General features: G+C 38.7%; 1 protein-coding gene and 2 long non-coding RNA genes across 9 annotated transcripts; 2 read left to right on the top strand and 1 right to left on the bottom strand.

Annotated features, from left to right (window-relative positions):
* The first annotated feature begins 111,520 nt into the window (after nucleotides 1-111,520).
* On the top strand, nucleotides 111,521-147,001 carry LOC309643070. The gene is made up of 2 exons (XR_014253532.1): nucleotides 111,521-124,453; nucleotides 131,518-147,001. It is a non-coding gene; the product is annotated as an uncharacterized lncRNA (long non-coding RNA).
* A 93,593-nt stretch (nucleotides 147,002-240,594) lies between these two features.
* On the top strand, nucleotides 240,595-254,896 carry LOC309643076. Its single transcript, XR_014253538.1, has 2 exons — nucleotides 240,595-245,785; nucleotides 247,077-254,896. It is a non-coding gene; the product is annotated as an uncharacterized lncRNA (long non-coding RNA).
* Nucleotides 254,897-368,630: 113,734 nt separating this feature from the next.
* On the bottom strand, nucleotides 368,631-925,328 carry SORCS1 (sortilin related VPS10 domain containing receptor 1). Of its 7 annotated transcripts, none has more exons than XM_082425095.1 (27): nucleotides 924,559-925,328; nucleotides 739,740-739,807; nucleotides 628,136-628,235; nucleotides 581,759-581,917; nucleotides 558,703-558,776; nucleotides 527,408-527,472; nucleotides 506,256-506,374; nucleotides 503,059-503,148; nucleotides 495,526-495,705; nucleotides 485,068-485,214; nucleotides 477,086-477,188; nucleotides 476,743-476,819; nucleotides 474,792-474,883; nucleotides 473,408-473,515; nucleotides 471,778-471,895; nucleotides 470,139-470,269; nucleotides 466,883-466,996; nucleotides 448,501-448,672; nucleotides 426,748-426,934; nucleotides 418,770-418,903; nucleotides 410,090-410,213; nucleotides 403,716-403,828; nucleotides 398,741-398,872; nucleotides 390,024-390,123; nucleotides 374,023-374,128; nucleotides 373,743-373,903; nucleotides 368,631-368,918 (listed from the first exon to the last, which is right to left on the bottom strand). In XM_082425095.1, the coding sequence occupies exons 1-27, from the start codon at nucleotides 925,111-925,113 to the stop codon at nucleotides 368,839-368,841; spliced, it is 3,609 nt and encodes a 1,202-aa protein (XP_082281221.1). In that variant the 5' UTR covers nucleotides 925,114-925,328; the 3' UTR covers nucleotides 368,631-368,838. The 7 variants fall into 7 exon arrangements, with proteins under 7 accessions (XP_082281221.1, XP_082281226.1, XP_082281225.1 ...); XM_082425100.1 differs by lacking the exon at nucleotides 924,559-925,328 and adding an exon at nucleotides 824,940-827,013; XM_082425096.1 differs by having other exon boundaries at nucleotides 368,828-371,973.
* Between the last annotated feature and the right edge of the window lie 228,105 nt (nucleotides 925,329-1,153,433).

The following is a 1,153,433-nucleotide window of genomic DNA, read 5'->3' as shown; positions in this document are numbered from 1 at the left end:
CACAACTACTGAGCCTGCGCGTCTGGAGCCTGTGCTCCGCAATTAAGAGAGGCCGCGACAGTGAGAGGCCCGCGCACCGCGATGAAGAGTGGCCCCCACTTGCCGCAACTAGAGAAAGCCCTCACACAGAAACGAAGACCCAACACAGCCATAAATAAATTAATTAATTAATTTTTTTTAAAAAATGTCAATTTGTACTTTATCATATTTGATTACTAAAGAGTGAGATGCTGCATTTAACTGTGAATCTAGAATAGTCTCAGTACAAGTAGTTTTCAAGAAATGTAATCTCAAACTCCCAGAAGGTCAGCTATTAAACTCAACAGAGATAAAGTATTGATAGAGGACTGCCTGAAGGATATACTGCCTGTTGATTAGACAGGATTCTTTTCTTAATTTTTCTGAAGTATAGTTGATTTATAGTATTATATTAGTTTCAGGTATACAATAGAGTGATTCAATATTTTTATAAAATATACTCCATTGAAAGTCATTACAAAATAATGGATATATTTCCCCATGCTATAAAATATATCTTTGTTGCTTATTTATTTTATACATAAGAGTTTGTACTTCTTAATCCCCTGCCCCTATATTGCTCCTCCTCGCTTCCCTCCCCCCACTGGTAACAACCAGTTTGTTCTCTATATTTAGACAAGATTCTTTAAAAATCTACCTTTCTAATTTATGGACACCAAGATGATCAAGTGGAGAAAGCCACATTTGTTTTGGAGGACCCAGTCTCCAAAATATTACTGTCTAAATCCCCTCATTTTCTTCCTTAGTTTACATTTATTATATCTTCCAGAGTGTGTTTTTATATCGTTTTAAATCTTGTTGGAACAAGGCAGATTAGAAGTAAATGAATAGAAAAGTACAAATGAAATAGTGACACAGCACTTTATTTCCCAAGCTTCCTCAACTCATGCTGAGACTTTGCAAAGACAGGACGGTGCTAGTTCATTTAACGATCATTAAGTACTAGAATTATGACTGCATTAGGGAAGATAACACTATATCACCCTCTCAAAGTTGTATATAACTATATACTTTGCCTTTCCTCTTTGAATAGTTATATACAAAAACCCCTCTCTGTTGTCCATTTTTTGTGAACAGAGCATACATTTTCTCAAAGCACCAGCCTAAAGAAATGTGAGGCAATGGAAGATTTTTGTCCTACCCACTAATTTATTTAAAAATCTTGTGGCCTCTTTTGCATCCTACATGAATTATAATACTCAAGAGAGACGTAACCCAAACATAACTTCTTAGAGAACCATGACTAAAAAAGAAAATGGGATGGGAGTGTTCTGCCATAAATTATATTCCTGCAAAAGATAAACTGAAGCCCTAACCTCCAGTTCTTGTAAATGTGACCATACTTGGGGAATAGAGTCTTTGCAGATATGATAAGTTAAGATGAAGTTGTACTGGGTTAGGGTGAACCTTAAGTCCAATGCCTGGTGTCCGTGTAAGAAGGCTATGTGAAGACATACAGACACAGAGGGAAGAAGGCCATGTGACAACAGAAGCAGAGATTGGATTGATGCAGATGCAAGCCAAATGTGCACACATCGTTATACCTGGCCACTGCCCTGTTAAGTGTGTCTCCAGACCCCTCAGCTAGAAAAGTCTTTCTTTTACAGCCCATTCCACTTCTACCCCATAGCTGCTGAAATCTTACTCCTGGTTGGTTTGAACCTAAATCCTAAACAGAGAACTGGTGACTACCTCATCAACATAATGGCTATCGTTAAATGAACATATTCTATATGTCAGGCACAAGGCTGAGTGTGTTTACCTATATGATCACATTAACCCAACCTGCCTGACCCATAAAAAACATTCAGTAAAGTTGAATAAAATGAATGAATGACTAAACAAATGAATATCAATGTGCCATCAAATTAAATTTAATAAAGGTATCAAATTATAGAGAAAATATTTGAAAATCCCTATAACAACAAAGGAAAGGAGACATTTTATGCATCATAGTGACCACTGAGAAATTGATGCTCTAAAATTAGGCTTCTGCAGAATTCTCTTTTACTTCATTATACTAGTATATATTTTTAACCAGCATACTGGAAATTATAGTCTTATTGTTTGTGCTGTTTTGTTGTTTTTTTAAATTTCTCTGACCTTTATTTCAGAGCTGGTCCTGCATTGTCTTACACCTAGGGCTCTCCTCAGGTGAAGGTACTGCCCCAAGAACTAGGGAGATGCATTTTCTTTTTAGTGAGCAGAGCCAACCTCTTCACAGTACAGGCTGAAGTTAAAAACATCAACTTGAATTTACAGTCATCTTCCTTGATTTTTGCTAGCCCTGACTGTCTAGAAAGAAGTATGTAAGAAAATACACACTTGGGGGATTAAGGAGTTCAGGTAGCGTAAGGAGTGGTTCTTGGATACAAGCCTTTGGGCTCAACTACTCTAGGGGTGATATTCCTCTACATGTTGTGTTTGAGAAATTCTTTTCCGCCAGGGAGTCTGAAATATAATACATTTCTGAATAGTCTCATGCCCAGTGGGCTAGACCCTGATGTGCAACAGAATCAGAGCACCACAACCAGATCTCTATCATTTTACTCCCATGAGGTAATAGGGGTTGTGACATTTTGTCTGGAAAACTGTTTCTCCAAGTGTCTATAAACTCACTGAACTTTCATTTAAAGAAACCTGGCCTTTAAAGCTAGGAACCTTAGCTACTGTAGGGGATGATACCATTCCAGTATCTGTGGTAGGGATATGGCCAGTACTTGGTTCATCTTCTGTACCTTGGACAGAACATCCCAAGGCTGTTTTCAACTCAGCCACAATTCACTTACTAAGATACGGCAGAGCCAACCTGGGCATTCCCACTGTAGGTACTCATAGGCACAGTGGGACCCCTGAACAAATAGCAGGAGGAGATTGTCATCTTCGGATGGATGAGTTTCTGTATCCCAGGTTATTACTATCATGTTAGAAGAGTTAAGAATTTATATTCTCCTATCACTTATGAGAATGTCTGATTTTTCCATGAAGAGATGGGAAGCAGTGTTTATATGCCATACCTCTACATGTACATTCTCATTTAATCTCACAACATTTCTATAATGCCAAATAAGCTTTGTTAACTTTCTCTTCCAAAAAAATAGTCCCTCAATTTTACTCCTGGCTCAGTTTTACTTCTAATGCACACACACAAACACACATACACTTCTCATTTAAGAGAAAATCTATCTTCAAACCAAACAAAGCCGATAAGTACATCTTGCAATTCAGAAATTCTGAGAACCTCAGTGAAATTTATTTTGTTTTCAGTTCTCCCATATCAAATATGTTTATCAAATGCTCCAGAAAACTCCTCTTCATTTTCAAAATACTACAGAAATAAAAAAAGAAAATATTCACAATAGCTGGGGGATAAGAATTATTTCCCCCTAGAGCCTTTGACTCTTTATCTAGTTGCTTAGTTCAACTGTGAACTTGATCCCCAATGATATCTTGGCGGGGGGTGGGGGGGGTGGGTCTACTGACCACATTCATTGATAAGGATCTGATCAGACGTTACACACTTGGACTGTTCTCACTGGTAAGAAGGTTTTTTGTTTTTGTTTTTTGCATTGTGCTGAAATCAATGGGCTAATCACTTCCCTACCTGGTTCTTAATGTGCCCCCTGGAGCAATGCAGGATAAACAGATAGAACCATTGTCTCCTAGGTTCTGTAGCACATATCCTTCATTCAGTCTTGCACATGGTGTGTCTCTTATGTTGTGGGACTTTGAACCTCTCCCTGAAATGTTTCTCCCATACTATTGACCCAGATGTGGTCATGCTGCTATGTCCTACCTGTGGCATCAGGTGACAGGGTGCAACTAGTGAAAAAAAAAAGTGGAGCTTTGAGGATTTTAGTATATATACCTCCAAGTAATAAACATAACCAATATCCAATTCAAGTTATTTCCCACTTCTTCAATTTTCCTGCCTTGTGTACTTTATTGACTACCATAGCCTGAAATATTCATGACGTATTACTCACGGAGCCATCACATGTGATTTTCTGCAAATCAGGAAAGGATCAGAGAAGCATGGTGCCAAGAGTCTGCAGAGTAAAGACTGTTTTCTCAACCATTTCACGACACCCTGAACTATTACTGTGGTTTACTAACCCTCACTCTGTTTGTTCATCTCAGTGTTTCAGTATGAGTTACTGTGAGCCTGGGTTTCTGCAAGGTAGTGATATGTTCTCAATTGCTAGTTATTTTCCAGAAATGTCATTTCTTGTCTTGTATTCAATTAGTCATTTTTAAAAACACACATTTATCGCTATAAAACAAGGCTAGGATTAATGCTGACCTATTTCTTTCTTCTGGATTAGTGCATTTTTCCTTCTATTTGTGCCTCAGTACATGAACCCTATGTTCTTTTATTAAGGAAAAAAGGAAAAAAAAATTATATTGGCCAACTTCATTATATTTTGTTCAATGCCATTTATTTCAAAGATGCTCTCTGTGCTCTGACCAACACTATTTATATCTGAAGTGGTCATCATATTATTTAGTAAGACATTTCCTACTCCCTTTGGGATCTCCTTGGTCTAAACACTATCACACATCTTAAAACTTGTTCATTTATTAATTTATTTCATGCTATAGGTAGACTATAATCTTTTCTGTGGAATCAATTTGTTTATTTTCTCTTGCGAGAAATAAAATTGAACATTCTCATAGGTGGCAGAACAGTCCAGTGTGGTATGATTCCATTGCTAAAATAAACCTACTCGAGCCTATACTAACAATATCCTACTCCCTTTAACCTATTTGCAGCAGCTGAGAGATAACAGATGTCTCAATGAACACAAAATCTTGCCCAGAGGAATACATGCATTGCTCTTCCTATATATATATAAATTTCTCTTGGCTCCCCTACTCATGCACATCTGCTGGGGTGTCATGGCTAACAAAAATGACAACAGCTGTTACTGAACGCCAAGGAAAAGCAGAAGTGGCCTTGGGACATTTTTGCATATAGAACCCTTGCTCTGGGCTGAGGACAAAGGGATGGAACTTTACAAGATGCTCTTACCAAAGAAAATCAGATGCCAATAACAACCACTAACATTTCTATGGCACCTTATAGCTATATAGAGGATACTCACAGATGCCATCTTATTTCAGTTTCACCACTGGGTGAGGTAAAACAGTAAACATTTTTTGTTACCTCCTTAGCATCCACCTAGCTGTTTATCCTTCTCCCAGCTCCAATTTCTATGGGGAAAATTATATGGGTCCCAAGAAGTTGCTTCCTTTATCTGCTCTAGGGAGAAACCCATGAATCAATCTAAGCCCTCAGCATATGTCATTTCCCTGGTCACAGTGATTGGTAGCAGCATGGACATGAAACCTATGCTGAAAGTTTCTAAGCATCGTGGGACGAAGGTATTACCTCTTTCATATCAAATGGCAAAATATCTACTCTGCAGGCCACTGAAACCCATCTTGACACCACGAAGGAGATCAACCACAGGATGAAGCTGATACACTGGAAGTCCAGGTAGAATGATGGAGAGAAGGAAGATCTTTGGAATATGGTAAAAGTGCAGGAATCAAGATTCACATGAAACTAATCCTTCCTCTGAAAGTTTTACTTATATGAATCAATAAAACCCTTCTATTGTTTCCATCAGTTTTAATTTGGTGTTTGGTTACTTATAACTGAAAGCAACTTAATGAAGAGGGCTGTCTTTGATGATCTCCCCTAAAAACACAGCCTGAGACAAGGACTTGGGTATAGGTAGTCTACTTATGATAAAATTCTAAGTAAGATGATGAGACAATGTAGATAGAAAGTCAGGGAAGGATAAAAGACAATAAAGGGAATGTTATAAAGTTGGTTACTGATATAGGAAACTGGGGTTAAAATCCTGGGGACTCTGAGGGACCATGTACAATGTGCCTCTGACTTGTCCCTCTGAAGGACAGGAGGCTGCACATTTATCCAACAACTCCCAAACCCCACTGATTGAGAGTAAGTGTTGATACGAGGGAAGGAAAGGAAGAAAGAAAGAGCAAATGCTACAGTAGGCAGATCAGAAATTATTACCATTTTTGTATCAACCTGTTTTAGAGAGGCTAAAATATATCTTCAAAATGAAAAAAACTAATTAATAGTGGTTGTGACACAACAGTACTGAAAACTGATATTTATTGAAATGTTCCTACAAACAGGACTCTGTGCTAAGTTCTTTTCATGTATTATCTCATTTAATCTTTAAAACAGTCTCGAGATCGTCATTATAATATCCCATTTGTAGAAAAAGAAACTTAGGTAGAGAAAATTGTCTAATGTACTCCCAACCCACATGTCAGACACGCCGGAGTGGATAGCAGACTGAGGTCTGACTCCACAACACTAAGCATCACTGCCCCATACCCAGCCACAGCAGGTAAGCAAGGAAGGGAAGAGACAGACGCCAACAGAAAGGTACACTTTCATTACTAAAATAAATGTTTATGTGAATGCTCTGAATTCCTTTGTCAAATTTAAAATTTTAAAATAAAGATGTCCTAATTGATTGAAGGTTCTATTTTATTCATTGATAACATGAAAGAGTTGGCTTATGTCTAAGGACCCTAAAGAACTCTTGGATTATATAATTGTCTAACACAAACATTAAAAAATTAATATGTGTGCTTTAAAATATTGTCCATATATAAGTACATCTGAGAATACTTTTTTTAAAAAAAAAAATAAAGTTTCAATGTGTATTTGGGTTTTCTGGGACCTGAGGGAAAATGAGTATTATTTATGGAACCATAAATACAAATACAGATTTATAGCATTCAGTCTTTCAAGGATGTTTGAGTATCCACTCTGGGTCAGATACTATGTAGTCATTAAAATATCAGTCATCATAAACAAATGGGGATAAAAAGATGCCCCCCAAAAAGTCGATGGCAATAAATTGTATGTTTCCAAAGTTTTGGGGTTTTCTTCTGCAATAGGATAAAGGTAATATATGTTGAGATCAGGAAAGAAAAATGAATAATCCAATTTTAATTTGCATCTCAGTTTTTCCCAAATCTTGAAGCTGGTTAGAGACTTGTCTAAGAGATAAAAAGTTTTACATAAACCTGTACATTCATACATGCCTGAACACATGCACACACCTATAATGTGACAACTTCCTAATATGGTACTCTCTAAGGAGGCAGCATAACCTGGTGGAAAGAGCAGTGACTTGGGAATCAGGTGGAACTGGGAGTAAACCTCACCTGAGCCATTTTCTAGCTGAGTGACAAGTCACCACCTCTCTGAGCTTGAGTGATTTGTTGTAATTGGAAATTTGTCAGCTGGTGTTGATATACATATAGTGCCTGATCTAGGTACTCAAATAGAGGAATAATAATAATAACTACTATTAATTAAGTAGGTACTTTGGAAATCATTTAAAATGAGTTTTGAAAAACTGTTTCCTTGAGAAATATAATTTCTTCAGCCCAAATCACAAAGTGAATTATAGTTTTTAAACATTTTAAATTCACAAATGATTGTGTGTAATTAATGACCACCAACAAGATTTTTTAAAAATTCTAATGAGTGTTTCTTCCTGGGATCCAAAAGTTAATTTAAAAAATATTGGTATTCAAACTAAACTCATTTAAGTGTAGGAACTGTTTTTCTATTTTAGCAGCCTTCACCTTTGTTTTAATCAAATCAATGTTTAAAAGTAAAGGACTTAGAAAGCTTACTCTTCTGAGCTATAAAATATAGCTGTTACACTTTTTTAATCCCTGAGATCAAAGACTAAAGCTTAAATTTTGGAAAATCATAGATACTGAAACAAAGTCACCTATATGTCTATCATTTTACCTTAGACTGTTAATTCTTATTATCAGAAATCAAATAGTTGTATAGGATAAAAATTTGTCCAAGAAATGGATTTAAATGATCTAATTTTTCCCCTTAATGTTGGTGATACAGTCATATGATATGTGTCTCTGTAGTTCTTCATGTACTGTGTTGTGACATTTTTGTTGCATTATCTTTTCTTGTTAATGTTTGTGTTAAAATCTAGCTTTATGAGCTGACCTCTTTTCTCCCCAAAAAGATTACATGATTCTTGGTAACAAGTGCCGTGCCTTACACTGTTCCTGTTGTAGCCTCTGAGGTCACGTAGCACATATTCTTTATGCACAGCAGGGGCAGAGTGCATAATTTATTTAGTGTTTTGCTGATTATTTCACTCGTCTTTACACTCGTCTCTGTCTCTTCATGCTGATTTGTTTCTGCTCTGTAACCCCTGTTCTCCAATTTGACCTCTCCATCATAGGCTCTGTTTTATCAAATTCCCTCCTCATTTTAAATCAAAGCAAGTCCTTCTGTTTACTTTCCACTTACACTACTGACTACAAATGTCTATCAGGTGTACTTATACCTAGATTATTTATGCTGGTCCTGTAACGCACTTCACATTACCATATGCATCAAAGATGCTTGCCAGAGCAAAACTCTTTTCCATTTTATTACATCTACTCAATTTTACAAGCCCCAAACTCCTCCCAGTTGTCATTTGCACAATAGTGCCAGGGATGACACTGATTGTATGCAGATTTTACAGGATGCCTCTCTGTCTCGTCCATTTTTTTACTTAATCAGTTTTTTCTGCTAGTCCTTGTCAATCATCACCCACTCCACATTCTTCTGTATTTGAGAATTTCTACAGGCTCCTCCTCCTTTAATTTAAATTCAGTTCATTTGTCATGAGTTTCTCTCTATGGACATTTTAATAAGCTGCTCCATGTGCCAAGAAAATGTTTTGAAACATAAGCAAGCAGCATCACCCACATTATTAGAATTTAGGAATCGTTGCTGATTTATCTGCACCTAAGTAATGGGCAAAGATTACAAAGGTAGATTGTAGCTAACCTGTTACAATTACTTTACCTGTTAGATTACACTGATCTGTCATAGTGACAAGCAGTAACAATGTAACTTTCAGCAAATCCCTGGTCCTCACTAGACCTCAGTTTCCCTGTATATATGTAAGGGAATGGGGGGAGGGGCTAGAGGACTTGGTATCCTTATTTGTAGGTACTACCTAAACAATGTCAGTTGCATGATGTAAAACATATATAGTTTTTTTCCCTATGGACAATCTGTTTATTACATAATTATTCAATGGTGAGAGAAGAGACTTTATAAAATTCTGACTGGAAGAATCAGAACATAGAGCAATGGGATGGTTTTTGGTGGGTGTTCTAATTTTTGAGAGTTTGATTTCAAAGGAAGTATCTCAAGGGTTAGGACATATCTCCTTCCTGAGACAGCTGTAAGAGAGGCAGTGAAGGCTGATAAGGAGGACTTGCTCCTAAGATTCAGCCACCAAGTCTTTGTACCATACTCTGGCTCATGAATAGGACATCTCCCAGGCCAAATACTTAAGAAGGGACTGAGCATCTCTTTTCATGCTGTTGAGAGATGCCATGCATACTTGATTGAAAAGTAAATCAAGATTGTCTTTAAAATAAACTATTTTCAAATCTAAAAAGTTGCAACTTGAACTACAGAAATATGAATATACATAGGGGGTAATTAAAATGGGCTATTTAAAATTATTTTTGTCCAGAAAAATTGGGGATATATGGTGACTGCATGAGTCCCATCTCTTTCCATAAACTCCACTCACTGGAATGTGTCTGTAGACAACCTAAGAAGCAACCCCGAATAGAGGGACCTTAGGACTAATCAGATTTGGTAGGGACAATCTGCTTTCCTGTTCATACCTGGAGGGAGAAAAAAAATTAGACCCAAACGGACTGATGCAGAATTAAATACTTTACACATTTACAATATAAACAATGACACCTTGTTAGTGATCTATGTGACATATTTAACCATGCTATTTTTCTAAAAGTGCATTAGTGAATTCACCTGGCTTTTGGGGAATGCTGTTAACCAATGCTGGTTGGAGAGGATTTCTATTTTGATGCATCTTTATTAAAAAGGCTTGAATTTAGACGTATCTAGAGAGTGCCACCTTGTGGACAAAGGGCAGTAGAGGTAGGCAGAGAAAAGCTTATACATAGGACATATAAATCCATACTATTTGCATGCGATTGCAGTCATTATATTAACCTCGACAATCCAAATATTTCTTCAGTCATACCCAGAGATCAAAATCTAAGAGAAAGTGGTGCAGACTGACCTAAAGATTAAAGAGAAACCATTGTTTTCCCTGTTTCAATATCATTATGTAAGGAAAAATATAGTGCATTACGTAAAAGAGGAAACACATATGTCTACATTTATATAAAATGTCACTTTGGTAGCATTCATAAAATACAAAGAGACAAAAAAGTCAGCAAATCTTATTTAAGATAGAAATACTAGATTCACCTTCTACATTGACATTTTGGTTAGTCAGCCCACTAGCCCTCCCTCGGGCCCACATAATTATTAATTCTCATGTACATGGATTCTAAAATTCAGCAGACACACTGAATTCTTTTTATTAAGGAAAAACGTAGTGACAGAAAAAAAAATACAGTACTGCTGCTGGTTTCTGCTGGTGGCACCCTCTCCTTCGAACATCATGTTAACATTATGCAGTTTGAAAAACTAAGAAGGAACACATCTCAATTCTGGGGAATACCTGGTTTGATCCAGATTTTTATAATATGTAAACACTGTACTGGTTCTTATTCTAGAATGATAAGCTGGAAAGAAATCAAATAAAACCAAACCCTTCCAAATAAACATTAACATTATTGTTGCTATCTATAGCTGTTTATATTTGTCTCATTTGTATATCTTAAAATATACAAGGATACAAGGATGTTTTAATAATTACTATAAAAAAATCAATTTTTCCTGGTTTACCAACTCTTTTATGAACTGTGATTAAAAGGATCATGAATAAGTCATAAATGGAACTCTATTCCAACCCCAGATAAAAATATCTGCAGATGTATTTGGCTAATTTGTCTCATAAAAAACTGTCTTAGTTCTTTGTCTTTGAATGTCCACACTTGTGTCCTTTCCTACCAGATACCTTAACACCAAACCACAGGACATCCATGTCTCTCCTTGTCCTGGCCAAGTCCCAGAGGTACATGACACAAAGGAAAGAGCCGAAGAAGGTAGTTTTGTTAGAAAACACTTTCCAATGCCCTTGCTAGCTCACCCTTGTTTCTTCCCATCTCTTCCATGAAGTTACCCCTGACTTCTTCAGCCCTCATCCACCTCCCTCCCCTTAAATTTCTATAAATCTTCACCACACAATTAAACCCCTAATTATATAAGGTTATGTTTCATCCTCTAATTGTTTTACAAGTGTTAATCTTGATTCCTCACTATATGGTGAGAAACTTGGGAACAGGGAAGATATATTTTATTTTCTCTAGGTCTTGCACAGCATCCATCACAGACTGAACACAGACGGTGCTCTATAAATATTTTAAACTAGAATGAATTTGGAGTGTGGTAGGGTGTTGGCCTTGTTTTGTTTAATATTTGGGAAAATGACGTAGAAGACCTGGAAAAATGCCTTTCAAGTTTGCAGATATCTCTCAGGAATAAGAGCTCATACTCTAGTTGGGGAGACAGATATGCATTCAACTAAATTACCATGCATAGTCAAATATTAGAGAGATGAAAAAATACTTGGGGGGAAACTTAGGATGGAAGAACTGCCTGCCTGGGATGAGTCAGTAAATACTTAAGAGAGGACATTTGAGCTTGGAGAAAAGGGCATTCTGAACATAGGTGGCACGTGCAAAGCAACAGAATAGAGAATGATCCAGAATTATTTGAAGAATAGTATACTCAGATGGCAGAAATGTAAGTAGGTAGGTGGGCTCTGAAATATGTTACTGCAGGTGAGGTAAATTAAATACAGATTGTAAAGTACCTTATTTACCTTGCAAAATGGCTAGAATTCAACCCATGGATTCTTTCAATCTCAGTATTTTTCTCCTTTCTATTTCCTATGCCACCACTCTAAAATTCCTCTTTCTGTCTTGAATGAAATATTGAAATGACCACTTAATTGGTCTCCCCATCCCCAGATTTTTTTCTATATAAGTCATACCTCCACTCAGTTGAATAATATCAAGCCACTTTTGGTTTTCTAGTTCCTACCAAATTGAGAATAACCTCTCTGGCAATAAGTGCTCTCTGCAATAGGACGATAACCTAAATATCCTGCACCATCTACACTACTATGAGATAGTCAAATCCAATTTCCCCTGGCTCCCAGAGATATTTTCATTTTTGGAAATTATCCATGCTTTCCAATTACTCAAGCTTTTCATCTTGCTTCAAGTGTCTTACTATCTGCTTACCAAATTCTACCTCTTTCAAGTCCCATCTTGAGGGTTAAATCCTACGTAAATTATCCTCAGAAACCCACTAAATCCAGATTTCTACCTCCTTTGAATCTCGCAAGCCTTCATTTCTAAGTATGACAACTTGACATACCTCTTCTGCCCTATATTAGTTATTTGTGTTCTTGTCTTCACATGATCACCTTATCTATCTCACCCCGTTCTCTCCTTGAAAGAAAAGATGTTGATTATAGTCATCTTTGCAGATCCTAAAGCAGTTGTCATAGTACCTTGCTGATACCAGTTTTTAGCACTGTACAATTTTTGTTTGCTTGTTTCTGCTCTTGGTCATGGTGTGATGTGCACTGGGCTGACACTGAGGATATATTGCAGGATCTAACACCATATCCTCCACAGAGCCCACTATCTAGCGAGAGCTTGTCATGCATACACATAATAAAATAAGGTGAAAAAGGAACCGGGGGCGCTGATGGAATTGCTAAGTGTGAGTTCATTACAGAAGTAGCAAGATTCTACCATCCAAATTGAAATACTGTGGTCTGGTATAGACTTTGAGACTTATTTCACAGTCCGGTCAGTGGATTAAAACGATTTCCTAGGAAATCACATGTGAAGGTGTATATTTGATGGAAGGGGTTGAGGACCATCCTAGAAGTCCAGGGGTGGCTAAGTCCAGTGACAATCCTTTCCAGTGTCTATAGGCTGAACAAGGGGTCAATGGAGCCCTCTTTAAGAAGGGAGCAGTAACTGATTTTTTTTATGGTTATAAAGAAGCACATATTTCTTGCAGAAAATTTGGAAAATAGAGAAATATATCAATACAGAATTTTAAAAATCACTGTGATTATATTATTTGAGATTATACCACATGGTACTGTTTGAATCCTGTCTTTTCAGCTAACAGTATGTTGGAATGACTTCTCCATGTCACTAAACAGTCTTTAAAAATAATAGCTGCATAGTAGTATACTTTATGTACCATAACTTACTTAACCAACTGAGTGGGACCACTTTTGAATACTTCTGGGTGTGCAAAAGGGGGTAAACAATCAGTTGTATTTTCTAAATTGTATTAAATGCAAAGCAGTTGTTAGGGGAAAACTACCATGACTATGGGTACTTAGTCCCATCCCAAATTTACCTCAAGATGGTTTAGTATTAATGGAGAATATTGTACAAAAGTTTTTTATTTTATATTTTGGAAATACCACCGAAGGAAGCATATAATGGGATGGGTTGATGGGGTGTGTAGTAAAATAACTTTGTTAGTTCTATTCTTCTTCTGTAGTGAAATAACTTTTACCTTCAAAGGCAAATAGCTCAGAGCATAGACTTCCCTGAGAAGAGAGCCCCCCATCTATTTCTGTATTAATCACCAGCTGCTTTACCAAGATGGGCCACAAATAGGAACGTGAAGGAGCATTTGCCAAGGAAGTGACTGGAAAAGTTAAAATTTATCTTAATGACATAAACCACCCTCCTCCAAGCTCTTCTTTTCCAGAAAAAAAACAAAAAAACAAAAGAACCACCCACACAAGAGGTGTGAGGTAGGCTTTAAGCCACCCATCCCTGGGGTCAGTTTCACAAGCAGTTTCTTTTATCACCATGAAGATCTTATTTACAAAGTGCATCTGTTAATATCCACTTTGAATAATCAGTGTGGAGCTTGTAAGCTAATAATAATAACAACAACAACAACATTACCCTTAAAATCGATGAGGGAAACAGTAATTAATATACTTCTCCAAAGACTGCCAGGAGAAGATGTTTTTTGTGGAATGAAATGTCAATTCTACCTGCATGTGGATGCTAAGGAAGCATATTTTTAGGCGGAAGAGGTCAAGAAAAAGCTAAAGATAGACACAACCTCAAATTTATCCTAATAATGGATTTTATGATTCCTTTAAAGTCCTAAGATGTAATCCTATATATCAGATAAAGGTGTGTGTGTGTGTATATATATGTAGGTGTATAGACTTGATCATATGCACAAACATAAAATTGAGAACCTAGCCACAAGCCAAAAAAACTGTATTAAGTGCTTAATGTACCTTGTGTCATTTAATTTAGCAACCCAAGGGAACTATTATATCCCTCATTCTCTGATGAAAAAAAATGAATCGCGAATTTGCTACTGACTTACACCCAGCCTAGCTAAAGCTAAAGACCATGTCATCCTCATAGTAATAGTGTTATTGCTGCTATTGCTATGGGTACTAGTACTGATGCTATATTTACCCTATTTGTGGTATCACAATTAATTTCATACTTAGCATCTATTTGTTGAGTGTTTGCATTATGCATTAAGCTAAGCTATTGACATATGCTATCTTTTTAAAACTCTGCTGTGCCCCTAAGACTCAAGTGAAGTGCATTTCTTGTTTGGTTGTTGTTTGTTTGATTGTTTTTCTTTTCTGGGGGAAACTTTCCCTTCCCTATCCCACGAGGTTCTTGTGGGGCTGCCAATCAAAGGGAGTTGCTCCCCTTGATACAAGGACAGGCATGAGACCCAAACTAACACAATGAGATTCTCTCTCTCAGAAATTCGAACAACGTATACAGAGAGATGGCATAGAGTTGGAGCCAAGTCATCTGTTCAGAAATACCCAGCTCTACTGTGGTTCTTGTTCTTCCCAACAGTGTTCAGTTGCTTAGTTCTTCCTTTGACTCCATGAGCTACAGTAAATGTATCTTTTATTGCATCCTTTCAATTAAATTCTTTTTCAAACGTTAGTCACTTGCAACTGGGAGACTAGGATTGACATATATACACTAATATGTATAAAATGGATAACTAATACAGAAAGAAAGAAAGAGAGAAAGCAAAGCCTCTGGGGGGAGAAAAAAAACCTAAGTTAGTCACTTGGATTCTGCTTCTTACGTTCAAACTACTACCCTCCAATTTATCTCCAGAGATAAAACCATGATAGAGAACAACCACAGAAGCTCACGCAACTAGTAATTAGGATCTCAACACACCCAGAGAGCATCCCTTGAGATTTCTGCCTCTTGGGCTGAACTTGCAGTGAGGAACGGTCTGTTAAGGATGTGCAGAAGCTCAAACTATCCCTCTCAGAGGCAAATTCTCCCTCCAAGCCTTTGTCTTGGAAAGAAACAGTGCTTTGCTTCCTGTTTGAAACTCTATTTCTATAGGAATACACATACCCTTTTGTGCTACACTGATCCCCAGTGAAACAGACCATGTCTCCACGTGTTTGCCTTTTATGTGTGTATATTTCAAATACAGTGTCTGTCTAATGTCCACATAGAGGGCTTGGCACAGGCTGAAGCTCCCCAGGCCTCATTAGGAGACCTGTTCACAATACACAGTTCTTGCTTTAACAGAGAAGACAGGCTCATGCCTTCTCTTTTCTTCACTCATTTCTCTCTTGGAAGTAGCAAATAGCTTGTTTCTCCCCAGGGCTCTATATGAGTTCCCACTATTCTATGTGATTTTCCTCCATAGAGCGGTTAACTGGAGTCAGAAACGAAAGCAGATGAATTGGACCTGTCATACAATGAATTGTGCTCTCAGACAACCTCATTACTTTAATTACCTAAAAAATATAAATAGTTTGTCCAGGTAGAAATTTCATTCCTCAGCCTACATGACAGTAGTGGCTGGGAAAGATCGTTCCAAATTCTCCTGCTGATAGATTGCCCTAAAAGTTTTTGTTTGTTTTTGGTTTTTTGTTTGTTTGTTTTGTTTTGTTTCTGCAAGTAGTCCCATTGACTTTTATGTGTACAGACAATATGTCTTTGAAAGTGGCTGAGGGGCTGGTTTTGGGCACCCACAGGATTAGGATAGGAAATGGGATTGAATATTTATTACAAGCCCACTATGTGCCATTCCTCCATTCAATGAATGGTTATCATGTAGCTACTTTGTGCCAGGCACTGTTCTAGGCACCAGAAATACAACAGCGGAAAGACAGTCAAAGCCCTTGCTCTCATGACGCTTATGTTCTAGTTAGGGTTGGAGGAACAGGAGAAAATAATAATCAAATACACGGACACACTTTAACTAGATGTTTAGGGAGAGAGAAATGTGAAGATCCAGGGAAAGACCATTCCAGGGAGATAAAAGAGGTTGTAAAAATGGCCCAAAAGTGGGAGCCAGCTTGGCATGTTCAAGGCTGGCAAGTAAGGTGGGCTGAGCAGGTAAACAAGCATCATATTTGACAGCTTAGTTCTGCCACTTACTAGCTGTGTGAACTTGAAAAACCACTTCACATCTCCTACTTTCTGTTTCTACATCATTATCTGTGGTTACTAATGCTCTCCTTACAAGGTTTGTAAAGTTAAATTGCAGAACATATATCGACAACTTAATGCTTGGCAAATATAAAGATCAAAATAAATGATATTAGCTGTCTCTGACTTTGGTGTTATTAATTTGTAATATCTTCCCTTGTCTCCCATAATATCCTATACTCTAAAGTAAATCATTAGTCTCTAAATATACTATTTCTTTTCCTGAGATACCACCCCTCAGCCTGAGTGCCATACAATAACATTCCTACCATCTACCATCACCCTGCCATCTTTTCCATCAGCCTGCTCTAGAGAGCCATCATTCTTGATATCTCTTAAATGACACTCATCTGACCATGCCAGTTAAAGGTGTATGTGTGCGTGCGTGTGTGTGTGTGTGTATATGTGTGTGTATATATATATATATATATACACACACATATACACACACACACACGCACGCACACACACACACACACATATATATATATATATATATATATAAAATAAATCTCAACTTAAATTTACATTGTCTTCACCAGCATTCAGCTACATCAGGGTATATCTCAAGGTTTTGTAGGTTTGGTGCTCCCAAGATTTTTCTGGCATGGGACTATGTCAGGAAAGTAACACCCACTTCATGTAAATAGCAGGATTTTAATATAGAAAACTAGTTGCAAAGATATGGGAAGAGCTAAAATACTAAACAGTAGGCAACTCAGAACTTAGCAAATTCAACAGCACCATCACCCTTAGGCTGTGGGGATAAAGGGAGGAAACATCGCTAGAGCCCAAGGACTGGCTATGTTATCTTGAGGGGGCAGAAATGATGGGAGTTGGGCCAAAGAGAGAAAAGAAGTCCAGCAATGGTGGGGTGCAGCCCTGCCAGGAACAGTGCCAATAAACACACAGAGAGTGAAAAATAATGCAGGTTCTTTTCTCCTCCCTGTAAGATCTTGTGTTTGCCATTGGCTAAACCTAGCTGGAGGCCAGAAAGAAAGGGAGTCTGGAAAATACAGTTTGCAGAGGCCAATCATTTATAATATGCAGTGGAGCAGGGGGTGGGCAGGAAATGTATCTGAGCATAAACAAGCCGAATGGACACCATGGGAACAGACACCAGGGCTGCCACGCCTACACTGTACATCACAACCTGATTACTCAGCTACGGCGTTTATGCAGCTCACATAGGCACCTTGGGAGGTGAAAAGATACCTAGGAAAGAATTCTTCCTCAAACCAGAGTCATTCCTGCCTGAGGGGAGGGATAATTCATGAGCAGTGCACGTTGCTAGACACTCCGCTTCTCCTTCCAGCCTGAGCTCAGCACCAGGATAAGCCTTAGGAAGGGCAGTCTGCTAACCAATCCTAACACAGTTGATTAATTAAAATCTGTAATGTATAAGGAGTCCCAAGCAGCACTGCTGTACGTTATAATTCCACAGCATGACACAAAGGTACATTCAAGACATCATTTCCATGTTAGCAGAAAAAAGTGATTTTGGGCATAATAAGTACTAACCACTCTTGTAGTAACAGAAATGGCTGCTCTCTGTAGATACCTTAATGCCCTAGACCTTGACTGCTAGACACCACAGTGCAGGTGTCAGCAGCAGCACGAGCAGTTTCATTAGGTTCAAGCTGTAATGCCCACATCATTACACGAACCAGAACCTGAATGTCACATTGCCACACTGAACTGGATTAAGAAGGAAAAAAAAGGGTAGAAATATTAAGGTAGCTGATAGAACTACTCAGGAGCCCATGATAATACATATTATTATAAATATGTCAGTATGTATATATGCATGATATACAAATATGAATTTTATATAGTTATCTTTATTGTATTTAAGACACTATGGCTTCAAATTCACATCCCAATTTCAGAGATGCTAAAATAGGGAAAGAATGCATCTCAGAGCTATTGAAACATAGTCTACATCATTATGCATATAATTATAATAAATGACTGTTGAGGAGTTATTTTATATCAGGCACTATTCTAGTGTGTTTTTACATTAATTGATCTTTATAACAAATCTGGGGAGAGAGGGTATGTACTTTGTTAATTTTCATTGTGCAGATGACGAAATTGAGGTTAAGGAACTTGCCCAAGGTTACAAAACTATTAAGTTGGGTAGACAGGACTCAAACTCCAAACTCATGTTCATATCCATGTGTTTACAGTGCTTCCATGTGAGATACTTCTTGAGAACTTCCAAAAATTGTTGGTCTGGGAAAGACTTTAAAGAGAGGATAATATTACGCTCTGAAAATAGTAGGTAGGAGACAGAGCTACTTAGGCTTTTTGTTTTGTTGTTGTGAATCAATAGATACATCTATCATGCATGAACACACACACACACACCACATATACACACAATGATGTGCATAAGGAAAGCTGGACTACACGTAGGCGCGTCAACATAATGACGTCTGTATGTTGCTGGTAAGCTTCAACTACGTATCTCTCATCACTGTATAACCCAAAACACTTAACAGTGACCTGCATTTGAGTAACCAATAAGTGTTTTCTCAGAGAGTAAATAAATTTAAAAAATTAAGCTGTTATGTGGGTGGGGGGAATGTTATGGTTGCAATGATGCTGGGCACAGAGGCTCTCAGAGACTGTTCCGAGCTGGATCAGAATTTAGCTAATCAATGTAATACAGGTGAAGCAGAATGAGATAACAATTAGAGGGTTAGATCGTTTTTTAATTATACTGGGGTGCTTACAGAAAGGGGGTTGTGTCATACCTTTTTCACTAGCTAAAATGATAAAATATTGATTCAGAATTCACAATTAATCCTTATAAGCAGACTAGGTTTTTAATAATTCAGTCACATCTCTCAGTGGTCTTGTTTGATCCCTCCCCATGACTGAGCAGAAAATGCTTGCTGAAAAGATGGGGACCATGTTTACCTTAGCATCAGTTCAAATTTCTGTAATTACACATCATGGTAAATGTTAACTCTGAGTACTTAACTTCATTCCCAAAACACTTTCTAAAGGGGAAGTACAGTCCATTCTTTTCCTTCCAAGCCCACTTGAAACCTGTTTTCTTTTGTATGTTCATTGAATGCATTCTTGTTTTGACTTCTAATTAGCTCTGAAGCTCTTTGACTTATGAAATACACTGTAGCTCTGAAGATGGAGATACAAAATGACAGGTGGATAGTCTCTTAAAGGACCACAAATCAGGTGAATGGAAACTCAAAGCCCTGTCTGTCATCAATCTGCTTTGGGAACATATGGCTCCCTAGTTGACCTCAGTTACCTTATTTGGAAAATATAGGACCCCTCAAGGCCTCTTTTGACTTAAATAAATAACTCACTTGAACTTAAGTCCCATTATCCTTTTGAGTTCAGGGACTGTGGTTCAAATACATTCTGTAGAGTGCACAAAGTAATAGAGACAGCATCTTAATCAATAAAAAGAATCTCTTATTTCAGTAGAAGAGATGTCAGATGTGAGGTCCCTCAATTCCTAAAGATTTAAGAGTTTCTGTGATCTGGTGTTTGGTCTGCCTCAAAAATAAATAAATTCTCATTTAAGCTATGTGCTCAGTATATTCTGATGATATAATCCAGTCATTTCAAACACATACATGTTAAATTTTTATTTTGTTTTTATATTCTACATGTCTTAGTTGTCAGTCATCTTGGATTCATAGACTAAGAACACAGATCATCATATAATCTCTGATGTTTACAATCCCTATCCAAGTGTGTCACTTATTGATATATAGATGCAATCTTGAAGGTAAGGAGAGGTATAAATTTCAAATGAGGTTTTAAAATACAGGAGTTTAAAAAATATTTTAGATCAAGCAGATAAGATCATCTGGCTCTGTCCCCTAAACTTCTCTAAACTTACACAATTTCTTTTCTTCCTTCCCCTAATAATATTATTTGTTCTCACTCTTGGAGAACAAATAAATTCTCATAAGTTGAGGTTCACCTTTAATAATGTCACACTCTTACAGGATGACAATCTACATTCTTACTTTCTCCCTTCCTCATATCCACTAAATTCACCAAGAGGTCTAACTTTTTTGGTCTTCTTTTCTTATATATATGAAAATATGTATCTATCTTGCTATAAGTCTCCTCAAATGCTTTGTAGGGGAAAAAAGTTTCCTATGTGCTCTGAGCCATTTCCTTAGGTAAACTATAGCTGCAAGGGATGTACCTACAGAAAAGACAACTGGAAAAAGTTTCAGAGATAGTAATTATGTATATCAACTTCCTTGATAAATAACAATGCTTTTAAATAATCACCTTGCATACATCACATTTAAAATACGAGGGAACTTTTCATCAGCTGGTGACATGAGAAAGCATTATTATTATCCTATTACTCATGCAAAAAGAATGATATCAACTTTCCCAATTGCGGTGGGAGGCAGGAGCTACTTAGTCATCCAAGCAGATCTGGAGGCTAGGATTTTGACTCTTGGTCTTGTATTTGTTCCCTAGTTCATCTCTTCCCAACCTGTGTTCCACAGGAGATAATATTCTGTAATATCGTGACTATGTTTCAAATATCTCCCTCTTGGAGAGTTATTACAAGACAGAAATTTGCTTAAAATCATGCAACCCAGATTTCTCATGAATCCTATCCCACTCCTACCCACCCAGAACCACCCCTCAACTCCAGAACACCTAGTAACATCTTGCAGAAATATTAGTGTGTTGGGAATACAATCGGAGGAAGTCATATTAGACCATTACCAGAGCACTATAGGATGTTAACTGTAGTCCTGACAGTTTTCCAGGTACCAACCTGCCTCCCTGTCCTGGATTCAAAAGTCTTACTTCTGCTATATACAAGCTTGGTCAATTCATTCTGGTATATGACTTAAATTCTCAAAGCCTGCTTCTTCATTAGTAAAAAGAGGATAATAAAAATCTTTTGTGCTGGTTTTGAAATTTAAATGAAAGAATATGTATATGATGCCTGAGTAATAACTCAGTTAGCAATTATCTTTGCTGTTGCTACTACTATCATTATCATTTTCATCTGCTGCTGGTCTCTGACATAAGGACATGCTCATGTAGGAATTTCTGCCCTCTACTGGAATTATTAGAGCCTGTTTTACCTCCTATGACAAATGAAGGTCATTGATCTTTTCACAAAACCTCTCAGATTCTTGTCAGCCTTTACCCAATATTGGCCCTCTCAGCAGGTGATACACCGACCTTGCAAATGGTAAAAGATGGATAATTAGCCATTCTCTTAAGTCATCCAGACCATCATACTAGTCACTTTAAAGTCGGGTGATAAAATTTGTAATTCTTATGAGGCTTACCCTGCAGATCCTAATGATAAAATATGCCCTAGAAAGGCAGTGGGTAATTGGAAGAAGTGCTACTTGAGTTTTAAAATATGACCCTAACAGACCCAGCTCAATCCCACAAGCCATGCTTCATGTGTCAGAATCAAAGAGAATGGGACAACAACAAAAACACCCATAGAAAAATGTCCCCTTTTCCCTCCCACTCTCCTCTCCCTTACTTATGGGATGAGACTCTCTTAAAGTAGACTCACACATATTTGGTCAAAGTATATCACTTCATATGGGCAAAACAGAGTGTATATCTAAGGACTTAATTATGAAAGTCATTTTTCTCCTATTAATGGACAGACTCTATCACCAGGTCAAATCAGGTTTTATGAGTGTGGGATAAAGTAAAGGCTTAAGACCACTTATTTGAATTTTCCTGTTATTTTCACTTTTGACATCACAGACCTCTTTTTTTCCCCCAAAGTATGTGTGCGTGTGTGTGTGTGTGTGTGTGTGTGTGTGTGTGTGTGTATATATATATATATATATATATATATATAACTTATCTGTTCACAATTTGTCAACAATCACCACATTACTTTGTCCTGTTTCCTTTCTCCATATCACCTGGGGATTTAAACTTGCCTTACTGATTCTCTTATCATGCAATTCGGAAGCAAAACGTATTAGCAAAGTTAAAATAAATACTGCAGATGAATTAGAAAAAAGAAGTGACTAATGTGCTAATCCAAATTCTTTTCTGTTGGTGCAAAAAAAATTGTTTTCCTTACCTTTTCTTCTCATAACAGCTGCTAGGCGTCTGTGATTCTAACAGAGGATTAAAATGCTGGTGACTTCCATTTAAAACACATCGTGACTTGGAGCCTGGTAATAGATTTTCATGATTTCAGATTTTTTTGAATTGACAAAAACAAATGTCTCTATTGGAGTTTATTTTTCAACTATTAAGAGTCTCTGAAACTGAGTTCTCCTTTGTGTGGGCTAACACAAAGGAGCTCAAGACAGTTCCTAAAAACAAGATGCCCCAAAACCTAACCCAACCAACCCACCTGCTAGCAAAGAGACTGTCTTTCTAGAGGAAACCCACTCCTCCTCTTGCTCTTGGGTTGGCTTTTAACTCCTGGGTCCTGACTGCTTAAGACAATGATTCACAATTAAGTCTCCACATTAGGAACACCTGGCTTCTCCCCAGGTTAATTCAATCAGATCTCGTCTAGATCGTTGTTCAAAGCGAGGTCCGTGAACCAGGAGCATGAGCATCACCTAAGAATTTATCAGAAATGCAAAGTCTCAAGCCCCGTCTCAGACCTACCGAATCAGAATCTGCATTTTAACAAGACTCCCAGTGATTTGTACACTTATTTATTTATTTGTTTGTTGATTTATTTAGGGCCGTGCCGTGCAGCAGGTGAGAACTTAGTTCCCCGACCAGGGATCGAACCTGTGCCCCCTGCAGTAGAAGCGCGGAGTCTTAACCACTGGACCGCCAGGGAAGTCCCTGGACACACATTTAAAACAATACTGATTCTTGGGTTCCATCATCGGAGATTCTTATTTAATTGCTTTGAGATGGGGCTTGGGCAGTAGTACTCAAAGTGTGGTCCCCGGACTAGCATTATAATCATCACCTGGGGGAGTCTTAAAAATACAAATCACTGGGCCCCAGGCCTACTGAAGCAGAAAGAATGGGAGTGGGGTCCACCAATCTGTGTTTTAACAGGTATTACAGATGACTCTAATGCATGTTAAAGATCAAAAACCCTTGTTCAGGAGGATATACCAAATTTATCAGTATACTCATAGTTTATTTCCCACATATTATGGGTCAGGGATGGGCTTATAACCCAGACTTAACACAATCAGAACATTATGCATGTTATGTTAATCTCATGCATGAGATTAACATGGTATAATTAATTGAAGCCAAGCGTTCTCTTGCTTAATATGAACAAAGATGAATGTAACTCAAAATCCATGCCAACTTAGAGCCAACATGAGTGAAGCCAGATTGGAAAATGAAACTGTATCCCTGGTGACAGGGGTATGTGAACTTCTGGGTCTTAACCGTTCCTGAAGCATGCCCTATCTCATGATTTCCGTTTATATAAGGTAATGACTTCCCTTAAAGGTAAACTGGTTTTAGTTGGATTACATCCTGTTTGAAGCATAGAAAATCCTAATGTTAAGGCATTTTCCACATCCAATGGAAAAATTACAGAGGACAATACCTCTGAAGAGAGGTTGTGCAACCTATATTTTGAAACCTCTAGTGAGCATAAATTCACCTACTTCAATGACAATCCACTCCAACTTATAAGATGATTATTAGAAATGCCCTTTTCTATCGAACTGAACTCTGAAAAAGTTTCATTTTATGACTCAAAACACTTGATTTCCTCTACCATGTATGTAACAACCTTTTAAACATTTGAAGGCATGTCTGATGCTCCCCACAAATCTTCCCTTCTTTAAATAAACATCCAGATTTCTTTTCCATCTTAATATGATTTTGAGTGCCCTAGTCATCCTAACTGCCTGCCCCTAGACACTTGGAGCTTTATCAACTTCTCTTATTAACTAGTACCTTACAAATAGATGCTGTATTACAAGTATGATCTGACCCATGCAGAGAACACAGTAAATATTCTTTTCTCTGGAATACTAAATTGAACTATGCATAAAAGTCTACTCTGCAAGTTGTTGCCAAACAATATTTGTGAGGCAGTGATTCTCAACTGAGTAGGAGAGAGGTTACCAAAATCTTCTAGGGAAACTTTTTCTTTTTTCCCAAATGTTATATAACTCCCTCACCCATCACAATTACTGTTCTTTGACTAAAAACTAAAGAAGTTTCAATCTGTTTTATAACCTAGATCTGACACAATCACTCTTCTGATCTAATTGTTTCATTGATTCATTCACTCTGGAATTATTTGCAACTTCTTAGCATGTTAATTCAAACTTCCCTTCTCTACGTATTCTTATTCTACTTTACTAAAGTTTAGTTTCTGCATTTATAATATGTGGATAGGAGTACCCTTATCTAAGGATGGTGCAAAGATTAAATGAGATATATTATACATAATATACACAGGTAAATTTTGGTGTCTGGAATATATTCAGTGCTCAATAAATCTAAGCTTAAAAATAATGGCATACAGGGCTTTCGTGAGATTGTTTATATGTACCTTCTCAACCTCATGTGTTTTCAGCTCTTGTATCCTAAATTCCAACCATTCTCAATAATGTACAATTTCTGTAACATGCAGATTTACTCTAAAATACCATAGTTTCCAGCCAAATACACCACCAAAGTCTTCTTTACATATATTTCTATTCTACAACACAAACTTGCTATGCACTTTTGCTATAGTTTCTGTGGTAGTACTTTTACAATGATCAAAATTCAATTTTACCTCATCAGCTAAGGTCCATAATTTCAACATTTATTTTTTTATTATTCTTTTTAATTTTTCCCAACTCCGTCATGTAATATATTAATTATATATTTTCTGCCATCATTCTTTCAGTCCTAAGTGGGCAAAACACTGATGGAATAAAGTTTCTGATATTAAGAAGCTTCCACTCTAACTACGAAAAACACAATCCAACACAAGTATAGTGGTAAAATAACACATTAACAAATTAGAAAATATATATGATAGAATAAATATATGACAATGATTAGACATGTACTAAATGGGAATCTGAATAAATGAATTTCAGAGTAGGAAAATCTTGAAAGATAACGTGGAGGAAACTATTTTGGGGATGGAATCTAAAGTAACCACTAAGTAAGGACCAATGAACAAGAGAGAAGAAGAGGGAATTATTGTGAGGAGGTGTGTGAATATGGTCAGAGGCAGGGATGAACAAGCCCTACATTAAGGAATGAAAGTAGACATAAATCTTCCAACCTTCATTTTCCTAAGGCAAGTAAACACTTCCATTTGGATTCTTTACCTGTGCTTACCTAAAATTATCAGGGGTTCTGAATACATACCACAGATTCACAGGTGAACCTTTAGTATATGCTAACCATTTTAGAGACCTCTGGCCTAGAATGATATGTGATTGGTCCAAACTAGGAACTTAAATTCCAAAGAAAAATAACTGCCAGTGTGGGAAAATATTTTATCCTAATCTTTGGAGGTGGAGAAATGAGAGAATTGAAATTATGATTTAAAAAAGACATTTACGTGTTTTGCTCTTTTGATTAATCTTCTCTGTACTGTATGAACACCCACAATATGCAATGTACCATCTGGGAAAATAAACACAAGAAAGCTGCAGGGCTAAGGTTTTATAAATCTCTTGTTTCCAACATTCTCTGGTCTCCAAAGTGATATAAAATAGATATAGAACCAGTGGACTCTTTTCTCTTTTCCAACTTTCTGACTCATAGTAACTAGTTTCTGTTATAAAACTTGGACTATTCCTGCAATTCCCCAAAACATCTAGATTAGAATATTTTAAGCAATTGTTTAAATATGGTATAAAAATTACAGCAAATCTTTTCATGTTCAACATTTTTCTTATTAAAAATTATATTGGTAACTAATTTGTACAAAGCTCTACAAACTGCCACTGGAAGTTTATAATGCATTAAGGATACTAAAATATGTACAGCAGTATTAAAAATACATGACAGTGTTCGATAAGAGATAAAAGATTAAATTTCCAATCACCGTTGTTAAGGAAATCATTGGGAAAGAAGTGAAATTTGAACTAGGACTGGGTAAAAAAATTGCATGATTGAAGTTGGGAAGAACTTGCTAGGCACTGAAAATGGCAGGAGTAAGGTGAAAACTTAACTGTGAAAAACTTTCATGGATTCCTCACAAAATAAATTCAGGTAAGCTAGGTAGGCTCTCAAATATCCGCCAGTCAAAACTGCTAATAGACCAGCTATCTTTTGGTTTTGCATTTAGAGGGTAAGTTTTGTTTGGCAGGGATGTTTGTTTTGAATGGCATTTATCCTAAAATAGCAGGAATTTGTGAGGTTTTCCGTCTTGCCCCCATAAACTACACTAATTATGCTATAAAGTTATATATGCATAGCTGAGAAAAATAAATTTAAAATATATTATTACTTACAATAAAATTATGAAATCTTCACTTAAGAATAGGAAAAAAACAAGGAGAGGAATTATTAAATATTAACATTTCTGCTAACTTGTGATAAAGATTTCACTCAGCTTCTTCTGTTACTACATAACCATTTTAGATTGAGATATATAAAACTGAGTATAGCTATATCCTCCTAATTTAGAAAGCAATTCCTTGAGATAGAACCCAGGGAAAGCCTGATTCCCATTACAGATTTTTTTTTTTCCTGAATTAAACTTGGACAGAACTACTGCCAAACCTGTCAATTAAGCTGTTAAAATAATTATATCAGTTAATGAATGCATAAGTATACATTGATCAGAAGGCTCTAAATTGGTAACTGACCTTAATGCAGAATAGAAGGTGTGATAATAGGACAGTCTTTTAGGAACCTGGTTCTGTATGAGTGAGAACCCTCTCTTTTTGTAAGTTTCAGGTATTTAGATTGTACCTAGCATCTGCTTCTGGGATGGTACCAAAGAGCAGTTTTATAAATTATGCTTTGTACAGTTTTACTTTTTTGTTCTTTATTCTTATTTCAAAGTATTTGCTCTTATAATGAACCAACTGTTATATTTTTAATCTGTATAACTGTAACATCACCTCTCTTCCCTCTTCATTCCCAATATATTGATGTAATTATTATTGTTTAGTGTCCATCCTTCCACAATGGCTTTTTATGTACATATAAATGCATATGTGTGCTTTTCTCTTTTTATCCGTTTTTTGATAAAATAGGATTATAAATATATGTTATACTGTACATTTTTCCTTGTTAACAATAACATGGCCCTCTTACCAGGTCAATACATGTAGACACAACCTGCTTTTATTAGCTTCATTCTGTTTCATAAAATGAATGCCCATAATTTCTTCCAGTATTTCCCGTGTGATAGACTTTCCCCCCCAAGTATTTGCTGTCACAGTACAGTAATAAACATCCTTGTGTATACATCCTTAGATATTAATAACTTTATTTCATTTTGATAGGTGACTAATTATGGGATTGCAGAGGCAAAGCAAAGGCATATTTTGATTTTATGATTATAGATAAAGTCATTTTACTATCAGAGAAGGTGGCTGTGGAAATTTACACTCACACCAATGACCTATGATGGTGTTTCCCTCCCTGAACTTTTTTCATAACTGAGTAAAGGCAATCTTCCATTTTGTCAATGAAAAATAAAATGACATTATTGTTTTAATTTGTGATTGCCCACCTACTAATGAACTTGAACAACTTTTCATATATTTATTTGACATTTGCATTTAATTTCTTGTACATTTGCTGTTTAAATTTATAGTCCATTTTTCTGATTGATTTCTTATAATAAATCTGTAGAATTTTGTGAACTGACATTAATATTTTGTCTATTTTATATGATGTCAATATTTTTCAAATCTTCTATTTTTGACAATTTAGCTATATAAACCTCCTAATTATAATGTCATTTAATTTCTCAGGGTTTTTTGTTTACCTGTTTTGATTTCTACTTTATGGCTTCTCAATTTTGTGCTTCTTCCCACAAAATTATGCAAAAATTTCTTTAAAATTTTATACCTTATATTTAAAGCTATAACACATCTTATTGTGTTTGTGTGTGTACATTGCCTGTGATGTGGTATACTTTTACACTCTTTGAATTGAATAACTTTATCAATTAGGATTCTGACATGAAAAAGATGGCACAAACAGGGTAAATTGAAAGGTTTAGTAAAGAGACTATTTTAAAGATGAGGCAAAGTTGAGGGAAGACAACAAATAGTGAAAGACTTTTTTACTCCTTCTACTTAGAGGGATAGGAAGGGTGAGGAAGGCAAGAGAAGAGAATGGTTACCAGAACCCTGTAGGAGAGGGGCACCTGAAAGAAAGTATGTCCTTCAGGAGAGGGATGAAACAAACTCACAGCCCAGCAGGGAGATATATGGAAGAATAAATACACCAACTTCACTGTCCTTTTACTCTAAGTCCCTCTTATTTATGCCTCTCTTTGACTGAACTCTACAAGAAATCATAGAACAAAGGGGCCTGATCAATGCAGTTTACAGCACTGATTTCACCTAAGGGTGAATGATGGAGAGAGGATCCAATATGGCAGCCATTAGTTTCATGCTGCTGCTGAAGTCTGAGTTGAAATGTACTTTCTATGTAAAACAGACACTAATGTCAAAGAATTAGTAGGAAAAACAAAAAGAATAAGAAATACCTAATAATTGTTTTTATATTCATTGCATATTGAAATGGTCATATATTGGGTTAAATAAAATATATCTAAATTAATTTAACCTGTCTTTTCACTTTTTTGTTTTTGTTTTTTTCTTTTTAAATGTTGCTACTAGTGTGAAATTACATATGTGACAGAAAGTCAAACAAAATGAGGAGACAGTGGAGTATGTTCCAAGGTAAGAACAACATAAACCCCAGTTAAAAACCCTAATGAAAAGGAGATAAGTAATTTACTTGATGAAGAGGTCAAAGTAATGGTCATAAAACTGCTAACTGAACTCAGGAGAAGAATGGAGGAACAGAGTGAGCACTTCAAAAAAGATTTAGAACATATAAGAAAGAACCAATCAGATGTGAAGAATATAATAACTGAAATAAAAGATACAGTAGAGGGAATCAAGAACAGATTAGGTGATGCAGAAGAACAGATCTGTAATCTAGAAGTCAGAATATTGGAAATCACCCAATCAGAACAATGCAAAGATAAAAAAAGATTTAAAAAAAAATGAGAATAGTTTAAGAGGCCTCTGCAAACATCAAGAGTACTAACATTCACATTACAGGGGTTCCAGAAAGAGAAAAGAGAGAAAAGACTAGAAAAATCATCTGAAGAAATAATGGATGAAAACTTCCCTAGCCTGGGGAAGGAAATAGAGGCCCGGGTCCAGGAAGCAGAGAGAGTCACAAACAAGATGATCCAAAAGAGATCCACACCAAGACATATCATAATTAAAATGACAAAAGTTAAAGATAATGAGAGAATTTTAAAGGCAGTAAGAGAAAAACAAAGAGTCGCATACAAGGAAATCTCCATAAGATTATTAGCTGGTTTTTTCAGTAGAAAATTTGCCAGATACATTTAATGTTTTGAAAGGGAAAACTTCCACCCCAAAATATTCTACTCAGTAAGAATGAAACTAGACCATTTCCTTACACCATATACAAAACCCCCAAATGGATTAAAGACCTAAATGTAAGACCTGAAACCATAAAAATTCTAGAAGAAAACATAGACAGTAAGCTCTTTGACATCAGTCTTAGCAATATTTTTTTGAATCTGTCTCCTTAGGCAAGGGAAATAGAACCAAAAATAAACAAATGGGACTATATCAAACTAAAATGCTTTTGCACATTGAAGGAAACCATCAACAAAGCAAAAAGGCAACTACTGAACTGGAGAAGGTATTTGCAAATAATATGTCTGATATTTTGGTTAATATCCAAAATATATAAGCAGCTCATGCAACTCAAGAGCAAAAAAAAAAAAAAAACCTACAACAATCCAACTAACAAATGGGCAGAGGACCCAAATGAACATTTTTCCAAAGAAGACATACAGATGACCAACCGACACGTGAAAAGATGCTCAAAATCACTAATCATCTGGGAAATGCAAATCCAAAGTACAGTGAGATATCATCTCACATCTGTCAAAGTGGCTGTCGCAAAATGACAAGAAATAACGTGTTGGTGAGAATGTAGAGAAAAGGGAACCCTCATGTTCTGTTGATGGGATTGAGAATTGGTGCACCCACTATGGAAAACAGCATGGAGTTTCCTCAAAAATTAAATAGAACTGCCATACAAATCAGCAATGTCACTCCTGGGTATTAATCCAAAAAAACCCAAAAAACACTGATTTGAAAAGATATTTGCACCCCTATCTTCATTGTAGCATTATTTACAAATTGCCAAAATATGGAAGCAACCTAAGTGTCCATCAATAGATGAATGGATCAAGAAGATATATGTATATATACATACAATGGAATACTACATAGCCATAAAAAGAATGAAACCTTGCCATTTGCAACATGAATGGATCTAGAGGGTACTATGCTAAGGGATATAAGCCAGACAGAGAAAGACAAATACCACGTGATTTCACTTGTATGTGAAATCTAAAAGACAAAACAAACAAACGTAACAAAACAGAAACAGACTCTTAGATACTGAGAACAAACTGGAGGTTGCCAGAGAGAAGGGAGGTGGGGGGATGCGCCAAATAAGTGAATGGGACTAAGAGGTAACAAACTTCCAGTTATAAAATAAGTCACAGGGACATAATATACAGCATAGGGAACATAACAATATTGCAATAACTTTGGTGACAGATAGTAACTAGACTTATTGTGATCATTTCATAATGTATAAACATACTGAATCACCAAGTTGTACACCTGAAACTAATACAATATTGTAAGTCAATTATACTTCAAGAAAAGAAAGCTAACGAAGTATATATGTATGTTTGGAAGAAGATGTCATTTTTATATTGCTAATTCATGCCACCTAGTGAAATGATCTGTTACTCCATTTATCAAGATCTTGTTTAATGCTCTTCTATAATATTTTATAGATTTCTTCATGTTAGGTGTTATATATTTCTTATTATTAAATTTGCTTCTAGGTATTTTATACTTTTTGGTCATTATTATAATTTTTTTCATTTCTATTACTGATATAATATTATTGTTTGAATAAAGAAAACTATTTGGGTTTATAGATTTATTTTGTATTCGAACATCAAATTATTTATTAATTTTTACATCTTAGGTTTGCTTGGGTATTTTAAAAACACAGGTATATTATCTGCATTCTAAGTTAATTTTCTTTTACTCATGTTATGACCTATTTTAAATTATGTTATAGTAGATAAAACTTCTAATGTTTAAAAGTATTGGACACCTGAAACTAATATTGTAAGTCAATTATACTTACAATATTGATTAGTAATGCTGATTAGTAGTGATGATAGTAGTCATCCTTATTCTGATCCAGATTTTAATGAGAATGGCTTTATTATTTCACTCAAGATGATAATGTGCTATTATTTGGGGGTAAATATTGATAAATAGGATCAGGTATAGGTAGTTTCCTGCTATTTCCATTTTAGTCACAATATTTTTCACAATCAACTTTTGTTCTCCTTTAACTTATTGAAATATTCTTTAGTTAATAAGATGTAGATGTTATTTTTACTTTAAATATATTGTTCATATTTTGATAGATTTTATAACATTGAAATATATTGGCATTCCTAGAATAATCCCAACTTTCTTTTGGTATCCTTTTCTTTGAATATATAATTTATTGATATTTTATTTAGAATTTTCACATCTGTATTTATAAATAAATTTTGTCTATGTTTTTTGTACCATATTTTTCAGGTTTGAGTGAGACAGTTTGTGATAACCTGCAAAATTACCTGGGGAAATTTCCAGATTTTTCTTTGGTATAGGATTATCAGCAATATAGATCAGCTTTCAACTCAATTCTTATGCAACTCTTGAGGAACCCATAATTCTTAACTCCACCTGAGGTTGGCAACTTTTAAATTGTAGTTACTCAAAAAACTCTTGAAATTTTCCTATGATTATTTGTCTGTTATGATTTTATAACTCTCTTTACCAAAGTGATATTTATATTTTGTTAAAAACCATTTATATTTCCTATAGTTTAAATCTAGTTTCAAAGAGTTATTCACAATGTTATATTGTAACTTTCTATAGTTTTACATCAATCAGGTTAAAATATTTCATTGTTAATGTGTGTCTGTCTGTTTTCTTTCTCTATTTCCTGATTCAAACTGACCAACATTTCAAAGAATAGCTATTTATTGTATATAATCTTTCTACTTATTTCATTAATATCTATTTTTGTCTTTATTAACAAGTTCCTAGTTCCTTTCAACTTGGGGAGCTTATTTTTAGTTGTATTTTACTAGTTGCTTAAAAATAATAATTTGTTCACAAGTTTAATTTCTTTTTTAATTAAAACATATTTAAAGATACAAATATTCATCTGAGTATAGCTTTCACTTAAGCTCATGTTAATTACTATGATTTGTTACTTCATTAATTTCTAGATAATTTTTAATGCTAGGTTTAACATTGCTTTGATTAGGAAATACTTATAAGATTGTTTCTTAATTTTTAAGGAGTAAAATTTTGTTCCCTTTTACTGTTATTTGGAATTTGTGTTTATTTCTTTGTTATATAGTCTTATTGGACTATGGGCAAAGAATTTGGCCTATAAAGTATCTAATATTTGAAAATTTAGATTTTCTTTATTACAAATTAGCAAATTTTTCTACAAATATTCCATTGATTTAAGAAAAATATGTGTATATATGTGATTTCTTAGGAAATACTTCATTATATTATTCATATTTTTGTTTGATTTTTGCATACTGGATTTATCAAATTCTCTGAAAGACATATAAATACCTCCCTTTACACATTTTGCTGCTATAAATTCGGTACAATACAGTAATGACTAGTATATTACTATAGATTGTTTCCTTTAGGGTAGATAGATATTCTTTTTCTTTAACTTAATGTAGTTAGTATTGAATAAGACACTGGTATTAATAAAGCCAATTTCTTACACTTACATTATATAGATATATTAAGTACAAAATACATATTATAAATGTGTATGTTTGTATGTGAGTGTCTGTTCATTTTAGGTAGACTTTTTTCAACAACTTTATTGAGGTATAATTGATAAGCAAAGAAGTGCAGCATTGAACATATACAATTTGATGAGTTATGATATGAGCAAACAGTCTGATAACATCCCCACAATCAAGATAATAGACATATCTAACACCTTCCAGAGTTTCCTTGTCTCTTTCATTTTTTTCTTTTGTGTGTGTGTGCGTGTGGTAAGAACACAACATGAGATCTGCTCTCAGAAATTTTCAAGTGCACAATACCATATTGTTCATTACAGGCACTATGTTGTACAGATCTCTAGAATTTACCTCATCTAAGCATAAATGGAGCTTTATACCGTTTGAATAAAAACTTCCCAATTCCCCCACTACCCAGCTCCTGCTAACCACTATTGTATTATCTGCTTCTATGAGTCTGACTATTTTAGATACCTCCTGCAAGTGGCAAAGGACTTGACAAACGTTTCTCCAAAGAATACATACAAATGGCCAACAAGCATACAAAAAAATGCTCAACATAATTATTTTAAGCAAACTTTTCATCAAAATGTAATATTCATAAAGGCCAAAAATCCAAAGTCCACAGCTTGCTACATTATTTTGAAATGACTATACTTCTGTTGCCACCAATAAGATTAAAAACTACAGTATTTCCAGGATCCAAAAAACCACCTTTGTTTCTGATTCCAGTAACGTCTCCTTAAATAAATACTGTTGTATGAGTACCTGGGCGGAGAGAGGTGGTGTTTCTGCCACTCCTCCTCCCAAACTCCCACCCAATGAACACTGCCTTCTTGTGTTCACCTCTCTGGATAATCCCATCCTACTGAATGTGAATGGGACCTGTGACTTGCTTCTAACCAGAAGAAATGGTGAAGGTGATAAGATGTCTACTCTGCGCTTGTTATGTTGTTTACAACTTCGTCTTGTTAGTAAATTGGCTTTAGAGACTCATTATTGCCTTGGCAAAGTAAGTGACTATGTTGGGAAAACCCACATAGTCCGAAACTGAGGGCAGCTTCTAGGAGCTGCCTGAAGCCTCTAGCAGAGGAAGGCAACTTTCAGTTGACAGCCAGACAGAAACTGGGTCTCTCGTTTTTACAACCACAAGGAAATACATTCTGCCAACAAACTGAATGAGTTTGGAAGCAGATTCTTCCCTAGTCAAGCCTCAAGACGACGACGTAACAGAGCAGATACGCTGATTGCTTCTTTGGGATACATTAAGCAGAGGATCCAGTTAAGCCATGCTTGATCTCCAAACCCAAAGAAATTGTGAAATAATAAAGGTGTGTTGCTTTAAGTCTCTAAATTTGTATTACTTTGTTATGCAGTGATACATGACGAACACACCCCATTCTGAATTCTATCACCACAGTTTTGCCTGTTTAGTATTTTATAGCAATAGATACCTTTAGTGTGTGGTCATCTGTGGCTGGCCTTTAACACTCAGTATTATGTTGCTTCTGCAGCTCTTTGATGCCTTAGTGTATATAAATTTTAAAATGTATCTGCTTTTTCCCTTTGTTTTTATAGGAGTATCAGCCTGTATATCTGGTTCTCTCCTAGGCATCTACAGTCAATCCTAGTTACTTTACGACTTAGAGTGCCAAGCAGGTGACAAAAAGCGCACATGAGGAACACCAATTTAATTGGTCATCTTCCCTGACTCCCCTCCATTTTATTTTATTACTAAATTGTGCCAAATAACAAATTATACCTTTTATTTGGTTATGTTTGAAATTATGCAGACAAATTTATCTTTAATTCAACTCACAATTTTAATATTTTCCCAAGTTATTTTGGGTGAATGCTACTTAGATATTCCTGGTTATAAAAAGAGTTTAATTTTGCCACTAGCTCATATGGAATGTTCTCATAGAGCTGTAAATGAGCTCAATATTCATTATGCAAGTGAATAGACCCAGACAAAATTAAAAGGGTTTGGCTTTGTGACATCATTTCAGGGATCTAATTTGGGGGTTTCAGGCCTTTTGGCTAAGAGAGCTAAGGGACTCACATTAAGTTGCTCTTGATAAATAATAAAACATTTCAAACAGAAATTGCACTGAAAGGGGTATGGCCTAAAGAAAGGAAAGGTTACAGGGAGATGACACTAGGAACTGATGGTAACTTCATCTTACACTGCTCCATGCCTGAAGGTGACTTTAACAGTCCATTTCATCTTATTTGGTTCTGTGATCAACTCAGCCCTCAGTTTTTAAGGACCAATCATGTGTTCTTACCGGCTTCTTTCCTAATAAGCTAGGAGATACATATTCTTATCTATTTAAATTTTTGAGAGATGAGTCAAACAAGGGAATTTTCCTAATGTGTTCAGCACAAAATCAAATCTAGATACTATTGTATTTCTGGCTCTGCCACCAAAAAAAGCTGTATATCTTTGAATACATAACTTCAGTTTTCACGGTCTTGATTTCCTCCTTGATTAAATAGTAGTAGTAATAATAATAATAATAATAATAGTAATAATAATGAGAGGTGAGATGGATGGACCAGATGATCTGATAGACAACTAAAACCTTAGACATTAAGATGGAAAGAATATTAAAGACACTCTAATTCTCAGTCCTTATCTGCTTCAGGGTGAGCTGATGCTAGGCAAAATAAAGTAACATCTCGTGGGACCTAGTTAGTGACTAGGTTCCAGTTTTCTCGAATTCAATTTCTGATTTTTTTTTTTTTACTATGACACTCTAATTTCTAAGTGTGTTTATTTAAGTTTCAAAAATATATACGTGATTCCAAATTCTTTTCTAGACAACATAAAAATATCCAAAGGTGTCTGCAAGATAATTGGCAGCTATATTAGAAAATACACCTGGAACTCTTTTTGTGAGCCAAATAAGTTAATCAAAGAATAAACATTTCTGGTTTATGGACAATATGTGAAGAATTCTATATTTTCTGTTTTTTCATTCAACAGTGGTTAACTATTAAGAGAGACATTAACTCGCTACAGGAAAGAAATATGTAAGGATACATTGTAACAATATGACCCTGAATATGGTTTAACAAAGTTGAAAGGTTTTACAGTGAGGAGTGACTCCTGGACGATTTCAGAAAACGAAACAAACTAATTTTTACCAACTATTTTTCTAATTTAAGAAATAAGTGAATGGATAAAAAAATAATAAATTCAACTTTATTTTATGGTTATGAAAATGCTTTGTATATGTAATATTATTTGATTTTCTACCAATCAACCCATGAGAAGTAGATATCGTTGTTGCCATTATTATTATTATTGCTGCCAGTCATAAAATTCATCTCCATTTCTTCAGTGGGAATTTTGTCTCTATTTCTGTAGTATCACCAAGAAAAATAGGGGACCTCCTATAATTGGCTCACAACACCTAAGTAAGCCCAACTCTTTAGAGAGAGCTGTAATTACTTTGATAGGGTTGTCTAAACATCCAGCCATCCTGTCTCGGTAGGATTAAGCGCAAAAGAAGCAGTTACTTCTCGAATGCTTTCGGCTAATCTCAAGGCAGTGTTTTCAACTGAGAAGGGAAAGGTCATCATTTTTCTTACAACCTGTTTTAAAAGTATTATTATGAAAATAATTGCAATTTCAAACTAATCAAAAATGGGTTTGGTAGAACTAGCAAATGCTCAAGGCTAGCATGACGCTGGGTGCTCACAGAATTTTGCACGCATATTATACTTTCCATCACTAGCTTCACGTGCCTAATTTCCCCAAATCCAGCTGGAAAAAAAAAAATCTCCTTTTTTCTATTGGGTGTTGAGACCTTGAGATAAAACCAAAGTCAACTGCTGGCATAAGCCATTGGCAGGTCCCTGAGGAAGTCTGCATCTGTCAGGCAAAGCCTGATAGCACTTCTCCAGATCTCACTCCTGGGATTATTTTAACAAATAGCCATTTTCACTATGCCATGCCTTATATGACACCTGCAGGAACAGGTGTCGTATAAGGCACATAAGGTGTTTGAACCTATGTGTCACAGCCATAAGACAGCAAGATGGTTTTAATGAGATCTTTTTCCCCAGCCTTAATGACTATTTTTTACTACTTTTTACAAGGATCCTGCGCAGTTGTTTTGAAAATTAAATCACATAAAGTGAAGTCACCATAAATCAGGGTAGATTTTGGTGAGACGTTAGGAAGAATGTCTTACTTGCCTGGAGTAAATAGCAGAAATGAGTGACTGATGAAAGCTGAACGTCTTCAAGAATGAAAGAGACAATATCCATTTGAGAGTAAGCCTGAAGGTAGGGCTTACATGAAATAGTCTCTTCAAATTTTAATCTGAGAAGTTGTAGTTCACTTCAGGTATTAATTCTCAGCATGTAGGCAAGGAAACAGGCTCAAAGAAGAGCCTACTTAGAGGACTGTTTATTTTGTATACTAGAAAGTCACCTTCACCGCTTTTACAGAGCTTATGATCTTGTTCTTAAATGTATCCCCAAAATTTAGTGTATCCCCAAAATTTAGTCTATCCCATGTGTTCAAAACATATTAGTTGAAGAAAGTTATAAAGGAATTAAGCATTGTGCTTTATTTTATGGTAGAGGTTTCTCAATTCTAAAAAGATGAATGATCTATCCAAGGTCATACAGCAAACCTTGAAGGTCTCTCCTGTGAAGAAGGAGAAGGAGAAGAAGGAGGAGAAGGAGAAGAAGAGGAAGGAGAAGGAGAAGAAGAAGGGGGGAGGGGGAGGAGGAAGAAGAAAATAATGATCATGCTAAAGCAGAACAGTGCATGGAGAAGGCCTACCAGGGGGTTTCTAAGTCAAACCCCCTATAATACAGGCCTGGGACTTGAAGATCAACTCTTCTCCCTCTACTCTTTACTCAGTTAGTTTCTAACATAGCCATGCAGCAAATCCTGATATTGGTAATAATTCCTTCCTGAATCTTCCTTTACCGAGACCCAACATCTCATTAGCCTATCAAGTTAGTTGCTCACCTTCACTGATTAAAGTGTTTTCCCCTTTTCCCCAAAGAAGTAATAGCCAGCTCCTTATTTACACTTCTTGTGAAAAAGCTTTTGCTTAGACACCAGCTTGCTGTATGTGAAGTGTGTGTATTTTTGAACCTAAGAGTTATTAATCACCCAGTTATCCTCTTAGGCATTACTTAAGAACTTTGTTTTTCTTGTTTTCTGTGCACCTGATGTATCATGAAGCACTGGTTTGTGTAAGGGAATCAAGTATGCTGTTGGCAAATATTTATCAAGATAATGATATTATCCAAACGGACCTAAGTGAAAGATACAAAACAGGTAGGTGCTTAAGAGGTTAAGAAAATAGATGAATCCTTGGACCTCTTGAGCCATCAAGTCCCAGGATGGAGAGAGACTCTAAGGGTCATCTTGTCCCTCTGTAATATCCCCAATCTCTTGCTTACTCTAGTTATGCTTGAAGACACCAGTTTCCAGTCTCTACTATCCACTGTAGGTCTCCCCCACTCTTGGTCAGCACTTCAACTGATCCTAATGGCTTATCTGGGGGGATGGCTCAGGCACTTATCACTGATATATCTGTGACCTAAATTGTTTTACTCTTTTAAAGTCAAGGTTTTTCAGACGTTCATTCACTCTTGTTGCTGACCTCAGAAGTACAAGGTGCCAAGGTGAACCCCCTAGATTCAAGACATTCCTTCTGCCACCTACTATGTAGAATCAACCCTAGTTCATCATGATAATCAGGGTCTGTTACTCCCATCAATATAGTAACTTTTTTTAATGCCTGTTCTTCTGGCATAAAAAGCCCAAAGCAACCAGAAAAAAGTTAAAACTTAAAATTCAACAAAACTCTTAGTGTCTCTAAAATCTGTGATTACTGACTTGGCAAAGCCTAAGGTCAGGGTCACAGAAAACATTAATTCCACAAGCAGCTCAATAAGAGTAAACTGAGAAGAGCCAATCCTACTTCCACTGCTTGGTTCCCAGACTCATATGCACTAGCTTTTATGGACACTTTTGGCTCATCAAAAAGACTACATTCTGGTGGTCAGTGCCCCAGTCCCCACAATATTGTTCCCAAACTGTCTCGTTAGCTGAACCTTTAAAAATACATTCTACTGCTCTGTCTGCATGATGGATTTATGGTAAGATCAATGTATCTACAATCCCGCAATCACTGGCATAGTTCCTTTGCTGTAAAAGGGCCCCATGTTCTGAAACGATCTTGTGTGCATTACCATAACAATGCCTCAGGCATTTTGTTAAGTTCTTAAGTGATGATGGTGGATGCACTGCTGATAGAGAAGGAAAATCCATATATGTAATAGGTGCCAATTCTTTCTTTCTGGGTGGAAGGAATTCAATTTAACTGACCTGCTACCATGTGGATAGCTGGTTTCTGGAGGAATTATGCCATATGGTGGGATCATCCTTACAGTGAGCCTAATTTTCACTGCAGTCTGATTGTGGCTTCACAAGATGAGAATCTTCTTTAACAGCTGCTCCAGAGGGTCTCTGGCTTTAGTGTGCTTTGAGACAGCCGTTGGCTGCCCTGAACCTATCATCTCCTGATTTCAAGTTCTCCAATCAAGAATCAAACGATCCTTATAATAATTTCCCCCACATCATTCAAGCACTCAGCCACTGCATAGTCAATGCCTTACCTTCCACCTGCACTTCCTTCTGATTATTCACAAGTGAAAGCCTCAATGATAATGACCACCCCACTACGATCCTTATTGTCATCAGATCAGAGAGTAATCCAGCGCCAAATTCCCATCTTCTTTCTAGAATCACCCCCAATGCCACTGTCTTAGTTTGCCTTCCTGTACAAGGCAGGATATAATGTTTAAGTTATTAAGTTATAACTTAATAACTCTATCACATACTTTTCTAGAAAAGTCTTCTCCTTTCCCCACTTCCATCTATAATAGTGTAAGTCAGGCACAGTCATGTTTTTATAACATAATTCTGCCTCTTGATCATAGTTGTAGGATTCATATTTGAGTTCTTTACCTGTAGTGCATCAATTGACACTTCTTCAAAACCTCTCTCACTCCAACCATTTTCCTATATGTATTTTAATACAAAAAAAAAAATTGTCTGTTGTTAGAAGAATTCAGCAGAAGCTCAGAGTGCAATGAAAACAAAAGCTGGAGAGAGAGGTATACTGCTTCCTTTCAACTATCTCTTCCCTGATTCCAAACTGTCCCTAATGGCCAGATGCTATGAGATAGCCACTTTACTGTCCATACATTATTTTGTTTTATTGCTTAAGCTAGCTTTAATGAGACTGATACAAGAGGAAAAACAGCCCTAAGCAACTATTCACTACTCACGGCTAAAGTTTGTCTCCCAGAAAACTCCAGACCTCGGCCCTCTAATGGATGTTGATGAGAGAGTGAAAGTGAAGAGTTAGGTGTTTGAAACTATTTTATGCACCTTTTTCAGAGGGAGCTTGTTTCCATTCTGCATAGTGTGGGACAGATTTTAAGTTGAACTCCATGAGCCCTGCCTTTGTGAAATCTCACCTTGAGTGGGAGTGGGACCTGGAACTTGTTTCTAATCAATGGAATGTGGCAAAGGTAAGGGGGATTATATAAATATCTAGTACCTGTCTTGCTAGAGCATCTAGCTCTCCCTTGTTTGGCCTTGAAAAAGCAAGCTGCCATGTTGTAAGAGGGTCTAAGGTGAGGATCATATGACAAAGAACTGCACGTGACCTCTAGCAGCTGAAATTAGCCCCCGGCCAAAAACCAGCAAGAAGCCTTGTACATACGTCCTTCAATCACAAGGAGGGGAATTCTGCCAGCAACATGACTAGGCTTGGAGGCAATTTCTTCTCCAGTCTAGCCTCCAGATGAGAACACATCTTGAGTACACCTTGATACAGCCTTGTGAGACCCTGAGCAGAGAACCTAGCTAACCTATGCACAGACCCCTAACCCACAGAACTGTGAGTTAATTAATGTGTTGTAATAAGCTTCTAAGTGTGTGAGAATTTGTTACACAGCAATGGGAAACTAATACACATGAGGAATAGACTGAGCATTCAGACCACAATATCAGAATATGACTGTGACCCAAGTCATGGCACAGAGATATGATAAAATGTACTAAGGTCAGGAGCCTGACTTATTACGTTTCCTTGAGTCACTCTTTACGGCTATCTCTAGGTGTCATCTTTTCAAGTTGGAGATTCAGAGCCACAACGAATTTCCTAAAGAAGATATTTTGCTCCTCATAACCCTGAAGCTTTTCTTCTTGTTAATCCCCTGAACAAGTATGATATTAAAGATAAAACAAAAGAAAAGCAAAATAACTTGTCCTTTCTAGAGTGTGAATCAATAACTAACTTGAAAACTAAATCACCAGGCCTGGTTTGTAAATAACAGCAGTGAATAAGGACTGCCTAGGTAAGTGTCTGCTCACTCAATTGATTCCAATGGTGTCACTTTTGATTTGTCAGAAGTGGAAGTTTTCCAGGAGATACACCTTAAACCTTTATGACTTAAACTGAGCACAATGAAAATAGCAGCTGATTTTTGTTCTAGGGGACTTCATTGGATGAAATGATACAACTGCAGAGACTTTATGCACTTCTTATTAGAAGTGTTGCTAGAGTCAACAACAACTTGATGTAGGCTTCAATTCCAGCTTTGTCCTTTATTAATGCTGGGAAACTGGGTGAGCCATATAATTTCTTGAAACACTTAACACATCTATGTAGTGGTAGCAATTCTTAAATCATGATCTGTGACAAAGCTTGAAAGTAAGAATATACTGTATTGGTTTGGACTAGGACTTTTGACATCAGACAATCCTGCATTTGATTTAAAGCTCTAAAGTTTGTGAGTTTGTGTCCATGAATGACTGCATTAACACGCTAAGCCTCAACTTGTTATGTGTAACATGGGCCTTTTAATTCTTACCTGATAAAATGGTTATGAAGACTAAAGGACAATGTACAGAAGCACTTGGTCTAGGGTCTTATATATAATAAATGTTCAGTAAATTTTATCCAGCATACCTAGATAATATACTATCTAGCATATCATGCTCTCAATACTTAGTTCCTCTTTCCATGTACTGTTACCACCCTTTCCTCTGTCTCACTCCCACCTTAACATTCAGAGATAATTCTTCTAGTAAGTCCTGGGATACTATAAAGTTGTAGGAGATTAAACAGAAAAAGATGTTCAATCAAACATTCTCTGAAAATGTAGCCCTACTAAAATATAAAAGAAAGGCGTATTCGAATCTTCAAGCTGTTTGGAGAAATGGAGCATTTAAATTTCTCCTTGGACTTTGGACACTATAAATAGCTATATTCCAAGCCATAATACATGCATGTGATGTGTATGTCACTCTCCTAAGTACCATGTGTAATTTTTTTAAAAAATAGAAGTTGTTTCCTGCCATTATTTTATTTGCAATTTAGTTACAGAAAATATTTAATTATTACCACGGGGGAATTTATAAATGCCTAATAATATTATAGGTAGAGAGAATAAGTAGTATATTTTGAGTTTTGTTAACTTTGTTCACCTTAAAAATTTCAGAACGCTGAAAAAAAAAAAGCCTTGACAAACATGTAGATCTGCTACTACTTTTTAGAGATCTGGGCAAAATGGAGGATAGGGAACAGTAAACCAATGTGATATTAATGTAGAAACTGAAAAACTGCAATTGAATTTTAAAGATTGCTGATGGGGATAGTGGAAATGTGCTTTACTGTATTGACTGAGAATAGAATAAAATGCCAATATTCCAGACAGATAAGATGGTGAATTGTGAACACTTGATTAGGAAGTATATTACCACCAACCTTCTCCTGGCTTTTGAGAAGAAAAATAATGTGAATCATGTAACAAAGGCAAGTTTTGAATACCTCATAGAACATCTATGGCTAAACATTTTTCATCAAAATGTAAGACGAAAGTACCTTAAAAAAGAATTTTTCATTAGAAAATCTCAGAATGTTTTTCATATATTTGAAATTTATAGCATTTCAAAACAAAGTAGTAAATTAAATTGTCATTATTTCTTTGATTGTTGAGGAGGAAGAAAATAAAGGAAGAAGGCAAGCAAAGAATCTATCAAATCAGTAGGTATCTAGGGTATCTAGCTAGCTTTATTGGACAATGGTAACAGATCCTCCTTTTTTTTTTTTTAACTTGTGCAACATGTTTTCCCTCTCTGTTCATCTGGTAACTCATATAATACTTTCGATCTCATAGGTTGTCAGGTGAGCCATTTCTGTAGAATCATAGTACCTCACTTTCCTGGTAACAGTGATTAAGATATGGGATAGTTATTCAAATCCAGGGGAATCTATCAGAGTTCATCCCCTGGATTGATATATGGACCCTAAGGAAAAGAAACTCATTCTGTTGGAGTTGTTAAACTGGAGCAGACAATGGTCATCCATCCCATAATGTTAAGAAAGTATTTCTCTAAGTAAAAGAGAATGACACCAACACGTAGAGAAATTAGGAAAAACAGAGATGAAATGTGGGTGGAGTCAGAGAGACAGAGAAAGATCCTTTCTGGAATGGTGTCACAGATTTAAACACTAATTCCTTCAGAACCTTCTTCATCCTGCTGATCCTCCAGTATCTTTCCTAACTTCATGAGCCAATAAACTCTCTTTTCATTAAGATAGTATGAATTGGGTTTCTGTTACTTGCAACAGAAAAAGTCTTGACTGCTACAAGGATATAGTTTAAAAATGCATTCCAGTAAGCTTTCTGACAGAGAATAATTTCACTCTACTCCAGAATAGCGTAAACCTGACTTCACTGATTTTCAGTATAAAAGAAGTTAGAAATTTTGAAAATCATTCTGATAAATGTCTAAACTTTTGCACGTCACCTCTACCCCACTATACTATTCCTCAGAATATGTTTTTTTCTCTCTCTCTAATCAAAAGAGTAGAAACCTGAATATAATTATATTCAGAAGTTTGGAATGATGGTTCAAAAGGCTAAGAATAGGACAGAATTATCTTTCTTAAAATAGTTACTGATTCAGAAAGTGTACCTGTTCTGTTCACAAGAAAACTCCCTCAACTGGTAATTTACATCCTAAGGCAAATGACAAGAATCACAGTAGTTCCACGGCTGCTATGGTTCTCAAATTAAACTATTTGAAGATGTAAAAATGGGAGCCAAGGAAAGGGAAGAAAATCTCCAGAAAGAGAGCCATGTTCTGTGTCTTAGTTTCTGTCCATGGAGCAATGAGAAAGCTATTCCTTGGGTAGTATATTGTAGTGATTCAGAAATAGAGTTTGTAGGGAGAGACGCTGGGTTCATATCTTGACTCTCCTGTTCATGAGATGCATGACTCATATGCAAATCACATGAATCAGTTCCCTCACCCATAAAAAAGTGCTAATATTAGCTATCGACAAGATGTGGTCATTGTGAGGATTAAATCAGTTCTCAACAGGACCACTTTGTGCTACATAGTTTTCACTCACTTCACTCTTCTCCCCTGACCTTGGTGCCTGGGAGGCAGACCTTGTTATGCTGAAGCAGCCAGCTTCCTCCTCTGACTTGCAATTCGTTTTGTCCAATACAAGACACATCTGCAGGAAATGGGAGGGCACCAGGAAAGTGAGGTCTGTATACTTTTTCCCATATCAGCTCCCTGCCAGGCCGCAGATGGGCTGTGCTGTCATCTTCTACCAAAAGCCAAGTTGGTATTGAGAGGGATTCTTCCACAACTACAGTTTTGCCAAATTCTGGTACCCTCCCCCACCTCTTGCTCTTTCTAGCTTAGAAGGAGTAGCAGCTTCTCTCTGTTGTTAACCCTGGAGTCCTTCACTATCCCCTGTTGTTTTCCCTTAATCCTGCTCATATTGTTGTAAATAGTCCCTTCATTAAACTCTCTAATAATTGTTTTGGAGTACAACTCTTTCCAGCTGGGTCCCTGAACAACATACACTTAAAGACTGTCAGTCATGCAGTAAATATTAAATAAATGTTATCTATTAGAGAAATTGTAGAGGTGAAAGTGGTTCCTTTTCTGATAAGTACACACACTCATAAGAACAAACAGGCATGAACTATTCTGGAGCAAGATTATAATTCAAAGATTTAAGAGGACCAGAATAACTACTTTTTTCTAGAAGCAATGCCTGGGAAGATTACTGTTTGTAAAAAGCAAGACAAGCAACAAAGGTTAAGATATGCATTAAATGAGAATATTTGAGTGAAAAAAATTAGTACTCTGTTATACTTAGAGTTTTTAAATACTACATTCTCTTATGCCAATAAAACAAAATACATGAGGAACAAAAAAAATAGAATAAACTAAGAATTGTTTTGAAAAACAACATGCTAAATTATCTTAGAAAACAGGCACACTGGGGTAGGGTTAGTTCTTTTAACTTTTTTTTTACTACACTAACAGACAAACCTGCTATATAACTTTGCAGTAATCTTAGGGGAAATAAGCAAATATAGAGTAGGCTTGAAATCTGGTCTGACCACATGGTGACAATGTTATGCCAGCTTATCTTACAGAACATACCAAGAGAAAAGATTATGGAAAAAAGTAGTTGCAGATTTGTATCTTTCTTATTTAAGGACCGGGGGAAGGAAACACAATGGATAACAACAACATTGTTATCTGTTGAGGAAAAAACAAGTGATCATGAAAAATACAAATAATATGGATCAATGAATTCATCTTATATGCCATATATTTAAATGAGTAAACCATAACACATGACTGTATAAATATTGAAATTTTAACTTATTAGGATTTTTATTTCCTTATAAGCAAATAAGATGCAAGACCTTTAAAAGTCTTGCCATCTATTTTCAAAAGTTGGATTGAATATTATCAGCAACTTGCTTTAGAGAGAATTCCTATAAGTAGAAATAAATGCCAGACAAAACACTGCTGCGGGTTTGTTCCTGTAAGTCTGCCAAAAGGATTACATATTTACAAAGAAAATATATTCTATTATTAGTTTTTTTTTTTTTTTTAGTATTACTGCAAAACTGCAATGATCTTCCATTTAATAGGGAAAAAAATTCCCATTCCTAGAGAATTGTTTCTTCCAGGAAAAATAAGAAGAAAGAAGAAGAAGGAAGAAGAAGAAGAAAGAAGAAGAAGGAGGAGGAGGAGAAGGAGAAGAAGGAGAAGGAGAAAGAAGGAGAAGGAGAAAGAAGGAGAAGAAGAAGGAGAAGAAGAAGAAGAAGTAGTAGTAGTAGTAGAAGTAGTAGTAGTAGAAGGAGAAGGAGGGGGAGGAGGAGGGGAAGAGAGGAGGAGAAGAAGAAGAAGGAGGAGGAGAAGGAGAAAAAAGGAGAAGGAGAAGAAGAAGAAGAAGTAGTAGTAGTAGAAGGAGGAGGAGGGGGAGGGGAGGAGGAGGGGAAGGGAGGAGGAGAAGGAGGAGGAGAAGGAGGAGGAGGAGGAGGAGAAGGAGGGGAAGAAGAAGAAGGAGAAGAAGAAGAAGAAGGGGGAAAAAAGACTGTGCTGTTCTCAGCAGAAATCACCGAGAAGGTAAGATATTTCATTTTCCAGTCTATTACGTTTTTAAAGGTTCTATTTTATTTATTTTTTTCCTTCTTCACGCTTCTTTTTTCCAGCCGCCCATTGTCTCAACAGCCCTTTTGCATTGATCAGATGTCATTGACTTTATTTTCTCCTATTAAAGGTGAGGGATATTTCTAGGATATTTGCTTTGCTATTTATGTTTTGGAAAAGAAAATACAAGTAGCTTCTCTTTAATCAAATCAAGCTTAACATAAAATAGGGACCAGGTTTCACATTCATAGGCAATTGAGGATACGTGGAATGGGATAGATAGAAGGTAGCATTTAAACTTACAGAGACTGGCTTTTATTAGAGCTGTTCAATGAACTGGTAAGCTATTTGTGTGCTAAGAATCCTATGAACTAAAGTAGCCTTTTCCTATTATGCACAAGTGGGGGGAAAATCTATAAATTCAATGTTAACTATATAAAACAACCTAATAGAATCTTCCTCTACAAAGTCCTAGAATAACATACTGGGTGCTAATGGAAAAAAAATCTAGAGCTATTACAAGTCATCCTGCTATTTTAATAAAACAGGAGGAAGAGCTTTTAGCAGGATATTGGTTTGAGAAACCATGTTTGCACATAGGGGCCTGGCTAATTCTACTCTGTGACCAATCTCAGTTCTATTAGATTCACATCATTCTCTGTGTTTGATATTGAAACTGAGCTTAGGCTCAGGGTAATGAAGTAAAGGAAGAGATGAACTTAAAATCTTCCTCCTTGAAAGCTGGATAGTATAGTCTATGTAAACACTTGCATTGAAGAATGACAAGTAACATCATGCCGGTATTAGAATCAGCAGGTTTTAGTTTGCACAACTTGCAGGAACTGAGGGAGATAAAAGTTTGATAATAGACTGAAGGCATCTCAAAATAGGGAAAGCAGTGATTAGAAATTCTAGCTGGCACATTACTTCCCTGTCTTGTCAGCATGTGAAGTAGAGTAGTTGTGAATTACACCGGTGGTAGTTTAGTTGTTTATACCATTCAAGACTGAATTTCAATGTCATTGGGCTGTGGAGACTTCCCTGGATTTGAGACCACTTCATTCCCACAATATCTCCCTCTCACCCCTTCAGAGAAGAGGGGATTGCCTTTTGTTGAAACCTCAGTGCAATAAAAGACCTTCAAAACCAGCCAACGTCTTATCTCTCATAAGGTCACTTTATAAAAAACACACCATTTTTCTTTTATAAGCACCAATCCTTCCTCGTATAGCTTGAAAACAGGCAAAGGCCTGTAAGGCCTTCAGATTGAGTGGAATTAAAGCTATTGATGGAGATCTCAATTTTCAGGGCATTGGACTGGTCATGGAATCCCTCAATGTTTGCCCATTGGATTAAACTTCCAACATAGAAAATCTAATTCCAGAGGAAATACAACCGCCCCTGTAAGAAGAATTTCTTAATTTTGTAAGAGCTTTTAGTTCATGGGAGCAGATATTTAAAAGCATGCAGCATGGGGCAGGAAATGGGTGGAGAGTTGGTGAAAAGGGGATGGGAAACAGGAAACAGAAGAGAAACATTCAGGCATTCATCATTCAGTATACACACACACCACATTCCATACCCATACATCAGACGCTCCACTGGACACAGAGATAGAGAATGAACAGTCAACAAGATAGGCCCCTGCCCTCATGCATTTTTCATTTTAGTGAGAAGAGATGAACAATAAACAAACAGTAAATAAATAAGACAATGGGCAGATAGTGATAAATGCTGAGAAAGGAATGAGAGACACTATTGTAGAATATCTTGGGGGTGGCAGACGAGGGCAGATACTCTAGAGGGAATGATTAGACATATCCTCTCTGATGAGGGGGCCTTTGAACTGAGACTTGTAGGAAAAGAGGGAACCAGTCTTGAAAACTACCAGAGAAAGAAAGTTCCAGAGAGACAAACTTCAAGTACAGGGAACTTAATGACTATTTTTAATCCCTACAAATTTAGAATGTCAAAGCAATACAAGTCCACGTGGATGGAATTAAAGGTTATTGATGGTGATCTCAAATTAAGGGACATTGGACTAGTCATGATATCCCACAATATCCCTCAATTAAACAACAGAAATTTTTTTCTCACAGTTTTGGATGCTGAAAGTCCAAGATCAAGGTGCCAGCAGGTTTGATTTCTGGTGAGACCTCCCTTCCAGGCTTCTCAATGGCCCCCTTCTCAATATGTCCTCACGTGGCCTTTCCTTTATGCGAACAAACGCCTGATATGGCTTCCACTTCTTAAAAGGATGCTAGTTTTTATCAGATTAGGGCTCTACCCTATGACCTCACTTAACTTTATCTCCATAAAAGTCTTATCTTCAGATATAGTAACTATGGGGATTAGGGTTTCAACATACGAATTTGGGGTGGGGGGAATACAATTAAGTCCATAACACAGGAGCTGAGCGATATAGTCTTATACTTGTGAAATATGCCTCTGGCTGCCATGTAGAACTTCTAGTCATAGCAATATAGAGCTAAACACAATCTTCCTTTTCTTGTACTAATAATTAATAACTAATTAGTTATAGTTAGTTATGTTAATAACTCCCAAAGACTCACCATTGTTAGAAGCAGGTAAACAAAAAGAAACTTTTTAGTTGTTCATGTTTGACATGAAGGTCAGCGTTCAATCCAAAGAAAAGAATCTTGGATACACTCAAACAAAACTCACAAAATTCATGTGTCAGTTTATTTTCCTCCTGTTTTAAGGGTTACAAGGCCATCTTTTTTCTTTCTATAAATTTCAAGAAAGGTACTGTTGGATCATCATCAGCCATATGAACAGTGTAAATGCCTCCAAGACCAGAAAGTTCCTACCTCCCGCACAAGACAGTGTGCTGTTGTCCTCCTATTAGCCCAGAAGCAATGATTTGTTGCCTGTACCCCGTTTACCATGGCCCTTTCAGAGCTGGCATGATGGTTTCTAGACATATTGAAACAGGGAATTCCTTTCCCCCACCACGCCCAACTGCAGCAGAATGAGAAAGGAATAGGATAGTAACAACAGCTATAATTTTTGAGCCTTTAATATATGCCAGCTACGTGCTTTAAAACACATCATTGAATCCTGAGAACAAACCTCTGAGGTAGCTATTATTAACCCAATTTTAGAAATGAAGAAAATGAGACTCAGAGGGATGAAACAACTTGTCCAAAGACACAAGATGAGTAAGTGCAGAGCTACATGCTGACTCTGAAATATCTCAAAACCCTGGATTCTAAGCTAAGTGCAATGGTACATAACTGCACACCATTGGGGTTTCACTTCTGAAGTTACCCAACACAGCAAACATCAGCAAAGTTCTCTTAGGCTTAAAATAACCAAGAAACACAGCCAGATGTTAAACAAATTGTCTATTCTGATCAAAAAAATATAATATTTTATGTGTGTATATTGCTTTATAGCTTATGAAGTACTTTGACATGCACAGACACATTTGACTCTCAAAACAATTCTGAGCATGTTGAATATATCTCATTCTAGTTTACATCTAAGAGATTAGAGGCTCTAAAAGTCTAAGTGAATAGTACGTGGTCTTAAGGCTAGCAAATATCAGGGTGTGAACAGAACCAGGATCATCTCTTATTTCTAAGGCCAGTATGTTTTCCACTAATCTCATTGTTCATCCTATAGCTCCTCCTCCCTCCCTTTGAGCCTGCTAAGTTTGGACCACATACAGCTTGTCAAAACTGAGCAGTAGAGAAGAGTGAAGGCTACAGACTAAGACAGTATTATTTGAATCCCTCCTTCCCCAGTGACCTCTTTTGTAACCTTGGGTCAAATTAACTTTATTATAAAAGTCTCATACATCAGAAAAGTTCTGCCTTCCATAGAAAATGGCTTGTCATTTTTGCTGTATTAGACCAGAAAAAGTCATTTGTTGGCTGTACCCATTTACCTGGCTTTTAGTGATATACTGGAACCAGGAAGTTCAGGCTGTGTAAATGAGAATAACAAAAGCACTTACCTTGTAATTGGTTATGTATTGACATGAAAGTATGCGCATGGTATATTGAGAATAGGAGGCATGACATGACCCTAATTCTGTTTTTTTAAAAAAACGTGTGAGTGTGTGTAATCTCATAGACTGATTAAATCTAGGTGCAGTAAGAAAATATTGCATTCTTCCCTTCCTCACTTCCCATATGAACCCTGTCTGTGAGGCTGGTTACACCTCTACTTTGTATTAAAATATTGAGCAGTCTCCATATGTTATTCAATCACACTCAGAGAAGATACTATTTTCCTACTGGTAGAAAAACCTCATTTAAGTAATTTAAATGTTCATGTTCATGTGGTAATTCCATGTGGTGATCAAAACTTTGAAATGTATTTAAGTTGATACCTCGCCCTTCTGCAAATGTAACTAGCCCCATGAGGAAGGCTGCACTGGGAAATGCTGGCATAGGCATTATCTTCTCACTTTACAGGAAGCTGCTTTTCTATTCTACCTTCACTTCTAGAAGGGATGAAAGCAAGCGTGTAGGTAGGACAATGTCATTTGCCATTTGTTTTCTCTGAACCAGGTACATATCTAAAGCCAACTCTCCTCTCTGGGGTTCTTTGCAGGTTCTACAGAAACACCTACCCCTGAAGATCTCTAGCTCTGTTGACTCATGGGAACATAACTCCACCAGTGGAGTTGTGGCATTTGGTGGTACACCCCCAAATCTTCCAGCTGAGGGTTCCTTGCTCTTCCAGGTGACTCTGTCAGACATTGTCCAGCCTGCTCTCTCTCACACATAGTTCATATCTGGCCAAGAGAAGACTTGCACATTTGTCCTGCCATCTATAAGAATGGGCTTCTCAAATGGGCTTCTCATCTATAAGAGAGGGCTTCTCAAACACAGCCCTCTCCTCTGCTACTCCAGAAATCTTCATACGGGACACATTTGACTTTCTCCTTAGGAGAAGACTTGAGATGAGAGAGTATCAACCCTTCCAACCTTCAAGCCTTGAATGGAAAGGACTCACAGAGCCAACAATTCTCTCCAAAGAACTCCCTTCTCTAAATTCCAGAATCTTCTCTCTTGACTTCTACAAAGTCTTAGAGGATGGAGATGGGTGGTCAATTGCCAATTACAGCATATCACAGAACATAAACCTAGAGAAAGTGGGAGTGACCCACTGAAGTAATCCCTTTGCTTTAAAACCATAAAGATTTATGTTGCTTGTCCTTTAATAAGCCCTGTGAAGATAAAGACAGTGACTGTCTTGTTGACTATTTTATCCCCAGAACTTAGAAAATAATCTGGCACTAATTAAAGCTTCAATAAAAGTGTTTGAAAGAATGAATGAATGGGTGGTTGATGTCAACATTTATAGGGGCTAAATGCTTGAGTTCTGGAATCTAACAGACTTATATTTGAATCCTGACTTTCCAAATTTATTGGATGTGTGGCCTTGAACAAACAGATTTAACACTTAGAGGAAATGGCTAACTTAGGGAATGATGGATTCTCTGAAGGATGGCCTCCCAGAGCAGGAGTTGATCCTCTACTGAGCAGTACCATTGGAAAATTAAAAACTATTTCATGGAAACTGGCCACTGCTAGGAGCTTTAGGCAATTTATTATGGTTACAACTCTGAGACAGTAAATCATACTAGAGCCACACAGCCATATAATATTGAGAAAGGAATTGGGCCTCCTACCAAGAATCAGAGGCAGGAGAACAGACCACACAGCTACAACCAATGCATGGACTCCTGCTCCTAGTTATGCCAGGGGAGGAGCCAGTGCTCTACCAACCCTGAACACTGAGGTGCAAGAACAGGGCTTAGAGGCCATTGATCTACCACGTTATAACAAGTCAACCTCATCTTTACCATACAGTTGAAAAACTCCATTACCTGGAACCATGGTTCCTCTCTGTATCTGACATCTGATCCTACCAAGACTCCTATCCACTACCCAGAACACAACGGGCAGTAGGTGATCACACATCTCTGTCTGCCTCTGAATGTGTTTCCCAACAAACACTATTCCAAACCCAGAGGGTCAGGTCATATTCAAACCTGTCATGTCATTTACCCTCTTTTTGCTCTTTACTACTTACTGCTTATCAGTAAATTATGTATAAAAATAATACCAATTTTGAGAACCCAAATAAAAAAATAAGACATGAAAAAGGAGAAATCTCAACTGATACCACAGAAATCCAAAAAACATAAGCGAATACTATGAACAATTATATGCCAACAAATTTCACAGCCTAGAATAAATAGACAACTTTCTAGAAACATACAGCCCACCAAAACTGAATCAAGCAGAAACAGATAATTTGAACAGACCAATTACTAGAAGTGAAATAGAATCTGTAAAAAAAAAAAAAAAAAAAAAAAAACTCTCTACAAACAAAAGTCCAGGACCAGATGACTTCACAGGAGAATTCTACCAAACGTACAAAGAAGAACTTATACCGATTTTTCTCAAACTCTTCCAAAAGATTGAAGAGGAGGAACATTCCCATAGACGTTCTATGAAGCCATCATCACCCTTATACCAACACCAGACAAAGATGCCACCAAAAAAGAAAATTATAGGCCAATATCTTTGATGAATATAGATGCAAAAATTCTCAACAAAATATTAGCAAACTGAATCCAACAACACATAAAAAAGATGATACACCATGACCAACTCACAAGGACGTTTCAACATACACAAATCAATCAATGTAGTACACCATATTAACAAAAGAAAAGTCAAAAACCACAAGATCATCTCAATAGATGAAGAAAACGCATGTGAAAAAATTCAACATCCATTCATGATAAAAAAAAAAAAAAAAATCTTACCAAAGTGGGTATAAAGGTACCAGATCTCAACATAATAAAAGATATTTATGACAAACCCACAGCCAATATAATACTCAACAGTAAAAAGCTGAAAGTCTTCCTGCTAAAATCTGGAACAAGACAAGGACACCCACTCTCACCACTTTTCCTCCAAATAGTATTAGAATTCCAAGCCACAGCAATCAGACAAGAAAAAGAAATAAAATGTATCTGATTTGGAAGGGAAGAGGTAAAACTGTCACTCTATGCAAATGACATGATACTATATATAGAAAACCCTAAGGACTCCACACAAAAACTACTAGATCTAATAAATGAATTCAACAAAGTAGCAGGATACGAGATTAACAGTCAGAAATCAGTTGCATTTATTTACACTAACAATGAAATATCAGAAAGGGAATATAAAAAAATAATACCTTTTAAAATTGCACCAAAAAATAAATTAAATACCTAGGAATAAACCTGGCCAAGGAGGTGAATGAATCATATGCTGGTAACTATAAAACATTAATAAAGGAAATTAAAGAGGATTCAAAGAAATGGAAAGATATCCCATGCTCTTGGATTGGAAGAATTAATATTGTTAAAATGGCAATACTACCCAAAGCAATCTACAGATGAATGTGATCCCTATCAAATTACCCATGACGTTCTTCACAGAACTAGAACAAATTTATATAGAACCAAAAAGACCCAGAATTGCAAAAGCAAACCTGAGCAACAAAAACAAAGCAGGAGGCATAACCCTCCCAGACTTCAGACAATACTACAAAGCTACTACAAATCAAATACTACAAATCAAATACTACAAATCAAAACAGTGTGGTATTGGTACAAATACAGACATACGAATCAATGGAACAGAATAGAGAGCCCAGAAATAAATCCACACACCTACAGTCAATTCATCTTCAACAAAGGAGACAAGAATATAAAATGGGAAAAAGTCTCTTCACCAAGTGGTGCTGGGAAAGTTGGACAGCTGAATGTAAATCAATGAAGTTAGAGCACACCCTCACACTATGCACAAAAGTAAACTCAAAATGGCTTAAAGACTTAAACCTAAGACATGACACCATAAAGCTCCTAGAAGAGATCATAGGCAAAACATCCTGACATAAATCGTACCAATGTTTTCTTAGGTCAGACTCCCACGGCAATAGAAATAAAAACAAAAGTAAACAAATGGGTCCTAATTAAACTTACAAGCTTTTGCACAACAAAGGAAACCTAAGAAAATGAAAAGACAACCTATGGATGGGGAGAAAATATTTTTAAACCATGCGAATGACAAGGGCTTAATTTCCAAAATATACAAACAGCTCATACAACTCAACAACCAGAAAACAAACAACCCAATTGAAAAATGGGCAAAAGACCTTAATAGACATTTCTCCAAAGAAGGCATACAGATGGCCAGTAGGCACATGAAAAGATGCTCAACATCAGTAATCATCAGAGAAATGCAAATCGAAACTACAATGAGGTACCACCTCACACCAGTCAGAATGGACATCATTAAAAAAGTCTACGAATAACAAATGCTGGAAAGGGTGTGGAGAAAAGGGAACCCTCCTACACCGTTGGTGGGAATGTAAATTGATACAGCCACTATGGAGAACAGTACGGAAGTTCCTCAGAAAACTAAAAATAGAATTACCATATGATCCAGTAATCCCACTCCTGGGCATATACCCAGACAAAACTATAATTCAAAAAGATACGTGCATACCAATGTTCATAGCAGCACTATTCACAATAGCCAAAACATAGAAACAACCTAAATGTCCATCAACAGATGAATGGATAAAGAAGATGTGGTACATATATACAATGGAATACTATTCAGCCATAAAAAAGGGCAAAATAATGCCATTTGCAGCAACATGGATGCAACTAGAGATTATCATACTAAGTGAAGTAAGTCAGAAAGAGAAAGACAAATGCCATATGATATCATTTATATGTGGAATCTAAAATATGGCACAAATGAACCTATCTACAAAACAGAAACAGACTCACAGACATAGAGATCAGACTTGTGGTTGCCAAGGGGGAGGGGTGGAGGGAGAGGGATGGACTGGGAGTTTGGGATTGGTAGATGCAAACTATTACATTTAGAATGGATAAAAAACAAGGTCCTACTGTATAGCACAGGGAAGTATATCCAATCTCCTGGGATAAACCATAATAGAAAAGAATATTTAAAAAAGAATATACTTCCCATTTATTTGCTGCTATAGTCTTTCAATGATATAAGCAGTTAAATGCATGGGATAAAATAATGTTGGGCCATTGTAAATTGAGGTGAAGTAACCATATCATCTCTTCTCCATGCTCTAGACATTGCTTCCATGTCTAAATGTCCTATGTAAGTAGGCTTTAATCAAGGTACTTAGAGTGAATTTCTACATGGACTTATTAAAGCATCGATTTAAGAATTTCACTGTTTTTTAAATAACACTAAGTCTCATAACTCTGCATCAATCATCTTATGTATGTATATATGTGTAAAACTGAGTCACTTCGCTGTACAGCAGAGATTGGCACACCATTGTAAATCAACTATACTTCAATAAATTTTAAAAAATGAGTGTAACTTATTAGCAAAAATAATATAGTAATACCTGGAAAATTAGAATTAAGTAACTTAGTTCAACTTTCTCCTGTAGCCAATTTCACTGGGAAATTTTTTAAAATTATGTTTTTGTTTGCTGAATAAAGGCTTATAAAACAACAACAAAAAGCACAATTTTATATGGTTGTTTGGGTATTAAACCAGACAACGTAGGTGGAGAGTTTAGCATCCTATAATTGACCTTGTCTTTATTTAATATTTTGATACTTTTTCAAAATGGAATTTTTCTATTAATTTTGATTTTTAAAATACTGCTTTAAAATATTATCTATCTTGATGGCTGAGTTGTTTGGTTTCTTCTTAAATTTCACTTCTGAAGTGAGTTACACACTTGCCTCACCCTAGTCTAAGTCCTGCCTTACCTGACATATTTAGGACACTAAATAAATATTATGCATTATTTTTTTTTTTGGCTGTGGTTACCATTATTATATTACTAGGTTCTCTCTCTCTCTTTCTCTCTGTTTTGATCCATCTCTCTCTGTTTCTCTTTCCTCTCCTTCATATACACACATGCATACACATACACCCAAAAAGCTACTACTACAGTTGCACAGTTGTTTCTTGATATAGAGCTTAGTTTCTGGAAAAAAAGAAAAAAAAGAACATTCATCATATATAGCCTTTTCATTTTTAATTACCCCCTATCACAACACACAGCACATGTTGGCTTATAAAGGATCCAATGCTGGAATTGCTGTGTAACGAGGCTTTACCTGTCACTAACGTGCTGTTGCTATAAGCAACACTTCCATCTAATCTGGTCAACTATTTCAACAATACTAGGATCGTGCCTCAGGAAACAGGGACAGATTTAGAGCTCTGCATAACCCCCTATAATGCCCAGCATGAGAAAGTAGCCAAGGAAAGCTTTCTCCATCTCTGTTGGCACTCTTGAAGGACACTGACAAGGTTAGGGGGGATATGCTTTAGGAAAGGAGCTATAAACAACATCCCTCTGCATCGAAAAAATGTACTGACAGTTAAGCAAGTGGCTGTCTACTTATTATCATGGATTTTTACTAATTTTTCCTACATGTTTTAAAAAATCTTAATAATTAATAGCAATACATTATTTCAGCGGCTATGAGGTTTAACCTTCATTCTCCATTACAATTGCATGCTAATGTTTTTGACATGTGCCATACCTAACTCTTGCCAAGTATAGTCATTACAAAGAAGACAGAGGGGTTGGGAAATGGGAGGAGAAAGCAAGAGGAGATGGACAGGGAGGAAAAAGAGAGGCATGTGGAGGCAGAAGTAGGTGCTTATAAATAACAGAGCATGTGAAAATCAATTTTGGTCTTACAGAGAACAAATCTAAAATAAATCTGGAAGCATTATAGTCAAGAATGTAACAAAAATTAGATGTGAAAGCCACACTCCAATTCAGGTGATCATCCCTGGATTTTTCATGCTTCCAGCCAACAAAAGGTTGTTCACTGATAATCACAGAATCTGAATCCTGCTTGAGATCTGATATTGAAAAAAAAAAAAAAAAGTCTGGGAAGAATTAGGATTAAGGCAAGTAAAAGACATGTGGAATCACTTTCACTAAATGACCTTCTGTAGAGCAAGAATCAGGAACTGTGTATATGCTGGCAAAACACCCTAATCATCTTAAACTAGGTGCTGTCTTGAGAGTGGAAGGAATTTATGAAGTCCCTCACTGGATGCTGTAAAGACATCTCTATTATCAGGTTCTATAGAATTGGAGAGTACCAGTGGGAAGAGGGGGGGGAGTCTTTCATGAACAATTAAACAATCAAAGGAAATAAAATGAAGATGAGCTGCCAGCAAACCCAGGACAGTCATATTATGGGAACAATAAAATCAACTTGATATAAAATTCTTAGAACTAGTTGCCAGATAAGCAGGGGGAAGAATTAATGCAACTGTTTTAGTTACTGACTTTCTTTAGACTTTGCATATGGGCAGTCTCCCTTAGGACCATTCTCTCTTCTTGTTATGTAGTCTATTCAGAATGGAACTCTCTTGTTCAGGGTACTCTGATTCTCTCTAAAATGAATGAGATTTCAGATTTCACTGGTGAAGGGAATATTTCCAGTTTCATCCTAAACACTAGGTTGATTTTAACTTACAGGAGGCGGGCCAAAGGGAAATTTGTTGTGGCTAGAAAGCTATGTTTTCATTTTATATTTGCCATCCATAATTTGTATTTATCTTCCCTGACCCCAAAGTGACATACTGTGCTCTATTTACAAGCTAATAACAAACCCATTACAGGCATCCTGTGTTCTAGCAGACTGTTAGTATAAAATAATTGTCTATAGATAGAATAAAATCTTAGATATACATTTTAATAGAAAATTAATTCTAACAATTGAGTTTTGGATAGTCTTAACATACACAGCATTTTTAGATTGAATGTTCTAATCAAAGAAACAAATGGCCAAAGTTACGATAGGTTAATTTTTTTAATATTGGGAGGTATTACATTTTACAGTAAATTAAGCATTTTATATAGTCTACATTCTTGGGATATTTTGTTACTAATGCTTATGAAATTTAGAACCTCTCCAAACTTACCAGTAAATAATCTTGAAGGAAATATTCAAGCATACCCCACCTTTTGGTTATTGGTTAACATTTAATAGAAAGAGAACCATTAATGGCTCATTTTTAGACTTCCAATAAAATGTATCTAGTTAGATAGTCACTGAATCTAGTGCCCAGCTATCAGTAAGACAATTAGGAACCACCTCCATATTTGTCATGTGAGAAGGAATGAACATTACTTTGTATGTTCATTTTTTTTTGTTTGGTTTTGAGTGAACTCAGAATCCTATTTAGAAATTTAGTGGAAGACATAAGTTGATTCTTTTTAATATTTACAAAAAAAGCAGTCAGTGCAGCGACAATACAGGCTTCAGGATTAGACACAAAATACTGTGGGGCTGATATCAGGAAGTAATTCCCCAGTCATTTGGAGAGTGAATAATTCTGAGACCTGTTGTAAACTATACTCCACTGCTTGCAGAGACAGACGCTGACTGTACAACAGTTTTTCTTGATCTGGGTTCACAAACATGTTCTTGGGGATCAAAGGCATCGTTTCCCTTTTAAAAGGTATTCAGGGTCCACTGGCATTTGGATAGCACTGTGATGGAATAATTCCAGAAAGACACAAAAATTAAGAGCTGTTATTATTTGTTTTCCTGTATTCTCTGAGATCTTCCAATGAAAGTGAAAATGGATAGTTAAAACAATATCCCCATATTCATTCTTGGAACCATTTGCTCAGATCCCAGAGGATTTTTTTTTATATCAAAAGAGAGAGCCTGTGTTTTGCTGGAATGGGCTTGAGGGTAGGGAGGAAGGCAACATGCAATGAGTTTAGAGTATTTTCTTACATCTATCTAAGAGGCTGTGTCTGAGCTGTTCTGCTCCACAGACCCACGCTTATCAAGGTTATACACAGACAGCAATGCAGTAACACAGGAAGCAATGTTTATCAGAGCTTACTTACATGTGGAGCTTTGTGTCATGGCTTAACTAAAAGGAACAAAGTAGCCTGAAACTCTGTAGGACATATTGGAACACTTGGTCTAACATATCTTAGAAGATGGGGGCTGGGGAGAGAACAAAAAAAGAACCAATAGGATTAGACGACAAAGGCCAACCTTGAAAATGAGCCAGGAACCATTTTAAATTTTCTTCCCCCGAATTTCAGGGTCCTTGGTGCTGTCAACCAAGAACTTCAGTCAGACCCTCAGAATGGGAGAAAATATTTGCAAATGCAGCAACTGACAAAGGATTAATCTCCAAAATACACAAGCAGCTCATGCAGCTCAATATCAAAACAACAAACAACCCAATCCAAAAATGGGCAAAAGACCTAAATAGACATTTCTCCAAAGAAGATATACAGATTGTCAACGAACACATGAAAGGATGCTCAACATCACTAATCATTAGAGAAATGCAAATCGAAACTACAATGAGGTATCACCTCACACAAGTCAGAATGGCCATCACCAAAAAATCTACAAACAATAAATGCTGGAGAGGGTGTGGAGAAAAGGGAACCCTTTTGCCCTGTTAGTGGGAATGTAAATTGATACAGCCACTATGGAGAACAGTATGGAGGTTCCTTAAAAAACTAAAAATAGAACTACCATACGACCCAGCAATCCCACTACTGGGCATATAACCTGAGAAAACCATAATTCAAAAAGAGTCATGTACCACAATGTTCATTGCAGCACTATTTACAATAGCCAGGACATGGAAGCAACCTAAGTGTCCATCGACAGATGAATGGATAAAGAAGATGTGGCACATATATACAATGGAATATTACTCCACCATAAAAAGAAATGAAATTGAGTTATTTGTAGTGAGGTGGATGGACCTCGGGTCTGTCATACAGGGTGAAGTAAGTCAGAAAGAGAAAAACAAATACCGTATGCTAACACATATATATGGAATCTAAAAAAAAAAAAAAATAAAGGTTCTGAAGGACCAAGGGGCAGGACAGGAATAAAAATGCAGATGTAGAGAATGGACTTGGGGACACAGGGAGGGGGAAGGGTAAGCTGGGACGAAGTGAGAGAGGGGCATGGACATATATACACTACTAAATGTGAAATAGATAGCTAGTGGGAAGCAGCCGCATAGCACAGGGAGATCAGCTCGGTGCTTTGTGACCACGTAGAGGGGTGGGATAGGGACGGTGGGAGGGAGACACAAGAGGGAGGGGATATGGGGATATATGTATACGTATAGCTGATTCACTTTGTTATACAGCAGAAACTAACACAACATTGTAAAGGAATTATACTCCAATAAAGATGTTAAAAAATTTTTTTTTTAATTAAAAAAAAAAGAACTTCAGGCAATTTGAAAATAATGGGAAATTAATCTTTCCAAAACACAATTCAGAGTACATCACTACTTTGCTCAGAAACCTTTAATGCTGTACCCTCTGTCATTTGGCTATTAGTCTAAAATATTTACTTGGCCTGGTATTCAAAGCCTTGAACAAACTGTTCCAAACTACATTTCCACTCTTATTTTTCTTATCTTTACCTACACTATAAGTTTCAGCCTTACTATTCATTTTGCAGTCTTCAATTTTTCACTCTGTTTCTTTATCTGTATTGCATTTTTTGCCTATAATACCCAATTCTGCTCTTCCTTGTCATATGTCCTAACCAGACCCAGCCTAAATGCCACCTCTTCCACATAACTCCACAAAAATTCCCCCCAGCAGGAAGTGCTTTCTCCTCCTTTGCTGCTTCTCTTTTCTTTATACATTCAAGGAGACTCCACATGATGAGAAAGACACACATAGGCTTTAAAGTGAACTGGGGTGGAGCAGACTTCACAGGGTACTAAGTGTGTAATCTTTGACATTTTCATCTTGCTTCACTTCAATTTCCTCATCTCTACAATGGGAACAAGGGGAAATTCCAAACTTACAAAGTTATTGTGAGGACTGAGGGCAGTAACATGGTAGCGTGACAGCCTAGTGCTTTCCCTGCATTCATCCCCTTTTCCCTTCCCATGTAAACCCTCCTTCTGGAAGACAGCCGATAAAGCTTTTCCCCTGTGGATTCAGCTCCTCTCCGGGTTAAATCACTGTCTCCATCCCTTGTTCCAAGCCAGGGTTCTCCAAAGCCTGGTCCTAAATCAGATCCATCCCCCCTCCATTGCCTTCCTCCAAATCTGTGTATCATCTTGCATGCCCTGTTTCCCAGGGTTGTGACAAAAAATAGAATCACAGATTATTAGTCAACTGACAGATAAGGAAATTGAGGCCCAGAGAGGAAAAGTAACCTGTTGAAGAACATACAGTGAGTACAATCATAAACCACTGAATATTCACTCCTTGAAATCAAAGACCTCATTTTTCTTATTGAGGACTACATCTTTCAGAGCTGGCACACTGCCTAGTGCATTTCAGGTACTAAATAAATGTTTCTAAATAAATGAATGGGGGGAGGAAGGAGTTCAGATGCCTTGGCTTATAATTTGGTATAGTTAATATTGCATTATGCCATTAGACTTCTCAATAGTTTTTCCTGATTGTATTATTTTCTCTGGGCTGCTCTGGAGAGACGAGGGCAGGGGTTGGCACCATTCTTAAGACAGCCTTTCAGTCATGAAGTCTGCTCTCTTGGAGTGCCTCCTCACAATACTAGCGTTCTGACATGCTTACATTTTTATTGGTCATACATCAGTGGGTTTAATTAACTTTTCAAAATGGCATTAAATTTTGCTTCCCCAGGACAGAGTGTAGATGCTGGTGGTCCACCGCAAAATCAATGTCTGTGTCTGGATATTTTACAAAATATATAACCCTTAACTTTGTCTTTCAGTGAGTGATGCAAATGACTTCCTCTAGGTCTTTAATCATCTCAGGCTGATAGTGCCTCTAAATCTAGCCATTTCTGAAGCTCTCCTAACTAAAGAAACTGGCTAAGCAAAGAATGTTTCCCCATGGGGAAGAGGCAAAATCTTTACATTAAAAAGACAAAATACAGTAGCTGTATATGGATGGCATACTAATTATTTAGTGGAAATTACATACCAAATGTTTTGTTAGCAATGTTTCAAATTTGTAATGCAAAAATGTATTATCTTGATAGCACGTTTTCTCCTAAGCAAGGTGGGAAACCTCCCCAAAGTATTTCCTAGCCATATGTGGGGATCCAGAAGAGGATGCGTTCAATGTGCCTATAAATCTTTCTGTCGCCTCCAGTCACCAGGAGGAATCTCCCCTTCTGTCCTTCCTCCCGTCTTCAAAATCTGAATTGCTTATGTGGCTGCTTGGAGAGGTCTCACAGCTGCTTCTACTAATCATGAGAAAACCAATGTCTGTGCCAAGAGTGGCATATTTTTATACCCCCAGAGTTTGCAGTCCCAGTGTCACCAGATCAATACTAGGTCCCATGCAGACAACGCAAAAGTTGCCCCGTCATGCGTGAACATGATCAACCTAATACTCAGGAAAGCCCTGTTTAATAGCTCTTGTGTTAACTCCACTCTACAGATGACTGAACCGGAGCCCATGGAGGTAAAGAAACTTTCCCAAGTCACAAAGTGAATGAAGTGTTAGAACCTAGATACTACCCCCAAGTGATTGGTATATTGCACATGGTATGATGTAAATAGTATTACTGGGTTAAAATCATCTTCAAACTTAAGTCACATTCCTGATGAAACATCACATGTGCAGGTATACTCACATTTATACATCTAATATATATATTTTTTCACTGCAAGTATAAACAGCAAATTTGAACTTAAAAAATTTGAATTAACTGGATTCTGGGTTAATGAAGTAGGAGAGAAAGAAAAAGAGAAGGGAGGAGAGAGATTGATTCACATAGAGAGAGAGAAGAGTAATTAGCAGTAATTTTAACTAAGTTGATAGAATGTCTTCTTGAATCTTTTGGAATCAGAGTCATACAACAGAAAGAGCCCTGAACATGTGGCCAAAAGACCAGAGTAGTAACCCCAGCTCTAGGTCACTGTTGTTTCAACCTGGACAAACCAAAACTTCTTTGGACTTCAGCTTTTTCGTCTGTAATTGAAAAGGGGGGGTCATAGCCTTTCTCAGATTCTTTATTTCTCTGGTATTCTGTGATCCTACAGGTAACAGAATCAGTAAAATACATAGATATTTATAACATACACAGGCATACACATATATATCTTATATTTTCATTGACGTTTCAAACTGCTTCCTGGTGGGGGAATATGGGTAGTTTCTTGCAAAACTCCTCCTACCCATTTGAAAGGCAGAATTGGGTGCTTAAAAAACAGTTGAAAGGGGCAGAGTAGCACACGTCAGGGAGGTACCTCTGGCTTGTTAAGTTTAAGAATATTCTGATGTAGTTAGAACCCTGAGTTTAGCAAGTTGCTGCTTCTGCTGAGTCTTAAAGGCCTCTCACCATCACAATTCTGAAAACTGAAAATGCAACACTAGTGCAAGGTGGCCAGCAGCTGCCAACAATTCCAGTGGCTCCTACACTAGGATGAGGACTTCTTTCTGAACTACTCACACCTGGATTCCGGATTTGCACATGTTCTTCTAATTGCAGCATGTAATTCATATTCACACCTACCTGTGAGGGAATCTGGGAAATGTGGTTTCATATTTTCCAGCCTCTTCAAAGACAAAATAGGTAGAAAGGAGGCTGAAAGACCCAACACAAACTTCCCACCGCTCATGGTAACTAAGTTCAACAATCGCAGCATAATATGAACATCGCTGTAAACCAGAAACTAACACAACACTGTAAATCAACTCTACTTCCATCAATCAATCAATCAAGAACTTCAGGAAGCTTGCATATGGCTTGGAGGAAAAGCATGTGTGTGTATATATGTATACATACACACACACACACACACTCAAGCTAGAAAGAGCTAAGTAAAAGAGACGTATTAGCATTTAGGGCGTTCACAGAATCTGCAGGAGGCACTGTTTGACTGGGAGAAGTTAGCATCTAAGATAAACGAATGTGATGATATATGGAAGCAAGTACGTATTTTATAAGGCTTTTCATTCTCTGGAGTCACATAATCGGATTTCGGCGACTGTAGCAAAATAAGGCTGACCTTCCCCTACGAGTCAGTTGTAATATGTTTTCCTGGTATTCATTTGACCACACCTTTGGTCAATTGTAATTTGCCTAGTTGCAGCAAGATAAATTTTAAGATATCAGTTTGGTTTTATTTAGAGTCTACTCCCCTTCTTCCCTGTCTTCTGCCCCTCCTCCAGGCTATACAGATCTTAGTGTTTGCTTGTTTCTGGAATTTTACCGGTGTAAAGCAAAATCTTCATCATGAAGTGCTTCCTTCCGTTCTTTAGTAAAAGTTCACACTCAGGGAAGAGAGCATTCCTGGTGGAGTGGAGAGGAAGGGTGAGAGTCTTGGCACTTGCAGGTTATAAGTGGGAAAAACAGAGATGTTTTCTCCAGACCAAGTAGGAGGTAAAGGTCTCTGGGTTTCACAGGCAACAGGAACAACATGGTCTCCATTTCTGGACATCACTCCAGCGTAATGGTGAAACGTCTAGAGGGTGGAGTTTGGCAACTTTAGGGAGATTGTTCCCTGTCCCTTGGCTCTTGCCAACATAAGAAAGAATCACATGCCAGCATGTGGCATGGAATCCAAGAGGCAGCATTCTTCCAGAAAGCATGTGGCCTCGGACAACACGGTCCGTAGCAACAAACATGCCAGACTGGAGGGTAGACTTGCTGGATTTTCCTAGAGGCATGTGAACCTTCCACGAACGACTGGGAGAGAATTCCCTACCCATGTTCTCTTGCATGCTTGAGTTTGGGAACTAAGTCACATCTACAACATACGTTTCTCCAATAAAAGTAAATATTGATTTGCAGCCCTGTGAAAGAGAAAAACATATCTGCGAAGGGAATTGTTTGGACTTGGAAACAAGGAAAATAGAATCCTGCTGACAGATTTATCTCCAGCTGTTGCCCAGCAGTGTACCCTGAACCTGGCCACTTCAGGAAGCATCTCATTTTATCTCTGACCAGTTGTCAGACATCATTTCATTTCCACAAAAACCGGTAAACTTTTATCTGCTACTGTAAAGTTTCCCTGAAGCCATTCTGCTTTAATCAGAACCATAGAATAGGGAGAGATGTCAGAGGATGATTTGAATCTATGTAGTTCAGCCAGCCCAATGCACAGAGGCATGATTTGAAGTAACAATCCCATTTCAGAAGTGTGTAAACAGTTCTGAATCACTGACATGAAAAGTTTTTTAAAAATTCTGTTGGATTTTTGACATTTTCCTCTGAAAGTAAAATACTCCAGAAACATACTATGTGCCGTTTACTCCCCAGTTTAAAAAAATAAAAGTCACCTTATGAATCTCACACTATGAGGTGGTTTCTGAATTCATTTTCTACATCAAAGGACTGTCTGGGGAATGCATATTAGATTGAAGAGACCTCAAACAGTATTAGTTTTGATAACTATAAGTTCCGGTGACTTTTGAAAGGAAAGGAATTTTGAAAGAAATTTTGAAAGGAAACAAATACATTTAAGATAAATTACTAATCATTATTTTCAATTGTAAGGGTTGAATATTTGTAATAAGGTTTAATAAACCTGTTGAAGACTACTTTAAAAACAGCATAGTAACTAGCTCCACCAATCAGCCAAATTTTTCAATTTAATTTTAGACGTATTTTAAAAAAAAAATTGTCCTAACTTCTCATGATTTAGTACCATGTCTCAGACTATAAATTTTAGGGGCAGCCTCAATGATAGATTCAAAAGTAACTTAGAGAAAGAAAAATATTTACAGAAATAATAATTTATCTCAGATATTTTAGAGAAAAATAACGGTGGTATATTCCAGGTAAACATGTTAGAAGACCCAAAAAGTAACTTCAATAATAATGAAAACAGGAATGGCAAAGATGATTTAAAGAATTCAGATAATGCTGTTTTATGGCATGTGTGAAAAGGGTAATTATGCTATTTTAAACATGCATTGGTAACTGAATTAATTAGTAAATAGACATCTCTTTTATGTACAACTAGAAGCCTTTAAATATTAGAGCTTGCAAACAAAAGAAAGACTTTTTAAAGAATATGCTTCGTTGTGGAAAACCTTTCACTTGATATTATTTTACGTGTACAGTTGTTGAATTTCTGATTCAAGGCGGTTTTCATATCCTTGAATGCCTGTTTGAGCGTATTTAATTCTGTTTGGACTTTTATTGATATTTGCAGTTTTCTTCTGCTTCCTGTTTTTTCTGGAGAATTATCTGCAGTTGATGTGTTTGGAATTTGGTTTTCTGAATTTTTCAATAGATCTGTATGGATTTGTTAATGTTGTGAATTTTTGTGGTATTGTATTTTCTAAGATTCTTAAAGATACTTTATTCCATCTGTGTAGACACTGGAATAGATTTTCCTGTTGTTCTGGTGGTGGGGGTGGAGTTATGCCCTTACATTCTGTGGCTTGCAGACCCGCAATTTTATTTTGAAACCCTATATTTTGCCCTTTTGCTTATCTTCCCCTTCACCCAGTTGTCAAAAGGTGTCTATTTTTGCCCTTTTCCTCCTTCAGAAACTATGCCTATCAAAGTGCCCTTTAAATCATGCATATTTTTAGGTCTCTTCGTGTAGTCCATGCTCTGATCTACCAAGAAACGCTTTTAGGATTTTTATACTAATAGTGGTGGTTTCATAGTAAGCTTAAGCTTTCTCTTCTCCACTGTTATTCTCCATATGTCTTTGCTTGTCACAAAGCTTTAAAGGGTGGGGGGCTGGAGTAGAGTGGGAGGATGAGTAATTACAGCTGGAATCTGGCTATTTTCTTCTTCTTACTTATTGTGAAAATTGGACATTCTTATCTTTAAATTAAGCAGAGGGCATGATGTATATACCATGATATATATATAAAAATGATATATCATGAGATATGTGTACAGATATATATGTATATCTATATCTGTATCTGTTCTCAATGGTCTGTATTGTTTGATAGGAAATACTGAGAAACAGAAGGGCAGGTAGGTAACTGCCTTTGTCTGCAGCTGTCTAGACAGTTTTGTTTTTTGTTTTTTTAAGTATTCATTATCTTTCTTTTCCTTTACCTTCTTTCTAATCTTTGTCTCTTTCTTCTTCCTAACTTCCTCCTTCACTCTATATTATGTAATTAAAATATAAGCCTTCATGTTTATGACAGAGCTCTTTATCCTTGGATTCTTCTTTTCAAAACAGCTGAACAAAGCAATTGTGCCATGAAAAAGAACAGTAGTGTTTCATAGCCATGTGGCCTTCATTTTCTACCCTCAAGACAGAAGAGAATAGAAATCAGCCTGATGTATGATTTAATTTTTTTTTTAAATGAAGAAGGAACATCATGGCACCAATTCTTATTTAACTTCTTTAAATACAGAACTATGTGTTTAATTGTGTACTTTGAATCAAAGAACACAAGGTAACCAGATATTTTGTATTTTTACATGTTTTTTCACTTGCTTAGATTATTTGCATTATATAGCCAAAACATCAAGCCATTTAATGGAATTATTTTTCTCACCTCACTTCAATATGTGGTTCATTTCTTTTAGAGTATTTATAGTTCCCATAAGTTTTTCAAAAATCTCTAGTCAGAAATAAAAGAAAATATTTAGACATTTTACAAATCATAAACTTCACTTTTTCAGTCTATCTTTATTGTATAGTATCATCCTCGCAAATGGTGTCTGTTTTGCGGTTCATTGTCTCTTGACTTTTCCATGTTCACCTGACGCATAATAGATCCAATTGTCATATCAGGGTATGATTGGGGACAATTCCTAAGCCACTGTAATCATCAGGGTGACACCGGTATTGAAGGACCCATGCACAAAAATTGTAAGGAGCAGCCTCAGCAAAGAACTGTTCAGAGTTCCCAAGTGATAAGGCTAGAATTTAGGCAAACACAGCTAAGGAAGGATAGAGAGCAAGTCAGGAGATGGGGATGGACAGACAGGAGAGTCGCTTGGAGGCAAGAATGATCAAGATTCCTCAAGGAGATCATACATTCACACGGCCTCCAGTCTAGCCCAAAGATTCTTTTGTTTCCAATAGAACCCTATTTTTAGACAAAGTTGGCAAATATGTTTCAACTTTCATGCTAACTCTAATCAATGGAACTTTTATGAGTGGAGAGACAATACATCCCATTTTGCCTAGGAGGTTCTCATTTCATACTTTTACTCAAGCATTTATTAATAGCTCTCACTGTGACTCTCAGAAGAGCCCTAGTTTCAACAAGCAATTATGCTGTCACCTCACCTGTGAGAAAGATCCTAAGTCTTCCTAAAGCTCTGTAAGAATGTTTTTGATTGATTTGTGATGTCTCCCCAGGGCTAAGAGGAGTTTAAAAAGCTGGGAGGGTTGGCAGCGTAGCATATGTACCTCGTGTTCGCCATGTCTAAGTTAATGGATAAGCCCGACGCAAATACTTTGTTTAACCAAAAGAATAAGAAGAATAAAGGAAGTCAACAAATGGGAGTGTACAACTTGACAACATATTCTATATTGGCACATGTAAAAAATATAAAAGAGAATGGTGATGTTAGTAAGAATAAGTGCTTATTAAAATTTTAATATCATTTTCTGATTTCATCAGTTGGTAGATGAACATTGTTCACATTGTATCATAGTTGAAATCAAGAACCATCTTACAATTGAAGAACTATCATCATTTAATTACCAGCACATTTCTTCTTAGTGCTACATAAAATAGTCGCACATTGTACCTTCCCTGATTTACTTGCTCTTTCAAAGGCCACCACCCTCTTCTTAAGAGCTGTGTCCTCCAGTTGCAAGTACCTAGGAATTTACTTCTCCCTGGAGTGACCCATATGGAATAATTCTTAAGTGAATCTACACTCCTGAGTTTCTCTGCAGGACTTTTTCTGAGATCACACCCTTACTAGGTTTTCTCCCTGTAGTGGGCAGAATAATAACCCCTCAAAATGTTCATATCCTAATACCCAGAATAAACTGTGAATAAGTTAAGTCACATGAAAAAGGGAAATTAAGGTTGTAGATGGGAATAAGGTTGTTACATTGTTAATGAGATGATCTTAAATAGGGAGATTATAGTAGATGACCAGACTAGGCCTATTATAATCACTAGCATTATAATCACAGCTTATAATCACAAGCTGGAAAGTGAAGAAAATGCATTCTTTTCTACAGCCTCCAGACAGGAACACAGTCCTACCAACATTGATTTCAGGTTAGTGAGACCTGCGTTGTGATTCTGAAAAAGAAAACTGGAAGACTAAAAAAAATTGTGTTGTTTTAAGCCACTAAGTTGGCAGTAATTTACTACAACAGCAATAGAAAATGAACACTCTTCTTTCCTGTACTGCTTAAAACTTTTCAGTGGTTTATTGCAGTTAGGCAAAATCTAACATTCTCAATTTGGCTTACAAGGTTCTGCACAATCTACCCTGTGCCCACATCTGTCAGCTTCCCTTTTCCTGCCTTTGCTCTGGCCTTCCTCAGATGCTCAGGAAAATCAATCTCCTTTCTATTCACAGTTTTTGCATCTGCTTTATCCTCTCCCTGGGACACTTTCCTCCTTCTTTTCTCTTGGCCACCTTCTACTCATCATTCAAGTCCTAGTTTAATATTCTTTTTTCCTTAGGGAAAACTATCATGTTTTCCAGACTTATAAGCATTTCTCTAAACCTGGTAAAAATTTAAGTAAATAATCATTCTATGTGATTTATTCTTTCAGGTCTCTCTCCCCTGCTAAATGGTAAATTCCGTGAGAGCACAAACATGTTCCTTGTTTGCTCTCAGGCCTATTACAAAAACTGGCACAAAAATATTTCCTGATTGAATGATAACTTCTGTGAGGCAGACACAGATGAGACAAACTTGAGGATCAAAGAAGATAATAACTTGCTCCAAAATCACACAGCTGGTAAGGGGCAGATCTAGGATTCAAAGTAAGGGTTTTTTTTGTTATTGTTGTCAAAGTATGAATGCTTACCAGAAAACACTCTATTATATTGCCTCTCATAGACTTAAAAAAAAAAAAACCAACTTCTGAGTATAATAAACATATGCTCAGAAGTATATAAAATATCCAGTAGAGCCAGGTATCTAGAAGACATTTAATATGCAAGCAGTGAATGCACAAAAAGGTAGTTGGAAAGCACATGTGCTAATAAGAGAAAATATATGAGTAAAGTAGCCATGAGAAAATGGCACTCTGTCTTCATCAGAAATGCCTTTTAATCAAGTAGAAGCAACTGCTAATTAAACTTCTGATGGTTTCTCTGATTTGAAGATATTTTCTCAATATAAACAGTCATATCAACCATAGGTTGACCTGATTTTGCAGGCCCCATACCCTACTGTGGTTTTATTAAATGCTAGTGAAAAAGTTAATTTCCCTCAATAAGTCAAGTTCAACTCCAGTCCCTGAAAACAAAGTTATCCCTCCTAACCATTAATAAATTGGCTGAATGTTAAATAGCACCTTGATTTTGTTTCATTAATGTTCATTAAACAACCAAAAAAGGAAAGAAGTTGATTATGTCAGGCTCACAATTTTAAATTAAAATGGAAAGAAGCAGGAGTTTCTAATTTGCAAACACAGAGCTTCAGACAGCAAACAGGTAAAGTTGACTGTGCATGCCGTGGGAAGAAAAAAATTAGTGGTTAATTAAAACTTTAGTCATTTAAAATGTCTCTACTGCAAACACAAATTGCTACTTTGAATCTTCCCATAAATCTCCAAACTCTATGAAATGTTTCATACGAAGAATCTTAAATATTGATGATGCATTTTGTTATTGTGTTTTGATTCATGTGCACTTGAACACTTTATAGAGGAAGGACAAGAGTGGAAGAAGTACTGGCTGGGAATCAAAAAATGTGGTTCTACTTCTGGCTTGTCTTTTTCCTCATTCATGGTGTGATTGGGAATACTATGTCACTAAATCTTCCTGTGCCTCAGTTTCTAGTAAAATGAAATAACACTTGCTCTTGAAAAAGCTATTGTGTGTTTTTTATTATCTGATTTACCTTTATTCTCTTATTTATACATATTGGCAATAGAGGCTGTGTTAGAACGGGGTCCTCATTCAAGCCAATTCAACATCAAGAAAGAATATTCATAGACTAATTCACTTTGTCAGCCCAACCCTTAAAAATCTGATTCAGATTCAAGGTGGCAGCCAGTCAACCCAACGGCTCTCTAAAAACTACAGACGTTCTTTCATCCTTGCTATCTGAACAGACAAAGGAAATATGCAAACTTTTCAATCCTCCAGCCAAGGAAAGATGGAAAAGTTATGATTCCCTGCAAAGTAACCACTTTTCAGGGCATGACAAGTGAAAACACTTTTTTCCATGTGTTCATGGGGAAAAAAATGGTATAAAATTTGAATCCTATTTTAAATACATTTGGAGAACTTGCTATTTAAGAAAGGCTTGCAAAGAACACATAAAAATACAAGAATTTTGTACATATATCACATAATTGATTTTACTTTTATCTTTTATCTGTACCTTATTTATGCCCTATTTCATTGTATTACTTTCCCTTCACTTCTCGTCACTACTGCTATTGCCCTCCTTCTGAAAGGTATTCACACTAGTGTTTTTAATCTATGTCTCTCCAATTTCCCTTCTCTGTACCTATTTAGATATATGTGTATCCTTGAAAAATATATGGTATTAACATGTGTTTTTAATTTGCATAAATGGTGCTATAAACCTTACTCTTGCTCCCTTTTCTTATTAACATGTTTCCAAGATGTAGCCTAATTGCAATAAATCTAGCTCTTTGCTTCTGACTCTGCATCATATTTTATTTTGTGCATATACCATATTTTATTTAATCATTCCCCTGGGAATGGACATGTAGGTTGCTTCTTACTAGTGACAGCCACCATCAAAAATTAAAGGTTGTTATGAAAACTTTGTGCATGTCCTTTTACAAATTTATGCAGGCTTTTTTGTTGGATATAAATCTTGGAATAAAATTTCTTGGTCCTAATGACATAAAAATATATCCTATATCCTAGGCATTGACACTCTCTTCTTCAGAATGAACAGTTTAATCACCCACCAGCAATGGACAAGGCTTTATAACAGTCTCAGCAGAACATTAATATATGCCAACTTCGTAATTTTGTGATTTTTTAATTAAGAAATTTATCTTTTGTTCAAAGTTGACTTTTTATTATAAAGTCATACAGAACACTGTCATATTTCTGCACGTTTTGAGCTATTTATGTGCATCTCTTCCCTATATTCCATTACTAACTACAATTATATTTTTCTAGTGTTAAAACATGATTACATTTCTGGAATAGACTCATTGGTTCATGATGTATTTTTTAACATACTATTTGCTTCTGTTAGATTCATTTAATTCAGATTTTTTACATCTATATTTAATACTGAAATTGACCTATGATTTCTCTTCCTGTACTACCTTTAACTTGTTTAGGTATCAATAATAATTAATTTTATTAAAGTGACTGAATAACTTCCTTCATTATTCCATTTTGTTTTACTTTTTATAACCTCTTATATAAGACTTGGATTATCTGTTTCTTGAAAAATTAGCAGAACTCGCTTTTAAACCAGACCTGAGCTTTTTGATGGAAATGGAGTTAGAATTTTCATTACTAATTTAAGTTTTTGTTGCTGTTACTGTGTTATTCTTTTTTGTTTCATTTTTAACCAATTTTGGCATTTTATGTTTCTCAAAATGTATCAATTTTATCTAGATTTTCATGTTTATTGACATGTAAGTTGCTAAAAGTATTCTTTTATTTTAAAAATCTATAAGGCATATAATTATTTAAGAACAGAAGAAAAATGCAAATAAATAGAAAAGAAGAGAATAACGAGTAAATGTATATTCCATCTTTGTTGATTATAAAATTATAGCTAGTACATGATACTCAAATTTCCTATATATTTGCTTATTTGTGTTTGCTTGAGTTCTTAATTTCAATAATGGATATTTTTAATTATTGAATATAATTATTCATTTATTTTTTCTGTTAACTTTTAATTATGGATTTTAAAATGATATTATTAAACACATGTTCATTAATCATCATTTTTATCCTTCTGATGCAATTTCCCTTTCGTCTACTCATATTAAGTTTGGTTTGACATTAAAATTCCTAACCTGGATTTCTTTTGGCTTATACATTACTTTCAAACAAATCAAAAGTGACTGTTTTAAATAAAAATGTGTATAACAATACTAATGTATCTTGATTTTTATTCACTCTGACAGGCTATCATTTGGTCAGTGAATTGAGCCTATTTATATATATTGTAATTACTGGTGTATTTAGATTTATTTCTTAATCTTGTGTTTTCTACTTGCTGTTTTTTTTTTTTTTTTATATCTTTCTACGTTGCCCCTTTTCTGCCTTTTCAAATAGATGTGGATTTCCTTCTGCCAATGTAAAAGTTACTCTTTAATTTTTATTCTTTGGGTGGTCCCTTTTTACATACAGGTCCCAGTAAAAATGTTCCCTAGTAACCTCCTGAGCTCCAGAATATTTCTGCCTCCAAATTGTAATCAGACATGAACCTAACATACTCTTTTCTCTGATTTCTTCATCCCTAATATCCTCTCCCCACAACATCATGTAGGGAACTTTAGAGAAATGTGTCTGTTATAGGTTGAATTGTGTCCCTTCAATTAAGCATGGCTCTACCAATTATTAGGCATGTGACTTTGGACAAGAAAATAAAATGCTCCAAGCTGAATAACCTCATTTGTAAAGAGTAACGTTTTACTGACACACCTACCTCACACGACTTTTTGGTGAATCATACAATGCCAAGGAAGGGTAGGGGATTCATGCTCAGTGATACACCATGTGCATGGAATGCTTGATGTCCAGGGTCATATATTAGGCCATAATGTGATTTGAGTGACTGGATTGTAAAAGAAGAGAGAAGGCACTCAACCACACACAGCAAAGGTAGGTTTGATCATCGTGCTTGTGCTTTAACCCTAGAGCACTGCCTAAGAAGGGAAGTGTTGGAGTGTCCTGTCATGGTTGTGGAAAGCAATGTGGCACTCTGCATTTGGGCAGCACTAAAAAACTCTACCTAGTTCATGTATTTCCATAATCAGCATACAGTTTCTCATTACACTTTAAACACATCATTAAAACAAAATCATGATAACTGAGAACTCTGAGCCTTTGTAGACTTACAATACTTTATGATATTAAGTAATTCCAGACTGCTCCTGATATTATTTGGGGGGTGGGGCAGGGCTTAGGAACAAGAGTATAAATAAATGGCTCTCACCCTCCTCCCCTCCCTACCAGAACTAACTGGTATGTATATGGACACCTATCTTCAAGTCCAGGCTCCATCCCCATCCACTCTAGGACACTCAGTTATGCTCACTAAAGGAGCATTCTGCCCACAACAGAATGGACTTGGAAAGAGGTCCTCACAAGCCCTGAAACAGACTACAGAAGGTTGAGCAGAGATATTTCTGGATCCCAGGTACATGAAACATGGTCTAGAAGGGAACATACATGCATTTACCCTTGGCAGACATATCCTATTAGCTCCATGGACTCCTCATCCCAGAGAAGGTGATGGGGTACAGCTGCAGAAGGGCAAGAGGAGACCCTGTGTGGTATGGTGTCCAAGGCAGGGGTCCCAGGACCTCAGATGTAAGGGTATTACTCATCCCAGCTTTCTTTGCTGTCAGATTAGTGAGTAACTCTAAGAGGCATTTTCTCCAAAACCATTAAGCTTTTATTTTATTGCTGTGAGGTAGTTTAGTGAAGTAGCTTCTATGTGTAATGCAACAGAATAACGTAAGGTATTTTGTTTATTTGTTTGTTCTTGTTTATAGATATCATCTGGAAATTTTGATTCATTGGTTCCAAAGTAGAGTTGGGAATATATATACGTATATACGTATGTTTTTAAAATCTCATAGGTCTTTCTATGTCTCTCTGTTTTTGAAAACACTTTATTGAGGTATGATTGACACACAAAAACTGTACATAATTAATGTATACAACTTGTTGAGTTTAGAAGTATACACCCATGAAACCATCACCACAAACTATGCCATAAATATGACCATTACCTTTAAAAATGTCCTTCTGCCCTCTTTATTTTTAGTGATAAGAACACTTAACACATGATCTGCCCTCTTAGCAATTTTCAAGTATATAAGACTGTATGGTTAACTATAGGTTCTATCCTTTCCAGTAGATCTTTCTAAAGTAGATGCTAGTTGGACACGTGAAAACTCATTAAGAGGGTAGATCTCATGGTAAGTATTCTTTTCACACACACAGGAACAAACAAATGGACACAAGCAATCTTCTGGAGGTGATAAATATGTTTATTACTTCAATTGTGGTGATGGTATCACAGGTATCAAAGACATCAAAATGTATTCAATATATATGTGCAAAGTTTGTACTCTAAGTATACCTCAGTAAAGCTGATAAAAAAGAAAATTATAAAATGAGCATATGACTGCCTTTAAAGGCTAGTTTAGACATCAACAATTTTAAAAATGATTACAAGTGACCAGAAATGTAGTACACTCTGTTTTCAGTTTTTAAGGAACCGCCATCCAAATGAAAAATAGAATTACTATATGATCCTGCAATCCCACTCCTGGCATATATCCAGAGAAAACTCTAATCCGAAAAGACACATGCACCCCAATGTTCACAGCAGCACTATTTACAACAGCCAAGACATGGAAGCAACCTAAATGTCCATCAACACATGAATAAAGAAGATGTGGTATATATATACACAATGGAATATTACTCAGCCATTAAAAAAATGAAATAATGCCATTTGCAGCAACATGAATGAACCTACAGATTATCATATTAAGTGAAGTAACTCAGATAGAGAAAGACAAATATCACATGATATCCCTTATATGTAGAATCTAAAAAGAAAAAATGATACAAATTAACTTATTTACAAAACAGAAATAGACTCACAGACTTAGAAAACAAATTTATGGTTACCAAAAGGGATAATGGGGAGGGGGGAAAATAAATTAGGAGTTTGGGATTAATTTATACACACTACTATATATAAAATAGGTAAGCAACAGGAACCTACAAGGAACTATACTCAATAACTTGTGATAATGGGTAATGGAAAAGAATCTGAAAAAGAATATATATATATATATATATGTATAACTGAATCACTTTGCTGTACACTTGAAACTAACACAACATTGTAAATTAACTATACTTCAATGAAAAAAGAGTAGTGTAACATAAAAAATAAATGTAGTACACTTCATGGAACTTAGCACTTCATCAGAATATTAAAAGTTATAAATTATAAGGAGCTTTATAATGATATACAGGTTTAAAAAAAGCCTTTGGGTTAAGCCGATAGTGAGATACACTAAAAAGACAAAAGAATATTGAACCAAAGTTTAGAAGAATCAAACTATGGAGATTCTAGTAAAAAAACAACCACTAACTATTGGCTTTTCTGGGTAGCTCAACTGACTTTCTGGACCAAGTTCCCTCTGTGAAATGAGGGGTTTTAATTAGATAATAATTAAGTTTTCCTTTTATTCCTAAAATTTATAAAATGAATGAACAAAAGTCGGCAATTCCGTATTAAATAAAGTTAAGTGCCCTTTCTTAAGCCATTCTGCCAATTACCAGGATCCCAGTGTAGGTTTTGGCAAAAAATAAAATGGCCTTCACCTTAAAATAGTCCACCTGATGGGACTGAATAGGAGGATTATTGTTTGGTGGCTTTCAACAAATGAGTCTCAAAGTTGGGAAAAAGTCTAACCATATTTCACGTGTTCTGTCAACCAACTCAATTATATGTTTAAAGTCAATAGATACAGAGAATCACAGAGGTAAGAATTTATCACGTTCTCCCACTCCAGAGCCTTCTATTTAGAATTCCATTCGAATTTTCAACTGAACTTTGGGTTTTACAAGGGAAGATGGGGTGATGAAAGGTACACCTGTGAATCAGGAGGTTTCACATCCACCCTGTTTTTCGATGCTTGGTGTTCAAAGGAAGTTACCTCTCTGTCTGGACTTCTGCATCCTCGTATGTTGAAGACAATAAAAGCCATCATATTCACAAGAAAAGAGGTTCTCAGGCAAGACAGAATGAGAAATAAATATGAAAGAGTTTTAAATTATTTTTTAAAGCTGTAGACATTTATGCACTAATGATGCTATTTTGAAACCTGGAGAGAGTGGCACTTTAACCCATCCAGTGCTGTCGGGGCTACGTCAGGCTGGCACATGTGTCTGCAGAGAAAGGGAATTGGAAAAAGAAAACAGAGAAGCAATACAAGGGTGCTCATAACACACAGCACATGAAAGCAGTTGAATATGAGAGTGAGATTCTGACAACCAAGAAGAAAATTAGAGGTGTAGAATAGGCATGTGTTTCAAATACAAACGTGATGTGAGGATAGAGGAAAAAAAACACAACATTTACTACTATTGGGTAATCATTAAATCACTATGCCTGGCATACTTTATACATTATCTCATTTTATTCTGCCAACAAATATGTATTTATAGATGATGATTCTGAGACATGCTTAAGGTCACAGAACTATTCTAGTAAATGATACTAGAACTAAGATTTGAACCTAGGTTGATCCTGCTAAGCTGCATTCCAAAAGGTACATCAGTTGTCTTCAGTTATTTATGTCTGTGTGGCTTCCCTTTGCCTTTTTCCCAACCATCTCTAAGAAGAAGGAAAGGGTAATGAGGAAGGGATCTATCTATTCAAGTTAATTCCTTTTACACACATTTTGATCTTTATCCTTTAATTTACCATGATGCTTATCATCACAGACAATGTTTCTGCTTCTTGTCATCCTAAGTAGAAAATTTTTGTGAAAACTAGGACACATAACCTCTGAACTCCCATTTCCTATGAATCATACATTAATTAGTGCCAGACTGGATACAGATGGTCGTCATACCCAGATGAATTGCACAGATACCAAGGCTAATCAACACCTTATTTTGCTTTCAATCTGTTGAACAATGAGGTTAGCCATGTTCCATCAAGACTTACTAGACTGAAAAATGTACCAATCTAATGTAGCTATTGAACCTGTCATCATGTGCTCTAAAGAAAGGCATTCGTACTTGCTCATGATTTCCAAAACAACATTTATGCCTCAATCAAACTAGCGATAAGGGCATCCCCTCTTTCCCTTAAATATCAGACATAATTCATGAAGTTATCTTTCACTGCTCTGGATATTTTTTTGAAGGACTCCCTGTTCTGATGATTATGAGTATATAGACCAAGGGCTCTAGTTTTATTATATATCAGGGCCATTAGGTGATGAAATATTTCTGGAATTATGAAAACAGTGAAAAAATATACTTCACCAACAGTTATAAAACAATCTTCTTTTTTAACAAAAGTAGAAAATAGTATAACTCTCCAAACATGATATTCTTTATCTTGTTCTCAATAAACTAATGAATTCAAATAATTGATTTTTCATTTAAGTTATATACATTTTACCCCGTATATAAAATTATTCTAGAGAAATAGATATGCAGCAAACAACCATAAACAATTATGAGAGTCCCTCAAAATTAAGACTCTAAGTTGGGGACACATATTAGATATGGATTACAGGGATTTTACCTGGAAGCAATGGGATGGGATTGACTTAGATTAGAAAGAATATCTTATAATGCAGATTTAGAGAAAAACGTTCCACTACTTCGCCTGTCAAAACAGAATGGCAATCTGGGATAGCCACTTCACACATTTTCACATTTGGGGTGACAGCTGATTTTATGTACAGATGGTAACACATTCTTCATGTACAAAGTCATCAGGCACTTCAGCTAGAAGGCAGGCACCTGCCATCTCTTCCACTAGCATCTAACTTCTCCATATGCTGCAGAAAAGAATTCAGACTTTCTTCATGGGACCCAATGGCTCTCGTGCCAGATGAAGAGAGGGAAGTTAAGCCGCTGAAGTTGTCCCCACACAAAGGTGATAACGTCATGAGAAGTACTGGCAGTGGAAGAGCAGGGGGAGCCAGTGGAATCGTTGCAGGCATTAAGTGACAAGAGTTATCTTTTTTATCCTACTCACACATTCCCTACATTAACATTTATCAAAATGTGCTTTATAAATTACAGTTCCAGAAGATACTCAATTAAAGAAGGGTTCAATTAATATGCAGGTTTGGGAAACACTCAAATGTATAGCTCTCTTGTACATTCATGTGGCCCTCTAGACTATTAATGGTATGAAGAATTCCAGTTTTGAAAAATCTGATGTTTGCCAGCATTTATTAAATGCCTTTGAACAAAGAACTTCTAAAAAATTTCTATAAAATTATTTTCCTTCAAAGATATTTTAAGAAATATTGCCTTATACAATCCAAGAATTATGAATTTTTCCTACATACAAGCCTCAGGTTATTCATGCAAAAGGATTTGATCCCTCCTTCCCTTTAATTAAATAAAGAAACATTGTTTCAGATAAGCTCCATGAGAGCAGGGATTTTTGTTAGTGTTTTCCCCTCACTGTTCATTGTATCTCCAATGCCTAACAGAGTTGTCAACACAAAGAAGGAACATCACAAATATGTATTGAATGAATTATAAGGTCTTCTACTGTCATTGGTTCCTTGTCTCTTCTCATCTCTTATCTTCCTCTCCAACATCTATAGCCCTCTTGGTCCATGTCAATTAGCCTGACTGTTAGCTCTCTCACTTTGCCCGAGTCTGATTTTTGGATCTTCTAACTGCATCCTGACCCACTGTTTCTCATGACTCTATTCTGAGTCTGCCTTACCTGACTCATGTTCTGCTCTGACCTCTGAAACCTGGGTGATTTCTCTGCATTCTGCTTCTTATTTTCCAATTGTGACTTCTCTCTTGATACCCACAATCAGTTGTGAAAACACAAAACAATGTAAGAATCAGTACAGGAATAAAGCCCATCCAAAGAAGACAGGCCAGTTGGATTTGGAGAAACATCCAGAATTGCTGTGAATCAGAAGTTTTCTGAACAGTCTGAAGTCTGGAAGTACCAATAAGGGCGTATGAAGCAGTGGGTCAAGCACCAGAAGTAAACTAGTGCCAATGTGCAAGTTAAGGAAGCTGGACATAGGATAAAATTAAAATAAGAAATCAGTATATCTGAGGAAAGGACTTGATTTCAACTCATACAAAAACTAGCTTTTATCTATCATGTGCAAAAGTGTCAGAAGGGCCTCTGTGAGTAACAAAGGAGCACTGATATAAATTATGACTTAAGATTGAAAGTGTCTTGAATGCTTGCTCCCCTCTAGGATAGAACAATCTGTTATCATACAGCAATTTGTTGGCCTTGATGTACAGTTACAGTACCTTAATTATATCAGTTAGAGAAACCTGACAGTTATGCATTTTTGTCCTTTTAATTTCCTGATTTTCTTTCAGAATAAGAAAATCCATGAACCAGAAATCCAGAGTGGCAACACTCCACTCTCATCACACCCACAGAGACTCCCAGTGTGAGCCATTGCCAATGAGACTGCAGACAGTAGCCAGCGTACAAGAGAATGCTGGACACTGCTATGGGAAGGACATGCAGTCAGGGTGGGTCAGAGCACTGAAAGCTTTTCTGTCCTTCTCTAATTCTGGCAAACTAGATGGTGAAACGTAATTAAGGCTCAGCCTCATTTCTGTTCCCTCACAGAACCAAGCGAAATGAGAGACAAAGAAGCAGGAATAGAAAGGATGACTGGTACCCTGAGGTGGCAAGAATATAATGAATTAATTTCCCCACAGCATTCTTATGACTAAATGTGCTGTGCTGAATGTGGTGAGTCTGAGAACAAATGCCAGTCATTCCATGGCTGCCCCAGCTCTTTCATTATGTTTAAAATAGAGTAACTCCCATGTGCACAAAGACATAGGTAGAAGGATATTAATTGTTTCATTGGTTTAAGTAGCAAAGGATCACAGACAACCTAAATTGCATGTCCTTAGGATATGGGGTAAATAAACAATGCTACATAAATGGAATACTCTGCAGTATTAAAAATCATTGAGTATATCTGTGATATACAGTTAGTGGGAGAAAAAAAGGCATAGAAAATTCTGCAAAATATTTTAGTGCAAATATTTTAGTATATGTGTATGTGTATAGTATATGTGTATATTATATATTACATGTATGAAACACATGTTTATGTATGCATAGTGTGTCTCCTGGCAGATAACAAAAGAAACCGATAATAGTTGTAACCTCTGATAGAGAGAACACTTTCACTGTATAACCTTTTGTACCATTAGTAGTTTTTACCACATGCATGTATTAAGAAAAATAACCCATCCTATTTAGACACCAACACCTATATTCTCTCTCAAACAAAGAGAAAGAGGAGAAAGGAGATAGAGGCCACACGTCACACTTCCACTTCAGAATGTCTAATGTATGCTATCATTATGATTAATCCATTTTATAATCGACCAAGTAGGAGTTCTCAGCCCGGAGTCCAGGCCCTGAGGGGATACATGAAAATTGAATGAAAAATTTTTAGTATATCTGCTCATATCCATTATTTCGCAGGAGAGAATTCATAGCTTTCACCACATTCTCAAAAGGATCTAAGAACTAAAAAATGTTTAGAAATACTGTTCAGCTTAGGCAGATTTTATAAAAGGCTTTTGTCAAATTTTGTCAGTTCTTTAGATTACATATGATATTATTTGATAAAATAGTCATGTGACATGTTTGCTTGGCAGGGTGATAAATATTCATCTTTTTTAGTGAATACTATGGTTTGTAATCTGATCCCAAAGTTCTGTGATATAAGTTTATACCAATGATATATCACCCTGTGCTTTTTAAATGAGAAAACACAGACTCCCATGGTACTTGCCAGATGGCTAGAAATTCCCTGAACCACAGAACAAACAGAACACACCTTTGGCAGCATCCATTCTACCCAGGAATTACAAAATTTCATTTTATAGTAGAAAAATGTTAGACTGATTATGCATTACTTAAACTTATTTTTGAGCTAACAGTTGAGATTAAAAACATTCTGTGCTCCAGGAAAGGATAGAATTCTTAGCTATAGCCTCAACACTCCCAGAATTTCCATTCCTCTCTGCAATAGTTTGATGGAAGCATTTTAAAATATGTCTTATATTTATTAATGCTTTAACCATTTACAATGGATTTATATTCCTTTGTTCTTTCATTTCTTTCATTATTCAACCCTTGAGTAGATGCTAGGCACAAACATATAAAGTTCTTGCCCTCTTAGAGCTAATATTCTAATCCAGACACATCATTTACTTAGAACAACCATATGAGGTATATTAAAGTAAATCTTTAGTTAAATCACTTACTTCACCTGAACAGTAGTTGAATATAATCAAAGGACAAAACCTGAGCAATTTTTACTGCTGTGCAGCCAAATATGGCCTGAGACCTGCTATTGCTCACACTCACTGGAATCTATCATTTCTTAATTTGTGTTCTTTTGGTTGTGCATTCCTCTGCCCTCATAAAGTAAGTTACATGTGATACTCCAGTCCAGCCTGTAAGAGCTTGGAAGTTACCACTCCATCCTCCTAACAAGTAAATAGGTGAATAAACATAAGAATCAACAACTCTTCTTAGATCCACTAGAGAAGTGAGGTCACAGGGTGTACTACTGCCCCCCAAATTGGGGAGACAGACAGGTGGACACAGAACACTACAACTTAATCATGACAGAAATCCACATGTAGGAATCTTTGTGGGAATCAGTGCTGACGCAGGCAAATTTGAACTCTAATTGGCAAATTAGAGACTCTGTGTGGACAGCTCTGAGGGTTAAAAAATCCATGGGAACCCAGTCATAGGGGGACCCCAACACTTTTGTCAGGTTTACTTCCAGGAGCTCTCCCAGGTCTTCACAGTGAATGTCAGACAAAAATGTCCTCATGCTTCTGACAAGGGGAGGGGAAGGGGAACCATTTTGTAACATGCCAAGAGCACTGTGTTCATCTAACTAGGCTTTGTCCTTAGGAAAAACTATTTCACCAGGTCTTAACCAGGGGAGGGGAATGGTCAGGAATAGCCAACTCCTGCTCCCTCTAGGCGTCTATACTACAGAAGGAAATATACAACTCCAGCCCCTCTGACAACCCTGTCCCATCTAAGGGGAGGAAAATCCTGAAAAACAATGGTGAAATTTACAGTCCAGGGGTGCAGGTGCATCAAAAGACCAAGACCTAATCATAGGACTATAAAAGGTTTCCCTTCCATCCATACCTCACCACCACTAAAGGCCTATTTACCTCAGTTCCTTTTCCCAGTACATTGTGTTCACTTTTCAACAAAAATTGCAAGGCATATTAAAAGGCAAAAGTCTCTTATATAAAAGTATAATTGATATGCTAAGAAAGGAGAGAAAATGGAATCACAAAAAATACTCAATTCACACTACAAAATCCAGAAAAAGTACAGAAGACAAAAATATGAACAAAAAGCAAGGGCAACAAACAGAAAACAGCAACAATGACCAATATTAATCTATCAATGATCATCTTAAACATCAATGAACTAAATATACAATTCAAAGATCATCAGAGTGAATCAAAAAATGAGGTACAACTATATTTTGTCTACAAGAAACTCACTTTAAATATATAAAAATATATAGATTAAAAATAAAAAGATGGAGAAAGACATACCATGCTAACACTAATCAAAAGAAAGCCAGAGTAGCTATATTGATTTCAAATAGAAGATTTCAGAACAAGGAAAGTTATCAGGGATAAAAAGGAGCATTACATAATGACAAAGTGGTCAATATTCCAAGGTACGCTATAACAGACCTTAATATGTACACACCTAACAAAAGAGTGTCAAAACATATGAGGCAAAAACAGAACTGCAAGGAGAAATAGATGAATTCACTATTACAGCTGGAGACTAACATTCCTCTATCATGAATAGACAGATCTGGCATGCAGAAAATTATAAGGTGATAATTGAACTCAGAAGCACCATCAATCAACTAGGTATTTTATATATATATATATATATATATAGTCTACCCTATCTGACAACAGTAGATCACATATTCTTCTCAATGTCACAAGGAACATTCACCAACACAGGCCAAATTCTACATGATAAAACACATCTTAACAAATTTAAAAGAATAGAAACCATACAATATCTGCTCTCAGAGCACAATGGTATTAAATAGAACCCAGTAACAAAAAGATAACTGGAAAATTACAAAATACTTGGAGGTTAAACAGCACACTTCTAAATAATACATGAGTCGAAGAAGAAATCTCAGGAAAAAAACTTTTTAAAACATTTGAACTAAATTAAAAAGAACATATAACATCAAAATTTGTGAAATATGGTGAAAGTATTGTTTAGAGGAAAACTTATAGCATTGAATGCCTATATTAGGGGAAAATGATCTAAAATATACCATTTAAGTGTTCATCTTAGGAAACTAAAAAAAACAAGAACAAATAAAACACAAAACAAGAGAAAAGAAATAATAAGAATTAGAAGAGAAATCAAAGAAATTGAAAACAGGAAATCAATAGAGAAAAATCAAGGAAGCTAAAATCTGGTTCTTTAAAAAGATCAGTAAAATTGAAAAGCCTCTAGCAAGGCTTATTAAGAAAAAGAGAGAGAGGATACAAATTACTAATATCAGAAATTAAAGAGAGGTACTGCAGATTCCATGGACACTAAAAGGATAATAAATGAATACAATGAACAACTCTATGCCCACAAATTTGATAACGTAGACGAAGTGGACCACTTCCTTGAAAGATACAATCTGTCAAAATTCACTCAAGAAGAATAGGTTCATATCCACTAAAGATATTGAATCAATAATTAATAACCTTCAAAAAAGAAACCACCAAGTCTAAATGAGTTCACTGGTGAATTCTACTTAATTTCTTCTTTAGAAGAAATTACAGGAACTCTCTACAATCTCTTCCAGGAGATAGAAACAGAGCAAATACATAATAACTCTTTCTATGAGGCCAGCATTACCCTAATATCAAAACTAGATAAATACATTAAAACAAAGTTACAGACCAATATCTCCCATAAAACTAGATACAATAATCCTCAACAAAATATTAGCAAATTGAATCCAACACAGTATAAAAATGATTACATGCAACAAACTAATGGGATTAATCCCAGGTATGCAAAACAGGTTCAACGTACAAAAACTGATTAATCAATCATATCACATTAACAGGCTAAAGAAGAAAAATCACATGATTAAATACATAGATGCTAAAAAAAATTTGACAAAATCTAACACCCATCTTTGATAGAAAAAAAAAAAAAACTTTCTGCAAACTAAGAAAGAACTCCTCAACTTGATAAAGAACACCTACAAAAAACTTACAGCTAACATCATACTTAATGATAAGAAACACAAACTCTCCCACTAAGATCAGGAACAAGGCAAGGATGTCCCTCTCACCACTGCTTTTCAACATTGTACTGGAGGTTCTAGCTAATGCAATAAAGCCAGAAAAGAAAATAAAAGGTATACAGATTGGAAAGGAAAAAACAACTGTTTTTGTTCACAGATGACATGATTGTGTATGTATAGAAAATCTGAAGGAATCAACAAAAATTTCCTGGAACTAATGAATAATTATACCTGGGTTACAGAAAATGAGGTTAGCATACAAAAATCAATCACTTTCCTACATACCAGCAATGAACAAGTGGAATTTGAAATTAAAAACCCATTATCATTTACATTAGCAGCCAAAAACTGAAATACTTAGACATAAATCTAATACTTATATGAAGGAAACAAAATATATGTGAAGGAAACTACAAAACTCTGGTGAATGAAATCAAAGAAGAACTAAATGAATGGAGATGTACTTCATGTTCATGATTAGGAAGACTCAATATTGTCAAGATGTCAGCCCTTCCCAGCTTGATCTATAGATTCAATGCAACCCTAATCAAAATCTCAGCAAGGGATTTTGCACAAATCAACAAACTGAGACCAAAGTTCACATGGAGAAGCAAAAGATCTAGAATAGCTAACTCGATATTAAAGAAGGACAAAGTCCAAGGACTGACACTACTCAACTTCAAGACTTATTATAAAGCTACAATAATCCAGATAGTGTAGTATTAATGAAAGAATAGACAAATAGATCAATGGAACAGAATAGAGATAACAGAGCCCCACAGAAACAGAGTCCACTGATCTTTGACAAAGGAGCAAATGTAACACAATAGGAACAACCGAACATATGTATGCAAGAAAAGTGAACTTTCACTCACATCTTATGCCCTTAACTAAAAATGGATCAAAGACCTAAATATAGAACACAAAACTATACAACTCCTAGAAGATAACATAGGAGTAAACCTAGATGACCTTGTGTATGACAATGACTTTTTATATATACAAGCAAAGGCATGATTCATAAAAGAAAATTTGATAAGCTGCACTTCATTAAAATTAAAAACTTCTGCTCTGTGAAAGACAATGTTAAGAGAATAAGACAAACTACAGACTAAGTGAGAATATTTGCAAAGTTATATCTGATTAGGGACCGTTACCCAAAATTTACAAAGAATTCTTATAAATCAAAAATAAGAAAACAAACTGCCCAATTTATAAAATGAACAATAGACCTGAACAGATACCTCATCAAAGAAGATATATAGATAGCAAATAAGTATGTAGAAAGATGTTCAACATCATGCGTCATTAGGGAATTGCAAATTAAAATAACAAGATACCACTACATACCCGTTTAGAATGGCCAAAATCCAAAACACTAACAACCTCAAATACTGGCAAGGATGTGGAGCAATGGAAACTCTCATTCATTGCTGGTGGAAATACAAAATTGTATAACCCTTTGAAAAACAGTTCGGCTCTTTCTTGCAAAATTAAACATACTCAAAATATGGTCCAGCAATTTATAGCAGTTCTATTCATAATTGCTCAAACTTGGAAGCAACCAAACTTTCCTTCACTAGGTAAAGTAAATGAGGGTACATCCAGGAAATGAAATATTATTCAGTGCAAAAAGCCTTGGAAATAATGAAGAAAACTTAAATGCATATTACTAAGTGGAAGAAGTCAATCTGAAAATATTATATACTGTAAGATTCCAATTATGTGACATATTGGAAAAGATAAAACTGTGGATACAGTAAAAAGATTGTCAGGAGTTAGGGGAGAGGGAGGGATGAATAGGCAGAGCAAAGAATATTTTAAGGTAGTGCAGCTTTTCTGTATGATACTACCATGGGGGATACATGTCATTATATATGTGTCCAAACCCACAGGATGTACACCATTAAGAGTGAACTCTAATTTAAACTATTTAGGGTGATAATAAACCATCAATGTAGGTTCATCAATTATAACAAGGGTATAACAAAACTTTGATGTGGGATGTTGATAGCGAGGGAAATTGTGTTTGTGTGGGAACAGGAGGTATACAGCAATTTTACATTTTTTTATCAATTTTGCTGTGAACCTAAAACTACGTTTTTAAAAGTTTCTTCATTTGAAAAGGAGAAATATGAAATTTGCTCTCAAGAAAGACTCCAGTTTTTACATGGTTATGCCTGATTTTAATTCATAGAAAAATGAGCCCTTTTTCTCATTCAGAGAGTTCTCATGGAACAAAAGCATTTGCTTAACCATACAGAACTTGGTGAAAAGAACATCTACTGGTACCAAGTTTTTTACTGCTTGCTATAAACAAAAAGAATCTAGTTAATTATATGCAAATAAGCCTCACTAACAAACACCTAAATAACTCAGCCTTGCCTTCATTAAGCTAGAAGATATAGTACATTTCTCAGGGAATTAGACAAGGAATATTAATCAAAGATCCTTGTAAGTCTTAATGAGTTTATTGATTGTTGACCTTGATGCTACCACCAGCGGCAGAAACCCAGATGACAAGAGTTGAGTAAGCAAATGCTGATCTTCAAAATTTAGAATAAAATTGTTTGTTCATTTTTTAAAGATATCCTGCCCAAACCATTTTTTTCTCTGTATTTAATGTTGTCCCTATTGTCTGCTGTGCACCAAGATTCATGAGCAATTTCTATTTTGCAGCAATCTGGAGATTTGTAGCTGGGAGAGCTAGAAGTTACTCTGTGAGCTAAGGGCAGAGAGAAAGGGCAGGCAGCAAATAAAAGGCAAAGGATTGAGAAGCAAAACTGAATTTCTTCATTACTAGCAGTTGACCTGGAAGCTGATTTCTCCCCTTACTCTCGTATTCTCGGATTTCAATAACTTCTTTTCACTTCCCCTTGGCTAAAGTGGCTGGAGAGCACATCGGTCACCAATTGGGCTGAACGTCAGCTAAGTGCTTTCAAGACCATCAGCAGCTCATGAAACATGGTTGCCTTTCTGTACAGCAGTTGCTTGGTTACTTTTCTGTAATAAAACACTCTGTTCTCTAAGGGATGATGACTCGATCGAAAGTTTTAAAGTGTAATTTGGCCCTTGTTATTTTCCATTTTAAACCGCTCCAATTGGGCCTTTATCCCACTCCTTGATACCACTGATTTATTTCAATTAAGATTCTCTGTGTTCAAGCACCACAATTAGCCACTGTCACTATGGATTCTCATCTACTCCCATTATTGATTGCCATCCCCCGGGATTTGTACATGGTTTCAAAGTTGACCACTGACAGTTAAGCACTAGTCCATTAGGGCTGAATGAAAAGTGAAGGCAGCAAGAATCTTCTAGCAAAGAACTTCCTTACAATATTGATGATAATAGCAACTTCCTTACAACATTGATAATAACAGCAACTATGGATAAAGTGCTTATTATGCAGAAGACATTATTCTATAAACTATATATACATATATATACAGTTTTAATTCTCACGACATGCCAATAAGATGGTACTCTTATTATCCTCATTTTTCTGGTGAGAAAACTGTGAAGCAAAGAGATTAACTGCCCAATTCACGGACATAGTAAGTGATGGATCCAGAATGCAAACCTAAGTAATCTGGCTTCAGAATCTTCCTCCTTCATCAGCACAAGTGACATTCCTCTGTAGCTGATACTAAATGAGTGAAAATACTGCTATTAATAATGGCTGCCTGATCTGATAAAATAAGCTTCCTTCATCAGTACAATATCTCTTGTCTCTACCATTCTGTGGTTCTCTGTTCCAAGCTTTGAAATTGAACTGACTATATCTAGCTAATGGGAGAATCAGAACCAGAACTCAGGTTCTCTGTGCTTTACTCAATGTTCTTTCCTCTATATCATTATTACTGGGCATGTGGAAGACAAACCCTTGTGATATTTGACCATTTTTATCTCCACAAGAGTAAATTTCTTATGGTTCAATCTCATGTGTGGGAATGACAGTAGCTCTTTTCTACCCATAAAGAGATAGTATTCTCTGTTAATAAAATAAAGATAACTAATTTGGGATAAATGTTCCTCTGTTTGAGTAGTTAACATTTTTGGCAAAGCAAATCTCCTCATTGCCAAACTTCTTACAAATCATATTGCCTACAGTGTGTGAATGCCAGGACCTTTGTATCTGAATCTGCTCATGCAGTTCAAACCTGGAGCACACCTGTCCAAAGGCAAAGGTAGGTTACTGAGGTCTTATCTTTTTGAATTCTTGATTTTTTAAATAATATCCTCTCTTGGGGACTAACTGATCGCCAGGTAGTTGCATGAATTTCATTCTGATAGCTGCCAACACATATAAAGAAGCTATGTAATGCATATGTAGGCCACAGCTCAACCAATTCTTAAACATGGATATAGGATACAGCTTAATGTAGGCAACTCTCATCTTCTCCTCAGCTAGTGACAGTTGTTCCTCTGATTTTTCTTAGTAACATCTTTTACCATGACCTCCCACCATGTAATGCTTTCCAAATTTTTTATTCTACCTACACAGTTTTGCTGCCCTCCTTTTCCTGTGCTCTTAGAGCAGCCTTCTAACTGTCCTCTGTGCTCCTCCCTCTTGAATTCATCCATCATGTTGCCTGACACATGCTTGGTTTGTATTATTTTTATATTCAAAAAACAATCAGTGATTCTCCATTGATTACCAATGAAAATGTTCTGCCTGACATTCAAGGCTGTCTATTCTCCAGTCATGACGTACTTTCCACTTCTGTTTCTCCTACTCTCCTATATGGGCCATATTTCTCTCTGTAACTGAGTTATGCCTATGCTTTCCCACCCCTATGCTTTTGCTTAAGTTCTTGCCACCCAAGAGCTATCAACATTATACTTATTTTTGTATCAATATTGTACTTACTTTTTGCAATCTCAATCAAGCGCCATTTGCTAAAGCAAAAAGGAAGCTATTCCCTTGACCTCTTACTTGGGAATCATGACCCCCTCCTCTGAAATCCATGCGCTCTATCCCTTTCTTTTTTTTTTTTTTAAGAGGATGTTATTTATTTATTTATTTTTTTTTTAAACATTTTTATTGGAGTATAATTGCTTTACAATGGTGTGTTAGTTTCTGCTTTATAACAAAGTGAATCAGTTATACATATACATATGTTCCCATATCTCTTCCCTCTTGCATCTCCCTCCCTCCCACCCTCCCTATCCCACCCCTCTAGGTGGTCACTTCCCACTTGTTTACATCCTCAACACATCTGCAAGTTTCTTAAAGAGAGCAACTCTGCCATTACTCTTTAAGTCCCCAACATGTAGGTTACATACAGTTAGCAACAATACGTAATACAAGAGTGAGTGAGTGAAAATGTATCACCTCAATACATGCTCAAGTTCCTTTACGAACACCTATGCTATGGTCCTTTCTTTCTGAATTTCCCGAAGTTCTCATACCGGATACGATAACAAGTGGGATTCAGCTGTGTTCACAACATTACAAAGAGAAACCCATGGTAATGGAATGTTCACATTAGAGACTGGACCCCTAAACAAAATAACTGTTTGTAGTTTATACTATAATACCTCTGGCTTTCATTTGTTTTACATAATACCTACTTGCATTCTCTGAAAAATCTGACTACATCTGTCTTTTTTGTCTGCTCATTATCGATGCTTCCCAGAATGTCTTTTCTCAACCTGACCCACTGAGTCAATTTCAAAACACAGCTGCAACTTCTTTTCTATGGTCTCTTCCCTGAAATCCACTCTGGGGCAAACTGACTTCTATGTTCCTTATTGTCTTCCCTTTATTTGTCCCTTCATTGTGACTTATATTACATGGCATTACAGTAGAATTGTTTGAATGTCTTTCTTTCCCATCAGACTATGCTTGCTTTGAGAGTAAAGGACAGATTCATTTCTCTGTCTCTAGTACCAACCCTGAAAAAGTTTTCCATAAACACACACACTGCTGAATCTTTTAGTACCAAAGTGAAATTCAAGGTGGAGGAAGAGTGAGACACTGACCAGTCTTGTCCTCAGAGCAACTTCCTGAGCCGTGCAAAAAAGGAATGGGGGGGGGGGTGATGTGGAAATTTTTTTTTTACCTGGATTAAATGCAACTGGGATTTGTCATAATAAAACATGACAGGAAACCCGTGGTATCTGTCCAAAATATTGAAAGGAAGATTCAACAGAACATAGCTAAGCAAAATGCTGGGAATACTGTTGCTTCAAATTTGCACTTAAGTTCAGATTTTTTTCATATATTGACTATACTAAGATCCTGTGATCAAACATGGCCAAACAGTTACACACAATCTCTGAGAAATAGTAACACGATTAGTTTATTCACTCACAAAATATAAGCCTATATCCTAACACACTTAAGAACAACTGTGAGCATCTTTCTCACAGCACAAACACAGAATATTTTTGTGTTTTTCCCAATTCATACTTTAACTTGTGAATGAGGGCTGAAAGCATAACTGCTCCTTCAAAGTCTTTGCAATGAATATTAATTTACAAAATCACTTGGCAGTAGTGTTACTAGGTAGGTTTTTATAAAACCCTATTTTTAAACCCGTACTCATTTTTTTGTGTGTGCTTTTCGCCTCTGATAAAATGTTTGCAATAACTCCACAAACCTTTAGTCTTCTGTTTGCAATATAAGTGCTTGCTATTGAGAAGGTAAAAGAAATATAGTGGCATTTGAAACTGTTTTGTACAAAAACCTTCTTTTAGAGGTTTGGGCATGTTTTGCGTTTATTCTTTTGCTTCTTTGTGCTCCTTCATCATGTCCAATAAAAATAAAAAGCTCTTTTAAATTTAGGTCAAAGCCTATTGGTAAGTACAGGCCTGAGAGAGAGCAGAGTCACCTATATGCTGGTTCTTCAAAAGAATGAATAACAAACTGCTATAATATTCCCTTTACCAGGTCATCATCCATCAAACACGATACAAAGAGGTAAGGAATTGTAGGGGTAAATTTGCCAGTTAACATCTCTTAATCAGAAATCTCAAGCTATATTTATTATTCTTTAAACGTTTAGAGGTTCAAAAAGAAACTGAGAATTTTTACTACTTTGAACTCGGCTATAATTTTTCTGATTTTCATAAATTACACATAGGATAGATTTAAGAGTCATAAGCCGTGAGAACAAAAATCAGGACTATGTCTCCTGTTTTGGTGAATAGAATACAGTGTAGTGGTTAGAAGGACAGGCCCCAGGGTCATATTAAACCTAGGTTCAAGTGTTACTCATCAGCCTGAATTAGTTGAGAGACTTTGAGCAGATCACCTAAATCTCCGAAGCCTCCATAAAACGACGATGATAACAGTATCTACCTCAAGGTGGCCATAAGCCAGTACAGAATGGCACAGCCCACCTCAGTCATAGGATTGCAGATCCCCTTCTAACTCCATCCAGTAAGAAGGCTGGAATGCTAACATCAAAATATCCCTGCTTCCCACAGAGTATACAGCTCCAGAAACAAACAAAAAATTAAATCTAATGCTCGTTCAACTCAAAGACATGCTATGTGACATTTGGCCTTTTGAAATCTAAAACTGAACTAAACTAACATCTAATTATGATAGGATTTCACCATATGATGCATTTTATTTCTACCTTATCCAATGTGAAGTTAAATAACCATAGCCAAACTTGGATGCTCTCCATGTGATCATGATAGGGAGGTCAGTTGAAATTCTAAGCAAACTTGCCCTTTGAGTCTACCTAAAATTTCCAAAGATGACCATGTCAGAGGCAGCTGGCTACCTACAGAAGAGGGAGCAAAAGAAGCCATCTCTGGGAGCTGCAGTACCAAAACCCTCCAACCCTTCTACAGCCAGCAATGCTTGTTAGTGAGAAGGAGTGAGCTGGTGGTCATATGTCCACTTGGTGTTTGCAGTGTCCTTGTCAAGAGTTTTGAAAAATAAAGGCTTAAATCATTTTACATGAAACAATGTGGGGTTTTTTTTTGTGTGTGCAGCTACTTATCCATTTTGGGTAACTCAAGAAATCGAGTCTGACACACAGTTGAACAAACTGTCACTGTTAGGAAAAGGCAGCTATTTTATGAAGACATCCTACTGTTTGGTATGCTGCTATGTTGACCACTGAGGGGAAGTATACAAAAAACTGAAGAGGAAATTTCTGTACCGATGTTGAAATACAGTGCATTCGCAGGTAGCAAATTAGAAGACTGGCTGTCAGGCCGCCTGTAACCTGGGGTGACGCACACAGGAGTCCTGGGGCACATATGCAAGGGAATGTCTTACAAGTAGAGACTACTGGTACTCCCCATGCTGGGCATGCAGGGAATTCTCATACATGGCTCCAGAGTTAAAATGGTGAAGGTTTCCTACTGCTATGACTCTGTGACTGGCCTCTTTGTGGATGGGGAGGAGCAGGGGTGGATAAAGTGGGCCTTATCTTCAGAGAGAGATCACTCCTGTGTATACTCAGCCTGAAAGACAGAGCCTAAGGGACCTGGATGCTTTGAACCGGTCTCCTTTCTGCTTGGGAACATTGACTGAGTCCTGATGGGGGGAAACTCCTCCACTGTGGCATGAAACAAGATGCTGAGTCCCCTCATGGAGATATTTGACAAGCTAAGACAGAGAGAGTCCAGGATGATGAGAGGCTTTGCATCAGCCATCAGGTAGCAAACACAGTATGGCAGGAGGCAGGGAGAATTGTCCTGAGCCTAGGTGTCACAAAACTCCTCCTCATATGTAGACTTTTGGTCTTAGATAAGAGGTTATATATAAAGCCATTAAAAATTTATAGAAAGTGTCAATTTGTTAAATGGAAAGTCTGTTAAATGGAAAATTTAAAGCGTCAATATATTAAATGGAAAATTTAAAAATATCCCAATTTGCATAAACTTTTCTCATTTGATAATATAACTGGGGACTCAGAAATGGAATGGAAGTCTGCACCTTGGTTTCTCTTGACCCTGAGAGATGCACATTGTGAGATTAGTAGAATATCTCTTAGAAATTTGTTTCAGTTCTGTTTGTATGTTCTATCAATGCTTTTCTCCATTGTTAATTATCTTTTTTTTTTTTTTAAATGTCAATGTCTCAGTCTCTTTTCCAAAGAGAACTGGCTGAAGATTCCCATGCAGACTTAGACTAGGGAGGCGGGCCTGGTGCTGGTGAGAGGCAGAGCTGAAGACAACGAGGGCAGGCAGAAGTGAGACTGTGTGTCAGCCAATGCGCTCAAGTGTGGGGGCGCTCCTAACGGCGCTTCTGCTCGCTCAGATTTAGGTCACATTGCGTTTCAGTTTTCACGAGGAAGGCTGCTACTTTATAGCACACGTCATCCTCCGAGGGCCCTGCTTGCATGAGACTGAATCCAGCTGTTCCACTTGACAGAGATATGACTGTATCTAAGGCCTCTCTGCCTCTGAGTGACCACAGGGAGCTCAAACCCGGGTTACACCCTGCTCTGTGTTTCTCTGGCTGTCTTGCAATTAGCTAACGTAAGACTCTCATCATTCAACTCGCAGGCAAGCAGGAGAAATAGTTAATTTTCTCTTTTCCTTCTTTTGGCCTGTCACAGAACCATGACACGAGAAAAGACCAAATCTGCATAATATTACACAAAGAATTTGGTACTTTCAGAGAAAGTTTGGAGCTAGCAATGGATTCCATTGCTAGCTCTGTTGCAAAAGCATTTCTTTTAGAGAACCACTAAAAGGTACATGCTAATTGAAATCTTGAGGATGGGGGCTGGGCATCAGTAAAGAGATGCAGTCTGCCTTTGGGGAGGCATCTGTCACAGACACCACCACTGGAAACAAAGCTTGGGCACTGATCCTGGAACAAGCTGAACACGGAGAAGCTCCCTATCTTCCCACGTACACCACGGAATAGCTTTCAGCCTGAAAGCACTGGGGCTCTGTTGCCGCAGGGTAAAGCAGATCCGATGCTAATGCTGCTTGTCTGTGTACAACGTCTCAGAACACGTCCTCATAGAAGGGAGGCAGCTCTCAGCTCAGAGAAATCTGGCTTTATCTGCTGGGCTAGAGTGTCATTTAATGAGTGCCTTTGTTGAGGGTACAAAGGAGGGAGGGTGAGGAGAGGGTGCAGAAGGAGATGCAAACTGATGAATAAAAACTGAGCTTTCAGACTCTACACAGCACCTGCCTGTGGTCAGATGAGGTTTTAAAAGTAGGTAAGATAAGCAGCTGCCCATTGGGGTGAGTCTCTTAGCAGGGAAGACATAAGGTACCTTATTCACCTCTTCACCCGCAAGCCATCAGTGACAGTTAAAAGGCCCTCCAACATATATTTGAAAGCATCTGAACTAAACTCTTTTGTGTTTGCGGAGGGACTGCAGGGATTCCTCAATTCAGTTGCCTTTAAAATCATATGCATATATTGGAAATGCATGTCCCTAAAGGAACATCTCCACCAGGACCACCTGGACCCCGATTCAGCTATAATAGATCAGTATCTCTGGGGTGAAGCCCTTAAGTAACCCCCCAACCCCAGACCTACAGGCCCAGGTGAATATTACACATGTTAATGTCTGAGCCATTGCCTGCAAACTTCTGGGGTGGGGGGGTTGATTCTTTTCCTTGGGAAACCATCTGTACTACCCCTCAACTGAATTTTCCCATTCATTCCCTGCAGATTTTTTTCCCCAGTTCTTTATCATCTGGTAGTGTTTGCATGATTCCTGTATCTTGAAATTGCTTGTTTATATATGGGTGTGTTCTATTCCTCCTGACATGTTTTTCACCCTGTGATTCTGATTGTGTCTCTAACTATAGGATTAGCCCATGAGTTTCAGGTATATCCTCCCACTGCCCAGGCCACACTCCACAGGAGTTCCTAACAGGGGCATCTTCACAGCATGCCTCAACTTTGTGCTACTATTTCTTTAAGCCTTAGAAGAGGTTTCAGTGTTAAAGTGTACCTCCACCTCCGTTAGAAACACATTCTTATTAATGATAAGCAATTGAACAAAGTTTATTAAACAAGATTTTTAACTCTATCCAGTAAATAATCAGTGATATACACTAAGATAGATAGATAGATGAAAGATAAATAGGTATTCACTATGGCATTCAATCTATATTGGTAACAATTTGGAAGCAACTTAAATGTCAGTTAAATAAATTTTATACTTCAAATGAAGGAATGTTATTAATATTAGACTGCCTTTTCCGTGTAATATGAAGGACAATTTTTTGAACAGTGTTAAATCTGGTCATTCAATTTGGGCTCTACAGCTTTTATCACCAAAGCTACCTGTGCCATTAAAAATACAGGTTAGAAAAACCGAAAAAGGAAAAGGAAAAGGAAAAGAAAGGAATGAAGGAAGACAGAAAAAGAAGGAAGGGAGGAAAAGAAAGGAGAATTTTAGAATGGGCTAGATGAGGGAGAAAAGAGAGCAAGAGGATAAATAAAAATAAATAAAATTATTAAAAGATAAAACGGGTAGGATATGATTCCAAAGGGTTCATTATGTGGGTTAGAACCCAGCCTCAGCCAACTGACCCCATGATGTTCTCACCTAGGTGTAACTCATTAGGGACTCAGTGAAATCACTGGCTTAGCTGCTGAAAATGACAAGAGCTCTAAAACTGTGAGTATTGCCAGAGGCAGTGAAATTTTGGAAAAGGAACCCCTCCACATAAGGAAAAAGGTAAAAGCAGTGTGTTGGTTCTTGCCATGTAAAAGCAGCCTTTCCCTGGCCAAACACTCTAGTGTGATCATCGTTGTAGGGGACAAAGTAGATAAAGAACAGAAAATTCAAACTAGCAGAATGAATCTTAGACAACAAATTAAGAACTGCAAGAAACAGAACATTCTTTAATTTTCTGTATTGCAACTAAATTTCTGTTTCAAGCCCCTTTTCTGCTGAGCTATAGGAATACTCAATCTATTTCATTTTATCTGCCCTTCACAGCATTTCTCTCTACATTGACTCTGAATACCAAGTCATGAGGTCTCATCAAGCTGTTAGTTTACCTTGTCATTGTTAAGTCATCCTTTGTGCCCATCCACAAAGCCCCTTTATATTAACCAGCTCTTTCTATTAACTGTGCCATTTATGGGTACAAAGGGATCTCCTGATACTTCTGTGCCTTGCTGTGGCCCTGGAAACATCTGCAAGGCTGCCTCAGGCCCCATTTGTCTAGGCATATTACATGGTCATTTCCCTCTTATGAGGTCTTACCACCTTTCCACAAATTCTTCTTTTTTCTGTATCCATCAATTTGCAGTGTGCCTTTGCCTTTCAGTCCCTTGACTCTGGACTTGTAAATTGTTTTAACCAACATGCATTTAGTAAATGTGGTATAAGCAGAGAATCTAGAAGTGCTTGTGCCTTGGGCCTTGTGTCCACGACAGTACTTTTCTTACCAATATGCCAGCAATATTTTATTTAAAAATTTAAAAACTTAAATTATATATGAAAATCCAAAGGATCTAGATAACTAGGATTTACACTGCCTGATTTCACAACTCATTATTTCAGAGGACATCAGCACGATGGCAGAATAGGAGGTTTCAGCTCTCTTATCCCTGAAATAAACACTGATTTTAACAACCACCATGGGCAGGAATAACTTTATGGGAGCCCAGACTACATCTGAGAGATCCCAGCACCTCAGTGGTGCAAAAAGTCTGAGAATAGATGCACTGAAGACGGTAAGAAGAACAGTTTCACTTTATCCCCATCACCCCTCTCCTAAGGTGGCACAGTTCAGGGCCAGCAGAGAACCACTTGGCCCACAATTTCTCTAAAGGCAAAGTGCTTGTCTGGCTTCCTCAGACTTGTGGGACATTACCCAAGTGGCCCCCTTCTGATTTGCCCCACCCAGAACACTGAGGGAATTGGCACAGCTGAATAGTCTGGGAACAGCTACGAACAGAGAAAAGAGACGGGGACCCACTGCTAACAGCACATGAATCTCAACAGTCAGCCTCAGATCCTACTCAGTGGTCCACAGTCTCCACCGAGAGCCCTGCCCACAAACCCCAGAGGACTCTACCTACCAGGCACCCCCAGCTATCCTACCTGTGCTCCCAGTATTCCACACACCAGCCATGGTGGTGACCTATCGCCCCCACAGACTGTGTGAAAGTGCATCTCTGCAGATGGTGTGTGCCAAGCTTCACAGATGGCATACACGAGCTCCTGCAGATAATATCCAAATAAATATCAACAGACATCTCAGTTCTGCCAAACTGGGAAAAGGTGCACAAACTTAAACACTGCAGGGCACTACCTTAGGAAAAACAAAGAGGAAGTTCTATGCACTAGCCAGTTCAGGCTGGCTTTTCAGGATCAAGGGAAGGCACACAATCCTAAAACTTCACCCTCAGGAGAGCATAAGAGGAGTGGAGCAGGTGCACCCATAGAAAAGGTCTGAGAGACCAATATCTCTAGATGAGCTAGCTAGTGAAGGTCTGTCTCTCCCAAAGCCAGTCAGTAAGGACTAGAGCGAAATGTGAACACAACAAAGCAAGGCTTCAAAGAAGGCAAGAATGAAGGAATAAAACAATGCTCCAGTGTCTGACACCAAAGGGAAAAAATATCTATGTTTACCAAACAAAGAATCCAAAGTAAGTATCTCAAAGAAGTTTAGTGAGCTATAAGAGAATACTAATAGGCACCTAAACAAAATCAGGAACACAATACATGGACAAAATGAGAATTTTAACAAACAGAGAATGACCATAAAAAAAGAACCACAGATAGTCTGCAGCTGTAGAATACAATGACTGAACTAACAAATTAAAAAGAGAGATTCAACAGCAAACTTGATCAAGCAGAAGAAAGAATCAGCAAACTCAAAGATTATTTGAAATTGAAATTACATTTACTTCTTTGTCATGGCAGCGTAAGGTATTGTTTTTCCATTGTTTTTGAATGTGGCTATGCAATTGTTCTACCATCTTTTATTGAAAAGACCATTCAATGAATTCCCTTAACACTCTCTGTTAAGTATCAGTTCACTATAAAAGTCACAGTTTACTTCCGGGTATGTTCTATTCTGTTCCATTGATTTATTTGTCTGCACTCATACACAAAACCACATTGTCTTGATATAAGTTTTTCATTTTTTAAACCACTTTATATATAAAAGTATAATTGGCATGTAAAAAGCTGTATATATTTAATGTATTCAATTTGATGAGTTTGGGGATAAGTATACCCCTGTGAAACCAAGACCACCATCAAAACCATAACCATATCCATCACCTCCCAAAGTTTCCTTCCACATCCATCAACATCATCATCATTATTTGTGGTAAGAACATTTAACATAAGATCTATCCACTCAGCTAGTTTTAAGTATACAATACAGTATTATTAACTACAGGCACTATGTTGTATAGTGGATCACCAAACTTTTTTTATCTTGGATAACTGAAACTTTGTACTGTTTGACAATCACTTCCCCATTGACTTCTCTTCCCAACCTTTGGCTACTACCATTCTACTTTCTGTTTCTATGAGTATGACTATCTTAGATTCCACGCAGTATTTGTCTTTCTGTGTGTAGCTTATTTCACTTAACATAATGTTCTATAGATCCATCAAAGTTAATGCAAATGGCAGAATTTCCTTCATTTTAAGGCTGAATAATATACCATTACATGTACAAACCATATTTTCGTTATTTATTTATAGGTTGGTGGACATTTAAGTCATTCATATATCTTGGATATTGTGAATAATGCTGCAATGACTATGGGAGTGCAGTTCTTTTTATGAGATTCTGATTTTAATTTCTTTGGATAAATACCCAGAAGTGAAGTTTCTGGACCATACAGTAGTTCTATTTTTAATTTTTTGTAGAAGCTCCATACTCTTTTCCATAATGGCTGTACCTATTTACATTCTCACCAACAGTATACTGGGGTTTCCTTTTCTTCACATCCTTGCCAATACTTTTCATTCCTTGTCTTTTTGACAGTAGCCATCCTAATTGGTGTGAGGTGATATTGCATGGTTTTATTTGCATTTCTCTGGTGATTGGTGATGCTGAGCATGTTTTCATACACCTGTTGAACATTTGTATACCTTTGCAGAAATGTCTATTCAAGTCCCTTTCCTATTTTCTAGTTGGTTTCTTTGTTGTTGTTTTCTATTGAGTAGCATGTATTTCTTATATATTTAAAATATTAATCCCTCATCAGATATTTGGTTTGCAAATATTTTCTCCCATTCATAGGTTGTCTTTTCACTTTGTTGATTGTTTCCTTACTGTGCAGAAGCTTTTCAGGTTGATGTAATCACTCTTATTTTTTCATTTTGTTGCCTGTGCTTTTGGTGTCATATGCAAAAAAAAAAAAAAAAAAAACAAAACAACAGCAACAACAAAAAAACAAACCTATGCCAAAAGTATGTCATGGAGTTTTCTCTAGGTTTTCTTCTAGTAGTTGTACAAGTTTCAGGACTTTTATTTAAGTCTTTCATCATTTTGAGTTGGGTTTGGTGTATGGTATATTTCTGGGCTCTTTGTTTTGTTCCATTGGTCTTTGTGTCTGTTTTTATGTTAGTACTATACTGTTTAGATTACTATCGCTTTGTAATATAACTTGAACTCAGGAAGTGTGATGTCTTCAGCTTTGTTCTTCTGGCTCAAGATTGCTTTGGCTATTCAGAGTCTTTGGGTGTTCTATATAAATTTCAGAATTTTTTTTCTATTTCTCTAAAAGAACCATTGAAATTTTGATAGGGATTGCACTGAATCTGTAGATCACTGGGTAGCATGGATATTTTTACAATATTTGTTCTTCCAATCTGTGAACATGATGTATCTTTATCTTTGTGTCCTCTTCAATTTTTGTCAATATTTCAACAGTATGTTTGCAATGTACAGATCTTTTATCTCCTTATTTAAAATTAGGCCTAAGCATTTTTTATTTGATGCTATTAGAAATAGCAATGTTTTCTTAATTTATTTTGCATATAATCTATTGTTAAAGGATAGAAATGTAATTGATTTTTGTACATTGATTTTATAACCTGCAACTTTATTGTATTTTTTTATGAGTTCTATGAGTTTTGGGTGTAGTCTTTAGGGTTTTTTATACATAAGATTATGTCAGCTGCAAATAGAGTCAATTTTACCTCTTCCTTTCCGATCTGGATGCTTTATTTTTCTCACCTAACTGCTCTGGCTAGGAATTCTAGTACTCTGTTGAGTAGAAGTTGCAAGAGTGGGCATATTTATCTTGCTCCTGATCTTAGAAAACAAGCTTCCAGGTTTTCAAAATTTAGTATGATGTTAGTTGTGGGCTTGTCATTTATGACCTATATTATGTTGAAGTACATTTCTTGTATACCTAATTCTTTGAGAGTTTTTTTTTTTATCATAAACATCTTGATTTTTAATCAAACATTTTTCTGCATCTATTGATGATATGATTTTTATACTTCATTCTGTTAATGTGGTGAACTGCATTGATCAATTTGCATATGTTGAAACATCTTTGTATTCCAAGGATAAATCCCATTAGATCATGGTGCATGATCCCTTTAATATTTTGTTAAATTCAGTTTGCTAAAATTTGCTTGAGGATTTTTCTTCTATGTTCATCAGGGATACTGACCTATAATTTTATTTACTTGTAGTATACTGTCTTTTGCAGGCAGCAAATAGTTGAATCCTGTTTCGTTTTGTTTTGTTTTGTTTCCATTCGGCCCCTCTATATCTTTTGATTGGATACTTTAATCCAAAACATAAAAGTTACACAAGAAAACAGAGAACAAATTTTCATGACCTTGGGTTTAGAAGTAAGTTTTCCTATACAACACCAAAAGCATGGCCCATAAAAGAAAAAAGAGGAAAAGGTAAACTGGAGTTAATTAAAATTTTTAAAATATTCTCTTTAAAAACTATTTAAAATGAGAAGATAAGCCATAGACTAGGAGAACAGTTTTGCAGATCATATATTGATTATTAGCCTCATATTTAGATTATATCAAAAACACATAACTCTGTGATAAAACTAAAACCCAGTTTAAAAAATATTTACATAAGATTTAAGTTCACCACATAAGACATTTCACCAAAGATGAAATACAAATGGCTAATAAGCACATGAAGAGAAACTCAACATCAACAGTCATTAGGAAAATACAAATTAAAATGATAATGAGATACTACTAGCCTGGTGGCTGTGTAATGGTAGCTCATTGTGGTTTTAATTTGCATTTCAAAGGGACTGACAGTACCATCAGTGAGAGTATGTTAAAGCAAAACTCTTTCACTGCTAGTGGAAATGTACAGCTATTTTGGAAAAACACTTTGGCAGTTCTTGAAAACAAATTAACATGAACCTCCAATACCATATGACCCAGCAATCCCACTCCTATGTCTCTTTCCAAAGAAATAAAGACATATGTCTACACAAATGTTCATGGCAGCATTATTCTTAATAGCCAAAAACCTTAAAAAACGGAAATGGTTTTCAATTAATGGATAAATAACTAAAATTTAGTGTAGCAATTCAATGGAAAATACTTAACAATGAAGAAGAACTATTTTTACAAGGAACAAGAATGTATCTTCAAAAATGGTATGTTACATGAAAGAAGTCAGACACAATAGACTACCTGGTGCACGATTCTATTTATATGAAATTTCTTTTTTTTTAAAAGCAAAATTATAGAAGCATAAAGCACATTAGTTGTTTTTTAGGGCTAAGAGTGGGTGAGGAGCTGACCTGTGATATACCAAAGGGAGCTCTTGTATGATAAAAATGTTCAAAAACTAGATTGAAATGATGGTTGTACAATGATATAAATTCACTAAAAATAAACTCTCTGTACACTTCCAACATACAAATAATCTAGATGAAATGGACACATTCTTAGAAAGATTCAAACTACTAAAATGAGTGGCACTGAAGGAAACAGAAAATCTGAACAGACTTAACAAATTAAGTGCCTGAGTTAGTAAGCAAAACTTTTCTACAGAGAAAAACCCAGACAGTGTCACTGGCAAATCCTACCAAATGTTTATAAAAGAATTAATGCCAATAATTCACAAACTCTTCCATAAAGCATAATATGAATCCTTCCTAACTCATTCTCTTAGGCCAAGTATTACTCTGATATAAAATCCAGGCAAAGATATCACGAGAAGATAAAGCAGACCAATATCCCTGTAATGATTAATCTCATGTGTCAACTTGGCCAAGCTATGTTACCTAGATATTTGGTCAAATATTATTCTCGATGTTTTTGTGAAAGTATTTTTTAGATAAGATTGACATTTAAATCAGCAGACTTTGAATAAAGCAAATTGCCCTCCATACTGTGTATGGGCCTATTTAATCAGTTGAAGTTGTACTCTGAAGAAGAGGAAATTCTGCCAGCTGACTACCTTCAGACTTAAACTGAAATTTCAACCCTTCCCTGTGTCTCCAGCCTGCTGGCCTACCCTGCAGAGTTTGGACTTGCCAACCTCCACAGTCATGTGAGCCAAATCCTTAAGTCAATCTCTTTCTCTCTCTCTCATACATGCAATATCACAATAGGATATATATTTTATATATATATATATATATATATATATATATATATATACACACACATACATACACACACAATAGGATATATATGAGGATATAGAATAGGAGATATATATACATATATAACCACACACTATATGTTTGCGTGTGTGTGTGTGTGTGTATATATATATATATAAAACAGGGTAGATACATATGTGTGTACTGTGTGTATTTATCCTATTGTGTCTCTTTTTCTGGAGAACTTTAACTAATACAATCCCTTTTGCATATGGATGCAAAAATCTGCAAGTACTAGTGAAATAGATACAGCTGCACATAACATGATTATATAGCATGACCAAGTAGGATTTATCTTAGGAATGTAAGGCTGGTTCAATATATGGAAATAAATCAATGTAATATACCATGTTAATATAATAAAGGAGAAAAACTGACAGTCCTCTCAATAATGTAGAAAAAATCATTTCACAAAAATCAAGTCTTTCATTATAACTATACTCAATAAATTAGGAATAGGAGAGAACTTCCTCAGCATGATAAAGAACAGCTATGAAAAAATCCATAGCTAACATCATATTTAGTGGTAAAAGACAAAGCTCTTCCTCTAAGACTGGGGACAAGACAAGAATGTCAGCCCTCACCATTTATATTCAACATTGTAGTGGAATGCTAGTGGCATCCAGATAGAAAAGAAAGAACTAAAACTGTCTATTCATAGAGGACATAATACTTCATATAAAAAATTCTCAAGAATCCACACACAAAAGAAACTATTATAGTTAATAAGATTAGCTAGGTTATAGGATACAAGATAGATATAAAAATAAAATCAATACACTAGCAATTAAAAATCTGAACATAAAACTAAGAAACTTCATAATACCTTATTCTATTTACAATACAGGCATACCTCATTTTATTCTGCTTTGCTTTACTGCAACTCACAAATACTGTGTTTTTTTTACAAATTGAAGGTTTGTGACAACCCTGCATCAAGCAAGTCTATTGGCATGTTTCTGACAGCATTTGCTCACTTTGTGTACCTTTGTCACATATGGCTAATTCTCACAATATTTCAAACTTTTTTATTATTATATTTGTTATGATGATCTGTGATCAGTGATCTTTGATGTTACTATTGCAACTGTTTTAAGGCACAACAAAATGTGCCCATATAAGATGGTGAACTTAATCAATTAATGTTGTATATGTTCTAACTATTCTACTGACTGGCAGTTCCCTCATCTTTCTCCCTTTCCTTGGGACTCCCTATTGCCTGAAACACAAATATTGAAATTAGGCCAACTAATAACCCAACAATGGCTTCAAAGTGTTCAACTGAAAGGAAGAGCCACAAGTCTCTCACCGAAAATAAGAAATAATTAAGCCTAGTGAGGAAGGCATGTTGAAAGCAGAGATAGGCTGAAATCTAGGCCTCTTGTGCCACTTAGCCAAGTTATAAATGCAAGAAAAATTCTCGAAGGAAATTTAAAAGTGCTACTCCAGTGAACACACAAATAAAGTGAAACAGCCTTATTGCTAATATGAAGAAAGATTTAGTGGTCTGAATAGATGATCAAACCAACCACAACATCCCCTTATGCCAAAGCCTAATCTAGAGCAAGGCCTTAACTCTCTTCAATTCAGTGAAGGCTGAGAGAGGTGAGGAAGCACAGAAAAACAGTTTGAAGCTAGCAGAGGTTGGTTCGTGAAGTGTTTTTGTTTGTTTGTTTGTTCTTTGGTCACACCACCCACGGGATCCTAGTTCCACAACCAGGGATCAAACCTGTGCCCTCCGAAATGGAAGCACAGAGTCCCAACCACTGAACTGCCAGGGATATCCAGTTCATGAGGTTTAAGAAAAGAAGTCATCTCCATAACAGAAAAGTACAAGGTGAAGCAGCAGGTGCTGATGTAGAAGCTGCAGCAAGCTACCTGGAAGATCTAGCTAAGAGAATTAATGAAAGTGGCTACATTAAACAATAGATTCTTAATGTAGATGAAACAGCCTTCTGTTGGAAGAAAATGCCATGCAGGACTTTCACAGCTAGAGAGAAGTCAATGTCTGCCTTCAGAGCTTCAAAGAACAGGCTGGCTCTAGAGAGATAGGGACTAATATATTTGGTGACTTTCAGTTGAAGCCAAAGCTCATTTACCATTCTGAAAATCCTAGGGCCCTTAAGAATTATGCTAAATTGACTTGTCCTGTGCTCTATAAATTGACTAACAAAGCCTGGCTGACAGCATATCTGTTTACAACATGGTTTATTGAATATTTTAAACCCATTGTTGAGAAGTACTACTCAGAAAAAAAGGATTTCTTTCAAAATAGTACTACTCATTAACAATGCACCTGGTCACCCAAGAGCTAGGATGGAACTGTACAACAAGATTAATGTTTTTTTTACATGTCTGCTAACACAACATCCATTCTGCAGCCCATGAACCAAGGAGCAATTTCGGTTTTCAAGTCTCATTCTTTAAGAAATATTTTGTAGGGCTATAGCCACCATAGATAGTGATTCCTCAGACAAATTTGGGAAAAGTCAATTGAAAACCATTAGGAAATGATTCACCACTCTAGATGCCAGTAGGAACATTTGTGATTCATGGGAAGAGGTCAAAATATCAACATTAACAGAAGTTTGGAAGAAATTGATTCCAACCCTCATGGATGACTTGGAGGGGTTCAAAAACTTCAGTGGAGGAAGTAACTACACATATGATGGAAATAGCAAGAGAACTAGAATTAGAATTGGAGACGGAATATGGGACTAAATTGCTGCAATCTCATGATAAAACTTTAAAGAATGAGGAGCTGCCACTTATGGATGAGCAAAACAGAATAGTTTCTTGAGATGGAAACTACTCCTGGTGAAGGTGCTATGGAATTGTTGAAATGACCACGAAAAATTTAGAATAGTACATAAACTTAGTTGATAAAGCAGCATCAGAGTTTGAGAGGACTGACTCCAACTTAGAAGTTCTACTCTGGGCAAAATGCTACAGAATAGCACTGCATGCTACAGAGAAATTGTTCACGAAAGGAAGAGTCAATTGATGCAGCCAGTGACGTTGTTGTTTTATCTTAGGAAATTGCCACAGCCATCCCAGCCTTCAGTAGTCACCATCCTAGTCAGTAGCCATCAACGTCGAGGCAAGACCCTCCAACAGCAAAAATATTATGACTTGCTAAAGACTCAGATGATGGTTAGCAATTTTTAGCATTAATGTATTTTTAATTGCACACTTAATAGACTACAGTATAGTGTAAACATAACTTTCATATGCCCTGAGAAATTTTTTTTTTAATTGTGTGACTCAGTTTTTTGTGATATTTACTTCATTGTAGTTGTCTGGACTTGAACCTGCAATATCTCTGATATATGCCTGTAGCTTTAAAAAGTAAAATCCTTAGGAATAAATTCAATTAAATAAGTGTAGGGCTTGTACACTGATAGCTACAAAATACTGTCAGAGGAAACTTAAAAGACCTAAATAAATTGAAGTATCTCATTTTATAGATTGGAAGACAACATTGCTAAGGTGCAGTACTCCCCAAATTGATCTACAACTGAAGACAATCTCTATCAAAATCTCAATTACCCTTTTTTTTGCCGAAATGGACAAGATGATCCTGAAATTCACATAGAGACCCAAAATAGCAAAAATAATTTTGTAAAAGAACAAAGTTGGTGGACTTACACTTCCCAACTGCAGCTTATTAGAAAGCTACAGTAAACAAGAGAGCATGATCCTGGCATAAGGACAGACACACCAATCAATGACATGGAAATTAGAGTCTACAACTTAACCCACATGTTGATGGTCAACTGATTTTTAACAAGGGTGCCAAGACCATTTAATACGGAAAGAAGAATCCTTTCAACAAATGGTCCTGGGGTAAGTGGATATCCATTTGCAAAGGAATAAACTTGGATATCTACTTCATACCAAATTAAAAAAATAATTCTAAATAGATCAAAGACCTAAACTCACGAGCTAAAAATTACACAACTGTTAGAAGAAAATTTTTATGATCTTACATTAGGCAATAGTTTCCTAGATATGACATATAAAGCACAAACAACAAAAGGGAAAACAGATAAATTAGACGTCACTAAAAGGGAAAAAAAAATGCGTGTTTTCTAAGAACACCATCAAGAACATGAAAAGATAATCTATAGAATGGGAGAAAGTTTTTTCAAATAATACACCTGAAAAGTATCCAGTATCCAGAATATATAATGTTACAATGCAACAATAAAAAATAAAGGTAACAATTCAACTTTTAAAAATCCCAATATTTTTAAACTATCCCAATTAAAAAATGATCAAAACATTTGAGTAGACCTTCTCCAAAGAAGGTAAACAAATGATCAATAAGCACATGAAAAAATGCTCAACATAATTAGTCATTAGGGGAATGCAAATCAGAACCACAATAAGATACCACTAAGATAGCTATAAACAAAAACAAAAGATCTCAAAATAGCAAATGTTGGCAAAGATATATTTAAAAAAAGGTATATTTTAAAATCCATCTAGGTGTAGAAACAGAGAATTTTAAACCTCTAATCATGACTGAAGCAAACAAGGATATGAAAAATGGTTCTTTCCAAATAATTTACCAAAGAAAGATGGATATGTTCTAATGATACCCTCTTCCTGAGACTGGTTGAAATAACAAATCACAGTGTCTATGACATTGCATGGATGAGTGATTTACCAAGAAGGAGAAGAGCTATGGAAACACCTTGCTTCTTACTACATGGTATAGTATAGCCAAAAGAACATATAGAGTTCTAAAGATTATGTTTAAATTCAGAACCTATTGATTTTTAATAAAGCACACTATATTGGGCCTTAAGAAATGCGTCTGGGGCCATCATAGTTACAAAACTGCCTTGGATTTTGTAGGAGAGCTCTGAGTATTGATGATCCTGATCGGCAGTTCCTTCACTGGAAAAGACTGAGATTTACTTCGCCATTTTTTTTTTAAAGAGTCTATGCCCTTGCATTTGGGTAATGCAAAAGGAACAAACTGGGCATGAGCAGGGCTTTGGAGCAAAATATCTCTGATGTGCTTAGTGCAGTCTATGAAATTTAACAGGACCTAGGTAACTGGGCTGTGAAGTCCTACCATCTCCCCACCTCTTCTACCTAACACATTCGTTTTCAAATGTTAGTGTTAATAGTTTTCCACCTGAACTTGCTAAAATGGTGTAGAAGGATTATAGCCTTATCCATAAAGTCAGAATGAAAAAAATGCACAGCAACATTTAATTTACAAATCCCATGAATTTCTATTGATTTGGGAGTACATAGCCAGGAATAGTGAGAAAGTAATCTGCAATTTGTATCAAGGATGCCTATTTCAAATGCCTTTGTATTCCAAAGTGGTTACATTGCAAAAAAATAAGTAACCCTGCTGATGAGAAAACTCATGAGAATCTTCCTAGATATTATGCTTTTCTAAAATCAGTTTTAAATGTGAGAATAAGAGGTAGTGATAACCTAGTAAAGCTGTGAATGTATATACTTTTAAAAAATTTTTTAAGTGAATCTGTGAAAAGGGAAAAAAGATCATATTCCAAAAGAACTTACAAGAAAATTTACATAAGGGAGGAAGGTTTTCTTGTAATTTTATCTTAGAATTTACCCTTTGGGCTTAACAATGTTCAATTATTAAAATCACAAGGACAAGAAAAAATAAACTATTGAAAAAAGAATGTTGGCTACAGATATGGCACTGAATATTTCCATGTGTGTCTGAGTTTTCAACTTGAACTAGAATAAAAGTAGATGAGTATACTTAGAGGATCAAGCAAGTAATGATTATACAGGTAGTTGCTTCAAACATGGTGTTTGCTTAGTTTCCTCTACAATATCTGATTTGGGCTCTTTTACTTCCAGATCAAGGGTAAAGTGGAATGAAGAGCAGAAGCAAATGAATAGTGATGCTTTCTTTCTCAACAGATTCACACAAGTATAAGAATACACAGGCAGCCAAAACATGGTCTCTGCCAGCAGAGAACTTACCCTGTACTTGCAGAGAAAATATATACATAAAATGGTACATAAAGAAATCTAAAAGTTGTTCATGAGAGTACTTGTAGATCAACACTGCCCAGGGTACATTGGAGGAGGCCACAGTGCAGACGGGAGGTTGCCTTAAATGAGTGAAGCACATGATCTAGAGAAGAGGCAAGTTTTGAGGGTAAGAATTTGGACAAATCAGAACCAGACAATGAAAACCTCAAGTACACAGGAAATATCACTGTTTTTGCTTAAACACCAGGTGTTTCGAATTACAGGTCTCAAATTACGCATTGGTATGCCTGGATTTGACAAAATGGAAACATTTTCTCATTGATTTAGTAAGTCATTTTGAAAAGGCATTTTTTTTCCATTTTCCCATTTTCCATTTTTTTTCCATTTCAGTTGCCAGATCATACTAAGAAAACTGAAATTTCTCTGTAGTCTTTCCTTTTTAAAAAAGTAATAATACCTATGAATTGTTTGTTGTTGAAGTCGTTTTGCTTTTAGAGTTCTTTGACCTCTAAAATGCAAAAACACACATCAAAAATTAATTTTGCATACAATTCCGGGTAGTTATGGACTTCCTGACTCACTCTTGGACCTATACACCGGGTTAAAAATTCCTATATTGCTACTCTGTAGTGCATGTTTTTCATAAAAATGAAAAAACAGATATGCACAATGAAATGCACAAAATTACCTCTCTGGGAATTAGCACATTAGGTTTTATGAAGGAAGATCTACAGTAATTATTATCTTTCTTCCAGTATTTTTCAAAGTTTTTTTTTTTTAAATGAAGAATGTGAAACAGATAAATAAATAGATAGAATAGTATCTATGAACTCTCATATACCGATCAATCAGCTTCAACAATTATGAACTCATGGTGAATCATGTTGAATCTATGCCCCATCTACTATTTCTTCCTTATTTTGGAGCAAATCTCATCTACCATGTAATTTCATTCATAAGTATTTCAGTACACATCTCTAAAAGATAAGGACCTTTAGATATAAGGAAAAGACCATTGTCACACCAAAAATAATCTAACAATTATTTCTGAGTATAACCAAATTTACAACTAGTGTTCAAATTTCCAGTTGTCTTACAGAAGTCTTGCTTATATTTACCATTTATTGGAATCAGGATTCAAATAATGCCCATACACTGGGATTGGTTGGTATGTGTCTTAAGTCTCCTTTACTCCATATGTTCTCTCTCTTTCCCCCTTTCCTATAGCTCTCTCCTAAAGTTTATTATTCAAATAAATTGGGTCCTTTTTCTGTGCAGTATTAGAAAATTAAGATTTTGTTGACTGAACTCCCATGAAATAGTTTAACATCCTCCTCTGTCCTCTGTATTTCCTGTAAATTGGAAATTGGTTCTAGAAGCTTGATCAGATTCAGATCATATTTTAATCTTTTTGAAGACTATTCATAAGTGATGTGTTTTTCCATCAGGTGGTAGAAAATATCTGGTTGTTTCTGGGTTTTTTTGATGTAGGTAGTCTTTGATGTTAAATGCCTAGACTCATTTCTTGATTAGAAATTAGAGATTGATTAGAGATTGAAAATGATTAGAGATTGAAATTGATTAGAGATTGAAATTGGTGGTATTTTAACATTGACATTTCTTTTTATTCATTACTTCTCCTCATCTATTTGGTTACTTAATGATATAATTGGTATATATAAAGCAGGATAAATACTAGCTCCTTCTTTTTATTTAGCAGTTTCCAAATAATGAACTGGTTGCTACTATCCTTTTAATAATAATTTTTTCTTATTAAAATCTCAGATGTAACCATATTTGACATGCTATAACTGATTCCTGTTATTGTATTTATAGATGATTAAATGTGCACATCATTGGACAGTGGTAGCCTCTTTAAGGTGACACTTGGCGGATTGTGACTTGACTCTTGCTATTTAGTCTGAGAACTAAAGAGCAATTATTTTTCACATAATAGAAACCTAATGAATAAACAAAGAAAGGAAAGCTAGTCATCAATCAATAGTCACTAACTGAGCACCTACTACTTGTAAGCTTGAATTTAAGGACATTATAGGAGAATACAAAGACATATTCCTTGCCACTCTGAGTGGAAAATTATAGTGGAAACAAGACATGCATACATGGATTATATAAAAGATGATGTCTTATTGAACTGAAAGATCAGTATCCAGTGAGAGGCACAGATAATAGGTACCATGAATTCAGATGAACAGAAGGTTTCCAAAGCACTAGAGTGATAAGTTGCTGCTGTTTTCTTTCAAATTACATCCCCAAAAGTCAAGGAGCTCCACTGACAGGGTAGTAAATCTGAGGTTCAGCTTTTGCTGAGAGCTTCTGCTCTACCTGGTCAAACTCCAACTCACCCTGAGCACAATTCCTGCGATCAAAATATGTAAAACATTCAACAGTTCCTTCCCATTTTGTCTCATTTGCTACAAGGTCTTGTTTACCTGTATATGTTCCCTGAATCTATATCTTTATATGATATCTAGTAATTAACATTGGTTCAATCTCTTCTCCAATAATAGATTCCATTTCTGATTAGGCACTGCTCATTCCAGAAAGACTCTTTAGTCATTATTTAATGTTGTAAACTCACATAAGAGCAGAAATATGGCAGTACAGGGGAGAGAATTACTGATTTTATATTATTAAATAATGTACTTTTTAATGCAGCAGAAATTTAAAATAAGACTTTGTCTCATCTTTGGCTGATTCCCCAAAGGCCAAGACTAATGCAATAAATGTTAATCGTCCTCATGTCAAGAAATAAGGTGCTAGACTTGCTAGTCAGGACTTGCAAAGAGATTGTAAAACTGTCCAGACTGCCTTAACCTAACATCCACCTCAGGAGTATAAAAGACTTCAGGTGAGAAGGCTAGAAGGAAGAGGATAGTTTTGAAGAAAGCTGTTAATTTGCTGTGTGTTCTCTCTTTTCATAGAGGAAAGGATTGGTGGGCTTTTCAATCAGCCCATGTCCGACAAGACAGGCTTCAAAGGTACTCTTCAGAGAGTAAGCTACATTTCCTCTGGATTTTGAGGAGCAGTGGCTTGGTTTCTGATGCACTCCTGAGAAATCTGAAAAGAAAAGCCTGGCCAAGACTGACAGAACAAAGAGAGAGAGGATTTATTTGGAGAGAGCAGTCCCTGTGCTATTTATATTCCCAATCATGGGGAAAGGTAGAGGCAGGCTTCCTCCTCAATTCAAATCAAGGGAGAAGAATTTCAGGGGGCCATTCAGTGAGCCTGAAAGGTATCCTCTGGAATAGAAGGGCCATAGTGACTAGTGTTTAACTCAAACTTGAGCATCCAAGGTGAGAATCTATGGCTGCAGTTGCCCCTTTCTGAACCTTGGAGTATGGAGGGCTGTGTGGAGAGTCAAGTTGCATTTTCCTTCACCTTTTACAGGAAAAAAACATTTTTGCATTATTTTCTGGAAATTTGATATGGATTCTCAGAAACTGAAGTGGAATGAGGTCTTATTACAAAGTCCTGTGGAAGAAGACCACAGAGAGGGATGAAGTGGCTCCAATATAACAACTGGAAAGTGAATCATAATTGGCCAGCAAAGGGGAGGCTTTACCCAGGACAAGAGAACAGAGGCCTAGAAGATATTTGAAGGACCTGCATAATGTCCCTGAAGAAGAGTTATCTTTGGTCAAGTGATGCCTAGAGGGCACTGATGCCAGTGCATTTGTATTAGCCACGTGAAGCTTTGCCCTTTTCCTCCTAAACTCTTCTCCCCAGGGTCCTACCCTGGAAGGGTAAGAATAAGCAGCTAGCTAATGGGAGAGGTGGTGCATAAGAAGAGGAAACAAGCCAGCCAGGACCCCTTTTTCTACTGCAGTCTCCCAACCTTGAAGCACACTGGATCGTAGGAAGGGAAAAAAATTTAACTTTGAAAGATTTTAGAGTTGTTATGTCACATAATGAATGCTTGAACAAGTACAAAGTTCCTTTTTACTGTCTAAAAATGACTGAGAAAGCCAAGGGGCCTGACTGAGATTAATCCAGGTACTACAGAAAAGGGGATCCATAGGCAAGATTAGTGGGAAAAGGTGAGAAAAAACACTGCTTTCATAACTGCACTCTACTAAGTTCAGCTCTTTTCAAAACCTGGATATATTCAATTATTGTATCCAAAAGGTATGGAATAAAGGAAGAGCCCTGAGAAAGCATAGTGCCTAGTGGATGGCACTAACTATTCCCAGAGTATTTGGCAGAAATTCCTAATTTAGGCCACTCATGGCAATAACGCTATAGTTTATTTTATTAGACTTATAATCATTCAAACTTTAATCACCTACTATATACCAGGCACTGTTTTGAGTTCTGGGAATATGACAATAAAGAAGACACAAAGCTGTCTGTTTTAATAAATCTCTCTGAGGTGGTGATATATGAGCTGAAATTTGAATATTAAGAAGGCCATACATTAAAAATCTGGAGGGTGGGTACTCTAGGAAGAAAGAAGGTCAGATATAAAAGGCCCTGAGTCAGAGAAAAAGCAGGTATGTTCAAGGAGTTGAAAAGAAACCAATATGGCAGAGGAAGTTGGAGGGACAGTGAAATAAAATTGGGAGAGGCAAAAATACATAAGGTCTAGGAGACCACAATAATGTTGTGCTAAGTATTTTTGGCTTGTCAGAGTTAGGGGGTCATTGTGCAGACCAGTTATGGAGATTAACAGACATGACTACTTAAGTTCACAAGATGGTACCATACAGGTGGCAGCCTTTTAATTTAGAATAAAGCATGAAACATGCCCTTGTAAATTTGTGAATAAGTAAAATAACTGCTTGCTGCACTAGGCACCATGTGACCCTTGAAATGTTCCCAGTTTTATGCTATAATTACCAATGAACACAACTCAAAGCATATCAGCATGCATCTACATGTCATGGGCCTGTCGAGGCATGAAATCCAACTAGAAAGAACCATCTATCTCAGATGTACTTTCCCTTCATATCGTACAAGTTATTTCTTGACCTTAGTGGTAAGGAGATGAGTTCCCAAAGTAGATCAGACTACTGGATATAGCTGTCGGGACAATGATGGCTGATGAACTCCTGAAGCATTCAAAATAGCCTCTTCATTTAAACATGATAGCTGATTTATTTAAAAGCATTTCCTCCCTAGCAGAGCTCTTTGCTGGGGCTTTGTTGTTTTAGAATTACCGTTCATGGCAGGATACAATGTTAGTATATTTTCCATAACCCCAGATTCTATGCATCGTAGTTAGAAAGTAAATAATTAAAAAGAAAAAAAATCAAAACTTTCTGTAACATTCTAAATCTGTCTCTCATATAAATATATACAAAAGAATAAATATATTATTTTTATGTATATTCTTTTATAAATTTTCTTTCTTACGTTCTTTTAGACATTTTGATATAAATATACAAAATACGTTTACATATTTCTATTCTTTTTTTGCCCTTGCACAATTACAAAATTCTCTTACAAGCTCATTATGGGAGAGAATAAATATCCACCTTGCTATGTCTTTCCTTAGGCAGACATATATGATCTTCTCTATTCCCCAAATTCCTATGGAAGGATGAAATGCAAAAATGCCACATGGGATTAGCTGTGATTAGCAATGCGCCTTTTAAGAAAGAAAGATTAACACTTAAACTAACACCAGAAAGAATGCAATATTCTCCTAAAGCCCAGACTGGTGTCTCACAGGGTCAGTGCTTAGAAAAGCCTCTGGACTTATTCTATTGTTATATTTCACGTGGAATTAGCCTGCAGAGATCTAGAAATCTCTATTGTAACATCTGAGGCTCCTTGAAAAAGTTTTAACTTAATCCCCCCTTCCTCACCAAAGTCCCAGTAAATCTCCCAGGGCTGTCAGCCAGAAAAAAAATCTCCTAGAGTGTATACTTCTTTAATACCAGAGCCCCTCTCCCCAAACTTCTCAAATTCTACTTGTTGGTCCATAAAAACCCCAGGAATGTACAGAACCTAATGCTATGAATTCCTCTATGGGTGAAAGGTGAGTGATCATTGCAAGTTTACTGTGTTTGAAGTCTGTGTGTGAATTTGTCAGGGTTTTTTGTTTGTTTTTAACATCTTGATTTTTTGATTTCTTTCTGGCATTCACTAAAATCCCATCGGTGCTAGAGACTGTGGGGATATTTGCATAGCCAGGTGGTAGTCAGTGGGTGCTTTACAGTAGCCAGTGAAGCTGTTCCTACTATTGTTTTCCAAGCAAGTTAACTGAACTCAGGGTCCTCTAGGACCAGGGTCATGCCTGAGTGCATTCAGAATCATGTTGGTTCTGTCACTGATATTTTCTGTGACCTTATCCTTGGTTTTCTTCTGTGTGAAATAAGGAGTGCATAGAGTAGATGCTCAATAAAAGTTAGTCTCCACCCCCTTTCCTAATTGAGATCTTTCTACTTCTGGGAGTCTCTAATTAGAATGCTGAGAAGTACACTAGTGAACCAATATTGATGGCTACACCTACAACCAGAGGACAAAGAGTCACTTTGTACAGTGTCTGCTACATGGTACTTACTCAATCATTACCCATTAAGGAATTAAGGAATGAATTTTTGCTCCAGTGGCACTGTTTGCTTACTGCTCTGTATTCCCATGTTTTGCACTCGTTGCTTTTCTTGTCTTCCTCCCTCACTAAACTCTGTGGTCACTAAAGACAGAGCTGTCTTTCACTTTATTTCTAACCCCTAACATTGCATCAGCCAATGGGAGGCTCCCAATAAATTTCTTGATTGAATTAGACAACAAATGAATTGGAATTCAATTCTAATAATTAGAGGGGTTGATACTGGATTACAGCAGACTGAAAGATAATTTTTCATGTTAGTATATTTACATTCTTGCTTTTGGCTACAACATCCATTCAATAAATGACCTTAGCTTCTCTGAGACCTTAGATTCCAGTCTGTAAAATGGTAATAGGTATTACTGACTTTCCGTATAACACAGAAATCAGATGAGACAACAAATGAAGAATATATATATGAGGGTTAATTAGTTTTTCCATCCACTATGTTTCTAGAACTTTGTTTCCTTGTTTTATTCTCCATAGAGATTTTCACAAATGTAGTAATGACTTACAAATATTAAATTCAGAATCAAAAAACAACTCAATCAAAAAATGGGCAGAAAACCTGAATAGATATTTTCCCAAAGAAGACACGTGGCCAACAGGCACATTAAACGATGCTCAACATTATTAGTTATTAAAGAAGTGTGAATCAAAACAACAACGAGATATTACCTCACACCTGTCAGAATAGCTATCATCAAAAACTCTACCAATAACAAATGTTGGAGAGGATATCATAAAAAGGGAACTTTTGTACACTGACTGTTGGTGGGAATGTAAATTAGTGCAGCCACTATGGAGAACAGTATGGAGGGTCATCAAAAAACTAAAAAATAGAACTACCATAGGATCCAGCAATTCCACTCCTGGGTAGATATCCAGAAACAACCAAAACACTAACTCAAAAAGATACATGCACCCTAATATTCACAACAGCACTATTTACAATAGCTAAGATATGGAAGCAATCTAAGTGAAATAATTCAGACAGAGAAGGATAAATACTGTATGATACCACTTATACATGGAATCTAAAAAATAATGCAAATGAATATATATGCAAAAGAGAAACAAACTCACAGACAGAAAAAACAAACTAGTAGTAACCAAAGGGGAGAGGGAAGTGGGAAGAGGAAAATTAGTGGTATGGGATTAAGAGATACAAACTACTATGTATAAAATAGATAAGCAACAAGGATATATTGTACAGAACAGGGAATTAAAGCCCTTATTTTGTAATAATTTTTAATGGAGAATAATCTGTAAAAAATACTGAATCACTATGCTGTACATCAGAAACCAATATAATATTGTAAATCGACTGTACTTCAATTTAAAAATTTAACTTAAAAAAAATCAGAAAAGCCTGGAGAAAATTATTTTTTTCTTAATTTTGTTTTTCAGCCCCCTACCAATTTTGTACTTTGCTAACATGGTCAGAATACCTTCGATTTTCTTACAACTTTGGAAAATATTAATGCTAAAAACTCCAGCAGCTGAGCTTTCCTTCCATCAACATCTGTTCAACCAAAACTACAAACTAATAATCATTACTGCTTTGTCTCACCAGAATTTTGCATAGGGTTTTTCTTCACAAATAAAGTATTTGGTTTGCAAGGAAGACTAAACATGCTAATCCCTGCTGCATTGTCAGACTTTAAGAAACAAGGGTCCCTTATCAAGGCAACTAGTTATTCTTGCTTTTGGAGAGCAATATTTTGTTCATGTTTGTTTGGGGCTATAACGAGATCCATAAAACCCTGAGGCAGCTTGAATTCGATGGGCTTGATGAAAGTAGTTTTAATGTTAAAGCTATTCCAAACAGGACAGGAAAAAAAAAAAAAAAGAAGAAGGTGTATTCACGTGAAGAACAACATCAATACAGAAATTAGAGTTACCTTTTAAAATAACCTCATTTGATTTTTTAGCATGACCTAAGATTATTTTAGCTAATAGTTTTTCCTATTATATTTGACAACCTTCAGTTATAGATCCTTTGCTTACCCTTGGTGATTAAATTATTTAGATGACCAGTCATGAAATCACATTCTATGAATCAACTAATGATGACACAGAAACCATAGAATAAAACAAGAAAATATGCCTTCTATGGTATTAGTTTATTTTGGTTATTTCAAAAATAACTTTTCCTGTTTGCTTAGATTTTGACCACTCTTCACATTTAGGAACTAACCACGTTTTTATCTTGTTTGGCCAGCTGAAAATTATGCCTCAACAATCTTCTACCCCTATGTTTTTCCTCTTTCAAATGATCACTCCGCTGTGATGATGGTGATTATCAAACACTCTCTGGAATCAGGGAAAAATTGGTCAAGTACACATAGTAGAGCAAAATTATTATTTACCAGGAAAGAGACCAGGTTGGAGATCCTGTATAGCCTTAAAAAAGGATGACAAAGTTGTCCTGAGTGTATTGACAATTAGGTAAATAGCTCTGAAGATCTAAGGGCTGCTGTCCCACAGAACCTTTACGTACTAAAGACAAAAGGTTCTAGCTCAGACAAAGAATCTTTATAAACTTCAATGACAACATCAACCTTTGCTTGGTTGGATTTGCAGCACTGGAGATGAGGGTTAGGCTCACAAACTCAGAGAACCAAAATGTGTAAAAGCTCCAAAATCCTTTCTGACATTTCACAGCAAAGATGGAGAGATGAAAAGAAAGAGACAGGAACAATTTCAAAGGCATCCTTTCAAAAGCAGATTTAATCTTCACCACTCAGATATTTTATGCCAACCACTATAATTTATTTGATATTATCTTATGAACAGGGGTAGGTGTGGGTGGTAGATACTCTGGGCTTCAGGAACTGAGGCTGTTCCTCACTGAAGAGCAATGTCTGAGCGCTTACACTGAACAAAGACTTGCACAATCTGGGCAGAATCATCCGAAAAGAAAGACTCAGTCCCTAGCCTCATAAAGCATATAAACATTTGGAGAATGCATGTATACACATTTCAGACATTTTTAAACCTCTACTATGCTAAAGGCAAAAATTAATTCACAGACAAGCTGCTTTACACAGTCATCCCTCCAGTAACAGCAGGGGATTTGGTTCCAGGACCCCCAGAAGATACCAAAATTCACAGATGCTCAAGTTCCGCATACAAAATGGCATGGTCATTGGCCTTCCACGTCCATGGATTCTACATCCTCGGATTCAACCAACTGTGGATCGAATTCAATCCTGATGCAGAACCCGCAGAAAAAGAAGCCTTACTGTATTTAAATTACGTTTATTAAATTGTGGTGAAGGCGGGGGAAATGTCTACTTTATCAGCCAACTGAGTCACCAACTATAATAGGTGCTAATGCCAAATTTGGGTTGCAAACTGGCTTTGAGATATATTGACAAGATTGAGGTCCCTAGGATCTTGATTCTAGTCTTGGATCCCTTTTTAAACAGTTTTGTAACCTTGAACCAAGGCATTTCTCCTCCCCTGGACTAAGATTGTCACCTAGGAGAACATAGATTTCATTTTTACATTCTTTGAATTCTAAAAATTTGTGATTCACGGTGCCAGACTACAATGAGTATCAGTCAATATGCAGACTACCATGTTCCATTAAGGTCTTTTCATGTCATTGCTGTGCTACAAACCCAAATTAGGACTGCTCCTGGGAAGTGGGCTATTCCTTCACAATTTAGATGCAGTTTAGGATCCCCTGTATTCCATAATATTCCCAGGGGATTAAATTTTAATTTAATCTAATAGATAAAATTCCAGATCTAAGAATAATTGGACAAATATATCTGAACTTAGTCCTCATTAATTCTTCAGGGGAAGCATAGATAAGGAGTCCCAAAGAGAGAGCTGAACTTCATCTTTGCAGATACAACATTTCAATATTTTGAAGAGCCCCAGAATGCAAGCAGAAAGAGTGTTTTTATCTTCCATTACCATGTGTGAAACCAGACACCTCTTTAAATAGAAAAACTGCTTTGGAATTCTGTTTGGGGTTGTGGTTGCTGATTAGCTCTCTGTGGAAGAATTTCTGTTTCAAGTATAATATAAGGAAAACAAAATGCTTATAGTTACTAATGAGAACTCCCATATGGGAATGATAAAGATTCCTGTTGGGCTTCCCTGGTGGCACAGTGCTTGAGAATTTGCCTGCTAATGCAGGGGACACGGGTTCGAGCCCTGGTCTGGGAAGGTCCCACATGCTGCGGAGCAACTGTGCCCGTGAGCCACAACTACTGAGCCTGCGCGTCTGGAGCCTGTGCTCCTCAACAAGAGAGACCGCGATAGTGAGAGGCCCACGCACCGCGATGAAGAGTGGCCCCCACTTGCCGCAACTAGAGAAAGCCCTCGCACAGAAACGAAGACCCAACACAGCCAAAAATAAATAAATAAATAAATAAATAAATAAATAAATAAATAAATAAAAACCTACATAGATTTATTAAAAAAAAAAAAAAAAAAGTTTCCTGTTATATTCAGTCCACAAGCTACCCAGAGCTTGGGCTGTGTCCTCTGAAGTCTGAGTTTGAGATTGCAGACTGAAGCCTGTGATAATTTAGACAAAGTGTTGGAAATGATCTCAGCCACACTGACAAATCAGCTTAATTGAAACATTTGGTTATAGGGCAAAAGCAAATCAAATATTGTGAGATGTTTCAATTATAGCAATTGGTTCTCCTGAAAGAAAGGTTTCACATGCAATAATTTCATCCAATGTTTCATGTGCTTCTCTGAGCTCTTAGGAAAGCCAATTCAATGTCAGGTTTCCTTGCTATCATGAAAGGTAATTAAATCTTCCTATGATATAGATGACATGCACCATTTTACTGAAGCAAACGATTACCTGAGTTATGCGTGGGGACAACGACTCCAATTTCGTCTCTCTAGCAGTCTTCAGCCTGGGTTGCACAAGATAATTCACTGGGATAAAGAAAGAAAATATTAGGATTAATTTATTTGTATTTATTTTTATCAAAAAATAAAAAAGTAAGCTTTACTAATCTTTACATTGCTTTTGTGGTTGCTGCTTTGGATATTGTTGTTGTGGATAATCATCATATGCAACGAGAGATGTCCTGATAGAAGAGGTGACTTTAAAAGTCATTGGGTTTAATAAAGGCAACCTAAAATTTTTATTTTCGGTGTTTTGCAACTTAATGAATCTGTTTGTCCAGTTAAGAAAATAGAAAATTTAGCTAATTTTACTAACCCTCAGAAAATGTCTGTGGCTTAAAAAATCTGTAGAAAGACATCATAGATTCAAAAAAGTTCATAATATAAGCACAAGCAGACAACAAGAAAATGGCAAATATATTTAGTGTGAGTCCCCCCCTTTTTATCCTTGGATCTAAAGTCTGAAAGAATTCACCTTATTCTCTACTACTCCAAATCGAAATTTTCTTTGATGCCCACTTCAAGTGCCATCTGGTCCGTGATGACTGAACTTCGATTACAGACTTCCATGGATTGACACCACCTTAGCGAAAATCATCATTCTCATTCCTTTAGAAATTAAATATTCATGACCTTATGAAAGCTCTTCTACTATCATTTAACCTTGAGTATTTATGCCTTCTTCCTCCAACTATACTATGGAGGATATGAGTTTTATGTTCTTCAATAGAGAACTTTCTGTCCAATAGAACTTTCTGCAGTGAGGAAATGTTTTAAATCCACACGGCCACCACTGGCTGCAGGTGGCTTATTGAGCACTTGAAAAATCACTAGTGCAATTGAGCTTTTATTATATTTATTATTAAATAATTTAAATGTAAATAGGTTCATGTGCCTAGTAACTATCATATTAGAAAGCCCAGCTCTAAAACATTTGACATAGTCTCCTAAATATAGTAAATGTTCATTTTTCCTCTTTTGTTCCAAAGACAAAATAGATTCTTCCAGTTACCCCCCATGCCTGAATAGCCCAATTGAAACTCTGCTGTCACTTATTAGTGAATTAATTTCCTTCCTTGAAAGATGCTTTGTGACCAAATCACTGAGCAATTTAGGAATAAGGAGTCTTACTTTGTCATAAATATTCTACCACATTCAGCTCTAAAATTTTCACTTTATGGATGATCTAGGGGGAAATGTTTAATTCTAAGCTCTCTTTTCACTCTTAATCCTACCTCCCTTTTTTATACGTTGAACTTGCAAAAACATTTTAATATCTACTTCATTAGAAATGCTTAATTGGAAATAAAAATGGAGCAGCTACACACACACACATTTACATGCAGAATATATATTTTTATGAAGGCATGACAGTTCAGAATATCTGTGCCTTTTTCAGGATAAGAACAATTGGTTCATTAGTATTCCCACACCAGTTGACTATTAACAAAACAAGTTCATGTACCAGTGAAATTAGAAGAGAGAAAGGGCCCTAAGCAAGGGAGGGTAGAAAAGAATTTAATATTTTATCATTTTAATTTTTCAAAAGTAAAAGCACAGATGCATATAATGACATGGGAAAAATGTAGATGTATATAAATGAAAATGTTAACAGTAGTTTTATCTAGAAGGTAACATTTCTAATGTTTTTTTAAAAAAGTACATTCATGTATTTTAAGTGTACTCATTTATAAAAATTTAATATATTTTGCATATGTAATAAAACATAAAATAATGCATATATATTTTATAATTTGATATTTTGATTACATACCAAATACTAAGAATTTAGATCATCTGACACTGTGCATTTCACTTAAAATCTGATTTCAAAGATAATAAGCTTAGGTCTCGGAGAGAAGATGGTGGAAGAGTAAGACGCGGAGATCACCTTCCTTCCCACAGATACAGTAGAAATACATCTACACGTGGAACTGCTCCTACAGAACACCCACTGAACGCTGGCAGAAAACGTCAGACCTCCAAAAAGGCAAAAAACTCCCCACGTACTTGGGTAGGGCAAAAGAAAAAAGAAACAACAGAGACAAAAGAATAGGGACGGGACCTGCACCAGTGGGAGGGAGCCGTGAAGGAGGAAAGGTTTCCACGCACTAGGAAGCCCCTTCGCGGACAGAGACTGCGGGTGGCAGAGGGGGGAGCTTCAGAGCCACGGAGGAGAGCACAGCCACAGGGGTGCGGAGGGCAAAGCGAAGAGACTCCCGCACAGAGGCTCGGCGCCGAGCAGCACTCACCAGCACAAGAGGCTTGTCTGCTCACCCGCCGGGGCGGGCGGGGCTGGGAGCTGAGGCTCGGGCTTCGGAGGTCGGAGGTCTGAGGATCGCAGGGAGAGGACTGGGGTTGGCAGCGTGAACACAGCCTGAAGGGGTTAGTGCACCACAGCTGGCTGGGAGGGAGACCTGGAAAAAGTCTGAAGCTGCCAAAGAGGCAAGAGACTTTTTCTTCCCTCTTTGTTTCCTGGTGCGCGAGGAGAGGGGATTCAGAGCGCCGCCTAAACGAGCCCCAGAGACGGGCGTGAGCCGCGGTTATAAGCGCGGACCCCAGAGACGGGCGTGAGACGCTGGGGCTGCTGCTGCCGCCTCCAAAAAGCCTGTGTGCGAGCACAGGTCACTCTCCACACCACCCCTCCCGGTAGCCTGTGCAGCCCGCCACTGCCAGGGTCCCGTGGTCCGGGGACAACTTCCCTGGGAGAATGCACGGCGCGCCTCAGGCTGGTGCAACGTCACGCCGGCCTCTGACGCCACAGGCTCGCCCCGCCTCCTCTGTACCCCTCCCTCCCCGCGGCCTGGGTGAGCCAGAGCCCCCGAAGCAGCTGCTCCTTTAACCCCGTTCTGTGTGGGCGAGGAACAGACGCCCTCAGGCGACCTACACGCACAGGCAGGTCCAAATCCAAAGCTGAATCCCGGGAGCTGTGCGAACAGAAAAGAGAAGGGGAAATCGCTCCCAGCAGCCTCAGAAGCAGCGGATTAAAACTCCACAAACAACTTGATGTGCCTGCATCTGTTGAATACCTGAATAGACAACGAATCATCCCAAATTCAGGAGGTGGACTTTGGGAGCAGGATATATTAATTTTTCCCCTTTTCCTTTTTTTGTGAGTGTATATGTATATGCTTCTGGGTGAGATTTTGTCTGTATAGCTTTGCTTTATAATAGCTTTATTTTACTTCACTATATTATATCCTCTTTCTTTCTTTCTTTCTAATTTTTCTCCCTTTTACTCTGAGCGGTGTGGATGAAAGGCTCTTGGTGCTCCAGCCAGGCATCAGGGCCGTGCCTCTGAAGTGGGAGAGCCAACTTCAGGACACTGGTCCACAAGAGACCTCCCAGCTCCACGTAATACCAAACGGTGAAAATCTCTCAGAGATCTCCATCTCAACATCAAGACCCAGCTTCACTCAACGACCAGCAAGCTACAGTGCTGGACACCCTATGCCAAACAACTAGCAAGACAGGAACACAGCCCAATCCATTAGCAGAGAGGCTACCTAAAATCATAATAAGGCCACAGACACCCCAAAATACACCACCAGACGTGGACGTGCCCACCAGAAAGACAAGATCCAGCCTCATCCACCAGAACTCAGGCACTAGTTCCTCCACCAGGAAGCCTACACAACCCACTGAACCAACCTAAGCCACTGGGGACAGATACCAAAAACAACAGGAACTACGAACCTGCAGCCTGTGAAAAGGAGACCCCAAACACAGTAAGATAAGCAAAATGAGAAGACAGAAAAACACACAGCAGATGAAGGAGCAGGGTCAAAACACACCAGACCTAACAAATGAAGAGGAAATAGGCAGTCTATCTGAAAAAGAATTCAGAATAATGATAGTAAGGATGATCCAAAATCTTGGAAATAGAATAGACAAAATGCAAGAAACATTTAACAAGGACGTAGAAGAACTAAAGAGGAACCAAGCAATGATGAAAAACACAGTAAATGAAATTAAAATACTCTAGATGGGATCAATAGCAGAATAACTGAGGCAGAAGAACGGATAAGTGACCTGGAAGATAAAATGGTGGAAATAACTACTGCAGAGCAGGATAAAGAAAAAAGAATGAAAACAACTGAGGACAGTCTCAGAGACCTCTGGGACAACATTAAATGCACCAACATTCGAAATATAGGGGTCCCAGAAGAAGAAGAGAAAAAGAAAGGGACTGAGAAAATATTTGAAGAGATTATAGTTGAAAACTTCCCTAATATGGGAAAGGAAATAGTTAATCAAGTCCTGGAAGCACAGAGAGTCTCATACAGGATAAATCCAAGGAGAAACACGCCAAGACACATATTAATCAAACTGTCAAAAATTAAATATAAAGAAAACATATTAAAAGCAGCAAGGGAAAAACAACAAATAACACACAAGGGAATCCCCATAAGGTTAACAGCTGATCTTTCAGCAGAAACTCTGCAAGCCAGAAGGGAGTGGCAGGGTATACTTAAAGTCATGAAGGAGAAAAACCTATAACCAAGATTACTCTACCCAGCAAGGATCTCATTCAGATGTGATGGAGAAATTAAAACCTTTACAGACAAGCAAAAGCTGAGAGAGTTCAGCACTACCAAACGAGCTTTACAACAAATGCTAAAGGAACTTCTCTAGGCAAGAAACACAAGAGAAGGAAAACACCTACAATAACAAACCCAAAACATTTAAGAAAATGGGAATAGGAACATACATATCGATAATTACCTTGAATGTAAATGGATTAAATGCTCCCACCAAAAGACACAGGCTGGCTGAATGGATACAAAAACAAGACCCATATATATGCTGTCTACAAGAGACCCACTTCAGACCTAGAGACACATACAGACTGAAAGTGAGGGGATGGAAAAAGATATTCCATGCAAATGGAAATCAAAAGAAAGCTGGAGTAGCAATTCTCATATCAGACAAAATAGACTTTAAAATAAAGACTATTACAAGAAACAAAGAAGGACACTATATAATGATCAAGGGATCGATCCAAGAGGAAGGTATAACAATTATAAATATTTATGCACCCAACATAGGAGCACCTCAATACATAAGGCAAATACTAACAGCCATAAAAGGGGAAATCGACAGCAACACAATCATAGTAGGGGACTTTAACACCCCACTTTCACCAATGGACAGATCATCCAAAATGAAAATAAATAAGGAAACACAAGCTTTAAATGATACATTAAACAAGATGGACTTAATTGATATTTATAAGACATTCCACCCAAAAACAACAGAATACACATTTTTCTCAAGTGCTCATGGAACATTCTCCAGGATAGATCATATCTTGGGTCACAAATCAAGCCTTGGTAAATCTAAGAAAATTGAAATCGTATCAAGTATCTTTTCCGACCACAACGCTATGAGACTAGATATCAATTACAGGAAAAGATCTGTAAAAAATACAAACACATGGAGGTTACACAATACACTACTTAATAACGAAATGATCACTGAAGAAATCAAAGGGGAAATCAAAAAATACCTAGAAACAAATGACAATGGAGACACGACAACCCAAAACCTATGGGATGCAGCAAAAGCAGTGCTAAGAGGGAAGTTTATAGCAATACAAGCCTACCTCAAGAAACAGGAAACATCTCGAATAAACAACCTAACCTTGCACCTAAAGCAATTAGAGAAAGAAGAACAAAAAAACCCCAAAGATAGCAGAAGGAAAGAAATCATAAAGATCAGGTCAGAAATAAATGAAAAAGAAATGAAGGAAACAATAGCAAAAATCAATGAAACTAAAAGCTGGTTCTTTGAGAAGATAAACAAAATTGATAAACCATTAGCCAGACTTATCAAGAGAAAAAGGGAGAAGACTCAAATCAATAGAATTAGAAATGAAAAAGGAGAAGTAACCACTGACACTGCAGAAATACAAACGATCATGAGAGATTACTACAAGCAACTCTATGCCAATAAAATGGACAACCTGGAAGAAATGGACAGATTCTTAGAAATGCACAACCTGCTGAGACTGAACCAGGAAGAAATAGAAAATATGAGCAGACCAATCACAAGCACTGAAATTGAAACTGTGATTAAAAACCTTCCAACAAACAAAAGCCCAGGACCAGATGGCTTCACAGGTGAATTCTATCAAACATTTAGAGAAGAGCTAACACCTATCCTTCTCAAACTCTTCCAAAATATTGCAGAGGGAGGAACACTCCCAAACTCATTCTACGAGGCCACCATCACCCTGATACCAAAACCAGACAAAGATGTCACAAAGAAAGAAAACTACAGGCCAATATCACTGATGAACATAGAGGCAAAAATCCTCAACAAAATATTAGCAAACAGAATCCAACAGCACATTAAAAGGATCATACACCATGATCAAGTGGGGTTTATCCCAGGAATGCAAGGATTCTTCAATATACGCAAATCAATCAACGTGATACACCATATTAACAAATTGAAGAAGAAAAACCATATGATCATCTCAGTAGATGCAGAGAAAGCTTTCGACAAAATTCAACACCCATTTATGATAAAAGCCCTGCAGAAAGTAGGCATGGAGGGAACTTTCCTCAACATAATAAAGGCCATATATGACAAACCCACAGCCAACATTGTCCTCAATGGTGAAAAACTGAAACCATTTCCACTAAGATCAGGAACAAGACAAGGTTGCCCACTCTCACCACTATTATTCAACATAGTTTTGGAAGTGTTAGGCACAGCAATCAGAGAAGAAAAAGAAATAAAAGGAATCCAAATTGGAAAAGAAGAAGTAAAGCTGTCACTGTTTGCAGATGACATGATACTATACATAGAGAATCCTAAAGATGCTACCAGAAAACTACTAGAGCTAATCAGTGAATCTGGTAAAGTAGCAGGATACAAAATTAATGCACAGAAATCTCTTGCATTCCTATACACTAATGACGAAAAATCTGAAAGTGAAATTAAGAAAACACTCCCGTTTACCATTGCAACAAAAAGAATAAAATATCTAGGAATAAACGTACCTAAGGAGACAAAAGACCTGTATGCAGAAAATTATAGGACACTGATGAAAGAAATTAAAGATGATACAAGCAGATGGAGAGATATACCATGTTCTTGGATTGGAAGAATCAACATTGTGAAAATGACTCTACTACCCAAAGCAATCTACAGATTCAATGCAATCCCTATCAAACTACCACTGGCATTTTTCACAGAACTAGAACAAAAAATTTCACAATTTGTATGGAGACACAAAAGACCCCGAATAGCCAAAGCAATCTTGAGAACGAAAAATGGAGCTGGAGGAATCAGGCTCCCTGACTTCAGACTATATTACAAAGCTACGGTAATCAAGACAGTTTGGTACTGGCACAAAAACAGAAATATAGATCAATGGAACAGGATAGAAAGCCCAGAGATAAACCCACGCACATATGGTCACCTTATCTTTGATAAAGGAGACAAGCATATACAGTGGAGAAAAGACAGCCTCTTCAATAAGTGGTGCTGGGGAAATTGGACAGATACATGTAAAAGTATGAAATTAGAACACTCCCTGACACCATGCACAAAAATAAACTCAAAGTGGATTAAAGACCTAAGTGTAAGGCCAGACACTATCAAACTTTTAGTGGAAAACATAGGCAGAACACTCTATGACATCCATCACAGCAAGATTCTTTTTGACCCAGCTCCTAGAGAAATGGAAATAAGAACACAAATAAACAAATGGGACCTAATGAAACTTAAAAGCTTTTGCACAGCAAAGGAAACCATAAACAAGACCAAAAGACAACCATCAGAATGGGAGAAAATATTTGCAAGTGAAGCAACTGACTAAGGATTAATCTCCAAGATTTACAAGCAGCTCATGCAGCTCAATAACAAAAAAACGAACAACCCAATCCAAAAATGGGCAGAAGACCTAAATAGACATTTCTCCAAAGAAGATATACAGATTGCCAACAGACACATGAAAGAATGCTCAACATCATTAATCATTAGAGAAATGCAAATCAAAACTACAATGAGATATCATCTCACACTGGTCAGAATGGCCATCATCAAAAAATCTAGAAACAATAAATGCTGGAGAGGGTGTGGAGGAAAGGGAACCCTCTTGCACTGTTGGTGGGAATGTAAATTGATACAGCCACTATGGAGAACAGTATGGAGGTTCCTTAAAAAACTACAAATAGAACTACCATACGACCCAGCAATCCCACTACTGGGCATATACCCTGAGAAAACCATAGTTCAAAAAGAGTCATGTACCAAAATGTTCATTGCAGCTCTATTTACAATAGCCAGGACATGGAAGCAACCTAAATGTCCATCGACAGATGAATGGATAAAGAAGATGTGGCACATATATACAATGGAATATTACTCAGCCATAAAAAGAAATGAAATGGAGGTATTTGTAATGAGGTGGATGGAGTTAGAGTCTGTCATACAGAGTGAAGTAAGTCAGAAAGAGAAAAACAAATACAGTGTGCTAACACGTATATATGGAATCTAAGGAAAAAGGAAAAAAAAAGGCCATGGAAAACCTAGTGGCAAGACGGGAATAAAGACACAGACCTACTAGAGAATGGACTTGAGGATATGGGGAGGGGGAGGGGTGAGATGTGACAGGGTGAGAGAGTGTCATGGACATATATACACTACCAAATGTAAAATAGATAGCTAGTGGGAAGCAGCCGCATAGCACAGGGAGATCAGCTCGGTGCTTTGTGACCACCTAGAGGGGTGGGATGGGGAGGGTGGGAGGGAGGGAGATGCAAGAGGGAAGTGATATGGGAACATATGTATATGTATAACTGATTCACTTTGTTATAAAGCAGAAACTAACACACCATTGTAAAGCAATTATACTTCAATAAAGATGTTTAAAAAAAAAAAAAAGATAATAAGCTTAGTGCTCAGTAAAGCTAAGTGAAGCTCACATACATGGCCTTTGATTTGAGTATCCTGCTGAAGTATAAACGTCTATCATTGGTTTTGCTGTATCACAGTTTCACCATTTTTTGAACTCTTCACCCAAGTTTCAAGTCTAGCAAGTCTCTGAATTTCAAATAGTTTCATTTGTCGTGAGCAGTTTTCCTACAGTTGTGCCTCAAGGTCAATCATTCCTCCCCAAAGTGTAAACTGTTTGACTTTCTATTGTCCTTCATCTTACTCTCATGACCATTTCCTCAATTTGCAAGGAGGATTGAAAGAGGATCACAACCCAAGTGAAATGTTGTTGACAGTGAGCTGAAACAGGGAAGAATAGAAGGAAGTAGAGAGTCTGAGTGCTGGGACCAGCTATGCCATTAACAAATTCATTCATCAGTTTATTCACTAGGTGAACATTTACAAAGCGCATATTATGTACCAGGCATATGCTAGGTACCTGTGGGATGGTGGTAAGAGGGAAAGACAGTCTCTGCCCTGTTGTTTGACACTGGAAAAGCCATGTCATTTCTCTCAATTTTAGCACTCTCTTCTGTTATCTAAAGGGGGTGGGAGGTTCTCAAATGTCCTCTTTAGCACTGCATCCTGTGGATTCACAGCTTCTTTTCTCTCCATTAACTCAGAAACAGAAGACTATGCCTGTGCACCTCCCACCCTAAAACAAGCAAATAACATTTTGAAGAAAAGAGAAGGAGAAGAGGAATGTGAACAACTGAGAAGTTTTCAGCACTGCTGTGTGCCCTGCAAGAGTCCTCTCTCATCTCTAGGAATAAATGCAGCAATGGTAGTCACATTTCTCTTAATAACCTCATAAATGTTTTTACAACCTTTTCTTGAAATCCTAGACATTATTGGGTCAAGTTAAGAAAGCAGAAGGAGAGGAGGAGGAGGAGAATAAGACGAAGATGACAGGAAAATACCATATGCTATTTGGTGCCTGGCTAGGAAAATGGCCAGGGCTATTTTGGTATGGGACCACTTACCATGGTATTACTTTTGTTTAACCTTTCTGTGTACAATGGCTTCAAGTTCACACAGAAATAACTAAAACTATGCATCTTTTTACCACACACACAGATACAAACTTCAATTTGTGTTGCTCAGAATGTAGATATGATCGAAAGTATAGGTTCCACACAGGTCATTAAATGAATTTCTTCTTTGCTGAGGACATAATTAACAGACAGAGATTGCCTATGTTGCAGTGTTAAGGTTCATGGTCATAGACACATATCTCAATGGATCAAGTTAATGGTCTGAGATGTTAGGACACTGAGCAAAGCAGGGATTTAGGGGATAGAATCCCCCCCAAATAAGGGAAATATTGTGTGGTCATGTAATCTGCTTCCATTAAAAAGAAACTATAATTAGTACACAATCATGAAATTTAAAAAGAAATGTAATGACGAAGATCTTCCCATGCCTCATTCATAGTTAATGGTGCTATTTTCGTGCAATGTTGAAAGTATTAAGGGACCTGCCATCTCTAAAGAGTGTGATAAGTGGAGCCTGATGTGAGATTAAGGACTTTAGTTAGCAGAGCTGTGCCTTACAAGGCAGCTGTTTCATGATGGACATAACTCTGGGGAGGTTACTGAGTAGAAAGGATTTTCAGGACAGTTTGCTGTGTGCTGTGTTGCGTAGTTTCCCTTTGAAGTCCCCTTAAGAAAAACTTCAGTAGAGATGTACATGATTTTTTCAAAACTTTTTGAATTATTATGTGGCCATTTGTTTGTATCGTTGTGCTGGAGACCAGGCCATTTCTACGGTGAGAGCAAAATGAGCCAGTTTTACTTAGATTACCCATTAACATCGGTGAGGTGGAACAATGAAGTAGAAATTGCAGTACTGACTTTTAAGTCGAATACACAAAACTTACAAAATATCTTTCCTATTGCCCTCAGAACAATAATGATTTCTAATCTGAAATTATATGCAATCAGTTTGGAAGACTGATTTTATTATTACCATCTGTTCCTGGGGCGTATTGGAGATTGCTTCTGTGCCCCAAATCCAGTGATTTCAAATCATTCCTGCCCAACTTACATCCTTCTCTTTACCCCAGTCTGTGGAGGGTTTTGGAGTGTTTATTATTATTTGGATACATGGAGTATTTCCTCCTTCTTCTTCTTGTTAGTATTACTATTATTATTAATTTTAATAGTGTGAAATTAAATAATATGAAAGACTAAAAATTAAGAACATTTAATTTCAAGGGAAAGCAAATCCAACTGCATTTCAATTTTGGCAAAATAGCTTAAGCATTTGATGTTATTCAACCTGTTCAGAGGATCCCAAACATACTTCACCACTTTGCCATTTTGGACTTTCCTTCTCTGTTAAGACACCATTATTTTTGGCCATGATTTAGCTGGTTCACTAAAAATGGATTTTTGATTATTTTTGGAAGTGACTGGCTATATTGTCCTTTTCACCAAATGTCTTAAAACGGTCTGGAAAATACTGACAGACTCTCCATCAAAACTTTTGTATTAGGAAGACATGATACAGTGGAACGTGGCTTTTGGAACTTTGTAGACTTGAGTCCAAGTTTTGAGTTTAATTTTAAAATATCAGTCTAACTATCTTTTTAACTATGAGAATCAAGGTTATGTTGCTTAATTTCTCTGAGTCCTACTTTCCTTATCTAAAAACAATTTTTAGGAGTATTTAGTAGATATACATGTCAATATAGATATATCTCAAGAATACATACATATATATAGTGTATTTGCTTCTAAGATCAAATTTTAAAAATTCCAAGTACAAATTCCAAGTACTTCTTTCTGTTTACAGAAAATAAAATGTTGATTTGGTCTTTATCTGATTTTTTGACAGTATGACTATAATGAAATCATATCCTTTAGAATTTGGATAACATTTTTCTCTCAGTTAAGACTTTGGGAGGATTATTTTCCCTTTTGCTTAAAAAAGAAAAATCATTCTTCTCCCAAAAAGGAGATCACACAGATGTTTGATAATCCTGTACTTTATGTTGGCCAAAATCCTCTATTCTGAATTACTGGCTGAGCTACGTTTTATTTTTACTTAGCTAGAGTTGAAGTTGCCTACAGTTTTGTGGGGCCATTTTCCATAGCAAAATAAAAATATATATTCACTAACTGTATGCACTTGAGGTTCTGAGCATATGCTTAATCTTCCCATGGGACATTTTATAATTGTGTTGCCTAACTGATTCACGGCCTACATGTACCAGGGTCAGTAAATGAGATGAGGATACAAATGTCTGTTTCCCCTTTTCATACAACATGGGGGTTTCTAGTCTGTACTAATCTGGGTCTGAGTAACCAATCATCCAAGTTAGAATGGGGTAGGAGGAGCAAGCCAAGAGTTCAGCCATGAGGGTAAGAAAATGAAGGTAACCGATGATATGTTAAAAGGTAAATAACAGTCAGTGAAAAGCAAGGGCTGGAAGAAATGGAGAATTGAATAAATTCCCTGAAGCAAACGGTCGCATATTTACAATGGCTTTTATTTCATAGACGTCTGTAATTTTGGAGTGAATCTTGTGGGAAAATTTAAAGTACCTTCACTGTTCATAAAAATATTGAAACCGGGCAGGACCCTGTGGGGCTTCTGGGCACAAAAGTCTTTCTGCGTCCTCTGTTTTCTTGTTAGCTGGAAATAGGCTTCATTCAGCTTCCATGACCTTCCCTGAATTCCAACAGGCAGGTTCAAACAGTTGCTAATTCGGGAAGGCCAGAGAATAGTCAAGAAACAATAGTGCAGCCTTGGGGCAGGGTCCTGGTTCCCCCTCAAGGGATATATGTAACAATATCTTTGAGCTATTTTGCAGAGACTGAAATCCCCACCAGGTGGGAGAAGTTAATGGTATGCTGCCCACAAGCATGTAGACCCCAGACCTGTTGGAACCAGAAGGTTGATGAAGCTGACTCCCAATTACCTCACCACCGACCAATCAGAAGAATGTCCACAAGCTAATCACACCCTCTTTAACCATTACTATAAAACTCCTCATTACCCTCTTCAGGTCAGGACACACAGTTTTGAGGGCATTAGCCTGCTGTGGCCCCCTTTTCCTGGCAAAGCAATAAAGCTATTCTTTTCTTCTTCACCCAAAACTCTGTCTCTGAGATTTAATTTGGTTTTAGGGTACAGAAGCTGGGTTAGCTTCAATATTATGGAAAGTCTGCCAAAGGGCCCCTCCCAACTCTTCATGATATTCACCCAAGCAAGCATTATTTCAGGGTCTACTAAATGCACATAGCTACAGATCGCTGCTCTTAGCAAAGCCACTTTTACAACCATCTTATCAATGTTTGAAGGGAAACCATTAACTGTTTTGAAGAAACCATATCACAGTTCTCCTGAGATTATAATAAAACCATCTCTCTTCAAGACATAGGGTGCAAAAATGTAGTTCAGCTACTGAATCTTGTTTCATATGACTCAATTAAAATAGGTTTCCTACATCTTCTGGGTAAAGATGACAGACGATGTAGCTCAGTTGTAGGGCACGTAATAGGGATGCCTCAGATCATTCCAGGGCATAATCTTAAAGTCAGCAAAAGATATGTCAATCAGATCTTCAATCCTGGTTTACCCAGAAACAACCTTATGAGTACCTTCTTGAAAAGTCCCAAACTGCTTCCTCTACTATCTTTTCATCATAATCTCTGCAATAAAAAAGTCTTATGTATTTTCTAAAACACTTTGTGTCTACATAGACTCAATTATAGCAATTATTCCTCTTGCTTCTGGAGGGCTTAAGGGAGAGAGTTTTAGAAAGCAAATCATCAAACATAAAAGTATAGTTTTATGTCTGCGACAAGACAGTGGTGCTCATTTTACAAATTACAGAAAGTAAAACTTAACAAAATCTGTGTAGCTAGAGGGAGAGGCAGAGTTTTTCTTTTTCCCTAGGAGATGGTAGATGATCACATCATAATCTGGAGGAAAGGAGCGTTCTTCCTATGGTTGAGATAAACTGGATTAATCAAAGAATCCTGTTAGAAGGTAAAGAGCAAGGGGAGAAAGTTTACTTGCAGTTTAGTAATGCTGTGATAAACCTGCAAGCCTCAAAAAAGCACAAATATTTGTCTTGTGAAGATATAGTCTCTGGGCCCTACCACTGCATTAAAACCATACTCAGGGCATCACCTGTACCACTATTCTTGTGAGGCTTTACATAATTGGTTGACAGTTCTTTGCCCCATAAATAAATCACCCCTATTAAGAAGAGCCAGAGGTAAATTTTTAGTTGGCCAAAAAGTAATTTTTGGTCACCACAGATATTTAGCTTTAGCATTTAAAAGTTCCTTAAATTCACTGCACTGATATACGTGGGCTTCTTAGGATCAAAGATCTTGATGGACCATGCATGCGCTTTGGAGTCTCTTACACTTGGCTTTAAATTATACCTCTCCACTATTCCAATGATCACCAGATAACTAAAGACTTCAACCTGGAAACTGTGCTCAGACTTCTATTACCTTATCATTTTCCTATGAAACGAAGATAACACCTTCCTCAGAAAAATATAATCACACACATGATAACAACTGTAACGTCGTCCATCCAGAAAATCACCTGACACATTCTAGCAACTCAGTGATGTGTTCCCTAGTATTGCATTTTAGACAGCTCTTGTAACTTAAAAATATTTTAATTGGTTTTAAGAATGCCTATATAGACTAGAGACACTAACAATTGAAGATATAGGAAAAATCTTTACCTGGGAAAACCAATGATTGCGTTTTTTTATTATTTTCTGTTGACTTTTTTAAGCTCCCAGGAAAAAGAACAAAAATAAAAGCTTTCTTGCGTTTTTATGACAATGACAATAAACTTGGAAAAGATTCTATTTGTGATAAGTTTTGGAGACAGAAAATTCATTTGGGGAATGGCCAGGGGAGCTGCAATAGAAATTAGAAGAAAGAAGAATCAGAAAAATAGAAACTGAACAATTTCATTTTTAAAAAGGGGTAGAGGGAGAAGAACAACAGAATAACAATATATGGCATAGCTAAAAAATAGTTTTATCAAATATTAAAAGATTACCTATGAGTTGAAACAATAACAAATATTCATCTAAATTTCTGGGAGTCTTTTCAAGCTACTCTAAATTTCAGCATTTGTGGAATTATGCTCATTACAGTGTTTTAATAAGTCATTAGTAATGAAAATAATATATTATTTTTAAATCTGTAAATGAATCATTTAGAATTAGCTCTCCAAAAATAGGTTCAACTGCCTCACATTAAACAAACTGACAGTTATCATTTTGAGAAGCTACATATGCCCTTGTACTGACTATTCTGTTATAGAAAAAAGTATTTAAATTTATGGTATAAAATTAATTTGGGGTTTTTGATTTTTTGGAACTAGGTGCTTCAAGTATAACAAGAAAACCAGTGTCTAATGCTGCCTTGAGAATTACAGAAGAGAAACATAGGATGTTAGTTTAAAACGAATCTTGGTCACCTATGTTTTACAGATGAGGTCACGGAGGCCCAAAGAGAGAAACTGTCTTCCAGTATGGTTGCTCAGGAAAAAAAGAGAGTAGCAAAATAATTGTTAATCAAGTTCAAGAAAACAAATTTGAATCAAAGACAAAGCTAAGAATAGAAGGAAACTTTGTCAGAATTATTAACACAAACAGCCTTTAGAAGAGAGAACCATATCTATGCAAATATGTGTCTAAGTAGGGGTGGTGGGCATTATACATTGAGTGGAAACATTAGCTTCTCTGCATGGCCCTGAGCAGAAATAAAAGACAGATTTTTCTCCATAAATGTAGAAAATGTTTGACTAATCTGGGCTATTTTGCCCCCACGGGTCTTGCCTATTATTAGGCTTCCCGGCAAATCAGATTCTTTCATTTGCAGTGGCTATAATCATATGAATTAGAGGTTTCATTTAGACTCATCTCACCTCACCCAGTGGGAAGTATTTTGTCATTTTCACTAGAGAAAAATAACATTTGCCAATATGAATGAGGAATCAAAGATGCTCAATTACATAGCTGATCTCTGTCATCCACGGATATCTGAGAATCCTACCTGCCTTGTCCAGAACTTTGTCCTGATTTGGAAAAACTGCATTGTGAATGTTTAATTTCCATAATGTTCTTTTGGGTGACCTGCATGCTAATAGTTATCAAGACCTGTGATAACCTGCATTCTGTCTGTTATCAGAAGCTATACCTTCCCCTCCCCAGGCTATTAATCTTCATGAGAACTTAGAAATTCTGAACAGTATTCAGACTTGAAAACAGACTATTAGTTTTATAAGACATTTCATTTCCAGTTTATTTTGACATTTCCATTTCAATCCTGTATTCTAAATGTCTATACAGGAAGCTTAAGGAAAACACTTTTAGCATCTAGCCAGAACAGTTGGACAGACATGTACAGATATGGGCCATATATATAAAATTGCTGTGAGGATGAAGAGGAGGGAAGGAAACGAGCATTGCTCTGTACAGTATACGTCCAGGTGGGACTCATTAACTCCATTTCAACAGATGAAGGCTTGTTCAGTCATTTAAGTGACTTGTTTGCAGCCTTATAAATTAGGACCTGGACTAGACATCATCTACTCCAAAAAGCTTTCCCAAATACTTTATACCCGCAGGTTTCAAACTAGGTTAGGTGCTTCTATTGTAACCTGCTTTTTTCTAGCAACGATAATAGTAATAAAATTATTATAATGGAAGAGAAAAGAGTTAATCTTTCAGGACTTACTCTATGATGAGATCTATAATGAGCACATTTCATCCAGCATTTTATTTATTCCTCAGAGCCCACTATAAAAGTTGTGTTTTTTAATCAATTTATAGATGAGGAAGCTGAGGTGCTAAGAAGTTAAATAATATACCCGAGATTACACAACTGGTGACTGTCTGAATTTGGAATCCATACTCCAACAATTTTAGTCCAGAGCACATCCTCTTATTTTGTCCTCTCTGATCACTGCATTACATGTTCTTTAAAAGCAGGGCCCTCCTGCCATTTAGTCTGTATTATTCAGAGCCTGCAAAATGACTGGGCCATATCATATGCTTTATAAATGTTTGTTTTCCATATCATACACCTCCTAAAACATAGGTTTTAAAGTATACTTTCAAAAGGGTAAAGTTCTATTTAAGTATATGAAATTAGTTGAAGCTAGAACACACGGGTAAAGTGATGTTTCTGAGTCTGGCTATATTTGAATCTTTCCCTTTCTGTATCACATTAGGGAGTGCTTTAAGAGATTGAATTTAAATAATAATTAAAAGGACAGAAATCCAAGAACGGCTGCTCCATATGCAGGAGTTTAGACAGAAAGAAAGATTTAGAGAAGGATTGTGATGGAAGGGAAAGTATCACGGAAAATAAATGTTACTTTAGAAAATATGAAGGAAGTGGCTGCTTTTCCTACTGTTTGTTATATTAAATGTGTGTTCTACAATGTGAAGTAGCTCACAAAAGGTTTTAAGTAGCCCAAGGCTTTAAACATTTAATGGTAGAGAATTGTTGAGCAATAAACTAAAACCAAAGAGGATGGTTCCTTTCACTTCTAAGGATTTGGAATCAGTGAGAGCTGAACCCTACAAGAAAGTAATGAAGTTCACCTTTTGTGCCTGTATTTTTACAGATCTCCTTAAGGTATAAGAATTTATCCTTTCACCAGAGACTATAATTAATATTTTACAGTAGAATTAGATGTTTTCACCAAAGATGGAACAGAAGACCCCAAGGAAAACATTGTTAAGAGAAGGGTATAAAAAAGACAAGATACTGCCTGAAAATGTACCTTAAAAGAAGTGTGGAAAGCTTCAACTAGGAAAAAAAAAAAATGTTACCAACTTTTTCCTAAAAAAACGTAATAGAGATTCCTGTCTAGGTCCTTCTGCCTGAAATGAATATTTAAAATCTAGATACAGTGTATCCCTTTTGGAGATAGACTATCAAATCACTTGGGAGTCTTTGAATATAAAACACAGAACCAAACAAACCCAAAGAATAATTTAAAAGACAGTCTTCCCCTGCAGCCCAAGTTAGTCTTCCCAGATCTCCAACTCAACCTAATTCCCCAGTCCACCAAAAACAAATCAGAAATCTAAATACCGATTCATGAGGGGAAAATCAATCCTCCTCCCCAACTCCACCCTGTAGACATTTGGTTCCTAAACGGTGTTCTAATATTTAAGAACCATTTCAGAAATAGCTTCAGATAGAGAAAGATCCAGTTAGAACCATGGTATCTAAGGATAACTCCCTCGTTTAAAATTGATTGTACTGAAACTAACATAACTCTTATTTAAGCTCTTTTCATTGACATCAGTGTGTTTAAGCTATCTGAGCTAGTGCTACATTTGTAAATGACCTGGGCAAACTATGACCCATGGGCCATATCTCACACGAGGACTACTTTTGCATGACCCGTGAACTAAGAATGGTTTTTATACATTTTTATATAGTTGAAAAACATTCAAAAGAAGAATAATATTTCACAACATGTAAACATGATGGGAAATTCAAATGTCAGCGTACCTAAATAAAGTATGTTGGAACACAGCCATGCTTTCTCATTTACATATCATTCATGAGTGCTCTCAACCTATGACAGCCAAGCTGAGCAGTTATAAGAAAGAATGTAAGGCCCAAGAAACCTGGAATATTTACTAGCTGACCCTTACAGAAAAAGTTTGCAGCCCCTTGATAACAACTGATTTTCTGGGACAGAGTTCATTTCAAATTTTATCTTCTATTGTGAATATGTATCCCAATTGCTTGGCAAAACATGTGTTAACTATAAATCTCCATCTGAATAGTATACAATGACTTGCCTCTCAAAATAATCAAGTTCTTGGCATTCAATGGGCACTTGGAATAGGAATTTGTTATTCACTGAGTCCTGGTTTCTCATTCACAACCTAGTGAAGAATCCAGTTTTGACCCACACTTACTTAACAGTGAATAACCAGAAGATCATTTAGAGCAAAACACCCTTAAGGATGACATGCGAGTCAATTTATTCAATAATTTTTTACCTGGTATGAGCTAGCAGCTATACTTGGGAAGTTACACAGATTCTTCAAGTGCAGGGCTTTGGTAATCCAAAAAAGAATGAGATACAGTCTCTACCCTCAAAACACTTTCAACATATAGAAGAACACCAGCTAAGGTGGGAAGTCACAGTATGTGTTTGGGGAATAAATTTGTTCTATGGTTTCTATACCAGTATGGGAGCTCTTTAGAGGTTGTTGGTAAAATGAGGGAAATAAGCACATAATTGTTAGTGTTTTATAAAGACAAATTGGTTCAGTTTAAAATCAATTATTTATTCCAAATTTGTCATCTTTATGATTTTTTTTTAGTTAAAAGTCTTTATGAAAAATGATGACAGAATATAGTAGATGGCATTCTTAACTATTGTTACTTTTTATATTAATCTTATCTGTTAAATCTTATATGTTAAGGATATTTCCACAGTCCCAAATCAAAATAATAATAATATAAAAATCCATGAAATCCCAAAGTCTGGAAACTACTGGTCTGGTTGACAAAACATAGAGTCCATGTGAGGTTGGTGTGTTCAAATTATTCAGAATCATGATGGCCAAGTGGAAAACTTCAAATTTAATTTATGAGTCAAAGGGGAGCCATTAAAAGTTTTTGAGCTAGAGAATGACATATTTAGAGCTGTGCTTCAGGAAGATTAATTTGGCAGCAGGAAGGATTGGCTGAGGAAGAGACTGGAAGCAGGGAGACCGTTCAGGACAAGACTGCTATTGTCCAAATGAGATGGCACAAAGTCCTGAAACTGATAGTGATCATGGGAATAGAAAGGAAAGAACAGATGGGGGACACATGTGGAGTCAGACTTGACAGGACCTTGTGACCAACTGGATATAAAGGATGAAAGAACAGAGTCAAAGACGATACCATGGCTTAGTGCTAGGCAACTGGATAGACTTGGGTGCCATCATCAGGAACAGCAAATGTTAAAGGAGAAACAGATTTGGGATGACTGCAAATGCAATATTAACTTTACAGTGAAGAACAACAGCTAATCTAGATTTAAGGGGATGGCCACTGAAAATATGAATTTGACTAAGCAAATGTAATACTGGCATGACCTCTTCGTTTTAATGCTTAGAGATATGCTGCCTAGGACCTGTTGGAACAGAAGTCTACAGTACTATACTTTCAGGGCATGTTACAATTTTAAGTGAACCAATACAATGAGGGCTATCCTTCCTTAAGTGAAAAAGCACCTCAGGGGAAAAGTAGATCATAAAAGTCTAACACTTTTACAGATTCCTTAGTTTACAGACAGGAAAATAGCTCCTCAAATTCCAAGAAATCTGCATTTTCTATGTATTTGCTGGCTGGATCCATCAGCCACCTATTTGGCTCAGGGAAACAGCCAGTGTGCTGTGATGTAAAATTATCACTCCAACTGCCTGAGTTCCCAGTATCTAGGACCATAGATCATAAATAATTCCAACAATTCTAAACTTCAAGAATGTAATGAATTATGAGCTTTTCATCAGAAGACATGAGGATCAATAGAAGCAGAGGGTTTCTAGATAAGTACATTCCATAATTACTGCTTAGGACTGAATAAATCAATTTAATACCACACTTCAGAAAAGTTTTCAAAACGTATTTTCCCCCAGATTTATTAGAGTAGTGGTGTCTTGGTTCATGGTTCCATCCCATCTCCTTCTTAATATAACCTTTTAAGGAAATTTAATTTCTACTTCAAAAGGAGTTACATAAAACATCAATTCTCTATAACTGGATTTGACACATTTACGTTTTATTTTTTTTTTCCCCTGGAGATGAATCAATCATTCAGTTACTTCTCATTTTATCTTTATTCAGTGTGCAAGTAATTTAAATTTATCAGACTTCTTTAGCAATTAGATAATAAATAGGTATTTAAATATTCTTTGCTTGCAATCTAATAGTCCAGGTAATGAGGCTGAAATAGACTGCATGATGCATGCCAAGCTGGTCACTTCTTTCAAATTTAATAAACCTTTTGCAGAATAATTAAAAAATGAACACTTGCTGATCACCTTAACAGTCTACAAAACTGTAAATAATTGAATACTTTAATGCTCAGTAACATTAACTGTAAAAAGAAATTCATTTGGGCTATTATTTCTGTTGTAAGAAGTACATTAAAGGGTAACTTGAGCCATAATACAAATGTCTATATTTGTTTTGTGGCATGTGTGTCTGTATTGCAATGTAGATATATAATTAAAAACCCACTGGTCTTCTAAAGAGAATTGTTTGCAGTACATAAAAGAGGATTGTTTTACAGCTCAACATTGCAAATACTGCAAAGATGAAATAACTGATGATTTTTATAAAGCAAAAAAAGAATCTTAATAAAAACTAATGTCATCTAAATCTCCAAGGCTTTCTTACTGTTCTTGTCAATTGAGTATTGCATTAATGAGTTTTAAGTATGTATGAGTTCCGTTAAATATTCCGTAAGAAAATAAAATGAGAGATCCCTGAGTATACAAAGGGGAAAAATCAAGGTAAATATCAGGAAGCTCTTGCAGAAGAAGGAATATTAGATGTTAAAAATAAAAAAAGTTACCAACAATGCCCACAGAAATTCTTTCGCTACTGAATTAGGAATTTGCGATCTATAAGCCTAAGAAGGCCAAGAACTAAGTGAAAGGGAAAATAATAGACTTTGGTGGTCATGAAAACTCTTTCTCACCCAAGGACTTGAAAAGGAAGGAGAGGCAAGGTAAGGAAACCTTTGCCTTTGCCTTCCTTTCTCAACTGAAAGGGCCCCAGAGTGGCACATCCTTCCTGACCTAGGATCCTGAGGCCACATCGTTATAACTCAAACCCAGGAGAAATCAGGATATTTGAAAATGAATGGTAGATTTTTTTGGGGGGGCGGGGAATCAATAATAGTTATAGAAACATCACTTTTAGAATTCATTTTCAATCAGGCAAGGATATTTTTAAAATGAGATGTTGAGAGGAATGTTTGTAGAGATTGCTATAGCCCTTTATATCATGTAATTTTTTGTCCCTGGCATTGTGTAAATCCGTTTCCCAGTCTTCAATTTCTTTAAAATTCTGACAAGCAATTTTTTGAAGACAATGATTTTATTCTTTAATTACTGGGGCTTTAAAAAATCTTTTCTTTTTAATCATATACTTAATAAAGTAGGACCCTGAAAATGGAATAGTGATTCTTCATCCTTCATGAAATATTTCCAATAAATAGAGAACTTGATATCAAGAACAGGTCCTTGAGCAAACAAAGTTACAGAATGCAAATGTGGTGTAACCTTGGGAGTATTAGCCAACATTGTAAATTCTTGCTTGATTTAAAAAGACAGACTGGTCTCCCAGAGCACTGTAATTTGACTTTAGAAATTAAGAACTTACATTAAATTATTATTAAGTGATAGACATTCTAACCACAAAGTAGCATATGCATACACTCCAGTATTCATTCTCTCTCTTTAATATTGAACACTGGATGTGATGGTTGTGTTAATTCCTGATAATGGCACTTAGCAAAGCAACTGAAGCCAACCAAATAGAGAAAGATGGCTCTGAGTTATCAATGTCCCAGTGATTAAGGTTGTAACTGGAGTTAACAACCAGTTCCTACCTTGAAACACTTACTAAAATTATTTGCTTGCCTTGAAAATGCCTCTAAGCATGAATTAAAACTGGAGGTATCCTTTTCAGATACTTGGTTGAAGTATTGAATTTCCCATCCCTTGTCTGAGCCCTTCTACCAATAGTATATTTATTTCAGAGTGACTTTTCTGCCAATGTTACAAGTGTAACTAATCCTACCAAAGGGAAGATCTGTGTTAAACCTTTACATTAAATCAAGTTTTTCTGCCTAGAACATCCTTCTCAGCTACAGTAAACAATAATCTCAGGGAGAGGGAAGGCAGAGATAGATAGAAAGAGGAAGATCTTAGTGGATGGTTCCTGCACTACTGACATCCTGATCCCTTCTTCCATGGCTGCTTTGGCTGTGTGCTTTAAGCCCTCTGGAGGAGCCAAGATGATGCAAGCGTCTAGCTCAGTACACAGCCAATCCAGCTCAGTAAATTAAAAGCTTTATAAATAGTAAACGTGAAAAGCTTTATAAGTAGCAAACATAGAAGGAGACAAGCAGGAAGATGATAAATTCTGAACTTCAGACACCATGAAGAATTAGCCTGTAGTAGATTAAGTGTAGAATCGTGGCCCTTTAGGGAACAGGGTTTATAACAAGAATAACCATCATTTGGTAGGTACATGTCCAGCAGCCCTAGTCATGAAGGATGGATGGATGGATGGAATGAAGGAAACAAGGAAGGAAGGAAAAGAGGGAGGAAGGAAGGGAAACAGGGAGGGGATTCTAAAGAAGGTACACTGGTCAAAAAAATTGCAAATGATTAACACACAGAATATCTTTCTTTTTTTTTTCCAGTGGGCTTTAGGACACTCTCAATGGGAAATTCCAATCTGACCATCATAACTCCCAAATATGTTTTATCTGGTGCTCAACATGTAATTGAAATTCAAGTTCTGCGAAGAAACAAAAGTTAAAATGAGTCCAAATTGTTCTAAGTATTTTATAGAAAAAGTATTACTTCTATGATATTTTGTGTCATCTATAAGGTCAAATATATAGTAATATCCTTTCTGTTCCTTTTCTACATAGTCTTACCACTATTTTAATAAGGAAGGAAAGTGCAGTAATTAGAAGTATTGGCTTGAAAGTCAGAAGAGCATCAGTTAGATGCCCAAATTACCTGTTTCTAGCTGTGTGATCTTAGGGAGGCAATCTGGCTTTTTTATGTCTTAGTCTTCTCACCTGTAAAATGATAATATTTATCTAAAAAAGAGTTGTGAGTATTTAGTGAGATAATGTAGATAGTTCCTGAAATGGATGTGTCCAATATTACTCATAATTCTTATTATTATAGTGTTGATAGTAGGATCTTTATCATTGTTGTTGAAAATTGTTTGCATTACCCACAAGAAGCTGATTCTGCTCCCTTGGGTAAGAATATGGGACTATTTAAAGAAAATAGAGGGACTTCCCTGGTGGTGCAGTAGTTAAGAATCCGCCTGCCAATGCAGGGGACACGGGTTTGAGCGCTCGTCTGGGAAGATCCCATATGCCGCGGAGCAACTAAGCCCGTGTGCCCCAACTACTGAGCCTGCGCTCTAGAGCCCGTGAGCCACAACTACTGAGCCCACGTGCCACAACTACTGAAGCCCGCATGCCTAGAGCCCATGCTCCACAACAAGAGAAGCCACTGCAATGAGAAGCCCGCACACCGCAACGAAGAGTAGCCCCCACTTGCTGCAACTAGAGAAAGCCCGTGTGCAGCAACGGAGACCGAACACAGCCAAAAATAAAAACAAATAAATAAATTTAAAAATAAATAGATAAACAGATCTTTTAAAAAAAAAAGAAAGAAAGAAAATAGAGATATTCTTAGCTTCAGGCTTACATGCTACAACTACCTTAATATGTTTCCCTTCCATCTTAGTGAGAAAAGAGAACATTCATATTGGGGGAGAGAATTTCTGTACTATGACTGCCTTTCCTTATCTGCATCAGAGCACTTTTAATTATCTCTTGCAGTGAAATGGAAGAATAACATGAGGAATATACAAATCAAATTCATCAGAGACAGGATTAGTGAAAAACAGTCAGACCAAATGATATAGACTACAAACATGGGGGTGGCAACTTGACCTTCCTGAGATGAGAAACATTGAGAAAAAAAACCCAAAAGGTTCTTTAAAAAAAAAAAAAAGTGCTGTGAGGTCTTGTTAAGTAGTTTCTTTAGAAACTTGGTGCATTATTGCTAGTACTCCAAAGAATATTTTATTCGTAATACAAAAATACCACAAAAATCAAAAGTCCTCAAGCTTGAGGTTTTTTGTACAACCTTGAAAGGACGTTCAGAATCAATCAATGCCTCTTGCTGCAATTTTATTTAAATTGCAAATTCAAATCTCTCTTCACTATTGTGTTTTTCTTCTATTTGTTAATGTTATCCTTGCTCTAGAAGGAGAGTTCATGAATCAAAACGTCCCACCTGCCAGGAAGACAGACCTCCCCAGAGGTTACTTGCAACACAGTACAGAATAAATCTGGAAACAATCCATTCATGGAAAAGATTTGGAGAAACATCTAAAGATTTAGTGTTTGCATGTTCAAATTCAGGCCACTTCCATTTCACAGCTTGCACCTGATGGGCAGTGTGGCCACATCTAAACATTTTCACTTCAGGAAAGGATAAGTCACCATAAGGAATCCACCAAAACTGCAGTTACTATTAATGCCACAGAACTGGAGACCTGCATCAGATTCAAGCAGTAAATCCTGAGTGTTGTGGAAGAGACCCCTATATTACCACTCTTTAGTTCAGCCAGTCAAGTCCACACTGAGAGGCAAAAGAATCTATAGCCCATCACAGACCCTGAGAGCTTTAATTTCTCACCAACTTCATTTAATAGATTAGGTAACAGCAGAGAGAAATGAACCACAAAGGACTTCTTAATAATATACAGCAAGAGTAATTGAAATACAGTCATTCAGTCATTCCTCCAAACCATCTGATGTTTACTGAAGATACAACATGTATGGCACCCATAGAGTTTATAATCTACTAAAGGACAGACTTGTATACATCTAATCATAATATAATGAAGACTTTTAAAGTGTGGTTATTGATTGTTGCCTAGGGCTATGGTTACAGCTTTTAATAAGAAAAAAAATCACATTCAAATTAAAACCAAAAACAGCAAACAATAAAGTACCTAGAAATAAATCTAACAAGAAATGCATAAGCCTTTATAGAGAAAATAGCAAAATATTAAAGTTACCAATGATTTCCTAATTGAATTACTGAATTAAATCAATGTGAATTATATTAAAATCCAAATAGGGCATTCTGTGGAATTTAATTGGCTTATCTATTTTGCTATCTATTTATCTATCTGACTAGCTATCTAGTACCACAAGACCAAGAATAAGAAGACAATTTTGAAGAATAAAGTTGGAGGGAGAAAACTTACCCTATTATATATCAAAATTTACAACATAATTGTAAATAAAATTGTTAGCACAGAGATAGACAAATTGACCAGTAACCAGACTAGCAATCACAGAAAAAAAGACTCACAAATATATTAAAACTTGATATTATTTAATAAATAATATTACATTATTTATTATCTAGAGGTGGCATTATTTAATAAATAACATTGAAATAATTACTCATATGGATCAGTACTTTAAATGGTTCACAAAAATAACTTCCAGACTATTTCCAGATATTAAACATCTAAATGTAAAAAGCAAACTTTAAAAAAAAATTTCAAAAGAAAACAAGAACATATTTAATAACCAGAATATTGAGAATGTATTAGAAAGATAGACAAAGTATGAACTGTAAGAGGAGAGTGATGCATTAAAGATGATTACGTAAAGCTGAAACTTTTATATAATAAACAAAAGACCTCAAACCATGTTAAAAGAGACGATATTAACAATGCACTAAAATGACAATGTTTGGTGTTCAGAATATACAAATCTCTCTCCCCCTCATATCCCATGAATCAATAATAAATAAATACAATGAATAGACAAAGATCTGAACAGACAATCCACAGAAGAAAAAAGACAAATAGCCAATGAAAAATTAACATGGGCTCCATTTCACTAGAAGTCTGAGAAATAAAAATATAAACAGTAATATATAATACATCATGACCATAAGTCTTTTTTTTTTTAAGTTTAAATATGCTAAGTGTTGACAAAAATGCAGAGGAACTAGAATTCTCATACCCTATGGAGGGGAGTGTAATTTGGTCTATTATTAAAAAGTATTATGGCAATATTATGTACAGTAGAAGATGTATAACTTCCATTTATCAAGTAATTCCTCTCTTAAGTACATACTCCTGAAAAACTTTAAGGAATATTCAGGGAGACATAGCAAAGAATATTTTTTATATCATTGTATGCTATAGTGAAAACTTAGAAACAGCCCAAATATCCATCACAGAAGAATGAATAAATACATTGTGGTAAAGCCATATAATGGATTACCATAAGCATCAATGCCAATAACCTAGAGCTACATCTATATCTACACCTATATCATTACCTATTGGCCTAGATAAATCTCAAAAAAGTTATGTTAAATAAATAAAGTTGCAGATTGAAAATATATTGTGATACTATTCATATGAAATGTAACAACATAGAGAACATATTACTCTACTATATATTTTGTACAATGCACATGTAAAATGAATATAGTTTGTAGTTGCATATGTATTATTGATAAGTGATAAAAAATATTTATGAGGATGGTAAACAAATCCAAAATAGTGATTACCTTTAAAGTAAAAAGGAAAATGATACTGGAAGAACATACAAAGGCAGAACCAACTGTGGCTGTGAATGGAGAGCAAGAATAAGAACAAAAGTGCAATTTAAACTTAAAATGGCAAAATAAAAGATTTGTTAAAACTAGGTGGTAGACATGGGTGTCCATAATATTCTGCATACTTTTCCTTGTATTTTTGAAATAATTCACTGAAATTATTTAATTTGATGAGTCAAATTATTAAGAATGTCTAAGCTAAACTGTTGGAGCTTAAACAACTTAATGGGAAGTCCTTGAAGGGTTTTAAATCATACACAAATAAAGACCTCACTTTCCTCAGGTTAGCAGAAAAAAGGATTCATTTGTTGTAAATAAATATGATCGGCGCCAACCTATTTTTCAAACCCACATATATGGCTGTCTTTACATCTCCACTTAAATGTTTTATTCTAAATGTACCAAATAGGATTCCTGAACTTCCATCTAAAGTGTGCTGCTCCTGTTGTCTTTGCATTCTCAGATAATGGCAACTCCATCCTCCGAGTTGCTTTGAAAACTTTGGAATCATGCATGACAGTTTTGTTCATTTGCCCTGTCCTCAAATCCTGCTGTCTCTACATCAATATGCATCCAGGTTCTTAATATTTCTTATCACTTCTATTACTAGTATATCATCCAATCCATCATCTCTCTTGCCTTGATTATTGAAATAACCTCTGAAGGGGTCCCTCTCTTTCTATTCTTGATACTGACCTAGAATGATGCTTATGAGACAAGTAAGATAATTTCAACACTTTGCTTGAAAATTCCCAATACCTCACTGAAGTGAATGTTATGGCGTGTCATTCAGAAGATCTATCTTCAGGAAAAGGACTCTTATTTCCCCAGCTGCTGGGGGTATGGGCTGCTAATAATGTACAGGTGAGTCTCTTTGCAGCAATTACCCTTGGCCAAAAGAAGTAGCCTCATCCAATGTTGAACTCCCTTCCCAGAGACAGCTCTCATCCAACAACTGGCTAATGCAGAAGTGCAAGGGTCCGGGCTCCTTGCCTCAGTTGGAACAACTCTAAAGGATCAACTTAGCTCTAGAGCTCCTCATATGATTTTCTGAACTTCTGTTGCAATTCCATCTTGGTTCAACTTTTCCCTTTGCTAAATTCCATTTCCTTCACTTCCTTACAGGTTTTGTTACTGAGATCCCTCCCAGATCAACCTCCTCCAAATCTCTGCCTATAATTCCCTACACAATTTGCTTTCCTTCTACCCAATTATACTTCTTCCTCTCTGCTCGCTCCCTCTGTTCCACATCACTGGGCTCCTGTCTGCTTATGGGAGAGGCCAGACACACTCCCACCTCAGAGCATTCACTTCTACCCTGACCAGGACTATTCCAGAGATAGACTACTCCTTCCTCACATTTCTCAGCTCTCCATATTCAAAGCCTACCCTTTTCTAAATACCTAATTTAAAATAGTGACCCTCATTCCACTGCCCCTCTCCCATATTCTGTGCCCTCAAGTTTGTTTGATTTTTTTTTCCCATATTGTATCATCACCATCTTATACCAATGTATCTTATTTTATTTAATGACTATATTCTCCAACTAGAACATGAACTTCAAGAGCACATGGGCCTTTTTTTAACATGTTTATTGGAGTATAATTGCTTTACAATGTTCTGTTAGTTTCTGCTGTACAACAAAGTGAACCAGCCATATGTATACATATATCCCCATATCCCCTCCCTCTTGAGCCTCCCTCCTGCCCTCCTTATCCCACCCCTGTAGGTGGTCACAAAGCACCACGCTGATCTCCCTGTGCGATGCAGCTGCTTCCCACTAGCTATCTATTTTACATTTGGTAGTGTATACATGTCAATGCTACTCTCTCACTTCATCCCGGCTTACCCTTCCCCCTCCCTGTGTCCTCAAGTCTATGCTGTGCTCCCTGGGGCCTAGAACATGACCTGAGACAATGAAAGTGCATTCAAGACAGAATTAGAGAGGACAATTTGCATTCAAAGAAACTTCCACGGGATTCTATTTCCTACCCCCAAATGTTTCGTTCTGTCCTCAAATAACTGGCTCTCTGCAGTAATATCCTTACCCCAAGTTGAACCACTAATACTCCTGAGAAGGTAAGAATTGGCACCCACCTGGGCAAATGGAAGTAAATTTTTAGTAATCATAGATCCCTAAATGGCATTTTCCCTTTAGTTAAGCTGAATTTTTATAATAAGAATACTACACTTACTTCCCCAGATTTGGGGTGGGGGGTGGTGGTAAGGGGAGGGTTGATTTTGAAAGAAGTTCCAGATTACAGCTTTGGGGACAGAAGTTTTGAGGTGATAAAAGTGTAAATAAAGCAAAGATCCAATCTTTGAACAGAATCTCCTTACTAATGTATTGCTTATAGATCACAAGGTCATCCAAACTTATATTGCTGGCTCAGCACTGATTTATATATTTCTTACAAGAAAAGTAAGAAATACAAAAAAGTACCACCCAGAGTTTCTTTAATGACATAATATTAATATTCTGCATTTTGAATACATTTAATGCATATCTAAACTGATTTCATAGCCATTATCTCATGTAATAATGAGATACACAAAGCCACTAGTGAAATCAATACGACCAGCCTTACTCCTGTATGGCATGAAAGGACAAACACAAAAGCTTTGTTAAATGCCTGCAGTCACACTAAATTCATCAAGGACTTTGAATCTTTCTAATAAACATACCGCTCTTTACTGTTTCCTGTAAGAAACTGCTGTGCTGTGAAAAGGGGACTAAGAAAATTCCATGGATAATTATGAATCTGAGATCAAAAGGTGTTTTCAAGTTGGTGTCAGAAAAGATCTGTTAAGAAAATGCAAACTGTAAAAACATTAAAGTACCACCTAGGAAAAACCATGAGCTCCTGATAGGAAGAAAAAAAAAAAGCCTTTCTTGAAAGGAGATAATTTAGTATAATTGTAGTTCATTGTACGTTGAAAAATCATTTTCCCTTTGTTTCCCTTCTAAGATACAAGTAACATCAATCACTCAGGAGAAAAGAAGCAGGACAGAATATTTTAAATACCGTAAATTTAATAAAATCCTTAATTGGTATAATTCAGAGTACGCTCTCCTTAGATTTCTTAAAATCTTGTTTTACAATAATTGAAATTTAACCAATATGCAGTTCTGATTGCTTATCTCCATGAACAAGTTGTTAAGAGGGTGCATACAGGATGCCACAACTGCCAGTTGATTAAGTAAAGGGGAAAAAAAAAAGGCAAACTCAGAGTTAGCGCTCTAGAGAAGAAATAACAGTGGATTGACTAAATTTCATTCTTAATGATTGTGTAGGTAGTGTTTAAGTCATTTCTCAATTACATTCACTCATCTGCTTAAGAAAGGGAAAGCTACAATTTCTTTGCCACAAAGGCACTTCACCAGGTGAGTTTAAGTTTGCAAAATACAATACTCGACAGCATGAGCCAGGTTGAAAGTAAAAGATACTAAAAGTATTACCTCACCAAATAGTCTGTGATTATTATGGTTATCATTAGGATTGTATGCATGTACAGCAAACGTTTCTTAAGTTTTTGAATAAGTGAATTAATTGATTTAAAAAATTAAGGAATACTGCTTACAGTCTACCCTGGGTATACAGAGACATTCTGTATAAAGATAGAACAAACACTGTAAAGAGAGAAGAGAAACCTATGTTGAACAAGGAAAGGCAAGATTTTAGCTGTGTTATTGTGGTTTTTAAACACAGACCACCACATTCTTGGCCAAGTAGAAAATTAGTATGCCAACAGGTCCCTAATTTCTATCTCAAGTCTAGACCAGCATTCCTCAAACCATTTATAGTAAAGAAAAATTGTTCTTTGTTTTCCCTTTCAAATCCACTACAGACAGTTATTTTTATAAAATACAGTAAGGATGGATTTCCAAAAAATGAAATTAAAAAAAACCAAAAGCATATAAAACAAAAGCCCTTTTTATGATCACATTCAGTTGGCATAAAATTACACTAGCAAATTGCTATAAAATTACTTAAATGCTTTTTCTCAATTTCGGTACTTATTTCATCATGGGCTAGTAATAATTTGCAGACTGACAACCATAGGAGGAACACCTACCGAGCCCCGCTAATATTATAATGCTCACAGGTCATGAGGGGGATTTTAATAACAATGGTTAAGGGTTATGGAATGCTCACTACATGTGAGGTACTGTGCTAAATTATTTTTATGTATTATCTTGTTTCATCCCCACAACATTCCTCTGAAGTCTTTATAAATTTTAGCCCCATTGAACAGATGAAGAAACTAAGACCTAGTCCTTTTTTTTTGAATTTTATTTTATTTATTTTTTTATACAGCAGGTTCTTATTAGTTATCCATTTTATACATATTAGTGTATATATGTCAATCCCTATCTCCCAATTCAGAGTCTTAACAAGAATCCTGCTAAGTCAATTTAGTGAGAATCCCCCTACCTTTGATATCTGATACCCTTAGTATATGATCAAGTTCTTCATCCTCAACATTTGATGGTAAGCCTTTGGCCTGCCTTTAGCAAAATCCTATTGGGTCAGTTTAGCAAGAATCCCCCTGCCTTTGATGCCTCTTCTTAGTAATTTTCCATCCACTGATCTCTCACCCTGTTCCTTGGCTATCAATCACTACCTGTCTTTGCTATAGTCAAAGTTGAGCCTGGTCTCTCTTCCGTATTGCAATACCACTATTTCAGTAGTCTGGAAGACGTCCTTACCATTTTGACAAGTGTTCAGTTATAGTGTTGTGATTCAGACAGGATCAGGTTCATCAGTGGACCCCTGGACCTCCCACTCAAAACTCCAAGTGTGCATCTTTGAAGCCTGTGTCTTTGCTCATGACTGATTAATAAGGGATTCACTGGTCAGTCCAACTCCTAGCCAGTGCTCTGGATGACACCCTGTTGAAGCACAGTAAAGTCAAATTTTGATTCTTAAGATTCTGAGTATACTCTGGAGGCTGGGTTAGAGTGGGTCCCAGACTTCTCTGTTCGCAAGGTACAGTTAGTTAAGAACATGGGAGCTTCTTGGTAGACTGAAAGGACCAACTTGACAAACTTCTGAGAATTCTATGCTCTGCCACTGAGGCACTAACTCTGTCCACTTCCTTTCTTGTTGGTATGATTTTACTAAGGATAATTTGAAACTTGAATGTGTTCCCCAAACTTGCTTCTCTAAGACCTCTTCTTGTTCATTGCTTCTGCTCCTCCTTCCTCCTTTTATTACCTTTGACCATCCCTTCAGCTGCCGTGAATGCTTTGATATGTCCCCCTTCAAACTTCTACCTCCTACATGCTTCTGTCCACCCTGCCAGACCTTTCCCTTCCCACTCTAGCCCTCAACTCCCTTCAGTCACTTGAATTTTAGGTGCCTGTCCCTACCAGGAGCTCTCAGGGGACTCAGGGATACCTAAAGTGACTACATATCAAAGAAAAAAAATATGAACTCCCCTCCACAAATATTGGCAAAAACCTTTAGCCCTAACATTGAGCAGGCAACCTTAACTTGTTCCATCTCTCAGAAACACAATTTTGATGAAAACGGGACTTGGGGCAAAGATGAGAGCCAACCATTGTTTTTTACTTTATTTATATTATTTTACCAGTGAGTTTTATATTATTGTGTTTACCTGACTCATGGCTAAAATTTTACAATAAAAGCTATTAGATCTCTGTTTGTATCTGTATGTATGTTTGTGTATGTATGTTTATATGTTGTGTATATGTGACATTTGTCTACTTTTGGATGGTAATACTACATTAATTTATAAAATCCTGTAAAGGAGTTCTATTCTGATTGGCTTGGAGATAAATAAGCACTTACATAAATTATATATTCTTAAGACCCCAAGAAATATAGAAACTAACCCAAATGCTTTTCAAGTTTATGTAATTTGAATAAATCTTTGGCAAATAAGACTAGTTTAATATTGTTGGTTTAATAAAACTATGACAGGTTCTCGGGGTACAAGCTTCTGATGGAATTGCTTACTAACTTTGAGACCATATCATTGACTAAGAATTTTCAAAACTCTAGTAGGGAAGCTGATGGGTTCATGACACTGCTAAACCAATATCAACCAGAAAAAAATTAATTATATGAGACTTAATAAGCTGATAAAAATGGCTATGATTTCTTTATGGCTCTTGGTTAGAACATTGCTGGTTCTTTATTGTTCTATTTTCTCTATATAAGTAATCCCTTTCTCATTTCTCTTAACTACCTATAGTTCACAAAAATAAGTAGATTATATTTTTTGTAGAAAGAAATTAAACTTTTTTTCTCCCTGCTTGATCTCTCAGAATCCAGAAATTCTTATTGAGTGTTCTCATTTTCATGGCAATATAATGATTTGCATAAGTTCAATAAGAGTATGTTCTCCTTGTAACAGAACATAATTGGAAAGATTGGTTATATAACCAAGGCTTTGACTGGAATGTCATATTTGAGAATGATGATTCACAGAATCAAATATGACCAGCCACTTTTAAGGAATTAAGGCTGACTTTGTGGAGTCAGTGCTTACAAACCCTCTTAGCAAAACTGGTTAGAGTCTGGCTTATAGGGTTCCCAGCTTTACAAGTGAGCAAAGAAAATCACTTTCTGATTAGACCCTGGAAACAGGATATTTTAGGGACCTCTAGAAGAGAGAAACTCACCAAATTCCATAGCTACTGCAGGTGAAATCTGCCTTTTTTTCCCTAGACTCCAGAGGCTTTTAAGTTTAATCTGAGATTCTTTATGAAAAGTTCCAACAAAGCAAACTTAGTCTATGTGGTCAAGGTCAATTATCATTCTTAACTGCACTTCTGTATCAATCCACATCTAACGAGGTCTGTATGATCAGACCACATCAAGTGAGACCAGACTTATCTTGTAAAATAAATCTTGTAAATAAAAATCATCTTTGATTACCTTTGGTCAAAAACGGGGTGTCTGTAGAGATATATTTCATGTTTCAATAGAAAACTACAGCACATTTTTGCAGATTATTAGTTTTTACTCCTCATAATTGTCTTTGAGCTATTTTCACCTCTTGGTAAACTACATTTTCCTTTCTATTGGTTATCTACCTGTAAATTGGGCTGGTCTTAGCATCTTGTACACTTTGTCAGTCATTAACAAATTCTCAGTTCTTCTAGTTTCCTTTAATATCTGGTTACAACTCTTCAAATTAACATTTTCAATTTTTCTCCCACTTTCCTGACTTGGCATCAATGAGAATTAAAACCTAACTTCCCATATCCTTACTGGGACTCTCACTTGTAGCTGATATTCCTCCCAAGATCTAAATAAGCCCTGCAAGCTAAAGCTGGACAACTAGATGGAAACTTCAAAGAACTCACCACCACAACGATCAAGTCTGGGCAAACTTCCTGCTTGCTGCTGTACTGTATGGATCACTAAAGAAGTCCACTGGAACACCTGCATCTCCCAAGCTCTGCTCCAGGGAAGAAAACATGACTGTGACACTGATGTCTATGCCATCACCAAAGACATTCAGACTGCAAACCAGGAAATCAATCTTATTGATGCTTTTGTCCTCATTCAACCATCTAAAGACACTGCCAACCCAACATCTAGAAATCTTCTCAACTGGCTGCCCTACAGACTCAGAAACTGGGTTTATAGTCTTTTCCAGTCATTAATCTTTGTTTTTATTTTGTTTTCATAGAAATCCTAATGGGTCAAACCATCCAGCAAATATCCTTCACTACCAAGTCTCAACAGATGTTTCAGCTGATCCGTAGTAAACAAAAGATGACTGAACGTGATATGGACATTTGTTCAGAGGAAAGAAAAATATCTCTTCTTTTATTAAACAAAAGGATGGACTCACAAAGACTCTCTCTTTGACCAAAACTTTCCTTGGGCTCCTCTGAGCACTGTTCTCCACTCGGCCTTATCCTTGGCCTGACTAGCTCAGTCATAGCAAGAATCCTACTAAGTCAGTTTAACAAGATCCCACTCCATCCTTAATATCAGATCAAGCTCCTCATTCCTTACCTTTGATGTCTAAGTTCTTGGCCTACTTTTAGTAAGAATCCTGTTAGTTTGGTTTAGCAAGAATCCCTTAACCTTGTCTCCTCTTAGTAGTTTTCTATCCACGGACCCTCTCACACTGCTCCTCAGCTATAAATCCCCAGCTGTCTTTGCTGTGTTTGGAGTGAGTATGATCTCTTTACCCTATTGCAATAGTTTTGAAGAAAGACTGCCTTCTTGTCTGAACAATTATCAGCATAATTTTTTCTTTCATAAAGGCAAGCCCTCCTTAACCACAAAACTCACAAACAGCCTTGCTAGAAAGAATAAGAAAGGTAGAATGTGTATTTTAGGGAAACCACAGAAGAGACCATTTAAATAGCCTACGTAATTGTTTCTCACATAATTGTTTCTCACATAATTGTTTAAATAGCCTACATAATAGTTCGCATAATTGCAATCAGGGACTATTTTCCTAATTTTGTTAGAAGTAATATATGACAGTGGTTTATGAGCATAAGCATTGGAGACAAACTGCTTGAATCCTGGCCACTTACTAGCTCTAGGACTCTGAGCAATTATAGAGCACCACTATTCTTCATTCATCCATAAAATGGGAGTGTAATACTCACCTCAGAAGATTGTTGCATGAATTAGACATTAACATATGTAAAGAATGTACAAAATTGCCTGTCACAGAGTAAATGTTTAAGTGTTAGTTATTTTTATTCTTCTCTTACTCCTATTCCATTAAGGGTTTTAAATATTGGATAAGAAATTTTATACTCTTGGAAAGTATTTTTATTGCTGTGTAAAATCTTGCTTAATTCTACACAGATTAGGTTAACAATTGGGTTGGTTAACCCAACTGGATTGGGATAAGATAGGATATGTTCTTTGGGACAGGTATCCAGCATCCTGTGCTTGGTATAGTGCAAGAAAGGAGCTATTTAGAGTCTCATGATAACATGAAGTCCTCCAAGGCAGCTCAAGATATCTTCTATTTCTCATCATCCATGAACATTACTGATGAGTTCTCAGGTGCTCTGATGATCGTCAATGATGTTTTATCCTTCTGCTGGATCATTTTTTAGGGCTTGGCTAAGGAAAGTATTTTTAAACAATTCTTGATTTTTACTTTGTATAAACACAGACATTTTCCCATTTGCAGTGAATATTCCCATAAAGAAAACCAAGTTTCAGAAAAGAAAACTTGGTTTGAACCATTTTATTAAGATGATGGTCCTTTAAACATTTCATAGTACATTTTAGCTTTTGGTAACATTGCTTAATTTTCTAACTAGAGGTGCAATTTGCAAACTTCAACATCCCTGTCAATTACGGGTGAGAGGAAAATATGTCCACATAATTACCACTGACCATGAAATAACTTAATTCACACAAATAGGTATCTTTTATGTATTTTTCTTCCTTGTCATTACAGTTACATGAATAATAAAGTTGTGAAGGTCAAGAAGAAAATTGTCTTTACCCACAAACTTCCCAGATATTATCTGAGATTCTACCTACCCTGTTAAGGGAAAAAGAGGAAGTCAGGAAGTTTGTCAAGCTTCTGTGCTGCTTAACCAAATGAATGCATGACACGTTCTATCATTTTGGTGGCCAGAGACATCTCAAGATGTCCTATGTAATGAGAAGTATTTCAAGTACACTTGGCGCCTTTTGTGAGAAGGAAATGAAGCCCTATTTTCCATGGAAACTGTTCCTACTTTTCTTAAGATATTTTTGACAAAGGGAAGAAATTGGCTTCACTTTTTAAAATTCTTTGTGCAACTAGTACCACAAGTTCATATAGGTAGCCTTATGCTTTCTGACTCATATTCCAATATACAGATGAATTTGTCTACCTCTAGTAAAGAACTGATCAGAGGAGACCTTATTTCAGAATTAGTTGTGTCTTTTCTGTTTTCCAACCTGATACGAATCTCCTGGGTGGCGGAAACCACCTTTCCTTTATCTTTGTATCACCCACACTATCAAAGCCTTTTGCTTTGTGCCCAGAGGCATTCAATATTTGTTTTTAATTTAGTTGATTATTGTTTATCTCTAAGACCAGAAATAGTGTGTTTATTTAGGGGAAATGGGGCTTTAATGACTTAAAATCCTTAGATAAAATGTAAGTTATTTTGTCATTCTAATCATCATGGATCTGAGACTAGAGCTACACAGAGATGACTTTAACATAATTAAACACAAGAAATAATTGTTTCCTCAACCCCAAATACAAACATTTTGCAAATTGTGTCCCAAAACTCACCATAGAAACATGTTTTTCTTTCCTAAGACCAATTTAAAGGAGGAAGAATACTGTTCAGCTTCAATAATGAAAATGGATAGAATTTGTCCTAAAAAGTCAAGCTGAAATTGTTTTTAAGGTTTGTATGGCCGTAATTACCCTGTGGCTGAATGTTTTCAATGTAGTCTATGAAACATAAAAGGAAATAAAATAAACCCCCCCCTTAAATGATTGTGCCTTCTGACTATGGGGGGGAGGCATTATTTTAAAAAATCATTTCCTCTTTAGATGACTAAACAAAACAGCTCATTGGAAGGACTTCTCCTAAAAAGAAATATGGCAATCTTCTGATGGCTTCCTAATTAAATTAAAAAATTGAAAATAAATAGTTCAGTGGATTTTTTTAATCCACTGAAGGAGAAGGAGAATTGAAATATCTAGTTTCTAATGTGTTCTCTGTGATATTTAAGATTTAACCTACATCAAAATGACTTCCTTTGGTTAAGGCTTTATGCAGGTATATATGTACCGTAAACCATCAACAATAAAGCTTGTCTTTGTGCTACAGACTATATGATAGAAACCACAGATTTTTCTGAGTTAGCCAAATAGCCTACCAATTCCTAATCTCTGCCTTAAGAGACCATTTTCATGAGTCTGAGTAACCCTGACACACTCAAAATTGGGCTGGTTTCTGGTTATACTTTCTGGTTACACTACTGTAACACATAAGTATGCTACACCACAGATACCTATGGAAATAAAGAGGCCTTTGTCCCCTTCAATACAGAAGTAAGAAACCAGAGTCTATAATACCAGCAGTGGATTAGGATGTACTAGATTCACTTCACCCAAAGATCTTGGAAATATCAGCACATGTTGGTAAGAGGGCAGAATTATTGGCACAGTAAGATAAAGGAAATGGAGTTTTTGTTTTTGTTTTATTATATCTACCTGTGTATGCAGCTCATAAGGTAATATTTTCCTTTACTACAAAACCTTGACTTCCTTGGCAATGAACTTGCCCCTTGAGCTGATCTTCATCAAGTCAGTAGTATACAAGGTATTAAAAATGTCATGCCACTAGTAAAGGTTCTAAACTCTATTGCCCAAGGCCACTTAGCCAAAATTTGTAGCCCTTCTGCCCATACACTCCTGTAGAATAATGTATCAAAGTTCTCTCTACTATATTCAATCCTCATTTTATAAATATTTATTGAGCACCTACTCTATAGCAGAGACTATGTGAAACACAGAGAATGAAATGCTCTTTACTTTTTAGTTGCTCAGAATCTCCTGGTAACACACCTGAGAAAAATTAATAATTGTGGTAATAGAAAACTGTCATAATAGAAGCACATATTAGGGAGTAGTCAATTCTTGGCTGGAAATCCATGGAAGATTTCAACAGAAGGAAGTGTCTCTGGGACTACAAATAGGAAAAAAAAAAATGTAAGCATTTACAAGTTGAAGAAGAGATGAGAGGAGGGTCCAAGAAGGCTAATAATTTAACTCTGCAGCTTATAGCCATCCGTGGCTCCCTATTGCTATTAAGATAAACTTTAAATTCTTTATTAATAAGGTCTTCATGGTGTGTATTATTTGACATCAAACGAACTATCCAGCATCATCACTGAATTTTATCCACTAGATTTTTAGAATATGCACTTAATAAGTATTTATTATGTTTCCACCATGAACCAAGCATTGTGTTAGGCCCTAGGAGCACAACTGTGAATCAAAGAGCCATACTCACTACCATCATGGCATTTAAAGTCTAGTGGGGGAGAAAGATAATGAGCAAGTGAACTAATAACCAAATAAAATTATGGCATTTAGTAGGCATCATGAAATAAAGAAAGAAGGTGTGGTAACGGAATAATGAAGCAGGTGTTAGTACAGGGAAGAAGATATAGCTCACTGAGGAAGCAATATTTAAGCAAATATCTGAAGTTTAAGAAGGCGTTTGCCTTGCTAAGACCTGAAAAAATCTTTCCAGGCTTAGGGAACTTTTGATGCAAAGGTTATGAGATGGAAATTAATTTACTGTATCCAGAAAAATAATTAATATCAGGAGGGAGGGAGGAGCTCAATGAGACAGAGCTTTGTAGGTCCCTACAAAGAGCATGGATTTTATTCAACACACAAATAATATACACCGTACTCTCTTTCTCACAGAAAGCTTTTGCACATGTGGTCCTCTCTGCCTGACCTATCCATCTGCCTTCTTCTGGATAAGTGTTAGTCATTGATATCAGAGACCGGGTCTGAATTCACTTTTGCATCCTCAGGGATGGCTTTTGAGGATCGAAAAAAAAGAAGAGAAATATAGAGAACATCCTTTTGCTTAATAAGACTTTTGATATGTTGTGGAATCATTTCTTCTAAATTTCAATGAGAACATAGCAAATTATAATAGGATCTGATGTAATCGGAGAGAATGAACTCAAGTTTGAGGAAGGAATCTACCTGCCTCCTTTAGAATTACCAAAGTCTAATTCATTATTTTGCACTCAGTATTTTTAAATCAATTCTATTCTTGTCTTGCTTTACCCCATCCCTTTTGCAAAATATCTTTTTTAGCTTCATAGTATGAAAAAAATGACCAATTTTGCATTAAGACATTGAAGGACACTACTGATGAAGATAAAATTAGAGAGAACATTCAGACCCTTTCTCCTTTGTGAAGATGACTGTTTTTTAATTATTAATGGGGTCATTGATATATAGAGTGTAATGTACAGGATGCATGTTACCATCTAATGGTATACTTCTAAGTCATGGCACTTGTTAACAATGGGAAAGCGGCTATTGCTGCTGGCATTGTCAAGGATATGCTTCACACACTCCACAAGGAATTTCTCGGCTACAAGAGGACTTTTCATAGGGCCAGTTTCCAGTAATAATTGGTGAGAGAAGCATCATCCTCTCAATACAGATAACTCCGGTTGTTCAAAGGAAAAACGAGCCAGTTACCATGAGTAATGACTAATTAGGAAAATTTTGACAAGGGTATAATTTCAATTGGAGATTCTCAGCACTGAGATAATTTCATGCTTTGTGAAAATCATTTGGTGAAAAGTTAATTCAAATCTAAACTTTATTTTTGTAGGAAACAAGTAAAATTGATTTGACACTGGCTAATGGTCTTATAAGAAGCAATCAAGATGAGAGGCCTTTAGGGCAAATTTTTTAAATCCCTCTTTTTTGCTAAGTGATATCTAGGTAGCATCCGAAACACTTTAGCAGCTATAGATATATATTAAAAATATATAACTAATCTCTGCTATGTGGTGGTGTGTGAAAAAGAAACCTGTACGTTTATTTAACCATATACACTGTTTCATAAGCAGAACACCTGTAAACTTATGTATGTAACATGTATTTTAACATTTCAATTTGCCACATTTAAGACAGTCTTGGAAATTCTTAAATGTGAGATAGATGGACCTTGACAAAATTTCCCATCCAAAGTAACATCAAATTTTATACAAATTCACCACTTCTTGAGACCCTTAAATGGAATTGTATTTTTAAAAATTGATCTGGAGAATGTAATTCTTCTCTCTTTTGTAGTGACTATTTCTCAGTAGTAAACACATCTTTTTAAATCCTTTAATGCAATGAGAATTTTGATGTATACTAAAAAAAAATTCACAATTCTACAATGTGATTCATTTCCTATGTTGTAAAATATCCAGTAAGGAGTCATCAACTAAGTAAACAAAGGTTATAATATCAGTTCATGTACTGACAGAGCATGAGTCAGCAAACATTTTCTGTAAAGGGTTAGATAGTAAATACTTTTGTCTCTGTAGGCCATACAGTCTCCATCATAACTATTCAACACTGCTGTAACAGTTCAAAAGCAGCTATAGATAGTATGTAAAGTAAAGGGGTGTGTCTGTGTTCCAGTAAAAATTTATCTACAAAAACATGACATGAGCTGAATTTGGCCCATGGGCTATATTTTGCTTACTTCTGCTATACAGGAATAAGAAGAAGTTCATATTAAATATGTTTTAAATACAATTTTTATCATCATATTGAAACCATCAGCTTTTATTCAAGCTTTAGAAAGCCAGATATTAAATGATGTTCCATAGCAAGATTTCATATAGTATATACACACAGACACACACACACATACATGAAAGTAGGTGTCAAGGGAATTAGTAACATAGTGTAGCCATTTATACTAACCCTCAGCAAAAGTATTGCTTTCAAAGTATTCCAGATTTGAGAAATTTAATAATTTAGATTGTTTCTTATGCACAACAACACAAATGGACATCCAAGTCCCATACATTCTACTTCCTCAGTCTTTCTATTTATTCCTCTCTATCCCCACACCTGGTCATGCCACCAGCATCATCTCCTTTCTTGACCACAGCAATAGCTTCCTCACTTGTATCTCTAAGTCAATCCTCCACCTCGTCCCACAAGCCCCCATCCCAACCTCCATTCGGTTGCCAGAATCATCTGTGATAAATGAACATCTAATCATATTTCCTTTTCTCTCCTGTTTAAAGCTTCCAAAGCTTCCAGATATGCTTAGGATAAAATCTAAAGTTAAGGCCTCCTGCAAAGTCTTAGCTTGATTTTGCCTGTCCACTTTGGTACCACTACTCTCTTCTCTTTCAAGTCATCATGTTCTTTTCGCTTAAGGACATTTGCACATACGGTTTACTCTGCTTGGAATGCTGTGCTTAATAATTGTCTCCCCATCAGGTTCAATGAAGGGAGGAGGAAAAGTGTATTTCAGCACTTAACCCAACGTTGACATACAGTAGATGATTGATATGATAAGTGATCAATAAGTATACATGAGGCATGAAAGATTTAATTAATTAATGAGCTCTTACAAGGTATATCTACACATGTGATCCAGTGATGGAAACGGGGCAAAACCATTCATATTGCTTTATCAAGAGTTAACTGTATGTATATTATTGTTTCTTAGTCTATAACTTTTTCTATAAAACCTTCTAAGAGCCCTTTTCCCTCTTCCTGCCCATGTAGTATTTCAATCATCTCTCATCGAATCCAATTGATTAGGTAACATTTTTTTCAGATCACTAATACTAATTACCAAGTAGGACTTTTATTAGCCTTAAACACTCCTAATCTAAGACCCTAGCAGGGATTTCAGAATAATGGAGAGCTGGAAACATTCCCAGGTCTTAGATTCAACCTGCTGACAGCTCATGGTTATAAACTATTCAGAGCAGCAGAGCTGTTGGATCAATTTATCTTGTTGAAGCTCTAAGACAGTTTCTTGCACACACTTTCTTTCTGGTATGTTCAGCAGTCTACAGATCTTTTGCTGAGCTGATGGAAGACATGACTTCCCAGATGTTAAAACAGCTGTCATGTTTAGCCCTAAGGGATTACAACAATTGCTAAAGTTTTCATTTGTTTCCTTCTGAATGAAATTTGCAAAACGTTTGAAAACTTTGCCCTCTGAGAGCTGATCTTCAGCATTCAGTGTTGCTACAAAACCTCCTATATGTTTGTAAGTTGTGTAAGTACAGGGAAACTGGAGAACAAGGGAGAACCGGAGAAAAGTCATAAATGAATTCAGGATAGGATTTCTAGGGGAAAATGTTATTTCTTCTTTTTTTCCTTCTAACCTATTTGTATCTTTAAAGTGTGCTTCTTTTTTATGTATAATTTTAAAAGGTTATACTCCATTTACAGTTATTACAAAATACTGGCTATATTCCCTGTGTTATACAATACATCCTTATAGCCAATTTACACCCAGTAGTATTTACACCCAAAGGAATAGAAGCTTTCAAGAAATAAAAAAAAAAGACAAATAATCCTACATATTTAGAGAACAATCACATATTTTTTCAGAAGGTAAGATTTTTGTGCTGAACCAGAGTAAACAAATTCCAAAATAAAAGCCCTGGGACTCTTTGCTCCAAGAAATATTTTATCTTAAAGTGCAGTTTTAGCCATCCCTGCCTTCTGGTCTCCTGAAACTAGGACACATATTTAGAGTAAACCATCAAGGTAGTTCTGAAAGCCCATATCTCTTTGTTTACATATATAAAGCAAGCAAAAACCACCCCCTTGGACTGTGAACAAAGAACATTATTTTCTTTTAAAGACACACAGTGACATAAATGTAATTCAGCAAGTTTCATCTGCATAAAGGAAAAAGTCTTTAACGTAAGTGGAGGTGATTGATATAATCCCTGCTGTTAGCGATTGTGGTAATAATAACACTAGTACTATCGGCAATAGTAGCTTCAATTTTTCCATTTTGCCCTAAATAGAAAGAAGCTTCACTATATCTACTTGTTATATGGCTCCTGCACAAAGAAGCAACTAAAGAGGTTCCTTGACTTAAAGGATGAAATGGTTTATACTTTTCCCACAATTATGCAGTTAGCTACTGATTCAAATCCTGAGCCAAAAGAAGTCATCTATAGATAAGACATTAGCTTATGAAATTTCCTGGGATAAGAACTCAGCCCACAAGGCATACAACATCGCATACTGAACATTTAACTCAACCTCATCAGATGTTCTGTTTTAGGGTATATGATGGCAAGATTGCATATTGCACACAACATGCATCACATAGTACCTGGTACAAAGTGAGTACTAGTAAATAAAACTAGTATTAGGCATTGCTGTAAAAGCAGTCTATGTGCACAGAGACAAAGACAAGCTGGGTCATGAGAATGACATGTTGTTAGAATGGCTTTCAAGTTACAGGGGTATTCTGGGTAAATGTTGTTTCTCAATAAGAAATCACTAGTGAGTTACTGAGGTAGCTTCCAAGCATCCTGACTTCTTTTTGTTTCCTCAAAATTAACCCCATCCCCTAAGTCAGTCTCTGTCCTCACCATCTGAAAGAGCCTAACTCTATAGAACTGGCTACAAATTAGGCACCTTGAATATCTTATATGTAATAAAAGATTTAATTAATTAAAAGATTTAAATTAATTAAAAAGATTTAATTAATTTAATTTAACATTTAATATTCTTGGCAGAGGGAATAGTCTTACACTATTACACTTTCTGTCCCTTAACCTGTTGTGAACATGTTATTCACTGTGATAGAATAGAAACAAATAGATTTCTCTTCATAAATTTATAATACACAGCCTACCTTATTTAAGGAGACTAAATAACCTCATGCACCTGAGACACTTCCCATATGTCTGAATCACCAAGGAATATTTTGAGAGAAAACTAAAAACTTAAGAAAGACTTAGAAAAACTCAAAACTCAAGAATTGACAGGTCTTTTAAGGATGTATTTGGTAATGACAGCTGCATTGTTCCTCTTTTCTTTCACTATTAGTGGACAAAGCTGAAAGCAATTATTAGTTATAGCAACACATCAACATATGTCAATACTTTCTGTAGTTGAGAAAAGCTGTGGACAATGCCATTTGAAGGCAGTACTGTATTGTAAAATGTATCCAAACTGAAGAATGTCATAAAAGTATCAGATAAGAGCACCACATTATAATTCTTGCCTCTGATAACAGTGATGACAACAGTAGCATATCTGGTTTGTTTTTACCTTGAAAAAGTGAGAGTTGAACTAGAAAAGATCCAGGAAAGTAAAGCAATCTATAAATTTAGATCAGCACTTAAAATGAAGAGGTTTCAAATAGAAATTCTAAGGAGAGAGAAGAGCTAGTACAGACTTAATTAAGGGATTTAACCTTGTGAAGGGCATATACCAAAATGATCTCTGTGTATGCTTCCTCTCCCTCCCTATGATTCTACAAAAACATGAACTAAAAATTACTTTCTCAAATTAAAGGCCTAACACTCTGGGAAGTTGAAATGAAGAGTTTCTGTAAGCAGGATGTATTTTAGAGTTGATTTTGGTAGGTGACCTTGGGGATATGGTAGATATTCACTATTTCCTTATTTGTAATGCTTTATTTCAGAACCTGAAGCAGCTTTAGATAATTATCATTTATTGAGCACATATGATGAGCCAGAGATTTTATTTAGATTATCATTTTATCTTTACATCAACCCCCAAGTAGAGACTATTATTATCTCTATTTTAAGGACAAGATAAATGAGGCTTAGCGAGGTCACATGACTTACTCACGGGAAGACCTATCTGTAACTGGTGGAGTTGAACTCCACATTTAGGCTGGAAAGCCTGTATTTTAGCCTTTGTCTTGAGGTATCACTTATTCTAACCCCCATTCTTTCCACAAGGGAAAAAGAAAAAAAGAAAAAAAGGAAAAGTTACTTTTTTTTTTCCCAAAAACTAAGGGTTTGAAAGATTAAGTAACTTGACTAAGGTCATATGACACGTTCATGAGAGTTGAACCTGCAAATTAGTCTCAGTGCTATTAGTTCAGAGCACTGTCCTTCCTGCCAATCTATATCATGATTTATTTTTAGTTTAAAGGATACTGGCCTGAAACTCATGTGGCGTAAGTCTACCGCCTGGCAGGTGGTAAGTCATTGCATCTTTCTGTGTTCCATTTATATCATGTTTAATATGAGGATGTTACACTCTGAACCAAGACTTTTTCCATTTCTAAAATGTGACACTTCTATATTCTTGCGGCCTGTGATGCTGTTGTCAATCTATTTAGCAAACACCTAAGTTACAATCCTACCTTTTGATCAAGAGGGTCCATATAGTCTCATTTCCAGGACTGTCATCATGGTCTAAAGAGTTAGAAAATCTAGGTTCAAAACCCAGCATCATTTCCTAGTTATAAGAACTCGGAGAATGTACTTCATAGTTCTGAATCTCAGATGTCTCATTTGTAAAATGAAATTAAAAAGTGTCCCTACCCTAAGTGGTAAAGATTAAATGAGACGCCTCACATAAATTCTGAAGACTTGGCAGGGTGAAGCACTCAACAAGTGGCATACAATGTTGATCATGATGGTGATCACAATATTGGGATACGTCCTATGATTACAAGGCTTATAAGTCTGTTTCTGTGCTGTTAAGTACAACATAAATGTATTCCCATTGTGGATATAATCTTTGATAATGATGCTTCACAAAGATTTAAATAGGAAAAACATATATATACAGAGAGAGATGAAGATGAATGACTGAAGTTATAATTAGGGCTGATAAAGCCAGAAGTCATATGATTAATATGACTAGGCTTGCTCTCTCTCTTTCCCCTACTCTCATTTTTTCTCCTATATCCTTCCACCCCTTACTTTTCCCTCCATGTCCCTTCTCTTTTCTACATCCCTCCCTTCTTTATTCTCTTAATAAATCTGATTTAAATGAATGATTTCTCTAACAAGACAATAATGGATTTATTAAGATATAAAATTCTATATCGGGTATGATAAATTGTTAGAAAATATATTATATAAATTATATACTTATACCTATATACATGAATATATAAATCTATACAAATGAATATATATGTATGTGTTTGTATGAAAATCCCCCCAAATGTTAACATATCTGGACTGTGGAATTATTGGTGATTTTAATTTTTTTCTTCATAAATTTCTGCCTTTTAGAAATAAATGTGCACTATTTCTAGTTTAAGAGGGAGACTCTTAAGTCAATAAAAATCATAGCAAAAAACTGTAAGGAATCATAGTCCTTCAGAAACTTCACAATGGTTATTTCTAGGCGGTGGGATTAAAGGTGGTGTTCATTTTACTTTTTATCAGCTAGTGTTCTCCAAAGTTCCTAGTTGAGCATGCATTGTTTTAAAATTATTTTTAAAGTGTTTGAAACCACATATAAATACTCTTAGAAGAATATGGTAGAGAGCTTTCCACCCACTATTCAACCATTTGATTTATGGACTTAAAACAGCTCTCCCTGAGAGATGGATACATCCTCACACTTCAGAAGGTCTCAAATTTCTCGACATTAAGCAAGTTACTTAACTTATACCTCACTTTCCCCTTCTAGATAATGTAAGATAAATATTTCTCTTGTAGGGTTATCACGAGGATTAAGTAGGAAAATGTACATGGCACTTAACCCAAATCACCATCACTCCTCCAAATCCAACATTCTCTTTTCTCCCTGCTAATGTCTGCAGAACGATGAAGGTAGCTTCCTGGGAGACAAATTCCTGCAGAACTCAACCTTCCCTCAAGTCTCCAGCACACATCTGCATCCCCATCCCACTAGAATCTGTTAAGAGTTCTGCAAAATATCCTAACCATTGGTATGACACCACATAAGGGAAGAATTACTGCCTCGTTTAACAAAGCTGGAGTGACTGTCTTCCAAAGGAACAAATAGTGAGTTGAATTACGATCCTGAAGCAAAGATTTACCAGAGTGCTTGTTTTCAGGTTTAAGTGCAGGACAGTTTGGCTACACAGAGCGGTCTCAAGGCACCGTTGATCTCATCAAGCCTGGCACCCTTCTCCAATGATGCGGCTGTGAATGGAATTGCTTTGGATAAAAAAATGTCACGTCTATTCCCTGTGCATTTGAATCTCATGCTGTTCAAAGTCTCTGCCACACAAATGGTACAACTCCTTGTTTACTGACAAATCAAAAGAGCGGGATAAAACTTGGAGGAAATGCTTGGACCTAACTCCTCAATGAGGAAATCCTGAGATTTGGTGATTGTTTACCGTCTCATCATGTATGCAAATGTATGTCTGTCTGATCTGAGAAGATGCAAGTTGGATCACAAACTGCTTGCTAGAAAGGATAGTGTTATTCAATCAGGAACTGCAGTAATTATTTTGCTTGGCCAAAGGCAAAGCAGGCATTTTTTTCCCCAAGGCTGGCTATCGTGGGCTATATCAGAGGTTCTGACACATAGTAGACATTTAATAAATGTTAATTTGAATAAATGTTAAGTAAACATATAATTAGTATTAACTTGTCCTTTGTATTTTAGTTTCTTAAATAGTCTTCCTAAGTATTACCAGCAGTCTGCTTTATTGAATGTCCAAGCTTGCTATTTTTAAACCCATCGGGCTTTTTTTTTGTTTCTTAAGATGAAAGAGATAAACTTTTTTTTTTGAACCGATAGTTTCTATTTGGGTAGCAGTGAGGCTAGGTGTGTGTGTGCTACAGAGAAGGGGTAAAAGGTTCTGTTTCATTGTGACAGAACCCAGTCACAATGAAAAAAATCAGAATTAAAGAAATATTTTCAGGAATTATAGCATTAATAGCTACAAGTTATTGCTTATTACAGATTAGACATTCTGGTATTTTATATATTCTTATTTCATTTAGTCCTTCCAACACAGCTGGATCACATTTACTATGATGATTTCCATACTGCAGATGATGTTCCAGTTTTGTTATTGTTGTTGCTAAACAAACTACCCCCAAATTTAGTGACTTAAAACTGTAACCATTTTATGATTCATTTTATATTTTGTTATTTATGGGGATGGCTTTTCTGGGTTCCCCCATGTCTGGGATCTCTTCTGGGAAGGTCTGAAGGCTGGGATGACTCGAGGATTGGAGGATGGAAATGACCTGGGATCTTCTTCTTTCACTTGTCACGCTTCAAGATGACTTGAAAACCAAAAGTGCCAAGTGGTGTGGCTTCCTCACAGTATGTTGACCTCGGAGTTGGCAGACTTCTTACATGGTGGCTCAGGGCTCAAGTGCAAGTGTTCCAGACCCCAGGTCAGAAGCTGCATCGTCTTTTATGACAGAGCTTCATGAGTTACACAGACCATCTCTTTGGGTTGAGGAGTCACATGCCACCCAGAGTAAAAGAGAAGGCGCACAGTCCCCACTATTTGATGGGAGGAGGGTCAAAGAACTGGGGGGCTATGAGACTCCAAGAGATCAAGAACTTGGCAAAGTTTCAGACCTGGAATTGGAACCTGGCTCCTTTGAATCCAAACCACCAGTCATTCTGTCTCTAATTCAAATGGCAAACTAAGGCTTTTAGAGAGGAGATTCTTTGGGATCTGTTTCAACAATGAACAGAAAAAGTGGGCATGGGGGAGGAACATGGTGATCAACTGCTTAATTTGTAATTCAAGAGGGTTCAGTTTGTAAGGCAAAATATTTCCCTATAACTTTTCTTTCATTATGTACATCATCAACAAATCCTTAAAGGAAGAAAAAAGGCAATAATGGTATATTGCAGCCCAGTCTGCCTGAATTATAACAAACAAACTTAATGAAGTCTGAACTAATCAAGTCAATAATTGTGCAGTCCCAGGGAGAGAAAGAACAAGAGTTATTTAGACTGTGTTTTGCTTAGGAAGAAGAGACTATGGCTTTCAAGGTACTTGCTAAGTGACTGTGCACGGGCAAACCCCTCAATCCAGTGTTTTGTCAGGAATAAAAATGTGTCATATTTCTCAAGACTTTCACTGATGAATTGCACGGTAGACAACAGCTCTAATTAATATGAGAATATACTCTTAGACTTCTGGGTTGTTTTAACTCACTTGAGAAATCAAGTCCAGGGTATGTACATTTTTTCTCTAAGGGATGGATAGTAAATATTTTCAATCTCTGTTGCTACTACATTACTCTACTGTGGTAACACCAAAGCAGCTATAGACATACTGAAGCAAATAGGCACAACTGTATGTAGTAACACTCTATCTACAAACACTTTCAACAAGCTAGATTCATTCCCTGGACTACAGTTTTCTGACCCCTGTCCAAACCTTTCATTTTACAAGTGAGAAAACTGAGACCAGAGAAAACTGAGACAATAGTACAGTATACTTTTCCTTGAGAACACCAAAACAATGGACGAAACTGTCTAGATTTTTTTTTTAATTGGGGTATAGTTTTTTAAATGTTGTGTTAGTTTCCACTGTACAACGAAGTGGAGCTCCCTGTGCTATACATCTGGTTCTTATTAGTTACCTATTTTGTACATATTAGTGTATATATGTCAATTCCAATCTCCCAATTCATCCCACCCCTTACCCCCACTTTCCCCCCTTGGTGTCCTTACATTTGTTCTCTACATCTGCGTCTATATTTCTGCCTTGCAAACTGGTTCATCTGTACCATTTTTCTAGATTCCACATATATGCGTTAATATATGATATTTGTTTTTCTCTTTGACTTACTTCACTCTGTATGACAGTCTCTAGGTCCATCCACATCTCTACAAATGACCCAATTTCATTCCTTTTTATGGCTAATATTCCACTGTATATAGGTACCGCATCGTCTTTATCCATTCGTCTGTCGATGGGCATTTAGGTTGCTTCCATGACCTGGCTATTGTAAATAGTACTGCGATGAACATTGGGGTCCATGTGTCTTTTTAAATTATGGTTTTCTCTGGGTATACGCCCAGTAGTGGGATTGCTGGATCATATGGTAATTCTATTTTTAGTTTTTTAAGGAACCTCCATACTGTTCTCCATAGTGGCTGTATCAATTTACATTCCCATCAACAGGGCAAGAGGGTTCCCTTTTCTCCACACCCTCTCCAGAATTTATTGTTTGTAGACTTTCTGATGATGCCCATTCTAACCGGTGTGAAGTGATACCTCATTGTAGTTCTGATTTGCATTTCTCGAATAATTAGTGATGTTGAGCAGCTTTTCATGTGCTTCTTGGCCATCTGTATGTTTTCTTTGGAGAAATGTCTATTTAGGTCTTCTGCCCATTTTTGGATTGGGTTTTTTTTTGATATTGAGTTGCATGAGCTGTTTATATATTTTGGAGATTAATCCTTTGTCTGTTGATTCATTTGCAAATATTTTCTCCCATTCTGAGGATTGTCTTTTCATCTTGTTTGTAGTTTCCTTTGCTTTGCAAAAGCTTTGAAGTTTCATTAGGTCCCATTTGTTTATTTTTGTTTTCATTTCCATTACTCTAGGAGGTGGGTCAAAAAAGACCTTGCTGTGATTTATGTCAAAGAGTGTTCTTTCTATGTTTTCCTCTAAGAGTTTTATAGTGTCTGGTATTACATTTAGGTCTTGAATCCATTTTGAGTTTATTTTTGTGTATGGTGTTAGGGAGTGTTCTAACTTCATTCTTTTACATGTAGCTGTCCAGTTTTCCCAGCACCACTTATTGAAGAGACTGTATTTTCTCCATTGTATAGCCTTGCCTCCTCTGTAGCTGACCAAAGGTGCGTGGGTTTATCTCTGGGCTTTCTATCCTGTTCCATTGATCTTATTTCTGTTTTTGTGCTAGTATCATACTGTCCTGATTACTATAGCTTAGTAGTATAGTCTGAAGTCAGGGAGTCTGATTCTTCCAGCTCCGTTTTTTTTCTGTCAAGACTGCTTTGGCTATTTGGGGTCTTTCGTCTCTCCATAAAAATTTTAAGATTTTTGGGCTTCCCTGGTGGTGCAGTGGTTAAGAATCTGCCTGCCAATGCAGGGGACACAGGTTCAAGCCCTGGCCCAGAAGATTCCACATGCCACGGAGCAACTAAGCCCATGTGTCACAACTACTGAGCCTGTGCTCTAGAGCCTGTGAGCCACAACTACTGAGCCTGTGTGCCACAACTACTGAAGCCCGATGCCTAGAACCCGTGCTCTGCAACAAGAGAAGCCACGACAATGAGAAGTCTGCACACTGCAATGAAGAGTAGCTCCCACTTGCCCCAACTAGAGAAAGCCTGCACACAGCAAAGAAGACCCAACACAGCCAAAAATTAAAAAAAATAATTTTTTTTTAATTTAAGATTTTTTTATTCTAGTTCTGTAAAAAATGTCATTGGTAATTTGATAAGGATTGCACTGAATCTGTAGATTGCATTAGGTAGTATAGTCATTTTCACAATATTGATTCTTCCAATCCAAGAACATGGTATATCTCTCCGTTTGTGTTATCTTTGATTTCTTTCATCAGTGTCTTATAGTTTTCTGAGTACAGGTCTTTTACCTCCTTAACTGGGTTTATTCCTAGGTATTTTATTCTTTTCATTGCACTGGTGAATGGGATTATTTCCTTAATTTCTCCTCATTTTTCATTGTTAGTGTATAGGAATGCAAGAAATTTTTGTGCATTAATTTTATACCCTGCAACTCTACCAAATTCACTGATTAGCTCTAGTAGTTTTCTGGTGGCATCTTTAGGATTTTCTATGTATAGTATCATGTCATCTGCAAATAAGGACAGTTTTTCTTCTTTTCCAATTTGTATTTCTTTTTCTTCTCTGATTGCCATGGCTAGGACTTCCAAAACAATGTTGAATAATAGTGGCAAGAGTGGACATCCTCGTCTTGTTCCTGATCTTACAGGAATTGCTTTCGGTTTTTCACCATTGAGAATGATTGTTGTGGGTTTGTCATATATGGCCTTTATTATGTTGAGGTAGGTTCCCTTAGTGCCCACTTTCTGCAAAGCTTTTATCATAAATCAGTGTTGAATTCTGTCAAAAGCCTTTTCTGCATTTATTGAGATGATCATATGGTTTTTATTCTTCAATTTGTAAATATGGTGTATCACATTGATTGATTTGCATATATTGAAGAATTCTTACATCCCTGGGATAAATCCCACTTGATCATGGTGTATGATCCCTTTAGTGTGTTGTTGGATTCTGTTTGCTAGCATTTTGTTGAGGATTTTTGCACCTATATTCATCAGTGATATTGGTCTGTAATTTTCTTTTTTTGTAGTATCTTTGTCTGGTTTTGGTATCAGGGTGATGGTGGCCTCATAGAATGAGTTTGGGAGTGTTCCTTCCTCTGCAATTTTTTGGAAGAGTTTGAGAAGGATGGGTGTTAGCTCTTCTCTAAATGTTTGATAGAATTCACCTGTGAAGCCATCTGGTCCTGGACTTTTGTTGGAAGATTTTTAATCACAGTTTCAATTTCATTACTTGTGATTGGTCTGTTCGTATTTTCTATTTCTTCCTGGTTCAGTCTTGGAAGGTTATACCTTTCTAAGAATTTGTCCATTTCTTCCAGGTTGTCCATTTTATTGGCATAGAGTTGCTTGTAGCAGTTTCCTAGGATGCTTTGTATTTCTGCGGTGTCTGTTGTAACTTCTCCTGTTTCATTTCTAATTTTATTGATTTGAGTCCTCTCCCTCTTTCTCTTGATGAGTCTGGCTAAAGGTTTATCAATTTTGTTTATCTTCTCAAAGAACCACCTTTTAGTTTTATTGATCTTTGCTATTGTTTTCTTTGTTTCTATTTCATTTATTTCTGCTCTGATCTTTATGATTCTTTCCTTCTACTAACTTTGGGTTTTGTTCTTTCTCTAGTTCCTTTAAGTGTAAAGTTAGATTGTTTATTTGAGATTTTTCTTGTTTCTTGAGGTAGGCTTGTATAGCTATAAACTTCCCTCTTAAAACTGTTTTGGCTTCATCCCATGGTTTTGGGTCAAAATGTTTTCGTTGTCATTTGTTTCTATGTATTTTTTTATTTCCTCTTTGATTTCTTTAGTGATCTCTTGGTTATTTAGTAACGTATCGTTTAGCCTCCATGTGTTTGTGTTTTTTACGGTTTTTTTTCCCTGTAATTTATTTCTAATCTCATATTGTTATGGTCAGAAAAGATGCTTGATATGATTTCAATTTTCTTAAATTTACCAAGGCTTGATTTTTGACCCAAGATATGATCTATTCTGGAAAATGTTCCATGAGCACTTGAGAAGAAAGTGTATCTGTTGTTTTTGGATGGAATGTCCTATAAATATCAATTAAGTCCATATTGTTTAATGTATCATTTAAAGCTTGTGTTTCCTTATTTATTTTCATTTTGGATGATCTGTCCATTGGTGAAAGTGGGGTTTTAAAGTCCCCTACTATGATTGTGTTACTGTTGAGTTCCCCTTTTTTGGATGTTAGCATTTGTCTTATGTATTGAGGTGCTCCTATGTTGGGTGCATAAATATTTACAATTGTTATATCTTCTTTTTGGATTGATCCCTTGATCATTATGTAGTGTCCTTCTCTGTCTCTTGTAATAGTCTTTAAAGTCTATCTTGTCTGATATGAGAATTGCTACTCCAGCTTTCTTTTGATTTCCATTTGCATCAAACACCTTTTCCCATCCCCTCACTTTCAGTCTGTATGTGTCCCTAGGTCTGAAGTGAGTCTCTTGTAGACAGCATATATATATGGGTATTGTTTTTGTATCCATTCAGCCAGTCTGTGTCTCTTGGTTGGAGCATTTACTCCATTCACATTTACAGTAATTATTGATATGTATGCTCCTATTACCGTTTTCTTAATTGTTTTGGGTTTGTTTTTGTAAGTCCTTTTCTTCTCTTGTGTTTCCTGCTTAGAGAAGTTCCTTTAGCATTTGTTGTAGAGCTGGTTTGGTGGTGCTGAATTCTCTTAGCTTTTGTTTGTCTGTAAAGCTTTTGATTTCTCTGTTGAATCTGAATGAGATCTTTGCTGGGCAAGGTATTCTTGGTTGTAGGTTCTTCCCTTTTTTCACTTTAAATATATCATACCACTCCCTTCTGGCTTGCAGTTTCTGCTGAGAAATCAGCTGTTAACCTTATGCTCTCCCTTGTATGTTATTTGTCGTTTTTCCCTTGTTGCTTTTAATAATTTTTCTTTGTCTTTAAGTTTGTCAGTGTGATTACTATGTGTCTCAGGGTGTTTCTCCTTGGGTTTATCCTGCCTGGGACTCTGCATTTCCTGGATTTGGGTGGCTATTTCCTTTTCCATGTTAGGGAAATTTTCAACTCTAATCTCTTCAAATACTTTCTCAGGTCCTTTCTCTCTCTCTTCTCTTTCTGGGACCCCTGTAATGTGAATGTTAGTGTGTTTAATGTTGTTCTAGAGGCCACTTAGGCTATCTTCATTTCTTTTCATTCTTTTTTCTTTATTCTGTTCCACAGCAGTGATTTCCACCATTCTGTCTTCCAGGTCACTTATTCGTTCTTCTGCCTCAGTTATTCTGCCATTGATTCCTTCTAGTGTATTTTTCATTTCAGTTACTGTATTGTTCATCTCTGTTTGTTTATTCTTTCATTCTTGTAGGCCTTTGTTAAACATTTCTTGCATCTTCTCGATCCCTGCCTCTATTCTTTTTCTGAGGTCCTGGATCATCTTCACTATCATTATTCTGAATTCCTTTTCTGGAAGGTTGCCTATCTCCACTTCATTTAGTTGTTTTTCAGGGGTTTTATCTTGTTCCTTCATCTGGGACAAAGTCTGCTGCCTTTTCATTTTGTCTCTTTCTGTGAATGTGGTTTTCGTTCCACAGGCTGCAGGACTGTAATTCTTCCTTCTTCTGCTGTCCGCCCCTGGTGGATGAGGTTATCTAAGAGGATTGTGCAAGCTTCCTGATGGGAGGAACTGGTGGTGGGTAGAGCTGGCTGTTGCTCTGGTGGGCAGAGCTCAGTAAAACTTTAATCTGCTTGCCTACTGATGGGTGTGGCTGTGTTCCCTCCCTGTTGGTTGTTTGGCCTGAGGTGACCCAGCACTGGAGCCTACAGTCTCTTTGGTGGGGCTAATGGTGGACTCTGGGAGGGCTCATGCCAATGAGTACTTCCCAGAACTTCTGCTGCCAGTGTCCTTGTGCCTGCTGTGATCCCCAGCTGTTCCCCGCCTCTGCAGGAGACCCTCCTACACTAGCAGGTAGGTCTGGTTCATTCTCCTGTGGGGTCACTGCTCCTTTCCCCTGGGTCCTGGTGCACACATTACTTTGTGTGTGTCATCCAAGAGTGGAGTCTCTGTTTCCCCCAGTCATGTCAAAGTCCTGCAATCAAATACCACTGGCCTTCAAAGTCCCATTCTCTGGGGATTCCTCCTCCCACTGCCGGACCCCCAGGTTGGAAAGCCTGATGTGGGGCTCAGAACCTTCACTCAAGTGGGTGGACTCCTGTGGTATAATTGTCCTCCAGTTTGTGAGTTGCTCACCCAGAGGTTATGGGATTTGATTTTATCCTGATTATACCCCTCCCACCACCTCACTGTGGCTTCTCCTTTGTCTTTGGATGTGGTCATATCTTTTTTTGCGAGTTCCAGTGTCTTTCTGTTGATGATTTTTCAGCAGTTAGTTGTGATTCCAGTGCTCTTGCCAGAGGGAGTGAGTGCACATCTTTCTACTCCACAATCTTGAACCAATCTCTAGATTTATTTTTAAAAATCCAATAATTAAAAACACACTTCCTTGATTTATAAGTTTTAAACCATCCTGTGATTCTTGTCATCACCAATATTTGCTGAATATCCCCCGAGTGCAAAGTTCTGTACATTACATTGGCTTGCAAAGTATAACTTTAGCTAGGTTACATTCATTGTACTGTTTTGTCTTTTTTCTTGCCAAAGCTATTCAAATCCTCTCTAGCTTTGTCAGCTTTCAGTACCCAAGTTTGAAAGTGTTTAATTTTCTTTTATTGTATCTTCTAAATATTCTTTGCACCTCTTCCGCTATATTTCTTTATTAGGAGACCCAGACGACTAATGACTGTAGCCTATTAATGATGGTGTATCTCCTAGTTAATGGCAGTCAAGATTTTTCTACTCTTATCAAGCATCAAAAATCTCTGTCTGAGCATCTTTCAGGTAGAGATGTAGGCACTGCCCGTGGAACAACCATCTTTTTCTCTGACCTACATCTGTTCTCCTGAGAATCAAGATCTGGAAACACAACAACTTCCAGCTTCACTGAGATGCTCCTCTCAGATAAACCAGATAGTATTGGGGATGAAGTGTGGGTTTGCTCTTTAGTGATTCATTGTATCAGATAATAAGGAAATATTTATATTGCAGCTAATTTGTGAAGAATAATATACATAAAATAATGTGGAACTTAGAATAGCCCATCTTTTCCATTATTGGGGTATATTCACTCTCTCAAAGGCAGTTTGGGATGCATAGAGGAAGATTTTGTTTGTCTTTAAGATGTAATTGAATAAGTAGCTGAATTGTATTATGCAGTCTCAGGAGCCAAAGAGAACTTACATGTCAGCAGATTAATTGCTGTTACTTCTTATAACCTATTTATGCCCCATCTGTTGAAGAAAGGAAAGGACCAAAACTCTTTAGCATGTCACTGATGGTACCAAACATGCTTACCTCAGTCTTCTTTTTTGGCCTATTGTCCAGAATTTTCCTTTATCAAATCTACATTCAACATAAACTTTCCCCAAACAGTTTTTTATGACTCACCCTTCAATGCCTCATTTTTCTTGCCTTTTGTTCTCTTCCTTCTTACCCAATACTCATAAACTTCTACCCCTTCCTTGAGGATCATCCAAATACCTATTTTATCATGAAGACTCTGTTGATTCATCCAGCTAATTTGATGCATCCATCCAATTTCTCCCAATTATGTTACTGTGACCTTTGGTATGACATTTAATATATACTATTTTGTATTATAATTGTTTATACATGACTTTCTTGTTTTGTTTGTTTTACTCACCTCCACATCTTAATCAAACACAAATGTCCATTGTGGACATTTACCAATATTTTAAGGATGAGAGGATATTTGGGTGAATGCATTTTAAATTTTGTTGCAGTGATTCAAAGCTTGCATCATTAAACTTTGTAATGACATTGAAAACATTTTAATAGAGCCTATATAATATACTACATGCTGGAAAGATATGTGAAATTTAATTAAGATATAGTTTTTTAAATGCCTGAACAAACTGTGTCATTTGAGAACAAAATGAGACCACCTCTCTCAGAGAATGAGTTATGTCCTGAAGCACCTGCATAATGAAAGAATTTATACATATTCCAAAACCTTCTAACTTAATCCTAAGGTATACTTTCTAGTCTGTAAAAACATGTTCAGTCATACCTAATGAGTAAAAATTCATAGATATTAAATTTTGATGAATTTTATCTCTTTTCTTTCATGCAACATACCATCTCATTTATCCCTTTTTCTTTTATACACTGTCCTCAAGAAATTGGCTAATTTTTAATAATAAGTGATACTGTTTCTCTCGCTATTTAGGAACAATGTTCTAAAGAGAGAATACTTCAAACTTTGACCTAATAGATCAAATAATGGACTTTTATTAAAGCCAACCAAATATTGTCCACACTGGCTAGGTTCAGATTTCAATGGCTACATCACCACATAATATTTCCTCCTTGCCCTGACTGAGGTTAAGCCCTTGTCTTTATCACCTTGGGATATTCTCAAATGTCAGAAGGAAATTTAATTGTGATACCCACAACTTTTAAGTTATTCTGACTCCACTGACTTCCACTGAGGAAGTTCAGAATAAGAGTCTGTTGTTGTTTGTTCATGTATTATTAATCAAGAGAGAGTTAAGTAAGAATGTCAGAGAATAAAAATAATAGGTCTATTAGGGTTGAGGACAACTGGGAAAGTTCAAAAGCAAGAGGAGAAGCCAAATGCAACGAACCTTGGATTCAGAATTCTTGCTAAAGAATATTCCATCCTGGCTATGTTGTATCTGAATGATACACAGGATATTAGCTGACTATTGACTACTGAGTGGAGAACACCCTTTCTTTGTACTAGATAACTGATAGTAAATAGACCAATTCTCAGATTATCTGCCAGAGCCACAGCCCCCTTCTGTGTAAACTGTCTTACCCATAGCCTGTTTGTTTTTCATAAAGCTCTGTGAAGACTCTGTGACCCTGTCTTATCCCCAGATGGAATTCTAGGACAATGGTACCCCAAATGGTACACTTTCAGGTGTGTCAGCCATAGGTGAGATATTAAAGCCTAAAAGTGTTGAGTTGGGTCAAATATAGTCTCGGGAATTCAAGCCAAACACACACACACACACACACACACACACACACACACACTCACCCCATACCAAATTAGGTCACTGGCAGGAGGATGGACAAAGGATGCCCTGAAACAGAATTTGATCCATGACAGGTCGTGAATGTCAAAGCTATGAGTAAACTAAAATTATGAGAAGAAGCATAAAGTAAAAGATCAATAGTATAGAAAGGGAAACATATCAAAAAAAGGAGAAAACTAAAACATTTCAGAGGCATTAGCATTACTAGTTTTCCTTCCCTTCTGTTGGTCTGGCTTGTCACTTATATCACATATCTACTCAGAATTTAGATTCTACAATGAATTTAGATTCAGAGAATCTAATTTAAATTCAACGAATTTAGATTCCTCAGACATAAAACAAAAATTCAAGATAGTTATAATTTCCTTGAAAATCCTTTGAGAGAGTGCCACTATAGAGACTGAAATATTTTTTTTTCTTCTAGCTTTGGAGCAAATCATGGTTTCTTTCATTGAGTACCAGATGAAGCAGATGTCTTGCTTTTGGAAGAAATTTTGTGTGAAAAATATGCTTCTTTAAACTCTGGTATTACCCAAGGTTTCATGTGATGTTCTCACCATAAAAGAAAATGACCAAAGAAACAGAAAATGCCCATCTTCCAGTTTACGCTCACTCCTGGGTACACGTTTATTAAATGTAATTGTCACAGGAATGTCCCATTCCTCTCCTCGCTCAGAAAAGCCAGTAAAATGGAATTTGCATGAATTAACTTTGTCTATCTCAATATGTGCCCTGCGTTATTGTACGTGTGTATTCTCCTAAATAATCACTGATGCTTTAAATAAAGTAAGAAAGCCTCAGTCCCTTGCAACCAGAAGAACCTAACAGAATGAGGAAATCATGTGTTTTATCAGTTTATCTTCATACAGAGAAATAGACAATCAAAAATCTAAAATTAACCCAGTTCAAAAATTATCAAGAAGAGGGACTTCCCTGGTGTTGCAGTCGTTAAGAAACCTCCTGCCAATGCAGGGGACACGGGTTCGAGCCCTGGTCTGAAAAGATCCCACATGCCACAGAGCAACTAAGCCCGTATGCCACAACTACTGAGCCTGCACTTTAGAGCTCGCGAGCCACAACTACTGAGCCCATGTGCCACAACCACTGAAGCCCACGCACCTAGACCCCATGCTCTGCAACAAGAGAAGCCACCACAGTGAGAAGCCCACGCACCATAATGAAGAGTAGCCCCCGCTCGCCCCAACTAGAGAAAGCCCGCGTGCAGCAACGAGACCCAACACAGCCAAAAAAAAAATTTAATTAATTAATTTTAAAAAATTATCAAGAAGAATTGTAGTGCATGTAGCCTACAAAAATTTTCTACTCCTGAGTTGAAAAATCAATAAGCTACTTCATGATTTTATTAAAAATAACCCCTTCTTTCCAAAAAGGATTTGCCCATCATTGGATAGTTATCTCTCTTCTGTTTCAGTTAGCATTCTCTACTGAACACACCCCAATCACCATCCTTTTGGCCCACCTTGTATTCCAACCATTGCTGCAGCAACCAGCTTCACACAGGTGTAACAGCAAAGCATCTCATCCCAGGGGCACCACTGCTCTGGCTTTCTGCCCTTTCACCTCTAGCTTTGAAGTGGTGGTATTATGATAGCTTCTGGAAACCAGCACTCACAGGCTTGCAAACCCGAAGTGAGAAAGAGTTAACATGCCAGTTGGATGAGGTGGAAGAAAGTGCCAATAGATAAATTCTCCTCACTTCTTTTCCTCTGGTAAGTAATCCTGAGGCACGTTCAATATGGTCCTCAGACAACTTTTACAGCTGGTCACTGTAAAAGCAGACCCTAGAGCACATCCTTACATAAGCTTTCCCTCTTCAGACCCCCACTCCTGTTACCTGAGATCAATTCCCAAAATAAACTACCTGTATGCGAGCTTTTGGATAAAGCGCTGTTACCCAAGAATATGCAAATTAAGACAAACCCCAGAGTACAGGAAAGGATCGTGAAGGCACCTAATATTTATCGAATATATACTACATACCTGGTGTTTAGTGTGTGTCACCTCATTTAATCTTCCTCTCAGTCTTACTGATCGGCTATTAAGACATCCCTGTTCTACATGAGATAGCTGAGGTTCTTAAAGGTAATGAAATTTACAAAGGTCATATAGTTAATAAGAGATAAAATAAGAACTTCAAATCCTGATCTCTCTGATTCCAAATTCACCTTTTTTCACCATACAACAAAGTCTTCCCGTTATATAAATGAGCCAAGGTCAGCCCCCATATATTCGCTCCTAAGTTGTTTGCTTCTTTACTGCAAGCTGAGACTCAATAGTTCAAGAGCCAGCTGGCACCACACTCAAATTTTAGCACATCCAGTTGTTTTAAACAAACATAACCCAAATAAGCAGATTTGTTTAGTCATTTAGAGCCTGCCTGCTTTGCATACGCCATGAAAAGTTGCCCTACATATTCTAGCCATAGATAAGATAAGCCCTGGGGCCATGCACATCCCAAGTCTCTGCTGTCCTTCGGAGCTCTCTGACCCAGACTTCCCACCATGCTGCTGAGCGACATCACCTAGACATTAATCCTCCTCTCTGCTCCATCTTCCCCTGGGAGTTTTTTGCCCTCCTTCCCTTCTGGATGGTACCCCAGTTCCTGTAACCTCTAGTCTCCTGTTGTGAGGCATTCAGAGGGTCTCCCAAATAAAACTTCTGTGTGCTACTGCCACCTAGTGGGCATTTCCTTTCCCTTGATGGGTCTCCAAATCCCTCCAACCCTCTACACTCCTGCTCTAGCCTTACTACTCTTCTGGTTTGTTTGTCTGCCTAGTATGACAAAAAATTCCCTTAAAAGTGAAGAGTAAAATTGTGGACTAATGACAGCAAGACTTGTCTGAGAGAACAAGGAATAAATCTACACAGGCATACCTTGTTTTATTGGGCTTCACTTTATGGAGCTGTGCAGAATGTGGGGTTTCTTTTGTTTTGTTTTCTTGTTTTTTTTTTTTTTTTTTTACAAATTGAAGGTTTATGACAACTCCATGACAAGCAAGTCTATTGGTGCCATTTTTTCAACAGCATTTGCTCACTTTATGTCTCTGTGTGACATTTTGGTAATTCTCGCAATTTTTAGAAACTTTTTTATTATTATTATATTTGTTATGGTGATCTGTAATCAGTAATCTTTGATGTTACTATTGTAATTGCTTTGGGGTGCCACAAACTGTGTCCATATCAGACGGTGACCTTAATCAATAAATGTTTGTGTGTTCTGACTGCTCTACCTACCAGCCATCCCCCCCCCACCTCTCTCCCTCTTCTTGGACATCCCTATTCCCTGAGACACAACAATATTGAAATTAGGCCAATAAATAACCCTAAGTGTTCAAGTGAAAGGAAGAGTTGCACATCTCTCACTTTAAACTAAAAGCTAGAAATGATGAAGCTTAGTGAGGAAGGCATGTCAAAAGCCAAGATGGGCCAAAAACTAGGCTTCTTGTGCCAGTTAGCCAAGTTGTGAATGCAAAGGAAAAGTCTTTGAAGGATATCAAAAGAGCTACTCCAGTGAATACACGGATGAGAAAGTGAAACAGCCTTACTGCTGATATGGAAAATGTTTAGTGATCCGGATAGAAGATCAGACCAGCCACAACATTCCCTTAAGCCGAAGCCTATTCCAGAGCAAGGCCCTAACTCTCTTCAATTCTTTGAAGGCTGAAAGAGGTGAGGAAGCTGCAGAAGAGAAGTTTGAAGCTAGAATGAGGCTTAAGGAAAGACACTGTCTCTATAACATAAAAGTGTAAGGTGAAGCAGCAAGTGCTGATGTAGAAACTGCAGCAAGTTATCCAGAAGATGCAGCTATGATAATTAGTGAAGGCGGCTACACTAAACAACAGATTCTGTTTTTTGTTTCTTTTTTAATTTTTATTTATTTATTTATTTATGGTTGTGTTGGGTCTTTGTTTCTGTGCGAGGGCTTTCTCCAGTTGCGGCAAGTGGGGGCCGCTCTTCATCGCGGTGCGCGGGCCTCTCACTATCGCGGCCTCTCTTGTTGCGGAGCACAGGCTCCAGACGCGCAGGCTCAGCAACTGTGGCTCACGGGCCCAGTTGCTCCGCGGCATTAAATAACAGATTCTTAATGTAGAGGAAACAACTTTATACTGGAAGGAGATGCCATCTAGGACTTTCATAGCTAGAGAGAAGAAGACAATGCCTCGCTTCAAAGGATAGGCTGACTCTCTTATTAGGGGCTAATGCAGCTGGTGACTTTCAGTTGAAGCCAATGCTCATTTACCATTCTGAAAACCCTAAGTCCCTTAAGAATTATACCAAATTTACTCAGCTCTGCTCTATAAATGGAACAACAAAGCCTGGACAGCACATCTGTTTACAACATGGTTTACTGAATATTTTATGCCCTCTCGAGAACTACAGTTCAGAGAAAAAGATTCCTTTCAAAACATGACTGCTCATTGACAACGCATCTGGTCACCCAAGCACTCTGATGGAGATGTACAATGAGATTAACATCGTTTGCATGCCTGCCAACACAACATCCATTCTGCAGCCCATGGATCAAGGAATAATTTCAACTTTCAAGTATTATTATTTAAGAAATACATTTTGTAAGGCTGTAGCTGCCATAGATAGTGATTCCTCTGATGGATCTGAGCAAAGTCAATTGAAAACCTTCTGTAGAGGATTCACCACTCTAGATGCCATTGAGAACATTTTTGATTCATGGGAAGAGGTCAAAGTGTCTACATTAACAGGAGTTTGGAAGAAGTTGATTCCAACCCTCATGGATGACTTGGAGGGTGTTCAAGACTTCAGTGGAGGAAGTAATTGAAAATGTAGCAGAAATAGCAAGAGAACTAGAATTAGGGGAATGGAGCCTGAATTGCTGAATTGAATCATTGCAAATTTAGGATAAAACTTTTAATGAATAATGAGTTGTTTCTTATTGCTGAGCAAAGAAAGTGGTTTATTAAATTGGAATCTACTCCTGGTGAAAGTACTGTGAAGGTTATTGAAATGATAACACAGAATTTAGAATATTATATAAACTTAGGTGATAAAGCAGTGGCAGGGTTTGAGAGGATTGACTCTAATTTTGAAAGAAGTTCTACTGTGGGTGTAACACTATCAAACACCATTGCATGATACAGAGAAATCATTTGTGAAAGGAAGAATCAATCCATGCAGCAAACTTCATTACTGTCTTATCTTAAGAGTGGCCACGGCCACCCCAGCCTTCAGCAGCCATCACTCTAATCAGGCAGCAGCCATCAACATCCACGCAAGACCCTCCACCAGCAAAAAGATTGACTCGCTAAAGGCTCAGATGATGGTTAGCATTTTTTAGCAATAAAGTATTTTTAATTAAGGTATATACATTGGTTTTTAGACATATGCGATCGCATTATTAACAGACTATAGTATAGTATAATTACGTAAACATAACTTTTATATGTACTGTTTAAAAAAATGTGCGTGACTCACTTTATTGTGATATTCGCTTTGTGTGGTGGTCTGGAAGTGAACCTGCAATGTTTCTGAGGTACTCCTGGATATCTCTGAGGTACGTATTACCACAAGAGGTGACCCAGGTTGAAAATACCAATTCATGCCAGAAAATTCAAAGATGACAAGGCCACTCTGGCCTATCAGGACTATGATTGTCACGTGCCCTTAATCTGTGAGATGAGGGTAAAGGAAGGTAAGAAGTTGAAAGGAGGGGCTGGTGTGTGTGTGTGAGTGTGTGTGTGTGTTTCCAGTTGTATAGGTATCCTCCATATCTACCTCACACAATTAATTCTTAGTACAAGAGAAATACCTAATGGATGCTCATTAAAAGGAAAGCAATGATTTTTCATAGTTTGTCTCTCAGTATTATACCAGAGAAAGATTTTGAGGCTGTTACGTACACAAGGCAGAACCTGGGTGGGGGTGATTTTAAGATTGGGAGGAGCAGTTTCGGCTTAAATCTAAAGTATTTGACTCTATTCTATATAATGGTTTTTTAAATTAATTAATTAATTTTATTTATTTTGTTTTTGGCTGCGTTGGGTCTTCATTGCTGCGCATGGGCTTTCACTAGTTGAGGCGAGCAGGGGCTGCTCTTTGTTGCGGTGCGCGGGCTTCTCATTGCTGTGGCTTCTCTTGCTGCGGAACACAGGCTCTAGGCACGCAGGCTTCAGTAGTTGTGGCACACGGGCTCAGTAGTTGTGGCTCACGGGCTCTAGAGCACAGGCTCAGTAGTTGTGGCACATGGGCTTAGTTGCTCTGCAGCATGTGGGATCTTCCCGGACCAGGGCTTGAACCTGTGTCCCCTGCATTGGCAGATGGATTCTTAACCATTGCACCACCGGGGAAGACCTATAATGTATTTTAATTTTTACAAAGCTCATGTGCTATCCAAAATAAGATCCATTTGATTCAAGGCCATGAGTTTGGAAATTTAAGCTCTGTATTTTATTGATCTTCAACATTTCTATTACCATTAATTAAAATTTCCAAAATATTCTAAAATTTTGCAGCTTGACTTGAGTCACAATAATCCTCAAATTACAATATTACAAGTTAGAACAATTAATGTATGGATTTAGAATAAAGGGGTATTAGGGAAATTTGGAAATTAAGAAAATGTCTTATTGTCTTGGGTTATCACAATGAATGGGAGTTAGGAATGGGATCTAGTAATTAGGTGCCAGAGATGGTAAGTTGCAATGCATGACAGTTTCATCCAATAAATAACTTTTCCACATCCTATATGACTTTTGGATACATTTTGTTTGCAAAGACTTTATGCTTCCTCATTTCTCTACCTCTAGATTTTACAATTTATCCTAGCATGTTTTCCCTATTTCACATAAGCATTATTTTTCTTCTTGTACTATATTCAAATAAATCCAGCTGGCTAATACTTAATTTCTGACTTTTTTTTTATTGTAGCATCTACTAATCTAAAATATCTTTTAATTTCCTGAGTTTCTGGTATGGAAAGGTTTCTGATCTTTTACATCTAAATTTATCAATTATAAGTGGGTGCTACATCAATATTTAGTATTATAATCTAATATAATCCTGTATAAGTATTTACATATGTACACATGATATTTTATTGTTTTACAGTTATTCCTCTTTCCTTTTAGTTTTCCTTTATACTACAGAGTTTTATATTATTTTATGATGTTTTTAAGTAGGTCATATTATTTATAACTATCATTTTGTGATAGTAAATGAGATATAAAAATACTTATAACAGGAAAAGGGAGCTCTTGGGTCTGATAGGTCTGAAAACACTTTCTAGACTCTGTTAGAAAAGACCATCTTACCTCTTACTGGCTGTGTGGCTTCTGAATATTATGTTTGATCTCTTACCCTTAGATCTTTCCTGTGTAAAAAGCACAATACCTGCCTTTTAGGAACAGATTTAAGCTGAAATTAAATAATTCATGTCAGAATGCCTGGCCCATATAGATCATCCTTCCTACAACATAATTTGAAATTATACATTCGAAACAGATGTTCACTCCAAAATAAGAGCACAAACAACCCAATTTCTTAAATGAGCAAGAGATCAAAACATGCACCTTCCCAAAGAAGACACACAAATAGGAAATACGTGTATGAGAAGATGCTCAACATCACTTGTCATTAGGGAAATAAAAATTAAAACAATGAGACATCACTGTACACCTATTAGAATGGTTCAAATCCAGAAAACTGACAACACCAACTGCTAATGAGGATGCAGAGTAACTTGATCCCTCATTAACTGTTGAGAATGCAAAATGGTACATCAACTTTGGAGGACAGCTTGCCAGTTTCTTACAAAGCTAAACATAGTCTTACCATATCATCCAGAAATTGTACTTCCAGTTATTTACATAGTTAATCTGAAAACTTGTGTCTACACAAAAGCCTGAACATGAATATATACAGCAGCTTTATTTAAAATCACCCAAAACAGGAAGCAACCAATGTGTCAACAGGTGAATGGATAAACAAATGATGGTACAATCCATCCAACAGAATATTATTCAGTGATAAAAAGGATTAAGCTCTCAAGCCACCAAACACATGGATGAATTCCAAATGCATATTGCTAAGTAGAAGAAGCTGGCTTCAAAGGACTACATACTGTTTGATTCTATTTAGATGACATTTTGGAAAAGGTAAAACTATAGAGATGATAAACAGATAAGTGGTGGACAGAGGTTGGGAGAGAAAAGTTTGAAAAGGTGAGGCACGGTTTACTATTTGAGGCAGTGAAACTATTCTGGATGACACCGTAATGGTAGATACATAACATTATGCTTTCAACAAGACCCATAGAACTCTACATCACAAAGAATGAACCTTAATGTATGTATGCAAAATCTAAAAAATTATGTAAGAGGTTAGGGCATCTGACTACGGAATGCAGAATATGAAAAAATAATCTTACTCTATTATAAATGTATAAAACCAAGACAGAAACAGATTCATAGACACAAAGAACAAGCTGGTGGTTGCCAGAGAGAAGGCAGGTTGGAGGGGTGGGAGAAATAGGTGAAAGGGATCAAGTGGCACAAACTTGCAGTTTGACTGGAATTACACTGCCACTGACTGATGAACACCTGAGGTTATTAAAAGCTGGAAGGGCAAGGAAGAATGTTCCCCTAGAGACTTTGGAGAGAGCATCGTCTTAGCAACACATGGATTTCAGACTTATAGCAACAACCACAACAAAAATAAAGTAGTATTGGATATAATCCAACATGTAAAATAAATATCCATAAGTAATACTGATATAAATAAGTAAATGGTGAAACAAAGGGGAGAAAACAGACAAATCTCCCATGCAGGAGAATTCCAAAAATGTATCTAGATAATAATTATTCAAATATGGATAAATAATGTATCCAAGTAATGTATCAGTCCTTAAGGAGGTAGAGCATAACTCCCCACTCCTTAAGCGTGGGCTGTCATAGAGACATTAGAGAAAGCCTTAGGAAATCTGAAAAGAAGTATTGAATTATTAAACCAGTACTGAAACGTTATTATTAATAGTGACAAATGCAACATACCAATGTAAGATGTTAAAAATAGGGAAATCTGGGTGTGGGGGAATATGGAAATCTATTATATATTATTATCAAATAAAAGGTATACTGAAAAAATAAACCAAATGTTTAAGCCTGTCTGAGTTCGAACCTTGTCCCATTCCTTCTTTATATGTGATTGGCAAGAGTTCAGTTTCTTAGCTTTAAAGTGGGGATGATTCTTTGTCCAGAAGAACTACTGTGAGGATTAAATAAAATAACATATAAAGGGTCTACATGCTAGATTCTAACATAATGCCCTGGAGACTCTGGAACTTACTAAATGTTGGTTTTCTTCTGTCCTTGTGAATACATGTTCAGATCTATAGAAGCCAACTCATTAATAGGATAAGAGGATAATATAAAAAACAGTGAGCAATGATTTGAATGCCGGGCTTCTCAAACTGTATTTCAGTTTGATGTGGATGTAACCAAATATAAATTTCTTATTGGTGAAAGTGAGAGATTGGTTGGAAGTTGAATTTTTCTTGGATAAAGCACAAAATCAAGCTGCTTCATACACTTTGGCTACTGACTACCCCTTCTCAAGATTTGTGGATTAACATGATGATATCGTGAGGCCTACAGATGAAATGAAAATGCCTGCTCATGAGATGTTCATTCAAATTAGTTACAAGTAAAGATGGAATTGTACCTCATTTCGAAACTTACTCAAGTGCTGTTACCGAGTAAAATGGTATTAGTAATCAATATTTCTTACACAGAACCTCTTACAAATCCTTCATAAATAACATCAATGCAATAGAGTAGGCTTTACTGGTTAAACCAGCCAGCCCATTTTGATATTTGAGCAGACAAGTTTCAATTAATCTGTGAGAAATTTTGTCATTTACCTTCACCCTGCCTACCCAACACAGGTAATCAGAATAGCATTAGTTCAATTTGAAAGACTTGTATAACATGAAAAAAAGCCAAAAAGCCATTTTAAATCTGTGTACTTCTGTTTCTAGTGCCAGCTGGCCAAGCTCTAACATTTTAAAACTTGGGAGTCTCCAAAACATACACGATCATCAATGCCTTTAAACATGTAACAATGATGTTGTAACCAAACAAAACTAGTAACATGTGAGTGCCACAAGCTATCTCTCTCCCTTTGCCCAGGAAGAAGAACTTGGGCTTGGCTCTCTCACTCTCCTTCTCCCTCACCCAGTCTCTTACATTTCAAGGACTGGGGTAAAAAGGAAGACAAGAGACTCCCAGGAGGGGCTTTAGGAAATTACTGTTGCAAAGTACACATTCTCCCTTGCGGTATTCCAAAATCCAAGGAAAGAATTTGAGTCAGGTTCATGTTATCCTTGGTTTCTAAAATGTTTGATTTTGAAAATGCATTGCCTCACTGAGAAGGGGTGAAGTAGACCTTTAGTGGTTGGCAGAATCAATAATTTTCACTTCTCACTACATTAAAGATTCACGGTTAGCTCAGCTTGCAATGTACCTGCCTATGTTTGATTCCCAGCTCCTTCACTACCTAGATTTAATCCCAACTCTCTGACCCTTGGTTAAATTGATTAATCTCTCATTACCTCACATTCCTCATCTTTAAAATCGAGATAATACTGGCACACGCCTGATAGGGTTAGTTGCAAGGAATAAACTGTATAACCTGTGTAGAAACAACAGAATAGAGACTTGCACATAGTAAGTACCCAATAAATGTTAGCCAAGGTTACATTTTCCTTTATATTACTTCTCCGTATCTGAATCTTGTTTTGTAAAAGCTTTCTACCATTAAGGAAATAAGAAATTTACATTAAATAAAGATGTATTTCTTTTGTGATTAATTCCCATTTATTGGGGCAGCTAAGTCTTGAAAATATAGTTAAGATGTTTAACCCAGTAATTGTGTGATTATGTTCTTTTCTGCTCCTGACTGGCTATACAAGTGATACACTTTGTATTCAGTGAATGTGAAATCTAAAATAACCAATTTTCTAAGTACCATAATTTTAAGGGATACTTCTTAATTTAAATAAAGTGCTTTCCAATTCTCTTTGCTTTCATGAAAGTTGAACTTTTGTTTATAATGCTAAGTCCTTCCCCATGTGGGTTGGTCACTGACACAAAGAGAAAATCCGCCAAAATGGCGATATCACAGATGGTTCACCCAGACAGCAAGGATACTTTATGAGCTGAAAAATCAGCCAGTAGGGAAAACACACAACAATAAAAAGGTCTCTCATAATTCACATTTTCTTTTTCAAACAGAAGCAGCTTAACCACATTTTGCACCCAGTTGCTGACATTTTTTTCCCTAACCATATTGAGAATATTTTCTCCCCATGATCTGCTTTTGCATCTTAATGCTTTTGGGAACCAGTGGACTAAAAACAATATTATTTATGTTAATTGTGCTGTGAACTGCATTAATAAAGAGTTTAAAAAACATTTGTGATATTATGCATTTAAATTCTGTCTATATCTTCATCCTTCGGTGACAGCAGCATTTGCACAAATAGTAAAGAATTGAAAATAAATTTATTTTTGTGACAAGCTTGCAAATATGAAGCTGAATATTAATGGCAAGACGTAAACAAATGGAACATACTGAATTTTCACAAAAGAAGATTTCCACTGGTACTGCCCCCAAGAACAGAATTTAAGAGTAAGCAGCTAAAATGAAGGGCCACAAATGTGAGTGTTATTAAAGACATTAACAACCAGTCTCTTCTTAAAGAGAGAAAATCAAGAACTGTAACTGAAGAATCTGTCCAAGTTGGATATATAATTAATGGTGGGTCACAGAGAATAGAGGAGAACTCATTAACACTATATTAATACTTCCACTTAAATAGCTAACATTTTACAGTTGTTATTGCTTTCATGTACTATATGTGAAAGTATTATACAAGTACAAACCTAATAATTATTTAATTTAAATGATCTCAGTATAATCTTATAATAATCCTTCATGTAAGTAGGACACATATTCTCTTTCTAGAGATGAGAAAACTAAACCAGGGAAATTGTGATTTGCCCAAGTTAACAGGCAGCTAGTCTTTTGCATTCATACAACTGATTTTTTTTTTTTTTAGAACAAACTCTTTCAGAGAAATGCATAGATATTCCTCAATCAAGTTTCTCAGGTTGAATTCAGTCTTCCATGCATCTACTGGCCAGTAACATTTTATCTGCTGAATGGCCATCCTTTCTGCCATATACAGTATGGTTTTGTCCTCATCATCGTATTAGTTATCCACTGTTGCATAACAATATTACCACAAACTTAGCAGCTTAAAACAACACACATTCTCACAGTGTCTGTAGGTCAAGAATCTAAACATGGCTAAACTGAATCTTCTCCTTAGGGCTTTGCAAAGGTGCGATAAAGGCTAATTGAAATGGGGTTGCAGTCTTATCTGAGGCTCGACTGAGGAAGTTTTTGCTTTCCAAGCTCACTCATGCTGTTGGCAGAATTGAGTCTCTTGCAGTTGCAGAACTGAGGGCTTCTGTTTTTTGCTGACTATTGAGTGGAGGCCAGTGTCAGTTCCTAGAGGTCTCCCACAGTTCCTTGCAATGTAGGATTCTCCAACATGGCCACTTGCTTCCTCAAAGTGAGCAAGGGAGGGAGAGACTCTAGCAAGAGGAGCACTACAATCTTATGTAACTGAATCGCATAATCACAAATAATCATGCCCATCCTATCATTTTTGCCATACTTTTTAGTTAGAAGAAAATCAAAGGTGTTATCCACATCTGGCATCGGGGATCACATAATAGCATGAATACCAGGAAACAGGGATTTTTAGGGCTACCTTATGAGTCTATTTGCCACAATCACTATCAATGTATGCAACGATATAAATAATTCACTGTACTTTGTCCTTCCTATGAAAAGGTCAAAAAATAAAATGAATGTGCTGATGTTACTGATAATAACTTTAGGTTTATCAATTCAATACAAAGCTAGACATTGTTACATGAATATTTAGTCTCTGTCAAATGCTATTAAAATTAAAATTGAAATGAAGAAAAAAGGAAATTAAATAACAGGTACAAAATTACAAACATATATTGGCATAGACAGTATCGAGAATAAAATTGGGAAATTTGTAATTTATTCTATCTCAGAACTCTTCTTATAACCTGTAAGGGCACAGTTCAGTTTTTGCACAAATTTCACACAATAACACATACATTCACTGGGTATGAAAGTAAGACTTGTCTATAGTTAATAAGTGGCCAAGAACTCAAAAGTAGATTCTGTAATACTTAGAGTTTTTATCTCAAAGTTTAACTAGCAAAGCTTAGATCTAATTATGGTAATGTTTGCTTAAAATTATCCAAAGGCTTTCCATTGCACATAAAGTCAAAATCCTTAACATGGCCTGCAAAGCAATGTAATCTGATTTCTGCTCATCCTTCTCATCAGTCTCCCCACACTCTTATCTCAGCCACTGTTAACTTCTCCTACAACCCATGTACTCTTTTGTACATACTGCTCTGGCAGCAACCAATGTTATTTCATCACTCTCTTCCTTATTTATTTATCACTTACTAATATCTCAAGTATACTTTTCTCTGGAAAGCCAAGTTCTTTTGTAAGTACCTTTTTGAAAAGTGGTGTTTCTTTCCTTCGCAGAATTTATCTCAGTTCATAATTATCTATGCATTTGAAAATAAACTATTGTTTAATGACTGTCTTTCTAATCCATCAGACCAGAAGTTGGTAAAGTCAGGGACTGACCAAGTCTAATAATGTGCACTAGTGTATCCTTAGTGCTTGGCATCTTGCTTGTGACAGATGTTCAAAAAATATATTCCTAGATGAATCAATCAACCAATTGACCAATCAATCAATGATTACCAATATTTTCACACAGGAACCTCAACCTCCCACCTCTTAATTCATTTTTTATTTTTTGCCCTGTTTAATTTATTGACTGTTCTATATACTTTTAGAAGCAAACCATCATCCATTTTTAATAGAGTTAAATGGGACGTCTTTTTTCTATAATTTGGAGGACAAAGGACATAATTGAAACAGAATAAAAAAAAGTTAGAAAGGTTTTTTTGCTGTATTTTTCATGAAGATAATGGCCTTAAGCTTCTAGAAGGAGTGAAGACTTTTAATATTGATTTTATCATAGGCAAGTGGGGCCCAATCTTCCGTAAATTGAAAGAAAGAATTGTTGGAGTAAGGGTATGGTTACTGTTAAAGTCTTTATATTCTTTTAAATGTTTTGATTTGCAATGAAGTAGCAAAATATTTTTTAAGAAATAAGAGAAATTTCCTGAAAACTAACTGTAGGAAGCAGTCCTCGTGGAAGTTAGATAACCAAAGAGAATCCATTCTTACATTAAAAGAAAAGTGGAAAGCTAAAAGAAAACTAAAAATTTTGTACTGTGGTCTCAGATTTAATCAACAATTACATTCAAAGTCAGCAAGAAGAAATTCACAGTGATTCTGAGAAGGGTCTGCCTGATTTATTTATTGTTATTTGATACCAGTCTAGACATAGAGTTAATCTCCTGGAATTCTGTTCAAATTAATAAATACCAGTTGTAAACAGATCTTGGGTGACCTCTCTTTCCCTCCTACATTCTACAACAATTTCAGCTAAGAGGTTTCCCATTTGCTGGTTCTATAAGTGAACTCCAAGGACTCTGCCATTGCACGTTGTTTTATTGACCAGACTTAAGCAAATGTCTATTAAAATCAAATGGGGATATCACAATAGGTCTTTTTGAATATCCCCTTTAATGTCTAAGGTCTAAGGACCTGCTGCAGAGAAAACTTGTTTAAAATATCTCCATTAGCCCCAGGGTGGATGTCACAATCAACATCACAAAGAGTAATCTGCTATATAAATGGAGGCAGTGGCATCTGGAATTAGCCACCCTTTCTCTACTTCTTCTGCACAGAAAACTAGAGCAAGACACACTTTCCTACAAAGCAATAATGGTACTCTTAATCCAAAGAAAGAAAGCTCTTAAAATTTCAAGTCACATTGATTATAACATTATTTCCTCTACACATAGCATCTCTGGTAATTTTTCCCCATTGTGACAAGACATTTGAGTCCCCAAACCGTTTCTTGTATAGCTGTTCAAATATTAGATTATCAGTATTACTTGAAGTGAATGTCTTAACTTTAATGGGAAATATTACAATTATGGCTGAGGTTTATAATATCGTTGTAAGTAGGCTGAACTTCATAGCAATCTGGACACTTTTCATAAGGAGACATAGGCTTTACTTTCAGAGATATCAATAGGGCAGAGATTTTAAGCTGCCTCTAGTTATAAAACAGAAAGCAGTGTGAGGCCATTTATCCAGAGCATTCATTCTGGGTCAACCAAGCCCCAAGCACCTGTTTTCTCTATGAGTGCACACATTGCCTGAATGACCCCAATTATTGTCTCAATTCTTCCTTTTACCTTGCCTGTGGGGACAGTCTGCCAACATTTAGGGCCTCAACCAAGAATAACAAGAACCCACAGGAGGCTCCACGTGGCTCTTGCTAGGCCAGCAGAGAACTGGAGCAGAAATACGAGCTACTCCTTAGACTCCCAGTTGATTTCAGCCTTTATCCGTCCTTCTAAACATATCTGTAGATATTTTTCATATGTGCATTATAGATCAAATCATATCATTCACTTCAACTGTCCTCTAAGGCTGCTATTTTTAATTGCACCCAAATTTGCAAGTAAATGAGGATTTGCTGAATCAAAGTTCCCAAGTCTATCCATAAGGTGTTGTCAGTTTCAGGATGGTAAAATATCACCAAAGCCTTAACTTGACATGCATCATCTGATAGGTTTTGCTAGATTCCAAAAAAAAAGGTGAGTTAGCTTCCTAAGGAATATTGGGCTGAAAACTACACAGTTCAACAACATCATTTTCATGTATACATTCAAGTAGCTAAGGAGAGCCTACTCTATACAAGACAGAGAGCAAGGCACTGTTGGGTTTAAGGACAGGCTATAGAGACAAAAATAATTTTATTTTTGCCCTTGCCTCTCCCTTCACCCTAGGAAAATACAATTTAATTAGGAAAGAAAGGGCTCATATACAATTGCTAAGTAAAGGATTAAGTAAAAAGAAATCTTAAAAGGAGGTCAAAGAGAGTGGTTTATATTTCAAAGGAAGAGGAGAAACTATTTCTGCCAGTGTCATGGGGCAAAGTAAGAAATCAGGAAGCTATTGGGGAAAGAGCATGCACTTGAAGAACAAATTAGAAAGGAAAGGAAATGGGACAAATCATGAGCAAGGTCTTCAAAAATTTTGCAGTGTCTTTGAACATGATGATCTTTGTTCAGTTAACGTAAATCAAATAAGTAAATTTAAAAAAAATTTTTTTCTCAAGCAATACAGGGCATTTGGCATTCCTAAAGGATGCTATCCAATGTCAACAAAACAAGGGTCTATGTACAAGAAGAGAGTGACTAACAGAACATAAAAGATGGAGGTAGACTAAGTACAAGAAAGACAAGAAAAAACAAATGCCCAAACTCCCAAGAACTGGAGTACTAGTTTCCATATGCTGTATAAGAAGTTGTTACAAATCTAGTAGTTTCAACCAACACAATTATTTTCTCAGTGTCAGGATTCTGGGTTCAGTGTAAATGGGATCTCTACTCAGGGTCTTACAAGGCTGCAGTCAAGGTGTCAGATAATCTGTGATCTTTTTTGGAGCTGAAGGTCATCTTCCAAGCTTATGTAGTTAATGGCAAAATTTAGTTCCTTGCAGTTGTAAGAATGAGACCCTCACAAGGGCTTACACAGTTCCTTGCCGTGTGGCCCTCCCTTTAGGCAATTCACAGCACAGCAGCTTGCTTCCTTGATTGGCAGAAGAGTCTCTCTCTTCAGCCTCCCAAGACTGTCTTATGTAAGCGTTCCATCATCTTAGCCATATAACAGAACCAGTGACATACAATCACCTTTGAAACATTCTATTGGTGAGAAGTAAATTACAGATCTCACCCATATTCGAGGAGAGGGAATTATACAAAAATGTGGTCATTGGGGTCACCTTAGGGCATCCCTCCCACAAATGGAAACAATTAAATAGAGTGATGGGACTGGTATGATATTGATCAACAAGTACAAATTGGGCACTTGTCTTTGTCCAAGTATGAATTATCATAATTCTTTCCCCTTTTCTTATGTTTACAAAGGATTAACATTTACATACGGTACAACCTTAGACTTAGGCAACTGAGTCACTGTCCTGGGCCTCATGCTGTAGAGGTCCCTACTATGGCACTCTTCTAGCTGTGTCCCTCCATACAGGAAGAGGGGTCTGTGGGGCCAAAGGAATAAGCCCAACTGGAGCCCACATACCTCCTCTTTCATGCTGTACTCTGTTTACTTAAGTCTACAGAACTCCCTGCCCAAATAGTCCCAAGCCTGTTTCCTTCCTTTCCTTCAGTCTGTCCTCCTAAAGGAAAACCATGCTACTCATGTACAGAACTTTAAGTCCTAGGAGTTATTCAAGGGGTTGTTCTTTTCAAGAAGCCATTGTCTGGCAGAACTGGGACTTATGATCTGAGATGTCCACAAACATTTTCTTGGTTCTCCACAGCACAGATTGGAACCAGGGAAGGGAATTGAAGAGGTGGACATTAGATGGAATACTCTCCATTTGTCCTTTTTCCCCAGGCCTTACAAATGTTAGAGGTAGGTCTGTTTACATATAGAAAATAGAAATCCCACTCTGAGCAGAAAATTTCATTCATGCCTATGGGGTTAAGTGACAACCCACTCAAATATTTTTTTTCTCTTTGCTGAGTGAAGAACATTCTCTAAAGAAGCTGGAATAGAAAATGCTACCTCATCAATAAAAAGCAAGCAAATAAAAACACCTTACAACCATTCAGGGGAAATAAAATGGTTCTCTGTAGGGTAATTGTAACCTAAGATACCTGAGAGACTTAAATGTTTCAAACTATACATTTTTAAAGGGAATCAAAGGACTGTGATATTCAGTTTGGACACTCATATAAGGTATGAGAGATACAATAAAATGTTGAATGTAAAATTCAAAAAAGACACTGGGGAGAAAGAAAAGGGAAAAAAATTCTCACAAAAGCACATTAATTGGAAATATTGTTCAGAGATTTTAAAAAAAGACATCTCTGACTTGACGTTTTAGTGCTGAGCACAAGCACTTTTGTGCATCCTCCGTTACTAGAAAATCACAAGGGAATCAGGTATTCATGTTACCCACTGGAGGCTGTCCTGCCTGTTTACAATATGGTATTAGCAAGGGTTTAGAACTCAACAGCTTTCTTCCAAGTTTTCATTTTCCAACTCCACGGCCATTTCAGATAAACATCTGTGCTTCATATCGTGTGTTGGGCACATTGCTACTGATCTGACATCAAATGTCTTTTCCTCCATCTGTTGCCTGCTGAGGTAACACTTGATTCATTTTTTTATAAAAGCATTTCAGTCAGGGAAGGGCGGTTCAAGACGTTAGTGTAGGAAGATTCTGAAAAGGCACATCCTCCCATGAGCACAATAAATCTACAGCTTCATATGGAACAACTCACTCTGAAAAAGACCTAAAAACTAGCTGAACAGCTACTCTAGAGCAAAGGATAAAAGCACCACATGGAGTCAGGTAGGAGAGGCTGAGACAAGGTCTCACCAAATATCCCAAACCTGGCAGGGTGATCCACAATTGGGTGGAATCAAATACCAACATGGAGCTTATCCCTGAGGAGCAAGAGATTTGTGCCACACATCAGGCACCCCAACCCTTGGGACCAGCACCAGAGAGGCAAGCTCCCAAAAACATCTGGCTTTGAAAACCAATGGGGTTTATGCCTAGGCAAACTATAGGGCTACAGGTAACAGAGATTCCACCCTTAAAGAGCTCACATGGAGACCCACTCATCCCAGGACCCAGCACAAAAGCAGCAGTTTGAAAAGAGCTTAGATCATATGTAAAGAAGATTCATTGGCTAATCTTAAAGCATCTGCAGTTAGGGCAGGAGTCTGCTGGGACTCTCTGTGGAAACAGAGGCTCTGGCAGGCACCATTGTTGCATTCTTACTCTACCTTGCTAGCACCAGCACTGGTGGGCATCATCTTTGCACTCTCCCTCTAACCTGCTAACACCAGTGAGCACACAGTGCCACCCTGTCACTCCTGCGGCTTGGGGCACACACAGGCGATGCCCCTTAAGCACCTGGCTCTGGTGGATGGCAGGCTTGCATTTCTGAGGCGTATGGATCTGAAAAATTCAGAACGTAATTGCAGTCCCACAGGATTATATATATTTGCATATCTTAAAAGCTGCTGCCTGAGGTTCTAGCTTCCAATCAGCCTGAAACTAGGTGTTGACTGAGATCCCTTCCTCTGGAACACTGACAGATCTTGGCCTACCCTCAACAGGTAGGACCTATCAAAAAAAAAAAAAAAACATCAGATTGCTTAAACAACCACAAAAGTTTGAGAGACAACCAAGAGCTAGGGCAAGATTAAATAATAAGTTTTATCTCCTATACAAAGCCATTCCTCCAAGATTGGGAAAGATAGCCGTTTCACCTCATACATAGAAAAAACACAGGGTCAAGCAAAATAAGGAAACAGAGGAATATGTTCCAAATAAAAAAACAAAATAAAGTCCCAGGGGTGAAAAATTAATGAAACAGAGATACATAATTTACCTGCGTCTCTTTAAAATAACTATGATGAGTTCAAATTAATGGTCATAAAGATGCTCACCAAAATCAAGAGAAGAATGGATGAACCCAGTGAGGACTTCATTAAAGAGAGAGAAATTATAAACAAGTACCAAAGAGAAGTCACAAAGCTGAAGAATAATTGATCTGAAAAATACATTAGAGGGGTTCAACAGCAATGTAGATAAAGTAAAATAAATGATCAGTGATCTGGAAGGAAGGGAAGTGGAACTCACACAGAGCAGCAAAAAGAAAAAAGAATTTTATAAAGTGAAGATAACTTAAGGGACCAATGGAACAACAACAAAATAGTAACATTTGTATTATAGGGACCCCAGAAAGATAAGAGAGAGAGAAAGGGGTAGAAAACTTAGTTGAAGAAATAATGGCTGAAAACTTTCCTAGCCTAGAGAAGGAAACAGACATCCTGATCCAGGAAGCACAGAGAATTTCTAAAAAGATAAACCCAAAGAGTCTCACATCAAGACACAATGCACTTAAAATGTCAAAAGTTAAAGAGACAATCTTAAGAGCAGCAAGAGAAAAGTAACTTATGTTTAAGAAAACCCCAATAAAACTATCAGCATATTTCTAAGAAGAAACATTGCAAGCTGTGAGAGAGTGGCATGATATATACAAATTCTGAAAAGAATAAAAACTTCCAACCAAGAATACTCTACCTAGCAAGGTTGTAATTCAGAATCAAAAGAGAAATAGCTTTCCAGACAAACAAAACTAAAGGAGTTCAAAACCACTAAACTGGCCTTATAAGAAATATTAAAGGGACTTTGTTAAGCTGAAAATAAAGAGCACTAATTAGTGACAAGAAAACATGTAAAATCTCTCTGGTAAAGGCAAATATACAGTGAAATTAGTGGATCAATCACTTAAAAAGCAGGTATAAAGGTTAATAGACAAAAGTAGTAAAGTTAACTATAGCTAAAACAATTAGTTAAGGAATACACAAAATAAAGATCTGAAATGTGACATCAAAAACATAAAACCTATAGGGGAGAGAAAAAAATGGAGAGTTTTAGAATACATTCAAGCTTAACTTGTTATCAGTGTGTGTGTATGTGTATCATATATACTGTATATGATATATAATACAAATCATGATATATACATATTATGATATATACATACTATATATCATATATAGTATATATGATCCTCATGGTAAACACAAACCTATAGTAGATACACACAAGATAATACAAAAGAAATTTATGAATAACAATGTAGAAAGTCATTAAACCACAATCAAGAAAGCAAAAAAAAGAAAGGAACAAAGAACTACAAAAACCACCAGAAAACAATTAACAAAATGGCAATAAATACATACCTATTTATAATTACTTTAAATGTAAATGGACTAAATTTTCCAATCAGACATGGAGTGGCTGAATAGATTACAAAAAGAAAAAAAAAAAAGACCCATCTATGTGCTGCCTACAAGAGACTCACTTCAGATGTAAGTATGCAGCCATACTGAAAATGAAGGAATAGAAAAAGCTGTTTCATGCAAATACAAGCCAAAAGAAAGCTAGGGTAGCTATACTTATACTAGATAAAATACTTCTTTAAAAAAGACTAATAAAATACAACTACAAGCATTACATAATGATAAGGGGGTCAATCCAGCAAGAAGATGTAATGTTTGTAAATATTTATGCACCCAAAATAGGAGCACCTAAATACATAAAGCAAATACTAAAAGACCTAAATGGAGAAATTGACTGTAATACAACAATAATAGGGACATTTATAGTCCACTTACATCAATGGATAGATCATCCAGACAGAACATTGTTAAGAAAATCTTAGCTTTAAAGGACATGTTAGATCAGATGGAGTTAATAGGTATATACAGAACATTGTATCCAAAAGCAGCTGAGTATACATTCTTCTAAGGGGAAATGAAACATTCTCCAGGATATATCATGCATTAGTCTAAAAAACAAATCTCAATAAATTTAAGTAGATTGATCATATCAAGAATTTTTTCCACCAAAATGGTATGAAACTAGAACTCTATTACAGGAAGAAAACTGGAAAAACATCACAAATAAGTAGAGAATAAACAACTTGCTACTAAACAACCAATGGGTCAACAAAGAAATCAAAGGAGAAATCAAGAAATACCTTGAAACAAATGAAAATAAAAACATACCACAGGGCTCCCCTGGTGGCGCAGTGGTTAAGAATCTGCCTGCCAATGCAGGGGACATGGGTTCAAGCCTTGGTCTGGGAAGACCCCACATGCTGTGGAGCAACTAAGCCCATGCACCACAACTACTGAGCCTGTGCTCTAGAGCTCACAAGCCACAGCTACTGAGCCTGTGTGCCACAACTACTGAAGCCCGCATGCCTAGAGCCCATGCTCTGCAACAAGAGAAGCCACCACAATGAGAAGCCCACGTGCTGCAACAAAGAGTAGCCCCCACTCACCACAACTAGAGAAAGCCGACACGCAGTAATGAAGACCCAACGCAGCCAAAAATAAAATAAATAAATAAATTTATTTTTTAAAATACCATAATCTATGAGATGCAGCAAAAGCAGTTCTAAGAGGGAAGTTTATAGCGATACAGGCCTACCTCACAAATAAGAAAAATCTCAAATAAACAATTTAAATTTACTCCTAAAGAAACTAAAAAAGAAAAACAAATGAAGTGCAAAGTTAGTAGAAGTGAGGAAATAATAAAGGTTAGAGCAGAAATAAATGAAATAGAGACTAAAGAAACAATGTAAAAGATCAATTAAACTAAGAGTTGGTTCTTTGAAAATATAAACAAAACTGACAAACTTTAGCTAGACTCACTAATAAAAAAAGAGAGGGGGCTCAAATAATAAAATCAGAAATGAAAGAGAAATTATAACCAATACCAAAGAAATACAAAGGACTCTAAAAAATTACTGTGAAAAATTATACCTGAACAAATGGGGCAACCTAGAGAAAAATGAATAAATTGCTACATTCAATCTTCTGAGAGTGAATCGCGAGGAAATAGAAAATCTGAATAGACTGATTATTAGAAAGAAGATTGAATAATAAAAAACAAAAATCTAGAACCAGACGGCTTCCCTGGTCAATTCTACCAAATGTTCAAAGATTTAATACCTATCCTTCTCAAGCTCTTCAAAAATTTGAAGACAAGGGAATGCTTCCAAACTGATTTTTCAAGGCCAGGATAACCCTGATAACCAAACCAGACAAGGACATCACTAAAAGTGGGAAATTACAAGCCAATATCTGTGATGAATATAGATGAAAGAAATTCGACAAAATATTAACAAACCAAGTTTAACAATACATTAAAAGATTCATACATAATGATGAAGTAGAGTTTATTCTTGGGATTCAAGGATGGTTTGACATAGGCAAATCAATCAACATGGTACACCACATTAATAAAATGAAGGATAGAAATCATACGATTATCTCAATAAATGCAGAAAAAGCATTTGACAAAATTCAACACCGTTAGAATCTCCCAACCAAGTAGGCAAAAAAAGAATGCACCTCACCATAATAAGAGCCATAAATGACAAGCCCACAGCTAACATTATATCTAATGGTGAAAAGTTGAAAGCTTTTCTTTCAAGATCAGGAACAAGACAAGGATGCCCACTTTCACCACTTTTATTTAACACAGTATTGGAAGTCCAGAGTAATTAAGTAGGAAAAATAAATAAAAGGCATCCAAACTGAAAAGGAATATGTAAAACTGTCACTATTTGTGGATATGATTTTATATGTAGAAAACCCTACAGACTCCACCAGAAATATATATATAATCTTAAATTATACACAAAAATTAATTCAAAATGGATTAAAGACTTGAATGTAATACATGAAACCATAAAACTCCTAGAAGAAAACATAGGTGATAAACTTCTTGCCATTAGTCTTAAAGATGATTTTTTTGGATCTGAATCCAAAGGCAAGTCAACAAAATCATAAACAAATAGGACTACATTAAACTAAAAAGCTTCTGTACATTGAAGCAAATTATTAACACAATGAAAAGGTAACCTACTGAATGAGAGAAGATATTTTCAAACTATATCTCTGATAAGGGGTTAATATCCAAAACATATCCAAAGAACTCATACAACTCAATAACAAAAATGTTTTCAATGGCCAGAGGATCAGAATAAACATTTTTCCAAAGATGACAGACACATGGCCAACAGGCACATGAAAAGATGCTCAATATCACTAATAATCAGGGAGATGCATATCAAAACCACAATGAGATATCGCCTCACACCTGTCAGAGTTGCTATTCTCAAAAAGGCAACAAATAAGGAGTGTTGGCAAGGATGTGGAGAAGCAGGAATCCTCACGCACTTTTGATGGAATGTAAATTAGAGCAGTTTGGAGGTTCCTCAAAAAATCAAAAATAGAACTGCCATATGATCCAGCAATTCCACTTTCAGTTATTTAACTGAAGAAAATGAAAACATTAATTTGAGAGATATATGCACCCTTATGTTTATTGTAGTATTATTTACAATAGCCAAGATACAGAAACAACCTAAATGTCTATCAATGGACGAATTGATAGAAGACATGGTATATATACACCTGGGAATACTCTTCAGACATTAAAAAAAAAGAATGAAACCTTGCCATTTATGACAACATGGATGGACCTAGAGGATATTATGCTAAGTGATATAAATCAGAGAAAGACAAATACCACATGATTTCATTTATATGTGAAATCTAATAAACAAAAGAAAACTTATAGATACAGAGGACAGATTGATGGTGGGATGGACAAAATGGGTGAAGAGAACCCATCAGGAGCTACAAACTTTCAATTATAAAATAAATAAGTTATGGGGATACAATTTATAGCATGCTGACTATAATCTATAATATTGCATGGCATATTTGAATGTTGCTAAGAGAATAAATATTAAAAGCTCTTATCACAAGAAAAAAATTTTGTAACTTTGTACAGTGACAGATAGCAACTAGATTTATTGTGGTGATCGAATTGCAATGTATACAAATATCAAATTATTATGTTGTACACCTGAAACTAATATATGTCAATTATACTTCAATAGACATTTTTTTAAAAAGCTGTTCACTCAAGCCTCAACTTCCACCACATTTGAACCCTAACAGGAAAAATAATCTGGGAAAGAACTCATTTAACATTAATAGCCTCAAAGTTCATAGCAGCAGTATTTACAATAGCCAAGACATGGAAGCAACCTAAATATCCACGGACAGAGGCATGGATAAAGAAGACGGAATATTACTCAACCATAAAAAAAGAATGAAATAATGCCATTTGTAGCAACGTGGATGGACCTAGAAATTACCCTATTAAGTGAAGTCATTAAGACAGAGAAAGACAAATATCATATGATAGCACTTATACGTATAATCTTATAAAATGATACAAGTGAACTATTTTACAAAACAGAAATAAACTCATGGACATAGAAATCAAACTTACATTTACCAAAGGGGATAGCGAGGGTGGGGGAGAGAGATAAATTAGGAGTTTGTGATTAATACATACATACTACAATATACAAATCAGATGAACAACAAGGACAGGGAACTATATTCAGTATCTTATGATAACCTATAATGGAAGGGCATCTGAAAAAGAATAGAGATATGTAAATGCATAACTGAATCACTTTGTTGTACACTTGAAATATTCTTCCTGATTGAGTTATTCTTCAAATATTAGAAGTACATAATTGATCAAAACCACATGAATATTGTAACAAACTTGGATAAACAAGAAACACATTAAAAGTGAAATTTTATTGAAAAAAAGTTTCTAAAAGGGATGAAAAAAACAAATAGCAAAATGCATTTGTAAAGATTAGACTTTTTGTAAGTTATAATTTAAGTATCTTGGGAGGTATATGTGTCATAATTGGCCGTGGGTTTTGCTTAGTATATGCATAATCATGCCTGAAACCTTAGATGCACAAAGTACATTTGATATAAGGCCATGGTAGCATGGATGTGTGTGGAGGATGTTACAGAGTTATTCACTCTCCTTGGCCTCGATCCTTTATTTTTTTCCAGGAGCATCTTATAATATGCCTGGGTCACACCTAAAGTACAACAACGGTCAAGAAGATAAAGTCAGATGAGGCTGAACTTTCCATTTAGTCCCGTCAACACTGACATAACTGCCAATTCAGTTTGCTGAACAGTTTTTTTTAAATAATAGGATAAAAATTGACAGTCATTTCCCTCATGAGCCTCATGTTTTGAAAGATATGTCAATCAACTAAATGGCATCTAGTAATTCTTAACATGACTACTGTTTATTACAAAGACATATGTAATTGCCAATCAACATGATTCATTTGTATGAAATCATCACTGGTTACTGGAGTAAGTTAATCTATGTCAAGGCAGAGCAAAAGCAAAAGAATTGCTTTTTCAGTTATCTGCGTCTCAGGTTTTGAAATATGTAAGAGTCTGTCAACCCTTGTCAATCTTGGGCCTAATATTAGGAAGAGCCTACTCCTGTAAGAGCTGAAATTATTAACAGATCACTGTGAAAAAAGGAAAATTAAACAATGCACTGTTTTTCATTATATCAAGAATGTTCATTTTAATGTGTTTTTTATTGTGAGATATGTTCTTTCCACTTTTGTTAACACCATTTTCCCCTTCTGAAATAATGTTGATAGCAAGCAAGTCTTTCTTCTTTCATCTTCTCCATCTTTTTTCTTCCTTCTTTTTTTTTTCCCCCTTTCCCACTTCCCCTCCTCCTCCTACTCCACTACTGCCTGACTCTGGCCTTTATTCTCAGGTCAAATTCTTAATAGGTAATTTAATTAACCGACCTATGAATGGATGCCAACTCCAAGTAAGCTGTCCATCCACATTCCAGTCAACAGTGACCACTGAGAACAGGATCACATGTTGCAAACATGTCTCCTGTATGCGATTACATTTTTTTAAAGCAAGTGACAAAAACAGTACATGTTTAGAATGCAAATCAGTATGGATATAATGATCACTGCTTTGTAACTAAATAAAACTGTAGAAATCATTAGGACAGAAAGAAGCCTCACCCCCACCACTCCCACAAAAGAGGTAGCTTCATATCTCTTTAAGCCTGGTTCCAGAGGTTTTATGCAGTTAGTAAAGAAAAGAAAAAGTGATTAACATTTGAAAATCTCATTACATTTGCAGACACTGCTTTTGCCATGTGGTATGACATAGTATCAGTCCTTCAGTATTCTGACACTACACATTTCTCATGGTTCCAGCTCTGCAGAAGTGTGTGTGGTGAATGAATGAATTAGCAGGGAAAATCAAGCATGAGAAGAGCTAAAAGGACAATATTTGTTGTCTAGGCATTGGAAGGCCAAATTTATAAGCTGATTTGTATAAAAAGAGTTTTATGTTAATCCATCATCAGAGAAATGACCAGTCATACATTCAAAAATAATCAGTTAAACACAAGATATTTTAAGTATAAATAGGAAATATGTAATAAATTATCTGGCACAAAAATTACACCATGTTTTCAACGTGGGCAATATTGTGATCAAGAGGGTGAAAATTGGTTCTTGAGGGGTAAGGCAAATGTGGAACTTACAATGGATTGTGGCCCTGCAAAATGTCAGAATACATGATCAGATGTACAGTATATCTGTGGTATTAAAATTTCATGCTGGGACGCCAATTAGAAAAATACATCTAAAAATTTTTCTTAGAAGGGAACAATAGTGAAAAAAAAAGGCAGAGAAACACTGGATTATCTCCAACATAGAGCAATTGTGGTGGTGGTCGTTGTGATGGTGATGATGGCTGTAAGAATAGGTAAAGCGATCATTGGACAGCTAGATGAAGAGAAAGGGCACATCAAACATTCTCCAAGTAAATGGAATACGCCAAATGCTAGTGAGCTTGTGGATGTAATAAGACAAAGTGTTGAAGATACAACATGTTTGGTTATTTAATACAGGAGAAAAGTAAAAGAAATAGAGACGATTTCCTCCAAGAAAGTAAAGATTAGATGCATAGGCCTTTTAGCAGGCCTCTACATGACCATTCCCTGTGTAATCAACTTAGAAGAAATTGGAGAATTTCTTCAAATAGTGTCGGAACAAGATCAAAGGAAGATATCAAGAGTGCATTCACATGTAGTCTTTCTGGAAAGACATCCAAAGTTGGTAAAATATATGGAAAAGGATCAGACAAAACCCACAAATACACTCTAATTTAGAAGGGAGAGGCAAAAGTGGAGGGTAGCCATGGTTGAGACAGGAGACACACATGTAGAAGCGCACTTAGTGTGACTGCTTACTAAACATCCCTTAAAAGAATCCTGTGGAAGTATGGAGGGCTACCAAGGTTGCATAAACTAAAAAGCCAGCAGGGGTCTATGATGTATCCTGATCAAGCAGGAATCTAGTCTAGAATATATAGTAAAAGAGATGAGACAGAGTCACAGAATATGCAAAGAATGGGCATCAGATATATCGAGTTCACTAAACCCAGGGTTTAGTGTGGTCTCTTGATATAAGGGGCCATAACTGCAGCTTGCTCCTCCTCTCTAACCACCTGCACCTCTAAATGACTGAGTAAATAGTAAAACATCAATTCTCCATTTATCCCCACCAGCACAAATTTGGACAATAAGCTAAATCAATGAAAATATAAAAAACTTGACTTTGGGCAAATTAAAAGTCCTCATAAACCTCCACTCAAACTGATGAATCATCAGCAGGAAACGTGTGATACAGTGTATGGAGCATTCTGCAACATAAAAATAAAAACGAGGCACTTAGAATCCAAAGGAAGAGGTACTTTGAAATAAAGATGTATCACAAGAATCAAAAAACAATTAAGAAAAAAAGTTATATTAGAGCCAATGAGAATGCTTTAAGGTGATTTTATATGATAATTATATGGTAATACTTTTCATATCTGATTTCAGTAATTTGTTTAAAATGTATACACACACAGGAAAAATGTCATTTATCAATTCTAAATCACCTATATAAAATAACTGGGAAAAAATTTTAAAAATAAATGTACAGGGCCTTTGAAATAGTATATTTATCAAACTCCATATGGAAAACTAAGTATTTAGGCTAAAGAAGGCTGTTTTGAAATAGAAGAGTTGTGAAAAGTTTATTATGCTTTCTAATACTAAAAAAAAAAAAAAAAAAAAAAAAAAGGTAGTGTTAAACAGATCAGTGAAAGATAATTGAAATTTCTCAGAGAGGAATAAAGCATATTTAAAAAATGGTATTTTTAAATGTATGGAAAGGAAGGTTGTTTGTATTAAGTTTTCCTAGGACAGTTTGTTAATTTGAGAAAAATAAAATCAATTTCTCTACTTCACACCATACAGAAACAAAGATCAATTAAAAATAGTAAATGGAATCAATAAAACTAAAATGATTGGAGAACACATAGATGTACATTCATCTATTTCATTTTCCAATGGATACAGGTGCTCTAAAGACAAAACTGAAAAAGAAAAAAATCTAGCTACATAAAAGTGTAGCATATTTTTCTACTTAACAGCAAAAAAAAAAAAAAGTAAAATCAAAAGACTAATTACTAGCTGGAGAATGTATTTGCAACAGAAGAAGCTAAAGGATGTTATTGTTTTGTGAAGAACACTTACATGTGGTAACAGAGAAGGGCAAACAGCTTTCCAGTGTTTTTTCTCTTTTTTGGTTACACATGTAAACTACGTTTCCCAGAATGTTAGCATCTAGTTGAGGTACATTACTAGCTCTCATTAATGTCATCAAGGAGATTCTTCACTTCCACTCCTTTAGCTACTCAGTAAGGATAGATTTTCTGGTAGCAAATTTTCTTAGCTGTCCTTTGTGTGAGAATAGCTTTATTTCTTTTTATTCCTGGTAATTTCAATGGATATGGAATGCATGATTGATAATTCTTTCTTTTTTAGACTACCTTATTGAAGTATGACAGGCAGAAAGCTGTACATATTTAATGTATGCAACTCAATGAGTTTAGGGTAAGTATATAACTGAAACCATCACCCTCATCAAGGCCATAGACATATCCATCACTTCCCAAAGTTTCTTCCCACCACTTTATTATTATTACTCTTAAGTGTGTGTGTGTGTGTGTGTGTGTGTGTGTGTGTAAGAGAGAGAGAGAGAAGGAGGCAGGGAGGGAGGGAAGGAGGGAGGGAGAGAACACTTAGAAGATCTACCATCTTAAATTTTGAGTGTACAATACAGTATTGTTAGTCAGGCTCATTTTGCACTGGTGATATTCAGGTGTCTAATCTGTCTTTATAAAATTCCAGAATGATCTGTAAAGCAATGCCATTGAGGTCAACAGACTGCATGTTATATATGATAGAAACAATCATTCCTTGCTCCTGGGGGAAGACTGTTGTTTATAGCGTCCATCCATTTCTTCAGGAAGGACTAACCGGGCATTGCTGGAACCCAGAGTACCGCCAGTGTGTGAGGCAACACTCATGTTGTTGGCAGAATTTAGTGCCTTGCAGCTTTAGAAAGAGGGCTTCAGGTTCTTGCTGGCTGTTCAGCAGGAACAGACAGCTCTCAGTTCTAAGGACTGCTCACTGGTCCTTGCCACGTAAGGTTTCCCAAAAATGGCCACTTGCTTTCTCACAGTCAGGGTGAGAGAAATCCCAGCAAGACAGACACTAGTATTTTATGAGACATAATCACATACACAATCACCTGCATCCCACCACCTTTGCAATATCTATAGTTAGAAGCAAGTTACAGTGTAAGCAGCCTCCTGGCCTTAGAATCTAGGTACAATTTAAACTCTAATCTCTACATTAGCTAAATTCCAGGACCCTCAGTCTTCTGCATAGTTTCCAAAGCCTTTGTTCTTGTTCTTCTTGCTTAACATGTTGATTCTTTTCTTAGATTGAAGGAAGGGAAAATGGTGAACAGGTGATTAAAATGATAACCAGACCTTTCCCCAGCATTTTGTTAATTAGGTTCTGCGACCAAGATAGCATCAGAAGAGGAGAACAATGGAGCTGGCCAGTCTGCACGCAGTGGAAAATGATGGAGATTCTAACCCCCTTCTCAAATGATTAATTGCGATTAGCATCCCCTTCCTCCCTTTAAAAACTTTCATGGTCGGGCAGAATCTTTGGAATTGGTTCTTGGACACGAGTCTACCTTCTCCCCAGGCTGCCAGCCTCCTGAATGAAGCAATCTTTCCTTTTCTAGCTACACATGTCTCTTTAGTATTGGCTTTTGAGCTGTGAGCAGCCGAACTTGAGTTCAGTAACAACAGGTTCTGCCCACATTCAAGCCAAAGGGATCATATAATGTCATGAACACCAGCCAGTGAAGATCACGAGGACCATGTTAATATTTGTCTGCTACACAGGGGCAGAGTATATATTTGTTGAATAAGGAGCATCAGTGGTTCCCTAAAGAACTCTACCATTACCAAGTAGTCCTCAAAGGCAAAACAAAATGGGGTAAGAAGTATTCTAGCCATTACAAGCAAAGTTAGGGGAGGGGCAGAAGATAGAGGGATTAAAAAACATGTAATGAGACTTAGGTTTGATGGATTTTTCTAAAATTATATTTCCTCATGGGTTTATCTGCATTAGTTATATTGTCTAATCCAAAGTGGGAAAAAATGGAAAATGGAAAGCTGAATAACTGAGGTAGTTTTTCCGGATTTCTGAAGATCTGCTTCAGTTTCCATTATCTCTGAGGACATCTATCAATGTTCCTGATTCCTTTCAGATGAGGTAGAAAGACCTCTGACATTTCAAATGCATCACCCTGATCAACTCCCCATTCTCCAGGATGATTTCAGAGAATTCATTAAAGGCCTAAGGAAAGTCTTGAATGCCTAATATTCTAAGCACAATAGACCCACTTGCAAAAAGAGGTAAGGAGGAAACCAGAAGGTCAAGAGTTTTAGATCAGGTAGCTTTACACATTCCTCATGATGAAGGCAGGAAATTGTCATATGCTATGGAGCAAATGTAAGCACTTATCTAGCTAGGTATATAATATCAACTCTTCGAGTGACAAGTTTTAGTTATTGCTATTTGTAATGCCAAGCCCAAAATTACCTGGGGCAAAGGAGACCTTTTGTGCATGAAACTTTCATTGTCCAGAAGTTATGTGCCAAGGGTCCTCCTAGACTCCAAACTGTCATACCCCAGTGACTGGACTGCAGATATTTAGGCTGAGGACTTCTAGGCCATTAAATGGGACTTTGGGGAAAATGTCTTAACTCTTTTAGACCCCATTTTCACTCAGTGAAATGAGGGTACATGTCTGCCATTTCCACAGTCAGCCCACTGATCTGGGTCAGGCTCTTTGGGGATCTTGTTTGAAAATACAGATTTCCTGATTGTTCTCCTTGGAGATTCTGATATAGAGGTTGCACTGGTCTGAGAACACATATTTAATTTTTTCCCTAGTGGGTTACAATACAGGTTTGAAAACTGCTGATCGTGAAGTATACCTTGTATCCAATGCTCTATGATTCTCCTATCAGCAGAGTGCCAGGTCTTAGAGGGAAATGCTAGTCATGAGAGCTTGAGCCTTAGATTAACTTGGTTTGGAAAAGTAAATTGTTGGCTCTTCTGCAAGAGGCAGAATATGAGAGGATTTCTGGCTGAGGCAAATAATGCCTCAATTTTAAACTCTTGTTAATTACTATGTGTTGGGATTGTTCTACTTTCTGTACCCATGCTACAGACTGAATGCATTTCCCAAAACTCATATGTTGAAACCTAATCCCCATCGTAATGTTATTTGGAGGTGTGGTCTTTGGAAAGTGCTTAGGTCAGAAGGGTAGAACCCTTATGAATGGATTAAATTAGTACATTTATAAAAGAGAGCCCAGCGGGCTCCCTCACTGCTTCTTCCGTGTGAGGACACAGCATAAAAGATGGCTGTCTATGAACTAGTAAGTGGGTACTCACCAGACACCAATCTGCTGGCGCCATGATCTTGGACATCCCAGCTTTCAGAACTATGAGAAATTTCTGTTGTTTAATAAGTCACCAGTCTATGGTTTTCTATTTTAGCAGCCTTAAAGGACTAAGACAAACCACTTCACTGCCTTAACCTCTGGTCAGTCATCATCATTTTTATGGTGGAATGTTTCATCTAATCTTCTTACTTTATTCCATGGCTACACATTCCTTGTGACTTAAAGCCAACAGTTTTGCACCAGGCCTGCTTTATTTGCCTTCCACCTTGATTCACAGCACATAAACAAAGAGGATGCCAAAACTCCCATTACATAATTTGGCACTTGGATCCTAGTTGCATTGGAACTGGCAGCCTAGGTGCTGAATGGTAGTCTTAGGTACTGAAGGATCAAGTAGATGACACAGAAATATTAGAACAAATGGAGAAATAGCAATAAACTTGAAGTCTACTAAACTGATGAAAACATACTTTCTTGTGTGTGATGAGGATCTGAGTTTCTTTATGAAACTTGATCCACTTCAATGGCTCCTCCTTCTCTACAGACTTAAGGCAATCCCTTTGAGCAATTATTCAAGGCTCTTTGCATTTAGCCAGTTTATGTGTGGTAGGTAGAATAATACCCCTCCTACAAAGATGCTCTCATCATAATTCTAGAACCTGTACATACATTACTTAATATGGCAAAAAGGACTTTGTAGATGTGATTAGGTTAAGGACCTTGGGATAGAAAGATTGTCCTCAGTTATTTGAGTATGTCCAATATAATCACATGGGTCCTTAAAAATGGAGAATTTTTGCTGGAAACACAGAACCAGAGAGATGGCAGAATAAAAAGGACATCACCTATTGTTGTTGGCTTTGAAAATGAAGCAAGGGGTCATAAGTCAAGGGATGCAACTGGCCGCTAGAAGCTGGAAAAGGCAATGAAACAGATCCTCCCCTAGAGCTGCAAGGAAGAACTCAGACTTACCAAAGGCTTGATTTTAACCCAGTGAGAACTTCTAACCTACAGAATTGTTAAAAACATAAATTGGTATCATTTTAAGCCTCTAAGTTTGTGGTAATTTGTTATAGCTGCTAAAGAAAACTAAAACACTACCCAATAAAATGTTTATTATTTCCCTTGAAAATTTTTCTCCAGCTGCTGGTAAACAGACTATGCACACATCCAGCCAAATATTTTTCTTTCTGGAGTTTTGTGCTTTTTCTCGTGGTTTTAGCATTTGTGATTTTCCTGCTCCCTCTGCCTCTCCATTTGATTCTACATTTCCTTTAAGGTCCAAAGTCCTACCTTCTTTATTAACTTTGTTCATATCACACAAAGAATATATGTGTGTTATTCAGACCTTCATAACACTATATTTACCATTCATTTCACCTTTATTTATAAACCTATATTGTTAGTATTGTTTTTCAGTATATAACTCTTCAAAAAACCACATTTTTAAAAGGCAAATACCATCTTATAACACTTTAAAATTCTAACTATGCCCCAAAGAGAGATAGAGTGGCTGTGCATTTAAATAACATATACATTTGCTATAAAGCCTATTCACCTGAGGGCAGAAGTCTAATTTAAAAAGAGATATTTAAAGATAAAAAATGAGAGGAAAATAACATTTTATGACAGTTATTTGTCCAGAAGGGGGAAATGATGATGAATTTCCACTGTACCTCATGCTGTAATCAGAGAGGAGAAGAATAGTGGTTAGAAGATTTGCTTGAGAAATGACAGAGGAAATACAAGATCTTGACTGGATATTTCATCTCCTAGAGAGCAAAGAAATCTAGTAGGGCAGTGGTCCTCAATCAGGGTAATTTAACTACTAACAAGACAGTTGACAATATCTGGAGACATTATCATAATTGGGGAAGGTGCTACTAGCTTATAGTAGATAGAAACCAAGGATATTGATCACCATCCTACAATGCACAGGACAGCACCCCACAACAAAGAATTATCCTGCCCAAAATTTGATGATGTTGAAGAAGTTGAGGAACTTTAGTGTATGAAAACTGTGACTTCAGCCTAAGATAGATAGATAGATAGGGATGGATGAAATAAAAGTGACAGAATTTTTAATGGATTTTGAAATGACAGTTAATTGTGAATAAAATTAACAATTTTACTTATGATGCTCTAGTATATAAGGATGTAAAGCCTGTTATCAAATGACCAGCATGAATTTTTAAGTAGGCAACTTTTTAAATATTTAGGTCATAGGAATGATTCCATGGCATTTCACTCTGGAAGGAAGATGGCTTGAGAAGATAGTAGGGCTCTAAGAAATATTATTCTGAGCATGCCATTGTAAAGTACCTCAGTGAGGTAGAAAAGGGAAACTAGGGTGGTTGTGTAACATGATCTTTGATGAGCTCAAATGAATGATATAAAGAAGGAAATCGTGATAAACCATAATGATCATTGTTAGCAAAACTAAAGCTAATTGTAAACAGTACTGAGAAAATGAGAGCTTCAGAAAAAAATCAATTGTTTTAATGCTGGTTGTTGACAAGGTAAACTTGAACTATGCAACTCCTACATTTTCTGTCTTCTCTGATGAAGAAAACTATATGCAAGTAATTATGGTAAATGGTTACAGAAGTCTAATGTAGGTGAAGAGATTGAAAGAGATTGTAACAAGTCCAGGCTCAGCTTTAGAAGAACTGCATCCTGGGGTGCTGAGGGAAATATGTGTTACCTGAGCTACATCCAGATTCTTGGAAGAAACAGATAGAATGAGAATGATGCAAAGAAACTGGAGATGGACAATATCTTTTTTAAGACTCAAATTGAACCAGGCAGATTTTACAACCTTCCAACTGCCAAGCCCTATGTAATTTCCAGGAAGACTTCTAGAGTGATTTTATAATAGAGTAGTTTGTGGCTATTAAGAAGCAGAAATGACTGGGTTTGTTAAAGGCATGACTAATTGAAAGTGAGCGATATCAAACTAATCACATTCCACTTTTTATAGAGTTAAAAGATGGTTAAGTCAGACATCGATGTATACATGGTATAGCTGGATTGCAGTAAAGCATTTGAAAGTCCTCTCTTTCTATCTGTATGTAATGTATAAAAATGTTTGAAATTGGTAAAACTTAGTGATTCACAATTGATTGAAGTAGCATACCCAAAGAGTAGCAACTAACGAATCAATTCCCTACAGGGCTTGGTTCCCAGCCTATCCCAAACAATATTTTTATCAATGACTTTGCTAAGGTGTTAGAGGCCATATTTATCAAATTTGCATTGACATCAACCTGAGAGTGTTGTGAATACAATACATAAAAGAATCAAGATCTGAGAATTCACTGGCAGTCCAGTGGTTAAGATTCAGTGCTTTCACTGCAGTAGTCAGGGTTCAATCCCTGGTTGGCAAACTAAGATCCCACAAGCTGTGTGGCGCAGCAAAAAAAAAAAAAATCAAGGTCTTAAATTAACTAGTTAGGATTACAGAGAAAAACATAACAAATATTCATAGATCTATAATGTATCAAAGTTGGAGAAAATTTTAGTTGAAATCTCCATTTTATAGGCAAGGAAACTAGGGCACAGAAAGGTAACTTTATGTTTCAATAGTTCATATATGGATTTACAAGAAGATAGCAAACCTATGGGTTTGTAGGAAGATAAATATGAAGGGTTGATTCATCAAAAAAAGAAACAGGGTTGATTGTCTCAAGCCACTATTTAAACGTCAATAAGTTGTACCACTAGTAAATATAGCAGAAATAAATAAAAATGATTATCAAATATCAAAAAGACATCCTGCCATTTCATTCGGCATGAATAAAGCTGCAGTTATTGATGACAAAAAATTAACCAGTTCCAGATTTCTTTCCCTTACTTGCAGTACATTTTAAAGGTATAATACAGCTATTTATAGACACTAAAAAGAGAAATCAGTTTCTCTGTATGCTGGGGTTTTTTTCTCTGAAAAATGATCCACATGGGACTGATTCAAGATATAAAGAATGCCTTTATAAGGTAAACAGATGTGCTAGGTTAAAAAAAAAGAAAGAAAGAAAAAAAGAAACTTTACTGTTAGCAATGCTTATTATAAAAATGAAAATACACTGAAATTCTAGGTTCCTGGGTAACATCAATCAACCTATGCAGTGGCATAAGAACTTGCTGTTATTACCAAATAAAGTCAGATCAGATGAGGGTGTAAATTTATTTAAGTCAACATGTGTCAGGCTGTTCTTAAATGAAAAAAAAAAAAAGGCATATATTGTCATCACAAGAACAAGAGAAAGGATTGGTGATAGCCTGACTCAAAGGAAATGACGGACACTTTTATGGCTATTTCAGAGAATCTCAAACTAAAGGAAGCTCAATCTGTGAACCCACAAGAATGGAAGAAGAAAGCTCCTATCACCAGCTCACAGGACTAAGACTGGAAGGTACTGAACATTAAGGACAACAGTGATTATATCTGCTGATATAATTAAATATTTATTTCAATTACACGGTTATAAGTCTTGATGAAATTAAATAACTCAATTATATGTTTCCGTCCTCATTCAACACATTTCAGTGCATGTCTACCACATGACAGGCACAGTGATATGTGCTAGAGATACAAAGATAATTGAAGTTCAGCTCTCACACCCAAGGATTTACTGTCTTTTAGGAGACATATAAATCTCCAAAAATATTTTGCAATGAAATATAATATATTCTATCAGAATCTAATCTACGAGATAAATGGTGATCTAATGGAGGGAGATTATAAACAGATTAATGGAGTAAGGAAAGGGTTTCCTAAGGGAGAGCCAGAACAAAACCAGCCATTAATAATCTCAGAAACCTGTTCTGGAGTTTTATAGAAATGTTTGCTTAGAACAAAAGAGCTAAGTTGACATTTGTCATGATACTGGGGTATTACTTGTTAATCTTACCTGAGTTTTATTAGGTAGAACCATAACCATAAAATCTAGAAATACCCAAGTCCTGTCCCAACATGCATCTCCACTCTCAGCTTTCTAAAGACAGCTATATACAAGAAGAAACAGTGGTATCTTGCATGCATATCTATATACAAGGAACAAGGAACAGTGGTGTCACAAAGTAGAATAGCAATGTATTATAATAACCAAATTCCAAGTCTATCTCCAACCCTGTGTAACAGGCCTCCTTCCCCCACTGAGCTGAAACATGCATCTCAGGTATTGCTGTACTCCAGCCAAACACTTGGAGTGAGGCAATGGAATGATGGTCAGATCCTCACCTGGGCTGGATCCTCTTAGCACTCAGGAATACAGAGCCTGAGAGAGCTAGCTACATCTACGCACAACAATCACAGCCGTGCAAAGATCAGACCAATTCATAGCAAGCCCTCCTTGTACAGTCTATGTGAGGATGAGCACAAGCGTGAACCTATCCGAGGTATATTTGGAATCCCTTCCCTCAAGGAGAACGTTGACCAACAGAAGGATGGCACTCTATCTAAGGTGTCAATTGACAGTGCAACTTGGAAGCACATTCCCCAAACCCTTTGTCCTACAATGTATTGATACTTGCACGTTTTGGTCTAGAGAGTGGAAATATAAAGAATTCCCCATTCATTTTTATATTTCTGATAATCTAGGACAGCATCCTCTAACATAGCAGTTTTTGGTCTTTTGCCATTTATAGAACACACTTTTTAAAAAATTTGAATGGTGCCCAAATGAAGTCATCTGCTTTTAAATCGTTTTCAGCTAGGGGCATTAATAAATAAACAAACAAACAAACAGCAACAACATCCCCTACCAAGTACCAACATGATGTGTCACAAAAATAATAATTTTAAAACCAAAAAAGTAGGAAAGGGAAATCTTAGATTAAAGAACAATGTTTCAAATGAATGATAATAGCATTAAGAAGGATTGACAACATCCTCATTTGGTTAACAGACCAGTGAAAGCAGCACCATAGACTTATGGCCCAAGGATGTGTATCTGGGGAAAACTGCTCTATAAGCTTCATACTTTCCTACTCTTAAACATACCATCTCGAACAAGCATCTTAAGAATTTTGGAAGTTGTCATATCCTAATGTCTTAAACACAGGAAACTATAGCACCCCATTTTTACTTTGACAGAGGGAACTGTTCATTAAAACTCACTACTGTCGCTCAAATTGTGTATATTGGAAACAATTCTTGAATCGATAGATTTACATCCCCTCATACGAATCTTCCAAATCTCTTCAAACCTTACTTTCTCAGGCCTCAACTTGGGTGACGTGGTTGGCAGGCAAGGACAATTACTTAGCGTCTGAGGAGACTTTTAAGAGTGTGTCTGCCTTCAAAACCCCTTAGAACCATTTCAACCATGAGAGATTATTTTGCTTTTGTCAACGTCAAAATGTTTTCCATGGTAAGAGAATGGTGAGTGCCACATTAGCTACAAAATTAGGGGGCTTGCCCAGAATAATGAACCTTGAAACTGTTTTAAAGTCAGAAGAAGGAAGTTTTATGTTATAAGTATATGGCAAAGAGCTGTTTTAAGAATAAATCCTGAAAAAACAAAGTTGTTTTAAGAAAGATTTATAGCAAATTTCATCATTCAAAACAAGGCTCTCAAGATCCACTGTTCCCAATGAAAGTATTAGCTTTTAGTGTTCGAGTCAGAGCAACAGTGGGGAATTCACTTCATCAGGATGACTTTATGTGTAATTAAAACAAAAGAGCTTATGAGCAACCACTTAAAGAAAGGGACTGACAATCCTTTGCTACACTAAGGGCCTCTACCAGGAAGGAACTGCCTATGTTCATTAGATCTTGAAGCCATTGCAAGGCTGGTATTCAGGCAGAATTCTGCAGACAGAGAAGATTTGCTAAATATTCCCCTCTTAAAAAATACATGGGTTTCCCTGGTGGTGCAGTGGTTAAGAACCCACCTGCCAATGCAGGGGACACGGGTTTGATCCCTGGTCCGGGAAGATCCCACATTCCGCGGAGCAACTACGCCCATGCACCACAACTACTGAGCCTGCGCTCTAGAGCCTGCGAGACACAGCTACTGAGCCCATGCACCACAACTACTGATGCCCGCGTGCCCTAGAGCCTGTGCTCTGCAACAAGAGAAGCCACTGCAATGAGAGGCCCGTGCACGGCAATGAGGAGTAGCCCCTGCTCCCACAACTAGAGAAAACCCGTGCACAGCAAGAAAGACCCAGCACAGCCAAAATAATTAATTAATTATTTAAAAAATAGAGAAGTCCCCCTGGAGAAGTTCTTGTCATACATCATTCTCTTCAAGGTAAGTTCTAAATATATTTGCTATCTGCAAAAAGGGACTAATAGGACCTTAGCCACTGAGCTGGACATTATGGCCCTAGTTACACAACACCAACTTGGTAAAAAAAAAAAAAACAAGTCAACTAAGGCTTAGCTTATTTGGATTTAAAAGTCAAAATTACTGTCCATCACTTGAAATTAAATAAGGCTTGATTGAATTATACATTATTGTCCCATTCTTTATGCTTAGTATGTGTCTATTAATAAGCCATCTTTCTTTATAATATAACTTCTGTATCATTTGCTACTTTTTTAATATACAGGTGGATTCTAGAATCTGTTAAGATCTAAATAGCTACCTTGCATGATTATAAATTGTTATCCCAATTCTGCATTTAATTTATGTGGCACCTTTTATTTCCCTCAAACATCTCATTATTACTTCGCTTCCATCTGCTAGAGTCATTAACTAGTCATCATTAAACCCACATCTTGTACGCAAATCAATTAAAAACTTGTCCTCACGATAAAACAGAAAATTCCTTTGAACCTCTGACCCTGACGTGAAGAATCCATACTTCTCTTCTGAAAGTAGGGTCTTTTCAAGCATATATAGTGCCTCTGTAATCAGTACTGCTCCTTGCACATGCGTCCTATATAGTCTGATAGAATGAGCTGTTTTTCATGCATCATTCCAATCTATCCTACTTTAGAGACATCAGCATAGACTTCTTTGAATCCCTGATGCAGGCTATACCATACTGGGCTTGAAGGAGTAAAGAACAATAACAATTCTGCCAAGATATATCTATTTAATGGTGTTACACAAGTAACAGCTAACAGCTAACTGCTGGAAAATTGCAAAATGGGAACTCTGTTTTAGTTAAAATCCCAAACATGAACTGACTCTCCCCTTGAAAGAGTCCAGAAGGAAATTCTCCCATTGGTAAATACTGGCATCATTGGTAGGCCACATGGCAGCAGTGCTCCAAGTTCAGTTCTATCAGAACAGGGATAGACACCTAGATGTAATAAATTCTACTTGCATGAAAGAAGGATGACACAAAAGAATATAAAGTATATGATTACATGGACATAAAGTTAAAAAACAAGTAAACTGATTTGTGGTACCAGAAATCAAGATGGTGGTTGCCTTTGGGGGGAAGCTAGAAAATTATGATTGACAGAGGACCCTAGAATGCCAATAACGTTGTGTCTCTTGATCTGCATGGTGGTTACAGGGCTGTGTCCATTTTATGATAATTCATTGAGATTATAATTTGTGAATTTATTTTTGTGCAGATTAGGTTTCATGTAAAAGCTTTAGAAAATATACACAAGTGCCTAAGCCTACTTCTAACCAATTAAATCACAATCTGTAGAGCTGTAGCACAAGCACTGGTATTTTTTTCCAAAGATCAGAGTGTTGACTATACATCTTTTGCTTCCCCACCCCCTGCCATTCTCTGATTTATACTCTGCGAGGCTGACAACTAAAAACTACACCCCCCCAGCTCCCTGACCCTGTGCCCTCCCACCGGATTGAGCCAGTAGGGGTGGGGGAATTAGCAGAAGAAGGGAAAGGATATTGGAGGGTTTGATCCTCCCGCCATGCTCTCTCCCTGCAAAACTGTGGTTCTAAGTTTGGCAGTGTTTCCCACGGTGGCCATGGCAATGACTTTCACTGACCTCAAATTGCATCATTCTCCTTTTGCCTCTTTTGCTCTGGAGTACTAATGGTGCCTGAAGAGTCTGGGTCCTGGTTAAAAATCTTTGTGCGATATTTCAGGCCTGACCGTAGACAATTACAGAGGCTTTACCTGACAGGCCTCACAGTGAGAAGCAACCCTCCCCCCACTAGACTTAGTTCACACACAATGCATTGCAATCTCTCAAGGGAGCTGCAGTTAAGGACTCAGGTCCCTCTGGTCAGTCTCACTCTTGGGCATTTGCATTCCTAGCCCTGGCACCTTTATTCCTAGGTCTCTCTTTATCCAAGGCCTTGGGCAGATGTCTTCTTCAGTTGTATCTGCGAAGACCTCTTTATAGAGGAAGGACAGGAAAACCTTGAAGACACTTTCTGTGCTCTATCTCAATACCCAACACTTTTTCACTGCTAGCCCTTCTCCCTCACCATCCTTTCCCCCTAACACCCCAACCTAGATCCATTAAACTGCCAGAGCCTTCGGTTTGGGACTCTCTCAGCAGTGAGACACCCTCCCCCCAGCCTGTGCTGCTCCACTGACCCTTGACCAGCTCCCATGCCATGGGGACAAACAGAACAGCAGGAGTCCGCACTTTCTCCAGCTTTAGACTCTCTCTTACTTTCACCTTGCAGTAAGTGATTGAAGTCTTGACTCTCATTTTTGGCCTGTTGTTTTAGTTGGCTACTCCAACACCTGGCAGCTCAGCACTCCCTCTCCCAGATCCTGACAGTGTCCTGCTGCAGGTAGGGCTGATGCTTCACCACCCCTTGGTGGTTTCCTTCACCTTGCCCATGCCTCTCTAAATAGTAACTTTATCAAATTCTCTTTAGTTATTTTCAGCGAGTATGCCATGTGTCCTGAGAAGCTGAATGATGCACACCCTGAATGGTTCTAATAGGCAGGCAGGGTTGAACAATCTGATATAAACCTTGTGTGGTATTAGACAGAATAAGCCCTTGATCTTCATATTAGTTTCCCAAGTCTGACATAACAAAGTGCCACAAACTGGGTGGCTTCAGCAACATACATTTACTGTGTCACATTTCTGAAAGCTAGAAGACCAAAATCAAGATGCTGGCAGAGTCATGCTCCCTCTGAAGGCACTAGAGAAGGATCTAACGCAGGCCTCTCTCCTACCTTCTGATGACTCCTTGCCTGGTGGCAGTATAACTCCAATTTTCACATCATGTCTCACTGTGTGTGTGTCTGTGTTCAAACTTTCCCTTTTATAAGGATACCAGTCATATGGGATGAGGGGCTCGGCCTACTCCCAATACGGCTTCAACTAAACTAATCATATCTGCAATGAGACTGTTTCCAGGTAAGGTCACGTTCTGAGTTATGCGGGACGGCGTGGAGGAGTGGAGGGTGAGGACTTCAACAAATGAATTTGGAGGGAGGCGACAATTCAACACACATCCCTGTAGAGGAATGATTTCATAATAAACTTTTGTTCCTTTTTTGTTTTTGTTGTTATTTTACATTTGTTCCTTTGGGAAAATGAACTTAGCAGATATGGTTCACATGGTACTGTTGCCCCTCACGGGCTCCAGGTGGAACCTATAGCCCAAATCTGGTTAATCGAATACTCCAGAGAGAGCAGAAGCAAGAAGAACTACAATCCTGCAGCCTGTGGAACAAAAACCACATTCACAGAAAGAGAGACAAGATGAAAAGGCAGAGGGCTATGTACCAGATGAAGGAACAAGATAAAATCCCAGAAAAACAACTAAATGAAGTGGAGATAGGCAACCTTCCAGAGAAAGAATTCAGAATAATGATAGTGAAGATGATCCAGGACCTCAGAAAAACAATGGAGGCAAAGATCGAGAAGATACAAGAAATGTTTAACAAAGACCAGAAGAATTAAAGAACAAACAATGAACAATACAATAACTGAAATGAAAACTACACTAGAAGGAATCAATAGCAGAATAACTGAGGCAGAAGAACGAATAAGTGACCTGGAAGACAGAATGGTGGAATTCACTGCTGCGGAACAGACTAAAGAAAAAAGAATGAAAAGAAATGAAGGCAGCCTAAGAGACCTCTGGGACAACATTAAACGCAACAACATTCGCATTATAGGGGTCCCAGAAGGAGAAGAGAGAGAGAAAGGACCAGAGAAAACACTTGAAGAGATTACAGTCAAAAACTTCCCTAACATGGGAAAGGAAATAGCCACCCAAGTCCAGGAAGCACAGTGAGTCCCATACAGGATAAACCCTAGGAGAAACACGCTGAGACAACATAGTAATCAAACTGGCAAAAATTAAAGACAAAGAAAAACTATAGAAAGCAGCAAGGGAAAAATGACAAATAACATACAAGGGAACTCCCATAAGGTTAACAGCTGATTTCTCAGCAGAAACTCTACAAGCCAGAAGGGAGTGATATACTGGTTCTTCCCTTTCATCACTTTAAGTATATCATACTGACATGATATACTTAAAGTGATGAAAGGGAAGAACCTACAACCAAGATTACTCTACCTGGCAAAGATCTCATTCAGATTCGATGGAGAAATCAAAAGCTTTACAGACAAGCAAAAGCTAAGAGAATTCAGCACCACCAAACCAGCTCTACAACAAATGCTAAAGGAACTTCTCTAAGTGGGAAACACAAGAGAAGAAAAGGACCTACAAAAACAAACCCAAAACAATTAAGAAAATGGTCATAGGAACATACATATCGATAATTACCTTAAACGTGAATGGATTAAATGCTCCAACCAAAAGACAGGCTTGCTGAATGGATACAAAAACAAGACCCGTATATATGCTGTCTACAGGAGACCTACTTCAGACCTAGGGACACATACAGACTGCAAGTGAGGGGATGGAAAAGGTTATTCCATGCCAATGGAGATCAAAAGAAAGCTGGAGTAGCAATACACATATCAGATAAAATAGACTTTAAAATAAAGAATGTTACAAGAGACAAGGAAGGACACTACATAATGATCAAGGGATCAATCCAAGAAGAAGATATAACAATTATAAATATATATGCACCCAACATAGGAGCACCTCAATACATAAGGCAACTGCTAACAGCTCTAAAAGAGGAAATCGACAGTAACACAATAATAGTGGGGGACTTTAACACCTCAATTACACCAGTGGACAGATCATCCAAAATGAAAATAAATAAGGAAAGAGAAGCTTTAAATGACACAATAGACCAGATACATTTAATTGATATTTATAGGACATTCCATCCAGAAACAGCAGATTACATTTTCTTCTCAAGTGCACATAGAACATTCTCCAGGATAGATCACATCTTGGGTCACAAATCAAGCCACAGTAAAGTTAAGAAAATTGAAATAATTTCAAGCATCTTTTCTGACCACAATGCTATGAGATTAGAAATCAATTACAGGGAAAAAAACGTAAAAAACACAAACACATGGAGGCTAAACAATACGTTACTAAATAACCAAGAGATCACTGAAGAAATCAAAGAGGAAATGAAAAAATACCTAGAGACAAATGACAATGAAAACACGACAATACAAAACCTATGGGATGCAGCAAAAGTAGTTCTAAGAGGGAGTTTTATAGCTATACAAGCTTACCTCAAGAAACAAGAAAAATCTCAAATAAACAATCTAACTTTATACCTAAAGAAACTAGAGAAAGAAGAACAAACAAAACCCAAAGCTAGCAGAAGAAATCATAAAGATCAGAGCAGAAATAAATGAAATAGAAAAAAAGAAAACAATAGCAAGGATCAATAAAACTAAACGCTGGTTCTTTGAGAAGATAAACAAAATTGATAAACCATTAGCCAGACTCATCAAGAAAAAGAGGGAGAGGACCCAAATCAATAAAATTAGAAATGAAAAAGGAGAAATCACAGCTGACACTGCAGAAATACAAAGCATGCTAAGAGACTACTACAAGCAACTCTATGCCAATAAAATGGACAACCTGGAAGAAATGGACAGATTCTTAGAAAGGTATAACCTTCCAAGACTGAGCCAGGAAGAAATAGAAAATATGAACAGACCAATCACAAGTAATGATATTGAAACTGTGATTTAAAATCTTCCAACAAACAAAAGTCCAGGACCAGATGGCTTCACAGGTGAATTCTACCAAACATTTAGAGAAGAGCTAACACCCATCCTTCTCAAACTCTTCCAAAAAATTGCAGAGGAAGGAACACTCCCAAACTCATTCTATGAGGCCACCATCACCCTGATACCAAAGCCAGACAAAGATACCACAAAAAAAGAAAATTACAGACCAATATCACTGACGAATACAGATGCAAAAATCCTCAACAAAATACTAGCAAACAGAATCCAACAACACATTAAAAGGATCATACACCACGATCAAGTGGAATTTATCCCAGGGATGCAAGGATTCTTCAATATACGCAAATCAATCAATGTGATACACCATATTAACAAATTGAAGAATAAAAAACATATGATCATCTCAATAGATGCAGAAAAAGCTTTTGACAAAATTCAACACCCATTTATGATACAAACTCTCCAGAAAGTGGGCATAGAGGGAAACTACCTCAACATAATAAAGGCCATATACGACAAACCCACAGCAAACATCATTCTCAATGGTGAAACACTGAAAGCATTTCCTCTAAGATCAGGAACGAGACAAGGATGTCCACTCTCACCACTATTATTCAACATAGTTTTGGAAGTCCTAGCCATGGCAATCAAAGAAGAAAAAGAAATAAAAGGAATACAAATTGGAAAAGGAGAAGTAAAACTGTTACTCTTTGCAGATGACATGATACTATACATAGAGAATCCTATCCTAAAGACGCCACCAGAAAACTACTAGAGCTAATCAATGAATTTGGTAAAGTTGCAGGATACAAAATTAATGCACAGAAATCTCTTGCATTCCTAAATACTAATGATGAAAAATCTGAAAGAGAAATTAAGGAAACATTCCCATTTACGATTGCAACAAAAAGAATAAAATCCCTAGGAATAAATCTACCTAGGGAGACAAAAGACCTGTATGCAGAAAACTATAAGACACAGATGAAGGAAATTAAAGATGATACCAACAGATGGAGAGATATACCATGCTCTTGGATTGGAAGAATCAACATTGTGAAAATGACTATACTACCCAAAGCAATCTACAGATTCAATGCAATCCCTATCAAATTAGCAATGGCATTTTTTACAGAACTAGAACAAAAAATCTTAAAATTTGTATGGAGACACAAAAGTCCACGTATACCCAAAGCAGTCTTGAGGGAAAAAAATGGAGCTGGAGGAATCAGACTCCCTGACTTCAGACTATACTACAAAGCTACAGTAATCAAGACAATATGCTACTGGCATGACAACAGAAACATAGATCAATGGAACAAGATAGAAAGCCCAGAGATAAACCCATGCACCTATGGTCAACTAATCTATGACAAAGGAGGCAAAGATAGACAATGGAGAAAAGACAGTCTCTTCAATAAGTGGTGCTGGGAAAACTGGACAGCTACATGGAAAAGAATGAAATTAGAATACTCCCTAACACCATACACAAAAATAAACTCAAAATGGATTAAAGACCTAAATGTAAGACTGGACACTATAAAACTCTTAGAGGAAAACATAGGAAGAACACTCTTTGACATAAATCACAGCAAGATCTTTTTTGATCCACCTCTTAGAGTAATGGAAATAAAAACAAAAATAAACAAATGGGATCTAATGAAACTTAAAAGCTTTTGCACAGGAAAGGAAACCATAAACAAGATGAAAAGAAAACCCTCAGAATGGGAGAAAATAATTGTAAACGAATCAACAGACAAAGGATTAATCTCCAAAATATATAAACAGCTTATGCAGCTCAATATTAAAAAAACAAACAACTCAATCCAAAAATGGGCCGAAGACCTAAATAGACATTTCTCCAAAGAAGACATACAGATGGCCAAGAAGCATATGAAAAGTTGCTCAACATCACTAATTATTCGAGAAATGCAAATCAAAACTACAATGAGGTATCACCTCACACCAGTTAGAATGAGCATCATCAGAAAATCTACAAACAACAAATGCTGGAGGGGGTGTGGAGAAAGGGAACCCTCTTGCACTGTTGGTGGCAATGTAAATTGATACAGCCACTATGGAGAACAGTATGGAGGTTCCTTCAAAAACTAAAAATTGAATTAGCATATGATCCAGCAATCCCACTACTGGGCATATACCCAGAGAAAACCGTAATTCAAAAAGACACATGTACCTCAATGTTCATTGCAGCACTATTTACAGTAACCAGGTCATGGAAGCCACCTAAATGCCCATCTACAGACGAATGGATAAAGAAGAAGTGGTACATATATACAATGGAATAGTACTCAGCCATTAAAAAGGAACGAAATTGGGTCATTTGTAGAGACGTGGATGGATCTAGAGACTGTCATACAGAGTGAAGTAACACAGAAAGAGAAAAACAAGTAACATTTGTTAGTGCATATATGTGGAACCTATATAAATGGTACAGATGAACCGGTTTGCAGGGCAGAGATTGAGACACAGATGTAGAGAAGAAACATATGGACACCAAGGGGGGAAAGCGGTGGGGGGGGTGGGGGTGGGGGTGTGATGAATTGGGAGATTGGGATTGACATGTATACACTGATGTGTATAAAACTTATGACTAATAAGGACCTGCTGTATAAAAAAATAAATTAAATTAAATTACAAAATTTTTAAAAAGTAAAAAAAAAATTTCCTTCCACCAAAAAAAAAAAAAAGAGAGAATACTCCATCTAATGGGCCACATTGATCATTAGTTCAGGGATGGGCAAGTGGCCCAGGAGAGGCCAATGACTGTAATCCCCATGTACTTTAACTGAAGCTATCAGAAATAAGGTCCATGAGAATTATGTAAGCCTAGAGCTGTCAGTGCCCCTCTTTACATGTAAAGAACCTGCCTATAAAGGAAACAACCTTGAGGAGAACAGACCCAAAATCTGGAAACTACACTATGATGATAACATTTGAATTCTAGTGTAGTGAGCCGTACCTTTTGACTTTACAGGCATGGGAGCCAATACAAATCCTCTTGGTTTAAACTTGAGTTCCCGACACATGCAAACAACATAGTCCTGATATATACACCCAGTAAACACAAATAAGTCTAGATTTAGGGCACTGGTTTTCAAACCTTAGTTGCATCAGAATCACCTGGAAGCCTTGATAAAACACAAAGTCCTGGCCATCAGGATTTCTAATTCAATAGATTTAGGGTAAATCTTGAGAATTTCATTTCTATCAAGTTCACAGGTGACATGAAAGCTTTCGATGCTGATGCTCTGAGAGCTACGCTTTGAGAAGTACTGTTTTAGAGAGATTATTTAGGTGGCAGCTTGGTGGATGGAATAATACAGCAGAACTGAGAAAATACTTTCACTGTTCTTATCAGTTTTAAAATTACAATTGATTCAATGAAAATGTTATTTGACATCTGGCATCTTATGAGCACTTCTCTTTTTAGATGACGTCCAAAACAAAACCAAGTCCCAAGCTCTAGGGCTTCATCTAATTTCCATGCAAATGACTAGATCTGTGGGTTGTTTTCTCAATAACAGAAATCATTTGCACACCTCTTTTAGAGTAGTACTTCATTGCTACTAGACTGATGAAAGTTTCCATGGCATAACTCAAGCCACAACAAATCCCTTGAGGCTAAAGGGATTTATTATTACCTAGCATCAACAAGGACCAAAAAAAAATGTAATCACATGCTGCCTGTTCATGTACGATGGAGCAGTTTTGACACCAGGCACTCACCCTATGACCTCCCTAATGTGAAATAATTCCTACAGGGGTATTCATTTGGATGACAACCTCCCTTGAACCTGAATAAGGTCCAAGTGTTTGGTCAATAACTGAATGCATTTCCAAATTCAAAGTGTTCAGGCTGTCAGGGAAGACAGGAGAGAATGTAAATGGCAGAGACTCCAAATGCAAACAGCCTCAATACTCAGTGGCATGACCTCAAGAGACCAAGGTCTAGGGGCTTAATACTGGCCTAGGAATCTAGAGACCTGGGTTTCAGTAATGGTTTTGGCAACACTGGGATGAATTACCTTGGAAAGTTATTTAGCTAATCTGAAAAGATAATAAATTTAACTACTTGAATTCTACATTTGATTTTATCTTTTTGTCTTCTGCTCATGTACAGTTTTTTAAATTAAAAAAATTTTTTATTGAAGTATAGTTGATTTACAACATTGTGTTAGTTTCAGGTGTACAACATAGTGATTCAGTTTGTTTTTAATGCGGATTATATCCCATTATAGGTTATTACAAGATTTTGGGTATAATTCCCTGTGAAACAAAAATAGACTCACAGACATAGGAAACAAATGTATGGTTACCAAAAGGGAGACAAAGCGGGGGAAGGACAAATTAGGTATATGGGCTTAACAGATATAAACTACTATACATAAAATAGATATGCTCATGTATCCCAACTGGGGAGGTGACATTCCAACTGGGGAGGTGACATTCTGACTTGGAATTCCATTAGATAAAAGGCAAGCAGGGTAAGAGCTCAGGAAAAAACCCAAATCAACTTTGGATTCAGACACAATTGGCTATGAATCCTGGCTCTGCCACAAAGTAGCTGTATAACCCCAGACAGATTTACTAAATGACTCTGAGTTGTAAATTCCTCATCAGTAAAATTGAAGTAAAAATCTTTACCTTGAGAGTTCTTATGAGATTAGAGATGATATATGTAAAACACCATGCATCAGTTCTCAATCAAGGGTGGTAGAAATCACTTGGTTATCTTAAAGAATTTCTGGAAGTAGAAGCTTTTGAATGTGGAACAGATGAAAATAGCAAGTGAAAATATAATCCCGCAGCATCAGGGCCTGACCAGGCAGAATTCTGTGTCCGGGCTGTTTCTTTGCTCCTGATAAAATATCTGATGCATGCTGGGTTTTGAGCCACAATTGCTTTCTAGCTTTGTCCTGAATCATTTTTATTCTTCAGCTCTGGCTTGACCTTGGCTTTATTCCTGCTTGCCTGAAATGGCTATCACCTGGCTCTACTCTACTCATTCCAGATTTGGACTCCTTCAAATGAGTATTTTGATGTCGGCTTCTGGCATATGACATGGTCGCTATATCCCCGAATTCTGCCTCTGCTTTAATTCGAGTAAGTTTATCCTGATAAGGGTTTATGTAATCAGTATTCCTAATAAAAATGAACTAAAATGAAACATTGTTTTTGCAGCTTACTGATTCCTTGGTACCACTATGAATGTAAAAGAGCAAAAGTGCTGTTACGACAGCAGCAACAGATAATGGAAATAATCAGAACAATCAAAGCAAGGCTGAAAGGGAGTTTTAAAGGCAAAGGCACTGGTACCATAATCGGACAGCAATGTGGGCAATTCTCCACTTCTAAATTTAATTGTGGGAGACAGAGACATATATCTCAGGGGAAAAAATTAACTCCTACAATAAATAACAAGAGACTGGCATTCCCACACCCTGGTAACCAAGACAAGGACAGATCTGCAAAATAACGCTAAAGCTGGTAGGACGTTGAACATCTGAATGTAGCAGTCACCCTGGAATCACCAAAACTAATGTTTCATTTCTGATAGCTATAAACAAATTAGATTTATTCAGCGGGGCAGTCCAAATGTCTGAGCCACTCCTAAATTGGCCTAGAGGTAGGAGGATGATCTTAATGAGGTATGACAAGACTTGCATTACAAAATGATTTCAATTACTGGACACATTAAAAAGCCACTTTGCAGCTGTTAGAAAAATTTACAAATAGACTTTAAATACATCTAATGAAAAACAGCCTTTAACTTTCCTGTTTCAATTCTAATTCTACTCTAACCTGTGGAAACAAGCTAGGGAACAGATCCAGGGATGCTCTAGGGGAAACTGGGATGAAATAAAGCAAAGAAAGCCTTCTTCCAACTAGAAGATACTTCCTTATCGGAGTGGCATCATGGACCCAAATGAAGATGACTTATTACTTATGTTATTTCAAATTGCACTAAAATCCTGATTCGACGTTAAAACCTCACTATATGAGCAACTAGAACATTCCTTAAAGACCCAAGATCCCTCCAGAGAATTCTCACCAGGCTCCTCAGACTGGTATTGGAGACTCTCTTTGAACTGGCTCCACTCTGCCTGTGCAACCTTCCAAAGCACATGCTCTGCAGCAAGACATGTCACTTATTACTCTGCCACCTATAAGTTGGGCAAGTTACACAGCTGCACAAATCATTAATTTTCTGGGCCATAAACTGGAAATAAGGCCTTCTAATGTAGGTTTGTTTTGATATTTGACAAAACTACATTCTTCAAATGACTAACTTGGCACTTTCTGATAAGAATAACTCATATTATTAAGGGACACCTTCTGTTCCAATCACATTGGCTTCATTGTTCTCCAAAGGCACCAAGGTTTTGCTGTTTGCCCCTCACCAAAAAGTCTCTTGAACCTTCTCCAACTATACCTAGCCTACCTAACCCTTTAAGATCTTTCAAGTGTCCAATCCTCCACAAATTCTTCTCTGCACACCCCAAACCACATTCATCTATCTCTTTTCTGAACCATCAAATTCAGTGGTACCTCTCATTTTGACAACTAAACAAAGCTGTTACCCCCACTCAACTGCTTCCCATAAGCAATCCTATCTTCCCAACCAGAAATGAAAGTCTAGGATGACAAAACCTGGTTTTTAAACTTCTTTGTTACGTTCTTCAAGATCTAATGTCATGATATCCACAAAGTAGTATAAAAAGGTAATTCACAATAATGTATCCATACTCGATAAGTATTTTCTCTCTGCTCAGTACTCTCAAAAATATAGTGTGACACGGCCACATTACCATAAATACAACTACAAATACAATTGGAAATCAATACAAGTTCATATATATTGTGACATCAAAATGAGCAGGACATTAAATGTTTTCCTTGAGTCCAATGTACAAGGGAAGGCAGAGAAGACGACAACAAAAATATCAGGAAACAGGAAAATGAACCCTAAATTGAATATTTCAAGAGAAGCACTTTCAATACCAGATAACAGAAAACCTGACTCAAAATGGAAACTTACTAGTCCCCGTAATGAACAGGGCCAGGAATGGGGCCAGCTGGATATCACGACATGATCTCTCTCCATCCACTGGGCCTGCTCAACTGCACACTCACTCTTTGGGGGTGGCAGATCCAGCCCCCATTCTGTCATGACAAAGACGAGAAAAACAGAAAGAGTGCTTTTCTCTCAGCAATCCCAATAAAAGTCCCATTTCAATTTGACTCTGATTATCTGCATAGCATCGAACCTACTACTATAGTCATGAGTGTGTGATATTCTGATTGGCCACAAAAAGAAACCTACCAACTCTCTAGCTGGCAACTTAGCTGACTCCACAGAAAACCTGTAACCTGAAAGTAGGATAACAGGGTGGTTGCCCAGGAGAGAGCTGAAATGTTATCGGAAGAAAAGTGAATAGTTTCTGGGCAATATAAACAACATGTCTCTGCTACAGGTGGAAAATAACTAGTTGGTTGATATTTAAATCTATAGATATGGAAATAATCTAATTCTCCCACATTATACACATTTTTTTTTAATTCCTGAAAGAAGCAGCCATGAGCACATTGTGTAAAAGAAAGAACAGTTCTTTGGAGGACCATAGTTCATGGTCTGAGTTTCCCATGTGGCCTGTTGACTTCCCTAGATCATTCGGTGTTATGACTGGAACTCCCGAAGTCCACCTGTCTGGGCTACTATTAGGGTCAGACATGAGACAAAAGAACAAAATACCAGTCTGGTTTCAATCTTCCCACAAAGAATGTAGCACAGAACTTTGGAAGTTCGTGGAGTGTAAAACAATAATCTTCCAGTATAAAAAAATGTTATTTTCAATAAGATGTAAGAACAGGACCCTGAGAACTACAATCATTATGTATTCTCATTCCCACCCCGTTTTCTCAAAAACAGATTTATTCCACTTTGGTTAAGTACATGCTGTCTCTGAAAATATTCAGTTTAGAGTTGTCTTCTGTTTGCTTTATTTTCAGTTGCAATTCTCTATTGTGTCTTAATTACTATAATTCAAACCAAATTGGATGTTGCTCTTTATTTCTTTAAAAAACAAACTAAACAAATCCATGGCCTACAAAAAGTCAATAGCGTTGTGCAAATATAGCAACAACAAATACTTATTGAGCATATACCATAAAACAGATGCTGTTTCAGTTTCAAAAGATAAGTGATGTGCAGGTGATGAAAATAGAGCAACATGTTAGAAAGGGATTGGATGGTCAAAGGAGGCTTTTTTCAGAAGGCAATAGTAATGTAGAAATCTAAATGACAAGAAAGGTAGCTAAGCATGAATAATGGGGAAGAGCATTCCAGAATACCTAGTGCAAAGACCCTGCTATGGTCTGAATGTTGTGTCCTCCCAAAATTCACATGTTGAAGCCCTAGTCCCCAAAGTGACGGTATTTAGAGGTGAGACCTTTGGAAGGTAATTAGGTCATAAGGGTGGGCTCTCATGAATGAGATGAGTGCCCTTGTAAGAAGAGGCCAAAGAGTTAGCTCTCTTTCCACCATGTGAGGATGCAACAAGAAGTCAGCTATGCTCAAGCCAGGAAGTGGGCTCTCACCAGACACCATGCCTACTGTCACCTTGATGCTGTACTTTCCTGCCTCCAGAACTGTAAGAAATCATTATTGTTTAAGCTACCCAGTCTGTATTTTTTTTATAGAAGCTGGAACTGACTAAGACCAGAAAAGTGAGCAAGGTTGGTGTGTTGAAAACAGAAAGAAAACATTGTGTGTGTGTGTGTGTGTGTGTGTGTGTGTGTGTGTGTGTGTGTGTGTGTGTGTGTTTGTTTTTCTTGACTGCACAATAAACTTGGGGAAGACTGGTAGGAAATAATTTCAGATATTTGGTCAGAGGCCTAGTCATGCAGAACTTTGTAAATCAGAGTAATGAGTTAGATTAAATTTCAAATTTGCACTGGAGGGTTTTATTTTCAGCAGAGGGAGTCAAGTTATGTGTAAGTTTTTTAAAAAGACAACATGGAAAATACATACACAAAAGATTTGTACTGAAAAAAAAAATTGAAAGACAAGTACTTATTAAAGAAGTCCAGGCAAGATAGGATGGTGACGTGCATGAGAACTATAGCAATAGACAGGGAAGTGGGTGCATACTTGATTAACTGTTTCAAAAGTAGAGTCAAAACAATTGGGGAGTGGCTATGGTAAGAGGAGTGAAATACAAGGCTAAAGATTGCTCTTAGATTATTGGCATAAGCAACCAAGTGGGTGTTTTTAATATTTATTTGTGTGGGCTAGACTACAGGATGAGTAGAGGGAAGATGGTCAGCAATCAAGAATTCTAGTTCCTATCTCTTCTGTTTGAGATGTCTTTTAGAAATCTCAGTAGTATAGTATGTAAGTAGTTACATACACTGGTGTAGGGTAGTGGGAAGAGCTCACTCTGTAAGTAATGAATTTGAAGGTGAAGGGCATATAGATGGTTCATAGGCAAAAAGTTCACCCAGAAAGAGTGAGTAGTTAGGGAAGAGAAGGGGGTCCAGGACTGAGCCAGGGATCAATGCAACACTGAAAAGTTGAGCAGATGAGGATCAGTTAGCTAAGTAGGGCAGGAACAAGGAACCATCAAAGTAAGAGAAAAGACAGGAGAGTTTTCTGTCACAGAAGCCAAAATAAGAATGTTCACATAACCATGGAATAATCAGCCATATTTAGTGCTTTTGAGAGCTTAAGAACAGAGAAATAATCATTCAATTAGCAACATGGATGTCATTGATAACTTTGACAAAACGGTCTTGGTGGAGTGGGAGGGACAGAAACACAATTGTGGGTTGATAAAAAAAATGCAAGGTAGTGAGTGGGAACAGCAACTATACACCACACTTTTAAGAATCTCATAACAAAGCAAAACAGAAAAATATGTTATTGGCAAGAGGAAGTTCGGCAGAGTCAACAGAAAGCATTTTAAGACAGGAAAAATTTGCCACTCGATGCTCTGTGGTGACCTAAATGGGAAGGAAATCCAAAAGAGAGGGGGTATATGTATAGCTGATTCACTTTGCTATACAGTAGAAACTAAGACAACATTGTAAGGCAACTATACTCCAATGAAAATTAATTAAAAAAACAAAAAATAAACAAACAGAAAAAGATAGGAAAAATTTGGACAGACTTTTACTGTGATAGGGGAATTATCCAACAGAGAGGGAGAAACTGATGATGCTGGAGAGAGTGTGTATAAAGCAGGAGAGAGGTTTTTGAGCAGAAGAGGAGAGATTCAGGACTCCAAATGGAAGTGCCAAACTTATCCAAGATCAATACCATATCCAGCCATTGTAAGATAAGGCCATTCAGAATGAGTAGAAATGTGGATGGGTTGGTAACTATGATGTTGGAAAGATGAGGAAGTACCTACTGATTATTTCTATTAGTTCAATAACTTACGAGGCGAGTTATCAGCTGAAGGTAAGGGGCTGCTGGAATGGAGAAGGCTTGAGGAGACTCAACTAGGCTGTATATAGTCTTTGGAGAATGGGAAAATATACATAATTAACATGTGTAGTAGGATTGCTGGAGAGAGCTATATCTCCTTTAGAGATAGGAAATAAACATAGTAAACAACCTCACTGTGTTTGTTTATTCTCCATCAATCCTTGGCATTTGCCTGTAAGCAGGGGGGAAAAAAAGTATTCATGTGAAGTAAGTCCATTATTTGTGTAACAGAGAGATACTGGCCACGAACAACCAAAGAACGTTTGTTCAACAAAAGACACAAGCGATGTAAATATTGACCATGCAGAACCCGAAGATACAGATAAGGGAACACTGAATGTTCAGAGCAGAGAGAAAGGTAGGAAGCTGGATTGTACCCATAGAGCAAAGCCTTTCCGCATAAGTACATAGCGACATGCAGGACTAAATATTAATATACTGCAGGACAGCAAAGCCTCCTTGCAAATCTACTGATACTTTTACCAGCAGGGGCACTTTCTGCAGTGTCTGCCTGGCCTCCAAATTCCCTCCTGTGAACCTTTCCTCTGCTCAGCCTAAGCAATGGGCTATAGGCCGTTTGCTCTGTGGTCTTCTCCCTGTGGTCATTGCTGATTCATGCAGAGATGGCTATCTCATCCAAGTGGTTCGATCCACTTTGTCTTGTTTATTTAAATCAGGATCGATTGCTGCCAATTTGTGTCTGCTGGTCATTTGAGCCAAATCAGTAAAATCAGGAGTTGAAGAATGAAGGAGAAATGCTGAAAAAAAGCTGTGATATAATTGTTTGTCTAGAAAGACAGACCTTTCTTTAAATCTGCTTTGATTCTTTACAGCCTCAGATATTAGATCTCCCAGAGACTTGATTCCACTCCCTAAACAGGGTTCTGGAAGAAAGTCCTATATCCTTATAGCAAAGTCTGTTCTGCGGCCTAAGCATTTTGAGTGGATTTTTGTAGTTTGTAAATAAAGACATTCCCAAGGCTAACAGTGAACTTAAGTATATGATTAAGCAATGGCAAGAGTCTTCTGAAAATCATAAGGTAACATGAGGAAGTAAATGCTCAGTGTGGACTGCCATGTGCTTAGTCATAGGCCATGAGGAAGAAATGAAACAGAAATTCAGGTTCTATCAAAACAGGGACTCTTTCCTCAGCTATCCCCAGCTAAGAAATTTCATCAGCTACTGAATTTGGGAGAATAAAAAAGTAGTATCCCTCTGTAAAACATGCAGAGTTGCCATATTTAATCACGCTAATGTAAATTATGTAGCACAGTATATTTATTCAATAGTGTGGATTCATTCAATCTCAATCTTTCTGTTATTTTCATGAAGTTCTAAACCTCAGATCCCTTCCAGATAGGGTTAAAGATAAATAACTCAATGACACTGGTACACCCTACCTGGCTATTTTTAGACATAGTTCTTGTGGTCAGAGTGGGTAAAACAAGGTAAGCAATATATATATATATATGTGTGTGTGTGTGTGTGTGTGTATCTGATATATATATATCAGAAAAAAATGTTGCTTTAACAACACCAATGTAGTAGGTGCATTACAATTACATTATAATTAAATATCATGATGAACCCTGGCACCTTGGAAGAGACATGGGGAAAAAAGGACTCAAATAGTATTGCTGCCAAGATCTACTGTTAATTGAAACTTGCCCTGTGATGTCAGGGTGGATGCCTTGAGAAGTGCATAAGGATACACAGTATCCTCATTACCAGGTTCCCCTCCCCCGCAGCATGCTGCCTTTCCAGGAACAAGAGACAAGACAGACTCATGGAAAAACTTCAAAACATGTATGAATGAAACAATTTTTTATTTCAACATTGCCAACACTTCATCTTTTTGGCCTTAGTCCACTAAGAGTCTGTAAGGATTTTGGGAATTCTGTTAGCTTTTCTTAGCTGCAGTTTATCTCTAATTGGATTTAGCTAATCTCTACTATTCACTGCTTTTACAGTTTATGATATTAAAGTCAATGTAGATTTTGAATTTCCTTAACTCAAAATTGGCAATAAAAATAGTTACTCGGTACTGACCTCAAAGAGTTGCTACGTATGTAAGCTACCAGGGTGACTCTTCCCAGCAAGGATTCACATTAAACCAAAAGCTGTATTTCTTTTTTAAACTATTTTAACTCTTTGTATGTACCTGCAAAGATGGATTATTTAATCTTCTAGTCAGTTTAAAAATCAATACAAGTAAATGAGTAATAAATGTGAAGGGCTCTATATTGATTCAATTCAATTTGACAAACATTTATTGAAGAATTATTATATGCTGATCCCTTCAATAGGTACAGATTGGGACACGGTCCCAGATCTTGAAGTGTTTACAATCTTGAAGGGAGAGTTTTTATAAGAAAAACATACACAGAAAACATACTGAGTAATTCAAATAATAAATTAGTATCTGAACATGTGTATGTTTACATGGGTATATGGTATATGCATGTAAAATTTCAGGTGAAGATAAAGAACGGTAACAAGCAGATGGGCAACGAGCAGAGGGGTGGCTCTTCTGCCCATGTTAGTCAGATAAGGATTCTCTGAAGAGCTAACATTTTAAAAAGTCGTAAATGAAGGGAGGGGGTGAGCCACATGAAGATGGAGTGGAGTAGTGCTCAAGGCAGGAAAATAGCTCAGGTGAAGACAAGGTTGGCTTGCTCAGGAAACCATGAGATGGCCAGTGTGTCTGAAGCAACATGAATGGGGGAGAGGAAGGGAGATGTGGTCAAGGAGGGAATCCATGACCACTAAGAGTCTTGCCCAGTCATGGAAAGAATTCTATTCTGAATGTGATGGGAAACCATTAAACAGTTTTGAGCAGGTAAGTGACATGATCTGATTTATTTTTTAAATGTTATCCTGATGGCTACATGGAGAACTGACATGTGGAATGCCAGGGAAGAAACAGAGACCAGCTTAGAGACCAACATGGCCATCCAGGTCAGGGAGAATGTCAGCTTGCATTAGGCTGGTTAACAGTAGAAGTGGGCAGACTGGGGATATGTTTTGAAAATAAAGCTTGTAGAACTTGGTGATTGGAAATGTGAAGAATCAAGGACATACTGGTTTTTTATTTGAATGAATCATTGAAAAGTGGTGCTTGAAATTTTACAGAAAGGGGAAGTTTGTAAAAAAAAAAAAATGTTGAGATATGTTTGAAAGGATTGTATCAGTTCTGTTTGAGACATGTTACTGTCAAGATGGATATTAAACACTGAATACAAGATGTCAAGTATGCAACTGGATTTTCACATATGGAGTTCAAGGGAGAGGTCAGAGCTAGAAATTCAGTTGGGAAGTCATCAGCGCATAGATGGTATTTAAAGCCATGAGACTGAATGAATCACCTTGGGAATGAGTGTAGAATGAAAATAAAAAATAATGAGTAATGAAGATTAAATGACATATGTATAAAGCAGAGCTAGTAAAAGCTCAAAGATGACTTTAGGAATGTTGGCATAGACAAAATTATGACCTACAAGTTTTAATAATCTTATAAATGATGGAAGATACACGCACACACACATACAGATATACACACCAAAAATTCCCTGTAACCTCACCAGTACAAAATAGTTAATATTAACTATTTTTATATTGCCTTTTGTTCTTTGTACATTTGTCTTTATTTTTTGCAGAATTATAATGATACTTTATATGATCTTATATTACTCAAGTATATATCATAAGCACATTATAGGCAACTGTAAATGTGACCTATATGGAATGAAGGACACAAGAAGGGGATCACTCAAGACTAAAATTTCCATGTGATGAAAGGGACTACAGAGAGGAGCTCACTAAGTATTTGCTGAAATAGTGAATGAATCGATATCTTCCATGCCCAGTCTCCGAGTCAGGAATTACTATATCTATGGATCACTAGGCAAAAGAGGTCAGAATTGCCCCTACACTTATTCAAGCTCCTTAGGAGTATTATTGGGATGGTATTTCCTCTGTTTTGGAGAGAATGTGCCACAGAGTCATACAAGGGCAAGAAGGCTGTGCATTTTCCTACTAGGTTCCCGTGACCCACTTCATTTCAATAATAGCATAGCATTGTAATGGAACTTCACCAATATTTTAAGGCTTTACACTTAATATTCAAAAATTAGTTCCAGTGTCAACTAGCCATAAATGATGAGAATGGGTTTTGTTTCATTGTAATTTTCAAAAGCATCTTTCTATTAAAAAATAATAAACTGGAGGGATTGAAGGGGAAAGGATGGGGCTTATTCATTCATGTTAATGGCAGTTTACCCACCAGCTAATTCCATTTTTCTTATCTCTGTGGAAAAATAGAGCTACACTTCACACTAGGGTTTTTCTTACTATAACTGGACAACCCAACAGAAACTCCCTTCAATACTTATATAATGGTAGATGCCATTTAACAAAGATCTACATGCTAGGTTTATAGCAGGCTTAATATAGTATCCCATGTAATCCTCATGGCAATTCTATAGTATAGGTTTATGTGTAATATATAATATATGTGTGTATGTAGGCATATGCATGCTTATATACACACACCCGAAGTCATAAAAGTTATAGGTGACAGAGCTGGTACTTGAACTACAATCTGTCTGATGCCAAAGTTGCAATCTTAAGCACTATGCTACACAAAAGTTCCCAGAGGTTTCCCACAGTGGCCCCTGGGAGACACAGTCATATAGTGTAAGATGCATGAATTGCAGAATTAAATGGTCCTTAATTGAAATACCAGATATTAAACCTCTTTCAGCCTCTCATTGCTCATGTGTAAAAACTGAGATAATAATTTGTTTTTTTCAAGACTATTATGAGGATTAAGTGAGAAAATTTATGCTAAGTCACATAGTATTGTATTTGGTATTACTGGACCCCAATTCCCTTGAGAATCTATTTTTATTCCAAGCTTCTAGCCCAGTATCTGTGAAAAAAACTAAATGCACAAATGTTGAATGAATTGCACATAGTAGGTAACCCACGAAATATCTAGCTGCCTCATTTGCCTCGGGCATCCTCAGAACAGTCCATGGATTGTCTCTTTACTTTGGATAAAAGAGGGAATTAAGAAAGGTAAGAGTTTACTACTTAAACTCTGAAAGAACAGCCTCCTATTTCAGATATTTTTCTTTGAACCCGTATCACTGGGTGCCGCCTACGGAGATCACAAGTGTCCCAGAGTAGTGGAGATCAGCCCATTTTAGGCTGAAACATTTTCCAGGTAATAGATTAACACACTCAGCACACAGCCTCACTGACATTGCTTCCGGTAAGTTGCTTTTACTAGAGAAAATTAAATAGGGCTCTCCTGGGGGCACTATTTTAGACAAGGACGTCCCCTGAGCCATGAGGACACTTAGAGAAATCCATGGTGCTGACTGATGTCATTGCATTTTGATGACAGATCATTTTCTCAGGTAACCCAGAGTAGAAAGACTGTGTGTGTGTGTGTGTGTGTGTGTGTGTGTGTGTAAAACAGCTGACACAAACCAAAAGAATGAGAATCAAACACAGCGATAACAAGACCCAACTACCTTCCCAGTTTGGTGGAACCTCAGGTGTGACAGCAAAATAAGGGAGTCCTAGGGACACCCAGTGAGCATAGCTAAATGCACAATGAATCAGGAACATAATGAAAGAGACATGCCAAACATAACATAAATTGGGAGAGGTGCTATACACAGAGGAGAGGACACAAAAAGTTCCCAAAGAGCAACCAGGTAGAGGCCAAATTTTCAGCAGAGACTTAGTAGTTTAGATCAGGGGCATCAGACAGACTTGGGTGTGAGCCCAGCTCTGTCATGTACTAGCTGAGTGACCTTGGGCAAGCAATTTCTATTCCAAGCTTCAGTTTGCTCATCTAGAAAGGGGAACAGTAACAGTACCTAGTTTATGGGGCTGTTAGAAGGTTTATAGTGAGAATGTAGCACAATTCCTGACATTTATTAAAAACCCAATAAATGTTGGTGGAAGTGGTGGTAGCATTCAGTGCTCAATAAATGCTCCTTGTTATTACGGTCTAGGAACTGGGCTAACTGCACTTAATCCTCCTAATAACCCAAGGAAGTGAGTGCAATTATTTTCCTCCTGTAACAAATGAAAGGACTGAGGCACAGAAAACTAAGGAACTTGACTATGCCATACAGTTGATTCGTGAGAGAGCTAAAACTGAAACCAAGGCAGGATGGCTCTAAAGTTGGGGCTCTTAACAGTTAGGGCAGTGGGGATGGTGGTGGTAGTAGCAAAATTGTAGAAATGCAGTAGTTTATTAAAAGGCACTAATGTCATCCATCTTTAATAAGGCACTGAATAATTCATTTATTTATTCATAAAAAAAGAAATGAGTATTTGCTTCCTGTCAGATGCTCTGTGAGATTTAGAAAGCAGTGACTAGCTTCATGGGAGTCTGAAGAAATGCATGTAACACACACGCTCTGGGATTTGAATTCAAGCCCTGCTGGTGCTGGGTGACGTGGGGACTGCTACTTAACTTGCCCAGCTTCAATTTCCTCTTTGGTGAAACTTCACGTGATTGCTATGAAGATGAAATTAAAGAGAATAATCATATAATGCACCTAGCATATCATAGAGCATTTGATAAATGTTAACTAAACCTGTCGTGTCTCTTTCCTTTAAACTGCTTGGGTAGATTTTCATTTACATATGAAAAGTTAAACCCAAAAATGAAAGGTCAGTGACACCTAACACAATGCGTGCAATATCAAATTCCTTTCTTCCTTCTGTCTTTCCCTCTGTGCATCTTCCTTCCTTCCTACTTTCCTTCCTTCCATCATGCACCATGTACTGTATGTCTACTGCATGCCAGGCCATATGCATAGCACTAGGGATACAACAAAACCAGACAGTAAATATATGATCAAGTGCTATCCTTAGTGTTCCAGAGAGCGAGATCACTCTGTAATGAAGTGACCAGAGACAGTCTTGCACATAAGATAAAACTGAAGTTAGCCCTTAAGGGCAGAGAACCTGGGCAGGGAGCAATCATCTAAGAGCAGGGAGAGGATAGAAGCAAAATGTAAGAAGTCCTAATGTGTGAGATCTTTGCTCATCAGTAACTGGTATCGTTTGGCTAAATAAACTAATCATAGACAACAGCCATTATAATTAATTTCCCCAACTCCCTTTTGGAAATTTTTCCTTAATAATAAGCTTGCAATGAAACCAATGTATAAACCAGAAAACACTGAAGTATTCTGACTGAAGCTGGGAAAAGAAGTCCAGAGACCTTACCAGGAACATGCCTTTTGCTCCAGGGCATCTACGGAGATCCCACAGAACTTCTGGAATGAAACGTAAAGCAAAAAAACCCCACAAAAGCTCTCTTAAGAGAGTAGTGAAAGTTTAAACATTCATCTGGGAACAGCCTAAGGAGAATGTTGAGTACAAGTCTGAGTAAGCCTATACCTAAAGAAATTGAATGAAGAATTTGAACAGGAAAATAATATAAGGAAAGTATGCTGAGGGAAAATCATCTTAGATAAATAGTCTGATTTGGAGGACTAAAATAATACCTGCAAGGTGATTAAATGGGTATTACTACAGTTTAATTTTAATGCACTCCAAAGATTCTTGTACAGAGATCAATATGGTCTGAGTTGTAATAAGGATCTAACCACACATTTACATATAGCTCTGAGTACCTCCTTTAAAAAAGAAGGAAGCGGAACCCCACTATTTTTAGAAGTGTAAACACTTTTGTGTATGAAATAAAATGCATAAATGTTCTTCTGACCTTCAGAACTGTAAGGTAATACATGTGTGTTAAGTCACCAAGAGGGTGATAGTTTGTTACAGCAGCAACAGGAGACTAATACAAAATAGTCTCAATAACTTGAAAGAGGGCTTCCCTGGTGGCGCAGTGGTTGAGAATCTGCCTGCCAATGCAGGGGACACGGGTTTGAGCCCTGGTCTGGGAAGATCCCACATGCTGCAGAGCAACTAGGCCCGTGAGCCACAACTACTGAGCCTGCGCGTCTGGAGCCTGTGCTCCACAACGAGAGAGGCCGCGATAGTTAGAGGCCTGCGCACTGCGATGAAGAGTGGCCCCCACTTGCCGCAACTGGAGAAAGTCCTTGCACAGAAACGAAGACCCAGCACAGCCAAAAATAAATATAAAAAAAAATAGATTAATTAATAACTTGAAAGATAGAGAACTATACAGAATATTTTGAAGGTCAAAGAGATTCACTGACCCATTCCTAGAGTTAATTCTTAGAACATCTCTTTTCTGGCCACTTTGCTTTTCCTTAAAATTTCCTAGCGATTATCTAGGCCCTCAAGTTTTCAAATCATCTTGAAAACAATACAAGACGATTGTATCCCTTCCACAGTGATTTCCTCCATGTAGATCCATGACAATGTGAACCTACATCAGTAGCTTACATTTTTATCTATAATCCAGAATCCCAAGCAAGGGCAAAATTGCACTCAGTAAATTAGCATTTGATCTTACGCAAAACACATCTCATTGAACAAATTTAACATTATGTTACTTTGGATTAAGGGTGCTCGTTGACTTACTTCTTGAGGGATGTCAAATAAAGCCTCTAAGATGTTTCCCTAACCTCTTTCTATTCTTTATATGGACCATGTAGTAGGTAGAACAATGATCCTCCCCAAAGATACCCATGTTTTAATCCCTGGAACCTGTGAATATGTGAACTTACAGAGCAAAAGGGATGGTTTAGCTGTTGTTTACCCAAAAATCTTGAGGTAGGAGATAATTCTGGATTATCTGAGTGGGCCCAGTGCAACTAGAAGAGTCCTTCTAAGTTAAAGAGGGAAGAAGAGTCAGAGAAAGAGATGTTATGAAGAAAGCTAGAGTCCGAGCGATGCTACGTTGAGATTCAACTGGCTATTGCTGTTTTTGAAGATGGAAAGGAGGTCACGAGCCAAAGAATGTGGGTGACCTCTAGAAGCTGGAGAAGACGAGGCAACAGATTCTCTTCTAGAGTCTCCAGAAGGAACACAGTCCTGTCAACACTTAGATTTTAGCCTAGTGAAACCCATTTTGTTCTTCTGACCTTCAAAACTGTAAGGTAATACATTTGTGTTGTTTTAAGTCACCAAGAGTGTGAGTTTGTTATAGGAGCAACAGGAAACTAATACAAAACAGTCTCAATACTTGAAAGATAGAGAACTATACAGAGTATTTTGAAGGTCAAAGAGAGTCATTGACCCATTCCTAGAGTTAATTCTTAGAACATCTCTTTTCTGGCCACTTCGCTTTTCCTTTTGAATTGTCTTTTCTGGTCCATGATGTTATGGAGAGGTATGAATGTATAATCAATGCACTAATGCTCAATCTAATGAGCTGTGACAGCTTGTCTTATATGTCAAACTGACACAGGACATTTAGCAAATGCAAGGAAGTTTCCAAGAAAAAGACTCACTTCTGAATTTTTCCAATGTCCCCATCTCCCACAACAGCAACATGCATTCTTTAGGAGCTGCCAAATGAAAACAGGAATACAGATAGAGTGGTACACTGTCACTTAAGTAAATCACACCAGGCTTGAAACCTGGGGAAGGTGGCAGGCCAACTTGGACCTTCTTGAAGACAAGATTAAATTGCAGCTCAGGCAAAAGTCACTGAAATGAATACTTCATATTCGAAGGCAACATATATTTACAGAAAATGAAATCTTGGTTAAAACATTTTTGAATCATGTCTAAGTGTTCATTATAAACTAGAAAGATTTTGCTTGATTTACTTTGTTCAATTTCTAGGCTTTTTCTCTTTCTGTGCTAATGGCAAGGTATCAATCAAAGCTGTAATCAGATTTTGCAGAAGGCCACTGGCATCATTTTCAATCATTTAAACTTTGCCAGCCTGCTTCCCTTCTTTATGAATCACAGAGATTAATGTGAAAGGATTTTTTTAATGCATTTTAGAAAAATTAGCAAATTATAATTGTTCTTTAATTCCTAGCTCACCATTTCACCAGGCATTATGCATAGTGGCTCCTAGCAGCTTTATTGCTCAGAGGAAGACAAATGGTGAAGGCATCCTGTACTTAACACTGGAATGGCTCTTTGGACAGATAATGTATATATTCGCAGTAGAAAGCTTTAGATAAAAGTGCTTTCATAGTTATACCTTTTATCCCCCAAGTTATTTTCCTAAATAAATATCTCCTAAAGTAGGCTACGGTCAAACAGCAAAAAAAAAAAATTACGTAAATTTTGTTTTCAAGCTGGTCAACTTTTGAAATTCTTCATAGTTCCTTCAGGTGGAAGATTTTTGCTTCAATTTAGACAAGAACATTTTTAGATTTTCAACCATTAAATTCTTTTGAAAACTTTTTCCAACCTGTTGAAATCAGATTTATTATGTTTTCCTGTTTATATAAACACCGCATGCTCATTTTTAAATGACACATGAAAGAATAAAGTATAGCAGATAAAGTAAAAATGACCTAAAATCCCATCAGCCTGAGGTAGCAACCACTCATTTTAAGACAATTCTTACATACATGTAGATTTAACACCTTTATTCTTCTTCCTCACCCTTCTCTTTCTCTCATTCTTTCTTTTGCTTATATCTTCTCCCTTTTTGCCTCACACTACAATACCCTTAGTCTCTCTGTAATTCCTCCTCAAAAGCACAGTCCTAAATGTAAAATGTAAAACTATAAAACTTACAGGAGATAACATCAGATAAAACCTACATGACCTTGGGTATGGCAATGATTTTTTAAACCCAGCACCAAAGGTACAATCCATGAAAGAAATAATTGAATAATTGGATTTCATTCAAATGAAAAAATTCTCTCTGTGAAAGACAATGTCAAAAGAACGACAACACAACCACTGAATGGGAGAAAATATTTGCAAGAGACACATCTGAGAAAGGACTGTTATCTAAAATAGACAATGAACCCTTAAAATTCAATAGTAAGGAAGCAAACAGCCAGAGTAAAAAATGGGCCAAAGATATTAACTGACACCTTGCCAAAGATATACAGATGACAAGTATATGTAAAGATGCTCCAAATCCTATGTCATCAGGGAAATGCAAATTCAAATAGTGAGATACCACTACACACCTATTAGACTGGCCAAAATCTGCAACACTGACAATACCAAATGCTGGTGAGGATTTGGAGCAACAGGAATTCTCACTCATTGTTGGTGGGAATATAAAAATGGTACAGACACTTTGGAAGACAGTTTGGTAGTTTCCTACAAAACTAAATATACTCTTACTATATGAATCAGCAATCATGCTCCTTGGTGTTTACGCAAAGGAATTGATAACTTATGGCCCCACAAAAACCTGCACACTGAAGTTTATAGCAGCTTTATCTATAATTGTCAAAACTTGGAAGCAACCAAGATATCCTTCAGTAGGTAAATGGATAAATAAATTGTGGTATATCCAGACAATGGAATATTATTCAGTACTAAAAACAAATGAACCATCAAACCATTAAAAGACTTAAACTTAAATGCATTTTACTAAGTGGAAGAAGGCAATCTGAAAAGGCTACAAACGTCTGATTCAACTATATGACATTTTGGATCACTTAAAATTACAGAGAGTTGCACAGAAGGAGAAAATGTGAAGCCACATAGAGAAAAAAAAAGCCAGTGGATTAGAGGCTCTTATCAGTGCAAACGCCTTGTCAGATTGGTAGTGACATTGGTACTCTTATCTGTTCTCTCCTCTTTCCTCTTTTCTAAGCAAAAACTTCTCTGATGTTTTTCTAGCAAAAGTCTCTCTGGAGCTTTTTACATGTTTTAATTGGCATTGGTTTTAGGTTAATTTTCTTTCATTTTTATGTACTGATTGATTTGCACAGGAAAGAAAGAAAAACAACATAACAGCTAATTTGGTGAAACCTTGCCAACTGGCTTTCAGTGTGAAACAGACTTTAAAGTTTTATCCATCTGGTGCTACTTAATCTAGAAGTTCACCATTCCTCATCATCAAGGATCAGATCAGGTTTCTTTTCCTCCAATCCCACTTTTAGAAAGTGTGTGTGTGTGTGTGTGTGTGTGTGTGTGTGTGTGTAGAATTCGTTCATTTAGTCAAAATCAGTGTGTGTCATCTGCTTAGTAATGATGGGGTAAGAAGTAGCAAGCAGTGTCACTTTTTTTTTTTTTTTTGAAGGATCTTCATTTCAGAAATAGAGAGAGGGCTTTATCTCCTAAAATGATAGCAAAAACATTTGCCCGGCTAAGTCCCATGGATTGTCTTAACTCTTACACCTGTATCTATGCTACAACCCCCCTCTTCTCCTTCTCTAGATGTATCTTGTCCTTCCAAGTCCAGTTCATACCCCACCTACCTCAAGAAACTTTTGTTTTAAATTTTCTCCCCTATGATCATCTCATCAGCACCATACATTCATTCAAACACCCAATTTCATTTCACTCATTTTTTTTGTCTTCCAATCATTTTTCCTGTTCCTTGAGGCTGGGAATCACGCAGCCTGGTACTCACAGGAAAACCATGATGCTGAACACACAGCAAGAGACTAAAGGATACTAACTGGATTTTTATTCATTCAGAAAATAATCAATCACTGAGCATCTATTATATCATAGATGTACCAAGTATACAGCTGTCAACAAGACTCTCATAATATGGTAGAAAAAGCAAACATTAAAAATTATTTGCAAAATTGTATTTACAATTACCATGTGTGTTAGGAAGAAGAAATGAGACTGTATGAATAGCTATACCTGGAGAAGCCATTCTAGTCCTCCCTGGTCAATACTTAAGCTTCCTAGGGGCAGGGATATTGGAGTGTAGTCTATGAAGCAAGTTAGGAGACTAGGAGATAAAGAGTAGTCTGCTTTTAGGGAATTTGGCAAGTGGGACTATTCTAACTGGTTGTGGGACAAGACTGTCCCAGAGAATGGCAGCTATCCAGGGACCACAGTTCGTTGAAGACCACAAACTAAACAGGGCTGGTACCTACCATGAATTCACAGCCTAGCAGTTCCCTGGTATAAGTAGCCTATTGCAGGCATTCTGAAAAAGTCTTTTCAGCATTCTTAATTGAATCTCAAGTTTAGGTAGTTATTTCCTTTTGAGTGTTTATAACAAATCATCATTTTTCACCTCCTGTGCAGTGTTATGGGCTCAAATGTGCCACTTACACAAAATTAATCTGTTGAGGCCCTAACCCCCAGTACCTCAGAATGTGACTGTATTTGAAAGTAGGGTCTTTAAAGACCTGATTAAGTTAAATTAAAATGAGGCCATTATGCTAGGGACTGATCCAACATGAATGTTCTCATAAGAAGGGGTAGAGACACCAGGGAGGCACCTGACAGAGGAAAGGTCATGTGAAGACACAGCAAGAAGGTGGCCATCTGCAAGCCAAGGAGAGAGACCTCAGAAGAAACCAACCTGCCAACACCTTAATCTCGGATTTGTGATCTCCAGAACTGTAAGAAAATAAATGTCCCTTGTTTAAATCACCAAGTCAGTGGTATTCCCTATGGGGCATTCTGGAAACAGACCCCTCCCCATATCCTCTGCTTTAGCTAGTCTCTGAAAAACCTAGATAACAGGATCAGCACATTTCCTGAGCTGTTTTACAGATGCTAAAACCCCCACCAAATGGAAGGCTTTGGTTAACTACTTGATGACCTTGAGCACATAGGCCTACTAGAGCCTGAGGATTGATAATGTTAACCCCTGTGACACTGTCCTGTTACCTCATCATCAACCAATCAGAATTGTGCACAAGCTGATCACAGACCATGCACTTACCCTCCCTCACCTTGCCTTTAAAGATGCCTTCCTGAGACCCAGCAATCCCACTACTGGGCATACACCCTGAGAAAACCATAATTCAAAAAGTGTCATGTACCAAAATGGTCATTGCAGCTCTATTTACAACAGCCAGGACATGGAAGCAACCTAAGTGTCCATCAACAGATGAATGGATAAAGAAGATGTGGCACATATATACAATGGAATATTACTCAGCCATAAAAAGAAACGAAACTGAGTTATTTGTAGTGAGGTGGATGGAACTAGAGACTGTCATACAGAGTGAAGTAAGTCAGAAAGAGAAAAACAAATACCATATGCTAACACATATATATGGAATCTAAAAAAAAAAAAAAAGAAAATGGTCAGAAGAACCTAGGGGCAGTACAGGAATAAAGATGCAGACCTACTAGAGAATGGACTTGAGGATATGGGGAGGGGGAAGGGTAAGCTGGGACAAAGTGAGAGAGTGGCATGGACATATATACACTACCAAAATAGAGAGCTAGTGGGAAAGCAGCCGCATAGCACAGGGGGATCAGCTCGGTGCCTTGTGACCACCTAGAGGGGTGGGATAGGGAAGGTGGGAGGGAGGGAGATGCAAGAGGGAAGAGATATGGGGACATATGTATAACTGATTCACTTTGTTATAAATCAGAAACTGACACACCATTGTAAAGCAATTATACTCTAATAAAGATGTTAAAACAAAACAAAACAAACAATAAATAAATAAAAATGCCTTCCTGAAACCCATGATAGTTCGGGCTTTTCGAGCACTAGCTATCCCTGATTCCTTGTCTGGCACCTTATAATAAACCCTGCACTTTCTTTCATCACATCCTGGTGTCAGTATACTGGCTTTACTGTGCGCTGGCAAGTGGACCCACGTTTGGTTCGGTAAAAATGGCAGCCCCCGCAAACTAATACATAAAGTTACTTGGCCTTTCTGTTTCTGTAAGTTCCCATCCTAACTAATCAAAGTTTCTGCCTTTGATGAGTTGAGTCCTTACCTCTTCCTCACAACCCACCAAAACATAATTCTCTTTTTTCCTTAACATTAAGATGGTATGTTATTCTGTCTGGCACCTGCCACAGAAGAACTTCAAGTCTAACTAAATGCTTTTCACATTGAACCTGATGAGTCCAGGTGTGGATGGTATTGCAGACACAGAAAAATCATTTGTTACTACCAATGCCCTTCTCTCTCTCTCAATTTATTCTGCCATCCCTAAGTCGCCAGGATACAGAACTCCTTTCCTCAGTCAATACCTCCTCTAAAATATTGTTTTATATAAAGAGGAAAATGCATAACCCTCACTCATATTTTAGCCAGCTAGATCCTAGTCTGTACCTGACTTTCTTGACTTATATCCTCCCTATATTTGCAGAGCTCTCCTTTGAAATACTATTTCTTGAGTATCATGACTTGAGTTGGCAAAATTTCTGCAGAGCAGCCAGATAAACTTTATATACTTGAGTGTCTTTGATTTATTATTTTCCTAGTTCAAGGGGCTTCTCACAGGCCATTTTAAATTGGGTATTAGAATTAAGGGTGCCTTTGGAAAAGTCACTTTTATACACAGATATATCTTTTGTCCTTGTTCTGAAGCAATATTGTGTAAGCATAAAATAATCCTCATCGAATTCTCTTAGCCCATATAACCCTCTGGAAAACTGAAAAGACTCTTTCCTGGAATTAGATATGGAACACTGCAGAACATTCCTGGCTCTCTTTGGTTGCAGGGGTACCTTATGTGCTAGGGCCAACACTTTCAAGGCTCAGGAAAGTCATGATCTGAATCATCTGGAGTTAGTTGTTTAAACGTTTCAGAGGAGAAATAAATTGAGGGCAAAATGTGGTACAGAAGTTAGTATGCAGGGGCTTATCTAAGACACTCATAGTCTCTAATGCTCATTGGTTTTAAAGATACATCTAATATGTTACAAACTGAAATCCAGTGCTTTTAACAGAGTAGATGCTGACAATCTAATAACTAAGTGGAACAAACCACCTTCAATAAATTCATCAGTCAATGGTCATTATTCTTTCATTTTATCATCATATTCCCAGAAATATAGTTGAATTTAATTCATGGAACTTCAGGTATCTGTTGTTAGCAGAACAAGAGCAGCAAGAACCTGATTTTACAAGGTACATTATTCACTGTTAAAAAATCCTGAATTATTCAATACTCAAACACTGAATTTCACCTCAAAACTAGGCACTAGATGAAACTATAAAGAAAAAAATTATATCTTTCTCTTTGTTCATGTATTTACTTTTTTAATAAGAGAAAGAAAATATTGGCAATAATTTAAAAATGCTGTTTTGGGTGGATTTTTTAGTTGGAGAGTTTATTTTGAAGGCTAGAATCTAGTTGGATTCATGCAGAATTTTTACTTTCTCCTTAATCTGGAAAAGTCATCCAGAAAGGAGAGGATTTTAGGGGGACATTAGAGGTCATATGTGGTAGAACCAAGGATTTTTCTACTGCGTCCACTTTGACAAATTGCCACCTTCTCTACTATTACTAAGGATAAGCTAGTAACCCCAAATAGGTGGAGTTCCTTCCTTCAATACTTCCTCCTCAAATGAAAGTTAATCCAAACAGCACAATTCTTTTGAAATGTGAGTTAATCAGAGGGTTGACTCTTTCGTAATTGAATCAGGCTTGTGATGAGCTAGCATCCCAAATGGGCCCTCAGTGTCATTTATCCAACCCCACCGTTTTGCTCGTAAAAAACTTGAAGCCCACGGGTATTTGAAAAGTCACACAGTTGGTGATCTAACTGGAATGGAACACTTGGTTCCCCTCTTGGACCAAGACTCTCTCCAACTCAGCACATGTCTTTCCAGCTTGAGCTAGACCAGATAAAAAATCCCATGCTAAGCCTTCTTTTACACGTTGCCCATCCTCAAATTTGATCTGGTCTTGAGAAACTATGCTGTTTAGAGAGGTATTCAGGGGCAAACAAAGATAGAAACAGATTAACTAGCTCTGCCTTACTGTCATACATGGCATTTCTCCCGAAGATTGTTCTTTATATCACCATCAGATTCAAATACAGTTCAGAAATAATTTTCAGAAATTACTTGTTTGCAGATCCTCTGGGTCCAGTCAACGAACTGGGATTCTGAAGACTCAGGAGGAATAATTCGTTTCAGGTAACCTCATCCCTCAGAGCATCATACTTTGGAAAAAAAGGATAATTATGAATTTTCCAATATACTGAAGAATAGCTACTCACACTGTGTTACTTGTCAACATATCTTGGGGGGTATTGGGATGGAATCAAATACGTCATACCATGACATTTAAATGTTCACAAACCTAAGTGATATTCTTGGAAAAAATGTACTTTACCATTCCTATTCATTTTCAGGAAATGTTTAATTATACCAGAGACAGAAGAAAGTATAATGTGAGAGGAAGGAATCACCCATGCAGTACCCTTGAGAGAATGAAACTTATGGAAGATTTTTATTATAATAACAATGAGATGGCATGAACATTCCTGCTCTGTAAAAGCAACAAAGTTCTTTTCTCTTTGACCTCTCTGAGATTAAAGTAGAATGTATAATTTCTTCTTCCCTTTGTCATTAATAGAAGACTACTGTCTAAATATTGAGTCCAAGGCCACAATTTGGAAATATGGAGATGTGGCTCTCACTTTAAGTTAACAGGAAGAAATTTAATTCAAAAACAGAGGTATCCCAAATGGCTGCACTTTATTCTTCAATATTAAAGAATAGACATATCCTCACCACTCTACTACAGATTTGTTGGCTGTGGCTGATTAATTCATTAAGATCAGCAAATATGGATTGAGTCTCCACCATGCCCCAGGCATTTTTCTTCCCATATTCTAGTGGGAAAAGACAAAAAAAATATGGAACAAATACCTCATGTCAGATCATGGTACATGGGAAGCAAAGTGAAGGAAGGAAATGGACATGGAGAGTAAGGCATCACATGGGTGCTATTTTATACAAAGTCACAGGGAGATAAGTCTCTAATAAGGTGATATTTGGGTCGAGGCTGGAAGGAAATGAGGCATGAGTCATGGGTATGCCTGGAAGAAAAGCATTCTAGGAAAGGGAAAGGCAAGTGCAAAGGCCCTGAGGCGGGAGTGTACTTAGCATGCTAGAGAAAAAACAAAGGAGGCCAGAGGAGAGGAAGAGGAATGATTGAGAGGGCAATCTATAGGGGATGAGGTAGGAAAGGTGGTGGGGGTTAGGTCATATCAGACTTTGGCTTTTACTCTTTGTGCGATAGAAAAACATCTCACTGGTTTTGGAAGGTTTTGAGCACATAGTTAATAAACATTGCCTGATATATGGAGAACAGACAATAAGGGGATAAAAGTGGGAACAGGGAAAACCAGTCAGGAGTCTACTGTAATGAGCCATATGAGAAACATGACAGCTCAGACCACGTGATAGCTGGTGAACATGTGGTTTCTTCTTTCTCAGTTCCTGGGCATATTTAATGGGCCTTCCCTAACCTAGTAGACCCTACCTGCTCAGAAACCTTCCCTCTGCTGAATCTACCATCAGGAATGTCTGGAGCCTGCCATATTCTCTTTCTACCCTCTAGCCTAGGCTGCCACCACTACTGTGATGAGTGTGATGAGCATCAAAGCAGATCTACTGGCTCTCAAATCTGTATTCAAATATATGGAGGCCTAGGGAGGCTCATGAGTGCCAACTATTAAATCCAGTCTTCTCACTATGCAATACCCCTCCCCACCTTAGCTCTGCTTGGGTCTCACATTATTAGGTGGAGAAGCTATGCAGAACGCTTTCTCCCTGAGTGTGGAAGAAAGCACCTGTGTTTCCCTCCACTCATACCTAAAGAGGGAGACAGGATTCATGTGGGAGCATCTCTCTTCCTATTGCTTTCTTCTCCCCTCCTTCATTTTAATCCTTTCTGGGATAAAAAGGATTAACTTTTCTTTAATGCTGCCCTTGTGGCATATTATCTAGTATTTAGCAACAAGATTTTGCCTAGCTATCCTAGGTAAAGGGATAAGTCTTTTCTAAGATAAGAGAAATGTGAAAACTGAGTCTGGGCTCTGTTCTTTGCTGACAAAAGTAATTTGGAAATGTCTGTCTGGTTGTCTTACTAAGGACACTGATTGTTTTGCTAAAGAAGGCAAATACCTACTTTCTCCTTATTTGGGGTAAAAGACCTGACAGTTAGGCCTCTAAGATGGAAAGCTATAAGAGATCATGATTTATGATTAAAATATACTAGTTTGTCACTTGCTAAATATTATCCCTGGAAGAGTCATGATAAATGCCAAATATCAAATCAGTAAGTAAAATGATTAATTATTCAATAAATAGTGTATATTAGTTTTCTACTGCTTTTTTAACAAATAACCATAAATTTCATGGCTTAAAAGAACACAAATTTATTTTCTTACAGTTCTGGAGGTTAGAAGTCCACAATCAGTCTCAGTAGGCTAAAATCAAGGTGTCTGCAGGACAGTATGCCTTCTGAAGGCTCTAGGAATCCATTTGTTATCCTTCTCCAGTTTCCAGATTGTTCCTGCATTACTTAGCTCATGGCCCATACTTCCATCTTTTAAGTGTATTTCTCCAACCTGTGTTTCTGTCATCATATTACCATCTCCGACTTTGACTCTTTTGCCTCCCTTTTATCTGGTCTTTTGTGATTACCTTGGACCCATCTTTATAATCCCCATTTCAAGATCCTTAACAACATCGTATGTGAAACGTTCTTTTTGCCATGTAAGATACCATATTCACACTAGTTCAGGAGATTAGTATATGAACATCATTGGGTGGCATTTATTCTGTTTACTAGAGAAATTGCCTAACCATTTAAAAATATAAAATTATATCTAAGCCTCACATTATCTACCTTAGTAAATTACACACAGTTTAAAAATATAAATGTTAATCATGAGAGCAGTACTTATAAAATCTTTGTTCAAAGAAAGGACCTTACTATGCGTGACAGAAAAGTCAGGAACAATACAGACATCAATGACTTGTCAACTCGGTTGGGCCATAGTGTCCAGATGAGTTCTCAGACACTCTGGATGTTTCTGGGACGGTGTTTTTTTGGATGAGATTACCATTTAAATCAGTGGACTCTGAGTAAAGCAGATTGCCCTTCATAATGTGGGTGAGACTCATCCCAATAGTTGAAAGTTTGAACAGAACAAAAGAACAACATCCCTTGAGATACAGGGAATTCTGCCAGCAGATGGCCTTCAGACTTGAACTTCAACATCAGATATTCCTGGGTATCCAGCTTGCCAGCCCACCCTGCAGATTTTCCATAGTTACATAAGCCTCCATAGTCACATAAGCCTCCATAGTCACATGAGCCAATTCCTTAAAATAAATATCTTACTATATATCTACACATATTCTATAGGTTCTATTTCTCTGGAGACCCCCAAACTAATACACAATTTTAATAGCCAAACAAACTACAACATATAAAGCAAAAAGGCTAAATATCCTAAATATATAAGTTCTTCCAAATCAATAGGAAAAAAAACACCCACTAACATAAACACAAAAATAATGGGGAGAAAAAAACATTAAAAAAAATAAAAACAAGTTCATGTGCTCTAGTTTTTAAAGAGAAGCTCTTTAAATGAGAATGAAAAGATTGGCAAAGATCAAAGGTAATGCTAAGACCCAGTAACCTACTGCTTGGAATGCAAATTGCTAAGTTATATCCTAGAAATTTAGTTACATGTATCAAAAGTCTAATAAAAGGCACTTGGATCCATTAATTCCAGCTCTGTGAATTTGTCACTAAAAATAAATGATCAAATAAGAAAATATATATTTAGCTCATTTATTGTCATGATGCTAATGGTAGGGTTTAATTTAAGCAGCCTAATATCAAATAGCTTGGATAAATCCAAATATTTATTCTTTAAATTATAGTTGGCAGTCTAAATGAGTAAGAGATAACCATTAAAAATGGAAACATACATCCCATATAGAATATACTTTAAATTTTAAGCAGTAATAATGAGGTACAGTATAATGTATTTTGACAAATATTTCTTTATACATATTAATATATTTAACATATCTGCATGTGTATTTACATGAGGAAATCTGGAAATATATAACAAAGTTTTAGAAGTGATTATTTCTTCATGGTAAAACTTAAGTTGGTTTAATTTTTTCCCTTTATATATCTGTATTTTTTTTCTTTCTATCTATCCATTTATTATTTATGACTTGTATATTTTAAATTTCCAAAAATAGATTAACCTGCAACAACAACTTTTTTAGAAAGCTCTTTTGCATAAGAAAGGTAATAAGAAAGGTAATGTTGTTTGGTTGGTTAGCTAGGTTAAGTAAATTGTTAATAAATAAACAATGGAGAGGGATTATGGGAGTAAAGTGGAAGTTACCTGCTTCAGGAGTAGAGGCAGAAAAGAACACTAACGATGCTCTCCGAGATGAGATGCCATTTGTAGTTAGCACTTTATCTTCCTCAGTGTGTAAATAAAAGGAGAGCAATTGAAGTTCCATTTTCAGTTCAGACCTCTTGGCTAGGTTGGTTTCTCTCTTTCTAAGATCATTTAACCAAATACTGAGATACAGACAGCCTAAGAGATGTTTTGACATTGTCACAAACTAAAAGAGTTCACAAATGTCATTCAAGAATTTACGGGAAGGTAATATACCCACACAAACTTCTCTCACTCTCTATCTCAAAATTATCATCTCTAGACTAAACTATCATTATTTAATACAGTTTGTGGAAAAATCATAGTCAGCTTGTGAAAGCTTAAATGAAAAGCTCCATTTAATGGTGCAAATGTCAGCAAAACTGGTAGAGTAAGGACCAAATTCAAACCAAATTATCTCCTCCATAAAAGCAAAAAGAACGTTGGCAAAAATAGTCAGAATCAAAACTCTTTTAGGACTGTGGAAATTAACCAAAGGTTTGCAGCAATCTGGGGAATGTTTATTCAGGAAAAACAGCTGATTATCAGTAAGGACTCCAAGATTTGTGACAATTTAACTTGCACTATTCCCAGGTTCCCCCTCCTTGGATCTGCAGTATCCTTGAAAACTGATAGTCCACAGTCAGTTAAAACAAAAAACAAAAAACAAAAAAACACCTGGAAGAGGCAGAACTGGGTTAGAGCTCCCTCAAAGCCCAACCTCCAGGGAATTCTCACTATTTGACCTGTCTGTTAGCTCCCTAAAAGTCCACATTTACAAGGCTGATGTGATTTGGCTTGACTCAGCACACACAGTACAAAAAGTCTCTTCCCCAAGGCATTTATTGAAAACCAGAGATGACTGCCAAACACTGCAGCTGCCTGAAGTTCTGTGTAACAGGGCAAATAATAGGCTAACCGAAAAGCTTAATAAGAAAACTGGGGAATGAGATATTCATAAGTGGATTTGAAAAGTTCAAAAACATTTCTGGGAAACTAGAAGGCCATGCATAGGGCAGTGCATATGCTCAGGAAAGACCTGCAAAGGCCCTAACCTTCTAATTTCTGTCTAACCTTGAGTCTCTGGGCAAGCAGAAATTGAAGGCTAACATGGAGTTGTAGACTGCCTGGCTGAGTGGTGAAAATACCAAACACCTGCATGAAGCCTTCAACAAAGACGGGGAGACTTACAGGTTCCAGGGATCAAAAGAAATATCTGTCCAATTCTTAATTGACTGCTAAGCTAACTGAGCATAGAATTAGTGGCTACATGGGAAAGAGTCCAGAATTTACATAATTAATTCAGAAAACTCACCAAACAAACAATAACAACAAACAACAACAAACACTGGAAAATGGGAAGAATCTTATTTCTACAGTTCTCACACTATTTAAAATGTCCATTTTTCAAAAACTGTACATCATGTACAGAAATAAGAATGTATGATCCATAGAGAAAAAAATAAAGCAATCAATAGAAACTGAACTTGCAGGAGCCCAGACATTGGATTCACTAAACAAAAACTTTAAATCAGGTATATCAAACATGTTGAAAGCCCTAAATGAAACCATGTCTAAAGAACTAAAGGGAAATATGAAAATAACATCTAACCAAATACAGAATGTGAAAAATAGTCAGAAATTATTTTTAAAAGAACCAAATGTAATTATGGAGTTAAAATATTAGATGAATAACATTAATCTACAAGCCAAAAAGTTCAACAAATTCCAAGTAGGGTAACTCAAAGATATCCACACCTAGACACATCACAATCAAACTGTCAAAGAGAAAGAAATAATCTTGAAGGCAGCAAAAGACAGGCATCTTCTCGTTTATAAGGGCTTGTCAGTAAGATTAACAATTGATTTAGTATTGGAAGTCATGGAGATGAGTGAGGTGACATAGTCAAACTGCTAAAAAATAAAAATTGAAAGAAAGATTGTTAACCAAGAATTCTGTATCAAGCATAACTATCCTTTAAATGTGAAAGTCAAATTAAGATATTCTCAAATAAACAAATCTAAGAAGACTTGTCCATAGTAGATCTGCCACAACAAAATGTCTAAGGGAGCTCTTAAGGCCGAAATGAAATACTAGACATTAAAATAAACTCACATAAAGAATTAAAGAGCACCATTAAAAATAATTATATGGGTAAATATAAAAGACCAATAATAAATATATTTTTGATTGTAACAATTTCTTCTATTTTATTAAAGACAGCTGCATAAAATACTAATTATGAATCTGGACTGATGCATATGCAATGTATAAATATGCAATTTGTAAGGCAACAACAGCAGAAAGGAGGGAGGAGGGAATGAGGCTATAAAGGAATAAAGTTTTGACATATTATTGTAATTATGTTGGTATTAATCCAAAGTAGATTGTTAAAATTATGATGTTGATTATAAATCCTAGAACCACTAAAAATTAATTTTTAAAATATAGTAAAAGAAATGAAAAAGGAATTAAAATGGTACACTAGAACATATTTCTTTAATACAAAATAAGGTATTAATGGAGAAAAAGGCTAATAAAATATTTATGACAAGTAGAAAGCAACCAATGGCACATGTAGCTCTTACCTTATAGGTAACTATATTACACTTAAATGAATTAAATATCATAATTAAAATTAAAGGATAAATAGAAAAAATTTTAATTATTTAGCTATATACTGATTCAAAGACACAAATAGGTTGAAAGTTAGAGCACAAAAACTATATATACCATGAAACAGTAACAAAAGAAAACCCAGAGTGGGCATTCTAATATTAGACAAATAGAGTTTAAGAAAAAATTGTTTACCAGACAAAGAACAGCATTTTATAATGATAAATCTAGCAACCTGTTAAGAAGATATAACGAATATAAACATATAAGCCTCTAACAATAGAGTCCCAAAATACATGAAGCAAAAACACGTAGAAATGCAGAACTGAAGGGAGAACTGAGTGATTCAATAACAATAGTTGAAGACTTGAGTACTACAATTCAATAATATATTGAACAGTAAAACAGAAGATTGGCAAGGAAAGAGAGGACTTTAAGAATAATATAAACCAACTAGACCTAACGGATATCTATAGAATAGGCCACTCAAAAGCAGAATACAAATTGCTCCCAAGTGTATATTAGCATTTTCCAGGATAGAGTAGATATTTGTCCATAAAGCAAGTCTCAATATATTTAAAAGATCTGAAATTATATGAAGTATGTTCTCTGACAATGGAATGAAATAAAATGAATAGCAAAAAGAAATGTGGGATAGTTGCAAAAATATGGAAATTAAACAATATACTCATAACTAATGGCTAAAAAAGAAATCACCATGAAACTAAAAAATACTTTGAGATGAATGAAAACAAAACACAAAATACTCAAACTTATTGGATGCAGCAAAAGCAGTCTTCAAGGAAAAATTATAAATACCAAATCAGAAAAAAAGAAAGATCTTAAATCATACCTAGTTCTCCACCTAAAGGAACCAGCAAAAGAGCAGACTAACGCCAAAGCAAGCAGAGGTAGGAATTGATATTACAGAGGAAATAAATTCCAGAGAAAAATCAACAAATCAAAGACTTTTTTTTTAAATATTAACAAAATTGAAAAACTTTTGGCTATATTATCCAGGCAAAGAGAAAGACTTAACTTACTAAAATCAGGCATAAAAAGGGGAAAGTAAGACTGATCTTAGAGAGATAAAAAAGGATTTTATGTAATTACTATGAACAATTACATATCAATAAATAACCTAGATAAAACAAAATTTCTAGAAATACACAAAACTATTAAAACTTATTTTTAAAAATCAAACTTCTAGTGAGACATATAATAAGAGATTTAGTTTATAATTAAAAAATATATATAAATATATGTGTATAATATACATTTATTTATTCTCACAGGAAAAGTCTAGTACCAGGTAGCCAAATTGGTGAATTCTATCATGCGTTTAAAAATGAATTAACACCAATCCTTTGCAAACACTGCCAAAAATTAGACAAGGAGAAAATACTTCCCAGCTCATGCTATGATGCCAGTATTACCCTGATAACAACACTAGGCAAAACATTAAAAGGAAAACAAAACCGTAAAACTAAAGACCAATATTCCTCGTGAATACTTCCATAAAATCCTCAACAAAATAAGATGCTAAATCCAGAAACATATGAAAAATATCATACACCATGACCATGCGGAATTTACTGTAGGAATCCCAGGTTGATTCAACATATGAATATCAGTATAATACACTATATTAATGGAATAGGAAAAACTACACATTTAATAGAATAAAGAACAAAATCTAATCTCAGTAGATACAGAAAAATCACTTGACAAAGTCCAACATACTTTCATGAGAAAATCACTCAACAAACTAGGAATAAAAGAGAACTTCCTCAAAATGATAAAGTTATCTATGAAAACGCACAGTAACTTCATACTAAAGAGTGACAGACTGAAATCTTTCCCTCTGAGATCAAGAACAAGCCATGGACATCCATGTTCATAACTTCTGCTCAGCACTGTACTGCAGGCCAGGAAATTAGGCAAGAAAAAAAAAAAAAAAAGAAAGGTATCCATTTTGAAAGAAAAATGGAAAATTATCTCTATTTGCAAATGATGTGAACTTGTACATAGAAAATCCTAAGATATCCGTTAAAAAAACCTATTAAATGAGTTTAGCAAGTTGAAGGATAAAAGATGCATACACAAAATTCAGTTGCATTTCTAAGCACCAGTGAACAATCTGACAATAAAATTAAGAAAACAACCTCAACTGAAATAGTATCAGCAATAATAAAATACTTAGGGATAAATTCTTGCAAGAGAAGTGTAAGACTTGCACACTGAAAACTACAAAACATTGTTGAAAGAAAATAATGAAGGCCTTGATAAACAGAGACATCCTGTCTACATGAATCAGAAGACAATGTTACAAAAAGGGCAGTACTCCCTAGATTGATTATTAAAATTCCAACTGCCTTTTTTGCAGAAACTGACTAGCTGGTTCTAAAATTCATTTGGAAGTACAAAGGAATAGCCAGAACTTTATAAAGAACACAGCTAGAGGAATCTCTTCCCAATTTCAAAAGTTACGACTGATACAAAACTATAGTAATTTATAAAGCAGTACTACCAGCATAAGGAGAGATGTATAGATCAATAGAATAAAACTGAGAGTTTAGATAGATAGATGCATACATACACACACAGTTAGATACATAGTTTGACAGATATACACAGATCCATTATCTCACACATATATGTATATATCTGTATCTATATATGCTAGTAATATGTAGCATGATCAGTTTTTTTTTTTTTTTTTTACTATATTATTACTTCTGAAAACAGATTTAGGCTATGACTGAAGAACAATGGTCACCTGATGGAAGAATAGCTAAACTTCAATATTAGTTATTTTATATAAAAGGAAAGCAGCCCTACAAAAGGATATAAGTGCTTCTATGCACTTGGTACAAATCAACCTAGATGTTGGTCCAACTAGAATTGTTTGTGAAACTACATTTTTTTCTTAGTATAATCTGACAGTTTTAAATGTTTTATTAGCTTTTCTGCAATTATATCCCAGATGATTATAAAAAATAAAATTAGTACTATCCTAGTAAATATATAAAGAAAAAGTAAATTACATTTTTAAGAATGGCAAAACTAACAGAAAAATATGATTGGGCAGAGAAAGTAATGATGTAATGTCTTTCTAACAACTAGGCAATTTACTTCTAAATGCAATAATGCAGACCTTCTTCTTTACCAACCAACGTGCCTAACTGAATTCTACATTATGTGGGCTGCAACCTTCCCTCTAGCCACTGATCGGAAATGTATTATATCATTGTCATCTTTTAAAGATCAAGTCACCTGCCTTGAACTAGTATAACAATTGAACAGTGACTAACAAGGCAAATTATCAAGCCCCAGAAGCCCAGCTACTTTTTTTAAAAAAAGTCCTTTGTTACTTTTCAAAAATGACCCTTGGGAAATGCCAAATGGGAAACAATACTTTCATTGGTGAGAAATAAAGATTATTCTCTGTTCCCTATGATTAAAATTTATGAGAATAGCAAAAAGGAATCATAATACCAATGTGTTACAGTGAGAACAGGTAAGAACATAACAGAAAAATTGTGTTTTTACTGAAAGCTTGGTGTCTGATAGAAATGAGTGAAAGTTCTCCATTTTAATAATGGTCACTGCCAATTCAGAAGATAATGATGTTGTGGATTAAAAATGTCATTACATGGTTCAGGTAAGTAAATGCCAGCTAGGGTATTTTATTAGCTTAAAAGCCTCCAGGGGACACTTTGTATATTACTCTTCAATTGCTGCCTAATAAATTACTACAATTTTAGTAATTTGTAGTAATTTATTACTACACATTTATTCTTTTTCACAGTTTCTATAGGTCAGAAGTCTGGACATGGCTTAGCTCAGGCCTCTGCTTTGGGTCTCACAAGGCTATAATCAACAGGTCAGATGGGCTGCATTCTCATCTGAAGGCTTGATTGGGGAAAAATCAGCTTCAAACTCATCTAGACTGTTGGAAAATTCATTTCATTATGGTTGTATGTCTGATGGGTCTAAGCTTTTTGCTGATTGTCAGCTGGAAGCCACCCTCAAGTTCTGGAGGCCACTCACAGTTCCTAAAGGCCCCCTGAAGTTCCTTGCCACCTAGGCTTTTCCAACATGGCCACTTACTTCATGAAACCTAGAGCTCAATATGCTGAAATGAATTCTCACATAACAATGTAAAAGGCAAGTAACATCCCATCATTTTTGCCATAGTCTACTGGTTAGAAGAAAGCCAGAGTTCCTGCCTGCACTCAGGGGGAGGGGATCACACAAGGGCATGTACACCAGAAGGCGGGGATGGTTGGGTGTGACCCTAGGGTCTGTCCACCACACTACTCTTTGGCTATTTACAAATTCAAAAATTCATTTGAAATGTCTGAAAGATTAAAAACCTATATAAAAAAGGAGATATCAATATAAACCTCAAAATAAGGGAGACATTTTCTGGGACACATTTTGTGCTGCAATAACTAATATGTATTGCTCCTTCAGGAATATCACTGCAATAACAACCAGTTAATTGGTGCCAACATGCTGAAACTAATTTCCTTACCAGCATCCATTGGTCATATCCATGACCCTTGCACCAAAAGCCCCTGCAACAGGAATAGAAATGTGACCCCCAATTTGATAGAGCAACCACAAGCTGCCTTGTAATCTCACATGGATGGAGGTTGAAAGCATCCTTATGCTTTTGTATTCTGGGCATAACTTTCTACTGCTTCTAAAACTAGTAGGCTCAGCCCTTGGAGCCTTGAGGACCCAATTAATTGAAGGCCGAAATAGAACATTCTGTCTCCCTTTCTTTTTTTCAATTGCAGTTATCTGAGGCTGAAAACACATGTACCCGTGATATACTGGGGATGAGTGGAATCATACCTGTCAACCGTACCTATCTGTAAGGAGGCAAAGGTCCACAAATCCCCCCAGGCACCTGGCTCACTCAAAAAATAATAGATATACTACTATACTTTATTCTCTTTCATCTTGAAATGTTAAACTATGCATCACACTTATGTCTCAAACTGATGGCAAAATGATTCAAAAGCAAATAGTTGTTGCTGCTTTTGACCTAGCATTGAAACATTTCCAAAGCCAAATCTCAATTCTGGCAAAAGTGATAAATTCTTAGGAAAGAAAGCATGAAGATCTCAGGTGGAAAAAAGGCATTTGTATAAATAGACTGAGGGGGCAAGACACCTTGGGTTGCCAATAAACAGGCAACATGACCCGTAAGTATTTGTTTCCTGTTTTGATTCTCAAAACTACTTTCTACCTGACCTACTTGAGACATGAACAAAGAATTAGTTCTTACTACTATTTAAGCACAGGCAGTTAGTTATCTTGATAATAAAAATCTTTTTTAAATGCTTTTTATTAAGCACCTTTGCTCATTATGAAAAATAGAGAAGGTGCTGTAAAAACCTCACAATCCACTTCCCTCCCCCCGCAGGCAGCCTTCAGAGGTAACTCATTCTACTAGGCATTTTCATCAAATGCAAATTCTTAAAAACTAACTGGGGGAAAAATAACTCCAGCTAAGAAGAATCTGATGGTTTGGTGGGGAGGTGGAGTGGAATAAGAGAAAGGAAAGAAAACGCATGGGAAATGAAATTAGAGGGCAGAGTGGTTACATTTTAAGTGGTTTTGATGAATGGAATTTAAAAAGGATGTCCGTTCAGTGGTTTCCAATCCTGGCTACACATTAGATCTACCCAGGGAGCTTCTGAAAATGCTAATACCAGGGCCTAATCCAATTACACCCACATCTCTAGAGGTGACGCCCCAGCATGGGTTTAATTTGAAAACATCCCAGGTGATTGCAATGTGTAGCTATGGTAGAAAAACTCTGCCTAAAGCCAGAAAATATCAATTTTATATGAACACAAATGCCTTCCTCAGTTCTAACCCTCTTGGGCTATACTTGTGAATTCTGGGACACAACCATAAATCAGAATCAAACCCTCTGGGGTGGTGCTCTGAATATTTTAAACTCTCAAAATGATTATGATGCAACCCTCTCGGCTGATCCATGATTCACTGGCTTTTAGAAACAACTGCTCTAGGCTGATGATTTTGCTTCTTTTTTTTTTGTTAGCTAACAAAGCAGTTGGGGTTTAAGATGCAACATTGTGTCTTGGGGAAAAAAATGTCTATTGTTTACTAGACTCACAAACATGTATATCAGATCTACTTTGGGCTTCTGTGTACAAAGATACATTATACTTGGTTCGCGTCCACATATTGCCAGCAGTCTGGAAAGCCTCATATTTATATGAGATACGTGAGGGATTCAGAAAGAAGAAGAAGTCATGGGGAGTTTGTGAAGGCAGAAAAATCTTCCCTAAGGCGTACCCACATAAGGAGTAGCTCTAAGAGGTACCCAAAAGGGGTAGCTAGGATCAGAACTACTAATGAAAGAACGGAGTATAGAGGGAGGTATTTATACAACTGACATAAACAGAGGAACAAAAGGTTAGGACATATTTGAAAAATACTAAGCAAACTTTATGCTGAGGAATGCTATTAACTGATACTGAAAATGGAGGCCGAGAGAATTGAATGCCAGCATTTAGTGTTTCATCCTAGAGGCAACAGATCGTGGTGTTAGATAACAAATTTACGAAGACATTTTCATGTTTATTAAGGTAGACAACAGCAACACCTGTCAACACAAATAGGTGTATTTTATGACCAATTGCTGATGGGGATATTAGCCAAAGGTGAAATCATATCTATAGATGCAGTGTGAGTAAACTTGACATTTATCCAGCGTCCAGGTTTTGTCTATTTGTTAGCGTTTCCCGTCCTCCTCTACTGTCATGTTTTTGCAAAGCAAATACACACACACATAAATGTGAACATGCATATACAGGAACACACATGCTCATTGTGAAGTGAAAAAAATGTCTTTCTATATGTTGCTTGTTCTCTACAGAGGATTATGCTAAGAGGGTACAACGGAGATAGTCAAAGCTCAATAGAGACATTGAGATTTAGGGGAAAGATGACTGGGATTTCAGTTTCTTTTTGCTACTAATTAGCAATGTGACCTTGGTAAAATTGCTTCCAACCCAAGGAGTAAATTTCTACAGAGATAGAGATAGAGGTGATAGAGATAGAGGTGATAGAGATAGAGATATTATATACATACATACATACAGAGGGAATTAATTAGGTTCTTAATATTTGCAGAATTACATAGCACAAGTCATGTTTTTATACATTAGATGTAGTTGGACATTTTTCAATGAATAAACCTTACCTTCTGCCAACAGTAAGTAGTAAAATATTTATTTTCAAGTGAGTTATTAGAATATATTTGGCATCAATTGGCTGCATCAATGACAACTTGCAGTTTGCCAAAAATTCAGCCTTTCCTCTCACCATGGTCATATCCTCCCTAACACTCTGCAAAGCATCTCAGTTTGCTATAATTAATAAACCAATATTGATATATTATTATTAGCTAGAGTACATACTTTACTTAGATTTCATTTGTTTGTTCCTAATGTCTCTTTCTGTCCCAGGATCCCATGTGAAATACATTACATTTAGTCATCAGGTCTCCTCTGACTCTTCTTGGCTATGACAGTTCTTCACTTTCCTTGTTATTGATGACCTTGACAGTTTTGAGGAGTACTAGTCAGGCATTTTGTAGAATGTCCCTCTACTGGGACTTGTCTGATAATTTCTCATGATTAAATGTGGTTATGAGTTTGGGGGAGAAGATCACAGAGATAAGGTGCCATTTTCATCCCATCATACCAAAAGTCTATACTATCTCCATGGCTTATCACTGTTAATGTTGACCTTGATCATCTTGCTGAGGTAGTGTTTGTCAGGTTTCTCCACTATGAAGTTACTCTCCCCTTGCCCCCAGCTTTTTTCCATACTGCACTCTTTGGAAGGGAAGCACTTACGTGCAGCCCACACTTAAGGACTGGGCAATTATTCTCCATCTTCTTGAGGGCAGAATATCCACGTAACTATTTGGAATTCTTTTGCATGGCACAGTTTTCATTTCTCCTCCATTTATGTATGCATTCAATTGTTTATTTATACCAGTATGAACTCATGAATACTTATTTTATACTTTGGGTTATAACCCAATATACTTTTGTTTTGTGTTTATAATTCAATACAACTTCATTTTGTTGCTCAAAGTTTTCTAGGTATAGCCCTTGGAGTAGCTCTTTCAACAGCCTTCTGTGTTCCTGTGACATTCCCTCATTAGCGTAATTTATTTATAAGATTTTTAAGTACTTACTTTCAGGCAATGTAAGATCTCTAGCCTTATCATGTATCTTTCTTACTGCAGTCCTAGAATCAGCCAATTCTCTAAGGAGAATTATTAGAGTTCCTTTTTTGGTTCCTTTTATTGGAGAATGGTATTAGAAACCAAAATCTGGGTACTAGGTGTGCTCACTGTAACTGGGATGTCATTTTTTAAGCCTTCTCAGCTGACAGAGCAAAGAAAACATACTTGTGTATATTACTCATGTACATTCACATATCTATTTATCTATATTTTCTATGTAAACATTTGTATCTGTATTAAGCTAAATATAAGTTCAACTCTAATTCATTACCACATGAATCATTCTGGCCATGTCCCTTTACTTATCTGTAAACTCACTCCAGCAGCGAGAAACCTGGCTCACTTTATCTGCCAGCCATTTAATTATTCATTTCCAGTGTACATGTATTGTAGTATAAGATTTGTTAACCTGTATCCCTATGGGAAACAACTTTATCAACTGGCATATAGTTCTAGAGTATGGGCTTTTTTTGCTTTGTTTTTACAAACTCCATTAATTTCAAAAGTTAACTTATGTTAGCATCTTTTTTTCCCTACCCTCTTCAGTGAGTTGTTCATACATTTGTAATAAAGTTAGATTGGTCTGTCACATCTTGCATTTCATCATGGAATTCTCCCACTCCTTAAATGATTTGCTTAATTTGTGTACATTAAAATTTATTCTTTGTGACACAAAGTTCAATGAGATTTGACAAATGCATACTGTCATAGGCCTGTATATGGTATCATACAGAACATTTTAACCAACCTAAAAAGTCCTCAGCATTTCACCTATTCAGTCTTCCTTCCTCCTCCCAAATTCCTGACAACCACTGATTGTTTTTAAACTGTATACACAGTTTTGTCGTTTCCAGGATGTCAGATAATTATAATCATATGGTATGTAATTTTACACTGCCTTCTTTCATTTAGAAATATGCATCTAATATTCATCCATGTCACTACATAACTTAATAGCTCATTTATTTTTATCACTGAAAACGTCATTGTATGGAAGTACCAAAGTTTGTTTATGCATTCAACTACTGAAAGGCATCTTAATTAACTTCAGTGTTTGGCAATCACAACTAAAGCTGTTATTAACATTGCATGCAGTTTTATGTGTGCAGGAATTTTCAAATCAGTTGGGTAAATACCTGTTAGCACAATTACTGCATCATATAGTAAGACTTTATTTAGCTTTGTAAGAAAATGACAAGCTGTCTTCCAACATGGACATAACATTTTGAATTCCACCAGCAATTAATGAAGAGTTCCTGTTGCTTCACATTCTAAACAGCAATTAGCATTTTCCCTCTAACTTGTCTTTTAATCAATATGATTCTCTTCCTGCTTTGTATTTCCTTGCAATTGATATATTAAAGAAGCTGGATTTTTGTTCTTTTATTTCGTGGATTTTTCTTATTTGCATCCCCATGTTCCTTTGTTTCCTATATTGCTTGGAACTGAATGTTAAATCTAGAAGCATGATCAGATTCAAGTTTGATTTTTTTTGGCAAGAACACTTCATAGGTGGTTAAGTATGTTACCTATTACATTTCAATCAGTGACACATAATTTTTGGTTGACTCTCTTTTTGTGACCTTAAGCCTGATAAATAGCCCTAGGTATAATCAGTCTGAGGCATCATTTATAATGGTCCTTATCAGGTTATCTTCTAATGAATTTAGCATCCATTGCTTTGATCCATTATTAAGAACCATCTCCCATTTTTAATTCGTGTCCCAATGAAAATTACTCTGATTTCTATATTTTCACACCTGTTCTTAGGATTTCTCCAGCTTCTTTTGCTATTACAAAACGAAAGCTTTGCTGACAAGTATTAATTTTAAAATACCAAATATTTGGTATTTTTGGCCCTCATTAGAATCAGATATGAGTCCACAGTGGAATTTTTTTTATGCTCACTATCCTGTTATAATTCAATACCTTCCACCAATTTTACCTGCTCTATACACTTTAAATAATTGTGTCATTTTCTGTCCTTACTTTATCTCTTTTTGACCACATTTACGCCTGACAGAACTCTCTATAAACTCTGTCTCACATCATAAATCAGTACCTGAAGCTCGTTAATCATTCTCCTCTTTTCTAAACTGTCTTTGATTTATTCATTTGGCGTCTTTCAATCAATGTGTTATCCAAAACCCAAAGCCATATTGCAAAGGGACAATTAGAATTGACAACTATCTCAAAAGATTGTTTTAAAGATTAAAGGAAATAATGTACATAAAGCTCCTATCACATACTACTTTAAAACTGCTTGCTCTTAACTCCCCCAGTTTTATGTCCTATTCCAAGGAAACTTTATTGGTACACATAAAATTATGTTTTTTCAGAAGGTTGATTAATGCCGTATTGCATTTTTATTGTGGAAAATTCGAAAAAGTCAGCACACACAAAAAATAGAGATCATTAATAGTCCTAACACACAATAATAATAATTATAATTTTAAGTTACTTCCTGAACTTTTTTCTGCATACTGTTTACATAGCTAAGCACATGCTATATACAAAACTTTCATTTTTAGTTAATTTATCTTATAATTTTATAATGTCTTTTAAAATACATGGTAAATATTATTCTTAATGCTATACTATCTTTTATGCAATACTTTTGACACAATTCTTTCTCAATTCTAATTCTCCAGGTCTTTGATCCTATTTCATTTTTCTTCTATCCAAATCCTTAATTCACAACAGTATATTTCATATCCTTTCAAATTTAAAAACCTCTTTCTTCTCTGTTGGATCAAATAGTCCCAAGGGAACCTCTCTTAAGAATCAAACACCCTAAAATAAGGAAATATCTCATTTTTAAAAGGAAGGAAAACAAACATCAGAGAGCCTCTTAGACTGAATATAATATTCAGAGCTGCATTGAAGCCCAAGTTCAAATCATGTGTCTTATTACCTTTAGCTACTAGATCACTTTACTTTCAAATTCTATCACCTGCCTACTTTTCTTTAAAAAAAAAAAAAAGGAAAAATGGCCATTGTGTGCTGGTCTCATTGGTATGCATAAATGTGCTACATTTTTCATTCTTCTAAACTGATAAAAGTTTCTACCAACAAAATTGTCTCTTGGAGATCTCAAATGAGTTATTAAAATTCAGCTTCACTTTAAACCCAAATGGATCAGAATATCCTACTCATTCCCAAACTAGATACTTTGCTGTTGATTTTTTACTGTTTGAGACCTTAAGTAGTTTTCAACCCACAAGGCTCTACTCATTTTCCAGAAAATATGAATTGATGTAAATTTCACTAGAGACTATCACATATAATAAAATAAAAATATTACCATCACTTCCTTTCTATAGTCTTTTAATTTGGTAATCCTATCAAAAAGCTGTTAAATCCCATCTGTCACAATTTTTTTCCTTATAAACCAATTCTATTTATTGTTCATGATTTTGTTACCTTTGAGAGGTTTTTCACAGGTTCTTCTTTTTAATAGTTGTCCCATTATTGAAGGATTTAAGTTACATTCACTGAACATAATTACCATGATAGTGATTCTTTCTGTCCTGGAAAATTGATGCAATGTTGGCATTCAATTCTGTCATTTCCCAGTTCTCAGTAAATTTTCATAAATAACCATCAGCAGTGGTTCAGTAAGTTTTTCAACAAAATCCATTAACACCTTAGACAGTAGATCATTCAGACTTTGCACACTTATTTTACCCAAGTGTACCCTTACCTGTTTTTAATCAACAGCTATTTTTGAAAGTATTATGTTACACTGAAATCCTAGAGAGAAAATAATGATTTTGTGTAAAGTAGTTTCTTTGCATGAAATATAATTCCCATATTTCTCTGTACCATAAGAGTGGCAATATTCTGAGGAAATACACATAGGAGCTGATAACACACAGTGTGAGGTCTGTGTTTAGAGAGCATCTCTTCCCTACTATGAATGCTCCATCTTGTAACTTTCCCCTTTGGTTGTATGGAAGACATCCTGTTCTTGTCCCAGGACTTCTCCTATAGCTTTATATAATGAATCACCTAAATATTAATAACCTAGATGTAAATAACCAAATGTATGATGCACATTGAATGAGTTGAATAGTGATCTCCCCGAAAGTTATGCCCACGTCCTAACCTCCAAAATCTACAAATGCAATTTTGTTTGGAAAAAGTATCTTTGCAGATGTTATTATGTTAAGGATCTTGGGTTAAGATCATCCTCATTTAGGTGTCTTTATAAAAGAAAGGCAGGGCTTCCCTGGTGGCACAGTGGTTAAGAATCCGCCTGCCAATGCAGAGGACATGGGTTCGATCCCTGGTCCAGAAAGATCCCACATGCCACAGAGCAACCAAACCCGTGTGCCACAACTACTGAGCCTGTGCTCTAGAGCCCGGGAGCCACATTTACTGAGCCCACATGCCACAACAACTGAACCCGCACGCCTAGAGCCTGTCCTCTGCAACAAGAGAAACGACTGCAATGAGAAGCCCGTGCACCGCAATGAAGAGTAGCCCCCCACCCCCGCAACTAGAGAAAGCCCGCGAGCAGCAACGAAGACCCAATGCAGCCAAAAATAAATTAATTTTTTTTTAAAGTAAAAAAATTATAAAAAAGAAAGGCAGAGGGAAACTTGAGACACAGGGATATACCAAGGGCAAGGTCATGTGAAGATAGAGGCAGAAGTTATGCTGCTACAACACAAGGAATACCAAGGATTGCTGGCCACCAGCATAGGATACAGGCATGAAATAGACAGTCCTTCAGAGCCTCCAGAAAGAACCAATCCTTCTGATACATTGATCCTGGACTTCTGGCCTCAAAAACTTTGAGATAATAAATTTCTGTTGTTTTTAAGCTCTCCAGTTTGTGGTAAATTCTTTCAGCAGCCATAGGAAACAAATCAGACACTTTGAGGAGAAATGGTAAAACTGTGATCAATAATATTGAAATACACAAATTCTCTATTTTTTATCCATTTGTATTCAAGTAAAATAAAAGTGTGAGATTATTGTTTAACTAGGATCTTTACAAAGCTGGTATTTTTTGTGATGATAGGTTTTAATTTCTAATTTCTTTCTTTCACAGTCTTATATTTACAATCCAACAGATTCACCTAGAGGGTGAGTTGGAAAGGTGGATCTTTCCCTGAAATAGGCTAACCTTATTGGTGTTCAGAGTCAATTATGTTAACCATTGGAAAGTTTCTGGGATTTATGAGTTTAGTTATTTGTTTCCCTTGCTAAATATTGGTACAATTCTGATCCCTAGCCCATAGACTTTAATAGGGTTTAAGTACAAATGAAAAAAATACTTGTAAAACTTAAAAAGTGAGTTGATGGGGAAGAAAATAAAGGCCTCAGTTGAATGTAATTGCCCTATGAAGAAACGAAAATATTCATAGGTCACAAGTTGCACGTGTTTTACTGCAAAGTAATAAAGTAACTCATGCAAAACTATTCTTCTAGGTCTTCACAACACGGTGGATACAATCCCTTCTAAGCTGTGTCCTTGATTTATCACAGTTCATTGGTAGTGCTGTGACAGGGAAAGTCATCTAACTGGCTTCAAAGTCAAGGCACTTCCTCTGAGCAAACTTTTCCTCTTCTCACTTATGAGTGAGGAATCTGAGAAACCATGTTAAACTAGTATAGACTATCAAATAAGCCAAAAATTATAGTAGTCTATGACAAGGCAAAGGCCCAAGTAGAGAATGGAGGAGATGAAAAGGGAGCTGCCAAAGCTAAATGAGAGAGCAAAGAATATATTTTAAATGATTTGTGATGAAGAGCTAATTGTTATGGATAAGACATAATACCACCATTCATAAATAAGTGAAGGAAACAGAGGGAAGCAATAACAGATACCTATAAAAGCTGTAGACATAAATTCATGAAGTTAATGGTAGTGATGCCTATCACCACATATCAAATATACTAAAATTAAGACATAGAAAAACAAATTAGTATAAGGATGTAATTGGAATTAGGTCAGGTAGATAACAAAAAACCTAAAACCATCGTACTTTAAGTAAAATAAGTCTTTCACGTTAAAAACGTATAGTTTGTCAATCCAAGCCTGGTATGTGATTTTGTTTCACAAAGTTTTCAGGGACCCACATTTCCTCTGGTTTTCTACTCCACTATCATAAAAGAGTGACTTTAATTCTCACAATCCAAGATGGGATTCCAGCAATCATATGTATATTCCAAGTTGTAGAATGGAAAAACTGAGGAAAACAGGTCAGCAATGCCTGACATCTCTCTCTCTGAAGAAAGTTCCTAGAAGTTGATAGATGACCTGCTTACATCCTATTGGCCAGAACTTCATCATATGGCTGCATGGAGGCTAAACATATTTTGTTTTTTCTAAGAAGCCCTGGGCCTGTCAAAAGTTCTATTATAAAAAAAGGGGAAAATGGACAAATAGTAGCTTCTACTAAATATATAAATACTGATAAGAGAATATTGTTTCAAATATCTGTGAAACATGTACTAAAATTGACCACACATTTTTCAAAAAATAAAACATTAACAGATTTTCCAAAATAGAAATAGAAATGGCATTCTCAAAATAATATTCAATATAATTAAAACTGAATATTGAATGATAGAAAAACAAAATTTCTAATTTTAATAAATGAAAACTCTAATTGCAATAATGAAAACACAATGTCTCTGAACAGTTAAAGCAGAAATCAGGGCTTCCCTGGTGGCGCAGTGGTTGAGAGTCTGCCTGCCAATGCAGGGGACACGGGTTCGAGCCCTGGTCTGGGAAGATCCCACATGCCGCGGAGCAACTGGGCCCGTGAGCCACAACTACTGAGCCTGCGCGTCTGGAGCCTGTGCTCCGCAACAAGAGAGGCCGCGATAGTGAGAGGCCCGCGCACCGCGATGAAGAGTAGCCCCCACTCGCCGCAATTAGAGAAAGCCCTAGCACAGAAACGAAGACCCAACATAGCAATCAATCAATCAATCAATTAAAAAAAAAGTGTTCTTTAACACACTTCACTCCCTTTAAAAAAAAAAAAAAGCAGAAATCAATGAAAGAAACATAGCCTTAAATATTTACATTATAAATAGTAAATGAGAAAAATAAATGGTAAAATTTAAAGCAAGGAGACAGCTAGAGTGGCTATATTAATATCAGACAAGGTAGGTTTTAGAACAAAGGAAATTAAATGGGATAAAGAGAAACACTGCATAATAATAAAAATGTTGGTTCTCCAAAAAGACAACAATGTCACCTAATAAGAGTTTCAAAAATTGAAAGAACTGAAGGGAGAAATAGACAAATCTATAATTATAGTTGGGAGACTTCAACACTTCTCTCCCAATAATCAACAGAACTAATAGATAGAAAGTCAGCACACATATGGGACTTCCCTGGTGGTGCAGTGGTTAAGAATCTGCCGCAAGTGCAGGGGACGCAGGTTCGATCCCTGGTCCAGGAAGATCCCACATGCCGTGGAGCAACTAGGCCCACGAGCCACAACTACTGAAGCCCACGCACCTAGAGTCCACAACCACAACAAGAGAAGCCACCGCAATTAGAAACCCCCACTCGTGGCAACTAGAGAAAGCCCCCGTACAGCAACAAAGACCTAACGCAGCCAAAATTTAAAAAAAAAAAAAAAAAAAGTCAGCAAACATAGAACTGAGCAACATCAAACAACTGGATCAAATTGGTATTTATGGAACAGTCCAACCAATAATGGTAGAATACACATTGTTTCCAAGTGCACATGAAACATTCACCAAAATAGATTATATTCTGGTCCATAAAATAAAACTTAACAAGTGTAAAAAACTTGAAATTATACAAAATACATTTTCTGACTATAACAGAATTCATCCAGTCATCAAAAAATAAAAGGAAAATCTGAAAACACTTGGAAATTAAGCAACAATACATCTCAAAAACCCATAGGTCAATGAGAAAATCAAGGAATATTAGAAAATATTTTTAACTGAACAAATAGGAAAGCACAACACATAAAATTTTGTGGGATGCTGCTAAAGCAGTGCACAGGAGAAATTTATAGCAATAAAGTTTATATTTAAATAGAGGTGGGGGAAATGGAGAGGTGTAGGCCAAAGGGTACAAAGTTTCGGTTACACAAGATGAAGGAGTTCTAGGGTACTAATGTGCAGCATGGTGACCATAGTTAATAATGTATTGTATAATTGAAATTTGACAAGAGTGTAAATCTTAAGTGTCCTCAACACACACACAAAAGGCAACTATTTGAGGTGATGGATATGTTAACTAGCTTAATTATGGTGATCATTTCACAATGTATACATATATCAAAACATCAGGTTGTGCAACTTGAATACATACAATTTCTATTTGTTAATTATACCCTAGTAAAGCTAGGGGAACCAAAAACTGTTTTGAAAGAAAAGTCTCAGATTCCACTTTAAGAAATAAGAAAAACAAAAGAACGAAATAAACCCAAAGCAAGCAGAAGAAAATAAATGATAAAGAGTAGAAACTAATGAAATTGAAAATTGAAAAATAATAGAGATTCTTGAAAAAGTCAACAAAATTGGTAAACCTCAAGCAAGACTGACCAAGGGAATGGTCAGTCTATGTACAATCTATGTACAGTCTATGTACTCTATGTACATATAGTTGACAATTTAGATCCAATGCCTTGAAAATCACAAATTGCCCTCTCAAACACAATAAAATAACCTGAATAGTCCTTTAATTATTAAATATACTGAATTCACAGTTAAAATCCTTCTGAAATAGCAATCTTCAGGCCCAGATCGTTTAACTGGTGAATTCTACCAATCACTAAATAAGAAATTACATCTATTCTACATAAAGTCTTCCAGAAAATCTAAAAGGAACAATTCCCTACTCATATAATGAGGCCATAATTAATGATACTAAAACCAGACAGAACAGGACAAGAAAATAAAAATACAGGAAAATGTATTTAATGAAAATAGATGCCAAAGTCCTCAATCAAACATAAGTGGATCAAATTTAGCAACGTATAAAAATAATAATACATGACAACCAAGGAGGTTTTATCCAAAAATGCAAGACTTATCCAACATTTGAAAAAATCAATGTAATCCATCATATTAATGATCTAAAGGAGAAAAACCACATGACCATGTCAACTGATTCATAAAAAGCATTCAACAAAATTCAATATCTGTGATAAAAATTTTCAGCAAACTATAAATCAAATTCCTAAAAAAATGAAACAGGGCATCTGTGCAAAAATGAAACTTATAGCTAACATTGATTCTTAATGCTTTTTCTTTAGTATCAATATAGTATCAATAGTATCAATAGTATCAATATCAAGGCAAGAATGTCTCCTCTCACTATTCCTAATCAACTTCATATTAGAAATTCTAGCTTAACAATAAGTCAAGAAAAATAAATAAAACTATATACAATATAGTATTGTTTAATGTAAATTAACAAAAAAATACAAATTGGAAAGGAAGAAATGTGTCCCTATTCACAGATGACATTATTGCCTACCTAGAAAATCCTAATAAATCTACCAAAAAGAAATTCCTCGAACTAATAAGTAAGATTAGCAAGGTCAGAAGTTGCAAGGTCAACATATAAAATCAATCACATCTCTACATACTATCAATGCATGATTATATACTTATATTTAATAAACGATATCAGTTAAAATAGCTTTAAAATATTTTGTTATATATCTAAGAAAACATATACAGGACTAGTAGGCTGAAAACTACAAAATTCTGATAAAATAAATCAAAGATGATCAAAATAAAAGCATATACTGTGTTCATGGATTTGAAGATTCAACATAGTACAAAATCTTGCCGAAATCTTTAAATAATAGTCCTGTAAATAGTATCAGATGTATGATACTGTTTCTCATACTCTTTCTGCGTTTAGTCCAAATTCAAGTCCTGGTCATCCAAAGAAGGCAAGAGAAAACAGAGTCAGCTGGAGTGAAATGTTCTAAACTGCATGTGATCACTGACAAATGTGAAATGGTTGGCCTTGGTTGAAGAAGGTCAAGTTAAGAGATTTGGAAGCAGTTGTGAAACAAGAAAATCGATAGTTTTGTGTATTTAATGGCTCCTCTGCAAGCAAAGTCACAGAAGAAAAACAATGTCACTTTGTGTGTAGTGTTCTACAGGAGATAAATCCTTTCAAATGATCTGAGTTGGAGGTATATATTATCTGAAAATTGGCAATTTAGCACGAGCTGATACATCATTTCACTTGACCTAAAAACATGTAGAGAAGATGTGATAAAATGGCATCCAATGCACACTTTCTTGACATGCATATTTTACATGGATGACTGATGGCTTTTTTCATTCCTTCTGTGTAACATAAATTTAATGTACTGTTTCAGATATGGGAAGCAGATTTTTTTTTCTTATTCACAATTCAACCACATTGAAAATCTTAAACGTCAACAAGTTTTGTTGTTGTTTTAATTTGTTAACAGTAATGCATTTCCAATGTGGTAGTTCCACACCCAAGTAAAATGTCCACGCACATCCATGCACATTCACCCCAAGACTTAATTTAACATGCAAGTAGAGATCTAAATTATTTATGCAAATAAATACAATTTACAAATCTTATTTAGTCTCCCTTCTCAATATAACTCACATTTACATTCCAACCCTCTTAACTCAGGTCCTTCATGCTCCTTTCTTATCCTAATACGAGCCCCTGAAGGGGTATTCCTAGTCTATTTTTCCCAACTCCAGGGCAATGTATATACAAATACCAGATTCTTCTTTTTTTAGTTTTTTTTCCTCTTAAAACCCTGTTCTATTAACAGTCTTCCTTCTTCAAAATCAATTAATGATTCTCCATTATTTTTTTTAATCCATCATGAACACCAACACCAGCATTTAAATCCTTCTGTAATCTGGCCCATGCCTGTCCTATACATACATATACTCTAAATCCAGCCACAGTATCACTTCCTGAACATACGGGGCACGTTTTCATAAATTTCTACTTATCTATAAAATTCCTTCCCTTCTACTTTAACCCCAATCTACTTAGATCCTTCCATTCATTAAGGCAAATTCCAAACACAGCCTTTGCCTTGAAGCCTTTTCCCATAATTTTTGCAGCTAAAAGGGATCTTCTAAGTCTTACTACTTCCATAATTCTCACCATTTAAGTTTTGTGATAACCACTGGCCAAATACCAAACAGAATCTGAGTCTTGCCGATTTTCTCTCTTAGTAATTACAAAGGGCACAGTCTTCTTTCTAGAATTATAGAGTGCTTAGTCCATACCTGGTACACAGAAAGTATTTAACAAAAACATGCTGAATGATAGAATATAAGATCAGCCATGGTCTAACCCAGATTAATAGCACATATGATTTCTTTCCTATAACACCTAAAATACTTACATTTAATAATTATATCTTTGTTTTAACAAATTTTCTCACAGAAAACCCATTTCAAAATACAGATATCTCTGAGAGAAAGAATTAAGTTTCTGCTATTTTATACTTACAAGACTCCTCTCTTTTTTGATAAAAATTGAGAGCTGGAGAGCTCTAAAGGTGTGTGACCAGAATTGACACAAAGTGAAGGGCAGTCCCTGAATGTCTCCTGACTTCGACACTAATGAGAGGTGTGGTGAACAATAACATTCCATCCCTCCCTTATTGTCCCCACTCAGTTTACATAATGTCTGTTGATTAATCTATGAAGGTAGTAGCGGAAGTAAGCCTTAAATTCTAAGGATGGTCCATAAAGGGAGCATCATGTTAAAAATACCATTGAGCCCTTGAAACAAATCATCTTCCCCAGTGATAGCAGGAAATGGAAATTTAAAGAGAGCTAATGTTTACCAAGTTTCACCAGGAGTTATGCACTTACATCCAGTATTTTATTTGAGCCCCATGGAAGATAGATATCACCACCCTCCTTGGATAGAGACAAGCAGTGAAGTTTATGTACTTCTGAAAACACATGTAGTCATAAAGGATGTAACAAGGATTTGAAGCCAGATCTGTTCGATATTATTCCTGTGCTCATTTTATTACATCATATTGTTCCAGCAGAGGTTATTTTCCCACAGTAGCTTACTTTAGGCATGACCAAATTTTCACACATTACATAGTTACCCCCTCCTAATCCTAGAGTAGTTGATCATAGTACTCTTTGAGTCCAGATTCTGCATCAGCATCCTTCTCAACACAGTGATCTGAGAGGCCACTAGAAATCAGATTGTCTTTATATAAGTTAAACTTTTTAGACCTTACTAATACTGGTAACTTTTCTAGCAGTAACGAAGTGAGCAGTATGACCTCTGAGACTCTTTCTGGCTTAGAGATTCTGTCAACAGTAATAACAACGAGATAACCAAACAAAAATTCAAACTCTTTAATTCCTAAATGTCAATTTTTAATAGAGACATCTAAAGAAATATAGTATTGGAAGCAAAGTTTTTTTTTTCCTTACATACACACTTCAAAACTATCAAAACTTCAGCACACTCTAAGTACTGAGCCCTGTCCAGAATTTTAAAACATACTGTCCCTAAAAAAATTGAAAAAGTCTGATTACAACGTTTGCCACTCCCTAATTTCCAGATCACCAAAGTTCCTATGACAGATCATTCTGACCGCAAAAGCATTTCCCTTCTCTCCAGTTTGTCTCTCTGTTTTCTTCCAAATCTGTACAATTGGTTGAAGAAGAGGACCTTCCCCAAAGGAGAACAGTTCTTTGGTCAAAGCTGCATGCTGTCCACCGGAAATTCCCATATAGGTTCTTTAAGTCCATTTGTAAGAACTCAAACTAGCAGCCCCATGGCAGCCTGTACAGGTCCTGGAAGCAACTATGACCCCATCCCAGAATAGTTGTTTGGCAATTACAGAATACACGGCAACTAAAAATTGAGCCCATTAGTTGCCTCATCAGTCTCTCCTTGATCTTTCTTTTCTTTGGCGTGTAAATCAAATTTATCAATTCACATTGCTTAAAATCTTTCAATGGATTCCTAGTTCTCTTAGAATATCTAAAATACAGAATGCTTTCCTGGTCTAGCCTCAGCCAACTTCTTCCATCTTATCTGCACCACTTTCCTTATTGCTCACACCATCCTCATTTTATTATTAAATCTCTGCTGCCATCCCATTCACTATGTGTCTTCACTTATTCTCTCTGCCTAGAATACTGTTTCATCAATGTTTCTCATTGCTGTCTTATTCTTCCCTTTTAGGTCTCAGATCAAACGACAGCAGCCCTGCCTGTCAATTACTCTCGTCACCCTGCTTAGCACCTTCAGAGACTGTATCATAACACACATTTTGTGGTTTTTTTTAAACTAGCTTATTGCATTTCTCACACTACCAACATATTGTGTTTCTCTCACAATAGAATTATCTTTCTTCCTTTCATTATGTCATTAAATATTTATTGAGCACCTATTATGTGTCAGGCACTGTTCTAAGCCCTGGCTATATAATAGTGAACATTAAGTTCTTGTTCTCATAAGTTTATGTTTTATTGGAGAAATAAAGAAATAGAAAAACAAAATGCAATCAATTCTCATTATTCACAGTAGTTATGTTTTATAAAGTCACCACAAACACTGAATTAGTGAATACAGAACCACTGATCCTAAAGGAAATAGAGCTTAGGTACCTGCAAGCTTCTGGACACAACATTTCATCAAACAAGTAATACGCAGCGTTGCTTTATGTGTTTCTATTTAAAGGCACCTTATTTAATATATATTGCTGATTCATTAACATTGAACTCAGGGCCAACACTAACTTACACCTGAACAAAGTTTACCTAATACAGGTATTCCCTCTGTAAAGCACATCACAGTCTTCTCGCAATTAGGAACACTAAGACCCACTTAAGCTGGTTTACACAGTAAAATCAATAACAAAAAGAACAAAAATGAGAAAATACGTGGCCCTAACAGACTGCAAAAAGGACACATGTACATCACATGAGAGCTGAAGGAAGAGGGCAGAGCATCACCTTGTTCGACCTCAGGGAGGAATGTCTGCATTGGGCTTTTTCACCACTTTGCACAAGTCTGTGAATGGCCGTGAAAGTGCTCCAAGTATTGATTCTGGGGTCACAAATACATTTTAGCAAGTAGGAGAATTTACAAATACTGAATGCGGAATAATGGAGGATCAACCGTAATTACAGATGATTAGAAGTATGAGAAATGCTAAAAAAAAAAAAAAAAAAAAAGATTTAAAAGCAGAGTACGGAGGAGGAATGTGTTGTTCTTGACAGCTGGGTCAGGGAAGGCCACTCTGACAAAGTGAAATTTAAAGAGTTAAATAAAATGAAAGAAGAGTTATGCAAGTGTCTGTAGGGGAAGAACATACCAATCAAATGAAGACCAAATGCAAAATCTAGGGGAGAAAATGTGCTTTGAATGGAAGGATGTGGACAGCAAACAAAATGTTATGATAGAGTTGTGGGGTGGGGATATGGGCAGGCCATGTAGGTCATTATTAGGGCTTTGATTTTTAACCTAGACTGAGACAGATAATCACTAAAGGGTTTTGAGCAGGACAGTATCAAGATCCAACATTTTTTAAATGTCCCATCTGGCTGCTCTATGGAAAATATAAAGATCAACATTGGAAGCTGAGACCGATTGGTAGTGATTACAATATTCCGGAAAAGGGAACTTGCTGGCTTAGTATAGCATAATAGTAGAGATGATATTTAGAAGCCATGGAACCAGGAATATATTTCAGGGTTATCATTATAGAATACGTTGTAGAGTGGGTATAAGTAAATTCAAGAGAGAGAGAGAGAGAATATAAATAAATTGTTACAGATGACTGCAAGCTTTTTAGCAAGATCAACCAGAAGAATGAAGTTAGCATTTCATGGCTGAAGAAAAGAGGAAGAATAGATTGACAGAGACATTGGTGGTAAGAGAAGAACAAAAGTTCCGTTTTAGAGAGTTTGAGGTACCAAATAATCATTCCAGTAGAGCTGTCAATCAGGGGGTTAGATACATGAATCTGAAGTCCAAGGGACAGGTCCAGACTAAAGACATTTTGGGAGTCAATACTTTATACTTGATATTAAAGCCTTGAGACTGATGAGACTGACTAGGGAGTAACTAGAGGGGGAGATGTGAAGAGATTTGATGTTAATGGATGTAAGTTTCAAGGGTGCAGGGATCATATCTCTCTTGTTGACCCTTATTAACCTATTACCGTTTTCAGTGTCTACTCCAAAATATCCTCAGTAAATAATGTTGAATTATTTTTGAGACTATATTAATATTTTTATACTGATGAAAAGATGTACAATTTATTTTTATTTTGCTTTTTCGAACAATTTTTAATATGTTTTTAGTATGTGTCTATGGAGCCAGAAAGAATAATTTTGCAGTTGCTAAATACTCTGAATTAGTTTTGCTTTTTTCTTTAACAGAGTTCATATTTTTTGGACCTCGCTCATGATTTTTCAGAGATTTTTTTGTGTAAATCTAGGCTGATAAGGGTAATAAAGAATTGCCTCCAAAATGTCAATCAAAAGGAGGAAGTTCATTCTCCTGTTTGACTTTCCACACCCACACAGAGACTAACAGCTTTCTGAAATACGATGATAATTACTGTTGTTGTTACCAATATTGTGAGCTGGTACAGAGGCAATACTTAAATGTTGATTCCTGCGTTGGCTCAATCAGCATTTCATATTTCTTTTTCAAAGGTTATCATATCCTCCTAATCGAGCAGCCTTCTCAGGAGAATGAGCCCATCTGATTCCTCTTTACAATACAGTCTCAGAGACAACAAAAGGAAAAAGAAGAGAGACAAGGTGGCACATGGCTCTGTTTACCCTACTGCATTGTCCATATCAGAGATCTAAATTTTCAAACATGAAAGTGTGTGTTGTCTTGAAGATTTTGAACCAAACTGAAATCATAAATCTTCCTGCCCTGGTCTCTGCCTTGGTTGGGCAGCTGGGGACTTTTCAGCACAATGCAGACTTTCATCTAATAACTGCATTTTCCATTCAGATCTGACATCACTGAATTACTTCTCCAGAGCCACTCGCTTTGAAGAAAGGTCTTCACTCAGTGCCTGAGACTCAGTCGAAAGGTCTACTCGTTTATATATGGCAGTAGCAATGCAGCTCTTTTTTTCAGTCGTGTGTAGTTCTTGCTGTATTACGCGAAGGCTCACTTATAAGCTCTTACTGAACACTTCTATCTCTACATCTTACATCACAACCCTCCTAAAATGTTTGTGGAATGGATGTATTCTCAAACTGCCCATGTCGTTGTATCACTTTGACACTTCTGATCTCTCAAAGATAGAGAGTAGCCTGGTTACCATGCCAATACGTTCTATTTAATCAATCGTCTCTGAAGAGATCACAAGAAGCTAACAACTTGAGATAACTTATTTCAATGAGTTCATGAAATAGCACCTTGACAAAGTCACTTTTCCTGATGGCAGATGGAAGATCTGGGTTAAGAGATCTCATTCGTCTTCCTAGATATCAGATGTCAGTGTCCCGAGACACGAGTGCCTCTGAATCACTCACAATGACTGTATTTCTTCATTGATTCTTCAAAAAAATCAGTTATGCAGCATGTACATGCTTGGGATGGTATCTGTGCAAGGGCTTTGTCATAGGCATTATTATTTCACACTGAAGGTCTCTCTAACCTGTGGCACTATGATTAGAAAGCATGCAACAGAGGCCCTTCACTATGTACAGGGGATAGAGTGTCAGCTGATCTGAGTTATTAATACATCTTTTATACTCAGCTAAGAATGAGGGCATCCCTTTGACTAGGAAACTGAAATGGAGCTGAAGGACCCCAAGTGGGCAATAAAGTTGAAAGTAAATAAATGTTTATGCTCAAATGAGTTAGAGGTAAAATGAACAACTGACAGACTTTTAGGTGCAGGAAATAAGCTGTGAGCTGTCTCCCAGGGAAATTTACTTGGAGGGAAAGAATTCCAAGAATGACCTCGTAAAACTGTTTTAAGTCTGAAGCCTAGATTGTATGTACTTATGGTAGCAGCAGACCCTTTTGCTGCGTAAGCTTAACTAATTGTAGGAGTCTTTTTTTTTTTTTTTTATGCCTTTTCTGTTGTTGCTTGGTATTTAAAAGAATTCTTTTTGAAAATGCCAGCCTCTCGTGGGTGTGCTAGTAGAAGGATAGCAAAGGGTATAGTGATGGGAATAAAAATTCAGGGGAGGAAAACCCTGTACCTGCCTGGTTGGCTTGTCACAAATTCATATTCCTGGGCCTCCCTCCAGACCTACTAAATCAGAATTCATGGAGGAGAGAACCCAGAAATCATTATTTTTAAAGTGTCCCAAGTGATTCTTCAGGTCAATAAAGCTTAATCCTTATGCCCAAGGGGAAGTTAAAACTCAAGAGTGTTGCTCTCATCTTCCCTTCCTACTTAGAGTCTCATTACAGATTCTCCTCTATCAAGTACTCTAGGTTCAATGTTTTCTTTACATAGATTTTTTTTCTCTTACGAGTTTTTTATTGGATTTTAATTTTACCACATCTCTGTAAGTAGTAAGAAGTAACCCTGAGTCTCAAAAAAGTAAATTTGAACAACTCTTTGTATAGCGAACATCCACTTATCTTTTGAGACTCAATTTAGAGGTCAGTTTTCCCTGGAAACATTCCTTTATCCCTCACCCCATCCCAGTCTGAATCAAGTGCCCTCCTCTATATTCCTAGAACACTTTTATTTACCACGGAGGCAATGTCATAGAATCATCTATTTACTTGCCTGTTTCCTAAACCAAAGACCCTTCCTATCAGATTTTGCATTGTCATTCATATTTTTACCTCCAGCTTCTCAACCAGACCCTAAAACATGTTAAGTACTCAGTAAAGGTTGGTTGAAAACAAACATGCATGCATGAATAAATGCATGAAAATATGATTCTGAGAGGCGCATTGAACTAAGCAAGCCTGAAGCTGCAATTTTAGGAACTAGTTTCACTTTCTAGTTGACACTTAAAGACATAGATTTTTTATTTTCTCAAGGTTGTACAACTCAGATAACCTGAACTGTTTACCAGATGAGTCTAATAGTTATCTTGTCACAGCATCTATTTACCAAAGCAACTAAAGGGAGAAATCAAACCCATTATTCTTTTCTCTGGTTTGAAGGTAACTAATGTCCTGAGTGTTTCACCAACAACAACTGATACATGCTTTTACACTAAAATGGGTTTCCTATTTGCTATGCAATGTGCAGGCTGGAAAATACAATTAACCAACTAAAAACTAGAGCACAATAAAAGAAGAACCCAAGGCACCAGGGAAAGAGACCTAGAATTATTATTCTTCCACAGGATTCCTGTGCTCTTAGAGTATGGTGTCTTGCCAAGATGGAGAGAGATTTTTCCCATCAAAGTGAAGCAGATGTCATGGCCACACCCATATCTACTGCTGCAGCACATTTAACTCTACACAGCATAGACATTTAAGAAAAACAAAGTATTTTCCCCAGTGTTAAGGGGTTTTGTTTGTTTTTACAGGTCATGATGTTAGATGGTACTTTGAGAGCAAGTTTTCTATGGAGGGCAACTTTCTCAACTCCTTTCCAATGGATGGCCTCAGAATCACCAACTCAGCCACTAATGAGCTCTGTCTAGTTGCTTTCCCACAAATCACCAATTAAGGGTAGCCTCGTGTTGGTCTAGGTACAGCAGAAGAAAACAAAACAGGTTTCCTAGCACCGGTCTGCTGAAACTAAGTGGGATATAGATTGACTCACAGTCGCTCCTTGAATAAATCCATATATAAAGGGTGTCTGTGAAGGATCAAGATGAGAACAGCCTAAGGTAGCCACCTGGTGAAGGATTGCCCTTTTAAGACTCATTTTTCTGCTCTAATTTGACACTAGAAAAAAAAAATAGAACTTTATCCAGTGCATAAATTAAACACTTTCAAACTATCCATAATGATTCTGGTTTTGCTAGACGGTTGCTTAATGGCAACAAATCAAGTCTTTAGAGAATCTGCCTTCTTTTAACATTCTAGTTTACAGGTCAAAAAAAATCACTTGTAAACTTTTAGCTCCAAAGCATGCGTTCCTCTTCTGGGATTTCCCCCTTAAATTGAAAACTTTTACCCAAACATGGACTGGGATCACAGCTCCACATAGGAGACTTCTGTAAACCGTGGAGACAGGAAACCTCCTGTTACTGGAGAATCTCAGGAGCACCTAGAGACCCAATTCTCTAATATCTTTCTAACCTGATAGCATGAAAATGGGTGCTCTTGCAGAACTGGGTTCAACCAACCGTGGATCAAAAATATTTTTAAAAATTTTCCAGAAAATTCCCCAAAACTATTTACATAGCATTTACATTGTATTAGGTATTCTAAGTGATCTAGACGGTATTTAAAGTATGTGCAAAGATGTGCAGAGGTTATATGCCAATACTATGTCATTTTATATATGGGACTTGAGCATTCCTGGATTTTGGCATCCACCGGGGGTCCTGAGACCAATCCTCTGTGGATATTGAAGGGCAACTGTGATAATAATCATAATGTTCTGGAGGGCCAGGTGCAACATTAACATATGCATATGTGTATATCTCATTTAATATTCTCTACCTACAGGACAGGAGCTATTCTCACACTCATGTTTTTTTTTCTTTTAATTTTGTTTTTAATTTTAAAATATATGCAAATGATAAAATTTCAAATGGAATAAAGAGGACTATGGTAAAATGTGACCCTTCTTCTGGTTTATGGGATCTCAGATGACTTCCATAGAGGAAACATTATAACCAATTTCTTCATCATTCTTGCAGAAATAATCTACATAGATAAAAATATTCAATAAAATGCATTATTTTTCATACAAATGAACAGATACTGTGAACTATCTTCTACAGTTTGTTTTTTATACTTAACTGTTGATATTGGACCTCCTGCCTTATTGGCACATGAAGCTCTACTAGATTCTTTTTAACAACATCTTAGATTAGATGTACCACAATTTATTTAATCATCTCATCTTGGTGGATGACCAGCACAGTAATAATATAGTAATAAAAACAATGTAAGTGTTTTGCATATTAGCTAATTTAACCCTCACAAGAACTCAAGGAGATAGGTGCTATTATTAATTTCATTGTGTAGATGAGGAAGCAGAGTCTTGAGAGGTTAAAAATTTGTCCAAAGTCATAGAGCTAGTATATAGAAACTGGGTCCTGAATCCCAATGCCTGTCTAGTCTTTCATTTTTCTATTTATTTTCCCTGTCTGTCCCCTTCTTACTTGCTCTTTTCATCACTTCTCCCCACTCCCCCCTCTACACACACATAGCCTACTTATTTTCTCTTCCTTCTCCCTTTTTGATTGGTCAGGTGCACGGACAGAGCCCTGTTAAGTCCAGAGTGAGTGGGCTCACAAACCTCAAAGCAAGAGCCCCCCCCTTGAGAAGAAACTGCACTGATAAAGGTTCCATCACACCTTTCTGAGAAATTCTGCTCAAATGCCTTATTCACAGTAGAAGAGTCTCCATTTATACAGGGCTGGTCTCCGCACTCACTCCTCTTCCTCCTTCTCCTCATCTTCTCCCCCTTTTCCTATTCTCTTTCTTTTTCTTCTTGTTGTAACTCTCTTTAGTTATGGTCACTCCTATATAATTAGTAGATACTTTTAATTCAGGGAGAAATAAAAATATGCACCCACCATGTAAGTAGACCTTTTTCTTATCGTTATATGCTCAATTTCCCCTTCCTCCATAATCAAATCATTAAGTTGTTTTGGTTTTTGTATTTGAGTTTTACTTGTTGATTAGTTTGCATTTTCTGAAGATGCCATGCCTAGTGTGTTCATCTCTGAAGCCCTTGCTCTTCTCTGCTGGCCTGCCATGTCACCATTCCAACCCTACATTGGACTGGTCAATAACGGTTCCATTCTTCCAGAATTGCTCTGCCTATACTTGTAGTTATGAGGTATCTGCCATCACATATTGCTTAGTACTTCTGGTTTTCCAGCCCTTGACTCATAGAACAAGGCCCACTCAAATAAACAATGTTGGACAAGGCAGAATCTGAGTCGAAAGCCAGGACTGTGACAAAACAGTGTTAACAACAATAAGAAAACCTAGTAATTGTGGAGAATTTACTATGTACCAGGGAGTTTATGTGTATGTATCAGTTTGCTAGGGTTGCTGTAACAAAATGCCACAAACTAGATGGCTAAACAACATAAACATACTATCTCACAGTTCTGGAGAGTAAGATCAAGTCTAAGATCAAGGTGTCAGCAAGGTTGGTTCCCTCTGAGGGCTGTGAGGGAGAATCTGCTTCTTTCTTCTCCCTTAGCTTCAAGTGGTTTGAGAGCAACCTTCAGTGTTCCTTGGCTTGAAGATACTTCACCCCAATCTCTGCCTACATTCATAGGTTGTTCTCCCTTGTGTGTCTGTCTCTGTGTCCAAATCTCCCCCTTTCTATAGGACACTAGTCATAGTAGATTAAGGTCCACCCTAATGAACTCATTTGGACTTGATTACCTCCGTAAAAACTCTATTTCCAAATAAGGTCATATTCTAAGGTGATACATTCTGAGAAGGTTAAGGCTTCAATATATCTTTTGGGGGGAGGGTGGGTGGCACAATTCAACTCATTATAGCGTATTATGTCATTTAATTCTCAGTAGTGTTGAGAAGCAGGTGTATTATCAACCACACTTTTAAAACAAATCAAGGCTTAGAGACATCAAGTCAATTACCAAAGGTCACACAGACAGAACATGGCAGGGCTCAGATTTAACCCTGGGCATCTGACTCCATATTCTAAAGTCCCTAACCATCATGCTCTACTGTCTTTATATAGAACAGGTTCCTTTAACCTATAGACTGGGCTGTGCTGGTAGACATCATTAGTGCATACTATGATGTCTCTACACCAATTGCATGAAGCTTCAGCTAAGGTAAATACCACCCATTAATGTTATCCTTTTGTTTCAGAGATGAGATTGTGAGTGATTACTGCAAAAAGCGGGTTAGCTCTTATCTACCACAACAGGAGGAAAAATTACGTCTTGTTCCCTAAACAGCAAACTGAGTTGAAGGGCAAAATGCTCAACCACTTGATACCATTACATGGCAATTATGTGCCATCTCTGACGTGAGTGTGTCTAACAAAAAGCCTCTTGTCAACCTTCTAAAGGCCAAGGTCCTAAACATAACACCCAAAGTTTTGCTTCTTTCTCCAGACTCATCTCCAGCATCACTTAATATTTATTATCTCCAAAAATATCACTTTGTCAGAAATGACTTTCCCCTATACTGTTTTCCCCCTGTTCTAGATAAAGGCTGCTCATCATTTCAGTATCACCTATAATGTTATCTCCTTTATTTTTTTGTAATTGTAGTTGATTTACAGAACTGTGTTAGTTTTAGGTGTACAGCATAGTGATTCAGTATTTTTGCAGATTATCCTCCATTATAGGTTATTACAAGATAATGGGTATAATTCCCTGTGCAATGTATCCTTATCACATATCTATTTTATATAGAGTAGCTTGTATCTGTTAATCTTCATACCCCTAATTTGCCCCTCCCCTCAGTCCCTCTCCCCTTTGGTAACCGCAAGTTTGTTTTCTCTATCTGTGAGTCTGTTTCTGTTCTGCAGATACATTCATTTGTTTTTTTTTTTTTAGATTCCACATAAGTTGTATCATACAGTATGTCTTTCTCTGTCTGACTTATTTCACTAAGCATAGTATTCTCTAGGCCCATCCATGTTGCTGCAAGTGGCAGTATTTCAGTTTTATGGCTGAGTAATATTCCATGGTATATACATACCACATCTTCTTAATCCAACCATATGTTGATAGGCACTTGGATTGCTTCCTTTTCTTGGCTATTATAAATAGTGCTTCCAAAAAATACATGCACCCCAATGTTATCTCCTTTAGAATGTAATTCCTGACCCTCCCCACATCCCTAAAGTTAGGCTACATGTCCTTCCTCAAGGCCTCCTATAAGCACTTCTCACAGTTTACTGATCAGTCTCAGGTATCTGTTGCACGTTTGTGTCTTTTACTTGACCGAGAGCATACTGAGGGCAGCTTCCATGTCCTGGACCTCGGGACCAGACATTCTATAGCTGGCAGAAGGTCACTACTAAATAAATGTTATAATGACTAGACTGGCTTTAAGTTCCTATTGACCTCAGCAGCTCTAAATATTTAAGAATTTATTTTCAAAAGGGTAAATAATATTGCAAGTAGTGAAAGATCTGTATGTAGAAAACTGTAAGACATTGATTAAAGAAATTGAAGAATACAAAATAAATGGAAAGATAACACCTGTTCATGGACTGGAAAAAATAATGTTGTTAAAATGTCCATACTACCTAATGCAATCTACAGATTCAATGCAATCCCTATTGAAATTCCAATGATATTTTTCACAGAAATAGAAAAGACAATCCTAAAATTTGTATGGAACCACAAAAGACCCCTGGTAGCCAAAGCACTCTTGAGGCAGAAGAACAAAACTGGAGGCATCACATCTCTTAATTTCAAACTGTGCAACAAAGTGACAGTAATCAAAACAGTATGGTATTTGAATAAAAACAGACACACAGACCAATGGAACAGAATAGAGGGCCCAGAAATAGACCCACACATATACAGTCAACTAATCTTTGACGGAGGTGCCAAAAATACACAATTAGGAAAGGAGAGTCTCTTCAATAAATGGTGCTGGGAAAACTGGAAATCCATATGCAAAAAAATAAAAGTGGACTCCTACCTTATACCACTTACAAAAATTAATTTGAAATAGATTAAATACTTAAATATAAGACTTGAAACTAAAACTCTTAAAAGAAAACATAGGGAAAAATTCATTGGCATTGATCTTAGAGATGATTTTTTTTTGGATATGATACCATAAGAGAAAAAATCAAAATAAGTAAGTGGGACTACATCAAACTAAAAAGCTTCTGTACAGCAAAGGAAACAATTACAAAATGAAAGGCAACCTATGGAATAGGAGAAAGTATTTGCAAACAAAATATTTGATAAATATCCAAAATATATTAAAAACTCATACAACTCAAACAAAAACAAAAACACAAATAGTACAATTTTTAAAATGGACCAAGGACTTGAAACTTTTCCAAAGATGACATACAAATGACCAAGAAGTACATTAAAAGGTGTTCAATATGACTAACCATCAGAGAAATGCAAAACTATAGCAAGATATCACCTCAAACTTTTTAAGATGGCATTTATTAAAAAAAAAAAAAAAAAGACAGCTGGTAAAAAGTGTTGATGAGGATGTGGAGAAAAGGGAACCCTTGTGCACTGTTTGATGGGAGTGTAAATGGGTACAGCCATTAGGGAAAACAGTATGGAGACTCCTCAAAGAAATTAAAAATAAAATTAATATGTGATCCAGTCATTTCACTTCTGGGTATACATCCAAGGAATTTATTAAAATAAATTTCAAAATTTATTTGAAAACAAATAACCAATGAGATCAATAGCTCCCACAACCCTGGTAATTAAGAATCAAGGGGGAGCGCTGGATACATGGAAGGAAGGGGGAACCCCACCCCTCCTTCTGCCTCTCCCAGGGCCACCCAGTATGTGGCACAGGTTTAGGAAGAGGTAGGGGTGGGCAGCGACCACAGGCAGAGAATGTGGACAGGCTTGGAGAAAATCTAACCATGGGAAAAAGGGAAAAAGGGAACAAGGAGGGGGAGGGAGGGGAAACTTGAAGAGATACCTGTACTCTCATGTTCACTGCAACATTATTCACAACAACCAAGATGTGGAAACAATCTACATGTCCAATAGATGAATGCATAAAGAAGATGTGGTATACATATCATAATGGAATATTTTTCAGTCAGTAGAAAGAAAGAAATCCTGCCCTTTGCAACAACATGGAAGAATCTGTAAGACACTGTACTAAGTGAAATAAGCCAGACAGAGAATAATACTGTATGATCTCACTTATACGTGGAATCTAAAAAAGGGAGAAAAGAGTCCAACTTGTAGAAACAGAATAGAATGGTGGTTACCAAGAGCTGAGGAGTGGAAGAAATGGAGAGATGCTGGTCAAAGGGTACAAGCCTTCAGTTTTAACATGAAGAATTTCTGGGGCGCAAATGTACAATATGGTGACTGTAGTTAATGCCGTACTGAATACTTTAAATTTTCTAAAACAGTAGAACTTAAGCATTCTCACCACACACACACACACACATAACTATGTGAGGTGATGAATGATTTAATTAACCCGATCGTAGTAATCATTTCACAATGTATATGTATATTAAGTCATCCCTCACTTTGTACACCTTAAATATATACAATTTTATTTGTCAATTTTATCTCAATAAAGTTTGAGGGATAAAATACAGAAATGGGAGGTGACTTGGCTCCAGTTAGAGATTTTGTAAAGGCAAACTCGTAACAAGAAAAAAATGGGAGATATGCCGGGGGGCATACTTTATGCCAGCTTATCTCAAACTTCATTGTGCATAAAATTCAGATTCCTCATTTAGTAGCTCTTACATGGGACAAAGAAACTTGCCATTTCAATCAGCATCAGGAGTGATTCTTACGAACACCAAAATCTGAGAATTTCTCTAGGTTTTACAATAGAATCAATAACATTTTTCAGAAAAAATCTATACAACTACAAGCCTTTTTTTTTTTTTTACCCCTTTTCAAAGCGTAATGTTATAATTTAAAACAAGACTAAGTTCATTAGTCATTCTATCTGCATGATTTCCTCCTTGTTACACATCTTCACTTTTCTTTGTGCAAAGCTTGGTTAAGTCATTTCTCCTACCTCTTATTTGATACAAAACCCTTCCTAAAAATCTAAGTTTCATTACTTAATTACATGTCGTGAGGGCTCTGACTGAGAAATTCAAAGACATTTTATTAAGTTTTCTTGAGATAAAGAAGAGCTGCAGCTGAAGACATGAAATTGGTGAAAAATCAGGTAATTAATGCCGGCTGATACCTCCCATTTCTAAATAGCTGTATAAAAGTAGCTTTCTTGATGATGACTACAGTCAGAATTGTTTTTATGTAAATTTACTCTTGGCCTCAATAGAAAAGAACTGGAAGCAAAAATATAACAGCATTTGTTCAAATAGTACCACCTCAAAAACAGAAATCTGACCTTCTGTTGGCCAAACTATCCAAGTTTTCATACCTCAAATACCCTACAAATTCTCTATCTTTAAAATGTACTAAAATAATCAAATCTATTCCCTGGATGAAAGATACTGCCATAAAAAGAAAGTGCTGTGAAAAATCACAGGCCCCAAAGGGCTATCCCGTCTCCCGCGGTTTACTAGTTTTATCATGTTAACAAATCACTTAGTACTTATTCCAGATCAGTGATATTATCTGGAAGGAATTTCACATCCAGAGAATTGAAGAGAATTAGGAGCTATAGCAACCTCTCTAGCTAGATGTCCAAAGTAAAATGAGTAATCTTTCAGGAACTGAAAATATCTTTAGGAATAAATATAACCCTGATGAAAGATTAAAGTCTATCCAAGAACACGTTGGCTCCACACCCAAAGACTTCACAACTACTTCAAGAACTTTTGCCAACTCTACTGCAGCAAGCTGGCTCTTCTCACTCTCAAAGAGGTATATTTATCTCTTGATATAGAATGCTGGAGAACCCTCCAGAGTGGATTCGTGGACTCCTACCCTCTTAAGACTGAAATGTACTCAAGATTGCTAAAACTTATGTCTTGATGATTTAAGTAGTTCTAAAGTGAATGTTATCTATACAAAGAAATCAAAAAGAAAAATGAGTTAGCCGAATATAGCAAGCAAAGGTACTTCTTAGTAATAAACTAAATTAAAAGAGCTGTTTAATGATACTGAGTATTTATTATGTTCCAGGGACTATTCTTTGTATGTATTAACTCTTAGCCCTCATAACTACTCTAGGAAGTGGCATTATCAGCAGTCTCCTTTTGCTCCAAGACGGGGAGGGGTTCATACTACCAGTAACAGCACTACTGGAATTCATCCCTGGGTAGCCTGGCTTTAAAGTCCAAATACTTAACTACTGTGTATATTGCCTCTACCTACCTCTGATGGGTGCCCCCTCTCTCCATCTCCTTCACAGTAAAAAATAATAATAATAATGAAAAAATAGGTTTTATAATAAGAGTTTCGATAGAAGTTGCGGACTCTAAATGTAAAGGACCCTGAATGAATTGAGTTAGGAATAAAAATATCACACACACACCCACCCTCCTGTGCCAAAGTCAATGAGAGCTATTTTGAGCTTTAAAATCATTTTCATTCTTGAAGTTTTCCCTCGCCTCCTATCTTCAGAGCAGTATTTGTAGTTCTGACTTTTGACAGAAACCCAATGAGCCAAAATCCTGTTGGAGCAGCTGGTCTTGAGGCATTTCTAGATTGACTCAATCCATGAGACACTGAACACACCCTATTCATAAGTGGTGAAAATGGAGGCTGTTGGTTGTTTAAAATCAGTGACAGTTCGTCAAAATATACCAGCGTGATACATGTGGATGACATTTTTCTAGGCTTTTAAATTTATTTCCCTGAATTAAAATTCACCCAGAGACCATCCCAAATACAAAGAGTAGCTAGTGAATTTTTTAATACAATAAATACAATACAAAAAAATAGTGAATATGTGTCATAATCATCCTGTGAGCCAGAAGAGCGCTCACACTCTATTTTTCAGATCTTTGCCGATGGCTGCATTTATAAAACTATAACTGTCTCCTTTGAAAATCTAGGATGGGGACTTTAACTATAGAGTTGAAAGGTTTTTCTGGCCATTCTGATAGTGGGTAAATGAAATCCCAAGCTTACTGATACTGCAACAGTTTTTCAAATTATCATCTTAAGATATCTTAAATTCATGTGACTATTTTATAATTATTTGAATGAACTTAACTTTTTTCCATTGTAATCCTTTCATGAATTCCTTGCTCACTAACATTAAAGTGCTATTAAATTCATGTTTAGCCTACTATTTGTAGCAAACTTTTCTTCCTACATACCAGAATTTCTCAGAATTAAAAACTTCAGCATTGCATCTTGGTTTAGGTGTTCTGAGGGAGATTCCAGATTTAAAGGCATATGAACCTTTCCCTACAATATATTTGGGTAGAGCAAATCAGAATTTTAAAGCTTAAAGAAATAGGAAAACATTTGGTTCAGAGGTTTTCAAACCTTTATCAGTGGGATTCTGGTTTTTGTGAAGTGGCCTCAAGTACAAAGCCAACTTCCCAAGGAATGCCGAATAAAATCATGGGAAGAACCTGAATCTTTAATGATGTCTTGGAACCTGCCCTAGGACCATCCTATCTCTGCATTTCTTGTCCATTTTGAATTGTGTCTTCTGTGATCCCATCAAAAGCATCTTAATATTCTCTCTAAACCTACATTGTCCATTATGGTAGCCACAACACCTAGATGTGAATAAAATGTATTGGCCAAAGCTGAAGGTCTACTTTACCCTAAACCAAAAGAGCTTCACTTTTCCCTGACCGGCAGCAGCACAACCAAACTAATGCACATGCAGGTGTGTCTGCACACACAGACACACACATATCACATCACAAATTCGACCCCTTTACTCCTTGCCTTCAACAAAGAATTAGGTAAACTTCTAAAGGGAAAGAGACTATCATCTGAGTTCTAAACCTCAATATAAGGACTGCCAAATTTAAAAAGAATAAATAAGTTGAAGAAATGTAAATATTTCCCCAAACATGTGTTAGGCTGATAAAAGGATTGGTTATTAGTTCTCTTAACTTATACCTTGAGATCAATGCTATACTGTAATTTGGTTGTTCTTTCTTTTCCCTTGATCTGTAATATGTGGTTTCTTTTTGTGGTGTTTCAACATAAATCTGGTGGAAGCAAGTGCTTTTCATATGCATTCTCTGACTTTATGTCCAAGAATACATAATCTCTTGACTCCTCAGTGAAGCCTTAGAAGTTTATCAGAAGTATAGTTGCTTTGCAATTACATTTTAACCAGTATTTATATCAAATCATCTGGTTCAGCTTGCATCAATAAATGGCACATCTTTTTATGACAATATCTAATTTACACTACTCGTTCAGGTGAAAGCTATCTTCAGAAAGATTAATTCGTTCTATAAGTGTGTGCTAAACTACATTTTACTCCAATTAAGCATGTGAGAAGCTCATGCTAAGATCTCTTGTTTCTGGTCAAAGTACAATTCAATGAATTGGTTGAAATCGCACAAATCTAAAAGTTTTATTATTCGCTGTTTTGATTTTTGCATACTCATTCTACTCTGGCCCCTTTGCTGAGAACTCCATACCCAGAGCCTTTCTCTTTGAAACAATGACAGTGATCAAGATACTGCTTGATTCAATCCCTGACATGTGATTTGAATTATACCAATTATGGTCCTACTGTGCTTTAGTTATCAAAGAGTTTTTCTCTGTACTTCCTCATTTTCAAATTGGACCTGAGAAGTATGTCATTAAGAAGTGACAGGACTTTTTTCTTCTGCTTTTAGTTCTCTACAAATGCAGAATGTTATTCCCTGGACCTGTGCTGAAATGGTCCCATGGCCTAGGCTTTCAGATTTTCTGCCTCTTCCATCCTACTGACTCCTTAAGCACATCACATTCTATGGTCTTCTTGGAGAGACTGGGAGGCAGATGATCAGTTAATACATTTTTGATAAGACAAAATCCAACTCAGAATGTCCTTAACAATTAAGGAAAATAAGTCCTAAGAAATTCCAAGGTAGAGCAACTCCAAAATGGTTCATTCATCAGCTCAAGAACATCAAGGACACATGTACCATTCCTCTTTTCCCTTAGCCATTTTCTGCTTGCTGGTTTTGCCCTGACGGTCACCAAATGGCTTCCACAATTCTAAAGCTAATTTTCAGATATAAAAATTTCCAACAGAAGAAGAGAGACAATTTCTTCCTTTTGTCTCTTATTACAAGTAGTGCAAGCTTTCCCAGAAGTGTCTTTGGCCAGAATTGTATCACACACCTATTCCCAAACCACTCACAGGGAGAGAAGAATGAGATTCCTGGGACTGGCTTACTGAGACATATGGTCATGTTTTAGAGAGTGGATAACACAAACAAAAGCACAGTTTTGTTAGAATCTGTTAGATAGGCAACTGGCCATGTCTGTATGTCTGCTGCAGTCTGGGAGAATAAAGTTGGGTACTGTGCTTTCACTAAATAGCGCAGAATTCATGTTTGATTGAAAACCCCAGTGAAAAACAAAAATAACACCAGATATTCATATAAACAATTCTATGATAAAAATATATGTTCACATTAGGCACAAATAAGAATCTGGATATTTTCCCCCATTACATTCGGTACCAAAGCTCTTCAATTTTTACTTTTGTTCAAAAGTATTTTGTTCAGGAATATGTTTGAGGGTGGGTAGGTGGTACTTCAGAGCTTTGTACAATTGGGAAGGGGACTTGTGTGCTTTCTCATTGGCCAGTAGTAATCAATTAAGAATGAGTTTTTTTCTTCTCTTTACATCAGAAATATTTGACAAACATTAACCTGTGACATGTCAAAAACATGCCACTCCATTTTGAAAATGTTCTTTTCTGGAAAGGATTACTAGTTCTCTCAGACAGCTAAGGCAATGCTTTTTAGGAAAACCTCTGTCCCCTAAAAATCCAAGGAAAAGCAATCTTTAATTTCTGTTTCCTCACCGTTGCCTGAATTATCTAGGTATTTTTGAAACCAAGAGACATTTCCTTATCAGCAACTCTTAGATGGAAACATTTAGTAGTTTTCTGCAAATGAAGGGCACAATTAAAAACAAAGCTACGTATGTTTTTCAGAATCTTGAGATCATAATGCAGATGAGATTTTTCTCCATCTGTTAGAAGAAACTGGTTTCTGGTAAACTCCTAATGCTGGCCAGAGATATGAATTAACTAATCTTTCTTCAGTTTACATCATTGTCCATCACTTCCTTCCTGAAATTCTCTCACGTTCACATTTGGTGGCAGCAGAATTTCCTTACATCTCCTCTATGACTTCCACGATGCTTCCTCAGTGCTCTTCACTGGACCCTGTTCTTATTCCTATTCACAAGATATAGACATTCTTCAATGTTTTGTTCTCAAGCTCTCATTTTGCTCCCTCCCTATCGCCTCACAAATCTCTCTTGTTAGTCTTATAAGTGCCCCCAAACTTTGGCATTCAACTCTTTGCAGGTAGCTGCCAAATCAGTATCTCTAGCCCAGACTACCATACTTCCAACTACTTGTTGGGAAACTCCTCTCAGAAACTGTCCAAATGAACCTTAACCTTCTTCTCATGCATTTTATTCCCTATTTAGGTTAATAGCATCACCTGCTTTCTAATCACTGATGCCTGAAATCAGTTATCCCTGACCCTTCCCTCCTCCCTTAATTTCCACTCTAATTACTCAAGGGCCAAAGTTTTAGATTTGACCCTGATGGGCTTTCCTATCTGTCCCTCTTGCTATATTTACTACTAAAACCAAAATGAAATCTTATTAAAATGACCATGCACAATTGCAATAAGCTGTAAACTGGAATTACTCTTTTCTGCAACTTCTTCCAAACAAAATGCACTGCTGATGTTCTATAATCACTTATCCTCATACATAATTCTGATTTCATGACTGCTCTGCACAAGAAACTTTCACTGCTCCCTATTGCCTTTGTCCTGGCATATAAAGCTTTCCAATCTCAAGCCCTAATCTATGTGTCCAGGCTTATCCCTCTACACTCACTTACCTGTTTCCTTCATTTTATTCAAATAGGATTAAATTTCTTATGTATCACCGATGGTGGGTAGAATTCTAAAGAAGTTCCCTTACCTCCCACCCTCGATTCCTGTCCTCCAGTTATTAAATCAAACACAACTCTAGGTACTGCTGTGCAAAGACTTTGAAGATGGAATTAAAATTACTACTCAACTTTAGGGAGATTATTCTTGATTATCTGGCTGGGTACAACATAATCACACCAGCCCTTAAAAGCAGAAAGGGAAAGCAAAAGAGTCAGAAGGATATAATGGAAGCGGAAGAAGGAAAAATTAGAAAGCAGGAGACAGACTCCACCCATAGACCCAACCACTGCTGTAGAGGGAGGCCACATGGAAAGCATGAGAGGAACGCAAGCAGCCACTAAAAGCAGATCAGTCTTGGGCTGACAGCCAGCAAGGAAATGGGGACCTCAGTCCTACAACTCCAAGGAGTGGAATCTGGCCAACAGCCTGAGTGAACCTGAAAGGAGCACAGCTGTTCCAACATCTGGCTATTGGCTTGTGAGACTCCCAGCAGAGTACCTAGCTAAGTGATGCCGCACCCAGACTTCTGCCCTACCCAACTGAGACGACAAACGGACATTATTTTAGGCCATTAAATTTGCGCTGATTTGTGATGGCAGCGATGAAACCAAGGGTAATCATCAGTTAGATCCATTCAACTATAACTTGCTTAATAAATAATAAACTATAACCTGCCTTCATTGATCAAGCTCATTTTAATTGTTTTTACAAAACCTGAATATCCTCCAAGCATCACATGGCCTAAAACAATAAGTTACAAGACCCTTTCACCACCCCTATAGAAAGTATCTCTGACTTAGGAGTCTTAAGATGTTTGCCTGAGTTGTTTTTCAGGAAGTTGGAATCAGTTGCTGTCCAGTTTGAGCTCCAGCCAGTTAAGACTGGTTGGGACCACTGACCCTCCAACTGTGAATGAGAGTGTCAAGTCGGTGACCTTTTGACATCACAGGGCCAAAAACTTCACCCTCAGAACATGCTAACTCCGTCATTTTTTGAACATGCAACCCTTGAAGAAGCATGTAGCTTAGTTGCACCTGAGCAGAATGCCAATTATCTCAATTTTCTTAACTCCAATGACTTTTCCCCATGCCCCAGACCACCCTGCCTCTTCATCCCAATAATATCCTTAAACCCTGACTTTGTGGAGGCAGATTTGAGATTTGTTCTCCCATCCCCTCGCTTGGCTGCTTTGTGAATAAACTTTTTCTCTGCTGCCATCCTCTGAGTCTCAGCACACACTTGCTTATGCTTCAACTTAGCATTCAGTTCATTTAAACAAAGGAACCTGGTTCAGTAACAGCAACAGAAATTAAAGACACCACCCTATTTACACACCGCCTTCTTTTCCCCCGCATTTTCCACTTTCTAAACTGGGATACTGTTTTGTTCTGGGTCTTAGTCTTTCCATAGTGATGCCACTGATTAGTGATGCCTGGGGCCACTCACCTGGGCCCAAGGCAAGCGAGCCCCCGCAAACATTTCCCTTTTTGGAGCCAATGTCCTAGCTTGACCAGCCCTTGTGGTTCTTATTATAATGTCAAGACACACCTCAGCCACAAAACCATCAGGGAACTTTGAAGAAACAAACAAAAAAATGTATTACTCACAAGCCCTGGAGGGTACACGGCACGCCTGAGACCACACAGCAAGGTCCGGAGAGAGAAAGTTAGTGCGCAGGCCTGGGGTTCTGCCTTTATCGGGGTCCAGGGTAGGGTGTCTAGGGTTTCATAAGATCACTCTTTTCTTCGGAATTTAAAACTTAAGAGAAGGGAAAAACTAGCAAACAGACAGTCAGCTACTAAGTCAACCAAAGAGCTCTAAAAAAAAAAAAGAACTTCCGGGGTGGGGCAGCTTGCCCCCTTATATAGCCCTGTGTCTGGCAATGTGTTGATTTGAAATAGCTGTCTTTGAAGAGGATGCCGCAGCATCAAAAGCTTAATGTCAGGCACTTGAGTTACAATGAAAAAACAACTACAGGTGCTGAAACTACAGATCCTTTCTCGATCCTTCCCTTACCTCTCCGTGATCTGCTCAAATCCTACCTTTCCTTTAAGGATATTGCTGTCACTTTCAGAAAGTCTTTGTAAACCTGAGGCCTCTCACCTCCTCTGTGACCCCTGTCCCCCAGAATACTTTATACTTCTTTCAAGACACTTATTCTAGTTACTGAAGAGTATACTTAAACACAAACCGTAATTTCCCCTCTAGGTTAAAATTTATATGAGGGCAACCTTAATTTCTTTATCAGTCCGCATTTGCTGTGCGGAGAAAGACTCCCATATCTTAGTGGCTTATAACAAGAAGCATTTATTCTCCTGCTCTTATCTGCAGGTTAAAAAATTAGCGCATCTAATCGGAGCTCTGCTAGGGACTTGTGCTTCAGGATAGTGGGATTCAGCTGTACTCAGAGGCACTCTAGTGCTGGGCTTGGATCTGGCTCCGTGCATGTTCCTTCTCTGGTCTGGGGAGAAGGGGAAATACTTAAGCGACCTGCTTTACATAGCAGATCAAAAGACACAGGAGAACTCCAGAGATCACATGTCAAGCTTCTGCTCCCACTGCATCTATTAACAACTCATTTGCCAAGTCACACGGCCAAGACCAAAGTGAAGGGAAGGTACATCCACCCACCGCATACCATTATACCGATATAGGTGTATAAGTCTATTATGGGAGAGTGAACAATTGGAAGCTTTCATTCAACTGACCTAGGTATTCCTCCTGATGATATCCTTATCATTCCCCCATGCAGTATAAGCAAAATGGTTAACACATTGCGTTCTGTGTATTAGGTGGTCAGGAGAGAATGGACTTCATCTCTCTTCTTCACCATACTTCCTTCCCCTGGGACAGTTGTCCACTTCCTGATTATTCAAAACACGTATTCCCTTTATCATCCACATACACACACTTACCTTATGCTTCCATTTAGCTTTCAGTTCATTTGTGATTTTTAAAAGTTATCTCCAGCATATACATTTTACTTCCCCCAGAGAAGTCATGAATTCCTAAAAGATAACTCTGCTTCATTTACTTGTTCCAAGACTCCCACATAGTGTCTAGCTGAGGGCTGAATAAAGTGGATACCCAATAAGTACCCAATGACTGCTATTTCCCATTAAAAAGCATGGCACTTCTTCTCTGGGAATTTTCTGAATGTGTTTCCTGTCTTACTATACAGAAAACATCGATAGTGCTCATCTCATTACAAGCCTGAGTGTCAGCTTTAGCTGTATTTTATTGAAAGGTGAAAAATGATACATAAAACCTCCCATAGTGCCTTGAGAAGCTGATGGGTGACATTTCCTGTCAATCTGAGCTTGTTCTGTCAGAGTAACTGACACTGTTCTGGAAATTCCTGCTGATAGAAAGCATGCCTGTGCTGTTGGGGAATTAAAGGAATCCTTCCTTTCTTGTAACAAGTCATTGGTGATAATCTAATGCTACTATTTCTTTGATTGTTGGACACTGGTATTGAGTTGTTGAGTGGATGCAAGGCAGCAAGGAAGCTTGGGGGTGGGAAGTGTGCTACCACTGCACTTGGTTACATCCTATAGGGTGAAATTGAGGGCAGAAAAAGCTCTCCAACACACTCTTTCAGCTGCAAGGTAATATCATCTCCTTGACTTCATTATTTCTCATAGATATGCCTCTGACAGGTTAATAAACATTGCAAACAGCTTTGGCATTGTAGTTCATGCTATTAAGAAGAGCCATGACACTAGAAATTGATCTGAACAAGTTTCTTAAAGATCTCCTGCTGGTTTCATCCCATAGCAGGTGACTGAGTCATGCTCTGGCTTCATCATCAGATCAGGTGACCCCAAACGTATTGCCAAATCATCACTTTGGCATGTATATGAAAATAAGTGGCACTCCATAAGCCAGAGGAACAGAATCAGATGGGTGCAATGCTCTCAGCAGTAAATCAAGGTCTCCTGCCCAAAATGACTTAAGTAGACTATAATACAATAATGTTATATAATCCTATGACTATCATGGAATCAGAGAGAGAGAGAGAGAGATTTAATGAATGAGTTTCTGTTCACTAACTTCAAAGCTTCAACAGGACAAACTCTATAAGCATCTTTATGTTTAGGGAGATTCTAGACATCATGGTAGAAACTATATAGGACTTTGTGCCACAAACATTGTGTTTAAGTCATGGTGATACTGGGGCAAGACAATTAATCTCTCTGGGCCTTTATTACCTCATCCATAAAATGGAAAATAATCTCACCTGCTTCCTCCTAGTGTTGTTGTGAGGGTTACATGATGTCATATTTTGAAGTGATCCTGCAAACTAGAAATAATCACATAGAGACCAATGGTTAAAATGCTACATTTTATAGGAGAGGCAACTCAGGTTCAGAGAAACTGATTTTCCCAAAGCAAACAATTATTGTTATCTGTAGGTCCTTATGGAATAACAGTAATAAAAATATCCAGTACTTAGTTGAAATTTACTATGTGACAGATATTGTTAAGCATTCTATGACATATTAATATATTTAATTTCCTCAGAAACAAACTATGAGGTAGCTACTGCGGTCCCCATTTTCTAGGTACATATCTCAGAGAATTTCAGTAATCTGAGGTAATACAATTAGCAAATGGTAGAGCCAGTATTTAAACCAAGAAGTCTAGTTTCAAAGTAATATTACTTTTGCAGATATGCCATATCTGCTTTAATCAATTTGCAAGAGCTTATTGAGTCTCTGTTATGAATGTTAGAATAGTCCGTTCCACTTTCTAGAAGCCTCATAAGTACCTGTGACCTTTTTCCAACCCGAATTGTTCTTTCTCTTTTAGATCTTCCCACAGAGATTTGGTGGAGGTAGTAGTTTGTTTTGTTGTTTTGTTTTGTTTTCCTCACGACTCTATCAGTTTGATGAGTATTATATCTGAACAATGAATCCAGCTGATTGATGACCCAGCGGCCTTCTATCAGCTGAATCTGAGCTGATTCATATGGTCTGTGAATCAGTCAAACTGAACCCTGACCTCTCCGGCCATAAGGCACCTTAGAAATGAAGGACACTTACCTCGCCACTTTCATTTGAGTCCTGACATGAAATTAACTAGCAGGCTCAGCTCAGTAACAGCTCCAGCAACTGCCCTACATTACAAATATGTATGTAATTTCTAAGTAAGTCTTTGTGACAATCTGCCCCTGGTAAAAAATCATTGTTAGTCTTTTTAAAATGAAAAACTTTCTCGCGCGTGCTCTGTCTCACTTCTCCCTAACTCTCATACATACAGAGGAAATTTCTTGCAGTGTCTTGCTTTTTGACTAAAAGAACTAGGGTTCATCCTACAGAGCAAACTCTAGCTTCGTTTGAAATATATTTGCAATATAACCTGCTTTTTGGTGGGGGAAAGGCTCTCGTAATTTAGCCCATGCCTGTACATTGCTAAAATAAATGAGTGAAAATATAAGGCCAGAGAGAAATAGTTCTGTGCTTTTGCTTATAAAGCTGAAGATTGTCAGGAAATCTTTCAGGACATTGTATCTCTTTTATGCAGACACATGGATTACACATTGGTTACAAAAAGTCAACTGCATAGTTATAACTTCCCCTGCTACTACTGCAGCATAGGCTAGGCTTCTGAGAGATAAGTATACAGAGAACATTATATAATTGTTATAATTTTATTTGCTTGACCAAGAATGGAAATGTAGATATCAAAGTGGCACCAAGTGGCTACTTTTCAGATTAGCCATGACATTTTGGCATAGAGTCACACGCATATGGATACCCAAAGCTGTAATTCCTTCATACGCCGTATTTGTGTTTTTGTCGAAAATCTAAATGTGCCAAGCTCCCCAGGTAAGGCTCATACCTGTAGTGAACTTCTGTTGTCTTTACCTAGCCAAAGTTTTCATCCTTTTTTGGAACAAGATCACAGCTTTTATATGAGGAATCACCTTTTCCTCCACTGTATATGGTATTGGTGGGACTTTCAATCAGAGAGCCCTGTGTGCCCTTTGGGGACCCAAGTCAGGCAAGACTAACTCCCTGTCCCTGGAATTTGTCTCTTGAGAGGAATACAGGGGCAAGAAATGTACAGAGGTGATCAGTCCCAACTATGGATATCAAAACCAGCTCTCCTGCAAGATTTATTATCTCTACTGAGACTTTGTCCATTCTAAGATCCATTTATTCAGTTAACTACTTTATGTCCTTGAGCTGCTTTGAGTCTTCTTTTGACTTTATCTACATTGTTTTTGTCAAGTTTAAAAAAAATCCAGACTTACTAAGGAGGGGCTTTATTCAAAACGATTATTGCAAGGGATAGAGAGGTACTATTACAATAAGGAGAGTGCTCAGGCCTTAAGATATGCAAGTGTTCTCAAAGGTTGGACAGGGTTCTTTTGTAGGGAGAGGAGTAAACAAGTTTAGAAAAAAAACTGGTGTAGAAAAGTGGGGTGAAAGGGTGGTTTGATGGATTGTATATCGGAGAATGTTTTAGTCTGAGACCAGCCTGTTCCCTGAGAGCTGTTAAGGAGAAGTTGTTTGTAGGCTCAGGCTGAGGATGAGTCAAAGTTCAGGCGCCTGGGGGAAGGAAAGAAATTTAACCAAATTTGATTAAAGAGCATGTAGTTCCAATTGATCACTGGGGACAAGCATTTGAGTGAATCATTTAGGAGGCAAACAGAATGGGAATTTGGAGGGTCTGTATCTGGTCTTGTCATAAGTAAACTAGAAGGGCATCCATGAGTCTATTTAAGTCATATGGGGAAGGATAGTTCTTTGTAGTAAGCTGTTTCCCAGGACATAAAAGAGTTAGAGGGTTTCTTAAATTTCAGCATTTTCCAGAATCCCAGGGCTTCAGTAAAGTGGAACATTGTTAGTTTCTATTGCCTGCGACAAAAGAATTCAAAACCATGTACTACTTCAATTCCCATACTATTTGATCTAGAGTGCCTTTAATTTCTTATGTCAGCTGATTCCTGATGCAGGCAGGCGGGAAGGAAGGAAGGAAAGAAGGAAAAAAAGAGAAAGGAGAGAGGAAGGAAGGACGATGGAAGGCAGAAAAGAAGGGAGGGAGGGAGGAAGACAAGAATATTTACCCTAACCATGTGATGAAAGCTGGAGAGAATGATGATTCCACCCTGGGCTCACATGAGAAAAGGGTGTACTACTCACAATCTATAAATATGTAAACCTGCAAAGGCAAACAGAGACTCGTATTACTACTCTACACGTTTTATCCAGCCTGTGAAATCTTTGGGGACACTGTGACCATCTCTTCAGTGCATCTCAGAGAGACCTGCCAGAAGTCTGCCTTGCACATTCATTCTGGTGCAAGAACTGCATACACAGGATGTAATTAATTTTCCCAAATGCCTCATCCTCCAAAATAAGGAAGTACATGAAGTGTGAGCTACAATGATAATAAAAAGAGCTTCTCTCTTGACTTCATTTCCTAGTTTCTGCTGCTAAGCCTTGCACAGAGGTTATTGGAAACTTCTAGGTGTCATTCCAAATATGACTGTGTGCTAAGATAACCCCTAAGAAAACCTGATGGGCCCACTGCAAAAAGATCCATAATCACTCTAGGAACAAAATTAAGACCATTGAACACATTTCCTTCCTTGAAATAAAGTATAACACAGTTCAGTACCTTCATTGAAAAAGACAAGAATATAAAAATCTCATCCCCTTCACTTCGACCATCACTTTGGATATCTTTATTATGGAAATTAATCAGCAAAGAAAATTTGGAAAGAATATTCAAAGAACCACATAAAGTCAATATGTTTTTAAAGGAAAGGAAAATAATCACACTTGGCTTGAAATACCTATGAATTCCTCATTAAGATCTTGAAAGTACATTATAAATTCCCATTTTCCCCCTAGGACATGACTCGGCTGTTACTGGCTTATAATCGTTCATCACCTCTTTATGCCTATTTTAACCTCTTTATGTCTGTTTTAGGGAGTCCCATCATGAACAACAATCTGCTTCTCTTAATAGTACCTTCTTTACAGAGCACATCATTTCCATTTACCTGCTCTTGGACCATGTGTTAAATCCAACTAAATCAATTTTAACAAGCCCCATCTTCAACTGTGAAGACGCAATTAGCACTCAGTGATGTCACCCAAATTCTGATAATTGTGAAGCATCTTTCCTCAGAGGTTTTAAAATTCTGACAACTTGGCATTGTTACTGATCCATTCGCAAATGGAATTTAATTTGTCTTTTTAAAAAGTCACATTTTTCCTAAGTTGTTTGAGTTATATAAGAAAAAAAAAATATCCTGACACTCAGAAAAATCTATGAGATACCTTGGCTCTTATGAAACTCCTGCCTCAGAGGCATTCTGTAATAAGGATGGGGACCAATTCTAAGAGAATGTGATGTCTGATTGACAGGAATTCTCTCTCTTTTCTTTCACATTCTACCCTGATCTGTCTTGCCTAGGTAAAGGATCTTTTCACTACTCTCTTTTCAGTTTTCTGTTTCCTTAATTCTGGTCTCATTACATTATGCTATTCCTCATCTTGCTGAATTTGTTGCGTATTGGACCACATGCTGAAATAATCAAAACCCCTCCATGTTTCAGTGTCAGAGTCTTTTTATCTTCTTCTTTACTGAATCCCTCCAATGTCACTTCAGGACACAGATCTTTCCTATGACTGGAAGTCTCCCCTCTCATCCCAGCCTCTCTGATATCAAATGTCATCAGAATGACAGTGAGCTCTGAAAATTTGATGTCTTTCATTATTTAAGAGACCTGTTCATAAAGTTCCTATTATTATGAAGAGGAGATAAATTTGGTTTCAGTTTGGGGATGGATTTCAAGTTGTCTCAACTCCACATCTAGGGAAAATGGCCCAGGGTATAAAAGCAGATCCCTATGTTTGTATATACTTTCATTGGAGGATTCCATGTTGTATCATAGATAAATGTAACCATGACTTTCTATTTTTAGGAGGAGGAAAAGAAAAGCCGTGGTTTCTTTCTTTGAAAGACAGTAGAAAAAACATTTTTTAATGTGTTGACCCTTAGAAGGGAAGTAGGGAAAATGCATTACACATTTGAAGATTATTGGTTGTTGAATACTTATTGTCAGGGAGAGACTAGAAAATGGAGGGAAGTGTAAAGGAACACAAAGGTGACTTAAAAGTCTCAACTTCAATGGAAGTAACATTCCAGTAGGAGAAAATAAAGAAAATTTTAGAAGTAAAATAGAGGTTCTCTTGAAAAGTCTTAAAATTTTGAGAGATTCTTTGGGTGAAGTAAAGAAAGACAAGGACAAGGTCTCCTGAGAAATGTATGTCTGTATATTTTCTAGGTCTCCAAGTCTTAAAATATCTTCCCTCCTCACTTATTCTGAAACCATCTGAAATTCCATTAATTAAATATACTTTGGATTAGTTTTTGAAAAACAGAAGTGCCTTTGTAGCAGCACTATTTACAATAGCCACGGCATGGAAACAACCTAAATGTCCATCAACAGATGAATGGATAATGAAGATGTGGCATATATATATACAATGGAATACTACTCAGCCATTAAAAAGAATGAAATAATGCCATTTGCAGCAACATGGATAGACCTAGAGATTATCATACTAAGTGAAGTCAGAAAGAGAAAGACAAATACCATATATCACTCATATGTGGAATCTAAAATATGTCATAGATGAACTTATCTACAAAACAGAAACAGGCTCAGAAATATAGAGATCAGACTTGTGGTTGCCAAGGGGGAGGGAGGGATTGGGGAGGGAAGAATTGGGAGTTTGGGATTAGTAGATGCAAACTATCATATATAGGGTGGAAAAACAACAAGGGAACTATAGTCAATATTCTGTGATAAACCACAATGGAAAAGAATATATATATATGTATAATATATATATATATATATATATATATATATATATATATATATATATGTATATATATATGTATATATATATATATTTGTATAACTGAGTCACTTTGCTGTACAGCAGAAATTAAACACAGCATTGTAAATTAACTATACTTCAATAAAATTTTTTTAAAAACCATAAATGCCTTGGAAGAGTTCTCATTTTTTCAATAGTTCTGAATTTAGCATCAGTTTATTTTTCTTTAATAAATAGGTTAGACCAGAAGTACCAAGGAGATAGAATGTGGGAGGGGTATAAACTCCTGGAGCAGAAAGTATGTTGGGATCGAAGGGAGGCAAGGGTGGGAGTCACAGTGGAAGGTTTAGGGACATATCAAGCCTGGGGAGAACAGTAGAAGGTGAGAGACCTATAGAGACACTGGATGCTTCCGGGACAACTCTTCTTGTTCAGTTTGCTTGGAGTCGGTTATCTGCTCTGGAAGTGGGGAGAAATTGTACTCTCTGCCTTTAGGTGCTTTCTCTTTATTTGCTTTGCATCTTCCTTCTCCTTCACTTTCACCTTGACCTCTCCTCTTACTCTTTCTCTTCTTTCACCGCCTTGATTCTTTGATTCAAAGACTCAACCACCAAACCAGTATTATATCAACTCAGTTGCATTGTAAGTTTAATCAGTTCTGGGTCCTGGCCTGAGGAACGAACTATCATTCTGAAGAAAATGTATTAAGAATTAGCAATAACCAAGTTACAACCACATTTTGGAACAAAAACAGTGTGTAAATTGGGTCCTGAATCCTTCTGCACTCGAAGGCACCGGTTATGCATCTTCTGGCTACACTGATCCTGACAGAATGATTTTCCCAAACATAGCTGACTCTGAATGGTGCTGGCCTCCTTGGTGCCTCAGCTCCAGGACAAACATGATGGAAAATGATTGACACATAAGAGAGAAAATACACTTTGTTCCTTTCCCTAATTACCACAGCTTTGACTGTATTTCTGTTGATTATACCCATTCAGAAGTAATCATGTTAGTATCACTGTATCACAAATACTTCCCTGTTTTCATTTTACTGAATCTGCTTGGACTTCATCCAAAATACTTTCTATTCTTGATCACTTCATTAAAACCACAAAAGAGCATGTTCAGGGCTTAAATCCTCTGCCCTTAAAGTTTGTGCATGAATATGATGGCCCCATAGACCGGTCAGAGCCCTTACCCTTACCCTTACAGAGAAGCAAATCAGTGGAATAGAGTTTCTGCTTTCTAAACATGGTTCTTCCTTTTCCACATGGTGTTCGTTACTCTGTGGGAGTGTGGCTGTTCTTGAGTTTACCATGTGATGGTGGTTAAATAATAACTGATGACTTATCAAGGTTCAAATACCTATCATTTAAACCACACTATAGATACAAAGATATAAAATGCCCCAAACTCCAGAACTACAGTTATGTTCTACACACAAATGCTTTTGTAGGTGGTTATGGATGTGGGTCCCTCCCACAGAGCTACCATCTCCACTACAGATGCACCCATGAGGCCAGATCCTGACATTAGTAGCTTCTTTCTTCTCATCCTCATTCAGTCTTTTCTACTTCATTGCATTTTCATCCACAATCACAGAGAAAGCACGTATAAAATTCATCTGGGTTATTTTATAACTGACTCTTCTGATTCCCATTAGAAACTGGCATGAAATGAAACAGTAGACAAAAGAAGATGGCATTACTTAGGAAGTGATATTAGCGCGCAAGAGAATAATAAAACAATGACTGTTGTACTCAATAGGGTACATTTTCATCATGAACTGACATAAGAATCAAAACAAATGCACCACCATTAAAAAAATAAGTCAGACCCCAAAAGAGCTAGATGACCAAGCTTGGATTTAGAGGTCTTAGCGTCATCTTCTTGCTTCTATTATGACCTCCCTGATGCCCTCTAACCTGCTTATTGAGGTATGCAAGATGCATCTCACCCAGAAGATGTTTTGGGAAGCACTGCTTTAGGTGGCAGCATAAATTTAGACAAGCCACTGGGCCAGCAGAATATAGACTATTCCTCTAACCTAGAGGTCTATTTACCTCTAATCTCTGGCCAGCTGATGACTAGACTTACCTACAGACTAACCCCGTAAAGCTGAACCAAAGTTCTATTCACTCCTCAAATGCCAAAAAACCCTTCCTCCTTTAGAGTTCCACCTCTGGAATGTTCTTACTTCACTCCTACTCATGCAGGTCAGTTTAAATGTCCCTTCCCAGACTAACTCAGATCTTCTCTCTGATGAACTCTCAAAGCATCCTCTATGTTTCCCTCGTACCCATACACATTATAATCAATTCAGTTCACATAGCACTATGATGGGTTCTGAGATAGATGCTGTTAGGCTGGCTTCTGGAATTAGACAACTGCCCTCAGAGGTCCTCTGAGTCCTATAGGTGTGGCAGCCTGCCAACTTGTTCTGTCTTTGAACATTCTGTGACAGAGATTCCCAGCTATCGCCTTTGACTGGCATGTGTCAGTGGAGACCCTTGGGAAAGAATTTCATCTGAAACTGGAGTTAAGTTCTAGGGTGGCCTGGATACAGTAAAGGAATTCAGCTTGAAAGAGAGAAACAAAGGAAATCCCCAGGTGCATAATCACTGTTGTTGCAGAACTGAACAGATTGAATAAGAAGACCAGAAGGAGATAGTGATTCCAAACAGGGTGGGAGACTATTCCTCACCATCTCCTGACCCAGGCTCTATGTCAATCATTTGAGGCCCACTGGGCGTACATTTCTTGGTGATGTGACTCATACCTTCCCAGGACTATCTTTCAGTCATAACACATACCGTCTTGGGAGAAGGCAGTAAATGTATTATCAGATCTGTAACCAAGGGTTACCATTTTTGCTCTTTGTCACATCTAGTATTGTCTCTTAAGGACCCATTCAATTAATTATCTGCTTTCGTTCCCATTTTTTAAAAATTTACTTGCCACTAAATAATCATGCCAACCAGCCTGTTCTTGACTTGAGGCTTATAGAAATTTTAAAACACCAAGAGGGAACAGTTCTGAATTTTTCTGGTTGTAGTTTTGATTTTGTCCTTTGTCACAGTTTTCTCTTGACTGTTAAAGACTCATTTCTAGTCCGATTCTCCTGTTTCTTCTCAGTTACTTTTCCAAGGACTTAAATCCTCAGTCAAGGTTCCTAACCCCACATTTCTTTATGGATTAATTTTACGGTATCATCACACAATATTTTTAGGAAGCTTTTCTCCCAAATAATAACATTTACTGAGCTTTTACTATGGAAACGGGTATCATTTTAAGCACTTTATATGTATTCACTCATTTGATCTTTATAGGAACTCTATGGTGAAAGGAATCTGTATATTTTATATAATAAATGAGGACATTGAGGCACACATGCAGCTAGTAAATGGTAGAATGGGATTCAAACCCAATCAGTCTAGTTTCAGAGCCAAATTCTTGGCTACATCACTTTAATAAAATGCAACTGTTATTGATGGGGTTTAATATATCTCACTTCTATTGCAAAATACTTATAGCAGAATAGCACTTCAAATAAAACTAAGATTCAAATATAAAATTTGTGTTGAAATCATTTAATTAGCAATTTAAACTTCTGAGACATAAATTGGATGATACTAGATCTCAATGGGAGGTTTTGGTTTTATGAGTCAGGGACAATAATTAGAGTTACCATTGGAATGGCACGAGAGAAAAAGCAGAGGCACAGATCTCTAGTGGTGACTGATATGGAATTACATCTGTGTTTTGTGTCAGGGATCGGGATTTAATTTTAGCTCCAACACTTACTACTTATATGATCTTTAAAAGTCTACTTTTCTAATACTCCATTTCCTCCTTTTGCTGAATGTCTACTCCCTGTCAGGCTCTCTGCTGGTACTATATGTATGTGCATGTAATTGTCAGATCTGTTGGGTGTTTAATGTTATCTGCATTATATAGGTTGGGAATCTGAAGGTCAACGACACTGAATAACTTGCCCAGAAATAGTAGCGAATCATTAGCATAGCTAGAATTTGAATCTAGTTATGACTGACTTCAAAATCTCTCTGATCTCGGCTGTACCACAATGGCTTGCCTCATGGCTTGTACACATGAGGTTGCCTCATAGAATGCTGAGTTTTGAATACAGACATGTATAGGAAAAGTAGCTAATATTATAACCTGTAAAGCATTCAATCTGAGCTCCATAGGGATATCAACTTGACTTCACACAGGTCTCCAAATTTTGCATATTGGTTTTTTGAACAGAGACTTGGTACTATAATCAAGTTAAATGTATCTATGAGTCACATAAACAGATAGCTTTCTAGGGATCTCAATATCAGAACTATTGAGATCCTGTTTTCCTTGAGGGGTTCAAGATCCACTATACAGTTTACCCTTACAAAGCCTTCATGTCCAGCTGTAGAGCGGACACTGTTGGGCCCCACACATATCGATTTACCATTTTCTATTCCAGAGCACATGAGCTAGAATTTCAACTGCCAGCACATGAATCTGTTTGCCATGCTTCTCTCTCTGTGGCTCCAGAGCCTCTCTGCCCATGTGCACTGCAGGCCTGAAGTGTCAGGGAATTAATGCCCATTAAGAACAGCTCCCATTTAGGTTGTGATGAACATTGGGGTACATGTATAAATGTCCATCGACAGATGAATGGATAAAGAAGATGTGAGATCTATCTATCTATCTATCTATCTATCTATCTATCTATCTATCTATATGGAATATTACTCAGCTACTAAAAAGAATGAAATAGTGCCATTTGCAGCAACATGGATGGACCTAGAGATTATCATACTAGGTGAAGTAAGTCAGAGGAAGACAAATATCATGTAATATCACTTATATGTGGAATCTAAAAAAAAAAAAAAAGGATACAAATGAACTTATTTGTAAAACAGACTCACAGACGTAGAAAACAAACTTATGGTTACCAAAGGAGAAAGGTTGCTGGGGAGGGATAAATTAGGAATTTGGGAGTAACATATACACACTACTGTATATAAAATACATAAATAACAAGTACCTACTGTATAGCACAGGGAATTATACTCAATATTTTGTAATAACCTATATAGGAAAAGAATCTGAAAAAGAATATATATATTTGCTGTATACCTGAAACTAACACAACGTTGTAAATCAACTATATTTCAATTAAAAAGAAAAGAACAGTTCCCAAATAATGACTGATGGAAGTTGGTGTATAAATAGTCCAATTTCCCTCCCTCTAGGTTGTGGTAACTCTGAGGCCATGGTTTTCACTGTTTCCAGAGTTCCCCAGAAGGAGAAAACTCAATCTTGGAAACGATTAATTACATGTCCTTTATTCACTTCCTTCCCTTTTCCTTCTCACTTCCCTCATTTACCTGCTAAACTAATTGCTCACTAATCTTTGTTTCAGGATCTGCCTCTGTGAGACTACAGAATAAGATAGATCCTTTTAACCAGCTCCATTGGTGGAGTTTAAGGATACCAAATAAAATCTCCTCCATTTCTGCCAGAGTTCTGAAACCAATTGTTGTTATAAGAGAAATAATCATATAGAGACCATAAATATTTTTATTGCTGATGAATCTGATCACCGTCTGTGGGCAAGTGCCCCCTCTGGAATTTTTTAAAACCTGCTTTTTTCCTATTCACATAAAGAAAACATATCTGTGCTAGAAGAATAGGAAATGAAGAAATCTCACCTATATTCATCTTCAGACAGATTTGACTATTGGTATTTTAGCTTATATCACTACATATCTATTTAGTTGAGGTCTTTTCAGCCATCTCAAACTTCACAATATATTTTTCCCTTTGATTCCTTGTGTTTCACACTTTTCAATGTGCCACATATTAACTAAGCATTCATATAATGGCTCTGAAGAGTACAGAAGAATATTAGGTAAGATATGGCATTTCAATACAGTCAACTAGACATGATATAGAAACTCATAAAATGGCATTAAAGTGGCATAAAGGATGTTATTAATTAACACATTTAGTAGACAGGCATCTATAAAGACCAGAGTGCTTAAGAAAGACTTCATGGAGGAGATGAAATTGTTTCCCTTATTGACTGAATTAATAAACTTTTAGAAAATATCTTTAGAAAATAAAGAGTAAAATTAAAAACCACTGGAACAGTCTTCTCAGAGAAAGAAAACTTGGACTTGCTGAAAAATAAGAAAGGGCAATGGTTTGAATACATAAGAACCAACTATGAAAGCATTTGTGAATGTTTACTGAGCCTCTACTGTGGAGGCACTGGTGAAGTTTATACAAGGTAGCTAAAAGCTACTTTCTCTCTGCCTCCAAAAATCTTACATTTCTATGGGAGAGAAAGATGCATAAGGAAATAGTAATGCCAGTGATAGTTATGTGACAATGGGGCTCCCTGGTGGCGCAGTGGTTGAGAATCCGCCTGCCAATGCAGGGGACGTGGGTTCGAGCCCTAGTCCGTGATGATCCCACATGCCGTGGAGCAACTAAGCCCTTGCATCACAACTACTGAGCCTGCGCTCTAGAGCCCACAAGCCACAACTACTGAGACTGCCTGCCACAACTACTGAAGCCCGCACGCCTAGAACCCGTGCTCCGCAACAAAAGAAGCCACCGCAGTGAGAAGCCCGCACACCGCAACGAAGAGTAGCCCCCGCTCACCGCAACTAGAGAAAGCCCGCGTGCAGCGATGAAGACTCAACACAGCCAAAAATAAAATAAATTAATTTATATAAATAAATTATGTGACAGTGTAAGAAAGGCTATGGTCAAAACACCTTTGAGTGCTATGAAAATGCCGGGAGGTGAGGGACTTGCTCTGCCCAAGGAATGAAAGGGGCTTTCTTCACAAAGGAAGTCAAGGAAAGCCACTGGTTAAAACATTTCAAAAGCTGGTAGATTTTTGACATTACTTGTTTGTGTGGGTTTGGCATTCATTCATCCACAGACCAATAACTGCACCCTGATTTTCTAATAGAAAACCATCCTTCTTGTACCTTCATCCCGAGTTTTGACAATGACCTGTGTCTGGTCAATTAGACACAGTCCATGTCATTCAGTTGGAGTAACTGATTCAGTTATGGGCCTGACATCTGTCAATGAAATGCAGGTGTGGGAATTACTGGCAATGCTCAGCTGATAAGATAAAATCCTGGAGCTGGCTGCATGTACCGTGGCAGAGTGGGAGCCTGCCCAAGAAAACAGGATAAGGGGAGAACAGAACTGATATGTGGAGAGAAATAGACTAACCTCAATGATTCCTTGAGGTCTTGAATGTAGCTGTGAGTAAAGAAAACCCCAATACTGGGCTTTTCAGTGACATGATTTTGAGAAGGGAAGGTGTGCAAGAAATTCCCTTTCGCTTAAGTCCCTTTGAGTTGGGTTGCATTCAGTTAAGAGTAGGAAATGCTTTGTTATAAGCAATTGATGTTTGTGTTATTCTCAATGAGATAACATTAGCCCCAAGTGAACAAAGAAAGACATTTTCTAAGAGAGAACCTATATTTTTAACAGACTGTCATCAGCAATACCTGGCACGTGGCAGTATATTCTGCTTTCATAGCACACCTGCAAAGAACAAGACCCTTTTTATTTCTAATTCTGTGAGTCATCATCGCTAAGCTGATATTGTTTATGCTGATAAAAACACTCTTAGGGACCCTGTGTGCTTCATTTGTTTTGTTTCAGGCACAGGATTTTTTTTGCGCCTGTAATTTCCCTTATTTTCATTGACACGCCAGCGGTGTTAGAGATGGACTGGTGTGATACCATTTATTGGTACCTTCTGAAATGAAAGCTGCCACATAATAATTACTGGTGAGAAGGTGCCTGGTCATGGAATTGCTAGCTGCAACAAAATAGAGATGGCTTTTACTTAATCTCCCTCTTCAGGAGGCTATTAGTTTCATCATAGAAGGTGGAAGCTACTTTTTTTTTTTTTAAGGGGACAGGATAAATATATAACTAAGAAAGGATCTGCATGTTTTAAGTGATGGAAGAACTGAAAATTGTTACTGAACCAGAAACCTACCAAGTACTAATAATACTGGTTAAAAAAAAAAATGAGTGAAGATAATAGAAGGTATTTGTTACTATCAAATAGAAAGGTTTTTTAACCTGATAATAAATCCTGCTTGGGGAGCATAAAGGTGCCTTAAGCTACCAACACCACCTGGTTAGTTCAATTAAACAATCGGTTATTTTAAGAGTAACTAGATCAACAGCCGCTATTAAAGCCACACTGGTATAAACTGGTTGTAGTAGGTTGTGGGGACAAAGATTCTGACATTATTCACTTGAAGGATGATTTTTCAAAAGGGCTAGAGAATGAAGCCCAATTGAGTATAACCGTATAAAAAAAATGATTATACCAGCACCAGCTTCATTATCATAATTCAGGAATGTGCTCACTGTAAACAGGGCTACAAAATAAATTAGAGGTCAAAAACGTTAAGTAACAATACCAATTGGATTTATTCCAAGTGATTACTAACTAGTTGTGTAAAACTGTTTGCATAGGAATTCATGAGTTCAACTGCTTTTTGTGTGTGTGTTTGCTTTGTTTTGGCATAGGTCTCTTTTTTGGAAGGGAAGCGTGGTGGCATTGCAGCCACAGACAATGGAGAATTTAGTCACCCTAAAAATAAAGGTCATGATAAGGAGCACCATTTTACAATTAATATAACCATAATCTCTTGTCAATAACCATTACAATCGCTAGGCTACTTGTGGCTGTACGACAAAGCTTAACCAAAAAAATGCAGCTTTCCAAACAACGACAACAAAAACACATTTTTCAATGAAAAAGGAAAGGAAAATGCAGAGGGTTGACCCTTACAGATATTTTGAGAAGGGAGCGAAGCCTGTGCTTTGCTGGAATGAATTAGGCCTCATGCATAATCAAGTGTATCCGTTATCATCTGCCTTTTCCTGACCAAATCTTGAGCCAACAGTAAAGGAAGAGGTAGTAGGTATTCTCTGCCCGTCATTGTCAGAGTTGTCCTATTTACGGAATTACAGAGTTCCTATTTGGTTTTGATTAATGCCCACATTTCCAACTGCCTGCAAGACAGCTCTGCTCTGAATACCTCCAACAGAGCATGGTCAGATTGAATCCCCCACAGATCAAGCACAACTTCACCACAAATCACCTCCTCCCTGAGACCTCCCTAGTGTTCTTCATGACACCCCCCCATTTTGAAAACATTAATCTAGACTTCTCCTTTATTCCTGCCCATTCAATCAACCTCTGCTTCTTAACAGTGAATTAGACTCACCAAAACTGCTGAATCTGTGTTCCCCTTTACACTTCTGCTCCCACCACGATAATTAAGATTCTCAGAATTTCATAGCTAGAAAGCTTAAGTGAGCTCTGATTTCCTCTCTCTTTTTCCAATCCATTGAACGTTCCACTGCTGCACTTCTGGGCACATGTGTACTGCCCTTGCTCAAAGCCTCCTGTGGCTCCATTTGCAAAGATATTAGGTCTAAAATAAATAATCTGGGGAAAGGCTGGTTAGTGCACCAGTATGACATCGACAGCCTTCTCACCACCTTCTTTGCCTTCTGTCCAAGTTGTGACATCGTTTTCTTAAAATCAGTAAAGAATGTTTAAGATGCATGTACATCTATAATTCCCTTCTAGATCTATGTTAAACTAGACACATCGAAAATAAACAAATAAATAAATAAGAGAAAGGCTGGATAATCGTTCCATATTATTTATGGGACGATAATAATTCCTACCAATTACAGTACTTACTCTTTGCCAGATAACGCTCCAAGAGCTTTACTTATATTAACTCATTTAATCATTACAGCTCTATGTAACGAGTGTAATAAAGGAATAATAACACAGTTCCCTCCCTCCATTGTGAGATTAATCTCTCTAAATCAAAGCCCAAAGTATAGCTCTCACCTCTGAAAACCTTAAATATCTCTCTATTGATTTATATTAAGTTCCACTACTTAACCTGGAAATGATAACCCTGCATGTTCTGAATCTAATCTAACTTTCCTACCTTAGAACCTTCTACTCCATTAGTACAATTCCAGCCATAGGCCTCCATCCCTAAACACATCCCATGCTTTCCCACCTCCACACCTTTTTTTTTTTGCCCACATTCTTCCTTCTGCTTCTCCCAGATCTGCAAAATGAAATTACAACCAGCCTTCAGCTACCAGGATTTGTTACCAGTTGTTTTTCTGAAGAGTTTAATTAACCCAGCTATATGTGATCTCTCCATCCTCAATATCTAACATACTGCTGTGCAAATCTTTTAACATGTACCACTTTACAACATTCCCTCTTGAAATGTAGCAATTTATGAATATATTTTTTTCTCCGTTGTGAAAATTCACTGAAGACACGTCGGTCCCATTTTCATCTTTCTTTTTCAGAGGGGAATAAGTTGATGAATATAACATGATTAGAACATTGCCTGCTATATGGTAAATACTCAATAAATGTGAGGTATTATTAGCTAGGAAAACTATTGAATTTTCATGAGAAATCCAGCAGCGCCATAGTGCCTTGAGTTAAGTATTGTTATTCCTATTTTCTAAGTGAAGAAGCTGCAGCTCAATAGGCTAAATGACATTCCCATATTTTTATATAGCAAGTAGTGGTGGTGCAAGCAAGGTTGGGAACCCAGATTTTTTTACTCTAAAGCTAATGCTCACTTTATTTCGCTGTCAGTCAACACACAGTTCTGGGTGGTCATTTATTAAATTAATTACTGGATTCTGAGGCTAAAATCAGGATTAATAGGTTGCTAATCCATATCTTTAAGGTCAGGCCAAATTTGGCTTGCTGCTTTTGGTTACTGTAAGGGTTCTGGGACCCAATTACAATGTGCTTGTATGTTGAGGGGAGGTACCTGATCCAAACAATTTTCAGCAACACCCACTGGGGGTCCTACAACTTAATTCTGACACTATCTACCTGGAGGCAGCATCAGATTCTACAGGTTAAGGGCTCAATCCCAGAAGACTGTCCCCCCCCTTCCACAAGACAGAAGTCAAAATCCCAGGTTGTTACCTGTGCTTCTAACCAACCGGCTACAGATTGGACGTTCCAAGGATATCCTCCCTGGATTCGATTATTTTGCTACAGCAGTTCACAGAACTCAGAGAAACATTTTATTTACTAGATTACCAGTTTATTATGAAAGGATATGACTCAGGAACAGCCAGATTGAAAGAGATGCATAGGGTGAGGTGTGGGAAAAGGGGACAGAACTCCCACACACTCTATAAGTGTGGCACTTGGCACTTTCCCCAAATCTCCATGTTTTCACCAACCCAGAAACTCTCCCAGGCCCATAATTCTGGTTTTTATGGAGGGTTCATTACTTAGGCATGATTGATTAAATCATAGGCCATTGGAGATTGATTCAACCTCCAGCCCTTCACCCCTGCCCGGAAATCAGGAGGGTGGGACTGAAAGTTCCTACCCTCTAATCCCTTGGTTGGTTCTCCTGGAAACCAGCCTAATCCCTGGATGTGATCCAATTTCATTAACATAACAAAAGACACCTTTGCACTCTCCACACTTAGGCAATTCCAAGGGTTTTAGGAGCTCTCAGTCAGAAACAAAACCAAGACCAAATATATATTTCTTACTACAAATCACAGTGTCATAGTTATAAATAGAATTTTACTGGGATAGAGCACTACCTATTTGTTTACATATTGTCTATGGCTGCTTTCATGGCAGAGTTGCATACTTCTAACAGAGTCCAGCAGTTGTGACACAGTCTATGACATTTCCCACCTGGCCCTCTACAGAAAAATATTGCTGACCTTTGGTCTCTGTCAGTGATTCCCAACTCTGGTGCATATTAGAATCACCTACCACGGGGTCCTTCATCTAGAGATTCTTATCATGTTGTTCTGGAATAGAAACTTGGGCATTTGTGGGTTTTAAAAGCCTCTCAGGTGATTCTAATATGCAGTCAGGCTTAAGGATCCCTGACTAGGGAATGCTTTTACAAACTGATTGTGATGACCGTCAAAGCCACTGGATACAAAAGTAGAAAATATGACCAAGTCACAATTCAGCATTTTATAATATGCCTGGCTGGTAAAGATACTGGCATGATTTACTCAGTGACTGCATGAAGCTCACAGTGTATAAGCACTAATTTTCTGGCTCTGATGACAAAGCCATTGGAAAGAGGAGAGAGAAGCTTCATGGTAAAGGCTAGGACGATTCTAACGCTTACTTGATTTCCCTAAACAAAACTACATTTTATTCCAGAGGGTCAGACAAAGATGGTTAATTAGAAGATCATTTGTGCCTTGATTAGAAGCCTCACTTTGTGAGAAACACAGAATGCCACTTCCATTAAACACAATTGAAGCAAATGGAACACAACTTTAGTGCACTTGTGTTGTCAATTATCTACCTAATCGGCTTATAATTGTAGCTGCTGTTGTCACACGTATCTCATAGTAAAGAATGATTCTTGAATAGCCCCCTTCCACGCACACACAACGTCTAGTCCACAGTTATGGAAAAAGGTGTATAAATCGTGCACTCACAATCATTTGGCTGTGTGTGTATAAAAAAGAGAGAGAGAGAGAGAGACTACCTAAACACTACTAAGATTGAATTCTGTAGCTTGTATTCTTCTAATTGTGTAGCAATGTGATGGTAATGTGAATTCTGAAAAGAGATCCAAAGAGAGATAGATCTGTGAAGAGGACTCCTCTAGAGTTTTCGTACTCACCCAGCTCATCAAACTGACTTTCAGCCGGCCCCTCCTACAGGGTTTGCGGAGTCCCTAAGGAGACAGACCACTAGAAGGAACGTCCAGAGTATGGAACAACCAAGGTCTAGCGTTTATTGTCCGGTGTCATTAGAATGGGTTATGGTGGCCAGAGAGAAAACATGCTAAAAGCTAACAGAGTTGAATCCTGTGTCATTGAAAAGAGAGGGGAGACCACAAAGACAATGGAGAAAGTCATGTTAAAGAAATCATGTCCTTGGGCTTCCCTGGTGGTGCAGTGGTTGAGAGTCTGCCTGCTAGTGCAGGGGACACGGGTTCGAGCCCTGGTCTGGGAGGATCCCACATGCCGCGAAGCAACTGGGCCCGTGAGCCACAACTACTGAGCCTGCGCGTCTGGAGCCTGTGCTCCGCAACAAGAGAGGCCGCGATAGTGAGAGGCCCGTGCACCGCGATGAAGAGTGGCCCCCGCTTGCCGCAACTAGAGAAAGCCCTCGCACAGAAACGAAGATCCAACACAGCCAAAAATAAGTAAATAAATAAATAAATTTAAAATTACCTTTAAAAAAAAAATAGAAATCATGTCCTTCCCCCAATTCCTGCCAACCTGTATATGAGGAAATTTTGTTGCTCAGAGGTAACAGGGAGAAAGAATCTACCCCTTCTTTCTTCTCTTAGTTGCTGCTCCCCACTGGGGGGGGATAATTTATTTAATTGGCCAAACCACTCAAGTTCTACAGCCATGGGTCCTTATTTCTCTTGTAGGCAAAACTGATATGTTAAAGGCTGAATGTACCACTTGAATCTTGGAATGTAGGCCTTGCATGTGTTAGGAAACCTAGTCTAAGTGACATGCCTGCTATGTTCTTTAATCAAAACAGGCAGAAGTGAAGCTGGCTCCATTGATTTGGAATTTGGAGGGGAAATGCATGGGATTAACTAGCAGCTTCAAACCCCCAACAATAAAAAAAAAAAAAAAAAAAAACCAACAATACTGTTTTTGTCTTAATTACTATTCTTTATATGATTCTCAGCATGGGCCCTTCATAATAACCCTGTGAGGTCACGGAAATAAGTATTTATTTCAAACCTCTTTTGAAAGTTTCTGGCTATGCCTTCCTATTGTGCTCATAGGTCTGTTAAAGAATCTACTGCAATTTATTTCTTCCGCTGTCCATCCTTCCACCATACCTCCACCAAATGTGTCTCTTTGACAATGCACAGAACTACCCCAAACTTTGGTGTTCTGTCTCCAACAAGCTCCACCAAGCAGTATGGTTATCACTCCTAAGAAGTTTCCAGTCCCTTAACAAAGCATGAGGAGGCACACACTGGTCGTATGAGCACACCTAGATGTAGAGAGTGGAAGAGGTGGGACTGCCAGTCTCATTCCAACATAAATGCATTTTGTTGTACATCCTACCACGTGCTAGGCACTAGAGATACAAAAGCAAAACATCAATGGTCTCTATTTTCAGAGACATCACAGTCTAATGGCTAAAGTTCAGTGGTACATTAGGTTGACCAACCACTGGATCCTGTACAAGCCCCATTTGTGTGCTTTTTTCTCCCAATATCTGGTGCTGCCCCAGAATGGCACATGGGGTACCATGGGAAGAAGGACATGCTCGTAACAGTACAGCTACAGAAAAGAAATGCAAGAGCAAAAGCCATGTGGGCAATGATCACCAGAGGATCTATTTCTCATTCCTATTCTTCTTGGCCTTCTTTTAAACAGGAAGATGAAGAGGATTTTGTGAAATCTGATCCTCTTCTTTCCCAAACCACAGAACCAGAAAACTACCCATCCTATAGAACAAAGTAGCTCATTTGTCTTCATGGCAACTAATGATAAAAACAGAAAAATATATAACTTCAAGTAGGAATAGAGTAGTAGAAATAAACTTTTAAAAGCAAAAATTGTGTCTGCATTTAACTGTCTTATGGAAAAATTACAAAAAATAAAGAATAAAGGATATGACAAGAATGGATGAAGTAAATAGCCAGAATTGGTTCAAAATACTATTGAATATTCTTTTTTAAGGATGGGCCTGAAGGATCAAAGTCTCTTTAAAATGCAGCAATCATATAAACACACTTTGCACAACATTCTGCATTATTATTATTTCAGTAATGAGAAGCGCTTCTCAGAGATTGGTTCTATATTAACATACTGGAAGGCAGATGGTCATCATAATTTTAAGAACATCACGAGTTAATCGTGGCCTTGGCTTTCTTCAGAAGTTACAAATCACACAACTTTAAAACCTGCCAGTTTGGGCTTCCCTCGTGGCGCAGTGGTTGAGAATCCGCCTGCCAACGCAGGGGACACGGGTTCGAGCCCTGGTCCGGGAAGATCCCACATGCCGCGGAGCAACTAAGCCCGTGCGCCACTACTACTGAGCCTGCGCTCTAGAGCCCACGTGAACCACAGCTACTGAAGCCCACGTGCCTAGAGCCCGTGCTCCGCAACAGGAGAAGCCACTGCAGTGAGAGGCCCTCACACTGCAGCGAGGAGTAGCCCCCGCTCGCCGCAACTAGAGAAAGCCTGTGCAGCAACAAAGACCCAACGCAGCCAAAAATAAGTAAATTAAATAAATTAATTTTTTTTTAAAAAACCTACCAGTTTGAGTGCAAATTGTATACATTTATGATCTTTTTTCAATTAAAAAAAAAAGCCCCCCAATTTTCTTCTTAAAAGGATTCATCAATCTCTTATGGTTTGGAGAGATAGCAGGGAATCTAGAAGTCTGCTCAGTTTGTATTTTAGATAATTGCAATGAATATTGCAATCTTTACTAACTGAGTCATAATCACTGATCTGATTTTTGAAATGAACTGGAAGACAACCATCATGCTATATAGGCTTACATTATGTTGGCATTTTAACAATATGTTACTACAATTTTTATATTCTGTGTGTTTTTTTCCTGTCTATAACTTTTATTATGATACTCTTCCTATAGTTTTTCTTTTTTAACATTTTTTTTTAAACATCTTTATTGAAGTATAATTGCCTTACAATGGTGTGTTAGCTTCTGCTTTATAACAAAGTGAATCAGTTATACATATACAATATGTTCCCATTTCTCTTCCCTCTTGCATCTCCCTCCCTCCCACCCTCCCCATCCCACCTCTCTAGGTGGTCACAAAGCACCGAGCTGATCTCCCTGTGCTATGCGGCTGCTTCCCACTAGTTATCTATTTTACATTTGGTAGTGTATATATGTCCATGACACTCTCTTACCCTGTTACATCTCACCCCACCCCCTCCCCATATCCTCAAGTCCATTCTCTAGTAGGTCTGTGTCTTTATTCCCGTCTTGCCACTAGGTTCTTCATGGCCTTTTTTTTTTTTTTTTTCCCCCTTAGATTCCGTATATATGTGTTAGCATACTGTATTTGTTTTTCTCTTTCTGACTTACTTCACTCTGTATGACAGACTAACATTTTTATTGGAGTATAATTGCTTGACAATGTTGTGTTAGTTTCTGCTGTATAACAAAGTGAATCAGCTATACGTATACTTATATCCCCATATCCCCTCCCTCTTATGTCTCCCTCCCTCCCTCCCTATCCCACCCCTCTAGGTGGTCACAAAGCACAAAGCTGATCTCCCTGTGCTGTGCAGCTGCTTCCCACTAGCTATTTTACATTTGGTAGCGTATACATGTCAATGCTACTCTCTCACTTCATCCCAGTTTACCTTTCCCCTTTCCCGTGTCCTCAAGTCCATTCTCTACGTCTATGTCTTTATTCCTGTCCTGCCCCTAGGTTCATCAGAACCGTTTTTTTTTTTAAGATTCCATATGTATGTGTTAGCATACAGTATTTGTTTTTCTCTTTCTGACTTACTTCACTCTGTATGACAAACTCTAGGTCCATCCACCTCACTACAAATAACTCAGTTTCATTTCTTTTTATGGCTGAGTAATACTCCATTGTATATATATGCCACATCTTCTTTATCCATTCATCTGTCGATGGACACTTAGGTTGTTTCCATGTCCTGGCTATTGTAAATAGTGCTGCAATGAACATTGTGGTACATGACTCTTTTTGAATTATGGTTTTCTCCAGGTATATGCCCAGTAGTGGGATTGCTGGGTCATATGGTAGTTCTAGTTTTAGTTTTTTAAGGAACCTCCATACTGTTCTCCATAGTGGCTGTATCAATTTACATTCCCACCAACAGGACAAGAGGTTTCCCTTTTCTCCACACCCTCTCCAGCATTTAGTGTTTGTAGATTTTTTGATGATGGCCATTCTGACCGGTGTGAGGTGATACCTCATTGTAGTTTCGATTTGCATTTCTCTAATGATTAGTGATGTTGAGCATCCTTTCATATGTTTGTTGGCAATCTGTATATCTTCTTTGGAGAAAAGTCTATTTAGGTCTTCTGCCCATTTTTGGATTGGGTTGTTTGTTTTTTTGATATTGAGCTGTATGAGCTGCTCGTATATTTTGGAGATTAATTATTTGTCAGCTGCTTTGTTTGCAAATATTTTCTCCCATTCTGAGGGTTGTCTTTTTGTCTTGCTTATGGTTTCTTTGCTGTGCAAAAGCTTTTAGGTTTCATTAGGTCCCATTTGTTCATTTTTGTTTTTATTTCCATTTCTCTAGGAGGTGGGTCAAAAAGGATCTCGCTGTGATTTATGTCAAAGAGTTTCCTATAGTTTTTAAAAATCAAGTCTGAAATCACTGATGCTCCTTCTCTAAGAGCAGGTAAAAGTAGAAAGAATCCAGGTGAAATCCTAACCTTGCTATTTCTCAGTTGAATGTCACTGGAAAAGTTACTTAACATCTCGGAAGATTTCTCATCTATAAAATACAGATGATACTGCTTACCTTAAAGGTTAACAGAAAGGAATAAATTAATTTTACAATATTTGTTTTCATCTCTGCAAGCAACCCACATCAACAAAATCCTAGCAATGATTCACATATTCATCATTTTTCCAATTGCTCTTCTCTGATATGTGTATTAGGCCTTATGTTAAAAAAATAGTTTTGCTGAAAGGTATTTGGACCCCGAGAAAAATGCTAGAAGCAAAATTTGTCATGGTTCTCCCACTGAGTTCAGGTTTTAGACTTGAGATGTGAGTTTTGGCACTGGTGTGGGAGTAGTTAATAGCTGTCAAGAAACGCTGCTGGCCTCTAAATATACTATCATTTGCCTGAGTGAATTATCTCCTCATGTTTGTTGAGAGAACAGTGCTTACCTGAAATGCTGCAGTATCATAAAATCATTCTTCAATAACAAATTCTGGGTGAAGGGAGGATATATATCAGTCAGACAAGATTCTCAGGCCATGAGGTTTAAGTAATCAAGTCAAGTAATCAATGGGTTTTATATAGCTCATAACGGATGAATTCATCTTTCACTTAAATAACCTGAGTAGCTAAAAGCTTCTGGTAATTTTCTCATTATAAAATTCAGTTGTTTAAAGACAAACTGTTTTCTACCATCGGCCAAGCATATTCTGTAAATCACAGTTCTGGCACCTTATTCTTACAACCCCATATAAATACCTCCCTTTTTGAAGTAGATTTTGGATTCATAGAATATTCATTTATGTGCCTGGACACTCCATCAAACAAAAAGAAAAATCTTGCATGATTAAACAGAATATATTATTCTGGCTCTGTATTTGCATAATAAATCAGGCCTATGCTGTGGGTCATTGAGTGCTAGCTATGGCATCTAACAAGTTGTGCCTTTAACCTCACTCTCAATTTTCAGATTAAAATAATTTTAAAGGGATACAAAGTTTCACAATTTTGAAGTTGCAAATATTCAAGAATACGTGGACTATTTTAATATGAACATTGCAGCTATGTGATGCCAAAGCAAATAATTCTATCAATTAGAGAGTTTGGGGTTTGACCTACTACGGAATGGCTGATACACCTATTTTGAGATTCAACACTGTATTAGGATATTATAGATACAAACTTCTCTCACAGTCCAGACTCAAGTCTTTCAGCAATGAAAGGTCTCTGGTTATATCACTCTGTGTTCTCTCTATTCCCTGTTTAGGTAATAAGATATTGACTCTAGTTTCCTCAATGGAGGTATATACCAAGATATCTAGACTCAAGTCATAAAAACACTCATCATTAAATATTTAAATTATTAAAATATTAAAATAGAAAATAACACTGATCCAAATTTGATCTTCATTCTGTTTCAAATTACTCATTAAATGCATAATATATAAAAAAAATATTGTTCAGGGCCTCTGTGACAATATTGCAATTGAAATTTATTCTATATGCGGATACTTGTACACAGTGAAAAAACATTTTGAATGTAAAATACATGAACTAATAATAGTGCACCTCTAACTGTGGGTGCTTCCAAGTTGGAAGCTAAATTACATTTTTTCAAGGTTTCAGACTTATCTGATCATGTCTGAAGATGGGTGAGGCAGGTCCTCCAGAAGACTTTTGAGAAATAACTTATCTCAAGAGAAAAGAGAGTTGAGGAGAACTAGGTTGGTCCAAGAAAAATAGAATAATACTAAAGAGGAAGAGAGATCTTGAGTAGAGAAAAATATTGATCACTTACAGTTTATAGTCCAGTCTTCATGAATTTATATCTGACAGCTGAGTAGATTGGTTAGAATTCTTAAAATCAGTAAAAAAATAAAAGAACTGTGTTACTGAACTTTGTGAAAGCATTGAGGAAATGAGGTAGTTCTACCTTGTAACCTGGGTAACAGAATAAACCACAAGTAGTGAGGTAAAATATCATCTCTCTTGGTCTTATGTATTGGAGAATGTGGACTATGGAAATTAGTGTGAGCAAAAACATGGACCAAAAAAAGGAGAGGACATAGCATATCAACAAGTGTTTGGTGGCCTCAGCTGAAACAGAGTAGAAACAAAAACAGAGCAAACAAACAAAAACATATGCATGAATTCAGGAGCATGTAGGATGCCCCCTGAGACTTTGACAACTATTTGAATTGAATGACATTTTTATAACATTTTTCCTGATTTTATAAGTAATATATAAACTGTATAGGAAAAAAATAGAAAAGACACAAATTAAGGCAAATATAATTTACTTGTGACCTCATCAAAATCAGGAAGAGTTAGCGGAAAGTGGAGTTGTTGTAGGTGAACACAACAAACAACAGTAACCACTGCAAAATTCTATCACAGTTATGGTCATCCCTTGTTTACTCCTAACTGGGATAGTCTTGTTAATTTTATATGTCCACATCAGCATGCTATAGATACCCTACATCTTATGATTTATTCCTTAAATAGTCAGCTTTTCCTGTTATGTTTACATTTGCAAACCTAGGCAACGGCATCCCTAGAAGCACGGAGTCAAAAGGCCAACAAAATACCTCAGATGTATTTGTTCTTCTCTTGCTTGTGTGCTCATGACTCTAGGCTTACTTTCTTTTTCCTTGAATTTCTTTAATGTATACTATAGCAGTCTGCCTCCTCCAAAAGAAATCAACCGAGTGATTAGTACTGACCTTTGGGATATAATTTCATGTCATTAGCAGAGTGAAACCAACAGCAGTAGCAAAATGATGTATATTTTAAATTTCTCTGCTCAGCCCTATTTCTGCAGTTTTTAATATGCAATTACAACAGAAGTTTTGTCATTTTTCTCAGAAAATTGAATGTCTAGGATGATACTGGCTCCATTTTTTATGGCTTTAGTAAACATTCATGTCTACAATGCCATCAGACAGAACCCCCAAAATTGTGCCATGACAGTATAACACAACTGAGTTTGGTGCCATGGTTAAAAGGCATAATCAATTATAAGACATTACAAAAGGAAGTGTCCTTCATTCAAATGTTTCATAGATAAAATTAATTAGAGATTTGAGTTGAACATTTTGAGGCAGAGTGCTTCGGCTCCATATCCCTAGTCAGTTTCTGAACTTCTGAATCCCCACAAATTGCATATCCTCTGACACATGACAGAGGTTCAAGAAATGTGAAATTTCAATTTCTTGAATAAATTTATTCAATTTCATAAATTTCACATTTATTCAAGAAATTGAGTAAATGAAGGAATGGATCCTCCAATTTTGAGAATGCAATAGAGTTGCAAATACCTACTTTCATCACACTCACTAGTCTTTGTAGGATGGACCGTGGATAGTGGAATCAGATTACTGGAAGTCACTGTGTCACTGCTCTGTTGCTGACACCAGTCTCATGGGATCTGTCCAGTCGGTTTTCCTGTCCATTCTGTGACTCTCTGTCCAACTCTCATGATTGGTCGTTGTCTCCACCATCTCTCTCCGCTGCCCAAAGCTCTTCATTCCCTACTGCAATACCTGTGAATTTCAACTTCTTATCCTGACTTTCAAGGATTCCCATGATCTGTGGCCTATGAGCCTCATTGCCCATCATTCTCTTTCCCATGACTTTATCCTTTCCTTGCTTTGGTGCTCATGCCTTACTGTTCCATAACCATTCAACAATCATTCCTATCTCTGTGATTTATGTCATCCAGTTCTCCATGCTACAGATACTCTTTGCTCCCTTCTGTCTTTCCAAACACCATTCAGCCTTCAATACTTAGACTCAGGTCCTCTGTGAAGTCTTTTCAAACTATTGATCTCTCATTGATTTCTCGTTCATTCACTGATAACTTGCTCTGGGCTGAGATACAAAGTTACCAGCTGCCAGGAATGCAAATATTAGTAAAATGAAGGTCCAACTTCTAAAATTATTATATTCTAATGGAAAGATCAACAAGTAAACAAATAATTAACTATGCAGAGAACCCAAGTCTTTTGACTCAATGCTTAGGGCTTTTTCAGCACTGAGCAGACAGTAAGCTCCCTGCTGTTTTGTTTTGCAATATATCCACATACCTCTAACACAGAGTCATAGAATAAACGTGTGTGGAAGAAATGGGGGAATGAATAGAATAAACTAAATAGAAACGCTATAATATTTCTATCATGTGTTTGTTTGTTAAAATACATTCTAATTTTTCAACTTCCTTCTTAAAACATGTCCACAGAACTGAACACAGTGCTGAATTTCAGTTGATTGTAAAACAACAGGTTAAATCTTATGAGTTCAATGGCCTCTCAGCTTTATGTGTCCCCTAACTGCACATGTATTCTCACTTTACCCAGTAAATGAATTCATGTTCCTAATCTGTAGATCTCCAAGGACCTTAATATTTATGAAAAATGCATCATTTTACTATAAGTATAAAAAGTCATTAAAAACTTGTTTTTCAAAGAGATATAGCATTATAGGAGCTTGCACCCTAGAACAGGTTCATAGATTGATATAAGGAGAGAATACACATTTCTTCTTTCTAATCTCATTCCATACTGATTTCCCCTTGGCTTTTGGTTTGACTTTCTCTGTGTGTAGAAGATGATCTAGAACTGTGGATAGACCTGGGGCTTCATTTGGTTCCAGCCTTACCTCTACCATAAACTTTGCAAGTGGCCTTAACAAGCCATGTGATCATTCACAATCTCTATTTCTTCCCTTTAGAAAGAGACTCATTATATCTATTTTGTTGAATTTGGTGAAAATCATATGTGATTTTTCTATGTGGTAATAAATGCACAGTGCGTGGCACATAGTAATCATTTATTAAGCAAAAACTATTGTTTTTAATACTACATTGTACTTTTTACATCTGTAATTTTTTTTATTCTCTAGTAACTTAGTTTCTCTTGCTAATCATGTCTTCCTGAATCATCTCTAAGAGACTGGAGAACAAGAAAAAGAACAAATTATTTCTTTATTATTTTTGCTCTGCAGATTTCTGAATGTACATGAATTAATACTAAATATATGTTAAGTTAATGACTATATATATATACTATACATGCATACTTCTGTGTGTATATATACATATATACACAGAGAGTTTGCTGTGAACTCTGCATAAAGAAATGATGAATAGGTAACACTGAACCTCAAAAATCATATGAGTTGGTGGCCCTAAAACAATAGATTTTGACTTATTATTACTATGACAACTTGTATAGAAAGCCCTAAGAAAATAATTCATTTTTTTCCATTAAATCTAATACAGGAATAAATAAGCAAAACAATATGAAGGATTTGCTCAACCTGCAAAGACTAAGGACTTCTTGAGGTGAGAGTCAAGGAGGTTAGTCAGTATAACCCCTCATGAAATACTGGATAGAAAACTATCAGATTTAGCCAAGGTATTTGAAATTAAGTCTGGTGTGGAAATGAGGAAGTAATCTAGATAAGTCTTCTCTCATTTTATGCTAGAAGAATAAAAAGTATTTTTATCAAAAGTATCCTTTGATGTTGATGTCAGTTCAATTGCTCTCCCAAAGCAGAAGTTCAGTGCAGAGCCCAGAAGTTTTTATTTCCCATTCAATTATCTCCAAGGAATATATATGAAGTATATATTTGCATTAGTCTGAAGCACCAGCCTAAGGGAAAGAAACTGAAGCCTATCTGCTTGTGAGCAATGGGCTTCATTTCATGCTTTGTTCTAGGGGGCAATGGACTCTATTCAATCATTGAAGAATAGTAGCTAATTCTCCATTCTAGTCCCCAGGGCACAATTGGTATTAAATGAAAACAGTAAACTGGTATTTCGAAAGCATTCAATAAATGGGGGATAACGTTTATCTAACCTTTGGGTCAGTACTATTGAAGTAGACTTTATTATTCTCATTTTGCAGGTAATGAAATGGAGTCTCAGATACATTATATAAATTTGGCATCCAACAAATCTGGATTTGAATCATGGCTTTACCACTTTCTAACCCTGTACCCTTGGGCAAACTCTGTCCTCTTTCCACTACACCCTAATATATCCATTTTCCTCTCCAAAAGACAGTCAGCTGCAATGGAACTCATGTTTTGTGGACCTTCCACATCTATCACCTGATCTTTACTTTGTACAGCATGGACACAGATTGGCATTGAGCTCTCTGCAGATTTCCTGCTGTCACATCAGGATGCGTACTGTTGTTCTAACATGGTTAGTGCCAAGGGAATTTAGAGCTTATTCTGCTTATGCAAAGCTTAAACTCAGGAGCTAGGGAAGTGTTCCAACTTTTCAAAAAGACTTGTCTTTTTGATAAAATTTCATCTGATAATTCATAAAAAATGAGGGAAAGCTATCACTCCAGGGCACCCTGGGTAGATCAGAGCCCAATATCACAGAAACTTTCCCCAGTCTTTTCAGATCATCAAGCTAAATATTGAATCTGAAGTTTCCTGATATCTTTCCTGCCATGAAGTTTAAATTAGATGTGGTCTCCCCTGGGTGCCATTCAAAAGAGTCTAATGGCAGCGTAAAAATATTGAAAGGAGGTAAACGAGATTCTTTTATTTAAATATGTATAACTATATATGTACTAACTTCACTTCATTGAAATGAAAAGGAAAGAGCTAACTTCAATGTTAATATCATTCTCTCATTGCTTGACTTTATATATAAATGCAAATAATTCTGAGGTTTTACAAGATGGATATTTATAATTACTGCAGATTTCATTAGTTAAAAAGCCAGCATTAGAAGGTAAAAATTAGATACTAATGAACAATTCTTTGGAAGGATGTCATGAATTGGTATCTGGAGGATATAATCATGACTTAAAAATCAAGCAGATTAAATGAGTCCAGGACAGGTTTAGATAGAATAAGGATTAAAATAACTTTAAAGACAGGTCCCTCTTGAACCACTTTTCCCACCCCCCCAGGGAAAATAACATAGTAAGAAAAGAAATAAGAAAGAATAAGAAATGTGTGTTTTAAAAATGTAATTTGTGTTGTAATGCTTTATATTTGACAGGGAAAATTTGGGTTGACAATTTTTACAGTTGTGATTTAACACAGCAAATTAAAGGCTTTGGCAGCAAATCAATAGATTCACAGTGATCGGTGCTGAAATTCAATGGCCTTCCACAGGGTATTGTCTAAATGCTGCCTTGTCAGACTTCATGAATCCAGAACCATCTTGGGAGAGGTTAATGACCAAGATAAATTTCGAGTATGGGTTTTCCAATGCAGCCTGGAAGGAGGTCTGCTGCTGCTGCTGATAGAAATAATAACAAGTAACATTCTTATCATAGCCAAACGCACAGAGCCATTTTCTCTGCCATGCATTGTGCTGAACACTCCGTACACATAAAACATGCTTCCTTTAAGAGATGAGTTAGCAAGGAGATTTATGAGCCAAAATGAAAGAGAACCTTGTCTCACAGTCTTGGCTTATTTCTGTTAAGTATTGTTTATTGGGTCATAATAGCTACACATCAGACTTGAAATTGCCTTTATATTTTAAAAATAATAATTTTTTAAACATAAGAAAAAGGGAAAGAACTACCTGTATCTACTTAGTGGTAATCATTAGGCATGAACACTTTATTTGAGAAGTTAACACTTACTGATAAGAAGTTTTGAAGTTACTATGGCCACCTAACAGCAGTGCTGTGCTCGCAATAGATCGCGCTGAGCTTGTGTCCCTTTTGTAGTGGTGCGAGAATTATAATTCAGTCTCAGTAGTGGTCCAGGAATTCTCAGCTCACACTCATGCCATTTATAATCTCCTTCCCTCTTGCTAAAATATATCTTTCCTTCAATGGTCTCATTCTGAAATAGCTCCATCTCCTATGATTTATATTTATAAATGAAGCAAGGAAAGGAGATTTTTTTATGGCTCTTGTCTTTGATGTCTTTGTCATAATTCTGCTATGAGGCATTAGTGGTGAATCATTTTAAAAACTGACCCTGCTGAATTATTTGAGATATTTTGGCCCTTCTGGAAACTTCATGTTAGTTTGTTGTTGTTATTGCTTTGTTCTGTTTTGTTGTGTGTGTGTGTGTGTGTGTGTGTGTGTGTGTGTGTGTGTGTATGTGTGTGATTAGGGCATGAATTCGTAGTTACAACAGGGAGAAAACAACACATCAGCAGGCACATATTAGCCCTCAGGTATCTTTACACCTTTACCTTCCTTTATTCCTCTACAAATCCTATTTACAGACCAATTGGTTGGTCTATTCCTTATATTTGCGAAAATGTAATCTCTGCTGACACAAAACCTTTGCTTACACTGATCCCTAGTATTTTCATACCTGTCCACTGACATATAACCTGTATTTCAGGATGTAGGTAAAAAGTCACCATGTCCGTCAAGCCATTCATTAACTGCTAATCAAATCCCTTCTTTAATACCAAAATCCTTTAGAAACATCCCCTGGAGCCCCTCTATATATTATGATACTTGGCTAGTCACACATTTCCTCTCATACTAACTATAAAAGTACCTTGGGGCTTGCCTGGTGGCGCAGTGGTTGAGCATCTGCCTGCCAATGCAGGGGACACGGGTTCGAGCCCTGGTCTGGGAGGATCCCACATGCCGCGGAGCAACTGGGCCCGTGAGCCACAACTACTGAGCCTGCGCGTCTGGAGCCTGTGCTCCTCAACAAGAGAGGCTGCGATAGTGAGAGGCCCGCGCACCGCGATGAAGCGTAGCCCCCGCTTGCCGCAATTAGAGAAAGCCCTCGCACAGAAACGAAGACCCAACACAGCCAAAAGTAAATAAATAAATAAATAATTTTTAAAAATCTTTATAAAAGTACCTTGAAGACAAGGTCCACGATTTATATATCTTTACCACAGCTCCTTATTCAGGGCTCTGCATTTTGAACATATTCAATAAATGTTATTGAATGATGTATGCCTAAAATGAAATTTAAATAGAATACTATAGAATTTTATCCTTTAAGACCTCATTAAAAATCGTTCTTATAAATAAGACAAATTTCTTACTTTACAAATTTCTGTAAACACCAGGGTCAAATGCAAAGAACTTTGCAGTCAGATTATGTTGCCTCAGACCTGAATTCTGTTGTAAATAACTGAGAGATCTTGGACAAGTTCCTCAACTTCTCCTTTCCTTGGTTCCCTCATGTGTAGAGTGGACTCGATACAAATAAAACTGATCATGAACACCTATTTTACAGCATCACTGGAAGGCTTAAATATGCTGATAGACGTAGAGTACTTGAAAGTGTGTCCACTGAGGATATGGTACATGCTATATAAATATTAACTGTATTACTGTCTCTTATCTAGATGAGAGATTTCAAAGAGTATTCACAGGTTAATCTGTCCTGCAGTCATGTTGTGTTCAGCCTGACATGTTGTTATACACAACACTTTTCAGTTTGTTGCCAACGTTAAAAGGAAGATATTTTGCATTATCCAGATTTCTGGATTTTCTTAGAAACAAATGGAAAGTTTGGTTAACACTGAAAGCTTTGTTTGCTAAAGGGGAAACATCCATTGGAAGCAAGCACTGCCTGCCCCATCTAGACAGAGCACGTCTTCTCCGGTGTTCCAGGGGCCACAGCAGCTTGCTGCCTCCCTGACCACATGCCATCCCTCACATGACACCTCGTCTGAGACACTCATCTAAGCTATCTAGCTGGCACATGTAGGCACTGGTTTTAAAAGACTCTGACATTTTAAAAATAATAATAATTTGTGAATACATGGCTGATGATCACCTATAGCAAAATCACACAGCCTGATGTGAATGCTACTATTGCAACAACTATGACCTTGACTGTCTCTGCTACCACTGGCTGATGTTTATTGACTACACATTATCTACCATGCACTGTCATAGACACTTGATATAAATGATCTCTACTACTTATGAGAAACTTGCAAGGTAGGTAGTATTAAATGACTTATTTTGCAAGTGAGGGAATGGAAGATAAGTGAAATACAGCCACTTGCCCAAGGTCAGTCATGGTGTCAGCAAGAAAACACAGGAAGATCTGGCCCCAAACCCAGTGCTTTTCCACCACAGCGATCTACCTTCCCCTTGTCAACCTTTCTGGCTTCTCTCACACATATTTATCCACCTACCAAGGGAGACTGAAAGAGGATGATTTTAGCTTTATTGTGCATTTGAGGAATTAAAGCATGGGCAGACCCCAAAGGAAAAAAGTGACATAGATGTGTAAGCATAGTCCTGGGACAAATGCAGACATTGTTTCTCTATTAGAAATGCTATGAAAATTAACTCAGAAAAAGAAATGCTAGAACCTTTTCCAACTGAATCCTCTGAAGTGAGATAAAAGACTTTAAAGATATAATTTTCCAATTGCTGATGCTCAGTCCTATTTTAGAATATAAAAAAATTTCTGTTTTGAAAGCATTAACAACCTCTTTCTAATGAGGTAGAGAAACAGTGCATTTCCATTAACATTACAAACTGGGAAGGGTATTTCAAGCAAGAGAAAACCCGTATGTGTATATATATATATATATGTGTGTGTATATATATATATATATATTTATATATATTTATATATATTTATATTTGTATTTATATTTATACATATGAGAGAGAGAGAGAGAATTAAGTATTCATTATTCATTCTCATTAGGATACACAAACACTTTCATAATTTTACTATCAATAATTTGCAGTTGCTCGTTACATTTTGTTTATAGTTTCACTGATCTGCTTGGAGCTCAAACAACTGCTGTTTTGCTGGATCATTTGTAATAGTACTAGGAATCACACCTTCTGATCTGTTGAAGTTAGAGGATCCATTTTTGCATATCTTTTCTGATTCTCCAAGAAGCAAAGTACTCAATTCAGTGCTTTAGTTTTGTAATAAATTACTTACAATGCCTAGAAAGTCTGTCTTCTCTCTTTCTCTCTCTGGAAAAAATAGGAAAGCGAGGGATAAACTGCTACAGTCTGGGAGCTTTCGAACATCCAGTGCTTGAATATCAAATCATATTTATGCTGGACTAATTAATAATATTTTTAAATACAATACCAAATGTAGATGAGCTAGATAACGCTTAGGAGAAAAGAAACAAACAAACAAAAGACCAATGAAACAATGCAGAGAAATCACTTATGGACCAATTCCTCCAAGCCCCAAAATAATTAAATCCAGAGAGTTCATGAGCTCTTGAATGTTGATGGGCATTCCACCATGGCAGTCACTAAATCGATTCATCTAAGCTATTTATAAACAAATGAGCTGTTGCTTCAGAAACGGGGCCAAATATATCCCCAAATTCTTTGTATTTGTTCTAATTTCCATGCTTACTATGCTCCAAGCAGGTGTATATGGGGGGTAAATCCTATCAAGCAACATAGTGGAAGAATTCCTGATCTCCATTTAAATTACAGTGAGAATTGATAGCCATAAGCGAAACAAACAAATGACCAAGCTCTCGTTCTGTTGGAGTTCACCTTAATCTTACTCAGATTTTACCAACTCATTCTATAGTAACTGGAAATGTCACAAATATAATGCTTTCCTTACTACAGTGTGGGATTAAGCAGTTACTGTAAACAAGGAATAAACCAGTTAAGCTATTTCAACAGTAAACCGTCATTATGCGCTTTTTTTAAATCTATATGTGCAAAATAATTTAACATGTATATAGCACCTACTCCCTTAAATACGTCAACACATCCATCTGGCTTTCTGTCTCGGGCAAGTTCTCAATCAACCTTACATGAGCAAACAGTCACATTCTAAGAGAAACAAACATCCAAATATATTCATGCTACTATTGTTCCTTGGAAAAGATCTAGAGCCTAAATAAGGAAATGCATAAAGTATTTTAATATCCTAATTATTTTGATTTAACTTCCTCTAATAGTTTAAATTGATACTGAATTTATTTAGAACCCATTAGAGTTTTTTTTCAACAGATCATAAACACAGACTGAAGTTAATCCCAAGACAAAATTAATTATTCATGCTTCAAATGGCAGATACACTTTTCCAAAAACCTGCCACCCTCTTCTACACTCAGGCTTTTTAGGAAAGTAATTACTAACAATGTATATGTCATTCTGAAGGGCAGCGAGGCCTTCTTCTCGCTGATCTGAACACAAAACAGACACTCAGAGCTACAAAGAGAGAAGTTGGTAGGTGTCATCATTTAAGTATCACCATCTCGACCTCCCATCCCCTTGAAGCTGAGCTATCGGGGGGAAAGGACACAAAGTTACAAGAATCATCTCTCCTGCATTAATAACGGAAGAATCAATCATTAAATGACCTCATACACACTACAGAAAACTCAAGGTTGTGTATTTAATGAACACAGTGCATTTTTGTATAAGTTAACACTCACTTTTTAGCTATTTTGCTGAATTCAAATGGCTGTTTCCAAAGGAAGTAGGCTTTTGACTCAATGGAAACATTAAATATTCAAACTTGTTAGTAACCAACTAGGGCAATACAAGACTTTTTGACTCTTATTTTCTTAAACATGAGAAGGGTTAGATAATAATATCAATTAATTAAAAACCTACCAATGCCACAAATGCTGCTAAGTATTTCACATGCATTAATCCATTTCAATTCTCAGAGAATCTTGTGAGATTAAGTTCTCTTAGTACCTCCATTTTACAAATTTTTTAAAAATTCTAAAAATTAGAAAAGTGAAGCAGTTTGCCCTAAATACTATAAATGGTAAATAACAGAGTTAGGTCTGTGTACCTTTCAACCCTAAATATGATTGACTATATCCTGCTACCTCTCTGCTTCAGTGGCACACATAACATTGAGTTATTCATTCAACTCCTAAAGCAGGACACATCCTTGCATAGGACCCTGGTGTGTGCTGGAGGCTGTGAAAAATATTAAGATGGTTAAGACATGGTCCCAATGCTCAAGAAACTCCTAATGTAAGAAGACAGAAATACTTAACAAATATACATTTTGATTGTAAAGAATGGAAGTGGTAATTTTGAAGAAAACTTCTTTTTCTTTAAGGTAAGAGACGCAATAATGTAAAGGGAAGAAAATTAATAGCAAGAGCACACACCATCTAGTTCGATCAGGCAGAATTCAGAAAACCCTTAGTCCAGCTTATTTTTGGCACTAACATTCTCATGACCTTGGCAAAATCTTGGACTCTCTTGACCCAGATTCCTCATCTTTGTAGAGGGGGCTAGATTACTAGATCAAATTTTAAAATAAAATATCTCCAACACCACTTAGAAAAAGAAGAGAGCACTGTTCACTTGTAAGATGATATTTTCTCTCTTTTCAGCTATGTAACTCACTTCATCTCTGTCTTCCACTGTACAGCACAAGAATTACTCTTAAAAAACTGCAACACTGACTTGCTTTGTGTTGCTTTTTGATGAAGAGTATCCTTTTGGAGGAAAGATCTCATTTTTTTCCTTTGTTTCTTTTTTTCTTTTCACGCTGATTTTCCTCAGGTGGAGAGGGTCTGATCAGTGATATTACCCAGAACCCAGGGCAGAGGAATAAAAAACAAATAACATAACGATTCAACAGGCTTGTCTCTCTTTTGTTCTAGTTGAAACAGCAATAGACAGTAACTCTGTAAGTCATCTGTCTTGATGTGGGACACAATCTATTTCCGTGCATCCAGTCCAGTTCATAGCACTCCAAACAACCACCCTGTTGGGCCCTGCTGCAGTATACTATCAGCATGCCAATTATATGATCCCAATAGCTGTGATCTGGGCATAAATCCCAAGCTTCCTAAACCATGGAGTTTTCTGCCCCTTCTTACTCCCTTCAGTGATTTGCCCTTCTCTCTCATCCTCATCGACTCAAATCTCAAACAATCTTTGGTTCACTGTTATGCCTTCCATGCAGCCTTCCTTTATCAGAGTTTGGCTGTTAATTAAAATCCCTGGAGTTGACGCCTGGCTCCAATAATTCACAGCTGTGTGAGTTTGGGCTCGTTAGTTAAAATTTACCAAGGCTTAGTACCCTCATCCTTAAAAGGGGAAATATAGAGTCCACAGGAAGGATTTAGATAAGCATATACATGTGCTTGACACACAATAAAGTGAACAAGAAATGTCAATTAGTGTTGCAACTTGTCATAACCAAAGTCCTAATAAACTCTTTCACTATGTGGAAATTATACAACATTTTTTACCTGGGCCTCTCATTTGGTTCTTAGCATTAACTTTTTCTATTTGTGAGCAGCCCCTCGTCTGGAATTTTTTAGGTGAGGCTTTTTAATTCAATTTATAGGATAAGAATATATGGGCTACTTATTTTTACATTCTCCATAGCATCTAGTAGAGTGCATTCATAAAAAGGTGGTCAATAATATGTGTTGGGCTTCCCTGGTGGCGCAGTGGTTGAGAGTCTGCCTGCCGATGCAGGGGACACAGGTTCGGGCCCTGGTCTGGGAAGATCCCACGTGCCATGGAGCGGCTGGGCCCGTGAGCCACAACTGCTGGGCCTGCGTGTCTGGAGCCTGTGCTCCGCAACGGGAGAGGCCGTGACAGTGAGAGGCCCGCGCACCGCGATGAAGAGTGGCCCCCGCTTGCCGCAACTGGAGGGGGCCCTTGCACAGAGACGGAGACCCAACACAGCCAAAAATAAAAAATAATAAATAAATAAATAATTAAAAATAATAATAATAATATGTGTTGTATAAATAAATGAATAAATAGGTGACTTACTTGGCTCCTGGGGTGTGGCCTCTGGCTAAGCTTCCTCTGAATATTTCACTTGTTAGAACTTCTGCCCCCAGGAGAGTCTGATATTTGCATTATCTCCCAGCCTGTGGACAGCTCCTTCCCTTTTTATATTCTGCTGCATGCACTAGGCAGCCAGGATTCAACTCTCACTCCACTGTGGCCCATTAAGACAGGACAATCTCACACTGGCAGTGCTGAAGGCAGTTAGGCTCAGGGCACAGAAGCAGAACAGGAGTCTGGAAATTTGGTTGATTGACAAGAAAACACATTAAAATTTCAAGAGTAGCTTTGAAGCCAAGTGCACTCACCAAACATTCAAGAAATTCTTTCTAGAGGGAACAAACCAGAGTCTTCTCTGGAATGCAGACCCCACCCCTGCTATAGGAGACAGAGGAGTGTCATGGAAAATATCCCGGCCTGAGAGTGAAAGCAGGAAGAACCAGAATTCGTAATAGTCACTGTCTATGTGAACTTGGGGAAGCGACTTCTCTGTGTACCTCAGACAAAAGAGGGTAGACCAATGCCCCCTCAGATTCTTTCAAAATGTGCACTTATGTGAATAGAAAATGAACAATACATATAATAATGCATAGCAAAATAAACCAGTTCTGCATGAAGAAGGGGATGGTTAAAAATAGAAGTATTTTGACACCCACCGTAGAAATAAAAGCCTCATGTTGATGGATCAAGTTTATACAATTCAGTCCAGATTTGACACTATCAAACAAACATTTGATTTGGAGTCAGAATGTGGGGGACGGAGGAAAAGAAGTGACACAAATCAGCCGATTTCAGAATAGTGCTCAACATAAACGAAAAGCAAAAGTTAATTTATTTCTTGTTTTTTTTTTTTTTAAGTTTAAAGAGTTAAAAAATAATTTTAACTGAGAGAAACACTGTGCCATGTTGTTCTTACATGTTCTTGGATACAGGAGGTTATGAAAACAGGCTGATTTTTTTAAAATCGTTTCTGTCCCAAGGAATGTGAATTCAAATATAAGGATCCAAGTTTAAGCAGTTCCTATTGTTTAAAATCTGGGACCCCAAAATCCTTCATATGACATGCAAATTACAAACAATCTAACAATTTCCTACAGTCACCCCGGGCCCTTTTGGTATCTATCATCATCCCCACCCCCTCCAATCCACACGCAGACCAGGACCCATACCTCCCAGAGGAGATGGTAGAGGGGAGGGGGGAGGAGAGGAGGAGAGGTTGGTGGAGGAAACTGTTTGCCATTTGGAACTATTTCCCAACAACCTGCAAATGGTCCAAGTTCCTGGGCAGTGTGCTACGCATCAAACTAAATCTGAAATGCTAATTTGGTACAATTTTTTATTCAGAACATCAATTCTCAAAATTAATTTTGACATGTTCTTTTTCTGTTAAGATTTCCAACTGGAACTGAAACATTACTTGGCAAGGGTAGAATTTGGTGCGAAATAAGATGAAGCCCCCCGCTTCTGGCTACAGGTGAGCTGCGTTCCCGTCCCTCCCAGGTAGGTGAGAGCTATTTCCTTATTAGGCCTTGGAGCCCACTCTGCCTCCAGCTCTGCCACTGACTCTAAAGAGCTGATAAATGGCACTTATTTCCTACTCATGACCTAGTTTGTAAGCTCATAAATCACCCCAGACACCCTGAAACCCATTTCCTGGGGCCTCCTCTTGATAAGCCACAGAGTTTGGTACCTGGAAGAGGTCAGGGGATCAGCTGCGAGATCTGGGCTCCAGGAGTGGAGCCCGTTAGGTTCAGGTGTAAGTCGTTTCAGTCATTAAAACACTGGCTAGCTGGAAGATCTACCATTAGAAATGTATGTGTGTGCGTGTCTGTGGTCGCGGCCAGTGCGCTGGGGGTTGTTTGTGTTTGTAAGGGGGAGGGGGGGATGGAGGTGCAGAGGGTGGCTAAGTAATGTAACACTAAAAATCAGAGTGCTTAAGTCAGGGTCATAAATCATCCCAGTGTGAGTCTGAAAGTAGTTTCTCCCACCCACGAAATCCAAGCATTTCCATATCACCTTGATGACTTTTGCTATATCTGTATTCCCCATATATTAATTAAAAATTTTACTTACACCTCTATTTTCAACTCGGTATCCAGCTCAAGGCTCGTCTTTACAAATATCACCTGTGAAAATATAGGATTTATGTTCTGCTTATATATATTATAATGCCTACTACAATAAATACAGAACTATGAAGGTTTTAAAAAGTGATCTATGTAACATCTGATACTGTGCATTTATCATTGGTAAATACATTGTATACTACACCTTGGAAAATTGCTCTAGAGGATTCACCATCAGTGATATTAAAGGTCAGAGAACTAGTATGAAAATGCTAAGTTCTTGATGAGAAAGTTTTTGCCTATTATGCTTCTAAGACTGAATGGAGCTCTGCTGGGGGATATCCTGCAGAATTCAGACTTGCAAGGGGCCTCCGGGAACTTAAAATCCAGCTGGGAAATACATTAATACATGAGACAACTGTAACCGAGCAGGACCCTTCCCAGAATAGGCTCCCACCCATGTCTTCCACTTGTCTTTCGTGTGTAGAAAAACTTTAGTCAAAGAATAAATTTAATCAGAGAAGTGAGAAAATGCAGAAAGAAAGGAAAAGAGTCAAGCAAGATGAAATAATAATAATTTAGCCATTAAACAAAGTCAAGGACTTTTAATTCTTCCTCAAGGACTATAGATAATATTCTGAGCCATATCCTTTGAGCTGTTTTGCAGATACTGAAACCCCCGCCAGGTGGAAGAAGGTAACTGTATGCTGCTCACCAGCACGTAGACCCCAGACTGGTTGGAACCAGAAGGTTGATGATGCTGACTCCTGATTACCTCACCACCGACCAGTCAGAAGAATGTCCACGAGCTGATCATGCCCTGCTCCTTGAACACTATAAGACACCTCACTATCCCCTCCAGGGCCGGACACACAGTCTTGAGGGCATTAGCCTTCTGTGGCCCCGTTTGCCTGGCAAAGCAATAAAGCTATTTCTTTCTACTTCACCCCAAACTCTATCTCCCAGATTTAATCCGGCGCTGATGTACAGAGGCCAGATTTCGGCAACATAACTAGTGTACATTAGTTAATTGGAAAGAAAACGCTTTACAATCGGAAAGGCAATATACCAACACAGAGCAATGTTATCAATGAATGGTTTTAGAATATTAAGAGAATTTAGCTCAGTGGAAGTCCTTTTCCCTTTGGGAGAGAGAGACTTAAAGTTATCAACAGTGTTGCAAACAAGTCTTGGACCAAAACTGGGTTGTGATGGACTTTCTAAATCACACGATATTGACTTCATTTCATTAACTGCGTAACTTTCACTTCGATTTTTCATGGTGGAACAGGCTTGGCTTACTGGTACAGATCTTGTTCAGAGTTAAAGCTTCAGTGGAAAGGATCAAGAGGCCTGACCTTATACTTGGGTATGATGCTTTGGGTACTCTGGCTCTCTAGGTCTCTAGGAGCTCCTGAACTCTAGCCATTTACCCTGCTAATTGTACTGACCTTGGAGGGAGACCAAAGTCCTGGACAAGCAGGTAAGTAGCTTGATCAGGCTCCATCGGCCCACGTCATAACTAGCCCTACGTAAATGGGAACTCTATGCCATAAGCAGAGCAGAGGGGGAATTGATGGTTCAGTTCAATTTAGCTTTAATCCTGGGAAAAGTCAGTATTCTTTCTCTAGGATCAGAGAGGAAACAGAAACATCTTATTCTTGAAAGTACGAGAGACCACTAAGCCATATGACCCAAATTTTACTGCAAAGACTTGGATAAGCTTTGGCTGCATGGAAGCAGAATATCTTTGAATATAGCTTTTTTTTTTAATCTGGATTTTGTTTTGTTTTGATTTTTAAAAATCAACTTTACTATTTAAAATTTAATAAAATATATCATATATATTATAATGTAATATACATAATGTAACATAAATTACATGCAATGAAATGCACCCATTTTGTACTTGCACCTATTTATACTTTCACAAGGTATATACTTTGTGAAACTAACATCACAATCAGGATCAAAAACTTATCAATCACACCAAGTTCCTCTCCCTATGAAAACTTATCTGTGTATTTCTTTTTAAATGGTTTTGTTGTAGACAGTATACAGTTGGTATTGCCTTTCTTCCAGTCTGGAAAAATCTGACTTTTAACTGGGGTGTCTACGTCATTTAAATTCATGATCTTCAAATATGAATAGGTTTAAAGCTAGTTTTGTTTTTTCCTATTTACCATATCTGTGTTTGCTTTTTTCCCTCTTTTAACTTGAATTTTATTGGATTAATTTATTCTATTTGATCTCATCTATTGGTTTAGTGGTTGCTTAGAGTTTGCAATATGCCTCCTCAATGTAAAAATGTATAAGCCTGACAACAGTGTTCTTTCATTTTCCTCCTTTCATTTGTCCTTCATGCTATTTTTGTTGTATATTATTCTACGTATTAATAAACCCCATAATAAATTGATATTGTTTTAAACAGTTAAGTTTCTTTTAAAGACGCTTAAAATGTGGGAAAATTTATCATTCGTGATGATCTTCATTTATTTATGTAAATCTAGGTGTCCCTCTGTGTTAACTCGAAGAACTTTTTAAATATTCCCCATAGTATTAATCTGCTGGCATAAAATTCTTTCAGCATTTGTTGTCTGAAAATTTTTCATCTCACCTTAATTTTTGAAGAATTTTTTTTGCTGGATATAGAATTCTAGGTTATCAGATTTTCCTCACAACTACTTCACAATTATGCTCCATTATCTTTTGACTTGCAAAATTTATGATAAGACATTTTCAATAATTCTTATTCTTGTTTTGCATTTGATGTGTCCTTTTTCTCTGTGGTAATTCTAACCTTTGTTCCTCAGTATTTCATATCTTTTAATCTCCTGGTCCTTTTACATTATTTTTCCTTTGTCACTGGTTTTTTTAATCCATTTAATTATGATATCCCTTGGTGTGGTTTTCTATAATCTGTGGATTTTTAGTTTTCATCACATTTGGAAAAATTTGGCCATTATTTCTTCAAATAGTTTTCTGCCCCTTGCCTTTTTTTTCTATGACACAAACTATATGTATCTTGTACATTGGTATTATTCCATAGGTCACTGAGGCAATGTTCTTTTTAGCTCTCTATTCTGTTCCATTGATCTATTTGCCAATTCTTTTACCAATATCACACTGTCTTGATTATTATAGCTTTACAGTAAGTCTTGAAGTCAGGTAGTGTCAGTGCTCCAACTTTTTCCTTCTCCTTCAATATTATGTTGGCTATTTTGGGTCTTTTGCCTCTACATACAAACTTTAGAAAAATTTTGTCAGTATCCACTAAATAACTTGACGAGATTTTTATTGGGATTGCTTTGAATCTATAGATCAAGTTGAGAAGAACTGACATCTTGATAATATTGAGTCTTCTTATCCATGAACATGGAATATTTCTCCATTTATTTAGTTCTTTGTTGATGGATCTGTTTTTAGTGACTGATCTTTCTCCTAGTTATGGAATGCATTTATCTGTCTTTGGCATGTCTAATTATAATTCGATTTTGTGAATGTTACATTGAAGAGTGTCTAGATTGGGTTCTCTTCCATTAAAGAGCTTTCTTCTGTCAGGCAGTTAGATTATTTGTGGATTCATATGATCCCTTCATGGTGTGATTTAAACATTTTTTTAGGTGACAACAGAGCTAGAATAGCCTTCTTTCTAGGATTGTTCAGCCTTGCTTCTACAGTATGAAATTTGGGAGAATATACTCATTACTCTGGGGCATCACAATGAACTGTCCATTCTGGCTGGTTGAAGCTTGAACATCTCTTTACCCACTGTGAGATTTGAGTCTAGTTCACCTTATTGCTCTGTGATTCTTATTTGTTCATCCTTGTAGTTTCACCCTATATAAGGGTTGCTTATTACTCAGCAATAACTCCAGAGGATACTTATGCAGATTTCTAGATTTTTATTTCTCTACATTGCTCTCTTTTCCAGAGTTCTAAATGCACTTCCAGATGCCTCTGTCTCCTTGAATATTGGTCTCTATCTCCTCCATTCAGCAAGATCACTAGGCCCTGTTCGTTTGCCCTTCCCTGCACCCATGGTTCATAAACTGTCCCTATGCATTTAGCCAAGGAAATTGTAGCACTCATTTCATTTATTTCCCTTCTCTCATGTATCACATTACAGGATTTCCTAGTGTTCAATGTATGAATACAGTCTGTTAATATTTTTGCCTAGTTTTATAGTTGTTTATGGTGGTTCTTTATACTGTGTTATGGCCAGGAATGGAATAAAGCCCCTTAGCTCCCCCCACCATATTTTTTTGGCCATGCCACGTGGCTTTGCAGGATCTTAGTTTCCTGACCAGGGGTTGAACCTGGGCCCTGGTGTGAAAGCACTGTGTTCTAACGACAGGACTGCCTGAGAATTCCCTGTATTTTAAATTTTGGTAAAGTATACTATGGTTGAGTATGTTCACGAGACAGTTTGGATTTTCAACTTTCTAGATCTCATATAAAACACTGAATTTTGTATTTATGTCATGTCAGATAGCTAATAACCTATAGTCTTTATCTTTCCCAAAGCCACACAGAAATTTCATCCTTAGAAGAGAATAAAGGGGACATTTAAGTTAATCCTTGTATGGTGCCTGATGACCTTTTATGAAATTCTTTTGTTTTATTAACAGCTTATATTTGAAATTCTGTAGCAGTGTGGAACTCTGTCCTCCCAACGGAATCTTATCCCATGATAAGACAGTTCTGTTACAAAAAACCTTCTTATGTTGGCCTAAATTCTTTCTTCCTGTACTTTCCAATATCTGATTCTTATGCCAGCCACTGGAATAATCCAGAATTTATTTATTTTTTTAAATCATTCATATCCCACCTGCTTGCAAATCAGATTTGAGGCAGTCTATTCAGAAGACATGCATGGCAAATGTTTGATGCATAAGAACATCTCTCAAGTCCCCTAGGCATATTCTAAATTAAGCATTCCTGGTCCCTCAATTATTTCTCATATGATTAGGGATTCGTTCCCTTATAAGAAAAGACACAAGAAAGTAGAATGGTGGTTTCCAGAGCCTGGGGGAAGGGGGAAAAGGGGAGTTGTTGTTCAACGTTTATAGAGTTTCAGTTTTGCAAGATGAAAAAGTTTTTGAGAACTGTTATACTGCTATACTGTACACTTAAAAATAGTTAAGATGTAAACATTATATGTTTTTCACAAAAAATTTTTTTAAATGACAATAGATGCATGTAATAAAGGCAGCTGAAATAGTAAGCAAAAATGGAGGTCTCTTCCTGATCTTATAACAATGTTTCCATTCTTTTGGCTTCATTGCTAGATCTTCTCATCAATGAATACATCAAATCCAACCTTGTTTCAGAGCTCTGTTGAGTGGGATACTGGGGGAAAAAAAAGAATTTGGACTATAGTAGGGGCTCCAAAAATGAGGCTATAGTTTAGCCATCAGTCTGAGAGAACTAGGTCTGCAGAACCAAAAATGCAAACTCTACTGTTGCTGCTATAGTGGCCAGGGATTTAGAGGTTTTTACATTGGATTAAAAACACCTTGACTTGAACTTGGAAGTGTAAAATCTGAAGTGTGGGCCAGCTGGCTGGAGATCTAAGGAGAGCTGATGGTTCAATTCCAGTCTGAACAAAGGCAGCTTGGAGATCCAGGGAAGCTGGTGATGCAATTTCTCTCCAAAGGCAGTCTGCTGGAGAAGTCTCTCTTGCTCAATCTTATTTTCCCCTTTGTGTGTGTGTGTGTGTGTGTGTGTGTGTGTGTGTGTGTGTGTGTGTGTGTGTGTGTTTATACAATTATTAAAGGTTACTTTACATTTATAGTTATTACAAAATATTGGCTAAATTCCCTGTGTTGTATAATACATCCTTGAGCCTACCTTATACCCAATAGTTTGTACCTCCCATTCCCCTCCCCCCATATTGTCCCTCACCCCAAACCAGTAACTAATAGTCTGTTCTCTATATCTGTGAGTCTGCTTCTTTTCTGTTTTATTCACTAGTTTGTTGTATTTTTTAGATTCCACATATAAGTGATATCATATGGTATTTTTCTTTCTCTGTCTGGCTTTTTTCACTTATCATAATGCCCTCCAAGTCCATCCATGTTGCGGCAAATGGCAAAATGTTATTCTTTTTTATGGATGAGTAGTTTTCCATTATATATATATATATATATATATATATATATACCACTCTTTATCCATTCATCTGTTGATGGACACTTAGGTGGTTTCCATATCTTGGCAATTGTAAATATTGCTGCTATGAACATTGGGGTATGTGTATCTTTTTGAATTAGTGTTTTTGGGTTTTTTTCAGATATTTACTCAGGAGTGGACTTGGTGGGTTATATGGTAGTTCTACTTTTAGTTTTTTGAGAAATCTCCATACTGTTTTCCACAGTGGCAGCATCAATTTACATTCCCACCAACAGTGTAGGAGGGTTCCCTTTTCTCCACATCCTCACCAACATTTGTTATTTGTGTTCTTTTTGATTATAGCCATTCTGACAGGTGGGAGGTGATATCTCATTGTGGTTTTGATTTGCATTTCCTTGATGATTAGCGATGTTGAGCATCTTTTCATGTGCCTATTGGCTATCTGCATGTCCTCTTTGGAAAAATATCTATTCAGTTCTTCTGCCCATTTTTTAATTGGGTTCTGTGTTTTTTGATGTTGAGTTGCATGAGCTCTTTATATATGTTGGATATTAATCCCTTATTGGTCATATCATTTGCAAATATTGTCTCCCATTCAGTAGGTTGTCTTTTTGTCAATCTTTTTATTCTACTCAGGCCTTCAGCTTATTGGAAAAGGCCCACCCATATTATGGAGGGTAATCTGTTTACTCAGAATTCAGTAATTTCAATGTTAATCTCCTCCCACAACACCCTCCAAATTAACACATAAAATTAATCATCACAGATGTTTACCAGAGACACAGCAAGGGCTAGCAGTAGGGAAGTGTCAAAACTTCAAAAGACTCCACTGAGATTTAAGTGAAAGGACAAGTCCTGTAGAAAACTAGGGGAAGAACATTCCTAGAAGAGAAACCGGTGAGTACAGAGGACTACGGTTAGGAGAGTATTTCTCTAAGGAACAGGGGAGACCAGCGTGGCTGGGGCAGCAAGGGCAGAGGAGAGAGGAGCAGGAGCTGAGGCCAAAGCAGCAATGCGAAGTCAGATGCAGATCACTGAAAGCACATGGGGTTTTAAGCTGGATGACATAGTAGCCATTCCATGGTACGAGCAGGGGAATAACATGAGCTAATTTTATAATATGCTTTTATTGATACTATTTCTATTAAATAGGCCTAAATGGTAGAAAGGCAGGCACTATTTCAGACATGTCTCAGATGTCATTTGAACTGGAGTTCAAAGCATTTAAGTGAATGATTGAAAGTCACAAAGCTGGCAAGTGACAGAGCCAGATCTGATTCTCTTTTCTCTCACCTGATATGCTGACCTCCAGGTCACTCTGCCCATCCTATGGCCTACAGGGTCTCCAGGTCACTATTTGGTGATTTAGAGTCATGATTATTGAAGCCACAATTTAGCATTCTCAGAAAGAAGAGTCACATTAATCCAAAGATGAAAAGATCCAATTCCTCTTGTCTTTCTTGTGAGCTCAGGACTAGGATTTCTCCTGCAGTGACAGAAGTCATTCCCTTCTTTTGCTTCAGAATGTCAGCTTATTCATTCTCCCAGATTTCAGTCTACTCAGTGATATAAGGAAACATGTTTTTTCCCCTTTCCTCCAGTCAGGAGGCTAAGAGATATTTCCCTGGATGATGCTTTTATAATATTCAACAGCAGCTCCTTGGAGAGAAAGGATAATTCAAAATCTTAAACAAGATATTCAATTTGAGATTAGTTAAGTGGTTATTTGGCTGAAAGGGATTTGACAAACAAGAAGTACTTCTATATCTTCAGGTGAAGGAAATATTCAATTGGATTTAATTAGCAGTGGGATTTTTCTGGCATCTCTCCATTACGAACCTTCAAGCATTGAAAGGGTAATTAAAATTTCTGCAGGTTAATAATCACAATAAAGTTTCATTTAAAAATGAGAATTCTAAGCTCAAATGCAAAACACTGGTATAGGATTCCCAAGAGTATTTCCTCCAAGATCGTAGTTAATATACAGACTGTAGTCATGCATTTTATTAACATTTGTGGTCTTGATCAATTTGCTTTAAAATCACACAGCTTTCAAGTCTGGTAACTTTAGGTTTGGAAGAACATACATTGTGAATAAATGTTGGCACTGAGTTTCTTCAAAACTCTCCAGTAAGCACATTATCCTCTGGCACAGAAGAAATGCTTACAGATTAGAAGAGAGACTTTGTATTGTCTTTGTTGTTGTTGTTTTTTTTTTGCTGGAGGGGTGGCAGCTCAGGATCAAGGGCACTGCTGACCAAAATCACAATGATGATAGTGAGAAATACGAGGGTTCTGGCAGAGGGAGGTAGCGGTTAGCTAGTATTTTACTCTGAAGTCTCATTTTACATATTCTAAGTGTGGGAGGACCTGATTCTCCTCCTTCCTTTGTCCCTTTATTCCTCGCTGGGCTTATCCCTGGCATGGAAGATGGCTTCAAGCACGACATACCAAAATTCTACTACAAGAGATGACAGATGTTACAAAATAAGAAGTTTGCTTATATTTTTAGGTACTTCATCCATGAAGAATGTGAGTGTTAAAGGCAAAATATTTGTAATGGGAAAATGTAGCTGCTGTGAGGTCCTAGAGGATGAGGAAGGAGGGAGAAGACTAAGGGAAAGTGAACTCCAGGTGGCCCTGTGCACTCCAGGTGCCCATGGAACATTCATAGAAGGTGGTACAAAGGGTGAAGCCAAAGAAGATTTCCTCTGGCCTCTGGATGCTATGAGGATTTCTGAAAGCTTTCTGAGAGGATGTCTTCCCTTTCCACGTTTGTAGGGCATAAGTGTAAGTTACCATGTCTGTTTCCAAAAAATGTTCAAAAAATGCCTTATACACCTATTCATCTTTCAGCCCTTCCAGCGATGTCCTGCAACCAGAGCATACAGACTCATGAGAACCAACTGTTAAATTTTTAGGAATGTTGGGGGGCAACTGTTAAATCACTGATAGTTTGTAAACGGCTATGATGAAAGTATTTACACCATGAAATCCAGCAATGCTACAAATCAGGCCCCACCCCAGACAGCCAGGTTTTAAACCTTTTTCAGCACACCACTGAAGTTTTCTGCTCACTACTCAAGCCCATACCATGTGGTTTTTGCTTCACTTTCCATCCCACTTATTACCATTAGAGGTCACAGATGGCATCCTTTCCAAATACAGTTATCCCTACAATCCACATTCTTCCTGACCTCTCAGCATTTGACAGTGTCAGCGGAGTCGACCTTCCCTTTCCTCCCACAATACTGCTATCTCATGGGTCCCAGGCGATTTCAAACTCTCTTCTAGGTCAGTTTCAACTGTTCCATTTCTTCCCTCCTTCCCTCAATGTCACTATTTCTCCTGAGTCAGAACTGAGCAGCCTTCTTCACTCTTTCTCCCTCGGCCAACCCATTCACTGTCTGGTTTATCTTACTGTGCAGTGCAGATGAGGGCCATGCCGACCCCTACTTCCCAGACTCATGGTTCAGTTCCAGGCTAGTATTTTAACAGCCTGCTAGTGTTAGCACATGGTAGGCCCCATAGTATCATAAACTCAACCTTTCCGAAAGCAAACTCATTATCTCTCCATCTTTCCTCAGCTCTTACTCTGACTTCCTTATTTTTGCCAATGACATCGTTAGAACAGTTTCCTGTCTGATGATCACAGGGAATTTATAAATAAGAAATTTTAAAATAACCTTTGTTTTTCCTTCCTTATTGTTTACTTCTAATTTACAGCACATCTTCCTAAAATATTTCTTCCTAATGTATCTCACACATGTTGCCCCTGGTAGTCCTCTTTTCATCACACTGCTTTAGCTAAAATCTGCTTGTTTGATCCTCTTCACCATTGCACTAGACTTCTAATTTGTTGTCCCGAATACCTATTGATACGGGAGGTACCAGGTGAAAGGTAGAAAATCCCAACCACGTTCAGATGCTAATCTAGGTTGGTTTTACTTAAATTCTTTGCCATCTCTCCCTTCAAGAAGTGGAGACTAATTACCCTCCCCTTGAGTGTAGGCTGGACTTAGCTGACCCAATTCTAATAAATAGAATAGAGCAGAAGTGACAGTGTGAGACTTCAGAAACTAAGTCATTAGAAGCACCAGGCTTCCTCCTCTCTCCCTTGCCTTTGGATCATTCACTCCAGGGGAAGCCGGCCGCGATGCCATGAGGATGTCAGGCAGCCCTGTAGAGAGGAATATTGTGCTGAGAATGTAAGGATTTCTGTGAGTGCCATGAGACTGAGCTATCTTTGTGGGTCCTCCAGCCCACTCCTGTGATTGCAGTACTGGTCAACGGCTTTACCGCCACCTGCTACGGAACCCTGAGTCAGAAGCATCTCACTAACTTACTCCTGGATACTTGCCCCTTGGAAACCGTGAGATAATAAATGTTCATTGTTTTAAACTGGTAAGTTTTGGCGTCATGTCTTAGGCAGCAACAGATAACTAATATACCATCTTTCACCTTGCTCCAAGGTCAGCTTTAAAGGGAGAGTTCTGATGGTGCCATGTCAGTGCTAAAAATTTCCAAAGGCTTTGGAAATAAACTTTCCACTAGATAAAGTCCTGTCTTTTTAGTCTGGTATTCAAGGCACTCTACAATATATCACCAGGCATCTCTTCAGCTTTATACCCCAGAACACTATCTATTACAGTGTATGTTGAGCCACCTGAGAACGCTATCCATTCTCTGTATAATATGCTGTGCTTCCTATCCCATTCCTATTCTTAAAAAGGAATGCTGTGGCTTTGTTATGGTGATCACAGAGACTTTTAGCTTCACCATCTTTTCAAACCCTCTTCCTTAAAGAAATCCAGACATTAATGCTTCTCTTAAGTATAGCAGAAGGAAGATGAGGATTAGAATACACTTCAGGTCCTCTGGTTTTTCTGCAGTTAAAGACTGTTTTGTTTGGTCAGGGGTGTGACTCTGTCCTCTTTTCTCTGCTCTTAGCCTCTATTGCCTTTGGCTTGGGCCCAGTCCCTGCAGGATTGCTGCTTTCTGGAGCTCCCTGTCTGAATTTTTACCCCTCTGCCTCCTGCTAGCTCATGACACTTGTTCCAATCTCCTTAATATTAGAGAATTGCTCTTTTCCCAGTTTGATCATAGATATGAGTATCTTTTGTCTTCAATTAGCCATTTTCTAATTCTATGGCTCCTCGACTTAGCCTTATAATTAAATTCATTTCAGCATCTTGGTTTCTTAGAAAGCAAAATACCAAACACATACTCCCCTCCTTCTCAGAGGGTCTCCCAGCCATCTCCACCCTGTCTGGAGGTCCATGAAGCAGTAGTGGGTGGCCCCTCCAGCCCTCTGAATGTTTCTTACCACATGTGGAGCCACACCTTTGTGGAGTTGATGACAGGATGATTTCATGCATCATGTGCCCAGAAAAATTTCTCTCTACTCCTTTTCTTTCTCTTTTCTTCTCTTTTTCCTTGTTCTTGCTTTCAATTTTTTAATCTTTATTCTCTGTCTTTTCCTTTTCTCTACACTTAAGCGCTATTCTTCATGCTTTCACCCTGTGGATAATGTGCTTGTGTAAAAACAGTCAATATTTTAAATTTTAGTGAAAAAAACCAGACAAACTCTAGTTCAGTCCTCACGTACGAGCAGCTGCTGTAGGAAGGGCAGACTTTTGATTTCTCCTGCCTGATGTCTCTGAGTTCACAATGGGGACGTCTCAAGTCCTGACGCACACTGCCCATTTAAATTATCTTAATTTATTTATATGAATGAATTAAAGCCTATTTTTGCTCAACTGTCCCATGAGAACAGAGTTGTCAGGCATGAGTCAGCCATCTGATATGCCCTTAAAGTGGGTAGTGACTTGTAAACACTTCTAACCTCCTTAGGTGCCAAACTCCACTCGTTTTATAACTGGAAAAAGAAAAAAAAAAAAGTCACATTTGCTTCTTCAAGACTGTCATATATTTGTCATATATTTCTTAGACAGACAGTGACCATCTACCAACATTCCTACACGGAGACGTCCCATTGGCCATCTAGAAAGGGATATGAGAAATTGGAAGGACAATATCTTCTACAGGATAAATCTGAGTCTCAAAGCAATAAATGACTTGACCAGGACACTAAGAGAGAAAGAAGAATCAAAGGGACAGGTCAGTAACCTAACTGCCAGACCACCGCATATTCTGGGGAGTTACACTGATGCCAAGTGGTAATTAATGACTGTGTGTTTGGCTATAGTGCCCAGTTGTTTGGCCAAACGCAGTCTCAAAGTCTCTGTGAAAATAGTTTTTAGATGTGATGAATATTTAAGTCGGTAGACTGTGAGTACAGCAGACTATAACGCCATAATGTAGGTGCTCCTCAGCTCGTAAGTTGAAAGCTTTTAGAAAAGAGATTGAGCTTCCCAGTGGAGGAAGGAAGTGTGCCTCCACATTGCCTTATGAATCAAGATTGTAACATCTACTCATGAGAATTTCCAGCCCGCTGGTCTCTTCTGCGGATTTCAGACTTGCCAGCGGCCATTACCGCGAGTCATTTAAAATAAATCTATGAATCTATCCTATTTGTTCTGTTTCTCTGGAACCTTAACTAATATGGGATGATACTGCAATTAAGCCATGCTTATCAGCTGATACCTTAAATAACCAGATACAGGAACATTTGTACCATTGTACTGTACTAGTATTCCTAACTGCTGCTAGAATTCCTGGCTAGCATTTACTGAGTTCTTAGTACACACCAGACTCTGCACTAAGTATTTTCCATAGATCATGGTTTTAAGCTATACATTAACCATGTGATGTTGCTGTATATTTTACTTTATGCAGCTGGATTTAAGGAGAAAAAGGGTAAAGAAAACAGAGGAGTGGGAAAGCAAGGAAAGAAAGGTTAACACCTGCCCATGCCCACACAATCAGCAAGAGGAAAATCCAGGACATTGACCCGGATGTAACTCCAAAAGTCACATTCATACCAGTACACTGATCTTAAGTACAGGAAAATCCACTAGTAACTTGTGAATTGAGGCTCTGGTATTAGGGTCTCCAAGTTCACCAACAGAAATACAGTTTAGTAATCCTATTCACCAGCATTACTAGGGCAGTTTCTAAGTAGCTGACCCTGCTGAGAAATGGGTTAAACCTGAACTTAAAAACTAAGGATGGGGCTTCCCTGGTGGTGCAGTGGTTCAGCATCTGCCTGCTAATGCAGGGGACACGGGTTCGAGCCCTGGTCTGGGAGGATCCCACATGCCGCGGAGCAACTAGGCCCGTGAGCCACAATTACTGAGCCTGCACTCCACAACAAGAGAGGCCGCGATAGTGAGAGGCCCGCGCACCGTGATGAAGAGTGGCCCCCGCTTGCCGCAACTAGAGAAAGCCCTCGCACAGAAACGAAGACCCAACACAGCCATAAATAAATAAATTAATTAATTAATTAATTTAAAAAAAACTAAGGATAATCAGTCATTATCAAAAGACAATCTATAAATAAACCTCCAGATTTGCTGGTTTCTTTAGAATAATTGAAATATAGAAGGTTTACACTCCATTTAGTTTATTTACATGGCATCATTGGGCATTAGGAATACACATAAGTGAGGTTTTCTTATTTTCATTTTAAAGTAAGAGAACCATACCTCTTTAAATGCCAAATTCTTTAAAAATAATTATCAATGAATTTTTCTAAAATATGCTACATTTGCCACCCCCTTCCCTCAAAAAAGAGACTGAACATAACTCAAACACATCTTCTGACATAGGATGACCATTACTACCATACCTTTTTGTTCATAGAAACACCTTCCAGACCTAGTGATGGATGAAGCATTTGTTTTTCCTGCACTAAAGAGAACTGGATGTCTGGGACTTTATATTCTTGTCTACTTCTTATAATGTTTCAATTTCCTTGTATCATCTGCTGGTACCCCTCACCACTGCCTTCAGTGGGTCTTTATTGCCTCTTGTATGCAAGATATCTAAATCTGAAATCATTATCTTTGCCAAGACCCTCTTTTTCAAATAGCATTCAGGCCCTAAATTTCATATTAATGTTTAACTTCTCTTTATCTCTTGTTTCTCATGGTTAACTTATTGCAGAATTAGATTGAATCTACTTCCTCCTATGAATTCCTAGGTGACTTACTAATACACATAATTCTCAGACAAGATTTATTCAAGTGTAAGTGTTCTCCTCCTTTTCTCTAAACTGTCTTTTAAACGAGATATTGTGAATGGCAGAATCAAGTGAAGGGATGGAGATGCGGTCAGAGATTGGATTTAAGCTTCAATCTAAGTTGATTTTCATAATAAACACCCCTGGGTGTTGGGTACCTGCAGGAATGGAGAATAAAGAAAAAGTAAAAGAGTTGCTAGTGGCTGTAAGAAAAATTGGGACATGTAAAAAGGGTTGCTAGGGTTACGATTCACATGCCCAACAATATTCCTTGAAAAATGAAAATACAGGCTAGAATTTCTTTTTTTAAAAAAATTACTAGTTGATGACTAGACTGCTTCTTCAAAGTTACACACCTCAGAGACTGTCCTGTGACTTAGTAGCTATTCAGATTGTGTTTGTTGAATAAATGACCGAGTAAATGAATAAACACATGCTTTATTTTTCATGGATTGAGGGCCATTCTACACCCTCAAATCCTGGGTTTGTGGCAGTCATTTTTCTCACTTCTCCTACATCCTTTTTTATTCATTTCAAGGGTCTTGTCTGTGTTCTTCAAGGGTGGGGATGAGGGAAGTTATCACAGATAAAAGAACAGAGGCTAACAATGTGGTATAGAAAAGAGGATTTAATCTGGATGCAGAAGTCTTTGCTCTGCTCTAACTTGCTAGGTGTCCATGAGAAAATACTTCAGTCAAAGGAGGTGATTGGCTAAGTCAACAGTCTAGCATGAGGCCCAGTACCTAATCAGCACTTAAGAAATACTCAGAGTGATTTCTTATTCCCACCACCCCCACCACCCCCAGCTCTAAAATTCTGAGTCTATAATTCTAGGAAAGCAGTTTTGGCAGATTTGATTCTTAATAGAGATATCCCCTGAGCACAGAAAATTTGGACTCAGGCTGAGATACTTTCTGCCTCTTCTTCCCTCGAGAGGATGGATGGCAGTCCCATTTGTAATGCCTATAAAATCATGCAGAGTGGACCACTGTAATATACCTAATAAACTAATAAACCATCTGGCATTGCTTTTGTTTTTCCCAGAAACTGCCTACCACACATTATACCAAAAAGAGTGCGTCTGCATATATACAGAGCACACAAACCTGCTTGTCCACTGAAAAGTTTTCCCTGCAAAAGAGTTCAAGGTGAGTTGGTTACATGTACACTGGCTTTATTTGTTGTCTCCTAAAACTATACAGAGCTGGGACCTATATCAGTGCTGATGCCAAAGGAACAGAAATAGTGTGGAGAAAGTGGGGTAAAAGAAAGTGCAGACAAAATCTATTTGAGTCTGATAACTAATGGGCAGTTACTCTCATTTGGCTCTTCCTTCCTGTCACTTTCTAAGAGACTGTCCAAGAAGCTCTGAGATGATCAGATTATCCATCCCCAGAGGAATGGGAAGTGGAACCCACATTGTCCTAGAACCAATGCTACCAGGATTGAAGAGTATATTAGGAGTCACCAGCTCACTTCCTCAGTCTGGGAGAAGTTGGGATGCTTTTAATTGTGGGCCCAATGTGCTTGGGAGTATTGTACCGAGCCCCAGTTATTCTCTTCTCTCCGTCATATGGCTCAGACCTAGGTGTTTGGCCTTTTCTTCAGTTTTTTTGCATGGACTCCAGACCCCTACTCTGTCCTGCTAACAATCCACTTAAATTGAAGCCAGATGTCCTGATTTGTTTCTGCCATCCCCTGTCCTGCAGGGTCAGTCCTTGCTGACCTCCCAACCCCAGGAGCCTCAGTAGAGTCTTATTCATAAGAGACTGATACTGATGATTGAGGACATCAGGGGCTGCCTGGATTATGGACACAAGACTGACTTCTGACATAATCACTGATTGGAATCTTTAGGTTACATGTTTCACCTATGGGATTGGGCCAAACACAAACTAGATTTTTTATGCCTCTTTAGATACTACATTAAATTCAAGAAGCAGCCACTCACCTGGGTCAGTCCTGCCTCACCAGTCCTTTCCAGGCTTGCTTTCTTCTTCCTTCCCACTTAAGTCTCATGATGCATCGTGACTGAGCAGGACATCCCAAACCAACCAGTTTTTTCCTATTTGCAATAATACTGTGGACGCTCATCAGTTAAAAACAAAAACAAAAACACGCTTGGTCAAGTGTGCTTGTATATAACAGAACCACAAGGCTTCATTCTGTGTTATTATTTTTCACTCCATGGGCCAAAGTGGGGATGGAAGATCTTGCCCTGCAACGAGGGCACTGGAAAGAAACTGCATTCAGAGGCATGAGAATCAGTAAGGAAGCTAATCTCCAATGGACTGAGCCATGTCTGTATCTACAGTTTACATGCAGCCCTCTGGGTGCTGTATGAGCTGCTGGGTTTCAGATTACTCCATGCTGGTATTTGGAAAACACTTCCTCTATATCCACTTGTTTAAAGAAGTTAGTAGCAAATATCAGTTCTTCCCTCTGGGAGGACTTAGGTGGCCAAACTTCCCCATGAACCACGTCAAGTAGGGTGAAAATAGTAGGTTACACTATTTGTGTAACTCAGTAGTAAGGGCTGAGACAGGATTTGTTGTGTGCTTTCAAAAGAATGATAACTCTTTTCCTTGTGTAAACTCTTTCCCACAACTATATTTGGAGTAGGGAACTGCAGGAACGTGCAATTTTTCTGTTTTAAACCATCTCCTATTTGTGGCGTACCTGGAGGAGGGCTGGAGGGGAGGGTGGTAGAGTGGAAAGAGGAGTGGGCATATCCATTAGGAGTTCTGGGTGGAAATTCTGACGTTACTACCCTACTGGCTATGTGACCTCGGACATGGGACTTAACCTTCCCAGACCAAGGTTCCTGCATGATTTAAATGAACATACTACCTTGAAGTATTTACATGTTTTAAATCATTTATTGCTTATAACACAGCAAATGTACCATCCATCACCACCTGTGTCTCCTCTCCCTTTGTAGCTCATTGTCCCCTACTTGTATCAAACTCTTCCCATCCTCTTATCCCACAGCCCGAACTCCCTTGTCACATGTTGCGTGCAATTAAGAGGCTAAAAAGAAGAAACAATACTTACAACACATTTGGAAATACATCTAGCAATTGGGAATGCTATAGTAGGTAGACCAAATAACGTTCTGATTGTTTCTCTGCCATATTAAAAAAAAAAAAAAAAGAATTCAATAGTTACCTTCCTTTCTAGATTTCCTGAGAGTATTTTCAGGTTATTTCCATGGGAAAGATCTCATCCTTAATTATTTCCCTTGTTAATTATTTCTATTTGCATGTGCACACATCTGAATAATGTACATATTTATATTATATTTATACTGTAAAATTTTATTAATCATGTTCATGTGTATGTGTGTGTGTATATACTTGTACAATACATATAAACACAGCAAAGTTATACAGTTTAAAAATTTTAAACATTTGAAATTTCGTGAATTAAATTGCAGGTACCATAATAGCAAAATGTTTTCATCTCAATATGAATATAAATTGATAAAAATGAGATGAAAATTGTCTTGCTCTAAGGAAGCTATCTTTAATTTACTAAAGATATTTAAGTATATACCATCAACAATTTTGAACTCTTCTATAAACTTTACATATTATATTAAACATAGAACTATTCATAGTAATTATATAATTAGCATAATAAACAAATATATTTTAGATTTACTCCATAACATATTTCTTGTTTTATTTAAAATAGCATTTTTTTCTGACCATATAAGTAATATATGTTCATTTTAGAAAAAATATAGAAAATATCCAAAGATATGAGAATTTTTAAAAACTTGGCATTTTACAAGCTAGAAATAACCTGTGTTACTATATTTTAATCTCTCAGTCTGTCCCCATTTATTTTCTGTACGAATTATTTTCATTCTATGTGAAGTCTTAAATTCTGCTTTCTCTTAGCATCACATGAGACTTTTCTCAGACTATTAAATATTCCTTAGAAAAATAGTTTTACTGGAAGCATTCTACTTTATCATATAGATATATATTATGATTTATTGTTAACTAATTAATTTATAAATACTGTTTACTGAATTCTTTTCAATGTTTACATTGGCAAGAAGCTTTGATCAAGATATCTATACACGCATCTATTGAAATATCTTAGTATTGTTCATAGAGCGGCTTCATTATCTAGATAACTTAAGCTTATTTTAAATATTTTAAAGCTTTCTTTACTCGTTCACTTTTCATGGAATACCTTATAAATACCTTTCATACCTTTTCATACTATCATCTTCTTTAACAAAGAGTTTTGACCACAGTTGAACATTCTTCAGGCTAAAGTCGTATTTCGAAACGTCATTTGTTGTGGTTGGTGGAAATTGAATGATGCTCTAAGGTTTGTAGGGTGAGGCGGCTGCCAGTCCCCACTGCAGAAGTCCTCAGGCTAATGATGATGGTGAGGAAGAGGAGCATTGGTACTATCTTCTTATCTTTTTTCTCTGCTATCAAGTGAGACTTCTTTCTTCTACCAGTACATCCAAACTACTTTTAAACTAACATTCGAATCATTGTCAGTTCTGCTATAAAACTTTTTTTGAAGATGTAAATATTTTTTCTAACGTGATTGATATATTAGAAAAAGATTTCAGGATAATGCAAATCTCTCGTTTGCTTATGTGTGATTTTGCCAATGAGAAACATTAGGTGAACACGGAAAACTATACCCAACTGAATTCAGCTGTGTAAAAATACACAGCACACACACACACACACCGCATACATCCACCAGTGATCTCCATTTATCTCTGTGTTAAGAGCCACACCATCCATTTAGTAGCACAACCTTCTGCCAGATTTCAGATCACTTCTTCTACCCCTTTAAAATAACCACAAGCTGTAAGTAGTCAGGGCTCACTTTCTCAAGCAAATGTCAGGTCCTTTTCAAGATAAGTGTTTTATTTGTGTATTTCTTAACCACTGAACAGTGTATATGTCTCTGAATGGCTGGTTCCTTTTCAGCTTTTGCAACCCAGCAGGACCCTATAGGGCCTTCCCAGAATAGACCCCCTCCTCCCCTGTCTTCTACCTGTCTTTTGTCAAAGAAAAACTTTAGTCAAAGAATACATTTAATCAGAGACGTGAGAAAATGCAGAAAGAAAGGGAAACTGTGAAGCAAGACAAAATAATAACCGTTTAGCCATTAAACAAAGTCAAGGACTTTTAGTGCCTTCTCAAGGGCTATAGATATTCTGAGCCATGTCCTTTGAGCTATTTTGCAGATACTGAAACCTCCACCAGGTTGAAGAATTTAACTGTATGCTGCCCACAAGCACGTAGACCCCAGACCCATAAACCAGAAAGTTGATGTTGACTCCCGATTACCTCACCACCAACCAATCAGAAGAATGTCCACGAGCTGATCACATACCCCACAACCGCCCTCCCTCACCTTGTTTTTAAAAACATTTCCGTGAAAGCCTTCAGGGAGTTCAGGCCTTTTAGGCACTAGCTGCCTGGACTCCTCGCTTAGAGCCCTGCAGTAAACACTGCACTTTCCTTCACAACCTGGTGTCAGTAGATTAGCTTTACTGCACGTGGGTAAGTGGACCCAAGTTTGGTTTGGTAACATTTTCAGAAATCAGAGAAGCCAGGGACTAACTCTCCCCTCTCCCATCCCCAGTTACTCTGCTCCCTGTTATATCTTTTTTTTTTTTAACCTATAAATATCCTAAAATTATCTTATATGTAGGATAGCATTGTATATGTTACCTTAAATTTTATTATTTGTCCCTATTAGAATATATGCCCATGAAGGCAGATATCAGCCTTGTTCACAGTTGTATTATCATCACCTAAAATGTTTGCACCACATATGGATTAATAATTATTTGTATTTTATAAACCAAAGATCCCTTCTCATGTATTTAACATGGAAACTATAACAGTTATTTCTTTATATATGTCCATCTGGAATTAATTTGGGATTCCCCCATTATGAAAGCGTGAGCTTAACATGCATTTTCAAAATACTTTTAACCCCTAAGAAATAGGAAAACAAATTACATAATGATTCAGAAACCAAACTTAGGGCTTTGTTTTTCATGTTTTCTAGCCAGTTTTATTTTTTTTCTAAACTGCAATTGTTTCACTTAAATTAATATCTAAGAATAGCTCCCTGAATACGGCAGCTTGAGTGGCAACAGAGCGGAAGGGCAAGGACATGCTGATTCTTGACAAACGACCAATTGAACATGTAATTAGAGGTGCTAGCTAGGTAAGGGGAGTCGGACCAAGAGGGCACCTCAGAGGTCTTTGCTAAATGAAGTGGACTTGCTCACCAAACTAAACTGAAAATCACACTAAACTGAAAAGGGTTGAGTTTCAGCAAACATTTATCTAGTGCCCCCTAATGGTGATGTCCAGTGCTGTCAGCTGGAGGCTGAAGGAGTGAAATGAAAAATAGAAGAGCATAGAATTTGGTGAGAAAGGTGTAAAAGGACATACATAGACATAATGCCACATTTTATTTATTTTTTAACATCTTTATTGGAGTATAATTGCTTTACAATGGTGTGTTAGTTTCTGCTGTATAACAAAGTGAATCAGCTATACATATACGTATATCCCCATATCTCCTCCCTCTTGCGTCTCCCTCCCACCCTCCCTACCCCATCCCTCTAGGTGGACACAAAGCACCGAGCTGATCTCCCTGTGCTATGCAGCTGCTTCCTACTAGATATCTACTCTACATTTAATGCCACATTTTAAATATGCGTTGTTTAAAGGGGAATACGTGAAAGAATGGCACCAAGAAAGGAGCACTGACTATTTAATAAGTGCCTTTGGGTTGAAGGAGATTTGTTGGACTTGACGTGGGCAGAACTTGAGAGAGGTGCTGTGCCAATCACCCATCTGTGTCCTCAAGTCCACTTCCCACTCCTCCTTGTTCTACTTAGTAATTCAGAAAACTACATTTCCCAGGCTCCACTGCCCACTGGCTTGGGCTGGGAAACATTGGCTGGAGATGGGAGGCCTGGAGCAAGCTCCCCTTCTCCCTCTTCTCTGCTTGGGCAGCAGTGCTGGCAATGGCCATGTCTCCTCTGTGGCTCCAGCTTCTGCCAGACACATCCTCCCTGACTTCAGCTTCCATCTGGTGGTCCTGGGTCCTGGGCTCTAGGGATAGAGCCTTCCTGTTGATGCTCATCTTGGAGTCACTTCACCTTCCCTTATTTGGCATCTTGGCTCTTCAGTTACTCAAGCAACAAATTGCCTGAATTAAATCCCCTCTGTCTGAAATCCCTAGGAATGACTTTTGTTTGACTGCCTGTACCCTCAGTGACACAGGAGATAAGCTGTTCTAGATGGAGAAAAGCAGTATAGGCTCTGGCCTGGAAAATAATGATGGGTTGGAAGGAAGACTTAGTTTGTGGGAAAGGAAAGGTGAAAGGCCACCTAGAAAACAACAGAAATTCCCATGCGTGCTGAGACCGTCCTAATGAGGCAATGCCATTCCAAGCCTGGCAGGTCTTTGAAAAGGCTAAGGAGGGTTTTGTGCCTGCACGAATGTTTCAACCAAATACAAGGACAAAATGTTGACCAAGAAAAGATACCACGAGGCCAAAAGGATTTGGATCCAGTCCACCTCTTTACTTTCCACCAAGTTTAAATCAACTATTTGGGACTCTTGGGAATGACTCACCCACTCAGAATACCAGAGCTGGAAGGGGTCCTTTTCCTTCAAATCATATGCATGAGGACACTAAAGCCTTGCTCAAGGTCACACAGCTGGTAGAGCTGGAAGGAGAACTCCACTGTCCTGATTCCAGTATCAAAGCCATTATTACTCTAGCATTTGCGCTCTTCTCTCTCCCCAAGTTTCAGTTCATTACATGCAGGTTTGGTCCTTCAGTAACTACAAGCTTCTGAATAAATTTGAATGGGTTTGTTCCATATCAATAATTTCTCATTTTGAATGAACAATAGTGAGAATGTTACTCATTCCAGTGTAACCAGCTTGGAGTGATTTTTTAAATATTATAGAATAAAGTAACAGTAAAGCAACAGATATTATACAGTCACCTGAAATGCAGGTTAGAATTCAGGTAGTAGAATATATATCCTACGTTGATAACAAAAAACCCAAAACCCCCCAAAAACCAAACCCCTCAAACCTGTAGTGTTTACTAAATTCTCATGCAATTAGTCTTTATGAACCCTATAGATGCATCGCTTCTATATCTGGACTGAACACCGAAGTTTGGAATAAAATAAACACCTTGAGGCATAGACTTCAGAGACATTATCTGTTTAATAAATATGACTGTAAAAGGAATAAACAAGAGCAATTATACATTACACTACATAGTATATAACAAAAAATACATCAAAAAAGTCATTTTAAAATTAGAAGTAGTTCCAATACTATAAGAAAACTTTCTTTTTTTTTTTTTTTTTTAAATTGACTTCCTATAAAAATAAGTTGGCAAATGAGGGAATTTCAATGCTCAGTTGGAATCCTGGAAAACACAGAACAGCTGCCAAGCACCCCATTCCTCTCAAAGTTGCTGTTTGGAACTTCTGAAAAAAAGCAAAGCAAACCTGTGCATTTTGGACAGTGAATCCAATTAAAAATAAGGCAAAGGAGAAAATGTTGGTTGGGTAGTTCAGGGTAGAGCACGCACAGTTTGCCTTCCGGGATTTTGGAAAACATTGCAATATCAGATTTGTAGCTTGCCCTGAATCTTACCTTCCACATCCATCCCTCCCCACCCACTCCTCTGGCCTCACGTCTACCAAACTCCTCATTGTGTCTGCACCTGCTGTTGTTGAGTAGGTAGGCACTTGGGTCCCCCCCATTGGCAGCTTCTCTTTGGGATTGAGCTGGCATGGCCTAGTACAGTGGTTCTCAAACTTTAGTGTATTTCACAATCACCTGAAGAGCTTGTAAAAACAGATTGCTGGGCCGCAACCCTGGAGTTTCTAATTCAGTAGGTCTGGGGTCGGTGGGACCCAAAATCTGTGTTTCTAACAAGTCCGAGGTGATGCTGATACTGTTGGTCTGGGTACCACGCTTCGAGAGCCATGGAGCTAGATCGTAAGAACAATAAGGTCCCCTCTGAGCAGTACTTTGCCTCACTAGTCTCCTACAGGTTCGAGGGAGCTCTGAGGAGAGGCACATGAAGACCCTGGAGATGCTGAATCTAGAACCGGCCATCTCTGATCACTTTCCAAAACGCCAGGCATCTCATGTCCACCTCTATTTTAGGTTAGGACTTACAAGCCCTTCTTCCCTATGTCTTCTCATGTATTCATTCATTTATTCTTTCAACAAATAACTTTCTTAATACCTACTCTAGGCAAGGCACTGTGCTAGATGGAGTGTTATTCCCTTTTTCATAGTTTAACAATGAAAATTAATTGAACTGCAACTCTGAGGACTCCCTGTACTGTTGTGAATGAGCCTCTTTTGGTTTCCAAACACTCTGTTTTCCAGATTAAATTTGGGAGGCTCCAACTGAAGAGATTCAATGAGGATGTTTCCTATGGGCTAGGAAGCCTGGCAGGTGGGGGATCATTTGAGTTCCACAAATAGACGGCTGCCTTAGGCATAATCCGTTTCCCAGATTCATGCCAAGCGTCTTCAACCATAAAATCTTCTGCTTGATTAACTTCTGACTGAAGTGTTGCTACTCTTCCCCTACTTGAGCTACACAAGGGCAGTAGTCGTCAGGATCTTTAGGGCACCCCCACTGTCCCCAGGGCCCTGTTATACCCTGACGCTGGCCTGGGGCCATGGCCAAGTAGGAGGCTACACTCTGAGTGGTCTTTTGAAACCACTTTCTCCTACATTTTAGAGTGGGCTTTATCCAATCCGTAATACTCCAAGGGCTCCTGCTGCACATACTTTTGTTTCCCTCTTTCTCTGGACCTTCTTTCATGATGGCCCTGGGAGAACTGGGATTTCTTCATGCTTTGAGCCAATCTGCTTGAGTCTGATAACTCCTCCCCTTTATGCTTATTAAATTTTCCTTTGCTGATACTATGCTCAGAGATCAGAGAGCACACATGTAAGACATCTAGGGTCATCTTACATAATCACAATCCCATCCTAACATAAGACAAGACCTCCATACATTCTCAAGACTCTTTGACACTCAAACATCAAATCCATTAACCTGCTTCTTCTTCTGCTTAACATGGGTTTCATTTTACAAATATTTTCACTCTACTGTGAGAGGGGAAATACTGGGTAATAGCAACCATCACAGGAGGAAATTGCCCTGCCACATAGTAACACGTTCAAAACATTTCTCACAAGAATCTTCCGGAATCTGACTGCAGGAGATTTTTGTTAAGGTGTGACAAAACCACTATTCATCTGTATGCTTTCTTTTCTAAGGTACCTGGGCCAGGATTGAATTGCTTTGCATATCTCAACCCTTTCACACACATTATATGTTTCCAGGGGGGAAAGGCAAGGATATTTGGAAGAGGCAGGTCTACAGGAGGATACCAAAAAAAAAAAAAAAAAAAAAAAATACACGAAGCTGAACCCTGCAGGGCAGGATGCCGCTGGGTCAGCGTGTATGAAGGCTGCATGCATTGGCGTGGGCAAAGATGACAGAGAGATCATTAGCTTTGGGTGGTGGAGGCAGGGTTGCCAGAGGCGAGGCCAGTATTTAAGGAACATCAGGATGAATGTCCAGAATCTAGCAACATGTTTGGGAAGAAAAGGCAGGAGCAGTTGAAGGATAACTTGGGGACTGGAAGGGAGAGACACAAAGACCTTGACAGATCATGACCACACGTGGAGAGCAAACAAATGGGAAGGTAAGAATGCGGGGGAACTGGGATTCTGTTTTCTACACAGGGCAGGAGTAGGGAAAGCTACAGGCGGAAGCTGTCGTGATGGGGAGGGGGGAACAGGAAACACAGGTCCACTTTTGACACTCCTGCCCGACTGCCTTCCTTCCTCCCCTATTCTGCCTGCATCCATGGAACTTGAACTTGCTTCTTTGTCCCTGTGGCCGTACAGAACGGAGAAGGCAACCTGTGGCCCCTGCCGGCCAGCAGAGCTCCCGAAGATAACTTAGAAGGGAAAAATGGCAACAAGTAAAGTGGAAAAGAGAAACAGCCCAGGGTTTCAAACTCCTGTTCATGTCTTTGTGTCTCGTGAAAACGGCTGGGGTGGCTAATCCACCCATCAGCCTGTAGTGCTAAAATAGCTGTTAAATCTACAGCCAAGAATATTTCCAAAAATACATGCAGATTTCCTTGGCCTATATATGTTAGGAATTTTCTACAAACACAACCAATCAGAAAAAAGAGAGAGGAGAAGAAAGGGGAAGGGGAGTGTTTTTTCCATTAAAATAGAGCACCTGTACACTGCCCCTCCAAGCATGTTCTCAAGGTCCTGTCCACATGCACAGGCTTAAAGCTAAAAACCCTTGTTGTCTGTGTCTGAAGAATTAAAAAGTCCCGATGCAGTGAGTGTTTGTTTGTTTGTTTGTTTAGATTTTGATTGTTTTTATTTTATGTTTGTTTTTGTTTTTACTGGCGTCCTCCAGTCAAACATTTACATAGGTAGGGATTTCTTTTGTGCTTTGATTCTCAGCAACTATGGAAATACTTCCTGGCAAAATAGGAAACAGAACAACAAAGAAAAAAAACACAAAGTTAGTGGTCATGGAGAAGGATGCACTTGACAAGAGCGAAATTCTTTCCTGATCAGCAGGTCGCCTGTAGCCTTTGGGGGTTTTCCTTAAATGGCAAATTGAGCCCCAGCAGATCCCCGCTTTGGCGTTGAAGGTGGAGTGGCGTGTCTTGCTCTTTGCAACCGGAGAGATGAGTCACCAGGTTGAGTAGAAGGGGAGGAAGGGGAGGGTAAAGCTACTCTCCTAAGAGAAAACGTGTAACACTTACTCATTTAATGACACTGGCAATGGAAAGGTGTCAGAGACGGTATAACGTGCCGGGAGCTGCTCCTGGCGAAGGAGGGATTGCTACTTTAATGAAGCAAACAGCGGCTGTGCTTCATACCCCATGGAAATGGGACTGAAAACCAAATGGCCCACAAAAATGCACTTAGAAGCTTTAGAAGTAAATAGGGTGAACACTTCTCTGGACTTGAAGACAGAAAAGCCTTTTTCTTTTTAACCCAAGGCAATTACGCATTTATCACCGTCTCCCCAAATAAAAGGAAGCACACTGTGAAAACTGGACACCAGATGCGGGGGCCGTTGTTATTAATACCTCTGACATGAGCCAGGCAGCACATTTAAATTTCCCCTTAATACAGCCACAGAACGTCCCCATATTCATTTAAAGAGAGGGTTCTGTTTCCCTTTAAGTACTCATTTTTTCCCCCAGGTACCAGATTAACAGTCATAGGACGTTCTACGTGATTTGGCATTATCACATCAGAGTGAAGCATGAATGCTTATATAATAATTTATCCATCAGAGTCAGCAATGCAGGGTCTAGATGGGAACATTTACAGCTTCAAGTCCTAGGGCCATCAGACAGGAGGAAACAAGGAGAGAAATGGATCACAATGGTGGCCCCAGGGGTTTATCTAATTTCCTGGGAAATTCCCTCCACAATAAATAGTAGAACTTAGCAATGACCCTGAGACTCTCTATACCTAGCTGTTGGCTTCCCATGCTTCCTCCCCAGACAGAGAGTGAGCCCTATTGAATTATGCTGATATCCATTTTTAAGACTCCTGGTAGGGCACAGGTGAAAAGGAGGAAGAAATCTGCCCATCTGCTCTGTCACAGTCTAACCCTCCAGCACTCTCTCTCAGGAAACCCCACTCCTGAGATAAGTTCTGCCAACTTTATGGCTCTTGAATTCTCAGGTTCCATGTTTCCTGGGGGACAGTTTTTGATTACTACTAGATTTAAAAAAATCCCAGGGTGATCAGTCTGTCTTTCTTCTATGCGTGTTCTGGGAGCAGTCTGCCCTCCTTAGAGCTGTCTCCAGGTGATGCTGCCACAGCTTGCTCTGGTCATTATACACCCTCAAACCCTGCCCAGGGGTCCCTCAAACCCTGCCCAGCCCTCCAGACCAGCAGATTCAGCCTCTGAGGCCTGCCCTTCTTGTATATTGTTAGAACAAACACTTTGCTCTTTGACCATGAACACTTGAAGCCCAATGTTTCAGCAAGGGTTTTTGAAAAAAAGAGGAATAAACTCATAAGAGAAAAAATAGGAGCAAGAAAGGTTTTGTTTTGTTTTTTTCTCTCTAATGGAAAGAAGCAGGGAAAGAGGCATCTTAGCTGTTTCTCTCAGGGATGTTAGAGCAGATAAAGTGGTTACGTCAAGCCAGGAAGGGGTTAGAGAGAGAGCCAGCCATTGACTACTCAGGCTGAACAGCTGAGGGCTACCAGGAATCATTTACCTATGAGCTGGGACTCCACCTTCTCATCTATCAGCTGGCCAGGCCGCCTGAGTTCAGTCTGAGGGATATGGGGCCTGCTTTCAGGGTGACTGACTTGACTGACCATCTCTCGTTCTTTCTCATTCTGCATCTGGGCATAAACATTAATCCCCGGGATCTTCCTAAAACATTAACAGAAACCATCACTGCTGTGCACGGGACACGTACATCGCTGCGACAAATGCTTCTGAACCTGTCAGGGAGAAGGGTGGGGGGGAGACATGGACGGAGGGACACGCACCTTTTGAACTTGTAGATGACGAACACTGCCAGTCCCACAAACACCACGGACAGCAGCATCAGCATGGCGGAGCCACTGTGGCTTGGAGTGAGGTCCACCAGCGGGGCTAGGGGAGAAAGCAAGGCACGGTCATGGTCACGAGCAGGCAGGTGGGCGGGCGTGACTCTGCGACAGGCTTGCACTGTTCACACAGAGGCACAGTGAGTCCCGGAAAACCACGTGGGACGTACACACAAGACGCATGTCACGCGGCTTGACATGCAGATGCATCTGAGCCTGTCCCAGCCCCCAGAATGCTCCAGCAGGCCTGTTCAAGAAGCACAGTGGAAAATTTAAAGCACAGACTCTGGAGCCAGACTGCTTGGATTCAAGGCCTGCTCTGTCATGTGCTGGCCGTGAGCTCCTGGGCAAATTACTTCACCTTTATGTGACTGATAGGGTGACATGAGGATAAAAGTGCATATCTCATTAGGTGTTTGTGAGGATCAAATGAATTGATATATGTAAAGCACTGGTAACAGTGCTAGGCACATAGTAAGACCTTTATATAAGTCTTAGCTTTTATTGCTACTGCTATTATTACTTTGAATCAATATTTATAATAATATAAGTATTAAATTTTCCTATACTCTCAATGAAAGCTTTTCCCACTAAGCAATGCAGAAAACCAGAAAAAACACCAACAGGAATATTTTTATGAATTATCCGACCCCTCTGACTCCTACCCCAGCAGTTGCCATATGAGAGGAAGGACTGGTTGCTTACATTTTCTGCACTTGGAAACTGATGGCTAAGTGAATAGTTTACAAGGGCAGCTGCTCGGATGCTGGAGGAGAAATGTGCAATCCAGGGTCGTCTCCATAACTTGCCCAGGTCCTGACAGCTCGTGCCAGGGGGTGCCAGCCTCTCAGAGGCAGTGAGTTCTCCTCTTGGGCCAAACAGATGCCTTGGCATCCATAAAAGATTCTCCCTCCTTAACTTTGCTTGTAGAGTGCAGCTCTGGAACTGCACTCTCTCTGGAACATCTCTCTCTGCCTCCAAACCCTCCTCCTCTATCTCAGGGTCAAGCCTGCTCTACTTTAATGACTTTGTTTGCAATTAATTTTTACCCTCTAGAAAACTGATATTTTGCAAACATAGCATAGCTCCAGCATAAAAGGCAAGCCACACGTACCCCTTAGAAGCCTGGATGCTGACCTTTACCTTCCATCAATCTAAGCGAAGCCTGATACCCAGAAATTCAGGTGACCTTTACGCACCATTTTCTGTGGCTTCTCTCTGTTGAAAGCCAAGAGAGCAACATTCTGGTCACCCAGGTAAAAAATCCAAGGATAGGTGACTGTAATGTTGATGATTTCAGACAAGACCCGAGACTGCTTCTGCTCTGTCTGGTTATTGAAGAATTACATCCCAGCCACGCAGTAACCACTACTGGAAAGCCTATCCCATGTACCAGTTTGGGTGAAAAACACAAGTCAAGCCCTTTTTCTCAGAAAACAGGCTTAGTTATTTTAGTAGAATCAGCTTTTAGGAAGCACTAAAATGAAGCAACCTCTGTGATTCTCTCTCCTCTGTGAGTCAAGCAGAGCTTAAGCTGTGAAGTATGAGTGTGTGAGGAGACAGGAGTGGTTCACTGAATGGAACACCCAAGGCAAATGTGCTTCCAGCTTGAAATCGAAAAATTAAGGTCTCTTTCATTTACTTAGGCAACCACAGTGCAAAGGAGTCCAGTAATACTTCAGAACTCATACCACTATTGGTAGGAAGTCAGGGGGGAAAGAACACCTTCCATTTATCATAGACATTATTGCAATTGACTTTCACCAACGGAAGGTGGGGTGGTGATCGTCACTGAGCAGACACGAACAGTGAGGGCCTCACTGGTTAGTGCCATTCCAAAGGACTCAGAAATAGTAAATGGAAGAATAAGACTTAAACGAAGTCTCTCTTTCTCTCTCTCTCTCTCTCTCTCACACACACACACACACACACACACACACACACACAATTTTCTATATACTTCAACCCTGGGCTAATATCAGCAGGAGATATCTGAAATTTAAAAAGATATTTCTGAGAATGGGGATGAAGGGTAAAAGTACATCACAAGAAGCAACTTAACAAGTGACAAAGTCAAAATATTATTAAGTTTTCAAAGGACCAATTAGAATCCTAGGTCATTCACTTTTAAACATTGATGACACGTATATGCACATATATACGCATATGAGTGTATTTATGGGTGGTAGCTGTGCATAGAGAAATGGAGCCTCATGCACCCACCACCCTTCAACAACCATCCACCCTCAGATAATGTTATTTCTACCCCCGTCCAGTGCCCACAAACCCCAACACTGGATTATGTTGAAGCAAATCTCAGCGATCATACAATTTCACCTTAAGTCTAAAATTTAAAGCACAGACTCTGGAGCCAGACTGCTTGGATTCAAGGCCTGCTCTGTCATGTGCTGGCCGTGAGCTCCTGGGCAAATTACTTCATCTTCATGTGGCTGATAGGGTGACATGAGAATAAAAGTGCATATCTCATTAGGTGTTTGTGAGGATCAAATGAATTGATGTACGTAAAGCACTGGTAACAGTGCTAGGCACATAGTAAGACCTTTATATAAGTCTTAGCTTTTATTGCTACTGCTATTATTACTTTGAATCAATATTTATAATAATATAAGTATTAAATTTTCCTATACTCTCAATGAAAGTTTTTCCCACTAAGCAATGCAGAAAACCAGAAAAAACACCAACAGGAATATTTTTATGAATTATCCGACCCCTCTAACTCCTATCCCAGCAGTTGCCATATGAGAGGAAGGACTGGTTGCTAAAGTCCTTTAAACACCTTAAGTCTAAAAGATAAGGTCTCTCTCACTCTCTTTCTCTGGACATTATCACAATACTGTCATCATACTTATGGAAATAATACTGAAAAGCTATTTTAAAGGTAATCTTCTAATGCAAACCCCTAATTTGACAGGGAACAAAGGGAGGCTCAGGGAGGAGCTCCAGATTGTAACGATGGTTAGAGGCAGGTTAGCTTGATTAGCTGAGCTTCTGATTCCCAGCCAAACGCTCTTGCAGAAGACGCAGAAGAATATCCGTGTTATGGAGCAACCAGGAAGAATACCGAGGCTGCTTGAAAGGGCTGGCATTTGAAATGAACGGAAAACTAAAGAGAGGAAATTGCTCTAGCCAGGCTCTCACTGACACAGAAAGCAAACACGCAAATGGACACTATTTCCCTTCTCTTCCCTTCCCCCTCCTGTCTCTACCCATCACAAGCTGAGGTCTTTCAATTCTAAACCACTCCCACTCAAATCATCATTCATAAACAGGTGGCGTTAACAGTGTTAAATAATTAGCATATTACTTTGGGAAAATGAGCTTCTGTATCCTGAGTTCTAACATGCGTGCTCTCCGCTCCCAGCCCCACCCCCATCTTTGCATCACTTAGTCACTGCTTAGTGGCAAGAAGCAGGCAAGCAGGCAGCAGCGGTGAGAAGTTGAGTACCACTGCCCTCTGTGTTCCGTGGGTGGCTTCTGCTTGCTGATCTGTGCCTGAATATAAACCGGACTGTTACTGCTCCACACAACCTCAGATGCATGTCTTAGTCTGCCCAGCACTAGTAGGTGGGTTTGTGCGTGTTTTGCTGGGGAATGAAAACTTGTGATAAATGGGTTTTAGCTTGCTGTGTGCAATAAGCATAAATTAATCCCCCTCCAACTGCAGCCTAAACAAGGTAGAAGGGGCAAGCGCTGAGTGGTTTATTTGCCACTGTTCACAAACACAGTAAAGCATGGTCATGGGGTACAGCACGTGACTTGACGATTCTAAATCTGGGGCTGGCACACATCGTTTCTACAATCCTGCAGAAATGCACTGAATTATTATACTCTATTCAAGAGGACCCAGATTGATTATAATAATAGTGCTGCTTACAGGAATAACAAGTCTTCTTGTGAAAAGTGATCGATACACACTGAGTGCTAAATACAAGGTCACAGCTAACGTGTATGAGAGAAGAGTGAACTTAAAACGCCATGTTTCACTGATGTGTATAAAACTGATGACTAACAAGAACCTGCAGTATAAAAACAAACAAACAAACAAAACAACTAATACTAAACTTTCATTGGGTTGTTTGTATGGAAATATGTTAATACAAATGTTTCAGACATTACATGAAATTTCTAAAAATCTTATATGTTCTGGTATAATAAGTCATAATTCTAGTTATTACTTTAAAATGTATATCTCAGAAATATAAATAAATAAATAAATAAAACGCCATGTTTGGGGTGAGGTAACTGATATGGTCCCTTTTTGAAACCAGATTCTTACCTGGCCGCTTGCTGACAAGCTAAATGACTTAAACTGAACCTCAGTTTTCTCGTCTGCAAAATGGAGATAAAACTAGTGCCTGTTTTAGCAAGTTGTGAGAATAAAATAAGATGAAATTTATAAAGCACTGACATGGTGTCTGGCACATGGCACATGCCCAATAGTTTTAAAACTGTCATATCATTGCCATCATATTTCTGAAAGTGTATTCTATAGAGAACAAGCCCTGAAAGATGACTAGAGTCCATGGTCAGATAATTTTGGGAAATGGTATATATGGCATTCCCCATCTTGAAGATTCAGTATATGAAAGTTGATAGCAGTCCTTCAGGAAAGAAACTCATAAGACTTCACCATAGAGTTTCACAAAGTCATTAGAGCACAGACCCCTTACAGACTCAGGTCCCACACAACACACTTTAGGGAATGCCTCACCTGGAGCACCACTAACCGCTTTTGCTGCAGCCTTTGCCCCTTTGGGTTATTTCCAAGTTTTAAAGTCAACAATATGGCAGCATCACCTGGTGAAGCCCCACAAATACCCTTACTGCTGTCTGTACTGACTCTCATTCTATCGAAGGGACTTTCTTGGAGGACTTCTACCTGCTCTATGACCTTGGAACTTTGAACTCGTACTGCATTTCTAATCCAGAAGTTAGTGCTGTCAAGAAGTTACAAAAGCAAGTTCAACTTTGTCATACCTTGCTTTTATCTTTCCTCTCCTGTCTCCAAAGCAGACCCAAGCCAGCCTTTACTTACATGCCTTGAATATCATAAAATCCATGTGGCTGAAATCTCTTTTTCAGAAATTAAGGTTATATGGGAATGGCACGGAGGACGTTTATCTAGATCACAGAAAGGGTTCACAGGCCTTCATGACAGAGCACCCCCACTTGTCTAATAGCCCTTCCTTCCGGTTCAAGTCCAAACCCAATCATAACAGTCTTAAGGACTGCAATAGCCTCTTGATCATAAAGCCATGATCTTGCAGGCCAGACTGGATGGGAATTCCCAGGGAAGGCTCTAATGACTAGTGAAGCATGGCTACGAGTTGTAAACTGAAGATGAGTCTTCAGGAACACCTAGTCACCTCAGGTTGAGGTCACTTGGCCAAATAATGACAACCGTGGATACCTCAAAGACCAAACTTATCACTGTAATTGACAGACAGGAAGAGAAGGATGCCTTTTGGTTTTCTAGGGTGGCAAGTCAATGAGGTATCCTGTTTACTATGTGAAGTGTTTCTCAAAGTATAATTTCCCGACCATGTGAATCAGAATCACCTGGAGAACTTGTGAAAATCCAGTTTCCTAGGCTTCACTTGAGAAAAAATATATCAGTCTCTGAGAGTGAGTCCCAGAAATCTACGTGTGGAACAAGCTACACAGGTCATTATTATGCATACCATTTTGAGAGTACTGTGTGGTAAGCCCCTCCTACTGTCACTCATAAAACATCCAGTTCTTATCTTTAGAGTGTGCCTGACCTTTATACACTCTGGGTCACTAAAACAAAACAAAACAAAACAAAACGAAAAGCCACATCCCTTGATTGCTAATAGTACTTCAATCCCATTACGACTCCAGGAGAATTTTCTAAACTACCTAAAAGGCATCTCAAACCTCCCCTAAGAGAGTGCTCAGCCCCGTGTAGATTAATTGCGTTACTGGATCAATTCTCTCCTTCTTTCTGTGCCCATGCCTCGAGTGCCTTGAATTTGAAGGTTCTCCTACCAAGAGGTGAAATCTGTTTCCTCACCCCCTTGAATCTGGGCTAGCACTGGAACAGGATTTGGCAATGGCATGCAGCACAAGTAACGGTGCTCCAGTTGTGAGCTTCAAGGCCTTGTACACTTCTGCCCTCTCTCTTGGAATCCTGTCATGGCCACGTGTGAGCAAGCCCAGGGAAGCCCACTGAAGGATGAGAGACCATGTGGAGGAGAGCTTAATTATCCCAACTGAGGCTGCTCTAGAGCCAGCCTACAGCCAGCTGACCCCCAACACGGGGGCAGCCCAGTCGAGATCAGCAGAGCTCCCTACCCAAGAATCCACAGCTGACTGCAGACACACAATGAGCACAGATAAATCCAGAAGAACCACCGAGCTGATCCACAGACTCATACATAATAATAAATGCTCATTGTTAAGCCACTGAATTTCGGGGTGGTTTGTTACATAGCAATAGCTTATTAACATCTTCTCTCTTCAAAACTCTTCTCTTCCAACTGATCAAACATCCAATTAGTAATTCTTACTATTGGGCTCTATATTATCAGATTCTTGGTATGGACTTCTGTCCCCACTGGCAGGGTGCCAGGGTATAAGTAACATGACCGTAAATGTTCTTTTCCAAACCAGGACGCTTTAAGAATGAAAGGGAATGCTATGAAAACTTATGTAGACACAACAGATATGGCCTGACCGTCTTGGTCACTGTAGGTGTAAGAAACTTGGTGTCTAAAAGGTAGCTTGTCCTAGATTCTGGTATCTTCTCTGTATTATGTATGTGTTCTCCTGCCTTCATTTTCTCCTGCCAATTTCTCTGCACTATCTGCCTTGCCTTTCCCATGGGGAACTGTACCTCCTGCATCCTAACTACTGCTTCTTTCCAATTTGATGCATGCCTGTACCCTGTTTCTGAACTGTTCATCTGATCACTCTTTCCTGACCATTCTCTGCCCAAGAGATTCTAGGTGCGTCCTCAGGCCAGTTACCCTATAGTCATTTCATGCCTGTTTATGGGCCCAGGAAATCTTAGAAAAAAATGGTTAAGAAAGAATCTTTAGAATCTAAAGAGCAACTTCATTGCTGGTATATTTATGAAAGTATCACATTTGTTTAGTCACATTGGATGTTATGTTTAACATCTCAGCACCTGTTATTAGTTATCATAACACCATAAAAGCTTAATAACTGTCAAAAACCACTGGGTACACGTGTCTGTGAAACAGCTTAATTATTTGTAGAGGAAAAAAAATGATTTGGGGGGAAAAAACAGAAGGAAGGAAAAATACTACTAGCATGACTTTACTCGCAAAAGACTTGTAAATGATAACTGTGTAGGTAATAAGGCAACCAGAGACTAAAGAGACAGAAAAATGTATTGGCTGTGGAAGAATTCCACTAGTACTAATTTCATCCCTAAATGGAAAATGTTATTGCAACAATTTATTTTACTTTACAGTTCCGAGCTCCACAACTCTATGATTTGGCATCTGCATCTATAACGATGTGGCTTAGATTACAGTGAATTTTCTAAAGCTTCTGGACTCATGCTAATTCTGCCTTCAAGTGGAAGGGGTTTCTCAATGTAAACTGTCGGGCAGAATTCATGATGTATCTTGACCTAGACTGAAATTCTTAGTACCTTATCCCCTCTCACATTGACTCATAACATATCCAGAGGTAGCAACTGAAGCTGGGAAATATTAATTCTCTAATATCTCTGTGATAATATCTTTTTATTACACCTGAAAAAGAAATTGAACCAGTCAGCAGCAACCACGGAGGCCAAGATAATACAAGATAACAGTTTTATTAAAAACCCACACATACCCTTGACAAAGGACAGTTTTCCTAAACATAATAGCTTAAACAAGGCAACTGCTAGACAGACACGAGGGGTTGAGAGCAGTTACTGGGTGTTAAAAATTTTTTTAATTCAACCTGAGATTTGAGGCTCTTCCTTTGAGAAGTATTAACCTTTCACATTTTTTATCATCAGTATCCAAAACTCCAGAAGAGCAGTGACCCCACTGGAAAGCTAAGAGTAGAAGAACACCCCGATTCTCTAATATGTGCAGAAATAACAGTGAGATGCGGCTGTATCATTTTCTGCTCACACTAGCACATTAATAACATCGAGATAATGTCATTTGTTTAACTTTCATAGAACTCATGGCTATTCAATTACATCTGCCACTAACATTCTGGTTCACACTTTAATCATCTTTCAACTGCTTTACGGCCACAGCTCTTGGCTGGCCTTTGCCATTCATCTAGATTATGGATAGAGTATATCCCACATTCAGAGACAGGCTTCATTTTTTCCCTACTCCCACTGTCGTCCACCCATTCTGCCAATTAAGTAAGCTCCAAATATCGGAGGAATTAGATTTTAATGTTTATTACTAATTTCCTCCTACACTAAATATCAAGGGTTCTTCCCTTTTAATGCATGTCTCTGTTTTAGTGGATGCCCTGAGTTGTAAATCAGATTTATTGCTGGAGGTAGCTCAGCACCTTTCCTTGTTATGCAGATGGATTTCTGTCTGTGGAATGCTCTGTAAGAGCAGTGGTTGAGACTGGTGAAAGGCCTGGCTGCATAAGCATCACTTGGGGAACTTGTTACAAATGCAGATTCCTGGATATCTCTCCCTGGGATTCTGATTCCGGGGATGTGCCGTGAGGCCTGAAGAATCTCTACTTTTATGAAGCTTCCTCGGTAATTTGACGTACAAATTTAAGAACAACTGCTTTAGAGCAGGGATTGCCTACCCTGGGTTATAAAGAGATTTTCCAACCACAGAACAGGCTGACATTTATCCCAAATAGTTTGAGGGAACTAATCAGCACCAGCTCTTCCAGTCTCTGTGTAGAAGTCTCAGCAGCCAAGTTTTGGTTGATTTACCCAATAAATAACCCCTGAGAAATGCAACAAATCTCTAGGTGCTGTTGTTTGTCATTTAATATGAATCCATCTAGTTAAGGTCTGTGTCCTCAAATAAGATGTAGTGTTGTCCCTTGCTTGCTCAGTCTTTCATTTCTATTCTTATTGCCCTCATCTATTCTACCAAAGAAGAATCAACACATTTTTTAAGCTGCTTCCTCCCCAGCGCCCTTCCCCCTGTCCCCACCTCCCACTCTGAAGTATAATCACTGAATTTACTCATGATCATGTGTGCTCATAGGAACAAAGATATAGAGTTTGATGTAGCCTGAAAGATTTGTATCAGCAATTAGGTCTTTAATGTATTACCTGTCAGCAGATTCCCTTCACCTGGTAATCTACTAAAAGATGATAAAATAAAGCTCACAGTTTAAAGCAGTCTGGGGTCCTGGTCTCCTCACCTGAGTGTCAATCCCCTATTCCCAGCTTCCTCTTAAGGTTTTTCACTTGTATGTTTTACAGCACCCAACCCGACACGGCCATGAAACTTATCTTCTTTGGCAACTAAAAAAAGAGGCTCCTACTCCTGGGATGCCAACTCTATCAAATAAATTACCATCTCTTGTTACCTGGGTTGAAAAATTCTTATAAAATGAGTAAACACTTTGTGAAAAGAGAAAGGATTACTGACTGTTGTCCAAACCTATTGCCTTCGAAAATCCTTTCATCTGCCCCTTCTTTCCTTTTCCATGTGTATCATACTTTGCAATATTAAACATGCATTAATGAGAGTTTTCTCACATCATGCATGGATGATGAACAACAAAGTGTGTGATATAAATGACATATCAAGTAATGGCATATTTGATTTCCCTGAATTTTATCCCTCTCTCTTTCCTCTGCTCATAATTTTACCTTCAGTTAATATACCAATTAGGAATATTTGAGGGTATGTGTCTAGATGCCCAAACCAAGTATAAACCATACGATGTCACTTTGCTGTGTTTCTGCTCAGCACCGTCCCTCAACCTGGCAGGCTTATTTCCTCTCATTTGGGTGAATTCCTATTCAATATGAATAGTTCATTTATTGAACTTTCTGCATGGAATGTTTTTCATCCTCTTCATTTAGAATTAGGGCCGCTAGTATTTGGGTCTCAGGTCTAGCCAGTGTGTACTGAGTGAGGGTCCAAGTTCATTTCATATCCCTGGACAAACCATAGCTTTAAAGGAATCACTGCAAAATGAGGCACAGAGTCATGTGAGAAGTAAGAAGAAATATCTGAAATGGGCTGTGCCCTCGAGTAAATTCCAAGTTACCAGGGGCAATGAGAAAACTAGTGGCATTTTAGGGATATTTTCTTAAGGGCTCAGGTTTGTTCTGCTTTAAGTACCTACAGAGACCAAATGCTCTACAACAGATTCTGAGCCTTCCTGTGAGCCTTCCAGGAAAAACTCTCCCTAAGTCATCCCTATATCACAGCTCTTAAAATACAGGAGAAAACAAACAAATAAATAAAAAAATAAAGGCAGGCCAGGGTAAAAGCATGCATAAGCCAGAACTCAAGGGAGACGTTACAAAAGATATGAAGAAGGTCTGGTTTGTTTGATCAGGTAAGCATAGTGTAATCTAAGGCATGAGACCCTGAGCTCTGTCATGAAATGAGGCTGCTCTGGAAACAATATCAGAGCTCAGAGAGGTAAAATAAGGGCCAATAAGTTAAACTTGCTTCCCTCTCTTTCAGGAACATTCCTCTTGCCAGTCCCTCTCCCACCATTGTCTTTAGGACCTCTCATTCTGGGACACAGACTTCTAATTTTCCTTCCACCCACCCATTTCCCACAATGTGTATATCAACAACTATTCTACATCTTAAGAGGATACCTGACATCAAGAAAGCACAGAGATGGGTTTTCCTTGGGTGCTTACTGGATACATGAGTGCCAGGCTCCACTCGCTCATGGTAAGAAGTAACATGACATGGAGACAGGTTCACAGTTGAACACGCTGACTCCAAAGGTTAACCGGGGGGAATGGAATTTTTAACACATCTCTGCAGGTTATAAATTAATTATATATCTAATTATTTATGAAAGCAATATTTATTGAGCACATGCTATGGGCAAGTCCTCTTCTAGGTACAATGACGGAGATGGTGAACTGTATCCTCAGGAAATTAAATAGGAGAAATGATGATGATTATCAGACAGATACAGCTTTAAAAAATCCATGTGAGTTCTGACAAGGGATAGATGGTATCCAGGTAAAGATCTCCGGAAATACGCCATGCAAATGTTGGCATTGAGCTGAGCCTTAAAATACAGAGACATAAGAGATGGAGAAAAGTAGAGAAGGGGGAGAAATATTCCAATTGGGAAGACCACGAGCAAAGGTACACTTCAGTCAAAACACCAGCATTTCCAGTCCAGCCCCCAGCTTGATTGCGCGCTACTCCCTTTGTCTGCTAAACATGGCGCCAGCTGTCACGAGGTCCTAAAAGCCAAAGAGAGCCACTCAGGGTATGGCCCTCCCTCAAACTCCTTGATAACCGCTCTTCGTCCTCTCCTTATTCTCATACAGTCTGAAATCTTTCCTTTCTACAAGAGAGTTTTAGAAACATCGCTGTCAGGAGTGATTAGGCCCTCAAGAGGAATTGCACAGAAACCGAGAAGCAAAGGAATAGCTAAAAACAAAACAAGGACTGCATTCAACGTTTAGCTCCACTTAGATACCAAAGTTAATGAATTCCCTAATAGAACATGTGGGAGAAACAAATGAAATCCAGTCTCTAATGACATCCAGGTATCTAGAAATGTTTACTTTGTGTTCCCATAAAAGTAAACAGGGAACTGAGTTTGAAAAACAAAAGAAGCCTAGTAAATTCCGGAAAGGAGACAGTTCTTTTTCCTTGGAGATGAACCAAATTATGCATTGCCTCTCCCACCAGCAACATACTCTGGCTCAAATATTTTTAAAAGAAGGCTGCTGAACATCTGCTAAGCAATTAATGGAATGCAGCAGCGTGCTGGAATGGTCCCTGGAAAGGTATTAGCAATCCTGCTTATGAGACATGAAATCTTGCAAGCAGTGGTCCTTTTTTCCTTTTTTAAATTGTAGTTTATTTTTATTTTCTGCAGGGGGGATGAGAGGAAGGGAAAGGAAGTTGAGGTGGAAGTTCTGCATCAAATTCTCTTCCTCACTGTGTCTTCTTTCCCCCAGCTATCTTTCTCCTTCTCTTCTAGCCATCCCAATATGAATGTGTTAATTTTGACTTAATCAAAGAAATTGCAGCAATTGTCTCAATCCAACTGATCCCCTACCCAACGTGCCAAGTTTTCTATGAGTGAAAGGAGAATTCCCTCATAGTCTACCACCCCGTCCTAATAGTTAAAAAAAAAAAAAAAATTGGGCAGTGAGAGCTAACTTAGGAACAATCGCCAATGGGAAACTGATCCCTCCTATATTTTACTTCCTCATCAGTCATTGAAGAGTGCCAGCCTTAACACAAGCCTTGCCTTTTGCATATGGAAGTCTGGCTGAGAGTGACTTTGTACCCTTAGATTCTGCCAGTCCTAACACTATTATGACAAATATGGCTAAAATCAATACAGAGAAAGTTTCCAAGACTCAGTTATGTGTCAGCCCTTGGCATTCTCTTCCTTTACTCTTCAAACTGGAGTTGATTATCCACATATAAGTCTACATTTACGCCAGTCACCTAGCCAGTCATCCTAGGAAGCTCAGTAATGCCAGGTGATCAGGTTTCGAATTACACTGCCAAACGATGTAGGATAGATACTATCAGATCTAACAGGGAAGAACCAGGGACAGCCCCAATGGCTGGAAGCCAAAGAATTTTCTCACTCTCTCCAAATTGGCCCAGTCTAAGTCTGGGCTTTTGCCTCAAGCTGCAGTTTTATTTTGTTCCCTTGGTAACTCTGCATAGTACATATCTATGCTGCAGAGGTCTGTCCTTCAAATCTCAGTGTGCGCCCAGTAACACACTCCCTTTTGCCAGCCCTTCCTCCCAGTGATCTGCGTACTGCTCCCCAAATTCCCAGCTGTGAAATGAAGTATGAACATTAATTGGATAAATTTTCCAGATCTTCCTAATTTTGTATTTGTCCTTGCCATCTGGAACTTACACTGGTGGGATTAATTTTTTGTGGTTATCAGGAATGGACTTTCTTTCCCACATGGAACTATGGATTCATGGATGCCTTTGCTTTATCAGTTTCCCTGGCCAAGCCACTGGCCAAATCAGTTTCAGCTAATTAGCCACCTTTTTTATCCCTATTTTTCAGCTGGATCCCAGCTCTAAACCAGATGTCATCACAGGAAGGCGTCCTTAAGTACCACTTAAAATAAGATTCAAATTCAGGAAGCTAATCTGAACCACCTTTGGAGTGTGATATGACAATCAGTTAAATAAAAACCAGGCATATTAAATAACTGTTGGAAGAGAGAGAGGAAATAAAAACCAGGCATATTAAATAACTGTTGGAAGAGAGAGAGGTATGGGGGAAAAAAGGTATGAAATGCAAGTTGCCTCCAGAATTTGAGAGTGGGGTTAGTTCTCTAGCTATCTTGATCTATGATGCTCCCCTTTCTAACAAAGTCCCTGGGGAGTGTTTTCTAATAAATCAGGCTACACTACAGCAAAATATGTTGCCTGAAGATAGCATTCCTTTAGAAGCAGAGTATGCTGTAAAGGGATGAACTAGCTGGCCACATCCCTCCAAACCCAGAGTTTAGTACGGAGTATCAGGCATAGTCGTTTTTAACCTCTAAACTCAAAGGGAACAAGTCACTTCAGCTGTTGTAGGAGAAGATGATGAAGTTCAGGGTGCCAACTAACAGGCTGGACTGTGTAGTTAGATGAAATAATCAGTAAACTTATTTCAACCAATTTCAAGTAGTTACTTTCTGCTCATTTGACAGCATCTGTCAGTGGCTTGGCCATCAGGATGACTACAAGGGATGTTTCTGGACTTTGTTTTCCAGTTCAACCAGCTATGTGTAACTGCCACGTGTCACCACCATTCACCGAAGACCAAAGGCCAACCTTCTCGGTAGGAAATAGCCAGTCTTGATCATCAAATGCTCTGAGATAAGCTGGCAGCCTTCGTTCAGGTCTCAGGCTTAAGGGCTGCCCTCATAGGTGCTTCATAGTTTGCTTTTCTCTTACACTTTCTTATTTTCTTCAGGATCTTTTCATCATTCAGAAAGTGGCATTTGTTAATGTGCTTCCTGCCCGGCTTTCCCCAATGATGGAAGCCTCATGAAGGCAGAGACTTTATCCCATGCTAAGAACACTTCTTGGCTCAGAGTAGCCAGGAACTCAGTAAATGTCTGTTCGACAGATGAATTAGGAGGACAAGCTGCAGAATATCAAATCGGCCCTACTCAATCCTTTCTCTTAACAGTCACCTTTCTCAAGTGACACTGAATCCATCACACCTCTGCTCCTAGGTCTCCACGGCTTCCCAGAGCCCACCAAAGGAAGTACAAATGCTCATCCTGGCATATTTCCACCCTCCACCTCCGTATCCTATGCTCAGGACACTGACTTTCAAATATCTGGTTTTCTTAAAGCAGTGTGTGTTTTTTTTTAAGAAAAAACATTTTATGAAACCCTAATAAAGAAAAAAGATGGAATCCAAGCAGAAAAGAGGCCAATGGCCAACCTGTTTGGCCATCCTCTAGATCTAGGCACACCTCCAGGAAACCAGAGAATGGACTTGGAAACACCTGATCTTTGCTCCCACTTATTCAGCATCCCAAAGCCCTCAAGGCTTTCGTGTTCCTTCCTTGGTGCTTCAGTGCTTGGAATAATCTCTTGAGTTCAGTCCTTTCCATCTTTCAAGGTCCTTCCCAAAGACTACCTCCTCCATGAAGCTTCCCTGGGTCATTCTGACTGGGTACAATTTATCCCTGCTTTAAATTTCTTATAAAACTCTGATTGTTAAAAATAAAAAGAATAAAAAGAAAAATAATACCTTACTATGCACCAGGCACTTCTCTAAGTGCGTTACCTAAATCGACTTAATCCTCACGCAATCCCATTGTCATAGACGCGACAGAGAAGTTGGTTAAGTCTCCTCTCAAAGTCCATATAGTAAGCAAGTGATGGAGAAAGACTGAAACCAATAGTCTGGCTGCACAATTGCAAAGTCCAAGCGCTTAGAAACGTTCTGTTGTCTCTCTATAAAGGCACTTATGCATTTTACTTGTTCAGAGATCCCAGCATTGCCCACTTCCCCCACCCCACAGTACTGCCACCACTGCTACCACCAAGCTTTGAAACACCACAACCAGATTATATGTTTTTTGAGGGCAAAGACCATCTCCTACTGGCCTTTATGCAGCGTCAATACAGTACTCTGCAAAAATAAGTACTCAATAAAGTGTTAATTTAATTTAATATTAATATAAAACAATAACATCTATTTCTATAAACTTGGGATAACCTGAATTATTATTGAGACTTCTATATATAGCCTTAGGAAGAAGGTTTTCCCCATCATCTTTTACAAGTGAAGAGACAGAAGTTCAATGATATTAATTAATTTGTAAGATCCTGACCAACATGGGGTTCAGCTTCTGGCTATGACCCTGGACAGCTCCTAAGTCCCAGCTATTTCTATTGTACGACTTTATCCCAAGACTGAAAGCAAGAAAATTCTTTGTAACATGAATGGTTTAAAAATAAAGTCTTGCAGAAAGACCAGAAAAAAGTTATTTGTAAGGTTAACTTTATTTTCAAGATTTCTGTAAGATGAAGTATGCTATCGTTTGAGGGGTCTTTTAGTGATTCACTGATGGTTTTTGCCAGGGACTAAGTGGGAAAATCACCTTATTCTGTTGCCTTATGGGTCCCCATTAAGGCAAAAATGCCCGGCAAGGGAACCTCCAAAGACTGATGCCCTATTTCTGATTAGCAGTGGCACCATTTAGTCTTGTTTTGCTGAAACAACAAATTGAGATCCCCCTCTGCTAGAGCCACTGGCCAGAACCCAGGGATAGGAACACTGACCTGCTGTTAAGTGAGCCGCGTGAACAAGGACTTGGACTCCAGGCTTCAGCTCAAAGTGCACAGAGTTCAGGTTGAGCTTGTGAATCAGCAGTTCCGATATCTGAAAGAAGAAGCGCCAGAGTGAGTGCCACCAAAACTGTCACACCAACTATATACAAATGTGCTGAGCAATATTCACTGCACTGACCAAGGCATCCCGATATTATACCTGTGAATGATATGAACGAGTTTTATACGATTTTGAGTTTTTAGTCCACAATATGCTGATAGAATTATTTTCTAAGCATGACTTGACTTTACATCCGAATTGTTACAAAATAGGACAAACTATTAGTAAATCAGATCATTTCTACTCTTATAAAATTATCCTGTTACCAGAAATCACCCCTGGTTTTTTGAGAGGGCATTTGTTATACACAAGGATTTAAAAGAAGTAAATACATACAATTTACAAATTCTGGTGAGATTCATATCCATTTATTTTACTCCTTGATAGTGGACTCTACCTTATTCCTTTCTTTGCTTCCCTTCTCTTCCCCAAAACATACCCTGTGCCTTTCGCAGAATGGATACTTCATGGATATTTATTGATGATAAATATTGTTCTGCTAAAATAGTAAATTACACATTTGCAACAAAGTGTAAATCACAACTTAATGTATTGGCTGACTCTTGTTTCGTACTTATGAACCCAAAACCACTCCTTAGGCTGACACATGTGTACTGGGTAGACCGATGGAATTCTGGGCCATGAAATAACCCCAACAAGGGACAAAGGACCTTGTCCTTTGTAGCATAAGGTAAGGTTTTCTAGACAAGGTAAAACTCTGTTCATGTGTTTAAAGTAGAAAACCAGCTCAATTTGCCCTGTTTCATTCACCCTTTTGAGTAATTTGTGGAAAGCTATCAGACAAAACCACACTCCTATTATCTGGTCTCCTTGCCTCATTTTTAACATTCTAATCACAGTGTAATATTTTACTCATATGCAATTTAAGTCTAGTTAGATGCTTTCTGAACAACGTTCTGCTAGTTAAATTCTTAAATTATTTTTCCTTTTATATTTATTAAGTTTCACTTAGTCTACTGAGTTGCCAAAATGACAGCTTTGGTCCTTTAATCAATTAAGCAGGGCCTGATGGCTTTGTTTTCAAGCACAGAGTCTCCTGCAGAGGCCCCTGTCCAGTAATGGAACTGAACTGCCCTGCAGATGAACTTCTTTGCTTAACAGGAACTTGGGATGACTGTCAGTGACCCATGGTTGAGCACCTGGGATCCGGTTCAAGTTCAGCCTCTCAAATGTTTCCACTTGGCAAACCACGCAGAAGAACAAGGTTGTGATAAAATTATGTTGAAAACAACTTTATTCTCTCTCTATAAGCTATTCTTTCTCCTGGGTACTGAGAACCTTCCAGAATGTTCCAGGTTTACAGGAAGAGTGGATTTCTAACACAGACTGTGTAGAATGGTTTTCCTTTGTGTCCTGTAAAGTGTTACAATGTACAAGTTCCTATTCTATCTTATTCTTGTCATTCAATTGGCAAGGCCTTTCTAAGAATCTGACAGTGGATTTTTTAGTAGAGGTTAATCAGAAAGGTTTTGGCTATGAAATAAACATATACACACAGAAATGTGTGTATATATGTGTGAAATATATATATTAAGTATGCATGAAATTCATATGCATATATACATATGCATACATGTGTGCACATACATACATACTTATATTTGGAGGAAAAAATATTTTAACTCAAATAGGAAAAACTTATCAGAAGTAATTAAGGAACTATCCTGTTTTGCAGAGTCCATCACGTAGACAAAAGGGGACTATGTATTTGCATGAAAAAGGCTTCTTCCTTTCAACCAGCTGAAGTGATATTTCTTTCTTCTCCCTGAGAATGTTTCTTCAATACTTTGTGGGAAAGAACTTATGCACAGAAACAAAACTAAATAAAATTTACACTGCATACAAGAATAATCTCAATTAGAACCATATATTTCTCTACTCAAATGAGTATGAAACTGTTGACAGATTTTGACATTACTTTAAATGTTTTCCACCCCATCTGCAGAAATGTTTATTCTGTATTGTTTTCATCGGTTCATGAATTGTTATATACGTTTGTACATATATTATCTATGCATTGAACAATTTATATGGGCGAAGTTGCATATTTCTTACTATTTTTTTCTAACACAATGTATCTCAGGTGTTAGTGTTGGTATCTCCATTGAAAGGAACATGGAGCTTAAAGGACATTCCTAAGTTTACCCAGTTAATATTTGAAGAATTGAGACGAGAATTCAGTTTTGTTTGACTCCTAATCTTAGGACATTTCCACGAAAAACATTTTCCTTGAGCCAGCTGACAAAGACGCAAAAGATATTTGGAAGGAGGTCCAGCTGAGCAGATTTAGGAGATTAAAAAATTGCAGCATTTCATTAATTATGCTTCTATCTCTCATCCAACTGTGAAGCACACAACTTAAAACACCAGTCCCGTGTCAGCTGACAAATATGAGCTACAGGCAATTCCTAACTTTAGCCTCAGGATTGCCACATTCTGTTCACCAGTTAATATAATTTATAATGCTTAGGAGAGTCTTTGGCTATGAAAGGAGTAGAATAAACTGCAACTATAGAACAGTGTGGTGACAGCCTAAATGGAAAGAACGCAAGTTTGCATGGTAAAGACTCAAGTGAAATAATGTGTAATTGCTGGGAGATCGGTCCTCCTAAAGCAAGTTGAATCTATTCCTTTTTCTTTTTCTGTCCAAAGTGTGTTGTCTTAGCAAATTTCATTTATCCTTTGTACTAGCATACCTCTTCCACTGTTCTCCATTTTCTGTTCTCCTTCAGCTAAATAATCATGACCAAAGAAACAACATATTATTCTTAGTATCTGCCTATTTGGTGGACTATGCCTATGATTCAAATGCAACCCACTCTTCGTTTAAACTACCACTTAAAAAGACAGTGGGAACTGAATAAAAATACTTGGAGAGACACCATCAAAAGGGTGTAGTGGAAGGGACCTGGTAGAGGGAAAATACCAATTCTCCTCCTCATCTTCTTCACCAAGTACGATGTTTAAGTGTGGTAATCAGAATAGGTTAGGTCAGGCTGAGGTAACAATGTTAAAATTTTAGGGACTTGAAACAAAGGAAGTATATTTCTTGCTTACACTCCATATCCACTGCAGGTAGGCAATGATGCTGGGCTCATTATAGTCACACAGGGACAAAGGCTGGTAGATCAGCCCCCTCAAATGTACACACCACCACAGGAGGGAAAAAGCATTCTTAAGGTTCTGTAACTGGCATTTGAATATTTCAGCTTGGAAGTGACACTTATCACTTCTGCTCCCACCTCATTGGCCAGAATTAGTCACATGGCTCTGTCTACAGAAGAGACTCATGGGTACAACCCTACTGGTACCCAGAAGTGGTGAGCTGGAGATGTTTAGTCAACAGAAGGGATGGTTACCATGCGAAGAACACATTCAACATCTAAACAATGTTTAATGAGACCAGTAGAGGAAAACAGACTCTCAGATCATTAGAATGGAGTGTTAAACATTGAAACACGAAGAAAGAGAAATTTAAGGACAACACAGCAGTTGGTAATTTATGAAACATGAAACCCTGAAACCCAAAGAAGTGGTACAAAGTGAAACTACAGATTCAAAATGGGCTTTGGCAGATTTATCCATGGCAAAGCTACATTGGGCCAAATGACTAATGCTTATCTCTGAAGTTGGGAGGTGGTATGCAAACCCTACTGAACATAAATAGCATTCTGGTGCCATGTTTAGAGGGAGACTTGCCTGGGATGACCTTGCAACCGACCCAGTCAGTCAATCCTGATCCTGTTAAGTTATGAAGGCCCCTTCAAAGAGTAGTTGAATGATATTACTTTTGGAATCAACAGAGAAAGATCTTTCTCAATTCATACAGCATGATTTCTGGAATAAAACTTGGAGTAAGCAATGGAGCCAAACATGAATTCTATTTAACAATTCTCTGCTTTGTTAGCACGACAGAATCAGCTTGATTAAAGTGCCTAAGAAGTTTTTCCTGGATGACATAATGAAGAAATAATTTGTCCATATTCACTTCCTTCCCTTGGATTCCCCATCACCAGCTCTAAGCTTCTCTTTTTCTCCTTTGGCCATATTCCTTTGGCTCAACTCTTACCTATTCTTTCAATTATAGTTTCTTGTTTTAGTGACCTTTCTTGTGAACTCCAAAATATTTCTTCATTTCCTCACTTTAAAAAATCTGAACAGGGCAGACTGAGTATACAGAAAATAGTCTGAGATGATTTATTATTTCATAATGAATCTTTAATTTCTAAAAATGTTGCCAATAGACTGCTCCATTTCCAGAGGCACCTTTCCTTTCCCTGGATTTTGGATTCTCCATCTGTCAAATGTATATGATAACACAAACAACCGAAGAGGAAATTCCTTGTTGGTGGTTGACATTTTGTCCTTAGCCTTTTTGTTCCTTTTGAATGTGCTCATGCCCTTTAAGGATTCAGCAAGACAACACCACGCAGGCTCCCTATCTCCCCAGCACAGCATCACACCCAGAGCATGATGGTCCTTCCTCCTTCCAGGAGAGGCAGATACAAATCTGAGGACTCAGAGAGATGCCTGGGGGTACAGTGGTGGAGGGGGTATGGTTTGCTCCACACCTGAGCAGCTGGCTTCAGGGTAGCCCTATCCCTGATGAGGCCAGCTAAGGGCAAGTGAGACTTTTCTCACTCTCTGGAGATGCGAAGTAAAGAGTGGTGGAACCCTCCCAGACAGAGGTCACTTGATTAACCCAGCCCAATGTTATCCGGATAACAAGGTCAAGTACTTCTCACTGTGAGGAATTTTCAATTTATTTCACAGACAAGATAGCTCCAACTAAGCCAGCATCTCTCCTCCCCTGGGAACATTATTAGAGGAAGCTGAGGGAGGAGAGCCCAGAGCCCTTTGCTGGGACCCTGCCCTCACAGTCTTCAGGGTCCATCTTGCCAGGGTCCCACTCATTTCCCTGCTGGGAGTTCTGTGCAGTATCTTTACAAGAAAGGGGCCAGAGTATTAAGAGGGGGGATAAAGTCAGCTCTTCCCAAGTTCCATCTGGGATTCAGAGTGCAGCCTTTAAAGGAGTGCGGTCCTTTCTGTTGTTTGGTTTTATTTTGCATTCAGTTGAAATGTCTATGTAATTTATGACAGAGGAAGTCAGTTGCTTTTGCCTGCCTGCCGTTCCTTCTGTTTCCCCCACATTTTTCTTTAAGGAACCATATCCTTATTTATTCTTTGCCCATTTGGTTTAGGAAGGGCTCCCTAAACTCCTGATCCAGGGAGGGTATAAAACATTGAGTTGTCACTAATGGAGCTCTAGTCTTCTGATTACCAGGCTAGTTAAGACATGCCCACTTCAGCCAAGTTGAGTCAGTGAGAATCATCACCCTGGGCTCTTGGGGTGCATTCAGGGGAGAGGCACTGTCTCTTGAATGGGGCTGATAAGATGACTAAATAAAAGACTGGGGCTTCCTGTGGCCATTCTTGTCTTCCTATGTGTTGGCTTCATTCTCAGGCAGACTTCCCATGTGGTAGCAACAAAAAGAGATGGAGAAAGAGGGAGAGAGGAAGACAGGGGAGTAATCTGGTGACGCTTCCTCTCTGAGTTCATCCACGCCTGAACTGTATCCTTGGACTTCCCAACTAAAGAAGCTCATGACTTCACTTTTTCCCCTTAAATTTGTTTGAATAGAATATATGTTCACTGCATCAGGAAAAAAACCCTGCAAAAACCCAAAGCAAAACATCTCTTGTTCACTTCCTGGTACAACAGCCTTGGTATCTTGGGGGGCCCACAGAAGTCAAGTGGTACCCAAATACACATCTGCAGCATGGCAGAGCAAGGGGACTGCTAGCCTTGAGAGTTAGTTGCAGAAACAGAACCAGAAACTCATTTTCCTTGAAGAGTTGTGTCTCCTCAGGCAATTCACAGCTCCCTGTTGGGGCCTGAAGTTCTTCATTTTAGCGTGACTGAGTCAGAGAGAAAGATTAAAGGACCCCTCTTAGGACAAAACCTATAGGATTCCTGTGGGCAGCCCCTATTTTGCTGGTTCTTGACACAAGGCTTAATTTGTATGTTGATTTCATAACTGCACTTATTAATCAGGGTAATGATACTCTCCGTAAGACACTGATTTCTTACGTGCTTGGTTCGGCATTTGTTTGGTCACTGTATTTAGTGTGAGTCCTGGATAAGGCTGCTACACTGGCATTCCCTTAACCAGAGTTACAGTCTCTCACTTGGTACTCTGTTCTCCCTTAATGCCATCCATCTGCACGATAACTTACATGAGTCATCTCCCTCCAGCTTACTCATTCATGCATGTTCTTTCCGTTTCCTGTTGCCCTTGTTCTCTTGCGCAATTTCATTCATTAATCTTTTTCTCCTATTGTCACCATCCTCTTTCTTCCAATACATGCCCTGGACGATACTAGTCTTTAATACTCTTACTTTTTTTTTTTTTTTTCATTTCTCATATACTCTCCTCCTATCACAAAATGTCCATAAAGGTAACCACCATCTATTTACCACTTACTGAGTATCTACTATAGGTCAAGGGCTTTGCTGTATCATTTCTTTAATGACCTCTCAAACACCCTCTGAGATGGGTATTGTAGATTATGTGATTTGGGCTGAATTACTTAACTTTTCTGAATATCTGTCATCTATAAGATATACACAATGAATGTAAGAGCTGAAGCTAGAAACCTGGTTTATGTTTCTCCAAACCTGTGGTCTTTCTAATAAAATGTCTGGACTCCCTACATGTGTACCAAATGTTAAGTCCCACAGCTTTCACACAAGCCAAGCCAGCTGCCTTTAGATCTCTAATTAAATGGCGCATCAATACCTGATACCAGGCTGCCTCAGGGACAATTACTCAGGTCTCCGAGAGTGTCCCTGGAGGAGCCACTCAGACAAGACCGAATAAAGAGAAAGAAGAACTCTAGGGAAGATAGACAGTCAAAGCAAGATACACAAGTAAACCAAGTTTCAGAGAACCCACCCCTCTTCTTTCCACATTTCCTCTCAAGGAAACATCTAGAAAATATATTTTAGAGAAAAAATGAAAAGTATGAGAAATAGGGATGCACAGATGATGTGGTACCTGGGAAATTAGCTGGCTTTAAATCTGGACTCTTCCATATCGAGAAGACTATATTCTGGATTTCATGGACAATCCATAAGATTTCCAGGGGAGGAATAATTATAAGCGTCCCTACCTAAATGCCTTGGATAGCGATCTACCTCCCCTCTAGGTCTCATAGCAGTGTGGTGATAAGAAATAATCCATTCTTTCTCCCAATGAATTGCAGGTGCAGAGAATAATTTGTAGAATACAGTGGGAAGTCTAGAGCTAGGGCTGAGCAAAGTCAGATGCAAGTCTGATGGGTTTCCTGCTGCCCGACCTCTAACTACACTTCACTAGGGGATGGGGTTCAGTGGGGCTTTCCTTGACAGCCCAGTTATTCAATTACTTGCACATGGAAAACAATAGAGAGGTGAGTCTTTTGCCAAGTGAAAAAGTGGCAGTTAAAAGGCGGGTGTGAAAAAAAAAAAAAAAAGGCGGGTGTGCTCGCAGGTAGGCCAGCCTATAATTTGGGGTTGTTAATAAGGCTGTTATAGGAGTTTCTCAAGCCATCTTGGAGACTAGAGATCATGGGACTAGATTATAGATTTATTCTAAGTAAACTGAAAAGCTCCAAGTACTGGAAGGGAGAAAGCCAATATTTACTTAGTGTCTGAGAGGAATCCTATTTTTAATCTATCCACCAGAAAGAATTGAGGAACCAAAATCATGTAGTTTTTAACAGGGGAACCAGACCAAGACTGATCATTTTAACTGAATGGGTGAAGAATAAGAACAACGATAACATCATCATAGTAATAATCTTCACCATAGAGATTGGATAATCTTTTGAAGTTAAAAGGAAGGAAGGGAGGAAAAAAGACCTAAGGGAGCAGAAGAGAGAGAAACAGACACAGACAGACAGACACACACACACACCAACACACACAGACACCCACACAAGAGAGACACCCTAATACTTCAGAGGTGGTGGAGATGAGGAGAGAGTAGACCCCACGTAGCAAGGAGAGGAGCCTGGAGCCAATATTACTCATTTATTGTAAGCTCAAATCAGGTCATCTTAGTATGGTGGTGATTCATGATTTGTATGAAAGTTGTACCTTTTTAAAAAGATACATCATTTGATTCTCATGGTACTCCTATGATGTAAGTGTGTGAGGTAAGATATAAATGGATTTGACTTCTATGTCTTGTGTAGCCTCTTGCTTTTTTCCCCCACCTAATATCTTGGACAGTTTGTCACATCAGGACACAAAGATTTATCTCATTCATTGTAAACATTGTAGAGTATCCCACAGCGTGGGATATACTCTGAGTGATTTAGCCACTGCTGACAATACACACTCTTGCACATATTTTTTGGTGAAGCTGTAGTTAAATCAGCAGATTATGTTTCTCAACAGAGGACAGGAAAGTGGAAGACTCCACAGACAGCTGGCACCCTTGCTCCCAAGTGGAGATCCCGCAGAGCTGCTGTCGTGGTCAGACACTAGCAGGGTTGTGGCTCAGACTGCTGGGAGAAGCTGAAATGTCACCTGAGGACTCACCTGCTCCAGGTCCTCGGCTGACCTTTTGTTTTCTCCTGTGGGATCCTGATAGGGCAAGACAAAGAGCTCGGCAGCGGTGGGTAAGCCAGGGAGCACCGCCACCAAGATGTGCTGTCCCGGAACCCCGGTGGCCTGAGGGAGAGACACAGAGGTGCACGTGAGTCCTACAGGAAAGCTGATGAGAAGGGGCCAAGTGTTCAGCAGAGAGTTGGGGGGGGTGGGGAAGAAGACACAAGGGTGTGGAGGTGGGGTGGGAAAGTAGGGTCCCGGGTGCACCAGTTGGGAAGGGATGTGAGAGACACCACTGGGTACAAGTCAGACTCTGAGGTCTGATCCCAGCTCCATCCCTATGAGACCTTAAACACTTTGCATCTCCTCAAATTAAAAAGTGGGAATAATAGCAGTACCTGCCTTGTATAAGTAAGTGGACCTTGCCAGTGAGAAGGCCGTCACTTACTGAGCTTTATCTTCTGCCCCTCATGGCTTAACACTTTCTAACCTAGCTTCCTTCTTCCTCGAAGCATTAGAGTTACTCTCCAAACTGACCAGGCACACCTCCGTCACCTAACCTAACCCCAGACCACAGCCCCCAGGCGTCTGCTGAGTTCTCCACAGCGTCAGACCCTGACGACCAGCCCGTTCCAGGAAGCACTCTCAGCCCTTCACCCTGCTGCATGGAATCTTCTATTAAAATCATAGATATCACTCACTCAAGAACCTCCTCTTTCCTGAGCCCACTCTCTAGATGGTTCTAGAATCCATGGCTACAATCCTGGCTTCTCTCTCCAGCGGCCAAGTCAGAACGTCATCTGGTTGTTTTATGAGAACTTCTCATATTCACCCCGGAAATCTTCATTCTGCACGTGGATGACTGGAGCCACTCCTTTCCCAGATACCCTAGCTGGGAGCCTTATCTCATCTCCAGCACCACACTCTCCGTTCCATGTCCTATCTAGTCAGTCTATGAGATCTTGACAAGTCACCCTCCACACGAATGATCCTATTGGTTCCTTCCTGTTTAAATGCCTCCCCTGTTAATATCTCAATTCAGCCTTTACACCCTCTCCCCTCAAGTTTTACAACAGCCTTCCCATCTCCAGCAGACAGGCTACTTCCAGATTTATCTTCCTACAGTCCAACGCAGATTGTGTTTCCATGTCCAAATTCATGCACAAATTCCCACTGCCAACTGGGTTAACTATATATTCAAAGCCTTCTGCAATATGGTCCCACCTTTCCTTCCTAAACTAATTACCCACAACTCATAATGTCATCTTACGCTTAGCCAAATAGACTCATGTACAATTTCTCAGTACTCCAGCCTTTTCTTGCAAATGTTTTTGTGCATGCCATCTCCCCCAGAATGTCTTTTCTATACATTTGCTGCTAGGACATTACTTATCCTTCATGAGCCCTCGTAAAGTTCACTTATTTCAGAGTATTTTTCATGATTTCCCAATTAGATGATTGTTGGTTTCTGAAATCTACATTTAGATTTTTTTCAAAGTAGCAGGAAATTCCATTTATTGGGTCCTTACCATGTGTCTGGCATTGTGCTAAGCAACTTCTTAATATAATGTAATGCGACCCCCCACAGCGACTCTTTGGAGCAAGTGTTAATATGCCTCTCTGTGCAGGTGAAGACAGGTCACGGGTTGGGAGTCTTCAGGAAGCTGGCTCTGAGTTTAGTGCGTAGGGTGTTTGTTAGGGGACATTCTTGGAATCAACATCTACAGGAGCAAAGGCCAGGAAGCAGGAATGGGCAGAGGGAGAAGCTGAGCTGTGATAAAGGCCAACAACAGCCTCAGAAGATCCTGTAAGGAGTGAGAATGGCCCTTCAGATTTGTCTGAGGTTGAACTGAGTGGACAGGCCTTTATACAACTGCGTCATTGGACGTGAGCCACTCCGAAAGGGACATGACATGGGGAAGGCCGCTGAAGCCTCTGCCCACAGCACTCCCAGTAGCTAAGATAACAGTCTTTCCCTGAATGGGGATCTGGGCGGGGCATCTCTATTTCTGCTACTACAGGACAGACAGTAGATGGAGGAAAGTTCAACACTGGCTCAGGGTCATCTAGGTAGTGAGTGGTGACACTTAGTTTGGAAACTTGGTCGGACCATAATGCCTCTGTCCTGAACCAGCGTTCTCCTGCCTTCCTTCTCCTGACACTTATCACAAAGCAGCTCCTATCCCAGCTGATATCATACTGTTTTATGGCCATCTTAGATTTTAAACTCAAAGCTTATGTCTAAACCATCCTCGTCATCAACAAAACTGTTTACTGAATGACATTCAATTAAAGATTCCATTGTAAAATGTCAATAGAAAAATCCCAATCGATGAGGAAAAGGCAGTTGATTTTATATCAAATTGTGTTACAGAATGAATAGGAAGAAAACTATAAATAAGTTGACTGCTGGCTGTACCTCTTATAGAGCTTATTAGGGGACACTTGGCAAGAGGGTACTTCAGAACTTAAAGAAGTGGCCAAGTGTAATTACTGATCTCAAAGACAGGGTGGGGCGCTAGGAACCAGGGCTGGCTCAGCTGCCTCTTAGGATTGGGTAACCAAGGAGTCTTTAAAGCTCCCTCCACCCCATCACCCCTTATCCTGAGGGATGTTGAGCCAACCTGTTTGTTCTGCATTTAGCTGATTATGCTATGCAGTGGCCTAGAAATATTAATGAGCAGTCATTTCTAGCCTACTGGACAGCTGGTGGAAAGGTGGAGCCTCAGGGCATCTGATCCCTAGACAATTAATGGGAAGAGAAATCAGCCTGGAAAACACCACTGCTGAGCTAATGCCTGGTTGATAAATCACCTGGGGGTGTTGGATACCTGCCTAGGAGATCTACAGGGACATGGATCTCTAGAATGCCGTAGACTGAAGGAGGTGAGCTGTGGGTTCACTGAAGGGTATAAGTCATCTCTCCTGGACAGCAGAGGAGAGAAACCAGTTGTCACACCAGGGACAAACAGCTCCAAGGGCAAAAGGGCCTGTTCCAGTTGGGCCTGTGGTCTGGTAGCTGCACCCCCTGGTGGCCATAATGTTTAGCCACCGATAACGTCATGGATGCTGAGTCATTAAGAAAGATAAAGGTGAGATGGCATTTACCCAGAGGCACAGACGATAACTCTTCTCCACCCCACTATTCCATTTATTCCTGTCTCTCTATGTAACAAGGCAAAGGATAGCAGCAGAGTGGAGTGGTAATCAAGATTCAAACCTTGATGGTCTGACTCCAGAGCCTGATTTTAAACTGTACAGCATTGGGCAAGTTACCTGCCTCTAAATTCAGTTTTCTCACTTGTAAAGTGGGAATAATTATTCTATCTACATCATAAGCTAGGGGTTTTGTGATTAAATGTGTTTAAAAATGCAAAACACTGAGAAGAGTTTCTGGAATATTGTAAGTGCTAAATAAATATCAACAAAGATAATGGTATGAATAGGGGAAGGCCAGCTCTTTGCCAAAAGGCTGGATGCGAGATCTGTTTTCTGAGCAGGGGTTACCTGAATGCCTTTGTCTCTCCTTATCCCTTTGGGCCATGAGACACCATGCGTCGGGTGCAGGAAAGAATGTATAACTAATCCTAAATTGACTTTTCTTTCGCGCTAAGAATAGACTTTAGGGAAAAGTCATCTCTGATTTTCTGGGTTTGTGCAATAAATCCAAGCAGCTCCATGAGCAGATATCCCATTCCTCTGATTGTTCATGGAAGTGGAGTATGCAGGGGGGAATGTGCCTAGAAGAGGGTGTCTTGTCAAATTGTAGGTGACCTTTGCTCAGAGAGGGAGGAACCACACCACCTTGTTACTCTCCCAGGAACTGGACGGGGCTGTGCTTCGTATGTGAAAACCCAGACATGGGATTCAGATCCTTCACTTCAGTTTTGTAGCTCTGTCACTCATTAGCTGTGAGGCTTTAGACAAGTTATTTAACTTCTCTGAACCTCAACTGCCTAATCTGCAAATGAAGACAATAATACTTTCTCTTTTTTTAGCATCTTTTAGGTTCCCCACCCCCCGCATTTTTTTTTTTTTTTTGGCCGTCCTGCATGGCTTGCAGGATCTCAGTTCCCCGACCAGGGAATGAACCTGGGCCGTGTAAGTGAAAGCACTGAATCCTAACCATTAGACCACCAGGGAACTCCCAATAATACTTTCCTCTTGGGGCTGTCGTGGGAGAGAAATGTCATTAAAAGAATTGGGAGGGGCTTCCCTGGTGGCGCAGTGGTTGAGAATCCGCCTGCCAACGCAGGGGACACGGGTTCGAGTCCTGTTCTGGGAAGATCCCACATGCCGCGGAGCAACTGGGCCCGTGAGCCACAACTACTGAGCCTGCGCGTCTGGAGCCTGTGCTCCGCAACAAGAGAGGCCGCGATAGTGAGAGGCCCGCGCACAGCGATGAAGAGTGGCCCCCACTTGCCGCAACTAGAGAAAGCCCTCGCACAGAAACGAAGACCCAACACAGCCATAATTAAGTAATTAATTAATTAATTAATTAAAAAAAAGAATCGGGACATAGTAAGATGACTACCCTCCTGGGCTGAGCGCTCACTGTGCTGCTGTGCCGGCCATTCATGAAGCTGGAACCCAGGCTGCTCTTACTAACTGTATTCACGCTGTGCCAGTCTGATGCACAGGAGCTGATTTTTACATGCACCAATGGCTAATCGTGAACTCTGCCACGTGACTGTCACATATTTCCAGGGTCGTCTCCTCTAAGCAGAACAAGCGTTTCACAAGGGGTAAGGACCCCCCCGATTACTCTATTTCATTTCCCCCCATGGCACCTGTGACGTGTCTGCGCGTATGGGGCTCAGCTTTGCAGGTATCAGACAGATGATACCCACTTCCCCTGGCCTCCGGCTCTTTCCTGCCATTTCTCTGAGCAAGGGTCCCCTCTCCATGAAGCTCGGTAAAGACAGAGAGGAAAAGGGTCTGGGCCAGAGGAGTTGTTTGCACTCACCGCCACCAGGGACTTTTTGATGACTCGGCTGATGTCTCTCCTCCACTCAGGGATGTCCGGGTTGTAGTCGTCCAGGTTTGGAGAAAAGGACAGGCGAAGAGATCGGAATTCCTCTGGAAATACGACAGTAGGGGGATTACTATAAGTCAGATAGGTCTCTCAAGAAGTCTGTTGTACTTTATATTTTATGCAAAGCCCTAATGGAGGGTCCTTTTCCTTCATACTCACCAGAGAGACCTTACTACAAGGCAAGTTCAATATCCCATCCCTCTTACCTCTCAGCTCCTTTTCCAGACCAAAGCCCTAGTCTGTGGCCCATGCTTAGCTCCACAGCCTTGTGCACTGTTCCCAGTTCTAGCCCCTGCACTCCTGGACACTAATTGTGCACACCTGAAGTGCCCTGACAGCATCGCAGGTTTATGCCCCTGAGCCTTTTTGCACACACTGCCCCTTGCCTAGAATGCCCCATCCTTCTCACCTTCTGTGCACACAACATTCAAGCTCTAGTTCAAGCACTTACTGACTGAATAATCTCCCCCACCACGTTTTGATTTTCTTTCTTATGGTACAACTGTGTTGGGCACATACCTTCATTATCATTACATCATAATAATTATTATATGATTATATAATTATAGTCATCATTGTAGTCATTCTATTGCTAAATTCTGTTTGCATGGAAGTTTCATTTAAAGGAATTTTCAGGTCTTTAATTCAAGGGTTTTGTTAGTTGGCACAGTAGCCCCTGAGTTAATCTTGGGCCTCTAGGAAGTAGATGGAATTATAAAAGCAAGGATTTTGTGCAGAAATAAAAGAATTCCCTTGTCTATAAGAGGATATGGGGAGGAAGTCAGAGGAGCTTGAAGCCCCGCCAGACCGTGATGCATATATGACACTTAGTGCAAGAGAGGGAGGAAGGTTCAGCAAGACTGATGGGAAGTCCACGAGCCAAAGTCAGCCAGAGGAGTTCCATGTCCCAGGAATGGGTTCGCCCTCGTATTCCTACCGCACTCAGTCACTGGCTGGCTGGCATGGCCTTGGCCCTAGCACGATGATGAGTTTCAGAGCACAGCCCTGGGGGGAGGGGGGGTCTTAGCACATGGTATACTCAGATCACATCGCTCCCCTGAAACCTGCTGGAGGCTCCACATTGTATTTTGAATAAGATTCAGATTCATATCATGGCCTTCATAGTCTCACACAATCCAGTGCCGACTTTCCCTCCTGTCTTATGTCCCTCAGGCTGCCCTACACTCCACGACCACGTCCTTCCCCGTGTTCCTCAATGTGCCGTGTTCCTTCCCATGTTAGCACACCTCCAAGTCCCAGATGACAGCCTTCTCGGCTCCTTTTCAGCCTTCAGTCTCTCCTGGGAGAAACCCCTCCCACCAGCAACCTCAGGTATCCTCCCTTTCACCAACTCTAACACCTTTCACCATATGACCCTATTTGTCTTCTTTATTCTTCCTGCTTTTTAAATTATTTTGTTTTGGGGGGTAAGCGGGGAGGGACAAATTGGGAGATTGACCTACACAAACTACTCTATATAAAATAGATAACTAATAAGGACCTACTGTATGGCACAGGGAACTTTACTCAATATTCTGTAATGACCTATATGGGAAAAGAATCTAAAAAAGAGTGTAGATTTTATATATATATATATATATAAAACTGAATCACTTTGCTATATACCTGAAACTAACACAACACTGTAAATCAACTATACTCCAATAAAAATATAAATAAATAAATAAATATATAATTCGGGTTTTTTTACTGTCTGTCTCCCACAGAAGAATATTAGTTCAATGAGGACGGGGGCACTGTGTTCCTGGCCCTTTGGGACGGTGCCCAGTTCATGTTAGATCTTCAAGGACTAAGAGTCATTTAATTAATACATGTTTGTTGAATAAATAAATGCATAAATATCAGTGGAGGCTCTCTGTAATTTATGCATTTTATTATTCAACAAACATTTCTTTCTTGTTTTAAGCATGTTCTGGTGTTTCAGGAGGGGTTTAGCAACATCGGCAATACCGATGACACGTTCAGGGAACACAAAAACCCACTCGTGCGTTTCCTAACACTGCTAAAGATTTATCAGGCGCAGGCACTGAAGACTCTTACGTGATCAGGCCTGTACTTATGGCAGTCAGCTTACTCCAAAGATGTATTTTTCAAAGTTTGACTATTTTATGAGTCAGTGGCCACCGAGGTGAATATCCCTGTTTCAGTTCTGATGGAGAAGAATGAAATGCATACTAAGTAGTAGTACGGTAAATGGCAGCACCAAGGAATCACCCACTGAGTCCTAACTTTTCACTTTGAAGATGTATGTGTATGTCATTTTCACTTTCCCCAAACCTCTTAACCAAACTGTGGAGACTTCATTTCAAAAGAAGATATTTATCTTAATAAAAAGACACAAATGAGAAAAATGGTGTGGATCCCTTTGTAATTACTTAGCATGCTAAACAGCAGTGCAGAGAAACGTTATCCCTAAGTTTATTCAACAAATAGGGGATGCATGTGGGAGGACTGAAAAGGGTAAACACCAGTAATATATGTACTTTTTGCAGCTGCTGAGAGATGAATTCTATACATTTACATTTTCTTTTTCGTATTTAAAGGCAAACCTGAGCCCTGAAGCAAATTAAGGAAAACCATGCAAACTAAATTTTCTTGCCTCCAGTCTCTTGTGTGGCTTTGGGCAGACAATCTTTCCTCTGCCAACTTCTCAAATATGATACCTCCTTCAGTCTGACCATAATGGTCTTAAATTTCCCCTCAGCTTAATTAAACTTTAGACAGGTTTCTTCCGGACTTCAGGCTCTGACCTCCCTTTTCTTAGAGCATCTACTTTAGAAACTTGCGATTGTAAATTCTTTCTCTGCACCTTTGAGATGTAAATCTTCTGCAATCCAGGAATGCCTTTCTCAAGGATCTGGGAGACATCTCTGAAATGGACATACAGATTGCCAACAAACACATGAAAAGATGCTCAACATCACTAATTATCAGAGAAATGCAAATCAAAACCACAATGAGGTATCACCTCACACTGGTCAGAATGACCATCATCAAAAAATCTACAAACAATAAATGCTGCAGAGGGTGTGGAGAAAAGGGAACCCTCCTGCACTGTTGATGGGAATGTAAATTAATTCAGCCACTATGGAGAACAGTATGGAGGCTCCTTAAAAAACTAAAAATAGAACTACCATATGACACAGCAATCCCACTACTGGGCATATACCCTGAGAAAATCATAATTCAAAAAGATACATGTACCACAATGTTCATTGCAGCACTATTTACAATCGCCAGGACGTGGAAGCAACCGAAATGTCCATCGACAGATGAACAAAGAAGATGTGGCACATATATACAATGGAATATTACTCAGCCATAAAAAGGAACGAAATTCAGTTATTTGTAATGAGGTGGATGGACCTAGAGTCTGTCATACAGAGTGAAGAGTCAGAAAGAGAAAAACAAATACCGGATGCTAATGTACATATATGGAATCTAAAAATACGGTACTAATGAACCTTTATTCCTGCAGGGCAGGAATAAAGACGCAGACGTAGAGAATGGACTTGAGGACACAGGATGGGAAGGGGAAGCTGGGACAAAGTGAGAGAGTAGCATTGACATCTATACACTACCAAATATAAAATGGATGGCCAGTGGGAAGCTGCTGCATAGCACAGGGAGATCAGCTCGATGCTTTGTGACGACCTAGAGGGGTGGGATAGGGAGGGTGGGAGGGAGACGCAAGAGGGAGGGGATATGGGGATATATGTATATGTATAGCTGATTCACTCTGTTGTACTACAGAAACTAACACAACATTGTAAACCAATTATACTCCAATAAAGATATATATATATAAAAAAAAAGGAAAGATAGCACCTCTGCCTCTGGGAGGGTAGGAGCCTAAGTTCCCTAAGCACCAATTAGCAAACACCTGCGGCCTAACCACACTGATAATCCCCTCCCCCCAGAGTCCTCCAGAACCTTCCATTAGCTTATCCCAGAGTTTAAAACTATTCCTGCCATTTGTTTCTGTTGAACTCAATCTTGCCTGCTTAACACCCTGTGATGCAATTTTCCTTTAATAGGTCATGCCTGTCCTTAGAATTTTCTAGTTATATATATGAGACTCTGGACAACCCACCTGACTGAAGATGAATTAAGGATGTTGGATGGCTCAGGAATTTGGTTAGAGGAGGGAGACACCACTCTCCCTGCTCAAACTTTTAGTTAAGAGATGCTTTTTAATGAAGAAAACCCATATGATGGAGAATGACCCGCTCTGGGATGATGCCTTTAGAAGGATTTTAGGAAGAGGAAGAACTAAGCATAGCAAGGGATAGAAGGTTTCCATGAAACTAGATTCAGAATTATACTTATCAGATTACTCAGATTATACTTATCTCCATATTTTCTCACTTGTAAAACAGGGATAATCATAGCATATTTCTCATAAGTCCGTTCAGAGGATTCAATAAAACAGATCATATATATCAAATGCTTAGAACAGATGCTTGTAAAGGATCCATCAACATTAATTTCTACCACTACCGTCATCATCATTATTATTATCATTAGATCTGTTACTGAATAGCAGAATGACTTTAAGCCAGTAGTTTCCCATTTTGGGGCCACAATTTCCTAACTGTGAAATAATGGATTGGACTAAGTAAGTCCAAAGACCTTCTAGATTTAAAGTTCTGTCTGTGGTACTAATCAGGAGATAGCTGTTGGACTAATGGGTTAGTGCCCATTAGTGACACTGGTGAAATCCAGGAGGGAGAGAGGAAAGAGAGCATCAGATGGAAAAGACATGAGAGCCAATCATGTAGGGTAATTTCAGAGCATGGGTCCTGGGTCTAGAAGGGGTGTGCTGGAAGCTCAGCTCCACCATTTACTAGCTGGGGCAAGTTATTTACCTCTCTGAAAAAAATGAGAGTAATAATATTGGCTACCCTGCACTACAATTGTTATGAGAATTAAATGCATTCCCAGAGCATAGAAAGGAGATGGAGAGGAAAGAGAAACAAAAGCTTTCCTCCATTAGGGCCACCTGGCTAAGAGGTCGCCTCACTGATGGGACCTCGTAGGAAAACCACAGCCCTGGTTTACTTTCACTTACTGTTGGGGCTTATCAAGTCTCTTCAGGAAGGGGAGAGGGAGGAAACATTATGTAATCTAACAGGCAGCCATGCAAGAGGAAGAGTGTCCTCAGACATATTCAAAGTTGCTTACAAATTACTTTCTGAATTTGAAGGTCAAGTTGGCAAGATGAGAAATGAAAAACAGAACCTGCATCAGAATCAATTAATTCTGGAACTGGAGCAATTGATATTGTTTGGACCACGAGCTAGTGTGTCTCTGTCTCTGTCTCTCCATCCCTCTCAATCTCTGTCTCACCTTCCCTCCCTCCCTCCCTCCCTCGATCCTCTCTCTTGCCCTCTCTCTGCACAGCATTTATTTCCCTATCTATCCCCTTTTAAATTCTTGCTTTTTAAATTTTAATTTTCCGGGATGCATTAGTACCGCTTTCATATTAACAATAAAAGTTCATATTTTTATCATCTACTAAAGCACTTAGTGCAGATCCAGCTGACTATCTTTCTATGCAGAAAAAAATTACCAAAATGAGATCAATTTGTATAAACTGTTTTCCATCAAGGATTCCACCTTTCCATTTCAGTAAATTTTCATTCCATGTAACACCCTGACCACATTCAATTTCCCCAATTGATTACCAGATTGTTCAGTACAGTTGTTTGTTCAAACTAATATCTAGTCTATGATGATGCACCACATGTGCTTCTTATGACCCTTCCATCACTTTTAAACTAGCAGAGTGTTTTTAAAATGATACATACTTGCAGAAGAGATTTTCAGAGCATTTAGACATTGGCAGATTCTTCTTAATGATCAAGACTCTTGAAGTTGAACTTTGAAAAAAAAAGCCTCAATATTAACCAGTTTCTTTTATAATAGGTTTTAGTTCTTTGAATACCACCAAAATACCAAATGGAATGAATCAGCCTTACACATAATGAAACTCAGTCTTCTCTACCTAAGGTAGGTGGGTGTACAGTTGTTCTATGGGCACCAAAGCCAGTTTGAAAGAAAAAAGCAATAAACCCTCTTGGGGTTTTGTGACCACTATGTTGCTGGTGAACCACATCTCCCCCAGAGGAGGAGATGAGACTTGACTCAGCTCTTTCTCAACCACTACCCTCTGTTCCCTGGGAAGATTCACAAGCCAGGATGGCTTCCGGCACCAAGGTACCAAACCACCTCATGTGAGGGATGGATGAGGGCAGTGACGGATCAGCAGACGGACCACTCACCGTATACTGCGATGGTCTTCGTGTCCTGCAGGATGGCATTCCCGGCTGAGACTTGCACTGTGATGGTGTTCATCCCTTCGGAAGTAAACTTGAATGATATGCTTCCCTCCAAGGTGATCAGGGGCTAAAACAAATGAGGCCACAGAGTGAAGGGAAAGCTGTTCAGTTACAGATGAGATAGGCACCAGCTCTGAGCCACTGACAAGCTCCTTAAATCAGCAGAAGCTCTTTCTGGGGCATCCCCGTGTGACTGACTCCAGCTATGCCTCCCCATCACCTCAAGTTCAGGCCAGAAAGGGACTATTAGAGACATGATCCCAAGAAACTCTACTCATTCCTTGTGAATTTGACACCTCCTATCTGCTATCATCCTGACTCAGGGCTGGGGAGATCCATAGGTTTTGCTTGCTGGTGGGATGTGTCTCTCTTTGTTGATAACCTACTTGTATCAAGCAGATCCCTTAATCTGAGGCAATATTAAAGAGGGGGTTCATATTAATCCAGATTTAAGCAGTAGTCACTGAAAGTCTACAAGGTGCCAATGCTCCTCTCTAGGGTGTACTATTTATATAAAATTACAGTGGAACACAGCAACTATGGACACCAAACTACACTAGTTAGACAGGTGTGCCTTGTGTGGCTCGGCTTCCTCTGAGAAGCCCTATCAGCAGTTTCCTAGAAGGAGCTGCTATGGAAACATGTACTAATTGGACAGTGGTTTGAGGACTCAGAAAAGAAAAAGAAAGACTTGGAGCAGTGCCTGTAATGCAATTGGATACCGGGGTCCTAGAGGAAAAAGATTATTAGCCTACTGACCACCCTCGACCAACTCCCCACAAACATTTCATTCCTGTCTTTCCTTAATTAATTTACAAATCAAAATTCATTTAACTCCCTGTGTAGTAGAAGGTAGACTAAAGCCCAGCATAAGAATTCTACTTGAGTCCAGGCTCTATGTCCAATGCAACCCAACTCCAGCCAGTTTCAGAACCCAGGCCAGGGGGAAAAAACATGCTCAAAGTCTGAAAGTTCTTAACACACAAGCTATGGATGGAGGATTGGAGTGAACTTACCCACCACCTCCAGAGGCAGTGAAAAAGCAGTGACTCAAGGGGCCATGCATATGGTTGAAAGAAGTTGGAAACTTTCGTCTGAGGAAAGGAAAGCCCTTAGAAATCTGAGCCATGTGGCTGACAGGGTCTTGGTGCTCTGGCCGGGTGTCAGGCCTGAGCCTCTGAGGTGGGAGAGCCGAGTTCAGGACACTGGACCACAAGAGACCTCCTGGCTCCATGTAACATCAATCGGCGAGAGCTCTCCCAGAGAGCTCCGTCTCACTGCTAAGACCCAGCTCCACTCAATGACCAGCAAGCTCCAGTGCTGGACACCCCGTGCTAAACAACTAGCAAGACAGGAACACAACCCCATCCATTAGCAGAGAGGCTGTCTAAAATCATACTAAGTTCACAGACACCCCAAAACACACCACCAGATGCGGTCCTGCCCACCAGAAAGACAAGATCCAGCCTCATCCACCACAACACAGGCACCAGTCCCCTCCACCAGGAAGCCGACACAACTCACTGAACCAACCTTAGCCATTGGGGGCAGACACCAAAAACAACGGGAACTACGAACCTGCAGCCTGCAAAAAGGAGACCCCAAACACAGTAAGTTAAGCAAAATGAATAAACAGAGAAACACACAGCAGATGAAGGAGCAAGGTAAAAACCCACCAGAACAAACAAATGAAGAGGAAATAGGCAGTCTACCTGAAAAAGAAGTCAGAGTAATGATAGTAAACATGATCCAAAATCTTGGAAAAGAATGGAGAAAATACAAGAAACGTTTAACAAGGACCTAGAAGAGCTAAAGAGCAAACAAACAATGATGAACAACACAATAAATGAAATTAAAAATGGTCTAGAAGGAATAAATAGCAGAAAAACTGAGGCAGAAGAATGGATAAGTGACCTGGAAGATAAAATCGTGTAAATAACTACCGCAGAGCAGAATAAAGAGAAAAGAATGAAAAGATTGAGGACAGTCTCAGAGACCTCTGAGACAACATTAAATGCACCAACATTCGAATTATAGGGGTCCCAGAAGAAGAAGAGAAAAAGAAAGGCTATGAGAAAATATTTGAAGAGATTATAGTCAAAAACTTCCCTAATATGGGAAAGGAAATAGTCAATCAAGTCCAGGAAGTACAGAGAGTCCCATACAGGATAAATCCAAGGAGAAACACACGAAGACACATATTGATCAAACTATCAAAAATTAAATACAAAGAAAAAATACTGAAAGCACCAAGCGAAAAACAACAAATAACATACAAGGGAATCCCCATAAGGTTAACAGCTGCTCTTTCAGCAGAAACTCTGCAAGCCAGAAGAGAGTTGCAGGACATATTTAAAGTGATGAAAGGGAAAAACCTACAAACAAGATTACTCTACCCAGCACGGATCTCATTCAGATTTGATGGAGAAATTAAAACCTTTACAGACAAGCAAAAGCTAAGAGAATTCAGCACCACCAAACCAGCTTTACAACAAATGCTAAAGGAACTTCTCTAGGAAGGAAACACAAGAGAAGGAAAAGACCTACAATAACAAACCCAAAACAATTAAGAAAATGGTAATAGGAACATACATATCGATAATTACCTTAAATGTAAATGGTTTAAATGCTCCATCCAAAAGACATAGACTGGCTGAATGGATACAAAAACAAGACCTGTATATATGCTGTCTACAAGAGACCCACTTCAGACCTAGGGACACATACAGACTGAAAGTGAGGGGTTGGAAAAAGATATTCCATGCAAATGGAAATCAAAAGAAAGCTGGAGTAGCAATTCTTATATCAGACAAAATAGACTTTAAAATAAAGACTATTACAAGAGACAAAGAAGGACACTACATAATGATCAAGGGATCGATCCAAGAAAAAGATATAACAATTGTAAATATTTATGCACCCAACATAGGAGCACCTCAATACATAAGGCAAATACTAACAGCCATAAAAGGAGAAATCGACAGTAACACAATCATAGTAGGGGACTTTAACACCCCACTTTCACCAATGGACAGATCATCCAAATGAAAATAAATAAGGAAACACAAGCTTTAAATGATACATTAAACAAGATGGACTTAACTGATATTTATAGGACATTCCATCCAAAAACAACAGAATACACTTTCTTCTCAAGTGCTCATGGAACATTCTCCAGGATAGATCATATCTCGGGTCACAAATCAAGCCTTGATAAATTTAAGAAAATTGAAATCGCATCAAGTATCTTTTCCGACCACAATGCTATCAGACTAGATATCAATTACAGGAAAAAATCTGTAAAAAAATACAAACACATGGAGGCTAAACAATACACTACTAAATAACCAAGAGATCACTGAAGAAATCAAAGAGGAAATCAAAAAATACCTAGAAACAAATGACAATGAAAACACGACGACCCAAAACCTATGGGATGCAGCGAAAGCAGTTCTAAGAGGGAACTCTGCAGCAGTACAAACCTACCTCTAGAAACAAGAAACATCTCAAATAAACAACCTAACCTTACATCTAAAGCAATTAGAGAAAGAAGAACAAAAATACCCCAAAGTTAGCAGAAGGAAAGAAATCATAAAGATCAGATCAGAAATAAATGAAAAAGAAATGAAAGAAACGATAGCAAAGATCAATTAAACTAAAAGCTGGTTCTTTGGGGCTTCCCTGGTGGTGCAGTGGTTGAGAATCTGCCTGCCAATGCAGGGGACACGGGTTCGTGCCCCGGTCTGGAAAGATCCACATGCCGTGGAGCGGCTAGGTCCATGAGCCACAACTACTGAGCCTGCGCGTCTGGAGCCTGTGCTCTGCAACGGGAGAGGCCGCGACAGTGAGAGGCCCACGCACTGCAATGAAGAGTGGCCCCTGCTTGCCGCAACTGGAGAAAGCCTTCGCACAGAAATGAAGACCCAACACAGCCAAAACTAAATAAATAAATAAATAAATTTTTAAAAAACTAAAAAAGCTGGTTCTTTGAGAAGATAAACAAAATCAATAAACCATTAGACAGACTCATCAAGAAAAAAAAAGGGAGAAGACTCAGGTCAATAGAATTAGAAATGAAAAAGGAGAAGTAACAACTGACACTGCAGAAATACAAAGTATCATGAGAGATTACTACAAGCAACTATATGCCAATAAAATGGACAACCTGGAAGAAATGGACAAATTCTTAGAAAAGTACAACCTTCTAAGACTGAACCAGGAAGAAATAGAAAATATAAACAGACCAATCACAAGCACTGAAATTGAAACTGTGATTAAAAATCTTCCAAAAAACAAAAGTCAGGGACCAGATGGATTCACAGGCAAATTCTATCTAACATTTAGAGAAGATCTAATGCCTATCCTTCTCAAAATCTTCCAAAATATAGCAGAGGGAGGAACACTCCCAAACTCATTCTATGAGGCCACCATCACCCTGATACCAAAACCAGACAAAGATTCACAAAGAAAGAAGACTACAAACCAATATCACTGATGAGCATAGATGCAAAAATCCTCAACAAAATACTAGCAAACAGAATCCAACAGCACATTAAAAGGATCACACACCATGATCAAGTGGGGTTTATCTCAAGAATGCAAGGAATCTTCGATATACGCAAATCAAGCAATATGATACCCCACATTAACAAATTGAAGGATGAAAACCATATGATAATCTCAACAGATGCAGAAAAAGCTTTTGACAAAATTCAACACCCATTTATGATAAAAACTCTCCAGAAAGTAAGCATAGAGGGAACTTACCTTAACATAATAGAGGCCATATATTACAAACCCACAGCCAACATCATTCTCAATGGTGAAAAGCTGAAACCATTTCCACTAAGACGAGGAACAAGACAAGGCTGCCCACTCTCACCACTATTATTCAACAGCAATCAGAGAAGAAAAAGAAATAAAAGGAATCCAAATCAGAAAAGAAGACATAAAACTGTCACTGTTTGCAGATGACATGATACTACACATAGAGAATCCTAAAGATGCCACCAGAAAACTACTAGAGGTAATCAATGAATTTGGTAAAGTAGCAGGATACAAAATGAATGCACAGAAATCTCTTGCATTCTTATACACTAATGATGAAAAATCTGAAAGAGAAATTAAGGAAACACATTTACCACTGCAACAAAAAGAATAAAGTACCTAGGAATAAACCTACCTAAGGAGACAAAAGACCTGTATGCAGAAAACTATAAGACACTGATGAAAGAAATTAAAGATGACAGAAACAGATGGAGAGATATACCACGTTCTTGGATTGGAAGAAGCAATATTGTGAAAATGACTATACTACCCAAAGCAATCTACAGATTCAGTGCAATCCCTATCAAACTACCAATGGCATTTTTCACAGAACTAGAACAAAAACTTTCACAATTTGTATGGAAACACAAAAGACCCCGAATAACCAAACCAATCTTGAGAAAGAAAAATGAAGCTGGAGGAATCAGGCTCCCTGACTTCAGACTATACTACAGTAATCAAGACAGTATGGTACTGGCACAAAAACAGAAATATAGATCAATGGAACAGGATAGAAAACTCAGAGATAAACGCACGCACATATGGTCACCTTATCTTTGATAAAGGAGGCAAGAATATACAATGAAGAAAAGACAGCCTCTTCAATAAGTGGTGCTGGGAAAACCGGACAGCTACATGTAAAAGAATGAAATTAGAACATTCCCTAACACCATACACAAAAATAAACTCAAAATGGATTAAAGACCTAAATGTAAGGCCAGACACTATAAAACTCTTAGAGGAAAACAGAGGCAGAACAATCTATGACATAAATCACAGCAAGATCCGTTTTGACCGACCTCCTAGAGAAATGGAAATGAAAACAAAAATAAACAAATGGGACCTAACGAAACTTGAAACCTTTTGCACAGCAAAGGAAACCATAAACAAGACGAAAAGACAGCCCTCAGAATGGGTGAAAATGTTTGCAAATGAAGCAACTGACAAAGGATTAAACTCCAAAATATGCAAGCAACTCATGCAGCTCAAAAAAGCAAACAGCCCAATCCAAAAATGGGCTGAAGACCTAAATAGACATTTCTCTAAAGAATATACAGATTCCCAACAAACACATGAAAGGATGCTCAACATCACTAATCATTAGAGAAATGCAAATCAAAACTACAATGAGGTATCACCTCACACCAGTCAGAATGGCCATCATCAAAAAATCTACAAACAATAAATGCTGGAGAGGGTGTGGAGAAAAGGGAACCCTCTTGCACTATTGGTGGGAATGTAAATTGATACAGCCACTATGGAGAACAATATGGAGGTTCGTTAAAAAACTAAAAATAGAACTACCATATGACCAAGCAATCCCACTACTGGGCATATACCCTGAGAAAACCATAATTCAAAAAGAGTCATGTACCACAGTGTTCATTGCAGCACTATTTACAATAGCCAGGACATGGAAGCAACCTAAGTGTCATCAACAGATGAATGCATAAAGAAGATGTGGCACATATATACAATGGAATATTACTCAGCCATAAAAAGAAACGAAATTGAGTTATTTGTAATGAGGTGGATGGACCTAGAGACTGTCATACAGAGTGAAGTAAGTCAGAAAGAGAAAAACAAATACCGTATGCTAACACATATACATGGAATCTAAAAAAACAAAAAAACAAAGTGGTTCTGAAGAACCTAGGGGCTGGACAGGAATAAAGATGCAGACGTAGAGAATGGACTTGACATGGGGAGGGGGAAGGGAAAGCTGGGACGAAGTGAGAGAGTGACATTGACATATATACACTACCAAATGTAAAATAGATAGCTAGTGGGAAGCAGCTGCATAGCACAGGGAGATCAGCTCGGTGCTTTGTGACCACCTAGGGGGGTGGGATAGGGAGGGTGGGAGGGAGACACAAGAGGGAGGAGATATGGGGATATATGTATACGTATAGCTGATTCACTTTGTTATACAGCAGAAACTAACACACCATTGTAAAGCAATTATACTCCAATAAAGATGTTGAAAAAAATTGAAAAAAAGAAGCCTAGTCAACATAATCTGTTGAGAATTTGGTTTTCTTCTAAAAGCTTAAGAAAAAACAAAAAAAAAGAAGTTGTTTGTAGTACTGTCACCTTCTAGTACTAGCTTTCAGGCAAATAAATAGATTTCTCCTCTTCTACTATGGGTAGCGGGCCCACTCTGGGCCCAATTTACATGCATGGTTTCATAAGAAATAAAAAAGGCTTTCTTTTCAGTTGACTTATGTCAGCAGTAGAGGTGAGAGATTCCTTTGACTGTCAGGCATGCAGCAGGTCTGGTGTCAGGAGAGGTTTCCTCCGTAGGCTTGTGCAAAATTATGGCTCCAGTTAAAGCCAACACTCAGCTCTGAAGTAGAAAAAGATTTGTATTCACATAAGATGCATTGTATTTGAAGAGCAAAGTCACAAGTGAAAGCAACTCTGCTGGAAGGAGATGACGCTTTCCAGTCCAGAGCAGTTGGTCCCAGGGCCCTCTGGGAAGGGGGGCTTCGGGGCCTCAGTTCTACTGCCTTAACTAACATTTGCACGCAAATTTTAATTTCTGAGAATGGAGTGAGTTCCAAACTGAAACAGAGCATGCAGCCTGGTATGAGGGGAAGAAAAACCCAGGCAGGCCTGAGAAGGTCTTGGATCTGCGTGAAGCAGCTGAATGAGATTGGAAGAAGCCACTTCACCTGTCCTCACTTTTCTCATCTGTAAAATGAAGGACAGAGTAAATGAGGTCTAAGGTTTCTACTGGTTTTGAAACTGCTGCCCACTTTGGATCACAGGGAATGTTTGGGGAAAACATAAAACAGAAAGCTGAGCTAAAGAAGGGGCTGCGTCTGGTCCAGGGTGAGGGGGTCACGGCGGGGAGCTGGATTGCACAGACATCTGTGGCTCTTGCCTGTTTGGTGTCCACTGGCCTCTTTTCCTTTTGAGGGCCATTCCCTCCCTTCTCTTGGTCTAGATGGATCTAGGGAGGCTGACTTCAGCAGCTCTGTTTCTGTCCCCAGCACCGTGGTCAAGGCCTGGCCGACATTACCCCATTCTGGGACTTCTGTTAGAACTTTGGGGAAAGACGGCTTGTTTTCTCTGCTGAACTGTGCAAGCATAAAGCTCAGGCTCCTGCTAAGGGTCACTGCAGAGCAAAGCCCAACTGGAAGAAAAGGCTAACTCAGAGGAAGGCAGAGGTAACGCATGCACACTACTATATGTAAAATAGATAACTAGTAAGGACCTACGGTATAGCACAGGGAACTCTACTCGCTACTCTGTAATGGCCTATGTGGGAAAAGAATCTAAAAAAGAGTGGATATATGTATAACTGATTCACTTTGCTGTACACCTGAAACTAATACAACATTGTAAATCAACTATACCCCGATAGAAATTAAAAAAAAAAAAAAAGATGTAGGGGCGCAGTGGTGAGAGAGACAGAAACTGACGAGATGACTGGGGCACTCGGAGCCCGCCGTCCCCGGAGCTGCGACAACCTCTGGCCTCTTGAGTCACGTAAGCCATGACTTTCTTTCCCTTTTGCGCTTTGGCCAGTTTGCGTGGAGCCGCACAAAGCCCGCGCGGAAGGCCGACCCACCTCGGTGTTGTTTCCGTACCACCACACGTAAGTGAGCGTGCCCACTTGGCTGGGCCACAACACAGCAGTCGCGTTGACCTCTTTGTTCTTCGTGGTGACGAAGGGAAGAGACAGGTGTACATGCTCCAGGGGACCTGAGGCACAAGAGGAGAGAGGAGGCATGGAGAGGGAAGAGCTCTCTCTGCTTCACCTGCCTTCCCTGATCTGAAGAGAATACACATTCCTGCTGGAAGCCTCCCAACCATCAGTCGGGTTCCCTGAAGGAAGTGCTCGGGTGCTGCCCCTACTCTGGAGAAAAGGCTATATTGTGAACAGTTGTGTCTCAACATTTTCCATTTACCGATCTTTCTTCTAGGCCTAAAACCTGAGTTATTTATGTGTAAAAGTTTAAAAACTTACAAGCAATTAAAGAAGTCCTTAAAGGAACAGGCATAATATGAGATTTCACAGGGAGATGCAAAGTGTTTCCAAGAAGTTATGTTCTTGGTGGTAAATCAGGATCGTGAAAACCTCTGAGAATCCACGTGGGATGGGGGTTAGGGGTTGGTGGTGGTTCTTATACAAATCCCCAGACCATTCTACATGTAATTATTCTTTATTCTCTACTGGATTTTAAATGTGTGTGTGAGTGTATGTAAATGTGCATGTTTGTATGTAACTGTGAGGGTGTGTTTGTGTAAGTGTATGTAAAGCCACCCGGTTAGATAAGTGTGGTGTTCAGTTGAGCTTGTCCAGGACAAAGGCAGGCATGAGGGGGCAGAGAGAGCTCTGTGGTCCTCAGGTTCTCAGGATGCACTCAGCTGAAAAACAGGATGATTCTACCTATGGAGGCCCATTAGACCAGAAACCTTAATCAGATGTACAAACCCACAAAGATATAAATATCCTCTCCCTAGAGACCTATCCTATGACCCTTGACCTTCTCTTTGAGTTACTTTTACCAGACAAAATGCATTTTCTTTTGAGGTGAACATGACAAAAATCCATCATCCCCATCTTTATCCCATGAGGTGGAGAAGGATGTGGTACCTCAGGCCTTTGCACCTGGTTTAATTACTTCCTCCTCTTCTGCTTGACCATTTAATGTGTCTCCTAGGGTATTGTCTTTAGGCTTTCTCTCCCTTCATCTACTCTTCTGCTGAGTAATACCATCCACACCCTGACCTTAAACTGTGAACTATATGCTTAGGGCTCCAAAACCACCTTCTTGACTCCAGACTCAATTAGCAGCCAAAGGTTCCCTAGAAATCCACTGTTTTCCCCCAATCTGTATTCTCCAATCTTGATGAATGACCAATGTTTATCCAGGGGAATAACCCAGCAGCAGACAGTCAAACCCAATTCCTTATTTCTTTGCCATCCATATCCATTGAGGACACCATTGATTTGGTTTCATAAATTCTCTCTCAGGTAGAGCTCTTCTCACCCTGCCCTGGTTCATACACTAAACACCTGTCTCACGTGGACTGGTACAAACTCTCCTACAGGTTTTCCAGCCTCTAACCTTTCCCCACTCTAATCCGTCCTCCTGCTCTATGCGTTCAACGCCTGCCTCCCTCCACAATACATAAGTTGGACAAAGTGCCAGGTGGCCCCATCACTTAGAATAAAATATACGCTCCAGGGCGAGGGCAGAGCAAGAACAAAGACCCTGAGGAGGAGGTGGGTCTCCATGTTTAAAGAACAGCAAGAAATAGAGAAATAAATGGAGAAAAAGAGTGGAAGCAGATGCGATCTCAGGGGTATTCAGGACATAGAGCATGGTGGCCTTGTTGGCCCTGAAATATGTATATGTGTGTTTGCATAAGTTCATTCTATATAATGTGTATATATATATTATATAATATATACATTCATACAATGTATAGCAATGACTATGTACCTTCTCACCCTTCAAATTGTTGTGAGAGTGATTTTTCTAGAAAGCCATGCTACTCACTTGATCAAGATGAAAATTCCCATTACCTAATTATAATAATAATGAGAGCTAACATGCACAGATCTAAAATTTGTGATACAGAGAACACAGGCTGCAAACTTTTGGAGGGTGAGAGTCCTTCATATTTATCTTTACGTGTAAGGATGTGCACAGTTCTTGAGACGTAGCAGGTACTGGAACATTGGTTGTGTAAGTGAACAGAAACATGTACTTTCCTATTTCTGCTTTTGTCCATGTTTTTCTTTCTTTATAGATTAGAGGCTTGGTGACCAGCAAACAGAGTAGAATTGATTTTCTGGTTTATAAGCCATATGATAAGAAGTAGTTGATCATAAGTCAGAACGGTTCAATGAGATAATAAAAGGGCATCGTTTACAGACCAATGACCGTGTGCCACGTATTCTGTGAATGACTTCTTATTCTCATTTAATCTTCACAACAGCCTTATGAAGTAGGCACTACTGTTAGCTCCATGCAGAGATGAACAGAGGAAGGTGACCTTCCTCAATTCCAGGGTGTGAACCAAAGCAGTTCAAGTTCAGATCCTGGGCCAGCTGACAAATGCTCGAGAAGACCCATGTTAACAAAATAGCAATTAAGAGCCACTGCTTCCTGATGACTTAGACATGTTGCAGACATTGGGCAACGCTCGTTACACAGGCTCTTGTTTACTGCATGGCTCTTGCCGTCCCCCCCATCACATGATGTGCTCCAGCAGGTGCCCTGTCCCACCCGAGGACTTTGCTTACACACCTTTCTTATGGCACCTGTCATCTCCAAATCTCAGTTCCAGGGCCCCCTCCTCTGTGACACTCCTCCTGACTCCCCAGTTAGAGTTACATGGATCAGCTAGGATGCAAGAACTAGATAAGCTCTGGGAGACATCCCAGTTCCATCCTAAAAGGGTTCATCTTGGTCTCTCACATATAAGCATCCAACAATTTTTCTTTTAAAGTCCAAAGGTCAAAGGATGATGCCTGTGTGTCCTGTTAATGACAAAAGTTGAGTCTTGTTCCTGAAGTATGGCCACTCCTTCACTCAGTAGTTTTTGAGTGCTATTACGTGTTGGGCGTGATTCTCGGTGCTGGGACACCTGGCCCTTGGTGGAGCTTATGTATCATTAAGCGAGGCAATGCCTGCAAGGAGCGGGGGTGGGTGAGAGCGTGCTATTTTTGATAGGGTGGTCAAGCAAAGTCTCTTGGAAGCAAGGACATTTGAGCAGCGACCTGAATAACGTGCAGAAGTGCGCCATGTATCTACTGTGGAAGCTCCAGGGTGAGTGTGGGGCAAAGACCTTGAGGAGGAGGTGCCTTGTCGCGTGCCAGGATGGCAGGGAATAGCAGCAGTAAAGAGATGGAGGGAAGGAGCCGAAGCCAATGAGATCTAACAGGTATTCAGGACACTCAGCAGATCACTTCAGGACCTGAAGAATGTCCGTGTGTGTTTATATAAGTTCCTTCTTGCATGTATATACATCATCCATTCATACAAATGTGTGGAATTTCGCTTTCAGATTGCCAAGTCCTCTTGGGCTCATTTACTTTTTATGTGTTCAATATACCTGGTTCCTGTTGCCCCAGAGCCTGTCTTTCAAGCCTTGCTTTTCTGCACAGAGGGTGTGATCTGCCCTAACAGAGCCTTCGAAGTGAAACTCCAGCCCCTGGAGGCCCCTAGCTGGCTGGCCGCACTCAGCTGAGAGTGGAACAAGCTGGCAGGTACTGCTTCTTCGGACAGGTGCCTTTAATGCACAAAACGGACAGCAGGTGGCGCCGCACTACTCTTTATGAATCTTCATAAGGTGGCTGAGAGAAGGGGAGAAATTACTTGTGTGAATTGTTCCCTTTCTCTTGCTTGGTCTTCCTGTGCTGCAGGGAACAAGTGCTGTTTGTGTGACTGAACACTGTGTGTGTATCTGTGTGTGTCTGTGTGTCTGTGTGTGTCTGTGTGTGTCTGTGTGTGTGCTGATCACTGACCTGCCTCTGGCATTTGTTCTGAAGACCTCCTCTGACCATCTAATTAAATATTGTGTATGTATCATATTGCTGTTTGTCTGAAAGGTTAAAAAAAATCTACCAGAAGAAATAAAAGAAATTCAAAGTGTGAAGATGAGATCCTACAACAGAGTCCCTCAAACTTCAGTGGGCATGAGAATCACACTCATCTGTTCAAGGCAGATTATGATGTCACACTGCCAGAAATTCTAATTCAATAGGTCTGGAAAGGGGCCCAGGACACTATATTTTTACGATGTAATTCTGGGGCAGGTGGCTCATTAACCACATTTTACAAAACCCAGGTCTGACATTCACTGGCCAATATAATCATCGTGTGAATAGTTACAAAGCTACACAGGTTTTCAAGACACTGATCACTTTACCCTAAGATGGGGACAGAAAGACATCTGCAAAGGGCTCCTATGTAACGGGGTAGTTGAGAAGAGAGGTTCGGGAAGTATCGGAAAATCCACCTCATCTTTTTTATCACCTCCTATTCTGCAAGTCTGCACAATCTTCAGTGATTTTTTTTTTTTCCCCTGCAAGACTGGCTGAGATAGGGCAGATTTCTGAGCAGAAATCTGCACGTCCTTTAAATTCTCTGCTCCATCCAGTTGAAGGCAACCCTGGCGGCACCCCATGTCTAATTAGTTTGCAAACTACCAGAGCACAGTGAATACATTCCTCAAGGAATTCTCAACTGTCAGGCTACAAGAGATGACTCAGCTGCCCCGAGAGAGCCGCCCCATCCTGGAAACATTACAGCAGGAACACCATCTCCATTTGCTTCTGATGACCTTTGCAAACCGGTATTTAAGAACTTCTGATTTAGAATCAAAGCACCTTTTTGAACTGGAAAGTGGAGGAAGTATGTGTTCGAGACAGGCCATGGGGTTTTCTGGAAGAGCCCTGGGTAGGGGGAGGAGGGTTGGATGAGAGGGGCAGAGGGCAGGCTTTGGTAAGCTGAGCTGAGTTGCTGCTCAGAGCCCACTAAATACAAACGCACAGGCTGCATCGTGATGATGGAAAATCAAACTTGGCTGGTTGACAGGGCACAGTATGAGCTGCTTGACAGAACCTTTGAGAAACAAGACATGCATTCCTCACATGACGGAGGAGAAAAACTAGTTTCAGAAAAATGCAGTAACTCAGCCAGGAGTTCAGGCCAGCATCTGGACCTAACAACTCCCAACTCAGTCCAGTGCTCGTTTCTGTTTTTCCTACAAAGCCATATATCCCTTCAATATCCTGCCACCATGGCACTAAAAATTGCCATGTTACTCTCCGTATTTGAGAGCAGGGGGAATGTAAGTCAATTATGAGTTTACCGTGACTTCCTCTTAGTGTAAAATAGTGTCAAATCATAGTACTTCTCTAATCCCTGCTTTTCCCATATGAAAGGAAGGCCAAATGTTGCCCATCATGGTAGAGGTGTGAGAATAAGCAAAGAAGTTCATGTGCACAGTAAAGCACGACGGGCCCTTCAGGAGAGAAGCCCTAGCAAACATGTCAGAACCTGCTGGCACTGCTCGTGCCAAGGCCTTTATACGTATGTGAATTAATGAAAACTTTAAAAATAATCCTGCTTTCATAGAGTTAGTACAAAAAGCTAATTCTTGTCCCCAAGACCAGGCTTAGAAAGGGGTCCCATGATATGAGGCCTGCTTATCCAACCGCTGCTTAACCCAAGATGAGTCTGACAAAACTAAAATCAGAACACAAAACTTTCCATTACAAATCACCTGCTGCTGAGGTTAAGGTCAAATCACTTAAGCCGTTCAATCAGGCTAATGAGATGAAAAAAATAGCAAGTGTAGCAAGCAGCTCATTTCTTTCAAAAGTCATGGCTTCAGCAATGACTGAAGGGAGTCATGGCTCCCTTAATCGGAAGCAGAGGCAAACTCTGTGCTGTTTTCCTTCCCAGGATTCAGTAAGCCCACGAGAGAACCAGGATAGGCAAGTTTCCCTCGTGGGATATGATTATATGTAAGGTAAGGAAGAGTCCACAGGGCAACCAGGATGGGGAGCTATGGATGACACCATGGGAAACCCTGAGAGATTGAAACGAAAAGCTGCTGCTGAATTTTCAATCAGTACTGACACATGCTTAGAGTCCAGGGATGTTTAATACATATATGGGATATGGAATATAATAACTGTAATTCTTCAGGAGAGTAGATCTTTAACAAAAATCCACCTTATAGAATAAGCTGCGCAGAATGATAAGCTGCCAGGTAGGCAGCCCTTCTCAGCAAATGTACTGCCATTTGTGTTGCCATTTATTTTTGTTACTAATAACCAAGGTTTGTGATGTAGTTTTTAAATATTTTAGGATTAGTCTTAGGATATTATCACTTTTGTCCTTATAGATACTGATATATAGGGAGGGATTATCTTTTAGTAAGAGGCAAGTCCGGGAAGTCTATCTAGTCTTTTAGTAAGAGGCAAGTCCGGGAAGTCTATCTAGGACAGCTGAAAAGCGGCAGTCAGCCGGAAGAGAGCCTGGGAAATGCGTCTGGAACCTCTGTAGTTGTACAGCCAGTACACTGCCTCTAACCTAAATGCTCACATGCCTTTGGGATGATGTGCAAAGATGTGGAGGTGAATAAGGGCTGATGGAGACTTGGTTCCTCTAACCCCAAGGCAGCACAGGCACTGATCATAACCTAGTGACCAAGCGCTGGGATTCTGGAGGCAGGGAGACCTGAGTCTGAAGCCTGGCTCTGCCAGACAGTAGGTCTGCAACTTCAAGTGGGTGATTTAAGCTTTCTGAACCTCACTGTTCTTTGTAAAGTAGTGTTTCTAATAGTGCCTACTTCATAGGGTTGTTTTGAAAAGGAAGATCATATACATAAAGAACATGTTTAGCACAAAACCTGGCACACAGTAAGAGCTTAACAAACGTTAGCTGAAAAGGGGGATGTGGAGTTGGCAGAGTGGGACTCTTGCAGAACTCTGTTTAAACTCAAAGAAGGATAGGTGTGTTTCTTTGAAGCACTTGGGTCCTGAGTGTACAGGAGATAAGGATCAAGAATGACTGACAGGGCAGGAAACCTCAGGAAGGAACAATCTCTTGGGGACCCCTAAATAGTCTTATCCACCCACTGGATCACAGCAGCTTAACAAAACAGATTCTACTTGGTACTTTCTGTGCTCAGTTTGGTTCAATGCACAAAGGTTAGGTGAGAGGCATGGAATACTGCCCAGCCTTAATATTCCTGGCCTAGAACTTGGAATCTGAACGTGACCGTTCATATAAAGGGGCTAACTTTCATTTGAAAGTAAGCCATTTATCCAGCAATCTAAACAAGTCCTATGCCTGTCTGGGGACACCCATACACCAAGCATAAGAGGCATTCATGGCAAACATTTTTACCAAACACAGCTTAGGAGATATCATTGTCTCATTAGGACACCTTTGAACTCCTCAATGGGGGAAAAGCTTTAATACTTTTTGAAACTATTTCTAAATGTAGCTTCCTTAACATTGTTTACCCTCTTTCCCTCTATGCCACCTTCTAGGACCAAATCATCACAGATCAAAGTCCAGGAAACATACTCTTTTTTCAAAAACGGAACAAAAGTCTAAAAGAATTATTAATAATGAGATATAACATGGGAAGAGAAAAAAAAACAGATGGGGAGAAACTCCATTACTTGTGCTAATGGGGATTGTTCTCAAACATTTCTGACCAAAAAAAAAAAAAAAACCCCAGACCCCCCGCCCCCCCGACAAATTCATATTCAATCAACCAGCCCAGCAAGCTGGTCAGGCCCAGCACAGACAGAGGTATTGTCTCTCAGAAGCATTTGGAAGAGGCAGAGTCAGTGCAAGAGAACAATCTGAAGCAAACCGGAGTCCAGATCACTCAAAACTAAACCCTGGTTTCTTCTTGCTTTCTCCCCACTTGGTTCTCTCACTCTCCTTTCCCCTCCTGCTAAAAGGTAACTAGTGAGCTTCTTCTAGATAAGGAATTTTGGATTATATCTTTAAAAGGACACAATATCTAAAATATGTCATAAACCAACAACAGTAATAACATACAAGTTACATGTAAGTACAGGACGGCGCTGTCAGACCCCAGACTGTTGTCCACCTGCACGGTCACTCGGAAAATGCCCACATTGTGATAGACGTGTTTGATCCCATCTTCCATGGAGCTGAGGTTGACATAAGACACTGCGATGCCATCCCCGAAGTCCACTTGGATGAATGTCCTCTGGACGTCACCCTGAAAGACAACATCAGAGGAAGCGGAGTCGGCGGTGCTTGCCTGCTGCTTCTCCAGGGGTTGGGGCTTGCCTGAGCCCCGGGCTCAAAAGGCAGCCCTGGTTCCCTCCTATAGCTGGGAGCACCTGTCTGTGTGACAGGATCCCTGTGACATCCCTTGGCAGACAGGAGTTTACTAAGATGGATGCTCTCCAAATCTGAAGGGCACCAACTCCCAAAAGTTTCAAGATTTGGAAAATTAAGTGTTTGATTATCAGCTCCAATTTGATATTCAGTTTCTCTGAAGGCTTTGTTTACAGTCTGATCATCCACATGAATAAAAGATTTACATACACAGTTTAAAAAATTCAGCCGCCCTGACATAGTCAAGGACCTCTTCCCATGTGTTCTGGACCCCCAAATCCCCTTCTTTATTTCTGGTTCCCTATCTGTGTTGGAGGAAGGACAGAAGACACCTTGCCTTACACATGATATGACATTGGACTCAGCTCTATTATTGTTTAAGATAATGATGGTTATTTTGTTTACATTTCAGCATTTTGTACTATCAAAATGATCTCATTTTATTCTTCACAGAATCTCAGTCTAGAGAAAAGTGGGCAATGTTTGTTCATTTTACAGATGAGGAAGCTGCAGTGAGGAAAGTTTTAACCATTTGCTCAGAGTTATCACAGCTAGTTAGCAGCAGTCTTGGGATTTGAACCCATCGCTCTGGACTTGGGTTTCGTTCATTATAGGGGGGTAAGCTCCTCCCAGCTCTAATCCTGTTGTCCCATTAACCGGCTGGATGACTTCATGCAAGTCATTCAGTCTCCTTTGGTCTCAGTTACCTAATCTGTGAAATGGGCATATTAGTATCTTACCATCTTAACTCAAAGGTTGTTATAGAAGACACGTGAGTAATCAGTAATCTGTAAAATTCGATGCCAAAATGAATGACTGTAAAAACAATGCAGCTGTAAAAGACTTGCTATATCCCTTTAAAAGCTTGACTGGAATCATATGATTCTAAATTTCCCACTAGTAGGCAGGAGAAGATAAAGTCTGCTTTATAAAATCCCAAACCTGTGAAAAAAAAAAATAGCCTGTGGAATTAGTTGAGATTCTTAAGGAATAAAGTTTCTTAGAAAAACTGACAAAACCCAGCATCCCTCACAGACAGTCCATCGTTTAACAAGTTTTTTTGCTTGTTTTGTTAGCTTTTCCCATTTTGCGGGTGGGGAAGAAAACAAAAAACCTTTGAAATAGAAATGTATTTTCAATTAAGTAAGGTTCATATGGTATCATATTTTTTGAAAAGGGCAAGTTTAAAATGCTGACATTTAAAAGATTAATTCATAGGGAAAGGAAAAGCAATTCAAATCCTATGAATCTATGTGACCTACTCTTCTGATCTGTGCCCAGCCAAGCATTGTGTGAGGGGGTACACGGCAGCTAACCCTCAGTAAGGACTTGGGCAAAAATTCTCCCCTAGGGTGGGAAAAAAAAACTCCATTCAAAATTATGAAACAAATATCCACAAGCCCAGACATTGTGCAATTACTTGAATTCCCTTTACTAATAAATATAAATGTCAGCTATTCTTGCTGACTTGTCCTTCATTTGGACAACCACATTGGACTGATCAATTTCTCATTCTGTTTTTGGTCAGTTTCCTCCCATGTTTTCTGTATTTTCCACAGAGTTGCTGCCAGCCAATCCTGGGTTTGGGCATGGAGGAAGAACCCACCTTAAAATCTACTCACGTTATTTGGGACAAGTGTCTCAGGGAAATACCAGGAGTAGCTAGGCTTAACCAGGTTATCTACGGAATGAAACAAGCAACATAGTTTCTGAGAGAGAAAGAGGTTGAGAGACAGACAGAGAGGGAAAGAGAGGTGTAGGGTTCTTCGTGGAGACAGAGTGGACATCAGGTAGGGTCACCATTTGCAAGAAGAAAGAAGGGAGATTCGCCTCTCAGCTGATTCTACTTCGGCCTCCACAGAGAGAGAGCAGCTACCCCCGTGACTGGGGAAAGTACAGCTTTGGCTGCCACTGCGTGAGTCTACCTTGCCTTGCTCTTTCTGTCTGGTATTCACCACTCGGGTGTGGCTCTGGACTTAGACCTCTTGTCAGTTACTTAAAACTCCTCCCAAGTTCTGTCTGGATGTCCACTGTCTGTGGGCCTGATAGCATTCCTAATTCTCCACAGTGGACAATGTGCTCCGTGTACGTCACAGGTGAAAGGAGGGAGCCTCACGGCATTTGGACTAGTGCATCGGTAGGGCTGCCAATAGAGTGCAGGAGCCAGGCTTTTAGAATATTAGGTCAGGTACAGGGATGGAGATATAGATATTCAGATATATGTATATTAGGTTTACCACACATCTGAGAGCCCCAGTGGGTAAAGACATGGAATCCCCCAATCAAATGTGAGATCCCCAAGGCCTCCTGATGTGGGCGCAGGCCTCTGGGCTTGGTGTTCTGCACAAGGAGAAGAGAGCATCCAGGGGCCAAGTCTGACAGCTGAAGGCGGCAGATGCACCCCTGCTTGCTGTAGCTTTGCCCACTCCAGTGGAACACACTGGATCTCGTGCCTTTGCCGTCAGGGGCTCTCAGGTGCTTGGAAAACCTAACACAGTTGTAGCTGCATCACTTTGGGGCTCACCTATCATCAACCTCTGACTTCCTTGGGCTGCAATTACCATCTCAGGCAGGGATACCAACCCCTTTGAGAGAATAAGAAACAGGACAAAGGGAAGAATTCCTGAGTCCTAGGTCACCATTTGATTAGGCATGCCTGCCCTGCTTTAATGGGGTCATTCTTTCTTTCTTCTGGTCATTCATTAATTCAACCATTGACAGATATTTATTAGGTGTCTATCTTGTGTCAGGTACTAAATGGAGAAAACGCTGTTAAGTAAATTATAACCAACCAAACAAAACAGATGTAGTCTGGGCTTTCTTGAGTAAAAAAACTACTGGTGAGACAGATGGACTTTAATAATCACAAAAATAAATAAAAAGCTATTCTAGGGGATGATGTCAGAGGTCCATGGCATTGTAAGCTTGTACAGCAGGGAGAAGTACAGAGCTGAAAATCTAACCCAATTGAGAACTTCAAGAAAGGCTTCAAGGGGCTTCCCTGGTGGCGCATTGGTTAAGAATCCGCCTGCCAATGCAGGGGACACGGACGGGTTCAAGCCCTAGTCCGGGAAGATCCCACATGCGACAGAGCAACTAAGCCCGTGCGCCACAACTGCTGTGGCCATGAGCCACAACTACTGAGCCGGTGCACCTAGAGACCATGCTCTGCAACAAGAGAAGCCACCGCAGTGAGAAGCCCGTGCACTGCAACGAAGAGTAGCTCGCCACAACTAGAGAAAGCCTGCACGCAGCAACGAAGACCCAACGCAGCCAAAAATAAATAAATAAAATAAATTAAAAAAAAAAAAAAAGAAAAGAAAGGCTTCAGGAAGAAGTGATATCTGAGCTGAGAAGGCTTGAAGGAAAGAAATTAACCAAACAAAGGACATGAGCGAGAGAGATGGAGGTGAGGAGTTCAGGCAATGGGCACAACAGGAACCAGGTGTGCAAGGGCCCTGTGGCAGAAGGGGGTGACACAGTTAAAGGAAGCTAATGATACAGGCACAGTAGGAACATGTGAAATTAGACTGGAGGGGAGACGATGACATTTTAGGACTTGGCGGCCAAGTTTCTGACTTCGATCTTTCTCCTAAGAGTGATGGGAAGACATCAGTGTTTGAAGCAGGGGTGTGGGGGAAGATGGAATGATAATATTTTTAATTCAAAAAGATCACTCTGGCTACAATATGAAGGATGCACTGGAAGGAGGCCCAAGTATTCTGGAAAGCCAATTAGGCGGTAGTTCAGGGTAGATGATAGGTAGATTGATATATGAGTTGCAACAGGAAATTACATTCACCTTCCTGCTAAATTGATTCCCATAGTTTATTGGTTTTGAAATCAATGAATCTCAGCCTTTGATATCAAAATCTCTTATAGAAATTAAAAGAAAAAAAAAGCTGATGTTGGGCTTCCCTGGTGGCGCAGTGGTTGAGAATCCGCCTGCCAATGCAGGGGACACGGGTTCGAGCCCTGGTCTGGGAAGATCCCACATGCCGCGGAGCGGCTGGGCCCGTGAGCCACAACTACTGAGCCTGCGCGTCTGGAGCCTGTGCTCCGCAACAAGAGAGGCCGCGATAGTGAAAGGCCCGCGCACCGCGATGAAGAGTGGCCCCCACTTGTCGCAACTGGAGAAAGCTCTCGCACAGAAACGAAGACCCAACACAGCCATAAATAAATAAATAAATAAATATTTTTTTTAAAAAAAGCTGATGTCCAGTTACCATCCAAGACCCACCTCCTGGTTCGGGACCTCTGGGGAGGATGCTTGGTCCTGCTGTGGCCTGAAAAAGGTCCACAGCTGATGCTGGGCTGCACCAAAGGTTGAGGCCCACTGGTTCAGACTGTTGAACGTTAGGTTTTCTTGTGACTGAATTCATCTAAAGATGAATACAGTACAACACGAGCTGATGCCATTCCTATTCCACCTTGGCACAATGCTGAAAGTTTTCCCAGGATGTTTCAGGATTCTAAGTGCTAAGGATGCATTCATAGAGCCAGGAATGGAAGAACTAAACTCACTGCTAGTGACTGGTGCACAGTCACAAAAGTTCCACCACACACTCGGTCAAGGTCAGTTCTCTAGGAAAACGAGTTGCTGGATAATATGAAGGTAATTTGTAGACAGGGCTGAGATGTACCCTTAAGGCCTGCATCTTCAGTACCTAACACAGTGCTTGTAGATGATTCTTTTCTGTTCAATACATTTTGAAATTTTAAAAAAGAAAAAATAAATTTTGAATATTGTGCATTTCTATCATGCTTGTTTATTAAAGTGCTTTCTTATATATTACCTCATTTGGCTGTTTGGACCTTTGGGAGACACCAAGGGAAGATGTTATTTCTATTTGCTATACCAGGAGAACTGGGGCACAAACAGGTTAAACAAGATGCCAGAAGTCTCATAGCTAGTAAGAGGCTTAAAAACAGGTCTAAGATGATTTGTGGTTTAAGCTTTATCCTTGCAGCTCAGTCCTTGTTGAGTTCCTTTCATTGGAATTTACTTGCAATGCCTTTTAGAGTGAGAGAAAGGTGATAACAAAGGCAAGCCTCACTTTCTTTTCTTGTTTAGACTCTATTCCTGGCTTTGACCGTTTCCCCCTCCGACAATATTTTTGCTTATAAGTGGAAAGACGGGTTGTTGTAAACTCCATACACTACCCTTATGTCTTCCCTCTGGTGAGGCAGTGTCATGTTCAAGCCATAAAGAAGTTAGAGAATATGGGAAATGATAGGCATTCATAATCAGTAATCAGGAAAATCTTGTGTATCAAGAGGTACTTCAACCTAATGACAAGTCATTCCCGAAACACAACCTAGGCTGGGAAATATCTAGACTGTCACATAAAATTCTTTAGACCTAATGCCATTTCGTCACATGCCCTAATATAGACACAGAACCGAGAGTACTAGCTCAAAAGAAGTGCCCAAGAAAGGCACAAAAGCCAAGTGAAATCCACACAGGGATTCTCCAAGGGCAGCGCTGGCTTCTGTAATAGAAAAACAAATATATCAAATGGCCACAATGAAGCCAAGATTAACCTGAGAAATGAAAGGTGTGTGAACCTATCAGGTCCTGTAACAGGGCTTCAGAGAAAAATGGGAAAACAAATGCTACAGTAACTTAATACTGACAGCCTCAGTCCAGAAATGAGACTCCAAGACCCACCTGAAGGCATTACGGACCCACTGCAGATAGAAACTGGGCTCGTTTGTCAGAGGCTGGTCCTTGCAAAGCTCGAGGGTTGGCCTGGCTCAGGTTTTACTGAAATTCAGTCGTGGAAGGTGCCTTACAGTTTATGCAGCAAAAACTACATTGAAGTGAAACACCTATAGTATAACCTATTTTTAAATGCATAAAATAACACAGTATATGTACTGTAAGTCTGTATGTGTTTGCATGAGCATAAATGTGCTGGTTAAAACAACCCAGCCTGTTAACACTGGATTACCCCAGGGGTGAAGTGAAGTGAGGGGTAGAGGAAGATCAGCAGGGTTAAAAGAGAGGAGTAAAGGAGGGGCAATAAAGATTTCACCAAATTTAAAAGAAGCAGTGAAGTAGGGGATAACATAAGAAACATCACAAAACACAATAATTTATCCCTACTGTTACTATAAACATTTAAATATTAAGTATATAGGAAATAACCAGGAGGTAACACAGACATTGGTTAGATTGATCATGAGATACAGCCGACTTTGGTCTTGGATTTCTATTGTTATTTTAATGTTTTTTGAGCACAGTATTTGAACAAAGATATCACTAGGGGCATTAAATGCCAGAAACAAAAATCAGACATTTCAGTCTTTCTTCTTATGGCTAAAGGTATTTGGGCAGGATGGAGAGTGTGAAATAAAAATAATCCACATTTTGGGAAGGTAAATTGGTGCAGCCACTATGGAAAACAGTATAGAGGTTCCTCAACAAACTAAAAATAGAGCTGCTATATGATCCAGCAATCCTACTCCTAGGCATATATCTGGACAAAGCTATAATTCAAAAAGATACATGCACCCCTATGTTCAGAGCAGCATTATTCACAATAGCCAAGACATGGAAACAAGTTAAATGTCCATCGACAGAGGAATGGATAAAGAAGATGTGGTACATATATACAATGGAATACTACTCAGCCATAAAAAAGAATGAAATAATACCATTTGCAGCCACATGGATGGACCTAGAGATTATCATACTACGTGAAGGAAGTCAGAAAGAGAAAGACAAATACCATATGATATCACTTATATGTAGAATCTAAAAAATGACACAAATGGACTTATCTATGAAACAGAAACAGACCCACAGACATAGAGAACAGACTTGTGGTTGCCAAGGGGGTGGGGGTTGGGGGAGTTTGGGAATAGCAGACGCAAGCTATTATATTGAATGGATAAACAATAAGGTCCTACTGTATAGTACAGGGAACTATATTTAATATCCTGTGATAAACCATAATGGAAAAGAATATGAAAAAGAATGTATATACATGTATAACTGAATCATTTTGCTGTACATCAGAAATTAACATAACAGTGTAAATCAACTATATTTCAATAAAATAAATTAGAAAAACAAAAAATAATCCACCTTTGCCTTGCACGTCCTACTCCAGGGTATGCGACTCAGGTTAGCAACTTTAGACTCAGACTGGCAAGGCTTTTTATGGCTGAGTCTCAAGAAGAAACAGAAAAGGAGATAACTATGGTATAATGTTGCTCTGGCCTCCAAAGAAGAGATTTTGTCAGCAGGTGGAAAGGAGTTCATGGAGAGAAGTGCTATCCCCCTTGTGCTTATTCAATAAGACCGACCTCTGGCATATGACTTATTACGTGAGTTGTGCTAGTTAAGATTGTTCTAGAACATCCCCTGACGGTCACTAAGGGAAAAGAGAGAGAACATTTCTCAAAAGTTTTCTGTCCCAGAAATAATAACAGCATTTCTCTCTATAGTTTCTCATTGAATCTTTTAAAAAAAATTTTTTTATATTTTTGTTATATATAGCTTTTTATTTTTATTTTTTTAACATCTTTATTGGAGTATAATTGCTTTACAATGGCGTGTTAGTTTCTGCTTTATAACAAAGTGAATCAGCTATATGTATGCATATATCCTCATATATCCTCCCTCTTGCATCTTCCTCCCACCCTCCCTATCCCACCCCTCTAGGTGGTCACAAAGCACCGAGCTGATCTCCCTGTGCTATGTGGCTGCTTCCCACTAGCTATTTATTTTACATTGGGTAGTGTATATATGTCCATGCTACTCTCTCACTTCGTCTCAGCTTACCTTTCCCCCTCCCCATGTCCTCAAGTCCATTCTCTACATCTGTGTCTTTACTCCTGTCCTGCCCCTAGGTTCTTCAGAACCATTTTTTTTTTAATTCCATATATCTGTGTTAGCATACAGTATTTGTTTTCCTCTTTCTGACTTACTTCACTCTGTATGACAGTCTCTAGGTCCATCCACCTCACTACAAATAACTCAATTTCATTTCTTTTTATGGCTGAGTAATATTCTATTGTATATATGTGCCACATCTTGTTTATCCATTCATCTGTTGATGGATACTTAGGTTGCTTCCATGTCCTGGTTATTGTAAATAGAGCTGCGTTCCTGAGATCAACCCCACTTGATCATGGTGTATGATCCTTTTAATGTGCTCTTGGATTCTGTTTGCTAGTATTTTGGTGAGGATTTTTACATCTATGTTCATCTGTGATATTGGCCTGTATTTTTCTTTTTTTGTAACATCTTTGTTTGGTTTTGGTATCAGGGTGATGGTGGCCTCGTAGAATGAGTTTGGGAATGTTCCTCCCTCTGCTATATTTTGGAAGAGTTTGAGAAGGATAGGCGTTAGTTCTTCTCTAAATGTTAGATAGAATTTGCCTGTGAGTCCATCTGGTCCCTGGCTTTTGTGCTTTGGAAGATTTTTAATAACAGTTTCAATTTCAGTGCTTGTGATTGGTCTGTTTATATTTTCTATTTCTTCCTGGTTCAGTCTCGGAAGGTTGTACTTTTCTAAGAATTTGTCCATTTCTTCCAGGCTGTCCATTTTATTGGCATAGAGTTGCTTGTAGTAATCTCTCATGATCCTTTGTATTTCTGCAGTGTCAGTTGTTACTTCTCCTTTTTCATTTCTAATTCTATTGATTTGAGTCTTCTCCCTTTTTTTCTTAATGAGTCTGGGCTAATGGTTTATCTATCTTGTTTATCTTCTCAAAGAACCAGCTTTAGTTTAATGATCTTTGCTATTGTTTCCTTCATTTTTTTCCCATTTATTTCTGATCTGCTCTTTATGATTTCTTTCCTTCTGCTAACTTTGGGGTTTTTTTGTTCTTCTTTCTTTAGTTCTTTTAGGTGTAAGGTTAGGTTGTTTATTTGAGATGTTTCTTGTTTCTTGAGGTAGGATTGTACTGCTACAAACTTCCCTCTTAGAACTGCTTTTGCTGCATCCCATAGGTTTTGGGTCATCGTGTTTTCATTGTCATTTGTTTGTAGGTATTTTTGATTTCCTCTTTGATTTCTTCAGTGATCACTAGGTTATTTAGTAGTGTATTGTTTAGCCTCCATGTGTTTGTATTTTTTATAGATTTTTTTCCTGTAATTGATATCTAGTCTCATAGCGTTGTGGTCGGAAAAGACACTTGATGCAATTTCAACTTTCTTAAATTTACCAAGGCTTGAGTTGTGACCCGAGATACGATCTATCCTGGAAAATGTTCCATGAACACTTGAGAAGAAAGCGTATTCTGTTGCTTTTGGATGGAATGTCCTAAAAATATCAATTAAGTCCTTCTTGTTCAATGTATGATTTGAAGCTTGTGTTTCCTTATTTATTTTCATTTTGGATGATCTTTCCATTGGTGAAAGTGGGTTTTTAAAGTCCCCTACTATGAATGTGTTACTGTCGATTTCCCCTTTTATGCATGCTAGCATTTGCCTTATGTATTGAGGTGCTCCTATGTTGGATGCACAAATACATACAATTGTTATATCTTCTTCTTGAATTGTTCCCTTGATCATTATGTAGTGTCCTTCTTTGTCTCCTGTAATAGTCTTTATTTTAAAGTCTATTTTGTCTCATATGAGAATTGCTACTCCAGCTTTTTTTGATTTCCATTTGCATGCAATATCTTTTTCCATCCCTTCGCTTTCAGTCTGTATGTGTCCCTAGGCCTGAAGAGGGTCTGCTGTAGACAGCATTTATACAGGTCTTGTTCTTGTATCCATTCAGCCAGTCTATGTCTTCTGGTTGGAGCATTTAATCTATTTACATTTAAGGTGGTTATTGATATGTATGTTCCTATTACCATTTTCTTAATTGTTTTGGGTTTGTTATTGTAGGTCTTTTCCTTCTCTTGTGTTTCCTGCCTAGGAAGTTCCTTTAGCATTTTTTGTAAAGCTGGTTTGGTGGTGCTGAATCCTCTTAGCTTTTGCTTGTCTGTAAGGTTTTTAATTTCTCCATCGAATCTGAATGAGATCCTTGCTGGGTAGAGTAATCTTGTTTGTAGGTTTTTGCCTTTCATCACTTTATATATGTCCTGCCACTCCCTTCTGGCTTGCAGAGATTCTGCTGAAAGATCAGCTGTTAACTTTATGGGGATTCCCTTGTGTGTTATTTGTTGTTTTTCCCTTGCTGCTTTTAATATTTTTGCTTTCTATTTAATTTTTGATAGTTTGATCAATATGTGTCTTGGCGTGTTTCTCCTTGGATTTATCCTGTATGGGACTCTCTGTGCTTCCTGGACTTGATTGACTATTTCCTTTCCCATATTAGGGAAATTTTCAACTATAATGTCTTCAACTATTTTCTCATTCCCTTTCTTTTTCTCTTTTTCTTCTGGGACCTCTATAATTCGAATGTTGGTGCATTTAATGTTGTCCCAGAGGTCTCTGAGACTGTCCTCAATTCTTTTCATTCTTTTCTCTTTATTCTGCTCTGTGGTAGTTATTTGCACAATTTTATCTTCCAGGTCACTTATCCGTTCTTCTGCCTCAGTTATTCTCCCATTGATTCCTTCTAGACAATTTTTAGTTTCATTTATTGTGTTGTTCATCACTGTTTGTTTGCTCTTTAGTTCTTCTAGGTCCTTGTTAAACGTTTCTTGTATTTTTCCATTCTATTTCCAAGACTTTAGATCATCTTTACTATCATTACTCTGACTTCTTTTTCAGGTAGACTGCCTATTTCCTCTTCATTTGTTTGTTCTGGTGGGTTTTTTACCTTGCTCCTTCATCTGCTGTGTGTTTCTCTGTCTTCTCAGTTTGCTTAACTTACTGTGTTTGGGGTCTCCTTTTCACAGCCTGCAGGTTTGCAGTTCCCTTTGTTTTTGGTGTCTGTCCCCAGTGGGTAAGGTTGGTTCAGTGGGTTGTGTAGGCTTCCTGGTGGAGGGGGCTGTTGCCTGTGTTGTGGTGGATGAGACTGGATCTTGTCTTTCTAGTGGGCAGGACCGCATCTGGTGGTGTGTTTTGGGGTGTCTGTGAACTTAGTATGATTTTAGACAGCCTCTCTGCTAATGGATGGGGTTGTGCTCCTGTCTTGCTAGTTGTTTGGCATAGGGTGTCCAGCACTGTAGCTTGCTGGTCATTGAGTGGAGCTGGGTCTTAGTGTTGAGATAGAGATCTCTGGGAGAGCTTTCATCATTTGATATTACGTGGAGCCGGGAGGTCTCTGGTGGACCAATGTCCTGAACTCGGCTCTTCCACCTCAAAGGCACAGACCTGACACATGGCCTGAGCACCAAGACCCTGTCAGCCACACGGCCAGGTACATGGGGAGTTTCTTGCCTTTGGGGAAGTCTGAAGTCTTCTGCCAGCATTCAGTAGGTGTTCTGTAGGAGTTGTTCCACATGTAGATGTATTTCTGATGTATTTGTGGGGAGGAAGGTGATCTCCACATCTTACTCCTCCACCATCTTGAAGGTCTCTCCCTCATTGAATCTTCATCCCTAAAAGACTCAGACCTAAAAGACTGTTAAAATTTGCCTAGAGTCACAAGATTAGTTTGAACCAAGCTCTTCTTAACTCCAAGTTCATCACTACTACTTCTTGTTCAGAAGACACTCGAAGTATTCCATGTGCTCATTCCTAGATGGATGCTGAAGAATGGATTGACTGGTATGTAAAACCAGAGAGCGTCTGTAAGCCTCAGTAACTAAAACCCATTAGAGGAACGCCAGCACAGATCAAATTCTTCATTAAATAGTGATGTGAGAGGAGCCCGGTGTAATACTCCATGCTCTATAAAACACCATGGAAGCTACAAAGCGCAATTTGTGAAGACCTCTCATGATATGAGTGTTTGACAAAGAGTGAGATGGCTGTAAAAAGGAATCCACTGCTGACACTATGTTGGAACTGCCATTTTATAGTGGTCAACCGAGTCCTTCTAGCACAGGACAACACCAGTCTATGATAAAATGCAGTTGCACATGTCCCATCTTCTGCTCCTAGCTCTTGATCCTCTCTGGCATCCCTTCCAAGAAGTACTACTATTGTTGAAAGCTGAGGCTGCCGCACCAGATCAGCTGGGAGAGAGTGTTTCCTGGCTGTCTGGTTTGAAGCATTCCCTATGTGCTTCTATTCAGTTTCAAAACTGAGCTCTGGACATAATCCCAAGATATCTAGATATCGGCACAATTGCAAAATATAGACTCAACCTCCTCCCCTTGCCTATTTGGAGATGCTTTTCAATAGCACAGGCATCTCTCCAGATATGCAGACCTCGGGTTTCTCTGGGAACAAAGGCAACAGTAAACTTGGATGCTTTGACCTGAAGGGAGAACATTCACAACAGTAAGGAGGGTAGTCCATGGGGTTTTATGATTTCACCAAAAAACTCAGGTCTGACAAGGCCAGTGATGCCAGGGAGACCAGGCTATGGACCCACCAAATAATTTGATTGGATGCGTATTTCGCCTTCGCTCTGATGAAATACAGATGGCTTGACCCTTCTTTGAGGACTATGATCCTTGGAACTTGCCTAACTAAATATCCAAATACTTCTGGATCTAATGCTCTGACCAAGAATTTCCTATTAGAACATCACAAAATGGTTTAATCCTTCACTTACATATAAGCTGTAGCACCATGTGTTTAAATGAACAGCAAATTTCCCAATTTCATTTTTATGTCTTCTGTACTTGTCTGGCTTAGAATGGAACAGAACACCATGAGTCAGGAGGAACACTTGGCTTGTGTAAGTAGATAAATGACCATAAGCAAAGGCCTCCTTACTCCATCTAGACGTTGTGGTACAGAGAGGTCAGAACCTTGATCCATTGTGCTTTCAAAACCATTTTTAGGTGGTAAAGGGCATTGCTATACTATTACCGCTACGTGGTGGCTTCAGGAGTCACCCCAGCAGCCTTTGGCAGGAAAACTATGGGGCTGCCCAATAACGTAAATTGTATAAATGTTTTTGAATGACTTTTAAAAAATCACTCTAAAAGTAAACATTCAGGTATGTCATAAGAACAAGTTACATTTTGAAAGAAAGAGTAGTAGGAAGATTCCTTTAGGAATAAACCTACAATGAGTTTCTCCTATTAGTAAAATATGTAATAGAAATATTTTGACCTCATTAGAAGAAAGAAGAACAAAGAGAGAAAAGCCATGATGAATTCTTCGAGAAAACTGTAGAACATGCATAAAATTTGGAAGAAGAAAATTCAAATTGCTCATAATCGTACCACCCAGAGATCACATTGCTACACTGGTGAATACCATATTAACCAATGATAATGTGCGTGCACGTGCACACGCGTGCGCACACACACACACACAATAACAATGGCAATACTGAAATTATTACACTGTTTTATGCTCTGCTGTCAAAATTTCAAATAGCTTTCAGAATTTTTATACCCAGCATCACTTGGTGGACTTAACTGAGTCATGAGATCCTGTCTATGAAATGGATATTTGACTTCTTGCCCTGGATGTCACTTCATCACTTTTCCAAGTTATTAGGTTGTTATGAGATGTAAGTGACTTTACAGAGATCTATAGAAATCCACATCTCTATATGTGGAAGAGGTGCCCTAAAGAAGGCAGGTTGTGACCTAAGAGTTAGAAGACCTGGTTGAATGTCCCTTGAAATGCATTTTACAATTGGACTTCAATTTCTTTAGCTATAAAGATGGGCAGATGATGATGATCCTAGTTGTCATTTCTAGGCCAGGTAAACTGTCATTTTCATAATTCTATTATTCTTGTAATTGGCATTATTGGACATCCACACATATTCCAACAGGCTGCTGAAATAATCTCTGCTCTTCGGCGAAGATGCAGAACTTATCCAAGTGCTGTTGTCACGTGATGGAGACTTCCCATTGCATGTGAAGGGTGGGTTACACAGAGGAATGAGATGGTAAGACAGAGAGCCATGGAATAATGAATGGCAAAGTACAAAGCCAGAAACCTGAGGAAGTTACACACTTGGGTAAGAACTGTGTGGTTTGGTGAAGCCCTGATTCAAGGGGTGGTGGACACCAGTGTTGGAGGGCCCGAGGCAGACAGGTAGAAAGATTGAAAATCCAAACTGAAGATTATTTCATGACTCCTGCCCTTGGGATATTCACTGTACTGGATCTCTCAGTAATGAGCCAAGTATCTCTCTTTGCTTGTCAAGGCAGACTGAAGTTCTTTGCAAACATCTATTCTCTGAAACCCTAAAGAATAGAAATACACCAATGCACATGGACCAGTATTGAGGAGAGAGAAAAGTGGAGCCTTAGAGAGAACTGCTAACCTGAATACAACCTGAACTTCAGGCATCAGCCCTCTTAAAGACAACCTATATTGCCTGCCTCATTTCCTTCTTTCCTCTTTAATCCGGAGCAACAAGGGGGAAGAAATGAAGGGCTCAATTACCTTGCTAGAGTCAAAGAGAATAAAGCTGAACAGAGTAAGTAATTATATATGCATGAGAAAAGCTCTTAAATCTCCACGGCTCACTGAAATCAGCTCCCATTCCTTTGTGTGGAAGAAGAAAACAGCTGAACCTTCTGAGATGGATCTGGGCTGGCTTAGAAAGTGACACCTGCCTGGACTTAACACTTCCTGCTAACTCTTTATGCCAACTCTTCCTGCAGATGAAAAAGTAGATCAGATTCCTTTATCAATTCAACAGATAAGTGTCTCGCAGATACAAAAAAATTATCAAAAGTCAACTTCTCTATCATCCGATGGCTGGCAGCATCCTGCAGTATTTATGAAGTGCTATTACACTGTGGTTACTTTTATGTGGCCGTAAGTCTTTCAATGTATGTGAAATTACAGCTCATTGAAATCCATTTAATGAGGACACAGCCTTCACGTTTCAGAGTTAAATCTCACAGAAGAAGTTATAATCATGAATTTTCCTTATTACGTTCCAGTCTTTGTATGTAAATTGAAGTATTAAAACAATGACATACGGATCAAAGTTTTTAATTTTAGTCCCTTGCCTCAGATTTAATTTAAAAGTCTTAAATTATGCAGCGAATTGCATCTCTTTATTCTTACAGCTATTTAAAACAGATTTAATTATTTCCCATAACATGCAGACACTACTTCTGCCTAGCAGTCCTCTCAAATGAATGCCTTCCAAATCAGTTTTGCTGAGCTCTTAAGACTGATTAGGTCCTTTGCCATCCATCCTGTGCCTTCAGGTTCTCGCATTGGATTTCTCTAGAAAGCCGAGTTATCACATTGAAAGTCTATAGACTCACTAGGTGCTCACTAGTGGTCCAGAGGACATCCATCTTAAGCAAATCTTCAGACAGAGATGCTACCTCTCATTGCTGGGGTCTCACTGCAAAACACCTTCGATTGGCTTCCTAAAATTCAGGTGTCGTAAAATGTAAAATGTTCGGCTTCTTAAACACAACTTCATGGATTCCTCCTCTCCCTTCTTGGTTGGTCCCTGGATCAATGTTCTTTGTCCTTAAGAAAACAGTGATGCATAAATGCATAGTGTGAGTGTGAGTGTGTGTGTGCATGTGTGTGTGTTCTTGGATCTTCCATAATGAGTGAGTCTGGGATGGAAGCAAGACTGGCTCCTTTGCCTTGTTGCTTCTAATGAAGATTCTTTTATTATGGTAAATTTGGAGAGAATCCTCAAAGCAGTAGGGATGGGGTTCCCAACACGGGAGCTTTTCATCAACTTCAACAGAATTATGCGGTTCTCTGAGTAACCAAGCTGTAGGATTTTGAAGGACTTGTGTTATGATGTCATTGTGTCACCTAGATGTGGGGGTGGGCTCACATGCTATTTACAAAAAGGGATTCCATTTCCTGCATTTGTCAAATCTGCAAAATTTTGGCTCACGCACATCCTATCGTACATGGAGTTACAAGTTGGCATCAGTGTTACTTAGCGTTTGATTATCTTCAGTCAATAAGAAGTTCTCTTCTTTGCTCTGGTTTTAGCAAGGTTTTCATTGATATTCTTATGTTAGAATTAGGACATGCACTAGAACAGAATATAGGAAGGGATTTGGATTTCAGATGAAGACTTTAACATGTTTGGGATGTTATTCAAATTTTAAGAGCCTTTTTCCTTTTAAGTTTAGACTTTATCTCTACATTCTTTGGGGAAGCCTATCCAAATCCACACACATTTATTGAGTTCCTATCAATATTGTAGGCACGGTAAGCAGAGATGCTAGAGCTGCAATCAGGCAGGATATGATTCCTATCTTAATAATACTGATCACTTATTGGGAGATGCCAAAAAGAGATGACTGCTATTATAGATTAGTAATATAGATATAGATATCTATAATAATCTAATATAGATTATTATAATTTAATTAAGTAAATTAATTTTCTTTTTGTTTTGAATGAATACAAAATATTTAGTATTTTCCATTTTGTGTGTTTAGATTTTTACTTAAAACTTGATACAGCAGAGGTCCTAGTTAACCCAAAACATGTAGTTCCACAAGCTGAAATATGTCTACTCATAAATGAAAAGTACATGACATAAAATTGGAACTCAGTAAAATATTTGTTGAAGAACAAATAAACACACATATCTAACTAGTTGGTGGAACGGTTGACTCCTCAGGTCTCTAATGCTTTAGTTGATACGCATAGGAGATGGAGCCTACACGGAGGGGTTTGTATGTAAGTAACTGGGGACAAAGACAGGCGGGGGCGTTGCATCAGTCCCCAGTCCAACCTAGCCTCGCAGACAGAAGACAAGTCTAGAGGAGAAAATTGAACCAGGAATAAACCATGAGACACAGGAGCATGATCTTTGGTGCCCAAATGATAAAATATTATACTGTCTTGGAGAGTCTTCTGCCCACATCTCATTAATCACACTACGGTGCCATATCAAAATGTAGCAGGGAACTCTTGGTCCCTTTGGCACCTGGAGGACTTGCTGCTTTAGGGGCATCAGAAGCATGGCATTAATATCCCTACTGTTATAAAGAATTGGCACTAGGTATGGGGGCAAATCAGATACTCTATTCAAAGTAAATTTAGGAGCAACAAATTCAAATGAGAAGTGAACTCATAGAAATTTTGAGGAGGATGTAGAGAACCCATGTATTACCAGTGGCACATGTCAGGAGTTTTTGTTTGTTTGGGTTTTAAATTTAATTTAGCAATATTATAACCTAATTCATACCTAAGACTCAGGAGAAGTTTGGTATACATGGATGTTAAAGTCCTTGAGTACTGCGTTCATATCCTATGTTTTCCACCATTCTTTAGAGTGGATAAAACAGCACTAGATACACTGTAGTCATTCAATAAATTGCAAAGAGGAGGATTTGGCCTCTCTCTTTGCTGAAATGGTTTTCAACAAGCTGATCTCAAGCCATGAATATTCTCAGAAAATCCAGGAGGAAACTCTTGATTTACATACTGACGAGTGTCTAAGAATACAGCAGCAGCCACAGTGCAGACTGGCTTGGGCGTAGATAATTTTGCCTGTTCTTTCTACCCCTTGATCTTTGTTACTCCTGCCAAGCATCTCTAGAGAGCCTTAGGAAATACATGAAGTTCTTTGCCAGAAAATGGTTGTTTCCGCCACAGAGAAGCAGTAGCAAGGCAGGAGAACATAGATCCTGGATTTGACTCCTGGCTCCATTACTTAGTAGCTGTGTGATCTTAGGTGAGTTACTCTGCCTTTCTGTGCTTCGGCTGTGCCATCTATAAAATGATAATGATAATATCAATACTTACTCGCATAGGGCTGCAGTGGGATCTAAATGAGACAATCCATGAAACACTCACAAACTGGACCACAGTTAGTGCTCAATCAATGTTAGACATCTGCATTATTATCGTGTCAACTTTCAGCGCTCCTCATCTTCTCTGAGACACTCTGCTGTCCTGTATTCTGCATTGTTTATCACACACCTCAGCCATGCCTACGTATATAGTCCAGAGATTAATAGAGAAACTGAGGTTGTTTCTGTAAGGTGAGCTTGCGACTCATTAGCACAGGATCTCACAATCAAATGTGAGGTCTCCAGGGCCTCTTGACATGGGGACAGTCTTTAGGGCTTGGTGCTTTGTACTAGGAGGCAAGAGCATCAAGGGGCCAATTCTGACAGGTGAAGGCAGCAGACTTATCCCTGCTGCTGTAGCTTTGCCCATTCGAGTGGAATGAACTCACTCATTTTTTTTCCCCTTTTTGTGCCCAGAAGGCATGAATTTACATGTCTTAGAACCAGATTCCCCAAGCTGTCCCCACGTCACCCAGCCAAGTTTGAGACGCCTGATCATCTTGGTTACATGGAAAGCAACAGTGAACAGATGAGAGCCTGGCCTCTGTCCCTGGAGGGTGTACAGAGGTTGGAGCTGAGCAGGCCTGATTTCTTGTTTCAGATCTTGCTCTACTGTATTCTTCAAAACGAAATAAAAATCTAAATTGTGAATCCTGCTCCAGCACTGACATGTGCTGCTTCAAAAGATGATGTTCTTCTGAGTATCATAATGAGGTTCCTTATGTCTCTGGGAAAGGGACCTTCACCTTCATCATAGGATATAGGATTGGCCTGGAAAATGAATCCCTCCCTAACAGTTTTCTTTTTCCTTATTGTTTAATGACCTAAATACTAAGTGTTTTATTTGAATTTCTAAAGTGATTTTTAAGTAAGCTTTTTGTTGAATACAGTACACATAAAAATATGCATATCATTAAATATACAACTTGAATTTTACAAAGTGAATGCATTTATTAATCACCAAGAAATTTAAAATTGCTAATACCACCAAAACCCTCCCTTCCACTCCCCCTTCAAAGGTAATAATTATTCTCATTTCTATCACCATAAATCAGTTTTGCCTATTTTTTGCAGATTAATTAAGTAGGCTCACATAATATGCATTTTTTTCAGTCTGATTTCTTTAGCTCAATATTAGCTATGAGATTCGTTCACATTTCTGTATGTAGCAATAGTTCGCTGTTTTTCATTGTTGTATGGTATTCCATTTTATATGTGTACTGGCATTTATTTCTCCATGCTAATGTTGATCAATATCAGTAATTATATCTTTATTTTCCATAACTTCCATTTGCTTACTGCCTCCTATTGATGACTGCTGTGGGGTTAAATTTTATATCTTATCCCATATTCATAAACATATTAATCATATCTCAGGCAACTGTTCTTTCTTCTGTTGCTTTTTTCCTGTTCTTGGTCCTGTTTCTTGATATATCTGTAATTATTTAAACACCCCAAATTTTATATGCAAAAAACAAGTAAGGCCTCTGATGTATGTTATTTTCCTAAAGAGGATTTGTTATAGCTTCTGACAGACATTTAAAATGGGGGAAAATCACTCTAACCCTTCAAAGACTGAAATAACGTCAGTTGGGATTTCAGGGTGTAGAGAGTCTGGTCTAATTCTGTTTTGTCCTTACTCCTAGCATAGAGCTTTCCAGGAGTCTCCAGAACCTAGTCTTGTATCGTTCACCAGGGCTTTCCTCTTGATAGTCCCTAACCTCAATTTTTTATCTCTCCCAAATGTAATACTTCTAAAAACTATGTTTGACTTCACAGCCTCTTAACTGACTACTTTCTATTTTGTCTGTATCCCTCAGATATTGTCAAATAACTCAAGGGAACAAAAGACACAGAATATTGTATGACTTCTCTATGCTTCCCTTCTCTCTGTGTTTTGACATCATCAGTCCCAGCTGACTTGGTAACCCTGAAGTCCAACCTCTATCTTCCCAGGCTTGTAAGTCCACCAACAGATGTTTAGCCAACACTTTCCATCTCACCTTGTACTGGGAATCTGAAAATCTGACCTCTTATACAGTATGATGTATGAATTGGCAAGGTTCTTGAGGGGAAATACAGCATAAAATGTTCATCACAATGAATTTCCCATCTCTCAAGAAAAGAATTGTAGCTTCTCAAATCCTCTCTCCTTCTGTGTGTAGGTCTGCCTCTCTCTTTCCCACTCTCTCTCTCACTCTTGCTCTAAATAATACATATATATCTGGTTTGCAGCAAGCTAGTCTGTCATAGCCTCAGGCAGAAGTCCCCACAGATTTATTTCTATGAAATGCAAGCAACTCCAATTGGTCTAAATTGGCCCATCTCTTTCTAGTTCCAGCTGAAGATCTTTGGGGAACATTAGTATTTAGAAAACTGAGTATGGTTAAAAGGCACTTATTAAGAAGATAGTAGAAAAGAGTATTAGGTTAGAGTAGTGGTTTTCTAAGTGGTCCTTGAACTAAAAGCAACAGCATTATCAGAGCCAGGTTTGCAAACTCATTTAGTTCACAGTTTTTTCTACAGGAATTAAAATACTAAGTATTTTGAGTAAACCTGACAATGTAATCCTAACTGCTTCATCTTTTCCCCTTCAAGTCACACTCTAGAACCTCTCAGACTGGTCTATCCCTCTTGACGATGCCCTTGTTTCCTTCTTTTTTTTTTTTTCTTGAAGCATGATGCATAACCTACCACCTTGTTAGAAATGCATACTCCTGGGTCCTACCTCAACCTACTGCATCAGAATCTTTGGCGACGGAGCCCAGGAAACTGTTTTAACATGCCCACCAGGTAATTCCTATGCATATTGAAGGCTGAGAGCCACTGGGCTATCAGAAGAGGATGGGGTAAGTCAATGTTGTATATCTTCATCCTGGTGTCATTATGAACTTTTAAAATCCCATTGTATTCACAAGGCCTAGCACAGTGTTGGCCATATTTTAGGTACTCAGAAAACATGGTTGAAGGTAGCATACCTGATTTAATAATTGAGATCATTTTATGAAAGTGTTTATCCTTTAGAGATCATCTTCCTCATTTACAAGATGACAAACACACCTGTGTACATTCTAATATACATAACATACATGTCATCTTATCCTACCATCTAAATACTCATAAATTTCAGACAATCATAATTTGGCAAATAATAATTGATGCTTATAATATCCCTGAGGTGTTATTAAAAAATAAACCTATTAATTGTCAAAGAAATTATACTGAATTATGTTTAGATTGGCCTTGATGCTATATGTATGACCAGCATGTTGCCTTTAGAAAGAAAAGCCAAGACCTCAGGTTAAGAGAGGAAGACAGCATTAGCAGCTTTTAGGTTAGTTCAGTATGTGTGTGTGTTAAGTTATTCTAGGAATACCACTGATGTATTCTGAGAAAACATTTTGCTAAAAGCGCCAACAAGGCAAGGTTAAATCCAAACAGAATCCCTAGCAAGTGAGAGATTCACTAAGAGAGAAGAACAACTTACAATGAAATAAAAATAATTGAAGAAATGTGTCAGAGAAAGTGAAATGATAACAACAACAAAAGCCAAGGAACTAAAAGTAGAATAAAAATTTTAAACAAAATTTAAAATTAAAAAAATATATATATGTAAACCAAGACAAAAAAACATGTAAAGGGAGCCATGACTCCTTAGGAAAAATCACTGGCTCTAGAAGGTAGAGGGGAGACGGGCCTCGGTCCTACCTCTTCCAGCTGCACCACGAGAGTAACATTGTGCCCTTGTTCCGCTGTCAGCTTTCCATCAGCGGTGACGATCCGGAGCCCCCGTGGGGCCTTCCCTGGGCACTTCTGTGGTTTGGCCGTGTACTGTTCTCTCACCCCATCAGTGCAGTTATTGGAAACCACCTTTCTATACCTAAATGGAAAAAAAGAAGGTCAAATTGTAATCCAGCTCATGATAATTTAGATCACTCCCAACTTTTGAAGCTGAACCTTCTTCTTAGCCTTGAGGGCTATCAATAACTACCTTTCCTGTTGCTCTGAAGATTACAGTTTATTCACAGAAAGTACCCAACAGAGAGCCAAATCATCATAGGAACACACTGTATCCATTATTAACATTTTAATTTACTGCTTTTATTTATTTAGTCAATCAATGAATCAAATTATTTCACTTTGGAGCTGCAGGAAATGCATAGCAGCAGTGGAAGACATGGTCCTTCCTTGCCCTCAGTAAATTTATGATCTAGCTGAAAAGATATACATGGATAATCTAGGAGATACTTCAAAGGCTATATAATTAAGGGTTAGAATGAGTAATATATATTGCAAAGGAATGTGTAGTTCGGAGAAAGAATAGATTCTTATGCATTATATGCTTCAACATTAGATACCATACAAGATGCTGTACTAATGGTACAGTGCAGAAAGTTGGCTAAATTTGATAGTTTTTAGTCAATATTTCATGAGGAGTTATACTGTCAAAACTGTTGAAACCTCATATTAAGGAGACTTCAGTCTACGATTAAGTAAATCCTTCCAACTGTTTTGCTTTCTTCTTCTTGTTTTAGCTTTAATAGGAAAAAAAAAAGAAAAAGAATTATCCTACAAATTTATCCTATACAATTGATCAGATTCATAGTAAATTAGAATCTGTGGGCTTTAAATAACTAACCTTTAAGACTTCTGAGGTTCAGTGTTACCTATTCATCATTTTTTGTGTGGAGTCCACAGCAACAGCTTTATGTATTCATATATTTGATTTCTCAAGTCTACCTGCTTGAAGTTATTGGTAGAGCTCAAAATGGAAGCAATCAAAGTCCAAGGTCTTTCCATTCTTCTATACCAGGAGTTGATAAAACTTTTTACATAAAGTGCCAGGGAGTAAATGTTTTAGCTTTGTAGGTTATATAGTTTTTATCACAAGTACTTAGCTCTTTGGCTGTAACACAAAAGTGGACATAGACAATGCACAAAAGAATGAATGCATCTGGATTCTAATAAAACTTTATTTACAAAATCTGGTAGTGTGCAGGCCTGCAGGCTATTGTTTTCCAACCCCTTCAAATCTAGCCAAAGTCCTTTCTCTGTCCCTAAATCACAAGAATGACTACCTAAAAGCAAGGTTGAGAAAATAAAATTAAATACTGTCTGGGAAAGTGCTTTGAACACTATGGATCACCGCAAGGCCAATTACTAGTATTAAGCTCACCTCACAGGGTAGTTGTAAGGATGAAATGGATTAATGTATACAGAACACTTAAAAACCCCCTGACAATTAGCAAGTGCTTATGAAATGTTGTCAAAATTTTTATTTAACATTATTATTTATCCTACCTGTTCACAACCTTCATGGATTCCACTTTCATTAGGACAAGTCACAAATCCTCTGATCTTGCAAAAGAAGCCTTTGTTTTACTTTTCTGGACTCTTTCTTCCCAACTAGCTCATTCTGCCAAACTTCTCTTTTCCATCCTATTTAAAGTACTTCTTTTTTTTTGTTCTTTCTGCTTCCATGTCCTCCTGTATGCCTTACCAGCTGCCTAAAACTTACCCACACTTTATTTTATTTTTTTCAATTTTTGAATTTTATTTTATTTTTTTATACAGCAGGTTCTTATTAGTTATCCATTTTACATATATTAGTGTATATATGTCAATCCCAATCTCCCAATTCATCACACCACTACTCACCCCCCCTGCTGCTTTCCCCCTTGATGTCCATATGTTTGTTCTCTACATCTGTGTCTCAATTTCTGCCCTGAAAAGCAGTTCATCTGTACCATTTTTCTAGGTTCCACATATATGCATTAATGTACGATATTTGTTTTTCTCTTTCTGACTTACTTCACTCTGTACGACAGTCCCTAGATTCATCCACGTCTCTACAAATGACCCATTTGGTTCCTTTTTATGGCTGAGTAATATTCCATTGTATATATGTACCACATCTTCTTTATCCGTTTGTCTGTTGATGGGCATTTAGGTTGCTTCCATGAGCTGGTTATTGCAAACAGTGCTGCAATGAACATTGGGGTGCATGTCTCTTTTTGAATTATGGTTTTCTCTGCATATATGCCCAGTAGTGGGATTGCTAAGTCATATGGTAATTCTATTTTTAGTTTTTTAAGGAACCTCCATACTGTTCTCCATAGTGGCTGTATCAATTTACACTCCCACCAAGAGTGCAAGAGGGTTCCCTTTTCTCCAAACCCTCTCCAGCATTTGTTGTTTGTAGATTTTCTGATGATGCCCATTCTAAATGGTGTGAGGTGATACCTCACTGTAGTTTTGATTTGCATTTCTCTAATAATTAGTGATGTTGAGCAGCTTTTCATGTGCTTCTTGGTCATCTGTATGTCTTCTTTGGAGAAATGTCTATTTAGGTCTTCTGCCCATTTTTGGATTGGGTTGTTTGTTTTTTTAATATTGAGCTGCATGAGCTGTTTATATATTTGGGAGATTAATCCTTTGTCTGTTGATTCATTTGCAAATATTTTCTCCCATTCTGAGGGTTGTCTTTTCGTCTTGTTTGTAGTTTCTTTGCTTTGCAAAAGCTTTTAAGTTTCATTAGATCCCATTTGTTTATTTTTGTTTTTATTTCCATTACTCTAGGATGTGGATCAAAAAAGATCTTGCTGTGATTTATGTCAAAGAGTGTTTTTCCTATGTTCTCCTCTAAGAGTTTTATAGTGTCCGGTCTTACATTTAGATCTCTAATCCATTTTGAGTTTATTTTTGTGTATGGTGTTAGGGAGTGTTCTAATTTCATTCTTTGCCATGTAGCTGTCCAGTTTTCCCAGCACCACTTATTGAAGAGACTGTCTTTTCTCCATTGTATACCCTTGCCTCCTTTGTCGTAGATTAGTTGACCATAGTTGCGTGGGTTTACCTCTGGGCTTTCTATCATCTTCCATTGAGCTATATTTCTGTTTTGATACCAGTACCATATTGTCTTAATTACTGTAGCTTTGTAGTACAGTCTGAAGTCAGGGAGTCTGATCCTTCCAGCTCTTTTTTTCCCCCTCAAGACTGCTTTGGCTATACGAGGTCTTTTGTATCTCCAAGCAAATTTTAAGATTTTTTGTTCTAGTTCTGTAAAAAATGCCATTGGTAATTTGACAGGGATTGCAATGAATATGTAGATTGCTTTGGATAGTACAGTCATTTTCACAATATTGATTCTTCCAATCCAAGAATATGGTATATCTCTCCATCTGTTGGTATCATCTTTAATTTCTTTCATCAGTGTCTTATAGTTTTCTGCATACAGATCTTTTGTCTCCCTAGATAGGTTTATTCCTAGGTATTTTATTCTTTTTGTTGCAATGGTAAATGGGAGTGTTTCCTTAATTTCTCTTTCAGATTTTTCATCATTAGTGTATAGGAATGCAAGAGATTTATGTGCATTCATTTTGTATCCGGCTACTTTACCAAATTCATTGATTAGCTCTAGTAGTTTTCTTGTGGCATCTTTAGGATTCTCTATGTATAGTATCATGTCATCTGCAAACAGTGACAGTTTTACTTCTTCTTTTCCAATTTGTATTTTTTTATTTCTTTTTCTTCTCTGATTGCCATGGCTAGGACTTCCAAAACTAAGTTGAATAATAGTGGTGAGAGTGGACATCCTTGTCTTGTTCCTGATCTTAGAGGAAATGCTTTCAGTTTTTCAACATTGAGAATGATGTGTGCTGTGGGTTTGTCATATATGGCCTTTATTATGTTGACGTAGGTTCCCTCTATGACCATTTTCTGGAGAGTTTGTATCATAAATGGGTGTTGAATTTTGTCGAAAGCTTTTTCTGCAGCTATTGAGATGATCATATGGTTTTTATTCTTCAGTTTGTTAATATGGTGTATCACATTGATTGATTTGCGTATATTGAAGAATCCTTGCATCCCTGGAATAAATCTCACTTGGTCATGCTGTATGATCCGTTTAATGTGCTGTTGGATTCTGTTTGCTAGTATTTTGTTGAGGATTTTTGCATCTATGTTCACCGGTGATATTGGTCTGTAGTTTACTTTCTTTGTGACATCTTTGTCTAGCTTTGGTATCAGGGTGATGGTGGCCTCGTAGAATGAGTTTGGGTGTGTTCCTCCCTCTGCTATATTTTGGAAGAGTTTGAGAAGGATAGGTGTTAACTCTTTTCTAAATGTTTGAGAGAATTTGCCTGTGAAGCCATCTGGTCCAGGGCTTTTGTTTGTTGGAAAATTTTTAATCACAGTCTCAATTTCAGTGCTTGTGATTGGTCTGTTTATATTTTCTATTTCTTCCTGGTTCAGTCTCAGAAGGTCATGCCTTTCTAAGAATTTGTCCATTTCTTCCAGGCTGTCCATTTTATTGGCATATAGTTGCTTGTAGTAATCTCTCATGATCCTTTGTATTTCTGCAGTGTCAGTTGTTACTTCTCCTTTTTCATTTCTAATTCTATTCATTTGAGTCTTCTCCCACTTTTTCTTGATGAGTCTGGCTAATGGTTTATCTATCTTGTTTATCTTCTCAAATAACTAGTTTTTAGTTTTATTGATCTTTGCTATTGTTTTCTTTGTTTCTATTTCATTTATTTCTGCTCTGATCGTTATGATTTCTTTCCTTCTGCTAACTTCAGGTTTTGTTTGTTCTTCTTTCTCTATTTCTTTTAGGTGTAAGGTTAGATTGTTTATTTGAGATTATTCTTGTTTCTTGAGGTAGGCTTGTATTGCTATAAACTTCCCTCTTAGAACTGCTTTTGCTGCATCCCATAGGTTTTGGATCGTCGTGTTTTCATTGTCATTTGTCTCTAGGGATTTTTTGATTTCCTCTCTGATTTCTTCAGTGATCTCTTGGCTATTTAGTAACGTATTGTTTAGCCTCCATGTGTTTGTGTTTTTTACGTTTTTTTCCCTGTAATTGATTTCTAATCTCATAGCGTTGTAGTCAGAAAAGATGCCTGTTATGATTTTAATTTTCTTAAATTTACTGAGGCTTGAGTTGTGACCCAAGATGTGATCTATCCTGAAGAATGTTCCGTGCTCACTTGAGAAGAAAGTGTAATCGGCTGTTTTTTAGATGGAATGTCCTATAATTTTCAATTAAATCTATCTGGTCTATTGTGTCATTTAAAGCTTGCGTTTCCTTATTAATTTTCTGTTTGGATGATCTGTCCATTGGTGTAAGTGAGGTGTTAAAGTTCCCCACTATTATTGTGTTACTGTCGATTTCCCCTTTTACAGCTGTTAGCAGTTGCCTTATGTATTGAGGTGCTCCTATGTTGGGTGCATATATATTTAGAATTGTTATATCATCTTCTTGGACTGATCCCTTGATCATTATGTAGTGTCCTTCCTTGTCTCTTGCAACATTCTTTATTTTAAAGTCTATTTTATCTGATATGAGTATTGCTACTCCAGCTTTCTTTTGATTTCCATTTGCATGGAATATCTTTTTCCATCCCCTCATTTACAGTCTGTATGGGTCCATAGGTCTGAAGTGGGTCTGTTGTAGACAGCATATATGTGGGTTTTGTTTTTGTATCCATTCAGCGAGCCTGTGTCTTTTGGTTGGAGCATTTAATCCATTCATATATAAGAAAATTATTGATATGTATGTCCCTATTAACATTTTCTTAATTGGTTTGGGTTTGTTTTTGTAGGTCCTTTTCTTCTCTTGTGCTTCCTACTTAGAGAAGTTCCTTTAGCATTTGTTGTAGAGCTGGTTTGGTGGTGCTGAATTCTGTTAGCTTTTGCTTGTCTGTAAAGCTTTTAATTTCTCTATTGAATCTGAATGTGATCCTTGCTTGGTAGAGTAATCCTTGTTGTAGGTTCTTCCCTTTCATCACTTTAAATATGTCATGCCACTCCCTTCTGGCTTGTAGAGTTTCTGCTGAGAAATCAGCTGTTAACCTTATGGGAGTTCCCTTGTATGTTATTTGTCGTTTTTCCCTTGCTGCTTTCAATAATTTTTCTTTGTGTTTAATTTTTGCCAGTTTGATTACTATGTGTCTTGGCATGTTTCTCCTTGGGTTTATCCTGTATGGGGCTCTGTGCACTTCCTGGATTTGGGTGGCTATTTCCTTTCCCATGTTAGGGAAGTTTTCATCTATAATCTCTTCAAATATTTTCTCAGGTCCTTTCTCTCTCTCTTCTCCTTCTGGGACCTCTATAATGTGAATGTTGTTGCGTTTAATATTGTCCCAGAGGTCTCCTAGGCTGTCTTCATTTCTTTTCATTCTTTTTTCTTTATTCTGTTCTGCAGCAGCGAATTCCACCATTCTGTCTTCCAGGTCACTTATCTGTTCTTCTGCCTCAGTTATTCTGCTATTGATTCCTTCTAGTGTATTTTTCATTTCAGTTATTGTATTGTTCACCTCTGTTTGTTTGTTCTTTAATTCTTCTAGGTGTTTGTTAAACATTTCTTGCATCTTCTCGATCTTTGCCTCCATTCTTTTTCTGAGGTCCTGGATCATCTTCACTATCATCATTCTGAATTCTTTTTCTGGAAGGTTGCCTATCTCCACTTCATTTAGTTGTTTTTATGGGGCTTTATCTTGTTCCTTCATCTGGTACATAGCCCTCTCCCTTTTCATCTTGTCTAGCTCTCTGTGAACGTGGTTTTTGTTCCACAGGCTGCAGGATTGTAGTTTTCTTGCTTCTGCTGTCTGTCCTCTGGTGGATGAGGCTATCTAAGAGGCTTGAGCAAGCTTCCTGATGGGAGGCACTGGTGTTGGGTAGAGCTGGCTGTTGCTCTGGTGGGCAGAGCTCAGTAAAACTTTAATCCACTTGTCTGCTGATGGGTGGGGCTGGGTTCCCTCCCTGTTGGTTGTTTGGACTGAGGCTACCCAACACTGGAGCCTACCTGGGCTCTTTGGTGGGGCTAATGGCGGACTTTGGGAGGGCTCATGCCAACAAGTACTTCCCAGAACTTCTGCTGCCAGTGTCCTTGTCCTCACGGTGAGACACAGCCTCCCCCCGCCTCTGCAGTAGACCCTCCAACACTAGCAGGTAGGTCTATTTCAGTCTCCTATGGGGTCACTGCTCCTTCCCCTGGGTCCCGATGCACACACTACTTTGTGTGTGCCCTCCAAGAGTGGAGTCTTTGTTTACCCCAGTCTTTCGAAGTCCTGCAATCAAATCCCGCTAGCCTTCAAAGTCTGATTCTCTAGGAATTCCTCCTCCCGTTGCCGGACCTGCAGGTTGGGAAGCCTGACGTGGGGCTCAGAACCTTCACTCCAGTGGGTGGACTTCTGTGGTATTAGTGTTCTCCAGTTTGTGAGTCAGCCACCCAGCAGTTATGGGATTTGATTTTATTGTGATTGCGCCCCTCCTACCATCTCATTGTGGCTTCTCCTTTGTCTTTGGATGTGGGTTATCTTTTTTGGTGAGTTCCAGCGTCTTCTAGTCGATGACTGTTCAGCATTTAGTTGTGATTCTGGTGCTCTCGCAAGAGGGAGTGACAGCATGTCCTTCTACTCCGCCATCTTGAACCAATCTCCCTTATCCACACTTCAAGTGGCAGCTTACCTCCTGTCTTTTCCTGACTATGATAGTACAATCATAAGAAGTTCATATTTAGAGAGTGCTTAATATGTTCTAGTCATTGTACTAAGTTCTTAACATGATTTGCCTTCAGAATATCCCTAATAAGGAAGGTATTATTATTCCCAATATACAGATGAAATTAAGATTCATAGAACTTAACTAGTTTTCTCAAGACTACACAGCTAGGACCCTAGACAATTTGTCTCTAGAACACGTGTACTCTTTACCACTGCACTGTACTGGCTCTTTAAATGGAGTGAGATATCTGTCCTCTAAACTCTTATAGGAATCCTTATGATTTACTTGATGGGAGTCATTTATGCCTTTTATGATTTTCTTCCTGTGTGTGACTGTGAACTTTAAGCTCCTTGAGAGCATCCTCGTGTCCCAGACATGCAAGGCTGATAATCAGGAGGTTCACACTGGGATGACTGTACGAGGTCAAATGTGGAAATATCTGCCTAACAGTTGGGTCTTACCACCGCCCCAAACCCTTCAAGCATCTCACCCACCAACCCAGCTATGTTGACCCTATCCTTGGAGTCCCTGCTTCTCCTGGCAATCCAGAAGCAAATGGGTTAATACCTAGAACACCAGGAAGCCTCCCAAACCCTACTCCTACACTAAGATCCCTACTCATTCTGATTGGTCATTGCCATGTCTGAGCATCTTGAACATCACCCCATCTGATATTTTGAAAAGTCCATTGTAGATGCTTATGACTGTAGGCTGATGTGAAAGAAAATAAGGGCAGATGGGAAAGAAGAAAAATACCGTGCAGACACTGGAGAATGGTGACATTCTGCTACCAGTAATGGTAGCAGAAAATGACCAGCAATGTCACACGGTAATTATGGCATCCCAGTGAGTTAAACTCACTGCGTGTATCAGAAACGTGCATCAGAAACTCCCTGTGTGTTTTGGAGGCAAGGCACTATGCAAATTAAAGGCAGGTTATAATTTTTAGTCACTTAGCATCCAAGCACACCTGTGACTCTATCTTGGTGAGCAGCTATGGAGGCATGGGCCCACCATCTCCAGTGGAAGCATCAGCTAGAGAACATTCCTTTTGTTTGTCGCTGTTCTGACCAATCATTGCCACAGGCTTTCCTGAATCCTGCAGCAGCAGGAGTCCTGCTTAAATCCAAAGCACGAATCCATCCCTCTGGGATTCTGCCACAGAGAAGACTGTTGGTAATTTTTTTAAAATGCTCATTAAAAACCATTCTGAAACCATTTTATTTCCTGGATGAAAATGGCATCACATTAGCCCTACCAGACCAGTCCCCGAAATTTAGAAGAAAATTGTGCAGAAATACAGAGTTCATTTACTCAAGTAAGCACACACCTGCATTACAGAATGGTTCAATTTGCATCCCAGCAGCAATCCCTGGGTCTGAGTTACATAAATGAATAATACATTTAGTATGTTATTAAATGGGGCTGGTTACCTCTGTAATAACAAGGCAACTTATGCTTATGTTGGACCTAAGCTCTGAATATTACTGGGATGCATTTAGTTGGTAAAACATTCTTCAATCTGCCAAGAATAAAAATGCTTTGTAATGGCAAGGGAGTCTTTGTACAATTACTGAAAGGAAACATTCTGCAAATATACCTTTGATATTACCGACCGTTCATCTGTAGATAGTGTCTTGTTACTTCAACAACCCCAGTTTCAGCTATTCTCTTCCTTCCTTTCTTGATACTCCTCTGTCACCTTTTCCTTTTTACCCCTACCCTCTTTGATTTTCCTTCTGGCTGCCTGCCAGTCTTAAAAAAAAGAGGAAGGCCATAGTTTTTCTTTGTGAGAGTAAAACTGGAAAAAACAGTGGCAGTCTTCATATCCTGTGATTTTGCTATTCAGCAGTTTTTTTAAATTTATGATTTTGTACAGATGTTTATGGTACAGATGTTTGATATAGAGGTTTATGACTATTCAGTGTATGCTAAGTTGACAATATAGTCTAGTTTAGTCAACCACAACACTGTATGTGATGTCAAGACTCTGCCCCCAGAAATTATGGTTTAATTGAGAATTCTGGGCATCAGTGTGTTTTTGTTTTTAAGTTCCCCTGGTGATTCTAGTGTGCAGCCAGGATTAAAGATCACTGCCCTGGTGCTTAAAACTAGTGTTGTGGAACCAAATAGTCTGAGTTTAAATGCAGGCTCTTACTCATTAGATAAACTTGGGCAATTTACCCAGACTCTAATGTTTGGGTTCTCTGCCTGTAAAATGGGATAATTACAGAATCTTTCCCTAAAGTTCTTGGGAGGATTAAATGAGATAATGCATTCAAAAGGACTTAGCATAGAATTTGGCACATTGCAAGACCTTAATAAATATTAAAATATCAAAAGGTAGTAAAAAATTAGTATTTAAAGTTTTAAATATTAGCTTGCTCTTATACAGCAAGTTCCCTGAAAATAGAAGCCATGCTCTTACTGCCAAGATTATCTTAAGATCAAATCAGACCACATCAATTCCTTCCTTAAAATCATTCAAAACTGCCTATGGCTTATCCATAAAGGGTAAAGTTCAGGTTTAAAGGAGAGCTCCATGATCTGTCCTCAATGCATTTTTTTTCAGCTTTAGCTCTTTCCACTGCCTGACATGCTTCCTGAGCTCAGGCCAGGTTGAAGTCTACATGTCTTCTTCTGCCTGTATTGTTCATTATGCCTGGGATGGTCTTTACTCTGTCAAGCTTCTATTCATTCATTAAAAATCAGTGTAGAAATTATGTTTTCCTATGATGTCTCCTCTTTTTTCACAGTAGTTGTTACACGTAATGACCAAGAAAGAGCTAGAACTCTAGGTTTTCTTATAGCCAAGGTAGGCCTTGTTGTCACTGAGCTCTGTTGACCCTCATTTGTGCACACGAGAAGAATTTAAATAGTTTAATTTCTTGGCTTGTACTACGTGTCTTTGTTTTCAAGGAAAAACCGCCTTGTTACAATGATACTTAACTTGAAACGAGAAATGGAGCAAGTCCTGGGGACAGAGAAGGGAGCTGGTTCTGGGGACAGTGTATGGCTAACACTTAAAATCTTTCTAGACCCAATGTGCGCATATTTCAACAATAATCCTATGTAGCAGCCAAAACCCCAACATTCAGAAAGAATAGGGTTCCATGGCTGACTAAGCAGATTCTCCAAGTTTCTCTCCTCAAGGCAATAGCTCTCAGGACTTTCCCCTTAAACTGAGTAAGCAGACCTTGGGATTAGGGGACTCTCATCAGACAGAATACTAGGTTGAGGGGAGAAAACTTCTCTTGCATTAAGTAGGATGGAAGCACAAGTCATTTAATGTGAACAGTAAATAGAATGTAACTTCATTCTGAATGCCAACTTGACGAAGTGAGACATATGGCCAAGTTAAACTAAATGACAGCATCAAAAATCACGAGAATGGCTCATGGAATCCACTGCTGGAGTCAACCAGTTGCACAACAAATTTATAGAAGGAAAATTTCCCTACTTTTAAGCATCTGCAGTCCGAGGAATCCTAATACTGAATCATTTCAAATCGGTCATGGACAGGTCAGAACCTGAAGGGATCTCAAAGATCATCCAACACAATCCCTCTGTTTGCACGTGAGAAAAAATGGAGATGCAGTTTAGAGGGCTTGCCAAGCTCACACAGGGGGCAAGTAGTGGCTATGGGCCTTGGGACTGAGTTTGGCACTCTCCTGCCATGATGCCATACCACACGGATGAGGATCGTTGTTGCCAATACCACGGATGTGGGCAAGGACAGCGATGTGAGGAACCAGATCTCCACACACACCTTCTTCATTCCAACCCTAATGCCATCCCATAAAAATATGGGAAAATGCATCTAAGAAAGATATTCTGAAAAATCAACTTTGCAGCAACAGACAGTTATGGAGCGTTTGCTGTGAGACTGCATGGGTGAGTTCCAAGAAAACAGTGACTTGGGCCCTTGCAGTGCTGGGTCTATAAACAATGCAAGTGATTTCCTTTCTGTGGACTTGAAACACATGCACCACTTTTAGGACCAGTTATTCTCTGTGATGCACATTGACAAATCTTGCTGAATAAATCAGACTGAACATCAAGATCCCCATCAGGATCAGAAGTGGGATCACCTGGGAAATGACCACAGCCCCCAGAGACCCTGGAAATAGCAAGCCCAGAGCGCAGTGGCAGGATAACCAAGGTCTAAATGTTTTCATAGCTGATGTAGAAAGGAATCTGTTTATAGAAAGCATTTTTATTTATTTATTTTTTTAACACCTTTATTAGAGTACAATTACTTTACAATGGTGTGTTAGTTTCTGCTTTATATAGAAAGCATTTTTAAAACATTCTAAATGTATGCTGACAGTATGGAGATTGCTATTTTGCTATACTTTATGTGTATATAATTTTTCCTGGACCCACTAAGTATTTTTATATAGATACTGAATTAATGCTATTTTAAAATCCTTTTTTTTAACTTCCTGAGTAAATATTCCCATTGAATATTGAGAAACTAACCCTGAGGATCAATAAGAACTGTCACTGTACATTTACATTCTTTCGGGAGGGATTAATGGCTCCTCTAAAGAAACTCCACAGACAAAAATTTCTATACCCACTTTTTTGTAAACACATCTAGAAATATCTCTGGCTTAATAGCAAAAAGAAATCTGTCCCTTGAGAAGATTATCTTGGCTTCTTAGAATAAACCAGCCCAATGTCCACTTTATTTTACATTTACAGAATCTTTTACGGTTGGCATGAAACGAGCAACATCCTAGTTAATTTGGCAACTTAAATTTGTTATCATGTTCCCTGGATCCAAAACAGTATAAACAAGATTTAACCATATATAAGTACAACTAAATAAGCTTGGGCTTCTGTATGTGCAAACTGAGATATTTATAGTCATCGATGGAGAAACAGAGGAATGAATTTGAGGTTATTTCAGCACTAAATGCCAGATGATATACAAATGAATATTGATTTCATTTTACTTGAAGAAAAGGGACTCGTTTACTAATCAGGTAAATGTGTTATCTGCCTTGAGTGGTACTGGGGCAGACATGGGTTTTGATGTACAGTGGTTACTAATTATGTGACTTTATGAGCCTACACAAGCTATTATTTCAGTTTTACCGATGACCAAACAAGGGCTTAGGTTAAATGTGTTCTAGATCTCAGTACTGTCATGACTATTAAGTATGAAATAAATGTCTCAACTATAGATACACAATAAAAGGAAGTTTTCCCCCTCTTTTTACCTTCACTCCAGAGGAGCCCTTCAGTCCAAAAGTCCAGATGCTGGTGATGGCATCTGCATTTTGTAAAGTGACTACTATCTGCTAGGCACTATGCTGCATGCTTCATATACAGTATCATATTTAATCAACCTCCAAAAGCAAATAGCAAAATTTTATAGGTTACGAAACTAAATCTCAAAGAAAGGAAGTCACTTGCTTAAGATAAAGGTAAATGGCAGAGATTGGATTAAGACTCTTCATTTGTTTCATTCTAAAATAACTCTATTTTTCACCAAACAACACATCCCCCCTTTGAGTTTACTCTGTACCCATAACAGGCTGAGGCCCCATTACCAGCCTCCTTGCTTTGCATGGAATGGCTGTGGAAGGCATGAAGGAAAGGGTGAAAAGAGGCAGGGAGAACGTGGTAGAAGCATGCCCACACGCTGTCCTGTGGTGTGGACATTGGACACTTGAGACCACTGGACCAAGCCCTAAGGACTGGTGGCTACAGTCACCTGGAGGGACATTCTGTACCTATTTCAATACTTATTCCAACTCTCTTTTCTAAGACCTTGCTAAGACTGAAACAAAAACTGCACACCTGTTCACTTCTACACAGTGAAGCTGGTAACAATTTTGGCATCTCCTTGAAATAGCATTTCTATTGGGAATAATAATAACCAATGCTGGAATGTTTCCATCACAGTGAAGTGAGTGAACCTGAGAACACTGTTTATATACACAGGGTAATAAACTAACCGTGAGAGCAACCATAACCATTTACAAAGTGAGGCCTTAAAAAAAAATAAAAGGAAGGTTTACCTGCAGGCTTTCAAGTCAACTCGCAGAAAGGTGCTACTGGCAGATTTGCTTGTGAAGCTCGATTGACAAGGGAGGATTGTTTAGTAGACCTGTTCAACTCAAGTTTGGCTTGAGATTGCATGGCTGCAGTCTGTGCCCTGCTGTAAGGGACTGGGTGAGGCAAGTGAGGTGCCTGGTGAGTGAAATCTACGGAGGCAAGAACTCTCAAACCAACCCTGCCCTTGTGATTGCTCTGCACTTCATCCCAGCCTGAAGCTAACACGGATTCTGTGCTGACAACCCGAGATGCTCGTGGATGGCTTAAAACAGGCATTGGAGGGACTCACGGGGCCCAGTGGCTCCTTAATTCTATAGACTTCCAGGCACAGACGTCAGGGCTTGTCCTTGAGAAAACTACCAGCATGGCCTTTTCACCATCTCTTGTTCCTTTGCCTACAATCACCTGCCTCACACCTTCTTAATTTGGGAAATCCTGCTTGCCCTTCCTCTCAGTGCTCCCTTACAGAATCCACTGGTGTCCGTGTTTTAAAGGAGGATGGCAGTTAATATAACTGAATCGCTCATGTGTGGGACTCACAGGCAGTGCGTGGGCAGGAAGCTGGTGTTTCAACCCTTAATGGGGGAGATATGTGGCAATGCCTGGATACTCAGCTCTAAGAAGTAATCAGCTGACTGGGTGGAATTTGCTTTAGGAGCTATCAGAAAGACCTTCAATTGCCAAAAGAGACTCTAATTATTGTTGTAGTGTTTTAGTAACAATTATTATGTTATGAAAACGCTAACTGCAGCACTGTTTATAGCGGCACAAAACAGGAAATGACCAAAATGTCCATGAAAGGGATGACTACATAATCCCAGGTGCTTGAATCCTAGGGAGTTAAAAAAAATTAGATGGAGAGTAGCCTTATATACTCTGACTTGGAAAGATGTTTAAGTTATGTTTCTGAATGAAAACGGGAACTAGAAGAACAACACATCTAGTAGGAAACTGCATATAAAAACAACCAAATTAATTTTGTATATTTTTTTTCTTGGCCTAATTATTCACTGACAAATGCAAAGGAAAGTGTTTAGAAACATGCATATCAAACAGATCACACTTGTGTGGGAAAGGGGGCCAGGATTGGGGTGATAATCTAAATTGGCTTTTTAAACAGAGAAAACATGTATTTTTTTTTGTAATTAAACATCTGTAAGTGAAAAGCTAAATATTTAATGGCAGCATTGTAGTAGCTACAACAGATTACTGAATCTGTGCTTATGAAATGCCACTGAATCAACATAGAGCCAAGTGACATCTGGGGTCAGGGACTGGAGTGGTATTCAGAAGGGCAGAAAGTTCTTTTTCAATTTCATCTACGCTTTATCTCTTGCCAGCTCTTGAGTTGGCTACAGACACTGCAAATGGGAATTTGATGATATTGGGGCCTTCTCTGAGGGTGATTTCAGGTCCCCGTCCCAGCTAATGGTCTTCCTATTCCTGATGCAAATGTGTAGTTTAGACAATATGTTCATCTGTGGGGTTATGATTGATACCCCACTCCTCGACCTTAGCCCATAGGGCGCTATGCAGGTGGTCACTCTTCCACCTGTGAGCCCCTTACTTTTGAGAGCAGGGCATTCATCCGATCTGCTGATGACTGGTATTAATCATATGTTCCTTTTACACAAACTTGCTCACTGATGCTGATGATTTTCTGCAGAAAGTTTAAATGGAACGGATGAAACCAGCAGATGTGATAACTCAGGAAAAATCCCTTAGGGTCAGATGCTCTCAGGTAATACCCACTGATAGGAACAACCTTCAGAGAGTGGAGGTGGAGCCCTAGAAAGTAATGTTTGTGATTGTGTGATTAACAAACATAACTGCACTGACAAACATTTATATACCTGGACACATATTGCTGAACCACTGTTTTAATTGAAATTTTAGTTTTATAGGGCATAGATGAAAATTCCCATTGAATAGAATATTATAAATTATTCATCTCTGATGTTTTATTTTATATGGGTTAGGATTTATTTGGGTTTCACATACTGAGTTCACCAAAGGAATGGTGAAACCTATTTAGGGGTAGCTGAAAAATGTGTGTGTGTGTAAATATATGTATATAATTATAAAATTAAAATACATATATATTCTCAATAAACTGAAAAGTGAGGGTACATCAGCCTTTATTCTGCCTTATTACAGTGATTTGAGTAGCATCTGGAACAATTAGACCCCTCTGTACTTCAGCCTCCTCTCATTAATACCAAAGAGAGAATAGTATAACTCCCCTGACTGACAGTGAAAAAAAATCACTTCTGAAATTAGCTTCAGGGGCTCCTAATGCCCTTTACAATGTCTAAACATGCTGGTACATGCAAGTGATTAAACTCCTGTCTTTGGCATTTCTTCACCATTAAGTTTAGTTATTTCACCAGCCCTTTTCAATTTTTCCCACGATGCTAGATGCTGAAGACCTCACCGACCCATTGCTGTAAAAACGTTATTTGTATTTTTCTCAGATTTTGTGTTTTTCTTCAAATAAATCACAGCTTATTTCTTTATTCAATCAGAGATAAGAATATTTGATGTACATGTCTATGCTTTCTCCCTCCTTCTGCGAAAAGTTTGAATGGAACGGATGAAACCAGCAGATGTGACAACTCAACAAAAATCCCTTAGGGTGAGATGCTCTGAGAGTAGTATATATTATTTTGGTAACTTTTTAAAATTAAAAAAACTTTTAAAATTTCAAATACAAAAGTAAGTAAATGGAAACATGAACATCCTCTCCTCTGTACTGCAGCTCGTGTGAGAAGTGAGAAGGGCAACTGTCAAGTAATGCTGGTCTATTGGTGAGGTACCTACTCTCTCCCTCCCTCCCTCTTTCCCTCCTTCCACCCCTTCTTCCCTTCCCCTCCCTCCCTCCCTCCTTCCCTTCCTTCCTTCCCTCTCTTTTTAACTTTTCAATATCAGAATTCTCAAATATGCACAAATGAGAGAAAACAGTATCATAAATACCCATGCCCTCATTAACTTATCTTCAAAATTTACTAAACCTATCCCTTTTTTCTAATATTTTAAAACAAACGCCATACATTGTGTATCTCTAAAAGATAAGGTTTCTTTTTTTAGCTTAACCAGAATATCATTATGACACCTAAATATGTAATATATTTAGTTAATATAATAGAAATATTTAGATTTAGATATAACCTGATATCACCTGTGATGGTCAATTTTATGTGTCAACTTGCATGGGTCTCAGGATGGCCAGATATTTGGTCAAACATTATTCAGGGTGTTTCTCTGAGGGTGTTTTTGGATGAGATTAACATTTAAATCAGTAGACAGAGTAAAACAGATTGCCCTCCCTAATGTGGGTGGGCCTCCTCCAATCAGTTGAAGGCCTAAATAAAACAAAAATGCTAACCCTCTTCTGAATAAGAGAAAATTTGTCCTGCCTGACTGCCTTCAAACTGGACAGTGGCTTTCTTCCTGCCTTCATACTCAGATGGAAACATCAGCTCTTCCTGCATTTTGACCCCGCTGGCCTTCAGACAGGAACTACACCATCAGCTTTCCTGGCTCACCATCAGCGTTCAGACTGGGACTGGAAACAAACCATCTGTTCTCCTGGGTCTCCAGCTTGCCAACTCTCACCCTGCGGATGTCAGGATTTGGACTTGCGCACCGCCATAGCTGGGTGCTCCCATTCGTTATAACAAATCTCTTTATATACATACACACACATATATATATATAATCTCCAATTGGAGATAGAAAAACGTATCTCTGGAAAACCCTGATTAATACATCACTAATCACCAGACCATAGTCCATTTTCCCCATATGGCTCAAAAATGTCGTTTAATAGTTTTTCTGAATTAGAATCCAAATCAGTGCCACACACTATTTTCTAAGTCCATAAATATCAGTTACAATTGTGGGAAAGTCACAGAATGGTTTCCCTTTTATAGTATTTCTTAAATAATATTGGATAAACCCCACAACACAGATCATTAAACACAAAATTTAGATTCTGATTCCAGATTTATAAAGATCAGAAAGCATGCCTTCAATGTGTCAAGACTGGACAGAGAGAAAATGAAACACATTCCTACTAACACTAGTATACTCTTGAAAAGTCAATGAGCTTCTTTTCTGCCTCAAGTTTCCACATCTATAAAACAGGAAATGCACATGGGAAATATTTGTTCGGCCTTCCACACAGGGATGTCGTGAAGGTAAAAGGTAGGCTCATGTGATTAACTAGTTCTGAAATAAAGTATCAAAAAATGAAGATATGTATATATTATCATCATTGCCACCTTCCTCCAAGGAACCTGTTTCGTTTCTTTGTTTGCAACTGGGGTCTTATTCTCAGATGAAATTTGCACTATTAATGCAAATTTGTGCTGCATTATTAAAATGAACAAAAGCAAGTAAATCAGTGCTGTAATGAAATAGGCCTGGCCTTTGATCAGAAGTAATTCGGTAAGTTTAACACAGGCTGAGAGGCAGCAGAAGTTGACCTCCTAAGGCCACTGCTTCAGACACTCACCCAGTACTATTGAGGTAACTCTGTCCCAAGCTGCAGTCCTTCGACAGAGAAGATGGATTGAACCAAAAGGCTGGCAGGCACTGACCATTGCTGTGTCGCTCATAACCATAGTCACTGTTGGGGAAAGAGCCAAGAGAAACCTTTCAGTAGATGGCAACATTACTGACAACAATTGCACGTCAGTCCACAGCCAACGTCTACCCTGGTCAATTAGTCAAAAAACAGGCATTCACTGAATCAATGTCTTTCCAAAAATGGAATCTTTTTTTTCCATGGAATATCTATCAATTACCCATGAAAACATTCTACAGAAGCCATTTTGAGAAATGGTAGCTTGGAGGCCACAGGGGTGCATGTGTAAAGAGGAAAGCTCAATGCCCAATAATTCCCATTAAACACCTTTAAGCTGGGAGAGTAGATGTTGTTCTCATTAGGGGGAGACACAGTACTGATTGTGGCCGGGCCCAGAGAAAGCTATAATGGTGGAAGTCTAGTCCTCAATGTCAAGTTTCACTGAAGAGTTTAAGGCACCCACATGTGGCATAATCCTCATTCCTAGTGATGCCTTTGGGGTGCTCTTCCAAGACATCTGGATCTACCAAGGAGAGCTGAGCCAGGTCTCTCTGTGCATGAGCCATATGCTTCAAAGTCATAGCAGGATAGGAAATGTCCTTCAGGACTGCTGCAAGCATTCCCCCAAGGAAAAGCTCCATCCTATGCCGTTAATGCTGCCAGTTGCTTTAAATCTTCTCTCTAGTTTGAAAATAGTCAAAGACTTTTCTCAGCTTCCTTGCATTCTTACCTCCAGGAGCCTCTGAGTGGCCTGATATTCTTGGCTTCTGAAAGATGAACCCAGGCGCAGAGGATGGCAACAAATTGCTCCTCCGCACGCACAGATAAATCGCAAGTGGCAATCAGTGAGCATTAGTATGAACTGGCCCATCTGTGTAATGGAAGTGAGATACTGGCACACAAGGGTTGGGGAAGGAGAATTAGGCTTGCTCAGGGGCCTGTCATCAGGCAGCTGGCACCTAGAATTCTGCCCATACCAGCTGGATTTGGTGCTGGTGCAACATAGCATGGGTAGGAAGACTTCAGGAACGCTGCCTACAGGACACCCAGTGTTCATTTAAGGAAATTATTTTACAAATGCTGAAGAACAACAGGCAAGGTCATCTGGTAGAGGGCTGTCCAGGGGAGAGCCAAGCCAAGAGAGAACATTCAGTGACAACCACCTTTCATGATGCTATAGTCAAGAAGAATCACCGAGGCTCTAGCTACTAGTAGAAACCAATAAGATTATGGCGATCCTTCCAAAGTATTTTCAGAAATCATGCAGTTACAGAAATCCCATTTGACCAGGTAACCTTACGATGGCCTCGTTCATGATGCATTTCCCACTTCTCCGATTACATTCTAGTTAGTGGGATGAGCAGCAGATTCCAATCAAAAATGAATGCAGGAATTGGGCCAAGACTAAAGGGAGTGAGAGATGGGGGAAGGGGGAAACTTAATTGATTTCCTTACCCTGTGTTCTTTTCACCCTAGTCAAGCTTAAAATTGAGAAGAAAACAACACATGGCAATGCCAACAGCAAAAGACTAGCTTATGTTGCAACCTTGTAGAAGAGATTCCCAAAGGAACAAAGGTTTCCAGAAGAAATCAGGGAATTGGGACTTACTTTTTCTCTTTGGTTTTCTATGTGAAAATAAATTTGCTCTCTGCCAAAGAATGACTGTTTGCTAAGGCCGAAGTCAAACCACTAAGATAAAAAGTTAACTCCCCATACGGATCCTCCTTGAATAGAGTGAGTGAAGGAGAAGCAGTCAGGTTTCAGAAAGAGGGATGTGATGAATGACACACTCTCCATGGAACTTTTCCCTGTGAATGCATTTCAGGATGTCAATCCTGAAAGGTAGGACAGAGATAAAATATTTTTGTCATTGTAACAATGTTACACTGACTGAAACAGAAGTCAGGGCTGGGGAGGCCGCCCCCAGAATTCCTTGTGAGCCCTCATGTAACTGAAGCTCTCTGCCTTCCCTCTGGCTGAGCCCGGAGAGATAAAGAACTGACTCTTGGCTTGCCTTCTTTACCAACAAGAGAGGAACAGCCTTGGGTTATTGGTCTGAGCAGCCAGTTTGCCAGGCCTACCAGTACTATTTATTTAGAGAATGCTCCTGTCATGGTAGCATGACAGATGACTTCCTTTTTCTAAGATATGTGATGTGTATGTACACAGTATTTCAGCCCAATCATTGGGCTGAAAAAGCACTGATATTTTGATGATCAGATACGTAACCGATGATCGCTACGCAGCTAATATTGTTAAATGAATGTCTTTGGTTCTTATGCTGGCCAACTTTCAAGTATTTAACACTGATATACACATTTAGAAAATGCTTTCTCTAAACCAAAAGCATATAAATAAATTTTATAAAGAAGAAGGAAAAAAAGGAACAGAAAGTGAGATGGACATGATCAAGGGAGTCACCACCTACTCATCCTCAGTCATATTTCAACCTCATCTGAATGTCAAAACCAGAACAAAGCAAGGGCATCACTGGACCCACAAGCTAGCTTTCTGCTTAACTAATGCTCCAGAAAGAACACTGTGGCACTCCGAGTATATTTAACTTCTCAATGTCTCAGTACTTTTCCAGCTTAAACTAGCTTAATCCTGGTAAAGGAAAAAGTCTCTCTTATCGCTAGGTTCACAAAGCCACAGACGGCAATACCAGTGACTCCATTCTTGCACTAAAATCAGAAAAGTCTTCCATGGCTGTCACAAGCAATAGTCAGCTAACCACTGATTGAAAACATCCAGGTATGGACAATTTACTGTCCTACACGATCATTGTTCCACTACCAGGAACCCTAGATTCTAGAAAGACTTTTATCTTGAGCACAAATATGTTTGCTCCCTGAAACGTCCACTTATTGTTTTCAGTGTTGCTGTCTGAAGAAACTCAGGGTCTATCTAGTCTCTCTTTTTGTCCTGAGATCTGTCAAATATATGAAGATAATTACCAGCCATCTTCTGAGTCCTCCTTAAGTCTAAAGAAACCCCTGGTTTTTCCATATACACACGCACATAGCTAGTAAGCCACGATGTCCCCAAGTGGTAATTTCACATGAATATAGGCTTGTCACTTGGATCTATGCATGTTACTATTATGTGATAGCTAAGCTTTCATTAAGGCCTATGTGGATTTGAAATACTAGACGACTCTATGGGATAACAGTACAAGCTCACCAGTCAAAATCAGCCTCTGTGCAGACACAGGGTTCAGACTCCATAGCTCCTGCATATTTCCCTTGCATACATTTCCGCTCTGATTTTCTCTTCTTATATATCCTTTTCGCTCCCATGATGCATGCTTCCCCCTGTAAGGAGACAAGAATCTCACGCAGTCGGGCACATAGCTTGGACCTTCCCTACCCCACATCAGGACAGTTCCGGGAGATGGTCTCAAACCTTAGTGTAATGTGGACATACGCAGTCTGCTTTGTGCTAACAGCATTTCCTTTCCGATGTCTAGAGCCCTATCATAGAACATGATGATAAAGGCAATCCTAAAAAGCACTGAGGGTGTGTCCGAAAGTCCCGAACTCCATGTATTCAGCAAACCTTTACTTGGCAACGTATTAAGTACAGTGCTATGAGGGACACACAGATAACTACGACAACCTGCGACATTGTATGGCCAAAAAAATCTGTAGTAATTAAGTTCAATTCTTCTGTAATAAAAAATGTATACATTTGGTCATTTATGAGCATATGAAAGAAGAATATTGCTAAGAAACATAAAGGTCCATTTTGCCTTGATTTATTATGCCTCTGCCTACACAACTTTATAGCACTGATTTTATATCCATCTACCAGATAAGCAAGAGCACTGAATTCAGTGTTTCTCCACAAGATAAATAAAAGCTTTGAATATCACAATGCGTGTGCACTCCAAAGGGGGAAATATCAGTCATGGAAATGAGCAATCCTTTGACTGTTGAGCATCCGATGAGAGTGGGTGATTCTAGCTGATGTAGCTCCCACTGTCAAACCCAGCTCTCTGTGTGTGTCTGAAGAACCAGACGGAGTTTTGTCTAAGCTAGTCTACACTGTCTTTCTTGAGCAAACTCACTTTAACCAGCTGCATTACACATCTACATGTAAATACATGATTTACTCTAGGTTTGGGGTATATGACGTGTCACGCTCTGAATATGGTGATGGCTTTGCAAGCAAGGGCCTCTACCATGTCCTTTGAGAGGCCGGCAGAATGAGTTCTGCCTTGGGAAGTCGAAGGAGAGATGCTTTCAGCCAAGCATTCTGATATGAGCAGGGTAGCAGAGGGGCCAGGATGAAGGAAATTTTCCTATTCATAATTCTGCATCCTTATATCACAAGTACCTTGGAAGGAGGCAAGAAGCGCTACCTAATCCCAGGGAAGCATAGCAGTGGGGAGGAAGAATATTACTGGCACCGCTCACGCAACATAACTTTGTTATTTCATGTTTCTGTTTGCATTGCCAGATAACACTGAACAGCCTTTCCTCACCCTTGCCCCCATACCCTGCAGCCAGATGACACGCTCAGATAAATTATGTTTGGATCTCCGTGCTGAGCTGGTATTTCATTTTGAGTTGTAAGTCTTAGCCAAGCACATTTGAATTTTATCTCATTATATCCTAGTACAATAAAAACAGAAGTCACTTCACAACAAGCTATAAATGTTGAGTTTGTTCACTGCTGTGGCACACAAAACACATAAGAAAGCACCAGATGGACAATTTTTGCCCAGAGAACCCCAATTCCTACACTTTAATGACTTGCTTCCCCCCAGTACTCTCCACGCCTCCCACCCAGGACTCAACCTCAGCTCCCTTCCTCCTACCTGGCTGTGCAGCTGCCAGGGTCTGTAGTCCTCCTCAGCACAGCGTCTATCGAAAATGGACTTGTAGTCTACTTTGACCAGCTGCCATTCAGAGCGGTGGCTGAAGTGTCCAAACACTCTGCAGAGTTCATGATGATAAAAATAATCACAATAACAGCAATGCTGAAAGTTATACATCATTTACTGAATGTTTGCTATGAGGTTAGCACAACGCTAAGCATATTACATTTGATATTACATATCACTTGATCCCCACACGCATTTCTGAGGAGAGTTGCTATTATTGGCTCCACTTCACTTGTGGGTAACCTGAGGCTCAACGAATTTTGTTAACATGCAAAAACCAAAGTCACATCACTAAGAACTGGTAGAGTCAGAACCCAGGGTGTTTGACTTAAAAGCCCACTTTTATATATTGTACAACAAGAATGGTTGACCAAAAAAAGAAAACAACAACAAAAAATTGAGAACACCATAGACACTGCCTTCTATGCGGTCCAAGATTATACCTCTAGGTTCTCTTGCTAATGTACATCGTTCCCATGGTTTCCATGCTATTTTACCTTCCCACCAGTCCCAAGGGAAAGTGGGCAGCAAGGCTGAGGAGTTATAACTACTTCCTACTCTGTGCATTCTATTCTCCTTACTCAGAGAGACTCAGCTATTTAATGAAGTGTTTAAATCACCTATTGTCGATATAAATAAAAGCCACAAAGTAGCCTTTTCAATCAACTTTTTTTCATCTGTGTTTTGCAAACATAAAAATTGAATGAAGACAAATTATGGAATAAATTGCTAATCCAGCTATGTTTACCGTGGGCAAAATGTAGCTATTAGGCATATTAAATTTTTGTTGCTCTTTTCTATTGTTAAAAAAAAGGAGTAGGGAGAAAAAATTAGAAAATGTACCAGCTGTTCACTTTGATTTAAAAATTTTCACTGCCGACAGGATCAACTGCTTTAAAATCTTCCCTCTCTGTTTTTCATGTCCAATTTTCCAGGAGAAGGAAAAATCACAGTTTCATATTTCAAATTCAAAGCTCATGTTTTGAAACCCAGAGGCAGTCAAGCCATTAATCAAGTCTTTTACAAATTAATGATCATCACTTTCCAGACAAGAATTAGGATAAATGCAATTTCCCCAAGAACAGACTGTTCTCTGGTTTCACTAATATGCCTCACAATTGGGTTAGGTAAAGAGCCAGGGAAAAATAACATGCTTTGTGGGGTTTTCACCAAGCTCTGCGTTCTGTCTTAAAGTGAAAATCATTCTTACATGCCTGTCATTTTCTGTATATCAAGCACGTTTATTATTAAAGTTTTTAATTGATAGCTTTATTTTCTCTTGAAATAATCACTTCTAATTTCCCTAAGCCCATTCAGAATAGGAAGAAATAGGCTGTACCATTTTGCTGCCAGCCCTCAGTGTGGGTCTCCTAATTGCTAGTAAAGAGCCAAGAAAATGGATGCCCACATTATTCTTTCCTCTTTGCTGTGGAGTCATGAAGTCAGATGTACTGCCTTTGCTAGCAACTTCAAACCTGACAGTAGCAATGTGAACAGGCTTATCTAAAAACAACATGTTTCTGGATCTATATTTAGACTAGAAGACATCATAGTTTCCACTTACGTCATGATTAGAGTCTCTTCCCCGGGCTCACCCAGAACTCCATCCACAAAAAGTGGAATAGATGTGAAACTGTATTTGCTCCAAGATCTCCCTTCATCAAAACTTAACCTAACGACAGAAAAAATAAGTCATCGGATCCCAAAAGAAAAATCCTTTCCAAGAAAGGATACTACCAACCAGGAGAAAATACATTTTAGAAGTACCTGGGGCATTGTCAAAGTGAACCTTTTATATGAGTAAGTGTTCTTAATTACATCAGAAGGTAGACACACAGTTAGCCAAGTGATTTGGGACCCAGATGTATTATAACATCAATAAGGGGAGAGCTGCATGAAACGGGAATGATAATAAGTCTTTGATAGAATTTTTTTTAATTTGGATATTTTATTAGGCCTTAGACCTCAATGTGACCCTCTCCAAAACCTCGTTGCAATTTAGCAGCAAGTTTTACAGGTGATTCTGAGAACAATGGCCGTATGAGACCCACTGAGACAGACTTGAACCAGCCACCTCTATGTGATCAAACCCTTAGTGGTATCCTTCTTACATGGTTACAAATCCTGGTTGACTCATTGAGTAAATTGGTGCAGAAGGACAGACTCTTGAAAGTAAGAGAGAACTCTGCAACTCAGATGGTCACACAGGATGTTTCCTTTGCTCTGCCTTTCTCTAGGATGTCTTCCCCCAAGCTAAGCCTCTGTTTCTCTTATTTCTGCAACTTTCCCTTTCGTCAGCAAAGTATCCAACAGTGGAGGGAAAATCAAGCCTTTGACTTTGAACAAGCCCGCCTGTGGAGAGAGCCATTTTCAAAAACACAGATGAAAGAGTTTACTGGAAACCCCTCTGGAAGTTAAGCCTTGAATGTCCATCTGTGGAAGACCTACAGGGAGAGTTGCACAATATCACTGCCCCCAAAAGGAAGCTAAGGAAGTAGGATCAGGAGAAATGAGATCAGAGCAAAAGTGTCATGAACTGCTGATATCTGTGCAGAATGCACATAGTGAATGCAAATATTAAACTCCAGGAGACGTTATTTGGGAAAGCTGGTTGCAAGAAATTAAGCTATTCAGAGATTATCCTTGATAACCATTCTACCCATGACTGTACTGAAAGAATAAGGTACCGGAGGTACCGGCGGGGCAGGGGGCTGTCACATTTGAAAACCACACTACGGTTCCTCTCTAAAAGGCAGAATCAAGCTCCCTTTCTCTTCCCCTCTCCCACTCCCTCTCTCCTTTCCTCTTCTTTCTTATTGCAGTAAAGCAAAGGTATAAGTTACATTCTAGCAGACCTTGACAATTTACTACAAGCAAGATCACAGTCTGACGGCCTGACTTAGACTGGTCTTAGCTGTGCGGAACCGTCAAGGTGCGTGACTCATTACCAGAGATGTCGAATCGGGAGAGACGTATGCTTCATAGCAACCAGGACTCCACCTTGATCCAGATACAAAACGCTGTGCTCTTCTTCAAAGATCTGGAAGAGGAAAAACACACAAACAGGGACACACACCCACAGCCACACACACCCAGGGTTCAGAGAACTAGTCTTCATTTGAGGAAAAAAATTCTCTCCATGACAGAACTGGGTTCCCCCAAAGCTGTGGGAAGATGCAAGTTAAGAACAGTGTTTCCCAAGGTGGGCTCCATGTACCACTGGCGTTACATAAAATGATTTTTTGTGCTCCACAAGAGAAACTTAAATAACCAAGAGTTATGTATTCATATTTATGATCCCATCTTTTTGTGGTAAGTTCTATTGAGTCCCATTTATGATGATGTTGAAATATTGGGTAATTGTCATATTGGATAACATCTTTAGATGGAAGAAACATAAGAGATACTTTATTCCAACATTATCATTTCTACGGACAAGAAAAGTAAGGTTTAGAGAGAAGTGGTGACTTGCCTAAGACCATGTAGATGGTAATTGATGGTACTGGGACTTGCCGCATAACAGTGCCCTTGCCAGATGTAATTATTTCAAAGTTTCCAGGTATTACAGGGGGCAGATGTTCTTGTTCAACTCAACAGTAGTCATAAAGTAGTTGTAGTCATAAAGTCTGATCAAAATGAAATCTATCTTTGGGTACGTGTGTCATTGGGTCTCTCTCCATATGTGGAGAGATGAATCTGAGACCGGCTGAAAACAATTTCTAAGTCCTCTCCATACCAGATGCGTACTGTTTTCTCACAGTCACACTGTTAGTATAGCCTTGTCTTTGGTTACACTACAGACATCATTGTTTCCCCTTTGTTTACTTCTTATACCCAAGATGTTTCCCAGGACTACAGGAGAGGCTTCTTTGCTTTGTTTGGGATGTTAGAAGGAAAAAAAAAAAATGACACCTTGGCTCTCTAACTTGTCCATAGGAAGCTTAATAGTCCATTATATAGTTCCTATATATCTCCAAGATCAAAAGCCCCGGAGTTTCTTAAGCAAGTTTCTTTCCTGCCCCACTCTTCTCAAAACACGTGAATTGCAATGCAGATCTATGAAGCTAGGAAATGGTAACTAGACCATAACATGGGTATCTCCGTCTAAAATTTAAAGCAGAGTGTTCTCGTTGCTGTGTGATTACCTGTGCATTAGATTTCAATTTAAGGTGCTAGTTACCGTATGATAATTAAATGTCAGTGGCGTATTAACACATATTTATTGAAGTGTAACAACCGTGCATTAGGCACATATCTTTTTATGACTGCTAAACCTCATTAAGTGCCTGTTTTATAAGCTAGGAGTACCTAATTTTCATTCAGAAGAAAGAGGAAGCATTTAAGCTAAACACATTGGTTGAAAGTGATTCCATTTCTACTTTCCCCTAACATATGCACCCTGATGATTATTACTCTGTCTTTTGCCCATGAGATTTAAACATCTCAGAACACCACCTGGGTAATGGTTATTTCTATATCACTGCATTCCCCCCTATTCTGACTTCAAGGAAAGGGGAATTTATGGAGGCAACCCGGTGTTAGGTATATAATCTCCCTTCCAGGCTTCACGTTCCCTACATAATAAACTCCCTAGAATTTTAGTTTTCATTTCATGGGAAAAATTCAGTCGTATCTAATTTGGTTTCATTGTCACTTATAAAGTTTCTCACATATACACTGGGATAAAGGGTCATTTTTATCAAACAAAGAAATCAAATTTCATAAATCTTTGCTAAGCTCAAAACGTTTTGAAAGACATTCATAAAACAAAAAGGAAAAGAAACACATTGATAAGCTTTAGGATTTATGTGTGGCTGAATAAGTTCCCAGAATTGAACCAAGCTGGAGAATTTTTATAACATTTAAACTTCAGTAACCGGACCCAGGATACTTTCTTACCTGCCTCCAAGTGTTCCCTGCATCTGAAGAGACAAACATGCTGATGTCGCTGTCTGACAACTCAGAACCTATGTTACCTGGAGAGAGCACATCACCATCAGCGAAGGGAACTTTTTGCAAAAGCTAACAATGGGCTATGCTGGCAGTGTGCATTGCCCGAGATGGATTTAGACTGCAAACGTTATATCTGAGCAGGGTTTTTCACCATACTTGCCTCAGGGTCAATGGCTTCGGTGCCCTTCAAATATATTTTTGGCTAGCTCAGTAAGTTCCAAGCACAGATATCTAACTTGTTAAAATAAATACAATTTACAGCAGTGAGCAAACCGGGCAAGCTTCTTACCTGAAGCCACTATGATGCTGGGAGCTGTGTCTCGGCTGGCAATGATCCCTGATGTGTAGGGATTCTCAGAGACCTTAAGGTGAAGGTGTAGTGAGCAATAGGGCTGAGAAGAGGAGAAATGAGGGTCATAAAAGCACATCATTTAAATGTTCGTTTAAAGCTCAGATTCAGAGCACCTGCCATTCATCCAACCATCCCATCTATCCATCTATCCATCTATCCATCTATCCATCTATCCATCTATCCATCTATCCATGAACCCATCCATTCACCCATCTTTCATTCCACAAACATCTGGTGCCCACAAAGTGTAAGACAGCTGCCAAGTTGGTGAAGGAGAGAGCACCTTCATTTTAAGTCTAATCTACTGATATAATTGCCATTTGGCCATTCAACAAACATTTTAGTACTTTATCTGTAAAACACGTGGTGTAGCTTATGAAAGAGTTACATTGACTAAAGTTTGGTCTCTGCCACCTAAGGAGTATATAATTTAAGATCCTTCTATTGATTATCAAAAGAGAATATTTTAATAGACATGAGATCAGTACAGACAAAATATGAAATTCTAGAGGTTGACGAGCCTATGTCCAACTTTGGATGAAGGGAAGTTTCCCGGAGAAAATGGTGCCTGAGGCAAAGGTGGGTAGGATATGAACTGCACATGAGATGTTCAGGAGAATAAAGGACATTTCAGGCCTAAGTAAGATCAATAACAAGGAGAAGAAACAGAAGAATTGAGCTGTAATACAATAGAGAGTCAGGTAAGACCAATGAGGAGAAATGATATATGACATTGGAAAGAAAGTCTGGCCAGGCTGGGAGGGCTTTGAAGAAGTCACTTGGCATCTCTTACACATTTGAAACCTTGGTCTCAGTTCTACAGAAGAAGCCGTATGACGTGTGAAACTGTCCTGACATCCACCAGACAATTGACATAGCGTCTGTGTCAGGGTATTATCCGACCCAGTGTTATTCGATATAAATGTCATTCTTATAGACAAAGCGCACTAGTAATAACAATTTAAATGAAAATTTAAGGGACTTGTTTGTGTGTAAAAATCTCGATCAACTTCTCAGATTAAGACATCAACAGTTTTTAAAAACAGGATAATAAATCTTATACAAATTTCATTTAAAATAGTTCTTGTACTGAGTTGTCAAAAACTACAAGTTTGTGTCTGAACCCACATCTCTCTTCAAGTCTCAGGAAGATTATTTTCTAATCTTGTAGACTTGAGTTTTTGGAATCACCAATGTATCTCTGTTATTACTTTCATTCGGCTCTGTAAGTCTCAGCCAGCAGGCATTCAGAGCGCTACAGAGATACAATGATTACACATATATGGGACACAGTAAATGACAAACTAAAAATGAAACTCAGGAATAAAAGCAGCCAAAACACCGGTGAAATAAAACAGTGGCTCACAATAGGGTCTTTTCCTCACTGCCAACACAGAGAGTAAACTCTCAAGGAATGATGATTGTAATAAATTATTGGTTTTGCATGAAAATTTCACGTAAAGCTTTCAAAAAAGGAATTTTTACTCTACAATGTTCCATAAGAGTAAGAAGACCACCCCTATAAGAAGAAACAATCAGACCCAAAAACTTGGCTTCCTTTTGTCCAAGAGGAAGACTAGAGCGGGTACTGTATGTTGCAGAGGCCCCGGGGCACTGCTGACCAACACTCAGGCAGATGCTGAGAAAGGATAAAGCAGAGGTGTCAAACCACTGTCCCATGAAAATTTTCCTGACAACTGCGGCCTGTCAGGATCTCCTTCTCGGATGTACCACAGTTGATTTTACCATACAATCCTGGATCATCTATTTGAGGTATGCACGGTTTTATCCCCCTAAGAGATGCACTCTACAAATAAAGAGGAAACCTCAAGTACTACTTTGCATCTTCTGTAAAACCTCACGTAGAATCTAAAAAAGACAGTCAATAAACACTTGAAATATCAAGCAACACTTTCAAGTTAGGACACGAAAGACCTTACTTTACTGTTTTACTCAGAACAAAGCCAGAAGTACATGGGCTTAGGTATAAACCACATCATCAGAATAATGTGAGGATCTCCATGGCATTCAAAGCAGTGATCACTACTTGGGGATTATACCTAGACATATGGGCTTAGTGGAGGGCCTTTTGTACCCCCCAACAGAGCAGGACATCCCTGGCCCAGGGAGCACACAGGGTGCAGTCTTGAGCCAGCCGCTGGCCACGTACTTCATCACCCTGCAGTCTGGACGACTGTGAACCTAAGTTGCCACCTGACCCAAGGATTATTTGATAGAGGCCACTTGCCATTACAAGAGAAAGAGGGCATTTTCAATTGGCCATTTCAACACTGCTCTGTTACTCTGGCTTTCAGAGGCCTGAGATAAATGAATTTGGGAAGAAAAGACATCAGTTCATGCAGTAGCAGCAACATCAGAAATGATCTTTTTCGTGCACTTTTTTTCTCCACTCTCACATTTGTAGTACTGGATTGCCCCCAACTGGTACAAGCAAAATATTCTGTGGCTGTTTTTTTCCTTTCTTCCATTTTTTTTCAAGGAAATTATACAGTCCACATCAATGTTTCCAGAAAAAGAATGTTAAGTGATTCACGTTCACTTTTTTTAACTTAAACTTTTATACTTGAACAGTTTGGGACATTTATCAAAATTAAGTCACCAAAGATTAATACAGAGGTTGTTATAATGGCTATCAGGCCATAGCAAACTCCTGGAAAACACAAGACAAGGCTCTCCAATTCTAAGGCACATTTTTCCCAGGCAGGAGGCACTTTGTCCACCTCTGCCTTCCTGCCTTCTTCTCTCCCATTAGCGAACATATACTGAATATCCGAACATCTTTCCAGAGTTATCTCCAGTTCAGTATGAGTTAAAACACAGCTTATCCCAAAGACCTTTCTCTATTTCCCTTGACTTTTCATATTAAAAAAATACAGAACTGTACACTGAAACCACCATGACCTAATAGCTGACCTACCAAAAATGGAGGGACCAGCCTACACGTTTGGAAGCTGCCTGTTGTCCTGACTCACGCATAGTCACGGGGCATGGAATAGCATCAGTTGGTCAATACTAGGAGCAACTAGATCCTTAGTCTTTAATCTTTTCGGGGTCAAGTACAGAGTTTGAGGATCTGATGTAAATTGAGAACTCTTTCCCAAGAAAAAGCACACAAAGGAAGCACACACACAGTTTTGCATTCAAATTCAGGGAGTTCACAAACTCTCAAAGCCCATCGTGGACCTCTAGGCTCCAATTACCTTTCTTTTGCCTTATTCCTTTATTTCTTATTTTAACCAACAAAATCTTCTGGCCATTGCAAGTGTTCAGTAAATGCCTGTTGAATTCAACTGATCCATGAACGAGCTGAGCTGCTGTCTTCCTAGCACTGTGAGTGGCCAGTGGAGAAGTACTAAATGATCCAAGACATTCCCCCGCCATGAAATAAATCAACCTAAAACACCGTTCCGTATTTGAGAGTCAACCAGTTTCTCATTTCACTTCCTCTTTACCCTTAATCTCTGAATTAATAGCCTTTACATCTCATCTTCATGGTACCTTTAACCCGAGGGCGCCTAATCTGAATACTGTACTGAAAAGCGAACTTAGAGCTTTCATAAACAATAAGGCAGCAGGTAGGCTCCCAAAAAGTATCCCCCAAATCCACCTCCTACACACACATTTGTGCAGTTTCTGATCCTGAGTTGGAGCATGGAATCCATTTGATTTTTAGTAAGGAGTCAATGGCAAAGTAGAGGGAGGTCCCTGGGCCGGTTGGCTGGGTATGGGGCATTCAGCACTGCTCCAATTCAGCGGAACATGGAGAGTCACAGCCAGTACAAAGGCGGGGGAAGCAGAGTCAAGAGTCTCCTGGGGTGGGGCTTCCCTGGTGGCGCAGTGGTTGAGAGTCTGCCTGCTAATGCAGGGGACACAGGTTCGAGCCCTGGTCTGGGAAGATCCCACATGCCGCGGAGCAACTAGGCCCGTGAGCCACAACTACTGAGCCTGCGCGTCTGGAGCCTGTGCTCCGCAACAAGAGAGGCCGCGATAGTGAGAGGCCCGCGCACCGCGATGAAGAGTGGCCCCCACTTGCCGCAACTGGAGAAAGCCCTAGCACAGAAACGAAGACCCAACATAGCAATCAATCAATCAATAAATAAATCTTTAACAAAACAAAACAAAAAAAGAGTCTCCTGGGGTAGCTGGCTGCTTAGCTCCAGTAGGAAACTGCTAATTGAATCCACAAAGAAGTCACGGCCTCTCTCCATGAAACACTATGCTTCCCCTCAGGGCCTGAGGATTTGTCACAGGCTCAGCTCACATCTTGCCTCTTGGGAGCCCAATCCTGAGGTTCTGGAGTCAGGTGGACCAAGACCTGTAACACCCCATCTAATTGTACAATGTAGTCTTCAGAGGAAAGAAATCCCAGCTGAACCCTCCAGGCAATCACTCTAAAAGTCCTAAAAATACAGCCTCAAATTACCCTGGGTGTCTTATTTCTATAGAATACATTTTACTAGGAACATTCCATTTGGGGTTGCAATTCTGAACTTGTTCCACATTTGTAATAGCCCTGCTGGAAAAAAATCTCTTTTCTAATCACTAGGCTGTGCTTTCCGTGACACTGTCACTTTCCAAGCATTCACAATCTAAAAATCACTTTTTGTCTCCTCTCTGCTACCAGCTCCCAAACCTGAGGAAGGTTTTAACAGTCTGGGTCTCCTGGAGCTCAAAGATTTTCTTTCCTATTGTGTGCCTTGGTAGAGTTTTACAAAATTATTGTGGTTTCCACTTGCTTTTGTCATTTTCCTCTCCTCACCCTACTGCTGTTTTCTAAAGCTCAGATTAAAACTACATTAAACAACAGGGTTAATGGGGGAGGAAGGTCAAAAGACTCTTGGGTACCATACATCCATGTCTCATTAATTCATCTTTCCTCAATCTTAACGAGTCTACTGATTTGGTTAACTTTGGGGTCAACTGATGCCCATGAGCTTCAGAAGGTGGATATTATGACAAATCTTTCAGTGTGACTATCAATGGCAAGGAAAGGCTCCCACTAAAGTCCAAATATGAAACTCAAATGTCTATTATCCCTGGCGTGTCTGCTTCAAAGACAACACCCTCAACAACAGATGTGTTGAGCACCTACCATGTGTCAAGTATGATTCTTGAGCTAGTTCTTTGGAATGACCAAAAAGACAGCCACAGTCCCTAAGCTCACGGAGCTCACAGTGAGTGGGGGAAGGTGGACAAGGAAGTCAACAAACGCATGTGCTGATTTAAGAGAGTGAGGAAGGTCACGAATAAAAAGACTGGACCAAGTGCGACTTCAGAGAATGCTCGAGGAAGCTCTCCGAGATGAAGGTAATCAAGCAAGGGTCTGAATGCCAAGAAAAAAACACACTAGGAGAGGGGCATTTTAAGAGATATAACGGCAAATGCAGAGCCTGGGACATAAACGAGGGGGGTGAGCTAATGGTATGGAAAGGTGCACCCTTCTCCCCCACTGTAGCCTATGCGGAAGGAAGGAAGGAAAGTCTGGAGAGCAGGCAGGAGAAACAGACAGGGGCCAGACCGTGTGGAATCTTGCAGGCCATGTTAAGTATCTGAATGTCATTCCACCTATATTTGAAAGTCATTAGAAGGTTAAGTGTAGGAGGGACATGCTCTGATTTTTAAAGCTCAGGTTGATACCATTTACATAAAATTTTAGAAAAGAGCAATCTAATCTCTCGTGAAAGAAAGCAGATCAGAGGTTGTCTAGGGCCAAGGGTGTGGAGAGTGCCTGTGAAGAGGCACAAAGCAATGTTTCAGGGTGATGAAAATGTTCTGTCTTGACTGTGGTAGTGGTTTCACGGGTCTATACATTTGTCAAGATTTATCACTGTACTCTTAAAATGGGTACTTTTTATGTACGCATGTTTCAACTCAATAAAGTTGGATTAAAAAAAAGGTTGCATTGGCTGCTATGGAGAGACGAGATTGCCAGGTAGAGACAGGAGGAACAGCCTGTCACTGTAGGGGAAGGGAAGAATGATGGTGGCTTATATTAGGATGGTCCCAGCCGAGATGGGGATGTGAGCTGATACTGCATTTATAATTCAGAGGCACAGCAGCAAGACTTCCTAACGCTGGGCTGGGGGTGGAGCCATGAACACCTCCCAAAGTGCTTTGTGTATGAGGCATTTCTAATGGTCCATTTATGATGCCAGAGCACCCAGGAAAGCCTCTTTAGGTGATATGGTTAATTCTCTCATGGACGTTCAATCACCAAAGCACATGATGGGATGGAGGACCACATTAAGGGGCTGGTGCATCTCATGCATCTTTGGCTAAATATCACATTGCTCCAGCGTGGAATTGCTGAAGGAGGAAGGTGGGCATGTCTTTAAAATGCTACTGAAGCATGTCTTGCATAGAGTAGACATTCAGTAAGTGACTGTTACATTTACTTACTCTGCAACTGGATTTGTGTACTTACTCTAACAAATGGCTTTCCCCCACCCTCCACCCCCGTAAGTTGCCAGTAATAAGGACAGAAGTTGAGTGGGAGGCTGAATTTCAAACTGCTTCCCCTGATGCATGGTGACAACTGCGATATCCTCTGCAACTAATAAGGTCAAGCTATGGCTGCTGGCATCTTCTCGACTGGGAGGTTGACCCGCCTACAGCTGTAGGAGATGAACCTGCAAAGTGACTGCTCAGACCTCATGGGACAGAAGGAAGCATGCTGAGTATGCAAAACATTAAAGTTGGGATTGTATGACGGGTGGGAACATTGATATAAATCAAGCCCTTCTTACTAAAACTAAGAGGTGTCTCCTCTAGCTTTACAGACTGGTCTCTCCTTTTCAGGCATTTAAATACAACTTCGGAATTGTTTTGTAGAAATTAGCATTTAATGATTCTTTGTTTTACAATTAATCTCTTCTTCCCTTCCTTCTTCATTCACTCAGTAACTATTCATGTGTCAAGTACAGGGCAGGCCCCAGAACTACCAAGAGGAGTGAGATGTGACCTTATAATCTTTCATTCATTAATCTATTCCCTCTCAGGAAGACAGCAAACTCCTTGAAGGCAAGACCCATTTTTGATCCCTCTCTTGGATACCATCATATAATCAAATACATAAATATATTGATCTGATCTACTTATTGCCCAAATGTTAGACAATTTTTTAAAAGCCATACGTCAAAGCAGGGGTCAACAAACTTTTGTTTTTAAGGGCCAGATAATAAATATCTTATTAGTGGACCGTACAGTTTCTGTCATGACTACTCAAGTCTGCCATTGTAGAGCAAAAGCAGCCATAGACAATATATAAATGAATAAGCATGACTACATTTCAATAAAACTTTATTTAAAGAAACAAGCAGTGGGCCAGATTTGCCCCACAGGCCATGGTTTACCAACACCAGCTTTATACAATGACATGAATGAATGGAACATATTATAAAGAGTACTGATTAAGGATTTAAATCAGTGGTTCTTACCTTGGTTTGAGGCATAAATTCCTCTGAAAATATGAATAAACATCTCCACTGGAAAATACACCTACACAATTCTGCATTCAGTTCATCAATTCTACAGCTGAATTTATGTATCATTAGATCCAAAACAGGTTATTCCCAGGAAAGTAAGGGTACATTTCCCCACCACAGATGGAAACTATCATACTCTCCCTTAAACTACAATATGAGGTCCTCATCAGAAATTGGGCATCAACTGAACATCCTTAAAATGAGCAAGAAACTTACTCATGTTCTCTTATCGCTTTGGTCCAATCACAAGAGGCAGAGCTATGATTCTTTTCTACACACTGCCTTCACACCCTTCCCTGTCCCCTTCTGTTCATCAGTTGAGCAAGAAGCCCTGGAAACATGTTTCTCTGCTTGTTGACCCTCCATCTCCAGCCCTCACCGTGTGGGACATTTTGCCCCAATACGAAGACTCACCAGCAAGCAGTGCACAGGGTCCCCCCTTAGGTCCGTGTCCGGGGCCTGTAGCAAATGCCAGTCTCTGCCTTTGTTGTACGTGATGAAAGTCTTCACTTGGTTGTCAATCTTCTTGTTAGCCAAGAACATTCCCTTTATCCCTGCTACCTGGGAAAAATCGACATGGCTGAAAAATACATCAATTTGAGAAGAAATATATTTGTTTTACTTAAAAAAAAAAAAAAAAGACTGTCAAATTCAGCTGTGAGCACTTGTCTTGGAGGAAAGAGGGTGAGGGTCATGCTTATGTATAATGACTCCCTGGGACAGAAGACAACAGACCCGTGCCCCTTGTGGTATGAGGGTCTTAATGCAAATTTGATAGAGGCTTCTCATCTCCCCTAAGGTAGGTTGGTAGTAGCTTACTGTTGCCTACAGATAAACTCTGATGCTGCTGGTTCTGTGCTTGACAAATGATAAATAAATAGGGGTTACTTTTATTTTAGGCGTAGCACTCATAGTCTTAAATACTTTATCTCACTTAATTCTTATAATGGTCCTTTTGGATAAGTCTCACTTACTCTGTTTCACAAATGAGGAAACTAAGGCTCACTCAGGTAAAGTGACTCGCCCAAGGTCACAATGCCTAATGTTATACAGATAGTAAGTGGTGGATCAGAGATTTTAACCCAGAGCTCTGTGGCTTCACAGCCCCTGCCCTTAATGACTAAATCACTGCACTATCTACAGCCTTGGGCAATTAAAAGAGGTCAGTTAAAACTCAGGATCCAGGGGTCACCGCGAGGAAGAGTGGCCCCTGCTCGCTGCAGCTGGAGAAAGCCCTCGCACAGAAACGAAGACCCAACACAGCTAAAAAAATAAATAAATAAAATAAATAAATTTGTTAAAAAAAAAAAAAACTCAGGATCCAATTACTGTTACTTTTCTTTTTCTGTAAAAGATCTCTCTATTAAGCTACCAAAATACATTGAGCAAAAGAGAACAGCTTTTAAACTTAAAAAAGCAGTGGTTTCCCTAAATTGTCAAATAATCCCTCCTCCATTTCTATAACACTATTGTTCCTACTATAAACAGTCCTTATTAATTATTTGGCTCTGAAAAAATGATTGCCTTCTCTCTTTTATACCTTAGGAAAGCGGTAACAATTGAGAAGTTGCCAAACTGTGCAGTAGCAAATCATTAATTGTGTGTCATGTTTTTCATGCGTTTTAGAACTTAAGAAACATATTTATATATATTTGACTCTGCTTGAAATTATGACAACCCAGGAAAACTTGAGGGCAGTGAAAAAAGCGTCTGAAATGTGTTGACAAGTGCATTCCAACACTATGCAAAGGTTATCCTATTTAATGCTCACAAAAGCCAGGAGATATAGTTACCATCAGCCTCATTTGAGGATGAGGGAACAGAAACTTAGATTAAGTGTCTTCCTGGAGCACAGACAGGGAGTAAGTGAATAAGCTAGCAAGCATATTTGAACCCATTTAACTGAACTCAGCCCCTTTATATTATAATACGAAAAATTTTAAGCAGAAGGATGAAACCATGGTATCAGTCCTTGGCACAATATGAACCACTATACCTAGTACTTTGTATGTAAAACCTCCAATATTCACTATAAACCTGCATAACAGCTATTATCCCGATTCTATAGATGAGGAAACCAAGGCATAAGGAATATTTAATTGCTTAAGATAACAGAGAGTTGGGGTTCACACCCAAATCTGTTGGACTTCCAACATTCTTTCAACAAATACAGCTCTGACTGTCAATTCAAAGAGGCTGGGCTTCGATCAATAGAACACGCACGTTTTGCCTTTGCTTTTGACACAGTCAAACCTCATTAGTTTGTACCTGCTGTTCTGGCATCTGGGATCATTTAGAGTTGAGCCAACTTTGTACTCCTTTGGAACAACAAATCTGTTAAGCAAATAAATGGTATAAACGAGTTTCTGGGCGGACTACTGTGAAATACTTAGGAAAACAAGCCTCATTTGGGGCCAGCAACAGTAGCCAGAACACTTTCTTATGCACTGTGGAGCCTCCATGAATGTGGAAGATGTAAATTTCCAGAAGTACTCTACCTCCCAACAACAATATGTTAATTACAAAATAATATTTACTGATAGTTATTCACTATTTCGGCTCCGTAAGGACTACCCACCAGGGAAGCTCATGTTGGTTTCGCATATGTTCGAGAGGCTGTTACATATTTAAATGACTAAACTGCCAATTCTTTAAAGATTCAATTTCATAAATCAGAATTTTCCTGCAGTCATACCTGTCTTTCCTCCACAGCAGTCCCAAACAAGAGAAATGACACTGTCATAACCATGCAAAACTCTAGGGGTTTACAAGACGTAGAGAATGGATAAAAATATTACCCACCCCGGGAGTTCCCTTCCCCATTTCTCTCCCTGCCCTGTCTCTCTTTTGGCCCAGGTGTCAGAGCAGGGCTGTGCGTGTTTAGGAGCTGGTGCATTTGGGACTTCCCTGGTGGTGCAGTGGTTAAGAATCCGCCTGCCAATGCAGAGAACACGGGTTCGATCCCTGGTCTGGGAAGATCCCACATGCCGCGGAGCAACTAAGCCCATGTGCCACAACTACTGAGCCTGCGCTCTAGAGCCCACGAGCCACAACTACTGAGCCCTCATGCCACAACTACTGAAGCCCACGTGCCACAACTACTTAAGCCTGCGTGCCTACAGCCCGTGCTCCACAAGAGAAGCCACCGCAGTGAGAAGACTGTGCACTGCAACAAAGAGTAGCCCCCGCTCGTCGCAACTAGAGAAAGCCCACACGCAGCAATGAAGACTCAATGCAACCAAAAATAAATAAATAAATAAATAAATAAATTTATTTTAAAAAAAAATGGAAGCTGGTGCATTTGATCTGCAGAAGCAGTGAATTTATTGGCCCCCGACTGCGTGGCATTATCAAATGCCGCTTGAGCAGACAGCCTGTGCTTTGTAATTCATCTCTGGCAGCCTGGCCTTCAGGTTTATCTTGAGGAATAGAAACTTGGCAAAGCTGAGGAAATGTGTCACAATAGGCTACAGAGCTGGAGAGGGTCTTCTTATTTTCCTCTTGCTGCCAAGGCACTTAACCTGTGAAAATCCCATTTGAGGTGTCTGTCTGTCTGTCTGTCTATCTATCTATCTATCTATCTATCTATCTATCACTTATTTGTTTTGGCTTCTTTGGCCTGGTCTGCAAAGATGGTCACCCCTGCCTGCTTTTAGGGTTTTGTGCCATTCAAGGTTCCTTTTCCCTGAGCCTGAGACGTCTATCTGTCTATGTGTCTTGGTGCTCGCCTATTGTGAGGTCTCATCATACGTCTCTAGAATCTCTACCCTCTTACTGTAGAACTTTGGATACCAAGGGAGCAGTATTAGTGCCCAAAATGCGGAATGTGTGTGTGTGTGTACTTGTGTGTACATGCATGCATATGTGTATTAACGTGTGTGTGTGTGTGTGTGTGTGTGTGTGTGTAAGGTCTGGGCTTCTGCTGAGGATGAGGGACATGTTTTCATTGCCAGACAACCTCCCTCTGCATCCACAGCATGTAGACTGGGGTGGGACCGTGGTGGGATGGGGCGGGGGGGTGGGAGGAAAACTGCTATTCCCACTGGAAGACATGCCTCCACATAGACGCAGAGTTCTGAGGAACGTATTCCTATGAGGGTGATACACCTCACTGCTGGGAGCTTGCCTCCCTTCAGGGAAAGAGCTGTTATTCGCTTTTCTACCTTTCTGAATTCTGCACAAAGACGCTGCGTGTGCTGAGAAGCCACTTTTCTTTCTTTGCCTCTCACACGGGGGAATTTGATACCAGAAGTTTCAAAGGTATTAGTAATTATTTCTTATCCTCTGATATCATATAAGCCAAAATAACATTTTGATTAGATTTTTAAATATGAAGTGTTACAGTCAAACCTCAAGCCAACACAAAGCACAACAGTACACTGACCATTCCCCAGGGTGATAGCCTCAAAATGCTACCTTCCCTTCTCTCCTCTTACTTTCTTTGATCATGTTTCCCACTCTCTTAGACAGCATCCCAACATGCCTCTCCCTATCTATCCTTCAAGGCCCAGCTCAGTAAGCCTTTCTCCAGAATCAAGGACCTCTTTTCCATCCTGACTGTCCCCAGCTCTTCTTCTCTGTCCTCCAATTTGTCTCTCGTATAGATGGTACCTACATCTTTGCTCTCAACAACCACGTAAGTTTCTCGAGGGCATCAGTCTTCCTGGAAACGTCTCTTGTACTCCTTACACTCCTTACCACATGTTAATTCTTCACAGCTTCTCTTGTCATCTCTCACATCACTGTCTCCCACTTGAGTATAACTTTTGGATTATCATTCAATCCACCATATTCCCCCATTAAAATTAATAATTGAAAAGTCACTTTGTACAAGAAGTCCTTTTTTTCATTTTTAATGAAATAGGTAGAATTCTGCATTAGAAGACCGAACAACATTAATAGTGCCCCAAACTTATTGAGTAATTAAGAAATGTCAGACACTACATGAAAGGCTTTGCAAGCCTGAGCACATAAATCTAAGTGGTAGACTCAATACATCCTCATTTCACACATGCAAGAACCAAAGTCTGGATGGCGTCAGTCACTTGCCTAAGGTCATTCCCTGGAGAACCTTAGCAATGGACTCCACACCAGTCTGTCTATCTCAGAGCCCAAGCACTTAACCCTTTGGCAGTACTAGTTCTTCAAACTTCTTTCTCATCCTAGAGCTTCCTGAGAGAAATATCATATATGGACATTATAGGAAGTTGCCTTTCATTCATTCTTTAGTACATGTACTCAATAGTTGTTCAATTAATATTTTTTGAATATCTATCACTTATCATGCATTCTAAGCACTGGAAATATAGCACCTAGAATGTCTAAGTAACTTTACATTCATGCAGCAGGGTTTTTTTTTTAAGAGTTAGAATGTGCTAGGTGCTGAGACTTGGATTTCTTTGGTGATTTAAAGAATGAACCCCAGATATCTTCTTTGTTTTTTTTTTTTGGTTTTTTTTTTTAATATGTTTGTGCTATTCTTTTTTTTTTTTTTTTAAATAAATTTATTTATTTATTTTTGGCTGTGTTGGGTCCTCGTTTCCGCGCGAGGGCTTTCTCTAGTTGTGGCAAGCGGGGGCCACTCCTCATCGCGGTGCGCGGGCCTCCCACTATCGCGGCCTCTCTTGTTGCGGAGCACAGGCTCCAGACGCGCAGGCTCAGTAGTTGTGGCTCACGGGCCCAGCTGCTCTGCGGCACGTGGGATCCTCCCAGACCAGGGCTCGAACCCGTGTCCCCCGCATTGGCAGGCAGACTCTCAACCACTGCGCCACCTCTTCTTTGTTTTTTAATATTCACCTCTAGAGGGTGCGCTCCAGTCCTGATCTTTCATATGTTCTGCACAGAGGCTAAGTTCGGAAGATCTTACACCGGAATTTTTGCTCATTTCTGCCTCCGATGCTGATTGGGAGCTGATTTCTCCCACCCTCTCTGTCTCAGACTTTAATTACAAATCTGAAGTGTCAAAATTTGAAGAGAATAAAAACATGAATCAACAACAATGGCAAGAAAGAGAACATGTTCACCACCATGATTTCTTTGGGCTTTGGAGATAGGATATTTTTCTGTTCTACAGAGAGGATCCCAGCCAGGAGAGATATGTACTCAGCAGGGGTCAGGGGTGCCTCTGACATCAGGGAACCCATTGTCAAAAATGTCTAAGTGTTCTTTCCTTCCCTGTGGCCTTGGTCAGGCAGCATCAAAAGTAGCCTTAAATAATTAGGTGGTATATTCTATGTCCTGTAATAACTATGTCCTGGATGGGAGAGCATTTTTCCTCCCTATCTCTTATGCTGGATTGTAAGAGGTAGTCTTTTCCCAAGAATCAAGGTGTAAGCTACATCATCAGAACTATGGAGCTTTCTCTTTTAAAGAGAAGGTATTCATAACGTACAGAAGACACTATGTGTGTAACAGAACATGCATCAGTCATTGGTTGCGTCTTTCATGCGTCTTTCACTGTGCCTCACTCATACATTCTGTGCATTCTGAATTTGTCAGCCAGGTGACTTCATTCCCAACACAACCCTTTCACTTGGCTGGGGTGAACTGTCGTTGTCCATTAAGCCAAAGGGCTCTTCATCATCATTAATTGATACCCGCTTCCCAGAGGAGGGAGGATACGGTCCAAAGCTGTCAGACCCACTCTCGTCACCCACACCAGAGGAATACACTAGGAATCACACATCTCAGACACTCTCATCACGTCTCTTTTGCTCTGGCCACCATCAGGCACGCCGTCTTCTGTGACCCATCCCACATGGCGCCACTGGAGAATTTATGCTATTCAGGAATGACAGAATTTTAGGACACTTATTTCTAGGATTCTCTTGCACAAATATAACCACCAGACAAAATTGGGAGCCACGGGATAACACAGCCTGAATTTACCTATAACTGCAGGCTCAGGACTTGGTTCAGAAGATGGCGAAGAGGTCCACAGCAATCATCTGCTGATTCTGTTTAGGCTGGCTTTTCCTCAGACCATTTTCTCCTTCCTGTCTGGTTTCCCCTATAGCTAGGTAAAGTCTAATACTATTTACCCCGCTCTTTAGTGTGCTTCTATCTTAGGGTTATTACTCGGCCACAATCAAATACAAGCCTAAATACTGATCTTTCTGGACACAGATAATAGCTTCTAGCTAAGAGTTTGCATATTAGGGTTCAGATCCTAATTCTGCCACTTACTTTTGTAATCTTATGAAAATGATTGCATCCTCTCCATTTACCTATAAATGGGCGTAATGATTATGGTCCCTGTGTCATAAAGTGAACATACAGACTGAATGAGATAATTATGAAAGGTTCTTTAAAAAGTGCCTGGCACGTAATGGTACCCCAAATATCATCTACTTAGTATGATCTTGCATCAACAAAAATCACTCTCGAACATTTTTTTCTCTGTAGCCTACTTTCCTGGCTCACGTGTCTCGACTCTTTTGAATGGGGTCCATGGCCAATGGTCAACTCACACTGAGGGGAAATTCTGGCATTTCAATAACTAAACCACGTAAGATGGGCCCCCAACACTTTGTCCCCAACATTTCCCTACCTCATCACATAGACACATATAGTTCTAACGTAGAGAGAACCACATTTGTCGTAAGGTTGCAAGGAGTGAGTGAATAAAATGATTGATTTTAATGAAAACTGTGTCTCCCTCTGCATTTCCCACAAAGACTCACCAACAATACACATGCCTGATACACAGACTCATACAGTCATACATTACATAGTTCGCCTCTGCTAACATAGTATAAAGAGCACATAAGAACAGCAGGCAATTGGCAGGTAGAAGCAAAGGATGCATGTAATCCTCCTCAGTCACCCCCGTATGTGAGCAGATGTGCACTCTATGTATACTCTGTCACCCTCACCTTGCATAATGCTCATCTCTCCTCCTTATTAATTCATCTATGGATTTTCTTACTTTTCATTTATCTCTAACCACTCATCATTCATTGCAATTCTACTGGGAAATTCAGGCTGGATGGCTTTCAGCTTCCTGCCAGGCAGAACAATCAGATTTAAGGAACATTTGTGCCAGGTTCTGTGTCAGCCAATATTCTTTCTATCTAGGTAATCAGCAGATACGGCACTGCCGTTCTGATCACGTCAATTTCAATTCAAGTTGCTGTGAACTGCCAGGCTAATAAAACAAAGACTCTTCTTCCCCGGCCCCAGGATGCAGGACACCTTTACATAATGTAGTTACACCATTGTTCAAAGTGATGATAATAAGAGCCAGCAGTTTCCCAACAGATAGTCAACCGCAAGAGACACACAAAGGGAAAACATAAAGATTACCAAAAAATGGTTTGTCGTGTCCAGAGGTCATTCTATCTCCTCTTCTCACTCCCTACCTGTTAGCTATTTTTGATTGCAGAAAACCATTCATGAAAACAGTTGAAAATAACAGGAAATGACAAAGTCATTCTTGTTCAAATTTGTCATCTTTTCCATCATCAAGGGACTAATTAAAATGGTCTCTATTTTGGCAGAAAAAAAAATTATCCAGAGAAATTATTCCACATTGACTTGAAAAGAGGGGAGAAGATAATCAGGAAGGAAAAATGCAGCCTGAAAATCAAATGTTTTCAGGAGAGCAAGGACAGAGCCGAGACCAGGGAAGCAAACTGGGTGATTAATGTGGGACAGCTGATTAGACTTCATACTCTCAGAGCTGTAAATGCTGGATCAAGGCAAGAAAACATATGGTATTTCAAAAAAACACGCTTAAAGTTTAAATGTTTATAACACATTTACAAAAGAGGAAAGAAATGTTGCAATTTACATTTGTTTATAAGAAGACAGCTTTGGTGATAAAGGATGTCATATGGCCCTGCTAATTACAATATGGAAAGAAGCAGAGATCCAAAATGGTGGAAATACTTTGGACATTTAAACAATGTGGGTAGATTTTAGGACCAGAACATTGTTCTGGGGCTTAAACTCATTGGAACAGAATATCAATTAGACTATCTATAATTTGTTGCGTATTGTTGTATTTCAGGCACTGTTCATGGTACTTTAAGAAGATTAGCTTATTTCATCCTCAGAGAAATCCTATCAAGGAGGTACCATGTTTATCCCCTTATTTTAAACAAGAAAACTGAGGCTCAGAAGTTGTTGGATTTATCTCAAGAACATATACATGTGGTGTGGCCAGGATTTAAACCCAGCCAGCCCGACTCTAAAATTTACACCCTCAATCAGAATTTTACCCTACATGAATTTGAAGGTAAATCACCAGAATATGTAAATGTTTTCCAGAATACATGTTCAGTTTGAGGCTGAGATATATGATACTATATTTATCTGGAACATGGGCAGGAAATGAAGTGAAAGAAACTTGTGAATGTATAAAAAATTTGCAGGGTATTTTTCTAAATATATACACAAAAACTATGTCCTATGCTAGTCTACCATAATTTCCATCACAAATACTTGAGCTCTGTCTGAAATGGGCATACAGTTTGTTAACATGCCTTTATACACACAGAGAAGTTTAGATACTAGAAGAAAATTCCCAAGAACTCCTAAAGATGAAGGAATATAGATAGCATTTAAAGGAATTCTAATAATAGGTTTAAATTTCTTAAGTGAAATTGGTTTCTTTCTTTGACATACTGGATATGATTCCCTTACTTCTCATTACACGAACAACCTCTACCCTCTGAACTTATCCTTCACCAAATGATGACATCATTATGACTGAACATATTTGAATAAGTTTTGTAATTCTTTTTCAGATAGAATATAAGTATATGATTGCATTTCCCAAATTCTGAATATGTTTCATAATGACTCATTATATCCCATTATAAATCCTTCATAGCACAAGACTGACAAATGGCTAAAATCCATCCCCAAATAGCAGCTTTCTTTTCACCTGACTGCGCTTTAAATGGCCATTAAAGTGTTGGTGTTTGTCATAAAAGCTAACTGATCCAACATATGATTTTATTTTGAACCTGGTCATTCTGAGAAACAAAGGGTCAGAGTTCCCTTAGCGAAATCTGGTAAACTCTGCTTTTTGTTTCTCCTCCTCACCCCTCTTTAGGAAAAGAAAGACGTATTAATCTTATCTCATGCATTGGCCCGCTGAGAGGATGGCAATTAGCTAGTAGAGGTTATGCAGTCAGAAAGGTCCTCAAGTACAAGGGAGTGTCTTTTATTTTTCTTTCAATATTTAGCTATAATCATTTTTTAAAAAAATTTATTTTATATTGGAGTATAGTTGATTAACAATGTTATGTTAATTTCAGGTGTACAGCAAAGTGATTCAATTATACATATAAGAGGGACAGATTGGGAGTTTGGGATTGACATGTGCAAACTGCTATCTTTAAAATGGATAACCAACGAGGACCTACTGTATAGCACAGGGAACTCTCTCAGTATTCTGTAATGACCTAAATGGGAAAAGAATTTGACAAGGGAGTGTCTTCTGATGCAATGCAAAGACAACCCCTTAGTTCTTTCTTCAGAGAGATGTAAGGGAGCACCGCCCATCGCCTCTTTGCTCCACCCCTGACACCCTATTAGCCTCTCAAGACTATTTTCAAATTTCACACTAGGCTCACTCTTATTCAAACCCTTTAATTGTTTGACTGCTTCCCTAGACACTTTCCAAGCCCTCTGGAGCTTCATGGCCTGTGGACTTGGTCAACAAAGAATCCCTCCCAGAGCTGTTTTGTGGATTGCAGATTAACCAATAAAAATGTTCTGCAACCCCGCCTCCCTCTCCCAAATGGAATGAGGCCACATAAGGAACTAGTTATTAAAATGATCGAGGAAACGGCCAACTTGGGGACTTCAACTGCGAGTCCCAGCACTGCAGTGGCTCAAGACCACACGTGCCTTGTGACATACCTCATAGAGGTCGATCATGACGTTGCCCTCAGGGCCTCTGCTGCTCTGGACATTCTCCAAGGCCAGAGTGAAGTAGACACCACGGGTGTCTGAGATGTAGAGGTTGTATGTGTCGTTTTGGTTCCATTCTTGGACCGCTGCGAACACTTGGTTCTCATCAGTGCTGATGACATGCATGTCCTGAGGAAAGACGCAGGGAAGGAAACAGGAAGAAGAGTTTTATAAGTGCACCTGGCACACGTCCACAGAGTGGAATCTGATGAAGAATACCAGAATAGGCTCATAGGTACTGTGAGGGAGGACAGAGATCTTCCTATAGCATATTTATGACATAATAGTTAAGTGTTGGTCACATATTTCCTTTGTCATTTATGAGGTTAGGCAGTAAGGTCATCAGAAAATAGGACAGGGAGATGCTTGGTAGCTCACTTACAATTTAATTACCTCATTAGATAATTTGAAGGATAATTTCTCGAATATGTATGAGTTTGGAGAATCAGGCATCCTGATAAATTTGCCAAGCACAAACATAGTACATGCTCAAAAGGCATATACAGGGCAAATACGAGGGGCAGAGAGAAAACAGACAAGCCTTGCATCTCACTGTGGTCCACAGACCAGCAGCATGGGCATCACCTGTAAGTTTGTTAGAACCTCAGGCCTCACCTATCGAATAGAAATCTGTATTTTAATAAGATCCATGGATGATTAATATGCACATTAATGTTTAAGAAGCACTTCCCTAAGGCTCAGCAACCCTTAGAGGTCCCGGAGGAAAAATGTTCACCTGAGACCCCCAGAGCACTAATCTTCAGGTTAATGAGTGTTCAAGGACTTAGCTTATCAAAACCTGTGCCCTGAGAAGTTCCCCAGGAAACCTTAAATAAAACAGGGAAAAACAGTCTGCATAAATGATGATGTTTTCAGACTCTGGCTGTCCTGGAAGATAGAAACAAGGCAGATGTAATGTGGAGGCAGTGAGCAGATGTCCCTGGGGTGGGGATTCCAAATCCTTTTCTCTCCCCATTCAGAACTCCAGAGGAGTGGGTGTTCAGGGAGAGGCTGACGTAGACCAAGGCTTGATGTCTCAGACCAAGGCCTGCTGTCTCCTTCAGGGGGTCCCGCTCATTGCTCTCGGCAGCCTTCCCCCCTTCGCCCAAGGTGGTACATACACATCAGTATCACGTTCAGAAGCCAAAAAGCAAAACAAAAACAGAATGATGCATAAGGCTAAAGGTAAAAGAACAACCTGGAAAGATTCTTGGCCTTTGTGTAGCTCAGTGCTCAGATCTTCCCAGAGGGATCATCCACTCTCCTTGAAAAGATTCAGGAGGTCTGTCAACCTCCCTTGGCAACAACTCCAGGGCTGCAAAATTCTACCTAACTTCAAAATTTCCCATTGTAATATATGCCCACGTTCTCTCAATCAGTCAATCAATCAGCAATTCAGCTTCAACTCTGCTTTAGACTTAGAGGAACAAGCCTCTCATTCCTCTTGAAACTTGACCATAGTGAACTCATATGATTCCGGAAGGAAGAAGTCCTTATCCAAAGGGTTTTGTATTTCTGACACCTTCTCAGGCCTTACTGCCATACTCTAGAGTTTGATAACGTGTTTATAGAAAAAGTGGGGAGGCCACAAATGAATCCTGCCCATGAATTCAATTTGGTTGACAATGAAAACTAAGGTTTGCTATAAAAGTTGGCCATATCTTATATCTGCCCAACGCCTATGTACATTTCTTCTGGCAACTGTAGCTTGATGTTCTTTGAAGAAGCATTCTCATCCTTCTCAAATTTCCTCCCTATGCTCAGTCTTTGCTACTTTCTCCCACCCTTGGCACCAGAAGTGATCTTGTAGGCCTAGCACTCAGAAAATTCCATTTTCCTGATGACAGTGATTGGATCAGTGACGGCAAAATCAGTAAGACATAATGCTAGAATGACTGTGGAATTATTAGAGAGAAAAGTTATTTTTTACTGTTAGTTTGTAAGCAGTTGGAATAAAAATAAAGTCTAGACCTGATGGAGACATATCTTGGAGGCAGAGGATAAGCCAATCTTGGAAAAATAGGCTCAAAAGGTGGAGAGAGATGGTCCAAATTCTATGATACTCTTTGAGTCTCTGAATGTGGATATCTAAGGAGCCTGCCCACCTGTAAACTTGTTTAGTTAGAGAGGACAGTAGAGCAAAATGATTAAAAGAATGGTCTTTGAAATACAACTACTTGAGTTCAAATCCCGGCTCTTTCATTCAGCTGTGCAAACGGAACTTTGTGCCTCAGGATTTCCACCTGCAAACCAGATAATAGTATGCCCTTCATGGAGTTGTGAGGATTAAATCAGTTAGTAAGTGTTAAGCATTTAACCACAGTGTCTGGTGTTAGCATCTGCTCCATACATGCTAGCTATTTTCTGTTAAGCAAACCCTAAATCTCCTTTGTTGATTAAGCAAGGTTGATTTGGCCTTTCTGTTCATTGCAAATATTAGGGTGCTAACTAATACACTTAACAAAGAGTGGTTCATCCAAATGTTTTGTTTCTTTCTAATCGAGGGAATTAACTGTGGAAACTAGTCCGAAGGCCATTCATCCACTGAGGGCCAAACCTTCTATGGCTCCCCATTTCCTATAGCACAAAGATCAAAATCCTTACCCTACCATTTAGAACCCTTAAACAACTACTCCCAATTCATGTTTCCTTCCTTGTTAGCAGGATGTAGCTTCATCCCTGAATTCAAGTTAAAATATTTCAGCAGTAACCTGGTCCCTGCATAACTGTGCCTTTGGACCCATTAAATAATCCTAGGGGCCAGAGTAAATCATCCACACTACCGCAGCCCACTCAAACTTTTCCTTGGTCGGTGTAGAATGCAAAACACAGATGCATCACGTACTTGAGTCACTTAGAGAACTAGTAACAGAACAAAAACAGATTAAATGGCCATCGCTAGATAAGGGCCAAGGGCAGATCTCTCTCTATATATAATCTAATTACATTGAAAAGACTGTTTAAAAACTGTGTTGTCTTAAATATTTTAACTGAAACGTCTGACATATTTAAATGCCATCTTTCCTTTTTCTTCTTGCCTACACGCGCCTGTATCAGGAAAATATGCTATTTCACCCAAAATGGCACTTTATGTTGAAAGCTTATACTGAGATACAAAATTTTAGACCAAGAAGTGAACTCTGAGATGTTCTAGAGCACTTCCCAACATCTGTTCCATAGGACACCAGTACTGTTGGATTTTAATAGATGTTTTTTGAATGGATCCTTTTGTAAAACATTTTGATTAATGCTAACTATACAGCTTTCTTGCTCACAGGATATCCTAGAGCCTTTAACATACCAGCGGGCTTCTGTTAGTCTCTAGGCAAGGAGCATGGAATGGAGTTTATTTCTTTTTTTAAACTCACGGTCACAGAACCAAATTTTCATGAAGCATCTCTAAGGGCATTTTATTGAGTAATGAGTTTGAGAGAATATTATTGTGAATCTAAGCTCTGTATTTTAAAAATGTAAAAAAAAAGAAAGAGAAATTGACAAACCAGCCCAAGGTTCAAAGCAGGGGAATGACAGATCTAGGTCTGCAATTAGGGTCTCTCGCTGTGAATCAAGCAGCCTTTTCATCACCCACACCCCAGTTCACATCGATCTTCTCCAACACAGACAACTAGATCCATACTAATATTAATATTACCTTACTTTTATAGAGTATCTGTCCTCCAAAATGCTCAAAGCACTTTCATATGTGTTGCCTCATTTATCTCACTTGAGTAGCTCAGAATGAGCTCCAAGTATGGTAAGGGAGGGAAACTGTCACTAGGTCTCCCTGTCTGGAGGGCCTCACGCTCTTAATGGTAACAGCAATATTAAAATCTCCCCACCTCCCTCTCTGGTCATCTTTACCGTTATATTAATTTTTTTAAATACAGCTCAGGGTAACCTCAGTCTTTCAAGAGTTGATACAATGGCAGGGGATGATTAAAGAAAATTTGAGCATGTAAGTGCAGGTTTGTCTCAGTTCCTTTGGTGGGCATGAAGCTTTGTTCCTTTTCCGCTGCAGCAGCCCTGCTTTGATAGAGGCTGAAATACATGCAGCTTTGCCATGGGTCACTCCACCCAAGCTGGGGCCTCTCTTTGAAGGTGTAATGGGATTGTAATGAGGCATCTCATTGCCTTAAATAATAAACACCCATTTGGACCAAATAGTACATTCATTTGCTGTAGTGGTTCCGATTTTTCTGGGGACAAGCTTAATTAATCACCGCATTCTACCCTCGGACCTCAGATGAGGCTGACTAATGGAACATGCTCATTTGGGAGAGTGTGGGACGGGCCAGACAGCCAATTCAGGCTCAGACTAAAACTCTTCCTTCCAGATTGGCAAGATGCCACTGGGGGCAGCTGTCAACAGTGATCGGCGTGATGGCTATGAACAAGCAATGCACAGTATGTGTTTCCCAACACTCCGGCCAAGGGGCCAAGTGGTTTCTTTGTTTTTTTTAATAATTTTTATTTTTTATTTATTTATTTATTTATATTTTTGGCTGTGTTGGGTCTTCGTTTCTGTGCGAGGGCTTTCTCTAGTTGTGGCAAGCGGGGGCCACTCTTCATCGTGGTGCACGGGCCTCTCAATATCGTGGCCTTTCTTGTTGCGGAGCACAGACTCCAGACGCGCAGGCTCAGTAATTGTGGCTCACGGGCCTAGCTGCTCTGCGGCATGTGGGATCTTCCCAGACCAGGGCTCGAACCCGTGTCCCCTGCATTGGCAGGCAGATTCTCAACCACTGCGCCACCAGGGAAGCCCTGGTTTCTTTGTTTTAAACTACCATTCTGAGGCTGCATAGGTCAATGGGACTTTTCCTCTGGATGCTCCTCAGTGCATAAAAATTTGGGGGGTGGGTGCTGCTTCCTTTTAGTAATAGAATCTATTAATTTATTTAGAGAGTAGAAAAGTATAATACAAGGAATGCCAGTTTGGAAGTCAGGAGATTCAAGTTCTAGCCTCAAATCTGCAGCAAGAAGCATCTGGTTTGGCTGAAACTTATTCCACTCAAAAAGTATATTCCCAAGAGTAAGTGAGCATGAGATGAGTGGCTTGAAACTGCTGTTTCCTGATGTGGTCCCAATTCCCACATGCCTCTTGAACGGCAGCATCTCACTGCCTTGAGTATGTTCTTGTTTTTAAAGGTGAAAATCTTGCAAGCCAACTACTTCATTTATTGGTCAAAGACAGCAATTTATTTCAGTGCTCAAGTGAAAAAAAACAAAACAACAAAAACAAAACAAAACAAAACCACCACCAGCTCTGTTGGACTTACCAAGGTAACATGATCATCTCCCTCATGGACCTCCCTAAAAGATTATCAAGGGTAATTTTAACAACGCTCAATTTTTCTTTTACATACTGACTTTACCCAATTCTCATCTAAGGCACAACTCCAATGTTGTGTTTGTCTTTTTGGAAAATGTCTTAAGCCAAATCAAGAGCAAGGAGCATTTAAACATATACAGGCATAGGCATATAGTTCTGGGCAATTACCACTGTCATTAATCTCTTAGTAGCTGAAAAAAATAGCTACTAACATGGAAATAGCTCTTTGCAGTTAATAGTGTAATTTAATGTGTGTTATTATCTCTAATGGGCTGAGGTTTACAGCTCACTTTTCACTATGCTAGGGTTAGGGGCAGAGTGATGGCCAAGGAGGAGAATTCTGCCTGGAGAAGCCACTGGCTGTCCTGGGAGAGGAGACCTGCAGCGCCCTTGTGCTATATCTATCACTGATTCCCTGGGCAGGTAGCTGATGTTGGTCCAAGATAGCAAACTACAAAGTCATGGATAAAAATACAAGACAAAGAGTCATGAAAACACAATTGAAAAAAAAGTTATTTATGTTCTTTGTTCAACCAAAGGTTTCAAAGCTGAGTTATATTTAAACCTACACAGTCCCCTTCTTACAGCCACACACATCTCCCTTGTTCTATGATCAAGGCACACCTGTCAGAATGGCCATCATCAAAAAGTCTACAAATAACAAATGTTTGGGAGGATATAGAGAAAAGAGAACTCTCCTACACTGTTGGTGGGAATGTAAATTGGTGCAGTCACTGTTGAAAACAGTATGGCATTTTCTCAAAAAACTAAAAATAGAACTACCATATGATCCAGCAATTCCACTACTGGGTATATAGCCAAAGAAAACAAAAACACTAATTCAAAAAGATAAATGCACCTGAATGTTCATAGAAGTATTATTTACAATTGCCAAGATATGGAGGCAACCAACGTGCCCATTAGCAGATGAATGGATAAAGAAGATGTGTGTGTGTGTGTGTGTGTGTGATGGAATATTACTCAGCCATAAAAAAGAATGAAATCTTGCCTTTTGTGACAACATGGATGGACCTAGGGAGTATTATGCTTAGTGAAATAAGTCAGAAAGAGAAAGACAAATCCTCTATGTTATAGCTTATATGTGGAATCTAAAAAGTAAAACAAATGAATGTATATTAAAAAAACAAACAGACTCACAGATATAGAGAACAAACTAGTGGTTACCTGTGGGCAAAGGGAAGGGTGGAGCAGCTAGATAGAGGTATGGGATTAAGAGATATAAACTACTATGTATAAAATAAATAAGCAACAAGGATATATTGCACAGCACAGGAAAATATAACCACTATTTTTAATCTATAAAAATATTGACTCACTATGTTGTATACCTGAAGCTAATATAATACTGTAAATCAACTATACTTCAATAAAAAATTTTAAAACACTCACGTCAGTGGTTGTTGCTAGAAAAAAAAAAAGGCACAATACATTAACAATTTCTGGCCACTTAAAATACATCACAGTGGCAGCAAGACCTCAAATCCACAGCTTTGAGCTCCCAAGTCAGTTTCACCTCCACTAGGTGGCGCTCCATATTAACGCAGTTCTTCAGTGTTTGTGGAGAGAGAGCCTGGGGATGTTAGTGGTTGGGAGTCTTTAACTTTTGTCTGCCACTCTTTTTAAAGGAGCATGTCTTTGAGAAAGTCTAAAAAATTAGCTGTGTCTCCGAACCCTAAAGACAACCAGTCTCGTAAGTTCCACTGGGAAAGAAAGCAAATGTCGGATGCTACATAGCTGCATCACTTCTCCATGATTAATAACAACAAAATGGTATATAGATGTATCATACCTGTTGCACTGATATACTGTGTATCCAAAGCATAGCTTCTGTCCTGCTAGAAAACCAATACATCCCACTTGCAAAGCAAAAGCAAATCAGTTATCAATTTACTCAGATGCTCCTACAGCAAGAATTCCAAAGAATTAGAGAGAGAGAAAGAGAGAGGTGGGGGAGGGAGGGATGGACCACTGAGAGAGAAAGGAGGATAAGGAGGTTGGCAAAAAAGAAAGTAAGGAAGTGAACTTGAGAAACAGAGATGGAAGATGAAAAGAAATAAATAACTACGAGAGACTGAAAGGGTCCTTGGGAAAAAGAGTAGATACTGAAATAGAGAAATTGATTCAGGCCATACCTTGGGCAAAGCATATTTGGGCAGCTTCATTTGGGCAAACGCATTCCTTCGGTAGGAAACGTAGTAGTGTGGCCGTCCTCCTGATGTCAGCTGGAGCATAAACATAAAGGGTGTAAGAAGAGCTACTATGACAGTTACAGGTCACAGAAGGACAGCCCCTGAATGGAAGGGGGTAGCTGCCAACACAACAGCGTAACTGAGTACTGTGGGCCAGTGTAAAGAATTGACATTCAGTTCAAAAACAACTTAGACAGTGTATGTGAGTTCAGAGGCCCAAAGTGAACCCACTGCACAAAACTACAGTTCTTCAATTTGCCCTGCGATGCAGAAGTCAGAAAACATTTATAGCAATTTTTTTTTTTAATAATACAAGCCTTAGGGTATATTGGATCTGTGTCCTTCACCAGCCCAGCCATCTAGCCCCAAGACTTTGACCACACAAACAGGTCCCTGGGCCAGATCAGAAGGGAACAGTCCAGGTCACACGGTGGCAGAACGGGAGCCCCCATCTCGGCACTGAATTCCAGTTTTGTGCAGTCACACTGCTGGCTGTGAGCATGTCCCACACACAGCAGTGCTGCTGATGTGTTAGACGAAAATCCAAGCCAGGATCGTGGCTCAAAATCATTCTAGACCTCAACCTCCCAGAAGAGAACGAATGGTGAGCTACCTCCCCCGGGTCTGCCCAGAATGTACAGCCCAAAGAACCCCGTGAGTCTGAGGGAGGGTGAGAAGCGCTGTGGTCTCCAACTCAGCTGAGTACCATGAGGTGCAGGCTGGCAGCGGTGCACTGCCACTCTCTTTCTCCTTCGGAGCCACTCTCTTTCTCCAGCTTTATTGAGATACTATTGACATATAGCACATGCAAGTTTAAAGTGTACAATATGATGATCTGATATGTATATACTGTGATACGATCACCTCATATAAGGTTAGTTAACACCTCCATCCTTTTACTTAATTAAGATTTTGCGTCTATGTGTGTGATAAAATTTCAGATCTATTCTCTTAACAACTTTCAAGTATATAATACAGTATAGCCACCATGCTGTTTATTACTTATTCATCATATAGCTGGACATGTACCCCCTTTGACCGGCATCTCCCCATATCCCTAGCCCCCAGTCCCTGAAAAGCACCTTTTTACTCTCAGTTTCTATGAGTTCCTGTTGCTACTCTTAACCCGTGTAAACATCTGGACTTTGAAGTCATCTGGAGTTTGCATACTCAGAATGTCAACAAATGCTCTGGGTGAATTTTCACCAGACACGTACAAGTGTGACTGGAAAGTTATCATAGTCACCATGACGCGGCCAGACCACCTCTTAGTCCTCGTGACGGGTTATATGTTCATAGTGGCCTGGGTAGAAAATATATACAACTCTAAATGCACAATTGATTTTCATTTGTGAGTCATATATGTGGATTATACACTGTTACTAGAAAACAGGAAAGGTCCCTGGAAGCAACACTGATAGAGAAATGATTTATACATAGAACCAACATGGGTAACCATTTCCCATTTTAACGTCACTTGATAATTTGATGCTGAAGTTATCAGAATGCTCATTATTCATTTTCCTAGAGGAAAAGGGTGTGTGTGTGTGTGTGTGTGTGTGTGTGTGTGTGTAATTGTGAACTATTTTAAAAGTACATAGGCTGATAGTAAGGCATTTGAACAGTTACTTCCCAATACATGGGATTAAATATTCTAAATTATGATTTCTTGTCCAAGTAAACATACTAGTATCTAGAATGTCTCAATCACAGCGAAATTGTATATATATTTATATATGTAAACTATTTAGCAATTGTACCTTTGTCAATTTTAACATGGAAAGCAGTAAAGGAATTTTTGGGGTTTTTTGTGTGGTTTTTTTTTGTTTTTAAAGATTACTCTTTTTTTTTTTTTCTTATTTATTTATGGCTGTGTTGGGTCTTCGTTTCTGGGCGAGGGCTTTCTCTAGTTGCGGCGAGCGGGGGCCACTCTTCATCGCGGTGCACGGACCTCTCACTGTCGCGGCCTCTCTTGTCGCGGAGCACAGGCTCCAGACGCGCAGGCTCAGTAGTTGTGGCTCACGGACCCAGTTGCTCCGCGGCATGTGGGATCTTCCCAGACCAGGGCTCGAACCCGTGTCCCCTGCATTGGCAGGCGGATTCTCAACCACTGCGCCACCAGGGAAGCCCAAGGAATTTTTAAATGTTTTCTCCAAACAAGCCTAAATTTGTCCTTAAATGTGGAAAGAAACAAAGCATTCTTGTTCCTTCTCTCTTCTAAGCACTCCTGAACCCTCAGCTTCTCGGGTTGTTTCCCAGTCTTGCGGAGGTGAGAAACCTGTCTGAATCCATCTCCTCTAAGTTCTCTTGACCCTGATCACAGTCGTGCCTGTAAACAGCAAAGGCCGATCACGCTCCCTCGGCTCTGCCTCTCACCACCTCCAGCCACCCCACAGCTTCCTGCTACTGCCTGTTTCTCTATTTTGAAGGTGGGTACTCAAGAGGGGCGTGTGGGCTGACTGCTCTCCTGATAGGAAGAAACTGACATATCTGCTCGGTCCTCTGGCTGAGTGAAGGGAGCTTCTTTAGAACGCAGGCGACGGGGATGACTGATGACTGCAAGCGTGCCTGGCTCTGGAGACAGCCTGAGTCTTCTGAGCAATGCCTCCAGGACCCCACGTTGACAAGTCCTCCAGACACCGCCCCAAGGAAGGAATTACTATTCTGTTAGTATAGAAGCTTCAAACTGGTAATGTTCCTTTTGTTAAAAAAAATAATGCCTTGGTGGGGGGGGGGGTAAGCTGGGACGAAGTGAGAGAGTGGCATGGACATATATACACTACGAAATGTAAAATAGACAGCTAGTGGGAAGCAGCCGCAGAGCACAGGGAGATCAGCTCGGTGCTTTGTGACCACCTAGAGGGGTGAGATAGGGAGGGTGGGAGGGAGACACAAGAGGGAGGAGATATGGGGATATATGTATATGTACAGCTGATTCACTTTGTTATAGAGCAGCACCTAACACACCATTGTAAAGCAATTATACTCCAATAAAGATGTTAAAAAAATAATAATAATGCTTTTTTTTTCTTTCTTTATTGCTTTTCAGGGAGTGTAAGCAGGCAAAGGGGCTGCATGAGGAACAGAAGCAGGGAAGGGAAATGTCTTTGACAGAATCAATGGAAGTGGATCTTTCATACCTGAACAAACACATAATCATCCTGGACAATCAAAGAGTCTGGGTCAATGTAGCCTGGGAAAGGTTTGTTTCTGCTGGTCTCTGTGCAGTTCTGCATTTGGCAGGTTAGGTATTGTGAATCTGAAAAAAACGAGGGTGGGGTGATATACACACAGCATGTTAGAGTCAGAGTGGACATCTTCTACTTCTCTTGCTGTCTGCAAGCCTTTCAACAAACCTCACATTCTCTATTAGCTACATTACTGTTATTATTGTCGTTAAAAGTATTATCAGTATTATTTTAGTCACTTGCTGTCAACACCACCATCACTGTTTCCCAGTGCCTCCACCAACTCTTGTCATCCTAGAATATTAAATTCCTGTTAATTAAATTTTTTCCTTCCAAACCCAAATGAAAATCTGGCAATAATGCTTGTGCCTTCTTAGTTATTTTTTCTCATTTATAGGCTTCACCTCCACACTTCGACCTTTAATAAACTGGGAAACACACACATATGTGCAATCATCAATCACCTCACGCTAGAAGTGCTGTTGTTATAAACAATAAGGTGCTATGTGAAGATAAAGGTTTTTCTTCTATTACTAATTGGAAATAAAACAGAATTGAGAGGAGATTCCCAACTCAAAAACTTTGTCCTCATTTTATAGGTGACTAAACTAAGACCTTGCATCTCACCTGAGACTATAGCAGGTGATAAACATATCAGTAATAACAACTCAATAGATTTGATCCCTGTTGCTGGAAGTATATTGTATGAGGGAGGCTGCCGTTGTTTTTCAACCACAACTATTCTGCCCTCTCTATGAATCAGATGTCACTTAAAACTCCCTTTGCCTCCTTGCACTTAGAATAAATTCAAACCCTCTACCACCACTGCTTCAACTGCCCCTCATGCTAGTCTCTTCTCTCCCTGTGATTCTTCTAATCTAAACTGCAATATGTTTAGGAATTTGGCCAAACTTTCTACCACTTAAGAGGCTTCACATTTGTATTCTCTCTGCCTAAACTGCTTCTCCCCAGGTTGTTCCCCAAAGAAGGTCTAGATTTCAGCTTACTGTCACTTCTGAGGGTTTTCCACGATTACTTTCGATAACACTCCATCCTGTTAATTCCCTTAATGGAATTTATCACAATCTAAAGTCACCTTGCTCATGATTTATTTCTGCCCCTCTCTCTGTTAGAACACAAGCTCCATGAAGACAGAGACCTCTTTTGTCTTTGTTGTTCCCTCCTAGACCTCCAGATTCTAAAATTGTTCCAGGCACATAGTACATAATAAATAAATATTCCTTGGAAGATACCACTTTACTGAAATATATCTTTTTGAATGAAAAAGGAAGTTATTTTACCTTTTTTTTGGTGCTTAATGAGTGGGTAAGTTTAATTTTAGGACATCAAAGATGTATGAAGAAATCCACTCTTCCAAATGAAGAAATCAGGACATGATTATTTACATGAAATGGGGGGTAGGCAATCGTATGTTGAGTTGGATATAAGGATTCACTAATTGACTTCCCTGAAGGAAATTTCTAGCACTACTTTTACTGAAGAACTTGGGGAAACCTGTATTCTACAACGAGTGCCACTAGGGGGCGGCATGCACATTTGCTCCAACTGACCAATGGCTGACATAGCTGCTGATAAGCTCTGAGGAGAGGGAAGGAGAGCTTTATCTACAGTCTTCCTTTATCCACAATCTTCATTTATCCCGCTGCCATGTGTGGTGGTGGCGATAGTTCTCAAGTATTTTAACCCATCTAGTCCTCCAAAGAGAAACTAAAGAAAAGCCTTTTACTCTCCCTTCCCTATCTCCTTTCTTAGACATTCTTATAGTTTCATTTTAGGGCATAACTCATGATCTTTCTCCCTGAAGAGAATTTCTGGGACTCATCCCTTCCCAGAACAGTTCTCCCCATGGCACACAAAATCTGTACCTCACAATTTCACACTCCATCAGACCCCTTTACAGCTTTAGTTGACTTCTGTTTTTCAAAAGGCAACTCAGGGTCATAGAAATGGAGATTGGCATCTGTGAGACCTGGGCTTGAGTTGTGGTGTGGTCATAGCTGCATAATTCAAAGGAAATTATCTTCCTGAGTCTTGCTACCTTCGTCAATTAAATAAGGATGCCAATGTCAACTATCTTGTAGTTTGGCTCTAAGAATTTACTGAAATAATATATATGCTAAATGCTTTGAAACTCAAAGTTGTACAAATGTCAGTTGTTACTATCAACTCTAATGTTCCTATTTCCTCTTTTGCTTCTTTTCACAATGATTAGATCAGTTTGGGGCACGCAGTTTGTCCTTAAGAAATCTGAATTTGAGTATTACAGTATATTTCACTATCAGGTACTATCGGGGACCTGTCCAATGCTCATTCCTCCCTGTCTCTTTGCCAGAAAAGCCAGTACTGGACCTGGTGGCTCATCTTTCTTCCACATGAATCAGAAGCTCTGATGTGCAGGGAATAATCCTCTTGGGTCTATGCCCACTCTACTAGCCATCATTTGCTTTAGGAAAAGCCATTTAAACCAGTTCTAGTAAATAAGAAGTGAAAGAGATCTTTTAAGGGGCTACAGGGAGGCACGGCAGAAGACCTTCTGCTACCATACAACACTGAGTCAACATGATGTCCGGGACTGCTCTAGCCTTCTTGTGCATGGAGGGGTCTGACAGTTACGCTTACACAATGAGTATGATGAAGAGGTGGAAGGGACCTGTTCCCTGATGACATCATTGAGTTACTGATTATACTGAACCCAGGGTTGCCCTGTCTCTGTGCTTCTTGTTATGTGAGATAATGAATGAAAACAATTTGAATCAAAGGGTCAGGATTAGGAAGTCTCAAGCTTCAAATTACAAATACAATTTCCAATTAGAATTTCTCAGACTGCCACCTCATGAGGACTTCTTGATGAATACACAGTGCTTGTTTTATCTATAATGGTGTCTAATAGCTTCTTTCTTTTTTTTTTTTTTTTTAATTTTATTTATTTATTTATTTATTTATTTATGGCTGTGTTGGGTCTTCGTTTCTGTGCGAGGGCTCTCTCTAGTTGCGGCAAGCGGGGGCCACTCTTCATCGCAGTGCGCGGGCCTCTCACTATCGCGGCCTCTCTTGTTGCGGAGCACAGGCTCCAGACGCGCGGGCTCAGCAATTGTGGCTCACGGGCCTAGTCGCTCCGCGGCATGTGGGATCCTCCCAGACCAGGGCTCGAACCCGTGTCCCCTGCATTGGCAGGCAGACTCTCAACCACTGCGCCACCAGGGAAGCCCCTAATAGCTTCTTTCTTAAGACCTCAACTTCCTCTTCAAAGGTCCCTGAGCAAGAATAAGATGGAAAATATAAAAATAAACTTTTCACATTTATAACTCAACTATACAAAAATTATGAATCTGAGGGATCTGGGGAGAAATTGAAAGAACAGGGAAACTAATATTTGTTGAACATCTATGTGCCAAGTACTCTAAAGCATGTTCACACTTACTTGGTACATTTAATCTTCACAATACTACAGAGTATAATTTATCAACTGATTTTGCAGATAAATAGAATGAAGCTCCAAGAGATTATAGAAATGGCAGTATGTGGTTTCAAACGGGGTTGGTTGGCCTCCAAGTCTGGTTTACTTCCGCTATGTTGCATAGTGGAAATAATGCAACCAATTGGTTGGGGCCAATTTTTGTTAAGCATGTTTTGGCTTCCAAGTATAAATGGATATACCTAGATTAAAAAAAAAAAAAAAGCCTGTACGTTTGTATTTTTGTGCAGGGTCATTTGGCAATAGGGATCAACATCTTTTCGGTTTCATTTCTGAGAATTCGACTTGAAGAAATAATTAATGATCTATGCCAAGTATTTATCTACTTTGATATTCATCATAGTGTTGTTTATAATTTAAAAAAAATAAGAGAAAACAAAATGGCCAACAACTGAGGAACAACTAAATAGACTGTGGCACATGCATAGTTTGCTATTAAAATCCTGCCTCTAGAGTATATATGAGGAATTACAGAAATGCTTAATGCATTTTATATCATAAAAATAGCTTACCAATTAATAATGTTGTATCAATGTTAATTTCTTAGCTTTGAGAAAGAGAACATGGTGTATAAGATGTTAACATTAGGAGAAGCCTGGTAAAGCTGCACTATCTTGGTAACTTCTCTGTTTATCTAAAATTATTCCAAAATAAAACTTTTTAAAAAGTAGGTTACCAAAATACGTGCATATGGACACGATTTTGTGCAAGTGGTATATATAGATGTCTACATATGTATGTTTACATGGGGAAAATGAATAAAAGATATATATGAGATGTCAACACTTGCGTAGAGGCAGTGATGTGAGAGAGGCAGACAACCAGTGTCAAATCTTTGGTCAGCACCTGTCGGCCAGGGAAAGGGGCCAGGGCTCATGGTGGGCTTGTGGGATCCTGCTCGCAAGAATTAGAGAACCGTCTCTAATTCCTTTGCTTGTTCTATCTCTCTCCACTCCCCGTGCCACATACTGAGGCAGAGCTGTGTAATGAGCTGTTCTGGAGCTGAGAATTACAAAATGTACGACCGAGGGACCCCAGAAAAGCCCCAGGAAGAGGTCTTGAAACCATGTCTTTCTTGGAGAGGTTCAAAGTGAAATTTGCAAGCTGAAGGGGAACTGATCAATTCCCAACGGCCCGCCTGTGGTAAACTGCTCCTGGTGTGTTCTGGTTCCCCTCCTAATGGAAACAGAAAGAAACTGGCTGCACTTCATATTGAGGGACCAATCATTCTTATTCCCCTTGGGGCTTGCTGTAATAACATTAAGCATGATGAACTCTTTCCATATTCAATTCTGGTGAGTGTATGATGCAATTCCATAGGAAGTATCTTGTAATTTGGCATTAATTAACGTCAATTAATGTAGGCAACTGCTAGACTTTAGAATTAATTTCATTACTTTTCCCACACAGATGTTTTCCTTGCCACAGGTAATTAGGACACTGTGCTGCTCTTTTTTAAGCATCTCGCTGTCTGCAACAGCTGCTGCTTGGAATAATGCAATTCCCGTGCCCCCTGCGCTGCTCTAAGGAAGGGAAGCTGCTTTTTAAAGGCCAGGCTTGGAGCAGGGGAACAAGGGTTTAAATGCAGTCTTAGCTTGGTAAACCTAAGCAAATCACCTTACTTCTCAAATCTGTAAAATGGGAATAAACAGGAGCCATCCTGCCGGCGGTTATGAGGACTTAAAACCTCGGTCGGGAAATGTGTTCAGTCCTGTGTCTGGCCGGACTGTGCGCACGGAGTGGGAGCTGTGGCTGTGATCGAAGCACCCCCTCTTTCATCACCAGTAGTGCTCAGTGTGTCTCAAGGGAACCAACTGGGACGCACTACAGACATTTCTACCTGAGACAATAAGCTTCCTTTATATTCATGCTTTGGTTTGGGTTAATTTTTTTAAGTAATTTTTTAAAACACCATGAAAAAGTATTCTCCCGGTGTAATTAATAGATAATAAATATTCTATGCAGGCAGTGTGAGGCAGTGGTTGGGGCAGAACTGGAAACTAACTAGGGCTGTGAGATGACACAGAAGTCACCTTGGCGCCCAGCACACAGGGCAGCCCGCCTGCAGCCAGATTGCTGTGCAGGGTCTCCCTCCCGTTGGAGTGAAGGGCTAGGTCTGAGCTCTTTCTCTCTTGTGTTATGTGACTCTGAGAAGGTCATTTACCAAACTAGGCTTCAGACTTTTCCTCTATAAAATGCGGGTTATTAGAATTTTAGGATCAAAGGAGGATGTTAAAATCAGACTACTGACTTTATGATCCGAAGGTCTTTACCATCCTTTACCCACGGAAACCTCTTTCCTTCTCACTCTCGCCCAAGTGAACAAAGCTCTGTGATGTTGCTGGGAAGTCTGTGTCTCTGGGGCTTCCGCTCTTTTTAAGCAGCACGTGCATTCCTGGCTGACACCCTGTGTTCATTCAGAGAGCTCCCCTGGTTTGAACTGCCTTTTCCTTTCCTGTGATCCTATCCAAATACTTCCTGGGCCCTTCTTCTGTGGAGTTTTTCCTGAGGCTTGGGCAGACCTCTCCCTTCCCACAATGGCTCCATTGATAGCGACAGCAGCATTAACCTCCAAAATAACCAGAGCAACTTCTCCTCTGAGTCAGGAACTGTGCTGAATGGATCACATGCTTTTTCTCCTTTAAACTTTGGAGAAAATCCAGAATAAGGTACTTTTTACAGGTAAAGAACTCCAGACTTAGGGATGATACTTTAACATTGTAAAAGTTTAATTTTAAATAAAACCATAAACTAGGCTGGCAAGCATGAACACTTTAAAGCTCTCTCCCATCCCCCATTAATTTCCAACTTTAAAGCAGAACAGTTTCTAAAGCCCATAATCCATATATAAATTTTTATCTTGTTCTTTCTACTGTCCTATTATTTGGTTTGGAACACTCCTATTACATATTTGCACCCAACACACACTCACACACACACAAACACACACATGTGTGTGTACACATGTGTCAACAAGCTTGTGCTCAGAGAAACTTCATTCCCATCAGGGGTCTAGAGCACTCTGTGGCATGTACCAGTTAGAAACTGAGATCTTCAAAAGTGAGACTCCAGCCTTGACCCCTGAAAGACTATATTGAGGACAAGACGTTTCTGTGAAAATTATAAACTTAGATCAAATGTCCTCCTTCGGCATGATAAGCTTGTGGCATTGCTTTCCTCTAGGCAATCTCTTGATTTTGGCCCAGTATCACTTCCTAAGTGTTGTCTTGTATTGTTAGCCTTTGGACATTCAGGAGGCCATGATTACTACAGGGAAAGTTCTGGAATTACACATTTTTTGCCAAGCACGAGGCTAGGAATTGGGCACATAAGAGAGAACAGGAGGGCAAAATAATTTAGTAGAAATACAGAAAGTCCCTCACCAAGAATGATGCAGTGGGGTGAGTGTATCCTAGGAGGGGTGCAGGTGCAGGTTCTGTGGGTCCCCAGGTGAGGGGCATCTGACCTTCCAACCTCTCCACGGATGGTTTACTCTGTGTCAGGACTTCTCCTGTGACTCTGCATTTATTTTACTTTGCATCACACAGAGCTGTAGACCTGCTGTACCCTCATGGCCTATAGAACACCCGAATATAGAGACTATTTTACTGTTGACTCTAACTCACAGAGGGACAGTTACCTGTGCAGGGGTGAGGGTGGGGACACCCAGGGAAGGCTGGAAGATCTGAGAAAAGCCTGGAAAGCTGCTTGGAGCAGTGACAAGGGGGAGACATCATTCCAGAAAGCAGGAGCACTGGGCCAGAGCACGGGGGCATGAGAGAGAATGGGAGACAGGCTCGGGGAATGTCAGTCAGCTCTTCTGTGAGAAAGTCACACTAGAACTCCAGTTTATGCCAAGAAAAGACACGAAGGTATCTGCAAGGTCACACCCAGCCATGAAAAACCGAGAAGCATGTTTGTTCCGGCAACTTTCCAAATTGAGTTTACGAAGAAAGGAGTGGGAGACGGAGAGACAGAGACAGGGAAAAGGACAAATAGTAGGAAAGAAAGAAAATAGGAATCAAAGTGGAAAGGAGGGAGGGAGGGAGGGAAGGGAGGAAGAAATGAAAGCAGTTTTGTGCATGGGGGAGAAAATACACAGCATGTATTCTCCAGGGCTTTTTGTGGGAGAGGGATGTACGCTATTTACTTAGATGTGTTCATGTGTTATATGAGGAATGCCAGGACAGAGGGTCAGTTCAAGGGACAGCCTCTGAGACACGTGGGTATATCCAAACCACTATCTCTTCATTTACTAACTTTCTATTTTCAACACACTCGATACTGAATATCATACTTGGAACACGATAAACATTCAATAAAGATCAATAAGATGCAATCCTTGCCTTCCATAGTGAAATAAACAGAAGGAGATGACACGTTTGTCTGTCTTCTCTATATTCCAGCCACCTCGGCCCCTGCTACACCTCAGCCATGCCAAACATGCCCATACGCCGTATCCTTCACACGTGATGTTCCATCTGTCTGCAATGCTTTTCCACCCAGCAGACCCAGCTCTCTCCCTTACTTCCCTAAGGACTTGGCTGAAAAACCAAATGCCACCTTATCAGAGGTTCTTTCTTTGACAGCGGCCCCTGCCCCGCCCCATCACTTTTTATCTAGACTCTGCTTTGTTTTGCTTCCTAGAACATACCACCACCTGGCACTATGCATCTGTTCATAACCTGTCTCCCCTAACCAGAAGGTTAAGCTCTATGAGAGTAGGGCCTTTGCAACATCCCCTACTATCCTTCGTTCATGCCTAGAAGGGCAGCTGGCCTAGCACAGATGCCCAACAATGCTTTTCAAACGAATGGATAATAAATAGGGCTGCAATGAACCAGACCTGGCTTCACATCTTAGCCTGCGGCAATGGCAAAAATATTTAGCCACTGTAAGCCTCATTTTCCTCATAATTAAAGTGAGGAAAATAATCATAGGTCCTGCCTCCAAGAGTTCTTGTAAGTAGTGCAGCAGCGCCAGCCAAATAATAGGAATATAATGCACGATCCTAGCATCCGTGTTGCTTGAGAACACATGGGGCAAAGAAGGGCGAAGTATGAGTAAGTGGCAAGATCTTTACTACGCTACCTTTTGTTCTTGTTTTAAAGCAGGAGTCAGAAACATGAGGAATTTTTCAAACCCTTAGAAATTGCCACACATGCATGTTATATGGACTCTGTTGCTGCTGAGTCCTGGGGGAGCCTGAGGACCCAGGAGAAACCCAGTCCTTTGTCCTAGAGTTAAGATCTGGACATCTAACAAGGTCATGGTGAAGGTGAAAAGAGATGAGACATGTCAAGAAAGGACTTTAGCAGGCAGCAACCTAAGTGCCCATTCACTAGCACAGGAATGAATAACACAGGCAGAATCGTCACACAGTGTAAAACGATACAGCAGTGAAAAAGACTGCAGTGGAGCTCCACTCAGCACCATGGACAGAGTGCCACGCAAAGTACTGGGCAGCAAGGCGGAAGGGTACCCAAGGTATGATACCATTTCTGTGAAGTTCAAAATATACAAATCAATATTATACACTGTTTAGGGATACAGACACAAACAACAGAAGGTAAATGGTATGAATAGGAATGACTGACACCCATTTCAGAAGAATGGTTAGTGGGGGTAATCGGAAGATGCAATTTGGGAAGAGGTACTGTGGGCTTCAACTGTGTTTGCATCAATGTTAATTCAGAGGTTGACACAAACTGGTCCATCCAAACCCAGCCTGTCATCTGTTTTTGTGTGACCCATGAACTATGAATGGCTTTCACATTTTTAAATGGTTGAAAAAAATCCTAAGAAGGGTAACATTTCACAACCTGTGGAAATTATGTGAAATTCAAATTTCAGGGCCCATTAGTAAAGTTTTCTCAGAACACACACGCATACACACACACAAAAGATCTGGAGATGACAAATCTCTCTCGCGCACCTCTGTGTTCTCCCCCTCGGGATGGGAGGTAAGGACACGGACCTTCTCACAGATGGGTGAGCACACAGGAGGCAGGGGAAGTGGTAGCACATAATGGATACAAAGGACGGAATTTGAAAGCTGCCCGGCTGAACCTGTTACTGCACTGTCACTGCCAGGTTTTTCACTGCTGTGTGGGGAGGCTCATGTTATCTTATTTTATGCTTTTCTGGTTGGTTTTCAGGGTCGTCTTTAGGCTGCTAAATCAGAGAGGCCAAATTGAAATCAATAGTCTTTGAAATTAAGAGACTTTTGCAATATGAAAAATGGGGTCAGAAGGACACCGCTAGAAAGACAAAGTGGTAGTGGTGCCAAAGCCTGGGAGCTCAAGGTAAAGTAGAGGTCGCGCCCCAACTGCTGGCTGGAGACTCCTGACCTTCACTCTCTCTCCCATGCTGCTGTGATTTTCTTTCCCACCTTACTTGCACAGCAAGATTTCTTTTTACCTGATACTTTAACACCCTCTGGGGGAAGGACTAAGTGCGCCCTCTCTGCTGCCAAGCCCATTGTGATCAGTGTCAAGTAAAATCCTCAGGTCCTGACCCCCGTGGCATTTTCCATTGTGGCCAACTCCAATTCCTCCAGGAGTTCCCCCTTCACTCCAGGCCTTGGCAGCCCAAGGACTACTTACTGGGCTGGCCACTTCCAAGCAGCTGGCATCCCAGGCTTTATCTGTTGCCTATAAAGCTCAAGGAAAAACCTGGCAACCATTCTATACTGGTCTGAATGTCCTCTCCACGTATGAAAGGAGGACACTGTGTGCACGGCACCAAGAACAACCGGAGACGTCTGGTTAGAAATCGGTGGGGGAGTAGAGGACGCTCAAAACCCCGTCAAGCAATGAGGTCGAAGGGAGTTCAGGGGATGCTGTGAAGTCCCTTCAGGTGCCTCCTAAATGTATCTGGGACGTTGGATTACATTTCTAGGATCACTATCTATTCTCAGGTGCAGGTTACTCAACATGGGTGGATGCCTTTCTAAGCCAGAAGAAACACCTCTGGAGTATATCCTTAAGAACTGGAAACTTAAATTTTACTGTAAGAGTGCCTGGCCTTTATATAAATTGGGGGATGGAAAATGGCCTGAAAATGGGTATCTTGCAATTGGATCTTTATTGCCACAGGATGGGAAAATGGACTAAGGTTCCCTGTGTTCAAGTTTTCATGGCCTTTTATCATAATCCCGCTCTATGTGGCTCCATAATTAAAAGCCTGAGGAAACAGAACATCTCTCCTAACATTCTAAATGATCCCCTTCTACCTTCTCCCAACTCTCAGGGGGGAACCAAGCTGCCCCCACTCTTGCAAGTTTCCTTACTCCTCCAGATTCTTCTGACCAAACTAAGGCCCCGCCTCCCCAGAGAAACAATCCCTGCTTGGACAACATTTTATCAGCCAGTCTGCCCCTGTTATTAGGGCCAGTTTGAGCACTATTTGGTCATATTTTAGCTATGAAATTATGACTACAGAAAGGAAAGATGATTTTTTTTTGACAATATGGCCACAATATTCTTTAGACTCTGGAGAAAACTGGTTAAAATAAAGCTTTTTTTGAAATTGTAAAACCGGTTCTCTTTGCATGTGCAATTAGAGAGATCTAGCTTGTTAAAATACTTTTTGGTTTATTTTCAAAATTCTGACCCTGAGAGAATAAAAATATGCCTAGGAGAAAGCTTGAGGTTAACTCTTATCATGTCCTTGGGAAACAAACACAGCCCACTTTGCCTGAGACTTCGGCCTTGGGTTGCTTAGTGAAACTTCAAGTCAAAAAAGAAAAAAAAAAAAAAGAAGCAAAGAGACAATTTAAGCCTCAAGCGGGAAACTATGAGATCTCTGTCTGGATATATGTATGTCTCAGTATGTGTCTTTGTCTTTGCATAATATTGCTGAGGTTAATTTGTAAATGAGCTCTATTTAACTGGCTTAAAAAAGAAAAGTAAGTGCTCACAAATCAAACAATTCTAAATACAAGACAGAAACTAAAGATGTTTGGGTTTATTTGACACACGCCTTGTACCACATTGAGAAAAAAATATGTGCTTTGGAAAAATACATGTTTTTAGAGGTTATAGAATGTGATCTTGAGTTTGCTAATCAGAAAATGCCAGTGTGACAAACAGTTCACACCTGGTTTCTTCTTGGTTTTCACTAGAGGTTAAGGTTTTTTAAGGGTTAAAAATTATAATATGTAATCAAAGCTACCAAAGTGACAAGAGAAGCATTTCAGTGTGTAAAGCAAGTAGGATATATGTTGCTGGCCAGAGAAGATATAAAGACTGGAGATATTTTTGTTGGGGAAAGTGATGATAATAAATTTGTCCTACAGTTAGTTGTTTATAGATGAAAAAAAAATGGGCAAGTTATTGATAATATGGATCCAGAAAGTGATAAAAGTTTTGTGGTAAAGGAACTATGAAAAAAATTTTGTACGTTGTTAAGACTGATTAATACTAAATTGAAATTAATTAGGTAAATAAATTTTGCTATTAACAGTAAGCTGGTACCAGACTGAAATTTGGTTCTCTCTATATTAAGAGAAATTCTGCTTTTGATAACAGATTGTGTGAATTTCTTTGCCTTTAAGTGATTTATATTTGCTTTTGAAATCTTTTGTTACTTTGGTTAAGTAAATAAGTATTATTTCACAATGATCTCTGAAGATTATGGCACACCTAGATAAAGTTCATTCTGCTTCTACGAGATTAACCCCCCATTGTCAGACTTTTGCCACCCTGATGCCCTTGTAGCATGGCAACCGTCTACTCCTAAATCAGGGAATTTAAAATGGGTCAACAATAGCTGTAGATTAAACAGTCAGCACTATGGGAAGACATATGTGCTCTTCCCAGACCAGGGCTCGAACCCATGTCCCCTGCATTGGCAGGCAGATTCTTAACCACTGCACCACCAGGGAAACCCTTGGCTGTGTTTAATAAAAATGGGGGTAATTAAAAAAAATTATGTTTCACTAAATATTATCCTAGTTTCATTAATTAAGGTCTGTGTTTACTAAGACTCACTTCCCAGATAGTTCCTTGCTGTTATGTTGTACTGTTACAAGTTTTAATTGACTTATTAAAGGGACACTCTAAGTTTGTTTCTGAAGCCTAACTTTGTAATCAATCTTTGGATAAAGATCAGATGCTCCATGATCTACAACCAGGAGGTTAACACCAGGCTATAGTCATTCAAGTTTAAAGAAACAATTAGACTATGCTAAGGATAAGGAGCCTGGTAACACTAGGAAATTGGGCTAAATGCCTTATGGACAGTGCCAATGTATACAATTTCCCTTAAAGATAAGGACTGGTAAAAAATAGACTAAGCCAGACAAGCTGGGGATGTACTAGGCTGTACCTAATGAAAATTTCTTAACTTAAATTCTTACTTATGACCTTACTAATACTGCTAGCTATAGTATTTCTATTTTTGCCTGTTTCACAAAATTGTTGTTTCTTACATTACCAAATGTGTGACTGAGCCTCTGATAAAATGATGGTATATAGTCCCATATGAGATCAATGACTGTACGAGTGAAACTGCAGATACAGGAAGAAGCAACAAGAGGGAGTATTTTCCTGGACCATAAGAGACTAGTAAAGCAGGAGGTCCAGAGACTTTTGGCTACTCAGTGTGCCAGTAATGGCACACTGAGCATTCCTAGCACTGTGGGACAAAACAGTCATAAAATGACCCCCAACCATGGTCAAATCTATGACCATGAAGGGGCCCTGCCGACAGGAAACTGGCACTTGCTGTCTACAAAGATTAAATCTGGAGCTGCTGCAGCTGCTGACCTTCAATACCCCCCGAAAGGAGTTTAGGGTGGAGATCAGGAATGAGGCACTCTGTGCTCTGGGAAAAAACTGACAAAACAGGCCTTCAGATAGTTAGATATTTTCAGGTAAGGATTTTTATGAGCCCAAATTCTCACCTTTCTCATACCTAGAAAAACACTAAAATCATTAACAGTGACAACTGCTTTGGTTTATGTGTTAATACCACACCAAAGGTTAAAACCTACTTGGATAAAACTAGACAACTGGCTACCTGACTACAGGTCTCCTCAAAGTGCCAGGTCTAGACTGGGATTCAGGTTTATCTTCCTGAAAAAAAAAAAATATCTATTTTGTCTATTAATGTTCAGGTTGTCACTCCAACTACTTCTGAATCTGTTATACCTACATGAATAACACTAGGCTAATAAAAAAAAAGACATCAAAAAATATATATGACCACAACAAACGGCTCCATTCCTTTGGACAGGGTAACCCAAGCACTGACTCTATCTGGACCAGGATCAAAAATTGTTACCAAATATAACTTGGTTCTTACTCCTGCTTTGGCCACTGGTTACAATAATTCTTTTACTGATATTTTACAATATTTGCAAACTTGTTAAGTTTGTCTCCTTCAGATTGCAACAGTTTCACATCAGGATAATGGTGATGCAGAGATTTCAGCCACTCCTCAGAACAGATCCTGCCAGAATAACAGCATAAGTCACCCTGGGGCCCCTTAATGAGACAGGGTGAGAGCTCCATGACCCCAACTAGATACGGTCTATGAGTTCCTTGCCAGCCTGAAGAAGTGACAGAAGACAGACCATCGTCCCTCATACTCCCAGTAAAGATTTCTTGGGGTTCATGTCTCTCAGGGGGAATTTGAGGTAGGAGATGGATGGGCCCAAGCGCTGGACAGCTGGTGTTTGTCAAGTGGAGTAAAACTGAAGCTTTGTTCTCACCCAGACACTCCAAGGACAAAGCTAGTGGCAGAAGGTGAGCTCTGCTGAAGTAAAGAGATAAGATGACCACTCCTAAGGTCAAGGAAAACTTCCCTACCTGCACATGTGCTGGAAGGTTCCTTGGAGGTCAAAAAGGGAGGGGGCGCCACCCCATAATATGTGTGGACATGTACCCACAGGCCTCTGTGGTGGGATCCACCTTAGCAAATAGTTGCACATGCATGTTGGGGAGCGTCCTAGGACCAGGCCGGTGTGAAAAAAGAAACAAGATAATTGGCCAAAGGTAAACAAAGACCCAGAAGGACTGTCCTGTATAAGTGATTTAAACCACTTCTTTACTGTGCTCCTCATTCAGGACGCCCACACTCTTCCCTGGGTGTGTATCTCTGCCTAGTTTCTGACTAACTGCACTCCTCATTAAGGGAGGACGCCCAAACCCTTCCTCTCTGGGTGTGCATCTCTGCCTTGCTTCTGTCTTAACTAAACAAACTGTTTCTCCGTGTGCTCTCCCACTTGTTGTGCTATGTCTCTAATAATAAACTTTGTACATGTTTTTACAGTTTTTGCCTCTGTGAGAAATGCATTTTTCACTGGGGGCAAGAGCCAGGGGGGTTGGTGGTTCGGATTCCTGGTTTTCATCCAAGCTACCCAGGTTCAATTCCTGGGCAGGGAATTAAGATCTTGCTTCACACCACCATTCACTGCTGCCTCTCCAAGATCAGTAGGTGCCACTGGACTCTCTCAGTCTGGAAGCTTGATTTAGGGATAGGGGAGGAGAGGTGAGAAGGCATTTGGTAAACGTGTTGGGCAGTGATGAAACCAAGCAGGACCCTGTGGGGCTCCTGGACACAAAAGCCTTTCTGTGGCCCCCATTTCTTGTAAACATAGGCATTCTCATATTTAGAGAGTATGCAATGATGCATCTATTTCAGAGGGAAATGTGACAATGCCTATAAAAATTAAAAACGTACACACTCTTGGATTTCCCAGGGAAATCCCAGGGATTTCCCGTCATTAATTTTTCTTTGAGCAGTGCTTGCTCCCTAAACACGTTTGAATGCTTACTAACCAAATAAGTAATATGTGCGTACATGTGTGTATCAACACTCTTTGAAATAGCCAAACATCTATATATCTATTAATGAGATGGTGATTAACAAAATTATAGTTGGCTGTATAATGGGGTTCCTATGTAGTGATTAGCCATGAAGTGGCTAAATTTATATATACTGATATAGAAAGATTTTTAACTTGCTATTGCATTCACCCACACTGAATCTGGCATAACAGTTTTACAACATGAACATTTGTGAGTGTGTATGTATGTGTACACACATACATATTTATCTGTATAAGCCTAAACAATTTCTGGAATAATATAGAAGACATATTTTTTAAAAAATACCAATTTTGGGGACTTCCCTGGTGGTCCAGGGGGTAAGACTCCGTGCTCCCAATGCAGGGGGCCTGGGTTCGATCCCTGGTCGGGGAACTAGATCCCGCATGCATGCCACAACTAAGAGTCCGCATGCTGCAAGTAAAGATCCCGCATGCCGCAACTAAGACCCGGCGCAGCCAAAATAAATAAATAAATGAATATTTTTAAAAAAATAAATAAAATTACCAACTTCGGGGAATGAGAATGAAGGTCAGAAAGTGGATCTACTTTTCCCTTGATACACTGGAATACTACTTATCTTTTTATTGTCACCGTTGCTACTTCTGTTGGTATAAAAGTAATTAATGCTTATAGTGTAAACTCAAACCAATTCATTGCTAACATACTGGGGACTGACGAGAACTGAGGTCTCTATCACCTTCCTGCAGTATCTCAGCAGTGCTCGCCTTATCCAGATATTGATATGCATGCCGTTCAATATGGAAATTCGATTGGAGGGGTGGAAAGTGAAAAGCAGAAATGAGATGTCCAGTTCTTACCCACAACAAGAATTAGTGAGATGGTGGCTATACAAAGTTGTGATTTTCCATTGATTTTTATCTCAGCTTATAAAATGCTGGTTTGAGTTTCGTTTCAGAAAGAGTTTGGGGGCAGTCTTTTTCATAGCTGGTTAAAGGGCCAAGGTTGTTTTTCCCCAATGAAAGAGATTAGTCCTATGGCAAGTTGTTACAAGGTTAGTTACTCAAGCAAATAGACATGGAGACCAGTAACTGTCCCCTGTCCCTGCTGGCATGGATCACTACAAGTACAGAAAACATTCAGGTCACTGGCCAGGTCTTTCATTTCAGAAGTAAAAGGGAGAAGCAATAAAGCTCAAACTTGGTACTGCAGGTTCTCTTACAAGATGATGTATATAGATGAGCATAAATATAAAACTATAGACCCATGTGTAATTACCATGCAAAGAATTCTGATAAAAGTTATATTCTTTTCCTCCAAATCACATATACATACTGGCATACAATTTCAGGGAGTCATGAGTTTCTCATGCTCATCCATTAGCCCTAAGGGACTCTACACACCCTATGGTTAAAGGCCCTTCTGTAAGAAGATGTGCCCAATGGTGACACACACAGATATTTATTAAGTCAACACACATGAATGTGCCAGGCTCTGAGCTATGTTTTGTACATAGAACCAAGATTAAGTAAGATACAGCTTTTCACAAAGATTTCAATCCAAGAGTTGGGTCAACATTTTCTAACTACATAGATTACATACATACATAAACACACACACACACACACACACACACACACACACGCCTGTACCTATATTAGGTAAATCAATAGAATGTAGGTTTCCTTTTTACTATTATAATGTACTGGGTAGCAATTTTAATGTATTAGGTGCGTACAATGCGTGTGCACATTCATACATACACACACACACACAGGGTATTTAAACAGTAAAATCTTTGTTTCCTGGATGAGGACCTGTCAATTTGTCCTCGGTTGAACACAGGGGCCAATAACAAATGCCACATCCAATAAACACGTTAAAAATATTCCAATAATACTTCCTGTGATTGACTGTAATTGAGGTTGCTCTCTTCAGCTTGTTTCCCAAGGCAGAGAGGTGGTACCAGAAAGAATAACATTCTTGTCCTGGTTGTTAACTACAAAACATCCAGATTTCAGAGTACAGTTGGCAAGAAATGTTTGTGCAGGTCTCAGACCTTCGTAGAGCAAAAGCTTTCCAGAGCTCACCTCCCCTCAAATATGGAGACTTCAATTGAAACAGAAATTAATTATAAAATGTAATCTAGGGAGATTTGAAATGACACTAAAACTAAACTTCGAATAACAAGCCCACGTAAGCATTTGCCATCCACCCCGTGGCGATAAGCAAAATAAGCAAGGAGGGATTTTTTTCTGTGTCACGTGTCTCAGTGCATTGTCTACAAAATTCCTAAACCCATTAAAATCAGAAAAAAATTACTTGTTACAAAGTAAAAAAAAAAAAAAAAATCATATTATTTTGGCATACACCCTACCAGATGTATGACCTAGAATATACATAATGGGTTTCATATACTAAACAGTAATGAAAGGATGGAGAAAAAAGAGGGATCCCAATTCCGGAATGGGGAGAGAGATAACATAGAGATACTGGATTTCTTGAAGCAAATGACCAGTCTGGAGTCTGATTTTGATAAATACACTCTCAGTTATATTTGCTAATAGCTTGCTACTCTGACCTCTCCGTGTTCTTTCTTTCCTTCCTCCTCCTCTGTTTCTTTGACCTGAAGCCATGTTTACTGACTCTCTCCGAGAGAGACAGACAGACAGACAGACACACAGAGCGAATATGACACTGAGAAAATCTCATTGTTTTTTATATTTAGTCAGGTCAGGAGTTAAGCTTAGATCCTTTATTTCAGTTGGTACTTTTTTTTTTTTTTATGTTTTGTTTTGACAGGGATAACTTTTCTAATTAAATCCCTTTATTGAATTTTCACTCTTGGATAGTTTATGAAAATGCTGTCTTTGCAGAAAAGTAAAATAAATAAAATTAGAACTGATATATTTCATGCCTTGTGAAAGCTGAGCCTGAGATGACAGTTTGGCATTATCAACCTCCGTGCCTGCAGGGAGCACAGGAATAATGTTGGGTGAGAGAAAACGTGCCGATCAGGGAAAGTGACAGCCTTGTTGTTTTCAGAATATGGGGTAATGTGCATTAAATGCCAAAAGCCAGAAAGCAGCATTATCCCCCAAAGCTTGAAAATAAAAGCAATCTGGGATGCTACCAATTCCATCCAGAGCTTTCTGAACAAGGGGTGTAGTCATGGGAGACAGACCCTAAAGCTCTTTCATTAGTCTTTCCTTGTGGGACTTTGTTACTATAAGTGTGTTCCACAGACCAGAGGCATCGGCTTCACCTGCAGACTCTTGGGCCCTTATTGAATCAGAATCCACATTTTAACAAGATCCCTGGGTGGGTCGTTATGCATGTTCAAGTTTGAGATGCAATGTTCTAAATTTATCAGACAACCTGATAAGTGAGGTTAGGTAGCCAGCTGGTAACCCTGACAATTGGTCAACTATGTGTTCATTCATTGTAAATATTTATTAAGCTCCATCTACATGTAGACACCGTAGAATGTGCTGGAGATGCAATACTGAGCAAAGGTATACTTGGCTCCTGCACACATAGAACTTAATAGGCTGGTGGAGAGGAAAAGTTGTGATCAAATGGAATGTGTAATTTCAAACTAAGATGAATACAATAAAGAAAAATAATAGAGTTGGATGAAAGCAAACAAAATAAACTGGTTTCGATTAGGACTTCAAGAAAGACTTCCTTAAGAAATGGATGCTCTCCCTGGTTTTGATATAGTTCTATGGTTATTTTGGATGTTATCATTGGGGGAAGCTGGGTGAAGGGTTCAGGGGAACTCCATACTATTATTTTGCAACTTCTTTGTGAGCCTAAAATTATTTCAAAAAGTTAAAAAAATTAGAAATGATGCTTAACCTTAATCTGAACGATCTTCAATAATGCATTACACTGAATTGGTCAGGGAAGGGGGAATAAAGAAAGGTATTCCAAGCAGAGGAAACAGCAAGTATTAGAGTCTTGTTATGGAGACATAGAACTTTGTAGTTTCTAAGAATTGAAAGCAAACCCAAAGGCCTGCAGGTGATGACCGAGGAGGGCACCGAGTGAGATGAGGCTGAGGAAATGGGCAGGCGGCAGATTATGTTGCAGCTACAGGTAAAGGTGAGAACCGTGTTATTACTAGAGCAATGGGAGCTAAAACAAAGCTCTAAACAGATGGCACGGCAACTTCTGGCTTAAGACAGCTCTGGCTACTGTGTACTGAGAACTGAACGATGGAATCCAAGATAATATTATCAGCTCTGGTCACCACCAGAGAGAGCCCACTTGATACAGAGGTGGGAAAGCAGCTCTAAACTGTTGAGATTATTCTGTGTCAGGTACAATCTGGGCACATTACATATCAGAGCTCTGCCTGAGTTTATAAAGGAGAAAGGAGATGGTCAGCCCTGACCCTGATCTTTCCCCACACTGATTCTGCCAAAGAATATATTCATTCCCCAAAGGGGGAAAGAAACCTCTGGAGATAAAAATATCTCCCTGTGAGCACACAGTAATGGAGTAGGTGTGGTTTCTGGAGAGTTTGGATGGCAGGGGTGACCAGCTTCTTTGAGCTGTGAGCTGGTAAACCATGAGTATCATCTGCCTTTGCATCAGAAAAGTGGAGGGCAAGTAGACAGGCTCAGTGTCAGTGATGATGAAGTGTGTGAATTGTGAGGGATATTTTTAAAACAGGGAAGGTCTCAAAAATTAGATTATCACCCCCTGGCTCAGTGCTGAACAACTTCGACCAGCCTCTTGGCACTGTGGTAATTGGAGAGTCCGTTCTCTTCCTTTTCTCTGCACTTGAGACCTCTTTCTTTTCACCTGGGTTTTCTCCCCTCATCTATTTTCCTTCTATGCATTTCCCCCTTTTCTCTTTTTCCTTTTTCCCTTTCACCTGTAGTTCTCTAGTAGTACCCCTTGAAATGCTTAGCCCTCCTGGAGATCCTCAGGACCAAAGAAGGGGAAGGAAATCCATGTTGTTGTTGTTTAAATATATTACTTAAACTTTCTATGCCTTGGTTTCTTCATCTGTAAAATGGGAACCACCACCTATGAATTGTAGTGAAGATTAATTGTGATAAAGTATAGAAAGCCCTTAGCATAATTCTTGGTACAGGGCAAGTGCTTAGTAAATATTAGCTACTATAGGGATCATTATTATTAACTTTAATTTACAGTGAAGAAATGGAGGCATAAAGAGTTTAAGTAACTTTTTCAAGGTCACACAGTAAGTGAGTGAACTTGGGAGTCATGCAGACATGGGTTTGGATTGTGGATCTTCAGCTTTGCTCTCCATCGTGTGCTAAAGCCAAAATGTCCATAGGAAACACAGTCCTTCACTGTAGCCAACCTAACTAGGGATGTTCAGAACCACCAACTGACTTTTGCCTCCTGCCGCTTATGATGGGGGACAGACAGGATGATGCACTTCTACAAGCCCTTTCCAAGTGTTTTGTCAATCTCCCACTAGACAGTGAGGCATTGCCTGGATGATATCTGATAAAATAAGGAAACTGGCAAAACAAATCAAAACAAAAGAGCAGCAATAATGCAGTAATAACAAGTGTTTACTTAAAAAATAAGAAATTTTGGAATTTTCTCATCACCTGCAAAGAAAAACCCCTTGACTGGATGAGAGTTGTAGAGAATTATTAAGACAACTCTAGGTAACTAAGGACAAAAAAAAAAAAAAAAAGTCCTCAGGTCCAAACGACTTAGATTATTGATTATTGCCACTGTGATTTCCCTTAACACAGATGCGATTCATGGCAGACCGATAAAATTAATTACTATTAACGTCGTGGAAAAGTTGCTTTACTTACGACCATCCACAGTTCTGGCCTCGAGATGCACAAGATCTGGTTCCTTGTTCGACCCCATCACAGACCTAAATGATGGAGAAACATCAACATTAATGAATCCCCATGTGCCTCAGAGAAACTCAGCTGAGCCCACAAACTACTAATGTTCATGGGATTCTAAAGCCACAATCCTTAGGATACATGTACTGTATTTATTGATATAGCCTGACAGTAAAATTTTCACTTCATATAAAATCTATAAAAAATCCTTTATTTGATGAAGGCCAGGCTTGACTCTGGCAAGGATACTGTGTGTTATTAACTGTGAATTGCAAATGAGTCCCGTGCATGTCATATGTAACAGTCTCACTGACAATATATTAAACTTTCAAGAGTTGTCAGGCAGATGCCAGGCAAGCTGCTTTACCTGGGTGACTTGAACAGTGATTTACACAGCAAACTGATCTAATTAATGTTTTCATTTGAAATTTGCATAACTACCTACTACTATCCTATGAACAGACCACATGACCCAACCAATGTAGTGGCCAGAACAGCCTAGAGTGACCATTCTCTGTATTGTTGAACCAGTGTGAGTGGGAAATACAGATGCACTCATATTATGATATGTGCCAGAAATCACAAGTGTAAGTAAAACATAAGTCTATTTAAAATGCCTTGGAGAGGACCCTCAAGATGGCAGAGGACTAAGATGTGGAGATCACCTTCCTCCCCAAAAATATATCAGAAATACATCTACATGTGGAACAACTCCTACAGAACACCTACTGAACACTGGCAGAAGACCTCAGACTCCCCCAAAGGCAAGAAACTCCCCCACGTACCTGTATAAGGTAAAAGAAAAAAAGAAAAAACAGAGACAAAAGAATAGGGACGGGACCTGCACCTCAGGGAGGGAGCTGTGAAGGAGGAAAAGTTTCCACACACTAGGAAGCCCCTTCATTGGTGGAGGCACACGGGGGGGAAGCTTTGGAGCCACGGAGGAGAGCGCAGCAACAGGGGTGCAGAGGGCAAAGCGGAGAGATTCCTGCACAGAGGATCGGTGCCGCAAGACACCCCAAAACACACCACCGGATGCAGTCCTGCCCACCAGAAAGACAAGATCCAGCCTCATCCACCAGAACACAGGCATCAGTCCCCTCCACCAGGAAGCCTACACAACCCACTGAACCAACCTTACCCACTGGGGGCAGACACCAAAAACAATGGGCACTAGGAACTTGCAGTCTGCGAAAAGTAGACCCCAAACACAGTAAGTTAAGCAAAATGAGAAGACAGAGAAATATGCAACAGATGAAGGAGCAATGAAAAAACCCACCAGACCAAACAAATGAAGAGGAAGTAGGAAGTCTACCTGAAAAAGAATTCACAGTAATGATAGTAAAGATGATCCAAAATCTTGGAAATAGAATGGAGAAAACACAAGAAATGTTTAACAAGGACCTAGAAGAACTACAGAGCAAGCAAACAATGATGAACGACACAATAAATGAAATTAAAAATTGTCTAGAAGGAATCAAGAGGAAAATAACTGAGGCAGAAGAACGGATAAGTGACCTGGAAGATAAAATAGTAGAAATAACTATTGCAGAGTGGAATAAAGAAAAAGAATGAAAAGAATTGAGGACAGTCTCAGAGACCTCTGGGACAACATTAAACGCACCAACATTCGAATTATAGGGGTCCCAGAAGAAGAGAAAAAGAAAGGGACTGAGAAAATAGTTGAAGAGATTATAGTTGAAAACTTCTCTAATATGGGAAAGGAAATAGTCAAGTCCAGGAAGTGCAGAGAGTCCCATACAGGATAAATCCAAGGAGAAATACAATAAGACATATTAATCAAACTATCAAAAATTAAATACAAAGAAAAAATATTAAAAGCAACAAGGGAAAGCAACAAATAATATACAAGGGAACTCCCATAAGGTTAACAGATGGATTGCTCAGCAGAAACTCTACAAGCCACAAGGGAGTGGCATGATATATTTAAAGTGATGAAAAGGAAGAACCTACAACCAAGATTACTCTACCTGGCAAGGATCTCATTCAGATATGACGGAGAAATCAAAAGCTTTATAGACAAGCGAAAGCTAAGAGAATTCAGCACCACCAAACCAGCTCTACAACAAATGCTAAAGGAACTTCTCTAAGTGGGAAACACAAGAGAAGAAAAGAACCTACAAAAACAAACCCAAAACAATTTAAAACATGGTAATAGGAACATACATATCAATAATTACCTTAAATGTGAATAGATTAAATCCTCCAACCAAAAGACACAGGCTCGCTGAACGGATACAAAAACAAGACCCATATACATGCTGTCCACAAGAGACCCACTTCAGACCTCAGGACGTATAGAGACTGAAACTGAGGGGATGGAAAAAGGTAGTCCATGCCAATGGAAATCAAAAGAAAGCTGGAGTAGTAATACCCATATCAGACAAAATAGACTTTAAAATAAAGACTATTACAAGAGACAAAGAAGGACACTACAAAATGATCAAGGGATCAACCAAGAAGAAGATATAACAATTGTAAATATTTATGCACCCAACATAGGAGCACCTCAATACAAAAGGCAAATGCTAACAGCCATAAAAGGGGAAATTGAGGAATACAATAAGAGTAGGGGACTTTAACACCCCACTTCCACCAATGGACAGATCAACAAAATGATAATAAATAAGGAAACACAAGCTTTAAATGACACATTAAACAATATGGACTTAATTGATATTCATAGGACATTCCATCCAAAAACAACAGGATACACTTTCTTCTCAAGTGTTCACGGAACATTCTCCAGGATAGACCATATCTTGGGTCACAAATCAAGCCTTGGTAAATTTAAGAAAATTGAAATCGTATCAAGTATCTTTTCTGACCACAAGGCTGTGAGACTAGATATCAATTACAGAAAAAAAATCTGTAAAAAAATACAAACACATGGAGGCTAAACAATACGCTACTAAATAACCAAGAGATCACTGAAGAAATCAAAGAGGAAATCAAAAAATACCTAGAAACAAATGACAATGAAAACACGACGACCCAAAACCTATGGGATACAGCAAAAGTAGTTCTAAGAAGGAAGTTTATAGCAATACAATCCTACCTCAAGAAACAAGAAACATCTCAAATAAACAACCTAACCTTACACCTAAAGCAATTAGAGAAAGAAGAACAAAAAAACCCCAAAGTTAGCAGAAGGAAAGAAATCATAAAGATCAGATCAGAAATAAATGAAAAAGAAATGAAAGAGACAATAACAAAGATCAATAAAACTAAAATTGGGTTCTTTGAGAAGATAAACAAGATTGATAAACCATTAGCCACACTCATCAAGAAAAAAGGGAGAAGACTCAAATCAACAGAATTAGAAACGAAAAACGAGAAGTAACCACTGACACTGCAGAAAAACAAAGGATCATAAGAGATTACTACAAGCAACTCTATGCCAATAAATGGACAACCTGGAAGAAATGGACAAAATCTTCAAAAAGCACAACCTTCTGAGATTGAACCAGGAAGAAATAGAAAATATAAACAGACCAGTCACAAGCACTGAAATTGAAACTGTGATTTAAAATCTTCCAACAAACAAAAGCCCAGCACCAGATGGCTTCACAGGTGAATTCTATCAAACTTTTAGAGAAGAGCTAACACATATCCTTCTCAAACTCTTCCAAAATATAGCAGAGGGAGGAACACTCCCAACTCATTCTACGAGGCCACCATCACCCTGATACCAAAACCAGACAAAGATGTCACAAGAAAAGAAAACTACAGGCCAATATCACTGATGAACATAGATGCAAAAATCCTCATCAAAATACTAGCAAACAGAATCCAGCAGCACATTAAAAGGATCATACACCATGATCAAGTGGGGTTTATCTCAGGAATGCAAGGATTCTTCACTATATGCAAATCGATCAATGTGATACACCACATTAACAAATTGAAGTACAAAAACCATATGAAAATCTCAATAGATGCAGAAAAAGCTTTCGACAAAATTCAACACCCATTTATGATAAAAACTCTCCAGAAAGTAGGCATAGAGGAAACTTACCTCAACATAATAAAGGCTATATATGACAAACCCACAGCCAACATCGTTCTCAATGGTGAAAAACTGAAACCATTTCCACTAAGATCAGGAACAAGACAAGGTTGCCCACTCTCACTACTATTATTAAACATATTTTGGAAATTTTAGCCACAGCAATCAGAGAAGAAAATCAAATAAGAAGGAATCCAACTTGGAAGAGAAGAAGTAAAGCTGTCACTGTTTTCACCTGACATGATACTACACTTAGAGAATCCAAAAGATTCTACCAAAAATCTACTAGAGCTAATCAATGAGTTTGGTAAAATAGCAGGATACAAAATTAATGCACAGAAATCTCTTGCATTCCTATACACTAATGATGACAAATCTGAAAGAAAAATTAAGGAAACACTCTCATTTACCACTGCAACAAAAAGAATAAAATACCTAAGAATAAACCTACCTAAGGAGACAAAAGACCTGTATGCAGAAAACTATAAGACACTGATGAAAGAAATTAAAGATGATACAAACAGATGGAGAGATATACCATGTTCTTGGATTGGAAGAATCCACATTGTGAAAATGAACATACTACCTAAAGCAATCTACAGATTCAATGCAATCCCTATTAAACTACCAATGGCATTTTTCAAAGAACTAGAACAAAAAATTTCACAGTTTGTATGGAAACACAAAAGACCCCGAATTGCCAAAGCAATCTTGAGAAAGAAAAATGGAGCTTCAGACTATACTACAAGGCTACAGCAAACACGACAGTATGGTAGTGGCACAATAACAGAAATATAGATCAGTGGAACAGGATAGAAAGTCTAGAGATAAACCCACACACATATGGTCACCTTTTCTTTGATAAAGGAGATAAAAATATGCAATGGAGAAAAGACAGCCTCTTCAATAAGTGGTGCTGGGAAAACTGGACAGCCAGCTACATGAAAAAGAATGAAATTAGAACACTCCCTAACACCATACACAAAAATAAACTCAAAATGGATTAAAGACCTAAATGTAAGGCCAGACACTATCAAACTCTTAGAGGAAAACATAGCCAGAACACTCTTTGACATAAGTCACAACAAGATCCTTTTTGACCCACCTCCTAGAGAAATGGAAATAAAAACAAAAATAAACAAATGGGACCTAATGAAACTTAAAAGCTTTTGCACAGCAAAGGAAACCATGAACAGATGAAAAGACAACCCTCAGAATGGGAGAAAATATTTGCTAAAAAGCAAGTGACACAGGATTAATCTCCAAAATATACAAGCATCTCATGCACCTCCATATCAAAAAAACAAACAACCCAATCCAAAAATGGGCAGAAGACCTGAATAGGCATTTCTCCAAAGAAAATATACACATTGCCAACAAACACATGAAAGGATGCTGAACATCACTAATCATCAGAGAAATGCAAATCAAAACTACACTGAGGTATCACCTCACACCAGTCAGAATGGCCATCACCAAAATATCTACGAACAATAAATGCTGGAGAGGGTGTGGAGAAAAGGGAAACCTCTTGCACTGTTGGTGGGAATGTAAATTGATACAGCCACTATAGAGAACAGTATGGAGGTTCCTTAAAAAACTAAAAATAGAACTACCATACGACCCAGCAATCCCACTGCTGGGCATATACCCTGAGAAAACCATAATTCAAAAAGAGTCATGTGCCACAATGTTCATTGCAGCTCTATTTACAGTAGCCAGGACATGGAAGCAACCTAAGTGTCCATCAACAAATGAATGGATAAAGAAGATGTGACACATATATACAATGGAATATTACTCAGCCATAAAAAGAAACAAAATTGAGTTATTTGTAGTGAGGTGGATGGACCTAGAGTCTGTCATACAGAGTGAAGTAAGTCAGAAAGAGAAAAACAAATACCGTATGCTAACACATATATATGGAATCTAAAAAAAAAAAAAAAAAGGTTTTCATGAACCTAGGCGCAGAACAGGAATAAAGAGGCAGACATAGAGAATGGACTTGAGGACACGGGGAAGAGGAAGGGTAAGCTGGGATGAAGTGAGAGAGTAGCATTGACATATATACCAAATGTAAAACAGATAGCTAGTGGGAAGCAGCCTCATAGCACATGGAGATCAGCTGGGTGCTTTGTGACCACCTAGAGGGGTGGGATAGGGAGGGTGGGAGGGAGACGCAAGAGTGAGGGGATATAGGGATATAAGTATATGTATAGCTAATTCACTTTCTTATACAGCAGAAAGTAACACAACAATGTAAAGCAATTATACTCCAATAAATATGTTTAAAAAATAATAAAATGAAATGCCTTGGAGGTACATATTATTTAGTCTTATCTTGCAGTGAGCCATATTAAATAGAAAATAAGTATTCTGTTGTATAAGCAATATGGGCCATCATACTTTAAGACTTTCATTCAACAAGATTAATTAAACTTGCGACTATCTATAATTTTTTTCATCAGGATTTGCAGACATCCATTTAATCTGTTCCATGTCCATGTGTAAAACAGTAACACGCCTTAAAACTGGTCTTTCTCTGCCTCCCCGGAGCCCCTCAGCCCCACCATCAAATCCATACGAGACAATGAAGATGTTAAAAACGCTCATCACATTCAGGACTCAGTGTGGTAGCCAAGACCTCCTTCACTTTTTCTGCCCCATGTCCTGCCACACAGGAAGATCTGCCACTCCTGAAAGTGCCTCATTCCTTTCCTCTGCCCTCTGTGAGCCTCTGTATGCTTTTCTCTCCAGCTTGAAAGGCCCTTCTCCAGTTTCACCACATCTTCTTTGACTCATTTTAAGACATATCTGAAAGGTCACTTCTTCCATTAACTATTTCCCAGTTACACCAGGAAAACTGCTCTCTTCCTAAGTATTTCTTTTTTAATACAAATTTTGTAAGAGTTTGCTATAAATAATTATTTTATGCCTTTCCCTATATAAAAGCAGCATCCCGGGCTTCCCTGGTGGCGCAGTGGTTGAGAATCTGCCTGCCAATGCAGGGGACACGGGTTCAAGCCCTGGTCTGGGAAGATCCCACATGCCGCGGAGCAACTAGGCCCGTGAGCCACAACTACTGAGCCTACGCGTCTGGAGCCTGTGCTCCGCAACGAGAGGCCACGATAGTGAGAGGCCCGCGCACCGCGATGAAGAGTGGCCCCCGCTTGCCGCGACTAGAGAAAGCCCTCGCACAGAAACGAAGACCCAACACAGCCAAAAATAAATAAATAAAAATTAAAAAAAAAAAAAAGCAGCATCCCACCACCCTGCACACACGCACACCAAACTGAGAGCCCCTGGAGTAGCTTTGTTTTAAACACTTTATATTCACATGTATATATGAATAAAATAATGCCTGAGCTATAACAGATAGTCAAATGTTGAAAGAAAGAAGGAAGGGAGGAAGGGAAGGAGGGAGGGAGGGAGGGAGGGAGGAAGGAGGAGGGGGGGAGAAAGGGAGGGAGGGTGTTTAATGGCCTGTGAGCTCTTTGAAATGAGTAAATGAATCACAGTCCTAAGGGCATTCCCAGAACTCTTCATTTTTGATCTCATTTCCCAACTCAGAGTCTGAAGCCTAGCTAGCTTAGTCTTTATCTTAAGAAGTCTCCTTAAGGCCCTATTATCACTGTCAGTAACTTTTCTTTGATTGATACATGGCCTGAAATTCAGAGCCTATGTTTGAAACACTGAACTCTGCTTTCTTCTTCTCCCAGGGAGCAGAAATGTCCTAACAAGGGTTTTATAATTTTCCCCAAAGAGACAGGGAACGTGCACTTGGACATTTTCCCCTGGTTAGAATCCGTACAGAGGTGGATGGTGATACTTTCACCATCATTTCAGTCACGTACTCGAGCGACTGCTTGTTCAGATGGTAGCTCTGCGCTTCCCATAGTGAAGCACTGATTGCATCTGTAGGTGACCTCTACTGACAAGGCCAAAGTCATGAACAATTAAAAAAAAAAAAAAAAGACAAGCTCCCCTTCTGACAACCCTCAAACTAGAAAGCTCAGCAGGTAACTGGTTTTTGTAAATTATTATTGGGTAGTAACATGTTCTTCACCTCCCACCTTACCTGATGCAAGTTTCTTCCTTGAAATGACCAGTACCTATGACGCTGGCATCCCAGAAACACAGGGTTGCAACTGTCACGCAAACCTAACCTGCTTGGCTTGTGCTTAGGGTCAACATGAGGCAAAATGATTCTCCTGCATCCAGTTGCATCTTTCCATGTGCATATGACGACAAATCAATAATAGCAGTAGTCTCTTAAGATCTTTTATTATCTCTAAAGGCAGGAGCTGTTGTTTCAAGTGACATGTCCCTCTTATCAACTAATGTAAAGAGACAGGGACAAAACAGAATCCTTTGTCTTTCCAAAGTCTATTGTGGCAACTCCCTTACCCTGCCTAAAATTTTTTCCATGTCTAGTAAAACAACTGCAACAACAAAATAAAACTTTAAAGTCAGGCCATGGTGTTTCCAGCAATTTTTATTTGCAGATGTGCTCGCCCTTTTTCCTGAAGGCCTAAGGGTGCCTCTAGATCTGCAGTCACACATTATAAAGAATTACTGCTGCTTTTACTTTGTGGCACTGGTGAGTTCTCAAGAGCTGAAGCCAAACAATGTTAAATGTTCACAGATGTGCTGGTTTTAATGGTGCTGTCACTGATCAGACACCTTGTGGAAACACATCACTGCAGATGACCTGCAACGTATCATTTTCTAGCCCATTTATGCATTTTAGTTGGGACTGTAGAGTTTAATGGTTTTCTGCATGTTTTTAAGACCAATTGTTGTGATTAATAATGATGATGACGAGTAGTTGCCAGAGGCTTGTGGGGTGGGGATGGAGAAATGGGGAGAGAATGGTAAGAGTGCACAAACTTTCAGTTATAAGATGAATAAGGTCTGAGGATCTAATGTATAACATGGTGACTATAATTGAAAATGCTGTATCATATAATTGCAGTTTGCTGAGACAGTAGAACTTAAGTGTTCTTACACACACAAAAAGGTAAATATGTGAGGTAATGAATGTGTTAACTCGATTATGGAAATCCTTTCACAGTGTATATATATATCAAATCATCACGTTGTACACGAAGTATATCAGGATCCTATTTGCCAGGTATGCTTCAATAAAGCAAAAACATAAGAAATCAAAGAAAACCAGCATAAACATAAAATTTAATCCAAAATATTCTCTTGACGATCTTATTTTTGGAGGGAGATCTCAAGAATGGCTTCAAGAATCTCTATCCAATCATGTAAGTAACTCTGACTTCAGGTATTAAGCACAAAGGTTTGGGCACCTTTGCTTTATGCTTCTAGACTGCCCTGTACACATCCCTGTCATGGTTCATAAAGATTTGCTGGATTTCTTTGCATAAATGCTTCTCTTACTTCACTGAGCTCCCAAAAGGCAGGTGCTCTGTTTTTTGTCACTGTGTTCTCTGTGCTTACCAGAGCATAGGGAAGAATGTTTCCTCAACAGACACAGAGAAATGTTTACACTGGTCAATATTTACTATAATATGATATATTGGGTTGTTCAAGTCTGGGACTCAGAAAGAATCTCTCTGTAAAAATGAGATGAAAGGGACTTCCCCGGTGGTCCAGTGGTCAAGACTTTGCCTTCCAATGCAGGAGGCGTGGGTCCGAACCCTGGTTGGGGATCTAAGATCCCACATGCCGTGGGGTGCGGCCAAAAACTTAAAAATGAGATGAAAAATTTCGGTTCAGGATCCTTTAATTATATAAAAAGACAATAGGTGGCTGTATCTTGTATATCTTTATATCGCCTTTATGTCTAATTGGGAAAATGAATTCCCTTCTTGAGCTGAACTTCATGGAAGGGAAGGAACACCATGCTTTGCACATGCTGGTACCTCTGCCTGGAATAGCTTCTTACCCTTCTTCTGCCTTCTTAACTCCTACGGTCTGTGGCTCAGCTGCAGATGACTGAGGTTGAAAACAGTCTCCCCAGTGGGGGTGCCACTTAAGCTAAGTTGGTTATCCCTTCTCAGACTTCCAGAACTGTGCACATACTTTTGCATAGCACAAATTAGGCCATGTTTCGGGTGGTGGCTCATTTGTCTGTCCTTCTTATTGACAGACAAGCTCAAACCTTTCTGTTTTTGTGTGCCAGGTAGCATGCATGCTATATATAGATATTCAGTCAATGTTTACTGAATGCTTTTGGATAAAGGAGAAGTACACAACCAGCCATATCAGCATTCATCAGTTTATCTGTGGGTGTGACATCTGGTCAGTTACTTAACATCTCTGTGCTTTTATTTTTTAATGATAAAATGAGACTAAAATAAGTTCTCCTAGAATATACATCTTAAAGCACCGAGCAGATTCCTGGCACACAGCAAGGGTGTGTAGATAGATGGGGAATATTAATCCTGATGTGAAAAGTAATCCTCATATGAAAATTAAAATTCGTGTTGGTAATAAAAGCTTCTTGGGATATCAGGGGTACCCCGTTAGCAAAAATGATTTATCATCGTAAATCTACAGACAAAATAAAGGAGTCAATAGCCCAGAGATCAACTATATGAATAAATAAAATCATTTATTTATTTCGTGAAACAATCTAATGCTCTATTATGTGGTAAGAACAAGGGCTACAGATTCCCTGGCTTTACAAGCTTTAGAGCTATGGGAGAGACAGTAATCCAATGAAACAAGAGTTCTAATATTCAAGTTGGTATTTGAAGACATAGGAGAAATGTCCGGAGGAGAATGAATGTCCTGTAAGTCTTTACAGTAAATGCATTGAATCTTCAAAGATATGGAATGATATGATCAATGGATAGAGGGAGTGGAAGAACATTCTCCTTAGAGATAAATATCAAGTAAAAAGGCCCCCGGGGCTTCCTGGGTGGCGCAGTGGTTGAGAGTCTGCCTGCTAATGCAGGGGACGCGGGCTCGAGCCCTGGTCTGGGAGGATCCCACATGCTGCGGAGTGGCTGGGCCCGTGAGCCACAACTGCTGAGCCTGTGCGTCTGGAGCCTGTGCTCTGCAACAAGAGAGGCCGCGACAGTGAGAGGCCCGTGCACCGCGATGAAGAGTGGCCCCCACTTGCCGCAACTGGAGGAAGACCTCGCACAGAGACGAGGACCCAATACAGCCAAAAAAATGGATAAATAAATAAATAATAATTAAAAGGGGCTAATAATTAAAAAAAAATAAATGCCCCAGGTCAGAGAGAGGTTGATCCATAGAGGTGTCTACTAGTAAGTCAACATGGTGGATCTAATGTTTTCACAGTAGAGCAGTAGCAGATAAAATGAAAATTTAGGCACTGTGTACATCATGCTAAGGTTTTGTATTTGATCCTAAAAGCCACATGATGCCACTGAAGAAAGTTATGCACGTATGTTTACAAATGGCTGAAAAGAAGAACTTGTGCCCCCATCTATCTATGTGTAGGTCTCCCTGCCCAAGGAAAGCATAAGGTGAAGGCCCTCTAGGACATACTAGACTCAGCTCTGTTGATACAAACAAGACAAAGCCAGCCTCATGCATCTCCGCTTCCAGCATCTTAAGTTGGTGCTCACATTCAGGAGCTGTTTGGGAGTAAAATCTAAGGATTATCATAGTCAAGAATGCAAATAAAACACTCACTCTGATATAGTGCGCCGTGAAGTTAGCAGTGCAACATCAGCCTTCTGAAATACAATCAGCCAAATGCAGCCTTTGTAGACACTTTACACAGAGAAACTCAAAAATGTCACTAGTTTATCATTCTCCTGGCATATTGTCTGAGTTTATACCAACTTAATATACTGCTCAATAAATGCTGAGGAGCCACAAAATGTCCTGATATAGATAACCGCAGAGCAAGTATTAAAAAAGAAACACCGTGACGGGATAGCACCTATTTATTCAGATTTAGATTTGCAGCTAATGGCCAAGGGAGGAATGTGGAGAGATCTGCAGAGGAACAGACGCTGGGGAGTTGGAGACACCTGCACTCCTCCTTTTTTGTTTTAGATGGAGCATTCACGTTCCTGCAGGCTCTTCGTGAATAAAGCCCATAGAAGCAAGTGGTTCTGTCTGCTACAGAGAGAAGCAGCAAAGTGCCAGCCTGTATTAGCGGCTGGATACCCTGATTTCCTCTTCTGTAGTCAAGGGTTTCCTCTTCACCTAATGCTACAGTTAGGCTCTCAAGACAAACATCGTCAGGAAGGTCCTGGCTAATGCTGCAACTTTTACTCCTGAACAAAGCAGCTTAGCCTGAGGTCTCATCTCCTGCCCACGTGGGGTAAATGAGCTAGAAAAATAAAAATAAAAAGCAGCCTAAAGGCGGCATTTTAACCTCCCCTGTAAGCCTAAGAAATATGCTTGCTTGCTTTCTTCTGGTCTCCACACGGTTACACTGGTTTCCTAGAAATAAAGGAAACTACTACAAATAACAAATAAACAAATAAAAATGATGCTTAGTTTTTTGAATGCATAATGGCTACAGAGAATCAGCATGGCCAACATCCTTAAGCTCCTTAAATTCTGCATTTTGTCATTTTTACTCCCCAAACCAGAAACCTGACTGTTAAGTTATGACATTTACAACAAAATGCAGAGCAGAGAGAGACAGACAGACAGAAAGACAAAGAGAAAGTGTGTGTAGGAGAGCAAAGCAAGGAACAGGGTGTCTGACCTAGAGTGAAGGAATACATAAAGCTCAGGATGGTTGTGGGAGGTGAGGTTTGTTGCATGACGTGCTGGGTAGAAATAAAGCTGAAAGTTGAAAGAGAAATGGAAGTGCTTAGAAGTAAGCAGCATGTCTCTCCAGTTATCAATGATTCTTCTAAATCGGTCGAGGCAAACCATTCTTCTACAGTGCTTCCCTATCCTTTCCCATTTTCCCCTGTTCTAATGTAATGATTTTGCTTCTTACACCACTGGTTGCATTTCCTGTTTCCTTCTTATTTCCCCACTTTTATAGCCCGTTCCCATCTTTGTCTTTGCTGTTTCCTGAATACAGATGAGGAGATCTAGAGAGACACCAGGGAACCTGACCAGACCACGAGCCTGATCCCCAAACAGAAACAACAGTGCCAATGAGATATAGAGAAATATACTTTAAATGATCAAAGAGTGTGGGATTGAGGTAAAAGAGGAGCTCACAATAGTTTTTTAAGAAGGTTTCTTGTTATCTTTTAAAACTGTAGTGGTATCATACCCTATGTATTTTTAGCAACTTGTTAATTTTACTCAATAATATGTCTTGGAGACTGTTCCGTGCCAGAACATAACATTAATGAGAGAGAGATCTCTAACTACTTTGTTGCAATCTATTAAATGAAAATACCCAATTTATCTAACTATTGTCTATTGATTAACCCAAAGCAAAAATGTATATAAAAGGAAAAAAATACTACTGGAAATGCACATTCAAAATTCATAATGGTAGTCACCTCTGGGAGGTTTTAGAATGGTGGGGTAATAGTCAATGGGATCCTTATACTTATCAGTAATCTTTTAATACAAAGAGGATGTATTTATGCATTACTTTTAATATTAATAAACCTGTACTATTAATAAAAACAAGAAAATTTCTACAGTCAGGAAAACAAAGATTAAGGCAGGTGTAATCGATGTGTGCAAATGACAAAGGGATAGAGAGGAGAGATGAGTGATGTTTGTATGAGGAGGAGATATGGAATTTCCTCAAATTTCAGAATACTTACAACTCGGGTACCATCTTACTAGAGAGTGCTTGCAAGGCTTAAGCTGTGACAGGAAAAAAAAAATGCCAGGGATACCAGGAGGTATGTGTTTGTGCTGATCTTAAATTCAGAGTGAGAGGAGGAAGGTGTGAAGGTCTTGCTTGGGACTGGAGGGGCCATATTAACAGAAGACAAGGAGAGGAGAGAACTTCAATTCCCCTTTCTTTCCATATCTGTTAAGGACAAAGAACTTCAGACTAACAGGTAGAACAGATATGAGTGTAAAGGAATGGAAACCTGAGTATTTTACTCCTAGAGACAATCTGACCCAGAGAAATTATATTCCATAAGAGAATTCCAAGGGCAGCAATCTCCAAAATTTTTGTTTGAACACAAGTAAGAGAAAAAAAAATGAGCACACACCCATATATGAGTTGTTAGTAATAAGCTGTGGAAATGCACTAGAGTATTTATATATTAACTTTAAAAAGTATACACAAAATAGAAATCAAAATATAAGCAAGCAAAAAGTCAGAAATTCTAATATTTTCTCCCCACGTCTCCATGAATCATCAAACCTCCCAGCACCCTGGGGTGCTGTTGCAGGTAACTCACCATGGAGACCGTTGCTCTAGACTGAGGATTCCTGGGACATCCTTAACACTTAACACCCAGCACGGCAGACAGCAGATCCTCAATTAAATTTTTTAATGAACGAATGAATGAGTTCAACAAATATTTACTGAATACCAACAATGTGCCAGTGGTAGTTCTAGGTGCTGAGAGTTTAGCAGTGAATAACAGAGAGGAAAATCCCTGCCCCTCATGAAGTTTACATTTCAATAGAGAAGACAGGGAGTGTATAACTATAAATACATATCAGGTGTATATTATCTATAATGTATCATTTTTTGAAAGCTGTGTAGAAAAAAATATATATATAAGGGACTTAAACTATATCAAAAAAAACTATTGTCAAATGGTGTTGATCAATGGCTGGTGTCCATCTGTTAACTGTGGGATGGATGTCACATAGGGCCTGCAAGGCTGTGCCCTTGTTAGTGTCCTGCTCAACAAGAGTCAACAACTTGGATAAGAATACATATCGTGTGCCTAGAAAATTCACATATGACACAAATTCAGAAAAATAATGATGAGATAAGAGAAAGGGTATGTTAGCCTTGAAAGCAATTTACTTGCCTAAAGTCATAGGGCTAATAACTGATACAATCAGATTGGAACCTAGGCTTCCTAATTTCTCTACAACTCCATGTACCACCTGTAGAAAGGTTGATAATAATAATACTTAATAATAATAGTGTTGTAAAGAGTAAAAGAAAGAGTACACACAGCTACCACTATTGTCAATAGTATGAATTAAGGGATCCTTTAGAGATGAAAAGACTGTTAGAGAGGAACTAGTCCAAACACCGCCTGTCACAATTAAGGAAACCAAGGCTTCAAGAGAGTAAATACCTTGCCCAAGGTCACACCACTCAGAGAGTGTCAGGTTGGAACTACTAACCCAGGCTCTTGACTCACTCGTGATCCTTCTCTTGAAAAAAAAAAAAAAAAATCCCTTTTCTTTTCACCCCTTTATGCCTCAGAAAAGTCAGGATTAACTCAGAAGGCAATATGTGTGTCTTACACTAAAAAGATAAAGAGAAATAATGGGAAAACTTCAGACATTCTGAAATCCTGCAAGGATTAAGTGTTGCTATGGTCTGAATGTATCTCTCCAAAATTCACATGTTTAAACCTAAGCTCCAAGGTGATGGTATTAGGAGGTGGGGCCTTTGGGGGTGATGAGGTCATGAGGGTGGAGCCCTCATGAATGGGATCAGTGCCTTTATAAAAGAGGACACAGAAGCTCCCTTGCAGCTTCCACCATACGTGGACACAGTGAGAAGGTAGCTGCCTACAATCTGGAAGAGAGCCTTCATCAAAACCATACCATGCTGGTACCCTAATCCCAGACTTCCAGCCTTCAAACCTGTGAGAGATAATTTCTGTTGTTCATAAACCATCCAGTATGTAGTATTTTGTTATAGCAGTCCAAGTGGACTAAGACAAATGTACTGGGGAGTAGGGTTGCATGGGCCAAGGCATATTTAAGAGGGTTCCATGTCCTAGAGATTAGAAACAGAATGGATATTAAGTTTAGTTTAATGCACTCCAATGTTCATTGCAGCACTATTTACAATAGCCAGGACATGGGAGCAACCTAAATGTCCATCAACGGAGGACTAGATAAAGAAGATGTGGTACATATCTACAATGGAATATTACTCAGCCATCAAAAGGAACGAAACTGGGTCATTTGTAGAGACATGGATGGACCTAGAGACTGTCATACAGAGTGAAGTAAGAAAGAGAAAAATATCGTATATTAACGCATATATGCGGAATCTAAAAAAATTGGTATAGACCATCTTATTTACAAAGCAGAAATAGAGACACAGACGTAGAGAACAAATGTATGGATACCAAGGGGGAAAAGGGGGGTGGGATGAATTGGGAGATTGGGATTGACATAAATACACTATTGATTCCATGTATAAAATAGATAACTAATGAGAGCCTACTGTATAGCACAGGGAACTCTACTCAATGCTCTGTGGTGACCTGAATGAGAAGGAACTCCAAAAAAAGAGGGGATATATGTATACGTACGGCTGATTCACTTTGCTGTACAGTATAAACTAACAAAATATTGTAAAGTAACTAAACCCCAATAAAAAAAAAGAAACAGAAAAAAAATTTAGTTTAGACACTCAAGTATCAGGGCTTCAGCTTGAAGGTAGCTTCTCTGTAGTTACTTGCAAAATGACTAATAAATTTTGACCTTTCTGAGAAACACAGTATCAGTCTCCACACTGGGCTGCCACGTCCCTGGTCCACACATAAGGTTGATTTAACCGTCCTTGAGTTTATGATTACACAAAAACATGCTCTTGCTTTGTTGCTGGGTATTGGTACTTCTGAAAAAGTACCCTGAGAGGCTACTGCTTACAAGGCCCTCAGTGGAAAAGGGAAAGTGATCTGGTCAGTAGAACTTGGGTGGGGAGCAAGGGTAAAATAGGGTTAGATATAGGAGGAAATTAGATTTATCTTCACCACAGAGACAAATTCCTGGGGTGTCAAATGGCAGCTATTCTCCTTAGTATTTTGTTTATTCACAGAGCAGTTCTGGAGTTTTGAATACAAGGTATGAAGAGATTTGAAACTGGGCAAATACAGAGATGATATCCTGTGAAAATACTTTGAACTCTGTGTCAGCTGGCCTTTGAACTCTTATTAATTGCTTGGCCAAGGAAACCAACGTGATGATGGAAAATGAAAAATATACACCTTTTAATTTGCCTTAAAAAAATTAGTACCCCACTATGGATGGAAACATTTCAGAGTGATAGAAAAAGAAGAGAGGAGAAAGGGAGAGGAGAGAAGGAGAGAAGGGGAAAGGAAATCAGAAAGGAGGGGAGGTGGGGGAGGAGGAAGGGAGAACAGGCAGAAAAGGGAGTGAAAGAGGAGGTGGGGAAGAGAAGATGGGGAGAAAAAGAAGCATATATGAAAGAGGTGGAGACATGAGGAGGAGGAGGAGGAGGAGGAAGAGGAGGAGAGAAGAGATTGCATTCTCTGGGGCTATCCTGCCGAGCTCACAGTGTCTCTCTGTTGGTTGTCTCCCACCATCCCCAACCCTTGGGAAATATGCTTGACTGCTTTATTGTTATTATCATTGGTATAATTTATTTAAATAACACTGTTTTAAAAAATCTAATTGTAGAAGTAATATGTGTTCATTTAAAGTATAATGAAAAGTACACCAAAATATATAAAGGAAAATTGAACACTTAGAAATAACCACCTTAACATTTTGTTGTTGATCCTTTGGTGCTTTTTCTATGTTTGTGTAGGCATTCCTTTTTTTAAATGACTTTTGCATCATAGCACTGACATAACATATAACAGAATATTGGAATGCACTGTTTTGCCAACTGTACAATAGTCTGTTTCCTTAACTAACATTCTGACCATGGGGTATTGTTAGGTCTGTACATGACACTCTACTGATTATCTCTGTAGGTAAATATCTGCATGTGAGATGAAATATTTTTAAGTTAACTGCCATTTTCTTTCCTTTCATAAATTGCCTGTTCCTGTTCTTGGTCCTTACATCTATATACATATTTTTTTTCATTCAGGTTTTTCATTTATAAGAGTGCTTAACTGTTCAGAATACTTACCCATTTCCTATACTGCATTTTTCATATATTTTTCAATTGGTCAATTTAGAACCTGCATTCTTTGTCTTGGGAATTAAAATCATGGTTGAGCAACAGAGGTCAGTATACTTTATAGAGGTTTGCTTTGTTTTGGAGAGAGCCTGAAGCCTGCATTTTTCCATGGCTCGGACAGAAGAGAGATGGGGAAAGGGAAAAAAGTGTGCGTGTGTGTGTGTGTGCGTGCATGTGCATGCATTCACACGTACCCCCAAGTCACCCTCCTTAGGGTGAAGATGTTGTGAGATGCCCAACTGAACAGAGGGGAGAGCCCAGAACTCCTCAGGGAATCCCCACTTCCACAGCCAATAAGGCGAATGTGTCACTGGGAAAAGGTATTCCCTTCTGAGTTCTTCATCCCAGGTCAGACTTTAAAATGTTCCTTTAAGAAGGACTTTATTAGGCAGAGAGGTCTTGCCCTGAATTAGCAGGTGGCACATTAATGGCACCTTAATGCCTAACAGGGATTATTTGACCATAGGCTCAGCACCAAAGAACAGAGATTCCTGAGGTGAAGAAGAAATAACAAAACATAATCCAGAAATGGGCTTATTCACTGTCTTTTCTGGTCACCTCATTGGCTGAGCAATTAAATAATGCTATAAATAAATAAATTGTCAAATGGAGCAATTATTCCTTCAGAAGAATTTCAATGAATACATATATGAGATTATCAATATGGAAAACTTCCATTAGAATACCACAGTCATAATTGTTGCAGGCAAGACTGACTGAAGAGTCCTAAAATTAGCGAGCAAAACACATAGCCTCAAAATATCTCTCTCAACATATTTAATGATCATGGTGATTTTGACATATATTCACACAGTTTTTAATACTCCTTCTACCAGGAGTTGGAACTTGATTCTCCTTCCCTGGCATGGGAACTGGACTCAGGGACTTGCTTCCAACAAATAGAGGTTGGAGCAGGGAAAACAGTACCTCTGCAATGGAGAAACGTGGCAGATACCACCTCAATCAAGTGATCAAGGTTACCATCATCGGTAGTAGGACATATTGATATCTTGCACTCTTTGACGTGATGTCATGAGAAGGACACACCATTTCTGTGATTTTCTTCCCAACCATATATAACACTATAATCATGAAAAAATATCAGACTAACTCAATCTGAGGAACATTCTACAAAACACCTGACTAGCACGCCTCAAAACTGTCCAGGTCATCAAAGACAAGGAAAGTGGGAGATTTGAGGAGATGAAAAAAGACATGACAAATAAATGCAATGTAGGATTCTTATTTGGGTCCTAGATGGGGGGGAAAAAAAGGACATTAGTAGAAAACCTGGAGAGATCCAAATAAAGTCTCCAGTTTAATTGATAGTATTAAATCAATGTTAATTTCCCAGTTATGAATATCACACCATGGTTATATAAGATGTTAGCATGAGGTAAGTTTATGGGAACTCTCTTATTCTTTGAAATTCTTCTGCAGTTCTAAAATTATTTCAAAATAAAAAATTAGGGAGAGAAAACTACCCACATCTCATAAGGATAGACTCTATTATAGAAAAGCTACTATAAACAGGAACACGATCTGTTGTAACTAAATCATTGTTATCACGAGGAGTGGACTGGTCCTGTTGTCATTTCATCCTGTAAAGCAGGTAAAATACTGTTTCATTTCCACTGTCAAGAGTGTACGATTCATAGATTTCAACAATCACAGAAGATGAAGTTATTTGATTTTTTAAAGAAATGTTAAGATCAGAGAAATGGCTCGTATTACTGGGATGTTTTTACTCTCCATTTGTTTAGAAATAGAAAACAATATGGAGAGCCAGAGTCTATTTATTCTAGGGCTGCCCTGGTTACCATGGGAAAAGCCTGATTGCAGCTGAGAATGTAAATATGTTGGGCTCAGGAGCTGCTGAAATTCGAGGTCAGACGTGACCCGTGAGGTTTGGCTGTACGCTACGGCTGTTTCAGATTCCTCTCAAGCATCTCGTTTTCCTTGGCTACTGAATTACTCAGGAAGGCTAACTGCTCATAGGAGGCACATGGAAGAGCTAGTTTGTTCTCTGGGTTGGGGTTGGTGATGCAGAAGCTATCCCAGGCACATAAATATTCTAACAAGTTTCATCTTGTCACAATAGAGTCATAAAGTTGTTCTGTTCAGCACACGATAATGGCTTTGTAATTCAATTACTGCTGGTATTTGTCTTCTGGGATTTATCTGCCTTAAACTTCAACACTGATGTAAAACCCTTTACCATAAATCTCATAAATGCTGCAGCAAGTTCCATTCCCCCCACCCCACCCCAGGGCACATCTTGCCATGCCTGTGAAAACCTTGACAGCTTTCTCTAAATTATGGAATTGCTCTGTTTAGAGGTGTTGATGTTTTAAGTTCCAGAGCCAACAATGAAAAAAACAGTGGGACTAGTGTATTTCCTCTAGTTATTGTCTTTAGAGGAAGACAGATCCTGATAGACAGATAGACAAAGTTCCATTCTTAATCCAAAGGGCTGTTTTCAGCCACTTACTTAGAATTTTGTAGAAGGGATTCCTGCAAGTCAGAAGTCAGATATGATGAGCCCTAAGTTTTTTTAAGAATCCTGAGATTCTGATGCATAAACACACCAGGGCTAGTCATCTACAAGGATTCAGCATCTTACAGTTGCTTTTAATATCTTCCTCAGCCCACTCTGCATTTCATTCCTACCCAGTCAAATGATCCAGGTTCTGGGTCTCCACTACCCTCCTGTGTAGAATTCACCATTCCATATCTCATTAGTTATCTATTTAGACAACCCTATCTAACCTTTGATTTGAAAAAAAATATCTATGGTTGTCTCATGTCCAGTATCCACTCCTCATCTTTCAATCATTCAACAAATATTTATTGTGTACCCATCTCATCAATTCCAAAACGCTCTTTTTTTTTTAATTTTAACATCTCTTAAATTAGTAGGTGTCTTAAAATCATTGAAATGATAAAGTTTAATAGGCAGAATTATTTTGACAGATACACAAAATAAGGGTGCATCCTCATTTAATGAAATTTTAGATTTGAAGCTACATGGTGTATACCAGGTACCGTTCGGGGCACTTTACTATCCTAGATTTTTGGTCAATTTCTTCTCATCTTTGGCCTATTAACAGACAAATTCCTTTCCTTAGGAGCCATTCCCTAGAGACCCATCCTCATCTAATTTAATATAAATATGTTTGTGTGCGTGTGTGTGTGTGTGTGTGTGTGTGTAAATCTTTTCCTTTCTTTTTCCTCTTTCCCATTCCTCTGTTTTGACATAAAATGTGTTAAGGTGGCTGACCTTACACGTTGGTATTTTAATTATGGAATACAGAAATTATGTATTTAATTATGGAATACAGAAAGGGGAAGTATGGCTCCCTAGAAGAAGAATATCACCCAAGGATATTCCCGACATGGGCAATTGTTTTTTCATCTTTTTAGGAAGATATTTATCATGTTTTAAGTTGTATTGGGGGGTTCTCTCATGCTAGGTAGATGCATAATTTTGTTTTTGTATTCATTTGGAAGTCATACATGATTTAAAATGATGTGCACAGGCGCCAAGTTTTCAAGGGGTGGACTCTGGTGATTTTGCACTGGATCAACCTGGCGAAGCTGCGACTATGTTTTCCAGAGTCTCTGTATGGTTTCCAGTTATAATGGACTGAAAGGAAATATGTGTGACATCTGCAAGGCAGGAGGGAAGTAGTGGCTATTTCACTCTGAAGGTCCTTTTGGCTAGAGGTGGTGGGACGCACTGCAGAAGGACTGGTAGTTTCTATCTAGTTTGTCCTTGCTCTTCCCTTCACAATTACAAGTCCAGCTTTTCTTCCAGACTTCCTTCCAGTCTTATGACCTTAGGCATCAAGCCAGATGCTTGGCTGCAAACTCACAGAGGGGCAGCTACGCAGGGGCAATATCCTTCCACAGACTTCTCTAGGGGCTCCCTTTGCAACCCCACCTCAGCAGCTGCAGGCCCCCTTGAGGGCAGTGGCTGTTTCCTCTATCTTTATGGCCAGGAGTTAGCTCTGAAAATGACTCAACTGATGTAAATTAAATGAATTGTAAGATAAGAGTTTTCAACTATTCGAGAAGCTACAAAATAAAACAGTAAGCTGATTTTCTATCCATTGTTCTTAATTCTGCGGCAACAAAAACAAAACTCATGCACACATTAAAAATACCCACTGGAAATATAAATTATTAAATCAAATATCAAAGTGAGATGGTCACGTCGCAGAAACTCGTTAATACCCACCTCGTCCTATCCCTCTTTTAAGTAATAGTTCATATTTATTCACCATGTATTACATGTTTAGAGTGTAACCTGGAATCTCATTTTAATCCTGACAACAAATATATGAGGAAGACACTATTATGATGACTGTCATACAAATGAAGACAACAAGGCTTAAAGAAGTTAACTAAATAGCTCATCGTCACACCCCTTGAAAACAGGATTCTGTTGATACCACAAGCATTCTGACTCCAGATCCCTCACTCTGAAACACCAAACACCATCTCTCACTGGCTAAGTGGAACATACAAAGGTGGACGATGATTAACTGAGCAAGGGAAACCACATACACAGACACTGGACACACCCACAGGCTCTTGAACTTGAAGGCTAAATGAAGTCTGATCACTAGGGCATAAGTCAATTTTTTTAAATATTAGTATAAATTAGGAAGCCATAATTATGAGGATTTTCCCCTCTTTCACTCTTTCACTGCCATCTCTTGTACTCTGCCATCATGAGAGTTCTTAGTGGAAATCTAGAGAAATGACTGCATCTCAGGTGCTCAGAGATAGAGGAATTACATTCCATGGAGACAAGAAGTCATCAAGGAGGACAGGAATCAATAATGGCCATTAGTGAATGAAGGTCACGAGAAAAGTGATGGGCTCACAGTGTAGCAGGGGAAACTAACTTAATTTGTAGGGAAAACTTGCTAATCACAGGAAGAGATTAAGAAGTGGAGGAAGGTGCAAGTGGATAGGGAAATAGCACTCAAGTGGAGCTCATTAACAGGAAAAAAAAAAAAAAAAGATAAAACACCAGTCCTCTCGAGGATAATGAAAATCCTCTTATCCAGCACGCCTAGTATAGGTGCCAGAAATGTCCCATTGGAGCTCTTGGTATGTGATCTCAGGAATGATTTCCTGCTACTTCTCTCTGCTCCTTACCCAAGCCACGCACATGGTTCGTCTCAGAGGCTCAGAACCAGAAGAGACTGCCAGAGAAGAGAGGATAAAGTCCATGCTCCAAAGGACGGAGGGTTCTGAGTTCCTCACCTGAATTCCATATTCTGAAGTGTGTAGAGGATCTGTCAATATCCTAGGGCACAGCTCCCTGTGAGAGCGGTCTAGGAGGCAGCCACTCTGTTTTTGTTTAAATTCCTCTGCTAACATGGATCTCATGACTCCTTAGGACAGCCTGTTGAGTTAATAAACAACCTACTGCACAGAAAACTGTTCCTTTTACTGATCTAGAATCCTCCCCACCTTTCAATATACACTTTGATGGCTTCAGTGGCTTAGAAGTCTAACCTATTCAGGCTGGAAGGAAAAACAGGTCATCTATTATGGTTCCCTGATCAAGTCCATTCAAGATGAGTTTCGACTGGAGGTTTATGTTTGTGCATATACATATATATGTGTACTTGGTGAATTTCTGTGTGTGTGTGTGTACACACTACAGTTTCTGCTATTCCATTTATTGTTGTACACAAGATAGAAATATGTTAATGACAGTCTTGGTCCTTAAGGAACTTATCCTCCATCAGGAGATGGAAATGAGGAAATAAAAAGATAGAGCACATACTAAGTGCTAAGTTACTTAATAATAATTATGATAATATGCCATTTTTGATTCTCAAAATAAGCCTTCGAATAAGGAAACTGAAGCTCGGGCAGGTGAAGTAGTTTCTCAAGATCACCCAGGTAGTAGACAGTGAAGCTCAGATTTGAAGCTTCATATGCCGGCTCTAAGCCTGTACTCTTTCAACCAATCCCGCACGCAGACCTGTAATACAACGCATGCTATGATACATTATGTTTTATTTATGACATAATCACATTTAAATTCTAAGAAAGAGATTCTTCTTGCCTAGAAAAACAAGAAGCAAGAACCAAAGAAGGCTACATGGTAGACCATCAGCATAAGGCCATAAAGGTCTGATATTGTGATCCTAATAATGACAAATACCCTCATACATTATCTTTGCCTTCAAAGACCAAAACTGTCCTGATACATAGTAGGTGCTAAAATCAATCACTGCAAAAACAAAGAAGGACAGTTTATCCCCAGGTAAGAGTTGTATAAAACCATAGAGATAAGAGGTACAGACTGCGCCATAGACTGACCAGTGCTTAGAATTATCTGGCCTTCTGGAATTTAGCACAAAGAACTAGGAGTGGGGCTTCCCTGGTGGCGCAGTGGTTGAGAATCTGCCTGCCAGTGCAGGGGACACGGGTTCGAGCCCTGGTCTGGGAAGATCCCACATGCCGCGGAGCAACTAGGCCCGTGAGCCACAACTACTGAGCCTGCGCGTCTGGAGCCTGTGCTCCGCAACAAGAGAGGCCGCGATAGTGAGAGGCCCGCGCACCGCGATGAAGAGTGGTCCCCGCTTGCCACAACTAGAGAAAGCCCTCGCACAGAAACGAAGACCCAGTACAGCCATAAATAAATAAATAAAATAAAATATGTATGTTATCTCTAAAAAATAATAATAATAAATAAATGGATAGTAACATTAAATGTTTAAAAAAAAAAAAAGAACTAGGAGCATGGCGGTTGGGTCAGAAAATATATATCTGAACCCAGGTTCGCAAGAACCTGGTTACATTCTTACTCTTTTTAATTTTATGTTGTAGGCAATGAGGAATGGGGCAAACACTTGATCAGGGAAATGCTTACACGATTCCTTTGGCAGTAGCTACGATATGAGGAGATGGATGGAGGGGCTTTTTCACCATTCCTAGTGAGGGGGATGCTGAACCAGTGTAATGCTGGGGAGGGTGGAAGAGGAGGTGGACAGATATAACTTCACGGAGGTAGAACCAATGGGACTTGGAAACCCAAAGATTTAAGAGTGAGTAAGAGAACAGAGTTGAATATGACCCTAAGGCACTGAGGCTGGGATGTAGGGAATACAGAAATATGGAAGCTATAGAAAAAGGTGATTTTGAATGGCGGGATGTTCCACTGCCAGCTCACATAAAATTGAAAGCAAGTGATGGTGTTTTTTAAGATGTTCTCTGCAGACAATGACTGGTTTCATAGATGTGGGTGAAGGATGAGGCAGAGTATCTTTAAAAAATAGCCATTCACCCTATCTAATCCAATACTATCAAATACACTAACACATTTTCTAGTTATCTTGATAGCATAGAGTTTTACTTTATATATTACTTTATACATTACAATTTACATATATATGTATATATACATATATATATTTGTTCTTTTTGTAACATCATTAGACTTCACCCCGTCTCCAATTTGCAAAACCTGAGAAAGGAAAAGTAGAGAGAATTCTCTTGTTATTGAATCCATTAAACCCATCTGGAGAAAGAGAAAAGAGTCATCTCATGCCATATCCCCTCCAAGCCCCTTTGGTGTGAGTGGCTTAGAAGTCTTGGAGATGCCGTGTTGAATGCCAGCATATCTGAAGGAAGAAGAGGAAGGGTCATGGTGACCTGGTGAATATAAAACAAACTATCAAACAACAAGGCACATAAAATGCTGAAACTGGCTTGGCAGAAATATTCAACAAGGACTAGATGATGAGCAGTAGTGCCATGAATCAGCACAGAGAGAAACTATTTTAAGTCCCAGAGTGTTTTCTGACTATAGCCAGATATATTAACAAAAGTTTATGGATCTACCTCTTATGCCTGAGGTTAGATGAGAGGACCTTGGGTAGGAAGTGATGACTTCATGTATAACTTTGCTGTACACCTGAAACCAACACAACACTGTAAATCAATTATACTTCAATAAAAAAACAAATGCCTTTGGAAACAAAAGAAGAGAAAGAAAAAAGAAAAGAGACGATGACTTCAATGAGCCTCTGGATCAAGTAGAGTCTAGAAAAAGTTAGACCTGATTTATCAGATCCATGAGCCAATACTGCTTAAAAATTTTTTTTTCTTAAAACAGGTTGCATTTTTCTATCACAGGTCTTGACGGAGTTTTGATCAATAAATCATTTCACATCATTGATTGGAGGATTGTTTAAAACAACATATGCAAAGCACTCAGCACAGAGCTTGGCACACAGTAAGTGCTCAAGAAATGGGACTTGTTGCCAAAGATGTGCAATGGGAAGTCATTCATACTGACTGGCATTGAACAATGGGGATGAATGAGAATGTGGAAACTTGCTCAAACACATTGAGTATGGAGCCGGAAGTATCCCTATATCCCTCTGCTATATAATACAGCTGTCTTATGCCCCCTGAGGGATACCACTGAAACAAGATGGCATTCCAGAATAACAACAGGTTCATTGTCGAGCCGACTCTTAATTTTCCATGTGTGAATTTGTCACAGAAAACATGTAATCGTCATTCAGCTGTCCCTGTTTCCAGCCAGCCCCCTATATGTCACAACGACATAATCAATAAGATACATCTGAACGTATTTTTAATTAAGTGAAACAGTTCTAAGATTGCCTTGTCTTTTGCATAGATAATAGATCACTGAGTGGTTTCTAATGAAAACTGCCTTCCATTGCTTTGTCCTAAAGTCGAATCAGACGTCAACAAACCACATTCATCAACCTCTAATAGCAAACTTGGCTTTTGGCAAAAGCTTCACTTATTCAAGGCATTTGGCTAACATTGGTCCTCCATTTCATGTTCTTCTTCAGTGTCAAATGCAACACATTGGCTCTTAATTATCGAACTGTTAAACTAACAGTTATTATGGGGGATACAGGTGGAAAATAAGTCTTGAGTTTTGAGCTGATCTTTACTATCGCAAGCAAGAGCCATGGACCCAGAGAGACCAAGTTTCAAAACCTGGCTGTATTACATTTTATGTTGGGTAAACTATATCACTTTTCTATTTCAGCAAAACGAGAGTAAAAATCCCTCCCTCACAATCCTGTTATGAGGATCAAAGGGCATGATTTATCATGTGCCCAGACCATTGTATATAGTTAATTAACAAATACAAATCCCTATTATGGAACATTATCTTGGTGGCACTCAGTTCTCCCATCTGTATTTTTTCCGTAATTAAAATCTATCCCTCTATTTTATGATAACAGAATCTTTTTCTCTTTTTTTTCCTTTTTAGAAATCTTCTCTCCTCCAACCTTGAGCCATGCAGTTTAACTGGGACTCAACACCAGCTCCTATTTCAGTTCCCAGGGAAGATATGTGTCTGACCTACATGAGTAATGCATGGGAATCACTGCTGGGATTCAATCCCTGGAAACATGAGGAAAGAGGCAGACTGGTTTGATGGAGCTTCCAAACTGTTAGGTTGTAAGACTAAAGCTGATGATGTCCATCATTGCTACGAATGGGGAAAGCAACCTGAGAATGAAGCCAACATGGGGGAGAAACAAAACTAAGAGATGTAAAAAGTCAGCTACTATTAATAACATTACTATTAGCCAGTGGGAACTTAATACAACTCTTAGATGCCAGGCATATAACCAATTCACAAGAAACAACTCATTTGATTAAGTAGGTATTAATTATCTTCACTTTACAGGGGAAAAAACTGAGGCACACAGAACTTAACTTCCCCATGACCCCTTACTTAGTAAATGGCAAAGCTAGAACTCACCTCAGTATCTCTGAGCCCCTTAACTTCCAGGCTGTACTGCCTCCTAGTATAATTGATTTCTGACATAGTAAAGAACAAGACTACTATAGCATTTAGTTGAACAGACACTTATTCTATTAAGGGCAATATTGTGCTAAAATATGTTTTATAAGATGCCCTAAACATGTAAATCGGTTTTGGAAGCAATTTAAACTCCTTGGAAGAAAGTTCATATGTATGTCAGTATGATAGTACTATCAACAACCACCATGAACATAAGGATAAACTGTTACACTCCATAATTGTTTCACAATTGCCATTGATTACTTCCAGGGGTGGCATTACTACTGCCACCCAAAATAAAGATATTTCTTAAGTGTACTAGGTGATGAGGAAAAGACATGAATTCATCTTCATTCTTCTCCATGGGAAATGCTATATTATTACCCAGGGTCACTCGTCAATTCAATTTAGCACTAGAAAAGTTCCCCTTAGTCACCTCTACACTCCCACAGCCAGGCTCCAAGCAGAAATGATTAATGAGAGCTTCTTTCAATTAAGCTTGCTGAATAATCCTAGATAGCCCTATAGCTCTTATGTAATTTGAAGCAACTGATTTCCAGGAGTCTAATAAATACTGCTTTGAATGACACCTTTTCTGCCAGCCTTAGGAAGTTGCTCAGAGTCAGAAAATACAGACCATGTGGCCAGAGACCAAGAGATTTCATCAACAGTCACGTGCACTGTGCAATTTACAAGGTCTCATGCTTTCTCTGGAAAAACCAACCTAGCTTAAAGAACCCAAGGAGGCCATTTGCTAAGCCCAGTTGGAGAGATGCACACGCAGGCATGGTGGCCAAACGAGCTTTGGATTTTCTCTACTCATCTGCCTGAATGGGCTAGATTTCTAGGGCTCACAGCTCCAGCCCAGAAAAAAAATTCCAAGAGGCCTAGGCAATAGAGTCCACTGATTTAGTAGCTCATGGGCTTTGAAGCCATTCTGCCTGCATTTGAATCCTGGCTCTGCCACTTTCCGGCTGTGTGACCTTGGCTAAATTACTTGACCTCTCCATGCCATAGGTTCCCAATTTGTTAGGGATATAATGCAAGCCTTACTTCATAGAATTGTTCTGAGGATTAAATTGCTTAAGTTTGAATAATGCCTATCACAATGTCAGGCCGTGAATGGAGAGACTCCATTCCCAGAGGCAGAGAAGGGGTATCATTCATTTCACTCAACAGGCAGATTAATTAGAATTTATATATGATCATGTGTATAGTTTTCATAAAGATAATGATATGACATTTGGTTACAAGGGCTTTGCTAATCAGGCTTACAGATAGAAGAACCCCATTCCAAGAACAGATAAGAATGGGTTCAATTACTACCAGCCAAAGCAATGATGGATTTGTTCACCTCCCAAAGCTGTGTGTAAATAAGCCCTTCAGTGAGCTAGAAGATACTGTGTACCATGTACTGCTTAACATGGGAAATTCTCGCATCCATTTTTTTTTTTTTTTTGGTCAATGTTTTTCTTTGTTTCTATTGGTTGGAACAAACTTCTCTCCAGTCATTTGAGAACCACAACTTTCTGCCTTCAGTTGCTGGGTCCACATGCAGATATATTCAGTCACTTGGAAGCAGGACTTAAGGAATGATTGGTCCCTCATACCTTCTCACTGGCAAAGCATCAACTTCATTTCCAGGTTAAACCAGGGGAACCACATTAATTTAGTTTAGTCTTTTATTTATTTATTCTCTGAGGCCCTTCTATGAACATATAACACCCAGTAAAAGAGAAAAAAATATGGACCTGCTTTCCAAAAAGGGACTTTATAATTTATAGGCAAAACACATGGAGATGCAAGGTATCTCATGAATAAGGGACAAAATGAATAAGTGAGGAAGAGAAGAAATGCTGATCAGAGAAGGGAGACTCAGTGCCAGCTACACCTGAATTCCTGGAGAGGGGCATCCAACTTAGATGCCAAAAACAAAGCTTCAGCCATTCCTGAGTGGGAGCAGCAGGGAAGAGGTGAATAAGTTCTGAGCAACAGAAACCCTATTTAGTTATCAATGTCTCTGTGATGCGGGAAGAAAAAGTATCTTTCCATATAGAAGTCTCTGTGTGTTAACTTTGAGCCAGTTTGTTTGCAAATGACTTGTCTTTTACTTTTTCAGGCAGTTTCACTAGTGTTTTAAGAGATTTATCTGTTCTCTGGCTTTCAAATCCCACAGGGTCTTAGGGCAGTGTTTGAAAATAAGAAAGATAAAAATGCATTCCTCTTAGAAGTGAGAGAATTGGAGCGGTGGGGGGAGAAGCTATTAGGTACGTGGAAGTCCCAAGGCATGATGAGAGGCAGTATGATTTCAGGAGGAGTAAAGGGGAGACAACTTTTACTGTCCTAGTTGCAGGAAGCTCATTGGCTCCTAAAAGGTCATTGCCCCAACGATTCTCAATGATGTGAACAAGGGATATTTAAACTCTTGTCTGAGCTAGTTCTGCAGAGCATTGTTTATACTAGCAGAAGTCTGGAAACAACCTAGATGCCTTTTCCATAGGCAGATTAGATAAATTAGGATAAGGCAGAATCACATCTTTTATAGGGTTTAGGTTGTAAATTCAAAAGGGATTGATAAGTAATGTCAACATTACACTAGAATGCTTTGTACTTTGTTCTTATTTTACTGGGATCTAGGCCCTTGGAAACTCAGAAGCAAAAAGGAACTTGTATTATCCCTTCTTTTCAATTGTAATAACCCAGGGAGGGAGGCCACCTCTAATTTAACCAGGGGGATGGGATCAGGAGGTTAAAAAAAAAAAAAAAAAAAAGAATATTACTTCCTTTGCCTCCTTCTTTTCTGTGTTGTTCAAGCCACCCAGTCTACGGTATTTTGTTATAGCAGTCAAAGCTGACTAAGAAAAAACAATTACTAATATGTATATTTATATTTATATGCATTTAGTAATTCAGAGAACATTTATGGAAGGATAAGTAAGAAACTAAAAACATTGGTTGCGTCCCATATGATGATGAGAATGTCTAGAAAACTTGAAAGCAGGAATGGGAAGAGGATCTGCTTTTAGACTAAATAAGATCTACTTATTTACACTGAAAACCTTTATATGAACATGCAGTATATGTGTGTATCATGCTTTTAGTAATAAAAGTCACTATTAAAATGTTCTTAAGTGTCTGTCTCAAAGTCTCATCAAAATATAACAAAACAACAGTTACAAAGCCCCTGTAGTCCATTAATCTCAGTTATCTATGTTGGGTTTGTTAAGTGATTTATGACACTGCTTTAACATTCCCTTAAGATGTTTACCACTCCAATGTCACCTTCTGCCCTAGGGGATGTGTGCGTAACCCAATAAGAACAGACTTCACGTGAGAGTTCTGGGTGAGGAAAAGATTCCAATGCTCATTTTCACAGGTGATATCTTAAATGTGCTAGAAAATAGAGTGAGACTTACCAGTAGAACCTGTTCGGTACGACCCCTTCCTGGATAAGCTGCCACCTTCTCCCAAATTCAGCAGAGCTGTATAACTGTGGACAACAGAAAGTATTCAACACCACGACTTTACAGTACATTGAATGCACAAACATCGGTTCACTGGATTATTATTATTTTATTATTATTATTATTAACAATAATAATATCTACCATTTATTTAGCACGCATTCTATGCCAGATGAGTGCTCTGCATATCAGTTCTACTCCCCACATACATTCTGCAAGGCAGACATTAATATCCCCATTTTACAGTTGAGCAAACTGAAGCTCACAAAGATTAAGTGATTTATTGGAAATCACATGCCACTAAATATCAGAGTGAACTGGGATTCATACCCCGTTTTGCCTGGTGAGCTATACCGCTGGCCCTAGCATAGGCAGAATGTTGTCTGGAATACAAAGAAGTCCAAAATCTAGACCTGGCTCTCAGAAAGCCTGGCTCTCAGCATAACCAAAACCTGACTGAAATAACGAGCATGCCACCAGTGATAAAGGAATGCAAAGGAAGGAGACTCAGAAGTCAATCAGGGATGCTTCCGAGATATGCGGGGATTCAATTGGGATCTGAATGAATGGCAGAATTCAAACTGACAAAAATGGGACGGCCATTACTCACAAAGGGAATAACGTGGGTCAAAGGTGAGTAATGCAGGGACGGTATATGAATAAGCCTGGCTTATCTAAATAAATTTAGATGAAAATGTTGAGAGCAACTTGAAAAAGGCTTTGAAGGCCCAGTTAGGGAGACCAGAATCGATCCTGCAGGCAAGAGGAGCCAGTGTTGGTTTTTTAAAAAGGAAGCAGAGGAACTTCAGGCTCTAACAGCAGCCCACGTGGACTAAGCTCTTATTATGATCCAAGTGCTTCTCCTGCATTCCTTCATTTAATCCGCACACCATCACTCCCAGTATTATGGCCATTTTACTGATGGTTATTGAAGATTTCAAGTCCAGTTGCTACACTGCTTCAGTGCTTTCCAAGGGCAACTGCAAGGGAACACTTCTCATGAGACAGGGTCTAACCCTCCAAATACGCCTTCCCCTCCAAAGGTCCTTCTTCCCTTACATCTCGTTCTTCATTGCTGGCTTGCTCCATACCCCTGCTCTTCTCCAGTAATTTTTATAGCACCATGGAACCTTTTCTGCCTCTAGAAGTGTCCTCTGATGGCAGCCCAGAGATTCCTATTACTCTAGGTATTCTGGTTCCCATGGACATTTGGCTGCTGGTTTGAAAAAATATCCTTTGGAACATCTCCTTTCTGCTATGTTCCTGGTCTGTAACCCACTCACATCCCAGTCGTCCACCACCGCATTTGCCAAATCCCACAGTGAATGCATGGTGAGTCACTCTGTACTGAGAACTATGATTGTCCTCCCCCTCCAGCCCCAGCACTCAGTGAAGGGTCAAATGACTCACCAAGTGACTCATCAAGGCTGCAGATGTACCAGCCATGTCCAAGAAATAAGTCAGCTCAAGTGGGTACTTACTGACCCTTGGAAGAGCTTGCCACGACATTGTATCCACTGGATCAAAACACATCCTGAAGTCAAAAAAAAGGCTGAAATATTTGGCTACCAAAGCGAGCAGCTCGCTTGGCCCCAACTACAGAGTATTTGGGCATCCAGCCAAGAAGAATCTGTGGCTTTTTCTTTCAAGTCTTATTATTTTTCTCTGCCCCATCATGCCTGGGGGAGAAAGGTTTCCTGGGTACATTTCATGCTTGATCCATTTTAAGAGCACCAAGGAGAAATGGGGAGACAGCTCCCCTCGTAGAGATGACAGAAGATAAGACAACATCCTCCCTCTTGATTCAGAACCCAAGCAGCCAGAGGTTTCACGTCCTGCTTCTTGTTTCCCAGTATGTCCTGAACACTTGCATTTTAATATTCAGACTTGGATTACAACAGCAAGCACTTGATCCGGAGTGTCTGATACTTCCTCTCCCCTTGCACCATCTTTCTTAATTGAAACCCAGAGCTGCACTGCTTTCTACAAGTTTAAAGGAAACAGAGATCACACCACTGTGTGTGCTTATATCTATTTATAAATGTATGTTAATACCTATATTTATATACAAAGATTTATGCAAATGTAAGAGAATCAGGGTGGTTTGAAATGATAATTCTCTGTGAAGGCTAGACTTGCCACATATATTCTGAAAATCATATATAAACTCTGAGCTCTCCTAAGGCTACACCAAGGGATTGTTACCTCTGCCTTTACACAGAATTCATCTCTGTGAGGAACTGTTGGGTTCCAGCATCTGTGTGTATATATTTTTTTTCTTCTATGTCTTTTTTAATTGATCGCCCTAGGCTTGGATTCAGAACCTGTGGACCAGTCAGGTATGTCCCATGATAATTGTTTTTATCCTCTTCAAGGGGATGCTTTGTTATTTGTAAGCATCCAGAGGCCCCTCAAGCAGTGGGTACACCAAACAATCCAATAAACCAAGCCTCTCTTATTCAGCTCAGTGACATCTTTTATAGTTTCCTATCTCAAAAGGTACCCTTTAGTGTCAGTGGACTCGCTTTCTCACCTTTCCATTCACACGTGGGTACATGCCCCCTGCCATGCCTTCACTGGTGCTACCCACTCTGGCAGAGGTGGCTTCAAGACTTGCCTACCTCAATGCCAGTCTTCTTTTTCGGTCCAGATCAGAGGACATCTTTTCTATGAACCCTCTCCTACACACTGAGATTTCCCAGTGGCCACATTTCCAAAGAATTATGGTACAAGGAATGCTATCAAACTATAGTCCACATATTTATATTTAACTTTCTTAGTAGCCTTTCAAGAGAGCCTTTTATTAATGCAAGGCAGAAATTCCTTCCTATCTAAAATCACTCTAAAATATCGGAGATCACTCACTGCCTCTTTGATGAGATCACAAAGTTTTTAGGTGTCTGGAATCCCATCCTTCTGTATCTATAGAGTGCCTAGCACATAGTAGATGATGAAGGTAGGAAAAAAAAGTATTGACTTTACATGATGCAAATTGCCTAGTAATGGATCTACCTAGTAAAACACTCAGGTTTCCCAAAGGATAGACAAAGGTAATTTAGCAGAGGAATATGTTTTACTTCCATGGATCCATAGCTAGAGGTCTGTACCTAAAACCAACAAACAAAACTATAAGTATCAGTACATTTGAAACTCGCAAGGACTTGCAGGCAGGGTCTTGAATATTCACCCCTCGACAGAGCTGCTCTGTATACTCTACCTACTATTTCAAACCTTTTCTCTCTAAGAAGTTAATTGTCCAGCCTGATGTTATACCAAGAAAAGAAGAAAACAACTCACAGCCATCCAAGATAATGTGCTAATTAAACCTGCAGAGTCTGGCAACAAAGTTTTCCTCCACTAAAAAAAGTGCGATCAAAGCCTTTTTTACCCAATGACTGTCTCAGCCACCAGTGGAAGGCTTTCCGTGTAGAACGAGTCAATGTCCTTTAATAAAATTCAGAGTGTTGGCAGCACCTAAGTAAGATTTATTTCCCTCCCTGTCTGTCTCCGGCTCCAAGGTTTCTCAGTTCTGTCAGAACACAGAACTGAGAACTATCATTACTATCTGTCACATCAGAGAAAGCATCGGCCGCTTTCTCCAGCAGTGCTAAGCCTAGAGAACGAGCGAGGTAGAAAGATCAGGGGGAGGAAGAGAATATTTCAACTAGTTTTAGGAGAGCGCTGTTCATCTACTAACCCTCTGTCATGAACCCCCAAGGCCACTCTTGGAGGGGTTTAGTTTAGTTTTGTTTTGCTAACACTGGTACAAAATATTGGGGAAAAAACAGAGTAGACATTTTAGAAAAGGAGGAGGGAAGGATTCTGGTTAACTAAGAATGCAAGGCAGACAATCCTTCCCGTTTAGAATCACTCTAAACTATCTGAGACCACTTCCCCATCTCAGTAGATACAACTTAATGAGCACAAACCCATTGTTCATCTATGCTCAAGACCTATTAGCAGTCTCAGGGCCCAACTCTCCACTTCGTTATTATGCTGGTCTGGGGCTGTCAACAGTTCTTGCCATGTTCCTCCTCTGAAGATTAACCCATCCTTCCTTCCTTCCTCCCTCCCTCCCTCCTTTCTTCTTTCCTTCCTTCCTTTCTTCCTTCCTTCCTTCTCCTACTTTTTTTTTTTTTGACATCTCTCACATTGACTTGTTTTCTTGCCACCTGCCTCTGTCTGCTATAAGAAGAGTGCAGATAAAAATACAGTTAATTGCAAAGGATCCAATTTCAAGGGTTGGTTTTATTATGAGCTTTTAACCAATTGTACAGTCATCTCTGGTGTCATGCTCCAGAGGCCTGCAGGGCTGCAAGTTGGCTGAGGGGCACAGGTTCCAAGGGAGAATAAAGAGAGAGGCCACAGGAGGACAAATAGCTTGGGGGTGGGCAAAAGTGAGATTCATTGACTTTGCTCAGGATACCTAAACTATAGCAGATTAAGATGGGCTGAAAGAAGTGGGGCATGAGAGCAGCTGTTTCCAACTTTCATTTTCCATCTTCTTATCATTCACACTTTGGTTGAATCCCTAGCAGAGTGGCATCTTTCTTTGAATAGAAATTCCACTTCCTTGTGTTGATGCAAAAGCTTGCAAGCACCACTGTCTCCAAAAAGTCTTCTCAATAGTTCTAAACCAGAGCAATGCAGCCCCTCATTTTAGATCGTTAGATAGGTACACATTAGGAATTTTCTTTTGCAGCTAGGAAATCGGTGCAAGGACACCATTTGGTAGAAGGTAAGAGTGATAGCATGTTTCAGTCTTTGGTTGATGGGATTGGATGCTTTCACCACAAAGGTCCCCACGGTGACTTTCCCAGCAGGAGGCAGGTCCCTGGCCTCCCCCACGTGGGCTCCTGCAGAGGTTTCCTTGTTGGAGGAACACTTCCTGCAGTTGGTTCTTTTCAAGGTTGCCTGCTCCCTCCCCTTTCCTTCTCTGCCCTTAACATTTTAGAGACAGGAGGCTTGCAAATTGCCCTTCCTGAAAAGGCTGACAGAAAACCCTGCCAGTTCTATTTGATTTGCCTCATCCTAATACCGCCCTGGGGATGGCCTGGGTGCAAAGCACTCATCCACCTCCTGACTCTCCAGTTCTCACTGCTGTTACTGCATTCTTTTTAGCAAGAAAGAGATGGGACCTTGAGGACTTCAAATAAATTTCTAATGCCAACCCCCAAGGCACTGCAGATATCAAGCTCTCTCCTCCCACAGCCTCAATAGGAAGAAAATCAGTCCAGAGAAATCCATGGTCTTCAGAGATAAGCTCTGCTGCTCTAGTTGCACCGTACAGGAAGCCAGAACCCACTCTTAGGGGAAATCACATTATAAAGGACCTAAAACTTCACCCAGCACTGACACAGGTCTTCTCCTTGGCCGGTGGGTACAGGGATAGATAGAGAACCATGATGACCCATCCCAGACCAGCTCCCCCAACCCCCAAGAGATGTAAGTTCCCCAAAGAAAAAGCTAGCTTCTCAGGGGATATCACACACAAAGTATAGTAAGTGTTATATTTTGTCCAGAGTGCTGTGGTGGCTTATGTAAGACAGGAAGAAGCTGGGAATCTGCCAAAGCTTTCAAGGTGGGAATAGGAATACAGTAAAAATTTCTTAATTTGAAGATGTGAAAAAAGAGTGTTCCAGGGCAAGTGGGTCAGTCTGAGCAAATAAACAGAGCAGCAAAGGTTAGAGCGGTATCTCTGTTCTTCTTTTGTCAACTTCAAGAGACCCAGTTTGGTGGAGGTGCGTAAAGGGAAGTGAAGTGGGAGTAGAGGCTATAAACATGGCCTGGGAGCAGGCTGGATGAATGCAATCCTACCATAACTTGCGGGGAGCTAATGGGGACTGTCCCCAAAGGTCAAAAGACAAGGGCACCAAGGCTGAGCGCTCAGGCTTTGCTGATGAAGAGAGAGCAGGAATGATGACATGTTACCGGCTCCATCAATCTCTCTGAAGGCTGGATTTATCAAATCTGTCACTGGCCATTCCCCAGCTGTCACCGAAGTCTGTCACACACCCCATAGTTGTGTTTGGCACTTTGAGGCAGGCTTGGGGGATTAGACATATGGAACTGGGGCTGGCTGGGCAACAAGGGTCAATATGTGGCTGTGGACCAGTTCAATTCATGGACTCTTCCTGTGCTCCCAGGTCTGGAGGTACTTAGGGAAATTTCAAATGGACTCTCGGCCTTAAAGCTTCTATAATATAGATATGGAAATAAATGGAAGATAAGTAAAATAATTAGAAGCTATTAAGGATCTATATCACAGATCCCCAATATCAAGACACTGATGGGAAAAAATGAATAGCCCTCAATAACCATGTAATCATACCATTATTTAAATGAATATATGATGAAGCTCAGCAGGTTTTGAGAGACAAAAATAAGCAGGAGGAGAAAACTGTCACTTGGGACATAACTGGAAGCGTGCCTCCGTAAGATGGATCCATTAGCCGTGTGAAGATGGAACAGAGGAGAGAGATCAGTTAGAAGGTGACTGCATCAGGGCAGGGAAGAGATGGGTGCCTGGGTGAGTCAGGGCCCCCGGGTGTGGGAAGGAGGAAAGGCAATAACAACAACAATGACAACAATAATAATAAACAAAATTTTAAAAGGAAAAAAATCTGACTAGAAGTAGAGCGTAAGAGAGGGTCACATTTTTTTTTAATTGAAATATAGTTGATTTACAATGCTGTGTTAGTTTCAGGCGTACAGCAAAGTGATTCAGATATATATATATATGTGAGTGTGTATATATATATATATATATATATATATATATATATATACTCTTTTTCAGATTCTTTTCTATTATAGGTTATTGCAAGATATTGAATATAGTTATATAGTTCCCTGTGCTATATACACAGGGAACTATAAATTTTGTCTTAAATTTGAATGATGGGCTTTAGATGCTTTTCTGAAATATCCAGATATTTAATCTAATCATTCCAAGGACTATTGATTTATTTTTTTTATTTATTTATTTTTGCTTTTTAATTTACTTATTATTGAAGTATAGTTGATTTACAATGTTGTGTTAGTTTTTGGTGTACAGCAAAGTGGTTCAGTTATATATATGCATATATATGTTCTTTTTCATATACATATTCTTTTTACATATATATATTCCTTTTCATAGTCTTTTCCATTATAGGTTATTACAAGACATTGAATATAGTTCCCTGTGATGTATAGTAGGACCTTGTTGCTTATCAATTTTATATATATAGTAGTGTGTATCTGTTAATCCCAAACTCCTAATTTATACTTCCCCCCACTCCCCCTTTCCCCTTTGGTAACCATAAGTTTGTTTTCTATGTCTGTGAGTCTGTTTCTGTTTTGTAAATAACTTCATTTGTATCATTTTTTTAGATTCCACATATAAGTGATATCATATGATATTTGTCTTTCTCTGTCTGACTTACTTCACTTAGTATGATAATCTCTAGGTCCATCCATGTTGCTGCAAATGACATTATTTCATTCTTTTTTATGGCTGAGTAATAAATAGTCCATTGTGTGTGTGTGTGTGTGTGTGTGTGTGTGTATACCACATCTTCTTTATCCATTCGTCAATGGATATTTAGGTTGCTTCTATGTCTTGGCTGTTGTAAATAGTGCTGCTGTGAACATTGGGGTGCATTTATCTTTTTGAATGAGAGTTTTCATCTTTTCTGGATAAATGCTCAGAAGTGGGATTGCTGGATCATATGGTAGCTCTATTTTTAGTTTTTTAATGTATCTCCAGACTGTTTTCCATAGTGACTGCACCAGTTTACAGAGAGGGTCACTTCTGAAAGCTCCAGTCATTTTACCTGGGCAGGGGGAGATTTTACACACAGACCCCTGGGACTAGAGCTGGTGCAACGTTGGAAGAGATGAGCAGGGGTCACAGTGCTTCAGTCACAAGCTGGTCCGAGGGTTCACAAGGGACTGCTGGCTGCCTGGGAAGCAGCCAGGGGCAATTCCCCTCTGGCTTGCCGGTCCCTCCCTCTCCCTTCCTCTGCTGTGTGATCTTCAAACAACAGTTTTCTCCCTGCTGTGAAACTCAGCTCTTGAAATGTGTACTAGCGCATCTGTCAGAGGGAACAGGTCTCATGGTAGGTTGGACAGTGGAAAGATGGTTACATAAAAATAGAAAAAAAATTGGCAATTAAAGAAAAGGAAAAAAAGAAAAGTATCGCAATGGCTTTTGTAGGGAGGCAAGTGTTTTGGTGCAGCGAGGACTGAGTGAAGAGGGTCAAACCTGGATAAGACTCCTGGCTCTACCAACCACCGTGGCAATTTTCTTAACCTTTCAGAGCCTCAGATTCCCCAATTCTAAATAGGCATGATGATACATCTGATGTTTCATGTAAGAATAAAGTTGAGGTATCAATGTGAAAAGTCTGGCATAAGGCTTGCCACAGAGTAAAAGGTCAATACTAGTTCTCACACTCTCCCCTTTCTGCTGATTACTGCCTCTAGCCTGAGCTGTCCACAGGCCCTGAGGAAGGGAGGAATGGCAAGGAGAAGAAGTTGTGATTGCTTTTTTCTTCCTGACTTTCAGGAAGCAAGGAAGGACCCTAAACAATGCGTCCATGTCCCCAGCCTCTGAGGTTGGATATTGCTTACCATCGCCTTTCCTGGAGTAACTGAGGCTGTTTGGCCTTGGATCACAAGTCTTCTTGTTCTGGGACATTTTCTCATCATGACTATAGTTAGATCAGCCAGGCAGGCATTGGAATTAAGCAAGTCAAGAGAGTGAGAGCCTTTCAGATCAGAATTTGTGACTCCATCTCATAGAATTTTTTTTTTAACATCTTTATTGGAATATAATTGCTTTACAGTGTTGTGTTAGTTTCTACTGCATAACAAAGTGAATCAGCTATATGCATACGTATATCCCCATATCCATTCCCTCTTGCAGCTTCCTCCCAGCCTCCTTATCCCACCCCTCTAGGTGATCACAAAGCACCGAGCTGATCTCCCTGTGCCATGCAGCTGCTTCCCACTAGCTAGCTATTTTACATTTGCTAGTGTATATACGTCAATGCTACTCTCTCACTTCGTCCCAGCTTACCCTTCCCCCTCCCCATGTCCTCAAGTCGATTCTCTACATCTGTGCCTTTATTCCTTTATTCCTGCCCCTAGGTTCATTAGAACCAATTTTTTTTTAGATTCCATATATATTTGTTAGCATAAGGTATTTGTTTTTCTCTTTCTGACTTACTTCACTCTTTATGACAGATTCTAAGTCCACCCACCTCACTACAAGTAACTCAATTTCGTTTCTTTTTATGGCTGAGTAATATTCCATTGTATATATGTGCCACTTCTTCTTTATCTATTCATCTGTTGATGGACATTTAGGTTGCTTCCATGTCCTGGCTATTGTAAATAGTGCTGCAATGAACACTGTGGTACATGACTCTTTTTGAATTATGATTTTCTCAGGGTATATGCCCAGTAGTGGGATTGCTGGGTCGTATGGTAGTCCTATTTTTAGTTTTTTAAGGAACCTCCATACTGTTCTCTATAGTGGCTGTATCAATTTACATTCCCACCAACAGTGCAAAAGGGTTCCCTTTTCTCCACACCCTTTCCAGCATTTAATGTTTGTAGATTTTTTGATGATGGCCATCCTGACTGGTGTGAAGTGACACCTCATTGTAGTTTTGATTTGCATTTTTCTAATAATTAGTGATGTTGAGCATCTTTTCATGTGTTTGTTGGCAATCTGTATATCTTCTTTGGAGAAACGACTATTCAGGTCTTCTGCCCATTTTTGGATTGGGTTGTTTGGGTTTTTTTTTGATATTGAGCTGCATGAGAGGCTTGTATATTTTGGAGATTAATCATTTGTCAGTTGCTTAGTTTGCAAATATTTTCTCCCATTCTGAGGGTTGTCTTTTCATCTTGTTTATGGTTTCCTTTGCTGTGCAAAAACTTTTAAGTTTCACTAGGTCCCATTTGTTTACTTTTGTTTTTATTTCCATTTCTCTAGGAGGTGGGTCAAAAAGGATCTTGCTGTGATTTATGTCACAGAGTGTTCTGGCTAGGTTTTCCTCTAAGAGTTTTATAGTGTCTGACCTTACATTTAGGTCTTTAATCCATTTTGGGTTTATTTTTGTGTATGGTGTTAGGGAGTGTTCTAATTTCATTCTTTTACATATAGCTATCCAGTTTTCCCAGCACCACTTATTGAAGAGGCTGTCTTTTCTCCATTGTATACTCTCGCCTCCTTGATCAAAGATAAGGTGACCATATTGTGTGTGGGTTTATCTCTGGGATTTCTATCCTGTTCCATTGATCTATATTTCTGTTCTTCAGCCAGAACCATACTGTCTTGATTACTGTAGCTTTGTAGTATAGTCTGAAGTCCAGGAGCCTGATTCCTCCAGCTCTGTTTTTCTTTCTCAAGATTGTTTTGGCTATTCAGGGTCTTTTGTGTTTCCATACAAATTGTGCAACTTTTTGTTCTAGTTCTGGGAAAAATGCCATTGGTGGTTTGATAGGGATTGCACTGAATCTGTAGATTGCTTTGGGTAGTATAGTCATTTTCACAATGTTGATTCTTTCAATCCAAGAACATGGTACATCTCTCCATCTGTTTCTGTCATCTTTAATTTCTTTCATCAGTGTCATAGTTTTCTGCATACAGGTCTTCTGTCTCCTTAGGTAGGTTTATTCCTAGGTATTTTATTCTTTTTGCTGCAGTGGTAAACGGGAGTGTTTCCTTAATTTCTCTTTCAGATTTTTCATTATTAGTGTATAGGAATGCAAGAGATTTCTGTGCATTCATTTTGTATCCTTCTACTTTACCAAATTCATTGATTAGCTCTAGTAGTTTTCTGGTAGCATCTTTAGGATTCTCTATGTATAGTATCGTGTCATCTGCAAATAGTGACAGCTTTACTTCTTTGCCAATTTGGATTCCTTTTATTTCTTTTTCTTCTCTGATTGCTGTGGCTAAAACTTCCAAAACTAAGTTGAATAATAGTGGTGAGAGTGGGCAACCTTGTCTTGTTCCTGATCTTAGTGGAAATGGTTTCAGTTTTTCACCATCGAGGACGATCTTGGCTGTGGGTTTGTTATATATGACCTTTATTATGTTGAGGTAAGTTCCCTCTATGCCCACCTTCTGGAGAGTTTTTATCATAAATGGGTGTTGAATTTTGTCAAAAGCTTTTTCTGCATCTACTGAGATTATCATATGGTTTTTGTACTTCAATTTGTTAATATGGTGTATCACATTGATTGATTTGCATATATTGAAGGATCCTTGCATTCCTAGGATAAACTCCACTTGATCATGGTGTATGAACCTTTTAATGTGCTGTTGTATTCAGTTTGCTAGTATTTTGTTGAGAATTTTTGCATCTATGTTCATCAGTGATATTGGCCTGTAGTTTTCTTTTCTTGTGACATCTTTGTCTGGTTTTGGTATCAGGGTGATGGCAGCCTCGAAGAATGAGTTTGGGAGTATTTCTCCCTCTGCTCTATTTTGGAAGAGTTTGAGAAGGATAGGTGTTAGCTCTTCTCTAAATGTTTGGTAGAATTCGCCTGTGAAGCCATCTGGTCCTGGGCCTTTGTTTGTTGGAAGATTTTAAATCACAGTTTCAATTTCAGTGCTTGTGACTGGTCTGTTTATATTTTCTATTTCTTCCTGGTTCAGTCTCAGAAGGTTGTGCTTTTCTAAGAATTTGTCCATTTCTTCCAGGTTGTCCATTTTATTGGCATATAGTTGCCTGTAGTAATCTCTCATGATCCTTTGTTTTTCTGCAGTGTCAGTTGTTACTTCTGCTTTTTCATTTCTAATTCTATTGATTTGAATCTTCTCCCTTTTTTTTCTTGATCAGTCTGGCTAATGGTTTATCAATCTTGTTTCTCTTCTCAAAGAACCAGCTTTTAGTTTTATTGATCTTTGCTACTGTTTCTTTCATTTCTTTTTCATTTATTTCTGATCTGATCTTTATGATTTCTTTCCTTCTGCTAACTTTGGGGTTTTTTTGTTCTTCTTTCTCTAATTGCTTTAGGTGTAAGGTTAGGTTGTTTATTTGAGATGTTTCTTGTTTCTTGAGGTAGGATTGTATTGCTATAAACTTCCCTCTTAGAACTGCTTTTGCTGTATCCCATAGGTTTTGGGTCATCGTGTTTTCATTGTCATTTGTTTCTAGGCATTTTTTGATTTCCTCTTTGATTTCTTCAATGATCTCTTGGTTATTTAGTAGCATATTGTTTAGCCTCCATGTGTTTGTATTTTTTACAGTTGTTCTTCCTATAATTGATATCTAGTCTCATAGCGTTGTGGTCAGAAAAGATACTTGATACGATTTCAATTTCTTAAATTTACCAAGGTTTGATTTGTGGTTCAAGATATGATCTATCCTAGAGAATGTTCCATGAGTACTTGAGAAGAAAGTGTATCCTGTTGTTTTTGGATGGAATGTTCTATAAATATCAATTAAGTCCATATTGTTTAATGTGTCATTTAAAGCTTGTGTTTCCTTATTTATTTTCATTTTGGATGATCTGTCCACTGGTGAAAGTGGGGTATTAAAGTCCCCTACTATTACTGTGTTACTGTTGATTTTTCCTTTTCTGGCTGCTAGCATTTGCCTTATGTATTGAGGTGCTCCAATATTGGGTGCATAAATATTTACAATTGTTATATCTTCTTCTTGGTTGATCCTTTGATCATTATGTAATGTCCTTCTTTGTCTCTTGTAATAGTCTTTATTTTAAAGTCTATTTTGTTTCATATGAGAATTGATACTCCAGCTTTCTTTTGATTTTCATTTGCATGGAATATCTTTTTCCATCCCCTCACTTTCCGTCTGTATGTGTCTGTAGGTCTGAAGCGGGTCTGCTGTAGACAGCATATATATGAGTCTTGTTTTTGTATCCATTCAGCCAGTCTATGTCTTTTGGTTGGAGCATTTAATCCATTTACATTTAAGGTAATTATTGATATGTATGTTCCTATGACCATTTTCTTAATTGTTTTGGGTTTGTTATTGTGGGTCTTTTCCTTCTCCTGTGTTTCCTGCCTAGAGGAGTTCCTTTAGCATTTGTTGTAAAGCTGGTTTGGTGGTGCTGAATTCTCTTAACTTTTGCTTATCTGTAAAGGTTTTAATTTCTCTGTCGAATCTGAATGAGATCCTTGCTGGGTAGAGTAATCTTGGTTGTAGCTTTTTCCCTTTCATCACTTTCAATATATCCCGCCACTCCGTTCTGGCTTGCAGAGTGTCTGCTGAAAGATCAGCTGTTAACCTTACAGGGATTTCATTGTATGTTACTTGTTGCTTTTCCCTTGCTGCTTTCAATATTTTTTCTTTGTATTTAATTTTTGATTAATATGTGTCTCGGCATGTTTCTCTTTGGGTTTATCCTGTATGGGACTCTCTGCACTTCCTGGACTTGACTGACTATTTCCCTTCCCATGTTAGGGAAGTTTTTGACTATAATCCCTTCAAATATTTTCTCAGACCCTTTCTTTTTTTCTTCTTCTTCTGGGATGCCTATAATTTGAATGTTGGTGCATTTAATGTTGTCCCAGAGGTCTCTGTGAGTGTCCTCAATTATTTTCATTCTTTTTTCTTTATTCTGCTCCCTGGCAGTTATTTCCACCATTTTATCTTCCAGCTCACTTATCCGTTCTTCTGCCTCAGTTATTCTGTTATTGATTCCTTCTAGAGTATTTTTAATTTCAGTAATTGTGTTGTTCATCACTGTTTGTTTGCTCTTTAGTTCTTCTAGATCCTTGTTAAATGTTTCTTGTATTTTCCCCATTCTGTTTCCGAGATTTTGGATCACCTCTACTATCATTACTCTGAATTCTTTTTCAGGCAGGTTGCCTATTTCGTCTTCATTTATTTGGTCTTGTAGGTTTTTACCTTGCTCCTTCCTCTGCAACAAATTTTTTTGTCATTTCAATTTTTTTTTTTTTTTGATGGTTGGTGCTGCTTTCCTGTCTTACTGGTTGTTTGGCCTGAGATGTCCAGCACTGGAGTTTGTAGGCAGTTGGATAGAGCTGGGTCTTGGTGCTGAGATGAAGACCTCTGGGAGGCCTCACTCCGATTGATATTCCCTGGTGTCTGAGGTTCTCTGTTAGTCCAGTGGTCTGGACTCAGAGCTCCCATCGCAGGAGCTCAGGCCCAACCTCTGCCCTGGGAACCAAGATCCCGCAAGCTCTCAGGCTGAAACTTCTTTCCAGGGACTAAGTCGGAAAGGAAGGACTAATTTCTTTAAGCAGGAGCACAGCAAGAGGGCAGGCAGGCAGGCCCAAAAAACCATTCTTATCCACTCTGATTCTGATAGTATTATTCTGGTATATTAATCACCTGCTATTCATAGTCAGATTACACTTTGCAATCCAAAAATGTTAATACCCTGACTGAACTCACCATTCTGGCAAGAATCCTTTATATCGATAAATACTGAATTGAGGCCTATGTTCTTCTTAACTATTTACCTGGAGTAGCGGGATATTAGTACTTGAACCATTCATTATGATTAGAATGCCCTTGTTGCTCATGAAGATTAGAGGTCCCAACCCTTCGCTCTGTTCAGTGGCCACCAACTGGATCCTTAGTTTCACTTAACTTCTTGGAAAATGCATCTTGTTGTTCACAAAGACAACAGGAGGGTGGTGAGGAAATGTATCACTTCTTCGGTAATAAGTGTTGACATGCAGCAAAAATCGATTGAGTGGAACCGAGGTGGTGGCAGTAGCAATGGCTGGAGGCGGGACCCATGTGGGAGCGGCAGGGGCGAGGGAACCCACTCCACTGGCTCGGGAACTAGCGTTTTCTCACTTGACGGGAAAAGGAGGTGCGGAAAAGGGCCGAAGAGCAAGCGAGGATGGGTGTGGGAAATGGAGGTGAGGAGGGTAATTCTCCCATCTGGAAGCCCTGGGAAAGCCATCTCATAGTATTTTATATTAAGGATCTAGCTCAGTAAAGGGACCCGGTCATTTTAGAAGGGGTGCTGACTTCTGGTTTCTCTTCCTCTTGCCAGCTATGAGATCCTGGCTGGGCCTCTGGATCTCTTGGAACACCTAATGTGCCATTTGTAATCTGAACTTACACTATCCTATTATACTGAAGGGAGGAAGTTGGAAAAGATAACATTTAAAAAAAAATTTTAGTATGAAACCTACAGAGTCATAACTTTGCAAAATATGTCTATTTACAAGGCCAAGACTCCCTCCTTCTCAAACCACTCCCCTCCTTGGCAACACTGCTGGCAGCAACCATGCTTGACAAGGCAGGATACAAGAAAATGTTACCATTACTAGATTCTAAAGGGCCACACTCAGAGATAGTTTTTTTCTGGATATCCCTCGAGCTCATTTAAGAAAAAAGTCCATGCCCTCTTAGGATGTCAAATGTCCTTCAAACTTTCCCAGACTGGTGCCTGGATTAAGGAGGCATCTTAATCCATTTAGACAAGTGTTGGTGGGTAGAATAGATCAAAATAGCTGGCTAAAAAATTGCACAAGCAAAAGTGTAATTTATTTCAAAGTTTAAATAGCTACCAAAAAGCATAATTCTATCTGTCCAAACCTTAATCCCAATCACTCATGCAAAAATGTCCATTTCTCCTTATTCTTGTAGCTCATTTTGTTCAAATTTGGGAACAGGTAGATCAAACTGCTTCAGGTAGCAATTGAAAAATAATGATACAACCTGGTTAAACAAGTTAGCTAAAGTGAACACAGGCCTTCCTCGTTTGCATAAGATGGCATTTCAGCTGGAGAATTTGTTTTATAAACAAGCATTGCGGTTGACGTTCAGCAAGCTCCCTGGTTTCCACTCTAATTGCCAGTTTTGTACTTGAATACTTAAATTATTTACATATTCATGAGATTAGAAATCAGCTCTGACATTGGAAAATTTCAAGCACATGGAAATCTTGCCAAAGCAGCATGGTATATAACGCTCCACATATTTCTTATGAATAACTGAGTGCCTTTTAATGTAGTGCCTTGGGAAACGTCATGGCATTAGGTAGGTATCAGTTTCCTAAGTGTTTGTGCTTGTGCAGAAATCATTTGAATAGCCCCAGGGGGTTGAATTTGAAGGATCCATTTATCTTTCATTTCAATCTTGCCCTTTTGACATTAAGGGGCTGCTAGGTCTACTCAAAACAGAGTTGCTGTAAAGGCAAATACTTTAATATTTAATGGCTTACTGTTATTATAATGAATAATGTTTTCTGAGTACCATATATTGGTTCTTGCTTGCTCTGTTCATTCTGGTTCAGTGGTACCTTTTAGTGATTGTCTAAGAGGACATTCAACATTGACTAAATACGTATAACATCACGTATTGGGAAGACACCGGATTACGGCTAAGGAAGCCTTGCGTCTAAACCTAGTTATGCCACACCAGGTGGCTCTCTCCTAGGTCTTTGAATAATACATTGGCTGGCATTCACGTGGTGTTAGCCATGTGCCAGGCTCTGTGTTGAGTGTTTTACATACATTATCACAGCATCCTCAAACAGTCCTGTGAGCCAGGTACCATTATTGCTTCCACTTCACAGCTGGCGAAACTCTACAAGTTAAAAGACCTGCTGAAGGTCACATGGCCATTTGGAGGGCCTGACAGAGTACAGAGCTGATGTTCCTGCCTCACTTGCTGTGCTGTCTATCGCTGGTGAGAAACCAATATGACTGAGTTTTGGAAAATGCTGACATCTCTTCCCTTATCAAGCAGTCATTATTTCCCAGAGAATTCCTGGCATTCAAAGCTGTCTTGATAAGCAATGGCCATCTGTTAGTGTTCAGTCAGGAAAAGTAGGAAAGATTAAAAAGAAAGTTGCATTTGTTTTTGTTTTTGTTTTTTAAAAGACATGTATATGAAACTGTTTAAATAAAATTGCAGGACTGGTAGAAAGAAAGAAAGGAGAAAGCTAAAAGCAGTTCTTCTTTTAAAAATTTACTTTTATGCAAGTTACTAAAATTCTATTGTATGCTCTCAAACACACTGGCAGTATAATTTTCCTTTTCTATCAATATACGATTTTAACTCAAACTCTGCCTTCATTTATACAGAGACTGCCGCTGTTAATATTTAGGGTTTCAATTATTTGTGAATAGGGTTTCCTTATGAAAACGTGCTTTCCTCCTTTAAAGCCATGTTTTGGTTTTAAGTGTATCTTACACATATTTACCAAAATACTGAAGGTGAGGCAACCGTGCAAGCCTTAGGATTTCTTATTTCTTTCATAAACGTTGATACTTTGGAATATAGAGGAGAACAGAGATCCTGCAAGCTCCCACATGGTATTACTTGGACTGCTGACTCATAGCGCTCCAGAACAAGTGAGACAACACAAACTCATGAATATTCTAGAACTGCCACAAAATGAAGGGTGACCCACCAAACTGTCCTAAGGGGTTTGTCCTCCCTCCACAGAATTGATCACTCATTTGTATGCATTTTTTTTTTTTTAATTCACAAAACAGTGGAACGTTTCCTGAAATAAAACTGACAGGAAGATCCATGAACAGGAGAAAAACAAAGATAAGGGGAAAGACAGAGAAATAAGAAAAAAGGTGATCTGGGGACTAAGACAAGGCAGCAGATGAGGTTGACTTGCCCTGCACGGCTTTCTGTTTTAAGTTTTTGAGTTAGTTATAAACACTTAAAAATAGGAAAATGTCATATCTCAAACAAAGCAGGATTACTTCTCTCGAAAAACTCTGAAAAGTCTGGTGACATTGAATGAGCCATCCTCGGTGGCAAGAACAGCAGGTGGGAGCTCACCAAGACCCCCCACCACACCCCACCCTCCTGAATGAACACGTGCTCTCCAGTTTCCCACAACCCAGACCCAGCTGCCGTTATTCAGTTAGTTGCTTGCTTATCTGTGTAGGAACTGAGTCCACGGTCTAGAAGGACTTGGGCATCCAGAGTGGGGAGAAAAAGCTCACTGTGGAGGACTGGAGAAAAGTGGACCCTCCTGCTCATGGTCGGGGGCAGCAGGTACATCTGTAGGAGAGGCCTTGCCGCCCGGATAAGCCGAGCAAGGGGGTCTCTCCTCCCCAGCTATGAGGCACTCTCATTAGGAGCGTTCACGTTGGCTTCACAACATTGCAGACTCGCCCCTATACAATTCGCTCCACAGGGTAACCCCTAATAGAGAGGCCCCGAGCCCAGCGCCCCAGGATGGTCAGCAGAGCTGAGGTAGATGCCTATTCTTACGCACTTCTCCTGTTTTTTTCTTTCAGTCACATCTGCGTTTTGTTTTCCCTAATTTCCACTGTTTCCCAACACATCATGTTTAGTGAGGTGTTTGAGACAGACTGAGAGATGCCATTGGAGGCAATGTTTCAGAGCACAGTTTGTACCCTAGTTTATTGCTAAACTAAAATAAAGATATAATCTGGCACACTTGGCCTGCTGCTAAGCCTTCCTTGGGTGGTTTCCTGTACTGAGGCAAGAAAGTGGGGGGAAAACAAGGAAGGAAGCGGAAGCTCTGTACCTCTGTTCTCCTGGCTGCTCGGTTTCCAAATGCCAAGAAACAAAAGGAAGGAGCAGAATGTTTGGTTTGCCTACTGCTTAATTACAGAAATAACAAAACTAAATAACGGAGGGTGAGATGTTGGTGGTCCTGGTATAAATGCTGTGGAATTCTTCATGGCATCCACAGTGATTCACGGCTGTTTTGTAGGAAGCTTAAAAGGTGAGGCTGTACATAACAGGTATCCCTCTGCCCATCTGGCATGAAGCTTCCATAATGTCTATAATGCTTATTTTTCTGAAAATTCCAGGGCTTTCCAAAGGCACATCCTCACATAGACCCTTCAGAGGCCAAGGAGTCTATCGCCTGTGTCTATACCATGGAAGTCCCCCAACAGGGCTTTTCAAGAAGTCAAGCTACTTCTTTTAGAGCTTCAAAGGGAAAAAGGTCCCAAACCTTTTCTCTTCAGTCATTCTAGTGGTGGCTGGAGAGTCACATGCTCATTCAAAAAAATTTTACCTCTTGGCAATCACCTAGATATTTAATATCACAGGTAGATTTCTCTAAGAAAAAATACAAAAAAAGGCTAAAATATCAAAATAACCTGATCTTATGAATTTTGAGGGCATGTGGTCATACACATTTCTCCCTGATTAAAAGCCTTTTTTTTTTTTTTTTTTTTTAAATCTGGCTTCCTATGGAATTGATGGCCAGTAAAACTCTATCTTGGGCCAGAAAGCACAATCTGTTCAACCAAACTCTTTCAAGTCCCTTAAAATGCTCACATCAAAAAGCCTCTACTGAGAGTCCAGACACTCAAGGTGAAATGCAGTTGGAGCAGAACGCCACGGACCATATGGGCTCTTCCCTGCAAGCCAGAGATCCAGACTTTGTCTTCGGGGCCCTCAAAGTCTCATTCACTAAAGGTGAGAGAAAGCAATGGCAGGGAAATAAGGGAAAAGTAAAGGTGGCTATGTATTCAAAAGGGGAGCGTATGCCTCAAAACACTGACAGCAAACAAGGGAGGAGAGGAGAGGAGGACCGTGCGCAGGTGAGTGCTGACGGAGCTGCCACCTCGACGCAATAACTTCTGACAGACGGTGCTCCCTACCTGAGGATTCTGTCCACCACAGGCTGGCTGAGAACAGCATCTGGCAAAGGGAACCCTAGCACCTAAGCTACCATCTTTGCTGAGAGTTCTGCAACAGTAGCGACTGTCACAGACATGTTGATGAACAACACTTACATGAACGAATACGTGTTCCCATTTCCAAAAGTCACTGGCCTGCCAACACTAGCACGGGGCCCTCCTTAGGGCCCATGGCTGCATCTCATCAGGGTTCAAAGCTCCGTGATGCGTGGGTGATTGCCAGCTATTATTTCCATATCACTGACCCACTTGAGTGGCCACAGACCTCCTCCACTTGACTTCGGGCCAACACCACCAGCTAACGGCTCATTGGATGGCTGCAGCCCAATCCACTCCCCGCTAATGCCCCGCTCCTCATGCTGTGATTCAAGCCCTGATATATGGAACCCTTCCCCAACCCCTACTCATATTAGCAGGTGATCCGTAATTCTTTTTTCCCAGGATGATTTCTCCTTCATTCTCTTCTGGAGAAACAGAGAGCTTAGCAGAAAGGCTGGCTTCTGCCCCTTTGCTAATCTCCAGATATCACCAGCCATTTAGTAGTGAAACCTACTAAATATCATATTCAAATTCCAATTGCTGAACTTAGACATGTGACACCAATGAGTGGTTTTCCCCTTTGGGAAAATTCATTAACGTCTAACATTTTTGGTTTGTTAGCTACATACAGAGCAAAGACTGTTAAGGCTCCTTCTACCTCTAAAATGACAGAATTCATTTGGTCTATGGTCACAAAAGATACTTTTTGGTCCTGACCAAGACTACTGTGATACCATCCTAACTGGTCTTCTTGCTTTTGACCTCACAGCACCATAGTTCATTCTAATATTACTACCAGATTAATCTTTGTAATCTATAGCTCTGAACACATAATTCCACTGACCAAAATGTTCAAAAGGCTCCTAATTGGGAAAACAAAAATTATTTTGCCTAACAGTCAAAGTGGTCCAAAAAAAATTAAGATTAGTTTCCAGGAGTACATGTATAATTAACTTTCCCAAATTTCAGTTTCAGCCAAATAGACACATTCACAATCCTGTTTATGTGAGTTTTCTAACTTTACAACTTTATATTATTGTTTATGACATCCCTCTTGTGCAAAACGCGCCCCCTCCGCCCCCCACAGAAATACGACATTCATTAAAGTCCAGGTGAAATAATTTTGTAAGATCTCCATCTCCTAAACTTGGGCTGCCAATTTCATATAATCCATCCAGCTATTCTGACTGGGTATCTACCACGTGTGAATGAAGGATCTACCTGCCTTTTTAGTCCCTCTTAGACTACTGACCTCACATGTATTTATATTCTTTCCCTAGATGGAATGAATACCCCTCGATATAGTTATTTTATAGCAACAGTGCATCATGCTGAGCACATAAAACAGACATGGAGTCTAATATTTGTGAGTTTTTTTTTTTCTTTTCAATCTCATTGGAAGTGCACCTGCAATTATAACTATCCACACAAACACATTTTAAGGCAAAGAAAGCCAACCCCAAGTACCAATTCCCATACATGGCTGAGTCGGAGCCCCGTGTCCCAACTCCTCCAGAGTTATCCACTCGGCCACAGTGCTCACGGCATCACTGTCTGAAGTCCTGGCACGTGAAGGGTTAAATTTTGGGGCATCTCCTCCGACACAACGGCAAAGATGCATGATTTTCACCTAGCCAGGTAAATCTGGCCCTCACTGTGCCTCTGGCATCACGGGGAAAATTAACCAACTGTCAAATAAAATACAGAAACCCAGTGGATTAAATGACTAACACTCTGTGTCCTGAGCTGCTCAGCTTTGCCTCTGGTAACTGCACCATCCTGGACTAGACGCACCGTGGCTTGACTCCAGGCATGAAATTGTACATTCTGCTGAACGGGGAGCCAGGCTGCTCGAGAGGAAAAAAATACTAATTGTAAGTCTTTCCTGTTTTTAGGCTAATGCGCATTTTATTTGGCAGTAAGGGCAGTGTGAATAAAACTCCAATCCTGAGAATTTTAATTTGCTTCCTCAAAAATGCTCACGTTGGGCTTCCCTGGTGGTGCAGTGGTTGAGAATCCGCCTGCCAATGCAGGGGACACGGGTTCGAGCCCTGGTCTGGGAAGATCCCACATGCCGCGGAGCAACTGGGCCCGTGAGCCACAACTACTGAGCCTGCGCGTCTGGAGCCTGTGCTCCGCAACAAGAGAGGCCGCGATAGTGAGAGGCCCGCGCACCGCGATGAAGAGTGGCCCCCACTTGCCGCAACTAGAGAAAGCCCTCGCACAGAAATGAAAACCCAACACAGCCATAAAAATAATAAAATAAATAAATAAAATTTTAAAAAAATGCTCATGTCAGTAGAGACCTTGAAAAGTTGTTTATACTATTCCCCTCCCTTCAGGAAGAACCCCACACGTCTATACCAGCCCAGACGGTTTTAACCACCTGGTTAAGTATTCTAGGGTTTTAACCCTAGAATAGTCTCCTCACTCAGGAAAGTCCAGTATTTCTTTAAATATATGTAATTTGTAACATATAATTCCTCTGAGGATAATTCTCAGAATGACCTCACTGAACCATGCATTTCACAAAGAGCATTTGAATATTTTACCTATTTTCCTTTTGGCTTTTATGGCTAGAGCCTCTCTCACATTTGCCTTTGTATACTTTTTTCCTCTAACTGTAATCTGATTGTCTTTGCTGTTGCTAGCCTTATATTCTACCTGAAAATGTAAGTTCCTTAAAAGCTGGAGCTACATGTATTTTATAATGTATCTGCAGTACAGAGTACATGATATATTTTATAGCATTTATCCCATAAAATACATACACATATTGCGTGTGCACGCACACACGTATATACACACAGATAAACATACAATAGCATAACTTCATTCAATGCCTTCCTAAAACGGAGACCTATCCTTCAGCCTAACCAGCAAGAGAAGAAAAGTCCTGAGAGTGCCTGATTCTGAATGTTATCTATGCACATTTCTCTCACTATTTTAGCATATCACTAGCTAATGTTCTTCACTCTTTCAGGGTCATCCTTCCCTTTAAGGCTGTGAGAAAAGCTATGGGTTCTTTACTCCAAAAAAAAATGATCACATCTCACATACACAAAGCACTGTCTCAGATTCCATGGGGGTTTCCTGATGGCCTGAAGCTTCCAGGTAAGAACTGCTTCTCCACAATGTCTTCCTTAGGGTCTGGCTTTTCCTGTGTGTGCTGTTTCAGATGCTCACACAGCTCAAACAAGCAGCCTGAGATCCACATTGCTGCCCCTCGCCCCACCGGCACAGGGTCCAAGCTGCTGCACAGAACCAACCTGACAGCTGAGAAGAAGCGTAGCGATGACTAAGTAGCTGTCTTTCCCTAGGACAGCCATACGCCGCTGTCTCGAACAAGGGAATCACGCTCACCTTTTGGTCTTGGCTGTATGCCAGAATCCAGTCCTCTTGCTTGGGGTGGAAAAGTAAGCTCTGGATGTAAAAGTTCAGCCGGTACTTTTGATAGGTTGCCCCTTCGTCCGAGCTGATCAGTAAACTGCTCTCAATCTCCGGGTCTGTGAGCAACATAATCTGCGGCAGAGAATTGTTCAGGAAAGAAAACAATGGAAAGGTAAGTGTGCAAATTCACAAAGCTTAAAGATGAGCTAAACTTATGACAAGGGAGGGAAAAGGAACAGGCAAAGAACGTTTGGCCAAACAAGGACCTTGACTCTGTCAGGTTTGCTCTCCTACCTTGGACCAAGGCCATGAAACTGTTTTCACCAAGAAATGAAAGAGGCAGGACAGACTGAAAGGGAGGAGGAGGAAACGTAGGAGTGCATTTTCTTCCCTCCTATAGGGCTCCTTGGTTTTTTTCCCCAAGGCTATTTCCTTAATCTGAAATATTTCCCATTGTTCCCCTAACCCCAGCCCTCCTTCCTGCTGAGCCTCGTCTAGTCTCCATTTTGGGGGGATGAAACTTGTCACAGTCTTTTGTGAGAAAGGTAGAAAGAAGTAGAAAGAGGATGGAGTCCACTGGTTTTTCTCTCCATCGCAAACCCTCCTGTTCACATCAACAATATCCTATGTCATCCTTTAGTCTGATTTTCTGAGTCTTGAGTCAAAGACTGTGCATTCAAAAGCCTGCTCTGGGTATTGTCCAAAGGCTCCTTTGCCACCTGCTAACATATTAATAGTTTACTTATTTCTTTATTGTCTATATATTCTCTCTAGAACACAAACCCATGAGAATAGTGATATTTGATATTTCTCTATTTTTATCCCCACAAGTGCCTTCCCAGCAGCTAGAATGAGGTCCAGCATATATTACATATGCAATAAATATTTGACATGAATGAACAAAAGTTAAAGGAATGAATGGAAAGTTTTCAGAGTAGTCACATAGATCTAGAAAGATGCCCAGAGTAATTTGAGCAGATATGAATGTAAGTTCCATGGAAAAAGTCATTGGATGCCCTTCTCCATCTTTGGCCTATTGACAAGAGAACATGCTATACTCATGTAAAAAGTCACAGTTCCAGAGGCTTGGGACTTTCTCCTTTTGAGGGTTAATCTTGGCCATAGCAGCGTGAACAATCCACAATAGGAGCCAGATGGAGGAGCTACTCTGAAAACTGCTTTTTACTCCCTTGTTTTACGCCTCTAGGAATATGTGATAAAGCACCTCATTCCCGACTCTGCAGGTTGCCTTTCACTCAGTCAAAGTGCACACCTAACGCCTCCAGTCAGGTGGCCTTAATGCTACCCACTGACTTCTTCCCCAACAACTTATTCATTGGCACTTTCTGAGTTTGGTTTGGAGAAGCATGAAAGATGTGCTTAATGTGTGGCCGTATGATGAGAGATCACTGCAGCCCAGGGTTTAAAGATTACCAGCTAAGGATGTGGCAGTTCCAGGAAAAGGAGAGAGAGAGAGAAAGGAAGGAAAAAAACAAAACAAAACTAGAGCCCTGTCATAAGAGAACAGAGTGCCAGGCAAACACACAGGGCTTTCTTAGGCATTTGGAGGCAATCGTATTAAAACCTCAGGTTAGTGTCATCTTCCAAAGTGGTGTCCGATCACTGCAAATGGGACCTGATGGTCGCACACCAGACACGCTCAGCCTGAACTGTGTTTATGTTACCCAGGATGAATTTCAGGTTCCTCGCTGTTCTTTCACCCTGCCCTTCTCGAAGAGGAGAAAGGGACGGATGAAGTGGAGTGAGCGGAACGCTGTGGCTGTCAGGTCTGTTCCGGACAAGATGGAGAGCACACACAAAACTGGAGACTAACTGCCTCCCCTCCCGTGTTCTGGTGAAGCCACTGTCCATCGACCATAAATTCTGACAAAGTTATAGGTCTCTCTGTCTTGTAGTCACCAAGCAGAAAGTGTTCCCTTTTTGGATAACTGACGCAGAACCATCAAGTAATCTGCTAAGTACAAACTTCCGTGTCATCCTTAAAGTCTATTGTATGTACTAAGCAAGGACGATCAGATGGCTCCTAAATTCACAAGAGTATTTCCAGGGGATTTCAGGATATTTACTGGCACACAAAAGCTGTCATTTTCCAAAAACAAATAAGTCATCAAATGATCATATTGCTTTGTGTCTCCAACCACAATTAACAATAATATGTAACAGCCTTTTGCACTACTGCCAGCAAGTAATTTCTATGATAATATGAAGAGGCTCAATTTTACAGAGCATCTATTGTCTCAGGCGAGGTGATTTTCCCCCTTCTGCTTTTCTATTTCCCTGTAAACCAGAATATGTTTACTCTCTTCCCACGAGTGCGGATCTCACCACCTGCTTCTCCTGGCAGACTACTTCATCAAAATAAAAACTCTGGGCCTACAGAATATCCTCAAATCAAGTTGATTATTTATCATTTATTTAAAATACTTCTGATACTCATTTATACTGAGTCATCACACACTGTATGAGATATTCTGCATCCAAGTACTATTGGATGGGGGAGGTAGAATAATACAAATATTTTCAAACATATGGTTATTTAATATTAAGTAAATAAAACTCCCGGCTTCCTCAGTCTTTTCTTCTGGGTACTAAAAATATGTAGACCAAAATCTCACCATTTCTTTACAGTCTTCACCTAAAACGTTCTACTTGGGAATATGACATTTTGGAAATTATAGAAGATGTCAGGAAATTCCCCCTGTAAGATTTATAGATGTATCTGTATTACACAAACCTTCCAGTGGTTCCTCTTTCAAATCTCTGCTCCAATCCACTCAAAACAAACAGGTCAGTCTGGATCCATTTTTGTTTAGCCATTTTTTATTGCAAAAACAACTCTGTAAGACTGCCAGTAGAATTCAAAATAAAAGAAAAATAGGGACTTCCCTGGTGGCACAGTGGTTAAGAATCTGCCTGCTAATGCAGGGGACATGCCGTGATCCCTGGTCCGGGAAGATCCCATATGCTGCGGAGCAACTAAGCCCGTGCGCCACAACTTCTGAGCCTGCGCTCTAGAGCCCACGAGCCACAACTACTGAAGCCTGCGGGCCTAGAGCTTGTGCTCCACAACAAGAGAAGCCACCGCAATGAGAAGCCTGTGCACCACAACGAAGAGTAGCCCTGCTCACCGCAACTAGAGAAAGCCCGCGCGCAGCAACGAAGACCCAACACAGCCATAAATAAACAAACAAACATACTTACAAAGAAAAATAAATTGACCCTATCCCATCAACAAGTGAAACCATGTTTGTGCCCCCTTCTACTTCTTTATCCGCAGCTACATATCATATCACGGATTGAGTTTTTGGTTGGTTTTTTTTTCATTTAATATTATGGCCTATATTCATTTCTACCTGAACTGTAAACACACAAATGCATACACACACATTAATACACACCACTGTATACAATGTATTTCAATTGCTTAATCACAAGCTTCAACACAGTTAGACTGGTTACTACTGGTTACACAGTTACAACTGGTTCAGTGGTTGAACCATAGTAAGTGCTTAATGAACTATTAACTGGATTAGTGGAATCTTATTATTTCAGTCTTCAAATTAGAATCTTTGAGTAATTATATTTCAAATGAGTTAAAGTTTGTTCTGTCTTGTTGTAGGTTATGAAAAGTAAATATGTTAGTAAGCAAATAAAGAATTTAAGTAAGATCTAAATAGAAAATGTTTAACCCATTTAAGAAAAAAGATACAGTGCAAATAACAAGTGTGATCCAATCTTTAGACGAAAATGATGCCCTTTATAAAGTTCTATCTTCTCAAGAAGATATTCTACTAGGAAATATTATCAAAATAGAAACTTCAAATTAGTGAATATTCCTCAAAAAATAATAGATTACATTCCTTAAATATATTCAGTGATCCCTGTTTTTGCTGATTTACATTGGCTATCTTCTTTTGGCTTTTTTTTTTTCTCTTTTTTAAATTAATTAATTTATTTTTGGCTGTATTGGGTCTTCGTTGCTGCACGCGGGCTTTCTCTAGCTGTGGCGAGCGGGGGTTACTCTTTATTGTGGTGCGCGGGCTTCTCATTGTGGTGGCTTCTCTTGCTGTGGAGCACGGGCTATAGGCATGCGGGCTTCAGTAGTTGTGGCACATGGGCTCAGTAGTTGTGGCCCACAGGCTCTAGAGCACAGGCTCAGTAGTTGTGGCACACGGGCTTAGTTGCTCCATGGCATGTGGGATCTTCTCGGACCAGGGCTCGAACCCATGTCCCCTGCATAGGCAGATTCTTAACCACTGCGCAACCAGGGAAGCTCCCTTCTTTTGGCTTTTCATGTGACTCTGAATAAATGGTGTTTTGCTGTGTTTAATCCTCTGCGTTCTGGAATATGATCTGAATGACAGAACTTTAAAAGACCTTTATAAAAGGCATGACTCCAAAGTCTGCAGGATTCCTGAAGTGAGCTCTCTAAAAAGAGGGCTTGTTTGCCTAGCATAAAGCTTGTTCCATAGTAGGTCCATACATCTTTGTAAATGAACAAATGAATGAAAAGGAATGAGTCCTCTTCGTCCCTGCTTCTGCTAAATGCAGTTCATGGATCCCTGTGACATTGAGAGTTCTGAGTCCTCTTAAACAAATCCCTGCTGTTCTACTTGGAAGTAAGTGGGGTGGGTAGAGACAATGGGAAGAGTCTGCCCTTAACAGGAAAGTAATTATTCTCTGTTCAGATCAGCCCATGAGTGATTAGAACCAGTTTACTCCTGCCCTGCAGGGTGTGCTGCACTTACTGCATCTACAGGTGAACTGTTTTCCATAGAAAGTTAATAATGGTGACACCAGCTCCCACCACCCAATTCTAAGCAATCGTTCATCATCCACTTCAGGGGAAGGAAGAAACTTTATTTGCTTTTCCTAGAGGTGATAAATGAACGTGAAATGCAATTTATAGATTTCAAATATGTCACTTCTACCGTTTTTTTGGTATTAGTCCTTCTGAAAGCTCAGTGTCATCAAACATCAAATGCATCTCCACTCTCTTTGACTTGCTCCAGATTCAAAATATGGTTCCATGATGTAATTCTACAAAAGGTTGCTTGACAGCTTTCTGATCCTTCCAGGTATCTACTCAGAACATTCCTCCCAGAAGAATGCTCCTACTATTTAGTCTTCCATTCTTTTCCTAGGTGTGTTGTTCTTGGAATGCCATTATTTACCTATTTAGGCAGGGTGGAGTTGTCAATAAGAGGCAGCTTCACCACCCCAAGGCATACACTTTTTCCCAACATTTCTTTGGTCCTAAAGCAAAGAGTATTTACTTGATGTGTTGTTCATTATTTGTTTGCTCACTTGTCTACTCCTTGTCATTCACGGACTGGAATCAAGAAGAGGTAATGTACGAGGGATATCTCTCTTGCTTTGCTCAAGGCTTAACTCAGATCCAGATGCCCATATCACAGGTGCATAATAAGTAATTTCCATAGTGATAGTGACAATGACAAAGAAAAATAACAATAGCAGCAATTGGGCACTCTAGCTATCTAGCCACTCTATTCAAACAAAAATCTATCTATAAATAGTATAAGAGGCTATCTGCAAAACTCTGGCTCCAATATAAAAAACAAATTAAGCAAAATATAATCAGAGCAAGTAAACAATTGGCTGACCGATGTGGATGGAAGAGCTGCCTATTCCCAATGTGAGGTGGGCATTTAACCTTCCCAGATGAGCTGAGGGTGAAAGTAACAAGTGCTTAGCGATGGGCAACTGTTTGGAGGACAGTATTAGGGAAAGTTACACAGGATCCCAGAATGACCCATGAAAAGGAAGTCACTGAAGTACAAACAACAGTGAGAAAAGGAGAGGAAAGTGATTAAAAAGAAAAAGGTTCAATCAAGTAAACACAGATAGAAAAGAGTCTGTAGAAAGACATACCCAGTGAGCAATCACTTGTCCTAAGTCCCACTCTCACCCCCTCCCCCAAACTCAGTGAAGCTCACCTAATGTTCATTAACCCACCCATGTTCATTAACACAAAGGAGGGTCATTCAATACTAAGAGACCATCTTCTTGTGACCTGAATATTGATTCAATGAAATTGGAGAGAAACTTTTACACTGTATTCTGTAAGTTTACTTTTGAACTGCTTTTTTTTTTTATGAGGACTCAAAGATTTTGAATTTTCAGGTGGAAAAAAAGAGTTTTCAAGAAGTGTATCAAACAATTTCAGTCCTTCATACTTCTCTTAATAGCCTTAGAAGACCCAACCTATTACCTATTATGTAATAATAATGATAATTCAGTCAATACTCTTTTTGCCAAACCCTGTAAGGCACAGAAGAGTAACATTCACCAGGAATGATAACATATGGGTTACATATCGGTTACACTCTTTGGAAAACAGTTCACGAAAGAAAGTTTATGGAAGATTGCTTCCGATTTCTCTTGGGACTATGGAACACCACCCTCTCTTTCGAGTTAACTTAGAGAATCTCAAACTAAAAAACACCATTTCACTGTGAGACTCTGTTCCCATTACTGTGACCCTCTGCATGCATATGGGCAGGTTGATATGCTGGGCTGAGTGTGGGGATACTGAACCACACCCTTGTTTTCCACAAGAAGAGTCATGACCAAATCCTAAACCTGACCTTTGTCAGTGTTGCTGTGGATGTGTGTACTTCCTCAGAAAAGAGGAAGAAAGTAAGTTTAGTGAATGCCACTCATGCCATGAGAAGAAGGAAAAACAAACCATAAATATATACTATAATCACAGTATCCCATGGGGCCTAACTCCAAAGATGGATTTGAGTTTCATTTCTGCCATGTCTCTGATGCCAATTTGAAGATCTCACAGCTCACTTCCTCTTTTTTTGAGCCTCCGTTTCAGCACTGAGGGTAGTGATACTATAAAAAAACTTATATGTATTGAGCATCTGCTATGTACCAGGCACTCCACTAAACCTTTAAAATATATTACCTCACTAAACTGTTAAAATACTTCAGATAGATATTATGTCCATTTGACAGAAGAGGAAATGAGGCTTTGAGGAATGAGGTGATTTGTTCAAGGTCACACTGCTGATCTGTGGTAAAGATATCTATGGGATCAAATAAGATCATCTGTGTGAAAGCAATGTTGAGCTTTGTGCCAATGATACCATTATTACTTCACAAAGAATGTCACATTAGTACCGTACGTTCTGATAAAATGTGATAGTTGAGTTCTAAAACAGAAAGAGATAAACCTTGTATTACAAATATCTCATAAAAATACTGCCTAGATGGGAAGAAGGGGGGGGCAATCAGGGACTAGGAGTTAAATAATGGAGATTCAATAACAAGATGATTGGTAAGATATTCTTGAAGAAATATAGATAATTTTGGGAGGGGGCTTTAAATATAAATCTATGGAAGCAAAATACCCAGTCCTGGTTCACACTCAGATTTTTCACAATGGTGCTGGCCTCCTTTTCCTTATTCTTCTACCTTCGCCCCTCCATAAAACTGGTTTTATGCTTTATCATAAGTATGGGTGAGAAAAAAATGATAGAAATGGTCAAAAAAGCTCTGACCTAATGACAGTACAGGTAGGGAAACAAACATTTCCATACAAGCTTGTTCTCAAAAAAGTTTATGCAAAAGCCAATAAAAATCATTACAATGTAATTATTTTCCTCATAAACAGATCCTATGTCTAATTGGCATTTAAAAAATAAACTCATTTTGCTGGAGAAATTGCTATTATTACACGAAGGGGATAGTAGGGTATATGGACTATTCATTAATGCTTAGCATTGTGTCATCTGGTTTTAAAATATGGCATTTTTAAAGGAAAAGAATGATGTACAAACTTGAGATTTTTATTTTTGCAGTCACTATGGAGACTGATTAAATACCTTGAGAAAACTTGAGCTGCCTTAAAAATCCCAGCATTATCCATAGCCTCTGCTCAAACTCAATCAGAACACACTTCTATGGTCATTACAAGTCCCAGAGTAACTTCTCTCTTAAATCCCCAAAGAGCTACAAATGCCAAAAGGTTACATCATTTTAAAATGTTAGCTGCTATCAGAGGGAGCCGTGATGCTGGGAGAAATGGACATTCATCTTCTTTGCTCATGGGAAACTTTACAAGAAATGATGTTCATTTAATGGTAAGAAATCTCTTTATTCCACTAGAAATGATAAAGGAGAGGAGGTGGGGAGAAAGAGCAAGAAAGAGAAGCTATCAGTATATGTTAACATTGATTGAGGTGAGAGACATACCATTTGGGGTAAAATCGCTAAGTTGTGCATTTGATTTTAGAGTTTGAATAAATATCAAGTTGAAAGTCAGAATGAGAGGAAGAGCCCGTAGGAATGAATCCATTCTGAAAATCAGGGAAAAGAACATACCCACATGCTTCATTCTTTGCTCTCTTAGGATCATCATTCTGAAGAGTATGGTTTAATTTTACTTATATTAATGCTTCATGGTAAACGGACAAATATACCAGGGTGTATTGGGGAATATGAAAGTCTCAGCCACATGACACCTTGCTAATGTATTTGGCTATTAAAGCTTTCCTGGGAAGACAGTGGAGACCACCAGGGGTTTCTCTCCAACAGGATTCGCAGATTAGTGAAGTGACAGTTGCCTCCCAGCCCCTCTGCAGAGCTCTCAGGAAGATGGGGCGCGAGGGGAACATCCAGAAAAAGTGCCTCCAGTTAACAAGGAGATCTATTTCACGTAACATTTTTTCTTAGTTCCTTAATTATGTAATGACAGACACTGATCATCTCAAGTTGATTTTGAGAGGCAGACAGGGTGGATATGCTTAATCAAGCTGCCCCGGAGCATAATTACATTCTGTTGCTGCTTCTCCTCTCTTCTTTCCCTTCCGTCACAGCAGACAATATAGTAATGCAATGTTTTAAGAAGATTTTTTTTCCCATGATTGCATGGCAGTTCTATATCTTGGGCTGATTCCATTTCAAAACAAGTATCTCAGAAGCAGCAGAACTCATCCCACATGTTAAGAGAAAAGGACCTATGTTCCACTTATTTATTGCCGTGCAATAAACTACGTCAGAATAGTGGCTAGAGACAACCATTTATTTTGTTCTTGGTTTTGTGGGTCAGGGATTCCGAAAGTGCTCAGCCGGGTAGTGAGTCTTAAATCCACTCGATGTCAACTGTGGTGGCTGGAACTGGAGGTTCCACTTCCAAGATGGCTTTTTACTCATGTGTTGGTCTTAGCGTCTCTCTTTCTCTCCATGTGGAATCCCATCCTCCAGGCCCTTCCCATGTGGCTTGAACTTCACAGAGTATTACAGTTTCATGGTTGTTGGATTTCATAATTGGTGGCTGGCTTCTCCCAGTATGAGGGTCCCAAGAGTAAGCGTTCAAGGGACTCCAGCGGAAGCTACAAGGCTTCTTATGACCTGTCCTCAGAAGTTCTAGATGTCCATTTTGCCCCATTCTATTGACCACACATGTCACTAACTCTGAGTTAGATTTAACGGGAAGAGAAAAATGGACTCTACCTCTCAAGGCGGGAAGGACATATGCACACACAGAAGGATGGCAAGAATTGACGGCAGCTATCTTGGAGATATATGACAACAACTATTTTCTGTACAATATGTCACTTATAGTTAAAAGAAGGGGGGTATGATAAAAACATTATTATTATATTCAATATGAATTTTAAAGTCTTTTCATAATCATAATACATCTGGAAATCAGACAACTTGAGGTTATCAGATTTTTCATTGGGTTTTGGCTGTGAAATAGCTGTCACCTTAAATTTCTGAAGGGTATAAATTCCCAATCTGGTATCAATTCAAGGTGAATATTTATTGAAGCCTAAATGAATTTTATTGTTAGTCAGTCTCAGAGATATCAAGAGACCCAAAGTCAAGAAATTCTAGTTTGGGGCTTCCCTGGTGGCGCAGTGGTTAAGAATCCACCTGCCAATGCAGGGGACACGGGTTTGAGCCCTGGTCCGGGAAGATCCCACATGCCGCAGAGCAACTAAGCCCGTGCGTCACAACTACTGAGCCTGAGCTCTAGAGTCTGCAAGCCACAACTACTGAGCCCACGTGCCACTACTACTGAAGCCCGCACACCTAGGGCCTGTGCTCCGCAACAAGAGAAGCCACCGCAATGAGAAGCCCACGCACCGCAACAAAGAGTAGCCCCCACTCGCCGCAACTGGAGAAAAGCCCGTGCGCAGCAATGAAGACCCAATGCAGCCAAAAATAAAATAAATAAATTAAAAAAATAAAAAACACCATTCACTTAAAAAAAAAAAAAGAAATTCTAGTCTGTGGATTTTCAGGATACATAAATTGCCCGGATTAAATTATAGAAGAATATATGTTAAAATAGTCATTAAAATGTGCATAATTAACTGTTCAATAAGAGAGCCCATATCTAGGCATTACAATCCCATCATTTAATTAAGGATCCCCTGCTATAAAAAATGAGTTTCTTAAGAGCAAAACCAGTTCTTGTCCCTTTATGTTCACAACAGAACCACCAATATCAATTACGACACAATCTAGCAATTGAAAACGGAATATTTATTGTTCTCTTGGGTCTTAAAATAAACTGCTTGACTTTTTTAGGTAGCCTTGGACCAACAAAAACAACAGAAGGCCATTTGTGAATGGTTGAATGGTAAATGTGTCCCAGAAACATACAGCAAGTTTAATTTTCATTGTGCACAGACTGGTGTAAAACCATGTACTATTTTCATTTTACGTTTTGTATTTTATATGCATCCCGCTGTGTAGCGCAATTCCTATGGCTACTAGGCCAACCCTATGAAACACTTATCTGCTCCAAGTTACCAACGGGGAATCCACACTTTAAGAAAATATCCACAAAACCAGCCCTCTTGACTTCAGTGGTATTTTTCAGCCCCACAAATCAAAAGGAAAAAAAAAGGATCCCCAAAAAGGGTTCAGAAAGAACAAAAATTTTGCCTTCATAGAACCTTTGCAAACAACATGATCTTTATGTATCTGGGCTAATATCTTTCATGTATCTAGTCACCACAGTTGCTCAGAGGTTAGCATCCTTAATAATCAGAATGATACCTAATCAAGGTGCTATCATGCAATCTAATTATAAAAGTTCCATTCTATTTTGTGACTATGTAAAAGCATTTTCCTATTGAGATTCATGTTTGTCATGGGTTGAATATGCCCATAAAGATACCATCATTTACAAAGTTGACTGATCTTGATTTAAGAGCTGCTTTGACCATATGAGAGACCGTTCACAGGCAGTTCGGTTTTCTCCGAATGGATCAGAGATGAGGTGAATATATGTTATATTTTGTCCTGTAGAGTCCTGGTTTCCTCCTACTGTACCATCATAAATATTATTACTGACACTCAGAAATATATGGTTTGGACTATAAATTATATGGTCATCCTACAGAGTGGAAGATTTCTTTATCTGAAACCCTCAGAGAATTCTTCCCAAAAGTGAATTTTCCCAATAACTGAGCAACTTTTAAAAAACAGTGACCATGTTTAATTAAAGAAGAAAGTGGTATGTAATGTTTAAATGAAAATGACATGTATGTTACATACATGAGGTCCTACAAACTCATGGATAGACCACACCTTCCTTGACAGAATATACCATATATCATTTACCATTCCCTGAAATCCAGGGTCGTGAAAATACAACTCAGTTAATTCATCTGACTATAATATAGCAATGCTTTCTGGAACTACTGAAGTGTGCTGAGCTCTCCGCTGAACATGAAATAGTTTTCTAGGTTCAAATCATTCCCCATACTCCACCCATTAATTCCATACTTTTCCACTGTCAGACAGCCTCCTACTAATATAATAGAAACCTCTTTTCCACCTTCAATCTAAATAATTCTTCTGATGACATATTTTATTAAATTAAGAACACATTCTCAAAGTAAACCCTGTTCTAAAATCAATTTGTTTCTTCTAGAACCCTCACTCAAATATCTTGATCACCAAATGAAGCCTTGCCTGTATAACACTGATGGCCACTTGCCTGTTCTCAGACATTCTAGAATTTCAGTTGTGTGGACCAGCCTATAAACCTGGCAGGCTCTTCTTTGGAGCCCACACTGATCATCATGTTTTCCTCTGAAGGTCACATGTGAACTGTGTCAGGCTGCAGCTTAGTCTTGTCACTGGGGAGCCTCTCAAACCTGGCCCCTCCTCAGTTCACAAACAGCTGGTACTGAATCTAATTCCTTCAATTCAGAATAAAAGGAAGAAGAAAAAGAGCGCTCCTAGTGATAGGGGTGTAGGCTTTAAGTTAGCTGGCAGGTGTCTGGTTTTTGATAAATATCAATGTACCAATGATACAATAACTGTTTCTTTTAAATTATTATTTTTATTTGCTTTAAAATTTAGTATTTTTTTCAAGTTTGAGTAAGAATTAACACGTGTTCATTGCAGAAAAGTTTGGAAAATGCCACCTCAAAAGTACTCAGAAATAAGAAAAATCACTCAAACATCTGCAAACATGCAGAGATAATTGTCACTAACATTTTGAAGTTTGCTTTTACAATCTTTGTTTCCATGCATATATAGATACACACACATACATAAATGGGGGGGGAGACAGAGAAAGGCAGACACACAGACACACAGACACACAGACACACACACACACACACAGGGAGGAGGGGAAAGAGAGAGAAAGAGAGATTGGTTTACATAGCAAGAGAGAGTTCCAAGTGATACTTTCTGCTTTTTAACCTGCTTTCTCCACCTTAAAACTACATTGCAAACATTTTCTAGGCTATTAAATATTCTTTAGTATTATCATTTTTTATTGGCTACTATTGTAGCCAATTCAAATTCTATTGAATTTGATTGATGGAAACACCACTATGCAATTAATCCCTTATTAGAAGGTTTTTAAATTTCAGTGGTGTACTCTTATGACCTAATGTACATTAATACTTCTGTACATCAACTATTATTTCTTCAAGTAATTTCCTTAAAGTAGAATTTATGTTTCAAAGAATAGGAAGTTTGTTACCCCTTTTGATACATATTACCAAATGTGTCTCAGAAAAAGAGAATACTAATTCATGGTTCCCTATCAGGGACATGGGAAGTACCTATCACCAACACTACCTTTTTTTTTTCTCCTCTCTCTTTATAATGTTTTCTAAGCTGACTAGGGAAAAAGGTATATTTTGTGTCAAGACACATTACTAATGATAGTGAATTTTTCTTTCAGCCCTCCCTCCTTTTCTTCCTTTTGCCACATGTGTTTAGTCATTTGAATATCCTCATTTGGTAGATTGCCAGTTCATTGTTTTTCTCCATTTTAAATCATGATTGTTACTCTTTTTCTTATTGATTTATATATATTGCCATTCTTACTTCATAGTCTATTTGTAACAGTCTATTTATGCACATTTTCAATCTTCATCTAAGTTTCTAGAAAAAAGCAAGAAAGTATCATTCTGCACATATTATACAGGAGTAGACATAGAAGACCCCAGATAAGCATTTCAAGTTTGAAGGCAATTAAGAGATTAAAAACTCTAAATCACACGGCACTTCAGTAATTGTGTTCCCTGAATAAAGGAGCCACAGAAAACATGATTTCTCCATTTTGAATCTATCATCAATTCATAGGCAAACCTTTCCTGTCATCCATTTATCATAAATTGTAAGATGTTAAAAAATACTTCACTTCACAAAAAAACCCTGCAAGTTAAGCTACTATTTAAGAAGATTTTATACATACATGACATTTTCATTTAAGCTTTACACAGCCCTTTACGAATGTTAATTAAGATATTCCAACCGGAAATTGAAGCAAACCACAAGGGAGTGAAATTAGGCAGTGAGGGACATGATAATTTCTCCAAGACAATTTCAGAGCATTTTTGGCATTTGTATGGCTAACACCCAAGAACCTGGTTCCCAGGTCTGCCTTCTAAACATGAGACCACCAAATAAGCAGGTCTTCTAACAAGTGAGCATGAGCTCAGAGTGGTTATTAACCAACATGTGTAAATTTGTCTAAAACACAAGAGAAAATGTCAACTAAACTGAATATTCCCTCTTTGATACAATTTACATTGAATTCATAATTGAGGCACTAAATGGAACCTTATAAAGTCTGTCTTATCTACAGGATATTTTAACAAAAATACAGAAATACCCTCAACAAAATTCTTAGATTCGGCCTTCAGGTATTTCAAGAATGAATAGAAAAACATGACTTTTGAAATATAAAGGATTTTTTGAGAAAAATGTTTTCACTCCACTCTAGGCCAGATGTTCACCATTCAACCATTTCTTTCTTCTCTCTTTCTTTTTTTCTTCTAATTTATTTAAGTAAGTTTTAGGCACCAAGTGATAGCTATTGTACTTAAGACTGGGGATTAAATTATAAATGAGACACTGAATGCCTTACTACACTGTGAATTCTTCTACAACTGGCTCTGCCACAGAAATAAGAGGTAAAATTCAGTGGAAAATGTACAGTCGTACAGGTAGTAACACATACAAAGTATTGTGAGAACACAAAAAAGTACTTTTTTTCCTGTTGTTGGAATGAGGGAAGGAGCCATAGTGCACTGGATTCTACAATGGGTTTTGAAGGATGTGTAGGTATTTTATTTTATTTTATTTTTTGATGTGTAGGTATTTGATAGAAGGGGCGGGAAGGATTTCATGGCAGAGGAGTCAACCTCTACAAAGACAGAGAAGTGTGAACACACACTGCATGCTCAGGTAATAGTGTAACAGGGAAGAGCCAAATCTGACTACATGTTGGATCTGCTTCTTTTACTTTAACCTTTGCTTTCCGCTGCTTTTGTTCACTAAAACGATACTGTTTCTACATAATGGCCTGCCTCGGGGAACCCTGCCCCTCTGCCTGAATGTTAAACCAAAGTGCCTTTGTTCAGGGAAACATCCGGACCCTGTCCACCTGTGGATGGCTGCGAGAAAGAAGAAATTAACACATCCCCTCCCTGAGGCTGGCCATTCCAGGGGACATTTGCAAATCTTATGGGGCTTTTTACTTTACTTCCTCATCTCCTCCCCCTCTCTGTGCTATAAAAGGAACTGGCATCCAAACCCCGATAAGATGGTTATTTTGAGACTTTAGTCTGCCATCTTCTCAGTCTGCCGGCTTTCCAAATAAAGTCGTCTTCCTTGCCTCAACACCTCGTCTCCGATTTATTGGCCTGTCGTGCAGCGAGCAGTGCAGCTTGGACTTGGTAACAATAGCAAGTTCCGCAGTATGCCAGAAGTTAGGTAAAGTAGTCTACAGCCAAGTTAAAAGAGCTTAACTAGCCATGCAAAGGGGTTTTGACTTAAACAGAAAGGGAGTTTATTTATTCTGAGCCATACACACAAGTTCAAGATTTTAAAGCGGGAAATAAAAAGACTACAGCTCATGTAGAATGACCACTTTGGAGGTGATATAGAAGTTGGATTAAAGAGAAGAGAAGTTGGAGGCAGGAAGCTCACTTAAGAGGTTGTTGCAATAGTTCAGCTAAGAGAAGTGTCAGGAACACACACAATTTTAGACCAAATAACAGTATCCCTGAAGCTGGGCAGTTAAGCGTTACCACGAGGAGTCCAATCCACCAGAATGCCAATCATACTTTATAGTTATTTCCAGCCAAATTTATAAGTACTGGAGATTCCAAAAAAGATTTTTCAGAAGCACACCCCTTGGGAAAAGACAGCTGAGTCTGACAACCAACACTCTTCAAGGATCTAACAGGAGAGAAGAATAAAGAAAACATGTCTCACCAATTTCACACTTGCCAATGTAAATGAGCACATGTGCCTATTTAATGTTCAACAAATTCTCCAAGCCACAGAATGTGGAACTGCCACAAAGAAAACCATAAGGCTCCAAGGAATCATTTCAGTGAGAGACTTTTTTCCTTGGCAAGTAGCACAGTGAAATACAGAGGTTAAAACTCCATGGTCCACAGGCTGACTCTGACCAGTCCCCAAGTTCTGTTTGATGTAAATAATGTTGGCCCAAAGAGCACTGTTGATCACCCAATTTTCCAACAAGGTCCAGATTGACCAGGACCATATTCCCATATGGTCATAACCAACAAGAGCTTTAGAGCTGCTATCTCCTATAGAGAGAGGTGGTATGATCTCTAATTTACCACAATCCACATTATCCTCTGCTGCCTTCTCAGTACTAAAAGCTGGATCTGTTGGCTTTTGTCATTAATAAGAGAAAAAAAAATGCAGCATAACTTCAGACCTTAAATAAAAAATAAGTACTGCGTCCTTGTTGCTATTCAAAACGGGACATCAAACAACTAACTGAGAGGATGGAGATTACATTAGACACTGGGGATATTCCTCACTTCCCCCAATTCATAGGCCATCTCACTTTTTTTCTTTGAAATAAAACGCCTGTGCCCAACGAATCCTTAGTCACATCTCCAGTTGCCTGTTCAAGCAATAGGTATTTGAACTGAGACTCCTCCAGGAGCTAAGAACACAGACTTGAACTTGATTCTCAGTTCTTATTACTAGTTATGTGACCTTGAGAAATCACTTATTATCTGATTCTTTATTTTCATGGCTGTGAAATGGAGCTAAAAATGTCCATTTCACAGAGTAGGTGTTTACTACGATTAAATGGAACCAAAGCACAGAGCTCAGCATTTTCTTAGCAAAATTCATAGTTGCAATATCATAAAGATTCAACAGTCATGCAAATTTGAGGAATAGTAGAATAAAGAAAAAAATTTTTAAGGTTTATTTGATTTACTAATGTCTCTGAAAAGCACATTTGGAAGCAAAAAGGGAGATACTTTTTAACATTTGCTGAATGTATTTGAAGACAAAATCTGTTTTTGTTCATGGAGCTTCTAGAGAACTAGGGCTCTGAGGAACAGACTTTAGGAACTACCAATCAACTGTCTACTTTGCTGGCTCACAGAAGACAGGTAACAGTTGTTAGTTCACTCTTATCACTGGCTCTAGGCTTTCTGTGGCCTTAGATGAATCTCATTACTTTGAAATTTATCTGTGAGAACAAGATACAAAAGAATAAGGATGGGAACACTGAGGAAGAGATCAGGTGATGTTGCGCTCATTACAGGGCTGGAAAGAAGCTCTGGCTCTGATGACCCTTCTTGCTGGGAAAGATGACCAAAACCACATCGATTCTGAACCTTTAGAATAATGGTCTTTTCTGTTATCTTTGGCGTTTATGGGGGAACAAGACGCTTGCTTCATGTACTCAAGTTATCCAACATGATTAAGTTAAAAAACGTGCCACAATTACAGGACTAGGAGAGAAGTCCAGTGTTCCAAAGGGGAATGGTCTGTAAAGTGGGTGAACCACTTGACAGTCAAGGGGGAAGGAAGTGAGTGGTGAAATGGGAAGTATGGTTCACTTCTGCCGCTGGCTGGTTCTGGGACATTAGGAAAGTCGCTTAAAGCTCTCTGAGCGCAAATGTCATCATCTTAAAATACTGGGTTGGAAGAGAAAGTTAGTTTCTAGTGTCTCTTTTGGTTCAAACATTTTACAACTATTCTGGGGTGAAAGATATATTCTAATGAGGTGGGCAAATCAAATTTTATTGAATCAAATCCTTTATACCTATAAATAATATTACCTTTTCCAAAGATATCATTCTTCAGCTTCAATTGATCTTTTCTTGGCACTACATCTTGGCATGTGAGTCTTAAGTTTTGTGCTTATTTAGCAGAACGTGCAAGGAATACCTGTTTAAAAGAAGTCTGTGCTGTTTCTTTGTGTCAAGTGAATAATTTCTTAATTTACATATTGGCAGTTCAGGTTTTCTGAAATCAAGGTAAACCTATGGTAAGAAGGACAGCACAAAGAAAGTTTGTGCTAAGTGGAAGCTTTAAATCACAGAAACTTCATCATGCTTCTCAATCTAAGCTCGCAAATTTTTAAGAAGATGTAGATCTTCTTGACATACAGTGTTTCTCACCAGTCCCTTTATCAAATCTGCTTTTTCCCTGAAGGTAAGTTCTTCTGGTGCTGCATTATAAGCGTAAGTCCCACCCCATCAAGGCTCAGCTGCCAATGAAACCTATGAGATTATATTTACTTTTTTGAGCTAGAATGTAAAGGTCACTTTATTTATTAAAGTTCAGCCTTGAGCAAATATCTTTCATCACTTTTCCTGGAGAAACGGGTAGAGAGAAAGAGAAGTCTGGGAAATAGAAACTATTACAGATTAATTGATCTGAAACTGAGTTCCCTGGACCCTCACCAAATTTAATTTGGCTCATCCATAGCTGAACCAGAGTTTTCGCTTCCAAACAAGAATAAATCTTACATAGTAGAGATAGCACCTTTCTCTGATCAACTAACAACTGTTTTTCTCACTGATCTATCATCTTTAAGAGATTCGGTAAGACTACCTACCGAGAAAAACGGTGCCACTTTGCTCTGGCTCTTTTTGTCTGCATCTAGTCCGTCAAACACCTCTGAGCATTTTGGAACTCGTAGGCGATAGGATCCAACGCAAATTTCCATTTTTCAAATATATCACTGAGCTAAAGGGTGTTTTGCTTTAAGACTAATTGAAAAGCAAACTACACGATGCTGCTAACTTTCAGAAATCTTGACCTGAAAAACACCCCATCTTTTCAGTTCACGGCACCTATACTTAGGCGAGTCTCCTGTAAACTGCACAGTTTTTCTTCTAAGCTCCGAACATAACCCTTTTCCAATTTACTCTCTTGCTGAGGAGGGTTTTTGGCTGTGCCAGAATATTTGAAAAAACAGAGGACAGGAACAAACAACCAGGTGCAGCCATGAATTTTTAAACCAGGTCTACTGAAAAGCATGCAAAACAAAGCGCCCCTAAGCACCCTTGGGGTAAAACATCAATCTGAATATTATCCAGAATCATCTCTGTTAAACATCTATACCAACCCCAGACAGATGGCCAATGTGCTCTTACCACCTTCAAGTCCATGCAGCCAGTCTCTCCTAGTTGATGGCTTTTGCAGGCTGGGGCTCTGAGACAGCAGTCTGGACACGAAGGGGACAGCATACCCCAAAGTGGCACAAGGATGTAGAAAGTAAAGTGAAGCACACAATACTCCAAAAAACACCAAAAAACAAAAAACAAACTATGTATATAATTGAACAGTAGGCAAAGATTGGCCAAGAAATAAACCTATCTGACACAAAAAGTTTACTTTACCTTTCTTTGAAATATGAGGTACCATTTCTTAAAGGTCCTGAAAGGGGAATTGCCTTCTGTCACTTTATTCTTCCACATCCTGCAAGGAAGCCTAGGAGTCTTAGACTCAGGCAAAGATCTCTATGACTGAAGGCAGAACTATTACATGCATTTCCACAAACACAGCATTTGGCCTAAGGAATAAATCAGGCCCTATTACAAGGAATCGAAATTGTCTGCCTGCCTTATTTTGCTGCAGCTTAGACAGACTGAGCTTCTGATTTTGATGCACCATTGCAACTAGATATGCTGTCTCATCTGTAATCGACCTATAGTGAGTAGTATCTTCTAGCACTTTAGCTCTAAGCTATGGCTTCAATCTCTCAAGCAAGAAATGACAGCCTATTACTAAATAATTAAACGCACGAGTAGGACTTACATGCCATTAAAGTAACTGTTCACCTCCATGAATCATTTTGAAAATAAGTATTCCCTAAACAATACTTACATAAAGCCAGCATATGAATGCAAGACTTCCTAAAGGTTGGTATTGATATCTTGTCTTCTAGAACATTTCTAGTATTGCAAACAAAACCATAAATGAGGGGTTACCGTGTCTACATGTTGTAGTTCACCGATGAACCACCAACACCACAGACTGAGGAGCCAAAAAGTAAATAGGTTATGGGTCCGCCCTGTGAAGAAACAGGAAGTCTCCCATGCCCCAGCAGGCTGGGTAGGGTGACCTTCCTCTGTCCTTCCAAAGCACAGTGGGTGTAATGCTATCTCCCCAAACCAATTACTCAATGTTGTCGCTGCTGTTCTTACTATTTGTTTGTTTGTCTCCTCTACCAGATTGGAGTATCGATACCAGATATGGAATCTTTCATCTTCCTCTACTGCCTTCTACATAGTAAGTTGTTAATCAATATTTGGTAGTAAAATGGATAGAAACATGACTTTTTAAAATTTTAGGATAATTTACCCATCAATTAACTTATCAAGTATTTAGATGAGCACTAAATATCCAAATATGATTATATCACATATGTGTCACTGTTCATAATTCTAAGGAGAGCAGTCGGGACAAAGAAAGAAAAGGAAAGAGAAAAATAATAAGGAAGGAAGGAGAGTAGGGAAGAAAGGAAAGAAGAAGGGAGGGAGAAAGTCTCTAAATAGTACTGTTTGGGGCATTAAACTAAATTCCTGTATGTTCTTTATAATTAAACTATAATTTTGATTTTTTACTAATTCACATAACATCATATTTAAGAGCCCTTACTATATGCTAGGACCCGTTCTAAGGACTTTACACATATTAACTCATGTAAGCCTATAATTCTATCCATCAGCTACTATTAGTATTACCATTTTACAGATTATTATACTGAGACACAGAGAGATTAAGTGACCAGCCCAAGATCACACAGATAATAAGTGGCCAGTGTCAACACTTTCACCCCTTATGCTATACAGCCTCATCTTGAATTTATAAGCATTTATTGAGGACATTCAAATTCCAAGTCACTCAGGCACATGAGGGATATATATGTCTAAGCCACTGACTCATAATGCCTTATACTGTCAGTTCCTTTACTAAGTACAGGTTGTGGCTTCTAAAATAGAAAGTAAGCATCCTGAGAGTAAAGACAAATTCCAAACAGGATAGAAGTAGAAGTAGAAATTGAAGTTCAGGGTTAGAAAACATGTTTGCAGATTGGGCAGTCATATAAAGTATGAGGAGATAAGGTAAGCTGGCTTCAGGGAGGATTTGCCTGTAGAGAAAAGCAGGCAATGAAATAGGTGCTCGGCAGAACTTGACTTTATACAGTTAAAAAAACAAAAAATGAAGGAAATGCTGGTGTAAAAGCAGATGGCACAGGAAGGAAAGAACTATCTTTCATTCAGGGATGATCTTGTCCCTTCTGATTAGGAAGACTGGGTCACCTCTCTTTTCACCTGATCACACGTGATGGCCTGTACACAGACCTTAGGCCCAGACCTCTGCTCACCAAAGCGAAATCACCTTGCTTGCAGATTTAAAAGGAGACAATTAACCAACGTGCCAAGAGGTAAAACTCATGGGTCTAGAATAAGAGTCATATTCTTGATGAAACAGATTTATGAAGACACAATCATTCCTGTAAACACCGTGCCTTTACAAAGAAGTATATTTTATATTATAAAAGGAGCACGTATTTATTTGGAAAATATTGAGTAGTGGGGAAATATGCAAAACTGGGGCACCTATCTACACTTCTTATTGTATTTATTACGACAGGCTATAAGCATTCACCTACGCATGCACATGCAGAAACAGTCTTCTGCCAGATTTTCACTCTCACAATACTTGGTGTGTTTGAGCGATTAGATTCTGTCTTCTTGATAGCAAAGGCTGAAGGCTGTTAGAATCCAAGCTATTCTGGGTACTGGTAATGCTCAGTATCTCTTCCCCAACATCTATCAGCTCTTTAGGCCTCATTATCGCAATGACACATCTTGGCTTCTCTCCAGCTAGTATATTGTTTATTGATTGATGCGAATAAGGTAGGAAGAGTAGAACATTCTCTGAAAGTTATGAAGCACTGATAAAAGAGCTTCTGAATGCGGTATCTGTTGGAATTGTAACAGTTGAGGAATACAATGAGATAGATTACTGTGCATCTTCTCCCTGGCTACCAATCTAGGCTTGCAGCAGAGAATTACTGGAGAAAGTTTACTATTACGGTTGATTTCTACAAGGACATTTTTCATATCAAAATCTCCAAACATCTACTGTACGGATGATTCCTGTGAGTGAAACTGACATGCAACCATTTAACAATCAGCGTATCTTACAGGTTAAATTTGAGGAGGATATGGGGCCAATTTGTGGGGAATAGTGTCAAAAAATCAGGGCATTTAGAAACAAGGGGTTTCGTTAGAAAGAGAAAGCTGGGCAAGGCGCAGGTTATTCAAACAAATTGATGGGAGAGAGAGAGTGGAAAAGTACTTGTTATAATTGCTGCATCAAAGAAAATCTCTTCTTATTCCAAAAAGGAGACAGCGTGCCCAGGGACTAATTCAGCAAGTTGCCACATCAGTTGCCGTTTGGATACATAATTAACAGCTGTGTTTATGGAAATAATCTCATGCTCTGGGGGAAAATGTATAGTGAAATATTGTTTTTTAGAACAGACAAGGGAGGATTATGTTTAGGAATCTGGACATCTGGAAACAATGCTTGAGAAGGAGAAACGTCTAGTTCAGTGATGTCATGGATCCAGCGGCATGCTTCTTGGACGTCACCTGAGACAAGAGATGAAGGAAAGTACACTCGCTACACACACAGACCTAAAAACCCTATTCTAGGAAAGCAAAACATCTTCAGATAGCCCTGAAATCTAAGGTCAGGTTACACTATTCCCAGATTCAGAGGACTTTTGTGTTTAAATCAGCAAAGTCAAATCCTTCCACAGAAGTCTCTGAGTAAATGTTAAGTAAGTATAAAGAGTTTTTAGCAGTGGGAAAGGGGTTTTCATCTCAGAATCTCTGAAGGGCAAAGGATGAATGAGGGAATTCTTGAAATTCTTCCGGGTGAACACTCCACCTGCCTCTGAGCCTTTTATACCAGGACTTTACGGATATAATGGTAATTTTATTCCTGGTTTTCCCCAATCTCAAATTTTCATATCTCAGTATGCTTGGATTTCTATTCTTTAATCAACTCCCTGATTCCAGTCTATTACAGGCACTTCTTCCTGTCTCATCCACGGTAGATAATACCGACTCGGTGTTTCCTTTTGCTATGTGATTTCTCTCAAAGTCAGTTGCCTGGAGGATAGAAATGTATCATCTCTTTCAGAGGTTGGTCTCACGCTGCTAAATCCTTGCCCTGTCTGCACTCCTGCCCCTCTCTGACTCTACAAAATGGATATCTGACAATACCCATCTTCTGTCTAAAATTGCCAATGTAATCCTGTACCTTTCAGCATATTATTTAACTTCTTTAGCATGGTACACAAAACCTTTCATGACCTGATTCCTGGTTCGCATAACTCAGTCTCCCCATCCACACTCTAAGTGACTCTCAGGAACTGTCTGCGAGCCCGTGAATGCTCTTCGTCACCACTGTTTGTTCAGGCAGATGTATTTTCTTATCCCCTCCACTAAGAGTAAACTGATCCCTCTTTATTTTCCTAATCCTGCTTAGGTATCACTTCCCTTGGAATGCCTTTCTTAACCCTCTGCCTACCTTACATCTGGGTCAAGTTCTCTTTCCATGAGCTTTTATTTCAGGAACCCTGCCTTCAGTGTGGCATAATTAGAAATTAAGTATTTACTGTATGATATAATATGCATTTTTTACTAGATTGCCAACTATGGAGAAGGTGTATCCTGCCCATCTTATTCCACACCCAGATTATTACCTCACATATAGTAGACGGTCGATAAGTGATGGCTGAATCAATTAAAGAGCATGGCCTTGTCTGTGACACAGCCAGAAGCTTGGCACGGACCATAAAACCCTGACAAACAAGTTGAGTGGCCTGAAAGCAATTTGAAAACTCGTGATAGGATGTGTCTCCCTTCTTCAGCTATATTCTACATTGCCCTTCCAAGCCCGTCATTAACAACCCCATCCCAGAGTGGGGACCATGTCAAGCCATCCAGCCCAGTGTCATCAGTGGAGGCATTATGGTGGGACTCTGGGCCGTGTTCCTTCTTCAACAGAAGGCTCTTACTCAACCTAGGAATGTCATACTGATAGAAACTGGGCCCATTTCTGTGGGGCTCTGTCATCCATTCTGGAGGTGAAAGGGAGGATGGAAGCAGGTGCAGAAGATGGTTCCTGGTTCTTTTTGTTTTTCACTCAGAAGGTTCCCATTTCTTCTCTGCTTCAGATACACTGGGTGACTCTACTCTGAAAAGCCTATACAGAACTTCAAATATAGCTATCACTCCAGCAAAGCTGCATCCTAGAAGTGTGAGAGAATCAAGCTAGAGTTTCACGGTGACGCGTTAGTGATAAGCAAATACCACCACCTGCAAGTGTTACAGAATGGGAATTGGAAGCCAGTCAGGGAAAATTAATAGCAGTTAGAAAGAATGAGCCTCTTTCTCAGAGAGATGCTACAGGTTAGTATGAAATGCACTAGTTCAGAGGTTCACAGAAGTCCTTCACTTTAATAATGCCTCATCAAAATACAATTATTTAAATTTAAGTCTTTATAAAACTTTCATTTCTTTCCTGTTTCAGATTTGAAATTCCTTTTAAAGTAGCAAAATGAAAACCTTAAGAATGTGGCTTTGAGAAAGTATTCATCCAAGGACAAATTCTTCTATGTGATAAGCAGAAGCAAGAAAAGCAGGTTACCGACAATAAATTTGTTTTAATTAATTCAATCGATAAAGTAAAGAAGATAGATATCACTTATATACCACAACCACTGCAAAGAATAATAACATTTAAACTTCACATAATAAAGGAAATAACAAATATAGCATACTTTGTTTAAGGAAGGTGAAGATATAATTTTGAAATATTTTTAAGTAAAATAAAAGGAGGGAAGACACTATTGTCTTCTAAAGATAAGCTTCAGTTATCTAGAAAATTCACTTAAATAGAGCACTAAAATCTCCTAGCATGGTGCACCTACAAAACAACGTTGAAATATGTGGATCTCTTAATGATCATATTATACTGCAGCAACCCCACAACACAGAAGTATACTCAGAATTAAAGCAGATATTCTGGGAAAAAATACCACTATTTCTAAAGATAGATAATCCATTATATGGGATATAAGTGCTCTAAGAAAAGGGTATTCATTTATATCTACTTTTGCAAACTAGTTCCTGGTTATTTCGTATTTCCAGAATGACCTTTCACTGATGCCCTAAGATTATGTGCAAACTATAAATATGAGAAATTGAACTGCAGAACCATTTGTATCAACCTTAGGATCCAATTGTCATAACCTTTTAAGCTTTCCTACACACTACAGATTTATCACTCCCAGGACTTCCAAAGGACCCAAAAAGGCATTTTATCTCAGGATACAGCTTTTAAGTTCATTCACTGTAGTCACTTGCTAATGGACATCATAGCTGCAAATTAGATGAAAATGGTGTTTAGAGATAACAAATCAATTGGTTAGATTAAAGTATGTTATCCAACAAGTATCAGAAAGCCTGATAAGGATGCTAAGGAACTAACTGTGGAGATTTTAAAGGATTAATTTACTCCTTGAAGAGGTTATAGATCTTGGAATCTATTACCTTCAGGGCCTCCATGCAGAAAGCCAGCAGCTGCAAATTACTACTTAGTTTTACAAAGTAAAGGTCAGGTAAAGAGAGCAGATTGCAGTAGGCATCAAAGAAACTAGAGTATGTTAATTAGTAAAGACCCCATGGCATTTACATGAGATCTTAAGGTTACTATCCATTTAACTCATTAAAAAAAAAAAAAAATCCTATGACGCTAACTATTTTATTCCCACATGCCAGGAAGATTAGACAAGTTGCCCAAGGCCATCCAGCCTGTTGACTGGCTTGTCATTCAGAGTTCCCAAGAGTGAATCACGCCATCAGAGAACTGAGTTATGTGCCCATGTGGCATTTGGGTATGGCATTTATTAGTTTTCATTTTATTTTATTAGTACAACATATATTTTGCATATCACAATAATCTACAGGAAATAGAGAAAACAGGGTTGGATGGAGCCACCTCTACACTTGGGTATTCAGAACAATAGTGAAACTACAAATTATACAGCAAGCAAAGTCCTGTGGGACAAGAACCCACATGATGGGAGAGGAAGCCTTTTAAATAAAGAAGGAAACTCCACCTTCCCTATTACCCATGACAAATGCATAATTGCTTGGCTCCTTTCAACATCCTGTCCCACTCACTTAGTATCATGCTATAAGTGGAACTGAGACACTGTATTTTAATTTTCACAGTCCTGAACAGAATATCAATAAAGGCATGGGAGAAAAGCACATATGTTTACCATCCTTCTCTTGGAAATTGAGCACAATGAGATTAACTCAGGGCAACCCAACAAGCTTTCCCTTTTTTTCTCATCTTTAGATTACTTCTGTAGCTGCTTAGCTTGTACTGTAATGTAGGTCAATGACACTATCAGAGGTTTTTTGCTAACACGACCATCTGCTTTGGAAAAAGAAGGAAGGAAAGAAAAAGGCAAGGGAGACAGGGATTCCATCAGTTAGGAGGATGCAGGGCTGGAGATATTAAAAAAAAAAAAAACCAACTTTCTCCTCCTAATGTTTGTGTCTGGATAGAGACCAAACCACAACATTGAATAAGGAGCTGGCCCTTTTGAAAATGTAAACTTCTGTTTAAATGGCACTTAAGGCATGATATAATAAACTGTTTCACTGACGAAGCACTGAGACTCCGGTTGCCATCTCTACCTCAAAAGCCCTAAGGTCCTATTGCCTACCCCTCCCCTTTGGGCTCAGATGTTGAGTTTGCAGATCTAAACAAGAATAGTGATTTCTCTTGACTGCTGATTTCTGGCTGTGGTTTTGCAGGCTTTTCACTGAGACGTAAAAGGAGGTCCTGACCATGCAAAGGCATAAAGCCTCCCTGGAAACTTTCTGCAAGGGTAGTGATATTAGCAGCAATTGCCCTGGCCAGATTCCATTCCAAGTAACTGGATTCCACCAGGCAGTTTGTGACAAAAGCCTTTTCCCATGACGTCTTCTTGGGTTCTTTTGCCAGTAAGATACAGGTTGCTGAGCTCCAACTACTTTTGGGTTAAAATAGAGTTTCTGGAGCTAAGTCATTTGCAGAATATGCACAGTGAACCAAGTCACCACAGCCTCCTTTGCCATTGAAAACGATTCCCCCAATACCTTACAATGTCAAAGCATTCTTGAAGTCTTCCCATTTTCCAACATCCAGCTCAAAACTTTTCTCTTTCAAAGAGTCCTTCAAAAGCCTGTCCTGTAGGAATTAATCACACACTCTCTCAAGTTTCCTCATCATGGTGTTAATGCAGCTTTAGAATATGTAATTCAGCTCAATAAATAGGCATCCCTTTGTGTTTGTGATTTCCTGGTCCTTGCCACCATACAATGAGCTAACAGGACACATGTTATTATCCCTATTCACAGATGAAGAAATACTGGTACCTAAAACTGTGTGGCTTTAGGTGTACATCAGAGAAGATTATATTTAAGGCAAAGTGATGAATGATGACTTTTGTTAACGAGGGTGGTAATTAAAATCAGAAGACTCTGCCGTCTTCATCCTAGTTAGGAATCTTTGTTTTCTTTCTGAAATTCCCTCTGCACTGTAGGTGGCACTTTCCTTGTATAATTTTGCAAAAACCAAGCCCCCCACCTCCCCAAAAGATGACTGAAAGGTGTAATCCTTCAGAAATCTGCTTCCTACTTCTTTTTTTCCCCCATACACATTCGTCTGTCCATATCTCAACTAATGCCTCTTCCATATAAAGCACACCCTCCTTCCCTATGGTCACATTTTTCCAAAAAGCTGTCTTGGAAATAACTATAAAAATATTGACCTTGTATATCTGAACCTGATTTTTCAAATCAAAATATCTTTTCATATATGATTACATTTTTCTCTTAATAATCCTAAGAGGCAGGAGAATGAATACTTTCTCCATTTTCCAGATGGAATAAAATGTTTGGGATTCTACTACTGGTTCTGAAATAAAACCACCTGCTATGCATCTCAGAACAAATGGCTCAAACCCCTCTGGGCTTCACTTTCTCCAAGACTGGTCCCGCTACTCATACTTGCCTAAAATAGGACCATCTGCCCCTTGTAGCAAAAGCTCCCTGCAACAGCAGGTATAGATGATCTCCCATAGGGGGAAAAAAAATCTCCTACTTTGCAATTGTTCTTTGAGTTTGCCCACAAAGGGCACATCAGAGTCAAAATGTCCAATGGATTTTGAGTTCACAAAAGGCAAAAACCTGGTACCTTGAAAGAAAATTTGTGTCTAGCACATAGTACTCAAGGCTATTCACCATGTGCTTTGTGTGTGCTGTTTCCTTTTTTCTTTTTATTGAAGTATAGTTGATTTATAATATTATATTAGTTTCAGGTATACAGTGTTCATTTCGTGTTCACCACACACCCCCCCCATCCGTGTTATCTTCCCCACTACATAGAGGAATACATCCTCAAGCACACACACCAGTGCCACTGAGGCTGGGATTTGGGTGAAGTCTGGCTGCTTCTGGAGCCACGCTCTCAACCAACCACTCTTCAGCATTCACCTAAATGCAGGGAGGACAAACCTACAACATTCCCTGATGCTTTCAGCCCCTTTCCTGCTGCCACATACAGCAGTCACACTGCTTCTTCTTGTTTCCCTACAAAACTTTAGAGCTAAACCACAAGAGCAAAAGGAAATAAAAAGGATATTGAACTTGTTCAGAGAAAAGCTGAAAGGTTTTGAAGCAGTTGTCCGTTTTACTGCCAGTTGTAACAAAAACAAGATGTGGGGACTCCAGCCAAGTCATCAGACTCAGATTCCTTCTTTACATGTTTTTCTTCTAGCCGAGGCACACTTTCTCCCTTTCATTCTTTCTTTTTTTTTGGAGGGAGGGGCTATACAGTCAAAAACAAACAAACAAAAAAACCCCATAAAAACAAAAGAAAAAACATCCCAGACTAAAAAGGCAAGTTCTTGGACATCAGAAATGAAGCCTGACTTTGGCCTTGGCACAGGGACAGAAGGTGCCAGGGATGGAAGAACTCACTCTTCTCTTGGCTGACAGGCTCTGCAACCAGGGTGCCCTTTTGAGAATACAGCGGGATCGGCTCTGCACTGGTCTCCCAGGAAGGCTCTCTCCTCTTGCCAGGATCCCCTGGCCAACCCTATTCAGTTCCACTTGTCACTGCAGGAATTTGAAAGACATGACAGCCAAACCACAAAATGGAGATGAGTGACAGCCATGCTTTGGCGATGCTGGGACAGAAGAAGGCTGAGAGCTATTGAGTACAAAGGAAGGGGCTAGAAAAGGAGCAGCTGGTGGTATCCGATCCATTTATTCTTCCACTCACTTTATAGCATTCATAAACTCTCCTTCACTGTGAACAAAATCTCCAGAATCTGGTAGGTAGATCTGAGTACCTGGCCCTGGATGAAAGTGAAAGAACCGTCTCTGTGCATTCATGTCTGTCTCTTTCCAAACAGGAGTCATTTTCTCCTCTTGTTTTTTTTTTTTAAATTTCACTTATCTAGAGTTTGTGGGTGGGGAAGGGGAGGTCTCATAGACATGAAATAAAAAGTACCAATGTCCACTACCATCCTTCTTTCTTTTGAAAGGTGGCGAAGGTTCAAGTTCAGTGATAGATGAAAGCTCACACATACATGCTTCCTTAAAATTACCCTTTCCTGGGTCCAACCTCAAAGCAATGAGAACTCCTCTCTTCGCTCATCTTGCAGACCCTGACACGTTAGAATTTATTTCCAAATCTGTTTTTCAAAAAACACCTGCATTTTGTTTCATGTTCCTCTCTCATGGGATCTTTGAATAGCAATTTGTATCTAATAAGCCTGTGTGGGCTGCCTGCGTTTCATGCCAAGACAGAGCTACTTGCTGTGCAAAGGAATGAAACTAGAACCCTGGAATAACGGAGTAGAACTCTCAAAAAATAATATTTCAAGAAGCCCCCTCCCTGAGTTTATCAAATATCTTTGAAAACACTGTGAAAGCAGCCTCCCACACCTCTGCAAAGTTACATGGCTAGGAAGCAGCTCTCGGAATTATTTGTTCTAGCCCCTCCTTCATTCCCGGGTGGAAGAGTAGAGGGCACCCTGCAGCCTGAACCTCATGCTTTCCTAATCCACTCCTGAAGACTGGGCTTCACCACTTCCTTAAATCTCAAAGATGCCCTGAATGTGCCTGCGTGTTCTGGACCTTTATCCCATCCAGTGGTCAAATGCATAACACAGCTGTCTTTCTGCGAGGGGAATAATGAACACAGTTTTAATGTCAAAGGTACAAATGGAGAGAAGCAGTCTAATTTCACATCAAATTTTCCACTGTCCAGTAGAGGGCAGCTGGCTCCAAACACATAACACATATTTTATACTCATGTCACCGACACCAAGAGTTTTACCTACTTATTTTTATAAAGAAAAATGAGACCAAGAGATTCCTGGAAAAATGATACCTTACTATTAGGACAGTTCATCTCTGTTCAGTAAAGTGTGGCCCTAGGTCCATGTGCAACAGAATTATGGGGGGATGGGGAGGTGGTACCAGCTTGTTAAAATGCAGATTCTCAGAGCTTCTGACCCAGATTTTCTGAGAAACAGGCCCTCAGAATCTACATTTTTACAAACTCTCTAGATGATTCTTACATATGCCAAGGTTTAGGAGCCTCAGTACTAATTTGGTCACTTCATTCCACGAATCTCTGAAAGGCAGGTAGACATATCCTTAAGTATTTTCATATATATAGAGAAATCCAAAGATATCAGAACATTCAAGTTACAGCACTCTTCTATAAATGGCTAAAAAACAGAGTCACTCTTACTGCTTGCTTCATTGAGCAGAAGTGAGTATCTCACATGCACCATTAGAAGAAATAACTGTGGCCGTAGGGAGATTATACTCTTTAGTTAATATGTAGGGAAGGTGAATGTTAACCAAGAAGCTTAGGAAAATTTCCATGTTGCCGAGTCCTCGTGCATGTACCAGCTACACTATCTGGACAACCCACTCTCTGAGCCTTAGTTTTCTCAACATTAAAATGTCATTTATGGTACTTACCCTGATTTCAGAGTTTTGTTTTGTTTCCTTTCTGCATGAACTATCATTATGCATGGGAATGTTCTTAGTACATTTCACATATGTATATCTTACAGCTTACAGTTTATTACAATCACTGACTTGAGAAGCATGAACCACTGTTGTTCTACTACTTCTTTGAAAAGTGTGAGTCTGGGTTACTTCAGACACCGCTTAAGAGGCTTAAGGGAGGTTTCTCATTCTAATTTAGGTCTAATTTAAACAATGTCCTTTCTAATACTTCCTTTTATATCTCTCTCATAGTTTTAATTATTTCCTTTATACATTTGATGTAGAAAAAAAAGAAAGAAAAAATTGGGGAGGGGTGCAAGAAGTTTATTCATGAGGGCCCATGTGTCCAGTCTTAGAATTGTAAATAATATTTTTCCACTGATGCTACAGAGGAAATTGCTTGGAAGAAAAGGATCTCTTTTCTAAGAAATTGAGAGGAAGCAGTGGCTCCTGCGGAAAAAGTGGGTGCCTAGAGATTCAGTGATGGTACAGTATCTCAAAGATTAAAGGCAATGATGGAGTCACAAGGTCTAATCAGAGCTCATGAATAAAGCTGTGCAAGGGGAAGAACACACCCATGACAGCGTGTGCGTGCAGTGACAGGAGGACGACTTCTCAGTGGTGATTTCTCCAAGGAGCATTGCTCAGGACAATCTACCTCTAAGCAGGTCCTGTACTAAACATTGGACGATTATCTTGTTCTTCCTGTCACTGGTCACAGGTGTGATGGTGGGATAGGTGTAGTTCTTTTTTTCTTTTTTTTAGACATTTATTTATTTATTTTTAGCTGCATTGGGTCTTCGCTGCTGCGTGTGAGCTCTCTCTAGTTGCAGCGAGTGCGGGCTACTCTTCCTTGTGGTGCTCAGGCTCAGTAGTTGTGGCACACGGGCTTAGTTGCTCCGCAGCATGTGGGATCTTCCCGGACCAGGGCTTGAACCCGTGTCCCCTGCATTGGCAGGCGGATTCTTAACCACTGTGCCATCAGGGAAGTCCCAGGGATAGATGTATTTCTGATCTGCATTCCCTTTAGTGGAAAATAACAACCCAGAGTATTCAAATACATACTGTGAGTAAATACAGATGGCCTACTGGGTCCCCAGGGAAGCTCAGAGCCAGGGTGAGGGATAGTGTCCGTTACAGGAATGTCATGACAAAGGTGGAAAGTACTATGAGGGTCACTGCCCATCCTCCTGCCACAGCAAATCTATCCTAATTATTGTTGGCAGCTCTAATCTTAGAAATATTAAGGAAGAAAAATATTCCTGAACTTCCTTTTACTTATTTATTTACCCATTCATTAATTTATTCTTTTTTTTTTTTTTTTTAGCAAGTATTGACAGAGTTCTTCCTGGGATCCAGTACTGGAACCTGGGGTTAAAATGAGGTTTCCTTGGGACTCTCTATATGGAATCTTTTTCAGATTTTTAAAGACACCAGGCTTATCCTGTAAAGCTGTCAAGGCTGTTATCAAGAAATGATAAGCGGGAGGCTGGATGATTTTATACAAGCTGACTTAAAATGTGACACGTGGTTTGCCTTTACATTTCCTCTGTGCTTTACTTTTTATCTGAGATTATATAATTCATATTTAAAACATGAAATTTATTAAAGGTCTATAGAGGAATCAGCACTTACCCTCAAGAACACTAGTAAAAAGTAACCCTCCCAGACAAGAAAACTGGAGCAATGTTTGAAAAACGGTAAACTAAGAGAGAAGAAACATAGACCCGAAATGCAAAGACTGGCTTCTAGTTAAAGACCACTAGCCACTAACTAGGTCTCAGGTATAAAATACCACAAACTCTCCTACCCACCTTACAGAGTTTTTGTAAGGATGAGATGATTACACACATACACACACACATACACATTTATGTAAACATTTTGAAAATATATTCTGTTTTAAATATATAAGGTGGTCTCGTTACTCCCTCTTTCATATAAATGAGCTTTGGGAGGGAAGGAAGGAAAGAAAGATGGAAGGAAAGAAGGGAAGAAAGGAAGGAGGGAGAGAAGAAGGGATGGGAAGAAGAAGAAACAAACTAAGCAGTTGTGGCCAGGTAATATCCAGTTTCAACACTGCTCTCTCCCACATATTTATTTCAGAGTTCTTTGTGATTCCCCTGAGTTGGGTTTGTGTGGGAGGAACATAATGAACCATGGGCGAATCTTTGTATTTGTAATAAATGGAGCCAAATGGTTTGGGTTGGATAATCTTCTGGGCTTTATCATATGAGCTTAACCAGCTCCCATTGGTTGCTGGGAAATGGGACGTTGACATGGACCTCCAGGCAGCCGGATGACTCCCAGGTCTACCAAGACCTGTGGGGTGGGAAGAACGAAGTGTTGTGGCTCCTGGGAAATTTTAAGCCCTCATACAAGTATAATCTTCACGAGTCTATAAAATTTCAACTACTGTAAAGATGGGAAAATGGGGGAGGCTAATAAAACTGCAGGAACCGTTTTCTCTGCAGATCAAAGAATTAATTGCATTATCTCAGTCTGGTTGTTCTCACTAATGGTGCAGGGAGAAGGTGGGAGGAAGAGGCTATTTCTACAAGAAGAGGATGGTGCTTTCTGTCCAACTTCAACCTGCTTAGATCTGGAATTTTAAACTAAGCAGGGAAAGGCAAATTTCAAGCTCCATTCACTTTTAGCAAATGGGGACTTCTTGTCTCAATGTGAGTATAGAGAGACTTGTTCCTGGGCCACTGTGTTTACGGACGGCCATTTCTACCAAAATAACTGGGTTGGTAGAATTTGGCTTCAAACCTCATTAAAATGTCAGCAGCCTCGTACCTCTGTCACAGTAGACAATGGGGGAAATAGAAGTCAAGAGTGAAAAGAATCTAAAAAAGAGTGGATAAATGTATATGTATAACTGATTCACTTTGCTGTACACCTGAAACTAACACAACATTGTAAATCAACTGTACTCCAATAAAATTTATTTTAAAAACGTCACGTTAGATACAAAGATTAAAAAAAAAAAAAAGAGTGGAAAGAATTACAAAGGAGATGTTACACCTCTGAATACATCATCAAGTTTATTTCCCCAAATAAGAACGTCTTAAGGCTACTGGTCTGCCAGAGTTACCAATCTTCTTATGATGAACATCTGTGATCTCAGACAAACTGCTACTGGCCCTGAATGCCCTGATCTCACACTCCATTAAAGAAAGGAATTTAATATTACCTAAAATGCTACCATCCTAGCAGTGTGCTAGTAACACTGAATTTGACATGCAGAGGGTTCCGTGCCTGACTTCTGCACTCTGGGGCTTCAGTCTCTCTGTCAGCCTGCCATGGAGCAGGCCAGCTATACCTAGGGCAGAACGGCCCTGCAGTTAGCAACAAATCACCATCCTGAAGTAACTGGCAGCTCTGCTGATATGTGAATCTGGGATAAACCTACAGGCAATGTCCCAATTTTTGCCTAATTATTTATTTATTTAGGGTCTTCATTTGTGTTGACACAAAAGGTGATTGAATTGAAAACTTGTTAACTCTTGTGGTCTGCCTCTTTTTCTTCCAGAGAAAACATGCATTTCCATTCGCAGGTCACTCTCTTATGGAAGAAAAATAATACCCCGACTAAGAAGAATGCATCCCACCAATTATACCAGGCACTGAGCCAGAATTACAGCAAGCACGGCAGGGGTAAGAAGCAATAGATTTTAATTGGTGCCTAGGGGTAAAGGTCAGTTCTCTTGGAACAATGGGCATCTATGGTGGTAATTGACTGAGTCCTCTGTGGGAGTTTGTAAATGTCAGTAATGCACTTCCAAATAAAAGCACAAAGGGTTTGGGCCCACAAAACAAAAACAGCTTTAGCCAGTGGAGAAAATATGTAAATCTGTTGGTTAAATAATACATTCATAAAGCATAAGAGGTGGGCACACACAAACATACCACATAACTTAAATTCAAAAGGAATCGGACTGCTTCCAATATCAGACAAGTGCCTTCCTGAGATCCAACGTCTTTTTTCCTAGCAGAAGTTCCGCTCTTTTCCTGGATCCCTCTGGAATTCAAACACTATAATTATTGGAGTCAAACTGGATGCGTGGTTTGGCTCCTAAAGCTACTGTCATCCTAGTGAAATTTTACTGAAGGAGAAAGTGTCAGCGTTTAATAAAGTCGTAGCTGTTCTTTCAAGAGAATTTGGGCCCCTTTTAAAAAATAGTGGGGCAAAGATGAACGACTAGTCATTGAAACACCAGAAGTGCCCACGGATCCCCCAAATCAGGAGGACCTGACAGAGCCCCCTTGACTGCTTGGACTGCTTCTCTTATGGCCATGTTTCACTCCATTCTTCTCACTTCCCCATCGTCCTCAATATTCAATAATACTGCCCTGATCTGGCTGCTCTCCTAAGTGTTCAATAAGTGGGACCATATTTTCTAAATCAACTATTAGGTTAAACAGTGTGTCAAAGGAGCATTGTAAAGAGCACTTCTAAGATGCAGAAGAGTAGGACATATAATATATATTATCAGATTACTGGGATTTCAGGAAATGAAAGGTACAGTATCTGCGCCAATGTTAATCCCATGCTCATCTCTACTTGCGCCCTCCTCCTTCAATCTCCCTGTCTTTGCACACAGGGCCCCCTGTTACATGAATGTTTGTATCTCTACTGCCTAGCACTCAATAAATGTCGGTTCAACTAAATTATATATTTTTTTGTTGTGAATGTCATGACCCTGTGTCGTACCGGTCTGCTTCATTGATCAATCTAAGCCTTCTAATGCCGTTTTCCTGACTAGCCCAGACTACAGTCCTCTCCAAACTCTTAGAGCCTTTGTCATCTGTCCCATGAAATCCATCATCTTCTGTGTTGCACTATTCTTTAATTGCATCCTCACAGAGGGGATGTAAACTCCATAAGGGCAATGCAAGGTTCACACTTTTTTTTTTTTTTTTTTAATATTCACCAGTATGCTTGCAAAGAACTGGGTACAAGCCAGGGTGTTCAATAAAATATGTGTCAATTGATTTCTTAAAATTGCGCCTCCAAATCTCATTAATGGTTCTGTCTGACCAATAGTTGCTTAAGATAAATGCTGAATATATCTGATTTATAATAAGGTAAAATTTAGTTTTATTAATTCAATTTTAATAATGTCATCATTGCCTATTTATTCATTTTATAAAGACAGGAAAAATTTATAATAATGAAAATATAAATAATGAAAATGAGGAGCCACCAGATTTTTTTGCTCAATTTTCCTTTTCCTCAATTTCAGAATGGAAATGGGAGTGGGGAGGGAGACAGGGAATTATGAAGTGAACATGACACACATTATTTTGAAAAAATTTATGTTACTATGTTAGAATTATAATTCAGTTGGGTCACGGGGACTTTTATTTTGGTTTGATTAGTCAGTATAGTCAGGTATAAATGGAAATTAGCATGTTAAAAGAGCCACAAATAGTCAAAATAGGCACAGCTTATTTATTTAATATTTGCAAATCAATCAATGCTGCGTATGCACTGTGATCTGTGAACACTGGTTTCTCACAACACATACACTGAAAGACACTTTTCATCTTCTTTTTCCCTTCTCCTTTGACAAATATCTGCTTCTCTGTGAAGCCTTCCTTGAGTCCCCCAAAATAGAGTTCTATGTCCATAGCTATTATGACACATAACTTCTATACTGTAGTTCACTGTTTATACGTTCATCTCCTCTGCCAGACTGTATGATCCTTAAGAGCAAAGACAGTGTCTTCTATTTCTATTCTGCTTCCTAGTTCTTAAAAAAGATCTGGCACAACATAGGCATTTAACAATTTCAGTTGAGTAGACAAATGATAGCATAAGGCATGGCCGTATAATTTGAAACAGATAAAAATGATAACGATGAGACTAACATTTATCGAATACTTGCTGTGTGTCAGGCACTGTTCCTCTTTGCTTGTTGTAACTCTTTTCATAACTTCTTGATATGGACACATCGTTATATTCTATTTTAGAGATGAGGAAACTATATCGCAGAGAGGTTAATAACAAAGCAACAAATAAAACCTTGTCTAAGCGTACACACCTAGTATGTGGCTTAGCTGGAATTTGAAGCCAGGCAGACTGGCTCCAGGGTCCATCAGATTAACCATTACACGACTTATGACCCCACCAGGCAAAAATTCACAACGACCACCTTCAAATGACAAAGTGTAGCTCCACCATGACTGCAAATAGAGGCTGAGTTGGTGCATTTGACAAGTGCAGAAACTATCGGATGTACACGTAAACAGAAGAGGCCATTCCATAGAGGGATGGGGAGCAGCCAAGGGAGACAGCATTAAAAGGACAAAAGTTCATTAAGCACAGGCAGCGGCAGTGATATTTGAACCTACCGCCGGGGAGCCTGGATCTAGGCCTGCCCCTCCTCCACACTTGACTCATAATTGTGTTTTCCTTCCTGGCAAAACCAATTTCGGCCACAGCCATCGACATCATTTCCCCCTTTGAAAGCACTCAGGAAGAACAGAGAGATAAAAGGTAAATTGTACTCCATCTGAAAGCCTTAATAAGCTCCTAGTGAGTTAGCCAGCCCTCCTCTCTCTCAGAGATCTCAAGAGATCCTTAATCTACCGCTGAAAATATTTATGATTTTATTGTTTCTTTTCCTTCAACTTTATGTCTTCACTGTGCTTTGTACTAGCTTTCTCTCATCACCATTTTGTTACTTCAAATGCTTTGTACGAATCTCTGCCATCATCCCTCTTAGCTTAACATCTGTGTCTTTCCTCCTATACCTTTTCTTCTCTTATCTGTGAGAGACTGTGTACTCTGGCTGTTTTTTTTTCCCCATTCTGTATTTTTTGGATTCATCCGCACAGTCCTTTTCTCCACTGCAGGTATGCTCATTTCCTGGTTGGCAGATGCTGTCAATCATGGAGATACTTGTATTCTAGTCCCCAAACAAGCACACACAGCCCCAAGCAGGCAAAGAAGAAGAAACTGCTCTGTCCCAGGCATCAAATTGTATATCCCATACTACAGGCCTTTTTACCTATGAAGATCTAAGCCCATCTTGTACCTACAAGCTATGGTATTTTGTCCTGCAAAATTTATTTTAAGCAGTTGACTTGGAGGGTTATGGAATGAGAAACATGTTATCAGTTGGGAACCCAGTACAATGGGAGGCGGATGCCTAGAGGAACAGAGGGAAAAACCATCAAAAGAAGATTTGGTCAAGGGGAAGGTCAGGTCAGAAAAAGGAATGTTTAAATGGAAACAATGTAGCACCTGAGGCTGAGCTATTCTCTTAATTTCTATTCAGAATACCTCAGCTATTCTCCTGAGGTATTCTCTTAATTTCTCCAGGGAAGAAAAAAGTGGTTTTTATTAAAGATTCATCGACATCAACTCTGTTTTTCCTGACAGCACCAAGAGAAAGCTTGGGGCAGATCTGATATATTGGAGTGAAACGTTCCCACCCTGGTAAATATGGCACATTTCCTGTAGCAGCGGGCATTCATCTCCATCCATCATGAGAGAGGCACAGCTATTCACTAGAAACAAATGTTCTAGATACAGTGTGTCAAACAACAAATGATGGAAACCTCTGAGAAACCACAGGGAGTATGCTGGAAGCAAACAGACCAGAATGTTGAAAAGACCTCTGACCACTTTCCACAGCAGAGCATAACTTGGAACCAACCTGAAATAATGCACCTGACCTTCATAAAAGGGTAATGGATGGGCATTTAACATTAGGCCAGCCAGACTTCAGAGAGCAAATTCTAATAAGGACAGAGGATGAGACAAAAATAAATGAATAAGGAGGGAGATAACTAAATATAAAAGATCTCCCCAGGGCTTCCCTGGTGGCGCAGTGGTTGAGAATCTGCCTGCCAATGCAGGCGACACGGGTTCGAGCCCTGGTCTGGGAAGATCCCACATGCCGCGGAGCGACTAGGCCCGTGAGCCACAATTACTGAGCCTGCGCGTCTGGAGCCTGTGCTCTGCAACAGGAGAGGCCGCGATAGTGAGAGGCCCGCGCACCGCGATGAAGAGTGGCCCCCACTTGCCGCAACTAGAGAAAAGCCCTCGCACAGAAACGAAGACCCAACACAGCTATAAAAAAAAAAAAAAAAAAAAAAAGAACAGGCAAAAAAAAAAAAAAGATCTCCCCAAAGAAGGTTAAGCAGATAGTCTATTAGGCATATTTGAAGAATGATCAGCCTCTGATACCGGTTTCCTTTCATTTTTGAGAACTTCTGTCCACCTGGCCACAGAGGCAACCTACCTTCTGAGACCCACTCAGTGGTGTAAGAAACATGCAGTTTCCAGATCAATCTTACTGCATAATATTTCTAGACTAATTCAGGCTACCTCTACCCTGATTAATTACATTTGTTAAAAAGGAGTAACACCAAAAGACAGAGTTCTATTTTCCCCCTTTGGGAAAGAAATACCACCTGAAGTCAACTAGAAGGCATTATCTAAACTTAGAAAAGGTTGATCTGTGGATATATTTATCATATCACCATTCTACCTATTTAAAATCTAGCTAGCTACCTGTATGTTTTTTTTAACATAAATGTGGCTAATAAAACTCTGAATTATAACATCAACATCATATAAACTTGATCCTTATACAGATAGAACTTAGTTGTTTCTTTTTAGTTCAGCAATTCATGATTAATATTTAATGTATCAGTTGCTTATTATATGTGATAGATACATCTTAAAAATGAGGAATAACAAATATGTGATGTTAATTATGCAAGCAGCTTCTTTCTAACAACAATAAAATGATACTTAGTGCTACTTAAAGCTGCATGAAATACAACAGTGAATTACTAGTTAACCTGATAAGTTCTGAGAAACCAGGCACATTCTGAACCTGCCTTTTTCTTTTTTTAACATTAGTGTTAGAGAGGCACAGATGAAAGTCAATAAAAATCAACTGTGTACCTACTCCGTAACATACTGTGCTAAAATTGAAAAGACGGTGGTTTGATTAGCTTTTTTAATCTATGAATGTTGTCATAGGTGCTTTGATTTATATAAAATAGTACAAAGTATATGGCTGTTTCAAGTGTAGTTCCAGGTACAGAGGGAGAACGGCTTAGATCAGTGTTTTCAGTTTTGTTTTTTTACAACTGTGTTCTGTGGGGCCCAGGAGTACCAGAGGGCTCCCTGGGGCCAACTTGGGGTGATGAGGGAGTTTGTTAGTGGGCACTGCTCCTGGCACTCTGCCCCTGTTTCAAACAGAGCACTTTGCACTTATTATTCTGTAGCTTGTTTGAAACTCAGGGGCTTGGATGTCTGTTGGAGCATCACCCAGAGGGGAAAAAAAAATGTAGATGTGGCATGCTTTCTTGGATTTGATCTGATTTTTGAACACTCAAGAAAAGAACGGAACAATGCGTGATGCACTAAAACAGTATAAACACTCAGCTGTACCCAGGAAGGATCAAAGGAGATTATCTCTCCCTTTAGCCACCGCTGTCCAGGTTAAGTGCAGGCGAGTAAGCATTTGTTGCCAAAAAAAGTCACTTCTACTGAAGTTTGGAAAATGCCACTTCCACTCTGTCCCTGAGTTCATGCATTGCACTTCTTTATGAATGAAACATACATTATTTTTTAAAAGATTAGAGGCAAAGGCATGATCTTGTGTACAAAGGGAAAGATAAAAGAGTTAGGGTAGAATGAGCAAGTGTTGCCTGTCTGCCAAGGGAAATGTCATGCACCCCCTTTGATGTATTATACAATACACTCGTTCCCCTTGGCCTCGCCGGATAATGTCGAGTGAGCGCTATGCAGAGCCCTGGCATTTTAAATATTAATCATGCTCTTCTTGGCTAGAAAAGATAAAATTATACAATATCGCTTAGAAATTACTAAAACCTACAGGGATATTTTTCTTTTTTAACTGTCCTTGTTTATTCACTTGAAATAATTAATTTTATAATTAGAGAAAATAAATGAGTCACAGCTGGTTTCACACTGTATTTTTCTTTTCAAGTTCCAGCCTAGGAGTCCAAAACCCAACCTAAGTTCAATTCAAATCCTCAGCCATGTGTTGGACAGGACTGAACCCCAAGACCCTGTGCTCCGCCTGTTAGAGACAACAAAGTGGATCAAGGCACTTTATCCCATCCAGGACCCTGCGTTCTAAAGGGGCAAGTATACAGGGTCAAAAACAACTATAATCAGAAGAGAGAAGTGCAGGAAAACAGAAGCAGATGCCTGGGAGGTCAGGGGGAGTGAGAAAATCTCATTAGTGGAATTGATTCGATTTTATGGAATAGGTGGCAGGAATAGGTGGACCGGTGCCGGCCCGTGGCCTGTTAGGAACCAGGCCGCACGGCAGGAGGTGAGCGGTGGTCGCACAAGCGAAGCTTTATCTGCCGCTCCCCATCGCTCGCATTACTGCCTGGACCATCTCCCCCAACCCCCCACCGGGCCGTGGAAAAATTGTCTTCCAAGAAACCGGTCCCTGGTACCAAAAAGGTTGGGGACCAGTGCTTTAAAGGTCTAATGATCTTTGCTCTTTTATTCACCAGTTGCATGCAGCCTCAGGCAAGACACTAAACTCTCGGGACTCAGTTTCCATATCTGTTAAATGCAAAGCAGAATCTTAAAACTTCCAACATCTTTTAGGCTCTGAGTCAACGATTCCATCATTTTTCCTAAGGGAAGCTGGAGGACACTATCAACCACACCTCTTTCCTGTCCCCAAAGGTCACGTATATGATACAGACCACCCAAGCAAATGACCAGAGGAATTAAGCATGCCCAGGATATAAAGAGAGGAGGCAAGAAGTCAATAATCACACATTTACTTAGACAGTGCCGCGTACAGTACGGTAATTAAAACCTAAACATCTGGAGAAAATGCAAACAGCGTCTAATGTTGGCATGTACCAAGAGACCGGCAAGAATGGTCAATGTGTTCTGAGGAACCAGGGTCCTATTTATAGGATACAAGTCTTGGAAGGCTCTCTCAGCAGGGAAGATATTAATTAAGTGGTGATAACACAGAAAGGAGAAGGAACTCGGATATGCAGGGGGCACAGGAAATATAAAGAACAAATAGTCTCTAGGTTTTTTCTTTGCTGGGAACACACTGTACAGACAGTACAAGGATATAACAACTAAATGAATTGGCTGTTCTGAGTTTAAAAAAAACAAAACACTTTTTTTCTTCTTCTCTCCCCCAGTGAATTCCACTTAGGATTCTGTATTCTTTAATCCTTAAAGATGTTATACAATACCACGTGAAAGGAGCATAGCTAAGGTTGGTTGGGGGTGATAGGAAAGGTACTGCAGAGAGACGCACATTGAGTATAAAGAAGTTTTCTTTTTTAGGCAGAAAACAAGTAAACTCAGTGAGAATTTAAGAGTAAGACTGAAATTTCAGCATTGATTTTTTTTTTTCTTTGATACATTTGTATTAGCTCTCCCCATCACCATCTACAACCCAGATGTCCATTTCTGCTGCAGGTTAAATCATCTTTTCTCATAGAATATTATATGTAGGAAGCCAATAAACTACTGCTGAAGCCAACAAGCTTTGGGATTTATCATGAACTGGGGGAGTACTTTCCCTCGGAGGCATGGTGACAAATAGGTAGCCTGCCTCTCCTCTGGCACTAGGACCCACTCATCCTTGTACTTTTTTTTGAGCCTACCTCATATATCAGAGGCCAGGTGCTGAGTTCCTCTGAAAGAGAGGATGCTTGAGCTAGGATAATAATACCTGGGAGCCAGATTTCTATGTCTCTTAGTCAAGATTTCCTAGACTGACCTATGATGAGATTACAGTTTGTAGTGTATCAGACACATCCAGGGAAAGCTGCAGTAATTTACAGCAGGCTTGCAAAGAAATAGCCAATGAATGATCATCAATTTAAACTGCAAATAAGGGCCTGTTTCGTTCTGGATGCTGATCCCAGTAATGCCCCTAACAAGCTGCCTGCAAAGCCAGGGCCTGATGCCTGCTGTTGGAGACATATTGATTGAAGAACTGTGCTTGTCCTCATAAGCAGCTAAAAATAGCCAGAAGAATGCAAAGGCAAAACAGTTTTCTGGGAATGTAAGACGGTTACTCCGATGTCAGTTTTATTCCAGTTGCTCTCACTGATGCGAAGAGGAGAGAGAAGTATCTGGTACAAAAGGTGTTAACTTGTTAGACAGCACCCCAGAGACCTAAAAGAATTAATACAACCATTTAAAGGAGCCTGCCTTTTCACTGGAGGACGCAGAAGTCCTAGGAGAATTAGAGCAAACCTGAATGCCTTTGTCCTGCATAATTAATACAGCCTGTTAGTTCTTTTCTTCTTCTTCTTCTTTTTTTTTTTTTTTATAACACAAACTCTCATTGATTGGGGGAAATATATTCACACTTTAAAATGTTGGGCAGGTACTATCTCTTTGGTTCAAGTATGTCCCTTTGCGGGGGAAAGTCCATATTTCATGGTGATAAATTCACCTCATAAGTAGAAAAACTGAACACAAATATACTGCTATGTCAACTTTATTGATTTTTGCACCATTGTAAAGACCTTCATCATCCTCCAATATTTCTTAAATCTATCAGCATCTCAGAAAGTCACCCTGAAGGCCTCATTTATCTGTAGAGGAAAAGATCCCTTCTCCTAGGTTCACCCATAAACATTGTGATTTAAACAGCTCAGGCCTGCCTCTGCTTCTGGAAGTTAACCTGCAGAGAGAAAGCTGTTCTCAGAGTCACGGGCAACGGCTACTTCTTCTCTGGAAAAAGGATCAGCCAAGTTTTAATTTTAGCTAAATGCCCATGGCCAAATGTCTTTTTTTGAAAGCCCTGCAGGTAACTATAGATTAAGTATGCAGCCTGATTGATATTGATGTATTGACATGAATAGATTCAATGGCAGGGCTCCATTCTGTATTATGTCTAAGCTTTCCTTCTAGTCTTAGGAGCTACATCTGGACTTAAGATCTCACTCTTCAAGCCCTGCTCCTGCTAACAATGTTGTAGTCTTCAGGTCACTACCACATACTCTGCTGCTACAGAAGAGCCTATGCCTACATTCAATATTTGACATCCTATTTTTAAAAATCATATTCCTTTCTAATGGCATTAATAAAACAGAGACTGTCACTAGATGAGAACAATTCTAAGGTCTCTTCCAGCTGTAAATGCCTTTGTTTTTGCCTGTATCACTTTACAAACAGGAAAATGTAAATGACTCACCCAAAGTAACCTGCTGGATGGAAGCAGAGTCAGAGACTTCTCAACTACAGAAAGTCATAGTGCATTTACTATTAGAATACAGGATCTTTGAGGGTAGAAAGCTGGCTTACTTCTTTTGGTATCCTATAGTGCCTACAGATTGTTGATTGCTAAATGAAATTTACTAAAAATGTGAACTAGAGGAAAAATCAATAGGGATTACAAGAATCGATTCAAAGCCAACAAACATAACTAAATCTCATTATAAAAAATAAAGGATATAAGTTCAGCTCCTCAATTTAGGACTGTATACAGCAGATTAAAATTGTTTAAATGTAATTGTTGACGATGGACCGGTCATCGGCCAGGAAGGGGAAGATAGGGGTGTTCAAGGTAAATCTCTAAATTTGTGAGGTTGACATTATTGAACTGTGCTGTCCAATACTGTGGCCATCAGCCACATGTGGCTATTTACATTCAAATTAATTAAAACGAAATGAAATGTAAAATCTGGTTCCTCAGTCACACTAGCCATACTTCAAATAATAGCCCCAAGTGGTTAGTGTCTATAGTACTGGATAGCTTAGAGGTACATTTCTGTCATTGCAGAAAGTTCTACTGAACACAGCTACTTATAGAGGATAATCACTACTATCACTTCCAATAATTATATGAAGAAGGAGGAGAAGGAAGATGAGAAAAGGAGAATAAAGTGAAGAGAAAACATGATTAAGCCTTAACTGTTCTGTGCTAAACACCTGACATGCCTTAGTTCATATAATTCTTACAACTTTCCCCATGAGGTAGGTACTATAATTATCCCCATTTTCAATTTGATGACACTGTGCTTGGAGAGATTAAGTAAATCACCATAGTTATATACTTGTTAATTGGCTTAGCTGGGTTTTTACTCAAGCCATCTGACTCCAGAGTCTATGCACAATGGGAAATTATGCTGCTCCAAAATAAAAACTTGAAATGTGTAGAGCCAGAAGAAACATTACACCCTACCTAGGTGGTTCTTAATCCCAGATACGTACCAGAAGCACCTGGGGAGCTTGTGTGAGATATAGTTCCCTGAGGCCTAACCCAGAGCAACAGGAGTGGGGCTGAGGCTTGCGTATTTGGGGACGCTTAATGCTCTGAATGTACAGCCAGAGTTGAGGATGACTGTTTAGAGATGTACTAATCTACCTTCCACAGGCCAGATGACAAAATGCAGCACCTACCTACCCAAGGTCACTAACAGCACCCACGGACAGATCTGAAATGAGAACCTAGGTACCAGGGCTGCCATCATAACAGAATATGGCTTAGGACACATGAATGAAAAACCTTCTTCTGTTTCCTGATGGATACTCATATCTATTCATATAACTCACATAATACTTAGAAATTACATGTCAGAATTCAGAATTGGAGAGTGCAAATTTTTAAAACCAAACAATGAATGTAACACCACTCTCCTCTTGAGACAGATAGGTCTTTCTCATTTAAAAGCAAACATTTTCTTCCTAAGAAAATAACATCTTTCTCTGAAGAGTAAATAAACCCTCTTCATAAGAGTAGTATAATACAGTGGAAACGGTATGACTGCCAAGCAAGAAACCTGAATCTTGTCCCAACTGTGCCCATAACTCTGTGATGGGGGCAAGTCATTTCCTTTCTTTGAACCTTAGTTTTCTCATCTGTAAAATTAGCATGTGGTTTATGATGATCACCAAGGTTCCTTCCCAGCATTGCCTCCATCCTGACATTTGTGTGCAGGCTGAATAAACTTTCGAAATGAAACTTCCAACCTGCTGTAGGACAATGCATTTACTTCAACTCTAGCCAGTCTATTACTCCATGTCAAGGGAAACAGGGCGACATCACATGAAAATCCCATCTTTTCTTCTGTTTTGTCAAGGCTCATTCTGATTCTTGTCACTGATTGGTCAGAGCTCTTAACAAGAGTCTGAACATCCACTCAACAAGACATTCCCTGTAGCTGTCTTTTGGAAATGGTAATGATATACCTACCCCATCTCCCTCCTACATTCACAGCTGCTGATCTGAAAATTATGATGTGTCAGACATTCTACCACCTTAACATCCATCAACTCATCTTTATATCTCTTAAAGCTTAACTGTATTGGATTTTTAGGTGGTTTAGAGAGGTTAGCCAGCCAAGACAGAAGTCACATCATGAATAAATAGCATTCTGAATATACATTTCTTACCTTACGCTTGTTGGTAGGACACACGTAGAGATAGCTTAAAATTGTTTTCAACCCAACTTTATCATTCAGCTTCTCATAGGTTGTCCCATAATCGGTTGACCTATAATTCAAAAGGAGCATTAATGAGGACAGAAGTATATACGTCATTTGTCTGCTTGTCAGTATAATGCATGTTTTACATAGTAGAATGGCTCTCCAGAGGTTTCTAAATGATTCATGTAGTACATAATGATGCTTAATTATGTACACAGTAGCATCATGTGAGTGGTTAACATTTGCATTTAAATTGAATTGGTAAAAATTAAAACTCCATCTCTCACTGCTCCTTAAGGTACGTGCATTGCATAAAGAATGTGTTTAACTTTCAAAGATTGAGAATGAGGGTGTCCCTTGAATTAACCAAAGAAATAAAGACCTTCTACTCAGATTTGACATTTCCAAACGTCTGCTTTATCTTTGGCAAGTGGAAAAGCAGGTTCTCCTGATTTATCTACAAGCTGTGTTTTCTCTCATGAGTCACAGAATATATGGTGGGTCAGTCCCTCCAAAGGTCATTCAGTCTTTTGCTATTATTTAAGAATAAGAAAATGTCTTGATAATAAGTGAAATTTCACAATTCTATTTGGTGGCCTTTTCCAGTGTTAAGCCACCTGGAGTTGGGAGAATACTACTTCTTGGTACTGACTCTATCTTTTTTGGAGATTCTCTCATCTCTTCTTGATGCTGGTCAGTAACTTATTAATTCAGACTGAATAAATAGGCCTTAATCACCTCTTCTATGTAAGTCTATTACATATTTCAAAATTGTACATCTTATTAGATCATCATTGCAACCATGTACAGTAGGAAATATTATCTGTATTTGAAGAAAGTGGTTCAGAGAACTTAAGTGACCTATTCAAAGCCAGTTAGAATTTGACTCTAGGTATCCTGGCCCTAAGCCCCGTGTTGTTTACATTATACCATAGCTTTGTTTGTTTTTTGTTGGTTTTTTTTAATTTAAAGGAAACATATAAAATCTCTTGTCAGCCTTCTTTATACATATAGGAGATTCCCAATGAAAATGAAATTCATTCATTCATTTACATTTGTAGAGCCTCTAAAATGGACCAGGCCCTGTGCTATGTAGCAGGATACAACACAAGCCCCTACTCTCAAGAATCTAACAGCTTTTTATTTTATTTAGTTATTTATTTTTGGCTGCATTGGGTCTTTGTTGCTGCACGTGGGCTTTCTCTAGTTGCAGCGAGTGGGGGCTACTCTTTCCTGTGGCGCGCGGGCTTCTCATTGTGGTGGCTTCTCTTGTTGCAGAGCATGTGCTCTAGGTGTACGGGCTTCAGTAGTTGTGGCATGTGGGCTCAGTAGTTGTGGCTCGCGGGCTCTAGAGTGCAGGCTCAGCAGTTGTGGTGCACGGGCTTAGTTGCTCTGTGGCATGTGGGATCTTCCCAGACCAGGGCTCGAACCCGTGTCCCCTGCATTGGCAGGCGGATTCTTAACCATTGTGCCACCAGGGAGGTCCCAAGAATCTAACAGCTTTGAGAGGCAGAAAAAAAGTTGCAATGTGTTATGTGTAATGAAAGAGATAAAAATTAACAAGACTCAGAAAATAAAGTTGGTTTAATTAGAAAACCACAAGAATGTAATTATTTTAATTTATTTCTGATATTGATAGAAGTTACATATTCCCATAGACCATAAAGACTAAATAGAAGAATTTTCTGTTAACAACCTCAACACCATATATTAAGAGCCTACTCTGGACCAGGCACTGGAGACAGAAAGCTATAAAATATAAGTTCCTGGAATTAAGAAATTAAGAATTATTGTGGCTGGGGATCCAGGGATCTCTTTACCCTAAAAATTTATATATACATATATATAATACATAAATATTATAAATGACATTATATTATGATAATATATAATATTATATATATAAATTAAAAGTAAATAAATATAAATAGTCAATACTTTATAAAATTTAGATTATACTCCAAATCACTGAAGATTGGAGTGGTATGAAAAGTTTCTTGGGGGCTTCCCTGGTGGCGCAGTGGTTGAGAATCCGCCTGCCAATGCAGGGGACACGGGTTCGAGCCCTGGTCTGGGAGGATCCCACATGCCGCGGAGCAACTAGGCCCGTGCGCCACGATTACTGAGCCTGCGCGTCTGGAGCCTGTGCTCCGCAACAAGAGAGGCCGCGACAGTGAGAGGCCCGCGCACCGCGATGAAGAGTCGCCCCCGCTCGCCGCAACTAGAGAAAGCCCTCGCACAGAAACGAAAACCCAACACAGCCAAAAATAAATGAATAAATTAATTAATTTAAAAAAAAAAAAAAAAAGAAAACTTTCTTGGAAGGACTACGGACCTTGAAAATGGAAAATCGGTAGGGCTTTAGAAAAGGGATGTAGAGTTGACCCTTGAACAACAAGGGAGTTAGGGGCACCAACTAACTCTTCCTGTAGTCAAAAATCAGCCTATAACTTACAGTCAGCCCTATATATATATGTGGTTTCTCCACATCTGTGGTTCTGCATCCAAGGATTCAAACAACCACAGGTTGTATAGTACTATAGTATTTACTACTGAAAAAAATCCATGTATTAGTGGATGCACACAGTTCAAACCTGTGTTGTTCAAGGGTCAGCTGTAGTCAGAGCATCAAAAACTAGAAGTACCTTGTGTAATCCAAATATATAACTGGATTTCCTCAGGACCAGTCTGTGCTCTAGCCCAACTGAACAAACACTGGCTTGATAACCAAGAATATTTGAAGAATGATCCCAAACTCTTCACAGAAGATCTTATCCATGAACCACAACAAACTTCTTCAAATTCTCCTTCCATATTTACTTTTTTCTCCTCAAACTCATCTTGATGTGAAAATCCCTCCTACTTTCTAAGAAATATCTGAGACTTCTTCCCTTACTCAGTCTAATCTTGGTGTTTGACTATTTTTTTCCACTCTTACCGTGGCCTTACTGGGTCAACTTTCTCTTCTTACTAAGACTTGCTTGTCTCCAAAATTTCACTAGTCTTTCTCTAACTGCTTTTACTGGAAAACTTTTTCTATTTAGTATTCTGGACAATACTCACAAGTTCAAGGACAAAAAACCCAGATGCAAAATCTATGGGGGGCGGTGATGAGAGGAAGATGAAATGTACAAATACCTCTACATTAATAAATTTTGCCTAGTGATAGGTGGAAATCAATAGGACTATGTTGGAGATGAGAGAATGGTTCAATGTTTCTAGTGGGATAATGGAAAGGAGGCCAGAGAGGTAGGGATCAGTCTATAAAAGCATGATAATTAGTTTCTTATAATTTCTATCAACTTGATCTCTGAGCTACTCAATGAATATTTTTACATTCAAAAAACATACTACAAGGGCAAACTCTGTGTGTGTGTGTGTGTGTGTGTGTGTGTGTGTATTTTATTGAAATCCCAATGTGACAAGATGATAATGGAGTGACTACTTCAGATTTACATTAACAACTTCTTTTTCAGATAGCTTACAATATGTTATTGGGCACTTTTCTCTTATTATAACATCACCAATCCAGATACTTCAGGTATCTTCCATTACTTTTTGTGCCATTTTTTGCCCCTTGATTTTCCAAAGCTCAAAAAGTGAATCGAAATTTGTTAATTCTCAATTCCAGCAGAACTAAATGTTTAAACATTATGGTATTATAATAATTGATAGATAGAAAGAAGAAAAATAAATGATATATTTCCACACATCCTAAATGGCACAGACTGGCAATTCTCCGTGGTTGTCCCACAGAACTAGAATTAGAGTGTTGACAAGTATCATGGGTAAAACTAACAAACAGCTAGAATACACTGGTACAATGACACAGGAGTGAAAATACTCAATACTTGCAAACCAGTTGGCAAACAGTTACTGCACCAAGTTCACAGAACAGCTACTTCCACCAGCTTCACCACCATGGTCTCTCCTTGGAGAACTCCCAGATCACCTCACAGTCCCAGCAACCGAAAGACTGGGGGCTGGCACAGCAGACGTCCCCAAGAAACCTGCTCCAGCACCTGTTCTGAATGGCCACTGCCTACTCCAGTCAGCCTGAGCCCCAGCGGAGGAGACAGTGACCTTGGAGGAGGCACTGCACCCTGGAAGGCAATTCCTAGTGCCCATCTGCAAACTCCCCTTCACAGCTAACAGATGCTTCCAGTTATGCCTGCATGGTCAAATGCGGGAAATTCAGTCTCCCAGGTATGTGGGCTCTGAAAGAGCAGGGGAAAGACAGACAGTTGAGCGGCAGGCTGGCTGTTGAGCCAGTGCACTAGCTGTTAATATTTCAAGTATCGTCTCTAGATATGGGGGAGAGGAGTGTGACCTAAGATCAAAAAATGTTAGGAAACACTTGATAAGGCAAAATTTAATGTTTCTTCACTTCAGAACTTAGAAATTTTATTATTCTTATATACATGCATAAATTTTATTATTCTAATATACACTGTGAACCTCTTACATGCATATTTCATGAAGCATTTTCAAAGCATATTTGATTATAGGATCCATTCTTGAGAGATATCTAATGAGATTAGTGTTCTGAACAACATACTTTGGGAAACAATAGGAAGGACAAAAAAAAAAAAAAAAAAGCCAAAAAAGATTATGGATCTTGGTTTCATAAGAAAAGGAGAACAATAAAAATATTTAAAACAAATCAAATCTGCAAAGAGAAATGCCAGTTATGCTAACCATAGTGACTGCTGTTGTAAAGACAATAAAGGGAAGTAATCTTAAAAAATATGTATCATACACAGACATATTTAAGACACAATATAAGCAGCCTTGATAAATAGCAAATGATTAAATCAAGGATTGCAGGTTCTTGCTTTTGATCCTTAATCCTTATTCTACCCTTTCTATGAACATATCTTAAATAGTGACTTTTAGAACATTTCAAAGATGTCTTTATTTAAGTATTTATTATATGCATAGAACTAAGATGAGCTTCTCTAAGGGGTAGAGAAACCACATTCAAGGCATGGCACCTGCCTTCCAAGAACTTACGGTCTCTTTGAAATGACAAAGTCCCCCAGTTGAAGAAGGATGAATACAGGGCATGGCTAGTTTCCACAAGGAGTGGCAGAAATAAAATGTGTGATTGGATTTCCTCTACTATAATGTTATAACATCAAATGAGATAATAAATAAGCACAGAATCATTTGTAAACTAAATTAATCCATAAAAAGTGCCAAGCACAATAGCTGGTATGTAATAAACAATCTACAAATGATAGTTTTTGTTGTTCATTTTATCACTCATCTTTTTTTCTTGATTTTTCATATTCTTTGCCCAACACAACTAAAACCGATCACACGAACCCTCAAGGAAAATCTGAATCACTGAAAATGAGTTAGAGTTAGTTTGCTTAGAAGATAAGACTATTTCATCAAGCTATTACCATTTTAAAATGTAACCACATTTAGCCTATCATATTTTAAAGGATATGTGCTAGTACCTTTGTGTGGGACTTGGATCAGAAAGATAAGGGTAAGAACTGGAATTTGATAGTTAAAGATTCTGCACTCAGCTTCTATAGTAATTGTGCCAGGATTCCATTGCTGAATAGACTGCTATGCTTAAGACACCTAACAGAAAATAAAAACGAACATTTATTGGGTGCTTACAATGTGATCTAAGCTCTTCAGCTCATACAGAATCCCATGAGATGGACACTGATAGTCACATGCTACAGATACGGAAGGCTCAGATGCATAACTAACCTGCTTAACTAAGGCCACAGAACTTGGAGGTACAGCCCTCATTCTGGGCTGTATCCTTAACCCCATGCTGCACTGGCTCTCTCAAAAGTTACAAGAGGAAAAGGAAATACACTTACAAACTCTAGTTTTGTATTTCTTAGTAAAAGGAATATGAACTGAACTCATTAGAAGTTCCTTGTGGTATAGGCCAAAACTTCGCTTCTCTTCATACTTAGTAAAAATACAGAGGCCCTGCCAGGGAGAATCGATATTAAGAAAAGCATAACCAGGGCTTCCCCAGTGGCGCGGTGGTTGAGAATCTTGCCTGCCAATGCAGGGCACCAGGGTTCGAGCCCTGGTCCAGGAAGATCCCACATGCCACGGAGCAACTAAGCCCATGCACCACAACTACCGAGCCTGTGCTCTAGAGCCCGTGAGCCACAACTACTGAGTCCACGTGCTGTAACTACTGAAGCCCATACACCTAGGGCCAGTGCTCCGCAGCAAGAGAAGCCACAGCAATGAGAAGCCCGTGCACCACAACAAAGAGTAGCCCCTGCTCTCCACAACTAGAGAAAGCCCATGCGCAGCAACGAAGACCCAACACAGCCAAAAATAAATAAAATAAATAAATTAAAAAAAAAAAAGAAAAGCATAACCAGAAACTCTCACAATGATGTATGAGGAAAAGAAAGTATGTCTTTGATCTGGTCTACCTTGGCTCCTGGGAAGCCTAGAAATATGGACAAAGTGAGTGGGTCAAACTGTTAATGATTTGATGATGGCTCATGAAGATTACCAAGATGTCACAGCCTAATAGCACAAGCAATGACTTGAAGTCGAACAGAACTGGACTCAGGAGCTCACTATCTGAGTAACCAACCAGTCAGTGTACTGGTCTCCATAACAAACTCCAGACTTGCTATAGAAAAGTCACATTTACTTTTATATCTGATAGGTTTGCAATATAATTCTGAGATGCGCATTCCTCAATCCCTCTCCTTTTCCTCTCTCCTGCCCACCCCTGCCCACTCCAGCCTTGTTATTCTCTGTAACTAGAAAGCTCTTTCCCCAGATACCCTGACAGATGGCCCCTCACTTCTTTCTGGACACCATTCGTGCTGTATGAAATAGTGACCCCTCTCACTCTCCCAGCACACTGCACCTCCTTAGCCTCTTTTATTTTCATAGTATTTACCCCCATCTGATAGATTTTTAGTTATTTTTTGTTGTTGTCTGTCATCTTCCACCAGAATGTAAGCTCCATGAGAGTAGGAAAGATGTCTGTTTTGTGCACAGCTGTCTTCCTAGCTCTCAGAAGAGTCCCCCAGACACTTGTGAAACCCAATTGTTTTTGCCCGAGTGGCTGACTTCACAGATGTTTGCTCTTCTTGTGTGGTCCACTGGATTTCTACTAATGCAAAATTAAGAGGCTCACTTAGTCTGGCAAAAACCACTGCAGTCCCTGCCGTGCGCAGATACAATCAGCTATGCAGGATGAAGCGGGACTCGGGTGGTGAACGTGTTCTATGCTCCTCTACTTTTCAGTGGAGAAACCTCTGCCTGGCATCTATTTCCTGACTACTCTAAGTACCATAAAGACGGCGCACATCTTTGCTCACCCCCAAGTCCCTAGTCTCCAGGATGATGCTGGCACATAACAGGCGCCTCCTGCATACCGAGGCTGAATGAATACATGAAGCCTGATGGACACACTCTCTGAACCAAGGATGAGCCAGGCTACTTCTTCAAAAAGGCTTTAGAAAGTATCCACATAACCTGACCCCCTCCTTCTCCACCTCCAGGCCCCGGAGAGGGGAGATGCTCTCTCCCACACACCGTGCCATGTTGCCAAGGTCACAAAACCAAGACTCAAGCTGTAGAGGGAAGCCTGGGGACAGGAGGCATCCAGGTATCACTGAAATCAGCTCAAATGAGACGTCCTGAAAGCAGAACAGTGTTTACCTCTAAATCAAGCGGCTGCGGCTTCAGTGTTTTGTTTCTTTCCTAAAATCATTAAGAGCAGCCACCTCCATTGTTCCTGGTGCATTTGGAGGCATAAAAATAGCTTCCGAAGGCAAAGGTGCACAGGCTGCATCCAGACTCCGCTCCTGCCTAACTCAGGATGCGTGAGGTTAAAGCGGTGAGAGTAATTTAGGGTTTGGAAAATGTTTGCGAGTGAGTCGACATTTAAATAACTTCATTATCATTCATTGACAGATTTTTTTTTAACTTGTCAGTGCAACTGATATTTCTATTACCATGTTATAACAAACCTCTGCACATTTAAAAGATAGTCACCAGATTCCATTAGTCTACCCACCGTCAAGAAAACATCTCCCAATCCGTTTTTCATAATACCTCGAGAATAGGCAGTCTACATCAAATGATGACGTGGAGCTGAAGGAAATCGTCTCCTGCTTTCTAAGGATTCTGCCCTGAAATACGTTTGCCTGTCAGCCTAAACATATAATTTAAACGTGCTGCTGAGACATTATGGTGAATCCAGAGCTGAACAAGCTTCCCTCCATTTCTTGGATACACTGAGCTTTTCAGATTAACCTGCAGAATCAGAGCAAAGTGGGTTCAACAGCAGGATCGGGGGAGGCATGTCAATGTGCTTGACAGATACTTCCGCTCTGCCATATGTCACGGTATTTGCAATGTAATTTAATTTGTAATAAAAAACTGTTTATTTTTTAAATGTAAGGGACAGTACCTATGTGTTAATAAGCTGTGAAAGTCCTCTCTCATCTTTCTGGTCTTTCTTTGCGATCATTCTTCCTTTCCTTGTATCATCATACTGTGCTTTTTTTTTTTTTTTATTGAAGTATAGTCGATTTACAATGTTGTGTTAATTTCTGCTGTATAGCAAAGTGATTCAGTTATACATATATATATATTCTTTTTCATATTCTTTTCCATTATGGTTTATCACAGGATATTGAATGTAGTTCCCTGCATCACACTGTGTTCTTGATGCTTCTAGTCACACAGGGCAGCTGAGATAAGAAACTTGAATATGTTTGATTGTAAGTGTATGGATATCGCCCCATGGGAAAGCGGCGATATAGAATACAAGACATTGCCACCCATAGACATTTCTGCAGTAAGTAAACCGATCTATATTACAGTTAACATTAAAGAAAGGGGTTACCCTTACCTCTGAAATATCTTCCAATTCATTTTTTGAGTATAAAAATAACCAAAATTGGTACTGATACCCAGATCTCTGACTATGTTGCTTAAGAAAGGGAGGACACATTAATTTAGGCAGAGGTCTCCTGTTCAGCTTTTTGGGGAACGGGTACAGAAAAGAGTAATTTTCCTAACGAGGTGATGTCCATGAGTTCCTTCTGACACACACACACGCACACACACATACACAGGATTGTCTGTCTCCAACGTCTTTTTTTAAAAAATTTATTTATTTTTGGCTGTGTTGGGTCTTCGTTGCTGCATGCGGGCTTTCTCTAGCTGCAGTGAGCGGGGGCTACTTTTCATTGCGGTGCGCGGACTTCTCATTGCGGTGGCTTCTCTTGTTGCGGAGCACGGGCTCTAGGCGCACGGGCTCTAGAGCACAGGCTCAGTAGTTGTGGCGCACACGCTTAGTTGCTCCGCAGCATGTGGGATCTTCCCGGACCAGGGCTCGAACCTGTGTCCCCTGCATTGGCAGGCGTATTCTTAACCACTGCGCCACCAGGGAAGCCCCCCCAGTGTCTCTTATGTGTACCCTCCACTTCAGCTCTCCTTCCATCTCTGGGGCAGGCCGTTGTCATCTCTGCAGTGGCTATATCTTGTTGCAATAGTCCAGGAGAAACTACTACTCACTCCTTTTCGTAGATACGGCCTCCCTCATGCCTCCACGTCTTTGCAAATACAATACCCATTGCTCAAGAGACACAGTGGTGGCAGTGGGGAGGTCAGAGGACACACGTTCCTTATCATCTTTCAAGATTCCACTCCACTGTCAGTTTCCCTGGGATGCCTTTCCTGACAACGCCAGTTGACTGGCAGCCTTTATTCATTCTTCTGTGACATCCCAGACCCCACCCCCCGCTATGTTGTACTGAAATTGTCAAGGTTCACAGTTTCCCGTGCCAATAGACTGCCTTCTTCTGAAGGCAGGACTAGCTCACGTTTTTCCTTTCGCCCTTCTTTTTGCTCATCAAAATTCATTTATATACTTCCAGGCTGGACTCAAATATCCCTTCCTTCTTGGAGCTTTTCCACATCCCTCTGCTGAATGGAATGACTCTCTCTTTTACACCCCATGTAACTGCCTTGAACTTTTCTTATGTTGCTTTTCATATTCTGCCATATATTACCCTTATCCGGGTCTACTCCCCTCTCACCTGATGGCCATCTATTAGACAGCAAGTTGCATTTATGCTTTACTCTGCTGTCTCTCTCCACCGCTGTAGCTTCCCCTTGCCATCCAAAAGGTGCTCAGACAACGTTGCTGATTGAATTGAACACCCTGAAATCTTTTCCTCTATTACCAGAAGATGTAATTTGAGAAATTTCACGTGTTTTTTTGCCATTTCTTTTTGGAGGGCGAGGGAGCAAGAAAATTTCAGGGCTCCCTGCTGAGTTTGAGTCAGGCAGGAGTAATTCCGAGGCACAATATAAGAGAATAGGGGCTTACTTAGGAAGCACTCATACAAATATGTATGTAAAATATATTATGCATTAATGTATTAAATATTATATATAAATGGAGCAATGGAAAATATAACATGCATTTATCAGTTACAGGGGTAAAGATAAATTTAGGAGAAAGGCATGTCTGCTCAGCTTTTTAAAGGGTTCTCTCTTTTGATACGACCCTAATCCCCAGGCATTTCTGATCCAACACAGAGAGCTTCCATTATCATGCTGAGGTCACATCCTCATAGGCTGCATCACCCTACACTTATAATTGATTGTGTCAAATATTTTACAAATAATCATAGTGGACATTCACTGAATGCTTAAAACATTCCACACCCTGGGCTGACAAGCACTTTGCAAGGATTACCTCATTTAATCTTTGGAACACCCTATGAGTTAAGTACTGCTATGACCCACATTTTACAGATGTAGAGATTGAGACTTAAAGAGGAAAGGCAACTTGCCCATAACACAGAGCAATGATGAGCAGGGCCTGGATTCAAACTTGGGCAGTTAGTTCCCAAAGCCAGCTTCATACAGACACAAGGTGGCTCATCCATTCAAGATCTGTGTTCTTTATAGAAAGATGGAATAGTTTGTCTGGGAAAAAAACGGAATTTTCCAATGGAGCCCCAGAAATTAGATCACCTTCCTCCCCAATGATGAAACACTACTGTTTATAATATTTGCCAGCTATCATTCTAAAGTCAGTTTTCTGTTTGAACGAGGACCCTTAGTCAAAGCATCTAATAAACCAAGGCTCCAAAGGTGTATGATGGTTCTAGGCGCTCTGCAGTCTATCCCCCTACTTGTGAAGAATGCACAGTACCAGCCATGACATGATACCCACATACATACCCCTTGTTCTAGAATGCTTATCAGAAAATGAATTTAACCTGCAACTGCTCTTCATCATGTGCTATTTCTGCCAGAGTGCTGCATGGTCCTCTCACATGACACTCTGGTTGGCTAAAGGAGCACTGTGATTATCTTGCCTGGAAATACGCAAAAATAAGTAAAATATTTATCAAATGAAGCCAATGTTACTCGGTCGTCCTAGTCTTTCAATCAGAACATACAAATGAAAACTATGAAAAAATGTATTCTGGAAGCATAAGCAACTAATCATTTAGTGGTGACAACAGGACATACTTGATTCCCTGATATTAAAATGATTCAATTATCCTAAATGATAGAAGTTGTTCTCTGGGTGTCATGATATAAGGTTATCTTTTTTTTAATTAATTTATTTATTTTGGGCTGCGTTGGGTCTTCACTGCTCTGCGCGGGCTTTCTCTAGTTGCGGCGAGCGGGGGCTACTCTTTGGTGCGGTGCGTGGGATTCTCATTGCGGTGGCTTCTCTTGTTGCGGAGCACGGGCTCTAGGCGTGTGGGCTTCAGTAGTTGTGGCTCACAGGCTCTAGAGCGCAGGCTCTGTAGTTGTGGCACACGGGCTTAGTTGCTCTGTGGCATGTGGGATCTTCCCGCACCAGGGATCAAACCCGTATCCCCTGCATTGGCAGGCGGATTCTTTTTTTTTTTTTTTTTTAATTAATTAATTTATTTATTTATGGCTGTGTTGGGTCTTCGTTTCTGTGCGAGGGCTTTCTCCAGTTGCGGCAAGTGGGGGCCACTCTTCATCGCGGTGTGCGGGCCTCTCACTATCGCGGCCTCTCTTGTTGCGGAGCACAGGCTCCAGACGCGCAGGCTCAGTAATTGTGGCTCACGGGCCTAGTTGCTCCGCGGCATGTGGGATCTTCCCAGACCAGGGCTCGAACCCGTGTCCCCTGCATGGGCAGGCAGATTCTCAATCACTGCACCACCAGGGAAGTCCAATATCAGGTTATCTTGTTAGTTTTTTTTTTTTTTTCTATAAATGGTAGGAACCTCAAACTCACATGATGGTGTGTAACTGAGCTTTTGCTACCTTTAGTGTTCTAAAAGTTAAGTGAAGTGGAAATTGGAGAGGACTGGACCATCTGATCTCTAGCCATGACTGTAACATCCAAGAATTCCTGTAGCAGGAGTTTTGGGGAACTCTACATCCATGGTGAAGCCTAGAGTTAGGCTTGTAGATAAATATCATCCCAAAGTTGTAGGAGACAACCCGGGGTTGGAGTGTCAAGATAGGGGTATATCCTCTTTGTCTGTTGTATGTTGTCGGTTTTCTGTTTAGCTTCTTTAAGGATGAAATGATTGTGTCTGGTCGGAAAACATGGTTTGTTCACTACTGCACGTCATTGCAATGTCTTAAATAATCACCATTTATTGTGGGGGGGGATCCCTACCTATTACTGTGAGGAAAGCTAAGAATTCTAAAATGTTAGCTCTTCAATAAGGTCTTAGAGATAATCTCATTATTTCTGTTCAATGGTTTACATTTTTTTTATTAAAGCAGTGGGGCGTTTAAGACCTCCTCTAATTATGTGGTAGACACATAAGGAGTTAGATGCATTGAAACCCCTGTCATTCACCCCAACCGACCCTCCAGACACCCTAGTTAACCTCTTTTAGTAACTCTTTAACACTTTCACACGACCTCTTGAAATCAATAAAGTACAGTTTCCACACAATAGAATAACTCTGACTTTATGATTCTGCAGATAAGCATTTAGTTGAGGCCCAAGTCATGAAGAAAACCCAGGTTTTCCGATTCATGTGCTAAGGCATTTCTCAGAATTACAGGATATCAAATATGCAAAAGTACCTTCATCTCGTCAGAGAAAAAAATTATAAAGCTTAGCCATCTTAGAATTAATTCATACTGTAAGAAAGAAACATGATTCCATATATGAAAGTTAATTCTCCTCCAAAACTAAAAACAAAGCAAACAAATAAAAAAATCAGAGGCATAGATGTATAAGAAACTATGTGTAATCACACTTCGGAAGCACATCAAACTGAATAGTGTTTACATTCAGGAAAGGGACCAGGATGAGGGATGATAGTCAATCAAAGAGGATGGTAAAAATCACAAATGATATATAATGCTTACAGAGAATGTATTCCAGCATCCCTCATGGAATGAGATTTAAAAGGAAAGCGCAAAAATACTTCAGTCATTGATCTTTATCCCAGCCAGTCTGCATGCAGTGATATCTAACCCACCCACAGGAAATATCCCTTTCACAAAATCTGATGGTCCAGCCAACTGGAGCTGGAGCTCTAACCGACACCATCACTCTAGGCCACACTGACACTTGTCCACAAATCAGGAGAAATGCCAGGTCCTACTTCCCTCAGCTCTTCCAATTTTATTCAAAAAGCAAAGTAATCCAGGAAAAACTGGCAGTTCCACCCATAATGCTACCATCGTCCCTTCCCTGCATTCTTAAATGCATCGAGATGAACACAATATAAACTAAAACACTCAGACCCTTCTTGGCCTGCATCTTTTTGTGGCACTGGTGGCACCAGAATACTTGGTAACAGTTGCTGTAAAATGTCCACCAGAAGTCTAAGACTTTGATTCTTCATGATCAGGCACAATGTGAGGTTAATCTAATTGTTAGAAATACAGTGTATTGATAGTGTAATGGTCCATTCATTCATTCATTCATTCATTCAACAATTATTTGTTCTGTCTCCTATGTTCCAGGCCTTGTTCCTGGCACTGGAAATAAAACAGAGAAAGAAGAAATAAATACAAAATTGTTGTTCTTTTGGAGCTTACATTCTAGTGGAAAGAGATTATAAACACATAAACAAATGTATAAATAATTTTTCAGGTGACAGTAGATACTAAGAAAGTAAAGGAAACAGAGTAAGGAGGATGGAGAATGAGAATGGGGCATGTTACATTACAGAGCATAATCAGGGAGGGCCTCGCTGATAAGGCATTTGAGGATAAATCTGAGTGATATAAGTGGGGAGGTGCACATGTTGAGAAAGAGTGTTACAGGCAGAGGGAAAAGCAAGTGCAAGGACACTGAGTCAGGTCCAAGCTCAGGGTGTCTGACTTATGGCCAGGAGGTGAGCATGCCTGGAGCAAAGACTACTAACAAGGAGGATCAAACTTGGTCTCTCACCAAGATAAAAGCACCTCGACCACATTGAGCTTTGCAGGCCATGCTAAGCCTTTGGAAGTTTCTGAGAAGGGGGTGAGCTTTATCTCACTAAGGTTTTAATAGAGTGAAGGTTCTAGGATTTACACATGGGAGCTTAGTTTCCCTGTCTGTAAAATGGGAGAAAAAAATGGTATCGGTCTCATAGGATTGTTAGAAGGGTTAAATGAGATGCTCCCTAGAAAATTCTTGGCAAGTAGTAAGCATGTATCAGTGTAAGCAGTTATTACTGTGGTTGATGATTAGTTCAAGAGAAGTTGCTTACAATGAACAGAGTTAGGAGATATAAGCTGAGGGCTCAAAGGACCAAAATTATATACGATAAAACAGATCACCAATTTAGAACTACTTATGTTTTTTTTTTTAAGTTTTAGTATGTAGCTCCATTTATTTAAGAACTACTTATCTTAAATCCTAAAGGAAGAAAAAAAAACACAGGAAAAATAATGGAAAGGGAGATGCAGCATGATTTCTTAAAACTGAGATCATTTTCCTTGATTATATATTCCTAGAGGATATTTACTAGGATATGTTGATAACAGTGGCACCCGTGGAACTTGTATGTTGGGCTTGAAGGGCTGAAATACTATGTACTTGAAAACTAGATTTCATCCTCACAAAACATCAGGAAACACTGCTTGATGGAGGTGAGCTGGTGGCATATTATTTTACAGAACGAAACTTATGTCTGAATGGAACTTATTTCCAATACCATGACCAAGACTCTTCTAAAAGGTTTTGGCCCTATAACTTATTATTTTTCATTTCCCAAAGCCAACCAAATTGATTTTCTACATACTTCCCTGAGTTTTACAGTCCTATTTTTCAAACTACATTTCTCTCATTCTCTCAAAAATAATACGTCCTCCAATTCACCTCCATTAAGCAGTATTTTCAATTTTCAATATCTGGCTCCCGTTTCTAATTGTACCAATAACTTCTTCAACTCAAGGCCTTCACACTTTTCTCACTTCAGAACATTTAGTGTTTATATGCCTACCTTACAAGAAAAGCGATTAGGGGTCACCCTTCCAAGAGGGGTCAATGCCAGGACTTGTCACAGTAATGGGCTCTGAAGTTGCCAATGCAGGCTTTGCCAATGACCTGCTGAGTGACCTTGGGCAAGTTGCCCAACGTCTCTGGGCTGTTCTTCAATAATGCTGATTGACCTTACAAGGTTGCTGGGAGGAATCACTAATCAACCTGATTGGGAAACAGTCAATATAGAGAGCTTTATAAATATTTACTAATATAAAATGAGCTCACCACATTTGAGAGCCAAAAGATTTGCATAATCACAGAAAACCCTTTCTGGACCCCAGAATAACAGTCAACATGGCGCCTGAAATGGTCCTTTTCTCTTAAAATTTAAGGTTACCAGCATTCTGGGATGGTTTAAGTTTTGTATCCTAAGACAGGGGAATGACTCAGATCAGTGAAGTTTTAGTCACCTACTAGGCAAAGAAAACAATGATTCTAGCCCACTAAAGTAAAATTGCATGCAGGGAAAAAAAGTATATATAACATTTTTATAATAAAGTGTCTGTACAACTGAGTTTGTCACTCAACAAACCAGGTGAATTGAGGACAATATATTGATATTACAGACACTGTTCTGGATACTGGACATAAAATATTCAACAAAACAAGCAAGGATCCTATTCTCAAGGAGCCTGCATTTTAGCTTAAGAGACAATCAATCTCACCAATAAAACTATTTGATATTTTCTTGTTTACATAAGTACTCAGAAGAAAACAAAAGAGGGTCTTGCTGTAAAAAGCCACAGCATGGTACTGTAAATTAGATGGCCTTGGAAGACCTCTCTGAGCAGATGACATAAGTGTACACCGGAAGCAGAAGAAGCTACAAAAGCAAAGGTTTTAAGGTGTTTTCAAGAAACCACAAGAACACTGTGTGCTGATAGCTTAGAGGGGGATGAATACAGAGAAACAGACAGGGGCTAGATCATGTAAGGCCTGCCTTGGAGTATAGGGTAAGGAGTTTAGATTTTCTCTTGTGTGAGATCATAAGGCATAGGGGAGGTCTGGTCAAACCTAAGTCAGAAATTGACAACATTTTTAAGGGATCATCTTGGCTACTGTGTGAAGAATGAACTAGAAAATGGAAGAAGTAGAGAAAGCGAAGAGTCTAGTTCAGTGAGAAGGATGGCCCAGACGAGGGACTCAGGCCAGGAGTCATTCCTGGGCTTGACTTTTCAGTGAGAAATACCTGTAGGCTATCGTCCAGTTATCATTTGCACCAAAACATAGCAATCTATAATTATTTCTATGAACATTTTGTAATAATTTCTATGCATTATGCATAATGTTTTCTGGGTATAACTTATAATAATTTCTTCAACTCATACTCGTCCTTAGCAGAGCTCTGATTCAGTGCCTGATCCTTCCTTTTCACTTAGGCCCAGACAGTTCCTGCGACATTCTGGTTACAGATACACTATAAGGAGTGTGGCTTCTTTGACACTGAGGGCATGTTTTTTTATAATCAACATGAATAATTCAGTAGTGTATTTATTAGTTATGCTTTATGATTATTGTTCACTTCAACTTGAGCTATAGTTTGAGAGTTATAGACTTTTTCTTTTTTAATCACCAGAAGCTCATCCATCACTTTGCATCCAAGGAATCTACCAGGTTACAAAGTTTCCTCCTTATAGTAACAATTGCGATTCAAAATAAGAATCAGTATTTTGGTCCCCTGACATCTAACCTTAGGTGAAGCACAGGATCTCTAGATGGATTTTTACAGGAAGTGAGATGAAAGCACATAGCTGGAGATTAATGCCAGTGCAAGTGCTCAATAGAACACGCTCTCTGGTTGCTTCCCAGAAGAAAAGTGGTCAGTAATGTAGATTGTGTGTCACAGCTACACTGAGGGGTGGCAGAGGAATGGCAGGCAGGATGCCCTGGCATTTCCACATCAGGGTGCATGAGCCTTATTTTCTCAAAATGAAGTACTATCACCCAAAATCCTGTTCAGAGATTGCCTTCGGAAAGGAGTCTCCAGGACGCCTCACTTAGGCCACTCAATCCTCAGCTATGTATTCAGCATCATTTATGTGGTTAGCTGGGAGCTAAACGTCCCTCCCACATCACCATGTAACGTCTTGTGTCTCTTGCAAATACCACCACTGTGAACAGCAACCTAATCAGTCTTTCCATCCTGGTACCTGAAGATGTGGTATTTTCATATTGTTAAGAGGCTTTTCTAGAAGGAGCTTTCCGTGGGTAGAGACAGTTTCCTTTGTACAGTGCCTAGCATAAGGCCTTAAGTAATTAGGCATGTACCAAATGTTTTTGACAGTTATGAGGCTAATGAGAATCAGTTACTATTTTCATACCTCCAAAGGCATTTCAACCCTTGTTTGCTTTAAAGTGTGCTTGAAAATCCTGAGAGAGAACTTTTCTTTTTGCCACAGCTGGGTTTTTGGTTGTTTTTTTAAATTTAGGTATTCTATTTATTTATTTTTGGCTGCATTGGGTCTTCGTTGCTGCTCACGGGCTTTCTCTAGTTGCAGATAGCAGGGGCTACTCTTCTCTTCATTTCAGTGCGCGAGCTTCTCACTGCGGTGGCTTCTCTTGTTCTCTTTTCGAGCACGGGCTTTAGGCGCGCGGGCTTCCATGGTTGTGGTGCACGGGCTTAGTTGCTCCGCAGCATGTGGGATCTTCCCGGACCAGGGATCGAACCTGCGTCCCCTGCGTTGGCAGGCAGATTCTTAACCACTGCATCACCAGGGAAGTCCCCACAGCTGGGTTTTTATACAAATTATTAATAATAACCAATCTTCCTAAAATTCAAGGAACAAAACTCAGGCTGCTTCATGGGCTTTAGGAGAAAATTCAAGTGTCAGTTTACTTTTGAAGAGGTAGAATTCTATTCAAAAAGATGGGCACAACCCTTGGCAAAAATGTTTTGTGAACAGTGGAAAATAAAATAAATATTTGATCTACTCATTATGACAGACTTCTAGGACCTGTTGGATTAGAATTCTGGAGAAGGACCTGGAATTGGCAGATTCTGGGAGAGTCTAGTCTGGGAAACCAACGTTGCCATGTAGATTCAACAAGCATCGCCCCCAAAGATGAATCAACTGCCCTACGCAGAACTTTGCTCTGACACAGTGGTGCAGAGAAGAGATGTGATGGGAGGGGCATGACTGAAAAAGGCAGGGATTTCTTCTACAGTCCCTGGCAAGGTATCCTTATAGACAGACTTTGGTACTTTATAGATGGTGAAAACAAGGATCCAAGAACCTCGGGAACTTGGCCATGCTCATGCAACCTGTAAAAGGCAAAACCTGGTTTCAAATGTCAGTCCTTCTGACTCCTACGTCCATACTCATAACTTCTGTCTTAGACTATCTTCCCAACACACTGCCCAAGAATGAACTGAACATTTTAGGTCTCCCCGATTCTCACTCCTTACCTATGCATGGCCCTATGGTAGCCATGGCCAGATCATATGTGACCTAAGGAATTTGTTTTGGGGAGTTATTAAACCTTTATGAGCAGCCCAAGAACAATCACGGCTTCTTTAAAGATCCAGATACAACTAAGCAATATTTCTGAGCCGAAAAAATTCCCTTCTCACTCTCCCAGTGCTTTTCAGCTGGGGTGCTATCATCCCCTAGGAAACCCTTTGTAAATGTGTGGGATGTTTTAATATTGTCATAATGATTGAGGGCAGGGGGCCTGGAGATGCTAGATGTCATCACACGTAATTTTCAAATGTCCCACTAGGTTTTCACATAGCTAGAAAAATATCTCTGGAACCAAACTCCATTTTACAAATGAATGTAACTTTTCCCATTATTAACATACGAAATTTTACGAAATCTGACTCCACCGTAACTGGAGGGAAGAGTGCATTCTTTTTTTTTTTTAAATTGAGAACTTTACCAAGAGATGTTCACCATTTCTGAAAATCACATCACTAATGGTCATGCTGCTCTGGGAACTTGGGCTGCCAACCCTACTCACTTGTATCCGCCTTCATTGCAGCTCTTCTTTCTGACAATTTTACTTCTAACAGTGTATTGTCTAAACACTAACATATTAAAATACAGTTTAGAGTTACACAATTATTTTAAATAGAAATAATACAACTAAAAAGTAACCTAAGGCTTCCCTGGTGGCGCAGTGGTTGAGAATCTGCCTGCCAATGCAGGTGACACGGGTTCGAGCCCTGGTCTGGGAAGATCCCACATGCCGCGGAGCAACTGGGCCCGTGAGCCACAATTACTGAGCCTGCGCGTCTGGAGCCTGTGCTCCGCAACAAGAGAGGCCGCGATGGTGAGAGGCCCGCGCACCGCGATGAAGAGTGGTCCCCACTTGCCGCAACTAGAGAAAGCCCTCGCACAGAAACGAAGACTCAACACAGTCATAAATAAATAAATAAATAAATAAAAGAACGTGAATTTCTAAAGAAAAAAAAAAAAAGAAGTAACCTATTTTTATTATAGAATAACTACAAATACCAAACCTCAAAATTTAAAAACCAACATTTGGTGTTTCTTCTGTCAACCTGTGTATTATGCTCTTTATACAAATTTTATATCAACCCGTTAAAATATTGCATTGAGTTTTGTTTTTTAATTTCATGTTTGTGAATTACTTGTTTAAAAATAATTATTTTTAAGAGTGATTCTGAAACCATTTTATTTTTATTCCATAGCTTTTCATAATTAATAAAAGATCTTGTACTTAAAAAAATAAAATAAAATACATTTGAAAATGCATTCATTGCAAATCAAAACTACACTGAGGTATCACCTCACAACGGTCAGAATGGCCGTCACTAAAAAGTCTATAAATAACAAATGCTGAAGAGGGTGTGGCGCAAAGGGAACTCTCCTACACTATTGGTGGGAAAGTAAATTGGTGCAGCCACTATGGAGAACAGTACGGAGGTTCCTCAAAAAAATAAAAATAGAGTTGCCATATGACCCAGCAATCCCACTCCTAGGCATATATCCAGACAAAACTATAATTCGAAAAGATACACGCACCCTTATGTTCACAGCAGCACTATTCACAATAGCCAAGACATGGAAACAACCTAAATGTCTATTGACAGATGAATGGTTAAGGAAGATGTGGTAGATATATACAATAGAATACCACTCAGCCATAAAAAAAGATAAAATAATGTCGTTTGTGGCAACATGGATGGACCTAGAGATTATCACATTAAGTGAAGTAAGTCAGAAAGAGAAAGACAAATACCGTATGATATCACTTATATGTGGAATCTAAAATATGACACAAATAAACTTATCTATGAAATAGACTCACAGACATAGAGAACAGACTTGTGGTTGCCAAAGGGGAGGGGGTTAGGGAAGGGATGGATTGGGAGTTTGGGATTAGCAGAGACAAACTATTATACATAGAATGGATAAACAACAAGGTCCTACTGTATAGCACAGAGAACTGTATTCAATATCCTGTGATAAACCATAATGGAAAAGAATATGAGAAAGAATGTATATATATATACGTATAACTGAATCACTTTGCTGTACAGCAGAAATTAACACAACATTGCAAATCAACTAAACTTGAATAAAATAAATTTTAAAAATGCATTCATTATACTTCTTTTATCTCTATATTACAGTTAGGAAATTTATTTTTATTTATTTGTAATGATGTGTGTAGGTGTAATGATGTCTGTAGTAGGCAGAATATTGCCTCTGCCTTCAAAGATGCCCTCTCCTAATGGATATATTAGATTACATGACAAGAGGGACTTTGCATTTATAATTGAGATTACTAATCAGTCAAATAGGGAGATTATCCCAAATTATCTGGGTAGACCCAATATCATATGTGCTCTTAAAGACAGAAAAAAATAAACAGAAGAGTAAGTCAGAGAGTAAGCGTGAGAAAGACTGACTCCAGGTGCCATTGCTGGGTTGAAGATGGAGAGGCCCTGTGAGAACTGATGTGGGTGGTCTCCAGGAGCAGAGAACAGGCCCAGATGACAGCCAGCAAAGAAACAGTGACCTCAGGCCTACAGCCTCAGAAGCATGGAAGAGAATGCTTCTCCCAAGCCCCCAGATGGCAGCCCAGCCAGTGGATACCTGAATTTGATCCATGTGAAACCCTGAGCAGCAAACCAGCAGAATTCATCTGAACTTCTGACCTACAGAACTGTGAGGTTTTATATACATATGCTTTTTTGGCAGCTAAATTTATAGTAATTTGCTAGACAGCAATACAGATATAATACAGCTTCATGTGAGAGGTTAGTTCTGATAAGATTGATAATGACAGCGCTAGGCATTTGGTAGCTAAGGTGGTTGGAATGCAAAGTGTAGTCAATGTCCTTATTTGGAACCCAGGACAGATATTGATCAGGCTCTAATGATAGTCCAAAGTGAAGTCTTTGTGTACAAAAGCTTCATTTCACTTGTTATACAAGAGTGCTTTGTTCTTCCTGACAGCGAGACATAAAAAGAGTTATTGCACTTCAGCTATATTGTTAAAAATATTACGAGCCAAAGACTAGCCTTGGAACTAAAGAGCTATAAAATAATCTTTTTGCATTAAAAAAAAAATCTAAAAACATAATTAGGAAAATATTTCTAAATTGAGGCTTTCCTAAATCTTACATCTTTGAAGGGCATTAAAGAACCAACTCTCTAGTACAGTCTGCCTCACATTTATGATGGAGGGTGGAGGAAGGGAGCCCGTAAAAATTCAGATTCCTGGGTCTCTTCCCCAGACCTTCTAATCCAACAGGTCCTAGAAGTGCTCGGGAATCTACAACTTAATAACCTTCCTAGAATTAGAACAACCTATTTTGAGAAAAGGTTTATAGTGTTTGAAACTATATGGGATGAACAAAGAGTAGGCTAACAAACAAAAACAAAAAAGTAGAAGAAAGTGGAAAAAATATTAGAATTTCTCTTTGTGCCAGAATCAGCTATTACCTTCAGAACTAGTCAGTAGCCCCACTTTCAAAAGCAGAGTAAATTCCTTCAAAAAGGACAAAAGATACAAAGTACTTTTGAACAGAAAGGCTACAGTGGTCCAATAGAAAGAACTTGGGCTTGGGAGAAGACAGCTAGACCTTCATTCATGTCCTGACTGGTTCACTCACAAGGTGACTACAGGTAATTTTTCCATCTTCTCTAAGTCTGAGTTTCTTTCTCTGCAAAAGAACAACAATAGTACCTAATGCTTAGGGTTGTGGTGAAGATTAAAAGAACTATTATGATTTTGGGATATTGTAGCTATTTAATAAATATCTATTCTTCTGTCTGTTCCCTGTTAGAAACAAAAGTTCCAAGGGTGATAAATAGATTCTAACTTGAATAATCCCCTCCCCTAGTCTTTAACCTTTTCAGAGAGAAGAGCTGGCATCCCATTATTTTTTCAAGGCCAGAAAAGGAAATTCATTAACATCTCTTAGTCATTTGTTCCAGTAATATGATTTATACCAAGAATGCATTCCTCAAATCCCACCTAAAAAAACTCAGGCCTGTTATCTAACCCAACGTGTACTTTTGGAGAAGAACAAAACTTAAAACAAGACAGCTGAGTTAGTTAAAGATCAACAGGCCTAATAGCAAAAGCTGAGAAGATGAAAATTTGTTGCCACTCTACTAACTCACCATTCTTCAAACAGATTTCTTACCTGGTATCCTATTACTCCCCCGTGGATTGGTAATGATTATGGTACCAATTGCCCTTTGATATGCCTGTATTCATTCAACCAACATGTACTGAACATTTAATTGTATGCCAGAGGCCCTAAACATTTCTTGAACACATAAATGAATACGAACTGGTCCATTTCATCTGGGATCACTGAAGGCAAGTTCATTTCAAGTAAAATCTAAGTTACTATCTCTTTCAGATGCACAAAGAAGGCAGTAAATTCTTAAATTCTCTGCCTCTGGATTTACTGTGGTTGCTCCTGGGTTGTCTGTGTATAATTCTCATCTTTAACAAGATACCTGGAGAATGGCTTGTAATTCACCTGGTTTTACCAACCTGGCGAAACTGTTGGGAATATAGTCTAGATCAGGGTTTGATAACTTTTTTTCTGTAAGTGGCTAGACACTAAATATGAGGCACTAAATAAAGGGTCTCTTGTGCAATTATTCAACTCTGTAGTTGTAGCAGAAAAGCAGTCACAGACAGTATGTAAACAGATGGGTGTGGCCGTGTTCCAATAGATCTTTATTCATGAAAACAGGTGGTAGGCAGATTTTGGCCATAGCTTGCTGACACTGTTCTAGATTCTAGATTCTTTAGACCAGAATTCCTAGTTGCTGGCCCTTTGCTTTTTATCCTGAGATTACACACACACACACACACACAGAGCCTAAATTGGGTGGGGGTGGTGGATAGCAAAACAAACAAACAAAAAACAAATAAGCAGTAGTTTTCCTGACAGAGGGTTTTCCTAAAGAATTTTAGTAAGAATGGGATAACATGAAATTATATTGTCTGGAGATTGTAGCCCAGGGCTGGATTTGAAACTCTGTACTAAATCACCCTTTGACGGTTGTTGAGGTTGAATAACTAAATTTAAAAGCAAAAACACAGCAAAACCTTCATAGACTCAAGTCCCAATCTCACTATACTGGACAACTGTCACCACATATGCATTAGAATTTATATCACTGCCTACAAAAGCCAGATGATCTGCGAAAATAATTGTTGAAAGACTCAAAAGAGATTTGACATAAGGTGTCCCAAGCATACTTGGAGCTATGCACCCAGCCTGCTTCCCTTGCCATTTGTAGAAAGTCACTGACATTTCAGAGTAAGCAGATGTCTTTCAATCTGACTTGATTTTAGAAGAGCCACTTGCCAGCAACCTGAGATATGTGCCTGACCTCCATAAGCATGTTATAAGCCCTAAGAGTACCTCTGAATGATAGGTGAGATTCACAAGTTTAGAATATATTATCAGCATTGTTAATAACACCTTCACATTTTTTTCTTTTCCCTTCAAGTTTTCATTTCTCTTTTGTCTTGCAGATTCTATGTCACGTTCAAAGATTAAATGGGGAACATAGAGGCTAACGTGCATAAAAAATAACTAGTAATCAATGGTCCTGGTTGCATCCTTGTTGCCAGCTCTATTCATCTTTGACTTAAGCTTCTCTGACTCACCAGGGTAAAGAAAATTATGATGTTTCAGAACTTGCACAGGTAAGTTGACCCTTTATACAGTGTCACAGCAGGAAGAACCTGGTTTGTTCACTGTTTTTATATGTTGGCATCTTTAATCAAGGCACAAAGCCTCACTCAAACTTCATAATACACCAGTAGCTGGAGTTCTGAGCCAATACATTGTTATTTTCCCCGCTGAGAACATCAGTCATTTCTCAGACCACATCGCTGTATTGTTTCTTCCTCTCCTTAATTCTGTAGCTACTTAGCATGCAGGAAAGCTATCAAAACTTAACTTCTTCCTTCCCCATTCTTTTTTTTTTTCCAGTGACATTATTCTTTTTTTAAATTTTTAATTAGAGTATAGTTGATTTAAAATGTTGTGTTAGTTTCAGGTGTACACCAAAGTAAATCAGTTAGACATATATATATATCCACTCTTTTTTAGATACTTTTCCCATATAGGTCATTCCAGACTATTGAGAAGAGTTCCCTGTGCTATACAGTAGGTCCTTATTAGTTATCTATTTTATATATAGTAGCCTTTATATGTCAATGCAGTCTCCTAATTTATCCCTCGCCCCCCATTTCCCCCCTGGTACCCGTAAGTTTGTTTTCTACATCTTTTGCGTGTTTTTTTTTTTTTTTTGGCCACACAGCGCAGCTTGCAGGATCTTAGCTCCCTCATGTTTATCTTCCTCTCTTCTTTCTTTCTCTCATTCTAAACACATTTATGGCCTTCCTACTGTGTGCTATGAGATATGGGGCTCTTGGATTCCAGTGATATGAAAACCTTACCATTCCATCTCCTTATACCAGATTCTGAAGAGTCTAGCCACAGCCTACTGCGGAATGAACAACTTTCATTGCCTCAAATAGAGTTCCATGATAATATAAGATTATCCACTTGGTGAATGAGGCAGCTTAACCTTCACGTTCTTTTTTTACCTCTCTTTTAAATTTACGGCTACCATTTAGGGAGATTTCAATTCCCATTAATAATATGTGCAATTGATCTACATTTAAGAGAATTTAATCATGTCTTGGTGACAAATTTAGCTTAAAGTGGAGCTTCACTTAGGACTTCTGAGTAAATTTCTGTTGAAAAGGTCAATTTCTAACATTTGTCAGTTAAAGCCCATACCAGACAAATTAAATTTTCCTCCTCTCGTCTGCAGCACAAACACTTTCAATGCTGAATATCACCACTGGCTATCAATGAGGAAAACAACCCAAAACAACAACAGAGACTGAGAATACTTTTTTAAGAAGACCTGAATTTTTTTTAAAGAGTTAGGATTTTTGTTTCACACTAAAAAGCTATCTCAAGAGGAGAATGGTTCAAGATGGCAGAGTAAAAGGACGTGCTCTCACTCCCTCTTGCGAGACCACTGGAATCACAACTAAATGCTGAACAGTCATAGACAGGAAGACGCTGGAACTCACCAAAAAAGATACCCCATATCCACAGACAAAGGAGAAGCCACAATGAGACGGTAGGAGGGGCGCAATCACAATAAAATCAAATCCCATAACTGCTGGGTGGCTGACTCACAAACTGGAAAACACTTATATCACAGAAGTCCACCCAATGGAGTGAAGGTTCTGAGCCCCACATCAGGCTTCCCAACCTGAGGGTCAGGCAACTGGAGGAGGAATTCCAGGCTTCCCAACCTGAGGGTCTGGCAACGGGAGGGGGAATTCCTAGAGAATCAGACTTTGAAGGCTAGCAGGATTTGACTGCAGGACTTTGACAGGACTCGGGTAAACAGAGACTACACTCTTGGAGGGCACACACAATGTAGTGTGTGCATCGGGACCCAGGGGAAGGAGCAGTGACCCCATAAGAGACTGAACCAGACCTACCTGCTACTGTTGGAAGGTCTCCTATAGAGGCAGGGGGTGGCTGTGGCTCACTGTGGGGACAAGGACACTGGCAGCAGAAGTTCTGGGAAGTACTCCTTGGCGTGAGCCCTCCCAAAGTACTCCATTAGCCCCACCAAAGAGCCTGGGTAGGCTCCAGTGCTGGGTCGCCTCAGGCCAAACAACCAACAGGGAGGGAACCCAGCCCCACCCATCAGCAGAAAAGTGGATTAAAGTTTTACTGAGCTCTGCCCACCAGAGCAACAGACAGCTCTAACCACCACCAGTCCCTCCCATCAAGAAACTTGCACAAGCCTCTTAGATAGCCTCATCCACCAGAGGGCAGACAGCAGAAGCAAGAACAACTACAGTCCTGCAGCCTGTGAAACAAAAACCACATTCACAGAAAGATAGACAAGATGAAAAGGCAGAGGGCTATGTACCAGATTATAGGGGTCCCAGAAGGAGAAGAGAGAGAGAAAGGACCCGAGAAAATATTTGAAGGGATTATAGTTGAAAATTTTCCTAACATGAGAAAGGAAATAGCCATCCAAGTCCAGGAAGCGCAGAGAGTCCCAGGCAGGATAAACCCAAGGAGAAACACGGTGAGACACATAGTAATCAAATTGACAAAAATTAAAGACAAAGAAAAATTATTGAAAGCAGCAAGGGAAAAATGACAAATAACATACAAGGTAACTCCCATAAGGTTAACAGCTGATTTCTCAGCAGAAACTCTACAAGCTAGAAGGGAGGGTCATGACATCTTTAAAGTGATGAAAGGGAAGAACCTACAACCAAGATTACTCTACCCAGCAAGGATCTCATTCAGATTTGACAGAGACATCAAAAGCTTTACAGACAAGCAAAAGCTAACAGAATTCAGCAACACCAAACCAGCTCTACAACAAATGCTAAAGGAATTTCTCCAAGTGGGAAACACAAGAGAAGAAAAGAACCTACAAAAACAAACCCAAAACAATTAAGAAAATGGAAATAGGAACATACATATCGATAATTACCTTAAACGTGAATGGATTAAATGCTCCAATCAAAAGACACAGGCTCGCTGAATGGATACAAAAACAAGACCCATATATATGCTGTCTACAAGAGACCCACTTCAGACCTAGGGACACATACAGACAGAAAGTGAGGGGATGGAAAAAGATATTCCATGCAAATGGAAATCAAAAGAAAGCTGGAGTACCAATACTCATATCAGATAAAATAGACTTTAAAATAAAGAACGTTACATGAGACAAGGAAGGACACTACATAATGATCAAGGGATCAATCCAAGAAGAAGATACAACAATTAAAAATATATGTGCAGAGATTAACCAAGATGGCGGAGTAGAAGGACGTGCTCTCACTCCCTCTTGCGAGAGAACCAGAATCAAAACTGGCTGCTGGACAATCATTGACAGGAAGAACCTGGACTTCACCAAGGAGGATACCCCACGTCCAAGGACAGAGGAGAAGCCACAGTGAGACGGTAGGAGGGGCGCAATCAGAGTAAAATCAAATCCCATAACTGCTGGGTGGGTGACTCACAGACTGGCGAACACTTATACCACAGAAGTCCACCCACTGGAGTGAAGGTTCTGAGCCCCACGTCAGGCTTCCCAACCTGGGGGTCTGGCTACGGGAGAAGGAATTCCTAGAGAATCAGACTTTGAAGCCTAGTGGGAATTGATTGCAGGACTTTGACAGGACTGGGGGAAACAGAGACCCCACTCTTGGAGGGCACACACAAAGTAATGTGTGCATCGGGACCCAGGGGAAGGAGCAGTGACCCTGGGGGAGACTGAACCAGACCTACCTGCTGGTGTTGGGGGGTCTCCTGCAGAGGCGAGTGGTGGCTCTGTTTCACCGTGGGGATAAGGACACTGGCAGCTGAGGTTCTGGGAAGCTCTCCTTGCCCTGAGCCCTCCCAGAGTCTGCCATTAACCCCACCAAAGAGCACGGGTAGGCTCCAGTGTTGGGTTGCCTCAGGCAAAACAACCAACAGGGAGGGAACCCAGCCCCACCCATCAAGAGTCAAGTGGATTAAGGTTTTACTGAGCTCTGACCGCCACAGCAACAGGGAGGGAACCCAGCCCCACCCATCAACAGTCAAGTGGATTAAGGTTTTACTGAGCTCAGACCGCCACAGCAACAGTCAGCTCTACCCACCACCAGAGCCTACCATCAAGCCTCTTAGATAGCCTCAACCACCAGAGGGCAGACAGCAGAAGCAAGAAAAACTACAATCCTGCAGCCTGTGGAACAAAAACCACAGTTACAGAAAGATAGACAAGATGAAAAGGCAGAGGGCTATGTACCAGATGAAGGAACAAGAAAAAACCCCAGAAAAACAACTAAATGAAGTGGAGATAGGCAACCTTCCAGAGAAAGAATTCAGAATAATGATAGTGAAGATGATCCAGGACCTTGGAATAAGAATGGAGGCAAAGATTGAGAAGATGCAAGAAATGATTAACAAAGACCTAGAAGAATTAAAGAACAAACAAACAGAGATGACCAATACAATAACTGAAATGAAAACTACACTAGAAGGAATCAATAGCAGAATAACTGAGGCAGAAGAACGGATAAGTGACCTGGAAGACAGAATGGTGGAATTCACTTCTGCGGAACAGACTAAAGAAAAAAGAATGAAAAGAAATGAAGACAGCCTAAGAGACCTCTGGGACAACATTAAACGCAACAACATTCACATTATAGGGGTCCCAGAAGGAGAAGAGAGAGAGAAAGGACCAGAGAAAATATTTGAAGAGATTATAGTCGAAAACTTCCCTAACATGGGAAAGGAGATAGCCACCCAAGTCCAGGAAGCGCAGAGAGTCCCATACAGAATAAACCCAAGGAGAAACACGCCGAGACACATAGTAATCAAAGTGGCAAAAATTAAAGACAAAGAAAAATTATTGAAAGCAGCAAGGGAAAAACGACAAATAGCATACAAGGGAACTCCCATAAGGTTAACAGCTGATTTCTCAGCAGAAACTCTGCAAGCCAGAAGGGAGTGGCATGATATACTTAAAGTGATGAAAGGGAAGAACCTACAACCAAGATTACTCTACCCGGCAAGGATCTCATTTAGATTTGATGGAGAAATCAAAAGCTTTACAGACAAGCAAAAGCTAAGAGAATTCAGCACCACCAAACCAGCTCTACAACAAATGCTAAAGGAACTTCTCTAAGTGGGAAACACAAGAGAAGAAAAGGACCTACAAAAACAAACCCAAAACAATTAAGAAAATGGTCATAGGAACATACATATCGATAATTACCTTAAACGTGAATGGATTAAACGCCCCAACCAAAAGACATAGACTGGATGAATGGATACAAAAACAGGACCCATATATATGCTGTCTACAAGAGACCCACTTTAGACCTAGGGACACATACAGACTGAAAGTTAGGGGATGGAAAAAGATATTCCATGCAAATGGAAATCAAAAGAAAGCTGGAGTAGCTATACTCATATCAGATAAAATAGACTTTAAAATAAAGAATGTTACAAGAGACAAGGAAGGACACTACATAATGATCCAGGGATCAATCCAAGAAGAAGATATAACAATTATAAATATATATGCACCCAACATAGGAGCACCTCAATACATAAGGCAACTGCTAACAGCTATAAAAGAGGAAATCGACAGTAACACAATAATAGTGGGGGACTTTAACACTTCACTTACACCAATGGACAGATCATCCAAAATGAAAATAAATAAGGAAACAGAAGCTTTAAATGACACAATAGACCAGATAGATTTAATTGATATATATAGGACATTCCATCCAAAAACAGCAGATTACACGTTCTTCTCAAGTGCGCACGGAACATTCTCCAGGATAGATCACATCTTGGGTCACAAATCAAGCCTCAGTAAATTTAAGAAAACTGAAATCATACCAAGCATCTTTTCTGACCACAATGCTATGAGATTAGAAATGAATTACAGGGAAAAAAACGTAAAAAAGACAAACACATGGAGGCTAAACAATACATTACTAAATAACCAAAAGATCACTGAAGAAATCAAAGAGGAAATAAAAAAATACCTAGAGACAAATGACAATGAAAACACGACGACCCAAAACCTATGGGATGCAGCAAAAGCGGTTCTAAGAGGGAAGTTTATAGCTATACAAGCCTACCTAAAGAAACAAGAAAAATCTCAAGTAAACAATCTAACCTTACACCTAAAGAAACTAGAGAAAGAAGAGCAAACAAAACCCAAAGTTAGCAGAAGGAAAGAAATCATAAAGATCAGAGCAGAAATAAATGAGATAGAAACAAAGAAAACAATAGCAAAGATCAATAAAACTAAAAGTTGGTTCTTTGAGAAGATAAACAAAATTGATAAGCCATTAGCCAGACTCATCAAGAAAAAGAGGGAGAGGACTCAAATCAATAAAATCAGAAATGAAAAAGGAGAAGTTACAACAGACACTGCAGAAATACAAAACATCCTAAGAGACTACTATAAGCAACTTTATGCCAATAAAATGGACAACCTGGAAGAAATGGACAAATTCTTAGAAAGGTATAACCTTCCAAGACTGAATCAGGAAGAAACAGAAAATATGAACAGACCAATCACAAGTAATGAAATTGAAACTGTGATTAAAAATCTTCCAACAAACAAAAGTCCAGGACCAGATGGCTTCACAGGTGAATTCTATCAAACATTTAGAGAAGAGCTAACACCCATCCTTCTCAAACTCTTCCAAAAAATTGCAGAGAAAGGAACACTCCCAAACTCATTCTATGAGGCCACCATCACCCTGATACCAAAACCAGACAAAGACACTACAAAAAAAGAAAATTACAGACTAATATCACTGATGAATATAGATGCAAAAATCCTCAACAAAATACTAGCAAACAGAATCCAACAACACATTAAAAGGATCATACACCACGATCAAGTGGGATTTATCCCAGGGATGCAAGGATTCTTCAATATACGCAAATCAATCAATGTGATACACCATATTAACAAACTGAAGAATAAAAACCATATGATCATCTCAATAGATGCAGAAAAAGCTTTTGACAAAATTCAACACCCATTTATGATAAAAACTCTCCAGAAAGTGGGCATAGAGGGAACCTACCTCAACATAATAAAGGCCATATATGACAAACCCACAGCAAACATCATTCTCAATGGTGAAAAACTGAAAGCATTTCCTCTAAGATCAGGAACGAGACAAGGTTGCCCACTCTCACCACTATTATTCAACATAGTTCTGGAAGTCCTAGCCACGGCAATCAGAGAAGAAAAAGAAATAAAAGGAATACAAATTGGAAAAGAGGAAGTAAAACTGTCACTGTTTGCGGATGACATGATACTATACATAGAGAATCCTAAAACTGCCACCAGAAAACTGCTAGAGCTAATTAATGAATATGGTAAAGTTGCAGGATACAAAATTAATGCACAGAAATCTCTTGCATTCCTATACACTAATGATGAAAAATCTGAAAGAGAAATTATGGAAACACTCTCATTTACCATTGCAACAAAAAGAATAAAATACCTAGGAATAAACCTACCTAGGGAGACAAAAGACCTGTATGCAGAAAACTATAAGACACTGATGAAAGAAATTAAAGATGATACCAACAGATGGAGAGATATACCATGTTCTTGGATTGGAAGAATCAACATTGTGAAAATGAGTATACTACCCAAAGCAATCTACAGATTCAATGCAATCCCTATCAAATTACCAATGGCATTTTTTACGGAGCTAGAACAAATCATCTTAAAATTTGTATGGAGACACAAAAGACCCCGAATAGCCAAAGCAGTCTTGAGGCAAAAAAATGGAGCTGGAGGAATCAGACTCCCTGACTTCAGACTATACTACAAAGCTACAGTAATCAAGACAATATGGTACTGGCACAAAAACAGAAACATAGATCAATGGAACAAGATAGAAAGCCCAGAGATTAACCCACGCACCTATGGTCAACTAATCTATGACAAAGGAGGCAAAGATATACAATGGAGAAAAGACAGTCTCTTCAATAAGTGGTGCTGGGAAAACTGGACAGCTACATGTAAAAGAATGAAATTAGAATACTCCCTAACACCATACACAAAAATAAACTCAAAATGGATTAGAGACCTAAATATAAGACTGGACACTATAAAACTCTTAGAGGAAAACATAGGAAGAACACTCTTTGACATAAATCACAGCAAGATCTTTTTTGATCCACCTCCTAGAGTAATGGAAATAAAAACAAAAATAAACAAGTGGGACCTAATGAAACTTCAAAGCTTTTGCACAGCAAAGGAAACCATAAACAAGACGAAAAGACAACCCTCAGAATGGGAGAAAATATTTGCAAATGAATCAACGGACAAAGGATTAATCTCCAAAATATACAAACAGCTCATTCAGCTCAATATCAAAGAAACAAACACCGCAATCCAAAAATGGGCAGAAGACCTAAATAGACATTTCTCCAAAGAAGACATACAGACGGCCACGAAGCACATGAAAAGCTGCTCAACATCACTAATTATTAGAGAAATGCAAATCAAAACTACAATGAGATATCACCTCACTCCTGTTAGAATGGGCATCATCAGAAAATCTACAAACAACAAATGCTGGAGAGGGTGTGGAGAAAAGGGAACCCTCTTGCACTGTTGGTGGGAATGTAAATTGATACAGCCACTATGGAGAACAATATGGAGGTTCCTTAAAAAACTAAAAATAGAATTACCATATGACCCAGCAATCCCACTACTGGGCATATACCCAGAGAAAACCGTAATTCAAAAAGACACATGCACCCGAATGTTCATTGCAGCACTATTTACAATAGGCAGGTCATGGAAGCAACCTAAATGCCCATCAACAGACGAATGGATAAAGAAGTTGTGGTACATATATACAATGGAATATTACTCAGCCATAAAAAGGAACGAAATTGAGTCATTTGTTGAGACGTGGATGGATCTAGAGACTGTCATACAGAGTGAAGTAAGTCAGAAAGAGAAAAACAAATATCATATATTAATGCATGTATGTGGAACCTAGAAAAATGGTACAGATGAGCCAGTTTGCAGGGCAGAAGTTGAGACACAGATGTAGAGAATGGACATATGGACACCAAGGGGGGAAAACTGCGGTGAGGTGGGGATGGTGGTGTGATGAATTGGGCGATTGGGATTGACATGTATACACTGATATGTATAAAACTGATGCCTAATAAGAACCTGCAGTATAAAAAAACAAACAAAACAACTAATACTAAACTTTCATTGGGTTATTTGTATGGAAATATGTTAATATAAATGTTTCAGACATTACATGAAATTCCTAAAAATCTTATATTTGTATTTGTATGGAAATATGTATGGAAATATGTTAATATAAATGTTTCAGACATTACATGAAATTTCTAAAAATCTTATATGTTCTGGTATAATGTTATAAATAATAATCCTAGTTATTACTTTAAAATGTATATCTCAGAAATAACTAATTTTCTTGTCAACTGCATTATTATGAACTTTCATCAAATCTTTTACCGTGGTCATTTTTAAGTCTTTTGTCATTTACAGACAGTTCTGGGTGTACTCTGATGATTTTGCAAATATGTTCCTATAAAAGGGTTTCATCTTCAAGAAATTCATGGAAAAGACTCTGACAAGTACAGGTTTCTGGTAACTGACTGTACTGCTGAACTGAATGAATAAGCATTTTCAGAACTCTGATGAAAAACTGATGAACTCATAAAAGTGCTAACAAAAGATCAAGATGAAAAAAAACAATTAATTACATGGGACTGAGTGAACTGATGAGGATGAGTATAATTTTTGTGACTTTCTGTCTGAATTAAAAAAAAAAAAAAAAAAATCCCACAAGGACTCAGAGGCAAAGAATATACAAATCAATTTTCACTGCAAAGTAAAGGAGCTGTTACAGTGGAGGATTACTGGACTGAATGTCAATATTATGACATAGTATGAGTGTGTTTCATGTTTGGTAATTGCAATCATTGTTGCTCTTGTTGTGGTCATCCATGTACAATGCTTGGTGTCAGTCTATTAATCTCTTGTAAAAATAAAATACAGTGTGTGTGTGTGTGAAAAAAAAAAAAAAAATATATGTGCACCCAACATAGGAGCACCTCAATACACAAGGCAAATGCTAACAGCTATAAAAGAGGAAATCGACAGTAACACAATAATAGTGGGGGACTTTAACACCTCATTTACACCTATGGACATATCATCCAAAGAGAAAATTAATAAGGAAACACAAGCTTTAAATGGCACAATAGACCAGATAAGATTTAATTGATATTTATAGGACATTCCATCCAAAAACAGCAGATTACACTTTGTTCTCAAGTGCACACAGAACATTCTCGAGAACAGATCATATCCTGGGTCACAAATCAAGCCTCAGTAAATTAAAGAAAATTGAAATCATATCAAGCATCTTCGCTGACCACAACGCTATGAGATTAAAAATCAATTACAGGGAAAAAAAAGTAAAAAACACAAACACATGGAGCCTAAGCAATACGTTACTAAATAACCAAGAGATCACTGAAGAAATCAAACAGGAAATCAAAAAATACCTAGAGACAAATGACAATGAAAACACGATGATCCAAAACCTATGGGATGCAGCAAAAGCAGTTCTAAGAGGGAAGTTTATAGCAATACAAGCCTACCTCAAGAAACAAGAAAAATCTCAAATAAACAATCTAACCTTACACCTAAAGGAACTAGAGAAAGAAGAACAGACAAAATCCAAAGTTAGTAGAAGGAAAGAAATCATAAAGATCAGAGCAGTAATAAATGAAATAGAAACAAAGAAAACAATAGCAAAGATCAATGAAACTAAAAGCTGGTTCTTTGAGAAAATAAACAAAACTGATAAACCATTAGCCAGACTCATCAAGAAAGAGAGGGAGAGGAGTCAAATCAATAAAATTAGAAATGAAAAAGGAGAAGTTACAACAGACACTGCAGAAATACAAAGCATCCTGAGAGACTACTACATGCAACTCTATGCCAATAAAATGGACAACCTGGAAGAAATGGACAAATTCTTAGAAAGGTATAACCTTCCAAGACTGAACCAGGAAGAAAAAGAAAATATGAACAGACCAATCACAAGCAATGAAATTGAAACTGTGATTAATAATCTTCCAACAAACAAAAGTCCAGGACCAGATGGCTTCACAGGTGAATTCTATCAAACATTTAGAGAAGAGCTAACACCCATCCTTCTCAAACTCTTCCAAAAAATTGCAGAGGAAGGAACACTCCCAAACTCATTCTATGAGGCCACCATCACCCTGAAACCAAAGCCAGACAAAGATACTACAAATTAAAAAAAAAAAAATGACAGACCAATATCACTGATGAATATAGACGCAAAAATCCTCAACATAATACTAGCAAACAGAATACAGCAACACTTTAAAAGGATCACATACCATGATCAATTGGGATATATCCCAGGGATGAAAGGATTCTTCAATATACACAAATCAATCAATGTGATACATCATATTATCAAATTGAAGAATAAAAACCATATGATTATCTCAACAGATGCAGAAAAAGCTTTTGACAAAATTCAACACCCATTTATTATAAAAACTCCCCAGAAAGTGGGCATAGAGGGAACCTACCTCAACATAATAAAGGCCATATACGACAAACCCACAGCAAACATCATTCTCAATGGTGAAAAACTGAAAGCATTTCCTCTAAGATAAGAAACAAGACAAGGATGTCCACTCTAACCATTATTATTCAAGATAGTTTTGGAAGTCCTAGCCACGGCAATCAGAGAAGAAAAATAAATAAAAGGAATACAAATTGGAAAAGAAGAAGTAAAACTGTCACTGTTTGCAGATGACATGACACTCTACATAGAGAATCCTAAAGATGCCACCAGAAAACTACTAGAAGTAATCAATGAATTTGGTAAAGTTTCAGGATACAAAATTAATGCACAGAAATCTCTTGCATTCCTATACACTAATGATGAAAAATCTGAAACAGAAATTAAGGAAACACTCCCATTTACCACTGCAACAAAGAGAATAAAATACCTAGGAATAAACCTACCTAGGGAGACAAAAGACCTGTATGCAGAAAACTATAAGACACTGATGAAAGAAATTAAAGACGATACAAACAGATGGAGAGATATACCATGTTCTTGGATTGGAAGAATCAACATTGTGAAAATGACTATACTACCTAAAACATCTACAGATTCAATGCAATCCCTATCAAATTAACAATGGCATTTTTTACAGAACAGAACAAAAAATCTTAAAATTTCTATGGAGACACAAAAGACCCCAAGTAGCCAAAGCAGTCTTGACAGGAAAAAAACAGAGCTGGAAGAATCAAACTCCCTGACTTCAGAGTACACTACTAAGCTATAGTCATCAGGACAGTAATGGTACTAGCACAAAAACAGAAATATAGATCAATGGAACAGGATAGAAAGCCCAGAGGTAAACCCACACACCTATGGTCAACTAATCGATGACAAAGGAGGCAAGGATATACAATGGAGAAAAGACAGTCTCTTCAATAAGTGGTGCTGGGAAAACTGGACAGCTACATGTAAAAGAATGAAATTAGAATACTCCCTAACACCAAACACAAAAATAAATTCAGAATGGATTAGAGACCTAAATGTAAGACCGGACACTATAAAACTCCTAGAGGAAAACATAGAAGAACACTCTTTGACATAAATCACAGCAAGATCTTTTTTGATCCACCTCCTAGAGTAATGGAAATAAAAACAAAAATAAACAAATGGGACCTAATGAAACTTCAAAGCTTTTGCACAGAAAAGGAAACCATAAACAAGGTGAAAAGACAACCTTCAGAATGGGAGAAAATATTCGCAAACGAATCAACGGACAAAGGATTAATCTCCAAAATATATAATCAGCTCATGCATCTCAATATTAAAAATACAAACAACCTAATCCAAAAATGGGCAGAAGACCTAAATAGACATTTCTTGAAAGAAGACATACAGATGGCCAAGAAGCATGAAAAGCTGCTCAACATCACTAATTATTAGAGAAATGCAAATCAAAACTACAATGAGGTATCACCTCACACCAGTTAGAATGGGCATCATCAGAAAATCTACAAACAACAAATGCTGGAGAGGGTGTGGAGAAAAGGGAACCCTCTTGCACTGTTGGTGGGAATGTAAATTGATACAGCCACTATGGAGAACAGTATAGAAGTTCCTTAAAAAACTAAAAATAGAATTACCATATGACCCAGCAATCCCACTACTGGGCATATACCCAGAGAAAATCATAATTCAAAAAGACCCATGCACCCCAATGTTCATTGCAGCACTACTTACAATAGCCAGGTCAGGCAAGCAACCTAAATGCCCATCTACAGACATATGGATAAAGAAGTTTTGGTACATATATACAATGGAATATTACTCAGCCATAAAAAGGAATGAAATTGGGTCATTTGTAGAGATGTGGATGGACCTAGAGACTGTCATACAGAGTGAAGTAAGTCAGAAAGAGAAAAACAAGTATCATATATTAACACATATATGTGGAACCTAGAAAAATGGAACAGATGAACCGGTTTGCAGGGCAGAAATTGAGACACAGATGTAGAGAACAAACGTATGGACACCAAGGGGGGAAAGTGGCAGGGGTGGTGGTGGTGTCATGAATTGGGAGACTGGGATTGACATGTATACACTCATATGTATAAAATGGATTACTAATAAGAACCTGCTGTATAAAAAAATAAATTAAATTAAATTTAAAAAAAAAGCTATCTCAAGATGGTAATGGAAAACAAAATAAAACATTATCTTACTGGATAATTAAAATCAGTTCAATGCCAGAAGCATTTGAACATGTATTATTGAGGAAAGTAGTAGAGGGAGATTTTAAGCCCATACTGAAGCTTATGTATTTTTCTGGGGATACAAAACACCTTTGAACAATTGGAAATTAACATGTAATCATCATCAAGGATAGCATTTGATAAAATCATGGTCCCCATGTTATGCTGAAGACAATTTACATTTTGGGTAGGAGAAAATCTATGTTGTTTCAGATTTCTGGGGAAAGCTTTATGAAACAGAAAGAATATCATAAATAGTCAATTTAAACAGACAGTGATCACATTATGGGTGTTTTTCCTTTTGCTTCTCTATGTCTACTGATTTTGTACATCATACATGAATTATTTTATTTAAAAAGATAATAAAAATTTTTGAGAGCCAGCTTAGAGAAAAGAGAAAAAAAAGTATATTTTTAAATTTCCTCACGTCAGTCTCAGATCCAACAGGACTGGATGTTCTGCTTTTCGGCCTTCAATTATTAAATGGTTCATAATGTACTCCAAAGAAAAAGACTCATGGCCAAACACCTAAAGATAATTTTTGACCATGAGGTCAGCAGCAAAGGCTCGAGATTTGGCAGGTCTTACAAAAAGACTGCATTCATTGTCTAGCACACCTGAGCAACTAATACAGCTATCTCTGAGCACTGCCGGGGGAAAGAATTGAAGGGCAGCCTCAGAGTAGAAGAAGCAGAGATGCTCACTGCCTCACTTACATGCTTATCTTCTAATAAGGAAGATGAGGCAGTGGGAGCCATGGGGGATTATTTTCTTAGAAATCATCAAAATCAAATACAACACACACACACACATCTTGGGCTGAGTGGCAACACTAACTAAGTTGTCCCAAGATTATAGAGGAGGCTGTCTTTTCCAAGCACCCTGTGATTACTATTGATCTGTTCAGCTCATTGCAACTCAACCTTACCAGGCTGGTCATGAAAGAAGGATGGATGTTATTAAAGATGCTGAGCAGCTGCTCTGGAGGTATCATTCATTAGAAGTAAACTAAGTGTACTGACTTCCAAGCATATAGAGAGATTATGTAGCAGATCCATTCCTTTGCCAGAACTTAGAACCTCTAATGTGCAAAAGTACAGACAGGTTTAAGTGGGAGCACCTACTGTCAAAGTGGGATATGGAAGCTCAACTTTATTAGATAATACAAATAACTGAGCAAAGTCAGGACTTGGGTGGTTGGCTTCAGTACCCTGTAGTTATTTATTAAGCTATCATGTGTCCAGGGCTATGCTAGGCACCAAACAGAGACTGTTTAGAAAGAGATAACTAGGGACATAGGAAAGGCCTATGACCTTGAAAACATACTGATCTGCATAGATCAAAAGGTCAAAGCCTTCTGAAATGAAATAGAAAGATCAGTTACAACAAGTCTTACAGACAGATTACCAATGCATACACATATCAGTCACATAAGAGACCATTAATGTATTAATGCCTATAATATTAATATAAATTAATATTAAGAATTGATTATGATTGAAGTATTTCAATAAATTCAAGAAAATTAAATATATTGTTAAAACTATAGAACTGGTGATAAGATGAAAATTAAATCAGAAATGTGTTGATTTACACTATTTTGCGGTAACATCATTATTTCATTTCAGCAATAATTCACACTATGCCTTTATAGTATTTTGGGCTAAAAAGAATAGAGATTAATATGGCAAAATCACACCAGATATTCAATAATCTTAGATGGAGTAAAGGGTTACAGGAAAATGAAAAATGTCATTACTGTGGCACAGTCATGAGACTCTAGATTAAAATATAACCTCCCAATAAAGAAGCAGATACCAAGTTCTTAGCACATAGTAGGCTTTCAATAAGTGGTAATTATTAGTAGTAGGACAAATAATTAGTTTACAAAATACTCTCCTATATGACAGTTACAGAATCGCTCTAAAAGACACATAGGGTCTAGGGTTGAACACTTCCGAGATTTACTTTCTTAAGCTACACTCTGTAATGTTTATATGACTACAATTTTCTTTACGAATGTATTGTTTCCTAAAGTGTTGGCAATTTATTGAACACCCAGTGTTTTTGTGTTATTTCTCTCACATACAGATACACCACACCTGAAGAAGGAGTGGCTAGTAGAAAAAGCCACAAACGGTGAGGCTCTGCACTAATGTTTCTTCTCAACGTGCACTGTGCAAAGAACTACCTTCTGGGGTGAATCACCTGGGGTGTCTGTAAAAATACAGATTTCCGAGCTCTACCAAATGCCTACTGAAGTTACTGGTGTGGGGAGCCACAATCTGAATTTTTAAATAATCCCTCCAGGTGATTCTGATGCACACTCAATTCTGGGGACCACTGCATTATTCTTTGATGGAGGCTAGCTCTGAAGACCCTTGGCTCTATTTCCCTTCCATCTCCCTCTCTGATTCAGAACTCTGACATTTAAGGTTGACTTTCTTTTTCCCTCTAGTTATACAGATTGAACCTATTTTTCCTATCTCTAAATCATCTGGGGATTGCTTTAATAAAATGGCTACACTCCTGATTAAGGAACGTGAGAAAGCTGCTGTCAATTACCTTAATTGATCTGACAACCTGATTAGGCCCAGAAAGGGGAAGATTTCCTCAGTGGAGCCTTATTAAAAAAGAGAAAACAAAACAAAGGCCCATGTAATTAAAATGTGATCGCTGGTGATGAGTATGTAAAATGAACCCTGAGATGCATTAGTGATGGGAAAACTTTTCTAAATGGCATTTTAGGAAGACAAAGGAACACAAGATATTCAAATAAATCAGTGGGCTACTAGGGGAGAATGCTGAACAGAAATGTAAGAGACTTTTCTCAACTGTACTCACCAGTAGCTTTTTTTTTTTTTTTAACATCTTTATTGGGGTATAATTGCTTAACAATGTTGTGTTAGTTTCTGCTGTTTAACAAAGTGAATCTGTTATATGTATACATATATCCCCATATCACCCCTCCTCTTGCATCTCCCTCCCACCCTCCCTATCCCACCCCTCTAGATGGTCACAAAGCACAGAACTGACATCCCTGTGCTATGCGACTGCTTCCCACTAGCTATCTGTTTTACATTTTGTAGTGTATATATGTCCATGCCACTCTCTCATTTCATCCCAGCTTACCCTTCCCCTTGTCCGTGACCTCAAGTCCATTCTCTACGTCTGTGTCTTTATTTCTGTCCTGCCCCTAGGTTCATTAGAACCTTTTTTTTTTTTTTTTTTTTACATTCCATATATATGTGTTAGTATAAGGTGTTTGTTTTTCTCTTTCTGACTTACTTCACTCTGTATGACAGACTCTAGGTCCACCCACTTCACCACAAATAACTCAATTTTGTTTCTTTTTATGGCTGAGTAATATTCCATTGTATATTTGTGCCACATCTTCTTTATCCATTCATCTGTTGATAGACACTTAGGTTGCTTTCATGTCCTGGCTATTGTAAATAGTGCTGCAATAAACATTGTAGTACATGTCTCTTTTTGAATTATGGTTTTCTCAGGGTATACGCCCAGTAGTGGAATTGCTGGGTCATATGATAGTTTTATTTTTAGTTTTTTAAGGAACCTCCATACTACTCTCCATAGTGGCTGTATCAATTTACATTCACACCAACAGTGCAAGAGGGTTCTATTTTCTCCACACCCTCTGCAGCATTTATTGTTTGTAGATTTTTTGATGATGGCCATTCTACCTCATTGTAGTTGTGATTTGCATTTCTCTAATGACTGGTGATGTTGAACATCCTTTCATGTGTTTGTTGGCCATCTGTATATCTTCTTTGGAGAAATATCTATTTAGGTCTTCTGCCCATTTTTGGATGGGGTTGTTCGTTTTTTTGATATTTAGCTGCATGAGCTGCTTGTATATTTTGGAGATTAATCCTTTGTCAGTTGCTTCATTTGCAAATATGTTCTCCCATTCTGAGGGTTGTCTTTTTGTCTTGTTTATGGTTTCCTTTCTTGCAAAAAAGCTATAAAGTTTCATTAGGTCCCATTTGTTTATTTCCATTTCTCTAGGAGATGGGTCAAAAAGGATCTTGCTGTGATTTATGTCATAGAGTGTTCTGCCTATGTTTTCCTCTAAGAGTTTGATAGTCTCTGGCCTTACATTTAGGTCTTTAATCCATTTTGAGTTTATTTTTGTGTATGGTGTTAGGGAATGTTCTAATTTCACTCATTTACACGTAGCTGTGCAGTTTTCCCAACACCGCTTATTGAAGGGGCTGTCTTTTCTCCATTGTATACACTTGCCTCCTTTATCAAAGGTAAGGTGACCACACATGCATGGGTTTATGTCTGGTCTTTTTATCCTGTTCCATTGATCTATATTTCTGTTTTTGTGCCAGTACCATACTGTCGTGATTACTGTAGCTTTGTAGTATAGTCTGAAGTCCGGGAGCCTGATTCCTCCAGCTCTGTTTTTCTTTCTCAAGATTGTTTTGGCTCTTCGGGGTCTTTTGTGTTTCCATACAAATTGTGAAATTTTTTGTTCTACTTCTGTGAAAAATACCATTGGTAGTTTGATAGAGATTGCGCTGAATCTGTAGATTGCTTTGGTAGTATAGTCATTTTCACAATATTGATTATTCCAACACAAGAACATGGTATATCTCTCCATCTGTTTATATCATGTTTCATTTCTTTCATCAGTGTCTTACAGTTTTCTGCATACAGGTCTTTTGTCTCCTTAGGTAGGTTTATTCCTAGGTATTTTATTCCTTTTGTTGCAATGGTAAGTGGGAGTGTTTCCTTCATTTCTCTTTCAGATTCTTCCTCATTAGTGTATAGGAATGCAAGAGATTCCTATGCATTAATTTTGTATCCTGCTACTTTACCAAATTCATTGATTAGCTCTAGTAGTTTTCTGGTAGTATCTTTAGGATTCTCTATGTATAGTATCATGTCATCTGCAAACAGTGATGCTTTAGTTCTTCTTTTCTGATTTGGATTCCTTTTATTTCTTTTTCTTCTCTCATTGCTGTGGCTAAAACTTCCAAAACTATGTTGAATAATAGTGGTGAGAGTGGGCAGTCTTGTCTTGTTCTTGATCTCAGAGGAAATAGTTTCAGTTTGTCACTATTGAGAATGATGTTGGCTGTGGGTTTGTCATATGTGGCCTTATTATATTGAGGTAAGTTCCCTCTATGCCTACTTTCTGGAGAGTTTTTATCATAAATGGGTGTTGAATTTTGTCAAAAGCTTTTTCTGCATCTATTGAGATTATCATATGGTTTTTCTCCTTCAGTTTGTTAATATGGTGTATCACATTGATTGATCTGTGTATATTGAAGAATCCTTGTGCATCCCTGGGATAAATCCCACTTGATCATGGTGTATGATCCTTTTAATGTGCTGTTGGATTCTGTTTGCTAGTATTTTGCTGAGGATTTTTGCATCTATGCTCATCAGTGATATTGGCCTGTAGTTTTCTTTCTTTGTGATATCTTTGTCTGGTTTTGGTATCAGGCTGATGGTGGCCTTGTAGAATGAGTTTGGGAGTGTTCCTCCCTCTGCTATATTTTGGAAGAGTTTGAGAAGGATAGGTGTTAGCACTTCTCTAAATATTTGATAGAATTCCCCTGTGAAGCCATCTGGTCCTGGGCTTTTGTTTGTTGGAAGATTTTTAATCACAGTTTCAATATCAGGACTCGCAATTTGTCTGTTCATATTTTCTATTTCTTCCTGGTTCAGTCTCGGAAGGTTGTGCATTTCTAAGAATTTGTCCATTTCTTCCAGGTTCTCCATTTTATTGGCATAGAGTTGCTTGTAATAATCTCTCATGATCGTGTGTATTTCTGCAGTGTCAGTTGTTACTACTCCTTTTTCATTTCTAATTCTGTTGATTTCAGTCTTCTCCCTTTTTTCCTTGATGAGTCTGGCTAGTGGTTTATCAATTTTGTTTATCTTCTCAAAGAACCAGCTTTTAGTTTTATTGATCTTTGCTATTGTTTCCTTCATTTCTTCTGCTAACCCTGGGGTTTTTTTTGTTGTTGTTCTTCTTCTTTCTCTAATTGTTTTAGGTGCAAGTTTAGGTTAGGTGTAAGGTTATGTTTCTTGTTTCTTGAGGTAGGATTGTATTGCTATAAACTTCCCTCTTAGAACTGCTTTTGATGCATCCCATAGGTTTTGGTTTGACAGGTTCTTGGATTGATCCCTTGATCATTATGTAATGTCCTTCTTTGTCTCTTGTAATAGTCTTTATTTTAAAGTCTATTGTGTCTCATATGAGAATTGCTACTCCAGCTTTGTTTTGATTTCCATTTGCATGGAATATCTTTTTCCATCCCCTCACTTTCTGTCTGTATGTGTCCCTAGGTCTGATGTGGGTCTCTTGTAAACAGCATATATACGGGTCTTGTTTTTGTATCCATGCAGCCAGTCTATGTCTTTAGGTTGGAGCATTTAATCTGTTTACATTTAAGGTAATTATCAATATGTATGTTCCTATTACCATTTTTATACTTGTTCTGGGTTTGTTTTTGTAGGTCTTTTCCTTGTCTTGTGTTTCATGTCTAGAGAAGTTCCTGTAGCATTTGTTGTAAAGCTGGTTTGGTGGTGCTGAATTCTCTTAACTTTTGATTGTCTGTAAAGGTTTTAATTTCTCCATCGAATCTGAATGAGATCCATTCTGCATAGAGTAATCTTTGTTGTAGGTTCTTCCCTTTCATCACTTTAAATATATTGTGCCACTCCCTTATGGGTTGCAGAGTTTCTGCTGAAAGATCAGCTGTTAACCTTATGGGGATTCCCTTGTATGTTATTTGTTGCTTTTCCCTTGCTATTTTTAATATTTTTTCTTTGTATTTAATTTTTGATAGTTTGATTAATAATATGTCTTGGCATGTTTCTCCTTGGATTTATTCTGTATGGGACTCTCTGTGCTTCCTGGACTTGATTGACTATTTCCTTTCCCATGTTAGGAACATTTTCAACTATAATCTCTTCAACTATTTTCTCAGTCCCTTTCTTTTTCTCTTCTTCTTCTGGGACCCCTATAACTGGAATGTTGGTGCCTTTAATGTTGTCCCAGAGGTCTCTGAGACTGTCCTCAATTATTTTCATTCTTTTTTCTTTATTCTTCTCTGTGGTAGTTATTTCCACTATTTTATCTTCCAGGTCACTTATCTGTTCTTCTGTCTCAGTTGTTTTGCTATTGATTCCTTCTTGACAATGTTCAATTTCATTTATTGTGTTGTTCATCATTGTTTGTTTGTTCTTTAGTTCTTCTAGGTCCTTGTTAAACGTTTCTTTTATTTTCTCTATTCTATTTCCAAGATTTTAGATTATCTTTACTATCATTACTCTGAATTCTTTTTCAGGTAGACTGCCTATTTCCTCTTCATTTGGTTAGTCTGGTGTGTTTTTACCTTGCTCCTTCACATGCTGCATATTTCTCTGTCTTCTCATTTTGTTTAACTTATTGTGTTTGGGTTCTGCTTTTCGCAGGCTGCAGGTTCGTAGTTCCCTATGCTTTTGGTGTCTGCCCCCAGTGGGGGAGGTTGGTTCAGTAGCTTGTTTAAGCTACCTGGTGGAGGGGACTGATGCCTGTGTTCTGGTGGGTGGGGCTGGATCTTGCCTTTCTGGTGGGCAGGGCCACATCCAGTGCCATGTTTTGGGGTTTCTTTGAACTTAGTATGATTTTAGGCAGCCTCTCTGCTAATGGGTGGCATTGTGTTCCTGTCCTGATAATTGTTTGGTATGGGGTGTCCGGCACGGGAACTTGCTGGCCACTGGGTAGAGATGGGTTTTAGTGTTGAGATGGAGATCTCTGGGAGAGCTCTCACCAATTGATATTATTTAGGGCCAGTAGGTCTCTGGTGGTCCAGTGTCCTGAACTCAGCTCTCCCACCTCAGAGACTCAGGCCTGACACCAGGCCCGAGCACAAAGACCCTGTCAGCCACACAGCTCAAAAGAAAAGGGAGAAAAAAAGAAAGAAAAAAAATAATAAACAAATTACTACAATAAAAAAAATAATTGAAAAAAAAATGAGAGTGACCAAACCAATAAAGAAATCCACCAATGATAACAAGTGCTAAAAACTAAACTAAGATAAACATTAAAATCAGAAACAAATCAGTCGCAGACAGCAAACCCCAAGTCTACATTTGCTCCCAAAGTCCAACGCCTCAATTTTGGGACAATTCATTGTCTATTCAGGTATTCCACAGATGCAGCATACATCAGGTTGACTGTGGGGACTTAATCCACTGCTCTGGAGGCTGAACAAAGAAATTTCCCTTTCTCTTCTTTGTTCGCACAGCTCCTGGGATTCAGCTTTGGTTTTGGCCCCTCCTCTGCATGTAGGTTGCCCTCAGTTATCTGTTCCCCGCCCAGACAGGAGGGGGTTAAAGCAGCGGCTGATTAGGGCTCTCTTGCTCACTCAGACTGGAGGGAGGGAGGGTTATGGTAGTCATAATTGGAATGCGGGGCGAGCCTGTGGCGGCAGTGGCCGCCATCACGTTGCAACAGCCTGAGGTGCGCCGTGTGTTCTCCCAGGGAAATTGTCCCTGGATCACGGGACCCTGGCAGTGGCGGGATGCACAGGTCCCGGGGGGTGTGGGTAGTGACCTGTGCTTGCCCATGGGATTCTTGGTGGCTGCAGCAGCAGCAGCAGTGCTAGCGTTTCATGCCTGTCTCTGGGGTCCGAGCTGATAGCCACGGCTCGGGCCCGTCTCTGGAGCTCGCTTAGGCGGTGCTCTGCCTTCTGTGGGCACATGGGGAAGGAATCCCCTCTCCTTGCGCACCCTGAAACAATGGTCCCTTGCCTCTTAGGCAGGTCCAGAGTTTTTCCCGGACTCCCTCCTGGCTAGCTGTGGTGCACTAGTGCGCTCAGGCTGTGTTCACGCAGCCATCCCCAGTCCTCTCCCTGGGATCTGACCTCCGAAGCCTGGGCCTCAGTTCCCAGCACTCACTGCCCTGGCGGGTGAGCAGACGAGCCTCTCAGGCTGGTGAGTGCTGGTCAGCACCGATCCTCTGTGCGGGAATCTCTCCGCTTTGCCCTCTGCACCCCTGTTGCTGCGTTCTCCTCCATGGCTCCGAAGCTTTCCCCCCACCACCCCGTCTCTGCCAGGGAAGGGGCTTCCTAGTGTGTGGAAACTTTTCCTCCTTCACAGCTCCCTCCCAGAGGTGTAGGTCCTGTCCCTATTCTTTTGTCTCTGTTTTTTCTTTTCTTTGCCCTACCCAGGTATGTGGGGATTTTCTTGCCTTTTGGGAAGTCTGAGGTCTTCTGCCAGTGTTCAGGAGGTGTTTTGTAGGAGTTGTTCCACGTGTAGATGTATTTTTGATGTATTTGTAGGGAGGAAGGTGATCTCCATGTCTTACTACTCCGCCATCTTGAAGGTCCCCCTCCCTCACCAGCTTTGACATGAACAAAATCCACTCTTGGTTTGAGGTGGGAACATAGTTACTGGCCCCATATGTGGCACTATGAACCCAAACAGAATGCCAGTTACTGGCACCATCTGTGGTTATATGAGTGATTTTTTTTCTTTTCTTTTCTGGGTAACTATGCTTAAAATAGAATTTTGGGTCCAGATCTCAATGGGGACTGAATAAGTTGTCCTATGGAACAGAATTCAGAGCACCAATGGCACATCCTAGCAACCACAACTGCTCTAGCAAAAAAGGCCAGCACTTAGCATGTATTCCAGATTCAAGGATTATTCTTTTAGTATTATTTTTGATCCATTTCCTTCTCTGACTCACTCTTAGTGGAACATGTCTTCTGAATTTATCCCACACTTGGGTAGTCCCCAGGCCTTCAAGAACAGAAACGCAATATGGTGACTGTGTTATTTTATACAACAAAAATATCTGGGTCCCAAGAGTGCTGAGAAATAGGATATTATTAGCTAATTAGCATGAACTGTCACACTGGAGTGTTTGACTAAATTAATTAATCAAGCTGATGATTGGTCTGGAGTGGGTAGGTAGCTGTTTTTACAGTGCACCTGGTAAATTGTGCTATTAACCAGTGGTCCCTTTGAAATTTAAGGAAAAAATATCTTTGGATGAGAAATAAACAAGCTAGCATAAAGTTGATAGAGGGATCAGAATGAACAATAATGCCTGTGTGCATGCCAAATATATGAATAAGTGAACAGATTTGAGTTTAGAGTTTCCTTTCCCCATACCATTACACTGAAGTAATCAGAAGTTTCAATTTGGATCTTCTTTAAATTGGATATAACGATTTCCTCTTTGACAATTACACAGAAAAACAGATTAAAACAGATGAAAAAAGAATCAACATCACAAGCTTTTGTCTTAATTTAGGGCTTCAACTAAACAAACCCATCCATCCATCCATCCTTTTTCAAAGACATAAAGAAGAATTAAAAGACCTCTAGCTTTATTTGACAGTCTACTTCCATGCTTAACTTTCTTAGGAGATATATTGTTCTTTCACTTTCTTTCAGGCAGTAGATAAACTATTCCTTCCACTGCAGTGTTCCCAGTTTGGTAAGCGTCAACGCTGCCTTAATTCTGACCAATTCACTCCAAATCTAGCATTCTATGCCAGAGGACATTTTCATGTGACCCTGAATATGCTTGACACAAAGACTTCTCCGTATTAACTGGGAAAGCTCAGGGACTCTATCATTCCTATGTTCTATAGAACACCTAGCACATTCCCCTATTCTGTGCCAGCATGTACCAAAGTGTTCTCACAGTTCAAAGCCTTTAAACTTGAATAAGAAAGGTTGTAGGCACATATGTTGGAACTTTATCAAAGCCCATGATTCATCCATCCATTTACTCATTCATTTATATGTATATCCACTCCAATTATTCCACAATCTTTCATAGAGACTCCTTCAGGCACGATGCAGATATAAACAAGGATACTTCATACCCTTCTAGAGTTCATAGTGTATAGTATTAACATTCTAAAGGTCTTTAGGTAAATTAAACGCCATATATACAAACTCCATGTTTTAAATGAATATTTTGGGTGTCTTAAGAATAATAAAAAATTATTTCTAAAACTCTCTCAACAGAATCACAGGGGAAAAAAAAGACACATTTTAAAACTTTATCAACTGCCATTCCCCTCCCCTCACCTAAGGAGGGAGCTTTTTCTTCCTTTCCCCCAGAGTCTAGTTCAAAGAATAAAGCTTTTGTCATCAGATACCAAATTTGGTCATATTCAATAAATACTTTAAAAAATTATAATGTATAAAGTCAACAGAATGAATGAAAAACCCTTCTTTTGATCTAAAATACTTAGTTTAGCTCAGATTTTATAATGCCACATTCATTTTAAGCTACTTATCTATATTTTTTTCTCCTCTATTTGCCTAAAAGCTCCATGAGGGCAAAGAATATGTATACTTCTGATCATTAATTTATTGTCTGCACCTAGCACATACTACACTCAATAATTATTTATAGAATGAATGAAATAAATTAATGAATGAAATAAATTAATGCAATATAATCTTTCACATTCAAAGTTGCAAACATCCCAAAACAACCTTAAAATTAAAAGATGGTGGTTGTCACATACTACATCTAGTCTGGTGAAAAATAAGTAGAAAATGACTGCAGATAATTTCAAAGGGCCAGGGCTTTTTTTTTCCCTAGAAGATTTACAGAGAAAAAACTGTGAGTGGAAAAGAATAAGAAAAGGAAGAGTGAAGGGAGAGTTTAACTCAAATGACAAACTAAACATTTTTATTCAACACTTCATAGTCTTCAAAACTGGATAATGATCTCCCCAGCTCTTCAGGCCAGTAGCATGAGGTTGAATACATCATCAGTTCTGCTATAAAACATGAGTTTGCAAGTAAACAGCAACTTTATCTTACAAAATGGAGCTTTTATTTGCATAGAAATTCTTCATTAATAACAGAGATGGACTTTCAACTACATACTACAGCTGTGGCTCCCCGCCATATGGAGCTTTTAAAAGGGAAAAAATACAAGTCAGAGGGATTTCTCAGCAAATTCAATTCCTTTTATTTTCCAGAAAGGCAGGTGTGAAGCAGCAGGTGGCAAATTCATTTTTATCTAACAAAATTTGATCATGTGACGTATTTTATTTTCACAGTTAATATAACTTAATGAATAGAAAATTGGGAAAATCTGCCAGCATGTGGGGAGTTAGGGGAGCGTGTGCATGTGTACATGTGCAGTGTGTGTGTGTGTGTGTAGAGAGATTGAGAAGGCTTATGTGGTGAAGGTGGGGAAGGAAGAAGGTTGCTGCTCTATGTCCTGTGCAGGAGACCTTTCTTTTTAGTCACTAGTTCCAATCCGTGTTGAGAACACTGTAAAGCCATTATATGGGAGGGAGAGACCATCTTCATTATATAAGATGTGGTGATCTTCAACCAGGTCCTTAAAGGAATGGACTTTCAAAAATAACCCTACGACTGATAAACTACTGCACAGCACAGGGAACTATATTCAATATCCTGTGATAAACTGCAATGGAAAAGAATATAAAAAAGAATATATATATCTATATCTGAATAACTTTGCTGTACAACAGAAATTAACACAACATTGTAAATCAACTATACTTCAATAAGAAAAAAAAAAACCCATGACTGACAGCAGCAATGCTGATGGGACCTCCAAGGTGAGATTACAAAGATCGTGTGGAATAAACCCCTGCAGCCTGTGAAGGAAGGATAGGAATTGAGGGAGCTGTCAATTCGACCTTTTCCACCAAGAGAAATAGCTGTTCATCAGTTTCAAACATAGCTATACCTAGTTTTGATATGTGCAATACCAGCAAAACAAAGCTTTCTAAACAGATAAAACACATAGTGACTCATTATTGTATCACATTACTGACATTATAAAGAATCCCAAACTCTGGAAGAAGAGCCAAGAGCTCTGGCTGGATTCAGAAACACTTAGTGTAATTTTGGGCAAGTTGTTTTCCCACAAACCTCAGCTCTCTCACCCCACAGAATGGGATAATCAGAGTATGTGTTTCATATGGCTACTGGCAGGACTATATGGGTCTTGTTTTGTAAGTCCTCCAACATATTGGCTTTTCTCATAATAGATGCTCCCAGATGTCAGGTGGGAGCATTCCTGACAGGGATACCCAGGTAAACTTGGTCTAGTCAAGCTTTTAGACTGTACTCACCTTAGTTCATTTGTCAGTTCAGTTCAGTTAAGACCCCAAAGTTAGATAGTTTCTTGCTTACCTCCCTCAAGTCCCTCTTGGGCTTTTCTCTGTCCCTTCCCTTTGCAGCAGGGGTTTTGAAACCTCTGGGAGCTCCCAAGAAATGACTGAAAACAGCATTTTAGGGATCCCACCTACTCCAGATATTAATTCTTCCAAACATTGTTTGTGACTGTTAGGTAGTAGTTTTTCTTTAAAAGATAAAAATGAAGATGGCAGAGAAGTGAAGCAATTGCAACTCTTGTGCACTGTTGGTGGGGTTATAAAATGGTACAACCACTATGGAAAACAGTATGGTGGTTCCTCAAAATATTAAAAATAGAATTACCATGATGATTTAAAGAGAATTCTATAGAACTGTCACGATTGATGGCTACAATGACCCTGCACTCCCACTTCTGGGTGTAAATCCAACATAAGTGAAAGCAGAGTCTCAAAGAGATATTTGCACACCCATGTCTGTAACAGCACCATTCACAGCAGCTAAGAGGGGAAAGCAAGCCAAATGTCCATCAATGGATAAATGCATAAACAAATGTGAGACACATATTCAGTGGAAAAGGAAGGAAATTCTGTCATATGCGACAACATGGATGAACCTTGAGGACATTTCCCTAAGTGAAATAAGCTAGTCAGAAAACTACGGATACTATATGATTCCATTTATTTGAGGAATCTGAAGTAGTCAAATTCATAGAAACAGAAAGTGGGGTGGGTGGTTACCAGAGGTTGTGAGGAGGAGAAAAGAGTTGTCGTTGTTTAATGGGTATAGAGTTTCAGATACGCAAGATGAAAAAGTTCTAGAAATCTGCTTTATAGCAATGTGAATATATCTAACACTAATGAACTATACACTTAGGAATGGCTAAGATCGTAAATTTTATATTATGTATTTTTTTACCACAATGTTTAAAAAAAGGTAAAAATGAACTTTGAAGACATGATATCTACATTATCTGGAAACTTTCCCAACCAAAGCACCCACCCATAATAGATGCTAGAGCTGCACCTGTGTTCTTCAGTTCATGGAAAGAGGTGAAATGACTCAAGGTCACAAGCTTAGACCCTACCTACTCCATTTCCATCGTTCATGCCCAAATACTGTTTTGTTTTGGTTTTTTTGGCTGCGTTGGGTCTTCGTTCTGCGCGCAGGCATCCTCTAGTTGCGGCAAGCGGGGGCTACTCTTCATTGTGGTGTGCGGGCTTCTCATTGCGGTGGCTTCTCTTGTTCTGGAGTATCAGCTCTAGGCGCACGGGTTTCAGCAGTTGTGGCTCGCGGGCTCTAGAGCACAGGCTCAGTAGTTGTGGCACACAGGCTTAGTTGCTCCGCAGCATATGGGATCTTCCCGGACCAGGGCTTGAACCTGTGCCCCTTGCCTTGGCAGGCGGATTCTTAATCACTGCGCCACCAGGGAAGCCCCCAAATACTGTTTTATTTATATGCCTGAGCCCAGATATGTCAGAAGGTTCTGAGGATATTGGATTGCTCATAAATGATCTGCTGTTGCTTTTCTCGACCTTCTTTCACTTTACCCTTAAGCTATGTCCTGTATAAACAGGGATGCACCTTTTCTATTCATTTACCCCCTGGCCTGAAATCTTAATATTTGACAATCCCATCATACAAAAATAAATTTTGTGATTGGACTTTTCTACCATCTCCGTACCACTTCCACACAGGAAATTTGGTTCATGTTTGTGTGTGTGTGTGTGTGTGTGTGTGTGTGTGTGAGTTAAAATCCACTCCTCCTTCCCATCATCCAAATTCCCTTATAGGGAATTACCTCTCCACCACTGAGAAGAGTCCTGGGTTGGGTGTTTAAAACAGGCGTCTACTTCTCTCTGTAGAATCCAAAGGGCTCAGGATCCTTTTCCCTCCACTCTGCAGAGCCACAGAAGGAACCTAGTACCCAAAGCTCAGACAATGGGACACACTAGCCCAGAATTTTGAACTTTAAGTAAGAAACATAAGAATGGAAGAAACATTTGCAGTTTGGTCATTTGCTATCAGTATCCTGACCTTTTGGTCACTAGATTTCCTGCTTCCACCTCTCTGGTACTGGCTTGGTCACCACCTTTTCCTAGGCTGGGACTTCAACCCTATTGATTCTATAATAGAATAATATTAACTCTCCTTCAATGAAATTAGCCAAAGTTAGTTCCTGTTGTTTGCAAATAGAAAACACTACCTGACAATGTTTATTTGAACACTGTTGGGCTGCACCCCACAGGCCTGCAACGTCTGTACTTGCCCAGCTTCAACATCAAAGAAAGAGCCCAGAGTCAGCAACAGAGAATCAATGGTTTAATGGATGGGGGATCTTACACGTCAGAAGCAAGGTCCTAGAGCGACACCCCACTGTGCTCGGTGGACAGCAGGCAGGCCATGGTGGCAGTCGTCGCTCCAGGGGGGTGGGGGGGGTACAGCCAGTTATGGGGGGAATTGACGCCAGGATGGCTCATCGTTTACCAGGGAAACCAGCAGAGGGGCATGCCCCCTCAACATCCCTTTGACAGGAACAATCACTAGCTGGGGCCTGGGAAAAGTATGTACGGAGGCCAGTCATGTGAGTAGGGTGTAGGTGCAGCAGGCACTGGTAGAGCAGGGGATGTGCAGAGAGCAAGAGAATAGCCATCTTGGGTAGCCTGACCATACACACAGGTGACTTCAAAAGAGCAGTGCTGTGGCTGCCGTCTCAGCAAGTTCCTAGAGGACTGTGAAAGCCTCTCATCCCCTTGGTTCTTTAATGGAAAGATTCTGAAAGTGTCTCCATGTTTCTACTTCTAGTGTTGTCATTTTGCTCTTCAGATTTCTTTGAATCCATGCTGATCAGGTGCCGTTCTGCCCAACGATGCCCCAAACACTATTAAAATAAACCCACCTACAGCACTAGGCCTGCTAATCATCCTCCCACCTAATTAGATGTCGGACAGCCAGTTTCTCCAGCAGGATTTCTGTCCTTCTGCTGGGCTTTCTATACAGGCATTTCACAGGTAGATTAGAAACTAGTTAACTGCCCACATCCACCATCTTCTCGCTCTGTTTATTCAGGAGAGACCAACCATTCCAAAATCCCTTTGGCACAGGAAGCTGCTGTCCCACTGTCAAGCAAATGGCCACTCTCACTGATCAGAAGATAAGCTTTTCTGCATGTGTTGGGGAGAGGGTTCTCAGGGTGCAGATCTAGGTTACACTGCCGCGATGTCGGTGGTGGGGTTGACAAGAGCCACAGGCAGACTTGTGGGGGAGTGAAAGACACGTGAGGCTGCTAGCCTGATTATATCATTCTTCTTATTCTCTGTTTTCCCTTCCTCATTTTCTCCCTATGAAATGGCTCCTGACTTTATTTATCATGCTGATGGCTTTTTGCTCTATTCTAAGCCACCCATGTCTACCTTTATTTTTATTATTATTTTTCCCACAAATCTTAAAGCATAATTATTTCTACTCTGTCCCTAGTTCATCAGTAAGGGACCCACTGTATGGTCTTGACTCCTCTTGTCAGAACAATGCTGGCGTTTTACTTAATTTCTTTGCCTTAATTTATGAATTACTTGCCTTTATAATTGCACAGTCCTTAAGTGTTTACCAGACAGCTCTTTACTCCTTATGTCATTCAATTCTCACAACAATCTTTCTGGGTGGTGAAGGGCCCAGTCCAAAGTCCTACTGGTAGGTAGTGGTACTGCTGGGATGAGAATCCAGGACCCAGTCATGTTTGTTTGCTTGTCTGTTTTTCTGTCGTAGTTAAAAACCAACCCCATCCCAACCCATCTGCTCTTCTTTTCAGTCGACACCCAAGAGGCAGCCATGAAGTTTCCTGTACGGATTTCACACTGAGCCCCTGGTATTTAACAATATGGGTTTGGTAAGAAAAGTGAAATATTCTCTATTGGGACTGAGGATTCAACTAGGCACTCATGGGCAAAGAGGGAGGGAAGGAATGGTGGATGCCAAAGAAAGACAAGTAACATCCTGCCCAGTTCCTACATCATCCAGGTCTCCCACCCCTAGACTGTCAATCTCTTTGTCCAATATCCACACGATGAGTGGCATAGCCATGCAGTCAGTTGCTTTGTCTGCAATTCTGACAATCATCCAGGGCTGCTCCATTCCACTCATCTTACTGCCAACTTTCAAGGCCTACCTCACACCCGCTTTTGATTCTACCTCTTTACTGTTATTTAAATCCATTCTGCCACCAGGGTTTACTACCTTTTTTGCTAAACTTTCTACACTTTCCCTGAATTGGTCTCCTTGTTTCCAAGATCACATTTCTACATCGGAAGTATCTTCCCAAGAGCTCTCTGTGTAAAGCCTTTCCCAGGGCCTTCACAAGGTTCCCACAGCTTCCTTCACAAGGTCTTCCACAAGCTGGCACCAGCATGGCTCTCTAGACTCAACAATTACCACTTGACCAAGTGAATCCTTCCTTCCAGGTGTACAGGCCTACTTTAAATCCCAGGTTAAGCCATCTTAATTCACTATTCCATGTTTTGGCTCATTATATTATATAGCTTTTTCTCCCTGGGTTGTCCATCCCTTCCCTCTTTGCAAGACTATCACCTACTCTTATCTCAAAAAGAAACTTAAAAATCACCTCTACTGGAAGGACTCCACACTCCCCCAAACCACACAGTCAACAGTCATGGCTCGCCCTCATGAGTTCCCACGGTTGACTTGCCTACGAGTTCTCATTGCACCTTGTTTGTCCATTTGAAACAGCGTGCATACATCATACTGTTTGTTGGCTTACTCCTTTGTTTCTAATGACAAGACTGTGAGTGACTTGAGTTCAGAAACATGTCTTAGTCATTATATTCTCAGTGGCTTTCACTGTGTCTGGCAACAATGTTTGTTGAATGCTGGACCTGAAATCAGAAGTTACACTGCTTGTTTTTGAGGTAGGGCATGATGATCACAGCAACGTTCAGGTTATAGACTTCCCAGGGATCTTTAGTCTCTCTGGGACTAGAACAGTAGCAAAGCTGCCAGTCCTCTCCCCATGTCTCCTTGGTCTCACCACTATAATGTATTAATGGCCCTACTTGCAGCTGCCTGTGGCTTTGCTCTCGTGGCAGGACCCCACCCCGCCACCAGTGATTGCAGAGGCAGGCAGGAGGTGCCAGAGGATGAACCCTCCCTGCAGCAGCCTTCAATCAATGACTGATAAGACTTGGTATATAAATAATCGAATTCCCTCACCCCTTATATAGAACAACTCAGGGGTGTCAGTTCTACACTGACTCCCAGGCTTCCCCGATGAGATTAAGCTTCATTCACCCACAGTGCTGACTGGCTTGGTAAGGTACCCTTTATTGGATGATTTTCTATACCTGACTCACTTCCCTACTCTGCAAATTTTGTTTCCAGGAACCATCTGCAAAGAAATGACTTGTGTTAGAATTCTACTGTCAGTATCTGTTTCCGGGGGAACTCAACTAAAACAGTATCTTATACTATTATTTTTTTAAGTTTAAAAACAGTTTTATAACTCTATGAAGTAGAAGTTAATATTGCCCTTATTATACACATGCAGAAACTGAGGTACAGAGAGGTTAAGCTTCCATTACACTCGGTGCATGCCATTGAAGGGATGGTCTACCTTGAGTAGCGCTGCCTGGGGTTTCTCCCCACCTGCTCAGTTATTTTGCTGGTCCCCTGAGCATCTTTAATTAAAAAGCTCACACATCAGGTGCTGAGGGTGCCCTCCATCCAAAAGGCTGACCCATGGAGAGGTTTACAGCCCAGCACCTAAAATGGCTGAGCTAGCAACTCAGTAGAGTTGAAAGCTAAATTCTCCTTAAGAGAACAATAGGGCCAAACACCGAGATCACCTGAGAGACTCTCAGGAACAGTGTTGCCATAACAGTGATCACCCAGGATATAAGGGATTCATCCACAATAACTAGAGAGCGGCCCAATGCAACACACAAGGCAGAATACGTTTCTATAGACTGTTTAATGAAAATCAAAGTAGAGAGGTATGTAAGAGACAGAAATGTATCCACAACAAGGAGAAGACATTAGAATGTTCAATTTCCTAAGCAATCACAGATACACAAAGTTTTAAAAATGAGACTTTACTATTCTATTACAAAATAAGCAAAGATTGAAAAAAGATAATGTCCAATGCTTGTGTAACTTTAGTAAAATAGGCACTTGGTATAATGTCAGTGGGAGTATAAATTGGTAGAACATATTGGAAAATTCATTTGTCATTTTATAATAGAAGCCTTAATATAGACCCTACAATTTGATGTGGTAATATTTAAAATAGTCCCTAACTGTTAATCCAGTATTTTTCTTCCCTTACAGATTTACCTTAAGCATATAACACCCACATATATGGACATACAACAAAAATATGTCCTGAAAATCACCACAATATTATTTATAATAGCCAATTAAAAAGAAATCACCTAAATGCCAACCAAGAAAAGAAAAAGAAAAATTGTTATTCAACCATATGTTTGAATACTTAAAATAAACATTAAAATTTGAGGTTTTGAAAACTACAAAAATGACACGCAAAAAAATATATAAAAGTTAAAAAGATGTAGGCTTTATAATTTTATATATGGTATGAACTTATTTTTTAATGTTAATAAACCTAGAAAAAAGACAGGAAGAAAATATCGAGTGATTCATAATTCGTAATGGGATTATGAGTGACTTCTTTTCTTATTTACATTTATGAAATTTCCAAACTTTCTGCAATACATACACATAATTTTTATATTTATATGAAGTTATTTAAAAATATAGATTGGTTATGCCTGGGAAGTGAATCTACGGGTGGTTATTCCTGCCTAATGGAATACCAAGCATTGACTCAAGAATAAATACTAGTAGGTGAAATAAAAATACTAATTTATCCTCCAAATCTGGGTGATGCGTGCCCCTTTCCTCTTCCATGTTAATGTTTTCAGTCATAACGTCCACCGTTGGAGAGTCCTGTGGTTACTGGGCATGTGCTAATTCTAAGGGCTCATTGTTTCTGCAATTTCAATTAGGGTGGCAATTGACAAAAATAAGAAGCAGCAAAGCCAAGGCCATACATCTGGTAATGAACTGCTTTACTGCATTGAGAAAAATGAGGTTCACTATGAGTCCCAGCTGCTCCTTGTCATCTCTAGGAGTTGCAGCAGAATAACTGTTAGAAAATAAAAAATACTATCTAAGACAATCCTGTGTGACTTGCCTCTGTGTTGACTTCTCACACCACTGTCTCTTAACAATTTTGCCTAAAATTCTGTAAATTAATGAACATTGTTTATTTTGGAAGATCAAACTGACTCAGCAGAACTTTCCTGGAGATGAGAAAGAGTAAAGACTTTGAAGGGAAAATAACAAGTAAACCAAATGCATTTTTAATTACCTTTAAATTACATCAATAATAACATTCTCAGTGGGACAAAGAAATCAAATCCTACTAACTATGAGATTTCTCATTAGCTTGGGTAAAGGTTTCCTTTCTTCCTTTGTTTGATTTTGTTTTAGGGACCGGACTGGAGATATTTGCAATTCTAATAATTTATGTCCATGGTTATACACATAGGGCTACATAGTTTCATTTGCCTGTTTACTGTGGTCTGAGACAAGTGATGGGTTTTGTATCATTCCCATTATTTGCCTTGTAATAACTTAGAAAAATCACCCTTCTTCCCACAGCCCTGACTCAGAGTTTAGATATCAGGACACTTAGCTCTAGGAAAACATAGTTTCTTTTGGTTTAGAGAGAACTGACATTGCCTAACTTCACGTATTTGCTACTGGAATCATGGATATCATCCAACTCCTTTAAAATTCTGCAATAGTTCCAATAGTTGACACCAGGGAAATCTTCCATAGAGTAGAGATATATCTCTGCCTATTCCCACCTGTATCATAGGCAGTCCTGCAATTCTCCAAATCAAGCAGATTTGCATCAAGTTTAAAATTTAAACTTTGTCTCAACGTTTACTCAAATACCTTGTAATAACCTATAATGGAAAATAATCTGAAAAAAATATATATGTAACTGAATCACTTTGCTGGACACCTGAAACTAACACAATATTGTAAATCAACTATACTTCAATTTAAGAAAAACATTTATTCAGTGCTTTTTGTGCACATGGCATATGTTCAGGTCGATATCAAGATATACAAGAACTCAGACAGCCTTCTAGAAGCTAACCTTCTAATGGAGGAGAGGGGATCCATATATTAATATCTCAGTCCCAGGAAGAAGAAAAGTACAAAGTGCCAAGAGAAGACTGCATCAAAGGACCATGGAATTAATGGTGAGACAAATCACACCCCTGGGCTGGTGAGGAAAGTGGAGGGCATGTACCCTGGGTACTTACACTGATACTTGAAATATATATCATTAACTGTTCTTGATACAACTTTAGGGTTTTAATGGCATCCAGATCTTCCTCCCCTCCCTTGGACAAACCCACAAAATCAAAGAAAGATGAAAAGCCTCAGAGGTAGGAAAGATTACTGCTAAACAATGACAAGTTTCGAGAAATCCTTCCTAAACTTCCCATAGATGGGAGATGGGTCCACTTGAAAGTCCCCTGTAGGCCAACTTGTAATGATATATAGCCATCTGGTCTAAATAAGGCAGAAAGCTGGGACCCATGACTTCTGTACTGAGCCACATTATTTGCTAACTTCAAGAAGTAAAATTAAATTAAACAAATTTTTAAATTAAAGCAATGTTACACTAAGAAATCAAGAACACTCTCCAAAAAGAACTGAGTGAAAGAGGAAATAAAAATGACAATTAGAGACTAATATGAAAATGCAAATACTATCAAAACATGGGATATAACACAGCTCTACTGAGCAGATAAAATAAATGTTTACCCTAAAACTGCTTTAACAATGAGTTAAAATGAAAGTTAAAAAAAAAAAAAGTATTAAATCTAAGAAAGCAGAAAAATAAACATAATCCTTACAAAAGCAGGAAGAAACAAAACAATAAAGACAAAAGAAGACTTTGAGAAGAGAAAAAAAGAAAAAGATTAAAATTGTTCAATATATCCAGGAGTTGCTTCTTAGGGAAACATATTAATATTAAGCATTAATATATGAATCTGGTGAATTTATTAATAGGAAAATAAAATTAGAGAAGGAAAAGATAAATACATAGTGTTTAAACAATATATATAAATTCTTCTATTCAATTTGACAGTGAAATATTTGAAAGTCCAGGACAAATAAATATATTTCTAAGAAAATAGATACTAGCAAAATATAATAAAGATAAATCTTAAAACCTTACCAGTATTATGGGGCAAGATTATTAAAAGTTAACAAACTATTAGTCCTTCTTCCTGATCTCCCTCTCTCCCCCCAAAAGTTATTACAATAGTTTAAGGTTAATTTGCAGGTGATTTAAAAATATGTATGTTATTTTCACTCCAAGTAATTTTACAATTAAAATGGTCAAGTATCAAGGAAAACAGAACAAAGAGCAAATAAGCCTAGGGTTTCAGGGCTCTGGTTTTCCAATAATTCGTTCTGTAACTTTGGTCAAATTACTCCATTTCTCTGATTCTCACTTTCTCCCTCTGTAATATAAGCATCAGGGCATGTGTGCATGAATGTGTGTGTCAAAAGACTGAATTATATCAAATGTCAGCCAAGTCTACAACAACTCTGGAAACACTGAATTTTAGAGTTAAGAAGCTCTAGAATGCTTTAAGACAATCTCACAATTTATTATCAGTCCCTCTCATAATCTACTGCAAACTCTTTGCACTAACTGAGGTTATCCCTAAGTCAATTTCTATCCTCTTATGGCCCCAATCTCAACTATCTCGCATCAGCACCTTTCCCTCCTTTGGGGAAATATTTAGGTTCAATAACTTTAAGTTATAATAACAGGTGAGTCTGGTTTAAATACAAACCTGAGAGGCCAGAGCACAGAAATTCCATGTTCTGCTTGGGTCCCAAAGGATCTCTAATTAACAGAGTGCACAATGTTCCACTGTAACCCCTGGGGAAGGGGCTGAATGTGACTAAGTGATATGCCACGTGACCCACTTGCCATACTAGAAAAGAATCAGCCTCCTGACACTACAAAGGTCATACAGACCCCCAATGCTACTTCCCCATGCCTTCTTTCCAAGCCAGCAGACTGACAAAGATTGGAAAAGAATGGTAATACCCATTTCTGCCAGGTGTGTGGGGAAACAGGCACTTGAATAACTTGCTGTAAGTGTGTATTCAGTACAACTAGTCCAGGGAGCAACAGTTCACACCATTTTGAGGGAAACTTTACAAGATTTCCTCATTATTCCCTAGTGGTGCAACTGCCAGGTCAAAGGATTTTATCCCAGTATTGCATACAATAGTAACACATCAGGAGGAACCTAATATCCAATATTGGTAAATATTGTTTGCTATATCCATTAAATAAATATCATCACATATTAAAATAATGATGTAGATTGATTTTTCTTGACATGGAAATGTGATTAGTATACACTGATCTGAGAAAAAACCCAAAGGATATAGATCAAATATATTATGATTAAACTATTAGTGTCTACACATATAGAAATAAAGAAGAATATATATACAAATATTAAAAGTTCTTATCTTAGGGTACTGGGATTACAGTGGATTTTATATGCTTTCATTTTTCTAATATTTAAAAAGTAAATGTTACTCTGATAATCTGTAGTGATAAAGGTATTCCTATTTTGCTAAAAATAAAATAAGAGTATCCACGAATAAAGTCAAAAAAGATTATGCCACATATATAGAAACTCTACCCATACTGTAAGGACAGTCCTGGTTCCAAATTTCCCAGGAAAGCTGAATTAGCCACAGACCATTGTCATTCCTCTGAAGTCTTGACTGTATCCATCATTTGACTCTCAGCCTATGCTGCCTTGAGTTCTTATTCAACCACTTTCTCTGGGTGTAGGTCTCCCTTTAGTGGTCAGAAATCCACGATTTATAAGCATATATTTATATGTCTCTCTATATATTTGTACCTCTACCCTTCCTCCCCCACCCCCAGCATTTATATATATACATATATACTTTTATATGTAGCTTATTTATATATATACTGCTTTTATATATATATATACTGCTTTTATATATATATATACACATATATATGTATGTGTATATATATATATATATATATATATATATATATATATATATAGTCACACCCAAGTATTTGTATTTTTCCCGGTATTGTCAGCTAACAGTTCCCTGGGTTATGACTTGTGGGCATACACCAGGGCCCCTTGTCCTAACTTCCCAACAGTCTCGGAAATGTCTAATAGATAGGATAGGCGTTTTTAACCACTGCGTTGTACTAAGACATTTCATTTCATGAATTATGGAGAATTTAAGCGTCAAATCTGAAGCTGAACAGGGAGATCAGCTCGGTGCTGTGTGACCACCTAGAGGGGTGGGATAGGGAGGCTGAGAGGGAGATGCAAGAGGGAGGGGATATGGGGATATATGTATACATATAGCTGATTCACTTTGTTTTACAGCAGAAACTAACACGACAATGTAAAGCAATTATACTCCAATAAAGATGTTAAAAAAAAAATCTGAAGCTAATGTAACTTGCCTATCAATACTGAGGGCTTCCAGGAGCCCGTAGCATTGATCCTCCTTTATTCCAATCACCCATTTTCCCCCTTCTCCAAGCTGGCGTGGATGACATGGGGAGTGCATCGGCTGCACTGTGTGGGTGAGTTTGTCCCCTCCAAGGCAGAGCCGGATGCATCTTCAGTGGGATGCACCGTCCACTCCTTTCCAAGGGCCCTTACACACAGCACACCCTGAACGCTGGAGGGACCTCACAGCAGAACTGTTCCCTTTGAGGCCATCCTAGGTAGGCAGGCTGCAAGGCTCTGCTTCCCCGTCAGCTCCCGGGTGGTTCACTGATGACTTCTTCATGGTACTTGTATCCTCCCTGTCTTCCTTGTTCTTCCAGATGCTTTGAAAGAAAAGTATGCCTGTCTTCCAGAATCAGCTTCTCCTTGAGATGTGCACCTGAGCTAACCACACAACAGCCACTAAGCATGCAGTAGCTTGCCCTCGCCACCCCTTCCTTCCCTGGGTGTAGGATCCTAGCTCCCTTGGTGTTTGGGAGGGAGGCTCTGACACAGCCTTTTGAAAATTCACAGAACACATGGTCTTTGAGGACTGTATTCAATTTTATGCTGGCTGCCTGGCTGCCTTGCTTGCCTTCAACCCGTCGCTCTCATGCTGAGGACCCTTGCTGATTTCACTGGGGTGAAAAGAATGCATTTCCTTTTGTCAGAAGCCACTATTTTTTCCTTGCAAAGTGGCTATAGGTATAGAGCAGGAGAATACAAAATGATAGCCAGAGAAGAGGAGAGACAATATACTCAGGAATAGAAAATGAGACAGAAATGCAGACTCTCACACACACAGAGTCACAGAGGGGGATCCTTTACCCCCCGACCATGGCATCATAGCCACTCTGAAATCCACATACACATTCCGCATTTCACCTCTGCCAAACAGCACAGAGATACGACTTTTCTAGTTACTGCACAGTACTGTACAAGAGGGGGGAGGGTTAACCCCAGTTAACAGTTTCCTTTCTCTAGCCCACATCCTTCCTGAGACTTTTATGCATTCTCAGAATGTTTATTTTTTTATTTTTAAATTTTTAAAATAAATTTATTTATTTTTGGCTGCGTTGGGTCTTCGTTGCTATGTGTGGGCTTTTTCTAGTTTCAGCGAGCGGGGACTACTCTTCGTTGCGGTGCGCGGGCTTCTCATTGCGGTGGCTTCTCTTGCAGAGCACGGGCTCTAGAGCGCAGGCTCAGTAGCTGTGGCGCACGGGCTTAGTTGCTCTGCAGCATGTGGGATCTTCCCGGACCAGGGCTCGAACCCATGTTGCCGGCACTGGCAGGCGGATTCTTAACGACTGGCCGCCAGGGAAGTCCCTCTCAGAATATTTAATTTTCAAAATTAATCCAGCTCCATGCTGGTTTCTCCATCTCTCCAGTGGCTACTTCTTTCCCTCTAATCCATGAAATTTAGTCTCCTTCCCTTGATATCTCCGCATACACACACACACCCACACACAGATACCCAAAAATACCTAGCCACACAGTATACTTGCAGGTATTGCTGTGATGTAGTTGTCGATTTGTGGGGAGAGCTTGGCACCGTGCTCTTCCAAGTGTCCAGAGCTTGGCACCGTGGGAAGGACTCCATGTTTATATCACAGAAGGGAAAATGACTTTAAAATTTCTTTAGCGGGCTTCCCTGGTGGCGCAGTGGTTAGCAGTCTGCCTGCCAATGCAGGGGACACAGGTTCGAGCCCTGGTCTGGGAAGATCCCACATGCCGCGGAGCAGCTGGGCCCGTGAGCCACAACTACTGAGCCTGCGCATCTGGAGGCTGTGCTCCGCAACAAGAGAGGCCGCGACAGTGAGAGGCCCGCGCACCGCGATGAAGAGTGGCCCCCGCTCGCCGCCAACTAGAGAAAGCCCTCGCGCAGAAACGAAGACCCAACACAGCCATAAATAAATAAATTAATTAAATTAAAAAAAAAAAAAAGTTCTTTAGCAATTTCCACTCACTCCCACCTACCGAGTGAAATTTTTTTTTTTTTTAGCCACACCATTCCACTTTAGCAAAGCAAAACAACTTCTCTAAATTGATTATGCTGAACAATTCTGTTCTCCATAGCCCCTACCTCCAAATTTAAATCTGATTCTGCTCCTCTTTGCATTTGGAAAAGGTCTCTAATATGGCAGAGGTGGAGGAAAGTAGTTGAAACTGGGATCTTGATATGAGGAGCTTGATTTTCTGTAAGTGTGACATTTGGGGTAAGCTACTTCACAACTCTGTGCCTTAGACTCTTTCTATATAAAATGCAGCTGACGACAATATTGAATCAAGGGGTTGTATGAGGCGTAAATGAGAAGACCAGGAAAGGTGATCGTCAGTTACCTGGCATGGGGTAAACCCTCTTTAGTGTTCACCTCAGAGAATCACACACGAGTTCTAATCCCATCTTTCTTTCCCATCAGTCACTACAAGAAGTGTGTAGTATGCGGATATATTATTACCAATGACATCAGTTAATACAAATGTCTCCCATGGAAGGTAAACAAAGCTCTAGTAAGTTGTTTTCACACTGCACAGTTTTTCCCCATTTAACCTATCAAATGATTATTATCTATTGAACATATACATACCCACACAATGATGGCATGACTGGAGCAGTACCGCTACAACTGTGGTCATTTGTGTGCCACCAGGATTCTACCTGATCTCTGGACCACAACATATGCTGTCATTTACTTTGCTGTTTTTTTCCTTCTTTAAATCAACGCAAGTATTTTTCTTAGGCCTGATCTAAGCGAATAACAATAAATTATAGGTCTCATGTGCTGTTAATCATTGCATAGTATGCATAAAAAAAATAAGTGGTGAAAACTAACATTTTAATATGTTTGCCCATGTTCCAACTATGATAATAGTTCCTGCATTTGGAAGAGGAATAATAAGACTTGAATTATTGCCCCGCAATATCATCCAATATATTATTGATGTCTGCCCTTGGAAAGTCATTTAAACTCTCTAAGCCCCAGTTGTCTCGTTTGGTCCAGTTCACAGTCTTGTAAAGGTTAAGGAAGAAAATGTATGTGAAAGTGTTTCATAAACTGTAAAGAACTGTGAAAGTGGATGGCACCAGTTTTCAATAGGTGTCCAAGAACTATTTGTTGCAGTTGAAGATATCTGTAGCTTTAGCTTCAACAACTGAACAGCTGAGTTTTCAAAAGGAAGAGCGTTTCCTTCATCCACGAGATCCCCGGCTGCTGTGTCCCTCAGGGAGCACACCCCAGCCAGCACCATACCGGGATGTCCCACTGTAGTGGCAGATTATCCACCACAGCCTCAGAGCCCAGTAAGGAGAACAAAACCTGCAGATGTCTTTTTTCCTTCCCTTGACTTTTTTTTTTCTTTCAGTCACACAGGCTCAGGCCTATTCAATCAACAGATGAGCTTCGTGCTGTCAGTAACAGAGTAGGATCCTGAACCCAGTATCGGGTAGTGCAGCCCCTCCAGACTGAAGACCTGACCCCTCTAGCACTGTCAGTGCTGCAGATAGCACAGCGTTTTGCATTTCTGTGCTAGTTCGAGAAATTCTGTGGCTTCACACCTTTCTCTAGGCCAGTGGTCCTCAATCCTGGTTGCATATTAGAGTCAGATGGGGATATTTTTTTAAATGCCAGTCTGAGCCACATCCCAAACCAATTTAATTAGAATCATTGGTGGAGGCAGGCACTCAGACATCAGTTTATATTAAAAGCTCCTCAGATACGAAGCCTGCTTGGGAACTACCACTTAAGGCTAACCATGGCCAGACAGTAACCCCTACTTAATCTGGAAAGAAGTAGGAATAAAATCCACTTACTGTGCTTAATTTGACCAAATCCTATAAGTCACAAATAATTAAATAAGAAACTAAAGAAAACCAAGCAAAACACAGTAGCAACAACTACTGACAGTCGGCCTGTGCCACTTTTTCTCATTAGATGATCTTTTGATTTCTTGTACAAGATCTTGCTAAATTGTACATTCCCGTCCTCACCCTGACCTACAAGAATCAGAGTCTCTGATTTGAATTTGCATTTTAACAGGCTCCCCAGAGCATCGAAGTCCACAAAAGTTTAGGACCACTGTTCTTCATGTGATTACGTTAATTACTGAGCTGCATACTCCATTTTTTGACAGTGTAATCTTTTTTGGGGTTCTCCACTCTGGTTGCATAAGAACTGAACTATATGAGCTTTAAAAATACACACCTGGATTCCACCCCGGCATCCAGGTGTAGGACCTGCATTGCTGAGTTTTTTTAAAGCTTCATATAGGATTTTGATAGATTGTGAGCCTCCACTATAAAGGCAATGCCACTGTGTGGTAACAAAGAACAACTGTGCAGGAACTGTATTTCTAAAGTAACTTTTCTTTGGTCAGGTGTCATTACCAAAACAAACTCCTCTATGCCACTGTTCTTTAGAATGAGAAAAAGAAAGTCTCCCTCCTGTCAATTTGCCTTTTGCACAGAAGGAACACAGATTTAGAAAGTATTTAAAGCAGTGGGCACTCCAAATGTTCATTATTCAGTGCCTGAGCCAAAGGCTCCCCAGGCATTATTAAACAAATTGATGAACACTGTGGCTGGATTTAGAGGGAAGAAAAATGCCGCTGGAACTGAAATACAATGTTTCTTCATCTAAATGTCTTGTAAAGACTCAGGAACTGACTTCATGGATTTTCATGTAGCTGGTGACAGTATTTACATCTCAAAAGCCCACTTCTGCCTTCTCAGAGATGCTGGCCATTGGGGATTCGGAGAATGAGCACAGGGTGAAATAAACTTAATTCTGTCCATTAAGGAGAGCCGGGTTTCACAGCTCACCTGCTGGGTGCTATGCGTGGTGCAGCAGTTATTATGGCCTGAACAAATGAAAACCCAAGCCAATTACTGCTTCAACCGCCTGGTCTGCTTTGGGACTTTGAGGCATGTGAGGTGGAGGGCCAGTTCTGGTGTGAGTTCGTGACTTAACATAGAAGGATAATTTTTCCTGTAAATCCTGAAGGCAGAGTGAAGCCCCCAGAGCAAGCCGCGCTGTTCCCACTCAGCAGGGTGGCTATGGAAGTGGGTATTTGAGGGACAGAAGCCTAAGAAATGTCCTTGTGGCAAAACCCACGTTCTTTTAGGTGACAAAAGGGAAAAATAAGAGCCACCTGCCACTCAAAGAGAAAAGGAAATGCAGGTTGAGCCCTTGTGCTGCTTCTAAGTCTTGCCCAAACCAAACCAACCCTCACACACAGCCAATCAGGGGGAAGACAGTGATGAATTCCTGTCTCTCCCAAATCTGCGATTGGCTTCAAAAACAGTCATCAATCATCCTAATAAGCACTTAAAAAGTAAATCAAAGGCTATTAAAATACTTTTGACATTGAGCTTGCTTCCTGCAGCAAAGCATAAACCCAGAATTTACAACATTTGCTGGGGGGAAAGAAGAAGAGGCTGGGTTTTAAAAACAAATTTATTAGCTTGTTTCTTGTACTGGATTTCCCCCCTTTTCTCCCCGTAGGACAGTGATAAACTATAATTGCTGGATGTCGTAACGGACTGCTAAATTCATAGTTAAGGTTCGTATCATTATCCAAGCCATTGTGAATTTCAGTGGGGTGATTATAAGCGTGTGCTGGCAAAAAGCCACAAAACACGTTCTCCTTTACTAAAGGGGCCCAGGGCTGTTTGATCAACATCTATACTCAAAGTGCAAGGTAGTGAAATAATGCTGCAGGTCACTCCCTTCACAATCAAAATTCTGGGGGACAGAGCCAAGCTGAACAGTGAAGTAAACTGGGGTAGACGGTAGCCACATTCTGTCACTAGTAAGTGGGGTAAACTTAGGTAAGTCATTTATCCCCTCCAGACCTCAGTTTCTTCCACAGTAATAGGCACGGATTGATCTACATAACTTTGAAGATCCCTTTCCAAAATATAATCCTATCATCCAATTAGCTCACTGACAGCATAGCGTTAATCAGCTACGTCAGGGCTTATATGAATGGCTAATGTGAGACCCCTCGCCCACAATGCTCCTCCCTCCAAATTATGTGCCCTGGAAGTGTCTCCCCCTTCACACTGGCAAATCCGATTTCTCACCCTTCACTTTCTTTCTCCCCTCAACACATGCTCAACATTGATCTTGCATTTAAACTCTCTTGGCTCCTTGCTTAGTTCAGATCAGCAGCGCTGTGAGCTGGCAGGGCTGGGCTGTACCCATTTTCAAGCCTGCAGATTAACAGAGATAGAACGGTGATGGAGGCAAGGCACTAGCCTCTGCAGAGGGAAGAGTGTCAGCTTTTAATTAAGCAGGAGCATGGTGGTTGCTTATCAGCAGCCCAGCCTCTTCTCTGAGTTCCAGACCCGCATTTGAAAACTCCCCTTGGATGTCTCAAACACGCCTCCAAGTCAACTTTCCTAAAATTGAACTTGTGATCTTCTTCCCCAAAATAGGTCCTGTTCCAGATTTTCCTCTCTCGGTGAACAGTGCGATTATCTATCCTGTTGGCACGCCAGGCATCTAGCTTTTATCCTTGATACCACCACCTTCTTTTACTGGTTTAGCCCCAAGTTTATTTTTTACCCCCCTGAGCCTTTCCTGAATATGAACAAACTAATGCATTCCCATCAATATGACCTTAACCTATGTACTGTCCCTCTCCTGATTTTTTGCAGTGTTTCCTACATGATTTGGCAGTATTTTCTCTTGGATCTTCCAAAATGTATATTTGCCCCCTTCTCTCCGCGCCCCCCCCCCCAACCCAACTCCACTCGCCATCCTACCCTCCTCCTTCCTACTCTTCCCTACCAGTGCATTCTCGTTTCACACCGTACTTCCCATAACCCCTCTCCATTCCAGTCACACTGGAGTTCCTTCCCTTCTTTCTTGCCATGGTTCTACCCGCCACATGCCAATACCTCTGCAGAAGTCTTTGCATCCTTCCTTTTCACCCCACTTCACCTGGGCAATTTCTACATGCCTCTTGCTCAACACTTTCTCTGAAAAGTCTTTCCTGTCACTACTATCAAGCTAGAATCCTCTAATCATAGGCTTTTATAAGGACAAATATGTGTTCTTCTCAGTACTTAACTCTATCTGAATACTTACTTTTGTTTTTTATTTCAGTGGTGTCTCTCCCACTAAACTGTAACCTTCCTGAGAGCTGAAACCATTTCTGACTTTGCTCACCAATACGTTTCCAAGGTCTAGAACATCAAAGACACTCAAACGTATTTATTGAGTGAATGAAGTGGACAGTTGCTGATAGCAGTAAGCTTTATTTTTTTCCATAGCAACATCGGCCATTCTGAGTTCAAGTCCTTGCTTCTAAGTGTATGACTATTCCCTGCCTAGAGATCTCTTTAACACAAAGTCGCCCGCACCAATCCCTTTACAAAGAAGAAGGGTCTACTTTTCCAAAAATTTCCTTTTCTTTGGTCACTCACATACAGTGTCACCATAGAACGGGCCCATTTTACAAGCACTCTGGTGAAAATCACAGTTTATGACTCTCTTGTCCTGTTTTAACCCAGCCAGTCCAGATTCTTCTATTTCCCTTTATAAACAAGACACGCTTACTTCTCTCACCGAATCATTGCCTGTGCATCCCCAGCTCAGCCAACTCCCTATGTCCTCCTCTAGATTTTCCCTGGTGACTCTTATCCCTATTTATTTCTCCCTTCTCTGAATTCGTACCAGGCTTATTGGCTTGACTATACCCCGTCTATATATACAGGCACACTGCCCCCCGCCCACACACACATATCACTCTAAATCAAAAGCTTTTTCCTGCCTCAGATCCTGCGGCACATGGCTGCGTCTGCTTGCCTTTCTCTTCCGTCACTTTCTCAGCTTAACTGTCATGTTCTCAGAGAGGTTTCCCCTGACCACCAAACCGAAAGAAATGCTTCCTGTCATTCCTTCTCAGGGCAACATGGACTTTTCCCTTCCAGATATGATCTCTCCCACTACCCAGTGAATTTTGTGTGTCTTCTTTTTAATATGTGTCCTCCTCAGTAAATTCTAAACCCCTTGAAAAAAGGTCCTACCAAAACTGCAAATCATCCTAAAATCTTGCAGAGTCCCTGGCATACAGTAAGTGCTCAGTAAATATTTCTGGATGTGGAATTATTTCAACTAATGGATGGGTGTATTGGCCGTCCTCTGGATTAGGGCTCTAAATTACTCGCGGGCTGAGATCATGTGTCTTGCTTGCTTTGTATCCCCCGTAGTGCTACACCCACAGTTAGGTTAGGCCAGGGTTTGTCAGCTCTGGCACTACTGACTTTTGGGTCCAATAACTGTTTATTGTGCGGGGCTGCCCTATGTACTGTAGGATGCTCAGCTGCCTCTGCCCACTAGGTACCAGTGGCAAACACCCACCTTCAGTCATAACCACCAAAAACGTGCCCAGACATTGCCAAATACCCTCTGAGAGCAAAATCCACCCCCAGCAACCTGTTGAGAACCACTGGGTTAAATGCTTAATTTAATCGGTATTGATTAATGGATTGCAAACTGGCTTGGCAATCTCTGGGTTCTATGGAGTACCTCAAACTCTTGCTGGAATTGCTCCAGTATAGCCAAGGAATAGAATAAATATCTAAAAATACTTGACAGCTCCTATGAGTGGTGCACACTTCAAGCACTGGAAACTGGAGCCAAATTGGCCAGGAGCCTATATGACTTCTGCCTTAGCAATTGTTTTCTCAATAGCTGCAACTCACTGGAACATCCTTGGGACACTAAATGAATTTATCCCTTGTTTACTGTTCCCTGAACTCACCAATTAAGTTTTCATCATTGTAACTTTTTTTTTTTCTTTTAAATTTTTCCGTCTGCCACATCCTCCTGAGGGGTAAGAATCTGTACCTGTTTCACTGTAGTACCTTCTGCCATACACAAGAGGACCTGAGCATAATGGCTTCTTAATAATGAATATCTGGTTGAACTTTGCCATTTGCTGTGCACATACATTATTTCATCAAACAGTGAAAGGGGGGGCAGGGGGGAGAGAGAGAGAGAGAGAGAAATGGAAGATGGATTGAGTAGTGCATTCAGTGGTCTAAAATCTGTGACGAGGACTGAAAAACAAGTAGTTATCTCCTTACCAGAAGTTTCAACATCTGGGCTCAGAGGCAGAGAGAGGAAGAGGCAAGGCTGAAAAACTTCAATACTCATTTTTAGTGGTAAATGAGAAGAACTAACAGCAACTTTCAAAACGACTGCCTTGAAAGTTATATAATGTAGAATATATTTATTTCAATGTCCTCTATAATACTGATCACTTAAACATCTCTTTATAAAGAGGGAATGGTTTGATAGCAATGCCCTCTTCATTGGGAAAATTAAATATTTGCTAAATCTCACCCGTTAAATACTAGGGTGACTTACTTAAATTCCAGTCTTCTGATTTTAAATCTTATATACTTTCCCCCCTGACCCCACTGACTCTCATAAGGAACACACCTAATTTTACTGGCTCCCCATCTTCTCTCCTGCCAGTTGTGGTAATTTTCTCTCTTACTCTTGAGCATGGTCTCTACCTGGGAAAAGAATATCTGCTGGGACCTCAAACCAGGAGCATGTAAGGATTCCTAGGAGATACACATTGCTTCATAATCTGCTACCTCGATTTAAGTGCCTTGTCTGGATTCTGATAGGGCTGTGTGTGACCCACAATACCATCATGCATGAAGTGAATAAACAGTAAATTCCCTGAGCTACTTGGTTCAGGGAATGCTTAATGGTATTACATAGTAATTGGCATGAAGCTGCACAAAAGCAGGATATAATTTTAGCTCTCACCTTCAGCAAAAAACTAACAAACAAACAAACAAAAAACCAAAAAACAAAAGGAAAAAACTCTTTTTTCTATAGATTAGGAGCAGCAGATTATGGGTAGAATGACCATATATGTCCTGGTTTGCTCAAGACAATCCCAAATTATTCCTGTTGTTTCAACATGATCAGTCCTAGTGTCCCCTCTCTAAAGGGTCTCAATCTGGAAGCTAAATGATACAGTCACGCTAAATATAGTTTAGCACAGTTTCACGTTGTGCATGACTGGTTTAGTGTATTTTCATGTTTAAGGTATAATCACATTGAAAACGGTTATGTTTCCTCCCAGAGGTTGTTCATGATACTAGACAGGTTTTAAGGGGTGGGCAAAAAATTCCTCCCCCCTCGTTGGAGGCCACACTATGGTTTCTCAAAAAAGGAGCTTTACACTCCCACCACTGTTACGCCCATCACCACAGAGTGCCAGGGAACAAAGGCCACTGCAGAGAGTAAAGCATACCCTGAGCATGAAGTGCAGGGGGCCACAGCCCACCTGCTGGGACCCAGGGCCAACATCCAAGTTCACACTTATATCTGTAAGCAGGTGCTAAACAAATATGACCACTGACTTAAAACACAGTTTTGTTTCTGTCTTCTCTTAAATTTTATTCTTTGGGAGCAAACTTCCCCTACTCATGGATAAAATCTCTGGCAGATCCCTGGATTCTGTGTTTATTTTAATGTAATATGTAATAGCCCCAAAGTCACTTTACGTCACATGCATGGTCTTAATTCCATAAATAAAATGTCCAGTTGAAGACAGTAATCAAAAAGCTGCATTTGACTGTGTTAAATCCTCTTCCTTTTCTCTCCCCCTCCTCATACCTCCCACCCTGAACTCCCTGACCCCTTTCAGGCTAACGCCCGCGTTGTGGAACTCTCTGAGCAATCTAATCAAGCTTCCCCAACTCTCTATCTGCTGCCTTGCTCCAGGAGAGTAGGAGAGGGAGGAAGGACAAGGAGTAAGAGTCATTCTTACCGCTGGGTGGTTTCTAGCACTCTGGGCATAGCAGATGGTGAAAATAACTTCTTCTTTGGTGAGGTCTTCGGAGCTCCCAGCTGGGTCCCTTCCCCTGAGTCCCCATGACCTAGAGGATTGCATCTCCAATCCTAGTAATAACTGGAGACCCTCTCCCCAGCTGGTAGTCACCTGGAAGCCCAACTCCAATGCTTTCCACTGTGAGGTCTCCTGGTCCCTTCAGACAGTCCTGCTGAAAAAGACTTGAGAGGACCCCAGAGACTCTGTCTCCTTCATGGTCCTCTCTAAACACTCCTGCTTCCCCAGACCCAATGCACCAAAGCACCCCACACTCTTTGACCCACCATCTAGCAGGTGGTCAGCTCTTGCCTTACCCTCTAGATTTCCCAGGCAGGAGTCAGACCCCAATCCTCAAACCACTTTAATTGCATCAGTCAAGAGTCAGGTGCCAGTTTTTGTATCACCAAATTTGGGGTGAGGGGGTACAGGTGAAGCTCTCTTGAAGTCCACTCCTTCACCACAACATGATGGGGATAGGAAATAGCCCAGTACTCTAACAACTCTTTCTCAAGAAATCCTCTTCATCCAACTCCTCACATGCAAGCCCTACTAAATGTTTCTGCCTCCCTGACCCTTACCAGGCTCAACTGGATGATAGGCACCGACCTCCTGAAACAAGAAAGATGGGGTTCAGAGCATAACTTTCTCTGGATCTCTTTGTAAGGATACCCACCTTACAAAATTCTCTCACCCTCCTGACCTGTTTGTATATCCTCTACTTGACTAAAGGGTGTGAATGTCACAAGACAGGTTACAACAATAATTTGCCTAATAAATCAGTACACAGGAGGCAGGGGTTGAGGAGGGAGAGGAGTGTCCATCTCACACTTAACTTTGGAATCTATCGTGTTGGCACCTTAGTAGAAACTATAGAGACTCAGTAGGAGCTCTAAGTATCTATAACCCTCTTTGAGTATTAACATCAAGGGACTGATGCCCAGGAAGGCAAAACGAGCTAAGCAAGCTAACAACCCTCCTCTGCCCATTACAAATTCAATCCGAACAGTGCTTATTTCTTTCCATGTTGTCTGGGTTTCCAGAAAAGCTCTCTCTAGGGTCCTACTTCCTACAGTATGAGCACCTTACTGCCACCAGGGAAATCTAAGAAATTGCTTTCCTGTGTGCTGTATCTTATACCAAGTTGAGCAACACCCTCTGATCTGCTGAACTTTTGAAGTCCCAGAAGTGGAAAACACTAAGAAATATATAAAAAGGTTCAGAATCTGAAAATGCCACTTGTGAATGGACAGTCTTACTGAGTAGACAGGTCTCTTCAGTTGGTGAACATTGAGACTTGAGAAAGAATGAGAGGGGGACTTTCTTGGTGATGCAGTAGTTAAGAATCCACCTGCCAATTCAGGGCACACAGGTTCGAGCCCTGGTCCAGGAAGATGTCACATGCCATGGAGCAACTAAGCCCATGCGTCACAACTACTGAGCCTGCGCTCTAGAGCCCGTGAGCCACAACTACTGAGCCTGCGTGCTGCAACTACTGAAGCCCACACGCCTAGAGCTCATGCTCCTCAACAGAGAAGCCACCGCAGTGAGAAGCCCACGCACCGCAACCAAGAGTAGCCCCCTGCTCACCGCAACTAGAAAAAGCCTGCATGCAGCAACAAAGACCCAACGCAGCCAAAAATAAATAAATTAAAAAAAAATTTTTTTAAAAAGAAAGAATGAGAGGGATAAGCTACTTAGGGCTCTTTCATTTTGCACCAAGAACAAAGTTTTGATTTCCTTGGGGCAGGTTTCATGGGTCATGTACTCAACATACAACCATCACTGAGCACTAACGTAGAACTTTAACAGAGGAATAAATTATGGGGCTGCCTCATGAGAGACACGGGGGGTGAGACTACTTAGCTTCAGCTCAACATGAAGACTCCAGCAGGTTCTGACACCTGCACAAATCCCCAGTTCCCCTTTGAAGGGCTCATAAGAGTAAATACACAACACAAACAGAAAAAAACTGTTGATCAGAAAGTCAAAGCATTGAGACCATCAAATACTAGAACTGTTCAAAGGCTTTTTAAGTTCTTTTTTTAACAGGCTTTCTTAGATGAGTTTTTTTTTCTTTTTTTTAGATGAATCAAATGTTTAATATAAATTAGATCGGTTTTAATATAGGATCTTCTTGTGGGATTTTTTTTTTTTATTCAAACAGAAAGTCACAAAAATTATAATCATCCTCATCAGTTCACTCAGTCCCATGTAATTAATTTTTTTTTCATCTTGATCTTTTGTTAGCACTTTTATGAATTCATCAGTTTTCCATTAGAGTTCTGAAAATGCTTATTCATTCAGTTCAGCAGTATAATCAGTTACCAGAAACCTGTACTTGTCAGAGTCTTTTGCATGAATTCCTTGAAGATGAAACCCTTTTATAGGAACATTTTTGCAAAAGCATCAGAGTACACCCAGAACTGTCTGTAAATGACAAAAGACTTTAAAATGACCACGGTTAAAGGTTTGATGAAAGTTCATAATAATGCAATTGACAAGGAAATTTAGTTATTTCTGAGATATGCATTTTAAAGTAATAACTAGAATTATGACTTATAACATTATACCAGAACATATAAGATTTTTAGAAATTTCATGAAATGTCTGAAACATTTATATTAACATATTTCCATACAAATAACCCAAAGAAAGTTTAGTATTAGTTGGGTTTTTTTGTTGTTTTTTTATACTGGAGGTTCTTATTAGTCATCAATTTTATACACATCAGTGTATACATGTCAATCCCAATCGCCCAACTCAGCACACCACCACCCCCACCCCACCGTGGTTTTCCCCCCTTGTTGTTCATACGTTTGTTCTCTACACCTCTGTCTCAACTTCTTCCCTGCAAACCGGTTCAATTAGATGAGTTTTAGATTCATTGCAAAATTAAGTGGAAAGTACAGATAGTTCCCAAATGCCCTTGGCCTTCAAACACCCACAATCTTCTTCATCATCAACATCTGCACCAGAGCGGTAAGTTGGTTGTCATGGAAGAACCTACACTAACACAGCATCATCACTCAAAGCCCACAGCTTACATTAGGGTTCACCCTTGGTGTTTATTATACAGGTTTGGACAAATGTATATAATGGCATGTATCCACCACTGTAGTATCTTACAGAATAGTTTCACTGACCTGAATATACCCCCTACCCTATATTCCACCTATTCACCTCTCTCTCCCTCCCAAGATCCTGGCAACCACTGATCCTTTTATAGTCTCTATAGTATCAATACCTTCCAGAATGTCATATAGTTGGAATCATGTAGCCTTTTCAGATTGGCTGCTTTCACTTTGTAATGTGCACGTAAGGTTCCTCCATATCTTTTCATGGTGTGAGAGCTCATCTTTTTTCAGCAGTGACTCATAACTCATTGTCTGGAGGCACCACAGTTTATTTATCCATTCACCCACAAAGGACATCTTGGTTGCATCCAAGTTTTGGCAATTATATATGAAGCTGCTATAAACATTCATGTGCAGGGTTTTTGTGTGGACATAAATTTTCAAGTTATTTGGGTAAATACCAAGGAGCAAGATGACTGAATCATATGATAAAATTATGTTTAGTTTTGTAAACAAAACTGCCAAACTGTCTTCCAGAGTGGTGGTGCCATTTTGCATTCCCAACAGCAATGAATGAGAGTTCCTGTTACCCCACATCTTCCCTAAGCATTCGGTTTTGTCAGCGTTTTGGATTTTAGCCACTGTAAAAAAACGTGTAGTGAAATATTGTTTTAATTTGCAATTCCCTTATAACATATGATTATGGACATTTTTTCATAGGCTTATTTGCCCTCTGCACACCTACTTTAGTGACGTTTCTGTTCATACTTTTTGCCCATTTTTTAAAGTGGGTTGGTTTCTTACTGTTGAGTTTTATATTTGCTTTGTATATTTTGGAAAACACTTCTCTGTCAGATTTTTTTGCAACTATTTTCTCTCAGTCTGTGGCTTCTCATTCTTTTGACAAAGACTTTTTAAATGATGATCTACTTTTTCATTGAAAACAATTTGTTCTAGTGAGAAATGCATGATGATGGTGTCTGATAAACTGCTCAATTATTTAAAGGAATCTTTTAGCCTACTGAATATGATAAAACTGCCCAACCTGGTAAAAAATAAAACAAAGCCAAACAAAATAAAAAATTACAAAATTATGACATTTGTTAATATTATGAAAATCCCACAAATCTCACTATTGTATATACATTATTTTATATTTTATAAGGACCTTGTCAAAAGAGTTGCCCATCATCCTCTCTTTCTATTTCTGCAGGTGTTAATGCTGCTGCTGGATATCCCCTGAGAGACAGATAAATAGGAATCTCCTACTCATTTAAAAAATGTTTCACACTTAACTACATTTTGGTGTGTTTTGTTTTTGCATTTTAAAATAACACGACTGTAGTGTGAATTCTCTTTTTTATTCTGCAAAATGACAAGCGAAATGTATTCCTTGTGTAACTTTCATAAATATCTAGGGTTTTATAAATCTTTGCTGTGCTTTCAACAAATTTCAGATGTTCTGATTTATGCAAAACGGTAATTCATTTTGCTCACTTGCAAGACACATTTATACTAAACAAACACACACATACTTTCTAAAACATATCTACCTAAGATATTATTTTTGAAATTATCCTTTTCCTCTTTGATCCTATAGTGTGCATCATACAGTACACACTAAAAATATCCTTCTTTTAATCAGTAAGTCCTTGCAAATTAAAATATCAAAACTCTGGCAGTATCGCTAATTTGGAGCAGGCAAAGCATCAGGATCCTGGATAAATGATTGTCTTCTATATTGTTTTCTGTAGTGTAGCACAAAGGCCACTTCCCCTATTCTATCTTCCTCTGCAGCCAGAGCAGCCTCAGATTCAGCCCCAGGCCCATTGCTGGCCGGCCGCGGCTCTTGCTGTGCCCTCTGCATGATTAGCTTCCACAAGGCAAGGCATTCACTTTATGCCTTTGGACTCCAGGATGGGACCCACTACAACACTTAACTGGCGGTCCCTGCATCAGAAGCTTAACACCCAAATTACACCAGTTCCCTACTTAGCATGAAATTGGCTTGAAATACACATGCTCTTAAGCGGCCTCTCTTGATGGCCTAGAGCTTGCTCACTGATATGTAACAGCTTCAAACACCCAGGACAAGAGCCAGGGTCTCTCCAACCCTGAAGAGCAATTCCTCCCCTCACTGTCCCCTCCACTGAACAACTGCTTGAGAGAAGAAATAAGAATGTTTCCGCCCAGACAATTAGTTTTTCCTTTTATGTGTAGATAACCTGAAATTTGTTCATGCAACATTCTGCGTATAATTGCTTCAAGTCTATTTCTGTGTTTTTATCATGAAATTGTTCCTTCCCAGCAAAACAACACAATAGAAAACAATTGCCCATATCTTTGGGGGTAATACTAGAGCCCAAGGGACAGTATGTTTGGTGGCAAAGTGAAAGCAATGATTTTGTTAAGATTTCCTTGATGGAAAGGAGCAGCTGTTGCCGTGACAATGATGTCAGACTTTCTGAAATAGCGGTGCACCTGGAAATCTGTGCACAAAACCAGTGTTTTACATAAACACATTACCAGGGCTCTGCTATTATTAAAAAAGATTCTAAAATAAGACACCTTGAAAATAAAACATGACTCTTTAAAAAAAAAGATAACTTCATTACTGGTAAACCTTGAGGCTCATATTGGATATTATCCATCTTTGGAGAACACAGGAGTAGATCTAGAGACAGCAAATTCATTTAATCCCACCTAAAGCATATAGTTATATATGTACTAGGAGTTATGTTGTCACAGCATTCTTTACAGTAATGGAAAATAGAAACAATGTAAATGTTAATCAGGAGACTCAATATCTTTAAGATAAAAATACTAAAGTAGATCCATATAAGAGCTATGATGCAGCCATTAAGGATATTCATGTTTAAAATAATGTGCGCCTTTAATAAAAAAAAAGCTATCGTCAAAGAGAACTGAGTTTTAATACTGGCTTGCTTCCTTACCAGTCATTTAATATTGAATTAGTCATTTTGCCTTTCTGAGCCTCAATGGTCTCATTTGAAAAGTGGAGAATAAAAAATGTACAGCTGGCCCCTGAACAACACAGGTTTGAACTGTGCTGGCCCACTTATATGCAGATTTTTTTTCAATAGCAAATATTACAGTATGATCCATGGTTGGCTGAATTCTCAGATACAGAATTGCAGATACAGAGAAACCACACACACAGAGGAACTCTGTATACAAACGGCTGAATATAAGTTATTGTGGATTTCTGAGTATGTGGAGGGTCCTAATGCCCGTGTTAAGGGTCAACTGTGATTACCTGAGAGGACTGTTCGGAGAACTAAATGAGATGATCTATGTGAAGTGCTTAGCAAATGATGAAGTTACCTTTTATCAAGCACTCACTATTATCATTAGATTCAAATGTCACCCATACATAGCCCAGGGATCTGGAAGATCTCTGTTTTCACCTATTTCTATTCTTGTTCCAAACACCTGATGTTTGTCAAAGATGTTTATCAGTTACACTTCAAAGGAAACATGACAGTCAACTGCCCTGAACCAGTTCAGCCTAACTGCAAGAGCAGGGCTGTGCAGAGGAAACCTAGAAGTGTCCAAAAGTTGCCTTTGCTTTGTACCATGCTAAGATCTCCGCCCAGAGGGGGCGACTTGTACTTTGCTGGGCACAATTAGTACCATGTGCAAGGGAGCCTGAGGGACTGCACATGCCCTGGCTGTTCCTAGAAATCTCCACCCTTTTCCCCAGTTTGAAAACCCAAATGCCTTTTACCCCTGAAAAGTCCCCCACTTTCCTCCTTTTGGGGAGAAGCTGTCTTTAGAGCATGAGCTCTCTCTTCTCCATTCCTTGACCAACGAATAAAGTTTCTGCACTGCTTTACGGAACCTGGTCTCTTTTAATTGGCACGAATGCCGCCAGACAAGGGAAGGACCCAGCTGGGGTCTACCCGACATGAGAGGGTTGGTAACAGAGCCATCTTGTAGCTCAAAAAGGGGAAAGTGAGGAGGGGAGGGATAAATTAGGAGTATGGGATTAACAGATACAAACTACTATACATAAAATAGATAAGCAAAATGGATTTGCTGTGTAACACAGGAAACTAAATTCAACATCTTATAAACCTATAATGGAATAGAATCTGAAAAAGAGTAGCTATATGTATATATGTATAACTGAATCACTTTACTGTACATTTGAAACTAACACAATATTGTCAATCAACTGTACTTCAATCTTTAAAAATGGTTAAAATTGGGAATCTCATATGGCTAAAACTAATATAATTCTAGGAAAGAAGGTAGGATACAAAAATACACCATAAAATCTCATCCAGAAGAATAAATAGACACAAATCTAACAGTTAATTCTGATGTAAGAGAATTATTAAATAATTTAGTAGTATTATGATATTATATCAAGGGTCTTAAACCATAATCATTCTTCGCAAAATATTTCTAAGGGAGATATATATACCCAAGAGACAATGACTAATGCCTAGGTCTATTGTAACAGAGTTTATCTATCCAGTTACTAGGAGTAGAACAAAAATGAAAAATAATGTACAGTACAAGGTTATAGCCATGGTTCTTCCAAGCTAAGTATGTAGCTGGAAGAGAGAGGAATGAGGAGAGGAGAGTACAGCATCCTGTCCTGGCCTGGTGTGGGCCCACCAAAGCAGGAGCCCCATCTGAGCAACTGATCTGCCATTTCGAGGGACTATGGGCAGAGCTATTCCATTCTCCTGGAAGGAGGCAAAGAGCAGTAAGGACAAGGAAGGCTGCCCCACAAAGGGGAGGAGGGGGATGACAGCTTCCACCCACCTACCCCCATGTCTACTTTTCGTCACGTTTGCCTTTTTTCTTAGCAAATAAACTTTCCATATTTTAAATGTTTTTCTAAATTGGGTATATGTGTGTAGGTGATTTTACAGGAAAAAATGTTTTCTTTACTTGCAGTTATATCTAATTAAACAATACTGTTAAAGTATACTGATAATGAGACATGTTAAAACATACACAGGAAAGACATGACTCTCACAAGTGAGAAATCAATGGCTTCTTCTGTGTCACTCTGTCTCCCTGAATATGCTTCAAATGGTTAAGAGCTGCTTCATGTTCAAGGGTGGCTTAGCCTTAGAGGAGGGACTTAGAAGAGGATTATATTGAAGTTCAGAAGAGAATGAATTTTTCCAGAACAAAAGATTTCTAAAATCTTCTAAAATTGCTCATCCATTTTCCATCTCCTTTCCACCATGCATTACATGTAGGCTTCTCTGTAGCAGTTAATAGAAAAACTCAAATCATATTTAAAAAAAAAAGAAAAAAGATCTGAGATATGAGAATATAAAAAGATGTGAATTGGCCCATTAGAGATAACTGAGTTCCACCGAGATATGACTTGTGTTTACTTTCCCCCCGTATTAAAATGGGCTTTTTATAAAAGAAAAGGCTTTTTCAGCAGAAGCAAGAAGAACTATAATCCTACAGCCTGTGGAACAAAAACCACATTCACAGAAAGAAAAACAAATTGAAAAGGCAGAGGACTATGTACCAGATGAAGAAACAAGATAAAACCCCAGAAAAACAATTAAATGAAGTGGAGACAGGCAACCTTCCAGAAGAAGAATTCAGAATAAAGATAGTGAAGATGATTCAGGACCTCAGAAAAAGAATGGAGGCAAAGATCAAGAAGATGCAAGAAATGTTTAACAAAGACCTAGAAGAAATACAGAACAAACACCTAGAAGATTTAAAGAACAAACACAGATGAACAATACAATAACTGAAATGAAAAATATACTAATATATACACTACCAAATGTAAAGTAGATAGCTAGTGGGAAGCAGCCGCATAGTATAGGGAGATCACCTCGGTGCTTTGTGTCCACCTAGAGGGGTGGTATAGGGAGGGTGGGAGGGAGATGCAAAAGGGAAGAGGTATGGGGATATATGTGTACGTATAGCTGATTCACTTTGTTATACAGCAGAAACTAACACACCACTGTAAAGCAATTATACTCCAATAAAGATGTTAAAAAAAATACAAGAAGGAATCAATAGCAGAATAACTGAGGCAGAAGAACAGATAAGTGACCTGGAGGACAGAATGGTGGAATTCACTGCCACAGAACAGAATAAAGAAAAAAGAATGAAAAGAAATGAAGACAACCTAAGAGACCTCTGGGACAACATTAAATGCACCAACATTTGCATTATAGGGGTCCCAGAAGGAGAAGAGAGAAAGAAAGGACCCAAGAAAATATTTGAAGAGATTACAGTCAAAAACTTCCCTAACATGGAAAAGCAAATAGCCACCCAAGTCCAGGAAGTGCAGAGAGTCCCAGGCAGGATAAACCCAAGAAGAAACACACCGAGACACACAGTAATCAAATTGACAAAAATTAAAGACAAAGAAAAATTATTAAAAGCAACAAGGGAAAAACGACAAATAACATACAAGGGAACTCCCATGAGGTTAACAGCTGATTTCTCAGCAAAAACTCTACAAGCCAGAAGGGAGTGGCACGATATATTTAAAGCGATGAAAAGGAAGAACCTACAACAAAGATTACTCTACCCGGCAAGGACCTCATTCAGATTCGACAGAGAAATCAAAAGTTTTACAGACAAACAAAAGCTAAGAGAATTCAGCACCACTAAACCAGCTCTACAACAAATACTAAAAGAACTTCTCTAAGTGGGGAACACAAGAGAAGAAAAGGACCTACAAAAACAAACCCAAAACTATTAAGAAATGGTAATAGGAACATACATATCAATAATTACCTTAAATGTGAATGGATTCAATGCTCCAACCAAAAGACACAGACTCACTAAATGGATACAAAAACAAGACCCATATATATGCTGTCTACAAGAGACCCACTTCAGACTTAAGGACACATACAGACTGAAAATGAGGGGATGGAAAAAGATATTCCATGCAAGTGGAAATCAAAAGAAAGCTGGAATAGCAACACTCATATCAGATAAAACAGACTTTAAAATAAAGACTGTTACAAGAGACAAGGAAGGACACTACATAATGAACACCGGATCAATCCAAGAAGATATAACAATTATAAATATATATGCACCCAACATAGGAGCACATCAAGACATAAGGCAAATGCTAACAGCTATAAAAGAGGAAATTGACAGTAACACAATAATAGCGGGGGGCCTTAACACCTCACTTACACCAATGGACAGATCATCCAGAGAGAAAATTCATAATGAAATACAAGCTTTAAATGGCACAATAGACCAGATAGATTTAATTGATATTTATAGGACATTCCACCAGAAAACAGCAGATTACACTTTCTTCTCAAGCGCACACAGAACATTCTCCAGGATAGATCACATCTTGGGTCACAAATCAAGCCTTGGTAAATTTAAGAAAATTAAAATCATATCAGGCATCTTTTCCGACCACAACACTATGAGACTAGAAATAATTTAAAGGAAAAAAAAAAAGTAAAAAACACAAACACATGGAGGCTAAACAATACGCTACTAAATAACCAAGAGGTCACTGAAGAAATCAAAGAGGAAATCAAAAAATACGTAGAGACAAATGACAACAAAAACACAATGATGCAAAACCTATAGGATGCAGCAAAAGCAGTTCTAAAAGGGAAGTTTATAGTAATACAATCCTACCTCAAGAAAAAAGAAAAATCTCAAATAATCAATGAAACCTTACACCTAAAGGAACTACAGAAAGAACAAACAAAACCCAAAGTTGGTAGAAGGAAAGAAATCATAAAGATCAGAGCAGAAATAAATGAAATAGAAACAAAGAAAACAATAGCAAAGATCAATAAAACTATAAGCTGGTTATTTGAGAAGATAAACAAAATTGATAAACCACTAGCCAGACTCATCAAGAAAAAGAGGGAAAGGACGCAAATCAATAAAATGAGAAATGAAAAAGGAGAAGTTACAACGGACACAGCAGAAATGCAAAGCATCATAAGAGAATACTACAAGCAACTCTATGCCAATAAAATGGACAACCTGGAAGAAATGGACAAATTCTTAGAAAGGTATAACCTTCCAAGACTGAACCAGGAAGAAACAGAAAATATGAACATGCAATCACAATTAATGAAATTCAAACTGTGATTAAAAATCTTCCAACAAACAAAAGTCCAGGACCAGATGGCTTCACAGGTGAATTCTATCAAACATTTGGAGAAGAGCTAACAACCCATACTTCTCAAGCTCTTCCAAAAAATTGCAGAGGAAGGATCACTCCCAAACTCATTCTACAAGGCCACCATCACCCTGATACGAAAACCAGACAAAGATACTACACATAAAGAAAATTACAGACCAATATCACTGATGAATATAGATGCAAAAATCCTCAACAAAATACTAGCAAACAGAATCCAACAACACGTTAGAAGGATTATACACTATGATTAAGTGGGATTTATCCCAGGAATGTGAGGATCTTCAATATATACAAAGCAATCAATGTAATACACCATATTAACAAATTGAAGAATAAAAACCATATGATCATCTCAATAGATGCAGAAAAAGCTTTTGACAAAATTCAACACCCATTTATGATAAAAAAAAAACTCTCCAGAAAGTGAGCATAGAGGGAACTCACCTCAACATAATAAAGGACATATATGACAAACCCACAGTCAACATCATTCTCAATGGTGAAAAACTGAAGCCATTTCTTCTAAAATCAGGAACAAGACAAGTATGCCCACTCTCACCACTATTATTCAACATAGTTTTGGAAGTCCTAGCCATGGTAATCAGAGAAGAAAAGGAAATAAAAGGAATCCAAATCGGAAAAGAAGAAGTAAAACTGACACTGTTTGCAGATGACATGATACTATACACAGATAATCCTAAAGATGCCACTAGAAAACTACTTGAGCTAATCAATGAATTTGGTAAAGTTTCAAGATACAAAATTAACGCACAGAAATCTCTTGCATTCCTATACACTAACAACAAAAGATCAGAAAGAGAAATTAAGGAAACAATCCCATTCACCACTGCAACATAAAGAATAAAACAACTAGGAATAAACCTACCTAAGGTGGTAAAAGACCTGTACTCAGAAAACTACAAGACACTAATGAAAGAAATCAAAGATGACACAAACAGATAGAGAGATATATCATGTTCTTGGATTGGAAGAATCAATATGGTGAAAATGACTATACTATCCAAAGCAATCTACAGATTCAATGCAATCCCTATCAAATTACCAATGGCATTTTTTACAGAATTAGAACAAAAAATCTTAAAAATTTTATGGAGACACAAAAGACACCGAATAGTCAAAGCAATCTTGATGGAAAAAAACGGAGCTGGAGGAATCAGACTCCTTGACTTCAGACTATACTACAAAGCTACAGTCATCAAGATAATATGGTACTGGCACAAAAACAGAAATGTAGATCAATGGAATAGGATAGAAAGCCCAGAGATAAACCCGCACACCTATGGTCAACTAAACTATGACAAAGGAGGCAAGGATATACAATGGAGAAAAGAGAGTCTCTTCAATAAGTGGTGCTGGGAAAACTGGACAGCTACATGTAAAAGAATGAAATTAGAATACTCCCTAACACCATACACAAAAATAAACTCAAAATGGATTAAAGACCTAAATGTAAGACTGCACACTATAAAACTCTTAGAGGAAAACCTAGGAAGAACAGTGTTTGACATAAATCACAGCAAGATCTTTTTTGACCCACCTCGTAGAGAAATGGAAATAAACACAAAAATAAACAAATGGGACCTAATGTAACTTAAAAGCTTTTGCACAGCAAAGAAAACATAAATAAGACTAAAAGACAACCCTCAGAATGGGAGAAAATATTTGCAAATGAATCAACAGTCAAAGGATTAATCCCCAAAATATATGAACAGCTCATGCAGCTCAATATTAAAAAAACAAACAACCCAATCAAAAAATGGGCAGAAGACCTAAATAGACATTTCTCCAAAGAAGACATACAGATGGCCAAGAGTCATATGAAAAGCTGGTCAACATCACTAATCATTAGAGAAATGCAAACCAAAACTACAATGAGGTATCACCTCCCACTGGTCAGAATGCGGGCATCATCAGAAAATCTACAAACAACAAATGCTGCAGAGGGTGTGGAGAAAAGGGAACCCTCCTACACTGTTGGTGGGAATGTAAATCGATACAGCCACTATGGAGAACAGTATGGAGGTTCCTTAAAAAACTAATAATAGAATTACCATATGACCCAGCAATCCTACTACTGGGCATATACCCAGAGAAAACCATAATTCAAAAAGACACATGCACCCGAATGTTCATTGCAGCACTATTTACAATAGCCAGGACATGGAAGCAACCTAAATGCCCATCAACAGACAAATGGATAAAGAAGATGTGGTACATATATACAATGGAATATTACTCAGCCATAAAAAGGAACAAAATTGGGTCATTTGTAGAGACGTGGATGGATCTAGAGACTGTCATACAGAGTGAAGTGAGTCAGAAAGAGAAAAACAAATATTGTATATTAATGCATATTATGTGGAATCTAGAAAAATGGTACAGGTGAACTGGTTTGCAAGGCAGAAATAGAGACACAGATGTAGAAAACAAATGTATGGACACCAAGGGGGGAAAGCTTGGGGGGGGGCGGGGCGGGGTGGTGGGATGAACTGGGAGATTGGGATTGACGTGTATACATTAATATGTATAAAATGGATAACTAATAAGAACCTGCTGTATAAAAAATAAATTATATTAAATTAAAAAAATAAATAAAATAAAAGGCTTTTTTCTTCATCTTTCCCTCTCTCTACTAATGAAGCCACACCGAGACAGATCAGAGTCCTAATCAGCTTCTGGAAAAGAAGATCAGCCAAGAAAGGCTGTTTTGCAGGCTTTCTGGTTCATTTTCCCTCCATTGTTTTAGTGTCCTGAATGTATAGAAAATCAAACTTTGTCACTTAAGTTGCTATTCTTGGCAGAATTTTAGAGTAGTCAGCAAGGTTCTATAACAAACAAATGACCACACAGACACACACACACACACACACACAGAGTATATATCAGAATACTCATGTGCTGAGATCCCTGCCAGAAAGATGAATATAAATGGTGCAGGGTCATTAAAATTCCGAAACTAATTATTTTGAGTATGGTGTAAAATGAATGATTGCTAAGAGAGAAGGGGTGAGAGGGTCCCTTTTGCTTATGAAAAATAATCAATTAAAGGGTTAAGACTGATTGGTTAGAAAATCACCATGAAAGGTCACTCCTAACAGAGTCATTATACTAACGATAAACAGCCATCAGCTTACCCAGCAAAGTAGGTGGCCTGGCTTCTGTATATCTGAATACAAATGATTTGTAGAACGCTCTGCTGGTCTTGCCTCATTTTGCCACTGCGAATATGCAGAGCTAGCATGTGTAGGTTTATGCATGCATGTGTGCATTTGTTCATCTCATTATAAATTATTGTCTTCGTATTAAAGAAAATAGCTCACAGGCACAGAATCAATAAAGGAGAGCTGTCCCTAGGTGCCAAGTGCTTGGATCAGGTGCATCTTGTTGTCTGTTTTTTTGTTTTTTCTTAATAGAATCTGGGAAAACGTAGTGGTCCTCAGGAGTCAGGACTCTTGCTTTGTTTGTTTTAATCTCAGTGTGAGTCAGGTAAATTTCTATCAAAAGTCCAGGAACCCTAGTGGCCTAATGCTTCCATGACCTCCTCCACAAGTCATATCTGATCAAAAGCCTTAGTAAACCGAGGACAGATGTGACTGAATCTGCCTTTCAAAGACAGGACAGTCTCAGTAGATTTCAGTGGAGCTTTGCAATTAGATTTCCTAGAGTCAAACTGCAGTAGAACTGGCTATGAGGTGCATTAATGCAGATGGAGTGGCCTTGGGATTCCCCCAAACTGCGGTGTGTGATTCTGGAAAAGCCACACGTTGCGGAGTAGAATCCTGGGAAAATAAATACTGACTGTCTAATTTCTTTCCTAATTTTGAGAAGATTTGGAAATCCTTGTCTTGCCCTTCCCCTCCTGGCAGACTCTGAGGGTTCAATAATACTTGGGAAGAGACTGCACTTAGATCCTACCTAGAGAATTCCAGAAATATTCTTTTGGATCTTTATTCATTCATTCATTCATTTAATTAATTTTAATGAGCCTACTCAATGTGCCAGGCACTCCAGTAGGCAAGGGACGTACAAAGAAACGTCCTATCATCAAAGGGTTTACAATAGAAGCAAGACAGAAAAGTGATGAAATACATTCAACGGGATGGAGGGAAAAGCAGCTCCAAGAGAAGAGGCTCAGAACTCCGTGGGGAGAACGTGGAAGGAGGTAGGGGAAATACTTGGTAATAAGGGCAGAAAACTCGGTTTCACCATGCTGGACTCCAGTGTAAGGTTCTTTCTCTGAAAGTTGGCAACCTCCCCAAGTGCACAAATACAGATGTTCACTTGTTTCTAACTCCTGAACCGGACAGCCCCCAGCTCGGAGGCGTCATCATGGGACAGCCCCCTGCAGTTTTCATGGATCACGCCTTATGAATAATGGAAACTTTCAAGAATGATTTTGGCTTAAGATCAGGGATAAGTCCTTTTTACGGGGCCGTATATGTCAGTACTCTGCCCTGGTAAATGATCTGCAGACAGCATAGTCTATCTCATAGTCTATGAGCCCACCGTTGTTCATTTCTTCCTGCCTGCCATGCTGTTTATTAACTACCATCCATTATTTTAAAAACATTTCTGTAATCAAAGGTAAGAGCAAAAAGAGAAACAAAAGGGTGATAGGAGATAAATGCACTGCAAATCCAGGTCATGTGTGCCAATGAAATAGGAAAAATGTCTGGAGAAAAATATGCAGATTCTTTCAGAACAGCAGGAATAATCACAGACTTGCAATGCTTCCAGAAGGCTCAAGACACACAGAACTTGGGGACACTGACAGTAATACTCTGAGGGTGTTCCTGTGGGTAAATGACGTGTCGAGCTGATCAGCTGTCCATCCCTCATTTTTGGAGCAGTGACATTATGTGAATTTCACCCACCTCAACACCCACTGCTAAAAGCATACTATGATATTAATATGCCCTACAAGTATATTATTATTTTTGAGAATTGTATGACATTTTTTTGAAATACCTGGAGATACCCTGAGGTTTTTAAAAAAACAGAGTAGAAATCACTGCCTTGAGTAAAAATAACTTCACATTTGGCTGCGGATAGCTCCCCTGATACCATTCATTTGGCATCTAATCATCCTTCTTCCCTGAAGCACCTCACAGCACTCCTGTCGCCCTGTGTTATTACTGGAATCTTGAGTTGTTACTTAATTTTGTCACTGGGTGACAAAGTAAAGGTATGTGTTGTTGCCTTAGAGTGATAGCGATCTTTCCTACTAGTCTTCATCACGTGTGTGTACACCTGTCTACGGCATGACTTATATTTGCTTCTTGGGCAAAATGACACTTTAGTGGAACTAAGAGTGAAAAAAGTGTGAACATGTTAACCATCCGTGAAAAGCAAAGCAACATAGTTATGATAAATCCAGACAAAGGTTTACTCTAAGGACATCTTCAACAAAAGTGCAGAATGAGCCTGTCTGCTCGGCCCTCTGTAGAATCAAAAGTACCTTCAAGATAAGTACTCCCCCTAGTGGCAATGGCAATATTTAGCGGGTTTGTGCCAATACAGTTGCAAATAAACACTTAAATAGGAGTTAGCCTCTAAATCAAACCACCCCCCAGGCACTGCCTTATCTCATAATGTTATAGAGAGATTACCAATAGTTTTATTCTGAAACCAGCCTGAGACCCAGGCCTCTGCAATTCACAACACATCAGTGATCTTAGTCAACATTAATTTTCTCCATCCTGACTGCCGTGTTTTCTTTCACACTACAGAAGGATCTAAAGTTTATGATTTGCATGGACAACACAACTGTGTTTCAGAACTGGATGCAAAAGAGATCACAGGCTTAATGTGGATAATAAATTTGCATCCTAGTTAATGTAGAAAATTTTAGCCATGACAAATGTCAAGATGGGAGAACATGGTCCCTGAAATTCAGATGCCCAGAAGTAATTGGCAACATTAGCAAGCAGCCCAGTCAAGCAAACCCCAGGAAAACAATGGATCAAGGGTTCATTGATTCTATGTGTCTCTCTCTCATTAAAATCACTTGGGTAACTTTTAAACTACTTATGTCCCAGGCTCAGTCCCAGAGATTCTGATTCAATTAGTCCTGGGTGGGACCACATATATAATATTTTTAAAAGCTCCTCCCCAGGAGATTCTAATGTACCCAGGATTAAGAGCTGCTGAGTATGAAATGTACTCAGCATATTGCCAGGCATATGATCAATTGGATAGAAACTAAAATAAATCAATAATTTATTAATTCACAGACTCATTAACCAGATACTTATTGAGGACTCACTATGTGACAGGCATTGTTCTCTGCTTCAACGCTACAAGGCAAAAAAATTACAAACTAAATACTTACTTTCCAGGAGTCCACTATCTAGTGAATTACAATGGTACTTGGACAGTTGCATCTAGGGTGCCCTCTGCCACAGTGGAGGAAAGCACAGAGTTCAAGTTTTCCCTGATCCCACTCCCCACTAGGGATAACTAACATCCACAGAGCACTTTATAAATTGCAGAGCTTGTGGACCATCATGATATCTAGTTACCAGATATTTCTAGCAACCTTAGCTAAGGAAAGAATTTTTGAAATACCCATTTTACAATGAGGGAACTGAGGCTCACGTAGGCTTTTCAGAAAATGATCACTAACTCCTTTTCCTCTTTTCCTTTACAATCAGAAGACCTAAGTTTCAGTTGTGTTTCTACCACTTATAACTTAAAACATGCCAGGCAAGTTCTTTAAAAAAAATATTTACTCTTTACAGTAACCTGACTGATGCAGTCATTATTATCCCCAATATATGATATGGAAATTAAGGTTCAAAGACATAAGGTAATTTAGTTAAGGTCATTAATTCTCTGTTTTCTGTCATTTTACTTGGTATATGGGTTCTCTAATTTAATAGCCATGAAATATGAGGCTTCCAACCTGCAAAACCTGGAGAGCTGACTGGCCTGTCTGCCTCTGATCAGCTAGTAATGAGTTGAGATGGACACATTTAAGGAAAAAAAAAATCCTAGAAGAAATAGGGGTACTAACGTTTTCTCATTAGCAGCCCAAAATATATGAGGACATCGACTTTGAACAAGCCAGATATTTGGGGCAACAATTCTTAGGGATATGAATGTTAAAGCTAGGTTAAAATCAGTCCATGTAGTACAAACTTTTCTTCTTATACACGAGGAGCCCAAGACTCTATGAAATTAAAAAAAAATTGCCTAAGATCACACAATTAGTGGCAGTGCTAAGATCACACAGGGCGTGCTCACATCAAATTGCAAACATGTGGAGGATATATTATTTACTTTTCATAGGATGGACCAAAGTAGTTATCTCTTTAATGGATTTACAATTTTGACTATATTTGCAAAAGTCTGAGGAAAATTCAAGGAGATGAAGCACATTCAATTTTCATTTAGAATTTCTAACATTAGAAACTTTGAAACCTCAGAATTAAACTTAAGAACCGGCAGCCCATATGCTCTGTTCTTCTGAATACACATCCCTATCACCATCTGATTGGAGCACATTTGAATGTTAACTATTCTTTACTACCTCCTAAAATCTGCAAAAGTTATCTTTGCAGGATGGTGCAAGAAACCAACTATTCTTAAATACTGATTCATTGTTGAAAAATCTCAATTCCTTTGTGTGTGTGTGTGTGTGTGTGTGTGTGTGTGTGAATGTAGGAGATCTGGGTTAGGGTGCTGGCTGTGTCACTTACTAGCTGTGTGACTTTGTATAAGTCATTAAGCATTGGGCCTCGGTATCCCTGTTTATAGGGATTTTATTTTTTTAGATTAGAATATAGTTGATGTACAATATTATAAAAGTTACAGGTGTACAACACAGTGATTTGCAACTTTTAAAGGTTATACTCCTGTTAGAGTAATTCTAAAATATTGGCTATATTCCCTGTGTTGTAGCTTTTCTATTTTATACATAATAGCCAATTCCCTTCTTTTCTAAATTTTGACTTGGCCCCAAGCCATGAGTTGAGACACAGGCACTTCAGTGAGCTTTTTTCTTCTTCTTTTCACATGGGACCTGATCAGCATCTTGTGGGTACTAGTTACATGATTGTCTTAGGCAAAATAACAGGATGGCAAGTAACTCACTTCCCCAGATCCTACGCCCAGCCAACAGCACACATCTTAGAAGAAATGTAGTGAAGAGACACTCAAATCCAAGACAGAACCTTCCATTTGGTTAACGGATCTTACAGTCGGCTCTCTCTCAGACACAGGACATCATTCTGGGGATCTATACTAATAACAGCAGGCATCAAGAAAAGAAGAATGTATGGAAAATGCTATTAATAGAGGGAACTTACATGTAATGAGACCCTACTATGCATCTGGAGCTTCAAATACATTTTTCCTCACAATAAACCTAGACGAGATGTACTTGTGGGGGGATTAGGTTTTCATGGACACTGGGAAGCTGGAAGCAGAGGTACTGTTCAGGAATTTACTGAACTCTGATTTCCTCCATAGATCAGACGTGGCCTTGATGATGACAGGTTTGACATAAGCCCCAGAAGAAAATGTTACCTGCATTCCCTCAAAAGGAAGCATCAAGTGCAAAGATTGTTCTTGAATATAATGCAAGGCTCAACTTTAAAAGCTCTGTGGAAAATCAAAAGAGTAGACTTCTCAGACATGGCAGGGCATGGTCCTACACAGACAAAGTCACTAGCAGTTCTCTGTGTCCACCCTGTTTTTGATAAATTTCTGCCCTTGGTTAAATACAATGGAAATCCAGTCTAATCTTAAAATAGCGCGTGTGTATTCTCTTGAATCTGAAATGCTGAACTATTATAAGCCCAACTGATCAGATGAGGAAAAGGAGGACCAGAAAGGGTAGTATTAACTAAGGCTTGAATAGATTAAGTAACCATCTCAACTATTTTTTCCATAAAGATAAAGAATCCATATGAAAAGGAAGGGCAGCATTATTTCCAGTGGGCATAGGGACTAAGAGTTTTCAGACAAAAAAATTATTGCCCTATCAAAGAGAACTTATTCATCAACCAGTAGGTATGGCTAATCCAAATCCCCAGTTATTTCAAAGGGTATCTGTTTGTAATACTGCAATGGGTATACACTTCCCAATTAATTTGGTTTAGAGTTGGGGAAGGGGAAGACAGACTTGTAAAGTCATCTTATTTCTTTCAAACTCAAAGAGTTAAAGCTAAGTTCACATTGGCCTGATTCAATGTTCTTATTTGAAAAAACAATGAAGGAGGACATTCAATGATAAATTCTTTTCAAAAAGCTCTTTTAAGTCTTGGTCCCCAAAAAAGCTGGCAGAAATAAATATACATTTTTTAAAAGGAAAAAAAAGAAAAGTCCTGTGCTTTTCATGAATTGATTGCACCTCCTGCTTCTGCAAGCTAAGAAGTCATATTCCTCTGCAATCACAGATTGTTTGAAGCCAATAAACCAAAGGTGATGACCTTGCTAATACATCCCAGCAGGAGAAAGAAATAAAGCCGTGCTGAGGAATAAGTCTTAAGCACACCAGTTCCCTTTGGAAAGAGGAGAACAGAGCCAAAAATGCCCCAGCTTGACTTATGGATGAACAGTATTTCGGAAACTTCACCTGAAATAAGAAAAAGTGTTTTCTAAAAGTCTCCAGGTAATGCTGCTTTCATCCCCTGTGTCCTATGACGTACAGAGCAAAGCCCCCATCCCTAGGCACCAGCTTCATTGACACGCATGGCTCCCCTGGCCTTTGCTCAGAGATGAGCCTGGTCTATGATGGGGGCCCCTATCCTCCTACGTAAAGTTAATTCTCTGGTGACAGCACAGTGTGCAGTGCTCAGGATTAGGAATTCAAAAGGGCCCAACATTACATTTGTTTTTAAACAACCCTCCAATACTAGCCAAAGGAAAAACTAGGGGATACTAACAGGAATAAATTCATCTCCCCTTTACCATCATACCAGCTTCCAACACTCACAGAAGCATTATTACAGACGTGCAGCATGGCAGCGTCAATCTACATGCGGAAATCAAATTAAATATTTTTCACCTCCTTCATGTGCAACAACAACGAATGAGAGCAAGACCTGACATTTGAGTAAACCACCTCCTGTTACCCTGAGACCACCTGTGATATATAGCATGGGGCAAGCTTTGCATCAATTAACTAAATCCACAGATGACACAGATAATTTGTTTTTTTAAATCTTCTCTCCCCAATCTATTGTCCTGACACTCCTTTTACTGAACACCTACTATGGGCCAAGAACTGTACTTGGTGCTGGGGATACAAAGGTGAATAAGATAATAGGCAACCTTCAAGATGGTCCCTGTAAGGGGGATAAATACGTAGGAAGTGCTAATGATTCAAAGCAGTACATCAAAAAGAAAAATACGTACGACAGAAAGCGCACGTGAGCAGTGATTTACTCTACGTGGAAGGTCGTGGTCAGGAAGGGGATCACACAAGAGATGATCTCTGTGGGCTCTGGATCAAGACTGTCTGCACTCAGATCTCTTCTCTACTGCCTAGTATCCTGCGACTCTGGGCACAAGTACCCTCATCTATAAAATGGGTATAATGATAGGACCAAACTCAGAGGATACTGAGAAGATTAATTGATGGTTGATACATATAAAGCTCTTAGAGGAGTGTCTAGCACATAGTAAATCATCAGTATAAATGGTTATCATTTATTAGACAAATAGCATGGAATGGAAAAGGCATTTCAAGCAAAGAAGAAGACCACAGAAGTACAAGATCTAAGGTTTTTGTTTGTTTTGTATTATTTACTGTGTGTTTAGTAAGTGTTGCACATTTAAGATAAGTGTCACTATAATTCTATGAGACAGATACTATTACAGCCCCATTTCTGATGAGGAAATGAAGCAGAGAGATTAGGAAACCTCCTCATCATCTCAGAGCTAGAAAGTGGACAGAGTCTGGATTCATGCCCGGGCATCCAGTGCCCAAGCCCAAGTGCTGACCTGTTTATGGAACGGCCTTCCAAGGGCACATGCTGTTTGGCAGAACCTACAAGTAGTTCACCATGGCTGGAACATATAACGATCTTCCTTTATTGAGAAATATACTAAGGGGAGTGATCAAAGTCAAGTACTATAAATACCCAACAGGAGAAAGACAGGAGAAGCCAAAGGCAAGGTCTATTGAGAGTCCAGAAAATTAAATTCCAAAAACAGAATTTTAAATATGAAAGAAGCACATCTTTGGCATGGGCTCCAGGGCAAATTGTGATAAGAAGAAAAAAGTGACCAGAAAGGAAATCAACATCCCTTCAATGTGACATCTGGGCTGGCCGCTCTCTCTTGACAAAGCTATCACAGTGACTACCAGATGCGGTCCACAAGTCTTAGCCCTGGAGGCAGTAGCCACCTGGAGAAAATCTACCATAACCCCTCCAGAGAAGGCTGCTGAGTGTTCCTGCAAGATGTGGAGGTGAGTTCTCACTCATGAATATCTCAGAAACGCGGGGGCCTGACAAGCAGATCCAGATGCTCCACACACGTGCAGAGAAAGAGCAGCTCCTTCTCCTACAGCGCTGAGTGGAGTTCTTAACAGCAGCTTTCAGAAAAGGCTTTTCTGATTAGCTCCACCTGCTCTGACCAGTTCCTTTTCACAGAGTCCCCTGGGGGCTAGATATGGTCTAAGTTCAATATTTTAAAAAGTCGCACTCTTCCGGATATTACTTCTTCAGTGTTCTTTAGGCTCTTACACATGCTTGGATTGGGCGTCCTGCTGTTCACTCTCCGTCCTCCCCCAACCCCCAGCTTCACTTTCTTCTCTGTTTGGCACAGATCCCCTCATCTACTACTCATCGCCCCACCCCCGCCAGCGCCCCTTGCTTTCTTGTCCTTCTCCAACACGTCTCCGCAACTACACAACCAACTGCTTTCTTGAGGATGACCCACGGCTCACTGGAGTGAAAGCACAGCCATGCTGATTCCAGGCTGTAACCTGGGCTGGGGTCTCAGCATCGCCCAGCACTGCCTTCCCTGAGTAGTCCCACCTTGTGTCTCCTCAGCAGCTCCTCCAAACCATCTGACTTCCCTTCTTGGTGAAAGAGATGCAACACTCCTCCTTTTGGCCGCCCCTCACCCACCCTGATCAACCATAGCTGGATCACCCCCCATATAAGCTCCAAGTCCATACACTCTCTGCCACTCAATCCTCGACCAGATTTATTCCCTCCTAAGTTTTACATTTTCATTCTCTTTCTACGGATTCAACCCCCATAAAACAGGGTTGTCCTCACTTAAGGAAAATATTCCTTTAGTCTATGACCTCTTTTATGCAAAAGCATCTTTCTTCCTTTATGTCTCTTCACAGCTTCTTCCTTGAAAGAGTTGTCTCCATATCCTTTTCTCATTCACTAGGGGTAAGTGCTTGGTAGATGTCGACAGAGCAGATGTATGCAGTAAATAACCTTGCCACTCACTGGACTATCCAAGACAAAGGCAGGAACATCACTGTAGAAATGTCTCTTCCTCTCACCTTCTCCCTCATCCAGATGGTCCTATTCATTTTTACTTTATAAGGTTTATTGAAATCACCACCACCACCCCTCCCATATCCCATACTCCATTCCTTCATGCCCTAAAATAAGTCAGCCCCTTCTCAGCTCTTATTCCACTGACTATTGTTCTCATGGTCATGAGTTCTGCTCTTTTCCAAGTGAATACTCAACATGACACCAAGATCAATTTATTTTCCTAAAATTCACATTTCATAAAGTAACCCCCTTGCCCCAAGTGTATTACTTCACCTGGGATAAATATCAGAATAATTAGCCCAGAAGAGTATGAACTGCCCTATTTCTATTTTTCCTAAATCACCTCCAATACCCTGTCCATACACAGAGGGTACTGCAGTCTTTTACAGTTTCCTCAATATGCCACACTATCAGCACCTAAAGGTGCCTAGAATACAGTACATACTCAGTAAATAAAGAATTAGCCTCCTTTACTTGTATGATTCCTACTTGTTCTTCAAGATTCAAATCAGATATCCTTTCAACCAGGAAGCTTTCCCTTTTTCAACTCAGGGCATATTACAGTACCTCTATTATGACACTTTACATACCAATATAATTTCTCATTTATTTATCTCTCTCCCACTAGACTGTGAATTCCTTAAGGGCAATAATCAAATCTTATTCATATCTGGATTCATATCATTTATCATGATTTATCATTTATCATGATTCCAGGCATGTATTTATTTACACATTCAATTAATTTGATATATCTCACTTGAATGTCTATGTGCCAGGCACTTTACTGGGCATTCAAAATACAGTGGAAAATAAGATTGATAATATCTCTATCTTCAGGGAGCTTATATTCTAGTGGTGGCATCAGCCAATAAACAAGTAATAAATAGAATCATTACAGATCATGACACGTGCAATGAATGAAATAAACAAAGACCTATGGTAGAAAGAAAAAAGAGATCTCTTCTTAATAAGGTGGACATAAATGGTTTTTTAAAAATAAGGTGATATTCAGTCTGAGACCTAAAAAATGAGGAGGAGCTAGTCATGTTGACTGAAAAATGAGACTGTATGTTGGTAGAAGGTAAGAATTAAATTGTGTCCTGGGTATCTTTTGACCTTCTTTGTGCCCGGTACAGAGCTCTATACCCAAAGAGCATTTACTCTCCACGGTTTAATTACTTATTAGTAATAAGCTCAAGTTTTGGCTTCAAAGGATGGACCAAAGCATCAGGTGAGGAGGAAATCCCTTTGAGGGGTTATGAGGATATGGCAGCATTGAGCTCCTACTGAAATTGGATGGTGGGGACCTAAATCCCAAGGGACCCCAGGGATGTAAGATTCCACCATGTAGTGTTCAATGACAAAGCAGCAACACCAAAACTGACATCTTAAACACTTCCTGAATGTATAACCAGGTTTGATGTTGGAATGCCAGTTGTTCTGCTTTTTCTCTAGTAAAATTTTCTTTATTGTTTCCTGAGGTCATGCGGATAAATGTACTATACTGTCAGGGCAATGATAGCTTTTGTGTATATCTCATCCATTATTTGCTAAAAGGAGAAGTGGAGAACTCAGCGGAGCCAATCACTGAGGCAAATGAGGAGTGTAAAGATGCAATCTGAGGCCAGACCCTCACAGAAATCTCAGAAAGGCTTGCAGCACCTTTAGGCAGAACTCAGCCAGATTCTAGTAGAAACAGCCTTCATGGTGGTGGTAGTGTGCAGGAAGATTTTGACAAAATCAAGGGGCCCAACATTCATGCCAAGTACCCTATGGACATAAATGGGTTCCTCGACTTGAATCTGGGCTTTTCACACTTGGCACTGGCTGTGTTCTTATTCTTGAGTGCAATGCAATGGTATTTCACAAGGTCATGTAGCACATTATCCAAAACAGTATTTCCTATATGGAAGGCATGAGGTTAAAACTTAGGATTAAAAAAGTATAAGAAACAGACCTGGCTTTCAGAAACCCTAAACCATTACTTAATATACTGTTTCTAAGAAAAAAAAAAAAGATACTTAATATATGTGCCAAGTTCTATTTCAGGTTCCAAGCAAACAAAAATAACTAAGAGAAGATCACATTCTTTGAGTTTCCAAGCTGGTATGGAAATAGACGAACATGGACAAAAACTTGTGCATAACTTTTACTCTGCATTTGCCACACTTGTATAATCACCCACTGAGTGCCTGCCCTTCACTAGGTTTTGAGGTTTTGTAGAGAAGGAGCAATTTCTTACTTATACCTTGATTTCCAGTGTCTACCTAGCATAGTGCCTGCCACAGAAATGGGGACAAGCAGTTATTTGTAAAACTGAACCAAATAAATATACATCTGACAACCATTATAAGATGAAGATACATAATACACTACAGGATTACTGAGGAAGGAACAATTACCTTTGCTTAGTGGGAAAGGGGAGGTGGAGAAAAGGGTTAAACATTGCCACGGACCAATAAACATATAAAAAGATGCTCAGTATCACTGGTAGTCAGGGAAATACCCCCTAAAACAATGTGATCAAGACACCATTTTCACTCAACAGACTAGCAAAATTTTAAGTACTGCAAATACCAGAGACCTTCAAGATGGCGGAGGAGTAAGACGTGGAGATCACCTTCCTTCCCACAAATACATCAGAAATACATCTAAATGTGGAACAACTCCTACAGAACACCTACTGAACACTGGCAGAAGACCTCAGACTTCCCAAAAGGCAAGAAACTCCCCACGAACCTGGGTAGGGCAAAAGAAAAAAGAAAAAACAGAGACAAAAGAATAGGGACAGGACCTGCACCTCGGGGAGGGAGCTGTGAAAGAGGAAAAGTTTCCACACACTAGGGAGCCCCTTCACTGTCGGAGACAGGGGGTGGTTGGGGGGAAGCTTTCGAGCCATGGAGGAGAGCGCAGCCACAGGGGTGCGGAGGGCAAAACGGAGAGATTCCCGCACAGAGGACTGGTGCCGACCAACATTCACCAGCCCGAGAGGCTTGTCTGCTCGCCCGCCGGAGCACGTGAGAGCTGGGAGGTGAGGCTCAGGCTTTGGAAGTCAGATCCCAGGGAGAGGACTGGGGCTGGCTGCGTGAAGACAGCCTGAAGGGGCTAGTGTGCCACAGCTAGCCAGGAGGGAGTCCGGGCAAAAGTCTGGACCTGCCTAAAAGACAAGAGACCACTGTTTCGGGGTGTGTGAGGAGAGGGAATTCAGAGCACCGCCTAAACGAGCTCCAGAGACGGGCGCGACCCGCAGCTATCAGCGCAGACCCCAGAGATGGGCATGAAACACTAAGGCTGCTGCTGCAGCCACCAAAAAGCTTGTGTGCAAGCACAGATCACTATCCACACCTCCCCTGCCAGAAGCCTGTGCAGCCCGCCACTGCCAGGGTCCCGTGATCCACGGACAACTTCCCCGGGAGAACCACGGCACACCTCAGGCTGTTGCAACGTCACTCCTGCCTCTGCCGCTGCAGGCTCACCGCGTATTCCGCACCACTCCCTCCCCCAACCCTGAGTGAGCCAGAGCCCCCCTACTTTAACCCCGTCCCATCTGAGTGAAGAACACACGCCCTCAGGAGACCTACACGCAGAGGCGGGGCCAAATCCAAAGCTGAACCCTGGGAGCTGTGCAAACAAAGAAGAGAAAGGGAAATTTCTCCCAGCAGCCTCAGAAGCAGCGGATTAAATCTCCACAATCAACTTGATGGAGTCTGCATCTCTGGAATACCTGAATAGACAACGAACCATCCCAAAATTGAGGCAGTGGACTTTGGGAGCAATTGTAGAGTTGGAGTTTGCTTTCTGCATCTAATTTGTTTCTGGTTTTATGTTTGATCTTAGTTTAGTATTTAGAGTTTATTATCATTGGTAGATTTGTTTACTGATTTGGTTACTCTCTTCCTTTTTTTTTAATATATAGATATATATATATTTTTTCCCTTTTTCTCTTTTTGTGAGTGTGTATGTGTATGCTTCTTTGTGTGATTTTGTCCGTATAGCTTTGCTTATACCATTTGTCCTAGGGTTCTGTCGGTCCATTTTTTTTTTTTTTTGGTATAGCTTTTAGTCCTTGTTATCATTGGTGGATTTGTTTTTTGGTTTGGTTGCTCTTTCTTTTTTATTATTTTTAATATTTTATTTTTAATAAATATTTTTTATTTTTTATTTTAATAACTATTTTATTTTACTTTAATTTTTTTCTTTCTTATGGATCATTCTCCAGGATAGATCATATCTTGGGTCACAAAGCAAGCCTTGGTAAAGTTAAGAAAATTGAAATCATATCAAGTATCTTTTCTGATCACAATGGTATGAGACTAGAAATCCATTACAGGAAAAAAATTGTTAAAAATACAAACACATGGAGGTTAAACAGTACACTACTAAATAACCAAGAGATCACTGAAGAAATCAAAGAGGAAATCAAAAAATACCTAGAAACAAATGACAATGAAAACATGATGACCCAAAACCTTTGGGATGCAGCAAAAGCAGTTCTAAGAGGGAAGTTTATAGCAATACAATCCTACCTCAAGAAACAAGAAACATCTTGAACAACCTAACCTTACACCAAAAGCAATTAGAGAAAGAAGAACAAAAAACCCCCAAAGTTAGCAGAAGGAAAGAAATCATAAAGATCAGATAAGAAATAAATGAAAAAGAAATGAAGGAAACAATAGCAAAGATGGATAAAACTAAAAGCTGGTTCTTTGAGAAGATAAACAAAATTGATAAACCACTAGCCAGACTCATCAAGAAAAAAGAAGACTCAAATCAACAGAATTAGAAATGGAAAAGGAGAAGTAACAACTGACACTGCAGAAATACAAAGGATCATGAGAGATTACTACAAGCAACTCTATGCCAATAAAATGGACAACCTGGAAGAAATGGACAAATTCTTAGAAAAGCACAACCTTCCGAGACTAAATCAGGAAGAAATAGAAAATATAAACAGACCAATCACAAACACTGAAACTGAAACTGTGATTAAAAATCTTCCAACAAACAAAAGCCCAGGACCAGATGGCTTCACAGGCGAATTCTATCAAACACTTAGAGAAGAGCTGACACCTATCCTTCTCAAACTCTTCCAAAATATTGCAGAGGGAGGAACACTCCCAAACTTATTCTAAGAGGCCACCATCACCCTGATACCAAAACCAGACAAAGATGTCATAAAGAAAGGAAACTACAGGCCAATATCACTGATGAACGTAGATGCAAAAATCCTCAACAAAATACTAGCAAACAGAATACAACAGCACATTAAAAGGTTCATACACCATGATCAACTGGGGTTTATCCCAAGACTACAAGGATTCTTCAATATACACAAATCAACCAATGTGATAAACTATATTAACACATTGAAGGAGAAAAAACATATGATCATCTCAATAGATGCAGGGAAAGCTTTTGACAAAATTCAACACCCATTTATGATAAAAAACGCTCCTGAATGTAGGCACAGAGGGAACTTACCTCAACATAATAAAGGCCATATATGACAAACTCACAGCCAACATCATTCTCAATGGTGAAAAACTGAAACCATTTCCTCTAAGATCAGGAAGAAGACAAGGTTGTCCACTCTCACCACTATTATTCAACATAGTTTTGGAAGTTTTAGCCAAGCAATCAGAGAAGAAAAAGAAATAAAAGGAATCCAAATCAGAAAAGAAGAAGTAAAGCTGTCACTGTTTGCAGATGACACGATACTATACACAGAGAATCCTAAAGATGCTACCAGAAAACTACTAGAGCCAATCAATGAATTTGGTAAAGTAGCAGGATACAAAATTAATGCACAGAAATCTCCTGCATTCCTATACACTAATGAGGAAAAATCTGAAAGAGAAATTAAGGAAACACTCCCATTTACCATTGCAATAAAAAGAGTAAAATACCTAGGAATAAACCTACCTAAGGAGACAAAAGACCTGTATGCAGAAAACTATAAGACACTGATGAAAGAAATTAAAGATGATACAAACAGATGGAGAGATATACCATGTTCTTGGATTGGAAGAATCAACATTGTGAAAATGACTCTACTACCCAAAGCAATCGACAGATTCAATGCAATCCCTATCAAACTACCAACGGCATTCTTCACAGAACTAGAACAAAAAATTTCATAGTTTGTATGGAAACACAAAAGACCCCGAATAGCAAAAGCAATCTTGAGAAAGAAAAATGGAGCTGAAGGAATCAGGCTCCTGGACGTCAGACTATACTACAAAGCTACAGTAATCAAGACAGTATGGCACTGGCACAAAAACAGAAATACAGATCAATGGAACAGGAAAGAAAGCCCAGAGATAAACCCACACACATATGGTCACCTTATTTTTGATAAAGGATGCAAGAATATACAATGTAAAAAAGACAGCCTCTTCAGTAAGTGGTGCTGGGTAAACTGGACAGCCAGCTACATGTAAAAGAATGAAATTAGAACACTCCCTAACACCATACACAAAAATAAACCCAAAATGGATTAAAGACCTAAATGTAAGTCCAGACACTATCAAACTCTTAGAGGAAAACGTAGGCAGAACACTCACTCTGACATAAATCACAGCAAGATCCTTTATGACTCACCTCCTAGAGAAATGGAAATAAAAACAAAAATAAACAAATGGGACGTAATGAAACTTAAAAGCTTTTGCACAGCAAAGAAAACATAAACAAGACGAAAAGACAACCCTCAGAATGGGAGAAAATATTTGCAAATGAAGCAACTGACAAAGGATTAATCTCCAAAATTTACAAGCAGCTCATGCAGCTCAATTTCAAAAAAACAAACAATCCAATCCAAAAATGGGCTGAAGACCTAAATAGACATTTCTCCAAAGAAGATATACAGATGGCCAACAAACACATGAGAGGATACTCAACATCACTAATCATTAGAGAAATGCAAATCAAAACTACAATGAGATATCACCTCACACCAGTCAGAATGGCCATCATCAAAAAATCTACAAACTGTAAATGCTGGAGAGGGTGTGGAGAAAAGGGAACCCTCTTGCACTGTTGGTGGGAATGTAAGTTAATACAGCCACTATGGAGAACAGTATGGAGGTTCGTTAAAAAACTAAAAATAAAACTACCATACGACCCAGTAATCCCACTACTGGGCATATACCCTGAGAAAACCAAAAAGAGTCATGTACCACAATGTTCATTGCAGCTCTATTTACAATAGCCAGGACATGGAAGCAACCTAAGTGTCTATCAACAGATGAATGGATAAAGAAGATGTGGCACATATATACATTGCAATACTACTCAGCCATAAAAATAAATGAAATTGAGTTATTTGTAGTGAGGTGGATGGACCTAGAGACTGTCATACAGAGTGAAGTAAGTCAGAAAGAGAAAAACAAATACTGTATGCTAACACATATATATGGAATCTAAAAAAAAAAAAAAAGGTTCTGAAGAACCTAGTGACAGGACAGGAATAAAGACACAGACGTAGAGAATGGACTTGAGGACACGGGGAGGGGGAAGGGTAAGCTGAGACGAAGTGAGAGAGTGGCATGGACATATATACACTACCAAATGTAAAATATATAGCTAGTGGGAAGCAGCCACATAGCACAGGGAGATCAGCTCGGTGCTTTGTGACCACCCAGAGGGGTGGGATAGGGAGGGTTGGAGGGAGATGCAAGAGGGAGGAGATATGGGGATATATGTATATGTATAGCTGATTCACCTTGTTATAAAGCAGAAACTAACACAACAATGTAAAGCAATTATACTCCAATAAAGATGTTAAAAAAAAAAAAAAGAAAATACCCAGTGCTATTGAAATCATTGGGAAATGTACAGTCTGTTATTGCTTGTGGGTATATGAATTATCCTAACCATCTTGGAAAGTAATCTCAGGTATCTTTTAACATTATAAACGTATTTGGTTTTGATACAGCAATATCCCCTTTAGGACTCTAGAGTACTTTACAAAGAGAAAATTACCAAAAATGTAACAACATGTTTACAAACATGTTTATTGAAGCACTATATGTAATAGCAAATATTGTAGAAATTAGATAATGATCCAATAAAAAGGTCAGGGATATGTAGTGTAGCTTGGAGTTAATAGAACACACTCAGGATCCATCTCTGACACTTACTGACTACATGAACATCGGGCACTTTAATTTTTAAGCCTTAATGTTTCTAAGCCTCACTTCTCTCATATGTAAACCTGGGATACTAGCAGTGCCTATTTTATAGGGTTGTTATGAGGATAAGAAGCACTGAAAACACTTCCTGGCTCAAAAGAAGCACTACATAATTTAATTAAGCATGCAGTTGTTAAATTCAGTATACAACATCCATACTATTTGATGCTTATAAACCTGACCCATTTTTCTTAGTGTATTCATCAGGACAGACACCCATAACTCATTGTTAAGTGAAAATAACAAGCTGTCAGAGTCCTATGAACAGTTTCTCCTACTTTCTCAAACAAACAAAAAAGTGGTCCACATACGTATATATGTGTTGGTATTTTTGAGTTGGGTCATAACGATATGGACAGAATCACACAAAACTCTCAGCATCACTGACCTCAGGGAAGCTGGATCAGTGTGGGCAGTAAAAGACTACTAACATTTTTTGTTTGCCTCTGCATTGTTTGGTTCATTATAATGAACATACTTTTTTTTTTTTGATTTTTTGAAAATAATAAGATTTAATCAAATGAATTTATAAGTCCAGGACCCACAAGCAGCTCTGCATGACACAAATATGGGGATGGGGGTGGGAGATACAAAGCTCAAAGGAATCCAGAATCCAAAGCACCCCCTGATCCTGCTGGGGAGCTTGGCTCTCTCCTGGGGGCGACTGGGAAGGCACTAAACATCTGCAAACACAGGGATGAAAATGAATAGCATCACTGGATCTGTGTAACACAAAGAGCCCTCCTGCAGGGAAATTTCACACTCTAGCTTTATTCTTTTTCTTTTTTAGGGTGACTATCCCCCTTCTCTATTCTTGTATTTGTGGCTGACTGAAAGCTGAATTGTGTAGCACAACATCCTTCAAAGCTGAGACTAATAATCTATCCAAGACGCTCTATGCTTTTCCCCTGGATGAGGAGTAGAAAGGGAGAGGCTTCCAGCTAATGGCAATCACCCACAGGGTTGGCAGAAAGTCACCGTCTTCAGGTCAGCTTCTGTCAGCCTGAACCCCTTGAGCTCTCCAGAAAGTACTGGCTGAAGCCAACCACACACAGATGCTGCTTCAAGGCACTCTACAGCCATTCTCTCCACAAAGACTCTACTGGGAAGCTTCTCTTGGTAATCGCTGTGTGTAACACCCAAGAAGAAGCAAAGTGACTCCCGTGACAAGGAAACAGGGCTGGCTCCCAGCGCAGAATCCAGTGGCCTAACCCATTCTCTCCACTTTAACTATATGCTCCTTCATCCCACAAAAGCAGGTATTGCAGCTTGAGAAGTACGTAATTGTGGAGATGTGTTCGGAGGCTTGTGTTTCATGTGGATCAGAAAATAGGATACTTGGGAGTTTGAGAAGTCAGCCAGGCCAGGCAAGCTCTACGACAGACACACTGCAGGTTGTGTGTCCCTTTAAGAGAGTACACCTTCAGTCCTTCCAGAATTGCCTAGGGCTTCCTCACCAGCTAAGCCTCTCTCAGCAGAATGCTGATTACCCTGGCACAGAGGGAAAAAAGGTTAATATATTTCTTCTCAGAGATACTGTATCTAGATTTTGACATTTTATTTATCTCAACCTTTAGGCTTATCTTGCTTCAGTATGGTAAAATCACCAGCTCTACCAAATCTCACAGCTTAATCCACTGGAAAGTAGAGAAGATGTTGAGGTGTAGTTAATTGTTCTGTGTCAGATCATCCCCCTTTCCTCTCAGTTTCACCCCCTGAGTGAACGACAACACAAAACAAAACAAAATCAACAACCTGCTCCAGGATTAAGGTGTAATCAATGGCAAGGCCAACCGGGAGCCAAAGCTCATTAATTTGGTATAGTGGCATCTCGCTCTGTCAGCCAGGCTTTGTGGATTCAGTGAGGTTGAAAGCCCTAGAACATCACTGCAAGGTCAGCTGCTTCTTGGCCTCTCTCCTATTCTAAGACCCCAGGGACATTTGCCACTTGCCCCCTTTGGACTCTTCAGCTGGTAAAAGTTGTAAAGAATATGGGCTCAATCAAAAAGCGCATGTATCTATTTGTTGGACAAGAAGCCATTTCCCTGTTGCCCAGTATTTTTCTAGAATAGGACAAATGCTGCTCGAAATGTCATAGCACTTTGAAAACCCTATTTTTAATATGCATATATGTATGTAACAATCATATACATACACATACATACATGTATACATATATATATGATTAAAATGTTGTTTACTTATGTACAGCAAGATCCCCCAGAAGACAGATGGGACTCTGGATGATCAATAAGCAGTGAAATGACTGAAGTTTATAACTAGCATGCCTGTAAGTGTGTGGGCTATTACTGACAAATTGTGTGACCTTGGCACACTGTAAAAATGTATTGGGAGGATGCAATAATGCACGTCAAGCACTGACACATCGGGAGTGCTCGATCAAAGCTAATTTTTGTTACTGTTGTCATGATTTTCATGAGCAACAGCATTACTGCCGTTACCATGAAACCAGCAAGGTGTTGGGTTTAAGGACATAAAGTCTAGTTGAGAAGAGAGAATATACACATGAGCAAAGCAAAGAAGCAACACATATCTTTATTATAACACTTAACAGTTGTATGACAGTGTGTCTATTTAGATTTAACATCTCCTGGGATCTGGCAGCTCTGGGTGCTGCGTAAGCGTCTTATTCAATACAATTACATAAGGCAGGTTACAGGCAAGTACAGTTCTCTCTCATTTTAACTGTCCAAAGATCTTTGTCTCTCTAAACAATGAAGTCCTGGAAGGCAGAACCTACATGCTATGGATTTATGTACTCACCCAACTTTCCTTCCCTAGATAAGAACAATATAAGGCCTAGAGGAGTTAATCAATTCATCTTTGTTGAATAAATGAGTGAGAAAGAGAGTTATATGTTAGTGACCATGCAGTAGAGACAAAATTGTAGTATTCACTGGTCTATTCAAAACCAGATACTTACTGAGCATTATCTATATGCTAAGCCCTGCATTCAGTGCTGAGTGCCCTGAGTATCTCTAAACCCTGGCCTGTGCCCCTAAGAAGCCCCCGACGGTTGGCATAGGCAGGTTTTCTGAGAAGACTGTACAAGCTGGTACAGGAGAAAATGAGTCAACACTTAGCAGTCTACTCTCCTTCAAGATGACGTGGAACCATAAGGACCTTTCTTCCTGGTCCCCATCCTTGACCCATCCAGGCCTGTCCCTCTCCACCTCTACATTAACACCCCCAAAACGTTCCCTAAAGACCAAATATGGGCACCATGAGACACTCAAAATATGCAGCCCTGGAAAGCAATTGTGAAGTATTCTAAATATTCCCTTTTCTCCTTTCCTCTTTTCTAAATTGTCTTTTCAGGCATGTACTCTTCCATCAAAGTATTAAAACGGGTAGTTGGAATAACATAGAACACCCCCAGGAATCATTTGCCACATATGACATGTAGAACATGTCGCGACTATTGTGGGTATGTTAGAAAAGCAAATATAAATGGGTATATACACACACACATATTACTTGTACATATGTGTATATTATGTGTATATACGTGTGTGTGTATATGTATACATATGTATATATCTTCCAGTGAAATTGATTCTAAGATGGAAAAGTCAGCAGGTCATTCTTGCCACATTTTCCCAGGCTTAAGCCCATGGAGTTTGCTCCCTCAGAAGGGAGGTCTGGTACTACTGGAACGTGATGCCGTTTTTATTTCACTAAGCCCCTCCCTTAAGATAAGAAAAGAATATTCTTCCTAGACTGAGGCATCAGTAATAGTGCCCCATCAGAGAGAAAGAAGCACGCTGAGCGTGAGCTTCAGCAACCCAGGACAAGCTGTTCCTCACATCCCTCCAATATGCCCTTCCCAGGACTACTCAGGTGGGGAGTCACGGCTGCTCTGCCTCTGTCCCACTGAGACAAAACTGCACGTCTTTTAATTTTCTAATATGCCGACAACACTTTACATGGCAGATGCACTACACAGTAAAAGCTGGCTTTTACTTTCATTTATGCACATACATTAGAGAAATTTTCCAAGGAAGCATAAGCTTACTCAGAGATGCTGACGAATAGGTACTGAATTTAAACAATACAGCAGGAGTCAGGCCCTTAATGTATTAAAGAACTGTACTTTTTAAGGCTCCTACCAAACTTCCCACACTTGAAATCAGTTACATAAATTTCCTTGGGACAGAAACTCTGCATAATTGACCTCCTACTTGGGGAAAGAGCTCAATAATTGAAATGCCTGACAACAAACAAAAGAACAGAATCTAGCCTTTTCTTTGGTCTACTAGGGTTCTCCTAAAGCACAGGACAATTTATTTGGGGCTTCTTGTACACAGTGTCAAGCCTAATGGAAAATAGACATCAGGTGAAAATGAAATTTAATGAACAATCTTCTTGTGAGGCCTGGTAGATTCCTTTGGGGTGTCTATCCAATCCATGAGCCTCCTCTTGTATGACCACTGCAATCCCCAATAAGAAGCAGGCCCTGAAACCAAATTGCTTCCATGTAAATCAACTTTCCCTCCCAAGCCACTGCTGACTGCACCAGGGGGGACACCTGACACAAACAGGGTGACTGCAGTCTTTCTCCCTAGACCTCAGCACTGACACTGAAAGCCAAGAGGCAGCCTCTCCCGGTCATGTGAACTGACAGGTAATGGAACCCCCCGCTGATCTTATGTGGTCGACACTCACTAGCTTTGGTCTGCCCACAGACCACTCCCACCTTTCTGTATAACGACTCTCACTTAGTCTGTGTGTGTGTGCGTGTACGTGTGTGCATACCATCTCCAGAGTCTGTCTCCATCCTCTCCCAGGTCAGGGATCATCATGTGATCCAGGCCTGACCAATTGGAGGAGGTGCTCTCCTGGACCTCAGGGACTGGTTCGGGCACGGGCCCATGACACAGGCTGGTGGAGAAGAGCCAATCGGGAGTGGGATAAATCAATATTTTTTTAAGAAACAAAACGGAACAACAGAATGTATAGTTTCCAAGGAAAAAGGAGGAGAGAATAACTGCCTGGGCATTTGAGGACCTTCTTTTGTGCTAAATCCAATAAGTTAGTCTGCCCTTGAAGAATTTGTTCATTCATTTGAAAAAGTACTAATTGCCCACTCTGTATGTGTGATGCAGTAGTGTGAATCCCAGAAATAAAGGCAAGCGTATAAGTGTGTGTGTGCCCCTTTGTGCTGCAGAACCACGGAAGGGAAGCTGTGAAAGAATGTTGCCCTGGTAGCCTGCCTGGGTTCTGTAGACCTAGAGGTTACATTGATCCCCTCTGCAAAGATATCCTTATTCTTTCGTTTCTGCCCCCATAAGCTCACAGATCAGTGAGAACTATGGGAACCAAAACACATAAAGACAACCTAATAAGCAGTTTAGCAAAAGGATCTGTGACCAAAAGAAGAGGTCTATAAAAAGGAAGGGTCCAGCCTTCCTGGAAATGAACCCCAACCCATGGCTAAGGGAAACGAAGAGCAAACATGTGAACTTGTTGCTCTTTTCAACCTCACTCAGAGGAAAGAGTACAAGGAAGCAGAAACCTTCCCACCAGGAAGCGGGGGTGGGGGTGAGCAGCCAGCCGAGGACATCATGTTTAAGTAACACAGTAATTATTAGCTCAGCTTCCCTACCTCCAAAGCGAGCTCTCCGTGATGCTCCCCAGGTTATAGTCATAGAGCTTTGTCAAAATGAGAATCACCTGAAGGCAAAAGAAGAAATCTCGGTTAGTTTCAAACAATGACAATCTCATAGAACTGAAATGGCCCAAGGGAGGGCTTAGAATTCCTTTAATGGGCACTTCACATAATTGAATGAGTTGTGCCAGCATCCGCTTACACAGACTGGGGAAGGGTTTGCCTGTGCCTTCCCTTAAACAGCTCAAGCCTGATGCCCTCCCTAACCTTCTCCCTCTCACCCGGCAGCAAGACCTACCTGCCCATCCAGGCATTTCCTATCCTGGTGGGCTTAACACTTTCAGGAAAGCTAGCAGAGCTGTCAGATACGTGTCCTGCAAGGCAGCCACTGAGCAGACGGCTGGGAGAGAGGAAGGTCAGTGACACAGGTCCCAGCCCTCCTCGCTGTACCAGACGGGCAGGTAACTCAGCCTCTCTGAACCTCAACATGCTATCTCTCAAAAAGGGTGGGGCTTCCCTGGTGGTGCAGTGGTTGAGAATCTGCCTGCCGATGCAGGGGACACGGGTTCGAGCCCTGGTCTGGGAAAGATCCCGCATGCCGCGGAGCAACTAGGCCCATGAGCCACAACTACTGAGCCTGCGCGTCTGGAGCCTGTGCTCCGCAACAAGAGAGGCCGCGATAGTGAGAGGCCTGCGCACCGCGATGAAGAGTGGCCCCCGCTTGCCGCAACTGGAGAAAGCCCTCGCACAGAAACGAAGACCCAACACAGCCAAAAATAAATAAATAAAATAAATAATAATTTTTAAAAAAGGGTGGCTGTGAGGGGTTAAATTAGGTCATAAATGCAAATTATGCTTCAATTAGCATGGGGTTCTTAAATGCTAGTTCCTTCTCTTTCTTCTCCTCTGTGGGTTTGGCTTTATTTCTTCTGATCTCGCAATTTCTGGGAAAGCCACTGGACTGAAGCAATAAGCACTAGGCAGCAGCATTTGAACAGGCACAGAGCTCTGTCTTATGGGTCCTGAAGCTTACAGAATTTAGGGAGCCCTTCATAAGAAACAAGATATAAAATTATGAGTTCCAATCTCCACACCCTGGGAAGGGGGCTATGCAATTAAGGGACTTTGAAACTTAAGCTTCATTCACTTCTCGGCAAACCTTCCCTGATTTTAACTTGTTGCTCTTTTCAACCTCACTCAGAGGAAGCCAAACTATTTGGCTCATTCTTTTAGAATTCAACACCTATGAACCATTTACTAGGAGCCCAGGATTTTGCCTGATGCCAAAAGGGAACATACATACAGATGAGGCCTGGTGGTCTGGGATCCGCTGAAACTCATGACCTGGCTCCGCCGCGTTAAGTGAAGCACAGGAGTGCCACTTGGGAAGATACAACAGAGCAGTGTATTTCTAACCATGGATGGTCTCAGCCCTTATTTGCTCTCTTTACATAATGAAAAGAACCTAATAGCTCTGCTTTGTTTTCTGTTCAGGGTCATATTTCTCTCCTCATACTCGTAACCTAGAACATTTGGCCCAGTCCTGCTGTTTCCAACTCAGCAGAAAAATGTTGACATCAATTTCCTGGATCTTCTCTGAAGGCCAAGGGATCAGTTCTAGCCACAGTGAGCACAGAACAGTCTAACCTTGAATTCCAAGGCAGCAAGATGCCAGGAAGTGCTGAATCCTTCCAAGTTCTACTCTGCTAGCACAGGGCTTGCTTTATGGAAGGCACAGCTTCGATGAGCACATTCTGATCACTTCTTTCACAGCAAGCAAACTGGAACCCCATGACCTTAGGTTTGCTCCAAGTTCAAGGGAATGAAGGACCACGGTCACCCCAAGACAGGCAGAAATCCGAGGACCTGTGCTCTAAGGCTACCCATCTCCTTAACCGCCGCACAGGCCTCCTTCAAGGACCTGTTCAAAACTTACTTCTTTAGCAAAACGTAAGCATGTGTGAGGCTCTGGGCACCCCATGGGCCCGTCAGATGGCAGGCCTGCGGTGGGGGCATATGCTTAACAGATCCGTGTGCCAATAAAGTCGCTTGAAGTGCTAAATTTCAATCACCGCCATCCCAGGAATGCTGATCAGCGGCAGCGGGGTGGCTGTTTGTTTGAAGACACAGAGTGATGTCGCTGCTCTACCTCGATATGATTTTGCCGAATAGGCCTATAAATCCCCCGCCAAGAAAACGGGTGTGTGGGCATAAAGCACTTCTAGGTAGTTGCTCTCCTGATACAAGACGGCAGTAAACTAAATAATGAAGTTCAGCGAGTCACAAACTGCCTTTCCCATCCATCTGACGAGGGAATTCACTGGAGCCCCAAAGAACGAAACTTTTTAACCCAGCATGTAATGGTGTGGAACCCCTCACACACACACAGAAAGTGTTTAAGCAATTCACAGGCAGGAGGGCAGGGAGGTAAAAATCCACTCCCTGACTCTTCTTGCTGGGCTGGTAAAACGAAAATGCCAGTGATACGCTCAGGCAGTTTGTCAATACTGCACCAGATGAGGTGTCATTTATGGCATTTCAAAGCATATCTGCTTGAATCAATCTAATCTTTCTGTTTTCAGAAAGAGGGCAAGAAAGGAGGGAGAACTGCTGACCTTTAGTTATGTTTTCAATCGATTATTTGAAATCTCTTTTCCCCTCTTTTTTTTCCCTTTCCTGTCTATGTGCACTATTTACCACCTTACTCCTGGATGGTGACATGTCATTATATTAGATCGGATTTGTTGTTGTTTGTTTGTTTTTCTGCTCTGGTTAATTAGCAATATTGTTTTACAGAATTAGCATATGTTAAAGGACCACAGCCAAAACTACCACCATTAGATGAGAAAAACAGGTAAACGCAATTGTCTGCCTAGTCTGGCTTGACTGTCTACCATTTTTGTGTATTTTTCAAACAAACAAACAAAAAAATCACTGGAACTTATTGATCAAGTGAAATGTTATAAGTACTTAAAAAATATATAAATCGTCATTTACTTTTATTCATTTGGTAAACAATTTTCACGTATAGATTTAATTCCAAGTCCAAGTGTACAGCATTTAATTGTACATCCAATCAATGAGAACAAGGCTGTTTTGATAAACACATTCGCACAAAATGGAATATCTGTGAACATCTTGTTTTCTTCCTATATCTTGTTCTCATGATATAGTACCAAAATATCCCTGATTCAAAACAATAAGTGGTGACCATATGGTAATACCTTTTTTAGGTTCCTCTTTAAATCTTAGGATACTTTCTTTAAATAGCTATAATCTAAATATCTATGACTAGACAACCTCTACCTACACTGTGTCAGTACCTCAGTGCCCACTTATTTCTGGGACTTCCCACAGTGCCATGTCTAAGGATCCCCCAACCAGTCTAGGAGCTGCTGTCACCACAAGTCATCAGTCCTGTTCTTTTGCTGGGGCTCCTTCCTGCCATACCCACTGCTCATAAAGCTTCTGGGGGGGGGGTGCGGGGGAGAGGAGGAACTTCATTTTCTCCATACTTATAAAGAGGAAGCTGCTGAAGCCTATCCACCAAGCTGCTGTTTTCAAATCACTCATTCCTTGGAGGATGAGAAGGCACCAGAAACTGTGCCAGGCTCTGTGCAGGGATAAATGAGGGTCTTCAAGGGAATGAAGCTTCCTTTGTGGCTTCCTCCCCAGCAATGAGCTCAACAAACTATTACCTCTTTTTCCAGAGTCTCCCAAAGCTCCCACTGAATAATTCCACCAATTATTCCAGCCTCTCTCTGGAATTCCACCAATTCCAGCCTCTCACTCGCCCTTAATACAGGTATTAAGAAACCATCACATAAAGAAAATGTAGTATTCCTAATGCCATTTGCAACATGGATGCAACATGGATGGCCTAGAGATTATCATACTAAGTGAAGTAAGTCAGAAAGACAAATACCCTATGATATCACTTATAACCGGAATCTAAAATATGACACAAATGAACTTATCTATGAAACAGAAACAGACTCACAGACATAGAGAACAGACTTGTGGCTGCCAAGGGGGAGGCAGGGGTGAGGAGAGATGCATTGGGAGTTTAGGAGTAGTAGGTGAAAACTATTATATATAGAAGGGATAAATAAGGTCCTACTGCATAGCACAGGGAACTACATTCAATATCCTGTGATAAACCATAAGGGTCAAAAGAGTATCAAAAAGAAATACAGTATGTGTGTGTGTATATGTATATATATATATATATATATATATATATATATATATATATATATATAACTGAATCACTTTGCTGTACAGTAGAAATTAACACATTGTAAATCAATTATCCTTCAATAAAATAAATTTTTCAAAAAGGAAAATGTAGTATAGTAGTCCACACAATGGAATATTATTCAGCCATAAAAAAAGGAAATCCTGCCATTTGTGCCAACACAGATGAACCTGGAGGGCATTTTGTTGGCGAAATAAGCCAGATAAAGAAATATAAATACTGTATCATTTATATGCAGAATCTAAAACAAACAAAAAATGATCCCATAGAAACAGAATAGAATGGTGGTGGTTAGGAGCTGCAAGGAGGGGGGAAATGAGATGTAGGTCAAAGGGCACAAACCTTCAGTTATAAGTTCTGAGGATCTACTGTATGGCATGGTGACTATAGTTAATAGTACAGTATTATATATTCAAAACTTTCTGAGAGTAGATCTTAAGCATTCTCACCAAAGAAGAGAGAGAGAGACAGATCTTGATCTTAGCAATCATTACACAATGTATATTTATATCCAAGCATCTCGTTGTGCACTCTAAATACATTCAATTGGATTTGCCAAGTATTCCTCAACAAAGTTGGGGGAAGAAAATCACAATGGACCCTGGGAAAGGAAGATGCCAATTCACTCCTCCCCTCTGCTAACCCCAACTTCTTTCTGCTCTCAGTTACACAGCAAAAGCATAGAGACAGAGACACTAGTACAGCTGTCCTTAGTATCCACGGGGGATTGGTTCCAGGATCCCCTGTGGATACCAAAATCCATGGATGCTCAAGTCCCTTATACAAAATGGCAGAGTATTTGTATATAAACTATGAACATCCTCTCACATACTTTAAATCATCTCTAAATTACTTACAATACCTAACACAATGTAAGTGCTATGTAAATAGGCATCACCACGTGGCAAATTCAAGATTTGTTTTTTGTAAAATTCTAGATGTTTTTCCAAATATTTTTGATCAGTGGATGATTGAATTCAGGGATGCAGAACCTATGGCTACGGAGGGGAGACTGTACATGGATGACTAACAGTCATTTTAGTGTAAAATATCAAAAACCAGTAAAAATGAGTATCAAAATGACAGGGCAAGCCTTATATCCGGGTCTGGATTAGAATGAATGAACACAGCAGGCAGCAGGCTAAGTTAACATTTCAGAAGTCTCCATTATGCCAAGTATTGAGACAGGTTACACCTTAGAATGTGACAGCAGGTGGTTTTTTTAACATAAAAATATAATTTAGAAATGAAACTCCAAACATTTAAGGAACACCTAAAACACCTTCCTAGAAACCTGATTCTACACAGTATACCTTTAAAAATGTCTCTAAATTGATTACTAGACTGCAACAAACCAAAATTTACTCTATCCTTCCCAAGTAGTACCACAGGAATCCTCCATTTATTTTCCTAAGGAAAGAACATAGTGTTTTCATCCTTTGCTAACTTAAAGCATGCACCCCAGAGGAAGGAGGATGGAAGGTGGGGTGGGGAGTCAATGCAGTTCCCCTTCCTTCATCCCCTAAGAAGGAATGTGCATATTCTCCCTGGAGTGGCCTCTCCTAATTACTTTGCTTATGAGTAGCAACCTGGTTGGTAGCAGCGGACTAATGAGAATCTTTTCTGAAGGAGGAGCTTGCAGAGCAAGCTTCCTATTCTTCTTAAACTATGAATTCCGGGTAGCTCTGGGAGAACTAGTGGACATTCAGGGAGATCTGAGTTCCAATGGGACATCTGGCCTGGCCACTGGCCTTCAACTCATCTCTCCTTCATCTCAGGGAAATCTTAGAAAAGTAGGACATGTCTCCTCATTTTTCAATTATTAACGATTTTCATTCTTTTTTTTCTCACTCTGTGTCCAAATGTGGAGGTAGAATCTAATCTCAGGGGAAACAAAAGTGTGGCCCTGGGCTTCTTGACAGTGAGCACTTTGGCTACAAGATCCTAAAGTCTTTTCATTCCTAAGGGTCTATAGCTCCAAATTCTGAATAATGAAGAGGGTGACACGGGTCCCAGTCTATAAAACGACATTTTCTTTCGTAATGCTCTCAGTCATTAGCGATTCAGGGGGAGCATGGGCAGGTGGTTCCATCCTTGTAAAGCCCGGGGTGGCTCCACAGAACTCAGTCCTGCCAACGCTCATAGCCCCTCTCTCCTGAAGTGGGCCATGGTCAAGCTTGCATGAGCATTAGCATAACCACACGGAAGATGTTAGGTTCAGGGGCTGCAGCTGGCTACCCACATCCTTCCCCCACCAGCTTCCTGAAGGCCCTGGTGTCCCCTCACTCCCCAGTCTTGAGTGTCCCCTCTCCGCTCACTGCACCAGCTTGCCAGAGACATTAGGTGGGATGTTTTTAAAGACGTGGATGGAAGTGAATATGGAGACAGAGAATAATAAGGGCCCTGAAGAGATGTGGTACAATCTTTCATGGGGATCAAAGAGTTGGATAAGATAGAAGAGGGGTATTCAATAGCCAGAAAGTTGTTTTGTTTTTGGTTGTTTTCTTTGCACTCCAGTTTTAGGGAAAAGAAGAAAACTCACAACAGTGGTTTCCCTATAATACGCATGTTCCAGATTGTGTCTTTGGTTCAGAAAGCCTTTATTCAACTTTCCAACTTAAACAGAGGTTCTCATTCTCTTAAGGAGCCATGAATTCTTTAAGAATCTGATCTAATAAAAGTTATGAGCATAAAACAATGAATATAATGTTAATGATTTCACTGATCTCCTGAATCCTACGGGGGTCATGAATCCAAGGATAAGAACCTTCTGTAATTCCCAGAAAACGGGAGCTTTGTTAAGAAGAAAGAACTTTCAGCTCTAAAATTCCACACATTTAATTCAATAAACATTTATTATGCCTTCTTAAGAAGCAGGAATAAAAAATATGTGCTATCAGGACACAAAGGGAGAATGAGACTCAGTACCAGTTCCTGGAAACTCACAGTCTAGTGGAGAGGCAGAGCTGTACAAAGATGGTTACAAAATAAGGAAGAAAAAGGTAGGTAGCAGGAGAAAAGTGTTTATATCTTTTAGACAGCAAGAAAGAAAAATATCCTCAGCAAGAGCTTCTTACAAAAGGAGGCATTCGAGATAAATCCCGAAGGATGTGTGTGACTCTGATGGACTTGAGAGGCTACAGAGATGATCCTCTAAGGGAAGGCAGCATGAGGACAGGCATCCAGAGATGTGAACGCTCACAGGGCAGCAAAGAGAGCAAGTTCCCAGATCGAGCTCAAGCTTAGATTATGGGCAGTGCTGTAGTACAAACTAGTCGAGGCACCCCCATTACGTTAGCCCTTATTCAGCCCTTATTCTTTCCACCCATTCAACCGGTCTCCTACAGATGTTTTTTCCTCCTCTCTTTCTTGCTTAATTGAACTCTGAAAATGACTGCCCCCTAGTTAAAGTTGTACTATGCACCTGATGTTTACTTCTCCAAGACAATACTCCCTAACATTCCTTTCCTTTGTGAGCATACTTCATTCCAGAAAGAAGGTCACGGAACGATAACCTCGAGGACTACTGGAACCTGTTCCGGAACCACCTGACGCCAGCCCTAATGATCTCAACGTCTCCAGGAGAAAAGAGGAATGCAAGACAACATCAGCCCTGATCCTTATCTAGAGCCCTATTTTCCACCCTGAAACTATAAGACCCCTTCTTATTTCCCAGGAAGAGGGGCACAGTCTTGAGGGCGTTAGCCTGCTGTGGCCCCCTTTGCCTGGCAAAGCAATAGAGCTACTCTCTTCTGCTCCTCCAAAGCTGTCTCTGCGTTTCTGTTTGTCACCGGTGAACAGAGGCTGGGTTTTCGGCAACAGCAGGAACACACAAATATCAGAATAGAGAGATACATTTGGCTCTACTATGAAGGGCCTTAATATTAGGATGGCAGTGTGCTTTGCTGAAAAGAACAAAGGCTTTGCAATCAGCAGGAGACCAGATTTTGACTCTCGGTTTAGCCACCATATCTGTTAGTATGTCTTTAGCATGAGAAACGGAGTATTAAAAATGACTCAAACAGTAACAGATGTGTTATCTCATTTAACAAGAGGTCCAGAGTTGATGGGGTTCCACGACTAAGTTAGCCTAACAATGTCATCAAGGACCCAAGGGATACACATACATCCTTTCTGACAATGTCAACACAGGGTGCTACCTGCCCTCGTGTTTGCAAGGAGGCTGTGACACTTCTTTGCAGCATGTGCAGACGCAGCTACTTCCAGCAAAGAAAAAAAAGAGCCTCTAGTGTATACATATGCTTTTGTTTTGTTTTAAATTAGAAAGGAAATCCTTTCCCAAAAGCCCTACCGACAAAATCTCTGCAGTTTCAATGACCAGGATTCAGCCACATGCCCTCATAGCATGTGCAATAAAAACTGAGAAAACGAGGTGGGCTCTGCCAGCAAAGAAAAAGTGGGGAGTGGCCACTACAGTTAGTAGTATCTGCCACTGCTTCACCTTGAATAAAGCACTTAAATACGGAATTGACTTCTCTTATTTAAATAAATAAATAAATATCAGTAAAATGAGAAGATAATGTTATCTTTTTTTTTTTAATCTTGTAGAGTTTTGGGAAGCAAACACAGTAGGAAGTGGGAAAACTCTCTGCAAATGTTAAAATACTGTGCAAATGTAAGCAGTTGTTATTATTAATAACATCTAGCATTTCGTGGATACCTACTTTGTATGCCAGACAAATTTCATTATTAAGGGCATTTCAAGTACTTACATGATTTTTTTTTTTCCCCTGATGAGAAAATCAAAGCTAAGGTACTTAAAGTACTCAGCTAGTAAGTGGGGGACAAGTTTAACTCTCATTAGATACAGACTCTTATTCACTGTGCTTAACTCTCCGCATGGTATACTGCTTAATATGGGTATGATTGTTCCTAGAGGCAAGGCACAACCACTGAAGGATCCTCACTTTACATTCAGTTCAATGGTACTGAAGTCCTGTTACCTATCAGACAAGGTACTGATCACAGACTCATCCCTTGTTCTGCCTTCTTCCAGAAATTCCTGGAATATTTTTTCCTTATAATGGACAAACTTGAGTTTTACCTTTTTACTGACCTCAGATCAATGACATTTTTAATTTTTTTTTTTTTTTTTAAATTGTTGAACCCTGGTGAAATCCTTTTTTGAGGAGTTGATCCTTCTACTTAACTCACAACAGAATTTGGCTGTCCCGGGATTAGGGGTTCCTGACAATGAATGTGCACACATTTAACTGCAAATTTCAACAGACTGTTTTATTATATCAACATTTTCAGGAGACTTACGTGAATGTATAATTGTGCTCCATTTGAGTTATCAAAGGGCAGAGAAATCAATAATTGCTAAACTAGATTAAGAAGCTCCAGAGGGAAGCTGAAAGGTTGATATGATGCAGGCACACACTCACAACCACACGTGAACTTGAAGCCATCAGACGGAAGTAATGCAGCACATACAAACACAAGTTGAAACGAAAAACCAGTAGAAAGAGAGGGATGAATTTGGGGTACAGGGCCAGCTAGAAAGCAGTTAGTAGATTTTTGCCTCTGGAAAGTCCTTAATCCCCAAATGACCTTCATGTTTTGTAGAAGCCCGCACATAATTTAATGTAATGTTTATTCATATGATATCCTCTGCATGACACTGAAATGGTGTGAGTAAAACAGCCACTGGACGCCCTCCACCCCGGGGAACTTAAAAGACAAGACAGTCAACAGAGATGGAGACACAAACAGGGCATGTAGATAACCTAATCAACACTAGACACAGGGCAAATTGCAGCATATAGAAGAGCCTTTAGGGAAGTGGAACGTTTTTTCGTAAAATTTGCTATGCCCTTCCTCTGAGTCTGTTTCCCTGTAGAGGTCATTTGCAGCTAATATATAAGGCTGGCCCAGGAGCTGTGGGACACTGTCCCAGGAGTTTGCACATGAGGAAAACTGTAGCTCTCACTGGAAGCAACGCACATCTCTTGCCACCTGTCTGCTGAAAGTCAAGTTCTTTCTTCTTAGTAACAAGTAAAGAAATGCTTTAAATGAAAAGCTATTATGCTCTAACCCTAGAGTCAAGTCATTATATTTAGCAAGCAAATCCAAGCTTGTCACACCCACCAGACCTAAGCTGCTTTTGGATGCAAATCTTGAATATAGAACCTTTCATCATCAACTTGCTCTTCAATTCCCCAAGGTGAGGGATGCTACCAACTCAGAAAAAAATAAAAAGTACTCTCTCCAAAATCTATTTCTCTTACAATGCCAAGCCAAACAGACTGACTGATGACACTTTATTCCTATATTTTTTCTTTCCTTCTCCTCCTCCTCTTCTTTTTTGAATAATAAAAAAGAGGATAATTTTCCAAACATAGATCCATATCTAGTGGATAATGTTGACCATTTCATACGCTTCTTCCTTTAATTAAATTACTCTGCCCTAAATTATACTCCATTTCAATCTTCTGTGTTACAGCAGAGGAAGTAGGGAGATGCTAAACTAAATGATATATTTTTTTCTAGAAAAGAGCAAGATATCGGCACCAATGTCATCCCAGAAGAGTATCAAGATAAAATGATTGCACAAAATATGAGGAAAATGCATATTCAAGACAAAACCTTGCTATATAGGGAAACAGAAAATATTAAAACAATAGTAAAATAGAAATATTAAAAAGAACTGGAGATCCAAAGCCAAAGCTTCAAGACATGAAAGCAAGTGAGGCTAGAGCATGGGGGGGAGAGAGGCTAGCAGCTCAGTGGGTGGTCTGGAGTGCTACAGTACAAGCAACCTATTGGAAATGTCCTCTGCAAGTCCATCATTTCATAATTAAAGAAACAAACTCTACACCACGTTCTCCTCATTCCCCTCCTAGTGCTTCAAAGGGAATGGACATGATATCCCAACCATCCTCCTTTGAGGTAGTCCCTATTCAAATTAGGTCACCTGGTACTTACTGAAAGAAACACAAATAATGCAGAGAATTGTTAATTCAGAGCTGCAAAACAATAAAAAAAAATATTTCTTGCAATATCTTCTCTCTGGAAATCTAGAAAACAAAACAGAGGAAACCTTCCATATGCTGAAGTAAAAGGGGTACAAAACTGAGTTTGGTAGGAGGGAGAGAGAGGGGATGTGAATAATGGAGAAATTCCCTTCCTTTCAACTTCTTTGAGGCACTGATCTGAGAAATAGATCTGCAAGCTCTCAAATCACTGTCTGAAGTATAGACGCTATCTAAATATTAAGACTCTTCCTATGCAAGAGCCCACACACAACGTGAACGTACCATTAAACAGCAAACAGCATGTTAATGATGAGGGGCCCTTCTGTTCATATGTTTCCTTATATTTAGCTTCGAAAGAAAGAAATGAAGCAAGACTTTCCCTTTCCACTTCTCCATCTTGGGCTTTATGCAGTTGTTCATGGGTCTAAAGAGGTTAAGTCAATTTTTAAAAAATATTAGTTTTCAAGGTTAACAGAACACACACAAAGCTAATAAATAAAGATATGCATATTATGGTGATCCAAGCATCAGAACATGAACCTCAGTAAGACACTAGAATAAAATATGAAAAGAATGTAAGCTTTCTATTTTTTTTCATTTTCTCTTCTCATTACCAACCAGTGCAACTAACAAAAGCAACAAGAATAACACACTGAAACACTAGAGATAGTTCAAATAAGCTAAGTTCAAATATTTTCCTTTACTCTGGGAAAGTCTTAATGTGGACCAGAAAGAAGAGAAATAAATAAATGATAACCACTGACATCTCTAGGAGCAGATCTTTTATTAATATTTGCCTTGTCTGAGTGCTAAAGTGTGGTGAGACACAATTTGCCTAAAAGGAAATTCAAAGCTTAAAAACAGCTGGCTTAAAAGTGAAATTCAAATAACATCTTGAAATCCCAAGTCAAATATAATAATAAATAATAAAGGTTTGTGTTGGAGGAAAAACCCTATAGAAGTTAAGTGATTTTTATATGTTCCTTGTCATTTAGTCATGGAACCAAAATGCTTCTACATGATTCTAATTCTAATCCTCTACAATTGCATCTAGATGGATGGTGGGTGGTTATAAAAAAAAATTAGCATTTTGCCACTCTTTGAAAGGAAACTTAGGACAAAATTGGAAGGGACTGGAAAGATTATCTAACTTCAACCACCTCATTTGACAAATGGTGTAGGTTACACTTTTAGAAGAATCAGTTTTTGAATAAGGAGCTTTGAGAGTAAAGAACAATCTTAACAAACCATATGTTGATTTGGGGTATGAAGCAGGAGTTCCCAGGTACAGGAGGAAGGACTGGATTGGGCCAGTTTTGAGCCCGGAGAGTTAAAGAGGTAACAGAAGTTGGTAGGACCAGGCATAGACCCAAGTCTTGTGAGAATGAAAGCCATACAATTTGCGGGCCTCACATTAAGAAAAATAATACAAAATTATTAATAAAATGAGATGTAACAGTCAAAATTTATTAGAATGACAAATTAGATCACAACGAATTACCAGTGCCTTAAAGATTTGCGTACTTTTCTTCTGAGACACCTTTAGGCAGTTTGGCAGAAATGAGGAAATAGAAATGTTTTCTGATTGCAACCTAGCTTCCCCTGTCCACCTGGGACAATCTACAACTCCCCAAAACTCTTAGCACTCACAGAAGCCCATGCCCACGAAGGCTCTGAATCTTTTTTTTTTTTTTTTTTTTTTTTTTAATTATTTATTTATTTATTTATTTTTATTTTTGGCTGTGTTGGGTCTTCGTTTCTGTGTGAGGGCTTTCTCTAGTTGCGGCAAGCGGGGGCCACTCTTCATCGCGGTGCGCGGGCCTCTCACTGTCGCGGCCTCTTTTGTTGCGGAGCACAGGCTCCAGACGCGCAGGCTCAGTAGTTGTGGCTCACGGGCGTAGTTGCTCCGCGGCATGTGGGATCTTCCCAGACCAGGGCTCGAACCCGTGTCCCCTGCATTGGCAGGCAGATTCTCAACCACTGCGCCACCAGGGAAGCCCAAGGCTCTGAATCTTAAGCTTCATTAACTTCACTGTAAATCCACAGTGAAGTAGGATTCCACATTAGATGCTCATTAAAACTTTTCAGTGGAGCTATCCATTTCAGCAGTCTTGGGCTATGAATCAGGAGACACAGACTTAAGTCTGAGCTCTGCTGCTAACACACTGTGACACTGAGGAAGCCAACGTACCTCTTTGGGCTTCAGTTTCCTCCATGGTTATGCTACACGCTTGTAAGATCTCTTCCCATTATAATATCATTCAACGCCCAATACCTTGATCTTCAATGTCACCAGGCTTAGTAAGTGCTATTGCCATTGCTTGAGCTCTGAGTCTTCCTTGATGCCATTCCTCTCTTTTCTCCCCAAACCGAATCAATCACTAAGTCCTATAAACCTCTCCCATCTAACCTCACATCAACCTGGTCTGGCCTAGTGCAATGCCTCTGACATCTCTGCCACCATCTCATCTTGCTTCCCTCAAGCCACCCTCTGTGCTGCTACCATTATAATCTTTCTAAAAATAGCAATCTGGGGCTTCCCTGGTGGTGCAGCGGTTAAGAATCCGCCTGCCAATGCAGGGGACACGGGTTCGAGCCCTGGTCTGGGAAGATCCCACGTGCCACGGAGCAACTAGTCCCGTGAGCCACAACTACTGAGCCTGCGCGTCTGGAGCCTGTGCTCCGCAACAAGAGAGGCCGCAACAGTGAGAGGCCCGCGCACCGCGATGAAGAGTGGCCCCCGCTCGCCGCAACTGGAGAAAGCCCTCGCACAGAAACGAAGACCCAACACAGCCAAAAATAAATAAATAAATTTATTTTTTAAAAAAAGGCAATCTGGTCATCTTTTCCACTCTTTAAAGCCTTTCTGTGGCCTCCCACTGAACTTAAAGTTTAAATTTCGTATGACCTACAAGGTCAAGTATGATATGGCTCCTACATTCATATTCAGATCAATGTCATACCAATGCCCCCGTGAACTCAGACACAGTGTTCTCCTGCTGACCTAAAGAACTTCAATATCTGTTGATGGTGTGACTGACTGACTGTAGTTATATTGGTGATGGACTTTTCCAGGCATAAACAGCATGTTCCAGTTACATGAGCAATTATTGTAGCAAGCATCTGGAACACAGTGGGCTCAAAAAACCTGAGTAATTGCAACACAAGAGCACTGCCACTTAATGAAATTCCAATTTTAAGAATGACATTCCAAACACTTTGGATTTCCTCTTAGAAGTCCTGGCTGATTAAAGGATTAAACCTACAGATAATTCAATGCTGTGTATCTCTTTTGGGAGGGCTGAGTAGTTGTAAAACATGTCTGTGATCCAATCCAAAGGTTTATTGATTTTTCTGTCCTTTCAAGCAAAAGTGTTAGCTTTCATGCACAGACCTGTGAGACACCTGAAGGTTGGCCAGGACACTGCAGAGGCCCACTTCCCATTCTGTGAGTTTCTCCTATCTGGGAATGGACAGCCCTGGATAGGTGTAAGTCATTCAAAGTCTGAATGCCAGCTCTTTCAATAAATTCCTATGGCCCCCTCAAAACTGCCTCCTCTGTACAGTGGGGACAAAGCCAAATAAAGTCTGTGTGGGTGGCAGGGTGGAGACCTAAAGTTAGAAGTTGAGAAGACTTGATTCTGGTTATAGAGCCAATTTTAATTCCTCATGTGATTTTAGCCAATTAGTTTAACTTTTTTCCTTTTTCCTATTAAACAGGATAAATAAAATTAGAATTCCCTTTTCTAACTGAATTATTATCACCAGTTTACTTTATTGAGTACTTAAAAAAATTTTTTTGTCAGTCTGCTAAGCATTTTGAATAATGTAATCCATATACATTTTTAACTATCTTATGAAACCAATGCTGCTGCTTCTTCCTTTTTTTCTTTTTTTTTTTTTCTTTTGATGGTCTATTTTCAGATGGCAGATTAGAGAGTTTAAGGAATTTGCCTACCATCAGCTAGGAAAGCTGGGATTTAAACACAAATAAACTGAGACCAGAGCTCAGGTGCTTTACCTGAGGGGAAAAAAAGAACTCTTTAAAGAGAGGGAAAGAAAGAACTTGAAAGAGTTTCAAAGATTATACTTCTTGCTTTCAATCAACCTGAGGCTAAACTCAGTCTGTCTGCCTTCCTGTCTTATCTATCCTATCTATCTTATTTTATCTCACCTTATCTCTATATATCTTTATCTATAGATATATATGTATCATTTATACAACTGTTTTTCTGGACACTGACCACAATGTATATTTGTTCTTCTAAGTGCTATCCAGGATGCAAAAAGAGGGAAAAGATACCCACTCACGTTGTACATTACAGCTGGGGAGAGACTCACAGCGCCTCCAGGTCAGAACTGAATGCTTTGTAAACTAAAAGGAGCAATCTCTAGCTAGAAGTAAATGGGACATTTCCAAGCTCTTACAGCAAGCCAGGTGCTTTACACACAGTATGTCATTTAACTCACTTTACAATCGTAGGGAGATGGTTTTAGTTCTTCTCACATAGGAGATGTGATGGGCTAGGACTCAATCTAGCCTCAGTCTTCTTGGCTTCTGATCTGGAGCCAGGGCCTTGAGGGATGGGCTGAGTTCACTCTTCCACCATCCTGAGAATAGGGGTCATCTTTACGTCTCACTCACGGAGACCTCTGTGGATGCCACAGGCCAGAGGACCACAGCTCTCCTTACCCACCAGCAGGTATAAAACATGGAGTCCTCATGCCCAGAAAAGAGAAGAATGACCTCCCCCAAATCTCCAACAAGACCATCCATCTGCTACTCTGCTGACGAAGGACTCCATAAACTGAGTCACTCAAATGTCCCTCACTCCGATGCAGGAAATGAGGTTTCAGTCAAGAAGGATAAGAAAGGCTAGGAACAAATGATATCTCTATTCCCCGTGGGAAATCAGTTGCAAAAATGGTTAAGTAAGTCACTGTTGCTTCCCTTACTTTTTAATCCTTTAATCCTAAATCAAGACACACAGTGAAATTTAGAAACCCAACACCCAGTGTGCCCTAGGAAATGCAAATCTCCCAGGAAAGACGTTGATTCCTTGCCTTGTGACTGGGCCACTGCGAACGGCTCTCGGCAGAGAAAAGGAGCAGCACTGTTCCCAGTGGGCAACAGGAACGCGAGGGGGGTCACTGGGACCAGTTCAGCAAGTGACTCAGAGCCACTGGGGGAAGGAGACGCCTCAGCCAGAGCTCTCTCCCTGGCTGCTGCATGAGGTGGTAGGGGAAAAAAGGAAATCTATTTTCTTGAAAAATAGAACCTCTTCTTTAGATTTCCTATTTTTTTTTCCCTTTAAACTGTCCAAGATTAATGTGGCAAAAATAAAATGCCCGACAGGCTGCTTATTTTGACGTTTACTACAGCACATAAAAGTGAAGAATTAGCAAGGAATGAATAATTTATTTAGTGCTTTACTGTTGTTTTAAACAAATCACTTCCATGAAAGCAATGTGTATTCAAGCAATAAATCACTGTTCAGCACTCTGTCGTGAGGAAAAGGTACCACGTGCCAGAATTATTGAATGGCAGTGTTTGGCGGGAGGCAGGCATGATACAGATAAAGGTGATATTCCTGCACAAAGGGATTTTGTCTGGATCTGGAGGAGGCTAGGTTTGAGTGAGTTTCAGGAAAGATACCCTCTTCCGTATTCACAAGGTTTAAATGAGCACCTACTTGAGCTAATGTATCTGATGTTATAACTAATACAGTGTAATTTAGGATTGTATCATAGCTATTACTATTTTATCATTGTATTTATTGTATTACATGCATTGTATTTATTTGCATTGTATATATAAATAAATACAACACAAATACAAATAAATACAATATGTATTATATTATTACTATTTTATTATTGCAATGACTATGCGCCAAGCACAGCTAAGCATCCTGGATACACTATTGAAAGAAAACAGTGAGTGCTATGCCCTTGAGTTGATCACTATCCTATGGGCTTCAGACCACTTTATACAATGTGATAAGTATCATACAAAATGCTATGAGGACTTGCCTAATAGGAGGATGGGAATCTGGAAAGATTTCATAGAGGTGGTGTCAGTGTATCCAGACCTTGGTTTAGCCAAGGGGCCTAGAGAAAGGGGAAGAACATTCACTACAGAAGTCTGCAAGGGACCAGAGGGCAGCAAGTGTGAAGCTCATGGGATATTTGGGTGGAAAGGTGTATGTTGACGTTGGGTAGAGAGTGAGGGTGGAGAAGGAAAAGAGAGGAGGGAGGCAGGAGAACAGGCTTCAAGGGGGGTCAGCAGGGATGCAGGATGGCCTCTGTGGGCCCTAGACACTGTGGCTCCTAGTGAGTTGGCTCCAGGGATCAGAAACTGAAAGCAGTTTCAGCCAGCACGGCAAAGATGCTGGTGCTACTCTTTACCAGCCTTGCTGATCACCAGATCTAACACAGCAAGGGAAACTGGTTCAGGTCAATGACAGAATGACCCTGCTACTCTTCTCACAGTCAAACCAGAGGTGGAACTGCTCTATAGTCCCAGCTTTATGAAGTTCTCAGAATGAAATCATATTCCTAGTTTTTCCCGGCAAACTAAACGTAACAGGGCTAAACTATCTCAGATTACAAATTTTGAAATGTCTTTTTTTCTTTCTTAAAAGTCAGTATCATAAAACCTGAGGTCTACTCTCACCACTATTATTCAACATAGTTTTGGAAGTGTTAGCCACAGCAATCAGAGAAGAAAAAGAAATAAAAGGAATCCAAATCGGAAAAGAAGAAGTAAAGCTGTCACTGTTTGCAGATGACATGATACTATACACAGAGAATCCTAAAGATGCTACCAGAAAACTACTAGAGCTAATCAATGAATTTGGTAAAGTAGCAGGATACAAAATTAATGCACAAAAACCTCTTGCATTCCTATACACTAATGATGAAAAATCTGAAAGTGAAATTAAGGAAACACTCCCGTTTACCATTGCAACAAAAAGAATAAAATATCTAGGAATAAACCTACCTAAGGAGACAAAAGACCGGTATGCAGAAAATTATAGGACACTGATGAAAGAAATTAAAGATGATACAAATAGATGGAGAGATATACCATGTTCTTGGATTGGAAGAATCAACATTGTGAAAATGATTCTACTACCCAAAGCAATCTACAGATTCAATGCAATCCCTATCAAACTACCACTGGCATTTTTCACAGAACTAGAACAAAAAATTTCACAATTTGTATGGAAACACAAAAGACCCTGAATAGCCAAAGCAATCTTGAGAACGAAAAATGGAGCTGGAGGAATTAGGCTCCCTGACTTCAGACTATATTACAAAGCTACAGTAATCAAGACAGTTTGGTACTGGCACAAAAACAGAAACATAGATCAATGGAACAGGATAGAAAGCCCAGAGATAAACCCACACACATATGGTCACCTTATCTTTGATAAAGGAGGCAAGCATATACAGTGGAGAAAAGACAGCCTCTTCAATAAGTGGTGCTGGGAAAATTGGACAGCTACATGTAAAAGTATGAAATTAGAAGACTCCCTAACACCATACACAAAAATAAACTCAAAATGGATTAAAGACCTAAATGTAAGGCCAGACACTATCAAACTCTTAGAGGAAAACATAGGCAGAACACTCTATGACATAAATCACAACAAGATCCTTTTTGACCCAACTCCTAGAGAAATGGAAATAAAAACACAAATAAACAAACGGGACCTAATGAAACTTAAAAGCTTTTGCACAGCAAAGGAAACCATAAACAAGACCAAAAGACAACCCTCAGAATGGGAGAAAATATTTGCAAATGAAGCAACTGACAAAGGATTAATCTCCAAGATTTACAAGCAGCTCATGCAGCTCAATAACAAAAAAACAAACAACCCAATCCAAAAATGGGCAGAAGACCTAAATAGACATTTCTCCAAAGAAGATATAAAGATTGCCAACAGACACATGAAAGAATATTCAACATCGTTAATCATTAGAGAAATGCAAATCAAAACTACAATGAGATATCATCTCACACCGGTCAGAATGGCCATCATCAAAAAATCTAGAAACAATAAATGCTGGAGAGGGTGTGGAGAAAAGGCAACACTCTTGCACTGTTGGTGGGAATGTAAATTGATACAGCCACTATGGAGAACAGTATGGAGGTTCCTTAAAAAACTAAAAATAGAACTACCATACGACCCAGCAATCCCACTACTGGGCGTATACCCTGAGAAAACCATAATTCAAAAAGAGTCATGTACCACAATGTTCATTGCAGCTCTATTTACAATAGCCAGGACATGGAAGCATCCTAAGTGTCCATCATCAGATGAATGGATAAAGAAGATGTGGCACATATATACAATGGAATATTACTCGGCCATAAAAAGAAACAAAATGGAGGTATTCGTAGTGAGGTGGATGGAGTTAGAGTCTGTCATGCAGAGTGAAGTAAGTCAGAAAGAGAAAAACAAATACAGTATGCTAACACATATATATGGAATCTAAGGAAAAAAAAAAAAAAAAGGTCATGAAGAACCTAGCGGCAAGACGGGAATAAAGACACAGACCTACTACAGAATGGACTTGAGGATATGGGGAGGGGGAGGGGTAAGATGTGACAGGGTGAGAGAGTGTCATGGACATATATACACTACCAAATGTAAAATAGATAGCTAGTGGGAAGCAGCAGCATAGCACAGGGAGATCAGCTCAGTGCTTTGTGACCACCTAGAGGGGTGGGACAGGGAGGGTGGGAGGGAGGGAGACGCAAGAGGGAAGAGATATGGGAACATATGTATATGTATAACTGATTCACTTTGTTATAAAGCAGAAGCGAACACACCATTGTAAAGCAATTATACTCCAATAAAGATGTTAAAAAAAAAAACAAACAAAAAAACCCCAAAAAACCTGAGGTCTGACATTCTAAGCTGCCATGCTTGCAGACCTCCATTACTCCTGGCAACTTGTGACAATTAGTACAGGATGATCATTTCTGTCACTTATAGCACAGAAGGCTGAGGGCTTGGTGTTTATACAACTGTAGGAAGAGCAAAATCCTTCCATTCTATCAATGGCATCAAAAGCTTCTGAATTATCTCATTTCCCTCTGGCTTAAGTAATAGTATTTAAAAGCATGTCATCCTCAAGGAGTTTAGAGAACCAGTATTTCCCATCCCTACCTTACGTGGTTTAAGAAAGAATGAACTTGCAACTTCTTTTGGATAGTTTCAACTTTGCCAAAAATTTGCTGAACACTGCAAACAACACTTCCGGCTACTAGAGTGAAGGTGACAGGCAGGGAAATGTCATGAATTTGATGCTTCTCATCACCTTAATGATATTTGCTGCTTAAAAAAAAACAAACAAACAACTAGGTGTCAGCATTTTATCAAGCTCAGAGATAACTCGAAATGTTGCTGGCTACCAGTCAGCCAGAAACACTTCACTCTGGAAGAAATTAATCAATGGACAACTCTCTATTGAATGTTCATTATGTTCAAGGCAGGGTTGGTAGAATCCATAGGAGACAAAGAGACATGTTAAATGTAATTTCTGCCACCCAGGAATTTACAATCTAGGTAGAATCTGACTGTCCTCTCCTGTTCAGAAACACTCAGGGTTCCCTTGTCTCAAAAGGATTAACTCCTTATTCTTCAACAAGACATCCAAGGACCGTTCTATACAGCACACATCTCTTTTCTAGTTTTATCTGTTGCCACTTCTCCTTGCAATCTGCTACAACACTGACCTCCTTGCTATTCTTTGAACCACCATAAATATTCAGGTCTCTGGGGCTTCCTCAATTCCCAATGCCCAGCTCCAATGCTATTTCCCTCCATGAAGCCATCCCCACCTCTCTAGATAGAGTTTGTTGCTTCATCTGTGCTTCTTTAGTATTGTATGTTTCTACTATGGCTAAGCACATAATTTTTATTATTTGTATACCTGTCTCTTTCATTAGATTGTGATCTAGTTGTTAAAAATTTTTAAATATAATTTCTTGTGCTAGGATAGGGCCTGACATAAAAGAACCCCCAGTACATGGTCAATGAGTAACTACTTGATGTACAGACATGTATGTTTAAAAACATAATGTCAATTCAGGACAAATGAAATTATTTATTGTGCAAGCCTACTGCCATCTTGATACATAGTAGGTTCTCAATAATAATTAGCTTAATTATAATCATAAATGCCCACTGAAATCATAGTTCAAAGAATGATGGGCAAATTATACTGCACATTGGGTTGTAGCACATTCTCAAAAGTTCAGAATTAGGGTGAGTATAGTGTGTTTGTGGTTCATCATTTAAACCAGCCTAATCAGAGATCACTGTGATGTTTAAAAATATGGCTGGAAAGACAGACTAGGGTCATTTCTGAACCATCTCTAATGCCAGGCTGAGAAATCTTGAGAAGTTTGCTGTGTGTATGTGGTGAAATAGGACAGCAAGTAAAGATTTTGAACACAGAGGTGATATACACAATACTGAAGATACAGAGTTAGACTTGAATCTGACAGCTATGTAAGAAATGGATTAGCAGGTATCATTAAGCGTTTTCTTAAAGCACAAGAGAGTAAATATTTCAGGCTTGTGGACGACAAAATATTTGTTGCAACTACTCAATTCCACAGTTGGATCATGAAAGCAGCCATAGACACTATCACTACAGGCTCGCAGGCTGGGTTCCAAAGCCCTTTATTTACAAAAGCAGGCCATGGGCCAAATCTGACCCTCAGGCTGTAGTTTGCCAACTCCTGGATTAGCGTAACAAGTGGCTGAAAGTTAAGACAACATTTAAGAGTCTATTTAAATGTACTGGTGTAACATTTTGGAGGCTTGTACCAGGGTGGCAGAGTACAACTGGAAAGAAAAGAACAAAAGGAAGAGAGATTACAGCGGAAAAAAGAAAAAGGAACCAACAACTGGATACTATAGGGAAAATGAGGAAGAATCTAAGATAACTTGTTAAGGTTTTGAAAAACTGAGGACGAGAAGAATAGAAGCATCATTAACGGGACAGGGTCTTCTTTGTTAGATGTAAAAAAACTCTCCTTAAAAGGCTGGAAGAAAGCAATTTGAAAACATGCACATTTGGAAACCAGAAACTTGAGGTAATCAAAGAATTCTAGAGAATTTTGGTGCTGGGGAGAACTTAAGATTATTTAGTCCAAATCTGTCATTTTATAATATAGCAGGGTGGGTGACGCTTAAATCACAGATCAGCAGATGACTGTTAAACCACAGTAGCCCCAAATCATGTTTTGTTTGTCCTCCTACACAATATTGGTCTTCAATATGTTTTAAAAACAAAGACAGTCGGTCGCCAGCATTTCAAAATCAGTTTAAACACCAAGCTGGAATTCTTGCTTCTCTTGAACAAAAAAAAAAGTTAGAAGATCCGTCAATACTAAGGTGACATTCCCACACAGCAAAATTAGCTGGAAGGATGGGGCATTAACTTCTGCTTACAGGATATGGGCTCTCCAACCGCTGGAGCAAAAACCATGCCATAGCTTACCGACTGCCCTTCTGTGGTCCTAGTGGGCTTCTGAGTTTGTGAGCCTTGATTTCAGTGTGTGGGCCTTGGAATCAGACCACCAGGCTTGTGTCCTAGCTGTCACCTTGCTGAGTGGTAACTTAACTTCTGTTAAGTTTCCCCATCATGAGGTGTGGAATAATGTTAGCGCCTATCTCATAGGATTATTATGAGGATTAACTGAAATATTGCATGTAAAGCACTGGCACACAGTAGCCCCTCAAATATTAGATACCTTGATTATTATCATTATAAGAAACTGAAGCCCAGAGAAGTTACATGAATTGCCCAAGTCCAAACAGTCAGTTGGTGGCAGAACCAGTAATAGAACTCATTTCTCATGACGCCAGTGTGATTTCAAATACTCTGAGAGTGTTCTAACACAAATGCGATGGGGATGTTTGGAAAAACCTAACAAAGGTATGCACTGAACGAAGAAGAAAAAGAAAAAAGAACAAGTCAGATATAATGATGGGCCAATATGCTGGACCATTTCCAGGTGTTACACCCAAATGTAGCATATTAGAACAAACATATAATAATGTGTCTGCAACTTACATTTCTGCCAAAGCCATGTAAAGGAATTCTAAATATTTATTCTACCATTTGTGACATAGAGTAAAAACCAAGCCATATCTCAAATCAAAGCTTGGTGACTTGCCTCCTATCCTGGGGAACAAGTGTAGGTAGAAAGACTGGCAAAAATACCCTGGAGCGATTTTCTCCTGTTTGTGAATTCTAAGTCCCTGTCTGTTTCGAAAGTGGAGGAGAAAAAGTGCTAAGTCAACCAACTTCATCTAATTAGTTCTTTCTGTTTGGTGACTGTAAATCAATGACAAGCAAACTTCTAATACTTTCACCCTGGCTGAGACGTTTGCTGCCACTCACCATCCATCACGTCTGCCTGTAAGTGGCCTCGCTGAGCTCTGTCTAAATAGCACCCAGTTCTCCGATTATATATATCCCCTCTTTTCTGTAGCCTATAAGAAAATATGCTGGTGGCAGCTGTTTGTCATAAGCTGAAGGCTTTGTGAGACCGATTGTAATGCAAAGGTCATTTGCATTACAATTTGCTAAGCTGTTTATAGATTGCAATTTGTAAGGTTATATAGTGTCACATGCTGTCAATAACTCCAGGTAGAGAATTAATGACTGTTAATAGGTCATCAATTCTTCATTCTTTTCCTTCAACACTCATTCTTAAATAATTAAGAGCTTTAATTTATTTCATCGAAGCATGATTCCTTGAACTTTGAACTAAAGGTTTCATTTGTTTATGAGGAAGGAAAAAAAACAGGGTGGTACACCATAGCTAATTCCTTAACAAGTTTCAAGGCATTTGAACCAATCAAGACCACAGTTCAGATAGGAGCGATTCATAAAGATTATTTTCCAGGTATCCAATAATGCAGGAAATATGTTTATGTTGTCTGTATCCATGAGGCTTAACACCCATTCCTGCACCGCCCCCCCCCCCCAACAAGCAAACAAATAAATAAATAGAGGAGTCAAAAGTTGCTGAAATGCACCACATACCGGAAGCTAAAGGAGTTCCAGCCTGTTTGAAAGAATGCATTTGCTGTAATTGTGCACTGCCAGGAGTCTGTCCAAATGCTTTTTCTGGGAAAATAATTAAATTCTAGTGAGATTGTAAGTGCTGAACTTGTTGCACCTGGGTTTGGGGGGAGGTTATAAACTTCTTCAAGTATCTGATGACAGCTATGGACACTTCACTACACATACCACTTCTCATGAACAATGGCTGTAAACAAAATTCTGGGCAACCTTCAGAAGCTCATTTATTTAACTCTGGGTAAAGAACTTTGGTTATAGAGGTGCAGCTGATCTTTCTCCTACAACCAATGTGCTTTCAGATCAGATGGAGGATAGAGGCAGATGATATAATCACTTCTCCTAGGTACTTATAATCACAGAGGATTCAAAAGAATAACTGCTTTTTCATCTTTGAGAATGTTTTTCCCTGTCTCCTACTTCAGGCTGAGGCACATAAAACATGGCAGTGCTCAGAAAAATAACCAGTTATCCAAAGAGAAGACAGGTAGGACAGGGCTCCTCATCATGGTACCAGGGGGCATTTAACAGACTATTTGCTTTGTTGTTTGTTTGTTCTTCCCATCACCTCCTTCCCTGAAAATGCGCCCCCAGCTATTTGATTCTTCTGTGTTCCCTAGGCTGTGAAACTCTCAGGGATCTCCTGTGAGAAGCTCAGAAAAGCCTATAAGCACCAAACATTCACTGAGTGTTCCTGAGTTTCTGACCCCAAAACCCAATCAAACCTATAGGCTTCCATCATTGTTGTAGAGTTCCAGATCCCAGGTCACCAAGAATCAGACATCAATACATTAGCCAAACCATGGTAATTATTTATGTAAGGATTTTGGTACCTGGAAGTGGTCGGGTATAATTAAAAGAGTTAGGACATAGTCTTGGATTAGATTGTGTGTAAGAGACTGAATTGGATTCTTTAACCACAAGAAAGGCCATTACTGAAATCTGATCAAAGAAAATACAATCTTTAGACTCAACCACAACTTAATGCCTATAATTCTCACTGTACTGACTAATAAGAATAATATGAATACAGATTAGTACGTCTTAATATATATTAAACACAGGGGGAATATACATAACTAGAGCTAAATAAATATTGCTAGGAAGGATTGTTAACAAAGTTGTGCTTCTGCCTTCCAAGGTAAGGATCATGCTTTTTCAATATACCGTATATTCATTAACCAAGACAGCTAGGCTTTCACAGTATGTTAGTCCATGGAATGTGGAAATATAAACAGAGAACTGTGCCCAGTTTCAAAGATAAGAAAACTAATTTAGATTTTAAGGTGGGGGGAGGGTGGGCACACTTCTATTAAGCTATTACCATTTCCAGAAATCTATCTGAACTCAACAGTTAAGAAAAATATCTTTTCAAGGCACTCAGCTATTAAGACAAGATCTCTGTTGCCTTCTGTTTCTGTTTCTTTTGCTCTCAGTTCCATAAAGGAATCAATATCACAGGTAAAAGGTAAAACCAGGGCAGTTAAATATTCTAGAAAATACAAAGGTCTGGCTTGCTGGTTGTAAGCTTACTGGAACCACATTTTAATGCATTTTAATATTATTGGAATATTACCATAGTTTGGTTAAAATTCATCCATTAATATGTTGTTTACCACAGTGTTTATTTTTTTAAGGACAGGAAAAAACCAAATAAAGAACATTTTGTTAGTCCTGAAAACAGACTATGGAGAGCTCTTAGATATCAGAGACCTTATTATAGTCATCTTATATCACCAGTGCTTAGCTTCCTGGCACAAGGGTATTTATAACTGTTGGTCAAATGAATAAAATACCAAAGGTGCTAAAAAAAAAAAAGGACATTCAAACTAGTGTTAGCTTTTAAATATTTATTTTGGCAATAATATACAGTGTATTGCCTCACTAATCAGAATAATTATATATACAGTCGCATTCTGATGTTATTTTCTTATATAATCTATCACATAGGCAGGAGACAACCCAGTGTATAGAATTCCAAAAATCTATAGTACATAGAAATTTGTATATCTATTTACTATAGAAAATCTATAGTGAATTAAAATAAGTAATTAGTGCTTCTTTTTCTATAAGCCAATGGGGACCCCCACCAAAAACAGCATTGCTTTTTTTCTGTGACATAATAATTGAATGCAGTCAGCCATTCAAGTAAAAAGTGTGTCCTGCTTTCCAAGGACTTATTTGCCTTTTTATCACTACTAGAGTTCCCCTACGCCCATGGTCTTTGAAACCAGACTGTGCCCATATTAGTAGCCATTCTTATAAATAATAACTGCTGATAAACATTTCTTTAAGTCTCTACAATGTGCACTGCCATCTCTGTCTTTACCACAAAATTCTGAATTGAAGAACTTAATGTAAAACAGCAGCAAGAGCAAAATCACCAAACAGTAGCAGTTGTGATGAATTTTCCAGTAGGGGAACCAATGGCATAATTCTTGTGACCTCCAACTTGTCTAGGGCCCTAATGGCAATTTGTAAAGGTCACCTCTTAGTGTTTATACGTAGGGTAAAAGTTAATAAGAAAACTGACAAAGTTTTTTAAAGGCCAATTGTTAAGAAATTTTAATGCAAGATCTAATGACTTTTACCAATTTCTGGGTTAATGGAAATTACCAATGCACTTTATATAACAGAGGAACTGGAGTGTAACAAGGGACCACATATTTAAACAGGCTTATGTATTTTAATCAATTATAAAAGAGAATCATAAAACTAAGAAGTCCCATTGAAGTATTATTTCAATAATCAAAAGGTGAGTTTTCAATAGAATAGACTGCTAATTTATAAGTGAGAGTGATTAGTTTATCTTTTAAACCAACTTGGAAATATTTCCAGTGACACATGCTTATTTACTAACATGTAAATTGCTTAACCAATGTCTCAAGTATTTCTCAGATTTCCCTGCAAAGCTGTAGGTACAGCTAAACCAACTTAATTTTTCAGAAATGAAATAGTGATCACTATTCTTAATAATAAGAATTACCATTCTGACCATTGTTCATGCAGTACTAAAAGATATGGAAGTGACTTTTATCTTTATAAGCACATACTTATGAACATATTTCAGAGATGCTTTTAATCCTGAAACCTCACAGACACATAAATACAATGAAAACACTAGCAAACATGAGCTACCTTCTCACTGAGTTGCTTAAAAATATGCAAAATTTCAGAGTTCTGTTTTCCATGCATGTCTTCCAAAGCCTTACAAGTGGAAACATGAAATATTTTAAAAATCAGGTTGAAATTACCAGACCTTTGACTTAGAATTAGAAAGTGGATTTTTCTTTCTCATAAATACACCCTTATGCCTTAGACCACATAGAAGAACCAGAATCATTTATATTCAAAGACACTCCAAATGCCTAGAAAGAAGAAAGAAGAGAAGTGAGCATTTACAGAGCGTGTCTTATGTGGCGTTCCGTTAAGTCTGTGCATATCTCAGTCAAACTTCACAACAGCTCTATGGGGCAGCTCTGCTTACCAGCAACCTTACAATGAAGTGTGACACAGAATGCCCCTTTCTCCAAGGGTTCAGTCATTCAGCATCAGGGTCAGAATTCAAACCCTGGTCTCTTTGCTCATAGATCCAGCATATTCCTTCCACATCCTTATGCTCTACTGGTGATCATGAGGTAACAATTAAAACTTTCTTAAGAATCAACTCCATATTAGATAATAGCCTTGTCTAAAATGAATTTTCAAACATGAATAGTGTTTTTCAGCAGCTTGACTTGGCTATGAGATGGCTAAGTGTGGCTTCCTTGTATCTACCTTATTTGGTATTTGCTGAGCTTCTTCGATATTTTTTAATCAAACTGGGGAATTTTTTATTATATACATAATATATTTTTGGAGGTGGAGTTTTTTTCTCTTTGTTCTTCAGATTGCATAATTTCTATCAACCTATCTTACAGTTTATTTATTCATCTTTCCTTACACTCTGTCCAATCTCCTTACCCAATAAGTATTTTCATTTCATACAGTATTTTTTCACTTCTAGAACTTCCATTTGGCTCTTTTTTTGATAGTTGCCATTTCTCTTCTAAGATCTTCATCTATTCTCTCAGTATGACCATCTTTTCGTTTAAGTCCTTGATGTTAACTCTAACATCTGGGCCATCCTCAGGTTGGTTTGCTTTGACTACTTTTTCCCTTGACCACAGATGACACTTTCCCCTTTCTTTGCATGACTAGTAATCATTTACTGTTCACTGAACAGTGTGGATGACGTGTGGCAGGGAAGTGGATTTTGTTAGCTTCTTATGAAGATTTTTTTTTCTCTCCTAATAGATTGTTTTAAAAATGACTGGCTGATCACCTGGAGCTTGTGGAAGCTCAGCTTAACACTTCAGCAGGATGAGACAGTTTGGATTTTCACTTAGGCCTCTGGAAAACTCTTTAGTCTGGTACATTAGTCTTTATTCCTAAGGTGTGTCCCTTCTGTGTCTTAATGGAAGGCTCAAGGTATTTACTAAGCCTCTTAGCTGAGCACAATTCAAACTCTAATCTCTGTTTCCCTTGCAGTAAACAGCAGCTGAAACCCTTTTTCAGCCCTCTTAGAGTCTTCACGCTGTTCCCATCTGCTGGCTACTCGGAATTCAGGAATCAACGATATTTCATACAGATTTTGAGGCTCCCATCTCTGTGGTTTCTTCATTTCTGAGATATCTACACAATCACTTGTCTCTCTGAAAGGCCCAAATTCCATCCACTGACCCTCTGCTTGAGGTCCAGCCATCCTGTGCCATATGGATGGTGGAGGACCCTCAAGGGAAAACTGTATAAACATAGATCTCAGTCCCTTTCCTTTCTTTCATGAGTTAAATCCCCTTCTGTTTCTGCTCTTGTCTCCCTCTCCAATGAAGTAGTTTTTCTTTTCCTTCAAAGTTTATAATTATTACCTACAGAAGGATTAGTCCAATACAAGCTATTCCTCTATCACCCTAAGGGCTCCTTCTTAAAAATAAACAAACAAAAAACTCTGTCTTTTACAAGTGCTGAATTCTCTTTTTAACTCTAAACAAGCTTTGGATGATGATGATTATTATTACTACAAAATCACTTTTTTTTTTTTACTGATGTTCTAGGATGCTTTTCATTCTTTTCTGATTTTGTTCAAGGTGGATTCCTTCAGTACCAACTTTAACAAAAAGTGATAAAAACAGAAATATACTGACACTGTTGGAGTAAGGCCACTTCACCAGACTCACCCTCCTTTCCTTTCACTGTACTACAGAAGAATATGGGGAGCCATCAATCTGCCCTTTCTTCCCATGCCTGGTGCACTTCCTGTAACGAGTCCAATTAAGTCGTCAAAAGAAGCAATAGGAAAGACAGAAGTGAACTCTACCTCACACGTCAACTTTGAAGAGCACCTTTATTCTATAAAATGTGAGTTACACCATGCCCACATTCACACAGGGCAAAGGGATCTATTTACTAACTCCCAAGATCTAAAATAGAGGTGGGTTTAAAATTACTGTTTTCTCAGAGAGGTACCAGCGGAAGGGCAGCGTCCATATCTCAGCTGACACAGGTGGTGGATGAAAAATACATTCTCTCTGCTTGTCGCTGGCTAAGGCGAGGCTGCTTAGTAAAACCTGGAGCTAGAGGGCTGAGAATTATGCCAGTCCCTCAGCTCGATTTCTCAGTATCCAAGAAAATCTGTCTACTTCTAGAGAGAAACTCACCATTTCTAGGGAGCCACTGGGTTGAAAAATGGGTAGATGATCATTTATTTATTTATTTATTTATTTAGAATTCTCTGCAAGAGGGCAGCCTTTTAAAAGTAAAGTAGGGCATTTCCTAGGAAGCGTTTTACTGCTTTTCCAGAATTATACACTAACTGATGCTTGCGTATGAGTAAAAAAAAAGTCATTAATATTTAGCACTCATATAGCAGTATAAATGCATGCAATGCTCTACAGTAAACAAAATCAGGTCTCAAAATGTGCCTTTTTAACACAATTGTAACAGAGAAATAATATCTTTAGACTTTGTAATAACCTCCCAGGGGAAACAGCCAAAAGTCCCATCATGTAAACCTAGAGTATACTAAGAAAAGTAGAGGAGACTATTCTATAAAACACAATCTTGTACTGATGAGACAAGGATCAAATGTCCCTAGGATGGGCTTTTTTCCTCTAACTTAAATGATGTTAGAATATTGCAAGTGCCTTCCCTAAACTCCCACCCCCCATCCCTTCAGAATGGGGTTACCCCTTTAGTATCCCCATTCTGTCAAGTTCACTAATAGTAAGCAGTAACCTTGATGTATGAGGGAGTTAACTCTCTCTCACTCCTTTTCTTTACCATCCATCTGCAAGTCTGATCTATTCCTTGTCTGCATTCAACAGGACATTGCTGACACTTTATAAATCTGACCCATAATGTGATTTCCCCAGCAGAGCCTCTCCAAGCCTCTTCACTTGGACTTCCAAGTTGAAGCAATTGGTCCTGGGTATGCCTTCATCGACACTGTCCATTCTAAAGCAGAATTTCTCTTTATGTGCACATACTATGTTAATTCAGCTCCATCCATGTTGCTGTTAATATTAAAGGTCATTTATTGAACAGGTACAGAAACGGTCACATTGCAAAAAATAGTCTTGTAATGAAGATGCCTCTGAAATAGTATATAGCTTTCTTTTTAAGATCATCTGCTCAGAGGCAACTAGGAAGAGGAGATAATCTCTTTAGGTTCCTTCAAATGAACGTATCTTATCCAGTCCAGGTCTGAATGAACCAAACTTTCATCCTACTCTGAAAACTCAAGTTCTTCTCACAGTCTACACAGCTTTGGAAGTCTACTGCATGTTTTAAATTATTCTTTCATCTGAAAGAATGCTGCTACTGATGTCATGGTGTATGACTGCAGACCACAAAGGCAAATGGGGACCAAATGGTTGCAATTAAGAATAACAGGATTTAAGAAGCTTGGAGAGCATCTAAGCCTTCATCTTCCACTTTCTATTTCTACCTATATCCTCTTCATTTTGCACGCACACATATAGCTAATGCAAAAGGTCTACTTTTAAGACACTGAGCAAATTGATTCCTAAAATAAAATAGGCAAACAAACACGACCAACAGAAAATGCAAAAAAGATTGTAATTCCATTAAAAGAGTTTATAATTTAAAGAGATTTATAGATACTTCTTTTAATCGAGGCAGATTATCCTCTTGTGAAATGAATGATGATCTTTTGTGCTTTTCATAGTTATAATCATTGACAAAATAGGTTTGCTTAGAGGAAGACTCATCCATAGCCACTGATCACTGGAGCACAGTTATTCTACATCATGTCAAAATGAAAGCTGTTACTTTTTCACCTGTTCAGTATTCTATGAGCCTAACTAATCCGACTTATGCTTACGTTCAGCCATTTGTCAAATACCAGGCACAGCACAGAATTTTATGTTCCATCGCCTTTGACTTACACTTTATATTTGACATGTAAGGCCCTTGGGATACAAGAGAGCTTTCCACCCAAACCAATGCCTACTCAGCATGTGGTCCAGAAGTGAGAGTGTTATTTCAGCTTCCCTGTGTCCTGGTTGCAGAAGTTAAATAGCTCAATAATTCTCCCCACAGTGATGTGTTTGACAAGCTGGATGGGAGATGACACCCTCATCCTGGCTTTTCCATTCCTCAAATATATGGAACAAAAACCTAGCCAGATTTAATTGGTGAGCTGGGCTGAAACGTTTGAAAGTACACAAATCTTAATCGTAGTGGGCAATTCTAACTTGGAATTTGATTTTTTCTGAACAGATCTTCTATGTTTGAGTCTTCAACTTATGCCTGCCAGCTGTACTGACAAAAGTAGTTATGCCTTTGGAACAAAGAGAACCAGAGAAAGATGAATACTTTATTTTCAGCCTTGAACATCACTAATAATTATCTGTCTTCGAGTAAACGATTACCCCTTCAGCAGAGCTGGATTTTTAACTCCAAGGTATGTTACAGAAAACACTAGAAGGGGGAAAAGGAAAGCCTACATAGGGAGAAAGGGAACGGAAGGAGAAAAAGAAGAGAGATAAGAAGAGGAAGAAGAAGAGGAAGAAAAAGCATGAAGTTGAGGCAGTACAAAATCATTTTTGCATTTTCCTCTTGTAGCTTCATTTTAAAACTATGCAAACATCTCATTAATTTCTACATTTAGAATCTGATTCTGATGGTAAAAGTAAATTATTCTTTTCAGTCTTTTTACCTCCACTTCTACCAGTGACAGATCTGAAAGAGATGAAATAGTTTATGCAATTAAATAGCCCATGTTATACTATGTGACTCAGTGTGAATACTGTCTCAATAACTTAGAGTGAAGAGAGGTACAGGAAATAAAAAGGTGATGCCTAAGCAATCAACACAGGATCACAATGGATAGGCTGTTGGATGCTTGTCTGTAATTTGCTTCTTAGTACATCTCTTGAGAGCTAGAGTCCGCGTGGGCTTAAAAGCACTGGCATTGACAAAGGAACCCCTGGCTTTATAGATGCTTCCCTAACATTTACGGTACTCAGACCTCCTCTCCTAGTCATGACAATGAGAAACTGGAGTGCTCTTCTGTATAGGTTCAAGCCAGGAAAACAGAGGCCGATTTTGGACTTAATAGCAATGGATTATAATAGAGTGAAACATATCATGCACTTCCTATAGCTTCTTCCACAATGGGAAAACTATAAAGTGGTTTCATGATGTATATTGCAGACCCCAATACTAGGATTTCTTGTCAATTCTAAGATCCAGCTAATTTCTTATAGGGCTTTCATGTCAGGTCTAGATACTATTTCCAGGGTCAAGGTCATAAGAGCCTCTTCAGTTCCCCAAGTGGAGCTGAAAACTTCCTGTGCATCTCTTTTCGGATGGTCTTCATGCCTGTGCTCTGACAGCAGACTGCTCTCTTGCTTCAGTTTGTGAAACCAACTTTATATGAAGCTGTACTGGTAGTTTTGATTATACTTGAATGCGAACTGCACTCAATATAACCCTCAAAGCATCCCTGTTACTATTTATCATTTCTCTTTCACAGATGAGAAAATAAAAGCTCAAAGAAATAAAAGATTTGACTATCAAGGACATAGGGGACATGATGGAGGCTGAACGTTGAATTAGAATGTTTGATTCTAGAGGAGTGCCCAGGAGTTCCCTTTTCAAACAAATAATTTCTTAAAGCTAAAAAGATAGATAATATTTTTGTTCATTCTGTAACAAATATCACTGCCAATCTGACATGGTGTCATGCCCCAGTGCTCATGGTTGAAACCACCAGCACTTTATTTGAATGTATATATGAGAAAAAAACTACTCTTTTGGAAGTTAATAATCAACCAAGTAAGTTTCAGTCATCCAAGGATGTGACATGAAGGAGGAGAAATAGATATATGAAAGGGAAAATCGGGAACAAACATATTCTTAATTCATGATCCTGATAAGAAAAATAAATCCACTTTGCTATTAGCATAGGCTCATCAAAACTCTAATGAGCTCAGGGAACCTGCGTGATGCTGAAATTCTCCTACCTACAGAATTGATTCTTCTGAGGTCAGCTCTCTATGTAAAATGACCACAGCATGACAAAATCCTTAGGAAATAAGCTGAATGTCTTAAAACTAGGAGCCAGAGAAAAAGAATATACTCAGGTATCTGTTTCTCTACTAGTATGTTACTATTCAGCATATAATTCAGTTCTAAGTAATCAGGGAATTAAAAAATAGGATTATACTGCATAAATATCAGATAAAGATTGTAAAGATACAATTATAGCAATTTACCCATATGACCCATATTTAAGTCAACAGACACTTTCGGAAAGGATTCTAAGCCATTATTCTTGAAAATGCTATCAATTTAAATGATGATTTCGATTTTAACAGCTGATTAAAACTATTTTGGACAGAAGTATATGCCACTGAGCTGTTTTTGGCCTGAAGTAAAAGTAATAGTTCTTAAATTCAAATCTTGCTGGCAAACGTGCTATTTAGCATTAGTTGAGTGTGAAAATACTGGTGAAGGTTTAACAACTCAGGATGTAAAACTCTGAAATGGTGCTGAATATTTTTGAGGAGAAGGGTGAGATGAAGAGGCAGTAACTCATTGACAGCAACCTGGCCAAGCATTGACACATACCCTAAGGGCAGGCACCAAAGTATGTTTGGCCTCCTTTCTACCCTTTGTGCAAAGAAGGCAAAGTAAACCTTACCAGTCTAGCCCATAAAAATCAAATGGAAACCTTGTCAACAGAAAGACTATTAGTAATAAATGAACGGAGGGATAAAACACATGTGGATATTAGGGGTTAAAAAGTTGAGATTAGAATAAAAGAGAAAAAAAAGAACAGCTTTAGGAATGAATTAGAAATTTGAAACAAACATACTGAATCTTGAAGTTACACATCTGTCTGGGTGGGCATGGAAACTAATGGGATGCATTCATCAAGTTGTATATTTTCTGCTAAATTCTGGTGAGGATTACTACAGATGAAGCTAACACCAGGTTATCCTATAAATTGGGAAGGGGTGGGGGGAAAGTCTGTGTGGGCATGGGGAATTTTTAGCTTCACTTTGCCAGGTGAAGTAGGTCAATAAAAGTTACTAAAAGTTAAATAAAAGTTAATAAAGGTGCTGCTTTTCTGAAGCATTATACTGCTCTTTTCTTCCAAAGTTAGGGCTACATGGGGAGTTGGGCACTAAAACATTGTCCCCAAAATATCAGTCATGGTACAAGCAGTAGTTGTAGCAACAGTAATAGTCACAACAGTAGCAACAACGATAATAATATAGCACTGAAAGGTAATTTTCAAAAAATGGTAAAATCAGGACTCTCATATAGATATAAAAAGAACCCGGGTTTTTTTTTTTTTTTAATAACAATGGCATTTATTTGGGCTTTTTTTCACCACCCTTAGAAAAATATGTTTAACACGACTTAAGCTTGAATTTGAATATAAACACTAGAATTTTCACAACACGATTTACACAATTTACATATAAGGCCCAAGTGAGTCAACCAGTAAAACATATATATATATATGTGTGTGTGTGTATATATATATATATTTTTTTCTTTACTCATAATGAGAGAACCTGGAAGATGTTATAACCAGACAAAGAAGAAGTCCAAAATAGCACAAATTTATATAGATTAAAAGAGTGTTGAAATGAACATGCAAAAGGAGGCAAAACTACCTTCAGAGGCTTGGGAGAGTTGGTGGAGACTCTACAGGTCAGGCCAGAATTTGTCCGTAAACAAAAATTATTTTGCATTGTTATCATTTATCTACATACAATTTAGAGACTTATAAACTAGCTCTCACAAAATCAGAATCAGAGAGCTACCAGAAGCATGTGCTAAAGACAATGTAGTTTTCCACTGAGGCACAGATTTTTTTTCCCCTACAATAGGAAAATATTTGAGCTAAAACTGGAAACCCAGGATCCTTAGAAATCAGTTTGAACTCCACATTAACGTCACAAGCATAACTTCTCTCAGGCACTACTCCCCTCCCCCACCCACCTCTCCTTGTACAAAGAAACCAGAAGCATATTGTTTTCAGATCTGCAATTTTTCCATTTGCAAATGAGGCGTCTCAATGATATAGTAGCAGACAGGCAACGTGGTGACCATTCTGGCAGATTTGACCAGAGTGTGTCACCTACATAATGTGATTAGTGTGGATATTCTTTGGGGAAATGACAAAGTCCAGTTTGTAAGGAACTTAACCTCATTGTGTCTACCACTCAGGGAACCTTGCCCAGTGCCCACAGGGAAGTTATAAAGGAATATCTATCATGTTTTCTAAAAATGAAAGGAAATATGCTTAAAAATCACAAAATAAGCATATGGAACTCCATTTCCATTGTTTTTTTTTTTTTTTTTGGATGTTCATTTAGGGAAACGGAAAGAGGAAGAGGAATACATAAGATTATTTTTACATCCTTTTTTTTTCTTTTTAAAGCTGCCTTTAAGTTGTCAGGTAGTGTTGTGACCACAAAGCAGGAACCACATAAAATCGTCCTCTGATATTCTCGTTCCCAGTCATTTTTACTACCATGAGAGCAAGAACTACACATTACTTATCTTTATCCTCAGCACAGTGCCTGGTACACAGCAGGTGTGTTATAGATGGCTGGTGAACTCAGCCTTCACCTTGGTCTCAGTTTTCATCCTGAGCCGCTCACTGTGTGCCCACCCCCAACTCTCCTTCCCAATGCTTCTCCTGATGGTCACTGCTTCTGAATTTCTGACTCATTTTCCCATGCCTGCAGCTTCGCCAGGCTCCTAGAACCTCACTGCTGGCACGAAGTCTCTGAATCTGACCCACTGTTTTTCTCTTTGACCACAGCTAGACTATCCTATTGTGGACATACTGCCACAGAACAATATCCCCCAACTCAGCCCGCAGCAAAATAACTATCCCACTTGATGTCATTTCCAAGCACTTTATACTCACGCATGTTACAAGTCATCAGAAGAAAAACTATAACCAAGACAGAGAGATTTCCCTTATTCAGGAAACCTCCCAAAGGGCATCAAAAGTCAGAGAAATGTGTGCTGCTCTCTGAAAAGCTTTTCCTAAAAGTCTGCATATATGATGTGGTTTAAAGTGTGAGAATATGATTTGACCATTTTTGCAGTAAAAAATAACTATCAGTAAATTCAAAACCATGCTTTTGTTTGGTGAACTACCTGTCTGCATCACACTAAACAGCACTCTTTCTCCACTGCCTCCCAAGAGCCCCCTTCCCCGACGACGCCCACCTCCCCTGTTCACAGCTGCATGGGTGGCGAGAGGAGAAAGGACGGACTTTGCATTGGAGACCATTTATTTTGGCTATTTCTCAGGGATTCAGCAGATAACTTCACTGCCTGCTTTTAATTTAGAAGACTTCAACTGAATGCAACGGATGAGCCACTTTGCAAATAGAAGAAAAAACAGAAGCCTTTAAACTGTAAGACCTCCTGGTATTGATGATGTCAGGCCCCAAAATCTGATAAGCACCTTCTAATAGACATGTTTATGGTCATATCCACTGTCTTTATGTGACTTATTAGTCTTCTATTAAAATGTGCCTGAGTCAAGGGGTATAGAACTTTATGTGTCAAATAACAGCTACAGGAAGAAGAGTAGCTGCTGAAAACCCACGCCTCTGTAGTGTCAGCATAACAGCACGAATAAAGCTGCTGGGGTTCCCAAGCTACCGGGGTCATTTGTGTTGCCTTTCTTGTCATCAGGATTCCCAACCTCTGGCTATTTTCATGTCTTTAATGTTCAATTAAGAAACACATTTTGATAACCAAGAAAGACCAACTATATAGCACAGGAGACTATAATAACCTATAAGGGAAAAGAATCTGAAAAAGAATATATGTGTGTGTGTGTGTGTGTGTGTGTGTGTGTGTGTGTGTATAACTGAATCAATGTGCTGTACACCTGAAACTTACACAATATTGTAAATCAACTATACTTCAATAAAAAATTTTTCTTTAATATATAGCAGAAACAAAACTGAAAAAAAAAACCAAACACATTTTGTATTTTATAAGGAGACCTAGGTAGGGGTGTGGTAAAGGAGTAATGAGCACAATTTCATCTCAGACTCCTTTTCTTTTTAAGAGTGTACTTTAATCTGACAGCCAGTCTTAAACTACTTTTAAAGGCTGATGATTTGACCTGGAATAAAAATAAGCTGTATTAGATACTTTCTGATATACCATTAAAGTGAAGCGGCCATTATCTTTTTTATATGAAGAGAAGGGCAGAATGCCATCCCCTTTCATTTCTCCAGTAAATCAAATTGAATTATTCATTAGCACTAAATGTTTCCAAACTCCCTCTCCCTCCACATACACATACCATTACCTCATTTTAAACAACGAACGTAAGGGCTTTATCTCTTCTAAAAATAACCCCTCTGATACACTGAGCTCCTACAGTTTTGGACTTTGCAAAAATTAATTTCTGTGGTTAGTAAAGCTAACAGCCTCTAGAGTAGAATCAGACGGTAAAGACAATAAACGAGCAATTAAAAAGCAGCTCCCTGAACTATTTTTCAGTTCTCCCATTTGTCACTGACTATAGCACTTCGGTGCTGAGTAATTCTTGAGATCTGAGGTTGGCAAAGAATGACCCAAAGTAAAATCTTAAGAAATAACTAGCAACAAAAATTTTAAAGTATTACATTTGGCCAAATAAAGGCAGTTCCTCAAACACCTACCTAAAAGCCTGAGTCAAACCGCAGCCATAGATTTACACTAGTCAGGTTTAACGGAAACCCAAACGTAATGCCCAGCACCTTCAGACCACTAAATATGCATGTATACACACATTCCATCAAACATACACACATCCCAGCATATATACATCCCCTGACAAACACACACACACACATCATACACATATACTGTCAAACACACACACAACACCACATACACACAAACAGACAAAGATCATTTTTCTTTTCTAAGAACAGATCTCCAGACACTCGAGCCTGTTTTTTATATGAAATCTTATCTCCTGTCTTTGACTCTGATTGTTCTGCATCTGCTGTGTCCTGCTTCATTAACAGGAGCTTATCAGAGTCACATAAAACAGTGAAGATGCATTATTTTTATTACCATTTATAGCACCGTTTGTTTCATTTAAGAAAACGGGCTTAGTCCCTGGCCTTAAATTACACAGCACAAACAGGATTCCAGAATTCAGGGTTCATATTTATTCTCCCATCTCTTCACTTTGTCAGAAGAGAAATCACTTCGAGTTGACTTCGAAGACAAACTGTTGCCATTTGCACCAGCAGAAGCTCAGTTCTTTCAAACAATAACTTAGCTTCAGGGACTCCTGAGCCATTCTCATTTCCAGATAAGGCAGTAGCTTCAAGATTACACCTGCTTAATTCAGGCCTTACAAATTCAACCAAGGGCTGAGCTTGGAATTTTACTTATGCATGATGAAGATGAATTTCTCAAGTGTAACAAGAGAGGGAAAATTGTATTATCTTAAAAATTGCCACCAGAATTCCTCTTAGGAGAAAAACTGTCTTTGGAAATAGATCTGGATCTTGGGTTTTTATTTGTGTGTGTTTTGTTTTGCTTGTTCCTATTTGTTTTGTTTTGTCCTAGTTGTTTCCTTTTTTAAAAATGTCTCAGCACATGCCTGCTGGGCCACGGGAGAGAAAGTTCGGAGTTTCTGGAACAAACTAGAAAGGAGCAGGTGAGGAGGAGAGAGGGGTGGTAGAGAGGAAAGAGAGAAAAATCCAACCAGAGTCATGGTAGAAACCTGTGCTCCTGTGTCACTCCTTTTCTCCCCACTCCCTGCCAAATCTTCAATTAAATCTACAAAACTAACAAAGATCGGAAATGAGTGGCTTTTTCAAAAGTTGTTACTATAGCAACCAGAGAATGATTTGTATTTCACAGTGTGTGATGCTTACCCAGGAACTGGATGTCAAGTGGTCCTGAGAAGGTACTCCATCCCCCGCTCCCAAGAACTGACAGAAACCTTGGGTAGGTCACTAACTATAAAGTCAATTTTACCTGAAACTTGAATTTCAGTAAGCCTCAAGCTAACACCTGGCTTATCCTAAGTAAGTGTTTGAATTAGATGGTACAGGCAACATTGAACAATACAAATTAATAAATAATACTCATATTTTAACACATTATTCTCAGTACGTTGCTTGCTTCAAAGGGCCCGTGAATGAATGGTACAGTCCCTGTCCTCAAGGAGCTTACAGTCTAGTGGGGGAAACAAGATACAGACACAAATAATTATAATATGAGGCAGAATATGAAGTGTAGGAACATGGACTGGGGAGAAGGATCAATGCCAATTTCAGAGACAGTAGCAAAGAAAGATGTCAGTGATTATTTTGAGAGAATATTAGAAGAAGATGTTACTGGTATGGACACAAAGAGTGGGAGGTAGGGGAAAGATTATTTTATTAGAGCTTCTTGTATAATTATCTCAACATCTTCCATATTAAATTAAAGGATGGTAAGACTCTCTTACTTATCTCTACAATGTCTTAAACATAGTAGTTCCTTAAAATTAATATTTAATTGAATCCCAGGCTAAGGATCAGCATAAACGTAAACAGAGATGCAGGAAGGAGCAAGGTGTGAACAAGAAATGCCAAAAGTCTAGTTGTCTGGAATTTAAGATGTAAGGTAGAAAACTACATGAAAACTGTGGTTATGTTAGACACTGGAATTGCACTGCTTTCTTTATTCATTGAGAAGTGTGGTCGGAGGGTTCTTGGTCAGGGAAAGCCAGCACAAGGCACACTTCAGACCCATTACTCCACTGTCATACGAAGAACAGAATGGGGACAAATCTGTCCGTGGGAAGCCCAGGCGAGGACAGTTCAGAGGTCGAGTTAAAAGCAAAGCTGTGGGGCTTCCCTGGTGGCGCAGTGGTTGAGAATCTGCCTGCCAATGCAGGGGACACGGGTTCGAGCCCTGGACTGGGAAGATCCCACATGCCACAGAGCAACTGGGCCCGTGAGCCACAACTACTGAGCCTGCGCGTCTGGAGCCTGTGCTCCGCAACAAGAGAGGCCACGATAGTGAGAGGCCCGCGCACCGCGATGAAGAGTGGCCCCCGCTTGCCGCAACTAGAGAAAGCCCTCGCACAGAAACGAAGACCCAACACAGCCAAAAATAAATAAATAAATTTATTAAAAAAAAAGCAAAGCTGTGGAGGTTCAAGCTGCGGTTGGGGTAACAGGAATGAAAAGTAGTGGCACACTGTTAGTGATAGAATTAGGCTGTTTAGAAACAGGAGATTGCTTCAAGTCAGTTTAACAACGATTCATTGAGTATCTCCTGTGTGCTCTGGCCAAGGCAGTTAAACTTGGCTCCACAAGGATTCATGCCAAACTGTTATTAGTGGTTATACCTGAGATCTGAGTTGGAAGGGAAGGAATTTATTAACTCTTTTCCCTCATAGAATTAATTTTCCTTTGGTGATGTGTCACTTTCATGATTTTGAAAAAAAAAATTCCAAGAATATATAAATTAAACAAGAAAAAAGCGTTACATAGTAAATGAACATGGCAGAGACCACTGGCTTTGTATGCTGAATCAGGGAAAAGAATGGCCCTAAGTGAATTAAAAATCATCTTCATCTCATCACTAAAGCAGGCCCACGAGCATCACCACAAAAGGTGTTAAGCTATTAGTTTGTGATTTTGAATATGGCCCCAAGTAATAAAGCCCGGCTTCAATTTAAAATGTTACATTTTTCATGCTTCTCATTAAGCCAAACTAATATCTCTCTCAATAATTCTGAATTTGTAAGGTCAGACTATATGGAGACTAAAAAATAATTATGGAGTGAGTGAATCTTCCTATTCTCCTTTAATTATTCTGTCAGAACCAGGCCCTGGGAAAGCTCCTACCTGAGGACCAATTTAGGAAGCCTCGAGAAACAGTCACTTTTGGGGGCTGTTAGAGGCCCTGTCTCTCTCGTTGTGTGCAACTTCTTCCAGCCCACATAGCACATGCTGAAGCAGAAACTGTGGCTAATGAGTCCTCATTTCCACAGCTGCAAAAACCTGGGAGAATTTAAGAAAACAGTGCATAACTTTCCGGAATGTGCTACCTCACATGAATTGTATGGATGTTGGACTTGCCTACAAATGAACTAAGATAATCACGTCTAGCAAATCCAGGCTGCCTTCAGCACAGAGAACCTCATTTGTGTCTACCGAGAGCTCAACCACGAGGTGCCACTATGAAGAGTTATGTCTCTTCGTAACTTACCTCTGAGTTTAAATCCTAGAAGAAATAACATGGGTTATTTTTACACAAAAGTGTAAAGGTGCCCCATGCCTTTGTCCCACTATTTGCTGACATGCCTCAGTCAGTCTGGGGGCTGTTACCGAGACTCCCTGAGGGGACTGACATTCTGACAAAAGTCAGCTTAGGGTTGTATCACTCAGGCCCATTCCTAATGATAAAAAGTTGTTCTACAAAAGGTGCCCAGCTGCATAAATAATCTGCACCTTGCATTCTTCCAATGGAGTAACAATACTAGAACTTATAAGTTTATATGTTTAGGTATAAAGTATATATGTATAATTATATATCTACATCTATCTTGAAAACTCACTTCCTGCTTTAGCTGTCTCATAAAACAAGCATATTAATCGTTCAGATAAATGCCTAAGGGAGGATAATAGGTCTGATATTTTCCTGGTATCTCTTCCAGATCTAAAATTCTAGGCGTAAAAATGTGCCAACACACTGCACCGCAATCCTCATGGCGATGACATTATCTGCAGGATCTGTGTAATTCTAGAAGGAGTCTCTGGCCTGCTGTGAGGGCAGCTGTGTGGGATGGAGCCCGTGTCCCAGGGAAGATCCTGTCTCCCACTCAGGACCACTGTGCTCTCATTATATAATTAATACAGCCCTAAATATTTGGGAGGAAGGAAGGGGGAAATGAGAGAGGGAGGGAGGAAAAGAAGGGAGATATTATGACTATAGAACTTCACCATTAAAAAGCAATCCACGTGACTGTAATAATTCAATTTTGTATACTTGAAAGTTGCTCAGAGTAGATCTTAAGCATTGTCACCACACACACACACACAAACACACAGAGTTAACTATGAGGTGATGGATATGTTAATTATCTTGATCTTGGCAATCATTCCATAATGTATATGGATATCAAGTCATCACATTTTACATTTTAAATATATACAATTATAATTGTCAAAAAAATAAATGTGATTTAATTATGTCTTCTATTTTCTAATTTTAATGTATAATTTTCCAATAACTGTCCATTATAAATACATACAGAAGCATTTCACCATAATAATCCCCATAGTGTGTTTTACTGTATGAATAAACTTTAATGTCTACATACTCAAAAACAAAAAGTGCCACTAATGACTTATCTGGTGATACCATCAAAAGTGCATTTTATAGAGCACTGCACAAAAAGTAAAAGTTAACAGTTTCTTAAACTTCCTCCAAAAACTAAATTAACAAATAAAAAGCAATCCAGGGCATATCCATTTTTTAAAGCAGAGAATCCTATTGTCACTGTGTGTCCTAACTCCCCACACACAAGTTTGGATTGCTGAACAGGTTTCTACAACAATTCTTCAGTTCCCTTCTTTGGTTAGTTCCTAGTTATTCTTCCCGACTTAGTTCAAATCCCTGCTCCTCTGAGAAGCCCCCCTTGGACTTCTCTTCTACAGGCCCATACTTTGGGTTGTGAGCTGAATATCTGTAAAAATGTGGAGCATGTCACCTCCATCATAGTGGAAATGTTTGTAAAAGAAAAAGATAGATAAATCTCCATATGTATACCAGTGTGTGTGTATGTTTGTGTGTGTGTGTGTGTGTGTGTGTGTGTAAGTGAGTTTCTAAAGACAGCCAAAGCACTAACCTAACAAAACAAAAACAACAAGTCACCTGGTCCTGAAGAAACTTTCTCCAGTTGCCAACCAATCAAATAACTACCTACACAGATACTTTAATGCAAATTTCTAAAAAAGAATACACCTGCACAAAGAAAGAGTCCTGGAATGTTCATGGCCATTACCAAAAAACCCAGATACAGCAAACAATTCTAAACAAATAATTGAGACATGGTCAAAGATACGTGCATAAGAAAGTTCATGACAGCATTATTTGTAAAAGAAAAAGTAGCTGAACACCTTGTAAACTTTCAAAATAGAGGTTGATTAAATTACAGAAATTTTATATAATAGAATGATATAGATAGCAGAAATTATAATTTTTTGAAAAGTATTTCATAAAATAAAGGATACAGAATTTAAGTGGAATACATAGGAATTTTAAAAACTGCATAAGCATTATGATCTTATGATCCCAAAATTGCAATTTCTGTTTTCTCCATAAAAATATACATATGATACACATACATACACATATATATATATGTTAACATAGTTCTCTCTTGGTGGAAGTATAGGCAATTTCATTTTCCTTTTTGTACTTTTTGGTACTTTACCTAGTTTCTACAGTAAGAATATTTCACTGTTGTAATCACGGGGAAATTTTATTTCTTTTAATGAGGTGGGATCATAAAAATAAAGATGAATAGCAAAAATAGGCATAAGACCTTGAGATATCTTCTGGCATCAAAATTAAATGAAGCTATAGTTCTCCTTTTTACCCATCTGTTGATGCCTAATGATAACCATCTGAACTAGAATTACTTAGAGTCAATAAATATTCCACTGGTATACTATTCTGATTAAAATTTATCAATTGTCTATTCTTGATTTTGTGGCAATTTGGTTTTGGCTGGGATGTGTAATCTTGAAGCCCCTTTTTATATGTCCATAATACCCTACATATCTATTACAATACATATCACAGCAAGTTTTAATTGATTTACTTTTGTCTCTCGTATTAGGGGTTCAGTTCATTGAAGACCAGGAACTTTCATTCCTTCACTCACACATACCAACTGACAACATATTATATAGGCCCTGCTCTAGGTCCTGATAATAGAATAGTGGGGGGAAAGAGAAAGAAAACTCCAACCTATGTCCTTGTGTCTCTGTATCCCAGCTTGCTCTGTGATTAGCACATAGTAAGTATCAATAAACATTTGTTAAGTAAATGAATAAATGACGATATATTAAATCAGAGCAATAAAAGAACAGGTAGCACAGGAACACACTGTATAATATAATGAAGAAATTAAAGAAACCCAGGAGGGGGACCCGTAGGAACCCCAAAGTATATCTTTGAGGAAAGAAAAGACATTGGGCTTTGAAAGAAGAGTACATAAATAAAGTAAGTTTCAAATTATGTTCCATAGAACTCTAAATTCTTCTAATACTCTCATTCCTTTTAAAACTATATTTCATTATTTTTAATGGTTATAATTTTAAAAAAACCAAAGTTATGTACTCAAATGTGTTCTACAGCAAATATGAACACTCCAGAGACAATCAGAGTGTTCATTTTTCTTCCAGTTTAAGTCATTTTCTGGCGTTACCCTCAGTCTACAACTTCAACAGCAATCCCTGTGTAATTATTTGAAATTCCTTGTGAAGAGTCATTGGCTATCAAGGTGGTAACTCTGTGATTAAATATGGTCACAAATTCCTTGACACCACTCCCAAGAAGAAAGAGGGTCTTTGTCTCATTCCTGGTAATCTGTGCAGGCTCTTTCAATGCTTCGACAATAGAATATAGCAGAAGTGATACTGTGCCATCTTCCAGACCAGGCCTTAACAAATTTTCAGCTTCCACTTCCTGTCTCTTAAAACATTCACTGTTGAAGCCCAGCCTCCATGCTGTGAGGAAGCCCAAGAAAGCCTATAGAGAAGCCCAGGTGGAGAATCAGGAAGACCCCTGGCTGACAGTCCTGGCTGAGCTCCCACTCAACAGCCAGCACCATCTTGCCAGTCACATGAATGAGCCACCTTGAAAATGCAACCTCCAGCTCCAAGAAAGCCTCACCAGTTGACACTGCATGGCAATGCCACTGCCAAACCCTGCCTAAATTTCAGTCCATGACCAAAATAAATAAACATTGGGGTTTTAGGTCGTAATGTTTTAGAGTGGTTGGTAACTCAGAAATAAATAAATGGAACATTCTGCATGAGTCTTTAAAAAAGATTTTAAAAATCAGACCTGTGCTTGTCCATTTCATGTGAGTCTGCTAGCAGTGAATACAGCATTTCAGCGCGCCTGAGCCACGCCCAGCTGAGCGCCATGCGAGGCTTGGGCCCTTGTCATGACTGTTGGATAAATGTGTAGTAACAGATGAATACATGACACGTTCTTATAGAATTTCAGTGCTTATTTAAGTTTTAGGTCTTGCCATAATAATTATTATACAATTTTTGTATGCCATCCAAATTTTGATATCATTTATTGCAGGTTAAGTATTTACGAAATGTATCTTTACATTTATGGATTTTTTTAAATTAGGATGACTGTGATGACATTGATCAGCTTCAAAATGAGATAGCAATTTATACGATACTGACATCATATGATTCTCCAACTAGCGCCAATGGCAATTTCGATAACACCTAAAATAGCAGTGTCCCCAATATTTTCCATAAAGTCACTCACAAAAACATAGCACAATAAGCATTTATCATTGCTTTCACTTTATAAGGTGCCATAAGTCCAAGTCAATGTAATTTATATAGTGCAGTTTTGCAAAATAGTGTTCCAGCCAAGTCACGAGGTCATTTTTATACAAAATACAAATATACATCCCAGATGCTCTCAGGGAAAATCAAACATGTAAATGTTACTGAAGAAACGTATACAAAGAAAATTCAAACATGTTGATGAAAATTCAGTAGCAGCATTGCTCAATATAAATTATTTCATCATGTGTAAGGGAGATGTGCCCACAATAGACAAAAAGCTTATGAATGCCTCTGACATTGACATTGCAATAAGTAGTTTGATGAATAGGTCATGGTACAATTAGAAACATTATTTGATAATGCAGTGAAGAGATGGAGCTAAGAAAGTGAATTCCACGTACTGGGTGAATCTGCTTGAAGTCTGGGTTATGTGGGATCATGAGAATGCAACTGTACATTAAAAGGGTTACTGGGGCTCTCCTCATTTTGCTTGTTTTGGTAAGTTGTGATCATTCAAGGAGTTTTCAGGAGGATTTGTTATTTGGTTAAATTATTCTGTATTTATACAATAGAAACCCTTAAGGATCTGGATAAGTTTTTTTAACATGTGATCCAGTATGGCAAAAGTGTACTTACAACTGTATTGATGTTGCAAAAACAACAGGAAAAACTGTAAAATGTCACAGCCCTTATAAAAGTTATTCCCCACATAGGTTCAAGCAGTCTTTGCATATTTTCTGGACTAGCACCACTTTTTAAGATGCTATCTTCTATCAAAACTGCATTGGATAATGCATTGTATACTGTTCACTAAATCAGACATTTTAAAATTATTTGGGCAGTGAGTTAAAATTTTTATTTTTTCACTGAAGCCCTTCAGCAATTCTGATCTATGCAAGGTCCAAGTATGAATATTTTAAATGAGACAAGAAATCACTACATTTTGTTTGTTTCCCTCTAAAATAGAATATAATTGTAACAAGATTCTTGTGAATCTTGAAGTTTTTAGTAAGCAGAACCCGCTCAATCTGGCAATCCAGGGCATAATGTTTACAACTATGGACAGCGTGACTGGAATGCAATGGAAATTTGAAGTTTGCACTTGGCATGCAAAGCAAAATAAAATTTCCTGTTTTGCAATGTTAATTGAGTCACTGAAAAACACACCAAAATATACACATTTAAAAAAAAATTGAAAAATATCACAATCTCATAATATATACAACAGTATTTTCTAACAAACCAAAATATTTTTTTAACTTGCTGAGGAATCGGTTTTTCAACTTCCTTTAAATTGGGATTTCACATATTGAAAAATGCAAATAATTATTAAATGATGGGAATGATTCAATTTGGAAAGAAGACCGGTAGGAAAACTTGAGATTGAGCTTTAAGTTGTTAAAAAATTGTTACCATGGGTTACTACTTAACTGTGTGAGCCAGTATATTCTCATTCCTGAAAAACTAAACTACCATCAACAACCATGGCACCAAACAAATAGCTAAAATCAGAAACAGTCAGCCATCGCAACCTATTTTCAAATTTGTGATCATCGAAATAACGTCAGTGTTTGAACTTAGAGATCTGATAAGCACATGGAAATCTGAACTTATAAATTAGTTCAGTGAAATGCTGTTTAAACCTTTTGGGGAGGGTGGAGTGAAGGAGATTTCACAAAAGGTTTCATTTATAATATGGGTTCTCAGATAAGTCAGTTTGAAAACCCACTGAGCCAGAAACATTTTCAAACAGTTGCTCTGCAGGACAGGGTATGAAAGGAAGCTCCAGCCCCACTTGATCATGTGCCACTGATCTGAAGCCTAGTTACTTGCTAACAAGGCAGAGGATTTTCTTCTTTTCCAGTTTTCTCTGAATGACTCTTGAAAAGAAACTGCCATTCAGTTAAACATCCTGCGTCGGGGAACATTCATCACTCAGCTCATCTCTCCTGCACATGTGTTTATCCACAGCTCTGTGATGTCAAGGACTGTGGCATCAGCTTCTATTAGGTGCTTCCCTCAGCCACCAAACCCAAAACTTGGGAAATCAGCCCAGCTCAAGAAAGTTGAGTAGGAACGGAGAGAAAAACAAAGTTCACCTTAGGGCTGTGGTCCTTTGGGGTGGGTTCACATCTCTAAATACATTGGCATCTCTTTACTAAGGCAGAGCTCAAAGTTCTAATGCCCATCGTGGGCAATGGCAGCACCTATTGGCAGAGCTGTGATGCACTGTTTTTTTTCCCCACTATATGGAACACATCCTGCAGATAATTTTAGCTTCTCTCACATTGGAGCTTTCCAATCAGATATCCCCAACAGAGACAGGAACACAGTGATTTTTCACATGCCCCACCAGAGAATGCCTAAGTCATCTGGACCATCTGGAGCCAAGCCTTATTATCCTGGACACACTGTAAGATCTGCCTACACTGACAGGGGCAATTTCCATGTGCTGGGCTGAGCAGAGGAACCTCAGGAGGAAAGAAAAACGTACTTCTGCCCTAATCACCGAGTCATGCTGAAGGGTGCCCCATGAATAGCGGCTCCTTTGATCAACCTCTCCACCTTTTGGCCATGAAAGAAATGAAGTCCCCTTTTGGGTCTGTTCCACTCTCACTTTCACAGAGCATCAGCCACAGTGGGAAAAATGTGCCAGTTCATATTTCTCAAACCACTTTCACTCCTTATTCAAATGCCACCTCCTGCAGGAAGAATGTGCTAACTGGAAACTCTGAGAGGAAATAAAGCGGTCGAACTAACCAAGAGCAGATTACAAGGAACAAGACCATCCCCCATAAAAGAGAGAAAAGCACGTCCTGGTCTCCTCAATAGAAATCCATGCAAACCTCAAACAATTGCTCTCTCTCTCTGACAAAAGCTGTGTCTTTGCTTCTGTCCTGCAAGCCACCTACTGATCACTCCTTTAGACGCTACCTGGACTCTCATTCATTCTTTATAGCCAGAAGATTTACCCTGTAGCTATCCACGACCTATTGCAGAATTCCAGCTCTCTGGAGATCCTGACAGGTGCCCACCTCCTGTAAACCTGATGCAAGGAGGTGTTAGAGATTTTTTAGACAATACAACAGAATACTACAGAGAACCCAAAAGAATGTTCCCAATTCTCCCTACATAACTCCCACTTAGTTTTGACTTCCCTAAACACTAAAAGTCATTGCCTGCATGAGGTTCTCTCTCTCCAGCCTCCTTCAGTGTGTGTCACAGAGAACCAGTTAATTTACCACACCTGGAGTATTTTTGGTTAGAAGACACTGGATTGAAAAGGTGAAACTTTTCAAACTTTGATATTTCACTATTTTATCTTTACAATCACCAGTGTCAGATAACGAGATTCTCATTTCTAAAAGGTAAGATAAATCATAAAAGATGTTTATGCTTTCATCCTCTTTTGTGGAAATTTTTAACATCAGAAGCAATTGTCCAAGGATGACATGACCGCCATGTGAATTTGTCCAGGAAACAGGCAGAGTGACCCATTACTGAAATGGGTTTGGATCTCAGGAGTTCCTATGCGACTTTGTCTAAAACTGAAATGGAGACATTTGCTTGGCTTCAGTTTCACACCTGCCTTCCATATCCAAGTTGTGGTTTGGCCTCAAAGAACAGCCTTGAGTTTCAATCTACTTTCATCTCACACACTCCCTTCCTGATTTTCTGGCTAAACATATGAGGCATGCCACAGAGATTTGTGGAACTGCAGTGTAGTATAATGATTAAAAGCCAAAGTCCTGCAGTTGGACAGGCTTGGGCAAAAAAAAATCCAAGCAGAGATACTTACAGCTCATAGGGTTGTTGGGAGATGATTGATAATAAGAATTTAATAATAATGAAACCAAGTCCCCTTAAAACCAAGTTCCTCTTCTGAGTTTATGATTAACCTCTTTATCCAAAACTTTATTCCCTTTCTTGTCCCATCCCTGTTCCCCTCAGGATTGAGGAGTATCAAATAAAGGGAGGATTAAAACTGAGCAGGATCTACAGGGCCCTCCTGGGTACAAAAGCCCGTCCCTGTCCCCCGTTTCTTTTTTGTAGAAAAAGGCTTTAGCCTCCTAGGCACCTTCCCTGAGCTCCTAAGAGCAGACTCAATCAATTACTAATTAGGGAAGTGAGGGAATGCAGAAACAGAGGGAATGCAGAAACAATGGAAAAGCAGTCAAGCAAGAAAAGTAATGATAGCTTAAATAATAGTTCAGTGGTAAAGTAGAGTTCTAGTTCCTCCTCAAGGGATATACATAACAATCTGATGCGTACCTTTGAGTTGTTCTGTAGAAATGAAGACCCCTGCCCAGGTAGAGGATGGTGACTACATGCTGAGCACAAATAGGTAGACCCCAGACTGGTTGGAACCAGAAGGTTGATGGTTAAGATTCCCAAAATATCACCCTGTTATCTCACCACCAACCAATCAGAAGAAAGTCCATGAACTGCAACCTTCACCCCAAATGTTGCCTTTAGAAACCCTTCCCTGAAAGCCATAAGGGAGTTCGGGTGTTTTGAGCATGAGCTGCCCATTCTCCTTCCTTGGTGCCCTGCAAATAAATGCTGTATTTTCCTTCACCACAACCCAGTGTCAGTAGGTTGGCTTTGCTGTGCAGCAGGTGAGCAGATCCACGTTTGGTTCAGTAACATTAATAAATAATAATAATAGCTACTAATATTTACTTATCTCTTACTATGCTAACCACTTTCCATGTATTAACTTATTTTGCTTTCAAAATAACTCTGTGAGAAAAACAGTTTCATTATCCCTACTTTACATGCAATGACTAAGACACAAAAAGGGTAAGCAACCTGCACAGAGAGGTTAAGTTACTTGCCCAGGGTCACACAGCTAGCTGGTGGAAGAATCAGAATTTGAACCCAGGCAACCTGCTTCCAAAATCCCAGTACTCTATTACTATTTTATACTATATTATACTATAATTATACACATAAAACTGAATGACTATTAACAGAATGACCGTTAACTCACTGTGATCCTTTCTCCTCTTTCACTTTAATACTATAATTCCCCACAGATACCATATGACTCATCATGTTTATGTTTTTATTTATAACATTTTGCCTGTATTTGGCATGGTCCTCTCTCTCATTTCCCTAACTCCTACAAAATAGTAAGGATGCATCTCAAGTCATGAACTCCACTAATAAGCTTGCACCTGCCACTTCTGGGCTGAGTTGCTTGTTGCTCTTCTGTAATCCCTTAATACCTGTTCATGTCACTGCCATTATGTCAATGTATCCAATTTCCTCCTTTGACTGAGCTCCTGAAGAGCAGGAGAATAGCATCCACTTCCGTATCCCCAGGGCCTGACAGGAGCACCTGATACACAGTAGATAGCTAATTAATGATGAAATGAACAAAACAAAGTCTAGTTGCTACTCTGTAGCACCTGGTAGGTTCCCTTCACAAAACTAAACTGCATCTGCCTTAAGTAGGTTCGGAGAAGCATGAGGAATCAAAACTCTAGGAAAAGTTGGGTAACTTAGATGGCATTTAACCCAGAGCCCAGGCCTCATTGAAATTCCACAAGAAGCCTGGCAGAAGTTAAAGTAAATGGCATGAAAAGGTTTCAGATCTAGCCAGGAACTCCACAGAGCACTGAGATAGAACCTGACACCAAGAGGAAGGTAATTAGTTCTGAGGTAACCTCGAATCACAGATAGCCAGCAGGAGACTCACTCTTACTGTGGATGAGCTAATAAGAGGCCATTACCCACCTATACTTTATTCCATGGCCATCCTCTCCCTTCCACACTAGCCCAGTAATGGGCTGTCTGCGTATTTACACACTGTAATTAAGCCTAGGTGAAGAGCTCTTTAGGGATATTTATTAGAATGCAGAATCACCTCAGCTCGTAGGCTACCTCTGGCCAGTGGTTAGAAGACAGGATGAAATAAAACACTGACTCTGCAATGACACTATAAACTCCCTCCAGGCCTCCTCCTGCCGGTGTGCCTGACCTCCTTATGCTACAAGGATGTAGGTCCAGGCTGCTGAAGATTTTGTTTCTAACAAGCTTATCAGGACTGAAAGGTCTGTAAAATGTGTAACCCCCTGTAACTCTTGACTCCTGCTCATCCAGAATCTCTAGATCCCCACGAACAAGGTCCACTCAGTTATATCTGGGCATACTTGGAGATGGCTCAAATGCGCTCATTAAAAAAAGAAAGGAAGGAAAGGAGGACTGAAGGGAAGGAAGGAGGGAGGAAAGAAAAAAAACGAGGGAGTGAGGGGAAAAGAAACAGCTTCCATCATGGAACATCCACCATGTTTTTCTACCATTTCTTTGGCCTTTGCTTGGTGCTCCAGGGCACCAGCCTCTTACAGGCACCACCGTCCATTTTAGTGGATATTTCAGAGCTGTTAAGAGCTTCAAAGTGTCAAAGTTTGGAAAGTTTTCTATAGCAAAGTGGGAGACGGGGGCATACCAAAACGTTTCCTTTCCTCCTTAAGGTCACATGCAAGGGGGTACTGAAGCCAGCTCCCTTGCTTTCTGATATCTTAGAGCGATGGTTCTCGAAGCGTGGGGCCTGGATCGCCAGCATCTGCATAACCTAGGGACTTGGTAGAAATATAAACTATCTGACCCCATGCCAAAATTTTAAAAAAGTAATTAATATTGGGGTTAGAGTCTAGCAGTCTATGTTTTAATAGCCTTCCAAATGATTCTGATGGACACTCAAGTTTGAGAACCTCTATTTTACAGAATTTCTGTAGAAAAAAATAAGTCATGTTTTATTTCTAACCTGCATCTTCCCTCACTCTAGGATGCAGACATGAATTCCTAAAGGAGGGAAGAGCCAATGTTAGAGTGTGGTCACAGTCACCCTTCCCCTGAAACACTAAAATCGCATATTATTGGATTGAAATGCCACACTTAGGATTAGAATGAGTTCTTTTCAGTAAGCCCCACAGACCCTCAGGCACACCGATTGACTTCCCCAGGCCACACCCTATCACCAGACTGCCCCATATAATCACAGGTAGAGACACACTAGGCTTAAGAAGGAAACCTTTCATTCATTCAATTCATTCTGCAAATATTTGTTGAGCATGTGCTACATGCAGGGTGCTATTTTTCCCTTGGGATATATTAGCCAACAAAGCCAAGACAGCTTTGGAGAGACAGACAGACACTGAATGGAACCGTATCAGGAAGTGCATTAGATAGCATGTTAGAAAGTGAAAGAGTTACTGTAATCACACACACAAAATAGAACAGGGCAAGGGGATTAGAAGTTACAATTTTAACCAGAATTAGGTTTCATTGAGAAGGTGATGTTTAAGCATGGTCTGGAGAAAGGTGAGGGAGTTGGGCATGCCAGTAACTGAAAGAAAGGCATTCTAGGCCTAGAGTGCAGCCAGTGCAAAGGGTTGCAGGCAGAAGCACCCCTGGCTTGGACAAGGACAGCTCTCCTGGAATCAAAATGTTGAGAACTGATATGCTGTATTTGAAAATAATATATGGACTTTGAAATAATTTCAAAATAATAACTAAAATAATATAGTAACATTTAACACGGGGCTCCCTGGCTGTCTCAACTATGGTCTCAATAAAGACGTATGTTTAGCATGAAATCTTCCCTATTATCTCCCTGTGAGCATATGCATGAATTAGGAGTGAGAGTTTCATTTCTATCATTTCTGATTGAAGGTAACAAATTTGTAAAGATCTCAAGGGAGCAACTTTGAACTAAAAAATACCTAAGTCAAAAATATACTATTAGCAGTTGATTATAAACTAATATGGATGGAAACAAAATTGGCTAAGATCCAAGGGTATCATAAATAGGAAAGAAAATTGAGAGGTCTTACACTACCAGATATTAGGATTTCCTAGAAATCTACAATAATTAAGATAGTATGAAAGGATAAATTCATTGGAAAGAACAGATAATTCAGAAAAAGGTTCATAGAGATAGACATATGATTTACAACAAGGTTGTGCTGCAGAACAGTGGGGAAAAGATGGTCTTTTCAATAAATGGTGCTGAGTCAACTGGATATATCCATAGGGGGAAAAAAAATCCTGACCCTTAACTTGTATCATACACAGAAACCAATTCTACGTGAATCATAGATCTAAATGGGAAAGGCAACACGATAAAATTTCTGGAAGATAATACAAAAGAATATCTTTGTGACCTTAGGGTAAACAAGGGAGTTTATTAAACAGGACACACAAAGTACTAACCAGAAATGCAAGGAATGGTAAATAGACTATTTCACAACGAGAAAGCTCTACTCATGAAAAGAAACAATTAATAGAGAGCAAAAAGGTGGCATCAAGTGGGAAAAGATATTTGCAATACATATAACTGATAAAGGACTCATGTCTAGAATATATAAAGAACCCCTCAATCAAAAGAAAAGATTATCTAACAGAAAAAAAAAGAGGACATGAACACGGAGTTAACAAAAGAGGACAGGCAGGTGGATAATAAACAACTGAAAAAATGCTTAACTTAATTAATCTTCGGGAAAATGCAAATGAAAGCCATAATGATATAGCTGGACATACCCACTAGAACAGTTAAAATTAGAAAGACATGAAAACACTGTGTTGATGAAATGTGGAGCCCCTGGAACTCTCCTATACTGCTGGTGGGAATATGATTATTGGTTTCATTACTTTGGAAAACTCTTCGGCAGTGTTTATTAAAAATAAATAGTGCTTACTCTAGAACCCAGAAATTCCACTTCTATATATATATATCCAACAAAAATATATATGTTTGGGTGCTAAAAGTGCAAGAATATTCATTTCAGCATTATTTGTAGCAATCAAAAACTAGGAACAATGAGTATGTCCATAAACAGTGAAAGTGATAAACTAACAGTGGAATATTTATACAATGAAATATTACAAAGCAGTGAAATGAGCAAACTACTGCTGCATGAAAGAGCAAACATAAATAAATTGCAGAATTACAATTCTGAGCAAAAGAAACCAGGTGTGAAATAATACAGAATGTATAATTCTATTTACACAAAGGACAAAACAGGCAAAATCTAACACACTCAAGTTTATTGAGTTAAAATTCAGAAGAGTGGTTAGCCTTGAAGAGAAAGGCAGGGATGTGACAGGGGTCCCGAGGATGCTGGGAATGTGCTGCCTCTTCAAGGGGTGATGATTTTATAAGCACATTCCCTTTGTGATCATTCATTGAGCAGGGAATTCATGATTTGTGCATTTTTACAGGCATATGCTATACTTCATAAGAAAATATATTCTAAAAACAGAAAGAAAAAATAAATATAGGCTTCACTAATCTGAACCTCAGGTTTTACATATGTGAAGGGGATTCCTGCTCATCTCATAGGGTATTGTAAATACTTAATGAGATAACTATAAATTGTTCTGTAAACTCTGACTAGTGGGTAAATTGTACATTTGAAATGTAGATTTAGATTGTAAACTTTCTTTCAATAAACAAACTTTTTAAAAATCAGGAGATCTGTCATGATGAACAATGATTACAGATTATTATTTTTAAAAATTTGTATTATTATTATTTTTAACATTTGAAGATCTTACAATCCTTGGCTTAAGTTCCTGATGGCAACAACTAAGCTTAGAAGTAACTGCTCCTCTGTCAATGGACCATATATTCTCAGGCTCACCACCGTCTCCCCCATCCATTTTTATTGCTAGACTGGTTATTATAGGAATATAAGTTTGGGATCCACAAAACAAATGTTATTATTGAGACTTTTTCACAGTTGCTTAAATCAGAAAAGGCAATTACATTGAAAAGTTCCAGACTGAACCAAAGGGGTCGGGGTCTGCTGGAAAGGGAGCCCATTCACTCTACTTTCCCTGTGCTACATACTTCAGTCTCTGCAAGCTCCTTCTAGAAGCCAACCCTTTTTAAAGTCCTAACAGTTCAAGTGGGGAGAGTACCATTCAATCAAAATATAACCCTGGAATTTCTCAAATGCCAAGGGCAAGTACAGATGGGCTATGCATTCCATTCCAGCAGCAGGTATCTGTCAGACTTGCACTGCGTGTGGTTCTCTGTGCTGAGCCCATTGGGGCATGACTCTGCCCTTTTGTAACTTATGATCTACTTGGGGAGGCAGCTCCAACACAGGAATCTGTTGGTCTGACAAGTAAAGTAAATGCCAGAACAAGAGCTGCAAACAGTGAGTACTCTGGGGTTCCAAGAAGAAGCAATGACTGAAAACTACAGAAAATCCGAGAAGGTTTTTTAGAAGCAATGAAGTCATTGAGAATATGGACCTAAAATTCAATGAGCCAAGCCCATTCTGCGTCCTCTTCCTAGGGAGATGTCCCCTACAGTGATGACCACTGAGTTGAAGTCAATTTGGGATGAGTGCTTTTACCTCAAATTATCCAAGTCACTCTGCCCAGACAAGAATGACTAAAAGGAGATACGAATAGGACAAATGACATTACCTTTTACTCTAACTAACTACACAGCCTCTAATCTCAGGATTTCACTAATGGGCTTAAAAAAAAAAAAAAAGCTCCTTTAGTTAGAATTACATGCAGTAAATGAACTGTAGTATGAAATGAAAACAATCCCAAAATGACTTGGCCTGTATGATTTTGTTCAAAACTGATGCCTGGATATCTTCCCTGGATTATCTATTCTCTACAATGTCTGGGGGAGAGAAAAGGGATAAGAGAGGGAAAATATCTGATATCCATATGTTTGAGAAATTTAACTTTTGCTCTATAGATGTTAGCATATTAAAGACCCAAAATAATTCTTCAGTGAGGAAACCTGTTTAAATCTGTGTTTTTGTGATTAATGTCATCTATTAACTCTGATGGAATCAATGTTCCTCAAAAGGCACTTTAAGGGAACTCTTATTAAAATAAGTTCCAGGACTTATTTTTGTACCTAAACCCTCAGACAGTGTGGAAAACAAATGTTCTCAATTGTGTGTCATGTTTCTCTTCCCTACACATTTAGAAACAGCCCTTTGTAATGGATTTTGGAAGCCATGAAAAATTTCACACTTTTGATTAGGTGGTTGATTTAGCGAAGAGTTTATGAAATTTTGGATAACACAGGGCAGTAATGACTAAACTTCCTGTGCAAAAGATAATTTTTTTCTGGGGAATTAAATTCTCAACCAAATCTGCCTTACCTCTCCCCACTCAACTCCCTCTACACACATACTACGTACATACAAGATGCAGAAATTTCATTTGGGTAACTAAGCTTTCTTCTTTCTCCATTTAAAAAAGAAAGTGAAACAATTTTTAAAAGAAAGTCCTGGGCTTCCCTGGTGGCGCAGTGGTTAAGAATCCGCCTGCCGATGCAGGGGACACGGGTTTGAGCCCTGGTCCGGGAAGGTCCCACATGCCGCGGAGCAACTAAGCCTGTGTGCCACAGCTACTGAGCCTGTGCTCTAGAGCCTGAGAGCCACAACTGCTGAGTCTGTGTGCCTAGAGCCCGTGCTCCACAAGAGAAGCCACCGCAATGAGAAGCCCACGCACCACAACGAAGAGTAGCCCCTGCTCGCCGCAACTAGAGAAAGCCCGCGCGCAGCAACAAACACCCAACGCAGCCAAAAATTTTTTAAAATAAATAAAATTAAAAAAAAAAGTCCTGATATTTATTGACTACCTATTGTATGCCTGATATTTTGTATACAAAATCTCATAAACCTCGTAGTGATTAAAGAGCGTAGAGATAGAAAACAGACCCAGACGGCATGCCTAAAGTCAAGAGAATTTCAGTCTGGATTAATACGAGGTGTGCGTGTAACAACCAGTGAGAACAACACAGCAGTGGTTCAGACTTAAGGGTGCCCAAACCCACCTGAATAACTTCATAAAATGCCCATTTCTAGGTCCTGCCCCTAACGTTTTGCCTTAGGGGGTGGGGAGAGAAGAACAGAAACACTCCAGGTGGTCCTCCCTTGAGTTCAGCACACCACACTTGAGATACTTTTCAAGAGAGTGAGACCCTAGTAATGAAGGGCTTGGCTTCCAGAGTCAGAGGTCTGATTTTGAACCCTGATGTGGCAGAGAGGCTAAGCGGCCTGTCCGGTTCATAGGGAAACATGCATTTGGGAAAACAAAGGTAATAATAACTACCTAGAGTGTTACGGTGAGTTGTACGCATATAATTCCAGCCACCAGCTACTGAGCTTTACCATTAGCTGGAGCCTCACGGCTCATTATTGCAGTCAGGATGACCCCCAGGTCTCCTGATTGCCAGTACAGGGCTCTTTCACCCCCGTGCCACAGTTTCCAGGAAATGCTGACCTTCTTACTTCAAACTGAAATGATCAAGGGCTCTCCCTCTCAGGCTAACAAGAACTTTTCTTTCATTTTTTGCCACTCTCTGTCCCCAAACTATCTTTCCAGAGTTTTTAATTGGTTGGATTCATTTTAGCATTTCAGCAGTTAGGCAATATCGACTTTTTTTTTTTTTCTTCCCTTGAGTCAAATCAAACCCTACATAAAAATGTGCTGGGGGTACAAAAGACATAAGGCAGAGCTTGTGACATGAGAATTTTTGTAGTCTCAGAAAAATAATAACACACAAATTTAAACTAACAATTCAAGATAGTATTTGGTTATATATCAATATATTGTAGAGACCAGAAGGTCTAGTGAAGCTTAAAACATGGAGAAATCAATTTGTCTTGAAATTAGGGGAAAATACCTGAAGGAGGCCATGGAACCCGAGTTAGGCAAAGAAGGACAGAAGGAATTTGTTGTTGTTTTGGAAAATACTGAATATTTACTAGTGAAAAGAGAATATTATAATACCTTGCTTCTCAAAGCTTTCAAAGGTATGGTCAGAGGAGCAGCCACATCAGTGTCACCTGGAGGTTTCTTAGAAATACAGTTGTCCCTTGGTATCTAGGGCGGATGGGCAGGGGTTGGTTCCAGGACCCCCCTCCCCCTACAGATACCAAAATCTGTGGATTCTCAAGTCCCTTATAAAATGGAGTAGTATTTGCACACAACCTATGCAGTTCCTTCCATATATTTTAAATCGTCTCTAGGTTACTTATAATACCTAATAGAATGTAAATGCTATGGAAGTGATTGCCAGCACATGCCAAATTCAAGTTTTGCAATTTGGAAGTTCCTAGAATTTTTTTTTCATCCTTAGTTAGTTGAATCCTGAGGATGTAAAATCCACAGATATGAAGAAGGGCCAAATGTATAGGATTCCATGCCCAGCCCCAGATTTCTCTAATCAGAATCTGCATTTTAACAAGATCTTCAAGTGACTGATGTGCATTAAGGTTTGAGAGGTAGTAGTATTATTATGCTAGTGCTTATTAGCACATAGTACTATCACCCAGTCTCAGCAATTACCAACTGTGAAAGGATTTCACTCTAAAACTGATTTCCATAAATGCCCACCTTACAGAAGACCAAGACTTATCTCCTGACCAATGCATATCCACCAGGAATTCCTTGCCATCCTCAAGCCAATGAGTTTACGGCTTGGACCCTAGCTGGACTCCCTATTCTTTGCACCACTGGCCTGTGAGTGCAGCCTCCCCAAACCCTCCATGGACTTGCCTGTAGCTTGCTATAGCATGCGTTTCCTGAATTGTTAACTCCTCTGCTTTTCCTAAATAAACTAAATTTCTGGTAAGTGAGCTTGCCTCCATCTACCTCTTTATTTAGGTTGACAAATGCATGGTCCATCTTGTTTTATTTGTACCTCTGCCCACTTTCTCACCTGAATTTTGGATGATTTTGAAGGAAATCCACTACGTCACAGAGCATTTCATTGGTAATTGTTTCACAGGGTGTATCTTTAAAAGACATGGTCTCTTAGAAAGAATAATAACTGCAAGATACTTACCACATTTAAAATATAATAAATCCTGAGTATCATTAAATATTCTGGAAGGATTTGAATAGGTAAGGAAAAAGAAGGATACTCTATTTTAGAAGAATCTGTGGAGATTTAACTAGCCTGCTTGGAGCTGAGGGTTAGTCTTCTCAGTATTGAAGAGTTTTGAAGCTGAACAATGCCCACAAAATTACCTGATGTAAAGCACAGTATGTTACTAATAATATTAATTACATCAAATGACTTTTGTCAGATGCTGTATAAGGGGTCACAAAACTGAAACTGAAAAAGCAAGAGGTACATTGTTACAAATGGCTTGCCAAGGGAGAAAAAGAGACTGAAAATGTTAAAACTTAAAAAAACAAACAAAAAAACCCTCTGTGAATAGTTAGGCTATAAAGAAAACTAAATGTATAACACACTACTTGAAAATTCTAGTTAAAACACAGAGATTTAGAACTACCATCATGGCAAAGTCTGTCTAAAAAGAAGGGATCAAACCCCAAAAATGTCAGCATGGATATGAATAGTTCTTGAGGCTCAAGCAGACCCCAGATATGTGGCTAAGACTTGGGAGACATGCAACCTTTGGGAGCTTTCAAGGATAATGCCCCTCTATTGAATTAGGTTACTGAAGTTACAGTGGAAGCTTAAAGATGAAATAAACTATCAGAAGCTATTTGGGGGGTTAAGGTGAGAGAGAGAGGTGTGATAGTATTAAGTTTTATAATGCTTAGTATATTTGCATGTAGAGAAGGTGAAGAAAATCAGATACACTGGAAACTAGACCCCAAACAAAACCAATTATAGAGTATAACAAAATGGTTAATTTCTGTGTCTCAAGGGTACTCCAAGGGGAATCTGAAAACCATGACACATTTCAGGAAGATAAATTCAGTCCGGGGCAGGTTAATTTCTGGAGGACCCTAGGTGTCAGAACGAGGAGATGGAACTTACTTCCAGGCAGCAGGAAGCCAGGAAAGTCTTTGATGGGATAAAAACAGCCCCTCAGGAAGGTGCATCTGACAACAGCAGTAAGCAAGAGCAAGAGCCTAGAAGTGGGAGGGCCAGTGAAGGGATTTCGGAAATAATCCTGCACGAAGAGATAAGCCCTGGAACGGCTGAAGTAGGTCAACTGAATGTCAGCCTTGAGAGGGCTATCAGCTTCTCTCCGTACAACATAAAAGCTCTCCTCTCTCCCATCCAGGACCCCATGGGAGCCAACCTAAAAATCCACCATCCACAGGAATGTGACCTCCCACATTAGAAGGAAATCTCAAGCATCGTTTGTGGTAAGGGATACATGACTCCAAATCTCTACAGACTTTCCAGTGAGTTTATCTTCACTTACATACTGGAATGTTTCTGAAAAGTTTAACGAGATGAAGAAAAATGTTATTCATCTGAATATCTTTACCAATATGAATTTCTTCAGGTGAACAGAGTGATGGATTTATTTGGAAGGGGGAAGGGGCAAGGGGCAAGGGGAAAGGGGGAAGGGGGAAGGGGAAAGGGGAAAGGGGGAAGGGGGAAGGGAAGGGAAGGGAAGGGCCAGGAAAAAAGAGAAAAGACAAGCACAAGCATGACAGCTGGAGTCAGTGCCCAGTGTGATGTGACACCTCCCCATGACCCTTCACACTGGCAGTTAAGTTACCAAACACAAGATAATTGATGTGGATGGACATGCATGTCTCGCGTATAAACCAATTGAAGTGTCAGCAGACCTGAAACCTAGCTTATATGAGCCATTAAATTTCTGTAACTCAAATGTGACAGCATCTTTTTTTTTTAACATCTTTATTGGCGTATAATTGCTTTACAATGGTGTGTTAGTTTCTGCTTTATAACAAAGTGAATCAGCTGTACATATACATATATCCCCATATCTCCTCCCTCTTGCGTCTCCCTCCCACCCTCCCTATCCCACCCCTCTAGGTGGTCGCAAAGCATGGAGCTGATCTCCCTGTGCTATGCGGAGGCTTCCCACTAGCTGTCTATTTTACATTTGGTAGAGGAACTCTCTAATGAGTCCTTTAACAGTATGAATAACTCATGCCCCAATTTATCTGGTTGGTAATTAAGGCTTTCTTATACAGGCGTGGTCCCATTACTCCTCCCTGGAGGCATGGCAAGCAAGAGAAAGCCTGGTTACATGATTTGTAAAATATTAACTGTTTAAAATAGGGCTGGGGGTGGGGTTGGGGGAGGAAGACTTGGAAGCCTTCCAGGACCTGGCTGAGTGATGCGCCTCCCCTCGCCTGGATAATGATATTGTCAGGGGTTGCCTGAGGGATGAGAGGGGTGGTGGGATGAGGGGGGTGGTGGTGGCTGAGGGATGAGAGGGGTGGTGGGATGAGAGGGGTGGTGGTGGCTGAGGGATGAGAGGGGTGGTGGTGGCTCTCTACCCCTCACTAGTGTCCCCATCTGCGCATCCATTTTCTCACTTACGATCTCCTTGACACCGACTCTATTTACATGGCATCAGGATTAATCAGCCAGGAGTTTTTTAGCTGCAGGGATCAGGCAACCCGTGTAACTCAGCGTGGCAGCGTGACATTATCACCAGCTATGCAATATTCGTTCTGTATGATCACCATCTCCAGGGAACTTGCTGTGTGATAGGACTTCAGGTGCCGAAGTCATAAACCATTACACTCATCGCTGAGCAGCTGTATGACACCTCTCCTCAAGGACAGCCACGGAAAGCCACAAGGTGGATCCAGCCTGATTTATTAGCAGGATCAGCAAGGGCACCACAGAAGTTTCAATCACCCACTGCTGCGGGGAAAGGTACCCATCCTCAACTCCACTGGCAGGTCCTCATATACAGAATTATCTGAGACCCAAACACAACCTGCTGGCTCGGTGGCAAAAGGATTTCTGTCAAGGTACCCAGCTCACTGCATCACTATTTGTTGGCCCGCCTGTCATGCCCCAGTGAGAATGTGAACGCTTTGATGCAAAGAACAGAGACCTATTCATTTGAATCCTCTGTTCTCCACCTGGTGTCTAATACAAAAGAAGTTCTCAAACTATGTTGGTAAGTGAACAAAAGAATAAATAAATGAGTTTTGGTGACTGAAATAATGGTTACTTTTCCAAAGAAAACAAGACATTGGGGTTGAATTTGTTTCTTTTTAAAATTTTATCCCTCCCAAGTTGAACTAATTCACCAGTTATTGATGGGGAGGGAGGTGCTTTCTAAAGCAACTGACTCCTGCCAGGTAGAGCGAGGGTCACTGTATTTTCACCTGGTAAAACTACTCACCTAGTTCAAAAGAACTTTCAGGGTTTAGGCTAACATTCAGTTACCCCTCGGTACCCGCAGGGGACTGCTTCCAGGGCTTCCTGAGGGTAACAAAATCCTCGGATGCTCAAGTCCCTTACAGTCAGCTCTCCGTATCCATGGGCTCCATATCCACAGATACAGAGGGCCAACTTTACATCGGAAGGCAGCACTAAACATTTCTCACCTGACTACCCTTAAACGTTGAATTCCCCATCCTTTCTTCATGAGAATTAGCAGACAGGGAACAGAAAATGGTTCCTATTCAGACAGATCTGTGTTAGACTCCCATCTGCACCGCTTCCTATTTCTGTAATTTTGACAACGTGTTCATTTCCTTGGAGTCTCGGTTTCCTTATCTGTAAAACTGTACGAGGCCACATGCAACTGAAATACTGAGGGTAAAGGTTCTAACATATTGCCTGGGACTTAGCAGGTGCTCATTAAGTGGAAGGTAACTGTTCATTCATTTTCTTGAGAGAGATTAGCAATACCCCATTTGTGTGAGTAGTTGGCTATGTTAACTAAATCCTCAGGAAACCCTTTACAACTCAACTAAGCACCATTATAGAAAACAAGCAACCAACCAATCAACTATGGGAAACAGGATTGTGAACTCTAGTTATGTATATCCCCAAGGTTCTCACCTCCAAGCAACTCTCATTTTCTCTCTCTCCTTCTTTTCACTGCAAGGGCATAACAGCTTACAAATGTTTGCTTCTAAACCAAAGAAGCAGCTGTGTGACCTGAGTCAAGTCACTTAACCTCTCATGGCTTCTCTTGGTTCATCATTTAAATGAATCAGTTGGACGACATAATCTCAAGTCTTTCTGGCTCAACGATCTGTGATTCTAGGAAATGAACACACATAGTTCCTAGATAACAAATCAAGAAGTCTTGGCTCTTATGGGAAGATTAATATATATGAAGCCCACAGGTTGTACAGACACTATGCTAGATGCTCTCCTACAGGATTTCAATCAATAGCTAAACCTCAAAAAAAGCCAATTCCCTAAGGCAAAGCTGAGTTCCTGTTAGTTTTCATAAGAGGATGTCTGGGTCATTCACTGGCAAACTGGCATCTTTCTGTAATACTGGGCGAGTACTATAAAGCATTTGCATTCTGGTTAATATTCCCTTCTATCAGTCAAGAGCATGGGTTCACTGGTTTGGGAACACATTAGTCAGGAAAAGTCCCACTAAATCTACTTACTCACAGCCTCCTGACCACAAGCTACTTATTCAAACATTCTACGGCAAAAATCAGTCTTCATGTCCCTCTTCCTGCAATTCCCGCAAAGCACAGTATGCAGTCAATACGCAGTAAATGTTAGCTTGCTCATTCCCAACGCAACCCCAAGGTTGAAAGGAGAGCCCCTCCATTGTAAGCATATTGCCTAAATTCTCAACAGAGCATTCAGTTAACCCAATGAATATGCGTTGAACTCTTATTTTGTTCAGGCCAGAACTAGGTATTCCAGATATGGGAGGAAGTAAAGAAATTCGGTCCCTGATTTCACAGACACTACAATTAAGGGTGTGGAATAGACGTTAATCAAATATAAGCACACACAATTGTATGTATACACATACGTACAAATTCATTTTGTCTCTATCCCACTCTTATCCAAGTTCTAGGTTGGTAGGTAGGCTCTTTATTCTTGTATCAGAAACTGTGTTAAAACGTCAACTGCCTTCAAGGCAGAGAGAACATCTCTGAGGCAGAAAGGAACATCATGGGCAATAAAGAGCTGATAGATAGAAGGTGCATTTGGAGTGCGGCTAGAGGAAAGTAGAGGTGTCAAAGATGAGCTTTGGAGGGCTATGCAGGTCCAGAGAAGATTGCCATGTCATATAAGAACTCACAGATTCTGAAATTATTTTAACCATTTTCCACCTGAAAAAATTAAAGACATCAAAAGTGGTTTACTCTATGCTACTTCTTTTAGCAATAAGAACATCTCTTTTGTTGGTCCAGTGCCAGTTCCCACATTCAATACTTAGTACCAGCTGATTTCAGACAACTCTAATACTAACATTAATAATAATGGCAATCATTTATTGAGACTGCTTAAAGACCTGGGCTAAGTACTCTACCAATATCACATCGTACTTCATCCTCCTATCTACACCATGAGGCAGGCATTATATTGATCCCTAAGTGACAGATAAGAAAATGGGGTTAAATATCTTGCTTGAGGTCATACAGCTGTTACTAAGTAATTGAACCACATCTAAATCCAAAATTTGTACAATTCAAAAGTTATCTATGCCCTACTTTACGTCTAAGTTTTCCACACCCACAACTCTGCTATGCAAAGGAAAATCACAAATATAACAGGTGTAGACATATATTAATAAGACACATTTAAATCTAATTTCACAGAAGTGAAAGAGCAAATTTCACTAGTGGGTTTTTGTTGGTTTGTTTGGAGGGAGTGAAAGCCTGGAGTAAAAGCTTATTCGTGGCCAAACTCACTTGATTTTGAACAGGAATAAGCCTTTGCTCAATGAATACAATAATCTTTTTAAGAGCAAAACTCATTATTGCATTATACTGAGTTTAAAACTGAAAAGATTTCAAAAATATCGGGAAAGGGAAATGGACGGGGGGAAAGATGATACAAGAGAGTAGAAAGATCAGCTGGTAAAGAACGAAGGGAATAGGGCTTCCCTGGCAGCGCAGTGGTTAAGAATCCACCTGCCAATGCAGGCGACACAGGTTTGAGCCCTGGTCCGGGAAGATCCCACATGCCGTGGAGCAACTAAGCCCGTGCACCGCAACGACTGAGCCTGCGCTCTAGAGCCCACGAGCCACAACTACTGAAGTCCCCGCGCCTAGAGCCCGTGCTCTGCAAAGAGAAGCCACCGCAATGGAAAGCCGGTGCACCGCAACAAAGAGTAGCCCCCGCTCTACGCAACCAGAGAAAGCCCGCGCACAGCAAGGAACACCCAACGCAGCCAAAAATAAATAAATTAAATAAATAAATTAAAAAAAAAAAGAACCAAGGGAATAAGACACAAAACCACAAACACACAAAGGGAACAGGAGAGACATCAAGGAGTGAGAAGTGACACAGCATGGATACGCAGGGGGTCCTGAGTCTTCTAAGAACATGTGTGCAATTCACCTGAATCTCAGAACCTTGGCACTCTCATTGCTGCCCTTAGAGAAACAACGGGAGGGAAAACTAGGGCTCACAGTTCTCAAACTGGTCTTTTCCCAGAAACTGGCAAGTGTCTGAATGGGCTAGCTTAGCTCACCTGGAAGGCACTATCATCTAGCCTGAAGCAGACGTCTAGAAAGATGAAATCATACCAAAAGTCAGACGTTTCCCACCTCTATGTGAAAATATTGATACAACAACCTCTTCTCTCCCTAACCCTTGAAATAATTGGAGATCATGAGAACTGTTAGGCATGTCAATAGTTTCTTCTTTCATTTATGGCTAAGTTACCTCATTGGGTTCCATTAAAAAGTAACTTTGCAGTGATCCTTTCCAACCCCTGCCAGATTTGTTTTCCATTTCTAATGTTTTTTTGTTGTTTTTTTTTTTTCTAGCCAGGGCCCATAATACTCATCAAATTAGCGATCTGAAAGCAATTGATCATGTCCACGGTCATTTAAGGAATCAATGTCTAGGGCTTGGAGACACAGAGTAACATCATTTGGCAAACTGCCCTGAAAGACTTTAGTTCCATTCTTTTGGAAAATGACTGACTTTTTGGGAAGGTTTCCATGACGTTGGTAGGAAAGAAGAACTTTGCATTAACAGCCTCAAAATGTGAATGATACCCAATCTTCACTGAGTCCTGGCTTTCTGGCCATTATTTTTAACTGCTCACAGGCCATCCTCTCTGGGCTTCCCTCTGACACTTGAAAGCATATTTGTGTTCCACACTAAACTCGGTACCTCTCTGCTTCCCCTTGGTTCCCTTTCCCAACTTTTCTGCACGAGGACCTTGTGTTTCTGTTTTCCAGTGTCAGAAGTCTGGACCAACTCCGCTATGTTGCTGTTCCCCATATGTTATTCTATCATGTTCAGAATCTCACACATATGCACAATCTGGTGGCGCCAACGGCAGAAAAGAGAGCCCATCGAACTCGGCAGCAGCATCTGTGACCTTTTGACAGACCCAAGAGCACAGCCTCAACTGCTCTCTGTGGATCTGTTCCCCAGGGCTCCACTGCAGATACATAAATATACACAAGACACACCGACATACGTCTGACAGTAAGGACTCTTGTGGTTGCAACAATGGACAGACACCAGCTGGAACTAGATTAAGCAAGAAAGAGAAAGTAAAGGGAAAGTTACTACATGCACAAGGGGCCTGGCATGGCTTGAGAGCCTTGGACTGAAATCAGGCGTGAAAACCACGAAGATCCCAAGAGGACTACTGATCTGTATCTTTTCTTGATTTCTGTCTGCTTATCTGCATTTTTTTTCCCCTCTCCTGCTTCTGAGTCCAAATGCTGGGTGGAACATGTCCTCCTCAAAACAACCAGGGTTTCCAACAGTTATAGAAACGATTACTTTCCCTCGGTCTGAATTCCATCCCCAGGATGGGAAATCTAATATATTCCAATCAGCTGTTAAGTTTGAAGTAAGTCACTATAAACAAGCCTACTGGCAACCTCCCCTCATTGCCCCAGATATGCAGAGATGTCTCCAGAAGAGAGGGGTCTTGTGAATTGGGTGCCTCTCCACAGTGTCTAATGTCAAAGAAAAATGACAACGGAGCTGATGTCACCTGAAGCTGTTCACTGACAGAGGCAATCAGACGAGGCTGGAATAACACACTTAAGCTCCCTCCCATCCCCTCCTCACTCAGCACACTTCAGACGGCATCGCACCCTCAAACCCACTGCTGCAGCCAGCAATCTAGAAGCAAAACTTGGCCACTGGAAGGATTTTTTTGCCAGTCACTACCACACCTGTCCACCCCACAACCTGCCAGTAGAACAAACTCATCTTACTTTGGAAAGGGAGGCACGATTCCAAGAACCACTATTATGCACTATACCCTTCCCGATTCTTATTTCCTATTGGGCCTCAGTCTCACAGCTACAAAATGGCAATGGTTTGATTCCCGACTGCAGCAGAGCACAGGCTGTGCAAAGTGTGGTCTCTACAGCCAACAGGTGATGATGAAGACCTTGTATAAAAGCACTGACATCTAACAGTAAACACTAAGTTCTGTGTGCCAAGAACTATGCTAAGCTCTTACTTCAATTCATCAGTAAAGGATCACACAACAATTCAATAAGGTAAGGAATCCATTTTACATACAGAAAAAAAAATTACAGATGAGAAAGATTAAATACTCCCATTAACAGTACAAAGAAAGCTTCCAGAGTTTAGCTGGTTGTTTGTTTTAACTTCCTTGAAGTTTATTAAGTTTTTGCTGCTTTTCTTAAATCTTCGCCCCCATTCCCTTATTTTCCAAGTTCTGTTGTTTACAGTACAAGTGGGTTTTCTGCTTCCAGGAAAACTTTTCAGTCATGTGGAGTGAGGGAGCCTGGAGCTGGTGGCCCTCCCGGATAATGAAATACAGAGTTAGGGAAGGCAGCTGCATGTGGTCCATTAATCACTCCTGATGCTTTGGGGGACGTGAGATACAATTATAAGCCAGTTAATCCCCTAGTTCATTGGTAGCTGGTTGGGGAAACTAATCAGCATCATAAACACATTTGGAAAGAGATTTCCACAGGACAGCTTGGGAAGGACAGAGACAGGCAGACCAATTCAACAGGAAAATCACTTATTTGTCACATCTGGAAGCACCCTGGTTAAGTCTTAATTAGCTTGTGTAGTAAAGAAGATCTCATAAACAGAAATGGTGAGGGGGGGTTGGGAGGGAGCTCAAGGATGTTGAGTCAATACAGTTGGCCATGCTCCCAGTATCAGAAAAGAGCCAAAAGTGAGGAGGCCGGAGGCTCCTTGAAGAAGTGTGGGTAAAAGGCATTTGTGAGCTTGCTAGTTGTCCGTCCTTCATGCTTCAACTTCAAACAACACTAACAATTCCACCAGAGAAAACTGAGCCTCTCTCCAGCTCCATCTAGAACCTGAAGAATGGAAGAAATACCTGTCTCTCTGATGGGGATGGGTTACTAGGACATTGACTCCTATCCTTTTTTCTACCAGAAATCCTTTCACAATTTTTCCCTATAAACACCACGTTTTATTCGCTTTTCTTTTTAATAAATATATGGTGAGTTATCCATTTACCTGTTTTTATTAATGAAATACACAAAAATGCTAACCTGACCCTTTGAGATAACCAATGTAATACTCATCACGTTAAAAGAGGAGTATCAGCCCAAAGCTGAAAGATTTAGCTCTTCTGTATAATGAAGAACACAAATATACGTACAGTTACAATTGGACATTTGTAATATTTAAAAAAGAGAGCTTTGGATATTGATTACCAATCTCCACATGGGATGGAAGACACTGCTGCAGCTCATCTCCAGGATCCCTACATCTTTGTAGATGTGGAGATGTAGATTTTGCTCCAGTGTTACTGTAAGGTGTCTTAGAGCATCTTGCTTCAATGACTTCTCCCAGAAAAAAATCTTCACACATAACGTTATGCAGGATTACTTTCTTGGGGGTGGGGGGGGGGAAGGAGAACAGTGTATCAGGTGCTTTGCTTCCCACTAAGAATGTCTCTTCCCAGTGAGTTAAAAAAAAAAAATCTTCAACTCTTCAACTTAGTGCAGTGACCTAGAGTCCCACCCTTCAGCCAACCCCATACCAGCAGAACCATGCTTTGGTAGAAGAATGGAGTGAAAACCATACTTATCATTAGTCGCAGATTAAAAGTTAATCAGGGGTATTCCCTGGTGGTGCAGTGGTTGAGAACCTGCCTGCCAATGCAGGGGACACGGGTTCGAGCCCTGGTCTGGGAAGATCCCACATGCCGCGGAGCAACTGGGCCCGTGAGCCACAACTACTGAGTCTGCGCGTCTGGAGCCTGTGCTCCGCAACAAGAGAGGCCGCGATAGTGAGAGGCCCACGCACCGCGATGAAGAGTGGCCCCCGCTTGCCGCAACTAGAGAAAGCCCTTGCACAGAAACGAAGACCCAACACAGCCAAAAATAAGTAAATAAATAAATAAAATTAAAAGAAAAAAAAAGTTAATCAGGACGCTACATGTAGTATTTAATCATCTGGAGCTCCACTGCCAATGAGGGTTTCCAGAGATGAGGCTCAGGGTTCATTGATTGATTGCAAACGTCACCTATAATTTGGGCTTTTTCTCTAAATTGTTTTTGCCTGTCAATGGTAAATCTCATCTCAATTAAAAGTTATTTCACATCTGAAGATCATTAAACCTCCAATGTGTTTTAGAATTGACTAATAGTTAGAGGGCTAACAGTTCTAAAATTCTGACACTCTAAGTGCTAAACCTGGATGGCTTCACTTAATCCTCACAAACTTCCTATGAAATCGACATTATAATTACTATCCCATTTTATATCTCAGAGTCATATTTATTGTAAATGGCAGAATCAGGCTTAGAACCCGGACAGCGTGATTCCTAAGCCTCCGTGTTTGTACTGTGCCGTGATGTTATACCTGCTAGGGATAGAGTGACATTAATAGCCTGCCCTGGATGCCAATCTTCCTTGTTTAGTTTAGCCAGTATGAAGGAGAAAGTGTTTGATACTTTAGTAAAAAAAAAAAAAAAGAAAAAAAAAAAAAAGCTAAATTTTAAGTCCTTTCATTCTAGATACCGATTACAGGGAGTATTTGAGAGGTAGAAATGAGGAACCATTGCCTCATTGAAGCATACTTCACATTCACACACACAGGCACACATATACACACACACATAATATGTTGAGGAGCAAGTTACAGATACTTACATAAGGGAACTTAAATTCTCTGGTCCCGCAAGGCTGTAGGTGACCTCATCAAGCTATTTAGGTAGCTTGGCCCAGACAGTCATTGTTTCTCTCTGAGCTGGTTCCACAGGAAATGTTCACAGTGGTGATTTCAACACAAGTGAGAACTACAGATGTAAGAACTGGTTAGAATTAGAGCTTTAGCTCTGAGACTTTAGGGACCTCCTTAGGTAATGCTTCCTCCTTTTCTTCATCTCCTGAATAGCCCCTGGTAAGATATCTAGACTCAGACCACCCAACTCTCATTATGGCGAAGGAAATCTCTTGGTGAAAAAAATCTCAAGTTCTAAAATATTTAAGTAGTACTCTCATCATCCTCCCTTATTGCTCAGGGTTCCATTTATAAAGAAGGTCCTATTTTTGCTAGTACTCTATCTGGTCATTTATGTTTTCAATTAGAACCAAAGAAATGAACTTGGCCTTCCAATAGATTCAGTGATGGAAATATGTTTCCATGGAGACACAAGCTACAGAACTAACTTCGGGGCATACACTGTATCCAAGCTCCTAGAGAGAGGGGAGAGGTCTACAGGCAGCCAGCCCTGGTGGCAGCTCGATAAGAATTAAACAACCATCATCTGTTTGCATTTCTATCTGGCTTCTGGATCCAAAGAAGCTTCAATAACTATTGGCATATTTTATAAATGAGCTGTGGGAGTAGGGAAACCCAGTGTTTTTCTCAGATAAAATCATTTCCAGGCAAAAATCATGGGGAGACTTGGTGCAATCCTCAAAATATTGAGTATTATATTGTTATTCCTGCAAAACGACTCATCCAATTCTTTTGACATCACTTTGAGGTAAACACCGGAAAAGGATCATTAGTCCCAGCTGCTTGAGCTGGAGAGGCTAACAGGAGAAACCAAGTCCCAAACAAAATTTTAAAAGAAGGAACTTTCTATGTGCTTTGTTGGAAGGACACTTTATTTGTTCATTTCTCCACTTATTTATGGCCGGGGGTCGCCAAACAAAGCTATACAGGGAAAAAAGATTCGCTAAAGGTACTAAATTGAGACTTTGTAAGCTTTTCTCAATGGAAAAATAAAGCAGAAAAAAGCAAAAGAAACTTCTCCTGAAGTTGTAGGACATGTGTGTGGGGGGGAAAGCAAGCACTCAGCAAGGTAGTATAATGAAGCCTGAAATCAGACAGGCGGGAGGTGTAGCTCTGAATCAGCTGCTTGATAACTGTGGTTCTAGGTGAGCAGATTAAATCCTATTTGCTTTTAACTGGTAAAATGGGGATGAGGGTGAATGTAGACCCTCCCGGTGGGGTGGCGTGAATTAAATGAAATAACACTCATTTAAGATGGCCCAGTGCATGATACACATTCCAAGTGCAACAAAGGCTGTAAACGTTAATACTTCGGACAGAAATGGGACAGAAACTTGCATGACGTGGATACTAATATACTCTAAATATTCACCATCTACGGGAGGGGAGTTGGCCTCCCATTGGCTGAATCAGTGAAGATCTTTAATATTCAATATTATACATTCTACCTTCTAATCCTGCCAACAGGTCAGCAGCGATTGGCTCGTCTTTTGAACACAGCAGGAAAAAAATACCAAAGTCAAAACATGATAGACTTTAGGTCCAGAATGTTAAAATACGGTAAAGCAATTGCCACAAGAGTTTATGGCAAAATAAAGAGGACTCGTTTACAAGAGCAAAACATAAATAAACCATCAAACACGATTAAGCTAAGCCATATGGATGGATGTAATCCAAAAAGTATGGAATAAAACGTATATCAAACCTCTTTATAAACCGACTGCAAATTCTGGCCCTATATAACGCTGCTTTCTCGTTTGTTCTATAGAAACTTCTAAAATTGAAATGTGCCAAGGATATTCAACATTCTCTAGCATGAGCCAAAGTACCTTAAATTTATCTGGCCTGATTATTTCCTGGTTCTCAGAATAACTGAGCTCAGCCCATTCATTCTTTCCAGAGCCATTGGAAGCGGCCTTTTTTCCTCTCCGGCTCTCCTCTGGGTTCAGCTGGGAGGCATGGGGTGCCTTTTCCACTCAGCAGCTACCAATTAACCACCTCCTAAGAGCTCAGCAGATGATCTATTTTTTAAAGAGACCAGATAATCTTCCACCAGTGCAATCTATGTTAAATAGAACTAAACATCTGACCACCACAACTGAAGGTTAAATAAACACATTTCCTCACAGGATTAAGTAAAGTAAGGCTTCTTAATAACACCTGAGTCCAGGAAGCCAGCCACAGTGATAACACTTACATGTTGCAAGGATTCTAAGCCACTGTCATCACCACATGAACCATGTGGCACAACAGCCAATGACTCCACGGAGAAACGTGCCCTACTCTCTGCCATGTGTGTGTTGCTTTATCTAATGGTCCGTTTTGGGTTTTTTTCCAGTTTTCTCCTTGCCATGTTAATTTTCTCTGGGTGGCTAATGCTCAGATCAGTAAGAAAGTCAGCAGCAATTTTGTTTTATTGACTTTGTTTCACTCCACATTTAATAATGCCAGATAATAACTGCAGAAATACTGTATGGAATCCAAATCACATACACTGGACACAGGGATGGAACGTTTGTGGATTTTCTCCTTAATGTATTTGGCCCAAGACTCAGGGATAAATTTCTTCCCTGAGCACATGGGATAGTCCAAGTAATATACCTTCTAACTTTAGAATATAAAGTTCATCTTCAGTTTATCAAAACAAGACAAACACCTTTCTAAATTTAGACCAGTGACTAGAATTCTCTAAGCCTTGACACATTCTTCTGTAAAACGATAATTAATGATGATATTAGCAGGTATCTCACAGGGTAACCCTATGAGGGCTGTAGTAAGAGAAAACACTTAGCACAGTACCTGGCCAAGAGTGAGTATTCAGTAAGGAGCTGCTAGCAGCAGCAGCAACCTGAAAAACTCATGAGGCTGGTGAAACTTTTTGGAAGTCAACTGGCACTCATCAACAAAGCTTACAGCTTTTAACCCAGCAGATCTACCTCCTGGTATCTATGCTAGAGAAATAATCTCATATGCAGCCCAAGGGGTATGTAAAATGCTGTTAATATAATGTCAAATTTGCTGTAACAAAGATAACTCAAGTTATTTAAATGCTCATTATTGGTAAAATTATTAAATAATCAATATTATATTTGTTCATTGTAATGTCATGCAACAGTTGAAAAGACTGATCTACATGTATCGATACCCACAAAAATATCTCTAAGATGTGCTGTTAGGTGGGAGGGAAAATTCAAGTTCAGAACAGATGTGTAGTATGATATAATTTGTATTTGGCGGGGGGAAACCCATGAAAATACAATATGTTTTACTCATATATTCCTACGTGGTTATTTATCCAGGAAAGCACATGACCCTACTGAAAGCAATGAGAGGCAGACCCAGGACTCTGGTTAATGCCATTGGGAAAGAGGCTCTCTCCTTCTGCTGTTAAGCATTTCACGACTGTTGGTTATCTCTGACACCTTCTGAAAGATTCTGGCCAAGGATGAAATGCATTTAGAGAAGTGTGGAGATGAAAGTTGGGAAGGGAGATCTCTGATGACCAAAGCCCTGGGATCTGAGGGGGCTTGAAACTAGGGTTATCCCTTGACATTATAGTTCCAGGAGCAGTCATTTCCCTCTGTCGTGGAGTCAGTTTGAGTCCCATTTGTGTTTTTTATTTGCAAATGAAATACACTCAAACTTCCAGCTCATTTCTCCTTCCTCTCCACCAATGTTTTTTAAAAATATTTTTAGCCCTATATTCAAATAGAATTTTATGTAAAAGGCTGGCATGTAAATCCAACCATGCAGTGAAAAGTGAGATCACAGCCCTCAGAAGACTGAGCCAGCTCGGCTGGGGCACTCACTACGTTTCAAACAGGAATTTCAGAGGATATATCTGTGTTCCCCTAGACAAACCAATTAAACATTTACCACCTCGATTTCTTCATCACAAATGGGAATAATACGTTCCCTATCTACTTTAGGTTTTCCTAAGAAGAAAAGAACAGCTCTTAGGGTACTTTGGGAAAATGTAAAGCTTTTTAAAATTTAAATCCTTGTTCCAGTATCAAATCTGAGTCCATAATAAAGATTCATTAACCTTAAAATGGAGCATCTCAAGCGAAGAGATGATAGTCTTCAAAACTTACCATGATATCAACCCCAAAGTACAGCAAACTCTTAAGCAAATAAGAGTATCATCTAGAGTTATAAAGAGCCATAGAGATCATCTAGAACCAGGCTGGCAGATAAGTTTTCTCTCTTATGCTAACTCAAATTTGTTTCAGTGAATGTTTTTTGAGGCCATCCTAGCACAGTGCGAATGTGTTTCAAAAGAACAGCAACATCTGCCCTTGGCATGAGAAAGTAGGGTTGGAGCTCTCATGCTGTGTATAGGAAGTCCCCAATTTAGCTCCAACTTCCACTTTGCCAGTGGGAAAGTGATGATTGACCACTAACACTGGTGCAGCTCTGATGGGCATGAACTCCATGTTGGAGATTCTGAGGCTATTCCAACATAAAATTTATTTGTTCAAGTATTTGAGCTAGATGTTCCAAATTATATTATTCCAAAGATCCCAGGCATCTAATGAATTCCTCTTCATCTTCTGTCACCCTTCAAATAGAGAATTCAATTAAGCATAGAAATCTTTCCCAGGAGAAAAAAAAAAATTCTACAAGTCAATTTGATAGCCACAAAATACTTCCAGGGAACTATTGAGACCTCCGGATCCTCGGTCATTAAAATCTAATCCAGGCAAAGAACTAGAAAATATCTAAGAAGAAGGAATAAGCCTTTATTCATGTCCTCAGGGAGGAAGACTTAGTATTAGTAATGGGTAGTTTAATAGGTCTTTTCTGTCACAAGTTTTTATTCATCCTGAGGGTTTTATATTTAAAGACACTGATTTTTGCCATTTGAAAGGTTCACGTTCTCCCTTGCCTGTGTTTAGCCTTAAGAATTAATAAACATATAAACAAGCAAATATACATACACACATACACATGTACACAAAAGGGAAATATAGTTAAGGAAGAAAAGTACTCTGCCTGTAAGAAACAAGCATTGTAATTTGTAAAATGAACAAACAAATGAGAAATTAGCCCTGCTTTTAAGAAATGAGCATTCTAACTTGTAGGGGAAAAGTCATGCCAACTAAGGAATGCCACTTGCCACCCAGTTCTACAAGAATTGAGTCATTAGTCACTGCAGTTGTTGACCTACAGCATACCCTGAAAAGAATTCAGGGCGAAGACTGAGAATAAGGAACTCCGTGCTCTGGGAAAACTGGCAGAAAATGCCTTCAGACAGTCAGATATTTTAAGGAGAAATTTTTATGAACCCGGATTCTTGCATCTTCCCAGACTTAGAAAAGCACTAAAACCATTCAATTAGGTATCCGTTCCTCGTGACTAGCAGCAACCTTCTACTGAGATGTATGCTTGATTTGCACGTACCCCTTTGCCAAAATTATATATATATACCTGCTTCTCCCTCTACCTCTTTTGACACAGTTCCTCAGAGGAACCTCACAGTACCTGAGAGGCTGTCTCCTGAGCTGTAGTCCTCAGTAAGTCCCCAGATAAAACTGAAACTCACAGCTCTCACATAGTATTTTTTTTCAAGTTGACAGTCACAACTAAAGAGATGCAATAATGTGCCCCAGGTGGTATATCAGCTATGTGCGTAGGGCACAAAGAAAGGAGGGGCCAATTTTATACTAAAGGATCCACAGGCGCTTTGGAGAGGGGTGGCATTTGCTGTGAGTCCTTAGGAATGAATACGAAACTGAGAGCCTGTGAAAGAAGTGGAGTTTAGGCCCAAAGAGAAGAGTGTACATTTGAATAACTTCTGGTACTTCAGCAGGGCTGGAGAAGGAGATACCGGGCTCTGAGGGGTGTTGGAGCATACTATGAAGGACAGTCAATGCCAGGTTAAAGAGCCAGGCTTTATTCCGCAATGGAGAACTACTGGAGGAGAGAAACCCACATAGATGTTTAGTAGAACAGTGGCTAGGAGCTTAAGCGTGCATGAGATTCATATGCCTCAAACAGTTGAGATTCTGATCCAAAATGTCTGATTCCATTAAATGGGGCCTAGAAAACTGAAATTCATTCAAAGGGACCTTGTTAACTGACTCTGGTGGTTCTCATGTAAGTACTGAGGCCCCTATTTTTCCTCAATTCACTGCAAATAAAAGATTGCAGCTGCCACTGCTGATGGGAAAGAAAAGGTCAGTAAAATGAATCTGACCTTTCCCCTTGTTCCTAGTGTACAAGTGGGAGGTATTTTCAAAGTATCCAGTATCTGTCCTAAAGTCCGTATCCGCAGAGTCTTATGGGGCATGGACAACTTTGGGCCCCACCATGCATACTGGTTCTTAATTCAGCTTATTATCAGTTCTCCACAGCTAGGAAGAAGGACCAACGTCCCCTTTAGGCACATCATGCAGAGTTCCTAAGGCTCACACCAGTTTTAGGGGACCAGAGCAATGTTTTAATTTATTTTAAAATCAAAAGAAAAAAATATAAATTTTAGCTCAAAGACAATGTTTAAGTAAATAACATTATATGTCAATATTTGTTTTTATACCAACACAGTCATGAAATATAATTGTAATATATTTTTATAGAGAAAGAGGCCCCAAAGGCAAAGTGACTAGAGCTCATAAAAGTCAATATGCAGCCAAGAAAGAGAGGGTGAGAAAATGCAAAAGGATTAAAAACTCTTTACATTGGGCACTGACATGCATCTCTTGCATATCAGAGTGTGTGAAAGAAGACATTTATTATTCTAGCAAAGAATCTGAAAAAGAGAAAGGACTTTGATTCCAGGGAAGAGATCATTTGGCTTTCTACATCCATGTATTAGTTGCTGGGATTTAAAAATCCTTCCAGAGAATTCAATCTTTAATTAGGATCAACATCCTTTGAGCCACAACGCTTCGGACAACCGTTTAGCGTAAAGGGTGCAAGCAAGAGCAGTAAGCAAAGAAAACTTGATGTCTCTCAAACGGTCCCTTAACCATGACGGTGGCTATGTATTTGAATTTCATAAGGTTTCTGGAAAAGGCCCATCTGGCATTCAATTTTATTTTAGACAGAACCCAGATGTCAGCAGAACAAGTAGTTAAAAACAAAACTACTGTTGGTGACGTCAATAAACTTACATGATTATTCTGCAACTCTTTCCACTCAGAAATTGTCTATACACCACTGATGGGTTATTATTTTGTTACCATAGTTCTGTTTAACTCACCTTTCTGCCTGAAATTTTATTATTAGGAATTGCCTGCGTTTTACATGATGCAAATGAATTACTCTGATAATCAGGAAACATGTAAATACATATTTTTTGAAGTGGCTCTTATATTCAAATTTCTCACTTTGGCATTTGAAGCCCTTCAAAATTTGGTGACAAGGGAACTTTACACTGCTCTCTCAATAGTATCCAACTCTCTCCCTGCACTCTAGCCAAAATGGACCATGTGTTACTTCAGTGTATTGCCAGTATTTTCCTAATGTCATGTCCTTGCTCAAGTTGTTCCTGTGAATGGAGCCCCATCCTCACCTGGGCCCATCTCCCACACCCCTCTTCTGAGAAGCCTTTACAGGTATTGCTACTCAGGTGGGCCCTTTCACTTTTTCAAAGCTCCTTGATACTATTCTATACCTCTCTTACTGGCTCGATTATTTTCAACATTATGTTTTAGCTATTTTTATGCATTTCCTATCTCCATCATTAGACTGAAAGTACATTACAGGGCATGGGCTTTTAGCACAAAGCATTGCATATAATTGGTGCTGAGTAATGCCCAGTAAGCTCCTTCGAAAGAACACAAATAAGCTTAGAATAGCACCTCACTGTCTTTCTACTTACTCTGCCTTACTGTTCTTCATAGCACTTAACACCACTTGAAATAGCATACCCTACATTAATTTGTGAATTCGTCTTCCAATTAGGATGTAAACTCCATGAATGCAGGAACCTGCCCTTTTATTCACTGCTGTATCTCCAGTGCCTAGGACCTTGCCTTGGATATAGTATTTGCAAAGTAAATATGTTTGAACTGATAACTACTTATAAATAAATACATTATGGGGCATGTGAAGATGGAAAACATCCCTTGACCTTTAGAGTTGAGCTAGCTCAACTAATGTCTTACAGCTAAATATGTTTAGTTACGTGCAACTTTTCACACCCATTCAGATTGTAGGTGAGATAATTTTGGGGATGTAATAGAAAATAATCTGTATTAGGCCTAAATGAAAGGCCACGGAAGGGACACAACTAGCAAACCAAAGGATGGCTTTTATGGAGGAGGTATTTTGACACAGCCACACAGCAGGGCCATGTTTAAAGCCAGTAACAGAGATTCCGTGTTTGAAAAACCCTTGTAAAGGACTCTTAAAAAGAGAGAAAAAGCAGCAAAAATCATAAACAGGTTATTATCTTATTTAACCCAAAGAAGATCACACACTTTAGGCATTTTATACGTTTCTGGATATAAAGTCTGTGAGTCACAGAGCGACATTCATACAGAGAAAAACAGATGGAAAGATAAACTACACCAACTTCTAGCCTTTGGTAAGAAGAGAGCAATGATAACTTGGGAACCTAGTCGGCACGGCAAAAGGATTCCCATTTGTAAACTGAACAAACACCTACTGAGTGTCTACTGGTGTCAGCGGCTCCGATGGGCACTGGATACACAATAGAGAATGAAACAGATAAAGTCCATGCAGAATTCACCACATAGGCTCTCAGTGAACTGTCCTCTCCTTGAGTCCTTCTTGGCACATAGACAACAGACTGCATTAGGTGTGAGACAAAGGCATTAAAGTCAAGAGGGGCTGCCTAGACAGGAGCAGGAGATAAACACCCCAGGGCAGGTGGTAGCTCTGTTGGTTGAACCCCAAACCATGGCCATCTAAGAAGACACTCTGTCTCTTTCACTTCCAGCTAAGGACCTGGGGTAAGTGCTAAAACTTACTCATTTTTACATTTCTATTCATAGGAAACTCCATCTTCTATAACATAAGAAAACTTTCCCCTTTGTTTTTTCCTAAGCATTGAAGTTTATCTTTAATGTATTATTCAGGTTGGGCAATGATTAATTAATCAGAACCCTTTTGTACTGGGAGAATAGAACCAGGCTCTTGGCTAAATAACACCAGATGTTCCACGTTAGAGTCTGTCAAGAGGATGACAGTGTCAAACATTACTGTTAATTATGCAGTAAAAATTACAAGAGTCTAGAAATGAATCTGGATTTTTAGGGGAAAAGAATTTTCCAGTACTTTTGGCATATACATGATGCTGTTAGAATGCTAGCTCTGGCTAACGGCTTGTATGAAGAGAGAATTAACAGTAAACAAATGCAATATGCCTCAGTTTCAAATTCTGGCTTCAAGCCCATTTAATAAAGGATATTAGTGTATGAAATTGGGTTTGTTGTTCCACAAGTTCACCATCTTCTCCCAAGAGTTTCAAGGAACCGAGCCCACTAGCACAGGCTCCTGTGGGAAGAGGTCTCATCAACCAAAATTCTTAACTTTTAAAAACTAGCCTAAGGGAGAGATTTAGCCATAACAAATACATTTGTTAGTTAATCTTTCTGAATCTTAGATGTTGCTAGATATGGCTTAATAGCTGATGCTTACATATAAAGGTCACATATTTCTTTTATTCTGCAACTTAGTATCCAGGACTGACAGGCTTTCAGAGAAAATGGTCACTTTTAAACACCTGACAGGGAAAATCAGATGTGAGATATGAATCAATCAAATAAGAACAGGACGATAGGCTTCAGCCGAAAGGAAAAAAATTCCTTTTCCACAATCAGAAGAGGTTAATTCCTGTGAGGAGAAGAATTTATGACATTGCTTTCTGATTTTGAAGGATGTATTTTGATTGTAGAGCAGAAGCCCTAGTGATAAAAATGCCACCCCATTTAGCCTTTATTCCTGGAAAATTCCAGTCCCACTGAATGAAAGTAGACACAAAACACTTTTAGTGGACCTCTCCTCAAAACTGAATTCTGGATAGAATTCAATATGCCAGGACTTCACCTTGTCAGCAGTTGAACCAAAGCTCCTGTGTGTATCCAAGAAATAGATCAGTCCATCCTTACAACACAGGAAATATGACTGGGTAGTTTCGTTTCAGAACCAAAAGCACCACCCAGAACTACTTAAGGACTAGATAATGTAAAAGGTTTTGCAGGCTGGAGACTAAAAAAAATCTCTATTGTGCCAAAGAAGAGGAGGGTGAATTTTTCCACGGCTCAGGCCTCATCCTTCCCTCCACATCCTTACAATCTCAGGAAGACGTGCTTATTCATTCATACATCCTTTCAGTTCTTCATTCATTAAGCTACTTAATATACACTATGTGACAGATTCTATGTGATATAAAACAACTTCCTTCCTTCCTTCCTTCCTTCCTTCCTCCCTCCCTCCCTCCCTGCCACAAATAACCACTGAGGACCTATTATGGATCAGTGAGCAAGAAACTCAAGGACACTGTCCTCAAGGAGCTGGCAGTTTACTGGATGGCAGCACACAAGTGAATAGAAATAATAAACAAGAAAATGTCATACTTTAGCTACTCTTGCCTTATGAGGATAACAAAAGAAGGCATAGTGATAGGGAGTGCCTGAAGATGGGGTAATAGTTTAGACCCTTCCAAAGAGCTCGAATTTTAACAGCTGTGAAAATATCTGGGGGATGGCAAAGTAACAGCAACTGCCCAGGCCCTGAGCTGAGAGAGCCATTTTGGCATGTTGAAGGTACAGAAAGTTCAGTGTGTGGGCAGAGCAGTGGGGAAAAAAAAAAAAAAAAACCTTAAAGGAAACTCACAGACCAGTACAGAGATTCTTAATGTGCTTCTCATTGTCAACACCATTGAATGCATGATGAAAGCTATAGACACTCTCCCCAGAAAAACCCCCAGCCATGCACTCACAGTGATCACAGGCACACACCAAATACTGGGTAAACTATCTCACGGGGGTCATGGATCCCTTGACACCCATCAATATATTTACCGGACAGTGATGGACTCTTGATATAGTAGAAGAAAGAATGACTTTGGGTGTTACGATGCTGCTCTTAAAATCTGATTTAACCGATTCATATTGAGTTGCATGTTTGTGCCAAGCATTTTCAGAGACATCACTAATTTAATATTTACAGAAGGAACTGAGAATCCCAGAGATGCATAACTGCTTTACAAAGTTAGCCTAAATGGACATTTGTGTCCTATCCCCTGCCTGGGCTTGGAGCCTTTTTTATTCATGCTTCAGCTGTTACTTCCAACACCTACACAATTTAGTGTCATCTGCAGGTTTCATTAGCAAGTTGCTTATCAAGCTCTTCCAGGTCATTAATGGAGCTGCTAAATATCTCGGGTCCTCACCCACCTCTGAGGAGGCCTGCTGGTTACAGAGAGACTCATTTATCACTTCTCAGCCATTGGGAATCTAAGGACAACCTCAGACATGAGGATGACATTTCAGCCCAAATCAAAGATCATTTTCAAATTTCAAGATTTGTCCAATCGATTGCACCTCAGTTAACCAAGCCCAAGAGGTTGGACACATTGCTTCTAAGGAAAGCGACCATATATATTATCAGTTTACCAAGATGTTTTTGAGATGGGCACTATGAATAATTACCCATGATAACAGATATAAACTGAAATCCATCCAGGGCAAGCCAGGATGTATGGTCACCTTAGATTTCTGCATCTTCAGATTCAAGTAAGATTTACTGAGCACCAAGTATATGGCAGATATAAATGTATATAAATAAATATATACATATATACACACACACACACACAAATATACATACATAAATATATGTATATATACCTTTATATATCACCTCCTTAAAAGATAATGCAAAGACATAAATTGAATTCCAGCCTCCAAAGTCACAGAAGCACTTTTCAGAACAACAGTATTACAGAAATCCCATATCTGTTCCGAGTCTCCCATGAATGTTTGTCTTCTTTTCACCTGTCCCCATGAATTCTTTTTCTGCTACCTGTCAACTTCTATTCTACAATGGGAATTTTTTTCATCAAATTTTATGGATTATATCCTAGCAGAATAGGCCCTTTTTAGAACATTAGTGATAGGAAAAGGCTTGAAATCAATAGTTGTGGAAAATGCTTTTTTTCCCCATTGAACTCTACAGAAAACTCAGAGCAAACAAAGGAACTCTCCTCTCTCTGATCTCAGCATTTTTACTGAAAGCCATGTGGCTCACTATTACTTCAAGGACAGGACAAAGCAGGAATCAACTACTTTCTAGGTGTGGCAGAATCATGAGGCAGTAACATATCTCACTTGGGAATACATTTTTTATGGGTAAATTAAAAGGCTACAGGCAAAACCCATTGCTTTTCCCTCACTTAAAAGCCACTCAATCATTCACTCAAATGCTTAAGAAACCCTGTCTCAAGCCAAATTCTATTTAAAATCTTTAATTGTGATTTCCACTAGTAGAGTTCTAATGCATTAGTCTCTCCAAACATGCACCCCTCTCTTAAGTTTTAAAATGCATACTTCCAGGGAAATCCACTTTATACATTTATGATTTATTATATTGAAATAAGAACAGCTTTTAGAAGACTTTCTGACATTACTCGAAGTACTTGAAATCTTTATTTCTAAAAAAAAAAATTACAAATCATATTTTGCCACAAGTAAATGAAATCAGACAGGCCAAGGTTAAGTAGATAGTTGAATATGAACTGCAGAGAGAACCAAATATGAAAATTTTTTCTTTAGCGTTTGTGTATTTTTTTTCTTGAATCAGAAAAACCTATTTAGTCAACTGAAAAGGTGACTCCAACTGGAAAAGAAGGTTGGTTTGCAACTTTGAAGAGTTATATATATTATTTGAAACATACATATCGACAACAATACAAAGTCCTCCTGCCAAGTTCACTGAAAATGCTTGCAAAAATCTTCCTAGGGCAAAAGAAGAGGCAAATCAAATGATTCAAAAGTCAAGAAGTTTTCATTAAAAACACAAGTAAGCAAAAACCCTCACGTCTCATAAAGATTTTGGTTTCTTCCCATCACTGCTGGGAGTTTGCAAGAGTTCCTTCAATCACACAAGTTCACCTCCTGCTGCACTTAACTTGTCTACATTTAGGAAATGCACATACCTGTTTGGCATTCTGACATAACTGACCAGGAGTGGGCACAGCTATCAAATTTTTAAGAGCTCCCTAGGTGACTTTGATATTCATCAAGTGTTGAAGACCTCTGATTTGGGTGATATTTATTTTGAAATGCCTCCACAACAAATGGTTGGAGAAAGATAAGGGCTGTGGTGCAGAAAGGGGAAACAGGAAGTAGAAACCTTCACAACAGGTAAGATGCAAGTAGAAAGAGAACAGCATCTTAAATATTTTTAACTTCAATATTTTCACTGTGATAAATCTTGGGGACCCAGCGATGAACAAAACCAGCCTGAGACAACGTAGAATTCTAACTGTAATAACTTTTTTAAAAGAAAAGTTGTATGGTACTGTGAGAGCATGCAATTAGGGGTTTTTGTAGGCGACTCTCATGAGGAAGTTTCAGCTGAGATCGGAAGGTGGCGAAGAAATGAACCAGGTGAAGAGGGCAGGATTGCAGGCAGAGATCAGCACATGTAAGTTACCTGTGCGACAGAAGACAGTTGGGCATGTTCCATGGCAGAAAGAAGGAAAGTCTGGCTGGAACTGAGCGCAGAAGGGGAGATTTTAACTGGGAGTCACGGGTAACCAGGGAAATGTCACATTTAGAGCCTTGCTGAAAGACTACCATGACAGCCTGGGGCAGGGAGTGAAATGGCCGGGCTAAGTGCAGAGAACTCTACTCCTTTGGACGTTCATTAATCAATAGCCAAGCAGCAACCACAGGGCAGGGGCTATGCACGGACCAGAGTGGGTTCTGGGTTGTCAAACTCAGTCCCGACATTAATTTCTTCTCTGACTTGAGCAAATTACTCAGCATCTCTTTCTTTTATCTATAAAATGCAATGAATAGTGGAGTCTACTCCTAAGGCATACTAGGTAAAGATTAACTGAGATCACGATTCTCGAGCCGTCACTAGGACATGCCTACTAAGAGTTAGCTATTCTTATTAGGACTCTCAAGAGCCACGTACTGGAAGAACAAGTCACTTACCAGCCCCTGCTCACCCTCTCGCCACATAGGGAGAGCAGGGGGCACGGCCACGGCCCCATCGTGCAGGGAAGAATGGGAGAGCTATGGGCCATCAGTCTGTGAGACACAATGTCCTTCCTCTACCACTGAGCTTTTCTTTGAATTTTAATTGTTCTCTGCCAGTTACTGGGAAATAGAACAATGTGCCCTGTATTCTGGTGACACAGAAGCTGTAGTTTGCAGAATGCGATTGCTCATGAGGACGGGAGAAAACCATCTCTCATCATGTCATCAGCACACACCCACTTGTAGCTAATTCAAAGTTTTATAGGAAGCAAAAGAACGTTTGTTTCATTCAACTCATTTATTAGTGGCAAAGAGCAAAAAGGGAAATAAGTTGATCCAATTGGCTGATGCAATGATGAAATTTACTCTCTGTTCACCCAAACTTCTTCTAGGGCAGAGAGAGAAAGCTGGGGTTCTCTCTCTGATCTTACTATAGTTTTATAGTGAATATCCACAGCCCAGTCGTATATGGGAGGTTCATGTCACTAAGGCCACAGGTAACTGATATGCTCACAAATGAAACATTTTTAGTTGACTTAATTTTTATTTTCTGTTTGTCTTTTCTGTCTATCCCTCTTCCACCATGCCCTGGGTGGTTTTCTTGTCATCATATACCCAGAAACTTTCCTTATCAGCTCTAGCATCCAACTTCCCTAGTCCCAAATCCTCAGCTTTATCACTGACCTCTCTCTGTTCTAAATGTCATCATTAAAACGCCAAAGAATGTGACTGGGTCACACAGAGAAGTGAAAAATACACCATCAGAGCTCAAAAGACAAGGAAAGGATAAAATCAGCATTGTTTATTCTCAAATTATCAGTGCATAACCACTTTATGGAATAGAGGCTACCCCCAGGGAAAAAAAAAAAATTGCCCATAAAATGAGTATCTTGAACACAAATACCACTTTCCAGTGATCATTATTATAAAGCCAGTAAATGTATTCTTTCTTCTACACACACAAACACAACCCAATAAATAAGTCTGTTAGAAAAAGGAATCAGTTAGGATAATGGTCTGTCCTTTATGTAACAGGCATTTTAAAACATTATCAGTCTCTGTCTTAGGAGTCATAGCCCCAAGTCGTGGGCTCACCTTTCCCAATTTGCATCCTCCGAGGAGCCAAGTGAATTCAACTCCTGAACCCGAACAAAGTAATTCTTTCTCATGTTAAACTAGACTCAGGTATAGAGTTTCTACACATTACCTGTGGCTGTCTCTCCTAGTCTTTTCCTCCCTCTCTTCTTCCTTCCCTCTCTGAATCCAGGTTCTCAAAATGTCTAATAGAACTGAGCCTCACTATCTTATTTTACCCAAAGATTCCACCATTTAACAAAGGGCAATAATAGAAAAAATATTAAAGTTTAGACAAGACTTGTTTTCAACTTGGAAATTCCAAATTCTATACAGTCAGTTCACTTTAAAATTACATTCTTAAATGATACATGAAAATAGAAGTATTGCAATCAACACATTAGTACCAATTCTTCTGCCCACTTCCTTGTTCATAGAGAGCCATCTTCTAGCCATGTCAGAAGGGGCAAGGAACTCTCTGGAGCCGCTTTCATTAATCCTATCCATGAGGGATCTACCCTCATGACCTAATCACCTCCCAAAAGCCTCACCTCCAAATACCATCACCTTGGGGGTTAGGCTTCAATGTATGATTTGGGGGGAAACACAAACATTCAGTTTACAGCACCTCAAGTGAAAGGAAACCCATTTGACTGGCAGAATATTTTTGCTGTTGATAAGAGAAAGAGTACATAGAACTTTACAATGTAGCTCTTATAGAACAAGACTAACAACCTTCCTATAACAGAAATGTGTCCATCAGCCCTATTTTGAAGATATTTGAGACACCTAAAGTCAACTTTTATCCAATATGACAGATAAACAGGCATTTCTCATTAATAAATATGATGGCTAACAGGTTTTTTTTTTTGAATTTTTGAATTTTATTTTATTTATTTTTTATATAGCAGGTTCTTATTAGTTATCTATTTTATACATATTAGTGTATATATGTCATTCCCAATCTCCCAATTCATCCCACCACCACCCCCCCACCACTTTCCCCCCTTGGTGTCCATATGTTTGTTCTCTACATCTGTGTCTCTATTTCTGCCTTGCAAACCTGTACATCTGTACCATTTTTCTGGGTTCCACATATATGCATTAATATACGATATTTGTTTTTCTCTTTCTGACTTACTTCACTCTGTATGACAGTCTCTAGATCCATCCACATCTCTACAAATGACCCAATTTGGTTCCTTTTTATGGCTGAGTAATATTCCATTGTATATGTGTATTTAAATAGTCAACAAAGATTGTCATTCAAAAATATAGACTGTGTTACATTATTAACAATAAAATTACCTTGACTGTAATTTTCTTCAGTGATTCAGAAAGTGTTCCAGGGTATATGCTGTACTGTCTCAGGGAGCAGAGACTCCCAACTCAGAATGTCTGAGTTTGAATCCCAGCCCTCTTCCTCATCTGTTTGGTCTAATAAGTAAGCTGCTCACCATCTCCATGCTTCAGCATCCTTATGGGTTAAAATGGAAATGATAATACATGGGGATGATAATACTACGACCACACAGGGTGATCAATCAGTATATGTAGAACCGTGTCTGGCACGTAGGAACTAGAAAATACAGGTTAGCATTCACAAATATTGCAACTATTAACTATCACTAAAGTACTGAGTGACAGAGAATTATGATTTATGATTCCAATTATCTAACATTTTATCTTCAAGTACTATGACTGAAAGCATTGCAAATCTGAATCTGTCCGATAAGAATTTTTCAACTTTTCAGAGAAAACTAGGGAAATAACTAACTATAAAAGCGCATTGCTAATAGTACTGCCCTGGGTTTTTTCATGTGCTGAAACTCTTCCCTGTAATGCATCTTGTGACAGGAAACCAATAAGCCATCTTTATGTTTTCATTGATCTGAATATGTTTCCTATGACTAGTGTCTGTATAAAAATTCCTATGAATAATCTAAATCATCTCTAACACAGAACACAAAACCTGTCTTTGTTGTTTTCTTATTGGAGCCTAGGGTTACAGGAAGGCCAGCCAATAAGCTCAGAACAAGGGACTTCACTCCATAGAGTTGGCTCCTACCATGAGGCTGAAAGCAAATCCCACGCACACATTATAAAGACACTCTTTCAGTAAAAGTGACAAATGCAAACAGTCTAGTTTTGCTGAAACTGTGACATGAAGTGGCTATAGTTTCCCACCCAATCTTATTTTTCAGTGTTTTCTATGCCAAGATAACGACCTTAAAACAAAAGTAATTACTTTGCTATGTTTCACACTGTTTAAAGGCATATTATCTCCGGTTGAGACAAAGGCTCTCTGGGAACTGCTCAGATGGCAGAAGAGATGTTCAAAATCCCAGTAAAACAAGGAGCCCGGATTTCATGTGAGGTCATAACTGACAATGAAAGAAAATGTCACAGAAACGCTGTGGATGTCAGATTCAAGGACCTGCAGTCCTGCTGCTGTAAAGAATCCAGGGGATGCTGTATAAAGGATGCACCTGTTTAGTGCTTTGCCTATGAGCTTTATGATGAAAGGACATTTGGAGCAATAGGAGCTGAGACAATAATGAATTCTGTAAAATGAAAGGGACCTCGGAAGTCCATCTGGCCCATCCCCCCGCCATCAAGTGGGCTTATGCGCTGCAAGCCCAGACAGAGGAGATCCTACTTTACTTCATGTTTTGGGGACATCGAAAAAGAGTAAATCGAAAAAAACCTCAGTATTCTACTCATTCAATTACAAAGTACATCAGAATGACAAAGTACATCAAATTTGATTATCATGAGGGTCAAAGAATGCTTCTGACAGACAAAGTGATCTTAATTTATCATTTGTCCTCATACACAGAATCCTTATCGGTGACAGCACACAGTTCTACCTTAGCTAACAAATCCCCTGCCAGATCACGTCGTACACACACATACACAGACACACAATCATATATGTACACATGTACACCCAGTGTTAAAATGCAGAGAGGAAGATGGAAATGGCAATAGGGATTCAGAAAATCTGGATTCTACTGCTATCTTCAGCGTTTTTTATCTGCCTGATTCTCAATAATTTATCATCTATCCAAGGTCTTTTTTTTTTTTCATCTGCAAAACTGGGATAAAGGGATTGAGGAGGGTTCTTACAAGGTTAAAATTAATTAATAGACATGAAGGCCTTTGAAGATAACAAAGTATACACCCAAGTGACTTTCTTGGCTATAATTTTTATTGTCCTGTACTTAGTGAGGGTCCCAAACCTGCAAATGGACCCTGCCAGACCTACTCTGCCCTCTGCTCACACAGGATTGTTCTGTCCTTATTTTCCCCAACATGCCCTCAACCCTTGAGCACCTCCTTTTGATCAAGGGCACCCCCTGTGATCATGAAAGGGAGCCACCCTATTCAATATCCTTGCCAACAACCCTTTTCCTCTACTTTGTGGTGATTGTGACTACATGCCCCCAGCTCACAAAGTTCACTCTATATTAGGCAATATCTTTTTTTTTAATACATGCAAATGATTGTTAGCCTTTAATGAAATGACCTTAAAAAACTGTTCTCTGATTCTGATGATACTGATAGAATCTTTTGATAAATTATCCTTTTGAAATTGTCTACAGAGCCAGTTTACAGTCTCAGGAGGAAAATCCATCCCCTTACTTTGCAGTCACACTTAAAAAATAAAAATCTCACAAGTTCAACTATGGACCATAAAAAATTAGATGTATTTAAGTTTTCAGAGATAACTTAGGGCACATTTTGTACACCAGGGGAACAAATTTGTAAAATAAATTCTATAAACATTATTTTTAAAGAGCATTTAGCACATTTGAAAGAATTCCACATCTTGGGCTGTAGGAATCTTGCAAGAAACATGTCCAGGTATTTTTCTTGGTTGTTTTCTCCTAGGCAATATCTTTTTACATGAGAAAAAAAAAATATTGAACCCAACTCATTTTTGCATTCTCTTTATTGCCTCTTATCATGTTTTGGTTACCTTCCTTTCCTCCAGATTTTTAAGGAGCTTTAAAACAATCATATTTCAGTTAATTTTATTTCATTACCAGCACGTAAACCAATGACCTAAAAATGCTCAAGTAAATATTTTCTCCCATTCTGAGGGTTGTCTTTTCATCTTGTTTATGGTTTCCTTTGCTGTGCAAAAGCTTTTAAGTTTCATTAGGTCCTATTTGTTTATTTTTGTTTTTATTTCCATTTCTCTAGGAGGTGGGTCAAAAAGGATCTTGATGTGATTTATGTCATAGAGTGTTCTGTTTATGTTTTCCTCAAAGAGTTTGATAGTGTCTGGCCTTACATTTAGGTCTTTAATCCATTTTGAGTTTATTTTTGTGTATGGTGTTAGGGAGTGTTCTAATTTCATTCTTTTACATGTATCTGTCCAGTTTTCCCAGCACCACTTATTGAAGAGGCTGTCTTTTCTCATTGTATATTCTTGCCTCCTTTATTAAAGATAAGGTGACCATATATATGTGGGTTTATCTCTGGGCTTTCTATCCTGTTCCATTGATCTATATTTCTGTTTTTGTGCCAGTACCATACTGTCTTGATTACTGTAGCTTTGTAGTATAGTCTAAAGTCAGGGAGCCTGATTCCTCCAGATCTGTTTTTCTTTCTCAAGATTGCTTTGGCTATTCGGGGTCTTTTGTGTTTCCATACAAATTGTGAAATTTTTTGTTCTAGTTCTATGAAAAATGCCAGTAGTAGTTTGATAGGGATTTCACTGAATCTGTAGAAAAATTTACAAGCAGCTCATGCAGCTCAATATCAAAAAAACAAACAACCCAATCCAAAAATGGGCAGAAGACCTAAATAGACATTTCTCCAAAGAAGATATACAGATTGCCAACAAACACATGAAAGAATGCTCAACATCATTAATCATTACAGAAATGCAAATCAAAACTACAATGCGATATCATCTCACACCAGTCAGAATGGCCATCATCAAAAAATCTACAAACAATAAATGCTGGAGAGGGTGTGGAGAAAAGGGAACCCTCATACACTGTTGGTGGGAATGTAAATTGATACAGCCACTATGGAGAACAGTATGGAGGTTCCTTAAAAAACTAAAAATAGAACTACCATACGACCCAGCAATCCCACTACTGGGCATATACCCTGAGAAAACCATAATTCAAAAAGAGTCATGTACCACAATGTTCATTGCAGTAGCCAGGACTTGGAAGCAACCTAAGTGTCCATCGACAGATGAATGGGTAAAGAAGATGTGGCACATATATACAATGGAATATCACTCAGCCATAAAAATAAATGAAACTGAGTTATTTGTAGTGAGGTGGATGGACCTAGAGTCTGTCATACAGAGTAAAGTAAGTCAGAAAGAGAAAAACAAATACTGTATGCTAACACATATATATGGAGTCTTAAAAAAAAAAAAAAAAAGGTCATGAAGAACCTAGGGGCAAGACGGGAATAACGACACAGACCTACTAGAGAATGGACTTGAGGACACGGGGAGGAGGAAGGGTAAGCTGGGACAAAGTGAGAGAGTGGTAGTGTATATATGGACATATATACACTACCCAATGTAAAATAGATAGCTAGTGGGAAGCAGTCGCATAGCACAGGGAGATCAGCTCAGTGCTTTGTGACCAGCTAGAAGGGTGGGATAGGGAGGGTGGGAGGGAGGGAGACGCAAGAGGGAAGAGATATTGGGATATATGTATATGTATAACTGATTCACTTTGTTATAAAGCAGAAACTGACACACCATTGTAAAGCAATTATACTCCAATAAAAATGTTAAAAAAAACCAAAAACCAAAGCAGCCAAAATAAATAAGTAAATTTATTAAAAACAAAAAATGTTCACATACTCACATTTTCAAATATATCTTCTCTTTCTCTTTTCAAATTAACTCAAGAAAATTTACCCTCTGTCTCTATTCCACCCAGATACATCTATGAGTAAAAACTAACAATAATCTTGCCTGGCAAATATCAGAGCTATGCTAGTGATGTGTTTCATCAACAAAAGGAAAGACAACTTGAAGGAAAATTAGACATAAAAATGAACCAGTTCAGACTCTCTACCAAGTAATCTAATGGTACTCAACAAGAGTTCTTATGAATTCCAATTCTTAGCCATTATAATCTATATCAGAGAAGAATGGATACAAATAATCAAAGGATAAAAGAAAAAAATAATGTGTTCACAAACATCCATAATGGATGCTTAGCACATGAAAAACAAAATGAGTAAATAAATTCCCAAGCAAATACCAGTCTAACATCATAACAAAATTCCACATATCTAATTAAAATCCTTATTTCCAGCTTATAAAAATCAAAGAAAAGAACATGATTTTAAGGCCATTCGTGATCTTTTTCTGTAGTAAAACTGCTAACAAAGACACCATCCATTAGGTTTTTCAACATCCCTTACATAAAGGCCAATGCCATACATTCCATTTAGACAGCAGTACAAGAGAAAAAACTATACTTAGAGAACCAACATGTTTCCCTTTATAAGACAGTAAAAGCTCCATAATTCGCTCTTCTCCTTTTTGCCTTTTTGTGGGCAGTTCAGAACAAAATTAAGGGCTCCAATATAATAGCTGTCCAAATCTACGTTCTGATATAATTATTCTTTCACTCCTTTAATAACTTGGTTGTTTTATTTCACTCATATAACTTATGGTTTCATTTCATCTGTATCATATAATGTAAAATATCTTACAGTTATTTTGGAAATAAGTAGGACATAATAAATGTATGAATGAATCATTGAAAATTGCATATATGCTGATTACATTACAATATAGAAATATTAAGAGAATAAGGTTAAGTGAATAATAAATGTGAAACAAATATTAGAAGCTAATCTGAATGGGTAATAATATTAGTAGCTAACCTTTATTCAGTTTTTACTCTGTATCAGACATTGTTAAATGTACTTCACATTTTATTATTATCAATGAATGAACACAACAACTCTCTAAAATAGGCACCAGCATCCTCCACTTCCTCATCTATCAATGAGGAACTGAGGCCCAGAGACACTAAGTAATCTGTCCAAAACCACACAGTTTGCAGGCTCCATCTATATAATTTTAAATGCAGTTTTATTTACTTAAAAGAGCTCATATTCATAATAATATTCATAAAAATGAAAATTGAATTTAATTTCCAAAGTTGAAGGAAAATCATGTCATTCCTTTCATCTTCATCATTTTTTATTAATATTAACATGTTTAAATTTATTACTACCTCAATAGTATTGTTCTCTATTATTTCAGTCACAATATTACAGATGAGTGAGGCAGTTGAAATTAATTCAGGTTGGGGCACGTTTAGGTTATAATTACAAGTAACGAAAGGCACTTTTTATTGAAATACTCATGAAAACATACGGAGATGGTTAGAACACCTTGGGGAGCTAAAACTATTGCTAACCTACCTGTCATAACTCAGAATAATTAATACAGCCTTGCCTGAGACATAAGGTCTGAATTTCAGGGTCAAGAAAAGAGAAGTTAGATGTTCAAACACCCCAGACAGACTGCCACCAAAGGAAATGCAACCACTCCATAGGTACATGGGAACTGATTTGCAGATCATCTGGATTTATGCCATGCTTTTATCACTTCCTTTCTCCTATGTTAATACCTCTTCTCTCTCCAGTCCCCATAAATTCAACAAGGTCAGAGATACTGCATCTTGAAACGTGAAGTCAGTGATAAGTATGGGTGATGACATAAGAGTTTTACTGTGGTTCAGCGTAGTGTTTTGTTTTTTATCTCTATTGTTTTTTTTTCAAATAATTCTTTCTGTGAAGGGAAAAATTCCACACTGCTTGTTTCAAACTGTACATGAATAAATACGCTTCCGTAAAACCAGAAAATCAGACAGTGGAAGCAGATGATCTTTCCTTGAACCAAAGAAATGACTGCTAGACACTAGAAACTTGGATAGAATGTGTGTGTTTATTTTCACATATGCTTAGGTACATACGTATATATGTAAATGTGTATGGTTATATAAAGAAATGCACCAACATATTTGGAGGTATTTCTTATTAGTGGAACATATTTCTTATTAGTGGAAAAATGGAAGCTTTTGTGTTCTTTATATGATTCTCTATTGTTTTATAATAAAACTGTATAAAAAACTTTGGGAGGAAATCAGGATATTGAACATTTTTATATTACCAATTCTATTAGAGGGGAACACTCCAACATTACGATCAGCCGACAAAGTTCTGCAAGAACAAACCATTTAAGACCATTTAAAAGCTGTGGCTTATTCAATTCTGGTTAATAAAAGGTAGCCATGTGTATCATATACAGAAAATCAATTCTCAAAAACCAGGATGTGTGACCCTCAAAGATGTTTAACATGATGTAATATCCTTTTGGTGATTTGAAAGGCAATCCAGAATCTCATGGTCTCTCATGGTCATAATAACAAATTCTCATTGACCATGTGTCTTAAAGTAAGCCTGGTTATTTGAGTTTTCATGTTTGCATTCTTAATGACAGGAACTTAGCTCTGTATGTTTATCAATTCACATATTATAAACATACGAATATGGACAGTTAGATTCTGATAAATCCTTAGCTTTCTCACACCACAGTTAAGGACTTGAATAAATTTGCAGCTGCTCCCTCAGTTCCCAACATTCCCAATTAAAAATGGAAACTCACTGGGGTCTTGTATGTTCATAACAGTAACTCTTTAGTCAGAATGAAATCGGGGTGAATTTTAAAAGACTTAAATGAAGAATAGGCAGAACAGCAAAACAGGCTTAAAATGTTCAGTGGAAATTCAATACTTGCTAAATCTCACTGAGTTGAAAGACATTAAGAACTCTCTTCACTGCCCCCCCTCACTCCACCCCCTCACTCCCTCCACTAATTAGGAGTTTTTGTTCACAATGTTTAAAATTCTTTTAGGCAGCTACCTGTGGCTTTCCCAAGGAGTTCAACTCATTTCTATTTTAACATTTACACAATTGCCTTGGCTAAGAATAGAAAAGATTAAATAAGGTACCAGCAGCTGGGCCCACCATCTTAGAATCCTAAACTCTGAACTGAAAAGGGCGCGAGACATTATATAGACTTATCGGTCCTACCCCTGTCTCCCCAGCCCCAAGTCGACACACTTGGCTTGATTAATTCTAGGTCTTCAACAGCCTGTCACTCAAAGTTACACATTTTCTACCTGAGGGAGAGAAAGAGTGCGGAGCAGCAGATCCACTCTGGCTCAGTTACCAGCTGTTCCCAAGGAAACAGTACTTTGGGCAAGAAGCCGTAGCCAATAAAGTGACTCCCCTCTGAAACTTTCCCTCCAGCCTGCCTCCCATTAAGCTCAGTTTATGTAAACAGCTTGCTGCACACTGATCTGCACTTTATATGCTGGAATTTCATTCAGACTTATTCCCTTTGAAGGTGTGTATTTATCAACAATCTATCCAGAAGTGGGATCTACCTTCCTGATCCTACCCATTCCTCAGCAGACATGAATTCTTTCCTCTTGTTAACAGCAATTTGTTTGGTTGTCGACGCACTGTTATATTTTTGTGTAATTACATCATCTCTGGAAATTCGTTCCACAGACTTTATTATAAAGCCCCAGTGGTGTTGGTACAGATTAAAGGAAATAGCATTTCTATAGTGCTATTTTTGCAAATAGCTTCCATTCCAATGATCTCCATCCATCTTCAGAACAACCAGTAAGTGTCACTTACTATGATTCCCAACTAACAGAAGAAAGTGAGTCTCAGGTTTCTTGCATAAGGACAGCATCTAAACAGTGTCAAAGCAGAGTATAGAACCCACATAAAGGCAACATCACTTTCTTTTGAAATCCCAGAAATACCTCTAATTTGAATGAGCATTCTCTTCCCCTACCAATACACAAATCCCAAGGGGCTCTGCATACATTCAGCATCCCTCACTAGTATGTTTTGACTCAGCCATGAGAATGTGGCAAAAGACAGTAACAAAAAGATCAGCGTTAACATTTTGTGAGTGCTTCAGGCTTTTAATACCACACCGAATATTCTCATACATAATCTTATTTAATTTTGACAGAAATTCTAAGTGTGGGTACTATTATCTCCCTCATTTTATACATTTCCTCATTTTTCAAGCTCCCAAGCCTAATAAGTTGCAGAGACGGGATCCAAATCTAACCTGTTTGATTCTAGGACAACTTAGCCACCACTTTCTCATTACAATAAAAATATATTTCTCAACCTTTAAAAAGGATGTTATCAGCCCCTACGGAAACTGCTTCTCTGAAGAGAAGTAGAAATTTTAACGGTTATTAATACTTTAATGATTTTTTCCCCAAGCCTTAAGATTGCATCAAATCAACCTAGATGATTCCTTTTCTCATTCTGTCTGAAATTGAGAGGGCATTTGTCCACCCCTGGGGTTCCAAGCATCGTGAGCATTTGCTATTGCCATTTAGCCATAAAACAGCTCCTACATTTCACTCTGGAGTTCTCTCTGGACCCTGTGTTCCAAAGAGCCTCAAATTCCTTCAGGTAGAAAACTACTCTGTGAGTTACTACCATGTTCATTATCCTTTAATCACTTTACCAATAAAAACGTTTTTGATTGAAATGGGAATGTGTTATGCAAACCATAAGGAAACCTGTAAATATTACTTAGTATCTTCAGTCTTCCTTTTCAAAGATAATAGCTACCTGAAAGTGAAAAGCCGGCCATCTGCTGCAAGGCTCCACAAATGAATCTACTGCCCTAGACACTTGGAGACCCAAGGCTAGAGAAAAATGAAGTTCAAGGATCAAAAGTCATTTAGTTCATGCTGACTAAGCCTTGACTCCTACATCATATGATGCAAAATACCTACTGTGTTATCATAATTTAATCATTTTGATTATTATTTTCTCAACACTGCTGAAATGTTTCTAGGTAAGAAGCCCAAAACAAGACTGGGTCTTCTATTAAAGATTAAGAGAGAGAAAAGGAGGGAGAAGAGTGTGTTCCCAACCATGTAAGTGGAGGGAATGGAGAAATGACAGATGTTGATTTGTCACTGTTGGGATATGAAAAATCCTGTTACTTGCCATAGGTGGGCCCTCTATGACATAATCTTGCTTAATTAGCCAACCTTAATACTGAAAATGTGGGGTTAATACAGAAAAGTTCTAACACTTACTGCATTAGACACACCTCTTTGCTAGGCTGAGAATTTCAAACAATCCAAGAATTTTAAAATGGGTAATATAGGTGGAATTATGGTAAAACTACAGAGGTAATAGGGTAGCAAGGTTTCTTTGGGGCTGCACTGGTACTTAAAATCATTCTGGAGATGAGACTATTGTAGGGATTTCAGCTGTGGAATTCCGAGGTCATTCCCCCCGGGTTCTGCCATTCATGGACTCATCTGTTCTCTAAATGTAGCCTGTCTTCTCTCCTACGACTAACCGGGTCCAAATCCAAGACCTAGGAAGAAAAGTGGCTAGTTGGTTCAACTTTTTTCCCAGGCAACAAGTTGTTGGCTAGTCTCTGGTTGCCCATCTGGATGACCATCTTCTGATCCTTGCCCAGTAGTCTGGGAGAAGGTCATATTGGCCTCCTAGACTTGTCCCTTCTGCAAGGCACTGGTCCCGAACATTTCCTTTGGAATGGGGTATCAATTAGTCTAGCACTCCAAAACATCTTAGTATAATTTTTGTACGCATATAGCTATATTAAGAAGATTTTTGAAATGTTGTGTGTGTTTCAGGCAGAGCGGGTGTGAAATTTGCTTCATAAATACAGTTTTTTAGGAACTATTCGTTTCCTTATTTTATACAAGATTTAATTTATCATTAAGAAAGGCATTGTAACATGGTGCCTAAAAGCAACCGGAATCAGACTGACTGGGTTCAAATGCCTCAGTTATTCACTGTGTTACCTTGGACAACTCATTCCACTTCTGTGATCCTCACTCATTTTCCTCATTAGTAAAATGGAGATAATAAAGAGTACCTACTTCATATAGGTGTGAGAATTAAATAAGCAATATGTGTAAAGTGCTTAGAAAATGCCCGGTGCATTAGGAGCACTATCTTAAGCATTGGCTATGATGATAAGGACGATGAGAAAGGTCATGATGATTGTAGTTCTAAGCCCCTATCCCACAAAGCCGTCAGGAGAGGAAAAAAGGAAGAGTAAAGAAGAAAAACTAGCTCTCTGCTGCCTCCATGGCAAGCTTGGAAAAAAATAACTTTGCTAGCCCTCTTAAGACCCCCTCTCTCTTTCCCTCTTCAAAGTCTTGCTACTTTCACAAAGGTGCTGCTAGGAAAGAAGCCAAGAACTGCCTAGGTTTTGGTAACTGTCATCCTCCTCCCCTCCCTAGCTTGGAGGAATCTCTTTCTAATATGTTCTAGGGAAGCTTATTACCACAAATCCTGAGTCTACTCTGGGATTGGGCTTTTAGAAGGAAAGGCCTGGAAGATCTGTAAACCACATCCATCACTGTTCCTACCGATTTCCTCACTGAGACAACTGAGCAAGAAGCACACTACCTGCTTGAAGGTAACAAGGCAGCAGAAGGTGAAGCAGTAGAAGGTAGTGAAGAGGAACGACAGATTAACCCCTCAAGAGTTATACCTGTTAAATTTTATGACAAATCACCAAGATTTGGGTACAAAAGGGGTTAGTATTTTTCTAAAGGTTATGTAACAAGTATGTATTTGAACAAACATTACTTTAGGCATAAGTCAGTCTGATTCTAAAGCTTGGCTTTTTTTCTTCCCCTTAGAAAGCTCACTATGAGCTTTTTGGGGGGTGTATCATCCAAGTATAACAACAATTAATTATATATGAAACCTAGCTGCTGAGAGAACACAATGCTAGCACACCCCAATAGTCCCTAAAGCACATACTTGCTATTTTGTTGTTGTCGATGTCATGCCTTTCTGACTAGAAACTAAGTTCTCAATCTAAAGAGAGTCTTGAATTGGGTTTGACATTGTAAGTACAGCTACTGACTGTATAAGCACCTCAGGATGAGCTCAGCATTCCCCAGCTGAGGGGATCCTCCAGTGTGAGCGTGGAGGGATCTGACCTGGGGAAGGGGATGTGGTCACGAAACTGTTAAGACCCCATGCTGACCCCACCTGCATCTCTAACATTTTCATTTTCCAGCATTCTACTGCAGATTCAATTTTTAAAATCACATGTCTATCCCTGAAAATCTCTTTTGAATTGGATAGTCTTTGTTTGAAAGAGGAGTACAGAATTCAAACCATGTCTTATGCAATGATTCTCTCCTTCAATGCAAAGGACTAATTTTTATCAACTGACTCTTTATATTTTTTTAAAATGCGATATAATTCACATACTCGAAAATTCACCATTTTAAAGCATGTAATTCACGTATAGTCACAGACTTGTGCAGCCATGATCCCTATCTGTTTTCTTCACTGCAAAAGGAATCCCATACTACTTATCAGTCACTCTGCATTCGCCCCATCCTCAAGCCACTAACTTATTTTCTGTCTCTATTCTCTTTGGAATTGCCTATTCTGGAGATTTCATATGAATTAATTTGCATAGTATGTAACCTTTTTTGTCTGGTTTCTTTCACTTAGCATAATGTTTTAAAATTTATCCATGCTGCAGCATGTATCAGTACATCATTCTTTTTCATGGCTGAATAAAATTCCATAATATGGATAGACTACATTTTATTTATTCATTTACCAGTTGGTTGACACTTGTTGGTTGTTTCCATATTTTGGCTAATATTGATAATGTTGTTATGAACATTCATGGAGAATTTTTTGTGTGTGAATATATGTCTTCAATTCTTTTGGGTCTATACCTAGGAATAGAATTGCTGGGTCATATGGCAACTCTATGCTTAACCTTTTGAGGAACTGCTGAACTTTTCCATAGCGGCTGCACCATTTTACATCCCCACTTAACTGCCTCCTTCCTCGTTCTGAGAGAATAAGAGTTAATGAAAAATAACAGCAGAATTGCAGAATTTAAAACCTCCGTTTCGAGCTCTTATCCTCCATTTAAAGCATCTTTTACTAGGCTTCCTACTGTGTTCAGATTCGGCAGCTGCAAAATCAAAGTTCAAGAAAGACAAATACTTTACTTTCCTCTCATCATTTTTTTAAAATGTCTTTTTCTTTCAATCTACCAACTCTAATAGGGCATAAGGAATACAGAAAAATCATACATGATTTGTATGACTGTATGGATTGTCAGAAAATTCTCAAAACAAAACTGATCATTCTTATTTCATGATTATATTACTGAATATTAGGGAATCTAATTCATATATATGTTTATATTTAAATATATATTTATATTTTATTAAAATATATATTTATACTGTGAATATATGTGCTATATAAGGAGAGTGATATCCATCTCCCGATGATCATTTCAAGAGAAGGCAAGATATCTCAAAAAAAAAATAAATGTTCCATAAATGAGGCTTGCTATTGATCTGAGTCAAGTGACCAGGAAGTTTTCATCTGGCACTTACTAAGCATTAACACTAAAAATGCAAAGGAGCAAAATGTAAACACTTGCTTTGGCTCTATCCAGTCTGAGGTCGGGCACAATGGAATGACCAGCAAGAGTCAAGATTCACAGCCCATCTGGCTCAGAACCATGCTGCCAAAAGAGGGAGCACGGACCTTGGCAGGGAAAACGAGTTGCTCTCCCTAACAGCAGCCTCAAGGGCAGGAAATATCCTGGTAGATTTTTATGTAGTTATTTTTATTTATGCTCACTCCCAAAATAATTCTTGAGCTTTTTTTTTTTTTTTTTAAATCCGTCTATATTTTCTTCCCAAATAACCCCACTGCAACAGCGTTTCTTAAGTTTTTATGGGTCAAGTTTCCACGGAAAAAACAACCTACTGAAAAGAAAAGCCTCTCCTTCAAAAAATTTCCATGCACTCAACTTTTGCACACAAGTGTGAGAGATTATGTGAACCCCCTGGAAGCAACCAATGAACTTGCTCAGGGACATCTGCCTTAGGGCGAGTCATTTCACCTCTACGAAACTTGCTACATGGAAGAGAACATCCTCTACAGTTGTTAAGGTTCACATGATAAATGTGATCATTTTTTTTAAGTAGCATTAAGGGCACCGTATCCCTGGAAAAATTGTCCCTCCAGATTAATCCACTTCCTTGGTTCTAAGAACTGTACTGAGCAAGCCATCGCCCAATTAGCATTTTGCCAACTGGTAACTCACTCTGGCGCTATTAACAGAGACGGATCCTAACACACATATCACTCAGGCCAGTCACCAGAGAGAAACCACATCGCTTATGACAGAGAGAGTTTAAAATGAAGAATTGTTAGCTAAGTATAAAACTGTTAACTAGGTAACTGAGAGCGTAAAAAAAAGAGAACTTAAAGATATCATGGAAGTAATAACTGCAGAAAGCTGAGGGGAAAATGAGAAGAGGTTGGAATTATCAAAGCTTAGAAGCTGACCTGTGATGAGGCGGTGCCCTTGGCCCCTGTGGCGTCTCTGAGGTGCACGATGAAGCTGGTTTTTTGAGTTGGAAAGACTGCAAACTGGATTCAACTGGCCGCTGCAGGAAAGCACTCCTGCTGCCCAGGTGAAGACGCTTTGCTCGGGTAATGCTCACAGTAACAGGAAGACAGCGGGCCCAAAGCAAGCAAAGAAGGAGTCCTTACTTCCCCCTCCAACCTTGCTGGTTTTCTCTAGCGTCCTCTATGGGCAGAGCCTACCATGGAGCCCCCAAGTTAAGGGAGGTCTAGCTTCAGCTTCGCAAAGCCAAGTACAGAGGAGTGAGTTTGGAGCTCTAATAACTGGCAAGCCAAATACTCTCAATGAGAGACCCCAGATTAAAAAAAAAAAAGTCAAATCAGCAAGTAAACAAGTTTCTGTCTACCTAACCCATACAGATGCCTTAGAACACCTAACGAACTAACAACACGCATGGAACACTTGCTGCATGCTAGAGAGTGTGGTGATTTAGTTAATCTGCACTACTTCATTTAATCTCCGTACCACGAATTTCCCTCCCTTTCTCTCTCTTGCTCTCTCCCTGTGTGTGTGTGTGTAGAGAGAGAGACACACACATACACATATGGATACATATATAGATATATGTATAGAGAGAGAAAGAGAGAAAAAAGTGAGAGCACAATATTGCATAAAGAGACAGAAATGAAAGTGCATGCATTATTTGGATCAACTCTAGAGATGAGTATAATACTTCTAAACAAAATAACACAAAACAAAATAACAATAAAAAAGGGAACTAGCAAGACTGGGGAAGTTTAAACAATAGCTGCAGAAGCCACATGAAGATCTGACCCTCAACCCGGGTCTCTTAAGTATTCTATCTACACTACTATCCAAAGCCAGCAAGGGACACGCCAGGTCTCTGTCTAAAAGCCCACTTCCCCAGTAGGGCGCTCGGTGATGTTCGGTGACACTGACACAAAGGCCCATTGTCCCCCAACGCTGCAGGGTTACTGGGGTTCAGCGGGCTGGGAAAGCACCAGGGCACCAGGACATTCTGTCTAGTCGATGCCTGCTGTGCTTCTGCTAAAACCCATTCACTGGAAGGTCTCAATTACTTTTAATTACAATGAGCTACTGCTTCAATTACATGTAGCACAGATATTCTTATATAATTCTCCCCTAAGGATACCACTTTAAACAGAGAGAAAGATTTGGAGAGATGGGCTCAGCCAAGGTGGAAAGGTCATGAATAAAAGGGTAAAGAGGTGCAACTAATTTTCTAAGGAGCATTCACCTGACATTTACAGTTCTTTAAAAAGGCAATGAAAAATACAGCAAAACTGTGAGAAAAATCTCCATGGACATTCATTCAATGCATATACCAAATGGACATATTTATCCAGAGCCTATAATCTGCCAGGCAGAGATGAATCAGGTTTGGCTACTGTCCTTAAGGAGCTTACAATCCAATTGAGGGTAGGGCCTTGAATTCAATAACAACAACCATTTGTTCAGTATTAACACCTGCCAGTCGCTCTTCAGTGTGCCTAACATATACTAACTCACTAAATACAACAGTTTATACGGCAGATATTCTTAGTACGCATCTCCAATTTACAGATAAGGAAACTGAAGCACAGAACATTTAAGCTACATTGCCCAAGTCACACAGCTAATAAATGGTGGAGGCAGCATTTAATTCCAGGCATTCTGACTCCAAATCCTCTGTGCTTACCTAGGCCATGCTGACTCTTGTTATAACAATAAAGAAATGCTAAATATCACATAGCACTATGTACACTTAAGGACTGGAGAGATGTTCTAACTTGGGAGACCAGAGACGGTTACATGGAGAAGATAACACAACGTGGGCTTGGATATCTTTTAAATAAGATGCGTTCTATGACAGAATTGCTGTCACTATCTGTTACCATTGATAATGGTAGCTCACATTTATTAAATGTTTGCTGTTTGTTAGGCAGTAGCTATTCAAGGCATAACTATCTAAAAATGGGGTAGTATATATCTATAGAAGTCAGCCTTATTAAGTACATTCCCTGGGAAGAAATCTTCAAAATAATTACTGGGGATTTTATAAACTGGGCAGTTAAATTTTATAACTAATCATACAGTACTGAATTTTATACATTAGAATAGAGGGTTTGAGGTTCTGATATCACCAGCCAGAAATGGTGACTCCTCAATTAATTCTAATTTAAGCAAGTCATTTTTTTATTAGAAAGTGGCATGGTGCAGTGGAGAGAGTTTGGAAGTAGGCAGGCTTTGCTTTGAATCCCCAGTCCTGTATGATGGGATGTAAGTGCCTTCATCTTTCTGGACCTCAGTTTCCTCATCTGCAAAGTGGAGTCAATGCCTTCTTTAGAGTAAATGTTCTTGGCACTGAAGATGGCACAGAGAACTGGATAAACTCCCACCCAGTAGAAGCTAGATTAATACTCTCACGGGATAAATCATGACGATGGTCAGAAATCGCCAAATTCACAAATACAGAACACTTCTTCAGAGTCTGGAATTTCTCTATTCATGTCTCTAAAGCTAAGCACTTCTCATGCGTAGTTTCACACACAAATGGTCTATCTCTCCACCTTTCAGTAAAGTTCTATTTGTTACACGTAGAACAACTTTTGCACTAGCTGGAGCACTTAGTAAAGTCTGTTCTGGAACCACCCTTGTTTTTATACAAATCACATGGTGGAAGTGTTTCCATTTAAAAAGCCACAGCTGAATTCAATTGCTCCTTTCTTAACATCTCTGTAATTTCCATTTTCTGGTTAAAACTTTCTTAGAGGGCTTCACATTCACTTTATTATTGTCACCAGCCATATCAGCTGACCTTCTTCTGATGTCCTTTTTTCATAAAGAAACAAAGCTTTATTACTTTAAACAGGTGACACCACCAGGAAGGAAAACTGAGGGGGTGGGAAACAGCTGGACTCACTAACGAACTAATGACTTTTCTGTACAGGAGCTGAAATCCAAATGCTAACCTAGACAAAGCTACACATTATCTCAGATCATCAGCTTCTGAGGGCCGCCCACCAGTTAATGATGTTGTGAATATCAAAGTCTCCTGCTAGGTTTTTTGACCTTGTTTAGCAAAACATCAGGACTGTGAGATACTCTGAAAAACTTGCCTGTAGTGAAATAAGCTTAGCAATACAGCCTTCTTGATGATTCACAGGGCACACTGGCATATTAAACTCTCTGAAATCCCACAGTCAAGAAATTTATTTAATATTGCATAAGCCAGAATATCTCAAACATATTTGACTATGGAAGGCTTTTAAAATATTCTTCTTAACACATATTAATATCCTGTAGCATAGGATATTATGTTTCTTGTAGCATCTCATCTAAACAATAAACATATCGCCTTCACCCCAACGATCACAAAACTGTCTGTGCCCAGCATAACATGCAACGTTTGAAAAAAGTTTAATTCCTTCTTCCAACAAATATTTACTAACAATTAATAATATATAAAGAAATGCTGTTTATTCACGTGGTTCAGTCTAAGCATAATTCACTCTCCTGTTCTCAGAGTCACCACTTAATGAGTCCAGTGAAGGAGCTTTTGAGAAAGCAACATACAACTTTCTGTGAGGAAACAGAGGTACATATTTTTTTCTGGCTCCCAGTTGGGTGAACATCATGGTGAGGTGGACCCTTCTAGGTGTCCCCTGGAGTCTATTTTTCTGACTGTTCTAGTGGTAGCTGTTACTCCATTCATATCCCCAAAGCCATTTCTCACAATACTGGAGGGGTCTGGGACTTTGGAATGAATGAAACATTTTCATCATGAGAATAGTTGTGTTTGTTCCATATATTTAACTCCTTTGTGAAAAATCTTCTATTGCACCACTCAAATCTGACATGCATCCTTTATCTGTTATGCTTTTTCAAGATGAAAGCAGCTTGTTCATTATGTGCATCTGTTACTTCTAATGACTACCTCAGAGGGATCTGCCCTATTTTTCATTCCCAATCATTCTTCTCTTCCTTCATACTTTCTGTCTCCACTGACCTAGAGTTTCATGAGTTTTTTTTTTTTTTCATTTTTCCCTTCTGATGTTTTGTTAGTTTTTGTCCTGTGATGTGTCTCTGAGGTCTTGTATATAGTATAGCCATGTTTCCTGTCTTGAACATACTTAAACATTTAATTAGGTAATCAAATTCCCAAAATTGAATACCATTTTTTTTTTGTCTTTTTTTTTTAACATCTTTATTGGAGTATAATTGCTTTACAATGGTGTGTTCGTTTCTGCTTTATAACAAAATGAATCAGCTATACATACACATATATCCAGATATCTCCTCCCTCTTGCGTCTCCCTCCCACCCTCCCTATCCCACCTCTCTAGGTGGTCACAAAGCACAGAGCTGATCTCCCTGTGCTATGCGGCTGCTTCCCACTAGCTATCTATTTTACATTTGGTGGTGTATATATGTCCATGCCACTCTCTCACTTTGTCCCAGCTTACCCTTCCCCCTCCCCGTGTCCTCAAGTCCATTCTCTACGTCTGCATCTTTATTCCTGTCCTGCCCCTAGGATTTTCAGAACCATTTTTTTTCTTTTTTTTTTAGATTCCATATATATGTGTTAGCATACGGTATTTGCTTTTCTCTTTCTGACTTACTTCACTCTGTATGACAGACTCTAGATCCATCCACCTCACTATAAATAACTCAATTTCATTTCTTTCTATGGCTGAGTAATATTGCATTGTATATATGTGCCACATCTTCTTTATCCATTCATCTGTCGATGGACACTTAGGTTGCTTCCATGTCCTGGCTATTGTAAATAGAGGTGCAGTGAACAGTTTGGCACATGACTCTTTTTGAATTATGGTTTTCTCAGGGTATATGCCCAGTAGTGGGATTGCTGTGTCGTATGGTAGTTCTATTTTTAGTTTTTTAAGGAACCTCCATACTGTTCTCCATAGTGGCTGTATCAATTTACATTCCCACCAACAGTGCAAGAGGGTTCCCTTTTCTCCACACCCTCTCCAGCATTTATTGTTTGTAGATTTTTTGATGATGGCCATTCTGACCCATGAGAGATGGTATCTCATTGTAGTTTTGATTTGCATTTCTCTAATGATTAGTGATGTTGAGCATCCTTTCACGTCTTTGTTGGCAATCTGTATATCTTCTTCGGAGATATGTCTATTTAGGTCTTCAGCCCATTGGATTGGGTTGTTTGTTTTTTTGATATTGAGCTGCATGAGCTGCTTGTAGATTTTGGAGATTAATCCTTTGTCAGTTGCTCCATTTGCAAATATTTTCTCCCATTCTGAGGGTTGTCTTTTCGTCTTGTTTTGAATACCATTTTTACAAACATTTTTAGTTCCAATTAGGTGACATAATGAATGTTACCTGCTGTATGAATTCTAAATTCAATCTCAAAATGTTTAAAAAATACATACTATAAAATTATACCATTCTTATAAACTTACTACTTAGCCCACCACTAGTTACTGTCAAACATAAATTACCAGGCGTGATTCTACTATGGTATTTTCTAGATGCTTACACGAAAAGAAGTGCAAGATGAACTTAGGAAAACAGAAAGCAAAGATCATCATACAATAAAGAAGAGACTAGCTGTACCCAGCATAACGTACAATCATTAGTAACTGCTGATGTTCACTGTTATAAAACAAGCCTTGTATTAAGCATTTCACATACCATATCTCATTAAATTCTCACAGCAATGTATTATGCAGGCACCATTATTATATCTGTTTTATAGTTAAGAGAAATGAAACACAGAAGAGCTGAATAACTGGATCAAGGCCACACAGATGTGAAACACAGCACCAGGTCTCAAACTGATCTGACTCCAGAGCTTTCCCACTTCTTAAACACTATGCTTCCCTCTGCTGATTCTAGAAAATGACAATCTACTCTATACATACTACATGTATCAAGGGGAAAAGAAGAGATTTATATGAGAATATGGCAATTAGGGGAGAAGGGAACATTTAGGAAGAGAGTTAGGTGAGAACTTAGGAAGAGAATTGGGGTGAGAATTTGGGAAAACATATAAGCCCTTTTCACTAATTTTTGCAATTCCAAATCAGCATTTAATGCCTGGGAAACTCATGGTTCCCTTCTGTTAAATGGAACTGCTATTTCTTGATCACTTACAATCAATATAAAGTGTTATGTGAGTTAAAGGGGATTCGAAAATTTTAGAGGAAGCCCGATATATTAGTCTTTCCTATGTGATGTACAACATTAAATACTATCATAAAATGCTTTGGGAAAGTGATTCTATTTTCATTAATTCAGCAACAAAACCTTCCACTGTAGAATGTTACCTTTTCTGAGAAGAAGGTCACAGTGTTAAATAACTTAGAACCAGAAAAAAGGGGGTTCCACCCTAAAATAGCAGAAATGTTTGGGATAAAAAATACTAATTCAATTCACCCGAGTTCTAGCTCAGGTTGCAGAGAATTCAAAACAAGATTAGAAAGGAGAAGGTAATTTATCACCCACGGGAGGGGAACCTGTCTTTGACATTGAATTATGGGGTAGGGACTTTGCATGTGAATTCTTCCTGCATAACAGTCTCGCCCAGATCCCAGACTGAAGTGTTCTCTGGCGATGAAAACAATTCTGACAATAATGAATGCCCCTGGTCTGGACACACTTCTCCCATTCAATGCAGTTCCCTAGCACTCCCTCAGCACCCAATTCTCTCGCACAAGCTGCTCTTTGCATTTTTCTCCACCATCTGTGTTTAGGAAACTCTTCACATTTTGAATTACCGAAACCTTTGTACCTGATCATTCTTCTAGGACCACCACGGTCTAACCAGCATCCCTCTCTTCTGAACTTCCAAAGCAACAACATCCCATATCTCATAATCTAGCACTGAGCAATTGTGAAGTCATTTATTGTTTCACTGTGGTTGTATTTATGTAAGGTCCTCTCTGAAACTAGTCTTAAATTCACTGAATCCAGTTGCCACATTTTACGATACTGTATCTCTCAGGAAATACATAAACGGCACTGAAGAATTTAATTGATTAAAAATGGTGGTGAGATCATAAGGGAATGCTCTGAAGGTGATAACACCTCTGGCTAAATATAGAATTGTCACCATTCGTTGGAAGCGTTCCACAGGTGTGCCAGCACAGATCCTATTAGGAATTGGGTCACTGATGTTAAGCAACTAACAACTATATATCTTTTAAATAGCCATATTCTATATTGTTGGCTAGAGTGGAGGGTTGGCTTCGTCTGATGCTTCACCTGATCTTAGACTTGCTCCTGCAGGGGATACCAAGAGAGTGAACAATCACCATGTGCTCCAGTAACCACCATTACCAAAGATTTGTTGCTACATCTTTCAGTGTAAGGCAAGAAAAAGGAAAGAGAAAGTTTGCTGGATGCTGGGATGTCAACTAATTAACCCTCTAAAAAAACTTTCCCCCCGAATTCTGTAAAGTGGATAACAAAAATTTGAGGCAAGAGATTCTCCAGAAACAAACCAGGAAGGTCTTGTGTGAGAAACTCATTGCCTCTGACTAGCATCCTTGGTGGAGTGACAACTCAGTGGGAGTCAGCACAGATGCCACTCAAACATCGCCAAAGGGAGAACTCTGAGCTGACACAAAACCTGGATTTACTGGCTAATAATGAGGGTCTTGGATGGACCCCAGCTCCTGCCTCTGGCGGGCGTACAGTTTTCCTCATGAGCTGCTCCCATCTAAAAGATTAATAAAATAAAATGTATGATAAAAACAAAGAGAGATTTAGCTCTCAAATTGTAACATAATTATGCTCATGCAATCCAAATAATTCTCACCAGCCTGAAATTCCTCAGAGGCCCAACTGAATATACTACAAACACTGTGGTCATCGTAAAGCCTGTGTTTCCCGGCAATAAAATTGCTGCAATAAACATTTGGATTCTTTTCCATTTTTAGAACGTTTTGAACAACCTGCCTCTAATGTATTTTATTAGCACCCTCCATGTCTTCCAACGAATGACAAAACCCTCAGTGCCTTTTCTGAGGGGCTGACACTAAACAATAATGTTGTTTTCAGTGCAAAGTCGTCCCACTGCCAAATGAGAGCTTTCTGCTAAGTTCCTTGGCACTAAGTCTCTCCCTGAGATACCTTCTGCAATCTGCAGGCAACCAGTGAAATGAGATGATCTCCTTTGAACCCGTGTCACTCATGCCTTCAATTTAAAGGCAACTTACTTCCTTAAATTAAAAAAAAAAAAAAAATCATGTACTCTTTGACAACTGCAATCCCATCTCCAAGTCCCTGTGTGGTCTGGTAAAGACATACTTGTTGATAAGATCTGCTCCTTGGTAGTCAAGCAGTGCATCATGTTATAAAGAGCCTTGCATGTGAAGGACCTTCTGAAATCAAAACATTTAAGAGTATTGTACTTCCATCAGAAGCGCTTTGCACACAAGAGCTAAAAGTTGCCCCACTGCTACTGATAATTAGAAAAGAAAATTTTAACGAGTTTTGCTCTTTGTTCACCTTTAAAACTCAATTGTTAAAACAATAAAAGTAATACGTAATCTCCTAAATTAATTGGAACCTATTTGAATGGCTTCAAAAATCATATTTCAAATAAAATGTTATAGAAAATTCAAAAGGCACTACTGATCCCCAGGGTGCTATTCCACACTAGAATCTTCTCTTTATTCCCCCATCTGTCTTTCATGATTATAGCTAATACACTCCTTAAGAGATAGGGTGTCAAGTGCATTACACTTAAAACCTCACTTAAGTATCACAACAATATTAAGAAGTATTATTGATATTCTCATTTTATAAATGAATCCACAGAGGTTCAGAGAGGTTGGTCAACTTGGTCACAAAGCTAGTCCGTACTGTAGACACAGTTCAAGTTCAAGTCTGCCTGATTCCAGAACCTGCAGCCCTAACCACCCCTAAACTACCTCTTTTATCTTTTCCTCTCTGTTCTACAGGAGATCAATCTTTTTTTTTTTAATTGAAGTGTAGTTGATTTTACAATGTTGTGTTAATTTCTGCTGTACAGCAAAGTGATTCAGTTATACATACATATATATATATATATATATATATATATATATATATATATATATATTCTTTTTTTATGTTCTTTCCCATTATGGTTTGTCACAGGATATTGGATATAGTTCCCTGTGCTATACAGTAGGACCTTGTTGTTTATCCATTCTATATGTAATAGTTTGCCTCTGCTAATCCCAAACTCCCACTCCATCCCACCCCCACCTTGCCTCCCCCTTGGCAACCACAAGTCTGTTCTCTATGTCTGTAAGTCTGTTTCTGTTTCGTAGATAAGTTCATTTGTGTCATATTTTAGATCCCACATATAAGTGATATCATATGATACTTGTCTTTCTCTTTCTGACTTACTTCACTTAGTATGATAATCTCTAGGTCCACCCATGTTGCCGCAAATGGCATCATTTCATTCTTTTTTATGGCTGAGTAGAATTCCATTGTATTTATGTACCACATCTTCTTTATCCATTCATCTGTGGATGAGCATTTAGCTTGTTTCCATGTCTTGGCTATTATGAATAGTGCTGCTATGAAAATAGGGGTGCAGGTATCTTTTTGAATTATAGTTTTGTTCCAGGAGGCCAAACTCATCATAACTTGACCACTCAGTGGATCATGCTAAAGTAACAAAACATCTCCTGAAACAAGTCTCAGGTCACCAAGTCACAGGCAGACACCAAATAAGGTTGTCTAAGAGGAAATCATCATGCATTTCTTCATAGGGAATTTTCTATAATTCATTGAAATACAGAGATTTGATTTGATTGCCTTTTATATACGATGTGAACAGAGTGTGAATTCCGGACATGCCGACCACTGTACTGAACCATTCTATCACTGACCCATGAGATCTGACATTCTGAGAACTATTCTCAACTACCGCACCCCAAGTCTGCCTCCTGTGGGTGAAAGACTTGAGAACCTAGTTCCTTTCAGCACTGCTTTCTCCTCTGTGCATTCTATAACAGCTGCATCCTGTCATATTCAGAAAAGCTAATTATATTTTATATATTGCCTGTTTATGGTTATCACTTAGTCTATTTCGTAATGTAGCAGATTTTTAGAGCTGGTAAATATACAAAGGCACAAAGAGAAAAAAAATACAATGTATGATGGAGAGAAACAATAGAAAGGAGTAACATGAATAACAACAAACAAAAAAGCAAGAGCTACTCTGTGATCAATGGTCCCATCTGTGGCTACCATAGAGAAGAATTCACAAAACAAACCATTGCTGTGAGCTACCTGGGCCGATGGGAAAGTGCTAGAAAAATCCTCTTGTCATCTTTCAACTCACACAAATACAACATGCCTGGTTGTGTCTTTATGCCTGTGAAGAAAATAATCTGTTTAAAACTGATAAAAAGAGATTCCCCCTAAGACACAGCAGCACTTTCCCATTTGGCATGTTTGAAGCAACAGTGCCACTTCTAAATTGTACAATTTGTTGTGGAATTGCACAGTTTTCCCTCATTTTAATTTCAGGGTTTGTTTGTTTTTTAATCACACCTGCACTTCCACAAACTCTCAGAGCAAAGATTTGCCTGTCATCAAAGCATGGTTTCCCAGCTGTCAGAACAGGGCCTTGTCTGCCCTCAAGGGCTCTGAGGTGGAAATGAAATAGCCTCAAAGTTTTGGAACTTTACTTTCACACTTCTCTTTAAGAGGAGCTTATTTTAATTTTTAAATTTATTGTACTTTTTAAACATTTTTTAGATATACCTTTAATTTTTTTAAATTTTAGATACAGTTTTATTCAAAGGTGAATAATTTATTTTTTTTTTTACTACACAGAGTTTTTGTTTGTTACTTTTTATTAAATAAGATCTTTAAAATCCAAGAGCTGGATTTCCTGATGTGAGAAGGGATCCATGAGAGTCAGATGCTTGAATATTTGAAAGAGTCTAGTATTATTACAGGAAAGGCTCATCCCCACCATCACTGAGGGGAACTTGGAATTTTGGTGAGCACATTTGAAGAGAAGAATATTTAAGTCTAAAGCAGCATCCTGTGATGTAAAATCTTGGAGGACAGTCAATCTTATAACTCGTATACTTCAAAATGAATTCTGGTTTTGTTTTGTTTGTCAGTCATCTTTTAAATGATTTTATTTCAATTGCCAGTTTGTAATTTTTCTCATACTATTCTTCCAACCCCACTTCATATGCTTCCTAGTTAATACCCTTCATGCCTAAGACACACCATTTAAAGCATAAGTGTCACAGGTCATCCTTTTTGTGTCCTTACCTTCAGAAGGCTTAGTAGTGTGTATAACCATTTTGTGAATTCAAGTAATCCTCCAAATCAATTACCTCCCCAATTCTAGGAAGTGGGACATATCTTCAGAAGATTCCTAGCCTGCCCCTAGTCTTCAAAATGAGTCAGAATGATCCTCAGTGAAAGCCTTTCTTTTTCACAGGGAATCCACATCTTTAAAAGAAAGAGGTTGAATAGAGTTGCATTAGGGCACTCCAACATGAATCGTTTGTGGGGAATGGGGCAACCCATGGCATTCTATTTAGATTCTGACTGTGAAGGGTCATATTGGGTTTGACATGATACTAGAGCTCCAGTTTGTGGTCTTTTGCCCTGCTCTAAGTGCATAATATAAGGAAAGGTGTCAGATAGTCATCCAGGATTGGATGAATATGATGTACCCTCTCACACTGTAGCTAAGAGAACTTTTTAAAATGTACACATCTAACACTGTAAAGAATAATACTTAAAGTTAATGTGAATGTCTACAGTAGGGGAAAAAAAGGTTGTAAATGAACAAGAACTATACTATTTCTTATTGTTAGAAGTCAAATGTTTATTTAAGCCACAGTTTGTATAATGACTGCAGATGTTAGTGTGTGTGTGTGTGTGTGTGTGTGTGTGTGTGTATGTCAGTGAGAGAGAGGGGGGAGAGACAGAGAGAGAAGAGAGAAAAACAGGAGGGGGGAGGATGAAAATATTGAATGGAACTTTCTGGTATAAAAAATAGAACTTGGAAAATGGAAATGTAATTTCCTCTATTAATGGTCAGAAATAGTCCACAACAGAATTACAAATGCAAGCTAATCAAATACACTCCTTGGCCTCTTCATTTGAAAGATAAATAGAAGGGCAGTCATGTATTCTTTGATGTATTTCTCAGCTAACTTCCTGCCCCATAATGAGACTAAGTAAATGCTACAAAACTGCAAATACAAACTACTCAAAAGATATTATGAATTTATCTAAAAAGAATACACCTTCCAAATTATTTGGGGCTATAGTCTATTCCATTTCCTGAAAAAGATCGGGATCATGGTTCATGAGATCCTGATTACAAATTTATTAAAACATTAATGCTCCACCTGACATAAACTCAAGGGCATGCAAAATGTCTAAAACTCAGCTTCTAAAACTGTGTGCTCATATCTCAATACCAATATTGGGTCTTGAGGAGAGGTTAGAGCAGCATGAAGCCCCCAAAGCCTCTGTTTTATTGAAGAGACCTCAAGTTCCAGGTACATAAAATCTTAGGGACACAAGAGGCAAGTCCTTTAGCCATTCACATTTGAAGAGCGAGAGAGAGAGATAGGGAGACAGAGAGAGATAGAGACAGGGATGTCATTCCACATGGCTTCTGACTAAGCTTCTCTAAATCATCATATCTCAAAAACTCTGAAAACTACATTGTATGATTTTTTAGGAAATACCGATTCGTCCTTGGGCAATCCCATTTAAACACAACAACAAACAAAAGCTGGCTAGAACATCAACATATAACTGAGCTGACTCAACTTAATAATAAGTATTATGTAGAGGTTAATGGTGCGTCTTCTGCAAATAAATGTGAAATGTACTTCCAAAACACAGAAACATGATCAAAGCTCACTTTATAGTTTGTCCTTTATGGACAAGTCACACAGTGTTTTCTTAAACTCTTAAATAATGTATTTACTGCCAAGTAGTATCCTAATTAGAGACCACAATAAGAGAAGCACACTGTAACCATGGGGAAATGTGGGAGAAAAAAATGCCAGGGGCTCTTTTGAAGAGAAATAGGGCAAGTAAATCAAGTTCCCAAGAGCATCTGCTCCATTTCCCGGCTCAGAAAATACAGAAGTTTGGTGACACCCAAAAACTTATGTCACATTTTGAAGATGGATCCTACTCAGCTGAACACTGGAGTAGAAGCAGAGTCTTTTTTAACAGCTATACACTGTTTTTCTCAGGAGAAGTCGACAATGAGCATTTTGTATTATGCGGAGGCAATTGCATTACAGACACTAGCTCTACACTTTACAATCACTCACAAAGCAATTGGAATTTGACAATAAAACAAACCGAGGCCTTTTCCCCATTACCAAACAAATTTCTAAGCTGTATTGTTCAAAAGGAGAATGTGACTGAATAAAGAGCTTCAAAGCCTGGAAGTGACTTGGAGCTTAAAGCACTTCCACAGATGCTGTCAAAATAGGGATTTTCAGACCTTGCTTTCACAGTGTAGAGAATTCAGGCGCTGAAGAAGCATCTGAGGAATCTCAATACCTGGAGGGCTCATTGCTTTCTAGAGACACATAATCATTTAATAGCTTCACAATTCACACGGAAGTCCTAATCCACTGTATGTTATAGTAAAACCCAGCCGAGACCACAAAAAGTCCAAGATGTGAATATACAGATGCAAAATTAATCCACTCTCAAACCTCCAATGTGAGTAAATGATGCATTTAATGACACTGATGGATTATTTTGGGGGGAGTGAGTGGGGATGTCTAAACTCATTAAGAGACTAGAGTTTTTAATAAATAAGAGAAGTTAATATGTAACAGCTTAAAATGTTGAGATATTCTGAAATTTTTATCCTAGATTTTTTATCTCTTCAAATAATAAATTTATCCAACTATAAATAATATGTCAGAGTGAAAAGACCATGAATTAGCAGTCAGGTAGGTCTAGATTCAACATTTTGACTTTGTCACTTATAGCCGTGTGACTTTAGGTAAACTAACCAATCTCTTGGGTTTTTTCCTTTCTCATTGTTAAAAAATAAAAAAAGCTACGGAAATAACGTGTATCAATATATTATTGTTCTTTGGTGGATTAAGTGACTTAACAGAATGGTTTGGAAACAGAAAGCTCTGTTAAGTCACATGATTTAATTCCACCTAGAAATATTACCAGTGATAGAGCACTAGACTGAGAGTTACAAAATCTGGATTTAATTTTTCTCCTCTGTGATTGCTGTCTTTTACTTTAAGTCAGTCTTGGTCTTGGTAAGGATAAGTAATTGTCCTCTATAAAACTCAAGAAACCCACTGCGTTTAACCTGCCACCATGTGACTGGCTGGCCCCTCAAATTTAGAGCATTATCAGCAGCTTAGGGTAATTCATTTTTTTTCTGGAAAACATGGCATTCCATAGTGGCACTAGCCAATCTGTTTTTATTAAGCAGCTTTAGCCTTGGTCCATATGTTCAGTTTTCCTGGAGAAAAAGGTTTTCATTTCATAAATAAAAGGCAACATAGTATAACGGAAAGATCTTGAAAGACTTACGTAGATAGCTTCTATGACTTCCTAGCTGTAACATTAGGCAAAATTTTAATGTAGCTGAATAGCCAAGAATTCCTCTCTCTATAGTAATCATCTCTTCAATTGTTTGAAGGACTGAATAAATTATATATATATATATGTGTGTGTGTGTGTGTGTGTATATGTGTGTGTATATATATATATATACATATACACACACACACATAAACATATATGTAGGTCTCACCAAGCCTAACTCCTAGCACCTGATATGTGCTCAGTACTATGTAGTAGTGATGATGAAGGTGATGACAAGTAACAAGGATTAACTGGAAGATTATAAGAGCCTTATATAGGCAGGGCCACCAAGGGTCAAACATTTGAGGAGTAAACATTGCATTCATCACAGAGACATAAAAAAGCTAGAATAAAGAGTAGAGGAGGCAAAAGATAAATATTTGCAAAGGACTCCTGTCTCCAGAAACCTTCCTTATAGCCTCTGCCTGTTTTTCTTTTGGTCCCTTGAGTCTCTTAGTTGCTGTGGGTTGAGTAATTATCTCACTGAAGCTTTTTTTTTTTTTAATTTTTAAAATGGTTTGAATTTTTTTGTTCCCACCCTTTTCCCCAAAGACTGTATACACATTGCACTGGTGATAGTTAAAGTTACCATTTTATCTATAGATCTCAGAAATGTGAGACAAGGTCAAGTTAAACATTAGGGAGGCAAGCACATCACCTAGGAAACTCAATGACTGACAAGCAGCTTTTACAGCAGCTTGTTGCACTACATCTGGATACAGCCTCTGGATGGGACTTGGTTTTCTCTCCTGGTTGGGTAGGGGATGACTGGCACTCTGCTGTCTGTGTGACGGCTGAACTGGTAAGCGAGGGCATCTTTGACATATGAGAGAAGCAGTGTAAATAAGCAGGGAAGGCTGGAAGGTGTAATGAAGCAGATATATTGGTCAACTGTCTGACTCATCTTTTATCAGAAAGTCAGCTCACACAGTCACTACTTGGTGACCAGCAACTTTTTGTCTCTATCTCTTTGGACACAGCTCATGGGCAGCTGAACCAAACCAGAACAAGTAGAGTGTCTCTTCTGGTCACTTTTAACTTAGACGCAGAGTTTAAGTTATACCAATGTCAGGGCCTTAGAATAAAAGTTCATAAACAACTTCTATTATAACCCCTGGTTTCCTGGAACCTTTGTGTTCAGCTTTTCCTTGGATGATAGGAGAGAGATCCGCATCCTTTCCAATCAGTGTCCCCTTTATCTAAGCTTTTTGAAAAATTACTATTAATGTGACTATAATTTATCACTATTGCTAATTTTAATTGCTGCTATCATCCGAACTCAACTGCAATAAGAATCTGACTTAGAATCTCATGATATATGAGTCACTCCTGAAAAACAGTATGTACTATAACCAATGGCCAACCTCTAAAACATCAGTAATCACCCCAAATCAAATTCCTATATTTTTCATGAAAGTATACAAAGCTTTTTTGAGCATTTTAATTGCTAATTTTATTTTGTTGGCATCTTTGCTGAAATAAAATAAAAGCTAAAACCAATGTTTTCACAGAATAAACTAATAAATAGTAAAGCTGATGTTACCCGACATGAACTAAGAACGCTTTTGGAGTAAACAAAAAATGGCATAGATTTTCTAGTCTTTACGTGATTTTCATCCAATTACTACTAGTACTGTCCATAGCCTACTCCTCTGAGCTTCAGGAAAGACCAGTCTAAATTAAACCAGGCAGATGAAAATCTAAAATCTGGAAAAAAACTGCAGATTTTTGAAAATCTTGAAATATCTGCAGAAACTAAAACTTACTCATGTGCTTTAATATCATCTAACACGTACTGCCTCTCTGTCTCTGAGGAGTAGGAAAATGTAGTCCTTCTCACTGCTGTGTCCCCACCACTAAGCACAGAATCAAACCTCGAGCAGGCACTCAAACTGGTTATTTATAAATGATTAATGAAAGAGCAAATGAATGAAGTAAAGAGGTAAAATAATGCAACAAAAAGACAACAAGATTCAAGTCTAATGCTGTAGAGCAAAGGCAAATCAGTTCTCCCAAGTGTAAAATGGATACAATGCTCTTTGTCACCTCTATAACTTCCCACACCCCATCTCTATCCCCCAAAGCACTGAACTCAGAAAAATGGCACGAAGCTAGATTCAAGTCACTGTTAGTTCTTATAGTCTTAAAATAAACCCCCCAAAGTCTAGCAGTACTTATTCCATCCATCTTTACGATTTTTAAAAGGACTCTAAAATCGCTGAAGCTCTTTTCAGACATAAAATCCTGAACAGAACACTAGGAAAAAAGAATTATCCATCGACGCACCAAATCCCTTAAGTCTGTGTTTATTTCACTTCATAACTCAGGCAACAATGACAGAGTGGCATTACAGAGTGAAAAGAGGAGGGGAGCCTTGGTGGCTTCCACACAGAGGGGCTCAGCCCTCTCTCTGGGATGAGTAAGGCTTCTTGATCTCCCTTCCTCTAGCTCACAATTCCTTGTAAGGAGATAAGGAGCACAGAGTACTTTTCCCACCAGTGACCTGTCACAATCTACCCATCCCTAGAGAGAACCCTACAGAAGCGTGAGCCTAATGGGTTCATAAGGTAGGGAGTAAAGTAGGGAAGACAATGGAATGGGAGGCAGCAACCTCCAGTTAACATGTCAGTTGGGGACAAATTAAGTGCTTCCTGGTGTGACTAGTCTCTTTTTTTAGCAACATCCCCAGAGGACAAGAGCACAGAGTGGTCTGAATTTGTAATTTGGGCTGGATCACTGCTTTGCTGACCTTCCCTTTCTCATATGTAAAATGATGTTTAGTAGTAATGATGATGATGACTGATAACGATTATAATAATTTATATCTTCCAATATTTTTAGATATTAAATGAGAGCATGAAATTACTTTACAAAATTCAAAACCATAGGTAGCTATGAGTTATTCTTCTCCAACTGTGTTGGAGAAACACTAAACCTGGATGCTTAGTCGGAGCTGGGAGATGCTGGGCCTGGGAGGGATGCTAAATTGATAAATAATAATAGCCTCATCGACTGCACACTTAATTTGGACCAAAGCCTTTATTTTTATGGAGCAGGGTTCCAGCAAGTTGGCCAGTAAGATGCTAAACTGGGATACAAAACCCACGTCTGCCTGGCATACAAGCCAGGCTTTCCACTCTGTACTCTCTTGCCCTTCACCGCACCAATATCTCACAGCTGAAATGATGTGGAGAGACATTCTGGATCTAGGACTGATGGGCCAAAACAACAGGGCCAGAAATCTATTCTAATGTACACACACACACACGTGTGCGCGCACAATTTGTTGAGTAAAATGATGAAAGGAGAGATAGTCAGTGACCTAAAGGAGAGCCATCATATGGAAAAAAACTACCCCTTCCATGGGGTTTCTGGAGGAAAAAGCAAGAGAGATTCAAGCTCTCTCTTATGGTGCAACTCGGGGAAAACACCAACAAAAGTAGTTAATACAGCTGTCCTTTACCACACTTTATCACAAATCTTGTCCTGCAGCGGCTGCTGACATAACTCCTCTACTAATCCCTTCCTGCCTGTGCAGTGGAGCTGGCCAGTAGCCCCTTGTGAGCCTTCTCTGATAAATCCCTTAATCCTCACCACTTGTTTATGGGTCCCCAACATCAATGATGACTGACGGCTTAGGATTTGAAGTAAACTCTGCTCCCTCTCCCTTTAAATGGAATCAGTCTTCTGATGATGACAATCTGTTGTTTCATCATTTAATGGGTTCGTATAGACGGGAGGCGGCTGTCAAGTTAGAATGGGGCATTAATTTCCATTTCTGGGGGGACAATTCTTCTGACGTTTCTCACCTGTGCCTCTGGTCTTCGGGCAGTCCTCCAAACTCAGGAAGATGAATGGAGTGTCTCATTTAAAGTCATCTTTAACACTTTAAGCATGGGTTTGAAATTCCAGGGACTGAGTTCATCTGCTGCTACATTAAGGTACCAGGTGGAAATTAAGTCACTGAGACTCAATCACCTTCGACAGTAACACTTACCTCTGAGCTCCTGGCCTAAAAGCTTTTGAATGCTGAGGATATCTTAACCACTGGAGATCCCCACCTGCCTCTAACAGCTGGAACCTGCTCCCTCAAAGCCTAAACGGTCCATATGGCTTCAATACATTTTCTTCAACTCGCTCCATGGTGAAGATGGAGTGGTGAAATGGAAACATCTTAGTATCTCCCAACAGCCAAGTAGCTGCCACATGTGTTCACGACCCATCACTCACTTTCTGATGATCCCGTCTTTGTGCACAAATGAGCCCCCCGGGAACGCCATCGGGGTGCACAACACTGCACCTCAGACACATGTGAGCACCTACAGGACCAGAAGGTGCCAGAAACTCCAAGAGAATTACAAGAAGAGCTGCAAACGTGATTTAACAGTATTGAAAGTTGATTTACAAAGGAAGACAAGAAGATCTCTCACTTAAGCCAACTATGGAAATGTGGTAAAGAGAGCACATGCGTACACCTGCGGTTCAGACACTCTCCTAGGCAGGAGGATTGGAAGCCATGCTAAGTGCAACTGAAAAATGTGAGCTCAGAAAAGAGAGAGCCTCACTGACTGTTAGATGCATCCTCTGTTAGACTGTAAGATGCCGAGGACACTCCAAGAGTGAATTTTGCCCAAGATTGAGGTGAGCTACTTCTGCAATGAAAAACAAGGATGTGAGACAAGAATTCTTCTGGAGACTGCTACTTATGTCTATGGAAACTGTGTAGTGTTGAGCCTCACTTTTCTAGATAGCGGGAATAATGTCATCTGTAACGCAGGGTGAGAGTTAATGGACGTAGCACAGGGCTTGGCACACACTAAGTGCTAAATGCATGGCAGCTATTAGTGTTGACTCTCAATGTTATCACTCTCCCCGCCTCAGGCATGATAAGGATGCAGTGCAATACACCTGCCAGTCAAACAGCTCTTAAGAGCCTTTACTCTTCCTACTGAGTCCCCACTCAGGAACCACACGTGTACTACGTATCAGCAAAGAACTGATTTGGCAACTTAGTAACTTGATATGAGAGATCTATCACCATTTTATTTTTATACTCTCTTTTCTTGGTAGCCATAAAATGCCAACTGTATCTTTGTGTGGCTTTCAACTTGAGAACCAAGTTCAGTACTCAAGAAACAGGTGGTTCTGTATTTTACGTCTAAGCACCTACACCAGACAAATCCTGAAAGCACTGAAAGTTTTTTGTTTGTTTTATTTGGAAAAAATTCCCAAATTCATAGGCTGAAAGCAAACTATGGGGAGAAAAGCAAAACATAACAAAAAAACCCGAAGTTCTTCATGATCCCAACTTTGCTTTCTTCAAGTTCAACAATAAAAGAAACCATAACAGTAATAATGCCAGATAACGGTTTGAATTTTATGAGCTAGGCACTATTTTTGTTGCTTTTCATGTATTTTCTCATTTAATCCTTATAAAAGCCCCATGTACTTTAGGCTTTAGTGGAATTCTCTAAGATTTCCTAGTAAGTTCCTGAACCACAACTTGTACCCAAGCAGCCTGACCACAGACAGCCCACGTGTTTTAACCATAATGCACGACTGGCTCCCAAAATGTCTGGGTGATTTCCACATATATATACAACATGTGCACACTTTCCATAACCTACAGTGCTACATCCCTGATCTGACCCATTGGTCAGATCACTGGATCCCTTCCATTGGATCCCCATCTCCCTCAGAATCAAAGCCACATTCCCTATGATGGCCTGCAAGGCCTTACACGATCTGCCTGTCACTATCTCTTCCTCTATGACCCCTGTGACTTCACCCCTGTCTATCCTCTCCCTCCCTCACTCTGCTTCAGCTACTGTGTCTCCTTGTTCTTTCTTGAACACAGCAAAGTTATTCCTGCCTCAAAAACTTTCCACTTGCTGTTCCCTCTGCGTGGACCACCATGCAGCCACATGGCTCCCTCACCGCCTCGAGATTTTTCAACTTTCATCACACTATTTAAAACTGCAAAAAGCCTTGCTTCTTCTAGACTTCCTACCATTCTTCCTTACTATATTTTCTCCACAACACTGATGACTATATAATGTCCTTTGTATTTTGCATACCTGTATATTTTCTATTTCTTTTCTAGAATATCAACTCTATGAGGGCAGATATTTTGTTTCTTTTATTCTCTGCTATATCCCCAGCCCTCAAACAGGGGTGCATGATAAATATTTGTTGCAGAACGCTTAATACATAATCTTAACATTCTAAGGCAGGGGTCTCCAACCCCCGGGCTGCACAGCAGGAGGTGAGAGGCGGGCTAGTGAGCAAAGCTTCAACCGCCGCTCCCCATCGCTCCATTACCACCTGGACCATCCTGCCCCCACCACCCCCGTGGAAAAATTGTCTTCCACAAAACCGGTCCCTGGTACCAAAACGGTTGGGGACCGCTGTTGGGACATCTCTCAATCATGTAGAGAATCTTAACTCACTGGGAAATCCTATCTGTTAAGTATTCTTCCAAACTGACATTAAAGCAGCTCCAATCTATTACTAAAGTTGGTTAATATTTATAAATATTACCCAAATTATACTCCTTCTTGGTAATTTTTTCCCTTAAGCAGTCCTTTTTCATTAAGAATACACCAGGACGGTGAGGCAATATGAGCTCAAAGGAGGGAACAGGAGATATAGCCTAGAGAAATAAATTTATCATTCAACTGCAACTTCCAAAAGTAGTGGTTTTTTCAAAGCCATAGCCCAAATAAGAGATTTAGAGCCCAAGACCTTTTGATTGGCAGCAATTAGATACAAGAAATAGAGAAGTGGCTTTTGTTTTGATTTTTCTGTCGTTGTTGTTTCCATACATCAGTGGTTGGTAGAATTGGACAGTAGGATAAGCATTGACTCAGGGAAGGATACAGGAGCAGTTTGACAGACCAAAAAGAGAGAGAGAGGAATTTGACCTGGAGGGAGGAACCCTGAGAATTCAGGGAAAAACACGGTTAGATTTAAGTATGGTCCCTGACACAGCCAGCCCTACAGTGTTCAGAGAGAAAATCTTCAGTTGAGGGAACAACAGAAGTCTCATAGATAGGTTTGGTGATCTGTGGGAAAGAAAGGCTCACCTGATTTCTTTCTGGAACATGGGAGAAGACTTTCAGAGTGTCTCACATCAACACAGGGCAGACCCAAGGTGTAAAGATGTGGAAATTCCACCTGGCCTAGTATAAGACACAGATCTTTCCTAAAGGCACCGGCTGGTCGTTAGGCAAGAGGTGGTAACTATAGAGAAGGGGTTAGGGTAGATGGTCCAAGTTAGGGATTAAATGGCAGCCAAAGCTGGTCTTGGGGGAAAAAAAAAATTGCACAAGTAAGCATTAAGATGGGAGCCTAGTCTACCAGGGGAGTGATCTCAACACACAAAAGGAAACAGAAGGCAACTGATCTCATCTACAACTGCATCAGAGTCAGAGTCAACATGAAAGACCAAGGAGTGACATTCTTCAGTGGAGTCTGCAAGAACCACAGTGACCTCCTGCCTCTCCTCCACTTCATCATGTTACATGTAACCCTGAACTCATGGTCCCACTGGACCCAGGTGAAAGAGAAAGAGAAGGGGTGAGGAAAAAACTCTGAAAGCGTAAGTATCTTCTCTAGAGAGCTGGATTTAACCTAAAAGTGACAGACTTAAATGGGAAGTGAGTGAGATAAATTCAAGTGGCATATGAGTATTCCTTCCTTAAGCAGAAATGGGTGCTGGTGAGCAAGCAATATTCAGTTATGGAGAAATAAAGCTATATTTCTACCTACCTGAGTCAGAGCATATAAATTTTAAATCCACTCTATGTAGAAGCCCAGTGATTTATCAGTGCTGAGTTTTACAATAAAATAAAATTTTAGAAAGTTACCAAATGGCTAAGTATAGGGCAGAAATCATGAGGAATAAAAAAAAAAAAAAAAAAAAAAAAAGTTACCTCTCTTCCAAGGAGCATGGTAAAAGTGATTCAGGTAAAAATATTATAAAGCCAAATATGAAAAATAGTATGTGCCCTGCTTACAATAAACTATATAACCCCAACATAGTTATTTACAAATGGTGTGTGGGATTCAATTTGCATTAAAACCCAAGATTAAAGATACACTTCACAACTTGCCCAAGAATTTTCCTTTTGTATTTATGAAAACCTCACTGCCTATTCCCCATTTTCATTCAACTAGAAACAATTATAAGTCTCCATTATAAAATATACTAAAATGACACAATCACTCATATTTGCTAATAGACAAATTATATCTTATCCAGTATTTGCAGTAACCTAAAGGCAGATAATATATGGCTAAGTTATTGTTGCACTGAGGAAGAGATAGATGAAGTTATTTTTCACCCACATTAATGAGGAATAAGATCTTGAAGGCTTTGTGCTTTGCTTTAATAGGTATTAAAAGATTGAAAGGACTGGCTATGAGGTAAGCTAGATGATGAGGGTCAAATCCTGATTACCACATACTGTCGGTATGACTTTCAACTTTAATGCTTCCATTTTCTCACCTGTAAGTAGTTAAATAGCTAACTATTGGGAACACAGATTATGTACATAAAGGCGGAGCTTTAGCACACAGCTTACCACATTATGTAGACTTAGTAAAGGTCTGCTAACATTATCAATATTTTTAAAAGCCAAATTCCTAACATAACCAATCAGAAACTCACGCACCCCCCAACCCCAATTCCTAGTTAAATCTCCCATCTCACTTTCCCCATTCACTTTTCTATGCTATCCCAACACTAATTTTCCTCAACCCCTCATTCTGTATCAAAAAAATTAATGTACTTTAAAGAGAATAACCTCCTTCAGTATTGAGATATTCACTGCAACACAGAGAAACTCACGTTCACTCTCACCATAGCCACTTGTGATGAATGTAAAGTTCTGGAAAATGATGGTCAGTGTTAGGACACAGTCTTCAGTCTTCACAGTTTGTTAGAAACACTCTGGAATCAGAAATCTGTGGTTGAGTTCTCTGCTGCATGCCATTAAGTAAATCATTTATTATTCTGGGTTACATTTTCCCTTTTTGTAAAATAAAGGCAAAAAACTGGTTGGATAGTGCCCATTTGCCCTTCCAGATCCTTTCCTGCCCTCCTTCCTCACGCTGTGGGCCATAGGATGCTGACATTTGGGGCTGTATTAACAGGGCCCCCTTGCCCTGTGGCTTCTGGTTGGGTCAATGGAGGAACTGGCAAGAGTTCCGAGACTGGAGAGAGAGACCAGAGCTGTTCTCCATCACCCTTTACCATCTGCCTCTCTACTGATTAGCAGTGGCCACTTTCCTCTGTCTGTGCCTGCAACTCGCCTACTCCCTCCCTCCCACCATGTTGTTCTCTCTTTGCCTCTTCAGGACCAGAGGTGATGGCTGCACGCTGTTGCTAGTGCCTATGTGCTTCCTCATCGCTTACTGGTTTCCTTTAATTCCAACAACAGCCCTTGAAGAATCCCTTCATTAAACTCTCTTTTATTTCCACTTGGGGGTGCCATCTCTTTGCTGCCAGGACAGACTCATACAAAAGTCTACATCACTGAGACACTGTAAAAATGCTATGAGATAAAATACGTGAAAATGCTCCATTCTGTCCCTGTTACACAGTAAGATGATCAATGAATATCTGTTACATCCTCCAAATGAACAAGCATTTTCTGCAAAGCACTATTGTGATAGGATTCTTTCCTGTGCAGGTCATGTCTTGGTTGTATGCGAACAATCCTTACGTAAGCTGCAAAGTGGCCAATTTTTGTAATGTGTCTTTCTTTTTCTGGCATACCATCCAGGTTGTTCTTATTATGTTAGACAACTATTGGCAGGCAGCTATGATAGTTATCATTAGACCTTTCTTTGCCAACTTGTCTATATTTAGTTCTTTCATCTTTCCTCCCAAGTCAATCCATTCCAGCCCCTTAATCCTGTGGCTCTTCTCTGAACATCTAGAGTGTCACTCAGCAGAAAACAAGGGGCCCGGAATCAATCACTGTTTTCCAGGAGCTGCTTGCCATACTAAAGAACTAGTCACCGCCACATAGCACAGGGAGATCAGCTCCATGCTTTGTGACCACCTAGAGGGGTGGGATGGGAAGGGTGGGAGGGAGACGTAAGAGGGAGGGGATATATGCATACATATAGCTGATTCACTTTGTTATACAGAAGAAAGTAACACACAATTGTAAAGCAATTATACTCCAATAAAGATGTTAAAAAAAAAAAAGAACTAGTCAGCTTTCCTAAGGAAGTCTCGTAAGCTGACGCTATGGTCTAGAGCAATAACTGTACCTTTTGGTTTTCTCCCCCATGGGGAGAAAGATTTAGGCTATCTTCACCGACTATAAAATTAAAGGACCTGGCATATGAGTGTGTATCATATGACAGGAAGGTTTGTCAAATTAGAAAATTTAATGTTCTCTGCTTGGGCTCACCTAATACCCTGTTCTCGGAGATGACACCATTTTATAAGAAATGAGGGAATTTAACTAATGCCTTGTGTCATAACTCCTAACAATTTTGGTATCACTTCTTCCTGGAATTGAAATCAGTTCCTTGGAGATATCAATCTGAAGGCCATACTGACAACAGTTGGATTTACTTTTAATGATCTTTACAAGGGTATGCTTTCTTCCATGTGAGCCTTATGCATTACCCTTGGGAAACATGTATTAGTATTCCTATTTTAAAAATAAGAAAACTGAAACTTAGAGGTATTAAGTGTTAGACCCCAGGTCACTAAGTATTGATAAATGCAGAGACTCAGAACTGGACAAGAACTCAAATTTCCTGACCCCAAATTTCATTCTTTTACACTCAGTAACTACTCATGAAAGACCAACCATGTGTGGGGTACTGAATTAGACCTGGTATGAACTTCTATACAAAAATTTTTAAAAAAGATACAGTGCCCATTTCATTAAGGAAGTTTTAGCTGCCTTGAAAATGATCTATAGTAGAGCCATCTACAGGGTTGGAGGTATTGACAAAGTTCCATAGAGCTCCAAAGGAAGCAGAGAAGGAAGACCTCATAGAGGAGCAACAGTTGGGTTCAGTCTTGATTGGCAGATATCAGTTCTTCAGAGGCAACTTGACACAAGATGTTTTCTTCCTCTACTAACTGCATGCTACATAAGCTGTCTCTCTGTATTTTAACTCAGACTCAAATCCTATCCCTATCTACTCTTTTTTTTTTAATAGATCTTTATTGGAGTATAATTGCTTCACAAGACTGTGTTAGTTTCTGTTGTACAACAAAGTGAAATCAGCCATATGCACACATATATCCCCATATCCCTTCCCTCTTGAGCCTCCCTCCCACCCTCCCTATCCCACGTCTATAGGTCATCGCAAAGCACCAGAGCTGATCTCCTTGTTCTATGCTGCTGCTTCCCACTAGCTAACTATTGTACATTCGGTAGTGAATATATGTCGATGCTACTCTCACTTCGCCCTAGCTTCCCCCTCCCCCCCACCCCGTGGAATCTAGAAAAATAAAATGGTACTGATGAACCTAGTGGTAGGGCAGGAATAAAGACCTATCTACTCTTGATTAAGAAAGTTGTTTTTTTTTTTTCAATTGGCCATAAATGCATGAGTTTATATCTAGAAACTCAATTCCATTCCATTGATCTATATGCCTATCTGATTAAGAAAGTTTTTGAAAAACACAAGATTTTTACATGCCCATCTCCTAAAATGTGATCCTTTCTATAAGCATGTCTAAACACTGAGCCCCTATTCAACAGAAAAAAGTTATTCCCTAAAGTCAATGAATGGTGTATGCACCATGCAATATGGCAGTCACTAGCCACATGTGTCTAATTAAATTTAAATTAAATAAAACTAAAATTAAATTAAAAATTCAGTTTCTCAATGACACCAGTCACATCTAAACTGCTAATAGCCTCATGTGGCTGGTGGCTACCATACTGAACAGAGTAGGTATAAAAGATTTCCATCATTACAGAATGTTCTATTGAACAGTGTTCGTTTATATTTAATATACATTTTCCTTAAAATTGTTGAACCAAAGAAGCATGGGTTAATATAAAAAAACCATAAAATAGAATTTCATAATGCCATTACAGCTGAAAGTAACTCAGATTCATTCATTTATTTGTTCTGTATGGATCTAGTAAATATATATTAACTGTATACTATTTGCCAGGCATTGTACTTGTAGTAGGAGATATAATGAGTAAAACAGACGTGATTCCTGACCTCATTCATCTTAAAACCTAGATGAAATACAATAAAATATGTAATTGCAATAGAATGTGATTATTTACTCCTACCTCTAATTTTGTTGCAATCATAACAACAAATGACAACTCTCTTACATTTGCACATGCAAAAAGAAGCAGACATTTTTGTCTCCTGATACATTTTACTCTTTCTGAGTCACATAACCATTTCTGCTAACTGAAGAAAAATTTCTTCGAGAAACTTCTGTAAGCTTTTGAGGTGTGAGTTTATTAATAAGCATTTCAGTGGTTTTGCCTCATATGATTCAAATGAGAGTTTTTCAAGCATGGGTGCATTCTGTACACTGTAATAGTAAGTAAGTCAGTAGTCTCTTAGGGAGGCTCTACAGTAGAGTCAAAGCTATCCTGTGTCCAGGAACACGAGAAAACAGCATTTAGTGAGAACCTCATAAAAAGCTTGAAAATCAGTCTCTGATTGAGTTGGTTTAAGTCATCCTTGTTGGTGGGGTAACAGTTCTCTTTAGCTATTCAAGCTGAACATTACCCACAGGAGCCAGCACTAGTTCTAACCTACAGCTTTGGTAGTTAGTGGGCTGGATCTTGATTATTCTCTCCTGACATTGTTTTAAAATCTCACTCCTACAGAGGAGTCAGGAGAAAGAACAAGAAAATACTCATTTAACAGTAAATGTTTATCTGCCAACATTCTTAATGTTACTTCAAAATTCTCCCTCCTTAAGAAAATACGAATTCTTTCTGCTGAGAAAAAAATGGACATATGTTCTTGAATGAAAAGCAATAACCTCAAATTTGAGAATGTTATATAACATGTTTCCAGAAACAAGTTTTCCAGGGACTAAATATGTGTGTGTGTTTGGAGAAAGTTGACTCAATAATCTTTAAAATAAAAATAACTTGAATGTCTTTAAGCATGACATTCTCCAGTTATCTACAAGTTCCATTATGCCCTATCAATTCTCAGCTGACCCAGTTTGTACATCTATGTAATCTACCTTGTCCCTTTAGTCTTTTGAGTATGAAACTCTTGATTTACAGTGACTCTATTTGCTACCTTTTTTTCCTTGCTATAGAATATTCAATGTACATTTTCAGCATGGATTAGACAAAACAGAAAGGGAGCTTTCCTTTCTATATCTTAAGAGGCTATATTTATCTTGTTCACCATTTTCTCCTAATGACTAGTATAATGCATCACATAATTTGTATTTGTTGCCTCAATAAGTAAAGCATGAACGAATGAATGGTTAATAATAATCATTGCATTTTAGGCACTTCTCATTATTTTATTTTACTATTCATTCAATCACTGTGTATATGATGTTTAAAGTACAGAAAGAAAAACTTGTGGCTTTTCTCATGTAAAGCAAGCTGCATGTCTCACCTTCCTGGACTAGATTTGAGGAGACCTCAGAATTCAGGGAAAAGTCAAAAAGGTAAGGTGTTAGGGATCTAGGCCAGGACAGTAGGAACAAACAAGTCCTACCAAGTGAAGACTGGTTTCCAGCAGCAGGGTAGTATTGAATCGTAAGTGGCTCATAAACTTTTAATGGTGTCACCTCTTTTGAGTTACACATGAAAAGAGAATCCAACTGGGATTTGTTAAAGGTGTTTTATTTCACTTCCTGTATCGCAGTGGTTATTTCACTAAGGTTTTACTTCAGCACTAACAAAAAAAAAGAAAGAAAGAAGAAGCCTTGCAAGACCAGAGGAGTCAGACATAACTATTAGATGCAAAGCTATGAATAATAGTTCTTCAGCCTAACTCAGCCCTTTCTACTCTGACAACTGAATAGGCTAAAAATGCACACACAATTGGAGAGGCAAGATTTTAAAGAAATGTACACACACACACACACACATACATATAATGTGAACTGTGACATCTTTACGTTTTGTGAGCAGAAAATGTCGTATGGTCACTGTCTGCAATGTTTTATTCGCATTAAGCCTACCCTATGCAGAAGCCATAAAAATTGAAATAGTATTGCCGTCAAATGCTTGGTATCAACCTTCCCCCTTCAGTGGAATGGCACCAAAATGGTGCAGAAGCATTTGCCACCTATTTTATTCTTTCTATCCCCATACCTCTCTCCTTTCCACACTCCTTCCTGGGCAGTTGTCCAAAGTCACAGTGAACTCAGGAGAATATGAGCAGAAAGTATTGTGTAATTGTTATAATTCTTGAATCACTACACCTAGACATAATTTCATAATTTAAACTTGGGCATTTTGATTTAACCTGATCACAATCAGAAAGAGGACTGGATCTTCTCTGCAATTAATCATTTCTGCATTACATTTTGCACAAAACAACATAAGAAACAAAGGAACAGGAGCCATCCTAACCCAGCCCTTGATGCGCAAATAATTGGCCTGTCTTGACTTTTGTCATTGTGGAGGGAAGTGGTGCTGATGAAGGTTTATTAATATATGCTCTCTAGACAGACACAGAACACTAGAAGTCCTGCCCAACCTGAAGCCCTGAGAAATTAACAAAGATGCCTCACTTTTCCTGCTCATTCCTTTTCACCACAGCTTCCTCCACATAAGCACTCTTTGTCCAGAAATACTAAATTTGATCTTCCTACTTTTAAGTATCATAGAGTGCCTGAGGCCTGAACATGTTTCTTTGCTCATGGTTCAATATGCTCAGTGGGAGAAATTTGTCATCCAAGTTGTTGCTGTTGGAGAAATATAGAGATCTCCTTTCCCCTCAGTCCCCGAAGCATCTGTTGCCTGGACCTCTGTTTGTATTAATGAAACATGCCATCTGCATTGTGTAGGCTTTTACATTCCAGGAGGAAGCAGAGGAGGGAATCCCAAAGAGGCATCCATTAGCCCTATAATGCCCCCCTTTGTGCTCCTTCCTGCATGACTCAGAGACCAAATCCTCCGGACCACCTGTGGCCACCACCATGGGCACAGCAAACTCAAGTTCTAAACAGGCCATCATTTCATTGTGAGTTGAGTCACCATCCACTCCTCTATTTGGGAAAAGTATTGCAGACGTAGTTTTTCCTCTGCTTTAATGGATGGTGGGTTAGTCAGAACACTTTTAGGCACAAGTAACAGAAACCCAACTCTATCAAGCTTAAATAACAGAAGATACACTGTCCATGCATCTGAGAAGTTCAAGGAGTAAACTCCTCAGGAATGACTGCCTCCAGGTGCTCAGGTGCTATAGGGAATCAGCCTCTCCTCACCTCTTGGCATCAGCTTTCCTTGCTGTTGGATTATACTTAAGCAAATTCTCACCCGGTTGTCACCACCTTGTACTTGGTTTATGTCTCATCTGCTTAGCCATCCTAGTTTGAAAAAAGTCCCTATTATCCATTAGTTCCAACAACAGTCTAGAAATTGAGTCTCCGTGGCTTGGACAGACTGGCTTTAGTCACCTTCCTTCTCTTGAGCCAAGGTTTCTGGCCAAGGAGGATGCTATCCCTTCATTGACAGACCAGAGTCATGTGTCTCTCAGGACCTGGAGTGTGGAATCCACTCTGCTGTAACCACCTGGACTGAGAGTGGGGAAGGGTTTTACATCAGCATATGTTCCCAGAAGAAAAGCGTGTTTAATAGACCGAAACCAAAGACGTCCACTCCAAAAAGGGAAACCCAGAAGACTTTCCAGGATTCAGCATTTTGGAAAAGTACTTAACCTCATCTGATCCTAGTATGAGAGAGTCCTTTCCTTTGCTCAGCCCTCCTTCACCAAATTCTCTAAGGAGTGCAGGAAAGTTCCATTTGGATACACAGATATGACTTACCTTTTAAAGAGTCACTTCTGGGTCTAGGTTGCAGGAGTTAGTGGCCAGACCTAAGAAAGAGGGAGCTGGCAAGTGTGAAGCAACCTCAGTTGTGAGGGAAATAGAATCAAGAAGAGCAGACCTATAAGAGTGCAAACAACCCGAATGCCAATGGTGTATCCAGAGGAAGCAGCAAAGAAAAGAAATGCTGGACAGAAAGCCCAATTTTATTTCTCAATTATCAACATATATTTTGAAAGTATAATCATAATACTAATAATAGCAGTTAATGTGTATTGAGTGAATACTATGGATCAATCGCTGTGATTAGCATATCTCGCTTAAGTGAGGAACTGAATTCTGGGGCTGAACACAGGAGTGGCTCGAATTAACTATTTGGAGAGTCAAGGAAGCTTTAGGACAGGAGGTGACACCTTAGTTAAGATTTGCAGGACATGTGAAAGGCAAAATGTAGAGGGAAGTTGGTCTAGAAAGCAAACACAGTGTAGACAAAGGCTTTGTGGTAGCTCAGGATGTAGAGATCAGGAAGGAAAGAGTACTTCTTGATGGCTGAAGCACCAACATGAGAAGGACAGAAAGAAAGGAGGGAAAAGTAGAAAAGGTCCAGAGGTTAGAAGGGCAGAAAAAACAATATTAGCAAGCTGTGCTAGATTTGGACATCCTTAGACCCCCAGGGCTAATAAAGCAAGAGATGGTTATGCCTCAGCCGTTGGGTGCAGATGATGGGAAATTAGGATTAGGATCTCCTCACTAAACCTTCTTTCCTATTCCTGTGTACAGTCAGTTGACATAAATGAGACTCACTCTTAGGATAATTTTATACTGGACCATCACTCCCCATTTGACAGGAACAAGGTGCTCTCCTCCCGACCATAATCACGCAATAGGTCAGTTAATCCAGCTACACACTGAGCACCTAATCTTGGTATTTCCCAAATCCAGCACAATGCCCAGCATATCACAAGCTCAAAAAAATGTCTGTTGAAAGGATGTTATGGACAGATAAGTATTAAATGTATTTCATTGAGCTGAAACCAGACCTGAGAAGGGTTCTAGGTATTTTTGCCTTAAGCTTCTTTGCCATAAACATCTTTACCACAAGCATTTTCACCGCAAATATTTGCACCACATAATTAATTGCCCATAGGGCAATTTTGCCATAAAAGATACAATAACAAAAAATAAAAGAGGGACATTCAATGAAATTCACTTTTTGTGACAAAATTAAAAAGACTATTGCAAACACCAAATATTTGAATACATTTAAAATGTGTGTAGATTCATGGCAATACTGTGCTAATGACTGATTCTATTTTATGGGTGGTATCTAAGCATTAATCTTCGAAGTCTTTCATTCATAGTATTTTTTTATTGAAGTATGTTTTTTATATATATATATATGTTGGTGTTTTTTTTTGCTTGTTGATTCATTTCCTTGTTAGGAACTTTTTTTTTTCCTGCTAAAATTTCTTCCTTCATTAAGAGAGGTATTAGTTTCCAAACACTAGAATGCATATTTGTAATTGAGTTTTGTATCACATTGTGAAAGCCTTCTGCACTGTTGTTTCTTCTTGGCATATTGTCACATGCCTGTTGATAAACATTCCAAAGTTCGATGGGAAATGTGGGTTCAACTAGGAGCCTTCCAGGCCCTAGGCCTCTTTCAGATTTATGTAATATAAAAATGGGAATACTGCATCAATGGAGAAATGAAACCAAACTGTCAACCAGTTGAAACCAAACTGTCTAACCAAACTGCCAACCAGTTATTTTATCTTTCATGGCAAAATTGCCTTACAGCCAATTAGTTATGTGGCAGAAAATGCAGCAAAAATGCTTGTGGCAAAGAGGTTTGCTGCAAAGAAGCTTAGGGAGGAAATACCAGACATGCCTGAGAACTACCTATTTATTATGCATTTATTTAGCTCCCAAAGAAGTGCCACTCTTCCACAAGCCATCCGTCTAAATATTGAATGGCATGATAAGAAAAAGCTATTGTATCTCTTGAGGGTATGGCTTCTGCAGAGTTCTGAAGAAAAAAATGCAGTCAGCTGTCAGTACCAGGAATAAAGATTCTTCTCCTTAACCACAATTTTTTAATCAAAAACACTATTAATCTTATAAAGCATGTGTATATATTTTTTGATTTAGCTAAGAAAGTTGACAGTGAATTTAGGGACTAATCCATGAACTGAATAGGATCATAGCATATGCATATGGCCATGATAGATTTATCCTGGCACTTTATTACTTTCCACCACTGATTTACTTAATATCCAAGGTCTTTTGATTTAAAAAGTATTCCTCTCCTATTCCATAAGGTTGTGAGAAACTTTATACAAATTTTTATGACACAAAAGGATAAACAGATCAATGGGTGACCACACAGATGAATTGATATCTAGGTAAATAATACCTATTCTGGTTATATGCTCTTGTCTACTTCTACTTCCTTTTAGCTTTTGAGGATACTTGCAATATTAACCACATTTTTCTCTTGTGAAAATAACCATATACTGAGTACACCATCATCTTGATTGTTCTATCTATTTCTAGGCACCAACGGGACATGTGACTAGACATGGGCAATGGGCAGTTATAAGAAGTGACATGTATAACTTCCAGATCAGAACATTTAATTATAATGTGAGATCCTTCATGGCTCTCTCCTCCAGTGCCAACAATTAGCAAAGTTACAGAGAGTGGACTCTAATACCTGGGTCCCTGAGTGAAACTGTGCAGATCAAAGTCCCCATAAATGACTCACACTGGTCATACAAATAAGATACAAACTTTTCCTGTTTTAATCCTCAGATAACTTAGGGCTGTTTGCTACTGCAGCATCGACTAACCTATCCTGACTGCTATACACCCTAATAAAACACAGCATAGAGCCGGTAGAATGAAGGTAGTACACAAACCTCTAAAGTAACCAAATCCACTAGCATAGGAAGCAAGAGAAGAAGGCAAAATATCAAAATTTCATTGTGGATTTTGAAGTATACTTTCCAAATTGTGCAAAAGAATTAGGAAGGGTTCAGAGATGAATGACAAAAGTTATTAGGATGGACTCAGATACAGTAAAGAAATATTCGAGGTGCTGTTATTGATTATCTACAGAATTTTGCTGCTTTGTAATATTTCATGCACTTACCTGAGGTATACATTTGATTTTAAAGAAGGGATATGGTTTATGTAAGGTTTGCATTTCAAGGGTCCCTAGCATAATCCAACTTAACCTTTCAAAGGAATTATAAAGCATGGGATTTGGAATCAGAAATACCTTACTATGTCTGAGGACTTGAAAATTTTATATTGCCTTGCTTGGTCTTGATTTTTGTTTTATTAGTAAAATGGAGAGTATCATGACTGTCTTATGATATTGTTGAGACAATCAAATTAAATAATCCCCTAATCCTTGGCCAAGGAAAAAAGCTCAATAGTTGTTAGAATCCTCTTTACACTTTTTCTTTTGCAAGAGAAAACTTTAATCCCGAGAGGTTAACACATCCCAGAGCTGGTCAGTAAAGCTAAGAAAAAAAGTCTTATGATTCCCATAGGTGCTGGGTATTTTCCACATTTCCTGAAGACCAAACAAGTAGATCTATAACAAATTAAGTCAGAATAATCTTCAGACAGATATAATAATATGTGTATTGATCGTCAAGACAATGCAATGGTAGAAAATGAAGGAGGCTGGAGAGTCTTCGTGCATGGAGCTGTTCATTTAGAGCCAAACTGATCACAGCCCTCCAAAACCTGTCACCCACCTAGCAGAGGCTTTCATGGCCTTTTCCAGTTCATTCTGATATCTACCTGTTCAGAGCACAAAGCACATGCCATCAAGGATGAATACTGGGCTTTTAATCATGGCCTGCTTTGGAACATATCTCCAATGCTATTATCACTGTTATTAATTCTACTTCATATTGGCATTACCTTTGCAAGTGAGTACATTTAGTGTCAGGAAAAAATGAGAAGCCAAACTCCTGGAGGGTAGGTATTGGATGTTAACTACCTTGCAACATCCTGCATCATCGAATCCATCATACATCAAAAAATCCACTGACGGGTCATAAGGTGTCTCTTATAGAGATTACACAGATCAGGCATTTAATTTGTATTTGCTGAATAAATAAATTCATGAATAAGGAAACAAACTAATAAAAAAATTACCTGCCTATATAACCAAGTGCCTGGGAGAGATGATTGTATAGTGCTATATTATTGTTTTCTCTGATGGTACAAGTTTGATTTAGACTGGCAGATTCAAAATAAGTAACAGGACACTCGGACTAAGCAAATCCCAACAATAATCGGTATTAGTTTATAGAAAGAGACGTTAAGACTTATCACATGGGTCACTTGAAATAGGAATAAAGCAAAGACCTGGCAAATTCACAGCAGTAAGCTATCTCATCATGCACAGGATAACCTAATAGATCTTTCCCACCTGTTATTTCTCTAAGGGAGGATTCTTTCCATGAAACCAGAGATGACTAACTTGAGAGGCAAAGCACGCTTGCTTAAACCAGCCATGCATCAGTGGCACCAAATTGCTACAGCTGAAAATGTGGTAAGCAGGCTAACCACATTCAAGAAAATCCATTTAATTTCCACTGAACATCCCTTCTTTTTACAGACTCCTTGTAGGGGAGACCACAGCGAGAAAATCCCTAGGTTCTGTATTTCAAGTCTCAAGTGCAAACGGCAGCAGGTACTGATCTATGCAGAGGAGCAGAGAAAGATGGGGGTGCGACAGCTTTGCTTAGGGTCTGCAGGGAGAAATGAAGAGGATAAACAGCAGAAGAGCCGGCACTTTGAAAATGAAGTTCAAGTTAGACGGTAACATGGCATAGTGGAAATCACAAATGTCTTTGGAGCCAGAGTATTTAAATTTATAATGTACCACTTACTGAGTGTGTGTAATCTCAGGCAGGTTACTTCATTTCCCTGAGCTTCATTTTCCCTTATAAACTAAGGACAGTATCACCTGTTTCTCAGAATTGCCACAGGATGACATGAGGTCATTCACAAGTGTGCCTGGCATATCATAGGAACTCAGAAAAATATTAATTCCTTGCTGGCTCTCCTCAGAGACATTTTTGATTAAACAAAACTGTGTGGAATGTTGAGAAGAACCATGACATGAACAGATTTAAGTAGAGCAGGAGTTCAGAGCTGAGCTGACCATAGCACCTAAGCATTCTCCCTGCTCTCCATGAGGAAATTAGGCTTTCCCAGTGCAAAATTCATACAATGGTGGGTTTGGGAAGATCCCACCTAGCTTTTTAGTTGTTTCAAGAAAACCCAACAGAGAAGGCTAGATGGTGCCTATTATCACCTTATTGTTAAATACGTTAATAGTAAAGTGGCTAAGTGTGATTTAACCACATTATAAAACACTATTCTATGGTAAAAATCACATGGTATTCTTTAAGTAATATCATGGCAAGTGCCCAAGAAATATCATTTAGAGAAAATACAAAATTTGCATAATAGCATAGACAGTATGAAACTAGTTACTTTAAAAACAAAAAACAAGCATTTTTTATTTCCCTGTATATGTATCTCCATGCATAACAAATATAAACTATCTGAAAAAGATGCATACTGGTTCACTCTGGCCAGAGAAATGTGGCTTGGGCACAGGGAGAAGGGACCCAAGGAAACCACTATTTTATCAATTGTTTTTATCTTTTACAGCAATAATCTTCTCATGCATTAACTGTATAACAAAAAAAAAAAAAACAAAGAAGAAGGGGAAAAACAAACGAAGGCAAGCGTATCTCCATGCAGAAATTGGCTGGTGGATAGGGCAGGTCCCAGGGGGAGGAGATTAGCAACTAGATGCCTCTGTGAATGTAGATGGGCTGGTCTGCACTTAGTGCCAGGCTTGAGAAGTGCTAGGGAGCCTGGTTCTGGTCTCATCGATTCCAGGGGGCACAAAGAGGTCACCTCATAAGAAGAAATATTTTTTCAAATTACATCCTTATTTCCATCTCTCTTCTCACCTCTAAGCCAAATACAACCGAGTGCCTGCCTTTCCTAACCTTGTCAACCTTGCTATTTCTTCCATTTGTTTTTCTCAAGTAAAACCATCAGAAGTCTGTTTTTCATTTCCTTCCCTTTTTTTCCATTCAGAAAGAGAACTGCTGAGCAGAAAGTAGCAGGAGTTCTGCTCATGTCAGGGTTCTGCCTCTCTGATCGCTTAAACCAGGAAAGGTGGGGAAGAAGCTACTCAAATTAATTATAGATAAAAATAGAACTGTGTGTGTTTGTGTGTGCATGTGAGTGTGAATCTGAAGAAGGAAAGAACACAAGACACCCAATTTAAATGATTCATAAATGAAGAGCTGTGATATTCAGTCATTTTTAATTGAATAAAAAAGCTTTCAAGTTCATTGTCTTTAGCTTTGATATTGGCGGCACAATAGCACGATGGCAGCTTCAGGGAAACCTCAGTGTCATTATAAAATGGCAATCATCGCTTTACGAGCTAAAAACAAAAACGGCAGAAATCTTGTTTCATGGTCCAAAGTGAGGCACCAATTTAGCACTTGTCTTAACAGCCTGAGTTTGCAGCTGGAGATAAGCTATGCATTGGGCACAAAGAGGAATGGGAAAGAATACTCAAGTTGGCATGATGGTAAGTGAATCCTCAGTGCTGGTGTCATTCTAGACATTGTTAGAGATGCAGAGACAATCTCAGTCACTTTGACAAGGCCCTTCTCTTCATTGTCACTGCTTTCCCAGTGATGATTTCACTCACATTCAAGATGAAAAAATATATTCCTTTACATCCACGATTTCCCCTCCCTCTTTTTCAGTTTCTTCTAACTTCTAAATGTTATGCAGCAGAGACAAACTGGCAAAAAAAAAAAAAAACCAACAAGAAAACAAAAACCCTACAATAAGCAAACTGAATGAAGTCGAAGTGTTTAAAGAGCCACGGCAATTCCCAACTTGGAAGTGGGTACATGATAAAAGATTCTAAATGAAGTTGCATCTCCCCACTAAAAAAATGAAATAATTGGTCCTTGCATTCTCAGTTTTGCCCACACATGATGTTGAATGCTTAAAATGGATGAAATAATGTGCATATGGTAATGAAGCAATATGCCAGATAACCGTACCATTCAATAAACAGGAAAACAGAAACTAAAATGGACTAGCTCTATGTGAATGTTAATTCTTGAAAGTAGTTCAACTAGATAACCTTGAAGTGAATAGATGGAAAATGAAAAGGCAGAACACTTTCAAAGCAGGGAATATGAAGTTCATCTAAACTCATTTCTGTGCTCCAACAATTAGCCCAGAATCTAGCACATGAGATATACTCAATAAATATAATGTACCACAAATTAATGTCAAGATTATAAAAAGACTCTGACTTTGATCCAGTGTTGAAGATGATATTTTCACTGGCTAATTTTTTAATGTTTAATTTAACTCAAAGTGTGAACATCTTTTGCCTACAGGATATAGCTTAGTGTTTAAATATGGGGGTCCTGGAGACAGCAAATAAAGGTTTAAATCTGTGCTCTACTATTTATTAGTGAGATGACTTGAACACATTACCTTTTCTAAGACTCAGTTTCCTCGTCTGCAAAATGGAAACAAAACTAAAACCTACCTATGGAGATCAGAAGGAGGACTAAATAATAAAATGCATGAAAACTCCTTTGCACCACGCTTTAGTGTTTGTGTGCTTATAGAATGCGTTGTTATTGTTCTTGTTGAGCGCCGGAGCCTCAGAAAGAGAGACGCAGCAGCGGGCCGCAACAGCATGGCATGATGCAGCACTAGAGTTCCCAATTTTGACCACAGCGGTGGAGACAAGCCTCCATTAAACGTATTTAAGTCTTACTCACTCCACAAGTCTGATTCCAATGTTTGGATCAGGTATGTCATGGGAAACCTGTCAGAGAGCTGATGTAAAACAGAATCAACACTGGTCAGTTTTGAAATTTAGGTCTCCCAAACTGGTGACTTGAAACTAGCTCCAAAGTGTTCATAACTGAGCACAGAAAGTTGAAAATGAAGGTAGATATATCGTGAATAGCGTCACCTCCTTCCTTTCTACTTTTTTCTGGGAATTGGTAGCCAGTTTGACCTGAGCAGTGGTGTAGTTACTAGTGGTGGGCAGTATACCAAAAAAAAAAAAAAAAAAAAAAAAGAAAGAACAAAAACATCCAAACCTGGTAAATAACCAGCCAGGCTGTGTAGGAAATGTGTAATTTTCTCTTTACAAAACTCACAAAGCATACAGCATTTCTCCCACCTGATCAAGGGAACTGTCAGTCTTTTGGTGGGCAGAATGCAATTGTTGAGAGCTGAATTGTCCCTCAATGCCCACTCCTCCCAGCTTTCTCAAAACAAAAACGCCCATTTTCTTTTTTCCCAGAAAGGCCTGGAAGCTTTGCCCATTTGTTCAACCCGAAATTTACAAGGATGATAGTGGTATTTGGCAAGTTCAACATGAAAATTGCTTTGGCCGTGCCACTGGAAGTCGGGACCAACTTAAAGCACCCCACCTGTCCGTGGCTGTTCTCACTAGAAAGGCTTTCTTAGCAATGTCAGTCCAGAAGGGCCTGCCTCTCTGGATCCTTCTTATTAATAACACAGACAATGGATATTGAGCTTCATTCAAGCTTGCCAGATCAGCCTGATTTTATGTTACCAATGCAATATTAATCAATTATAAACTAGTGACTAACCAAAATAAAGCCATTCACACAACGTCCCTGAGAATCACAACATGATTAAAATCAAGCTACATTTCCTCCAAAATTCATAGTTAAAGGACCCCCCCCGCCACACACACAAGGACACAAGAGAGTCAATGTAAAAATTAACATTATGGGAAAATCCACTGGAGTCTAATATGCAGATTCTAGGGTTTTTGTGTATTTTTTGTTTGTTTATTGGTTTGTGTTGGCCTTTCCTGGTGTTTGTAGAACCATTTCACAAAATTATGTAACATGGTTGCTAGAAGGATCCTTAGGAATCACGTAGAACCCTCTCCTCAATTTATGGAAGAAAACAACAACAACAGGTGTTCTCAAGGATTAAGCACTTTACCCACCTGTAAATATCAGCAAAGCTGGACCTAACAGCATCCTTTGGAGGTGATTTACTCCCTTCCCCAATAAACCTGCATTGTGTTGCTTATTTTGCAAGAGGATTAAAGACACACATGATTTGTTTGTTTCTTAGAAATTGCTAGTGAGCTACACACAAATGCACCCTACACATAAAGTCAGGTAGTTTCATCCAGTTTCCTGGTCTCAAGAAGCAATATCTCAAACCCCAGCGATATCTCCTCATCTATACTCTAGAAACACAGCAAGGGAGGGGCTGTGAATACTTAGTCACTGCTCCCCTGTCCTCCTGGTAGTGGCTATATCATCCTTGTACACAGAATAAGTTGCTTAATGTGTCCGGATATGGGTTAAATCTCTGAAAATCTGGCAATTGGGGCAGCATTAGAAGGCTGGGAAGCCAATATTAATGGTGAATAAGGGGGAAAATAGGCTTTTAGCCAACTTGAAAATCAGTATTTCTTGGTCATAACAGGAAAACTCATTCAGTGCCACAGACATCTGGTTGCTTGTGTCTTAATTGAATCACTCAGGTTTTTGTTTTTTTTTTTTTTCCTCTGCTACTAATAACTGAAGTTTAATGGGATTTTAACATTTCCACCAAGGTGGCACACATCGCCAGCTCTCACGGAAAGGTAATTGACCAAGACTGTATTAAACCATCATTATGGGAATGCTTCGGGTCCCAGAAGAAATGCTACCAATGCTTCTAAATTGGAATGCTCTTCCTTCCTTCGTCCCTAAGGTGATTTGCCAATAAACTAACATGTCAGTAACTGTCTATAATACATGATTAAACATGATTCGATGTGATTAAATACCTATTTAAAGTCACATTTATCTCTGCTTGACTTTATTATCTCCTCTTTGACCTACTTGTCCCTTTTCTCTCCTTCTGGTATATGTCTTTGCTTTAGAAGAGTCGCTTGAGTCACAATATTCCTTTGCACTTTTAGCTTTACTCTCAGCCCGACCTCTTCCAAGGAAGCCAACAATTACTTCACTCCTTCTAAAACAAACAAACGAACAACAAAAACTCCCTCTAATGTCTGCTCCTGAGTTTCAAAACTGCAATTAAACACTTAGATTATCAGCCCAGACATAGCTAAATTCTGAGGACTTCTAGGACATATGGTCAGCATCTTTGAAAATTTCCCTGTACCACTCAGAATATCGTGGTTCACAAGAAAAATCTTAGACAGGTATCTACTTCATTAAAATTCTTAGAATCTAGATTGGAATCAAATTTTAACGAGAAACAAACATAATCTGACTTCCTATTGACATTTAAGAGAAGAAGTCCCAGTATCTTCTGCATTCTGGTAATATAACTTAAACCATCTTCAGCATCTGGGATGAAGTCAGAAATGTTCCTTAGGACCCTCTCCCTGTGTGTCTGCAGAGAGACTGTCTCCACATCTCTAGGTTCATTATGAAACGCCAAGGAGAGGGGACACAATAGTTCTGCTCCCTGCCAGAGCACTTCTTTTGATGGATGTGGATTTTATCTCCTTTAATTGTGGGCATTTCCCTGTATCCCAGTTATGAAGGAGGATCTGTGACCTCAACATAATTGTATTAATGAATCAATTCCAAGCAGAAGGGACACAGCCTGTCCATGACAGAAAAAAGACTCTAAAAGATTAGTTAGGAACTAATGAGCAAATTGGGAGAATACTTGTAAGCAGTGTAGTTACCATAAATAGCAACAGCGAGGGAAGACTGTACAATTTAGCGCCATGGGCAAGCAGCCGTTCTTCCCCCCACCCCCCAACCCGCTCGTTTGAGCCCAGCGGTGGTTAACATGATTTACAGATCTTTGGTGACTTCAGCAGCAAATGAGATGCCAACCTCAATCCCGTTCGTGACAGGCTGATTATTCAGAGGAGATGTGTAATTGCAAAAAATGCCCATGGTACATTGGCTCTTCAAGGAAGCTTGCTGATAATGAGCCCGATCTTGCCAGGTAAGAGAAATTAACTAGTCCAGGATTTTATGTTGTCATTTAGGACATTTCTTTTTCTTATGTTGCTTGGACCAATGAATGCATTTTCACTTACATACAGCTCTCTTTGCTTTTCGTGCTATGCTTCAAATTCTAATTCTCCAGGATATATCTGCTTGAACCCACATAGCTTTGACTCCACCATTACTCTGATTTTCTTAGCAGACATGCTGTTTGTAGGGCTTCCTATGTAACTGGCATTTCTTTTAGTTCATTTTCTTAAGTGTTCCTATGTCCTTTTTGTGTATCCTTCTCACATGGCATAATCTTTCCTACTGTCTGATTAAGTTTCAAGATAGTAGGAGGATGGAATCATTTTCCAGAAAGGATCTTAAACAACAGAACAAGCTCTAATCTCGTCTTCTGTATGCACCTCATGCCTTTCTGATTCTGTGTCACCTCACTTATGCTTCCTTCCTGCGTGGAGCACACACCCCCTTCCCCTCATGCTCACTCTCATCTCGGAATCTGATGGCACCCTGTCTTATACAATAGGGAGCTGGGTGACCATGGCTTGGAGTCAGGCATACCTGGGTTTAAATCTTGCCTCATCTACCAGCTCTGTAACCTTGGGCCATAATGTATCATCTTGGAACTTTGTCTCATGTGAAATGGAGACACTAATAGTGTCTTCAGCTGTTTCAAGGATTGAATACAAGTAGTTCTCAAAAACAGTCAAAGTGACTGGAACTCAGGAGATTCTCAACACACGTTACTTTCCTTTCCTTCCAAAGTTTCTACTAGATTGTAAGCTCTTCAAAGTAAACATAAGGTCTTACAAATCTCTGTAGGCGTGAAACAAATTCCACAGCACTTACTTTTCTGCTCTGGAGTATTAATCCCTTCTTCCAGATAAATATAAAATTAACCTAGATCATGCCCTATATGAGAAAGAATTTACACAAAAGCAACCAGAGGACCAAAGTGTCCTTTGGGAGAAAAGGATACAGGGCTGACAGTATGTACCATTCTCCTTTCACAGTCAGGGAAGCCTGAAAAATGCAAGAGTGAACTTCTGCTGGCATGGACAAGGAGGAAAGGCAAAATGGGCTTTGTAATTAAGATTTTTGGAATCATCAGGCCTGTGAGTGTTTGACACCATCTCTGCCATCTACCAGCTGTTTGGCTTTGGACAAGTTTCTGAGCCTCATGGAACCTCAGTTTTCTCTTCTATTAAATGGAAGTAAGAAGAGAACCTTGTGAGGAAGAAACGTATGTGATGTGCTTACAAAGACAAACAAGGAAACATACAGAAACCCTTACCGTCACACAGGGGATTACTGAATCACTGCCAACATTATTTTTCCAGGACACCTGTTCCTACCTGGGACTTCGTGAATTCTAATACCCCTTTGACTGGGAGATGGAGTATTTCCCCTAGTCTTCTCCCTGCTTCATAATGCTGACCCATGCTGTTGGTTAACATTAGTTCTCTGGCATTTCTCCCCCCTGCCCTTTAGCTATTATTATCCCAGTGCCTAATAAGGTATCCTGGGTTTTACTCCTAGGTGATGTCACTAGGTCTAGTGACCAGGCTCTGGGGAGGAACACATTTCATTTCTGCAAACTTGTTTATAAGATGGTTAGCGAAAAATACAAAATATACATTTATAGTCCCTTTAAGCCAATCAATTATTTGCAGTAAGGAGGCTCTTTCCCAGCACCAGTTTCTGAGCATGAACTTGTCCAAATATCAAAGCGATATGGAAAGTTGCGGTTCAGATTCAAGATGCCAAGCACAAGTCTGGCTGAAGCAGGCTCCTTCCGCTGGTTGCTACTGACAGCAGACTGGGGAAAATTGTTCTGAAGTACCACATGCATTATAATAGCTGTCTAGATACAGCAAATAGATATAAGCCAATGAATGGTCTTGGAACTGTCTGCTGTCATTCATTTAAAAGAGAATCTCTCTCGGAGGCTGACTACCTTTGTTCAAAAATAAATTTAACTAGAATTTAGTTGCCGTGGGACGAAAGAACATGGAATAAATCAGTCAGGCTCAAGCAAGAGCTGCCAGTTCCTTCAACTTTTGGAGAAATACAATGATTGGGTTCAATTGCACGCTGGCATAAAAAGGAGGGAGGAAGAGGGATGTACAAATAACTCTGTTGTTATCAACGGCTCCACAGGAGCCTGAACAATAACGCAATTGCCTTTGTTCATTAGGGAGAAACCAGGTAGAGATGGATTAACTCATTAATTAGGAAAATGTTTCACGTGAGCACAATTTAAGTTTTTATATTTTATCCTCTTTTCCCAACTTGCCATTTAATTTGAATATGGGAGTGTGGACTTGTCATCTTACATTCAAGAGACTTCTCTGAACAAACCCCTTCAAAGGAAGATTTTTTAAGACCTTTTCCAACTGCTCTTTTAATTCTCCTTTCTCACTGTCCCCTAATAACCTCTTTGATGCCTTGGCTGAAATCTCTTTTCTTTATCGATTTTAGTTTCCCTGTCACTGGCACTATCGCTATTGCTGGGTTCTACACGAGAGACCATTGATCATGCTCTGAAGTTCACAAAAGCACTACTCTGCTGAAGCGGGAGATCCTGGGGGTCTCAGTGTCAGTGTATTTAGTGGAGATGCAATTATGTTGTTCTGCATTACAGAGGAGATTCCATCCCCTATAACTACAACAGACGTAATAATGTCTTCAGATATATCCAAGTTTTCTATATATTTTAGAGAAAAAAGACCAAACTATCAGAGAAGAAGGGATGAGTATCACATGCAATAAAGGACTGACAGGAAGGAATCAGTTTTCCAGTCCTGCAGGGGAGACTTCATTGTGAGTTAAGAGAACCCAAACCCTCTCAACAGAGCCACCAATGGGGAGAAAATCTGGAAAACCTAGCCACTCAAGGGCACTTAGGGGCAAAGTAACATTTTCCAAAGAAGTGGGATTCTTTGTCTTCTGGCTGCTTTTATTTGCAGAAGGAAGAAGCTGACCCTGCTATAGAGTTACAGACTGCCTAGCAACAAATAAGCAGCATTTCTTATAATGAAGCTCAGTATTTCAAATATCTTTAACATGGAAAATGGGAAATATTCTCCAAGCAGTGACAGAAGATAAACAATTTTAAGAGGCAAATCGTATTTTAAATAGTTAACCAAAAACCTTCCAAAATCTACCCAGAGGAGCAGAGGCTGGGAACAATTTATTTATAGTTGCAAGAATAATTCAACATCATAATGGTGGCCTCTCATGGCAGAGAGGAGCTTTTGTGCAGCACACAGGCAACAACAGGAGAACAAAAATAAGAAGATCTTAAGACTTAGGACCTGTCTGATATCAACTCCTGCTCCTACTTTTGGTTCTTAACACAAGCTAAAGTTGAACAGTTTTCCTCGTGGACTTTGAACACCAGAGTTCCTCCCAAACAGGTAGTTATTTTGTTAATCCTGAAAGAAAATTTTTTTTATTATGGCAAAATATACATAACATAAAATTTACCGTTTGAACCATTTTTAAGTGTGCAACTCAGTGGCATTATGTACATTCATAATGTTGTCTATCCATCACCACTATCTATGTCCAGAATGGTAATGTCATCCCAAACAGAAACTCTGGCCCCCTAAAACAATAACCCCCCAATGCTCCCTCTCCCAACCACTGGTAACCACTGATTTCCTTTTGTCTCCATGAATCTGCCTATTCTAGGAACCTCAGATAAGTGGAAAGGGCTAGAAGCTGAACTCGCTTTTCAATGCTTCCTTGTTGCCGACACCACACACAGGTTGCCAGGTCCTCTGTACCCTCTCCTGCTCCGTACACTACCCCTCCTAATTCTGAGCTATCTTGCATTTGGGCTCTTTGTTTTAATGCCTGGCTACCAGTTGGCAAGGTCATTATTACTGGCATGTCCTCCTTCCCTGGGTCTCTTACTGAGATCTTTCAAATCACATTTCTGCTTTATGCTCTGACCAATTCCAGCTCCTCCAAGTCTCACCTCCCTCTCCTAAAATTAATCTACCAACTGCAGAGACTCCTTCAAACACTGCGGTTCCACATGGCTGTGCTTCAGCCCTTCTCGTGGATGATGTGGTACCTTGGAAAACGTACTTCACCCTTTCACCATTTAGACTATTTCTAGTCAGAGGCTATACTACACGAAGGGCACTCCCAGGACAATTATTTGTGACTGAGTTATTTCCCATCCATTTTACTGACTGGGCAGCTGAGGCACAACCAAAGATGAGAAAATCCCTCATCTTCCTTGTCTGCTCCCTCCCCGGCCTTCTTCCAACATGAATGACAGCTGTTGACCAAAAAACAGAAAATCTGTTTTCCCTCAGTGTTTCTTTCTTTCCTATAAGAAGAAGTAGTAAAATAAAACCTCAAAAATTAATCCTCTCAGACTCAGATGAGTTGGAATTGATGATAATCCTCTTTTGCCTAGCATTTAAAGACTTCCACACTCGTCAGGCTCCATCCCCACCTCTTCACACACCCCCTCCGCCCCACCCCGCCCCCTTTTCCTCTCCCTTTGTCCCTCTACCCACCTCCTCCCTTTCGTCATCCCCACCCTCCATCCACACCTCCTCACCACAAAGTCAAGTTTCTGTAAACTCCAGGAAATCCCATTTTTTAGCCCTATATCCAAGCCTTTCCCTTTTTATGGAAAACTTCACGTTTCCTACCCAAACCTACCTAGCCTTAAACATCCAGTGAGAACCCCACCTTGTTCTACAAAGCACTGTGCCAATCTCTCCCCTTTTGTTTCCTAGACTATGTGTTTATTTCTACGAGGTAGCATTTCATTTTAAAATGAGCTACCCTAGTCTCCCTAGTTCAAGACTAAATCTCCTGAAAACCTAGGGAGATATATCATTTATCTTATGCATACACCATGGTGCCCAGCAATCGCTAGCACACAGACAGCAGACAACAAACACTTGTTGCTTGATGGATAATTCAGCCACAGCTGGGCTGAAGCTTATCTCCTTACTGTCAATGAAATAAAGGGCTTGCTAAGCAAATTAATACTGTAAACAGAGAGAGTTTGGCCTACTTTAATGTGAAAATCAACACACTATTTTAAGCAGCACTTCCGTGCCTGCTTCCATTCAAAGAATCAATGTGCTGATTGTGAGTATTGTCTGTCTGTTAAAGCATTAACAAGATTCACAAAGATTACCATCTTCCCCAGCCCTGCTGGTACTCCATGTGTGTAACCATGTTTCCTATTATTTCCTCTGTCCCCTGTATCTTAAGAATAAAATCTAGGAAAATGAACCCGTGAACAGCTTACCTCAGCAGACACAAAGGCCTTTTCTTTGCTTTGAAAAAACAGCCACACTTGTGGAAGGTCTTAGAGCAGTTTTGTTTTTGTTTTCCCTTGTTGGGAATAGAAGATGTCTTTGAAGGAGTTAGAAATCTAGGCGGCAGGAAGGACTCTGTGGGAAGAGCCCTTCAGCTCAGCTCTGATGCTTTTCTTACATCCTTCCCTTTGTGTCTCTTTCACTACTACTGGCACTTGAATACAACCACAACTTTTGAAAATCTTTAATAATCAGAACCCCAGGAATCTGCAAACCAAAATAGGGTCTAGCCACATCTCAAAAGGAATAGAAATCCTAAACGGATGCCCAGGTTTCAATTCCAGTTAAATCATGTTCTTCTCCTGTCTGTTTCCATCTCTCTAACAAACATAACCGGCTTACTCCAGTGCTTTTTCACACTAAATGAGAAAGGGCCGCTGAAAGAAGGAAATGTATTCAGAGCTATAGATTCCAATACCTTTGCCACCAATTGCTGAAATTTCTGTGTGACTCAGTGAGATTCTTCTCCCTACATACTGCTGCTTCAACTACTACTACTAAAAATAATAAAGGGGTCAGAGGGTCTTACTGGCCCTGGGCAAAGTAACTGGCATACTTTCACTCTAAGGGAATGAGGGCTGGGGGTGGGGGTGGGATATAGTTGTGAGGAAGGAAGAAAGGATATTATGGAGGTACAGTTCACTGCTTAGAGAAATAACTATCATTTAGCTAAAAATTCGTTATAACTTTTAAACTTTATACTATTAATTCCTACTAACCAGCCTTCCCTCCCTCCACCTCTTTCTAGAATGGCTCGTTTAGGCTTTACATCCCATCACTCCACAGCAGATTGATGTAGCTGGACCACAATGTGAAGGGTGGGGTGGAGTGGCCCATGGAAAGCTCAGCACAGGACTGATCATTATGGTGCCCAGATATGCAAAAAAGGAGACCTGTAAGATTTTAAGGGGAGTAACAAAATCCAATTTATATTTAAAAACCTAACTCTGGCGGATCAGCTGTATGTCTTGGGGCATTAGTTGAATGTCTATGGCTTTGTCTAACATAAGAAACACAAAACACCATGGAAATTTAGAAAGGAGAAGTTGCTTTGGAAATCATGCTCATGCTAATTCACATGCAAATATGTACAATATATCTTTGATTAAAGGTCCTATCCTATTTACCTGTAACCTCTGTGCGGAACAGAGCCTCACACATACTAGGTGCTCCCTGAATATTTGTAAATTGAATTCAAATTGAGTAAAAGGGTGCTGTCAGAAAGAACTATTATACAATGACAGGTAAGTCTTCGTGATGGTAAAGTTATTCTGAAGAAAGTAAGGTCTTCGGCTTCCTTTAATCATTGCATATCTGTTCTAGGATTTACCACAATTGTAAGATTATTTGCGTTATTTGTATATGTGACTCTCTCTCCAATTGGAATACAAATTCCAGAATGCTGAAGACCGTATCTACTCACCCCCCTTGGCATTGAGCACAGTGCTTTGCACACAGTAGGTGCAAAATGGATGCACTGAAGTGTAACATTGGTCAATATTCTCTCCCAATTAAGCATGCAAGAGGTAACAGCGTCATACACACAGACCAGGATTCCCTTCAACGAAGAAAGATAACCAGACAATTATATGACCAAGCACAACTTTAACTGTATGATGAACTGAAGTCACTGGATGAATTATGAAAGGACACTGATCAAACTACCCTTCCCACCTAAAACCTGCCGTCCTATAAGGCTGTTCCTTCTAAAGCTCAGACCCAGAACATGCATTGGGAGTTTCCTACTGGCTCCAGCTATAAATGTATCAGATTAACACTGTATTTCCACCCCTCTAGGTGGTCACAAAGCACCGAGCTGATCTCCCTGTGCTATGTGGCTGTTTCCCACTAGCTATCGGTTTTACATTTGGTAGTGTATATATGTCCATGCCACTCTCTCACTTTGGGATAGGGAGGATGGGAGGGAGGGAGATGCAAGAGGGAAGAGATACGGGGATATATGTATATGTATAGATGATTCACTTTGTTATAAAGCAGAAACTAACACACCATTGTAAAGCAATTATACTCCAATAAAGATGTTAAAAACAAACAAAAAAACCCCACTGTATTTCCAGAGAGCAATATATTCTCCACAGTGTTCTAGAAGAAAGAGAAAATTACAATGAAATGACATGTATTAAACATCCAGTAAAGTGCCTGGCAGGTAGGAGACCCAAAATACTTGATAGCCATCGTTGCATTTGTGCTTCTTTTTCAAGCATTGTTAAAAACTCACATGTCCTTTTGTAAAATGATACCAGGTGATTTTTAGAATCAGAAACCAGAAGATAGATTAGATAGCTACTAAAAGCAAAGAGGGAAGAAAATACAGATATTACATATGGTTGTTATAGCAACTGAAGGTGTCTCCTGAGCTCCCTCTCATTTTTTCCCACCCTTCACCATGATCCTGTTTTCATGTAAATAACCTCTGGTTTTTCTTTTAAGTTGTTCATCAGGATGATAGTAAACTGTGGCCACTGTTTAGTAGTGAAGACCCTGAAGTCCTAGGGGGAAATTTAAAAAGACACCAAAAAAGGGCTGAAAGGAAAAGATAACTTGAAATCAAGAAGGTGGAAGCTGGAAATATGTTTATGTAAAACTTATGGGGACATCAGCTAAGACTTTTCAAGGAGTGGCTTGTGAACCCATATGCAAGGGGGAGGGCAAAGAATTGCGGCTTCTCTTCATGCAAGGGACCTACTGAAATCTTAACAACCAAAGGGAATGAGAGAAAAGAACACAAACAATAAATCTTCATTTTCTGATCCAAACTAGGGTTCCACACAGCCTGCAAAGAAAACAGAATGCATCAAGTTCAGATTGCATTCCATCACATCTTGACAGTAGTGGGTTTTCCTAGACAAATTTGGGGCTGTAGTTGTCAACATCGGGAGCATACAAAACATCCTTCAGCACCAGGCCATGTTATTATACCACCTTAGCTTTGGAGAATCATAAATGGGACACGTACATAAATGTAAAATGTCAGGAGCAGCCCTGGAGATCTCAGATTGTGGGTGAAGGCGAAGAAATTGAGGTTCAAGGAGGGACTGTGTCTTATCTAAAGTCACAGCTGGAAAGTGAAGGGGTCCAATTAATAGTAATATCTAACAATTACAAGGATGCCAAAATGCAACAGGCACTGTTCTAAATGCCTCGTATGTAATCATTTAATCCTTAGAACCACCTTTATTATTAGGTCCATGTTAAATATGAAGTAATAGAGATATGGGTAGGTTGAACAGCATACTTGAGATTACCCAGCTAGTAAACAGGGGTGTCAGGGTTCAAGTCCAGGCCATCTGATCTCAGGGTTCATTTTCTTGGCCTCCTCGAAATACTGCCTCTCCCCAGGAACAGAAATCTGCCTTGTAAGCCATTCAGCCATTTGTCCTCATCCCACACCCAAGTAGAAGAAGATGCCAGGTCAAGTTTCTAATAAAATACTGTTATTCTCTTGGCCTCTGCACACTTCCCTTGGCCCAGTGCACAGCGACTGCTTCTCTACACGCCACCGAGTCTCCCCTACTTCCCTTTCCCATTTGCCAAACAAATTTGGGAGAATAAATCAGTTCTATCCCACTCTATTTGGGAACAAATTCCCTTCAAATCACTCCACCAGACAGGTCTAAGACCATAGTCTAGCCACCCTTCCTACTTAAAAACAAAAACCAAACATGCCCAGGGTTCCATTTTGGAAAATAAGTATTTCACCAATAGAAGAATCTGGCTTTCTGGTCACAGAGCTCCCCAGAGTCCCTCTCATCTGTGGTCTCCCACAGGGAATCCCTGCATTCTGTAGTTACCATCTTGGAGCCTCAGGCATCCATCCTCCAGCCTGGGAGCCAGGTACAGGAGGAGGAGGCTGGAAGGTGGGAATGGCAGAGAGGATCGAGTTGCATGGACAACACGTTCTGGAGACACTCTGAATGAGGCCCACCACACTGATCCCATGTATTCCTAGACGTTCTTGCCCTAGAAGAGTTCTCTGATTGAATCTCCTTCCTGTCCTGGATGTCAGCAAACACCATTCCTTCTGGCTGGACTCCATTGCCCCTAATTCAAATTTCACTTCCTCAAAAAGTTTCTTCTGCCCTGCCCAGTTAGGTGAAACCCCTCTGATACGTACTTTCACAGAACGTACCACAATTGCTGTTATTTACAAGAATGTTCACAGCAGCAGTATTTGGCCAAAAACTGGAAAGTACTCAGGTACACATCTTCGGGAGAATGGATAGATAAACTGTGGTATACTCATAGGATGGAATATCATACAGCAACAAGAATGAACAAACTACGACCACTATTCAGAGTGATTGATATAAATGTCACAAAAGAAGCCAGCTACAAGACAGTATATACAGTATGTTTCCATTTATATAAAGTTCAAAAATAGGCAACATTAATTTTTTTGCCTTTCTAATCTCATTATTACCAAAATAATCAAAGATATAATAACCTCTCTCAGGTCTCAATGTCTAAAATTTTTCAGAGCAAAATTCATATTCGATTTGTTACTGATGAATCTCCTGTTCCTGGTATGGTGCCTAGCATGTAGTAGGTACTCAATTTATAATTAAAAAAAAAAATAAATGAATGAATGAACGCTTTACTTTTTAAATGATCTCTCCACCCCTCCAATCCTTTCTGAACTTCATGCCGGACCATTCTTATTTTAGTGTGATTTTCTTTAAGTCACTTTTTACTTTCAGTATTTACTGGTTCCCTAATGCCAATAAGAGAAAGACAACACTTGGATTCCAGGAGCCAAACTGTCTTTGCAAAGTTATTATTATTCTCTATGAGGATCCATCTTTCCAAAGAGAATGTGTTTCCTCCCTCCTCTCCTTCCCTGCCTTCTCAACACTCAGCAATCATATCTTCCTATAAAGTCCTTCCAAAAGTGATGGTCTACACCACTCATCAAGTCTTACCAGTCCCTCGTTTTAAGATGAGCAGATAGACAGAGACATCAATTCATATTTACACTTTACTTCTCATGTAGACTATTCACCCTTTGAGAACAACATCTCCCCTTGAAATCTTAGAAATTCTTTGTCAGAATAAAGATCCCCAAGGCAATTTGATTGATTTTTTCATGGGTGTACTTCAACATGTGCAGAGCACATCTTAAAATTTAGAAGACTTTCCATTTAAGCCAAAGAACATATTTTGAGCAACAAATGTGTCAGGCTCCTGGGAAATGGACACCTCAATGCCTCTATTTGCTCCACGCTCTCTGCTGTCCTTCACCTCAGACTGACCCCCATGAAGTGGCTGGACAAGAGCCCATTGCTACAAGATTCAGTCCTAGGGACAAAAGCATTCCTTTCCTAGACTTTCCACTATTTTCCCCTTCTCAAGGCACACAAGATGTTCTCTTTGTGTGAGACATTCCTCTGGTGCCAAACAAATGAGGGTAAACAAAATCCATCTCCTCTGGCAAAGTTTCTCCAATCTAATTTGTGTAATTACCTATCTCCCTAATGATGTGCTTGTTTACAGATTAAAGCTATGAATCTAAGCGCAGAAATAAGATTATATCTGATGAATTAAATCCTCATTTGCTTAAATCATCTGGATATTTTCTTTCTTTCTTTAGAAAGAAATTCCAGGTAAAAAAGAGGGCACTGAAATCACTGGCTTTGAAAAGGTATATATGAAAAAAATTTTTTAAATGAGAAACTAAGCTAGTAACAGGCAGAGGTGTACACTTAGTCTTAGCGTTACTGATGGAAGACTAGCTAATTTGGAAAGTCTGGGAGGAAAAAAGCCAAAACAAAACACAATTTCCATTATTTGTTTATCCTTCTAAGATCTTTCCAAATGAAATAGACACTGCCACCTAGACCCTTTGGTCTGGCCCTGCAATCAATTGGTGACATAGCAGTGAACTCCTAGCAAATCCTAGGGGACCCAAAGTAGGGGGACAAGAAAGACAGAGAGGGAAAGAAAGAGAAATGGAAAGACAGAGGAAAAAGGGGAAAGTGGATCCCTTTTTATTTATTTATTTTTAAATTTTACTTATTTATTTTTGGCTGCGTTGGGTCTTCGTTGCTGCACGCAGGCTTTCTCTAGTTGCAGAGAGCGGGGGCTACTCTTCGTTGCAGTGCACGGGCTTCTCATTGTGGTGGCCTCTCTTGTCTCAGAGCTTGGGCTCTAGGCGTGCCGGCTTCAGTAGTTGTGGCATGAGGGCTCAGTAGTTGTGGCTCGTGGGCTCTAGAACGCAGGCTCAGTAGTTGTGGCGCACGGCCTTAGTTGCTCTGAGGCACGTGGGATCTTCCTGGACCAGGGATCGAACCCTTGTCCCCTACGTTGGCAGGCGGATTCTTAACCACTGCGCCACCAGGGAAGTCCCGAGAAAGTGGATCCTTAATGATACAGTCAGGTTCTTACACATACACCAAGATGTAGAGCTTAGTGAAGCATGTACCCATTAGGCAGCTCCATCACTAACTGACTGCTTTGATGTAATCCATATTCCTGAAGACAAAAGACGACCAGCCCACGTAAATTAGTCCTTGTCAGGCTCTTCCTTGAACTATTTCTAGTGATCACACAGTTCTTTCTGAGAAACCTGGAGTCACCAAGACATAATAATAACAGCCCAGACATAAAGCTGATAACCAGCAGGTATTCAGAACCTCCACGCACCTAACCAAACACAAAGCGCTTCATACAAGTTCTCTCATTTGTCTCTCACAACACTCCTGTGGAGCTGGCACCATCAATACCATTTTGAATTTGAAGAAATGGAGAATGAAGAAACATTTGGAGTATTTAAGTGATTTTTTCAAGGCCACCTGGCTGGTGAAAAGTGGAGACAAGATGCACACCCAGGTCTGCGGGCCTCTAGTGATTCTCTTACCCATTACATTCCCCTCCTCCATTTGAACAAAGATAATGCCGAAGCAGCATTCAAATTAAATCCCGTAAGAAAACCATCTCAATCTTGATCCCACAGTCATTCATAAGTTGCATTTGCCTACCACTGAAAAAGAAAATAAGTGTAAAACTGTGTTTATCTGAACACACACTAAGTATCTCAAGCTTTGGCAACCAAAATTTCCTTGCAAAATCTGTGAAGTTAAGTCTACCACTACCACCACAATTCCTTCATGCATACAGATTCCAGCAACACAGCGTTTCAAAGAAGCCTTGAAAAAGTGTGCTCTGTTAGAAACTGTTAAAATTCAAGCTTCTAATTTCATGACATATGCAGTTTTACTCTCAGCAATAATTTCACGCTATCATTTTTGTGGTTTGTTTCTTTGTGGTTGACTTTTTTTTTTTAATTCACTTTTGGTTGCATTGGGTCTTCGTTGCTGTGCGCAGGCCTTCTCTAGTTGCGGCGAGCAGGGGCTACTCTTCGCTGCGGTGCGTGGGCTTCTCACTGCAGTGGTCTCTCCCGTTGTGGAGCGTTGGCTCTAGGTGCGTGGGCCTCAGTGGCTGTGGCACGCGGGCCCAGCAGCCGTGGCTCGCAGACTGTAGAGCGCAGGCTCAGCAGCTGCGGTGAACGGGCTTAGTTGCTCCGTGGCATGTGGGATCTTCCCAGACCAGGGCTCGAACCCTTGTCCCCTGCACTGGCAGGCGGGTTCCCAACCACTGCGCCACCAGGGAAGCCCTGTGGTTGACTTTTAAGTGCTGAGTTTTCAAACAAATGAACACATATTTCTTCGTACTGGACCATGTTGTCACAGACTGAGTGAAAACTCTGAATGTTCTCAGTGAGTGCCTATAATGTTGCTTTTTAAATGAAATGAATTCTGTGGTCTGCTTTTAGCAGAAAATTCTTGTATTATGAAGGCTTGCTGACTAATCAACCTTTGCGATAAGGAAAAAATATATATATGTATACGTGTATAGATATTTCACTGTTTTCAAGTTATATATAATTACATCTTCTCCGAAGGGCTTTCATTATCTCAACATCTATCATGCATAGTACTTAATTTGCACTGGGCATTGTGCAAAATGCTTGACATATATGATCTCTGGTAATACTCAGTTTAACCCTGTTAGGTGGATGCAACATTAGTTTCATTTTATATGTGAATGAACCATCTTGGAGAAATTAAACGACCTGTCCAATGTTGCCCAACTAGTAAATGGAAGAACCGAGAATCCAAACCCAGTCTTTCACCACCGCAACACGCCACCAGTGTTTTGAACCCTTTATAAAAGTCAAGGGCATCTACACTCTGAAGTCTTTTACAGCATATTTAGTTCGGTCTCCATAATCTTCAGATCCCTCCCCTGTAAACGAGAGCACCGGAGGGTGCGACCTCAGAGATCCTTCTGCTTTGTAAGGGACCCAACAGCTAACGACACTCAGTTACCGAGATCAGACTGGTGGGAAAAGAAGGAATGAAAGTGTCCAGCAAAATCCCCATGTGAACTCAAACTGAGTCCATAAGAATCTGCACTGAGCATCCCATGGGCAAGAGGGACGCCTTTTTATCTTGGTCACTTTTGCAGAGATGGACATCATGCAGGGGAGGGGCACACACATTATTTAACATTAGAACAAATGAAAATTATGACTCTCTCTTCTAGGTAAAAACATAAACTTCACCATTTCCTCCCCAGGCCAATTGTTAGCACTGTTACAATTCTCCAAGCCAGAACAAGCTGAGAAAGTATGCAGTGTGCCCAACAGGGGTTATTAGACTATTTTTCAAGAAGGTGGTAGTTATGTAACGCAAACTTGCTTTGGGGCAGTGCTCAGATCACTGACTCAAAATTGTTCCTGGCCCTTTATCACGTAATACAATAAAAGTTATTATCACTGTGTCTTGCCTGTGTGTATGCAGAAGTCCTAGGCAGAGTGGGAATGGTAGCCGGCATGGGGCAGTGGAATCCCTCGGGTTCCGAGTTAAGGACCTAATTGGGTCTATTTTAAAGGCTGGCTGTAGCAAAGAAGATTTGTCGCCTTTGATCATGACTCCCTAGACACCAGGCTTCCTGCTGAACACAGACACTTCCCCCAGCAGAGTCCCAGTGGTGTGTCCTGCACTCAGGAAACTCTGCTGAGGCAGCAGTGTCTTTTTCTGTCTTCATCACCAGCCCTTGCCTTCCCTGAATACAGCACAATCAAAAACACCAGTGTTCACCTTCCTATAAAATAGCCCCATTCTTTCCCCCTGACTTGGAACACCGTGGGGAAAACAGTTCTTGAAGACTCAGAACATTTAAAGCTCCTTCACTCTAAAGAGTGGGGAAAAAAGGTGGTCCAGGAATTGGGCACCATGTAGTATCCTTCCAACCAATTCAGTTGTTTTAGTCTTCCAAAGCGTTCCCTCTCTATTCAACCAGGGTTAGCCCTCTCATTGGCTGCCTCCCAGGAGCCATTCTCCATTTTCTTGTGTCCAAATACAGCAGAGGTTTGGGAAGAGGAAAGATATTAAAATGTGAGCCCAGGAGACAAGAATTCTAGGAGAGTTCCTATTGTGGATTGGCTTTACGAATCCCACTGGAGACTGTGACGAGAACTTAGATTTTGTGGCAAAGAGAGCTGCACTGCAAGAAGCAGCTGAAACCACAAGTGCTGGTCTTGCATAAATGTTCAGCTATGCTCAGAAGAAGACATTTTCAAGCACCTTCGTTACCTGACATTTCTCGAGCACTAGTGTGAGAAGGGCACTGCATTAAGCATGGAGACCAGGGAAAAATATATGTCATCTGTTCCTTAAAGCTGCTTAAAATTTGAATATTTATTAAACACTGCTTGTATACTCAGTAGATTTACCCATAGCCTACATTTATATGCTATTTGTATAGTGATCTATAGGAAAATGTCTTTGCGTGGTTCAAATCCATACTCTATCCCTACAAAGTCCTCTCAGTCATTAGTACTTGAGTCTAAATTCCAGTTTCACCTGTGGTTCTTCTCCAAGCTCTTCTTAAATGCCAGCTCAAATCCTTCTCATCACCAGGTCATAGGGAGGATCACATCTAAAGGTCTATAACATGGATGAGACCTATGCTATTGTCCAGTCTGGTATTTTCATTCTCAAATGGAGGAAATAACCCCAGAGAACTAAAATGACTCTCGTTAGGCACACAGGAAATTTGTGGTGGGACAGGGCCCACACCCAGGCATCCTGACTTCCAGCACAGGCCTCCCTCTAGCTAGCTTCTGGCATTCCAAAGGCAAAGGATGAAATGTATAACAGACGAAAGACATCACTGTTGATGACGCACACCTTGTGACACACTGTGTGTGTTGGGCCTACCTTCTGTAGTGTTATCTTGAAAAAGTATATGTGAACGTCACAAAGCACCACCAGCATCCACGGTGAGGCACTCAGCTGCTCACACAATGCCTCACAAATGGGACCAGCGGAGGAATGAATTCTCCAAATAGCTTTCTAACCAGTGTCTCTTTCTCTAATATTTTGTCCATCCAATTCATCCAATTCTTCCAAACTGAAATGCTGATCATGTCACTCCCTGGTCCTTTCAGTCTGGTTTGCAAAGCCTTTCACGATATTATGCTAGGTTCCATCTCTGGCCTCATCTCCCTCCCCAGACTTCCATCCTATGCCTTTCATGGGCTGTTCCTTCTCATTCTTGTAAGTTGTCACATGTATCAACCCTTCTATAGGGAGCATGTTTTCTACATCTTTTCACCTGAAAATTCTTATTTATCCTTTTTATTTACCAGGGACATAATACGTTACCTCTTCTCGGAAGTCTTTGCTAATATCATCCATCACCTCACCCCACTCCCATCTGGCTAAATTCTTCTCCTCTGTAAACACCTGTGTATTGCACTTACCAAGTTGTATTTCAACTATGTATTCTCCCCTTAGACTGTAAGCCACTTGAGAGGAGGCCTAGTTCTGTATTCTCAGCCCTACCAGAAAGTTAAGTGCGTGGTAAGATTTACATGCGACAACAAAAGGCACAGAGTTAGTAAATAGAAAACAAATATGGGGCCCTGCAATCCATATCTTTAACTACCACCCTCTCCTTCTTCCTAATAAGACTTCACTGACTTTAGATGAGTACCAGAATGGTCACCCACAGAGCTAGGCAAACGTCCCCATCTCATCGCATAAAAGGACATACTCAGGCAGTGGAACACTGCCTCAGTTTAAAGACAGAGCAAAATCCTGCAGCTAGTTTGTCTCTGCCAAACAAGCAAGAGCCCATGGCCTTGGCCCAGGCTGCTCTCAGCAGTGAGTGGCTGAAGCCCAACGCAGAAGCCAGGTTCAGCACCGACTCACAGGGAACAGCTCCACCTGCCGAATTCCTTGACATTCCTCTCCCCCTTTAGCACAGTTTTCTTCTAACCTGTGTAAGAGTGGTCACAATTTTTGAGAAATAATAGTATCACAGAGAAGACAGAGAGGAATTTTGCATTCGGTTACTTGCCTGCATTTTGTGCAGGATTATAAGAATGTATGTGTGACAAATATCCACACCACCTCTTGAAAAGGAAAGAAAGGAATGAATGGCTCTGTCAACATGCCAAGGCTTTCTGCAGTGCTTTTTTTTTTTTTTTTTTTAAAGAATTAAGCCATCGGGGTACATGGTGCTATTATTTAATCTATCTCCCTCTTCTGCAAAGTGGCGATAATCTCTGTCTCCCTGTGGATGAAGGGGGAGGTGTGAAAAGCATTCGAACTTCTCTGCTCATATCCATCAGCAAACAATGTGATAAATACTGATGTGGGTGGTAGGTGGTGTTAAAACATGGGCAAGCAATGAATAAAGCAGATTGTTTGGTAGGAAAATCTTGGGCAAACACATCAGGCATTTCCTGATGGTACAAGTTATTTGAATTACCAGAAATAGTGAAGGGAAAGTGACTGAACTGAATCACCTAAAGAAGAAAATGAGTAGACTGGAGGAAGGCCAGAGACCAAGAACTTCTGGGAAGGAAACATTTTGTCAGTCATCCCAGATTGCAGAAATGGTCTTGTCAAAAGGATGCAAAAACCCATTTACTATTCTGGATTTCTGTTTCTATTGCAGTACAGATATTGCATTTTAAGAAACTCTGTCCAACACTAGATTACTGTGCAGGAAAATTAACCAGGATGCACCAAATGTTTTAACAAAGAAAGATAATAGGTCTTAATTAGAAGCCCATGCTTTTGCAAGCAATTTTGCATAAATAAAATGCAAGCAGACCTAAAACTAAGAAAGTCCATTAAAAACATGAACAACTTGGCTATAGTTAATAATAAAATAATAAATCAAGGTCAGACCATTCAAATTTATTCCGACTGAATTAAGGCAACTTAGCTGTTAGGTTGAAACAGCAGATTGCACACAACACAATCTAGCTTAAACAATTGTTGAGTTGAAGAAATAAACCAAGGGCTCCTTCTTAAATAGAAAGGGGTATTTTCCAAGTGAGAGAAGAAACTATAGCAAGAAGAAAGGACCCCAAATTATTTGCTAAATAACTTCACTTGAGCTCTATTTTTAATTTAGTGCTTATAGCTACTACTGGATTTGAAATACTTCTATCATTTTTTTTAATCTACCCATAAAATGTTTGCTTAATCATACAACTAGGGTAAACTTTTGGTTTTCATAGAAAAGCAGTCCCATAGTTTTATTATATACTTACTAAATAGAATCTGCCTCAAAATTTGAAAACGCAGCAGAGGCATTGAAAGAGATTATTCAGCTATAGGTATAAGTATCATATGCCTGATGATATAGATATAGAGGCAGAAGCAGAGATGTGTGTGCATATTTAAACATCCTTCACACACACACACACACACGAGCACAAATACTAATTTGTCAATGTCCATGATAAAGAGAACCCTAAGTGTTTATATCTCTTTAGATATAGATTTATGTGGATACATTTTTGCATTATTTTACCATGACATTATTTTAACCATGACAATCAGCATTGCCTAACAATGTTCATCTTATTAAAAAAAATGTTTCCTTCACATTTTTTCAATTAATCCCTAAGGAATGAGTAAGCTTTGGAAGTTCTGAAAAGTCTACTTCTCAAAAGGACTCCTGGATCATAACCTTTCAAACCCTACAGAGAGTCAGTGGATGGACCACCAAGCTCTAAGTTCATGGATTATTACTGGGTTTGATCATGAATAAACTCCCAGTGCCTGGCATGCTTGACAGGTATTAGGCACTCAATAACTAATGGTTGTATACATGAAAAACTTGAAGCTACTTGAAGATGAAATGCCATAGTGTTCTAAATGCAGTAGAATATAATGTTCAAGAGCTGAGATTTTTTTAGATCACAACTGTCTGGATTTAAATCCCAATTCTACATCCTGCTATCCCTGTGATGTTGGGTGAGTTACTTAACCTCCCATTTTTCAGTTCCTTTATTTCTAAAATGGGGATAATGGCAATACCTACTTCCTATTATTGCTAATACATGTATTACCAGGAATAGTGCCTGGCACATTGCAAACACCCATTAAGTGTTGGTTATAATCATATTGAATATCGCCTGAGCCCTCGATAAATAGTCCTTACCCACCTTTAATGGAAATCTTACTACGTCCAAACTCACTTGGAAAAGACAGCAACTCTCAAGCTGCCCTTTCAGGTAAATGTGCCTAAAAGAACATGCAGATTAAACCCATAATTATTTTCTCATTGTCACGGTGCTCTCGTTCAGTCCATTACCACAAATGCAATTTTATTTCTCACAGTGCAATAGCCCCTCATCTTTTCTTAAGTGTTCTGGCCCTGCTGAGACTTTTGTACAGTGGGGGCCGGTTCTCAGTGCAGCTCCTTAAATGAGGAGCATGAAGGTGTTTCCTGCCTCAGGCCTGAGGCAACGCAAGCCCCTACCAGCCACCAGCTCATTTTTGAAGCTGGATCACCAGACTTCATTACGAAGCATCCCTACCCCTCCTGCTATGAGAAAGCTGTGACTACACTTCTCTCTCTCTCTCTCTTTCTCTCTCTCTCTGTCTCTCTCTCTCTCTCTCTATCTCTATCTCAATCTCACTCTCTCTGTCTACTTTGGGGTCATTTTACTAGAACTATTTGAATGAGGTAATCCATATAGTTTACACTTCATGAATCAGGACAGTGAAAAATATCCAGGCAGACGATCATCATGGCGTCTATATGCTGACCATTTATCTTCCAGACCAAAAAAAGGCCAATAAAACAATCCTAAATTGCTTTAGTGCTCTGATTTTTTAAAGTATTCTTATTAAGTACGTCCTATGTGCCAAATATTGGTATATAAAAATGAATGAAATGGCGTCTTGCCCTCAAGGAGCTCACCATTAATTGGAATACAAACCAGATGATGCTTACTGCTTGAACAGGGCATAAAGACAGTGAGCTGGCACATAAGATCTCTGTTCATAAGAATCAGGTATCTTTTCTTTTTGGAAGTAATGGATAAATCCTCAGAAAGGAGGTAAGATCCAAGCGAGGACTTAAAACATGAATTTAACTGGGCAAGAAGTAGTATGAGCAAAGGGACAGGAAGAGAGAATGAAAGGTCTACGTCAAGATGGGAATTTGCAATGAATATGAATATGTATGCCTTTGAAGTAAGAAAACCAAGGTCAAAAGACCACCCTCAAGTTAGCATCCAGATGACAACTGCAGTATCTTCATTGTGCCTCACTGCTTGCATTCTCTCCAATCCCCCAAATCAGGAGTCTGCAAACTCTTCCCCTAAAGGATCAGAGTATAAATATTTGAGATTTTATGAGCTACACAGTCTCTGTCATAACTACTCAACTTTATCAGTTTTGAGCAAAAGTAGCCATAGACAATAAATGACCGTGTTCCAAAAAAAAAATTACATCAAAACATTTGAGGGTATCACAACATATCTTTCTTCTTTTTATTTTTCTAAGTCATTAAAAACCTGTATGCAGAGAACTATAAGACATTGATGAAAGAAATTAAAGATGATACAAACAGATGGAGAGATATACCATGATCTTGGATTGGAAGAATCAACATTGTGAAAATGACTATACTACCCAAAGCGATCTACAGATTCTGTGAAATCCCTATCAAACTACCAATGGCATTTTTCACAGAACTAGAACAAAAAATTTCACAATTTGTATGGAAACACAAAAGACCCCAAATAGCCAAAGCAATCTTGAGAAAGAAAAACGGAGCTGAAGGAATCAGGCTCCCTGACTTCAGACTATACTACAAAGCTACAGTAATCAACACAGTATGGTACTGGCATAAAAAGAGAAATATAGATCAATGGAACAGGATAGAAAGCCCAGAGATAAACCCACGTACATATGGTCACCTTATCTTTGATAAAGAAGGCAAGAATATACAATGGAGAAAAGACAGCCTCTTCAATAAGTGGTGCTGGGAAAACTGGACAGCTACATGTAAAAGAATGAAATTAGAACACTCCCTAACACCACACACAAAAATAAACTCAAAATGGATTAAAGACCTAAATGTAAGGCCAGACACTATAAAACTCTTAGAGGAAAACATAGCCAGAACACTCTTTGACATAAGTCACAACAAGATCCTTTTTGACCCACCTTCTAGAGAAATGGAAATTAAAACAAAAATAAACAAATGGGACCTAATGAAACTTAAAAGCTTTTGCACAGCAAAGGAAACCATAAACAAGACCAAAAGACAACCCTCAGAATGGGAGAAAATATTTGCAAATGAAGCAACTGACAAAGGATTAATCTCCAAAATATACAAGCATCTCATGCAGCTCCATATCAAAAAAACAAACAACCCAATCCAAAAATGGGAGGAAGACCTGAATAGACATTTCTCCAAAGAAGATATACAGATTGCCAACAAACACATGAAAGGATGCTCAACATCATTAATCATTAGAGAAATGCAAATCAAAACAACAATGAGGTACCACCTCACACCAGGCATAATGGTCATCACCAAAATATCTACGAACAATAAATGCTGGAGAGGGTGTGGAGAAAAGGGAACCCTCTTGCACTGTTGGTGGGAATGTAAATTGACACAGCCACTATAGAGAACAGTATGGAGGTTCCTTAAAAAACTAAAAATAGAACTACCATACGACCCAGCAATCCCACTACTGGGCATATACCCTGAGAAAACCATAATTCAAAAAGAGTCATGTACCACAGTGTTCAATGCAGCACTATTTACAATAGCCAGGACATGGAAGCAACCTAAGTGTCCACCGACAGATGAATGGATAAAGAAGATGCGGCACATATATACAATGGAATATTACTCAGACATAAAAAGAAATGAAATTGAGTTATTTGTAGTGAGGTGGATGGACCTAGAATCTGTCATAAAGAGTGAAGTAAGTCAGAAACGGAGAAGCAAATTCCGTATGCTAACACATATATATGGAATCTAAAAAAAAAGTGGTTCTCAAGAACCTATTGGGAAGGACAGGAATAAAGATGCAGACGTAGAGAATGGACTTAATGACATGGGGAGGGGGAAGGGTAAGCTGGGACGAAGTGAGAGAGTGGCATGGACATATATACACTACCAAATGTAAAATAGATACCTAGTGGGAAGCAGCCACATAGCACAGGGAGATCAGCTCAGTGCTTTGTTATCACCTAGAGGAGTGGGATAAGGAGGGCTGGAGAGAGACGCAAGAGGGAGGGGATATGGGGATATAAGTATATGTATAGTTGATTCACTTTGTTATATAGCAGAAACTAACACAACAATGTAAAACAATTATACTCCAATAAAGATGTTAAAATGTATATATATATAAAACATTCGTAGCTTGTGGGTCATACAGAAACAGTGGTAGGACAGATTTGGCCCATGGGTTGTAGTTTGCCAACCCTTGCCTTAAACTACCTCAAATCCCACCTGAAAAAGAAAGATAAGTTAATTTCTATGCCTCTAATGGGAAATGTCATTGTTATTTCTTCACAAATACTTTCAGGACCTACATTTAGGTTGATATGAGGTACTCAGGAACTTCTAAAGTTGGTGAGCTTTAAGGCAAATATAATTTTTTCCTTCTCCTTTCTCTAAGACTTTAAGTTAAATGAATATCAAGGAGAATCTCATATAGGAAATTAAACCAACTCAGGTGACTGAAAGAGAGCTTGTCTTAGTCAATTTGGGCTGCTATAAGAAGACACCATAGACTAGGTGGTTTATAAACAACAGACATTTATTTCTCACAGTTCTGTAGCCTAGGAAGCCTAAGATCAAAATGTCATAAGATCCAGTATCTGGTGAGGGCCCACTTCCTGGTTCATAGATGGTGTCTTCTTGCTGTGTTCTTACATGGTAAAAAGGACAAGGGAGTTCCATAGGTCACTTTTACAAGGGCACTAATCTCATTCATAAGGGTTCCATCCTCATGACCTAATTACCTCCTGAAAGCCTTACCTCCTAATACCATCAGGTTGGGGGTGAGATTTCAACATATGGCTTGTGGGAAGGACATAAACATTCAGATCATAGTAGACTCATCCTACTCTTTGGGGATAGTCATTTATATATCTAAGGACATATTTGTTATCAGCTGAAAAAGTCATCCCCAAGTCATTTCTGTCTCAAAATGATAAAATTCCTGAGTCATTTAATCTACTACAGTAGCACAAAATGCTAGGCAAAAATTCCTAAATCAGGATACCTCAAAGGCAGATCTGGACATTGTAACATCATCTCAAGTTATGAGGATGGAAAGGGCAGAACTCAAAGGCCAGGGAAGTGTCTTTTCACCCACTCATGAGCTGGTGAGTGGGTTCTAAGAGCACATGCTCCCCCTAACTGTGGCCATGCCTTTCCTCACCGGCTACCCCCTTCTGTTCTTTTTTCTTTATCTTTTTTCTTCTTTGTAGACAAGAAAGAGGTAAAGGGGACAACCAGTTAAAAGCCAAATTTATTCTTTGGTAATTTTCTATGTATTTACTTTATGTATGCTTTGTCTTCTATTTGCAAGGCATAACCACTTAAGTCTGGGTAACACTGATGTGGAATACTCTAGTGCATTCTCTTACTGCCTTGAATAATCATACTCCAATCCTAAGTGATGACAATCCAACTCATCCTAATGCACCCAGTTTCCCATATTGACTAGGGAAACACGATCAAGAAAATGATATAAACACCCACTTTTAACTCTTTAAAACATATAGAATGGCCAAAAAAAAATCCCATGATCGCTTAGTTAATCAAATTCTACTGTGAATAGAGTAGAAATATTTTAAAATTGTGCATCTGGGTGCATGCATGTGCAAGCACACACGGGTGTGTAAAGACTCAAGGGAACAACTTTTCCCTTTGGAAAAATCAGATTTTTTGGCCAGTTTGAGGCCAAGTACTTAACAGGACATTTTAAACTGGGGAGTCTAATCTGATATTTAAACACACTATGAGCCTTGATTCCAAATATCTTGGACACCGAGATGATGAAGAAAGAAAGTACCATTTCAGTCACAGCTTGTTGACCCAAGATCTGGGGAGTTTAAAATGGGCAGAAGTGGCCTTTCCTCCTGCCCAACCCTATCCTGTCTGCCAAACTCCTAACCTTGTATAAAGACCTGTCTTAATTGTCACTTCCTTTTAAAGACTTGCCTCCCACTCTCAGAAAAAAAAAAAAAAATTAGTTGTGCCCCATTCATCTTTGCTCCCATAGCACTTTGCACAAAACTCTATTACAGCTATTATGTGTTTATCACACTAAATTGCTATTTATCTGTTTATGTGTCTGTCTATTTCCACCAGAATATGCACCGTCAAGGGTAAAGATCAGGTCTTATTTATCTTTGTATTCCCAGCACTCAGCACTGTGCTGACACAACAGCCACTTAAAACATGTTTTAGGATTTTTATTATTAAAGAAATGAGTTCCCATTAAAAATTCAAAATAGCATGGACTAGTACAAAAGGAAATGTTAAAAGTTGCCTTTCCACCTTCCAGACCATCAATCCTATTTCCCAAAGGGATTTAAGGGATTCTTTAAAATGCATAAATACTGCATGCACCCCTTCCACCCTACACCCAGTTCACCAACATATATGGCTCTCAGAGCTGTCCCACATGCAAGACTGGCTGATGCTAGCAACAAGACTGGATGGGTGTGAAACCCCCCAGAGCCAAAGGCCAGAGATGTGCTGTCGCTACAGTGGAAAGAATACGGTCAGACTAGGTAGAAATGTGTTCTACTCTGCACATTTTATGAATTGATAACAAGTTCTCTCTACTCACTGACACTTTTCCTTTCTTGTTTTCATCTCTAACTCTCTTTCTGTGACTTACTCTGTCTCCACGTGTTTGTTACAAGGCTGTCTTTGTCTCTCTATCTGCCCTTCCCAGTCCACAGTATCACTGGCTCATTACCCCTCGTCTTCTCTTTATTCTCCTCCTTCTTAGTCCACTTTTCCTGTCTCTGAATTGCTCTCTGTCTCTCTCTGCCTCTGTCATGATCCTTTACTCTCTCTCTTCCTCTCCCCTTATTCCTTCTCTTTTTCCATCTCTTGGCTTCCATTGTCTCTCAGTCTCTTCCTCTTGGTGTCTTTATCTCTCGCCTCATTCTGGAGATCACCTTCCATTCAGCTCTCACCATCAGTAAACATCCTCACCGTGGCCATACAACAAAATCTAGTATTTCACTTTTAAGAGCAGATACTTAAAGACATCAGTGCGTAAATTGCTCTGAATGTACAGAGATGCCTGGGATGCCCACATCTATGATGTATGCACTTAAATACATACATATGATGGAGAGATGGAGTCCAAGATCAAGAAAGAGACTGAGATTTAAATTAAAATGCATGCTTCTTTATTGGGGACTGGAAGCTACTAGAGTTTTCAGGAGGTGTAGTCAGGTGGGTGAAATTACCTCCAGATCTCTCTCTCTGGAATCAACAAAGAGGACAATAAACAAAAGGCCTGGAAGCCCCTGCTGCTGCACACCACAAAAAGAGAAGGAAGAGAGATGCAGAGTGATCGTGCCGCTTCACAAAAACCCTGGGCACCAGCTCCTTCCCAATAATAGGGACTGAAAGTAAGTCAGGAAACTTGAACTTGGGCTCTTTGTCCAGTTCAGTTGTCTGGAATGCAATTCTAATGTGGCCAAGTTCACAAACTTGTTTACTCTCTCCTGTTTTGTTTGTTTCTTTCCCCCCCCCCCATTTCTCAAATAACTATTAAAAATAAATCAAGCAATGCACATTTATGGAAGAACAACAACACCAAAACTATGGACAAACTGAGAGAATTTCAAAGGTAGAAGTAAACTTAAAAAGCCATTTAGACTCCCTCTTGCAAGAGCACTGGAATCACAACTAACTGCTGAACAATTGTCAATAGGAAGACACTGGAACTCACCAAAAATGATACCCACATCCAAAGACAAAGGAGAAGCCACAATGAGACAGTGGGAGTGGCACAATCACAATAAAATCAAATCCCATAACTGCTGGGTGGGTGACTCACAAACTGGAGAACACTTATACCACAGGAGTCCACCCACTGGAGGGAAGGTTCTGAGCCCCACGTCAGCCTTTCCAACCTGGGGGTCTGGCAATGGGAGGAGGAATTCCTAAAGAATCAGACTTTGAAGGCTAGAGGGATTTGATTGCAAGACTTTGACAGGACTGGGGGAACAGAGACTCTACTCTTGGAGGGCACACACAAAGTAGTGTGTGCATCTGTACCCAGGGGAAGGAGCAGTGACCCCATAGGAGACTGAACCAGACATACCTGCTAGTGTTGCAAGAAATGTTTAACAAAGACATAGAAGAACAAACAAACAGAGATGAACAATACAATAACTGAAATGAAAAATACACTAGAAGGAATCAATAGCAGAATTACTGAGGCAGAAGAACAGATAAGTGACCTGGAAGACAGAATGGTGGAAATAACTGCTACGGAACAGAAAATAGGGAAAAGAATGACAAGAAATGAAGACAGCCTAAGAGACTTCTGGGACAACATTAAACGCAACAACATTCGCATGATAGGGGTCCCAGAAGGAGAAGAGATAGAGAAAGGACCACAGAAAATATTTGAAGAGATTATAGTCAAAAACTTCCCTAACATGGGAAAGGAAATAGCCACCCAAGTCCAGGAAGCACAGAGAGTCCCAGGCAGGATAAACCCAAAGAGAAACACGCCGAGACACATAGTAATCAAACTGCCGAAAATTAAAGACAAAGAAAAATTATTAAAAGCAACAAGGGGAAAATGACAAATAAAAAACAAGGAAACTTGTTAACATAAGGTTAACAGCTGATTTCTCAGCAGAAACTCTACAAGCCAGAAGGGAGTGGCATGATATATTTAAAGTGATGAAAGGAAAGAACCTACAACCAAGGTTACTCTATCCGGCAAGGATCTCATTCAACCTTGACAGAGAAATCAAAAGCTTTACAGACAAGCAAAAGCTAAGAGAATTCAGCACCACCAAACCAGCTCTACCACAAATGCTAAAGGAACTTCTCTAAGTGGGAAACACAAGAGAAGAAAAGGACCTACAAAAACAAACCCATAACAATTAAGAAAGTGGTAATAGGAACATACATATCAATAATTACCTTAAGTGTGAATGGATTAAATGCTCCAACCAAAAGACACAAGTTTGCTGAATGGATATGAAAACAAGACCTATATATATGCTGTCTACAAGAGACCCACTTCAGACCTAGGGACACATACAGACTGAAAGTGAGGGGATGGAAAAAGATACTCCATGCAAATGGAAATCAAAAGAAAGCTGGAGTAGCAATACTCATATCAAATAGACTTTAAGATAAAGACTGTTACAAGAGACAAGGAAGGACACTACATAATGATCCAGGGATCAATCCAAAAAGAAGATATAACAATTCTAAATAGATATGCATCCAACATAGGAGCACCTCAATACATAAGGCAACTGCTAATAGCTATAAGAGAGGAAGTCGACAGAAAAACAATAATAGTGGGGGACTTTAACACCTCACTTACACCAATGGACAGATCATCCAGACAGAAAATTAATAAGGAAACACAAGCTTTAAATGACACCATAGACCAGATAGATTTAATTGATATTTATAGGACATTCCATCCAAAAACAGCAGATTACACTTTCCTCTCAAGTGAGCACGGAACATTCTCCAGGATAGATCACATCTTGGGTCACAAATCAAGCCTCAGTAAATTTAAGAAAATTGAAATCATATCAAGCATCTTTTCCAACCACGACTCTATGAAATTAGAAATCAATTACAGGGAAAAAAAAGCAAAAACACAAACACATGGAGGCTAAACAATACGCTACTAAATAACCAAGAGATCACTGAAGAAATCAAAGGGGAAATCAAAAAATACCTAGAGACAAATGACAATGAAAACACGACGATCCAAAACCTATGGGATGCAGCAAAAGCAGTTCTAAGAAGGAAGTTTATAGCAATACAATCCTATATCAAGAAACAAGAAAAATCTCAAATAAACAATCTAACCGTACACCTAAAGAAACTAGAAAAAGAAGAACAAACAAAACACAAAGTTAGTAGAAGGAAAGAAATCATAAAGATCAGAGCAGAAATAAATGAAATAGAAACAAAGAAAACAATAGTAAAGGTCTATAAAACTAAAAGCTGGTTCTTTGAGAAGATAAACAAAATTGATAAACCTTTAGCCAGACTCATCAAGAAAAAGAGAGAGAGGAGTCAAATCAATAAAATTACAAATGAAACAGGAGAAGTTACAACGGACACAACAGAAATACAAAGCATCATAAGAGACTACTACAAGCAACTTTATGTCAATAAAATGGACAACCTGGAAGAAATGGACAAATTCTTAGAAAGGTATAACCTTCCAAGACTGAACCAGGAAGAAACAGAAAATATGAACATGCCAATCACAAGTAATGAGATTGAAACTGTGATTAAAAATCTTCCTACAAACAAAAGTCCAGGACCAGATGGCTTCACAGGTGAATTCTATCAAACATTTAGAGAAGAGCTAACACCCATCCTCCTCAAACTCTTCCAAAAAATTGCAGAGGAAGGAACACTCTGAAACTCATTCTATGAGGCCACCATCACCCTGATACCAAAACCAGACAAAGATACTACAAAAAAAAGAAAATTACAGACTAATAACACTGATGAATATGGATGTGAAAATTCTCAACAATATACTAGCAAACAGAATCCAACAACACAGTAAAAGGATCATACACCATGATCAAGTGGGATTTATCTCAGGGATGCAAGGATTCTTCAGTATATGCAAATCAATCAATGTGATACACCATATTAACAAATTGAAGAATAAAATCTATATGATCATCTCAATAGATGCAGAAAAAGCTTTCAACAAAATTCAACACCCATTTATCATAAAAACTCTCCAGAAAGTGGACATAGAGGGAACCTACCTCAACATAGTAAAGTCCATATACGACAAACCCACAGCAAACATCATTCTCAATGTTGAAAATCTGAAAGCATTTCCTCTAAGATCAGGAATAAGACAAGGATGTCCACTCTCAACACTATTATTCCACAGAATTTTGGAAGCCCTAGCCACGGCAGGCAATCAAAGAAGAAAAAGAAATAAAAGGGATCCAAATCGGAAAAGAAGAAGTAAAACTGTCACTGTTTGCAGATGACATGATACTATACATAGAGAATCCTAAAGATGCTACCAGAAAACTACTAGAGCTAATCAATGAATTTGGTAAAGTTGTAGGATACAAAATTAATGCACAGAAATCTCTTGCTTTCCTATACACTAACAATGAAAGATCAGAAAGAGAAATTAAGGAAACAATCCCATTCACCATTGCAAGAAAAAGAATAAAATATCGGGAATAAACCTACCTAAGGAGGTAAAAGACCTGTACTCAGAAAACTATAAGACACTGATGAAAGAAGTTAAAGATGACACAAACAAATGGAGAGGTATACTGTGTTCTTGGATTGGAAGAATCAATATTGTGCAAACGACTATACTACCCAAAGCAATCTATAGATTCAATGCAATCCCTATCAAATTACCAGTGGCATTTTTTACAGAACTAGAACAAAAAATCTTACAATTTGTATGGAGACACAAAAGACCCCAAATGGCCCAAGCAGTCTTGAGGGACTGCTAGAGTAATGGAAATAAAAACAAAAATAAACAAATGGGACCTAACGAAACTTAAAAGCTTTTGCAAAGCAAAGGAAACTACAAACAAGATGAAAAGACAACCCTCAGAATGGGAGAAAATATTTGCAAATGAATCAACAGGCAAAGGATTAATCTCCAAAATATATAAACGGCTCATGCAGCTCAATATTAAAAAAGCAAACAACCCAATCCAAAAATGGGCAGAAGACCTAAATAGACATTTCTCCAAAGAAGACATACAGATGGCCAAGAAGCACATGAAAAGCTGCTCAACATCACTAATCATTAGAGAAATGCAAATCAAAACTACAATGAGGTATCACCTCACACCAGTTAGAATGGGCATCATCAGAGAATCTACAAACAACAAATGCTAGAGAGGGTGTGGAAGAAAGGGAAACCTCTTGCACTGTTGGTGGGAATGTAAATTGATACAGCCACTATGGAGAACACTATGGAGGTTCCTTAAAAAACTAAAAGTAGAATTACCATATGACCCAGCAATCCCACTACTGGTCACATACCCAGAGAAAACCATAATTCAAAAAGACACATGCACCCCAATGTTCATTGCAGCACTATTTACATTAGCCAGGTCATGGAAGCAACCTAAATGCCCATCTACAGACAAATGGATAAAGAAGATGTGGTACATATATATACAATGGAATATTACTCAGCCATAAAAAGGAACGAAATTGGGTCACTTGTAGAGACGCAGGTGGATCTAGACACTGTCATACAGAGTGAAGTAAGTCAGAAAGAGAAAAACAAATATAGTATATTAATGCATATGTGGGACCTAGAAAAATGGTACAGATGAACCAGTTTGCAGGGCAGAAATTGAGACACAGATGTAGAGAACAAATGTATGGACAGCAAGAGGGGAAAGTTGGGGGGGGCGGGGGGCAAGGGGGGATGAACTGGGGGATTGGGATTGACATGTATACACTAATATGTATAAAATGGATAACTAATAAGAACCTGCTGTATAAAAAAATAAATTAAATAAAATTCAAAAATTCCACAGAAAAAAAAAATATATTGAGCCACTTCTAAGTCTAGGGACTTGGGATATACAAGGGAACAACGCAGTTAAAAAAAAAAAAGAAACCCTTACTTTGTGGGGCTTACATCTGTACTATTTTTTATTTTATTATTTATGTATTATTTTATTTCCTCTTTCTGGTATTTTGTGGAAGCTTTCCCAAAATAAATAAATATATATATTTATTTATATTTATAAATGTAAATAATTTATAAATATAAATATAATTTATATATATATATATATAAACACATAAGCAATCCTTTAATGGCTGAATATTCTACAACACTCATATGGAAGGTCATGGGTCATTTATTTTATATGAAAGCCAGTTTTCCCCAAGGATATAGCAAATAAAACAGCAAAATATTTAGTAAGCTAGTTGTGATACTGTGATTTATAATAAGAAATATACATTTTGTCTTAGTGCCCATTTCTGGCACAGAGCCCCTAAAACCCCTGGATTTTCCTGTGATGAGAGGTTAATGAGGTGACTTTGGACCACAGTTAAGGATGTGGGCCAGTTGCCAAAAAACCAACCATGTGATCAGAGGGTTGAAACTTTCAGTCCAGCCCCCTTGACCTCTGGGGAGGGGAGAGGGGCTGGAGTTTGAATCAATGGCCAATGGCCAATGATTTAATCAACTGTGCTGATGTAATGAAACCACCATAAAAACCCAAAAAGACAGGGTTCTGAGAGCTTCCAGGTTGGTGAACAGGTGGAGATTCAGGAAGAATGGTGCACTCAGAGAGCAAAGGGAGGCTCCACGCTCTTTCTCCATACCTTGCCCTAGGCATCTCTTCCATCTGCTGTCCCTGAGTTACATCCTTAATAATAAACTGGTAATCTAGTAGGTGAAACATTTCTCTGAGTTCCGTGAGCCACTCTAGCAAATTAATCAAACCCAAGAAGAGAGTCGTTGAAACTTCCAATCTATAGCCTGTCGCTCAGAAGCACAGGTGATAACCTGGACTTGGGGCTGGCCTTGGAAGTGGGAGGTGGTGGGGGACAGTCTTGTGGGACTGAGTCCTTAACCTGTGAAATCTGATGTGACCTCTGTGTAGACAGTGTCAGAATTGAGTTAAATTGTTGGACACCCAGCTGGTGTCAGAGAATTGATTGTCAGTGTGGAACCTACCGACCCCCAACCCACACATTGGAAATTGGGTCCAGAACCCTATTACAAACATCATGTGCAAATAGCTAGAGATGTTGAAAGGCATGCCAAAAAAAAGAGTAGAAGAGAGTCCTGGCCTCCTTATAAGAAAATGGAACTGGAATGAAAAAACATAAATACAGAAACAGAAGCAATGAGCAACATATTACAAACATCATTTAGTACATCATACTCGAGCATTATTAGTACTAGTACTAACACAGTAATGATGATAACAATAATAATAATAGCTAACGTTTATTGATTGCTTACTCTATGGCAGATGCCACTTTCAGCATTTTTATATCTATTGTCTCTTTCAACCATCAAGAAACCATATAGAAATTACACCACTATTATTTCCATTAAACAGATGAGGAAACTAAGGTACAGAATTACAAAGCTTATTGCCCAAGTTAGCATATCTAGGAGTGGGAATTCAAACCAATCACCAAACATTATGTTATATTTAAAATAATGTACTCTTCTAGCCACTTGTTTTGCCCATGGTCATATGGACATCCAGGAAAGATAACTGCATAGAATATATTCAGTGTAGAAATAGCACCATCTGGCAGAAAGGTACCATCTTCCTCTGCCTGGGGCACCAGTGCTGTGCCATGTAATCATCTCTCCTTCTCTTAGAGAACCTTCTACCAGGTCCTCACCATTGGGGTTATAATTTTCATTGAGAAGCTGATAAAAGCTTTGGGCTTCAGCTTTCCTTGGGGAAAAGTAAAGCATATTGACATAAGATTGTGCAGACAATGGAAGGGGTTCAGGGACCCCAAAGCTCACACATAAATTTTAGGAAAATTATTTTCAACCTTAAGTGTTCCTAAGGGAGTATGAAAAACATAAAGATTCTCACACCCCATCAGCAGATTCAAAAGCAGGTTCCATGATGACAAACCCTGAGAAACGCTGCCCTAGGTGCCCAAGGAGAGAGCCCACGCCTGCTCAGTTAAGAATTCCTCCACCAACTCAGCAAAATGCAAGGCAGGGTAAACAGTGCTGCAGATAGGTTTGTAAGCAGGGTCACAACCATGCCTAAAATAGCTTTTTCTCCCCTTTAATGATTCTAATCAAGAGTGCATTTTGGGAAGTGTTGAGATAGGGAAAGACCTTTTACTTTTAACCTCCATCCATAGGCCCTGGATCCACGGCCCACGGTTTTGTGTCTCAATGGCCCCTGCAACTCTGATTAGGGGAAGACCACTAGAGGCATCAATCCTTTGGCTTCAGGGCACAACATGATTAGTTGGTTGCCTGATAACATGATTCTTATTAGCACCTCCTTTAAAGAGTGTACAAGTTGTCCACACTGTCATTCTAGGGTCATTAGCCAGCAGGGAGAAACCAATCGGCACATCATACACATCCTACACATCCTCCCAGGATAACAAAATGACACACACTAATAACCCTGGATGATCCACCCTTGGGGAGAGGACGGGGGAGGTGAGGGCTTTGATCAAGCTCCATCACAGAGCAGCTTATTACCTCGTAAAGTGTGTCAGGTCAGGGACCTGAGATGGGGGTGCTGTGAAAGGGAGCGCCCCGAGATGGGGTGCTCTTGCCAAGAGTTCTCCCACCACCCCTCTGCACTGACTTGTCAGGTTCTCTCTAAAGAAATTCAGAGATAAACCCCGACGAAGGGACAGCATGATCAAACAGAAAAAGCTCTGGAGCCAGAAAGGGCAAAAATCAAATTCTATCTCTGCCGTCACCTTCGAGCTCGGTGACCTCGGGCAAGATCTTTAAGCCTTGACTTCCTCGGCTTTAGGATGAGGATAATGACATCTAGTTTGTAAGGGTGGTGTGAGGATGAAGTGAATAACGTGGTGATGCCCTAGAACGTACTTCCAGGGAATCTGGTCACTAAATTGACGGCTATTTATATTATTATCATTAAGAGCGATTTCTGTTATAATCAATGTAGCTTATCTGGCTGCAGAGAGCTATCCGTAGTGTGCACCAAACTCTCCTTTGCTCCCTTCCCCCACCTACCCCACCCCCACGCCCAAAAGTTAGAGGAAGTAGAAAAGGCAACAGCTGGTAACTCTATTATAATCCTTGAGCAAATAGAATCCATTAGCGTCAACAAGGCGCTCCTTCAGTTTGACTACTGCTGCTCTCCGAAGTTGAAGCTCTAGTTTCTCTTGACCAAGACCGTACTTAATATTATTTTCAACTAGATTTCATAGGCATAAGACAATTAAAGAGGGGAGGAGGTGACTCTCCCCCTCTTCTCCCCAACCCCCTGCTGCAATAAGCCCAGTGATAAGCAATCTCATCTCCGAAGACCATTAGCAGTGGAACATACATGGTAGATAGGTTATTTACTGCCGGAGACCTCACTTGTAAAAAGTCCCATCTCCTCTCTTTAGGGTCCCTTTTTAAAGATTTCAACAATGCCAAGTACATGACTTTTGTCCTTGCACTGAAGCCCAGGATAAATAACTTGAACAGCTGAGCCTGGAACTCAGGAGCTCCATGGCCAATCTCCATACTTCATCCCTCAATGGCAACCATTAGGGACACACAGGTGCATAGGCTTGAGGCAAACTGTGAGGCTAGGATGCAGCTGCGTCCCATCTCCTGGCTGTGGAAAGCCAGCGGTGTTCCAAACCGAGAATCAGTCGTACACTGTGACAAAACGTGTTTGACCCTCTCCTTCCACTAACTGACCTGCTTAATACCAACGCCCTGCTTTCCCTCTTTGAGAAACGCAGATGATATCTGTCTTTCCTATCCCCTAGGACTGTGGTGAAAATAAAACTGAAGTCATGGAAGTAATGTTCCCATCTTTGAAAACTGAAGCATTTTGCAAAAGAAAAGGGCTATAACCGATCTAAAGTGGTATAACAACATTCAGGCGTGCTATAGAAATAGACACAATATCTTTTATACACGTGTAAAATTTCATGTAGGATTTCCTGCAGAGCATTCACGTCCTTTTTCTTCCCCTACCTACATTTTAGAAAAAGCTCTCTTTTTCCGTATAAACTGTGCACAGTAAGAGTCCAGCTTGGTTTCTTGCCAACCGTTTGATTGTTCCATCCACCCCAAGGGAGCAGGAGGGGCACCCCTCAGGAGTGGCCACTGCCCTTTCACGGGGCCTGGTTCCACATCACACTGACCACGCCTCTTCTCTGCCACCCTGTTGGCCACCGCAGGGACACTGTTTGGCTAGTTTCCCCTCTAGGACACACAGATGTACTCTCCACCCTTTCCAGCCAGAGGTAAAGGACAGTAATTGAGACATACATAAAGACAGGACAAACATATTACATACGTTTAGTTAACAGAAGTTGTCAGGGAGCCAAATTAATCTACCCTCCGGGCAGCCCAGCCACTGATATTTCTAATCAAGAACTTAAAAGAAAGTCCGTTTGTGAAAACTGCGTGTGAAATACGTCAAGGTAAAAATGAAACAATGATGACTCCAGCTGAAATTTAATGTGCAAATAAGGACAGTTATGCCTTCAAGTGACCATAGAGGTTATTATTTTCTTTTGGGGCTTGGAATACAGCCAAACTCACTAGGAGATGCGTGTGTATATGTTTTTGCTTAAATCATATTTTTAAAACTATTTCTAAGGTTAAGACCTTAGTTAAACATAGTTTACATTTAATGTAGGTTAATTTCCTTGATATAGGTAGGAATCTTTACATCTCTACGCTCGACCTTTGCTCACACCATCCACTCAGCTCAAAATATCCTTGTAATAATCTCCATCTTTTAATTAAAAATTTCTCTACATTTCAAGGTTCAGTTGAAACACCTGCTTTGCAATGAAGTTTGGAGACCACCTCAGCCAGAAGATGCCTGCCCATCCCTCCTCTGAACTCCTATAGCATGTGACACCCTCCGAGGACACGTACTTTCTGCTACCTCTTCAGAGCATTGTTTGGGTGGCAAACTGAAAGCTCTCTGAGGGCAGGTATCATTTCTTTTCATCTTTGGGCATCACTCCACGTATGTCCCTACTATCAATGCCTGACAAATATTAGGACTCAATACCCATTCATAGAATTAAAAGTAAATATGATCATTTGTGTAAGCTTCTTAGCATAATGCTGCCATATGACAATCTCACCTTAAATGTGAGCAATTATTATTCTCTTAAATAAATGAGACAATTGCACCAGCTTCTCTACCCTAGTTTATGAGTTTCTGGGGTCCTTCTTTAAAAGGATGTGGATGTAGTTCCCAGAGTCAACACTGATGAGTCTAGAAAATCCCATTAAAATATCTTAAGAGATCCTTACTTTCCAATTTCACATTAAGCAATTTTTTTGTTCAAAGATACCAAGTGCCTTAACCTGAAGATATGATACAATAAACCTAATAAACTATATTTTGCTGCAAATCTACATTGAAATGAATGTCTGCTTGAGTCTCAAATGCCTTAATTTCCTATTAATAGATGTGCATATAAACCATGGAAAGAGGAAGAAACTTGTGAAATGAAAGGCTTACTCACTTACAGGTCAAGGGTATAGGTCATTGTGTCATTTCTGCATCCTGAACACTCCCAGTGGACTTTATTTAGATGTAGTAGGTGCACAATACCTACAGGTTGACAAAAATTTTTAATGAATTTCAACCTGTAAGGGATTTCAGTGATGCTCTGGCCTATTTGTGTCATTTTACAGAGGATAAAATTGAGGCCACAACATTTTTACAGGCTGTCACTACATATCTAATTTTTCTGTACAGCCAGGACTGTAACCCAGGAGTCTTAATTACCAGTAGAGAAGTATTTCTCCTACAAAAATAAGAGGTAGCATTTAGTGAGCACTTACTATGTACCAGCCAGTTTGTATAGGTGATGTCAAGTCTTCTGGAAAAAAAAAAAAAAAACAGAAACAGACGTGCCCTCCTCATATTTTAGTTGAGAGAACAGAAACTCAAAGAATTTAAGTGTCTTGCTCAAAGCAAAGTGCTGGGAAGCAGGAGAGCTAACATTCAAACTCAAATCTGCTTCCAAACCCACTGCCTTCCATGTCATACCATATTAACACCCATTAATAGCATAAAACACAGATCAGAGAAGGTATTATGTGGCTTGCTAGAGAAATCTAAAATCCTTCATCAGTTTACTTTGGAAAAAAAGGTAAAAAAACTTATGTCAAAATGTATAGCCAAATCAAGTGTTCATAGGCAACTCTTTATAAAATCCTATTTGTAATTAACTTAGCAGAGGAATCTATTCCTGAAGAACAGCAGAGCTGAAAGCTGAATGATGGCACATTACCTCGTGCTCAGTGAATCATCAGGTACGGATTCCACGTCTCAGTAAAGATGAAGATGTGGGTGGATACGAGAACAGCCAAATCACTACTTTAAGGTAAAGGGTGCAATGTGACAGGCACATGTTATATAGTCCTTGCTTTTCTACAAAGAGATAGAGCTTCCAGCTAAGACTATGTCCTCCTCCACCAACATCTGAAATCCACCCAAAACAGGATTATTTAAAATACAGATCCCCAAAGGTCTGAGTTTTTCTGTCCTACCTTAAAGTCTCTAAGACAAGCCATTCTGTGCGGTTTTGAAGTCAGATCACCCTGGGTGCCAGTCTCTGCTTTGCCACTGAACTCTTATATCTTCTTGGCAAGTCATTTAGCCTTCTGGAGCCTCAGTTTCTTCATTAATGTAATGGGGATAATAATATCTACCCATAACATTTTTGTGAAAATTAAGGGAAACGATGAATGTAAGACATCTACTCAAAAACCTGACTCACTGGGACTCAGTTTACTCACTAAGGGTGGATGGTAAATGTCAAGTCCCAGAATAACAAAAGGCAAAGAATTACATGAAAACCAACCAGATCGTCATTCACTACAATAAATGCAGTATTAAAGATATCATAACAGCAAAATATGTCAAGTAAAAGCCTCTGTTAACAATTTGTAACACTATTTCTAGTGAGAAAGGGACAAGACAGTGAACTGAAATATTCAAATTGACTCCATCATAAAAATATGAAAAAGAGATATTAACACTTGACACCTGTCTATTACCTAACAGGGATATTGTAAGGATTAATGAGCGTAGCACTTTGAAATTCCTTGGAAATAAGGAATAAACGCATCCCCATCATACATAGGTATAGACAAATGTATATTTTAACAAACTAAGAATTACTCTATAAATTTAGATCAGGACACAGCATGCCTTGGATGAGTAGGGTAGGAACAATATGTTCTTGCTTACGATACCAAGCTCATGACAAATGATTCATACCCAGCACTTTTCATGCCAAAAGATCCCCCCAGGTGTTCCACCAACTCCATCAACACTTTCCACCAAGCTAGACTGCAGTACAGAGGAATCACATTACACCCACGGACAGGCAAAACAGTCATATCCTTACACAACTGCACAAGTCCAACAGCGGAGGGGGCAGGAAGGAGAAGGGAAGGAGGTGAGAGAAGGATCCAGAGTTCTTCACAAGTTTGATAGGCAGCCTATAATTACCATACATTTACACCTTTAATGCAGGTGTTATTGTCATCAGAAGCCCTACTTAGCAAAGGCTTTTAGCTAAAGGTGAGATAGGTCCAGAGGGTGTGTACTGCCAGTGGCCCTGAATGGGCTGGGGGTGGATTTATGGGGGACAGCAGCTAAAAGAGAAGAAAATGAGAGGTCCCACCCACTGCTGTCCTCAGTGTTAGGTTAGTGGATTTCTTGCTCTGGGGGGAATGTGAAGTGCCATGAGATGAGAGTTACAAAGAGGTATACAGTACTTTACAGTCACAACACTCTCTTAACTACATCCTGGCCTGTAATTCTCAGTAATGAATTTGACAGGCATCCTCCCCTCCTGTTTTAGAGATGAGGAAATTCACACTCGGGCCATCAGCTTGCCAAGATCAAACCACAAATAGGGAGAACCAGAACTCAGGTCTCCACTCTGCTTTTCACATCACAAAGTTGCCTAGAAAAGTTTCTTTCTGCCTCCCTTACCTTCAAAATATATCTTAAACTTTATCTCTCCTATGAATCTGGGACTACCTTGTGGAGGATACTGAAACAAGACTATTTCTCTTCCTCTACTACGTATACATACACACTGAAGAAAAACAACAACAATTTGTATGTAAGTGGGCAGGGATGGAATGTATGTCCTTATAGAATGAGAGACTTAATAGGATAGAAATCTCATTCGTTACATGATTTGAGTGCTCCAACTTTTAACACCTTGATTATTTCCTACATTATCTCAGACTTCCTTACATGTCACCCCTTCAAGCCCTGACCCTAAGAAGCCTGACTGGGTTTATAAGCACCATTAAAAAAAAAAAAAAGGCTGGCAGTGCTTGGCACCATTTCTTAAATGGAGTTTAAAACTTGCCAAAGAGGTACTCTCCTTTTCTTGCTCTTTCCAAGATCTTTCAATAGGTGAACTAAAGTAGAGGCATAATGGGTGAGTGATATTTTACGGCTTGAATTATATTAAAAGCCAGAAATATTTTGAGTCCAAAGTCCTTTACTTCTTGATACAAGATTTAATACGTTTGATGTGTTTAAAATTGCCCCTTAAAGCTAGAAGCTTTGAGTTAATCACTTAAAGCTGTGCGAAAGTTATTTAATCAGTTTAAGAAGATTCAAGTTCAAATTGGGGGATTAATTTTAGTGGTTATGATATGAAAGATAGGACAGTTAAGGTAAGGAATGAGGGCAAGGGTCTCCGGAACTTGAATGAAAAGAATTTCAGCTTCAATTATTCGATTAAACCAGTCCTGAGAACCATGTAAAACCATAGCCTTGGTCATGAAGGCTGAATTGTAGGGAAAACCGTGCTGAGGCTCTCAGGACAGAGACACGATACAAAATACTATTAATCACGATTTGCCTTAATACAATTTATATCTATGTACCCAAGGAATCCATAATGACAGGCTCTTATTTTAAAATGTTCACAACTTTCATTTAAAAAGCTGACAGTGAGCACAATTCACTAAAGTGGCACTTCCCTGGGAAGGTTTCTGGCAATAACATCACAACTGAAAACATTTTGAAATGTACCAGGATGCACAGACTGTGCATAGTACAAATACTACAATCTCAGTAATCTGATAGAAGCTGAAACTTTGATTTTTTTTTTCAGTTTACCCATCCTTGGTTTTTATTTTCTTGTCTGCTTAAATGCAGCCTAGTGAAGCTTCCATACTTTTAAATCACCTGCAGTTATCACCACCAAAGCTCTTTCTTTACTATTTCAGCTCCTTGAAGTTTCCAGGTGCAGTTTAAACTGGAATAGCTCCCTCAAATTCCAGACATGCAGGCTTTTCCAAACATCTAAAACCTTCCCTGATCTTGGACACAGCTCATGGACTTGCACCCACGCTCCCCAGTGTCAGCCTCCTGGAAATCCAGCAACCCCTCTCCTCCCTTAATAAAGGGAGAGCTACGTCTCTATTTGTGCTCTTCACTAGAGGAGGTCAGGCAATGGGGGAGAACAGGGAGTTGTTGTCACAGGGACATATCTGATCTTCCTGGGACAGATCAAGCCAGAGAACAACCACTCATTCACAGGCTGGAAAGCCCCAGCTCTCAAAACACACTGGCTGGTGCTGTTAGAAGATGCTGGAGAGTTCCCGTCCTGAAACTTGCATCCACTTGGTCCCCAGAAACAGAATACATTAAGGGCTCCTCACCATCCACTGAATTTCTCTTCCATGTCGGGAAGAGGGGGTTAGGAGCGCCGCACAAATATAAAAAGGCTACAAATAAAGACTTTTTGATCTTACGTGCTCTCATCCATTAAGTCTAGCAAGTTAAAGGGAAAGTCACTTGAGGGAACGCCAGCCTGCCTGGAATTTTAACCCTTTCACCTCTGCATTCAGAATACTTTAACCCGCTCTGTTTGCCTGGTTTTCGGCTCCATCCTACACAAAGGAGACCAAAGAAACGGGAAAGAGGGATCTGCCTGCCCTGTATGAAGCTTTGTTAGAGGTTTGGAGAGGACGCTGGTGTTGGTGGGAAAGGGGTGGTCTCCTAGTTGGTGACATTAAATCCTTGGGGAGGCGGGCAGGGAAGACTTTAGTTTGCACAATGTTTCAAGTCCAGAAACCCCATTTCCCCAAATTCTCAATCAGATCACACGGCCGACTTTAACCCTTTCCATCTTCCACCCCTTTGCCCTCAGTCCCATTATACTCACGCTGCTGTTGTGGCCAGACCAGTGGACCATGGCTTGGTTGTGTGCTGAGTCGCCTGTCAGCGCGAACGTAGTGCTGGTCAGTTTCAGCTCCTCCAGCCGGAAGCGAGTGGCTTTGTCCGGGTCCCGCTCCAGAGTCCCAGGCTCCTGCTGCCCTCTGTCCCTTAGCACTCCCCGGGGGCGTCTTCTCGTGCCCTCTCCCCGTTCCGCCTTCTCTTGATCCTCTCCACTCCGTCTCCTCCGGCCAGAGCGTGGAGCAATCGCCACCGACGCCCCAGTGCCCGGGGCCCGCTCCAGGGACAGCGCTCGGTCTCCGGGGGCCACTGCAAACACGGGGCGTCCGAGCAGGGGCGTGGCAGGAGCCCTGCCTCGCGGCCCCAGGTGAGGAAGCCCCCCTCGGGTCGGAGCCCAGCGTGCGGCCGAGCTGGGGTGCAGCGGGGGACCGCAGGAGCCGCCGCCGCCGGAGGCGCCCGGGGCGCAGAGGACTAAGAGCCCCGCGCCGGCGAGGAGCGCGCTCAGCCCGGTTGGGGAGCCGCCGCCGGCGCCAACTTTTCCCATTGCGGGAGCGGAGAGGAGCGGAGAAGGGGTCCCGGACCGGAGGCGGCGGCGCGGGGCTCTCCGCTGGCCGGCTACGAGGAGCAGGAGCTCAGGACCCCAACTCCATCCAAGTTGGGCCGCGGTGGGGGCGGGCAGAGGCGTTTCGGGGCAGGTGGCGGCCGCTTGCCCGGGCTGGGCTGGTGCCGAGCGCGGGTTCGGACGGAGCGAGCCGCCGCCACGCGGGGGTGGAGCCGAAGTGAAGTCACGGGCGGAGCGGGCGCTGGCGCGCGGGCAGGCAACACGGAAGGGAGGGCGGGCGCTGCCGGGGCTTCGAGCGCCGCGTCCCGCTCCCGAGCTGCGCTGCGCGCGGTTGGCTGCGGGGACTGGAGGCGCCGCCGACCCTCCCCTTGGGCTCGCCTGCGCCGCCGCCGTCCGCTCGTCGCCGCCGCGCTCTGCGCCCCCGCGGCCGCCGGCCTCCGCGCTGAGCCCGAGTGCCCCTCCCGTGGGGGCGGCCAGCCCGGACCTGGCGGAGTGGTCACTGTGCTGAGGATTTCCTATTCCTGTTTAATTGTTTCTATCAGTCTCTGTGGCTGTTTCTTTTTCCTTTTTTTTCCTCCCTGGTCATTTTCAGTTTAGAAAATAGGGATGAATGGGCTTCTACTCTTTCCCTTCTTAGTCTCAGGGAGTTGGCATCTTGACCTTACCTTGGGAAGAGTCTGTGTGTCCCAGCATCAGCAGAGAATGATGTAATTAAAAGATCGCAGGTGTGTGTGTGTGTGTGTGTGTGTGTGTGTGTGTGTGTGTGTGTGTATTCTGGGGGATTTTCCCATCAATTATCACGCTTAGAGTTCTTCCTTGACCTCCTAAAGCACTCACTGTATTTGAACCCAATCTTACTGCATTTTGTGGGCGTATCTTGGCTTCCCTAAGAGACTGCACACTCATTGAGGACGGGAAGGCTACGTTGTGAGCAACTTGGAAGAAGTAACCAGTTCATTCTGTGTGCCATTTTATCCTTAGTACTTGGACACAGTGCCCTACATGGTAGGAAATCTGTCAGTCATTAATTCAATAAATATTTATTGTAAGCCTATTATATTTCTGTGTGCAAATACATACAGGAAAGGAGGCATGGTGCTCCATCTATCCTGTGGCATTCGTGCCTATCCCAGAGCTACTAACACATGCCTTAAGACTCAATAGGAAACCATGTGGGTGCTGGACGCTCTGCCATTAGTTTGCTGGGGAATCTATGACAAGTAGCAATCTATCAGCTTCCTAGGTTTAAAACTAAGTTGTTGCATTAGATGACCTTTAAAATCCCTTTCACTCCTAAAATTCTATAATTGTATGATTATAACGTCTGCCCAGCCTAGCTCCCCTGCTACTATTCAAAAGTTCAGATTAAGATTTATAGTAGGTGAATGGGCTTTGGAAAGTACAAAGAATTTCTCAAAATCCAAGCCTTTTTCAAATAGAAAGTTGCTTCTAAGGGCTGAAATACCTTCACATGTCTTTGTAGTCTTCATGAGCCAGATAACACTTTATCACATGGTAGCTGTTAAATTATTCTGTGAATTTTTATTGATTGAATAAATGAATCCCACCACAGAATAGTACAGTTCCCAGTTTCTAATTACATGTTTGTTCATTTTCACACCTGCAAAGGTAACCTCACTGAAAAATCTGAATCCTGAGTTTGTGATGGGACCAACTTGCAAGTAACAGAGTGATCATTATTCTTTAATTAATAATACTCTTTTTAATGCTGTACAAGAGGAGTTTATCTTATTCCAAGCCAGAGGTGTGTTACAAAAAAATTTAAAATGATTGTTCTCATGATCGATCCAAGAAATATGCCAATGCAAAGAGCACAGGCTTCTCAGCCATAAAACTTGGATACTTAAAAGGACAAAAGAGTGTCCTGTTTGTCATTAAAGGAGACACAGACTGTTCTTCCAAAAGTACCATTACTACCCAAGCCTGAATCCTCCTAAAAAAGGACCACTGGCATATTGTGGCTTCTAGATGGAGGAGAGGTGAGCCAGAGGTTATCTCCTTCCTCCCAAATGGCAAGTGCTCTTTGTCAAAGCCCAGGAGAGCTGTTTTCCTCTCCTCAGAAAAGTTTTCAAAGCTTTGCAGGATCCTTTGCTTAATGCCTTCTTTCTATGCCCTGCTAACCTCCTTTCCACTCTGTGAGAATTCCTCCAAGAGAGGAAAACCAGATTAGATTAAAGACTCAGAACCCAAATGAACTCCCATCCAAATATAGGACTGGAAAAAGCAAAATGGAAAAGAAAATAGTAAATTCACATTTTCTGGTCTTAGTCTATTATTACCCTACCAAAATTTAGATTGCTTTGGTTTCAAAAGGAAGTTCTTCCTGAAGATTTGGGAAAGTAGAGCTGACATTTCCTCCTCAAGGAGTTTACAATGCCCATCTTTTCAAACACCTACTACAGTAATCCCTTTTAGTGAAAGCATTTTCAGTCCATTTGCTGAGAATTCGTAGAGGCAGGCACTTTTTTAATGTCTGATTTTAGTTATCCATTTGTGAAAAAGGTTACACAGATATAGAAGAAATTGACTCCAACTATTTTTTTTTTAAATAAATTCATTTTATTTCTTATGGCTCTGGTCCCCATGAACTTTTGTCAACAAGCAGAAAGAGAAAATATCAGTAATTCCCTAAACCATCATCTTTTTCCAGAGGGCTTCAAGAAATAGGCTAATCATGGGGGAAAGTGGGCTAGTCTATTTCTTGGTGTTTGCAACCCAACAACCCAATAAGCAACCCAATGGGTTTTATTAATATGATCCATTAGGAATGGGTGATTTGTTAGGAAAATAGTTGATATTAAAGGCCACTAGAGAGTGTAGATCTATAATTCCAATTAGGAGTCTTTTTCATTATGCACATGAAGAATATGCCACCACCTAATGTAAGTCACCATCATTTCTTACCTGGACTAGCTCAACAGTCTCCATACTACTCTCCCTACTCCAAGACTGCTTTGCTCCATCCTTTCTCTACAATAGTCATCTCCAAAGTGGGGTACAAGTGCCAAAATGGTATCACAAGGTGATTCATTTGTGTGCAGGAAATAGACTAGTTAATATTCAATTACTGATTAACATATATTTATATGTTATTTATATATCTATATCTATCTATCTCTACATATCTATGTATCTATCTATCGAGGGAGAGAGAGAGAGAATATGAACATATAAACATTTTGGAGTCACATGCTGATTGGTGTACACGATCAAAAAAGTTTAGATGCCTTGCTCTACAAAGCAGCAAAAGTGGTCTTTCAAAAGTATAAAAAATACCATTCCTTGCCACTATTTAAAACTTCAGTAACTTACCTTTGCAAACAGAATACCTACACTCCTTACCATGACCCATCAGGCCTGCATGAGCTGGTCCTGTCCATTCCTCAGTCACATTTGACAGCACTCCCCCTCCTCACCCATATGCTTCAGTCACTCTGGACGATCCCTACCTCCCATGTGCTAAGTTTTTTCCAACTCATGACCTTTGCATATGCTGTTCCCCCTACCTGAAATGCCCACCATCACCCCCATTCACATGGTGGACTCCTTTTCTTTGAAACCTTCACTTTAAATGTACTTCCTTAGGCAGACTTTCCCTGACTCCCTAACTAAGAAGAAATATCTTGCACATTTTCTGCATCAATCCTTTCTTAGTTCCTTCTTAGCATGTTACAGGCTTCAATTATTTTATTTGAATGTTTTTTTGTTAATACCCACCCCCCCCCCCAAGCAACATGTGGATAAGGACCATGTCTCCCCTGTTCATCTTTCCTTTCCCCAGCACCTCCTTCACCTGCCCGGCTCATGGAAGCGCTCAATAAGTAACTGGCTAGCAGAGCAACACTAGTGTACCAGCCCTGGCTGCACAGCTGCTAGAAGTTAACATTCTGTAGATCAGATGCATCCATGTGCTGGAAACCACGCTAAGGATTGTACATGTGCCCGATCATTTGGTTTTTTACAAAATTTATCTCACCTGAGTACTATCATTGTCCCCACTTTAAAGATTACGTTAAACAACTATGCAGAGTCACATGGCAATTTCATGCAAGAGGCAAGGCTTGAACCCAGGCATCTTATTCCTAATATGTTCTTGACTTTTTGCAATACTGTTGCTACTCCAAATCCAAATAATTGCAGGTAACTTTATTGACAATTTGCTATGTGCCAGGTACTCTAATTAGCACTTTGAATCATTTTTTAGTAATGTGGAACAATTACTTTTGGAAACAAGTGAGCGAGTTTATTTAGGCTGAAGGGAAAATGTGTATTCTCCAATTTATATTGGCTTTTATTCATTTAAGGGTTGGGGGTAATGTTATATGTGGTTATAGCCGCATACACCTTATATGAATAGAGTGGTATGTTCACTACTAACAGAACCTTGCTGCACCGACTGCATTAACTGTCACATTGGTTTTTCTTCTTCCCCTTTTCCTAGGTCTCTATGTCTGATGGATATCTTGGCTTCAGCTGCACTAAATCACATTTTATGTCTCATCATTAGAACAATGTCTTTTAATAGCTCTCAAAATACTTGGCTCCCCTTGGATACCATTGACACAAGGTGTCTTGCATTTCAGATCAATTTCATGAAGAACCACAGAAAGAACACTGGGGAGAATAATATGCAGACTCTTCTCATTGCTTGCCAAGGGGATGATGGGATGTTTTAAACTGCCCTTTAAAATATATTCAGGTATCAACAAATACTGGCCTAGCTCTGAATTCAGTAATGGTATCTCTTCGCATACACCCAGTCTAAGTGGCCTGAACAGGAGAGCTTAAGCCCTCTTATCTGTAAAAATAGGTCTGAGATTATCTACTTGACTCATAAGGTGTTGTAAAATTTAATTCAACTTCATACACCTCTTAGAGATAACAATACTGCCTTGTATTTATATAACTCTTATCTCATCAGACCTCTAAACAGTTTTTGGGGTTTTTTCTCCTAGTTTAATAAATCTTGCAGCAGCTCCAAAAGTTAGGTAGGGGGCAGTTTTTGCCTGCATCTCACAGAATATAAAGAAATTTATCCAAGGTCACAGAGCTAGAGAAAAGACTTAGAACTAAATTTTGTTATCCTTTTTCCCTCCCTTTAGTCCAAATCCTGCCCCAGTTTGCATATACATGAATTAAAATTCCACACTGTTTTTGTTCAGCGATTATGTGCATTTCTTACACAATCATTTCAGGTTTCAAAAGATAGCTTGTATAGCTAAACAGGAAGAGAGAAGCATGAAATAATATCATTGTCATTGTGTAAACTCATATGCATATATATTTTTCCCATTTAAATAGTCAAACAATGTGAAATAGAGAAAATGTGCACTATGACTTAGTAAGTTTATTTAGAGAGGTATTATTAGACTTTTAAAAGTATACCTTTGGGGCTTCCCTGGTGGCGCAGTGGTTAAGAATCTGCCTGCCAATGCAGGGGACACGGGTTTGAGCCCTGGTCCGGGAAGATCCCACATGCCATGGAGCAACTAAGCCCATGAGCCACAACTACTGAGCCCGCACACCACAGCTACTGAAGCCCACACGCCTAGAGCCTGTGCTCTGCAACAAGAGAAGCACCACAACGAAGAGTAGCCCCGCTCGCTGCAACTAGAGAAAGCCCATGTGCAGCAACGAAGACCCAACACAGCCAAACATAAAATAAATAAAATAAATAAATTTAAAAAATAATAAGAAAATAAAAATATACCTTTACCAAAAAGTCTTAGAATGTACTTTAAAAATTCATTATAGTCTTAAAATGATCTAGAAATTGTAACGTCTATCATTTCTCTCTCTCTTCTGTCCTCTAGTCTGTTAGTCCAACATAAAAAGGCTTTGACATAGTAAATCACAAAACCAACTTCATAATACTTTTTCTATTCCAGTCTCCTTGAAAGTAGAAATATGTAATAAGAATCTGCTTTATAAAAAATAAATTAAATTAAATTAAAAAAAAAAAAGAAAGTACAGATATGAACTCAGTTGGAGCTACATTTCACTTCTGTTTCTTTGGGAGTACTAACTAGAGGAGAGAAGACGAGAGAAATGGAAAGCTGTCCCTCAAATTCTTTAAGGGCCACTGAGATGATAACCAAAAGCTTCCTATATCACAAGAAGTCGTCTTCGGTTATTTTTGTCTCTTTTCCAAAGAACTGATCCAAAGATGAATGAGGTTATCACTGAAGCCAAATTCAGTAGATTTCTAGGGCAAGATATTCCAGCAGAATACAACTCTATAAAATGTACAGTAGCCGTTGAAAAATAAGATCTTTGGGACTTTTCTCTCAGAGCACAAGCATAGCTTGCAAAGAAAAGGAGGAAACAAATCAAAGAATAAGTAGCACAATTGGGCAGACACTAACTACTTTGTGCTGCTTCCCATTTCTTTGTTTGATCTGGACAAAGCATAGACATACTCCAGCCCTCACGAGTCCAGACATCCTGACAGTATGCTACTCTCTGGCAGCAGCACGAAAGTACACTGAAGAGGAAGGCAAGAGAAGTGATCAAAGCAGAAATTATTGTGTCTATCTGCCTCTGGTGCTTGGAGACAGTACAGTGTGAGGCTTAAAATCCTATACTTTGAAGTCAAGATCCTAGTCGTAAATCCCATGTATGCCACACCGTAGCTGTATAATATCATTTGAATTTCTGAATCTCTGTTGCCTAATCTGTAAAATGGAAGTTATATCACTTCCCTCATGTGAGGCTGTTCTATATGGCACAGAGCAAATGCTCAATACCTGTTAGCTGTTTTTAAAGTTATTTCACATTTCAAATACCAACTTCCATTTGACACTGCTCCCTAGGTAGAAGAAAGTTAAAATCCAGTCTACTGAAAAAAATAAATCTATTTCCTGCTGAATATAAAACAAAAATTAAAGACCACCATCCCCTATAAGATATAATAAGAGGGGTAGACAACAGAGATTGAAACACAGAAGTTTTGCTTTGGAGGCAAATTGAATGGATGGAATAAACTACTGCCTTCTTGGTTCTTGCCAAACCTATCTTCCATGTGAATCATGGTACAAGGAATCTGCACCTGAGTTTCACAAGCTTCTAGGAGGTCAGCAGTAAATTGGGTGGTAGACTGAACTTTTGACCGTGTACTTGAATTATTCTTTGCAATGTGAAAATTTAACTTTAGAAAAGGTCAAAGGAATCCCTTATTTAATACGTCATGGAGTAAATGCATGCCATTTATCATGAAGAGATACTACGAAGTCTGAACACATGAACAAGCTTAGATAAATGCCCAAATGAAGATTCATGAGTGTTTGCCATGAAAAACTGTTATTAGGAAGTGCTCAGCTACCTTTACCTGCTCAGTATCACCGGGTACGATTAAGTGAGTCACATTGTGGGATGAGGTCTGTCCATTTTCTAAAGCCAGCTGTGGTCCTAGCAGTGGCAGTCTAATGAGCCCCTATCTAAGAGGGCATGTGGTACATTGTCAAGCTGCTTTATGCCTGCTGTCCAAACGCTGGATTTCTGCAGAGGCCCTACTCCAAAATCGTTTACGCCATTCCTCCATCTCCTAGCCCAACTCCTTGATATTTCTAGATTTTGGTTCCCTGAATTGATGACCTCATGGTGCCTACCAGCCATCCTTTGTAGCCTAATTCTTGATCCCTGCGTGCATATCCTATGGCATCGCACCCTAGATTTGTCATTTCATTAGAAAACGTTTGAAATTTATCCATAGCCTTTTAAGGGTTCTTATTATGGAAATTATCCTATAATAAATTTTTCAGTGCTGTTGTTTTAGTGCTAAGTAGGTAACCACTATCTCTTTTCTATAGTCTCTTGGCCACTGGTATCTATTCCAACATTGTACTTTCATTATTATGATCATCTGTCTTACCCTTTTATCTCCCCCATTAGACTGCAAACTCCTGTAGGTTACAGGTCCTGTATGTCTTATATATTTATCGCTTTGCCTTAGTATCTAAACCAATGCAGGCACAGAATAGACATTCGGTAAATGTTTGTTGAATGAATGAATGACAAAGCTGGTGTTCTCATTTCTTTGACAGCATTTCTTAATATCATCAGATAATCATCACTAGGATGAATCACAGACACCCACCACCAGTGTCACATAAAGCTACGTTGACACCAAAGACAAAAGTTGAATCAATGAATAAAGCAATTTAAAACAAAACATGGACTGAAAAAGTTCATGTTTTCCAACCTATTGCTATTAGTTGCAGCTTGTTTGAAGAGAACCCTGCTCAATGACAATGCTTTTTGCATTTAAAATATTTTTTAAAAATTATTTTGAAATTTAACCTATATCCATGAGAGTATCCAAGTCTTAACTAAACTGCTTAGTGATTTTATTTTTATACACACACACACAACCACACAGATGCAGAGAGAAATCTTCTCCAGCCTCCCAAAGGCTCCCTGTACCCTGCCAGTCAGCAGCACCAAGGCAGGTACACTCTGACAAAGAATGCCTATTCTGACTTCTAGAACCATAGATTAATTTTGCTCTTTTTGAATATATTTAACAAAGTCAATCAGTATGTACCCTGTCTAGCTGTTATCATTCAGTATTATATTTGTGAGATTCGTTACCCATGTAGAGGGTACTAGCAATTGGTCCATTTTATTCCCATGTAGTATTCCACAACGTGAACATACAACTGTTTACTTATCCATTATACTGTTGATAGACATATAGGTAGTGTCTATTTTTGGCTATTAGGAATACAGCTGCATCATTGTGAATGTCATTTGGTAGACGTAAGCTAGACTTGCTCTAGGATATATTCTGGGGCCTGGAATCAATGAGTTCTAAGGAAGGTGCATGTTTACTTTTGCTATACGATGCTAGTTTTTCAGTGTTTGTTCCAAACAGCAATGTGTGAGACTTTCAGTTATTTCACATCTTCACCAACCCTTTTTTTTTTTTTTAATTTTATCCATTCTGGTGAGAGTGTAGAGGTATTTCATAGTCATTTAATTTGTATTTTCCTGAAGAATAATGATGCTGAGTACTTTTTAAAATATTTACTGGCCTTTGAATATTCTATTTTTCTGAAGCACTTGTCCCAGGCTTTTGGTCAGTTTTAAAAATATTGGGTGGTCAGTCTTTTTCCTATTGATTTGTAGGAGTTTTTACGTAGTCTAAATACAAATCCTTTTCCACATATATTTTTATAGACAATAGTAATAATTTTACATTAATGTTCCAAATTTGGGGTTTTAAAATGATAATTTTTGATAAATAGAAGTGCTTAATATTTATGTAATACAATTTATCAATTATTTCAAAACTTTTCTTTATGGCTAATGCTTTTTATTTTCTGTTTAAGAAATCTTTTCTTACCCCATGTTCATGAATGTATTCTCCTATTTTTTTTCTATAAGCTGTATTGTTTTCTTTATCACATTTATTTTTATAATCCATGTGTGATTAATTTTGTGTGTATGGTATGAGGTAAGGCTGAAAGTTCATATTGTTTTATATGGATACCAATTAACCCACTGACATTAATTTAAAAGACCATCCTTTTCCCACTTCACTGTTGTGACATTTATTGTACATCAGGTGACTGTATTTGTGTATTTGTGTTTCTGAATTTTCTATTCTGCTTAATTGATCAGTTTATCAAACTCTGTGCTAATAAAAACATTTCTTAATTACTATAACTTTTTATAATAAATCTTGATTTTGGGTGTGAAGTCCCCTACTTAGTTCTTCCATATTGTATTAGAATTGCCTTGTCAATTAAAAAAAATCCTGGACTTTTTAATGGGACTGCATTGTGTCTATAGATCAATTAGGGAGAAATTAACATCTTAAAAATATTAAGTCTTCCAATCCATGAATATATTATTTCTCTTCATTTATTTAGATATTCTGAATCCTCTGTCAGCAATATTTATTACTTTTCAGTGTAGAATCCTACACATCTTTCAGTAAATTTATTCCCAGGTATTGGAGGTATTTGGTGGCATTGTGAATATTATTTCTTTGTCTTAATTTTCAACTAATTATTTCTAGTATATTGAAACAGAATTAATTCTTACATTAATTTTGTATCTAGTGACCTTGTTAATTTTGCTGATTAATTCTTTTTTTTTTTTTTTTTTTTTTAAATTATATATTTATTTATGGCTGCATTGGGTCTTCATTGCTGCACGTGGGCTTTCTCTAGTTGTGGAGAGTGGGGGCTACTCTTTGTTGTGGCACGTGGGCTTCAGTAGTTGTGGCTCGCGGGCTCTAGAGCGCAGGCTCAGTAGTTGTGGTGCACGGGCTTAGCTGCTCAGCGGCATGTGGGATCTTCCCAGACGAGGGCTCGAACCCGCGTCCCCTGCATTGGCAGGCGGATTCTTAACCACTGCGCCACCAGGGAAGTCCCTGCTGATTAATTCTAATAATTTTTTGATTCTTTTAGAATTTCTATGTGCCTAATGATATCATGTGTAAATTAAACTTTATTTCTTTCCTTCAAATATTTCTACCATATGCTTATCAATTTATGTATTGCTTATTGCTTTGATAGGAAGAGAATTATGATGATGAATAGAAATGGTGGCAGTGGGTCAGAAAATAAGTGGGCTCAGAAATCACTATGAAGTACATTATTTACTGGGGATTGTTTTGCAGATGACATTATCACATTAAATAAATTTTTTTTATTCTCAATTGGCTGACTTTTTAAAAATCATGAATGGGTTTTGAATTTTATTACATGCTTTTTATGCATCTTTTTTTTTAACATGTTGAATAATGCACATATTTACATTTTCCAGTTATAATGCACTTGGTATATTATTGCTTAGTCAATTCAAAAATTTTCAAGTATTTTTTAGAAAGTAAAGAATTATGGAGTGCAATCAATGAAATACCTTTTAACTACACTTAACATTTGCAAATGATGTAAATTATAAAAATACAAAGGCTATAATTTCTACAATCACACTGGTCTATAAAGTTAATTAATATAGTCTGTGCAATTATAAATAAAAATATACCTCTAGTATTCTGAAAATAAGCAAGTGTTTTAGCTGTTCCTCCAGATAGTCATTTGTTCATTTATTAGCAGCAGAGGCAATAACACAATGCTAAAAATAAACATGCATCGATTTTACAATACATACTTACAAAAGCCTTCTATCACAATTGGCAAGTGCAAATAGACCTTCTAGCTATCCTTAGTGCATTATTCTTTTCACAAGTAAAACAGGAAAGTAAAATAGTGAATTTAATGCTATTCAGCACCTTGAATAAAGTCAAGAGACTTAACATCTACATATATCAAAACATTTGCATCTGTATGAAATGGTTACATATTTTCCTCCTTTGTTCTGATGATGTAAGTTGATTATAGAATGTTAACTAATCTGGCATTCCTGGAACAAACTCCACTTTAACATAATCTATTATTGTATTTTATTGGTGATTCTCATCGGTTTATATTTTGTTTAGGATTTTTACAATTATATTCATGAGATTTCTTGTTCTTTAATTTTTATTTTGTGTAATGTCCGTGCCAGATTTTGGAATCAAAAATATGTTGGCTTCATAAAATAAATTGGTAAGTGTTCCCACTTTCTCTATATTCTGGGGGAATTCGAACGAGATTGGTTTTATTTTTTCCTTATGTATTTCGGGGAAATAACCGTTGAAGTAATCTGGGCCTGGAGTTTACTTCATGGGAAAATTTTATTTACACACACAATTTCTTGTGTGTATGTGTGTGTGTGTATGTGTGTATATATATATATATATATATATATATATATATACACACATACACACACACACATACACATATATATGCATATATATATATACACACATATACACATATATGTGTGTATATATATAATTTATTTTTGCATTCATTTTGGTACATTGTGTTTTTCAAATAATTTATACAATGAATCTGAATTTTCAGTCTATCTGCATAAATTTGTTTCTATTACCAATTATACTACTCTTATTGTTTTATATATTAGATTTATATTAATATCCTTTTGATTCCTGACATTGGTGACTTTTGTATTCTTTCATTTTTATTGATCTATCTTACTAGAAGTTTATCAATTTTATGAATTGTTAAAAACAGCTTTTTGCTACACCAATTTTGTATATTTTACTTTATTGCTACTTTTATCTAATTATTTTCTTCCTTTTCTCACCTTGGGCTTAATTTCCTATTATTTTTCTCTTCTTTTGATGGAGAAGTTTATATTATTTTTCCAAACTTTTCATACACGTGTGTGCACGCGCACACACACACACACACACACACTTAAAAATATTTCCCCTCTAATCACTGCTTTAGCTGCATCCCACAAGTTTTTTTTTTCTTATTAGTCATCCATTTTATACACATCAGTGAATACACGTCAATCCCAATCTCCCAATTCATCACACCACCACCACCACTCCCCGCCACTTTCCCCCCTTGGTGTCCATACGTTTTTTTCTCTACTTCTGTGTCTCAATTTCTGCTCGGCAAACCGGTTCCCACAAGTTTTAATATGACCCATTCATTATTATTCAGTTTAATATGTTCTGATTTTCATTTTCTTTTTTGATTAATGAGCTTTTAACAAGTATTATTTTTTTTTTATAATAGGCAGAATTTGTCTTAAAGTACTTTTTATTTTTTTATTTTATTAATTAATTTATTTTTTATTTATTTTTTGGTTGTGTTGGGTCTTCATTTCTGTGCAAGGGCTTTCTCTAGTTGTGGCAAGTGGGGACCACTCTTCATCGCGGTGCGCGGGCCTCTCACTATCGCGGCCTCTCTTGTTGCGGAGCACAGGCTCCAGACGCGCAGGCTCAGTAGTTGTGGCTCACGGGCCCAGCCACTCCGCGGCATGTGGGATCTTCCCAGACCGGGGCACGAACCCGTGTCCTCCGCATTGGCAGGCAGACTCCCAACCACTGCGCCACCAGGGAAGCCCTAACAAGTATTATTTTTAATTTTAAAGTGTTCGTGTTTTTCTAATTACTGTTTTGTTTTTATTTTTAGTTTGCTTCCATTGTGATCAGAAAAAATATTCTATGTAATTTCAATTATTTAAAATTTGTCCCAAATTGCTTACTGGCCTATCCTATGATCAACAATGATAAATGTTCCAAGCACACTTGAAGGAATGTGTTCTACAATATTTACATTTGGTGTTTTATATATGTTCATTACGTCAAATTTATTAACCATGTTTTTCAAATATTCCATGATCTTTGATTTTTTTTTCTCCTTAATTTTTACTCACTAGGAGAGGTAGTCCTGGGATCTCAAACAAAGCTGTGGAAAGGACCACTCCACCTTGATGGGCCTTGAACTTTAACTTTTGCTTCCCCAGAACTATATGATGGCTGAAATCACTGTGCAGCTCATGTTTTAATCTCTAAGCTGCTGTATCCTTCTGCTGATTTTCCTGAAGTTTTATCCTGCAATGTGCAAATCATGAATTGCTCGAGATTACATGCATATTTTTTACTCACTTTATGCGTATCCTTTATGTGTAGTATCTTCCTTTAATGTCCCAGTTTCTTTGTCCACCCTAAACTCAAGCATCTGTCTCCTTGGTCCAATGTGACTTATTTTAGGAAAACATTCCCCAAGCATGAATTGGCAAATGGACTCCAGAATAAAATCTTGGGACTATGGAGCTCAACTCATTGTGTGAGCTACAGCCTCTTGGTCCTGTATCCATAGTTTATTTCTAAGGCCTTTTAAAATAGTAATTTTATGTTATTGCCTAAGTTTTACAGTTGTTTTCAACAGGGGGATTATTGTGATTCAAGCTCTTATACCTTGGCTACAGTCAGAAGTCTAAGATACCATAGTAATCTTTTGTTTCTGTGTGTCCACTGGACCCTTTTAAATACATCACTGGATTTTAGTCATTGCCAACATGAGCCTGACATTTTTATGTGGAGGATTTATTTTTATTGACCAGATAAGAGAAATTCTTGCCCATCACTGTCAGCTATAGCCCTTAACTTGATTTTCAAAGAGCTAATTGGAAGAAAGAGAATAATGAGAAAAAAGGGAAAACTGCAATTATAATGACCTGGGAACTATATTTGTAGCTTTTCATCATTAAAGATGGTATGTTCTGTGCTGCTAAAATAAGCTTTTTTCTTTAGTTGGCAAATAATTTCAAAATGATTTACATGGAGACTTTCACTTTTTAAAAGAGATATTGTTTTTCCTTATTTTTAAAAACTGGAAAGAGCAAACAGAAATGCCTAACATTTCAAGACAATTTAGAAATGTCTACTGACATTTGTTCAGCAACAACTGGGAATTTGTTGGAGATGTAAATTCTCATGCCTCACCCTGGACCTACTAGATTAGAAACTCTGGGGGTGGTGCTCAGCCATCTGTGTTTAACAAACTCTCCAGGTGATTCTGATTCATGCAAAAGAACCACTGCTCATGCTGGTGGCCCAAAGGCCACACTTTGATAAACACTGTTCCAGAGACATAATACCTGGCACATATAGATGATCAATAGATACTTATTGAATAGTTGAATAAATAGCAGATTGATAAACAAAATCAATCATGCTGCTGTATAGATTCACTTGCAATTTGGAAACAAACTTCCCAACTTCAAATATAACACTAGGATCAGAAAGGATTGTAGGAAGGGTTACGCTTATTAAATCTTATACAGAAATTTCACGCTTGTGAATTTTCTATATGTCTCAAATGTTAACTCCAAAACAGTACCAGAGCAGAGATACCTCGGCATCCTGTTGTCCTACAGCAGAGAGTGGTCCTCAATGTGTGGTCCCCAGAAACAGCAGCCTCAGCATCACCTGGGAACTTTTAGAAATGTAAATTATTTGTCCTCACCTGAGACTCACCGAAACAGAAACAGAAAGTTTACAAAATTTACAGAGGATTCCAATGCACACAAAGCTTTGAGAACCACTGCTCTAGGATATGGATTTTAATAAGTTGGCAATGAATCACATGGAAGAGCTAATTAAAGGTGATACTTCAACTAAGCACCAAGGTAAACAGATGGAAAATTCCAAAGTACCTTTCCAAATTGATATATGCAAATGTTTGAAAGAAGGTCTTTAAACTAGTTCTGCAACTCTTGAAACTTTCAACTGGATAATATATACATATGTGTGTGTAGGTGTATGTATTCCTGAGAATATAGGAAACCTAATACATGACTTCTGTGATCAAAGATTACAGTATAACTCTCATCAGTGAAATCTAGATGGTCCTGGAAGAACTGTTTTGTGGTTTTTCTTTCAGTTAACCTGCACCCCAAGAATAGGTCAGTACAAAGGTCTTTCTTTTGGGCCAGAGGTGGGTCATGTGGGAGAATAATATCCAGACTGGAGTCATCTTGGGTCCAGTTTAGTAGTGCCACCAAGACAGTTCAGAAATAAGAGTTTTAAATCCCAGTAGCAAAAAACTAAGGGGTAACCCTGGATATCTAGGTGTTACTGAAATTAGGGCAAGCCCCCACCCACAATATGATGCCCAGGGTATGAGATCTATAGACAGAGGGACCCAGTAAAGAAGCTCTAACGAGTCTCTAACAGCATCCAAAGCGAAAGGATCAGCTCTAAACAGCTGTCAAGCCCAGAGAGCATAAAACCAGCTTATGAAACTACCATTTAAACAAAAGATTTCACTTTTCTTTTTCACTCCACCCTCACTCTGCTCCAACTGTGTAGGAGTCAGAAACTATCTAGCAAGGTGGGGTGAGGGCAGCGAAAGCACAAGGTAAGGAAATGCAAAAGAAATCAACCTTGCCCTTCTTTTCCACTGCAGGCTTCCAGGAGATGCCAGCTTCTGCAGGCTGGGAAGGTGAGAGCATTTTAATGATAAGTCAGATCCAAAGTTTGCATTAATATCTTGAACTGGACATTCTGATTTCTGAAATAGGGTCAGTTTGTTTCTTAAAGTGGCTCCGGGATATTTTAACTGAAAGAAACAAGCAAAAATATCATGGACTTGAAGTTTTCACCCAAAGGCAGAAAAACATTATCACAACTGAACACACTTTAGAAGGATGGTGAGAGATAAAAATAAAGTTGTGTTTTGATTATGTCAGGAGTCGTGCTTGCTCAACATACTGGTTACACACAGATTGAGCCTTAAACAATTTGGTTCAAGTCCAAAAATTCTAAAAAACCAGGACTGAGCCAGTTCTGTGCATGTGAAGCCTGTTCTACAGCAAGTCCACATGTGGACGCATGCCGAGATGCCCAAATGAATGTTGACTGTGAATTTTATGTTTAAAATAGTTTATAAAGATATGAAGCAATTTTGTAGGGGCAAAGTGGTATAATAAATATAGAGTTTTTGCTTTTATTTCTGGTACTTTCCTGAAGTACTTGGTCTATCACTCCTTACCATGTGATATAGAATAAGGCACTAATTCTTTAGGCTTCCATTTCCTCATCCGTGTTATAGAGGACTGGGCTTGGTAATTTTAAATGTTGACATTATGATCCATGACATCATTATAAAAATGATTCGTGATTATCAAGGTAGTACCTCTCCTTTTAAAACCTTCCCTTTTATATTCTGTGATGCTGAGTCCGGGGCTGTGCAAATCACATTCCTCTTTTGCCTGCTGGCTGTTAGGCTCGACCAACATGGGGAGCTAGATGGAGTCTGTGAGAGGAGAATGACAAATGAACTTGCTACTTGCTATTTGTGCCACCACAGAAATTTTTCCTCCTCACTGTGGTAGCTGGTTTTGATATCAGTGTTTAGTTACCTCCACTTTGCTGCTTCTTTCCCCACACTACAAAATTATGCCCCAAGAGCCCCTTCAAAAATATCACAGGACACCTCCCTTGAAGGTTGGAGTTTCATCTTGACGGGAGTGCTTTGGTGAGATTCTGACACCAATTCTGGTCTACCCCTCCCCAGAGGGCTGAGTCTCAGCTCTGTGGGGTCCCTTTTCTGCCATCTTCTTCTTTTTGCTTTCCCAGGTCCTAGGGGCGGTATCTGCTTACTGAAGCTACTACTTCAGTGATACTTCAGAGATCTCTTTTTGCCTTTTCAGTTATCTGAGTTGTTCTATATCCTGACTGGAACCTGAATGATACAGAAATTGGTAATGAGTGGTCCCAGGAAACAAATCCTGGAAGATGGGCATTTGGGATTGGTTTGTCTGTCTCTTTGGGCTTGAATGCACTGTTGTACTCCTTAAGATGGGAATGGGATGTCAGTGATCCATGGCACTTAGTGACACGGTAATTCATTGAATTATCACCGATGGCTGTTTGTGATAAAGTGACCTCTGAAGTAAGGGCTTTGAGAGATGAAATGCTGTTTCACTTGACTGCGATGGTGATGATAACATGGGTTTTGGTGTGGTATAACTGCTTCTGAGTTTTGTAGAGCATTTTAAAAAAGAAATGACAAGTTGAGAACACAATTGAAGAACCCAAGGACATCTCTGGTTGTCCCTTATTCTTTTTAAAACACTTTTTTTAAATTGGGATAACATTGGTTTATAACATTATATAAGTTTAATGTGTACAACCTTATATTCCAACTTCTGTACACACTAGACTGTGCTCACCACTAAAAATGTAGTTTCCATCCATCGCTATGCAGTTGACCCCCTTTTACCCATTTTGCCCTTCCCTTACTCCTCCCCTCTGGTAATCACTGCTCTGTTCTCTGTATCTGCATGTTTGTTTTTGTTTGGTTTGGTTTGGTTATTTACTTTTTTTATTTGTATGTTTTTTTTATATTCCACATGTGAGTGAAATTATACAGTACTTGTCTTTCTCCATCTGACTTATTTCACTTAGCATAATACCCTAGAGGTCCATCCATGTTGTCACAAATGGCAAGATTTCATCTTTTTTGATAAAAAAAGTGGCTGAGTAGTATTCCATTTAATATATATATATATATATATATATATCTCATATCCTCTTTATCCATTGATCCGTTGATGGAAGAATGTCTTATTCTTGTAGCCACAGGATTAAGCTCCATAAATCCAGACACAAACATTAATTGTGCAAGTTGCAGAATTACAACTTAGGTTGGATTCACAACTTAAGTTGGATTCATTTGGTTGCCAAATGAGTTATGTGAAAGTTAGGACATTTATTGGTAAGTATAGATCTTCCTCCACTTATGGTGGAACTTATGCCTTGATAAACCCATCGTAATTTGAAAATATTGTAAGTCAAAAATGCATTTAATACACCTAACCTAACAAAATCATAGCTTAACCTAGCCTACTTTAAACATACTCAGAACACTTACATTAGCCTACAGTTGGGCAAAATCATCTAACACAAAGCCTATTTTATAATGTTGAATAGTTCATGGAACTTATTGAATACTATACTGAAAGTGAAAAACAGAAGGTTTGTATGGGTACAGCGTGACTGTAAGTGTAGTGGCTGTTTACCTTCGTGATCGAGAGGCTGACTAGGAGCTATGGCTCACTGCTGCTGCCACCCAGAATCATGAGAGAGTTTTGTACTGCATGTGGCTAGCCTGGGAAAAGATCAAAATTTAAAGTTCGAAGCGTGTTTTTTATTGAATGTGTGTTGCTATCACACCATGGTAAAGTTGAAACCTCCTAAGTCAGAGACTATCTGCATTGAAGCCCTAACATCTGGAATGGGAATATTTGAGTGAACTCAGGTGAGGTTAAGTAACTTGATTCTCAAGTTATCTTGAGTCTCTTTTTCCAACGGAAACAGCCTACCCTCTTGTGTCTGAGGAGTCAAGCTATCTCTTACGTGAAGACCCTATAATTTCATCTGGAGAGTTGCCTTATTGGGGGATGCTTATTATCTTGAAGTTCTACCATATACTTACCTATTATTGACACTGTAGTCACGAATTAGAATCCTAGGGTCATATCTTAGAATCTTCTAGAGCAAGCTCAACATCAGACCCAGCAGAAAATAGTTAATGCTTTAAATTTTTAAAAAGATTTTGCTACTTTATACAAGCAGGGAATATATGTGAGAATGGATTCTAATAGCTTCTATGGTAGTCTCTTAAAGATAAAGCAGGATATATCTATATATCTATATCTACATCTATCTATATATATATATATCCTGATTAGGCTAAATATGTTGATATGCGTGCATTTACCAGAAATTCTGGATTTAATGTATACCAGTCTAAAAGAGTTTATAACAGTTTTAATGGTTGACTAAAACTTGAACTTATGTTCTCCCTCATTTAATGTGATTGAGATGCCAGAACTTCCATGGAATAATGTAAAGGAAGGAATACAAAGGTTCAGGGAGATAGAACTGTGGAATGGAGTTAACATTCAAGGCTTGCATTTCATCATTTCCCCACTACATCGTCAAGAGTGCCGAGAAGACAATAGCTTCACTAAGGCACTGAGAAATACATTAATGATGAGAGTGTCAGTATCCTTGGTAGGCTCTGTGGTAGCTTCACTATCTAGGTTGTATATAAGGATGGGAAATAACTCCCTGATTTCAAAGGAGATGACAAGATCCAAGAGGAACAAAGGATAATGGACAGCATATTATCACCATGGACAACATGAGGATATTTACCATAACAAACAGCAAGGATGCAGTAGAAATTGGACTATTTGGACCTATAGTAATCTTTTGAGGTTTCTAACAAATTATTATGCTTCTAGTAATAAAATAGGTGGTTGGCCTAATTATTATTAATTGATCCACATTTCTTTTAAAGTGAAAACTCCAGTTCTGGTAATTTTTCAATGCACCATCATAGAGAATCACAGCCATTCAGCTAGTTTTCAGATCATAGCCAGTTCACAAACCTTCACTGATTAATGGGGAAATCTCTTCTCCTCAAGAATGGTCCTGCCATACTGCCACAAGTATATATGTAAATATGACTGCGTACCCTCTCCAGACAGACAGGAGACGCTTTAATAAAGGGAAATGGAAATACTTAGCACTTATCCAAATCAGTAGACATTGTATTTGATCTGACAATAATTTCTGGGACTCCTGAATGTGACAGTGGTCTATCAGTTAATTAGGGGCCAATGGAATTTAGGCAATAAATGGAGTCTTTGCCCATGTTTGAATCAAAGCAGGCTCAATAGTTTTATCAATAAATTCAATGAATATTTCTTCACTTTTTTTTTAAATGCAGACTTTTTAAAAAAATTAATTAATTTATTTTTGGCTGCGTTGGGTCTTGTTGCTGCGTGTGGGCTTTCTCTAGTTGTGGCGAGTGGGGACTACTCTTCGTTGTGGTACTCGGGCTTCTCATTGCGGTGGCTTCTCTTGTTGCGGAGCACTGGCTCTAGGCGCTCGGGCTTCAGTGGTGTGGTATGTGGGCTCAGTAGTTGTGGCTTGCAGGCTCTAGAGCGCAGGCTCAGTAGTTATAGCGCATGGGCTTAGTTGCTCCGCGGCATGTGGGATCTTCCTGGACCATGGCTTGAACCTGTGTCCCCTGCATTGGCAGCCAGATTCCCAACCACTGCGCCTCCAGGGAAGTCCCTTTCCTCACTTTTTGAATGAATAATTGTAATAGACAGATATAGCAAATGTCAGAATCCACATAGTATCCCTCTGACCCATTGACTGAAGGCTATTGTGAAAGTAAGAACTAAATGGAAGTCCCAGGAATTTCCTTTCCTTTACTAGATTAATAAAAGAAAAACCATACCACATCCCCAGGAAAATTGCATAGTTCAATAGCACCATCCCGAACTCGAAATATTCATGAGCGCTGATACCTATCATATCCCATTCAGTTTTTCTAATTAGCCTATGTATGCTAAGGAAGAAGGATCTCCAGGAACAACTGTGATTTTCATAAACTTAATTAGGTGAGAACTCCAAATGGTGCTGTTATTTCAGATGTGGAAAGGTAAATTTAGGAGCAAATCAACACATCTTCTGGTACCTAGAATGCAGCCATGTACCTAGCAAATGCTTTTTTCCCCCTCTATACCAGTTTGCAAAATTCTTCCATCAAAGGCAGCTTGATTTTACCCCACAATTTATTTCATAAACTTGCCTCATTGCAACATCAGTTCTCTTACTGTCACTCATATTCTGCAGGTCTCCTGAATGTCTTAACAATGTCCACTACACTGATGACATTGTGTCAATCAGACCAGAGGAACAGGAAATAGCAATTACTTCATTTGCTTTGATAGGACACATGTAAGCCAGATGGTGGGAGATTAACTTTATGAATGTTCAGGGACACACTATCTTTGTGGAATGTCTTAATTTCCGATGGTCTGAAGCATGTTGAGATATCCAAGGTAAGAGGCATGTTGCTTCATCAGGAATTGATATTAAATAGGAGGCACAGTGAGAGCTTTTGTGTCTTGCAGGCAAGGTACACATATTTTAGTGTGCCACTCTGAGTCTTTCACTGAGAAACCCACTGCTACCAAGTCTAATCTCATACTGCTCACTGCAGGACAGGCCAATAAATCAAGAGAGGAGGTGCTGGGGCAAGGAACAGTGACTATTTGGAAAGCCAGCAAACTGAGAAGACGGCAGACTAGTGTCCCAGAGAACCATTTTACCTGAGTTAGAATTCAGGCTCCTTTTATACTAAAAGATTAGGGGATGTGGCTGGTTGTTGCAGACCTCTTGGTACTGGCCAGACCTGGGAGGGGATGTGACAGTCCTTTGTTCTTGCAGCTGTCTGGTCTAGTCACAATGTTCCTGTAAACCTTCAATAAGACAAATGCTATTTTCTCTTCTGCAACTTTTTATCTCTGCATGAATGAAAAGTTGTTATACCTTTAAAGGTCAAGCCTGGGAGGCAGTGTCTTGAGGAAGGGCTATTGTGTATATTTCAGGCTATAGGCAACATTTCTTACAAAGGTGCAGAGCCAGCATGACTAAGCACAGGCAACTGAAAACAAAGGTTAGCACTAAAGGAATAGATCCAATATGGAGTCAGGTTTGTTCTCTGTAACACAGTGAGGCAGAGAGACATCAGTTGTCCAGCGCCTACTCCTTGGCGGTTTGAGTTTCAGCTCCAGGGGAGTTGACCTCCAAGTTCTTTTGCTATGACTAGTCTAGAAGCAACTGTAAGCAGATAAGGTAGAGAATCTCCAGAGAAAGAAAACCAGGCATGGCTTTCTTGACAGAAGAGAAGCCATTTTGGCCTAAAGCCATTTTGTGATCTAAGCCTGGCCATAATTCTTGCCCTTGAACAAGTCTCAGTAATTAATGATCTTAAGGCGACAAAATAATGCAGAAACAAAGGACTGTTATCAGGCAAAAGAAGTAACAATAGCAAAGATAACGTATCAGTTGTAAACACTCCTGGTTCTATTTCAATGGTAAAGATTAGCCTAAAGGGCTCAACAACCAGATCAACAGGAACCTAATGGATGATGATGACCTTTTCTGACTCTTGTGAGTTCAATCAACTACAGCTTGGACTCTGTGGACTGCCCAAGTCCCTTCATGAGCATGCATATACCCTTAGCTTAAAACTTGTCCCATTTTGCTGTTCTGGGAGATACTGCTTTGGGAAAGATGCCCAGTGTTCCCTTTACTTGCTCAAAGTAATAAATACTTCCTTCTCTTGACTAGACACACACCAAGAAGTGACCAGTTTTCTGGGTAACACAACCAATCATCAATGGTCTTCAGTCCCACCTCTACAGGGACCTGCTTTGAGCTGTAAGGTACAAGTAGTAGCCAAACAGTAGGTCCTCTTCAAAGACCTGAGATCCAGCTTCCTGCAGCCACTTCTCCAAACCTGTACATTTAATAATCCCAGCTTCTTCCTTTTGTTCACCCAATACTAGGGGTGGTAGTTGTTTCCTCAATCACAGCCTCTTTCATACCTCAGATTTCTCTTTGTTTTATTCAGTTCTCTAAAATTATATTATATTAAATTTGTTCTGTTAAAATAGGTCATGTTTCTGCCTTCTTACTCCTTCTTACTAGAACCTGACTGATTTTTAAATAGATATGTTTGTCAACTTAACTCTGCTAAATGGTTTCTTGACCTTTTCCTACTCAGAAACCAAAGTAGGAAAATGTTTGCAAAGAGCAAAGTGGGAGAAGTGTTAAAAAACCCAGACCAACTAATAATGATATTGTATGTATAAAATGTTCTCACCTAACATCTTCAATTTTGTATATGTAAAATTTCATAATGCCACAATGGCTCAGCTAATTCATTTACATTTTTCTTTGAGCCTATCTTTTGCTATAAAGTCCCTTTAAACCATCCCTAAGTTTAAAAATCTAAATATTTGTTCTCCAGAATTTTGACACAACTGGGTCTCCTTTCTCCCTTGTATCTGTGACTTTAAATTCTTTGAGCCAATAAACAATAATACTTTCATCACTTGAATTGTCCCCTTGTAGCTTCCAGGCTACAAAAATAAAATATAATAGTGAATGCATTTTCTTTTATGGCTTAGACCATCTCTCAGAAGGTCTTAGGCTTGATCTAATCTCAAGATGTTTCAGATTTTGGGAGTTAATGATGGTGATTTTTCATTGGTTAAAAACAACAAAAACATAATTCATTCCAGATTGGATTTGGCATATCTGTGGAGTATAATATTTTAGAATTATTGTTTGTTTAGTGTTCTCAATACAATGATCAAAAAAATATGAGGATACACCTAATTTCCTAGCTTTCAACTTTCTTTTTTTTCCACCAAGATTCTCTTGCCTTGTTCTCATGGAAAGGAGATGATACTGCCTATTGAAAGGTATGAAATCAGCAGAGATGTAGCATTTCCCAAGATTTTTCTTACAGACCCGGGCCTCCATGATGAGGACACAATTCTGTTCATTTCTCTTTCCCTTCACTAAAATAAAATTGCTGGCAGTAATTCCTAGAAGTGCACCCAGAAAATCCAGGAACTATAATTATGACACTGGGGATCACCTGCTTCATGGAATTAACATTTTAAAGGGAAAAGTGTGAAATGAGACACATAGTTTCCTTAAAAATAAGTCTCGGGCTTCCCTGGTGGCGCAGTGGTTAAGAGTCTGCCTGCCAGTGCGGGGGACACGGGTTCGAGCCCTGGTCTGGGAAGATCCCACATGCCATGGAGCAACTAAGCCCGTGTGCCACAACTACTGAGCCTGCGCATCTGAAGCCTGTGCTCCGCAAGGGGAGAGGCCGCAACAGTGAGAGGCCCGCGCACCGTGATGAAGAGTGGCCCCCACTCGCCACAACTGGAGAAAGCCCTCGCACAGAAACGAAGATCCAACACAGCCAAAAATAAATAATAAATAAATAAATAAATAAATTTATTAAAAAAAAAAAAAAGTCTCAAATACTCAGAAATACCCCAGATTATTTGCACTTAAAAGAATAAGGAAAATGATTTTGTAAAGTGTGGAAATGTTACTTTCCAAAGGAAAAAAAGAAAGGAAAGAGTTACAGAGGAATCCAGATGGAGACAGGGAGACAGATAACTAAATAGTCTAGTAGAATCATTTTATGCACTTTTCACGCACACTTATTTTTTCATTCAATTTGTTGGAAGTGTCTGTGACTGAGACGCTTTGGCTGATTTAGCACAATAAAGAAAAGCAAAGGGAGTTAAGTTTGAAGTTAAATTGGAGTTACTTAAACTATGGAAATACGCACCTTCTCTAATACAGGAGATAATACACAAGAGTGGGCAATGATGGGGAATGTTCTCCACAGCTTATTATTTAGGAAAATGGAATTCAGTGGTTAAATATTTAAGCTTTAGAGTCAGACAGACAAAGACCAGAATTTCAGTACAAATGCTCCAAGCATGGTGCCTATTCAATATTTTCATCAATGTTATATTTTCTTATGATGACTGTTAAGATGTTGATAAGAAGATGTTAGAGGAAACCCTGTCCTGCCCCAAGATTAGGCGATTCCCCTTACATACAAACTTATTTTTATTGAACAGGTCAACTCTGATAATATGAGAATGGTTAAGTCAACTTTCTGCTCCTGAGACCCAAAAAGAAACAAATCCTATTGTTATAACTCTGGTTTACTTATCTGGAAAGTGGAGATTGTACTAGTGCTGATGTTATAAGATTTATGTGAGAATTATGGTGATCATTTTTTAATTCATGATGTACTAACAGTGTCATGCCTGGTACATAGTAAGAGCTCAATAAACATCAACTATCACTATTATTATTTGTAGAGAAAGAGATTTGCCTAACCCTTGTCTGACATGGGCCACAGAGAGCACTGATGCGTGGGGTCCCCAGACTAATAGTGGGCACAAAATCTTATCCACTGGATTAATCATATTTTTAATTTTTCTATATCTTATGATTACTATATCTTTTGACCTTTGGTGGGGGGGTTCCCTTGCTGGCTGGGGAGAGATAGCCCCTCTAGCTAATTCTTAGAGATGGTAAACAGCTTACAGATCAGCCTATTTTTCATATACAAACCAAGCATTCCTGAGTCCATACCCCCAATCACCTCTTTTATCTCACTTTCACACTCAAAGCCAATATTTTTCCCTGTCCTAAATCAACACAGGGACAGATACAAGGCAATTAGGGACTGGCCCTATACCCCAAAGCCCACCTGAATTATTCAAACTAGCCAGTCCTAAAACGTTTACCCTGCCTGCCTTGCCTTACTCACAGAAACCTCAATAAGGTTGTGGCCTATACCTTTTACTTGATCTTTTGTGCCCCCTGACTGACTGGTTTTTCCTTCTGTACCCTTTGTAGTGTGCCTTGCCTCTCATTTCTAGTGGAACTGTGAGTAACATTACATTTGCCTTTCAATGGCACTGGCCTCTCCAACTCATCATTCAGTCACCTCTATAAATTAAAATCTCACAGGTCCACTTTGAGACACCCACATCTTTCATTAATAGGTGCACTCAAGTCCTCTTAGATAAGTACTCAGGCTTGGCCATATTGGCTCTTTCCCTGTTGTTAGGCTGCCCTGAGATGCTAAATGGAAGCTGATCTATCCTAGAACAATGAGACACTTGGTAGAGAAGAACTGAGGCATCCCAGCCAAGAGGCAACACTGTGACAGATGAGTGAGTGAGTGAGGTCAGTTTAGACTATCCAGCCTTTCAGGCCATATCTGACTTCAACTGCCCCAGTGAGCTCAGTGATCTACAAGCGAGATCAACAGAACAGGGAATAACAAGAAATCATTGTTGTTTTAATTAACTAAGTTATGGGGTGGTTTGTTATACAGCCATAGAGAAGTGAAACACAAAAGAAACGTGATGGAAATTATATGTTATTAAATGCCTTGAACACACATCCACACAAATGCACACACACATTTCTACATACTGACCAGTTAATATGTAATAAGAGGCAAAATTATGAAAAGTTCCAAAAATTTTTTAAAAATATAGAAAGATAAAATGGTCTCTTTACTAATCGGTATAACTTTGGTTAGCAAAATTCAGGGAAGGGATTAATCCAACTGGGTACCATAGAACCTTATGTAAGATCTTATGACATCACTTTCCCTCATAGGGTTGTTCTGATGCTTAAATGAGGTAAAGTACAGAAAGCACATAGTTCAGTATCCAGCATGTGTTAAATACTCAAGTACAGCAGCCATTACTGATCCCATATCACTTACCTGAGATATAAATATGATGACATTTCTATAAATCAATAATAAGAAGGCAAACAACCCAAATAAAACACCTGGACAAAACAAACTGAACAAATATTTCACAAAAAAAGTTATCTGTCAAACAAAACAAAAACAAACACAAACAAACAAAAAAACCCACAGATTAGATGGCTGAAATAACAGAAATGTTTCTCACACTGCTCAAGAGACAGGAAGTTTGAGACCACGGTGCCAGCAGGGTTGGTGTCTGATGAGGGCTCTCCCCTTGGGTGGCAGTTAGCCATCACCTCACTGTGTGCTCACATGATCTTTCCTCAGTACCTGCCTATGCAGTGAGTGAGAGAGAGAGAGAGTGAGAGAGATCAAAAGAGACAGATCTTTGGTGTCTGTTTCTTATAAGGACACTAATCTTACCCTATCAGGGCTTCACTTTTATGACCTCATTTAACCTTAATTACTTCCTTAGAGGCCTCTCTCCAAATGCAGTCATATGAGGGTTATGAATATGAATTTTGGGGGGACACATTCAGTCCATAACAGTATCCCAGTGAACAATAAACTCGTGAAACAATACTGAATATCACATTTGTAGGTAAATGCAAATGGAACCCTCAAAGATAGAGCATGTCATACTGACTGGGATGGCAAAAACAAACAAAAAATGTCTGACAACACTAGGTATTGGCTTTGAGGTGGTGCGACTGGCATCCTTGTTCATTGGTTGTAGTAGTGAAAATGGAGACATATTTGAAAGTTTTTTTATAAAGGTAAACACCAATATACAGCCAGGTACTTGGCCAAGATAAATGAAAATTAATATACACAAAAAGGTTGTGCAAGGATATTTATAGTGGTCTTATTCAACTAGGAACTTGGGAACAACCCAGGTGCACATCAACAAAAGAATATATAAACAAATTGTGGTGCATTCTAATAATGGAATGATACTCAGCAATAAAAAAGTATTCATACTGTTCTGCACAACAACATGATAAAATTTAAAACATCATATTAAGCAAAAGAAGCCAGACACAAGAAAGTACATGCAATATTATTTTATTTACATGGCATCCTAAAACAGGCAAAAAATGTATAAAGAAATATTTTGTGTGGGTGGGGGCATGATTGAGTGATAAGGGGCACAAGCGAATTTTCTGGCATGATAAGAATGTAAGCATTTAAAAAAATTATTGAATTTCACACTTAATATGTGTGAATTTCATTGTATAACTATGTTTTACCAAAAAGGGGGAAGAAAGAATCACAAGTAGAGAACTCTAGTAGGTTTATTTTTATCGATGATGTGTTTGCTATTATGAGACTCCTTCATGTATTCTAGGATTTCACAAATAAGTAAATATATAGAATGTAATGGGGAGCCATGGTTCTCACTGTTGGAGAAGGGAGTTACAAACGTGGAAGAAAATACTTCAATGTACCATATTATTTTGGATTGGAATTTGAAATATCAATATAAATATATATATACATATTAATATAATAGATATGTTTGTATAAATATATGTATATATACATATACATAGATATACACATGTTTGTGTAAATATATGTATATACACATATACATAGATATACACATATGTGTGTGTCTGTGCGTGCACAAACACACACACACACACACACACACAAAGATATCTAGTAGAATCTGCCCCAGCATGAGCCGGAATGTAATTGCTCTGAAACACTGCAGCCTAAGCTTTGTGACAACTATTCTACAGATTTCTAGAAATGGAAGCCAAACCATCCATGGTGCCATCTTCAAGCTGCCTACCTGTGACCTAGGTGGCCCCACAGATCTGCAAGCCCCCATTCAGCTTGAATGCTTTGATGACCTCCTATCTCTGACAGCTCTCTGGTCTATTTACCCAGCAAATCTAACCATCTCAGCCTGGCCAAACCAGGAACCTTCTCTGCTATCCGTTGGGTTGAAACACATGTTCTTCAGTGAGATCTGAACTCCTTCTAAGTTTATACTTTCATAAGTACTCTCCCTCAGCTCTAGAGTACCAGACAGATTTTCCTTACATGTTATAGTTACTCTTTCACCATAGTTAATAATTCTTTGTGATAAACCTCTCCTGTAATCTCCTGGCATTTTGTGTCTCCTGATCAAATTCACACTTCTACTGATCAAAACTAACACATATCACATCATATGAAAAGCTCTTCATATCAACTACTAGAGAAAAAGATTTTCTTATGCAGGTAATGAAACAAACCAGCCAACAACCAACCAATCAACCAACAAAAGCGAGCCTTGCTCTTCTCATAGTGTGTTTCTATAAGAAGAACAAAAAACTAACCTCTTAGAAAGTAGAAATGAAAAAAAGAAATCCCTTATACACAGTGATTTACATTCCTTGTTATTTTTGGCTAATTTCACACATTTTAACTCTTGGGATTGGAATCATTTCAGCTAAAAAGCTTCTTTCAGTTGAGAAGCCTAGATTCATGTTTATTATTAGCTTGGCAGCAATGAGACCTGGCCCAGCTTTAACATGAGAAGCATATTTTCACGCAGAGTCAAGGCAATGTGGGAGGACGTTGCCTCAAGTTAGGGATGTCAGGGACTCTCCTGAAATCTGTTAAGCTCAATATACTGAGCATCTACAATGTGCTGCACTAAGTAATTTGCGGGGAAAATCTCTGCTTTTAACTAACCTAACAATGAAAACGTATGAATGGTTTTATAGAAGGTAATATAGAAGGTAACATGTGACATAATTCAAATGAGACAGAGAAAGATTTGAGAATTCAGAGGAGAGAGCCATCAGAGCCACCTTAAGACCAATATTCAACAAAAACTCAATGGATGTAGTATTGTTACTGGCATGACCTTGAAGTTTGGGTTGGATTTCAACTGAAAAGAAGGAAAGGACTCTCCAGGTGGCACAATGGTTAAGAATCCGCCTGCCAATGCAGGGGACATGGGTTCGAGCCCTGGTCTGGGAAGATCCCACATGCCTTGGAGCAACTAAGCCCGTGCACCACCACTACTGAGCCTGCAAGCCACAACTACTGAGCCCACATGCCACAACTACTGAGCCCGCACACCTACAGCCCATGCTCTGCAATAAGAGAAGCCACCGCAGTGAGAGGCCCACGCACCACAACAAAGAGTAGCCCCTGCTCACCACAACTAGAGAAAGCCCTCGCACAGCAATGAAGACCCAAAATGGCCAAAAATTAATTAATTAATTAATTAAGAAAAAAGGACAAAGGAAAGATAATGAGTTGTGTTTGGATTCACGAATATGGTAGAGCTGGCAAATAATGAGACTCCATACTCAGGAGACAGTCTGTTCAGTTTAATTAGAAAGACAGAGATTAAGATTAATAGACTCAAATACTTAATTAGAATGCCTTTGGTACACAGAGAGTACTCATAACTAATTATAATCCAAACATACACCTCATAAACCATGAAAAAGTGATTAAAATCATGAGGATGTAAGCTTTTTACTTATTAAGTTGTATAACATAATAGATAGTTCTGTGGTATGAACCAGAAGCTCAGAATTCCATTGGGTGTCATTGGCAGTAATGTCCTAGATGGTAAGCAAATGAACAATTCATTCTTTATAAAAATAATGCCATTGACCTATGCTCAATAAGTCATATGGTCTGAGACTCTGCAGGACTTGTGGCACTTTGTCAGTTGGTCCTCTTATAACAAAGACCCACATTCACATCATGGTCATCATAGGAGGGAATCTGGAACTTAACAGAAACTGGTTAACCTGTGAGGTCATGGGATTGCCCACCAGCTGGCCTCTGAGCTCTAGTATCCAGCTCATGCTGAATGAAATAATTACTGGCTGCTGACATAAGCCTCATACTTTCAAATATCTGGTCAAATAATGATGACCTTTCCTCCATTATTTTTTTCTTTGTTATTTTCACTGAAAAGACAATGCCTCTGAAGGCCAAAAGGCCAGTATGAGGTTAGGCTGCCAAGGATAACTTGGAATTGATCTGAACTGGATTTTTCTTTTAGGATCAGATATGACAATTTAATGAAATGGCTGGCACACAGTAAAAGAGAAATAAATGAGACTGTATGAATATTATTATCCTCCTTTACTTAATATTTCCCTCTTATGACCATGAAGTTCCTTCTATCTTCTTGTATACCATGGTCTTCAAAAATTTCCACATTGATTTTGAAATCTGAACTGATCATATGTCCCTCTCCTTAGTATCCTTTAGTGGCTTCTCATAGCTCTTAAAATAAAGATCCTGTAACATGGAGTTAGGGCCTCTATAATCTGATGTCACCCTTCCTCTATATATGGTCGTCATATTGAACCAGTTCCACAGCCGTTCTCTCAGCCACTGGCAGCTTTCCACACAGGCCTGAGAGTGTGGCCTTCTCTACCCTTGGACCACTTAGCTCCTCTCTTCCCCACCTGGCTACCCTCATTTATCCTTCAGGTCTCAGCTAAAGTACATTTTCTCAGGGAAGCTCTGCCTGACCTTCCTTACCAGCTATCATAAACCCTCATATCATCACCTGCCTCTCCTTAGAACTCATCAAAATTGTAAGTCTCTATTTCTGTGATAATTTGACTAATACCTGTCTTCCCTACTAGACTATAAGCTCCATGAGGGCAAGGGCACTGCCATTTTTCTCAATATTATACCCCAGAACCTGGTACAGTACTTGGTATGTGGTAGGTTTCATAAATAACGTTCTATCCATTACATAAATATTTATTGAGCACCATGTAACTAAATTTGTGATAACTGCTTAAATGAAAAAGAGAAAAGAAATAATAATGGTTATAGAATCATAAGGCATAATCAGTATAATAGGAAAAGGTAAATGTATGCAAGATAAAAGTTAATAAAACAGTTTCAGTCTTCTACAAAGGAAAGTTTCCCTGTGTGACTCATTTTTTGGCCTACTGTTATAAAATTCTAGTTTCCCAGGGACCACAAACCCAGTTACGTGGCCAGAACTACTTTTGAGACACCAAAACAGTAGTGGAGAGTTGTTTAGCATTCTAGGATAATCAGCTTAGGGAAAATAATTATATCTATATCTCTATATCTCTCTATATAGAGAGATATAGAGCTATAGATATACATATTTGAAAGGTGTCTACTTAAATTATGTGCCATGTCATAGCCATACCATAGCTGGTAAAGAACAGCTATATCATCTTAGCTATAAAGAAATAATAGAGCCAAAAGACTGAATGTTAGCTAAAAAAGAACTTTACAAGCTAGGCTTATTTATCAATATGTCATTTTGGAAGTGTCTAGAAAACAGTATGATTTAGAACAAAAAATTTTAAAATTCCAAATAAAACCTTTTAAGGAAAGGTTTGTTTTCACTTACATGCTTGAAAGCATAAATTTGAGTGTTTGTATTCATAATTTGCTGAACTGTGGAACAACTATACTATAGGACATCTGCCTTAGGCATGGGATTATAAATATTTCGTGGTTTTATAAATGTATGATGATTAAGTGTGTTTTAGTGGTCAACTGAAAATGTTTTACAGCATCAAAATAAAAAAGTTTCTTTTTTTTTTTTTTGGTCTGTTTCTGGAGCTTTGAAAATATATTACACAAAATTTATTTTATTTTTTATGTATTAGGACCAAACCTAAAGTTCTCCTGATGATACCAGAGAGGTAAAGAGTCCTGGAGTCATGATCCACGGTTCTCCCCTATTTTAGGAGGAAATGCTGTAAAAATTCTGATTACAAATTCTCAACTAGGTCACACACTTGTTTTGATACCTATGGTATACAGAATAAGGTCCCCCAAAGAGGTCCACATCCCAATCCCTGGACCTGTGGTTATATTATCTGACATGCCAAGAAGACTTTGCAGATGTGATTAAATTAAGAATCTCGAGATGCAGTGGGTATAGAGATGCAGTTTGGGAAGATGAAAATGTTCTGGCATTGGAAGGTGGGGATGGCTGCACAATAATGTGAATGTACTTAATGCCACTGAACTGGACACTTAAAATTGGTTAAGAGTGTGAATTTTATGTTCTGTATATTTTAGCATTAAATAATTAATTCTTTAAAAAAAAAAAGAATTTCGAGATGGCATTTGATGATGGAAACGGGTCATAATCAGAGAGAGAAGATGGAAGGTGATATGATGCTGGCCTGAAAATGGAGAGAAGACACAAGATAACAAATGCAGGCAGCCTCCAGAAGCCAGAAAAGTCACGAAAGGGATTCTCCTTGAGAGCCTGTAGAAGGAATCCAGTCCTGCCAGCACCTTGATTTTAGTCCATGGAGAATTATTTGAGACACCTGACCACCAGAATCATAGGATATTAAGTTTGTTTTGTGTTAAGCTACAAAACAAGTTTGTAGTAATTAGTGACAACGGTAATAGGACACTGATACAGTAATAAATGGTATATATTTGGTAATCAGAGTTTTTATTAGTCCATTAATAATGAGTGAAATAATTTTAATGTTAAAGAAGCCTCAAAATCAATCATTCAAACAAAAAAACTCAATAAATATTTTTGAACATATTATCTTACAGTCTTCTTAGTAGTCAAACATACCTGTTTAATCAGTGAGTCAGCTGGCCTTCTGGGACTGTGTAAATATAGGTAAATTTGCCTTGTACACCTAATTCCATGTGCTGTAGAAGTCCAATTCCCTCTGGCCATGAACAAATATAGTGTTTAATAGGGGTGATAAGGCAGGTTCAGAAAAGATTATAATGCAGGAAAGAAGTAATATGGATACAAATATGTAGGGGATTCAGAGAGAGAGAGGAAGACAGAGAGAGAGCACTCATGCGCAATGAGGAAAACCGGGAACTGATTCTTGGAAAGACAGCAGTTGTAAAGTTGAAGACAACTAGAGACAAAGGAAATAGTTTGAGTAAAAATGTGATGTTAAGAAGCCATGGAGCAAAAACAAAGAAAACTTGTAGTTTTGAGCACAAGACTGGGAAAAAAAAATTGAAGACCCTGAAAAGCCAAGTTCAGGATTTTATTTTTTATTCTGTGGGCAATGGAGAAATTCCCTAAAGTCAGGTCACATAAAAATCTTTTCCTTGTCCCCTTACACTAATGCTCAAATAAGCACTTCTGTTTCCTTGAGGAAGCTGTAAAGGAGAGAAAACAAACCTGTGTCCAAGTGATCTTCCCAACATCTCACAATTTGGAAGAATCTATGGCAGCAGAGAATTGTCAGCTCTGTAACTGAGAAGTTACATGCATGCTTGGGGTTGTGAGAAATGAACTGACTTCTCTGTAAAAATGAAGACCTAAAGAGATAAAGATAATTCTTCAGTGCTTCATGTCTTACTCCATCCTTGACAGGAAGTAGAAGACCATGGTGAAGAAGAGTGTGGGCTGATGTGAGTGTGACACACATTTTGCCATTAGATGTAGCCAAGAGACTGAGTTTTAGTCATGGAATGTAAACAAAGTGATCAAACCATTTCCAGAAAGAGCCCATAGTAGAAATTCACATGCCTACTCCTACAACATCAGCTTTATTTTCCCTCTGGCTGGATGAGACCCACAAAACCACAACAACCTGGAAAGCTACATGCTGAATATGGCAGAGCTTCCCAAGAAGGAGATGTGGACTTGTATTTGGTAATCACTTGGGCATCTATGATACAGAGAATAAGGTAAAGGTTGTCATTTCCAACTAGAACTTCCTTGTATCTTCTGCTGAACAAGGCATTTGAGGTCTCAGAGGTCTGGGGTTAAATCACTTACTAGTGGGTACCCTAAGACAATTAATTTCACTTTTATCAATGAGTATGTCTTCATCTATAATATAGGACTGACATTATGCCAACAGAACAAAATTGTGGAATTGAAGCGTCTAGCATGATGTCTCCTACATAGTATTGAGTTAGCCAAAAAGTGCCTTCAGTTTTTAAGTAAAAATAAAAGACCCATTTTTCACTTTCACCAAGAACTTTATTGAACAACATATTCACCATTTTGTTCCACTACCTTCTGGCATTTTTCAGGCAACTTCATAATTCCATCTTCCCAAAACTTTTCATCTCTTTGAGCAAAGAACTATTCCAGGTGCCTTTTACAGTCTTCCAGGGAATTGAAATTTTTTCCATTAAGAGAATTTTGTAAAGACCGAAATAAATGGAAATCCAAAGATTCAATGTCTGGTGAATACAGCAGATGAATCAGATCTTCCCAGCCAATCTGTAACAGTTTTTGCCTGGTCATCCAAGAAACATGTGGTCTTGTGTTATCCTGATGGAGGATTATGTGTTTTCTGTTGACTAATTCTGGATGCTTTTCGTTGAGTGCTGCTTTCAGTTGGTCTAACTGGGAACACTACTTATTGGAATTTAATCGTTTGGTTTTCCAGAAGTGAAACCGTGCACCTCAGATTGGGACTTGAACTCACGTGCCAGGACTCAAACCCAGCCAAAACCCACAGTCTTCCAACTGAGGTCACACACCTGGTTTCAGGACTTAATGAAGCTCAGGTTCTTGATGTCTCATTGCAGAAAGAATTCAGTGAAAGACAAAGTGATAGGCAAGAAGTGGATTTATTTAGAGAGAAACACGCTCTACAGACAGATTGTGGGCCATCTCAGAAAGTGAGAAAGGCACCAGAGTATGGGGTTGTCAGTTTTTATACGGGTGGGTAATTTTATAGGCTAATGAGTGGGAGGAATATTCCAGCTATTTCAGGAAGGGGCAGGGATTTCTAGGAATTGGGCCACCGCCCACTTTTTGATCCTTATGGTCAGTCTTGGAACTGTCATGGCGGCTGTAGGTGTGTCATTTAGCTTGCTGATGTGTTACAGGGAGCGTATACTGAGGCTCAAGGTGTAGTGGAAGTCGACTTGTCCGCCATCTTGGACCCATTTGGTTCTAATCTGGTTATGTCATGTCCTCGGGCTATGTCATTCTTTCAAAGGTTGTGCCCTGCCTGTTTCAGAAGGAGCTCAAAATAGAGGACTCCCTTCCAATCCCACCATATACACAACATCACCTGGCCTTTGGTGTGGTTGGTGGTGGCTCATTTTGCTTGCCCCACGATCTCTTCTGTTCCACATTATTGTGCAGTATCCACTTTTCATCGCCCATCACAATACAACCAATTACTCTTTTTTAAGACTAACTCAGACTACATTATATTTGAAATCTGCTACCTGGATACTTCTAAGCTTGCCCTCTTTTTTTTTTTTTTAATTTTTATTTATTTATTTATTTTTGGCTGTGTTGGGTCTTCGTTTCTGTGCGAGGTCTTTCTCTAGTTGTGGCAAGCGGGGGCCACTCTTCATCGCGGTGTGTGGGCCTCTCACTATCGTGGCCTCTCTTGCTGTGGAGCACAGGCTCCAGACGCGCAGGCTCAGTAATCGTGGCTCACGGGCCCAGTTGCTCGGCGGCATGTGGGATCTTCCCAGACCAGGGCTCGAACCCGTGTCCCCTGCACTGGCAGGCAGACTCTCAACCACTGCGCCACCAGGGAAGCCCCTGCCCTCTTTTTTTAAAGGAAGCAATCAAGCCACTTGTTAGTGAAGGAGCTCTCACCATTCTTATCTACCCACCCCATCCTTCCCATCATGCTCCAGTCCCACCTGCTCCAAGAAGCCTTAGGTGATCGTCTTTCTTCTTACAGATCTCCCTGCTTCCTGACTGCCCAAAGCATTTATTGCTTGAATTATATATTTTACTTAGTAACATTTACTTTTTATATATACTATTTCTTGCTTCAACTCATTTTGAAGAAGGTAAAGTTTAAGTAGTTAATATAATGTATTTTGAAATGTCTTAGATGATTATATAAATATACATAATATACATTCCTTCCTCCCATAATTTAATCACTTTTTGCTTAGAAGTCTTTGATAGTACCCTGTGGCTGATTTGTTGTTGACCCCTAATTATCCATTTTCCACTGATTTTTTTTTGTTGACCCCTAATTATCCATCCTTCCCCTCTTGGATAAAAATAGTTTTAGTCCAACACAGGGCCATTTCACTAAAGACTTTGTTTCCCTGTCTCCCTTGTACTTGGGTATTGCCAGGAGACTAAGTGAACTATTTCTCAGTTTTATTTGAATGTTCAATTAAAACAAGTTTGGGAGAGTAGAAAAGGCACATGATGAGAAGTTATGAAGTCTAGAACCAGATTCATCAGCTTGTAACCAGTTGTGAGTCTTTTTCCTGGGCTAGCTTCAGTTTACTCAATTGTAAACTTAGGATAATGATATCTACTTTTAATTCTTCTCAAGGTTGTGCGTGGTCAAGTGGTGTGGTTAGGTATTTCACAAGTATTAAGAATTACAGATATAAGAACATTTTTTTAATGGCTTTTATAAACTGTTTATTCAGAACTGTCATTTCACATATTAGGGAAAAAAAACCACAACTGAATGGAACAAAACCAAACCCAAAAATCTCTGAGGCCTGAGGAGTTGAATGATTGATTTGTTCAAGGTCACATGACTCTTAGAGTCTTAGTCCAAAACCCTCCAGATCTTCTGACTTTGGGCCTGGGCACTTTCAACTGCACCACCCTCAGTTTATGTCCTAAGGCTCAATGAAATCTTTGTCCTTTCTCCTCTTACTGGAAAACAAACAACAGTGAAAACTGTCCCTCTGAGTCATTCATTGAGTCAGCTGAAGTCAAATTTATCTCCAAAGTCTGGCTACTCTGTGACCTTTCCTGAATTCCATTCTCCAGGCATGGGAGGGAAGTCTATCCTTCTGCAGTCCCACTGGTTAGTATCATTGGGAATTCTCTTATTTGTATTCCTGTCAATGTCACTTTTAATGCACCAAGGTCTGCGTTTAGGGTAATAACCAGCCTGAAGTTTATGAAACAAAAGATTGATATCAGCTTCATAAAACTCAGGCAAAGGCAGTATCTTTTCTATATCTTGTTACCTTCAATTCTAGGACATTTTACTTGGTGACTACTGAAAAATGTTATATTCAATAATTAGTAATTATGAGGGCAAAAATAAAAATAACAATTGAAAATATCTCCCAAGAGCCATCATTTTTGTTATGGTCTTAATTTCTTTATTGATTATGTGACAAGGAAGGATACACTTACTACTTTCTCTAGGTTACAAGTATATTTTCTCTTTTTTAAAGAGAGTGAAAGCTTCTGAGTATGTGGCTTAAATGTCAATGTGTTGTTTAAAAATCACCTAGCTTGTTTACGCACTGGAGACTTGCAAAGCTAAAATGCATAGCCACAGCTCACCCATTCCTCAAAATCAGGAGGGATTTTGTCAGAAAGACATAATTTTTGTGAAATATGGGCTTTTGGAAAGTAAGTCAGTTACACAACTATATAGGACTCTATCTCACTTCATCTGTTGGGCCATTATTTTTGCTCACAAAGACAAATAGCAAATGTAGGGATTTGATATTTTAAGGTAACCCCCCTGCACCACTATGATTTGGTACCACTCAAACTTGACTTTTTCTCTCACTTCTCTAATTCACAAACATGATGAATTAAATTATCATTCTTACACACTTTCACTTTTCTTTTTAAATTGTTCTAAAACTTTAAAAAATATTTATTTTATTTTTCTCAACTTTAATGACATGTAATTGACATATACCATTGTGTAAGTTTAAGGTGTACAATGTATGACTTTATACACTTATATAATGCAAACTGATTACCTCCATGGTGTTAAAACAAAAATGTCGTGAGCAGGATTCACTTTTCTTAACTAGAGAAATATTGTGAGCCTACTGTGCGACAAGCCCTATTTTAGGCTTTTGAGCTGGGAAATGACTCCATTTGATGCATCTTTATTAAATTACAGTCCAAAATAACAAAATGTAGTGATAGCCTATTTTGATCCAGGCCATGTGACAGGCACTGGGAACAAGACAATAAAGGAATACATAACTCATGGCCTTTTCCTTTGTAAAGCTCACAGCCTAGGTGAGGGTTTGACATGGTAAAATAATGGGGGCAAGCAGTGATGGGTTAGGAAGGCCGACTAAGAAGAGATGACTTCCTAGAAGACGTTATGTCCAGATGACTCTTAAAAGATTAATGATAGAGTTGAAATAACCAGGAGGAGATGGAGCACCACTCAGATTTCAGTGTTGCTGGGTGGAATGAAAAGCTTTGCTTACAGAATTCCTCCTGTCTCAAACATTTTTGAAACTTGAGTCCTGAGTTCCTCTTGTACATATTCTCCATTTTCCACTCTTTATTAAAATACTTAATTAAAATGCTACCCATTCTAAGAAGCATTTTCTGATGCCCACAGGAAAAATTTATTAATGTCCCTATTGTGCATCTAATTGTCTCTAAATAAAACTCGAAGGACTTTGCCAGTATTAATCTATTTTATATGTGTTTCAGCTGTATTTCATAACTTGCACATAACCAACAAATCTTCCATTACCAATTCAATTTTCTTTCTCCAAACTCACATATGATTTCATCAGGTTTGGTTTGGCCTCAAAAACATTTCTCTAAATTTATTAGTTGCCATAACTTCTATTTGTTACATACCTTGTTATTGACCATTTTCAGGTTAACTAAAGGTATAACTTCCTTTCATTCATACCCTAACACCCATTATCAAGTACCTAGAACTTTAGACCTGAAAAAGAGCTTAAAATTCATCTCTAGACTCAATTCACAACTCTGGACGCAGGTTAAAATAAAAAAGACACTACTGAAATGCAGTGGTAAAACAATGGTCTTTTATATGTGCTGGTCCAATTAGATATCCATGTCAAAAGAAAGCAACTTTGACTCAACCCATACCATATACAAAAATTAGACATATCATGAGGCCTAAATATGCAAAATCAATTTAAAAGCTTCAAGAAGAAAGCATAGCAGAAAACCTTCATAATATTGAAATAGGCAAAAATTTCTTAAATATAACCCAAAAGGGACTAACTATAAAATAAAAGAGTTATGATTTGGACATTGAAGTGGACATAGAGATGTGACATCCAGATTCCCCTTCAAGGAAGGACTTGTTGCACCAGTTACTGGGAGGGTTGTCAATGGACAGTGTTCAGCTGTCAATCACTTTAGGGACAGCCTCAAGTATAGAGAGCCACCTTGCCCAAGGTCATGCTCTTCCAGGGTGCACTAACAATCAATGACTGATCCAGACAGAGGTATAAAAGCTCTGCCATTTTGGCCCAACACCGGACAACTCTAAGAGGTAATATATGCTCCAGAGCCCCCTGTGGTTGGTGGAGACCGTAGGGCATGCATTACTAACTGACATCTGTCATTCTCCCCTCCTTCCCATGGTGTTGGTCCAAAGACAGTATATAAACAACCCAAACACTAGACTTTCTCAGAGCCTGCTGTCTGGAGAACCCAAACAGTGTTAGCAGTCATTCAAATTAAGAACTTCCGTTTATCAAAAGATGCTGTTAAGAGGGTAAAATGGCAAGCCACTGCCTGGGTGAAGATATTTGCAACACATATATCTGAAAACTGTCTTTCATCCAGAATAGATGAAGAACTACAAATCCATAAGAAGATGACAATTATATTAAAAATGGAGAAAGAACTCGACAAAGTCCTTTACAAATAGGACATACATATAGAGTAATAAGCTTAAAGGTGCTCAATTCTCCAGTCACTAGTGAGATTACAAACAAACCAAAAACCCCAAATAACAAAACAATGTAATACAACGACACACTCACCTGAAGGCCTAAGATGACAAAGATAGACAATACCAAATATTTATAAAGAGATGGGAAAACTGGTTAAGTCATACATTGCTGATGGGAGTGCACTGGCTCAACTACTTGGAAAAAATGTTTTGGCAGCACCTACTAAAGGTAGATATAGAGCTACCCTGTGCTCCAACAGTTCCCCTACTAGGTACATACCGATTATCTTCCAAATGACTTGCACAAGAATGTTCACAGCAGTACTATTTATAATATGTAAGATTTTGGAAACAACTCAAATATCCATCAACCACAACATGGATTAAAACCTTGTGGGATATTTATATAGTGGAATGCTGTGGAGCAATAATAAATGAACAAATTACACAGAACATTATGGATACATTGTACATGCTTAATACTGAGTGAAAGAAACCAGACAGAAAAAAAGACATACTGTTTAATTCCAGTTATATTAAGTTTAAAAACTAGTAAAACTGATCTATGGAGTTGGAAATCAGCATGGTGGTTACCTTGGTGGGGAGTATTGACTGGGAGAGAACTTGAGTCTTTCAGAGTGGTGGAATTGTTCTACTCTATTTTTGATCCAGGAGGTAATTACACAGGTGTATACACGGCAAAACTTCATTGAACTGTACACTTAAGATTTGTTAACTTTATTACATGTAAGTAATACCTCAACAACAGCAACAAAAGTCACTTGGGGATATAAATATCTCCAGACTCCACCCTCCAGAGAATGATTTAATTGGTCTGCCTTGCATTGGGCCTAGTGCTGTTTTACTTTGTCAAGCTTCCCTGGTGATTTGACTCTGCAGCCAGTGTTAAGAACCACACATCTGATGAAACTTTCTCTCACTATCAATTACAAGTAAAGAAAGTCAGTCCTTGAGAGTCAAGCAACCTACTCAAGGGGACATACAACAAATCTGATTAGTGCCAGAGTTGGCTCTGGAACCAGGCACATCTCAGGGTTTATATTGCCCTTCTGAACATGACCAACTTGTACTGCCTTTTTCCTCTTGTTACCAAGTAACAAGTTAATGCTTTCTGAAACCCCTTCCCAAATCCCCACTTCACATGACAGCAAGACACCCTCCTAAACCTCTCATCCTGGTTACATTAATTCCATCCTGATGTGCTTAGGTTTGAGGGACAGAATTTGTTTTCCAGCAGAATTAAACTACATTTCATAAAAGAGATGTTTTCACTTGTCCAGATTCAATAATCAGCTGGCTGTAATCCCAGAGATACCCACATTGGAAAATCTTTACAAGGACAAATCTCTACTCAATTGTCTTCCTCTCTGGGTTTTGTGAAGATTGAAAAGGACAATGCACATAAAGCTTTTAGTACAGTGTATGTTCAATAAATAGTAGTGATCATGATAAGAATAATTATTCTATAATAATAATTATTCTGCTAATGATTATTATAATTTTTAACTGTAATACAATTATCAGCATCAGTAAATTTAACATTAGTACCATATTTTCATCTAATACTGTTCGTATTCCAAGTTCATCAGTTGACATAATGCTTTAGATAATAATGCTTTGGAGCATTATTTCCCCTGCAAACTAGAATCCAGTCTATAGTCAAGTATCGCATCAAGTTGTTATATATTTTTTAAGCCTCTTTTAATCTGGAACATTTCCACAGCCTGTTTTCTTAAATAACATTAACATTTTGGAGAAAATGCAGTCATCATCTCCCTTTATTAATAAACTATTGCTCCTTTTGTGTTTGCCTGAGGTTTGCTCATGATTTGATTAGGATACCAGAAAACTATATAGGTGAGGTTGTGTTTTTCTCAGGGTATCACATCCTGAGGCACATCATGTCCATATCTCCCTCGCTGATAATATAAGTTTTGATTACTCAGTGATAGTATTGTCTGATATTTGCACTATGTGTGTATGTGTGTGTATTTCTTTTCCTCATTGCAAGTAATAAACATTCGGTGGGGAGCCCCTGTAACTTGATGCAAATATCTTGGTTCTCATCAAAATTTTCCCATAGGTTTAGCATTCATTGATGATTCTTGCCTGATCCAATCTTTACTACAATGGTTGCAAAACAATGACTTTCCAACTCTATAGCTCCTCTAGCTTAGCAAATGAGGGGAACGTATTGGAAGGTCCCAAGGATATCTTTTTGAACCCAAGTGTTGATGTTGCACCTGGGCTTAGTGAAGGTCTTCAATCAGATCTGGAAGCCTTAGGAACCAAAGCTGCTACTCTGTCGCTCTCCTTTTTCCTCTTGCTTTTCCTGTCTATTTTCCTGTGCATATTGTCCTTATTCTGTATACATACAGGTTTTCTGAGCTATTCCATGCACATATCCCAGTCAGGACCCTCTCATTTCTTATGTCTCTCCAGTTCAAGTGCTTAAAGGAAACTCACAGGAATTACAGTTTTGGGGAGAGAAATTCTTATTGGACCCTGTTGACTCAGGTGTCCACTCCTGATGTAGTTATTTGTAATCCAATGAGCATGCCCTTGCATGTGGTTTTGGAGCATCCCAGAAGTTGGATATGGTACAGAAAAAAATGTGAGGAAATGTCAGAAAAAAATTTAAATTTGGGCTTCCCTGGTGGGGCAGTGATTGAGAATCTGCCTGCCAACGCAGGGGACACAGGTTCGAGCCCTGGTCTGGGAAGATCCCACATGCCGCGGAGCAACTAGGCCCGTGAGCCACAATTACTGAGCCTGCGCGTCTGGAGCCTGTGCTCCGCAACAAGAGAGGCCGCGATAGTGAGAGGCCCGCGCACCGCGATGAAGAGTGGCCCCCGCTTGCCTCAACTAGAGAAAGCCCTCGCACAGAAACGAAGACCCAACACAGCCATAAATAAATAAATAAATAATTCCCATAAAAAAAAAAAATTTAAATTTGATGAAAATCATAAAGGCACAAATTTAAGAAACTCAACAAATTCTAAGATGAACACAAAGAAAACCATTGCAGGCTAAATTATAATCACACTTCTGAAAGTCAGTGATAGAATATTTCAAGGAAAAATTAAAAAAAGAAGGTATATTAGGTGTAGAAGAAAATAGATAAGAATTACTGCAAACTACTTGTCAGATACACAGCAAGCCAGAAATCCTGAAAGAAAAAAAAATTCTGTATAATACAGAATTTTATGCAGCAAAAGTATTCCTCAGTAATGAAGGCAAAGTAGTAATTATTTTGAATTTGAAAATAGATGATATAATTTGTCACCAGTAGACTTAAATTAAAATAAATAATTAAAAGAATTTTTCTAGAGGAAGGAAAATGATACCAGATGGAAAAGTGGATTTACACAAATGAATGGAAGGGCAATAAAAATGATTAATATGTGGGTAAATGTAAAAAAAACACTGTATTCCCTTTTTAAAAATTTAAAAAGGATTATTGACTACTGAGAGCAAAAACGATTACTATTTATGATTTATAAAATATGTAAAAGTAAAATTTATATCAATAACCCCAAAATGAAGTCTTGGAATTGAACAATTGAAGGTCCTCAAAATATACATGAAATAGTATAATATCGTTTGAAGATTGTTAATCATGTGTATTAGAAAACGTAGTGCAACAGCTATTAAAAATTAAAAAGACAAAAGCTGTACAGCTGATAAGCCAATATTGAAGTTAAATACTGAACAATATAATCAATCCAAAAGAAACTAGGGAAAGAAAAAAATCTAGATGTAGTTAAACAAATAGCAAGAGAGTAGATTGAAATCCAACTATATTGATAATTACATTAAATATAAATGTTCTAAACACATTAATTACAAGATAGATAGTATTATCCTGATAACAAAAACAAGAACCAACTATGCACAGTACTCTTTTTAAGAAGCATTTTATATATGAAGACACTGATAGGAGGCTTAAATAAAAAAGGCTCTAAAATAATATAATTTGAAAACACAGTACCTTTCTTATGTACTATAGTTATATTATTATCAGATAAGTATACTTTGGGACACGAGATATTATTGGGAATAAAGAGAATATGGTATAATAATAAATGAGTCAATTCAACAAAAAGATATAACAAGTCTAAATGTGCATATATGCAATAACAGAGCTTCATAAAACACAAAACCAGTGCTAACAAACTAAAAATTGCAATAGACAAATACAAAATTATTGCTGGAGATTTAAATACTTTTATCTTAGTTAATGGTAGAACAAGTAGAAAGAAAATCAGCAAGTTTATAGACGCCTTCAATAGGAAAGTCAACCTGCGTGATTAAGAGAACATTCAAGCCACAAACAAGAAAAGACATACTACTTTCATGTGCTCACAGAACATTCACCAAGATAGACTCTATTCTAGGCCATAAAATAAGTCTCAGTGAACTTAACAAGACTGAGAGCATTCAAAGTATGTTCCCTGACCACAATGCATTGTTTGAATCAACAATATCAAACAGTGGATAGTACCACCTCAAATCAAGGAAAGAACAGAAGTAGGCAAGAACAAACAGACGTAGGCACTGACCATGAAATCCATCGTCCTATAATATACTCTTGGCTTAACAGAGGTTTGGAATGAACTTTTAAAGTAGCAGCTAAAGCAACAACTTGTAGATGATGTCTTATAAGGTAGGGTTGTGTCTTTCAGGATAAACTATATATTTTAAACAGTGTCTCCTCAATAATTAGAATACATGGGAATGGGAACCAAGGCTGAAAGTAGAAATGGACCTATTCACCATCACTTCTAGTGCACTATTCAATGCATTCGTGCTTCCCATATCTGAGTAGTACTTTCCAACAGAAATATAATGCAATATTTATAAATAATTTAAAATTATCCAGTAACCATATTTAAAAAATAAAAAGAAATCTGTGAAATTAAGCTTAATAGTAAATTTTACTTAAACAAACATATTCAAAATATTACTTAAACATTTTATAATTATATATTGAGTTCCGAACAACGTATTTTACATTCCTTTTTTCCACACTAAACCTTCAAAATCTGGTATGTATTTATTTCTAAAGCACATCTCAATTTGGATACTAAATTTTCATCAGAGATATCTGATCTAGATTTAAATTTTATAAAATTTAAAGTTGAAGAAGTACAGCTGACCCTTGAACCACATGGATTTAAACTGCATGGGTCCACTTATACACGAATTTTTTTTTTCCCCAATAAATATAAGTGGCCCTTGTTATCTGCAAGTTCTGCATCTGCAGAATCAACCAACTGCCAGTTGTAGTTCTGCCCCCCACTGTATTCTCATATACTTACATTTTAAATGCAAAATTTCCTTCATATTTATTTATTTATTTTTAAACCATATTTATTTTTAAACATAACAAATAATTTAACTATATTGCAATAAAATAATAGGTACTTTAACTTAATTACCAATTATAATTCACATAGGTATCTCTTAATTCATGCCTTCTGCATGACATATTCAAATAAGCACATCAAAATGTTCCATCAATGTGTAGGAAAAAATACTTCTAATTAAATTAATCTGTTGATACCACCTAGACTGTTAATGTGTTTATGTATAATACTGGAAATTACACACAAAGCTTAAATGAGCACTAATATCTTACATGTTTCACTCCTAAAGTGAAATGCTACCACCCCATTTGTGTTTCACTCACAAAAAAATTTGCACTGTTTCAGTTTTTAAATTTAATTTTAAATTTAATGAAATTAAGTAAAGTTTAAATTCTGTTTCTCAGTTGCACTAACCACATTTCAAAGGCTCAGTAGCCACATGTGGCTAGGGGCTACCATATTGGACAGTGTAGGAGAGGTCCTGATTCCATGAGTAGGGAACTTAACACCAGAAGACACATCATGAGTCTCACTAAACTTAAAGCAATCACTGCTACCTGGTCAGTTTGGTCTCCTCATGACCACAGACCAGAGAAGGCAAAGAAGGGAGGTACCATCCTAATGGGAGTAGTGGACCCTCATTCTCATGAGGAGATAAAGTTGCTGCTACAAGAAGGGGGTAGGAGGAATAAGCTATTCAGATGATCCATCTAGGGTCTCCTGATGAGTCCTTAACCAGGTTTCCTCCTGAATGGGTAATTACAGTGGACATAGTCTGAAAAGCGAACAGTAAACTGGGGTTTAGATGCCTCAGTAGTTAAGGTCTGTATGGTGCCATGTGATCAGTCACCTAGACCAACAGAAGTACGAGCAAAGGGTAAATGGAATGTGGAATAGGTCAGCTAACTTGGGGGGCCAGAGAGTATGAATACAAGTTACATCCTGGAGATTAACTGCAGCGTCAGGGGCTGAAGTTCATCTTGCTAAACTTCCTTTTGAAATTTTCCCTCAGAAATGGTGATCAACCACAATCTTGAAGATGTATCACAGGACAAAGTTAATGTATTGTAAGAAAGGAGTGGATTTTAATGGCGTTAGGTGGTAGACTAAAGTGGGTGCTGGTGGTGTCTTGTTCCTGTTCTCTTGTATTTATTTTACTGTTTTGGGTGCCCTCCCCCAGCTTCTATGTGCTTTGCTTCTAATGGCTCACCCTGTGATTTTCTTCAGACTTTGGGCTACCTGAGTTTCTTCATCTGTAGGTGCAGAAAACCAGAAACCCTTGGAAGCTGTTACCTCACTAGTAGCCCTTGTTGACTGACAGGACTAGGAATCATAACTCCCTTGCCTGGAAATGGGGCAAACTGAGTTGTCAATCTGTGTTCCAGAGGGCCCTATGCGATCAGGCTGATGCCAGGTCCTGGCCGATAATCATGATTTCTCTGGCTTTCTCCCTACTCTGTCTTGCTGTTATCCTCCACTCTCTGCCTGATTTCTCCAGGGATCATGTCTTTAATAAATCACTTGCACACAACTCTTCATCTCAGGAACTGTTTCTGGGGAATCCAATCTAAGAAACACACACACACAGTCTATTTTCATTTTTCACACCTCTTTAATTAATGTTGTCAGTGAGATGTGTACAGTGTGTCTATTATGTGTTTTAAAAATCCAATTTAGTTAAAAAAAGACTTAAAGGCAGTTCCCCTTTTTCTGTCTCTTTCTAGTCTTCTTTTTGAATAGATCACAACTAGAAAGCTAGTATAGATAGAATGGTCAGAATTAATTTAATTTTCTCTAAAGAGAACACAGACCAAAAGTGTGTATGTGTGTCTACATACATACAGAGATAGAGAGAGACATAGAAGGAGAGGAAGAGGGGAGAGAGACAGTCAGAGAGGGGCATACATAGTGCATCTATTATTTCAATGATTTTCAACATATATTCATTGACCCTTTACCTTGTACGTGAGACAAAGATAAATGAATAAGGCTACTTCTGAGAGTTCATGATGTAGTGGAGAAAAGATACATAACCTGAGGTAATTCTAACTCCCAGCACTCTGTGAAAAGTGTTCTGAAGAACGTGAAAAGTTTCATGGTGACTGTAACGATGGAGAAATGGTAGTCAGCGTGGGCTGCCTAGGGGATTCTTAAGAATATGGAATTTAATATGGACCTGGAATCCCAAAGTATTTTTTTCCCAAGAGCAGGGCTGGTAAGGGCCTCCAGAGCTCTGATTGTCACACGTCACAGGTCAAGTAAAAACTTTTTCTCATTTACACCTGATATTTTGTAGTAGCTGGTGTGAAGTTTTATCAAAGTTTCTGAGTCATTTCCTGAGTTTGCAGTGTGACTGTAAAATAATGACATTGATTTATTTTAAAACATCAACCATGATTTGTGTAAAAATGGATATTTCCTGTTCATAAAAATTGTTAATCTCTTGGATCATCTCTGCTTTCTCTGTAAAACAGGGAATATAAGACCTGTCTCGCAAATATTGGAGCTTGTGCTTTACTGAAGTCTCTAGATCAATCCCTTGTATAAATGATCCTCAGCAAATTTTTGCTGTGATTTCATTATTATGTTCACCATTTCCAGAGTTAATGAGCAGTTAATTATATTTTAAGGAGTTATTATCAACAAATAAAACAAAGCCAGTCATGCACATCAGTGCAGTGCCAAGCCATATTAGAACCTGAGACAAAAGACAAACCAGTAATACCGGTCCTGCCTTTATTTAAAAATTTGATATCTTGTTCATCAATGTTTTTTCATGAATTTTGATTAAAACATTATTGGATTAGAAAATTATTTATTTCGGTTATTAACTTTTTTGGTGCCCCCTTAAATTTCGCTCATGAGTCCTCACTGGCCTCACCCTGGTCCCAGTGCTGAACACATTCTCATTATCATAGAGTTGTTTCTGTTCTGATGTTGGATGTTGTGCTGTGTGTATATTCTCCTGATAAGGGCTGGAGCAACCATTCTCTCAGAGGCTGAGAGCTACTAGCAGCTTATCACTGGGACCCCTCCAGAGACTATCCTTCACTAATGGTGGATCACATTGGCCTTACCAGGGGCATCCACATATAATGACTGGTAGATGTGTGATATAAAGGCCCAGTCCCCTTCCCCCAATTTGGGAAAACTCTAAATGACCATCAGAGTTTCCTGGAGGATTTTCTCAGGCCTTTTTTTGTGACTGCCTCACAGCCCAAATTCTCCCTCTCTCCAGTCTTACTTCCTTCACGTCCCCCACAGGAGCTGGTTCCAAGAGTATTCCCCTATACATTTCCTGCACCTCAATCTCCATCTCAGAATCTGACTCCCAGGAACAAAACCTGTGACAGTTGTGTCCAGGGGTGGTCTGAGAGAGCAGGTCCTCCAACGAGAGTTTTTGGAGCTGAAGCACCCATTAGCAGGGTGACAATGAGGATCCCATCCCTGGTGTGATGTGGAGCATCGACAGGCCCTGGGACAAGGTAGCAGCACAACTTCAAAACTTTACTCGTGATGAACTGAGATGCTACTGTAAAAATAAATGCACTAGCAGGTACAATATATAAATCATTTGAGAGATACTGGGAAATGGGAGCTAGAAGGACACTGTTCCTCAGTGCAATAGATGCTTTGAAGAAAGATAATGAAAGGCTAAGGGCCAACTGACCAGCAATTAAAAGCTAAGAATGAAAGCCAGAGGACCTTCTAGATAGCATTTAAACAGATTCATATCTCCTGCTGCTGGAGGGCTGAAAAAGATGAGGACAATTCCCAGGACTTACTCATAAGACCAGTAGCTTCATAAAGGGTGGGGTCTCAGACCTGATAGGTTGGCTAAGCCAAGGTCAGGATCCTATTTGGAAAGGAATAGGATCCTGAGAAATGGGATTGGATTAATGAACTAAAAAAAAAACAAAAAAAATTGTTGATTCCTTAGATTCACTCAAATTATCTGTGCCTACAAGAAGTGTATCACTTCTCACTGTTACCCCGCTGCAACTCTTACTTGAAGATTATGTAGAAGACTTTGCTGTACTAATCAGAAGCTCCACACTTGGCTACTAGATCAATAACTAGGGTTAGTGCATGACATAAACCAGCCAGGGAATGCTGAGATTATTAAGGGAGGAAATAAACTATTTTAAAAAGAGCTGCATGATCTACTAAGCATATATTGGCAGAAATTGGGACAGTACATAATGGAACAAAATTCTGAGGTGCTGGATCAAGGGTGGTGGAATATGGGGTTGGATTTTGGAGAGTTTACTGATATGGGAGTACTCTCTGAGAAGGTGGAGTTAGCAATGACCCCTGTCTGTGTGTAAAAGAAATGCCAGAATTTTTGTGGGAGAAGGTAGATGAGGGACTCAAAAGACTCAGAGAAGTAGATTTGTTAGAGTTCTATGCCATATAAGTCCTAAAAATCCACCAGATGAATATTATTGCTTGGAAAGACTTGAAAGACAATTCATTTACCAAAGCAATAAGGAATGTACTGCTGAGCTGGGACCTAGCCCCATTGAGAAGCTCAAAGGTCATTACTCTCTCCTACCCCATGTTATTACACAGTCTGAGGAGACCCATGCCGTCTGGACACCCCACAGAGCATCACACGGATGAGTTTATTCATGACATCAGGCTAATCAGACCAGATAAGGAAGAAGTGACAAGTTCACTGAGGGACTTGGTAAAAGACATACACTTCAAAGAGCAAGAGATAAAGCCCATGAATATTCAGGAACTTGCCATATCAGTGAATTATTTAGGGATCCAGTGAGGCATGCCAGGACATCGCCTCCAAAGTAAAGGACAAGCTATCGCATCTCACAGTGCTAATCACGAAGAAGGAAGCGCAATGTCTGATAGACTTCTTTGGGTTTTGGAGGCAGCATCTTCTGCCTCTGGGAATACTGCACTGACCCACAGTCATATCAGATCACATCAAAGGCATCAGGAAAGGGCCCTGTAGCAGGACCAGGCTTTGGTGCAAGCAGCCCTGCTGCTTGGTCTATAGGACATGCCAGGCCCTATGTCTTAGAAGTGATTGTGGTATGAAAAGATGCTCAGGATATTCTGGTAAGCATAAATAGAAGATTCACAATGTATCACCCTCAGGTTCTGGAGCTAGACTTTATAATTTGCAGTAATGTATAAATCTTTAAATAAAATAGCCCTTGGCTGATACCCAGTCACTTTGGGCCCCTTGAGAGGCCAGCAAGCAAGGGAAAGAGTCACCACCATGACAGTGGTCATGACCCTGTTCACTGGGAGGAAGTAGAGACAGTTTTCTTTCTTGGAGGTAAACAGAAATATGATGTTCACCCTACTGATCCACATAGTTGTCTTTTGATACCAATGTTGGTAATTAATAGACAAGCACCATAGCCACAGCCTGAGAGAAGTGTCTCAAGCTCTAAGAAATAAGGATCTGGGTTACCCTACTAAGTACGTCCCTTGGACAAGCAAAGGGAAATCTAGAATGGATAACAGAAGAGGGAGGTGACAAGTGTATTTGTGACCTTAGGAAAAGCTGCAGTCGTAGGGGTCATTGGTCCTACTATCCTTCTTCTTGTGAGCTTACTTTGGGGAAAGCAGCCACCGGAATCTTGAAGGAGTAGCCTCCAGCACTTAATGAAGAAAGTGAATCTGGGTGACTCATGGGGAAAGCTGCCACAGATGCTGCATTGCACCTTCTAATTCCCCCACTTCAGGACCGAAGCCCTCATTGCTCCAGCTGCCAGCAGTTTTGGAGACTAAGGTTTTACAGCTGAGTATCCACAAGATCACACCATAGGCTGAATAGAAACACCATTCCTAATGTCACATCCTTTACCCTGAGGGTAGAGATGGGGGTATAAAAGCCCAGCACTTTCTTATCCCTAACTGGGAGAATTCTGCAGGGTCATCTCAGTCCAGGGTTCCCCATAAGATCAGCTGAGTCCTCTATTATGATTGCATCGCAACCCCGTATTTCCTTGAAAATTCTGCTTCCTTCACTTCCTCCACAGCTGTTGACTAATAGTGTTCCTTTAAACATTTCCTGTAGAGTCTGCTCCCTGGACGCCCTGTCCTTTGACAGATTCTCTCCACATACAATCCCCAACTTGAAACTCACTCTTCTAACTATGCTCTAATTTACTTACATGCAGGTTAAATTGTCTGAAATTCCTACTTTTATTATTGCCTTCCCACAGTGTGGAGTCTTTGTTTTCCGTATGTGGTACTGGTCACGCTTTTTCAGTCGAGTAAACTTGCCCTTCGCGATTAATTCCAAGGTTGCTGTCCCTGTCTCCACGCAAAAGGAAGAACACGGTATGTGTTATTTGCCTATTTCAGTAATGTCAAACCTCTCGCACCTGATGCGTTTGATGGATTCTAAATTGAGAAGCATCTGAATGGAGAAGACCTGAGCCCTGTAGATGTACTTGTCACTGCCGAGGCATCATCCTCAAAGATGGTATGGGCTGAGGATGCACGGAGGGCATGCTGCCCAGGCAAGGTGAACACAAAAAGGCATTTTGGAATTTTGTTTTGTCCATTTATCAATAAATAAGTCCAATTTAGCCTATGAGGTAAAATGAAATCAGGGGGAAAGAAGCAAAATATAGTCTGAAGTCCTCACCCAGAGGAGTCACTCCAGGTTTTTCCATGTAAAGTCTTGAAAAGATTTTTAAAAAGTAACTATCAATTTTCTCCTGCACAGTCCATCACTATCACCCAGGGCAGGCCCGCCAGTCACTGTGGCTGACATCCTTTCTCTTACAGTATTTAGTGAAATTAAACTGTCAGTCTTCATTTCTCCTGATGGCTTTAGTACTGTACCCATTTCTGACTAAGAGGCTATTTTTTTTTTAAACATTAATTTTAAAGAGAGTCTTTGTGGATTCAAAGCCCTTATTTCAGTTTGGCATCTTCAGATGAGATCCAGAATACTGAAGACAATGACATCAGGACAAATGAAGGTTGGCAGCATAAAAGCAGAAGAAAGCATTTTTCCCCTTTACTGACTTGACATTCTCTCATTAAGAAACTTGAGAGAGTCCCAGGCCCAGAAATGGCCTCATTGTTGCTGAGATAGGGTGTGGAATAGGTGTGACTGGGCCCCAAGATAATATCAAATAGACTAGAGATGAGGGATCTTCATACCAGAGAGGCAGAGGAGCTGGCAAAATAAGACCAATCACCCACGTGGTCACCTCCCTGAAATGTTCTACCAGGGGCAACCCTGAGGTGACATTGTGTCACCCTTCTTATTGTTTCAGCTTCCTGAGTTACATCACACAGTGTGCTTCATTGATTCAGGACCTGATGTAGCCTTCTAATCAACTGGACCTTCCACAAACAGCAAGACAGACTAGAAATACTTGAAACTGCCACTGCACTCACTCAGCTTCTCACCAAATATCCCATTCAGCTTGATTTTGATTAAATCGCTCAATAAGCAAGTTTGCTATTGAGGGCCACCTGGTTCAATTTCTTGGCTTTCTCTTACCTCTCATCTTTTTAGTTATCCAGACACTCAGGGCACTCATGCCACTTTCTATAAGCCCACCCCTGACCCATATTCAGTTTTTCCTCTTGTAGGAGAGCAAAGTTCCACTACCTCAAATTTGACATGAAGATTAATTTAGGCTGATTATTTTTAAGAAACAGAAGACTCAGGAGGTGTTTCTTGCTACCTCTCCCTTAATTGCCTAAAATAATTTAGATAAAAGGCCTCTTCCTGGAGAAGAGTTATCACCAGAGACATCTGCAAAGAATATGCTTAGGTGTGGTGAGGGAAACACAGCAAGGCCTAGAGTTCAGAATTGACTTTGTCCCATTGTCTCTGCAAAGCCCAGCAAACATTTAATCAAACATTGACCAAACATCTCCTTTTCCATCTCCACGTGAATTGCCTTTCTCCCCTTTGAAGTCCCAAACCACTACCCCCAACATCCTCTTTTATCTTTAGCTGAAGATGGTATTTAAGGTGAGGGTTCAGGTCATTTTGGTGAGTTACTTAGTTTTCCTGAGTTTCTCCCATATACACATGTTATCAAACTTTTAAAAAAATTTTCTCCTGTTAATCTGTCTCAAATCAATTTAATTCTTAGACTAGCCAGAAGAACCTGGAAGGGTAGAGTAAAATTTCTTCCTCCCTAGCACTCTAATATTGTGATGCCTTATAATTCAAAAATATAACCCTTTACTCTCCTAATAGCCAAATTTACATTCTCTAAGAAAGGATGTTCAAAACGTGCTACAGCTATACATCAGGAACAACTCCACTGAAACCAGTTTATTTAGCTAAGGCTTAGAAGAAAGCAAACTAATAAAAGAGACTCAGCTGGAGGTAAGAATGAAGTTTTATTATTTATGGAGTATTTACTTTTTAAAGGGGAGCACATGTTAACCAAAACTGAGCTCCCTAAAAACATACCTGTGTCATATTAATGGTTCTGTATCGTTTGGTATTTACCATAGTGCCTTGAGTAAGTGGGGAGTTCAAATAAATGTTGGATTCATTGTGATCAAATGAATTTGAAGTTACTGAATGAAACTCCATGGAACACACTTCATTTGGCTGCTTAGCTTTGTAGTTAAAATCATAAGCTTTGGGGTCAAAAAGGCTTAGACTCTGGTTTTTGGCTATGATGTACTTGGGGAAGTGTGTTTTGTGGGCAAATTATGTGGCATTGCTGAGTTTCAATTTCCTCATCTATAAAATGGGCCTGATAGCATTACCTGTCTCATAAGGTTGATGGGAGGACTACAGGAGATATTTTAAAGGTGTTCTGCATAGTGACATTCACATAGCTAATGCATGTTAATAATAATAACAGTAATAGTAAAACAAATAATCGGTTTCTATTTCTTATGACTGTGGACTTCCAGTTAATTTAGTGGGCTAACTTTCACCTATTTCTTTGATAGATTTGAACTGCAAGGAAAAAAATATAATATTTAAACTCCCAGAAATGAATATTTTATTTCTGTAAATAATGTAAGGGAGTAAGATCATTATGCCTGAAGCGCCTTAGAATAGAGGAGTTGGCAAATTTTTCCTGTAAAGGGCTGATGGTAAATATTTTAGGTTTTGTAGGCAAACTATGGCCTCTGTCATAACTATTCATTCAACTCTGCCATTGGGCCATAAATGAATGGGTGTGACTGTGTTCCAATAAAACTTTATTTCCAAAAACAGTCAGTGACCTGAAGGAAGCAAAACCGGAGGAAAACATTGAGTTAGTGAAGTTTACCATTGAGTGATAATTTGAGTGCCTTTTAAAGGCTTGTCTTCTATCCAGCATTCATGAGACACCACTGTATCTTTGTAATAAATGCTATATGTGCACTTAAAAAAATAAACAAACAACACACACACACACACACAAAATAGAAGAGCCACTTGGCTGGATTTGGTCCCAGGCTATAGTTTGCGAAGAGTATCTGACGTCACAGTAGTATAAGTGAATCAGAGTGGATTCATTATTATTTCCACTAAGAACCAGATGGGGTGGGGAGGGAGGGAGGTTCTAGAAACCATCCTATCTCCTCACAGAATCACCTAGTTATATCTGGACTACATGCTTGGCACAGAGGCTAACGAGAAGTACATTCCTAGGACATGTAGTCAAACTAAATGGATCTGATAACAAACTTTTAGCAGCTTATCAACCTAGTGCTTTCACGTTGTGTTTCTTTGTTGAGAAGAGGGTTGGTGAGAAAATCAGTTACTGCAGTGGGCTTACAATTTTAGTCTATCAGAGAGAGTAGAAAGGTTTTGCTGTTTTCTCTACACAGGAAAATAACGAAAGAGAAGCCAGGGAGGATAATGTTAAAGTCTTGGCTGATATGAGTTGTCACATACCCAAAATGTCTTCTTTCATTGTTATTTACAGAATGTGTCCACAGCAGATTTAACTACAACACGCAATCAACCAGTGGGAGAGGCTCAGCCCATTTACAAGGGAGAAAAGGGAAACCTGAACTCTAAACTTAGTGGCACTGAGGAGCGACATGGGCCGAGAACTCTAGCTGTGCCGCCAAACACCCTCAACTTTTCCTCCAGCCTTTTAATCTCAGTTTAAAAATGCAGCTTCAAAACAAGTCCGGTAGCCCCCACTCACTTCCTAGCAGATACCACCTACCTTTTTAAAAAATAGAAAATCAATGACAAAAACTGTAACCAACCAAGAATAACGGCCAGGGCCGCCAGAAGGGGACGATCAACACTGGACAAGATTCTATCATCTCTGATCAGCCTCAGAGAAGTAAGTAATAAAATAACCAAATTTTGAGCAAATTGTTTCTCAAAGGTTATTTATACATCCTCTTACACTAGTTCAATTTGAGCCTGATGATGGTAATAGATTGAGCATGAATATAAATTACTCAACCTTTATTACCCTAGCTTAGTTTGTATATTCCTCTGACCAGATGACAGAATGTGGGTTAGTTTTCCTCATAAAAATTTGAGGCTGTGGTTGGGAACACAAATTGCCAAACAAAATCAAATTGCAGAAGCAGTCTACCATAGCTTCCAGAAAATCATAAAGGACATTAAACTTGAATGAACATTACAAGAGCTGAAACCCAGCTTGAACTGATGCATTTTCATTTCAATTGCATTTGATTATTCTTGTTATGTTATTACTATGTTCATAACTGTTGTGATTTGTCAGTACAGAGCAATTTCTTCCCAGATGTCATATGACTTGAAATAAAAAATGCTGATGATTTGCTGTGTGCACTCATTTTAGAGGCCATTGGTCAAACAGTATTTCATTCAGAAAGCTCAAGGCAGTGTTGGTCAGAGTTTAAACACTTATAATTGGGGGGAAAGATCCTGTAGAAATAGCACTGAATTTGAACCTAAGCTTTGTCTTTAAATATTTGCAAGACCCTGGGCTGATGCTGCCAACTATATAATGCCACCAGGCCTTTGCACAGGTGTCATCTCTATTCAAAATGCCTCCCTTCCTTTTCCCCAAGGTCTTCTTGATGAATTCTTTCTCTTTCTTCACGTTTCATATCTAATATGCATTACATCTGATTTCCCCATGTGGAGTTGATTATCAAAAATTCTTGAATAATAATAACAACGTAACATTTATTATTTTCATGCATGTAAAATGTTATGGTGTTTTAGCGTTCCTATGCCATTTTGTATTTTAATTTAGTTTATATATCCATCTTCCGCAACAGACTATTAATTTCTTAAGGGGGGAAATGTGCTTTGCTCCACTTTATATTTGCAGCATTCAGAACAGTGATGCCATAGAGTAGACATTTAATAAATATTAATTGAAAAGTTTCTATCTCTGTAAAATGAGGATAATGGTGTCTCTGCTTTCCATCTTAGAAAGTTGTTGCAAGAATCAAATGAAATGATCTGTATAAAAATTCTGTGTCAACTAAAATATACTCTACACATATCAGAAGTTACGATGATCTCCCAACTAGGCCAATATAATCCACATGAGAAATTGCAAAGGTGCTCATTAATATAACTGGGATCTAGGTATGATGGGAAGCCATGCTCATTACTTCAACTGCTCAACAAGAATATAAAAATCTAACGTGATTTGTGACCACCTAGAGGGGTGGGATAGGCAGGGTGGGAGGGAGGGAGATGCAAGAGGGAAGAGATATGGGAACATATGTATATGTATAACTGATTCACTTTGTTATAAAGCAGAAACTAACACACCATTGTAAAGCAATTATACTCCAATAAAGATGTTTAAAAAAAAAAAAAAAGAAAAAGAAAAAAAAAATCTAACGTATCCTGTGTTAAAAGGTGGAAAATGTGTCCACATATGGTTTTTATAAGAAAGATGCAGAGTGTGGAGAGATGTGGGATGTGGCAAGATGATGAGATATTCTGAATAAAATTTTTCATTACATATTTATGTACATATGTTTTTTCTGCAACTTGCTCTTTGCTGAACAGGTTTGACTCTGAAATTCAGGGTCTTTCCCTGCCTCTGAAGGACTCAATAGAAGAAAGAATGACTACAAGGACTTGCTCCTTCACCATGATGTCTGAGAATGTGCATCAGCCTCAATGTCTACCCGAAATGAATGAAAAAGTAAATTATGATCTATATATGCAATGACATGTTACACAACAAAATAAACTAACATGATAACTTGAGCGACTCACACAGATGTGATATTAAGCAAAGCAGCCACTGCCTTAAAAGAAAATACACTATATGATTCTACATAAATGAAGTTAAAGAATAGGCAAAGTACTATACAATAGGTCCTTATTCATTACTTATTTTATATATAGTAGTGTGTATTTGTCAATCCCAGTCTCCCAGTTTATCCTTCCCCACCCTTACCCCCACTTTTCCCCCTGGTAACCATAAGTTTGTTTTCTACTTCTGTGACTCTATTCCTGTTTTATAAATAAGTTCATTTGTACTTTTTTAGATTCCACATATAAGCGATATCATATGATATTGTCTTTCTCTGTCTGACTTACTTCACTCAGTAAGACGATCTCTAGGTTCATCCATATAGCACAGGGAACTCTTCTCAATACTCTGTAATAACCTATATGGGAAAAGAATCCAAAAAAGAGTTGATATATGTATATGTATAACTGATACACTTTGCTGTACAGCAGAAACTAATGCAACACTGTAAATCAACTATAATAAAATTTAAAAAAAAGAATAGGCAAAAGTAATATGTGGTGTTGGAAGTCAAAATAGTGTTAATTCATGGTGTGTTTTGAGTTGGGAAAGGGCATGGGAAAGCCTTAAGGATACTGGAAATGTTCTACACAGATATGAAAAATTATTGAGCTGCCCATTTAAGATCTGGGCACCTTCTGCCATGTATGTAATTCCTCAATAAAAAGTGTAAAAAAGCCAAGGCAAGTAAAACTCCTGTTGGGGGATGGGGCTCATAAAGGATGTGTGTGTGAAGTAGACAGATTCATTCTACTTTCCTGCTCCGGTAGACTGTGTGCCCACAGACAGAAGAGATGATGGCTGGCTCACTTAGCTCTGTGTCGCTATTAACATGCACGTTCTTTTCATGGGAGACATTTTTGGCTGTTTTCAATTTGTGCTATTATTAATAGAGCTGCTATAAACATTCACATGTCTTTTAAAAATGTGGTCATATGTACCAATCTTTCGTGATTATTTATTTAGGGGTGGAGTGGCATGTGGCATACAATAGTTTATAACTGTTATATAAAAATGAATAAGTGAGGAAATGAATGGATAAATTATCTTTCAAACAATTCATGTAGAGAGAAGGGAACTTAGCTCTGTTTAGCAGGAAAGTATTGCAGGAGAGTGGAGACGGTATGGAAGGAATGAGATGTTGCTCCTGCAGAGGACAGGGTACCAATAGCCTAGGGACTGATTTCTCCTCTGAAAGAACATCCACTGAATCTGCCTTTATCCAGAGATCCAGACTGGAGCAAGAGGGATCAAGTGGAGTCAGCCAGCCTGGATCTGCCCAGCAGCCATTTGTGCTGCCTCTCTATTCCTGTGTGGGTCAGGGGAAGGGTCCTGGAGGAGGAGAAAGGCGGACCTAGCTCCAGCTCTGACCACAGACACTGTGTGGTCTGGATAACTCACTTTAGTTTTCTTAATCTCCTTTTTCATAATCTCAAAATTGGTAAAAAGACAGCTTAACTCTGCTTTCCTGCCATTTCCTGATGGCAGAAGGAAGTGAAGCATGGGGCACAACCCCAGCAACTTAACAACAATCAGTAAAATTTCTTGCAGTTTTGACATATTTTTCAAACTCATGCAAATTGCTCATTTGAATTTATAGCACTTCTTTATGTTTTAATATAAAATAATGTTTATTAACAAAGGCTTCTATGGGCATAGAAAGCACTCTGGAAGCTGAGCTATGTTTAACCTTGTCATGTCCCCTGCATTGTCACCACATAACCTGGATGTTGGTGAGCTCAGAGTCCGAAGATCTCCAAGGTCTCAAGCTGGAGTAGATGGCTCTTTCCACTGTCCCCACCCCCCTTCCCCCCCCCCCCCCACAAAAAACAGACCAGTGATTAGTTCTCTTCTGTCCCATGACTTTTTGGCCTGAAAATTGTTCTTTGATTAGTAACTTATGGACCAGCAAACTTAACATATGTTTCTTCAGTAGATCCTTAAGTTCAATAAGTTTCTTTACTGATTAATGATATCATACCTTTCTGGTCATCCTGCATCTCAAAATCTGTGATTAAGTTAGATTAAGTTAGGTAGACATCATTCAGTAAGACGCTTCTCCAGTTTAAAAAAAAAAATGATGCTATGATCATTCCTTTGTGTTCATGACAGTTAGGCCGCTTGCTTGCTGACAATGAGCTGTTAAAAATCTCACTTAAAATTTTTATTAATTATTTCAATGGAATGACTTCTTAGAATCAACATTTTTTGCTTGAGCTGACTGAAATTAAGTAAAATCATGAGATGGGCACCAATTATTCCTGGACTTCTATATATCTAGAGCACTATGTCTAAAATTGAAATGAAGGAGGGTGATGACAACTTCTTAATTATTTCGTGTTTTTTTATCTTAGTAATTAGATTCATAATTGCAAGACTTGCTCCAACACTGGTAAACGACTGTGTTTTCCACTTAAGAAGAATGCCTGAGATTCTGAGATTAATAAATGATAACAAGTGCCAAGATTGTGTAGCAAAATAATGCATTCTACTTCTAAAGTTGCTGGGAACACTTTGCCAACTTCCCTCCTTCTGTCCTCTCACACTCAGCAAAAACCTACTAGCGACCAAAAAGAAATTCTCCCTAGGTTGCACTTCTTGGAAGAACACTTCCAAAAGGAGGACAAAGATACTACAGAGGCCTTAAATCAGAATGCTGTCTTAAATGCTATCTTAAATCAGAAAGCTAAATCTACCACTTGGGACAAGAAGGGAGGAGCGCTACTCCCAGGCACCTGTGTGAATTTGCTTAAAAATTGTTAAAAGCAAAAACACAATTCTCAGTTTGAAGGACCATCTCAAGGACACATCTCTTAGTTATCACAGGTGACAAATGTATGCCACAGAAAATAATTTTTCAGCTCCAGAAAAACAAATCATCAGTATGTTGTCTGTTGAGAGAAACATTTCCACATGAGAAATGGGAATTAATCTCAAGGGGAAAATGTAGTGTTATCCTTTGCATTTACCTTTACATGCCATAATTACCCATATGGAAACAATCCCCCAAAGCCTACTTATTTCTCATGTAATAGTGTCTTACTGCAATAATAACCACTGCTATAACAAAATACCATAGATTGGGTGGCTTATAAACAACAGAAATTTATTTCTCATAGTTCCGGAGGCTGGGAAATTTAGTCAAGGTGCTGGCAGATTTGGTGTCTGGTGAAGATCTGCTTCCTGGTTCATAGATAGCTGTCTTTGTGCTGTGTCCTCACATGGTATGAAGGGCAAGAGAGTTTTTTGTGATCTCTTTTATAAGAGCACTACTCCCACCATGATGTCTCCATCGTCATGACCAAATCACCTCCCAAGGCCCCCATCTTCAAATATCATCACATTGAGGTTTAGTTTTCAACATATGAATTTTGGGAGGGACACAAACATTCAGTCTATAGCAAGCAGTAATCCATATTTATGAATCATTGCTGAGCCAGTATTTCCAGCTACATGAATAGACTCTCCTTTGCTGAATGGAATGACTTCTTAGAATCAACATTTTTTTCTTGAGCTGACTGAAAGTAAGTAAAATCATGAGATGGGCACCAATTATTCCTGGACTTCTATAAATCTAGAGCACTATGTCTAAAATTGAACTGAAGGAGGGTGATGACAACTTCTTGGTTATATTTAAAACTAGAAATTTAAACTTTATGAATTTGAATCAGAAATTAATTCTTTTATGATAAACATGTGAAGAGTATAACCAAAATAGGAGTTATTTGCTTCCAATTACAAGCTGGGATCATATTAAAAATAACTATAGCTATATATACTCACACATATATATATAATACATGTAAATATATGTATATATACATACATACATACTTAAATACATTGTCAGGGAGGAAGAAATTTTTTCTACACTTTTAGGTTCTTCTGGCTGGTCTAAGAAATAAATTGGTATGAGACAGATTAACAGGATAAAATCAAACAAAAGTTTAATAGCATGTATACATGGGAAAGACCCAGGAAAATTGAGTAACTCCCCAAAATGACTGAAACCCCCACCTTAAATACCATCATTAGCTAAAGACAAAAGAGGATGTTGGGGATGGTGCTTTGGGACTTCAAAGGGGAGAAAGGCAATTCACATGGAGATGGAAAAGCCAATGTTTGGTAAACAAATGTTTGCTGAGCCCTGCAGAGCCAATGGGACACAGAGTAGTCTCTGATCTCTAGGTCTTGCTGAGTCTCTCCCACCACACCTATGCCATTTCTTTGTAGAAATCTCTGGTGATAGTTCTATTCCAAGAACAGGCCCTCTATCTAAATTCTTTTAGGCAGTTGAGGTGGAGGTAGCAAGAAAGATTCCTGCATCTTCTGTTGCTTAAAATTTATCAGCTAAATTAATCCTCATGCCAAAGAGACACACCTTGGGGTAGCAAATTTTGCTCCCCTACACCTCCTTTTTCTTTCTGATGTGGATATGAAGTAAGAGATTAGATTCCCATAGGCTCTCACAGCCATATCATCTAGCACATCAAATAACCTGAAGTTTGGGAGTTAAAATCTGAGAACATTTGTATAGTCATGTCTCTCCTTCAAGAAGTTATAGAACCTACACTGGCCAACAGAGGATACAATAGGGCCTTTCTCTAAGAGGGCTTCTTAAAACATTGTCTTCTCCTACAAATGCATATGTCTGTGACTTTCATCCATAGTATTCACTTGGATGGAATTCCTGTGTTCTATTGAGATTTAATTCTTCCTGCAAATAACTGACATGTGCTCCTGAAGAAAAATGCATCCCTGACTTCATGAAAATGTAAATTAGGAATTCAATTCCCAGCTTCATAGGCTGGACATATTCTCAGGCAATAAAGCATGTCAGAGCATTATAAAACTAATAGAAGAAACAATATGAGCCTTGAAATAACACCCAGACACCTGAGTGCTTCTTTTAGTAAATAGGAACTCTGAGGCCCATGCTTAAGGGCCTTAGAAATTCTAAAATGCCCCCAGTTCTAAAGAACTATTTGTCATTCTTTCAGTGCTGTAGCAGAGTTCTCATATGCAAAATAAGTTTTTTCACAGCCTGAAAAACTAAGTGTTTTGTACCTGAAACCACCCCCTGGGTCTGGCTTAGGCATCTCCACCTCCAGCTTCTCTAACATTCCCTGAACAGTGGTCCATCCTCTTCACCATGTCCTCTACAGAGATCTTCAGAAATGTAACAACTGATGAGAGAAAGAGGTCATAAACGATACCTATATTCTGGCAGGCATTGGACCAAGGCTTTACAGTTAATGATTTCACTACAACCATATGAGGTATGTATTGACAGCATTCTAATCTGCTTCCAAAGGTAAAGAAGAACCTGAGGCACAGAGAAAGTAAGTATTTGGCTTCAATCTTACAAAGCTAGGAAGTTGAAAATTTAGGTTTGGAAATTAAGACATTTTATTATATCAAGCTTAAAGTATCTGCCTTTCTAGAAATCCAGTTTACTTTGCACAAGGAGAGTCAGTGTCTGAAGTTTTGAACTTTCTGAGAGAAGGGTCCTGTTCACTGTGTAGTGCCCTGGACCTAGTCCAGTACTTGGCATAGACTAGGTGTTCATTGAAGAATGGTTGAATAAAAGAGATGGGCAGGTAGATGGTGAGGATATTTTTGGTTGTGGAAGGATGTTTCAGTGTCTTACTCTCTTAACTTATATTCAAATCTGACAGCTCATTTATAAACTGTGCCTGTTATCACCAAGGAATTAGAAGTATTCATTTTCCTCATGGCAGGCTGGAGGTAACAGACCATTTCCTTTTACTTGTTCTCAGGACAAGAGAGTAACAAAAATATATACAAAACTACTTTCCTATTTTTACCTGCTGACTTTGCGTTGCCTTCATTGCTAAATCAGTGCTTACAGAAAATTGTAGAGCTTTAAATGCTTATATTAGAAAATGAGAAAAATCTAAAAATCAATAATTGAGACTTTCATTTGTGATGATGGAAAGAGAACAAACTAAACCAAGAATAAGTAGTAGGAAGGAAATAATAGAAATCAATGACATAGGAAAGATTTAAGAAATAGAGAAAATTCAATAAAATCAATATCTGGATTTTTGATAATAATAATAATATTAGTAATCCTGTAACTAGACTAATGAAATAAAAAGAAAGAACACACACATTACCAATATCAGAATGAAAAGTGGGATATTACTAGAGATCCTATAGTCATTTATAGGATAATAAGTAGAACTGTTCCACTCCTGGAGTGGCTGTGTGAGATCTGTGGACCCACTCTGTAGTGAAACAGCCATTATTTGTATTATTTTAAAAAATAACAATAATTTAAATTCTATGGAATTTATCCTATGGGCATATAGCAAGTGGAGAAACATTCATTCAAGAAAAGCTATTAAATCTTAGTAAGGGCAGTGAGTTTGTAGCACTTGATCTATAACTCTCTCCCTCCCTCCCCATCTCCCAGTTCAGCATGAAGAAACACTCTGGATGATGTGTGGCCAAGAAGATGGGGGTCCTTCTCTGCTCAGTTCTCAGTCAAAGGATATGGTATCTCATTGGGAGGGGCAGGTCTCCAGCACTTCACACTATCCTCAGCTGCAAGTTGCAGAGACTAAATTCCTGGAAAGTGTGGCTGAGAGTTGCTGTCTACAAACTACTCTCTTTAGGGTAAAGGACTCACATATGCTGAAAGTACAGGGATGGAAAAAAATATTTCATGCAAATGATAACCAAAAGAGATCAGGATGACTGTATTTATAACAGACAAAATAAACATTAAGTCAAATACTGTCACAAGAGACAAAAAAGGACATTATATGATGATAGAAGGTCAATCTCCCAGGAAAATATCACAATTATAAACACACACATACAATATCAAAGCACCTAAATATATAAAGCAAACACTGACAGAACTGAAGGAAGAAATAGACAGCAATACAATAATAATGGGAGACTTCAATACCTCACTTTCAGTAATAAATAGAATAACCAGATAGAAAAATCAATAAAGACACAGAAGATTTGAACAACACTATAGAAAAAATAGACCTTACAGACATATACACAATATTCAGCACAACAGCAGCAGAACAAGCCATGCTTCTCAAGTACATATGAAACATTCTCCACAATAGATCACATGATAGGTCACAAGTATTAACAAATTTAAGAAGAGTGAAATCATACTAAGTATTTTTTCTAACCACAATGGAATAAATCTAGAAGTCAACAGCAAAAGGAAAACTAAAAAATTCACAAATATGTGGAAATTAAATAGCACACCTTTGAACAACCAGTGGGTCAAAGGGGAAATCAAAAAGGAAATCAGAAAATATGTTAAAACAAATAAAAATGAAAACACATACTAAAAGTAAAGAGATGAGGCAAAAGCAATACTAGGAGAGAAGTTCATAATGATAAACACCTACATTAAAAAAGAAGAAAGATCTCAAATAAACAACATAAATTCACACCTCAAGGAAGAAGAAAAAGAAGAGCAAACTAAGACTGAAGTTAGTAGTAAAAGGAGTAATAGGGTTCAGGTCAGAGATAAATAAAATAGAGAATAGAAAACAATAGGGAAAAAAAAAGCCCTCAGCAAAACTGAGTAGGTTTTTTTTGAAAAAAATAAGCAAAACTGACAAACTTTTAGTTAGAACAACAAAGAAAAAAGTGAGAGAACAGAAACAAAAATCAACAATTGAAAGTGGAGATATTACAACTGATGCCACAGAAATAGAAAGTATCATAAGAGATTGCTAAGAACAATTATATACCAAAGAACTGAATAACCAGAAGACTGGATACATTACTAGAAATATACAGATGCATAACCGGTAAGGAGAGTGAATCAATAATCAAAAACCTCCCAACAAAGAAAAATTCAGGGCCAGATGGCTTCACTGGCACATTCTACTTAACATTTAAAGAATTAAAGGCAATCCTTCTGAAACTCTTTCACAAAATTGAAGAGGAGGGAACACTTCAAAACTCATTTTATGAGGCTATAATTACCCTGATACCAAAGACAGACAAAGACACTACAAGAGAAGGAAATTACAGGCCACTATTCCATATGAATATACATGCAAAAATCCTCAGCAAAATACTAGCAAACCGAATTCAACAGCACATTAAAAGGATCATACACCATGACCAACTGGATTTATCCCTGAGATGCAAGGAAGGATCAACAAACAAAAATTCATTTAATGTGATATACCACATTAAAAGAATAAGGATAAAAATTACATGATCATCTAATAAAAGCTGAAAAAGCATTTGGCAAAATTCAACACCATTTAATCATAAAAATGAACAAATTAGGAATAGCAGGAAATTACATAAACATAATAAAGGCCATATATGAAAAGTCCAGAGCTAACATCATTCTCAACAATGAAAAACTGAAAGCTTTTCCACTAAGATCAGGAAGAATACAAGGATGCCCACTCTCGCCACTTAGCTTTAGCATAGTACTGTTTGTCATAATTTGAGGAATTAGGAAAGAAAAAGAAGTAAGAGGCATCAAAAATCTGAAAGGAAAAAGTAAAATTGCTTCTCTTTGCACATGACTTGATCTCATATATAGAAAACCCCACAGAGTCCACCAAAATACTGTTAGAACTAACAGATGGATATAGTAAAGTTTCAGGATACAAAATCAAAATATAAAAATTATTTGTATTTCTATGCCCGAATAATGAAATATCTGAAAAGGGAATTAGGAAAACAATCCCATTTATAATAGCATCAAAAAGAATAAAATAGTTAAGAATAAACCTAACTAAGGGAGTGGCACACTTGTACACTGAAAGCTACAAACATTGATGAGAGAAATTAAATTATACACAAACAAACGGAAAGTAATCCCACATTCATCTGTCAGAAGATTTTATATTGTTAACACGTCTGTACTATCCAAAGTGATTTACAAATTCAGTGCAATCTTTATCAAAAATCCCAAAGGCATTTTTATAGAAGTAGGAAAAATGATTCTAAAAATTTATATTTAACCACAAAATACCCCTAAAAGTAAAAAAGAAATCTTGAAAATGGATAATTCTGGAGGCATTACACAGCCTGATTTCAAAATATATTACTAAACTGTAGTCGCTAAAATGTATAGTATCAGGATAAAGACAGACATATAGATTAACGGAACAGAACAGAGAGTCTAGAAATGACCCTACACGTGTGTGGTCAACTGATATTTCACAAGAATGTCAAGAATACACCATAAGGATAGGATAGTGTCTTCAACAAATGTTGCTAGGGAAAATGAATATTCACATGCAAAAAAATGAAATTGGGCTCTTATCTTACACCATTAACAAAAATCAACTCAAAATGTAAAGACTCAAACATAATACTTGAAACTGTAAAACTCCTAGAAGAAAGTACAGGGGAATTACTATAGGGAATAGTATAGGGGAAATGTAGGGGAAAATCATTACATTTGTCTTGCCAATGATTTCGTGAATATTCATGATTTCACCAAAATCACAGAAAACAAAAACAAAAATAGACGAGTGGAATTGCATCAAACTAAAAAGCTTCTACTCAGGAAGAGAAACAATCAATAAAGGGGATACACCATCTATGGAATAGGTAAAGATATTTGCAAACCATATATCTGATAAGAGGTTAATTTCCAAAGTATTAGTAACTCCTACAACTACAAACAAAAAACTAATAACATGATTAAAATGGACTAAGAGCATGAGTAGACATTTCTCTAAAAAGACATACTAATGTCCAATGTACATGAAAAAATGCTCAATGTCACTATTCATCAGGGTAATAAATGCAAATCAAAGCCACAATAAGATAGTGTCTCATACTTGTTTGGATAACTATTATCACCAAAACAAAAGATATCAAGTGGATAATGTGAAGAAACTGAAACTCTTGTACATTGCTGGTGAGAATGCAAAATGGTGTAGCCACTAAGAAAAGCAATGTGGAGGTTCCTCAGAAAATTAAAAACAGAACTATCATATGATCTAACAATCCCACTTCTGGGTATTTATCCAAAAGAGTTGAAATCAACATCTTGAAGAGTTATCTGCACTCTTATGTTTACTGCAGCACTATTCACAATAATCAAGATATGGAAACAACCTAAATGTTTATGAATAGATGAATGGATTGTAAAAAGGAGGTATACATACAATGCATATTATTCAGTCTTAAAAAGGAAAAAAAAATCTTGCAGTATATGACAACTTGGGTGAACCTTGATGACATCATGCAAAACGTAATAATCCAGTCATAGAAGGACAAACACTGGATGATTCCACCTATATGAGGTATCTAAAATAGTCAAACTCATAGAATCAAAGAACAGAATGGTAGTTGCCAGTAACTGGGTGAAAGGGGATAGGAGGAGTTGTTAATCAAAGAGTATAAAATTTCAGTATGCAAGATGAATTAGTTCTAGAGGCCTGCTGTACAACATTGTGTCTATACATAAAAATATATTGTACTCTTAAAACCTTTAGAGTGTAAATCTCATAAGTGTTCTTACCACAGTTTAAAAAATAAAGGTTAATCCCTCAGGAAGCTATAATAATTATAAATATATATGCACCTAACAACAGAACCCTAAAAGAGAGGAAGTGTAAAAACAGACAAAACTGTATGGAGAAACAGACACTCCAACAATAACAGTTGGAGACTTCAGTACCCCTTTGAAAATGGGTAGAAAAATTAATTACAAGATCAACAAGAAAATGGAAGCTTTGAACAACACTATGATCCAACAAGGGCTAATAGACAACCACAGAACATTCTAAACTACTACGTGAATGAATATGCATGTCTACAAAGAAGTTATACAATTGTCCAATAAACAAATGAAAAGATGCCCAATAACACTAGCCACAATGAGATACCATGTCACACCCACTAGGGTGCCTAAAATAAAAAAAATAGACAGAGGATAACAAGTGTCAGCGAGGATGTGGAGGAATCGGAACACTTACACGTTTGCTGGTAGGAATGTAAATGTTGCAGCCATTTTATAAAATGGCCTGACTCTTACTCAAATGGTTAAGCATAAGGTCACCACAGGACCCAGCAACTCCACTCCCAGGTGTATACTGAAGATAACTGAAAACATATGTTTACACAAAAACTTGTACACTAATGTTCATAGAACCATTACTCATAATAGGAAAAGAATGTATACAACCCAAATGTCTATCAAGTAAGGAATGGATAAATTAAAAGTGGTATATTTGTACAATGGAATATTATTCGACAATAAAAAATGGAGTTCTAACACATGCTACAATATGGACGAACCTTAAAAATATTATGGAAAGTGAAAGAAGTTAGTTACAAAATATCACATACTGCATGATTTCATTTATATGAGATGTCCAGACTAGGAAAATACATGAGCAGAAATTACATTAATGGTTGCCTAGGGCTGGGGTTGGTAAGGAAAAATGCAGAGTGACTGCTAATGGGTAGTGGGATTCTTTCTGGGCTGAAGAAATGTTCTAAAACTGATTGTCCTGGTTGATAAGTTCTGGGAATATAGTAAATATCCAAAAATGAAACAAAACAAACAAACAGAAAACCCTTTGAATTGTACATTATATAGGGTTGAATGGCACGGTATGTGAAGTATACCTCATTAAAGCTGCTTTTTAAATGGAAGAAAAAGTGAATATTATGAAGAAAGCCCTGCCAATAAATCTGACAACTTAGTTTTAATGTAAAAGTTTCATAAAAGACACAAATAACCAAACTAGGACAAGAAGAAGGCAAACTCCAAAGAGTTCAACATATAGTAAATATATGGAATTAATAATATATTAACTTTCAAAAAACCTTTAGGTGAATTCTATCAAACACATAAAGGAGAAATTGCCCAACACATTTTGTGAGACCAAGCTTATCCTTATTAAAAAAAAATAAAGACACTATAAAGAATAAACATTATCTACCAATCTTCCTTATGAATTTAGGCAAAAAAATCTTTAAGATAGTATTAAAAAATAAAATCCAATATGTAAAATTGATAATATGTAATGACTGAATAGGATTTATACCAGGAAGCAAGGTTATTTTAACATTTGAATAGCAATCAATTCTATTTACCATTATTAACAAAATAAAGGAGAAAAAAACATGATTATATCATATATGCTGAATAGCATTTGCCAAAAGTCAACACATATTCATTATACAAACTAAACAAACAAAATAGAAAATAACTTCCTAAAACTGATGAAGGGCATTTATGAAAAACCCATAGCTAAAATCATATTTAAAGATAAAAGAATGAATACTACTTGCTTAAGATTGGGAATAATAGGTTATATACTCTCACCACTTCTATTCAGTATTGTACTGGAGGTCCTAGTCATCAACGATGCAAGAAGAATAAATTAAAGGTATGCAAATTAGAAAGGAAGAATTCAATCTGCCATAATTAACAGATGATCTACCAAGGAATTTACCAAAAAGAAATCTACTACATTAAAATGTGAATGTAGCAAAGTCACCTGATATGTTTTATAATCACAAATGAATTTTACTTATATGTATTAGCAACAAATACTTGAAAATAAAATTTAAAAACAATAGCATTTATAGTAACATCAAAACATGAAATACTCAGATATAAATAGACCAGCATATGTGCTTGAACTATAGACTTTAAATTACAAAATATCGTTCTGGTAAATTGAAAAAGACCTAAATAAATGGAGATACAGTCCATAGACATGGATTGAAAGACTTAGTATTGTTAAAATGTCAGTTCTGTCAAAATTTATCTATAGATACAACACATGCCCTGTCAAATCCAAGCAGCATTTAAAAAAAAAAGTACAATTTGATACAATACTTTGTGAAAGTGTAAATTATTTAAAATATACAAAATAATCTTGAAAAGGAAAACACTGGGGGAACCACACTACCTGAGGAGTAGTTAAGACAATGTCATATTTTCATCAAAAATAGACATACAGATTAACTGACTAGAACAGTAAGACGGGAAGTAGAAATACACACATACACACACACGCAATTGATTTTCAGTAAAAACGTCAGATGTCAAGGTAACTCAATCTGTGAAACAATAATCTTCATGAAATGCAGCTGAAAAAACTGAGTATCTGTTTGGAAATAAACATAAACTTTGACCCTTACCTCACACTATATGCAGATATTTACCCTAAATGGATCATACAACTAAACTAAAACCATACAACATAAAATAATCATAGGAGAAAATCTTCATGGTTGTTGGGAAATCACAGTTTTCTTAGATAGGTCCTAATAAGGAAGAACTACAAAAAAAAAAAAAAATTAAGTGGATTTTATGAAACTTAAGAACTTTTATAAAAAGACTTTCCTCTTAGAAGGGAGCGTAGTAGCTCCCCAGAGGGGTGTTGTGAGTATAAGGGAGCACAAGATAGGGGCTTCCGCAGAGCTATTAATGTTCCCTGTGGCTGTAAAATATATTTTAATAGAGATGAAAACATTTTGGATTCCATTTGCCCATCCTTATTTGTTTGTATGGTATTGATAAATTTTAACATTAAAGGTCCATTTATTTTCTTTAGGTATAGGAGGGCTGGGAGTTTAGAAATCATTATTTTCATGGTCCTTTTTATGAGAGTTAATAGTCAAAGGAGAAAGAGGAACAGTCTTCCTAATCTTTGTCAACATGAATATTACTTATTTACATAATTACTGACCTTGCAATCACGGTTATGTTCAAAACCTGAGAAAAGCGACAACTTACGTTAAGCAGTTAATAAGCTTAGGCACTGTGCTATGTGATTTATAAATATCACATCAGGTAATCTTATGGAAACCTTGTGACATGGGTAATGTCCCTAATTTATAGACAAAGAAGCTGAGGTTTAAATAGGACAACTCCGATGTTTTGTGACTTACCCTATATTTGGTCCCACGTCACCCTCATTCTATGTTTTTTCATTATCGAATGTTTATGAAATTAGCTGGCTAAAAAAAGTCAACTCCATTCATGAATCATTAACCCAGATCTGATCAAATAGACACCATACAACGGAAATAGCAATGAATCAGGCCTATTCCATCCTTAGAAAGTTTCAGGATTATGTAAAATACTTATTTCCCTTTGGCAAATCTTTGGCAAATTAAAATCCCTGAAATATCTTTGATTATAGAATCATAACATTATTTAGCTGAAAGTGAAATTGATATTTCAATTAAACTCCTTCCTTTTAGAGATGAGGGACTTGATGTCCCAAAGTGTAAAATGCCTTGACCAAAATGATGTTGGAAGGTGAATGCCTTAGGTTACCAAAATCCAAATACTGCCCTCTTGCAGAATTTGGATTCCAACTGTCTCCAGGATTATGCTAGATACAAAATCTAGGGAGGATGAGAATGCACAGTGAATCAGAGAAAACAAGCAATCCCGGTGGCATCCCTGACTTTCCTTACCGCACACCGAGAAGGAGAACATCGAGGATGTAATAGGAGTTGGCAGCAAGGCAGCAGGAGCCTGCAGAATGGAGGAGGTGGGTGAACCCAAAGGCAAGTATTGTTAGCATCAGATGTTGGATGGACAGCTTATTGATTTTTCTTTTCACTTCAGTCATGATGCACATCAGTAAACAGCAGATCATGTCCTGGGAGCCAAGCTGGAACCTGGCAACACTGAGGAAAACTAAAGCCCTGAAGAAGAGGCTGTTAGTGTGGCAAACACCTTACATCCACAGCTCCCTCATGGCAGCTCTTTAGGTCAGAGAAGGTAACGTATTCTGGCATTCTTTCAAGTACTGCTAAGTACCACAGCTTCCTGCCTGCAGTTCTATAGTTCTAATAGTCGCAGTTAGATGAGAGGAGTAAGGAAGCTTGTTCATCCTCTTCCTGTGAGGAGGCTGGAGCAGGCACTTTCATTACTATGTGGCAGATGGAGGGTAATTCTGGAGAGTCTACGAATCCTCAGGTACCCCTTTGTCATGATCTCAGCCCCAGAAGCCCAGTGCCTGCCAAGAAAAACCAATCCTGGAATCTGTAAGTTCAGGGGTCCTGACTTCCAGACAGCAACAGTACTACTGAATTGCACTCAGCAACAGTCACCCATTCTTTCTGAGCTTCTCAGACCATCAGGCAAGGAAAGGAGTCACCATCACGACGTGTGTCCTGGCTCTGACCTTCAGGAGGAGCTCAGACTACTGTTATAAGATGGGGCAGGGAAACATGTTTGACATTTAACTGATCCACCTGGGAATTTGTTGGCTGGCTTTGATGGCAAGTGAACAAACGTAGCAACCTGATCCAGAGACGAAAGCCTTGGTGACTCAGCCAGGAATGAGGGGCTGTCACCCCACCAGACAATTCACCTATACCTGGAGACACCCTAGGATGAGGGGAATCTGGAATCAGTGGTAGCTAAAGAAGATGATAAATTTTGGCCTAGAAAGCAGCTGAATAGTTAAAATCTAATTAATACCATAAATACTCTCCTTATACAATTCATCCAGGAAAAAAAAAAAAAATGCCTACCAGAATCCTTCAGAAGCTGGTCCCAAAACTTATAAGATGCAAGTACAGGCATACCTCATTTTATGGTGCTTTGCTTTGCTGCACTTCAAAGATACTGTGTTTTTTACAAATTGAAGGTTTGTGGCAACCCTGCATAGAGCTTGTCTTTTGGTGCCATTTTTCCAATAGCATTTGCTCACTTTGTATCTCTGTGTCACATTTTGGTAATTCTAGCAATATTTTGAGCTTTTTCATTATTATTATATTTGTTCTGGTGATTTGTGATCAGTGACCTTTGATGTTACTCTTCTAAGAAGATTATGACTCCCTTAAGGCTCAGATGAGGATTAGCATTTTTTAGCAATAGAGTAGTTTTTTTTTTTTTTGCAATAGAGTATTTTTTAGTTAAGATATTTACATTGGTTTTTTAGACATAATGCTATTTCACACTTAATAGACTACGGTACAGTGTAAACATAACCTTCTATGCACTGGGAAACCAAAGAGTTCATGTGAGTTGCTTTATTGCAGTATTCGCTTTATTGGGGTGGTCTGGTGCTGAACCCACATACCTCCGGGGTATGCCTGTAGATCCAAGTGCCCAAGAGGGGGACTGTAATAGACATGGCGTTGCACTGCCTAGATCTAACCTCTTTAGGACCGAAACGCTCATCCACTCAAACTGCTGGTAGTGTTAATAGCCAACAGCGCAAAACTCAGTTTCTCTTCATACTGTTACCGAAAGCGGGGTCCGGCTGCTCGCCACTCAAACGCCAATAATCAGCAAGGTCGGTGGAAAGGAAAGTTTGCTTTATTTCAAAGACCGGCAACCAGGAAGGACAGCAGACTCATGTCCAAAGGCCGACTCCCTCCTGGCTGACAACTAGTGGGTAAGACCTTTTAAAGGGTAGTTTCAGGGGTGTATAGGAGGGAAGGGGCTACATGCAGAAACAGCACAGTCCGCTCTGACAGTCATCTTGAAATTGGTCATGCGGTGGTCTGATCAGCGTCACCTTGACTGTCGTACGTACAGTTAATCTTCAGTTCCAGGGTCGGTTTGTTCCCATTTCCTTGAGGCCAGTTCTCAGAATTTTGGCAGCGTATGTCGTGGCTATAGCCTGGTCATCGTGTAGTGAACTTCTTCCACCTGGTGGGCTTTTTAGTATCTACAATACAGCTCAAAGGATATGGCTCAGAATATTATCTATACTCCTTGAGGAGGAACCTAAGGTCCTTGACTTTGCTTAATGACTAAACTATTATTATTTTGTCCTGTTTAACTGCTTTCCTTTGCTTCTGCATTTTCTCACTTCTCTGATTAACTTATTGTTTGGCTGAAGTTTTTCTACAAAAGGCAGGCAGAGAACATGGCAGGGAAGGACCATAGGGTCCTGCTCTGTTTCAACACCATTTGCCCTTGTTTGAACAGGGCCATCTTTTCCAAGATCACCCCCACTTCCTGGGGCAGACTTCATCCCATGAATGGAAGATAAGAGAGTAGAAGGGCCTGGAGGATTAGCTGAGAACTTTGTTGTTACTTACCGTATGGCAGCCAAATCCCTCTACTCAATCGTGCTTCTTTTACTCCCCAGAAGTGTTGGGGAGAGCACAACAGTGAACTTTCTGTATACATCCTTAGAAAACTAACCTGTAACATCCTCATTTTTTACCTTTCCTATGCACTTCATTTTCTTTTTTTTTCTGTAGTTCCATATTTATATCTGTGATAATTATTTTTCAGCTTTTGGTATATTTTACAGGCAAGTATATGGGCAACAAGAGTCTTCCAGATTCGTTAATCTGAAAATGTCTGTATATTGTTGCCATTATGGGACATGTTCTCCCTGGGATAGAATTCTAAGATGGCACATTCTATTTTTCTTTCCTTTCAATACTAGATACATCATTTAATTGGCTTCTGTTTTTAATCAGTCATGATTAAAGCAGCCATCAGTTTATTATTGTTTTCTTGAAGGTAATCCATCTTTTTCCCTCCCCTCTGAATGCTTTTAACTTGTTCCTTGCCTTTGGTTTTTAATTGTTTATCATTTTTTTAGATGGAGCTTTTTTTGTATTTTTTTCTCCTTAGAATTCTTGGAGTTTCCTGAATTTTGTCAGGTAAAAAAATGGCTAGTATTTCTCCACATTTTTCTTCATGTGATGCTCTGATTCCATGTTTTATATATCTTTTTAACATATATCCTGTGTTTTTTCACAGTCTTCTTTTTGTATTTTCTATTATGTTTGGTCTCTGCCTTTAATTTGGATATTCTCTACATGCTTTCTGATGTTTCTAATCTGATATTATACTCAATATTTAATTTCAGTGATTGAATTTTTCATTTCTATAATTTTTAGTTTGATAAATTTTCATGCTTTAAGTCTTTGCTCACAATTCTCTCCTTTCTTCATTTTTAATGTATTAATTATAATTATTTTAAAGTTCTTTCCTGAAAATTCTGATTTTTTTTTAATCTTTTTTTTTCCCTATTGATTTGATGTCACTTAGTCTTTATTTTTGCCATGTATCATAATTTATTGATTGGATCCTGGACTTATGAATGACAAAAACAGGGAATCTTGATGACACTTTCCTTCTGTGAAGACACTTACATTTTCTTGTCAGGCAGGTAGTGTTACAGTAAATAAGCTTTATCCTTTCAAGGATGGTTTTAGGCTTTATTGATCTATTTTAGTTCTGTGTTCAATCCTAGGGAATGGTCCTTATTTCTAAGGCCAAGTCCTTCTGGGGTCTCAGCAGAAATCCCTGGGTGCTTACCAAGGCCTCAGTGTTTGAACTCCACCCCTCACCTCCCGGCTCTGAGTGACAGCATAAGTCTGTGCTCTGCTCTTTCACTTACTGAAGTTTTGTGCTGGGTTTCATGGAGTTTTCCTGTTGCGTGAAGAATTTGGGGGTTATTCAATGACTTGAGGATACTTGTATGCAGATTTTGAGACTTGTTTCTCTGTGATTCCCTCTGCTCCAAATCCTTGCCCCTCACATTTATGCTGTTGTTGGCCTGAGGTTTGGTCTCTGACTCTTCGGACTGCTCAGTTCACTAAAACTGACACTTACTGCTTGGAGCTCTATTCCCTGCACTGCCAACCAGAAAATGTACTCGGAAAAAACTCAAGATTAAAGTGTCCTTCACCTTGTGTATTACTCTTATCTCAAGTACCATGGCCCCTCAGGTACTACTTAAGTTGGTTCCTCTTCAATACAAACGTCTAACCATATATATTATATCTGTATATATTTGTGTGTGTGTTTATGTGTATCTATACTTCTTTTCTATGGGAAGGTTAATCCAATCACACTTTGTTTAGCTGTATCTCTGCCTCTCTTGATAACTTCATTTTTTAATTTCTACTTTAATGCAGCCTATACATCAGTATACTTAAATATCTACTAGTCTCTGAACATTGCTCTTTCTTATTTCCCTGTTTTTACATATGGTATTCCCTTTTTCCTTGATGCCTTTCTCTACTTAATTGACTTTGTCAGTGTTCACTTGTCTTTCCAGTTACTACTCACACATCTTTAACTGCCTCTTTTTCCCCACCATGGTGAATTGGTTAATTCTTGCATATGATACCTTGAAATGCTGTCCTTAACTGTCCCCATATCATTTTCATAATACATTATAATCAGACATTTATTTGTCTGTTTTCCTTCCTAGATTATGAGTTTTTTATTCAGAGGGAATTTTGTACATTTCAATATCCTCAGGCTCTGCTAGTATAGTGCCTGACATATAGCATATGCTATACTATGTCTCAGTGGTTTTATGAATAAATATTTTTGCCTCCATCACTATAGACTTCATATTCAGAGAGACTGTTTGAAAGAGGTGAGTTTTTGAGCCATATTATTCATGAAGGGATAAGCTGGTGAGAGGGGAAATCTCTGTCACTATCAATCTAGAGAATCTCCCAGCTGACACTAATCCCAAGCCTTTATGTTGGTTGAATTACTTGGACACACTAATTTTGGTTAGATTACTTTTCCCAATATCAGTGTACCTCTTTAACGCCTACTTTTTACCCACCTCACCTGTACATCTCTAAAAAATGCAACCTACTCATTCCACCTTGAATAACACTGTTTAGCCTCATATATTGTTCCTTTCCTCCACTCTTAGGCAAATTCAACATATCCTTCAAGGGCCAGACTATACTTCCTCCATTCCGTGAAACCTCTCTGGCCACTCCACGCTGCCTTTTTCCTCCTGTCTCTGATTTACCACCTGGTCTTCTCAGATTCACACTCAATTTGTTTTGGTCAAATTTTCTATAGGTTTTACCTTGCCTTCACAATAGACTATCTGTTCCATGAGGACAGGTAGTAGGTATTTTATCTTTCCCCTGTGTTGTCAAACACTAAAGGAACCAGCACATTGGAGAGCTTATAAGAGAATCACAAGAAATACTGCTCAAATATAGCAGTACTGAGTCATCAGTCTCTTTTAGTTGGAAATGCTGTAATTATATTGATTAACAAAGGATTTTCCTTTTTTAAAACAATAATCTCATAAGAGCTTAATAATTTTTGCTTTATCCAATTTGTTATAACTTTATCCCGCACTTTATTTACTTAGTGGTACTTCCTGACACTGGCTTTAAATTCTTTCTTTCTCTCTCTACCCCCAAACTTAGCCTCATTGAAAATATGAAATTATGAGTTAAACACACTATTTAAGCTTGACTTTTTCCTGATATCCATGAAAAAATTATTTTAAACAATCTTTCTCTGTATTACCTAAATTCTCCCACAAGTCACCAACCTACACTGTCCATACGGAGTATAAGCCAGTCTTAGTTTATTTTTTATTTTATTTTATTTATCGATTTTAATCTGGCTTCTTAAGTGCTAGAGACATGGTTTCACTATAATAGATACCATTCCTGCCAGTCAGCTTGCGGAATTAATCCAGGCTTTACCACTAAACTTCTGCCCCAACCTTGGCTTTTACCTCTTTAGGCTAGTTTTTATATCATTAGGTTTGAGTCCAGATTCTTTCTGTCTAAACCATTTAGACTGCTTTCAGTTTAGCCATCTGCCTGGCCTTTTCACAGGGCTCCTTCTCATCTTGACCATGGATCTCCATCCATCTTCCCTGAGCCCAGTCCTCACTCATCATAAATTGGTTATGAGATGGGAAGGAATCAGACATATATGGCTCAAAGAAGTCACCAACTGTGAAAGCCAGTTTTGACTTCTCACCCTGCCCAGCAGCAGTAGAAAGTACTTACTTACGAATTAGACCCAGGTCTGTGTGCATATAATCTTCAGAAATATACTTAACTTCTTTAAGCTCAGTTTTTTTCATCTGAAAAAGATGTGAATATTCATACATGTCTGCTGGGGTTGATGTGATGATTAAGTGAGAATGTGAATTAATATTCTTATTATTCCTAGCAAGGCAAGCCTTTTCTCAGGGAACCATGAGAGCAGGGAACCACAGACAGAAATTGAGAGAAATAATAATTATTTTTTTTCTGAGATGAATCTTTGTTAAAAATCAAAAGGCTGGGCCAATAATACAGAAATTGCTGAATGGAAAAAAGAGACATACAGTAGGTTAAAGACACCAAGCTATGTGGGCAGGTGACCATGGCAGAACCCTCCTGTTGGGGAGTCATGAAGAGTGAATGTAGAGCAGTTCAACCTTGAAGGATGACTGAGTGGAGGTTTGATTTACTTCTTTATTGAGGCACGCTCTTCCTAAGCAGTATTCACGGTATTCAGAGTATTAATTCCATGTCCACCAGTTTGCTACTTTTACACTTGTCATCCCCTAGGCCAGGGCTATGAGGTTTTTGATGGTTATCTATACTTGGCAGAAGGAACCAATCAGCTGTAGGAGACAGCATGCTCTTGCTTATGACAGTGGGATGGTAGACATTGCTTGGACCTTCTGTTAACTTTAATCAGTGGTAAGTTGTTCCTACCCACACATGTTGCTTTCTCAGAGCACATGGGAAAGCCTTCAAGTGCTGTGACATGGTGGTAGTGGAGCCTGATTTGCTCAGGGAGACAGGGACAGGGAGTCTTGCAAAGTGATCATGATGATGATCAAGTATAGAGTTAATTTCTTCATCCCAGTGGCATAAAACTCAAAAGAATTTGCCAGAGAGTTTTCCTGTGCGTTAAAATTGATTGCAAGTAGACAAGCAGTAATGACTTCTGGGGTACTGGTTAAAACATTGTATTTATGTGTGTGGTTATTTGGCCAGGCATAGATAGAGGATTAGGGTACGAGGCAGTGAGTATTAGCAATAAACTTCATCTGAATATTTCTGGAGCCTGAGGTCCCAAAGAAACTTGGGAAGAGCAGAGGATGTAATAGAAAAAGGGCATGGATTTGATTCATATGTCTATATTTGAGTTCCAGCTCTGCCTCTTACCAGATGTGCAAGATTAAGCAAATTATTTTCCTCAAATGGACAACCTAAAGCTTATAAATAGGAAATAATTTTTCAGGTAGAGATAATAATAATAATAATAATAATAATAATAATAATAATAATAATAATAATACTATCTACTTCATGAAGCTGTTTTGTTATCCAAGTGAAAGGATGCCTGTGAAAGAGCCTGTATTAGTTTACCATTGCTGCTGTAAAAAAAAATTTACTGTATACTTGGTGAGTTAAAACAGCACATATTTATTATCTTACAATTCCGTCGAGCAGATGTCCAACACAGGTCTCAATGGACTAAAATCAAGGTGTTAGCAAGGCTGCATTACTTTCTAAATGTTCTAGGGAAAAATGTATTTCCTTGCCCTTTTCAGCTCCTAGAGGCCCTCTGCATTCCTTAGTTCATGGCCCCTTCTTCCATCTTCAAAGCCAGGAATGGTGGGTCAAAGCCTTTGTTGCATCGTTTTGACTTCCTCTTCTGTCTCTCTCTTCCATGTTTAAGAACTCTTGTGATTACATTGGGCCCACCTGGATAATCCAGAATAATCTTCCTATCCCAGGGTCCTTAGTTTAATCACATCTGCAGAGTCCTTTTTGCCATGTAGTATAATAACATAGCCACAGGATTCAGGATTAAGATGTGGACATCTCTGGAGGGAACATTATTCTGTCTTCCACAGAGCTCCATAAACTATGAGAGCTATGCATACGGTACTATTCGCTTATCAGAACATGGTGATTTTTTATTGAAATTTTTGGGAGGGATGAGGGCTATATTTACCTCGCTTTCACTGTTGTCATAAAAAACCACTTCACCTTTCCTTGGACCTAGAGTGTTAGGCAATAGGGACATTGATTTACCTCAACACGTTGATGCGTGTAGTTAACATAATTGGGGTCAAGAAGTTTTCTGTACCATCATGTTATACTGGTGTGGAACTGCCAGGTGAGGAGACAATAAGTCAAACCGGAAATGAGCAATCAAGCCTTTCTTCCCTTCTAAGACAGTAGAGGTAAGAGGCAAAAGAAAAAGGTACCAGCTCCACAGGGTTCCATTTTCCCCACAGAACGGGCCCGGTTTGGGTCAGATGACATGTAACACAGAGGAGGGAACCATCTTACTGCTGAGGAGCTCTGCAGAAGAGGTTCCTGCCTTTTTATGAGCCCTGGGGTCAGAGGGAGGGAAGAGCTAGGAGTGAAGACAAACTGAGTCACAGTGAGGAAAAGTCCTTACGCTAAGGCCCCTGATGAGGAGGTGTTGGCAAAAGCTCCTGGGAGGTGCCTCAGCAGAGGCTTCCAACAAGGAGTCCTCTGAATGCAGGTGCCTGAGCCCGAGTCCTTGACTGCAATGCCCTGACAGAGCACTGAGTGTGGGGTGGGGAGGACAGCTTTCCCCCGCAGGACCTGCCAAGCAAAGCCCTGGAATTGCCAATGGCCAGGCTGAAAGATCACATAGGATTTTGGTCTGGAGCCAGACTCCTCAGCTGGGATATATTAAAAAACAAAGAAAGAAATATATAAATAGACTCAGAGTAATTGCTGTAATACCTTGCGATCAGAAAATAGGTGCTTTCTTGTGGGATGAAAGCATTACTCATTTGTGGATAAAAATGACACTTAGAAATTGCAGGAAGTGATGTGTAATATAAGTAGGCACTTTTGTAGAAGTGTTACATACTGAACTTTTCCCATATAACTTCCATAGAATTGCTATAGAATTGGGAACAGGCATGGAATTACAACTTGGATCTGAAAATTTTTACCTGAGCGTCTGTGCTGCTGCTTTTTTTTTTTTTTTAATCTTTATTGGAGTATAATTGCTTTAGAATGGTGTGTTAGTTTCTGCTTTATAACAAAGTGAATCAGCTATATGTATGCATATATCCCCATATCTCCTCCGTCTTGCGTCTCCCTCCCACCCTCCCTATCTCACCCCTCTAGGTGGTCACAAAGCACAGAGCTGATCTCCCTGTGCTATGCGGCTGCTTCCCACTAGCTATCTATTTTACATTTGCTAGTGTATATATGTCCATGCCACTGTCTCACTTCTTCCGAGCTTACCCTTCCCCCTCCCCGTGTCCTCAAGTCCATTCTCTATGTCTGCGTGCTGCTTCTTGATCATTGAAGGAGGAATCTTTTTTTTTTTTTTTCTTTTCCCCTACTGTAAGGAATGTGGTAGCAGAGAAACAAGGAATTTTTTTGTCTGCAGATATAGCTGATTTTAGCAGGAGCCCCAGAATGCAGCCTAGAGAAAAACTGAACTGAGGATAGAAGCTAAATCTTTTATGTTCATTTTCTTCATTCCCATTTGGCTGAAGCTCTGACATTCCTGGTAGCACATTTTCCATGACTTTGTCCAGTTGAGTGTTAAGTAACGCAGATAACTGCCCTCTTACTCTACCTCCTGGGATCTTATTCTATGATATAATGGAGCTGACTGTTAGGGAGCTCATGATATGATATTCTTGTGTTTAATTCTGGAGAAATTTCCATTTACTCAATTTTACCACCATAAAGAAATCAATAAGACTAAAAATAAAAAAGGAAGAAAAAAAGCAGTAGTGGCATCTAGTGAGGTGAGGAAGTGTTTTTGCTTGCTTTGTGTTTTGATGGGAGGGGGCAGAGAGGAGGCAGGTAGTACCAGGACACATTGTAAGAAAGGAAGAGTTGAGAGGAGACAAAAATAAAACATGTCCCCCATAATGGATCTGAGGAGGCAGCAGCAGCCAAGAATCAATAGCAAATCTTCTAATTCCTCTCACTCTCTGTGTGAAATGAACCTCAAGTTACTGATTTAGATCATTTCTATGGATTTGGTCAAGTCTCAGGTTGTTAACTTAAAATTGATATTTAACCACTTAAAAATCCATTTCTATCCAGGTTAACCCACACAACAAAAGTTTGAACATCTGTGCTGGAGGGTTTAGGAAATCCCGGTGAGGAGCTAGCTCAACTCTCCTCAAATTCTAAAACTGGAACATATCTGCTGCTTTGTCCACAGACAACAATGCCCCTCCCATTCCCCACCCCCAAAACATCTTCCTGTCCATTATTTTGGAACTCTGCATTCTCAAAGTACTGAATTTCTGCAACTAACAACAAGAGGCTGGCAGGTAGCACTCAGAAAGTCTCCACTGTCCCCAGAGACAAAAAGCATCAGATTTCCCCCCACCCATCTGTCAGGGTAGTCTAGAGTTGTTTCCAGATGGGTACCATAAAGATAAAAGCATCTGATGATATTCTTGGGGTTTTTTTTTTTTTTTTTTTTTTTGGTAAAAAGATGCCCAGAAATAGGAGTGATGCTCAAATAAGTATTTCTTTATATCACCCCAAAGCAGAAATGCTCTAAATGGAATCAAGACCTGCTTCATGTTATATACATTTAATGCCATATTTTCTAGGTCCTCAGGGGACCTAATCATAACAGTATCCTGTTCACCTCCCTTCCAACCCGCATCCCAGTGACTATCCTACTTCTTGGCATAAAATTCATATTCCTGAACACCATCCCCCAGATGCTGCCTGATCTGGCTTTTCCTTGTCTCTCCAGCTTCATCTCTGGCCATCTTCCCTGCATCCTGTCCACAACGATCAACTTTCTAAAATGCGTTACCCCTCAATGCCTTGGAGGTTTCCACATGCTACAGTTCCCTTGGCTTTTATTACACCTTCCAATACTTTCCTCTTTCTCTAATTAAACTCCGTTCACTTTTTGTATTATTGTTTAATTATCACATCTTCAGAGAAAAGTTTTCTGACGACTCCTACTTCCATACTACATCAATTTCCCTGTCATGAGCTCTCATAATACCCTGCACATTCCTTTCATAGCAGATATAATTACACAACTGAATAGGTAAATATGCAGATATATCTTTTCTCCCCACTGACAGCAAGCTCCTTAAGGACAGGGACCTAGCCCATTTCATTCTCTATTTTACCACAGGTTTTTTGTGCAGTACCTGGTACATAGTATACAGATTTTTGTTGGGTAAAAATGACTTTGTACATTACAACCCTGAGAATGAACAGAGAGTAACCGTCCAAATTCAGAGACCTGTGCATGGCTGTTCAAAATAGTTGAACTGAATAAAAAAAGCATTTTCAACATGGAAATTTAATTGCTGCCTTTTTAACTCATCAAAGCAATATTCTAAGCATGTGCAAATACCTTGTAATAGATTTCTGTTTTTTTTATAAACACTACCCTCCATATACTAAAATATCCATACTAATAATTACCTTTCCACTGTGGACTCTGAAAAAATTCCCCTTATGCTTTGCAACTTATTACATTATATATGAGTATATGCACGTTTGTGTATGCATGCTCTTTTTTCCTCATTCAAACTGTAAACCCACTGAAAAATAATGACATCTTTATTCTGTTACAGCAAGAAGCACATTGTTAAATAACACTTATCCACTGGTGTTGTTGAAGCCAGTTCATATTGGCTTGAAAGAGCTGATTGTGAACTTCTCTTCCCAATTCTGTGTTCAGTCATGTAAAATATGTAGCTTTAAGTCAGACATGGTGGGAGTATTTACACCATGGAAATTAGTAAGTAGTAGAAATCAGCACTGTTTTCCCTGGAGAGTTGATTGTTAAATATTTACCAGCAAAGAACTGGTTATAATACTATTTACTAGTTAAAGATAACAACAATTGACTATATTTTGAAAAAATTAAGAGGCTCTCAGTGCAGTTTCCAGTTGGTGGATCACTAACTGTGATATGGCTAACTGTGATATTCAAATTCATGTAGATATAGCGACTGGCTTAGAAGAATGAAGAGATTTCCTATTATAGGTAGGAACAATTCCTCAATCATTCAGAAGCTGAATCACTCAATGATATGAATAACGGGCAGTGGTAGGTTTAAAATCCAGCATTTGCAGGTGTCAGTGTAAAAAAGGAGTGATGCTATAATCTGGGGGAAAGAAATCTATTTCAGAGTTATTGCTGGGGTAAAAAAAACACGGATATTTGTAAAAATAGGAATAAATAATAATGTTTGATGGTCTTTGTTAGGAAGACACAGGAGCTTGAAAATTATGTCAGTAGAAGCATAAAAACAATCAATGCGCTAAGTCTGGGTTGGTAAAGAGTATTCCACATAGACTAATATTGACAGTTGAAAATATAATGAGGCAATCTCAGAAATAGGGTCTTAGCGTCACAATTGTTAGAAAACTTCTGAATTGGAATTAAGAGTTTAACAAGGATGATACCAGAACAACCTTGGTGAACTGCCAAGGTCAGGACACAAAGACCCAATAAAAGATGACCAGAAAGGGAGTGCAGAGCTCAGCCCAGATTTGTAGGGCCTGGGAAGCCCTCCTTCTACTCCTCAGTCCTAGTGGTCTCTTTTGGCTGAAACTCTGATGCACTCACTGCTTATTTTTCTCACAAACTATTGAGGTTTTGATGCTTCTGGTAATAAGTGTCTTCAAATGCAGCATCTTCAGCCATTCTCCTTGCTACCTCTATGCATGGCACAAAACATGGTGCCTACAGATGTCTCAGGTTTGAAAACAGCCATTCTCTGTGTCTAAGTCACAAGCATCATTCCCACCTACAGTGCTAGCAATCACCGGGCACATCCTCCAAAACTCACTACATGTTTTGGTCTTAAATCTGAGCTCCCAACTGCACAGCTGTAAATTTTCAGGCCTGGCTACTTCATGCATACACCCTCTCATGCGACATTAAAGCAAACACAACATATCCCTCTTGGAGCTAACTAAAGCACTGAATTTTTTCTCTTTTTTTCTCTTTTATTTTGTCTGTTTTGAACAAATTCCAGGTGTCAGCAATGCAAGGGGTCTACCATTGTACACTGCTGTGTGCTTTAATTAAGCTTGTTTCTGGATCATACTGTTGGCTTCCTGCTGAGTATTCCTGGGTCCTAAGCTTTGTGGGGGTTCTGGGAGGGCCCTTCTACTCTCTTATTGGATCCTGTGATAGACCCTTCAAAGATTACTGGATATTAGAGATATTTGGGCTCTGTGAACTTGTTTAGTTCATACTGATTTATAAAATCTGCCCATAGTCATTTGTGTTTCTGTCTCCTGATTGTGAAACTTTAGATTTAATATATAAGCACGTCATCTGGAGCTAAGAAGAAGCTGGAAAAATAGACCATTTTCCATTTTGTTATTATCTTTGTTGTGGTTTTCACTAAGAAATCATCAGGAAACTAACCAGAGAAACTTGTCAGTTCTTCATTTTCAGACACTAGTTTGGATGGCAACATGAAACATGGGGTAGAATAGAGTGTAACCTCAGCCTTGCTGCTACTAGCTGAGTGACCTTGAGCAAGCCGCCTCATCTTCCCAGTTGTCTGTTTCTTCATCTGGAAAATGAATAACTCTAAGGTTTTTTCTGGTTCTAATATTCTATGAAGACACAGCACAGAAGCCAGAAAGCCCTGGAGAGGGACAGAACTGTTTTAGTCCAGTGAATACCTGGATAAGACTGAAGATCAATAGATACTAAAATGTCAAGAGGTAATGCCTTCATTTTCCCCTAAAAAAGGTGTATCATCCATAGTGTATCCATCCGTATATAATGTGAGTGCAATAAGGCAAGATAAGATAAGACAAAATCGCAGGGGAGATAAAAACAAATCTGACTATTTGCCCAACACTATGCTGACCCCTTTGTACATATTGTCTTCTTATAATACAATGGCTCTATGAAGTAGGCACTATTATCTCTACCTTACAGATGAGCCTTAGAGAATTTAAGCAATTTGTTTAATGTCGGATCACTAACAAATTATGTATATTGTATTACAATCCAAATCTCCTTGAAGTAAATAACACTGCCAACCCAAGAGGGAAGAAGCCTGGTACCAAACCATATTCTTTACCAAGTTGCTGGGTTTAATACTTGGATATACACCGGGGAACTACACAGGCCAACCATCTCAGGAAAGTCTGTAGGAGGTTTTGTTCTTCAGTGGGTGAAGAAATGTGGAATTCACATGTTCCTGTCAACAGTGCAGCTTCGACTAAATAAGAAAAAAAATCTGATTCATGTCAAGTATATGCAAGATGGAGAACTGCTCTGCTCGTCCCTTCCCAAGACAGCATCTCTGCCAACAATATCCCCAAGGACACGATTCTTCAACGTGCCATCCAGTTTTCTGAGGAAGTGGAGAGTAGGTTAAAGTCACTGGATAAATAGGCCTATGTCCAGAAAAAAAGTAATTTTACCCCCAAGCCGCTTGTACACATAGTTCAGTCTTCGCAGATAACATGTATAAAATAAACTCATTTTGCTTCCTGTTCATTCTTTGGCTTATCATTTCTTTTTTTTTTTTCTCACATTAAAAAAAAAAAAGAAAAGACAATAAATCTGGAGTTAATGTGCTTATTCTGGACCCTAAAAGAAGGTACATAGTTGATGCCTAGATAATCATTATGCTCTGCCAGAAGGGTACACACACTCACTTTGACTTGTTTGTGTGGCATGGACGTATGCTGAGTTGTCCTCTAACTTTTGGGTGGTCTTCACTAATACTGGCAACTCTTGCTAGTGTGACAAAAGCATGGATTCTTCAGGACAGCCATACCACTCAAAAGAACCTCCTCTAGAGCTTCTAAGCAAGAAGTGACCCGAGGGACCATCTATCTAGTCTAATTTCATACTGGTCAGGGCTAGGATGTTGAACCCAGTGGGGACCTAATACAGAACTTTGCCCTCATTAGCATCCTTCTGTATTCTTTGGTAATGCTTAATTTCAAAATACAGGAAAATATCTTGGTATAGTAAAAGTCCTGGGACCAATTTTCAACACAGAAGGGGAGTTTTCCCACACCACCAAGCAAGTCTCTGGCACCAGCTGCGTGTCCTATAATTCAGCTGAATTTTGACACTGCTACCTGCATCAGATCTCACAAGTTAAGGGCTCAGTCCTACAAGACTCCCCCCACCCCCACTTCAGAGGCCAGTTGCAAACCCAGGTCATCACCAGTGCTTCTGACCGACCAGCTACAGATCGGAGGTTTCAATGACCCCCTCCTTGGGTTTGTTTAATTTGTTAGAGTGGCTCAAGAACTCAGAGAAACATTGTACTTACTAGATCACCAGTTTATGATAAAAGGAAGTAGCTCAGAAACAGCCCTATGGAAGAGATGCCCAGGGCAAGGTACGTGGGAAAGGACTCAGGGCTTCCGTGCCCTCTCCATGCATGCTGCTCTCTCTGAACCTCCATGTGTTCACCCACTTGAAGCTTGCAAAACCCTGGCCTTTTGGGTTTCTATGGAGGCTTCATTACAAGGCATGCTTGATAAATCATTGGCCATCGGCGACTGAACTCAATCTCCAGCCCTTCTTCCCTCCTTGGAGGTTGGGGGTGGGACTGAAAGTTCCGACTCTTAATCAAATGGTTAACTTCTCTGGCAATCAGCCCTCTATCAGCCCTCTGTGGTTACCTAGGACTTTCCAAAAGTCACCTCATTAACAGAATAAGATACCGTTATGGCTCTCCTCACTTAGGAAATTCCAAATGTTTTAGGAACTCTGCCAGAAATGGGGACAAAGACCAAATGCACATACATAGTTTAAGAATAAAATTGAAATATATTTTAAGGTTAAGGAAAGGGTCTTCAAGAAGCAGAAGAAAACTTCTGAGCCTCAGGAAGGGACTAAAAGCAGGAAAGGGAAAGGTGTCAGGAATCAAGGGAGTCCTCTGTGCCTTTCACATTATGCAGCGGTCATTCTGCTTCCTTCTGCTCTTTCTCCTTAGACCAGCGTTCCCCTACCCCCACATTCAATTACATGGCAGAAAGGACTGTCCTTTGGTTCTTTAGATCAAAAGTAACTGTTCAAGCATGGAGGTTCCTTAAAAAACTAAAAATAGAACTACCATACAACCCAGCAATCCCACTACTGGGCATATACCCTGAGAAAACCATAATTCAAAAAGAGTCATGTACCAAAATGTTCATTGCAACACTATTTACAATAGCCAGGACATGGAAGCAACCTAAGTGTCCATCATCGGATGAATGGATAAAGAAGATGTGGCACATATATACAATGGAATATTAGTCATAAAAAGAAACGAAATGGAGTTATTTGTAGTGAGGTGGATGGAGTTAGAGTCTGTCATACAGAGTGAAGTAAGTCAGAAAGAGAAAAACAAATACAGTATGCTAACACATATATATGGAATCTAAGGGGGAAAAAAAAAGTCATGAAGAACCTAGTGGCAAGACAGGAATAAAGACACAGACCTACTAGAGAATGGACTTGAGGATATGGGGAGGGGGAGGGGTGAGATGTGACAGGGTGAGAGAGTGTCATGGACATATATACACTACCAAATGTAAAATAGATAGCTAGTGGGAAGCAGCCGCATAGCACAGGGAGAGCAGCTCTGTGCTTTGTGACCACCTAGAGGGGTGGGATAGGGAGGGTGGGAGGGAGGGAGATGCAAGAGGCAAGAGATATGGGAACATATGTATATGTATAACTGATTCACTTGTTATAAAGCAGAAACTAACACACCATTGTAAAGCAATTATACTCCAATAAAGATGTTAAAAAAAAAAAGTAACTGTTCAATGTCAATAAAAGTTATCTGATTGGCCTAGCATGTGTTGGATTCTATGGTAGATTAGATTGTTGTTCCTAATTTGTTATTTCTCTAGAGAAGAATAATAACGTTCACACCCTTGTGATGGCTTCATGGTGAGCAGAGACTACTCCTTGGGCTTTGGCATGTAATATGCTTTGGCCGATGGGATTTAAATTGATATGATAGAAGCAGAAGCTTTGTGCTCAGAAGCTTGTCCTTCTATGCTTCAGTGATCTATTAGAAGAACATGCTCTGAATAGCTTCAGTTTGGTTCAGTTAGGTTCCTTCAGTTTGGACCTCAGAATAAACATATATGGAGCAGACATAAACCGAACCTACAGCCTGGAGCTAAGCCAGTCTAGATAAGTCAAACTGTAGGCAATGCACAGACTCATAAAATAAGAACAAGTACTGGTTGTTGTAAGCTGTTGATACTTGGGAAGATTTATTATGCACTATTATTGTGCATTAGTTGACTGATACAGAAATTGGTATTGAAAGTGGTACATTACCATAACAGAAGTTTAAAATATTGTCTTTGGGACTGGTAATGAGCAGTGAGAAAACAGAGGATGCTGGAAAAGTGGCAACCCATGTTATGTAGTGGCAACATATTTGGCATAACTATCACCTGTGGTAACTTGGAAGACAGGATGTTATTAATAAACTTGAACCTTCAGCTAAATGGTTTTGAGTCGTAATACTGAAAATGTGAGCTGGTGGCTACTAGGTGAATTTGATGAGTTCAGAAAAAAGATTTGCAAATATAATTGAGAGGGAATATATACAGCCCACACATTCCAAGATTTGCAGGAAAACAGTAAAATTTTTCAATCATTTCAAATGTTGGCCATTCAAATAAAACTTTAGGACAAAGCCCAAATTCTGGACACTGCCATTAAGACACACCTAAGTGCAAAGAAATGTAGAATGTGGTTGTCACATTCTTTGTTAAGAACCTCTGAAAGGATTAAGGTGATACAACTCTATTTTTTCAGTGGGGCAAATGGATTCTCAGAAGTATTAAGGGCATGACCTCAAGGAAGCCTGATAAACCCTAAGTTTCCTTAAGTCTAGATTCTAAAGACAGAGTGAGACATGTCAGAAGTGAATTGTGAATGTGGCTTTTTGGCACTTCATGTACCCTGGAACTCAAGAGTACACATTTAGAGTAATTGTAGACTTTAAATTCTTTATACACAGATTAAAAAAAAGCCTGGCATCTCAAAATTGCAATTGGCCAAAGCATTTCATGTGAGATCTATTGAGTATTTGCCCACCAATTTTTCCCAGCCCTGCTTCCATCTCCAAGTTTGACTTGAGTTTTTCTGACCCGGGAAACTGACAGGCACAGCTGAAGTTCTTGTCCTGGGCCACAATATCCAGTCAGAACCCATATCTTTCATGAAGTGTCTTTCTCTTATGCCTAAATATATTAGAAGACTGAGAAAGAGAACAGCTGGGGCGAGCTACCTACAAGCTTCTAAGAAGGAGATGGCTCTAAGACAGAGGAGACAAAATCTCAGCATTTTATTGTGTTCATAAAAATCATCAGAATATCTAGAGAGATCTTTAAATAATAATGAGTTCTGGCCAACAAAATGCAAAACAAAGCATTACTGAGAAGGGTCTCATCAATGAGTAATGCTTCCAAGTCAACTCCCCACTTGATAAAAGCCTGCCTTGGAGAACACGAAAATTTGAGTATAAATATTAGGCAAACAGGATGCTTCTGTGTCTTCATACCAAGGCTCCACTGATGTGACATGCAAACTTTGAAGTACAATGATCGGGGAAGTAAAAAATTAAACAGAAACTTCAATTACGTAGAGTCGGAAAACCAGGAGGGGGAGCTCTCACACCCAGTGATTAGCAGAGCCACCAGGAAAAAGTATTCCTCTTCTTTCCTGGCAGCTCAGCCAATGCAAAGACACATATTGTTTAGTATAGCCGTGCCAACTTCCTTTTCCTCTCTATAAAAGAGTTCTCCTTCCCTTGCTGTGCAGGGACTTGCAAATGGCTCGCTGTGGTTGCAGACCCCAAATTGCAATTATCTGCTGATCCCGAATAAACTCATTTTTTTTGCTTTTGTTTTTGTTTTTTGCTGTAGAAATAACTGGCAGTCTATTTATTTTAGGTCAATAGGAGCTTTTGCTGGCTCTCTCTATGATACCTAGCAGATGTCAATGCTCAGATCTTAGTGCAGGTTATGGATACCCCTTTTATCTCCAAGAGGAAAGAAAAAGGATTATCTAAGTCAGTCAAAGTAGAGTAGTTTGGTCTACATGTAGAAAGCTAGACTTGGAGTCAAAGAACTTGTACTCTTGGATAAACATAATCTAACCCATAAGAAGCACACACTACCTTAGGTTTACGTTTTGTTTCTTCAGCTGTAAAATGGGGAATAATGAGAGGTGAAACAAAAATGCCTTTGCATTTAGCAAACATAAAAAAAAAACATGACTTCTTCCTTTTGACTGCTTCATTTCCACCAGGACCCTCACATTTACTCTGGTTATAAAGCATCAGATGTAACTATGTTTGGTCTGTGTCTATTGTTGTTAACTTTCTGGATGCCAAACAAGGTACTGCCTCTAGTTCTTCTCCAGTATATGGGTGAACAAAAAAGCCTTTACTGAAGACCTCGTGGGGGTTATAAGGATGGGCCGAGAGCAGTGAGGGTATTTTATATTGTACATTTCCAGTAAGCCAATCTAAAACCCACCTATTAGAAATATTCTCCTGAAGATATTTTTGACCACTGCACCAACAGGGGAACACTAGGATATTCTAGTGTGCCCTTTCATTTCTTGTTTTTCTATTCATTCTCATCTACGATCTCTGTCAGGAGCCACACATGTTCTTCCTTGATAAAAAAACAGTCAAGCGACTATATGTAGTTGAGCCAGACGTCACACCCGTAAAAAAAATTTTGGTGAATAACATTTTTCCCAATCCACTACATTACATTCCCCATCCCCATACATTTTATGTCTGTAAAACACCCAGAACTGAAGACCTTGCCAAACCGGCAATAAGACAAAGCTCTCTATGTTCTCATTCTAATAAATAATTACTTTTGTATCTAATTGTTATTGATAATTTTGGATATTTTTTCTTAAAAGAGTTTATGAAGGTTTGTTGGCTCAGGCTCCCTAAAACCTGAATTCAACCCTTCCCTCCTCCTATTTATATATATTCCGTCCTATAATGACTGACAGGAATCTGAAAATGCAGTGAGGATGTACCCCTGTTTTCCTTTCTCTACTCCCAGGCTGCCCAAACTTTCCCCAAGGTAAGGTGGGCAGTTTCACGGAAAAAGAAAGCTAGATGACTATCGTCTGCGTCCCAGAGTCTCACAGGTTGGACTATAGCTTTGCTCGTTGGATATGAGAGATGGTTAGAGGCACAGAAGATAGAATTCTGAGCCAAGGGGATTATTTGGGAACTAGCAGGAAACAAAATAGGGCCATTAGACCCAAAACATGTGGTTGGAATTAGTAATAAAATTACTTGATGGAGAAATGTTAAAATCCATAGAAGAGAAAACTGATAATTTACTATCTAGGAACACTAGAGACATTTTAAAGTGCACAGTAGAGCAGAACACACTACCCAAATGACTCCAATTGTCTCTCCTAGCAGTTGTCATGAACTAACATAGAAAACTTTTTTTTTAGATTTAAAAGAAAAATATATTTTATAGAGGATAGCTAACGAAATGTTTAAAACCACTAAGTACTCCAAGATAGAAATCTGAAGGCAAAAACTATCCATTTTAACTGAAGGGTTGAAGCAAGAGAGGAATGGCTTTCTGATGGCCAGTGAGATGTTATGATTATTAATGGCAGGAGCAGAATCTTTTCAAAACGTTCCAGTAGGCCAAAAGTCATGGCTGTTTTATAACGTAAATGCATTCAAAGCAAACACCTGTTGCTTTTTGGATCTTACTGTCTGTAGCCTAACCTCAGCCACACCGTTTCCCCTTACCAGCCATAATCCAGGGTTGCTTGCTTCCCAAAGAATAAGTTAAACTACTGCAAAATACTGAAGAAAGAGCATTCTGCACCCCCTAACCTTCCCACCACATGCACTTTGTCTTCCTGTGTATTCGTATGTTCTTTCTAAACGTTCTAGAATGTTTTCAGTACTTGTTTTTGGTGTCTTCCCATAAAGTTGTAAGGTCTGTAAAAAGAAAAAAAGGGAAATAGGAATTCTATTTCTTACATTGCCTTCAAAAATGGAATTCAGGTAAATGAATATTTGTTATCAGTTCTGAATTAAGGACTGCATTTTTTATTGTATCTTCATAATATTGTTCAATTTTTTCAAGTATTTTTGCTTTGTCTTCCCAACAAAGTGTTTATTTTAACAAAAAACAGATTAAGTTTCAGGCACTTTGGGGGGTGCAGAGTTGATTGGGACTCAGTCAAATATCCTCACAGCACAGAGAAAACTATTTTATAACCTGTGTCTAGTTATTTATTTCATTTAAGCTGCTTATAATGCCCAAATTTGAGCATACAAATCTGTCTGCTCACTAAGAGCAAGTTTAGCATCTCCGTCATCTCTAGTCTCCAACATCAAGGACAGTCCTTGGCACAGAGCAGATGTCCAGATATCTGTGTTTCTTGGGACTATCATATCGATACAGTTCTGCATCCAGACAGAACACAGCTGGGCATGTAAAACCCTCACCACAGTGCCACTCCCTGATCACAACAAAAGACAAAGATAGTTGCCCCTCCTTTTTTTACTGTAGACATTTTGGTACCTGATTGGGAGAATATTCTGCTCTCACCAGAAAGCCTCATTACGTGAGTAATAAACACTTCCATACCCTCTTGGTGAATGTGTAGCATCCAAATCAAAGTTTGACATTCAAACCAAATTTTGCATTGGGTGTCCGTTTCATCTCTGCAAGATGACTATAAACAAAGGCATTATGCTGAGCAAAAATAGCCAATTGCAAAAGTGACATGGTATATGACTCCATTTATATAACACTCCAGAAATGACAAAATTATAGTGATAGATATAAGATCAGTAATTGGGACTATAAAAGGGTAACATGAGGTAGTTTCTTTGTGGTGATGGAATTGTTCTATATCCTAACTGTGGTGCTAGTTATATAAATCTATACATGTGATGTGATTTCATAGTACTACACAGACAGACAGACATGCACACACAATGCATGTAAAAACTGATGAAATCCAGTCAGTAGTTTAGTTAGTGGTACTATATCAATGTTGATTTCTTGATTTTAATAATGTACTTGTAAAGCTGTTTTCATTATGGAAAGCTGCTTTAAAGGTATACAGGAAATCGATAGTATTTTTGCAAAATTAAAAGTAAAACAAAACAAATATATATATAAATTCCTCTCCAATGTTTTCTCATCTGTTTAGCGGAAAAACTGGAACTAGATCTCGAAGTTTCTACATTATCTGTCCCTGTCTTCCTCCTTGATCTCATCGTCTGCTATTTCTCCATCTTCTGTTAGCTGGGGACAAGCCAACCTTGTTCATCTTAGGGCCTTTAGAATACCTCTCCTTTCTGTCTTGAATATCATCCTCTTAGATTTTCATTTAGTACTGAGAAAACAATACTAAAAAATGCATACAAACTTCCAGACTTTTTATTTACAGTGCAGGGGAAAAGATGTCCATTGATGGAATGATACCAATAAGAAACAAATGATAAATGCTATAGGAGAGTGGTGCACGGTGATGAGCACCGACAGTAGGGAGGCGTGACCCAGTCTGGGGAGGCAAGGAAGTCTTCCAAGAAGGAGTGACATTTGAGCTGAGATGTAAAGGCTACGCTGTATTTTACTATGCGAAGAGCAGCAGAAGAGAGTTCCAGATGAAAGAAGAACATGTAAAAAGACCCTGTGCTGATGGAATGACGGTTTGAGAGGAGAAAGAAACTTCATAGTAGTAGAATATAGGTCAGAGACCTGGGAAGAGGCAAGATCAATTAGGATCTCAGAGACCACACCAATGGTGATTTCCCTGGATTCCAGATGACTACAGAGTCCTCAAAAGGCTAGATTGAAACTAAATTCCACTTATAGCAATTAATGTTTTTAGACTTAGGGTTTAAACACAGATGAAGGGATAATCCACTGACATCTCAGTGTAAATGATGTCACTGAGTGCAGATTGCATTGGGAGAGAGATAGATGGATTCACCTATGTGAGCCTTGAGTGAAAGAAACAAAACTACATGGGGAGGGTGCGTTATTTCATAATTTGAGCTACAGAAGTCCTTATACCAATGCCTTGGTAAAAAGCAGTAGAGCAAAATCGCTCTCATTTGCTCCTACTGGCCAAAGCCTTCCTTCTCTCCAGAGGGCAAGGAGCTCACTGATAGGACCTGTGGGTCAGGAAGCAGCGACCCAAAATCTGCCTCTGTGTGGTCCAAAGAACCAGATGGAGCTCAGGCCAGTGTGATATGGAATGTCTGCTGAGTTGCCCTGATGTCTGTGATTTTTTTCATTTCTACAAATGACAGGGAGAGGAACGGCTATCTCTTAACGATCCTGCACATTTGAAAATAAGAATGACATTAGAGGGACTTCCCTGGTAGTCCAGTGGTAAAGAATCCGCTTTCCAATGCAGCGGACACGGGTTCAATCCCTGGTCAGGGAACTAAGATCCCACATGCTACGGAGCAACTAAGCCCACGTGCCACAACTACTGAGCTTGTGCACCTCAACGAGAGATCCCGCGTGCCGCAAACTACAGAGCCCATGTGCCCTGGAGCCCGCGCACCACAACTAGAGAGAGAAACCCATGCGGCCACAACTAGAGAGGAGCCCGTGTGCCGCAACTAAGACCCAACGCAGCCAAAAAAATAAATAAATATTAAAAAAAAAGAATAACATTAGATTTGAGCCAAGTTTGCCAGACTGCTGAGCAATTTAGACACATTATGACTCTTGATTTCAACTTCCTCTGTCTCTTTGGGTTCCCTGATTTGAAATGTTCAATTTCTTTTTTCTTTCATTCCTCCTGTCCTTCTTCTTGCTTTCCTGTTTCCTCCAACCTTCCTCCTGCCCTTTCCCCTTATTCTGAAAAACAAAGGCTTAGGAGTTTGATAACTCAATGCTCATACATCTCACAGTCCCTAGTCTGACCATCAGCCTCAGGTTTCCAAGTCTTACAGATGATCCCTGTCATAAAGGTCATTTATACTTTCAGGAAGCTTCTTTCTTTCAGTAACCACATGTAATGTAAACCTCTTCTCCCCTCATATATCATCCCACACAACTGTTTTCCAAGTCCCAGCTTCGTTACACGCTTTGGGGTCTCTGATGCAATGACAAAACTCCTAACTGTGCCCTGAAAACCAGTGGCAGAGAAAGACTGTCCCTCACACCCTTGTCCCAGACCCTGTAGTTCAGTGGGATGAGCTGGCAGGAGGCCAATGGCTCACTTTAATGAGCAGGATGTATTTCCTAGTGATTGATCACTTCCTCTATAAATTAAGGAAAAGCACCTCTGCTGAGGCCAATGACTTATTAAGAAATCTTTTGAGCAGTAAATCCCCTCTCTCTCCATTCTCTAGGCAGTAATGGCATTGCTTAAGTCACAGAGAAATACAGGGCTACCCTCTGTCAAGGTGATGACTTCCTAAAAAGCAAAACTTTATTTGCTAAAGTTACAGCAGGGAGGACTTTGGACAGGGCCAGCAAACTCCATCAGCTTTATCTCCCTTAGTTCTCATTTAGCAGGGACTCTTGAGTGACCTGGAATGGGATCCACAGTTGGGGTGTTCGAAAAGAAACAAACTGTGGAGAAATGACTCCTGAGGGTACCCAATTGCATAAACCAAAATGCATAGGTTTTGTTTCATTAAGTTTTGATTTGGGCAGGAAGATATTTGATCGTTAGTTGATACAGGAGGGATGGAGAAAAAGAGGAGGATGCATACCCTTGTCCAGTCAGTCAGTTTTGGTCCCCGAGGAGAGACTGGTGAAGAGAGACGGTGAGGAAGCTATTTTAATGGGAGCCCCATGAGTCTGTGGTCCAAGTAGTGTCAATGTGGAGTTTAGAAGACAAAAGTCTCTGTAGAGCCAGGAAAGGACGGTTTTCCTTGGTGCTGTAGAGAAGCCTGTTGTTCCCTTCAGGACTGATGGACTCTGGAGCGCGAGGGGCTGGTACTCCAGACACAGACAATGGTGTCATCATAAGCACAGTAAGTGGATGAAATTGAGACACAGCAGGAGAAAAAGATTAGAACAGACATGCTGGCTGATAGATGGGGGCATTCCTGAAGACTCTTAAAGATTCTTGGGAGAACTCTCATGAGGAACTCTGTCTACATTTTTTTTCCTGTAATTAAGCAATAATGAAGACTTGGGTGAGATTAAGTAGAGTTTAGGGTTCTACTATAGTAAGAACTTAGGCCAAAAGATGAAAATTCCATGTCAAGTTTCTGCTTCTATTAGTAACAACATGTAAGCTTTTGAATAAATAATATTTTGGGGGTGGGTCACAATTTTATCATCTTAAAATGAAGCATTTGAGGTGAAAGATCATCTATTAACCCCTTCCAGCTCCAGGAGGAGTCTATATCTTTCTTGACTTCATAGCTACAGGTTTCCCTGAAAATATTAAAAGCCTCCAAATCAGGTGGCTTCCATGTTTAAAACTGTTCAGTTGTGGCTGGAGAAGATGGCGGAAGAGTAAGACGCAGAGATCACCTTCCTCCCCACAGATACATCAGAAATATATCTACACGTGGAACTGCTCTTATAGAACACCCACTGAATGTTGGCAGAAGACCTCAGACCTCCCAAAAGGCAAGAAACTCCCCCACGTACCTGCGTAGGGCAAAAGAAAAAAGAAAAAACAGAGACAAAAGAATAGGGATGGAACCTGCACCAGTGGGAGAGAGCTGTGAAGGAGGAAAGGTTTGCAGATACTAGGAAGCCCCTTCGTGGGCGGAGACTGCGGGCGGCGGAGGGGGGAGCTTTGGAGCCACGGAGGAAGGCGCAGCCACAGGGGTACGGAGGGCAAAGCGGAGAGATTCCCACACAGAGGATCGGTGCCGACCAGTACTCACCAGCCCGAGAGGCTTGTCTGCTCACCCACCGGGGTGGGCGGGGGCTGGGAGCTGAGGCTCGGCTTCGGAGGTCGGATCGCTGGGAGAGGACTGGGGTTGGCTGCGTGAACACAGCCTGAAGGGGCTAGTGCGCCACAGCTAGCTGGGAGGGAGTCCGGGAAAAGGTCTGGAGCTGCCGAACAGGCAAGAGACTTTTTCTTCCCTCTTTGTTTCGCGGTGCGCAAGGAGAGGGGATTAAGAGCGCTGCTTAAAGGAGCTCCAGAGACGGGCGCGAGCCGCGGCTATCAGCACGGACCCCATATAAGGGCATGGGACGCTAAGGCTGCTGCTGCCGCCACCAAGAAGCCTGTGTGCAAGCACAGGTCACTCTCCACACCGCCCCTCCCGGGAGCCTGTGCAGCCCGCCACTGCCAGGGTCCCGTGATCCAGGGACAACTTCCCTGGGAAAATGCACGGCCCACCTCAGGGTGGTGCAACATCATGCCAGCCTCTGCCGCCGCAGGCTCGAACCACATCCGTACCCCTCGCTCCCCCCCGGCCTGAGTGAGCCAGAGCCCCCGAAGCAGCTGCGCCTTTAACCCCGTCCTGTCTGGGCGGGGAATAGATGCCCTCAGGAGACCTATATGCAGAGGTGGGACCAATTCCAAAGCTAAACCCCGGGAGCTGTGCGAACAAAGAAGAGAAAGGGAAATCTCTCCCAGCAGCCTCAGGAGCAGCGGATTAAAGCTCCACAATCAACCTGATGTTCCCTGCATCTGTGGAATACCTGAATAGACAACGAATCATCCCAAATTGAGGAGGGGGACTTTGGGAGCAACGATATATATCTATTTTTCCCTTTTTCTCTTTTCGTGAGTGTGTATGTGGGTTCTGTGTGTGATTTTGTCTGTATATCTTAGCTTTTACCATTTGTCCTAGGGTTCTGTCCATCTTTTTTTTTTTTACTTAAAAAATTTTTTTTCATAACAATTATTTTTTACTTTTTCTTTTAATAATTTTATTTTATTTTATCCTCTTTCTTTCTTTCTTTCTATTTTTTCTCCCTTTTACTCTCAGCCGTGTGGATGAAAGGCTCTTGGTGCTCCAGCCAGGAGTCAGTGCTGTGCCTCTGAGGTGGGAGAGCCAACTTCAGGGCACTGGTCCACAAGAGACCTCCCAGCTCCACGTAATAAGAAACGGTGAAAATGTCCCAGAGATCTCCATCTCAACACCAAGATCCAGCTTCACTGAATGACCAGCAAGCTACAGTGCTGGACACCCTATGCCAAACAACTAGCAAGACAGGAACACAGCCCCATCCATTAGCAGAGAGGCTGCCTAAAATCTTAATAAGGCCACAGACACCCCAAAATACACCACCAGACGTGGACGTGCCCACCAGAAAGACAAGATCCAGCCTCATCCACCAGAACACAGGCACTAGTCCCCTCCACCAGGAAGCCTACACAACCCATTGAACCAACCTTAGCAGCTGGGGACAGACACCAAAAACAACAGGAAATATGAACCTGCAGCCTGCAAAAAGGAGACCACAAACAAAGTATGTTAACCAAAATGAGAAGACAGAAAAACACACAGCAGATGAAGGAGCAAGGTAAAAACCCACCAGACCTAACAAATGAAGAGGAATAGGCAGTCTACCTGAAAAACAATTCAGAATAATGATAGTAAAGATGATCCAAAATCTTGAAAATAGAATAGACAAAATGCAATAAACATTTAACAAGGACCTAAAAGAACTAAAGAGTAAACAAGCAACGATGAACAACACAATAAATGAAATTAAAAATACTCTAGAAGGGATCAATAGCAGAATAACTGAGGCAGAAGAACGGATAAGTGACCTGGAAGATAAAATAGTGGAAATAACTACTGCAGAGCAGAATAAAGAAAAAAGAATGAAAAGAACTGAGGACAGTCTCAGAGACCTCTGGGACAACATTAAACGCACCAACATTCGAATTATAGGGGTCCCAGAAGAAGAAGAGAAAAAGAAAGGGACTGAGAAAATATTTGAAGAGATTATAGTTGAAAACTTCCCTAATATGCGAAAGAAAGTAGTTAATCAAGTCCAGGAAGCACAGAGAGTCCCATACAGGGTAAATCCAAGGAGAAACACACAAAGACACATACTAATCAAACTAGCAAAAATTAAATATAAAGAAAACATATTAAAAGCAGCAAGGGAAAAACAACACATAACACACAAGGGAATCCCCATAAGGTTAACCCCTAATCTTTCAGCAGAAACTCTGCAAGCCAGAAGGGAGTGGCAGGACGTATTTAAAGTGATGAAGGAGAAAAACCTACAACCAAGATTACTCTACCCAGCAAGGATCTCATTCAGATTTGATGGAGAAATTAAAACCTTTACAGACAAGCAAAAGCTGAGAGAGTTCACTGCCACCAAACCAGCTTTACAACAAATGCTAAAGGAACTTCTCTAGGCAAGAAACACAAGAGAAGGAAAACACCTACAATAACAAACACAAAACATTTCAGAAAATGGGAATAGGAACATACATATCGATAATTACCTTAAATGTAAATGGATTAAATGCTCCCACCAAAAGACACAGGCTGGCTGAATGGATACAAAAACAAGACCCGTATATATGCTGTCTATAAGAGATCCACTTTAGACCTAGGGACACATGCAGACTGAAAGTGAGGGGATGGAAAAAGATATTCCATGCAAATGGAAATCAAAAGAAAGCTGGAGTAGCAATTCTCATATCAGACAAAATAGACTTTAAAATAAAGACTATTACAAGAGACAAAGAAGGACACTACATGATGATCAAGGGATCGATCCAAGAAGAAGATATAACAATTGTAAATATTTATGCACCCAACATAGGAGCACCTCAATACATAAGGCAAATACGAACAGCCATAAAAGGGGAAATCAACAGTAACACAATCATAGTAGGGGACTTTAACACCCCACTTTCACCAATGGACAGATCATCCAAAACGAAAATAAATGAGGAAACACAAGCTTTAAATGATACATTAAACAAGATGGACTTAATTGATATTTACAGGACATTCCACCCAAAAACAACAGAATACACATTTTTCTCAAGTGCTCAAGGAACATTCTCCAGGATAGATCATATCGTGCGTCACAAATCAAGCCTTGGTACATTTAAGAAAATTGAAATCGTATCAAGTATCTTTTCTGACCACAATGCTATGAGACTAGATATCAATTACAGGAAAAGATCTGTAAAAAATACAAACACATGGAGGCTAAACAACACACTACTTAATAACCAAGAGATCACTGAAGAAATCAAAGGGGAAATCAAAAAATACCTAGAAACAAATGACAATGGAGACACGACGACCCAAAACCTATGGGATGCAGCAAAAGCAGTTCTAAGAGGGAAGTTTATAGCAATACAATCCTACCTTAAGAAACAGGAAACATCTCAAATAAACCACCTAACCTTGCACCTAAAGCAATTAGAGAAAGAAGAACAAAAAAACCCTCAAAGTTAGCAGAAGGAAAGAAATCATAAAGATCAGATCAGAAATAAATGAAAAAGAAATGAAGGAAATGATAGCAAAGATCAATAAAACTAAAAGCTGGTTCTTTGAGAAGATAAACAAAATTGATAAACCATTAGCCAGACTCATCAAGAAAAAATGGGAGAAAACTCAAATCAATAGAATTAGAAATGAAAAAGGAGAAGGAACAACTGACACTGTAGAAATACAAACAATCATGAGAGATTACTACAAGCAACTCTATGCCAATAAAATGGACAACCTGGAAGAAATGGACAAATTCTTAGAAATGCACGACCTGCCGAGACTGAACCAGGAAGAAATAGAAAATATGAACAGGCCAATCACAAGCACTGAAATTGAAACTGTGATTAAAAATCTTCTAACAAACAAAAGCCTAGGACCAGATGGCTTCACAAGTGAATTCTATCAAACATTTAGAGAAGAGCTAACACCTATCCTTCTCAAACTCTTCCAAAATATTGCAGAGGGAGGAACACTCCCCAACACATTCTATGAGGCCACCATCACCCTGATACCAAAACCAGACAAAGATGTCACAAAGAAAGAAAACTACAGGCCAATATCACTGATGAATATAGATGCAAAAATCCTCAACAAAATACTAGCAAACAGAATCCAACAGCACATTAAAAGGATCATACACCATGATCAAGTGGGGTTTATTCCAGGAATGCAAGTATTCTTCAATATACACAAATCTATCAACGTGATACACCATGCTAACAAATTGAAGGAGAAAAACCATATGATCGTCTCAATCGATGCAGAGAAAGCTTTCGACAAAATTCAACACCCATTTATGTTAAAAGCCCTGCAGAAAGTAGGCATAGAGGGAACTTTCCTCAACATAATAAAGGCCATATATGACAAACCCACAGCCAACATCATCCTCAATGGTGAAAAACTGAAACCATTTCCACTAAGATCAGGAATAAGACAAGGTTGCCCACTCTCACCACTATTATTCAACATAGTTTTGGAAGTTTTAGCCACAGCAATCAGAGAAGAAAAAGAAATAAAAGAAATCCAAATGGGAAAAGAAGAAGTAAAGCTGCCACTGTTTGCAGATATCATGTTACTATACATAGAGAATCCTAAAGATGCTACCAGAAAACTACTAGAGTTAATCAATGAATTTGGTAAAGTAGCAGGATACAAAATTAATGCACAGAAATCTCTTGCATTTCTATACAATAATGACGAAAAATCTGAAAGTGAAATTAAGAAAACATTCCCGTTTACCATTGCAACAAAAAGAATGAAATATCTAGGAATAAACCTACCTAAGGAGACAAAAGACCTGTATGCAGAAAATTATAAGACACTGATGAAAGAAATTAAAGATGATACCAACAGATGGAGAGATATACCATGTTCTTGGATTGGAAGAATCAACATTGTGAAAATGACTCTACTGCCCAAAGCAATCTACAGATTCAATGCAATCCCTATCAAACTATCACTGACATTTTTCACAGAACTAGAACAAAAAATTTCACAATTTGTATGGAAACACAAAAGACCCTGAATAGCCAAAGCAATATTGAGAACGAAAAACGGAGCTGGAGGAATCAGGCTTCCTGTCTTCAGACTATACTACAAAGCTACAGTAATCAAGGCAGTATGGTACTGGCACAAAAACAGAAATATAGATCAATGGAACAGGATAGAAAGCCCAGAGATAAACCCACGTACATATGGTCACCGTATCTTTCATAAAGGAGACAAGAATATACAGTGGAGAAAAGACAGCCTCTTCAATAAGTGGTGCTGGGAAAACTGGACAGGTACGTGTAAAAGTATGAAATTAGAACACTCCCTAACACCATACACAAAAATAACCTCAAAATGGATTAAAGACCTAAATGGAAGGCCAGACACTATCAATCAAACTCTTAGAGGAAAACATAGGCAGAACACTCTATGACATAAATCACAGCAAGATCCTTTTTGACCCACCTCCTAGAGAAATGGAAATAAAAACAAAAATAAACAAATGGGACCTAATGAAACTTAAAAGCTTTTCAACAGCAAAGGAAACCATAAACAAGACCAAAAGACAACCTTCAGAATGGGAGAAAATATTTGCAAATGAAGCAACTGACAAAGGATTAATCTCCAAAATATAAAAGCAGCTCATTCAGCTCAATAACAAAAAACAAACAACCCAATCCAAAAATGGGCAGAAGACCTAAATAGAGATTTCTCCAAAGAAGATATGCAGATTGCCAACAAACACATGAAAGAATGCTCAACATCATTAATCATTAGAGAAATGCAAATCAAAACTACAATGAGATATCATCTCACACTGGTCAGAATGGCCATCATCATAAAATCTGGAAACAATAAATGCTGGAGAGGGTGTGGAGAAAAGGGAACCCTCTTGCACTGTTGATGGGAATGTAAATTGATACAGCCACTATGGAGAACAGTATGGAGGTTCCTTAAAAAACTAAAAATAGAACTACCTTACGACCCAGCAATCCCACTACTGGGCATATACTCTGAGAAAACCATAATTCAAAAAGAGTCATGTACCAAAATGTTCATTGCAGCTCTATTTACAATAGCCAGGACATGGAAGCATCCTAAGTGTCCATCATCGGATGAATGGATAAAGAATATGTGGCACATATATACAATGGAATATTACTCAGCCATAAAAAGAAACGAAATGGAGTTATTTGTAGTGAGGTGGATGGAGTTAGAGTCTGTCATACAGAGTGAAGTAAGTCAGAAAGAGAAAAACAAATACAGTATGCTAACACATATATATGGAATCTAAGGGAAAAAAAAAAAAAAGTCATGAAGAACCTAGTGGTAAGACGGGAATAAAGACACAGACCTACTAGAGAATGGACTTGAGGATATGGGGAGGGGGAAGGGTAAGCTGGGACAAAGTGAGAGAGTGGCATGGACATATATACACTACCAAACATAAAATAGCTAGCTAGTGGGAAGCAGCCGCATAGCACAGGGAGAGCAGCTCTGTGCTTTGTGACCACCTAGAGGGGTGGGAGGGTGGGAGATGCAAGAGGGAAGAGATATGGGAACATATGTATATGTATAACTGATTCACTTTGTTATAAAGCAGAAACTAACACACCATTGTAAGGCAATTATACTCCAATAAAGATGTTAAAAAAAAAACAACTGTTCAGTTATTTCATATGGAAACTGCATATGGAATGAAACCCAAGCTTGACTCATGATCTCAAGATTCTCCCCATCTGGCTCTTGCCTCCCTTTCCCATTTCCTCTCCTAACATTCCTCCTTACCAAAATTTTTTTGGTATTCTAAGCTCATTCTCATCTCAAGGCCTTTGAACTTGCTCTCTTCTCTTCCTGGAAGCCTCTTCCCAGAGATTCTCTCAAAGCTGGATTCTTATCATTTAGAAATAGTGAATTCAAATAGTTATCAAAGGAACTCATCATTAAAATTTTATCCCCCATCTAGACATTTTCTCTCAGTTTCCTGATTTAGTTCATAGCGCTCTTGAATTTCTGTAATGATCTTGTTTTTTTGTTTATCCATTCTGACTCTCCATTATTAGAATCTAAGCCCTTTAAGAGCAGGACTCTTGATTGTCTTACGTAGTACTTTGAACAATACCTAGTCCACAGCAGGTATTAAAAATCCTTTATTTAATGTATAAAATAAATTAATAATAACTAAACATCCTGATTATCAACTGGATACGAAAGTGCTTCACAAGTGGTAGAATCTGTAAAGACTTGAAAAGGAAGCCTCCTGAAGTCTACCTCAGATTTGAAGATATTCTTTGCTTATTCTGTGTTTGAGGATTGATATAGGAAAAAGATGATTTATTCACTCAGATTCTAGCCAAAGTGAAATCTGAAAACAAGGGGAGGTTTTATAATCAGGTGGATAAAAGTAATGTTTATTGATTACCTACTTCACCCAGGCCCTGTGCAAGGCCCATTAGGAATGTTACTTCCTTTACTCTTCATAGCAAACCTGTCATTTAGATGGTTTCACTCCCATTTTTCAAATGAAGAAACTGGGATTCTGAAGCCATAATTCACTTGCCGAAGCCCCACAGTCAGTAATTAGCAGGCTGAGAATTAGAAATCAGGGAACTCAGACTTTGAGTCTCTATCACTTGGCCTCCAATAGACTTTCTATGTTGCTGCTACCCCTGAAAAGAATTGGTTTTATGACATTTTAGGTCCAAGTAATCTCTGTCGAGACCAATTTGCCTTCTCCTACTTCTGGCAGACAACTGAGAGAAGGGAGGTGTTGTCATTTAGAGGACACATAAAATCAAGGTCTTTGCCACTTATAGTCAATAAAATCTTCACGATGCATTGTCCATGGCTGTTCTGGATAAATTCCAGTTGGAGCAATTAGCTTTAATGCCTCTGAATGTCCCCAACACTTTAAGTTGCTTAGTATATTCCAAATGTCCAGCTAATTCTCAGTACATTACTGACTTTGAACTGTGAATGACAACTTCTCCCAAGCCCCAGAAGAGAACACATCCCAAGGAGAAAGAAATACATGTAACCAATATATGAAGGATAGAAACTCAGGAGGGCTGAAAAGAGAGAGGGGATCAAGGAGCAAGATACAAAGGAAAGGTGGGAAAGCTAAAGAAGGAATAAAGTATAGTCATTAAAATAATAATTATCATCATAATAACACACATTTATTGAGTTTGAATGCTTGTTATGTTCTAAGTATTATTCTATGAATTTTTATGCATTAATTCATTTACTCCTCAAAACAATCATATGAGTTTGGTAATATTATCTTTAGTTTGCAGATATGCAAATTAAATTACAGAGATTTTAAGTAACATGCCCAGGGTCACTAATCTATTAGGAAGATGATCAGGGCTCAGAAGCTAGAGGCACTGGATCCAGAATTTGTATTTTGAAGCAAAATGATATAAAATCTGATGGCACGATTAATCTTAAGTATGTATCTTTGGAGTAGAGAGATGGGGAGATAAATGCTTTCCTGTGTCTATGGTACCTCAACTAAGTCTTCTAGCCTCAAATATCTTTCACACTGGTCTATCAATGATAAATAAAATGTCTTTTTTAAGTTGTTTTTTCATTGTGATAACTAAGAGTTAACATCCTATTTCAATGTAAACACTGTTAGTCTGCTTAGTTTGCTCTGCATATTCAGTAGTTTTGAGTATCTTTCCTCTCTTCTGGGTTCTAAAAATCAATGAGGAAATGGAGAGAACCAAGCTTTAGACAAGAGGACAGAGGAGGGCTTTCTATTGCTACTGAAATGGACTGAATCATCACTGAGTGACCTGATGAGACCCTGGTGGGATGGTGGAGTCACTCAATCAGTCTAGCCTGGTCTGCTCGGCCAGTGAGAGACATGGCCAAAGAAGATCCCCAGGGTTTCGTGCTCCATAAAGCATGCAACACAGGCAGGGAATTAAAGGTCAGGTGATTGAATTTTCCCAGGCAAATAAGTCACTCTCTTGTAGAAAAATAGAGTGAAGTGTGGAGCCATGGAGGAAGTGAAAGACATTTTCAATACCTTTTTTCTCATCATTGGAAATGAAAGAGCAGGATAACTAACACTCTCCATGAAATCCACCAGCTCTTTTCCACTGACCTCCGTCTAAGAGAAGACAGCAATGAGTGTACACAGAACTAAAGTCAGAAGGAGTAGGTGTGGAGGAATGTGTGACGTCCTGTACGTGGATACCAAGTGGAGAGGCCTGGACTGTATGTGGATCCTCTTTGGGTGTCCAAAACACAACATGAAGGTAAGATTTGGCTGTGATGTGTCTGAATGTGATACCACATGGAATAGCTTTGAAAGGAGAATTTGGGAAATGCTGATAACCTTATTTCCCTCTTAATTTCACTGGCATCTGACTCTAGGATAAAAAGTAGACTGAAAGGATCACATGATATTAAGAATAACAACTTCAGCTGCTATGATTTTTGTATTTTTCTAAGCAGCAGCCCACATTTAGTTACTTCTGTACATGGATACTAAATACATCTGTCATAACAATCAAACAAGTAGCTAATCTGACCATTAATAATTCTCAAGGTATTCATCATAATATTGTTAATATATTGGCTACTTTTGGTGGCAGGGTACCCAGGAGATAACACATCACCCCCTAGTATTCCATTGCCAGTTTGTGATAATTAACTGCAACTGAGTACAAAACATGAATATTCCAAGGTTGTTTATAATAGTGATAATGGGAATAAGCTGAAGTCAGTATTGTAGACATTAAACATTACTCAAATAGGAAAAGAAAACTACCGTGAATGTAGGAAGGCCAATTTACCTCACTGAAAACATACTGAGCTTTCCTTTTCAGAGAAGATTTTGTAATCTCAAGTGGTGAATCATTTCACTAAATATTTTTGACTATCAGGTGTTGCTCAGACATTTTGTTTTAGGAATTTATATGCACTGATCATTTTGAGATTATACCTGCAATTATGGTCAATTGGCACTTTATTTTCCAGATTAACACTGTCACATATTTCCTGAAAAATATTAGTATTCCTATCTTTTAAAAAAAATTTATTTATTTTATTTATTTATTTTTGGCTGCGTTGGGTCTCTGTTGCTGCGCACGGGCTTTCTCTAGTTGCAGTGAGCGGGGGCTACTCTTCGTTGCGGTGCGTGGGCTTCTCATTGTGGTGGCTTCTTTTGTTGCAGAGCACAGGCTCCAGGCGCCCGGGCTTCAGGAGTTGCACCTCGTGGGCTCTGGAGCGCAGGCTCAGTAGTTGTGGCACATGGGCTCTAGAGCACAGGCTTAGTAGTTGTGGTGCATGGGCTTAGTTGCTCTGCGGCATGTGGGATCTTCCCGGACTAGGGCTCAAACCTGTGTCCCCTGCATTGGCAGGCGGATCCTTTACCACTGCGCCACCAGGGAAGCCCCAGTATTCCTATCTTGATGAACCTTTTTGGCAGGAATAATAATTTTGGAGGACAATGTATGGACGAATTAATGTGGCCAGTCCATGAAATTATAATAGTGTCTTCTGGTGTTTACAAGCTAACAAATATTGAGGCATCAGCTTTTCTTTCTTTTTTCCTTGACTTATGTGGGCAACATGAATTAATTTCACACTTGGCATCCCAGTTAATGGGAATGTGTGCTCTGTATGCTCAATTTCATAGAGAAGGTGGGATGGGACATTTTTTGTTTTTTCATTACATGACTACTGGAAGTTCATGTAATATAAAGGCACTGGTTTAAACCATTTTATTTTTATCAGTTCCATTAGTAAAATTTGATTCTTTTTTTAAAATTTTCTTCTTTTGTTCATCTATAAACCCTGACACAGACTAATTAGAAGACTGGCAAACAAACAACAACAAAATGTTAGATTTTTAGGAAACTTGGAGACCAGCTGTTTCTTCAGGTTGCAAAACCCTCAGAGTAATTCCAGGTCACATTATAAGTTAGAGGCAGAATAGAAATTAGGACTCAGTTCTCTGGACTCCAAGGCATTTCTATTATACAGTCTTTTTAGAATATTTACTGGAAGGCAAAGTAGGTGAACATGCATTTATTCATATCACTAACCCCTACTATGTACCAAGAACTGTGCTAGAATTTGTGCTCAGAGCTGGAGCCCAGGCTACAGACACAGTACCATATTTTAGGGAACCATCCCACCTAGTGTTTCCAAAAGATTAGTATAGGTCAGGGAGGAATGAGAACAGGGATTGTGAGGTTATTCAGCTGCACACTGCAACCTCACCAGTTTCCTATTAGAGGCAGGCTCTGGGAATCTGTTGGGGAGAGAAGTCGGTGGTGCTCTGTTTTAGCAGATAGTTTTATTCTAAACATCTGCAGGAAGCAAAGCCATTCTTCCCTCCCAGATTCTGTAGACCCTTATTTATCTAGTTTTATTATTACTTTTTCCACCAAAAAAAAAAAAAAAAATGGAGGCTGTTGTCAGGATATGGGGTTTGCTTTCTTGATGCTTTTTTATTTTCCTGTAAACATTCTTGTCTCCCTAATTTTGTACCTGAAGGTCAAAGAAATGACTTGGGAGCACAGAAAACAGTTTGAACTTACCTGTTCTGACGGGAAGTCATGAACAAACTGGGACAAGAAGAGCTATGGCATCTAACTATATACGAGTTTCGGGTATCTTTGGGGGATTCGGCAAGGATTTGTCTAACCACCTGCACGCTGACTCGCGTCGGTTCCATGCATAGTGCCTCCGCCCCCGGCCGGGAAACTCTGCGGCTGTTGCTGCCAGTCCTACCCAGTCTAAGCTCCTCTGCCTGGAAGTCTGCGTTCTCTTTTTTGGGGGTTTGTTTATTCTCCCCAATCCAACTTTCTTTTTTTCTTTTCTTCAGAAAACTCTCTCTTCTCTAAGCAGCCTGATCTCTTCATTGCCAGATCTCTTTGTCAAAATTATTTAATTTCCTCCTTATTTTGGAAACTGAATTTAGTTGTAGCAAATAACACATGAATATTTGCTACGGAAAACTACACAAATATTAGTGAGCCTATGTGGTCAGGACTGGCTGGTTGTCTTCATGGGCCACTGCTGTGCATCTTATTCACTTCACATAAGATCCCTTCCAGGCAGTGGCAGTAAGGAGTGGTTTGCTTTCTCTATCACCTCTTTGTTCCAGCATCTGCTAGCTGTATGATGACAGCATAATTTCCAAACCGTGTGGTGAACATGGTAGAACCATAACCTGGGTAGCTGTGGTCTCTGACTGCTCAGGAGAGTTACACAGCCAGGAACATCTGTGTTGGATGTTTCAGGTAGGATGTTAAAAACAAAAACAAAAAAAACTATTGGTCATAGGACTCCGAGATTGGGGATCAACTGATACAGAGATAGCCTATTCTGCAAAATGCAGTCTATTTCAATGTTGAGAGAGTGAACTGATACTGTCTCTCAGATTCTTACCCTTAATGAACTGAGAAAAAAATGAACTCCACTCCCTAAAAAGTAATTATTAATGGCAGTCAAACAAAGAGAGAAGCAGAGAATGATGTAGTAGTTCTAAAACTTGTCTGCTTATTAGAATTTCTTAAGTAATTAAAAAACATGAGGATGCTCACATCTCACCCCAGATCCAATTTCTGAGAGCTCGGATATAGGTATGTGCATTAAAAAAATAAATTCCCAAATGAGTCTCATGAATCTAGGTTTTAGAACTGAAATTGACAGTCTTCAAAAACAGGTGGCACATGAAAGAAACAGAAGATTCTGGAATGAAGCAGAGAGCTACAGTGAGACTTTCCTACTTGGATCCCTACCATCAAAAACATTCTTAGTGTGTCAACAAAATTCTGAGAATTCTTACCAGTTACACCCAATTGGGAAAGAAGCACAATTAAATATTTATAAGTTTCACCTTTTTTTGACTTAAGAGAATTGCAAACTGGTGAAAAAGGGAACAAATAGGCTGCCTCTGACAAATGGTGAGACTTCAGGGTGATACAGTGAAATGCAGAACTGATATAATTTCCAAGGATTCCCTATATCAAGCAACCTAACTGAAAGAAAAAGAAAGAAGAAAAAGACATGATGAAAAATAAAAGCATTCAGGTCTAAACAGAAAAATGTATTTCAACGAACAAAGGAAAATTATTAATATATTTTTCATTTTATGTTACTACATAAAAATGATTTTAACTCATTAAAACAAGAACTGATCACTGATAAACTGATAATTGATAAAAACATTCCAATGCAAGAATAACTGGAGGAAGATGGTGGAAGAGTAAGACCCAGAGATCACCTTCCTCACCACAAATACATCAGAGATACATCTACATGTGGAACAACTCCAACAGAACACATAGTGAACACTGGCAGAAGACCTCAGACCCCCCAAAAGGCAAGAAACTCCCCACGTACTTGGGTAGGGCAAAAGAAAAAAGAAAAAACAGAGACAAAGAATAGGGACGGGACCTGCGCCAGTGGGAGGCAGCTGTGAAGGAGGAAAGGTTTCCACACACTAGGAAACCCCTTCGTGGGCAGAGACTGTGGGGGGCGGAGCGGGGAGCTTCGGAGCCACGGAGGAGAGCGCAGCCACAGGGGTGCGGAGGGCAAAGCGGAGAGATTCCCGCACGGAGGAGTGGTGCCGAACAGCACTCACCAGCCCGAGAGGCTTGTCTGCTCACCCGCTGGGGTGGGTGGGGGCTGGGAGCTGAGGCTCGGGCTTTGGTCAAATCGCAGGGAGAGGACTGGGGCTGGCGGTGTGAACACAGTCTGAAGGGGTTAGTGCACCACAGCTAGCCGGGAGGGAGTCCGGGAAAACTGTGGAACTGCCTAAGAGGCAAGAGACCATTGTTTTGGGGTGCGTGAGGAGAGGGGATTCAGAGCACAGCCTAAACAAGCTCCAGAGACAGGCGCGAGCCTCGGCTATCAGCGCGGACACCAGAGACGGGCATGAGACGCTAAGGCTGCTGCTGCCGCCACCAAGAAGCCTGTGTACGAGCACAGGTCACTCTCCACACCGCCCCTCCCGGGAGCCTGTGCAGCCCGCCACTGCCAGGGTCCCGTGATCCAGGGACAACTTACCTGGGAGAAAGCACGGCGCACCTCAGGCTGGTGCAACGTCACGCTGGCCTCTGCCGCCGCAGGCTCGCCCCACATCCGTACCCCTCCCTCCCCCCGGCCTGAGTGAGCCAGAGCCCCCGAAGCAGCTGCTCCTTTAACCCCGTTCTGTCTGGGTGGGGAACAGACGTCCTCAGGCGACCTACACGCAGAGGTGGGACCAAATCCAAAGCTGAACCCCAGGAGCTGTGCGAACAAAGAAGAGAAAGGGAAATCTCTCCCAGCAGCTTCAGGAGCAGCAGATTAAAGCTCCACAATCAACTTGATGTACCTGCATCTGTGGAATACCTGAATAGACAACGAATCATCCCAAATTGAGGAGGGGGACTTTGGGAGCAACAACATATATATTTTTTTCCCTTTTTCTCCTTTTGTGAGTGTGTATGTGGGTTCTGTTTGTGATTTTGTCTGTATACCTTAGCTTTTACCATTTGTCCTAGGGTTCTGTCCATCTTTTTTTTTTTTACTTTAAAAATGTTTTTTCATAATAATTATTTTTTACTTTTTATTTTAATAACTTTATTTTATCCTCTTTCTTTCTTTCTATTTTTTCTCCCTTTTATTCTGAGCCGTGTGGATGAAAGGCTCTTGGTGCACCAGCCAGGAGTCAGTGCTGTGCCTCTGAGGTGGGAGAGCCAACGTCAGGACACTGGTCCACAAGAGACCTCCCAGCTCCACGTAATATCAAACAGAAAAAATCTCCCAGAGATCTCCATCACAAGGCCAAGACCCAGCTTCACTCAATGACCAGCAAGCTACAGTGCTGGACACCCTATGCCAAACAACTAGCAAGACAGGAACACAGCCCCATCCATTAGCAGAGAGGATGCCTAAAATCATAATAAGGCCACAGACACCCCAAAATACACCACCAGACGTGGACATGCCCACCAGAAAGACAAGATCCAGCCTCATCCACCAGAACACAGGCACTAGTCCCCTCCACCAGGAAGCCTACACAACCCACTGAACCAACCTTAGCAGCTGGGGACAGACACCAAAAACAACAGGAAATACGAACCTGCAGCCTGCAAAAAGGAGACCCCAAACACAGTAAGTTAAGCAAAATGAGAGGACAGTAAAACACACAGCAGATGTAGGAGCAAGGTAAAAACCCACCAGACCTAACAAATGAGAGGAAATAGGCAGTCTACCTGAAGAAGAATTAAGAATAATGATAGTAAAGATGATCCAAAATCTTGGAAGTAGAATGGAGAAAATACAAGAAATATTTAACAAGGACCTGGAAGAACTAAAGAGCAAACAAACAATGATGAACAACACAATAAATGAAATTAAAAATTCTCTAGAAGGGATCAATAGCAGGATAACTGAGGGAGAAGAACGGATTAGTGACCTGGAAGATAAAATAGTGGAAATAACTACTGCAGAGCAGAATAAAGAAAAAAGAATGAAAAGAACTGAGAACAGTCTCAGAGACCTCTGGGACAATATTAAACGCACCAACATTCGAATTATAGGGGTCCCAGAAGAAAAAGAAGGGACTGAGAAAATATTTGAAGAGATTATAGTTGAAAACTTCGCTAATATGCGAAAGGAAGTAGTTAATCAAGTCCAGGAAGCACAGAGAGTCCCATACAGGATAAATCCAAGGAGAAACACGCAAAGACACATACTAATCAAACTAGCAAAAATTAAATATAAAGAAAAAATATTAAAAGCAGCAAGAAAAAAACAACACATAACACACAAGGGAATCCCCATAAGGTTAACACCTAATCTTTCAGCAGAAACTCTGCAAGCCAGAAGGGAGTGGCAGGACATATTTAAAGTGATGAAGGAGAAAAACCTACAACCAAGAGTACTCTACCCAGCAAGGATCTCATTCAGATTTGATGGAGAAATTAAAACCTTTAGAGACAAGCAAAAGTTAAGAGAATTCAGCACCACCAAACCAGCTTTACAACAAATGCTAAAGGAACTTCTCTAGGCAGGAAACACAAGAGAAGGAAAAGACCTACAATAACAAACCCAAAACAATTAAGAAAATGGTAATAGGAACATACATATCGATAATTACCTTAAATGTAAGTGGATTAAATGCTCCAGCCAAAAGACATAGACTGGCTGAATGGATACAAAAACAAGACCCGTACATATGCTATCTATAAGAGATCCACTTCAGACCTAGGGACACATGCAGACTGAAAGTGAGGGGATGGAAAAAGATATTCCATGCAAATGGAAATCAAAAGAAAGCTGGAGTAGCAATTCTCATATCAGACAAAATAGACTTTAAAATAAAGACTATTACAAGAGATAAAGAAGGACACTACACAATGATCAAGGGATCGATCCAAGAAGAAGATATAACAATTGTAAATATTTATGCACCCAACATAGGAGCACCTCAATATATAAAGCAAATACTAACAGCCATAAAAGGGGAAATCGACAGTAACACAATCATAGTAGGGGACTTTAACAGCCCACTTTTACCAATGGACAGATCATCCAAAATGAAAGTAAATAAGGAAAAAAAGCTTTAAATGATACATTATACCAGATGGACTTAATTGATATTTACAGGACATTCCATCCAAAAACAACAGAATACACATTCTTCTCAAGTGCTCATGGAACATCCTCCAGGATAGATCATATCTTGGGTCACAAATCAAGCCTTGGTACATTTAAGAAAATTGAAATCGTATCAAGTATCTTTTCTGACCACAACGCTATGAGACTAGATATCAATTACAGGAAAAAAATCTGTAAAAAATACAAACACATGGAGGCTAGACAAAACACTACTTAATAACCAAGTGATCACTGAAGAAATCAAAGGGGAAATCAAAAAATACCTAGAAACAAATGACAATGGAGACACGACGACCCAAAACCTATGGGATGCAGCAAAAGAAGTTCTAAGAGGGAAGTTTATAGCAATACAATCCTACCTTAAGAAACAAGAAACATCTCAAATAAACAACCTAACCTTACACCTAAAGCAATTAGAGAAAGAAGAATAAAAAAACCCCAAAGTTAGCAGAAGGAAAGAAATTATAAAGATCAGATCAGAAATAAATGAAAAAGAAATGAAGGAAACGATAGCACACAACAATAAAACTAAAAGCTGGCTCTTTGAGAAGATAAACAAAATTGATAAAGCATTAGCCAGACTCATCAAGAAAAAAAGGGAGAAGACTCAAATCAATAGAATTAGAAATGAAAATGGAGAAGTAACAACTGACACTGCAGAAATACAAACGATCATGAGAGATTACTACAAGCAACTCTATGCCAATAAAATGGACAACCTGGAAGAAATGGACAAATTCTTAGAAATGCACAACCTGCTGAGACTGAACCAGGAAGAAATAGAAAATATGAACAGACCAATCACAAGCACTGAAATTGAAACTGTGATTAAAAATCTTCCAACAAACAAAAGCCCAGGACCAGATGGCTTCACAGGCGAATTCTATCAAACACTTAGAGAAGAGCTAACACCTATCCTTCTCAAACTCTTCCAAAATATAGCAGAGGGAGGAACACTCCCAAACTCATTCTACGAGGCCACCATTACCCTGATACCAAAACCAGACAAAGATGTCACAAAGAAAACTATAGGACAATATCACTGATGCACATAGATGCAGAAATCCTCAACAAAATACTATCAAACAGAATCCAACAGCACAGTAAAAGGATCATACACCATGATCAAGTGGGGTTTATTCCAGGAATGCAAGGATTCTTCAATATACGCAAATTAATCAATGTGATACACCATATTAACAAATTGAAGGAGAAAAACCACATGATCATCTCAATCGATGCAGAACAAGCTTTCGACAAAATTCAACACCCATTTATGATAAAAACCCTGCATAAAGTAGGCATAGAGGGAAGTTTCCTCAACATAATAAAGGCCATATATGACGAACCCACAGTCAACATCGTCCTCAGTGGTGAAAAACTGAAACCATTTCCATTATATCAGGAAGAAGACAAGGTTGCCCACGCTCACCACTATTATTCAACATAGTTTTGGAAGTTTTAGCCACAGCAATCAGAGCAGAAAAAGAAATAAAAGGAATCCAAATCGGAAAAGAAGAAGTAAAGCTGTCAGTGTTTGCAGATGACATGATACTATACATAGAGAATCCTAAAGATGCTACTAGAAAACTACTAGAGCTAATCAATGAATTTGGTAAAGTAGCAGGATACAAAATTAATGCACAGAAATCTCTTGCATTCCTATACACTAATGATGAAAAATCTGAAAGTGAAATTAAGAAAACACTCCCATTTACCATTGCAACAAAAAGAATAAAATATCTAGGAATAAACCTACCTAAGGAGACAAAAGACCTGTATGCAGAAAATTATAAGACACTGATGAAAGAAATTAAAGATGATACAAATAGATGGAGAGATATACCACGTTCTTGGATTGGAAGAGTCAACATTGTGAAAATGACTCTACTACCCAAAGCAATCTACAGATTCAATGCAATCCCTATCAAACTACCACTGGCATTTTTCACAGAACTAGAACAAAAAATTTCACAATTTGTAAGGAAACACAAAAGACCCCGAATAGCCAAAGCAATCTTGAGAACGAAAAACGGAGCTGGAGGAATCAGGCTCCCTGTCTTCAGACTATACTACAAAGCTACAGTAATCAAGGCAGTATGGTACTGGCACAAAAACAGAAATATAGATCAATGGAACAGGATAGAAAGCCCAGAGATAAACCCACGTACATATGGTCACCGTATCTTTCATAAAGGAGACAAGAATATACAGTGGAGAAAAGACAGCCTCTTCAATAAGTGGTGCTGGGAAAACTGGACAGGTACGTGTAAAAGTATGAAATTAGAACACTCCCTAACACCATACACAAAAAAAAACCTCAAAATGGATTAAAGACCTAAATGGAAGGCCAGACACTCTCAAACTCTTAGAGGAAAACATAGGCAGAACACTCTATGACATAAATCACAGCAAGATCCTTTTTGACCCACCTCCTAGAGAAATGGAAATAAAAACAAAAATAAACAAACAGGACCTAATGAAACTTAAAAGCTTTTGCACAGCAAAGGAAACCATAAACAAGACCAAAAGACAACCCTCAGAATGGGAGAAAATATTTGCAAATGAAGCAACTGACAAAGGATTAATCTCCAAAATATAAACGCAGCTCATGCAGCTCAATAACAAAAAACAAACAATCCAATCCAAAAATGGCAGAAGACCTAAATAGACATTTCTCCAAAGAAGATATACAGATTGCCAACAAACACATGAAAGGATGTTCAACATTATTAATCATTAGAGAAATGCAAATCAAAAAACTACAATGAGATATCATCTCACACTGGTCAGAATGGCCATCATCAAAAAATCTAGAAACAATAAATGCTGGAGAGGGTGTGGAGAAAAGGGAACCCTCTTGCACTGTTGGTGGGAATGTAAATTGATACAGCCACTATGGAGGACAGTATGGAGGTTCCTTAAAAAACTAAAAATAGAACTACCATACGACCCAGCAATCCCACTACTGGGCATATACCCTGAGAAAACCATAATTCAAAAAGAGTCATGTACCAAAATGTTCATTGTAGCTCTATTTACAATAGCCAGGACATGGAAGCAACCTAAGTGTCCATCATCGGATGAATGGATAAAGAAGATGTGGCACATATATACAATGGAATATTACTCAGCCATAAAAAGAAACGAAGTTGAGTTATTTGTAGTGAGGTAGATGGACCTACAGTCTGTCATACAGAGTGAAGTAAGTCAGAAAGAGAAAAACAAATACCGTATGCTAACACATATATATGGAATCTAAGGAAAAAAAAAAAGCTCATGAAGAACCTAGGGGCAAGATGGCAATAAAGACACAGACCTACTAGAGAATGGACTTGAGGATATGGAGAGGGGCAAGGGTAAGCTGTGACAAAATGAGAGAGTGGCATGGACATATATACACTACCAAATGTAAAATAGATAGCTAGTGGGAAGCATCCGCATAGCACAGGGAGATCAGCTCGGTTCTTTGTGACCACCTAGAGGGGTGGGATAGGGAGGGTGGGAGGGAGGAAGCTGCAAGAGGGAAGAGATATGGGAACATATGTATAACTGATTCACTTTCTCATAAAGCAGAAACAAACACACCATTGTAAAGCAATTATACTCCAATAAAGATGTTAAAAAAAAAAAGAAATATGGGATTAACAGATACACACCACTATATATAAAATAGATAAACAGCAAGGATTTACTGTGTGGCATAGGGAACTACATTCAGTATCTTATAATCATCTAAAATGGAAAAGAATCAGAAAAAAAAATATAATGTATAATTGGACTCACTTTGCTGTACACCTAAAACTAACAATATTGTAAATCAACTATACTTTAATAAAAAAAAGATAAAAAAAACTTTCCCTTAATATTGTATACATTAAAATTTTAGTTTTCTTAACTATATATTGATTTTACTACTGTTTGAATAAGAGATTGCACACTCTCAGATATCAACATCTGATTAAATACTGAACACAAATGGCTTTTAAAAATAGATTTATTCTACAACAGTTTTTCACTATGCTATTAACCCATCACAATATAAGGATTTTTCTTTCAATCTGTGTTAAATCTGATATTGACATATTCCTGTTAATTGAATTCCCTAAACATATGTTACGTATGTATTTTTGAATGTGTCTATTTGTGATTCTATCAATAAACATTTCTTAAGTTCAAAAAAAAAAAAAGAATAACTGGAGTATTTGAGTAAATATAAAACAGAAAATTCATTTAACTATTTAATAAAACATATCACTGCTGAATAAAAACTGTATCCAAATATTGCATATGGTGTATCCAAATATTGAAAGACTGTGAAACAGTCCATGAAAGTTTGATACAAAACATTCAAGCTACCAGTAAGCTATTGAGCATCAAGAATAAAGAAAGACACTTCAGGCATCAAAAAAAGAAAAAAAACAACAACACTTACAGGTTAAAAAAAAAAATTCCAGTGGGCTTCAGATTTCTCTACAGCAACAATGTTCTGAAGATAAGAAAGTGTAATCCAAGAATATTCAAATACAGTCAATAGGCAGGTATTCTCAAACATGAAATATCTCAGGGAATAAAACACCCATAAATCCTTCCTGAATTAAAAAATTTCTAATGATCAAATCTTATGATTTAAGATGTTTTAAAAATCTCTCAGGAATGGATAAACTGTGCAAAAAGACTGATGGTGGGTAGTTAATAAATTTATATGTAAAACTATATCAAATTATACTTACAGAACAGACTTAAAATTGACGGTGTAAAGTAATAGTGCAACTTAAAACATCGGAAGGTAAAAAGGGAAGACGAGCAGTCTATTATCCTCATCTCTCACAGTAGGAGTGAACTGATATTACATTAAGCAAACACAAAGTTAAAGAAACACATTATGCTTTTATCCTCATTTTTTTCTTAATCTTTTATTCCTTAGACTTTAAGCTACAATTTAGGAAATGATATCTCTGTGGTAATGCATCACATGCTATAAATTCAAGAGCTGTTTTAGTTTACTCTCCCCTGTTAATTTAAATTAAATTGATATTAGCACTTTTTATTAAAAAGAGCATCAATTTACATTATGAGGACATACTTAGAAAATAATTCTGTATATATATCTAGGTGTCTCTATGTTTATACTCTTAAGAAAACTTTTTGGAATGATGTCCACCTAATATAAAATATACTTATTTTCTGAGTTGTGTGCTATGGGGTGCTATTTTCACTTATTTGTGGTGTTCCACATTGTTTGCGATCTTTATAATAAACATGCATTATTTTTATGAATGATAAAGTGGAGGCAAAAAGCAACAGTTAACAGTGGGTGATTATCAGTGATAGCAATATGAATGCTTGCTATTTCCTTTTTTTCTGTAATTTCTACATTTTGAATTCTCCCTCTTAAAAAAAAGATAAATAGCCTAAGCCCCCTTCATGACACATTAAAATCTTTTTCCCATCCCAGACATTCTCATTGTTACCAGCTTGGTGTGCTTCCTTCTAGACTCTTTTTTGAATACATGTCCTAATATACTTACACATATGGTTTCAGTTTTATTTGTGTATACGTAATATTTTGGTGCTGCATATTTTGTTCTGCTTTTTTAAACTGCTAAGTTTTGAAGATTTTAAAAAGAAGGTAAATATCTATCTTATTCTTTGAATTCTGTATAGTATTTCATAATAGAAACACCACAGTTTATTTAACTATTCCAAATCTTCACAATTTGAATAAATGCTAAAAGGAGCATCACCGTGCGTGCCTTTTGAGTCGCCGTTGTGCTTCTCTAAGGTAGATGTTGAGAAGTGAAATTGATGGATCATTAGGAGCATAGGCTTTTCTTCTTTGCACTGCTTTCCGAAGTGTTGTTACAAATTTGTATTCTCATCAGCAGAACCTTTCTAAATGAGTTCTTTTCATTCTTCAATGCTTACTCCACATAACCTCCCTACTTCAACTCACATTTTGCAAATTTTATACTTAAACTGATGATACAGTAAATGTTTATTTCTCGCTCTATCTCTGTCTCTCTTTGTCTTTCTGTCTCTGTCTCTTTCTCTGTGTCATGGTCTCCTAGGGAATAGAGATACTTATAAATAAATGAACAATCATGTGATGAATGTTCTAATGATGTGCAGAGAGGAAAGGTAGAAAAGGAAATAATTGATTCAAATTTTAGAGTATGTCAAAGCATGGTTGAATTGTCTTTAAAGATAAGAATGTGTTCTCTGAATGCAGCTGGAGGATGGGTCTTTATGGCAAAAAAAAAAAAAAAAAAAAAGACATTTGAAAAACATGGGTTGTGATCTTAAAAACACCTAGGGGCAAGGCAGGTAACATAAATAGGTAAAGTTAGGCAAGGGTAAGAAAAATAGCATCAGAGAGAAGATAATGTCCTGGCCACATTGGTGGGCGATAATAGGGAGAGGTGAGGATAGTGACAAACTGGAGAGCTTAAGCCTCACCTATGAAAAGAACAGCTGCTCTTCAAATACTCGTTGATACGAGGCCTTGAAGACCCAATGTTGCCAGGTATGGTTTTACAAGACAAATTCAAATTCTAAATAACTATGTAAAATTTCTCAGTTTTTATATGTGGGATATTGATTCAAGATATATTTTTTAAAATACTGTGTAGTTCAAAGAAAAACAAATAGAGTGACCAACTCATCCTGATTTACCTGGGACAGTCCCAGTTTTAAAACTGCAAGTCCTGCATCCAGGGAAAACTGGAACTTTTGGTCACCCTAATTAAAAAACCCATATATGGCTTGTATCCAGCTCGAGGGCAGCCACTTTGTAACCTCAGAAGACTAACACCTCTCTTTTTTAGGAAGTATAGCGGTTGCATTTACATTGTGAAGCATTAGGGGAAAGCATTTCAGGTTGGAGTCAGAGATACTGGTAGAGGAAAATTCATGTGTGCCTATCATTTGCCACTTAAAGTATTATGCCTATGAAAAACTGACTAGTCTGAAATTTAATTGCAGCTTTCAAACGACCTTTTATCTTCCAGTAGTCCAAACTCACCATCTAGTTAATTGGTCCATTGCTAAAATTAAGTAAAGAGGTAAATTCTCCCAGAGATATAGAATATCATTGATCCTTTGTACAACCTTATTTTCCAATTATTAAGGGTACTACTAACTTGTACTCTTTCTCTGCTTCTCCTCTTACTGCAGGGGATTTCAGCATATGTTCAGATGCTCAAGTACCAGCAGCCGCCAGTTCATAGGTTTCTCCGCTCCCTACAAGATACAACAGGAACAATAAGTATTATTTTTGATGAGAACAAAATTCAGCACTTCCATCTGAGGATTCGAGTTGCACTGATCACCATAGTAACCAGACAAAAATACAATTTGTATAATGTATTTGAAAATGATGTGGTGCAGAGGCCATGCCTGAGAGAAACAGAGGAAAGAGTGTGGGAACAACAACAAAAAACCATAAGATTTCAGTAGAATGATGAAAAGAACTGAATTATAGAATACCAGCTTTGCATCAAGAGTTCATTTCATAGTGGAAGAAAATGATATCCAGAGATGTTATATGAATTTTTCAAGATCACTCTGTAACTAAAGCTGGGGCTTTATTCCCTATATTCCCTATCTTCTAAATTCAGTGCTTTGCTTCTTTTTTTTTTTTTTTTTTTAATGAACAGTTGCCCCAAAAGGCAAGATAAACATATTTAATGACATACAGTCTTTTCTTGTGTTTAAAAATGTCAGGCAATATTGTATGTAGAACTCTGTTTAGTGTCCCTCCAGAAGCCAACTTTGACGTAGGGACTTTATTTGAGAGGTGATTCTAAGACACACTGGTAGGTAAGTGGGGATAAGCTATAGGTAAGTGGAGGCAGTTAATAGAAGATGCCATGTCAAGCAAGGTACCATTGGGTGTACAAGTCTTAATACTTCTGGACAACTCCTGAAGCCAGTGTAATACATGTGTCTCAGAGTTATCACACCCAATGAATGAGAGAGCATTTGTATATTACTATCCATTCCTCATTTGTTGAAGGTTGCTCCCAGGTGGTACAGACTCTCTGGAATGTTCAGCATACTTGACATGTAGGCAGAGCTGGCAGAAGCGACCAGAGAATACGTTCAAGCACAGAGTTGTGTATGAGGGTAGTTGGAGAAGAGTATGGTTCAAGCAGCATAGATGCTGGGCAGCACAGTGTCTGCTCTTCTGCACCATGCATCCGCTCAGCACCATATTAAACTTGGCTCATCTTGTCATTGATACTTCAATGATGTATGGCCTATACATTTGAGAGAGAGAGACAGAGATGGAAACAGAGACAGAGAATATAGTTTCTGCTGCTGCACTTGTTGCTAGGGAACCCACTGCTATTCAACACTCCCTCCCCTACCAAACATTCTAAAATCCCCTTCAAACTTGTCCTGCATTTTGGCTGCTCTAGATTTATTATCCTGTGGCATAAACCAGACGTGTATCCCTGCAAGGTCTGATCTATTTATCATGCCCTTGTTAAGCTCTGGTTGTAATTGCCCATTCTGGGCTATTACTGGGGATAGAAGTACCAAAATATATCCCAGTAACTACCCTAAATTACAGACATCTCTTCCTATCCATTATCTAGCAGCAACCAGATCTCATGATAATTGAGAAGATTACCACTACCAGAATAGCAACTCCTTTCTTTTCCTGCTTATATAACACAGTAAGAGACCAAATGACCAACAGCATCCATATTCTCAGGTTTAATAGAACTTTTGTTTCTTAGCAGAAGCATCCTCATCTTGGAAAACTGAACTAATACAATGGAAAACAGAGTCCCCAGATGTATCTTTGAGAGTGATGGTAGGTGGATCCATTACTAAATCCACCTTCTGATTTTCTCACTCACATTTTTTACCTATTTGGGAAACTACCCCACAAAATGACTGTTGTTTCAAAGTATAAAACAAATTTTAAAGAACAACACCTCAACCCCTCAGAGGGTCATCCTCATCTGGTTCCTTAGATAAACTTTAATGAGGTTATTTCAATACTCCATTAGCAGGGGATGTCTGAGAGGTAGTATATGGTAGAATGAGTGGATCCCATGGTCATTTGCATTTTGTTCACCTCCTTCACAGTAAAATGGACACCATGATACTCAGCATATTATGGAGAGCTCCTATCACGCATTCTTGATAGGCTCTGGTCAAATGCTTAGTATATACAAGATGAGGTAGCATAGCACATGCTTCATTCACTCATTCATTCGTTCATACATTCTTACTTCCTTCTTTCATTCATTTAAGTGAACATGCACAGTAAAGAAAAGTATCTTATGTACATAGTTCAATACATTTTTTCATATATAATCACCTGGGTAAACACAAAAACATCAAGGTATAGACTATTACCAGAAACCCAGAAAGTCCCCTCATGTCTATTTAAGTTAATACTTTCACAGAGGTAATCTTTTTGAGCTAAAACTTCAAACACATAGATTATTTTAACCTGTTCTTAAGCATCATATAAGCAGAATCGTATGACATGTATGTTTCTGGCTTCTGTAGATGAACATAAACTTTGTGAGTTTCATTCATGTTGCCACGTGCAGCGGTATTTTCTTCTTTTTATGAATATACAAAAATTTACGCATTCTACCGTTAATGGACATTGGTAATATTTCTAGTTTTGAGCCATGATGAATAAAGTTAACCTCATATTTTGGTGGATTTATGTACTTATTTCTCTTGGGTATGTTTCAAGGAGTGGAAATCTTGTACTATAATATAGGTATATGTTTAGTTTTAATAGATTCTACAAAATAGTTATTCCAAGTTGTTGAACTAATTTACACTCCCAGCAATAGTCAGAGTTTCCAGTTGTTTCCATTTCTGCCTGCATTAGTATTTTAAGTATTTTTAGTTTATTCATCTGCTGTGATTGTAGTGGTATCAAATTATGCTAATATTTTCATTCACATGATAACTAGAGATGTTGAACAACTTTTGATATACTTATTAGCTATTTGGTTATCCTCTTGTGAAGAGACTGTTCAAAAATGTTCTCATATTTTTTTTTTTTAAACTTTTGGGTTTTATTTATTTATGGCTGTGTTGGGTCTTCGTTTCTGTGCGAGGGCTTTCTCTAGTTGTGGCAAGTGGGGGCCACTCTTCATCGCGGTGCGCGGGCCTTTCACTATCGCGGCCTCTCTTCTTGCGGAGCACGGACTCCAGACGCGCAGGCTCAGTAACTGTGGCTCATGGGCCCAGTTGCTCCGCGGCATGTGGGATCTTCCCAGACCAGGGCTCGAACCCGTGTCCCCTGCATTGGCAGGCAGATTCTCAACCACTGCGCCACCAGGGAAGCCCTGTTCTCATATTTTAATTGGATTCTTTGATTTTTTAAATTCTCATGTTTGAAAATTATACATTCTGGGTATAGATTTTTTTAGATATATTCTGTTATCAAATATATCCCCTAAGTCTATGACTTGCCTTTACACGTTCTTAATGATGTCCTTGATAAACAGATGTTCTTAATTTTAATAAAATCTATCTATACATTTCTGGTTTTCTATTACCTGTTTCTCTGCCTATTTCCTATCTATCTATCTATCTATCATCTATCTATCTATCTTTTATCTATCTGTGTTTTGGTTAGTGCATTTGTATCTTGCTTTAAAAAAGCGTAAAGCTGTGAAGATATACTGCATTTTCTTCAGGAAGGTTTATAATTGTAACTTTCATATTTAAGTCTATGATATATCTCTAATTAAATACTGTGAATTAGGAGTTAAGGATATGGTGCCTATGAATATATATTTGCTTCTGCACTATTTAAAGCAAAGCCCATCCTTTCCACAACTGGACTATAGGCATGCCTTTTGTCATAACTTAAGTGCCCATTATATATCAATCTGTTTTGGGACTCTATTAAAGTCTCTGTGTCCACTTGTCCCTGTTTCTGCCAATATAACACTGAAATAACTACTGTGTTTTATAATAAGCCTTGAAATCTGGTAACACAATTGCTCTTTGCTCGTCTTTAAGATTGTCTTGGGTCTTATAGACATTTTGTATCTCCATATAAATTTCAGAACCAGAATGCCGATTTTCATATATTTACAAAATGTTATTTAATTATATTTACTATTATAAATTTGAGCAGAATGGTTTGAATCTATAGATAAATTTGAAGAAAACTGACATCCTAACATTGTTTAGATTCTTGATTCATGGGCATCAGTTATCTTCCAAATTATTTAGTTCGTCTTTAATTTCCCACAGCAACATATTCTAATTTTCAGTGTAGAGGTGTTTTCTTAGATTTACTCATAAATATTTATGTGGTAAATTTAATTTTTAAAAATTTTCCATTATTTTTGATTGCTAGTATGGAGAAATACATTTGATCTGTGGTTGGATATGTATTCAGAAACTCTGCTAAATTTGTTTATGATTTTCATAGTTTGTTGGTAGATTCCTTTTTAGAAATTTTTTCAACACAGAATCTTAAGATTAAAGGATTAAGAAAGGGTTTTTCCTTATTTTCTGATATTTACATTTATGTCTGCCATCTATCTATCTATCATCTATCATCTATCTATCTACTCTATCTACCCTATTGCCTTATTGTACTGGCTAGGACATCCAGCACACTACTGAAAAGAAGCTCCTATCTATTCTTTTTTTTTTTTTTAAGTATTTTAATTAATTTATTTATTTATTTATTTATTGGCTGCATTGGGTCTTCGTTGCTGCACGCGGGCTTTCTCTAGTTGCAGAGAGCGGGGGCTACTCTTCCTTGCTGTGTGCTGGCTTCTCATCACAGTGGCTTCTCTTGCTGTGGAGCATGGGCTCTAGGCGTGTGGGCTTCAGTAGTTGTGGCACGTGGGCTCAGTAGTTGTGGCTCACGGGCTCTAGAGCACAGGGTCAGTAGTTGTGTCACATGGGCTTAGTTGCTCTGTGGCATGTGGGATCTTCCCGGACCAGGGTTCGAACCCATGTCCCCTGCACTGGCAGGAGGATTCCTAACCACTGTGCCACCAGGGAAGTCCCCTATCTATTCTTACCTTGCTGACAGTTTTTATCATAAATGGGTGGTGAAATTTATCAAAGTCTCATCCATCAATTATGATAATACATGTTTTAAAAAATTTTTTTAATGTGCAGTATAATGAACCATTTTCAAATGTTTAACCATCACATTTCTGAAATAAATCCCATTTGATTGTTGTGCATATTAATATTTTAATTAAAATTTAATTATAGTACTTTTGTTAATAATTCATTTAGTAATTTTGCATCTATGTTAATACAGATTGAACCCTGTTATCCTATTCTATTGCTATAATTTTATCAAGTTTTGATGTCAAAATTATGCCAGCCTCAAAATGAGAAGTGGTTTCTCTTTTCCTTTTCTCAGAATGTTTGTGTAAGACTGGTATCATTTATTCCTTAAATATATGTAAGAATTCACCAATAAAGACAGCTGGACCAGGAAGTTTTGAGGGAAAGATATTTAATTATTTAATATTTAAATATGGGTTTACATTTTTTTAACATCTTTTTTTTTTAAACATCTTTATTGGAGTATAATTGCTTTACAATGCTGCGTTAGTGTCTGCTGTATAACAAAGTAAATCAGCTATATGTATACGTATATCCCTATATCCCCTCCCTCTTGCGCCTCCCTCCCACCCTCCCTATCCCACCCTCTAGGTGGTCACAAAGCACCGAGCTGGTCTCCCTGTTCTATGCGGCTGCTTCCCACTAGCTATCTATTTTACATTTGGTAGTGTATTTATGTCCATGCCACTCTCTCACTTCGCCCCAGCTTACCCTTCCTCCTCCCCATGTCCTCATGTCCATTCTTTGCATCTGTGTCTTTATTCCTGCCCCTAGGTTCTTCATCACCATTTTTTTTTTTTTTTTTAGATTCCATATATATGTGTTAGCATATGGTATTTGTTTTTCTCTTTCTGACTTACTTCACTCTGCATGACAGACTCTAGGTCTGTCCACCTCACTACAAATAACTCAATTTCATTTCTTTTTATGGCTGAGTAATATTCCATTGTATATATGTGCCACATCTTCTTTATCCATTCATCCGATGATGGACACTTAGGTGGCTTCCGTGTCCTGGCTATTGTAAATAGAGCTGCAGTGAACACTGTGGTACATGACTCTTTTTGAATTATGGTTTTTCTCAGGGTATATGCCCAGTAGTGGGATTGCTGGGTCATATGGTAGTTCTATTTTTAGTTTTTTAAGGAACCTCCATACTGTTCTCCATAGTGGCTGTATCAATTTATATTCCCACCAACAGTGCAAGAGGGTTCCCTTTTCTCCACACCCTCTCCAGCATTTATTGTGTCTAGATTTTTTGATGATGGCCATTCTGACCGGTGTGAGACGATATCTCATTGTAGTTTTGATTTGCATTTCTCTAATGATTAATAATGTTGCACATCCTTTCATGTGTTTGTTGGCAATCTGTATATCTTCTTTGGAGAAATGTCTATTTAGGTCTTCTGCCCATTTTTGGATTGGGTTGCTTGTTTTTTTGATATTGAGCTGCATGAGCTGCTTGTAAATTTTGGAGATTAATCCTTTGTCAGCTGCTTCATTTGTAAATATTTTCTCCCATTCTGAGGGTTGCCTTTAAATCTTGATTATGGTTTCCTTTGCTGTGCAAAAGCTTTTAAGTTTCATTAGGTCCCATTTGTTTATTTTTGTTTTTATTTCTATTTCTCTAGAAGGTGGGTCAAAAAGGATCTTGCTGTGATTTATGTCATAGAGTGTTCTGCATATGTTTTCCTCTAAGAGCTTTATAGTGTCTGGCCTTCCATTTAGGTCTTTAATCCATTTTGAGTTTATTTTTGTGTATGGTGTTAGGAAGTGTTCTAATTTCACTCTTCTACATGTAGCTGTCCAGTTTTCCCAGCACCACTTATTGAAGAGGCTGTCTTTTCTCCATTGTACATGTGATGCACCATACCAACAAACTGAAGGATAAAAACCATATGATAATCTCAGTAGATGCAGAAAAAGCTTTCAACAAAATTCAACATTCATTTAAAAAAGCTCTCCAGAAAGTAGGCATAGAGGGAGGCTACCTCAACATAATAAAGGCCATATACGATAAACCCACAGCCAACATCGCTCTCAATGGTGAAAAACTGAAACCATTTTCTCTGATCAGGAACAAGATAAGGTTGCCCACTCTCACCACTATTATTCAACATAGTTTTTGAAGTTTTAGCTATGGCAATCAGAGAAGAAAAAGCTATAAAAGGAATCCAAATCGGAAAAGAAGACGTAAAACTGTCACTGTTTGCAGATGACATGATACTGTATATAGAGAATCCTAAAGATGCTACTAGAGGGGCTTCCCTGGTGGCACAGTGGTTGAGAATCTGCCTGCCAATGCAGGGGATACGGGTTCGAGCCCTGGTCTGGGAAGACCCCACATGCCACGGAGCAACTAGGCCCGTGAGCCACAACTACTGAGCCTGCGCGACTGGAGCCTGTTACCCGCAACAAGAGAGGCCACGATAGTGAAAGGCCCGCACACCGCGATGAAGAGTGGCCCCTGCTTGTCGCAACTAGAGAAAGCCCTCGCACGAAACGAAGACCCAACACAGCCAAAAAAAAAAAAAAAAAAAAAAAAGATGCTACTAGAGAACTACTAGAGCTAATCAATGAATTTGTTAAAGTAGCAGGATACAAAATTAATGCACAGAAATCTCTTGCATTCCTATACACTAACGACGAAATATCTGAAAGAGAAATTAAGGAAACACTTCCATTTACCACTGCAACAAAAAGAATAAAATAGGAATTTTCCTATTTTATTCCTAGGAATAAACCTACCTAAGGAGACAAAAGACCTCTATGCAGAAAACTATAAGACACTGATGAAAGAAATTAAAGATGATACAAACAGATGGAGAGATATACCATGTTCTTGGATTGCAAGAATCAACATTGTGAAATGACTATACTACCCAAAGCAATTTACAAATTCAGTGCAATCCCTATCAAACTACCAATAGCATTTTTCACAGAACTAGAACAAAAAATTCCACAATTTGTATGGAAACACAAAAGACCCCAAATAGCCAAAGCAATTTTGAGAAAGAAAAATGGAGCTGGAGGAATCAGGTTCCCTGACTTCAGACTACACTACAAAGCTACAGTAATCAAGACTTTATGGTACTGGCACAAAAACAGAAATACAGTTCAATGGAACAGGACAAAAAGCCCAGAGATAAACCCACGCTCATATGGTCACCTTATCTTTGATAAAGGAGGCAACAATATACAATGGGTGTACATTTTTAAACCAGGACTATTCAGATTTCCCATTTCTTCTTGTCACTTTTTGTGTTTTTCAAAATAAATCTGTACATTTAATCTGTGTTTTAAAAGTTATTTGCACAGAGTTTTTCATTTTATTTGCAACGTCTGCAGAATCTGCTGTGTTATCTGCTATTTATTGTTAATTTTCTCTGTCTCTGTTTCTCTGTCTTTGTCTCTGTTACTCTCTCTATTTCTCAGAGTTTCTAGGGCTTTATTATTGCTTTAATGTCTATTAAGAACCAATTTTGGCTTTGTTGATTTATCTACTGAGTCTCTATTTTTTTTAAAAAAAATACACTATTTCATTATATCTGTTTTATCTATTTTATTTATTTCCATTTCAATTTTTGTACTTTCTTTGGTTTCAATTTGCTTTTCTTTAGCTCTCTTTCACAACTGGAAGCTGAGATCTTTGATATGCAAAATTTTTTCTTTTATAAAATTTGAATTTTGACTATAAACATCTCTTCCAGTCACTCTAATAACATTTACAACAATTTACTATAATTATTTGGAAACACACAGTGATGATCAAACATTTTTGCAGTGACTATCACCTCACTCACGTTCAGGTTTTACTATTCACATTTTTCTATATTTGTCTAATAACATTATTTCCATCCTTTCTTCCTCCTTCCCTTTGTTCCTTCATTCTTTTTTTTTTCTTTTCCATTATGGTTTATTACCATATATTGAATATAGTTCCCTGTGCTATACAGTAGGACCTTGTTATCTACTTTTTTTATAGTAGTGTGTATCTGAAAGGTCTTCTCTAAATGGAAAAAAGTAAGAATCTATAGGAAAAAGAAAATCACAATTGGAATGTTCCTTCATTCTTAATCTCCCCCACTCGGCATACACTATCAGTGCTGGGAGTCAGAAAAAATAAGGAAGATGTATTGTGCCCCCAAAGGGAATAATTAGCTACTAGACAACAGTAGTTCAAGATGTTCCCTTGGGAACTGAATAAAGTCAAACTAGCTGGGCTATTCAACAGCAACATTATGAAGTGTTGAAATGTGACTTTAGGTTTCTCTATTTCCTTTCCTGATTTTAGTTTTGACTACAACTATAAGAGGCATAAGACTGATTACTAAGGCTCCTACTATTACTAAAATTTTATGACTAGCACCTAGTTGCCATTACACATTATGATTTATAAATATTATTAAATAGTTGAGATTAGCTTTATTCTACATTGTGTTTGGTCGTAACACCTAGCATTATATGTTGATGTATCCAAAGTCTTTCTGTTTTTTTGCTCATGTAGCAAAACCTGCTGTGTACAATGGTCAGGGTATATGCTACTCATGCTTATGCTGTTATAGTCCCCTCAAGATTTTGCCATTTTTGTTGTTTTAGATAGTCAATCAAATTTTATATTTATCTTTATATTGCCTATGTTCATTCTTTACTATCTTTTCATTCTTCCAGCCCCCCAAAAGGGAACATCACTTCTAATCCTACAGGCATTAAAAAGAAAATAAAAACCTTTATATTATGAGAAATTTATGCAATATATTAATAAATTGATACAAACAAAATACTCAAAAAATGAAATTGACCAACCTTATAGTAAAATGAATAGAACTGAAGATTCTTAAATCTACTGAATTTGAGAGTGTTATTAAAAAAATATACCTCCACTGAAGAAGACACTACAAATTCACATGAATTCATTGGTAATTAAAAAAAAATACTTAAGAAAAGGATATCATCAATCTTGAACAGACATTTCCAAAAAGAAAAAAAAAATGCAGGGAAAATTCTTAACTTTCCTATTCTGAGGCCAGGATAACTTTGATTCCAAAATGTGACAAGGACATTACAAGACAGGAAATTGCAGACAATAATGGAAGTCCTAACCAATGTCGCAAGACAAACAAATGAAAGGAGAGCACATGGTTTAAAAATGGAGAAAATAAAACTGTCATTATTCTCAAATGACTTGATTTTTGTACCAAGAAAATCCAAATACAAATCTAAAAAAAGATTAAGTTTAATAAGTGAATTAATGCGGTCAATGGATTAAAGGTCATTATAGAAAATATGTATTTTATTCAACAGTCTAAAAACAAAGAACAATGAGAAAAATAAAAAATAAAAAATCCTCAATTTCACTTAAAAAAACTTTTAACTTAGAATAGTTTTGGATAGACCAAAAACAAAAAAACGAACAACTATGAAGATAGCACAGAGAGTTTGCCTAAATCCCACACCCAGTTTCCCTTAGTATTTTTAACATCTTACATTAGTATGGTACATTTGTTACAATTAATGAGCCAATTCTGAAGTGATATGGCTATCTAAAGTCTACACCTTATTCAGGTTTCCTTTCTTTTTTTTTCCTTTTTAACCTGATGTGTTTTTTCTGTTTTAGAATACCATCCAGGACACGACACTGCATTACATTTAATTATCATTTCTCCTTAGGCTTCTCTGAACTGTGAGACTTCTTGGACTTTCCTTGTTTTTATGACCTGAGCAATTTTGAGGAGTTCTGGTCAGGTAGAATGTCTCTCAAATGGAAATTGCATGATATTTTTCTCATGATTAGACTGGGATTATGGGTTGGGGGCAGAAAGAAGAACAAGGAAATAAAGGGTCATTTTCATCAAATTATATCTATGATTAACGTGACTATCATGGTTGATGTTGACCTTGATCACCTAGCTGAGGTCTTGTCAGTTTCTCCACTGTAAAGTTGTTCTCCCCTCCTCCTCCCTCCTTTCCATACTGGACGTTTTGGAAGAAGGTCATTATGTGCAGCCCACACTTAAAGAGTAGAAAGGTATCTCACCTCTTGAGAGGACAGAGTATGTACATAAATTATTTGGAATTCTTCTGCTTGGGAGATTTGCTTCTCTTCTATTTATTTATTTATTCAATCATTTATGTCAGGATGGACTCATGATATTTATTTTATGCTTGGGGTTATAATCTTATAATCCAGAACTACTTTATCTTGTTGCCCAATTGTTCCAGCTTTGGCCATTGAACACTTTTTTCAGTTGGCTTCTATGTCCTTTTGACATACTACTATCATTGTGTGTTTTTGATAGGTTTTACACTTTCTGATACTATAAAGATGCTCCAGGTGATCTTTATATTTCCTACCCAGTCCCAGAATAAGCCTTTTCTCTTAAGAGTTCTGGTTATTTTTACTGGAGAATGGCAGCAGAAATCAAGTAAGCGGTGCTTTGTGAGCTTGTTGTTGTTTCTAAGCCCTCCCAGCTGACAGAGCAAGGAAATATATGTATATCCTAACCCATTCATATACCCCACATCTATAGATATTTCTGTATGCAACCATTTGTATTGATGTTAATCTAAACATGACTTTATACTGAGCTCTCCAACACTAATCCATTACCACGTGGATCATTCTAACTTCTCCACCTTGCTTATCTTTCAACTTCCACTCCAACAGTGAGAAATTTGGTTCTCACTGTTGGTGAGAAATGCACGACCCATTTCATTAATTTTTTAATTCCAGTAAACATATATAGTGGTATCAAATTGTGAATCATACTCCCATGGGAAACAGCTTTTTCAACCAGAGTATGGTGCTTATATACTGTTTCTTTTGCTTTTAGTGTTACAGATACCACTAATTTCAAAAGTTACTTAGATCAGCATCTTTCCCCCCAAACTCTTCAGTGAAGGTGTTCACACATGTGTAATAAAGTTACATTGTTTTATCACACCTAGAGACAAATGAAAATGAAAACATGATGATCCAAAACCTATGGGATGCAGCAAAAGCAGTTCTAAGAGGGAAGTTTATATCACATTCTTTATTATGTCATGGGATCCCCAACTTCTGAAATGACTATTTAATACTGGCATACATTAAGGTTTAATCTTTGTGCTATAAAATTCTATGGGTATTGACAAATATATAGTGTCATACATCTGCTATTACAGAATTATAAAGAATAGTTTCACCACCCTAAAAATTCCCCTGTGACTCATCTATTTAACCTTTCCTCCTGCTCCCCTTTGCACAGGCCCCTAAAGCTCACTGATCTTTTTGCATAGCTGTAATTTTGCCTTTCTCAGGATGTCATATAACTGTTATCATACAGTATGTAGACTTTTCTGATTAGGTTTTATGTATGAATGTACCAAAGTTTATCTATTCTCCTATTGAAAATCATTTTGTTTGATTCCAGTTTCAACTTTATTTTAGTATTAAAAATCAGTCACCTAGGAACAACTCTCCTAATACTTGTGCAAGATATTTACCCTGAAAACTATGAAACATAAATGAGACAAATTAAAGAAGACCAAAATAAAATGAGAAATAGTTCCTGTTCATAAATGGGCAGACTACGTATTGGAAAGATGTCAGTTCTTCCAAAATTAACCTATAAATACACTATAATCACAATAAAAATTCAGTATTTTTCCCAGAAATTAATAAGCTCTTTAAAAAATTTATATGGAAATGTAAAAGGCCAAGTATTGTCAAGATAGTCCTGAAGAAGAACAAAGCTGATGGACTTACACTGCAGATATCAAGACTTTTAAAAATCTATAGTAATACATCATGGTCTTGGCACAGGATAGATAAAATAAACAGTGGAATGAAGTAAAGTTTCTGGAAACTCACCCACAGTTACTTGGTAACCTAACTTATAACAAAAGCGAGAAAGGATGGTATTTTGCATACTGATGCTATCTCTGCATGAATCTACCTATGAATATTAGATATTCATATTGGACTAAAATGAATCTGGATTCCTACCTCATACCATATAAAAAAGTAATTGCTAGGTTAGTTGCAAACCTACATTAAGAAGGAAAAATAGAAGCTTTAAAGGAAAGCGTCAGAGAAAAACTTTACTATTTTGTGGTTGACTAGATTTTCTTAAACAGGATAAACAAAGAATTAATAATAAGGAAATAATAAATTCTTCTATGCTAAAATTCAGAATGTTAGTTAACTAAAAGACTCAGATTAAAAGAGAGAAAATGCACCCTGCATGGAGTAAGAAGATTTGGGAGGTATTTTGGACAGAGTAATCATGTTTATTATCAACTCCTAAAATTCAATAAGAAAAATATAGAGATAGTTCAGTAGAAAAAATAGAAGAGATGATTAGACACATCAGAAAGTAAGATATCCAAATGGCCAGTGAAACTATGAAAAGTGCTCAGCTTTATTTATCACTAGAGAAATGCAAATTAAAACAATAATAAAATAGCACTAAAGAATCATTAGAAATGTCAAAATGTTAAAGATGGAAAATACCAAGTTATTATTAGAATATTTGATCAAAATTCTCATATACTTATACTTGGAAGGTATCAGTATAACTACTTTGAAAACTGGCAATATCTACTCAAGCTGAGCATATTTCTCACAGTTGTGCACTCCCTGTTTACAGCTACTCTCAGCTCCTGCTACATTAAGTCTATTGACTGCTCCCCTCCCACCGCCAGCCACTATTACGCACTACTATTGTCTGTCCTCTGAGGGGCTTGTGCCTTCTTTTCCATAGTACTGGTCTTCTGAGTTTTCTTTCCTGTGTCTCAGGTGCCTTATCTTTCTTAGCTTTGCAAATCTGAAAAAAAAATGTATTCTCTCTGGTTCCTGTTATTTTTTTCTTTCCCACATATCACACCACTCTCCCATTCTCTGCACTGTTCCCTTCTATGTGGGGAAATAAGGTTTGCACATAACAGATATCTAGACATGACTTTAAATGAAGCCATTATGTTTATAAGGGACCCCCGAGCCATAAGAATCATGCTGGAGACAGAGAATGAATTTATCCACCACAGGAACTTCATGACCATGACTCTGCAGAGAGCAGGAGGGAAGTGGAAGCTGGCTTTACCACCCCCTCCCGCACAGTCTGGTACAGTCATCCTTCCCTCTTCAGTCAAAAAATTTTCCAGTTTTTTTTTTTTTTTTTTTAAGGAACCTCCATACTGTTCTCCATAGTGGCTGTATCAATTTACATTACCACCAACAGTGCAAGAGGGTTCCCTTTTCTCCACACCCTCTCCAGCATTTATTGTTTGTAGATTTTTTGATGATGGCCATTCTGACTGGTGTGAGGTGATACCTCATTGTAGATTCGATTTGCATTTCTCTAATGATTAGTGATGTTGAGCATCCTTTCATGTGTTTGTTGGCAATCTGTATATCTTCTTTGCAGAAATGTCTATTTAGATCTTCAGAGTGAAGTAAGTCAGAAAGAGAAAAACAAATACTGTATGCTAACACATATATATGGAATCTAAAAAAAAAAAAATGGTGATGAACAACCTAGGGGCAGGACAGGAATAAAGACACAGACCTACTAGAGAATGGACTTGAGGACACGGGGAGGGGGAAGGGTAAGCTGGGACAAAGTGAGAGAGTGGCATGGACATATATACACTACCAAATGTAAAATAGATAGCTAGTGGGAAGCAGCCGCATAGCACAGGGAGATCAGCTCAGCTCAGTGCTTTGTGGCCACCTAGAGGGGTGGGATAGGGAGGGTGGGAGGGAGGGAGACGAAAGAGGGAAGAGATATGGGGATATATGTATATGTATAGCTGATTCACTTTGTTATAAAGCAGAAACTAACACACCATTGTAAAGCAATTATACTCCAATAAAGATGTTAAAAAAAAATGCTTGAATTTGAGGGTGGGGTGGCCCCTGATCCTTATCTTCCCAGATCTTCTGACACCTTCCCAATACCTCTTTCCCAATACCTCTTTCCCATAATCTACTTGGGTTCATGCAGTGAAAAATGAAGGATGTTTCACACCTTTCCCTAGGAAGCCATTTCTTCACACTATGAAATATACATCTAACTTGCATTGCCGCTACTAACACAATTCATCTTCCCCAAACTATTTATTAATAGTACAGAGTGTAATCCCCAAATGCCTTGGATGACGCTGCTCAGACTGAATGCTATTTAAAAGCATGCTTTAGGGAAAAAATGCCATAAATTATGCCTCCTTGGTTATTTTAATTTTCCTTTATTGCATCTTGGCAATACACAATAAGCATACATCAAAGTAATGAGACATTATACAGCATGGATTAATTACCACAATATTAACAGATCCTGTGGCTGCGGCTGTGCCTTTAGAGCTAACAGTGACCAACGGTGGCAAAATTTGAAAAAAAAAATTAAAAATTACCTGCTTTTTTCCTTCTCCAATACAGATACAGATATTGTAAATATTTTCCAAATTTTCTTTTTCTTTTTTTTTTTTTCATGCATTTCCTTCAGTTCTTCTAAAGAGAGCAACTCTCGTCCTGGACAAGAGAAAAGTCAGGAACCGATGACCTTCTAGGACATAGAAGCTGTTCAAAGGGCTATTACACCAAATGTCACTTATACATGTGATTTATTTCTTGGCTGATATTCTTTTTTTTTTTTTTTTTTGGCAGAACAAGAGAAGCACTGAATGGCTTTTTCAGGTTACCCTTGACCTTTCTTTTTGATCTGCATAGTCCTTCTCCAAATAGCCCCTCTATTTATCATGCTTTCTCTCCTGAAGTTTGTGAGCTTCCATCTAACCAGATGTAGTAACAGATTGAGATGCACTAGCATAGTGGTTAGTTCCTTGCACTCTGGAATCAAACTTCATTATTTTAAACACTGATACTGCTGTTTACTAGGTGTGTGACCTCAGGGAAGTAACTTTGTCCTTCTGAACTTTAATTTCCTGATATGTAAGACTGGCAGATCCATAGTAGTTATTTCAAATGATTATTGTGAATATATATATACACACACACACACACATATATACATACATACATATATGTGTGTGTATATATGTATACATATATGACTCAAAAATTATTAGCTATTATTATACCATTGCCAATTATGGTATTGCATAGTTGGCTGTCTTCAATTTAGAGAGTTCCCTTTTATCCTACATATTTTGACATACACATACCTAAGAGCCTCATACTTGCTGGATGATGGGATGATACTATTCTTTAGCCCCTTTTTAAGTTAGTGTGTCTAAGTACTTATATAGGATGTTCTTAATTTCTTATTTATTGTTGTAATTCAGATGGTCAATGAGGGCCTCACTGTCACTAAGTATCCAAGGCAATGATAATTTAAAAGTAATTTAAGTTAATTTAAACCCCAACCAATTGGATATATGTGTTCTTTTCTAAGATTTCAACCAAGCACCATGTGACTTCGTTTCTGAGTTACTGCTGGTTGTGCATTATGAATCGTTACATTTCTGCTTCTCTGTGTGAACTCCCTCTCCCTAAGAACTATAAACTTGACAGGAAACTCAGTGCCTTCTTGTGACTTTTGGAAGATTTTTTGATTTCCAGAGAGGACTTGAAAGGGACACAGTTGACATTATGTCTTGTACAACTTTCCACCACTTTTTTGGTTCTGTCTTCTGCCAATTTTATCTTTCTTTCCACTTTGTTCTGGATAATTCCCCAAATTCAGAATTCTCTGTCTCTAGTGCCATTTCTTCTCTATCTGATATCTTAACACTTTGTCACCCACAATTCCCTTCTATCCAATACAATTATCAAGATACTCTTTTCCAAATAAAAGGCAATTTTTGCTTCAAGAGAATCTCAAGTATCAGCTGTTATGATAACACTGTCCTGTTGAAAATGTCTGTTTGGAAAACTATGCATACGTCTCTTATAGACAAAACGGTAAACTTAAAAAGTGTAAAGACACTGATTTTGTTTTGTTCTGCACTCAAAATCATCAAAAGTTTAGTTTTCCCTAATCAACTTATAAATTTTGTGTGATCCCAAAGGGAATATCAACAAAGATTTTATGGAGCTAGAAAGTTGATTCTAAATGATGTAAAGAAAAATAAACATACAAGAATAGTTAAGAAAATACTGAAAAAGAACCAGGAAAGAGAATTACTCTAAGAGCTATTAAAGCATGGTACAAAGCCTCTCTGTGTAAACACTATGATACTGGCAAATGAATCAGCAGGGAAATGTATAAAATGGAATAGAGTAGAAATTTGAGAAGTAGACCCAATTGCCTTTGGAAATCTAGTATGTGATAAAGATTGTATCTAAAATTAATGAATCAAGGATAGACTTATAAATAAATAATGACATAACTATTTTAAAATGCACAAAATTAGTTACAGTTCTTTCATTATAGAGAAATAAAAATATCAATCTATACAATACTATAAGAAAATCAAATTCTTTATAATTTAAATGTAAGGAAAAGCTCTCTACGACTCTAAATCTATACTAAATAAAAAGTAAACATGGATAAATTTGACTATAGAAAATTAAAATAAAAATAACTTTTTCGTGAGAAAATCTTTATAACCAAAGATAAAAGAGAAATTAAAAATTCGAATAAAATATTTGCAACATATGTCAAAAATAAGTGTTAATATCCCTAACATAAAAAGAAGTTTTATAAATTGAGGAAAAATACCAAAAATCTTGTAGAAAAAGGACAGTAGACTCAAAAAGTTGGCAACAGATGTGAACAGCTAATTTACCAGAAATATATAAAGTGGAGTTTAAATTTATGAGATGTACAAATGCAAATTAAAACTAAATTGAGATACCATTTCTCAACTATCTATCATCCTGGCAAAAAATCTGAATGTTAGTGCAGCTTGGGGAAGAAAATTCAGCAATATAAAAAAGCTATATATGCATTTACATTTTCTCTCAGAAATGACTTTTCTAGGAATTCACTCTGAAGAAAGATCCTTACCAGTAAAAAAATTCATGTGGGAAGATTTCAGCATTATTTGTAACTGCCAAATATTGCAGGCCTAAATATCTAGACAGAGAAGTACAGTTGAATCAACTACGGTATATTTACCAAATGAAGTACTATGAAGTTGTAATTGAGAATAAAGAAAACTATGAACTAAAAAGGTGTGATTTTTGGTATGAAGAAAGCAAAATACAGAAGATTATATATAGTATGTAAGAAATTAATGGAAATAATTATATACATATAATTTATATATAATGTAATATATATAAAATTTTATAATTATATATTTATAATTTTTTATTTACAAAAAAAGAGGGAGGATAAAGCAGAAAATGTTGAAGCTAATACTTGTAAGGAGTTCAGGGGATGTGTGGGAGAAATAAAGAAATGAGTGACATTATACAATACAAAAGGGATACACTTATATAAAGAGATGCCATGGTATCTTTTTTGATTTATGGAAACATGTCGATGTTCTAGAACAAAACAAAATAAACAAATCCCACTAAATCCATTACGGGGAAAGAACTAAAACAAATCATATCAAAACAAGTGTACCCAATTCAATCTCAAATAGACATTATAGCCACATTCAAGGAAAAATGAACAAAATAAAATAAAATAACTAATTGAAGCAAATTTTTATGTACAGAATTTGAGTAATTTAATGATACATGCTCATTTGGGATGGGAGAAAGTTAACTGAAATCTTTGTCTTGAGTTTGTTTCTTTAAGTGGTATGGATGAAGGAATTCTGAAATTATTTTAGTGTACTGTAAGATTGCACAAATGAGCAAAAGCGCTGATACTGGTGAGACCCAGAGTTCGCACTATGGATAAAAATGGATACAAATATGGAATGGAGGAAAGCAAGGAAGAATTGTGTGGGGATGAATCGAACTAGAAGTTTTAACACTTCCAGCTCGGATAAGGGTCTCAAGGTAACAAATGGCCCTAGAGGGAAGATAAAATATTGATTATTGCATGTAAAACTCAGTCTTAGGGTAGAGGTATATCAAGTGTGTGGTTGTAACAACCCTTGTTAGGACTTCAGAAAGGTTTATAGTGCTGCTTGTGTGCACACTCTCAGGTAGAAAATTAGAGGGCTACCAGTAACACAACGCACACATTGATAACCCAAATTAGAGAGGGGCCAGTCTCCAGGATATTACTGAATGTAACTTTTATATAAGAGATTATAATTTGATGCTTATAAAACCCACAATATTTTACTGAAACTCTTAAAGGTACAGAGACAATTCAAAAAGAAAAGGGTCTTCTGAATTCCCAATCTTCTGCAAGGAGGAACAGGCTATCCAGCTGCAACACCGGCCATCCCTCATGGAAAAGGAAGGATGACTTAGAGGGGGAAGAAAAGTCCAGAGCCCAGAGAAAAAAGCTGCAGAGAACTGCTTTGTGTATGTGTGTGAGAGTGTGTGTGTGTGTGTGCGTGCGCACAGGCGCTCACGCATGCATTTGAGCAGATGGGGAGAAATGACTTTCCGGTCCCTTTCAAACATTTTGTTTCTGTTTGATTTGCCTTCTTCCTGCCACAGTCATGTTCTTTCCTAACGTCAAGAAAATGGTAGAAACTGCCACTCTGCTGTGTCATTAAACTGCTATAATACTTGGCCCTTCAATCTTAAATATTTTCCAGTAATTATCCCTGAACAGATCTAACAGATACCATACAATTACATTGTATTCTCACATATTTATAAAAGTAAACCATTAAATTTTCCTTTTAAAAATTAGTCTGGAAATATGCTGTTTAATTATGTAACAATTTGGATTAGAATCTTGGGAGTCATTTTTCTCTTAAATTGAAAAATGTAAATAAAAGCGAATGAAAAACCTCACTAGTATGGGATGCTCTCTTTCTTTTTCTCCTCCTTATAAAGATTTTTTTCCCATACACTTAATCATACAGCCCAGACACTGTGTAAATATTTCACATGTCATTTTATACATATCATACTTAGTTCACAAAACTCTAGTATTAGTTAGTATTAACTCAGATTTATAGATGGTGACTATATGTCTCTGAGAAATCAGTTTATTTGTACAGAATTACTGGTGTAGGCACCAAACTGAGATTTGGTTGTCTGTATGGTTGATTTGAAAGTCTGTTTTCACAGGTGAATCAGGGGAATTCTGTGGAATGAGTGCCAGGTTCCTGTCCCTAATATTCAAATCATTAGGGCCCCTTGCTCTGTATTTGTGTGTATAAGCTATGAGATCAAACACCCCTCCTGATGGTATCTCACACAATGGTAAAGTGAGAAAAAACAGAACCGATATGCCCAGGTTTATCACGCCACGCTGGTTGGCCTATAGTGATCAGAATAGCCCATGAGGTCACCTCCTCTGGGATTTGTAGAAATAGGAGCCTGCTCCTCATTGCACTGTATACACGTGCCTTTCTCTCCTGTTTTCTTTCCTTTGTGTAACTTTACAAAAACTGTTTTAGGAAAGAAAATAAAATATGCATTGATTCAAAAGACTGTAATTCTCTCTTCCATTAAGGTTAATTTTAAATTTAATCAACAAATGTTGAGTTGAAATAGAACCTAATGCTTCTCACCAGATTTTATAAGCCCCCAATTTGACCTACCCAATCCCTATACCATTGTTCTGAAAAATGCAGCTGTTTAGTGATTTCTGGCCCTTCTTTCACTTTATCCCACTCTCTGACTCTATTAGAATTTGTTTCTCACTTTAGAGTCTTAAAATGAACACTTGTATCTATCCCTTGCCATCCTAGTTTTCCATCAAAATGAGGTCTAAAAACTTATTTTGTATGAAGAGAAACAGATGCTGAATTACACTGTCTTTTCAACTCTATTCTCATATGTAGAAAGAGGGGCAGGTGACTTGAACCTAAATTATAATGGCAGCATTATCAATTTGGGCGAAGGTGGACACAGTGATGATGTTTCCTGATTAATGACCAAAGAAGCTGTAAGAAGCCAGACATAAATTTCTAAGAATGCCACCACACTTAGAAAACTAAATTTCCTCACTGTCAGCAACAAACATAATAATGAAGCTTCAGAATGGCTTCTGGGAGTTTTGCTAAGTTTGATAACATAGTCATATTTTATAATCATAGTTACTTTAAATATCTTATAGAAATCACTCAAGTAGTATTCTGAACTACTAGAAATGTCTCCAAACTTTCTAGACGTCTTTCAGTGTATGAATTATCATTGTAGATTGCTACAAGAGGTTTCAAGGATAGAAAAGGCTCAGATGTCTTTTCTGAGAATAATTTGAGTTTCAACATCTAGTTTATTTTTTCCTATATGACTCACAGCATTTCTGTGAGAATTTCAAATTAAAGATTCTTGCATCTATGATCAATTGGACTTCCTTCCCAGGGGCATTCAATAGTTCCTTCAATATCACATATCACTGCTTCAGAAAAGTTGAACACATTACTATCCCATAAAATAATATGTTCTCCACAGATACAGTGCCTAAAAAATCTAGGGGACTTTAGACTGCAACAACAATACAAACGCACTAACAAAAATAACAATGGCATTTATAGTTAAGTTTGAAATTTTAAAGTTAGACACTTATAGGCATGATATGGTATCACAACAATATCATAAAGAACCTAGGTTCTGTCTACTTTTCCATCCTTAGTATGTTGTCACTTCTTCCATTTGTAACATGATTCCCCCCTCCAAATATTAGACTAAATGTAGACAAATTGATAAATAAAACAAAGTAGAAACAAAGTAGAGCTTAGGAATTGATTCACACTCACAGATTCAACTGATTTTCGATAGATGGACAAAAGCAATTCAGAAGAGAAAGAATAGTCACTTTAATAAATGGTCCTAGAACAACTGGATATGTATGTGCAAAAAACAAAAACCGAAACTATACCTATAACTCATATTATATAAAAATTATCTCTAAATGGATGAAGGACCTAAGTGTAAAACCTAAAACTATAACAATTCTAGATGAAAACATATGAACAAATATTTGTTTCAGGCAAAGTTTTCCTGGATATGGTACCAATAAGCAAGATCCATTAAAAGGAAATATTGATTAATTGTACCTCAAAAGATACTATTAGGGAAATGAAAATATAAGCCACAAACTGGGATAAAATATTTGCAAATCTGGTAAATGGCTTGTATCCAGAATATAAAAAGAACTCTAAAAATACAATAATAATAAAACAATTCAGTTAAAAATAGTTACAAATGTTTTAAGACTATAGAAGACATATGGGTGGTGAATAAACATATGAAAATATGTTAGCATAATTATTCATTATAAATCAAAATAATAATGGAATAACACAACATAAGACTGCATTAAATTAAGAAGACTCACCATACCAAGTGTTGATGAGAATGTGGAACAATTGAAACTCTCATACATTGAACATGGAATGTCAAATAGTACAACCATGTTGGAAACATTTGACAATTTCTTTAAAAAATTATACATACACAGACACACAATTAAATATTATTCAGCCTTAAAAAAGAAGGAAATTCTGCCACTTGTGACAACAGGGGTGAAACTATGGGGCATTATGTTAATAAAATAAGTCAGACAAAGAAAGACAATTATTGCATGATATTGCATATATGTGGAATCTAAAAAAAAAGTCAAATTTATAGAAACAAAGAGTAGAATGGTAGTTGCCAGGGGCTGGGGGGTTGGGTAAGTGGGAGAGGATGGTAAAAGGGTAAAACCTTTCAGTTATAAGACGAATAAGGTCTGAGGACCTAATGTATAACAAGGTGATATAATTCATAATACTGTATTATATAACCGAAGTTTGCTAAGAGAGTAAAACTTAAATATTCTCACCAAAAACATTGAGTAAATATGTGAGGTGAGGTGATGAATATGTCAATTAACTTGACTGTGGGAATCCTTTCACAATGTATACCTGTATCAAATCATCACGCTTTAAATATATTACAATTTTATTTGTCAATCACACTTCAGTAAAGTTGAAAAAAGAGTTACATATTCTACCAAATGACCCAGACATTCTACTGAGTTATTGTCTTAAGCAGGATAAAAATATATGTCCATGCTAGGTCTCATGCATAAATGTTCATAATATCTTTATTCATAATAGGCAAATTTGAAAGCAACATAAATATCCATCTGTATGTGAATAAATGAATTGTTATACATCCACACAGGGCTTACCATCCATCAATAAAAAAGAAGAAATAACTGATACTTTCAGAAAAATCACTGATAAAATTTAAAAATACTATACTAAGTGAAAGAAGCCAGAAACAAAATACAAATAGAAGATTATATTAATCTACAATTCTAGAAAAGGCAAAACTATAATGAATGAATTCATACTGGTGGTAGTCAGAGACTGGAGGGAGGAAGGCAATTACTGAAAGGTGCACAGGAAATACTTTGGGGTGATGGAAGTTATATGTAATGATTAAGGTGGTGGTTACAAAACTGTATATATTTATTAAAAACCATTGAATTACACACTTTAGATTGTTGAATATTATTGTATATAAGTTATACTTCAAGTGAAGTGGGAAAAAAGAAGGGACAATTTTCAGTCACTAGATTATTAGCTAACTGAATAAAGAACTCATGAACACAAAATCAGCCAATTCCAACAAAATTTCCCATAAAGAGTTATATAGTGAATAATAAAATATATGAGATGAAAGTCGATCAGATTTGGGCTATAACAAAAATTTATAAGTGGAGTCACAGATGGAGAAGAGAGAATAGGACATGGTATTTGAAGACAGAATGTTAGAGAAATTATTAAAACTGCTAAAAGCTATAAATCTACAAACAAAAGGAGCTCATCAAACACTAAGCATTAAGCAGGACACACACACACACACACACACACACACACACACACACACACACAGTGCGCACTTTGGCATATCATGCAAACAATGCTGATAACCAAAGAGAAAGAAATAATATTAAAAGCAATGCAAGATCAATAACAGACACTATCTTTAAAGGAACAAAAATACAACTGAGTTAATTTCCAAATACATATAGTCAGTGTAAGAAAATAGTAAAAAAATAGTAGTGAAAGAAAATAATTTCTAACTTAGAGTGAAAAACAATTTAAAAAGGAGGAGGAGGTACATACTGTTTTAAAATTTTAAAGTTTAATGGGAAGAACAAATGGTAAAAGTAATGATTTTCATTAGGTTGTAATCAGTCTAGGATGCTAGGATGCATTCTGTCATTTCTAATATAGCCAATAAAATTTATAAAAGTTTAATTAACACATTAATAGAATAAAGCAGATTAATTCAAATAGATTAATTCAAATGAAGAAAAGAAAGAGTAACAAAAAGAGGATCAGAAAACATAAGACAAATGGAAAATAAAGATGAGAGCTACAAACCTACTATATCATTAATAACATTAATTGTAATTGGGTGAATTATTCCAGGTGAAAGTTTTTAGATTTTCAGACTACTTAAAAGCAAAAATCAACTATATACTGCTTACCATAGACAAACGTTGTATGTTTAATGTTATAGCAATAACCTATGGAAGAAAAAGTCCACGTTCCCTCATGCAGACCAACAATCATTCATCTCTTAAAGGAAAAGCAAAACAAAACAAAGCAAACAAACAGAATATAAACTAAAAATGCTTTTGTTTATCTGAAGCAAAAGCTTACTTAACAAGCTCCAACTAAGTTTTCTTTCAAAGTTCATCCATTTACTTCTTTGGGGTATTTATTTATTTAGACATTTATTTACTTGCTTCTTTTAGACATTTAAAATTCTCTCAACAGGAAAACCCATATGACATGCTATGAAGGCATAAAGTCCCCATCGCTTATTTCCTCAGTGTTTTAATGTTTCCTTCATGAATATGGTTTTCTATTTTTGTTCTATTAGCAAAATCAATTTCATATGCAACTCAGAGCATAATTTGAGTTACATCTGGAATTTAGAATGGTAGATCAAATTCCACAGGAAACTCAAACCTTAGTTTATATAACCAAGTGACCAATTATAGAGCAGCTTTCAAGAATGGAACTTGGTACCTTTTTCACTCTCACTATACACAGATGACACGAAGTCTTTCTAATAAAGGGCTTAACAAGGGGGAATTACAGCTTATTATATTTGTAGGCGAATGCTAGCTCTTCTCAAGCTTATCCATGCAATTGGCTACAAATGAAAAATAAATCTCTGATGTCCCAATTTCAGCAATACGGAAAGAGATGCATTGAAAAAATATTTTCCCACGAATACTCTAACATGATTTAAAGTTACACTGATGAAAACAAACAAACAAAACACAACTGCAGCAGCTTTTAAACTAATGATACAAGCCCATGGATAATTTCCTCTAAATATCTCAGAGGTATAAATGAATGAATCATATATTATTGCAGGAAGCAATTTCACTCAATTAGTTCTACCTGCTGGAATCTCAATTAATTACAGACTGAGTAAAAGCTTTTATTTGAAATAAGACTCTCAAACTGGCCCTGGAGCAAAACCTAACCCTCAGGGGAGACAGCTGTGAATATATTTAGAACTTTTCACTCTCTGGGAGGGCTTGTGTTCCAAACATCTCTCTTTTATGCACAGTAACTTGGTGCAGTATTTCAGTGACCTAAGTGATTTCCAACAATTCTGCACAGGTTTTACTCTCCTTACATGGTTTGGCTTTTTGCTGAGGAGTTGCCATCATCCAAACAACATAACAATATCCCTGTCATTTTATCTCTGTGTTCTCTTCGATATGGCACAGGTATATGAATGTTTGTCAGTTAAACAAGGAACCCAAACAAACCACATGCCTGTAAGTCCCCGGAAATTTGCAAAGAGAAGTTAAATGCAGCCCAACTCCAGAGAGCTTTTTGTATCTTTGACTGCTTTTGAAATATTTTTGAAGAAATTATATAGAGACTCTTGCTCTTACACCAGCATTAAAAAGTAATAGTGTAGGGCTTCCCTGGTGGCGCAGTGGTTGAGAATCTGCCTGCCAATGCAGGGGACACGGGTTCGAGCCTTGGTCTGGGAAGATCCCACATGCCGCAGAGCAACTGGGCCCGTGAGCCACAACTACTGAGCCTGCGCGTCTGGAGCCTGTGCTCCGCAACAAGAGAGGCCGCGACAGTGAAAGGCCCACGCACTGCGATGAAGAGTGGCCCCCACTTGCCACAACTAGAGAAAGCCCTCGCACAGAGACGAAGACCCAACACAGCCAAAAATAAATAAATAAATAAAAATAAAAAATTAAAAAAAAAAAAAAAAAGTAATAGTGTAAATCTCTCCCCTCAAGTTAAAACAGAAATTAGACAGGTAGTACTGTTCACTGTTCATTGCCTCACTGCTCCTTTACTTGATTTGGTACTAGGTCTGAGGAAGGAACAAGACAGCTTAAGATTCAGGGAGGTCAAATGATTTTATACAAAGTTAAAACCTAGACCTCCCAGATTCAAGATTCTAAAGTAAGTCTTTCAATGTTGTCTCTTTACATTTATCAGCCATATGCTGAGTCTTATCATGTCTGGTATTCTTGTCTTTCCACATAGATCATGTGTTAGTTTCCTATGGCTGCCAAAACAAAAAGCCACAACGTGTGAGGTTTAGAACAATAGACATTTATCATCTCAAATTTCTGGTGGCTACGAGTCTGAAATCAAGGTGACAGCAGGGCCATGCTCCCTCAGTCCTGTAGAGGGAGCATACTTCCTTGTTTCTTCCTGGCTTCTAGTGGAGGACACCCATCTTGTTGCTCCTTGACTTACAGCTGCGACTCTTCAATCTCTCTGCCTGTGTCATCACATGGAATTCTCCCTGTGTCTGTGTCTCTTCAAAGCTGTCTTCTTATAGGGACACCAGTCATATTGGATGAAGACCCTCCCTAATGACCTTATCTTAACTTGATTAAATCTACAAAGACCCTATTTCCAAATAAGGTCACATTCACAGGTAATGGGGGTTAGATCTTCAACATATCAGTTTTAGGACACAATTTAACACATAACAGATCATAAGCCCATTATAGACAAAGAAGTTGCTCTCGTCCTCTTCTGTGTCACCTGTGTCTTCTTATATTGTTGATCGCACTAATATTTGATATTTTATGCACTACAGAATATTGATTCTGTTGAAAATTGACTTATGGCAGCAAAAATGACACACATAAGAAAGCTGCTTTGGACAGGTGAACAACAAGTTTGGGGGATGCTCAACAATATAATAAGGTGCGTCTGTTAATGGGAGAACCAGAGACTTGGGCAAGGAGTCAGACAATTTGGCTTTGGCCCTACCTGTGGCACTTAACTAATTTAATGACCTTGTAACTGTTTCTTCATCAATCAGAAGAGATAATCTCTCTTCTGCCTATCCTACTTAGATACTGTAAATGTAGAAGACAATGGATGTAAAAAATATTTAATGCCAGGCAAATTCCCAGGCATTAGTATTAACATGATACTATGGTACTATAGTGCTCTCTGGGTGCCAGAAAAACTACAGAAGTACAGCAGATGCTGTTGGTTCTCTTCCCAGGTTCACTTTGACCCTCTTTACTGCTCCTCTGCAACCATATTCCAGCTTCTATTAGCTTTCCTGTTGAGGGCTTCCACCAACAACTTTCTTTAGAGTATGCCTTTAGGCTACCAGGGGCACTTAGTTTTTCTGAAGTTCTAGAGATTTCTGTGAGTCATACCACTCACCCTGTTCCACAGCAGCTCACAACCAGTAAATACTTGGCAAATAATACAAAAGCTCAACCTTCTTTTATCAACGTAGGACAAATTCTGAGTTGTTTAGATTCTAATGCTTCTCGTGAAATCAGATGGAGGATGGGGCTGCAACTGAAACTGAGTTCTAGCCTGGCTTCTCTTCCATTAATGTACTTTCCCCACTCACTTACTAGTTTCGACTGGGAATGTTTACTTAATAAACCATTTGAATATGTACTCTAAATTTGGAGGCTCCTTTTAGAAAGTCTGACCTAGGACAGCTGGTACTTCTAAGAAAAGGATTCTGGATTTGGAGTACTTATTGGCTAGCTGGAAACAAGGAACCCCTTACTAGTGGAAAGTGGAATGTTGGTAACCATTGGCATGCAGTAGCATTAAAATGGCTAAGGCTTTTATCTCTGCCGAACTAGGGCAGGATACTGATGGGAGGAGCTGTGCAGTACCTCCAGAATTTGACAGGTATGGGGATAATAGTAAGTACAAGGGTCTTAGAACTGGGTGATTACAGCTGAGCACCATTGAAACACTGAAAAGAGAAAATGACAAATGTGACCAATTAACAATTTAAGGTAATATATGGAATGCTAGAATGTACATAGCAGCATTACTTGTAATAGCCCCAAAATGGAAACTCCCCAATTGCTAATCCATGTCGGAATGTGTAAGTAGAGACATACAACAATATTGATGAACTGCACGAACAAACAGTTGAACAAAAGAAATCACACAAAAGAGCACACACTGCATAATTGTACTCATGTAAATTTCAAAAGCAGTCAAAACTAATCCATGTTGTCAACAATGAGGTTAGTATTTATCCAATAGGGACCACTGTGGAAAAGAACACAAGGGGAAGGATGCTGGTGCTGGTGAAGGTCTGTTTCTTAACCTGGGTGTTGATTGCATGAGTGTGTTCAGTTTGGGAAAAATCCATGGGCTCTGCACTTACATGTGCATGCAGGTGTCTGGATCTTCATTACATGTCTGATGTATTGATATATGTCATAAGAGTATATACACATATAAAAAATTTAACTAACTTTCTAAGCTCTAGGAGAAAGAGTTAATCTTTTGTAAGGTAAATCCAATACATGCTGGACTGTATTACCTGGTTTTCCCTAAGTGTAAAATGCACAGTCATAAAGCAGCTGCAATCTGTTATCATGAAGCTAATGTAGTTAGTGTAGTTCTTCCTCTTACAGTATGAGCTTTCATAATGACACAAACCTGCCCCAAAATAAATGCTCAAGTGCTTCAGGAGCAACACTCTTTCTCCTCTAGTCAAAAATCAGAATGACTAAATGCAGCACAGATGACATTTAGAGATGAGAAAAAAGGGCTATTATTTCCCTAGAAAGGGGGTAAGCAAGATCTATATGGAAATATTTCTTAATAGAAATTTGTAGCTGATGAATCCTGCATGCAGTAAGGAGCTTACCCCCAGTAAGGAAAGCCACAGTCCTTATTTTCTGGCTCAACAGACATGTACTTCACATTATTTCACTGAGCTTATCCCAGGCTTATTTGTTTAGGGAATCCTTTATCTTTGGCTGACAACCATTAATAACAGCCCTCAGATAAACTGATCTAATAGACTCTTTAATAGATGTGTATCTTGACAAACATATATTGGAAAACACTTGTCTAAGCCAACCCTATTAATATGTAAAATGGGAAATTTAAGCATAGAGAAATGGAGTGATTTATCCAAGGTCATTCAGTTGATTAGTGAATGTCGCAAGAGAGCAGGGAAAGAAGGAGAGCACTTATTGAACAACATTTACCCAAATATATCTGAAAAACATGCAGCCATTTTTTAAGTCTGTGTAATGCTAATGATAAAATATACTCATGCATTAAAACCAAATAGAGAGTAATGTGCAATACATATGACTTTTTTTTCATATTTTTAAAGATGTCCATCATCACTAAACAGCAGACAGGAAAATCAAAAGAGATTATGGCAATAACACTAGTTTTTTGTTAAATACCTATTAGACAGCTGGGATACATAGGAACAGCTTAACATTGCTAACATGATTATCCTCTCCCATGTACATTATTTAACAATATGTGTGTTGCTGATAAATTATGCTTCCCGTGTTCATAGGCTGTGAAAGGAGAATGGGACCTTAGGGATCTCTTACTCTAAACTTTTTCTGATCATTTAATTATTTGTGTTTTTTTGCTATTGAGTAGTATGAGTTCTTTATATATTTTGGATATTAACACTTTATCAAATACATGGTTTGCACATATTTTTCCCATTTTGTAGGTTGCCTTTTCATTTTATTGTTTCCCTTACTGTAATTTTTTTTAGTTTGATGTAGTCCCACTTGTTTATTTTTGCCTTTGTTGCCTGTGCTTTGTTTGATTACTTTTGCATTTATGTTCATTAGAGATATTTGCCTGCAGTTTTCTTGTAGTGTCCTTGTCCAGCTTTAGTATCTGGGTAATGGTTGCCTCATAAACTGAGTTTGGAAATGTTTCTCTTGCTGTTTTCAAAAATCTTTTTTTTTTTGTCTTTCATTTTCGACAGTTTGATTTTAATATGTCTAGGTGAAGTCTTTTTTGGGTTGAACCTCTTTGTAGACTTTTGATCTTCATGGACCAGGATGTACATATATCTCACCAGATTTGGGAAATTTTCCTTTTTTTTTTTTTTTTTTTTTGCTGTACCACATGGCTTGTGGGATCTTAGTTCCCCAAACAGAGATTGAACCCAGGCCCTCAGCAGTGAAAGTTCGGAGTCCTAACCACTGGACTGCCAGGGAATTCCCAGCCGTTATTTCTTTTTATTTTTTTAACATCTTTATTAGACTATAATTGCTTTACAATGGTGTGCTAGTTTCTGCTTTACAACAAAGTGAATCAGCTATACATATACATATATCCCCATATCTCTTCCCTCTTGTGTCTCCCTCCCTCCCACCCTCCCTATCCCACCCCTCTAGGTGGTCACAAAGCACTGAGCTGATCTCCCTGTGCTATGCGGCTGCTTCCCACTAGCTATCTATTTTACATTTGGTAGTGTATATATGTCCATGCCACTCTCTCACTTTGTCCCAGCTTACCTACTAGAGAATGGACTTGAGGACACAGGGAGGGGGAAGGGTAAGCCATTATTTCTTTAAACAGGCTTTCTGCCTCTTTCTCTCACTCGTCTTCTGGCGACTACCATAAAAAGAATGTTAGCTCTGTTGAAGGGGTCTCATAAATCCCCTAGGATCTCTTCATTCCTTTTTTCTTCTCCTACATGTGTATAATTTCAAATGACTCATCTTTGAGTTCACAGATTCTTTCTCTTGATCCAATCTACTGTTAATGTTCTCTCTATTGCATTTTTAATTTTATTCATTGTATTCTAAGCTCCAGAATTTCTGATTTTTTTAATGATTTCTATCTTTTTATTTAACTTCTCATCTTGTTCATGTATTTCTTCTTTGATTTTGTTGAGTTTCTGTCTGTGTTCTCTTGTAGCTCTCTGAGCTTCCTTAAAACAATTATTTTGAATTCTTTGTTAGGCAAATTGCAGATCTCCATTTTTTCAGATTGGTTACAGGAACATCATTTTGTTCCTTTTGTGTCATGGTTCTTTGACTTTTCATGTTCCTTGAAGCCTTGAATTGCTGCCTTTGCAGTTGAAGAAGCAGTCATCTCCTTCAGTCTCTACGAATTATTTTTGGGAAAGAAACACCTTCACCAGCAGACTGGATAGGGATCTGAGGTTCTCATAAATCTTTCTATCAATGTGCTCATTCCACACCTCATGAGGGATTTTTTTCTTAAGATTGTATACCTTCTCTCTATCCTGCAAAGCAAGAAGGATGTGTGCTTAGAATCTCTTATTTCTTTTTCTAGGGTGGTGCTGTGATATGCTCAAGTTTGTGTACCTTCCCCCAGTCCCACAGAGGCAAGCTGTCTGAGACACCTGTTCTCACTCTCTGCAGGGGTGTGCTTGGGATCCAGCCTTGGGAAGAGAGAAGGTGAGGCAAACAAAGCATTTGACATGCCCATGCATCATTTGGGAGGGGTCCACAATCGAGATATCCCAAGCAGCTCATGGGCAGGCTTCCCACTGGAGTCCACGGTGTGATTGGGAGGGTGTGCATCTTCTCTTCCGTGGTCTCAGACCCTCCCAATGACTCAGCTGTGCTGATCTCCTCAGTAATCTGGGTGAGGTAATAAAGAAGCGGCATCTCGGACAGTGTCTGGAACGGCCAGGGCAGCCAGGTACTCGCTCACCCTACACCCTCTCTTTCCCTCGTGGGAGAAGTTACAGGCTGAGAAGGCCTCTCTAGGCACTTCTTTGTGCCACGTTGGAGAAGGAGTGACAGGTAAAGTAAAACTGTTCTTCTTACCCTCTTTGATGCATGTATTCTCAAATTTTTTTTTTTTTTTTTTTGCTCCAATGGTGTGCTGGAACTCCCCTGCTGGACTACCAGACTCCCACAGAAGTACTCTTCTTGTTCATGGGTTGTTGTCAAAATTGAGGCTTCCGTTGGGAGATGATGGTAGCTCACATTCCTCCATCTTGCTGACATCACCTCTTGGTTCATATTTCAATGTAATACTGAATGATTGGTCACTAGGTAGATTAAAAAGCTGGTAAAGAGGGTTTCAAACAAGGCTTTCTGGTTCTAAATTTAGTATTGCGATGGCCACCATGTGACCTGAGGCAATCTCTCTAGACCTGAGTTTCCTTATGAAACATCACTAATTTATGAGGATGTCATAAAATAAAAATAAAAATGTAAAAACATGTGAAATATAACTCAAAATTAAATAGCTTCTCATGAAGTAAAAATGAAAGCAGAGTGAATAGCTGGGTTTGAAGCTATCACAAATATGGGAGGCTTAATGAGATAACTTCAGATGTGTTCAGTGGCATCATTTTTCAGAGAATTATTAGAACGTTGAAATATCATAACATTGAATTCTCCTTTGAATTTCAAACTACATTATTTGCAGACAGAGGAAAAAGTAAGCCCTCCCATCACCTTCACATGAATGGAAGTCATTTTGGAGATTGTTACCTCTAAAATTATCCAATGCATATCCTACATAAACAATGAAACAATAACAACTACAACGAATCATGGGGCTTAGGGAGACTCATGGAGGACAATGACACAACAATTCTTAAAGGCGGCCAGAGACATTATAACGCAGCCCTCACTTCTGAGAGTTGATGCTAAGGGATATCAGTACTGATAGGTCCTCCCTGGTGTTCTAGCCATTCCCTTAAGTGGGAAGTAATTCCTGTCTATACAATCATTCAGAAATGGTTGTCAAGGACTCAGAACCCTCCTACAGTAAATCACTTGGTTCTCCTCTAGCAAGGAAGATGTTTTCTGGTATACTCCATATGCTCTTAAAGAAAAAGTTCTCAAGGTAGAAAGACAGCTACAAGTATTACCTAACACAAGATATCATAATGACTGATTAATACAGCTCCTATCACTGATATGCCTCTAAAAGAGTTGTGATACTTACACAAAGGACACACTATAATAGAAATCACTCTTGGTGTAGGATTTTATGCTCTTGTAAGAAACATTTGAAATAACAGTCTCAAATAGCAGCAGTTGTCACGTTAATAGATTCCTCTGCATCCTGGAAAGGAAAGTGAAGGACTCAGTGAGGGTTTTATTCTTCCTATGTTCTAGCTTCTCACTCATGCTTCCTTTTATCTTTATCCGGGTCCTTGAGAGACAGCCTATATTATGTGCTACTGTTTAAAGCTACATCTTCACTTTATATACAGGTTCCCCTACATAAATCTTACATTATTATCTTAATTTTCCTGTGGGTCTTGTATTCCCAACTAGAGAAAGACCTTTGAGAGCAAGGGCCATACCTGTACTTCTCTTGTTTCTCTTAGCATTTAAGAGGTTGATTTTAGACTTTAAGCCCTGTTTAAAAAAAATGTTTTATATATATATATACACACACACACACAATGAGTGGATGAAAAAATGAGTTTATGAGAAATCATAATTTTATTTTTTCAGATTAAGCTTTTAATGTTTCCCAATGAAATATGTCAAAGGTATAAACATTTGTAAAGAATAGTATGAGTTACTAAATACATCTAGACACCTAGATAGTGAAAATCTACATACAACTCCATTTGTACTCAGAAGTAACTATTATATTGAACTTGATGTTCTCATTACTATTCATATTTTTATATGTTTATTTCTTATTTATGGATGTCTAATAACAAATCGTTTTTTCATGTTGTAAAATGTTATACAGTTATTGCATTGTGTTTTTCTGTATTCTTATGCAACTTGCTTTTTGCTTCAACATTATGTTAGGAAATAAAATCGTGTTGATGCATGTTTATTCTGGATGCTCTGGTATGCTTCTCAGATTTTCTTTCAGAAGTCTCAGAATTGAGCCATTCATTCCCTCAGTTGCTCTCAGTTGAGAGACCTTCTCCAGGGATTGCCTCCTCCAGGAAATGACCTTAGCCAAAGGTATCTGCCTTGCCCCAGGTTACACTTCCCCAGGAGCAACTATCCAATAATTAATCAATTAAGTTTCAAAGGTCTGGCCCCCTTACCTGGATTTTGGATGACTTTGAAAATTGTCCCCATGTCAGAGCTCCACATGTCATTAACTGAAGTCTTTGTTATGACTGTAACACAGCAGAAACATTTTCTGCCCAGTTCTGCTTCATGTATTCCCTAACGGATGTTGTTCCCAAGAGCAATCCCCACTAAACTTCCGGTGTGAAATATGTGACTTGGAGTCTATTTTCTAGGGAATTCAACCTAGACAGTGCTCTTCTACTTTACTTGTTTTCGCTTCTGAATAGTGTTCCAGTGTCCGACCATAATACAATTGATTTATCCATTCTACCATTGATTAGAATCTAGATTGCTGCATTTTTTAAAAAACAATATTGAACGTTCTTACAGATGTCTTTGTGTGCAAATGTGAGGAAGGTTCTCTAGGGATACCCCCAAAATGTAACTGTCAGGTCACAGGTTTTTTTTTTTTTTAATTTATTTTTGGCTGCGTTGGGTCTTTGTTGCTGCGCACAGGCTTTCTCTAGTTGCAGCGAATGGGGACTACTCTTTGTTGCAGTGTGCATTGTGGTGGCTTCTTTTGTTGCAGTGCACGGTCTCTAGGTATGCGGGCTTCAGTAGTTGCAGCACGCAGGCTCAGTAGTTGTGGCATGCGGGTCCTAGGGCGCGGGCGTCAGTAGTTGCGACGCACAGGCATAGTTGCTCTGCGGCATGTGGGATCTTCCTGGCAGGGCTCGAACCCGTGTCCCCTACATTGGCAGGCGGATTCTTAACCACTGCGCCACCAGGGAAGTCCCATCACAGGTTTTCTTATCCTCAACTTTTCAAAGGACTATGAGGTAACACTTGAAAAGTGTTGCACAATTTGCTTTCCTATCAATTCTCGTATTACAAATTTTAGTTTTCTAACACCATGTCTTGTAACTTTGGGCACTGACTTTTATGAGTGGATATTTTTTGCTGCTAATCTTGCCCAAGTGCTGTGCCTCAATGCTCTTAATAAAACTTTGGTGTCTGTTCAAGGATAGGGGCTTTGTCCTAACTTAATCCAAAACGATTCCTATTCTTCCACTACAGCTGCATGATCTGAGACTACCATGGTTACTGAGTGCCTGGGGTGTAAGAATTTGTTTCTCTTAATCTTCAACTATTCAAAGAGTTTTTGTTTTATACACAGCTGATAATATAATTGATTTTTGCCTTTAAGATAAAAATAGTCGTGTTTATCTAAATATTATCTGTCTTAACAGAAGTTTGTGGGATCCAGTTCATATTCTCCTGGTCTTCTTGCTGTCTGACACCCTTAATATCTGGTTTTATTATGCTGTGGGATCATAGCATCCCAAGCAATAACACTGCTGTTAAAATTCTGTGGTCATTGTAATTAACTGGGTTTCAACTTAGTGTCTCTTATCTTTATTAGTATTCTGGTGTTCAGAATAAAGTTTATTAAAACAATTTGAACTCTGTAGTAGTCAGGCTATATTTCAAAGAGAAACCTATGTTAACTGATCATTTAAGAATTTACTGCCTGAAGTAGCCCATTCCATTTCAGAGCTGAGGGTATTAATGGTATTTCTTTCTTTACTATTAATTTTGTCCCAGAATTCCTATACCAACTGGTAATCCCTGCAAACAAAATGAGAATTCATAGAGGGTTTGAATAATTTTTGTTTTACATTTATTTTCATATGTAATTATACTTATCCTTTTTCAAATAAGGTTTTAAGTTTGCTAGTAATTTGTCTGAAATTTAAGTAGATGTAAATGTGAATAAAATAAACTATTCCTTCTACATGTGACTCCACTGAGACCCAAAGGGAAGAAACCTTCCTCACTGGGTCCCTCCGTGAGATAGTAGAAGATTTAGGTCTAGATCGCTGGCCTCTTGATGCCCTGTGTGTTTCCAATTTGTTGTGTCCCGTATCACTCTTATGACCTTCTCTTCCACTGAAATGTAACAAGAAATGCTCTGATCCTTGAAATGACGCCATTTTGCTTCTATACTATGGAGGCCAAGACTATCCCATTTCCACTCATGTTGTATTACTTCCTTGCCTGGCACCTCTGTTAGAAAGAAACTATCCTTCTGAGAAGAATTGATAGAACTTTTTGTACTTTATGGACAAGGAGTAAAATATGGAAAAATAAAACCTGATTATAATTTATATTAATTCATATTATAAGAATACTATATAGTGTTTTGTTACGTATGCCTTTTCTGAGGAAAAAGAATCAAACATGTCAATTATGGAAAAACAAAAACAAAAGCAAACTTTCGATTTATTATTGGGAGCATATAGCATACATTCAGTTTTTCTGGCTCCAAGTAAAGCCCTCACTGTGACACCAACCTCTGAATATTTTGTTGATTGAGATTTCAGTGTACAGTGGTGCAGTAGATACTGTTAACATTTCAGAGACAGATAAACTAGAATCCTAATCCCAATTTTACAATGTGTGAACTGTATGATCTTAGACAAGTAACCTCAGCTCTCTAATTCTCAAATTCTTTTCTGGAAAACATAACATTTACTTAAAAGTACATGGTTAGGATTAATGATAATACATAAAAATAACTTATCCCAGTGCCTGGCTCATAAAAATGCATTGGTAAATGAGAAATATATCTAAAACTAATCATGAATACAGTTATTTGTATTGCTTCTATGAATATCCTAATTCTATTCTTGAAACTCAAATAGGATCTAATATTCTCCATTCTTAGCACCTGTCTCATATAAGACAGTATAAGCGGCAAGGGCCATTTCTCATCTCCAGCAGAGAAATTCAGCTGACAGAAAAAGCAATCTATTCCACGTAAACAAGGAATGATGAGTGTGCAGTGCCTCTGTGAACACTGAAGAAAAGAACCCTCATAGAACTGTCAACAAAAGCCATGCTTGACTAGAGAGCATACAAAGACAGTGCCCAACATCCTCTTTGAGTGGTTCCTACCTTCACAGAATCAAAATGGCAGCCTGACCTGCTGGGGCTGCCAACACTTTCTTGTAATCATATTGATGTGGGGCCTGCACAGAGTCCCACAGAAATGTCTGCCTGCCAGAGATGGCTCCCTGCTGTGTGACCCTATAAACTCCTGGATCAGGTTACTGAACAGTCACAGATTTTGTGTATGGACTCCTTTCCTTTCGTCCTTCTTTTTCAGTTTGTTCCCCTTGCCTCACCTTTCCCTGGCTTCATAATTGTACTCTGGGTTCACATGTCCATTAGAGGCCCAGCAGGAAATCAAGAAACCTCAAAGTGGACATAAACTCAGCCGAGAAAGTCAATAGGAACTGACTGGAGTGACAAGGCAGCACTGGCTCACATTCAGGCAGGAAATATCCATTTCCCACCATGCCTGCCCCTGCTGTGATTTCTCTGGGACACAATGCACAGCCCAGAGAAGGGTGATGCTGTGAAAGTTTAGAAAGACTCACAGACTGCTCTCTGCTTTGGGAACCTCTCAGTGCTCAGTTGATTCAGAGTAGACTGGGAGCCTGGAGTATTTCTGAGTATTTGCTGTGTGGAGTTTTCATCTACTGAGAGTTTTACCCCAACCTCCCACAATTTTCTCCCACCTTCCATAAAAGAGAGGGCCACCTCAAGACCAATAACTTTCTTTTCCGAAAATGATGCCTCTTCACACACGACTGCCTAATTTATTTTTCCTTAAAGGGCAACGGCCTTGGATGTGGGGATCTGGCATGGATCTTAGTTCTATCATTCACTACTTTATGACCCTGGGAAAGTCATCACTCAGCCCCTCTGAGCCTCAGTTCTCTTATCTTTGAAACACAGTTAAGCTCTCACCCACAGGGTAGTTGGGGGTACAAATTGTGTACATGAAAATGTCTGCTATATAGGATGTAATTCATAAGAATTACCCAGAGTTAATGTCATGTCACTCTTCTGCTCAAGGGCCTATAGTGGCTCCATATTACTTCTAGGTATGGACCCAAATTCCTTTGCCTTCTATGTTCTGACACAGGCATCTACAATCACAGCTTCCCTCTTGGTGGGAGACTGATTTACTTGATCATTTTTGCTAGGGGTTAAGTGTAGACAGTGAAACTCTGAGTGCCTGATGCCAAGTGAGGGTAACATCTAGCTCATAAAGGAAGAGGACTTGAAACTCCCAGGACAGCCCTAGAGGGAGGAGACAAGGAAAGCAATAGTAGCGTAGAACTTCCAGAGATGGTAGACTGAGTGTGCACTCAGAGCACCCTTCCTCTAATTTCCTTAAAATATCCAGTAAAGTATATTTTACTTATAAATGTGGGGGGTGAATATTGTTCCCTTGTGATGCTTATGCTGCTGGAGACCATACTGTGAGAACCACTGCCCTCTGAAGGATCATAGATCTGTTTCTAAAAGGGTGAGTCATGATAAGTTGTGGGAAGACTATCGAGATAGGTGGCAGGGTGGCCCCAGCAATTTTGTGAAATTACCTAAGTTTATTCTGGGTTATCTATTCCCACAATCATTATCCACTCAGAAATGTCCACTTCCCTGTATTTATTCAATGTAGTTCTCAGAAGTACCATGGGTCCCAAATTTATGATTTTGACATGAAACCTCAAAACTTTCATGGTTCCTGTGATTTAGTCCCCATCAATGGCAAGTACAGAAGATCTGGTAATTACAATCCCATTGAGCATTTAAGAGCTTTCCCAAAATTCCTGGGACACCACTCTAAGGAGTACAGTTGACCCTTGAACAACGCAGGGGTTAGGGGAACCAACCCCGCACAGTCAAAAATCTGCCTATACCTTCATAGTAGGCCCTCCTTACCCGCTGTTCTGCGTCTGTGGATTCAACCAACTGCAGACTATAAACGTAGTAATACGTGTTGAAAAAAATCTGCATATAAGTGGACCATGTTAAAGTATAGTTCAAACCCATGTTGTTCAAGACTCAGCTGTATTTCTATTTAACACAAAGACATTTCTGGTACTGAGATAGAGACTGAAGAGGGATATTAGGTGGCATGGGGTCAAGGTGGGAAAATACTTATGCCACAAAGACAATCACTTATTACAACTCCTGGTCACTGAGACGTACATGCGCACTCAACATTAGGCTACCTGTTGGTGAAACACACTTTTCTTTTATGACAAGCCACACTCTATATGCTCACATATACACCACACGCACACACACAAATTAAAACATACAGACATGTTCACACACATTCACACTACACAGGAAACAAGGCACAGAATCCATCCTGCCTCATATCTTGATGACAGATCAATTCTGTCTGACTTGAGCCGGAGGAGATCACATCTAAAAATAAACCCAGAGCTTCTCAGCCTAACTAAAATTTCTCCGCCACACCTTAATAATTTGAAATGAAATTAGTACACTTATTAAATAAAGTATATTATTTGTCAGACAGATCTTAGATTTTTGAGCATTTTAAAGCTATTGATATTTAATGAAATAGTTGTGGATTAGGAAAATACTATCTCTAGTAAATAAATATTTTACCTAAAATATTTAAAAGATGGCTTTTTAATAGAGAGATAAAATAAGTTATTAAGAATTTTACAGGATCAACTTGATGTTTCAAATTTTACTAGAGAAGAATAAAGAAAACCTAAATATACTTTGTTTCATATGACAAAAGTTTATTTTAAATAGCAGCAAATAATGAATTTGGGGAAAAATCTGATCTGTCTGGACTCTGACCACCATCCCTTGTACAGCTTTAACTTGGGTTTCAGTGAATGCAAAGCTGGTGTCTGTCTTCCTTTGCCCCCTGCTTCTTCAGTTTCCCCCTCAGCTTCAGCCCAGAATGGTTATTTTTATTTCCATCTTAATTGCCGCCACCCCAGGCAAAGCCACCATCCCCTCTTAACTAGGCTAGTCCAGAAGCCTCCTAGCTGGTGTCCTGTAACCACTCATGCACTCTCCAATCCATTCTCCTCATTGGCACTAGAGTTACCTTTTCCAAACACAAATATGATTATAAGAGGAAGAGTTCTCTATAAAATTCCTCCATGACTTCCCACAGTTCTTAGGATAAAAGTCCCTTTTCTTATTTCATTCTTTTACATGTAGCTGTCCAGTTTTCCCAGCACCACTTATTGAAGAGGCTGTCTTTTCTCCATTGTATATTCTTGCCTCCTTTGTCAAAGATAAGGTGACCATATGTGTGTGGGTTTATCTCTGGGCTTTCTATCCTGTTCCATTGATCTATATTTCTATCTTTGTGCCAGTACCATATTGTCTTGATTAATGTAGCTTTGTAGTATAGTCTAAAGTCAGAGAGTATGATTCCTCCAGCTCCGTTCTTTTCCCTCAAGATTGCTTTGGCTATTTGGGGTCTTTTGTGTGTCCATACAAATTTTAAGATTTTTTGTTCTAGTTCTGTAAAAAATGTCATTGGTAATTTGATAGGGATTACATTGAATCTGTAGATTGCTTTGGGTAGTATAGTCATTTTCACAATATTGATTCTTCCAATCCAAAAACATGGTATACCTCTCCATCTGTTTGTGTCATCTTTGATTTCTTTCATCAGTATCTTATAGTTTTCTGCATACAGGTCTTTTGCCCCCTTAGGAAGGTTTATTTCTAGGTATTTTACTCTTTTGTTGCACTGGTAAATGGGATTGTTTCCTTAATTTCTCTTTCTGATCTTTCATTGTTAGGGTATAGGAATGCAAGAGATTTCTGTGTATTAATTTTGTGTCCTGCAACTTTGATAAATTCATTGATTGGCTCTAGTAGTTTTCTGGTGGCATCTTTAGGATTTTCTATGTATAGTACAATGGCATCTGCAAACAGTGACAGTTTTACTTCTTCTTTTCAAATCTGTATTCCTTTTATTTTTCTTCCCTGGTTGCTGTCACTAGGACTTCCAAAACTATGTTGAATAACACTGGCAAGAGTGGGCACCCTTGTCTTGTTCCTGATTTGAGAGGAAATGCTTTCAGTTTTTCACCATTGAGAATAATGTTTGCTGTGAGTTTGTCATATATGGCCTTTATTATGTTGTGGTAGGTTCCCCTCTGTGCCCACTTTCTGGAGAGTTTTTATCATAAATGGGTGTTGAATTTTGTTGAAAGGTTTTTCTGCATCTATTGAGATGATCATATGGTTTTTATTCTTCAATTTGTTAATACTGTGTATCACATTGATTGATTTGTGTATATTGAAGAATCCTTGCATCCCTGGGATAAATCCCAGTTGAACATGGTGTATGGCCCCTTATTTTAAATAAATTTATTTATTTTTGGCTGCGTTGGGTCTTTGTTGCTGCACGCGGGCTCTCTCTAGTTGCGGTGAGTGGAGGCTACTCTTCATTGCGGTGCACAGGCATCTCATTGTGGTGGCTTCTCTTGTTGCAGAGCACGGGTTCTAGGTGCACAGGCTTCAGTAGTTGTGGCACACAGGCTCAGCAGTTGTGGCTTGTGAGCTCTAGAGCACAGGCTCAGTAGCTGTGGCGCACAGGCTTAGTTGCTCTTTGGCATGTGGGATCCTCCCGGACAAGGGATCAAACCCGTGTCTGCTGCACCGGCAGGCAGATCCCTAATCACTGGGTCACCACGGAAGTTCCATGGTGTATGATCCTTTTAATGTGTTGTTGGATTCTGTTTGCTAATATTTTGTTGAGGATTTTTGAGTCTATGTTCATCAGTGATATTGGGCTGTAGTTTTCTTTTTTTTTTTTTTTTTGGTAGTATCTTTGTTTGGTTTTGGTATCAGGGTGATGGTGGCCATGTAGAATGAGTTTGGGAGTGTTCCTCCCTCTGCAATTTTTTAGAAGAGATGGAGAAGGATAAGTATTAGATCTTCTCTAAATATTTCATAGAATTTGCCTGTGAAGCCATCTAGTCCTCGACTTTTGTTTGTTGGGAGATTTTTAACAAGTGTCAATATCATTACTTGTAATTGGTCTGTTTATATCTTCTATTTCTTCCTGGTACAGTCTTGGAAGGTTGTACCTTTCTAAGAATTTGTCCATTTCTCCCAGTTGTCTATTGGCATATAGTTGCTTGTGGTAGTCTTTTATGATTCTTTATATTTCTTCAGTGTCAGTTGTAACTTCTCCTTTTACATTTCTAATATTATTGATTTGAGTCCTCTCCCTTTTTTCTCGATGAGTCGGGCTAAAGGTTTAGAGATATAGCATGTTCTTGGATTGGAAGAATCAACACTGTGAAAATGACTATACTACCCAAAGCAATCTACAGATTCAGTGCAATCCCTATCAAATTACCAATGACATTCTTCACAGAACTAGAAAAAAAAATTTCACAATTTGTATGGAAACAAAAAAGACCCCAAATAGCCAAAGCAATCTTGAGAAAGAAAAACAGAGCTGGAGGAATCAGGCTCCTGGACTTCAGACTATACTACAAAGCTACAGTAATCAAGACAGTATGGCACTGGCACAAAAACAGAAATACAGATCAATGGAACAGGATAGAAAGCCCAGAGATAAACCCACACACATATGGTCACCTTATCTTTGATAAAGGAGGCAAGAATATACAATGGAGAAAAGACAGCCTCTTCAATAAGTGGTGCTGGGAAAACTGGACAGCTACACGTAAAAGAATGAAATTAGAACACTCCCTACCACCATGCACAAAAATAAACTCAAAATGGAGTAAAGACCTAAATGTAAGGCCAGACAGTATAAAACTCTTAGAGGAAAACACAGGCAGAACACTCTATGAAATAAATCATAGCAAGACCCTTTTTGACCCAGCTCCTAGAGAAATGGAAATAAAAACAAAAATACACAAATGGGACCTAATGAAACTTAAAAGCTTTTGCACAGCAAAGGAAAACATAAACAAGACGAAAAGGACCCTCAGAATGGGAGAAAATATTTGCAAATGAAGCAACTGAAAAAGCATTAATCTCCAAAATATACAAACAGCTCAAGTAGCTCAATATCAAAAAAAACAAACAACCCAATCAAAAAATGGGCAGAAGACCTAAACAGACATTTCTTCAAAGAACCCATACGGACGGCCAACAAACACATGAAACGATGCTCAACAACACTAATTATTAGAGAAATGCAAATCAAAACTACAATGAGGTATCACCTCACACTGGTCAGAATGGCCATCATCAACAAACCTATAAACAATAAATGCTGGAGAGGGTGTGGAGAAAAGGGAACCCTCAGGCATTGTTGGTGGGAATGTAAATTGATAGAGCCACTATCAAGAACAATGTGGAGACTCCTTAAAAAATTCAAAATAGGGCTTCCCTGGTGGCGCAGTGGTTGAGAATCTGCCTGCCAACGCAGGGGACACAGGTTCGAGCCCTGGTCTGGGAAGATCCCACATGCTGCGGAGCAACTAAGCCCATGCACCACAACTACTGAGCCTGCGCGTCTGGAGCCTGTGCTCCGCAACAAGAGACACCGCGATAGTGAGAGGCCCGCGCACCGTGATGAAGAGTGGCACCCGCTTGCCGCAACTAGAGGAAGCCTCGCACAGAAACGAAGACCCAACACAGCCAATAAATAAATAAATAAATAAATAAATAAATAAATAAAATTTAAAAAAAAAGAAATTAAAAATAGAACTAGCATATGACCTAAAAATCCCACTACTGGGTATATACCCAGAGAAAACCATAATTCCAAAAGACACATGCAACCATCAGGAAACTTGCACAAGCCTCTTAGATAGCCACATCCACCAGAGGGCAGACAGCAGAAGCAAGGAGAACTACAATCCTGCAGCCTGTGGAACAAAAACCACATTCACAGAAAGACAGACAAGATAAAAAGGCAGAGGGCTACATACCAGATGACAGAACAATATAAAACCACAGAAAAACAACTAAATGAAGTGGATATATGCAACCTTCCAGAAAAAGAATTCGGAATAATGATAGTGAAGATGATCCAGGACCTCAGAAAAAGAATGGAGGCAAAGGTCGAGAAGATGCAAGAAATGTTTAACAAAGACCTAGAAGAATTAAAGAACAAACAAACAGAGATGAACAATACAATAAATGAAATGAAAACTACTCTAAAAGGAATCAATAGCAGAATAACTGAGGCAGAAGAACGGATAAGTGACCTGGAAGACAGAATGGTGTAATTCACTGCTGTGGAACAGAACAAAGAAAAAAGAATGAAGAGAAATGAAGACAGCCTAAGAGACCTCTGGGACAACATTAAACGCAACAACATTCACATTATAGGGGTCCCAGAAGGAGAAGAGAGAGAGAAAGTACCACAGAAAATATTTGAAGAGATTATACTCGAAAACTTCCCTAACATGGGAAAGGAAATAGCCACCCAAGTCCAGGAAGGGCAGAGAGTCCCATACAGGTTAAACCCAAGGAGAAACATGACGAAACACATAGTAATCAAAGTGGCAAAAATTAAAGACAAAGAAAAATGATTGAAAGCACCAATGGAAAAATGACAAATAACATACAAGGGAACTCCCAAAAGGTTAAAAGCAGATTTCACAGCAGAAACTCTACAAGCCAGAAGGGAGTGGCATGATATACTTAAAGTGATGAAAGGGAAGAACCTACAACCAAGATTACTCTACCCAGCAAGGATCTCATTCAGATTCAATGGAGGAATCAAAAGCTTTATAGACAAGCAAAAGCTAAGAGAATTCAGCACCAGCAAACCAGCTCTACAACAAATGCTAAAGGAACTTCTCTAAGTGGGAAACACAAGAGAAGCAAAGGACCTACAAAAACAAACCCAAAACAATTAAGAAAATATTCATAGGAACATGCATATCGATAATTACCTTAAACGTGAATGGATTAAATGCTCCAACCAAAAGACATGAGTTTGCTGAATGGATACAAAAACAAGACCCATCTATATGCTGTCTACAAGAGACTCATTTCAGACCTAGGGACACATACAGACTGAAAGTGAGGGGATGGAAAAAGATATTCCATGCAAATGGAAATCAAAAGAAAGCTGGAGTAGCAATACTCATATCAGATAAAATAGACTTTAAAATAAAGAATGTTACAAGAGACAAGGAAGGACACTACACACTGATCAAGGGATCAATCCAAGAAGAAGATATAACAATTATAAATATATATGCACCCAACATAGGAGCACCTCAATACATAGGGCAACTGCTAACAGCTATAAAAGAGGAAATCGATAGTAACACAATAATAGAGGGGAACTTTAACACCTCACTTACACCAATGGACAGATGATCCAAAATGAAAATAAATAAGTAAACAGAGGCTTTAAATGACACAATAGACCAGATAGATTTAATTGATATTTATAGGACATTCCATCCAAAAACAGCAGATTACACTTTCTTCTCAAGTGCACATGGAAAATTATCCAGGAAAGATCACATCTTGGGTCACAAATCAAGCCTCAGTAAATTTAAGAAAATTGAAATCATGTCAAGCATCTTTTCTGACCACAACGCTATGAGGTTAGAAATGAATTACAGGGGAAAAAACGTAAAAAACACAAACACATGGAGGCTAAACTATACGTTACTAAATAACCAAGAGGTCACTGAAGAAATCAAAGAGGAAATCAAAAAATACCTACAGACAAATGACAATGAAAACACGACAATCCAAAACCTATGGGATGCAGCAAAAGCAGTTCTAAGAGGGAAGTTTATAGCAATACAAGCCTACCTCAAGAAACAAGAAACATCTCAAATAAATAATCTAACCTTACAACTAAAGGAACTAGTGAAAGAAGAACAAAGAAAACCCAAAGTTAGTAGAAGGAAAGAAATCATAAAGATCAGAGCAGAAATAAATGAAATAGAAACAGAGAAAACAATAGCAAAGATCAATAAAACTAAAAGCTGGTTCTCTGAGAAGATAAACAAAATTGATAAACCATTAGCCAGACTCATCCAGAAAAAGAGGGAGAGGACTCAAATCAATAAAATTAGAAATGAAAAAGGAGAAGTTACAACAGACACTGCAGAAATACAAAGCATCCTAAGAGACGACTACAAGCAACTCTATGCCAATAAAATGGACAACCTGAAAGACATGGACAAGTTCTTAGAAAGGTATATAACCTTCCAAGACTGAACCAGGAAGAAAAAGAAAATATGAACAGACCAATCACAAGTAATGAAATTGAAACTGTGATTAAAAATCTTCCAACAAACAAAAGTCCAGGACCAGACGGCTTCACAGGTGAATTCTATCAAACATTTAGAGAAGAGCTAACACCCATCCTTCTCAAACTCTTCCAAAATATTGCGGAGGAAGGAACACTCCCAAACTCATTCTATGAGGCCACCATCACCCTGATACCAAAACCAGACAAAGATGTCACAAAAAAAGAAAATTACAGACCAATAACGCTGATGAATATATATGCAAAAATCCTCAACAAAATACTAGCAAACAGAATCCAACAACACATTAAAAGGATCATACACCATGATCAAGTGGGATTTATCCCAGGGATGCAAGGAATCTTCAATATACACAAATCAATCAATGTGATACACCATATTAACAAATTGAAGAATAAAAACCATATAATCATTTCAATAGATGCAGAAAAAGCTTTTGACAAAATTCAACACCCATTTATGAAAAATCTCACCAGAAAGTGGGCATAGAGGGAACCTACCTCAACATAATAAAGGCAATATACAACAAACCCACAGCAAACATCATTCTCAATGGTGAAAAACTGAAAGCATTTCCTCTAAGATCAGGAACAAGACAAGGATGTCCACTCTCACCACTAGTATTCAACATAGTTTTGGAAGTCATAGCGATGGCAACCAGAGAAGAAAAAGAAATACTAGGACTACAAATTGGAAAAGAAGAAGTAAAACTGTCACTGTTTGCAGATCACATGATACTATACATATAGAATCCTAAAGATGCCACCAGAAAACTACTAGAGCTAGTCCATGAATTTGGAAAAGTTTCAGGATACAAAATTAATGCATAGAAATCTCTTGCATTCCTATACACTAATGATGAAAAATCTGAAAGAGAAATTAAGGAAACACCCCCATTTACCACTGCAACAAAAATAATAAAATACCTAGGATTAAACTTACCTAGGGAGACAAAAGACCTGTATGCAGAAAAGTATAAGACACTGATGAAAGAAATTAAAGACAATACCAACAGATGGAGAGATATACCATGTTCTTGGATAGGAAGAATCAATATTGTGAAAATGACTATACTACCCAAAGCAATCTACAGATTCTTTGCAATCCCTATCAAATTACCAATAGCATTTTTTACAGAACTAGAACAAAAAAACCTTAAAATTTGTATGGAGACACAAAAGACTCCAAATAGCCAAAGCAGTCTTGAGGGAAAAAAACGGAGCTGGAGGAATCAGACTCCCTGTCTTCAGACTATACTATAAAGCTACAGTAATCAAGACAATATGGTACTGGCACAAAAACAGAAACATAGATCACTGGAACAAGATAGAAAGCCCAGAGGTAAACCCATGCACCTATGGTCAACTAATCTATGACAAAGGAGGCAAGGATATACAATGGAGAAAAGACAGTCTCTTCAACAAGTGGTGCTGGGAAAACTGGGCAGCTACATGTAAAAGAATGAAATTAGAACACTCCCTAACACCATACACAAAAATAAACTCAAAATGGATTAGAGACCTAAATGTAAGACCGGACACTATAAAACTCTCAGAGGAAAACATAGGAAGAACACTCTGACATAAATCACAGCAAGATCTTTTTTGATCCACCTCCTAGAGTAATGGAAATAAAAAGAAAAATAAGCAAATGGGACATAATGAAACTTGAAAGCTTTTGCACAGCAAAGAAACCATAAACAAGAGGAAAAGACAACCCTCAGAATGGGAGAAAATATTTGCAAATGAATCAACAAAGGATTAATCTCCAAAATATATAAACAGTTCATGCAGCTCAATATTAAAAAAACTACCCAATCCAAAAATGGGCAGAAGACCCAAATAGACATTTCTCCAAAGAAGACACACAGATGGCCAAGAAGCACATGAAAAGCTGCTCAACATCACTAATTATTAGAGAAATGCAAATCAAAACTACAATGAGGTACCACCTCAAACCAGTTAGAATGGGCGTCATCAGAAAATCTACAAACAACAAATGCTGGAGAGGGTGTGAAGTAAAGGGAACCCTCTTGCAGTGTTGGTGGGAAAGTAAATTGATACAGCCACTATGGAGAACAGTATGGAAGTTCCTTAAAAAACTAAAAATAAAATTACCATATGATCCAGCAATCCCACTACTGGGCATATACCCAGCAAAAACCATAATTCAAAAAGACACATGCACCCCAATGTTCATTGCAGCACTATTTACAATAGCCAGGTCATGGAAGCAACCTAAATGCCCATCGACAGACAAATGGATAAAGAAGTTGTGGTACATATATACAATGGAATATTACTCAGCCATAAAAATGAACGAAATTGGGTCGTTTGTTGAGACGTGGATAGATCTAGAGACTGTCATACACAGTGAAGTAAGTCAGAAAGAGAAAAACAAATATCGTATATTAACGCATATATGTGGAACCTAGAAAAATGGTACAGATGAACTGGTTTGCAGGGCAGAAATTGAGAGACAGATGTGGAGAACAAACGTATGGACACCAAGGGGGGAAAGCATTGGGGGGGTGGTGGAGGTGCTGTGATGAATTGGGAGATTGGGATTGACATGTATACACTGATGTGTATAAAATTGATGACTAATAAGAACCTGCTGTACAACAAAAGAAAGAAAAGAAAAAAAAGACACCTGCACCCCAGTGTTCATTGCAGCACTATTTACAATAGTCAGGACATGGAAGCAACCTTAATGTCCATCAACAGAGGAATGGATAAAGAAGATGTGGTACATATATGCAATGGAATATTACTCAGCCATAAAAAGGAACAAAACTGGGTCATTTGTAGAGACATGGATGGACCTAGAGACAGAATGAAGTCAAAAAGAGAAAAACAAATATCATGTAGTAACGGATATATGTGGAATCTGAAAAAATTGGTATAGACTATCTTATTTACAAAGCAGAAATATAGACACAGAGGTAGAGAACAAACGTATAGATACAAAGGGGGTGGGGGGATGGGATGAATTGGGAGGTTGGGATTGACATATATACGCTATTGATACTATGTATAAAATAGATAACTAATGAGAACCTACTGTATAGCACAGGGAACTCTACTCAATGCTCTGTGGTAACCTAAATGAGAAGGAAATCCAAAAAAGAGGGAATATATATATATACATATAGCTGATTCACTTTGCTGTACAGTATAAACTAACACAATATTGTAAAGCAACTATACTCCAATAAAAATGAAAAAAAAGTCCTTATCCTTAATAAACTCTCCAAAACTCAATACTGTTTTATTCCTGTGTCCATTTGCATCCTGAAATTGCACAAAATCCTCTGCATCCAATAACTGCTCTTTTTCAGTGTCTCAGAGGGACCTTGCTCCAGCCTCCACATGACCTTTGCAAGTGTTTTTCCTGTCATGAGGAATACTCTTCATTTACCATCTCCATTTTCCCTTTTTATAGTCATTTCCTTTTATCCTTCAGATCTTTGTTCATTCTTTTCCCAGGTAAGCTTTTGCTGAATCCTCTGCCTAGGTCATATCCCGATTACACAGTCTCTTAATACTTATAAGATACTTACATGGGTACATTTTAAAAAATTAACATGCTTCTCCTCTTAAAGACTATAATCTCCATCAATGCAGGCACATGCCTGTTTGTCCTCACCACTGAATCCCATTTACCTAACACAATGACTGGCACAGAGAAGGCATTCAATAAAGAATCATGGAAAGAACGAAACTCAGGTTAGTCCTCTCATTGGCTTCTTATGAGGACTGGCTCATTGTCATCCTCTTCTTGGTCTTTAAAAGAGACCTGAGGGAAATCCGCTTTAAACAGTTAAGTATAACCTCTTTGAGTAATTATTCCCAGTTCTGTTATTCATTAATTCAATATGCTTTCTAAAGACACGTATAACAAGCATCTGCACTCCCTTTCTATCTATGAGGATTTTCCAACTTCATAATTATTGATAGAAGACAAGTTTCACTTCTCACTATCAGAATGAAAATGCTAGATGCTCACTCTCCCAACTTCTCTTACGGCTAGGATGCAGGGTTGTGACATAGATTCTGCAAATCAATTGCACCTACACACTCAACTTTGACTCTAATGTTAGTGAGGCAAAATATCAAGAACACAAGAACATCTTAGAGTCAGTTCTGGTGAGGACAGCAGCAGGAGGCGCTGCATCAGGGTTCAGAAGCAGGAGTGGTAGCAGCGATGACGGTTCAGCTCGCTGTGAAGTTCCTGAGCACAGCGGCATCACCACGGGACATGTGGCACGAATTTGGCCAGTTTTCCTCTGGAAGAGGGGTAAACATTTCTCATCCACCCCCTCCTCCACCTATGAATTGCAGAAGCTAAATTCCTGGTGAGTGTGGCCAAGGGTGTGTCCCTTTCTCCTCCCACAAACACAGCAGAGGCTCTACACTAGGCACAGAGGCTGAGAATAATAGGGCCCCAATTGCCCTCCTGCAGCTCACTCATAGGACAGGGGTTCCATACTGAGAGAGGCAAGTAGAGAAGACCAGAAGCTACTGCTCCCACACAGCCTCCTTCTCATAAAGCGTGTGTGTCTGCAAGAAAAGCAGACCACTGTTCCTGAGCCTCCAGCTCCAGATCAGTGACTTTAAGAATTTCTGCAGGGGTGGAGGTAGTCCATAAGAGCAGAGAGCCCTGAAGCTGTCCTCAAATAAACTCACTTTATTTGAAACAGAGTATGGAGCAGTTCTAACCTAAGGGAACTCTACTTCCCTCCTCACAATGGATATTTTGATGGCAAATAAGAGGAGGCATGTAGCTTCATGAGAACAAGAAGCTAAACCATAGGCCAGCTAGTTTACCAGAGAGAACCAAGGAAGGAGACAACTAAGAAAAGCTCGCCCCCAGGTCAGAACAAACCTCAGAGACTGGCATCAAAAACTAGCTCTGTAAAAAACCGCAAATTTAATTAGCTCAGGCTGTGTGGCAATGTCAACTGAGCAATTTCAATTGTGGCATTTTCAATATCAATTGAGCAATCATCCAGCAAAGAGTAGAGACTAACAGGTAGGTGTCATACCAGAAGAGAGAGAACTTAACAAAGAAATTAGGGAGAGAGACAGTCAGAGAGAGATCTGCTACAACCACTGTCATCCCAGGGTGACCTTGCACATGCCCAAGGCAGTGCCCTCTGAAGATCAACTTCAGAGGCTTAGTGGCTTTTGTTTCAAGCAACTAAATTTAAGATGGTTTGTTTTGCAGCCACATATAAAGGATAGTGTGTTTGTGAGATTAAATGAATTTATAAAGCATTTAGCACAGTGCCTAGCACAGAGTAGGTGGTCAGTAATGCCCGCTGCTCCCCTGAGTCACTGAAATAAAACAGTTTATAGATTTAATGCTAGATACTGAAACTTTTATCTATAAATATATGCCAAGCATTATGCTGGATCCCAGAGGAGGAGAGAAGAAAGAAATTTGGTCCCTATCCCCTAGGAGCTCACATTCAATCCAGGGTGAGAGTAAACGGAGTTTAATACAAAACGATAGTCAAGAAGACAGTATAGAACACAATGGAAACACAGGGAAGAGAAGAAAAAATATTGACCTGGGAATGGGTGAATTGTAGCAAGGCCTTAGTGAAGATGCTTTGATTTAGAACTTGAGTTGTGCAGATGTTGCTGTCAGACAAAGATGGAACATACTTCTTTTCTTTTCATTTTTGATCCCACCTCCAGAGGATCCAGATGATTACTGAGATAGATTAGAGAAGGCAGAGATCAGTAAGAGGAAGGATTTCATAAGAAAACTGGAGGCTGCATCCTCATGCCCATAGTGCATTTTGACTGCTACTCATTTACATACCTACCCATTTTCAGAAGAGCGGAGCGTTTAATGTGGGCCTCACCAGAACAGAAAAATCCACCCTCTACACACTTCTTTCCAGGAATCAGCCTCAGTTAGGTCAAACAGTCTTTAAATCTGCACAGAATTAATTCCTATTTCTACTCCTCTTATTTTTCATCACTGCTTATCTTCCGATGATCAGAAGAGAAAATGCAGAGGGACAAATGACACTGTCAAACACAACCCTTATATTTGTTAATAGACATGGAGAAAATGGCCCTTGTGCTGCTGTCTGTCTTGCTCAGCTCTGAGATTCTCAACCTCTGATTGTGTAGTGCTCTATACAGAGCTATCATTCTCCCTCTAGGGGAAGAGATGGGGGGGGTGTTAAAGGATTATGAATCATTCTTCACACTATATGATGAGTATAGCAATCAAAACAGTAACACCAGAAATAAAGATAATTGCCAGGAACTGTGCTAGGTCCATTAAATATACTCCTCCTAATTCAAACTTTAAATAAATATTATATTTTCATGATTAAGAAGGATTAGGTATTTGTATTAGTCTGGTTTCCCTAGGAGCAGACCCTGAAACAAGGACTCTAGGTAAGGAGTTAATTTGGGAGGTGATCCCAGGGAAGTGGGGTGTGGGACAGAGAATGGAAGGCAGCTATATAAGGAAATTTGCCAAGGAAGTTTACCATATCTCTGTTTATTGTATCTTATTGTATACAAGGATTCAATCATGTATAATGATCCATCACATATAGTCAACTATATTTATATCTATATTTTTCTACATACTATGCTTATAGATATATATCTATATATCTGTATCTATAGATCACATATAATATCCAAAACTCTATTTTTAGGATGTGTATTATTATTATTCTTATTCTCATCTAATGTCTTAGAAAAATTGCAAGGAGAGGTGAAGGGGCATATACAAAGTCATTTGTAATTAATAACAGAATTAAAATTATCTGAACCAGGAAAATTTTCTGGTTTTCGATTCATGAATTTTATAGTTATAAAAGTTTGAACTAAACCTCACAACCATTAGGATGGCTACTTTAATAAAACACAAAATAAGTGTTGGTGAGGATGTGGAGGATTTGGAACCATGTGCACTGTTAGTGGTAATGTAAAATGGTGCAGCCACTATGGAAAACAGTGTAGCAGTTCCTCAAAAAAAATTAAAATAGAATTACCAAATGATCCAGAAATTCCACTTCTGAGTATATATGCAAAATAACTGAAAGCAGGATTTCAAAGAGATATTTGCATGCCCATGTTCACAGCAGCATATTGACAATAGCCAGGAGGTAGAAGCAACCCAAATGCCCATCAATGAATGAATGGATAGACACAATGTTGTATATATAAACAATGGAATACTATTCAGTCTCAACAAGGAAGGAAATCCTGTCACACGCTACAACATGGATGAACCTTGAAGACACTACACTAAGTAAAATTAACCAATTACAGAAAGACAAATATGTAGGATTCCACTTACATGAGGCATTTAAAGTTGTCAAATTTACAGAAACAAAAAACAGAATGGTGATTACAGGACCTGGGCAGAAGAAGTGGGTGGAGAGTTGTTACTTATTGGATATAGAGTTTCAGTTTTGCAGGATGAAAATGTTCTGTAGATCTGTGCTGCACAACAGTATGAATTGACAACACTATTGAACTGTATGCTTAAAAATGGTTAAGATGGCAAAATAAACTTATCAAATTATATATTTAAGCAGGTACAGTTTATATTATATGTAAATTATACTTCAATAAATTTATTATTAAAAGTTTAAACTAATTTTCCAGTCAGTTTCTTAGAACTGGATGAAGCCTTGCTCTGCATCTAGTCAAACTACCCACTAAATGCACTAATCTTTTCTTTACAATTCATTGCCTTCAAAGACAAACTAGTCCATTCTGGACAACTCCAATTATCTAAAAAAATAATCACCTTATATTGAGCTGAAATTTGCAAATAGCTGATAACTACCACTCATATGAAGAATGAGAAACAGTACCATAATCCCTGACCCATATCAAGGTTGGTCCTGTCCTAACCTCACCTCAGAACACATCTTCTGTTCCATGACAGAGATCCTGTAATAACCCAAATGTATGTGGAAATCAAAATCATAGGTGAGATAGTTGACCAGAATGTTTAAGGTTGTTCAGAAAAGAGATACACGCCCCACCCCCGTACTTCCCACATTCCTCCCTTTTCCACAATAATATATTATAAATGAATCCAGAAAGGAGGGGAGGAAAGACTATTCAGGATACGTTTCTTACATAGCAAGTTAGTGAGAAATTAATAATCTGAAGGACTGCTGGGATGTGCAGGGTGCCTTTTTGCTGAAATGTTAGACCACAGAGTTTGCTGGTTGTTTCCTAGTCTTTCATTTAACAGATATGTCTCCACCAGGAAACATTATTACCAGCAGGCCATGACTTCAACCCTAAGACTTCAAATTTACTTTCTATGTCCTATGCCTCAAAAAAATTGATATAATATCTATGTCCTTAGTACAGTGAGTGTTAATTAAAATATGTAAAGTACTTCAAGACCTTTTTTCTTAAAGATGTGAGCCAATTACATTATAATTACTGTAAATACAGTTGAAAAATAAAATCACATCCTCCCTTTAGTCACTTCTACTGAAGATGGTTGCTTTCAATTCTGCAGTGCTCATGCTAAGGTGATAACATATGCATTCTAGGAACAAATTTTATTATTATCTTTACTCTGGAATAAAGATTTAACCTCTTTAGGAACAACCTAAGTTAAAATGAATATAAACTTTTTTTTCACGTGTCAACTCCATGTAGTTTGAATCAGGATAGTAGATTTTTAAAAAAATTGTTCAATTCCCCACAGACAGATAAATCAAGATAGAGACTAGGTCTCTTTTGTGCCATATATATTTTATTATCTAATCTTAAAGGCTGGAAGATGATTTATATCAATGCCCAACAAGTTATTCCAACTGCAAAAGGCTCTGTGCATGCTGAGATGAATTGGAAATGCAATGTCATAAGAGGAAACAATAAAAAAATTGAAACCCAGAAAGTGATCAAAACTAAATACCTCTAAAGGTACTGAGACCTAGTTTTTGCAATTTGGTTGAAAATTAGGTAATATTATCAGTGTGATTTGGGGCAAGTTGCATAATCTCTGTAAGCCTCATTTTTCTCAACCTACCTTTATTCATGTGGAAATGAATTGAGGAAATGCTTACCATGGTCCAAGGGCAAAAGCTCAATACTTGTTAGCTATTACTGGGAAGCAGTTTATGATGGTGGTTCCAATGATAGGTTCTGAAGTTAGCTTGCCCAGATTCAAATGCAGGCTATGGCATTTATAAATGGTGTGATCCTAGGGAGCTTACTTAACATTCTTGCCTCCATTTTCTTTTCTATGAAGTTGAATAGTGATTTGCTTGGCTCATATGATGACGAAATTAAATGAGGCATTATGGATTCATGAACCTCCTTAGGAAATTACGGGGTGTAATCTGAAACAGACTCCCTCCCTTAGGCAGAGGGCAGGGAGAGACCAAAGAAAGAGGCACACCACTTCAGGTCGGCAGGTGGCCGGTTTAATAAGCAAGGGGACTGACCTACAAGGCTTATCGTGGGTGGCCCCAAGGTGAGTAGATTTCTGCACCTCCCTTACCCCAGAATCTTAAAAGTTTATATAAAGGCCTTAACTGGTTTCACAGTAGTCCAGAGAGTCTCATTACCACATTATTATCTCAAGGCAGTATCCTTGGGGCAGCTTCTGGGAGTGGGGCAGGCAAATGGAAGGTACATTTTAAGGACAGGAAAGAGGGTGAAGAGCCCCTAATTCTCCAGGTCCAACTGGCAGGTCAAACCATTGGTCATGTCTTCTCGATGACCTTCCCCAACAGGTAGTATGTGGACAGAGCTGAAACAATGTCTGACACACAATGAGCATTTGCACAATGCCACGTGTCATTATCATTGCCGTCATAGCATTACAAATGCATTTTTTCAGGATAAACAAGTTATGGTATTCTATACAATGGAATAGGATTCATCAAAAAAAATATGGATACACACAATATGAATGAATCTCAAATGCATTATTCTAAGTGAAAGAATCCAGACTCAAAACGTTGCTTACTGTATAATTTTATTCATACAACAGTGGAAAGCAAAACTAGAGGGACAAAAAACAGCTCAGTGGTTGCCAGGGACTGAGGGAGGGTGGAGCAGATTGAATATAAAAGGGCAAAAAAAGGAATCTGGAAGGGGTGACAGAATTGCTCTGTATTTTGATGGTGGTGGTGGATACAGCACTGAGTATGTTGGTAAAAATTCATGTTAGTGAATTTTTTGACTACACCCAAAACAGTGAATTTTACTTCATGTAAATAAATTCTAAAAATAATCTACAAAAAAAAAAAAGCAAAAATCACCCATTTCCAGTGTACTTTAACTCAAACAGAAATCTTTAAAGACAAGGCTTTAAATATAAGTTTAAAAAATGAGCTTATAATAACATATGTCTGTTATTAGGAAAACTCTCTCTTGTAAAAATAGTAGCATTACCTTCCTAAATTCTTTGCAATTGAGTTGTTGACTCTCTGGGTTCCCAATACCCGACAGTAGATACTTAATGCAGCCCTCTAGGTCTCCCCAATGTCCTACATTGGGACTGAACTATTCAAACAAAACTTTCAAGATGGGAAGACTCTCAGGTTATGGCACCTCGTGCATTTAGTAAATTAGCCATTTTTAATATAGGAGCTCCTAAATCAATAACGTTTCCCAAAGTGATATTTGATGGCAAAAGTAATATCTTTGTGAATTATTAAGTGATTTTTATGAAAAAGTAGAATAAGCTGACAGAGAGTAATAATTACACTGTCAAAGAATACAAGATTCCATTTTCTCAAAGTCATCTGTATTGCCCAGTTTAGGTTTCACAGGCTGTCATCAAGATGGTAAGATATATTTCTCCCCTAATTGCATCATGGCAGCCAGTTTTATGCAAAAGATATCCATGGTTCCCACTTTTTCAGAAGGATGCAAAATACATGGTGTCTCTTAAGCAGATGATTATGCACACAATTAAGACAATGGCTGGTGTGCCAATGGACCTAAAGAATAAAGCTGTTACAGAACCCTGGGGTGCTGTTCAGTTGTTTTAAAATATAAAACAACTGGTGATTTATTTATTAGCTGGAAGATGAAAAGTATTCTCCTTCTACAATAGTTTGTTCCAGACTCTAAGCTCGAAGGACCTGCCTACCAGCGAAGTTTGACCTCTTTTGTGCAATTCCTTCCGTTTACTTTCTCATGCATTAAGTATAGAGTATGCATTATTAACCCATTACAGTTGTATTAAAGGTCTGTGTGTAGCCTCGTCTTATAACCTTGGAAATTCCACACATAAATCATTAGAGAAGTATAATGATTTAATGCTTAGAACTAGGGATCATAGTCAATAGTAGTTGCATTGCCCTTTCAATCTGCCACTTGCTTCATTGAAGGACACTTTGGCTTCTCTGCCTTTACTCTAACACCTTAAATGCTCATTTCTTTTCAATCTAATTTGTTGAATGGAATTTACGGGACACCTCTGGGTAACTTGCTTGGGGCTAAAAACTTGGGGAAACACATGGAGGCATATGGTATGTCTCATTCGGAAGAATGCTTTCAGAATAGCATTGGAGAATTAGTGTGTGTTTATGAAAAATTGAAGGACAAGATAAAACTCTAAACTGTCCAGTGCTAAATTGAAAATAATTAGATATGTCAGTGGGTGGCACAGTAGAGCTTAATTACTCAAAGTGCAGTTTTCAGAATCAGCTTTCTTAGGTCTGATTATGAGTTTTACCTCTAACTAGTGTGGCTGTAAGACAGTTAAGCTAACGTTTCTTCATCTGTAAAATTTGGATTATATTACCTGCCTCATAAACTGTTGTATAAATTAAATGCAATTTTCCCTGTAAAGAAATCAGCACAGTGCCTGGCATTGCTCTAATTAAGACTATGGATGGCTTCCTAACTGTACGTCCTATCACTTACAGGAGCATCATCATCTGACCCCCTCATTCACACCTGGTAGTGTGGAATTGTCCCTACTTCCTGAACCACACTTTAATGCACTCTCCTACATCATTCTCACCTATTACCCCTCCCACCACTCTGACCATGACTTCCAAATGTGTTTCTTTCTTATGCTCCTCTTTTTTCATCTTAAACACTGGTGTTCTCCAGAGTCCATTCTAGATTATTTTTCCTTCTTGTGTACTTGGTCTCAAGTAAACTCATAAGTTTACAAATGAGTAAACTTATTTATAATGATTATATAAAGGAAGGACTAGAGATATGGCCTTTCAAATCAATATGTACACACATCCATATCTTCAGCCCAGAGCTTTCTTCCTAGAAACCAGGTTACTCAATTACCTACTGGGCATCTTCACCTAGGAGTTTCAGAGTTAAATCTAACTCAACATGTTCCAAAAGCCCATCCCATACCCATAACAGACTGCACTGTCTTTGATCTTACCTTCCTGAGTATGTGCTATTTCCACCCATCCAGTGATGCAAGCCATCAAATTGAGATTCATATTCCATTTCTTTGCTCTTCTTTCTCCACAACAAATCAACTCATAGATGACAGCTGATGCTGCCTCCTGGTTGATCTTAATCCAGCTTCTTCCTCTTAAATCTCCTCTCAGAGTTGCCACCACGTCACTTCCTCCTAATCTCAGCTACCCCTCCAGCCACTCCTTTGCAGTCTCTACACAACTAATTTAGTGTAAGCACTCATCATTTCTACTCAGACTATTGCAACAAACTTCTAACTGAGCTTCTGTTTCCTAATATTGCCTCTCTCTGTTTCCTTCTGCAGAACTACAGCTGATGCAAAGATCTAAGATTCCTATTTAAAATACTTCAAAAGCTTCTTATAGTTTTTATGGCAAAGAGAAAGAAAAGTCCTTCATATTGTAGTTCCTGCAATCTTATAAGTTCCCTGGGTGAGCAAATATGTCTTCCTTATCTTTGTAGCTACAATGCATGACACAGTCTGGGTCCAAAATAAACACTTTGTTGACTGTATTAAAGAGTGAATGTCAACCCTGCCTCCCCAAATTCCACAATGGGCATCCTTCACTCCAGCTATACAAAACTACTTGCAAGTTTCTTACATGCCTTGCTGGTTTTTTTTCCTCTTCATGGTTTTGCATACACTACATCTTCATTTATTCAATAAAGTTTTATTGAGTATCACACCATATTTTGGGGACGAATGAGTGAACAAGATAAACACAGCTGCTGTCCTCAGAAAGATTACAGTTTACTGGGAGAAAATTAAGCAGGTACTTAAAATGTAAGTGGAAATAATAAGTTTCCTACAGATTTGGTTATAAAAGAAAGAAAAATGTTAATACCCTAAATATTCATAATGAAATAATTAATTTAGTGTACATCTACTCCAGAAACTACTATGAGTCCAATAAAAATGATGTAGTTCAGTAACTGTCATAGCAAGATGTTGTGAAATATTATTTGAGAAAAAGATTAGGTTATTAAAAAGTACTTCCCTACCCCTGCTCCAACTTATTTACCACTACTCATTTAAAGGAAAGAACTTTAACAACCACCTTCTCTTGAAAACATTCCCTGACTATCCCAGTCATTCTTTGTACCCTTGCTCCACTAACAGGAAGCTTAACAGACATTTTAAAATAAACATTTTATTTTTGAATAATTTTAGGTTTACAGAAGAGTTGTAAAAATAATACAGAGAGAAACCTGTATACTCCTTTGCCAGTTATCATCTTAACTAATCACGGTACATCTGTCCGAATAATACTAGACGTTGAGTGATGAACATTGTTGTTGTAAAAAAATAGTTCTCTGAATTACTTGTGTAGCACAGACACCCTCTCCCCCACCTACACTGGTGCAAAGCCTGTCTAAGGTTGGTGGCCTTTTGCAAATGCAAATGCTTCCTCGCCATTGGAATCAAGTTACTTTAGAGCATTTGTTTTTCTTGACCTCAGTAAAATATGTTTCTATAACAAGTTGTTATTGTGAGTATGGCAGTTGCTAGTTTCCAGGTCTCTGCCTCTTTTACCACATCCTACAAAGGGGAACACCAAGGTCTGCTCATAAGTGAACCTTATCTCAACAGATAATCACTGAGATCATCTCAATCATTCTTGCCCCAGTCAAGAGCCTGGACATTTACTTCTTTTGTCCAGCTCTCTAAGTACTGTATTGATCACTAACCCTTTTCAGACTTTCCTTAAAAGGAACAAAAGCAAGTAAATTAAAATCATTTTAGGATATTTGAAGGGTCAGTGGATATTCATGACCTTGTGATTTCAAGCAAAACTTTCATGCAGCTTATACATCATCTATTTTTAGTTTGTCCTTTGTTTTATTTGTATATAAATGTTTGAATCAAGTTATTCATTCTTATTTTTGACTTTAATATGGATGTTATCCTTGCCTTATACCTAACTGGGCATCTGAACCAATGTTTTCCTACGGCCTTCATAAATCAGTTACATAAACATTTAACAATATTGACCAAGCACTTGCTCTGTGAGCAGCCAGCCAAGCACCAGGTACTGAGAGAAATAATCTTAAACATAAAAGTTCCCTGCCCTTGAGCAAAGAGCTAAATGCTAACAATCACTAGACTTTTGTGAGGTCTGCCATCTCAATCTGTTCATTGGGAATTTAAAAATCCACTCTACTTATTTCACAGTGTGTTGCTTTAAGAATTAAATGAACTAACATGTAATATTGATAATAGCATTAATACAAATAGCAGCTAAGATTTATATAGGACTTACTATGTAGCAGGATTTATTTCAAGTGTGTTGTGTATATTAATTGAATTAATAAGAAAAATATCTGTGAACTACCAAATATTATAGCAAAATTCAAAGCATGATTATTACCTCTGAGTATGAAAATACATGAAGCAGAAGTTAAATCTTCAAGATGAATGTGTTTCTGAAATGAATTTTGTGATGCAGATTTTACATGCTGGAGGAGGTTAGGGAGAATGGAGGCCAAAGAAGCCTGGAGAGACTGGCCAGGCTTCAGTGCTATATTTGGAATATAGAACTAGAAGGTCCCAAGTCTGCATCCTGACCAAAGTCAATTATAACATCATCATTATTCCCTTGTCATTGTTGCCATCGGCACCATCGTTATCATTGCTTCCACCATCAAGGCTCTTTCCATTTCATGAGCACCTACTTCATGTCAGTCACTCTGCATACATTATTTCACTTAATCTTCACAAAAATTCTGGGAAGTAGGTATCATCATCTTCATTTTATGGATGATGCAGAGAATATGCTCTTACACAAAATTATAAAGTTACTAAGCGTAGAATTAGAATTTCTATCTGTGCTTGGATGACTTTGAATCAAGGTTCTTTCCAGTATCTTACATGGCCTTTTGTGCATGGGAAAGATGATTCTCACTGCCGAACTGCAGCTTCAACAACAAGGTTATTGTGCATTCTAACTTTCCTCAAGAAGGCGAACTCATGCCAAAAATAGCAAGGCCTAATTAGAACATAAGGTAGTCTGCTTTTCTAAAAGAGAATGTGATCTGTCTTAATAAGGGGAAATTAACTCTCCAAGAAAGATTTCACAGCATCTGAATTTACACCACCATCATTATAGTCTCGCAACTATAAAACACCTCCTCTTCAGTTCTCTCATTTGCTTTTCTCAAACAATCAAAGATGTACAGTAGGATCTAGCCCTTCTTTTTTTTTTTTTTGCCAATTACTTCATATTTTCTGTCACATTCACATGAGCTCCTTGAGGGCAAGGATAATGCCTTCTTTTATATCCTTCTTACAGGACCTGGCGCAGGGCTGGGTGGGTATCATATACTCCTATCAATCTATTTAATTCTAAAAACATTGGGTAGAGTATGAGGTTAATCTTGCCTTTGCCATTTATTGTGTGTTCTTATATAAGAAGCTAATTTAGTAATCTCATTTGAAAAAATGGAATTATGCTTCACAGACAATGATTGCAAGAATAAAATAATAGGCATAATGGTTCTAACACAGTGCCTTACAGATAGCAGGTGCTCAGATAAATATGATTCAGCCATGCCTTCTAGTACAAGGAATGCAAAAATGTGCCTGTTACTCTCTTGTATGGAGCAGACATTAATAATCAATCATATTAAACGAAAAGACAACCCACAGAATGTGAGAAGATATTTTCAAATGATGTAACCAACAAGGGATTAGTCTCCAAAATTTATAAACAGCTCATGCAGCTTAATATCATCAAAACAAACAAACCAATCAAAAAATGGGCAGAAGACCTAAATAGACATTTCTCCAAAGAAGACATACAGATGGCCAAGAGGCACATGAAAAAGATGTTCAACATCGCTAATTATTAGAGAAATGCAAATCAAAACTACATTGAGATATCACCTCACACCAGTCAGAATGGCTATCATCAAAAAAATCCACAAACAATAAATACTGGAGAGGGTGTGGAAAGAAGGGAACCCTCCTACACTGTTGGTGGGAATGTAAATTGGTACAGTCACTATGGAGAACAGTATGGAGTTTCCTTAAAAAACTAAAAATAGAGCTACCATATGATCCTGCAATCCCACTCCTGGGCATATATCCTCCAGAGAAAAACATGGTCTGAAAGGATACATGCACCCCAACTTTCATTGCAGCACTGTTTACAATAGCCAAGACATGGAAGCAACCTAAATGTCTATCACCAGAGGAATGGATAAAGAAGATGTGGTACATATATACAATGGAGTATTACTCAGCCATTAAAAAGAATGAAATAATGCCATTTGCAGCAACATGGATGGACCTAGAGATTGTCATAATCTCTAGGTGAGTGAAGTAAATCAGACAGAGAAAGTGAAATATTGTATGATATTGCTTATATGCAGAATCTAAAAAAATGATACAAATGAACTTATTTTCAAAACAGAAACAGACTCACAGACCTAGAGAATGAACTAATGGTTACCAGGGGGAAGGGTGGGGAGAAGGGATAGTTAGGGAGTTTGGGATTGACATGTACACACTGCTGTATTTAAAATGGATAACCAACAAGGACCTACTGTATAGCACAGGGAACTCTGCTCAATATTATATAACAACCTAAATGGGAAAAGAATTTGAAAAATAATAAATACATGTATGTGTATAACTGAATCACTTTGCTGTACACCTGAAACTAACACAACATTGTTAATCAACAATACTCCAACATAAAACAAAAAGTTAAAAAAAATAATCAATCATGTTATTCCTTTTTTTAGTGGGTCCAGTCAATCTTCAGAAATTTTTTCAGCACAGAGCTTCATACAATATCCACCAACTAATTGGATTTGATATGCAGGTTATAATCTTTATATTGTTCCTTGTCTTACTGGAGAAACCAGCAAGCAAATATGTAAATTCAACACAATAAAAGGAAGGAAGGATGGAAGAGAATACTTAATATGTAGTAGAAGGAAGTAAGAGGTTGAAAATGGCTTTCCAAGCAGCTGCAATATGAAATTCAAGATCAAGGCAAGTTCAGTGAAATGGAAATGATCCTACATGAACACAGAAGTAAAGGGTGCAAAGGGAAATATACAGAAAGCTGTAAAGTTAATCACAGGCTAGATGACAAAATATTTATAAAAGAGTCAATGCATATTTTGTAAGCTGGAAAGTGGCTTGTAATTGAGCTTTGGTAAAATTTCTTTGGCCATGATGTGGAGAATGGATTAGCAGGATTTGAGCCTGTAAGACTTGTTCAGTTTGTAGCAGGAATATAGGTAAGAGAGGAATTATGGCCTCAACTGAGATGATAGCAGTTGTGGGAAGGGGGACAGGTCAGAGAGACTTGATAAATACTGAGAGGGAGGAAAAGAGTGAGTCTGGTGACTGATTAGCTGTAAGAGATAAAAGAGAGGGAAAAGTCAAGGTAAATGCTCAGGTTTAATGGCTTCAACTCCAAAAGAGATGGTAGAAATCAATGGACAAAGGGAAAGTTTGTTGTAAAAAGGCAAGGGCTGTTGTGATGATTACAAGGTGGAGATGCCTAATTGACGGCCATTTGGAGATGCCCAACACTCAGGCAGAGTGATCTGTCTGAAATCAAGGAAAGAGGATGGAACCCAATCTCTAACTTTAGGATCTCTCAGAACATAGACTTTAATTAAAGTGAAAAGTGTAATAAAATTGCTCAGCATATGGGTATTGAGAAAGAAGGAAATGAACTGAAGACTGAACCTCAAAAATGAAATATTTAAGGGGATACAATGGAAAAGTCTCACTTCTAGGATTATTGGAAGATAAAATATGGAATCATGGAAGCCAACTATAGAAAGAGCCTACCAAGAGAGGAGAAGAAAAACAAACAAACAAAAAGTTAGAGAAATCAATGAAGGTTATTTAAAAAGCTATATATTATACGGAGAGATAAAAATGCAAAATAGCCAACACAATATTGAAGGATAACACATTGGAGGACTGAAACTACCTGACATCAAGAATTACTATAAAGATACAGTATTCAAGACTATGTGGTATTGGTGAAAGAATACACAGATCAATGGAAAAGAGGTCAGAAACAAACCCATAAAAATATAGTCAACTGACCTTTGACAAACAAGCCAAAGCAAAGCACAGCAAATATAGTCTTTACAACAAATGGTGCTGGAAAAACTGGATATCCCCATGCAAAAAAAAAAAAAAACAAACACTTAGATACAGATCTTATATGCTTCACAAAAATGAACTCTAAATGAATCATAGACATGAATGTAAAACATAAAACTATAAACCTTTTAGAAGATACATTGAAGAAAACCTAGATGATCTTGGGTTTAGGGATGACTTTTTCAATACAATGCCAAAGGCAAAATTTATGAAAGATATAACTGATAAGCTGGACGTCTGCTCTGTGGAAGACAATATCAAGAGATGACAAGTCACACACTGAGAGAAAATATTTGCAAAAGACACCTGTGATGAAGACTGTTATCCAAATTATACAAAAATTTCTAAAAAGTCAACAAGAAAACAATCTAATAAAAAATGGACTAAAAATCTCAACAGACACTTTATCCAAGAAGATATGAAAATGGCAAATAAGCATATTTAAAGATGCTCCATATCATATGTCATCCGGGAAATGCAAGTTAAAACAATAATGGGATACCACTACATATCTATTAGAATGGCCCAAATCCAGAACACTGACAACACCAATGCTGACAAGGCTATGAAGCAACAGGAATATATTCTTACCATATTATCCAGCGATTACACTCTTTGGTATTTACTTAAAGGAGCTGAAAACTTATATCCACTTAAAAACCAACAAATAGATGTTTATAGCAGCTTTATTCATAATTGCCCAAACTTGGAAGCAACCAACATGTCCTTCAGTAGATGAATGGCTAAATAAACTGTGAAACATCCTAACAATGAAATATTACGCAGGGCTAAAAAGAAACAAACTATCAAGCCATGAAAGACATGGAGAAAACTTAAATGCATATTAATAATTGAAAGAGGCCAATCTAAAAAGGCTATTTACTGTACTATTCCAACTAAATGGAATTCTGGAAAAGGCAAGAAAGATAAGTACAGGTTGGAGGCGGGGGGAAATATTAATAGGGAAAGCCCAGAGGACTTTTAAGGCTGTGAAAACACTCTGTAGGATACTACAATGATGGACACATATCATTCACATTAGTATAAACCCACAAAATATACACCACCAAGAGTGAGCCATAATGTAAATTCCGGACTTTAGGTGATTATGATGTGTCACTGTTAGTTCATCAATTTCTGGTAAATCTCTATACCTCCTTTTCAATGTTGCTGTGAACCTAAAACTGCTTTAAACAATAAAGTCTTTTTAAAAAAGGTTATCTACCTAGGTGAGCAGTGAAAATTCAGTATTGCCCTGAAAGGTGGAAATGGAATAAGATAGGGAGAGAATCTAGGTAACTGAAACAGGTTGAGCAGAATGAAGAGGAAAGAGAAAAGCATTCCTCACAGTTTCTAAGCCAACTAGCAGGTAGTCCTATTAGATGAGTGATTTGTTGACAGATTAATTGACTCTAAACTAAAACAGGAATCTTCCAATTGTAAACACTATACTCACAACCCACCATCATATGCAGGAATATCTCTTACTCCAAATCTGTTTCAATTCCCTACCATTAAGAAGTTCTAAAGTCATACACTACTGGAAAGTGGAAACCCACCATCAGCATCTTCCACAACTCACCAGAAGTCCCCTGGTGAACAGCAGTTTCCCTGTACAAGTAATTGCTATACTGTTCATGGGTCTGGAACTTGCTATTACTATTCTGAGGTTTACATTTTAGAAGGAAATGCCAATTATAGTCAAGTGATTTTAAAAAGGTGATTTAGAGGATTTTCTTTCCAATCTAGCTTCTATTCCTCAGAACCTTTCAACAGCAAATTTTGCCTAAATTGGTTCAGTTATAAAGATAAAGATAACTTACTTCTTAGTAGGTCTTTCTGAAATCATGGTTATGTGATCAATGATTTCCCTTAATTACTGGGCTTTTCTTCTTGGCTACAGGGTATTTGTTCTTCTGCTGTAATGTGATTATCTGAAAGTATGAGTATGTGCATGAAAATCTGGTTTATAGAAACAGGATCGAATGCTGTTACAAAGCTAATTTGACAAGTACTGGGCAAGATCTGACCACAGATGGCTATTGTTTGATCTACACAATGTTAGCCAGCACAATATTTTAAATTATTTTCCAGTAACTTATAAGCATTTTAAATTGGGATAGAAAACTCTGGACTTCTGGCTTCTCATGAAAAATGTGGGGATATAGGGACATTGAGTTCATACCTCCTTGGTAACAATCAGCAGGAACTGAGTCAGTCATCACCTTTAGCGTGCACTCTCCAGTTTGTCACTCTCTCCATCTCTTCCTATTTCCCCTCAATACTGAGTTCCAGTGATAGTTGTCTTTTTTTTGTTGCAGTTGTGCTTAATTTTTCCACTAATGTTAACAGAAAAGTGATATATTCATTGGACACGTGCTTAGCAGATGTAGGTAAATTGAGCTAGTGTGAGAGAGTTACACGCTTCAATAAAAAACAGAAAGCAAGAGTGGGCAATAAAAAGAGGAAGGTCACGTAAATCTATGGAAATAAAGACCACTGCATGTTTGCTATGCAAATCAAGGTTAAATATGTGAGATTAACAATTATACCAAGCCTACTTCACTAATTTATATTTCTGTATTAACCAGGAGCCAGTGAGGAACTGGAAATTATACAACGATAGGAAGCAGTTGCCACCCCAGGGGCTGGGAGAAAAACAGGGAAGAGATTGTACTGTTAAATTCGAAGGTCTGTGGGAGGGCCCCTGCAGAGATGACATCAACCTCTGCGAAGGAGCCCTCTGAGGCTGCAACCTGGACTTCTGCAGAAAAGGGCACTGGCTTGTGTGGGTGTCTTGAGGAGGTATGATGAGACAATATGCAACGGTTTGACAATCTGAAAACTGGAATTAACTGCTAGTTCTGGAATGTGCTGAGGTTACTGAGGTGGAGAAATGTTATGCTGACAGTGATAAAAACAGAAATGCAGAGGTAGGAACAGAAGGAAAACAGGAATTTAAATAAAAGAGGAAAAGGAAGCAAACTGAAGAGAGTAAAGTCTTTCACCCTCCTTTAGCCTCCTAGTCTCCTCTAGTGCTTCTGTAGGCAGAATTTACAGTGGTTTGCTAAGGCAAAATGTGGTTTTCAGACCCTAACGTTACAAAATAGTATAAAGAAAGGTGGGCTGGAAGTTGAGAATCAACAGCTTAATAGCTGGTACAACTACTTAACTGGTCCTTCAAAGACTAAACTCCGTGACCTTTGCCTTAAAGATGAAATTGAAATGGTATTTTCAAAACCTTTATATTTTATGTAGTATATTAGGGTCTATAATGTCCTTCCACAATTTTTTTTTGTCAATGTAGTGCATTTCAACTCCACAATTATGAAAGACAGGAATGGTAGCTATGATCATCCCAATTTTCCACATGAGAAAATTGGGGTAAATAGAAGGTCATTGATATGCCAAAGTCATATGCGTCACAAAGTCAGAATTAGAACCAAGATACTTTGTCTACTAGCTCATTGTCCAATCCCTGCACCAGGTGACTTCTATAACTCTACAGGTAACGGGACTCCTAAAATTAACGAAGTCCATGAATCCCACTGCCTTGGGACAAAGAACTCTGGTGTTTGGCATGGCTCATTGTCCCAGATCAGAGATGAAACCCATTTGTTTGCTGACTGGCTTTATTAAGATTCTAAAGGAGAGAAAGCAAAAAAAAATGTGTCTCCAGTTGAATGTATTGGTGTATGTGAAGGCAACTGAATTTAATGTTTCTGGGAACACCAATTTTATGTCTTTAAAAAACCCTCAAGGAATACAACTCAGCTTATTACCTTAAAAGAACCATGTCTTGGTTTGCAGAATTTCTTCCAGTGCCAGTGAAGAGCATGGTTCTGAGATGAGTGGTGACATTTTCATAGCATCTGTAAAGGGTGAATTTAGGTGAATTAGGGAAAAAAAGGCATCCCTTCCTTAGGAAACTTTATTGCCATCTGCCAGAAAATTGGAATAATAGCTACACAAATCTAGAAGAACGGAAAGGCGAAAGTCATCCTCTGACCTTGTGCAGTGTACAACTTGAACAACAGTAAGTGGTAGCTTGTGTTTTCTCAGACACTAGTTCCATAGCCTACTGAAAACTTTTATATGGGGAAATGGGTGATAGATAGCTATGTTTAACTAGTGTGCTTTGTTTCAGTTGTTATACTTGCCACCCTCCTTTAATAAACTAATGGGTTTTACAGATTTCCAAACAGGAGGATAACTGCATTCCCCAGATTCCTAGGTCCAAAGGACGAGGTGGCAGGGGGAGGATACAATCTTTTCTTCAGGGACCAATTCCAGGGAAAATGTTCTATGAAACGGACCTGGAAGAGCATTTATCTAAAGAAATAACACCCTCCTCTCCCCCTGTATTTACTATCCTTTACTTCAATTTTGCTACGAGAGGGGTCTCACTCCTTCGCAAGTGATGATGTGTGAGTTCCTGTTGAGGTAGGGGTGGGGCACTTCTCATGCTTCATGATTCCCTGAGGAGATTTTTGTTTCAGATTCCCCAATCCACACTCATGTGCACACATGTACACACTCACAAACACAATACACTCCAAATTTCGCATTTCTGAGAGAATACTTTTATTTCATTTGCCAATTCTCTCACTTTCTGACCCTCCTGAAAAAAATAATTTCCTAATTTAAGAAGAGATATTGGGGAGAATCTAAAATCAACAGGGTTATTTCAAACAGGAAGGAATGTGTACTGAACTGGAATCTTGGGAGTAGGGGTCCACCTACTTGACTCTTTTTCTTTCTCTGTCTTGAGTGTTGAGCACCTGCCCCAAATTACAGAGCATTATGACCAGATCCTTTTGTTCTTTTGTCCTCCTCCCCACAATGCAGTAAATCTCCCATCCCCAGTCTCTTCATTCACTTATGATCTGACAGGTAAATCTAAATTAAGTTCTGAGGTGGGAAGCCATAAATGATTTTCCGTAATAAAATAAGTGCATCTCAATCTCCATTAGATGCTTGTTTTTGATTGTTTGTTACCAATCAGACACTGAGATGGGTGATTGTAAGATTAGCACACCTAAAACTCAAGGGGATCTGTTGGGTTTCAACCTCACTATGATTATAAAATACATTTTCTACACTAGAAATGTTATGGGATTTCTAGCAAAGTTGTTAGCTCCCTTATTACTGAAGAGATTACACAAATAACCAGGTAAGTGCTTGTCAAGTACACTGGAGAAAAGTTTCAAATTTTGGATGTTGAACTAGAGGACATTTGAAGTTGTGCACAATCCCAAGAACCCATTTTTGAAGTTAAACTACACTAAATTTTTAACTCGAAAAGTTCCAAATAAATATAATCATGAGATCCCAGGATAGCACAGTACTTAAGATAATGAGCTTTGAATCAGATAGTCTTGTGTTTGGGTCCCAGTTCCACCACCTATTTTCTTCAATACCTTAAAAAAGTTACTTAATTTCTCTGAGTCTCAGTATCCTAGCCTATGAAATGGGAATGACAACAATATTACTACATAGAAAGGTTTTGAGTATTAAATGTAATAATTAAAGATACGTAGCCCAGTGTCTACCACACTGAAAGCACTCAACAAATATTAGCTATTATTATCATTGCCATTTTTATTGAATGTAATTAAAAGCAGAAGGAACTATAAACAATTTCTCCAGCCAAAAGAAAACAAACAAACAAAAAACCCCAAGCAGACAAAACAGAAGCAACATGCTTTAAGAAAGCAAAGGAATACAGATCTTTTCTTGGTTTGGAATGTAGAGATTTGGGAGAAGATTGTCACCTTAGCTTAATCTGTTTGTAATATTCACCCATATTTGTAACCTGCACACTACCCTGAATTTTTTCTTCCGCAAATATACAAAGCCCTGTCCGAAGGCCATTCTCTAAGCATCAAATAAATGACAGTTATGAAACTTGAACCTAAATACATATCAACCATTAATCATCTATTCCTTCAACAAAATATTTATTACTATCTATGTTAGAGTCAATGGACTAGGCACTAAAGACCAACTGGAAAACACAGTAGGCTTGGTCCCTGTCATGGTATAATGCTACATTAGAAGTGTTGGTAAACAAGGAGACAATATACAGACACATCTATCTTCCTTTCTCTCTCTCTTTAGCACAAGTGGAAACATCCCTTTGTAATGTACCTTCGCAGTTCCTCTCAATAAGAAGTGGCGTCTCTTACTCCACTGTTAATCTAGGCTTGCCTATGTTACTTGATTTGGCCAGTGGAATATCAGAAAAATGTGTCTCACACAGAGGCATGCAGACTACTTCCCAATGGGCCTTGCCATCTCTTGCTGCTACTGGGAGCCCTGCAGTATATGTTTACAGAAGTCAGAATAGTATTTACTTCTTTGAGTAGAAGTGTATTGACTGGGAAGTGGCAAGAGAGAGACTTCTGAAAATATTCTATATCTTTGGATGGTTGTTACACAACTGCATGCATATGCAAAAATTCACTGAGTGGAAATGCTAAGTATTTACTCATATGCATGTTGTTCTCACTCCTTATACACATCTGTGGGCACACACACACACACACACCACTATGGGGTTTGAAAGTCACAAGGAGGTATCATTTGCCCCAAACTTGTTTTTACATGAAAATACTTAATAGTAGAGAAATCAGGGGGATATTCTCAAGTTGGTATTTTATAGGCATCTCAAACTTAATAGTTTTCAAAAGGAAAATTTTGATTTTTTTATCCCAAATCACCTCTGCTGATATTCTTTCATACACTAAATGGCAATTTCAGTTTTCCATTTTTAATTTTCTCAGGCTCAAAACTTTAAAGTCACTCTTAGTGCTCCCCCTTTTCTCACATCGTGTGTAAATCACGATTATCACAGAGACCAGTCTCAAAATATATATCACAAATTGCATTTCATAACATCTACTACTCTTGATTAAATTATCCTCTCTCACCTTACAGTATTGCACTACTGTCACACTGATTTCCTTCTACCTACCCACTCCATGGTCAGCCTATTTGCCACACAGTATCCCATTCAACCATTGGTCACATTATACCACATCTCTCCTCATAAACTATCAATGGCATCCCTTCTCAGAATAAAATCCAAATCCTTATCATGACCTACAGGTCTCTTCATAATCTGGCCCCGACTATTGCTCTAATTTCACACATCTCTTCACCACACCCTCCCCACCAGCTCCATTCTCCTCCCTGTAGTCTCAAGCCCACCATACAGGCTGTTGTCCCTCTGCCCAGAACACTTTTCTCTCAAATACTGGCCTGTCTCATGCCTCACTTTCCGCAGGTCTCAGCTCTAATGTCGCCTTATTAAAAAAACGTTTCCTGAGCAACCTAAGTAAAAGAGCATCCCTCCTCTCCTGTCCTTATCTGTTGCCTTATTGTGCTTGCTTCTTTTCTGCAGCACTTCTGAATCCTGGAAGTAGTACCTATGCATTTGCATATTTGAATATTGACTTCCTTCTCCTAGAATATAATGTAAGCTGCATGAGATGACACTTGGTTCTGTTCCCTGCTCTATCCACCGTGTCTAGGATAGTAACTGACTCAGAAGAGGTAACAAAAGCTAGGTTGAGTGAATGAATGAGCTGAGATATGGAGGGTGAGGAGGAGTCTCCCAGGAAATGAGGATGGTAACAGGCGGCCTTTCTGAAACCAACTTTCAGTGAGAATCAGGACCAAGAGAAGGACACAGGAAATTGACTGTTTCAGAGACCAGGGGACAAAGCAGCTAAGGCAGTGACATATACTAGAGTCACTGCACAGAAAGTCCAGCTCTCTTTGCTCCTTCCTTTTCCCTCACCCTGTTAGAGTCATAAAGATTTCCTCAGTTCTCACTTCCAAGGCTGTGAGCTGTCACACTGGGCTGACACAGAGGACATGGACATGGGACAGCTCTTCCTAGAGTCGGGCTGTGGGGGCTCTGAGTAAGTCTGTGGACCTCTCCTTTCCAGGGCTGCATCCACTGAGGAGCTGGATTACGAGACTGCTCTGCTGGGGTCCTGCAGACCTACGTCAATTAATGGGAGGAATGGCTTTTGACCTTTCAGAGAAAAACATTAAAAAAAAAAAAGTGTATTTCTTTATTTTCCTTTCGTTATTTTTAAAAATAGGACTCTGAATTCCAAATAAGCCAAGACTACAGAGAAACTTGCAAGTGATTACAAAAAAATCTTGGGCACAGAACCCAAAAACTTTTTAGAGATTGAAACATTTATTTGAAGGGAGAGAAGTACCATGCATTTTAAAAGCAGAATCATACTAAACAGATCTTTCTCTCTCTCTCTCCCTCTCTCTCATGTGCACTCTCTCTTTTTCTCTCCTGCTGCTTAAGGGGATAATAGGACAAGTGACATTTCTATAACTGTACAGATAGCAATATATGTTTTAACCATGTTCTGGAGACATTTGCCAGTTTGTCTATTATGGCTAGAAGGGAACTATGATAGAAAATGAAATTCCACTCAGGATATTTGGGTATTGCACGTTTTGCAAGGAACACATATGGATAATTATGGAAAGGGGATTTGGGGCGAAATGGTGGGAGCAGGTGTAAAAGTAGATGTGTCTGATTCACTTTTCCTTTCACTGTAGGTATGACAGAATCAAACTGGATTAGAAATCCTCTATTCAGATACAATTATTTTCCAGAGATCTGAGGTAAGAATAGCTTTCCTCCATGGCATCTTGCCAGTCAACACTATGACCAGCAACAAAATTCATTTACAAGTACCTACTACATGTAGAAGAATCCCAGGGTCAACCAAGTACTAAGGAGAAATATAAAGTAGTTTAAAATGTGGGCTCTGAAGTCAGACTGCCTGGGATCAACGCTCAATTCCACCATCTTACTAGATGAGTACTTTAGGCAACTTAACTTCTCTCTTCCTCTGTTTTGTCATAGGTTGAGTTATTGCAATTATAAGACCAGATAATCCTTGCAGAACATGTAGAACAGTGATTGTCACATAATGAAGGCCCAATAAATGGGCACTATCATTATTAACCACATGAGACACTAATTCTGTGCTAAGACAATCACAGTGCTAAGAAAGATTATTCTTTTTAATTTAAAGATATTATTCAACATATATTTATCAAAATCTTAATATGTGCTAGGTGGCAGTCTATACAATGTGGGTGACAAAAAATAAAAATGACCTTCCTTTTAAGGAGGAGGCAATATGGATAGGACAGTAAGGCATGAATATATGTTAATGAATCACAAGCAACTCTATTTATGATCAACTGCCAAACAAACTGCATAAAAATTTGGGCTTAAAATTCAAAGGAGAGATTGGTGTGAGCTAGGGAGGGATCACATATGGGGAAAATGTAAATTACTCCTTACAGGATGACTACATTTGGCCTGGATGAAAGGGAGGGAAAGGACATCCAAACCCAGGAATGAATTAAGTAGGATATGGCATTTGGAAATGCAGGTTTGTTTGTCAGTGAGTAAATGCTATTGGGTGGAGCAGATTGCTCTTGCTTAGATGAAGAGAAGAGAGAATAAGTTAGCCTTATGGTAAATGCTGGAATTTGGGCCTGGAGGCATGTTTGAGCACAGGCAAAGAAGAATTTCATCAAAGGAAAGAGCTGTTTAAGATTGTGGGGGGATCAACAACACCAAAGTCATAACAGGAAAGTCCTGAGTTGGAAGCAAGATGGATGGATGACGTCCACCATTTTTCTCAGGCTCAGATTCTGTGGCTTTGCTGTGTAAGTCTCACCAAAATGGGTATATAGGTCTAAAAAAAAATAATTTCTGAGCTCTCCCTCTCATTCGTTGCATGAGTATGTTCCCCTCCGTGTCTAGTGGGGCATACACAGAGCATACAACATGGGCAGTGTAGGGGAAGTTTTCCCCCTCTAGTATCTCTCGCACTTCGATGGCTGTGAAGATTAACTTCTAGAAATTAATTTCTATGAAATTGCCTTCCAAATTGTCATGGAGAGTGTCAGTGTAAGATTGAGAGAAGGAAAATAAATTTGATATTTTAAACTCACAGTAAGTTCTGGGAACAAGGCAGTAGACAAAGCCAGATTTCAACCTCCCATATATTGATACTTCCTTTCCATTCCAGCTCACACACATCATCACCTCCATTTGTATGTGAGCCCTCACTTCACTCTCCTTCTCTTTAGTGGCAAAATGCTGTGTAAGTAAAAGGACATTATATTTACCTCCTCCTCCCCCCAAATTCTCGATGAAGTAGGCATTATTTTTACCTCATTTCCCAGATGAAGAAAGTGGTACTGAGGTAAGACATGTAAACAGCCCAAGGTCACAGTCCTTGATGAGATGGCGTTGAAACTTGTCCAGCTCTGTTGAATGCCAGTCTGGTTACACAGTTTTCCTACACGACTGCTATGGTTGCACCACAGAGACCTTGCAGCCAGGGGCCTGCTGCCCACATGCTGCTCCTCGAGACCTGGCTTCAGGGTGCCCAGGGCTCTCTACCGTGGCTATCTTCCTTCCACCTACTTTATCTTTGTGCCACCCAAATATTCTTTTCTCTCTCTTCTCAGTCAACTGCGTGTTCCTTTGAAACTTAACACAACCACGTCCTCTTCCCATTGACAGGAAAGACACCGTTATAGAATGGAACGTTCTGTAATAAATGGCCATGTAGTGTGGCACTAGAAGGAGAAATGGTGGGACTCTCTTGAGAGCAGCTTTCAGTTTTGACTCAGGCACTCACTTGCTAAGTTTCCTCAGACAGATATCTTAAACTCTTTGGGCCTCAGTTTCTTCATCTATAAAAGAAGAGAACATTGCCTGCTTTCCTTATTCATCAGGGCTACTGTGAAGATGAGGTCAGATCGTTTATATGGAGAGAAATTTTAAATTGTACAGCACTAAGCAAATGGAAGGTACTGTTATTTGACAGGCAGCTTTGCTGCAGAGAAGCAATCAGATTAACAGGAGCTGAATTCACATCCTAAGTGATGCCACTTACTGTCAGAGTGAGTTTGTACATGTCATTTCAAGTCCCTGAGCTTCAGTTTTCTAATCTGAAAAATGGGGACACAGGGCTTCCCACAGGATTTCTGTGGAGGTTAATTAGGGTGTTGGCTTAGAACTTATTTATAAATCATTCTAATATTTACCATAATTGCTTATTGGTAGGAAATAAAGTATAAAATGCAAGTAAATATACACAAAGGTTAGAGATGAGTGAGATTTGTTGAATGGACTTCAGGCTACCGGGGGCCTTTTGGAAGCTGCCAAACAAGCCTATATAGACATGGAGTAACCCGGCCTACATGGTTATGCTCCACAGTCTGAGCAGGCTACAAGAAAAGGTCAGCTGCCTGAGACGAAAACTTCCATTGAATGATGGGGGTTTAAGAAGACTTGGTGCATAGAAGACCATTGACTACTACTAATAATGTTGTCTTGATAGGAGCATGAGTTGGGCAGGTCCCTGCTGTTCCTACTGTCAAGAGGAGGGAGCACAGTGGGTCTGCCTTCATCAGCCTCAGCCCCTTCACCCTTGGGAGGGCAGATGAAGCACTGTCTTGCTGTGTAGCGTGAGCTGGGCAGACCAAGAATTTGGAACTTCTCTAACACCTGCAGTGCCTAGTTCCTTAATTTTTGGCTGCACCCTAGGCTTACTCATTGGTTGTGGTCTGGAAACCTGCTGGTCTGCAAAGGGATAGGCTTATTCCTAAAATCCAGATTCTAGAAATAATGATGGTAAGAGCTATGCCTTTCTAAAAGAAAGAGCAGCATAAAAGGCAAACAGGTTACACTTGGGTTTAACATGGGGTTTAGAATTGGATATATGGGGCATAAAACCCAGTTCTTATTCATTGTCTTTATATTTCTAGACAGATGACTTATTGTCTCTGAGTCCCAGTTTTATCATCTGTTTAAAGGGGATAATAATGCTAGCCTTCCTGGTCTGCTGTGATTAAATGTTATTAAATGAGAAAATGTAGATAATGAGAGGAGTATTGTGATGGACACATACTTAACGTTCAAATATGAAAGCTATTTCTTTGACATTTTCCTCTTTGGGGAACACAGATACAAACACAAAATACGTGTTGTGCTTCTGCTTGCTTGTGTCAAAATGAAGGCCTTTATTTAGTGCTAATCTTGGACAAGGCAGTTTGCTGGAAGCTGTGGGGAATACAAAGATGTTTACTTAGTAGCCCTTGTCCTTAAATATCTTCCAAGCCAGTGAAACAAAAGTAGGAAAAAATGAGTTGCAAAAGGTTTTATACACATGGGGCTTACTAAATGGTCAAGATAGCAAGTGCTATAGGAACTTATATACGAGGGATGAGGGAAAGGAATGATCTTGGAAAACATTTCACAAAAAATCATGTTTTGTTTTATTTAGTCTATCAATCTGTCAGTTAGTCTGTCAATCCCTAATATTAGTGAATGGCAATATTGTCCTAAAAACTGTGCTTGAGGTCATGTTTGAGTTGGACTTTGAAAGAGAAATAGGAAATACAGAGAGGGAAGAGAAATTGGGATTCACTTCTCCATGTTTTCAAGTAAGTACAGAGAAAAAAATAATTTCATTTATTTTTTCCTTAGCTGTGGCTTTAACTACTTACTGATAATTCTTGTATGTTTGCCTCCACCCCCAACTCCTCTCACTGGCTCTAGGAAAGTAGTTCTTTCTGGATATCCTAACGGTATCTCAAATTGAACACATTCTCATATATACTGAGATTATTATCTTTCCTTAAAAGTGGGCACTATGTATAGTTCTTATCTTGACTAAGTTCATCACTATCTGTTTGGAGAGGCTGCCTGTCATGTCCCTGATGTCCTTGCCCATTCTTGCTGGGTATGACAAACCTCAAGGCCTAATTGTCCTCTGACCCTGAGCCATTTCTGCTGCTAGTCGTGTAGGCAATTAAGTTGGCCAAGACTGAGGCAGCATGACTACAGTTCTACCACTTACTCCCTGGAGACTGGGGACTGTCCTATTTACAGCTTGCCCTTGGCCCTGGGTTCTCCAGCTGCAGTGCAACCCACTGGGTATGTAACTGCCATCTGGGCCCATCACATCACTCTGTGGGCCTTAAGGGTAGGGGGGTGGTGCTACCATGCTCATAGTCTGGCTATGTACTGTGCTGTGCAGTGAGTAAAAACCTGTTGTATTCTGATCCATTGAGTCCCATTGTCTACTTTTTTGTACCCATGGAGCTACTGCAGGCCAGCCTGCTTGCTGGCTTATCCATGTTCTTATTCCTTCTTGCTTTATGAGGTTGGGGTTCTTCTCTGATACCATCCATTCAATAGTCCAAGTTCTAAACTTAAAATTATCTCCAATTCTTTCCTCTTTCTGGATCTTGCCATATGATTAGAAAATCAAAACTTGCTACTCCAAAGTTATACCCTATATCTTGCTTCTTCACATTTTTCCTAAGGTTATTCTCCTCAGCTGAGGCCTATTCATTTCAGAAGGTCTTCTAATTTAGTGATTCCACGTGGGGTTTGAAGAAAAAGAGTATGGATTTGAATCTCAGCAACACTACTTGCAATCTTTGTGAACGTGAACAGTGTCTTGATATTTTAATGTCTTGTTTTCCTCTGATATAAAATGGAGTGAGTAAGAATAACTAACTTACAGGATTGTATGATGATTATATGACTTAAAACATGTAAAGCACCTGCAACAGTACCCAGACAATAGTAGAAGCCCAGTAAATGTTCAAGATCATTATTATTATTTTCATCATGAACTACAGCCTTATGGTATCCCAGCCATCATACAGTCTTCAGAACCACATCACTCACATACTTAAAAGCCTCCCTGCTGACTTGACTAAAAATATGAAGGCAAAATTCCAAATTTTTGGCCTTTCAATGTCTGGACTCATTCTTCTTTTTGTTAAATCCTCTCTACCTTCATGCAACATTTAATTTTTCTTCTTCAGATGTGACACATCCTTTTGTTTCCTTTACATGAACCCCTTCTTGGTTTTCTCAGTTTTTCCCCTTTTCTCTTTAAATGCCTATTACTGGTCTATGTCTCAGCACAGTGAATGAAACATTAAGATTTAATAAATATATCCTTAATCAATAGATGAATTAAAAAAAGAAAGACAGAAAGGAAAAAGAAAGAGTTTTAGAATAGCCTGTTAAGAATTTGTGAATTGAGCAAGAATTATTTTCTAGAAGAAGATCACAACGACTGCAGAGCTTCTTATGGTCACTGTCTTCATAAAAATTCACTGTTTTATATATACATATATATACATATATATTCACAAATTTTTTTTTTATCATAGGAGGATACTCATGTATTTATACTGGATAATACATATGTTTTTATTTTCGTACTCATACTTCGCTTTATTGTTGTCTATATTCTAAAGAGACAAAATCAGAATTGGGTATTATCACTGGGATTTGAATAAATAGGTTTCTGCTTAAGTTTATATCAAAAATCTTTACTTACATGTGGGGAAAATATATGCCCAACTTTGCCCAGCAAAGTCCCAGTTTATGCATGTTATTCAGTGTGATTATTAATAGCTTTCTTTCACTCTCAAAAGGATTTCAGTTCTGATGATAAATCATTGTCATACTAGTCAAGGAAGGTTTATGATTAAGACTAATTACAGTCAGATATTATTTACATGGTGTGAGATATGTACCTGATTCATCAAAAACATTTATTGAGTGTTCTCTATCAAATAAGCTCAGTATTATATGTCCCTTTGAACGACAGGAAGATGTCCTGCTCCACACACTTTCTCTCCCCATTTTTAACTTTATCTGGGACTACTTTACCCAACCTGGATAGGAAGTCAGGTAAAAGGGTTCAAATCAATTATTTTCACTCTGATTCTCAGAAAGTCCATTTAGACTTTCTTGAAGGAAAAGTGGATTTATTGCCTACATAAATAAAAAGTTCAAAGCCATCTCACTTCAGGAATAGTTGGCTTTGTGTGTTCAAATAATGTTATTAGGAAGCTATCTCTATGTCTCAGTTTTTCTTTCTACTATGTTAGCTTCATTCTCAAGAGGCTTTTCCCTCATGGAGACCCCCTGAAGATCCAGACTGACATTCTTGTAACTACATAGTCATCGGAAAGGGAGACTTCTTTCCTGTTGACTCTTGCAAGTCTCAAGAATCATTTTGACTGGACCATTTTCTTTTTTATGAATCCATATATAACTAGGAGGCTGAGAGATTGAATACGCTGACTATTCAGGCCTGAGTCATATACCACCTCTGAATATGGAGGATGTGGGGTGGGGGGTCAATCAATCCAAACCACATGGACTGAGATTAGGAATTGCTTTAAACCAACAAACAAAAAACAAAACAAAACAAAAACAATGGGGAATGGCAAAAACTGGAAGATCACAATCAACCCATGTTCATCCTGTTCAGCCTTATTACCAACTGTTCTATGATCCTATATTTGTCATGGTAGACTAATTTCTGTCCATTTTTAATTTCTTCATGAAATGAATGCTGATTTCTTAGGCAATCTACAGGCTTACCAAGGTTTTCTTGGTGCTTGTGACTGGACATGTGTCTGTTTGTGCTTAACCTTTTTCTTTTTTTTCTGAATGACTCCCCTTCAGGAGTAACTCAAGGTTCCAGGCTTCTTCTATCTTGAGACTCACCATTTCAAAGTTTTCTCCAACCAGCCACAGCTAGAGGAAGGTAGGAAGGATGGGAGTGTGCATGGGAGAGTATCAGGGGGCAAGCCTGGAGGGTTATATATGACTTCCCCCCACAGTTTATTGGTCACAACTTAGGAACATAGCTAAATCTAACTGCAAGGGGAATTGATAAACATAGTTCTTCCTGAGCACAGAGGGAACTTGGACTTCATTCACTGAATCTAACAAGTTATTTCTTCTGGGTTCCCAGAAAAAAAAACCACAACTGTGATCCAGTCTGAAAAATTAGCTTCTTGCCTTGTTCTCTGTATCTGAGTCACAGCCTTTATTATCGTTCCAGTCCTTTGAGACAGAAAACTCTGTAGTTTTAGAAAGATTCCCTCAGTTACTACTTGTCCAGGGACTAGCTCTTAGACCCCCATCCTGCAAACTGTCAGCCTAGACTCCCAACCAACCCTTGTCTTATCCTGGAGGTCATGTCTTCAGGCTACATGAGTCTCTTCTGACAGGCCTACCTTTATCACAACTCTATCCCCAAACTGACTATGACTATGGTAATTCTTATTGCCTTGGGTGATGTTTATGAAATTATTTTTATTGCAGGAGCCACCAAGTATTTACTCTCTCATGTTCAGCAATTCTTATGACAATATTTCCAGCCTTGCTTTAGTTAACAGGCTGTCAACCCCTTGATAACAATCCCAATTTATCACTCAGCTGTAAATATTGTCTCCAGGCAAAGCTTGGCCTACATGGTTTGAGCCCTGAAGCAATTTTATTTTTACTCATTCTAAATAAAACCTGAATTACTTAGAGTGTGTGGATGGGTGAACAGAGGACAAGGGTGAGAAACAAGTGGGGATGGGGGAAGGGAAGTTGCACAGCCTTGGAAATCTTTCAAAGAAAGAATAGGAGAAAAAGTATGTGACCTCCTGTCAAAGGATAAGGGAAGTGAGAGAATAAAACAGGTAAAAAAATAAAATAGAGAGCCAAGAAACAATGAAGGACAAGTCATAACAGAAAATGTGCAGAGAAAAGATTATTGAAGGAAATAAGAGATGGATCAAATAAGAAGCCTGTGTAAGTACATGTCTCTGTTTTCCCATTTTCTCTTTCTCACCAGCCATCATTGAGTTGATCAGCAAGCATTGTATGAGCACCTACTCTTTGCTGGGCATATATGTCTCCACAAATGTATGTTCTGAGGTACATATGCCATTTGTGCAATGGTGAGTAAGTGGCAAGTGGGTAAAGACAGATTATCAGAAGAGGGAGGGGTCTATGTCAACTGGAGATCTGAGGAGAGGATTCATGGTGGAAATGGGGATCAGTTGATCCATGAAGTCTGAGTATCACCAAAGAAACAGAGACAAGGGCAGAGGGCACTCTCAGCAAGGAGAGAAGCATAGAGACACCTAAAGGCTGGGCTCAGTCAGGAACCCTGTAGTCCACGAGCTTCAACTGACAAAAGTATTTGATGGAGCAGATCAAGAAAACAGAGAGAACAGATGAAAGTAAAGAAAAAGAGAAGAGGAGAATAAGAAAATAATATAGAGAGATTGAGGGGAAAAAGAATAAAAGAAAAAGACATGGATGAAGAAAATGACAAATCAGCTTTTAGATGCTTCAGACGTTAATTTTTATATTCACACAAAAAAAGGGAAATCATAACATAGAGCAAAATGAATTTTTGTAAAGTAAACCTATGAATCCAGCACCAAAATCAAATTTATAAAATTTTCATAATAACAAAAGTCTTATTTTCTTTGTCTATATATCCACTGCCTGCCCCATCCCTACAGTCAAGAAGAGTAATTGTTACATTAACTTCTAGCACTGTAGATTACTGTTGTCTGTAATCATATAGTATGTACTTTAGGTTCTTTTGCTCAGTATTGACTGTGAGATTCACCCATATTGCTGTGTGCAGTTATAGTTCACTCATTCTCATGGATGTTTAGCATCTCAAGGTAAAAATATACCACTATTTATTTAACTATTATTGGAAATTCTTGTGCAGACCTTTTGAAGATTCTGAATTTCTAATGGGTAGATACCTAGGAATAGGATCATTGTATTATAAAATATTCATATATCCAGCTTTGCTTGATGCAGACAAAGTGTTTTAAATGGTGTTTTAACTGATTTATACTCACACCAGCAGTGAATTTCCAGATTCATCATCACCTAGGCTTACTATCATCTGTCCTTATCATTTTAGTAATTTTGTTTAGTACGTGTACAGATATTTCAGGATAGTTTTAATTTACATGTCACAATGACTTATGAATCTGAACACCCTTTTATGTGGTAATTTGCCGTATCTCATTCTGTGAAGAAGTGCTTCAATTATTTTATCCATTTTCTATTGGGTATTAGCCTCTCAATCATTATTTTGAAGGAGTTATTTGTGTATTCTGGTAGTGAGTCTCTTAATAAATATATTGAAATTTTTTTTCTCTCTGTGGTTTTCATTTACATTCTCTTAATGTTGTTGAATGAATAAAAGTTCTTAATTACAATGCCTATATTATTAGTAATTTTATTTTGTGGTTTGTCCTTCTTGTTTTATATTTAGGGAATCTTTGCCTTCCCCAAGATCATATTTCTCTATTTTTTAGAAGATACATTTTCTAAATATTTAATTTATGATCCATTTCAAATAAATTTTTTAATGTATGGTAAAAAGGGTGGCAAAGGTTATGTCTATATCTATCCATATCTATACATCTTTCAATATAGTTATGTAGATATAGATATGGAAAATTGACCCAGTGACATTGATTAAAGACTCTCACTCACTCGTTAAATGTCTTTAAGTTAAAATATTATTAATTTTAATGTAGTTCAGTTTAGCAATAGTTTATTTATTTTTGAAAAAGTATTTGCCAACCTCAAGGTCACAAAGATATTCTCCTATGATATAAACAAATTATTTTTTATTTGAAACTTAAATTTGCAATCTATCTGGAAATGATTTTTTTAATTCTGGAGGGTAGAGTACTATATATATGTATTTTTTTCAATATGAATATTCCATTGAGTAGTATAATTTATTGAAATATTTATCCTTTCCATTTACACTACAGCATTATCTTTTACATAATAAAAAGCCCATTTAATTGTGGGTCTGTTAATTTTTCTACTGTGTTCCAATGGCCGATTTGTCAGTCTTTGTGCCAGTACCAGACTGTCTCTATTACTGTAGCTTATTGACAAGTATTTTGATCTGGTAATGTAAGTTATTCAGGTTTCTTCTTCTTCAAGTTTGTCTTGGCTGTATTTTTTTCCTTTCATTTTGAATTTCCAAATATATTATAGAATCAAGTTATAATTTCAAAATACCCTGATAGGACTAATCATGTGATTGTATTGAATTTACAGAAAATTTTGAGAAAAACTGAGTTCTTCACATTATTAATTTTTCCAATTCATGTAAAAGATAAATATGTACATTTATATAACTTTAACCATATTATATCAGTAACATTTGTGGTTTTCTGTGTAGAGCTTTGGACATTTTAAAAAGACTTATTCCCAAGTATCTTGATGTTATTTGTAGCTAGTTAAAATGGGATTAATTTTTTTAATTTCTTCTTATATTTCTCTATTGCTGACATACGGGAATAAAATTGACTTCTACATCTAGACCTGTCTTGCTAAATTTATTTATTAATTGAATCTTTTTCTATAGATTTCTTTTATCTATTCCAAAGGCATATTCACCATTTGATAAAATTGACAGGGTACTTTTCAAAAAACTTTTCCAAACTTATGCTTATTTATTTTTGCTTACCAATTGAAATAGTTAAAATCTTCAGTATGTACGATGCTAAAACAAAATGATTCCTGAGGGCATATTTTTATTTTTTCATTTCTCTGTGGGAAATTATTTAATATTTCACCACTGATAATGATTTTTGCTCATATTATCTACTCTTATTTTTAATATATGGATAAATATAAATGATCTGCTTTTTTAATTCTTGATATTAATAGCTTTTTTCTATTTTTTTTGTATAGATGTTGATGTGGATTGTTATATTATTCTTGTTATCAAAGAATTGACTTCTTATTCTTTGTTTATTTTATCAACTGATTGTTAATGTTTTATGCCATGATAGCTCCATGATTTCCTCCTTATATTCTTTGAGTGTGATTTGCTATTCTTTTACTCTACCTCCTTAAAATGAAAGCATTAATCATGTTTCAGAAAGTTTTCCATTTGCCAAATGCCTGACTCCTTTCAATTCTGAGTAGCGCCAGTCCTGGATTCCTTTCTGCTGCCAAAACTTCCCAAATAGACATCTTGCCTGTACCATAGTCTTCAAGTTCTCCAGCTTTTTTGAGACCTTAAGGCTGCTCTCTCAATCCCTTCATCTGGGTGTGTCCTCAGAACCCAAAATATGGGTCTGTGTTCAGAGCAGCCTAGTCCTTCCTACTATAAACTCAACTTCTAGCCATGCCCTCTGTACACATTCAATCATTATTGTCATCACTGTAGGAAGGCAGCCTATTAGTGCTCTTTCCTCTTAAATCTAAGCATGGCACCTACCTTTTCCACCCCATCTCCAAACAATGAGCTCTTCTATGAGTGTACAGATACACACACACACACACAGAGTTGATTGTGAGCAGGGCTGTGCTGAGTACTTGGAACATGCCGTGAGTAAGTTAATGTCTGGCACAGATGAGGTGCCTCAAATAACAAGAATAAAGGAGTGAATAAAGGAATGACTGGAAGGATGTGAAGGTGCCTTTGTGCAAACATTTATTCATTTATTCAACAAACACACAATGAGTGGATGATGTGAGTTCTTCAGCTTCAGACACAGAAAGTGGAAAAAGGTAAAGTACGTATAAATGTTCACGAGATGTAAGTTCTTCCTTCAATTGATTCATTCAATAAAAAGGAAAAGATTTACAAATAATACATGGTAACATGAGAATATCGCAATATGAATGGTATAAAACATTTATGATGGCAATAAGTTTATTCATTTATATATAAAATCGTGCATTTAATCAATCTGTATTGAATTTCTAATCTATGTGACTGTCACTGTTGCAATAAAGGAAGCAAAGTACAGAAATACCAATGACATAATCCCTGGCCTAAAAGGACTTAGCATCAAAAAAGGAAGAAAATGTGTGCCCCAATAAACACTGACATAAAAAATGTGCTGTATCTATGTATCTATATGTAGATATATAGATGTATCTTATGCGTTATATATTAGACTCTGTCCATTGACTCATTAATGCAACTAGCAACAATTAGGTCCCACATTACATTGGATATATATGATAGGCACTAAGACATACTACTCATCTGAAAAAAAAAAAGACTCTTGCTAACATATTGAAGGCAAGGTAATCAAGTTTCTAGGAGGCAATATTTGATAGGATATGATCTACAAAAGCAATATGGAAAGAGAAGGCATTCAAAGTAGAATAAATGGCATAAGTAAAAGTGCAGACACAGGGAAAAATAAATGCCCTAACACACATACTGTTTAATTTGAATGTGGGAAATTATAAAACAAAAAGTAATAAAGGGAGATTGGGAGTAAGGAGAAAGAATGTTAAGGTTCCAGTCTTCTCAGTATAGAATAATTCACTTTACAGTTAATCTACTGGCATTCATGGCATTGAGCATTTTCAGATCAGTTCAATTCAACACAATCCAATACAAACAATTTACTACAATTTGATCAAATGAAATAATTTTCTATTAATGCTGTCATGATGCATAACTTATATTACCTATTTAACATTTCACAGTTAGCATTCTCAGGTCAGCTAGTATAAGCTGAGCTCTGAATTCCACTTAGGTCTTTATTCATAGTGACACAAAGTGAAGCAGAGCTATCTACAGGGCCCTGAGGCCACACTGCCTCCATTCTGGCAAGGAAATTTTCTCTGGGAGATAAGATGCTTAGAGAGTCATATTTCTTCCATGTGACCATGTCTTATTTGATAGAAGGACAGACTTAAAGGAGAATAATTTTTGAAGTTAGAATGTCACAGAAGGAATCCTTAAGTGTTTGCTCTGCATCAGGAAAGAGGTGTGAGTGGGTGCAGAATGACTCATGATGAAAATGAATGAGGCATCTCTATTGCAGCTTCCATTCAAGAGAATGCATTGTTTTCTCTCTAATTTTGGACAGCCCATGGGTGGGTACCATGACCCCAGCAGGAAGCATGAAAAACCAATTTACGAATTATTCAGATGATCACATTTTAATTCTAAAAGCTACATATTAGCTTGACTAATTGGCTCTCAGCTGGAAAAAAAAGAACTGCAAGATCCTAGGTTTCATGTTTATTAGCCAACTGCAAGCGATAATTCCAGCAAAACCTAACTAAAGAAAAATAATTTAAATGCTCAAAATCTTCATCGATATGTACTTTGCATAAAAGTTATGTATGCATTGAATGAAAATTTTAAAATACTGAAGCATAAAGAAGAAAACAAAAATTATTCTTAAACCCACCATCTAAAAATAATCCCTGTAAATTTTGGTATGTAAGCCTCTACATATTTTTCTCTCTAGTTTTTCTTTTAAAAATGGACTTATAAAATAATATCTTGTAACTTTTAAAAGCAACTAAATATGAACATATTTCTACCTCAATAAATATACTTATATAGCATCATTTTAATAGCTTGATCATAGTCCATTGTATTGATGTCATAATTTAACCAATTACTTATCCTTAGACTGTACGTTGCTGCAGATTTCCCAATACAAACTACAACACTGTGATGAACATTTATATATATATATATATATATATATATACATATATATATATATATTCATATTCATATATTTCTTTACACACTTCTCCAATTATACTCTTAGGGTAAATTCCTAGGTAGAATGATTGGATCAGAAAGTATAAAACATACATTTTAATTAAAATTTCAGCTAATTAATACTTTTTTATTTCCGTTTTTTACCATATGCTAATTTTAGAGCTTTAACTTATGGCATGAGTTCATACATAGATACGTAAAAACATGAAGTAACTGAAAACCATAAATATAAGACTAAACTTTTAATTTCTGTTTTCAAATTATGAATAGTCTTGGTTATTACTTCTGACATTCATCTCTCTTTGCTAAATTGATGAGATAATCCCTGCCCTACTAGCTGCTGAAATAACCAGTACTTGGGATAGTATTTGGACATAAGGAGTTTTAAAATAAAAAAAAAAAATTAAGAAAAAAAAAACTTTGAGAAATCACTACCTAGGCCTGAACCACAGATGGCTTGTGACTCACATTTTAAAGAGCTGCATGAGTTTGAAATTTCTGTTTGAGGTATCAACCCAAACTCATCTAGGACCAATGAAAACCTTGATTCCTGGCAAAAGAAATTTTCAAACTCAATAGAAATTCATGAGTGCATGGACTAGCCACAGGAAAACAAAACAAAACACACCACCACAGGGTTATTTTTTCCCAAATTTTCTATTGTGGTAAAATGCACAAACATAAAATTTATCACATTAACCATCTTTAAGTGTATAGTTCAGTGATATTAAATACATACAAAATGTGCTAACATTACCATGGTCCATCTCCACAACTCACTTCAACTTGTGAAACTTCAACTTTATACTAATTAAACAATAATACCCCAGTCTTCCCTTTCTCTCAGCCCCTGACAACCACTATTCTGCTTCCTGTCTCTATGATTTTGACTACTCTAAGTACCTCATGTAAGTGGAATCATACAATACTTAACTTTTTGTGACTGGCTTATTTCACTTAGCATAATGTCTTCAAGGTTCATCCATGTTGGAGCATATGTCAGAATTTAGTTCCTTTTTTGTTTTTTTAACATCTTTATTGGAGTATAATTGCTTTACAATGCTGTGCTAGTTTCTGCTGTATAGTGTTAGTTTCTGCTGTATAACGAAGTGAGTCAGCTATATGCATACGTATATCTCCATACACCTTCGCTCTTGTGGCTTCTTCCAACCCTCCTTATCCCACCCATCTAGGTGGTCGAAAAGCATTGAGCTGATCACCCTGTGCCATGCAGCTGCTTCCACTAGCTATCTATTTTACATCAGATATTGTATATACATCAATGTTACTCTCTTACTTCGTCCCAGTTTGCCCTTCCCCCTCCCCATGTCCTCAAGTCCATTCTCTACATCTGTGTCTTTATTCCTGTCCTGCCCCTAGGTTCATCAGAACCTTTTTTTTTTTTTTTTTTAGATTCCATATATATGTGTTAGCATACGGTATTTGTTTTTCTCTTTCTGACTTACTTCACTCTGTAGGACAGACTCTAGGTCCATCCACTTCACTACAAATAACTCAATTTCATTTCTTTTTATGGCTGAGTAATATTCCATTGCATATATGTGCCACATCTTCTTTATCCATTCATCTGTCAATGGACACTTAGGTTGCTTCCATGTCCCGGCTGTTGTAAATAGTGCTGCAATGGACATTGTGGTACATGACTCTTTTGGAATTATGGTTTTCTCAGGGTATATGCCCAGTGGTGGGATTGCTGGGTCATATGGTAGTTCTATTTTTACTTTTTTAAGGAACCTCCATACTGTTCTCCATAGTGGCTGTACCAACTTACATTCCCACCCACACTGCAAGAGGGTTACCCTTTCTCCACACCCTCTAGAGCATTTACTGTTTGTAGATTTTTTTATGATGGCCATTCAGATACATGTGAGGTGAAACCCCATTGTAGTTTTTGTTTTTGTTTTTGTTTTTTAAGGGTCTGGCTTTTTTTTTTTTTTTTTTAATTTTTTAAATTTATGGCTGTGCTGGGTCTTCGTTTCTGTGCGAGGGCTTTCTCTAGTTGCGGCAAGTGGGAGCCACTCTTCATTGCGGTGCGCGGGCCTTTCACTATCGCGGCCTCTCTTGTTGTGCAGCACAGGCTCCAGACGCGCAGGCTCAGTAGTTGTGGCTCACGGGCCTAGTTGCTCCGTGGCATGTGGGATCCTCCCAGACCAGGGCTCGAACCCGTGTACCCTGCATTGGCAGGCAGATTCTCAACCACTGCGCCACCAGGGAAGCCCCCCATTGTAGTTTTGATTGCATTTCTCTAATGATTAGTGATGTTGAGCATCTTTTCATATGTTTGTTGGCAATCTGTGTATCTTCTTTGGAGAAATGTCTAGTTAGGTCTTCTGCCCTATTTTGGATTGGGTTGTTTTTTCGATATTGAGCTGCATGAGCTGCTTGTACATTTTGGAGATTAATCCTTTGTCAGTTGCTTCATTTGCAAATATTTTCTCCCATTCTGAGGGTTGTCTTTTCATCTTGTTTATGGTTTCCTTTGCTCTGCAAAAGCTTTTAAGTTTCATTAGGTCCCATTTGTTTATTTTTGTTTTTATTTCTATTTCTCCAGGAGGTGGGTGAAAAAGGATCTTGCTGTGATTTATGTCATAGAGTGTTCAGCCTATGTTTTCCTCTAAGAGTTTTATAGTGTCTGGCCTTACATTTATGTCTTTAATCCATTTTGAGTTTATGTTTGTGTATGGTGTTAGGAAGTGTTCTAATTTCATTCTTTTACATGTAGCTGTCCAGTTTTTCCAGAACCACTTATAGAAGAGGCTGTCTTTTCTCCATTGTATACTCTTGCATCCTTTATCAAAGATAAGGTAACCATATGTGTGTGGGTTTATCTCTGGGCTTCCTATCCTGTTGCATTGATCTATGTTTCTGTTTTTGTGCCAGTACCATACTGTCTTGATTACTGTAGCTTTGTAGTATAGTCTGAAGTCAGGGAGTATGATTCTCCAGCTCCGGTTTTCTTTCTCAAGATTGTTTTGGCTATTCGGGGTCTTTTGTGTTTCCATACAAATTGTGAAATTTTTTTTTCTAGTTCTGTGAATAATGTCATTGGTAGTTTGATAGGGATTGCACTGAATCTGTAGGTTGCTTTGGGTAGTATAGTCATTTTCACAATGTTGATTCTTGCAATCCAAGAACATAGTATATCTCTCCATCATTTTGTATTATTTTAAATTTCTTTCATCAGTGTCTTATAGTTTTCTGTATACAGGTCTTCTGTCTCCTTAGGTAGGTTTATTCCTAGGTATTTTATTTTTTGTTGCAATGGTACATGGGATTGTTTCCTTAATTTCTCTTTCAGATTTTTCATCATTAGTGTATAGGAATGCAAGAGATTTCTGTGAATTTTGTATCCTGAAACTTTACCAAATTCATTGATTAGCTCTAGTAGTTTGCTGGTAGCATCTTTAGGATTCTCATCTTCAAACAGTGACAGTTTTACTTCTTCTTTTCTGATTTTGATTCCTTTTATTTCTTTTTCTTCTCTGATTGCCATGGCTAAAACTTCCAAAACTATGTTGAATAATAGTGGTGAGAGTGGGCAACCTTGTCTTATTCCTGATCTTAGTGGAAATGGTTTCAGTTTTTCACCATTGAGAACGATGTTGGCTGTGGGTTTGTCATATATGGCCTTTATTATGTTGAGGCAGGTTCCCTCTATGCCTAGTTTCTGGAGAGTTTTTATTATAAATGGGTGTTGAATTTTGTCAAAAGCTTTTTCTGCATCTATTGAGATGATCATATGGTTTTTATCTTTTAGTTGGTTAATATGGTGTATCACATCGATTGATTTGCGTATATTGAAGAATCCTTGCATCTCTGGGATAAACCCCACTTGATCATTGTGTATGATCCTTTTAATGTGCTGTTGGATTCTGTTTGCTAGTATTTTGTTGAGGATTTTTGCATCTATGTTCATCAGAGATACTGGCCTGTAGTTTTCTTTTTTTTGTGACATCTTTGTCTGGTTTTGGTATCAGGGTGATGGTGGCCTCATAGAATGAGTTTGGGAGTGTTCCTCCCTCTGCTATATTTTGGAAGAGTTTGAGAAGGATAGGTGTTAGCTGTTCTCTAAATGTTTGATACAATTCGCCTGTGAAGCCATCTGTTCCTGGGCTTTTGTTTGTTGGAAGATTTTTTTTTTTTTTTAAAGAAATTCACGTTCTTTTATTTATTAATTTATGACTGTGTTGAGTCTTCGTCTCTGTGCGAGGGCTTTCTCCAGTCGTGGCAAGTGGGGACCACTCCTCATCGCGGTGCGTGGGCCTCTCACCATTGCGGCCTCTCTTGTTGCGGAGCACAGGCTCCAGACGCGCAGGCTCAGCAACTGTGGCTCACGGGCCCAGTTGCTCCGCGGCATGTGGGATCTTCCCAGACCAGGGCTCGAACCCGTGTCCCCAGCACTGGCAGGCAGACTCTCAACCACTGCGCCACCAGGGAAGCCCTGTTGGAAGATTTTTAATCACAGTTTCAATTTCAGTACTTGTGATTGGTCTGTTTATATTTTCTATCTCTTCCTGGTTCAGTCTTAGAATGTTGTGCTTTTCTAAGAATTTGTCCATTTCTTCCAGGTTGTCCATTTTATTGGCATACGGTTCCTTGTAGTAATCTCTCATGATCCTTTGTATTTCTGCAGTGTCAGTTGTTACTCCTCCTTTTCCATTTCTAATTCTATTGATTTGAGTCTTCTCTCTTTTTTTCTTGATGAGTCTGGCTAATGGTTTATAAATTTTGTTTATCTTCTCAAAGAACCAGCTTTTAATTTTATTGATCTTTGCTATCATTCCTTCATTTCTTTTTTATTTATTTCTGATCTGATCTTTATGATTTCTTTCCTTCTACTAACTCTGGGGGTTTTTTGTTCTTCTTTCTCTAATTGCTTTAGGTGTAAGGTTAGGTTCTTATTTGAGATGTTTCTTGTTTCTTGAGGTAGGATTGTATTGCTATAAACTTCCCTCTTAGAATGGCTTTTGCTGCAGCCCATAGGTTTTGGGTCGTCGTGTTTTCATTGTCATTCGTTTCTAGGTATTTTTTGATTTCCTCTTTGATTTCTTCAGTGATCTCTTGGTTATTTAGTAGCGTAATGGTTAGCCTCCATGTGCTTGTATTTTTTACAGTTTTTTTTCCTGTAACTGATATCTAGTCTCATGGCATTGTGGTCGGAAAAGATACCATATCAATTTCCTTAAATTTACAAAGGCTTGATTTGTGACCCAAGATATGATCTATCCTGCAGAATGTTCCATGAGCACTTGAGAAGAATGTGTATTGTTGTTTTTGGATGGAATGTCCTATAAATATCAATTAAGTCCATCTTATTTAATGTGTCATTTAAAGCTTGTGTTTCCTTATTTATTTTCATTTTGGATGATCTGTCCATTGGTGAAAGTGGGATGTTAAAGTCCCCTAGTATGATCGTGTTACTGTTGATTTCTCCTTTTATGGTTGTTAGCATTTGCATTATGTATTGAGGTGCTTCTTTGTTGGGTGCATAAATATTGACAATTGTTATATCTTCTTCTTAGATTGATCCCTTGATCATTATGTAGTGTTCTTCTTTGTCTCTTGTAATAGTCTTTATTTTAAAGTTTATTTTGTCTGATATGAGAATTGTTACTACAGCTTTCTTTTGATTTCCATTTGCATGGAATATTTTTTCCATCCCCTCACTTTCAGTCTGTATGTGTCCCTAGGTCTGAAGTAGGTCTCTTGTAGACAGCATATATACGGTCTTGTTTTGTATCCATTCGGCCAGTCTATGTCTTTTGGCTGGAGCATTTAATCCATTTACACTTAAGGTAATTATCGATATGTATGTTCCTATTACCATTTTCTTAATTGTTTTGGGCTTGTTATTGTAGGCCTTTTCCTTCTCTTGTGTTTCCTGCCTAGAGAAGTTCCTTTAGCATTTGTTGTAAAGCTGGTTTTTTGGTGCTGAATTCTCTTAACTTTTGCTTATCTGTAAAGGTTTTAATTTCTCCGTCGAATCTGAATGAGATCCTTGCTGGGTAGAGTAATCTTGGTTGTAGGTTTTTCCCTTTCATCACTTTAAATATGTCCTGCCACTCCCTTCTGGCTTGCAGAGTTTCTGCTGAAAAATCAGCTGTTAACCTTATGGGGATTCCCTTGTATGTTATTTGTTGCTTTTCCCTTGCTGCTTTTAATATATTTTCTTTGTATTTAATTTTTGATAGTTTGATTAATATGTGTCTCGACGTGTTTCTCTTTGGGTTTATCCTGTATGGTACTCTCTGTGCTTCCTGGAGTTGATTGACTATATCCTTTCCCACGTTAGGGAAGTTTTTGAGTATAATCTCCTCAAATATTTTCTCAGACCCTTTCTTTTTTTCTTCTTCTTCTGGGACCCATATAATTTGAATGTTGGTGCTTTTAGTGTTGTCCCAGAGGTCTATGAGACTGTCCTCAATTCTTTTCATTCTTTTTTCTATATTCTACTCCCTGGCAGTTATTTCCACCAGTTTATCTTCCAGCTCACTTATCCATTCTTTTACCTCAGTTATTCTGTTATTGATTCCTTCTAGAGTATTTTTAATTTCCATAATTGTGTTGTTCATCACTGTTTGTTTGCTCTTTAGTTCTTCTAGATCTTTGTTAAATGTTTCTTGTATTTTCTCCATTCTGCTTCCGAGATTTTGGATCATCTTTACTATCATTACTCTGAATTCTTTTTCAGGTAGGTTGCCTATTTCGTCTTCATTTATTTGTTCTTGTAAGTTTTTACTTTGCTCCTTCGTCTGTAACAAATTTTTTTGTTGTTTCTTTTTTTTTTTTTTTTTTTTTGATGGGTGTTGCTGTATTCCTGTCTTACTGGCTGTTTGACCTGAGACGTCCAGTACTGGAGTTTGCAGACAGTTGGATAGAGCTTGGTCTTGGTGCTGAGATGAGGATCTCTGGGAGGCCTCAATCCGACTGATACTCCCTGGGGTCTGAGGTTCTCTGTTAGCCCAGCGGTTTGGACTCAGAGCTCGCACCACAGGAGCTTGGACCCGACCTCTGGCCTGGGAACCAAATCCCTCAAGCTTTGTGGTATGGTAAAGAAAAAAAAAAAGGAAGAAAGAAAGAAAAAAAGGAGCAGTAAAATATCAAAGAATAAAAAACAAAATAAAATTAGAAAGATAAAAAATATATTAGGAAAAATAAAACTATAATTGAAACAACCAGTTGCTGGGGGTTCCTCCCGTCCCCTTAGGTGTCCATGGTCCCCCACCACTGCCTGGTAGGTGCCCCAGTTGTGAGGAGATGCAAATTCCGCATCCTTCTAGTAAGCTGTCTTGAGTCCCCCACCCAAGAATTTCCTTCTTTTTTAAGACTGCATAATATTCCATTGTGTGTATATACCAAATTTTGTTTATCCGTTCATTCATCGATGAACACTTGGGTTGCTTCCACAACCCTATTGTTATTTTTAAAAATAAAGATATGATAAAAAATGAGATAAGATTAAAATACAAGTATTAAATAGAATTTATAGGATTAATCAATCAACCTTTTTAATAAATCAAAAGTAAATAAAAGAACATTAAAGAGACAAAACTATTAAAGTTGTCAAATGAATAAGAAGAAAAAATGGCAAATATCTATAGAAAAAATAATGTATTTGAAAGAATTGTAGAGAAATCTTTAATAGTATAATTCAGGAAGAAAAGAAGAAAGTAAAGACAACAATGTAGGAAGAAGGGAAGGAGAGGAAAAGTGAGATAAATGATAAAACAAAATAATAAAATAGACATATAAATGCAATGGTAAATTAATAAATTTAAATTGAGTACATTTTGAAGTTTAAAAAATGTTCCAGATTTTAAAATAATTATTTCATATACTAATCATAAGAGATATACCTAACAAAAATAGGAGAAAAAATAAGCCAAATGACTATTAAGAAAAATCCAGTATATTAATATTGACATCAGAGAAAACTGATTTGAATATGAAGTTTTCCAATATATGATATGCATTATGAAGTTGTGTTTTATGCTCAAACACACTCTTTGTTCCCAGAGAGCCTGATATTAATATAAGTGTAGACATACGAACACACTTGTATTTATAGATAGTCACTTAATAGTATTTTACTAGTAATTGCCATATCTATAGTAAAGTACATTGTACACTCCACGGACACTGCATATTGGAAAACCAAAATGGAAAAAAAAATAAAGAGATTCATTGCACCAAGAATGAGGGACAGATCCTGTTGATGACATCTGAGTATTCCACCCAGCCTAAGAATTCTTACATAAGAAAATATCGCAGGCCAGGGATGTTAGAGAGAGCTGGAGCTGACTCTGAACCTCACATAGCTTTATATATCCACAGCACTTAAAATAGTGCCATGAACATAGATCTTTGATCTTTCATTCATTCACCTATTTAATCTTTTATTTATGCATCCAGGTCCTTGGCTGTGAAGGACTCTTTTTGTTTTTTCTAGTGGCGATAGTAGGGATTTAAGACACAGCCTTCCTGCAGAAATTTCTAGCAATAGAAAGGATGAACAGTTCACTCTGAATAACATCAGATAATTTGTCTAGTTCAATCTCCTTATTTTACATATCGGGCAAAACTCATATGTAAACCTTTCACTTAGCCTCTCCCTTACTGAATCACATAGTTGATTTGTAGCCGTGTGTGGAAGGATCCTTATTACAAGTTTAATACAGAGTTTGAACAAATCTATCTCCATGACTTGAAGCTTGCTTTGTGACTTCAGTCATTATGTTTATTTCAGTCTTTCAGATTTATAACTGGAGTTTCAAGAAGTTAAGACATTTGCACAATTCATAAGGGAATGATGAAACAAGTTGAGCTTGCAAAGCCTGTGGTGCAGTATACGACACCTTAGTTTATAGCACTTGATAAATGAGAGCTATTGTCAATATCATGATTATTATTTTATTAACATTACTACCAGGATATCAGCTGCCCTTCCTTAGTTGGTTTAACATCTTCCAATCATCAGAATTCAGCATCTCCTTTTTGTTCCTTCTCACATACACACTGGAGAATGCTTTGTCAGCTTGATTTCCATTTCTGAGTCACATTCACTGCCTTTTAAAGTCAAACCCATTGGTGTCCCCAGCATCAGCTCCTGAGCTACTGTGCTTCTCTAGGGCTTATGAGTTTTGCTCATTAGATGCTAAATTACTGCCACCAGAAAGTGACAAGTCTTAGTTAGAAACATCTTTGCCACAGTAAAACTCACTCAATAAAAACAGAAGGAGTCATAGAGATGTAGAGTTTGGGGGATCATAAAGAATATCTATCAGTTTCAAGCAGTTTGTGTTTATACAAGTGGCAGCATTGAGTGAGTTAATGCTAAGAAAATACACAACTTCAGTTAATGAGATAGATTATTTAGGAAAACAGAACTGTCACTATTGCTTGCCATACAAAACTATAAATTTGTTACTTTTGAATGCTGGGTGCATTAGCAAACACATCATTTATTCATATTGAGATGTTCCCCAGAGCTGCACTTTGGTTAATGAAGATAAAACCCTTATGTTGGTTGTTAAATGTTATCTTCCCATCCTGGGAACCCTTCCAACAGCAACCTGGGCATTTATTCTCTGAGATGATTTGCTTAGTGTGGGATCTTCATGTGTATTTCAGAACCTGGATGGGTTCTCTTAAATGATCTCTGGGGTTACCACCTATGAAAACCGAAGATCTGCATCTGGCTGGTTTGATAAAGTATGGAACTAAAGGGAGAGAAAAATTTAGAATCTCAGACCCAGAGAAAACTTGCATGGTTTCATTGAAAAAGTTATCCAGCTTTTAATCTCCCTTTTTCCTCCTTTCAGCCAAAAACTTCCCCCTTCTCTTCCACTCCCTCACCTCTCCCTCACTCCACAGCTTTCACTGAGGTCAAGAATGGGATCTGTGTCACTAAATCAAATGAATAGTTTTGGTTCTCTTTTACTTGATTTATGAGAAGCATTTGACACTATCAATACATTCCTGCTTCTTTCAAAACTACAGCCAATTAGTTTCCATGGCACCATGCTATTCTAGCTTCCCTCTTATATCTCTTGCCAAGTTTATTCCCCTCCACCCAGTCATTACACGATACTGCCTCTCAAGGCTCAGTACAAGCTCAGCTCTTTTCCTCCTTCTATTCACTCTTCCTAGAGGATCTCATCTCCACCGACACCTTTCAGTGCTATCTATTTGTAGGCAACTCACAAACTGGCCTGCATCTCTGACGCACATATCTCCTTGTGCTCTGGATTCATTTGACCAGGTGAATCTTTGACATCTCCCAAAAGCTGTCTCAATATCTTTGCAAATTCTCAAAATGCCTAGTCCAAATGCCTGAATTTCCTCCCCAAATATAGACTTCCTTCAAAACCACTATATGTTTTGTTTTTCACAAGCCAGAAACTTAAGTGTCATCCTAAAAATAGCCTCCTTACACTTCACATCCAATCTATGAAGATGTACTGTATATTACAGCTCTTAAATATTGTTTATAGCTATCTACGTCTTTCTATACTTCCAGGCCTGAACTCAGGGCCTGGCATATAGAAGGTACTCAAAATTAAATTTTGAATTAAAGAATCTCTATCATTAACACACCAGTAAAAGCCTGGCCTTGGGCAAGAGCTTATGAATTGGTCACTTCAATTCAAATCTGCCCCACTATGAATGTAAATTGGTGCAGCCACTGTGGAAAACAATATGGAGTTTCCTCAAAAAACTAAAAACAGAGTTGCCACGTGATCCAGCAATTCCACTCATGGACATATATCGGACAAAACTATAATTCAAAAAGATACATGTACCCCTATGCTCATAGCAGCACTACTGACAATAGCCAAGACATGGGAACAACCTAAATGTCCACTGAAAGATGAATGGATAAAGAAGGTGTGGTACATATATACAATGGAATACTACTCGGCCATAAAGAAGAATGAAATAATGCCATTTGCAGCAGCATGGATGGACCTAGAGATTATCATACTAACTGAAGTAGGTCAGAAAGAGAAAGACAAATACCATATGATATCACTTATATGTAGAATCTAAAATATGACACAAATGAACTTATCTATGAAACAGAAACAGGCTCACAGACATGGAGAACAGACTTGTGGTTGCCAAGGGGGAGGAGGGATGGGAAAGGGATGGATTGGGAGTTTGGGATTAGCAGGTACAAACTATTTTATATAGAATGGATAAACAACAAAGTCCTACTGTATAGCACAGGGAATTATATTCAATATTCTGTGATAAACCATGATGGAAAAGAATATGAAAAAGAATGTATACACATGTATAACTGAATCACTTTACTGTACAGCAGACATTAAAACAACACTGTAAATCAACTATACTTCAATAAAATAAATTTTTAAAAAATCAGCCCCACTCTAACAGTTCTTTATTTTACCAATAATCTGGATGCTTACAGAGCAAAATGAGATCGTGTCGTCTCCCTTTCCTTACTTGAAATGATTTAAACTTTTTTGCTTCAGGAACCACATCAGTTAGCCACTCTGTCTCTCTGCAGGCCCATCACACACCCCCACTCTGCCCTTCTTCTCACTGTGACAACCACCAGTTTGCTTTATGCTCCTTACAATCACCATCCTCCCTGCAGACACAGTGTCTTCTTTTTGGTCCACAATTCTACTCCCCTTCAATCACCTCCTAATTAACACATACTTTAAGTCACCGCTCATTTCTTACTCCATTAGAAACTGTCACAGTAACTTTCCTGACAAGGTCAATCATTTCCATTATATGCTCTAATAATACCCAAATTAAATTATAATTAACTATAATATATTTATCTATATTTTATTAGTATTTGTAATCCCCTTTAGAATGCATTTCCCAGAGCACAATTTCATTAGAGTTAAAATATCTGATTATTCTCAGCACTGTAGCCTCTGAAGCAACCAGCTTTGTAAGTTTAAATATGAACATATATGGCTCCATTTATCTAATATATAATCTAATCGTTGCCTACCTTGCCTGCCACTGGGTGGGTGACTTCCAGGCCCCGCCTGCAGACACAGCTGCGTCCCCGCCCTGCCAAGGACACGCTGCATGCACCGACCGGCGGGGCCACGACCTGTGGAGCAGCCGAACAGCCTGTGACCAGGGACGAGCTGGGCCGCCCAGGCGGCTGGAGGGCGTGCCCTGGCCCGCGGCCCACGGCAAGACCTCACTGGGCAGCCTGAAGCAGGCCAGTGTGGAGGTGGGCGTACCGGCCCCTGGCAGCTCCCCAGGGAGGAGAACATGGCACGTTCAGCCGCACGCTGCCCGGGCAGTCTGCAGGCCCTCGCTGGGCTAGCCCGCCGCCACCACGTGACCGGCCACGTGACCCAGGATGCGTCTCGCGCTGTCAGCAGCTGCGCAGCGAGTGGAAGCAGAAGTCGCTGGGGGGCCGTGGCCTGGAGGAGGGGGCGGAAGGGGGTCCGGCCCCCCAGGCCCCACCAGTGTATATCAGGGTGCAGGCAGAGCCTGGGCGCGGGCCGCAGGTTAAAAAAAAAAAGCAACTTTACAACTATATGGCTAAAAGAAAAAAAAAATATATATATATATATATATGGCTATATATATGGCTGAGTTTACCTAATATATACTCAATATATAATATGTGTATATATACATATATATATTGACTTTGGACAATTCAGTCTCTTTGAAGCTCAATTTTCTCATCTGTTTAATAGGGTTAGCCATAATATCTAAACTCTTTTCATGTCTAGATGTGCATAGAATAGTAATAAATGTGACAGAAAAATAATAATTGTATGGCAAGAATTTTCCTATATCCAAATTCAAAATACAGCTGAAAAACCACAATATTTGCAATATATATCATAAATGAAGAATTAATATTCTGAAATGCAAAGAACTCTGAATGAGTGAAAAATTGCCGAAAGTATGACAGAAAAGGGGCAAAAGACATTCACAGATAATTCACAGGAAACGTATAAAGATATGAAAATATATTTAATCTCTCATAAAGGCAAAACAGAAAATAAAACTATACTGGGTTACCTCTTCTCATATATCAGATTGGCAAGAATACAAAATATGGTGACATACTTTGTTGGTGGAGATGTGGAGAAACAGTCACTCTGCTACTCATGGGATGCTATTTGAAATAAACTTTGATTATAAACTTATGGAGGAGAATTTTTCATTTTCAACAAAAATACATGTATGTTCACATTGTAGCCTAACAATCCAATTTCTAGGAACTTACCCTGAAGATATATCTCCCAAAATAGGAAGACTCATATGTAAGGGGATATTCATTGCAACGTTGATTAAAAATGCAAAATATTGGCAACAACCTGTATGCTAATACAGAGAAAATAAGTTCAGTGGTGGTATATTCACATAATGGAGTAAAATATAGCCAGAGTAAAAGAATGGGGATGAGAAAGATCTCTTTGATATGGAGTAATTTTCAGGATGTACAATTAAGTGAAAAAGCTAAAATACAGACAATTGTATAAAGTATGCTGTTCTTTGTGTAAGAAAGATGGGGAAGTGAGAAAATGTGCCTGTATCTTTTAATTATGCATATCAAAAACACAGGACGTATAAACAATAGATTAATGAAATCGGTCACTTATATGGCATGGGTGAGAAAGATGGAAAGTACAGAAGTATAGGATGGGGAATGATGCTTCTCTGAGCATACCATTTTGAACACTGAATTTTATAGCAATGTTAATGTTTCAAATTCTCAAAAACAAAAAATAAATAAAAGTGTATGAGGGGATTACTAAAACACGGTACAAATAGAAGCACATTTTACAAGCTATACTGGAGAAATAATGCAACCACACTGGAGAGAGAAAAAAAAAAAAACTAAATCAGGTAACTTTTCAGTATTTAGATTATATGCCTCAGGCTAAAGACAAAATTAATCTTAAAATATGTTGGACTCTGGTTAAGTTTCTTTTTCACAAAATGATGGGTTAAGAATTCTGAAAACAACTTTCTGTGTATTCTGAGTCTAAGCAAATAAGCAACAATATTGTAGCAAATGGGAGCCAGGTTTCTCATTGTCATAAAAGGAAGTTATAAACACTGAAAGGGAGAAGGACATTATGAACTCTTCAGTATTTGATTGGAATTGGTGTTATCAGTATGAACTTATGATTGTAATATAAATAGATAAAAAATAGTTATAGATGTTTTGATTTTGTTTGCATATTCGTATACATGTATATGTGTGTAGGCTTGTATGTATATGTGGTGTTATTTCAATTAGGAGGAGGGGTGAGGATGATGGGAATGGGAGAGTTAAAGTGAGAAAAGAAAAACAGTTGAAGGATATTGTTTTTTGATTGATGGAAAGACCATCACTGATGGTCAGGAAGAAGAAATCTGAGAAATATGCCTCAAGATCTCAAACAAGTCATCTGCTGGTTTTAAAATATATCAGGGTGTCCATGGTAGAAATCTCCATTCACATCTTAAGATCCACTTTAGAAATAACCATCCTGGACTAAGGCACATCTTTGCAGCATATTCTCGCCTCAGGCAAAAGGTAGATACTTTGTTCAAGTAGCAAAACCTTAAAGCAATGTGTAACAGGTTTCTGCTTCTGCTTCATTGAGGGTCATATTTGGGCAAGGCTATGGGTTGTTTACATGCATTCAGGCCAGTGCAACACTACTTTCATGAAAGGGACTGGTCCTTAGTTAAGTAATTTATTTAATAGTAGCACAAGTCTTGCAAGGGAACCAACACATTTACCGATTAATCCTTTAAGTGGTGGTCTTAGTCTCTAGAAGCTTTGGAAAATGCAAATTGGCAGTCCTTACTACTTCAATCTAATTTCCCAAATTCCCTCAATTGGCAGCTAGCTGCAAGTGCCCCAGGGTGCATATTTCACATAACTGAGCTTTATAGCTGGTGCCTGTTCTGAGAGGGTCAGCTGCCTGCATCCTATTGAGAATGCAGAAAGACGAGAAAGTGCTCGGCCGATTCACACTGTGGGATGCTCAGAGCCTACCCTGGTTGCTCCATGATTTGAAACAGCTGGAAGGGAGACTTTAGTTCCCCATAGGAAAATAATCAAAAGATAGGACACCATACTCATGAGGAAGGAAGCAAACCTCTGGTTAGGACCCACACAATATTAAACACTACTATCTCCCTCTTCTAAACCTTTAATAGTACTTACCGTCTGAACCAGGGGTCACATTAATTATTGTTGTCAAAGACTGCCCTGTATTAACAGCGATTTCATGTATCTTATCACATTTTATCTTCAGGACAAGGCTGTAATTGGTTCCCTATTTCTGCCCATTTTTCAGATTAGGAAAATGAGATTTAGAGAAGCCAGTGGCTTATTCTGTATCATCCCCCGACTAAGACGATTATAAGGTCAGCTTTTCTGATTCTAAACCCAGGGAGTTTTATTACTACATTTTTAAACAACTTTGTTTTTCCTAACTCCCTAATATATTCTCTCTCTCTCTCTCTCTCCACAGACTATATACCCTCCCAAGGTACAGGAATAGTATCCAATGATTCCATATCAGGTCAGATTCCAGGACAAGGCTGGTGGTCTTAGGCTAGTGTAAATGACAGGTTTAAAACTGGGACAAGTGCCTAATATCAGAGAAGAGACATCGACAGACAGAAGCTCTAGTTAGCTCTGACTCTAGGGCAGAGATGGTCTACTTAGAGCTGGTGGGGTAGATCTGGATCCACAGACTTAACTGTAGCTGGGATGAAGACAGAGTTTCCTGGAACACCAAGGGTTCTATATCCTCAGCACATGGCAGCCCCAAATAAAGGTGGTATTAAAGAAATTGGAGAGATTTCCAACAAAGCATCAAAGCCAAGATTTGCTATTTTAAACCCAATATTAAGTGAAGCCAAACTTTCCTTGGAAACACAAAATAAAAGATCTATTCACTGTAGTAGGGATAAAAATGATTGATTGTCAGTTGTACAGGTTTAAACCTCCATAAGCAGAGTAGACTGGATTGTAATAACACCTCCCTTATCCCCAACCTCTTGTCTCACTCTGGCTCCCCCAGGAAGATCACACAGTGTCCTTCCTGAGGGTAATAGCTTGATTTTAAGGTTGCACAATTTTTGATAAGGAAGGGCCACCATCCTTTAGGGTACATCAACCAAATATGTATATATTTTTAAAAAGCACTAAAATCCTCAGACAGTAAAATCTTGCTGATGGTGGGACCTTCTTAGAGTGGGGAATCATCCTTGATTATTTTCGTTGTGTTCCCTAATTTCACCTATGTCAAGAGCAATTAAAGATGGATCCGCAGCTAAAAAGCTGACTCTCAGGGAGGTAATTGTAAGAAACATTTCTGGGCTGTACATTTGATTCACACCAATAAGTCCTGTAGGGGAAAAATCAGGCTGACAGATTTGTGAGACTCCTCCACTTAGAAAAGAGACTTTACTGGGCCACAGGCGGCAATATCCACTCAATTCTCACACCTCAGGGCCTTACTTTATACCACAGTAATAGGCTTTAAAAACTGAATCACATTTTATCCAACATGGTAATTCACTAGCACAATTCAATATTTGAGGGAAAACTGCAGTAAATATTCTGAACATTTAAAGCCTTGTTTTGTTTTATTTTTTAAACAGTTTACTGAGATATTATTCATATACCATACTTCCCCTTTTAAAGTATATAATTCAATGGCTTTCAATATATTCACACAAATGAGCATCCATCACCACAATTAATTTTAGAACATTTTCTTTGTCCCCAAAAGAAACGTTACACTGCTCAGCCTTCAATCAAATCTCCTCAGCCCTTCTTACTAATCTATTTCTGTGTCTATAGATCTGTCTGTTCTGGACATTTTACATAAATGCGATTGTAAAATATGTGCTTTTCTGTGTCTGGCCTCTTTCACTTAGCATGTTTTCAAGGTTCATCCTTGTTGTAGCATATATTAGTACTTCATACATTTTTTATTACCAAATAATATTCTATCAGTGGTTATACCACATTTTATTTATCCATTCATCAACTGATGGACATTTGAACTGTATAAGAGATTTTGGCTATTATAAATTATGCTATGAACATTTATGTACAGGTTTTTGGGTGGACATATGATCTTAATTCTCTTGGGTGGACATATGATCTTAATTCTCTTGGGTATACACCTTGTGGAGAAATTGCTGATTTATATGATAACTCTATGTTTAACTATTTGAGGAAGTTATGGACTATTTTCCAAAGCAGCTACACCATTTTACATTCCCACCAGCAGTGTATGAGGTTTTCAATTTCTCCACATTCTTGCCAACACTTGTTACCTGTCTTTTTAATATTTTTGTATTCCGAAGAGGAATGACATCAAAAATATTTGGATTTGCTTCTGCAACTTTAGATTTTGAAGTCAGAGTGCCTCCTGAACTTTCTATCAGGTCAGCCATGCTCATGTATAGGGTGGGGTGGAATAAGTAATAGTTTCAGTTTGCGCTCACGTTTGCTTGAAGAAATGCCCTCCTTTAGGTTGGCATCTGTGGAAAGCTTCCACTCCCCTTCAGGACACAGGAAGTCACAACTGAAAATTGACCCCACTTTAAAAACAAGAACAAGATCCATGCATTTAGGGACCCTGCCTATTTTTATTCATCTTTGTGAATTCATCTGTTGAACAGAACTGGGACTGTTAAGGTAGATTTGGAAAAAGAGCAAAATAATCAAAAAGAGGCAGTGGAATCTGGGAACCCAAGAGAAACACAGTCGTGTCAGAGCAAAGCAAATTCCTATGTCCTCAGTAAAGAGGCTTGACCAACACTGCAAGCTGGGCCCATCAGAGCCGGCCTCAGGTGGGAAGGCCTTATGTGGCTATAGGAAACTCGTCTACTCTCTGAACCTCCAGCTGCCTGGTGCCTTAGAATAGTGCAGGTTTTGCAGGAGGGTTGTGATATTTAGGGCCCAGTCCAGTTTAAACACATAGTAGAAGGCTGGGCCAAGAGAGAATGGGCTGGTAGATTGATTTGGGCCTGAAAATCTTTTACTGAAAAGTATCTTCTATCCAGTCAACCAGATGTGCTCAAATGGATCTAAAACAGAGCATGTGGAAGCTGTACAAGGACAATCCATAGTCCTACTCTCACGGGCTCCTGGTCACTAACGTGGTCAATGTAACAAGTCTTATCAGAATCCCTTTTTAATTAAAAATCATTTTTTTTAAAAGAAATGTTGAAGGTATTGGAGATTGAGGTGGCAGAGCAGTATCCTTTTATGACTATTTGGATATAAATTCATCTGAATATATTTGTTTTTATTTAAGGAGTAAGTTGCCCACTAATATAAGAAGAAATCATCACATGAGCTTACAAAAAATAGGAAAAAATTACACAGGAAATACAGAGCAAAGGGGCTTCTGCTCTGGGCCATGATAATAATGAGTGTGTAGGATGGAATTTAGCCTTGGATCTACCTCTTTCAAAGATCTGAATGATTATCTTTCTGAATGACTATCTCTTTCTGAATGACAAGTGATTCAGATACCAGGAAAAAGTCCCCTTTAGGTTAGTGATATTTGTGTTCTACATGGGTCAAACCACATAAATAAAAGACTATGTCATGCATACATATCTATATGCATCATAGAACACAAAAGCCGATTTTTCATATAATTGAATGTCTATTTAACATCACTGAAATCTTTTTAGAGTTTATTTTCTCATTATTTTTTTTCTGAATTCCTATAAAAAACTCCATAGATGATTTAAACATTCAAAGAGGTTTTAGCAGTCAGCAAAATATTTAAAAAAATCAGTGGATTGAAACAACAAGCATATGCTATTACTGATGAGTCTACAGGTCAGTGGGAAGTTCCACAGGGCTCAGTTGTGCTGCAGTTGGTGTGTCAGCTGCTGGCTAGTT

Source organism: Balaenoptera physalus (assembly GCF_965194825.1).
Source record: "Balaenoptera physalus genome assembly, chromosome: 14".
In the NCBI taxonomy this organism is placed as follows: domain Eukaryota; kingdom Metazoa; phylum Chordata; class Mammalia; order Artiodactyla; family Balaenopteridae; genus Balaenoptera; species Balaenoptera physalus.
This window is presented reverse-complemented; position numbering and strand designations above follow the sequence as displayed.

Excerpts from the sequence above, each read along its gene's own strand:
- SORCS1 (XM_082425095.1), bottom strand. The coding sequence starts at position 925,113 with ATGGGAAAAGTTGGCGCCGGCGGCGGCTCCCCAACCGGGCTGAGCGCG. Across the intron at positions 485,215-495,525 it reads TCATGATCGACCTCTATGAG|GTAGCAGGGATAAAGGGAAT; the intron begins GTATGTCACAAG and ends GATTTTTCCCAG. Across the intron at positions 410,214-418,769 it reads GGTACGGAAACAACACCGAG|CCCCTGATCACCTTGGAGGG; the intron begins GTGGGTCGGCCT and ends CATTTGTTTTAG.